This window comes from Rousettus aegyptiacus, unplaced genomic scaffold (assembly GCF_014176215.1).
Source record: "Rousettus aegyptiacus isolate mRouAeg1 unplaced genomic scaffold, mRouAeg1.p scaffold_m13_p_4, whole genome shotgun sequence".
Taxonomy (NCBI): domain Eukaryota; kingdom Metazoa; phylum Chordata; class Mammalia; order Chiroptera; family Pteropodidae; genus Rousettus; species Rousettus aegyptiacus.
In genome coordinates, this window is record NW_023416307.1 from 52444570 (window position 1) to 53457516 (window position 1012947).

Below are 1012947 nucleotides of genomic sequence, written 5' to 3' on the forward strand. Positions count from 1 at the left end.
TTCCTCCATGGAGATCTCAGGGAGACATGCAGAGGTATCACAAACTATGCAGGAGGAAAATGTGGTCCTCTTTTGGAGCTGGCGACTTAACACATTTGTTCAAGTCTATAACAAGGAATGTTGCCCACTGCTCAGTAGGGGGCACACAGCCAAGGTACATATTTTCACCCCATTATCCTTTCCAGATTATTCTGCACTTGGCTGTGAGCTCTAGGCCCAGAATGGGGTAGGAGACCAGAATCAAATATTTAAAAAGTGAGCAGCTCCAAAACAAGCAGAACAGACCCTCTTGGAGGGTAGCAGTTTGTTTGTGGTTTGGCAAGAAGAAACGAGTAAAGGAAAATAAAATTTCAAATCCAGAGCCTCAGTGGATGGAGAGAAAATTAATCTTTTTTTTTAGGTCAGTCAATACTAACAAACTTGCTGTCTTAGGATGGGGAGATAGATTGGTGGAAGATGAGACAAACTAGAACAAGTCAACGAATAAATATTTGAGGAAGTAGGTCTTCACTATTTAGAGCCATGACCCGTATCCCACCACTCCACCCTTCCCCCAGCACAAAGCTAGTGATGATTTTTTCACCAGTTACTCAGACTATTGTTATTATCTCTTTCCTACCCTGATCCCAACCAGTCTAAAAAATTCTGGTCAGATATCTGTAATAATAGATGACTAACATAATGTAACTCCTCTCAATACCTAACTTACCCAGAAAGAGTATGAGAATTTAAATTGTTATTTGTATCTTTGACCAAAGTTTGAGAAAGGTCATGATAGATCTTTGATGAATACAAGACACTTAAACAGGCAAAGATATTTTAGTGTGTGGGAAAGTTCATTTTAATAATCGCGTTAGAAGAGCAAGAGCCTTGGATCAGGAGTTGTAGCTTAGTGACTGTCTTCATATACCACGTGACCATCATTTATAATTTATTAGCTTTCTACTGTGTGCAGCGCACTGAGCATTTAAAGGCGAAGAAGACAAAGTGTGCCTCTGAGGAACCTAGATCCCAAGGACCTACCAAATGATCTCAAAGACCCTCTCCAGCACAAAATGCTACATTTTCCAAGGAGAAGGCCCCCAACACCACAGGAACTAGGTACATAGTTCTGATTTACATACACTCATACCGAGGTTGGGTCATATAGAATTTTAGCTTTGGATTGCTGTTCTTTTCCTTTAATATTCATATATTAGGTGCCCTCCACATTTATTTGATATCACTTTCAAATATCTATGTGGTGAGTCTCTGAGGACTTGAATATTTTTATTTCACCCTCGCACTGAAATGATAGTTTCCATTGGATTTCAATGCAAAAATGGTCGTGTAAAGTTACTCCTTTCTCCTTTCTCCTTTCTCCTTTCTCCTTTCTTTGTAAAAATCAAAAACATTTATGGGGGAAACTAGGAGAGAGCTCTAAAGCCAAGCCACAAATTAGGTAGAAGGACTGCCAAAAGCAGTAGTTATCAAGCAGGGTGCCTATGGGAGGAAACAGAGGAGATGCTAGCCCAAGATAGCAAGCAAAAAGAGCTAGCAGAGTACTATTCTCGATGATGAACGGCTCACCCAGAGAGAAAAGTTTTAAATCCTTAGTTTAGACAGTGGGAGGAAGATTCATAGACTTTACATTGGGAGAAAACATAGATACCTATTGCCGTGTGAAGGACTAAGCACCAAACAAATTAATGCACAAAACCCCAAAAGCTAAGAGAAATTCTGGTCCTCCTTACACACAAGAATTCTGGAAATAGCTTATCTGGAAAGATCTTTTTCTGCCTCAAAAAAAATGAGTCATCAAGAAGTACCAGCAGAGGATCTATATTAATTTTTTTTTTTAATTTGGAGTACTCTTTATCATCAGAATTATCACAATTTGAAATTACCTATCAATGTTTATTTAATTCTGCTTTTCTTTTGCCTATAAGCCCCATGAGGGCAGGATTCAACTTCTGTTTATTGGCTTGTGCCAGGTCTTCTCTTTGCCCCCTTCAAATCTCTCCACCTTGCTGCATCACTGGGCTCCCTTGCCTTCTACCTGGGTTCAAATAATAGCAGCACCAACAGATCGGAGGATGGAAAAGAATGAGACACCCACACACACCACACATAAATGTTCTTGCTATTTCTCAATTTATGTAACCCTCCCAAAAGGGCGTAAAACCTTCTTTTTAGACAACGATCTTTGCAGGAAATTTCCTCATTTAAAAAACAATAATCTACAAGCATAATTAAGTGAAAATACAAATTTAGTTGCCCCTAATCCTCAAAGTTAGTTTTTTTCCTTAAACATATAAACAAATGGTAGTAAGCTTTACAAGCAATTATATATGCTGAGAATTTTTCTCTAAACTTAACCAATTAAAACAATTTTTAAAAATCCTTATTAACTACTGGTTTTACCATCAAATAAAGTAGGTCTTTTTCCTTTAGTTCTCAAAGGACTCCTTATAAAAGTACTCGATAAAGGACACACTAACAGGTACATTCCACATTAACACATTTCAACACTGCTTAGAACTAATAATCTAGTGAAACTTCTGCGGTTTCAATCCAGAAGAATATAAAACTATATTCTATTGAGAACCTACTGAAAAAGTAAAACAGAACCAAAAACAAAAAACAAACAAACAAAAAAAACATTAACAATCAGAACAAAATCAATTACTCTTGAATTAAATGACTAATACCTTTTACTAAGGACCTAAGTCTCCATGGAGTAAAACTCAGGACAGGGCAATCAATTTCAGACCCCATTCCATAGGGCTTTAGCTTCTGAAGTACCCCAAAAGCACATTACTTCACTTGTAGGTAGGTTTTACAGAAAATGAGTCAAAGTGAAACAAAATACATACCCAGTGCATGTGAAATAAAAAGGTGTATATTCTATATGTAGTCATAAAGGAAATATTTTAGTTAAAAAAATTAAAAGCTTGATCTAAGAATGTAATTCTTCTGAGACTGCTTAGCAGTAATGCTCATTTCTTACTGTGCTAATATATGTGAATTATTAAAACTTGATTTGATATAGTCAATAGACAACCGTCCTACATTTATATTTATTAAAAATTGACATAAACAAACAAAATCTGTACTAAAAAGATCCTAAATCACATATCACTTTGAAACAGTAATCTTGAGAGACATTATTGCCTAGGATCCCCTCTTCCTCTGTCCTGCCCTCTTCCTGCAACAGCTTTCCTTTTCATAGATCCCATTTTTTGGTTCAACATCCAGGAGTAGCGTACCCAGAAGTAAGCTGTCTGGCAGAATACAAAATCGAATGTTATTTCCTCAAATACTCAGTGTTTCCAGTCGTATAGATTCTCAGTTCTTCAGGGTCATTTCTCAGCTTTATGGTGCATATTCATGCTGACATCTACACCTGTGATTGTTCCATGGACCTGTGTCCCATTCTTTAATTCGGTGGTTACAGTTTCGTGGCTCAATTTCGTCAAAAATCTCACGATCTTCATCCTAGCGGCACAGTCACTCTTTCGCTCCAAGAGTGCACAAACCCGACAACCTAGGGCCTATGGATTGAAGTATGGATGGTGGGAAAACCTAAAATATTTTGAGGCAAAAAAAGAGGAAATAAATAGAAAAATTAAGTTAAAAACACTTATCAGGAGTAATGTTACCACAGAATAGATAAAAGTTGTAACCAAATATTTGGCCGTGAATTTTTAGAACTGAATGAAACAGCTATTTATTCAGATCAAGAGCAATGAGCAGAGAAGCAAGAACTTAGGTACAAGATAATGAGATGACAGGAGGAGATGAAGCAGGACCTGAAAGAGTTTAGGAAGAAATGGAAGGAAAAAATTGAGCCATCTCAGAAATGAAGGCAAATATATGAAAGTAAGGCAAGGGAAAATCAATAAATTTAAAATATGATAGTTTTGGTATATAAAAAAGCCTAGGTTTATACTTTTTTTTTTTCAGCACTTTGCCTGTTACACCATTGTCTTCTAGCTCCTACTGTGGCTATTAGAAAACCTGTCATGTCCTGTGGCTTTGAAAGTAATATAATTTTTCTCCCTGGAAGCCTTTAGAATTTTTCTCTTGCTTCGATGATCTTAAATTTCACTATAATGAATATGACAGTGTTATTGTTGTTTTTTAAATGTCTCCTATTGGTGCTCTATTAGCTCTTTAAACCAGTGACTTATATCTCTTTCTAATTCTAGAAAAATTTTAGCATTTCTTCAAATATTTCCTTGTAACTTATTTTTCTCGCTCCCGTGATTCCTATTAAGCGTCTAGTTCAAAGCTTCATGTCTCTTTTCTCTTATTTTTTACCATCTCCATTCTTAACTCTTCTGGGAAAAGATTCCTGATGTGATCTTTCATCTCACTAATTAGCTTTTCAGCCATATCTATTTTGCTGATAATTTATTCACTGGTTCCTAATTTCAACTATTATATTATTCAGTTTGTTCTTTTTTATAATTGCCTATCCCTGCTTCATGTATCCAGTACTTTCTTATTAACATATTTATTATGTGGATGTTAAATTCTTGTTTGTCTGGTCCATTGGTTCTGTTTCCTTTAGCATAGAATGTTAAGCACGTGCACCTGCACCTTGTTTGTACTATTCTTTCCCTCGTAAGTTCACATTTCCTTGGGAATGCTACCTAGACAAGTAATGTATACCCGGGAAAGGTAACTGAAATCATGATGAGTTTATAGAATGTGTGTGATTTTGTGGGGCAGTAGTCATAGTAGTAGGAAATAGTCCTTAGACTGATGACTTCTGTTATTTCAGTCTGGTCTTCATCACTTCATATTTACTGACACATATGAGTTGACTTTTCCTGTATCTTCTCCCTCAGCTCTGCTTTTTAAAAAGAATTTCCTCCCTTAAGTTTGGGATAGGAGTTAGGACTGCTTAGAGGTCAAGACCTTGATCTGCACCTGTTATTTGCTGTTCCCAAACATCCAGATTCCAGCTCTGCCATAACATCATTCATACAACCAATGGCACTGTGCTGGCATAACAATTCTTCTGCCCCACAGAGGTGATGAGGTGAGCAGTGACTCCTCCAGAATAACGTGGAGAGGGAAGAAAATACAATGAGATTGTTCATTTGCAACCCATCATCTGCCTGGCCATCTTCCATTTCAGGCTGCCATTTCCCATATTCATAAAAGAATGCAACCACTTCCTGTCTTCCTAAAAGTTTTTCAAAGTTTTTATATTCTGTTATCTATTAACCTGCTTGTCACTTCTGTAGCATTTCTAAGGTTCGTTCTGAAAGAAGGACAGCAACCCTTGTTTGTGTGCCATCCCATCCTCCCCACAAATGTGTAATGTCATCTCTGTCACTAACCAAGTTCTGCAACATCTGAGGGTCTATGTTTCTATTCTCTTTAGTCTGTTTCCTTTATGTATAGTCTACCTCTATGCAATACCACACTTTTAACTATTGCAGATTTATAAATTTGTAACATCTTGATATCTGATAGGGTGATCCTTTCTTCCTATTGTCTTGGTTGTTCTGGCCCTTTACTCTTCTGTGAATTGAGGGATTCGTTTGTAAAGTTTTGTGAAAAATTCTCTTGAGATTTTGTTGGACTTGCTTTGAATTTATAGGTTAATTTCGAGAATTGCCATCTTATTAATTGAGACCTCTAATCCATTAATTGTATGATGCCCCATAAAAATCTCGTTAAATTTTGTGAGGTTTATTCCTAGGTAACTTATAGCTGTTACTACTATTGTAAATCACATTTTTTTTGGCCTTTTTTTAACCACAAAAATACCTTTATCTTTTCCCAATCATATAAAAAATAAATGCTCATTGTAAAAATTTGATCATTATCTAAATATGTAAAAAAGAAAGTAAATCTCATCTGAAACTTACCATCCTGAGATTAACATGTTGGTTATTCTTTCAAGTATTCCTATACATATACATACACAAATAAATTTGCATATTTTTTTTTATTAACACCTTTTCACTTCACCTCTTCTTCCCATGTTATCCTCTTTTCTATTCCAGAGTCACACATTTCAATCTCTATTCATAACACAGTGTGTAACTGTTAATATTTTTCCATGCTCATAAAATTCTATATAGATCCTGTATTTATACAAATTTCAAGAAGTTGATCATTGTTTTACAAAAATGGGTCACATTATACTTTTCTGTCTCTCGATTTTCTCACTTAGAAGTACCTACAAAAGTTCTTCTAGATGACATCTAGCAAGTCACATGATATGGATCTAATTCACTCTTTTCGATGGTTGTTTAGGATTCCATGATACAGAGAGGTAATGCTCCAATTTATTCGATAATTTGGTTCAGGCATATATAACAAACTATTACTTTAAGTATCAAGGGATTTAATGTAGATAATTGGGGACTTACAAAATTATGAGAGGGGCCCAAATAGCAGGTTCTAGGCTGGGCCTCCTGGAATGACTCCCACAACAGTGCCACAGAACCTGCCCAGTAAGGGTACTGCTACATCCATCATAGTCGGAAAGTTGTTGTGCTGGCTGCTGGTTCCAGAATCACACCACCTCAGCTGCAACTTGGGGATCAGGAAGCTACCACCAGAACTTTTGACTCCTGATCCATGCTGTGTCTGTTAGGTCTGTATTAGTACCTCTGACTGGTGAATTAAATCACAGTCTAGATTTCTGGCTTCAAGGGAGTCTTGGAACTATATTTTTAGCTTTCTAGCCTCTAAAAAATAGAAAGACCCACAAGAAAAGTGTTAACTGGACTGAGAGTGGGCCAATCTACTAAATCTGCTGCAAGCATTCACTTTGTTTTCAGTTTGGGGGCCCTTATGAACAATTTTACCATAAACATACTTATCATGTGGCCTCATGTGTTTCTACTTCTATTTCTAAAGAATAGTGTCCCAGGAATAGAATTTTGGGGTCAAAGGATATATGTATTTTTAATAATGGATCTTGCCAAATTGCCTTTTAAAAAGGTTGTAACACTTTACATACCTGCTAGCAATGTGTGAGAATTGCCTTCATACATACCACCAGTAATCAACAATAGTAACTACAGCTTGGTGTGTGTGTGTGCGCAAACGCGCACGTGTGTGTTTGCTTTTTATTATGGAGAATTTCAAACACACCTAAAAGTAGGCAAACAGTATAATGAATACTCATGTTCCCATCAGCTAGCCTCAACCACTGTCAACCCATGCCCATTTCTGCCCCATCCACTTTCCCCTGTTTCATATCATTTTAAAGCAAATTCCAGACATCATTTTATCCATAGATATAAATATATTTTTAAAAGATAAAATAAGCACGATATTATCATACCTTAAAAATTAAGAATAGTCATTAAATATTCAGTCAGTGTTTATATTTTGTTGTATAAGTATTCAAATAAGGCCCACCAATTGCCTTGGTTAGTCTTTTATGTCTCTTAATTTACAGTTTCCCTTCTATCGTTTTGTTCCTTACAATTCATTTGTTGGAGGAACCAGGCTATTGGTGCTGTGAATTTTCCCACAGTCTGAATTTTGCAGATTGTCTCCCTATGTTGCTGTGGAATATTTTCTTCATCCTACTTATTTCCTGTGAATTGATCATAGAATCTATAGGCTTGGTCACATTGGGGTTTGGTCTTTACAGCACGAATAATTCATAGATTGGTGTCTGTTCCTCACATAATGTCCAGTTGTCTCTCTCTTTGTGATGTTAGCAATTATTAATGCTCAGTGTCCAGATCCATTAATGTTACCAAATGATAATAGTCCAACTCTCTCTTTTTTCATGTATGATGTGGAAGACATCTATATAGAAAAAATTCTTTACTTCTGATTTTTGGTTACCCAATAACACAGTTCATATATGTAAGACAAGAAAATGCTTGAGTTTTTCCAGTTATTAACCAGTTTTCAAAATAACGAATTGGTGTCCTAGCATCCTTCAATGGTAACTTGTTTTTTAGTATCACTGTAAATTCACTGATTAAATTTATTTGATCTATTTAAATCCATTGCAGTTATGATTGTTATTGACATTTAAATTTTCTCATGTCTGATCAGTGGAAGCTTTGCTATGGCTGTTTTTATGTGTTGCCAGTGTGATCGGTGTCAAGCAATTTTATGCTACTTTCATTTTTATTTCCCTAATTTCTAGTGAATTTGAACATATTCATGTTTATTGGGCCTTTTGGGTTCACTCACTAGTGAAATTTTCATTGTATCCTTTGCACAATTGTCTTTTCAGTTGTTGGTTTTGTCTTATCAATTTTTAAGGTGCATTGTGTAGAAAGCGATCCTTTTAGAAAACATAGTAGCAAATTTTCCCCAACATATTTATTGCTATTAACTTTGTTTTAGTGCCTCTGACCATTCTAAAAAAATTTACTTATATGTGATCTAAAATGCCTGCTTTTTGTTTTGTAGTCCTTGATTCTTAGTAAGGAATGTCTCCCCAAACCATAGATTGTACATGTAATCTCCTATATAATTTTATTGAAGTTTAAAATTATTTTTCTTTTACATTTAAATCTTTAATCCATTTGTAATTTACGTTTGAATTTAGTATAAGATGGCAGTCCAGTTTTATTTTCTTCTAGATAGGTGGCCATTGGCACTTGCACTTTAAGGAAAAAAATTTATCATTTTCCCATTTGAACTATTACTTTAGCACAGAAACACTTCTTATAACTACTGTGATATAATTGTCAATTATTTATTCTGTTCCACAAATATATTTTTATATACTCTTACCAGTGCTATATTGATTTGAGTATATAAACTTTATAGTATGACTGATACCTTAGTAAGCTCCTTACATTCACCCTTTCTTTTATATTACGTTTTTATGGTTGTATTAGCTATTAACTGGCATTCTTTCTCTATGAGAACTTTGTAATCATTTTATCTAACTCCCAGAAAAACTCTGTTGGGATTATAATTGGAACTACATTAAATTTGTGTATTAAAATTTCTGGAGTTAACAGTTTTATATTGTAGTTCCTTCCAGGAACATGATGTGACTTTCATTTTATTCAAATCCTATTTTGTCTTTTAACAGTTTTTTACTCATTTTTTTTTCAATATAGATCCTGAGTCTATCTTGTTAAATTTATAAGTCTTTAGAATTTTTGTCACTATTATAATTTGAATGACATTTTATTAGCAGCACAAATAATTATATAGTCATAAGAAAGCACTTTCCAGGCAGAATGTCACTGGAACTCATGACTGAATTTAAAAGCTCCTTCTCATATTACTGGGAAGGAAAAGTAGATATACTTCTTTCTAAGACCACTTAGGTATAGTCTTGATGAAAGGTAGGAGGAAGAACCAGTAGAGACCCTGAAAGACCTACAAAAGAGAGGATTCTAGACTGTTGCTCTTTTAGTCAACCTCCTAATTTTAGGTCTCCGTTCCAGTGCATACATACATGGACATGTAGGAGACTATTACAAAACATGCTGGGTTAATCCAGCCTTAATTCATTTTTTTTTTCTAGGTGGATTTAACAAATTCATAAACTAAGGTGAGCTATTTATTATTCAACATTTATGAGACATTAATAAACTGTGACATTTTACTTTTCTTCCTTCTCTTTCCTTCTCCTTTGGCTTTCCTAAAGAAGACCCAGCAGCAAAGGGGGCCAGGCCAGGGAAGGGATGCAGAGGATGTACACAGATAGATGGAGGCCAGGGCTTGCAGATTAAACTTCCTGGGAAGGCAGTAAATATAAACAGGCAACCTCCATCCCACAAAGCAAAGGAATATTTTCTACAACTATGGTCTTGGTTTGGGACAATGGAGCTAAATTGTTTTATTTCAGGATATCTAAGGGAACTAACAGACAAATTTTTGTCACATTTATTTATCTTGACAAACTAGACAACTTGTGCTGGGTTTGTGTGTGTGGCTGTAATATTTTTCAGGTTAATTGATATATTTCCTAGAACTTTGTGGAAACCCTCTTGATCTCTAATCACTAGCCAGAGTTTGGAAGGACTGGTGCAGTCTAGTCCGCATCAACTCTTGAAACTGACCAGCCAGGGCTCCCTTAGAGGACAGGACTCCACGCTAAAGAGAAATTTTGGAAGTGAAATAAAATTGACATCATAGGGCAGAATACAGAATCAATAAACAAAAGATCCGTTGTATTTCTATATACATGTAATGAACAATTTGAAAAGGAAATTAAGAAAACAATTCCATTTTTGATAACATCAAAAGAATAAAGTACTTTGAAGTAAATTTAACCAAGAAGGCGAAAGACTGGTACACTATAAAACACTGCTAAAAGAAATTAAAGAAGACCTAAATAAATGGGAAGACATACTACATTTGTAGACTAGAAGATTTAATATTGTTAAGATAATAACACTACCCAAATTAATCTATAGGTTCAAGGCAACTCCTATCAAAATCCCAATGCTGGCTTTTGCAGAAATAGAAAAATAACACCCTAAAATTCAAATGAAATTTCAAGAGACTTCCCCCTACCAAACAAGCCAAAACAATCTTCAAAAAGATGAACAAAGTTGGAGGTTTCATACTTTTTAATTTCAAAACTTCCTAAGTACAAAACTACAGTAATCAAACAGCATGATACTGGCATATATCAGACATATAGATTAAAAGGAATGGAATAGACAGTCCAGAAATTAACCCTTTATATATGGTTAATTGATTGTTGACAAGGGTGCCAAGACCATTCAATGGGGGAAAAGACAGTCTTTTCAACAAATTGTTACTGGGAAAATTGGATACCACATGCAAAAGAATGAAGTTGGACTCTTACCTTACACCATATACAAAAATTAACTCAGAATGGACTACAGACCTAAAAGTAAGAGTAAAAGCTATAAAACCCTTAGAAGAATACATAGAAAAAAATCTCTATAACCTTGGATTTGGCAATAGTTTAAGTACAATACTAACAGCACAGGCAACAAAAGAAAACAGATAAACTGAATCTCATCAAAATTTAAAACTTTTGTGCACCAAAGGACAGGCACATCAACAGAGTGAAAAAGTGATCCAAGGAATGGGAGAAAATATTTTCAAATAATATATCTGACAAAGGCTTAATATCCAGAATGTATAAAGAATCCTTACAACTCAATGACCAAAAACTACCCAATAATCCAATTTAAAAGTGGGCAAAAGAGTTCAAAGACATTTCTCCAAAAAGGATATACCAACAGTCAATAAACACATGAAATGATGTTCAACATCATTAGTCGTCAGGAAAATGCAAACCAAAACCAAACCACAATTGGCTATACTTCACACCTGCTATTATTAAAAATCTAGAATATTTAGAATGTTGATGAGACACTTTCAGTTTCTAATCTGGCATGTAAGAAGTTTGGACATCTTCATCCTAACAAGTAAAAAACTGAACAACAACAATAACAAAAAAATCAACAACTCTTCTTAGATCTGTAAGAGAAGTGATCTCACAGGTTAACTGTACTTCCAATATTGGAGAGATAGGTGGATACAGAGGATCACAATTTACGGGAGCAGAAATCCCCACAGGAACCAGTGCTGGGGCAGAAAAAATCTGAACTATAATAAATGAATTTAGGGAAGCTCAGTGTGAACAAGTCTGACGGTTGAAAACTTCAGGGGGACCCAGACATATAAGATGGGAAGGAGCCCACACTTCTGTGTTTTACCTCCAGTAGCTCAATTTGATTCTGAAAGTGAATATCAGAGAAAAGAACCAGGGCAAAAAATAGAAAACAGCAACAAATATGGTAGCTATTAATCCAACTATATCAACAATCACTTTGAACATCAGTGGTCTAAGTGCACTAAATTTGACAGAGATTGTCAGAGTAGATCAAAAAACAAGACCCATTTATATGTTGTCTGCAAGAAACTCACTTTAACTATAAAGACATAAATTCAAAGTAAATAGTTGGAAAAAGATATACTATGCTAATCCTAATCAGAAAAGTAGTTATATTATTTCAGAAAGAGTAGACTTCAGAGCAATGTAAGTTATCAGGGATAGGGAGGGCTTTGCATAATGAAGGGGTCAATTTTTCAAGAAGTCATAGCAATCCTTAATATGTATGCTCCTAACAACAAAGAGACAAAATACATGAAGCAAAAGCTGATAGAACTGCAAGAGTAGGAGACTTCATCAGTCCTGGATCTGGTTAGCCTGACAGTGGAGTTGGGTGGGAAACTCTGGTCTGAACTCTCCAGAGAGACTGTCTCTATTCTTAGGGCATTCTCTTTATGCTTTCTACAGCCTTTTCACCCCTTCTCCCTGCTTCTTGCCTCACCTTGATCTGATTGCCTCTTGGCTAAGTAGACGTAGGTCATACTTACACGTTTAAGCATTAATAATAACTATATTAGGCACTGTCCTAAGAGCTTTACCCACCACATTTCACTGAAACCTCACATTCCTATGGGTCACTTAGATTTTCTCCATTTTAGACATGAGAAAACGGAGTAACAGAGATAAGCAACCTGCCTAACGTTTTGCTCCTAGAAAGTGACGGGTAGTGTTCTCAATTGCCTACACAATTTTGTGTTTCTTCATTTACTGAACGAAATTGCACATGTTACTAATTTGAAAGTAAACAAATTTTTCACGATACTTTGCCCAAAAACCAAAATTGTATTAATTTGGGGAAATCTACTCGATTATTCGTTGTTTTTGATGGCCACATCAAATAAAAAACTTAATTTAAAAGTCTACAGAGTTTTCTTAGTGTGCGTTCCTCTTTTGTCCTGTATGGAGTGGTATTCCAGGGGAAAAGAAAATTAAAATGAAAAATGAAAAATCGAAAAAACACTCTGCCTGCCACTAGTCCGGTGTGTGAGGAGTTGGAGCGGCGCAGGGGACGGGCCAGATGGATCCTCCTCAGGGGCCGGGTTCTGCTCTGGATTCTCAGACTGGGACTCCGGGGAGGAGCACGGGTGGGCGTGGCGGAAAGGGCCGCAGGTCCATTCCCTGAGCGCTATGCAAATGACATGCAAATCAGCGCGTGTGAGCCGGCGTCCGCAGTTTGAGTCCGGACGTGGAGCGCCGCGCTCTCAGTCGCTTGCCTTCACGCGCGTTCGTTCCGGACTCACACTTGCTCACTCTCTCCCCGGGCCGCCCACGCCCCCATTTGGCTCCGACCGGCCCGGGACGCGCCTCACCGGTTCCCCGCACCGCCGGGTCGGCAGCCGGCGGCGAAGCAAGTGCTGAGTCCGCGCTGCGCCCCCGCGGCTGGGGCTCTCCCGCCTAGCGCGGTCCTCAGCTCCCGGGCCGCCTTCGCCGCGCGGGTGAGTGAGCCCGCCCCCACGCTTTTGTCCCGGCGCCGGCCCTCCGAGGGTGGGGACTCGAGGATCGGGGGTCGGGACCCTCCCTCGGAAGCCTGCCCCTGACTCCTCTGTTGGAGAGGGCATCCTACGTGTGGTCAAGAGTTGCGGCAGGGGGCGCGTACGGGGACTACCCCACAACTCCAGGCAGCGGGGGTTTCCTTTTGGGAGGTGAGGTGCCGGGGGACAGTGATGCGATTGTCTGTTTGAGTCATTGAAGGACGTGCCTTTGATTTGAGAAGTGCAAATTGCCGCCGGCCCTTAAGTAAAAGAGATGGGCTTTTCTCCCAGTTCCCCAAGCCCTGGCAGGAGGACTCCGTGACGGCTGACGCGGGGGCTGGGGCGCAACGTGAAGGTCCTCTCAGCCCAAACGTGACACCGGGAAGGTAGGGCGGTGAAGGCAGTGGCGGGGTCTCAGGTAAAGCTGGGAGTTGGGAGTTGCCTTCTCGCTCTCACTCCCTGCTCCTCAAGCCCCTCGCCTGCTCTGCCTCCTTCTCTTCAATTGGGGTTCCCTGGTTGAAGGACTCTTGCTTGCAGATCATTACCATTGGAAAGTTTTGGATAAACTAAGTTCCAGGTGTTGCTGTCAGTGGTTGAGGTAGATTCCTCCCTGGAACTTGTGCTGCTATCTATCCTTCAAGAGTCCAAGGACTGAATTTAGGAGTGGCATTGTAGAGGCGAAGATGGGCTGCTGGGGAGAGGTTTTCTAGTATTGTTTTGGTTGGAGAGGGGGAACACATCCTCTATATCATAACCTGAAGGAGAAAGGCCCAGCTCCTTTGGGGCCTTGAGGGAATAAAAGTAGCAGTTTAGATTCCGCTAGCTGAATCAAGGTGGGAATACAACTGGGCAGTGGGCATAATGTCAGGCCTCAGGGGCCACTGGTTTTCACCATCCCTCCTCTCCCCCAGAGCAAGATCAGAGTGTATGCACTGTTCCCACCTCCCCAATCTTTGGGAGCCTGGCCTGGAGCTTCCTCCCCCTTCTTAGTGGGGCTGTAGGTTCTTCTCTGACTTAATGAAATCCTTTTAATCAAAATGCACAAAATTATTTCCAAATGGGGGGGGGGGCTTCAGAGGACCATTTGGGGTAACCCATCACACTTCGGAGCATCCAGGATTCACAATTCAAGTCTCTGGAGAGAAGTGTAGGTGCTTATGGCAGCCTTATTGGGTTCCTAAAAGGCATTTCAGGTTCTAGTAAAATGGTTTTTGTTTTTCTCTCTTCCCCTCTATCTCCCTTCTTTTCTCTTAAATTCTTGATCTTCCCTTCTGTCTTCTGTGATCCTGTCTTATTTTCTTTCCCTGCCCTGCACATTCAGGGACTGTGGAGGGTGATGCTGCTGGCACCACAGTGCCCTAGACCATTGTGGAATGTTCTTTCCCATGCCCAGAGTAAAGTTGACCCTGGGTGGGGTGTGGCTGGGCACTGGATGCTGGATTGGGTAATGGGTACTCTGGGAACTTGCACAAGGCCTTTTCATCAGGATGTGTATGTCTGTGCCCTCGTACATTGATGATACAAAAGGATGCTGGTCCTCAAACAACACTAGCTTGGAGAACCACTACACAGTGGTGAAGGATTTGTGCATTTGGTTTCTTTTGTGCAGTAACTGGCTAGCTGAGAAGGAAGGCAGTTGGGACCTTGGAGTGGTGTGTGTGTGTGTGTGTGTGTGTGTGTGTGTGTGTGTGTGTGTGTTTATTTATTTATTTTGGTATGAGGTTTGCTGGGAAGTTCTGGTCTTATTGGTAAGGTCAGGTGAACCCTCTTGCTGCCTGAAGCTTAGACAGATAGGTGTAGTCACTACAAGGCAGGAGCCCCTGCTCAGCAGTTGCAGGGGATTCTGCTGGGAAGGCTCCTCAGAAAAGGAGCCTGGCCCCAGATGAGGGAAGAGAGGCCCACGCAGTGCCAAAAGTGAGGGAGAATATCGATCTGGCTGGGGAGGTCTTTGCCAGTCTCAGACGAACGGATCGTGAATGCTCTGGAGTCACCATATACTTAGTGCCTACAAGAATGACTCCTTGCTTTTCTCCCCAAAATATGAGTCTAGAGTCTGTGAAACAGAACAAGTTGGTTTACTGGCTCTTTGTCTTTAAAGTAGGTCAGGAGGTGGCAATTTGAGAATGCAGCCTGGCCTGTGGATAAGTGTTTAGAGACTCTATGAACATGTGGAGTCTTTATGAGAACAACATTTCTCAGCATTCTGCATATACACAACAAGGCCACTTGAAAGCCTAACTACCCTTCCCCCAATTCAAACCAATACGCATAGGTTGGAAAGTTGTTCATTTTTATAAGGTTTCTGTCCTGTCCTTTCTATAAATATAGTGACATTATAGAACAACCCTTAGAAAGTAACCTTTCCCAACAGAAGTCATTGTTCTCTCCCAACTTGACTATTGAGTCATTTTCCTCTGACCAACAGAAGGTGTACTCAGAGGACCTGAGGTAAGACCATTTGCATGGGAAATATACAGGTGGACACTTGGGTGGCAGGTGGGCTTAGAATCAAGGAACCATCAGCCAGTAATCCAGAGTGAGGACATCACAAATGTCACTGGGATAGACTCAGTATCATGTGACTCTGCCCTGTCTCATCACTCCTCTACCCTCCTGCCCCACAATCACAGAAAGATGAATGTGCTGGTCTGGGGTCTGCTATGTGAGTCACTCACCTCCACCACCTGTTCTATTCTGCAGATGAATTCTCTGTCTCTTAAGTTTTGGCTTCATTCTTTTCTGTTTGTTTTAAGCCAACAGGTTGAGCCAAAGCAGTTTTCCTTACAATCTCAGGGTGGGTAGACCTTTGTGTTTGTCTCTATAGGCCAATTGCCTTGCTGTATGCACCCGATGTGCCAGGGTTGGAGGCCTTGTTAAATGGACAGTGACAGCAAGGCCCAGTGGAGCTGGGGCAGGAGGAGGGCCAGTAAGAATTGCTCCCTGTTTACCGCCGGTGGCAAGGAGATAAGGCTGTATTTTCAGATGTTCACACCACCTTCTTTTTATTGTCCTTCTCTTCACTGTCCCTTGGTGTCTGAGGGTGAATGCTCACAATGGGCACTCCACTTGGGAGCTGGGGGAATTTTTATGTAGATCCGGCTTCTCAAGTTTCCCATTGTCCTCATCCCCCCACTGTTGGTACTTCTGTCCCCCTTTCTCTTCTCTCCTTTTCTCGGTTTCTGAGTGCAGAGCCCTCCGGAGACAAAAGAAGCTGAATGAGGAGAGGATTTCCTTTTCTTTCATATCTGCTTCTTGACTACGCCCCCCCCCCCCCAATCTGATGCTAATTTGTGAATGCAGACCTTATGAGTTACTTCTCAATCTTTTGGGAACCAAACACCTATGAGTTTGAGCTTTCATAGTTTAGAATGCTGTTTATCTTTTTGATTTTCAGAGGTTGAGGTTTCTAGTGGAGAGGTGCTTTCCTTCAGATTTATAGCAGGAGGAAGCAGTACAAAGGTAGAATGTGATCTTTGGTGTTAAACTTGGGTTCAGAGCCATCCTGGTCAATGACTGGCTAGATGTTCGTGGGCATGTGAGTGACTTCAGTTTCCTTTTCTTTATGCTTAGGTTATAAAGATTAAATGAATATGAATATAAATAGGCACAAAAGAAAGAATAGCTATTAACTTGCGTACTGAGTAGTGTCCCCTCTGCCTATGAAATAACCTATACATCAGCCAATAAACATTAATTATGGACCTACTCTCCATCTCACCCTGTGGAAAATTATGAAACAAAGGTAGTATATTCAAGAGACTTCGAGTCTTTATGGGAAAACAGCTAGCATGCATGAAGTAATTAGAAAACAAGGACTAGTGCTGTGGTACGGATTCAATTAGGGAACTTATGGGTGGCAAGAAATTCAGGGGCTGGAGTGGTCAGAAAAGGTCTCAAAGATGAGAATGGAGGGTGGGCATGAACAGGGCAAGAGAGAAGAAGGCAGGAACACTTAGCTCCAGTGTTCAGAACTCTCAGCTCCTCCTTTATTGGAACTAGGTGAAATACCTTTGACCCTGTGGTGAGCTCTCAACCATGCAAGCCTGCTTGTCCTGGGGTGGTTTTCATTCTGGGCTTGTTTTCCCTCTGCTGCCTAGGATATCCCTGGAACAGTTTTGTTTTAATTTTATACTAGATCAAAAATAATGAGAAGCAAATCTAGAGTGCAGGTGAAAGCCCAGTCCCTTGGAAGACTTTTGGGTTACCAGAGATTTGTGTGTTTTCCTCATACTTCATGTATTATAGCTCATTTCCTGGTTCTGGAATGGCAAGTGTTAGGGCTGCAGGAGACCAGTCCACATGACACCTGCATTATACTGAAGTGGAAACCTGGTCTAAGGGGCCAAATAATTAGGGGGCAGAGCTGGAAACAGCCAGAGTTCATATTATCTCACCCTGTTGGAGGATGGTGACGGGGTGGGAAGGCCTGACATAGGCCAGAAGAATTGGTTCCATTACGTGCTCTACCTGGTTCTCCAAAGTCCTTGAAGTTTGTTCTCTTTAGTCTGAGGGTCCCTGGGGATCAGGGATGAATGTTCCTTTATCTGACCTGACTTCTGTGATCACTGCTGTCTGTCTGCCTCCAGGTACCTTGTATCTACCCATACAAATTCCACCCACCTTAAAGTCCTAGCCTCCATCCCACCTCAATACCTGTGGCTGACACTATTTTCTGAGTCTGCCTTGAATCTGGAATGTACCATCCTTCATAGAAATTTTCACCCGTATGAACAGTTCGAGCCTCTGGCCATCTCCACTGACCCTACTTTTCTAGGGCTAGACTAGATGGAGTGTCCTCTGAAGTTGTGTGAAAAACTAGGAAGAGCCCACAGTTTGTGGTCAGCTCCAGCACTGTCCAGGTTTCTGTGTGTGCATCTGTAAATGGAGAGAGGACCCCCTTTTCCACTTACCTGAGGAGGCTGTGGGCAGATGAACAAGTGCTCGGTTACCTTTACTTGTGATGTAGTTGTAAGACATGGTGTCCTACTTGGCTATGAGCTTCTGAGGACAAAGGTCATGGTTCATCTTTGTGTCCTTACACTTAGCTCAGTGCCTTACACACCACAGTTTCTAGGGCATCTGGGTTGAAGGACTGGCTAATGGGTGAATGGAAGTGCTCAATGAACATTTTAAGGGATTGTCCCTCTACTGCTCCATAAGAAGGTGCTTTCCACTCATCTGTCTCACTTCTCCAATTATCTTCTTTATGCTTAGGTATAACCATTCTATTTTTTTCTTCTGAACTTTATGCATTTTTCCTGCTAAGCACTAAGCCTGTTCATAAGAGGTGCCTAAAATGGACCCATTCCTACCCTTCCCTATTAGCCAAGTTCCATTTGGTATTTTTGTATTAGTACGAAGAGTAATCATTTTCATAGTCCCTTGGTTGCTAACCTTCCAGAAATGAGTATATTAATGAGCAAGCAACAGGTTGTACCTGGGGGAACACAGCCCTACCCTGCAACTTGCCTCTTATTACCAAAAGCTGCCTTCAAAGTAGGGTCTCACTGTGGGCATAATACAATTAATGCAATGGCTGTTGATTTTACCCCTTTGTGCTTCAACCAGTGATACTTTAGGGAGTTCTCAGGCTTTTTGTAATAATTAGAGAGCCACTTAGGGCACCAGCTGGTGGTAGATGACCATAGCTGCTCAGCCCCTCCTCCTGTGGATGTTCTGGTTATTCCAGACAAAGAAAGACTTGGCTTTACTTTCATATTGCTACTGCTCTTGACCAGACCTTCGCTGGTTCACATGTGGAATATTAACTATAGCCTCTCTGTGGTACAAATATATTTTTACACTTGATTGCTTTAACCTTAAAGCACAGTCTAATGGTGTCACTCCACCTTCAGAAACCTTCAGTGGCTCCCTGCTTCTCATTGGACAGTCAACATGAAGTTCAATGGCCTCCATATTCTGACCTTCAAACCAACGAGGCTTGTTAATTTATTGTCCCTGAACCCAGTTTACACTTTTCTGTCTCTCAGCCTTTAACTGTGAGTTTATCCTTACCTGGAATATTCTTTGTTTGGCTCTTTGACTGACAAGTCCCTTTATCCTTAAATATTTCTTTGGCAGATAAGTTAAGTTTCTAAAACCTGTCAGACACTACCCCAAAACAGGGGCTGCCTCTGAGCTCAGCTTCAAGTTCTCTTTCTCATTTGAATGTCTGAGGCAGTTTCTGTAAAATCTTTTTGATAGTGATGAGTTATATATTATTATGGAATGTTTATATCTTGATTAGTACTTTTCATGCTAAAATTTTTATATCTACAACTATGTTGAAAAAACTTCAAGGTGAGGACATAACTTATGCCTCTGTTTCCTAATAGCACGATTACAAAATCCAAAACCCAGCTCATTATAAAGCCCCTTTGGGAACCTTGTTTGCAAAATAATTCATGCCTCCCTAGTCCCCAGACCAACACCTGGGTGGTGGGCTCAGGGAATTTCTGTTTTTCACAAAGCTCCTCCTGTAGGTGTTTCCAGTGCCAGCCAGATTTGAGAATCAATCTAGGTTGATTTTTCACTAATTATTTCTTTGATTTGTGTATTAAGAAAGGATTATTCAAAATTAATAGAAACCAACTCAGGCTAGTAGAAGAGAAGAAAAAGGTAATAATTGTATGTAACAGGAGGTGACATTCTTGTATTTTCTTGATTCCAAGTTACCATAGGCTGTAAGAGTCATATCACTTTATAGTTTCTCAGGAAAAAAAACACTTCCTTTAATATACACAATTTTAGAAAAATTTCTTAATTATAATATGCTTTTATTTTTAAAATTATATACCACTTTCTTCATTATTATCAGAATCAAAATATTAAAATAATTCTGAACGTGTTTGTCTATCAGAACTGCACATGATTTCAAGATGAAATGCTGTTTTTCGTAATCTGTGTTCATGATTTCGAATTCCTTGAATTCATCCTTAAGTTTCTGGAATAAATACTGGGTCATATATACAGTTAAAAAATATACCTTGTTGGCTTTGATTTTCTAATATTTCATTGATTTTTTTTCATTTATGGTCATCTGCGAGATCAAACTATTAATTATCTTTGCTTTCCTTGGCCAATTTTGTATGTGCCTATGATTTTGTCAAGTTTAGCACCTTTAGGGTTGACAGAATAATTCAGAGGAATTCTAAGTATACCAGAGTTCTATTTTCATTTCCTTTAGGTTAAACTTAGAGTTCTGTTTGTTTTTCTATGAATAAATAATGTTGCTAAAACTTAAATATCATCTTCTGAAAGTTAACTGGAGGCTTTGAAAAAATTATGGTTCAGTACTCAATCATGATCTGTTGCACATAATTCAGTCACACCACTTTTTCCTAGTTTTGAAGAGTCTCTGCTTTATTCTGATACATTTGGCAGTTTCTTCTGACTTTTGATTCCATTGCTTGTCAAGTGGTAGGCATTGTTTTAGGTATACAAGTTTTCTATTAAATGCTGCATCATAATGGAATAGTTTTTTAAGACATTTTTTCTTTCTCATTAAAAAAATTAAAGTATAATTTTACAAAAATTCACTCATTTTAGTGTACAGTTCTGAGTTTTGGCAAATATATAGTCATATAAGAACCATCACAATCAAGATACAGAACAATTCTATCACCCCTCACCCCCACCACCAAATTGCCTCATGCATCATTGTGATCAACTCTTCCACCAACCGAAGACCCTGAAACCACTGATCTATTTTCTGTCGCTGTGATTTTGCCTTTCTAAGAATGCCACATAAATAGAAGCATATGGTAGGTTGCCTTTTTAGTTCACCTTCTTTCCTTAGCCCAGTGTGCTTGAGATTCATCCATGTTGGGTGCATCAGCAGGTTGTTCCCTTTTGTTGCTGAGTATTATTTCATTGTGTGAATGTACTACAGTGTATTTATTGACCAATTGAAGGATGTTTGGGTTGTTTCCAGATAGGGTGATAATGGATAATTCACTATAAATATTAGTGTACAGGTACTTGAGTTAGTACCTGGAATAGTGAGCTTGCCGGGTGGTGGGATAAGTGTAAAATGCCAAACTATTTTCCGAAGTGTCTTCTACCATTATGCATTCCCACTAGCAATATATGAGGGTTATAGTTTTCACATCCTTGTCAGCACTAATTATGTATCAGATTTTTAAATTTTAGATATTGCAATAGGTATAGTTTTATCTATCATTTATAGGTTAAAATTTGCATTCCAATAATGACTAATGATGTTGAGCATCTTTGTTAATTGGCTTATTTGTAATTCGTGTGTTGTCTTTGGAGAAGTATCTTTTAAGTCTTTTGCCTCAGTTTTGTTAGACTCTTCCCTTATAATTAAGATTTGAGATACAATTCCTTTTATATTCTAGACATGAATCCTTTATCAAGTACATGTTTGGCAAACGTTTTCTCACTATTTCTCTTAACATGTCTATTATCACAGAGCAGAAGTTTTTAATTTTAATGAAGTCCAGTTTACCAGTTTTTAAAAATGTATTCTTTTAGTGTTGAATCTAAGAAATGTTTACCTAATATGAAGTCATTAAGATTTTTTATGGTATTTTCCTAACAATATTTTATAGTTTTAGGTATTATTTTTAGATCTGATTTATTTTGAGTTATTTTTTTGTACGTGCCACAAGGTATAGATAGTTCTTTTTTTGCATATAGAAGTCCAGTTAGTTTAGCACCAGTGAAAAGACTATCTTTTCCCTATTGAATTATTTTTGAATCATTGTTAAAAATCTATTGAGCATTTTTTGTGGGTATATTTCTGATTATTCTGTTCCATTGGCTTATGTGTTTATGCTTTCAGTGATACCACACTATTTCGATTATTATGGCTTTATTGTAAGTTTCAAAATCATGTATTATGAGTTCTTAGTTCTTCCTTGTCAAAATTGTTTTGGCTATTCTAGGTCTTTGCCTTTCCTATATATTTTAGATACACCTTATTGTTTTCTACATAAAATCTTACTGGAAGTTTGGTATTGTATTGAATCTATAGATCAGTTTGGGGAGAATTGACATCTTAACAATATTGAGTCTTCTAATACATAAATAAGCTGTATCTCTCCATTTACTTAGATCTTTGGTTTCTTCATCAATGTTTTATAGTTTTAGCATGTAAATATTGAACATATTTTGCTAGATTTATAACTATGTATTTAATATTTTTGGTGCAATCGTAAATAGTAATTTTAGTAAAATTCTATTTTCCGGTTGTTCATTGCTAGTATTTATAAATATAATTGATTTGTTATATTAATTGATTTAAAAAAAATAAAATCAGAGAATAAAGTAAAGCAAAGTAGGTACCTACAGAATTAGAAAATTAATATAATTAGTATATAATTATTGGCACTTAACCAACAAACAAAAATATATAATTTTAAAAAATTAGGAGTCTGGGATTTAGAGCTAATTTTCAGCCTTCATCTATCTCTTAATTATTTCCCTGAGGTTTTCTTTTTTAAAAATTAATTTTTATATATTAATCTTATATCTGGTGACATTTTAAAATTTACTTATTAGTTCTAGTAGCTTTTTGTAGCTTCTGTGGGATTTTCTACATCAATAATCATGTTATCTGCTTGATTTTTATTTTTCTTGCCTTATTACGCAGGTGAGGATGTCCAGTATGATGTTAAATAGGAGTGGTGAAAATGGATACCATTGCCTTATTTGCCATCTTGACGGGAAAGTATTCAGTCACATACCATTATAATTGATGTTATTAGCTATTAGGTTTTTGTAGATTTCCCTTATCAGGTTGAGGAAGTTCCTTTCTACTTTTGGTCTGCTGAGATTTTTTTTTTTTTTTTTAATCATGAATGGATAATGATTTTTTTCAAGTGGTTTTTTTGGATCTGTTAATATGATCATATTTTTTTCTTTTGTCTCTGAGTTGGCAAACTTTTTTTAAAGATCAAATGTCAATCTGTTCAAGCTCTCTAACAAAGTACCATAGGCTGGGTAGCTTACAAACAACAGAACTTACTGCTCCAGTCCTATAGGCTGGGAAGTCCAAATCAAGGTGCTGACTTGCTCACATTTTGGTGAGAGCCCTCTTCCTGGTTCATAGCCAGCACCTTCTCACTCTGTCTTCACTAGAGGGAGGTGGTTAGGGATCTCTCTGGAGTGTCTCTTATTTATAGGCACTAACCTTATTTATGAGGGCTCTACCCTCATGACTTAAGCACTTCCCAAAAGTTCCATCTCCTAATTCCATTTCTTTGGAGGTTAGGATTTCAATGTGAATTTTGGGAGGACACCAACATTCAGACCATAGCAGCCAGATAGTAAATATTTTAGGCTTTGTGGGCTATAAGTCTCTTCAACTCTCCACTCAGCTCTCCTAAGGTCTATACCCAATGACTCAACTCTACCACTGCAGCACGAAAGCAACCATAGACAACACATAGATGAATAGATGTCTCTGTGTTTCAGTAACTATTATCTACAAAAACAGACTGCATAGTTTGCTGACCCCTGCTTTAGTCTGTTGTTATGCTGAGTTACATTAAGTGATTTTCAAATGTTTAACTAGCCATACATTCCAGGAATAAACTAATTGGTGATGATATATTGTTAATCTTTTTATATATTGCTGGATTCAATTTGCTGACATTTTGTCGAGGTTTTTTTTGTTTTTTATGCTTATGAGGAGATTGATCTCTTCTTGTAATGTCTGTCTCATTTTGGTGTTAAGAGTATTGGTAGCCTCATAAAGTGAGTTGAGAAATGTTTGTTTCCCTTTGCATTTGTGTAAGATCATTATTCATTCCTTAAATTTTAGGTAAAAATTTTCAGTGAAGCCATTTGGAGTTTTTGTGTGTGTGCGTGTGTGTGTGTGGGGGGGCGGGGTTAGGTTTTAACAATAAATTAAATCCTTTAAGAAATATAGGGCTATTCAGGTTATCTTTCTTGAGTGATTTTTGATAGTTTGTGTGTGTTTTTTTTTTTTTTGTATTTCTCTATTTCATCTGACATGTGGGATTAATGGGAAAATGTTCTTTGTAATATTTACTTATCCTTGTAATATCTTTAGGGATTGTAATGATGTTGCCTCTTTTATTCTTAATATTTCTAGTTTGTATCTTTTTTGCTCTCTATCAGTCTGGCTAGGGGTTTATCAATTTTATTGATCTTTCAAAGGAGACCAGCTTTTAGTTTCATTGATTTTTCTCTGTTATGTTTCTGTTTTCAATTTTACTGGTTTCTTCTTTTTTCTTTGTTATTTTTCTTATGCTTGCTCGGTTTAGTTGCCCTTCTTTTGCTTGGTTTGCTAGAGTGGAAGCTTAGATCATTGATTTGAGACCTCCACGGCTCTACTTTTCTGGGACAGGTGAGTTGGGAAGTGGAACATGGGGGTATAGGACCAGTGTTTCTACATCCAAGCATTTATTGAAACTTGTGTTAGATTCTTCCACAGAGCTATGAGGCTTCTGTTAGGGAAGCAGCACCAGTGGGAGGGAAGAGCAGGAGTCATACCTTGGACTGCTTTTCTCCTTGGAAGGCAGTTGCCTGGTCTTCCAGTCCTTATAGTCTGGCACCCTTATAGTTTACCTCCCAACCTGGTGTGTAGAACAGAGAGGAGAGGGAGTTGGAGTTGAGGCAGTTTTGTAGCTGAAAAGGCTTTCTCCCAATAGTTTAGAGCAAGGGTGGGTAAATTTTATCTGAAAAGAGTAAATATTTTTTAAATATTCAGCTCTGCCATGTTAGCATGAAAGCAGCCATAGAGAATATGTAAATGAATGGGCACAGCTGTGTTTTAATAAAACATTATATACAAAATAGACAATAGGCTGGATTTGGCCATAGTTTGCCCAATCCGGCTTTAGTCTGTTAATGTGGTAAATTACATCGATTGATTTTCAAATGTTGAACCAGTCTTGCAATTCTTAGATAAACTCCACTTCATTTAGAGTATCTGCTCTGTACCTGGGCCTTCCTGTCTTTGCTGCTTAGCTGTGTTGTCACCGAGTTGTAAGCTTCTCAGGAGCAGGACCACTATGGTACTACTTCTTATCTCCCATGAAGCATAGAATGGAAGGTTGGTAAACATTTGCGCTGGATAGAAACAACTGTGCATACCTGTGGTGCCTCTGCTGAATTCCCTTTATGGTCCCCTTAAGTGCCCAGAGGAAGTGGGGGTTGTGTGGAGGAGTCGGGCCCAAGTACTGTCATTGCAGGCGCAGGCTGATCTTTCATTTTGGAGATTATTTTGGAAACATGACTTAAGTTTGGTCTGTGGGGCACTGCTTTCTAATTACTCTCTCCTTTTTCTGAGGGTTGTGGTTGGCACAACGGCTGCCAGGCCCAGGAACTCAGGCATCCAGATGTCAGCCCAGTGCTGGTGTTCCGAAAGGGCGCGACTGACCCCTTTCCAGGGCCATGGTCTCCTTTTACAGAGAGGTGTGCCTGTGTGTGGCAAAGGTGGAGCAGAATGGGCTTCGCCTGGCTGGGTCCTGAATGTGAGCATTCTTGACCTTCATGTCTGTGGTCAGCTGTGTGTTGACCACATAGTGCATGATCATATTGTGCGCCAGACAGGTTTTGTATAGGCAGATTGCAGAGTCCGTCTTACCTACCTTTCCTCATTGATTGTGAGAACTGGGCGTGTAGTTGATGGGATTCTTTAGGACTTTGCAGCTAACAGACTTGGGTTTGAATCCTAGCTCAACAAATTATTAGATGGGAGAAACTGGGAAATTATTTAACTACTCTGAACTTCTGTTACTCATTTCTAAAATGGAGATTTGTATGACTTCCCAGCATGTGAGGGTTACATTAACCTGACACACTCTCTCTCCTGCTTGGGAAAGATGAGAAAGGACTTTGATGCATATAAAGCAGGGAGTGGTGGGCAAGTCTATAGCGAAATGCTAAACAAATGGCAAGCATGATGGGAAAATTCATATGAGGGCTAGAGTGTGGAGAGATGGTCACCTTCTCCCTCCTCAGATATTTCTGGACTCAAGGGCCAAGTCTCTGATTTTGCTCTGAGAGGGTGGGTGATTTTGCTCTGGAGCAAGGAAGGGCCCACTGCCACATCTGAGTGATGACTTGGATTGTTTGTTTCTTATGTCTTTCATTATTCAGCCTGGTTCATTGGGACGGGAATGGGGTCCTTGGTTAGTAGAACTAATTGCATATTTGCCTGGGATTTGATGCTGCCAGGCCTTTAAGACCTGACAATCATAATAACCTTCCTTTATACATGTATAGACCCTCAACTGCTGGCAGAACATGTTTATATCATTCTTACAACCACCCAGTGAGGGAATGGTGAGGAGAGTCCTCTGCAAATGCCATCAGAACGCCCTCAAGTCTTTGTGTGCTATGGGTTCTCCGCTTTCCTCTTGTCAATATTTCAGGCAGATCCCTGGGTACAGCTGTTAGGGGATGAAGCCCCTGCCTTTCTTGCAGAAAGTCAGTGAGTTAAGGAAAGTGCTGCTTCCAGGGCCACTCTGCTTGTTCTCTGGAGAAATCATTCCAGGGCTTTTACTAGAGAGCTTCTAAAACTCGTTAAGGATCAAGATTTAGATAAAATTCCAATTTGGAACCCTGAGTTGATGTTCTATTATTGTACTTTAAAACAACATTAAAACACAGATAGGCTTGTAACACTCCTGGTTACAAAGCAATCTTGATCCTTTACTACATAAAAGATAAAATTCTAGCTGTTGAACTTGGCATGCAGAATAGACTATAGTCAGATTTCTGCCACATAAGATAGATATTCAGTGTTATCAATAAGTGGCTGTAAGTACTTTTCATTTTGCTAATGTTTTATAGTTTATGTCTTCACACCTTTTGCATTTAATCTTTGTCATTCCCTTTTTATAGTTGATACTGAAGGCTTAGGGAAGTTAACTAGAATTTACCCAATTTAACATGGCCACAGTCAAGTCACTACTCTAAGCAGAGGGCATAAAATAGAAGTCACTTGCTTCTTCTTAGCTGTGTAACCTTGAACAGGTTTCTTTTTCTCTAAAACTGGGATAATACAGCTATATCATAGGTTTTTATGAGGCATAAACAAGATAATCCAAACAAAGCTTGCCATATAGTAAGAGCTTAGGATATGTTAGGTATTACTATGATGCTCTCTTTTAACTTTTCCACAATTAATATTTTCAGTTTTTATTCCACTATTATGAGTAACTGTTATTATAAATAATTGCTGTTATTTCTGTTCAAATGGTTTATTTCTTCTGTTGTGTCATTTCCTTGAATTATATTCCAAGAACAGCATTAACAGGTTAAAAGGTACGATGCTCTTTTTTTTGTTTGTTCCGTATTGTAAATAGCCTTTTAGTGCAATGATTCCTGTTTAACAAGCCACTAGTAGACCCATGAGAGTGCTCCATCTCCTGTGGGTGGTACTTCCCTGTGACCTCTTAGCCCGTCAGAGGGCCCATCAGTCATTCTTAAAAAGACCAATGAATCGTAGAATAGTTGGAGACAAACCTTATAAAATAGATTGTGCCTATAGCAAGACATAGACCAAGCTGGTCTGCAAATTATACTGACAGCTCTAGGAACGGCTGGCCTCTCTCCTGCTTTCTGCAGGGTTCTGCGGGAAGTCTTTGCATGTACACCATAAGTAGACATGAAAAAGTGTTGAGGGAGGCAGGAGCTGCTTCTGAGCACTAGGATTGCAGGGACAAAGACTAAATAGGGAGCATGAGTGGCTCCAGACTTTTTATATATGAGGATGTTCTAGTTTCTTAGGGAGGCTGTAACATAACTAACACGAACTGGTGGCTTAAAACAGCAGAAGTTTATTTTCACAGTTCTGGAAGCTGGAAATCTGAAATCAAGGTGTCGACATGGCCATGCTCTTCTGAAGCTCTAGGGAAGAGGATGGCAGGCAGTGTGTGTGTTAGGATTTAAATATGACTTTTTGGAGAACACAATTTAACCCACAACAGAGGGGCTGAGAAGAGAAAATGGGAAGTGTCCATTTTCTCTATCACAGGCTGCATTGTGGAGGGGATGTCCATGAAGACATTACGGGCAGGAGCAATGCCACTGGTGGGAAGGCTAGCTTCTGCCTAGTGTCAGTGCTGCTCTATTCTTGGACTCTCCCACCCTACCCACTCTGGCGATTGGTCTCAGATTATGTCTGCTGACAAATGCGGAGCATCAGGTGCATCTGGCTGGGGTCATGTAGCTTAGGGAGAAAGAGCTTAGATGCTGAGGGTTTTGCACTAGAAGCCAGAGGAGAGTGAGAAGAGCAGCACAGGGCTATGCAGATACGTAGATCTCGTGTTAAGTCTTAGGTGAGCTGAAACACCATGGCTTCAGTCTCCCCACTGAAAGATAACGGGTGAGGGTGGATAGCTTCTCAGGGTTCTTCCTGCTTTGATTTCATATACTTCTTATTTGAGAGTCGATGTTTTAGAGACTCCCAAGCTCTTTGACCCTAAAGATCGTTGTGAGTCTGAGTGAGCAGCTGACATGGGAGCGTACGTAGCTGGGGACAACCAGATGGACCTAGTATTTTCCATCCTAAACCATTTCAATAGGACTTTTTTCAAGTCACCTTTTCTGTGAAGCCTTTCCTGGATACCTTGTCTAAAGTTTCAACTGCACCCCTGACATTTCATGCCCTGGCTTTAGTTTTTCTCCATATACTTAACCTTTACGTTATATGGTTTCTATTTTACTTCCTTGTCTGTTTTCTCCACTAAGTGGTAAGCTCCTGGAGGGCAGAGATTTTCATTAATACTAAAACAGTGACTGTCACTCAATATATATTTGTTGAATGTTGAATAAATGAAGGTATAGTAAACTTGATAAATGGGGTAAGATATTAAAAGGGGTGTACCAGTTATAATCGTTAGGGGGTGTCACTCTTTCTTGGCCCCAGGCCCCTAGTCCAGCACGCCCAGGGCCCTGCTGTAAGTAGCACTTACTTTTGAAGGGATTGTTTCAGTTATCCATTGCTGGTAACAAAACATCCCCCAACTTAGCAGAATGAAACATTATTAAACTCAGCATAATAATAGTTACATTTATTATGCTCAGGAGTTCTGTGGGTCAGGAATTGAAACAGGTCATGGTGGGGGTGGCTTGTAAAGATCCGAATGGTTCTGGTGACTCAAATGGCTAGAAACTGGAATCATTTGAAATCTTCTTCACCTACTATCTGGTACCTAGGCCAAGATGACTTGAAAGCTGGACTCAGCTGATACATGTGCAGCCAGCTTGCCCACATGTGACCTCTCCCTGTGGCTTGGACTTCCTTACAGCATGGTAGCTGGGTTCCGCAAGGGAGTGTCCCTAGAAAGAATGTTCGAAGAATGAACATTCCATGAGAGCCAGATGAACCTGTTTGGTCTTTTATTACCTCAGAAGTCACAGAGTGTCACTTTCACTGTGACAGACAGTCAAAAGCCTGCTGCCCAGATTCCATAGAGGGAGCATAGATTCCCCTCTACTTTGGGGGAGGAGTGTTAAAACTTTGAGGCCATGTTTTAAAACTGCTGCATGGATCCTACTACATGCTCACCAGCCTCAATTTGGAGTGACACTTGAGTGAAATTTCTGATAACTGCCACCTTCAGATCAGGACTTACTATGGTTATGACTATTTTTGTACCATACTCTTTCACGAAATGAGTTTCTTCAGGGCAGAGTTCTATCATTTAACCTCTTTTATAGCACATAGCAGATATCTGGCACATAATAAGTACTTAGCGAGTGAGCTAGAGAGCGAGTAAATGAATGAACAAATGAACAAAAAGGGTAGGTGCTTTCTGGGCTAGCACAGCATTGCTGAATACAGGAGGCCTTGAAACTCAAATCTATCAAGGCTGAAGTTTTCTAAACTACTCTTCACTCAGTGAAAAGCACTAGTCATATGCTGAACTGCTAAGACCTGCGACTTAGTTTCTGGCCCCCCAGAAGTAGATTCCTGTGGAGGAGACAAGACAAGGATGTAGAGATGGGAGGGGTGTGTTGTGTTGTGTGTTTTGTGTTGTGTTAGAGAATAAACAGTAATCTGATTTGACTGTAGCTAGGAATTTCTGTATTTCCATAGAACAAGGGTAGAATAAGGCTAAAATGTAGAGGCCTTGCTGCAGGTTGAAAGCTTAGAGGTTATTAGTTAATGGAGATTTTGCAAATATTGCTGAGCAGCACAGTTCACATAATAAAAGCTGTGAACTAGGAAACTTGACCTGGCAGTGACATTAAGGATGGATTGAAGTGAGGGAGACGTTGGAGATAGGGAAGACTGTGGGTCTGTAGTCCAAATATGAGACCTGGGTCTAGATCTGGCTGGAGATTGCAGGACCGCCAGCAAGGAGAGGGATGTGAGTGAGTGTGAAGTTAGCAAGTTTTGGAGTCTACATGAGTGATGACAGAAAAGAGAGTAAACGATATGACAGTCTTTTTTTTTAACTTTTAAAAAATTAAAAGTTAACATTGGGGTAACATTGGTTAATACAATTACATAATTTTCAGGTGTACATTATAATTTGACAACTGTATATTCTATTGTGTGTTTACCACCCAAAGTCCAGTTTCCTTCAGCTACCATATATTTGATCCCCTCTACCCCATCTACCTCCCACTTCCTTCCCCACCCCCTACCCTCTGGTAACCACTAGTCTGTAGTCCATGTCCATGAGTCTCTGTTTGTCCTGTTTGTTTGTTGCTTTTAGGTTTATATCCTACATATAAGTAATACCATGTGATTTTCAACTTTTTCTGTCTGGCTTATTTCACTTAGCATGATTATCTCGAGGTCCATCCACATTAACACAAATGGCAGTATTTCATCTCTTCTTATGGCTGAGTAATATTCCATTATATATATATGTGCTACAGCTTCTTTAGCCAGTCATCTATCATAGGATACTTTGGTTGCTTCCATGCCCTGGCCACTGTGAATAATGCTGCTATGAACATCAGTGTGCAAATATCTTTTCGGTTATTGGTTTTCAAGTCTTTGGGGTAAATACCCAGTAGAGGGATTGCTGGATAATATGGTAGATCAATTCTTAGTTTTTTGAGGAGCCTCCATACTGTTTTCCATGGTGGCTGTACCAATTTGCAGTCCCACCAGTGGTGTACAAGGGTTCCTTTTTCTCCACATCCTTTCCAGCATTTGTTATTACTTGTCCTGTTGATTTTAGCTGTTCTAACAGGTGTGGGATGGTATTTCATTGTGGTTTTGATTTGCATTTCCCTAATAGCTAACAATGTTGAGCATCTTTTTATACATTTGTTGGCCATTTGTATGTCTTCTAGGGAGAAGTGTCTGTTCAGGTCCTCTGCCCATTTTTTGATTGGATCATTTGGGGTTTTTTGTTGTTATTGAGTCATATGAGTTCTTTGTATATTTTGGACATTAGGCCCTTATTGGAGGTGTTGCTCGCAAATATATTTTCCTATTTGGATGGTTGTCTCTTTATCTTGTTGATGATTTCTTTTGCTGAACAGAAACTTTTTAGTTTGATGTAGTCTCATTCATTTATTTTAGCTTTTACTTCCCTCGCTTTTGAAGTCAAATTCATAAAATCCTCTTTAAGTCCAAGGTCCTTGAGTTTAGTTCCTATGTTTTCTTCTATGCATTTTATCGCTTCAGGGCTTATATTCAGGTCCTTAATCCATTTCGAGTTAATTTTGGTGTGTGGTGATAGACAACGGTCTAGTTTCATTCTTTTGCGGGCGACTTTCCAGTTTTCCCAGCACCATTTACCGAAGAGGCTTTCTTTCTCCACTGTATGTTTTTGTCTTTTTTGCTGAAAATTATTTGCCCATATAAATATGGGTTTACTTCTGGATGATATGTTAATCTTATATTGTAGGTACTATTTTCTATAATTTTATTATGAAGAATTTTAAATATGCAGCAAAGTTGAAACAAATGTACAGTGAAATCCTAGATACCTTCCACCTAGATTCTAAAATGTACATTTTACTGTATTTGCTTTGTCATATATCTACCCATTCCTCTATTATACATACATCAGACGGTCTTGTTTTCGTGGTATATTTCAAAGCAAATTGCAGACATTAGTACATTTCCCCCTAAATGCTTAAGCATGCATACCATTAATTAGAGTTCAGTGGTTATTTATTTATTTTTCTTTTGAGGTAAAATTTACATACAGTCAAGTGCATAAATCTTAAGTGTACCATTGTATAACTTTTGACAGATGCACAGTGCAACGCAAGCCCCTTTCAAGATTTGGACATTACCAGCATCCCAGGAAATTTCATTATATTCCTTCCCAGTCTCTGTTCCCACTCTCCAGAATAGGCCTCTGTTCTGATTTTTAAATCGTAGAGCCATTGAACCTTTTCTAGAACTTCATATAAATGGAATCACACAGTTCGTATATTTTGGTTTGAAGTTTCTTTCACTCAATATGTTTCTGAGATTCATCTGTGTCGTGTATATTAGCAGTTTGTTCCTTTCTGTTTCTGAAGAGTATTTCATTGTATGGCTATACCACAGGTTTTTTCCTCCATTTATTTGTTGATGGACACTGGGCTGTTTCCATTTTTTGGCTGTTCTGAATAAAGCTGCTGTGAACATTCCTATACAGGGTTTTTTTTTTTGTTGTTTTTGTAGAATCTCACTGGATCATAGGATAGATATAGGGTTAGCTTTGTAGGAAACTACCAAAGTGGTTGTATCATTTTTACACTTCCACAAACAATGTATCAGAGTATTGTTCTGCATCCTTATCACCTTTGGTGTTGTCAGTCTTTTTAATTTTAGATATTCTGGAGGATAAGTAGCAGTATCCCAAAATGGTTATAATTCACATTTTTCTAATGATTAATTATACTAAGCACTTTCATGTGCTTATTGACCATTTATATATCTTTAAGTGACATGTAATAATTTTGTTCATTTGAAAATTGTTTTTTTCTCTTTATTATTGAGTTTTAGGAATTCTTTATTCTAAATACCGCTTCTTTGTCAGATATGTGATTTGCAAATATTTTTCCTAATTGTCACTTGCCTATTTTCTTAACAGTGTCTTTTGATGAACAGAAGTTTTAAATTTGACAAAAAATCTCATTTACCATTTTCCTTGTAAGGCTATTTTTTTTCTGTGTCCTAAGAAACTTTTGTTGACCCCTATATTACAAAGATCATTTCTTATGTTTTGTTTTAGCAAATTTATAGCTTTAGTTTTCTTTTTTTCTTTTTCTTTTTAAAAAATTTATTAGGGTGACATTGGTTAATAAAGTTATATAGGTTTCAAGTGTACAGTTCAATGATATATCATCTATATAATGCATTGTGTGTTCACCACCCAAAGTCAAATCTTCTGTCATCATATAGTTTTTCTGTTTAGATCTATCATCAATCTCAAATTAATTTTTGTGTATGATGTAAAGTGAGGATCTAAATTCTTTTTTTCTTCTTATAGATATCCAGTAGTTCCTGCCCCATTTGTTGTAAAAAATACTTTTTTTTTTGTTACATATTGTTTTTATCCTCATTTTGCAGATGAAGAAACAGAGAACTGGATTAAGTGACTTGTTATAGGTCCTATAGCTTGGTAGAGACAGATCAAGGATTTGAACTCAGAGACCACATTTTTAACCACTGTGCTCTGTTTGCTTCTTATGACGATGACGCTGAGGCTTTCGACCTGACTCTCAGGCAGCTCATTGTAAAGCACTGGCAGAGAAGTCACGAAGGAGGGTGAGTTTAATTTGAGGTTGAGTTGAGGAGACTGTTGGATACCTGACTGGGTACATTGGGGAGAAGATAGAAAAGGAAGAGAAGACCAAGTAGGGACCGAAGCAAAGGAGGTGAGAGGCAGGGGTTGCTGAAATGTGACATGATTAAGCTCAACCTGAACCTTATCTTTTTGTTTAGTGTCAGGGGATAGGTACCATATTACAGCCATGATTCAGAAGAGCTCATGGAATAGGCAAAATCCAGTTAGTCTAGATCTTTTCAGTTGAAGTAGTAAGGGTGACGTGAGCTAGAGTCATAAAGCTAGAGAAGAGAAATAGATTAAGTGTGGCAGAGAGAGTCAGCAAGCATGTGATTAGAATGGCCTACCTTGTATCAAATAAACCTGGTGGATGCCTTAACTCAACCTGGAGCTCACTAACTATGTGAGCTCTAACAGGTTACTTTGTTTCTGTGCCTCATTTTCATCATCTATGAAATGAAGATAATACCAACCTCATTAAATTAAATTAGACAATAAATTTCAGTCACTTAACATGGTATTTGACATATGCTAGACTCAACAAATGGTACTAGTAATTTTTATTAAGATTCAGTATTTTAAGAATATGGTGAATACTTGGAATATAGAAGACCCTCAGGGAAGCTTACTAAACAAATGACCTCTAGAGACATAGAATTTTCCAACCTAAGTTGTACAACTTGGCAGTTTTAAGAACACCTGATCAGTAAGTCAGAATAAGAAGCTAGAATTTTAAACTGGAGCTGGTCTCTGAATGCTCAGGGTGGCATAGGAGGCAGTTCAGATGGCTGGTGCTGAGCCAACATGGCCTTAAAGACTTCCTTGGGAAGGACACGGACTGCTGGCCCAGATTCTGCAAGGGGTCCTCACAGGCCTGGATCTCTGCAGTGGGCAGGGAGGATGCTCCTGCTGGGAGTGACAGATTGCTTCCAGACAGTGAGTAAGAGAGCACCCCTGCCTATGGAAAGGATGGCACCTTCTAGTGTGTCGTTGCCCAATAAATCACAGAAACCCGTCTCTGTCTCTGGTTTTGGTGAATTTGCCCTGCAAGATCTAGCTGCACTTCTAGAAAAGCCAGTTTAAATGGAATTTGTATTGTTAATATTTTGAGTCCAATTCACTCCACGTATGAGCAGCAAGCAGAGTCAATCAAGTAAGTATTTGAGTGTTTACTGGGGGCCAGATTCTGTGCTAGGTTAAAATAGTGCCTGCCCTCCAGAAGCTCACGATCCAGTTAGGGAGATGACACAGGCACAGAGAGGTACGTGATAAGTACCAGATGTAGATGGCCAAACACATGAAATGGCCAGAATATAGCTTGGGCAGAGTGTTTAAATAAATGCCTTCTACATAGATTGTCAAATCAATGATAGACGGTCAGGCCCTCCAGCATTCCCTTCAACCCCACCACCTCCGCCCCCCAGTGGCAACAACTAACATTTGAGTGCTTACTGGGAGGGCAGCACTTTAATTGGATTAACTCATTTGCCCTTATGATGACTCTGTGAGGTGAGCTCTGTTAATATCCCTGTATTTCAGACAAGGGAATGGAGAGACAGAGACGCCAGGAGATTTACACAAAGTCATATAGCTGGAAGTGATGATGCCAAGGTGTGAACCCAACAGTCTCCCTCCAGAGCCTGTCTTGTTAGGCCACAGGGCCCAGCTGGCTAGTATTTTATGTCTCTCCTCTTGCAAATATAGAGCAGGAAGGAGGATTATTGACATTTTTTTCACGACCTTAGCATGTAATCACATAGAGTTCAACCAGTTTTTAACTAAAAATGGCCTTCTGTACATTTTGCCCTGGCACTAGTTCAGCTAAAATATTCTTAACTTCAGGAGAGGAGGCAGCAAGACTGAACCACAGTGTTTATTGACCAATTTAGACTGTCTCAGGACACAGCTTTGAGGATCAGAGCACACTGTGAGTGAATATTTTAACAATCTGTGGCAAGATGACAGCATCTCGGGCTCAGACACAAGAATTATTCTCAGACAGGGCTTTTTTTCAGTGTCATAAATTTAACCAGCTGGAATTCTTTTCCATCCTTTTCAACCTCCAGAAGTCAAGAATTTTGCCTTTTATTGGGAAATCTGCATTTCATTGTATAGATAGAACACTATGTCCTTGGCTCAGTGGTTCTCCACTGAGCTGGGTCTTTATTTTATTGCAGGCACTGGGTGTCCTAAAGGCTCACATACCAGCAAGTCTGTTTCAAGCATGAGAAGCTGGAGACATAGCAGTACTCTGATCAAGAATGTGAGAGGCAAACTGTACACCCCAGTGTAACCTAAGCCTTGTACATGAGAATATAGGGAAGAACCACAGTCAAGAAGAGAGCGGTACTGCTGCTCAGCCGAGTGGTTAACACCAAACCTCTAGTTAGGAGCCCTGTGCTAGGCTTGCCAGGGCATGGGTGCTGCCATGCCCTCCGAGATGGGACTGCAGAGTTGGAAGAAGGGCGGGTTTAATCAGTACTGGAAATCTTTGTCAAAATCACTAATGTCCTTCAAAATAGTCCTCTTCGGAGGGTATTACCACCTCTTATTCTAGTGATGCTGCCATTGCTCAAAAACGTTTTTGGAATTTTGGTTTTAGAAAAGCGTTTAATGCTTGGTACAGCTGCTTCTTGCTGAAGGAGAGTTTTGCTTTTTATTTAGCTGCATCTGAAAACACTGATAATCTCAACACTTAAAAAATTGATATATGTATATGAACTTATTGATTATACTACCTTCAGGAAATTACTGGTAACAATTTGGTGCCCACATCTTACCAAGACCAGTTGTTTAAATTTTTGTCAATCTAATGGGTAATAAATACTATCTCATTAATTTGATTTTTACTTCTCATAATATTGGGCATGTTTCCATGGTTTTGGTTATTTGTGAATGGTCTGTTTTTGTCCTTGGCTCAATTTTCTATTAAACTATTTGTCTTTTTCTTCTTAAGTTATAGGTTTTTCTTTATAGGATAGTGAAATTTGGACAGTCTTTTTAAAATCTTGTGTTATAACACAGCTTCATCTTTTGAATGTGGATTAGATTTTTGGAAATGACTGATGTTTCATGATTGAGTCAGGCTGAATTATATGTGAATTTAGTTATATAATTTAATAAATACAGTCGGCAAAAACATTTTTGGGGACAGGCCTGCCGACAGCTTACCTGGAGGAAGCAGAATTGTGCAGATGGACTAGAGAATAACCTACTAGCCCTGAGCATTCAGCATGGTGAGGCATCAGTTAGATCTGTTCTCTTAGAGGGAACAGAAAGTGTTGGCTAAAAGGGTGATTCTGTTAAGTGGAGGTTATTGAAAAGAGCTTCTACTCCAGCTAACATTTATTGAGTGGCTGCTATGAGTAAAATGTGCTGTGTGCCAGGAACCCTTCTGAGCCCTACAACTAAACAGGCATCCCTTAGAAGACAATATATGGAAAGGTCAATGAGCATAACCCTTTCACCAGTCAAAATATGGTGTCATAACCCAATCTCCCAAATACCTATAACTAATGATGTACATATAGAGAGTTTAAATCCATCTTTTCTGGTTTATACTGCGGGGCTATTTCTATAGTAGTTTAAAGTACAGCCTCTGTATCAAACTGCTTGGTTTTAAATCCTAGCTCTGACATTTATGAGCTGTGTGATTTTGTGTGTGTTATGAAACCTCTTTTCCTTGGTTTTCTCATCTATAAAATTAAGGTAGCTGTGCCTCATAGGATGTTGTAAGGATTAAATGAAACGATGCACACCAGGTACTTAGCACATTTGGTTTCAGCATGGGATGAGGAGAAGCATTTTGGTGAACCAAAGCCTATGGCTAGTTCAGGCTATCCAAGGAATTATTAAAGAGGCCAAAAGAATGGGTGAAAAGTTAGAGACTGTCTACATTTCTGGGGAACCAGCTCCAATTTCTTTTTCTTAGTGCTTTGAGGTCACTCTTACTCTGGAGACCTCTCAGTCCTTTCAAGTTCCACTCTACATTTTTCTGCCTATTATACCATCTTTAAGGCCAAGGCCAATACCACAGGATCTGGGCACCATTGCAAGTGATAAAAATAAGCTTAACAAGCAGACAGATCCCCAAGCAGCAGCAGCAGCAGCTACAGCAAGAAAACTACCAAACCTCAGGGCCCTGACTGACAAGGGCCCAGAATCCAATACCACCCAAAAGTTCTTAGTGCCTGTAGTTGAGAGTTGTTGGGCCATAGCTCTAGAAGCACAAATGGCAGGATTGTGATCGAAGGTAAAAATTAGTATATACAGGCCAGGTGACAACACTAGTATAGGCCGTTTTATGCTGGTATTGCCTCAGTTTGAAAATTTAGGGTCATTGCACATAATATTTCTTATGCCAAAGAACAGATGTCCTTAGACCAATCTGTGTGAATTTGAGAAAGCGCTGATAAGGAGCTGATATTGTCATTATCAATAGATGCTCAATAAATATTTGAAATGGATGGTGTAGCTAAATGGCAAACTAGCGCTCTTAGGGTAGACTTGGCAAAAGCAAGAACAAAAATAAGTACACATATAAAGTAGCCTGCTGGCGGTTAGTGCTGAGATTGTTGTACCTCATCTCATCCTATCTGGTGCTGAGACCAGTGTACATGCAGATGTGTTGACCCAGCATAAATGAATCAGGAAGCTTTGTTAGAATTAAATGACAAAGTTTTTTAGTTGAGGATCTTAAGCAAGTGAATTACAATTCTGGAAACACTACCAGGCAATACCCAGAGTATTCCAAAAAAAAAAAAAAAAGGAAAGCTGAGAGTCTTTGTGGTAAAAGGTACATTCTTGAGAAGAATCATTCCTGCATTTTTAGCTTCTTCCAGATGTCCAGTGGTCTGGAGACATGAACATCCTTTCCTAGTTCTTCAGAGGGTTATCTGTAGGATTTATACATCTGCAGACATGACACACAACTGGAAAGTTCAAAAGTCCAAGTTCTCAGGCTAGTTTAAGCAAAACAAAATTGTTTTCATCATGTTTTAGTCTACTCTGGTTTTTTTTAGTGACTCCATTTTGTTTTGTTCTCTTTTCTCAAATGAGAGATCTGTTGTGGTATTTTATATGTGAAAGCAAAAATTTCTCCCTATATGCTCAGAGGCAAGGAAGAATCCCCCTTCTAGGTCAAAGGGAAGGAAAGCTACTTCAGTGTTGTAGATTCTCCATTTATTGGTCCCAGACTATGTAATGTCTCTTATTTGTCTGTTACTGAATAAGGACAACATCATGAACACAGGAGCTTTGGGTGCCCATGATCCAATATACCAAGTTCTAGTCTGAAACAAATGGACTTGTAGTTTTGAGATATGCCACATCGAAATATTTACTATTTCCTCTTTCCTTTCCATTTTTTCTATGTGTTGTTTTTAGCCTTGAATGAAGGGGAAAGATTATGTTAGTATTTTAAGTTCTTGCCAAAGTCCTCTGTGCTAGTTGGTTTGATCAGTGAATAACTTAGATGTAAAAGAAGTTCCCAAATCTCTAGGGTAGGTGGTGGCAGAGAGCAGTGGGTCTATTTGCCTTTATCACCACACTTGCCTTTTGGAAGGAGAGGCTTTAGTGAGGCGACGATTGTTCTCTGATTCCAGAGAGAAATATTGGCATTCACAAATAATCCCCTCTCATTTTTTTTAAGTTTCATGTTGGGGGTACATGTACCTTGAGAAGGAGGACCAGGTTGTTTACATTTTGTACCTTTTAAAACTGTCTGTGCTCCAAACTCCTGTCTCTGATGAGCAAAAAGAAAGAGAAAACAAAAAATAGATGTAAGCAGCCTCAGACATGAAGTAACGATGTCTGTGGATCATAAAAGAAGAAAATTGCAAAAAGGTGAACAGGAACTTAAGCAAGTTGTACTATGAGTTGGACGAAGGCACTAGCTACAAAGAGTTTGGCTCCTATGAAATAAAGGGACTAAAAATGCTCATCACAGATCTTGAGAAACCAAAGTAAGGCTTGAAGCCAGGGAATGAAGGAGAGCTCACCAAGTCGTGAAAGAAGCCCGAGTATGAGAGGTAAGGAGAACTGTCAGCCTGCTGATTTTGACAGAAGTCGTGGGCCAAGCAAGGAAAGCAAAGACAAGCACATAGCCTCACTAAGGTTAGGTATATATAAATTAAAAATCAAAATGTAGATATTAGAAATTGAAAAATTGCATCTTTAGTTATTGAAATAAAGATGCAATAGATAGGCTACATTGATACCTAGATATCACAGAAACATGAGTTAATAGATTGGAAAATAGTACAGAGAAACTTATTCTAGTAGTAGCACTGAAATACAAAAGTGCAAAAAAAAAATATGGAAGAACAGCTTAGAGATATGAAAGATTGAAGGTGTTGAGATTATTTTTTAGTTCCTTTTTTAAAATTTTAAAATTATAGTTGATATACCGTATTAGTTTCAGGTGTACAACATAGTAATTACACATTTATATCTTATGACATTCATTAATAAAAGTTACCAAGAGAACAGAGGAAATGAAAAAGAAGCAATATTTAAATAATTGACTAATAATTTTCCAGAGTTGAGTAACAATATGAATTCTCATGTCAAAATTGTATTTTAATACTATGCCAGTTAAACGGAAGTTAACCCACAATTAGACATATTGCTGTGAAACTGCAGAATATCAAAGGAATGGAGGCGTTGAAGGAAGACCAGCGTATGAGTCTGTCTGGGCTGTCATAATAAAATACCATAGACTGGATGGCTTAAACATACTTATTTCTCACAGTTTTGGGGGCTGGGAAGTTCAAGGTCAGAAGTGTTTCTCTTTATAGTGAGAACTCTCTTCCTGGCTGCCTTTTCACTGTGTCCTCACACTGCAGGAAGAAAGAGAATAGAAGCAAGCTCTCTCCAGTCTTTTATTAAAAGGACGCTGACTTTACCTGATCAGGGCCCCACTCTTATGACTTAATTAACCTAATGACCTCCACAAAGGCCTAATCTTCTAATATAGTCACATTGGGGGTTGAAGCTTCAATTTAGGAGTTTGGGGGAGACACAAACATTTAGTTCATAACAACCAACTAAAAATCAGAGTTACTATGTTATGGATAAATAAATGACAGACTGATAGATGTTTCAGCAACAGCAAGAGAGGTAAGACAGAGGAGTAACAAAAGTATTGAACCTAGAATACTATACCTAGATAAACTATATTATAAGAATGAGAGCAAAACAAAGACCAAGGGTATAAATGCATAGACTTGCACTAAAAGAACTATTGAAAGACATACTTTAGGTTGACTCCATAGTGTAGTGGTTAGCACATCTGCTTTACATGCAGAAGGTCCTGGGTTCGCACCCCAGGTGGAGCCATGGGTGCGCTAAGTCCCCGGTGCGCCAAGTCCCCTGAGTATGCCGGGGGTGCCAGGCCCCAGGTACACACCAGGAGTGTGTGAGAGGAGACACCTTCAGAGATCCAGTTTTTAAGGGGAACCAGCAACATAGGTCAGGGGTGGAGTAGGGGGTGGGGAATTAAAGGGGGGAAAAAGATATACTTTAGAAAGAAAAAAATTAATGAGAAAATATGTACAATATAAAAAATGGTGAATGCAAAAATTGAAAAAATTATATTTATATTCATTTAACTCTTCACTACTTGAAAAGTTCCTAAGTGTGTGTGTGTTTGTGTTGTGTGTGGTTTAAAAAACATTAAAATGAAAACTAGGCAACAATAGCAAGATGGGGCAGGCTATTCAGGGAGAAAAATGTTAAAGCCATAGAGTTAGGAAGATGATAATTATAGATTTTGTAAGAAATATAATTGTATCAGTTAAGTTTTGCTGCATAACAAATCTCTACAAGACTTAATGGGTTAAAACAAATATCATTTTATTTAGCTCTCAAATCTTTGAGTTGGCAGTTTTAAAGTCTGGGCCTGCTCAGCTGATCTTGACTGGATTCAATTATACATCTGTGATCCTGGCGGCTGGCTGGCTGATTTAGGATAGTTTCACTCTTATGTGTGGAAGTTGATTGCCTATATGCTGGGATGTCTTAGTCTCTTCCAGATTTCCTCTCATCTTCCAGTTGTCTGCTGGACCAGGTTTCCATATTCAGCCAGAGGGCAAGCTTTGCTGTGCAAATACTTCTCAAGCTACTACTTGGGTTTCATTTACTAATGTCAAGTTAGCCAAAGCAAGTCATATGGCCAAGCCCAGATTCAAAGGGTAACTGTTTCTAGAATCTACCACAGTCTGCTCCTTGGCCACGAATTATTCACATTTCTCCCACATGTGAAATTTGCTGATCTTCATCCCAAGCTTTCTGTCCCCTCCTACTTTTAGCATCAGGCTGGAAGCCTGTGATCTCATATCATCACACATCAGGATGTAAATGAGTCTCCTGAGATGTATCTCCTTGATAAAGACACCTATTGATTCAGAGACCTGTGAATTAAAAATGACTCCTATAAACCCAACATACAATGGTGAGACAGGGAGAGGTTAAATGAATAGAAACTTCCCTTTAAAAGGGGAAATAATAAGAGATCCATAGAAATTTCCTCGGGGTAAACATAGATGGGTCACCCTACTCCAGAGCAAAGAATGGTCCTTCATTAGGGCTCAGTTTTGCTTCCTAGGAGTGTCCTCCCAGTCCATTATTCTGCAAGGCCCTTGACTCCATTCTCTAGTCTCTTGGCCCCAATCCCAACCCCCACAAAGTCTTTTCTTTATTTCAGTAAGAAATGGCCCATGTTAACAGTTTAGTAGCTTTCTCATCTGGCCTTCTGCCCATTGATAGTTGAGAGCCCAACAACCTCTTTGCAGTTTAATCAGTCTTAGTCTCTTTAGTCCAAGTTGATGGTGCTTTTGATAGTATAGTTTTCTCTAAAACATTTTGGGCTTTCTATATAACAGGTTATTGTTTATCTCATTCGACAAAAGCTGTACCCACAATTGTTTTTTTTTCTTTCGATTTATCCACAGTGATCTAGGGTTAGGCTTTTCTCATGCTCTTAATATTCTTTTTTGTTTAGCTAAGAAGATATACTTGGCACTTCTGTAAGTCCTTCAGAGGTCTTAAAAAATGATTCGCCCTTTGTCCGAAAGCCTCCTTTTACTTTGAGAATCTGTTACTCAAAGATTATCAAATGTGGGGAGAATAGAAATGAGAGGTAGTTTTATTTTCCAACACAGCAGGTCCTGGGCCTTCTGCATTTCATCTAAATTCTGGTTGCAAACTGGACAGTTCATTCTTTAGCTCACCTTTGTCTTGCCGTGCTTTATCATATGTGATTAAGAGTACCCAACTAATATTCTCCATATTCTATCTGAAGATGTACTTAGCTGTAACTAAAAGTTTGTGAGTTTCATTTATTTTCTCTCAAGTTACTGTAGGCTTCAGTTTTGCCAGTTGTTCTATCTCTACATAACACGAGTCATCATTTTCCAAGCCTGCCGTAGCAGTTTTCCTTCCATTTTTTCAGCCTTTCCAGGTTGTTTCCTTAATGCTTTTCTAGCCACTGTCCTAATCCAAAGCCAACACCATATATTTAGGTTTTCGTTATGGCAGAACCCCAGTCTTGAAACCAACCTCTGTATTAGTTAGCTTTTTCTGCATAAATACCACTTCAAATTTAGAGACTTAAACCCTAGCCATTTTTATTTATATTGCAATTCTTTGGGTTGGCTAAATGGTTGGTTTCTCTGGTCTAGAATAGCACAGTTGATCTCTTACCAGAGGCAATAAAGCTATTCTTTGAGGAAAATTTATGGCCTTAAATGCATTTCTTAAAATTTAAAAATATGAAAAATGTGTTGAATATTGTATTTTTTAAAATTATATTTGCCTGTGTATAAGGAGAGTCTAAATGGCCATGGCTTAAATGACCTACAGTTTTAATATTTGTCCTATAACAAGAAATTTGGAGGTAGTCAGTCCATGCCAGATGTGGAGACTCCATTTTGCCATTAAGATCCCAAGCTCTTCTAATTTTCTATTCATCTACACTTAGCTTTCAAATGTATGCTTACTGCTTTATGGTTGCATTGAATTGCTCTATCTCTAGCTTTGTATCTGTATTCCAAGCATGATAGAGGAAAAGGACAGGTTGTGAAAGAGGGGTGTACCAGCTGAGTTGGCTACATTTATGTAAAGAGCTTTCTTGGTAGCCCAACCAAATAACTCTCACTTATATTTCATTAGTAATAATTGTATCATATGGTAGTTTCTAGCTGCAAGGGAGCCTAGGAACTTGGTACATTGCTTTCCCAAACTAAATAGGGATTATATTAGCAAGGAACTAAGAGAGAATAAATATTGTGTAGGCAACTACTATTATCTACTGTACATATCTATGTCAAGAAACTAGAACAACGTAAGCCTTTAGAGAAGTAAAAGAAAGGAAACAAAGATAGGGAGAAAAAGGAAATGAAATAGAAAACAATTTAGAATAAAAAATTATAAAATAGATAAAATCCTAGTAAGAACTTTTTCTTAAAAAGCCACAAGGAATATTTTTAATGGAAATACAACTAAAATATGAAGTAGATAATAAAAACTATAGGACTATACTCTGAAAAGTTCATGCCAAAATTTGGACTGGGAAAAGACAGGGAGTTTTCTAGGCAAATATAATTTGCTGTAACTACTTCAAAAGAAACTGAAAACTTCAATAAAACAACAATAGTTAAAGAACTTAAACTAATAATCAAAAGACCTTCTCCCCTCAAAAGTATCAGGTTTAGATGATTTATATCTGTATTTCATTCAACCTCCAAGAATTAGCTAATATTGTACAAACTGTTTAAGAGAATAGAAAGTGAGGCAAAAGCTATCTACTTTTATAAAGTAATACAACCTAAATACCCCAACCAGACAAGAAAAATACAAGAGAGTCAAATTATAGACTAGTCTCATTTATAAAAAAAGATGCTTATGAAATGTTTGCAAATTTATTTGAAATATTTACATTCTGACTAAGTAGAGTTTATACAAGGAATTAAGGATGATCCAATATCAGAAAATATATTGTTACAAATCATATTAACAGATTAATAAAGCATTTGTCAGAATTTAGTACACATTCATGATGGAAACAAACTTGTCATGAAACTAAGAATAGAAGATAATTTCCTTAACTTGCTAGGGGGCACTTATCTAAATATTACAGCAAAAACTATCCTTAAGATTCTAGGCTCCTTTTCAGTAGAGTCATGAAAAAAACAAGGGTGCCCTCTCTCACTATTTATATTCAGCATTGTGCAGGAGGTTCTAGCTAATGCATAAGATAAGAAACATGATGTCAATATTAGAAAGAAAGATGAAAATGTCCTTATTTGCAGATAATATGATTATCTTGTGTTTTTTTTTTAAGTGGAGAATATATATTAAGAGCTTATAAATTTTCCTAAACACAAAATTAACATATCAAAATCCTGTTAACCAGTAATAACCAATTAGAAAAAAGATCCCATTTTTAATAGTAATAAAAGCCTCAAGATATTTAAAAGTACTCACTAGAAAAATGTACGAGAATATTTTTAGAGAAAATTACAATATTGAAATAAAATACCCTAAATAAATGGAGAAAAAGCCTGTGTTCATGAACTGGAAGACTCACTATAAAGATGCAGTTCTCCCTAATTACCTTATAGAATAAATGCACTTCCAAGCATGATGATGATGTAGAGCATCAGAATCATTTACTGCTTAAAGGAGTGTTAATCAGCATAACAGCTTTAGGAAACCATTTGGTTACACCTTTTAACCCAGAAATTGCACTCCTAGATGGAGAATCTTTCTTGTGTACATCAGCAGACATACATTAAAAAGTTTATTGCAGCAAAAAATAGGAAACAGTCTAAATGTTCCTCAGTAGGAGAATAGATAACAGTGGCATACTCATAGAAAAAAATATTATACATATTATATATAGCAGTAAAAAGAATTATAGCTATATTTCTTAACACATTGCAAAAACAATGTTGAATGAAAGAAGCAAGTGATGGATATGAAAAGAATACTATTTAAGTTTTAAAGCCTTGAGAACAATACTATATAATGTTATTGTCCTTCGAGGATTCCATGCAAACATGCCTGGGAATGATAAACAATGAGTTTATGATGGTGGTTTTCTCTAGGGAGGAAGGAAAAGGCATGAAAATGAGAAGAGAGGGTTCATGAAGAGTCTCAAGTGTATCTGATGTTCTTTTTAATAAAGATTTGTTTGTCCCTAATTTAGAAATCTTTCACCATTAAAAGATGTTTTACCCTAAATATAATGAAGTGTCCTGGATTGGATCCTGGAACAGAAAAAGGACATTAGTGGAAAAATTGGTGAAATACAAAGAAAGTCTGGAATTTAGTAAAGAATAGCCAATGTTGGTTTCTTAGTTTTGACAAATATACCATGGTAATGTAAGATGTTAATATTAGAGGAAATTCGATAAAGGAGCTCTCTGTATCATCTTAGCAACTTTCCTAAAAATATAAAGTTATTCCCAAATAAAGCATTTATTTTAAAAGTGAGGTGTTGGGTTTTATTTTTTTAATGGTCCTCACAGTTATTTCCCCTGATCTACCCAGACCTCTGTCCCTGTGTGGTTTCATTCCTGACAGGTCTTTGTAGTCAGTCCATCTTGGGTTTAATGGTTCTGGTCTGCTTGTGTCCTGCACATCTATCTGCCCAGCTTTAGAATACTCCTAGAGGGCAAGATTAGTTTCTCTGAAAAATCCAATTTATTCTAATTTCATGGGTTGTTTGGTATTCACCTAAGGTTCAGAGATCTTAGAGCAGAAAAGGACCTGATTAAAGCACTCTCACCACTCCCTTTCCACAGGGAGGTAAGGCAGGGAGTTATTTCAAAAGAAATACTTGGAGGCCAGAGAGGCTGAGGAACTCAGTGAGCTGTGAGGACTGGAACCTAGAAGTTTTGCCTCCTAGGATGATCTTTGTTCTTACTTCATTCCCTTTTGTAATAAAGATAGTGAGGTTGAACAGCCTCCCTTATGTGTTTTGAAAACCAGAGAAGAGATATCTATCACCTAGAAATGGTTTGGGTCAGGGGTCCACAGCCCCCGGGCTGTAGACCAGTAACGGCCTGTGGCTTGTTAGCAACTGGGTCGCACAGCAGGAGGTGAGTGACAGGTGGGTGAGTGAAGCTTCATCTATATTTGCAGATGCTTTCCACTACTAGGATCACTGTCTCAGTTCTACCTCAGATCATCAGGCATTAGATTCCCATAGTGCCAAAAAGGTTGGGGACCACTGCTCTAGAGCATAAAGATGAAATGGGTGTTTTGTTGTTTTGTTTTGTTTTTGGTCATTTATAACAAGTTCCTTTCAACCATACCTGAGTTTATGTCAATAAGGTGATTTTTGGAAAGCTCCTAGATAACCACAGAATGAAGTTGCCAGGGAAACTAACTGGTGATTAGAGGGTTGGAACTTTCAGTATCACCTCTTTACCTCCGGGGAGGGGTCTGGAACTGGAGACTGAGTTAATTACCAATGGCCAACGATGTAATCAATCATGCCTATGTAATGAAGCCTCCATAAAAACCTAAAGGATAGGGTTTGAAGAGTTTCTGGATTCGTAAACAAGAATGCATCTTTGTGCTAGGGGTGGGGTGCACCCTAACCTTGTGTGGTTGGGATTCTCCTGGACCTAATCCTGGTATCTCTTCATCCAGCTGTTCATTTGTGCTCCTTAATATCCTTTGTAATAAACCGTTAATCAAGTAAATATTTCCCTGAGTTCTGTCATCTGTCTTGGCAAAAAAAAAAAAAAAAAAAAAAAAAAAGCAAGGAGAGGGTTGTGGGAGCCTCTGATTTATAGCTAGTCAGAAGTACAGGTGACAACCTGAACTTTGGATTGGCATCTGAAGTTGGTGCCATGTGACACTATCTCCAAGTAGATAGTGTCAGAATTGAGTTGAATTGCAAGACACCCAGCTGGTGTTTGAGAATTGGTCAGTTTGAGGAAAACCTACACATTTTTGATGAACAGAAGTGGAGTGTTGTTGTAGAGAAAAACAAAGGGGAGTTTTCCCTTTACGCCTGTTACAGGAAGCCGGGGCTGACTCTAAGAACTCATGATTAAGGAAGACCCCTCTGAAGGCAGGGAGGATAAATTCCCCAGAGCTGACTGCTACTCTTAGAACAGCTGGAGCTGGGAATGACGGAGAACATGAGCCAAGACAGAACAACAGCCTGGAACAGGCTGAGTAGAGATTCATGGGTTGCAGGAGGAGGGGGTATCAGGCCTGCCAGGGCTACAAGCCACTACAGATTCTTTCCTCTGGAAAAGAAAATGGTCACGTAGATTGGCTCCCCATTCCTCCCACCCCTCATTCCTCTGTTCTATTCCTGCTATAGGGCTCGTGCCTGCTAGTCTTCCTGGGAATGCCTCACTTTGTTTAGTTGGTGTGGAAGAGGCTTGTGTGACTGAAGAAGACTCCTCAGGGCTTAATTGAGGTGATGTGGATAAAAGTAAACTGTAAATCACTATATAAATGTGGTTGTTGGCTGAACAGAATGTAAACCTGGGAGGTTTGTAGGGGCAAGGAAGAAAAGTGTCTCTTAAGAGAACTCTCCCAGGAGAATATGAGATTAGTTGAGGTTCAGTGAATTCCTTTGTTGGTAACTTAAGAAGCATATTTGAAGGGATAAGCCCCCTCATTTAGAGCAGAGCATCCCAGACTTGTCACCATAGTAACAATGCTCAAACAGAGGCTTAAAAACCAGAAAACACCAGGTCAGAGGGACTTCTTTAGAGCCATGATTCTCCAGTAGAGGACTCAACTATTATGTCCTATGGAGCAGAGGGGGCAGGGAGTTTGAATAGTTTCCCTTCCTTCCTGTCTCTTGCTGTGGGGCTTTTGTTTTGGATTTTGTCTCTGGATTGATGTAGCTTTCGGAAGGAGGTGCCTCCCTGCAGAAGGAACTAGTCTTCATTAAAATCCGTGTCAAAGTTGGAGGCAGTAACAATCAACTATCCAAAAAGGAAATTAAAATAATCCCATTTACAATAGATTCAAGCAGAATAAAATACTTAGGAATAAATTTAACCAAGGACATAAAAGGCCCATACACTGAAATCTGTAAGACTTTGATGAATGTAATTAAAGAAAACACGAATAAATGGAAAGATATCCAGTGTTCATGGATTAGAAAAATTAATATTCTTTAAATGTTCATAGTACCCAAAGTCATCTACAGATTCAATGCAATTTCTATCTAAGTTCTAATGGCATTTTTCACAGAAATAGAAAAACAATTTAAAAACTTTAATGGAACCACAAAAGATCCCAAATAGCCAAAGCAATCATGAGAAAGAAGATCAAAGCTGGAGGCATTACACTTCCTCATTTCAAACTATATTACAAAGCTTTAGCAATTGAAACAGTACTGTCATAAAAACAGATAGGTACATAAAGAGAAAAGAATAGAGAGCCCAGAAACATACCTACACATATACAGTTAACTAATCTTTGCTCAGGGACCAGAATACACAATGCGGAAAAGAGAGTCTCTTCAATAAATGGTGTTGGGAAAACTGGATATCCACCTGCAAAAGAATGAACTGGATCCTTATCTTACCCCATATAGAAAAATCAAATAAAAGTGAATTAAAGACTTAAATATAAGACCCCAAAGTAAAACTACTAGAAGAAAACATAAGACAAAAAGCTCCTTGACATTGGTCTTGGCAATGATTTTTTTAGCTATGATGCCAAAAACTCAGGTAACAAAAGCAAAAGTAAACAAGTGAGATTACATCAAACTAAAAAGTTTTTTCACAACAAAGGAAACCATCAACAAAATGAAAAGGCACCCTATGGAATGGGAGAAAATATTTCCAAACCATATATTTAATAAGGGATTAATATCTAAAATATATAAGGAACTCATACAACATAAAAGCAAAAAACAAAACCCCAAGATAATCTTATAGAAATATGAGCAAAGACCTGAATAAACATTTTTCCAAAGTTGACATCCAAATACCCAATTATCTATGAAAAGGTGTTTGTTTTAACTAATCATCAGGGAACTGCAAATCAAAATATCACCAAACATTGGTAGGAATAGCTGTTATCAAAAGATAAGAGATAACCAATGCTAGTGAGGGTATGGAGCAAAGGGAACCTGTGTGCATTGTTGGTAAGGATGTACGTTGGTGCAGCCATTATGGAAAACAATATAGAGGCTCCTTAAAAAAATTAAAAGCAGAACTACCATATGATCCAGCAATCTCACATCTGGGTATATATCCAAAGGAAATGGAATCAGTATCTGGAAGAGATGTCTGCATTCCCATGTTCACTGCAGCATTATTTATAACAGTAAAGATGTGGAAACAACCTAAGTGTTGGTTGATGGATGAATGGATAAAGCAAATGTGATACACACACATACACATGCACACACACACACAGTGGAATATTATCCAGCTATTTAAAAGAAGGAAATCCTGCCATTTGTGACAACAGGGATGACCCTAGAGGACATTATGCTAGACAAAATAAGCCAGATAAAGAAACAAACTACGAGCTCGCTTATATGTGGAATCTAAAAAAGCTAAAGTCATAGAATGAAATAGTAGAATGGTGATTACCAGGGGCTGAAGGTGGGGGTGGGGGTAGGGTGGGAAAATGCAGAGATGTTGGTCAAAGGAATACCAACTTTTAGTTATAAGATGAGTAAGTTCTGGAGACCTAATGTACAGTTTGATGACTAAAATTTAATAACACTTTACACTTGAAATTTGCTAAGAGTAGACTTATGTGTTCTCACCGCACATGCACAAAAGTAACTATGAGATGACATATGTGTTGATGAATTTGTGCTAATCCTTTCACAATGTGTACATATATCAAATCATCACATTGTACACCATAAAAAATAAAAGAAGCTTGGAGGCATCTCTCTTTTCCAGGCCCTCTTCTTATGTATACTGTTTACCTGCCATTCTGGAACTTTACAGAGTTTTTTGTAAAGTCAGTCATACTTGCTTCTATGCCTGTTAGAACATGGATCTGTTTGTAGCAAGCCATGCATATTCTCCTCCTTGTCCTGCCCCTTAGCTCAAAAGGACCAGCTTTTCCTTCCAATCTCACAAGGGAAAGATAACAGAGCCTTACAACCAGACTAACCTGTGGAATGTGGTCACTTGGCCTGTCTGGTCTCTTTAAGCTGCACCTGAATTTTCAAGGCCTAATTAAGAGAGAGGATTGTTTCTCATGATTGTTTCTTCTAATCTGTCTGGCTCTATATGTCTGGCTGATTTTTCCTTCTGATCTTCATGTCTTCCTGTTTCTTTGACATTTATCTAGTCTTCAGCTCTGCTTTGAGAGTTTGGTTTCTAGACTTGGGCCTGCTTTGACCTTGGGCTTGCGTTGACACTGAAAGTTGACCTATTGGATCACCAGTGGAGGGATGGTGAGGCGTGTCTAGGTTCTGTCACTCATCCTGGTCTCAGGTCCCTCCCTGATGAGCCATGTTCTTCTTCCACCACAGTACCCCAAGACCATGCTCTAAACACCACTGAGCCCTCTGTCTTTAGTATCAGAGTTTGTAGGTTTTACCTTGCCAAAACCAATATGGCGTCTGGCCCAGCAGCATATTGGGAGCCAGCCAAATCTGTGTTAGGCTATGCCCTGCCTTAAGGCACTAGTGTTCTAGTGATAGAGGTGACACTAGAATGTAAGCTCCTAAAAGAAAGGATATGTGTCTGCTTTGGTCATTGATGTATCCCCTGTGCTTAGAACAGTGATTGGTATTTAAGTGTTTAATAAAAATGTAGTAAATAAGTGAATAGACATAACCTCCATATATAATGTCTAAGGAGATGAACACAACAATGAATAGGGGAGTTTCAGAGGAATGAGATATTGACAGAGGAAACCAAAAGACAAATTGATCTTTTTTATTAATGTTGAGTATATGATTCTTTGGAATTTGTCGAGACTTACATTATGGTCTCTTGCAGGTTAAATCTTGAAAATATTTCCTGTGTGCTTGAAAAAATAATTCATATTTTGTAATTATCTGATATAAGGCCCTGTATGTGTCTATTAGATCAAGTTTTGTTGCCCATGATAAACTTGGGAGCTTTCATGCACACAGTTGTAGGATTGAATTAAATTGAGCAAAATTGTCCTGATTCTGAGCTGTTGTATTTGGATTGCTGTTACTTGACACTTGTTCCTAAAACTAATGCTGAGTATATCCTCTATGCCTTTATCTCATTTCTGTTATCATTTTGTAGTGATTCTCTTTCCTGATTAATTATATTAAAATCTGTTTTGTCTGATATTAATTTTGCTACTCCAATTCTCGTATGGTTAGTTTTTGCCTGACGTATTTCATATTTTCCCATTTGTTTCTTTCAACCTCTTTGTGTGCTTTAGGTTCATCTTGTGAAAAGCATATAGGTGTCATATGTATATATTTCAACAGTTCTCTCAATAATTGATAAAACAGATATACAGAAAATAAGTAAAGATATAGAAGAGTTGAACACAACTCTCAACCAGCTTGACTGACTTAACGCTACACCCAACAAGGCAGAATACTCAGAATTGTTTTCAAGTGTGTATGAAACATTCACCAGGATAGACCATATTCTGGGCCACCAAACAAATCTGAATCAACGTGTGTGTGTGTGTGTGTGTGTGTGTGTGTGTGTGTGTGTGTGTGTCCCTGTCTGTCTCTGTCTGTCTCTGTCTCAAATATACACACATATATATACATATGTATATAATTTGGTTCATTTATATTTATTGTGATTTCTGATACAGTTGGAATTATTTGGAGTTGGAGTGACATGAATGTACAGGAATGGAAGAATTGTTGATAGCCATCATGGAAGACAATCTACCACAACACTGTACTAAAAGATAACTAATAAATGTCAGTTCTCCTTTCCAACCCCTTCCTAAAGTCTCTGGCTAGTGCATATTTAGATAATTTAAGTTTATTTTTATCTTATTAGCTCTTTGAGTACAAATGCTGTGTCCTCCTAATGACATTCTTACCAGACCCCCCAACCAACCTCCAGCATTTTGACCATGCATGTGATACTTAAAAAAGAACTGATTGCAGGGAGCTAAAGAGAGGGTGTGGAAGGAAATTGGCAAGAAGTGTTGGTGACTCATTGAAAACATTTGAGTGGAAAGGAAGGCTAGATATAGAGTGGTATTGGAAAGAACAGTATGTCTAATTGTGGGTCTTCTTCAAGAGGGAGTATCTGGAGGCAGAGAAAAAGAAACTGACAGAAAGGGAATGGTTGAAGATATTAATAGGGCAAGGACTAATCTATCACTTACCTGCCTCTTTAGTATGGTAGCAGGGAGAGAGAAATATACAGAAAGAAATGTTTCTACTATAGCAATACATATTTTTACTAAATTACCAGTGTAAGCTGTATAAAAATAGACAATGTGATTTTTAAAATCTGTGAGTCTCATACTCCCTTATTTGGCTCTTAATAAACATTAATTAAGCCAACTGGATTTTCTTTTTCTATTCTTTCTTACCACTAGAAAGAACTTTCAGTGTCATTGAGTTCATGTTCTTTACAGCATCAGTAACAAATAGCTGTCTAGGACATTTTGAACACTTGTGGTTTTAAGAAACTTACCACCTCAAATGGGAAACAGCTGCTTTTGCCTAGAGGTCTGATAATAATGAAGCTCTTCTTTTGACTAGAAATCTGTCTAAATGTAACCAGCTCTCTCTAGAACAAGTATATCATGAATGTAATTCCATTACATGTTTGAAGACTCTGTCATCTAACTGTCCCCTCATACTCCATCTTCTAACAGCACCTGAGACATTTCTCACGAGAGGACTTCTGGATTCCTCAGGAAGCTTTTACCCTTTTATTCATTCATTCATTCATTCATTCATTTATTTTTGGCAAGGTATTCTAGTGCTTTGTGCTCTGACTAAAGCAGTTGCTCAGAACCAAAAATGAAAATTAAATTTTGTCAAATGCTTTCTTTGTTGCTGCATCTAACAAAATGATTATATAGTTTTTCTTTTTTAGTCAGTTGATATGATGAATTACACTGATTTTTAAATGTTGAACCAGCCCTAAATTTCCAGGATAAACCCCACATGGTAATGATGAGAAATATTGGTCTGTAGTTTTCTTCTAATGACAATGCCTTTAATTATCATATCAAGTAATGTTAGCCTCATAAAATTTTATTAATTCAGGTTATTTATTTCTTCTTGATTTAGTTTTGGTAGTTTGTACCTTTTAAGGAATTTATCTAGTTCACCTAAGTTGTCAGATTTATGGGAATAAAAGAGTTCCAATCAAGATGGTGAAGCAAGTAAATGCTATGCTTCCCTCCTCCCATGATCACATTAAAATCACAACTAAATTATAGAATAAGCAACCTGGAGAACTGTCTGAAGACTAGCTGAGCAAAAGTCTTATAACTAAGGATATAAAGAAGCAGCCAGGTGGAGACTGGTAGGAGGGGCAGAGACACAAAATGAATTGGCTCCAAACCCATGTATGGCAGTTGAGAATTAAGAAGGATATCTCAGCTGCAACGATCCCTCTTAAATTTCTAGGGGTGCCAGCCTCTCACCAGGCTTACCTTAGTGTGGAGCACCAGTGCTGAAAAGTAGAGCCGTGACAACATCCAGCTGTGAAAATCAGTGAGGATTTCATCTCTACAGGTGAAGCAGAGGATCAAATCAGGGATTTAGAAGACAAGGTATTAAAAAATACTCAATAAGAATAGCAAAAAGGAAAAAGAATTTTTTAAAAATAAGGATAGTTTAAGGGACCTCTGGGGCAATATCGAGCATGACATTTGCCTCATAGGGGTACCAGAAGTAGAAGAGAGAGCAAGGGATTGAGAGCCTAGTTGAAATAATGACTGAAAATTTTCCTAATATAGTGACAGAAATAGACATATAAGTTCAGGAAGTGCAGAGTCTCAAAAAGATGAAACTGAAGAGGCCCACACCTAGGCACAACATAATTAAAATGTAAAAGGTTAAAGATAAACAGAATCTTAAAAGCAGCAAATAAAAAGCAGTTAGTTACCTACAAGGGAGTGTCAATAAGATTGTCAGCTGATTTCTCAACGGAAACTTTGCAGCCAGAAAGGACAGACATGAAATATTTAAAGTGATGAAAAGCAAAGACCTATACCCAAGACTACTCAACTCAGAAAGGCCATCATTTAGAATCAGATAAAGAGTTTCCCAGACAAGATATAGGTAAAGGATACTAAACCAGTATCACAAGAAATGTTAAAGAGACTTCTTTAAGGAGAAGGAGGAGGAGAAAGAGCATAAATATGAATAATAAAATGGCAATAACTATGTACCTATCAATAATAACTTTAAATATAAATGGATTAAATGTTCCAGTCAAAAGACATACATAGCTGAATGGATAAGAAAACAAGACCTATATATATGCTATCTACAAGAGACCCTCCTCAGATCAAAAGACATACACAGACTAAAAGTAAAGTGATAGAAAATATTTCATGCAAATGAAAACAATAAAAAAGCTAGAGTAGCAAAACTTATATCAGACAAAATAGACTTTAAAACAAAGGCTATAATCGACAAAGAAGGACATTCCGTAGTGATAAAGGGATCAATTCAACAAGAAGATATAACCTTTGTAAACATTTATGTACTAACAAAATGGAATCAGTAATCAAAAAACTCCCAAAAAACAAAAGTCCTGGACCGGATGACTTCACAGGTGAATTTTACCGAACATTCAAAGAATTAACACCCATTCATTTTGAACTATTCCAAAAATTCAAGAGGAAGGAAGGCTCTGAAGCTTATTTATGAGCCCAACAGTATTCTGATTCCAAAACCAGACAAATATATTACAAAAAAATAAAACTATAGGCCAATATCCCTTGATGAACATAGATGCAAAAATCTTCACCAAAATATTAACAAACCAAATTCAGCAATACATTAAAAGATCAGACACCATGATCAAGTTGGATTTATTCCTGAGATGCAAGATTGGTTCAATAACCACAAATCAATTAGTAAGATATGACCCATAAACAAACAAAAAAAAGCCTAAAAATCATGGTAAGTGCAGGAAAAGCATTTGGCAAAATCTAGCATCTATTTATGATTAAAAAAAATCAGCAAAGTGGGAATAGAGAGAACATACCTCAATATAATAAAGGCCATATATGACAAACCCATAGCTAATAGTATTTTCATTAAGATCAGGAATAAGACAAGAATTTTTACTTTCACCACTTTTATTCAACATAGTATTGGACGTCCTAGCTACAGCAATCATACAAGAAAAAGAAAGAAAAGGTATCCAAGTAGGAAAGGAAGAAGTAAAACTGTCATTATTTTCAGATGGCATGATACTATATAGAGAGAACACTAAAATTCTATCAAAAACTATCAGAACTGATAAATTCAGTAAAGTAGCAGGATATAAAATCAATAGTCAGAAATTGGTTGCATTTTTATACAACAATAACTAACTATAGGAAAAAGAAATTAAGAAAACAATCCCATTTACAATTTCATCAAAAAAAAAAACTAGGAATAAAATTAACCAAGGAGGTTAGAGACATGTACTTGGGAAATTATAAAACATTGAAGAAAGAAATTGAAGAAGATAGAAATAAATGGAAACATACCATGCTCATGGATAGGAAGAATTAATGTCATTAAATGTTCATACTACTCAAAGCAATCTATAGATTCAGTACAATCCCTATCAAAATACCGATGACATTTTTCACAGAACTAGAACAAATTATTCTAAAATTTATGTAGAACCATAAAAGATCCCAAAATAGCCACAGCAAATCTTGAGAAAGAAGAACAAAGTTGAAAGTATCATGCTACCTGATATCAAAATACTACAAAGCTATAGTAATCAAAATGATATGGTACCAGCATAAAAACAGACACATAGACCAATGGAAAAAAAAATAGAGAGCCCAGAAATAAATGCATGCCTAAATAGTCAATTAATCTATGATAGAGAAACAAGAATATAAAATTGGGTAAGAACAATCTCTTTAAAAAGTGGTGTTTGGAAAACATATATGCAAAAAAGATGAAACCAGACCCACTTTATTATATATCATTGTCAAAAACACACTCAGAATGGACTAACGACTTAAATGTAAGACCCAAAACCATAAAACTCCCAGAAGAAAACGTAAGCAGTAAGCTCTGTGACATTGCTGTTAGTAATATTTTTTTCTGATGTATCTTCTTGGGCAAGAGAAACAAGCAAGCAAGCAAACAAACAAATGGGAAGACATCAAACTAAAATGTTTTTATTACTATCACTTTTTAAAATTTATTATGGTGACATTGATTAGCAAAATCCAACAAGTTTCAAGTGTACAACTTAACATGAGTTTATATAAATATATAATATGTAATATATTATTATATATATACATGCATATATATGTGTATATATATGTTTATCACCTATAGTTGGAAATATCTTATGCTTACTGCCAACACAATTTTTTAACAAACTAAATGCTCCAATGATATAAGTAAAAACAAATCAAATCTTATTCTGTAATTAAACAAAAATTAATCAAGAAAAAATAAAAATAATATGTTTTTGCACAGCAAAGGAAACCAACAAAATGAAAAGTCAACCTAGTGAATGAGAGAAGATATTCGCTAATGATATATCCAATAAAGGGTTAATATCCAAATAAAGAATTCATACAACTACACACACACACACACACACACACACACACACACACAAATCCTATTAAAAAATGAACAGAAGACATGAATAGATATTTCTCCAAGGAGCCCTATGGATGGCCAATATACATGAAAAGATGCTCTGTATCACTAATCATCAGAGGAATGCAAATTAAAACCACAAGGAGATATCACCTCATACCTGTCAGAATGGCTATTATCAATAAATCAACAAACAAGTGTTGGCGAGAATGTGGTGTAAAGGTAACCCCCATGCACTGCTGGTGGGATTACAGATTGGTGCAGCCACTATGGAAAACAGTGTGGAGGTTCCTCAAAGAAAGACAAATAGAACTACCTTATGACCCAGCAATTCCACTTCTGGATATTTTCTGAAGAAATCCAAAACACTAATTTGAAAAAAATATATATACTCCTATTTTCATTGCAGCATTATTTACAATATCCAAGATATGGAAGCACCCTAAGTGTCCATCAACAGATGATTGGATAAAGAAGAGGTGGCACATTTATACAATGGAATATTACTCAACCATAAAAAAGAATGAAATTTTAACTATCTGTGATAACATGTATGGACCTAGAGGGTATTGTACTAAGTAGTTAAGTCATAGAAAGACAAAGACCATACGATCTCACTTATATGTGGAATCTAAAGCACAAAATAAATGAACAAACAAAACAGAAACAGACTCATAGATACAGAGAACAAACTAATGGTTACTAAATGGCAGAGAGTTGGGGGGCTAGGTGAAAAAGATGAAGGGATAAGAAGTACAAATTGGTAGTTACAAAATAGTCATAGAATGTAAAGGACAGCATAGGAAATATAGTAAATAATATTATAATAACTATATAGTGCCAGGTGAGTACTAGACTTATCAGGGGAATCACTTCCTAAATTATGTCTAAGCATTATGCTGTACACCTGAAACTAATATAAAATAATATTGAATGTCGGCTGTAATTGAAAAAAATTATGGGCCTAGAATCATTAATACTATTATCTTTTTAATGTCTGTGGAACATTAGTAATGTCTCCTCTTTTATTCCTGACAATTTTAATTTGCATCTTTTTTCTCCCCCTGATCAGCTTTGGAATAGGCTCATCAATTTTATTGATTTCTTCAAAGAAAAAACTGGTTTTTTTCCTCTTTAAATTTCATTGATTTCTGCTTTTACCTTTGTTATTTCCTTCTGATTGATTTAGATTTAATTTGTTCTTTTTGTAATTTTCTAAAGTATAAGATTAAACCATTTGAGGCTTTTCTTCTTTTTCTAATATTAGCATTTAATGCTATAAATTTCCTCCTAACCTTTAGCTACTTTAGCTGCATCCCCTCAAATCTAACATATAACGTTTTCATATTCAATTTGAAATGTTTTTTAATATTCTTGTGACTTCCTCTTCGATGAATAAGTTATTTAAAAGTGTGCTGTTTAGCTCTAAATATTTGAGGAATTTTTCGGATATTTTCCTGTTATGAACTTTTAGTTTAATTTCATTATGGTCCTAGAACATCTCTATATGATTTTATTTTTTATTGATTCAGGCGTGTTTGGCAGCCCAGAATATAGTTTATCTTGGTGAATGTTTTATTTGCACTTGAATGTGTATTGTGTTTTGTTTGGTGTAGTGTCAATTCAGTTGAGTTGGTTGATAGTGATGTTTAGCTCTTCTATACCTTATTTTCTGTATTCTTGTTTTATCGATTAATATAAGGGGAGTGAATTTACCTACTTATCCTTTCAGTTCTAAGAGTTTTTGAATAATGTATTTTGGGGCTCTGTTGTTAGGTACATACACATTTAAGAGTGTTATACTTAGTGACCTTTTCATCATTAATGAAATTATACTCTTTATCTTTGTTAATGACACCTAATTCTGAAATTTACTCTCTCTGCTTTTAATATAGCCATTTCATTTTTCTTTTTATTAGTGCTTGCATTTATATCTTTTTTATCCTATAATTTTTAATCTATCTTTGTTTTTATATTTAAAGTGGAATTTTTGTAGACAGCATATAATTAGGTCTTGCTTTTTATCCAGTCTTGACAATCTTTAACTGGTATGTTTGACCATTTACATTTAATGTAATTATCAATATGGTTGGAATAAAATCTGCCCTATAGATGTTTTTTTCAATCTTTTTTGTTCCCTTTGTCTTCTTTTTCTGCCTGCCTCTATGTTGAGAGTCTTTATTATTTTATAATTATGTGGTTTATTATTTATGTATATATTTTAAAATTATAGTGTTTGTTCTAGGGCTTACAACATGCATCTTTAAGCAGTCTATCTTCAAATAATAATGTGACATTTCATGTATAGCTTAAAAACCTTAGAACATTGTACTCTAATTTCTTCCCTCCCATATTTTATACTGTTATTGTCATACATTTGTTTATATATATCCTACAAACCCACAATACATTACCACTATTTTCACTTTAAAAAGTCAGTTATCTTTTAGAGCAATTAAGAAAAAGATTTCGATGTCTTTATATTTATTTCATTTTAACCATTTCTAGAGATTTTAGTTTATTTATATCCAAGTTCTGTCTGTTATATTCCTTTTTCCTGAATAACTAATTTGAACAGTTCTTGTAGTCCAAGTCTACTGGTATTGAATTCACACAGGTTTCATTTATTTTAAAAAGTTCTTATTTCTCTTTTGTTTTCAAGAGATATTTTCATGAGTGTGGAATTCTGGGTTGGCTTTTTTTTAAAAGGCGTTTTTAAGATATTTTGGTGTTTCTGGTTTGCATCATTTCAAATGAGAAATGTGCTTGTACTGATCTTTCTTACTCTGTAACATGTTTCCCTCGGTCTCTGACTGCCTTTAAGATTTTCAGCAGTTTGAATATGATATGTCTAGGTGTGTTTGTTTGTTTTGTACTTTTTGGAATTCTCTGGACTTCTTGGACCCATGATTTGATATATTTCATAAGTTTTAGAAAACTCTTGGCTATTAATTCTTCTTCCTTAATCTCTGTTTCTTCTCTTTCTAGGGTTCCAATTACACATATGCTAGACCATTTGACAGTTCCCATAGCTCTTAGATGCTTTATTCTTCTCACTCCCCACAATTTTTCTTTGTTTTGGTTTGGACCAATTTTGTTGACCTGTCTTTAAGATTACTGATATTGTTTCTCCAGTTGTGTTGAATCTACTGACTAGTCTTTTGAAGTATCTTTCACCCATAGAAACAGAAAGTAGATTGGTAGTTACCTAGAGCTGGAAGACTTGGGAATTATGGGCAGTGACTGTGAATGGGCACAGGGTTTCTTTTGGGGTATTGAAAATGTTCTAAAATGCACTGAGGTGATGTCTGCACAACTCTGTGGCTATACTAAAAAAATTGTACATGTTAAAAGAGCAAATTATATGGATGTGAATTATATCTCAATAAAGCTGTTATTAAAAAGAAACCTTCACACTTTGGTTCAAAGGCTACATTGATGAAAATCTGGCAGGAATCAAGGAGACCCAAGACATCTTACTGATAGTGCTGAAGGACACAACCAAAAGTAATTCTGAAGGAAATGCTGCTATAACAAACTGGTACAGGATAAACATATATATTTTTGTATTCTGTGTTATATATATAAGTCTAAGTGTTGGGAAAACTGACTTGTATTAAACGTTCTTTTCTTTATCCTTTCGTGTATTTTGTTAACTTTTATAACTCAAATGCGATTTAGCTTTCTCAGTCTTAAATATAAAAACTTTCAAAGTCCTCTTATTTGTTTGAATTCTCTCGTGTTCAAGCTTCCCCCTGCTGTGTATCTTGCTTAAGATACCTGACCCACTGGGTGCTGGTGTTATCTGGTAATGTTAGTGTTGGATTTTAATGACCTAGAGTTTCTTTCTGTGATGAGACAACATTCATGGTGGGCCTAAGGACAGTTATCCAAACCAAGAATTTCAGGACCATTTCCCTACTGGAGGGTTGCTAAGAAATCCGCAAGAATCATATGATGGCCTAGCAGATGCTCCTTCCTTGCAGGGAAGATGTGCGTGACTCTGAGGTGTTGAATGTTCCTAGACATACTCTAGAGGGTTCTTGATGTTTCCGATGTGGAAAAATCCTTGAAATATATTAAGCGAAAAAGCAAGGTATGGAATAGTTTATGTAATATATTATCATTTGTATTTAAGTTAAAGTGGGGATAAAAACACATTTATAACATATCCCTAGAAGACACTGGTAACATAGCTGACTCCGAGAAAGGGAAGTTGGAGCTGGGTACCTAGGAGCAAGGGCAGATGAAAGACCTTTAACTGCATACCCCTTTGTATCATTTGAATTTTGAACCACGTATATGTGTTGGCTATTCAAAGAGAAATACAAATTAAATTTAAAAACAAACGCCTTCTAGGATGATTAATCAAACTTGAGACTTAAATTGACCTCTGATAATTTATTCTTCTTTCTCATTTCTCCTTACTTAGGTCTTCCCTCTTCAAGCCCTCCACCTCTGACCATTTGCCAGCAACATCTCCCTACTTCTCAGAGTCTGGTTAAGTTCTAACAAGTTCTCAGGTGCTGCTAGTTGGGAACCACACTTTGGGAACCACTGCTCTAGACTAAAAAAGTTTCTCCTGTGATATGTTGCTATGTAGTTTTGGTATCCCAGCTGTGTCCTCATTTACATATGTGAAGAAATAAGAAATAAGAGAGGTCAGTTCTTTCCAGGGATATACCTATAGCTCACCATTGTCCAGCTCTCAGTTTAGCCAACAGTACCCGTAAGGCCTGGAGCTCTTCATAAGATGATACACATGTCGCTACCAACATGACTTACACATTAGAAGCCTGGCATCCCCCCTTTATCTATATTTCCCAGAGCAGACATTCTTGTGATCACTGCTGTCAACTCTCTGTGAAGACTTAATTGGTATTTAAGATCAGGCATTAGAAGAGTCATGCTAATTACTGATTCCTCTTCCAGTGTTTCTCAACAGGGGCACTATTAGCATTTTAAACGAGACAATTTTTTATAATGAACATTCTGTTTAATGTAGGGTATTCAGCATCTTTGCCCACTTCCTCTGTCCTCATTCATTATGATAATCAGTAATCCCACTGCACCTCCCAGTACTACCCCTCCTCCTCCCTTTCTGTCCCCCACCTTCTCCACAGAGTGGGTGGTGAGGGCGGCACAGCTTTCCACTGAGGACCACTGTGTCTTGTGTTAAGCAGTCAGACCCCTGCCCAAGCCACATTGCTTTAGCTCCCTGCAAAAATCCCAAGTTATGTTTTTAATATTTTCCTTGCTTTTATTAAATGTTTATATTGAAAGATGACCAAATTGTGAACATTTCTTTGTGAAAACCCTATGGGTGGAATTGTCCATCGTGATGTTCAGTCCTCTCTGTAGGGATTAGCACTGGAGTGTTCTGTTTCTGATGAAGTGGTTTTGCATCCTTGACTGGCAAGGAGAATTATGTGACCCACCCTGTTTGGTTTTTGCCATGAGTGTGAGGGAACTTTGGGATAGATGTAATGCTTGATGGGGTTGCAAAGTTAAGGGGTGCAAAGCTAGCTTAAAAAACCATTTTGCAAGTGTGTGATTAGCTTTTATACAGTTTGAATTATTAAATAATCAGCAGCTTACTTTTACATTTCCTTGTGAGTAACTTTAAGTCCTCATAGTAGAAGTCCTTAGTACAGGTTGAGTTATGAAAGGATTATAGGCAGGAGTGGCCTAATCAGTTAGGCAAAAGAATGAACATAACGGAGTGGTCAGGGCCTTGTGTGGGCCTAAAGCACAAGAGGAACAGCAGGCAAGGAGGCTCCTGTTGCTGGCGGCAAGTGAAAGGGTAACTGGTAAGGATGAGGTGCCAGGTGTGCTTAAGCTGGAGGTAGAGTCAAGATGAAGGAACTCAGAGCTAAAGGTATGCCTGAGCCCTCACCAAGGGTAAAGAATCCTTGAAGAGGGTGGCAGCAGATGGGCTGAGCTTACTAGGTCAGGAGAAGTTCTGCTGGGACTGACTGACTTAGCCCAGGAAAGACACAGGAACCATTACTTATAGAAATTCCATCTTGCTTCAGCTCCCATTGGTCGTGTGGCCAGAGTCCCAGAAGCAGCTGGGTGCAGACGATCGGGCACTTTGGGATCAGCTTTCTGCTGAAGCTCCAGGTGGAAAAGAACATCTAACTGTGGGACTGTACTAGGGTGGGGATTCCACCCCATCCCACCCCACCTCTGAGGGCCCAGTCACTCCCATTTCCTCTTCAAAGTATGCAGCAAGGTGTGGGGGAACCATCACCCTAGACGGAAGGGCTCTACCTTCAAGATCTCCTGTTTGATTTAAGGGATGTATAAGGACTTTTTGTTCTGAATGTCTTTCTGCTGAAATTCCATTGTATTAATTTGTAAACTAACCTTTAGTTTACAAATTAATTCATCTCCTGGAAGGGCAGCACATAGAGAGCTCAGAGACAGGTTGTTTGTACCTTTGAGAGAGTGGGTTTACTATTTACCATGAGCATTTGTTCCCCACTGAAGAAGTATGTGAAGTCTGCTGCTGGAGGGAAACAGAAGTTTCTGAAGGGAGAAGGGGTGAACTGCAGGAGCCGGGGCCAGGCTGAGGAGTGGGCCCTGTGGGCTGCCTGGGACGGGTTCTAGGGGCAGGGGATGTGGGCTGGGCTCTAGGGCAGTGAGGCGGGGAGGGGTTGGTCGCTCACTTCTGAGGACAGTCCTATCCCAAATGTGGGCATTTTCTTCCTGTCAGCTCCTCCTTCCACTGGCTCTGTCACTAAAGCAGAGTCCCTGGTTGCCCAGGAGCCAGCTCCCTCCAGGGACCCCAATAGCCACCTACCTGCTCCACAAACTCCTTCTCTCACCCGTGCCAGGGCCTCTCCTCAGCTTCACCTTTCTCGGTTCTCCCATATCTGTCTTCTGTAGGGGAAGAAGCACCTCATTCTTTTTCTTCTTGTAATTATTGTCCTAAACTCTAAACCCATAACCCCCTACACACGGCAATAAAAGCAACTCTTGGCTCTGGGGCATTTCCATGTTTTCATGCAGCCTCTCTGAGTGATGTGCTCCTCCCAGCTGTTCCACCCCCTTTTGCATGTCTGTCCCTGACTTGGCTTTCCTTTCCTCCTTCCCACCAGGCACCAGCCAGGTGGTTCCCAAATTGGCTGCCTCTGCTGCAGTTCAGAACAACTTCAGGAGCTACCTGGCTGAGGGCTCCCCAGCCCCACAGGAAGGCAGACTTCTTTCCTTGTCCTCCCAGCTCAGTTGCCACAACAAACAGCAGAGGAGACGGTGAGTGAGCAGAGTTTAAACTATGCTGTTGACCATTTCTCCTCAGTCTGCGCTGAGGAGGCTGCAGGGAAGGGAGCTGTGTGTCTTCCTGGGCTCTGGGAGAGACTGGTGCCCCCAAGGTGAGATGACACCTGGCCAGGTGCCCAGGCAGGTGGGGGTGAAGTCAGCATGCTTTAGCATTATCTGTTGACTTTGGTTTAGCTGGTCAGAATTCTAGAACTGGTGTCGGTGGGAACTGTCATTGGAGCCAGCCAGGAAACCAGGTTGATTAAGTGCCTGCTAGGTGCCCTGGCCTCTGCTAGAAACTGTTCATGCTGTCAAACTCTGGTCCTCCATCCCTCCAAAGTGGCCAAAAACTTAGTCCTCCTGCTATTCTAGGAGCCTGCTCTGATGAATTCTATTTTGTTTTGATTTCCCCTTTGACTTTGTGGTTCCTTAATAAGCAAACATTGTTAGCGTTGGTGCACAGGTGGAATTCTGTGCTAATTGTGGAACCAAGTGATTACAGGTCCTGGCCAAAAGCTCCCATGGCCCCTTCTTCACAGACGTGGTCATCTTCACTCTGTTCATTGAAAGCAACATTGAGTGAACCTGTTTAACAGAGATGGTACCTTCTGTGGGCAGCTATACGATAATATTCTCAATATTTCAAAAATGCGAGTTTTGGGATTTCATATGTGTAATTTAAGGGCAAGGGTCCATTACTTTCTGCAGCTTTAGCTGGTGAGGAAGATGGTTATCCTCTGCCACCCTTGACCATCTTCCTAGGGTTTCACAATTAACAGCACTTCAGGGGTCCTCAGCCAATGTCATCTTGGAGGTAGTCCGTTCACTCTCATGGCAAAGGAGACTGAAAGGGTCACAACCAGTTCCAGTTAAACAAAGAAAATGAGGAAGAGGAGGGGAAAGAGGAATTAGTGAAAGGAAGCATGGCCTGTGATTTTATAACACTGATTAATTCCCCCATGGTTCTAAAGCTTCTTTGAACTATGGCGCCCACCTTTTCATTTCAGTGAGGAAATAGCTTTTAGACTACTTTGAAAGACAAAACTAAGTATGTAGGTTCTGCTGTTCGTTAAGAAAATCAATCCTGTAACTTTAAAGGAGTTTTTTAAAAGAGACTATTCAACTAGAGGTTGAATTCTAAAGTGGCTGATAAAGGGAAAAAGCAGTGCTCTATTACCGTCTGCAAAAAATGTAAAACCTGTGGCTGGGATGGGAGGCACTATTTTGGGATTCAAGTCAGGCTAGATCAAAGCGAACACTATATATATATATGAACATGGTTCCCTTGAAAGGCAAAACCTTAAGGCACTTTGACATTTTGAAGCACCAGAGGCAGAACAAAGGATGGAAACACTAATGCAGTCTCTTTAATTTAAAGGCAGGTTTGCCTTGGCTAAAATCAGGATGAAGGCAGAACCTCTGGTGCTGAGGAGTAGGCAATGCAAGAAGCTCTTTCTGTGTGGTTACTAACTTTATGCTTATGACAGAGAAATTTGCAATGAGGAAAAGAAGACAGTCGAACTTCCGTTGTAAACCTAGAGCAGATGGGACTGCAGAAATCATCCAAGACTCTTTTCCCTTCTTGATGAGTAAGCAGGGCCTCTTGAGCAAAGCAATAGCAACACATCTGTCAGTGAAGAAGTGGTTTAGAACTCAGTGCCCTTCTCTAGAGTCCCTGAAAGTCTGAGCTGATGGGCCACTCACAGATGATGCATCAACTTTTAGCAAGATACACTTCTTTTTTTCATTGATTTTTTAAAAATTTATTTTAGTGTCAAATATACAGTATATTGGTTAGACATCTATATAGTTCATAAAACAATCCCCCCAATTGCTCCTTCCCCAACCCTCCACCTAGCCAACATATTAATGCTAACTGCATTCCCTATGCTGTGCTCCCCATCCCCGTGACCATCCATCAGCTACTAATTTGTACTTCTTTAACCCTTCACCCCATTCTTCCAGTCCCCCAACTCTCCCCACCCCCGGTCCGTCACCAAATTGTCCACTATATTTGTGAGTCCGTGATTAGTTTGTTCTTTTTATTCCTTTGATTCTGCATATAAGTGAAATCATATGGTGTGTATCTTTCTCTGACTTAAATACCTTCTAAGTTTATCAAAGCAATATCTTTTTCTATCCCCTTCCTTTTAGGCTCTGTGTGTCTTTTAATCTGAGTGAGTTTCTCATAGGCAACAAGCATGGATCTTGTTTTCCTGTCCATTCATCCGCTCTATCTTTTAGTTGAAGCACTTAATTCTTTTCCATTTGAGGGACTTATTGATAGGAATGTAGGTGTTACCATTCTTTATTCCTATTTTCGATACATGTTTTTTCTTCTTAAAGAAGTCCCTCCAGCATTTCCTGTAATATTGGCTTGGTATTAATTAAATTCCTTTAGCTTATTTTTGTCTGAGAAACTTTATCTGTCCTTTAACTCTAAATGATAGCTTTACTGGATAAAGTATTCTTCGTTGTAGATCCTGGGTCGAATATTTTGTGCCAAGCCCTTCTGTCCTGCAGTTTCTTTTGAGAAATCAGCTGCCAGTCTTATGGGTGTTCCCTTATAAGTAATTATTTCTTTTTCTCTTACTGCTTTTAATACTTTCTTTGTATGTAACCTTTGGCATTTTAATTATGATGTGTCTTGGTGTGGTCCTCTTTGGATTCCTGGCTTTTGGGATTCTCTGAGCTTCCTGGGGGTTTATGTCAATTTCCTTCACCAGGTTAGGAAGTTTTCCATCATTATTTCTTCAAACAGCTGTTCAACATTTTGTTTTCCTTCAGGTATGCTGATCAGATGGATATTTTGACCTTTAATAGTGTCTCATATGCTCTTTAAATTATATTTATAGTCTTGGCATCTTTTTTTCTTGCCATTCTGTTTGAGTGTTCTTGGCTTTCCCATCCTCTAGATGGGTCATTTGATCCTTTTCTTCATTCAGTTTGTTTATTCCTTTGTTTACTCCATTTAATATACTTCTTATGTCAGATAATGTGTTCATTTCAGACTGGTTCCCTTTTGTAATTTCCATTTTTATGTTTTTTATCTCTTTGTTGAAGTTCTCACTGAATTTATTTACACTTCCCAAAAGTTCATTGAGCATCTTTATAACCAGTGTTTTGAACTCTGGATCTATTAGATTACTAAACTCCATAATATCTGAATCTCTGTTCTGTTCCCTCATATGGTTTCTGCTCTTTGTCTTCCCATTTTGGCTGCCTTTCTGTGTCTTTTTCTATGTACTAAGCAAAGCTCCTAAGTCTCCTGGTCTTTTTAGTGTGAATTTGTGGAGTAGGTGTCCAGAGGCACAGTTCTGAGAGGGGTTCAGCTGCAGGCCAGATTTAGCCCAAGCCTCTGTCCCTCTGGAGCCACTTGTTAAGATTCTGCAAGCAATCCACAGATGCTATGTTTACAGTTGCCTCAAAAGGCCACACCAGAAACTGAGGCCAGCTGCCACCAATGTGAGTCTAGGCACTGCTCAGCAAGGAGCACCTGACTTGCTGAGGATATACCTGGATGTGGCTTGGATGGGGCTGCAAGTTGGGAGAGGCAGGGTTTCGGAGAATCCTCTGGGCAGAGCAACATCTGTTATCCAATTTGATGACATCTTGGCTATGTCGGCGCTGTGTCTGTGCACTGGGAGGGGTGAGGGCTCATCAGGGAGCAATGGATACCACTGGCACTTCTGTACAGAGCAAGTCTCACCTTGGCCCTCACCCCAATAATGTCTCCCTGTAAGTCCCTGGTGCCCCCTTTGCACAGCCGAATTGGCCCTAGTGCTTAAAGTGAGCAAGTCTATCACCGTGAAAATTCACTCACAGACGTGGTCCCTTTAAGAGGCGTCTGCTGCTGCCACAGCCTCCATCTCACTCAGCCACCGGAGACCAGGAAGCCTTGCATCCTCGCCCTGTCCTACCTTCTGCCATTGCATGGTGATTTCTTGATTTCTCCCTGATTGTATGGCTTATTCATCTAGATCCCAGGTGATTTTTCCTTTCTGCTTGCCCCTTGTTTCCATCATAACTTTGATTTGACCACCAAAGGGACGAATAGAGCCTCTATCATCTACACCATTTTTTTTTCCCTCCAAGACACACTTCTTGATAGACTTCTCAACAAAGCAAGTAATCTTTAGTCCCATCCACACATTTTCTTCAGATGTGTTGCTGGAAAATCCCTTATTTGAATTCCATGTCCTAATGATGTTCATTCTGCTTTTGATAAAATTTTGAACAATAAATTGTGATACTACATCACATCAAATTATATATACTCAGGCTTTATTGTGATTCTTCTTTTCTAGTGAAAGCATGTGTATTTTGGAAAGCTTTATGTTGCATGATATATAACTTGTAATTAAGTCTGAGGTTTAGTTATACAGTAGTTCCCCCTTATCCACAGTTTTGCTTTCTGTGGCTTCAGTTACTCGTCAACTGCATTCTGAAAATATTAAACGGAAAGTTCTAGAAATAAACAACTTAAAAGTTTTAAATTGCACACCATTCTGAATAGCGTGATGAAATCTCATGCTGTCCTGCTCCATCCTGCTGGGGATATGAATCATCCATTTGTCTAATGCATCCACATTGTATATGCTTCCCTACCTGGTAGTTATTGAGTAGCCATCTCAGTTATCAGATCAACTATTGCTGTATCGCAGTGCTTTTGTTCAAATAACCCTTATTTTACATAATAATGACCTCATAGTATAAGTTTAGTGATCCTGGCAATACAGATATTCCAAGGAGAAGCTGTAAAGTGCTTTCTTTATGTGACAAGGTATGTATATATAGGATAAAACATTGTGTATATAGGATTCAGTACTATCAGTGGCTTCAAGCGTCTGCTGGGGGTCTTGAAATGTATCCCCCATGGATAAGAGAACAGTACTGTATTTCTTTAAAAGTTGGGAGTTAGGGCCTTGATCAGTATTGTAACCATCCCTAACATTATTGTTTCTATGAGAAATTCAGTCCCCGTTCCCAAAAAAAGAATGTAATCCATGTCAATGTGGTTAACATTGATCTGACCTTTTTATCAGACATGACATTCATTTATTCACCATATATTCCTTGAGTGATGCATGAGGCAAATCCCTTGCTCTAGTGTAATTTTCATTTTAGTGAGAGAGGAAGACAGTGATGCCTGGCATTGATTTTAATGTGCAGAAAAATAGAACAATGTAAGGGGCCAGGAAGATTGAGGTAGAGAATTATTTGATATAGGTTTATCAAGTAGTCAAGGCGGGCCTCTTTGTGGAGGTGAGATGTGGGCAGAGAACAGAATGAAGTGAGGGAGTGAGTCTTGAGAAGATCTGGAGAAAGGACTTTATTCGAGAAAGAAAAACTGGCCACTGCAAAGGCTCTGAAGCAGGAGTAAACATGGTGTGATTGGAGGAACAGTGAGCACTACAGCACAAGGTGAGGAACAGCATGATAGCAAGCGAGTTTGGAGCACTTCGCAGGGCTGGGTGAAGGTAGGGCCTTATCGGCTACAGTAAGGAGTTTGGATTTTATTCCATGTATAATATGCATTCATTGGAGGGTTGAATTGGGGTGAGTCATGATCTGACTGCTGTGTGGAGAACCGATAAGAATGGAAACAGGAAGGCAATTAGGAAGAAAAAGAGGAGAATATGGTATCCCAGAAACCAAGAGAAAAACGTCTTTCCAGAAGGAGGGGGTAATTAACTGTGCCAGTGAAACTGAGAGTATTTATATACATTATCAAGCTGGAAATAGTGTCATCTCTTATGTGTTCTTGGGCCTTGTCTTTCCCTATTAACTGGAACTTACTGAAGCCATGGATTATTTCAGTATTCTTCTGCTTGTACATGGAGCCACTCGAAGCTGTGTTTTAACCACCTATTGGCAAAGCTCTGCTGTATGGAGGTTGAGGCCTTAGGGAACACTTTCTTGTAGGGACTCTGTTTGGAGTTGTTCATCACTGGGGCTGTAGAGACAGTGTTGATGAGGAAGGGGCAAGACTGGTCCTCCTCTAGGCAAAGAAGATAGTGATATCCTAACTCTGAGTAGAAAGAGTTGGGTGGCAGAGTAGAAGACAGATGGGAGAAGCAGGAAGGAAGCACAGAAGTGTCTCTTTGTTAATAGTTCCCAATTTAGGGAACTACTAACCCCTTAAATGTAGTCTTACAGCACCAACCTGAGGAACGAAGGCACTGGAGTCAGTATGAGCTCTTTTAATGGTCTTTGATCAATGTAGCATTTAGATTTTCTATCTTCCATCTCTGCAAAGTATATATGGCCCCCAATGTGGCTAAAGGAAGATAGAGGAGCCCCTCATGGCTTCCCTTGTAGATACCTGACTCAGGACCACTAGTTCAGGTCTTGACCAAAAGCAGAGTCCCAATGGGACCCATGTCTGGGGAGGAATTCTATAGCCAATGCTTCTGGACAGTAATGGTCTCTTCAGGGTTGGGGCGAGGACTCAGGCCTGAAAGTCTGGCCATCTCTGATGGGGGGGACTGTTTGTGGTGGAACAGATGTGAAGATTCCTAAGGGCTGGGAACACTGGGAGTTAATCTGTGTAGGGAGAGAGATGAGTTTTTTGGCAGTCGGGAGTCTGGGGTAGGGTTTGGATTCTGCCTTGGCTCTTACACAGACTTGGTGAAACCAGAGGACCTGTAGGATTATAGGAAAGCAAAGGAATAGTCTCTGGTTGGGGCACGTGAGAACTTTGAAGAGATGGGAAAAGCCATCTTTAGGAGGCAGGACCAGAAAATGAGAGCCCTCTACAGCAGAAAGAAGACACTGGGTGTGGGATGTGGGTGATTCCTGGTCCTGCAGAATTTAAGCTGGTGATAAGCCTGAAAGACAAGGGTTCATCACCTGGAGTTATTCTCAGACCCCAATTACTAAACTTTTCCATGATCCCCAATCATGATAAAGCCTAAGCTTACTGCTAAAACTATGTTAAGATAAAAGCTGTCTTTATTCATTTGACATCCATTAAGCCATCACAGATTAATTATTTTTCAAAAGAAAGAAAACTGTGCCACAGTCTGCAAGTAACTTATGACCAGATGTTGAGGTCTTGGAATAGCCTGTCGTGCTTAAAAATATTGTAAGAAATTTTCAGACAGTAAAATCTAAAAATAACCCCTTCAAATTAAAAAGATGAATAAGAAAAAAGCATCATAGTTCAAGAGATTTATTGGCTTATTTATTTTTATTTATTTTTGAAAAGAATCATAAGTTATGACTTAATACCAGATGCTGAGATCTAGATATACACAGCTTTATAGTAGAGGGAGAGGATACTTACGGAATTCAAGAAAGTACCCAAGGGAGAAAACTATGAGAATCACTGGTAGCTTAGCTGAATAGTCAGTGGGTATCTACAAGCTAGAGTTTATCATACACATGAATCTTTGATCTGAAAATGAATGACGGCAGTAGTGGCAGGAGACAGCGGTAAAGATCATGTCCCACTAACCCATGGTGTCTGAGGAAGATTTAGAACCACTGACAGCTTTTATATCTACCAGCTTACCGCTAAGCTGCCTGGGGTATGTTGAAATTGGTATTGGGTGAGTTGAAATCATACTTCATAACATTTCATAACATTATCCCTGACTGTGTTTCTTTCTTAGTGCCTGAGGTGAGTCTGGAGCACATCCATGATAGTATTTGCACTTTCTGCCACCATTCACACAGCTCCCTTCTCAGATCTTGGCTTGCTCTGGTTTACAGCTTTACTAGTTCTAGGCCAGATTTCCCAGAAGGACACGGGTGTTCTTTTTACCTCTTCTTTTTAAGTATACCAGCTGGAGTCCTGACAACCTTTAGCCATGTCATATCCATCAGGTCATGTATCTCTATCTTTTGGGGGGTTGGAAGTGGTTAGTATGAGAGGCCTGCTCAATGTTCTCAATGAAGGGTGAAGAGAGGTAGTGAAGAGCATCTTAGGATGATGATAGAAATTATAGTTCTCTTACCCACAAATCAAATGAAGGTAGAAGCTTGTCATGAGTTTTGTACAATACAAACCCAGTGTCTGATACTATGGGTGAGAATCTAGATTTAGACAGAGGGTCTACCTGGTCTGGTGGCACAAGTGAGTAGAATGGGAGGAAAGACTATGCTCTATGCATCTCAGAAAAGAGAACTTGAAAGAGGGACCTTCAAGTTCAAAAGGTGTCTTCCCCCCAAAAAAGCTTTAGAAGGACCTTAAATGAATGAGATCGTCTATTAAAATCAAGAAGGTGAACATCAACATGAATAAATAAGGAAATAAATAAGGAGAAATCCTTCGCTTAGAATTTTTTTAAAAATCAGCTAAATATGAATAGAATGTGATGAGGATGGATGATAGTTTAAGAGAAGGACTGTGTGTGGTGGTGTTATTTTGCTACCATCTCTTCTCTAGTTTGTTAATAACTGTGGAAGTTCTGAGATTTTACCTACTTGCAAGCTAACGAGTTAACCTGCCACAGTTTCATGAGTGCTGGCAGAAGGTGAGACTCATGGGTTAAGGACAAAGGACTCTTTGATTCACAACAACAGTGACCAGAGAGCATCAGCATTTTCTCTCATTGGTTCTATGAGCTCCAGTCCCCATAACATAATGCAGAAAGCCAGGTGGCATCTGCACACACAGTAAAGAGAAATCTTGAGCTTAGGGAACTCAAATGTTTTATAATGGACAGTAAACATGCCTGCACTTTACTCCAAAGGGAGATAATATTTCTCTCTTCTAAGGTTATTTATGATGCAGATATTCTTGAAAAGATAGTCTGGAACAAAGGCAGTCATTGCTTCTATTTGCAAGATGTGCAGAACTATGGGAGACCCACGGAGAATGGCTCTCAACTGTGGCATCAATACAAAGCTAAAGGAAAGTAATGTTTATTGCCTTCTTGTTATGCACCAACCACTCACCAGGAGACTTCTTGGTTCCTTACCTCATCAAAGCTCAGAGGTGGTATTGTTGTTTTATCAGTAAAGAATCTGGTGAGTAATGAAACTGTAATATCCAGTTGCAAGATTTGTATAGGTATTGCATACTTCTTATATGCTAAACATTGTGCTGGAAAAAAAAAAAAAAAGCTAAAACTTAATTAGATGCTTATCAGATCCCAGGCACAGTTCTAAGAGTTTGCCATGAATTGATGTATGTAATTCTCATGACTAAGACTATCAAGTGCTCATTAGGAAACTGAGCACAGTGAGTGATGGGGTTGCGATCCAAACCTGTGCATTTAACCACTGTGCTCCTGTGTTCTTTTTTCAGTCCTCAGAATCACACGAAGGGGGACGTGGTAAAGCTAGTGTATGCCCAGACGATGTGGAAGGGTTTAGAAAAAATGCCAAGTAGGAAGAGTTGAAGGGGCCAAGTATGTTTAATATGCAGAAGAATAAAGGATAAATGATGACTGTCTTCAAATATTTGTAGGCATGTTTTACGTAATAGAATTTGTTATATGAGACCTCCATTAGAGGGAAGCATATCATGGCTCAAAACATGATGGAATGGGCTACTTGTGAGGATGGGAGCTTCCTTTTTCAGAATTTTCTGGATGATTACATTTTGGGATGCCCTGGCTGGGATCTGTCAAGGTCCCCACAATAGCCCCTCTGTTTCTATTCTCTACAGAAGCTGTACAATGGAGGAAGATAGATAGCCCTATTGAGGTGCTCTAGACCTTTCCTAAGAGAGCAGACCCTGCTAAACACACTGACTTCCCCTGCCATCCCTTCCTGTCCCCTCTCTGAGAAATCTCTACTGTCAGATGTGCCCAGAGAAGGTTCCTGCATGAGTGAGGGGAGTGTCCTAACTCTGCGACATTGGCCCACTCTGCAGGGGCTGAAGGAATTCAGCTTAGCTGCATCCCCATTCCTGCAGCTTGTGGCACTCGTAGGCCTACTCTGTCTCATGGAGGGTCCCACCAGGATCTCAGTTAAATCCTGCCTCTAATCCTGATGGATTTGGTTCTATTCCTGCTGCCAACCTATAATCACCAGCTCATGGCTTGCCTAGCCCTGGCAATTGTCCACACACACACACCAGGCCCTCTATTGCCCCGTTTCGGACAGAACAAGATTCCTCTATTGGATAGGAGGTCGAATTAGTAGATCTCCATGTCTCTTAACTGTATCTGTGGTTCTATGAGTCACTCTTTCCTTGTCTATAGTCTAACACTTTAAAAAGCAAGTGGGAACAGGTGGTTGGGTCCAGCTCTATTCTGTAAGGACCTGGCTGTGGCCCCATGGTCATTCCCCTGGTCTTGGGAAGCTCCAGTCCTGAGCAGAGCAGGTCTGGTCCAGATGCAGTCCAGGAAGGAACCCTGGGAAGGTGGGGAAATGGGATGGTGAAGAATAGGAGTGGTGGCAACTGGTTTAATGGCATCCGTTCCACTCAGCCAGAAACATCTTCTATTGGAAGCTAACGACTCCCTAAATGTGGTCTCAATTAGCCTGTGCATATCTTTAAAATAATTACATTCTCATCAAAGGGTTTTTGAGAGTGATGTTTAGCCCAAGTAAAGGGCACGATCAGGATCTGATCCTGAAATAATGCCTCTGCTATCCCAGATGTGAGGAGTACTAAAAATATACTTAAAACTCTGAGGAATTCTTGGTTTATTGGACCCATCTCCTTTCTCATCCTCCCTCCAGAAAGTGAGAGAGTGAAGAAGTGAGCCAAAAATCTTTAATTATCCAGTCTGCTGACATTATTTTATCTGCACCACTGATATTAAATCTGTACAGCATTCCATTTCAATCACAGAGCTAAGAGCAACCTCTACAAATTTGGGCCTTTGTCTTTCTGCTGGTTGTGGCCGTTGTTGTTTTTCTATCCCACTCCACCCTTCTCAGACTTCAATTCCAAAGCTCTCTGTGGCACTGTAAGTTACCTGTCTGTGGAATGTCCATACTTCAGGAAAGTTTCTGAACTGTGTATGTTTATCCCCAGTTCCACAATCTTCAACTCATCCAGGCCATTTATGGTTGAGTTCTGGCATATGCTCAGCATTGGAGAAACCTGGGTTTGACAGGAACATTTTTGCTAAATTTCTATGATTGACATAAATGAAATCCTATCATTTCAATCATTGATATCAGTGGAGAAGGAAGAGAAACTGGCTAGTTCTTTTCTTTTTTCCTTTCTTTTTTTTCACTGTTAAATCCTTAGTTTTTTCTGGCCAGTGAAATGACTCTTCAGTTTCAGTTGGGGTTAATGTTGACATATAGTCACCTCTTAGCTGTTTTTTTTTTTTTTTTTTAGCACCCAATTCATGCCGTTGTCATTGCTACAACTAGGTTCATTTATTGTGGGATTTTGATGTGCCAAGCACTCTGCTGAGGGCTTCAATCTTCATAGCATCTTGTGGCAGGTATTATTACCATTATTCCTATTTGACAAGTGAGAATGCAGGCTAAGAGAGATGAAAGAATTTGCTGAAGGTCCTGGAGCAGAGCTGAGATTGGAAGCCAGGCAGTGTGGGGCCTCCATATTGCCAACAGGTCCCTGCTGTATGTGGAACAAATGTCCCCACTAATCCTCTGGGAAGTGTTGGTGTCTTTATGAAACCCTGTCCTCAGAAAATATGTGCAGGACACTCTTCCATGGAGACATAAAGATATATAAACCTGAGTCCCCCCAGAGGGCACTATGGCTCTCAGAGAAAAAGCTGCCATAGTTGGAGCTCAAGATCTGGGCAGGGGCTCTGTTTTCTGTCTGGTTCAGCCTACTGATAATGATGCTTTTGGCTGGAAATGCCTGGAAACACTCACCTGGGCCCCAACTCCTCTGTGGTGAGCCCTCACAGACATTTTCCCAACCTGAGAAATGTTGTTACTGGACCAACCTTTGTGGTTCTTAAGATTTCACCATTCATCAAAAACTATCCACCCAAGCAACAACTGTCTGGGAACTTAGAAAATATAAGGTTTATTACTCACAGGTCCTGGTGGGTACGTTGCATACCTAGGGCCACACAGCAAGGTTGAGGGTGAAGAGAGAGAGAGAGGGAAGGAGTGGGGGAACAATTGCAAGTTCAGACCTGGAATTCTTTTATTGGGATGGAGGATGAGGTGCCTAGGGATTCATGGTAAACTCTTTATTGGTTAATATAAAACATAAGAGCAGGAATTAAAGTACTGGAAGAAAAAAGCAAGTGGTTAAACTGGTCAGTTATCTAAGTGAACCAGGGCTCTCCAAAGACAAGGCAACTTCATGGGAGAGGTGGCCTACGTCTTTTTCTAGTCCTAAGGGTGGCAATGTGTTTGAGATGGATCCCTTTGAAGTGGGTAACCTGGCAATTGAAAGCTTAATGTTAGGAGCTGACATTACAATGAAAATAGCTCATTGTCAAGGTTCACTCAACAGTACCTTTGTCTGTTGTGTTCACTGTTGTGTCTCCCAGGGTCTAGCATAGTACCTGGCAGGTAGTGAGCTCTCAAAAATATGTGATAAATGAACTAATTAAACAAAGCCATGACATTTTTATGAACATGTGAAGGAATACATTAATTCCAAAAATTCTGAAGTACATCAACTGAAATTAAAGGACAGCCTTTAAAACTACGTTCATTGAGCTATATGGAAAAGTCCATGTGTTGTCCTCATTTTTCATATTTTATCATGGATTGGTGGAAGCTTTATTCTGGGTGGGCGCTTGTGAACCCATGTCACAGATCCTACTGGGAAGATCTTGGAGAAAAGGAAATCTTAAATTAAGAGCTCGACTTGGCCAGGTGGGAGAGATTGCCGAAGGCGTTTCAGAGATACCCACTGGCAGGATTATGCAGGAGAAGGCAGAAGGCCTGAAGTTTGACTTGATAATAGCAGTTGTTTTGAACTTCATGACTCCTTGGCATTGGATCCTTTCCTGTCTTGCTCAACATTTGCCTTACTTCCCAGCCTTGCCTAACTTAGTCGGAAATATAAGTGCGCACATCCCTTCAAACTGTGCAGAAATCCCAGACCTGTTTGTTGCCTGAGACCTGGTCCCAGATCAAGGAGCTCAAGCTCAAACTGAGTTAAGGAAGGAGAGTAAAGCATCCGGGGAGCCATGAGTTGGCCCCAGATAGTAGAAATTGAGAAGACCTAAATTCAAGAGCTTTAAAAATTTCATGTGCTTTGACTCAGTAATCAAAATTCTTGAAATATATCTTGGGGAAATGATCTAGAATGAAGGGAAAGCTGTGTTCATGAAACTATAACTTGTGATGTTGCTTTAGTGGAATTGGAAGCAACCTAAATGGTAAATAACAGGGGCATAATTGAGTAAATTATGGTTTATCCACTTGATGGAATATTATGGAGTCATTAAAAATGAGACTTATGAAGTGTATTCTGTAACCAGGAAAAAGTTTATGGTTTAGCTTGAAGTAAGAAAATAAAGACAACGATATGTGTATATATAATTTTGTTTTTAAAAGTACATATATTGAAAAAGGCTAGAAAATATGTATATAGAAAAAGATAGTATTTATGTTAGGAAAAAAATTCATTTGTAATCTTCATAACAAACCAAACTTTAAGTAAATATTGTTTATAAACAATGACAAAAGAGGACGGAACAAGGGAACTGGCGTGAGTTCAAAGTTCATGCAAAGAATCAGCAACCAAGACACTGTTTAGAAAAGGAGCAAGGCTACACATGAGAACATGTCCAGATATAACCCAGTGTGTGAAGTAACATAACAGTTCCCTGGACCGAGGGCATGTGAAGCACATGCTTGGCCAGAATAGGGTGAATGTGGCCAGGGAATACATCTTTGAAGTCACATCTTATGTCTAGACTTAGGGAGACTGTGGAAATGATTAGGGTGACCATATATACATCCTGGTTCCTCTGGACAGTCCCAGCATAAATATTAATAGGGCCCTTCATCATTCTCAGGAGTCCTGGTTTGGATAATATGTCATGTGGTCACACTAGTTATTGAAAAGGGAGGAGGAAGACATTCTAGGTTGAGGGCATTTGCCCTGCTGGTTATCTGTAGCACTTAAGAGCTGGTGAATTAAGATTCTCTATTGTTGAGGTAGGCCTAGACTGATAGAGAAGTGACCCAGGTACAAATGTGAATGTATCTCTGCTTCTCAGTTAGTTATAGGATAATCCAAGTGGTTATGCCAAAGTTACCCCAGCATGTGGCTAGAGTTCATATTTCACTCTAACTTGAAAGCTTCTCTTTTCCTTGCATCTTTCCTCACCTATCCCACAAATCCAGTACATAACCATTACCATTTTTAATAAGCATAAGCAGCAAAAGTAGACAACTTGCCAGCTAAGCCTTTTCCCTATTTGTGTGCCTGGGAACAGAGGTCCAACCCCTGGACTAGGGACTGGTACAGGTCTGTGGCCTATGAGGAACTGGGCTGCACAGCAGGAGGTGAGTGGTGGGCCAGGGAGCAAAGCTTCATCTGTATTTGCAGCTTCTCCTCAGCGCTAGCATCACCACCTGAGCTCCACCTCAGATCATCAGGCCTTAGAATCTCATAGGAGCACCAGCCTCTGGTGCCAAAAAAGTTGAAGACCATTGCCTGGGGGCATTTCTCCCTAGAGAAGTTCTTGACTTTTAATAGAAAAGCCCACATATGGTTAATGTAGAAATAAATTCAAATGGTGAAAGATGGTAACTTTAAGCAGATAGGGACTTGGCCTGGGTTGGCTCTGTTTACTTCTTGGTGTCTCCCCTATGTTTTGTTCATTCTGTCAAGACTGGCCTGTTGGGAACCATGTTACTGAATAGCCCACCAAGTTGATCATCTGTGAGTCAGCCTGGGAGCTGAGCTCAGATTCAGCTTCAAGAAAAGAAGGGTGTGATTGTGCCCATGGGAGGATTGGTCTGACTCTGATGCCTGTTTGGACACAATGGGACTGGGAGAGAGGAGGCAGAGGACCTTCTTTAGGCAGTGTATCCTAATAGTCTCAGCTTGGAGGGGGTTCCAGTCAACAGAGAAGCCAGGCAGATACAGCTCATTCTACACCTGAGCAAACAGATAAGTTTTTCCAGGATTACCAAAGTGATGAAGAGATATCTAGACTTTTTGTAGACATTTTGTCCTATTTGGTTGAGGGTAATAGGTAGTGAGTGTGAGAGTAGGCTCTCTTTGGCTTTTCCAGGACTGAAGCAAGAAATTGCCTTCAGGCCCCTGGATACTGTTTTGACTCTCTAGTTAAGACATAAAGAGACAAGCGTTACCTCACTTAAGAGAGAGCCTTCTGCTTTGGAGGCCAGGCCATACGCAGACTTGCCAGGAACCTTGGAGCCGAGGGAGGACACCAGCGCAAGTATGCATTCATGCCAAATTGCACTTCCCATTGTGGTCCAGTGGGGAAAGAACCTTTTAATGGGCAACGGGGATGGGGTTGAGTACCATTGTGAAAGCTTAAACTGAATGGTGTATTCAAGACAGTTCTGACCTTTCCTTCATTTCATCATATTCATACCACAGGAGCTGTCAGTAGTGAGGTCCAGTTTTTCACCTGAGATGGACAGAATCTGAGAAGGACCATGCCATTAGGGAGACAGAACCCAGCCCTGACTAGTAGGTGTGGGGTAAGCAGAGTCGATGGCACAAGTTCTTCAGTGTAATGTCCTGAATCACCCCCCATCAAACCCCAGACTCTAGAAAGTCCCAGGGGACTGCTTTCTCTAAGAAAAGTCCCATATCAGGTAACGATTAAAAAACCAGAGTGAGAGTAAAACTGATTCCTTACATTAAGCATTAGTAATAAAAGCTCCAGATGATAGCATTTTGTTAAATGTTACATAGCAGTTAGAAATAGAGATTAGTAATTAGAAGCGCATTATTAATTTAATAGACATAGTTGGTAGAGATAAGCACATTCAGTATTCCTTTTCTGGTCTAATCACCCGCACCTGGAGAGGCCTTGCTGATTGGCAGCTGTGCCCACTGGATAGAAGCTTACCTACATCGCCTAGAAGAAAAAGTTCTAACAACTAGAATGGCCATTTTACAGCTTTGCAGTGATGATAAACAACAAACTTTTCCTCAGAGTCCCATACCATCTTTGTTACTGTGGGAGAGAGAGAACATTAAACACCCAATAAATACTGAGACCACACAACCCTCTGGGGCTGAATGCCAGAAAATGGACCGCTGCTTTTGTGTTGGCTGTGTGTCCTGAGCAGGGTGCAGAATTGCTTGGTTCAGGAGTGGAAAAACATGAAGGGTTTAAGGGCCTCTGAACAGGCCAGTGCTCCAGAAGCTGTTTTATTTCCAATCTCACTTTTCTGGTCCCTGGGTTTCTATTGTTTTCTTCTCTAATCTGGCCTCTTTAAGAAGATTCTAAGTCCCCTTTCCTCAAGGTCTGTGCTCCCCTGGCCCATTGTCGAGGGTGGCCCACTGATCTTCCTACTGGCCTGCATCAGCCTGCACTTCCCTCTCTGGCAGCTGATGGTGCCTCCTGTGGGGAGAATCTTTCCTCCATGTGCAAGTGACCCTCTGTTTCTCAGAGAGGATTGGGAGGGATAAGTGCTCTCTCCTACCCATTGGGAGCCAGTTGAACTAACACTTCTGAGCACAGGTTCCTCTCTCCAGAAGGTCAGTCACCTTTTACTGTGTTCCTGCTGATAACAGTGCTCGCCCAGGCCCGAAATTGGGGCCCAGAGGTCCAGGCTTCAGACCCAAGGATGACCTATTCACTTGTGGCACTGAAGGGCTGCAGTTGAACTCTTCGCCCAGAGAGTGGCCACTTCAACTGGAAAGGAAAAGTAGGGGCAGGTGTGGGAGAGCAATAAGATATAAGGGAGGGAGATCATGGGAGCAAATGGAGATGACTGGCAGAGTGAGGTCCAGAAGTAAGGTGTGCATCCCCACTCTTTCTACAGCGCTAATGTCATTGTATTGGGAAGATACGATGTTCACCACACTCTGTTTAACCTCTCGCCTTATTTATGCTTGCAGTGGTCGTTGTAGGTGTTCAGTAAACACACAGCGATAGGTATATGGACAGTCTGTGCATTCTGATCCTTAGGCTGAGTTCTTCCTGCTCTGCTGGGAAGACAAACTTGATAAACCTGGCTTGATTGGCCTACATGATCAAAATGGAAACCAAGGATAATGTAAATATTCTAAATAGTAAAGAGGGAGTTGCATCTTCTCAGCATGCTTTTGTCTAGCCGTGGAGTAGATACTTTTAATAAACATCAGTAGCCTAGGAAGTTGGGATCTAGAAGAAGATTCTTATGGATGCAAACCACAGGATGAATGAACTTCTGGAATTCCCTTGCTAAGAGGGATGTGTATGCTTGTGGTTCTGGCTTTTGGCTACTACTGTATATGTTCTGCTTCCTGGAGTACAAATCTTAGCTAATTACTGGCAGACTAGGTAATAACTTCAGAACCAGAAGCGACTAACAATTGTTAAATGAGTTTTCTTCGCACCCCTGTCCAGCTACCTGGCAAGAGGTTAAAGGTAGCTTGTTTGAGCTGCTGTCTGCAAACCAAAATTTGTGAGGGCACCCACAGGTGGTAGGGCTTACAGAGGCTGACTGGATGTATACATCAGATTATAAATTGACCTATCCAAGGGGGTTTTCTAATCCCAAAGAGGTTAGGACACTTCCCCAGGACCCACTGTTAGCAGATTCTGTCCCTGAAATTCAGCTTGGTCCTTCAATTTGGGCCTCAGCTTTTCATATCTATAGACTGTGAAGGTGAGCTAAGGCCCCCTTAACACAGGTTCTGTGGCTGTGTGTAATGTAGTGACAGACCAGGGTAAAACATCAGGACCTTGGTCTCTGACCCAATCCCAGCTCCTCCCTGTGGCATCTCTGATAGTGTGATGTTGTTCCCAAGGGTCTGAATGTTGGAGTCAGAGACCTGGGTTCAAATCTAGCTGATAAGAAGTCGCTATTATTGTTAGCTCTGTGACCTTGGCTATATTGCTCAACTTCTGAGTCTTTTCTTCATTTTTCAAATAAAAATAATACCTATCTTATAGAATTGCTTTGCAAAGGAAAGTTAACATAGGTAAAATCTCCCAGTGTAGTATCTGGCCCCCAGTAAGCAGTCAATAAATGGGTTGTTTTTATTAGCAACAGTATATATTGTGGTTCACAGTCATTTCATTCGTCTGGAACTGAGGTTTCCTTTCTGTGAAACAGGAGGGTTGAATAGGACCAGTGCTTCTCTGACTTTGCCATCCCCAAGGGAGGTGGAGGAAGAAGTACATTTTGGGGGTAGGGGCTTGAAGTGTAGCCTAAAGCAGCTTGCAGAAAGCATAGCATTCTTTCGATGTCCTATAGTTGTAAAATCTACTCATAGTTCTATCCAGCTGTCATTCTATACAATAATGTGAATGCATTAACTTTAATATTAAAATGCTTCTCCCAAATCTTTGAGTATAGTTGATGTTCCGGGATGAGGTGGCCTCAAGTATCCCCAAAGAACACATAGTTACACCCCTCTGGGGATGGAGGTGGGATTATATCATTGCTTAGGCCCCTTCCAGCCCTGATATTCCATATTTCTATGGTGAGTTAGTCTCCTCTGCAAAGGACCTGAGGGCGGTACCCAAGAATACTGAAGGAACCTTGGAGAGGCAGGCTCCCATGTGCCCTTCTCCTAATGGGACTGGAGAGTGCTAGGCAGGGGTGCAACAAGCAAAAGGGATGCAGCCCTTTGAAGTGAAGAATGAAGAAGCTAAGAGGGAGCAGGGCTGTGTCTGAGCTTGACTTTTGGGCTTTGGGCTGATAAACCTGGCTGGTTTGGGTTGGCAGCCTTCCACCACCCCAGGTAAGTTCCAGGAAACACTAAGCCATTGTTTCTCATCCACAGCTGGAGGCTGCCCTGGGACTAGGCCCTTATATCATGGGAAGGAAGGTGAGGGCAAGGGGTGAACTACATGTGGAAACATAGGGCTTGTCACACAGCCAAGACATCCTCCCATCAATTCTGATAGAGCACGCAAGGCTGAGGTGTGGGGTTGTGCCAGCCAGTGGGAGGAGAGTTGAGGGGAGCCTGGAGAAGAGCAGCAAGCTTTGGGGAAGAACAGAGATTTCTGGCTTGTGAATGGGAAGAAGAGCATCTCTGTGTAGAGGGAGAGGTGTATCTACTGATGGTGGTCGTGGGCCTGCAGAAATTTGCTAGAGATTAGCCAGCCAGTATGCATGGCCTTCCCCTTAGGCTCGAATGATTGAAATGAAGTCATCCATTTGTTAGGACAAATATAAGGGGCTTTCCCTGGCCTAGGAGTTGACTACATTAGTCAAATTTGTACCCATGTACCCATCAGATACCATTTCAGTAAATCTAAGGGAAGATTAAACTGTTGTTATGCTGGAAGTTTCCTGTTGGGCATGGTATTAATATAATTATATTGCACATATCTTGCTAAATCCTTCCTGCATATGTTACCAAATTAAGCCAGGATTTGGAGTAAGAAGGATTGGATTCTAATTGACTTGGTTTTTGAGCCTCAGATTTGCCATAATAAAATGGGATTATAACATATCTCAATATAAACATTTCATAAGTTATCAGTAGCTCCATGTTAATTTTTAAATAAAAGCCCTTTTGGTAGCATTCTCTAAGAGCATTGATTGCTATCCTAGGCCTTCCACAGCTTAGTCTCAATTAGTTTGATGAAGATCTCTGAAAACGCCCCTTGGCCGGTTGCTTTCCCAGATGAGTTCCCTTGCTCTTAGATGTACAGCACCATCTGCCCAACCCAACTCAGTTTCCTGCTGCAGGGCTTACCTGCTCAGATGATTGTGGACCTTTCTTTGTGCCTTGCAAACTTCAGTGATCCCTGTCCCCCATTTTGGAGGATACATAGGTCCACTCTGGGCCCATGTGTAAAATAAGGAGGTTGGACTAGATGATTTCCGTTCCCTTCCAGCCCCCACATTCTATGATCAAGCTATATTCCATTATGCTAACATTAATAATTTGGGAAGGTGAGAGCAATGCATATTGTCTAGCCAATGACAAGTAACTGATAAAAAGAAGTCAACAAAAGAGAGTGAATTAGTAATCTACTCTTTGTGATAGGGCAATATTTGTAGCAATATTTAAATGAACTAAAATATCTAAGTGAAATGTGATACTTCTAATTCTTCAGCACAATTGACTGTTATCAGAGAGTTGCCATTTATTGAATGCTTGCTATATGCCAGGCATTGTTAGAAATTCATATTATAGTTGCAATGTATTGGATATTCTGAGTGACTGCTTTGTGTTAGATACTTCAATTGCCTCTAATCTCCACAGAGCCATGCAAAGCAGATTTACAGTTAGGAAAATTGAGGTTTAGAGAGATTAAGTATATCACCCAAGGTCATCTGGATAGTAAGTGGCAGAGGCAGGTTTATATTCAGGCATGTCTATCTACAAAGGCTGTGATTGAATCTTTCATTGGAGTCCACAGGCTGGCCATCACCACCTAATTTAGTCTTAGATTGTCAATATATTGTCATTAGTGTCCTAGGACTGGTGGTTACTCCAGCTCTGGGCTTGACCCTAAAGTAGGGATTGGTTCCCTCTCTTTGTCTAGCTGAGGTGACCAACCTGAAAATCACACCTGGGAAAATTGCATGAGAAAAATTCTCCTGGGAAAATTGCATTAAAAACACCCCTCTTCCAGCAGATTAGAGACTCCCACCTTATTCCCCTTCTGTGTGGACCTGCTCTCTTATCTCAGTGCTGACCAAGAGAAGAAGGAAACTAGAAATTTATAACATTATTTGCCAGGCCTTTGGCTTTAGCCAGAGGAACAGATCGTGTTGGTAGGAGTAATTAGAAAACAACTACAAACTCACATTTCAAATTCAGGAGCCTGTAGGAGTAAATAAATCAGGTGAGCTGTTACTTGTTTTCCTGTGCTGTGTCACAGAGGGGAGGATTTGCAAATGAAGTATCTTCAGGCCTCTCATTAAGGGAAGCTTGAGTGAGCCATGACATGCTAAAGCCAGGTGGTGTGGGCAACTGCCTTGGGCCCAGGAGGTCCAGAAGGAACTGTTCTTATCAGCATTCCACATCTCTGCAACAGCTCCTAGTCAGGTGCTTCCTGCTCCCCCTTTCTTTGGAAGACATCTCTCCAGCCCAGTGCCTGAGGCTCTCACGTGGAAAGGCAGGACTCCCACAGAATTGTCTTCCTCTTCCCTCTCCTCAAATCATCCAGGCATTAGTCTAGCCACAAAGCTAATGTTTTCCCAGAAGAAACAAGCCACAGGAAGCTGGTATCTCCCCTAAACCGTGTGGAGAGAAGCAGGGACCATGTTCCATAGCCAGGCTTATGTGAGCTTCGCTCACAGTTCACCTGCATCTGTGTTCTCAGAATCTAAGGGGTCTTCCAGCACAGGAACCTCTAGGCTTGTCCTTTCATTTCGTCAACATAGGGTGAGCTTCCACCTAAAAAGCAGAGGGGCAGTGTGTGCTTCAGATGGCTCAGAAGGGGTGGGATATTTCAATCTGGAGCTAGAGAAACTGCTCAGAGTCCCTTTCAGGGCATGGTGTGATCAGCAGAATCATGAGGCTCCCTTCTTTCCTGGGCCTTCTTTTTCAAAGCTTTCCTAGGCTTCTCTAAAGACTTGGAGGGCAGGGGCAGGGCAGATCATGGCACAGACTCCCTCTCTCTCCCATTTCTAGAACTCTCCTCAACCCTCTGACACAACAGCATACCCATACCCTATGGGCTGCCCAAACCCACTTGCTAGCCCTCCCACCTGCTCCCCTTTTCCCAAGACTCGTATTTCTAAATAACTGGGGGAGGGAGAGGAAGGATGAAATAGTAGAAAGAAAATGAATGTATTCCATTTACTGAATGATACTCTCCATTAATTTTGCTATTAATATTTGCTCCTCTGCTAAGGGATTAAATGAGGCAAGTTACTTCAAATACTTACTTCGATGTCTGGCACATAGTAAGTGCTCACGAAACAGTAGCTATTATTGGTTGTCTCTTTTTCTCTTTTTTTCCCCCCAGAGTTTCCCCTCAGCTCTTTCAGCCCCAGGCCCTCTGTAAGCAGACCTAGGGGCTGCCCAGAGGGCTGAGAACCTAGAGTAACTGCATGGATGCCTGCTACTAGCACTGGTCCAGTCTTCAGCATCTTCATGGCCTATCCTGGGGTCTCACAGTTGTGTGTTGAGGACCAGGTACGCCTGCCTGATTTGGCTGCCAGGCTTGTGAAACCCTGTATGGTGCCCCCCGCCCTGAGCAGAAGTCTGTGGTAGGAGAGCTTTACCTCCTCCCTGGTGTCCCCCAGCATCTCGTTCCAGCTCTGGGCTTGTCTCCCCCTTGTTGGACACTTTATTACCTGCCCAGGGGTCCTATGGAGAGCTGGCAGCAGTTCTGTAGACAAAGGGGCACTAGGGCAAGAAAGGTCCAGAGAGGCCCTTCAGGCCATATAGAGGACACTAGAGAAGGGAAGTGACTTTCTTAAGGTCACACAGCAGGTTGGGGTGCAGCCATAGTAAGCACTAGAATCGCTGACTCTTCTGTGCTGTTTTACCCTCTGGTACTGCCTTCCGATTTCTCCTGTGCTGGCCTGCTCCTCAGCCAATGCAGCTTCTCTCCTCTGAGCTGACAGAAATCTTAAAGTGGCAACATTAACATCAGCTGTGATGGATTGAGTACTTATTCTGTGCCAGTGACTGGAATGGGGCTGCTTTTCATGCACACTGCTGATCCTCATAGCCACCTTATAGATGGTGGATGGGTGGGTGATATTAATAGCAGCCCCATTTTACAGATTAGCAGCTAAGACTTTCAGAGATGGTCACTTACCTCAGGCAGCATAGTTTAGCAGAATAGAACACAGCTTCTGACAGCAGAGCAGGCTGTTCCTCGCTGCCCTGACCTGAGGACTCGGGAGTCACCTCATAGAGCTTAAAAAACTAGGCACAGTAGGTATGGCTTAGAAGACTGGAGGAAGGAGGCCTGGTGTTTGAGGAAGGGATGTAGATATATACACTTGTGACCCCAAATTTCCTTCTACAGGGTTGATACTTGATAATGAAATTAGTGAACTTTAGGATTATTGCTAGATTGTGCATTTTTCTGATTTAATTATAATCAGGGTTTCTGGCTTTGCTTTCTCTTTGCATGTGACTTTTATTGCAGAAATCTTCTCTCAGCCTGTTCTTGTTAAATCTCAAATTAAGCAAGAACCCCAACAGGAAGAAAGCTGCTCCAGGGAACCAGGCCTCTCTCGTTCACACTGTGTGTGCGGTTGGGTGTGTTTATTTGATTTGATCTATGCGTATGTGTCCCTTTTGAGGAAATTTAAAAATAACTTTCTGCCAAAGATGTGGGCACTCAGGGTTGTGTCGCTGAGCAGACGTGCTTCTCCCACCCACAGTCTGCTGCTCTGCCAATGTGGCCTGGCTGACGTGGGCAGCTCATCTGCCTGCAGAAGCCCAGCCCCTCCTTTAATGTGTTTTCCAAGAGAAAAGGCCCATGAAGCCATGGAGAGGGCGAGGCTGCCTGGTACTCAGGGAAGAACTCAGCTGTGGGGGACAGAGCAGGCTGGCTTCAGATGATTTCACTTGGGAACCTAGGGACCTGGACTGAGTTGCTCAAGGATGCCAGCAGGAAACAGAGTATGGCCAGGGCAGAGCATTGTTAAGCACATTTTATACACAGGAAGACTGAGAAGCAAAGAATAGAAAGGACGCACGAGTTACACGCCACGTTATAGCTAGACTGGCACCCATGCCTCTAGAACCAAATACCTGTATGCCCCAGAGGGATAGTAGATATCGTTGTGACTTGTTCACCCACTGCTTTCCTTATGTCTTCTTTCTAACATTCACAAGGTTCCCTATCTAACAAAATTAAGTGGTGTCATAGTTTGGAAATGATTTTTATGGTTTTTAAAACAATTTTTTTTTAGCCCAGATATCTATTCATTAATATGTTCCACAAATATCTTTTGAGAATTTACTAGGTGCTCCTCAGTATTCTAGGCATTGGGATATGGTAGTGAGTAAAACACACAGGACCTGTGACTTAGTGGAGCTTGTGTTCCAGTGGGGGAGACAGGGGTTAATCATATAACCAACAAACTACATGCCTGCCAACTATGATGTGTGCGACGGACGCAGCATAAGGGCTTTGGTACATGTTTCAAACATGGGACCCGGCCCAATGTTGTTGGGGCCAGAAGTCTTTGATGAGTGTGTCTAATCATCCATTTTGTAGTTGAGCAGTTGTTAAGTTTTTGTTTTTGAGCATAAGTATGGGAACTTTAGATTTGTGCTTTTAAACATCTTCTCGAGCTCTGGTCCCTTTTGCTGATCTTTCAGTCGTCTGTTTAATATCCAGCATGTTAGCTGTTCCCACTTGCTTAGTGTAACCCACAGGTTTGATAAATACACCTTTCATGATTTTATCCAAATCATTATCCTCGGTTCCATCCAATTTAAAATGACTTTCCAGTTTCGTTGCCCACTACCAGAGACCTCCATCTAGGAAGACTTAGATTCAGATTCATCTCCATTCCTCAGTGATGAACAGCATTGTTTTTTGGATTTATTTCTTCCTTATTAGCCACTAAAATATTCAAAATATCTACCATCTGCAAGCTCTTCCAGAATCTGAGGTGTATATTCAGTTTTAGCCAAGGACTTAATTGACTTAACGGTGTTCTTTTCATCGAAGTCTATCTCAGGCTTCAAATCTCTCTGGTCCACATTTGTTCAACCATTCTCTTTGGAAGAAAAGATGGAATCAAATTAGGTGTTGATTCACCCTCTTCCCCACCCCTCCCTCAAAGCTGCACACCATTACTCCTATAAAACCAATTTTCTCTTCCCGCTTACATATTTTAAGGAGGACAGAAGTGAAAGCAGATGACAGGGAGAGTAGGGGAATGGGCTAAAGCAACAGTTCTCAAAGTGTGCCCTGTCCCAAGGTGTGAGTTGCATGAGAGATTCCTCTGGAATGATGGAAATTATTCTGACCCCTGGAAGGGAGTTACTGGGCTTGGCATACCTTACTACCACATTTTAGAAGTATGCTCCAAGGACTACTCCTGAGGCTCGCGAGGGGTCAGGACCAGCGCTATTGGATCCTGTGCATGATGTGAACACACTCTGTGGAGGTTAGTTCAAATCTCAGCCCAGATTCCTTAAGACAGTTGCAGCCTGGAGTTCCCCCATCCATCTGCTCTCTGGGCTTGCCTCCCACTCAAGGGATCACAAATGGGGCTTCCTCAGTTTAAGGAGAATGAAGCTGGGTCTCAGGACACAAATGTCCCACAAGACCTGGATGGTGATCCTAGGCTACATGTGCCAAGGGGTGAGTAGTGTTCCAGGCCAGATGTGGAGTTGAGGGTGTGCCAAGTTCAGCTCTCTGCTTGACAGCATCCTTCCTTTGCTCCACACTCAGATTGGAATCTGCAGCTCTGTAAAAACCCATGAGCTTCCACCCTTGGTTTCCCCGGGACTCCATTGACAGCCTCTGCAGCTGGCAGCCAGGGGTTTCAAAGGTCACCCCAGTTGGGCGGATTAGAACAACAGATCTCCCTGACCGGGTGAAGCTGGCTGCCCAGCGGAAGGCAAGTTGCAACATCTGCGAGCAAAGTCAAACCCTCATTTTTTCAGCCTGGCTCTGGGCTCTGTGGCGTCCCTGTCTCTCCTTCCCTTTCTTCTTTCTTTGAAGGACCTTGGACAGGAATCTCTGCAGTACAGTGGTAAAGTGTGGCTACCCAGGCGTCTCGACTCATGTGAGAGCTGCCACGGTAAGGCATGTCCGTTCTCTGGTGTGCGGCCCTGCCCCCCTCTTTGCTCCTGTGTGTCACAGCAAGTCAGCCTGGCACAGCTCACAGTTGAGGAGCAGCCACCGAGGGATTAGGCGATTAGGAAATTTGTCAGGATTTGAGAGGACTGCAGAGAGAGGATTAGGTGGGGAGAGCTAAACTGTCATTGCCTGGGGTGTTTGCACCTGGGTGGTTTGTTGCCTCTGACCTGTGCTGTGGCTGGTTGTTGGGTTCACTGCTGACAGCCAGGCTTCCAGTGCAGAGCCTGCCAGGAGCCCTTTCCTGTAGGGAAGGCATGGTATTTCCAGGATGCTTTACTGAGGGATCAGGTGCTTAAAGACTGGATCATTTAAAATGTATGCACTTTGTATAGGGAAGGGGACAGCTGGTTTCTCTAAACTTGTTCTGCCAAATTTGATTTCTGATTTTTAATTTTTTTCTGAGTCTTTTTTGCCTCAGAGTTGCACTCTGTTTGGGCCATAATTGTAAGCATTCCTTTTTGGGTTCAAGACACAATTTAAAGTGCTTTTGATCAAATTAAAGTCAAATTAATTTAGTGCTGCTTTGAATGATTAATACATTTTTTTACGTGTAGAAACCTTATTTGGAGGTGAGCCTTGGCCCAAGCATTGTGTGTGTGTGTGTGTGTGTGTGTGTGTGTGTGTGTGTGTGTGTGTGTTGGGGATAGGAAGGCTTCTTCCAGCTCTCAGACCCCTGCTCTTTTTGACCCTCTCTTCCATTTTTTTCTCTTCTTACTTCTCTGGCCTTTGATTTGGGTGTAAGTGGCATTGAATGAACTCCCCTATTTGGTATGTTTGAATCCAGCCACTGCTGAGCCCTGCTCTGCTGAAAAAATGTTTGTGGAAGTTCCTCAGCCCTCTGGTGTGCTCAGTGGGAATGTGGTCACCAGGCTATACAAGAGATTAGGAGGGAACAAGGATGGTTTGGTTTGATTTTTTTCTTTTCTTCTTTCTTTCTTTCTTTCTTTCTTTCTTTCTTTCTTTCTTTCTTTCTTTCTTTCTTTCTTCTCTCTCTCTTTCTTTCCCTCCCTTCCTTCCTTCCTTCCTTCGTTCCTTCCTTCCTTCCTTCCTTCTTCTTTTCTTTTACTCTTTCTTTCTTTTTTCCTTTTGGTAGAGCATTATAAATATGTCAGTAACCATTAATTGGCAGTGTGGACAGAATCTGTTTATGTTGCTGATGGCAGTGGGCAGGGTGATGAGCTGAGTGGAGCTGTTTGGTATGTCTGGCCACTTAGGACTGGGCTCTAGTCCTGCTTGTATGATAGTTAAATACCTGCCCTCTACAACCGCCTTGCAGGGGACTGGATGTTTATGGCTATCTGGACTTGCTTATTCTGTTTCTAACCGTAAAGCCAGACCTTCTTGATGATAGTATCCGGGGCTTTCAAGAGGTTTGGATGGATCTCAGAAGGTCTTAGATCAAGAGGATTTGTAGAGAGGGTCCTAGGCCTGATGTCACTCCTCCTAGTTTCCAGCTCCCCAGAAAGCAGAGGTGGAAGAGACTTGTGTTTTCCAAAGCCAGGCCTGAGAGCAGAAGGGGAGGTGCGTTCCCTGCCCCCTGCCTTCCTCTCTGCAACTCCTCATATTTCTCTCTACAATAGACCCTGCCTACGGCATCTGCCTCTACCAGGAATAGCAGGAAATGTCTCATCTGGGTCATAGGGCCGTACAGGAAGTCCACAGGGTATGACTGCAATCAGACTACCTTTGGTTTCTTCTGAGTTATATGACCCCAAGGCAAGTATAATTGGCTTTCTGAGCCCTGGTGTCTTCATTTGTAGAAGGAGCATAGTCAGAACTGCCTAGCAAGATTATGGCGACCAAATGAGATTAGTGCCCAGAACAATGTCACAGGCACACACCCTGCCCATTAAATGGTGCTGCCAGAAAGGACCCGACAAGTCCTTCTTTCCCACCTTTTCACAGAGTTCTGCCATCCACCTCCTACCACTGTTATGCAGTAATCTCACTCAGCTACCCTTGCCTTGAAGATAATTGGGCTGGCGTGAGGGTCTTGTTGTCCTTGGTAAAAAGGGTCTAAATCTTGTAAGGTGAGGAAACTGGTTTTCCTTTGGGAGCTGGATGATGATGTTGACAGATACTACTTATTAACCCCTTTTATGCTGTGCTATGTGTTTTATATGCACTCTCATTCAAATCTTACCTTCAATCTTGTGAGGTTGATATTATCATTCCCATTTTACAGAAAAGGAGACTGAGGCCAAAAGAGTTGACGTGTCTTGCCCAGCTCACAACTGGAAAGTAGCAGTGCCCGGAGATTTATGGCAGGGTCTGACCCTTGTGATACCTGCCCCCATGTCCACCCTGCTCCTTGTGCTGTCAGCACAGAGTGTATCTGTCACCTCACCTCAGTGGCAGTGGAGGAAGGCAGAGGAACCAGTGTCCCCTTTCGGGTATGGTCCTGGGTAGCTCTGCAGGATGTAAGAACCCCATTTCTTCCCTACCCATGTTACCACATTTATCACACGCACACATAACTGTTTACTGCTATATCCCTAGCACCTAGCTTGACACGTGGTAGATGTTTAATAAACATATTTTAATTGAGTGAATGAATATATCCTGATTCTTGCCATGAGGTGCTCCTTTTATCATCCTTTCTACTCTTCTGTATGTTTGAAATTTTATATAATAAAACTTATTTTTAGTTTAAAATTTTCATATTATTAAATCCCTATCATTATTTTCCTTTTAAGTATATACTCAAATAACTGCCTGATATTCCGTTGTATTTAACCAGTTCTCACTTTAGATATTTAATTTTTTTATTGTTTCTATTTAACTGGATTATTTTTCTATTTCTTTTGCTATAAATAATGTGATTAGCATTTATATATATAAATTTTGACTGCATCTCTGATTGTTTCTCAATCATACATCTTTAAATGCAGGACTACTGGAAAAAAATGTGGACATTTTGTTCAGACTTTTTTTTTACAAGTTGCTTTCTAGAAAGATTGTATCAATGTATATTCTCTTGGGTGGGTATGAGTGTGTCTACCTCACTACATCTCACTGCCATTGTATGTTATCTTTCTTTTTAAATGTCAGTTGGGTTAGTTTTTTAAAGATAATAGCTCATTTTTAATTTGCATTCTTGGGTTCTTATTGTAGCTAGGCAGCGTCTATTTGTTTAGTGGTCTTTTATCTTCTATGAACCAACCATCTAAGGCATAGCCTCTGCCCATTTACCTGTCAGACAGTTTTCTTCTTATATGTAAAGTGTCCTAGTCATTTGTTTTTGTTGTAAACATTCTATACCAGATTCTTATCCATCTTTTACTGTTGTCAGTGATATATTTTGACAGAGAAAATATTAATTTTTATATATGTGGTAGCAGCTCTTGACTTTCTCCTGTGTTACCCCAACGTCATGCCCCCTTCCCACCAGCCAACTCTGATTGCTTACAGGAGGTGAGCTGACACAGCGATTAAGAATAGGGGCTCTTGTGCCAGATGCCTGGGTTCAAGTGCCAGCTAGCTCTGACCCTTACTAAATTCCATAACCTTGAGCAAATTTCTTAATCTCACTGCACCTTGGTTTCTAATCCATAAAACGGGGATGATGTGATTATCTGTCTCATAGTGTTGTACAGAGAAAATGAGCTAATATTTATAAAGTGCTTAGAATAATTCCTGCTCTGTAGTACTGCTACATAAGTTTTGTTTTCATTGTTACCTACTGCACTGAAACTGTGAGTCTTATCATTTGGAAAGGATTTTGTTTGCAAAGCTAATCAGTGAGAGAGAAAGCTGGATTTTTCAGGCAGAGATGTGCTCTATTACAAACAAATCTAGGTTTTTGTTGTGTTAACTTGAACTTCAAAATATTATCTCCAATTTATTTTTGTTAGATGTTTTAAATTTAAACAAATTACCTGCCTCACATACCACTGTTTACTTGTGGCAGCTTACCCAACTCACAGTGTGTGATTTAAGTATGTGACTGAAGAGCCCAAGAAAGTGAGCAGAAAAATAAAATCTAGGAATACTGTTCCTCTTCAGTGTAGCAGATGTTTTTTGCATTCCTGCAATAGACCAGTCAACATGGATTTCGTAGAGGATAAGACATGGTGTCCAACCTGGAGCCATCCCTGGCTTGTGAGGCTTTTACCTGGACTTGTAACCTGGAACAAGAATCTTAGGATGTATTCGAATATGGCTGCGGATGTCCAGTGACCTTGGTTGAGATCTGACACTCAGCTTCTCTCAACTGCTGCCTGTTTGCCAAGTCTGTTTCTCCAGCTTTTCCTGTGGATTTTGGGGCGCTCCCCCTAACCTCCAGTTTTCTAACAGATCCCATTTCTGTATAGGAGAGCCAGAGTCAATTTCTGTAGTTTGCAACCAAGAAGTCAGATTCATACCTGTTACTGATGCCACTTCCACAATCCTGAGGAGGTCCCTTTGTCCCAGCTAACCTTGCCAGTCCCCATCAACATCTTGTCTGTTCCCAGTTGGGCCCCGGACCAGGAGTCAGGAACCTGAGGTATTCTTGCCAGTGATTCCATCATTTGCTTTTTCTCTTTGGGCAAATGACTTACCCTCTCTGGGCCTCAATTATAAATGGAAGAATTAGCCTAGATAATCTTAAAACACTCTCTTCTCTGAAGTTCTGTGACTTTCGATGCTTGTCACAATTTGGTCCCCAGAGGTAGGATGTCCTCCCTAGACCTTGCTTCTTTCCCTTCATTCAGCCACACTCACTCGCTTCACCTCAGATCCTTGCCGTATTAACCCGAAACTACTTTCTTTCTTGGAGTATGGATCCTGTTTTTCTTTAGTCTGTGAGGTCTCACAGTTCAGGGAAAAGCAACTTTTACTTTCTACTACAAGTGCCTAATTTAGATATTGATTCTGAAGAGTCAATGACTAATAAATACTGATTTTAGATACCATTGTAAAAACTCTGAGAACCATTTTATTTCTCTGTTCTTGCCTCAGTTGCCCCTTTTCTAGAAATTCTCCATGGGGATTTGGGGCATGGCCCTGGGAGCTGGCATCTGGGGCTGGCTGGGCCTCACCCTGGCAGCCTTGCGTATGGAGGACACAGAGCCTCTCATTCCCAGAGAGGAGCTCCAGGTAGACCCTGACCTAATGGGTACACACTCCCTGTAAAACCCACAACACTGGGGCCCAATCAATACACTGGGCCCACTGCTGCCTGAGGGGAAACGGCGCTGTACTTTTTGTTTCATCTGACCTGGCCTTCCTTCCTCTTTGCAGACCATGGGGGATGTGAAGCTGGCTTCCTCGACACATGTTTCTAAAACCTCCTTCAGTATGGATCCCTCGAGAGCTGGCTCCATGCCCCTGACTGAGGCCCCGGCTTTCATTTTGCCCCCTAGGAACCTCTGCGTCAAAGAAGGAGCCACTGCCAAGTTTGAAGGGAGGGTAAGAAGCATGGCTGGACGGGAGGCTTGGGGGAGATGGGAGGAGGTCGGCACTCCTTCTCGAGCCTTTTCCTCAGCAGGCTGGATCTGGTAGAGGACCTGGTTTGTTTTGGACCCACATATAAAATGAATATATACCATTTGCCCTATTTCTTTTGTTTATGGTTGACTTTGTTCTGTGTTGGAGAGCTTAGGGATGGGGAGGGACACTGAAATGTTTTGCTGTTAATGTAGGTTTTGGCTGGGTACGTGCTACCTGATTATAGAAGAAGATGTGGGCTGGTGGCAGGAAGCATACAGCTTGGGTTTAAACATGTGCCCTCAAATATGGACAGTTGAGAACTGACTATAATTTTCTTTCACTTCCTCCCTGGAAGGAGTGTTTAGTTAACTAACCCCCTTGTGTATCCACTTGATACACCCAGAGTGGTGGGATTAGATATAAGACCCTTTATCAGTTCTGTCACCTTTCGCTAATGAGCATTATTCTCTTGCTCTTACAAGGGCTCCATTTCTTCTTCTGCAAATGGTCACGATAATGCCTTGTCCACCTTGTACTAGAAAGGTGAAGAGGATGGGAACAGTGAAGACTAGCTGTCAGAATAGCTGGTGTTAGGCCCAATTGGCGAGACTTTCAGTGAGCTGCTGGCTCAGACCACCAGAAAGTCAAATCATCAAGTTGACATGGAGATGTGTGCGGAAGTTGGGGGAGGGGGTGCAGGTGATATTTATCCTGGGATTAAACATGGGGATCTACCCCAGGAAATGCTTTAGAAGCTAGAGGGCTTGGATCTGAGCAAAAGACAACTGAGGTGATGAGGAATTCATAGGTTGCGCTATGAGTCTACATTTGACCCTTGAACATCACAAGTTTGAACTGTGCAGATACATTTATACATGGATATTTTCAACAAATATGCAATCAGCCCTCCTTATCCCTGGGTTTTGCATCTTCAGATTTAACCAACCATTGATCAAAAACAGTATTTTTGATTTGCAGCTGAGAGTCCACAGATACAGAAGGCTAAATACAATTGTATGCAGGTTTTCAACTGTTAGGGGGTTGGTGCCCCTAACTCCTACATTGTTTAAGGGTCAACTGTTCAATTCAAGAGCAGGCCTCTGAAAGCTTGTAGAAAGAAGAGGTTGAACACATCACTCTTCCCAGATGACACTGGGCCTTGCCTTTGTTTAAGGGCCAGGTTTGGCTGGGTGCTCATCTGGAGAGTGTGCAGGGGCCGCTGCTTTGGAATGGCCTGTGGCTGCACTGCACTACGTGCTCGATACTCGCCTGTCTAGTTAAGACTCTTTGCTGGTAGATGCGACATATCTTTTACCTGAAGATGATTGTGGTGATGGTACTGAGGGATCTGTTTCTTCTCTCTGGGCACTACCCTGATGAGGGTTCTTTTCTGTGACCCTGACTGTAGTCCCCCATTCCCACTGCTGGCAGGAAAGAAGCAACAGGAAGAATCCCTGGGGGCTTAGAAATGGTTTAAGTAGCCGTAAAAAGAACTGAAGTGCTGATACATGCTTTAACATGGATGAACATACTAAGTGAAAGAAGCTGGACACAAAAGGCCACATGTTGAATGATTCCATGTATGCGAAATGTCCAGAATAGACAAACATATGGAGATAGAAGGTAGAGTACTAGTTGCCAGGGCCTAGGGAGGAGCAGAGAATGCTAATTGGTACAGGGTTCCTTTGGTGGAATGATGAAAATGTTCTGAAATCAGATAGTGACAATGGTTGCACGACTTTGCAAATACATTATAAAACATCGAAATTACACTTAAAATAAAAAATTAAAAATGAACTTTTAAAAAATGGCTTAGCAAAATCGATCTCATCTCTATACCCACCCTCCCTCCCTCTGCCCCTGAGAGATGACCTCCTTCCTCAATTCTGACAGACGTGGGGAGGAGGAGATGAATTTGCTTCCTTACAACATAATGATGCCCTTGCTTCCTTTGCTGACTTTGGAGGTCACCGGGGAGCCATTCCTTTGAGTTATTTGATTTAGAACCTTCCCAGAATAAGTACTGGCCCAGGAGTCAGCATGCTGGAGTTCTTTGTTGCTCATCATTCTCTGGTTGTCAGGTCATATCTTCTAAGGACCTAGGTTCTCTAATTTGAGAAGAAACAACCAGTTGCTTCTATATTTCTGGCCTAAAGGGATGTGAAAAGAAAATGAGTTGAAAAATAAAATGGTAAAAGCACTTTATAGTAATACAGTATGTTTTTAATAAAGTGAAATTCACATAACATAAATGTAACCATCTTAAAGTAAAAAACTCAGTGGCATGTAATGTATTCACAATGTTGACTGCAGTATTCTTAAAGTATGGCATTCTCTATGTAAAATTTTTATTTTGTTTTTTATATTGATGAAAATTTATATAGCTGACATCGTATATTACATGAGAACTATATGTCAAAATGAATGTGCTCCTTAAAAGTCAACCTGCAGAGCTACTTTATCACTTACCACCAGACTGGAATTAACCCAGAACGACACTTTGGCAGCATGCTGGTGCAGCGTGAATACAGAAGGAAGACTACTCCAGAGAGGTTTTAGATAGTGTCTGGCTCCATCTCAAACTTGAAGAAAGAAAGGTAGAGGCAGAGGCTGTCGTAGAAAGTGTTTTGTAAACTAGCATGCTGCAAGTGTGTATTAGTACTATAGCAAAGGACACAAAGGGAAGTATTGCACCAGGGCAAGGCCACCTCAGATGATTATAGAATGAGGAAGCTGATTGTTTTGATCAGGGGTGTTCCTGACATAGTGCCCTCAGAGAAGGGAAGAGTAAGGTAGTGTTAACCTGAAGTGACATGGGCTTTGAGCAGGAGTTGCTAGTTATAAAAGACTGGGTATCAAAGGAGTCGCTCACTGAGCATGGCCAGTCGTTCTCTGCCTCCAGTGCATGTTAGGCTTCATTACTTCAGCCACTTGATTCTGACTGCAGCTGACTCCTCCCTTCAGGTCCTGGGACACATTCTGTTTTAGATGCTCATTCTGCAGCAAACTAGTCCCAGGTCAGTCTCGCAGCGGCCTTAGGACCTCAGCTCTTCAGTAACTGGGCTCTTGCAGAATCTCTTACAAATGAGTGACTTTAAAATTAAGCCTTCAAGCTACTTTTAAGGCCCAGGCTGGAGCCTGCAGGAATTCTTCTCTTTCTTATAGTAGTCTTCAGGATCTGTCTGTTTCCCTCTCCCCCCATCTAACCCTCTCTTTAAAGTTGCTGCCAACAGCTTGAGCCTTGACTGGGTGTAGAGGATACTAGGATGTCTCAGCTTCTTCTGAAAGTGGCACAGCAACCCTCCCATCACTGTAGAAACTAAATGGACAGCACACGTGTGAGAAAGTTATAAATGTGGGTTTCCTACTGCCTCCTGAAGCTGGTAACTAGAAGTTGGTTTAACTTGTGCTTTCTGTTTTTATTCCTGAAAGAGGTAAAAACTGTTGCCTGCCCTGCCCCCATTTCCTTTTTATGCCTATTTTTGGGCCAAGGACTTAATGAACCCCTTCCTCCAATAAAGCCTCTCTTTCTAACAAGAAGACTTGGGTGACATTAAGGTGGGACCACAGGTGGCTCTTGTGGTTCATGTCTTTTTCTGAGACGCCCCAAACTTTGAAATGTTCGGCTCTGTGGATCTTAGTCTCTCACATTAACTAAGGTTTTTCTAGTTTGTGGTAGACACTTTGGATAGCCAACACATAACGCATTATAATCCTCTTCACCCTTAAACTTTTCACTCTAGAGGACACTGTAAAGACTTCCGTTGAAGCTAAGGGTGGCCCAGAGACACATTCTGGCTGAAGTCTGTTAGGGATTTTCTGGGAAAGTTCTTGCTTTTCTGATAAAAAAATAAATAAAAGTTGTCACTGCTGCTTCCTGCCTTGAATGTGTAGATGCGATGTCTGGTGCTCAGGCAGGCATCTTAAAACCATGAGGCAATAAACCAGAACACTAAGGAATGGTTAGGGTGGATGTGAGTGGAGATATAGTAGTGAGGGTAGCATAAAGACCAGCAGCTAAAAGACAAAAATCCTAAGGCTTAAAGACTTTCTCAGATATGATCTTTGGCTGAGGTTATTCACACAGGAAATTTTACAAAAAATATTCCTAACTGGTAAACTTCTAATAAGATACATGTGGAGATATTGTCCCTATGGGAATAAATTGGGGAGAAGACATATCACAGAGAAGAACTAAAAAACCCTCATACCCTTACCAGATCTACCAACAGTGAGGGAAATACCTTATTCTGAGTTGAATGTTGCCCTGCAGTTAAAGCATTCTAGAAGAATTTGTTCTTCCTTGGCTGTGGGCACCTGGCTTGAACCAACAGGGTCTTGGGTTTCTAAGAGGAAGTCAACCATGTAGGGCAAGTAGTAAGTTAATGTCATTATAGAACAACCATTTGATCAAGATCCATTAATTAGGCTGAAACTATCCTCCTCTTTTGGCTCTGACAGTCTAAACCTTGAGGAGATTATATTTTTAGGAACTCATAAAACTTTGACTCTATATCTCATAAATACCACCTTTAGACCCAGGCAACCTGTTCTAGCCCATGTCTTAGAAACCCCTGTTTCTTCATCTGGCTGTATCTTCACCTCAGAGCATGGGACCTGAGTCCTCAAGGGATGTGCCCACTGGAACTATACCCACCCCCCCATGTTCTGGACACCCAGGACCTCAGAATTCTTTACAAAATGTCACTGCGCCCACTTCCAAGGCCTGTATGGGCTTCTTCCCAGGAGAAGATGTTATTAGGCCTGAGTGGGATGGTCAAGGGGCACCTGTTTGCTTGGGGAGATGAGAATGTAGTTGAAGTTTGGACATGGGACTTTGTTGTCCACCCATATGTGTAGGAGAATTCCCACAGTGCAGGATGCAATGATACTACCACTTTCACATGTCCATCTGGTTCCTTGAACTCGTGGCTGTTTCTTATTTATCACAATGCCTAGGACATGGTGAGTGCACAATAAACATTTGGTTCCCCCGAGAACCAAGATGGTAAGTAGGCTTTAAGACTCCAGACCTCTTGCCAGTCAAGTTCGCAGGGTTTAGTCCCATGCTTTTTATAGGGGCTTATCTTCCCTTACCCCATTCCCACTCCCTGGCCTCACTGTTGCCTGCCACATGTCTGCATCCCTTTCTTCCAGCTATGTCTTAATCTAGAATGCCCTTCCATCTCTCCTTTCTGTCCAGCCATAAGGTCCAATTTAAATTATACCTCCTTCAGGCTACTTTCCTTAAATATATATATATATATTTTTAAAGCATTTTATTAGAGAACAGAGGAGCCATGGTAATAGGATGTGGAATATTCCCAATAATCACATAAGGTCGTACATGAGCAATAACCACAGGAAAGAGTTGACTGCTTTGGCCTTTTTAAAACGTATTATTCATTAGTCATCTCTGTGCCTATAACTTTGTTATAAAGAAAAAATGATTTAAAGGTTAAATGATTTTTAAAAATTCAAACAATGTAACAAAGTTCCTTGCCTTTACCCTTACTTCTACTCTCCAGAGGTAGCTTCTGTCAGCAATTTGGGTATCCTTCCAGAATGATCTATGCATATAGAAGCACATATATATGATCTTTCTCGCTCACTCACTCACTCTCTCTCTACACACACACACACACACACACACACACACACACACACACACACACACACGGGCCTACGTACATATACTAATCAGCAACTTGCTTGTTTTACTTAACATCTTTTGGCATTTTTTTTTCCCCATGAGCACTTAGATCTATCTCATAGATCTAATCTCCTGAGCTTTCTAACCCTTGATTGTTCTCTCCTCTGTTACTTAGATATGTTATAGGAATTATATAATTCCTATACTTACATATATGACTCATTTTACTTTTTATCAGTCTATGATTTTATTAGATATTGTTTATTGTCTTGTTTCCTCTATGGGAATGAGTTGTTCAAGGTCTAGAGCTATATTATCCAATAGGATAGCCACTAGCCACATATGGCTATTTAAATTTAAGTTAAAATTAATTAAAATTAAAAATTCAGTTCCTCAGCCACAATAGCCACATTTTAAGTGCTCAGTAGCTACATGTGGCTAATAGCTACTGTGTTGGGCACACAGATTATTGAACATTTCTGTCATCACGTAAAGTGCTATTGGGCAGGGCCGATTGAGACCACTCATATATTTGATTCAGTTCCTGTATACCAGAGAGCCATAGCTAGAAGATACGTTAAAAATAATTGTTCCATTCACAATAGAAATAAGACATTGAATTCTTGAAAATTGACTAAAGACATAATATTCATTCGAAGAAAAATGTAATCTCTTGATGAAAGAATCTCAGTCTTCCATTTTTATTGAAGAATAGTACTCTTGGTATCCCAGCAAGCTTGAATGTGCTCCCCAAATTTCCATAGCCGTCTATTTCAGAAACTCATGGCAAGGATGCTGGTGGCAAGCTGCGTATGTATCACAGTTCCTGAAGTATTCAAAGGAAAAGCAGTGCAATAGGAAATTATAGGACAAGTATTGTTGAAACTACAATTGTCAACAGTTGGTGGCCACTTCTAGTTCAAAATGCCAGACTGAACAGACTTATTAACTCTTCCTCCCTCCCATGCACCGAAATGAACCTAAAGTGTTAAAAAGAGAATGAACTCAGAGCTGCACTGAGAACAGGAGGGAGGACTAGTAGATGAGAGATGAATATCAAAGGGATAAAAGGGGTGGAAGACCCACACCAGCTACCTGTGTTTGAAAACTAATTCTTTAATAATAGGTTGTGAACAGTTAATTCATGGCCACATGATATTTGAAAAAAAAATTTGTACAATATAATATTGCTATCAAGAAAATTCTTTTTCCATTCTTTAAATCAACCCATAGACAAAGCTCGAAACTGTTAAGTTATAGTTACAGAACAGAAAGTAAAGTCTGTAAGCTTTTGCAAGCCAAAAGTAAAGAAATGGTAAGGTAGAGATGGGAAAAGAAAGGAAGAGAAAACTATAAAGATGCTAATGTCTTCATCTTACAGAGTGGAAATGAGGAGATACCATCTAAAACAGATGATCAAATGACAGAAGTTTGAGTATATGACTTAAAACTATAATTGCAGAGGTCAAAACTGGTCAGCTCATTGGCCATATTTGGTACACAGACCTTTTGTCTTTGGCCAGTGGTGGTCTCAAAGAATTTGAGCTAAAATTTACAAATGACATGCTTATACATTCAATTCACTTCTGAATGGCTTTTCTCAAAAAATAAAATCTAGCAACATTTCCATGTGGCAACAGTTGGTCAATGAGTACTACCCCTGCATCTAAGCATGTCTCTGCCAGGTTGCTATAGTTCCCCCCCATTCCTAGTCATCGCCTCACACATGGGCAAGCATCTGTTGCCAGTGTTGACTGCTTTTACTCAAGCTATGTCCATATTAATAGTGGGAAAGCAAAAGATGGGCAGGAGGGCCTTGTGACAGTTCTTGCCCCTGCCCACTTTTTATACTTCAGTATCCTGACAGACATTTGAGTTTGTCATCTTACCATCAATGTCCAATAGAAGATCAAAAAATTCAAAACAGGAGTGGTGAGTGGGGGGGAGTGTAAGTCAGCAGAATTCCTTGTCACTCATAGTGGGAATCTACTAAGCTTTGTCTAAATTCTTAAATCAAGAAATAGATACAAAATATATTATCTAGAATCACAGATTTTAATAATAAGAATAAAAAGATGATTTCAAGGGTTATATCTAGGCAATGATACTATTGCAAGGAGGGGGAAGAGTAAGAGGGAAAGAAACCTTTTACTTTTTTATTCTACCCTCAACTTTCCCATTTTACTTTATAAACATTCTTCTTGCTTGAATTTTTTAACAATAGAAGTAATTAATTGTTTTTTTTAAGTACAATAAAATTGCCTGTAAAAAGACTTGACATATCAATCTGAGTTCAGTGTCCAGATTATATTTAGTAAATGGTCAAATATGAATTCATGGTTTACATTGAAAGAATTGTAGACAAAATCTGGGCATGGAAGAATATGTAGCACTGCATCAAAATATGTGACACAACACTGCAAGCAATTAAACATGTGGAAATTAAAATACCTTTAAGGTACCTGAAAAGCTAGCAAAATAAAAGATGCCAGGGGCACACTTGTGGGGCTGTGAGGAAACAGGTAAAGGTTTCCTTTGTGGGAGCTCTGATTATTGATTTAGCCTTTCTGAGGCTCAGATTGGAAGAATGTTACAGGGACGATAAAATCCTTGATATGTTTTGCCAAGAATTCTGCTTTTTGCTCTATAACTTAACTCTTAAAGGAGAAGAACAAAAATAGTCGGTACAAAAATGTTCAGAGCACTATGTAAAATAACACGAAAGAAACTAGCCTGTGCTCAGAAGGAGATAATTAAACTAACCCATCAATATGGCAGATACTACATAATCACACACTGGTCATTTGGGGAGCTACGTTCATACATGGAAATGTGTGTGAATTAATATGAAGTGGAAAGAAAAGCGGAGCAAGAACACTGTGCATGGTCTGATCACCACCACATGAAAGCATCAGTGTGTTCACTACCAAAAATTAGAAGAGAATATGGGACCATGTAAATAGATTTTTTTTTGTTTCAAATTATTTAAATGTTTTAATACTGGGAAAGCAAAAAGATGGACAGGAAGTGCCTCATGACATTTCTTGTTTCTTCCCACTTTCTATAATCACCAGGGAAGAGAAGGCTGGTACTGTCTAGATGCATCTCTCTACTAATAAAACCTTTAGGCTCCTATTATTTTAGCATGTTTTCAATCATCTTGACTGTGTGGCAAAATAAAGAATGAGCAATGGAGACACCAGCTTAGGCTTTTCTTACTCTAGTGGTAGCTCCTGGTTGCCCGAAGGACAAGATATGAAGTACCAGGTTTGGTATTCATCAGTGTGCATATACATAAGCATGGAAGATATTATCAAGATCTGGCTTATTTTTTCATATAGATACAATTTCTGCAGAACCCAAGATACTCACATTCTTTGTAATATGCAACTTCTTCCCAACTTTAAATGAAATTAACAATTAGGCACTACTTTCTTAAAAGTTGGCCAATATGAGTTGAGTTTCCTCTGTGCTCTGGATAATGGGACAACAAATAAAACTAAAATGTGATTGCCAATATCAGCAATCTTGCAACTAATGGATTATCAATTTTGGTAACAAAATTAAACTTTTCCTCCACTCTGAAGCCTTTTCTAGCTCTTTTATCCTATTGTATTCTTTTGCCACATTCTAGGAGGGTTCTGTTCTGCATTGGACAATTTAGAATTTAATTAGATGATTAATATAACATGTGGAAAGAACACTGGACTGGGGTTCTAGTTCCTACAAAGTTGCTTTAAAACTTTTGACAAACCACTAAACTTCCCTGAGTCTAGGATTTCATATAAAAATAGTGATTTAGATGACCTGTAAGGACCTTTGTGATCTGGAATTCTGCGGTTTATATATTTTAGTATGTATTCCCTAATTCACATGTCAGATTTTAAAAAAAAAATGCATCTCAATCCCAGCTCCTGGTACAGCCCACTAAAAAGAGATTATTTGTTCGATCTGTGAATTTTCAAAATTTTAATCTCTTGCATTGTTAAAAAAAAAAGTAATGTTCTGCTTATATTTAAGGTAGATTTCAAGTGTTTGGATTATTAAGCACTTTATCACAAGGCAGGAACTATTAGTTGTTTAGGACTTGATGTATCTAAGAGGACTGGACCATCATTTGTGAGGACTTTAGTATTCAGGAGGTATAAATCAGGATGGGAATTGGACCAAATAATCTTAACAGTTGTTCCCATCTTTAATATTTTATTATTTTATTCCATTCCAACATCTTGGCGTTGGAATTTTCTTTGTCTTTTGTTATGATCACATCTTATTTTAAATAATGTACCCGACATTTGTGTAGCATTTTATAGTGTACAAAGCTTTCTATGTTTGTAGGAGGGTACAAAGTGCTAATTCTTCTGTCTCTCATTTCTAAGCACTTGGGGAAAGACAGGCAGAATTAAATGGAGTGAAATGTATGAACAGAGGCCCAGTCACTCCCAGAACACAGTGCGTTCAGGGAGAACTAGATTGAAGAATGAGGCCAGGCTTCCAATCACTTTTCCTGAGTTAAATCTACATATCCACTAGTGGGCAGTGGAGCTGAAGGATGTCTTGCCTCATTCGAGGGGTGAGATCCCACCCATGGGGCTGAGCTAACCTGCCAGGGTTCCCAGGAGCTTCTCCCTCAGGCCCTTCCTGGCTTCATCTGCTGCAAGGTTCTTCTTTGAGCACTTCTCAGCCCAGACACCCTCCGTGGTTTTGAGTCCAGGCTCCCTGCCTGGCATTTAGTGTTCTCCACAGTTCAGGCCAGTCCCCTGGACCAGCGCTCTACCCGACTGTCCTAAAACCTGGGCCCCACCCTCCCTGAGCAGGTCTTAGGCTTTGCCTTTCTGACTTCTGTCATCTTTCTGCCTGGAGTCTGAGCCCCCAAACCCCCCAGGCTCTTCCAAATGTTACTTCTACCAGAGAGCCTATCCTACTACTCCTTGTCAGTTATGGTTGCCTCCCTTCTGAATCCTGAATCACCTGGGGTTTATACTGTATTATCTTTGGCTTTATGTCTGGTTATTTATATATTTGTCACTAGAATGAGAGCCCCTGAAGGGCAACTTCATGCTCATTCTTGAGTTCTCCGCAGCATCTAGGACGGTGCCCCACCCATGGTAGATTTTCAGAAAGGCCTGGTTGGATCGTAGCTGACAAGAATGAACTTAAATACACCGCAGTCAGCTGGGGGAGGCGAAAATGCTGTCCTCGGCAAATTTCTTTGCTTGACAATTTGCTGTTTATTGTAGGGAGCAAGCTGCTCTTAGGACACTAGAAGGAGGGCCGACCTGGTAGTCACGTGCCTGGGTCTTTGCCTCTAACTTGTTCTGACCAAGAGGCTTTAGTTTCCTCATCTATAAGTTAGGAGGTCAGACCAGATGACTTTGATGCCTCTTCCTGCTTTAACATTCTGTGATTCCATAAAAATAAAAAATTTAAACAAGATTTTGGTTTTATTAGTGTCCACCAGCTGACCCCAGTGCTACATGAAGTTATGACACTCAGGAAGGTTGATTTGAATTGGTGGTTTACAGGTTAATTCAGTTCAGCAAACATTAGCTATACGCAGGATGTATACCTGGGATAAAAAGGTGACAAAGAGGACCAAGAGACTATGCCTGCATTCAAGGGATTCACATTCTCAAACAGCCAAGACTATGAACTCACCCCTCCACACCCATCACACACACACACCAGCCTTGAGTGCTGCAAAGATGTCTGGGAAGGTAGGACGTGAGTTCTGACATCACATGTCAGACCTAATGGCTCCTTCAGGTTCAATTCCTGGCCCCTGTCTCAGCTTAAGAACACTCTGAAATGAAAGTGGTCGGGGACACAGAGATGGTGAATAGATAGATACCTGTGTCCTGACAGAGCTGGCTGGTGAGGATAAGAAATAGATCTGCTCATTTTCTCTCATTTGGTGACATGCTAAGTCCCTGAGCAACTAACTACTCGAAGACAGCAGTCCCCAACCTTTTTGCCACCAGGGACTGTTAAGAATATAATGCCTGATGATCTGAGGTGGAGCTGAGGTGGTGATACTAGCACTGCGGAGCAGCTGCAGATACAGATGAAGCTGCAAATACAGATGAAGCTTTGCTCACCCACCCACTGCTCACCTCCTGCCACGCGGCTCAGTTCCTAACAAGCCACAGATGCGGCTCAGGGGTTAGGGACCCCTGCTATAAGAGAGGCAGGTCCGTACCTCTCAGAAACACCAGCAGGATTTAAGGCAGGCCAAGGTGATGGGAACAGGGTGGGGGCCTGTCAAGTGCTAGAGTTTAGATGGCGGGCCTGGGAGGGAGGGTTGTCTGTGAAGTGTGAAGGACTTGGCTCACAAGGCCCCTAAGCCCTGGGAAGCCTGACAGGGAAGTGAAAAATGAGCCTGGAAGAGCTGGAGCCAGGAAGGCAAGGAAAAAGCAAATCAAATCTGGATCCTGATTTAAAAGGCATTAGACTGAAGGGAGCCAGGCACCTGAACATACTTTCCACAGCCTGTCATGCTGGGTTTGCATCATCCATGAGCAGTGAGGGAAATTGAGGCCACTCAGGGTAGACAGCACCCCATTAAATGTCATACTCTGTTGGGCCAGAGGACGAGGACACCTGCCACAATTAAGTCCAGAAAGAATAGGGGAGGCACTGATTTCTGGAAGCTGTGAACATAATGACCTAATGCTAGTCAGTCCCACACACATATAATGAAAACTGGTACTTGATTAATGACTTATCTGAGGTAAAGCTTTTTTATAATAAAGTCAAACCAATCACAAATCCACCCTTATCCCTTCATTTTTAGCAAATGGGACGTGACTGTTTGGAGTTTGGGGTGCGATCTGGACACCTAGGTGCCTGAGTCATTAATGGAGACACTATGCAGAGAATGTCTCTCACAGTGAGGCCCATCAGAATCCACTGGGGTGCTTGTGGCTTCTCACCTCAGACCCACTGGGGTGAGACCAAGGAATCTGCATTTGCACACACCATTCCTACACGAGTTATTCTTTAAGCCACTAAATGGAGACTGTTGGTCTCGAAGGCTGGAACAAAGGTCACAGTTGCAAGTTTCACTGGACATGAGGGTGTATGTGAGCATGGCTGAGTCAGTGGAAGACGGGGAGACTGGACGTCTGCATCTTGTGTAATTTTACTTCTGGAGATGATATGTCTGACAACCTCATTTCAGAGGAAGGTGTTCCCTTTATCAATGGGCCGCTCAAGAATGTGATTGATTCATATAGGTCAGTGGTTCTCAATGATATACTTGGCATCTGTTTATGTACTAGATGTATGTTTATACATATGCTTTATACATAGCAGGTAAGAGTTTTTGCCCCCTTCTCCTGAACCAATTTTCACCCCCTTAGGGATGACATTACCCCATATAGGTTAAATTTCATAATGCTTAAAATCCTCTCTTGGGGTGGAAGTGAGGGATCAGAAAGAACAAAGGAATGATATGGTAGGAAATAACGATATGAGATCAGAACAGCACACAGAAATGAGTGCTGCACAGTCATGTATCATTGCTAGAGGTACTCTAAGCTTACTGAAAATCTTCATCAGGTACAAGAACCATTTTATTCTTAAAAGTTTGCTCAGGAGATGCAATCACAGGACAAAACTAGTGAGAGCTCTCCAGATGGTATGTACCTGTGGATTTGTACCCATTTCCTGTGCCACCTAGATTTAAAGACAGCAAGAGATGCTATTGGGACAGAAGAGTGGAGGACTCTGATCTGTCATTGTTACCTGCTCTGTGATCTTCTCCTCAAGAGAACACCACTGTTGTCTGCCCTTCTTTGTTCATAAACTAACTCAGGCCCCTTCCAGTTTTTCCTCATCTCATCTTCTTTATGACCCTAAGAACTCTCTGTTCTATATTCAGTCATGTTCCCTGAACCTCTTAGTGCCTATGGCCAGGTAAGAAGCGTGATCTTTCCCAAGTTTTAGGGATAGAAGTGGGGGTAGGGAGATGGGACTCTAGCTGTGGCAGAAGGTGAGTAAATGCCTCCAGGAGGCCTAGTTCACCTTGACTTCAGGAAGCAGTGGCCAGCCCTATGCCTATAAACATGTGCTTGCCAGAGCTCAAATGGTCATAAAATGTCAGGGCAGGGAACCAAGAGCTGTGGGGGGTAGAAGGAAGAGTAGAAACAGTACAGGCTATGCGGCCAGGAGATCTGGGTTTGAATTTCTTCTACCTGGTTTTCTAAGCTCCACAGGTGAGCTGAATATAATAATTCCTACTTTATAGCATTATTGGGGGGAGGGAAGTTTTATGTAGCAGAAGTGCACTAGCACATAGTAGTTGCCTATAATAAAATGGTAGGCATGTTAGTAATAAGATCAGGATCTCTGATCTATTTATAACACCACTTTTAAATTTTTACTTTAATATTTTAAAGTAAAAATACATTGTGCTATTTAAGAAGCTTAGAAAAGAAAAAATAGAAAGATGGTTAAAACTATCCATGGTTTTATTTTGCTATATCGTCACTATTTTAATTTTGTTTCACAGTTCTGTCTCGTGTTTCTTTGCTAAGCTGGGAGTTTCCTTTGCTATCAGTTTAGGGATAACTGCAGTATTTATAGGGGTATGGTGGCTTGCTGGAGGATGGCAGCTTGGAGTCTGGCTTGATTTGAATTCAGCCATATCCTTTACTAGCTGTGACCTTGAGTTAAATTGCCTAGTTACTCTCTGAGTCACCTTCCTATCTATAAAATAGGTTACCTGTATTATGGCATTGTTTAAATGAAGTATCTTTACTACATATGTAATATAATAAGTGCTCAGTAACTTTCAGTCAAAAATTAAAATTGTTCATACCATTTTGAATCTTGCTTTTTTTTCATCCAGCATATCATTTTTCAAATCACTCTGTCAATATAATTTTAATGGTTTAATTTAATATTCTATTAAATTTGATATGCTACCATTTACTGAATCGTTTCTCTAATTGTAGTTATTTTGGTGGTTTTCAGTATTTCCATTTATGAATTAAATTCTGATGAATATGTTTATATAGGAAGGTTTAAATTCCAAATTTAATATTATCTCCTTGGGATCGATTAGTTTGTATTGCAGGGATTTCTAGAACAAAGGCTTTGGGCATTTTTAAGCTTGAGTGCTTTCCTCCCACTACCATCAGTAAGGGATGAGATGTAGCACCAATTTTCATGGCCCATTCACTCCCCAATCTGTGAACTCTGTGAGATCTTGCATCTTGGAACATCCCTCCATCAGCTCCTTCCTGCTTTGACTTGGTTTACAGTCTGATTATTCCCTGTATCTGCCAATCTGCTCTCCAAGCTGAAATCTTTCACTAGACATCAGTGTACGTCTTCCCTCCAGCTTAACCTCCTGGTGCCAGCTTCCTTGTCCTAGTGTCAGACATCAAGTTTCATGCCGAGAGATTCCTCCAATCACACAGGATCAAGTTTCAAACGACAATTTGCTCTTCTTTTTCTATTCTTTACACATCAGGTCTTGGGCCACATAGTCATTAATTTTAATCTTTTCATTTGAATCATATCCTTATTTAGAGTTTATTTATCAATTTGTCTTCATTTGGTCTCAGATGAGGAGCCCTTATATGTGGATACTATCTTCCCTGATAGAGAGGGAGCTTCCTAAGGTAGGGGCCATGCCTGTTGTACTGATTCTAACATAGGTGTGCAGTAGATACTGGGCTAGGTCCTGTGGGACACGAAACACTGAACACTCAGTGCTTATTCACTAAGCACTGATGCGGCCTGACTGAGTTGATAAAATGTATGCACACAGTTTCACTTAATTTATACTTGTTTTATAAGATCTATATTGAATCTGTCTTCTCTTTCTCCTCTCTTAAGAGTAGGTGTTTCCTGAGTGAAGACTAGCCCTTAATCATCTTTGTATCTCCTACAAATATCTAGCACAGTACAGGGAAATGTGCTTTGTCGGCCTTTGTTGAATGCGTGAATGAACAAACACTAATGAACAAGAATCTATGCTCTATGGTCAGAGATTAAATACTATAAAATGTATGACAAAGATATAGACAAGAAGCATTTAGAAGACTTCATGGAGAAGGTGGAATCCATCCTAAGCTATTCTAGAAGTCGTTGATTTGTTCAATTACAAAATAAGGATGTAGTACTTAACCTATAATCTTGAGAATGCCCCCTGATGGGCACTGGCAAAAAATCTTGCCAAAAAGACTAGATATCTTTTACATATCTGGAAATTTTTTGCTCATGATCCTCTTTGACTTCCCTGAAAGGCTGTAATAGAAAAAGCATGGATTTGCCTTGTACAAATTAACTTTTTTGAGCTTTATTTTTCTTTCCCGTAAAATTAGCATAGTAATGCTGACCTTCTAACGCTACTGAGAGAATTAAATGAAATAATGTACATAATGTGGAGTGTTTGTAATGAGGCCAAATGTCCAACCCTTCCATCCTCATGCAGCAGGAGAAAGAGCTGTAAGTGCCTCGGGGGCCTGCGCCATGGTCTCTGCTGACCCTGCAAAAGTGTTGTAACCCCTGACTGACCTGCTTATAGGTTGCTTAGGAGAGGAGCTGAGAAGTGACAGGAAAAAGGTTTCATGTGCAGTTCATGAGTTAAGAGAATATTACTTAATTGTGGGTTTGATGGAAAACATTCTATGAGGTTGGTTCAGATCTTTCCAGAGGTCTGCCAGCAACCTCAGAAGTGGAGCCTTATTGAAAACAGCTGGGAGGAGGTTGGCGCCCAGCTGCTCTCTGCTTTTCCATGCCCCAGAGCTGTCTCACTCTATGGACAGAGCTCAGGCTGAGGACTCTGCCAAGGACCTGGCAGCCTCAGCTGGGGACTGGCGGGGACTCTGCCCAGTGCTAGACTCCATCTCAAAGGTTGAAACCAGTTAAACCTGAGAGAGTATTTGTCCAGGGCTGCCAGTCGGTATTTCTTTTGGGGCTTGGAGCTAACCTCTGACAAGTATTTGCAGGAAGAGGTAACCAATGCAAGGTTCTCTGCGCAGGGGTACAGGCTGCCGGCTGGGCGAGTGATGATGAGCTCCATTGTTCTTTGACATCCTCTTAGCAGACCTACTGGTGGGCACCAGTAGGGAACATGGACACTGCTGAGCACATTCACTCAAAAGCCTTACCATCCCATGCTGCAAAGGGCCTTCCGTGGAGCACTGACTGCTAACTCTGCTACAGCTGAAGCCCATCTATTCTTGTTCCCATTGGTCCCAAGCCATGCCCCCATTTCAGCTGAATTTTCTTACAAACAAGTATGGCATGCCATTCCCTCAGTCTTCCTTTCTGAGGGGGATTTCTCTTTTTTTATTTACTTTCATAAAAATGTGCTCATAGCAAATTTACATAATTTGAACGTCAGTAAGTTAAGATTTTAAAACATAAAATATGTTCATTGTAAAAAAAAATTGGAAATATAGAAGTCTAGAAAACAGTCCCACTACCCAGAGTTGACAACTATTTATATTTTGATAGATTTCCTTTTAATTTTTCCTTTTATAACAGAAAGAAAGTATATAGTTATTAAATATCACATATTACATATTAAGTAACTATAGTTTATCAACTGTATTTTTAATATTTACTGAACATTTTTTCATATGCCTCAAGATTATAATTTTAGATTGTCGTATAGTATTTATTTATAGTTTTACTATAATTATTTTAAATAGACTATGTATTAGACATTTAGATTTCTAATATTTGATCTTTTAAAGAACTTAAACTTACATCCTTCATTATGGAAACTTTGATAATTCCTAAGGCAGATGTTAGACTTTTTGAAACTTTTTAAGTCTTTTGATAGCTATTTCCAAATTGTTAAGATAGCCATGTAAGATTAATATTACTGTGCTACCTTATAGGTAAGAAAGATAAAGGTCAAATTGTTACCCTTGCATCAGCAATGTTTAAGAATTTGTAATCACTAGTCATCTCTAAGCACTACTAATCGCTTTACCTATTAAATTAACAAACTTTAATGAAAGATCACATTTTATTTTACATTTTCTGGATTACTTTTAAATTAAACATTTTTTATGTTTGTCCATCTCATAAACTTATTCATATCCTATACTTCTTTCTTTATGTGTTCCTTTTATTTAGTCATATAAACTTTTTATAGATTAAGAACTTTCACCTTTGTTTTTTACATATAATTCAAATAGTTTTAGTTTGTTTACTTTCTAATTTTGGTCATAATTTTACTTTTTGTACAAAAGCGAGAGTTTTAAATTTAAGTAGTTTCTGCCATTGGTGTTATACTTGGAATCTCTAAAATTATATCTGCATTTCTTCTAATTTATTGTACTTTTAACATTTTAATCAAAATGGATGTTTCTGTGTAGAATTTGAGGTAGGAATCCTAAATATGATTCCTGTCCCAAATTATTCATATTTCCTAAGTAATCCATTTTTTCCCATTTGTTCAAAGTCACTTTTATCATGTAATAAAGTCTAATGTATAGAGTTTGTTTTTCTGGACTGTTTTATTAATCAATACGCATATTCCTGTATCAGAATCAAAGTGGTTTTAATTATTGTAGCTTTTTACCATTTCTATATCTAATAATGTAATCCCACTGATTACATTTTATCCAAGTACAAAATATTTCTCTTTATTTATTCAAGACTTCTCATATTGAAATTTTTATTATATAGGATCTTCACAGTTTTAAGTTTATTCCTAGATGAAATGTTTGTGTGCATATATGCCTTTTCTACCTGGTAATAGATATTAGATATGAAAATAGTCTTATGTTTTGAGTAGTTAGATTATAACTAGCTAAAGCTAATATCAGAAGTATATCCGTAGCTTTTAACACTTTTATTATTGAACAAAAAATACTTAAAATTAATGAATCAAGCATTCAACTCACAAAATCAAAGAATAGAACAAACCAATGGAAAACAAGAGCAAAATATTTATATAAAAGCAGAAATGAGTTCATTACAATGTAGAAAAACAACTTTAATGAATAAATTTAAGGACTAGTCTTAGAAATAGGAAATGGGAAAACCTAACCTGGCCAATTAAAGAAAACATAAAATTTTGAAATGAGGTGCTAACTATTTTTCTGGAGTTGATAAAAATGCAATTTTTGCATTCAACTCTGATAATATATTTGGACATCTTAAAAGAAATAGATTTTTTCCTAAGAAAATAGCAACTGCCAAAATTCACTTAAAAAGAAATCAAAAAACCCGAAAAGTTTTGTGGAAGAAACTGGAAAGACTGAGGAAATACTTCCTGAAAATGCGCTGGATCCAGATACTTTTGTGGGTAAATTCATTAAACCTTTCAAAACAGATTATTCCAAGCTCTGCATTTTTAGCATAAAGGTTACTTATAGAATAAATGAAATATTTCTTTTATGTGCTCTCTCATCTTTATGCATTCAGTTCTGTTAATTTTTAGAAAACTAGGGTTTGGCTTAGAAGGCATCTTCGATAGTTTCAGGGCTTCCCTTGACAACCTGCCAGCCAGATGGTCCTCCAGTCTCTTTATGAACACTTCTGAGGATGGGGGTCTTCCATGCTATACTCGATCCCTTTGCTTGTTGAGGCATTGTTGTTCCTCCTTATATGAGTCTAAATCTGCCTCCTGAGATTTTGGACCAATTCATCCCTGTTCTGTCTTCCAGAACTATGCAAAATATAGACTCTTTATATAAGAGCTCTTTATATATTTGAAGATGGAAATGTCCTCCTTTTGATGTGTTTTATCCAAGACTAAATATACTTATTCTATCAGTTAGACTTTCTGTCCTTCAGTAAACATATTTTGAGTACCTGCAAGGTGCCAGCTGGACAATGAGCTTATCATCACCTCACAGATCATGAGCCTCTTCATCCGTGCCCTGTTAACATGAGGCACCTGTGCCTGGAAGCATTCTGTCACTGACAGAATGGGACTACCCTCTCCTTGTTCAGATACCATGTTCAGTTAATACAGCTTAAGATTTAATACTGTTTAGGAGACTCTTACCCAACTCCTTTTACACATGAGCCGCCACCCACTCTGATTTTGTCTAGTTGACGATTCGGAACCTTCATGAAACTTGTTCTTTCCTAAGTTTCTTTTTATTTGGAAGTTTGTTCTTCAGAATGTTGATTCTGTTAACCAACGTGTTATGCCCTCAGTATCGATGCTAACTTTAGTTCTCAAGTGAATAAAAATGTTAATGTAAAGGAAAAATATGGAGTTCTGGGACCTACCAGAGAGGACCATGTTATTCATTTAAAAATACTTATCAATCACTTACTATTTGCCAAGCAGAGTGCTGAGAGTTGATGATAAATTATTGTTGTTCCTTCCACAGACAGTTGCACTCTAGTGTTATGAGACAGATGAGAGTAATAGTGTATACAGATGAATTATAAACTGTGATGAGACCCATGGAAGGAAGAAATGCAAGGTGCCATGAGAGCATAACAGCAGATTTAGTTTGGTAAATCAAGAAAGATATCTCTGAAATGATACTTGAGGTGAGATATAAAGATCAACGAGGAGAGACATCACTCAACCATCCACTCGGTGAATGTGAATTTAGTAGCCATGATGGGCATGGAGAGAACTTCAAAATAGGTGTAATGTCTGTTTACCCCTCTTGAATTACTCATAGTCTTGTAAGGAGTTGTGCCAAATGTGCCTGGAATAAACAAAAGCATAGCCTGTGTTACTGGTATAGATACTGTCATCTCAGATTATTGTGAGCCATTCTGATTTAAAATATTCTCATTTTTTCCAGTACTGTCATCCAAATAGCCTTAGAGTTCTAATATTTTGATGTTGAGACTTTTAGAACACCAACTCCTTCTTGCACCTGGAGGCTGCCTATAAATCTCTTGTTAGATAATATGTCCTGATTTTTTTTTTTATGGAAAATATTGTCACTGTGCTTGCTGTAGGGCAGAAAGAAATATGAAAGTTGATGTAATGGTGAGTAGTTGTCCCACATTTTCTGGGGCAGGCCTGATTTCAAATGGTCTGCACTATGATCGGATAAATGTCTGCTAGTTTTGAAAATGTGGTCACTTTAGACAGTAGTATAAGTGCTGAAACTTGGGAGGTCGGAGAGATCAGAGGGGACTAGATAACTGGGGAGGCTCTGTGTGTGTGGAGGAGGGGGCGGTGAGTGGCCCTGAAGGTGTGGGCAGGGAGGGGAAGGGTGTAGCATCTCAGACTTGCTCCTTGCTTGTTTCCACTAGCCATGCACATTTCTAGGGCATCTATCTTGTTCACCTAGCAGTATACGGTGAGAGTTTTTAAAAAGGACAAAATCAGGAGGAGAAAACTGAGGTACGACACATCCTGTGAACAAAAAGAAATAGAACTACAATGATCTCCTTGTGCAGCAGGGAAATAAGTGAGAATTGTTTGTATTGGCATTTGGTCCTGACGTTAGGATATTTTTTTTTTTTCAGCTTTATAAGTAGATGCTACCTACTTAGAGATGGAGCTCTCTTCCCAGTACCCAATCTGCAGGTATGTTTAGGAACTAGGCCCTCTTGTGGCTAGGAGGCAGGAGCAACAGTGGCCTGAACCCCGAGTGGTGATAAGGGTCTTTGCCGTAGAGAGGGCCTGGGTGAATCATATGGGTCAGTGTTCCCCTCGTTCCACCACTCTTCCCTTCAGGTGACTCAGCTGAGCAGTAAGAGCTTTTTCACCTGTATCCATGGCTTGCACATCCGCTCTGGTGGCAGACCCTGCCAGGGGCAGCAAAATCAGTTCGAAAGAAGTCGAGGGCCAAGCAGCTTTGGCTTTTCCCACGTCTCCCTGTCCAGCAAAAGGAAGAGAAAACACCAACCTTCGAAATGGGACCCTGGCCCTGGGCCCATCTATGAGGCTCAGAAGATAGGATAAACATTGCTCTCATACGTGAGTCCTACCGTTGAAAATGAAGGGCTCTTGGGCCCCAGGCATGCTCGTTCTTTCTGGGCCGCATACTGGCCTGGCTTTCTTTGGCTTCTGGGGCAAGAACCCCCTGACCTGCTCAGGCTGTGGCAGGCAACAGTGTCAGTGAAGCGACTCCTGTGGGAAGTTGTTGCTGGGAGGCAGGGTCTGTTTCCAGCATTCCCAGAGTCTAGGGGATCTCCGAGAAGGCGAGTGATGGCAGTAGAAGGAATTAAGCTTTTCTAGGATAAAACGGGCTCTCTAGGGTTGTAACAAATTTACAGACCCTCCCAGTACCCAACCTAAAGCTAACTCTTTTTAACCACACAAAGTATGAACCAGGCCATTTCTCAGGAGCTACCAGCGCCAATCTCGACAGCTTGTTCCAATGAAGGCACCATTTTTCCCTAGGAATTGCTTCTCCCTGCCACTTCTTGACACTCCCCTTGGGACTGACATCCACCCACTCTTACCTCTTTCTTACCCTTTAGGTCTGGAGGTGACTGTAGTTGAATTGCTTAATTCTGTAAAGACCCTCCTACTTAGGGCAACCCTGGTGCCTACCAGCATGCCCACTCATTTTTAAAAGCTGAGCTGGGTGGTCTGAGCAGTTATCCACACTGAGGCCAAAGCTGGATCCCACCAACAGGCTTCTCAACTCCGATTAGTATCATGACCTTTTATCTAACAGTGGTACTTATTTAATTTCTTATAGTTTTCTGTGACTAGAAAAGGAGAGCCAATGCCCAGGCTTTTTGCAGACTGCCTGCTTCCCCTGCTCCTTTCGTTAAGGATATTCTAGGAAGTGAGGAGAAGGGCTGGTGATTCAGGCTGTAAAGCTCCCAACGAAAAAACCTTGAGCTTCTGTTGTAGCAATCTGGGAAATGGACTGGTTTCAAATTACCTCTACCAGCCAGGGGTCGGTCAGGCAGAAGCAGGCTCCACTGACCCTGTGCATGTGGCTTTGAGGCGTGAGGAGGCAACCCAGCCTTCTAGCCGATGACTGTAGCTACCATTTGTGGGGCTGGCCTCCTCTCAGGATGAAGATGCTTTGTGCCAGCTCAGCTGGGCCCCAGCCCCCATGGATGCCTGAGGATCACATAGTTGAAAGAGACATTGGCAGGAGAAGGAAAGGAAAGTTTGAGTTTTGTTTTTACTAAATAACTGGGCAGCTTTTCCCTCCATTTTTCCAGATGCTTCTTCACAAAAGAAATTTCAATGGCTTAGAGGGGGAAGTCTAAATCCGCTTTAAATATGTGCTTTGCACCAGGACTCAAACCCCTTTGGCATTCCCCTGCCCCCAACACACCACCAGCAAACACTCTGAGAAGCACCATATGCCTAGGCTTTCTCACCAAAGGACCTTATTTGAGGGTGTTTGGCATTATTTTCTTTCTTCTGTTCCCTAGGGCCCTGCCTAAAATTCCTGAACAATAGCTTGTGTAAGAACTATACTGCATGGAACTAAATTGGCAGGAGCAGTATGTCAGGCAGAAGTGGCCAAGGATAGCTGCTCTGCTGAGCCTGGAACTGTCTGTGGAGAGAGATCGGAGTAAAGGAGGGTGTCCCAGGGTTCCTCCTGGCTGTACTTGTACTGCCCTGGCCTTGAATTCTTCGGGGTTCACTTCTCCTTGAGCCCATCCCAGTGTAGGGTCCCTAAGCAACTGACATAAGGCCAGCTGAGCTACTGGGAACCATCTCTTGTCTAGTCAAACTTTAGTAGTTGGTTCTTACAAACTCAGTCCTCTCAGTCATGCCAGCCTAGCTCCCTCGGGGCAGAGCACTATAGTGTGAGGTGGCCTTGGATTCCTGTGCAGCTTGGTCTTTGCTTATCTCCCAGTAACACCCTGCTAAGCTCCTCCCTGCCCACCTCTGTGGTCCTACAGCACTATGTGCTCTGGTGGATAGCATACTCCTGTCATCCAGCAGACTGGAGGCCACTTCAGCATAGAAAACCTGCTGTCTTCGTCTTATTTCTTGGCCCAGAGAGATGGCCTGTGCGGCAGTAGTACAGTGGACAAGGACAAAGTGAGGAGATAGACAAGGGTCAGGTGAACCATGGTAATTGGATTTTATTCTTAGTGCAATAAGAAGCCATTGGAAAATTTTTAAATAGAAAAGCAACTTTGGTCCAGTTTACAGTTTTTCAAACTTCGTTTTCCTTGATTTTAATACTTAAAACTATTATACTAAGGACAATGTAGTATTTGGCAAATGGATAAACACACAGATCATTGAAATAGAATTCAGAAATAGATTCATATATATATATGGCTCACTGATTTTTTTATTTTGTCATCTATATATATCATAAAACTGACCATTTGACCATGTTTGAGTATACAGTATTAAGTTATTTATCCTTTTGTGACTGGCTCATATCACCCAGTATGATATCGTCAAAGTTCATTCATGTTATACAATGTGTCAGAATTTCCTTCCTTTTTAAGGATGAACAATATTTTATTGTATATGTATGCACATTTTCTTATCTATTCGTATGTTGATGGACACTTGGGTTGCTTCCCCCTTTTGGCTTTTGTCAATAATGCTGCTATGAACATGGATATACAAATACCTCTTTTAATCCCTGCTTTCAGTTCTTTGAAATATATACCCAGAAGTAGAATTGCTAGATCATATGGAAAGTCTTGGTTTAATTTTTCAGGAAACATCATACTGTTTTCTACAGCAGCTGAACCATTTCACATTCTCTCTAGCAGCGCACAGGGATTCCAGTTTCTCTAACATCCTTGCCAACATTTGATATTTTCTGTTTTCTTTTTCATAATAAGTATCTTTAAAATTAGTTTTTATAAAAAGAAAATGAAAACTTATAAACCTATGAGGACAGATAGGAGAGAGATGGCAGCAGATGAGAGATGTCAACAAATTGATGGACAATAGAAAGTGAATAGATGATTGGCTGACTTGGGTTTTAGTTGTGCTATACCTGTGGTGAGGGAAATGGGCAACAAGAAAAGTAAGCCTGCTCGTGCCAGAAAATGCTTGAGAAGACTGAGGAATTGGAAATATCAAGTAATTTTGAAACCTAGGTTGTGGAATGAAGCTGAAAACTGGAGGATTGGCAAAAAGTGTGTGTAATAGGAGCAGTTAGGCCCTAGGTCCCCTTTTGTAATAGAGGTAGATGGGCTCCAGATCCCCTTCCGTACTCCATGTGCCAGGCTACAGATCCTCCCCAACATCCAAAAGGATGGAAGGTTCTCTGTGGAGAGACTGAAACTGACCAGTTCTCAATTCTTGGACACAAGGCACAGCTGCAGGTAGGATTGAGGCGTTGTACTTGACAGGGAGAGGGGCTAGGCGAAAGTCGGCATTTTGAAGTAAGACCCCTCAAGGTCTTCCCTAACTCAGAGTCCTAAATGCTTATAGACAGACTTATTTATGATGTTCCCACTCCCACCACCAAAGCAGGAAATTGGAAGATTCCTCTTTGTGGAATCTGATCATCAAGAGAGATCACAGATACTGATAGCTGAAGGTTTTTGTGCATTTGCTCTACTAGGAGGTCCAACAAGCTGACAAGACCCCACCTGTGTGTGTGGAACTTTTAATTTATTTACTCACATATATGAAAACCCAGTGAAGAATCATCAGATGTTCAAGAGAAGCCTTTGTTATGAGACAAAAAGAACCAAAAAAAAAAAAAAAAGAACCAAGTAGAAACAGAAGGCTACAGAGAAGAGAAAAATTCAAAGATTTTTTTTTATCTCACCTGAGAAATAAGATGTTGCTTCCACTAAATAAGAGTATTCAAAACAGTTTTGAAAAACTTAAAAAGGATTTTTTGAAGTTAATGATAGACAAAATAATAACTTTAACTTCAAAAGACTGATTTGAAGATAAAGTTGAGGAAATTCCTCAGAGGGAACAAAAAGATAGAGGTGGAAAAATAGTGAGAAAAGAAATATAGAGAGTCAGTCTAGTGGGACTAATATCCAACTCATAGGAATTCCATGAAGAGAACATAGTGAAAAACAGTGGAGAAATAAATTGTCAAAGCACAAAAACTTTTCAAAGTTGAAAGACATGCATTGCCAATGAAAAGACTTATTTCCAAGGGTGCAACTCAATGAATGAACAAGGACCCACACCATGGCAAATCATCATGAAATTTTAGACTATCATGAAAAAAAGAAGATTCTAAAAGTTTGAAAGGAAAACACACACGCGCGCGCGCGCGCACACACACACACACACACACACACACACATCAGAGGTGAAGGATCAGCCTGGCATTATACCTCTCAACAGCAACACTAGATGCCAGAAACATTTTCTTAAATGCCATGAAGTAACGCCTTTAAAATTCTGAAGAAAGAAAAAGATTTTCCATCTATAATTTCATTCTTAGACACACTGTAAGTTGGTTATAAAGAGAGAATATTGACACTTTCAGAAATGCCAGATTAAAATTTAACCTTCTGTCTGTTCATTGTTAAGAAACCACTGGAGGAGGACATGTTCAACAAAATGGTGGCATACATCAAGAAATTTCTAAGAGGATGGTGATAGAAAGTTCCTGTATTAAGCCTAGAAAGCACCAGTTTAGATTAGAGGAAGATAATAGAATGTTCTAGGAGGGATATTTGATACGTCTATTTCACCATTACTATAATTCTCTTGAGAAGTTGGGGTTCTTTAAAAAATTAAGCAAACCAAAAATATGGCAGTTATTAATTCCAGGAAAAATTTAAAGTTCCAGAAATTTAATTGCAATATACTATGTAGCTTTGACATAAAAATTGAGATGTAATTATTGGGGAAGGGTAGGAGAAAGGTTTATGTTGGGGTGGTGGTGAAGATTTCAAAGCTAAAAGCTCATATTCTATACAGAGAAGTTAAGAAATATGTCTAAAATTAAACAAAATAGTAGTTGTGTAAGACTGTTGTTTATAAATATGGAAGAAAATACCAGGAAAAAAATTGGCTAAAAGAGTTGAAGATGGTTGTCTCAAAGAAATAGAAATTTGGAGTGAAATGGGTGGAACAGAGTCCTGCTTTTGTTGTTACTGTTGTTGTTAATGACTTATAGTCCCGGTTGACATTTTAACCATGTACATGTATTGTCTTGGTGAGAATAAAAACAATTTAAGAAAACATACTTGATTGTGCTTTTCAGCCTGGTGGGCAATCAGACACTGACATTGCACACGGAGGCTCTTTTGACTCCTTTTCTGTTATGATTCTCTGTGTGGCTCAGCATTCCTTTGGGCAGCTGTGCCCCGGGGAGATCATTCTGCCTTAAAGTAGCAAACTCACATGGCTGCTCTCTGCCCTGTGTGCCAGGTATTTCCCGACAGTGTCCCAGAGACACTCAGGCAGTTTGAGGGGTCCTACTTCCAAAACCCCACCTGCTCACACCCCCTCCCTCGCATCCTGCCTCCTGGGAGAGTCCAAGCAGAATGCCTGCTTTGTGCAGTTTGACACATGTGCGTGGAGCAGGTGCTGGATCACAGGGCAGCCTGGAGAGACCAAAAATCAGAAATTAAGCCACATGGGCCAAATCGAGATGTCCTCGGGTTGTTGGGACCTTTGGGTCACCTTTGCCCACCTCTGCTTTTAAACAGAATTACCTCATATTCCCAGAGAGTCCTCATACGCCAGGACCTTCCCAGTACAATCTGTGACCAGTTTCAGAGTCTTGCGGTATCTGGGCTCTGCCATTTGAGGAGACAGGAGGTATTGCCAAACGGTCTGTGTATTGTTTGAGGAGGAGCCCTCTGTTCTTTCCCTTCTGCTAGTGAGGTATGTCTCTTTCTCTCTCCAAATCCAACTATGACTGGCTAGGAACTCGAGACTTATTCCCTAAGATTTATTTTCTTCCTGAAACTCACCCATGCCCTTGAAATTCCAGGGCTGCATTAGTCGGTGAGGCAGAAATCAAGAGGATGGTCTCTGTCTCAAAGGTACACATGATGTTACAGGAGTGGAATGACAGTACAGTCAAAACTACAGACTGGATATTTGTTTTAAAATGTGCTTTACAATGTTACATAAAAACAATGATCACTTTTCTTATGGAATTTACTCTTTAAATAAAAATAATAAGCTGGTTTAGCCAAGGCAGAGGTTGTTCTCGAACTGTTAGGTTTTTATCGAAGAGTGTGATGCCTTGAAGTTGTCTATAAGAATGTAAGTTGTGTAAAATGAGGCCTAGCAAGCCCAGAAGTTCATAAGTACTCATATTTCTTGGGAGATAGACAGTTTCATTCTGTTAACAAACCTGGGTGCTGAATGGATTCCGGGTACCTTATTATAAAGTTATTGATTTTGGAGAAGAGAGGATCTAACCTTTAGAGTTCATTAATGTGGTATTGTACATGTGCTGTGTCATTCAATCATAAATTTTTCCATGGAAGTGGGTACCGGTTTCATCCCATCTTACAGTTGTGTAAACTTAGGGCCAGATAAATTAAGTAACTTGTCCAAGGTCAAGCGACTGATGGTTATTTCATCCAGCATCTACACACAAGTCCGTCTTGATCCCAGAGGCCACGTACCTTCCTGAATTAGTAAGGACTCTTTACTGAATGTGACAGAAACCAACTCTATCTGGGTTAAGCCAAGGAGATTTATTATTGCCTCATGTGACTGAGTGGATCTGGAGCCAACCACAGCTCTGTCAGGCAGTGCCTCTATCTCTTCTCTTCTTCATTGTGCACATGATGTCTTATTTTGCAAATGGCTTCCTCTTCTTGGGTGGGGTCAAGAAAATAGGGGGCAAAGATGAGAGAAGATGGCTGCCGAGAGCTTCAGGCTTACATCTTTCCAGCTTGGGACAATTTTATCTCCCTTTATCCTAATTTAAAATTATAGTGAAGACCTCTGATTGGTAGGATTGGTTCGTAGGCCCATTTTTGGAGCCCCAAGCACTTTGGCCAAGAGGCAGTTGACTGATCGCATCCCTACCAGACACTCATCGCGGTATGTAGATAGAAAGGAGGCTATTCCTCAAAGGAGGGGCTATGGAGATGGAGAACCCTGGAGAAGGTGGGCAAGAGATCCCGAGCAAATTAAAAAACAAACAAACAAACAAACAAAAACAAAAACAAGCCATAGCATTAATTTGTTAAACCTCTATGATGCCATTTGCCTCTTCTTAATATTTTAATATACTTGAGAGTATATCTTAACTTGGAAGTGAAATGAGAGAGTAAGCCCCCAGGCCAGCCTCACCAACAGGAGATGTTGTGTCCTTGAGAAGGAGTAAGCCAGAACCCCAGGACTTTGTGTGGATAGGTTCCCAGTAAGGCTGGGATCCCACAGCCATCCCAGAGGAACTGGGAGTTCAAACAGAAGGACACTTGTTTTTATATGAAAACTATGAATTTGGAAGAACTAAGAAAACATCGATATGAGAGGTTCACTATTACAATTAGAATTCTCTTTCTTTATTGGACTGCTTCAAAGGCTTGTAGATGCTTGCATTATTAAAAGGGAATCAGAAAGTTGCATGCAAGGATAAGCTTGATTTAGCTAAAAGGAAATAGATTTTTTTTTTTTTGAAAGATTTAAAAGATGAGGTACAGCTCAAGTCTGCCAAGCTACAACCTGCCTTGTGTTCTTGGTGGGAGAAATCAGAAGTTCTCAGATTTGCACATGCCGGGGTGTGGCGATGTCTGTGTCTTGGGCTGTAGGAAAAGAAAACTTGCCCTAGAAAATAAGAGTGGCTAATCACAAAGAAAAACTTTCATCATCTGTCCCCAAAGACCCACGTGGCATTTGCTAGACCATTTTGAGGAATGGTTCTTTACATCTGATTTTATTTTTCATGGAACCACTTTTGCCCTCACTGTTTCACAACTTGGACTAGGGACAGGGAGCATCCAACAGTTTAAGCCTCTCGCTAATTGCTGTTTTTAGCTGGTATGATCTCTTCCTGATGGATTCTGTGGGTTCACTTTAGGCTTTTGACGGTTGGCAATGGGATTATTCAAAGCCTTAATTAAGTTCCTGCCTGTCCAATAGGCCGTGTGCCAGTTGCTGACACAGACATAGACACAGGCCCCTAAGCTTGGTCATGCCATGCCCATGGCTCACCCTTCACTCTTCACTCTCATACTATATCCATGATGTAAGTTTTATAGGCATTTTTTTTGTGGTCTAATTTGGGGTGTTAATGTTTTAATTCTCCTTTCTGCGCTCGCATGTCCATTTGTTATTTGGGTGAACTTATACTTGGAGATGAAGCAGAGGATTCTTCGTCAATTAATTCCTCAGCACCATTGGTTTATTTCCTCTTATTTTTCAGTTTTCAAATCACCACCCTATTCTAGTCATTTATCATGGAAGAAGCTGCCTTGAAACAGGGGAAGGAGTTCAGAGCAAGGTGCTACAGGCAGGCAGATAGGAGGTTATAAGCATGTAGACAGGCATGTTGCAGGATCAGCTTTGTCCAGCTTGGGGGAGATGGCTGACAAGTTTCCTTAATGTCCCATCCTCCAGGCTCAGCCTTTCCCAGCATCGATTCAGTCACTCAACATGATTCAAATAAATACTTATTGACAGCCCCTCCAGTCTATTGTGCCTGGCCCTAAGGATTTTCAGCTCGCTGTTGACATTTACTTTGTGTATCTTCCCAACTCCCCAGTGTCCTGCTGTGCAGCCTGTTTCCACCTGGCCTCAGCTCAGTCCTGTTTTCTCTCCTTTTGTTCTCCCTCCATCTCTGATGTGGACAGAGCCTCAGTAGCAGCCCCTGCCTTGGTATGCACTGCAGCTGTGTGGGCTTGCAGAGAGCATACAGGGACAGGCCTACTGAGGAACAAAAGACTTGTAGATCATCAAAAACAGCAAAACTACTCCCCTTTTCTACTGTTCACTGAGCTAAGAAGAGGGCAGATGTGTTGCTCTGAGTCTTGCAGGGGTTATAGAGATGGAGAAGCCTGGGCTCAGGCTCCGGTAGCCTGACCTAGGCAACTTAGATTGACTGAAAGCCCTTCATACAAGAGACTTAGTGCCCTTAAGAATGTTTCACTTTTAGTCATTAAGTAAATCTCAAGACAGCACCAGGTTCTGAATAACTGTCCCTCAATTATGACAGGTAGATGGAATGCAGCAGGGAGCAGCTGCCTGCCTGCCTCCCAGCTTTCTCTTCACCAACACATGTAGAACAAGCCCCCATTCCCTTTAGAGGCCCTTTGAGGCCATAAAGGTTTTTGAGGACATTTTATAGAGCTGGAGCACAGTTTTACTATTTTAAATTATTATAGGGGTTATGGTTACTATATATTTATTTTTATGACAAGTTGTCGGTTATGCCCTTGATTTATTTGAACCCAGGCTTTTGTTCAAGAACACAACCTCCAATTAAACGTGGTTACTGTGGCAAAAACATGATTGTCTTTAGAATGACCCTCTTTGGGGCTATTTCCAAAAACTCATTATGGTGAAAAGTGAGGGCTGCCTATTCACGTTCATGAGCATTTCTCCTTGTGGTCACTTGGGTTTCCCATATGGAGGATTAGAGGGGACTAAGGCTGTGGGCTGGACCTGGAGGAGACTGGAAGGAGAGGAAAGACGCTTCCTGTGGAAGCTAAATGGGTCACTGTTTAAAACCATATTACTTCAGAGATGAGAGGGACTTTAGATATCAAGAGCTGTTTTCTCTTCAACAAAAGGAAGAATGACAGCTTAAAGAGTCCAGGAAGCCACACCAGACCCAGGACTCAGGCCCCGGCTCTCACACTGTCCTCTCTGTACCACACTGACTTTCTAGGGGTGTCTTGGGCACATGCATAGCACTGATCCTGTCTATCTTAGACTCTTGGGTATTTCATCTGTAACAGAAATACAGACTAGGTGGCTTAAACAACAGAAATTTATTTCTCACAGTTCTAAAGTTTGGGAAGTCCAAAATCAAGGCACTAGTAGATTCAAAGTCTGGTAAGGTCCCACTTCCTGGTTAATAGATGGCTGCCTTCTCACTGCGTTCTCTCACTGGCAAAGGGGCAAGGGAGCTCTCCAGGTTCCCTTTTACAAGGGCACTAATCCCATTCATGAAGGCTCTACTCTGATGTCGTAATCACCTCCTGAAAGTCTCATCCTAATACCGCCTAATAACCATCACACTGGGTTTCAACATATGAATTTGGGACGAACACAAACATTCAGTCTATAGCACTGCCCAGTCACTCTAAGAAAATCCAAGACTTGCTTATGGCACAGCCATGTCTTTTGTGAACCTTTTGATTTTTTCCCAAAGTGGAGGACAGATAGTGCTTTAACCTAGAAAAGATTTAAGGTGTATTAGAAATAGACAGTTATCAATGCTTTTGGGTTCTATGGTATTTGTCTTGCCAAAAACATGAGTTTACAATGAGGCACAGAGAGACAGCCACTCGACTTGGAGGCCAATATTGTGGTCCCAGATTTACCCCTTAATCTGCCATGCGAGATCACTGGAAAATCACCAACTTCTCCAGGCCTCTTTCCTCAGCTTTCTGGGCTTAATAATGATTGGCTTTGTGTACTGTCACAGATGCTATTGGTGCCCTACCCAGAATCCCTTCACCAGGGGGTACACCTATTCCCAGCTGCTGTATTGGCTAAAGGTTCATGGATAGGGTTCCCTGAATCCCTATTTCAGGTTCTGCTTCTGGAGAGCCCAACCTGAGACACCTCCCTTAAGGTGTTGGCTCTCTGAAAACTAAAGTATCAAAGGGTTTTTAATATGATCTTGGACCGTGCTGTAAAAATCCCAGCTGTGACTTTTTGGCTGAAGGCCTGTGATGAAGGCAGATAAGGAGCCCAGGGAGGGCAGGGCAGGGCTGTTGTCATGCATCCCAGGCTTCTCTTCCTTCCCCACCCAGGAGCCTAGGATAGTGGGCAGACAGTAAAAATGGGGTTACTTGAAGTCAGATAAATTTTAGGTAATATTAAGTAGTGGTTGAACAAGTTTTTCCCATATTGGGAGGATAAGAACTCGAGCTACAAATCATTAAGACCTTGGAACAGCAAGGTCAGAGGAATTCCTGCCTTTGCTTCAGATGCAAGGTATACAGAAGTCTCATTGCAAACTGTAACTTTCTGAGTGGAGTCAGTTTAAGCATATTTTAAAATCTCTGGATATTTGTTTTAATAGGACACTTCGGAGGTAAATTTGGGGTGTGTGTGTAGAAAAACGAGAGGAAAATTGAAAGGGAAAGAGGGACTTGTGTCCCTGAGGTCTGGAACACTTGCAGTGTCCCAAGTTAATCATTGATGCCTCAGGGCGTGATAGGCCACCAGAGTTGGTACTGCTGCAGGGGGCCAGAGTACTTGCTAATGGAATGCTAAGGATGCCTTTGTGCAGTTAATGATTTATCTGTGCCTGGTTACAGTGCTCTGCACTCCCTTTCTCTAAAGCTCACAGAAGCTTGCATGATTATCTTCTGGAAATTCAGTTGGCCCTGCCTAACCGAGAGAAAATAATGATGATTTACAAATTCACTATATGTCCAGATACCCCAGGGGTTGCCTTCTGTAGGAAAGAGTTTCTTTCCTTAGTTGTTTCCTGAAAATATGCTTTAAGAGAAAAGAATCATGCTTTAACAGAGTAATTGTTATCTGACTTTCTTTTGCATGAACCTTTGTGCTGAGATAGTACCACAAGATGACATGATTTTATATCGGTACACAACATCTGACCCTTTAAACATGCGTGATATTTATCAGTGTAGCATTTTTATTTCCATTGCTAGAGTTAAGTACCTTGAAGGCCTCCACAAGTTAATGAATGTTTGTGCTATACATTCATTATGTAGACACACTAATATAAAAAGAACACATTTTCATTTAAATTGTTTTTTTATTTTACAAAACTCAGGTGTATTATTTGCAGAAATATCAGAAAATAATAGGAAAAGAGAGACCGAGAGACAACCACTGTTACCACTTTCTTATTTTAATAGATGTAAGACCTTATCTGACTGCTAGTGTGGTCCCAGTCAATCTAAGATGGGACACATGTGTTTTGACGAAGCTGCAATGACTTCAGATGTTGTCTGCTTCTGGGGAAAGTGACTGCAGAATCTAAACATTCCCTCACAGGTACTAAAGCTCTGTCATGAGTGTAGTTTAGATTTTGATAAGGGTTTTTGTTAATTTCTGGAAATTATAAGTAAGATGGTTAATATTGATTTGGAGGGGTTGTTTCTTTTTCATTGAGATGTGACTATGAATTAGTGAGGATGGGATGTAAGCCTTGTGAGATTTATTAACTGACACAGAATGGGTGACTGAGAATAATCAAAGAGAGGATTATTTACTTTGAGGATTTTCCCTGTGATTCTAGGCTTCCTTTCCTAGGAAGATATCTGCATCCTGGCTACTAAGAAATAGGTTCTAAGAATGACGTAGGGGCTGGACACCTGGGAAGGGAAATGAGCACAGCCTAAGGATGACAGCTTAGTTTGGCACAGTTTATGGAACTATGTTAGGATGCACAGGTGTGCATACATTTGCCACCTCCACTCCCCAGTTCTCCCACATGCTGATATAGCATCCTCTGTGACCTTACTCGGGGGCAGGGAGGGATTATTGCTATAGGTCATTGAAGGCTTTCATTGTGAGTACAATTTGGGGTCATCCAGCAAATTTTGGTTTTGCTTCATCTGTGTCCATTCTCTCTTGTTATGGAATGGATACATGGATAAAAGCTATTGCTACCACTGTTTTATAATGCAAACAACTTCTTTCTCAAGAGGTTCCTGTGACATCTTCTGTTCATTTCCAGTGCTAAAGTCCCAGTTCTGGGTCCCAGGCTGTGTATTGATGGGCTAGTCTGAGCCCTGCTCCTCCAAAGACAAGTTCATTCTGAAGGTCTTGTTGAGTTTTAGGAGTTTGAGGGCCCTTGAGGGAACTTTTTCTCTGAAACTCAAAGTGTTTGCTTTTCTTGGAATTTCTGTCTCTGCATTTCCTCCTCTTTTGGGAAACATCTTCTCTCTGAACAAGTCGCTATGAAGCTCAGATGCATCAATTACTTAGAACAGTGCTTAACACCTAGCACCCAACAGAGGTTAACTGCTTACTATTATTAGAGAAAGAGCAGTCTAGAGCAGCACTGCCCAACAGAAACACCAAACAAGGCACATAGTTGTAATTTTCTAGTAGCCACATTAAAAAAGTAAAAAGAAACAGGTGAAATTAATTTTAACAATATACTTTATTTAACCCAACATGTCAAAAATATTATCTTTTCAGTATGTAATCAATATTATTAAATTATCGAGAAATTTTACATTCTTTTTTCATGCTATTTTCAAAATCCATTGTATAATTTACACTTACAGTGCCACTCAGGATGAGCCAAATTTCAAGTGCTCCTCCACCACATGTGGCTAGTGGCTACCATACTGGACAGCTCAGGTCTAGAACCTTCCCACTCCAGGTGAGTTCTGGGAACCAGCAGCATCAGCATCATCTGAGAGCTTGTCCAAACTACAGAATCTCAGGCCCAACCCCAGACCTACAGAAGCAGAATGGACATTTTAACAAGATATTCATTTCCATGTTAGAGGAGGAAGCACTGGTCTAGAATCTCCATGCTCATGTCCACACCCTGGGGTTCTGATTTACCTGGCCCAAGGTATGGCTGGGCACTTGGGTTTTTTAAAGCTTCCCCAGGTGATTCTAATATGCAGCTAGGCTTAGTCATTTGTATAGTGGGCTCAAGAGTGAGGATGCTTGACTCTGCCATATTCTACCTTTAAGACCTCAGGAAATCTAGCCAAACTCTCTGTGCCTCAATTTTCTCATCTCGGAAGTGGAGATGAAAGTAGCATCTGCTCCAAGGGTTGTTATGAGGATTAAATGAGTTATATGTAAAACACTCAGAACAGTACCTAGCACATAGGAGGTACTCCTTAAATATAAGCTCTCACCCTTTCTTCTTTTCCTTGAAGGTCCGGGGATACCCAGAGCCCCAAGTGATGTGGCACAGAAATGGGCAACCCATCACCAGTGGAGGCCGCTTCCGGCTGGATTGTGGTATCCGGGGGAGTTTCAGCCTTGTGATTCATTCTGTCCATGAGGAAGACAAAGGAAAGTATACCTGTGAAGCCGCCAATGGTAGTGGTGCCCGCCAGGTGACAGTGGAGTTGACAGTAGAAGGTGAGTCCCAGGAGGCCAGAGCCTTGGTGGGAGGCTCTGGCCTGTAGCTCCTGCTCCAGCTCCTGCTCTTTTGGGAGAGGAACCCACAGGAGAAAGTATACCTATTCCTAAACTCAGGACCTTTTACTCTGTCGGGGGAATGTGGTTCCTGCAAACAAGAGAGGTATCCCAGGAGACAGTGTTTATCAAGCCACACATCACCTCACTTTCCTGCTCCAGTCTTCCTATGGCTTCCCCTCACACTGAGGCAGAGACCAGACTCCGTACAAAGCCCTGCCCAGTCTGGCCCCTGCCTGGCTCTCCAGACCATATCTTACCACCCCTTGCCTGCTCACTCCATTGTGGTCACACTGGCTCTGCTCTTCCCAGAGTAAGGCCTCGGGGCCTTCACACTGCTGTTCCCATCTAAAGGAAGAGTTCTTTCCACAGCTTTTCACCTGACTCAGACCCTCACTTCCTTCAGGTCTCTGCTCAAATATCCCCTCCTTAGAGAACCCTTTCTGACTACCTCATCCCCAGGACTCCCCATCTTCTCACTCCACCCAAATCTTTTCCTCTAGGATTCATCTCTGCCTCACATCCTATTTTCTCCTCTGTCCCTCGCCACTAAATGGAAGCTCTAGGAAGAGAGGGACTTTATCTGTTTACTGCTGTATCTCCAGCATCTAGAAAGCCTCCTAGCTTATGGTAGATGCTGAAATATTTAGAGAATGAATGAACAGTATTTATTATCATTATAAAGTAACACATGCTCATTACAAAAAAATTTTGTAAAACTCATAAGAATATATAGGATATAAACACTAATTAGTTGTCTTTTTTCTTCGTTGTACTTAAAAAGAATTCTATTAATTTTATTAACTTTAACTTCCAGGAAAAACATTTGACTGTAAGTAGAACTGTCTTTTGCTTTGAGCATATCCCCCACATGCTGAAGCTGCTTCACTGGTAAAGATATTCCCAATTCAGGCTGCTGGTTGATGCTTAAAGGCTTGATGTCTGAAAAAACATGGGCATTTTTCAGACCCTCAGAAGGATGGCAAGGTTCCCTCAACCCTTCTAGGCCTGTCTAATGGCTTAGAAATCAGAAGGTCAGACTCTCTTTCACCTCTCTCAGAAGATAGTCTTCCCAACCTGGTTTTCAGGGGACACTATGTGAGGATTAAGGCAGCCAGGGAAGGCTGCAGAAGGGTGTGAGGTATACCTGGGCCAGTGTTTGCCCTCTTTCCTTACATCATGGAAGGAAAAACAGGCTGTTTCACAGAACAGAATATGCATAATTTAGATAATTTCCTTAAATTCTTCAAAACTCAGTGACTTGTTCCTTTTAATGATCTTCAAGTGCATGTGGGCTGGGGCATTCCAGATGGGAAGTGGCCCCTGATTAGAGTCTCTGAATGGCCCTTATCTAGGCCAATTCTGGTGTCATACTTTCTCCTACATTATACACTTTTCAATACTCAAATTTTAAGCTAAGGCCCACAAATAAAAATCAGTTTATCCCCTTGTATTAGTCAGTTTGGGCTGCCATAATAGACTGTGTGGCTTAAGTAACAGAAATTTATTCTTTCACAGTTCTGGAGTCTGGAAGCACAAGATCAAGGTCCAGCAGTGTTTGGTTTCTGGTGAAGGCTCTCTTGGCTTGCAGATAATCACCTTTTTGCTGTGTCCTTACATGGTGGAGAGAGAGAGAGAAGTGTCTCTTCCTCTTCTTTTAAGGGCACCAACCCTACTGGATTAGGACCTCACCCTTATGACATCACTGAACCTTTATCACTTCTTCACAGGCCCTGTCTCCATATATAGTCATACTGGGGTTTAGGGCTTCAACATAGTATTTGAGTGGGGACACTACAGGTCGGTCTATACCACCCCTTTTCTGATTTTCTCTTTGAAGCTGGGGAAACAGAGGGCCAAGGTTCTGATCTCGACTTTTATTAATCAGATGTATGACTTGAAACTTCTAGACCTCTGTTTCTGCAGAATAAAAGGTTTGAATTCAGAGGTCTCTACAGCCTGTGCTAGCTCTGGGAGTGTAGGGAGGTATGTAAACTCAGGTAATATGAAACCCTTTTTTCAAGTCCTATCACTGAGGAAGTTAAATCTGATGTCTTAACTAAGAAGAAAAAATTTGAGTATGTCATGGTACTCAGGGCAGGGGGTAGGAAACAATGAGAGAAAGCTGAGGATCTCAACCCTGACCCCTCCCCTTTGGTTTTAATTTGGAGAGACTCTGGCCCAGGCCATTTAAGATATTGTGTGTCTTCTAACCCTAGGGGATAGAATGGCCTAAAGGCTGTAGCCTATTTAAATGTGAATGGCCCTGTCTATATTCTGCTCCTGCATCAAAGGCCAGTTTTAGCCAGTGTGTGGTTTGGGGTCACCTCATAGACCATAGGTCTGGAAGGATGCACTCTGGTCTCTTCTACTATAAATAAGTTGTTGATTGTACCCGGCTGGCGTAAACTCTTACAAAGGGAATCTAGCAGCCCACCTGCCTTCTCCCCAACTCTCTGTGCTATACTTCTTACTTGGAAAGAGCAGAGGTCCTGGAATTAACAGTGTAATTCATATGTAGAACATTTTGAGCCTCTAGTGGTCAAGTTTAGAAGGTGGTCTTGTCAGATGGTCTTGGATTTTAACTCCACTAATTTCTAACTGGGGAAATTAACCTTTTGGAGCCTTATTTCCTCTTCTGTAAGCTGGAGCTAATGGCTGCCCTTTGGGTGGTGTAAGGATCAGTGCAGCACTGGCAAAGAGTAGGCACCAGTAAGTGGCAGCCTGGTAATATTTGAACTGCTGTATTCACATCCAGCGGGAAATCCTTGCATGGAGAGTAGAGGAAAAGCTTCTTCATTTGATTTATTTCCAATTTGGTAACCAGGACCAAGAAACATGTACTATCCGCCACGAGGTCAGTGCCTTAATGACAGGACCACTCACGACCTTATGCAATGTGATGCAGACCTAGTTTGAGCCTTGGACAGGCTCCCTGAAGCCAGCCCTGACACTCACTCACATCCAGAGGGCTGGTCACAGAAGCCTGGTGCTTAGCAAGAAAAAGACATAGTGCCTACCCTCTGGGAGCTTTCTCTCTAATGGAGGGGTGAGTGGTGCTGGGCAGTCACATCCACACAGTGAATCTAGGGTGTGGGGTGGAATGAAGAGTGGTGCTCCCTTCTGTTCCCTTCCGCAGTTAGTCACCAAATCCTGCCATGCCATCTCCCACACAGTTCTCATTTGTCCCCACTGCCACCACCCTGGTCCCAGATGCCCTCAGTAGTACAGCTTTGGCTCTCTACACTCCCATGAAACCACTATCCTATAATCTAAGGCTCCTGACCATTTGAGAGTGAGAAAAGGTCAGGTGGCAATCCACCCAGAATGTGGCAACAGAAGGGAGAATGACCCCAGGCCATGGGATTTAAGAGAGAAGAGTGGCCCTAATAACCTCTAGCTATACTAGTGCCATGGGCACCGTCATTCTTGGGTGATTTTGAATTTGTATGAAATGCTTCCTTGTCATCTTTATTGCTACTACCTTTTTCCAAGGATAGATTTCCCGGATCCCTTTTATTTTTACATTAGGTTAGATTGACGACATTATATATTTTGAGCCCATGTCTGTTTACATTGGTCGAGTTTTAAATTGTTATATTCCTTAAGAATGTTTGTTGTGAGTCTCCTTTTTTCTCATATTTCTTTTGTACTATCTTTTAATGTAAATTTTCTACCTTCTTAAAGACTCGTAACTATATTTCCTATTTATATTCTTTATAAACCTTTTTCAGTCTATAGCACTCCCTGATGACTCTCCTTTTTTTAGGGGCATATACCTATTCTTTTTAATCCAGTCAGAATCTTGAAATGCTCTGAATATTTTGTTCTTTTCTGTCTCATCAAAGTTAACAATATAAATGAAGTAGAGATGAAAATTATTCTTTTCGCCCCACTAGTTTCTTTGCTGTAAGATAGCTGTGTGTCAAGACTGCCTTGGCAGGAGCCTCACTTATTTCCTAGATGGACAAGTTAGATGACAAATTATTTGGTCTCATTTTGTTCTTGAAGGGTGACTCCTGAATCTCCTTCACTTTGACTCCGTTTCTGCTTTCTTTTTCACCTTCCACTTTGCCTTTGTCTGTTTTCCCCCCAAAATATACACCATAGCCCTTGCTGGCCCTGCTTTGATTTTTACCATTGATGCTACCATCTCTTCTTCCTCCATCCCCTTCTCCCATCTCTACCCCTGGCCCTTTCTTGATAGCTCATAGTCATAGTCTCTTCTTCATTCATCAGATTTTATTAAATGTGCTAACTATTTGCTAAATTAGCTAAGAACAACAAGACTTGGTGACTGCCCTTAAGAGACTGATTTTCTTGACCTCATATTTCATTATTATACTGCAATTAAAATTGAACATCAGGATGTATTTGCAAGGTGCTGACTTTGTGTGGTACTATGTGAGGGACAAAGTACTTCGTCAGATCCTTTCTGTAAGAACCTGGTTGTTCAGACAAGACCTAGACATTCAAAGACAAGAAAAAACACAACTCCAATCAATCAGGCAGCATGGGTTTATTTGCCAAGTGATTGGCTCATCATCTATATAACTTCAGTGGGAAACAAGACCTCTAGAGGCTGAAATGGTCTGTAATGTCTTCTTGGATGAGAAGGGATGTGGCTAGTCCTAGTAGAGTGAGTCCAATTTTGATGGTAGATTGTGATTTGGATGATGGAGATGGGAAGAAAGTGGAGAAACTCAGGGCTTGGTGTGGAGGGGGCGTGAGTAGACAGGTAGAAGCAGAGAAGAGTGGAAAATAAAGCTGAAGGACAGAACGAGAGGAGACTATAGAAGGTCTGGAGCATGAGACCGGGCAGTTTCGAGTCCTATCGATTGCAGAGTATCAGTGGATCGGATTCTGCCTATTAATGGTTGTTTCCCATTTTCATCCAGCTTGCAGCTTTCCAAATGAACTGCTCTCCTTAGCTACAGCCAGAGGGACATGCTGTGTCATTCCTTTGGCCTCATAAAAAAAAATTTAAATTACCTTGATTTTTCTGAGTGCCTGGATTTATTACAAGTATTATGATCACAGCTTTTTATGTGCTCTACTAGTCTTTGACACACTTTCATTTTGCATGATCCCCAACAAAAATTGGTTGCTTATTAGCACAATGAATTTCTCCAGAACCATGTTTAAAATAGCTTCCCGTGTGCTGCCGTTGCCCATTGCATGGCTTCTGATCAGACACCTGTACAGCAGATGGCAGCTAGACCACATCAGGCCTGCAGAGAGGGGCGAGGAAGGCTCAGACTGGATGTTAATTTTGCTTTGTTTTCTTCTGATAAAATGATGCAAAATCAGTCCTTATAACTTAATACTAAATACTTTCTAAAAAAGTATTTGGGGAATCATAATGGAAAGTGGCTCTAGGAAAGTGAGCTGGGATGCCTAGAATCTTGGCCTCTAAAAGAAGTTTTTTCTCTCTGTAGAGTACCTAAATTTCTCTTTAGGGTATTTACTCAAAACAATTGAGAGATCATTGGCCACAATTTATTGAACTATACCCCTTCCAAAACAAAACTTTATGTTACTATTTCTTTGAACTCATTGGTTAGGACATATTATTACTTTATTCATGAATGACCCCCAAATCATTTGCTTTCTAAGTGATGGGTGTTTTATTTCAAGCCCCTGAGGAAGAATTGATTCTTTAGTGTGTCAGTTTTCTGGAACCCCAAACAGAATTCTTGAAATGTCTACTTGGTGCCCTGGGATAACCTCCTTAGCCTCTATGGAAGGGTATATTTGCTATTGAGTGTCACAACATAAGAATAAAGGACATGGATACATTCCAGCAAGAGTAGACTACAACAGTAAACTCCAAAGCTCCCTGACTGAACAGGGACTGTAGAATGAGTAGTTTTTATAGAACAAGACCCCATTTATATACTGACAGGCAGCCCCTGGGAGGGGCCTATTTACGCTTATGGTTAGAACTGTGGTCGCTCCATGAAGAAAGCTTGACAGGTGACGACTCACATATCCTTGGGAAGAAGGGCAGCCAGACCACGTCAGTCTTCCCTGCTCTGCCCTGCCCTTCTTCCCTTCCCTTCCCCATATCCTGATGTGCCATCTCCTACACAATTCTCATATGTCCCCACTGCTACCACCATGGTCCTGGCTGCCATTATTTCTGCCCTGTTACGCAAATTCCCAACTGGTTTCCCCAATTCCTCATATCCCGCTCTGATCTCCACATTGCCCTTTAAAATATCTTTTTAAAAAAATTCACATGGGATCTTATCACTTCCTCCCTTTGAATCCTTTCATGATCTGCTTTAATTAAAACTCGTGATTTTTAACAGACCCAGCAATGAGGTGTTCCCTCTCCCTTCTGTAAAGCACTTTACCTCTATTAAGGCTCAAATTTTATTCTAGCTTTTCTTATGCCCATTGGTTTACTTGTTGAAGCTCTGGCCATATATAATAGGGACCGAATCAGTATTTTAGTACAGATGAGGTTTCAAAGCTCTCAGGTCATAAAATAGAAAATTAATGCTTGCTTCGGCAGCACATGTAATAAAACAAAATAGAAAATTGTTTCTACACCACACTTAAACAGTCTTTTATTTTTCATTTTTTTCTACTTCAGTGGTCTGTACTTATCATGCTAAGTTACCTTCTTTTAAGATTATTTCATTCTTTCCTTTTTATTTAGTATGTTTTATTTATTATTTATCCTAACACTACTTTCCTTTTTACTGTATTAATTCTTTTCTCTCTTTATAGAGATATCATAGACATACAATATTGCTAACACTACTTTTTATTCTTTCATTTTTTTCAGGTGTCTACCTCTATACCTGTGCTCTTTCATTTTTCTGTACTGCTTGTACAGTATGTTTTTTGATCATTCACTTTTAAATCCAAATATGCTTATGAGTCAGTGCAAACATCTGACCGTTTTATTATGTCTTTTAATATTCTTGAGCAATTATTATTGAAATAGTTATGCTTAAACATGTTAATATTCAACAATATTGAAATAAATATTGTCATAATTTACTTTCCTTTTAGTTCTCCTTAATATTTTAGTTAGGGCTTTTACATTTATTATTATTTTTTAAGTTATAGTTATGTGTGGTTAGCATTGAACTTCAATTTAGGGTGGCACGGGGGGCATAGCTCAGTATCTATGATAAAAAGTGGGTATTCTGATTAAGTGAAGAACCACTATTTTAAGTAATCCTTAGAATCTACTTTGAAGTTGCCGACAAGTAGGGTGACTGCTCCCTGGTTTGCCTGGAATGGTCTTAGTTTAATCCTGTTATCCTGACAGAATTATTAATTATGTGCCTTTCAGTGTTGAGAGTCCCTGTTTGGATGATAAATTGTCATCACACATTTTCACAAGCATTTCTTCTTTATACCCTCTTGATCTTATTTTTCCCCTTTTCACAGCATTCTCTGTCTCCCCTCAGACTTTCTATATCCTTTGACAAAAAGTGGTAGGTCCCTCCACTATTAAACTTTTCCCTACTAAAACCTGCCAGCATTCTTTTTTACTTGTCCTTGAAAAATCTAAGATAACCGTATAAATACCTTCAGTGCCTTGGCCTTCTTTCCCGCCCACCCCCCCCCACTAACTCAATCCTGTCTTCACCAATTCTCTTAACTTACTCTTCTATTTTTGGCATCTCTACCTTAATCCCTTTTCCACTTACTTTTCTACATAGCCTTACTCTTCTGCCAGATTTTCATACTTTCACAAAATTAATTTTGCTTTATCTGACAATTTGTAACTTCAAACTTTTGCCTATAAATAGACCCTGTTAGTTATTTTATCTCAAATTCTCTTTTTGTTTTGATGTAAATGCTCTGGTGTTAACTCACAGTAAAATAAACATTCCTCAATTCCATTTTTAGCTGACTGATTCATGTGTTACCTTTGGATCATACCATAAACTGCTCTTAATCTGATATAGAAGTACCTCCAAACAGCATTCTTTTGCTATTTATGAGGAAATGCCATATTATTGCTTTATTTTATTTTTTAAGAAATAAAGGAATTTTAGCCTATGGATTAAGTTGTTTAGCTCCCAAAAGTTTTAAACATGGCTTAGTCTAATAAAATACACAGAACATAAAAATTACCATTTTAACCATTTGAAAGTATGCAATTCAATGGCATTAAGTACATTCACGATGTTGTGCAACCATCAACACTATCTAGTTCTAGAATTTTTCATCGCCCCAAACAGAAACCCCATACCCACTGAGCAGTCATTCCTTATACTTTCTCCCTTGGCCTGTGGCAACACTAATATGCTTTCTGTCTCTATGGATTTGCCTCTTCTGAACATTTTATATAAATGGAATCATACATTTTTTAGTGTATGAAAATTTTAGCAAAATTTTTCAAGGTTCATCTACATTGTAGCATGCATCATTACTTTAGTCTTTTATATGGCTGAATAATATTTCAGTGTCTGAATAGACCACATTTTGTTTATTCATTCATCATTGGATCAACTTAATTTTTACCAAATCTCTACTCCAAGATAAAATGAGTGTTACAGTAGCATGATAAGTGAAGTAAATAGTAAAAAGGTATTTTTAAGTGGGTTTCTTAGTGATTGGGTATGTGGCTAATGCTATGGTATGGATCATGTGCAAGAGGCCCTATTCACCTGTTTGGATGCCAGAATCTTTTTCCTTTTTTTCTTTCTCCACCACCCCCATTTTTTTCTTATTTTGATAACTAAGTTGTGTTTTGTTTTTCTTTACCATTGTATTTATAGGTTTTTGCAAATACAGCTAAATAAAATCACTCATAATTCCACTCCCCAAAACCAATCACTGTTAATAACATTCTGATATAATTCCTTCTGGTCATTTTCTTATGTTTGACTATTTTATTTTTACTTAATTATGATCCCATTGAATAAAAATTTTATATGCTGTTCCTTTTTCATAAAATTCATTTATTTAACAAATAGTTGAATACCTACAATGTGCTGCTCACTATTCTTGATATCTCTGATGAATGCATAAGAAGTTCTGGTGGGAATATGGTTCAGCAGTCATCAGCTTATGGATAATGTTTAAAGCAATTGGGGCTGTCTGAGACTTCCTGGGGCAGAGCTGATAGCACTGAGGCGAGGACCAGGGCTCAGCCTTAGGCACTCCCATGTGCAAAGGTCAAGTAAAGCATATCGAGGAAGAAGAGGCAGCCTGGTAAAAGCAGGTAAAAGCAGGAGAATATGGAGGAGAGAGTGTTTTGATAGGTCACGACCCCTCACATCATGTCCTACAGAGAGTCTGAGTGAGATGGGGAAGAGGATTAACTGTGGTGGTTTGGCAAGGTGATGGTCAGAATGAGCAGAGAGGACCACAGCCCAACTGGAGTGTTCTGAGGAGCAAATGATAGAATATTTTAACATATTCCTATGTTTCATATATTCTTAAACATAATTTGATGGCAGAATAAGATGCCAATTGTACATTTTATTTAAGTAGTTATTGTCTTCCTACTTTGTGACATTTACATGGTTTCCAGTTTTTCCTATCACGAATAAGACCAAAGTGAAAAGCTTTGTAAACTGGCATCATTTCCTTTGACTAGAGGCACAAAAAGGAAGGTGCTGGTCTGAGAGCAGGGCATTTTTAGAACTTATGATTCTCATTCACTCAAATCCTTTCTAAGAGGACTGACTGGTTTGCTCTTCCTCCGTCAGTATCTGAGGGACCCCAACATCTTGACTGCAATTGTCAGTTGGGTCCTCCCAGAACAGGTGTCTTCTTTTATTAGCTTACAAGTTCTTTTAACTTGACCAGAGACTTGAATGACAAAACCAAACCCACATTATGGAATGAAAATTATATACCGCTCACTAAGTAGTTATATTAAACAGAATACGCGTGCAATATTGCCACTGTACTTGGAACCACAACTTAAATGTGATGCTGGTGTTTGTTATTAATCCTTTTCCACTAAGGTTCTGGCGAAACCTTAAACCAGATATGGCTGAAGGAAATACTCAGCTATGATTTTCATCCTCCATTCCTATGCATTCGTATAATGTGATCATTGTTGGAATTTAATGGAATTTACCCTTTTCCAGTAAACACCCTGCAATTTCCCATTGCAGCTGCCTGGTGATATCAGGGAATGATGTCTGCTCTTTCCATGTGTGCCTCGGGTGGGGTTTTATAAACATTCCCAGCTTGCAGCAAAGAAAGAACAACTTCCAGACTGATCACCATCTCAAAAATGTCCTCCTCTCCCCCTTCCTATTCTTCAGAAACACCCTACCACTTTATAGTCATTTCCTGGTCACATGATTAATTGTCCCCCCTTGCAGCAGCAGCAGCTGGGTAAAGGGAGCTGACCTCAGCTGCCTTGCTGGGTTTGCTATTTAACTGCTTCCTCCCCAGCATGGCAGTGCCTCACCCAGGATAGGCAGTGACCAGTGTGCTGCTGGTGCAGATTCAAGGGAGGTGCTGGCTCCACAGTTCCTCATCTCCAGTGATCTGCTCCATTCCAACAGGACAGGTATTGCTATTTTCTGAGCCTTAAGTGGAAAGACGGAGTGTCAGTTGTGTCCAACATGAATAGACATGGTAAGAGATATGCATATACCTCTCCCTCCCTCCTTCAGCTGGGTCATTTTCTGGAGCGGTTGTGGTTCACTACAGATAATCCCCAAAGTGGAAGCTCCAGTGGTTTATAACAGCTCATCATAGTGATTGAGTGTTCTAGAACAGACAGACTTGGATGCATTCCCGCACTGTTACTGGCTCTGTGATTTGAGTAGGCAGCTTCTCTGAATCTCATTTTTCTCATCTATTAAAAATATAGAAGGATGATATAGTACCAGCCTCCTTAAATTATTGCAGGAAATCATGCTATGATGTGTGTAAAGTGCCCACCATAGTGCCTGACCCCGTGCTGGCTCAGTCAGGGTTTACCATTTTCATCATTATCCCACCTACCCTTGTTGTAGACTCTCTCGGACTTTCATGACTCCAAGGCGGTGGCTCAGACCCAACCCTTCAATACTCTTTCTCTCTGTTTTCTACTTGTAGGGGGCTTCATGAAGAAGCATGGTCAACCTGTTGTTCCCAAAACCTTGGGGTAAGTTCTTTGATGTTCAAGCCAGAGTAAGGGCTGCATTGGCTTTTCCTGCTGACTTGACAGAATAGGTCTAAGAGAGCAAGTCTCCTTGGGCATCCTGGGTTATGATAGCTAAAGCAGACACCTTTTGGGATGTGTTATGTCATTCACATAGTACATCCTGACCTGGTGGACTCTGTGGACAGCCCCTTGACTGACCCAGCTTCTAAATGCTGAGGAAGGGGCCAATGTAGCTATAGTCTGCAGAGATATCTAGCAATCAAGGCAATAGTCAGAAGACTTAAATAAGCAGATTTAAAAGAGGCAATCAATATGTGACACTTCTTATGGAAAGTAACTTGTATTGTAAGGGTAGGTAACAGAAGCTGCTGTAAAAAACAAGCCCCCTAATACAATGGCTTAACACAGGAAAGGTTTATTTCTTACTCAAGCAGTCATTTTAGATATTCTTTAACAGGTGGAGAACCTTCCCATTATTTTTCAGGGACCTAGCCAGGCTCCTTCTATTTTGTGGCACTCTCATCTCCTAGACCTTGGAGCCTCTGCTGGACCATCTGTATCTAGCCAGAAGAGTAGGCAAGAGAGAGTGTGAAGAATCTCACAGGAAGTTTTATGGGCCCAGCCCAAAAGTGGGATAAAGTACTTTCGTTCACAGTCTTTTGGCCAATACCCAGGCTTTTGGCCAGAGCTCAGTAGGATTCAGGTATACCTTACTTTAAGGGAGGCTAGTAAATGAATTCTAGCTACATGCCTAGGAGGTAGAGGAAACAGCTTTTTCTAGAGGGTGCCTCAGAGGTGTGTTTGAGGCATAGAGCTGGGATGGTTACCATTTGCTGGTGTTTGATCCCAACTTAAGTAACTTGGGTGGTGGCAGAGAGATGAGGAGCTGAGTTGCTGCTGGATTCAATGATGATTTCTCTCCAGGGACAGATTCTTATCCCCTGCAGTGGAGACCCGTCCTAGCATCTGGGGAGAGTGCCCCCCAAAGTTTGCTACTAAGCTGGGCCGAGCTGTTGTCAAAGAAGGACAGATGGGACGATTCTCCTGCAAGATCACTGGCCGGCCCCAACCACAGGTCACCTGGCTCAAGGTAAGGTTTTGTCTGCCTTGACTCTGGCCCAGGCCTGGGGACCTGAAAGTTTGGGGTTAGACCCTTTGACTAGTGGGAGTCTGTCTTTCCAGTCAATTTCTCTTAATTCATTCATACAGGGTTTCCTATATTTTTGATAGCAATGTTTTTCTTGCCCCTGTTTGCACACTCTCCCTCGATTACTCAGTCCTATAATCCACACACTCACAAAACTACATAAAACTTCTGAGTCAAGAAAGACCTGACCATCTCAAGAGAGTGGAATTTGAAATCATGGGACTAGGTTTCAAGCCATGCTTCTTGGTTCACAAAGCATGTGATACTAAGCAAGTCCTGTGATCTTTTGGAACCCTGGTTTTTATATCTATTAGGCAGAGATAATCTCACTTATTTCAAAATGCTGTTGGGAGGTTCCTTGTGGAAGTGCTTTATAAATCCTTCAGGGCCCAGGAATGTGAAGACAGAGGAGAGGAGGAAGAAGTGGAAGAGAGAGGAGGGGTGGATGTTAAACAAGGCACTGAGGAGCCATGGAGAACACTTGGGGTCAAGGCCAAGGAGAGCAGGTTTTCTACAGATGGAACTCCTGGATTAAAATGGGTGATGAAACATGTTTTACCTATTTCCTAATTCTCCTAAACTGACTCTGAGGAAATAATAAAAGGAAGGAGGCAAAGGAAAACTGAGCAAGGAATATAGGATCTTCCACCTCAAACTAGGATTCCATATGTCTACTCTAAACTGTACCAAACATCACAACACATGCATAGACCCTGAGTCGGGGCCCTTGAATTGTCCAAAGACTGCTCTCATACAGCATAGGGAACATAGTCTGTAGTATTGTAATAACTATGTGTAGTGCCAGACTAACCAGGGCAATCACCTTATAAGGCATATAAATGTCTATGCTGTAAATGTCACTATACTGGACACCTGAAACTAATATAATATTGCATGTCAACTGTCATTGAAAAATAAATTAAAAAAAAGAAGAAGAAAAAAAGAAACAAACACTGCTCTCTAAGCATGTTGACAGAGCCCAGAACAGAGGCTGCCCATGCCTGGTGTCTGTCCCACCAAATGGGCAGGAGGTTGGAGGACAGTGCCAACAAGTGAGCAGGTTTCTCTGACTGAGCTACCCTATCACCATCCACAGGGAGATGTTCCCCTGCAGCCAAGTGCCCGTGTGTCCATGTCTGAGAAGAATGGGATGCAAGTTCTGGAAATCCATGAGGTCAAACAAGACGATTTGGGGGTGTACACGTGCATGGTGGTGAACGGGTCAGGGAAAGCCTCCATGTCAGCTGAGCTTTCCATCCAAGGTATCGACTCATAGGGAGGGGTAGTACATATGATTTCTTCCTGGTGTCCGTACCCTCCTGGAAGGAGCCTGTTCTTTACTCATCTCTGTGTTACATGTGTCACACTTACATACCCATGCGTTCCCCAGAGGCAGGGTCTTGAACCAGAAGGAAGGAAGTGGATGGGCACCAAGAAGCTTCACTTGTATCCCCACCCTCTGCCTCACACCTGTATCTTCAGTCTTTTTTTCTTGCTCAGACTTCTTTTTTGTGTTTCTAAATGCCGTGGAAGAATAGATATTGCTAATGTATTGCTGTCACTCCACTTGCAACCTGCCTGAAATTTAACTTATCATCCACCCTCTACTCTGTACTTCAAATCAGGTGTTCTCTCAACTTAACTCTATCAACCCCAGGATCCATCTTTTTCTTCTCTTCAAGGCTGGACATTCTAGCCTCGCCTTTGACCCCTACCTCTTTCTTGCCATGGTCATTAGAACTGTCCATTCTTCCTTTAAAGTATCTTTGACTATATCCCCTCCATTTATTCCCCTTGGTTCCACCAAGTCCTGCCAGGGAAAGCCAGAGTGTATGGAGCAGGAACTTGGAGCAAGGTGGGAAATGGGGGGTCTGAGAGGGAAATGTCCTTCACTCTCTCCTCTTCCTTTCTTATCCTCTTTTCTTCCTTGATTTTTCTCTTCCACCAATCCTTCCTTTCTCAGAAACTCTTCCTCATTGCTCTGTTGACCATTTTTGGCCTGTGTTTTCACAACCCCCAGAAAGAAATTATTCTACATTACCACCTGGAACATATATCTATACATAAACATATTTAACCGAAACAGTTATGTGAAACACTCCTGAGTTGTACTATGTACATACTGGTATTTTCTGTTCCATTCTACATCATTAAGGGGGAAAAAACCCTGGTCCCAACTAAAGAATTTGATTTTGTAACTCGCAACAGGATCAGGACCTGCTATATAGCATTGAGCCTTGTGTTTTAGTCACTGTGTCTTTACTTGCCCTAACATTGAATTAAAGACCTGTTCCCTTTGGAAGTGCCTAATGACAAAATGCTGTGGTGCCTTTAAAAACAAATAAAAAATAAAGCTCCTTTAAAAATAAATAAAAAAAATAAAAAAAGATAGATAAGACTGGCAAAATATTGATGTTTTCTTAATCTGGGCGAGGGCTTTCAGAGTGTGTTATATCTTTTTCTCTACTATTTATTTTTTTGCAATTTTCCATGATGAAAATTTAAAAATATATAATGTGGCAGGAAAAAATACATACTGTCTGCTTTTTCATGGAAGAACTTTTCCTGTACATGTTTAAAGCAGGTATTTGTCAAAAATGATCACTTTGTGGGGTTGTTTTTGAGGGCCACACGTAAGTTAAGCTGTTTGGGTTTGAAATTTTCAGTCGATATTTATTTATAATTTTGTTTGTCCTTCGACTGCTTTTCGTTTCCTTCTGTGGGCTAGTGAAAAGGACAGGCGCCATGTCGCAGCGTCTTGTAGCAGAAGCCACCATAAAGGGGCTGGGACAGCAGTAGGAGTGTTGACAGTGTCTGTGGGGCTCAGAGGAGTTTATCAGATTAAACTAAGAAGTTCAGGACCAGGGAAGCAAGAAGGAGTGAGGGAGGTGGGACCATAGGTGAGAAAGCCAGAGCTTAGAAAGTAAAAAACTCTATACTAAATGAAAGAGATTGTCTTATCACTTTCTCCTCTTGGTATATAAAATATTCCACTAATAGTCTTTCTGCCCTCTTCTTTTTTCCAGGTTTGGACAATGCCAATAGGTATGTCTTGGCTTTGTGATAATTATGATTCCATCGGAATATGCCCTGTAAGGAAAGAAGGATGATAATCAAGAAACACCCTGAATTTCTAAGTGATCACATGGGGAGGGAAACTTGACTGTTTGGGAGGTGTTGCTTTATTTTGGGCATTTTGTTTTGTTCTCCTGTTGTAACATGCTATCCACGTTCTATAACAGGCTTGCCATCAGCATTGAGACTCTCGAAGACTCAATGCCATTGTCTCCCTCTATATCTGCTCAGTATCTTTATTAGTCAGCGTTGTTAGGAAGGACACTCTGCTCTGAAGAGAATGCCTTCCATGTCCCAGGCCAGAATCCGCTCGCTTATCCAGTCTTCCTCAGGAGCTTCCTTCCCTGTATGTGAGGCTCAGTGCTGGACACGAGGTGTGCAGGGTGAGCAGACATCTAGTGTCCAGCAGGGCTTAAAACAGTCACACAGATACATAATTATAAACCGTGATGCTTCTCTGAGGAGGACCAACAACAAAGTGCTCATTTAGATTAGATAGTCAGAGACACCCTTCCTGAAAACTTCATCTGAAAGTGGTGAGGTGAGAAATGGGTAATAGGGCTACCCGAAGGAACACCCATGTGTCTGCAGCCTGGTGGGCAATGGAGATGGTGCCATGTGAGAGCCAAGGAGACAGCCAGAGCCCACACACACATAGGGGCATCCTTGCAGGCCACCTTGAGAAGCTCACTTTTATTCTTAATATAATAGTGGAAAAGCTGTTGGAAAATCTTTAAGCTTGAAATGACTTGATGCGATTTCTGTTTTTAAAAGACTAACTACGCTTGCTATGTAGAACATGGAATGGAGAGGGCAAGGAGAACTGGTCATGTGGTTTGAACTAGGGTGACACTTGGGAAGGGAAAAAAAGGCAGATTGAATAAGTATAGATAGAACAGGTGCTGGATTAGGGGTTAAGGAAGTATCAAGAATTGCTGCTTGTCTTCTGGCTCTGGAAACTGAGAAAACTGCATGGAAAGACTTTTGCTCATACTCTGTTAACTTGTGGGCTTTTGTGATCCCTGGAATCTGTGCTTGTGGTGAGTAATGCTTGTGAGTAACTGAATGATCATTCTATTCCTCCTTCTCCTTCCCCACTGTCCTCCCTGCCACCACCAAACAGGTCATTTGCGAGGGGAACAAAGGCAGCCAATTCAGATATTAGAAAGGAGGTGACCAATGGAATTACACAGGAGCCAAAAATGGACAGCCTGGAGACTAAAGCTGAAAGTAAGAACTGCTTCAGCCCCCAGAGAGGCAGCTCCCCCACCTGGGCCACAAGTAGCCAGACTCAGCCCCGGAGGGAATCCAAGCTGGATTTGTTTGAGGACTCATCTCACAAGGCCCTGAAGACCCCTGTCCTGCAGAAGACTTCTAGCACCATCACCCTGCAGGCCACAAAAGTCCAGCCAGAACCAAGAACACCGGTCTCAGGGCCTTTCTCTCCTTCTGGAGAAAAGAGGGAAAAGCCAGCTGCTCCCCATCCAGCCACCCTTCCCACCAGGCAGTCTGGCCTGGGAAGCCAAGAAGTTGTGAGCAAGGTTGCTACCAGGAAAATCCCCATGGAGAGCCGAAGGGATTCAACATTCCCCAAATTTGAGAGCAAGCCTCAAAGCCAGGAAGTCCGTGAAGATCAAACAGTCAAGTTCAGGTGTGAGGGTGAGTAGAGCTAACTGAGGTCACTGGCCCCCACAAGGTAGCCTCTGGGCCACTCCCTTCCTTCAGCACAGCGGTTTGAGTCTGTAGTATCCATCCATCCCCTTGGACACCCTCCACCGCAGAAGCCACCTATAGGGGTCTTCCCTCAGGAAGGACTGTCTAGTAATGTCTCTTGTTCCAAGAAACACCCAACAGTGGCCAGTTGCTCATTGTTGGATAGAGCATCAACCCTGGGCCTTAATTTGATATCTCTGTCTTTTTGTAAACAAAGTTGGGGGTGGGGGCGGGGGGGAGTTGATCATCACCATCACCATCACCATCAAAAACGAGTCGTGGAGTCTCCTCCTCTTTCCTCCCTTCTGTTAACTGTGATTTACCTGGAGAACTGGCCATCGCCACGTATCCCTCCTCCCCAGGGACTCTGCCTCTGTCTTGGGATGTTTACTCTTGTGGCGTGGAAGGTTAAGGAGTAAGAAAGTAGGCTCATAGTACCGGGGCAGTGGTACTCAAGACTCGCCTCTTCCCTTGGGTTCAACTCCCCACCCCACCCCACCCCCGCACCCCTAAGCTCAATGTGCTCTCTGGGGGCCTCACAGCCTTCACCTGGCCCTGTAGTTTCAGGGATCCCAAAGCCCCAAGTGACCTGGTTCCTGGAAGGTTCCCCCATGAGGAGACGAGAAGGCACCATTGAGATTTATGAAGATGGCGGGTCCCATTACCTCTGCTTGCTGCGAGCCCGGGCGAGGGACAGCGGGAACTACAGCTGCATAGCCTCCAATGTCCGAGGCCAGGTGTCCTGTGACTGGACCCTCTTTGTGAAAAGTGAGTACATTCCTCCTGGTCACCCCGGATTCTCTGGGGGAGGACTGTTCACGGGGGGTTTCATATACTGAGCAAGGTCGTTTCCCACAGCCCCCACCCAGGGTACACAACCCATCATAAATGTCGTCCCCACATGCATGCCAAGGCCAAGTTCATTGCTCCAGGACAGTGATTCCTGATCAGGAGTTCACATGAGAATCCTCTCAAAATAAACATGCCCAGGCCCCATGCCCAGCCCAGCTGAGAGCTACCTTTTTTAGGTTCCTCAGCTGTCCAAGTGGTGCCATGACTCACTTTTATAAGCACAGGGAACCAAACGTTCACTAAATATACACGTTTACAGTAATATGAGATGATGTGGGATCCCACATCTTTTATGTTTATTGTAATATCTTTTTATAAAAGTAATGTGTGTTCATTGTGGGGAATTTAAACAATATATGATCTTATGACTCAGAAATAAATGATATTTTAATGTTTTTAAAACAAAATCAGCATTGTGCTGTTTGTATCCTGCTTTCTATTCTAATTTGTTTATGTTACATAAGCATCTTTCTATATATTTAATATTCGAAAACATAGTTTTTGTTGTCCATATAATGTTTCATAGCAAATGTATCTAATTTAGGCATGCTCTTATTGATTAATATTTAGATTGTTCCCATTTTTTCACTGTCGAAACAAAGGTATGATAAATACTTTTGTGCCCATCTCTCTATATATAAAATTCCCCCCTCTTTAAATGCTTTTTAGAGACTGAGACCCATGCCATACTATTGAGGAACATATTTAATACAAGGACAGAGCCAGCAAATTTCAGACTGTTGAAACTCTGGACGAAATAACCTTCGCCTATTTTTTCAACAAATAAATTGCAAGCAAAAAGAAGAGAGAGGCAACTTATAGGAAACTTAGATGAAAAGATACATAAGAGGCATAAATAATTGCAATGTATGGACTTTGTGTGGATCTTGATTGAGACACCTTTAAAAATGTTTTATGAGAACATCAGGAAAATTTGCACAGTGACAAGATATTTGATATAAAAGAATCACAGTCAATCCTTGGTATCTGCAAGGGATAGTTCCAAGACTCTTTTTGGATACTAAGATCCAAGGATGCTAACATTCCTTCTTTAAAATGGTGTAGTATTTATATATAACCTACGCACATCATCTCATGTACTTTAAATCATAGATTACTTATAATGCTTAATACAATATAAATGCTAAATAATTGCCATACTATATTGTTAAGGGAGTAATGACAAGAAACAAAAAAACCCTGTACGTATTCAATACACACACAACCATCTATCCATTGTCAGCCTAACTACATAGTACACGTCAGCAACAAGTCAACATTTTTTTGCAATATTTTCAATCCCTGGTTGGCTGAATCTGTAGATGGGGAACCTGCAGATACGAACGGGGAAACTATAGTGCTATTTTTAAGATGCGATGGTGATCTTGTAGTTATTTTTTTTAATTCAGTATATTTTATAGATAAATATTTTTTTATTTACTGGATTAAATATGATTTCTGATATTTGCTTCAGAAATAATCTATTATGTGGTGGGAGCCAGGAGGGGTAGAAAGAATTGATAATTATTAAAGTTGAGAAACAGGTGTATGATGATTAACTGCTTTTGTGTATGTTTGAAATTTGCCATAATAAACATTTTTTTAAAAAAAGGAAAAGAATAGAACTTGGTGGTTTATCCATAGAGCAGGACACCATGCATCCAGGAAACAAATGTGACCAATGTATAGACTCAAATGATGACACATGTCTAAGATCTGTTAGTAAGGGAGAAGAGGCAAGTGCAGAGCCATGTGTATCACATGCTGTTTGTGTAAAAAAAAAAAAATCTGTGTGCATGTATGCAGACATGCTTGTGTGTACCTAAAACATTTCTGAAAGGGTCTACAAGTTGTCTCTACAAAGGAAAACTGGGGGTCCACAGAAAGGAGTGGGCAATAGTCTTACTTTTCATTGCATACCATTGATGAACCTCCTAATTGGGATTTTTACTTTGTTCATGAATTCTTTTGCAAGGAATATTATCCATTCCATTTGGAGGCAGAGTCACAGGTCCAGGAGTCCGAGCCTCATCATATGGGGCTCTCTGTTTGGGCAGGAGACAAACTCACGGCATGATGTCCCCCAAAGGTTGAAAACCAACAGGATTTCGTTGAAGTGTTAGCTATTATTATGAAATGGAAGCTATGCAGAGAGACTATGTCACAGCAGGTTGGGGGCAAAAGAGAATGTTGATTTTTAAAGCTACCAGAGAGCTGGGGTGAGAGGAATGGGAATTGAGTATGCCACAAAGCTTCCTTTTCTTACCAAGATTCAGCTGTTTGAGTGTTTTTGAATGAATGCTCCTCAGAATATTGCAAGTCTTTGGCTTATTTCCAGAGTTCTGAAAAGTTGATTTTGATTTGTTGCCAGTGTTCTTATTGCTTGTATGGAGGAGGAGATTTTCAGAAGTCCTTGCTCTGCCATTCCAGAAATGCTTCTTGACTCCCTTTCTCTTGAGACACTAGCTGTTCTAAAACTTCTCCAGACAGCGTCACCAAGATGCAGGTCATCTGACTTGTGTTCTTTTAGCTTCTCCCGCCACACCCTCTGTTTCTCTCTTTTCCTTTTACTGCAGAAAAGCTGTTTCTCTTACCAAGACTTTTCTCTCCATCTCTTCCCATCTTCACAAAGATTGTAACTAATACTGATTTACTTTCCCACTGCTATCTCTCTCCCTCCCCTTATCTAGAGGTCTCTTTCCTCTCCATACCCGCATGCTCTCATCGTCCCCATGCTGACAAAGGAAAGAAAATCTCTTCCTTCTGCTCAACAGATTATCTTCCTTTAGCTCCTACCGTATCTCTGCTTTCTCTTTAACCCTCAAACTCGCTGCCAAGTATAGCATCCATGCACAGCTTCCATTTCATAATAACAGCTAGCATTCCACCAAAAGCCTGTTTAATGTGCTGGCTTTTCACCAGTGCTTTACATGCATTATCCCATTTAGTGATCCCAGCAATCTTAGCAGATAATTATAGTTTCAGCCACTTTCCAGATAAGAATACTGACCTGTAGTGAGGTTAAGAGACTTGTCCATGCTTTGTAAAAAATAGCCTCTCTTTTTTTTTTTTTTTTTTTACACCTACAGCACCTGGTATTCCTAGGTGGAATCCCATCTAAGTACTAACCAGGCCCAACCCTCCTTAGCTCCCGAGATCAGACGAGATTGGGCACGTTCAGGGTGGCATGGCCATGGGCAAGATCGCCTATTTCTAACTCATGTGGTCTGACATGAAAGCCCATATTCTTTTCAATGACTCCCAAAGGTATTTTTCTAATGAGAGAATTTGACTCTGGCAGGAGGAAGAGGTAGGAATTGTGCCTCCCCACACCACTCCAGGTAGTCTATCCATCCCTCCCTGAGTGTCCGTCCCTTTCAGATGCACCATTATTCTTCTCTGTAGCTGCTCTCCCCTTATGGGATCTCTGGTCTAGAGGAGGAAGTGTGAACATAGGTCAGCTGGGTATAAAGCATAGCCTCACCATTGGGCTTGACTATGGGAAACTATGAACTTTGTAAAATGAGCTAAAGATAGCAACCTCATGGTATTGTCTCAGTCATGTCTGAAAAAGTACCTGGCATGTAATAAGCCCTCAAATATTACTTTTTGCCCTTAAAACCCTGCAAGATAATATGGTTTGCCCTTTATCACTGTTTTGTATAGCTTCTCTCGAAAAGCACAGGTAGAGGTCTCTAGTCACCAAGTCCAGCCCCCTTTTCTCAGACATCAGCCATCTTGACATTTCTGTAGCATGTTCTAGTTGTTAGGAGAGATTATCTGTCCCTATTGCTCTTAATTAATATCCCCAAACTACAAAATACTCCCCCATTCGCCAATGTAGAAGCCTTCTGGAAAGCTCAGCTGGGTGGTTCTCACTGAGACTGTTCATCAACATCACGAGGGAACTTGGTAACGCATAGTCCCAGGTGTCCAGCAGTTCCAAACCACTGGCCTAGGTTGGAAGACTAGAACACACATGAGTCTTTATCATTTGATTCAGTCCTGGAATTGGAAAAACTAATTATAATAATTTAAAACTGAAGTGTTCTCACCAGTGGGCATGTGGTCTGTATATGTAAAAAATTATTCACAAGATTATACAGTCATCAATGGGACATAAAGAAGATAAGAGACACTGGGAAGTAGAGTAGGACCAAGAAAGGCAGCTCTGAGGATGCTCCAGGGTAGCAAAAACCAAGACAAGACAGGAGGTACCTGAATCCCAGGGGAGAAAAGGCAAGTCCAGGCCCAGCGTGCTTCCGGACCTGGGGCATTTTGTGACAGTGAAAAATACCCTTCCGATTCCTCTGTCTTAGGCTCCAGGCCTCTACACTGGACATGTCTCCTTCTAGGTATGAACCTAGATAAGGCAAAGCCAGGCCGCCAAGAAAGCCCTGGGTGCCGAAGGCAGTAAGGCATCTACCAGCAAGACTTGGGGTAACTGCAGTCGGTCTCCAGAGTGGGCCAGCTGTGATCTGAGACAGCTTCTCTGTTCTCCGTATTCACAGGACTGGCTAAGATGGAGGTGCCCCCCTCATTCTCCAGTGTCCTAAAGGACTGTAGTGTCATTGAAGGCCAGGACTTTGTGCTGCAATGCTCTGTGCTGGGAACCCCGGCGCCTCAAATTACTTGGCTGCTCAATGGTGAGTCCCCTCTGGCTCAGCACTCTACCCTGATCCCCTGCCCCAGTCCCCTGGGCCCTTTGGCCCTGCCTGCATTCTCACTTGACTTCTCCATTTATTACTCTCAACCATGTATGCCTAAGAAGGCAGCACAGGGTACAGAGAGATAATGGGAGCTGGGAGTCTGCTCTTGCCTGCCTGGGGACACCGGGCAAGTTATTACTCCTGTCTGAGCCTTGAGCTCTTTGCTTGCAAGACGGTAATAATACCACCTACCTTCCAAGGTGGGGGTTGTAAAAATCAAATTAGATCTTTTATATAAAACAGTTTACAAAGTTCTTGGCACATAGGTGCGCAAGTGACTTAGTTCCTTTTTGTATGGCCAGACTCAAAATAGGCCCTCAGTAAATAATTGTTGAGTCAATGAATGAACAAATAAACCACCAAATTAACAAACCACACTAGAAGTTGCCCAAAGGAGTCCATCTTTTATTTAGTGGCAGGTGGCTTTTGGGTTCACAGACCATTAATTCTTTTTAATGTTATAGTCCTATGAAGACATGCCAACTTTTTTTTTTTTGCCAAGTAAGATCTTTGAAAAAATTATATTTTATCGCTCTTCTCTCTTTAAAAAGGCCTTTAAATTCTAAAAGTATGGGACAACTCTACTTTTAAAATTGATAACAAGCCATACAATTAATGAAATCTGCTTTGAGGATCAACAGGGAGAATGAAGGAACACCTGCGAAGAGTCAGGAGACAAGGGCACTCTCTGGCATTGAGGGGTTGGGGGGTGTTGGAAACCCCACTGCCTCTGTGGGTGCTGGCTTTTTTTTGGTGAGGAGATGGACTAGGACAGAAGGTTTGGGGCTTGGTCAGCTCTCACAACTTACAGAATAGGCTCCTTAAGGGGGCAGCAGCACTCGTCACCTATGTACCAAGTAGCCCCTGCCCTTTCTGTCCCATTGATGTGTTGCCTGTGAACCTTCCTTGTTGGGATAGTTTGTTAGGCTTTGGTACAAATTATCTTAGTCAGTGAGAGAAGGTGCCATGGAGTCTTCCTATGGGTCATTTTCTTGGGTAGATAAGTGAGAATTGAGTCTCCCTTCCCTCTACCCCTCACTAAGGACAGAACTCATGTTGGATCCTATAACCAACTGCAAAGAGGCAGCCTCCCTATGGCTGGAACAGAACATGATGTTCAGGACTAGTGATAGATCTGAGTAAGAGCATTTCACTTCTGTCTGGCTCAGAGTCCAGGCCTGGGGTCAAGAAAAATTTTCTATCAAGGGTCAGATAATTTTTTTCAGTTTTGCCATAGTCTCTGTCACAACTGCTCAACTCTGCTGTTGTAGCACAAAAGCAGCCAGAGACAATATGTAAACGAATGAATGTGGCTTTGTTGTAATAAAACTTTACTTATGGACACTGCATTGTGAATTTCATACAATTTTCATGTCATGAAATATTCTTCCTTTGATTTTTTTCAGCCATTTAAAATATTTAAAAACTATTCTTAGCTTTCAGGCTGTTCAAAAACAGTCTGCAGGTTGGATTTGGTCCACAAACAGTAGTTTGCTGAATCTGGTCTACACCACCCAGGTCTGAAAAACAACCCTCGCCCCCGACCCCTCTTCTTATTCTCGTTGAAGCTTGGCATTTCCATGTCCTTACCACTAGAGGGCGATTGTGCTCAAGTTGGGTTTCCTAGGCCACTAACTGTGGTCTTAACCTTCTAGGAGCTGGGAGAGTTCTGTGGCTCCCAATTCTGAGTGCCCTGAACTTTTTCGGGGTCCATCATTTCATCCCATGCTTGTGAGGCCAAGATGATTTATGCTTCAGTAAAATTAGAGCTCTCAAACAGTTTGTTGGTACATGTTTTGACAACTGAGGCACTTTGATAGCAGTCATGGAATGTACTGGTATTCTCAAGGAAGAGAGGTTCTAGGGTGTCATTTTCACAAAAAAAAAAATAAAATAAAAACAAAGAGTGGTGTTCAGTCTTCCCAGTAGCAGGATCTCAGCCCTGCCTTTTCCAGTCCCCAGCCCCCTTTTATGAAGTGCAGTACGTTGGGCAGAATCTCTTCCCTCGGGCCCTATGGCATGCTTGGCAGCCTCTGCCAGACTGTCATGGAGACATGAAGTGTTGCTATGTGAAGAAGAAAACACTGCATTGCAGAGAGAGGACTTCTCTCTGTACTTTCTCCCGTCCCCACTGCCCACCCCCAATTTTATGAAGTGCAAAGCAGGACTCTGGGGCCCGACAAAGGAAGAAACTGACAGTTGCTTCCTATATGGTGAACAGACACGTTCTTGCTCTAAGGCCAGAATCTTCAGTAATGAGAATTTTTTTTTTTTCTGGAAATGAAGGCTCACATCCTGGAATGATAAAGTCTCAGGACTATATAACATTAACGAAGACACTGAAGTTCATAGCATGTACTTATACCTCCATGCAGAACCTGATGTGACCTGAATAAAGGGACTCTTGTGGAAGATACTCTGGGAAGAGTCCTTCTTAGTTCCCCATATTTATCTTTTTGTGAACCCTAAAATGCACCTAATCGCAGTATTAGGCTGAGGGTTCTGAAAAATATCTGCAATGGGAAATGTAATCATTGTTTCTGGAGACTTCTAAAAGGAGCCAGGAGCCTCCTGTTCAGTCTGGGCGAGGTCTGTTCTGCCTGAGGTTGGGCTATGGGCCAAATGGCCCTGTGAGATTCTTTCCAGGCTCAGAATTCTGTGAAGTCCAGGATGTGGATTTGGGGACTACTTATTTAAACAATTCCCAGAACTATATCCCTTTCCCTCCTGCATCCCAAATGCCTCCAGAACCTCTTCCCCCAGTTTTTTCTGCCCATCTCACTTCACCCTACACAATCATTCTCCTTCATCTCCCTAGTACTAGCCTCTTTCGCCACTCACATACCTCTGCCAGGTGGCTGGGTATGGGCCTGACACATCATTAGCCCTCAGTGGATCAGAGTGCTCATGGTGAGCACGAGTGTCATGACAACAGTGGTGCTCCCTAGCCTGAGTTTTGCTGTGCTTCCCTCCACAGAGCAGCCCATCCAGTATGCTCACTCTACCTGTGCGGCTGGCATGGCAGAGCTCCACATCCAGGATGCCCTGCCAGAGGACAATGGCATCTACACCTGTCTGGCTGAGAACACCTTGGGGCAGGTGTCCTGCAGCGCCCGGGTCACTGTCCACGGTAGGAGCCTTTGCAAACACATCTGCTTTGGAGAAAAGGCACTGTACCTGAAGGCAGGCAGAGGAGGAAATGGCCTCATGGAGTTCACGGTGATGAGGGTCTTCCATGGGAGACGGACATGCAAAAGCTAGTTCTCACCCCTCTTGCTGCACCCACTGGGATGAGAGAAGATGCAGGGGAAAGAGGCAAAGACTCCCTTGGCTCAGGGAGCTCCCAGTCTGATAGGAAGAAAACCGCACACATTGAACGATGACCTCAGAGGAGTATCCCTATCTCCTTAGGACTTAGGATTCTCACAGTGACCCCTCACGTACTGGCAGACTGGGTAAAAGTGCAAAATTGAGGGCTCTAGAGGGTCACAGTGTGTCCCCTTTTTCTTCCTGCCCCTCCTCCTCCGCACCACCCCAGGCTTGTTTTTATATATCACCAGCTTGGTGTCCAGTAATCAGATTATCATGGTCATCCATTGATCCCCACCAAGCACTTAGTCCCCGGAAGTCACAGGGCAGTCACAGGACTCAAGACAGAGCTGTCTGGGCTGTGGTATGCATGGTGGTGGCAATGCTTCTTGGGTCCAGGGTATTCAGGTAAGCCTGACTCCCCACACTCACCCCAGGCCTGGGCCCCAACTCCTGTGTGTGGCTGGGACCTGGGTATGGGACTGGGTACGCTGTCCTCTGCTTTCTCAGCAGACTAGCAAGAGACCATATCTCCTCATTCTGTCCCACAAGGCTCAGGCCTCCAGAGAGTTTCCCTATAACATGAGAAGCCGCCTTCTGGAAGGTCATAAGAAACAGTTTCACAGAAAAGGACAAGGGAGAAATCATGTGCTGGTTACTGTGTTAAATACTTCCACCTCATTTGTGTTTTCTCATCTGGACCGAAACAGCTCTGCAGGGGTAGGGGTGGGGGCCTTTCCTGTTTTACACAGAGAGTTCTGGAGATCTCAAGAAGTTAACATGACTCGCTTAATTGCACCAAGCTAGTAAGTCAAGGTGGCCTTTCAAACCCAGATCTTCATGACTCTAAGCCTCTGCCCATTTCCGTGCCTGCCCTTTATGGAGTGTGTGTCCCCTGGCCCAAAGTGGGAGGCTGGCCCCTGTGACTTGGCAGTGTCAGCCCCTTAGGGATAAAGAAACTGGCACTGACCAACAATGTGGCTGATGCTGGCTCCGTGAGGCTGTCTGCCAAGATGGGGCACACTGCCTGGCGCCTCTAATTTCCCTGAGGTGCCTCGGCATGGAGTTGTCACCCATGACCTGACCTCCCCTTCTTTTAGGAGGCCCTTCACACTCTGGTCAGAGCCTGTCTCTGGCCTCTGGAGAATTTGTCAGTCAGTAATTTGGCTTACACATTTATCCCTTTATCTTCACAAATTTCATTATTTCATGGCTCACTGAGGGGCCTAGGAAAATTGTGGTGATGAGACTTAAGAAGAAATAAGACCAGATCTGAGCTTTGTCTTCTTGGGCAAAGAGTCCCACCAAGGGACTCTTCTTGGAGGCCTACCCCAAAGTCCAGTAATGGCAGAGAGAGCCAGAGGGGCATGCGATGTGTGTGTCATCCAGAGTTCTCCCTCACTAGCCTCAGTCAATAGTCCAGCTAACCCAGAGCCTGTCCCAGGTTGCCTGTGTTAAGATTGGATTAGAGACCCAGCTGAGCTAATAGTCCTGCTGGAGGTGGGGCGTCCCCAGATGAAGGATCAAGAAGTCTTTGTGGCCATCTTTCTTGCCTCAGGTCTGTGGGAGGAGTGAGACCTGCCAGATCATCCATCCAAGTTTATTTTAAAGCAGAAACAGTGGTCCCCAGCAAGAACTCTGCCAGGGCCGTTTGGACTTTCTCTGAGAGCAGTTCTGTGTGATTGTGAACCCCCTCCCAGTACGGGGATTTACTGGCCTGTGAAGGCCAAACAGAGGCTCAGATACCATAAATGGTGAAGGAGGCTGACAGACACAGCCGCGTGCTCAGGCCGGCCGCACTGGGGCTGTCTGCACAGGATTGGGGCCCGCCAAGCCTGGCACAGTGACACCTCTGGCTCTGTGCCCCAAGGCACTTGAGAAGCTCAAGTTTCTATCCTGCACCATCCTCCCTCCACAAACTGGAGTTTTTCTTACTTTATTGGCAGCTCCTTTGACTTCAGATCCTCTGGGGGCCACTTAAGAGGGTGGGAGATGGCTGCAGTGGAGGCTATTGTTCCCTGCTGTGCCAACCGCTGTTCTGGCCTCTCCCTTAGCTGCCTAGGCCTGGCCTATTTGTTGTTCTCAGTGTGGCACTGAACCACTGCTGGAGCACGGATGTGGAGCTGACTGTCTGGGTATGAATCCTGCGACTTGGGCTGCTAATCAACTTTCTAGGCCTCACCTTCCTTTTATGTGAAATGGGCACACTAACAATCACCCCCAGTGCTGTGCGGATTAAATGAATGAATACTCGTAATGTTTCCAGAACATAGGAAGTGCTCAGTGTATGCTGTTATGATGATAGTCCAACGGAGCCCCAACCTTTAAACCAGATAAAAGTTTAAAATGCCAAGTCTAAGGAGCCATCTTACCAAAGGATCAGCTTACCAAAGTGTGTGGTCGTCTGTCTGTTTTGGAAAGAGGAAGAGAGAATTCGACAGAGGATCAGAGAAAGGAGTTGTTGGGCCAGGCAGTAAAGCATGGTCTCTGGCACCTCATTCTAGAGGCTCTGGCCACAAGAGGGCGCCATTGAGCAAAGTATCTCCCTGGATCGTCTGGGTTCCAGGGCAGAGCTGTTTCTGAGGGCAGCTCTGCTGGAGGCAAACTCAGTGGGAGAGTTCAGCAGATACTTTGGTGAAGACCAGACGTGGGGACTCTCTCTCACCTCCTTAGCCTTTTGCCAAGGTTTTGCAATCATCTAGAAGTTGCTGGCCCAGCATTCTGGCATGATTTCTTCAGCCACTTTTCCCTGCTTTCTCTGCCTCCTCTCCTCTGTACCCCTCCCCCACAAAATCTAGCTAATTCCCTCCCACAAATGTCACTTCCTCTTGGAAGCCTTCCCTAATCACCTCAGAATGAGTTTTCTTACTAGCTGTACCTCCCCTGTCATTGTGCTTATTTATCAAGAAATCTTTATTGCGCATCTACTTTGTGCATTGTTCCGGGGAGGCTGCCGGTGAACAACACAAACAAGCTCTGCCTTCATGGTGTTTACATTCTGATGGGGAGATGGGCAATAATCAACATCTGGTTTAATCGAACACTAACAAGTGCTATTAAAAGAATGAGACTAGGAGGGTAGAAGGGGTCCTTTTTTGGTTGGGTGATGGAGGAAACCGCTACTAAGAGCTGGCTTTTAGGAAGAGACTAGAGTGAACTAAAGAGTGCTCCAGGCAGGCGGTACAGCAAGTGCAAAGGCCCTGTCAGGAACAAATCAGCTTGTTCAAGGAATGGTGAGATGGCCAGCGGCTGGAGCAAAGTGAGTGGGTGGCCAAGTGGTAGAGGATGAGTTCAGAGACAGAGGCAGGGGTACCTTATGCAGGGTTTCTAGAGGTAAGGAAAAAACATTATAATCTATGAAATTTAACGCCAATTCCTTGTTTAATTGTCTTCCCCGCCAGACTGTAAGATCCCTGCAGGTGGAGAACATGTCTTCTCCATTATCGGCTTTAGAACAGGGCCTGCCATGTAAGCGTGCATTCAATGAATGAATGAAACAGCAAACTGAGGTCGGTGAGTCTCCCCAGCTGTGCAATGGGCATTTCCTCTACCTCCTCAGGTACCTGGGGGCTCCATGCTTATTGGAGTATACAGGAAACCCACAAATTAACTCCTGAGAATCTCTCATCAAATATTCCTTCTTTCCTTCTCGCCCCACTCAAGGAAAGAAAATCCTCAGTAGTTAACAAGGCAATGAAAGCCTTTCCTCCTGACCCAGGATAGAGCCTAAAGGATGATTAATCCAAATTCCTGTAAGGCCGAGGAAGATCTGAACGAGAATAAATATTTCAGTGTATTTGAACTGAGTCATTGGTCGGGGGCTTCCTTAGGCTAGAGCATTTTAATTTATCTCTTTCTGGAGTATTTTTGTCAAGGCTGAAATTCTTAAGTGACTAAATTTATTAACCTGCTAATTTTACCCATTCTGACATAGCTTTTCAGCCTAATGGTTTGTTTATTTAACTGAAGGCCCGCTGGGTTTCTTAAAGGCACCTAAGGGCATAAAATGTGAGTACATTTAATATATATGTATATATATAGAAAAAATGAAACTTAATAAACTTATTTATTAGAATATTTGTTTTGATGAAGAGCTCGTAATGAAAACAGAGGGCACCAGTGAAGTCAGCTATTCACAGTGGAAGCATCCAGTAGAAGCCCAGTTTTTTCAGGCTAGTGACAGGTAGGTACTCTGTGGGGCAACTTAGAGCACTGAGAGCCTCCATGATTGGAAGACACTGGCTGCCACCTCCTCTCTCCTATATTATGATCAAATACTTCGGACACTATGTAATTTGTCCAGTTGGTGTCAGGTATGGCCCCTGCCCACCATGAGTTTAAAAACTCTGAAAACTTTTTAATGCTTATGTTAGCTAAAGGGAAATTTATTGAAGGAAAAGGATGAACAACAGTTTTAACTTGTCTTTTATCTCTTAAGAACCTTCATCTACCCAAATTATCTGTCCAAAAGTCTTTTAAATTCTAAGAAGGCCAGCAACTAAATGTTAAATTGTTTTAAAACCAATATGTTTCTTTTATATAGGTTGATTGACTACAACAGAATTTGGACATGCAGGTCCTTCATGTCACAGAAGGGCTTCCAAGTATATATTTGTACATTTGTGTCGAAATCATAGAACTTGAGCCTCATTTTACTAATTAGAGATTTATAACTGTCCACTTCCACACTGCATTGTGGATCACATCTGCCATTTACTTGCTTGGAGTCCTTGGTCAAGAATGCCATCCAGAATTATAGCTCTGTGTCTGTAATGACAAATGTGATCCTCGCTGTGACTGTGGTGAGGAGTGAGGTTTCCAGGCACTCATCGGGAAGGAACACTGGGCGGTTTGGATGCTATGCCTTTAGACATTTAGAGTTTGATGATAACTTCTGAGGCAGTAAGAAGGCCATGGTGGCAGTGATCCCAGCTTCCCATCTAGCAACCCTGTCATTACTGGTCAGAGATCTTTTTTGGGATGTCCTTCGTCATTGTTTCCTTTCATTCTTTTCCATGCACACTTCTCTTTTCATTTGCTTCTTAGGTTCTAGAGAAGTCAGTGGGGGAAGAAAAGCCAAAAGAGAACAAGGCTATGGGGGAAGAATCTCCATAACCCATGGATATAGATATTGTACTGAGTCTCCAAGTAGATTTATTTGATTAGGACTTTTGTTGGAAGAGAAGTCAGGTACCTCCCTGAGGATTTGTCCCTTGCATAGGCACCCTGCAGACGGAGAGGGGCCGTGCTCCCACTTCAGCTGGGTGATAGTAACCTTCCTTTGATGAGTCCTCTAGAGCCAACAGTCCTAGAATTTAGAGAAAGGAGGACATTAGTTTTCAATCCCTAAACTATGCTAGATTTTGAACACCAAATAAAGGAAGAAGGAAGGACTGTGCTTCTAGAATTTTCTTTGGTTAGTGATTTACTGAATTTCCATAGTATAACAGTGTTTGGAGGGAATCAGATTTGCTGTCAGAATGGTATCTTTTCATTGTAATGACAAAGCAAAATAGCCACTTTGACAATTAAGGAAAATCCTTAGTAGATTTGAGATAAAGGCAATCAATCACTTCCTCTCCCTTAAGGTTCCAAGAGGTCTGTGTATCTACCTGCTTGAGAAGTGTTGGGAGAGGGGATGTTAGGAAGTAGAGGAGGGCCACTGCACGTCCATTTTCATTTGGTGACCGCCTGTGAATCTAGAATGCTCTAGAGTTGCTGACAGAGGCTGGAGCTCCGATGGTGGGACTTAGTAAATGCCTGTGACAACAGTAGGTGGAGGTCCTCTGCAGCGAAGAGCTCTTTAGATGGTTTCCTACCAACATTCTGTCTCTGTTTTCTATTTCCGTGTCATCTGTTTAAACACTTTAAATGTAACATTCCACAACTTTTCGTTTTAATCTGAAAGAAGTTTTGAATGAGCTGAGACTGCAGAGGGCCATTTTCAAGGAAAATTCCTCGAGGACTCACGTGCAAGCATGTGCGTTTAATGCAAATTCAGATACAGAAACATGGTGCTTCAAAGAGCATGAAGTTGGCTAGTGAAAGTTGGCAGATGGAGAACATACTTCTAAGGAGAAATTCAGAATTGATTTTCCAGCTAAAACCATAGAATGGAAAGGAAGGACTCCAAAGGGAAGAACAGGAGAATTATCGTAGCGTAGAGGTCGCCGCTGAGATTACAGCCAGACAATGGGACACAGGCTGGAGGGCTTTCTTAATTTCAAGCCCAAGAGGAGCTAAAGGCCTCCTTCATGTCTCCAGGTTTGGGGAATGGGTTAAATGAGAGAGATAAATTGTACCTGTTGCATGGGTATTTAACTCTTTCTCCAGTTAAAATCTTTTCAAAATAAAATATCAGATTAATACCAATATATGTTAGAGTTTTAAAGTAAAACTATCAATATTTTTAATGAAGAACATTGTTTTGATAGAAAAATCTAATCAGTTAAAAAACTGCTTTGTTTTATTTAATTCTCATAACAAGTCCACTTTCCACTTTTGAATTAATTCTATGAATGAAGAAAACTGTTGCTCGGAGGTTAAGTCAAACTGCCCAATAACCCAGCTAAGAAGATGCAGCAGCACTGGACCCCCAACTGCTCCAGCCCATGTGCCTTCTACTTTGCATAGGTCATTTGTCTGACACTTTTGCTCACCAGAGCAATAATTTAATGTTTCAGTTTATGATTAAGAACTGTCTTCAAATGCAGTTTCTGATGAGTCAGAGCAGAGCAAAAATGGCCAAGGAGGAGGAACTCAGAGGATCAATGGGACCAGAAAGCCATGTCTTTCTGCCTCTGCTTCCTTTCTCCCTTCTCTCTCTCTCTCTTCCACATTCCTCCTCTCTTCTTCTCTTTCTCTTTTCTCCTCTTTCTGTTCTTCCCTTTTTCCTACTGTTTCCCTTTCTCAAGTCCTATGGACAGCTTTAGTCTATATGGCATCATTTTTACTTGCCAATAAACTGCTTATAAGTATTCTTAATCTTAATTCTTATCTCCCCCATTGGAAGGTCTGATTCTTTTCCTTTCTATCAAAATGAAACAGAACATCAATAGCTAGCTACTCAGTTTAATGACAAAGTGAGTCGGTGAGTGAATGGGGAGTCATTGGCCAACTGACCATGTACCAGAGCAATGGATCCGTTCACTTTAAATCTTTAATCCTAGGCCAGTAAGTGAAGGAGGCCCAGCCCTTCCTGGATTCCAGGGAGTAGGCCCTCTCTGAGTTTAGTCTCATCAGAGCAGCAGGAAGCACAGCTGTGGGAAATACCTGGGGTATATTTAGTCTGGTCCCATTTGGGGTGGGCAACACTTCTGTTACCCAGAGGGGTCCCAGAGACCCCTCCTTAGCTATTAGTGCACCACGGCCAGTACCTGCCCTCCCCAAATGAAGAAGGCTCAGGTTCCCTGAGGTGCTGTTGCCGCTAGGACCCTCACCTCAGACCCTCGCCTCCTACCCTGGCTCAAACCAGGATGGTGACAGATGACCGCTAAAGCACTGCCCACAAGGGCATATCTCTAGAGTAGTTGGTGACTCTAAGCATGAGGACAATGCCAGAAGGCTCCCTGTGGAATCGAAGTGGCTTGCCTGTGTTCTCAGGACAGTGGAGAGAGAGAGCTCAGACCAGAGCCACATCAACCCCTAGACCTTGGGGCGGGTGGTGGGGGGTGGGCAGCTTCCCTCTCTGAGCCTCAGCTCCCTTCACTGTAAAATGGGCATACAATCTCCTCCATTTGAGAAGAAGTTGAGGATAACACTGAACAGAGTTGTAAGCATCCTTTAGACTCTTGAAGTGCTGAAATTTGTAAGGAATTATCATAATGTTATCTCAGTCTTGGCTGTCTATGCCCTCTCAGATCCCTGCCTGATTAAATGTGAATATCCTGGTTTGGGGGTACTTTTCTCATTGTAGTTATTGTCTGATTAAGTTTGCAACCAAAAAGATCAGTTGGATTAGGAAAGGCACGAAACATTTATTTTTATACTTGTTATATGCCAAATATTGTTCTAGCTGTTTTACATGTTATTTCTTTTAATCATCTAAAAACCGAGCCGTATTTATTATAGGTGATATTACTGATGTATACAGTATACTTATCAATATTGTGTTATCATCAATAATTGATGAAAATTGTATTATCAGCAATTTAGAACAGACAATACTGAGGCTTAGGTTGGGGAACTTGCTTTAGCTCACAGAGCTAGAGCCATGTGTTCAGAGCGCCCATGTCCATCTGTTTTCTTATTTTATCTACATCCACATTAGAGTGAGCATAAACTGATGTATGGTCTGTAGGCCACAGATGAGTCAGGATAAATTGTTTGGCTTTGGAATTAAATGAAATACGTACACATTGCCCTTTTTGTCTGTCTTGCCTGGTCTGCTTCAGCATTTCTCCCTTGTCAAGGGTCTAGGATGTGGTTAGCAGGTAATACATTTGTCCTCATGGAGAGTTCACCGTGGGCATCACTGGAGAAGGCTGGTTCCCTTGGAAGAGATGGCCTCCAGGACAGTTTGACCTTGCTGTCCGAAGGCCCAGGAATTACCTCTGAGTCTGCCTATAACAGACTATGTGACTTTGGGCAAGTCACTCTACCTGAACACATGTTGGCCTCTCAGTCATCGAAGCAGGTGGTGGGGTTGGGCTGGGGTTTCAGGATGCTGTTAGGGCTGCTTTTCTCAGGCCTCCTAAAGAAAGCTGCTTGCCCTAAAACCAAGATCCTCACTGGCTCCAATTCCCAGCACAGATGTGTTTCTAGGGAAGGTTGGTTGGCTTTCGCACCCCACGAATAATTTGGGGCATTAGAATGCTGAGGATGACTCAGACATTCACAAGTCTGGATTCAATCACTTGAGTCCCATGTGATCCCAAATGGCAGGTCTGAGAAGAGGTTCATCCAGCAAAGTTACTCCCACTCGGGTCCCTCTTCCCTCCTTCTTGCAGTGGAGCCTTGGGGAAGAAAGAACGGGGCCAGAGGCTGTGAGTGACAGTGCAACTAAATGCCTGCCCCAGGTTGGCTCCCACACATTCAGTCACTGCCTTTCACTCTCCTGAAGGGAGTACAATGAAAATTTGTTCTCTATTTACTTTAGATATATCCCATGATATTTTTAAACAATGCTTTTGTATTCCTAATAGTATTTGCCTCAGGTCACGTAAAAAAATGAGCCCATAATCCTTGGGCAAGGGTCCAGTCTCCATTTGTTCTGTTGCTGCTACTGATAAACCCACCACCATATAATTGAGCCCAAGTGGACAGGTGTGAGTCAGCCTGGGCCAGCCTCACTCAAGTGTTATCATTGATGGTGAATAGTCTTACAAAGTGTTTTCATACATTTTCTCTAAAACTCTGGAAGTCCTGTGATGATACAGATGAGGATGATGAGCTTCAGAAAGAGGCAGTGACTTGGCCAAAGCCAGTACTTGACCTCAGATCCTAGCTTTCTGATGGCTTTTGGAGAACTAGTGAGCTGTCACATGTGGGGCAGTGCCCAGGCCACATTTCAAGAGAAAGAGGCACAGATATGCTATTGTCCCCACTGGCTGAGACCCATAGGGTAACATGGCTTTGCCAAAGCCCCAGGCCAGCACACTGGGCAGTGGGAAGACCTGAGAGAAGGCAGGGGCCAAAGAGGAGCCACCACTGCCTCAAAGGAGAAGGAACTAGGGGTTTTGATGTTTCCGCAGCATGTAGGATTGAGTGTACCTACATGGAGCTCTGTAAATCTGGGGACACTGTAAAGTGGAGAGGGGAGAACAGGGAGGACTCTGGATAGGCGAAAACATTTTGTCCTCAAGCCTTCTCAGTCTGTGCAAGACAGGAAATTCCTCAACTCTCCCGAGGCAGCCTGCTTTCCTGGCCCAGTCAGAGAAACGAAATCTCTGTATTTCTAATACTGAATCCCCCAGCCCACTCCTGCCTTCCCAGCCTCTTCCAGCCTCATTCTGAGAGGCTTCACTGGGAGAGCTCTGCAGTGGGCCATGTTTTGTTTTCAGTGCCAACAGATAAAAATTCAGTAGCAAATTTGGAGTTAGGCCTTTCTCAGGTATATAAAGCACCCTGGAAATGTAGCCCCATGGCTACAGGATTCCTGGAAAAGACCTGGCATCTGTGGCTGTGTGCTAATAAGAACCCAAAATACCAGAGTCCCTTTCCCCAAACACTTAAGAGTTTAAGTTAGAAATATCGTGGCGTTCTCTATCTCTACCCCGGCCCCCAACAAAAGACAAAAACAAAAGAGCTTAAAAAAGGAATTAGCCACCCGGCTGGAGGACAAAGGGCAAAATCAGAGACCGGGCAGCTACGAGCTCATCCTGCTCCATGGCTGTCCTATGTGGGAAACAGACACCAGCTCATCCCCTTTGCTGCTGCTTTCCCTTTGGCTCGGGTGAGGTAGGTCAGAGCCCAGCTTGAGGAGGGTTCCAAGAATAACAGAAAACTCTTTGGTAACCCATCTCCCCAGAGGACAGAATGGGGGTAAGTGGGCCAGCCCTGAACCCAGAGAGTTGTTCTAGTTTATCTCTGACCAGCCGGCATGCTCCCTCTCTCTCAGAAAGATCTTTTCCCCCTAGTTTTTATTAAGGTAATATTGATGTACAATTTACTGCTTCCATTTTTGGCGTTTGATTGAAACCTTCACCACAATTTTTAAAAATGAACATCTCCATCATCCCCACATGCTTCCTTGTGCCCCTTTAGAATCCATCCCCCCAACTTCTGCCATAAGAAACCATTGGTCAGCTTTCTGTCACTACATTTTGCATTTCCTAGGATTTTGTGTAAGTGGGATCATCCAGTAGGTAGGTACTCTTTCTTTGTCTAGCTCCTTTCATTCGATGTAATTTTTGTGAGATTTGTCCCTGGTGTGGTGTCTATCACTAGTCCACTCCTTTTTTTTTTCACTGAATAGTATCCCATTGTATGGCAGTATCACTATTTGTATATTCATTCACTTGTTGAGGGATATTTGGGTTGTTTCCAGTTTGGGACCATTAGGAATAAAGTTGCTATGAATGTCTGTGTACAGATCTTTGTGTGGACATGTATTTTCATTGCTCCTATATAAATACCCAGGAGTAGAATCACTAGATCATATGGCAAATGTATATTTAACTTTTTAAGAAACTTCCAAACTGTTTTTAAAAAGGCCCGTACCATTTTACATCTGCACCAGCTGTGTACAAGAGTTCCACTTGCTCTACATCCTCTCTAACACTAGTGCTCGGGATAATCAGTCTTTTTAATTGAGCCCTTCCAATGAGTGTCCTGTCTGTGAATTTCTTGAGATGCTTAACACCTCATGAGATGGCAATGGAGCATCATGCAGTCATAGAAAACAATGAGAAATCTATTTAGTTCTGTTTTACGAGAGACATCAAGATAGATTGCTAAATGAAAAGGCAGGATGCCAGTCATTGTGTATACTGTGCTGTCATTTTTTTAAAGAAGAGTATGCCTATTTGCTTATGTGTGTTATACACATAGCTCATCTCTGGCAAGATAAACAAGAAACAGAAAATTGATTGCTTCTGGGAAGAGATAGATGCCTGATGGCTGAAGGACAGGGGCAGAAGGGAGACTTTGCACGTATTTTTTGGTGTCTACTGAATTTTGTGCCATGGGAGGGTATCACTTGTTCAAAAAAGTAAATAAAATTTAAGAAAAAAAATCTCATAAGATGCCAGATATTGGCTTCTCACCTTCGAAGTTCTCCTGAGGAACCAGGGCCTAGGTTGAGCATGACCCTGCAGAGGCCTCGTTCCTTCCCTGCTGTCAGGCAAGAGCACTGTCATACCAAGCAGAGAAGTCGGCACGTTGTGCTCCCAGTGATCTCCAGGGCCTCCCCAAACCCCTCATCCATTAGCAGTCAGTTTCTGGCGAGAACCTGAACCTGACAGTCATATGCTAAGGGGTCATTTACTCTCTGTTTGTTGAATGAATGAATGAATGAATGAATGTTCACCCCATATTCTGTTGTCTGCCACAGAAAAGAAGAGTGACGGGAAGAGTGAATATTTTCTGCCCACAGCTGCTGGCAAGCCCGTCGCACCTCTCTTCCTGCAGGGCCTGTCTGATCTCAAAGTCATGGATGGAAGCCAGGTCACCATGACAGTCCAGGTGTCAGGTCTGTCTTGCGTCTCTGTCCTCAGGGTATACATGAAAATGGGCATGGTTCCAACATGGGCACTGCTCTCTGATGCCCTGCTGGGATCACTGACCCACTAGAAAATCAGCATGGGACTGTGAGTCTGGACCCAAAGAAGTGGATCCTCTTGGTCCCTCTCTTCTGCTTTCTTCTAGCACAGTTTTCTAGATTCGAGGTTAACTAGTCTACGGAAAGAAGATGGCAGCTAGAGGGTCAGGGCTTAATGTGAAAACACTGTGGGCAATATAGCTTGGAAGATTTCGAACAATGGAACAAAACCAGATGATGTGAGGACTTCCCAACTCTTAGAACAAGGGATCCCCAACAACCCCTGGTGCCTGTCACAGCAGGAGGGGAATGGCACTGAACAAACGAAGCTTCATCTGTACTTGCAGCCGCTCCCCAGCTCCACCTCAGATCATCAGGCATTAGATTCTCATAGGAGCACCAGTCCCTGGTGCCGAAAAGGTTGAGGAGTGCTGTCTTAGAAGATATTCTCAGTTTCTCTATTCAAATTTTAAGGTGAGAAGATGGATCAGCGGTCCTTCTAAATCAGTGACTAGGTGACAAGAGCATGTGATTAGCAGTGCAGTATGAGATGTCACAGTTCTTGCTAAAGGCCAGCAAGAGAATTCTGGGATGTCAAGTCTCCCATTCATTACACAAATGTTTGCTGGCCACTGAACAGTCCCTCTGACAGCTCAGAGGTCATCCTTTTGGGTTTTTAGTCCCTCTTGAGCTGCAGAAGCAATAAAGCACCCGTGAGCTCACTATTTTAGGGATTGTTGGATGAATTCTCTGCAACTGCAGGCTAGAGGCAGTCTCATGACAGTTCCAGGCAAAGGGATGGGTCCCCTTCCCTATCCACACTCCTCAAGTTGACAGAAACCAGAGTGCTGTGCACCTGGCCTCCAGACATGTGCTGCCTAACCCACTGGAGACAGATGTGGTCTCCTCTTCTTTGAGCCTCTGCAGAGCCTGATACCACTTAGCCTCCCTCAGGAACTGTCCTGGGGCTTTGCCCCTCTGGAAGCAGAGATAAAGGCTCAGCTCTTACTGCGAAGGAAATCCTCACAGGCAGTCATTGTTTCATGCCTCAACTAATTGCTAGAAACTACCCAGGAAAGTAAACTAGTACAAACTGAAACTGCTATCCAGAATGAGCTATGTTTGGAAGTCCTGTAAGTGCTGGCGCCCATCCTCACCCTCAGACAATGTTAGTTTGGTAGCAAAATGAAATGCACCTGAGCTTTCCTGCTGGCGAACATTGACAACAGTTACTGTGAAGTCACAGTGCATTGCCTGAACCTGCAGGCCCCATGTGAGGCAGCGCAGAGCAGGAAACACATTCGCTTGCAAACCTGGTGACCCTGTGATCACTCAGGATCAGCAGGCAGCTGAATTCTAATTTTAAAATCCATTTTTCCTGGGTTTTCTTTTCTTGCCTCTGAAATCATATTTCTCCACTTCCCCAAACCTATTGTTAAATAATTATAGTGAACATGCGTTGAGTACTTTCTTTGTGCTAGATGCTGTTCTAATCGGCTATTCTAGTGGGCTGCTAAGAGGGCTGTATGAACTTAATCCTTCCAACAATCCTATGAGGTAGGTACGGTTAGAATGTTTTCTGGATGGGAAACTGGAGCATAGAAAGTTTAGTGAAGTATTTAGTACAGTGTCACAGTACTGTGTGCAGATGTGCTGCGTGGCCTAGGGAAGCAACTCCCTGACCAGTGCCCCTGCCCTTCCTCCTCGTTCAGGGAACCCGCCCCCTGAAGTCATCTGGCTTCACAACGGGAATGAGATCCAGGAGTCAGAGGACTTCCACTTTGAACAGAGAGGCACTCGACACAGCCTTTGCATCCAGGAGGTGTTCCCAGAGGACACGGGCACATACACCTGTGAAGCCTGGAACAGCGCCGGGGCTGTCCGCACCAAGGCCGTGCTCACGGTGCAAGGTGAGGCTGACCAATGGCAGGGAAAGCCGTGGGAGAAGGTGCTGCATGGCCTCTCCAAAAGCAGTTTGGAGGCAGAAGAACCATGTGAGCCTACTTCGTTCCCACTATGTACCCTGTGCTCTCTCAGTCCCTCCCAGACCCAGGGACCAGCTCCTCATCTTACATCTCAGACTCTAGTTGAGTGGCCCTTACCTGGCTTCTGAAGTCCCTGTCCTCTCTGCGTCACTGGTGACAGCTGCATAGAATGATGGGAGAGAAATCTTGTAATACCCATAACAATTTGGCAGTGATAGCATTCGATGTGAGTTATGGGCCTTTTAGGGTCCTTGCCTTTGGAGCCTCCATTTAAGAGAAGAGACAAGTTAAGTGCACATAAAGCAAGTGATGACTCTTAATCATCACATCTGATGTAGATCATTAGTGCCTAGCCCAGTGGCCCTGCACCTTCTGGGCTATGTTACTTTGCTTTGGATGCACAAATTCATGTTAATATTATCCTCTGAGAACATAGCCAAGACAGATTTGCCATAAAAAGGAAGTGCTGTATCTGTAGATCCAATAAAAGTTATTTCTGGGCAAGCCGTTATTTGGGGAATGTGCTATCTTCCGACCTTCACTGCCACGGGGAGCTGTGTAGACGCTCTGCTGAGAGGCTTCCCTCCCTAACTCTACCCTTTGCCAACTTCCAGAGCCACAGGATGGCACCCAGCCCTGGTTCATCAGCAAGCCTCGCTCAGTGACGGCCTCCCTGGGCCAGAGTGTCCTCATCTCCTGTGCCATAGCTGGTGACCCCTTCCCCACCGTGCACTGGCTCCGAGATGGCAAGGCCCTCTCCAAAGACACCGGCCACTTCGAGGTGCTACAGAATGAAGACGTGTTCACCCTGGTTCTAAAAAATGTGCAGCCCTGGCATGCTGGCCAGTATGAGATCTTGCTTAAGTGAGTCTGTATATCCTGCCCCCAAATTCCTACCTCCTGTCAAAGTCCCTGCCTGGGACCAGGAAGCCAGAGGAAGCACAAAATAATGTGGGGCTGGGCTTCAAGGTAAAGAAAGCAAAAGCTTGGTGCTGCTCATAAGTCTTCATTTCCTCCACTTCAGTACGACAGAACCTTCCCTTCTAGGCTCAGTTCCCCAGAGTCCTCTGTCTTGCTACACCTTGGCTTTTGTGCCCCTATTATTTAATAAATGGAGAACATAAAGGAGGGGAGACTAGATGAAAATTGGAAAAGCAGAAGATAGAGGGAATTATTAGTTATCTTTGCTGTGTAACGAATTACCCCAAAATTTAGCGTCTCAAAACAACAATTATTATCTCAGTTTCCATGGCTCAGGAATTTGAAATAGCTTAGCTAGAGGTAATTTTTGGCTCAGGGTTTTACATGAGGTTGCAGTGAAGATGGCAGCAGAGATTACAGTCTCTGAAGGTGTGACTGAGGTTGGAGGGTCCAGTTCCAAGAGGGCTCAATCACAGGACTGTTGACAAGAGGCCTCGGCTCCTTACCATGTGGACCTCTCCATAGGGCTGCTTGAGTATCTTCATGATGTGGCAGCTGACTTGCCCAGAGCTAGTGACCCAAGAGATAGAATGAACTGAAATCTGCAATGTCTTTTTTGACCTGTCCTCAGAGGTCACATACCATTACTTCGACTACATTCTATAGGTTAGAAGTGAGTTACCCTGTACAGTTCATACTCAAAAGGAAGAGAATTAAGTTCCACCTATGGAGAGATGAGTATCAAAGAATTCGTAGACATTTTAGAACCACTACAGGGAAGTTAACTATCCCCATTCCTTTCTTCCTCCCTTTCAAGGCCCTTCTAGTTTATACGGGAAGGTGGGCTCCATGAAGGTGCACTTCTGGGTTCTCAGTGCCTAGAATATGTCTGGCCCATAGTCAGCATGTGGTAACTATTTGTTAAATGAATGTGATCCAAAAATGTTCTTCTATTTTTAAATGGTCTAACTCTTAAAATTCCATGCCAACCCTGGGTTGATGGAGACAGAACGCCAGCCCCTGGTTGGTACAAACACTGAAGAAAGGCACTTGTCTGCACATTAACCCTGCAAATAGGAGGTTGTGCCACATTCCGAGGATGGCTGGACTTGCCCTGGCTCAAGCACCTGGCTGCTTTGTAACGGGCATGCTCTCCAGGGTAAATCGTTTCCCTGTACTGAACCCATCATGTTCAGAGCTCTGTAGCCACATGCCAAGGCTACTACCGTAATGGAGCATTGTTCCTACAATAATTACAAAACGCAGTACATGCCCATCCACTTGTGTCCTTTCTGAGCATGGGCTTTATACTTGTATCAGTTAGCTTTTGCTGTATAACAAACTACCCCAATACTTAGTAGCTTTAAAAAAGTAGCCATTACTATTTTTTAGGAGTATATGGATCTGCTAGAAAGTTCTGCTGGGCTTGGCAAGCAAGGCTCAGTGAACCTCAGCTGAGCTAGTGGCCCATCTGTGGTCAGCTGATGAGACGGTTGTGGACTGGCTGGTCATCCTACTACCATCAACAGTATGCTCAGAACACACCAATGACCTTTGCCTTGTGCCTGAACCAGTTATTATCAGGAAAGCAAATCTTCATTCAAAATACAAGAAAGATACACTCGTCCTCTCCTAGACCATTACAAATAGTGGAAACATTATATGTGAGAATAGTGCTTGTCTGTATGGAAAGAGTAGTGCTTTGAGGCAAAACTCATGTTGATCAAACCAGACATCCTAAAAGAGATGAGCTTTTTGTGGCATTTTGAGGAAAACAGGCTGAGGCTTAGCAACTGAGTAGAGGCTTGTCTGCTGAGGGCCTGTTGGATAGGCTGAGCAAGAAAGGTTAAGGAAGAACAAAGCATAGGCTGTGGGAAGTTGGCCAGGCCAACAAGGAGGATTGCATTGGGAGGTCGGCAGGCAGACTGTCTGGGCCCAGCTGGGGACAGTCATAAAACTTTGACTGTCCCAGCTGGATGGAACTTCAGAAGTTATCTAGCTGCTTCCTCTTTTAATAATAGGGGAAACTGAGGTCTCAGGGTCACGGGCCACCCAAAGGCCAGTAACAGAGCCCAGATTGGAGCTATAATCAGTCTTTAAATTAGATGTTCTTCCATTTCTTGTTTCTTCCAAGTGCATTGGGAACTTGGAGAACCTGGGAAATCTCACTAAAGTCCCCATCCACATAGCCCTTGCCCCTTTTCCCTCCCCCAAATCCAGCCTCTTCATTCCTTTGGGAGCCTGGTGCCCTGGTTTTGGCTTTGTCCCCAGCCGAGAAGGAGCAAGTCGGTGGAAAGTTCTCCTTGGGAATGTGTGCCAGGCCTGCCAGGGCCTCACTCCCCTCCAGCTTTTCCCATCCTGACAAAAGTCAGACCTAGACTCAGGACAGAATGCCTTTCAAGGAGGAAGACTGGATGTCTGTCTGGGAGGAAGCGGCGGGGGTCGGGGGACGGGGGGCGCGGGGCGGCAAGTCCTCTCTGTGTCTCTCAAAGTTGTGGGGTAGATATGGATGTGTGGTTCCTACCTCTCCTCTTCCCTAACGCTTGTCTTCTAAAAGAAGAAAGAAATGTCAAAAAATCAGCTCCAAATTCCAGCTGAAATATTTGAAACTTTGATACTTTGCAGGAAATTAGTTCTTTAAACTAATTTTGCATATGAAATTTATTCCAGAGGTGGGTGATTCAGAGTGGGACAACTTCCAAGGCTTTGTACCCAAGGAGTGGGCTTCTTATTCAAGGGTTGGGAGTTGGGGACAAAATGGTCTCTGGAAGTTTGTAAAAGGGGCAGCTCATAGGGTGATAGCCCCATATCCTCTGCAGTAGCACCTGGGCTGAGCATGGGGCGGGGGCCTTATCCTCAGGCCCAGGCCTGACTATAACTGAGTTATGTGCAGATACCAAATATGGCCTCAGAGGGTGTTCTGGCTGGTTAGGTTATCTGGTGTGTGGGTTCCAGGCAACAGGCCTCTCTGACCTTTGTAAACTTTGAAACATGATTTGCCTTAAATGTCCTGCAGAGGTTTAAGTTTATGGCTGAGAAATTGTAACCCCTTAGGCCACTCCAAGGGATGATTCATTTAGTAGGCCAGCCATGGGACCCCAAGTTCTCCACTTTCCATCAGCCTCTCAGACTGCCCAAGTGCCTTGGGGTAAGGCCTGAGGATGGGTTGAGCAGTAGGCCACCTATGTTCCCTCCCTGAGGGCAGGTAATGGAAAATGACAGAAGCCCTTACCTGATCCCACGAGGAGATTGCGCTTATTCCAGCTCAGAGGAAGGGCACTTCACCATTTATAGCTTCTGAGGAGTTTGGCTGAGGTAAAGCAAGGCCATCTGGTCAGTGTCTGCTCCTGATTTTTGCCTCTGGGCTGTATTCTACTTGTGACAGGAGGAAACTCAGCTGTGGAGATGTTGAAAAGGGCTAGGAAGACAACATGGCCCTTGGGCATCCTGTCCTTCTCCTCCACTCCAATCCTGGCATCATACCCCTTGCCGGAAAAAGAAAAGTGGGCAAGGAATGGCCTAATACTTGCCAGCAGCCTGTAAGAAGTGGGGTACCAGGGGGATGGGCCTTACCCTCAGATGGCCCCCCATGATTATTCTACAAGGTAACCCAAGCCCATAAGCCTTCTGTTGAATGTTCTGGGTGCTTTGGGGACCTCTCAGCCTTCCCAGGGCCTGGCACTAAGGAGGCACCTAAAAACTATTTGTTGAGCAAAGGAACACCCTGGGCCCTCAAATTCTTCAGACATGAGGCTTTCTGAACCTTTAATCTGTGCCTTCTGAGAGCCTGAGCATTGAGGAAAGTGGCCAAGAGGGGACTCAACAGATAAGAGAAAGGATGGAGAGCAGCAAAACCAACCTTTTCTTCCTTCCAATGGGTCCCAGGGCCCGGGAGTGAGCAGCAACCTCCAGGAGCCCCAATAATCATCTGTCACAACATGGGCTGCTGGTGTCTGACCCAAGGCTGGCCCTGTACTGGGAGAGAAACCAGGCAAAGCGAGGCAGGTACCCACATACATTGGCAGAGCTCCATGAACACGTGCTCATCTGTCTGTCCATGTGGGGTGATTTATGCATGGACACATGTTCCCAAACAGGGACCTGCAGGTGCAAGTGCCCACCAGGTTGACCCCACATATGTGTGAATCCATGCATGTGGTTAATCTATACATACACACATAGAGATGCACAAACACACACATATCCCAGAATAGATTTGTTCTGATGAGCACTGTAGGGCGGGGTGGAAAGGTCACAGGTCTTGCATTCAGGTAGACTTGGGTCCCAACTTGTTTCTCTGCTAGCTATTACTGTGGGTATAGGCAAGTTAATCTTTATAGACCTCATTTTTCTTACCTATAAAAATGGTACTGGCCCAACCTCACGGAGTTTAAGAATAAGTGAGATAGACTGTGCGAGGAACCTGTCACAGAGCTTGGCACATCTGTGGTAGGAAGTGAGGCATGCGTCAGTCTCATGCAGTAAAATGGTCCTGTTCAGGGGAATGAGTGGGAAACCCCAGAGTCCCAGCACTGCCTAGCATAAACTCCTGAGCCTCCTTTCCTTACCTTTTAAATGGGCATAATGGTGCTCTATGCCTCACTGGGATGTTTGGGGACAAGAAAGAATGGTTGTGAAAATCATGAAAGCTGGAGGGTGCTATATAAAATGGGTGGCTATCATAAAGAGCTGCACTATCTCAGACCTGACCCCACTCCTTGTCCCAGTCTAAACAGAACCTCTTGGCTGGTCAGAGCTCAGAAACGCCAGCAGATGGCAGCCTTGTGGGGCTAGAGTGCTGAGCTGCTCTATGTACCTGGCAGCACTGAGCAGATGGGGCCTCAGCTGGTCCCGCACTAGCTTTGGGAAATTGAACAGTTAACAGTGGGTTGAAGAATTCAGAGCCACCCCCACCTGAAGGAAGAAGAGAAAGGGCCACTTTGTTATTAGAGAGACACCTGTTAGATTTGCAATACAAAAAGTTCTGATCTGAGGGCATCAGCCGATGGGTAAGGATTGGATGGTGTTTTCATTTCATGAGCAAGCAAAGGGGAAGCAGCAGAATGTGAGGAGAGGGAAATAACAGCTCCGTATTAAGGGAGCCATGAATCAGACTCAAGGTCACTGGGCAGACTGACCAAGACTACATAGTCTATACCCTGCAGCTTTGTCACAGCCCTCAGCAGGTTTAGTCTCTGATTGAATGATTGATTGTATTATTTTTTGTAATATACTCGCAGGAAAATATTCCTACTTCTGGATGTCTATCTTAGCTGTTGTCCAGAAGATTCTTTTTTTTTTTTTTTTTTTTCCTTTTTAAACAAGAGCTGGAGTAATGAAAGTTGAGCCAAGGAGGATGGGAAGGCCCTGCCCTAAATCTAAGTCTGGGGTGAGCATGTCGCGGTCACAGCTAAGGCTGTGGCCCCATCTTCCCTGGAGCCAGCAGCCAGCCTGTGGCCAAGTTCCTGCTCATTCTTCTCTCATCACAGCCCTTGTGCTGAGCAGGCTCTCAGCTCAGAGTCTCTTGATCTATACTGACCCCTTGAATTCTTTAGGAACCGCGTTGGCGAATGCAGTTGCCAGGTGTCGCTGATGCTACAGAGCAGCCCTGCCCGAGTTCCCCTGTGGTGAGTGCCCCCCAGGAGTTGCCTAACCAAGCCACGTGCCACCATTCAACGCACCTTCCTCCTGGCCCCTGCAGGCCCAACCCACCAGTCCCAGATTGTTTGTATCCTCCAGCTGAGGCTGCCAGAGCCAAGAAGGAGCAATTGGAAGGGGAACGAGGGAGGGAGAGCAGGGGAGGAGAGGGGGTGAATTTTTTTTTTTTTGTACACACCCTTATAAGGCTACTGAAGTCATTACCGATGTAACAAACCAACTAAGCAAGCAAGCGCCTCTCACCAATGTTCCCTTCTATAAACACAGCCTGGCCAGCCCCTACTGCCCTTCCCCCTCCCCTCTACCCTCCCTCCCTCAGGGATTTGCTCTCCCTTGACGTTTCTTTCTTACCCAGCCCCTTTTTCTCCTGCTACTTTCCTTTTTCCCTTCACTGGTTGCAGGGGGAGGGAGCCTGCCAGCTGTGAGGGCCTCTGCGGCCGAGGAATTGTTGCCGATGGTGGTGGTGGTGACTGCTATGGGACCCTGAGGCCTGGCTGGCCAGCAAGAGGGCAGGGTTGGCCAGAGGAGGAGGAAGGTGAAGGCGTGCGAGGGGTGCTGAAGAGGCGTGTGGAGACACGGCAGCACACGGAGGAGGCCATCCGCCAGCAGGAGGTGGAGCAGCTGGACTTCCGTGACCTCCTGGGGAAGAAGGTGAGCACCAAGACCGTGTCGGAAGAAGACCTGAAGGAGATCCCAGCTGAGCAGATGGATTTCCGCGCCAACTTGCAACGGCAAGTGAAGCCAAAGACTGTGTCTGAGGAAGAAAGAAAGGTGCACAGCCCCCAGCAGGTTGATTTCCGCTCTGTCCTGGCCAAAAAGGGGACTCCCAAGACCCCACTGCCTGAGAAGGTACCACCTCCAAAACCTGCCACCCCAGATTTTCGCTCGGTACTGGGCAGCAAGAAAAAATTACCAACAGAGAATGGTAGCAACAATGCTGAGGCCTTGAATGCCAAGGCGGCAGAAAGTCCCAAGGCCGTGGGCAATACCCAGCCTTCAGGGTTCCTGAAACCTGTGGGCAATGCCAAGCCTGCCGAGACCCCAAAACTCGTGGGTAACGCCAAGCCAGCCGAGACCCCGAAACCCGTGGGCAATGCCAAGCCTGCCGAGACTCCAAAACCCATGGGTAACGCCAAGCCAGCCGAGACCCCGAAACCTGTGGGCAATGCCAAACCTGCCGAGACCCTAAAACCTGTGAGCAATGCCAAACCGGCTGAATCCGTGAAACCTGTTGGCAATGCCAAGCCTGCTGAGACCCAAAAACCTGTGGGCAACACCAAACCGGCCGAGATGCTGAAACCCATGGGCAATGCCAAGCCTGCCGAGACCGCAAAACCTGTGGGCAATGCCAAACCAGCTGAGACCCCGAAACCTGTGGGCAATGGCAAGCCAGAAGAGACTCCAAAACCAACCGAGAAAGAACTCAAGAAGGAGGTTAAGAATGATGTGAACTGCAAGAGAGGGCTTTCAGGGGCCACAGATAATGAGAAAAAACCAGAGAGCCAAGGGACAGCCCCAACTTTCAAGGAGAAGCTACGAGATGTCCATGTGGCAGAGGGTGAGAAGCTGCTACTTCAATGCCAGGTGTCCTCTGATCCCCCGGCCACCATCACCTGGACACTGAATGGAAAAACACTCAAGACCACCAAATTCATCATCCTCTCCCAAGAAGGTAATGACTAAGGGTAGGGGCTGGGGAGGAAGGGGCCTCTGTATGAGGGTCACTGTCAGCTCATGGAGCCTTGATCTTACTGATCGTTGCTCGCAGCGCAGAGCTTCTGTGCCCTGCTCACTGACAGGATAGGTGCACCACTCAGGGTCCTTGGGCACACATTCCATTACTGGGGAATGAGAGCGGGGGTCTAGTCCTGTGGCACATGCCCAGGTCTCAGCATCTTCCCAGCAGAGCACTCTCACAGCACCCCCCAGCAGTGGGCTCCTCAGAGCATACGGGACCTGCGCTAATTCCCTGCAGCTCTGGCTTGGAGAGGCTGTTTACAGGCTTGGAAATGGGGGCACCAGCCTGGAGCCAGCTAGGGGCTCTGAGCTAACAGCTGCTTTTGCAGCAGCATTTTGGATTTAGGGAAGGGTGTGCAGAGATGGAATGGCATGGGGCTATGATTTGGGGTTAACAAAAACTAAGTCTTGATATTTTGATAACATTGTGGGTTTGAAGGGACCTGTGTGGGAACCCAAAACCCCAAACAGCCCCTACTGCACACACACTCACCGGCAGACAGCAGCTCTCTTCCTAATTTGGATGAGACTTTTGTTTGCTGCTATTTCACATTCTTGGGTGGTGGGGAGAAGAGGGGGGGCTCTAAATCCTTCCATCTGGGGCCTTTTGGGGTCTGAAGTTCTTAGATGGGCCAGTTTATATCTAGAGAAGGAATGGGGTAAGAGGGATATTCTCCCTGGACTTTCAATTTGGTTTGAAATTTTTTTGTAAACCCCAAGCCTGGATGGGAGCTCCAAGACCAGCAGGCTTTTCACATCCCATTCTGGTGGCTAGTGCTAGAATAGTCTGACCTGAGCTTCAGGCTGGCGCCGGTGGCTCTGGGCAGGGCAGGGTACAAAGCTCCTCTGGAGGTGGCATTTTACCTTGAGAGGTAGAGAGCAGCCACAGCCGAGGCCTGAGAGTGTAGGTTCTGTCAAATCCAGATCAGCTGAAATGTCAGCAACATCCCCAGCACTGTGCTGCCCTCCCTCCTGTCCTCTGACTACACCCCTCTTCACTGCCTCCCTTACCCCACACAGCAGTAGCCCCCTCAGCTCATGGTAAAGCTCCTCTCTTCACACTGCATCTTAGCAAATCTGGAACTGCTATGTGTTTTAAATCTAGATGCTGAAGGAGTAAAGAGGAAATTAGCCAGGAGAGAGAGAAAAGGTTTTATTTTCTGCTAATGTGTTGACAGAGCGACTTTTCACATGGATATTCCTAGATTGTCAGGGTCTTCCAGAAGTCATCTCATCCACCTGCCAGCTTCTGCTGGTTCAGCCTGCCCGTGGCCCACACACAGTTGGGCATGGGGATTACCATGGTGTGGTGAGATGTCCAGGGGGAGTGGATGCCTTCCTTGTTGCCCCTGTGGGCCCCTCCCATTTTGGAAGTCTTTGGTAAAACTGATCCAAAACCTTGAGCGGGAGCATTTCCCACCCAGTTGATCACAGATCACCTTGAGATGATCTCTCAGGGCAGGACAAAGGATAGATAGAACATATGTAGTCACATAGGCCTGTGTAATGTGAGGTCCTCGGCTGCACCAGCCTTAGAGAGACTGATGTTCAGATAGCTGAAGGCAATGCACAGAGCTGTGCTGTTGCTCTGGGACCTGCATGGAACCAGCAGAGCCACCAACAGCGGCTTATTAACAATCAACTCAACTAAGCAATGTAAGCAGACCTCTGCCCTGGTCTCAAAAACACGCTTGAGCCATTAGACACTGGATGCTCTTGCTTGAGCACCTGAATCTATTGTATCTGCTGGTCACTAAGTGTTAAAGGGCATAGAGATCTGGCTACTCGGGCATCACCTCCCCCAGAAACCATCTCGAAGGGACAATTTTGGTCCAAAGCAGAGGAAGAAGAAATGATTAAAAGAAGGCCAGCACAAGGAAAGGATAGCGATTGGAAGGGAAGTGGGAGGGGATTATGGAGACAGCCCCAAATTCAACTATAAAATATATTCTTAATATTTATAATACTCCCTTGAAAAATAAAGAATAGCTGGCATTTATTGAACTCTATGTGCCAGACACTGTCTCAGGCATCTTAACTCCTTTCACTCATTCAGTCCTTGCAACTGCTATACTGCCCACCTAACCGAGAAGTTAAGTACTTTGGCCAAGGTTGCACAACTAGTTAATAACAGAGATGGAATTTGAATGCAAGTGGTTGAGTTCCAATGCCTAGATCACTATGCTATGTTACCTCTAAGTTAATTCTTCTTAGCACATCAGCATACTGGTACAGTTGAGAAAACCTCTCATGATCGATCAGCTCTATCAAGGGAAAATGCTAATGGCTATTCCTCAGCACTGTCAACAGTTGTCAAGAGGCTAGAAGACTGACATGGCGCCCCTCTGGTATTTTCACTGCAGTGGAGGAGCAGACCATGAAACAGGCCTGTCCATCTTGCCACGGTAGGGAGAGTACCTTGTCTCAAAATACCAGCCCCACTTCCTGTCCACCGTCCCTTCTTCAGAGCTTCAGTCTCCCAAGTTTTCAAGATCCTAGGTTAAACAGGCCCAGGAGAAAGAAAGCTTGTCCTAAATCATTATTGGTGACCACTTCGATCAGGCCCTATTGCAGGAAGTCAGGCCCTTGCAGAGGTATGAGTGGATCTACTCTCTGTGGAGAGAGGACATACACTCACAGTGATTAAACTATTCCAGTCGGGTGCTGATGATGAGCTGCTGGAAGCAGCAGGAGAGAGAGCTGAGTGCTGGGGCCTCAGGGAAAGCTGGTGGTGAAAGAACTGGGCCTTGATTGGAACCTCGAAGGCAGCCCTGGGCTCCCAGCAGGGAAGAGGGCAACTATGGGCCTCCCGGGCAGGGGCATAGCAGCAGCAAAGGCAGGCCTGCTTACTGAATGGTCTGGGCTGTAGAGAAAGGCATATCACACTGAGAAACTCTATTCCAAAGGCAATAGGGAGCCATGTAAGAGTTTGGAACAAGGAACAATGTACGCAAAGCTGGGATTTTGGCCTTTTGATTAACTCCATACTCAAAGACAAGTAAAGAGCCCACCAAAGAGGTTTAGGAGAAAGGCCGTGAGGCCTGGGCTAACTAGCACAGAGAGGAAATAACCAGTTCAAAGAGCAAGGACAGAATTAACAGGGCCTTTTGCCTAGCTTGGGTAGAAGGGTAAAGAAGAGGAAGGAGTGGAAGACCATTGGATGTCGATGTCTGGATGACTGAGGTCACAGTGAAGGCATCGGTGAAATTAAGGAAGCTGCGGTTTGAGGTGGTTTGTAGGGGAAGATAGAAGGGGCGCTGCTGGTTTCCTGGCCCGTCGCACCCCACAGCATCCTCTCTGCCCCCAACTCCCTGACTTGCAGCCCTTCTTGCTCTACTGCACTGAACCCTGTGCTGTCTCTTCTTCTAAGATCAAGATTCACTTCCTCCAGGATGCCTTCCAGACTATTGTCACTGGCCTTTGGCCACAAGAGACTCCTGTGTTCTCCACCAACAACATGTATGTCTGTGTACTGACTGCTAGTTAGACATTCTGTTTATAGGTTTCAGGGAGGCTTCTCTGAACCTGTAGCTTGGATAAAGCTCATAGCCTGCAAGCCCCCAGAAATAGGATTATGTCTACCCGGTTTTGTGCTGGGGAGAGCAAAAGAGGTATAATGGCAGCCCAGTTAGTTAGAGTGTCCATTAATTCTTGGAAGGAAGAGGTGTTCTTCCTCTTTCTGCATCCCCCAGAGCTTCAGGGTGCATGGTGGTCACTTTCAATGCTAAGCCTTCCAGGGTAGCCGCACCAGGCCCTTTCTTGACCTGTAGCAGTGCTCCCCAGGCCTCTGCCTGGGATTGGGGTCCAGTCAGCCAGTGGGGTTCTGTGTTGCCCCTGAGAGAGGCTTTCATCTTTATACCTTGTTTCCTGTCCCCAGGCCAGGCTTCTCTCAGAGCAAACATTTCTCTCAAATCTAATGACAAGGATTCATTTCTATTGTTATCATTAACTGATGATTCATTTTTAATTGCTTTCAGTGTGGGATCTTGCAAAAGCTTTTTCAAAACCTGTATTAGTTCATCCTACATAACACAATGATTTATGTAGCACCTACTATGTGCCAGGTGCTATTCTAGCCCCTTTCATTGTAGGCACAATCCACTCAATGAACTCTGAGTTAGGAGGGTTTTTCCCTTTCAGAAACTACAGGCATACCTTGGAGATGTGGTGGGTTTGTTTCTAAACCACTACAATAAAGCAAGTATCGCAAGAAAGTGAGTTGTAATCTTTTTGCCAGTGAAGGAAAGGTCTTGCCTTCAAGTTGTAAAAAACACATCTGTGAAGCACAACTAAGCAAAATGCAATGAAATGAGGTATGCCTATATGTCATCTTTTTCAAGGTAGGTTATATTTGATTAAGTGTTCCTGACTTACTTTTGCATAGATCTCACCAGATCACCTGCTACATAAATGCTCGTTTGTCTGACATTCTTAGAATGTCAGATTTTTTTTTTTTTTTTTATTGTGACTGCATTCCAGGTTCAGGAAAAACATTCATAGTAGATATGGTCACTGCCCTCCAGGACATAGGTTTCGCAATGGCCTTAAGAGACATGTTTTAATTAAGATGAACTAAGGACTTTGAAGAGGTCTATCTATGAGTATGGGTGCTTAGGAGTGACATGCATTCCCCCAGACACACCAGGGGAACCAGGTCAGGAGACCCTGCTGACTTGAGGACAGCCTCAAGACACAGCCTCCAGGCCCTCAGACCACTCCCTCCCACTATGCACACCCCACTACCCACTCTCTCCACACACTGAGAAAAGGAGCAAGGTGGGGGATCTTCAGACTCCATTGCATGAGGGGCTCTCCCAGGGATGGTTCTGGCTGAGTCATCCATTGGATTCCTGGTTCTGTGGTGACTGCTCCCATCCCCCTCACCTCCCTCTCAAAATTCCCCACCAGATTGAGGCTTCTCAAAAAAAAGAAAAGAAAAAAAACGCTGGGAAACGGTTTTTCTTCTGGAGGTCAGGAATAAGCTGTCCCACAGGAAATACCAGATTCTTCAATCTGGGCTAGCTGAGGATCCAAGCCTGCCTGGGGGCCCTCCCCCATCCCAAGCACATGGCCAGGGGTCCAGGCTTTGAGCAGCTTGCAAAATCTCCCTGCTCTGATGCTTTCTCTGGTGAAGGACTGAGTGCTGTGGTCTAAATGCTTCACTTGTCCTGGTGGTCTTACTGTTGTCTTTGCAGTTTGTGCAGTTTTGGTCTAAGGCTGAAGGCAGCTGGAGGACTGAAACTGAAAGGCAATCAAGCATTTGAATGGAATGTGCATTGGAATTGGGGTGTCTACTCCCAGAACCTTAGCCTCAAACTGAGGGGAAATTGCAGGATGGAGTCTGTTTCCTCTAAACTTTGAGTTTTATATCCAGAGGTCGTCTCAGCTGCCTCCTCCTGCCCTCCCAGGTGAATGGAAGTTTCTCTCTCTAGAAGATAGTTATTCTCATTCCTCCATTTCTGTGCTCCATAGTTCCTAATTTGACGGCAGACTTTATAAAAATCCAACCTAAATCCTTTCTGTTGCAGTTTCTGCAAATTCTATGAGAGATCTGACCCATCACCCTCTCCTTTGGGAGAACGTAGTAAGGCCTTGCCCAAGAGGCAGGGTCTGTATAACAGGGTGGGGAGTGCAGACCAGCCATCCTGCCTCAAGTGGTCTGTAGGACAAAGGTTCCCCTGTTTAAGATGTGCCCAGGTACCAAGAAGTAAAAGGAACTATTACACCTCTGCTTTCTCTTCCAGACTCAGTGAGGTTCTCTGGGTAGCACTGACATTATCTGTCCTCTCTCTGAATATCCCTGTATTTAATGGTCAAGTCTGTATCTGTCTAATCAGGGTGAAGGGTACTTTTTGAGATCAAAGGCCCTTTGGAACAGTACCTGTCAGCCTCCCTTCTGGCCATGCCACCCACACATACACCTGGGATGCACACAGCTCTGTCCAGGGCCAATGACTTGTGCTAGACAGAGGTGGGGGCAAGAGAGGTAGCTGGAGCCAGGCAGCAGGATGTACCAGGGCTCAGGTTCTGTTCCTCTCCTTGTGTGATGACTGCTGCCCTGACAACAAAGACAGCTTTGGACAACAAGGACATCATGCTGCTGGCTTGTTTGTGTATCTGAAGGCAGGAAGTAGGGGACTGATTGCTGCCCTCCTTCCTAGCCCAACAGGCCCAGTCCTCAGCTGGCCCCTCCCACACCCCTAGGGAAACCCCCCAAGAGGATCCCCCAGAGGAGTCATCCATAAGATGAGACACCCAGGATAAGCAAAGACCAGAGCCAGATTCAGTGTGTGCCCAGCCTGACTCCTCCTTCCCCCAGCCAAGCCAGAAGCAGTGTGCTGGGCTGAAGGTGAGACCCACTGAGAGTCTGTGAGGAAAGAAGGCATCTCTACCCCTCTCTGAGGTGACCAAAAGACCTGGCACTGAAGGGAGGCAGAGCCCCTCTCCTAGCCCAGTGCCTCTTATCGGTCGCTATTCTTATTTCAAATACCGTTCCTGAAAGCCAGCTCCAGGGTCCCAGGCTACAGTCACCTTCTGCCAACAGATCTTCCCACAGGCCAATGCCCTTATTAGACCTCTTATCCCCTACCCACCTCTGTTCAAAACTCTCTTTTATATGGTGCATTCCCAGAATCACCGCCGTAAGGTGGGCAGAGCCCCTTCATCTGCCACTGTTCCTAACACAGGTTTGTAAACCTGAGCCTATCTACTGCTCGTCTCAGTGATGTTCCAGTGTGCACAGCCTGTGTCCGTCTGTTCCTTTGATTGTATAAGATGGCAGAGACTATTTCTCTTTCTTCTTCTATATCTTTTTTTTTTTTAATGTCCTTATAAAAGGACTCTTTGGAAAGGGGGTGGGGATACCAGGAGGGAGTACCTTTAGGGATCAGTTATTTTGGACATGGGTTATCAGCAAAAAGTACCCTGGCTTCACTGGGGAGAGGGATTGGTTCCTATGGGGTCTCTGACTTCTGGGCTCCCAGAGGCTATCCATGTGAATAACACTTACTTGCTATGGTCCAGGTTCCAAGGCAGGTATTGGATCTATACCTGGTCCACTCAACAGTTCTTCTTTCTCTCCAGGCTCACTCTGCTCCGTCTCCATTGAGAAGGCACTGCCAGAGGACAGAGGCTTATACAAGTGTTTAGCCAAGAATGGCGCCGGCCAGGCTGAGTGCTCCTGCCAAGTCACTGTGGACGGTAGGTCGTGCCCACCCACTGCCACCACACAGAGAGTCCCACTTTTCAGGCACCCTCCCTTTCCCACCGTACCCGAACAGAGCTGTACCCAAGGCTGCCATGTCTACCCAAGGAATTCTTTTTGTGGGTGTCTCACAATCTTTTGCAATAAACGCAACAGGAAGGAAAGTGGGAGCCCTATTTGAAGGCCCTGTGTGGCCTCACAGCCCCACCCCTGGCTGGGAGGAGGCACTGCTTACCTTGTCTCCCCTCCCCAGTCCTGGCCCCGGCCCACAGGACCTTGCTGGACAGGGAAGCCAGGCACAGGGCAGGAGGAGAAAGGACACACCCACAGGAAAATGACTGTGTAGTATTTTATAAGCCATAACAAACAAGTGTCAGTGCTGGCAGGACAGACCCGAGAGGAGGAGGGAGCAGAGTGGGGTCCATGCGAGGAGACTTCCTCCAGGAGGTGAGTTGGGACTGTGTCTTCCTGTAGAGGGGAAAGGGCTGCCTCTGCAAGAAGGAAAAAATAATAATAGTACAGCACAGGGAGAGGAAGAGATATGTGAGAACAGAGAGGCCTTCCAGGTCCGAGTGGATTTTCCATGTGAGGAAGGGGTAAGACCACGCTGTGAGTTGGGATTTCTCTTAAAGAAATGCAGGCAGTTCCTTTGTGACTCTTCATTCTCTCCTCTGTGTGCAGTTTAGTGTTAAAGACGTGGAAGTGGAGCAAACCTAGTGGTGGTTTAGGCTACCACCCTCATTTTGCAGAACAGAAAACCGAGGCCATGCAGAGAGGAGGGGAGGCATCCTGGCCCATTAAGGGCTAAGCCAGAGCCAGAATCCCATCTCAGGACTCAATCTGATGTCCTTTTTATTTTGTTATTTGCTTGGAACTGTCTAAAAAGGTAATTAGGAGAAAACAAAATCTTGCCCTTGAAATATGTGGTTAGTAATCAACCATTAATTATTAAGATGGCCAAAGAAGGCATCTTGAAGGCCAGCTTTGTTGTTCTGACTTCTGAATATGAATGATCACTTGGGTACTAAAATCCTAACCTGCCATTTCAAGAGATGTAGAATCTCTGTCCCCATTCTGGATTTTATCCTCATTTTGTGATTTCAAAGCTGAAATCCGAGATACATAATGAATGGGAGAAAAGAAAAGAGAGTCTTAAAAAGAAAAAAAAAAAAATTTAAATACTTACAATGGCAACATATATTAAATTGTCAGCAACCAACAGTAAAGCTGAAATTATTGAATACTGCGTGTCTCCTGGAGTTACAGGGTCTCTTAGTCTAAGGAAGTAGATTTGATGGGTTAAAGTGTATGGTCAATTAAGAGAGGGTCTTGAAGCACGCTTTGAGGCTCTGGATAGGGGCTGCTGCTGGCGGTTACTCCTGTGTGTGACCTGAGCTGTCACCCACCCAGGTGGATCCTGCTTCTTTCTGTACAGACGCTGCAGTTTAAACAAGTGTTTCTGGGAACTTGACCCCAGAAGCCTATTTCTAACAAACAGCCCCACCACTCACATGGGACCCTTGCTGGTTCCAATCTATAAGGAAGTTCAGCCTGCTAATGAGGTTATCTGCTTTTGGAATCCCTAGCCTCTTTGAGTCCTGTTTACACTGCTAGCTGAAGGCAGGACAGCAGTTCATTCTTTTTATCTGCAGAATGTCAGCATCTTTTTGAGAAACAGAAAATGGTTTATTTTTAAAACCAAACTTTGTTTTTAAAACAAAATTTTGTTTTCCCTTACAGAATACGTTTGGGGATTCTTTTTTAAAAGTTTTAGGGAATCCATTCTGCAATTTATACTTTTTTGCACATAAATTGGTCTCCTTTTAGTTCATGCTTCTCCTCTCTCCCCTAATCTTGATGACCTTCATTACTTATCTCTAGTTCTTACAAAGAGGCCTCCACAGGGTTCGGCCTCAGGCTGCAGATTAGAAGCTGGGTCTTTAGAGAAGAGCTAGAAAAGGGATCTGAGTGAGACCAGTTGAGATAACAGGACTGACTCTAAGTTAGTTGGGTTTTGTTTTGTTTTGTTTTCAAAGAGAAAAAGGGCAACCCACTTGACACCCACTCTTTTCCCTGTTGTTATATTTGGAGATATATTAGTGTTTTGCATGTGGCAGGCTTCTTGCCACATTTAGCTTTATTTTCCCATCAACAACCACCTCTGGACAAATAGTAAAGGACTGTAGTCTCCTTATTAACTGTTCCCCTGCCACCTTTCAGTACCTCCTGTACCCTATTCAGCTGAACAGATTTCCTGTTCTTGGTCCATCTCCTGAACTTCTCAGCTCTCTGGCTTCCCAAGGCAATAGCACCTAACTTAAAAAACCCCAATGGGTCCATTCACCCTTTGAAAGTATAGGCAAAATGTTGTGTTCGTGGATTAGAACATTTTTCTGAAGAAAAGATCTATAGTTTTAGATCAAATTCTCAAAATGAATCATGAGTTAAAATACATTGAAGAACTACTTGCCAAATGAGGTAACCATGACTGAATTTTCAAGCCTAGTCACCGTGGGGTCGTCAGTCTCTCACCATCTGCAGCTGCCTGGTCTCTGGGTAGGACTAGTCCTGCATTACCCCCAAGAGGCAGTGAGGCCCCGCACTGGGAGTGGGGGACACAGCTGACGCTGACATCAGGCTCCACCCTGCCAGTCGGCTGGGCCCTACTATCACGCACACAGTCTATGCCAAGCATCATCAAGACTATACATCTGTGGCCAATATAATGATATATTTCAAGACCTCATAAAAATGACTTTGGCTCATTGGCTATTCTGTATTAATCACACTACTGTTGCACTCTTGTAGTAAAGACAAAGGGAGGTCGCCTTTATGATGCAGCACATATGGCTATTTTAATCATGCTATTTGAGTGTCTTCCCTAAAAAAAAAAAAAGGGTGCCCTTGTGTACTTTCTTGATTACAGTCACACTGCCCTTCCTTCCAAGTGTGGCAGAAGGCAAGTATCAGCTTGTACCACACATGGGAATTAAAGCTTAAAGCGAGTAAGTACTTGTCAGAAAACTCATCCAGAAAGAAAAAAAGCTGACTTTCAAGGCCTGCCATGGCCAGAAACTCATGCATTTTTAGTTTATGCATTAGTTGGACAGTGTCTTTCTTATTGAGAAAATTGAAGCTCAGAGAGGATCAACAGCCTTTCCAGGTCACAAAGACAGTACGTAGGAGAGAAGTGAATCTGGGTATCTCTGATCCTGACATGCACACCCTTCAAGCCACCTTGCACAAGGAGTTAAGTGAGTTACACGACAGGACTCGAACCTGAGTGTGTCTGGTTCCAAAGCCTGCAACCTTCCACTACCTGGCGTGGCCTCTTGTCTAGTGAATAACATGGCAGTGTCCACTCTCTAAGAGATCCAAGTCTTTCTTATTAATAGCCCTTCCTGCTGGGAAGTCTTTCTGCACATCTGGCCTGAGTGACCCATTTTCTCTCATTTTAACCGGGTGAGAAGTGAGGAAACAAAGCCTTTTGTAGGCCAAAATCCCAAGACAGGAGTCTGAAGACATCTCAGTTCCCTCACTGGTTTGTCCAGCCCTCCCAGCTCAAGCCACCCTTCCCCAGCCACCCTGACTGAGGGCATCTGACCTCAGCTGCCAGCAAGACCCAGGGCTTCCTGACCATGGAGGATTATGCATGTGTGTGGTAGGAGGTGATGTTCCAGTGGGCACCCACACCATCATTTATTCAACAAATATTTGAGTGTCCACTCTGTGCCAGGCATCGCTCCAGGAGCTAAAGTTAAAAGCAGTGAACAAAATAGAAGTTCCTGCTCTCAGAGACTTTACATTCTCATGAGGGGAAGACAATATAGTGAACAGATATGTCATAAAATCTCAGGCAATGTCACATGTTTGAAAAAAGCAAAGTGGGGGTAATAGGGGAGGGAAGGCTATTACTAGAGAGGGTGGTTGTGAGGCCTCACAGAGACCTGAAGAAGTGAGGGAAGGAGTCCCAGAACTCCGAAGAGGTAACAGGGAATGCAAAGCCTTTAACTGAAACTGTGCCTGAGGCATTCGCAGAAGTAAAGAGGCAGGGCGGTGGGAAATGAGGTTGAGGAAGACCAGCCACCAGATCTGCCATGCTGTATAGGCTGCGACAGGCAAACTGGATTTTATTCTAAGTGTGATGGGGCAACACTGGACATTGTACAGTATCACTCAGGTAGCCATATGGTGACCAGAATCAGAAGGGGTAGAAGGGGGAGCAGGGAGACCCACTGGGAGGTTGCTGCAGTAGCCCAGGCAGGAGACAAAAGCAGTTCAGGCTCCATGGAAGAGGTGGAAGATGATCAGGTTCATAATCTGTTTTGATGGTAGAGGGCTGATAGGATTTGTGGATGCATTGGGAATGGGAAGAAAGGGAAGTTCAAGGTGTCTTAGTTTTGGTGGTACCACCTACTGAGATCAGAATGCAAGGGGTGAGGGAACAAGCAGGAGTTCCGTGCGTGTGCATTTTAAGATGCCCATTAGACATCCGAGTAGACATGTCACATAGGGAGGCATTTAGATGAATCCGGGTTGAGGACAGAGGTCAGGGTTGGAGGCAGGGTATGGGGAACTATGCCCTGGGATTGAATGAGGTCCCTAAAGAGTGGCTGTGGATGGAGGAGGGAAGGGGGCAGAGTGCAACATTGAGAAGTAGGGCAGGACAGAGGTCTGTGAAAGAGAATGGAAAGGAATGGCCCCAGGAAGACAGGAAGAAACCCAGGAGAGAGGGGTATCCGAGAAGCCAAATGGCGATCATTTCTATAAGGAAGGAATGACGGAGATCAGTGCATCAGGTGCTGCTGCCGGGTAGAGTGAGAAGCGCCTGAGAAATGGCCATTGGATTCGGCGATGTGGAGGTCGCTAGTAACCACAAGGGAGTTAAGGGGAGTGATAGGAAAAAAGCCTGATTTGAGACATACGGAAACAGCCATTTGCTGAAGGCCACACACCTAATTACAGCTGGGTGGGAATTTAAAACCAAACCTTGGCTCCTAAACACTGGGGTCCAGCTCCTACCATGGCCACTTTATGATTGCTGCTGAAACGATTTCGACCCGCCCTTCTTTTGCTGGCCTCAGCCTTGCCATATCCATAAGTCTACTCCCACTTTCACATTTGTTCTTTATATCATCACAGGCAGCTAACATATATTAGGTTGAACTAAATAAAATTACTGTTTAAATTAGTCAAAAACACTTGAATATTAGCAGATGATATGGTTCAACCTGGAAAAAGCATATAAAAATCACTTAGCATCATTCCAGGCACGGACTAAGTATCCAATAAATGCCAGCTATGACTTTATGTTCCATTCACTCCTCTGTCGTGTGTTGTTATTTGCATTTTCTTAGTGAAGAAGGTCAGGCTCAGAAAAGTTCAGGAACTTGCCCAAGAACTCACAGTCACCAAGCAGCACAGCCAGAAAAAAAGCGGTTTCCTAACTGGACGCCCCTGATTATGCCAGCATGCTGCTTGCCCTTGGACAGAAAGGGAGGCCAGCTCCTCTATCCAGCCCCATCATGGGGCTTCTGGAAGCTAGGACCCCTTCCAAAAGCCTCTCTGTACCTCATTCTCCCTCCCTAGGGTTAGAGCTCAGGGAACCAACCTCTTGGGGAAATTAGAAGAAAAAAAGCAGCCCTAGAGGGCTGAGTCCAGAGCTAGCCCAGGAGTGGAAGGGGTGAGGCATTGTCCATATAAGGACATATTTTCCTCTCTGCGTGGAGGTCCCCCACATCCCCCACCACCATCTTCCTCCCCCATGCTTCTTTGGGGCACAACCAGATCAGCAAAGGACTCCAACCCTGGGGCCCAAATCTAGAAATGGAGTTCAGTTTCATCACCAGCTGATTAAAATAGACAGAAAATACAAGCTTCTCTTAAACTTTTATTACTATTATTTTTATCCCCTGGGCAGCACTGTGAGCACAAAGCTGGTTCTGATTAAGCACATGGTCCTTCAGCCTCTTCTTTGCTGTGGTTCTCACGGAGGTCTAGTGGCTTGTGGTGCATACACCCTCCTCCGGCAGTGGTGTGTGTGCGGGGGCGGGGGGAGGGGCAGTGCTGTAGAGAGAAGAGGGGACTCCAAGTTGGGGGTGTGCCTAGTTTGAAAGGGAAAATTGAGCCCCTTTTCTCATGGCCAGATGGAAAGATAAGGTGCACAGAACTTCCAAAAACAAGGCTCAGAGCACAAGGCAGGGAAGTACATTCACACATCAGTGTGAAGCCAGCACCCAAGACCAGAGGACAGGCGCAGAGGCAGGAAACATGTGGTATGGGCCAGTCAGGCAGGGCTTTCTGAAGGTGGAGAATTTTAGAGCAGATTCAGGAATTCAGGAAGTAAGGAAGTGTGGTAAACAGGAGGAATGAACTAATAGTAAAGGATCATTGTTCTGCTCTCCAGAACAATGTTGTATGTATTCTCTTCTTTGAGCCTCATAACACTGTGAGGGAGAGAGAATAAGTGTCATTCCCTTTATAAAGATTCGGAAATAGAGACCTCGGGAAGTTGAAATAATTTGTCCACAATCCCAAGATTGCTGATGCCATAGCCGAAATGAGAACCCTCTTCTCTTGGTCTTACTCTAAGGATGCTTAGAGGCAAAGCCCAATACAACCCCATGAGGAGGAAACTCAGGCCCTCTCTCCCTTCTTTTAGGAATCCAGGAAAACTGGGCCTCTCATCCTTTGTTTGCTTATGCCTCAGTTTACCCATCTGTTACAAAAAAATACTGCTCCTTCTGTATCTCCATCATCTGATACCCCCGAAACTCACCAAGAGAAAGACAGCAGAGAGTGCTGAAGCCAAAGAACACAAAACTATCTGTACATGCTCTGCCCTTTCCTTCTCTTTCTTAAAAAAGAGGAAAACAAATTTATGGGTGCCTGTCAGAAAGTGCTGGCCTTGAAAGAAGGGATGTTTGGAGTGCACCGGAAAGGGAACCTTAGACTGACCCTAGATCCCTGGTTATGGCGCCTGGTTCCCAATATCAAGGGAAGCACTGTTTTCTTGTTTCTTAGAATAGTCCCTGAGACCCTCCCTGTGCCCCAGACCCATTTGCACACACACACCACCCCACCCCACCCCACCCCACCCCCGAGGAGTTTTCAACCTGGTGATGTATTAGAATCATCTGTGGAGCTTCTGGATAATATTGACACCAGGCCCTGACCCAGACCAATTAAACTAGAATTTGGGGTGTGTGATACTCAGGTATAGGTACTTCTCATGTACGGCCAAGATTGAGAACCATAGAGGTTGACAAACATGAACTGTACTGAGGATTTTTCTGTAGCTGACAATGACCACTATGTCTGTGGGAAAAACCCAATGCAAGAAAATGAAATCACTTCCTTCTGATGGTACTTCTTGCTCCTCCGTCCCTGTCCAAATGGAACCTGATGTGTGGGCCACTCACTGAGGAGACAGGACACAGGCAGGTCAGCTGTAGATGATGGGTACCCTGGACTCACTATCTGGGACTCCTTGGCTCTTACAGAAGGTGGCAGAAGGGTAATGCGCAGTGGGGAATGGAGGCGGGGAGGGGTCCTGGTTATCAAGTGCTGCTTAAAAGGATTACTTCCAGCTTGTTCCCTCAGCCCTGTCACATAGAAGTTCTACTTAAGGCCTACAGGTACTCATTCCTGTAGTTACACATGTACAGCTCTGGTCTGACTCCCTGGAGACCTGTATACCTCGGAGCTGCTGTGAGCCTGGACTGTGCCTGCCCCGGGCCCCCACCCCTGGATTACCCAGCTAATAGGGAGCGGACAGGCATTAATTTGGAAAGGAAGCCTGACTGGTGTGGAGGGATTTATATGGACAGATCCACATTCTGGAGCAGGAAAGAGACCCAAATGCCATCTAGAAGGAGCAATGCATCCAGAGCACCAAGATTCCACATGCCAGGGAAATGTATGTCCCTAGCCCCTAGTTCTGTGCTCTCCATGCCCACCCTACAAAGTTCCAAGGAGAGAGCATGTGTGACTGAAGCCTCAGCCGAAAGTCCCACCCCCTCCTTCCTCCTTCTGAGCTTCCTCTCTTCAGGAGCAGGAAAAGGATAAACAGGAAGGGACTCTGAGAGGGTGGCTGCCTCCCAGTGTGGACCCTGAAGAGAGTTCCTTGTGGGGAAAATGCTGGAGCATAGCAATAGCCATTCAGCCAGCTGCTGTTTATCCCTGCTTCTTATCCGAGTCCCTGGGTGATTTCCCCTCATCTTCCTAAAAGCCAGTCTCCTTGGAGTCCAGTGAAGGCTTTTTCAGCCCAGCCCAAGCCAGAGAGATGTTACCCTGCTGCCCTAACAAGGGAGGGTTTCCCCGGTGTTATCCAATGAGCATTCCCATGCAAGAGGGAGCAGGGAGGAAAGGACTGAGGAGCCATGCATCATCGTCTGCACAGTGCAGCTCTGCCTGGAAGGCTGCTGCTGAAGGGTTTCACTGGGCCCACTTTGGGGAGGAGTGCAGAAGCCCCCACAGTGGCCTGAGGTTCAGTCCAAAGCGGGTGAGAAGGCCAGCCACCACTCAGAGGCCGTGCTCTGGTTTGGAGGTCTGACTCTCAGTGCCCATCTGTAGAAGGCAGTCTGAGAAATCAGAGGCTACAAACCACCTCCAAACCATGAGCCCAAGGATAGGGACCCTGTACCTTCCTTCTTCTGAACAAGAGACCCCTCTACAGAGAGTGGGCTTCTGGAAATACAAAACATTTAGGCCAAGAGTGTCAAAACCCAATAAAGGGAAAGGATGGGGAGAGGTGAGAAGAGAGACACCGACTCTTCCCTGTCCTGCGTTGATGTGACTTCTGGCGGCACATGCCTGCTGCAATGGGGAAAGCATTAACTAGTTCCCAGGATAGCCTGTCCATCCACCTTGCCAGGGTGACTGTGCTCTCTCCACCTGATTTATAAGGCCCAGTGGAGCAAAGCTCCTTCTTTGGTGCTCTTGTGGAGAAAGGTCCTGGCTACAGGCACCAGCCACTGAACCAGCACTAAGGGCCCTCAGGGTGACATGAGGCATGGGGGTAGCTGGAGGGGGCCATCATTTTGGTTGCGGTGGGATTTTTATTGAGATGCCTCCTCTGCTCTTTCCTTGGGCAGATGCCAACTAATGTTTATTGTCACCTGTCTTGTTCCAGATGCTCCTGCCAGTGAGAATGCCAAAGCCCCAGAGATGAAATCCCGGAGGCCCAAGAGCTCTCTTCCTCCCATGCTAGGAACAGAGAGTAAGTACTTGTTCAGCTTTTCTAGGCAACCCCAGGACTGAGGGTCCGCGGAGGCCCCTGCTTCCTTGCACAAGCTCCTAGAAGTCACCCAACTGCCCAGTGAACTCTTGGAGACCTAGCCAGTGGCCTTTTCTCAGCGCTTTTCATCTCTCCCCAACCTCCCCACAGCCCGACTGGTGGTACACATCCACGTCCACCCTCAGCCTCACTCAGGCCCTTTCTATTTCCCATAAGACCCCTGTGAGAGTTTCTCCTAATCTCTCCCAGGTGAATGTTTCCTGCCTGGTAGATCTGTTGAAACTGACTCCAATCTTGTCACTCTGGTTGGAGTGCCCTGCAGCCCCCAGTCTGTTAGTCCCATACAAGTGAGCCTCGCACACCTGCTACCCTGGCACAGCTGACACACACATACACACGTCCTGACATGAACCTCAGCCTCCTTTTCAAGCTGCCCCCATCTCCTTTACTCCTGTTTTATACCCGAGCCAAACTGAGTTCCTCAGTGTACACTGGACATCTCTGTGTTCCTTACTTCACACCTTTGCTCTGGAACCTCTCTCCATGGGACAGGCTCCCATGGAAAGCCAGCTCATGCCTGAGTTTGTCCTTGCTCCAGCTTAAAATCACTTTTTCTCCCTGGGAATTCTTGTAACGCTTAGCCCTACATTGGCCCTCTGACATTGACTGCCTTCTTCCCAGTGTCACAGTGATGTGTCTAGTCTCATCCTCCCTCCTCCATTGTAAGTTCCCTCAGGGCTACCACTGGGCCTACTCACATGTGCCCCTTTCAGGCTGACACGTGCTGTGCCTTGCTCATGGAAAGCCCTTGCCAGAATCTCTGAGAATCAGGTTACAGCTGTGGTATACGTAGTAAGGGGGAAAGGAGCTTCTCCTGTGACTGAACAGCGATCGCCCTCTTTTTGGATCTCGGCTTCACCCAGGGCCCACTTATCTATTAGGCATAGAGCAATGATTTACAGGCTCACAATAATATCCTATCATCTTATAAAATTAGCAGAAAAAAAATGAAATTTAGCTCCAAGAAAATGTTTTAATTCATAATATTAATATATTCATCTTTATATCAATGTATTACAAAATATAATTTACATAGTTGTATATGTGTCTGTACTTATATTTTTTGTTTTTTCCTTTAATAGAGGAAGGAGCCAGTGAAAGCAAAAGAGCATAGAGTTACAAGTAATAATGCAGCAGCCCTGGCTTCCCCTACTGATTAATTATTGGTCTAATTTTGTTAGAACTATGCTTTGAATCTTCCAATTTTAATAGATTGTGGAGTTGCTTGAACATCCTCAACATATACTTTCTGTATTAAAAAAAAAAAAATCAAAAGACAAAACTCTTAATTACCCATACTAATGAGGAAAGTGATTGAGCCTGATTAATTCAAAGACTGTTTCTCTTTTTCTGTCACAATACAGTGTCTGAGTTAGTTTTACTCTTTTCTTAAAAAGCAACATATTTCCCTTCCGAATGATGAGCTTGGGTTCCTTGCTCAGGTACTAGCCAGGCCATCAGGGGAGTGCTCAGCCCTCTGTCTATTGGGGCAGCCAAATTGGGATTATAATTTCCTATGGATATTTAACTGCAATAGGGAACCTCAGATTATCAACAGTGGGCCTTTAACAAGTTGTTGGAGGTACAGAAACAATTCCAAGAAAAACCTAGTAAGAATGGGTTAATGATTTCCTTGCAAAAGGGTTTCTTAGGCCCTTGCTGTATTTGTTATGAGAAATGTGAGCAGAATAAATGCAGGATCTTACAAGAGCATCCGGCACTTGTGAATTAGGGGTCTGACAGGCCGTACACCTGTCCTGGGGGCATAAGCAGGAGTGCAAGGAGTTTGAGCTGAGAGGTCAGCAGCCTCCTGTCCATTCCCCTGAAGGAATGTACACCCATTCCACTGAAGGAATGGGGGAGGTTAGGCGGGGTCAGAGGAGAACCACAAAAGAATAAAACAAGCTGGTGGCCATGAGCAGACCAGGGCCCTGGGCTCTTTGCCCTGGAGAATAGAGAGCTGTGGAAACCCCCAGTCAAGTTGTCATCATCCAGTCCCAGGGCAGGGGGCTCTCCACCATGGCTGCATATTAGATTCACCTGGGGAACTTTTAAAAACACTACTGCCTGGGCTGCACCCCAGGCTAATTAAATCAGAATCCCTGGGGGTGGGACCCAGGCTTCGGTATTTGTTTAAGCTCCCTGGTCATTCCAGTGTGCGGTAGGTCAGGCTGGAAACCAGCTGTTCCAGAGAGAAGTCCAGGGCCCCACAGTGTTGGCCTTAAGAAGGAGAATAGAAATATACCAAGTACAATGTGAAAGTGCTCTTTCATGAACCCCCAATTTCACTCACCTCAAGTATATTCACAGTTACTTGTTTCTGTGCATTTGCATTTACATATGCAAATACATCACTCAATTTGTACATCTCTGCAACTTGCTTTGTTTCTCTTAGCACTGCCTTCCCCAGTCCATATATCTCTGATTCCATGAGAAGCCCAGAGACTCGTGTTCCTGAGTGGTCTGGCTGTGTTTGTATGTTCATTTTTGCCAAGGACTGGGAATTACCTGAAATCCATCTTTCCTGCCAGTGACCGGGGGAAGGCTGAGTCAGATTGTAGCCAGATCCCTTTCTGAACTCTCTCCCCTCCCCAGGTCCCATATTCAGTTCTGTGGGAGAGTAGACGGCACTCATCCACACTGTGGCCTGAAAGCCCCTGGGAGCTCTGCCACTGCTGAGCAGTGAGGAACACGAGGGAAAAGCCAAGTCATTCTGCCCCAATCCCAGGGGCAGGGTGAGAGAAAACTCAAAAGTTACAAGTTAACCTGCCACACACGCCCTTACAAGGACAGGAGTGTGGAGGGGGCAGTGCGGGAAGATTTGGGGATGAGGGAGACTCTGGACCAGGTTATGAAAGAGGAGAAGAATGTGGTTTGGTTGAAGTGGAATGAAAACATTTGGGGAGGAAACTTCATGGATGCTAGAATGAATGTGGTGAACGTACCCAACTTGGGATCATCTGCTCATCATACAAACCAATGTTTACTGAACACCTGTGCCACAGGCGTCATTTTAGGCACTCAAGCTATGTCACTTCAGGCAAGCCTCACCCTACGGAGCTACAAATAGTTGTTCCCATTTTACAGATGAGCAAAACTGAGCCTTAGTAAACTAAGTTTTCCCGCCCGGCATCTCACAGCGAGGCCAAACCTACATTTCCACCACAACGAACATCCTAAGTGCCTTGCCATAGTCTCAGAGTCTTACGTCGTACTGTCCACATACACCTGGGCAGTGCTTCTGTTGGCCCACTTAGGGACAGAGGTCCAACTGCTGTTAGAGCTGGGGGAAGAAGGAGGACGACAGCCAGCATGCTTCCTTAGGTCTTAATAACTTTACTTTGATATAATTTCAAACTTACAGAAAAGTTGCAGGAATAATACAAGAAACTTCCGTATACCCTATACTATGAGTATGTTCATATATATATTCACCATTCATCAGATGGATGTAGATATAGATACCATTTATGCATGAATTAGAGGCATCGTGCCCTTGACCTCTAAATATCTCATTGTGTATCTCCTAGGAACATAACCACAATGCAGTTATTAAAATCAGGAAATTTAAAATTGAACCAATACTGGTATCTAATCTATGGTCTATATTCAATTTTTGTCTTGTCTCAATATCCTTTATGGCTGGTTTTCCCCCTCTTGATGGATATTTAATGTCTGCACTCCTAGAACATTTCGTCTGCTCCTCCAGCCCCTGGTCGGTTGTCTCCTACCTTTAGAGAAAGAACAGAAGAAAAATGCACAGGCCAGAGGATAAGCATCCAAGACTCCTCCCTTGAGTTTAGTGGGTGTGGGGAGGCAGCAGCACCATTGGTAGGCCTCCAAATGCTCATTCACTGTGCCTGGCTCTGGAGCAGGGCTCAGACTGAGGACATAGCCAGACAGCCACTGGACCAAAGAGCAGGGGACAGAAGTCTCGATTTCACCACTAAGTGAACATGTGGCCATGGTCAAAGCCCTTTGTCTTTTTGGACCTTGGCTTCCTCACCTGTCAAATGGGGGCTTTCTCAGACTGACCCCAGGCCTTTCCAGCTCTGACACCAGGCCGTTCCGTGTAATGCCTTTTTTATAAGTGATACAGTTCAGGTGAAGTCAGCTAGCTCCCCTTGCTATCATCTGATGTGTGAATGGTGAAAGCTACAGACAGCATGGGTCATGTTATGCAATAGCAGAAAGATGCTGACAGGAAGAAGACCTTAAGCATAAGGCCCAGGTTTAGGGTATTCCAGCTGGAAGGGATCTGAATGGAATTTTATGTGAAGGAGACATCCGTGGAGCTTCATAATTTTAGAAAGTACAGACAAGTCCATGCTAGTGTGATAACAGACTCAGGGACTCCTCTTATCAGTCTGTAGAGTTGATAGTCTTTTAGAAAAGCAATAGATGGGCATCCACAGGGTACTTTTACAACTTGAAGACAGCATCCAGGGCCTGTCCATCTTTGAAATTTCAGTGCCTCATCCAAAGCAGGGATATAATAAGTTTGATTTTTCAAATCAATTCATAAGTTTCCATATTATAAGGGTCCCTGCCTTCACCATGCTTCTGGGATTTGGGGAGATGCAGGTGGGACACCCCTTCATATTTCATGCTTAGCCTTAGCCTGAGTTTCACCTCTGACATTGGACACTTTGGCTTCAGTCACCACGATAGACTATCTCAGATTATGATGATTTCAGATATCTTTGCCTTGGCCTCCCCCCTGTATGTCTCTCTCTGAAGCCAAAAGTCATGTCAACTTGAAAGCATCTTTGGATGTCAAAAGTTGTGTCCAGTTTTCCTGAAAGGTTCCCCAGGATTAAATCTTTCTTTTAACTATTCTCTCCAGGTCATGGGGAATGTTAAATCTTGATAGGATTCAGAGGGCTAGAAGGAAATGCTGGCTGGAGAGGGTGAGACTTGGCCTCAAGACTTACTTGACAGCGAAAGGCACAGGACCTTAGGAGAGAAGCTGGGGTGTTTTCATGAGCGTCTCTGAAAGCTGGCACCAACTCTCAGTTACACCCAAACGAAGTTTTGGTCTGTGAGGAGTGATGGTCCCTAACACTCCCCTCACACTACAATACGTGTGACCCTGTGACCCACTCCTGGGCTGAAGCTTCAACTCCTTTCCAGCTCTCTCACGGTCTCCTACAAGCAGGTTAAATGGCAGAGGATGCCAGTCAGGCAACACTAGCTCTGCCGTCCCTGCCACACCCGGTGCCTCTTTCACAACCATCCTGATGTTCTGTGTCCTGGGGGCTTGGGGATAGCTGTCTGCAGTAACAGGAGGAGCAGTGTTCCTCTGGAATCTTATGTGATGGTCTTTGTTATGATGGGATGTGTGCAGGAAATTTGTTCAGAGATGTTAATTCTGGGAAAATGACCAATATTTCTGCACGAATCTGTAAAGAGGAACTGGAAAGGGCTTGGTATGTGCAGGAGGGGTGGGGGTTGTCGCCTTGCCCAGTGCCCTGAGCCTACTCCAGAGCAGAGCAGCAGGAATCAGCCTCCATTCCCAGGTCCTCACTGCCACCCTCTTGCTCTGACACAGCCTGTAGGGTGAGTGTTCCCTACACACTTCACCCAGCGCCCGTCCCCACCCCCCACCCCCCACCCTGCCCCAGCCCCCTTCAGGAGCCCTTTGGCAGAGAGTTAGTGCTGATTTTGGGAATTGTTAAGGTTTTGATGTCTATTTTTAGTTAACTACCTAAAAAGGGCAATGTCCCCAGAGAGGCAGAGATCTAGGGACCTCCCTGTACCCGAGGCTGTTCACGCTACCTCCCTAGCTCTCCTTTGCTTTCCATTATTTCAGATGCTTTTGACTCTGTGAGACCCACCTTCAGGTTCTGTAAATCTCTCCCAAATGCTTGCTCTGGTCTTTCTGCCCTGCTGATTCACAGGAGAGAGGTACTCAGATGCCTTCAGATTAAGCAGTCTGGAAACTTCTGTGCAGTGCTGACTTCCTCCTTGCCAAGGCAAAAGGAAGGCTCAGGAGGCCAGGACTAGGCTTGGGCTTGGGCAGGCTGGGGCAGAGCAAAAAATGGATTACACAAACCGTTAGAAGCTGGTCTCTCCAGTCCTGCCCCATGTTTTCCAGGTGGCTTCAAAATTCAAAGCGATCCATGATGTTTTTACTGGGCTGCTTCACTTCTTCCAGCCTGTGTCTCCTGTCTGGAGTGGAAGGCTTAGCACCTGGCAGCTTCCATCTAGTTGGTGACAGAGCCAGGAGGCTTCTCCTTTTCATGGAAAGTCCCACAAGGATTCAAGCCCCAGGACTTGTGTCTCAGCATCAGAGTCCAGGGTTGTGGTAGGGTGTTCCTGGGAATTCCCAGGTTAACAGAGATCCTCAGGGCTTGTACTCATGCCTTTACAGCTATTTTTCAAGCTTGTGCCAGGTACTGTACTAGGCGTCAGGGGTACAGAAGGTGAGCAAGAGAGCTTGTTGTGGTATATATGTGTTGGGAGTGGGTTTCTGCAGTTGTGATGTCTCGTAATAGTTGCTGAGATAGAGCCACCTCAGAGGGGCGTGGAACCCAGTCTGCAGTAGTGATGCATGAGCTGAGACCTGCCAAAAGAGTGTGCAACAGGCATCAAAGAGCTGATTGCAAAGTCTGATATTGCTGAAAGAAACTGAAAGGCATTCAGGGTATAGAGCAGTGCTCCCCAGATGGTGGTACAGGGGACCAGCAGCATCAGCATCCCAGGAAGGGCAGAAACCGGTGCTTTTAGCAGTTTACCAGATGATCATCATGCATGCTAGATTTTGAGAACCACTGATAGTGAGCATCAAGGGCATGAGTGAGGGTGTTCCCCCAGAGAGAATGAGAAAGAAGGCTGACAATAAAAGCCAGGGATAGATCTCAAAGGCCCTTATAAGACGAGTTTGACTTGATCCTAAGTGGCAGTAGACAGCTACTGGAGAGGTTGAAACAGTGGAGTGACATGAGAGCTGCATTTGAGAAAGACCACTTGGGCCACACAATGGATGTATTAGGGTGAGGCCTAGCAAGTGGTATAGTTAGGACAAAAAATGTGACAGTGGACATGTGGAAAGCGGCAGACCAAGGAGGTATTTAGTTGATGGAATTGACAGACCTTAGTGACTGCACATGAGCGGAGAGGGGGTCTTGGGAGAAACAGAGGCAGGCAGCAGTGTGGGGAAAAGATTCTGGATTTGGTTTCAAATGTGTTGGGCTTGCAATATGTACCAGGGAGGTGGTGGTCAGGTAGTGGGATGTCTAATTGGGCCCAGGAGAGATGTTGAGGCTCCAGAGAAAATGAGGGCAGTAAAGAGAAAGGTAAAATGAGGGACTTTAAGAGTAGTTTGGGGAGTTAAGAGTTTGGGGAGCAGTGCTGTGCTGGGAGGGATATGCTACCCAAGGCTGACTGTTTAAGAGAGGTGATTGAGTTTCTTCTCAGAAGGACAGACCCAGTAGCAAGGAGAGGGCAGATGCTCCACCTTCCTTGCCAGACCCTGTGGCCAGTGCTTTCATAGGATTTGCAAAGATGGTTGGATTTCATTTTCCTCTCTTGACAATAGCTTGTGCGATAAGTTTGGGTGCTGGAGAAGAGGATGAGAAACAAAAAGCTAATAAGAATAATAAGATAATTAGAATGGTGAATCCAGAGAAGAGGAAACTAGTTAGTGACCCAAGAAGTACTGAGACTTTGGGCATCTGGACCAGCAAGAATGTTACCACTACTGGGGACCTGAATCGAGAGAAGGAACTCCAGGTGCAATGTGAGAGCTCATGTAGGTATAAAGCTGAGCTGACAGTGTGGCATGCTAAATAGGCAAAGGCAAATACACAAAGTCCTCTGGGGGTTTGTTTGGGGAAGAAGGGTGAAAGGGGAGAGAGGCTGGCATTTGTACTATACTCTCTTTACTGTGTAGCTTAATTCTTTACAACAAATTTCATGTGTTTTTCTCACATTTTTCAAATGAGGAAACTGAAGCTCTGAGAAGATAAATGACATACTTTATGCCACATAGCCTAGGGAGTCTGTTTCTGCAAAGGACAGAGAAGGGTTTTAAAGACCTGGATTTGGTGATGGAACAGAGTGTCAGCTGGAGTTAAGAGGCAAGAGGAAGAAAGCAGCCACATGCTGGGCATCAGGAGACTTAGGTCCTATTTCTATTTGGCCTCATGTGCTTTTGTGAACGCAACAAGTCCTTACATTTTATGCGAATCTGTGCTCTTTTTCATGAAATGGAAACAGTGTGAGGTACCCTGCTCGTGTTTGGTTGGGGTAAGAACTGAGAAAAAGGATGATGTGACCATGGGTTACAAACAACTCGCTGAGTCCAGCTCTCCATGAGAAACCAGGTTTTAGAATCAGGTGACTCAGCTTTCCAATCCATTAGTTATGTTCTTCCAAGCCTGGAACACAATGGATTGCAGCAGATGGTCATATAAAATATGTATAGAATAGGATACAGAACACTGTTAACATTTAAAACTGTTTTTACTAATGGGAACCAAACCAGTTTCAAATGCTAACCAATTCAAACATCCGAAGCTCCAAATTTATAGAACAAACAAAGTTAAAACTTTGGCCTTCAATCCCATTTGACTGTAACACAGAAAGATAAATGTTAGTTCAGGCTCTACTTCTGGCACATAGGTTTTACCCAGGGCCACCAAAAATAGTATAGGGTAGGACTTTGGCATCACCTAATTTTATTCTCTGCCATTTCCTCCTCCTAATCAACTCCTGGCCTACCACTCCAGGGGCTGTCAACCTCCTTCCAGCCCCCAGAGCCCATCCACAGCTGCAATTGTTTGCTAGGGCTGCCCTAACAAAGTACCACAGACTGGATGGCTTAAACAGCAGAAATGTATTGCCTCACAGTTCTGGAGGCTAGAAGTCTAAGATCAAAGCATCAGCAGGTTTGGTTTCTCCTGAGGCCTTTCTGCTTGGCTTGCAGATTGCTGCCTTCTGGCTGAGTCCTCACATGGCCTCCCTCTGACCATAGCATCCCTGATATCTCTGTGTGTCCAAATTCCCTATTCTATGACACTAGTTGGATTGGATTAGGACCCACCCTAACAGCTTTATTTTAACTTAATTACCTCTTTAAAGGCCCTGTCTCTGGAGTTAGGGCTTCAACATATGAACTTGGGTGGGGAACAGAGCTAAGCCCATAAAATCAGCCCTCCACCCAGTTCCTCTGCCAGATGCCTTTCCCTTTCCACAGGAGGTCAGATCCTGGCTCTAGTGGAAACCTTTCTTCTTCTTTTGAGGGCCTCTCCCTCCATTTGTGCCCTCTCACTTTCTAACAGCCAGGGATCAAGAGGGCCGGGGATTCATGGCTCAGCCAGTCATGGGTGTTCCATGTCCCATCCAGGATCTGCTCCCAAGGGATGATTATCTTTCCCATACTCTTCCCATCTGGCATCGTTGGGCTCTACCTTTCCTAGCTTTCTGCTTTCAAAATTGTGCTTTGCTCTCTTCCCTTGGAAGAAACCTTAGTTTGATATTCCTCTTCGTACTCCATTTCTCTTTGTCCTTTTCACTTCCAGTATTCTTGACACATTAGTTGACTGCTGCCCATTTCCTTAAGAATCTCCTCTGGAGTGACTTCTGACCCCACGGTCCCACTATAACGGTCTTCTCCAACAGCACCTGTCACTCAGTGCTAGTTACGCCTAAAGCTCACTTCCTGGTGCTCATTCTCTCCCACCCATGGTCACAGTGACAGTCTTTCTTCTGCCTCTCAGAGTCCTTCCACAGCCCCTCTCCCTCCTCCCAGCTCCTCATTGTGGTGTCACCTGGGATCAGACCCTGGCCCCTTTACCTCTTTCATTGCATTTTTCTCCAAAGAACTGACCCAGCCTCACAGTTTCTATTATAAATTGCATATTTGATCCTGAAATCCTTCTCTTCTAGTCTCAACCAACTTCTCTCTTGAATTATGATCCTGGGCTTTTGCCTATATACAGATTAAATTCTTTCATGGACCACATTCACTTGGACCAAGCCAAATTCACCTTTCACTCACAAATTCCATATTCCATCAATATAATTTTCCCCATTTATCCCAGCAAGAATTTTCTAAGGTAACTTTGTACCTGCTTCTCGTTTAGCCCCCCAATTTTTTTTTAACTTTGTCTCTTATTTGTATTTTCTTTGCTGCTGCCTTTACCAAAGCTGGACCTGGAAGATTAGTTCCTTTCAAGAGTATAGCAATAGCCCCCAGGAAATAGAAAGACCTCCAGGTGTCCTCTAGACCAGTCAGACTGCAGTTTGTGTGAGGATTCCCTGTTCATTTAGGACAAAGACGTAACTCTCAGACTTGGCATTCTAGACCAGCACTGTCCAATAGAACTTTCTGTGCTGACAGCAGTGTTCCACGTCTGCACAATATGTTAGCCATTGACAACATGTGGCATTGAACCCTTGAAATATGACTAGTGTGACTAAGGAACTCAATTTTTAGTTTTCTTTCAATTATCATACTATCTTCACACCACCGCCCTCTAATCTCAGCCCTGTGCTCTACCCAACCTCCACCAAACATCACCCTGATTCTCAGCTCTGAGCCACTCCTTGTTCCTGAGCTGTGGGGTAAGCTCTTTTTTTACTCTAGTTCAGATCTTATCTAGTCCTCAGGTCCACCCTACATCCCCCTTCTAGTCCTTCCTAACCATCTCCTCAACCTACAGTGTATATTCTTTCTCCTTCATTTGAACATCCATGTCATTTTGGCAGGATACAATTATTTTAACTTTCCATTTAAGTTTTATTTTGAAATAATTTCAGACTTACAGGAAAGTCACAAAAATGGTACAAATAATTCTTGGATACTTTCCATTCAGATTCTTCAAGTATCAGCATTTTACCATGTTTGCTTTATCCTATCTTCTCTCTCCCTCTCTTTCCTTCTCTTTTTCCACACACACATACACACACACACACACACACACACACACACACTTTATGATCAGTTTGAAAGTAAGTTGCACATATGGTATCCTCTGCATCTAAATACTTCAGAGTATATTACCTAATAACAAGGACTATCTCTTATTAAACCACAGTTTGGGGATCAAAACACAAAATTAACATTGAGCAATACTATCATATAATTTATTGGACTTATTCAAATGTGTCCAGTTGTCCTATAAACATCCTTTATGGGAAAAGAAAAAGAAGCCTTTCCTGTGGACCACATGTCTTGACATTTAAGCCCTTGAGGACAAGCCCTGATTTCTCACATTTGTTTGGTTTTCTCTTCAGTACCCAGGCTAGTAGTATGTATTGATTGGCATTTGTCCAGCATATTATAGGCCCTCAGTAAATTTTTGAGAGTTGGACAAGTGGATCAATAATAGTGACGAGCAAGGGTGAAGTTGGTGGAAGCAGGCCTCCCCCTGGGCTTAACCAAGTAACTGGCAGTCATCAACTCTCTGCTCTCAGAGTGCTTCGGTCAGAGATCGCCTCCTTACACAGCCCTCTTGGGGTACTCAGATGGGTGGGTGGCAGCACTCTTCCCATTTTACAGATGCACAACTGACAATCCACAAAGTTAGCTAATTTGCCTATGGTCACAGAGTTGCTCTAAACCCAAGCCAGGACACAGCACTGCCTTTCTGTAATCTACAGCAGTGAAGCTTTATGAATGGCTAATTAATTGTTAACATAACCCCACTCATTCATTCAATAAATAGTTACCGAGTGCCTACCATGTGTCAGGCACATAGGGTAAACATAACAAAAAAAGTCCCTGCTTTTGAAAAGTTTATACTTTAGAGGGAGACAAAGGGCAGACAGTAAGTAAATAAATAGTTTGTTATATGGCGATAAGTATCATGGAGGGGAAGATAATAAAGTGGGGTAAGCAGGGTAAAGAATGCTAGGGGTAGAGGGTGGTTATTTGTTATAGAGTAGTTAGGGAAGATCTTCTTGGTTAAGTAACTTTTCCCCATTTTTTTTTTATTAAGGTATAATTTACATACAATAAAATTCACTCATTCTAGTGCACAGTTCTATGAACCTTGACAAATACATATAGACATGTAACTACAGCCACAATCAAGATACGTTCCATTACCTCAGAACATGTCCCTGTGCCCCTCCTTCCCCGCACTCACCTCTGGCAAACACTAACCTATTCTCTGTCCCTATAGTTTTACCTTTTCCTAAATGTCATAGAGAATTATACAATATGTAGCCTTTGAGTCTGCTTCTCTTAGCAGAGAGATGAATCACTAATGAGATTCATTTGTGTTGTGAGTCTCAATAGTTTGTTCCTTTTACTGAGTAGTATTTCATTGTGTGAAGGTACCACAGTTCATCCATTCTCCAGTCAAGGATATTTGGATAATTTCTAGTTTTTGACAGTTACAAATAAAGTCACTAGGAACATTAAGGTATTTATTTGCATGTAGATTTTCATTCCACTTGGATAAGAAGGTAAGATGGCTTTTGAGCAAAGACCTGAAAGAAATATGAAAACAAGCTATAAAGATAGCTGAGGATATTTTTGCATATTCACTACGTTATTATTTCACCAAATGAATAGGTTTGTGCTGCAGGAGTGGTCTGTTTGGTTCATTTTTCTTTTTTGAGTTGTATGGAGAAAGTGGGAATAGGAATGGAGGAAACCATTGGCTGGTTCGCTTCGATTCTTCATTCATTCAGTGATCCATTCAATAAATAGTAAACAAATGAAAGCCACCAGTCCACAGCCTGTGACCCAAAGGAAGCCTGAGACCCTTGGATCCAAACCAAAGGCTAATTTTATTTGGTTTATCTGACTTAATTTCCTTTCCGAGTTTCCTGAAAGTTAGGGTGAGAGAATAGTTAGTGAGTTTGGGCTTATCATTGAAATGGACAGTGTAGGCTTAGCACTTTTGAGAGTTTTTATCTCAGTGGAGACTTCAGGGACCCCTCCAGAGGCTCTCCTGAGAACTGATATTCAGTCGATTGTGAGGTTGGCTGTGTGAGATTGCAAGATCTCCAGAAAGAGCTCTATCTGGATGAGGGGCCAGTGGGTAAGACTGCATCCTCCTAGGATTCAGGAGCTTTGTGGAAAAAACAGAACTAACAGAAAATAACCTATGAACTTCTTTGTTTCAGGTGATGCAACTGTGAAAAAGAAACCTGCACCCAAGACACCTCCGAAGGCAGGTAATTGGTCACAGTAACATTTTGGGGCAAGGGAGTCATCTGCCTTTGCTCTGCTATGCTGACCACTGGATATGTGGTCCCCTCCCTAATTCAAGCTCTGTATCTTTCAGGCTGAATTTTCCCTGAGAGCCCCTGTGCAAGTTGGTCCCCCAACCCCTTCCACTACTTGTCTTTTTTCCTACTTCCCCTGTATGGACAGCATCACACAATACTAGCAAATCTCCTACCTCTTCTGTGAAATTCTGTCTAACCCTCACCCCTCCACTCAGCCACTTAAGGAGATGATTCACTTTGTGCCGTTTTAATGTTCCTATGTGTCCTTGTCATGTGGAATTTTGTCTGTTTTCCAGTGAAAGACATTTGAGGACACGAACTGTATTGAGCCTGTCAGCCAGGGTCACCTTCAGGTTAGACAGCAAGGGACAGCAAGGTGATGATTTATTAATAAAGAAGTTAGGATGTAGATTTGAAAAATTAGGGCAAGATGCAAATTCCATAGAAACCACAAATGGAAAACTATGCCATGTAAATGGCGTGGGTCACTTCTGAGGAAATTAGAATAAAGAGATGAACAAACCTAGCAAGTCTATCAGCTCAGAGTTTGTGAAGCAGTGATCGCTGCCCTCACTCTTACCCTGAAGGTTCCAGAAGGTGAGGGAGGAGCAAGAGACCAATGTGGACAGCAGTGTCGAATGACATCAGAATGTTTGAGGTTCCCTCCTCCTCACTTGCTTTCTCACCTGTCCTCGTCCAGCCATGCCCCCTCAGATCATCCAGTTTCCTGAGGACCAAAAGGTGCGGGCAGGAGAGTCCGTGGAGCTATTCGGTAAAGTGGCAGGCACCCAGCCCATCACATGCACCTGGATGAAGTTCCGCAAGCAGGTCAGTAATGGAGGGGAGTGGCCTGAGAAAAACGCACACAGCCCCTAGGCCAAAAGAATGAGAAATGCTGTGATGGAGACAGGACCGCTCTTTATCGCAGGAGCCTTAGAAATGGGAGAGACCCCTCACCCGCTCGTCACCACCCCCCAGCCAATCCAAGTTCTTTATAACCTTTTCCTCTGAATGTGCTAATAATGCCTATATTGTAGACAATTTGTATAATGAAAAAAAAAATGAAGGAAAAAATAGAAACCACCCATGACCTTCACCAAATTTTGATACCTCAGTCTAGAACTCTACTCAGAGTCAGGAAAATGGAACCAGTAACCTAATTGACCTCTCAGACTCTAAGTTTTCTGTGATTTTGTGCCTGCCCACTGAACTTGAACTTACTACCTGCTGAGGAGATAAAAGTGGATCTGAGTATTTGGATCAATAAATCGTTTGTTAGGTAGAATTTTGGCTTACTGGTCCAGTAATCAAGCTACCACTTATAATAATGGTCCTATGGGAGAGTGTTCAAATTTCTGAACAACCAGCTTTTAAAGGAACGTGGGGATCCCATATTGGCAGTGTACACCCATATGCATGAGCAGCAGAGGCCAAAGAACAGTGGGCTGGCGCTGGATTGGAAACTGTACAGAAGGTGTGATTTCTTCCAAGCCCTCTGTTGCTCTGTTTCCAAACCATTCCAGTTGTCCTAAGGCCCAGAAGTGGGAGGCCAGTACCAGGAAGGAAAGGAGGGTTGGTCTCAAATGATGAAGAAGAGAAATTGGCCTTAATCATCCCAAAGCGTGTTTGCCATGGGGTATGTTTAGGTCAGTGTTGTCTGTGATAAGGTGGAATCTCATCCCTTTTCAGGGACATTTATGTCCTGTCTGTCCGACAGAACTTTCTGTAGTGATGGAAACATTCTCTATCTGTTATCCAATATGTAGCCTCTGGCCATATGTAGCTATGAGCACTTAAAGTGTGACTAGTGTAACTGAGGAACTGAATTTTAAATTTTAAGTAATTAAAAATTGTTATAATAGCTTTGTTGATATAATTCAAACACAATAAAATTCACCCTTTTAAAGTGGTTTTTAGTATGTTCACAAAGATGTGTGACCGTAACAATGATCTAATTCCAGAACATTATCATCACCCCAAAAAGAAACCCCTGACCTGTTAGCAGTCATTCCTCCCCTTTCCCCAGACTTGGCAACCACTAACCTACTGTCTCTATGGATTCACTTATTTCAGGCATTTCATACAAATGGAATCATATAATGTGTTTTCCTACGTCCTGGCTTATTTTATTTAGCATTATACTTTCAGGGCTCATCTATGTGGTAGCATGAATTAGTACTGCATTCTTTTTTTATGGCCAAATAATATTTCACTGTCTAGATATACCACATTTTATTTATCCATTCATTAGTTGATAGATGTTTGGGTTGTTTCCACTTAATTTTAAATAGCTACATGTGGCTGGCTAGTGGCTATGGTTGTGATAGCACAGAGAGGTCAGAACCTGCCAGGGTGGGCTTTGTAAGTGACTTTGCTCAGATGTGGTCTCCCACCCCATCCCAGAGTGGTGCAGGGGGACTGGGATCCTCCTGAACTCCAGAGGAGCAGTGACTGCAGAGTTCATTCCCCCGAACACTGCTCAGCACCTTCCTGCTAGCCCCAGGTCTGGACCCCCAGGGAGGCTTGGCTCTGGATACAGGAGAGAGGGGCCTTGGGGGAGGCCCAGAGTCCACACAAAACCAGAAAGCTGGCACAGCTGCATCCCCCAGGGAATGGGAAGTGGGAGTCGGAGCCCCTTTCCTTTCCTGGCCCACATCTCCAGCACCTGCCCACTCTGCCGCAGATCCAGGAGAGCGAGCACATCAAAGTGGAGAACAGCGAGAGCGGCAGCAAGCTCACCATCCTGGCCGCACGCCAGGAGCACTGCGGCTGCTACACACTGCTGGTGGAGAACAAGCTGGGCAGCAGACAGGCTCAAGTCAACCTCACTGTGGTCGGTGAGTCTGAGGGTGGGTGGCCTGGAAGTCAGGGATAGGAAGGTGGGCAGCCCCCCAGACAGCATGGTGGACCACAGGATCCCATCTCCTGGGGGACTTACTCCTTCAGCACCCATCGTCTCTGCCCACAGCCTCCAAGTTTCCTACTTTATTTCCCTCTTCCTGCTCTCATGCTGTTACCGTGCTCCACGCTCACTGAGAACTTCAACCCCTGCGCGCGCACACACACACACACACACACTCACGCACAAACCCCTACAGTGTTTCCTTTTCCTGGGAATCCCCTTATGGCTTGCTCTAGCCATCCCACCGTCTTTCTCCTGTTCTCTCTCCACAGCCAAACCCTCTGAAGGGGGATGGTCTCTACTCTGATTTTGCTTTCTCACTTTCTCTTCAGCTCCCTGCAGCCTCCCCTCCACACAGCAGTAGCCTACTGGGACTACCTTTCTGAGGTCACCATGACCTCCTAATCCTCAACCCCCTCCTTCTTCCTTATCTCCTACATCCCAGCATTGAGTTGAGTCTGTCTCCAGGCTAATTTTCAAGTTCACTTTTTCCTCTCGATCCCAGTCACTGTGTTGTTTATGCCATTGTCAACTCTTTCCCAAAATATCCAGCTTTCTAACTGGTCTCCCACTGTCAGTCATGCTCAGTTCCTTGCCTACCGCCCCCCCCACCCCCACCTCACCACCACCACCACCATCACCCATGTGGCAGGTGCTCAGGACAGAAAAGGAACAGCAGATGGCAGAGAAGACTGATGAATAACAGGCCATGTCCTTGTGCATTTGTGGGCCTTCAACCATGGTGCATGCGTAAGCCTTTGACTGGTGGTTATTGATCTGATCTTTGTTTTGTTTCCTTAGGTCAGGCGTTTTAAGTCTGGGAAGTCAGTGTACCAAAGCATCAGGGAATAGGTTTCTCATCTATAAAAGACAGAAGGGACCCTTTTCTCACTCTTTCTCTCCTTGGTGACTCTGGTTGCTTATTTTAATGGTTTCTCCCGTGGAGTCAGGAACATTTGGGGGGTTGAAGGATGGGTGCTAGTGATCTCGTCTGCTTTTACATTTAGACCTGGCCCCCTACCCTCACCCATTAGCAAAGATTGGTTTCCAGTTTTCCTGGGTGTTCTCTCTCATCTGCCCCTGCCTGGGGAACTTTGGGGTCAGTTCCTTAGAACTGCTTTTCTGTGACCAATGCCCCCTGCCCCCACTCGGGCTGGCTCCACTTGGTGCCACACACTCCCCTCCCCCATCACAACGGCACAAGCTGCAGTTCTGGCCTTTTATGGTGTAGTTTCTTATTCTCTTTGGCCAGTACTGACAGGGCCATTGGCGTGGCTGCCTGCCAGCTGGCAGGAGCAGCATGTTAAATGCCGTCCTGGGAGGGGAATGGAATGGAGGGGAACGGGCTTTCTGTCTGCCTCCCCCTCACTGAGCTAAGAATAGAATTGCTCAATAAAATGAGGACTTGCATTGATGGAAACAGCAAAGCTACATTCATTCAGAGCCCATGGATTTAGAATTGGTCCGAAGTAAACCTGGAGTAAGCCCAGATTTACCTGTGTGAGTCTCTAAGGACATCTGTATGTTATCTGATCAGGGTTGATTAACTGGATGTAAAATGTAAATGAGATTAAACAGAATTGTTTGACCTGGATGGTTTTCAAGCACTTTGGAAGCATCCATTTACCAGCCAGCTAAATAAGGCTGATTTAACACAACTTATACTTGTTAGCAGTAAACTTTTCTTGTATGTTCTTTAAAGTACCACTTTCTCTTCACATAGTCTATGACTCCTATTTTTAAGTGATAATAAAAACCTGCCATTCCCTCAATTAATTAAATAAGTGATATTTCACCATTTTAAATGCTTATGATTATTATATGTTAAGGCAGTGCAGGAATTTGCGATGCTCAGAGGGCCTCTGCCTGTACCTCTATCCACAGCCTCAGGGGTGTGGTGGCTGCTCAGGCAGGAGAGAGTGGCCCAGTAACAGATAAAATCCTTCCTATAACCTGTCCAACATGAGAAAAACAGGCCACTGCCTATCTTTAAAGGAGAAAAACAAATTAGAAAGGACCCCAAATACCCAGTAATTCCCAAATACTATTTGAGCCTGAGACTTGCAAAATATTTAAGGGCAGGAGATTTCCCTTCATAATGCTTGGCTCGAGTTTAAGCAAGATGTTTTCTTGATCTTATTCCACCTGATAGCCTGGAAAACAACAGGCCCCTGAAGCAGGAATCTGAAGGTTGTTTGGAGTCTCCTTTTGGCCTTGTCACTGGCTAGCTCGGGATTCTTTGTAAGCAAAGTACCTTACTTAGCCTCTGAGGGCCTGGATTATCCAGCAAGACAACCCTAAGGGGCCTTGTAGCCCCTGCCATTCTATAAAAAATGCAGGTGGCCGCTTAGGTGCTAATGAAGGGAGGTCTATGCAGGGTTAGGCACAGCCACAGATCAACTTCAAACCCACAGGCATGCTGAGACTGCCAGGGTGGTTACTCTAGTGAGAATCATTAGCCCTGAGGGCCTCCATTTTCTCAGGAGTATGAACATTTGCTGAACAGAAAATCCTGGGAACAGAAAATCCTGGAGCTGGTGCCATTGAATACCCTTCTCTTGAACTCAGCACTTCCCATTCTGTTAGTCAGGTCTCCCGGGAGCCATGGGAGAATTCCCAGGAAGCATGGAGCTCGGGGCCCTAGGCACTGAGCCCTCTTCCCCTTTACCAGGCCATGCCCCGGGTCTCCCTCCCGGATTGAGTGCAGCTGTGTCTTCAGCATGAATGGCAGGCTCACAGGCACTCTCTTCTGAGCATTTTCATCCCTGACTAGTTCCACCTCTGTGTGGGGCTCTGCAGGTTGGAAAGAACACGAAGTATCAGACGCAGCCCATGGCCCTGGGGACAGGTGTAAGGGGTAGAGGGGGCTTTCAGTCTCTTACCAGTTCAGACTTGGGTCTTTTCTGAACTCCTTAATTCAAATTCATTGAAAGCATTGAAATTTCACTTGTAATTAAAGCCCCCCTCTCCAAATTTTGCATCTTCTCTTATACCACAGGGGGTAACATGTGTCATATGTCAGTTCTCCCTCTTAAAGCCAAAAGGCATCTAGAACAGGGTAGGGTACAAACAGTAGTACCTCTTCTGCAATACCCATTTCTCAAAGTTTTGTTTTCTTGACCAAAGCAGAAGGGGAGAGAGTCAGTGGAATATACCACATTCATTATGTAAATCCACGTAACTCTAAATCTGTCCAGTCATATGTTTTCCAGGCATTTTTCTCCAGGGGAAGTAATGAGTCTGTCTTTCATACCTCTTTAGGCTTTTTTACTTCCTTAGCTGGGTCTTTAGAGGAGTTGAACCACTTGCCTCTAAGAGAGTTTAGAGTAATAAACATCTTAGCCAATGCCAGAAATATTTTTCAAAAGACCAGTGTATCTTTCAGAACAAACAGTTTTCCTAAGAGAACATATTAAACAACCAGTGAAAGTGGTTCCATCTCAGGAGGCCTCCAGAGTGACTGTAGAAAGTGGCTCTGTCACAACCCCAGAATCACTCTGGGTGAGCTCCAGGTTTGGGGTGCAGGGGAAGGGTGGTTTCTGGGCAGTGTGCTCTTGGTTGGAATGTAAAAGCAGCAGGGTTTGGAGGGAGAGAATGAATATGTATATATAATATGTATCTATATGTTTATACACACACACACACATACACACACACACACACTCACACAGAAGGTTTCTTTCTTCCCCATATTCAGTCATTTGCAGAAACTCGCTTTGGACTTTCTGCCTTGCTGGAAGTCAAGTACTTACCTGGGTTTGCTTTCTTGATCCTTTGCAAAACCCCTAAAAGGTAAATACATATTAGCACCATTTTTCCAAATGAAAAGGACAAACAAATTAGTTTTGGCAGTTAAGGCTTTACTAGAGTTCACATAGCTTATAAATTCACGCAATGTAAAAGCATGGTTTTAACTGCTAGTTGAGGGAGCTCTGTACTTCAAACTGCCTTGGGGCGGGGCGGGGGGAGATGAAGGGTTAGTGAACACTGATGTCTGTAATTAAACCAACCACCTGCAGAAACTAAATCTGAAAAATAGAATTTTGTTCAGACAAGCAACTATCAAAATCAGTGAAACTCAAGAACCTTATTAAAGTATTGGGTGGTGTGCTTTGCTTTAAAGTTGGGAGTATTACTGATCTGAGCATTACTGGTCTGCATAGGAAGGCAGCCAGCCAAAGGGGCCACCTCATGGGTCCTCAGCTCATTTTCCTGCCCTTAGTCAGGGGTAGTGTGATTTGCTCCTGTGGCTTGCTTTGAAATTATTTACCACATTTTATACCAGTCCTGTGAAGACAAAAGAGGTACGGTAGGAGTAATTTTTTGTGTATTTTAAAGTCAAAAATAAATTCCTGCAATAGTAATGACAGTAATGGTATCAAGTCAGCTGCTTTTCTAAGAACTTCTCATAGCCGCCTTGGGATCCAAGTGCTATTATTATCCTCATTTTATAAATGAGGAAACTGAGACACAGTAAGAGATAGTAAATGGAGTCAGAGCTGTGTTCAAACCTGGATCTTTCTGACTTCAGAGCTCACTGTGCTGTACTGCCTCTCGGGAGCAGGCGTTTCCCAAGTCCCAGAGAAAGTGGAGTCTGACCCCTAGTTACATGACAAGTCACTGGTGTAGGGCCTGAAGGACACATATACAGAGAGAACTCTCTCTCAAAACACATTTCTGATGGGAAGCAGTCCACGCCTTCTGGGCAGCTTCCTAGATCTGTTTACTCTAAGAAATATGTTTATGACTTAGGCAAAGTACAGGAAATCATGACTTGCAGACTGGAAAACTAGCCAAAAAAGAGTGTTCTCTGAGCAAATAGGCATTCGTGGGGCTGTATAGGTGGGTTTGTGCATACGTGTGCCTGTGTAGAAGAGGGAACCGGAGGAAACAGGACCAGGGATGCCAGCTCAGGTTTTCTAGGCTTCACCCCACCAACAGAGCTAATTCAAAAACTTTCTTTCCCTGCAGTTCTGAAGAGTTGAGTGATACTGTGCTTCTCTCTCCCCAGACAAGCCAGACCCCCCAGCCGGCACACCTTGTGCCTCTGATATCCGGAGCTCCTCACTCACCCTGTCCTGGTACGGCTCTTCGTATGATGGGGGCAGCGCCGTACAATCCTACAGTGTCGAGATCTGGGACTCAGTGGACAAGATGTGGAAGGAACTAGCCACATGCCGCAGCACCTCATTTAACGTCCAGGACCTGCTGCCTGACCGAGAGTATAAATTCCGTGTGTGTGCAATCAATGTGTATGGAACCAGTGAGCCAAGCCAGGAGTCTGAACTCACAGTGGTGGGAGAGAAACCTGAAGGTAAGCTGCCTTCACTTCATCACCAGCTTGAAATAAATGTGCATGACTTACCTTATGTATGTAGAAGCCCGTACTGAGAGGGGTACAGAAGAACTGGGATGTCATCGATGACTGGCAGCATCTTGTGGAATTTTGATTTCCCAGGTAGCGATGTTGAGCCATACTTTAAAAGTACATACGACCTTTCAAAAAAACATCGAACCAGTAATTTTGGGACACTGCCACCAGAGGGTGACAGTGTGCTAATCGGGAGCAGAACCCTGGCAGGAAGAAGCTCAGACCTCCAATTTCAACATCCCTCCTTCTCTTGCACCCAAATTTGAGTGTCTACTCAGTGTCAGGTTCTTGGAACACAAATATAGATAAGACAAGGAGCTTAAAATTTAAGGAGACAGTCATATAGCTAGCTGGCTGTAATGAGATAAGCTGCGTCCCCTTCTAGCAGTATAAACAAACTGCAAAGGAGACGGCAGAAAGCATGAGTAACTTTGCCATAGAGGTTGAGGAAGGCTGCTTAGAGGAGGTGACACTTACCTCGAGTCTTGGGAAACGAATGGGCTTCCATGAGGCAGGGAAGAGAAGGAGGCAGCATTCCTCACAGAGGAAACAGCGTGAGCAAAGGTACAAAGTGTCGGAAATGCATGGCTTTTTGAGAAGCTTGTGTGTGGCCAGGGCATATGGTGCGTGAGACAGAACAGGAGGAAGCAACACTGAAAGGGCAGTTCAGGTAAAATCGTGAAGTTCATCAGAGATCTTTGGGCAGGGGATTGATGCGATTAGATCTTTCTTTTTTTTAATGCAACCTAATGTTTATTTGAAGTAACATACAGACTCTAGCCACAGACAGACCCATGCGTTCCTAAGACTTAAGATTTTTGAAATGCCACCTTTTTTTGGATTAGATGTTTATTTAAATTATTCTTATGTAAGTTTCAGGTGTACAGCATTATTATTCAACATCTGTATGTGCTACGAAATGATCATGACCACAAGTCTAGTTTTTTAGAAAGTGAATTAGAGGAAGAGTAGAGTTTTGCTCCTCTAAGTATGGTCTGAATCAGAAGTCTTGGGATCCTGGGAGTTAGAAACACAGACTCTCAGCGCCTCCCCGTCCCAATGCTCTTAGTCCCTTCCGAACCTTCCTTTTAACATCATCCACCCCACCTCTCCCTATGCCCACCCTGCACAGATTTGTATGCATATGAAAATTTGAGACGCCCTAGAGTGGAGGAGGGAAATGAGGTTGGAGTCAGTGAGACACCAGTTGGGCCTCTGCAGTATAGTCCAGGAGAGGGATGGTAAGTAAGGACATGAACTAAAACCTCAAGAGGTAGAATTGACCATTCTCTATGCCTTTTTTGGATAGAGTTGAGGGGAAAATTAGAAGAGTTTAAGATGACTTCCGGTTCCTGGGTTCAGTAACTGAATACAAATTTGAGAGCCATTTAGAGGTTTATTATTATGATTCATAGTGGCTAACAGGTATTAAGAACTTGCTATATGCTAGCAATGTGTTAAGGACTTTACATGCATCATTTCATGCATCTAACTGAATGAAGTAGATACTGTTATCCCCATTTAATAGGTGGAGAAATGAGGTTTAGAGAGGGGAAGCTATTTGCTCAAGGTAACAGAGCTCATAAATAGTAAGTCGAAGCTTAAACTCAGAGCTGACTGACCCAAAACCTGTGCTTCTTTGGTTAAACTGAAAGAGGAGGTCAGACTGCCACCCATTGACATAGAAGTTAGATACAGGGAGTCCGGGAGAAGACGGAAGTTCTGGTTTCAGTGCTGTTGTGAAGGGACACCAGGAGAGAGGTGAGCTTAAAGATGTGAGGTAGAAGACTGTGAGACACTAAAGGCCAAGAAGCTGGATAGGGCACAGGTCCTGCAGTCACCTTATAACCAGAAGCGTAGTGAGTATAGAAATTGTCATCACAATTTGACACCTCCTTTAGTTTTAAAAATCAGGAGTAAAATAGATATTAAAACTTTACTTTCAAATTAAATGAGGGACTCCATATAGAAGGTTTGGAGGACGCCCAAAGGTTTGGAGGATGCCATGGAAAACACAACAAATTTATAATTTTGTCAGTGCAGCCCTATCTTGGGGGGGGGGGAGGTGGAGATTTATCCAGTGAGCCCTAGAAATACACGGACAGAAGCAGCGTGCACTGTGAGGCATGGATCTGGTCCCCAGGATGGCCCCAGCTAGGCCTCTTTGCAGCTCTAATGAGGCCCCCTAGCCACTCACAAATGTCTGCTGGGGAGAGGAAGAAACAAAAATGCCATCTGCTGCCCTTTGACACCCCCCTTTGAAATGAGCAGAGTAGGGAGAAGGCACATTAGAGTGGGGGTACCAGGAGAGGAGCCGTAAAGTGTGGCTCCCAGGAAGCCTGGACAGAGGCTCCTAGGGCTCTAGGGAGAGTCTACAGAGAAGGGAGGCTGTAATCTGTAGGTTCCAAGCAGGTGTCCTCTCTCTTCTTTCCTGTGACCAGCTGAACCCCCTCTGTGGTCGCCAAACTGCTCCTGGAGCCCATCCTAGCTGGGAGCAGATAAATGGAAATGTTGAGGAGAGGCCCAGGCCATCCAGGGCTTCCAGGCTGGAAGCTGCCCCCACCCCCAGACCCAGCTGGATTACACAAGGAAGAAGAGGGGCAGAGGCAGAACAGTTGGCCAGCTTTAGGCCTGAGAGTCAGAAGATGGAGGGGCGGTGGGAGAGAGGGGTAGGGGTTGAAGGTTCCAAGCGAATCCCTCTGTGGGCTGCCCAGATGCTTGTTGGTTATAACTTGGGCAGGTCATCTCTCTGCCTGGAAAGGGAAATGGCTCTCAAAGGAGCAGGGTATGCATGTGCATGTGTGTGCACATGTAGGGGTGGGATGGCCTAAGTGGTTATGGCAGGTCATTTCTGTGGAGCCCAGTGGGATAGGGTGGTCATCAAAGAGGCAGTGCCAGTGAACCTCCACTGAAGCCCAGCTACTGTTCGCCGTCACCTTCCCCGCTGCCACTACTGCCCCTCCTGCCTCTTTCTGCCTTCGCTACATTAGTGTTGTTTAATCCTGACCTCTCACCCTTGTTGGCACCTTATGCCAGAGTTACCCCTCTGACTAGGATCCCTAACTCAGCAGTTTCCTTCCCTGTCTTCCCCAAACTGAGTAAACAGAGCCCCTGCCTCATCCAGGCAGGTCTGGATCAATACTCCTGCCCTACTCAGCCCTAACTCTTAAACCCACTCTGCCCTTGCTCCTGATCCTAATTTGTTCTAATGTGTAATAGTTGTTAATGAACAGCTGTGATAAAGGCTTCTTGCAGAGTTGGAGCTTCCTTGCAACCCAAGGGCAGTTAGAGCAGAGCCCAAAAGGCAAAAGAGCGGGAGATGAGCCACCCACCCTGCCCTAGGCTACAGCTGTGCTGGCCTGCAGAGGCCGTCTCTGGTGCTGGATGCCCTCTAGTGCCCAATGGGGATAAAACAGCCCTCCGTCTCAAAGTAACAGCTCTTTGTCCAGGGCTGACTAGAAAGGTGTGCAGTGTGAGGGTCTTGAATGCTCAGCTGGTCCTCTCCCAAACACCAGTCCAGGGCAATGAGACTCATCTTTCTGTAGAAATATCTCAGAACCATCGTCCAAATAGTTCTTCCACTTAGCTCTTGGATCTCATAGCTCTTTCTGAATAGAAGATTTTTTTTTTTCTTTTTTAATGCTTTGTTGAAGTCCCTCCTACTGCAATTTAGCTCCTTCCTTAGTGGAGAGATGGAAACACAGTGGTTACCTCTCTCATTACTACAGTCCTTTATGCTTGAAGAGGTTGGCTAATTGAACTGTGGTCTTTCCCCAACTCTTCCTTTGCTCCTCCCCAAATAGAATGGCAGGACGAGAAGAAAAAGAAGAAAAGCAACCGTCTCAGCCTGGAGCCTTGGCCCGAGCTTCCCACAAAGTAAAGGTTCCAGTGTATCAGTGAGCCAGAAAGAGGGGTGTGAATTCCCTGAGAGTGATCTAGGGCCCCACAATCAGAGTATCAGGAAAGCATTCTGTGCCTTTATTGCCAAGGAGGGAGGCAGGAGGTGAGGGGCAGGTGCAGTGTTTGCAATGAGAGCAAGAAGTCTAGCTCTTTGGTTTCTAACTGGTGAGTGAGGGAGAGGCCAGTTCTACATTTCTGCTCTCTTCAGGGCGAACTGGGGAGTACCCCCTGGTGGCAGGTCACCCTCGTGGCTCGCAGCACTGATGCTGCTCCTTCACTAAGAAAGTACGGGTAGTTTCTCATAAAGATGACAGGCCAAAAAAGCCCGCATTCTCTTTTTCGTCCTGCTGCTCATCCCACACCAGCAATCTGTCACAGGAACAAGAAGACAAGGGATGCCTCAGCAGGGTCAAACCCCTGTCTCAGATAGGGGCACCACAGGTCAGGAGCCTCCCTAACAATAAAATGTTATTATTACTATTGTTATTTTGTGTCTAAGGCTCAGTTCAGTGACTGCCATCCACCAGTACTAAATTAATGATTTTTTAATTAATTTTAACCCCTTGCTTCCTTTAAAGCCCAGTTTGAAATACCACTATTGAACTAACATCTGTTGAACCTATTTATTGTTCTCATGATACCTCTCAAGATATGAGTTCCATATGCCTTCCTCCTACGTGAGGCAACACCAAATTGTTCTCTTAAGTTACAGTATTCATTAGGTGATAAAAGTCCATAACTCTAATATCATCCTTGGCAATTGTGATTTTCTTTTTATCTTGTCTGCTTTAGACTTCTTTCCCAACCAGAGAGGCCTAGCCTTTTCTGATCATCCTCTCATGGCAGCTCTTCTTTTCAATGGCCCTGCATACCAACTCTAGCTCCATCTTGACTTTCTAACTATCAACAGCCAGAGTTCCAGAAACAGATGGCCCCAAGCTCTACCATGAGCAGAGTGATACCACCTGTTTGTGGCCAGTGCATGTTTGCCCCATGACGGCATGCCGTTGGCCAGAGCAGTGGGTTGAGGAACTGGGCTCCCATGCTTGGCTTTTAACTAGATACCCTAGAGCTTGTCACCCCTGAAGGGTTGAATGATTAAATTCTTCCTGAACACATGACCCCATTCCTGCTTCTCAGGTGCATTCTGGTCATCTATGGATTTGACAATGTCACTCTCACTTCCAGATAGGTGATTTAGAAGACTTAATCAGTTAGGCTCATGTCCCGGCAATATCTATGAAACCCCTCCACTAATCTGAGAGTCCTGTCTATCTGATCCTTTTTAATTTTTCCATAGCATTTTCCTTTCTGTGACAAAATATTCCTCCCACTCATGTTTAGTTTTCTAAACTAAACTTCATCAATGCCATTTTAAGAATTCTAAACAAATAACAGCCTTTCTTGCTCCTGTTCAAACGCTTATAAAATCCTTCAAAGCTCTGTTCAGCCAGGGGTACTTACTTGTATAAGGAAACGTGTTACTTTTTCTCAGATTGCCTGCTTGGGTGTTAGTAGTTCGTTCTGCCCTTGGCCTAAGAGAGAAGCTCATTGTCTGAAGTTCCCAGATGCACCTTCTCCATCGCATACATGCAGCTCGCAAAGCTCCACACACCCACACACAACCTCTCCTGACTTGGCAGTGTCCGGTAACCCCTCCACCCTGTCCACTCTTGCCTTCCTCCTAGGAGATGAGCCCTGTGCTGTTCCCTTCCTTTCCTCAGTCCTATTCTGCTGGGAGTTTCAGCAAATCACATCCTTTTCCCTAAGGCTTATTTACACACACACACACACACACACACACGCACACACAATTACACCTTTTAACTCCTTGTACTCCCTCTCTAACTTCTCTTTGTCTATCTCCTCAGCAAACCTTCCTTGGTTCCATCTGTCAGCCAGAACACAGCTCACATCACAGCTGCGGGGCACAAAGCACATTACAAAGCATGGCATCTAGTGCTAGCCAGGGACCGCAGAAATTACCTAGAAATACAGCTCCTTCCTTTTACAGATGAGGAAACAGTGGGAGGTCCAGAAAGGGAAAGGCACTTAGCCAAGGTCAAGAAACCAAAGTGGCCCTACAGGGACAAACCTATGCCAAAGCAAAGGAAAGCCTCGAGTTTTGATGTGGATGTGTTGGATGTCCACACACACACACACACACACACACACCCTGACACATCCATGTTGCAACCAGCATGGGCTGCCTATGTCCCTCTTCACCATACCTCACAAACACCTTTCGGTTGCATTGTGACATCACCTACCTCCTCAATTTGTGTTTCTCATTTCCTTTAAGTCACAACTCGGGACCTACTTCTTCTGAGAATAATTGCTCTAACTTTATAATTGCCCAATTTTGTGTTACTTCCCTCCACTGTATACTGTGATATTGTGTGCTTGATTATATAACACTTATCATGACTATTTCAAGTATATGTGTTTTTGCCTCTCCAACTAAGTTATAAGCTCAAAGAAAGAAAGAGATTATGCCTTTGTGTATTTTGTTTTGTATACCCACAATAACTGGCCAGATACTTGACACATTACTACAATTCTGTAAAAAATGTTCAGTAAATGGATAACTGGATTAGACACCAGTAGCAATCATAAATTGCTGACTTTCAAGCCAGAGCAGAAAGGGACTGCCGTAGTTGTGTATGAGTTCTGAAAGTCAGAGGGACTAGAAGAGATATGAAGAAGGGTAGGTGTAGGGCACCTGTCCCTAACTTTTTTGGCACCAGGGACCGGTGCTCCTATGAGAATCTAATGACTGATGATCTGAGGTGCAGCTGCGGTGGTGATGCTAGCGCTGGGGAGCGGCTACAAATACAGATGAAGCTTTGCTCACTTGCCTGCCTCCTACCTCCTACTGTGCAGCCTGGTTCCTAACAGGCCACAGACCAGTAGATGGTAGAAGATGGGGCCGGGTGGGGTGAAGATGCCCGTATCTGCCAGTGTGCACATGGGCCTATTGCAACGTGGACTGACCAACCCCATGGTGATGCCCAGACCTCTGGACTTGGTGGTCCTGTACCTGGGAAGGCTGAGTTTTGCTCTTAATGGTCCTTCAGTACTAATCACCTCTGTCTTCTCTGGTCCTCCTTATCTCCCCCAGAGCCGAAGGATGAAGTGGAGGTGTCAGATGATGGTGAGTGCTGGCCACCTGTCCTCAGGAGGGCTCGAGGGGTGGAGGGGGGTGAGCGAGGGATCTGATGGCTCACACCCAACCCGACCCCCACCCTGCAGATGAAAAGGAGCCCGAGGTCGATTACAGAATGGTGACAGTCAATACCGAACAAAAGGTGTCTGACTTCTACGACATCGAAGAGAGACTAGGATCGTAAGTGGAGCGAGAAGCACCCTTTGGGCCCACAGCATGAGGGTGGTACAGGTCCTACTATTGAAGTTAATGCCTCATCTTCTTGTCTTTTCCTGGGTTCTGTCAACCCCCCAGACTGAAATTCCTGCAAAATCAGGAGGGATCGACTCTGTCCCCACCCCACAAAAGTACCACCTACCCACAGCTCTCATAGGAGCTGTTCGTGTGGTTTTGTGCTGGCCCATCTCTGTGAAAGGCTGGGCCGAGTCCTTCCTGTGCCTTAGTTCTCTACACAGGACTAAACCTAGGGCACTGAATCTGGATTAGATGGTCTTTAGGATCCTTCTTTTGATGCACAGAAGGCAGTCAAACCTGATCAGTGCTCACTGTTCAGCAATTCTAGCTTTAGTGCTTCAGTAAAGCACCCGCTCTTGAATTGCACAGCTGGCCATCACTGCTTACTTTACGAACCGTACACACTGTATCCTCTGGATCCTCCCTGGGGTATGGACCCCAAACCTGACCTCTCATCACAGCCAAGCTGTCCCTCCAGCAGCAACACCCCAGCTTACCTGTCTCCCGCTAACGCTGTGTCTCTGGAGGAGTATGGAGGTGGAAGAACAAAGAATGGGGCTCAGCTTTTATTCCCAGTGAGGGACACCAACCCCCTAACAGTCTGTGCCAAGAGCCTGCTCCATCAGTGGGAGCTATGTCAGAGGACCACCACAACCCCTCATGCCCGCAGTGGGAAGCAGGGGCCCCCCTGGGCCGTCTCCAGGGGCCATTGCTCTAGAGTGGAGAGGAAGGAAGGTGGCATTCAGACATTGTCTGCGTTTGGGGAGGACTTTCTCAGACTGACTTCATGGGTCCCTCTGCAGGGAAGGGGAGAGAATTCCATCAGCCATATTTGAGGCCTCACTAAGTAGATGACAGTTCTGAAACTAGGTGGGGATGCAGGGGCAGGCATAGGCTAAGGTTGATATGTGATGGGGAGAGAATAGGTTTACACTATTAAAAATGCACTTCATCGATCTTGAGCAGGGGCTGGCAAACATTTTCTGTAAGAAGCCAAATAATGGATATTTTAGGTTTTTTAGGCCAGTCTATGTTGCAACTACTGCTCTGCACAGTCAAGCACAAAAGCAGCCATAGACAATATGCACACAAATGGGCATGGCTGTGTTCCAATAAAACTTTATAAAGACAGGCAGGCCAGCCATAGGCCAATGTTTGCCAACCCCCATTTATTGGAAAGCTTGGCTGAATTTGCCTTTTCTCATTCTCTTGCTCTCTCTCTTTCTCTCTCTCTCTTTCTCTCTCTCTCTCTCTTTTTTTTTTTTTTTTAATTTTACAGTGGGAAATTTGGACAGGTTTTTCGACTTGTAGAAAAGAAAACTGGAAAAATCTGGGCAGGGAAATTCTTCAAGGCGTATTCAGCAAAAGAGAAAGAGAATATCCGGCAGGAGATCAGTATCATGAACTGCCTTCACCACCCCAAGCTGGTCCAGTGCGTGGATGCCTTCGAAGATAAGGCCAATATCGTCATGGTCCTGGAGATGTGAGTGGCCTGTTGCCCTGTAACATAACAACTGTGGGCCTCAGCCTCCTCATGTGTCTCTTCCACTGTCCTATCCCAGCCCCTCACTGCAGGCAGGGGTGTGACATGCAAGACACTCACCAGCCCATATGACCAGGTGCTGACCACTCTGAACAGGTTCATGCACATCACTGGACCTGGCCCACTGACCACCAGCCCACTGCAGTTCTTTGCTCATTTCTATAACAAACAGGCAGATCTTTGAGGATCTCTGTCCCCTTTCCACCCTCACCTCCCTATGAAAGGGCCAATCCTAGTCCTAGGCTACTTGGCTTCATTCAGGGCCATTCTGACCTAGAGATGGCTTTAGAATAGAAGGCAAGGAACATAGCAACTTCCTGACTAGCTTGCAAAAGAGAAAGGGGGTCCAGGGCTGGGAGCTCAAAGTATAGGAGTGTAACTTTTGCTCCTGCCCTCTTGCTGTGTTCTGCATGCCCCATCACACTTGTTTGTAGTCTCTTGACTTTTCAGTCACCAAATAATAGTGCTTTCTTTGCTGGGTTGTACACAGACAAAAAGATGGATCAGATGACCCACAACCAAGGCTTCCCCTTTCTACTGTTTCCTCTAGTCACATTCCTCCATTTCTCTTACCTCTGAACTGCTGGCATGCATACACACACACACATAAACACACACACACACACACACACACACTCATGAACATGGACACACATACAAATACAGTAAGCCGGATGCCCACCACAGTGTCTGTATTTTTTAAGTTTCTTTCCTTTACTAATCTGAATTTTTTAAATATATGATATTACCACATCAAAACAAACAAAAAAAGAACATATGCAATGAAAATCCCATTCCCACCCCTGTCCCCAATCTACCCTGTTTCTGCCCCACCCCCAGCACCACTGGGAACCAATTTTATTGGTTTTGTCCACATCTTTCCAAAGCATATTTATGAAAATGCAAGCATACATGATACATATATTTATAGTTTCCTCCCTTTTAACAAGAAGTTTACTCATACTCACAGTTCTACACGTTGCTTCTTTTTGTTCCACAGTTTTTCTGGGAGACAGTCACGAATCAGTAGCCAGTGAGACTCCTCATTCTCCCTGTTCCGTGGGAAACCATCGCGGGCATACACCACATACTCAAGCAGTTTCCTTTTTGATAGGAGGTTGGATGGTTTTCAGGCTTTTGCTTCTACAAACAAGCACTGTTTGTAACCTTGTCCATACGTCTTTTCCTTCATGCCTGTGTACATCTGTAGGATGTGCACAGAAGTGTGGGATCAGAGGGTATGTGCATTTGAAATTTGGAGAGAGATTGTGCAGTTGCCTACAGCATCCTTGAATTGCTTCTCCCCAGCTTCAGGGATTCAGCCCTTTGGCAAGGGTGCTATCAGCATCTTGGTGTTCTTTCCCAGGCAAGGTGAGGACAGTGAAGCGCCCCCAAGCTTGAAGTGTTAACCCTTCCCCTCACTCTGAAAACATTTTGATGCGTTCCTTTCGGTTTATGTTCCGTAGGAAAGGCAGTAGTAGTTAATGGCACAGACTTGAGTCTGATAAACATCACCTCAGTCCCAACTCTGCTTCTTACTTGTTGTGCAAGATACTCAACTATGCCAACCCTTTGTTTTATTATTTGTAAAAGTATATAAACTGTCTCATGAATAATATGGGGATTAAATGGAATAACGTATGGCAGGCGCAGTGCTCTGTAATTGAGAGTTATTCTTAGTAGTATGATGCATTGACTTTTTCTGTACCCTGATCTTTTTTTCCACTCAAGATTATGTTGTGAGCATTTTAACACCCAACTAGGTATTGTGGAACAAATCCTACTACTCAGGTTCTATTACTTGTGAGAGGTGATTTTATCATTATTAAATCCTACCAGTGAAGAGATGTATTTGCATTAGGCTCCCTTTTGCTTTTAAAACTAAAATTCTGTGGAACTGGAAAAGTTTCAAAGAAAATCTTCATTCATACCTTAAACTGTTTTCAGCCCCAGACTCAAACTTACCTCCCCATCACCAGGAGACATTTGGCCGTGTCTGTGGCCTCGCTTGTTACACCCTCATAGTAGCCCTGTGGGCTGCAGCTTTTCCCATTTATCCTAGAACAGGTTGCTTGGTCCAGGCAGTGTGGTCATGTAGAGACATGTGAAGATGTCTTATCTTTAGAAGTTAAACCTTGAGTGAGTTCATGAGGGGGCGTATGGAGGGGGCAGAAGGCAGCTCAGCCTGGGTAAGGCCAGGCAGCATGACCAGTGGGCAGAATACCATACTTAGCTTGGAACTGAGAGTTGGCAGGCTAGATGGAAAATGTTGGGAGAAAACATAAGAAGGCTTCAGCTGGTCTGGCTTTCATCCCTCTACCCCCGCACCTCCCCCAAGGACAGGGGCAAGTCTGCACAGATGCCAGAGGATTTGCCTGCACTTGGGTAAGGAGCTTCCCCCCGATAGGAACTCAGCCAGAGAAGAGGGAACAGATTCATACTTGACCTGTAGTTCCCTTTCAGCTTAAATGGACTTGGCCACTGAGAGCGTAAAAATTGGCATTCGACAGTACAGTTTGCTATTCTCCTTATTTGATGGAGAAACTGAGATTAAGAGGACAACGCCTGGCGATATAGAAAAATGAAAATGTATTCCAGAGTCTGTGCCTCCAGTTCAGCTGCTTCAGATACAGTGAGAAATCAAATTAGTGTGTCGTCCGCCTTTCTGACCTCTGATCACAAGACAAGCCCCCATCACTATAGCAGCATTGCTCTGAGACTGGGGTGCTCCCAGGCTTCCGGCCTGGAGTCTGGGTGTGTCCTTTGGGAGTGCTTATGACATTCCAAGAGGTGCTGAGATCCTGCGCACTAGAGCAAGTGTGCAGTTTAGGCTGAGTCATCCATGGCCCATCTCACCTTCGTACTACTATTGGCAAAATTTACCAAAGAATATTTGTCCGGCCACTATGAGACAAGGAGTTAGAGAATCTGGTTCTGAGTTCCCTGAAGGGGAAATAAATTTGATCCTTTGGGATTAAGTAGCCTTGGTAGTAGATATTCATTCACTCACTCACTCACTATTAATTTATCAAGCACACATTTCCTCTGGTCCATTCTTGGCCCTTGGCCGTATCCCATCTCTGTGGGTGATGGCTCTTTCCAGCCAATAATTTTCACCCATAGTCTTGAGCATTTTGAATAGAAACCTGTAGTACCATTAATCCTATTTTTGTAATCCTGTTCATCCTAGAAAATGGAATACAGGAACAGTTTTCAAAATATATTAAATATATTTGAATAGGTTTGAACCTATTTGAACATATATTAAATAGATTACCTCTAGAAATGCAGCAATAATTATCTCCATGGCTCTAATTTCTACTACTCATTCCTCAGACATTCCCAAGGGCACTGCAAAAAATGGTTACTTGCTTTTTCCAGAATATTTTAAATTTAAAAGTGAACATTTTGCTGTACCTTGTCTGTGCCAGGTATGGCCAGGTGTAAATAAGGGTCTAGAGATGGGCCAGACCTTTTCCAGACATGTTTACAAACAACTTCAAGGCAAGTCAGACTTGATACAAAAGTACAGAGAGAAGGCTGTGGAAACCCAGGGAAAATACCATTCATTTCATATGGGAACATCAAAAGTGATTTCTCAGAGGATATGCATTTCATCTGCCTCCCAGGAGTGGTAATTGAGTAAGCCAATATTCCCCAAACTTACCTGCTCATAAAAACGACTTGGGGTACTTATTAAAAATATGAATCTTCATATCTTTCCCAACATTTTCTAAATCAAAATCTCCAGGAGTGGAGCGTGGGAGTCTGTATTTTCGACAAAAGCCCCAACTGGTTTTTTTTTTTTTTTAAAAAAAAAAAAAAGATAATTAACATCATCGAATACTTATTTTGTGCCAAGCACTCTTCTAAGCACTTTAGGTATATTAACTTACTCAGTTTTCACAGTAACCCTGTAAGGTGATGCTGCATCTTACAGATAAGGAAATTGAGGCACAGAGATGTTAAGAATCCCCTGTAACCTAGGAAAGGAGATTAGATTGACTTGAAGCCGGGGTAGGGCTTGAGAAGAGAGGCACCACCTGCTGGCCGCCCAAAGATCTCGGTTGTTTCTACTGCGTGGGTTCCAGCGCTCCCCAGCGGCTACTAGCTCAGACTGACCTTTCCCAGTTCAGCCCTTTCAGACGTGAAAGTGTTTGTCATGTGTTGATGGGGGTTGACAGAGGCTGTAATGTGCTAGGCTTCACGGTGTGTCTCTGTCTGTCCCTCAAGGATCAATAACAAGATCCACTTGGCCCACTGCAAGTTGTCAAATGATAATATGTGCTGAGCACCTACTTTGTTGAGGCACGACGTTTTACAGAATTTCCTTTATTCCTAACAACTCTATAAGGAAACTGGAGCTCAGAAAGGTTAAGAAATTTTCCCAGGGTCACACAGCTTGTAAAAGGTAGTGACAAGATTCAAACTCAGCTGTTTCCCTTCTTATGATGACTCCCCTTAGCAGGGGAAGGCCCTTGGAAGAAGACTGACCCAAAACAAAGCCCACCCAGCCTTATTCAGCCAATGGACCTACAGGCCATTGTAGAAAAGCGCTTACTGATATCTGGATGCAGTGAGCAAGAAAGGTGGGTAAGAGAGCTGGGATGGAGGAGCATAGAGGACCCATGAGACTCAGGCAGTGAGGCCGTGTATTTGCACTGAAGGGCTGTAGCCCTTGGAGCAGTCCTTAGCAGAAGATGCTTGCCATGGGCCCCAGAAATAACATGGCCAGGATCCAAAGTCTATCCAGGCAGGAAGGATGTACTACGTTTTCAGCCTGGACAAGGGAGGAGATGAGACAAGTTATAGTTAGAAGGAGTAAACTGATACTATAGCCAGAGGAAGCAAATCGATCACAGCTATAGTGAGTTACAGCCAAAACAAATTTGCCGAGGCTTATTATTGAAGATAGTTTTCTGTTCCTATCAGTATTATTTTTAAGCTTTGATTCTGTATGACTAAAAAACACACCTAGAGTACAAGAATGATCCCTTACACATCTACAGTCATTTTGGAAAAGAAAGCTGCCTGGCGATTACCCTTTTGCTAAGAAGATCATATCTGGATCTCTCAGTTCATGACCATCTCTAAAAATGCCCAGCCTAGATGTTTCTCTAAATCCCCAACAGGTTAGTAGTTGACGGCAGAGTCCCTAGGCAGGAAACCAGGAGGCCCAGGCCCTTGCACACTGGAAGACCAAGACCAGCATAATGGGGCAGTGGCCTGAGACTCAGGAAGCTGCAGAAAGTGTCCAGCACCCCCATATCCCGGGTTTTCCTCACAGTCTCTCTGACTGCCAGCACGCCATTGGTCAGACTCCCTGCCAGCCTGGGCTCTATAATCCTGTGGTCTGACCATCGCCCCCTTCTGTTCCCATAGTGTGTCAGGGGGTGAGCTGTTTGAGCGCATCATCGACGAGGACTTCGAGCTGACGGAGCGAGAGTGCATCAAGTACATGAAGCAGATCTCGGAGGGAGTGGAGTACATCCACAAGCAGGGCATCGTCCACCTGGACCTCAAGCCTGAGAACATCATGTGCGTCAACAAGACAGGCACCAGGATCAAGCTCATCGACTTCGGTCTGGCCAGAAGGCTGGGTAAGGCCAATCCACCTCTCCTTTTGTCACCAACATGTAGTGGCAATGCTGATGGCCGTGTTTCACACACTGGATATTAGAGAGAATGTATAGTATTGGAGCTAAAATCAGAGACCATGAAGATAGCTAAGGTTCAAATCCTGCCCCTGCCACTTACTAGCTGTGTGACTCTCAGTCTCAAATTCCTTATCTATAAAATGGCATAATAGCAGTACCTGCCTCACAGAGTTGTTAGGGGGACCAAATGAGTTAATGTAGGTAAAACAATAAAGTGCTATGTGCATAGTAAGCACTATGTAGGTGTTAGCTATCTACATCTATCTACCTATATTTCTTTATTATGCCTCTTATATTTTCTGTGCTGGTGGCTTTAGCAGATGGTGCTTCCTTACATTTGCATCACACTGTACAGTTTCCAGAGCACTTTCATATTCTTTCTCTCATTTGAGTCTTGCAGCAATTCTGTGAGATAGGCAGGGCAGATTTTATGAGACCCAATTTATAAACCAGAAAACTGAAGTTCACAGTAGCTTTGCCCAGTGGGTCCCACCACGAGTTAGAGGAGGCACGAGGGCTGGAATAAGGACCCCAAGACCCAGTTCAGCCTTCTGAAGCAGCTCTGTTATTCCTACGCTGGGGTAGGAGTGTAATGATGAAAGGTGGTCAAGGCTTTTGTACCCAGCCCTGAGGTATTTTGGTGAGTGACGACTGCCTTACACACTGCCTATACTCACCCTGCCTTTGTAGCTCTTTGACATCTCAGAAATTGAAGAAACAGCTTCCCCCTGCACCTCCTGACCATGACCCTGTCAACAAGGAGCCTGAGGGCTGCCACAAGCTGGCCTTTCTTTTACTGCCTTGCTAAAAGCTAATGCCACATGGTAAATCTCCTCCCAGAATGCTCACTCCTTGTTAAGGCCATGTGAGTCATAAAGGGAAAGGTGAGGGAATGAGGTCCTCGCAGACTGTGACTTGCCTGGTGATGGGTGACTAGATACTGGGAAAATGTGCCTGCTCTGCCCTCTCCTGCTGAAGGCACAGTGTTGGGGCCACAGCTGGTGTGCCTTTGGACAGGAACCACTAACAGTTTAAACAAATAGGGTGCCACTGACCTCGGGTGGATAAATCATTCCACTTCCCTGGGCCTCCCTGTCCTCCTCAGTAGCATGGGGGTCATTCTTCCCTCTTAGATGTTGGGAGTATTAAATAGAAAAGTCTTTGTAAAGCAAGCAGCAGGGTTTATAGGACTTCCTGAAAGTTAGAGATTATTACCAAGCACAAGCCACAGCCCCGGCCTCAGGGCACTCATTGGGGAGACAGATACTGGGAAGAGTGTTCAGGAGCAGGGGCTTTAACAGCCTCTCCTCCACCGCCCCACCGTACTGAAGACACTTGAGGTGAATATGTGGTTTGTCCATTTCACTTTTTGTCAGGGTCGCTGGTGTATTGATGCAGGGAGACCAGTGTCTGTGTGCCATTCTCCAAGAAGAGCAGCTTAGGGCCAGTACTTGTCTGTGTCCCTCCTGGGTACACAGACGAGGGCATTTGCTTATGGGTCGACTCCTGGGATGTTCTGGTGATTGATCTCTCTCTATTATGGTTACAGAGAATGCAGGGTCTCTGAAGGTCCTCTTTGGCACCCCAGAGTTTGTAGCGCCTGAAGTGATCAACTACGAGCCCATTGGCTATGCCACGGACATGTGGAGCATCGGAGTCATCTGCTACATCCTGTGAGTCTTGGGGTACACAGGGGTGGGATGGAGAATCCCACAGGAAGGACCCCAAGCCGCCCTGACATTGAGGGGGCCAGGGTGGCTCATGATGGGGAGTCCTCCCCAGAGTTAGGAGGGTGGCATCTTAAGTCCTGGCCTGTCCTCGTGCTCCCATGAGGTCAGCATCCCACATCGCACTCCTATAGGAACATCTAGCTCCACACAGCAAGATCGGCATGTTGCGCCCCCTCACCATTCCTGATGCTGGCTAGCCTGGGGCCTTGGGTCAGGAGAGTGGGAATGTGGCCGGTACCATATAATGTATCTTCACTAGTATAGGTGGGTCTGTAGAGGAGGAAGAGAGACCAGGTGCACATCTCATCTGGGTGTCATTATTTTCTTCAAAGGACAGCACCCCATCCTCATTGCAGAGGGACCCCAACTGCCAGCCTCATCTCTGAGTCCAGTATATGGACCGATTAATAAGTACTTTTGATGATAGAACCTTCAGCGAGGCCAGCAGACAACAGAAAGCCACACAGTAATTAGAACTGGGAAATCTGGTGGAAAATATGAAGTCATTTCAGTTAATACTGGAGAAAAAGAGAAGAGAGGCCAGTAACCTGGACCAGTGCTTCCCAAACAGTAATATGCATGCATCACTTAGGCCTCCTCTCCTTAGATTTCAGGGTCTGATTCAGAAGGCCTGGGGGACCTAAGAATCCACATTTCTAAGAGGGTCCAGGTTGCCAGTGGTGCCGGTTCAAGGACCAAAATGAGTATCTGGCTCTAGAACACATCCTCTTGATGGGATCGTGCTGGTTTAATCTCTGAAGACCCAAACTACAGTCATTGGCTTCAGAGGCAGCCCTTGAACTTGTGTGGCAGCGTAGTTAAGGGATGGCCTCCAGAAGGTGCAGACATGCATGCATCCATTTTGAAAAAATATTTTTTTATTGTTAAAGCAAAAGGAAAAATTAAGCCTTTTCATAGAAAAATACCTTCTTTGACCCTTAGAGTCTTCAGACCCCAGTATGAGAAATGGCTCTAGATAATTGTGCTGTACAGCCAGGTTTTGGAACCATTGTTACAAAAGCTTTAGCAGAAGTAGAGCGATTTTGTGTGCAGTGTGGCTTTTTTGCATATTCAGGAGTTTTATTCTCACTGTGGCCTCTCAGAGAGTCATCCTCTACCTTGCCTGGTGTCACCCCTACCACCACAGCCTTCCTCAGAGCAGCAGAGAAGAAGGCCTCTGGCCAGGAGTGCATTTTTCTGCCTTTCCCTACCCCACCCATCTGAGAGAAAGGGAGCTAAATGAGTAAAAAAGGCCGCACCTGATTCTGGAGCCCTAGTTCCTTGGTAAATAGGGAATAGCAGGGCCCACCCAGCCTACCCCTTCTGGGGCTGCCTCAGGCTGGTTGGTGCTCACACTGGATCTTTGTCCCTGGATGAGACCCTGGACTCCTGAGAAACAGTCTTCAGTTAGCTCACCCTCTTCAGACCCCGCTGCCCTGAGCCCTGGCTTGGTCCCTGCATCCCTCTGCAGCCATCAAGGAGGCCTGTCTTACTATCTCCATTGGTTTTCCCACTACTGTGGAACTGAGATCATCAGTGACCGATTTCCATGCAGGTTCTTGTTTAATCTCAGAACAAACCTGAGAGTGGGCATGGCAGGGGTTCGATCTTCTTTTAGCATTGAGGTGACTGGGGCCAAGGAATCCAGAATGGCTTCCCACTTCTCACAGTCCTAGAGGGTCACCAGCTATCCCAGTTCACCCAGGACTGACGAGTTTCCCAGGATACATACAGGCCTTTCAGTGCTGAAGCAAGGGACAGACCTGGGCAAAGGCGGGCTGTTGATCTCCATAGTGGTCAGGGACAGAGAGCAGCGTCTAGACTAATCAGTTCATTTTCACACCGAACACACCCACATAACCCCTACCCAGATCGTGAACCAAACACCGCGAGGGTCCCCAGGGCACTCCTACTTTCCATCCCCCCAGCTAAAACTGTAATCCTCCTGTCTTATGTCATGCATTAGCTTTGCCTATTTTTGAACTTGATATAAACAAAATCATACAGAAAGGCGTATCTGGCTTCTTTTGCTTAACATTGATTGTGGGACCCTTTTGTGTCCTCGTGTGTAGTTGTAGACTGCTCACTCTCGGTGCTGTGTCGTAGACCACTGTGTAAACATCATCCTATTTATGTATCCATACTATGTTTGTGGGCTTTTAAATAAATTCCAGTTGGCGGTGGTGCAAGGATTCTGGTATATGTGTGTTAGAGAATTTATTTATACATTTCTGTTGGATATGTGATCTAGAGCTAGAATTACTGGGTCATAAGAGCACTTCATTTTAAAATGAAAATCTTTTCGGTGGCAGAATATAGTAATTTGGATGATATGTTATATTGCTTATTAGATTACTTTTAAAGCTAAAACCAAGAAATAGGGAAGAGCTTTTGAAATGGGGAGAAAATGATTTTGAAAAGTAGGGCACCAGCATGAAGGTATTTGGCCAGGGGGTTTGAGGATCAGGGAGAGGTATATATGGCAGGGAGGCAGGTGAGGAGCAGGCCTGAGAACTGCAGGTCAGCCCTAGGCAGTCTCCTCAGAGTCCTGACTCTCACACCCACCCACACTGCTGTGGGCCGCTCTGCCCTCTGGGACTTTCCTGGCTGGCTCTTACCATGAGGACTGAAGTCTGGGAGTTCTCCTGAGCTAGGGCTCTCAACAGAGCATGTGGTACTGAAAGCGACAGAGCCAGCCAGATTGCTTCCTGTCTGTCCCTGCTGTACAAAAACCTGGAGCTGTTTTTAGACAGAAAGAGGAAGGACAGAGCTAATTGCCTTCAGCTCAAAACAATTCTTATGCCACATTTTGAAGTGGGATGCTGGTCCCCTTCAGTTAAAAACTAGATAAAATTAAGAAAAGAAGTGAGTGGTTGTGTGTGTGTGTGTGTGTGTGTGTGTGTGTGTGTGTGTGTGTTATATAAAAAGATGCAAGATCTTTAGGAAAATTCTGGCAACAAAGAAAAGTCCGAAAAAGAAAATTTTAAAAAATTCTATAATATCCCACCACTTAGAAACAACATTACTGAACTTTCAACAGTCTCTTTTTCATCATTCTTTACACATATTCCCAGTTTTATTTTAGAGACTTAGTCTAACAGGGAAGATGCTGGGGGCTTCTCAGGCAGGTGAGGAGCCAGCCGGGTCCCAGCCGGTATTTCAGTTGGCTGGGCTGCCAGGAAGGAGGAACACCCGGAGGCCAGAGGCGAGGAGGCTTTCCCTGGCTGTGAACATTACAGAGATTAAGCCCTATCTTTGCAAGATTACAGTTCCTAATTAGGAAAGGAGGTTTATAGAAGGGGACCTTTCAGCATTCCACAGCAGGGTTGTTTGCTTTTTCTGCTGTCTTTTGGAGTGCTGCAGAACTTTTCCCTCTCTGATTCAAATGTAAAATGTAAAGACAGAAGGAAGCAGATGGCTGACAAGCAAGAGTCAAGCTGCTTCTTGATGGGGCTGACTTCGACCTGCTAAAGAATAAAAATTCAATGGAGTAAATTTGAAGATGGAATTGGCTTTATTGGACAATTCCAGCAGCGTCCCATCTAGTAAGTAGAGAGGTGCTCCAAGTGGCTGTACCAGATGGAAGGGTTTTATAGGCAGAGGAAGGATGGAACAAAGAAGTCCTAACAAAAGAAAAGAAAGGATTGTTTCAGGCCAGGTCCTCTTTTGTGGGGAAGGGAACAGCCAGGGGTTTTAGTCCTGCAGATCACCTTACTAGTGCTAATCCGGAAGTTTCATATTGACTGTTTAAAAGACACATTTCTGGAAAAGGCTGAAATTGCAATTAAGTCTTGGTTTGCTGTTGTAGGGGCAAATAACTCCATTTTGGACCTGTTATTTCTTTTTTCTTTAATGAGGCATACAGGATCACAGAGAACAGAGAGTTGGGAGCCCCTAGGAATTCTAGCCCAGTTCCCTTGGTGTATAAAAGGGGAAACTGAGGCCCAGAGAGGGGAAAGGAGTAGCATATAACAGTGCAGACTTGGGAACTGATAAACTCCCATCCTTCCCTCATTGTAATATGAACATCATAATGTGATCTCCATGCATTCTTACTTAAAATGTAAATCAGTATCTTGCTTTAAGACACTTTAACACCATCTACAAAAATCTGTCCTTCAAAAACACAAATGTATTGATTAGGGTGAGATGATTCACATACAAAAGCTTCCTTCTTTTTATGAAAGGTTTTACCAGAGGGTTTCTCCCAATGGCAAGCTTTCTTTGCAATATTTGTTTTATAAAACTTAGTGTTCAGGTATGGCTGTATTTCATAAGCTGAGGACTCTAAAATGCCAAAACAGCTCTAGAAGGGTTTGTTATTGTTTATGATGATGGATTCATAAAGATTGGGGGGCAGGAACATTAGTGAAGCCTCAGCTTAGGAGATTGATGGCTCGAGGCTCAGGTGGGGTCAGGGCAGCACCAGCTACATAATTTTGGGGGCCTAGAGCAAAAAAAAAAGGTAGGGTGACTTGTTCAAACATTATTAAGAATTTCAGGATGACAGCCGCAGAACATTAAACCAAGAGTGGGGCTCGCCTCAACGTGGGTCCCTATACAACCATGAGGCCCCCTCTGTACCTCAGTTTCTTCATCTGTTAAACAAACTGACAAGTTACTTGCATTATAGGGTAGTGTTCAGAGTGAGTTTATCCATTTTAATCTCTTTGTCCAGTGCCTGGCACATAGTAAATGTTTGAGGAGAAGGAAAATGTAGAAGAAAAGTAGAAGCGGTGACCACTTTATGGTTTAGTAGTCAGTTCTCCATTTTACAGAGGAATCTGTGACACAGAGAGATTAGGGGAATTGTCCAAGGTCACCCAGCAAATAAACAGGCTGTGCTCTTTCCTCCGCCCTGATACTCTTAGGGAAGCTTTCTGGTTGGGCCTAAATGCCCCAGACTCACTGATCTCAAATGTAGATGGATCACCAAACCCACATTGCTGAATCAGAGTCTACCATTCATCCACAAATCCCTGTGAGCACCCGTGTGTGCTGGGCCCTTTCGTTGGTGCCAGCGAGTATGCAGATACGAGATGGAAGGGAGCGGGACAGACAGGAGCAGCGATGGGTGCTTTATCCCACGTGACTGTCCATGGCGAGGCAGAGCAAGAGCATGGAGACCTTGGGGAACATTCTGTGGGGCAGAGCTGTGGGGCAAAGCTGTGGGGCAAAGCTGTGGGGCAAGGGGCCCTGCTGTGTACTATGTGGAAGTCATAAACTGAATTCCACTGCCTCAGCCTCACAGGCAGGTGGTGTCCAGAGGCACACGACACCCCAGAAATACAGTGAGCACTGAGAAGAGGCTGGACCACAAAAGCCTGGGGAGCCACACTGTCTGTTCTTTCCACTGGTCGAGGGGGAAGGGAGAGGCAGGCACAAGGGCATGTGGGGGTGCAGGGTTTCGCCAGCCCTCACCTTCGACCCCGTTAGCATTCACTTGTGGGATTCATCCCACACTGCCTTCCCTGCCAAAACCCCCGCCCATTCATCTGCTCCCCTGTTCTTATCCCCCAGGGTCAGTGGACTGTCCCCATTCATGGGTGACAACGACAATGAAACCTTAGCCAACGTTACCTCAGCCACCTGGGACTTTGACGACGAGGCATTTGATGAGATCTCCGATGATGCAAAGGATTTTATCAGCAACTTGCTCAAGAAAGATATGAAGTAATGAACTGTGATTTCAGTCTTTTCATCTTTCCCAGTCTGGACTGGTACCCAGAGGCAGGAGTTTCCCTTGCTTTTTGCAGGCCCCTCCTTACCTGAGGAGGGGAGAGTGGGCATCTTGAGTGTGGTGGGCCCCTACTCATCTCACGAAGCACCAAAGCCTCGCTTGGAAAGCAGCAATTGGCTGGATGCTCCAAGGAGAATGGCAGCTCGTTATATGTGGATAGGGATGGCCCCCTTTATTTTTCATGGATAGCTATGGCCAATAGAAGCCCCACTCAAACCTTAGCCCCTATTCAGAGTTATACAAGAAGTATTCTATTTGCGAGTCCTCATCATATCCCCAGACTATTCTGGCTTGGTGTTTTTCATATCTAAATTATTTAAGAACAGCCTGCCCAAATATGGCCAGGTACCTTTTCTCACTGGCCAAAGGCAGGCTGTGATCCCAGACCACTGGGCTCAGCCCTCTCCCAGTTCCATCTCTGTTCCCCCATAACAGTACAGATTGTGAGGTTCCCTCCCTCTTGGCCTGCCTAGAGCTACCCAAGTGGTCAGTGGATGAATATATAAACCGGTCGCAAATAGCCGGAGGCCAGTGTATTCGGGTGTATAGATGGCCTTAGGTCATAAGGATAGGTCAGATACCCAAGGCACTCAGAAGAATGGAAATTGCATTGCAGGGGGAGATTAGAGGAAGTGAGGCTACAGGGGCCCTTAGGTGTGGCTAGACAGCAGTCATTGCTAAGGACTCTCTTGGTGAAGAGAACCAGCTAAATTAAGTTAGGAGGTCAGAGAGGCTATGTGTGTATAGTAAGAGCTGGCCTATCTCTGGGGAGAGCATAGTGGGCATGTCAGGTGAGAGAGCACCTGGCCTGTTGGCCTCCTAACCTACTCTGTAAACAGGTGGCCAGGTGTGGCAGAGCCTGGCTTCAGCGGTTGTATTTGGCATTAAGAAGTAGTTAGTGATAAGCTTTCCCCAAGGAGGGTGGTGTTGAAATAAGTGGTATGCCAGAGGATGAGAAAGGGAGGAGCAGCCCAACTCCAGAGGTAAAGCAAGAGGCTCTGCATTCACCAGGTGACTTTGTGGCCTTGGTTTTGCCCTGTCTACCTGACCCACAGATTCCCCCTGAGGCTGAATATATAAAATGGTCACAAATAGCCGGAGGCCATTTCTTGCTTCCCTCTGGGAGAAATCATGTTTGGGACAGGAGAGCACAGTTGCTCAAGGAGCAGTGTTGGACAATTTCTGAGATGGTTCTGTCTGATTTTCCAATTATCCAGCCACCTCTCAGTCCTTTTCAGCTATCTCAGGGCCAACTGCTCTAGAAGATACATTCCACAGTGGGGTCTTTTAGAGTTTCATTGTCACAGTCTTTGTATTAGAGGTGAGCAAGACCTAAGGAGAATCTGGTTGTTGTAGGGGGAGCTAGATTCCCTTCCAGTGTGAGGGATCCCCACTCCCAAGGTGCCTCAGGAAGATGCAAACCTTGTTCCTAATAACTCTGGTTCAAGAATGGCCTTTGTCAACCAAGCTTCATGCATCAAAGATTCGAGAAATAAGATATTATGTACATGCCTTCTTTCTCATTAATTCAATAATGAGCTGTGTTGGCGCCTCTATGTTCATAAAATGGATTCATCAAAGAACTGATTTAAAACAGATCAAGACACTAGATTCCTGTAAACTCTTAAACTCTTCAACCAGAAATCTTCATCTATCAGCATTTTTTAAAATGTTCTTCTATTATAAATGTAATACATGTAAATTATAGAAAATTTGACTATAAGAAGATTAAAATAATCCATAATCCCTTTATCTCAAGATCACTACATTTTGCTATACTTTGCAAATTTACTTATTCTCATTTTTTTATGTATGTTAGCATTTGGTTCTTTGAGTTTTATTAGTCCCGTTACAGTTAGGTGATGACCCTGAAGTATTTCTAGATTCCCAGAGCTTTCAGAAAGATTAAAGGAGTTTCGGGGCAGTTCTAAGGTTGTCATAACTCATAGTTATATGTAGGAGAACATACCTGTTTGAGTTCTAACAGGAAAAACCTGATACTCAACCATACTATAAGACATGAGAGTTCAGGGATTCTCAGTTTTAGGCCTAATGCTTCACTCACGCCTCCACCAGACAGGGAGGCAGAAGGATTAGGCCTCCACAGCCCCAGCCTCCACCTCCCATGTGACCAGGAGAACAACCCCACCCTGGAATATGGTACCAGCCATTCCAAGACATGCCTGCCCTCTAGCACTTACCCTTTCTGGACCCCTAGGGCAGGTCATGAGACCAACTTGCTTATTTGGTGGTTAGGCCCCCGTAACACTAACCTATTCCGGGTCGGTCTAGTCAGTGTAATCCAGGCCGAGAGAGGAGAAAGGCTGGGAGTACAGTGCCCCTAATCAAGGTGGTTGGAATGGACTGGGAGCACGGAGCCCCGGGCTCTGCCCTGTGTGACCAGGGACAGGTGACCTCTCATTTATGATCTGACCAGCAGTTTCTGAGGTCCCCTCCTGCTCAGAAATCCTCTGATCTCTGCCTCTATTAGAAACCGCCTGGACTGTACCCAGTGCCTTCAGCATCCATGGCTAATGAAAGACACCAAGAACATGGAGGCCAAGAAGCTCTCCAAGGACCGGATGAAGAAGTACATGGCAAGAAGGAAATGGCAGGTAATGAGGGGATCATTTTGGACTGGGATGTTGCCCTTCATATTTGCTTTATTCAAGCCTTTCTCCTTCCCAACTTGCCCCAGCCTCACTCCAAAGATGTTTAAATCTGTTTTTGAAATAGTCTGGGACCAAGACTGACATGTCATGTCACTGGGGCTCTGGAAGAGCAATGTCACCTTTAGGACTATTTGGCAACCCTGGAGAATATGATCTCCTTGAAGATAGTATGGTGGTCTTATGTTTCTTTACAATGAAGGAGGAGGGCATGTGATCTACAAAGAGAGATGCTGTCCCCACCTTCTAGGGAGAGAGTATATTAATAGCTATATGACCTTGGGTAAGTGACTTACTCTTGCTAATTCTTTGTTTTCTCATATGTAAAGTAGGGATAATAGTGGTACCAGCATCACAGCATTGTGAAAATTATATGAGCTAATTTTCATCTGGCCTTTAGCACATTGCCTGGCATATAGCAAGTGTTCAGAAGTGATACCAGTAGCTTATATATATGGAGGGCTGGGCATGTGTCAGGGAACATTCAAAGTACTTTCTATGCATTAACTCTTTTAACCCTAAGAGGAAGTTACTATACTGTCCCTACTTTTCAACAAATTGAGTCAGAGAAGTTAGGAAAGTCACCCAGGATCATGTAGCTATTCAGTGGAAAAGTCAGGAGTCAAACCCAGAGCCTGGCTGCAAAGCACACAGTCTTAGCAATGACACAGAATTGCCTCTGATTGTTAGCAGATGGACAAAATGGTCATCTGAAGCCATTGAGAACTTAACATCATCTATAGTATTATTTTTATTATCACTATTAGTGTTATAAAACTTCTGGCTACTGCAGGGTATGTGGTTTTTATACTCAAAGAATGTGTAGTGTAATGGGAGAACTGAAGCAAATAGACATAAAAGGACATAACACACACCAAGAATTATAAACTATCAGTATAGCTCTCCATACCCATATATGTGAGTGTGGACAGGAGAATGGAACCAGTCACACCAGACTTGGATGTGTTTGTGAGGAAATGCTGCCAGGGCAGGAGTTTGAAATTGGTCATGGACCACGGGCTCTAGAACACAGGGGAGCGGGGATGAGAGCAAAGATGAAGGAGAAGGCAGAGACGAGGACTGGACCTCGCTCGATTATGCTGACCTGGTAGGAGCAGTCTTTTAGCTGGGCAGTCAGGGGACCTGGGTCATTTAGACCTTGTCTGTGTGGCAGGAAAAAAAGAAATCACTGTTTTAGGGGCAATTGGGATGCTAGTAATTTGCCACACAAAATGACAAAACCACAGTTCCCTCAAAAAGTATAACTTCACATAAAGGAACAGAGGCGAACAAGGGGCTTCAGATGTGTGGGTGTAAGGAACTCCCCTACACTGTGAGCCAGTTCTTGATTAGCCCATCGTATGAGGGTTTCAGTGGAGCTCTTGGCCATCCTCAGGTGCCAGGTGAGTTGAATCACCTGTGCTGCTTATTTTACCCTCTGGTGCCATTAGGATCCAGTGAAATCAGAGTAGCAAATATTCTTAAAAACAAAACAGGGTCCACACAAATCGAAGGTTGGCTTTATTAATGATTTTATGGCCAGTGCATCTTAAAGAAATAGTGGTATTTCTGAAGCAGATAGGGTAGCGGGGGTGGGGGTGGGGGCAGGGGTGGGGCGGTCCTTAGAGGGAGCCTCACCGGATGAGGCTGTGGTTAACGGGCAGGCTTATCACATCAGGTTCTCCAGGAGCACTGACACATCTGCTGGTAAACCAAACCCTGGAGATAGGCATGGAGGAGAGATAAGGAAATGGGAGAAGAAGCAAATGGAATTTTTCAGTGATATGGGTCAGGGGACCATAATTTGTACTGATATTTTAATCGCTTAAATCTTTTCTCATTTATGTTGTTATTAGTCATAAGGTTTTCTGGAAGTGAGGGGGAAAGAAAAGGGCAGAATTCAGAGAAGGAATCTTAAAGTCATATTTTAATATAAGTGGCAGCATCTGGAAATGATTTTTCCACAAAAACAGTGGTTAGGTTTCACAAAAGTAGACCACAGAATCCCATTTGACCCATAATGTCCCCGAAGTATAATTTCACTGGTATTAGTTCAGCTGCACGTGACCATCTTGTATTATGTTACTTCCTTAGGAAAATGTTTTCCACACTTTTAACTCCAGGCACCAGGACCTTAGCTGCTCTGGAATAGGGAGTTCCCTCTCAGAGCAGCAAGATTCTGTGTGATGGGGCAGGGCAGGGTGGGGTGGAGTGGGAGAGAGTAGGGTGGACTGCAATGGAAGGAGAGGAGCAGGGCAGGCCCAGGTGGCCCAGAACACTCTACAGCTGCATGAAAAAAGGCTCCTTGTTATCATCCTGGTGTGGTTTTCATAAAAGGCCCAGGAGGAAAGAAGTAGCATGGGAACAAATCCCTGCACACTTGGCAATATGCAGACAACTAATCATACTATTGGTCTTTGAATGAAGTTATTTCGTTTATATCAAAATAATTGTTAAAAGACATAGTGGTGAGTAGCAGCATTGAGGGCAGGTAAATTGAGCAGTATAACAGAGCTTCAGCATGCAAAGCTAGAAGGACTAAGAATTAGATGGAGGCCCATGAACCACCATCTTTATTTTCCAAAAGACACCAGCAGTATGGACCTAAGGGTCACAGGGAGGAAAGCTTTTGGCTCAATAGAGCACAGAGCACTCTTGACCATCACGTTTGGATATTATATACTTCTCACAGGAAATCCTACTCTTGGGGCCTTTGGTATATATAAGGTCTAAGACAACTGGCTGGCCCTAGTGACCAACTTGCCCCATTTGCCAAAGATTTTATCAGCTTTAGCACTGAAAGACCCTCATCTGGGAAAGCCCCTCAGTCCTGGGCACACTGGGTTGGTTAGTCACCCTCACTGTCTCTCCCAGGGGAGGGTGTCTGTGCTGCATCAGGGAGGCCAGTACAGACACCGCCTTCCTTGGCCATCACCCTCAGACAAGAAAAAGACTTCTGCCAGACAAGGATGGAACTTAGAGAATTGAAACTTGGCTGTCTTGATGTTCCAAAAATTTCCAAAGGTCTTGGTCAAATAAAACAGCAATCAATTTTCAGCTCAAAAGCATGAAATGAGAAGACTAGAACATACAGATATATTTCTTTTCCAGTTCTGACAGACTTTTTTTTTTTTTTTCAGAAATCAGTTTCCAAAGATTGAATTATGATATAGATTATTTTGAAATTTTTTTCCTTGTTAAGCACTTCTTACATTCCTCCCTGTTTCAGGAATTATATGCTATAATATCTCTCCATCTGACGGAAATTTTCCCCCCATGTGTGGTCTATTTCTTAATGTGAATTTGCTTGCCTCCTCAGAAATATTGTAACTCTTTATTTGATCGTGGTCACAGCAATAGGTAACTACTTAAATCACACACACACACCACAATTTTCTGTACAATTACTTAGCAAAATTCTTTACTTTTGAAATAGTCTTTTTACTGAAGCATACTGGCTTTACAATAGTCCAAAATTGCAAGGCTTTACTGAAATGCTTAAATATAAGAAGTTAATTCGGGAAGGAAATGGCTTTGGCACAGTCCGAGGTCCTGTGGATAAATGCTTGCCATTTGCCTTTGTACAGATGGTGTCCTGCCTCTCTCAGCAGCCAGTTTGTGGTGACAGCTGCTCTCTGGATGCACAGCATCTGGATGCCTGGAAAGATGCTTTGGGTGCAGGGACGGAAAGAGTTGGTTATGCCTTAGTTTCTTCGTCATACCATTGATCTTAGAAAAGGGTTGAAAACATATGTACATTGTATATTATTGGGAATTTCTTGACCAAAACCCTATACTTGGTAAAATTTTCACAATACAAAGAAATTTTCCTCTCAGGTTCTAGCCTCCCTTTCAGCAGAATCTCTGTCCTCTCCCAAGGTGCCTTATCTCAGAGAAGCAGAGTACCATAACTTGCCATTTCTTTGGGTTTTTTGTTTTTTTGTTTTTGTTTTCATTACCTGGGTGTACATCAGGGAAGAGCACCCCCTCTATAATTTCCCTGTGCATTCGTAGACTTGTGCTGGAGCCAGCCAGACCATTTCTCGAAATCCCTTAAGTATCTGAATCATAAACAAAGCTAAATGAGATCTTGGAGATCATCTTGTCCAACCCCTCCTTATACAGAGAAGGAAACTAAAGCCCAGAGAGGTTAAACAACTTGCACAGGGTCAATAGAATGCTTTTCCCCCCCTTGAATCAGGATCTGTGGGATCTGTAGTAACTATTCTCTTGACCAATTAAAATCCTATCACTAGCATTGTTTTACGAGAAACAGCCCCACTGGGCCCCATCAGCAATAAGTCTTTGGAGCTGTCTCAGCCTGCAGTTGCTTTATATAAACTATCCCTTTTATGGGAGTTGAAGCACAGTTTGAAAAAGGTTTTTGTCTCATGTTGACCTTGTTTAGTCACATTAACGCACACATCAGTTCCAGGCCCCATTCCATTCTCCGAACATCTTCTGACACACTGAGAGTGCTGAGCAGAGCAAAGTTGGGCTCACTCCTCTGGCAGAACCTCGGCACTCCGGAGGCCCTCGTTATAGGACGGCTGCTTCTCCTGGGCTGGGCTTTTCTCCCTGAGCCCCACTGCCCAGCTGGAACCAGGGACACTGCCTGAGTCCAACCCCAGTGTCTATTTTCCAGAAAACGGGCAATGCTGTGAGAGCCATCGGAAGACTGTCCTCTATGGCAATGATCTCAGGGCTCAGTGGCAGGAAATCCTCGACAGGATCACCAACCAGCCCACTCAACGCAGAAAAACTAGAATCTGAAGGTAAGGTTCTCCGGGAAGATTTTCTCCAACCAGTTGGCAAAAAAGGAAGGGCTGGGTGATGGAAGGGCATTTTGAGGGTTTTTTTGGGGGGCGGGGAGGCATGGATTGTTTTTTGATAATACAACCTACGAAGATAAAATTCAGACAATTACTAAGTCTATTAATTACTTTTTAATTGTTTAACTTTAGGTTTAAGTATTTTCAAAGAGAAAGTTATTGTCTGTCTAAAGAACTAGATGATCTCTGCGATTCTTTTTTACATAGGAATTAGCAAAGGCTATATTACAAGCTTCCCTTTTTCTCATTACAAAAGTGATACTTTTACATTGATAGGCAAACATAAAATTTAAATCACATATAATAGTGTACTTTTAAAACTATTTTATCATCTTTGTGTTTTTCTTTTAAACAAAAATTAACTCATATAGTCCATATTTGTTTGGCATGTTTCATAATGCTGAAACATGTCATTTGAACTGGGTAGACTGTGACTGTCAGGGCCCCTCCTAGAGACCAGTAGGGTCAGTTATTTGCCCGATGTCTTGGAGATGCTGCCCCATCCACCTCAGTGAATGCTTCGGCCTTCTCCTGCTTCAGATGCATGCAGGGGCTGGCTTATCTTCTCAAGATGTCTCTTTTGACCAGAGACACCCTTCCGCTCCCTGCTGCCTACTGCTGTTGGCATCCAAAGGTGAGCAGCTGAGGCAAGGTCTTTTTTGCATGCAAAGGCGGTGTGTCATTGGCACAGCTACTTGCTGGGCTGCTCTGATGTAGCCAGGGAGAGTCTGTAGCACATGGATCTGGTCTCTCCTGATCCACTCCTGCCACTCCCAGATGACCCACAATAGCCTGAAGAGGAGGGAGAGGATACAGGAGCCCCTCCAAGTTCCGGCTTTTCCCTGGATGGATTCCAAATCCTGGTCCCCAGTCATACAATGTGAAGGCAGTAGAAGTGAGTGGAGTGAAACTACTGGCGAGTCAAAGATGCCTCAAGGACCTGGCTCCTCCCTTCTAAGGAGCAGGGAAGGGCCTGCTGCTATAGGACAAAAGGGTACAGAGATCTGGAAGGCTGGTGTGGTTCCGTCTTTCTTAAATACCCTCAGCTGAATCTTGAAATGGCATGAAATGCAGCCAAAAGCCCTTTTTAAAGATTATTTCTATTTTCAATGTGTCAGCATAAGAGAAGGAGGAAGTCCAAACATTTCCCCTGTTTGGTCACAGTTTTCTCTTCTGCCAAAGCTATTTGGCAGCAGGCCAACCGATGCCCAGGAGAAAGGTGTCCTTATGATTCAGTCATCTAAGCTGCATTATTTGCTAAATTAGAGCTACTTTAAAAAAATTTTTAAGTCAGCTTTTTTAAACTAGGGAAGAAGCGAGAATAAGGAATGAAGAAATGACCATGTCTTCTTCCCTGTCTTCCAGGAGATGTCTCCCAAGCTTTCCTGGAGGCTGTTGCCGAGGAAAAGCCCCATGTAAAACCCTATTTCTCTAAGACCATTCGTGATTTAGAAGTCGTGGAGGGAAGTGCTGCTAGATTTGACTGCAAGATTGAAGGTAAATTATAGCTCTTCTTCCCTTTACTACAAAAGGGGTTTGACTGGCTGGTGGGCCCTGACTGTGTGGTCTGGGCAAGATGTCAGTTCTGGGCAGCCTGAGAGCAATTAGGAGCAGTCAGGCTAGAAGGAAAACTGAATTAGAAGGGGTTGGCCCTGATCCTCCACTCTGCCTCCAGGTTACTGCCATTCATGACTCACCTGTGGACACATTTGATATTTCACTTACATCAGCCACTTGACCCAGGTTAAAAGTGATTTCTCATGGATGTATTTGGCTATGGAATGTATTTAATGAAATGAATTTTGCAAGCTTCTGTGAAGGTTGTACCCACAAGAGGCTCTCAAAGAGTGTAGGATGTGAAATTGGCAGCTCTGCCTCTTATCAAAGGGCTGAGTGACCTTGGGTGGTGATCTAACTTCTAAACCTCAGGTTCTCACCTGTAAGGTAAAGTCTAATGCCCTGAGTGGCTCTGGGGATTCTGTGAGATGATATATGTGAAAAGGGGAAACCTTTTAAGTGTTTCGAAGATGTCATGGAGTCAAGGGAAAAGCTGTGGAGTTTATAAGTGCAGGAAGAGAGCATGTAGCGTGACTTCAAATGAGGGACCCATTCTTCTCTGTGTGTCTCTGCCTGCCAGGGATAACATACCTATAGAATCACGAGTTTTTAGAGCTCAAGGGACCTTAAGGGATCTTAGCATAGCACCTGAGAAATTAGCAGTGTTGGTGACACAAGGCATTTCAGTTTCCACAGACTGCAATTAGACTAGAATTAGAAAGATAAAGAGCAAGCCAAGATAGGCTTCAAGCCTGTGACTGTTGTGGGCCAACTAGAGTGTAGTGTTATCTCCCATTTTGGTCTGACCAAATAAAGCTCAGATGTTCATTTAGCAACTTTCCCAAGATTGCATAGCATAGGACAGCAGTCAGAACAAACCATGCCTCCTACTTTGTAAGATTCTCCAGCAGTGTGACTAGATAATGCCTTTTGGGTAAAGTAACCTAAAGAGTGAAAAAACAATGTTTCTCCTGTGTCATTATATTATCAAAATGACTTATAAATGCCTTGCCCACCATAATCTTTTTCTCTTTTCATTCTAAAAAACAATGTGATGTGCTTCCTTTGCTAGTGTGGAAGTACTCAGATTGGGAGTTCTACTGAAAGCTCTGGGCCACTGCTTATAACTCCACCATCACCATTGTCTTCGAGTCTTCTGAAGTTCTTTCTTTTTTCTATTTTTTAAAAAAAAAAATTATGATTGTCATCTTTGTACTTACTTTTCTCTTTGGGATTATTTATTTGGCATTTGCATAACTTTGGAGTACTGAAGAGAAATTAAAGCATTTGGACTCTTGATTAAAACAAAATTCTTAAAAGAATGTTAGAATACTTAAATTCTTGTATGTAATTTTTATTCTGGTTGGAACTACAATTTTTTCTTTCCTGTAAGAATATATCCCTGCAATTTAAGAACAAATCAATTAGAATTAGGATATATTTTAGAGGCATACTACATGTATACATAAATGCTAAACTTTGCAGAAACATGATTAATTCATAAAATGAGGCTAATCGATATGGTCAATTTTCAGTTATCTACAGGTAGATTATCATAGATTATCTTTCCTTGATTCAAAGTAAGACAAATATTGCTGTCTTTTTCTTCACAATATTATCAGCTCTTCTAACTTATGCTTTATAGAACTGTTATCAGCTTTGAGTTATAATTTACTTACTATAGAATTCACTCATTTTAAGGTACAATTCTGTTATTTTTAGTAAATTTATAGAATTGCAAATCATCGCCACGATCCAATTTTAGAACATTTTCATCACCCCCAAAAGATCCCTTCTGCCCATTTATTCTGAATCTTATTTTTTTTTGTTTAAATTTATTTAAGTTCAACTTTTATACAAGATGAATTTATTTTCATCCCAAAACATATAGCTCTAGGTGTGTAGTTGGAGATGGAGCAGCGTTCCAGGTAGTACTCTCTTTCTGTATAAAGATGGGAGGTGGTGCCAACCCCACATGGATGGGAAATGGGATGATTGCAAATTACTTTATGTGGTGTTTCAGATATTAGTATTTATCATACATGCCCATATTCAAATGTAAATATCAAAACAGATGCTGAAAGCCAACATCATAATTTTTTTTCCTTGACCACCTTAATCAATAGAGGTAGCTTGGGAGTTGCTTGCATGAATTGACAAAAAAGTCTAAAAAACAGTTTCTGCTACTTGTGTTCTCTCCCTGTGATGCAGGATACCCAGACCCTGAGGTTGTCTGGTTCAAAGATGACCAATCGATCAGGGAGTCTCGCCACTTCCAGATAGACTACGATGAGGATGGGAACTGCTCTTTAATCATTAGCGACGTTTGCGGGGATGACGATGCCAAGTACACCTGCAAGGCTGTCAACAGTCTTGGAGAAGCCACCTGCACAGCCGAGCTCATTGTGGAAACCATGGAGGAAGGAGAAGGGGAAGGGGAAGAGGAAGAAGAGGAAGAGGAAGAGTGAAACAAAGCCAGAGAGAAGCAGTTTCTAAGTCATATTACAAAGACTATTTCTTTAAAGCTCAAAAAATCCAAGATAGTAAAAACACCTAGTGTGATAGATTATCTAGTTAGGCCATTTGGGGGTTGATTCTTCAGCAACAGCAGTTGATATCTAGCAGCGTCATTGATGGCATTAATTTGAATTAGCTGGCCCCTTAAGATCGTAGTCCAGCTTGATTTCATTTTGGGAAATCACCAATAACTTGCAATTGATTTTAGAGACAAAGTAACCAAAAGATACATTTTTCTGGGCAAAATCACAAATTCCCTAACTGAAAGCATTCATGAAAAATAAGGCCCTGTGGTCACCGCTCAGCCCAGAGGGTCCCTGGAGGTAGAAGTCTCTCCCAGCTCCTTACCCCAGAGACTGGGCCTTCTCCAGTACTGCCGCACTTCATTCTGAAAGCAGTTGAGCCATTTTAACTTACGAGACACATTTTATTCCAAAATATGTGGAGACATTCAGACTTTTCACTTCGCCCATTCTACCTGACAGTTTTCCTGGATCTGAACTTGCCATGAGTTTAAGCATTAAGGACATTACATTTCTTAGATTTTGAAGACAGGTTTCTTGCTCATGGATGCTGGCTTCCTTAGGAAAATAGGATCTTCTTTCTTCCCAAATCCGTAAGAAATCTAAACTTATCCCCTCTTTGCAGATGTCTAGCAGCTTCAGACATTTTTATAAGAACCTGTGAAAAAAAATCTTTGTTAATGTGCTTTTCTTCTGAAACCAGGATTCATATTTGTGCTGTTACAGAATATCAGCTCTGCCTGCATGGTAAAGATTTTTGTGTTTGTGTAAAAAAACCAGTTTGCTGAAAAGGTAGTTTTGATTATTTATTGGCCACTATGAAACATTTCAACTGATGAAAAGCTGTAGAACTCTACATACTTTGGAGTCAGGATAGTCTGAGTTTAAAACACTTTGATTCTAAACACTCTGCAGAGAACTCTTCTTCCATTATGGGTTCCACCATGTTTTTGTTTTTGTTTTTTTTCCTTGAATGTGCATCAATCATGCCTTGCCCCCAACCTTGAACTATGTTCTTAGATCTGATAAATGCACTCAGACTTGCATCTTTAGGAATTTTTAACTTTGTTTCACTACATTGGCACTTAAAATTTTCTTTTAAAACTTTTTGAAGGTCATAAACAAAGACCATAAACTGATATGCCTAATACATTTCCTCTGCGTGTGTGTGTAACATTCCAAATACTTTTTTCTTTTCCACTGTTTGTAAAGTGCAGCAATTTAATATTTCAAGGGACTTTTTAACAGTTCCTTAAGAACTAACTTTATATTACTTCAGTGCAATCCTACACAGTATCAACATTAGTATTTTGATATTACTTAGTCTTTTATTATCTTCCAGTCATCTATCTTATCTGCTTTTTGCTGCTGGTTTCAAATTGCCAGTATTTTGTTTGCTTTTTAAACAGTTATAATATTTTTCATAACAGCCACAGTATTGCCACAGTTTATTATAACAAAGGGTTTTTAATTTGATTTAGAGCATTCAGAGCTTTTTTCATCACTTTTGTTTACTATAATCTTTGTGTGCGTGTATGTTGTATGTGTGCGTGCATGTGTAGTGTGTACGTTTGTTTATAAGTTTCTAATGCCTTCTTGAAATTGTGTTAATGTTCTCCCAGTTTATTATGCCATCAGAATGGTAAATGAGAACACTACAGCTGTAGTTAGCTCACAATTTTTAAATAAAGGAAACCACAGTGCATGTTTTTTGTTCAGTCTTTGTAGCCTTCTCTTTCGTCCTATGCCACCAATTGTAGACTGACTACCCAGATAGATCTTGGAACCTGAAAACAAATGCTGTGCTCCATAAATGGCTTATGTGATTGTGTTTTGCTAAGGGCAGAATGACTTAGTTGTTATTTATACAAGGTAGCCTAATTTGCATGTTTAGTTCAAAATTTCTCTCAAGCATCAGTTTGGTTCAATTACATTCTACATATCTGTAGTAGTCTTATAATCTTATGACATTTTCAGCACATGAAAAAATAATCATCATCTTAGTTTTCATTTGTAACGTTGGTGTAATTTATTATTAGCAGTCAAGTGCTATCTTTCCATGTCTTGATATCGAAGCATTTCTTATCAGGATACTGTCACTTCTGCTTTATAGGACATTTGTTATCAGATAGAAGATAGTGACTCCCCTATGTCTTGAGTGTCCAAACGATATTGTAGATAATCTAGAAAGACTCAAGACATGCCATTCGTGTTAGACTAGACGATTCTGTGATTCCACAGTGTAGTCTGGAAAGAATCTATTGTCCAGCTAATAAATATTTAATTTTTTCATCTTTTTTTTTTTTTAGGCAACCACTACAAATATTCCTAGTAAGAAAATTACTTTAAAAGAAAGAAAAGGACTTATTATTCCCTGCTAGGGAAAAATGTACCATATATATTCTGCACCAGGAAAAGTAACATACATTTTCTTCCATTCCATTTTCATCCCAAACATAAAAAGAACAATCCATTGATTGTTCCTTACATCGTACAGCTTCATATTAAATGATATTCCTATGTATAACTAAAAGACATGCTGACTATTATCAGCTCTAACATAATTTATATAAAGTCTCTCTATCAAAATGTTTGAGTTACTTTTCACATCTTACCTGTTTTTAATAAAGCCGCACAATGAGTATCAAGGATGTGAAGGATAATTGAACTCTAATAAAACACAATTCTCCACTTTTCAAGAAAATGCAAGTAATACTACTTTTTCTATCCCTTGGGAACTCCTCCGCATTTTAACAGGGAAACTAATGTCTGTGGCCAGTCATTACTGAGGCTATTTGCCCCTGGCACATAGGTTGGCACCCCTGGCTCCCTGGCTAAGTGGGACTGTGTGACTTGTCCTGGTCAGTGAGCTGTGAGCAGAAGTGATATGCATCCCGTCCGAGCCAGAGCATTTAAGTGCTGGTGCAAAACTCTCCATAATGACTGCCAATGTGAGATGGTGGCTGCTTTATCCACCTGAGTCCCCAGCCAACTCCAAATGGGTAACACAAGCAAGAAATAAACCTTTGTTCTTATAAATCACCAAAATTTTAGGGTTCTTTGTGGCTGCAACATAACCTAGACAATCCTGTTATAAGGTCATCTCCATATTCTAGATCTGTTCTGATCAATATGGTAACCATGAGTCATAAGTTGCTATTTAAATTTAAATAACTAAAATTTAAAATTCAGTTCCTCAGTTGCACTGGCCACATTTCAATTGTGCATTCGTCACACGTGACTAATGCCTACCTTATTAGCACAGATTAGAATGTTCTGTAAGTTCTATCAGACTGCCCTGTTCTAGATCAACTCAGAAGAAAAAAACTCTAAATTTTACCTCAACTGTATGTATCACTTTTCAAATTACTGTGAAATTAAAACTTAAAAGTTTGTGTGAAGTAAGTCTGGGGAGTGTGGTGTAGAGTGTCATCGATTGTGTGAGATTGTATAGCCTCAATACTTAGATTATTGTTCTTGATTAATTATATTCATATATACTTTTCACTTTTTAAGACATTTTAAAAAATACCAGTTCTGTGCTTCTTACCACAAAATCTAAATAGATCTGTAATTCACAAGCAACTAATTACCAGATGACTTGTGTTGTGAAACAATCAGCTAAGACAAAACTCTCCTGTGTTTTTGGAACTTGGAGCTACTTGAGATAGGGGAGCATCCTATGGGGACATATGAGATAGATGCAGACAGAGAGAGAAAGGGTCGCTGGGGCACGATTTCCTCGACAGTGAACCAGAAATAGGTGGAGGGGCTGTCTTGACAGCTATGATTATTCCCTTCCCGCTGGAATTGGACATACCCAGGAGAGCTACAGTGCTTGGAGACAATATTAAATTTCTAACTGCTAGTTGTTTCAAATTTTAGCCCCTAGGCTTTGCCTGTGTTCTCAATGCTCACACATTGCAAGGAGGGCTTCGTGTCAGAGACTGTAGCCCCAATAGTGGCCACACAGAAGCATGTGATAAATCTTTACATTATTTAACTCTCTAGGACGAGATTTCTTCCAGTTAGAGATAACTAAGGAAGAAGGAGGTTACAAATTAACCTGTTTGGTCATTCATATTTATTAGCTTCTTTTGGGCAGACTTCAGTAGCCTCCGGCAGTCAAGATATATGTTGAGCTATTGGGCTTCACCACAGCCTTTCTCCAGGTAGTATGTTACAGTGGAAGATAACCGCGGTACAAATTAATCAAACATTTATTAGCAAGCGGTCATACAACCTACTTTGTAAACTCCAAAAAGTCCCATATCTGTCTCTCCAGAAAGCACGTTACCTGTTCATTGAAGGCAAATGCTGCAGGATACGAGGGTAGGAGCTAGCCAGCATAATTAATCAGCCAAGGAAAGCCACTCCAGTTGTACCTCTTATTGGAGCTGTGTAACTCATGCCTCGGGTTTCTCACCTATGAAATCAGAGTAACGATAGTTCCTACCTCATAGTTTGTTATAAAAGTTAAATGAGCTTACACGCAGTCGCTTCATCCTTATGGTAAGCCCTTATTGTGGCACTCAGAGATGTAAGATACATCAGATATATTCTCTGACAGTCCTCAAGGAACTGATTATACTTCTGCAGAAACAAATGAAAAGAATTATTTAAATTCTACCCGCCTTCCAATAAAGCATCTTTGAAATTTAAAGTGCCCATGCAATTGTACAAAAACTAATTGCTGTGATTAGGAAATGCTACAACCGCCCTCTTGTTCTAAGGAAATTTTAACTCCCAGTCCAAATACTCTCTTCATAGCCAAAGGAGAAAAGCTCATCTGACCTTATGAGTCTTATTTTCCAATCAAGAGGAAATTTCTCAGGTAAGCTTGACTTCAAACAAACCGCACTTAACCTTTATCCTAAAAAGTTCCCTAACTTTTAATTGATATTTATAAAAGCGAATTTGCATTGACTTGTTTCTAAGAGCACATTAACCACAGATCAAATAGGGCTCTGCTGTGCAGTCCCAGGAAAAGGCTGGTTAGATATCTTTTTTAAATTGTCTAGAAGGCTCAAAATGGAGGCTGCTATTTTCTAGAGAACCAGGAGATCAGGGTTTAAAAATGGGAAGCCACAATAGTAGAAGGCCAAACATGAACTACTAAAGCAGTAATTCCGTTCTCCTCAGAACTCCCATTAAACTGAGTAGGAGAATAATAATTTTTTTAAAGCTACATATATGAGAGAAGACAGAAGAAAAAATATTAGAAGTTTGGAAGATGGAAAGCAAATAGATGAGTGGGTAACTGAGTTAGAGCAGAGAAGCTGAAACCTGACTTCTTGCAAAGGAGGAAGCCAATAGGAAGGCAAGTCAGTTTTGCCCTAAAGAATCCCCTGGGACTAGAGGAACCAGGTACCTATGAAGGGGAGCCTCAGAGGAATTATAAGGTGTCAGTTCACTGCTGCAAACCAAGATCTTTAAGGTCAAAGCAGATCAAAAGTCCAATGAGGAGATCAAGGCAGAGGTAGGCTGCGGCTATCAGGACAGACAAGGGTCCAGAGTCCAAGAGGTCAGTCTGAACTCATCAAACTTTGACAGTACCCTTGAAGTGCAGAAAAGAGCCTGGTTCTGGAAAAGCATTTGCCCGTTTTAATTTTTTAAGACAGATAACCTTTAAAATTAAATTGGTTTACCAAGAAGCCAAATTGTTGGACTTTCAATAATGAACTCTCTTTATGAAATGTCTTATATTCACTTTATTTAAAGCAAAAGCTCCATTAACTCATCTCCATTTAATCCAATTGTGCAACCTAACCATAATGTTCATTTCCTCTGTAAAATAAATTAACTGATGCCCACATACTTCTGTTCCCACTGAGTTGTATATCTACCAAGCGTCAGTTGGGTTTGTTCTTAAATTTATGCCAGGTCTACTCATAATCATAATTACATAATTTAAGTATTATATAAACAAACAAAAATGGGATGCCAAAAGGAAGACTAGTTGTTGCCGTAGAAACTAAATTGAGATAGTGGTCATATATGGCAGATTGAACACTTGCGTCTGTCTCCTATCTCCCGAAAACCTCACTAAAACGAAAGTAAATGGACAAGGGGCATAAACCCGCAAGGGTAAAGAATGAGAGAGGCGGTATGGTAGACTTGAGTTGTTAAAAAGATTGGGGGGTAGAATAATTGGGAATTGATTTGAAGTTGCAATTTTTTCCACTCTACGACTGTCTGCAAGGGAGAAAGACTCAGAAAGCAAGCCGAGTCCTGCCACAGAGCTAGGCAAAAGTAGAGGAATTAAACAGACTCTCCCCACCCCTATCCCCACTCCCCTACCCACTCGCCCCTGCTCCACCCGCTAGCTCTCCATCTCCTCCTTTAGCCCTCTGAAAGTCCCTCCCCAACCTTGGCAGAACAGGGGAGATTTTAAAGTTAAACCAGAGAAATAATGGGCTGGTGGACAACAGGCACAACAGACGATGGAAAGGAGGCAACTCAGAAAACACAGGGATGGGGGCGGGGATCTACGTAAGGAACCTTGAAACTCCAGCTGTCTCCCACTCTGTAGCTGCCAGAACTCTGCCTGCCAGGCAGAACCAGCCACATAATTCACAGGGCCTAGTGCAAAATAAAAATGTGGGGCCCCTTGTTTAAAAAGTAGTAAGAATTTCAAGACAGTGACAGCAGAGCATTAAAACCAGTGTGAGGTCTCTCTAAATGTGGGTACCTGTGCAATTGCACAGGTCGTGTACCCATGAAACCAGCCCTGCTGCTGCAAGCTATTTCTGCAGGAGACTGGAAGATGTTTTTTTTTTTAATTTGACTATCCGGAAAGATAATTCACATATGCAATGATTTCTCAATAAAACAGTCAAATTGTCAATGTGGATTTGAGGGTAATTTTTGTGCACAAAAAAAGATTATTCAGAAACTATTCTGGGGTTTTTAAATTAATATTTCACCTATTAATGTTATAATTTTAAAACCTAGTTCCTCCTTAAGCCTTTAAATTCAATTTCCAGATCTGATTTGGTAGATTTATAAATCTACCAAGATATAATATTCATTCTTAAGAAGGTTTATCACTCCTAATTAATTTCCTTAAAGATTTTTAAGCTTCTTTAAAACTTAATGTAATGAATACATTTCATTTTCATTTTCAATTTTTAAATTGTTTTATGACAAACTTGCCAAGAAAAAATCCCTAGTAAATACCTCCTCAAGTAAAACATCTCATAAATTAAATTTATAAACACAATGCAACTTAATTTCTGTCAAATGCCCAATATAGTTTATCAATTTAATAAGAGTTCAACTTTGAATCCCAATCTAAATCAGATACACAATTTCTACTTTAAATTGGAATCAGATTAACCTGTTCTCTAGCATGCCTAAATCTCATAAACATTAGAAATAACAAGAATTTTATTAACATTTTAGTACTGTAGGTTTGATTTACTTCATTGCTTTACTAAACTCTAAATTCTATAAAATTAAAGAAATTTGTTCACTTAAAGGAACATTATCTTCCCCTTGGGGGAACATTTGCTTCTGAGCTGACTGACTTTGCTTTTTAACCAGACTTCAACTGGTCATGAGACCTGGAGCTAATAGGAAACCTTGGTATTATTTTTACTAATATGACACTATAATAATATTCCAAATACTACACTGACTGCCAAGCTAAGTCCCTTCTTCTAATCACTATGTTTTGAACTCTAAAAGCCAGCCATTGGGTTTAAGTCCTAAATGTCCCTTTATTTCTGGAAGTCAATAAGACTTCCAATAAGATTGTAGCTTACTTTTTTCTTTACATTATTAATTTTACATTTTTTACGTTTCCTTAGATATCTACACATTTTCCATTTACCTCTACAGATACAAAAGGCTGTTCCCTCGGATCCTTAGTATTTTTAAGTCTATTGAAAACTTTTTAGATTTGGTAGAATCCCAAAATGCTTTTATATCCTTCTTTGTGGTAGGGCCACAGTCTAGAGACATTAAAATGATATCTGACTGAATTCTGCATATCATGGATTTGTATAATCATTCTAAAGTCATTCTAGCGACTCAGCATTTTATAGCAAGGTCCACAGTCAACAGGCCCCACCTAGACAGGAGCTTCGGTTTTTAGTACCTCACTCTTAAATACAGTCAAACAGTCAAATGCCATCAGACATTTGAGACAAGTCTCTAACACAAAAGATAGAGGACAAACATTAGAAAAACTTGGAATAGAGATCGTAAAGAAAAAAGAAGACAATAATTAATATCTTCAAAGAGTTACAATATTAAAATATTGCATCCAAGAAATGAAAACAGGAGGTGATTTATTAAAGAAATAAACAAGCATTCAAAGAATTAGAGTAGAAGACAAAATTATAAAAATCTCCTAGAACAAAAAGGCAACAAATAGGCAAGAAAAGTTAAGAGTAGAAGAGGTTCAAAATGCAAATGACAGGATACTAGAGAACAGAGAAAACAGACCAGAAGTGGAAGTCTGCATCCTACCTAATGAACCATTAGTTCCCTAGATCAGTGGTTCTCAGAGTGTGGTTAAGGACTCTGGGGCTCCCTAAGACTCTTTCAAGAGGAATGTGAGGACAATATTCTTTTAATAAAAATACAAACTTATTATTTGCCTTTTTCACTCTTGTTCACTCACAAATGTAGAGTGGGTTTTTCAAATACGTCTATATTTTACCAAATACATCTCTGCATAATTATTTCCCTAAGTTTTTATTTAAATTTGTCTCGTACTTAGAGAAAGCTTGATGTGTGATGATGACATCACTCTGATGGATTATGTATTCTTGCAGTTTAAAATTTTCTTAGTTTTAATTTCTAATATGGATAATATCGAATAGTTATAACCCACATAAATAAAAGCTCTTTAAGATTCTTGATACAATAATTTTTAAGAGCTTGAGAACTGCTCTTCTAGGTGATGATTTAATCCTAAATATAGATAGGCAGTGCACTTTAGTTTGAAAATCCCAGGCGGCACCCAAAATATCACCCGTATTGCTGTAGTCTCCTCTTCCTTTTCTTTGAGTTTCTCACCAAAAATTCCGCTCATACAAAAATATCAAGCAACTTACTCCCTTTTGTAAGGAAGGTAAATAAGGGAATTTATACTGATCAGAAATTTATATTGAAAAATACTCCCAGGCTTGTTTCTTCTTTTAAATCTCTTCTCTTGCCTTTATTCTCCACATGCTGTCTTTATCTTTATCTCTTCCCTTCCCTTTCTGCAGAGCAGTTTAAGTATATCCAGAATAGGATGGGGCGGGGGGGGGGGGGGGACATGGTTAGGGGAAGAGTCACTGATATCTACCTTCATTAGAAGACAGAAAAACAAAAAAGGATTATAGGTTTTGATAAAGAAAAAATTTTACTCATAAAACCGCTCATTGGAGAAAAAGCAAAATACATAAAGGCAAAAAAAAATTTTTTTTTAAACTTGATGCTCTTACTCTATCAAAGATAAATGTGAACAATATAATAGTATATCCCCTTCCAGATTTTTTTTTCTCTGTAGATATATATTGCTTATACCTATTCGAAAAATGAGATTTTACTACTCACCATGTATAATCCACTTTTCTACCTAATATATTCTAAACAATTTCCATGTCAAATACAGGCTGCATTATTATTTCCCCAACTTTCATTTTATTTTTTTCAAACTTAGAGTTTGATAGAGCAATTTAATGAACACCCTAAACCTTTCATGTAGAATTACTGTTGGGAGATGATTCACTTTAACATCTCATTTTTCTGCACAATTCAGGTCTTCTGATCAAAAGCATTTACAACCAATTCAAGAATGTTTGTATAAGAAGCTGCCACCCCAAAATATGCTACTTTTGCATAAGGACTATTTTGAGCGAAGACAATTGAGAAATAGCAGATGCAGAAAAATCTCTTTATTCTCTCCCTATTTGCCTAAAAGCAGGGCGTAAATTTCCCTCTGTGAATGTTCCCTACCCCTCCCTCATACCGGGAAGAGCAGAACTCTGAATCACCAGACATGACTCTAAACTCAGCCCAGAGATTGCAACTACATCACAAACTTTATTAAAAATAACCTTTATCTTCCATTTGTTTTCCCCATATACATATTTACCTTTTCACAATTTACCATCTATTAAACCTAAACCCTTTCCTTTGTCTTGTCATTTCTCCATAATTTATTGCTCTTTGTTAAAATGGTATATATGCCTCCAGGTCTGACCACCTCTTTAGGGTTTTCACCTTGTTTCTGTGAGCTGCATCCCCAAACACATATGAAACAAACCTTCTGTTAATCTGTCTTTTGTCAGTTCAGTTTGCCGGGCCTCAGCTATAATACCTAAGAGGGTAGAGGAAAAGTCTTTTTTCCTCCTCTACAGAGCCATTCCAGGGTAGTAAAGCTTAAACCTGTTTTCCTCCCTTGAGCTGCCCAGAATTCATAAAGATAAAGACCTTTTCTTCCTTTCCTGGAGAGGACTTGCTTACATTCTAGGAAAAAGGTTTCTCTCTCTCTACAAGGAGGATAGGCGAGTCACCAGCAGTCATATGCAACATCAGAGTTTCCTAATTTGGGGGTTCGTCTCCTGTAATGAACCCCTCTGTATGTACAGGTACCAACTGGCACTCACTATGTTACTCTGTGTAAGGGGCTTTGAAATCAACATAAGATGTTACTCTGGCTGCTGCTTTTGCCATTCAGATCCAAACTAGCGTGCATGCTCAGGAAGCCAAAGCTGCAAAGTACACCCACCCTGAGGGCTCAAGCCTGCCCTGTTTCCCTTCCCGGAAAATGCCACACTCCTCCCACAGAAGTCAGGCCCCATCCTGATCTTATCCACGCCCCATGGTGTTCAAAAGAAGAGAACATTTTCTGATTGAAGTGTTTGGGAGAAGAAGCCAGCTCCCTCATCACAAGTAGCTGGCACTTGGGCTGGATCAAAAAGAGAAAACAATGGCTTGAGGCTGTTCTTCAGAAGGAAGGTTCCAAGAAATAGCAGCTGCGTCTCTTGGGGAAATCTGGATCTCTCCCCACTACCAAAAAGAAAAATGTGTGGGGTTGGGGCGGGGGTGAGGTAACTTGTTAGCTTGCAAAAAAAGTAGAAATCTCAAACCTTTCATAGTTTCTGACTTAACAATCACATCATTTTGCTACATTTGCCTTTTGTTCGCAATTTCTCATGCTTGTGCTATTGCACACATATCCTTTTTTTTTTTTTTTGCTGAATCATTTGAAAGTAAATTTCTGCAAAATTATTTTAACATCTGAATAGTGCCCTATTTTAAGCCTTATTACAATTTAACCTTTCTGTACTGCTGGACATTTAGATTATTTCCAACAGTTCGATATTATAAATAACATTGTGATGAGCTTTTATAACTAAATCTTTTTTCATGTCCTAAATTCTTTAAGATAAATTCCAATAAGTGACAGTCATAGTTTTAAGGTTTTGGTATGTCTTGCCAGGTTGCCTCTCAGACAGGCATATCTGTCTATACTTTCAGTAGCAAAGTTGAATAATACCCTTGTTCTTATACCTCTGCCAATATTATTATTTTTACCTGTGATATTTTGAGTCAGCAAAAAAAAAAAAAAAAAAAAGGATATCCATCATGGATATCCTTTTTTTAATGAACAAATACTCATTAAAGTACTTTTTAATGAGTATTTGTTCATAAATATGGTTTATCTTCATCAGTATGTTCATTAACCATTAATAAGGAGACCTACTGCCCAAAACTGATCACAGGAAGTCATTAGTAAGTACTGAGGCAACTGTCTTACAGTCTCTTACAAAGGCTGTCCTTTCTTCATATCCGCTCAGGTCTCAGTGTCCCCAAGTTCAAATTGTCAAAAGAAGAATCTGATATAACCTTTTCATGTTAGGTTCTATCCCTGGCCGGGCTATGGGCTAGCTAACTGGAAGTTTAGAGTGGAATTTAGAGACTGAATCCTATCATCTGCCTTGCATTTCCTCCAGGTTTTGCACAATGAAAATAGATCGCAGCCAAATGGGAATCCAATGTCAGCTGTTTTCATGGTTGGTCAGGTACCACAAATATACACTTGTAGGATTCTCTCTTATTGGCCAGATGGGAGATGGCAGTGAGGTCTCTCCCCCAATCTCCTGATTTGAAGATAGTTTGGCCTATAGCACAGGCCTGATCAGAATTACATCCCCTCCCCATTCCTAATCTCAGGCAGAGAAACCAGAAAAGAGAGAAAATGGTGTACTGTAAGGCAGAAGAGCCAGCCTGTCTACCTTTCGGTTCACTGACTGTGCACAATTTCTCTGGAAATTTCTATGTGTGTGTGGGTCTGCTCCTGGGTTCTCTGTTCTGTTCCATCAGTTTATGTGCCATCCCTATGCCTTATGTCTTAATTACTATAATTAATAATAAATCTTTATATCTTATGAAAAAAGTTCTCCCAATACCTTGGCAATTTTTAGACCTTTACATTTCCATATAAAATTTTTTTAATCTGCTTGTCGAGTTCCACAAAAACCAAACTAAACAAACAAAAACTACCTGATGAAATTTTGATTGCGAGTGCATATAATTTATAACTTAATTTGGGGAAAACTGTCATCTTTGCCATATATTAAGTCTTTAAATCTATGAACTAGTATCTCTCCAGTTATTTGGGTCTTCCTTAATGTCACCCAATAATGTTCTATAGTTCTCTACATAAAATTGGAACATTAACACAGAGAGCATGTAAGTATGCATACATGTTTAAAATTGTTATGTTTTCCTGGTAAATAGAACCTTTCCTTATTGTGAAAGGTTTTATCTCCACTAATGCTTTCCAACTGATACCAATATAGAAATATTAGGTGTATTGATTCCCAGTTGCTGCTATAACAAATTACCACACCTTAGTGGCTTAAAACAATATGGTATTTATTATCTTAACAGTTCTATAGGTCAGAAGTCCAATACAGGTCTTACGGGGTAAAACCAAGATGTTGGAGAGCTACATTCCTTTCTGAAAGGAGAATCCATTTCCTTGTGTTTTCCAGATTCTAGAAGCCTCCTTCCTCCATTTTCGAAACCAGAAACATTGCATCTTTTTCTGCTTTTCTTCTGCAGTCACAACCCCTACTGACATACCGATGCTTTTTCTGCCTCCCTCTTGTGATTACATTGAGCATATCCTCTTATATTCAATGATCTCAAAAAAAGACAGACAATATAAACTAGCATCGATATATCAATTTCAAAGGACCTTGATGAGCTCTGCTTCTGTTGTAAAAGTCCTAAGTCTTGACATAATTACTTTTGCTAGAGAAACTATGATTGATCCATACTATATAGATATAAAACTTATAGACTAGTTGGGAAGAGAAATCACATGAATAAATATAAAATTACTATAGTGTGTGTCATGAAACAAGTACACGAAGACCACAGCACAGGAAGAATGATTTATTCCAGAAGTTCATTGAAAGTGATCAGGAGGAGGAGGAGGAGGGCTAGATTGTTCTAAGTAGAGGTAATAATTTGGTCAAAGTCCCTGTGGCAGAAAGGAGCATTGCTCACTGACTGACAAGGCTAGTATGGCTAAAGATAGAGTACAGTGTGACATGAGAATGAAGACGTAGGTAGGGCAAGACCATGCACTTTATTGTAGGCTATGTTAAATATTTTATATTTTATCTTAAGTGCCATTAAAAGCCATTTAAATGTCTTAAGGGAGTGAGAAGGGGTAAAGGAGACATGAACAAATTTAAATTTGGAAAAGATCACTGTGAGTGTACTGTAGAAAACAGACTGGAATTGCACCTAAGCGATTGCAAGAAAATACACTGAGTTTTAAATTGATTTCCAACTGACAGAGCTTTATACATTCCTGCCCCCTATTTTCCCAGGTTATATTTGAATGACCAAAGTGACTCCATCTTAGGTATAAGACTCCATCTTAAGCACAGGCCAGTTCCCGGAAAAGCCGCAGATAGCGAGACGATCACCCCACCCTAGACTCAGCCAATCAGAGCAACTATGGAAAGTAACTCTCCAAATTCCCCCGCCTTGTTCCTTGGCGCCATCACCCAGCCAATCCTTCTAAGCGACAAGCTCGATGTACCAATCCTGTTAACGCCAAGACATCACTCCCCATGCTTACGATTTTTCCCTTCAAATACCCCTGAAGCCCCATGTTCAGGACCGCCTCCTACTCACTGCTGCGTTGGTGTGCGAACTGCGGTCCGGACTCGAGTCTGAAATAAACTCCCTCTTGCTCTTGCATCGGTGTCGGCTTCTTGGTGGTTCGTGGAGATACGAGTCGGGCATAACAATATTGAAAAGAAAAATCAATTGAATGAAAGAAGCTTTTGGATGAGTGATTATTTGCTCTGCGAAATGGCTCACTTCTTCATTTTACAAATTTTTTTCCCACTGATTAGTCTGTAATTTGAGTAGACCCACTTGCTTTTTAAAGTCAGGAAAATAAAGCAACAGGGTATCTACACACTCTATAAGCCCTTAAAGGATGAGACCCCGACAATTGGTTAGTTTCTGGGTCTCCATCTCTACATGTCTCATACCTTTAAATACCATCATCACCCTGATGATTCTCAAATTTATATCTCTAGTCCACACTTCTATCCTGAACCTCAGTGTCTAAATCTAATTGTCTACTCGATCTCTCTATTTGGACGTCTAAGATTTCAAACAACACGAAAAAACAAAATTCCTGATTTCTACTTTCAAAATCTCTTCTACAACTCAGTTCTTGAGTTGCTCACAATGACTTTTATTTCATACACATCTAAATATTAACTGTTAGGCCAGTGCGGGATCTGCCTGGAGGCTTCCCAGTTTGACATCGGAATCAGGACAAGGGTCCACCCTAAAGCCCTGGCACCTTCGCCCTAATCCGCCACCACCCTAATCCCGATGCTCAACTGACATTCCCCATTCTATACCCTACCCCCACATAACCCTATGAAAACTACGCGCTCCCATCCCAGGTCGTGACTTCTCTGGCCCCTCTCCTCTCTGGAGCAAGAAGCTCACCCGGGAGCGCTCTCCCAATAAAGGCTTGCTTTTAAAACTTCTCTCTGCGTGTCCCGTGTTTACCTTACATTAATAAATCTTATCATTCTACTTCTGAAATATGTTCACTCTGGCCGAAACCACTATTTATTATTGCAGTTAACTTCCTGATATCACTTTTCACTAACATTTATTTTCATCTGGCTCCCTCTATGTAATCTCTGGGAGACAGAGGACCTGTCTCATTTAGTGCCATGAACCCTAGGCAACCTCGCAGATGATCCACAAATACTTGCTGGAATAAATAAATATTGTAAACCACCACATATGCAGTCATTCACTTAAAGCGATGTTTGGGTGTGTGAAAATTGATGGTTAGGGGGCTTTTACAAATTAAAAATACCCTAAGACAAAGCAGTGAATAGAAAGTGGGTTCAGCTGGTTGATGCACTTTCTCTACAAGCTGTTCCAGTTTCCCTCAGAAAGCAGGTTTTCCATGTTAGCCAACGGCCCTCTGTTTTGGTGCACTGGAGGTGTAAAGCCTCGCACTCCACTCCTCACCTCACCCTTAGCCCATCACCTAACAGCCTCAGCCTCGTCCTCTTAGAGCAATGCACGAGCCCACTGGGCTTCACATGGAAAATGCACTTGAACGCTCTCCAGGTCCTCATAGACAATGGATCCTAGGCTACACGGGTGACGTTAATGGGACAGCAAAAGGGACACACTTCTCATTGACATTATCTACACTAGTAACTTAAAATCAAAAGCCAAGGAAATCACTTTCAGAGACTGACTCTTCAACCTGGCTACTGGTTAAGGAAAAGAGCGCACACCGCAGAGTGGGTAGCCCCTGCCAGCCTCTGGGGCTGATGGGAAGCAAAACTGGGTCAGTTACCCTGACGCAGCACCCACATGGCAGAAACAGCACGCCTGACCAGGACAGCCAGAGGCGACACCAACCCGACCCAAGATGGCGCCGGACGTTATTACCACGAAACGCAAAAGAGGCGTAACCATCCTGATCCAAGATGGCGGCGCCAGTTGAGGCGATTCGGGAGGCGGGGAGCGCAGGGAGAGTCATTGCCCTCCTTCGAGATGGCGGCCGCCGTGGGCGCTGTTCCTGGCTCCGCCCCGCGACCTCAGCCCCGCCTTCCTCGCCCCTCCCACCGCCCCCTCGCAGTGCTAGGTGCCGCTGGTGGTGCTCGCGCTAGGAGAGCGTGCTCCTGGCACTTGACATGGCGGCAGTGGCGGCAACTGCAGCGACCAGGGGGAATGGGAGCGCCGGGGGCCGGGCCGGAGCCGGCGAAGCCAGCGGCGCGCGGAAGAAGAAAGGCCCGGGGCCTCTGGCCACGGCGTACTTGGTCATCTACAATGTGGTGATGACAGCGGGGTGAGACTGAGGCTCGAGGAGGCGGGAGGAAGCCTGGCGGGTTAGGTAGGGGGCTCTGCGGCCGGCGGAGCGGCCGGGCCTGGCCCACCACGCACAGTGCAGCCCCGGCGGCTGGCGTGCGGGACCTGGCACCTGGGTCTGAGGGCAGCCGAGCGCTGAACGGCCCCGGTGCCTGCCTGGAACTCCCTTCTGGGCGTTGTTTCCGAGCAAGTTCCCAGGCAGTTGATGTGCCCGGAGCTGGAGTTCGGGCTCCAGCGGAGGACGGGGACGGCTGCCCAGGTGCAGGTCCGGAGGGCCATAGGAGGAAAGGTGGGCTGGTTACAGGTCCAGGTCTGGGGGGCGGTGTGTCGATCGCTCCTGCAAAGTGGGGAACCTAGGCAGCCAGTCACGAATGGCGAGCTCTTTACCCCAAGGGGAGTGGAGAAAGCTGTAGCAGCAGAGTGACCATTTATTTACGCGCTGTTTTCAAAATCCAGGCTGAGCTATATAATCTGAAAGGTAATGGAAAAGCTTTCAAAATTTTTAACCAGTGACATGAGCAGAACTGTGCTTAGATGAGTTTAGACTTCTTTTTTAGGGTAGATTGGGGAGAAGAGGGAATAGATCCACCAACGGGTTTTACTCCTCCTGTTTCGTCCTCATTTCAGTCTATCCCTTGTCAGAGCCAGTTTTTAGTTCTAGTTCTGACACCAGTTAGCTGTGTGGCCTTGGATAAATTACTTTATTTCTCTTGGCCTCTGTTTTTTCATCTGTAAAACTAGAGTTGGGCTACAGGGGTAGCCAAGCTTCCTCCACTTTGATCCCATGGTTTTTGGTGAGGAAGACAGTTTCTAGAAATAACATACCTGATTACCTAGTTAAGATTATACATATAGGTACATCTGTTACTGCCTTGAAAGAGACGCACCTTAGTAAAGGGCTATTCATTTCATTATGGAACTTAAGTAAAAAAATTACAGAGCCTACAAAATTTATTTTTAAGGACAGAACAGAAATGTAACATTTACAGTGATATGTTGAAGTGCTTTCCTGTTTTCCATTTTGTATTGATCTGGATTTCTTTACTGAATTGATCTTGGGAAATTCAGCTTAAAAAGACCCTTTTTTGGTTTATTTCTAAAAACCCTTCTATTCTTCATTTGCAACTTCAGAAGGATAGATTTTAAGGTATGAATGTGTTCCAGTGAGATACTTGCAAAAATAGTTTAAAACGTCTTTTCTCTACCCTATTATTATTACAGACGTTTTAACTGCACAGACCATTTAAATTTTTCCTTTAACACTTTTTTTTTTTTTTGTCTCTTGTCTTAGGCTTTCTGGCACTTAATTTAGCTGCTCAAGGACCAATTTAGCTTATTCCCTTTATTTTGGCCTTGTTCTCAACAGGCAAGTTTGCCAAAAAGCTGAGCTCCAGATGGGTGAGGTGCCACTGTGCTTTTGCAGACACTCTTGGTTATAGTGCAACATTTTTGTGCTTTGGCATTTGAGAGCTACAGTTGATAAAGTCAGGACACTGATTCTTGAGGTCACCTTTAGCAGTATCTGTTGTTACTACATCTTTCCATTACCTTAGATTTTACTTACCTTTTTTTATCCTGATTGTTCTTTTTTCTCTTTTTTCTTAGGTGGCTTGTAATAGCAGTTGGTCTGGTCAGAGCATACCTGGCTAAGGGTAGCTATCATAGCCTTTATCATTCCATCGAAAAGCCTTTGAAATTCTTCCAAACTGGAAGCTTATTGGAGGTGGGTCCTGAGATTTCTTGTTGATTTCTATTGTTATAAAATAAAAAAGTGCTATTAAATTATATTGAGGTAGCCATATCTCTTTTGGATTTGCTTTAAATTTTGAAAATTTGCCTCAGCGTACTATATATAATGTTGATAACTAAACCGTCTTTTTGATGTTCTAGATAAAGTAAAATCTCATTTAACTTGTATTACTTGGAATATATTTTACATTCAACTATCATTGGAAATCAGGGAAGTGTTAGCAAACTCAGATACTTTCTGAGGCTAGGCATATAATGGAAACAGTAAAATTGTTGGGTGTTAGGATGTCAGGAGTAATAGATGTAAAAATAAAAATGGTAGAGTCTGTCTAAATTTTAAAAATTAGTATTAAATCTGAATTCAAAAAAAAAAAGCTTATAAATTTTCTGGTATTAGGGGTAATGTATCTCCAGTACTCTGTCCTGGGGTCAGCTTAAATTAGGATTTTTGAGTTGTAAGTAACAGAAACCTAATTCAAACTATTTTAAGAAAAAAGGAATTTACTGGCTTCTGTAAAGATATCGATTTAACTTACAAAATCAAAGGAACCAACTCAGGAATGAGAACCAAGGATTTGACATTGCCATGCTCTTTCCATCTCTTTCTTGTCGAATGTTGGTCTTAGGCTCTCCTACAGACAGCCTTCTCCACATGGTAGGAAATGGTGAGGGAGTTTATTTTTTTCAGTATCTATGTCACAGTTCTGGGGAAGGATTCTGGTTGGCCTTACTGATTAGACCAGTCATTCTCGCCAATGATTTGGAAGGTCAAGGACACATGCCCATCCTCTAGTCAGGGGACTATAGACTTTGTTAATGGAAAGGAGAAATGGGAATAGCTTTGGGAACAAAGAGTCAATAGCTGCCATAGTTCACTGTGGTGAAAAACCTCAGGTTGAAGAAGGCTGATATTCTGTTTCGTGTCATTTAGCCTCCATGGTAAGCCCCTCATGACATTCAGTAAGATCTTTAAGAAAAAAAAAAAGTTTACTACCATGAAATGAGATGTATACCTTACCCTCTCCTTTGAAAGCAGAAAATTATAGTTTTTTGTTTGTTTGTTTTCCCCTTTCCCAGGAAGAGAGAGATTTCAGTGCTGTTCATACTTACACATTTTCGGTATATGGTGTGATGAAATGAGCTTCCAGCTGAAGTCTGAGTACCCTTATTCTAAATAGAGTGGTTTTGGGCAAGTCCATTGAGACAGATAGTAGATTAGCGGTTGCTAAGAGCTACAGGGGGAAGAGAATGGCGAGTGACTGCTAATGGGTACGAGGTTTCTTTTTAAAGTGATGAAAATATTCTTGAATTGGATAGTGGTGACAAGTTGCACAACCTCATGAACATACTAAAACCCACTGAATTGCACACTTTAAATGGGTAGATTTTATGGTGTGTGAATGATATCTCAATTTTTTTAAAATGTCGTTTATCTATAATGAGCTATGGGTAAGTTTTTACTTCGTTCTTTTTTTTTTGTACCCATGATATTCATAGATAAAGACAGACTCTTATGTTTCCAGCTTTGTTAGAGTTGAATTAAAGATTAGAAATTAGTAGATTGATGCTGTATTATGGCAGTTTAAAATTATTTTTGAGAGAATTTGGATTTCTAAATATGTTTAGTTAACATAAGACTGTAATTATAGCAGATACTTCAATTACTCATGATTAGATACGCCTCTGTGATTGACGATGAAGATTCCAGTGGGTTAAGGACTGCTCTGCAAAGACATTAATTGTTGAGACTGATATAGACCATCTTTAGCATGTGTACATCACTGTATATATCATTTACTTACCACTGTCCATCTTGAAATGTCTAGTGGACCACAGGGATTCCACTCTCTTTCCTCCCTACGCTCTTCAAGATCTATTGCTTGGGACTCCCTTAAATCTACAAAAAGAAAGGGGAAAAACCCAGTCTTATTTGTGAAGTTTTCCTAGAGTTAATGTAGGGCTGGGTCTAAAATGTACTTCTCTGGAACTGGTTCTGGAGAAGCAGAGAAAGAGAGAAGATTGCTTTTGGCATGTTTTCTAATCCTCCACTACTATTTGTCCAGTTTAACTCTGCATGCCTCATCTCACAGCTCTCCAGATCCTTTAATCAAATAGTCAAGAAACTGATTTTGGAAATTTCTCTTAAGAGTAGCAAAACCTAAGAACCTCCAGTGTCCTTAATAAGAAGAGGGCCCCCATCTTGCCTCCCTGCCAGCTTCGATATCTTTTTCCTCTAACACTGGATGATTTTTTTCCCCACAGAGATGTGAAGAGTTGTTAGTTTCTGTGATGTTATTAATACAGTAATATACACTTCAGGCACATTATGTCTTAAGTTTGGTTTTGTGAACTCATCTGTGGCCATAATCATCATCTGTAATGTTTTTCTGAAACATTATATGCACATTTTAGGCTGCTTTTATTCTGAAGACTTGTTTCAAGAAAACAGACCTTTAAGAGACTTCTGAAAAGCCAGCAGAGCAAGTAATAGTGGAGATATCTAGCACAGATAGCAATGACAACAAACCTAGACAAACCAGCTTAAAAACACCTCGATAACCAGAGGGAAAGTAGAACGTGCATATAATTAATAAGTGTCAACATTAGAAGGGGAAGGGAGCCTGTGGGAAACAGGAACCCACCCACACAGGCCTGCTTGCTGACTTAAGCAAAAGAAGCAAATTGCTATGGGTATTCAAAGAGATAAGAACACTAGTGGCTATAGAAAGGAATGTGCTGAAATTTTAAAAAATAAAGTAAAATATTGATGTGTCAGGGTAGGAAGGAGGCCACAGTGCAGAGAAATAGGTGAAGATTCAAACAAGGCAGGAGTTCTCAGTTATAGTCTCATATAAAATAGATTATAAGACTGAAGTCATTGCGAGTTTTCAGAGTTAACCATTTGAAATGTAAAAGAACATTACAAAATAGTAGTGCCAAGCACATCAGAGATATTATGTGTTGGTGAACTAGCTGATGTGTGAATGATTATCTGAACAACAGAAAAACAATACATAGAAAAGTAGTGAAATTCAACAGACTAATAATAATTTAAGAGAACCAATATATTTAGAAAACAGATTAAGAGTATATAATCTGTTAAGAAAATAAGGCTATAAGAAGTAGAAAAGGTTGGATGTGTAACTCCTAAGTAATCAGGAGAAATTGTAGAAAATTTTCCTGAACTGAAAGACCCTCTCAGTATGGTTATTCAGAGTATGTAGAATTCCACATAGGAGATGTTTTTCAAGAAAAAAAAGCCCTTCTCTTTCTCGGCACATACTTGTTAAAAATTTCAACTTAAAACAAAGATCATAAACTGTAATAGTAAAACAATTTGGATCCTTAGACTTTGAAGAATAAAAAAATCCACACGAAGCTAGGGGAGAGCACTAGGTTCCTGGATAACAGACCATGCAATTTCCTATAGATGGAGACGTTTTGAAAACAGCTACAAGAAGTAATGAAATTTTAAAAGAACCTTAAATGATACTTAACTATTATATAAATAAAGAAATAAAATTAACCAAGTTTTTAGATTAGTACTGTCCAGTAGAACTTTCTGCAATGATAACATTCCATGGTATTTGTTACAGTAGCCACTAGTCACATGTGTCTGTTGAGCCCTTGAAATATGGCTGGTGGGGCAGAGAAACTGTGGTTTTAATTTTATTTACTTTTAATTTAAATTTATTGTTATTTTTTATAGATGAGGCAACCCTTGGTTGACCTCACAGATTGCAAGGACCTTGTCGGTTTACAATCTCTTATTTTTTATTTTTTACGCATACAGTACCTGGTCTTTCTAGGTGGTCTGTCATCCAAGTACTAACCAGGCCTGACCCTGCTTAGCTTCTGAGATCAGACGGGATCAGGGTTATTCAGGGTGGCATGTGGCTAGTGGCTACTGCAGTGGACAGCACAGCTTTAGACTATAGTATATGTTGCAAGGTGTCCATGTGGAATTTTGTAAGATATTTCAGATTTTATCAGTAGAATGAAGTAATAAGTTGGGTATGTAAGCAAATTAAGACAAACCTAACAAGGAAAATTTATGTCACTCCAGAGTTTATAAACTTAATTCATAAGACAAAAATAATGAGAATAATTATTACATTACGCTGTTTTCAGATTGGAAGAGATATAGAAGAAGGTAACTATCAAACTGCTACTAGTGCTTACCTCTCCAGTGGGGTGTGGTATTTGGGGGGGAATAAAAGGGAATTTCTGCTTTTTACTCTAGTGTGTGTTTATACATCACTTTGTGAATTTTAAAATAAAAAATACGTACTATAAAATAAATAGAAAATAAAATATAATGGAAAACAAAAAATGAATGAGGAAAATAAGATTTAAAAGTTCTTTGAAAAAGGAATAAGCAGCTTAGATAGGTTATCTTTGATTTAAAGTGAAGTACAGAATTTTCATCTGTAAAAATTCTGTTAAATTTGAAAAATACAGGAACAATAATAAACCTATAAACTGATTGAGTAGATAACAGAAATGCATGTTTTTAATGTTTTTGCAGCTGGTCTTATTCGTTTTATTAAAACAAAAAGGTGTGGAGGTGGTTACCAATTTGAAAAACAAATTCCAACAATCTGTTGCCTATAAAAGACTGACTTAAGCTTACGAAAGGACAGATCAGCCTCCCATGACCAGGCAAATAAGAAAAGCAAGACAGCTCAGTCATAGCTTTAAGATAAAGTCAATTTCAGATCAGAAGCCAAAGAGAAACTCGCAGAGTTTGTAACTTGACATGCAGAAGGAACATGGTAGAATTAGTTGATGGGTGAATGATTATCATAGAAAAGCTGACAGAAATGTTTTAGAAGTAAATAGAATTATACTTAAGAGGTGTCACAGTATTTGTAGAAGAACACCGAAGATAAGAAATTTGGGTACTAAAACTCGGTTTTGCCACTTGATCTTAACTTCTCTAAGCCTCCATTCAGTATTTGCAGTGAATATGCTGGATTAGATGACCTTAAGTTTTTTCCCACTTTTAAGTTCTGTATGACTTCAATATTTCACAATCAGCACATGAAAATTAAGCAAGTAATAAATTAATAAGTTATAGAGCTGAATATAGCAAGAAAGGTAAAATTAGGTGACAGAGAGAAAGTCATGGTAATTAAGGAAATTTCACTCATTTCAACCTTAAAAGAACTTTGAAAACAGGTTTAGAGTCTTTGAGGGAGCAGCCCCATCAATAACTCCCTTTTTCTAGCCTTGTTCTGAACTTTGAGAAATAACTCAGAGCAGTTGCATAAGAATCCCAAAGATCATGTTTATTAGTGGTAAAGGCCTAGTGCACGTGTTAGTGTGCAAGCCTGATGATTTTGTTGACTGCACTCCAGAATTAGCCTCACCACCCACCCTGCCCTCAGCAGCAGCTCTGGGGTGGCATGGAGGAAACCAGAGAACTTGGGGTTTTTCGTGGAAACCCTAGGATGGAGCTGAGTTTATTCTTCCCAAATTTCCTGCTCAGATGGATCATCATTTCCGTAGGTAAAGTGCTTAAAGTACTTAAATAGTGGGGAGAGACCAGAAATATTCAGGAAAAAACCCTCTCATGCAAACCAGAGGAGCTGAGAAACATGTTTCCCTCTAATCTTGAGTGCTATATATTCATTGTAGAAAAAAACCTAGATAAGCAAAAAGAAGAAAATGTATGTTGGACATAAGCTCACATCTGCAGATAATCACTTTTAACGTTTTGGGGTCTATCCTTCAAGACTACATGTTACTATATAGATAAGTTTTAAGCAAAGATGGAACCATATATACATGTAGTGTGAAAATTTTCAAAACTAACCCATTACTGGTAGACGTAACTCAAATTCGCTCTGGACCTGTCCACAAAAGCATGAGTGTAGGAGACAGGAGACGTGCTGTGGAGCTGCCTGGTTCAGGGTGTTTTATCCTGTCTAGAAGTTTTCCCTGTTCTCGCAGCTGGACCCGTAGCAGCTGTGTCTTGATTCCCTGACTCTGCCTCTCACACCATAGCTAGCTGATCCAAGGGTGCATTCCTGGCCCCAACTGGCCTGTCAGACTTTTTTCTTCAAAGAGTTTGTAATTTTAGTGGAAAAAAATTGGAACTCACTGTAGCCAGATCACATTAAATCCATGAACTGTATCTGAGGTCTCCAAAGGTGCTTTGGTTCCAGTTTCTCTTGAAACTTTTGGGATTTGTTGTTATTGTTGTTGTTGTTTTACCTTAGATTAAAAATGAAATCGAAGGATGATAGGTGGAGCACAAGAGGATTTTTAGGGCAGCGAAACTACTCTGTATGATACTATAATGGTGGACACATCAGTGGTCGTTCCGCATTCGTCTAAACCCACAGAACATAAACCACCAAGGGTGAAGCCAAATGTAAACTATAGGCTTACAAAAATAATTTTTTTTAGTGCAAATCTTAGAAACTTTTTCAAAAAAGATGTTTCCAAGTAACCTGTTGTGGGAAATGATATTAGACATTGAGGTTATATTTTAAAATTAAAATCAGCTTATTGCTGGTAGATGGAAATATAAGGGTTCAAGAGGAGATTTTGAATGTGGCATTTCTTCTAAATGTTTTTTCAATGAAATATGCTTATTTTAGTTCAGTGATTCTTGGTAGATCTCAGGAAGAGCAGTCCCACCTGCCAGAGTGCCCTTCAGAAAATTGTGAGGGTATTTTGACTGTTACAATGGGTAGAGATGCTGCTGACTAGATGTCCTACAGTGTCTGAGATGGGTTGACTCAGTGAAGAGTTGTTTTGCATCCCGCCTGGCTTTTTGTATTTTCCCTCAGGCTAAACCTCTCTACAAATATAAATTGTCAATTTTGTAGAACATATTACTAAAAAATATTTACGAGAAATTAAAAAACTTATTAGAAGATGATCGTTGTCTCCGTTTTCTATTAGTGCATAAGAAAATACCAGCTTAACAAAATAACAAAATTTAGCAACTTAAACCAACACTCATTATTAGTTCATGGTTCTGTAAGTCAGCAGCTGGGGTTGGTTCTGTTCTCTGCTCAGGGTCTTACATGACTGAAATTAAGGTGTCAGCGTGGCTGACTGCGAGCTTTGAGGAAGAATCTGCTTCTAAGCTCATTTAGCTTGTTGGCAGAGTCCTGTTCTTTGTGGTTGTAAGTCTGAGGTCCCCATTTTCTTGGTGGCTGTCAGAGGTCACTCCTATCTCCTAGAGGCTGCTCTTTGCATATGGCCCCTTCTATCTTGGAAGCTAACAATGACTCGCAGACTCCTTATTTGAATATCTCTGACTTCCCCTTCGTCCACCAGCCTAAGGATACTCGGCTTTTCAAAGGATCATTTGGTTGGGTCAGGCCTACCCATGTAATCTCCATACCTTAAAATCAATTGATTTGGGACTTGGATTACATTTGTAAAATCTCTGTACTGCAGTACCTAGATTAATGTTTAATTGGATAACCAAGGAACAGGAATCTGGGGGAATTATCTTTAGAATTCTGCTTACCACAGTTTTTGTGAAGAGGGAACCCAAGTGTAATAAAGATATCTCAAAATAATTAAGTAATATGTTCACTCGGCACATTCTGTTCTCTTAAGTATTATACATTTCTGGCTTGCATATTTAGTGGAAAAGGATTTCAGTGCAATAGTGTTGTTACTGCTAAAGCAGTGAAAGAAACATTGAAAATATGTGACAGGAGATTTGAGATTTCCTGTTCAGACTTCAATTATTAAGTTAGTAGAGACACATGAAATGCAGGAATCTTATTGGATTTCTTTAATATGGACTATTTTAACAATATTTCATATTATTGCCTTTTAGGAGAATCACTACAGTTTTTTAGTTTTATCCTAAAACTATCCCCAGTGTATTACACAACTGCTTTATTACTTTTTTCCCCCCTAATCCACCTTCTCTGCCTCATCCCACCATTCAAAGAAAATGGTCTCCAAGGTCTTTTTACAGACTAGGCACTGATTATATATCTCAGCGGGATTTCAAGGCAGAAAGATAGGTTTTTTTGTAGCAATTTCTTCTTACTCCATCCCGTAACTTTACTTGGGATATTATTTTGGCACCACACATAGAAACATAAAACCTAGTTCATTTGCAGTAGTATTGTACTTCCTCATTTCTCTTATTACTATTTACCATGGCACATTATTCCAACTTCACTTAAGATTACTTCCCTTTTCCATTATTATTTTAATAATATTTTTATAGTGGTGTTGCTCTGCACCTCAGCTCTTTTATTTTCCCATACTTGTGCAGTGTTTTCTGATACTGTTGTTGGTATGTACATCTGACTGCTTCATTATGTCATATGTTTTTAAACATTTATATACTGAAATACATATTTTCAATAAGTTAATTTATTTTTTATGTATCAGTTAAGACATTGTATTTCTCTGAAAATTTTGTGTAGGTAGGTTATATCATCTATGAATTTCATTTCAGGATAGTAAAGGAGGCATTATAAAATATATGTGAGATTAAAAAGGGGAGATTGAGTCTAATGGGACTAAGACATGCTGTTTTATGCAGAAAAAAATGTCATAGCCCTTAAGCACTACATAAATATATATATCCATTCCGCAGTGTCCTGTTGTCGCTCAGCCTGGATGTCTTGCCACATACATGGATAGAACAGATTTTCTGTCTAGGCACTGCGTGTCTTGCTTCAAAGCATGTTCTTCATTTATCTTCCATTTCTCATTTTAATCTACATATATCTTTTAGTTTTCTTCAACTTTGTATCAGGAGGTTCAGCTTGTTTTGTAATATTCATACATTTGAGATTCTTAGTTTTTTTTTTTTTTTCTGGAAAAGATAAGATTTAGAGTATAGTAATTCTTTTTGTTCTCTTACCAGTTATCAACAAATTTATGCAGCCTGATGTTTTTAATCCAAGCTTCCGACTCCCCAAAAAACAACTTAGTGAAATACTGTAGTCCCCCCTTATCTGTAAGAAACAATCCCCAGTAGATGCTTGAAACTGTAGATAGTACCTTATATATACTGTGTTTTTTCTATACATACATACATTCATACTTTTTCATGTAAAAGAAGCACTTGACGGCTTCTCTTTGGCATATTCAAATTGTCAGCATCAACTATTCTTGTGCTTTGGGGCCATTATTAAGTAAAATAAGGGTTACTTGCACATAAACACTTTAATATGGACTATTTTAATAATATTTCATATAATTGCCTTTTGGGAGAATTACTACAGTTTTCCAGTTTATCCTATGACCACAACAGTCAATCTGATAACTGAGAAGGCTCCTAAGTAACTGATGGGCGGGGAGCATATACAGTGTGGACATGCTAGACAAAGGGATGATTTACGTCCCAGGAAGAATAGAGTGGACAGTGAGAGATTTCATCAGAACAGTGCACAATTTAAAACTTATGAATTGTTTATTTCTAGAATTTTCTGTTTAATATTTTCAGACTGCAGTTGACCGTGGGTAACTGAAACCATGGATAGGGAGGGCTGCTGTAAGAGTTTTTGAACAGTCTTATCAAGCATGTTTTAAATAAACTAAGTCTTGTCAAATTATGGCCTCTGTAGATATTTTTATAAAACTAATACAAAATGAAATACTGTGGTAGAAAAATCAGTAGAGGAGAAGTAAAACCTAGGGTCTGGATCCTGGACATCACTTACTGCCTTGGGCAGGTTCTGCAGCTTCTCTGAGCCTTGATTTTCTCATCTTCATGTAGTGATAACTGCCTGCCTATCACCAGGGTAATTATTAGGATCAAACACCATAGTGACTGCTAGAGAAATATGAACTACGATAGCTGTTAGGTCTCACCATTTAGAAAAGCTTTCATCATTAAATCTATTTTTACAATGGCTTCAAATTATTTCTTTACTACCACCACCAACGTTAAAGCAATGCCACATACAGGATGAATTGGAAGGGGACTTAGAAGAACCTCTTTGGCCTGTTTGATGGCCATTGAGATGAGGAGGAGATATCACTGGAATAAAGGAAAAAACCGGGGACGACAGATACCAGAAGTATTGGCAGGACGTTGAAATCAGTTGGACTTGGGGTGAGAGGAAGGAAAAATGGTTAGACATGAGAGTCTAGGAGGTTAGTGATCAAGACGCATAGCAGGTATAAAGGAAGGAAAAGGTGTGATTACCATTGAGGCATGCCATGTTTGAACTGCTGCTATGCACCTAGGTGGAGACTTCTAAAGGCAGTTTCGAATGTGGGCCTGGAGCTCAAAGAAATCTAGGGTTAGAGATTGGACCAGGAACACTCCTGAAATGAGGTCATGAAATGAGACAAGATAGGAACCAAGGGTGGAGCTTTGTAGAATGATTGTCTGTACTGCAGGGGCTGCCAGACACAAGGGGCCAAGAAAAGCACATCTGACCCTGTGTTCCATAGTCCGTGACAGTTCTGTAGAATATGTGACATGGGAGATATACTCTTAATGCTCTTATAAGTTTATGTTTTATAAAAGAGATCCTTGACATCTGTTAGACTACTGGGTGAGATTTACTTTTGGAACTCTTCCACAGATAAACTAAAAATACACAAAAAAAACTGAACGAGAATTTATACGATAGCCAAGTTTAAAAATGGAATATTTATTTTTCAAATTCAATACTGCTGGCAGACACTGCTCTATTCTTACTGAAAGGCTAGTTTATATGAAATACAGCTATAATATCATTGATCTTTGCTAATTCTTTTTTCCTCTTTTTTCTCTAGATTTTACATTGTGCAGTGGGTAAGTATACAGATATCCTCCTTACTATGTACCATGAGCTCTGCTTTTTTTTTTTTTTTAAGTCATTAATGGTAGGTGGATTGGATTCTTATTGAATATTGAAAAAACTACTTAACCATTATATATAAAATTGCTTAAATTGGTATGGCTTTTGGTTTCTAAAATCATAGATACTATTTAGATGTTATCAATAAACATTTTATTAACTGTCACAGCTATTTTGCTTTGTCAATTTAAAGAGGCATCTCCTACCTTCTCATTACAGGGATAACAGAGAAACTAGCATATTTATAAAAATGGGGCTTGGGTCCTGGTGCTATAGAAAGCCCTCTCTGTGATCACTTAAATGTTAAGAGTCTCTTTTACCTTTAAAATGGGTGTACTGCGTATATTGCCTACCTCCTAGATGAATATTAATGTATATGAGAGGTACTGAAAATGTGCAAGTATAGTTGTACAAATGTAAAGAATCTCTGCTAAAAGCAGACACAGTGTGGTTTTTTTGGTGGGGGTAAGGAGGAGGTCATCAGATTCTGCTCTGGGACTAAGGCGTACCTTCTAGTCTGGAGTGGCTAAACCCTCTAATTAAATGGAAATCAACTTGGAAAGTTAACAGAACCTATAAAGTAAACCCATGTAAGCCATAGTGGTTGTTATGCATCCATACTTGTCCCCCGCAGGGAGAATTTGAAGTTGGTACTCATTCAGAAGCACTGAAGGTCTGAAAGCTCGAGAACTATGCATCTAAACTATTACAGCCCTGATCAACTTAACTCACAAATCAAGTGGATTCTTAATATATTCAGGGCACTGCACACTGCTTTAGAACCCTTAAGCAGTAGATTTGAAAGAGACTTGGGGAGCCATCTGTCACATGGTTTGTTTTTCTAGAAAAGGTTAAAGCGACCTGGTACAGGTCACACAGCCAGTGAATGGTGGAACCTTGCTTGAACCTACCTTGAACTCAGCCAAAACCTGCCTGATTTGATTTTCTGGTATATAATCTCACACATATTTTGTTTTTAATCCTTGATCTACAATTTTGAGATGAAAAATGTATTCCTTCTTAAATAGTTTAATGAATTTGAAGCATAAGCTTGCAGATTGGGAGATACATTTACCCAGCAAGAGTTCTAGAACCATTTCAGGTTGTCTCCACACACTGAAGCCTGTGCCCCCATTCTCCCCAACTCTTTTAACCTTTCGCTGCCTACAAAGCTCTTAGATGCATGTTTTCTGAGCATGTGTACTATTATTTAAGTTAATGTTTCATTCTATTATAATACCTCAATATCCTTTATTTGTCTTAGAACATATTCTCATACCTTTTTATAAAATTTCTACCTCTGGAAATAAAGCCTCTGACAAGAATATTCATTCAGACCAGGAACATTCCTGAATGCCTAGCAGATAGGTGCCAGGCACTGTTGGGCAGTGGGAGTAGAGAGGTGAGCAGGCACAGGTAACCCGCAGTCGGCCCCTCGAGTTCCTCTGGCTTTCCACGGACTAGCATCCATGTCACTCTGCTCCGATGGTTTGTTGACAGGTGTCCCCTAACACTCAGTAGACACTTAATAATTCCTTATTTCTTTAAGAACCTTGTTCTGTCAGTGATTCTCTCTCTTACATCATCACCTTTTGTCATCTACCTTTTCCTGCTCAGCTCACAAAATGCTGAGTACTCCCATCCTGAGAATAATTTTTAACTTTTAACTCTACATTCCTTTCTTACAAGTACATAATTCAGACTCTTTCTATTTCCTCAGTCCCATATATACTTTAAACCAACAGTCAGGCTTCTGCCCTCATTGTCTTACTAAAATTGCCCTCTCATCTAAAATCAGCAACAGTTTCTGCTAAATTCTGAGGACACCTTTCAAACTTAACTAGACTTCTGAACTACACTGGACACTACTGATCACGCCCTCCCTGAGATCTTGCTTCTTTAGCTTTCATTATATGAACCCTCCTGGCTTTTCTTTTTTCTCTGTGGTTCTTTTCTTTCCTTGATGCTTCTCTTTCTCTCCTTGCCCCTTAACGGTGGGTGTTCCCAGGGTCTTACCTAACTCAAATGTCCTTCTGACTGAACATGTCCTTTGTGGATGATTACTTTCCTTCACATGATGTGACATACTTATGACACCTGCTTCTCTAACTCCAGGCTATACCTGCACTCCAGACTCCAGACTCATCCATTGACCTTCCAGATATCCATTCCTGAATGCTCACCTCCTCCTCAACATGATTCAGACTCCCAGATTTGTTCTGCTTCCCATATTGTCTTTGTCAGGGGCACCACTGGTCACCAGCCATTCAGTCACCCAGCCTAGACTTAGAGCTCCTTGATGGTGCCTCCAATCACTTAGCCACACTCTCATAACCAGCCGGTCAAGTTTTGTCGATTCTGTTTCTTAAATCTCAGATTGTCCTGTTTTTTTCATACCTATTGAAGGCCTTAGTACATCTCATTTGGACTACCGTATGGTTCTCCCCCAACTTCTAGGATTCTAATATAAATATTGATTAGAGCTACCATTTATTGAACATTTACTGTGTTTCCAGTGCTTTCCATTCATTATCGCATTTACTTCCCATTTTACAGTTGGCAAGACAGAGCCTTAGAAGGTTTTATATCATACTAAAGTTCACACAACTAATAAGCTCTGTAGCCAAGAGTTGAACCTACGGCTGTGTGTCTCCCGGTCTGCGTTTCACACAACCCTCAAAGGGTTTAGTTAAAAGGATAATTCTGAGCATATCACTTTTCTTCTTAAAACTCTTCTCTGGTTTAAACTTCACGATTCGGGTTCTGCCCACCTGCCCAGCCTTACCTGTGTCCATTTCCTGCCTTTCACTCAGTGCTTCAGTAACCCTGACCTCGTGGGTCCCCCCATGTACCATGCTACTGCACTACTTCCTGCCTCTTGTCTGTGCCCAGGCTTTGTGCTCTGCCTAGAAGGAACAGCTGGCAGCTGTTCACTATTCTTCATCTAGTAAACTCCCCTACCACCCACTGGCTAGATTAGATACTGTTCCTCACTTTTCCTGTAATACTTACTCTTTATTATCCTTTCTACAATGTATTATGGTCTGTCACTGTACCTCTGTCCTCCACCAATACCACTGAATTTTTTGAGAATGAGAACTGTTTCTGTTGATTTCTATATCCCAACACCTAACAGTACATGGCACCTAGTGGGAACACAGTGAACATTTGGTTATAATCTTACCAAATTCTGATAACAATTCCCAAAACTTACTTCAAAATGTTTCAGGTCCTTAAAAAATTAATGAGTCTAATGATAAATAGGCTGTTTCTAGCATTAACTTAAAGGCAGTGCTTTATTTTTGCTCATACAATTTAAGTTTCTTTTTAGAATGATGGTTTATTTTCCTGTGGCTTTCTGAAAGTTTTCACTACAACTTAGCCTTAGAAACTTGTTACAGAGCTTCGAGATGTCTTTAGATACTGTTAATGGAAAGTGTGGACATCAGTGAGACCCAGGTTTTTTACTAGCTGTGTGACTTCTAGAAAGTAAAATTGTATGTGCCTTCATTTCTTCATCAATAAAAGGGGGATAATAATACCTACTTCATAGGAATGTTGTGAAAATAAAATAAGCAATGCATGAAAAACAGCACAATGCCTGAAACATGGTGATGCTGAAAATTGCTCAATAAAATGGCACTAACTAAAGCAATGTAATGATACAGAATGTTGTTTTATTGTCCCTAATGTAATGTTTAGTATTTAGATTTATACAAGTGTGACTCTTACATAGTCTTACTTTTCTTAAATTACCATTTCAATGTAATTGAGGACCACTTATTCTTAGAATGGGTTGGAGTTGCTTCTTGTTCATGGTTATAACAATGCAACTTGGCAAAAGTAGCCTCCAGAAACAGTAAACTGAAATTCCATGTGAGAAGCTCTTTTCTCTCTTCGCCAATAGGTTCCCATGCCCCACCTTCTTCAAAGTAGGTTGCCTGTTCTCCACTGATAATGTAGGATAATGTAGGGACAAGATTTCTCAAATGCTATAGTTGTAGCCCTCAAACTAAAATTTGTAGTGCTTTATGTTTACACAGTAGTTTTCTTTTTGGAAATGGAATTTTTTTAGAAACTCACTTCCAGACATGTCTTTCACAAGCTTGTAAAGAAGAGTTATGCTTCCTTTATTCATGTACTTACAGTTTGTATTGAAAGAAGTATAATCTATTTTTCATGTTGTTCGGGATTAGATTGTGGAAGAGGCATATGGGGTCTGGGGTAGTTCTCAGGTAATTTTGGAGTGTAGTTTCTCTCCTTGTTGGGATGAGAATTAGAGGTGGAAGTACTGGAACCAAAGATATTCTTGGTAAGATGTGACATTGTGCACTTGGTGAAACTTCATGTTGGAAATTATAGTCAATATAAATAACTTGGGATGTTCTCTTTGGGTCGAAAGCCGTAGAACAGATATTTGAACAGGAGCTCGGTCATAGCTCAGAGAGTATTATGTACAAAGTTGAGTATTAGCACTTCGATTTCATCAACAGACAAGGACAGAAGGCCTTTCACTTAGATACCCTAAACTCGTGGTTTTAAATATTTGCTGTCTGTGCCAGCTTGCAGTCTTCTCTCAAACCGATGACAGCTTTTATTTAATTATTTTTTACAAGTAAATTTTAAGAAATTTGCAGTCACCTTAGTATCAGTAGGTAGCATATGGCGTCAGGCTGTTTCTTCACACAGGTGGTAACAGATGGTACCAGGAAGGAAGGAGAACAGCTGCTGGGGAGACAAGCACCACAAGCCCCATCTCCTCCTACCAGAAATGTTTTCCCTCCCACAGATTCAAGTGAACTAAATCCTTTCCAGACTGTAACACCTCCTCCCCCACACCCCACTCAGAAAGGGTCAAGCTTTTATCGGTCACTTACAGTGCAGTGTTGTAAAAAGGAACCACTACCACTTATTAAAACCAGACACAGAACCCTCGGTGTTTTAGCAGAAAAGAACTCTGGAAGGGAGGCTTCCTGGAAGGAAGGGGTGATGCCTCCAGATTCGCTCACCTGTAGTTAGTTCTGCTTTCACCCCTTACCCAGCCCTCATGGGTACACCTGGACACAAAAACATCACTGCTTTCCTTGAACTTTCTTTGAACAAAAACTGCTTTCTTTTGTTCCACTTAGCTTAGTTGACTTTTTTAAAAATGAATTTTACCAAATAGGAAGAATAAAAAGGGAATAAGTATCAAAAATACAACAGTATAAAAATAGTCATGTTCCCAAAGTACGAGTCTGATCCTGAACTCTAACTCCTCTTATACTGGAAACTGACACACATGGACCTTGCTGGCTCTTTTCTGCCATACTCAGCATGCTCAGTTCTGGGAACCCTCTTCCCCAAGCACATTTATCTAGCCGCCTCACAAATGTGAATAAAAACGTTTGTTTGTTACTCAGTTTGAGATGTTGCTATCTACCTGGGGTGGTAAAGACAGAGGAGGAGCCCTCAGAGGAGGGATAACAAGTAACCTTCCCCAGCCTGTCTCTGCTGCCTAGGAGCTTCTAAGGGTCACTCCAGGAGAGCAGTAGGAAGTTGCCAAAGTCAACCTTCACCTTCTTGCAAGTCTGCCCTTGTCATTTGTTCAGTACAGTGGTTTCCAGCATTCTGACTCCAGAGGGCTGTATCAAGATCATGTGACCATGTTCAAATCATAATCTCCCAAATCAGTCAAGCCCTTGAGACCAGCTTGGCTTAGTTTCCCTCTGCCTTGGCTCTTCATTCATTGTGTTGCTCCCTGATCAAATTTTACCTCCTCCTCTCCAGACAGGGAGAGAAGAGGAAAACGTTTTAGCACCTGCATATTCTGTTCCTGATATCCAAAGTTCTCTGAATAAACCTTGTTTTCTGACACCTCCATAATTTTGTACGTACAATTTCCGTTGCTTGGAATGCCCAGCTCTTAGTTGTCCCCTGCTTTGTGTGAATGTACTGAGATGAAAATGGAGAAATGGAGCATGCTTATTAGAGCCCAAAGTCTCTAAGCAGGGAAGGTAGAAGACTTGATACTCAGAGCTCATACTCACTGCCTGGCACCTAAAAAGCATTCAGCTGTAGCAGTTCTTCCATTAATGATTATTGGGCAAAACTTATTGGGTTGCTGCGCCCATTTAGAGTTCAGAAGGGAAAGCCGTGAAGAGAGCCTAGGCCAGGGAATTTTACGTTCTGTCATCCTTGCAGGAACAGCTAGAGATTTGGTTTGAGTAGAAACCTGTTATTGAAACCTGTTATTGCTGTCTAGTTCATCAGGAACCAAGCTAAAGCAAACCAGCCCTACTGGAGACACTGTTAGTTGTGGGATAAGTCAGGCATCTTCCCTCTGGGCTTTAGTTTCCACATCTGAAAAACTATGGGTTGGACTAGGTTATAGTCTCTAATATTCCTTTCACATGGATAATCTGAAATTCTATGAAACTATAAGTATGATGTCACTTCAGAGATGAATATTAGTTATCTGAGTAGTTATATAACAGGAGGACATGCTAAATTATCACATGTATGAGTATTAGGAAACTTGTTTCAAGTACAGTCATTTTAGTATATTTTTTCCTTAATGCTCTTTAAAAGCCACATCAGAGCAAAATTTTCTATAGCATACGTTTACACACAGTCATCACTAGATGGCACTCTTGTATTATTAGTAAGGAGATTTTTCTTGGAAATTACAGGACTTCTGGAGGAATTCTAATAAAAATAGTAATGAATCAATAGCTGAAACTGAGGAATGAGTAATTTAATCAGAGAAAAGAGAAATGGATGTTTTTATATCTGTTAATGACTTGATCATTACTATTTGAAGTAATGAAAAGCTGGAACTTTCCACATTGCCCTGAAGGAGGTTATCTTATAAATGTTTCTTCATTATAAGGCACAAGGTATCTTTAAAATTAAAATGAGCTTTTTTTTTTTTTTAATTGAAAAGCTAGAGGCAAATCAGAAGTTCTCTGATAAAGATACTTTGCGACAATCCTGAATCAATAAACCTGAAGTTAGTCCAGTGAAGCTGGAAACGCCATCTAGTGATGGAGTTGAGTAAATTCCGTTGAACTGAACGGTGAAAGCTTGAGTCATCTTTTAACAAAAGAATTATTTGATTTATGATTCTGTGTCAGGAGTTGATTGGTTAAGTAATGGTTAAACAATGTATTAATAAAGGGAGGAAGAACGCTTAGGAATATTTGATAATGCTGTGTTGTCTTCTTTTACAGTCTTTCACAGCTTTCCTAGGAGAGGATTTTATTTTTCTTCATTTGTAGTGAATATCTTTTAATAACAGTTCCTTCCTCACCATGTTTTTTTCAATTAGCAGTCTGCATTTAAGATTTATACATGTCTTTGCATGACTTACTAGCTCATTCCTTTTTATTTGTGAATATTTCATTATATGCATATACCAGTTTACATTTACCTATTGAAGGACATCTTGGTTGTTTTCAATTTGGGATTATTATGAGTAAAGTTGCTATAAATATTCCTGTGCTGCTTTTGTGTGGACAGAAAACAATTTTGCATTATTAAATCAGTATATAATAGCACAGTTGTTGGATAGTGTAGTAAGATTGTGTTTGGCTTTGTAAGAAACTGTTAAACTGTCTTTTAAAGAGGCTGTTGCAGTTGTATTTTCATCAGCAATGTGAGTGTTCCTGTTGTTCCATGTCCTCGCTGGCAATTGGCATTTTGAATTTTAGCCATTCTGGCATGTCTGTAGTGGTATCCTTGGTTTTAGTTTATATATTTTGAATGACAAATGATGTTGCAGATCTTTTCGTATTCTTATTTGCCTTCTTCATATCTTTGGTGAGGTATCTGTTCATATCTTTTGGCCATTTTTTAATCGGGTTATTTTCTTGTTGAGATTTAAGAATTCATTCCATATTTTGGATACAAATCTATCGATATGTGTTTAGCAAATTTTTTTAGTCTTTCCTTTTCATCCTCTTATTAGTGTCTTTCACAAAGCAGAAGTTTTTAATAAAGTCCAACCTAACCAATTTTGTTTTTCGTGGATTTTGCTGTTGGTGTTGTATCTAAAAAATTATTACCAAACCCAAGGTCACATAGATTATATTTTTCCAGAAGTTTTATTGTTTTGCATTTCACAGATAGGTTTGAGTTAATTTTTATGAAGGATGTCCAGTCCATGCTAGGTTCATTTGTTTTTGGGGGGAGTTGTTTGTTTTGTTTTAAAAATTTGTTTTTACATGTGGACATCCAATTGTTATGGCATGATTTATTGAAAAAATGATCATTTCTTCATCGAATTGTCTTTGTGCCTTTGTCAAATATCAGTTGATTATATGTGTGTTGGTCTATTTCTGGGCTCTCTACTTTGTTCTTTTGATCTATATCTATATTTTACTAATACCATACTATCTCGATTATAATGTCTTAAAATCCAGTGGTATAAGTCCTCCAACTTTGTTCTTTTTCTTCAGTGTTGTATGGGTCTTTGGCTTACCATATAAACTTTAGAATCAGTTTATTAGTACCTGTAAAATATTTTTATGGGATATTGACTGAGATTGTGTTCAGATCAAGTTGGGAAGAATTGACATCTTAACAATATTGAGTCTTTCAATTTACAAACATGAACTAACTCTCCATTTATTTAGAGCTTCTTTGTTTTTTTTTTTTTTTTTTATCATTGTTTTTTGGTTTTCCACATACAAATCCTGTACCTGTTTTCTTTGGTTTATACTTAAGTGTTTCTTTTTTTCATTTTGTTATTAAATGTTTTTATATTTCAAATTTCAGCTATTCATTGTTAATATTAGGAAGGCAGTTGACTTTTATATATTGACCTAGTATCCTGCAACCTTGCTCTACTTGCTTATTAGTTCCAGGAGTGTTTTTGTAGATTCTTTGGAATTTTCTATGTAGATATTCTATATGTGTAGGATTTCATATATATATATATATATTATATATATAATATATATATTACCATATAGTAATACCATCTATGAAAAAAGACAATTTTATTTCTTCCTTTCCGATCTGTATACCTTTTATTTCTTTGTCTTGTTTTACTGCAGTAGCTAGGACTTCCAGCTTGACATTCACTGTATTAAAGTCTCCAATTATTAATGCGTTTCTAATTTTCCTCCCTTCTTGAGCTTCTGATTTAACAAAAGCAGTTGCTGTATTACTTGGTTTGTAGATATTTGCAATTGTTATAGCTTCATTGTGAATTGTGGCTTTCAGCACTAAAAAATGTCTTTTATTTGTGGTCTTTCTGAATTACTTTGTATTAGCATTGAGTTGGGTCTTGTTTTGTAAGCCACTTTGAAAATCTATTTCCTTTAATAGGTGAGTTAAGTCCATTTACAGTTATTAATATGACAGATACATTGGGCCTCACTCTGTCACATTTATCCTTGCTACATGTACTATTGCTATATTTGCTATATTTACTTTCATGACGTTTTCTTTGCTTTTATTTTTTATATTTATTTTGATGTTTAGATGATTTTGTCATTGTTCTAGTGGTTATCTTCATATTTGTACCTTTTTGAAGGCCTTTTAGTCCTGTTTTTTTATTTAATCATTACTTTCTATTCTACTTTGCCAGTTTTTAAAGATATCTTCTGACTCCCACTTACTGCCTATACAATAGTAGTGAGTTTATTCTACCTTCTTTTTCTCCACTCTCTTCTCTTCCCATCTTTTTACTTGCTTTATTTTTATTTCTACTTTGTCAGAACTTGTAACATTTATGTATTATTCCTCTGCCCTGCCCTCACCTTTATCTTAAGTCCATACTTAAATATATTAAGTGTTCATTATCAGTTCATTTGCTGAAATTGGATGAAACTGATCCTCTAGTAGTGTCTGGGATTGTGAAGGGTCTGAGATTTTGCCCTATTTGTAATCTAGTAAAATAGCTTGTTACAGTTTCATGGGTTCTGACAGCATGCAATGGTTTGTGTTATAGGAGTTTGGGGAACCCATTGTTTTTATTTATAGTAAGGAAACAAATTTGCTCTTTGCTTGGGGGTAGATGCTTGCCTAGTTCTTTAAGATTACACTGTGCAAACACAAACCTAAGAAATGACTTGTGTAAAAAGCAGTTAGCACCTTGCCTTTTTGCCATACCCAGCAGGAATATGCAGAGATGTTCAGGTCTCATGGCAGATTGCTTTTCCCAAGCAGATTTGTAAGGAGGGTTGTGGGCATAGTATTCCTTTAGTTCATACACATCGCCTTAATATTTGAAGGACTAATTTGCTGGATAGAAACTCATTAGTTCACAATTTGTTTCCTTGAATTTCTTGAAAATGCCAGTACATTATTGCCTTGCTTATATGTTTGTCTTGGGAAATATGATACCAAACCTCATTCTCTTGCCCTTTTAAGATATCTGGTCTTTTTATCTGAAAACCCTAAGGATTTTTCTCCATCTTTATTGATATATTTGAAACAAAAATTGTATATGTGTACAGAATATAGTGTGATGTTTTAATGTAATTATTGTTAAATGGTTAACACATAATTACCACAATCAAGCCAATTAAAACACATCTATCACCTCACATAGTTATTTTATTTTGTAGTGAGAACATTTAAGATCTACTTGCTTAGAAAATTTCAAGCTTACAATATAGTGTTTTTAACTACAGTCACCACGCTATACATTAGTTTTTCAGAGTTCATTCGCCCTGCCTAACTGAAACTTTGTACCTTTTGACCAACATCTCCCTGTTTCCCTATTCCCCTGGCTCTTGGCTACCACCATTCTATTCTCTGCTTCTGTGAGTTGGACTTTTTTGGATTCCACCTGTAAGTGAGATCATGTGGTATTTCTCTTTCTTACCTAGCTTAAGTCACTTAGCACAATAACCTCCAGGTTCACCCACATGGTTACAAATGATAGGATTTCTTTCTTTTTTAAAGCTGAATAATATTCCATTGGATATATATTACATAATGTTTTATCCATTCACCCATCGATAGACACTTAGGTTGAATCCCTGTCTTGGCTATTGTGACAAACTATAGAAATGATCCCTGAAAGTATAGTGTTTATCTTGGCTATTGTGAATGATGCTGCAGTGAAGATGGGACTGCAGACATCTTTTCAAGATACCGATTTCATTTCCTTTGGATATATACCCAGAAGTGGGATTGCTGGATCATATGGTAGTTTCATTTTAAATTCCTGGAAAACCTCCATACTGTTTTCATTATATATGGCTATACTAATTTACATTTCTACCAACAGTGTATATACAAGGGTTCTCTTTTTTCCATATCCTCTCCTGCACTTATCTTTTGACTTCAATAGCCATTCTAATAGGTGTGAGGTTGTAGTTTATGTGGTCTTGATATACATTTTACTGATAATTAGTGATGTTAAACCTTTTTTCATATTTTAGTTTGCCATTTGTATGTCTGTCTGTCTGTCTGTCTGTCTCTCTCTCTCTCTTTTGAGAAATGTCTACTCGGGTCCTTTAGCTCATTTCCTTATTGGATACTTGTTTTCTTGCTGTTGAATTGTTTGAGTTCTTTGTATATTTTGGATATTAACCCCGTAATAAATGTATGGTTTACAGATATTTTCTTTTGTTTCATAGTTTATCTCTTAATTCTGTTGTTTGTTTCCTTTGCTGTGCAGAAGCTTTTTAGTTTGATGCAATCCCATTTGTCGTTTTTTTATTTTGTTGCTGGTACTTTTGGAGTTATATCCAAAATCATTGCCCAGATCAATGTCGAGAAGCTCTTTCCCTATGTTTTATTTGGTAGTTTCACAGTTTCAGATCTTACATTTAAGTCTTCAACCAATTATGAATTGATTTTTGTATATGGTATGAGGTAAGAGTCCAATTTCATTCTTCTGCATAAGGATATTCAGTTTTCTCAACACCATTAATTAAGAGGCTATCCTTTCGCCATTGTGTGTTGTGGGCACATTTTTAAAATTTCGGTTTACCATGGATGTGTGGAAATATTTCTGGGCTCTCTGTTCTGTTCCATTGGTCTATAGGTCTGTTTTTATGGCCATATCATGCTATTTTGATTACTATAGCTTTGAATTATATTTTGAAATCAGGCAGTATGTGTGTTGCTTCCACCTTTATTCTTTTTGCTCAAGATTGCTTTGGCTATTTGATGTCTTTTGTGGTTCTGTGTGAATTTTAGGATTTTTTTTTCTGTTTCTTTAAGAAATGCCATTGAAATTATGATAGGGATTGCATTGAATCTGTAGATCGCTTTGGGTAGTATGGACATTTTACCAATATTCTTCCAATCCACGAACACAGTCTATCTTCTATTTATTCGTGTCTTCAATTTCTTTCATTGGTGTTTTACACTTTTCAGTGTACAGATCTTATACCCCCTTGCTTAATTTTATTTCTAAATAGTTTTTGATGCTATTGCAAATGGATTGTCTTCTTAATTTATTTTTCAGAAAGTTCATTTTTGTAGAAATGCAACTCATTTGTATGTTGATTTTTGTATTCTGCAACTTTACTAAATTCGTTTATCCTAACAGTTTGGTGGAGTCTTTAAAGTTTTCTACGTGTAAAATCACATCATTTACAAACAGACAATTTTATTTCTTTTTCAATTTGAATACCTTTTTTTTCTTTTTCTTTCGTAATTGCTCTAGCTAGAACTTGTAATACTCTACTGAATAAAAGTGGTGAAAGTGGACATCTTTGTCTCGTTCCTGATATTAGAGGAAAAACATGCAGTTTTTACCATTGAGTATGTTGTTAGCTGTGGTCTTGTCATTTTGCTTTTTTTAAGTTGAGATATATTCCTTCAGTACTTAATTTCTTGAGTTTTAATATTATGAAAAAGTTTTTAATTTTGTCAGGTGCTTTTTTTGCATCTATGAGATATAAAATGAAGGATTTTTATCCTTCATTTTACTAATGTGGTGTATCACATTTATTGATTTCTGTATGTTGAACCATTCTTGCATCCCAAGGATAAATCTCACTTGATCGTGGTATATGTGCCTTTTAGTATGCTGTTGAATTTGGTTTGCCAATATTTTGTTGAGGATTTTTCCATCTATATTCCTCTGGGATATTGGCCTGTGATTTTCTTTTCTTGTAGTTGTCTTTTTTGGCTTTAGTATCAGGGTATGCTGGGCCTCATAAAATGAGTTTGGAAGTGTTACCTCTTCTTCAGTTTTTTGGAAGAGTTTGAGGAGTGATATTCTTTAAATGTTTGATAAAATTCACCAGTGAAGCCACCAGGTCCTGGACTTTTTTTTGTTAAGAGGTTTTTGATTATTGATTCAATCTCTTTGCTCATTGATGCTGTTGATATTTTTTATTCAAAATGCAGTTATGATAGGTTGTATTTCTAGGAATTTATCTATTCTGGGTTATCCAACTTGTTGGCATATGGATGTATATAGTAGTCTCTTAAGATCCTTTGTATTTCTGTGGTATCAGTTGAAATGTCTTTTTTTCATTCATAATTTTATTTGAGTCCTCTTTTTCTTAGTCTAGCTAAAGGATTGTTGATTTTGTTTATCTTTTCAAAAAAACCCCACAACTCAGTTTCATTGATCTTTTCTATTGTTTTTCTAGTCTCTGCTTTATTTATTTCTGCTCTGATCTTTACTATTTCCTTTCTTATGATTTCGTTTGACCTTTTTCTTGTTCTGTGAGGGGTAAAGTTAGGTTATTTGAGGTTTTCCATTATGTAAGCATTATTGCTAGTATATTCCTTCTTAGACATGTTTATTCTGCATCCAGTAAATTTTAATATATTGTGTTTACATTTTCATTTATTTCAAGATATTTTTTTGATTTCCACTTTGATTTCTAATTATTCAATTGTACTCCTGCTACTGGTTTCTAGTTTTATGCCATTGTAGTAAGAAAAGATACTTGATATGATTTTAGTCTTCTTAAAATTAAGATTCGTTTTGTGACTTAACATGTCATCTGTCCAGGAGAATGTTCCGTGTGCACTTGAAAAGAATGTGTATCCTGCTGTTGTTGATTGGATTGTTCTATATAGATACGTTAGGTTTATTCGGTCTATAATGTTAGGTTCGCTGTTTCCTTATTGATTGTTATTTATGTATTTACCTATTTATTTACTTATTTGCTTATTTATTTATTTACTTACCTATTGATTGATTGATTGATTGATTGCAGTAGAAAAGAAAAGTTTTATTAGAAGGGAAAGTATACTTCCAGACGTGGAAGTGGGCCTGAGCAAAAGGCCTCCTTATTGATTATTTGTTAGATTATCTATCCATTGTTGAAAGTGGGGTATGGAAGACCCTTACAGTTATTATATTGCTGTCTATTTCTCCCATCATTCTATTTCTCCTTTCATTTGCTTTATATGTTTAGGCGCTCTGATGTTGGGTGCATATATAGTTACAATTGTTATATCCTCTTGAATTGACCCCTTTATCATTATATAATGTTTTCTCTGTCTTGTAACTCTTTTTAACTTACAGCTTATTTTGTGTGATATAATTGTGCCACCTGTGCTCTCTTGTGGTTACCATTTGTATAGCATATCTTTTTCCAGTCTTTCACTTTCAGCGTATGCGTCCTTAAAGGTAAGAGTCTCTGTAGGCAGCATATAGTTGGATCCTTTTTTTTTTTCAGATCCATTCAGCTACTCTGTTTTTTAATTGCAGGATTTAATGTTTACATTTAAAGTAATTATCGATACTATTACTATTATTATTTTGTTAATTGCTTTCTGACTGTTTTGTAGTTCTTTTGTTCCTTCTCTTGTGTCTGCTTTTGCAATTTGATGATTTTTTTAATAGTGGTATCTTTGATTCCTTTCATTTTATCTTTTGGGTATATACTACAGCTTTTTTTATGTGTGTGGTTACTATGAATTTTCCATAAAGCATCTTATAACAATCTCTTTTAAGTTGATAACTACTTAACTTTGCATACAAGAAATATACACTTCTCTTTCCACATTTTATTTTATTGATGTCACAATTTACATATTTTCCGTATTTTGTATTCTTTAAAAATTTTTGTAGCTGTAGTTATATTTTAATACTTTAGTCTTTTAACTTTTATAGTAGAGTTTAAAATGATTTATGTACCACAATTACAATACTAGGGTATTCTGAGTTTGACTATATTCTTACCTTTATAGTGAGTTTTAGACTTTCATGTTTTTAGTATCCTTTCATTTCTACTTGAACTATTCCATTTAGCATTTCTCGTAAGATCTAGTGGTAATGAACCCCATAGCTTTTGTTTATCAAGGAAAATCTTTATTTTACCTTCATTTCTGAAGAACGGCCTTGTCTTCTATAATATTCTTAGTTGGCAGTTTTTTCTTTCAGCATATATCATCCTACTGTCTCCTGGCCTGCATGGATTCTGCTGAGAAATCCACTGCTAGTTTTATGGGGATTCCTTTGTACAAGCTGAGTAGTTTTTCTCTTGCTGCTTTCAAAATTATCTTTGTCTTTGACTTTTGAGAGTTCGATTATTGTATATCTTAGTGAAGATCTCTTTAAATTAATCTCATTGGGGTTCTTTGGTCTTCATTGATCTGGATCTTTATCTCTAGATTAGGGAAGTTTTCTGTCATATTTCTTTAAATAAGCTTTCTGCCCCCTTTTCTTTCTCCATTCTTTTAGGACTCCCTTAATGTGTATATTAGTTAACTTGATGGTGTCCCATAGGCTTTCTTCATTCTTTTTATTTTTTATGTTTTGACAACATTTTATTTTTTCATTACAGTTGGCACACAGTATTAGTTTCAGGTGTACAACATAGTGATTAGACAGTTACATAACTTAGGAAGCGATCACCCCAATAAATCTAGTACCCATCTGACACCATATATAATTATCACAATATTATTGACTATATTCTTCATGCTTTACTTTACATCCCAGGACTAATGTGTAACTACCAATTTGTACTTCTTAATCCCTTCCCCCTTTCCACTTATCCTGTCATCCCCCCTCCCATCTGGCACCCATCAGAATGTTCGTTGTATCTATGAGTTTATTTCTGTCTTGCTTGTTTATTTCATTCTTTAGATTCCACATGTAAGTGAAATCATATGACATTTGTCTTTCTCTGTCTCTTCATTCTTTTTAATCTTTTTTCTTCTTTCTGTACCTCTCAGTAATTTCAGGTGACCTTTCTTCAAGCTCACTGATTCTTTCTGCTTGATTGAGTCTGCTGTTGTAGTTCTCTGTGAAATTTTTCAGCTCCTGAATTTCTATTTTGTTCTTTTTTATGGCATCTGTTTCTTTGTTGAATTTCTCATTTTGTTCATGAATTGTTTTCCTGATTTCATGTGTTGTCTTCGTGTATTCTTGTAGTTCACTGAGCTTCTTTAAAACAATTATTTTGATTTTTTTGTCAGGCAGTTTATAGATCTCCATTTCTTTAAGGTTGATTACTGGTACTTTATTTTGTTCTTTGGTAGTGTCATGTTTTCTTGATTATTCATGATTATTGTGGCCTTGCACTGATGTCTGTGCATTTGAAGAAGCAGGCGCTTCTTTCAGTCTTTACACACTGGCTTCAACGGGGAAAGCCCTTCACCAGTCAGCTTGGCCAGAGATTCTGGGGATGCCTGATGATAGGGTCTATCTTGCGGCTGGAGTCTTCAGGCAGGCTGACTTGATGCCTGGGTCAGTTGGTGAGTGGGCCTGGTGCCTAGGTCTACTGGGGTGGGTCTAAATCCTGGGTCCAATGGGGCTGGCCTAGCATCTGTGTCCGCAGGGGTGGGCTTGGTGCCTGCAACCGCGATTTCAGGCCTGGAGCCTGGGTCCTAGGGGACCAACCTGAAGGCTGGGGCTTCGTGGGCCTGTCTGGCACTGAGGTGGGCCTGGAGCCTTGGTCTTTAGGGTTCAGCTTAGCACTGCAACAGGCCTAAAACTTAGGACTGGGCCTGGGTCCTAGGTTTGTGGAGACTAGCCTGGAATTTGCAACCATGGAGGCTTGCCTAGTATTGGGGTAGCTCTAGAGCCTAAGTGATTGGAAGCTGGCCCAGTGCCAAGTATCCTTTGTGGTTAACCTGGATTCTGAAGTCACAGGCACAGGCCTGGGCTGGGGTGTGTGGTGAAGTTAGGTGGTTATTTCACTCTCCTTTGCCCACACGGAGGGTATCTTTTTTCTGTGCCACATTGCCCGGGCTTGAGGTCAGAGTGACATAGGTAACGTGAAACTCTCTTCAGTACTTTTTTTATTACTGTGCTTCACCAAGATGCTAAAATCTCTCACCTGGAATCCTTAGCTCTTGTGAAGGTACTTTTGTGCGTGCATGGTTGTTCAAAGTATGAGGGAATGGGCACTGAATAATTCTATTCTATCTTGCTGACATTACTGAGGATTTTTCCCTTTATATTTAAAGTCTACTAGTTTTACTAGGGTATGTCTTAGAGTTGACCATTGCAGGACAATTTCCCTAGGAACTTAATAGTCCCTTTCCATGTATAGATTCAGTCCTTTATTTATGGAAAGTTTTATAGGATTATAGTTTTAAATTTTAGTTGTTTTTTCATTAATCTGCTTTTCACTTTCAGGGACTCTCTTCTCTCTCTTTTCTCTCTCTCTCTCTCTCTCTCTCTCTCTCTCTCTCAACTCTTCTCTTTTAACCACAGTTTTTTCCTATCACTTTTACTTATGTACATCTTATTTGCATTCTCTGTTTTTTGCTCTTTCTTCAGTGTCCTTATTACATTTTTATTTGAATCTGTTCTCCCTTGATCACCTTGAAATTTAGTCTTCATTTCAGATATGATTTTGTCTTTTTCTTCTATTTCTATCCTGAATTCAATCTCTTTTTTTTCTTTTTCTTTTACTTCTGCCTACTTTTGTCCATTTCTGTTCTGAGTTTTTGAACTTCTGATTACAAATAATTTTTATATCCCTAAATGCTTATATAAGCATATTTAATTCAGTTTGAAGTTTTATGTTAAATTTTTCTTTGTGAATGTTTTCTGGAGTGCATTTTTATTAGCTGAAATGTTTTGATTCTTTTTTTGTTTTCTTCTGATAGTAGTTTTGTATAGTTATAAATTGCTTTCATCTATTCATTTTGTGAATAGAGTAGGAAATTTGAGTTGGTTTATTGGATTCCTAACACGAGAACACTTGTATCTGTAAATGCAGTGAAGTGTGGTCTCTTCAATGGATAACTTTTTGTTTGAGAAGGTCAGTAGAGATAGAAATTGTATGTCTGTCATTTGTTTTAGCTCTCATTTGTGTTGCAAGAGTCTAAAATTTTCCTATCTCGTTTTTTCTTCAATATTCTGTAACCAGAAGGCATTTTTTTCCTTTCCCCTTTTGCCCATTTCTTCCCAAGAAGCAGTGCCTTTTTGCGTTTGCCATTCGAGTCCCACAGACTAAAGTCTCATTGGACACCACAAACTCAACATGTGTAAAGCGTAGCTCATCATTTTACCTCAGACCTGCTCTTTCTCCTGTTCTCTGGATTTGTTCATGGCATTATCAGTTTGTAGTAGTCACCTAATCAGTAACCTGGCCATAAGCCTTGACTCCCCACTGCTTAGCCATTTCACCACGTTCCCTCTGCCTCTCTCTCTCTCTCTCTCTTTCCCTTCAGGGAACGTTGTTTCTCTGCCTGTCCATTTTTAGCCCTTCTTTTTGCTCTCATGCCCTACTCTGAAATCTTTCTACCCCATTTTCTTATTCTTCTGACCTTTTCTTCTTCCCCTTTATTTTTTCTACCTCTTGATTTTTGCTCATTTTCTCCATTTTCCCCCACTTCCTACCCTATGTGTTCCCTCTTCATTCTCTGTTCTCAGGCTTTCCTCAGTCTTCACTGTCCTGGTATTAGTCTTGGTCATGCCCCTGCTCTTTTAGAGAATTTGAGTTTGCTTGGGATAGCTTGAGACCATTTCTAAAGTATGGGGCAGAGGACAATGAGGTGGGCAAAAAGTATCAAATACTTCTAAACTAGAAGCCAATTCAGTTTTTCCCTTTCCTTTCTGCACCAAGAGGTAGACTTGTAAATAAAAGTATACGTGGGTTCCCAAAGAACAGCTCTAGAGTGCCTCCAAAACTATCAAGAGTTAAAACTGTGGTACAGGAAACACATCCAGCAAGCCTCAAACCTAATAAAAAGGATTCAAGTGATCAGAAATAAAAGTTTTTTAAGGAATATCAATCAGTGAGCATCAGCTAATATTGGTGCGTTTAATGGTGGCTCTTTTTCCCAGCTTTCTTGAGATGTGTTTCATCTTTAGCTTTTATCACAGTTGCAGCCTTGAGAAGCATGAGTAATAATTCCAGAATGCAGTTGAGTTGACTTAAGAACGTTTTTTAACTCCTAAGTTGTTCTGTTAATGACAGCTGCTCAGAAAGGAATCAAGGATCTATAAATAATGGCAGATTAGTACCTTGAATAGACTGTCAGGAATCAAATAGACATCTTATTCTTATAGATAAATGTTTGGAGCTGGGATATATTGTTTCTTTATTGACCTAAAAGAAAGAGCAAAGGATAAGTGACAACTTAAAGCAGGAATAATTTTTGCATATATTTTGTCAAATATATGTTGTTTAGTTTTTGATTTAAGTAAGTAGGGTAGAATCTCAAAAACTATAATTCAATTCATTATACTTTCAAAGGGACATACAGGATATGTTCTTTGCCCTTCCGCAGTGATCAAAATGGTTATTGCTTCCATAGGATGAATAGACACTCAAAATCATTACCTAATTACATAATTTATAGCTTACCTAAATATAATTTTATATTGAATGTGTGGTTCTGACGAAAGGTTCTGTAGTAATCTACTGGTATATTAAAAATTACCACAAAATTGAGTGGCTTAGAGCAAACAAATGTTTCCTATCTCATAGTTTCTGTAGGTCAGGAAGTCAGGAGCAGCTTAGTTGGGTGGTTCTGGCTCAGTTTCTCTGGTAATTTTAGTCAAATGTCAGCCAGGATGGCAGTCAGCTAAAGACTTGACTGGAACTGGAGGATCTGCTTTTAAGATGACTCACTCACATAGCTGTTGGCAGGAGGCCTCAGTTCCTCACCACTTGGAGGGCTGCTGTAATGTCTCTCTTCATGTAGGACTGCTGTAATGTCCCTCATGACATGGCAGCTGGCTTCCTGCAGAGTGAATGAATAATCCAAGAGAGAGGGCAAGAAGGAAGCCACAGTGCATTTTATGATCTAGTCTCGAATGTCACACACCATTGCTTCTGCTTTTTTCTCTTTGTTCACACCGGCTTGTTTTGCACGATTTTCTACTTCCTATGGTTGGAGGTAGGTACCATACCTTGTTAGTTAAGAGCATGGACTTTGAAGCCTGACTGTCTGGGTCTGGTCCTGGTTTTCTACCTCCTGCACATTGTGTGATTTAGCAGAGTTACTTACCTTCTCTGCATCTCAGTTCCCTCATCTATACAATGAGGAAAATAATAGTCTACCTCATAGGAGTGCGTGAATAATAAATTAAATTAGTTGATATAAGTAAATGATAAAGAACTGTGGCTCACAATAAATAGATTATAATATCATCATTGTAGTTTGAACAATGATATAGCCTAATTTGTTTCTTTTTTATTTCTATATAATCTAAATAATTTCTTGGTCTAACTAACATATACAAACTAATACAGAGTTTTTGGTCATGTTGGCAAGTCCTTTAGGAATACATAGATATATGAGAGGGGCAAAGTGAGCTGGTGACTCTCTGTAAATTTCACCTATAGCAGGGTAGTCTGTGGGGGCTTTAGCTTCATAGTGACACACTATGAGGAAGTTGTATCCCTCTCCACTTGAAAGCTAACCTGGAAAGCGCTTTCTCCTAACTTTATAGGACCTGCTCTGGGATGTATGACCTCTGTTCATTATAGAGTTCATTCTCATATTCAGCTCATAAATTTGGATTTCAAAGCAAATCCTTTTATAGTACTTTATTTACTGTGAAGAATCAAGTAAGATACATATTTTTTAGCTCTCTGGAGTTTATCACCTTTCATATAACATTTTCATCCCAGATTTGTGGCTTATTTGCCTAATTAGAGTGTGGTGCTCATGGTTGGAGTTTTTTTTTAAAATAACCTATGTAGACGGTATGGGGGTAATCACAAATCCAATGCTTTTTAAGAAAAATGATTAAAGGGCAAGCAACTATTTATGATATTTAAATTCCTCAGTAAATACTACATTTATATCTGGTAGATCTTCACCTGGCATTGATTACCACATTCTTGGCTCCAAAAAGATGTTTTTAAAAGATAACTCATGAATACCACATGTCATAATTGCAAAAGAAAGCATTATTTTTTGTTTTTGGACCTAAAATACTAGTGGGTGTTTTTTGTTTGTTTGTTGAGATAGATGGTTCAGAATATTGTTAACCAGAAGGAATTGTTATACCAAATTTCCACCATCATCTTTAGTCTTTGTGGTTGCAAAGTATAATTGAAATAACTTCTATTAAAAAGTGTTGCCTAGTCCTGCACTCTATACTTTAACCTCTTAAGTCCACCCAAATTCCTTTCAAATTTTGAGTTCATTTTCTCAACTGTAAGAGAAAGTGTGTAAGTAGGATTACATTTAGATATACATGCTAGAATTCTTGACTACCGTACTTTTAACCAAACAGGAGTTTGTTTCTTTTTCCCCATATAACAAGAAGTCTGTCTTTCTGTTCTACCATCACTAGTATGTGACAACTGTCTTGGTGTGTGTGATGCCAGTTATAAGACAGCTAGCTTGATGAGTTACGTGGTGTCGTGTCACATTCTAGAAAGGGGCTGCACAGCAAGGCTTTCCAGAAACTCAGTTTATTTTTTCATTGGTCAGAGCTGTGTCACATGGCTTCCTCCAGTTCTAAGGGATTCCAGGGAAGCTAGTGTTTTAGCAGGGCTTATTGCTACCCCAAAGAAGATAAGTGCTCTGTTAGAGAGGAAGAGAGAGAGAATGCACAGTGAATAAGCAACTAGTAGTGGCTAGTTTTCAAAGTGGGATTTGAGGAGCAAAAACATCAATTGGTTTACCCCTAGGTTATAATATCCATGAATCACAGTACATGATCCTCTCCTGGCAAAGTCTTCATTAGAATAGGAGATGCTTGAATGCATAAACTCTTCCAAAAGCTGTTTGCAGTGTAGATTTTTAATTGTATGTGATTTTTTTTTTTTTTTTGCTAAAATGATTGTAAATCAGCTGTGTGTGAAAACAATGATTTTGATTGAAATTGTACCCATTTTTATTTTAATGATTTGCAATATGGTAGGTATTATATCAAGTCGTGGTAATTTTTTAAGTGAAAAGGCCTTATTTTCTAAAGTAATCTTTTAGGTAATATATTTTAGAATTATTTGTGAACATAGTTCAGCATGAATAAGTGTATTAACTGAGATACTACTTGACATACAAATTTGGAAAACTTTGGATAAATAATTCCATTTCGGCCTTCCAAAAGTAAATAAGTTACTATATAATTTTCATTATTTATACCTGAAAAATTTTTAAGTGTTTCTGGAAAAGTTTGACATTAATACATTTTTACCGATTTTGATTTATCTTTGACAAGAACTAAAAGATTTTGCTCCAAGTCTAGGATTTCCTTATTCCTTCCTGTGGCCATTTATTTATTTTGAGGGCTCTCAATTGAAATATTATCAGAATAATAGCAGATGATTGATATGAATGTAGATTTTTTTTTACAATGACCATTTAAAGTTCTGTGTAGGTTTGGGTCTTTTTTACCTGAGCATTCATTTGCCTATCATTTTCGAGCTGCAGATATATTCCACCTCTCTAGTTAAATTTAGCTGAAGAATTGTTAGGTTCAGGTTATAATTGCTCTTTCTCTTCTCTTCACTTTCCCAGCCTCTGCAGTACTTTGACAAGCTTCACTCCTCCTGCAAGCAGTGTTTTCAGTGTGTGTCTTTTATGCGCTGTCGACAGGCTCTTTCCATGTTCTGCTGGCCTCCTACACCACCGCCTCCACCCCCACAATTAGTGCAGGGGCGGGAATATAGAGCTGGGCAAAGTCATTGTAGTTTTAACATCTACTGTATGAACAGCCCTCAAAAGACCCTTTCTTTTATCCTTCTTAGATCTCTTGCCTACAATAAGGGTCAAGATATCCCTGAATGGTTCTTGGTGCCTTGATTACTGGCTCAGTGTTCAAATAGCTAGGCCTTTCTACAAGTTTGGGTAACAGAGAAAGTGAAAATACCATGTTTTCCATTTAAATGTTACTTTAACATAATTTATTGGACAAATAACATTATAAATATAACAATGGAATTTATTTAATGAAAAGGAAAAAAATGCTCCTAAATTCTGCAATGCTAATCAACAATTTCGTTTTTCTGTATTCTCTTCCAGGCCTACTCTATATGCATATACAGTTTTTACATTGTTATAATGATGGTGACTATCATTTGAGTCTAAGTTTTTTTCTTCTAATATAATTATTTTTCCATTTTATTATATAATCTCTATAGTGGTACTCAAATAAGTTCATTTTTCAAATAGGTAATTCATTCACAATGTACAAAATTCAAGAGACATAAAAGAGTATAAAGTGAAAAGCAGGTACCTGACCCACCCTGATTCTCCAGCTATTTTTTTAGCTACCTTCTCCTTTTCCCAAAGGTAACTGCTTTCCCTGGTTTCTTGTGACATAACTGTGTGTGTGTGTGTGTGTGTGCGCGCGCGCGTGTGCACGCTTTTTCTTTGATTCTTTTATTTGATTCTTTTATTTACTAGTTTTCAGAATAATGTATGGATTTCTCAGGATCCTCTAAAGAAAACCAATGAAAGTTTGTAGGGGGTTTTCCCAATGTAAAATATTTTTTACTGTTTTTTAAAAGGGTTCAGAATTTTGTGTTAATTCAGCAACACTTTCATCAGTCTGACATCTTTCTCACCATGTGAAACTGGCTTCAGCTAGCAATACTTCAGTAAGTCCAAAAGGAAAAATCAGTTTCAGTTTTGAAGAAAAGAATCCAGTTCTGAGAACTGTGAACATTTTTCTATAATTTAAAACAAAATGAGGGCTAGTATTTCATGTTGCTTTACATACCCTTCTCATACAGATCCAAGGATGTAATTTTTCTAACTCAGGCAGGCATTGATACTGATAGATATTGTGCGTGGTGCTCTCCCTCCCTCCCTCCCTCTCTCTCCTCCTCCCTGCCTACCTTCTTCTGTCCCTCTCCCTCTTTCCCATACCCCCAAACAATGAAAATGAGATCATGTCAAAGGGACAGCGAAGCTTTTTGCTTATTTTATCATAACAAACTCATGAATTTAACATATTCGATGTGTTTCAATCTGTTGTAGCTCTTCTTTTTAATACTCAAATTGGCCATCTTGGCCAGTGAGAGCATCCTTAGATTGTCTTCTAAGTGCTTTTGATAGGACCCCAGTCACGTTTGATAACTTCCTTGCTTTCTGATATGGTGTTTCAGGCTCATCTTGTATTCACTGATATTTTAAAATTACTGAAAAATATCAAATTAGATAAATCATCATGCCTTCTTTAGTGGAGAATGTTAAGGTTGTTCCCATTTAAAAATATTATTAATAACTTTATAACCAGTATCTCTGTTGATATAGAGGCTTTTTGGTCTTTGGTTTATGCCCTTTGTGTACATTTTCACATTCAAAGAGTATGAATATTCTTTTAGCTCTTCAAAATATTATCAATTTTAATTACAAAAAGATTGTGCCCATTTGCAAAATATGAGTATGGTGGTTTTAACATAATGCCAATATTCTGGTATTATGATTATTTTTGATGTCTCCTAAGTCAGTTAAATAAAATCATAGGTACTCTTATAGTTTTGACTAATTATGAAATTGAATATAATTCTATGTATCTGTTTGTTGAGTTTGTTTTTATATGAATTTTCTATGCCCTATGCTTATTTGCATGTTAAGGTCTTGATTTTTTTAAAAGACAAATAATTTGTGTTCTTTATATACTTCGAATGTTAACCTTTGTCATATTGGCTGCAAATATTTTAATTCTGTTCTAGTTATATATTGAATAATAATTAACCTTCTTCAAGAATTGAACTTGATCATTTAGATCTTTTCTAGCTCTGACAGCCAAGATTTTCTTAGCTAAAGATCGCCATATTTAAAGAGTCCTTGAGTCTTTTAAATTAAATAGAGACTCTTTCCCATGGAAATCTTTCACAACCTTCTGGTAAAGTTGAACTTCATCTTCTTCATTTTCCTTCCCCGCCCCACATGGTTCGAACTCTGAGAAAGCACATGGTTTAGTAGAAGAAGTGTATTTCTTGGTTTGCTTAAGTGAAATTCTGTGTTTGTTTTTTAAGTCTTAAGGGAATGGCTCGCCTCTCAACCTTGTCATTATTTCAAGTAAGTGACCATTGAATCAGGTTCAGCATTTTGAAAAAGCTTTACATTAAAGGATTTTCAAAAGTATATATGGAGACAGAATTTAATAAGAAGTTTTAAAACACAGATACTAATAAAGTGCTTTTTTATCCATATCCAGGGTACTTATGGGTTTTAATGCAACTTAGCAAGAACTATAAATATGAGTTCAACTATCAATTTTATTTGGCCCTGACAGTTTTATTAATTTTTTTTTTTTTTTTTTTTTAAGAAAAGCGTATGGTGTAGTCTTGCTGGTGAAATATATATTGAACCATCCATATTGTAAGGTTGCAATTAGCAGCCTGGTCTAAAACACCTGGAGTGCTGTGAACAATAAAAATAATTGGTTGGTAATTTATTGTTGGAATGCTAACTATAATACACAAATTTTAGTGATTTCCCATGACTTATAATTGAGTCATTGTGTCCTTTTAGAGAATAGTTTCTATATTTTTATGTTTTTATCTTTTTAAAAATGTGACACCCTTTTATGTTATCTTCAGAAAAGTTAGAAATATGTCATTTTTTTTCACATCTATATTTAGCTCTCATTCAGAGGTGTTAAGACTTTCAGTAACTTTATTCTTAAAGAGTAGAGGCCCCGAAAGTAAACAAACAAATTAAAAGTCTCCAGATATTCGATAAAATTCTCAAAAAGCTCATTCATTTCAGAGGCCCCTGGGCCCTCCATGAGAGCCAATTTATTGTTGCTTTTTACATGTAAGAACCTCAAGTGGAAAAGTAAGCTGCTAGTGTGGACACTTTGACAGCTGGCCATCTGTAACAGAGGAAACTGGGGGAGGGGAAAAAAGAAAACAAACATAACTATATGAAGGATAGCCAGTAAGCCAGAAACTACTACTGTAGTCAGAAGCCACTTAATATATAGAAGCATGTTTCAGAAACATGCACTGGTTCTATTTCTTTCACGTACACTGAATTATACAGCTGATTGTTATCTCTCATTATATTGGTTGTAAAGGAGCTCGGGGCTAAGTTTGTGGTCTGCCCATATAAGTACACAGGCCTTCTCTGCATCTATTTAAATATTAATTTCTCTTTTTCTGCCTTTATTGTCCCTATGCCCAGCTTCCTACTTTATATTTTTTATTATGTATCATAGTACTTTTCCAGCTTTTCTCAAGTTCCCCTAATGTCTACGAGGAGTATAGTTCTACACTAGAGAGTAAACCCATTGTCATAATGTGAAACATCTTTGGAGTCTCCTTTTTTATGTTTTAATGTAAAAATGGATTTCCTCCCAAAATTTCAGGGAAACTCTATGAACATGCACTATGTATATATCCTGCGGCTTTAAATCCTCAGGTAGAATTGCTGTTTAGGGGTAAAATTCCTTAAATTGTTCATATAACACAATACAACTTAAAATCAACTCTCCTAAGTCCAGCACAGCCAGCTACTTTTTCCTCCAGTGTTGAAAGTTTTCAGTCTTCCTTCATTTGAATACCAGATGAATTAATTGGCTTGCATTTAGTGCCTGTGTTAGATGAATATTTTATTATCTTTAAAGAGTAAAATCACAGTCAGCATGGTGAATGGCCAGAAGACTTAAGACCACCACTCACACTGGAACACACATTCACACTGTGAAATGCTGGGTAGAGTTGCCCACACACTCTTATTTCTCTATCTTGTTTTCTTTTGGCTGAGTTCATGCAGTCGAGTTTAAATGCGATGCCACTACACTAGACCCTGATGCACATCTTTGGGGTATACATGCCCCATTTTGAGAAGCACCTTAGTATTTAAAGTTTTGTCACATAAAGGGGAAAAAACCTTAATTCTAATTGCACATTTTTTTCCCACTGCTAGACACACAGAATATTGTCATACTTGATTTCTTTGTTTCTCTTTATATCCATCTCAAGGTAAAAAAAAAAAGCACGAATGCACTTAGTAACACTGTCCTTTTAGCACAAAGAAAATGCAATGCCCCCTTACAGTTTAGTTTATCTTTTAGAAATGCCAACCTCAAATCCAGAGCTTATTGTATAAATACCATAATTTTGCTCTTTATTTCAGTGTAGGACATTAATTTATTTTGTTAGAGCTCAATAAACTAAGTGTGATTATGTAAAATATAATGGAAATTATTTTCTTGGCGGGGGCGGGGGTGGTGGTAAGTGCTGCAACATCAAGAGGCATGTCCAGCTTTCTGTTTTCTGGAAAAAGAGAGAATTGCCCTCTGTTTGTCCTTTTTTTGTTTTGTTTTCTTTCATCCTTTTTTTTTTTTTTTTTTTTAAAGCCAGTCATCTTTTCCCTGAATCTCATACTCCCACTCTTCTTATTTTGGCCAGAAATATTTTATTTCCCTGAGATTAGCTTATACTCTAAGAGAAAATATTTAAGACAATTCCTGTTTAAAATTAGAATTAGTGTAGTTTCAGAATTATCTTTTCACTGGTGCCAAATGTTTAATTTCTTCTTAAGAATAATTATTAATTTTGAAATTACAATTCATTTTTTTATAAGGAGTTCAAACATTGTGGTAAAGTACAAAGAGTACAATTTTACAACTTCTACCAATAAAACTAATCTTCATTAATGTTAGATAAACATCACTCAGAGTATTCTGTTCACATCTACATTAATATAAGAAAAGTATATAGATGAAAGAATCAAAATCTGTTGTTCATTCTAGACATGCTATTTTTCATTAAAATCATTGAGTTTATAAAAAATAAATTATAAAACTTTTTTTACTATGAGATATATATTATTTATCATAAAATCCCTTAAGTTTAACAGAACAGAAAGATGATGACAAATTTGGATTAGAATTATATTTAGCTATATTTCAGTTTTGGCAACATCTCTAATTCTGTTAAGGAAATTATTGTTACTCCTTACATCTCTTTTGTCCTGGTTCCCATTTTTTAATTGTTAATTTATTATTATGGTTTATAAGCATTTACTTTGTGTTCTATGATCATAATTACCATAATTGTTAAGTCTTAGCATTATATTTGAGTGGATTCATTCCTACCCTAGGCCCTTTTTACCATGACTTTTCCAATCCTGAGTTCTTTATTTCGATTGATCTCATTTGACTGAATTTCTGACAGCATGATTTTTAAGAATGTCAGTCACATAGGCATTATATGACAATTTCTTTCATATTTAGGGATGTTTATTACCTTTTACCATTACACTGGAATGACATCTTGGCTGGGTATAATATTCTTGAACATACTTTCTTTCCCTCAGACCTTTGTATTGTTGCTTCATTGTCTTCTGACTTTGGATGTTCCTGTGGAGAAATCTGAAGCCAGGATGATTTTCTTACCTCTTTGTAGGTACTTTTTGTTGTTGTTGTTGTTTGGATCCATTAGGTATTATTGTTGTAACCAAGAACTTTCTTGGCTTTACTCATTCACTATCAGTTTTCTGGAACACAGTGTATTCTTCTAGTACAAATTAGTTCTTTCATTTCTTGGATTATACAATCGAATACATTTTCTGTTTCATCTTTTGGATTCTCTACTTTGGGGATAACAGTTATCCCTGTGTTGGACTCTTTTTGTTTTCCATGATTATTATCTTCCTCCTAGTTGCTTTAATCTTTGACTTTTCCCCTAGATGCAATGCATGCTTTATTTTTATTAATTTATTTTTTCCCTTGCATTCTGTTTGTATGGTTGCCATTCTTTTTCATCTTGTTAAAGTGTGAGTAGTCCTGTGGAGCCATTTTATTTACTGAATTCTCTCTGACTGCATTTCCGCAGTATTTAAGATTTAATTGTTTTCCCCTCTGAGCTACAGTTTAAGGATTGGAGTTTTCCTATTTTATATGTTATTTTTCTGTACACTGAGAGCATGGAGATAGGGCTTAGGAGAATAGATATTAAAACATAAAGCCTCAGTAATTAAAACAATGTATATATGTATTGATAGAGAAAGATCATCAGGATATTTTTTAAAGGAAGAAAAGCGGGCTATAGAACAAGGTGTATAAAAAGGTGCCATTATGTAAAAAAAATTGGGGGGAAAGGTTATATAAATATATCTTTATATATTCATTTACATATTTATTGTTATATATCTAAACTGTATCTCTAGAATGATAGACAAGGAATTAATAATTGGTTTCCTGAGGGAAAGGCACCTGAATTGTAGTAGGATGAGATTGGGAGGGAGGCTTTTCTCTGAATATTTTTATATTTTTAAATTTTGAACAATATGAATGAATTACTTATTTAAAACACATGAGCTCTTCTTTCTCTTCTGAGATTTAATGGCCCCATCCTGGATTCTTCAACCCTATAGAAAGTATATCTCATTCCTATGGGGAACTTTGTACCAGTCCTCCAACTCATTGTGGGGCCTGAAGAGCCTAGCATCGATGGGGTGGCTCCCAGTTAGTCACTTCTCCCCACGGCCCCATCACTTTCCAGCGTCTATGTCTGACACACTGCCATCAGATATTTCTGTTTCTCTCCAAATCTGGGCATGTTACTGAAAATTCTCAGGATTTTATCGATTCACCCATATCACTTTTGGGAGAAGAGAACAGAGTAGGAGGTGTGCAATAATCTTTCCTTTCCTGGTTAGCACTTTTAAAGTTGTACCCCATACCTTTTTGGTTGCTGCTGGTGATTTTTGTTATTATTTAATGTTATTTTTATTTCAGTGCATCTGGTATTTGGGTAAGGAAATTCTGATTTCACTTGCCATCATTTAGTTTAATTTCTGACACCAAGTTTATGTCTCCTACCTTTCTTCAGTCTGGTCTCTCTTATCCATGTATTCCTTTATGCTTGGCTCCTTCCCTGGTTGTGGGCTCCATCTAAACACCATCCTACTCTGCTCCCAACATGTGTTGCCTTTCCTGTACCTAACTCTCAACCTGGTCTTTGTCGTATGTAGCCAATCTCCCAACCCCACTAACCTAGCCTGTCTGAGGGCTGCACTGTGCAGGGAGGATTTCCAGTGCTGCTCGCTTTGCAGAGCTCAGCTGTTTGGGGAGTCCTCAGAGCACCCTGATTCTGGGGAAACAAGAAACCATTTGCCAGATCCCCTTTATACAGCTTCCCGCACACAGACACACACACACACACACACACGCGCGCGCCTGTATTTCTTTCATCTGCTAATGTTGTGCTTCAAAAGTTCATTGCCCTTTCAACATAAATTCCCATAATTATTTCCCAAGTTATAACCTTGTCTTGCCAAAGATTTACACTGCTGACAGAGATATCTTTCTGAAACCAAGGAGCAATTATGCCATTCCCTGTTTACAAATGTTTAGTAGCCTCACACCACCTTCAGGAAAAAGTCCTAAAAATAAGAGCTATTGCATAGCAAATCAGTCACATCCTGAGAGTGAGTTCATGAGGGCAGGGACAATGTCTTTTTCACTGTTGTATCTCCAGCATGGAGAACAATACCTGGCACAGAGTATGTACTCCAAAAATAATTTTTTGAACTAAATTAATGAATACTAGATGCATCAGAAGTCTTTTTTGAAATGAATTTTGATCTAGTGATAGCTTACTGATAAGATCGCGAGATTTCTTTTTGTCATCTGAAAGAAACAAATTTAAGTAATCAACAAAAAAATCTGCAGGTATTATAGTTTTAATATGCTATGTCATCGTGTTCAAATAAAGGATAATGACATAATAAAGGCAAACACAATGGAAGTGACTGCAAGAAGTCTAGTAAAGAATCTGATCTGTTTTATCAATCTATACTCCTCATTACACAAAGATTTGTGATAGCTTACATACAGAAGATAATAATTTAGTATGCCTCACATTTGGCTTGCAACTTTCTGACTACCAAATTGAAAAGAACTACTGAGTTACATAATTGCCCTCATTGGAGAGGAACAACTATTTCTTAACATTAAATTCTAAAACAAATTTCCCACTTGGGGCTTTATATAACAAGCATGGAATGATAGGGTGGATATTATACTGCATACTAATTCTACAACAAATCAGGTAATAATTTTTTAATATTTCTTATAAAATCCATCTGATAATGATAATATTCAGTGATGTCAGTTCTGTTCAGAGCTAAGATGGTCCATCTCTGTGGCCTTCTTTATTTGTCTGGCTTGATTCCAAGGTTGAACTTGGAGCTACTGGCTTTCAGATGGTCTTGCTTATACTAGGGTGCCTTCTTTTTGCTGACCTTTTGATTTGCCCAGTAGAGCAGATGTTTTGAGATTGGACTGTAAAGCTAGGGCCTGAGCTGCCCTTCGCCCTTGAAGTAGGTTCATTTGCCATAGAAACTAAGTGAGAATTGGTATAAATTACATCACTTGGGAGAAAACTCAGTTGCCTAACTAGGCTAGTTCCCTGGGTAGGAAATGCAGGAACCGCCTGCAGGCACAGCCAGAAACATCTCTGCATCTGTATCAAATTAGAAAGCATTGATCAGCTTTTTATCCCCCAACTTATTAAGATGTAAATTTACTGTAGAGGGTGTACTAAAGTGGGTACATTTGTGTACTGCTTGGGGGAGTCTATATTGATACAGATTTTTTGGAAAGGAATTTTGCAGTATATTTCAAGAGGCTTCAAGGCATTCATACCATTTGACCTAGTAGTTCTACTTCTGGGAACTGTCCCCAGGAAATAATCCTGGTTTGTTTTGGGTTTTGTTTTTTGTTTTTTTAAGGTCTGAGACTCAAAAAAAATTTAAGCATTATTTCTAATACTTTATTACTTTATTTATCAAGAAATTGGAGCAGTTTATTCTCAGAAGGAGAACAGATAAACAAATGTATCCCAAAGGAATGTTATGGCTCGTTAAAATATTTTGAAGAATATGTTTAAAGAGAGAAAAATTTTTTTAAATGTTTAAGTGAGAGAAGCAAAATACAACTAGTATAACAATAGAAATTGAATTGTATTTAAAAATATACTTAAGGAAAGATTAACATCATTAAAAGTGTACACACTGCCCCAAAGCAATCTACAGATTCAATGCAATCCCTATCAAAATACCAATGGCATTCTTCTCAGAACTAGAACAAATAATCTTAAAAATGATTTGGAACCACAAAAGACTCTGAATATCCAAAGCAGTTCTGAGAAAGAACAGCAAAATTGGGAGGTATTGCATTCCCTGATCTCAAACTATACTACAAAGCTATAATACATAAAACGGTTTGTTGTAGGCATAGGAATGGAACAGGATAGAGAGCCCAGAAATAAACCCTCAGTTATATGGTCAGTTAATCTATGACAAAGGGAACAAGACTATACAATGGAAAAATGACAGTCTCTTCAATAGTGGTGCTGTAAAAACTGGACAAATATATGCAAAAATTGAAACTGGAGCACTGTCTTACACCATATACAAAAATAAACTCAAAGAGATTAAAGACTTAAATGTAAGACCCAAAACCATAAAACTCATTGAAGAAAGTATAGGTAGTAGACATCAGTTTTAGTAATATCTTTCTGAATGTGTCTCCTTGGACAAGGGCAATAAAAGAAAAAATGAACAAATGGGACTACATCAAACTAAAAGCTTTCTGCACAACAAAAGAAACTGTCAACAAAACAAAAGGACAATCTATCAGATGGGAGATGTTTGCAAATGAGATATCCAACAAGATATTAATATCCAAAATATATAAGGAACTCATACAACTCAACATGAAAAAATAGTAATAACCCAACTAAAAATATGGACAGGGGACATGAATAGACGTTTCTCCAGAGAAGACATACAGATAGCCAATAGGCTTATGAAAAGATGTTCAGTATAACTAATCATCAGGGAAATGCAAATCAAAACCACATGAGATACCACTTCACATCTGTCAAAATCACTATCAAAAAGTCAACAAATAACAAGTGTTTATAGGGTGTAAAGAAAAGAGAACCCTTGTGCACTGTTGGTGGGGCTGTAGATTGGTACAGCCCCTATTGAAAACAGTATGACAGTTCCTCAAAAAATTAAAAATAGAACTACCATATAACCCAGGAATTCCGCTTCTGGGTGTTTATCCAAAGAAAACAAAAACACTAATTCAAAAAGATATATGCACCCCTGTTTATTGCAGCATTATTTACAATGGCCAAGATATGAAAGCAACCTAGATGTCCAATAGATGAATGGATAAAGAAGAGTAAGTAGTACATATATACAATAGAAATGTTACTCATCAATGGAAAAGAATGAAATCTTGCCATTTGAGACATGGATGGACCTAGAGGGTGTTACACTAAGTGAAATAAATCAAAGAAAAACAAATACCATAGGATTTCACTTATATGTAGAATCTAAAACAAACAAAACAAAACAAAAACAGACTCATAGAAACAGAACAAATTGGTGGCTGCCAGAGAGGAGGGAGGTGAAGGGTGGTTGCAACATAAAATAAAAATATACTTAAAAGAAAAGACTGATGAGAAATATACTAAAAGAGTAAATCTTCGTTTTGGTTACTAAAACTTATTTTTAAGAAAAAACAATCTGATTATTTTTCTTTAGCACTTTTAAAAAGAAGATGTGAATCTTCATAGTCCCTAGAAAAGGGGGAACTTTATAGTAGAGAAGGGATAAGTGATAAACGTGTTCAGTCACATTGCAATATTCATTTCTGAAATCTTCCATATCCCTCTGTTAAAAGTTGTACTTACTAAGTATTCCAATTTTGGCAGTAGAAAAAATACCCATAGATGAGAGTCTCTAAAATCCTCAAATATTAAGTTATTATAATGCCTGTGCCTCTATCACAAGAAACCCCATACCCATTAGCAGTCAGTCCCAGTTTCCCTCCTCACCTCCCAGCTCCAGGTAATCTATGTCTCTATAGTTAGCTGCCTACAGAGATGGAAAGTAGATTCTGGGCTTTTTGTGTAAATTGAATCATGAGACATGTGGTCTTTTTTCACTGGCTTCACTCAGCATAGTATTTTCAGGGTTCATTAATACAGTAGTATATATCAGCACTTCATTTTATTTATTTTATTGCTACTGTTCCATTGTATAGCTATTCCACATCTTATTTATCTATCTGTTGTTGGGTATTTTGGTTGTTTCTGCTTTTCGACTAATGTTAATACCACTATGAACATTCATGTACAAATCTTTGGCATATGTTTTCATTTCTCTTGGGTATATATACACCTAGGAGTAAAATTGCTGGGTCATATGATAGTTATGTATTTAACATTTTGAAGCACTGCCACACTTTTCCAGAGTGGCTGTACCATTTTATAATCTCATCAGCACTGTATGAGGGTTCCAATATAACCACCTCCTCATCAACACTTGTTAGTGTCTGTCTTTTTGATTATAGCAATCCTGCTGGGTATGAAAGATATATCATTATGGTTTTGATTTGCATTTCTTTGATGACTGATGATGTTGAGCATCTTTTCTTGTTTACTAGCCATTTGGATATCTCCTTTGGAGAAATCTCTATTCAAATCCTTTGCCATTTTTTAATTGGGTTTTTTGTCCTTTTATTAAGTTGTAAGAGTTCTTTATATATTTTAGCTATGTCCTTTATTATATATGATTTGCAGATGTTTTCTCCTATCTCTGGATTTTCTTTTCACTTTCTTAATGGTGTCCTTTGAAGCAAAGAAGTTTAATTTTGATGAAGTCCAATCTCTATTTTTTTGTGCTTCTAGTGTCATATCTAATAAACTATTGCCTAATCCAAGATCACTAAGATTTACATTTATTGTCTTAACTCATATATTTAGAACTTTCATCCACTTTGAGTTAATTTTTGTACATGGTGTAAGGAAGTGTTCTAACTGTTCTTTTGCATGTGGCTACCCAGTTGTCTCAGCACCATTTGTTGGAAAGACAATCACTTTTCCATTGAAATTTCTTAGCACCCTTGTCGAAAATCATGTAACTATAAATATGAGGGCTTATTTATGGCTTGCAACTCTATTTCCTTGACCTACATGTCTATACATTTATATTTGTCTTTCATTTGTTCTATAAAGACTTATTGAGCATCTTTATATGCCAAGCATTGTTCAACATATTTATGTTATCTCCTTTTGGGAACTGAACCATCCCTCTTGAAGCCCAAATCTTCTTTAAGAAACTCATTCTAACTGAATGTAGCATCTCTTTCCTAATGAAGTATGAAGTGATTTCCTTTTATAGCCAAACCTATAGGGGCAATTTTATCTCTGATTTCTACACAGTCTTTTGGCAAGTTGTAATTTGTCCAGCTATATAATTGTTCAGAAGAGTGCATTTTTGAAGGTTTGGAAGAAGAAAATTGGTCAGGGTTAGTCCAGTGAGTGTATTAAAGATGAGGTTAGTTTTAAAGTGGAAAAAAAATCTGTGACTGTGATGAGAGGTTCCTGGCAGGTGTAGAGTGTCTCACGTGTGCAACTTGAGATGTTTAGGGAGTTGATAAGTCTAGTTACTGGCAGCACTATGGCCAGAGAGAAATGGTGGGATGGAGGACTGCAGATTGGACACCCATAATTCCGCTTCCAGATTTTATTTTAGTAGCAGTTCCTTGCCAGTGTAAAGTTACGAAGAGAAAATGATGTTTACAGATCATGGCTTATTGCTGGGTTTGAGATGACCTGAAGGAGGCAAGAATTTTATATAATGATGGTGGCAGCTGGTCCCTAGGTAGAGATTGTGGGTAGGAATTGAAGGGAGAGGCCAAAGAAATGTAAACTTAGCAGAATTTGATGATTATATAAAATAATTAAAGATGGTTCCAGTGTTATAACTTAAGAACATTGGAAGGATAATTGTACCAATGGTTACTGTAATGAACAAGGTGAGAAGAAATGGTTTACAAAGATAATAAACTTTGGTTTTGCTATGCTTATTGGCAAAATCTTCAAATGAACTATATAAGATACCAACTTAACCATTAGATAGTATATTAAGTCTGATATACAGGAGCTTCCAACATCCATTAGAGACAAATAGAATTGATTTCCCTTCTATAGATGCCTATTCATTTTTGAAACCCGTATTGTAAAATGACCTTTCATTGTCTAATTTTAAAAGTTAAGCGGTAGTTTTATTTTCTCTACCAATATAAGTGTAAAAAATATTTTACTTGGTCAGTGATTTTTGGAAGACTTGAGAAGGGTACTAGATTCCATGACTTGTTATTGGCATTAAACAATATTGTTTTGAGGGAGGAAAAAGTTTTTAATATTTACTACATTGAAAAACATAGTCTTTATAGCAATATAGAGAAGTTTCAAGATGGTTTTGTGTCTAAACATTAAAATTTGCGTGTTTTAGAAAATATTTCATGTTGAAGCAATATAGTGCATTTATTTACCCATCCTAAAATTTCTTTCAGGAATTATTCCATCTTCTGTTGTCCTGACTTCTTTTCAAGTGATGTCAAGAGTTTTTCTACTATGGGCAGTGACACATAGCGTCAAAGAGGTAAGTGTTTTTATAGACTAAAATAATATTAGCACTAACAAATGTTAGTCACCTTTCTTTCTCACACGTGTGCTATAGCTAAAGGTGGAACTCCATATCACATCAATATAGCCCAGATAAAATTCATATTCACTGTAGGAATTGGGTTATTAGTACAAAACTTAGCCCAGGTGTGCGGCGTTTTTAATGAGAAGACTGGTTAGATGATAAGGTCCTGCATTCTCAGTTCCTATGGAGATTGTGATGGTGTGGATGTGGTCTGCAGCTTAGTTTTGTTTTTCTGATATCTTGTTTATATCCAGCACACTACTCTGGACAGTTGCATTCATATAGTGGAATCATTTTGGGGAGTAGGGGACATTAATTTATTCCTAGAACAGCCTGATCTTTGTAAGACCAAGAGAAACAAATCCGTTTCTAGCCAGTCCATCAGGAGTAGTGGAATTCCCAAATGTGCTGAGTCTGGTGGATCTGGGAGGCGAGTGCTGGAGACTTAGGTGGTAGAGATACCCAGACAGTCCCAGGAGTACTCCTTATAAGAACCAGGGGAAGAAAACCATCATTGCCATGGGTGTGAGTTCACAACAGAGCTTTCATTTTCTGATATTGGGGAACGGGGTTTTTTTTTTTTTTTATGTTTTTTTTGGTGTTTTTTTAGAGGTTTTTTACTTCTTGCTAATGTTACCTTAAGGTAAAGTACCTGTAGCCAGCACGAGGATTCATTTTTCAGTTTTTCAGTCCCAATAACCTATCACCAGCATTGTTGGATTCTTCGGGGTTCATGAAATGCACTTATCCATTAGCATTATTCTGGTGTTTTCTTTGTCCTGTATCCTTCCAAAATCTTTGTCAAAACATTTTATTTTTTAAGATTTATTTTGACAGTTTCATTCATATTTAAACTAGTGAGGTTTTTTTAACTTTTCATTGTCTTATGATATATACAGAAAAATGCACATAGCTAATGAGTTTTTAGCCAAAATGGATTAAGCTATGTTTGTTATATTCATATGGAATTTATAGATGCACAGGCTCTTTTTTAAAGCATTCTCACTCAAAGATGTCTGAACTTTCTATTCAGGAAGAATGTAAAACAATCACTTCCTTTTTTAGTGATCATATTTCTTTAAAAATAAAAAAAACATTTTTAAAGGCAAATAAATCCTAATGTAGCATATTGTCTTTGTTCTCACTTTTGCTTGTGGAGTAAGGAAAAGTCACTTATGTACCATATAACCTCTTCATTTCTTTCTACAAATCATCATTTTAACCTATATTTATTCCTCCAGTACTTTCATGTGTATACTGTTTCCTTTTCATTTTAAAAACAAATCACAGTTTTAACCTCCCAATAGTCTCAAGTGACCTATTTCTTTCTCATAGTGACTCATTTGCATTCTTAAAGAGGTAATTATGTACTTTCAATAATTAAATGTTAGGTACATAAAGGCAGCATGCTGTCAACTATAGACAGTTTCATCCTTCTGCCAGTACAATCAGATATTAATTGTCCGTCCAGGTGCTAGTGCTCCAGCTGATGGATTACTCATGGCCTCTGTTTCACCTTTTCTGTCTCAGTGACCACTCCTCTGCTATTGGTCCTTCTGGCAAACAGGGTAGCAAATAAATAAAAGCTTACAATTCAAAACTCATTCATCATTTTGTTTATAGCTCTCCACCCCAAGTTGTTGCTGTGACATTTCAGAGCCCATTTGGCTCTCCGTCACCTGTTTCTCAGCCCCTTCTCTTGGCCAAATGCTATTTTCTTGTCTTAGAGTTTCATATTACCTATAAGTCAGTTTGTTCTGTACAAAATTACTTATGACTTCCCTACTAAACTTCTGTTCATTTGTTTCCTAAAACATCTTTGAAATCTTTATTTTCCTTATATTTAGCTATTTACTTCAGTAGTGAGAACCATATAACTGATGATGCATAAGGAAATTGACCTCAGAGATAACTGCTTATTAAAAGATAACTGCTTAATAAAATATATTTCATATGTTTCATATATTTCATATGTTCTTATCATACTAGTATACTTTTATTCTCAGTTTCTTTTTACATCACATTTACCTCTTAAGTAGATAAGAACTTTTCGTGTTCACAGCATTACATTTGGGTTTGGACTCTTGCTCCACCCTTTCTGAGCAGCTCATATTTTCCATTCTCAATCCCTTGTTTTTCTACAGTTGTACCTGATGTGCTAAGGTATAGCTTACATACCTTTTAAGACTATACTTTTTCATATTTGAGGTATAGTTCCTTTTAAGAGGCCCTCCTCACTTGTCATTTTAATTCTCTACCCTATGGAATGCTGGTCTCATAAATATTGCCATGTACATTGTAGAACTAAAAGATGATCAGATGATTTTCTTTGATGACATGTAAGGATCTACTCATCAGCTAGTGTGATGCCTTGATTGGCAAGATAATCAAAGAAAATATTGTCATTTCTATGTTCAAAAGCTTTTTCTTGACCTAACATAGCAAATAACCTTCCCGTCTTTTTCCTTTTAAAGAAGCCATATATATGAGCAAAGTAAAGCTCCTGACAAAAACAACAAACTCATGTGGGAGGTAGGGCCAGGAAGAAATCAACAATCTGAGCTGACCTCTTTCCTTTCCAGTTTTCCCACCTGCCTTCCAGACCTGAACTGGCTCCTCCCCATCTCTTAACTGAGCTGGTAACTACCACTGCCACAGCAGGCCTCCTTGGGCGTTCGCTCCTCTCACCCTCTGTTTGGGTCTGTTCTTTCCACATTAAAGTGAAACAAGACTGGCATCTTAAAATGTGAACTACAGTGGGAAATGCCACCTTCCATCCCTTACTACTACTCCTCCTTCCAAAAAAGACAGGTTCACAGGACACATGTACTTCCTTGTCCAAAAGCAGCTCAGCTGATCCCCATGTTTTTGGACACACAAGTAGGCCACTGTTCCTTTTCCTGGCCCACCCTTTTTTGAAGAAGCTGCCCCAAATTTTTTACCGAGTTCTTAGTATAAAATCAGAAGTCCCCAGTCACCTCCACGGGCAGTAGTTGAGAAAGAAGTTGCTAGACTCATTGTGGCATTAGCCCAAGTGCAGTGGATACTGTCTGTACTTTACTATGTCTGTACTTTAGACATAGGGGTAATTCGCATGAAATAGAACTACATTCTGACGTCCTGAGCCTTCTCTCCTTTCTCACCCTTTGCCACCATTGGAGAAAGGGATGTTTTCCCGTATTCCTCTGGAATGTTCTGTGAGTTCTTCTGATTTCACCAGTCAGCTGTTTCCCACCTCTTTTTGGCGTGCTACTAGGCTTTGTGACACTTAATCTGCCATTCTTGCCAACCTCTCAGCAGGATGCTTACAAAAAGCTTGTAATCAATGTTTAAGAAAGTCCGTAACCTCCGGGGTTTTTGTTTTTTGTTTTTTATCATTATGCTGGTTTTTGTTTTGTTTGCATTATAGTTTACATAGAGTTCTATTAAAATACGTAATGATCATTCACTCTTGAGGTAGGTTGTAGCCTCTTCCATTTAGAGTTTGGAAGCTTGAGTTTGGAGAGGCAGAGTGACTGTCACACACCCAAGAAATGGCAGAGTTGACTTCCCACTGCATCAGAGTTTCCATCTCACCCTTTAGAAATGTGATGTAAACACATCCTTATTTTCATGTGCTAACCATGCTTTCTCTATCCCGTGTGGAGTTGAACACCCGCCTCAGATCCAGAAGTACTCTTCCTCTTCAGCAGCTCTGTCGTGCCACATGCATATGAGATGTGATTCTCTAGTCAGATCATTTATACATGAAATGAGCACAGCAGCCCTGGGCCCTCAGTGCGCATCTGCAGCACTCCGCCTGTTTGCTTCTCTCGTTTTCTTATGCTCAGGTGGCTCTGTGATGATCCCTCCAGTTAATTGGCCTTTTTCCATGGAAGTTCCAAGACTAGTTTTCCTATTGGGGTTTATGGACTACTTGGAACAGATTTACCCAGAAAGCTCACTTAAAATGCACATTCCAGATCCCACCCCACACTTGGCAGTGGAACCAAAGAATCACGATTGTTATTAAGTACCTCAGCTAATTTTATGAATTCTAAGGTTTGAGAAATGCTCTAAGATACTATATATGTTGTGCTGTAACTTTTCTTTGACCTTTCTCTTTTCTTGATTTTACTTCACATTTCTAGTCTTTCCCATCTGTAAAATGGTATTACTAATACCTGCCTTTCTTTCTGTCAGAGTTTTGTGAAGATTAGGTGAGAAGAATATATGAAAACAGTGTTTAGAAATCTAGGTCTCTAGCATGTAATTTTTGCCAAGCAGCTTCGGAAATCCCTTAAAAAGCAGTTTGACTTCAGAAGGAATGCTAGTTCCTTCATAGATGGAACACAGTTTATTTCTTCTTTTCCTTTTTTTTTTTTTCCTACCCTCGTGGATGCCAGAATACTAAGTAAAGTAATATCCTAACTCCCACACTCCTGTTCCTGTTTTCCCTGCATTGCAGGCTTTTCTCCGCTGAGTCCTCCAGCTGGGTTCACAGTGTGCTCATGCTCTTGCCACCTCTTGAGGCTGCTTCTCTTGTTAGCATATTCCCTATGGCTGCGCACATTTCTTGTCCCTAACGGTTATCCATGAGCATGCATTTCAGCAAGGCAGGAAGGGTATCTTATCCTCATCGATCAGACGAGGAGCTGGAATGCTGTGTCTGGGGCACATCATCCCTCCTCAGGTAATGCCTGGACCAGAAGTCATGCCACTCTTGTCTTCTAGGCCACTGCCTTTTCCACAGTGACATTCTATCTTAATTAGAAAAATCCAGTAGGATACATTCAGTATCTTTTGGCCCCCTTGAATGCTAAATATCTAAAATTCTCCACTCTATTTCATCTATTCCCTTACTTTCTATTTTAAATATTTCTGTAGGTGGATTTGCATCACCTCCACTTTTAAAATTAGCACCTCTCCTAAAGGTAGAAAATCTCATTATCTGATTGTTAATCAGACACTGTCAAACTTTAGACAACTCCTAGACAAAGACCTCAGTACTTTACTGCCACTTTCTCATCTGTTAATAATAGACACTTAAAGATAGTGTTACTTTTCACATAGCTAGGTGGTTCATTTTTCCATTGCATATGTTTAGCATAGGTGATTTTGGAAAAATCAGAGAACCTATTTTTCTCTCACTGGTTTTCTGTCTGTTCCTTTCCAACATTTTCTTGAGCTGTGTATGAAGATTTTGTTTCAAAATATTGAAAAATATTTAGATGTTTTTGGGGTTGATATAGGTTCATGTCTGACAGCTCATGTTGCATCTTGTTGCTGTTGTCTTATTAGTCCTTCTGTAACCCCTGAAAAACTCCACTGGAACTCATTTGTTCAAAATATGTCACATTTTGATGGTACTGTTCTTTGATAATTGTTATTTTAAAAAACAAAAACAATAAACCTTAAAAACCGTGCAAGCCGATATTGTAACTACTTTCTACAGAACGTAGCCCCCTTTGTCAGTTAATAGTTGCCTGGGTTCAAGCTCGACAAAATCCAGAAACTGGTTTCATTTGTCTTTAATGTTAATCTTTATCTTCCTCCCAGTGACTGTGCCCCACAAATATCCCTCACTGAAGCTTCTTAGGACCTTTTCTTTTGCTTTTTCACCCCAAGGACAATATCTGACATCCATAATTCTGGTTGTCAATTCCATTATGAGAGAGAACAATTATACCCAACACACTCCCTGGAAGGCAGCACAGTTATCATCATTTTGGGGGAGTCTCACTCAGGAAAGGGTGAGCCAGGGCCAGACCTGCGCCACCCTACCCCATTCTAGACTGTCCTAACAGTCACCCAGTCCCTTTAGGCTTGAGCACTATTGGATTCTGTTCTCTCTGCTTCAGAACTTTTAAATCTTAGGTTTTCCAGTGCATTTTATAGCTCAGTTAGTAGTCTTTTAAAATATTATTCTAATACTACCACTACCACCACCTCCCCCACCACACACACACACACACACACACACACACACACATGCGCACTATGTAGTCGATGTTCTGGATGCATCAGTGGGGTCTCCTACATTGCTCCTTTTTTTTTTTTTTTCCTCCTATTTTTTTATAGTGAAATTTTTGACAAAGAAGTTTATTGTTGGAACTCATCCTTTTCAAGTATAAGATCCTATCCTATTATGTAGTATCTTTATTACTGATTCTTAAAAATAGTAGAGAATCTGTTTAGAGCCAGATCTAGTTACTTGCAGTCCTGAGATTAACAAAGATATTTGACTTTTGGTATTATAAAACTGTCATGGAAAAGGAATGAGAGTGAAAGAAGAAAATGATTGTTACCTTGGGTGTGAAATAGTTTTTCAAATAAATGCATGAGATTTACAGACTGGGAGCCTAAGTGGTTTCAGCTTTGGTTATATGTCATCAACTTGAATTTAAAGAATAACATGGGAAAGCAAAGTGCTACGTCACAAAACTATGCTGTCAAGTCATGTTGTCAGTGCTGAGTTTAAGAGTAAGTGAATTCTGGCATTCAAACCAGTTTTCATCCATGGTTTGAAAGTGGAATGGATGAAGATGCTTATTTAGGCTGTTTATTTCAAGCCCCACCAAAAAATAACTTTTTGGTACTATATAGTGATGAAACATGTTGCTTTACCAACATTTTTCTTTTGGAGATTTCTTCTCCCAGCATTGTCCAGTAGAACTTTCCACAGTGGTGGAAATGTTCTGTGTCTGTGCTGTTCAGTACGGTAGCTGTTAGCTGTATGTGAACACATATTAAACCCCTGAAATGAGGTTAGTGTGATGGAGGAACTGAACTTTCATTTCATTTCATTTCGTTTTATTTTTTTTAATTTATTTTTAAATTTTATTTTATTTTAAATAGCCACGTGTTACTAGAGGTTGCCTTATTGGACAGTGTGGCTATAGATGTTCAGTGTTCATTGTAATATTTATCATTCTCTGGATTTCAGTCAATTAGGTTTTTATATATTTGATTTCAAATGTACATGACCGTATGGTTTTTTAAAAACCCAATAGTCAAAGCAACTTTATATGGTATACTTGATATGCTATGCTGATTAAATCCAGGGTTTTTTGTTTTTGTTTTTTTTTTTTAAGTGCTGTAGATCAAATCATAAAAATCATAATTGCAGGTGTGGGAAACAGTATGGATTATATTCACATCTGCTGCAGTGGTAGCTGTTGATCAGCAAATGAGGCTGGAGGCCATACACGACCGCCTTTCAGAGGCCTGCGGCTGGGCCTCTGCAGTGGATTCCCCCAGGTTTGCCCTGTTGAAAACCTTTCATAGGGCTTTTTTCTCCTGTTTGAGTTAAAAGGTGCTATAGAAGAATAGTCAACATTATTATCCTAATGAACTCAGAGATTCTCATTTCACACAGTAAAAATAAGAAGATTGACATGCATCGTGAGCATTGCTCAAATATGTCAGCAAAGTCAAAGAAAGTTAAAAATGATGACCTGTAAGCTGCTTCAAACAGGTGTGCTCCATAGCACAATGAATGGCATTTTTAAAGCATTTATTAATATTCATTTGAAAACTTTTAATATGCGGGAGGAGGAACTCGCTCTTAAATTGCCTGTTCTTTTTGCCAAATTGGTCCTTTATATACTGTAGCTTTTTCAATATAACCTTTATTTTTAAAGCATGAATATGGAATATCAGATAGTTTAATTAAAAATATTTTAATTGACAAGAATACCAATATATTCACTCTCCTCACAACCGGTAGGTAACCAGTCTCCTTGGGAATCTTGAAGGAATCATCCCCTTCCCCTGCTCCTAAAGTATGTTTTAGTTTCTTTGAGGAAGAAGATTCAAAAACCTTTTTTACTTACCCACATCAAGCCCTATAAGTCAAGAAGCTTTCATTACAAGCTGTGATACGTAGAGATAAAATAAAGCATATTACTAAGCTGTCTACCTTTTCCAGAGGGAGGATCCTTTTCAAGCCTGAAGTGAAACCCTGGTGCACTTCTGGAATTTGTAAGGTGTGACTTGATATTCATGTGTGGATGCATGCTGAGAGGAAGCTTTGCATTTCTAAAATGCATTAGAGTGGGGGAAACTAATTATTGGGCTTTATGCATTAAAGACTTAACTCATTTTCTTCGGATTGCCACCATAAACGTTTGTTTTTAACAAGATGAGTTTCGGCATTTTCTCCTTTTCACCTTACTTTGCTCTGGCAAAAAAAAATACTGGAGTAACCGAAAACTTGAAAATTTACACATCTCTTTTGCCTTCTACATTAGTACTGTCTTGTTAGGTCAGGTTGAAAAACTCTTCTGTTGAGGTCATTGTTTCAAAGAAAAGTATGTTATCAACTGGCTGCAGATGTCTATCCCTCAGGTGGGTTTTATAAGAAAATTCAAGAAACATACAGTGACCAGAGTGTACAAGTGCTATTTCACAAGAGTGGTAGTGCTTCCTTAGCTAGTGATTGCTAACTGGGTCTGGGGTTATGAAGTCTGAATTTTTTAAAGAAAAGGCAGAAATCCAGATGATTTTTTTTTTAATGTGGAATCACCCAATTTTAAAAACTGGTTCAGATATTTTTAAAGCACTGTATAAGCCCAAACAGAACATCTGTGCAGCAGGACCATGGGCTGCTGTTTTAATACTTCTGCTCCAGGAGATGGTATTCATAGCCTTTATTTTTATTTTCTTGTTGAAATTATTGCAATTATTATACTGTCATAGCCCAAAACTAACCTTGACATTTCATAATATATAACCAATTTCTTGTTCTTTAGACACATCAGTTACATTTGACAGTGATCCATCCTTTACCCTCTAGAGTGTTGCTGGGCGCATTGAGATATACTGCATTTGGAAGTTTGGGAGCAGCCTCACCCCTGGGACCACAGTGACCTACTGCTATGGTCCTAGACTAAATTAGAAAAATGATCAAGGCTGGTACTAAATGTGATCCCATTCTGATGCAATCCCCATACTTGCGTTGGGGTGAAAGAAATAGTACATGAAAACTTTTCAATTAATAACATGCTCTTTGGAGATAAGATAATCAGGCAGAACTCAGGAAGAATATTGGGAAAGGCTAGCAGCTGGTGAGATAAGTCAACATCCCAAAGTTGGTAGAAGTATATTAACCTTCAAGTAGAAAGAGAGATGGCATCTCTTAAACAAACAACAAAAAGCAAAACAACAATGGCAAAACAAAACATTATCTTGAGATTTAAGGCAAAAAGATAGCCACCATCCTGTATTGAAACATAGCAATGGCTAGTATATATAGTAGGGACTTAATAAATATTTGTCGAATTGAATTTTTTTCTTTCATGGAATAATAACTGCCACTTATTAAATGGCTAGCACTTTACTACGCCCTTGATTTATTTTTCTAATTCTATAACAACCATACAGAGCAAATCCTTTCTCCAGTTTCCACATGAGGAAGCTAAGACTCAGGGGTGATAAGTAACTTGCCTCAGGACGGGCAACCTGAAAGCAAAGGTAATTCCAAAGTTGCACTGATTAGAGAAGAGGGGAGTTGTAATAACTTGCTAGGCTTATTGAGCAACCTGCCACCATTCCTTCATGTTTTCCAGGAAAGGGCTGAAAACATAGTAGCATTAAAGTTGAGCTAATGGGAAGGAACATTTTAGCATTCAGACCTGCATGTCTGACTTTAACATAAATACAGAATTGATCTTGCATTGTTTGTTGACTGCATGTTTATACATTTTTCTCGTTGCATGTTCATAAAAGTCGATATCATGACCAAGAGTTGTTTTTGTAGGCCAAAGCATTTAATAAGGCCATCATTCACATCAAAAAATAGTCCTCAGACTTGAAACTAGTTAAAAAAAAAAATAGTCCTCAGCGATTACTTTGTAATGGAAAGAATTTTTTAACCGGTATCCTTTATCATTGTAGATTAAAAAAAAAAAAAAACTATGTAGATGTACATTTTTCTCTCATTGATTCCTTCTTATTCACTCAATAAATATCTACTCAGTATCATCAATGCTCTGAATATTGGGCTAAGTACTAGAATACATGAAAAAGGAAATTTCATGGCGGCTGCCTTCACAGGGCTTCCAGTGCAATACAAGAGCAGAATTGAGCAGACAGAGTACTATATAGTGGGATAACTGATAAGGCAGGGGAAGGACAAGATGCTGGGACCATGTGTCACACTTTAGCTGCCCCAGTTGAAGGTGCTCTAAAAAATTAGTCCAGTCTCCCAGGCCCATTTGTTTCCCCACTGATCTTTGGGACTCAATGAATTGATACATAAAGAGCACTTTGAAAATTACCTGGCACTTAGTAAGTATTCAGTTAATGTTAGCTACATATTAGCTATGATGTAACCTAATCTTTTCAAAGGATCGTAGTGAAAAATTTCTATATAACTGTTTTGAATTCTTTTCTATGTCCTGAAGTTTAAAACATATAATTGACTTTTTACATAGAAATAGCTGTTTTTGTGCTTATTAAAATAGTGTCAGTTAGCTGATGAAAATTTACACATAATTACTTTCATCATACTTAAGGAATAATTATCCCTGCTAATGGGAGTTACTATCTTCATTATCATCCTAATTTAAAGCATTTATTAAAAATTTGGCTTTGCCGTATAACTAAGCTAATCCCTCTTCAAAGTAATTTTATGGACCTGCCCTTGGAGTATTTATAATCTAAGACAATAGTAATGCTGGTACAAATTGAGAGTCAGCATTAAAGCTATTATTCCTTCTCAGGTTACCCGCTCCTAATAATGCTCTTATTTATACGTTTTGTTGTAAATGTTCTAATGGTTATGTAGCATGCCTCTTCTAGCAGATTCAGAGGCCTCCTAACAAAATGATATATCTAGAAACCAGATGATGATTGTATTTGTTTCTAATTGTGCCCCTAGAATGGTTGCTTAGTACTTCAATGATTTTTTAAAATTTATTTTGAAGTAATTTCAGATTTACAGAAAGGTTACTGGAGCAGTACAGAAAACTCATATTCCCTTTACCCAGATTCCCCAAATATTGGCATTTTCCTGCATTTGTTCCTTCACCTACTCTTCTATATTTGTACACCTGTTATCATTCGTCTTTTTCTGAACCTTGAGAGCAAGCTGTACCTGATGTCCTGTCATCACTAAATACTCAAGTACATGTTTCAGACACTTCTACATCACCTGCATACAGCCCTCCAATCAGCTAACATTGATGCAGTAGTACCATCTCATCGGGCCCCATTCAGATTTCACAGTTATGTCCAAACAATGTCTCTCTCTCCTTTTTTTTTTTTTAATCCTTTTTGGAATGGCAACTATTTTACAAAGTATCTTCTATGCTCCAGGTATTATGCTAAGCACTGGGATACTGGGGAAGAGGAGAAACATGGTCGCCATGGTATTCCTGCCATGTATGTGTTTGTTACATTTAGTTGTCAGGTCTCTCTTCAGGCCCATCTGGAAGAGCTTCTTAGCCTTGCTCTGTCTCATGCCCTTGACAGTTTTAAAAGTACAGACCTTGGTGTCTGTAGAGTGACCCTCAACCCAGATCCATCCATTGTTCCCGCATAACCAATTCAGGCCATGCATTCTTGGCAAGAATACTACAGAAATAGTGTCACGCTCTTCTCAGGACAACACATGAGGTCACAGTGCCTTAACTACCCATCTTACCCCTGGTGATGCTGGCCCCAGTCACCTGCTCCTGTTGGAGTCTTCCAACTTTGACTCCTGCCTGATTCAACCACTTCTATGGTGGATACCAAATGACAATTGTCTGTTTCTTTCATTTATTTTACATGTACTGGTTAGTGTGCTACAGTAAGAAATAGCTTTCCCTTTTTCACATTTGTTTATTGATTTATTTATATCAATTTGGACTCATTAATTTTTATATAATAGAGTAGGTCGTGGTCTGTTTTTAATTTGATGGTAAAATTGTCTGTGGTTTCACTGGTGTGACCCCTTCCTCTTTGTACTTTTGACTTGGCGCTATCATTTGTTAAGCGTTTCCTTACTCTCTGACGAAAAAGATTTCCAGACTCAACTTGTACCTCTCCAGCCCCAAGCCCTGGAATCAGCCATTTTGCCAAGGAGCCTGTTTCCTTTTAGGGGAAGACGATATTTAGGAACCAAGATCTGGGTAGTTTAGATGTTCTTTGTTAGTACAATATTATTGCTACTTGTCCTCACAGTAGAGAAAGGATATACATATATCTATACAAATACATACTTATTCATATTATATATGCACATATACTCATATGCATTACATCTAAAAGTATATAGCTGGGTATGTGCATGTAATCATGAGTTCATACTGATTCCTCCCATTGCAAACTAATACCTCATTGTTCTTTCTAGCATTCTCCCTTCTATGTTTGTAATACCTTCTCCAACAGTAAGAAGTTCATTTTAAAAAATATATTGGTTTATTTGCTCATTTTACTTATTTACGTAACAAATTTGCCAACCACACTAGCCATTGCTTCCACTCATCACCACTATGTCTCTCCCTCACCTCCCCATGCTCAATTACCAGGCCTCTGGTTCATGCCTGTGTTTAGCCCCCCAGCCTTTCCTCATCTCTCTATGTTTTTGGCCTCCAGGTCCACTGGCCCATCTCCACAGGACTCTCCAACACCCCTCACCACCTCGTGCTTTCAGCCCCCATGCTGATCCTCTACAAGGGGAAGGGAAAGAGGCCCTTAGGTGAATCTTAATACCTACCCAAAGACAAATAGGAGATGGTGGGAATGGTCACTTCTCTAGAAAACCAGAGACTTGCTTTGTATTCCTTCTTTGTTTTTTTATTTTATATCCTTGTCTTTATGAGTTTGTTTTCTTTATTAAAATCATATTTTATATCTTAATTTCTGCATAGCAGAGATAGAAAAGAGAAGCTTTTTAAGGGTCTTGACAATAAGTTAAAGGCAGAGAGTAAAACGAGGCTAAAACAAAAAGGCAGTGAAGGTTATTAGCAAAGCAGGGCCAGGGAAGAAGATCCACACTAACTTTAGGGAATCTATTAGGGCTCGTTTCAAGTTCTTATGTTGGATTGTCTTTGGCCAATCAATTCACAACTAAAAATCAGTTCATGGGCATATTAAAGATGCCTCTGGACAGCAGTGACCTATAATTTATGATACTTTATTCAGTCCTTTTCAGTGAGCCTATTTCACTCAGTCTCTCTGGTGTCCCAAATCCTATACAGTGATCCCTCTTCAGAGGTGGACCACAGTTTGGGAGAACTAATGGCTTTCCTGATTCTATAAAATGGTCACATTTACTTTATATGTTCTCCAGGCTCTTCTTGCTTATGGGTTCCTTTGAAGCTTTTTGATTTTGCAAGAGAGAAGTGTTCCCATAACAGCAGTTCTGTGTGTATATGTTTAAGACCTGAAGGCCAAGAAGGCCAATCAGAACTGTTCAGGGTTTCAGGGCACAGACCTGGGTTCCAACTTCTGTAAGCCTCACTTTCCTCATCTGTAAAATGGGGATTCAGTGAGATAATGTAAGTTAAAAAGTCCTTGTCATATAGTAAGAGTTTGGTCACTGTTATATTTATTTTTACTGCTGTTGTCACCATGATTGTTAAACAAGAGATTATTTAAAAAATAATTGGAAGTGGGGGAAAAGATTTGAATAGACATTTCTCAAAAGAAACTATATAGATGAGTAATAAGCACATGAAAAAAATGCTCAACATCACTAATCATTAGAGAAGTGCATGTCAGAACCACAATGAGATGTCACTTTATACTCATTTGGATGGCTCCTTTTAAAACAAATAGCAAATGTTGGTGAAGATATGGATTGGAACCCTTATGCACTATTGGTGGGAATGTAAAAAGGTGCAGCCACTGTGGAATGGTTTGATAGTTCCTCAAAAAGTTAAACAGAGAGTTATTATATGATCCAAAACTTCTACTCCTTAGGTATATATCCAAAGGAATTGAAAGCAAGGACTTGAACAAATATTTCTACACCTATGTTCAAGGCAGCATTATTCACGTTAGCCAAAAGGTGGAAACAACTCACATGTGTATCAGCAGTTGAATTAGTAAACAAAATGTGGTATTTATATACAATGTAAGTTTACTCAGCCTTAAAAAGGAAAGAAATTCTGATACGACATGGATGAACCTTAAAAGCGTTATGCTAAATGAATAAGCCAGACACAAAAATGCATATTGTATGATTCCACTTAAATGAGGTACCTAGAATAAGCGAGGTCTTAAACACAGAAATTACAACAGTGGTTCAGGGGCCAGTGGGAGAGAGGAATAGGGAGTTCTTATTTAATGAGTACAGAGTTTCAGTTTAGTATAATGAAGAGTTCTGGAAATAGATAGTGGTGATGGTTGCACACCATGGTGAATGTACTTAATGCCACCCAATTATACACTTCAAAATGGTTAAAATGGTAAATTGTATGTTATGTATATTTTACCACAAACAAAAGATTACTGAGACGTTAAGGTGATATAACATGAAAAACTTGAATATATGTGTTGTTAGAAGAGTACTTTATCTTTCCATAGTGTCCACTAGTTATAAATGTATTGGCATCCCCTCTCATACCCCAGCAACACAACACAGCGCCACACACACACACACACACTGCCGAAGGAATGATATTTGTAGGAGAAGCAAAAGTTTGGGGGTATCAGATGAATCTAGAAGAGGGGTTGTCCTGTGGGCCAAATCTAGCCTGCAGTTTGTAATAGTTTTTGCATTTTTAAAGGGTATAAAAAACAACAACGAAGGATATGTGGCAAAGGCCACCAATGGCACAAAGTCTAGAATATTTGCTCTTTAGCCCTTTACATGAAAAGTTTGCCAACACCTGGTCTGAAACATTGCTATGGACTGAATTGTGCCCCCCTTAAATTCACATGTAGAAGCCCTAGGCCCCAGAATTGTGGTATTTGGAAATGGGGCCTTTGGGGGGTGATTAGGTTTAGACAAGGCCATGAGGGTGGGGTCCTCATGATGAGATTAGTGCCCTTATATAAGAGGCGAGATCCCAGAGATGTTGGTTCCCCCCTACCCAAGTGAGAACACAGTGACAAGGCAGCCAGCTGCAAGTCGGGAAGAGGGTTTTCCCCAGGAACAAAATGCACTGGCTCCCCGATCTCAGACTTCTATCCTCTGGAACTGTGAGAAAATGCATTTCTGTTGTTTAAGCCACCTACTCTATGGTATTTTATTATAGCAACCAGAACAGGCTAAGTTGAACAGTTTTGCCAAGCACAGACTCTAGTCCTCAACTCTTAGATTTTTTACAAAAACCTCTTTGCTTCACAAGTGAAAGAGGTAGTAAGACGAGGAAAGAACATCCACCTTAAAGCATGGTCAGGTTTTTTTTTTGAAATAACGAGAGTGGTAACAAGCAGGTTCCAAACTGCTAAGAAGAATAGAGTTTCTACAATAGTGGTTTTCCTATGTGGCACCATCTGTTTTTCTTTGACTGTAATAAAAATGACAGCTTTTCATGGACCGAGACTCCTCCCTGAGCCTTTTAAAGTCAAACATATGATGTGATTTGTGTATAAAGGTTTTTCTCTTGCACTCATTTGTTTTCCCAGCTTGAATTTCTGTGTAAACTCCCTTGGCTAAATTACACAAGCCACCCACACCCAGCACCTCCTTCCTCACTGGAGACCAGAGGGTGGAAACCTGCAGCCTGAGGTCTGCAGCCTGGAGGGTCTAATGCGAAGCTTAGTGTATTTAGGCAGAGGAAAATTTCATGCCGAGCAGGGCTGCCCTGCACCCACTCCCCCATTTGTGCCATGATTGTGATGATGCAACTTCGAAACATGGCTTTCAAGACATTTTGGCAATCTAGCGTAAACCTGCCCTTTTGTCTCCCTCTACCTTCGTAAACCTTGGTAGGTCCCCTTTGTCTCCCTTTTCCCTCTTTGCCCTAGATGCTTCCTTTTCCTTTAAATGGTAATAGTATTCATTTAAAATATACAACCTATTATTTTTAAAAAAACAATTTAATGAGGGTATATTCTAGGTTTGCCTTTTCTGGGCATTTCATATACTTGAAGGTCATACAAAGGGTAGTCATTTGGCTTCTTTCACTCAGCATAATGTTTTTGACGCTCATCTGTGTTGTGGCATTTATCAGTATTTCTTTCCTTTGTGTTGATTCCATTGTGTGGGTGTGTATCACATTTTGTTTTAGCCATTCACCAGTTGCTGGACATTTGAGTTGGTTTACTTTTTGGCTATTGTAATACTGCTATGAATATTTGAGTGTGAATCTGAGTGGACAAATTAAACCTCCTATATTTGAAAATTAATAAAATATATTTCTGACACTTCTCTCAGTAAGACATACAAATGACTAACAAACATATGAAAAGATGTTTCAGATTACTAGCTATTTGGGATGTGCAAATCAAAACCACAATGAGATACCATCTCACACCTGTTAGAATAGCTATAAGCAACAGGACAAGTAACAAATGTTGGAGAAGATGCAGAAAAAAAGGAACCCTCATACACTGCTGGTGGGACTGCAAATTGGTACAGCCACTATGGAAAACAGTATACAGAAAACTGAGAGTGGATCTACCATACGATCCAGCAATCCCTCTACTGGGTATTTACCCCAAAGACTTGAAAACATACATCCGAGAAGATATTTGCACACCAGTGTTCATAGCAGCATTATTCATGGTGCCCAGGACATGGAAGCAACTGAAGTGTTGTGTGATAGATGATTGAATAGCGGCTGTGGTACATACACACGTACAATGGAATATTACTCAGCCGCAGGAAGAGATGAAATACTGCTATTTGTGAAAACATGGATGGACCTTGAGATAATCATGCTAAAGCGTAATAAGCCAGACAGAAAATGTCGAAAACCATATGATATCACTTATATGTGGGATATAAACCTAAAAGCAGCAAACAAACAGGACAAACAAACAGAGAGACTCATGGACATGGACAGTAGACTAGTGGTTACCAGAGGGTAGCGGGGAGGGAGAAGGGGGAAAGTAGATGGGGTAAAAGGGATCAAACATGTGGTGGCAGAAAGAAATCTAACTTTGGGTGGTGAACACACAATGCAATATATATATATATATATGCCTTACTGCTGAATTGTACACCTCAAACTTACTGGATTTCGTTAACCAGTGTCATTCATAAATAATTGATTGATAGATAGATAAAATTTAAAAGGGAAGTGACTTTTATGGCAATGACCTCTAATCACAGTGCCAAAAAAAATATTATATGTTTCTAGTTCTTAATTCAGGAACTTGACTTTTTTAAACTCTAGTCCTTGGCCCATTAAAAAATCCCTGCAAAGCTAAACGGGCTTTATTTTTACCTCAGTGAGGCTATCAGTTGATTTTCTTTATCTGAGTCACTGGCCTTTGAAAGAAAGAAGGCTTCCTACTTGTTAGAAAAATGTCCCCAGCTCCACCTTTCAAAAAAGTAAAAGAAAAAACATCAAGGCATTTAAATTAGAGGCAGTGATTCCACACATTCCTTGTGTCCAGATCCGTGTTGAGGGCTAAGGAAGCCAATTAAGATAAGACCCAGACAGACCCCTGAGACCTGAACCATCCGCAGAGGTGGGTGAGCCAGGGAACTATTCCCATTCTACACACTCAGCAGTCAGTAATGAAAAGAGGTCTTTTAAGTCATTCTCTCCTCTCCTGCCTTCTTTGATAAAGGGAAATTTTTTATAAGAAGTACTATTAAAAGTGTGTACCCATTTTTCTTGCCAACTAAAAAAATTCTAGCTGATACAAGAAAGTTAGTATTAGCCAGAGTTTGATGCTTTTTCTATATAGGCTGTTTGTACACCCCTTTCAAAAAAAAAAAAAAAAAGCAGTTGGAAGCCTCTGGGCTACCATCCAGGACTTTCTTCTGAGCAGTCTTGGTTTGGACATAGTCAGAGCCCAGAAGTAGCCTTATGAGGTGGCTTGTTTTATTAGTCAACTGATTCATTACATAGTTTTTCTTATTTCAAACCAGGCATTTTACTCCCTGTTAATATTTCCATTAGTCTCTCTTGTCCATCTGCCTCATGTACATGATATCCTTTTCCATATTTGAAGTAGTAACCCTCTTTCCTTTTCCAAAGTAAGCTCTGCTACTTCAGGGTTTCTTGTAACTGGGCTCTAATCTATTTAGAATAATCAAGAGAAGACACTTAGCTAAATACAGGTTGGTTGGTTGGTTGGTTGGTTGGTTGCAACAGCCACCTGTACCCTATTGGCTCATATGAAGCTTATGGTTCACCAAAAACTCCATATTTCATAGATTCATAAGTTGGGTCTTTGGCATCCTGTACTGGAGTCATTTTGCTGTTGCTGAATCATATTACTTCACATTTAGCTTTGTTAAATTTGATCTCACTGGGTTTTTAAATTTTTTCGTTGTGGTAAAATATGCATGGCATAAAATTTACATTTTAGCAGTTTATAAGTGTATGGTGCAGTTACGTTAAGTACATTCCCATTGTTTCGCAGTCATCACCACCATCTATCACCAGAACTTTTTTCATATCCTCAGACTGAAACTTCATACCCTTTAAAATGATTATTCTCTATTTCCTCCCACCCCCAGCCCTTGGCAGTCTTCTGTCTCTACTTTCTGTCTCTCTGAATTTGACTAACTCTCAAGTGAGTACCACAGGAGTGGAATCATGCAGTATTTGTCCTTTTGTGAATGGCTTTTTAGCATATCGGGTTCAAGGTTTACCCATGTTATAACGTGTTAGAATTACCTTTTTAAGGATGAAGAATATTCTGTTGTGTATATATATATATATATCATATTTAGTTTATTTCAACTGTTGATAGACGTGTTATTTCCAACTTTTAGCTATCGTGAATAATGCTGAATGTGGGTGTATCAATAATGTGTTTGAGTCTCATTGATCTTAATGATTTTAACTCAATATTCCTTCCCTATTTTGTGTTATTGGGTAATTATCCACCAATCAGATAATTTCAAATTTTGATTTGCTCAAGTCCCATATTAATAACAGTGTTAACACTTCCTATTGATCTGAAGATAGCATTTGTACGAATAGGTAATTTCCCCTATCCTCAGCCTTTTAAAAATTATGACAGTGTCTTTACAGCCTGGGTCTAGGAGCAGACTGCTTTCACATTTAGGCTGGGTCTGAGTTTATTATAGTTCTTTTGATTCAAGTCTAATCAGGTAACCTCTAGGCTGAATCAGAGTGGGAAGTTTGGGGTTTTTGTTTGTTGCCTGTCTACTTGAAGGCCACTAAGACTACACATAAATTGATATCAGGTATCAAAAAGCAGGGAACTGAATCTTGGAATGACCTGATTAGGATTGAATTTGTTTGCTGCACAAATATTTTTTGAGCTTCTACTTGTGAAAAGTACAAAGTGCTTTTGGAAATCAAAAGATGAATAAAACACACTCCCTGCTTTCAAGACGATTACAGTGTAAAATATTAGAACTTCCTAGTATAATCCAAAGGTCTTTAAGCAAAAGGGTTCAGCCCATCACTATAAAAACATCTCCTTAAGATAAAGAAGATTACAAAGTACATCAAAAAGCAAAATGTGTGCTGAAATTATATTTTAATATAGATGGGTTTTAAGCAAGGATTTGGGGACAGACTGAAAAATAAAACAAGAAAGCTTTAGAGATGTTATCTTTTACTTTATCTAATATGAGAGTACCAGGAAAACAAAAAGTACGCTTGCTCTTGACAGTATAAAATTCTTATTATTTTTAGAGAATAGTAACTTTGCATTTTTGAAATTCTTGTCAGAGCAATTTAGTTAATAGGTATGTAAATGACTACTTATTTCATGGTGTAGGTGGACCACTCCATGTTACACTTTCTGAGGAAGGATGTAAGTACTAAAAACTATTAACATTGCAAATACAAAGAAGCAAAAGTTAAGGTTTGAATGCCATATACCTTTGTTGTATTAGATGTTAGGAGTAAGACAGAGAAGATCCATCTTATAATTGGAATTTGTTTGGTTTACTCAACAGAATTTCTTATTTACATCCAACTGTCTAACTGCCCTTTTTGGATGCAAGAAAACTTAAATGAATTGAGGGGCAAAGTAGTTTCTTATTGCTTTTCAGGCAACAAAGAACATGATAAACCTAGCTGGAATGGGTGAGGGGTGCTAAAAGTTAGAAACCCACAGTAGTAGATTTTCATATAAGATTTACAGTCTTAAGGCATTTAGTGAGAACATCCCTAAAAAACACCGAAGGGGTTCTATTAAGAGTTATTGTTTTTTCAGCATGAAAACAACTTCTGAGGAGGCTCGGAACTCCAAAGCTCTTCTGGCTTTAGCTACCTCATTTGATCAGTATGGAAAGCTTCTGTAATCCTTGAGTTAAACCAGACTTAGTCTGGGGGAAGAAGTCACCAGTGGGAGAGAATAAATGGACTCTGCCTCTTAGATGGTGTCCAGATCTGTCCTCACTTGAATTCATCCTGCTCAGTGGATTAGCCTCTTCTTTGATTGTGACATTTCTCTTCCTTGAAATTTCCTCAGGTTCCACGTTGTCTTGCAAAGCAAATTGAAATTCCTGTTAATGCATCCCAAGCCTTTCACCAGTTTGTCCTTCTACCCTTCTTATCTCACCACTCTTGGCTCCCACCAGCATCAGTTCACATTCTCCACAACAGGCTAGCCAGACAAATTCACTCATCGTGTTTCTTTCTGCTGGCTACAGCTCATGATTCCCAGTCCCTGCCTCTCTCACTCATCGGTAAGTTGAGTTCCTTCTCACTTGCCTCTTCCTACATGGTCCTACACAGTTATCACAGGCATGTGTTCCTTTATGTGCCAAGCTCTTTTCGTACTGTGCTCTGGCCACTGAGAATAGAGACAAGGGCTTGTGTCCACTTACTCAACCCACCAGCTCTGCAAGGGGGACTGGGCTGCATATTGTGAATGCTTTTTATTAAAATGTTGTATGCTTTTGCTTTTACTTTTGTTTTCCTTCAGGTACAGAGTGAAGACAGTGTCCTCCTGTTTGTTATTGCCTGGACAATCACAGAAATTATCCGTTACTCCTTTTATACATTCAATTTATTAAACCATCTGCCTTACCTCATCAAATGGGCCAGGTAAAGAAGTACAGGGAATGAAGACTAACTTTTGAAATCCATCACTGCAATATTGCCTAGATATTGCTTCCAAATTTCTAAAAATACAATTCTGTAAGATAAAGGTTAGGTAGAAATCTGGTCTGTCGATTTCATCAGGATAAAGAACTCCACTTTATTTTGATTAATAGAAACACTGTTAAGTTCTTTATACTTAAGTTATTTTTATTGGGTCAATTATGTTCAGCTTATTCAATAGAGATTTCATGTGACATCCCATTTTTGTCCATATCAAATTTTACTGATGTGCTTCTGCCATTACAATGGTTTTTTGGACCAAGTCCAATTCTTCTATTCTCAATTTTGCCAACAAGCTGTGACTCTGAAATTAATTTTTAATTAATAACAAACATTTAATGACAGTTTGGCTTCCTACCAGTTTTATTTTGCTTTGATTATTTTTTACCAGTAATATTTATTATAAATCGAATAAAAGGCTGACAGTTCATCTACTTGTCTGAACTAATCTGTGAAACATTTATAAGCAGTTTTCTGAGTTGGAAAAGACTGTGAAGCGGATTGACGAAGCAAAAGAAGTAAAATTGTCCATGGGGCCCAAATGCCTCATTTCATAGAAGGAAAACAGTGGTTCCTAGATAAGTTATAAGTTCAGTGATTAGAGGCACAGACCAGTGTTTCCAACATTTTAAGTATATGAACTCCTTGATTTTCTTTCTTTTTCTTTCTTTCATTGTTTTATTTATATTTTTATTGCAATAAACATTTTTATTAGGACAAGGGAAAAATGAGAAAAACACAGCAGTTTCTAAACAACCTGGGCAGACATTGTGAAAGCTGCATACCCTGGTTATAGGGAAGATTTTACTGGCCAAGCCCTGATTTCACTACTGGAGAATGATTTCTTCTGTCCGTTGTCTTCCATGGGCTCTGGAAGATTGGCCCCTTTCTATCGTCCTCCTTCGCATGGCTGAAGTTGGCAGTGGGGAACATGTCTTCCTTTCATTATCACAGATTTGTCAGCACAATTCCAATACCTGGAATTCTGGAGCCCAGTGCTTGCTGTCAGTCACAAAAAGCCAAAGACTTTTTATGTTTTTATTTTATTTTTTATTGTAATAGTTGAAATACAATATTATATGTGAGTTTCAGGTGTACAACATGGTTATCCAACATTTATATACCTTACAAATTGATCACTGTGATAAATTTAGTTATCATCTGTCACCATACAAAGTTATTACAATGCTATCGACTATATTCTCTATGCCTTAAATTACATCCCCATGACTTTTTTATTTTATAACTGGAAATTTGGACCTCTTATTCCTTCCTGTTCACCTTTTTTCGCCCATCCCCACCCCTCTCTGGCAACCATCAGTTTGTTCTATGTGTATATGAGTCTGTTTCTTTTTGTTTTGTATGTTCGTTTGTCCTATTTTTAGATTCCATATATAAGTGAAATCATGGTATTTATTCTTCCTTGTCTGACACATCACTTAGTGTAATACACTCTAGGTCCATCACAAATGGCAAGATTTTATTTTTTATGGATGAATAATATTTCGTGTGTGTGTGTGTGTGTGTGTGTGTGTGTCTTCTTTAGCCATTCACTTATAAGTGAAGACTTAGGTCACGTTCATATCTCAGCTATTGTAATAATGCTGCAGCCAAAGGCTTTTAAAATTCTGAGCTGATGATTTCTTTAGCAATACTTGTACCTCGAAACAACTTCCAGTTACTGCCATAGGATGAACTGCTCTCTGAATTCTTTTTGAAACATAAAGAATTCCTTTTTAAGTGAAAAAAATTGTATGGATTCTCCCGTGTGATAGTAATTATAGTTTTCTTGATTGAAAAATTACATAATGATCAAAAGCTATTATGAAATTTTAAATGTTTTTTAAATTAGCATATATTTCATTTTTCACAGTAGCATGCATAGACAGCGGTATACACACATTGGATGTGCTATTTTTTTTCAGTCCACAGACCAGACTTGGTGTGTGTTGTAGGAACTCCTAGACACATGTTCTAACACATTCCCCCTCAACTCCCTGCAAATCCCCCGCCCACTCCCACCCCACAGGGCAGACTGCTCAGTATAAACCATGACTTGGTGCCCCTACTTTTCCAATATTTGGTATCACCTTAGGGTGATTTGTCTATTCATTCAAGCCAAATTTTGAGGCTGACCTAAAACACATTTACTTTATTTTGGAACATCCAGAAACATACCTGCTATAGGCTCTTTTCAAAAATTGGCTCGTAAAAACTGATTTTAAACAGTAGCTAAATAAGAAAACATATAAATAATAGCTTTCTAAAAAGGCCAGTACTGATTAGAAGGTTGGGAGTGTGTCTTTCTCTTAAAGGTGGCTTTGAGCCTCAGTAATGAATATTTTGCTTTGTTTCAGGTACACATTTTTCATTGTGCTATACCCAATGGGAGTGTTAGGAGAATTGCTCACAATTTATGCGGCTTTGCCCTTTGTCAGACAGGCTGGCCTGTACTCCATCAGTTTACCTAACAAATACAATTTCTCCTTTGACTATTATACATTCCTAATCCTGGTCATGCTCATCTATATTCCAAGTAAGTAAACGGTTATACATATGTTCGTTTATGTTTTAAACCTCAACTCTACAATAACTAGAATTAAATGCCTTTGCTTGTTTTTACACCATATCCAGGTAAACATAAATTTGATTTCTTGGGAACGCTTTAGTTTTTGTTGAATGCTGACTGTTAGAGGGCATTTTCTCTGCTTGTAGTTGAACAAAGATGAACCCTTCTCAGTACAGCTACCAAATACAGCCTTTCTCGGCGTGTGGGTTTGAAACAGTGAGCACCAGGAGAGGTAACTATCTATTGAGGAAAAATACTGAGTGGAAAACACAAAAAGCCGGATGATAACTTGACTTTTTTGTTTCTCCAGAACTACTTATTATGATATTTGAAAAACATTCTAAAGAATGTTTGCATTTTTACTATATCAAAATAGTTACTTCATTTTTAAGGAATCCGTGGTTAATTGGAAACAAATAACAAAATTAAAAGATTGATTTTTTTTTCTATATTTCTTAATTTACTATTTGGAAATAAGCACTAAAACCATCTGAACAGAACGTAGTGTTCTCTTCAGGGTGGTTTCCAGTATTTTAATAGTGCCACTAAAGGACCATATTGGATAATCAGATGTGCCTATCAGCATACTTGGTAACAGAGGAAAAAAAACATCATATTTGAGGCTTCTATAAAGTGAGTCCTATTTTCTGAGGAAGCATTGTTTAGTCCTTTTCTTGAAGTCTGATATTCAGTTAAAATCCTATGATTGATTACCACATATCCAAAAGGATCTTGATCTACCCAAGGACATAAAATGTTCTTCTCCTTTGGCAATTTCCGTAGCCATTGTGATTCTTATTTTAGTCTATAAGGTGCTATATTTTCCCCCTAAACCTCAGGTTAAACTCGGATAGGAGTGTTGGGCTTTCTTAAGACCACAGTATTCACCACATGAAAACATCCTAACAATCGTAAGCAACATGTTTGTGTCCTCTGTGGAAAACTGCATTTCGTGCATTATAGAAGAAAACTACATCTAGATTTCATGTGAACGTTTTTCTTGAAGAGATTCTTGGACACAGTGCTGCTTCATGATTCATTTCGCACTTTATAATAATTATCAAGTCTTCCTCTTTGGTGCTGAAACTATGGTGGCTAAAGGCCATCTCTCTCCAATGTAAAAGGTAGTTTATTATTAAAAGATAAATATGAAAGAGTCTAAAAATTTAAGTCAGAGAAATTAACGTAGAGTTTTTCACCTTTCTCATGTTGTTCCCTTAGAGTTCCATTTTCCTGCCTCTAGAGCAGCAGTTCTTAGTCGCAGTTTTGCCACACCCAGACTAACGCACGTCCCAGTGGGCACCACAGGATTTATAAATCCAGCTAAGTTTTTGAATGATAGGTGCCATTTTGGATAACAGAAAGGGGCAAGGAGGGCAGTAACAACAAGGTGCTGCCACACTGACAGAAATCTGGGGCCCCTACTTCTGAGTTGCTGCAAGATTTCTAGTCTGCTAGGAGGGGCTTCATTCCTGGGACAGCTCTCCAGGGCAACTGGAGACTCTCTGCACCTCATAGACTTTTTTTGTGTGTTCTGGTGGCCAACCAGTGCCCAATCTGTGCCTCTGACCTCATGATACAGATCAGTGGTCTCCAACATTTTTGGTACCAGGGACCAGTGCTCCTATGAGAATCTAAAGCCCGATGATCTGAGGTGGAGCTGAGGCAGTGATGCTAGCGCTGGGGAGCGGCTGCAAAGACAGATGAAGCTTTGCAGGCTGGCCTGCTGCTCACCTCCTGCTGTGTTGCCCAGTTCCTAACAGGCCACAGACTGCTACTGGTCTGCAGCCTGGGGTTTGGGGATTCCGATATAGAAAAGGAACCTGGGCATGCACAGGCAGTTCTCCCTGATAGGATTCCTGAAGGAAAACCAACCTAGTCCTGTGAGATTTTCTTTCTTGGCTTTAAAGGAGAGAAGAGAGAAAACACAGACCTCAGGTCCAGCTGTCTTTTAGAGAGTAGGGCAGACTTCTCACAACAAAAGTCTGCTTTCTTTACCTCAGTTCCTTCCTCCTTCTATTTTCAGCCTCCTCTTGGTAAGAAAACTTGGCTTGGTTAAAGTCTTTAGTCTTTCTTTTTTAAGGCAGCTTAACTCTTATGGATGAAGGAAAAGGGTGGATTTCAAATAAAGTTTAGAAGACTCCCTTCAAACCCCTGACTCCGTATCCATCTCAAAATGGCAGCCTGGATCACATCTGCTGCAGATCATCTAGTCTGCTGCATGCACTGTGCTTCTGGGCTGGGCCAGTTTCCCTGGATGTTTTCAGTAGTTTAGGTTGTTAATAGCGAGACAAATTTACACAGTTCATTCCCAGCCAACTGCACAGTTCCCATCTTTCCAAAGCTTTGTATTTATAAGAAGAAATGCGGAATTAGGAGACATTCCTGTTGACATCAGTCTTCTTTACCAGATTTGTTTTTTTTTTCTACAACTTAAGTTTCTTTATATCTTCTTTAATGGGAAGTTGATTATGTACATGTATTACTTAAAGCAACACCTCTTCTTTATGATCCTGACCTATTATTGCACTGAGGTACATATAGCCCAAATTGTGGCCCATGAGCCGTGGTTCCGGGAGTGTTCTTGAGTTGGGATGCTTTGGATCCCTTGCAAGGTGCTCCTCTCCCGCTCTGCTGAAGTGGCAGTATGTCTAGTATCTGCAGCAGATGTCTAAGTCCTACTTACATTTTCCCTCCCCACATTGGTGAAAATTGGTTATAGAGTGAGAGTAAAAAAAATCAGAGAAACAGTGATGTGGGGTGAGGACATGAAGAAGCTGTGCACATCAGGTTGTCAGTAGCCATAACTTAATACCTCTGATTTTTAGAGAAACTGAAAAGGAAACTTGCCCCAGGCAGAGCATTTCCAGTTGCTCTCAGCCTCCGAGTCTTTCTCTAGAGAGAAAGAGAGCCCATCTTCTTAAAGGTACCCACAACCCCCTGCTCTTACCCCCACTCCAGTACATTGAGGCGCGCGCGCACACACACACACACACACATCCCCAACCATCTCCATTCTATGTTTCCAGAACTTGAAGAGCAGAAGGTAGAATTCTAAATAGTCTCTTGTCAGGTTGAGATTTGAGATTTTCTTAGGGTTATTCTTCTTTATAGCCCAATGTAGTTAAAAATAGTAGCCATGAATCAGCCATTATAGTTGGGTTCAACCTGAACATGTGGGTAATTCAGATGGAGACAGTGTCATCCAAGTTCTGGTCACCAAGAAGTCACTGTTAGAGCTGTAGAGAACCTACAGCCCAAGTCCCCCCCACCCCGCCCCCAATTCCCCTGGCCTCTCGCACACATATTCCCTTCTCTTAGGCACCAAGAAGCCTCTGGAAGATGTAAAAGAATGAAAGGGCATATCTATCCTCAGTTTCTGACATCTTACTCTTCTGGTATCTCCTTGCTGAAAGGGATGAGGTATACTCCTTTGTCTTGCTTTAACTGCCACTAAGGGTCGTAAATGGCTTCTAGGTCATTACCCTCCCTCCAGCCCTCTGAACTAGCTGCCTGGCAGTAGCCATCTGTCTGAGGTGTAATCATCACAGATACAGCCAGTGGAAAAGTCCTTAGTGCACTTTGCTCCTAAGTTTCCCATTACTGAAGCATATCTATGGAAATGTGATGGCCCCACATTTTAAATGATCACAATTAGCATTCCTTATGGTTTAATTATATCTTTACTTTCAGTTTTTAGATTATAGAGCTTGTCAAATTTTCTGGCTTTTGTACCAAAATAGTTCTCTCACTGCTGAATTGGATGCACAAGCTCGGTCTTTTCTGTGATAACTTCCTGCCTGCAAATAGTGAGTGGAGTGGATGGCAGCCCTGTTCGACAGCAGGGCCTCCTCTGCAGTTTATCAGATCTGCGTGCACATACCCACTGCTATCTTGGTACTTTGGGAGGATCATTTGAAATTTGGCCAACTTGGAACCCATTTAAAAAGGAAAAGCTCAGAGTTGGTGGTAGTAGAAATTACCTCCCCCAAATTCCAGGTTACTGTCTAAAAAATAGAGATTGGAGCTATTGAGAAGGGGAGGAAAGGAAGGACATTGTACACTCAAGACCATCTCACTGGAGTTCTTCATATGGTTATTGAACCCCCTACCCCAATTTATAGTAACCTGGGAAGTCCAGGCAGATTAAATGTCATTTCCCAGCAAGGACACTCCGGGCATTTGGAGTGGGACAGTTTTTAGTTGTGGGAGACTGTCTCACATTGCAGGGGTTGGCATTCCTGCCCCCATTTCCAAATACCCCCTAGGGAGGCAGTACCACCCCATTCACTTGAGAACCAGCACTTTTAAAAATAATCTATACATTGCAAAGGACAGAATCTCTAGTGCTTAAAATACTGGCTCTTTTCATAAGGACTTTTCCTACACTCAAACCTGGCATAGTTGTATTCAGATCAAATGTCACAGCACTCCTCCCCCTCCTCGGTCTTATTCAAAGAACAACCAGAGCCTGGTCCAGACTCTGTCAGTGATTTTCAGCGAGACCCCAGACACATTGCCTTCCCTCTCTGGGGCTTGAATTTTTCCTTTGTGAAACAGGGATAATAATGCCATCACTAGAATTCTTCACCTCATTATTGTAAAATCAGAGAATAAATGCGAAGATAGTATCAGAGTATAAAGAGTATAAAGGGAGGCAGCTCTGTGGCATCTTGCTTTAAATGATCTCTAACCAATTCTTTCTCTTTTTTTTTTTTTCCAGTTCTTCCCCAGTTATACTTCCACATGTTACGCCAGAGAAGAAAAGTCCTTTCTCATACTGAAGAACACAAGAAATTTGAATAGTTCTGTTTCCTGCATCTTCCAAAAACCAAATTTTTCAAAGACAAAAATGCTGCAGACTTTTTGAGTTCTCAGTACATTTCATAGAAAATAAGTAAGAACTATTTTTAAAATACTGAAAAAATAAAACAAAAACCAAAATCTAGCATCACATGGGCCTAGGATTTTGTTTAAAAAAAAATTTTAAAGCTGTTACATAAAGTGTCCTGGCCGGTCTGTTCAGCATGCTTTTTCAACCAAAAGTTCCCAATATTTATGATGGCATTAGAAAGGGATTTGGCATATTATATCCTGTTTCCTTCATGTATCTGATATTAAAGATCTGTAACACTAAATACTTGAGAGTTACAGTCTGAGTAATGAAGCTGTATCAACAGAATGCCCAGCTTGCAGTAGAGTTCTGTTTCAGTCTGCAGTGCGTTTAACATCCCCTTTACAAAGTACTTGACTGCATGCTGGAAACTATTTATATTTTTGAAGCAGCAAACTTTGTTCTCTGGAATGCTCTGAAGTTATGGCTGGGACCTGTACTTTCATATCTGTGGTTATACAGTGTGTATGTCTGCGAAGCTTTGGGGCAGTGCACCATCAGAAAACAACCAGAACCCTTTCGTTTGTTTTCAGTTGAGTCGTTACTGCCTGCCACTAAGAAACATGCTCGAATTTAATAAGTTTGTGTACATGGTAGAGAAGCTACCTTATCTGGGGCTCGGCCTCACTCATATGTTAACAAAATGACAGCTCTCAGAAAGGGAAAGCTCCACAGCTAGTAAATGACAAGTACCTTCCACAGTTCTATTCTCAGAACCCCTCTGAGTAATGTATTTGCCAATAGCTGTTCTCACTTATGGACCTGAAACCAGTCTAGTCACATAGGAGTAGAGAATCTGCTATTGAAAATGAATGAAAGGTGATATTTTAGAAATGTAGTCTGGAAGAACATTCAGGAATAGGTTTCTATACCCTTATTATTTCATTTTATTTTTAAATTTTCATTCAGCTCTTCTATTTGGAGACTTTTCCTAATTATGGTCCCACCAAGTTGTAAGTCCAGAGACAGTAAAATATTCCAGTTGGGCAGTCAAGCTAAAAGCAATATCATCCCACATGTTGGAGCAGCCAAGAAATACTTTGGTCGTATGGCCATTGTCTAAAAACTTCATGTCTTCATACCATTTAATCGCTCAACTGTGCATTTAAGACTTTTCAAAAAAGAGTTGGATGAAAATGTAAAGCCCAAGTTGAGACGTGCATTTGATTTTAAGCACAGGATGTTCTTTGTTCTTTGTGGAGCCTTCTCCTTTTTTTGGTTTAATTGGCTGATCTTTAAAACTTTAAAAGTCTAGCTTACTAGCTTTAGGTTTACTGAATAGTTATTTAAAATAAAATTGCTACTATCAGAAGAGTGTCATAATGGAAAACTAATTTTTAATGCTTATCACAGGCTTGAAAATTAAGATGAAAATGAGAAGAAAATATGCAGCTTAGGGTTTAATGCAGGAGGGTGGATCACTTTTAGTTATAGAATGTCTAATTACTGTGCTGTGCATCTGAAACTGATAGAATACTGTATGCCAACTATAACCGATAAAAAATATTTTAAAAATTTAATGTAGGCAGACGTGTAATAAATTATTTTTGAATTGAACATTAAAATTCCACTTCTCAGCACTCTTAACTTGGGCGTGTTGAGATTAGAATCTGTTCTTGTACTCGATAAACAAAATATGTGGAAAAGATTATTTGTCATGCTTTTTGTCTTTTTATTTTTCCAAAATGTATTTCTCCTGTAAAATAGAATCAATTTGGGTTATATTAGTCTTATTAATTAATTAGGATAAGATTTTTTTCGTTTTCCAGTTTTGATTAGTTTTGGAAGATGGTATGAAAAATGCAGGATTTTCAAGATTGGTTTTTATTTAGGCCTCTATTACAGTTTGTCACTATTTATGAAAAACAATCTGTCATAAACAGTGGTATTGCATCAAATTGAACTTTGGCAGCCAGAACACAGCAAACAACTCCCTTCTCAAAAAGGATCTCACCCCCAGTGCTTATTTTTGTACATCAAACATTGAAAATGCTTAATGGTAGATAAGTAAGGCCTGACACTGTGTCCTTCACTCACCTCTCTCAGTAACTGGTTTCTTTATCTCTAACATGAATTCTTTTTTCCTTTGAAGTGGTGGCATTCTTTCATGAATTGAGACCCCACCAAAAGTCCCATCTTACAAAGTGTGAATGAGGACGTGGTATATGGTGGCTGTTTTGTCAGGCTTAACTGTATTCGTTTCAGGGCACAGTTAAAGGAATCAGCTGCCCAGCCACCCCCCTGATGGGAGTTTCAGGTCCCCTCCTTTTGGGACCACCTTCTGGCAGAGAGCTCTGTGAGGGACGCAGTTGTTTGTAGATGCAAGCTGCAAACCTGCATCTTGCTGTGTTGGGATCTTGATAACAGGCAGCTCATCTAACACGTACTTGCCTGTTATCAAAGGCACCGTGGAGGACTAGTCAGGGAGTAAAGCACCACTCTTCCGGCTAGACTGTTCCTCTGGGGAGGTATAGCACTGAAGAGGCAGATGAGGAGATTGCGCCCTCGTTTCCACTTAAGCTTTTGGTTCTTCATTTGTGATAAAAGGTTGGCATTTATGTGGTACAATCTTCGAATTATCTTCAATTCTGAGTTTCAGATAAAACATCAAAACCAGTACATATTGCTCCTCTGAAATTTGGGTAAAAATTATAAAACAGTATATATATAATCATTTTTGTATTTTTCTATGTTGTGAAAACCAAAATTGTAATTTTATAAGTCTTTGATTCACTAAAATTCTATAATTTAAATGTATTTTTTTGTACATTTAGAAATAAGTAGTTCAAAGACTATGCTTAACTTTCTATGCATGCATTTGGGAGCTGTTTTTACCTGAAATGCTAATGTAGTAATAGCTTGTATTGATGAAATACTCATCTGTGTTGCATTTTAAAATAAACTGATGTGTACTCTGCCTGGATTTGAAACACTGACCGCTGAGTTTACTGCTTTTTCACATTCATTTGGCCTGAAAGTGGTATAGGAATATGGAAGAGTTTCAATTCTATTATGGAATTGACAGCCCCACCCCCGCCACACACACACACACACACCCTGGGAGTGTCTAGAAGCCCCTGGCACGAGCCCACTGAGGCTGTGCTCACTACCCCGGGAGAGGCTCCTGAGGCACCCCGATCCCCAAGTGAAACCTGGCAGGCCGCGGGCAGAGGGACCAGCAGGGATTAGGATGGACCGCTTTGACAGTTTTAAATTTCTGCTAATCGTAACGGTTCTGCACATATGGAAAAAAGATATTGAGAGTTTTCCAAAAAATCGTTCTTCCTGCCAGTCTTCAGGCTCACCAAGCCCTTCTCCAACCTGGCTGCCACGGGACGAGAGATTCCTCATGTAATTGACCAGAAGACTTAAGAAATGAATAAAGATCGAGGACTCTGGTCTTACAGTGTGTTTTAATCTAACTTTTCTAATACAAGTTGAGAATTACTGTTGCCCAGCGATGTTCATTTTATATTCAAATATCTGGCCAAGTGATCCAGCACCTGTTCCTGAAAGTGCCTCCGCATACCGAACAACCCTAGATGCTGCTTCACGTGTGCAGGTTCACAGTGGTGGAAGGGACACTGACAGGTCCTAGACCCCAAAATTTCATCATCTCGGAAGTGGGGATGTCTCCTTGTGCTGGGCACTTTCTAGTTATTCCTCTGAGTGATCCCTACTAGGTTCCCCCAGCAGTACTGAGCCCCTGCCTGCGTCTGCCAGGTCTTCCTCAGAGTTAACTGTCTCCATCATCCGAGTGTGTGGTGTTTATTTCAAAGGGGAATGTTTTCTTTTGGAGTGTTATCTGATCGAGGCAAGATGGGGAGGATCACTTCACATGTAGAGTCTAATCTGTTTTAGAAGTAGGCTTTTTATTGATATAAGGAGAAATAAAATGATTTTAACTGAAACTGAGGACCAGATGGTAAAGTTAATAGTAGAGGCAACCCAGAAAATACCACCTTTACAATCTTTGGGTGGTGATGGGAACCAGGGCTTTTCAATTTGCCACTGTCATGTTTTGTGGCAATTATGTGTACTATGTTAACATAAGCCCTAGCCTGAAGAGTTGCCATTGGTATAATTAAGAGACCTACTGTTATACATAGCATTCCAAAGATACTGCTGTGTGTTCTGTTCCCTATAACAAAAATGAAGCCTAGCTTTGCAATATCTCATAATATTTATTTTTTAAAAATCTCAGCCTTACAGATAGACCGGCTCGTAGTACAGTTCAGTGATGAAGAAACTGTACTAGGCAACTATTACCAAAAAATAGCCCTACCTATTAACGTTCCCTGCCTGCAACTGAGAACCAGAGTTAGGAGAGAGCTGTGTGGTTCTCTGACCAAAACTTTCTTTTGGACATGTAAGGGACTATTCCTTTATTTATTTATTTTTTCTCAAATTTAGAGGCCCCATTAGGGGCAGGTCTCATTACAAAAAATAATCTTTTTTTCCCATGAAAGGCAATTCACCCTAAAATTCCTGTTGGATGAGCAAAAGTGAAATGCGTGAAAGGCTGTGTGTGTGTAAGCACCACGTACCCATTTCATAAATCTTTATGATCGGAGATTGTGTTTTCTGGTCACTAATTCCAGAACATAGACTCGTCACCATGGCAGCGCTTTCACATCTATCTATGACTTTGGTGGCTGTTGTCCAGATACCTTTCCAGATGCCGCACTTGGTTAAAGCCAATGTCATTAGTGCGCCATTTCTGCCTCCGACATTGTTGTAGCCAGGCTGTCCCACTGGGGGGCAGCACCTTGCAAGCGATCCGGGGCTTTGGGAGTCAAAGGAGTTGAACACGGCTTCAGCCCGAGGAGGCAGAAAAGCACACTAATCAAAATTAGTCACGGATCTCTATTGTCCATATAAAGCAAGGACAGTCTGCTCTTAAAGCATATTCTGGAGGGGGACAGGAAATGATACTTTCTTTGCAGCAAAGAAACCAGTTTGGATGTATGCTTCGGGGCTCCGTCTGCTCACTTTCCACTACAGAGCCCTCCCTAGCATGGACCGTGCAGGCTGCTCGGTTTTGAATTGCCTAGGGCGTTTGGAACTGGTCAGAAAGCAGGTGTTAGTGCTCCTGCTTAATGGAGAGCCTGCTTGTTAATCTTTGAAATGTTTAGGAGGTCAGTTCCCACTCTTCTTCTGTCTCTGGATATTTTTGGAGGGTGGCCTGGGCCATGAGAAAATGTCAGGCCACCTTATAAGGCCACGTCTGGCCCCGAGAATGCTTGTCTGCAGCATGTCCAGTACACTCTGTGGGTGTGAGCTAACTTGATTTTTGGACTGTGGGTTTTCTCACAGATTTAACATGCTTCTATTCATGCCACGGATTATTCTCACCCTTCAACGGACTTAAAGTCTCCCTCAAGAGAAAGCTGCTTAAATGACACCAATTTTGGACATACCTAATAGATAACCAAGGGCGTATGTAGACCGAGGAATGCCCTCAACAACCGCACTAGTTGGCTATGCTGGAGCCTATAGTAATAGTCTAACACAGGTGATTCGTTTATATGTCAGAATGAAATCCACAGACTACGAGGTCTGAGTGATGATGGGAGCACAGGTATATTAGGGAGAGGGGTTCTATGGTTTCAAAAGTCTGACACAAAATTCAAGCTTCCTCTCTTGCTAAACTTTTCAGATCTTTTTGCATATTAATGCAATTTGTGAATTGGCAGGGTGAAGCTTCCATCTCTCTTACTCTTACTCTTCCCCATCTCCCACTGTCCCCCCAGCTCCCCTCGGCATGACCTTCAACCTTCCCCATTAGCCCCCTTCTGCCAGACTCCACTGTCCTCACCCCCCTGCCCCTGCTCTCCTAGTGCACGCTGACAAAACCCGGAGCCGGGGTCCAGCTCCCCCCTCCCCGCACCTCTCGTTTGGTGCTGCCCACCTGGCACGCTGCCCATGATTTCCATTAAACTCCATCCTTGTTAACCCTCTGAGTCGCCCTCAGCCCAGGACAGCACCCCGGCTCTACAGAGAAAACAGCCGCCAGACAGCAGTCCTTCAACTTTCTGTCACCGAATTTATGAACTCGTCTATAATGGCTCACTCTTCTCTTGTCCTCTTGTTAGAATGGAAGGAGAGACCCTCTAGCCAAAGCCGTTCCCTCCCTGTGCTCCAGATGTTTCCATCTCCCCCCGCTCCCAACCCCGCACCCCGCACCCAGGGACCTCACTCCGGCCCCACCGGCCCCTCTGTACTTCCTCTTTGCCAGCTCTTCCAATCAAGTACCTCCCCGTCTTGGCCTTGGCCCCGTGCACGTCACGGCTTCCACCCTCTCTCCTATTCTCTAGAAGAGTTGACTACAATCGCTTCTCCATTTCTCGCCTCTTACTCTCTTCCCACCTCATCACAGCCTGGCTCTTCTTATCATGCCACTGACCGCTCTGTTCAAGGTCAGTAGCAATCCTGTTGTGAAACACAGTGCACACTTTTTAGTCCTGGTCTTATGGTTGAAATTGGGATGCCATCCTGCTGGATGTTAGGAAAAAATGGCATGGTTTTGGAGTAGACTAGGGGATGCCAGCAATTCCCAATCCTCGTCCTGAACTCTCATTTCCCCTCCATGCACCCCTAAGGAAGGTGTATGCAAAGGAAATAATGGGGAACCAGCCAACAAAAAGTATAATGGTTAACTGTGGGTTAAACTCCAGGGAAGCATTCTGGTAAGCTGGGTAAAACCTCAGAGAACATTTTTGTTTCCTAAACTAGTAAGAGATAGTAGCTCAGACTTACCTCGCCTCACCTCCCACCCCACCCCATTCTTCTCCATCCCAGCACTTAGCTGTCTCCACTGTGATAGGAAGAAAGGCTGACCTAACAGCACCACCACCTACAGGAAAGAAACACTTGAAGGTTGAGTGTGTGTGCCACCACGCTTGGCACCAAACTGGCCTAGGTTGGTGGAGGCCTAGGCTGGGAAGGACAGAAAAGCATATGGGGAGAAAGAGAGCAAATTCTGCTCCGCTCACTGCTTATGGCTAGAAGAGGCAGAGAAGAGGCAGAGAAGAGACCCGCACGCTGTACACCGACCTCTTCCTGCCCACTGGCCGCATCGCTCTCACCAGCAGACATAACCCGACAGAGCCCGTAACCAAGCAGTAAGAGCAGCATTCCTCTTTCTTGGGGATGAGCCCAGACGCTCCGGGGTGGTGGGGTGTGAACAGGGACCTTGGCATCCTTCCCAGGAAGCCACCATCTCATTCTAGACAAGGCTCTTCTGGTTTCCCCGGCCTCCTTGACCAACCTTTCTCAGCCTCTTCTGCCTGCCCTGACTCAGATGTTCTCAAACTCAAGTGCATCGAGAATCACCCAGGGTGCCCGACGAGACCAAACTCCTTGCTCTCTCAGGCCGACCTCGTCTGAATCACTGGAGACAGCGTGGGGGCTCGTTTTCACACGAGCCACGAGCCTCGTGGGCAATTCCGGTGCAGGGCCTTAGTCGGAGGATCTCTGCCTTCGGGGACCCTGAGACTTCTATCCAACCCCTCGCTTCAAACCTGAGGCCTTTGACCAGCAGCCTCCAGAACAGATCTGGCCCTTGGACATGTTCTGTTTGGCCCATATTAAACATTTTTTAATTGAATCGGTTGCCAACACTTTAAAATTGAGCGACGTCATCTAACCATCGAAGAGAAATCAGAAGATGAGGTAACAGCAGTTCATATTTCCGTATGTTGGGCATAGGTGAGAACCAGAGAGGGCTGCCCCATTGGGTCAGGTGCTAGCGAGGGATCGAGCTGAGACCCGCTGTCCCCTGTCTGGGGACTCCCTGTCTAGCCAGGCCCTTGGCCTCTGAAGCAGGAGCCGGAGAGAAGCAGTATGGCTGCCACGGCGTCGAGAACGCTCTCCGAGCTGATGACTGCTGGCCATCGACTCAAGGCTGTGTCTGTTTCAGGGCCCAACTGAACCTCTCCACTAGGATGCCCCATAAGTCCCTAAGCGCAACCTATCCAAAATGAAACTCATCATCCCCGCCCCCACCCCCAGTCTACCCACCTCGCTGAACGGCACCCGTCCATCGGTCGCTCAGGCTGGGAACCCGAGTCATCTTTCCTCGTCCGCTCTCCCACTGCCCCTCACTTAATTTCTTAAATCAGTTGCTAAAGCCTGTCGATTCCGCCTCCTGAGGATGGTTGACTCTATCAGCTTCCCGCCTCTGCTGCCCCTGCACTCGGCCAAGCCACCGCCATCCCGGTAAGACGGGCAGCAGCAGCCCCCCAACGGGCTCTCAGCTTCCTCCTTGCTCTCCCCACAAACCCGTTCTCCACACAGCAGCTGCACTAGCCTTTTCAAAACGCAGCTCGTACCGAGGTACTGGCTCCCTGTCGAAGCCCTATTGCTCTTGGTGTAGAGTCCACACCCCTAATGGGACCCAGGGACCACGGTGACCTGAGTCTGCCTACAGTCTCCAGCTCCTCCACGACCCTTGTTCCATCCCGGCACGTCCCTGTCAGCCTCCATGACAGCCTTCCAGGCCCTGGGATACTTTGCTCTTACTTCCTGGCCTTTGCTCACCAGGTTCCCTCTGCCTGGGAGACTCACTCCCTCTCTACCTGGCTGATTCTCTTCACCGTTCAGCCTGTCTGCTGGCCCCACCCGCAGGAAATACCTGCCCTGGGCCCTCGGACAGTCTCCGGTACGCTTCCTCGATGCTCCCAGCCAGGGCTGCCAGCAGAAAATGAGGACACCCAGTTAAAGTCGAATTTCAGATAAGAGCAAAGAACGTTTCCACATCAGTGTGTCTCGTGCAGAATGCTTCTGCCACGGCGTGCGGCAGTGCCAGGTTTGCCCCCCTTGCCGTCCTCGGCGCCATCTCTTCCCGCCTGTTGGCCTGTCCGGACTGGGAGCTCCCAGAGAGCAGGGACGCCTCCAGGTGACATGCCGCTGTGTTCTCAGGGCCTAGCCTTCCACTGGGGTTTCAGAACCTGGCAGGAAGCTTATAAACAAATGGTTAAATAGAGTGAGTCATTTCAGACACTTATAAATTCTTTAAAGAAACTTAGGAAACCAGTGTGTGAGGCAGGGCCTGGCCCCCTGCACTGCTCTGTGCTCAGCCCGGGCCTCTCTGAGGCGTGGTAGATACAGGCATTTTGTCCAGGTGCCACAGATGCCAAAGCCCACAGTGGTCTCCCTCCACCACGCTGCCTCCCCGTTCCCTGGAGCACAAGGGCGCTGGTGGGGCGCGGGGGCAGGAAGTTCATTGAGGATGAATGTCATGTGGGTGCCCCACCCAGGCAGTCTCTCAGAGGACGCAGGTGCTGGCTTCTTAGAGACCCTTAGCCGTCCCTGGACGAGGCTCCCTGAGAAGCCCTGTGGGTGCCACGGGAGGTGGGCCGAGGAGGGCTCCACCTCCTGGACCCCAGGCCGCAGCACCCTGCATGGCGCCTTCAGTCTGAGCACCGAGGGCCTGAGCTCAAAACTTTCCCGGGACTCAGGCTTTTTCTCAGGCACCTTTCATTAGCAAAGCTGCTGACAGCTGTGAGTCTGGGAACAAGGAATTCCCGCAGGCCTGCTGGTTGCTTCTCTGCAGCGGCCCAAGCCCAGGGCCCCCCGCAGTGCCCGGGGTGTGCAGGTGTGAGCCCACATGCCGTGGGCATGTCTGACCACAGTCTAAAACCTGCATCGCTTTGACCATCTCTGCCTCTTCTCCCCAGCGTCAGGACAGCTAATCAGCCCCAGCTCCTCCTGAGAGCTCCAGGCACTGATCATCGCCTGCCAGTGGCTTGGGGCTGCTTCGCTTCATACCCAAAGGAAGGAAAAGGTGAGCAGCCCCACCTGCTCCACGGAAGACTGGCGCTGAATACCACCCCCTAAGCTTTCCTGAACCTATAGCCAACGTCGTACATGAGGGAACCACCCCATATCAGAGTCGGAAGGGCCCTCGGCCTGGCACCTGCTTATCCAGAGTTGGAAACTGTTGCCAAGGAGAGAAAGGGACAGTGATCAGTGGCAGAGCTGGACCACTCCTCATCCCCAGCCTGCAGGATGGCCCTGCAGGGCACTTCTGGGCAGACACTGAGAATTTCATGTTCCTCTGGGGTTTGAGCTTCATACCAAGGAAGGCGGAGCCTCGGCTGCCTGCACTGTGGTTTCAAGTGTAGACTCATAAGGAGATTGTAGAATTATAGAAGACCGGCCCTCCCAGGCCCCGAGGAGGGCGCCACGGATGCTGCCCACACCTGGAAGCTTGGAGGACACAAGTAGGGTTCTCTGTGCCAGGCAGCCCTGTGAGGGGAGGGCAGGGGTGACAGGCAGAGGGGAGTCTGTTGGTCCAAGCGACCCCCTCTGGTTGTAGCGGCTCAACCCGGGCCTATGAGGGTGTGCCAGAGTTCCTACAGGTATTTACCCCGGAATACAAGTCTGGGGGCCCCTCCCGGAAATCCCAGCTCTGGGCATCAGCCCGACTCCCCCAGTCAGAGAAGCACAGCCTAGGATGCAGCCTGCAAATGCAGAATCCAAGGGCTGGCCCAGCCTCCTGTCAGGAATCTCAATTCGGAGCCCGGCACCGTTGGTTTGCCTGGTATATTTAGAAAAGTCAGGCTCTGGTTTGCTCCCTGTTCCCTACAAAGTGTGAACTGCACCCATCACATGGAAATGTGATTCACTTCTCAGCAGCCAGGCTGAGCGCTTCCCACCGCCCCCAGGCAACCCTCCCTTCCTGCCCCACTCAGGCCTCCTGCACCCATGTCCTCGGGTCCTCCTCTTCGTGGAGCTGAGGGCTCTGGTGACGCTGTGACGGTGGAGAGCAGGTATAGGGCACCCCCAGGGGTCAAAGCGCAGTCTCTTTGCATCTTTTAGTAGCAATGCATTGGTCTTGCCAACCTGCTCCCTTTTTTTCTGGAATTCTAGATGCTTTCTTCCTCAGAGCCTCTGAGCCTCAGTTCCTGGTCTCCACCCCCCACCCCCCACTCCTCCTGTGGTCTTTAGAAGCCCAGGAGAAGCTCAGTCTGGTGGTGAGACCCTCATGGAAACAAGTGCAGTAAAGCAGAGGTTGCACGCCAGCCGCCTGTGGGCCGAACACAGCTTTGTTTTTTTCTTTTGCTAAAATGATATTTTAACTTGTTTTGGTTACCAACATTTTTAAATTTAGAGAGTTCACATTTAAAAAAATTAATCTTCTGCTTCTCTTGAAAAAAGACATGGAGTTCGGGCAACCCTGGGCCCCCAGTCCTGCCGGGCACGTCGGGGCGGGGCGGGTAGGGAGGAGGCTGGCCCCCTTTCCCCGCGGATTCTCCAGGTCACCTGCCAGGCCTTGTGTTCACTGTGTTCCCTGCCTGGGCATGGGAGGATTTGGCATGTATAACTGCACATGTCTAGTCTCCTATTCTAGCAGGTCTATACCTGCATGGACCTGCAGAGCAGAGATAAAGTATATTCCTCCTGCCACAGGGACACAAAGGAGCTGCGATTTCTCCCTCTCCTTTAATTCCCCATGCTCTGCGTTCCTTAGTCTTCCCAATGTACTTCCTTTTCCCTCTGCACCCCTCTCTCGTGCCCTGTACTGTTGGCTTGTGAGGTTCTATTTTTGCCCGGCCCCGACCTCCCCAACCCCTGCCTGGTTTCTTGGAGACAGAGCATCATGGAGCTTCGGAGGCAGGTCTGAGTTTGAAACTGCTCTACTTTCTGTCCTCACCACATTCCTGAGCCTCTTTTACATAGAAGATAGGAATAATATAATACCTAGTTTACAGGGGAGGGGCCGGGGGGGGATTAAAGGAGCTGTTGCCCAGCTTATTAAATGGTCAAAGGGATTCGAATTTGTTTCAGTGGAGACCAGAACAGAGGCTGTGGCCGCCTCCCCAGGCGCTGTGGGAACCTCAGCCACTTTCCCACCTCTTGGTCCCAGGAAATAGTCCAAGCACGTAGGCTGCTCCCCAGAGGGGCCCAGACGTGGTGGTGCCTCTGCCCTCGAGGGCAAGAACACCGGTCAGGTCCAGGCTTGGTTCCACCCCGGAGGCCAGGTCAGAGGCACAAACCATAACCTCAGGTCGTGCGTTCCCCTCCTTCCTCCCAGTTGCTGACCCAGGCGCCTGTCCTAGCCCCGGGCCCCAGGCAGACTCACCCGGATCTTCCAGCTGGAGCCTACTCATGGGGTCTGAGGGAAACCAGCAGAGGAGGCCTGACTAGGACCAGGAGCACTGGGAACCACCTTTTCTCCCGCTGGGAGGCACCGGCATGGTGAAAGAGCACTGGACTTTGTAAAGGATCATGTCACAGACTCCCTGCTTGTCACTCTCTCACCACTGCCACTCACTGGTTCCTAACGTTCTGCTTTGTCATTTCGGTCACTTAGGGGCTCCACCGGCCTGAGAATGGCTCACACAGTGACCAGAGGCTCTGCTCACTCTTGAAGCCAGGCTATTCCTGGCTGGGCAGACGCCAGGGGCACAGCAAGTCTGGGACCAAGTTCCCTGGGTCAGCCGACTGCCACCCCGGTGGAGGGGTAGGGGAGGAGGAGTAGCTTTAGTTTCCCTGATGTGGATCTGAGGGCCTTCGGGAGGAGCAGAAGAAGAGGGGAGGTCACTCACGCCAGGGGTTCTCCAGAGGAGAGCTTGTTTCCTTGCAGACTAAGTTCTAGGAACGGGCAGGGCATGGGCTCCCCCGAAGGCCCTGGGGGGAATCCTTGCTGGCCATTTCCAGCTCTGGCAGCTCCAGGCTTCCTTCACATACGGCAGCCCAACTCCAGGCTCTGCTCTGTCTTCACATGGCCTTCCCCCCTGAGTCTCTGCGTCTCGAGTCCTCCTCTCCTTCCCTTCCCCTCATAGAAACACCAGTCACTGCATTCAGACCTCACCTCAAATCCCAAATGATCCCATCTCAAGATGAGATTGTAATCTCCTTTTAGCATCTTGATTAATCCTTAATTACGTTTGTAGACCTTATTTCCCAAGAAGGCCACATTCACAGGGACCAGGGGTTAGGACTTGGACATACCTGTTTGAGGACACCATTCAGTCCACTACACTCAGTTTTTTCCTCTATAAAATGGGGGCAGCAGTAGCACCCGCCTCACAAAACTGTGAGGATCACATGGGTTACCACACACACAGCACCTGGAACAGTGCCCGGCACATCGGGAGTGCTCAATACATGTTAGCTTTCGTTATCATTCCTCATCCTTCAAGATACTGCTCAAGGAAGCTCGCTCTGAGCTGAGCCCCAGCCCCTTGCCATTCACCCCAACAAATGCCGTTGCCCACAGGCCGCTCCCGTGGCCTCCATATACCCTCCCAGCTTTATTCCAGAGCCTCGTGGTGAGCAGCATGGAGCTGGTTCCCTCCGCCAGTTCCTCGTTTCCTTCAGATTAAAAACCTGGATCTTATTTGTCTCTTAAAAAACAAAAAACAAAAAGCAAAAACATTTTGAGTCCTACAAAAATATCTTGGTTATGAGCAATAATATGTATTTGGAGATATCATAGAGCAAACATAACTCATCCTAAGCCCAAAAGTCTCATTTTTCTCCTGATCATTTGACTGGACCCTTCACCTCTCTCTCTCCAACATCAGGTACAGAGCTCGCCTGCCGAGTGGGGTTGAGCACAGACATTTTGTTCACCAGGTGGAGGAAGGCAGCCTGAAAGCGCAGAAATAACGGAGCAGCTGACTGTATTTCTAAGGACTCCTTGCTTGGGGGGACACAGGTAAGTCCCAGGAGCGATGGCGGCAGGGAGGAAGGCCCTGGATCATGGAGGCAACTGAAACTAACAGGTGAGCATTGCAATCCAGTGTGATGGATGGTACCTGGCCTGCAGGGAATCTCCCAGCCTGGATCCGTGGCACATCCTGGAGAGCGAACCAGATAGAGACTTGCGGTAACCGCTGGCTTGGCTGTGCAAAGGCCACATCAGCGACTTTTGTTTCTGTGGCCTGTTTACTATTTATGACTAATTACCACATAGCATAATAGTGGTATGTATATAATTATGTTACAGATTAATGTTGTTATTAGCTTCATTCAATTATACTGCTGAACTCCGTTTGCTAAGTCTCCACTACCCACAAAACAAAAACAAACAAAAATTTTTTGCAGGCCCATTGCTCGCCTCTGCCTTTGCAATTGGAGAAGGTAGGTAGGACCCGCCTCAGCCTCCACAGTGAAAGCGTGTTCTCTGTACAGAGTCACCTTTGTGGCTGTCGGAAAAAATGTCCTGTGCTGAGCCCTCGCTGTACAGGGCTAAGAGTCTCAGATGCACTTCCGAAGCACAGCAGCCCTGCTAATGCCTTTTAAGCAGGCATGCTGCATGGGGGCCTTTAAGAGTCTTGGAAGGGGTCAGTCCCCTCCTGCTTACCTGGGCTGGAAGAAGGGTCATCTGGCTCCAAAGCTGGGGGGATGGGTGCCATGACCTCAGAGTCCTTGCTGGGTGCCTGAGTTCATTCCAACAGGGTCCATGCTGCTTCCACTGCCCCCGGCCTCCGGACTCGAGCCAGTGGCTCGGCCACTAGCCCACCAGGTCTTCCTTTACCTCTGCTTTCCTCATGTTCTCTGGTTCCTTCCCTGTTTGCCTATACCCGGTTTGTACAGTACAGAGTGCCCCAGAAGTGCCAAGGGACTCCGGCACCAGCCAGATAGCCGAGTTGAGAGGAGGCAGGAAGCCACAGAGAGAAAGGCCAGGCAAGACGTGCAGCAAAGTGGTGACCCTGACACGTCCAGGAGATGGAGAAGATCCCGGCAGGACCCCTGCCAGGCCTGAGTGGGGTCCGGCCAACCCTTTCAGCCCATGCCCTCTGTGGAAGTTCTTGCGTTCATGTAGCCTCATTCTATCTTGTCGTATTGTCCAGTGGTTTCTTCGGTTTCCTCTCTCCTCTGTGAGGTTAAACCCAACCTCTCAGCCTCCATGAGGAAGCCCCTTTGGCACCTGGAGATCCAATCCACCCTCTCCCTCCACCCCTGCCCCAGCCACCGAGCACCAAGGCCTTCTCAAGGCTGCACGACTTCCACAACAGTGAGAGCTGTTAGCAGCCACTGAGCACTGCGGCCACAGGCCAGGCGAACGCTGTCACACCTGGTCTCAATGCTCTTCCCTGCTCTTCCCGGGCCCCCAAGAGGAGGTGCTGTTGTTACCATCACTGCTCCACAGAAGAAGAGAATGAGCCTCTGACCTGTTGAGAACTTGCCCAAGACACACAGCTGGTGAACTCGGAGCCGGAGCCGGGATTTGAAACCAGGTTTGTCGAGCTTTAGAGCTTGTGCTCTTAGCTGCTGCATTATAGCGCCTCCTCTCCTAGCACTCACTCGGCAAGTACCACGGAGCCTCTCTTTGAGGCCAGACCCTGTGCTGGATGCTGAGGATGGACCCACAGACGAGGCAGAGATGGACAAGGCGCTCAGGTGCGCACGCCCGGGCCCACCTGGCACCACGTGCCAGCTTTGTTCTCCTGGAGCTTCTGGAGAGCTGGCCTGGGCCAAGGGTGGGGTGGGATTCAGTAGCATTGACTTCATTCCCAGCCGAAGAAGCATGATATTTGGGATACCCAGCTCATCATAGTGCAGGCTTCCGGCAAACTGCTGGTGCTGGCTCGAGGCCTCCCTGGGGAGTCTCCCATGCCCTAAGCTTGAATGTCAGATTAGCCTTCCTCCTTCTGGGTTGGCCCTTCTGGGGGGCAACCTTCCCCCAACATCCTTCCCTTTCCCCTTTGACCGGACATTGTTCCAGCTAGAAAGTGGGCCTGCAGAGCTGACCCATTCCCCTACCTGTTGGCCATCCCGCCTGGGGACCCTCACTTATCAACAGAGCTATGTCTACGGGCTAGTGAAAAGCAGACAGAAATACTGTGCTGAACCCTGGCCAGGCTGAACCTCCCTCACTGCAGAAGAGCTGAGGGGCTGGAGGCAGAGGAGTGGATGCCCCCTGTCCCCGAAAGCTGCTGGGTGCAGCCCCAGGGCTCCCGTGGGAATGCAGGAGGCTCTCTGTGGAGCCAAGGGCTCTGCAGACCCAGCCTTCATGTCACACTTTCTCTCAAGGAAGCCCACCTGCCTCGGTGACTCCTGGGAGCTCATCCCCTGCAGTTGCTCTCATGGCTCCGCATTTCTCTCTGGGAGCCCTGTAAAGGTGTCGGTAAATGACTATGTGGTTTGTGGCCAGGTTCGTCCCGCCCTCTAAGCCCTCTAAACGTCAGCCCTGGGAGGGCAGGCACTCCCACCTTATTCGCAGCTGCCCCCCAGTGCTCAGTACTGTGTTCCGCCCGTGGCAGGCACCCATGGGTAACTCAGGTTGGAAAGCTGGGAGAAGCAAGCCCAGGAAGAAGGAAAGAAACACGGGAAATAGACTTTGCCTTGCGGTCCATGGGGCCTTTCCCCACCCAGGAATCGCTCGGCCCACACAGGAAGGTCACAGGGCGTGGAATCCTCCTGCAGTGGGATTGTCTCGTTAACCCCCGCCTCGGTCAGGCCGCTTCATGCGCACCTGAGCTTTTCTGCTGTTCTCAAAGGTCTCCACGAATGAAAGTTCCTTGCTCTCCTCCCACAGTGCTCGTGACAGGCGCTCGAGGGAAGTTCTCTGAGTCTGACTCCTGTTTCCTTTGCCATTTTTATCCCCCTTTCCCTCTCCTCTTGAACAATATCAGAACAAGACAGGCAGTTAGAGACATCTAAGAAAACAGCTTTCAAGTCTTTTTTTTATTTTACTAAGCAGGAATATCCCTTTTCCAGAAATTCAGAATCTGAATTCTATCTAAACTGACCAAAGGGAGCAGCACTTATTGACTTGGGGATGGGAACCCTTCCATGGCGCCCACAGGAGCTTCCAGGAACTCAATTTGAAAACCAAGGATTAGATCCAAGTCTGTCACTTTGTGAATGAGAAAATCCAGAGAAGGGAGGTGATCTGTCCCAACCAAGACCACAACCCAACCTTTTCCTGTCCTGACGTCCACAGCCAACGTTGTCGGCCCTCAGTGAAAACGGCCACGTTTGGGGTGCTCTGCAGTTGTACTTTTTAAAAAGTATGTTCCAGTATCATTTGGGAGCTGTGTGTTTTGCATTTTCTCCTTTATATTTGGCGCTTCGACGTGCCAACAATCTCAACAAGAAGTTGGCAAAGGAAGTTATAAAAACATGTTTCACAAATCTCTAAAACTTTGAACAAAAATGGTCATCACATTTTCCCAAACATTTTTGCATAAGGCTACAGAGTAGGGCCCATCTCTTTTGTATTATTTACTTATTTATTTCTTTGGGAATGCATTTGAGTACAAACCATGTGATCACAAGAAAGATCCAGTTGGAATAAGAAATGGTGGCATCCTTTGCGCTGGGACTCATTCAGCTTCTCAGCACCAGGGACCTGGGGATTCTCATGGACTGATTTCCTTCGTGGGATTGTTAACATAACCCTCTCATCGGAACATCAAAGATCCTATTAGGGGCCACCGCCAGTGCTCTGAGAGAGAGCATTCCTAAGGACGAGGGAGAAGGTCTGGGCTTCTTCTTGGATTTCCCATGAACCCCACATTCTCTGTTCCATGCCCTCACTCTGCTCCAGGCTCTCAGACTCCAGAGCAGGGGAGTGTGGAGTGTCTCAGGTATATGGGGCCAACAAGGCTGGGCTGCAACAGCATTTATGGGCCACCCCTCTTCCATGTGCCCCCAGAGAATAGTCAATACAGCCCTACCGTGGATGTTATTTTTTAAGCTTCTTATATGTTCCAGGCACTCCGCTGTTTTGCCTAATCCTGACAAGAAATGACAAAATCGTTATCTCCATTTTGCAAATGAAAACACCCATTTTTCAGAGGTGCTTGGGTTGAACCAAATATTATTTCATTTAACATTTGCTTACATTATTTTATCTAATACTAATAAAGGTCAACTCGTATTGGGTGCCCGCTGTGTTCTGAGAGCTTCACATGTATAAACTCACTTGATCCTCACAAGAACCCTATGAAATTGAGTATTATTAACATCCCTGTTTTACATACATGAGAAAACTGAGGCAGAGAATACTTAAGACTCTTACCTGAGGCTGGTTACTCAACTAATCAGCCTGATCATCAGTTCCAGGTAGGCTCAGTTCGGTTCAAGCATCGTGTTATTTCTGCGATTCAGTGGAAACAATGCAGGGTTAGAGCAAGGACTTAAGAGTCAGACATTCCTGGGTTCAAATTTCAGTTCTATCCAAGACAGGCTGTGTGAGTGTGGGCAAGTGTATTAGCTATCTATTGCTGCATAAGAAATCACCCCAGAATTGGGCTGCTTCAAACCACCAACATTTACTACCTCGTAGTTCCTGTGAGCCTCTCTGGGTGGTTCTGGCCTGTGCTCTCTCATGAGGTTTCCTTCAAAATGTCATTGGAGGCTGCAGTCATGTCAAGACTCCCACGTTCACTCGCATGGCCCTTTCCACAGGACTGCCTCAGGTCAGGACCTGGAGGCTGCTCCCCCCACCACCACTCCCCATTCCAGGGTGAGTGGTCCACGAGACAGTGAGAGAGAGCACCCAAGACAGAGGCCACAGTCTTTTTGCAACCCACTCTCAGAAGTGACATTGCGTCACTTCTACCCTATTCCATTCCTTAGAACCGAAGGGGAAAGCCCAGGCCACACTCCGAAGGTCTGGGATTACACAGAGTGTAAGCGGGTGCGGGGGTGGGGGGTGATCGAGCCATCTTAGAGGCTGCCTAAGACCACGGCGAGTCACTCAGACTTCTCAGGCTCAGTTCCCTTGTCTATAACATGGGAATCATAATAGCGTTTCACTTTGGAGAGCACTTTTAAGGCCTCATGGAGGCAATGCCTGTGAAGAGATCAGAACGGCGCCTAGGAAACAGTGAGTGCGCAATAAGCGTTCGCCGCTGTCAGCACTGAGGCCGTGAGCTGCTCGAGGGCAGGAACACTGCCTCTCTCCTGTTCGCATCTGTCTCTGCAGCGACTGCCTAGCTCAGCGCCGGGCACTGCCCTTCACTCCACAGATGTCAGGCACAGACAGTGCCAGAGCAGGAGCAGGGAAAGCGGAGGCCGAGCTGTCTTCAGAGAGCAGACCATTCTTGCCATTCCCAAGCCCTGTGGGAGGGGCCTCCCCACAGGTGGCAGGAATGTCTATGATCCAGCCCACTCTCCCAGAAATGGACAAGCAATGCAGGTTACCGTGGGGGCCGGGCCTGGGTGCGTGTCCAGCCTTGCTCCTGTGGGCCCTGGCTTGGCAGATCCCCCAAACACTGCCCAGACTGCTCCCAGAAGGCTGGCACAAAGGCAAGGACAAGTTCCAGAACGCTAGACCACCCGTGTGTGGCAACAGTAACTGCTTGTGGCTCCCTGAGGCTTGTCATCAAGGAACAACATGTTGCCCTATAGGGTGCTTGGCGTTGGTGGCAGCTGCTCAGCATTACTGACCTAGAGCTCAGGAAAAGGAGCAGAGGGATGGGGACAGGGCGGGAGCCAAAGCCTCAGCAAAGGACCACATGCCCCTCCAGGCACAGTGGAGAAGCAATGGGCTGTGCCGAAAGGTCACAGGCTGTAGAGTCACAGGTTTGACTCATGGCTCAGGCACTTGTCTGCTGGTGACTTTGGACAAGCTGCTTAACTTCTCTTCATCTCTGGCGCCTCATCCATAAAATGACCTTCCATCTTGCACAGAGGTCATGAGAAGCAGCAGTACAGGTGTGCAGTGCCTGGCACATCATGACTATCGGCACAGTAGGTGTTCCATAAAAGGAACCCCCATTATCATGGTGGAGGGTATGTAGAGAAAGAGAAAGAGAGAGAGCTAAGTAGTCTGTCTTGGTTTGTAAATTTTACAAAAAAAAAGTGCATGCGTCCTAAGTGTTCAGCAAAATGAATGTGTATTTCACAAAGTTTATACACACGTGTAACCAGTGTCTCAGGGCCAACACCCCCAGCAATCCGCTTCCTGCTCCTTTCCAGCCCCAGTTCCTGTCCAGTTCTCTGCGAGGGGAACCACTCTGCTAACGTCTAAGGTCCTGCTTTCGTGCTTTAGTTAAAGGGGCGTGAATGGTGTGCCCTTTTCTCTGTCGCCTCTTTGGGCTCAGCACAGTGCGTGCGACACTCACTCAGGTCACTACACGTGACAGGAGTGTGTTGGGTCTCATCGCTCTGCAGTGGTCCATTGTGTGGCTCTGCTCCAATTCATTTGTTCATTTTACTGTCGACAGACCTTTGGGTTGTCTTTGTTTGGGCCTCTTAAAAACAGTGGTGCCGTGAACATTCTCATACGTGTTTTAACTTGATGGCTTCAGGATGGAATTTTTGGGTCAGAGGTCGTCCATACTTGTAGCTTTAGTAGGTGCTGTTACTCAGTTTTCAAAATGTCTGTACTAATAGACACAGCACCAGCAGCGATCACGGTTTCTCCTTCCTCTGCATCCTTGAGGACACTTGGTATTGTCACTTGGTTTCTGTTTAGTCTTTCTAATGGGTGGGTAGTGGCGATTTTAATCGTGATTTAATTGTGATTTTTATTTGCATTCTTTGATGTCTCGTGGGGAGGAGCATCTCTTCCTATGTTTATGGGACATTTGGGTATAAATCTAGGTGGTCTAAAACGAAACGTACTACTGTCTGTGACAGATGCTGCAGACTGGCTGGAGCAGCTCCCCCCACCACCCCGGGAGCAGGCCCTACAGCTCCGGGTCCACACGTGAGCCGCCCACTGCCAAGCGCCTGCTGCTAGGACGTCGGGGAGGCAGAAGTGTGGGCAAGCATGTTGCTGCTGTCACTGTTTCTCCCGGATCAGGGACGAAGGTGCGTGGCTCTCTCGGGATGGGGACGGCAGAGATCTCCGACTCGGGTGCTAGTTTTGTGGGTGTCCAGGGGCAAACACATGGCATCCGCTTCACCGATGTGGACCCCCACTGAGGTGACGTGGTCCTGGAGATGGCAGATGGGGGTACAGATGCCCCAGATTCCTGATCTTGGCAGAGATGGCAGGACTCTCAGCAGGCCAGTTCTACCACGTTTGGGGGGCATGTCCAGAAGCCCCACCTAAGTCCTCTTCACCAGCGCTCCCAATGGGTTGTAAAGTCCTAAATCCCTGTATGAAATTCTTTTCTGCTTAAAATAGCTAGAGTGATTGCTATACCTGCAATTAAACCCCAACGGATACAGTGTGATACAATGATACTACCATTTCATGAAAAAAAAAGAGAAATTTTAACACCAAGAGAGGAAGACCATGATCCTAAAAGGACAGTTTCTTAAATTTCATTAAATGAGTCCCACGAAAAGCCTGTTTTCCGTTTCTCATTCTGCCAGTGAAAGTTTCAACGCACGTGAGCTCTAAAGGAAGAAGAGAGTTTAGAAGAGGAATTAGAAGGGAACGCAGGAGTGGCCCCCAAGCTGGACGTGAGGGTGTTGAGAGCCACTGGGCTGCTGTTCTTCGACCGCTCAGGCAGGTGCCAGGGTTACATGAACCTGGTGCCGAGAGTTTCTTGAAACCATCGTAAGTGACGCTAACAATATCGTTCCCATGGGTTCTTCCACCCTGACCCAGACTCGAGGGTCAAGGAGAGCTTTGAACATTGGGCAAGAGCCACTGTCGCTGTGTCCCGAAAAATAATTTGAGTGATCATTAGTAATATTTGAATAGTTATCTGGTGTTTTAAATAGTAATGACAGGATTCAAAGAAAACGCCTCCTGAGAGGAGAGAAAGGAGCTGGAGTGAGAAGCCATCCAAGAGGAGTCGGCGAGGCAGCCCCGGAGGTAAGGAGGCTTGCCGCGGATCCGAGATCCGGGAGGGTCTTCCTGCTCAGCGGCAGCTGCTCCGCAGCTGCAAGGCCTCCGTGCCGGAACCTGGCTACGCAAGGATGTCTCCAGGCCAAAAGTTGGGGACAGGCTCTGGTGACAGTGGCACCATGTGGGGCTGTGTGTGTTAGGTGGGTGGGTGAGTGGGTGGTGGCAGGCAGGTGACAGAGTCTGGTTAGTAGAGACAAAGAAAGGGACAGATGACATCGTGAGAAAACTCTAGAGATGGAAGCACCTCAGTCATCTTCTGACTCAGTGATGTAAAGTAATGCTTTCCCTCTCTGTCTCTCTGTCTGTCTGTCTGTCTGTCTGTCTGTCTGTCTCTCTCCTTTTTAGCAGTATGTAATAGAAATTTTCAAATAGACACAAAAGTAGAGAGAATAATACAATGAACCCCTATGGACCCATCACCCAATGACAATACTCATCCTCTCATCACCCCAGTGATTTTAAAGCTGGGTTTAGCTTCTAATTCCCTGCTCAAATAAAACCTTATGGATGCGTAGCTGAAAAAAATTATAAAATATTTACTCCCCCCCCCCCCTTATTCTTTTCTTCTATTCAAGTAGATGTTAGGAAAATGAGCAACACCTGGGAAAACTGAAAGGGTTTGCAAGAGAGGTAGAAGAGGAGGAAGGAATCTGGTTCATTTGCCAGGGCTGCAAACAAAATATCACAAACCGAAAGGCTTAGACCAATGGTCCCCAATCTTTTTGGCACCAGGGCCTGGTGCTCCTATGAGAATCTAAGGCTTGATGATCTGAAGTGGAGCTGAGGTGGTGATGCTAGCTCTGGGGAGCGGCTACAAATACAGATGAAGCTTTGCTCACTTGCTTGCCTGCCTCTCACCTCCTGCTGTGTGGCCTGGTTCCTAACAGGCCATGGGCTGGTACCAGTCCACGGCCCGAGGGCTGGGGACTCCTGGCTTAGGTAGTAGAAATTTTTCTCGCAGGACTGGAGGCTGGACGTCTGAGATCAAGGTGTCAGCAGTGCTGGTTCTTTCTGAGGGCTGTGAGGGAACTTGTGCCCCAGGCTCTTTCCTTGGCTTGTAGATGGCCGTCTTCTGTCTCTTCACGTCAACTTCCCTCTGTGCCTGTCTGCGTCCAAATTTCTTTATATATATATATATATATATATATATATATATATATATATATATATATATATATATATATGCCAGTTATATTCGATTAGGGCCAACCCTAATGAACTCATTTTAATTTGATGATCTCTGTGAAGAGCCTAGCTCTAATAAGGTCATATTCTGAGGTATCAGGGGTTAGGACCCCAACATATGTTTTTGGGGGACACAATTCAATCCATAACAGGGACTCACTGAAATAGATGAAATGAATGCTTTAAAGAAAGACAAAAGAAAATTTCCCCCAGGCTAGGAGGAGTTTTCCCAGGATGGAGGGTGGGCTAGAGAGAAGGGTCTTGGAACAAAGAAGAAAAAGGCAGAGAGTACATTGGTCAGCTTCCAAAAGGTACCCATGTCCCAGAAGTGGCACAGAATCAGCAGAGACAGCTGGACCCACAGGGGCCAATGGACAGAGATGTGACTTGTTGGTGGACACCCGTGTCTCAGAGTGAGGCACTACCTGAGAGGAGAATTCCAAGAGTATTTGAGGTGAATATGTCATCCAGCTGCTGGGAATAGGTCCTCGGAGTCAGAAATTAATTTTAAAATGTAGAAAACAAAGGAACTGATCTTTTCTGTATCCCCTGAGTTTGTCAGCTGAAACATCTGCCAAACATAAAATAGAGAAAAGCAGGACTGTTTTAGGTGGAGCTTACTCCCAACCCTGGTCCCCTGGCCCTTGCAGCATCCCAAGGCAATCCAAGGAGTCCTAGGGTTCAGGAAACTCAGTTCGAAAACACTTAGAGTCCCACCCCTTCCCGCTTATTGAACACACAAGGACATGGAGGCTCAGAAGAGGAAAAGACCTGTCCAAGGGCAAGCACGAGAGCCAGACTAGAAACCATGGCTCCTGATTTCCACCGAGACACTTCCCTGGTGGCTTCCTCAAAGATTTCCCAGGGAGGGAAGTTCCCATATGTAGAAATGGCTGAGACCATCCTCCTTCGACTTGCCTCCAGCATCTTTTAATGCATCCCTTTCTGCTTCATCTCTTTCTGCTTCAACTAGTTAGAGTAGATTCTGTTCTCTGCAATTAACCCTCACCAACAGAATGATTGTTCCCAGGATGGTGGCAAGCAACAGACTCTCAAGGAAATGAGAATCTGAGACTGGGTATCTGATCTAGTTGGCTTTGAAGGCAACAACGATCCTGGTACCTTTAGGAGATAATACTCTGGAAGTCCATATCACACAATGGCAATACAGTTTTCACCTGCAGTCACCTCTGCTGATGGTACGGCTTTGGATGGAGGACAGAGTGGCTGCTGAGCTAAACCATTGTGGTGAGAATAATGAATATAAAACCTGGGGAGCAGGCTGGCTATTGCGAACTACACTGAGTGCTTAAAGAAAGAAATAACATTGGGGTTTCTATTCTTCCTTTAAAAAAATAGCTCTATTGTCAATATAGCTACGCATACTGACATAGAATAAATGGCATCTATCTAAAATGTATAATTTCATTTATTAACATTCACACACACACATGTGAACCCATTACCACAATCAAGATAATGAACATCCATTACCCCCCTTTGCAACGAATTCCTCCTGCTCTTTCCTCCCCACTACCATTCTCAAGCAACCGCTGATCTGCTTTATTTGACTATAGATTAATCTATGTTTTCTATAATTCTTAATAAATGGAATCATATAGTGTATACTCATTTTTGTCTGGCTTCTTCTGCTCAGGATAATTGTTATAATAATTTTGAGGTTTATTTATGATTTGAATATGTCAATAGTTCATCCATTGCCTTTTATCGATGAGTAGCATTCCATTGCATGGATATGCCTAAATCTGTTTATCTGTTCACATTTTGATGGATATTTGGGTTGTTTTCTGTTGTGAATAAAGGTATTATAAATATTAATGTACAGGTCTTTGAGTGGACATATGCTTATAGGCTGTCATTTTTCTTCAGTAAATGCCTAAGAGTAAAATCGATGAATTATATGGCAAGTGTATGCTTAACTTTTTAAGAAACTACCTAGCTGTTTCCCAGTGGCTGTACCACTTTTCATCCCCATCAGCAGTATATTAGAGTTCCGGTTGCTCCATATCCCGTCCGACATTTGGTATGGTCACTCTTTAATTATAGCCTTTCTAGTAGGTCTGTAGTGGTATTGTGATTTTAATTTGCTTGTCCCTGATAATTAATGACATTGAGCATCTTTTCATGTCCTTATGTATTATCTATATATTTCACCTATTTTTGGTGAAATGTCTCATCGAATCTTCTACTCATTTTTATTGGGTTGTTTTCTCATTGTATTTAGAGTTCTCTTAGATATTGCATACAAATCTTTTATCACACACGTTATTTGCAAATAATTTCTCCTAGTCTGTGGATTGTCTTTTTATTCATTTAACAGTGTCTTTGAAAGAATTTTAAATTTTGATGAGGTCCAATTTATCAAAAATATTTTTAAAATAATTGGAAAAATAATGAATTGTACTTTCGGTGTCATATCAAAGAAATCTTTGTAACTCGGTGTCACAAAGATTTTCTCCTCTGTACTCTTCTTATAGTTTTAGGTTTTACATTTAGGTCTTTGATAAATTTTGAGTTAATTTTGGTGTGTATGGTCTGAGGCATGAGTCAACAAACTCTTTCTTAAAGGATCGAATAGTAAAGATTTTAGGTTTTGGGAGTCATTAGATCTTTGTCATAGTTACTCAACTGTAGTGCAAAAGCAGACTGACACAATAAAGAAATGAGTGCGGCTGGATTTCGATAAAACTTTATTTGTAAAAACAGACAGTGGTTGCAACTGACCCACTGGCCAGAGTTTGCTGACTCTTTCTTTAAATCTTCAAATACTATTGCAACTCCCTTGGCAACAGAAGCAGCCCCATCCATCTCTATCTGTTGAGTCTTGTCCTGCCTTGTTTAAGGATCTTCATGCCTTCACCTGAAATAGGTACCTTGAGAGAGAATGACAGTTTTTCTCGTGCCACACCCATACACTGCCTCATTGGTTTCAGACCCATAAACAGGAGCATATTCCTGCCTGCCTCAGAGGACCAAGTACAAAATCTGACTCAGGAAAAGGTGTCTACATGCCAGAATCTCAGGTGGACAAAGTTAGGTTATTTTAACTTCTTCATCCTCTCTGCCTGCTTGGGGTTGACCAAAAAAAAAAAAAAAAAAAGTCAAGAAAGTCAGTTCAAATTCTGCCTCTACTGCTGTAAGATACTGAGCAAGTCACTCCTTTCTTCCTTTGTATCCCCATCTGTGGAGAAAAAAGAAATATTCCTCCTAACAGTCTCAATGTCATTGAGTGGGTAAGATAAGACAATACATTTCTTACCCACCTGGTTTGCTCTCTATAAGACAATTACAAATCTGCCTACTCCTTGCATAGTTTTTAAAGACTTCTTTCTCTCTTTTTAAAAGCACTGTATGAATGCAAGGTATTGTCACTGTTTTCTCTTTTTTAAGTAATTCTAGAAAGTCCAGCCCCAGTATTTCACAATCTGTCATTGTCCCTTGGTGCCTCTGCCTGTTGCCAGGGAGAGAGATTATTCTGGCTTGGGGAAGGTCAGCCAGCCCCAGCATGCTCTCTAACGGGGCTTGGCTTGCCATCCCTGATTACAGATTCAAAGTCGGTGGCACAGAGACTGGACAAGACCACTCCAAGGCCAAACAGTGGTTACTGAGAGAAGAAACGACACTCAGCATCACTCGAAGTCCTCACGGGCCACTCTAATCGCCACCCACGCCTGTAGGAGGGCGCAGCTCTCCAGCCTGCATGGCAGACAGGCTGCAGTCCGGCGGAATCCTGAAAGAGGAGCTGGCTGTCTTTGAGAACAGAGAACATATCTGCATGGCCCTGGGGGCCCTGCTTTGAATACAGCGGAGATGAAAGAGCAGATCTCCCAGACTACTAGAAGCGCTGGTACACACACAGCATAGGCATAAAAATATTTATCACAATCATCTATAAATGTATGCAAGAGCCTTAGTCCCAGCGTTGCACCTCATTCCATGCTATTCTCTTAAACGAACATCTAGATTTATTAAAAACAAATTTATTAATTTGCTATTATTAAGAATGACTCCCATTTTAAGTAAGGGTGAATATTTTGAAAAGAAATTTCACATCATTGTCTGGATTCTCAAAACAAATCATCAAGCAGGGTAGGAGAGCATTGTTATCCTCACTGGGGACTGCACTTCAGAGATGTGAAGTGACTCGTCAGACACCACACAGCCAGAAAGTAGTAGAGCTGGTGTGGAACCTCCAGGCATTCTGACTCCAAGCCTAGCGATCATCTCCTTGATTCTTCCCTGTGCTGAGTGGAAAGACTTTTCTTGTCAGGTGGGACACCTTAGGAAGGAGGCTCAAGGAGGAAAGAAAAGAGGTGAGCTACTTGATGCACGATGCCAGTTCAGTGGGACCCGTCTGCCAATAAGGAGACAGCTCTTAGGGGCTGATCATCCCCCCAGTTCCAACTCCCCTCTTCTTACCTTACCACATAGCCTCTGGCTTGTAAAACACGGCTTTGAGGACTGTGTTTTCTCTATAAAAGGATTCACCATACAGAGCTTTGAATAGTAATCTCTCTAGGGGCATCTAAAATGGGGTTCAAACTATAAAAATGGTATGTAAACACAGTTTGAGGAGACATAATATATTGTATAAGGTCCATATACATAATTAAGTACATGTGCAGGTAGCCACATGGGTGCTGGCCTCTGACTTTTTCTCTCCTATGATCAATCAATAAAGATTGCGAACTCACCAAATGTGTGTGTGTGTGTGTGTGTGCGCGCGCGCGCGCGCACGCGCGCACATGTGCTCACGGAAGAGGGTATATACACGGTGGGGTGAAAGCTTGGCTTTAACTACCAAAGTTGAAGTTCAATGATGCTGCCTTCCAAGAAAGTTGCCTTTGACTTTTTCTAATGAAAAATTAATAGGCACTTACTTGCTGCTGCCTTTGATTACATTTGCTAGAGACAAGAGTCTGCTAACCGGTGTGGCTCTGGCTGTCTTCCGTGCTGGATCTGCTCTCAGCCCATTGGTTTGGGAGGAGAAAGGGCGCCATTTTGGCTGAGCAGCTGAAGAGGCAGAAACGTCGTGAGCTGAATGTTGCATCACATTTTCCACCTGTTGTAGAAACTGAAATAAGCACACCTTGGTAGAGCATACGCCAGAATCCTAAACCTGTGGGCTGAGGACTCCAAAGGAACAAGGAGATCTTAAAAGAGAGCCAGTAAACCCAGTCTGTAGGTGTTATAAACATGCCCCTTCTACAAATACTGAACCACTTTTCTAACGTGTGGATGCTCCTGGGATTAATAATGTATTAATTCATTTAAATAAATTACTAAATTTATACTAGCTTTTTATCATTATGTATTTTATTAACTCAAGGTACATATATACCCTGTTGGGGTCCTTGAAAAATTTTCACCTTAAAAATGGACTTTCACACAGGAAAAAACTAGGAACTTGAAATTAGGGTAATCCTCCTGTAACTATGAAGCAGAGTTGCCAAAGAAATGTCTTTTTGGACCTCACCTTTTCCCCACTTTTTAATATCTTTTTTGAGCTATAACTTACATTCCATACAGTTTATCCATTTAAAGTACGTAATTCACTAGTTTTTAGTATATTTACAGGTTTGCAGAACCATCATCAGCACAGTCTTAGAACAGTTTTCACCGCCCTGTTGTACTCATTAGTAGTTTTTCCCCATCCCCTATCCATACCCCTCAGCTCTAGGCAACCACTCTTCTATTTTCTGTTTCTATAGATTTACCTCTTTTGGACATTTCACATACAATATGTGATCTTTTGTGGCTAGAGGAATATTTAACTCCCCATACTCCATCTAGTATTTGTATATCCGACTTCTGTGTATACTTTAAGGCCCCTTCTTACCTCTCCCAGAGGCCTTTCTTGCTCCCCTAGTGTGTAAGAATACTTTTCTCCTATTAGTTCACAGCCTCTTGCTTGGAGTGTTCAAGAAGTGCTCGGCATAAGCTGTGTGGCCCATCTCTGCTAACACCGTGCTGATCTCTAGCTAGCTTTGTGATTTCCTCACCTTGGGCTTCTTGGGGGTGGCATCCTGCTGGTATACTTTTTGGGCTCTCCCCACTCAGTTGTGCCCAGCATAGTTTTATGCTTCAGATGAGTAATCAGTTATGAGTGTTGAAAGAATAAATGATTTATGGAGATGTTCCCAGACTTTCAGGAAAAAAAAGAATCAAGAGAAAGTGCAAGAAAAAGCAAAGTCAAGAACAGGAAGAAAGATAATGCATGGAATGTGGGCATTAGAGTCGAATCTACTAGTCAGGTGCGATCTTTTGTTGTGACTAGAGGGCATTTAAAGGCCCTGGGCTGCAAAGGGTCTCCCATTCACCTCCAGCAGCAATTGAAAGCACATATTAGTCACTCCTTTAGCTGAAGGCATTAACCGCCTCCATTAAAATGCAAATGTCAGCACCTGGGAGAGTGACAGATTGAGCTATTATCAGCCATTTCCACATCAACTGCAATCTGAGCTCTTTGAATACTGTATTTCCTGTTTCCTGAGCCCTAAGGTTTAGTGACAAGTGTAGGATCTGGGAAAATCTAGGGCCTGGTTCCCTATGGCCAACTGCAAACTTCTTAATATCCTTGATTTCCAAGCCAAGGAGACCAGACAGCAAGGGTGAGAGGACTTTGCTTTCCCCTCAGAGCTCTTGGTGGGGGATGGGCTAGAGTAGCCGGTAGCTCCTAGGGGCTGCAGCCATCTGTGCCCAATGGCTGCTGGGCCCCAAGCGTCCATGGATGACCCACCCTCAAGACACTCAATGCTCCATCCTGTTAGCTACCCTCTGACTTAGAGATAACAATAAATTGTTTTTTTTTTTTTTTTTTGTAGAAAAAGTAAATCATCTAGTTTGAAGCATGGGGCTTACTCTCAAAATGCGAATGTCCAGGAGACATTGACACACTTTGGAGAATGGGATAATCTTTAAGATTCGCACCCTAAAAGGGGCCTAGGGTTCTTAGAGTTCTTTAATTCCTTGTGAACAACTTATCATAGGGCAGAGCTCTGCTGGGAAGTGGGCAAAGTTTATTTTTGACCCCTAATTTCTAAGTGGCTTTCATTTCTGCCCTCTTCCTGTTCCTGGGCACCTGTGCCCTTTTCTAGTTCCATTCGCCTTGGAAAGTACTCAGAGATCCCAAGTGTTCTCTCTTTCCGGCTCCCTAACTCATCCTTGCTCCTACACAGTAAGCATCCATTCTTGTAGTGCCCCCCACCTTAGCTGGGCATTAGAGGGAGGAAGCCTGTGGATTAAACTCATTCACAATGACTTGATAACTGAGAGTTTTGGCATAAATCTTTCAATTCCTCAGCAGTATCTGCATTAATTTTTCCAACCAGTTTATTGGAATATTATTTACATACCATAAAGTTCAGCCAGTATTCAATACGATTCAATGGTTTTTAGTATACTTATTTAGTTGTACAATCATCACCATAATCTAATTTTAGAACATTTTGATGACCCCAAAAAGAAATCTTGTACCTATTAGCCATAACTCTCCATTCTTCTTTCTCCCCAAGGCTACACAACCACTAATCTACTTTCTGTCTATATTCTCTGTATTCATTTTCAGGGAATTACTGCCATTCAAAACCATGACTATCTCATGGTGGAATTTTAAGCAGTATGGGGGAAGGTATTTTTAGGTAGGGAGATATTACTGATACCTACTTCTTCAAATATTTCTAAATATTCTAAAATTTTAATATTCTAATTTCCAAAACAGAAATATTTTTCTAAAAAGACTGGCGAGTAAAAAAATGAAGTCCTGAAGGTAACAGACACAGGGGAAAGATGGCGTGAGGGGGAAGGGTTTCTGCAGATCTCCCAAAGGGTCTTCTCTATCTTGGGGTGTGTGCTCACCTGACCTCTGCAAATCAAGTATTCATTTCAGAGTAGCCTGAGCTGGTCCTTGTGTCAGCCCCTATCTGATGACAATAGCCAGGTGCATGTCCTGGCCTTGGTCTTCTAAACTTCTGCCTTTTATTCCTGTAACCCCACCATTTCTTGTGTTCTTCTGACCTCAAAGACTCCTCTGCACAGGGATTTCCTGGTGGGTCCTCCACAGGTGTACTCCAGCCAATGGCATCACTCCCATCGTAAGGTCACTTTTGGGCTCAATCTACATCTGCTCTGCAATAGCTTTGATTGGTCCCCTACACTCTTGCATCTTGCTTTTCCAGTCTAGTTACATCACTGCCAGAGTTTGACTCCCAATATGTAACGGACCAAGACACTCCTGTTCCCAAATTCAGGGACTCCTCATTGTCTTTAAACTGAAGCCCTCTTTCCTCCACACAGTGTATAAGAGACCAACTCACGTTTCCATCTTCATCCATGGTTGCCAGTCCCTTGACCTTCACATGCCTCAGACTCCATTCTGCTATTTCCCAAATGTACTATATGTTTATCCAACAAACAACTACCGGGCATCTCCTCTGTGCCAGGCACCAGACTAAGCATTGGGCACTAGAATGAGTAAGATACCAACTCTGCCCTCAAGGAGTTATGCAGATGGTGGAGACAGTTCAGAAAACAAGTTAAGAAAATACAATGTGACAAATGCTATAACAGAGATAAGAAGCAAGGTGTGCCGGGAGCTGAGGGGGAGTGCCTAACAGCTTGGAGGAGGGGAAGAGCATTAGAGAGGACTTCACAGAGGTGCTATAAATTTGCTTAGTGTGTGTGTGTGGTGAGGTGGGGAGAGGGTAATCTCTGCAGAGGCGTAAAGTAGTTTAGGGTGGGATGGATGGATGATGCAGGGAAAGTGGTGAACAGTGAAAGCTAGCGTGGTAGGAAAACGCTGTTTTGTAGACAGTTTTCAGTAGAGTGTGCAACATCCACAATCAGATGGGGACAAAGGAGAGGACAGATTAGAGCGCAAGGAGGGAAAAGGAAGGAGAGTTGGTAATTGTCCAGGAAAGGAGGAGAAGACCTGGATACAGGTAGTAGCCAGAGAATGTGGAAGAAGGGACAAATGTAAAAAGACAAAGGCAAAGAGGCAGGATTCTGGAAACTGGATAGGAGAGGAGAGGGATCAGGGAGTTTGAGGAAATGGTGATTCCATCAGTGGAGAGAAAACAAAGGGAGGAGCAAGCTTGTTGGGAGGTGGCTTTAGTTTCAGAAAAATTGAATCTGGGGAGGTGGTTGGTACCGAGGAGCATCCATAGTGAGCTCTCCAGTGGACAGGGGAAGCTTGGAACTGGGAAGGGAGTCAGGGGCTGAAGATACAGATTTCAGAAATAATCTAGAGAAAAAAAAATGTGTTTATCTTGACCCAGCAGTTCTACTTGTAGGAATTCCTCCTAAGGATATAATTAGAGATGTGTGTGAAGATATAGCTACAAAAATGCTGTTTATAACAGTAAAAGAGTGGAAACTTTTTATAAACAGCCATGACAGTGAGAAATGTCCAACAGTAGGGGATTGGTTAAATAAATTATGCTATATTCATGCAATGGAATTCCATTCAGACAATAAAACAGATTATAGATGAATGCTTCACTGACTTGGAAAAACATCCGCAGTTTTTACTAAGCAGAAAAGAACAGATTCTAAAACTGCTAGTAGAGTAATAGTCTCATTTTTGTTTAAGAAAAATTGAGATGTTAATGATTCTAAGTGGTATGATTGATTATAAACGTGTTTTTCCTTTTTGGTTAATACATGGCTTTTATTATATGCTAATGGTTATTTTAAAAATTTGAATAAATTAAAGGGAATGACCTAGAGAGAGCTCACTTTGATACATCTAGCCTCTGTCTATGCGATTGCCTGTCCTGAGTGTCTCTCCTCCAAATATCATATTTGCTACATGACTACATGGTAGGGTACAAACAGGCTGAACTTAGATTCTATTCTGCTACCAATTGTGAGCCTTGGGCAACCTTTTTGATTCTCTAAGTCTCAGTTCTCTCATCTTTATAGTGGGGAAAATAACATCTTCCTCAAAATGGCTATATGACAATAAAATATTTATAGATATGAAGTATTTGCTTAATAAATATTAGTCCATCTTCCCTTTCTTCTTATTCATATCTTTCTCTGTTAGCCCCAGATTCGACCTCTAGAATTTTTTTGGCCTTCACAGTTGGAATTAATGCCTCTTCTCTCTGAACCCCTTAACTGGTTTGTTTGGACATCTGTTGAACACCAACTGAATTGTACACTGAATTGGAGTTCGTGGCTACCTGGTCTCCCTCCTGACTGTAGCCAGAGCTAGGTCACCTCTCTATCCCCTGTAGCACCTAGCACAGTGCTTTGCATATATGGGGTGCTATGTGAATGTTTGTTGACTAAATTCATGGTGCTTTTCATAACTTAGCTAATCATGGATTACCCAAAGGCTAGAATACTCAAGGGTTAGTTTTTTCAGATCTCTTGGAATTTTTCTCCTCCAAATTTTTAACTCTGGCAAAGTTTATCTTCCAATCCGCAAAAATATGACCGGCATAGAGTGAAAGGGAAGCTCACTCAGATCTCTAAGCTTCTGTCAGCAGAGAGAGCTGCAGGATGAAGACAGTAAAGTGAAGTTTGTTTCTTCTTCTTGTGGGTAGAGGTGTGCTTCCTCCACTCTCAGTGTTTACACTGCCAGAACTTCCAGCAGGACAGCTAGGGGTAAGGGGAATTGGGTAGGTAGTTCACTCCACAGGTCCAGGTCCTCCTTGACCCATAGTAAAGTCCTTCTCTCCACTCCTGCCTCTTTGTTGCTGGTGCTGTGCAGGAGTATCTGGTCATTCTCTGCCTGCCCCTCAACCCCCAGCCTCCTTCAAGCCGAGGCTCCCCTTTGCTCTAGTGCATCCTTCCCGATAACACCTTGCTGGGTAGGGAGGCAGCCTGGAGCTGACGAAAGATCTTTTGGTTGCCAAGTTAGGAGACCTGTGTGAACCATGGTACATTGATTAAGCTCTCCGAACCTCAGTTTCCACATCTATAAACTGGGAATAACCACACAGGCCCTGTCCCCTGTCACATCCCAGGGTGATTGAAGGGATTCGAATGAGATTAAAAAAAGAAAAAAGAAAAAAAAAAAACACATGAACTGGCGAGAAGAGCTCTTCAAAAACGCCAGGTGTTCCTAGTGTTGTCGGTGGGGCTCCGGCTCGGTAACTACCCACCAAAGCGGTCCAGTCCGCCCCGCCCTGGCTGCACTGGCCTCACCCACTGCATCTCCATCTTTTCCGTCATTTTCTTTCCGCACCTCAGAGATCCTCAGTCTCTCCATCTCCCCCGTCCATTTCCGCGTCTGGTTCTCAGGCCCCTCTGTACCCTCCAGGGGCTGTGGTCTCTGGCTCCCTGCGGCAGTCGCTGCCAGGGTGCCCCCCGCCTTGTGTGCCCTCCTTTGGCACAGCCGCCAGGCCACGGAATCGCCCAATAACAGCGCCGGACTGAAGTCTGACAGCTCAGGAAGCGGCCAATCGAGCCGGGCCAGAGAAGGGGGGCGCAGTGCTGGGCTGAAGTTGGGTTGAATGGGGGGAGGGGGATTAAAGGGGGATACAAAAGAGGGGAACTAGGACTAGGGGCGCAAAAACCCAAGCAGGGGGCGGGGGAGGGCCGTACGCAGCCCAGGTCGGGCGAAGGGACCGCGGGCTGGACGCAGCTCCAGACGCCAGCGAGGGAGGGGGCGCAACGAGAATTTGAGGTGAGGAAGAGGAGCTGGGACCTCTGCGGCCCCAGGAGCCTCGCCTGAGGATGCCCGCGGGGCGCCGGGGCTGGGGCCGCGGCCGCCGCCAGGCCAGGGGCGGAGGCGGCAGCAAGCCGCTGTGAGCTGAGGCCGGAGCGGCGCGGGGGGCGGGGAGGCGGCGGGAGGAGGGGATGCGGAGGGCGCTCCCGCGGCGGCGGCAGCGGCGGCAAGCGGGCGAGAAGGGAGGAGCGGCGCGAGCGGCCGGAGCGGCGCAGGGCCCGAGGCGTGCATGGCGCGTCCTGAGCCCGGCTCCCGCGGGCCCCCCAGGAGCGTCCCCGGGGCGCAGCCGCCCTTGGGGGGGCCCCTGTCCGTCGGCTGCATCTGAGCCCCGACCTTCGGTCTCTGGATGCCGTGCTCCCCGGGAGAAGCCTGCCTGCGTTGGGGCAGAAAGGCGGCGGCGCAGCGCCGGATTCCGCCCTCCGCCTAGTCCTTCTGCGCCCGGCCGCGGTGGGCCCGCAGCCGGCGGCGAGGAGCCTGGGGCTTGTGGAGCCGGCGCGACAGCCCTCTTGGATCGGCGGGCCCGGGCCAGCCCCGCTCCGTTTTGGAGGAAGGGGGAGGCGAGAGGGGAAGGGCCGCGCCGCAGGAGCCGGTCCTCGCCCCCGCCCCCTGTGCGGACGCGCTGAAGGCTCGGCTGGGCTTTCGCGGGGGCCACGCTCCCACTCTCGCCGCGGGAGGTGGGGGATGCGGACGACGGCCCCCTGGGCTCCAGGACCCACCCCTCAGGGCTCCGGAGCTATTGCTCCGCCTGCCGCCCCCTCCCCCGTCCTCTCCACCCCCCCATCCCACCTCCCCACCCCTCGTAAGAAAATAATGCTGGCTGGCGCTCGCACCTCCCAGTCGCTCCCAGTCCGCCGCGAGGAAAGGGCACCCGCTCGGTGTCCACACCGGGACCCCCGCCGAGTCGCCCTAGCTGCTGCCTCGCCGCGTGTGCCGCTGGGCTTCGCTAAGGCATAAGCTGCGAGCGCCGCTCCCGGGCATTGCCAGCCCCGGGGAGGCGCCGCCTGCAAGGGCACCTCTCCGTCCCGCCTCGTCCGCAACTCCGGTCCTTGTAGTGCTCGACGCGAGCCAAGAGTCCGGACGTCCCTCTGCGCGCGGAGCAGCAGCTCGACCCGTCAGTGCCCCGCTGCCCCAGCTCGGAGCCAACTCCATCTAGGACCTGGGACTCCTGACGCGGATTCTGAGCCACTTCTCACCTCGGGGCTGTGCCTGCCTCCCCGCTCGCCCTCCTGCTGCCCTCTTTCTCCGCTCAGGACGGGGGTGCCAAGATGCCCCGCTGCTGCGCAGGGCCCCGGGCCGCCCCCGACGTGTGACCCCAGCTTGGTCCCCCTGCTCGGCCGTCCGCCCTCCCCTTGGAGACCCCCGGCCCGGCCTCCGGGGGAGGAGGAAGACGACGAGGCCGAGGGGGGGATGTCCGGCTCCAAAAGCGTGAGCCCCCCGGGCTACGCGGCGCAGACAGCGGCGGCGCCAGCGTCCCGGGGAGGCCCGGAACACCGCTCCGCGTGGGGAGAGGCAGATGCCCGCGCCAATGGCTACCCCCACGCCCCCGGCGGTTCGGCCCGCGGCTCCACCAAGAGACCCGGGGGGGCGGTGACCCCGCAGCAGCAGCAGCGCCTGGCCAGCCGCTGGCGCAGCGACGACGACGACGACCCTCCGCTGAGTGGCGACGACCCCCTGGCCGGGGGCTTTGGCTTCAGCTTCCGCTCTAAGTCAGCCTGGCAGGAGCGCGGCGGCGACGACTGCGGACGCGGCAGCCGCCGGCAGCGGCGGGGCGCGGCTGGCGGGGGCAGCACCCGGGCGCCCCCTGCGGGCGGCGGTGGCGGCTCGGCGGCCGCGGCGGCCGCAGCCGGCGGGACCGAGGTGCGCCCCCGCTCGGTGGAGCTGGGTCTGGAGGAGCGGCGGGGCAAGGGCCGCGGGGTCGACGAGCTGGAGGCCGGCGCCGTCGAGGGCGACGGGGGCTCCGCGGATGGCGGCAGCTTGGCGGGCTCGGGCGCGGGCCCCGGCCCGGTGCTGTCTCTGGGCTCCTGCTGCCTCGCACTACTGCAGATATTCCGCTCCAAGAAGTTCCCGTCGGACAAGCTGGAGCGGCTGTACCAGCGCTACTTCTTCCGCCTGAACCAGAGCAGCCTGACCATGCTCATGGCCGTGCTAGTGCTCGTGTGCCTCGTCATGTTGGCCTTCCACGCGGCGCGGCCCCCGCTCCAGCTGCCCTACCTGGTGGTGCTGGCGGCCGCTGTGGGCGTGATCCTTGTCATGGCCGTGCTCTGCAACCGCGCCGCCTTTCACCAGGACCACATGGGCCTGGCCTGCTACGCGCTCATCGCGGTGGTGCTGGTCGTCCAGGTGGTGGGCCTGCTGCTGCCCCAGCCACGAAGCGCCTCCGAGGGCATCTGGTGGACGGTGTTCTTCATCTACACCATCTACACGCTGCTACCCGTGCGCATGCGGGCCGCAGTACTCAGCGGGGTGCTCCTGTCTGCCCTCCACCTGGCCATCGCCCTGCGAACCAACGCCCAGGACCAGTTCCTGCTCAAACAGGTAGGGGCTCACCTGGCCACAGGGGTTGGATTGTGGGGCAGGCAAGCTTCGGCCTGACTCCAAAGAGAAGCGGCCCGCCCTCCCCCTTAAAGTGGTGAAAAGAGACAGAGAGACATTGCTGTGCCAGCTGTAGTGGTGTCTTTGAGTTTCTTAACTCACTCTGAGCCCTGGCATCCTTATTTACTGAAAGAGTGCCCATGCAGTATATATAATGCTCCTGGCCCCTTAGAAAATAAGCAGTAAACCGTAGCCATTATTGTGGAGATGAGAAAGAGAAAGGACGGTTGGAATAAAAATTGTGTGGAAAGGCCCCCTTCTCTTCCCGTGCTTCTGTCCCTGTGTATAAAAGGCCCATGACAAAAGTGACTGGACCCTGTAGCAGCTTCTTCTTGAGAGTCACTGCTGGTTTGTTAACCAAGTCCTGGATAGAGCTCCAGGGAGGGGAGACCCTGGGTGGCCCTTACCCAGTCTTAAGAAGGGAGGAAAACCCTGCCAGTTGCCTGATACTGGGAGTTTGGGAGCTGGAGCTATCTCTGAATTGGGGGAGGACCACCAAGTTTGTTCCATTTTACAAAAGTGCCCCAAACCAAAAGCTGCCTTCTGCAAAGGTGGGAAGGAGCCTCTGAATCGTGTGTGGTGGCAGTTCCTTTCCTGGCTTGAGGAGAAAACTAGTGCTGGCCTTTGTGACCCCCTTCACGTGGGTGCTCCTGGTTCTTGCTTGTGGTGGGGGCTTTTTATTCCTTGATGGGACTGGTTGGGTGAACCTGGAATGGTGGCCTCAGGAGGAAATAAAACTTTTAACAGGTGACTCTACCAAAGGTTTCTGGAAGAGCGGTGAGACCCGCCCCTCTGACAAGCACACTTTCTCCTTTTAACAGTCGTCTTGTCTGTGACTCCACGGACCTCATCCATTGCATGTAGCTCCCCTGGAAGAGAGTCAATTGGGCCCTTGCTGCAGGCTTGTCTTTTGACCATGGGCCCATTGCACCCTTCTGTGGGCATTTGCCTCCTCTATAGAACTTCTTAACTGTATTCCATTGTTATTGACTTCCTCCCTTCCGCCTCTAATGCCTTTCTTAGTCTTTGAGCCGGTTGAGGATGACCTCTTTCTTGAGGGGCTCTTCTCTGCCCCCTGAGTCTCACACAGGGAATAGCACCAGTGTGCATTTCAGGGCTCTGGGCTCTAGCTGCACCTCCAAGGTGCTATGACTGGGAAGGAGGGGACCTGTGACCCCAGGCTCCTTTTCTAGAGAATGAGAAGATTATGGCGTTACGCCACTTCCACTTCCAACCTCCTATACCAAACCTCACCTCCTACAAGGAGCCCTCTCCTTCCATTCCAGACATATTGGCTTCTCCCTCTACTGCATGGTAAGAATGGAGTCAGAGCCATACAGTGGAGCACTTACTAATTCTCCAGGGTCCATTGGTTTTGCTCCCCGTCCAGTGTGAGCCCTTGGGACTCAGGAATTCTGAATTATACTTGTTTTTCTTTCTGTCCTCTCTCTCTCTCTCTTTCTCTTGTCTAGCACAGTGCAGGGTACTTAATAGGGATTTAATAACTGTTACCAATTTGGTTGGGTTCCGATGAGTGGAGTAGGTGGGGTTGTGGATGCTGAGAAAGTTTTTCTGATCTGGGATCAGAAAAGAAAAATCTTTAGAGATCAGTTTTGAATTTGAGAGAGAAACCTATCGAGAGGTGGCAGTTAAAAAAAGTTAACTGCTATTGTTAGTGCTAATAAAGGTTTCCGCTCCTTCCACCTAAGGATCCTCATTCTCATATGGGTGTTATTTCTTTTGGGGTTGTTCCTGGCTTGGGTGGGTGGGAAGGGCATGTCATCCACACAGAGCAGCAGAGATTTCCAGAATGGTTCAGGGTATTTTCTAAACCAGACTTGGAACACAGGGTCTGATTACGGCCCTAACAATCCTATGTATGATTGCAGGAGGTTGGAGTCAGATCCCAGGAAAGGATTTCTGAACGCGGGGTGCTCCAGCTCCATCTTAGCATGAAAATGCCATTGCAGCCACAGTGTCTGTCTGACTCCCCTTCTAGTTTCTCAGGCAATTCCCACTACTCTCCCCACCTCCACCAGCCCCCAACCCCCAGCTTCTTTTACCCGCTTTGTTTGGCTGTAGGGTTTTGGGTAGATTTACACTTAACTTCTCAAGATCTCTGTTGAGTACAGCAGAGCTTGTTAGGAATGGTCTATGACTAGGGAATGCAAACATTGTTTCTCTTTGGCTTCAGAAAAAACTGTTATCTTTTTTGTTTGTATTTGATTAACCTTTCTGATTCTGTCTGATATAAAATTTGTATTTCTTGAGCAAATCCTGCTGGATGGTGGGGAAATATTAATGTGACAGGCTAGCATTAACCTCTAGGTTACCTCAGAGCAGCAGGCATTTGTGGATGACTTGGATTAGATACTTGTTCTTTTCTTTGATGAAGATACAGGTCGAGGGAAATGGGGCAGCAGTGCATGGTTTCTAATGTTGGGGCTTTGGGAAATCCCCTCCTCAGGCACATAGTAGGTCCTTAGGAAACTGTATTGGCATTTTTTCACTTCTCCTGTGAGGCTGTCCCCCTTCGCTCCCATGGCTCGGGTCCTTAATGTCAGTATCTGACCTGGGTACTTTACTCTTCTCCAGTCTCTCTTATGTTTGAGACTCTGCCTTTTGCTCCCATTAGGAGAAGAAACATTTGGTTTCTCAACCAGTGCCTTCTGATGGCTTTTGCTCAAGAGAGAACAGAGAGGCAAGGTGAGGCAGTCCTCTTTGGGGGATGATGTTTCTTCCTTTAGTGACTTCTCTGGCTCTAGCTCTTCTCCTGGTATCCGCTCCCCTCCCCCTCTGCTCTTTCTCTCCCCTCGCTCTCCAGTCCCCTGTTGCTCTCTACCCACCTCTCCTCCCCTCCCCTCCCCTCCCCTCTCCTCTCCTCTCCTCTCCTCTCCTCTCCTCTCCTCTCCTCTCCTCTGCGTGCCTGCCTGCTCCCCTTCCCCATCTCTTACTCCCCATCTGCAGCCTCTCAGCGTCTCCTTCTGTGCTCTTGTCTCACTGTCGTCTCCTCAGTGGGGTACAGTAGGAGCGTCACTGGGTTGTTTTTTTTTCTCCTTCTTGCCTGTTACAAGTCCCTATGCTACACCCATACCATAAATAACACTTGAGCATCTGCCAAACACATTCCTCACTTGTGTTAATAGGCTGCGATGATGCCGGAGCCTGTTGCCATGGCAATTTCATTTTTGTTTGACTGTATCCCACTCTGCTACATAAAGGCTCTGCCCGTGCTCACACACAAACAAGCACGTTCACGCAACTATTACATATGCTTAGCTATTAAAAATTATTTTGGAGAAATATCTTTGGGGCCCCTGACAGCAGGTAGTCATTTGGCCAAGGAGATTGTTGTCCAGTGTTACCGTAGGAGGTGATGATGGATGGAAGAGCTCTTTGAAAAGTAGAGAGTCCTGTTCAATGTAGGGTATTATTCTGCAGCCACACTAAACCTATCTGATGTGGTTTCTGAGGAGATGATCTTGTACCCGTGTGAGTCCCCATGAGCCTGGGAGGGCTGTTAGAGTCGCCTTTGCAGTGTGGACAGCCCATCCCCCACCCAGCCTATCTTCACCTTCTTCTTCTCTTTCCCTCTAACCCCATTGGCGAATCTCAGTGATTTCCTGTATTTCATCCCTGTGCCTGTTTGAACCCGCAACTGTCACCAGTTGTTCAGATACCAGAAAGGCACAGGCGCTGTGTGGGTGATGTTCTGTGACTGTGAGCACGTGTGAGTGTCTGTAGCCAGGAGACTGGGGATGGGAGGGGGTGGGGACCGACCGCTGTGGCTGCCAACGGGCGGGTGCATGAGTGTGTGTGTGCGTGTGTGCATGTGCGCACGTGTGTATCTGTCATGTGGGCTGACTCCGGTGTGTCTATGTGCATTCAGATGTGTGTGTGTCTATCTGTCTTGTGGGCTGGCCCAGGTGATGGAGGTGAGCCCAGAGAAGCCTTTGTGTTGACTTTGAAAGGAGATCATTGCAATTCTGTCCTGTTTATCACTTAGCTGGTGGCTGACTTCCTTTGGCCATTTGCCTTACTGATTCTGGGCCTTGATAGCCCTTCTGATCTTGACCTCTGGCTCCTCAGGGAAGTACCCTGGATACACACGCCTCCCTTTCCATAATGAGACTGGAGGCTAGGCTTGAGCGCTCAGCTCCCTGACCCCAAGGAGTCCCACCCTTCCCTTTCAGAAACCCTTCCTGCTACTCTCGCACTTAGCCACCCAGCGAGCCCCACTGAAAAGCTGCCTCCTCACTCTGGAACTTGGCCCAGAGGCCTGTCTGGTGTGTCACTGTGGCTGTCCCTTATGTGCTGCTGGCAGCCACTGCCTCACTAACTGCCCGGGTGGTGTGGAGGAGGACACGCTTCCATTACAATGGCTGGGAGCTGGAATCGCCTGCCATCAATTACTTCCGCTAGCACCCACTTTTCTAGACTGGAGAAAGCTGGCCTTAGCGAACTCCAGCTGCACAGCAGGGGTGGGGCGTTGACACTGTGGTTAGGGCGAGGAGGGTCTGTCTGTTCCTCTTGCCTCAAGGCTAATTGTATTTACCAATTATTTTTGCTACTTGTTTTCGATTACGTTGCCTCCTCTATGCAGTGGGAAGGGGGTGCTTGGAGGGGAGCAGAATTCTGAGGGTAGGGGCTGAGCCGGGGGGTCTTCTAGATAGAGGGTTGTTTCCTAAATCCTAGGAGTGCTTCGATTCCTGAGGGGAGGACTTCAGGAATGGCAGAGCCCCAACCCAGGAGCAGACCGATCGATCGGCTGCTGTATTTGCAGGAATGTCCACTGTTAATAATTCAATCTAAGTTTTGATCTGGAGCAAGAGCAGGAGGTCTGCGTGCTGTGGAACACGGAACAGTGCGCTCACATTCCTCTATAAAGAGAACAGAGACGAGATGTCTTAAACCCTGTCACAGAAACCTGCCCAGCCTCAGAGAAGAGTTTTAAAAATCAGCTTAAAAGACTTGGACGGAAGCTTTCCTGTGCAGGTGGGCCGTGGCCAAGAATCACTCTGTCAGAGGGTGCACTGGCGGCAATAGCGGGGCTCTGGCCTGTGCCGGACCCGGCCTCCTCTTCTCCTGAGGGGTGCAAGTGGAACTCCCACCTGGGTCCCCGTAGGATATGGGGTGGGTGTTGGGGGAAGGAGGACCCACCCCAGGTGGGAGCCTCCTTGTTATTCTGCCAGCCTCTTGCTGGGTGACTTGCAGTCGTGGCTGCCTGCTCGGCACCTCAGTTAACTTTATCTGTAGTGAGTCCAGATCATGGTCATTTACTTCCCTGGAGGAGAGCCTGCATTGGGAATGGAAACAGTTTCCTCCGGGAGCTTCGATATGCACCCGTAAATCCCCTGGGTACAGTTACATAAGTTATGGTTTAGCATATGCATATCCTTTTTTCATCCATTGCTTATCAGATGGGAGTAGCTAGCTAATGGAGGGCAGGATCAGCATTTGGTTTCTCTCCCAAATGTAGAACTTCATGAAGACGATCAGAAAGCCCTACTTCCCTCTCTCCCTTCTCAAGGCAATGTCCACATGCAAGACAGGGAAGATTTCTCTTTACAACATTGTGAACAAAATCTGGGGGTTTCTTGTTATGGACCATGAGTTTAATGTGAGCCCGCATCTGGGCTGGCTGTTGGGAAAGACCAGTGGGGTCTTGGTTAGGTTTTCAGGCATATCGAGTGTATAGGAGGATTGAAGCCCCTCTGAAATACTCTGCTTGATTCTAGAATTTAGAGGAAAGTGACCAGTTTGGTGGGGGTACTGGAAACCTTGACTTCTGAGAGAATATTTGAAAGAATGAGGGATATTTAGCTGGGAGGAGAGCAGACTGTAGCCAGGTAAGAAAATCGAAAGAGGCCATCTAGGCATTATTGCTGGGATCCTTGTTTTCAGATATAAGAAAGAGAACTAAATTTATTTTCGGTTGCTACCAAGGGGAGTCAGTGTTGGGGGAAATGGGTGGGAATAGTTGACAGATTTCAGCTCCAGCTAGGAAATACCTTTCTAGCTGTTGGGGTTGCAGCCACCAAACCCGATGCCTCCTGGGGTAGCCAGCTGTGTCAGTGGAGGTGTTCAAGTGGAGGCCGGATGACCGTCTGCCAAGCTTGTTATCGAGGAAATGGAAGGTTCTTCTTCCAGAGGTCTGGGGGTGAGACCCAGAAATGGATCTATATTTTAAACAGCTTGGATCTAGTGTTCCAAGCTCTCTGGTTGATCTTGATGACCAAGTCTTAGGTTTGGCACCATTGGCCGGGATAACCGCTCAGGTCACACCCAATCCTAGAATCGTGTGGTTTAGTATCTCGCAACAGCATGGATGCCTTCTACAGTCTTTTGGGGGTGCCCTATCATCATGCCCATCTCAGCCTCTGTTTAAAGGAAGCAAAATCACTGCTGACTTGCAGATCTATTGAGAGATGTGCAGGTGGAAGTGTGTACTGATGCAAGAATGCGAATCTGGAAGTGACTGGCAATGGTGGAATAGGGTGGGAAGGATGACCCAGACCTGGACTCATATTCTCCCCTCATACCTCCTCCCAGCCATTCCCATCCCACCCTCCTGTTTGAGACCAAGCGGTCTGTGGTTCACCATTGGTGGTGGTAGTGTGGGTTGAGCAGAAAGATGGAACTCAGTTTGAGTCCTGGTTTATTCATCATTTATCTGGTAAGTAGATGTGAAAAACATTGAGGGTACCCCCGGTCTAGAATGGACGGTATACAATGAGGAGAACCGGGGGTGGAAGAGTGAGGCTGGAGGTAGGGGATCGGGAGATGGTTTGAAAGAGGAAACGTTGGAAGGAAAGGAAGGTGGAGGTTGGAGCTGTGAGTGTGGGGGGAGGGGAAAGAGCTTGGAAGTGGGGGCAGGGGCGCTATCTGGGAACAATGGGATATAGTCACAACAAAAGGGGATAGACAAACACAGGGAGACAGTAGAGGCTTTATTCTTCAGCCCTGGCCAGCCTCCTGGGTCAGCATGAAGTCAGCCCCACCCCCACCCCACGCCCTCTTGCTCTGGGAGGGTTAGGAGCTGCTGCTCCTGTGCTTGAGGCTTCTTGACCTCACACTTCAGTGCTGTCTCTCCTCCCCCACGGGCTCCCTGGACTTTATCACACAGCTCATGCAGTCCCAGCTGGCTTTTGGAAGGGGTCCCGAGGGACCTAGTGCCAACCTCAGTGCCTTGGCACATAGTAGGCACTCATTGGGGGTTTGTTTGAGTGAATGAGTGGAGTGAATGGGTGGCAGAGTGGGTGGACAGCTGCATGCAGACTCTCGGCTGTGCCGAAGTGCTAGACCAACACCTCCACAGAAGGAAGCGATGTAGCTCTGCTTGGAAGCCTATTTTCGTGGATTGTAATCCTAAACTCTGAGCAGGGCTTCCCAAATCCCTCCCGCTGCCATTTAAAACATGTGCCTTCCTGGAAACAGAGTTGTTGCCTGGCACCGCACATACTATATCACTTCACAGATTTGAAAACCATTATTAAGTGATTCTTTCGCCTTCTCTTCATTCATTCAGACAACAACCATTTATTAGGTGCCTGCTGTGTTCCAGGCACTGTGCTAGGCCCTGAGGGTTCCAAGATGATTCCACCTGGGTCCCAGCTCCCGGGACTGCCTCTAGCCCAGACTGTCCCGCTAAGTGTCTTTTGGACAGATGTTAATAGAACTTTCACATGTATACATATTTGGTTCTGTGTCAAATAAGTTTAGGAAATACTGGGTTAAAAACATACAGAATTCTTTCTGTATGACTTTACAGCTTTCAGTATGTAAAATTTTATAAGAGGGAAAGATTACATGATGCCCATATCAAACATATTTGACCCCCAGAAGCAGTTTTCCAAGGAACATAAGAGGGGAAATCAGAGTTTGTTCAGACTCACTTGAGGACACACTGCTGCAGGGCTGGGATGAGCCTCGAAGTTTCCCAGGGTCCAGCCCTCTGCCTCTGGAGCAGGCCTAGGCGGAGTAGTCGAGATGAGGGTGTTTGATTGGGGGCTTTCCTCCCTCCAGCCTGCGTTGGCTCGCTGCCTGTTCTAAAGTCTCATTTCATAACTTGGTCCAAAATCTTTTATGAAGTAAAATGACAGGGTTGGAAGGGGCCAGGGAGTTGCTTTCTTTATCTAGTTTCATGTTCTGTTGGGGTTTTTCTGCTGTCATCAGATTTTGGAGCAGGTTGGGCTTCTGTATGATGACCTTTGGTGGGTCCGGGGCCCATTGAATGTCTTCCTATAGCTTTTGCCTCAGGCACTGAGTTCATAGTTGCCAGCAAGGAAGTAGCAATGGGCCATTTCAGATCCTCCTCCAACCCCAAATTTTCTTTGTTTCCTTCCCATCCCCGCTCCCCAAAAGAAGGAAACTCAAAAAGGGTATTGATTAAAGACAACGAGTGTATATTGTGTCTTTACTGCAAGACTAGTCTATTCCCTTACGTATATGACCTCATTCAATTTTAATATTGACCCTATGAAAAAGACATTTTTATCTCCATTTCAGGGCTGTGGAAACTGGGATAAGAGAAGGTAAGCAACTTCTCCAAGGTCACACAGCTAGTGAGCAGGCAGGTGGTTCAATGCCTGCCCATATTCCCTGTATGTACTTTTCTACTCTTGCCAGCCGGACTTCCAGCCCTCAGCACCCGAGGGCTTTCTCTGGTCCTGAGTCCTGTCTGCTCAGGGAATTGGTCAAAGTGCTGGGGAGTTTCCACCCCCAGAGCAGCTCTCAACCAATGACTGTTGGGTGCTGTTAGATAAACACCCCTGCTAACCTTGCTCCTGAGGTGGGGCGAGTCTAAGTCTGAGACATGTGTTTTAGGTTGGTTTCCAGGCCTGCAGAGGGCTTCAGCTCTGGTTGGATATTCACGGTGGTAACAGGCTTGAAAACTTTTTTTTTTTTTAATTCTCTTCCCTTCCTTGTTTCACTTCTCCACTTCCTTTCTAATATTTCCTGGGGTCACCTCCCAGATAAACCACTTGTATACTCAAATCCTTGCCTCAGGATCTTTTTCTGGGGTAAATCCACATTGAGAGTGGGGAAGGAGGCATTGTCACCCAGGTTTGACTCCAATACCAGGGAGCGGGCGGGCTCTCTATCGGAGCAAACGTACAGCAAGCACAGTACTCTGTGGCAGCCTTGGAGCCCTGGTCCTGCCTTGGACCTTCACTCCCATTTGATAACATATGTTTGTCACTAGTAGAACGGTTGCTGGACTAGCAGAATGATGTGAAATTTTAAAACAAAAAAATATATATTTTTTGAATTTTCGCTTCTGAAAAAATGTGTGGCCTTTTGTCTCCTAGATAGTGGCTCAAATATCAGCCAAAAGCCTCAAACACTTTCACATTGATTAGCGTTTTATAGATGACAAAGGACTTTATTGGGTGTGATCTCATTTGCTTTTCATGACAGCTCTGAGGAGGTGATGGGTTAAAGATGGGGGCAGACATTGGCTTTGCTGCCCAGGGCCCCAGGGGAAAACCCTGGTTCTATGATCCTGGCTGAATTTCCTTGCTCTCCCAGTCAGTTTCCTCTCTGTGAACTGGGGATATTAGGTTCCTGACTGACAGGATCTGTTGTTGGGTACCCCAAACAAGTTAATGCATGGGAGGGTGCTGTTACAGATCTGTTGCCGATAGTGCTTTGGAGAAGAGGAAGCAGAGGTCCAGAGAGGTTGAGTGACCTCATTTCTGTCACACAGCTAGTTAGCCAAGGAGCTGCATATAAATGCAGATCTCCGGCTCTAAATCCAGTGCTGTTTTCACAGTGGGCCCCGCCCTGGGTCTGCCCCATGGTGCCTGCAGAAGCTGTAGAAGGCACAGCTGCTCCTGAGCAGTCGTCTCAGTTTGGTTTTGGAATGCATAGTTTTTAATTTGTGATGGCCTTCCTTCCCTCATGATATCTGGCTCAGATGGGCATTAAATGACTTGTCATTTCCTGAGCCTGCAGAGATGCTACAAGGGAAGGCAGTGCTGAAGTTTGCAGGGGGCACCTGGGAGCAGATGTTTACCTCTAAAGAGCCCCTGACTAGTTTTTATGGGTATGTTAGTAGGGACTGAGACCTAGAAGAGGGGTCGGAAGTGACGCTAGGATAGCTTAGCTCTGGGGGGCGGGGAGGTGAGTCTGCCTTACATCCAGTGATGGCGGCATAAGTGGATCAGAAGAGGGAAAGGAGGAGGCTGCTGGGGACACACAGGTTCACTTCTTGGTACATCCCGACGGTCAGATGCGGGGTCCTTCTGCCGAGTAGCATCCAGCAGATATGCAGTTTAGTGCTTACTAGCACGTTTCTAGGATGTGTTTTAAACTGAGCTTCCCAGAACCATCACCCCCCTAAAAGGTACCCCAGACAGCCTTTAGTTCTGTTTCAAGTCCACTTCTGTCCCTCTCACTTTTCTTAAGAAAACTAAAGGAAAATGAACTCCGGCCTGTCTGCCAGTTTTTTTCTTTTTGCCCTGATCCGAAGATAACCTCAGAGTGGACAGGAAGGAACCCCTTTCAGGGTGCAAGCCTCATCTCTCTGGATTTTTGAGATTTTATTTTCACATTTTCTTTTGGGAATGGGAAGGCTGTGTATCTGTTCACTTAACATGCCCAAGTCTCCCTCCGGTCTTCCTCTGGCCAAGTCCCTTTCCCTGAGGGATCCATCCGTTCCCTAACTGGCTCCCAGTCAGCAGTATCTGCTCGGAAGTGCCTTGGCCCTGACATCTCAGCCGAAGAGGCTGCCGAGGGAGAGGAGCCACAGCTGCACTCGCAGTGATCAGGGTAGGCTTGCGGCCCTCCAGGGGCCCTGCCTTTGTGACTTCTGGTGCTGTGAACCTAAATTAGAAACGTTCTCTTCTTTTTATCTCGGTGGGTTTATCTGTTGGTCTTTCTACTTGACTATCAGCCCTCTGAGGGCCGAGGACTAACCTGTTTAAATACCCAAATATTTACTGAATGTTACGGACTTTTTGATCCCTACTCTCCCAGGACTATGTGAAGAAGGCAGATGGTTCCCATCCTTAGGTTCCACAGGGAGTTCTGACTCCAGGAGGCAGGTTCAACTGTAAGAACAATAACCATGAATATAAATACACAAATTCCAAAAAGTATTCTTCATTCTTTCCCAAGTAATCCCATGACATAGCAATTCTTACAGGGTGCTATAAACTTTCTTACAGCTGATCGCCATGTATTACAGTGCATATGTCAGCCTCAGTGCTTTGCCTTAAATGCTCAGGGCTCGGGCTTAACTTTCTGGGTGAGTTAACCCCAAGTAACCCAATAGAGCTTAAGATGTGGGAAGTGAAGGCACATGTAGGAGTTTTTACGTAACCTTGACATCCAGGCTTACCCGAGTGGGCCTGGGGATCAGCATTTTGCAATGCTCCCGGGGATGCTAATGTGTACCTGGGTCGAGAACTCCTGCCCTGAGCCTCCTCCCTTCATCGGCAGAGGGATCATGTGGATGATGCCGAATCTGATTTATAGCTGTATTGAAAGGCAAGTTGTCTATATCGGAAGGGTTTATTGTGGTGATTCAGTAAAGAGTGATGACTACTAAAAATTATTGCAGGCGTGTAATAGGGGAAGGAAATTTGGTTGGTGGTTGGTGTATGAAATCTTGTCAGGCACGGCCGTGGCTCAGTATATTTATGTTGCTCTTATCACCAGCAATTAGCCCCAAACATGACTCGATAAATGGCTTAGTGCAGTGCTAGAGCTGCAAGAATATTTTAGAAAATGACAGCTACATCGTGTGCTCCACTGAGCTGTCTCAGCAGAGCAGCAAATCTTACTGGACATTCCTGACGGTCTGTTAGCTGCAAACAAATGCCTATTGATCAGTGTTAACTCTTCCCTCTTCTCTTTTATGTGGCGTATCACTTTTGAATGGCGAGAAATTGTACAAACACCTGTGGCCCCTTCCCACCTTCAGCAGTGTTCATAATTCTGTGTGAGTCTCTCTCTGACTAGCGTGTAAACTAGAACAGTGTAGTAGATGCTTAATAAATATCTGTTGGATGGTTGAATGAAGTCGCTCAAAGTTACACAGCAGGTAAATAGCAATGTTAGTCCAGCACTATCGTCACTGTTACTTTTTCTTTGACTCTTAAGCACACGAAACCAAGGGATTGTACAGTTAGCGACTCCTCATAAGCACTTATTGTTAGCAGCTTGCATGGCACAGACTAAGAGGGTAAGAAAAAGTGATGGAGATGGAGAAATGGTGCTTGCACCCTGAGAGGATTTCCTGTCCACTTTCGGATCAGGGCAGGACGCGTTAAGGATCATGCTGCAGCCCTTGCACTCTGGGAGAGCTGTGAGAAGCACATGAAACTGGGGTCCACCTGAGGACTGAGAAGATTGAGAAGCACCAGGTGCATAGGACTGAGGCCTGGCAAGCATCTCCGTCCAGGACAGGAAGATGTCTTCGGGTTAAATCTTCCCCGAATGGCCACATGTGGATTACGATGTGGTCTTTTTTGGAAAGGGGTTATCTGGGGAGAGTTAATTTTGGATTCCGCTTTACATTTATTTTTAAAGTGGAATATTTCTCCAGCATTGGTGACAATGGCCTAGAAAAGCCAGTTAGTCACCATCTGACATCTCCATGTGAGGTGTTGCTGTTCCTGCTTTTCCCACCTGACCTTCATCCATGGGGCTGATTTAAAGATCTAAAGGTCTGTGAGCTTTTCCCTCTGAAGCCTCAGGGGTGATTTCACTGGTAAACAGATCTATGGGAGAGCTCCTTCTGGGTCTGAAGTGGTGTCCTCCGTGGGTGTGGGGGGTCTGTGGCCCCTGGTGATGCTCTTCGCTTCTCTTGGAAGAAGCAATGGCATATGGGTGAGGCCTTTCTCTGCCACGTCCTGGTCTGTAAGGTTGGTTCCAGCCTGCCTTTCCCACAATCTTTTTGTTCTTTACTTTTGCTCTGTATCTTCTGAAAGTAAAGGGAAAATCATCCTAAAACTGAGCCTGGATTTAAAGAACAGACCTGGTTTCTCTTAAGGGAATGAAAAGATGTGGAACACTGCACCCCACTTCCCCATGGGTCTCCTCTAGGTTCAGCTGTGGGGCAGGAAGGGGCTTGCGTGGGCGGATGCTGGAGGCTCTGCTCTGCGGAGGTGGGGGAAAGAGGCCTGAGAGAGGCATGGGAGAGTGTGTGAAAGGTGGCGCCAACCAGCCGTTTTGGTGAGAGCTGGGGAGAAGGACCGAGCCTGGCCCTGGAGTGAACTGTGGGGCATTTACTCACTGCAAACTGAGCTGCCAACTCCGAGACTCCCACTAGTCTCCACGCCCCTATTGTAATTAGCCTACAAGGGACAACTCAGGCCTGGGGGCAGCGCGCAGTGGCTGGGCAGGCTGGTGGGAGGACCCAGTTGCAGTTGGGTGCAGGGTGGGGCGGCGCGATCTCTTCCCTAGTGGAGTGCAGAGGGCAGAGCCTTGGGCACCCCGATGTGCCCACACACTCCCACTTGCTGCTGCCCCCATGTCCGGCCCCACCCTCCTTGGGAAGGGGTAATCTGGTACTTCTTTCTGCCTCTGTTAATTAATTCAGAGTTTATGTGAATTCTGACATCTCCAGGCCCCTGGAGTGAAAAGCTTGCAGGAAGCTACCTCATTGGCAGGTGGGGGCTGGAGGGTCAGGTGTGGAGGGCTTTGTGATCTCCCTCCACCTCCATCTAGGGCTGGGGAGTGGCTGAGTGAAGGTAGTCACTGGGGGTCAGTGGGGGGGACTCCTCTTTTCATATGGGGTCCCGTGTGGGTTTGGAGGTGTCCTGACAGCCTGCCTGGTGTGGGGTGGGCTGTCTTTGGGGAACAGAATCTCTGTTTCTTTTGCATACCAGGGCCCTGGGCATGAAGAAGAGAGAGGAAGCTTTGTATCCTTCCCCTTGGGGAATGTTCGGTCTGATGGGAATCTGTCTCTCTGAGATGCCTAGCCTAAAGATAGGACAACATTGCCAATTCCTACCATTTACGATGCACTTACCATGTGCCAGGCATAGCACTGAGCACTTACTAACTTATTTGACCCTCATAATCTCCCATTATATAGATATTACTTTTTTTTTTTTTTAGAACATTTTATAGATAAGAAAATTGAGACCCAGAGAAGGAAGTGGCTTGTATAAGCTTGCACAATTAGAGAGTGGTATGGGGGCAGGGAGGGGGTTCAGGGCTCGCACTCTTAGCTAGTGCTCCAGCAGCTCCTAAACTTGTGTGCACAGTAAGTCTATTTGAAAATTTGATTCCTGGGCCCCATTTCAAGAGAATTTAATCCAATAAATCTGGAGTAGGTCCTGGGAAATCTGTGCTTTAACTAGGCAGCCCTAAATTTGAGGGAGGTGCCCCAAGGACACAGTTCTACCCCATAGTGCCTTCCCAGGTGGAGAAAGGATTGAGATTGGTAGGGTTCCCCTTCCCCGAAGTGATGGGGAGTGCCAGGCCCCTGCAGAGACAGAGGTTTCTGTGTTAACTTGTGGTGCAGACTGGGGAAAGGCAGAATGAGATGGTTAGACTGAGGGTAGAAGGGGGCTTTCTGCTGAGCTTATGCCTGGTGGTTCTCAGGGGGCAGAGCTGGAGGAGGACGTGGGGGAGGCAAGGGAGAGGAGATGGAGAGACTAACCGGGGGTTGGGGGGAGTCAGGAGCTAGGAAGTGGCCTGGAGCAGAACATATGTCGATGGCCAGAGAGGAGACAGACTGAGATTTTGAGGTGACTGCAGGGACTCCAGCTGTGATCCTGCCCTGTGTGACTGTAGGCACAGCAGTCCTGACAGGCAGACATCTGCCTCTGCCTCAGTTTCGTCATCCCTATAACACAGAGCAGATAACCTCTGAAGCTCCTTCTACTGTGTAGATTAAAAGGTGCAGTGGGGTCACATAAGGAAGGACTTCACTCCAGAGGCCTGGACGGGAGTGCTACGCAGACAGAATGCTGCAGCCCTGGGGTGCGGGGCTGGACCGAGCGTCCCACTGCCAGCCACAGTGCACGCTTCGCAGACATTTCTTTCCTGTCTTAACCTTGGTTGTGGGTCTCTGTGCATCACTTCTCCTGGTCCATGTCCCTCCATCTTTGTGAACTCCGCATGTCCGAAATAAAAAAATCATCATCCCTAAATCGGTTTGATTTTGGTCAGTGTCAGTTCTCTCTTTGTCTAGGCACTGGCGCTAGATGTTTGTTGGCCTGGATCGTTTAAGAGCTATCTGCGCTGTGTTAGGCACTGGGAACCCGAGGCGAGTGCGCCGCAGACCCTGTCCGTGAGCGCAAACCTGTACTGGTGCATTGATGTGCCGCGCTCCGTTCTGAGCGCTTTGGTTATGAGAGCTCATTCAGTCCCCACAACAGCACTGTGAGGTAAGCACTGCTGTTGTCACCCCCATTTTGCAGATGAGCACAGTGAGGCATGGCAGGTTGGGTCACGCGCCAGCTCGCACAGTGAACTGGGCAGCCTGGCTCCATGTCGGGGCCCTACCTCCCGAGTCCTGAGGGCAGATGGGCGTCAGCCCCGCTGGGCACAGCGTGATGCCTGCAGCTTTAACGGCAGAACCCCGGCACGCTGGCTGTGCCAGGGAGGGAATGGGAAGAAGCCTTGTGGCAATGGTGACACTGGCTAGTGGGTGGGACTAGGTTTGGAAGAGTGTAGATGTCTGGGCCGAGGCAGTTGGTTTTCTGGAGGTGATGGTGATCACTAGAAGGTCATTATGCAGGGGAGTGAGGGGATGTGGCCCCATCTGTGTAGAGAGGTGGCTCTAGTGTTGGGATGTGGAGCTGGAGGGAGGAGCCTCCAGGGAGAGGGAAAGTCAGGGCCGAGTGTCCAAGGCTTGTGAAGGGGTTGGGGGAGGTCGAGGGTCAGGGCCTTCAGACAGGAAGGGGAAGGTCGCGGGGAGCACCTAGACATGTATGTGCTAGCTTCCCCTTGCTTTGGTTAGCAGTGGTGCCAAGCCTGCTCCCCTGTGCTCCCTAACCAGGAGACCAGCTCCCAGCCTCTAGGGAACTAGATACCACCTCCTCCCTAGGGGACCTGGGATCGATCTGAAGGGCCCTCTTCTTTACTTTTTCTTGGGCTTTAAATATCTCATGTTGTCCTCCTTCCCTCAAATTCCTAGGGCTCTGCCTTTATCCAGGTGTGATGCATCAAAACCTTCAAGCGCCTCCTTTCCTTCTAGAACCCAGGAGCCCCACCCCAGCCAACTCCTGCCTGGTGCCCAGAGATTTAAGCCTCTGAGAACGTCATCTTTTTTTGGGACCCTGGTGTCCTGGCCACCCTGACCCCCAACAGAGTGCCTAGTGCTTCCATGGGCTCAACATGCCAGCCTCCATACATGGAGCTGCCCGACAGAGTACATACTTACCCCTTCTTCATTTCCGGCCCCCTCCCGCCGTCAGAATGTCAGCCTCCCCAGGCAGAAACTAACTCCTTGTGCTCACAGCTGTGTTCCCTGTGCCTGCAGGGCTCAAATCTCAGCTTTGCCAGGTTTCAGTGTCTCCTTGACAGGCTCCTTGCCATTTCGGAGCCTAAGTGTTCCCCATAAAACGTGAGTCAGACTTGCTACACTTGAGGGTTGTGTTGAACATTGTATGTGATGATGTATGCAAAGCATTTAGCACAGGGACTGCCAAATGAAACACCCTCAGTAAGTGACCTGTAGTGTGTCCTAGCTGCACATAGTTTTAAGTTCCTACACATTTTAGGAGAGCTTAGTGTTTCTCTTGAATGCCCGTGTTCGGGCAGCATTGAATAGGGCAGAACGAAGGCTAAGTGGAAGAAGGGCTAGGTCCTGGGTGTTTACTCCACCCCTACCCCATCCTTATTCTGGCTGGTGGCCACCAAGTGACCTGCACAGACCCTCCAGGAACACGGCTGCCCCCAGAATGCACTGGGACTGTCCCGGGAGCTGGGTTCTGGGTGAGTGTCAATGGGGGAGTGGGCTGAGCCAGATTCCCTTGAACTTGGGGGTGCCTGGAGCTGAGGGAGACTGTGGTGAGGTCAGTGCTGTGACCAGCGTTCCCACTGAGGACTGGTCTAGCAAGGCTGGTGGAAAAACCGAGGATGGTTTTGAAAGAGTCGGAGTTACTGGAGAAGTGTGGAGCACACATCTGCTCTCTCAGATGTGCTTCCTTGTGTAACTTCATTAAGACATGCACACATGCAGGAAAGGACAACAAAACCACCCACAGAACACCAGAGGCCTCGATGCCCAGAAAGCTTGGAGCCTGTGAGGTCTTTTGGAGGGAAAGACTTGAAAGAAGTCAATAAGACACTTGCGCGATCTGACCTTGGGCGAGTGAAAACCAGGACATTGAGTCAAATCCCTCGCCCCAGGGTGGGTATCTAGGTGGGGTAGGGCCCATGTAGGGGATGAGAGGTTGTGACAATGTCCAGAACATCCTCCGGCAAGTTGGACCTTTGAGGCTGGCTGGACACAGGGCTGGCCAGCTGGGCGGATGGTTGGAGGACTGCTGAGAAGTGGCCTGCCGGCTTCCTGCCCGTTCATAACCTCGTGTGCCCCAGACTGGGCCCCTTCTCTGCAGTGCTGTTACCCTAACGCTGAGCGAGGGGCCCCCTGTTCCTGGGCTGCTCTCAGAATGGCTGGGGTGGGGCCGTGCCGGTGCCAGAAGCCACAGCAGACCCTGACCCTGCCTCACAGAGGCGGTCTCAAAATGGACCTTTTTTTCTTTTTGGCTAGATTAACATTTGGCATTTCAGGGTGCTGGCCCCGTGCCCGGCCACTCTGGCCTTCTGCCTGTCAGCTCCTTTGAGGCTATTTTTGCCATTCACTTATTTATTAACTATTATTGCTCCCCAGGACAGATGGGCGCACATACACTGACACACACACACACACACACACACACGCACACACACTGACACATACACACATAAGCACGCACACGCACACATACCTTCACAGCCTCCAACTTGGCACTTATTGGAAAAGCCAGCCTGCACCCACTAGACTGAACATGGGTGCAGAAAGGGAAAGTGACCAGAAGATGGTCACTCTGAGTCAGAGTCTAGGACGGGCTGTGGGGTGGTGGGAGGCAGTGCGCTCCCCTCACTCATCATTTCTCAGAGACAGCCCCCACCTGCAAGGCATCTCTGTTCCTGTTCTCTCACCCTCTGTCCTCTTCATCCCTGGAAGAGCTCGTGTGAGAGGACTGTGGATCCTGCCTGGACCATCTTTCCAGAGAATCAGCAGGGGGGCCTGGGAGAACTAAGGCCCCCTTGCCAGGACGCAGGAGAGCGCTTGCTTCTTTCCCGAGGGGGCCAAAGGCCTGCTTCTCTAGCCAGCTCCACCAAGTTGCCCCCATCTTCCAAAGGAGAGAAACTCGGTTTCTGCCTTTGAGAGCAATCAGCCTGGTGGGGACAACCCTGGGCTCATGAGATAAATAGTCCTTGGTCCCACCATCTGACAGCATAGGACATCAGAAGGAACAGGTTTAACTGAGGGGCAGCGTGCACACGGCCTTGTCTGCCGTTCAGTCCCTCTGATAGCAGGTGGCTAGCAGAGCAGAGGCCAGCCCTCCAACCGCACAAACCTGGGAGTCCCTCCTGTGTGCGGGGCACGGTGTGTGGTATAGGCATATACACTGTGGACTTGAGTGCCATGTGATGATCCCCATGCTTGCTTCCAGTCTCCTGTCTCAGGGCCAACCCATCCGCTCCGAGGCTGGGGCCCCGGCCATGTTCCCCTCCACATTCCCCTCCACAGTCTTGCCAATGGGGCTCTCAGAGGCCATCGTGGAACCAAAGGGAGAACAGAAAGAACAGCAGGGACCTTCTACCCTAGGCGCACCGGAAATGGGAATGATGCCACCTGCAGGGCAGTGAGCGAGGAGAGGAGATCAGGGGCTGGGGCGGAGGCCGTCCACGAGTGGTGGTGACCATGCTGAGTCCTGGGGTGGCTCTCCATTTTATTCCATTCAGCTGGCCAGCTCCACCCTTCCCTTTTTAGGGTGTGTGCTTTCATAATTCCCATGGACCCTTCTTCTCTACCTCAAGAAGACACTGCACTCCTGGGACTGGATATTTACTGCAGAGGGACTGCCAGCTGCTTGGCTCTGTCCTGTGGGGCCTTTCTGTCTTGGGGCCCCTTCTTAGAATGATGTCAGAGAGCTCCCTAAGGGTAGGGGGCTTGCCCCTTCCGTCAGATGGGGAATTAAGGGCAGGGGCTGCACCTCTTCCACAGACTAGGTGCTCCTGAGGGCAGGGGCCCAGTCCGTCCCATCAGATTGGAAACCCTCTGAGGGCAGAAGATGTACTATCAGATTGGGAGCTTCTTAAGGATGGGATCGGGCCCCTTGTTGCCCCACTCAGGACCCGGTGTCTGTCTGTGAGACTCAGAGGTGCTCAGTCTGGGGCACCTGGAAAGCCTGGAGAGAGGACAGGGTCCTGGAGGTCCCGTTGCCATAGCCGGGGAAGCCAGAAGAGTGGAAACTTCCCACCTCCTGCAGCAAGGCAGGGCCAAGAATTACATCCCCTTAATGGGAAACTTCCCTCCACTTCCCTTCCACAGGGGTGGAGTAGGGCTGGGTTTTCTAGCCTGGGTGGGGGGATTTCACAAGCCTGATAGCCAGTTGAGCACTTGGGGCACTCAGGGTTTGTGCCAAGCTCAGGTCATGAGTCAGGGAGGTGGGCGTGGGATGCGTTAGGTGGGCAGTCAGATGCTCAAGAATAAATAAATGCCCTCTTGAGCTGCTGCCTCCTGAGTCCAGGGCCATGGCAGTCTCAGTAACTGGCTTGTCCCCTTTCTGTGAGGTGCCGGGAAGTATCATCTCATCGTACTCGAGGTCAGCTCTGATGCTCCTTCCCAAGATGGACAGTTGGAAATTCCTCTCTTTGTGTTCCAATTACGCTGGACTCCTATCAGACTGTGACATTTCCGTGCATCTTTCTCCCCTACTGGAGAAGGACCATCTCTTTCATCTTTGTGCTCATCCCTCTCCTGCAATGGCCACGGTCCTTGGACTTCTGGAGCACAGTGGGTTCTAAAGGGGTCCCAGCCCCATGTAAAGGGTGACGGAGCCCGCTGCTGGTGGGTCTGGCCTGGAAGCCTTGTCCTGTGGGCTGGGAAGAGGTGGGTCCTCATGGCTGGTGGAGGCTGGGGAAGGGGGACTTATAGCCCCCACCGCCTCAATCATGAGCTGAGCTCACGGACCTCGGCCTTTGGTTGTGCGTGACTCAGTGGCTGTGCGGTTTAGCGGCAGACACTTAGGCTTTGCAGTCAGGTAGCCGGGGATATGAAACCCAGCTCAACCATCCACTTTGTGCACAGGTTACCTCGAATGAGTGACCGGGACGATCGGACCCTCCGTGTCACCGTCTGATTACTTGGGGCTGTCGTGAGACTTGTGTACTAATTCGTGTGAAATGCCCCATTCCTCACTGTCTGTGGAACTCCATGGACGGGCTGAGAGAAGGCGGTAAATCAACGAAATGTGTCACTTCTCTGGCCACCGTGCCTTCCCTAAGTTTTCCGTGGTCTTGTGCATTTTAACTTCTGGCTGCTTGAACTCCTTCTCTAAATCTAGACTCAGCTTTGGTGCCACTTTGCCAAGAGAAGAGGAGAGACTGAGGCAGTATTAGGAGCTAGCTGGGCAGAGCCCTGCGAGGGCCCTCTCTGCCCAGTAGGAAGCTGGCAGCCCCAGTGCCTGCAGTTTTTTGCCTCCCAGTAAAGACTACATTATTATGAGCTAATGTCTGTGCTGTGCCCGGAGTGGCCGGGCAGGAAACATCGAGTAATATGATTACTACAACAGTAATAATAACAGCAACAACCAACAACACCAACAAGCACACACAGTGATGGGGAAGGCTGAGACTCGAAGGCCTGGCTCCAGGCCAGGGCTGTGGTTAGCGTACCACGGGGGCTGGCCGTGGGGCTTGAAGGCAGTGGGCTTCAGGCTTTTGGTGCTCAGCTGTCTCTCTCACAGTCTCACCGCATTAAATAAAAAGCCTTCAGGACAAATCAATAAGTCCCTTCCACTACAACACAGCCGTTGAGTTTAGTATGGTGTGGTTTTGTGCTGATCTGGGGGCTGTTGGAGGCGTTCCCAGAGGGGAGGCAGTGGGCTCCGTTTGTCCTATGTGCCCCCTGCCTTCTCTTCACTCGCCCACTCAGAACTTCTTTCATCGAGGCGCTGCCCACTGCAGGACTCTCTCTGCCCTTGGATGTTGACTTGAGCCAGGGCGTAGGGGGCAGTTGCTCTGTGAAAACTCTCTCCATGGCTCAATCTGATGGCCAGAGTGGACCACACCCAGACCCTGGATTTAGGACTAGGTAGCATAGTGAGATAATATCTTTGCTGCCCAGATTGGCACAGATGCTTGCATTATGTGTGATATGATTATTACAGTGCAGTGGCTAAGGACTGCCTGAGTTTGAACGTTGGCTTTGTCGTTCACAAGCTGTGTGACCTTAAGTAAGTTCCCTAACCTCTCTGGGACTCAGCTTTCTCATCCAGAAGTGGAGGTAAGTTGTTATGCGTACTTATAATAATGCATGACATGTGGTAAGCCCACGAGTGTCAGCTCTTTCATAGCTGTTATTTCAATAGGAACAATAACAGTACTTCAGCAACTTCTGCTTTGTGTTGAACTGTTTCTTCTAAAAAGATGTCAAAGTTCTAACTCATGGTACCTGTGACCTTACATGGAAATGGGGTCTTTGCAGATGATCAGGTTAGATGAGGTCGTTAAGGAGGACCCTAATCTAGTATGACCAGTGTCCTTATTAAAAAAGGCAAAGTTTAGGCCCAGACATAGACATGTGTTAAGGGAAGACACAGGGAAAACATCTACAAGCCAAGGAAAGCCTGAGGCTACTTGAGGCTGGAAGAAAAGCCTGGAACAGATTCCCCCTCACAGGCACCAACCTTGCTCACACCTTAATTTTGGACTTTTGGCCTCCAGGACTGTGAGACAATACATTTCTGTTGTTGGAGCCACCCAGTGTGGCACTTTGTTACGGCAGACCTGGGAAACGAATGCAGGGTCTGATGGGACGTTGCCCACTACCTCCCACTGCTGCCCAGAGCTGCCCGCCATGCCCAGGGGAGAGGAACGGGGTAGGACCGAACAGGCCAGGGGTCTGGGGCCTGCTGTCAGGCTTTGGCTGGTCTCGGGCCTCTGGCATCTGTTTCAGATGGTCCAGGCCCTTGGCCACGCAGGTAAGTGGAGCTGGGGCCATTTGTAGGGCTTGCCCCTTGCCTCCCACCCTGCCTTCCTGCCCCTTGCCTCTGGTTCTTGGAGTGCTGCTCACCTCACCTCTGCTCCAGGCAGGAGGAAATAGAGAAAGGAGATAATAGATCTCTGGAGAGGAGAAGCTAAAGTGGGGTTTGGACCTGAACATATCTGTCCCTCTCCTCGCCTGTTTCTTGGAGCCTTAACTCTGATCTCTAGGTGGGAAGTGGTTTGTCTGCCTGGGGTATGTCTTTGCATGTATGTGAGTACAGAGAAGGTCCCTCACCTAAGGTGCTGTGGGCCTCGTGACTGTAACTCATAAACATACAGTGAGGCAGTGCTGGACGGAGGAGGCCTGTCCTCATGTGTGGTGGTGGCTTCTGACACAGCAGCTGGCATCAAAGGCCTCCACAGGGCATCTTGGCAGCCTACCCCTGCCTTCTCCCTCCAGGGAACAGGTTGTTTGTTGTTCAGTGTCATTTGTGGAAACAGAGAGGTCTTGAGTGCCTCTGTCTGCATGGCATGGGGGATCCAGTGATGAGGGAGGTGCTGGTCTTGCCCACAGGGGGCTTGTCATTTGTGTGGAGTGAATGAGCCGGTGGCCATCTAAGACAAGCTTCGGATGACTTCTACTCCAAGGAGAATAAAATAAAGAACATGAGAATTGCAAGTAGAGAGATAGGAGTCTCTGGTGTCTCTTTCTTTTATAAGGTCACCAACCCTGTTGCATGAAGACCTCACCCACATGACCTCATTTAATCTTAATTACCTTCCCAGGGCTCAATTTTCAAATACAATCACCTTGGGGGTTAGGGTTTCGATCTATGAATTTTAGGGCACACAACTCAGTCCATGACAGAGAGGGTTTGCAAATGAGAGCCGTGGGTTTGCATCTTCCTCCGTATCAGGGTGCCCTGTCTGTGGACATGAAAGATCTGTCTAGTAGGAAATTTGCTCAAAATCTTGAGGTCTCTACAAGTTTCTGTGAGAGAATTGTTATGTTTCGTCATTTATCTCAGATAAGGAGACAGAATTTGAGCGTCCCTCATGCCTTAGAGCATCCTCCCCTTCTTCCCAATCAAATCAGGTTCAGGGAGGGCCTTTGCGGGGTTGGCTAGGCTGGCCCTCTGCTGGGAAGTGTGGTATCTTCTCTGGCTCAACTGGACAAAATGTTCAAGTTAAAGAAGTTCCAGAGAAGAGTCTTGCCTTTATCCCCTTTTGGGGAAAGAGTCTGGAAGTGAGTCCTGAGGAATGAAGCCTCAGAAAGAAAACTGTTGTGGGGGAGGTGACCTGGGGCAGGGTGCCAGCCCTGGAGGAGACCGCCACTCCTCGTGGGACAACGTCATCATCACTCTGGCCCCTCTGGCATTGTGGGTTTCTTTCTCCCGTCCTTCTGGCTCCCTTCCCCTGTGCCCTCCCTGGACACCTCACCTGGGTCCATCTTTATAATTTCCTGCTCATTGCCTCCAATTTTTAAATATGAAATATTTGAAAATAGAGGGAAGAAGGAACTCCCATATACCCATCATTCAGATTCAACAGTCACCATGATTTTTGCCATGTTTAATTCCTTTATTCTTTTGTATTTTTTCCCCCTCTTGCTGAAATATAAAAGCAAATTCCAATTATCATGTCAGTTTATCTCTATATACTTAGTATATATTTCTGGGGAAAAAAATCTGTACCTGCATTTGATCTCTGCCTCTCTGTGCTGTCCCAGGCCAGCCAGCTATACCCAGTTTCCTCCTTATGAATTGCCTCCAAGGGTGTAGTATTTGGGTAAAATAAAGGAGAACTTAAAAAGAAAAACAGCGTCGTAAGAAGGCGCACCAGATTAAACCCACAGGCCTGAGTTTTGTAATTAACCGAGCTCTCCCTGGTTGGAGCTCCTCCCCAAGGCCACAGAGGCACTTTGGTACCTGCCACTTCATTTCTCTGGTCGCAGGAAAAGTAATCATTTTCTAAACGGTTCCACAGACGCCGAGGAGAGGCTCGTTAGTGCTCCCAGGGGCTGCCGTGACCCCCAAAGGACAAGTGGCCCGGCTAAGAAAGAATCTGGGTCATATCATGCCATGGAGACCTCCCCAGGGCTCCAACGAGAAGGCCCCAGCCAGGGAGGCCACAGGCACACCGACCCCTGGTGTGGAGGTGCACAGTCTGCGGAGGGGCTGGAGGAGAGGTAGGTGGGTCAGGGCTCTGTCCAGGGCTGCTCCCTCCCACCCCCCGTCCCCTGGTCCCCAGCTGAGCCAGAGGAAGTTTAATGATTCTGCCTCATTCCGTTCTAACAAATGAAATTTCTCTCCCTCCCTTGGCAACCTAAGCTGTGTTTACAGAAAATATCAGTCTAGAATAAACAATTCCTGTCAGAGCTGTGGTCCAGTGGGGACTGTGGGAGAACCTGAGGGTCTCCTGCGTGTTACTGGGAGGGAGTCTGGGCCTTGCTGTGGTTCACCTCTCACCTCTTCTCTCTGGGGGTCCCAGAGGTTGGTGTGGTAGAAGCTTTGGAGTCAGACAGCCCTATATTTAAATCCTGTTTTTGGCCTTGACCGACCCATGTAGCGTTGGCCAGGTTACTTACTTAGCCTCTCAGAACCTCAGTTTTCACATCTGTAAGTCCTCAGAAGGGTTGCTTTAAAGGTGAGTTGTCAGGTCAGGCTCAGGACTGGTACTCAATTCTGCCTTCTCTCCCCTCAGACTTGGATCTCCCATGTCTCTGTGGTGTTCAGTACTAGGCACGGGGAATCATTAGCAAAAGAATTCTTTAGCAAAGAAAAAATTATTGTTGGTACATTGTCCGAGGAGTGTTTCTTCCACACATTAGAAAACGAGGCTCGGAGAGGATAAGAGATGGTGCGGACGCGCACAGTAGGCGTGGAGGCGGGACGGGCGTGGCATCAGCTCGGCCCGAGGTCAGTGTGGGGCAGTGGGAGGGGGGCAGTGGTCCTCCATTGTCCGCCTGGGAGCAGACAGCCGAGGGTCGACTAAGAAGTGTTGCAGTGCCTCCCAAAGTCGGTCTGCATTGACCCGTTCACAACATACAATCTGGACCACCTTTTCGGTCTCTCCCGCCTCTAAATTTTGTTTTATTTGAATCAGAGCTGGCAGGGATCGTCAAGGTCACCTTGCCTAGCTCTTTTCTGCATCAATCCTGAGAGTAGGGCTAAGTGCACAGAGGTGAAATGACCTTCCCAGGGCGCACAGTCCTCGGTGGGGCTGGGATACCACCTGCCCGCCTTGCTCTCCCTTGGTCTTTGCCACCATGTGCTCTTTCAGGACAGATACTGGGGTTTAGATCTTTTGCACCCGGCACAGTCAGGCTTAATAAATACTTGTTGAACCAATCAAAGGGAGGGTGAACTTCTTTCTCTGTCTTTTCTGAGGAGAGAATAAGAAATGCCTCAAGCCGCAGCAGAGGGATTTAGGTTAAACTGGCAGTGGGTCAGGCAGATCTGCTTCCCCTGGAGGCTCTGCTGCCCTGAGTCTCCAGAGGCTGTGAAATCACTCATCTCCTCTGTGAGAGCCACACTGGTTTGGGATTTGTATGGGGGGATCCTGTGCAGTTTGGGACAGAGAGTTGACCCCTGACCTGGCCTCTCAACTTTCAGCCTCAGATGTCTGAGGGGAGGCCCTCCCCAAGTGCATTTTTCTATGGTTCTGCTCCAGATGTTCTGTCTGGGAGGGAGCACCTCCCTCCCACCTCGGGCGGTGATCAGAGGCCTCTCAGAAGTGGACGTCCTCCCGCTGGCTCCAGCTCTCCCATGGGCCTGAGCTCACGGCTCAGGGATCTTGTTAGGGGCGGGAAGTGCTCCTGTCTGCCTGAGATTAGGGTACAGAGAAATGTTAAATGTTTTAGGCATACTCAGAGCCTGCCTTTGGAAAGGTCACTCCTTAAAAAAAAAACAGCCTGGTCCGGGGCTTGGCCCATCTGCTGGGAGACAGGGCTACGGCAATTCTCCCGTAAGCTGGCAGAATTTCCAGGATGAAAACAGGAAAATAGAACAGGCAAGAGAGGCCCATTGCCTCCTGGACAAGCCCGTGTCATGAAGCCCGTGTCTGCTTCTAACGCAGAGGACATCTTCAGCGGCTCTGTTACTTCTTACAGATCTAGATGGAACCAGGACACAAAGTCCGGGGCTGAGCTGTGAGGCCATGCTCCATGTCCCCAGCCGTTGTGACGGGAGTGTTCATGGACAGGGCTATTTAGGGCAATCATCGAACGAGCTCGAAACCATGACTGCCCTGTTTTTGTTGTTTGTTTGTTTTGTTTTTAGCCTGAGGAAGGACCCAGATGTTTCTAGTTCTCCAGATGATTTTGGTGGTGAAGCTGAAGGCCAGAGAGAGGAAATGATGGATGCAATGGAGATGGGTCCCAGAGCCTCCCACATAGCAGACAACCAGCTGAACATTTGCAATCGGTGGGGACTCAGACCCCCATGTTAAGCCCACCAACTCTCAAGCACATCCCTTCTTAAGTTTTTTTTTTTTTTATCTTCTCTTAGAGCTCTCTGCGACCACCATACGGTGGTGACTACTGGCAGCTACCATCTTCATACCCTTAAATGTTACCCTAAGAAACATCTATGGGGCCTTGGCCCCTTTGGAACTCCCAGTGTGAGGGGTGCCCGGACTTTCGGAGGACATTGTGGTCTCATTATTTAGCTTCCATTCAGAGTCGGATGGAGGCACATGGGGGCAGGGAGGGGAGTCTTATTGGGTCTTTCTCTGTCTTTCTGTTTCTATCTCTCTTATCGCCCCATGTCTTGGTGGGGGGAATGTCTTTTCTCAGGGCCAGCTGGAGGCAGGAATCTGAACTAAGACGGGGCATCCAGATCATGCTCCTGCAGCGGCACCCGCTTTTGGTTAGGAAGCCTCCCCAGAGACTAGCCTCATTCCCTCCTATTTCTCCCCTCATCCTCCCCTCCGTGGAGGAGGATTTTGTGAGTGGAGGCCTTGTTGGTTCCTTCTGTAGAGGATGGCAGGTGTCCTGAGCTTCTGGGTACCGGGGCAGAAGCCTGCGGTTGTGAAGCTCTGCTGACTGCTTGGGGAGAGGGTGTGCTTCACTCCGTTTGGGTGAGTTTGGTAAGTGCGCCCATAGGCTGTGGGGGTGGGAACTGGGCTGTGTGTGGAGAAGAGTGATGAAGGCTTCAGTCCGTCCACCTGGGACTCTGTTGTGCAGTCAACATGGGTGGAAAGCCCCACAAGGGCCTGCTCACCTGTATTGACATGTCAGCCCAGCTGTCCCATTAGTTTAAGCCTTTCTTGAGCATGTGTGCAGGAGCCCCGATGCTGTGGTCCCTGGGCCGCCCCGGCCTCCGGAGTATGAGTTCAGGAGCAGCTTCAGCATGGGCTGAGTCCTGAGGGGCAGAGCAGCTAGTGCTGGGCAGCCGGGGCTGGAAGCAAGTCTGGATGGTGGGTGTCAGCAGGAGTGGGAGGCAGGTAGAAGATAGGAAGCAGGCACCGGATCCTGGGCTGGGCTCAGGCCTTTGTCCTCTGTCCCCTCAGGGCTGGTCAACATCTGTTGCCTCTGGAGGTTTCTATCTCAGGCTGGGAACTCTGAGGAGACAGCCTCTCAGTATGTGACCTCCTCAAGTGTCCAGGACAGGCCTCCAGCATGATCGCCTGACTGCAGTGGTGGGAGAGGGTCAGAGGCGGCTCGCTTGCTCCCTGCTGACTTCAGGCTCTGCTTTCTCTTCTGAACCTGGGAGGATTCCATTCAATTTCCCAAACATCTGTGTTGCTCTTCTAACTTGCTCAGCCCTCTGTGTAGGGGACCCCCTGATGGACAGTGGGCCCACCTCAAAGAGGGCAGTCATCACCTGGGGGCCAGACAGAATGCTGTGTGTGGGAAGAAGAGCTTCCTGAGAAATGGGAAGGTCATGAAGGCCGGGCTTGGTATTTGCCAAATCAAGAATATCCTTGTGTCACTGCTGGTTTGGAGATGAGTGGGAGCTGGAGTGGCTAGTGCTAAGGAATTTGGGCTGTAGCCACTGCAGGTGTTTGCGTCAAGGGTGGGCGTGATGGTGGCGATGAATACGAGAACTTTGTTATCAAGCTTTTACTGTGTGCACTTCACGTGTTACATCCTTTCATTTTATCCTCACTGCAGCCCTCTAAAGAGGGATCATGATCCTGGTTTTCCAGAAAACACAGTCTCAAAGGTTGCCCAGCTAGTAGGAGGTGGAAGTGTGATTCTGTAGCGGGGCCATGTGCAGGGCGTGGCCCAGGGCCTTGGAATAATAGGGGGTGAGCCTCCCCAACAAGCTATTCACCCTGGGCTCCCCCGCTGCCATTCCTGCTGTTCCCGCTGACACCGGGGAGGCAGGAGTGGTCCTTGGCTGCTCCCTCAGGAGGAGAAGGGGAGGGGGAGGTGGGGAGGTCTCCCAGGAGTGGAGCTGCCCTGGAGGGAGTCTTTGTGAGCTGTTTCCTGGGGAGTTCTCGAAAGGAAATTCTCAGTCACTCTGCTGTCCTTAAATGTGATGAGCTGTGTTCCAGCCCCATCCTTCATCCTCCCAGATCTGGAGGGGGCCCTGGGGGTGGTGGGGCCTCCCGCCGAGCTGTAGGATCTCTACGCCAGGCTGTGTGGGGGAGCAGAGGGAGGCCCCATTGCTTCCTTCTGTCTGGGGATCCCAGGGCTGTGGGGCCACTGCCCCAGGGATTACAGGTCTCAGGCCCGGGAAGTGGGTCTGGGAGGGGCTGTGGAGAAAGCTGGGGTGGCAGCAGCAGACAGATTTATTATGGCTCTGCTCGCTTTAGGTGTTTGCCTTTCCCAGGCCAGTGGGCTGGAGAAGGGAGGGCAAGTTGATCTATATTTAGGTGATTGATTAGCTCCTTTGAGTGCAAGAAACTTTCTCAGCTCAGCCAACTGTGGGGTCTACAGGGGCGGGTAAGGCCGGGTCATGAAGGGGTGTCTTTTGGGGTAGCTTTTTATATTCTTCTAGAGGGTCCTTTGTTAAGGAAATTGGTGCCAAGGAAGCAGTACTCAGGGAGGGCTTGTCGGCCCTGCCTCCAGAGTTTCTGATTCACAAGGTAGGGATGGGGCCCAAGAATTCGCATTCCTAGCTAATTCCCAGGTGCTGCTGCTGCTGCTGCTGCTGCTGTGGAATTCTCACTCTGAGAACTGTCGTGCTAGAGAATTGAGTGAGAATTTATGGTGGCTCTTCCCTTGCATGGCCTTGCTGCTTGGACAGGTCTGCTGTCGGAAACAGCCACTTCCACCTGCGAAAGCCGTGTCCTGCCTGTAGGCCCTGGCTCGAAGGACACCTTCCCCTGTGGCCGCTTGGAACCCAGTGTGCTGGGCCATCTGTCTTCTTTATCACATTCTGCCTGGTTTTGTAGTGTTGATGGCACACTCCCTGAGGACTGGGACTCACTCTCACTCACCCCTCGTGGGCCTCCAAGTGTCTCCTAGATTGCCTTGAGTGCCTCTTTGAGCCCCTGGCACATGGAGGAACTCCAAGTTGAGTAGCTCTATTTAAACTGGGCCATTGTCATGGTTAAGCCATTCTTGAAACCAGGAAATCGAGGTCCAGATGGGGAGGGGAATGAACAGAGGCCTTCCAGGCTGGTTAGGGGTACAGCCAGAGCTGGAACCTGGTTTCCTGGACTCCTAATATATTTATTTTATCTAAATAAACAGTTTTACAGAAAAATTTCATAAACTTAAAAACACCATCTAATTCCCTAAACCTTTCCTATATCTACAGAGATACATTTGTACATGTGTAACTGCAGTCTGCATAGCTGGAATTTTGTCTCTTTTTTGATTTAACATTTTGTATACAAATTTTCTTGCTGAGTGTACAAATGAATGTCTTCTGTGTGATGTCGCTACATTACTCATTTAACTCTCACGACACCAAAGGGTTAGTGTTATGAACGCGTTCACGGGGTCGCGCTTCCCGCGGAGGCGACGTTCCCTGGCTTGCTTTCTGGTTTCTCAGCTTCGCACGCAGAGTCGGTGTTCGGAATTTTCACGATAGGTCCGGGGCACTTTGTACTATTCCAGGCCACCTCTTATATTTCTTATTATCAGCCCACTCAATTGTACGCCATATGTATGTAGTTGATGGATTATCCAGTTTGATTCTTTTTAAAAAACTGAAGTGAAATTCACATAACACAAAATCACCCACTTTAAAATGTACATTTCAGTAGCATTTAGTGCATTTACAGTGCTCTGCAACCACCACCTCTCATCTGGTCTCAAACATCTCCATCACCCCTTCCCCCAAAGAAAACCCTGTATTCATTAGTAGTCACTCCTAATTCCCCCTCCCTCTCCCCTCCCCTCCCCAGCCCCCCCCAGCCCTGGCAACCACTAGTCTGCTTTCTGTCTCTATGTACTTACCTATTCCGGATATTTCATATAAATAGATCGTGCAATATGTGTCTTTTTGTGTCTGGCTTCTTTCACTTAGCATAATGTCTTTGAGGTTCGACCATGTTGTAGAATGTGTCAGTACATCATTCCTTTTTATGGCTGAATAACCTTCAGTTCTATGAGTATACCACGTCTTGTTTATACGGTTCCATTCTTTTTGGTGCCCATAGAAATCCGAGTGCTAATATTTGAGATGAGAGGGGGTCTAAGAGAGGGGTTTACTGATGGGGGATAAACATGGACATGGGACAGTGGAAGAGTGGTAAGGTGTCTCGAGAAGGTTGAGCTGATGATGGTCAGAGTTGTGGCCTGGAGGGCAAGTGGGTAGAGCAAGACGATGAAGCTTGGCAGGGAGGGACAGCTGAAGGGATGTCACATTCCTAGAACAGAGGAGCAGTCAGTTCAGGGAAATGTCACACTGAACTCCAAGGATGTCCCCAAGCCTAGATGTGAATGGCTTCAAGCTGAGGAATTTTGATCCAAAACCGAGGGGTGACCTGGTGCCCAGATGGAAAAGGTCCTGGATTTCCCGAGAAACAGCAGCAATAGCTGGCCTGCAGGGTGGGTGTGCGAGTGACAGGCTGGTCGAGGATGGCAGCGTGTCCCTGGGCCAGAGAAGGCCTGACAGATGCTGTCGCGAGAACTGTAAGGAGCTGGGCTGGGAACACCATCTTGCTCAGCCCCAAGTCAGAGAAGTCCTTGTCCCTCCCATCATTACGGCAGTCCGTGCTCGTGAGCCATTGTTTGTGACATTTGCACGATCATGGAAGAAATGGAAAGGGAACAACCCTGAGTCTCAAGAGGATAGTTTCAGGAGGAAAAAATATGTTTCCTTTCCTCCTCGCCCCCTCCAATGCAAATGAAAACACCGCTCTGCTGCTGGTCATAGGCACCAGACAGTCGCCTTCCTAACGGACTGGGGAGCCCTTAGGGCGAGCATTTTCGAATGTTGGTTTTATTATTATCCAGGTATGGCGGGGCAGATTAGGAGATGACGGTATTGGAAAGGTAGTTTATTACAGTTCTCGAGGTGGGGAGTACGCCACGCCACGCCACAGGGGGCCACATGGGAAGCACCAGGGTCGGTCAGGGGGCAGAGAGAGACACGTGGCCACGGACAAGAGCCTCTATTGTAATCCTTGGGAAGGAATGACGGATGAGGTGGGGTAAGCAGGGTTAGGACTGGCTAGTTTGAATAATTTCACTGGGCTCTGAGGTATAGGTGTGGGAACCGTCCCAAGTAGTCTAGTACCTGCCCTGGGGGTAGTTAGGGCAGGGGAGTAGTGGCCTGGAGGGTAAGAATGTAGGTGCTTGATCAGGAGGTGGTGGTAAGGTTCTGGGTTGGTTGATTTTGCATATGAAAGGCTCCACACCTGCAAGAGGTTAGTCTTTTAATATCTGTAGGAATTGAGGAAGCCCAAGATGTCAAAGCATCCACAATACAGAAGCATAAAAAGGCATGATTGGTATAGTGGGGAATGCCAAGGGCTGTGGTTTTAGCATGGTCCTGCTCAGGCCTGGCATGGGAGCGTCTCCCCTCACGCCCTGCTCCCTTCCTTGCCTCTTGCAGCTCGGTCAGGTCCTGCGGAGAGATCAGGGCTGGAGTTCCATCTTGTCTGCCTGGGTGGACGCTGGGTCTGGAAGCATTTGCATTCCAAGAAAAGGAGGACTTGGAAGACGGACACACTGTGGCCCAAGATGACTTGTGTGTATCTGCCCATCTGTCAGCTCTAGACCGGTGCTCAGAGCCTCGCCAAGGGGCTGTTGGAGGGACATGCAGGGGTGGGGCTGCTGTGGGCTGCTGAAGGCCTGAGTCTGTCGGGGACAAAATCCAGGCCACAGCGGCAGGGAGAACGGGCCTGGGGAACCCGCACTGGTGGCTCCCGGCTTCCAGGGGTTCTCCCAGAGGAACAGGAGCAACGGTGGTGGGATAACATCGCTAGCGCTCTCCCTTCCCACTGCCCTCTCTCTGTCATCTCTGTGATATCCTAGCGGCTCCCCAGGGGCAGGAAGATAAGGCTAGTTCTCTCTGTGGTACTGAGAAAAACTGAGACTCAGAAGAGGCCAGAGTCAGGGACTCCAACCCCAGAGTAATCGCCATTTACCAGATCATTCTGAAGTGGCTTCTCTCTGAGAGCCAACTGAAGATGGGGCACAGAAAGATGGACAAAGACAAATCTTTTCCCTCGTAACCGGGCTATCTCACACTGACCTGTCCACGCCTCCAGGGTGCTAGGAAGTGAGCCCTGATTTTGTGGCTTTCCCACCGTGCTCCATCTGATCTGAAAACTCCCTCCTGCTGAACTCAGGGTGGCTCTGGCCACACACACACGCACGCACGCACGCACACAGCTGATGGCGGTGGAGGCTCCCACTTCTCTGAGCTGCTTTCCCACCCAGGAGGCCTGTGCGAGTGTTTGTTCTGGGCATAGTGCACATTCTTCTTTTCAGAACACAGCTGGAGAGATGGGGCAAGGCAGGAACCAAGCCCCAAACACAGGCAGGGGACATGGGCTGACTGCCCACCTTCTGGCCCCATCCTGTTTTGACCACTCCAGAGGGGGAAGTCCGGGGTAGGAGGAGGTGAGGCAATGGCTGAAGGTGTCAGGAGGATCTCTGCTTGATGTTCTGAACTGGCCAGCAGCTTGAAGCTAAGTGCGTCCATCTCCTGGGTCTGGTGGGGACAGTGTTTGTCTAAGGTTGGAAGCCACAGGAAGAGGGAACTGTGTCTTCTTGCGGGTCTTGTGTTCTCAGCACTGGGTGCTTGGTCCGTGCTGGTTAATCAGCCCTTGGTGCTTCATTTACAAGTCCCCTTCCCAAGCCTGCAGGTAGCCCCTCTCCGAGCTTGGCCTAGGCGGGTTGTGGCCGAGACAGTGCTGGTTGTGCTGCTTCTGCTGGCGCCTTGCAATAGGCTGCTCTGCTTCCTTCAGTGTTTCCTGTGTGGGCCTGTCTGTTCTTCCTCACCAGATTTCAAGTTCTCTGGTGGAAGAGGACTGGGTCTTATGCTTTTCTTGTAAACTCAAAGCTTAAAATGTTTTCTAGAGTCGGGAAGTCGAACACACCTGTGTGTGGCTGACTATAGTCAAAGCACTGTGCAAGGGAGGTGGTGGGGGAGAGAATTCCTTTCTGGTTGCAGGGGTCAGAGAATGCCTCACGGAGGAGGAACTATGGGTTCCAAAGAGAGATGGCACTGAAAGCAGAAGGGATAGAAGGAAGAACATGGCAAGGGCAGACTGGTGGGGGGACCAAGGGCCCTTGAGGGGGGCTGTGTGAGTAGAGGCCCACGGCGGGCAAGGAAAGGCTGGCTCAGGGGTTCATTCTTAGTCTCACCACAGCAGGAGCCTTTTGGGAGTTTCTGACTGATGTGGTTGCTTCATTCACCTGGTGGTGGTCTGGGGGTGGATGGGGGAGGGCGAGAAGGCGGCATCCTTAGGAGGATGAAACTAAGAACCGATTCCTTGCCGCGCTGAGTCACTCAGGAGCACTGCCTGAGTTGTTCCTGATAGTGATTCTGTTAAATGGGTGTTATTACCATCCCAATGTCACCAGTGAGGAAAGTGGACCCAGGTCACACAGGCTGTGGGTGGTGGAGCCATGATCGAAACCCAGGTCTCTCTGGCTCTAGATCTGTGCTTCGTGCTACTCAAGACTGCAAGATGTGAAGCCACCGGTAAAGAAATCTTCTGATTTCCTTTCCCATCACATTAGTACTAATGGGATGCTTTAATGGTTTCCTTTTCATTTTATTGCCCATCTTTAATTATATAATAAATATATCATAAGTACATTTTTTCTGCCAAAAAGAAAAAAAAAAACTGTAGACATGACTAGAGTTTCCTTTGACCACTTGCCCCAACTGTGGTCCCATGAGCTGCTCTGCCTTGGGATGGAGAGGCTAGAAAGAAATGCTTGTTTGCTTTATAAGGCCCCCTTTGCCTTTCAACAACCTGCCAGTATTGTCAACCTCACCGCCACCAGGCTTACCAGCAGTCCGGTACTGTCAGGCAGCCAGGATTGATTCCAAGAATAGTAACTTTGGGTTAGAGCCATGCTCACAGCCCCAGCGTTCCACCTCTGGCCCAAACTGTATGTTTGGAGAGAGGAGGGTTGTCCTCCTTGCCATCGACCTTAAAAGGCCCTGCTTGTGGTCCAGGCATCTGTCATGTCCCTTGATAACCAGTCATGGTTCGGCCTTCTCTTAATTTATCTGAACACTCCATGAGCCTGTCTTGTTCTTAGCCTATTTTCTCTCTTAGCGAGATGGGGGCCAGGGGTCCTGTCCAGCTTGGTGGAACACACTTCCCTAACTGTGGTTCTTTTATGCTCTCATGGGCATCCAGCGCTGGTCTTGAAGGGGCTTGTGCACAGGTCTGCCTTTTCACTGCCTTTGTCCTCTCTGGACCTGGTCCAGCCTGGACAAGCCTTGTCTGAGGTGTGACCTGGGCAGCTACTCGTTGCCTGTGGATTCTGGGGGTGCAGGCATCCTAAGCTCATGCAGAGTCATCTGAGTCTTTTGACAGGTTTCTCAGACCCTTTCTGAGACAGGCCAGGTTCTCTGGGTTAGTTTGATAACAGCTACATGTTGCAGCAGGGCCCTCCCAGAACAGCTGAAAAATTTGGGGAAAAGTTGCTCCCGCTATGAAGAATGCTGACCAAGGAGGGAGGTCAGGACTCAGGATGATCCCAGCTTTCTTCCCCACCCCCAGAAGAAAAGTTCCTTGATCTTTCCACCATTTGTTCCAATGAAATCTTACGTAGGCGTCCCTGGGCAAAACAGTTAATAGTCAGTTAGGTAGGTGGCTCTTCTTTCAATGCCAGCTTCCCCACCTTGACCCCACTCACTAACTGGGCTCCAAGAAGCACAAGTTGAAAATCATCCACTCATATGCTTGTTTTTATCCTAAGTGCCAATAGCCACACAAAAAAACGGTCTCTGCCCCAAGTACAGGGGTGGTTCCAAGCACTGGTCATTCTCCACCTGGACGGGAATTATCCTGTCCCTGGTCTCCTGTGGTTTTGCTTTCCCTGAGGCAGAGTCCTCAGGTGCTTGGCATTTTTCTGACCAGCCCAGGTGTGGACCTGGCCTGAGCATCTGCATCCCTTTCACCACCAGCCTGACCCACCCAGATCTGTTGGAGCCAGGTGTGCTCTTGGTGAACTACAAATCAGGATGGCCATTATATATATTTTTCCAAAATTATTGATGCACATTTAGAAACTGAGAAAAGAAAAACCAGCACTCACAGTCGCATCACTTCAAGTAGTCACTATTTGCATTAAGGTGAATTTCCTTCGAGTACACAGGTGTGTGCCCCACGGGGGTGCAGAACTCCTTTCTCTTTGTAAAATGTAATTACAATCATGCAGTACCAGTCCTTCAACATTCTGCTTTTTTCACATGTCAAAAGCGCATTCTGTGTCGATGCTCTTTTTTTTTTTTTTTTTTAAATAACGGCATAATATTTCATTAAGGGGATTTACCATATCGTAGTTTAGTCATTTTCCTATTATTAGGCTTTAGCTCATTTCCAGTATTTTAGTATTATAAACAGTTCCGAGATGAAGGTGCTTGCACATAAACCATTTTTCTTATTTAGGATTATTTCTTAGGATTCTCAGAAGTGGAAGTAGTGGGTCAAAGAGTTTGAACATTTCTAAGGCTCTTGACACATATTGCCAAATTGCTGTACAAAAGGATCAAGCTGGTTTGCATTCCCACTAGCAGGCAGGGTAAGAGGGCGCCTATACAGCATCTTGAAGCATCTAGCTGCTTATACTAAAGATGAGGAAACCGAAGTGCAGAGATATGAAGGAAGTGATGATCCAAAGGCGCACAACTTACTTCAGAGCAGAGGTGATTCTGGAGCCCAGGCCTACATTTTAGGTTTCTCAGCTCACCACCCACTCCTGTTTTAATAACATTTTGTTTATTTATTTATTTTTGAGTTGTGTCCCAGTCTCTCTTTGGGGGGCAAAGAGAACACGTCACTCTGCTGCTTCTGAACCCTGTTCATTGCCCTTTCTGCCTATGCGCTGTGGAAAGTATTGGGTGTCCAGTGTTTAGGTCCTGGTCCTGGCCCTGCCTTTGCATATTTCACTTAGCCCCCCAGCCTTCTGTTTTCTTACTTGCCATCCAGGGATATTAATGCCTGGCCTGTTTGCTTCACAGGGTCAGTTATGAACCGGCTCATGTAAAAAGCGTCATAATACAGTAAGGAACAGTACAAGTGAAACATGCCATTATGGGTATGGTTATTCCTCATGCATTCCTGGGAAGGGAGATTCAGCATCAGGACACGAAAGTTCTAAATTAATTAACTGATTCGTAATACCAGTTTGTCCAGGGAGAATTTGAGGCATCTATCAGAGAGGCGTACATTAAAATACAGCTAAAATAAAAAGAGTGATGCTGTACAACAATGTGTATATAATTAACCGTACTGTACACTTAGAATTTTAAGAGGGTGGATTTCATATCTTTTTTTTTTTTTTCATACTAAGTCTGAAAAAAAGTCTTTGAAACCTGGTGTCTATATTATGCTCACACTACGTGTCATTTTAGACTAGTTGCATGTTAAGTGCTCAGTCGGCATGGGCAGCTAGTGGCCACTATGCTGGACGGCTCAGATACAGGACATTTCTAACATTGCAGAAAGCTCCACTGCACGGCACTGCTCTAGACTTTCTTTCGCACTGAAACTTGCCTTGGAAGCTACGGCTGTGGTGTAGAGAAGCCAGTGAGAGCTGAGGTCTGGGCAGGCACAGAGACAGCTTCCCCAGCCCCATCCCGGGGGCATTCTAATGGGGAAGCGGTGGTGCTTGTTCCTAAGGAGGGCCTAGTCTTGTGGAGGAACGAGCTCTGTTGCGGGTCCTCTGGGAGCCCCCAGTCGAACAGGAAAATCTCACAGTCTAATGAAAGAGAAAATGTCCCCCATGAGAAGTTTACAGTGAAGTTAGAAGTTTGGCACCCACACTGAGATGGTCATTTATAACGACTTTGTTGAAGATGTAGGTAATTACAGCGAGAGACTACGGCATGGCTTATTGAAGGAGGTGAGTGGGAACCGGAGGCCACGACACGGCAGGAGAGGGTCCAATGGCATGAGCAAAGGAAATGGGGCAGGAGCAAGCACGTTGGGACAGAGAAGAGGCAGTGTGACTGGAATGGGGAGGACCCAGAGCTGAGGCTGGACTGTGTGCGTGGGAGGTGTGAACACCAGGAAGGCTTAGCTATGACCGGTGAGCCGGACCAAGCTGTTGGAGGCATTCGAGCTGAGAGGTGACTGGATAAAACTGGTATTTGAAGATTACCCTGTTGGTGGTGGCCATGTTAGTTGGTTTGGAGCAGGGCAGAGTGGCCTGGAATCTAGACCTGAAGTGACAAGGGGCCGGAGGGTATGGCGACAATCGATGGTGTCATAGACAACCTTTGCAAAATATGAGCACTGAGCACCTTCCCATGGCCCTGTGTCATCTTGGCCTGGGACCCCGAGGCAGACTATCCCAGACAGTGCGGTGGATTATGTGCTGGGCCCGAGTAGGGGAGCATGGCGGCCCCTTCATCACTCTGTCGCTGGGGCACGTGGGGCCCAGCCAAGGGGCCAGTGGAGCCCTGGTTTTGAGGGGAACGAGGCCCTGTTAGAAGTCATTTGGCGACCTCCTTTCTCATGAGACCCACTCTCCAGGTGCCAGGAGAGCTGGTTGCCATGGCAACGGGCACATGTTGCCAGTGCTCTGAGGAGGAGGGCAGCAGATGGCTGCTTGGGTGCTGCGGGGCTGAGAGGGTGGGACGCCCCAGGCGAGGGGTACCTGAACCCCAAGACGCCAGCGAGCGGTTTTGCCAGTGCCCTGCAGCCTGCTGGACTTTGCGACAGGAGGGTTAACGCTTAAACGTTCCTTCTTACTCTTCTGTCCCCTCTCCTTCACTGTCCCTGTCTGCTCTCCGCCCCGGGTGCCCCCCACGGTGTCCCTTCACTGCTTTCTCCCTAAGCCGGAGATGTACATAAGGCCCCCCTTTCCGCATCTTTTTCCCCTCTGGTTTGAAAAAGTCCACTTCAGATCAGAGGAGAAAAAATGGTTTAGAGTGGGAAAGAAGAGCCTTTCCACCAGGTAGAAGTGGTTTAAGCTAGACATGAGGAAGAAGTCCTAGACCTGAAGGTTAAGTGCAGGGATGGATGAGTCGATCCTGCCTTCGCTCAGCAGTCTTGGAGCGTAGGGGAGACTCCTGCCTGGTGGGGGAGGGGGCAGAAAAGAGGAGCCTGGTGATTCTAGATGGTTCTGTGCCTTACCCTCCACTGTGCCACAATGAGGAGTAAGGAAAAAGTCAGTTAGGCAAGACACAGAGGGAATTGTTGGCAGGGCCCGTTCCCTTCCACCTAGTTCCACCCATTCTCAGGAATACCAGGACAGAGACAAATTTAGCCCTTCTGTTTTTTAGAGGGCATGGAGAAAAAAAAAAAAATAGCATAAAATCCTTATTGGGCAAGGGGGAATTCCTTCCCGGCTGGACCTCTCTTTTTCCTTTCCCAATTCTAGATCACACGGTGTGTGTTTCCCCGAAGTGGTGGGAAGGCCGAGGCACGTGTGTGGGGTGTGCGCAGGCGTGCGTGCTGTGTGTGCTCGAGAAAGCAGGGCCCCTGGCCTGCCGTTGCGTGGACATGGGTTTTCAAATCTGGCAGAAGTTTACTGAATGCCCTTTAGGTGCTGAGTGCTGCGCTGTTACTGCGGGGCACCAGAGAGGCCACGTGCTGTCTGCACACACACAGCCTGCCATCTAGCCGAGTTGAGGAGGCAGCTGTGCAGGCAGCTCCACTCAGCATGGGATGGAAAGGAGCTCAGGGGCAGCCCCAGGCAGGGGCCCGCATGGGGGAGGAGGAATTTAAGGGGCAGAGTGGGACGTTGATGGGGAGAGAGGTGGCCGGCGCGGTGAAACGTGGCGAGGGAGCCCCACAGGCCAGGGAAGTGGGGCAGGGTGCGGGCGCGGGGGTGTTCAGGGAGGGGAGGCAGACCGGGGCGCGGGCATGTGTGGGGGGATGAGCCCTCATGTGGCCACAGTGGGGATCAGTTCCAGGGACATCGCATGCTCAGATGATTGGCTCTCCATATTCCCCTCTGCACCCTGGACCCTGCACACTGGCCTGATGGTTCCTCTGAGTGGGAGAAGTCTATGTCCTTGAGACGGGGGGGGAGCCCTTTCGCTCCTCACACAAGGCCCACAGAAAGTGGGGAAAGTCTGCGGGGTAAAAATGAAATTTGCATAGTAACCCCTCTTCTTTCTAGAACCCTTGGTTCTGTGTGGCCTGCTTTTCTAGATAATTAAGAATTTATGCTGGCGTTTATTATACCTATTTATGTGGAAGTCTTCCTAAAATATGTACTTTGTTTACTTCCTTAAATAGTTACTGATATAATATAACCTTGTCTGGGTGACTCAGGCTGTCATTGTATAAGTTAATTATTGTCTTCTCTTATAATACAGGGCAGGCTCGGTAGGGGTCAGAGAAATGTTTAGTGCTACACAAAATAGCCCAAGTGCTGTTCGTTTGTTTGTTTGTTTTAATATAACTTGTGCGTACTTAAAAATATTAGTTTCTGTTTTCCGCCTTGTTAGTAGAGTGTCACCTCTCCGGCATCATGGTGCCTGCCCGAGCAGCTTTTTGCCTCTCTCACCTCCATTTCTAATTTGCTGTTTCTGAGCCGCACTAGCTTGGCAACTATATTATTAGAATTTGTGGAAACCAACGGCTATCAGGTACTTAGCGGTAACCTGCAACGATGCCTTATGAATGCTCATGGGTGTGAGTGCAGTCTCAGTGACATATGTTTTGTCCCATGGCGTACCGTTGCGTCTCTTTCTGGGTTCCCAGCCGTGCTACAGGAGGATGAGGTGCTACTGTAAATACACCTTCTTTTCAGTCATTCAGAAACAATCAAAACCCCAGAAGAGGACGTGGAAACAATTCATTTGTTAAGGCGGTGCGATTGGAGGCAGTGTCCTTTATTATTTCTGATTTAGGTGAGAAAAAAAATTTTAAATAAAATTCAGATAAGAGAATAAAGAAAAAAATGTGTGTGTTTTTTTTTAAAGTTAGAAGAACAAATTTAACATGTTATCATCTTAAAATTTGTTGTTGTTGTAAATAGTTTGTGAGTGTCCACAGTGGCCGCCGAGGAAGGAGAGGAAGCTGGGAATGGGCCAGCCCGGACCCAGAGCTGGGATGAGGGTGGAGATCAGAGTCTGGTGCTGGTCTGCAGAAGGCCCAAGTTCATGACAACAATAGCCGCCAGTTAGTGAGCACCTGGCTAGGCCAGCCCAGATGGGCGCTTTGTACATACTATCTCCTTCTCATGTGATACCACACCCCTAGGAGTTAATGTCCTTGTCCTCATTTTACACGGGCACCAGAGAAGAGTAATAACATGCCCTCGGCCACAGAGCTCAACCTCTGAGTGAATCGGCTTGAACTAAGGCCTATCCCACCCCAAACGCCATGCTCCTTTGCACCTCAGGGAAGACTGTCAGTGCAGCAGGTGTGTGGTGGTGGGTCGGTGGGGAGGGGCAGGTGGCAGGAACTGGGTTTCTGTGCCTGGCTGCTCACCTGTCTGCCTTGCTTGTGGCCTGATTACAGAGACTGAAGTTCCAAGTCGTCTACTGGATGCTATTGTCTAGGCCTGGTGCATTTAGAGTCATATGTCTCTTGAGCCACCATGGCTTCCCTGGGGATGCCGGTATCCTCCACCCACCAGAAAACTGATGGGATGGGTGTGTGTGTGTGTGTGTGTGTGTGTGTGTATGAGAGAGAGAGAGACAGAGAGACAGAGACAGAGACAGAGAGACAGACATCAGAGGATGGAAGTCATGTCATCGTGTCCTCTGCGTGGAGGTTCAGAGGCCTTGGTTCAGACTTGGCTTGGCCACTACCCCCTGGCTGACTGACCTTGGGCCAGCCTCCTGCCCTCTGAGCTTGGGCCGCCAGCATAGATGAGTGAGTTGGAAGTGGTCTCTTGATCTCTAAACCTGTGGTTTATGAGAACCTCAGGGAGCACATTCTAACCTGCAGGCTTCAGTCGTTCTCAGCTGTTCTCAGACCTTCGAAAACCCGCAGGTGTCATCCCATCTAGAGCTCACAGGGCTTTCAGCCCAGGGCTTCTCTGAGGCAAGAAAAATCTCTATTGCATTCGTAGCTCTCCTTCTCTGATCATAAAAGGTATATACATCCTTTGAAGACAATCTGGAAATTAAAAAAACAGTATAAATGAGAAAATGTAAAGTCACCCTAAATTCTACCACATTCTCGTCTTCCCTTCTAATCATTTAAAACCGAAACTAGTATAATATAAGATATACTGTTTTGTAATTTGCTTCCTCCAGTCCTGCCGTTGCATAGTGAATTTTTCTTAATTACATGAAGTAAATTAGATGCGAGGAGGAGGCACTCGTCCGGAACAGGCCAACCTTCAGCCACTGTGCTTCCGCTGAGGCCTCTGGACTCAGCCCCTGCCCTTACCCTCGGAGCCCTGGCCTGACGGGAAAGCTGTAACACAGGGTGCCGTGGCAGGGGCTGCTCGTGCTCCTGGGCTCAGAGGTTACGCGGTTCCCTGGGGCCGGCAGTTCCCTGAGGGATGGGGCACCTTGTCTGGCAGCTGGGAGCAGATAGCTGAGAGAGCTGATTGTAGAGCGACTGGCCACCCCTGGGCCTGACCGCCTGACAGCCCGCAGAGCTGTGGTGCACAGCCATGTAGCCTGCAGGGGGAGCTGCTCGTATGTAGTTGGCGCTGTGAATGGCGCCCCCCGGAGTTGTGCAATGCCGAGGTTGGGCCAGAGCCTGAGGGACTACCAGTGTCACAGTTCCAAGTTAATAGGAATCCCAGGCCTTGGGAGTGGCTGAGCACATTTCATGGAGCGATGTTATTTTGGTCGTCTTTCCACCCCTGGCATTTGGACCTTGGGAAGGGGAGCTGGTGGGGCCTGGGCTGGAGCAAGGAGACCAGAGACAGCCTTGGGGGCGCCGCTGGTTCTCTGCCTCCTTGGCTGGGTGAGGGCCGTCTCCCAGGAAGGACATCGTTCACGCTTAGTCCTCAGCGCCCTTGTCTCTCCCTCCTTTCGGGTAGGAAGTCGTAACTGTAATTTATAGCATCTCTTTCCCAAGAGATGATCTTTCACTTTATTTTGTCGGAGCTACACTTGCTGTCCCCTGCAGGCCCTCGAGGACATCTCGAAGTGTTTGGATAGTCTGTGGTCATTAGGCAGCAGCAGCCCCATGGACTGGCTGGTAGGCTGGGTTTGGCATAGTTTAGTGGCCCAGCAGCCTCAGGGATGGTGTGCTTTGAAGTTTTCAGAACGTAACAACTCGCTTTTTTCATCCCAGATCCACACGCTTTTGCTTCCTTTCCCCTCCATCTCCTCCCATCCCACCTACTTGGAGGGATCACTGTGCCTTCAAGCTTCTAGGAACCCCTGGCCAGTCTGTTTGGGCAGCTGGTCACCATGTGCAGCTGTGCTGGGCAGCCCTCAAGCCCCTGGAGGGATAGATGGGGAGTCTGCTGGCCTCTGCCCAAAGCTGGACTAGCGCAGTTGCTTGTAGGGTTTGCTTATGATTTTCCAAAGTCAGATTTGGCCACCTCATTCCAGGGAGGAGGGAAACATCAAAATGCCCACCTCACGCCCCCGTCTGAATTTGTAGTATGCGGTCGACAGTCAAACAAATACTTCCTACTCATATGGAGATTTTGGGGGACAGATCATTCCAAGGGTGAGTCCATCCCAGGGATGTGACTAGGTGGCCCAGCGCAGGACAGGGCCTTGATGGCCCCGGACTGCTGTGAGATAATGAGGAAGGTGCTTCACCCACATCCACAGCCCTCCTTTCTTACTCCCCAGCTCTTCTTATCCCTTAAGGCAGCCATTTATTCTCCTTTGGGTTTCAGCCCCTCAGAAAATCTGAGAGCTCTCAACCCTCCCTGTGCGGAAATGCACCTCTGTGCACCCAGAAAACAAGAAACCGTTTTAGGAAACCTGGGCTCTAGGAGACCACCAGCACATGCCTCAGTTAGAGACCCTGCCCATCAGATCTCACACAGATAGGCTGGCCCTCTTTGGCTCATTCCACCAGCTGCATAGGAGGGAAATAGGCTTGAGGATGCAGTGGGAGGCATGGAGAGTAAGTAAGACTGACAGCAAACTTCGGTAACAAGCGGATTCTGAAGGCTGCTCTCCATGCTGCCACAATTGCAGCATTCAGGGATGGCCAGCCCTCTCTTCTTTCCCCCTTTTTCCACAGCAGGAGCAAAGGTAAGGCTTGACTCTGAGCAGCGTGTGTTGGAGAAGAGTAGTAGGGGACAGATCTGTTCTCTGAGCTGATGGCTTAGAGTGTCCAACTTCCAAAGCTGTAATCTTGATGGCCCAGGGAGTAGCATCCATCCTCCCGCCATTCACCTAGGGACACCTGCTCTGCTTGTCTGTCCCTGTCCCTGTGTCCAGCTGTGAGCAGGACCACCTCCCACACCCTAGCTGCTCTTGAGGAGAAGGACAAGGAACATTTGCAGTTTCCTACAGAGCCAGGCTCCCCAACAAGCTCTGCATCTTTGGTTTCTTGCAGGCAGGGCTCAGAAGGCCTGCATGGACATCTGTGTCCTCAGCACTAAATTAGGTTCTAGTTGTACTCACTTTGCTCTGCATTTATTCTGCTCTGAGCCGTGGACAGAGAAGCACTTATTCTGGGAAAGTTGATTGACCCTGTGGTCGAGGGGAAAAGTTATAGGTTTTTCTAACCCCAGGGTTAGTGTTCCTTTCATCTGCTTGTCACATGCCTCTCTGCATGTGGTGCCCTGCCGGGGGTGTCACCAAGAGCAAGAAACAGATGTGGGCCTCTGCTGGATCAGGAGTTCCTGGCCATGATGTGCAGGGACAGTGTGCGTGCGTGCGTGCGTGTGTGCGTGTGTGCGTGCGTGCGTGCGTGCGTGTGTGTGTGTGTGTTGGGGGAGGGGTTAGCTCTCTTGTGCAAACTCTCCATGGGCAAATGGACCCTGTTGGCATTTGGGAAAAGGGATAGAAAGACCCAGGGATAGGACTATTCATCCTAGCCTGAGGAAATTCTTTACGCTGTGTTCCTAACTCTTCTGAACCAGTTCTGCCAAGGCCAGAATTCCTCACAAGGATCTTCTAATGAGGTTTGTGGTTTTATTTATACCCTCCTTCTCAGACAGGCCAGCTGGAGCCCTTACTACTATCTCTTCGAGCTCCCAGTCCTGTGTCATCGCCAAGCCCTTATTGTTTGCAGATGAACTCCCTGCCTCAGGGGGGACCCCTAAACATCTGTCCCTCCCGGATTCCTCTGACCTCCTGGATGCCCTACCTCGTGAGAGCCAGCCCAGTATCTTCTCCTACGGAGGATGTCCCTCCACTGCTTGGCAAGAAGGGAGAATCAGGAGAGAGTGTCAGGAAGGAAGGACCGTTCTTTCCCTTTAGGCCACCTTCCTCCTTCCATCACTCTTTGGCCTTCGTTCATCCAGCCTCTTCTCCTTCCCTGGCTACTTCTCTCAGATGCTGAGCTTGGACACAGTTCTCCCGCATACAGACTCTTCCTCGTTCTTTCCTAGGTCTGCCCCCATCTGCCATGTTCTCTTTCCTCCTCACCACCACCAGCCCTCTCAACGGGACAGTTCTGGGCTCGCACGTCTCTCACCAGTTCTACTCCCCTCCCCCCACGATGAAAGCAGCCGTGCTGCCTATCAGGGCCTCCCGGCTCCTCATGTCCGAGCCTCCTCAGTTGCCGGTTCTCCACCTCTCTTCTCCACCTTGCTTTCTGGCATCGCCATCCCCCTGTTGACCAGTTCATACCTGGAAGTCATGCTCGATCACTCCCTGCCCTTGCCGCCCACTTTCGGTCAGCCATCTGGTGCCGATGGTTTTGACTCTGAAATGTCCTCTCCATTCCTCCACTGCCTGCGTCCTCTCCCAACCTGCCCTGGTAGCCTGTCATTATCTTTTATCTACACCATTGCCACAACCTTTTAACTGGTCCCCCTGACTTGCCTCTCTCCCTCATTAGTGTGCGTGCCACACAGCTGTAATGCTACATTTTGATGACTCAGGTCTGAGCACATCACTTCCTGACCATCCTGGCCCCGAATATTGCTTCTCCCATCTGCCCTATATGCCTGCGCAGCTGCCTCTCCAAGCTTCCTTGGAATGCTTTCCGTCCCTCCCACTGCCCTCTATTCTGCCACTGTTCGTCTGCATTCCAGAACCTACGTCAAACATCACCTCCTCCTGGAAGCCTTCCTGGCCATACCCCAACACACAGAAATGGGTTCTTTCCTGCCTTTCTTGGGGGCCCCTTTAGCTCACTTAGCTGTCGTGCCCTTCTGGTTTTATTTGCCTTTTTCACCCTAGACTGGGTGTGTCTCAAAATCCAAGACAGGCCTTATTTATTGCTGATTTCTCCAGCCCTAGCAGAGTGCCTGGCCCGCCACTGGCCTCAGTACATGTTTGTCTAATTAATGTTGTAGGCAGATAGATTCTCTCATGCATTTGCTAATAGGCCTTTTTAAGGGAGGTTGCTATGTCACTTGATTTGAATGTCCCATGTTTGCTACTTGGCTGGGCTGAGGGGAATGTCCTCAGCAAGAGGCAGGCTTCTCTCTGCAGGCTGTTAGATTTGCAACTCCTGTTGGCCCTCTGTGGTTTACGCCCCAGCCTCCCGCGGTGCTGGTCACAACCGAGACAATTAATACGTACTCCCAGGTTAATGAATTTGGCTGAATTGATTTTTTCCCCCTGGCTAGCTTCTCCATCCCCTGGCATATTCTGAGAATGTAGAAGTCTCAGAATCTAGGCTCGTTTAAATAATAATATAATATCGCATGGGCTCAAATATCACCAAGGAGATAAATGTATTGAAAAAAAAATCACTTACTGCATTTCAAAGCCTGATTTCAGTGATTTTCGGATTAAGCCTGGGATAGCTCACGACCCACTAACACGAATGACTAAATCTGTATATATACATAGCCATGTATATATATCTCCATTCTAATTCTCCTGGTTTTATTTATATTTTAATTTTGTGGCTCTGGTTTCATTTGTTATAGGACATATCCTTGAACCTGGCTGATGTTTAATCAATTTTTGTTGACTATATAAATGAGCAAATGAACAAAGTAAAGCTGGGGGAAGTACTTATTTCTCTTCTTGAAGATATAGCGATTTCTCATGGATCCTAATGTGTCCACAAGCTGCTCCGGGTGATTCGTCTGGCTGTCTCCCTTCTCTGTTCCGGAGTGGCCTGCTTCTGCTGGAGCCTCCCTCCACACTGACAGGCTCCTGACCTTTGGTCTCTTGTATTGAGAAGACCCAGCTGGGCCACTTCTAGAAGTCACAGGCATCGGGGCTGGCGGGCAGCGTGGGAAGAAAGTTTCTGTGGCCTGGAAAGTAAAGGAGGCTGATCAGGAGTTTTTCTTGAAGGTCCTTAGAACTACCCAGGGAGGGTAGGGTGACTCCTTGGGTGGCAGATTTGGGCCCGGGGTCAGGAGCCTTGAAGGGTGTGGGAGTATGGGGACGTTATAATTTAACATCAGGACCAGGACACTTCTGGATGGGATGGAGCACTCTTAATAGTTGTTGTGGAACAGCGGGCATAAATCAGGACTGTGCTGGGCAAATTGAAACATACGGTCTCCTGAGTGGAAGACAGGCCGGCTCTGGGGGCTCTTCAGTTCTGTCAAGAGAGCACACCTGCCTGGGCAGAGAGCTGGAGCTCGTGTTCTGGGAAGCTGAGGAGCTGCCAGGGTGGGAGTTAGGACCCTGGGCCGCTAACATCCTGCGGGGGTTCTCTCCGGAACTCGGGGTTCCGGACAACTGTGGTGCTTCCTGCTGAGGATGGGGAGCCAAGGCTCTGGGCCCAAGGAGGTGTGAGGTGTCAAGGCTGAGTCACCAGCTTGGCAGTCAGCCCTGTGCCCTCAACACCCACTGGGACCGAGCCCCATGGGCTCATCTATACCTGTGCACCTTTCTTTACCTCATCTTGGCCCCTTCCCACAGGACTGATTGGGTTCTCATATTCTGCTCGTGTCCGTGACAGTCCTTCCCAGGCTTCATCACTTATACTGTGACCTCAAGCCTCTCTGAGTCTCAGCATCCTCATCTCCAAGACGGGGATAAGAACAGTTACTTACCTTGGAGTGTTGTCTTGGGATTAAAGAGGATGATCATGATTCTCTGCTGGTCCACAGAAGAAGTATTGTTGTAAACCATAGAGAGGGAAATAAGAAAAAGAGAGAATGGCATAATCATCATGATAGCTAATATCTAATCTCCACAACTCTCAAATGTAGATAAAGTTATTCTCCGTTTTACAGATGAGAAGAGGAGGCACAGAAAGCTTAATAGCGGGCAAAGTCACATAGCAAGTAAAAGGTGTGGTCGGACTGACTTGAACTCATGCTTGATCTAGCCAACTTGGGGATAGATGGGGCTCCATGTGAGAGTTCTGGGAGTTGCAGGGGGCAGCGATATGCATCCAAAACATTGCCCCATCCCCACCAGCTAGGTTTCCAGAAAGTAGAGGAGTTGTGATTTCTGGCTCTGATGCTACATGTCTGGCTAGGGCTAAGTGGGGCTTATTTATAAAAGGTTTTAATAAAATAAGTATTTTGGCTCTATTGATATTCCTCCCTGTCCTTTCTCCATTGCCTCTCTCTCTCTCTCTCTCTCTCTCTCTCTCTGACACACACACACACACACACACACACACACACACACACAGAGTTTATAGCACTGGTTATGTGTGTTTATGTCTACGATGGACATTTTTTGCCCCTAGAAGGACGTCGTCTTAAGTGGAACATGAGTGTGCGACTCTGGCTGCAGGGTGACCTCTGCAGGAAGGGCAGCTAGCTTGGCTCCTGTGTCTTGCTTGTTTATTTGTTTATTGGGGGTGGTGTGGGGTGTCTAGCGTAAGGAGGGGGGGCCATGTTCACATTGTTCGAGGACATCTGCTGTTTGCAGTAACTTGCCAGACAGGCGGAGCTGCTGGGTGGCTGGCTTTTCAGTGTTCCCTGTAAATATTATGACTTTGAGGATGGGGCGGGGTCTCAGGGACTTCAAGGAGACTGAAGGGCTGGTCCTCCGCTTGGTGCCTGCATCCCTAAAGTCCTGTTGTCTCCTCCTTTCCCCAAGCTGAGGGGTCATAGGAGGAGGGGCGGCTTCAGGAAGAGCAAGGAGGCCAAGGTGGTACTAGGGGTCTCTGTGCTTCTTAGATTAGAAAAGTTGGAGCTCAGAGGTTATCTCAGAGCTGTGTTTCAGAGTCGGAGATTGAGGGAGAATAGATGCCTTATGGCTTAAGGCCAGTTCCTATGGCTTTATTGGGGAGAGGGCAAAGAACGAACAGTTTCTCAGGCAGTGAATTTAAATGGCCCGGTAGTTCCTGGTCCTGGGGTCAGAGAAAGGGCAGTTGTGTGGACAGACTTTGTGAGGACACACCTGACTTCAAATCCCAGCTCTAGCCCTTACCTGCTGTGTGACCTGGAGCAAATCTTTCAACGTCTCTGAGCCCTAAGTAATGTATGTGAAGTGTGCAACAAGTGGTGGTGAAAATGCGAGCAGGTGTTATTAAGAGCAGGTGTTACTAAGGCTGTCGAAGCCACCCCTGCCCACGGTGAGCCACACTTGACCAAGCCCAGGAGAAGAGGCAGCTTTTATTTCTCGGTTGTGCTCTGGGAGGAGCCTCCACAGGTTTCCCTTAGTTCGAAGGTTCATCTACACGTCCAACCAAATTCTTGTTCATGCGTCCTATTGAGCCGTCCTGTTCTGTTCTGTTCTCAGAGGAGACAGCTGGTCCCATCTGCAGCTGTGAGCTAAAGGCTGTTTATTATTAAATCTCCCTCAGGGTCTTTTCTTGGGGCCTAGAGACCTCAGGCCCTCTGATCCAGGAATCATAAAGTCATGTGGTTAATAACATTTGGCGGGGCCTTACTGGGTTCAGAGCTGCAAAGAGTAAGGAGCATTGGTGGATCCCCTCCCTCTTACAGGACAGGAAAGAGCATTTGTAAGGCCTGTCTGGAGGAAGGGTGTGTGTGAGCTTGTGCACGCATGTATGTCCCTGGGCGTGTGTGCCCATGCGTGGGGGCATGTGCATGTGTATATTTTCTTTTCCTTACAGGTGGCTCCATAGTTTAAACCTCAGCTAAATTGCACAGGGGGCTTTGTGCAGGGAGCTGCTGCTGCTGCTGCTGCTGCTGTGGAGCCTAAAATTAGCCCCGTGGGCGGGCACTTTTCCATCTGGCATTTCTCTGCCTGAGGAGCTTGTCCATCTCCGGGAAGGTGGGAGCCTGGAGCTCAGCCTGGAAGCCCCTCCTATCCCACCCTGGTGTGGGACAGAGCTGTGAAAATCTCAGATTCCCAGGGAGAGAACCAGAAGTATCTCTCTTTCTCTCTCTCCTCTTTCCTCTCCCCTCTCCCCTCTTCCCTCTCCACCCCTGTCCCCTCTCAGCCTTGACAGTTGCTGGGTAAAGCCACAAATGGAAAGCCAAGAGGGGGCTTGCAAGCTTGCTCCAAGTTCAAGGACCTTGCAGACCCACTTCACATCCTTGAGGTGGCAACCGGGGCAGCAGAGGGGAGAGAGGCTTCCTCCGTTTCTTCTTGTTACACAATGAGGCCCCTGCCCGCCCCTCTACTTGGCTTTACTGAAACCCGGAGTCCTGGAGGCAGAAGTAGGAGTTCTCTAAATGCCTCAGCAGAGACTGCTTTTCCCTTTGAGCTTTCTGTTTGTTCACAAGGCCCCATCTCCTCAACATGAGACTTCACGCTGTCGTCCTCACGGCCAGGGCTGCAGTGTGCGTGTCTGTGTGTGCACATGCGTGCATCTCTGTCTGAGTGTCCCTCACACACAGGATTACTAGGACAATAAACAGACCCAGAACGCACCCTCCCCTCTCCAGCACAGGGCCTGGACTCTACTCCCCATCGTGCCTGGTGGTCAGTGTCACATGGTAGCAGCATCAGACCCTGGGGTGGGTGTGGGGGAGGCCAAGGGGACCAGAGTAGATTCCACAGTAAATCGAGTCTTCTACCCTTGAGCTATATTTCTTGTCTTTTTTATTGTGGTGAAATATGAATAACATAAAGTTTATCATCTGAACCATTTTTAAGTGTATAATCCAGTGGCATTGAATGCATTCACCGTGTTGTGCAACCATCACCACTATCTATCTCTACAACTTTTTCATCACATTAAACAGAAATCTGTACGCATTCAACAATAACTCCCCATTCCTGAGCCACTCACTATTCTACTTTCTGTCTCTAACAATTCTACTATTTTAGGTACCTCGTATGAGTGGAATCATACAATATTTGTCCTTTTGTGTCTGGATTAATTCACTTAATATAATGTCCTCTAGGTTATCCATGTTATAGCATGTGTCAGAATTTCATTCCTTTCTAAGGCTGAATAATATTCCCTTGCATGCATATATTACGTTTTGTTTATCCACTCACTCATCCATGGACATTTGAGTTCTTTCCTCCTTTTGGCTATTACGAATAATGCTTCTGTGAACACGGGTGGACAAATATCTGTTTGAGTCCCTGCTTTCAATTCTTTTGGGCATATATACCCTAAAGTGGAATTGCTGGATCACATGGTATTTCTATGTTTAATTTTTTGAGGAACCACCATGCTGTTTTCCATAGAAGCTGCACCATTTTACATTCCCACTGGCAATGCACAAGTGTTCCAATTTCTCCATGTCCTCACCAACACTCTGTGATTTCTTAAAAGCCTGGATTAAGTGCAGTCTGGCTTGGAGACAGAGGGATAGATATGATTTTAGAGGAGTTTTCTAGCATTCGAGGGATGTCTGGTCCTCTGTTTGCAGAGGGTTTCTGGGGTAAGAGTATCCCATGCAGAGAGAACAGTCAGAGCAAAGGCCCTGGGGTCGGAATAGGCGTGGCAGCTTGTTGGCAGAAGAGCAAGGCCAATGTGGCTGTTTCAGAGGAAGCAGAGGGAAGGGCCCCAGATATGAGGTCAACGAGGGAAGGAAAAGGTGCAGACTGTGAAGGGCCTCAGGGCCGCCGTCACCACTTGGTCCTTGCTTTTACTCTGAGTGGATCAGAGCTATTGCAGGGTTTGGGCAAGGGGTGACATGATTCTGAGTCCCATTTTAAAAGCACCTTCTGGTTGCATTGCTGAAGAGACCACAGAGGACAAGGGCAGAAGCAATGGACCAGTAGGAATCCGGGTGAGCCTGTCGCCGAGGAAGGATTATGAACGTGGAGCCCGACCCTGGCGATGGCCATGCCACGAGTTAGAGAAGCCTGCTAAACTGGGTACATAACTTGCAGGTCCCAGGGCAAAATGAAAATACGGGGACCCCTGTTCAAAAAGTATTAAGAATTTTAAGATGAAAACAACATTAAACTGAGCGTGCGGGCCCTGTGCAACTGCACGGATCACACATGCCTGGAGCCAGCTCTGTGGCTGAGTCGTCCAGCTTCTCCCAGGCCAGAGAGCAGGGCTGGAACTAGGAGACCCACTCCCTGCCATTGAGCCGATCCCAGGCACGGCTTTGGGGAGAGGCTTCTGAGATTGTTTTTGTGAGACCCTATGGCACAGACCACAGGCTAAGGCTCCCAGGAGAATTCAGACAGTGGTCCTGGTGCAGTATGACTCTGGCTCTGAAAAAAGGCAACAGAAAATTCTTGGCATTTACTAGAAAGGAGAGAGCTGCTGTCCTTCAATACAGAAGAGTAGAATAATATTACCCTATTTTTATTTTTACAAGTGTTAGTACTTTACACATATTATTACCTGTAATTCTCAAACCACCCTATGAGGAAAATACCATTATTATTCCTCTGTTACACATGAGGAAACTGAGGCTCAGACAGGTTAAGTAACTTGCCTGGAGTTACATGAAGTGGAGAGGCCAGGAACGGAATTTTGTTTTTTTTTTTTGTTTTTTGTTTTTGTCAGCACCAGCTCCTGACCTTTCACCATACTGCAAAGCGAGCGCTCCCATCCCCCCGCCCCGTCCCGGAGAAGCAGAGGAAGGGGAAAGACAGGCAGATCACCCCTCCTTAGGGCCCGTCTCTGTCCCTTTCTCAAATGGTGGTAATGTTGGTAACAATATTTACCAGCATCATCAGCATTTTACAGCATAGTAACTGACTTAATCCCCATGCCAAGCTAGAGGGTGCCATTTCACAGAAGAGGAGACTGAGGCGCTGTTAGGTACTTGCCCTGGGTAGTGGTGAGGGTCCATGGCAGGTACCATGCTGTGTGCACTTCTTGTGGGGGAAGGGCAGGATCTGAGGAGGGTCAGTGGTGGTGGCCCCAGGTCCTGGTGTTGTGGGTGCTCGCCCACTCTGATTTTAGGGAGGGCGGCTCCCACAGGGCATCCTGACTCCAAGAGAGGAAGCCAGCTGCCTATGTTTAGAGGGCCAGGTGGTGGGTAGTTTGTAGCACATGGTTTCTGTTGGTAAGTGAGGCTGGTAAAGTTTGTTAACTAGGTGTCACACACCTCTTCTCTCTCTGCACGATCGCTTCTGCAAGCCCAGGATCCACAATCCCCCAAACGTTGGCCACTCAGAGCTTGGCTTGGTTGGGAACAGAAAGCACTTGAGAGCAGAGTATTGCGATCATTTCCCCGCTCACCTGCATCAGCTTGTTCCCGTTCACATGGTTCCCTGTAAATGTTTGTGGTTGATAATCATACTGATGGCGCTGGTAATTGTAACCGGGGTTTTTCTGGCTTACTTTTCCCTAGGAGATCAAAATGTGTTCAAACCTGGACTCACTATATCTGGGAAGACAGGGGAGGGGAGTCTCTTAATTGCTTCTAATTAGGAAGTTAGGACTCTAACCAGGAGAGTGTGACCTGTTGTTGGAAGGGGAAACTCAGCCCCAGAGATGTCTAGCTGTGTCCTTGAGGTCAAAAAAAGACCTGGATTTATTGGTATCTCCTGGGATTGAGTTGGTTTCTCCTTTGAGTCTCAGATTCTTCCTCTGTAAAAATGAGGATAATCTATCAGAGTAAAGTTGATGCAGAAACCCATGGTGACATACGTAAAAGGAAAGAGAAATGCGATTCCAGAAACGTTTTTAGGCTGGAGACTCTCTGTTCTTCAGAGTTGATCAGAAGTTGGCTGAGACCTGGGGCCTCAGGTTGGGTTTCTCGGCATTGCGGTTTCTAAGCCCCCCCTCCAAGTCCCAGTGTTTTTGAGCCCCACCCTCACCCACGTGCCCTTCCCACACTCCGTGCTGTCACAGAAGCCTCTCCTGACAGCCTCCATTGTCTGCTTCACCCACTCTCTCCTCACACCTTCTCTCCCCCTTCCCATCACACCTATTTCCACCCCCGCCCCCCCAGCAGCAGCGCTTGCTGCCCTGGATTCTCAGAGTTCTCTGCAGACCTGTGCTCTGTGGGCCCGAAGCCTCTTGCCTCCTGCCCTTTTAGTTCCTTTCTTACCTCATGAGGTTCCCCCTCCCCAGAGTGAAGAAACTCAGTGTTACTTCGAAGAAGCAGAGAGAATTGCCTCAGAAGTCCTTCAGGAGGGGAGCTGATGGAAGGGAGGCCAGAGCAGTGCCCTAGGCTCAGCTTCATAGTCCCATGTGGAATCCCCTTCCCTAACTTCCCTCACCCCCCACTCTGGGTCATCTATACCAGGGGTGCCCACCCCCTGGGTCAGGGACCAGTCCCAGTCTGTAGGAACCGGGTCACACAGCAGGAGGTGAGCAGCGGGTGAGCCAGTGAAGCTTCATCTGTATTTGCAGCCGCTCCCCAGCGCTAGCATCACCACCTCAGCTCCACCTCAGATCATCAGGTATTAGATTCTCATAGGGGCATCAGTCTCTAGTGCCAAAAAGGTTGGAGACCACTGCTCTATACCGACACCATCCCCATATCAACGTCTCCTTTAATGCTGGAACCTCTGCCAGCAAAAGGCCAAGCGTGAAGGTAAAGTGCCTACGAGTGGTCGGTCCTGTGTCCCTCAGCTGGGATGGTAGAAACCTGTATGTTTATTGGGTAAATCATCCCCATCATTAGAATGCACATATGAGAGTGAATGTTTATGTCTCATGCTGTGTCCAAGTACCACAGGACAATAGCCAGTACCAGGAAATTCACATTGCTTGGAGAATTTCAGAGTTCCTGGAAACTGGGATCCTCTGAAAATGGGAGTGTGGGACAGGGCATGAACAACAGCCTTTTTCTGCAGAGTCAGAGGACAGGCAAAGAGGAGTAGCCTTGGAGCTTTAGGTGACTTTGTCTATAATAACTGATGTCACTTTCATCTGAACATCGTTTCGCACCCCTCTTCTTTAATCCGCACACTAACTCTAGAATAGAGTTGGAGCTGAGCATCTCCACTTTACCTTTGGAAAAACAAAGGCTGGAAGAGACATAACTAATGACATTTGGGCAGCAGAGCTGCGGCCAGGGCAAGAGCCCCCAGTTGCTTTCCCCTGCCCCGGCAATCCTCCGGCATCTCTGGCGGACGACTAGGATAAGAGCCTTCAGTTTCAGTAGGGTAGTGGGGCTTCCCTAGAGTAGTGTCAGCCTGCCCTCCTGTAGGACAGGACTGGCTGGAACCTTTGAGGAGTGAGGTCAGATGGTTAGAGCTTTAAGGTGTGGTCTACACTGCACCTCCATTCTTCACCCCACCTCCCACACCAATCTGGAAGACCACCTGCTGACGTCTGCTGGGGACTCTCCACTCTGGGAAACTGGGCTCCTGGTTAGTGTGTCACGTCACGGTGAGGGGCACTGTCCTCCCAGCAGGGACATGGGGCCACTTGGCCAGGGGTGTCTGCGGGTCCCTTCAGGACTGATAGAAGTATCCCCGGTCAGAGGTAGCCTGCAGTGATGGAGACCTGCTCTCCATGTGACTGCCTTTATGGGCACTCGGGAAGACTCATTTCCAAACTTCCCGCACAGGTAATTTGGAGCCATGTGACTGCGTGGTGGCCAGTGGAATGGGGACAAAAGCCATAGACACCACGATGTACACCGCTTCCAGGCCTGGCCCGTGAATATACCCTGTACAGTCCTCCACCTTTCACTCCTCCCCTTCCACAGTGAGCAGAGAGGCCGCGTGGTCCAGAGGGAGTAGAGCCATGTGCCCTGTATCACACATGAGCCAGAACTGAACCCGAATGGAGTTAAGCCCCTGAGATTTCAGGGTGCATCTGTTCCTACAGTGTAGCGCAGGCCATTCTGACTAATAGCAAGTACGTTGGAACCAAGGGGCCCGATGCCATCCTGCCATCCAGCCGTCCTGCTGTCCTGTGGCCTGGCACTGTGATCTTGGGCACTGGACCTGTCTCCTCAAAAAAGTAGAGTGGCGAGCCTTCTCCAGATATGAAATTTGGCGAGGCTCTGCAGGTGAGAGTTGAGCGAGCATGCTGGGGAAGGAAGGGCTCTTGGGCTCAGGGTGGAGATGTGGGGCGGGTGACTCCCGTGCCCGGGTCGTTTCTCAGCTTCGTTCTGAAGTGGAATTTATGGATCTAGCTTTGGAGAATGCCCAGCTCATAAATGGTTTGATTTTCTTGTTCACTCATTCATTCACCCACTCATTCATTCATGCCATGTTTCTTGAGTATTTATTATATGCCAGTCACTGTGCTAGATGCTGCTGTTTCATTGGTGAGTAGACAGGCCCCGCCCTTAAGGAGCTCTCAGCCTAGTAGGAAACTTGTACACTGATGAGAAATCACTCTGATAACTGTGAAATTCCAGCTGTACTTGGTGCAAAAGCATGGAGACATGGGTGTTGTGGTGGTTAAGGGGGAAGTCATTTTGGGAGGTCAGAAAAGTCTTTTCAGAGGAATTAAATATTCAACTGCAGTCTAAACAAGAGTGGGAGGTAATTAGGTAAAGAGGGGTGGGAGAGGGACTGGCACATGCAAAAGCCCTGTGCCAGGATGGAGCAGAAATTGCATTCAGGGGCAGTGAGATGATGCTGGAGAAGCAGGAGGAGGCAGGTGACACAGCCTGTGTGGCTGAGTTAAGGAGTTTGGATTTTATTCCAGGAGACTTGGAAGTTATCAGCGTTTGAAGAGGGAGAGGAAGTGCAGTTTACATGATTAGATTTGTGTTTTGAAAAGATCGTCTTGGCTGCTGTGTAGAGCTCCAGCTCTTGTCTGCTCTGCTCTCGTCAACTGGAGGTGGACAGGTGTGTGGTTTGTGTGGGTGAACATGTGTACGGTGGTAGAAAGGCCACGGTCCAGGGTTTTCTCCTTGCTGGGGCATGCCTCTCCATTAGCCTGCCTCAGCACAGATTGTAAAGCACTCCATGCTTGAAACACCGGAGGATGAAACTTCCCCAGGGGAGGATGGGAATTTGCCGGATGCAAATCTTAATTCTGGGAAGAATGCTGGTGGAGAAAGGAACTATTGTCTAAATTTAGGCTTTGGGAATATTTCAGTGAAACATCTTCCTGCCTTTTCCTTGCTGAGGGGTTGGAGCTGATTCCTCCCTCCTGCCCTCCCAGACGTCTCCAGCCTCTCCTTCTGGCCAGTTCATCCTCTTAGCTCACCCAGTCCCTCTGCTAGTGGGGCACTTGGGGCTAAGTTTGAGGGGTTCGTGTTATGTATTTTAGACCTCACTGGGTATGTACATAGTAGGCAGACCGGCCGTTGGCTGAGTGTGATGTCCACTTAGCAGGTTATGCCCCGAGGCCTCCCGTACAGGAAAGGCCTCTCGGAACTAGTGTCCCCTCCTCCTAATGAGGTGTTTCTCAGAAATTTATACTGTGGGCCTCAGGCAGAAAGATCTTACAGTTCCCAGAAGAGATTCTGATTTCTCTTACAGAAATGCAAAGGTCCAGGGCCCGCCCCTTTGCCCCTTAGCTCGACCTTGACCACCTTAGCTACACGCTTAGCCTTCCCCTGCTGCTTCAATACTGAGGGCCCCCCAACAGGGCACCACCTTGATCACAGTCCTGCTGAAACAGGCAGTCTGTGAGTGTCCCTTGGACTCCACTGTGGCCCCGTATCCTAGAGAGCAAGCAGATTGAGGACTTCCTGGTCTGCTGCAAACATGCTCCCAAACAGCCACTGAAGAATTCAACTTTTGGGTTAAAAACCCCCACATCGCTCTCACCACCGTGGCTCCCAGCACCACCATTAGGCCAGCATGGACCCCAGCTATGGGACTCTGCTAGACCTCCTCACGGAGATGGCCCAAGAATCACCAGGACAGGCGCTGATGTGGACAGATGAGCAAGGTATTTGCTTCTCGGGGCTGCATGAGGCATCACAGGCTCCCTGCCCAGGCTCCCAGCTATTTACCTGCTGTGTGAGTGGCCTGTCCAGCATCCCTGGATGCCAGAGTGCCAAGCACACAGTGGGCCTTCAGTGAACACCAAAGGATGAAATCCGCTTTTAGAGCGGCTGGCCTGCTTGAGGCCTCTCATCCCTCTAACCCTTCGTGCATTCTTGGGGAAACTCTTAACTGCCGATGTTCATTCTCAGGAAAGCACGATGACCTTGGGTTGTAAATATCCTTCATTCTCCAGATTGCTCTGAAAACTGGGAACAGAGGGGCCCATCCCAGATGGGTGGCTGAGCCCAGAGGCAGAGTAAACTGGTTTTTTTTGGGGGTGATGCCTTGACTCTTGAACATGGGGGCCCAGAGCCTCCAGAAAGAGACTGTGGAGAGAGCCCTCTTGGCTGACATTCCTGGTAGCAGGACCTGGGAAAGCTCAGCACTTGGTTTATCTCTGTTTGTCGTCTACTGAGGAAAAATGAGAGTGTGCTTCCTTTTTGGAGGTGAAGCTGTTTATATGTGCAGGATCTTGACACACACATGCATGCTTTCACACGCGCAGACTTAGAAATAATAAGTCCCTCACTTTGGACTCCATGGCAGTGAACAGACACTAACCAGGTCCTGTCCATTTCCCCTGGGAACAGATGTGCAGCTTGGAGAAGGGACTGCGGTAGGGGGTGGAGGTGTGGTTGGAAGATGGAGCCTGTGGAAGGGCTGGATGCTTCAGTCCCCAGGCGGGTAGTTTGTGAAGACCTGGGCTGCAGGTGAAGGTTAGGCTACATGGGAGGTGAGCTCCTTAACAAGGAAGACGTGGAGACATTGCGTGGACTCTCTCAACTCGTCAGTCTGAGCTCATCGTCTGCTACATAATTGGTGTCCTTCTCAACTTGCCCATTTCTGTTGAGTTTCCTTGGGCTTGGGGTGAGTCAGTCCCAAATTGTGTTAATACTTCCCTCATAGAATCTCTTGGATTCATCTCTCCTTTCCAGCCCCATCCCTATACTCATCTGCCTAATGCAATAGTATTTCTCTTCTGCAGACCCTGCCTCCCTTTTGCCATCTTCATCCCTCTCTGCAACTGCACATTATTCTTCCTTCTTGGACAGTGTTGCGTAGTGGTTAGCTACCTCTTAGCAGTGTGGCGTTGAGCAAGTTGCTTAACCTCACTATGCCTCACTTTCCGTCTGTGACATGGGAATTTTAATTGCACCCACCTCATAGGGGCGTCATGAGGATTAAATGAGGTTGTACCTGTACACTGTAAGCACTCAATAGACAGTAGCTGTTCCTAAATTTCATTTCATCATAAAACTTCCTCCCTCACCAACCTCCAGTGGTTCATTATTGCTTATAATACCAAGCCAAGCTTCCCATCCTGGTAGGCAGTGGTTCACCATCCGGGCCGCTCGAATACATAGTGTTATCACCTGTCTGTCTCTGGCTCTGCTCGGTGGCCTCATCATTGCCCCAGCCGTGCTGGGATTTTTCCAAGGACTGTCACTTTCATCTGAAAAATTTCCTTCCCCATTCAAATCCTCTTCGGCTTCCTACACAAATCTCGCCCCTTCCCTGAAGCCTGTCTCGGCCTCTGTGGCCCACAGAGGCATTTGCAGTCTGATACCAGCCATCTCACTCTTCCATCGTCTACTTGTCTGTTTCTCCTGTCCTCCCGATCTTAACTGTGAGCGCCTCGAAGGCAGGGGCTCGAATGTCTCTAGCATGTCTCACTGGGCCAGCCACACACTGATTTGACTCCCTTAATATGGACAGCTGGGAGTTAAGCATAATCACCACTAGAAACTTCTCTGTCAAATTCAGAGAATCCTATTCTGATTTTATAGAAACCAAAACGTCAAGAGATGTGTCTTAAGGGTCCCAAGTGGCCATGCAGTAGTAATAGGATTGGACTCCAGCCCAAGGCCTGTGCGCCCTCAGGCCCAATCCTTTGCTACCTGGGGGTTCCTGGCCTCTTGGCCAAATTCCACAGTTAAGCAAGTGTCAGTGATGAGAGCCGGGACTGGCCCTGGAAGTGCCTGCAGTGGGTTTGTTTTGACAAGGGCAATTTAGTTTAGGTGGCTTGTGCTAGCGCTTGAAGTGCTCACAGGGATCCCTACCCCAACTCCCTAGGGCTCAGCTGGGCAGGGGGTCACTGCCGTGAGGCTGTGGGGGTAGCCCTCACTCTCCCAGTCCTGATGCGGCTCCTGGAGCCGCCCAGCTGACCCTGTTAAGCTCTGAGAGAGATCTCCATCCCTCTGGGTGTCCATCAGTCTGGTTAGCCGCATTAAGCAAGGAAGCCAGTGGCACGGGCAATACCAAACAGCAGAGGATTTCTAAATGCATTTGATAGTTTGGAATGCACTGGGTGATTTGTAGTAGATTTCCTCTCTTAATTGTTTTGAGCTCATGCTGAGGTCAGATTAGTCTGTATTCCTTGTGTACATGTCGTACATTTCCAGGCTGCCTGGAAATGGCTGTGGTCAGGATGAACCAGTCATTCCTTGCTGCCTTTGCCCATTCGCCTACTCACCCAGCGTTTATCTAGTACCTGCCGAGTGCTAGGCACTGTGTGGGGAGCTGGGGAGCTGTAAGATTGATTGTTCCTTGTGCCCAGAGAGCTGCCCGGCTGACTCTGGGGAGCGATCTGCTGTGGCTAATTCTGAGAATGGATGAGGACCTTAACTGACCAGAAGAGAACTGGCGGCCGAGTGTTGCAGTGCCCACCTTTGCAAACACCTCTGTCCTCTCCTCTGCTTGTCAGTGCTCAGGTCACGGGGGTCTAAGGTGACTTTGCCAGGCTCTGCTTTCTGCTGTAGCCGTGACCCTCTTTAAGAAAGCCCAGTCGACGGCCATTTGGACTTGCAAAGCTGAGTTATTAGGGGGGTGACTGTTTGCTTCGGGTGGGGCACCTCACAGTCCTTTCTGCGGCAGCTCCCTTGATGTAGGCCCTGGTCCGCAGCGGATTGTCCGGAGTGGTTCTGTTGCCAGCCACAAGCTCGGTCGGGCCTCCCGGCCCCTGCTGCTTGTGTGGGGCAGCGGTTTTGGTGGTGGGGAGGCCGGCTGCTGCTGAGTCCTCTCCTCTGATGTTCTCACGCTCTGTCATCCCAGGCGCATGCATGTGGCAGGGGAATGAAGAGCATCTGGCGTTGCTGGCGTGGGCTCCTTCCATCCACCTCTGAACCCTGCAAGGGACCCTGAAAGGGACCTCTCCAGATGGGGAGGAGAAAAGCCTCTGCCAGCTCCTCTCCCCTGGGCACTCTCGGGGTGGGGTTGCCATTCGAGGTTGATACCCTGCCCCACAGGCCATTGTGATGCTTCCCCAGATCCTACAGAGTCCTGGGCAGTGCCCTCCCTACCATGTTCTAGGGGTCAGGGGTGCTGCTCCTGAGTTCTGGGAAGAGTGGGGAGGACTCAGCCTGGCGGGGCTGGGGCTGGGTGGGAGTGAGAGCTGGGGTTAAGAAGGGTGGATGTTCTAGCAGGGCCCTGGGGGTAAATTGAGGTGAGAGAGGAGGCGTTGGGTGGGCATGGGAGCTCAGCTTTCAGGAGAAGACAAAGTCTTCTGGTCAGATAGGCTGAGAGGGTCTGCTGGTGGGCTTATCAGAGGGTGGTGCTGGGGCTCTCGGGAACAGCCTCAGGGGCCAGGCGAGGGCTGCCTTTGAGTTCACTTTCACCCACCAACTCAAATAAGTTTTCGAAGAAAGAAAGGAACTTGGATTGTAAAAGAGAGGGAGGAAAAAGAGCCGAAGGACAGGAGGGGTAACTGCTGAGCAGGGAGCCCCAAGCCCTCCTTCTAGTCTCACTGCAGACCTCAGGGACTTTGATGCCCACCCTCTGGAAAACCCCTCACTCTCCTCCCAGATTTGGCTGAGGAGCAGCTGTTCCTGAGGCAAGGTCCTCAGGCCGCTGTTGCTTTCCTACGCTTTGCTGTCTGGAAATGCTGAGGGACCATGAGATGAGAAAAGGTTCAGGTGTCCGTGCTGGTCCCGCAGGCCGGCAGCCTGCTGGGAGCCTTCGAGAAGCTTTGGTCTTTGCTTTCACTTGCAGGACAGAGGCTCTCCAAATGCCTCTCAGTCCTCCGTTTTTAGGTATATGGCATTTGGACTCTTTAGTGAAGGCCTGTCATCTCCAGGCGAGAGCCTGCAGAGGCTGCTGGACAGAGAAGAGGAGCCGCCTTCTCCAGCAGGGGTGGTTTCCATCTTTGGCGGCCCCCACCCCTGGGATGCTACCCACAGGGGTGTGAGAGCAGCAGCCTTGCCCCCAGCCCTTGGCCAGTCCCCCTAGCCTGGGTGTGCACAATACCCCGAGGCTCCAGACTAGAACCCTCGTAGGTCTGGTCACGTGCCACTTTTGCTGAGACGTGGTCTGGGAAAAGCACCCAGCGCTGTTCCTGGTGCTTCAGGACCCTTGACAATAAATGCTGATGTTCTCGTCCTCACCCACTCCCCTTGGGGATAGACTGGTTGGGGTTCTCGGTGTCTTGCTTTCACTATATCTAAACTTGGGTAAGCGGTAGAAGGATAATTGCTTTTCTGACGTTTTTATTATTGCCCTATTTGTCAACAGTCCTTGAGAAATAGATAATGTCATCCCATTTTATAGGAGAAGAATCTGAGCTTATTAAGATGAGGTTACTCAGTTGAAACCACTCATCTAATAAGTAACTGAATTGAGACCTGACTCTAGGTCTTCTGACCCCAAATCCCATGTCCGTTCCCCACACCGTGCTTCATCTCCTTGAAATAATGCAGAGCCTGCTCCTTCTTTCCTCTGGGCCTCTGTTTCCCAGCTTGTGGAGTGCGGCCACTACACTTCCTTCCGCCCGTGAGAATCCAGCCAGTCCGTCTGCTTTGTCTCTCATCTGGTTCCTGGGCTCAGGCCCAGCGCTTGTCAGGACCACGGCCTCGGAACCTTCCGCCGTTTTGGAAGTGGCCTTCCCATTTTCGCACCTCCAGCCCCAGCCCGCCTCCCCTCATCTTGTGCGCTCTGCATGTTGTACTTTCTCCCTCCGCACTGAAGCGAGTGATGGGGGCGGGGGAGGAAGAATGGGTCAGGCTGACCCTGGGGGCTCAGACCTAGAAAGCTCTGGTATAGTGACAGGTGTATTCGTTAGGGTACAGGCTAAGCCGTGTAACAAGGAGACACAGAGATACAGTGGCTTTATTTCTCTCTCAGGTAATAGCCCTGATGTGACCTGGTCCAATTCTGTGGGGTTGTGCCGCTAGACCCAAGGACGTTATCCTCTCCTGTGTGGTCAAAGTGGAGTCTGGGGCCTATCCGTGTTCCAGCCCAGAAGAGAGTAAAACGTGCTGGTCCAGGAAGGGCAAGTGGCTTGTCTGAGGATAGAAGGGAGAAGACATGGATGTTGCCACATCTCTTCCATTCACACCCCTCTGGCCCGAGCATAGTCACAATCACTGCACCTAGCAGCAGTGTTGGCTGAGAAGGACCCAGCTGGGCAGCCATGTGTCCAACTGCTATGTGTTCCTTTGAAAGAAGGGGAGGATGAATTTAGGTGGACAACTAACAGTCTCTGCCACTGCCTTTTAAAACATGTTTTTTTAAATAAAAAGGTCAATCTCATTTTCGCCTCTGAAAGCACCTGGCAAGAGGCAGTGGCATGGTAACTTACACAGTCACCAGATGGACCTGGAGCCGAGAGTGTGTTTCTGTGGGGTAGGGGTGTGGAGGGAGGGTCATTTCGGATTAAACTCTTTATTAGGTAAGTGGCTTGGTGGCAATTTCACTTTCTCTTGAGCATTTCTTTTTTTCCTTCCGAATTCAGCAGACCTAAAATGGGCCCTGGAGGTGAGGACTAGCGGGAGGGAGGAGGTGTGGGTGGGGTGAAGGTTAGTGGGCGGGGAAGGCACGAGGAGAGAGCCGCGCTTCACCTGTGTGGGGTGGAAACCAGAACTCAGTGTTGGGAGGGGGGCGTTCTTCCACCTCTCCCTGAATCCGATTCCAGCATTTTGTCAGCCCCTTCCCTCCACCTACACAGCCCGCATCATCCTCAGCTGTCACCACTGCTCACCTAGAACAATGAAAGCTTGTCTGACTTTCCTGGAAGGGGGAGGAGGAAGCCGAGGGTGGGAAAACTTGGGGAGGGGGGTGCGGGATAATTGTTCTCCAAGATGAGATTTCTGGAGGAGAGAAACTTCATTTGCACTCAGATTATAAATAAACTTCTAGCCCACAAAACTTCTTGCCAGGCCACAAAGCAAACTCTTCCTTGCCCCAGAGGTCAGAGAACTGCATGAGAAGCAGTTTATGGGTGGGCCAACCGCCATTCAGCTTCTCCGTCTCCCCTGTCCCCTCTCCCCAACTCGTGTCCTTGGTTTGTGTTGGAATGTATCTACATTTTCACTCTGCTCTGTATGTGTGATTCCTAAACTTTTGGGAGTGGGTGGGGGGTTGCCATGGCCTGGCATAGATTCCGAAAGTCTCCGGCTTCCTCTGGGATTCCCCACTGATCCTTTTGGGTCAGACAGAAGACTTTTGTATGTCTTCCAGGTGTGACCAGCTGCTTTACAGTTACAGCTTATACGCTGAGCATTCCATTGCATTTCAGAAGAACAGGGGACAGAGTATTTGAAATCAGGATTCCTCAGAAAATCCTGTAAGTGGCATCTCCATTCCTAGTAGTATGCTCAGGACAGTTGTCCTGCCTAAGCAGCCAGAGACCCAGGACGTGGCCACTCCAGGGACTGTCCCAGGCAGCAAAGACCTCGGACATCGCCTCTCGCCATTCTGGTTTTTTGGATGAGGAAGCTGAGGTCCACAGAGGAAAAGTGTGTCCCCAGTCTTTTCTTTCTCTATACCGTGCTGCCTCTAGGCATTCATTTCTTGATCTTGTCCTGCCACTTCTCCCTGTGGTTTTAAATTCATGTACTTTTCTGAAGCCCCCAAGTTTTATGATATGATAGATAGGTTGACGTGTTCTCTAGACAGTCCTAACACCTCAGCCTGCACCTGAGCCCCTGTCTGAGACCTCCTCTTCCCTTGGGGTCTTATGGTTTGGCCTTAGCCCCTAAACACCCTCTTCCCTTTTTTTGCCTCCACGTTTCATGCTCCCAAAAGCCAGGGAAGTGGCTGCCATGGGTTACACCATCCAAGTTTGGCTCGGAGCCTGGCAGGTGAATGAATCTGAGCCTTTGGGAAATGACTCTCTCGGGGGCCAGGACTGGGGGTCTAGTCTCTCTGTGGCCCAAAGGTGGGCCTCTGTGTCAATTAACTGATGGTCGAGTTTTCCAAAACACCTATTTAAAATTCTGAAAATCAGCCTGTGGTTTGTCCCTTGCCCACTGTGCTTCAAGTCCCCTTCTGCTTTGCCTCCCCTTTGTTCTGTAGCTGTCCTGTCCAACAGAAATATGAGAGCTACATACATAATTTTAACTTTTTCAGTAGCCAAAAAAGTAAAAAACTAAAAACAAATAACCACGGGCGAAATTAACTTTCCCAATATATTTTATTTCACCCACTATATCCAGAATACGTCCACGTGTAATTAACGTAAAAATTATTTCAAATTCTGGTGTGTATCTTACACTTGGCACCTCTCAGTCGAGACAAGCCGTCTGTATTTCAGGTGCTCACAGCCATGTGCGGCTGGTGGCTGCCCTCCTAAATAGCAGTGTCCTGCAGTTCGTTCACTAGACTTTCGTTCTCTTCTGCCTCTTTAGTCCTTCCCGCCCCCTGCCTCTGGGTAACTCAAGTTTGCCCGCCTTTCCTCGCACTCCGTGCGTGTCCATTCAGGCCGTAACCCACTCTCTCTCCCAAGCATCCTGAGAAAGTGTCACCTTCACTCACTGCCCCCCGCACTGCCCCTTATGACTGAGGCCCCTTATGTCTGGAGTCCTGCCTAATCTCTCTCAGAGGCCACCTGTGGGGCCCCTAGCAACCTTTGGTTTATGCATGTCTTTTCAGGCTCTTCCACAGCACCTGACTGTTGGCTCTCTAACTTCTTCGGAGTTCTCTCTTCTGTTTAGCCTGTATGACACACTTACCCAAAATCAGCCCCTCCTTGGACTTGGCTGCGTGGATTAAGAACCAAAGCCCTCCCCTCCCTCTGGAGACTCACCCCTCTCCAATGCCTGGCTTGGGACATCCTGAACACCACGCCCCTTTTCTCTTTGCGGGTCCCCCGGCCTCCCTCAGGCCCTGGTCCTTCTCATGGGGGCCCTCTCCCCAGCTCTCATTTGGTCTCTCTGCCTCTGGCATCTTCCTTCCTCTTTGCTGCCTCCTTCCCATCTGTCACGTCGATCTTCCTGAAGTGCAGCTCTGAACAACTTTCCCTGTTGAAAGCTTGCAACATTAGACGTTGTAATAACAAGGGAACGTACTTACATTATAATGTTAAACAAAAAAAAAGCAGGATACCAAATTATGTAAACAGTAAGATCACAGCTGTATGAAAGCAAAAACAAAACAACCGTGAGTGGGTAGAAAGAGAGGGAGGGAAGGAGAGAAGAAGAAAGGCAGAGAGGGAGGGAGGGAATCAGCCAGTGATAACTGGTTGTCTTTGGGTGGTAAATTGATTTTTTTTCTATGATTTTGAAATTTTCTCTAATGAACGTACATTTTATAAGTTGAAAAATTAATATAATTTTGATTTTTTTTGGAAATGTAGTCGCCAAGTGTTTTTAATGCCTCTCAGGTCATGGGCCAGCTCCTTTCCCTGACATGGATGTTCTTTGTGATCGAGTCATGAACCCCACCTCATCTCTGGCCAGCCGGTCCCCTTGCTTGTTCGGTTCCAGTCAGGGTTGGCTTTCTGGTGTTCCCAGGCGGCTCTGCACTCTTCTCCCTTCACCCCTTTATTCACATTCTTTCTGCCGCCTGGATGCCCGCACCTCCTGGATGCCCCCGCCATAATGCTGGCTGCCTCGATTCCATCCAACCTGACAGTTCCATCTCCAGACACTTCTCCATGAAGCCTTTGTACCTCCCTGTGCCCAGACGTGACTTCCTTTCCTGGATTGAATATTTTTGCCACTTGACTTATTCTGCCTGGTTTTGTAGGCATTTGAATTCTCACCTTATCTCTTCTGTTAGATAAGAAGTTACTTTAGCTGCCATGCTCAGAGTAAAAGCGTATATATATTTTCTTTTTTAAATACAAATTTATCACTTATCTCTTTAAAGAGTAATGCATATGATAGAAAAGTTGGACAGTATTTGATTTTCTAAAGAAAAAAGTAAAAACTACTTAAAATCTCACCATCTAGAGACATTTTACCACTGTTAAAACACACACACACACACACACACACACACACACACACACACACACACAGATTGGTATCATGCTGAAAATGCAATTCCATATTCTCCGTGCCCCCACACTTGGCTTTATATTTTGAAAAATTCCTCATGATATTAAATCTTTTTTAAATAAAACATTTTAAAGGCCCCAACATATTCCAGGGGATTGAAGCTCCATAATTTATTCAACTGTTGTCCAGTTGTTCAGCATTTAGCTGTTCCCCATTTTTAATTTTCTCATCGTCCTTGGATATAAAGCCCTGGCCAAGCTACTGAGTTTCTGTAGCACAGAAGACTGACTGACCAGGTCCAACAGGATGAGGATTTCCAAGGCTCTTCATACACATCGCTAAGCTGCTTTCCGGAAGGGCCGTACCAGTGCACATTCCCCGATGGTGTAGGAGGGTGCCTGTTCTGTTGCATTCTTGCCAACATTAGTACTGTGAAAAAAGCTTTGCTAGTTTAATAGGCAAAATATTGTTTTCGTTTGTATTTCTTTGCTTCCTGGTGAGGTTTCACATTATTTCATATCACATGTAAGTAAGTCATTTGTAGTTTTACTTGTTTGAATAGCTTGTTTATCTACATTATCCGTTTTTCTGTTAAATTCTACTTATTGTTAGTTTATAAAACACTTCAAATATTACAAATATTATCTCCTCTGCCCTGTTTTTTGCAAACTAAATGTTTATGGAACTAACTTGGGGTTAAGACTACAAAGCCTGTAGAGTTTGTGTCCTCTTAGCTGTTTTTCTGCACATACGCCTGACTCTGACACTGGACTTGGAGTCCTGGGGGACACGGGCCAGGTGGCCAGGTTTGGGGTTTCCTAGACTACCAGCACAGTGCCGTTTGTTGAGCGAATTAAGAGGATACCCTGTTTAAGTAAGTACTATTATGAGAAAGCTGTTGTTTCTCTTCTGTATGCACACATGAGGTCTTAGGAATAAGTCACCAAAGATGACAAAAATAAAGTGTACAGTGTGGTCATTTCCCTCTAAAGGTACAGCTGCTTAAGGTACAGAATAAACTATCTCACATGTTATTGTCACTATTTGCTTTAAAATTTAAGGGGATCAAAACTACAGTGAGATACCGCCTCACTCCCACTAGGATGGCTTTAATAAAAAAGACAAAAACAAGTGTTGGGGAGGATGTGGAGAACTGGAACCCTCATGTTGCCATTCAGAATATAAAATAGTGCAGCCACTTTGGGAAACAGTTGGTCAATTCCTCAAAATGTTCAACACAGAGTTACTACACACCCCAGTGTCTTAGCCCTTTCAGGCTGCCGTAACAAAATACCAGAGGCTGAGTGCCTTAAACAATAAACGTTAGTTTCTTACAGTTCCGGAGGCTAGAAAGTCCAAGTTCAAGGCACCAGGGGAGTCTATGTCTGATGATGGCCCACTCACCTTCTGTGTCTGATGATGGCCGTCTTCTCACTGGCGGAAGGAGATTTAGAGCACCCTCAGAGGTCCCTTTTATAGGAACACTAATTCCATTCACGAGGGCTCTACTTTCCCTCCTAAAGCCCCATCTCCTAATGCCATCACATTGGGGGTTAGGATTTTAACATATAGATGAGGAGGCAGAAGGGGACAGAAACATTCAGTCCATAACATCTATCAGTTTCACTCCTAGGTATATACCCAAAAGAATTGAAAACATACCTCTGTGTAAGAACTTGTACAAGAGTCTTCATAGCAACATTATTCACCGTAGCCAAAACGTGTACACAACCCATATGTCCATAATTGAGTACTGGATAAACAAAATATGGTATAGCCATACTACAGAATATTATTTGGCTATAAAAAGTAATGAAATACCGATATGTGTTACAATAGAGATGAATCTTGAAACTGTTATGCTAGGTGAAAATAGCTAGGCACAGAAGGCCGCCTATTATATAATCCCATTTATATGAAATGTCTAGAACTTCCACTGAGACTGAAAGTAAATTAGTGGTTGACAGGAGCTGGGGGCGGAGGTGGGAGATAAGCAGTGATTAACAGTTATGGGATTTCTTTTGGGGATATTGAAAATTTTCTGGGATTAGATAGTGGCAAAGGTTGCAAAATCTTGAGAACACGCTAAAACCTCCTGAATTGTAGAAAAGGGTGAGTTTTATGGTATATCAATGAAAAAGTAATTAAAGGGAGCTATACTGGAAGAAGGCTTGGCCTCACGAGACAGGCGATGGGCCCGCTCATCCAGTGGCGAGTCCCTCGGAGAGGGCAGTGGCTGGGAGCAGGTCCCTGATTGGCAGCACTTTATGTGACCAGGATCTATGAAGAAGGCCTGGGGCACCCAGGGTGAGCGTGACAGAAAGTTGAGTGTTTCTTTATTAAATGGAAAAAAACAAAAGTGGACCTAAATTAAGTTGGGATAAATAACAGCCTAGTACGGTAGAGTAGGACAAGCTCTGAACTCAGAATGAGAATCTGTGATTTAGTTCTGCCGCTGCCTTCCTGTGTACCCAGGGACAGGGCTCCTACCTCGAATCTCAGTTTTCTGGTAAACAAAAGTGGGAGGTGAGATCACCCAATTTCCCTGTCTTATAAAGATGCAATGAAATGTTACACGTGAAAGTGTTTTGAGACTAAAATTATTGTACCCAATCATTCCTAGGTACTTGTCTGTGTTCACATTTTAGTCTATTTTGTCTTTCCCGAAAATGTATTATTATTAATGTATTATATGCCAATTATTGATTTGTTAATATCTCATGCTCTGATTTTAGTAACAGTAAAATTATATTAAATAAACATCATACTTTAGAATCATCTTGTAGACTGGTGTTTTCCAGAGGCAGTGAGTAGCCTGTATGTTTTGGGTAAGCAATCAAAAGGGAATGTGGCCTGTGATGAGAATTGTAGAGTCCTGATGCCAGCAGCACAGGATTTCGGGCTTTATCTTACTGGTAATAAGGAGTCATGGCAGACTTTTGAGCAGGAAAGTATTATGATGTGAAAAGATATGAGGATCTCTGACAGAGAGGATAGTGCACATAAAGGGTTCTGGAGGAGAGATTGACAAGCCCCGAGCAGCTGGATCCTAGCTGGATAGACAGGAGGGGGTGCCATGTGGGCAGGACCCTCGCAGGAATGGAGAGAGTTTAGAGCCTTCGAGTTAGATCTGCCATCTCCATGAAAGGAGTCTTCATCTCAAAAGTTCCCAAGTAGAGATAATACGGCTTTGATCACCAAAAAAACATACTGCAGTCTTTATTCTTTGTAAAGGAAAAAAATTTAAAGAGGCATCACTATAATAAAAAAAGAAGTTTAAAATTTGTAGTATCTTAAGAGCCATTTGGCACCTAATTGATCTTGGTACAGTATATAAGGGACTGTGCCAACATGCCTTTGAAGATTCTATAATTTAAAGTTCTCCATCCTCGATTTATTTTATATCATCGTGGGTTTCCGCCAGGGTCCCTGAACTTCCCACCACCACTCTTAGAACAAAAGAAATCTAGAGCAGGTAGAAGGAACTGTTGTCAGGCTTGTCTACTCTTTTTATTTGGGGCTAATTTGGTTGCTGGTTTTGTGTCTTCTTAAACAGAAAAAGGACTAGAATGGGAAGAGACTGTACCTGTTAGGGCTGAGGTCCCAGGTCACATCCGCAAGAGAAGACATTCTCTCCCTTTCTACTATGCAGAGTAGTGGAGAACTGGACCCTCAGACCCCAGCTTGCACTTACTTGAGGTGATTTCAGACTCTGATGTGGAGAGAAAGTGCTGTGGTCTGACTGTGCAGCAGCTGCGGAGAGTGGAGAATGGTCTGGAAGAGGGAGTAGGGTCCTGGGTCACCCTTAGGATGCTGGGGCCCTGCCAAGGTGAGAGGGTTGTCAGCGCTGGGGGAAGGCCAGGTTTGAAAAGGCTTCCTGGTAGGGTTGCCAGGTAAATACAGTCACCCAATTAAATTTAAATTTCATGTAAACAACAAATTTTATTTTATTTTTTTAGTATAAATATGTCCCAAATATTGCGCGGGACATACTTATACTAAAAAAACCTATTATTTATTGTTTACCTGAAATCCCAATTTAATACCCCCATCACTACATCTACCTCCCTGGGAATTCTGATTCTCTACCTTTGGGCCACCACCGGACACCTACCTACTGTGTGAACATCCCTGCAAGGGGCTAGCTGACTTGTCCGGAGCAGAAGCTGTGCTAAATAGCAAATTGCATGAGGGATTTTTCCCAATTCATTTCCTTCTTTTCCAAACCTGTTTATTCCACAATCCTCTTTACCTTGCTCCTTTCTCAGGATTGGCGAGTACAAAGCCTGTGTCAGCAGGTGGCCCTGAAAATTCAGAGGAAAGGCAGCAACAATTGCAGAGCCTAAGGCCAGCTGCTGGGATTTCTTTCAGCTTTTGTGGAGGAGACACTGAGCAACCTGGAGCACTGTAACTTCTCGCGCGGTCAAATCAAACCTGCAGCCCGCAGGCAGCCAGAGATCGAGTTTCGGAAGTGCTGTGTTTATAGAAATGCCAGCCGGAGTGGTAAACATTCGTAGGCGTCTCCCCTGCGTTTCCACTCAAAGACTAGAATCCCAAACATTCCCCTCTGTTGGGGGTCTCTCCTGGCATGGTCCTGGGACCACCTGTACTCAAACCATCTGCAGGGCATGCAGAGGCCCTCCCAGGGCTGAGGTTTGCTGTGCTGTCGGGTCCCCCTTTACCTCACTCGGTGTGGTGTAGGTATCACTTCTCTCACACACATTCCATGTGGTTAGATGTGTCTCGGGTCGACACAGGGAAAACCAACAAACCCTTAATTAGGCCTTCTTTACCTGCTGTCATGAATGATACCTGTTATTATTTACTAATTAAGTCTTGTATGAGGACGGGGTTTATGCTTTTACTGTGTCTGCCTCCATGGAGCATATGAAGGGGCTCAATAACTGATCATTGTTTTTAGTGGAGAAGAGAACCAGTTAGCATTTGGACCCTTGCGCCCAAGATGCGAGGTTATCTTTAAGCTACAAATGCCCACTAGAAGGCTGTCAGCAGAATTCCATCAGATTTCACTGATGCTTCCACTCTGTGCATAGTATTATTGCCTGCGTGGGGGCCTTAGCATCTGTTAAGACCTGGTGCACAGATTCCTGCTTTGTGTTTGTGTGTGTATGTTTGACATATTAATCCCTTAAATTTTCACTCTCAGGTCAAATTTTCTGAAATCACCTTCCCAAAGGCCTTGCTCAAGAACCCTCTTCTTGCTCACCCAATTTTACGTATAGTAAATGAGAGGAAGGAATCCTGCGGCATACTAAGCTTAGCAAAGCCATTTGGACCTCTATTGGGTTACAGGTCATCCTTTTACCTGGATTTGCACCGTCTGTTGCTATTGGCCTTCTGGCTGCAGGAGGAGTCAGATTACAGCAGGAGAGGCCAGAAGGATTAGCACTGAGATGCTGCAGCGGCCAGTTGATAATTACCTTGGGGGTCATGTCTCAAAATAGACTCTGGCCCCTCTTTCTGGCCTCGGAGAGGGGAAAAGCTGCCTTTTTTCTATCCAGCTGGTTCTTCACATTCTCTCTCCTAGTCCCTCCCGGATATCATACTCCTGATTTGTTGTTGTTATTGTTGCTGCTGTTGTTATTATTATTATTATATAATTTACATACGGTAGAATTCACCCTTTCTGGTGTACAGTTCTGTGGGTTTGACAAAGGCATAAAGATGTGTACCCACCAACCTAATCAAAATAAGGAACAGTTCCATTACCAGAAATGATTTCTTTCTGCTGCCCCTTTTAGTTAACCTCTCCGCCTGCCCCTGCCCCTGCCCCCGGCAACCACTGATCTGTTTTCAGTCTCCACAGTTTTGCATTTTCCAGAATGTCATGTAAATGGAATCATACAGTGTGCAGCCTTCTGAGTGTGGCTTCTGCCACTCAGCATAGAGTATTTGAGACTCATTTATGATGTTACATGTTATCACTAGATTGTTCCATTTTATAGATGAGTAAAATTTAAACATTCCTGCACTGATTTTTGAGTGAATGTAACCTTTTATTTCATTTGGACAAATACCTAGGAGTGAAATTGCCGCTTATGTGATAAGTGTATGTTAAACTTTATGAGAAATCGAGAAAGTTTTCCAAAGTGACCGAACCATTTTTCAGTCCTATTAGCAAGGTCTGAGAATTCCAGCTGCTCCACATTCTTAGCAGTATTGATACTGGCAGTTCTTTTTTCTTTTCTTTTTGAGCTTAAATTTTATTTTATTTTAGCCATTCTAATAGTGTTTAATAGTATCTCATTGTTTTTAAAATTTTGCATTTCCCTAATGGTTGACGATTTTGAGCATCTTTCTATGTGCTATTCATCATCTTTATATCTTCTTTAGTGAGTTGTCTATCCAGATCTTTTGCTCTTTTAAAAAGCAGGTTCTGGGTACATATCTTTTCATCAGATATATGATTTACAAGTAATTACTCCCATTTTGTGGCTTGTCGTTTCATCTTCTCAACGGTGTCTTTTGAAGGTAAATGTTTTTCATTTTGATGAAGTCTAATTTATCAATTTATCACTTATTTTCTTTTATGGACCATGATTTTGCTTTTATATGTAAAGAATTTTTGCCTAATTCAAACTTCTATGTTTTCTTCTAGAAGTTTAATAGCTTTAGGTTCTGCATTTAGGCCTGAGTAAATTTTTGTATATGTCGTGAGCTTTGAGTTAATCATATGGATATCCAATTGTTCTGGCATCATTTGTTGAAAAGTTTATCCTTTCTCCATTTAGTTGCCTTTATATGTTTGTCAAAATTAAGGGTATGAGATATGATTTGCAGATATTTCCAATCTGTGTGTTGTCTTTTTCACTTTCTTGCTGATGCCTTTTGAAGCACAAAAGTTTTCAATTTTGATGAAGTACAATTTATCTACTTTTTTTTTTTGGTCATTTGTGCTTTTGGTATAATATCTAAGAAGTAACTACTTAATCCGAGGTCATGAAGATTTATTCTTATGTGTTTTTTTTTTTCCTAAGAGTTTTATAGCTGTAGCTCTTACATTTAGGTCTCTGATCCACTTTGATTTAATTTTGTATATAGTATAAGGTAGTGGGTTCAACTTCATTCTTTTGCATGTAGATATCAAGTTATCCCAGCATCATTTATTGAAAAGACTATTTTTTCCCCATTGTCTTGGTACCCTTGTCAAAAATCAACTAACCATAAATGTAAGGGTTTATTTCTGGACTCTATTCCATTCCATTCCATTCCATTCCACTGATCTATATTTTTCTATTCTTATGCTAGTCCTGCTGTACCTAATTACTGTGTCTTTATAAGTCGTCTTGAAATTGAGTAGTGTGAGTCTTTCCACTTGGTTCATCTTTTTCAAAATTATTTTGGCTATTCTAGTTGTTTTGCTTTTCCATATAAATTTTAAACTCGTCTTGTCAATTTCTTAAAAAAATCCCTGCTTAGATTTTGATTGCGATTATGTTGCATCTATTCATGAATTTGGGGGAGAATTGACATCAGAACAATACTGAGTTTTTCGATACACGAACATGGTATATTTCTCTATTTAGGCATTTTTTATTTTTTTCATCAGCATTTTATAGTTTTCAGTGAACAGGTTTGCATATATTTTGTTAGTTATACATAAATATTTCATAGTTTTGGTAACATTTAAATGGTACTTTAAACAAATTTCACTTCTGATTGTTCATTGCTTATATATAGTAATACGGATGCTTTTCGTATATTGACCTGTAACTGTGATCTTGTATTCTTGTATTTGCAAACTTGCCCATCAATTTCGATAGCTGTTTTGTAGATTCTTAGGGATTTTCTACATAAGCAATTATGTTATCTGCAAATATAGACAGCTTTATTTCTTCCTTGCCGTTCTGTATGCCTTTTATTTCTTTCTCTTGTCTTATTGAATGGTCTAGGACTTCCAGGACAATATTGAATACTAGTTATAAGAGGGGACAAACTTGCTTTGTTTCTGGTCCTTAAGGAAAAACATTCAGTCTTTCACCGTTAAGTATGGTGCTATAGGTTTTTTTCCTATTGCCATTGATCAGATTGAGGAATTTCCCTTCTATTCCTAATTTGTTAAGAATTCCTTTTTAGTCTTGCATAGATGTTTAATTTTATCAAATACTTTTCTAGTAACCATTGAAATAATCACATGGTTTTTCTATCTAGTCTATTAATAAAGTAAATTACATTTCTCGATCCAAGTTGAAGCAGCCATTCGTTCCTGGGATGAAACGCACTTGGCCATGTTGCAGTATCTTGGTGCATTATCCTGTCTGAGGAAAGCTCCTCATCTTCTCAGTTTCTCCTTTCTCGTGCCTGTTTTTATTATCATCCTCTCTCCTGTCAAAAGATAGAACAGTCTTCAGAATTCTCTGCAGTCTGCTCCTTCAGCCTTCACCTCCTGTCCCCAGTGGCTTCCAGAGGCATGTCCTCAGGGGCTGCCTTCACAGTCACTGCGTTGGTTAATGCTGCAGGCCACCTTCTCCTCCCTGGTCTCAGGGTCTCTTCCTTCTGAGTCAGCTCTGCCTTGCCTGTTCCCCCAGCCTCGTGTGTAAGTCTTTGTTCCCTCATGCTTCGGGCCTCTGTGGTAGCCTCCTGACCCACTGCTCTCGCCCGTGATAAACCTTCCTGGGGCTGTGTGCTCATCACACTGTTCTTTGGTTCAGCAGTCCTCTGTGGCTCCCGTTATGTAAGGGTTGCGCTGGGAGCTCTCAGCCTGACATTCAGATGCCTCTTCAGTCTAGCTCCAGGGTCCCCTTCCAGCTCATGTTCTCTCTGTGGACTTCCCCTCAGAATCCGGGAGTCTGGGTTATTTATTCAAGGACCCCGCACACCTAATAAGCCGAGCTTCCTGGATACTCTCTCCAGGGAGGCCCTTCCCCTTGCCTGTCACCAAACATGCCCCTAACTCAGGCGCAGCACAGCACAGCCGGGCCTGCTCAAAGGTCTTCTCTCATCATCCCACGCTCCTCTCCCTTTTGGTTGGTGTGAGTCAATTTCTGCTTCCCGTTGCCAGTTCTCCGTTAGTCTTGACTATTTATCTCCTCAATTGAATTGTCAGCTTCCGTAGAGCAAGGGTCTCCTTTCCTTGTAATAAATAGCTTGGGTTTTTCTCTGCTGTTTGTTTTCATAAAACAGCGATGGTAGGATTCTGGGGTAGTTGGAGTTGGGGAGGGAGTCGTGAGGGCTGTGAGCCCTCAGCAGAGTTGGGAAAGCTGCTTATCTGAGTTTGCCCCTTCCATGAAGGCATGTCCAGGAGGCATCTGGGAGATGTTATGTTTTTCAGCCAGAAAACCAGGATTTATGGGGAAAGAGAGAGTCTCTTTTTGTTCATGAACTGGGGCAGACTCAGTATAGGATGTCTCCAGGGAAAGATGGCACCACATCCAGCATGGAGCCCGCATGGCCTCCAGGCCTAGGCTGGCAGAGGACTCAGCGTGATCAGGACCATCTCAGAGCTGGAGTGGGGAAGCCTTCAGGCAGAACACCGACCTGGCTCGATGCAGGACTCCTAGGTCCCCGAGACAAAGAGACCCCTGGAAGAAGAGTGTGGGAGCTGTCTGCTGGGTCACTGCCAGATGACTGACATCCCAGAGGAAGGCTTTTGGGATCCAAATGGACAAGAGGACCAGGGAACCATGCAGGGCCCTGAAGGGCAGAGGAGCCGTAGAGGAAGGTGCAGGCCCAGCTGGGGCTCCTTTTCTGTAGTTGGGACTATGAATTAAGGTTTTGGAGGGAGTGGTTGAGGCCTGGAAACCTGAGCATCTTTGTGGGCTTCAGTCCTATGTGGCCTAAGGCAAGGGCAGGACCAGGATCAGTTTACCCAGATATTCTAAGAGTCGTATTTGTCAAGAGAAATTTTGGCTGAAACAGCACATTTGTCAGTGTCTGAAATGTGCTATATAAACTCGCTTCTGTGGGTTGTATCGTGTTTTGTTTTCCCTTAGCTTTTCAGTAAATATTCCTTCCTTTCAAAAGAATTCCAACCTTGTCTCCGTGACCTGAGGGGCAGTGGTATTTTTCCACATGCACATCCCAGCCAGCGTGGAGAAGGGCATCATGAGGAGCGGGGGTGATGGTGGGTGCTCTCCACCTGGTGGAGTGGGGTCGTCAGGGGGCCTTGGTGCTGCCGCAGAGAAGGAATGGGAGCCTAGGAAGAGGGGACGAGACCCACTGTGGGCACTGATTGCTACTGGCCAGGGACCTTATCCTTCTCTCGTTCCCCAGGGGACTTAGCACAGTGCTAGGGCCTCATGGTTAGCCAGCCAGTACTCGTTTTATTGGAGCCGATCCCTGGGGAATAATAAAACCAAGTCTTCTGTGTACAAGGGCAGCCCCTTGTCCTATGCTGGACTCTGGCACATTTTCAAAAAATGAAATCCTGCCCTCCTCATGGAACCTTCCTTGCGGTGTGCGCCTGCCACTGCCAGCACACGCAGTTGGTCACAGCGTCACCAGTGCCCCTGATCTTTGCATCTGTGGTACTGCGGACACATTCAGTTTGATTATTCAGTGACTCGGTGTCCCCAGGGCCATACCCCTTAATAGCCCACCCAAGCTTTGGTCTTTGAAGACATCAGAGGGCCTGACCAGTTACGCTCAGCTACTCCCAGCGGCCCTTGGCATTTGTTTGCTGGCAGCCGATGTGTGTTTCCTAAGATGGGGGCTGGGGGCTGGGCCCCATGCTTTGGGACTGGAAGGGCCACAGTTGGGGCTCCAGTGACTGGTGTCCTCATCTCCCTCTGCAGCTGGTCTCCAATGTCCTCATCTTCTCCTGCACCAACATCGTGGGTGTCTGCACCCACTACCCGGCAGAGGTCTCCCAGAGACAGGCGTTCCAGGAGACCCGGGAGTGTATCCAGGCACGGCTCCACTCACAGCGGGAGAACCAGCAGCAGGTAAGTGCGGAACCTCTGGCCCCTGCACGGTGGCTGGGAGCAGACACAAGACCTGCCTCCCCTCCAGCTGTGCTCCTTCCTGCTGCCCAGCCCCACCTCCCTGGGTGGGGGCCCAGCCCTGGGGCATGTTTCCTCTGGAGGGAGCCCAGCATTCCTGGCTCTGTGGGAATGCTCCGGGAGAGACTCTGAAGAGTTCTACCCCTGCACTTGCCCGCTGCCTTCCCAGTGTCCCCCTGTGGTTTTGCCAACGAGCCAGAGCAGCCCAGGCCTTGCGGCAGGGTGGGGCCCTTCACCTCTCCCCAGGGGCTGATGGGTTGGATTCTGAGAATGTCAGCATTCCTGCCGGGGACTAAGAGGGAGCGAGGAGAGGAGACCCGAGCTGGCAGCCCCTGTGACACCCACACTAGACACTTCCTCTGTGTTGAGTTCTGGGGTTTGGTTTGTTCAGAGAAAGGAAGGCAGCCCTGCGTCACCTTACACCTCACCCTCACAGGACTCTTGGGCTGGGAGGCAGGCTGCTCATGTGGCCGCAGACTGGGATGGGGATGGAGTGACTCACAGTGAGCCCTGGGAAGCGCTCAGAGAGGCGTCTCATTGCTTGCACTAAAGGGAGACGTGTTAACACAGGGGTCTGCAAACCCCAGGCTGTGGACCGGTACCCGTCTGTGGCCTGTTAGGAACCAGGCTGCACAGCAGGAGGTGAGCTGCAGGCCAGCCAGTGAAGTTTCATCTGTATTTGCAGCCGCTCCCCATCTGTATCACCGCCTCAGCTCCACCTCAGATCGTCAGGCATTAGATGCTCATGGGAGCACTGGTCCCTGGTGCCAAAAAGGTTGGGCACCGCTGTGTTAACAGACCATTGAACTACAGAGTGGTCGGGGGCTCTAAATGAAGGCCTAGGTGGGAAGGGGATGTTGACGCCAGAGCCAGGACCCTCCTCCTGGGAAGGCGGTGAGTGTCAGGGAGGGTTAAGAGCAGTATGCATGTACGGTCCTTCTGTCTGAGGGGCTTACGTGCAAAGTCAAGAAAAAAGTACCACAAGCTTGAGACACTTCTCATGGTTCACTCTCTCTAGAACAGAATGCAGATTTCAATTCAGGCAGTACTGGGCGGGGAGCATGGGAGGGTAGGCAGGAGCCAGATCATGGAATCCTTGAGGCCAGGCTGGGTTGTGGGCTGATCCTGCAAACTTCAGGAGGCACAGAACGTTTTATGTGGGCCCGTGATAACGGTCAGGTGTGTGCTTTAGAAAGATCCCTCGCTGGCTTGCAGTGGAGGATTGAGCAAAGACAGCAAGCTTTTGGGGACAGAGAAACCAGTGTGGAGCCTGCCCTGTCATCCAGGCCAGACCTGAGGGAGGCCTGGCAGAGGCCGGGGCTGGGATGTCGGAGAGTATTTCAGAAGGAGAGGAATGGCAGCCATGCCTAATTTGCGGGGAGCGTGCCAGGACTAGGCCAGGCACAGGAAGGGAGCAGGTGGAGTGAGGGCGTTGGTTTACAGTGGAAAATAGGAAGAGTCGGCTCAGTGGATCCAGAAGAGTCCACAGTTGATGTGGCTGGTGGAACGCAGGGAAGTTATGAAGGTTTTGAGCAGGGAAGTGGTATGAAAAAGGCCATGTACTGGGGAGACCAGGGCTGAACAGGCAGTGAGGAAGGCTGAGGAGAGGCTGTCTGGCTAGATGGCATGGCCAGAATCCCACAGTCAGGTGAGAACTGCATATGGTTGTTGGAGGGGGCTGTGTCCAAACCAGCAGGACTCGATCAGCACTGGACAGGGCCTGCGGCTGGACATTTGCTCAGAGGAAAGGTTCTGAGAAGTAGTTTACATGGGCAGGGTCTTAACCTTGGTGATCAGGAGAATGGGAGTGTCATGGTCAAAGGCAGAGACCTTGAGAAGAAGAGCCATTGGGAAATGGAAACCGGGGAAGGTAAGTGGTTTGGGGCATGGGGTCGAGGAGTGGTAGCCAGACATCAGGCAGGCAGCTGGAGACCCTGGAGCCCTGGTGACCCCTGAGGTGCTGATGGAAACCTCACTCCTAGAGGACAAGAGTGAGCAGAAAGAGGACAGAGGTGGCGAAGCTCTCCATGTGGGGCCAGGAGGAGGGAGAGGAACCAGCGAAGATGCAGGAATGAGGAGGGCCGGAGGCAGCCAGGACGAAAGGCTCCGGGACGAGGGGATTCCAAGAACGAGCCTGGCGTGGGCAGTGGGCCGTGCAGGGCATAGGTGGAGGCTGCCCGGTCCAGAGGCAGCTGGACCTCTCAGAGCAGGCAGGCTGGGAGGAGAATGCAGAGCAGGGGCAAGACCTGGATCCCAGCACTGGCTGACAGGACCCTCCCCACAATGTGTCTCTGGCCCCTTTCCCTGCTTCTCTCTTACCTCCTCTTTGACAGGTTTTAAACTTCTCATAGTTTCTCAAGCTGGCATGTTTCGCCTTTCCCCTGGGCCGTCGTCCCTTATGTGGAAGTGGAGCCCCCCTCCACACCCCATCCTTCTGGTCCCCACGAAGACTTCTCTGTCCTCCCCACTTCCCTGCAGCCTAGGTCAGGTATCCCCGCTCAGTGCCCCGTAGTGCCCCACACCCCCACGAAGCTGGGAGCTTTGTGAAGAAGCCTTGCCTGTCTAGTTCATGGTTATGACTCCTGGCGCCCAGTGTGATGCCTGGAACATGGCAGGTGCTCAATAAATATTTAACGACCGATCGAATGGATCTCATTTAATGCCGTCAGCAACCCCATGCCTGTTGACAAATGAGGAACCTGGGGCTCGCAAGAGTTAAGTAATCTGCCCAAGGTGACACACAGTTTCGGGTGAACACAGCATCAGGTGTTCAGCGCTGTAGGTTCATCAGCAGTGCTTTTCCTCACGTGCACCAAGAACCCGGGAGTGGCCCAGGGAGAGGGGCCCAGGTCGCCCTGGGGCGTGACCGCAGCCTACCCCCCCGACACACTCACAGTTGTTAACCCCACAAGTGTCAGGAGAGCCAGAGAGGTTCTCCAGGGCCTGGAAGGTATGGGCACAGGTGTGGAGGAGTCAGCCTAGAGAAGAGAGGGGGCTGCCGGGCAGGTGGAAGGAGCTGTGATGAAAGCATCTGCTTCCCTCCCCAGGAGCGGCTCCTGCTGTCTGTCCTTCCCCGTCATGTTGCCATGGAGATGAAAGCAGACATCAACGCCAAGCAGGAGGATATGATGTTCCATAAGATTTACATCCAGAAACATGACAACGTGAGGTAGGGATGAGACAGGGGGTTGGGGTGGGGGAGGGTGGGGGGGAGGAGGACTGAGCCCCAAAGGAGGCGACATTCTCATTTCCTCCCCCTTAAGGGGGCACAGCCCAATAGGGGGGGTCTGGTGGCTTTGGAATGTGTTCTATGGGGTGCCTCTCTAGGCTGTTAAGTGAACTCTTGTCGGGGGTGGGGAAGAGGTGAGGCCGTGAGGGGAGGATAAAGAAGGAAGGAGGAGAAAGGAGAAAGCGACACCACCAGCCGTTGGGGAAACTCGTGACCTAACAAGCGAAACAGAAAGCGGTGGCTTGGGAACTAAATGTTTCCGCCATCATCTCAATCTTCGCCGCCACCCAGCAGCCGCCACGCCTTCTAGGCCAGTGCATGCCGGGCACGGTGCCGGCATCACCCACCTCATTGCTAATCCTCCCGACACCCCTGCTGGGTGGGGACCCTTATCAGCGTCCCTGGTTTAGAGACTGAGCTCAGAGGGGCTAAGACCCTTGCCCGGAAGGCACTCGGCTGGAAGCGGTCAGCCTGTCCCAAGGCCACACGCCTTCCATCCGTGTTTGCTGCTTCCCCAGAGGCCGCTGACAGCAGGGATGTGCAAACAGATGTAGATTAACAGAGTGCAAAATCTGCTTATGACTTCCACGGGGACATGAAGCGATACAGTGGCCTTCATCCAGCATGGCCTGATAATCCTCCCATATGCCCAGAAAAGGAGCTGCTGCATTTGCCTTCGAGAGAGTTACTTTCTCCCTGGGCCGGTTTCCCTAGGACCCACGAGTCCTCTAAGGGTGGTGCTGAGAGAGCCCTTTGGAGGCTTGGACTGAATTATCAATAAGGGGATTGAATGGAATAATGTAGATCACACACACACACACACGCACGCATGCACACACACACACACACACGCACACGCACACATCCATTCCCGGTGAGGCTGATGGCACCAGGAGTGGGGAGGGCAGTGTTTTTATACAGAGCAGGCAGATTTGCCCAGTTCCCAGGTGTGCCCTGGAATCTAAGACTGTCATTTCTGCCCACATGTCCTCTGTTCATTTCTCAAAACAAACTGTAAGCTGTTGGGAGAAAAATGTACTTACACACTTTTGCCTCTAGTTTTGGGGGGGTGGTAATCCCAGTCCCCTTAAAGCCCACCCACACTCATGTGTCCAGCAGGGACAGGGCAGCCGGCAGAACTTTGGTCTGTCAGGAAGAAGGCTGCCCCCTGGTCGGGTCTCCATACCCGAGAGGTGTCCCAAGGGGCTGAAGGCCCAGCTCACCGAGCTCAGAGAGGGAAGTAGGGTCTGGGCCCTGGTGGGGAGCGCTCACTGACTGCTGGTTTCTCGCTTCTCCTCCGCACACCTGCCTCAGTCCTCGCATGGTAGAATAATCGCCCACAACAGAGCGCTTTCTGTAACCCGCACACTATTCTCGGTGCTTTCATATATTCACTTAGTTCCCACAGTAAACCTAAGAGGTTGGTACTGTTATCTCTGTTTTACAGGTAAGGAGACTGAAGCACATGTATTAGCTTACCTAAGATTCCATAGCTGGTTAAGTGGGAGAACCGCCCCCAGAAAGCTTTTTGACATCAGTTTTTACCTAGCATGACTACTGGATGGATGTTTTTCGTATGCTCAGGAGAAGATTCTGTGGGAAAGAGTCTTGGGGCCCCCGGGCCAAGAGGAGAATCAGAGGAGAGTGTGGGGAGATGTTTGGCTACCAGCACGTGTGTGTGTATGTGTGTGTTTGTGTGTGAGTAGGGACCCGCCAGGGGCCTTTCCTGTCTCATGGCAGCCCCTGAAATCCGGTGGAGTCTGCCTCACGATGTGTAAAGAAACAACCTTTCGCTTAAGGATAAATCCCAGCGATCGTAAGGTTCGGGTGGGAGGGAGTGACCTGCCAGGTGGTCCCAACACATGCAGAGCCCTGAGCTCCCCACGCGAGGATTTTCTCTCGTGGTCCTATCTTCACTGCCTCACTGGCCCTGACGTTGTTCCAGGTGGAGCACGGACGAAAGCTGCTTTCCTTGGCTGCCCTAACACAGCAATGCTTTCAACAGATTTCACTAAATGTAAAGTGGAACGCAAAGGAAATCCAGAAATTCAAGGCTCAGAAACAGTTCATCATTCACGGCACAGGCTCTGAGCCTGGCGTGGCTAACACAGCCGGCACCTCTGGCCACTGCTGTCTCTCGGCCCTGTCTCTTGCCGTCTCTCCCCGTCTTTCCTCACACACCGCAGGCCTCCCCTTACTGCTCATCCCACACCTGCTGGCTCTTGGGCCCCCAGCCCTCCAGCGGAGGGGTTTGGTCAGGGGGTTTGCTCAGGCCTCTTTCACCACCACAAGGAGTGGCCCATCCTCCGACGACATCCTCCCCGCCCCTCCACCCTCGCAGAGGCTGTGATTTTTGTGTGGATAAAAGAACAGTGCCTTAATCGCAGTGGCTAGAGCATCCGCATGGCAGGAAGCAAACTCTAGCCATAGTGGAGGTATTTCTGTTCTAGGTTGTGCTCAGGATCAATGACAGCAATCAGGAAAGAGATGAAAGGAGAGAGAGAGAAGCTAAGATGCCATCATTTTCCTGGGGACAGACTTAATTATGACTCTGAAATTGCTAGGCTAGAGGTGGCTGGTACATGTCAGAGGCCAGTCACAAGCAATTATATGCAGATATGCTGCTGGGGCCCCTTCTGCTGTTCCATTAGCAGCACTGGATGCAACTTTCGGTGGAAACACTGCTTGCTCTGATCTCTCTTTTTGGATTGAACCTTTGTCTTTGGTTGGGGGCTGAGTACTAGGCAAAGGGGTGACATCATAGTGTATAAAATGCACTTTGGGCCTGGGGCGCGGGGTCGGGCATCTCTGTCGGTAGTCCCAATGTTTCCTGGCTATGTGACCAAGGCAAGTTGTAGGCATTGAGCCACTCTGAACCTCAGTTTCCTCATCTACATAATAGGACAGGAAGAGTACCTACTTAATAGGGCTGTGAAGAGTCAGTGAAATAATGCGAGGAAAGAGCTAAGCATAATATCTGGCACAGAACAAGTGTTCAGTAATTGGAAGCAGCTATTATTGTTGTTACTGTTATTATTATGATTATTATCACACCCCTATCAACAAAGAAAGGCCTGGGGATTCTCTAGCCGGAGAGTGGAAGGGGGATGAGTCACATTCGTCAATTCTCTGCGGAACTGTAATATTTAGAGAGGGTGATGACATGCTGTTCTCTAGCCCCACCGAGAGCAAGGCCACAAGAAAAATAAATCAGCTCTGTCTGTGACAGATTGGGCCTGGATCTCCGAAAGGGGAAGAGACTGATGGGTGGGGGAGAGTTTGGCCTGGGGAGGGAGGGTGACAGACAGGCGCTACCACTCTCTGTGGCCTCGTTCCCTCCTGGCCCCAGGGAAAACAGTTGTGCAAGCGGGCAGTCCCGGGAGCCTGTCAGATGCTTTGGGGCTGAGCCACCACTGGCTACGGGTTGAAGCAGGCCAGAGGCCAAGGAGCTCTCGGAGCCCCCAAAAGGCCTTTCCTGTCTGACGTGTGTGACAGAGGGAGATGTGTCAGCTCCTCTGGCCGGACAGGTCAGCTGGGCCTGAGGCCCGTTGCTGGGACGTCAGACCTGTGGCTTGAGAGCCCTCCTGCCTATCTTCTTTCCGCCAGGTACCTGCTGCTCCTGTAGCTAGCAGTGCTAGGGTCAGAGGTGGGCTGTGCTGTCCCCTGTCCTAAGATAAGGCCTCCAGCACATGCCAGCAGAGGCTGATCTGGGCTGGGGGCTCCCAGTGCTGTGCCTCGGGAGTAGGGAGATCAGGGTTGGAGGAAGGGGCCATCCAGAGAAGCATACGCCAGGGGAGGCACATCCCCGTGGGTCACAGTAAAGGAACAGATGCAGCCAGATCCCACGTGCCACCAGGGCACCCTTGCCAAGAGGTCACCATTGTAGAGCAAGATGAGTGTCTGGCTCACACCTCTCTCTGCCACTTGGTAGCTGTGGGAACTTGGGCAAGTCACCTCATCTGAGTCTCAATTTCCTCACCTGTAACATGAGGATAGTGATGTCCATTCACGCCTCCGTTCAGCAGACGTTCTACCTTCGCCTCCATTGCTGGGGACCTTCAGCGGCGTTCACGGACGTTTAGCTGGAGGCAGGGATCACGATGGGAGTGAAGGGGGGGCACTGTCTCTGACACTGGCAAGCTCACCTTCTGTTCGAGAAGACACACACTAAACAACAGATTAATTAGTAAATTGGAAATGTGCCACGTGAGGAGTCGCAGGTAGGACTGCATTCTCAAGGGTGTAGATGTTATATGACTTGCTGCTCAGTTTTTCTGCTACGATTGTGATTAAATTCACAAAGGAGCAGAGCTTATAATTGGGGGCCCTGGGGCTTCTTGCAGGGCTACTGGCAGGGGAGATGAGGTAGAGTATATAAGCCACTGGCCCAAGAGGTGGCTGCAGACTGTTTACCTGGTGGAGGTGGAGCAGGCTAGCGGCTAGCATCAAGGTCAGGTAACCCAATACCCCAAAGGTTTCAGGTGAAGGCCTGAGAGGGTGAAGGATATTTCCCTTCCATAAGGGTCTCTGTTGAATGAAGATGGCTCTGCACCTGATTGACCTGTCCCCACGCTAGCTCCTTAAGGCTTTAAAAGGTGTAGGCAGTGGGGAGAGCCAGAGATCATTCTGGAGATGGCTTCTCCTCCAGGGGATGCTTATCCTCTGCTGAGGAAACATGTTTCTGTGCGGACCATGGGAGGGGTTCAGAATGGAGGGTGGGGGTCTTGGCTCACTGGCTTGAATCAACCTCAGTCTCAGGGACCCAGGAGCCCTGAGGGGCTGGAGCCAGGCACCTGGCAGAGGGGCTGCTGACCCAGGTGTGAAAATGCGGTAGCACCTGTTCCCTAAGCCCAGGGACTCAGCAAGGTCTAGGGAGGGCTCCTGCCCCTCCCTTCCCTTGTCTCCCCGGTCTCTTCCAAACCACCCCCTTTTAAGGTTATCATCTCTTCTCCCGTCTCCTTCAAGGACTTGGCTGTGTCCCCAGGTCGCTCCGGCGTCTAGCTCGGCTACCGCATGGTTCTGAATTATAATGACCTCGGGACAATGCCCGCGATGTTCAGATACCCGTGAGTGGATTGTGCACCCTATGAGCAGAGAGGGAAATGTTTTTCTCCTCCAGCCATGTCCTCGGCCAGCCAACCTTGTGAAGACTGGTCCACAAACACCCAGCATTCCTGTCTCCGACCTGTTGTTAAGAAAAGGATTCTCGACTCTACACTCATGCCAGTTATAGATTTAAGTAGTCTTTATATTATTATCTCATTCATTCCACAAACATTTATTGAGCTGCTACTATGTGCCAGGCATAACTAAGAGTAGATGGAAAAGACACTGTGCTTGCCCTTAAGGGAACATTCAGCCCTCACCAGTGAGGTGGGGCCGAGCCGGGCGCTATGGGAACAGCAGGCTGACGACCCAGCTGGACCCATTGGGGGAGCCACTGTGGTCAGGTCTTATCTTTTTAATTCCTTAATTATTTTAGTTGTGGCAAAACATACGTAGCATACAATTTACCCTTTTAACCATTTTTAAGTGTACAGTTCGGTGGCATTAAATGTATTTATGTTGTTGTGCAACCATCACCACCCACTATCTCCAGAAATCCTTTAATCTTTCACTGAAACTGAAACTCTGTACCCATGAAACACTAACTCCCCATTCCTCCCCTCCTCCCAGGCCCTGGCAACCGCCATCCTACTTTTGTCTATGAATTTGACTGCTGTAGTTACCTCACATAAGTGGAATCAATTTGTCCTTTTGTGTCTGGCTTCTTTCACTTAGCATAATGTTTTCAAAGTCCATCCGTGTTGTACCATGTGTCAGACAGTCCTTTAAGGCTGAATAATATTCCACTGTGTAAATACCACATTTGTTTATCCGCGCATTCATTGATGGACACTTGGGTTGCTTCCACCTTTTGATTATTGTGAATAATGCTCTGTGAACACGGGTATAGAAATATCTCTTCGAGTCCCTGTTTTCATTTCTCTTGGGTATGTACCTAGAAGTGAAATCACGTGATAATTCTATATTTAATTGTTAAAGGAGCCCCATACCGTTTTCCAGAGTGGTTCACCACTTTTACCTTTCCACCAACAGTGCACAATGGATTCAGTTCCTTCACATCTTTGCCTGGGGTTGAGAGTCTTGATAACAAACCTGAGTTTGTCCTGGGACACAGAATGGAGATCGTGGGGAATGGAGCCAGCAACCAGCAGGGACTTATTATTTTAACTCTCTGGACTCAAAATGGGGGGGGGGGGCTAGGGGAGATAGGAAGAGAGAGAAGTCAGGTTGAAGAGTCACTGACCCATGGACTACACCAGGCTTTATCCGAAACAACTGGAATCAGTTGTGGTTTGTGATTTTGATTCTGATAAGAATCCTGTCACAAGAAGGATTATTCTGGGTGGGGTAAGTCAAAGAAAACATCATGAATAGGGAAGAGTTAGAATCAGGTCCTAAAAGAAGAATGTGATTTGTTTTCAACCTTTTAAAAATAAACATTTTTGTTGTACAAAGGATGTATATTCTTTGTAGAAAAATTGGAAAATGAGAGCTGTGTAGAGAAGAAAATAGAAAGGACCATATTCTCTCACCCCAAGAGGTCGCTGACAGCTGCTCTGTCTTGGGGCAGTTCCTGTCTCCTTTACCACGCTTCTCCTTTGAGAAGCGTTTCCCCAGCTCTTCTAAGACTCTGTGAACAGTCTGTAGATGCCGTGGGGAGGTATATTGTCTGGGTGGTGGGAGTAGGAGTTGGTGGGCAGAAACAGGATCGCGGGATTAAGAGAGGGAACGGGGTCCGCATGGGCCACCGAGGCCGGCAACGTGGATTCCAGGATGTACACTGACCCCAGACCCCCTGGACTCGGTCCTGATGGTCAGGCCAGTCCCAGGGTGCCCCCACTTTCTGAAGGAAGGTGTCGCATCTGTGAGAGCGGAGAGGGCATGGCTGTGTCAGGCGGATTCCCCCTGTTGGTGGGATCCCTGCAGACGTCAGTGTATTCAGCATCCTCTCATTGGCCTTTCCCCTTTGCCTCTCCCAGCCTGTGTTCTCAGATGCATCTCTGACTGCTCCTAGTTCACATGGTTCACTTTAATCGGTCTTCCATCATCCCTTGGAAAATGCCCAGTTGTGGTTGTCCATCCTCAGCCAGGTGTTGATGAGACCATGAGACGGCACCTGACTGTGCTACTTGCCTGTGCGCATGAGTGATTCATTGCTCCTCCTTTATTTTACAAGGGAACTGGACCCAAGAGATTCCCTAGGTTGTAGGGCTTGGAGCAGATAGAGGGCATGCTACAGGGCGTAGCCCTCTCGGTCAAGGAGAGACCCCTGGGAGTTGGGCTGAGACTTTGCCACAACCCCTTCCTTAGGCCCACCTTGACAGGCCGTTTGCCTCTTGGCGTTTCTTGAGATCCCTCTCCGTGCAATGCTGAGGAATGCGGGAGATCAGAGGAACGGGTCCTCAGTGCTGCTGTGTCTGCCCAGACCACGAGGTGAACTCGGCTCCGGGGTGTTCAGAGATGCCTCCGGACGTGGCCTGTGCACGGGAACAGGGTCAGGTGCTGACAGCTTCGTCCAGTCACAGGGCCTGTTGGCAGCAAGAAGGAGCAAGAGTGAGGAAGTGCGTTTAACCAAAAATGCATGTGGTAGAGCTGAGCTGAAGCTGGGGCAGATAGCTGAAGGGCTTGTTGTGGTAACTGGGATGAAGTGCCTGCCCGCTCTTGCGTCTGGAGTAGAGTGCAGGCGACCACGAGTGATGGATGGTGGGCAGTCAGGGAGGAGCACACAGCCAGGGTGGGCCTGCCCGGCTTCTGTGCGCCTGCCACGAGGGCCTGGTCTGGTCGTATTGCCAACGTGAGCTCTCAAGTGAGAGCTAATCGATGAATTAGCGCCTTGTGGCATGTCTGGGCTCAGGGCCGGTTGTAAAATGGCCTTCAGAATTACCAGGGAGTGGATCAGGGAATGCTGGCCAGCAGAGCAGTCTGCCTGCCTTCGGGTAAACCTCTTAAAACAAGAGCCTTCAGAAGTGACAGTCACTAAGCAGAATCCTCCCCCAGGGTGGCGGAGAAGTGCGATCCTGCCTCTGACGGGAGGTGGGGGAAAGGAGGTGGCAGTGTTTCCAAAAATGTGTAGGAGAGGCTGCAGGGGTTCAGAGCGGGGCCCTCCGAGGCCCTGGCCAGGCCGTCGTGCGAGTTAGAAGCCACGCTTTGAGCCTCGTCCTCCCTGGCCGGTCGCCGTGTCACACCACCTGAAGGAAGGGAGTCATACAGAGCAACCTACCCCTCCCTGATTCCTCGGCTCATGCTGAAGACCCTTGGAGGGGGCCATGGAGAGGAGATCCCGGAGACTGGAGGGAGGGTCCGGCTCTCTAAGCCACCCGGAGGGCTCGCACACCAACGCTGTTTCCAGTATCTCCCGGCACAGAACCAAGGAGCTGCCTGTGGCCTTTGTCACCACCATTCCACCATTCGTTCTGTGAGCGTCGGCAGGGTGTCTGGCCCGGGGCTCCGCAGGCTTGTGTGCAGATGATGACATGCTCGGGACCCCAAGATGTCCAGTGAGGTAGAAGCAAGAGCTACTGGAGTTACTGGCCCTCCCTCTTACTTGGCTTTGAAACTATGAATATTCTCTTCCATTCAGCAAATGTATGTTAGGCACTGCTGTAGGTTGAATTGTGTCCCCCTAAAAGATATGTTGAGGTCCTAACCTCTGATACCTGTGTATGGGACCTTATTTGGGTCTTTTTAGATGAACTAGTAAAGTAGTTCTCATATTAGAATCACCAGGGAGCTTAAAATAGAAAAAAACAGAACAGAAGCAATCAATAACGGAACCCCACCCGAAGCCAAATAAGTCTGAATCCCCGGAGTTGGGGCTGTGGGACCTCTCCTTATAAAAGCTCCCAGATGCTTCTAATGGGTGCCAGGTCTAAGAACCACTGGTCGAGCAGGGTGAGAGCTGCAGTGGAGAAAAGTGCTCGCTACAGTCCAGAGAGGTCACCTGTGGAGGAGAATGGTCCAGGCCTGCTCATGTCCATGCATGGCAGGCAAATGCCTGTCCCACCTGAATGGCTGGGTGAGCTCGGGCAGGGGCGGGGGGTGGGGGGTGGGGGCGGTCAGAGTGCAGTGAAGCGAGGCCCCCTGAACCCCCAGTCCACACACATCGGCTCCATGCCTCCTTGGGTGGCCCATCCTCCTTCTTCTCTCTGCTTATCCCTGGCTTGGATAATCTTACCCTATAGCAGTCCTGCCTCTGCCAGGTTTAGGGACCTTTTTCCTTCCTACCGTGGGGTCTCACCAGCCCCCCAAAGCTAGGCTTCTGCCGTGTAGGCTTGTCCCCGGGATGGAACAGCTGCCGAGCCCGGTGTGTCAGCTTTGCATTTGGAGTATGAGGTCAGCCCAGGTGACTCTTGCTGACCATGCTCCTTGACCCCGGAGTAGCTGATCTTGACCCCAGAGTAGCTGATCTTGACCCCAGCTTGCCTCGGCTTTGATTTTCCTGAGAGTTAAAGAAGAATTTCCAGAATAACTGGGTAACGGTGCTTTTCATAGACCAGGAAAGACCTTTTTCTTCTTCTTGAGTGGAGTGCGGCAGCTGCCCGAGAGACTGAGAGTCAGGGAAGTGGCAGGTAGGCCGGGAGAGGGTTCTGCACTTACGTAGTTAGGAAGCCGAGATCGGCACCTGGATCCTGGCCGCTTCCCCTCACCCACTCCTCTCTCACCCAGCGTGCTGCACGCCCAGAGACTCCCCCCAGGGAGGCGCTGAGCCTGTCTGCTGAGCCTGTCAGACACCAGGCATCAAAGCTGATGGCAACTCCAGACTCCCTTTCATCTTCCGAGCACCCTGCCCGATGGCTGCCCACTCCAGGAGTCTGATGTCCTGTGGCCTGAAGGGACAGGGTCTCTTCTCTCTGCTCTTCCTCCTCCTCACCTTTTTCTCTTCCCTCATGTATCTCGTCTCTTGTCATGTCCCCCCCACCCCGCATTTCTTCCACTTTCTTTTGCTCTCATCCTGAAGTTGTCTTTGCTGATCTGGGCTGGGATCAGAGAGGCTGCAGGAGCCGGGATGCCGAGAAATAGCTCTGGTCTGGGGACCGGGGGGCCTCCCTCTTGTACTTCTGCTGGGAGGTGGCACTGCCTGGCGGAGGCCCCAAGGTGCCCTCCCCGGTGGCCCTGTTCCCGCCTCCCCTCGTGTGAGCTGGCGAGCAGCCGCTGAGCACGTCCCCTCGTGACGGAGTGCTGTGCTCGCCACACGTGCCTCCCTCTGCCTCACATACGATGCCAGGCCGTTGAATTACGCTTTACTCACTGAAGATGGTGGGGGCAACAGACAGCATAATATTGATTGGTTCAGCTCCTGGACTTTGGAGCCAGGTGACCTGTGTGGCCTTGGGCAGGGGACTCAACCTCGCTGTACCTCAGTTTTTTCTCTCCAGTAAAAGAAGGATACTAACCTCACAGAGTGGTTGCGAGGCTTCAGTGAGTTAATATAAAGTGCTTAGAACCACATCCAACCGTTTGAAAATGTAGATTTTATTATCCAGGTATGGCGAGGCCAGGAGATGATCGCCATGAAAAAGACTGTTTGATGCTCACAGTTTCCAAGTGAGAAGGGCAGACCACACTGTGGGGGGTCCAGGCAGGGAAGCGCGAGGGGCCAGGAGGCAGGCCGAGGGGGAGAATGTGTGCAAGAGCCTTCATGATGGGAGAGAACTGGTGAGACATGTATGTAAGCTCGGAATTGGTGATTTTAATAATTTTAGCAGGCTGCGGAGTCTAGGGAGTGTCCCAAGTTACCTGGCACTTGTCCGTGGGTTTGGTTAGGGCAGGGGAATAGTGGCCCCACAAGTGAGAGCCTGGTCGGGGCAGAGGGCTCTGGACCCTGAGGTGGGTTGCTGACTATCTCTAGGAACTGGCTAGCCTGGGAGGGGCAGGCTCCCCGGGGTGAGTAAGGCCCCAGATGTCAGACCTCAGAATAGAAAGACATGGTTGTTGCACCAGCACACTTTTTCAGAATAAAATGACAAGATATGTTTAGTTCTGTATTCTTGCTTTAAAAATGGGACTGTCGGCTCTGGAGCCTCGGGAGCCCTGTGGCACATTAGAGACAGCACGGGCCCTGGGGAAGGGGTGGAGGTGGTGCACCTAGTGGGGAGCCCATTACGCTGCCATCTCTGGCTTATCTATTGAGGTTCAGCCTCCTCATCTGTGAGGTGCAGACACCAAGTGCTCGCTTCGGGGCAGCCCAGAGGACTTGGTGAGATGGCCCGTATAAGCTCCCGGCCCCCCAGCATCTCAGCACATGAGTTACTCCACTTTTATGTCCCTTTTAAGAAGAAAACCGTAGGGGCCCTTACACATTCTGGCACTGGGACTTCACCTCTGCTTGCCTGTTATGAAAGAAAAAGAAGGTGATTTCACTCTTGGGCACGCGAGTCTCAGAAACCGATGAAAGATCCACAGCATGCCACTCAGGGACTGGCTAGTGCATTTGACGGGCGTCTGGGGATGAGGCCAAAGAAGCTGTCGGGGGCAAGTTGGGTGGCTTCCAGATATGGCTCCTGGCTGTATCTTCCTCTCCTCCTTCCTGGGCCTTTTAGCCTGTCCCTTTTAGAGGATTCCCTTGGGATCGGAGACTTAGGGTTGGAGTCCCTCGTGTAGAGGCTAGAAAGTGAGACCTTTGTACAGCCACCATTTGGGCCTGAGACACTCTCCAGAGCAGATGAATCAGAGGCTCCCTATCCCCAGGCCCAGCTCCCTTGAGGGGGCAGCTCAGGGGTCAAACAGGCAGCCCTGAGAGGTGACAGAGGATTGGGAGTCTGGCCCCTGTCTGTGGTAACCTCAGGCGGGCATACCTTCCCAGGGCTCCTCAGCCTCTGTCCCCTTTTCCTCCTGCGTAACAGGGTACAGAAAGGAGGCCTGGATCAATGTTTCCCAGCCAACAGGGAGAGGCCACCATTCTCAGCAGACCTCTCCAGTGCCAGGTCACTTTATCCCCTCCTGAGCATCTGTGTGAGCTACCCCAGGGCTCGTGCTGGCCCGCAGCCATCCTGAGGCTGACGATGGGCCTGGCTGTGTCCCCTCGACCTTCCTCCCTCACGGGTTCCTCCCCCCTCATCTCCCCAGCATCCTGTTTGCTGACATCGAGGGCTTCACCAGCTTGGCGTCCCAGTGCACGGCCCAAGAGCTGGTCATGACCCTCAACGAGCTCTTCGCCCGCTTCGACAAGCTGGCTGCGGTGAGTCACCCTGCCCACTGCCCTTGGGCACCCGTGTGCCTGAGCCAGGGCCAGCAGGGTGGCCTGATCTGGCCTGCCTGAGGGAGGGAGGGTGCTGTGGTCGAGAAACCGCTGAGCACCAGGGATGGGCACCATGCCAGGGTGTGCCCTGCTGCTGAGCAGGGCCCGCTGCTGGGAACGGGTGACTGGCGGGGGACCGCACAGGCTGTGGCTGTGTCCTCGTGCCCTGCATCAGCCCCGGTCACATACTCAGTTGGACACGCTTTCTTGGTGTCACTGGTCACGAAGGAGTGAGCGGGTGAGCCCTCCGTCAGCGGAAAGGGGGTGGTGAGGCCTGCAGGTAACGCTGACCAAACCCCTGAGGAATTTCTGTTCCTGATGATGTTGGCCAGAGTGAGCAGACGATGTGTCTGAGTCCCAGCTGGCCTGCAGACAGCTGTGGGCCAACCCCCGGAGGCTTCCAGCGAGAGGACTCTTCAGTGTTCAGGCAAAGCGGAGGTAGCACCCCCGGACAGGGTGGCATGACACGCCCGTTCATTCTGGGTCCCTGTTTATACTCTGGATTCCTTTCCCAGCTTCTGTGGCTTTGGGTGATGCCCTTGCCCTTTGCGGAGTCATTATATGCCAGGGGCCTCTTACCGCTGTGTCCACTGTCCCCTTATCATGTTCTGTGCTAAAAACAATCAGCGAGCTGCGGCCCACCACCTAATGCCTGCAGAGGGCCTCGCCTCACCAGTTGTTTTTATCACTGAACGTGGTTAGGTCAGCAGGTTCGTGCTTGGCCTGTGGGCGCTGGACAGGCTTTAAATGAGAGTTTAGGCCACATGGACACTGGAGTTCCAATGTCCAGCTTCGTGAACTAATTTCCTGGAGCCAGACTTGGACGACTCAGAATTGGTGATTAGTGACATCCACCTCAGTCCCAACTGTGGATCGATTGTGGCCTGCCGGGGTGACCCTGCTGCGCCCCGATTGTGGCCTGCCAAGGTGACTCCGCTGCACCCCGATTGTGGCCTGCCAGGGTGACCCTGCTGCGCCCCAATTGTGGCCCGCCAAGGTGACTCTGCTGCACCCTGATTGTGGCCTGCCGGGGTGACCCTGCTGCACCCCGATTGTGGCCTGCCAAGGTGACTCCGCTGCACCCTGATTGTGGCCTGCCGGGGTGACCCCACTATGCCCTTATTCTGGCAGTTACTTTTTAGCCCATCTGCACTCACATGCTTGCTAGTTGAGCAGAACTGTTTTTGATAAAAACTCAGAGTCAGGCAAACTTGTGGTTAAATCTCATTTTTGCTTTAGTTTTTTTTGTAAAAGAAGAAGATTCAGAAAACTGTTTATAGAACCTTGGGCCAAGAGTCAGGGCGCGCTCCGGGGGCTGCCATGGGACTGGGACGGCCCCACTCAGCCCGAGGCCTTTCTCTGCTGACCGGTCCGTCCTACTTGCTGCCCTGGTGCACCCTTCTTCCTGGGCCTCTGCGGTGGCTGTCAGAGTGAGTTCCGGAGGCTGGAATGTCCCTCGGAGGGCTGCTCAGCCTGTCCTCTGTCCCCCATGGCTGCTGATAAGCGTGTCCTGGGACCGGGGCCGCGCACAGTGCCGGCACTGGGTCCGTGCTCACTGCCCTAAAAGGCAAGTTATTCCAGGCATGGAGTGAATCTGTTTGCTTCCCGTTTCTTACCCTCCCACTTCACTTTCCTGCTATTTTTAATTTTAAAAATTAATTTGCTTTCCAGGAGAATCACTGTTTACGTATTAAGATCCTGGGGGATTGTTATTACTGTGTCTCGGGGCTGCCTGAAGCGAGGGCCGACCACGCCCACTGCTGCGTGGAGATGGGCATGGACATGATTGAGGCCATCTCGTAAGTGCCAGTCTCCAGGGGGACTGCCCATCTGCAGGTGCACTGTCCATTTCCACGGGGACTGTCCCATCTCCAGGTGCACTATTTCCAGGGGGACTGGCCCCCAGCTCAAGTAACTGACTGGCTGGCCGCCTGGCTGAACTGATGGAGACAGAGAAAACAGTGGGGCACAACCATCGTCTAGGGGCCGTCCAGCCACACGGGAGGGTTGGTTTGTACCTGCAGGCGTCGAGCCTTCTCCTGGGCTCCCCTTACCCACAGCAGCCTGGGAAGCTTGCCCCTGTGGCGGGGGGGCCTTGCTGGAGGTGTGGATCCACCTCTGCGGGAGAGGAGGCTGCGCTTATGCCACGTGCGGGCCTTACTTTCCGGTTCCTCGTGTCCTCTCGCTATCAGCCGGCCAGGGGTAGACCCCGCTGCACTAGCTCTGCTTCTTCCCAAATGAGAAAGATTGGGCTCATGGGGTAAACAGCTCCCGAAGGTAATAATTGTAGGCAGGGGGGGTCAAACACAGGTGTTCCATTTTTTAAAAATCTACTCTGCCCGGGAGTGTAGCAAAAGGAATTTTGGCCAGTTTTGGCCATTACTGGGCCTAGAAGAATCCCTGGTTGTTAAAAACCATGAACAACCCAAGCTTACGTGTCCTCTAGGGAAGGGTGTCAGAGATCGCTTCCAGGTTTAGTAACTCTGAACTTTAGAAGTAGCCTGGGCGGGGGTAGAGGGAAAGCCACAGTGGGCGTAGTCAGAGTAGCTGGCCAGGGAGGTGGCCAGGTCCGTTAAGTTTGGCTCAGTTCCACTTGGCAGTGTTTGCTGAGTGCCCCCGCGTGTCTGGCTAGCCAGTGGGTCCCTTTCTAGAAGGAAAGAGTCTGTCGAGGGAGAGAGGCTGGGGCCCCATTGCCCTGATGACCAGGCATGCTGAGTGGACGTCAGCAGGTAAGAGGAGCAAACTGTGGTGGGAGGACCAAAGAGGCAGCCCTTGATTCCACTGAGAGGCCTGGAGAGGCTTTGTGGAGGAGGTGGCCCTGGAGTCAAGTGTCTTCAACCTAAGCAAGTGGCCAGAGACATTGTGGACGGAAGGAACAGCTCCTATAAAGTATGAGCAGAGGTGATCCCAAGACAAGAGAAATGATGGGTGACTTAAATCTTCCCTGCAGTGGGTGTCAGCCTCTCCCTAGTGGGGTGGTCAGACTGCTATGTCAGACTGCCAGCCCCACAGCTGGCCGGGTGGGCTCAGGGCCCGAAAAAGTGCACACTGTGTACACCCCCCAGAACACCTGCACCCTCTTCCGCAGACCCTGGGCCCCAGATACGTACCTGGAGATGTATAGCTTCTGTGCTACTCCGTTTCCCACAGAGGGGGCCTACCTGTCTACTGGGGACTCCCTGGGTACGTGGTGCACGTGGCGGGGACCGGAGCTGCCTTCTAGCGCATGGAGCACCCCTAGTACCCTGCACCTGCCTGAGCTCCCCTTCTTTCCTGAGCAGACATATGCTTTTTTTTTTTTAACTACCTTTCTCCATTATCCTCCTCACGTTGAAGAAGCAGCAATGTGGATAAATCCAAAAGCATTATATGAATGAGGTCTGGCTCAAGTTGGCACTAATGTGCATTTGCATTTTCAGAACACAATTTAATTGACTGAGTAGCCACGACCCCAGGGGCCCCTAGTGAGGGGAAGCAGTGGGGCCTGGGTTTTAGCGTGAGGTGCCACGCCACCTTGTGGCCAAGCCAGGAAACAGTACCTCCCAGAGTTAACAGCACCTGAGCTCCAGGGCCCAGCCCCGCCCTCCAGGTTGAACAGGCTCAGACTGGATTTGCACTGGCCCGAAGAGAAATAACTCTTTGACCTCTGCATCTTCTGACGAACCGCCCCCCCCCCCAACCCGACCCCCTGCATCCCAGCCTCACCCCCACTCTGTGCGCCTGGCCCCTGACCCTCTCCCAGCCTCACCCCTGCTCCATCCCCAGGTTGGTCCGGGAGGTGACAGGGGTGAACGTGAACATGCGCGTGGGAATTCACAGCGGGCGAGTACACTGCGGTGTCCTTGGTCTCAGGAAGTGGCAGTTCGACGTCTGGTCTAACGACGTCACGCTGGCCAACCACATGGAGGCTGGAGGCAAGGCTGGGTGAGTGGGAGCTGGGGGAAGGGCCCAGGCTGAGTTCCCCCACCCGTCTGCACCCAGAGGGACTGTTATGAGGAACCAGACTCGGGGCGGGCAGGACGGGGTGGCTTGCAACCCGGGGGCTGGCAGAATTTAAGTAGGAATTTTTCAACTTGACACGTCACTTACACCACACCATGGCAAGTCGTAGGGAGCATCGGGTCAGCTTTGCCAAGAAGCTGTTTACACAAAACACAGTGGCTTGTGGGATGTGACAGGTAGGACTGAATTTTAGAGGAGGGAGGAAATATGCAGGTAATTTCTGAGGAAAGGAGATGGAATGTGTGCTGGCCTGGACGATGGGCAGGATTTGGACACAGATGAGGCAGGTGGGGTTGAGAGAGTGTCAGGTGGAGCAAATGGGGTGAGGATAGGATAGAAAAACACAGTATTTCCAAGGAAAGGGTGTAGAGCAGACGGCCTTTTAGGGACCAGTGTGAGAAAGAGTACTTGTGCTAAGGAGGACATTCGTGCCAGGCAGGGGGCTTTGGACTCAGTTCCGGAGTCAGCAGGAGCCACTGCCAGCTCCTGGGCAGGTCTGCAAAGTTAGTGAGACTAGAGGCCGTGTCATCCCGGCAGGCTGATAACATGTCATATTATGATAATATAACATAGATGTGAGGTGACGAGGTCACGGTGGACACAAGCCCGGAAGGGCCCTACCTGAGCCATCTTGATGACATCAGAGGGACACAGGATATCGAGGTTGGGAATGAGGTTGGGGTTAGCATTTGAGCCAGAGTTTGGGGCCCTGGGATTTGAATCGTGATTGAGTCAGTGGCAGTTGGGTTGGACATGGAGCTTGAGTTCTGAAGTCACGTTTTCTACCTGCCTCTCCTGCTTCCCTCCTCACCTGTAGACGCATCCACATCACCAAGGCCACACTCAACTACCTGAATGGAGACTACGAAGTGGAGCCCGGCTGTGGGGGCGAGCGCAACGCCTACCTCAAGGAGCACAGCATCGAGACCTTCCTCATCCTGCGCTGCACCCAGAAGCGGGTCCGGGGGCCGGGGGGCTGCATTCTTTGGGGAGGAATGTTTTCTTGGCCTGCTGCTCCCTTTCCTTCTTCCTCTTCCCTTGAGTCAAGTCATAAAATCCTTACGGTCATGGTTTGTGGATCTTAGGAAGGACATGAGAGTTATAGGGACCCTGCAAAGGCTGACGACAAAGAGGGAATGTTTTCATTTTGCTTCTGTTGCAAAAATGCACAGGCCCGAGATCAGTTAACAGCAGCACGTCAGAAGGTCATGAGAGGGAAAGGAAGCCTCGAGGAAATCTGCATATATCATTTACTTTATCTCCATCTCCCTCCTTTCTATTGCCTAAACTTGGCAGACGGTCGTCCTCTCTCTCTCTCTCTCTCTCTCTCTCTCTCTCTCTCTCTCTCTCTCTCTCAGTCCTTCCTACCCTCCCTCCCTCACACTCTGTATCTCTGCCTGTACTATATATCTTTGTTTCCTGAACCTCTTTTCCCCTCTTTCATTTTCCAGTCCCTTTTTTTTTTCTCCTTTTGTCTCCGCCCACACTTACCAAAATATAAAACTGAATTATCGGCAGACTTCAATGTTCTATTTTTAATAGTGTCATGTTCTGGGTTCTTAATTTTTAAAGTGAATGAAGAGAACATTTTATATTTCTCCCTAGATTAAAATGCCTTTTACTTATGAATCTTTCAGTTGGACTTATCGGTTGGTCAGAGCTCTTTGATAGAGAGAAGCTTCCTAGTTTCTTTCCTAAGAAATTAGACTAAAAACAAAATTAGACTAAAAACAAAAACAAAATCAAGCTGTGAGAAACATTCAGAGATGGCCTTTGATGACGGCAAAAGTAGATTTTTTAAAGGAAGCAATGCTCCTTTGGGCAGGTGCCTGCCCTGAAGGGGACGTCAGTGGGCACCTCTCCTTGCCTCGGCAGCATGCCTGGGACACAGATCTTGGCTTGCAGGGGCCTCCGAAGGAACTGTATCAGCCCCTCCACAAACATCAAGAAGAGTGACCGAAGGAACTGTATCAGCCCCTCCACAAACATCAAGAAGAGTGACCGGAGGATTTAGGGCACTTGGGGAGAGCTATTAGTGGCTTAATTGACACATTTAAAAACATTTGCTTGTTGTTTGGGCTGGAATGTAAATGAACTAAAACCCTCTCGGCCCTCCTACAACACCTCTCCTCTCTCAAGGCTCAGAGGCTTCTAGCCCACCTTCCCGCCCCACCCAGGCTGAAGGCCCACCCTCTGCCCTGGGTCTTGGTTCTTCCATCGTGACAAGTGGTCCAGACAGGAAGAAATGGAGGCAGACCGTGACACCAGCCCCCCGCCCCAGCAGTGTCAGTGGAATCAGGCTGTGTGCCATCCCTCCAATTCCCTGCTCTGATGGGCTTGCTTCCTAGGCTTATGGAGGGAGTCGGGGGAAGGCCCCCTGGCCTCTCTGAGCCTCCGATCAAACCCATTTAGGTGGATGGACAGACAGATGGATAGAAGAGATCGTGGTCAGCACATGGGTGTCTGGCTGAGTCCCCGCTTATGTATTTGCACAATGCATGCCAGCCCTTGAATTTCATATTCTAATGACCTGAATCTCTGGAAGCTGCCTTCTGAACAACAGGGTCTTTCCCGTTGTCCACTCCGTTAGGACATGCAGATTTTAAATAAGTTAAGTGGAGATTGGAATCCCAGGTTCCCTCCCCATTCCGTGCACTACATATGTAGGCTCCGCCCACCTCTGAGAAGTCCACGTGAGTGACACATGTTCCCGCGCCTGGTTTCTTTCTCACAAGACTAACCTCACTGTCTTGTTCTGCTGCCCCCACCTGGGCCGCCAGGGCTAGCATTGGGGTGTGGAGGGATTAGGATGCTTTCTCGGGTGAGCTCTAGGATCCCGGCCGACCTCTGGGCTCCAGGCCGTGCAGAGAAGAGGGCAGCTGCCTTAGCTGCTGCAGACCTGGCCAGGCACTCGGGAGGAATGAGAAACCACACGGAGGCTCTTCTGGCGAGTCCTGCCCACAGGCTGATGCCTCTGTGTTGCTCTCCCAGAAAGAAGAGAAGGCCATGATCGCCAAGATGAATCGCCAGAGAACCAACTCCATCGGGCACAACCCGCCGCACTGGGGGGCTGAGCGCCCCTTCTACAACCACTTGGGTGGCAACCAGGTGTCTAAGGAGATGAAGCGGATGGTGAGTGACTGGTGGGGCAGTGCGCGGGCAGCACTCTCCAGGGTGGGCCTTCTGTGGGTGTGAGGGCCGGGCCAGGCTCCTTGCGTTGCCTGAGAGAATCTAGAGAGCCACAGAGGAAAGGTGGGAAGTGGGGCTCCCCCCAGCTTTGGCGAGGGGCCAGAGTGTCTGACTTCTGGCCCCAGGTGCCCTCCATAAGCCCCGCTGCTGAATTTTGCGTTGTGACACGCGGCCTCGCCCCTTCCTCCCTCCCTCCTGTCAGAGCTCGCTGGCGTAGGCTGGACGCGGGCCCTGAGCTGGTGGTCTCTTGGCACTGTCTGGTGAGGCCCCAGGGTGTGGGGAGGGCACCGTCGTGTCAGAGGCCCTTCTGGCACTTGCTGCATTTCCCGGATGTTTGAAATACATCGTTCGTACCAGTTACTCTGAAAGCATCCCCGTGCTCCTTGGCAAGTGACAGGTAATGGTCCCCTTTGCCCTCTGTGCTGAGAAACGCCCCTGCTAACTCCAGCCTGCTGCTGAGAGCGCGGAGGCTGAATGAGTGGAGGCCGTGCCAGGGTGCTGCCCCCATCTCAAGGGACCCTGCCTGGCTTGGAGACAGACACCCCCAGCACCCCCGCCCACACACACACCAAGGAAGAGCTAATTCAGGATGTGCTGCCCAGGTTCTATCAGTGATGACAGAAAGAGGAATTCAGAAGTTGGAAAGAAGAGAAAGAGGGATGACAGAGGTCAGGTTATGACAGCCGTGGGTTTTTTTTGTTTTTTGTTTTTGTTTTTGTTTTTGTTTTTCATTTTATCTGAGAGCATGGCTTTTGCGTCAGGCACACTCCTCAGGTCAAGGCCAGCCTCGCTTTCAGGCAGAGTTACTCACCCTGCGGAAGGGCTGGGCGAGGAGAGAAGGTTCGGGGAGCCATGTGTGTGGCCACGTAGCTCCCACAGAGCCCGGTAGAGGGATAGATGGGACATTCGCACCAGGACCCCCAGCTGGGAATCTGTGGATCAGGCCAGCTCTCGGTTGCAGACTCCACAGGAGTCCAGCTGAGTCAGCACACAGAGCCAGGGACCCGAGAGAGGGGACAGCTGGGGACCCAGTCACTCTGTATCTTGCTAGCTAACAAGTAGCAGATGACAAAGGCTTAAGGAAAGTGTACAGAAGAAAGAAATAAATTGAGTCAAGACCTCCATTTTAGCTTTGGATAGTGAAGAATTAACTCACAGGATGCCAGGGTTGTGAGGGAGCAAAATGGGAAAGCCCAGCCTCCCCCCCTGGCCTTGAACTTGGACTGCCACAGACCCAGAGCTCCAGCCACAGCTCCTCCTCCCTCAAGGGCCCTTCCCAAAGCAAAGAGCAGTTTGTGGACCCTCCCTGTTTTCACCCCAGCCCTTTAATCTCCTGTGGAGACCAGGATGCCCATGTGACCAGGGTGGTCGAGAGGAAAGGGGGAGGAGGGACTGAGAGCAGGGTGAGAAGAGGAAGGCAAGGAGGGAGGAGAGGAGCAGAAGAGCTGGAAGACAGGAGAGAGGACGGAGGGTAGGTGGGGGACGGAGGGAGAGCTGGAGATGATGGAGAGTGAGGAAGAAAGAGATGGGGAGGAAAGAGGTGGAGAACCACCAGCAGGTGGGAAGGGCGCCTGGTGGTACTTTCTTTTTTAAAAATCTGTGGAAAGTTTATTTTCTTTAGTGATATTTGGTTTCAGTGGACTCTTGAGTTATTTTCAGAGCCTCAGGGGCATTTTGGACGATAAGCACCAGTTCAGCAGACACATTAATCATTGTTAGGATGAGGAACCTTGGAAGAATTAGCAGAAGGTCTATAATTGGGAAAGGGTCCTCTCAAGGGAGACTGGCTGCCGGAAGCTCTCCTTCGGTGTTAATTACCCAGCAGGGAGGGAGGAGAAACAGTGCAGAAGAGCTCTGCCCAGCCCGGGGCCAGCATCCAAGCACCAGCTCCTGGCCCTCTAGCATGCCCAGGCAGTCCTGGGCTGGGGATGCGACAGGTCCTGGCAGTTGTCAGGCACACCATTGGCCTTTAGAGTTAAACTTGTTTGAAATCTGAGAAAGATACGCGAAAGGAGAGCTTTTGCCCTAACGCCCTGACTTCCACTGAAGATGGCATGGGGTGTGGGGATGGGGGATGGGAATTAGACTAAGCGGTGACTGAGAACAGTTAGAAAGGTATCAAACTTGTAGTCAGCGGTTTAGTTCTTTAAATCTAGTTCCAACTTTTACCCAGCTTTTAAAACATAGTGACGAGTTGTGCCGGATGACGTTTAGGCAACGAGTGTTGTAAGGTGTCTGAGGTTATTTATTAATAAGAAGGTTGACGGGTGGCGGGGTGGGGGGGGGGCGCGGCTTGGTGGACTTCTGCTCATCTAACCAGGCCTAGGGGAGCTCTGTGTCTCTCAGCAGGTGAGGGAGGGAAGGGAGAGAGGATGGACTACCGAGTGACAGTCCTCTTTATGTCCAGGCTCCTTGGTGAACTAGAGAGAGAAATGAGCAGCAGCCCCCATCTGTAGAAGCCTCCGTGTTCAGTCCTCTCTGTTCTCATACTCCTCTTCTCTGTGTCCCTCTCTTTCAGGGTTTCGAAGACCCCAAGGACAAGTGAGTAATATGCCCTTCTTTATTTCTGCTCCTTTGGCCTGGGGTAGATCTCCAGATTGCATTACAGCTCATTTTCTCCACACCCTGTGTGGAAGGAGCCTGCACACAGTCTTGGCTGAGAGTGTCCAGAGCCCACGACAGCTGAGCGATGGGCAGCCCAGGAGCCCAGACGGCCCGGTGGAGAGGCCGGGCCCCAGCACTGCCTGTTTATAATCTCCACTCCATGCACACACAGAACTACACACATGTGCACTTTGCACGTGTGCGGGTGCATGCGCACACACACACGTGCGTGCAGCTCTCAGGAAAGTGCAGACCTTGCATGGCGGTCACATGCAGCACTCAGCTACCTCCAGCGCCCTGGGAGAATGTCCTCTTTCCTCTCCACTCCCCAGTTCTCCAGGGCTGTCAGAAACCCCACTCACCGACTGCGCTTTACTCTGAGAAATAGGATTGTCAGCTCGGCACCCAAGGATCGTGAAACCTGCTTCCCAGATTGTGCCTGAGCCAGGTTAAAGCCCCTAGGTGACTCACAGTCCCTGTGGCGGAAGTCTCACCTCCTGATCTTGGCCTTTGTTTCTGAATGATGGTACAGCCGGAGAACGAGGAGCAAAGAATGTTACTTGGGGTGTAGTGAATAATTAAATCTTTACTAGTTCATATCATTATTATATATCAATAGAGTCAGAAAAGCCTCATCGCCAGTGAGGCCCTCCAGCCAGCGGGTCTGACTTCGGCAGCTTTCTACGTGTGTGTAGTTGTAAAGAGCAGGAACTTGGGCTTCTCACCATCCTGGTCTTAGTCTCAGCTTCCTCACCCCTTATTAGGGCTGATCTTGGGCGGCTCCTGGGCCTCTCCCAGGGGTCTGGGCGCATATTCAGAGCTGCCCCTAGCAGCGCCCACGGGTGATCATCCTGTCTTGGGTCTGTGCCCCTTGCTCCTCAGGAATGCCCAGGAAAGCGCGAACCCCGAGGACGAAGTGGATGAATTTCTGGGCCGAGCCATCGATGCCAGGAGTATTGACAGGCTGCGGTCTGAGCATGTTCGCAAGTTCCTCTTGACCTTCAGGGAGCCTGACTTAGAGAAGAAGGTACAACAACACCCTGGGAGGGAGGGGGGCCCCAGGCGGAACCAGGGCCAGTGTGAGGGAAATGAGGCAGCCAGTGGCTCCCTCCGCTGTCTCCATCACCTTGGAAGGAGCCCTTCTTGCCACCTCAGCTTCCCAAGCCCTGATGCTGTGCTACCCAGGAGATGGAGGTTTTACGGAGACTTCCTTGGTCGGAAGGGATAAATCTTACCCTCCTTGAGCCTCAGTTTCCTTTTTTAGAAAATGAAGATAGTTAGCGTACCTACCTCAAAGGGAGTGAGGATTATAAGTCCATGTACGTAAACCACATAAAACAGTATCTGCCGTAAAACAGTATCTGCCACATACTAGATGTTTAATAAATGTTAGTTGCGATTTGTATCTTTGTTGTATTTATTGCTATCATTGCCAGCAGACCGCCCAGCTTCACTAAACCTCAAAGTGTTAAAGCTAGAAGGGGCCGTCAAAATCTCTTTGTCCCCTCTCCTGAAACTGTGACTGAGAGAACTAAGAATTAGAGTAGTTGCTCTAGCAGATGTGCTCTGGGCTACCCAGTGAAGTGTGACAGCCGGAACCAGTCCCTGGTTCAGGGTCTTTGACCCATGTCACAGGGTCTCCCTGGTGTTCAGTTAAAATGGGCTCACGTGAGCTCATGTCATCCTGAGGCGAGGCAAACCTAATTAGGAGGGAAAGCTGTGGGAGGGAACCACTCTGTTTACCAGCAGTAGATGGGACTGACGAGGAGTGACCTTTCTGGGTGACTCGGCGCCAGCACAGCCTCTGCTTTGGTGGCTGTTTGGTGTTGTGGCAAGAGCTGGGGCTGGGAGTCAGGACTTTGGAGGTGAGCTGTGTGATTTTGCCCAAGTCTTGTGACCTCTCTGAGCCCTAGCTCACTCATCTCTAGAGTAGAAAGAGCAGCAGTCCTGAGCCCACTTACCGGGCGCTGTGAGCACCTGCGATGATGCCTGTCAACTCTGGCACGTGTCCTAGCGTGTGGATGGTGTTCAGTAATTTCAGCCATGCTTATTATGAGTTACTCAGCAGTGATCTGGTCCTCAGAAATTTTCTGGTGTGCCACAATTCGACTACCCTCCCCACAGGCGTCACCTCATGGTGATCTGGACTGGTTTCTCGGGAGCTAAGGCTAGCACTGGTTCTCGGGTCTTCTCCGTCCTGGGAGGGGGCTGCGCTGGGTGTGTCTGGGCTGGAGCGGGGCTGGGCAGTCACAGCCGGTGCCTCCACCCCCTCACCCTACTGTGTCCTCTCAGTACTCCAAGCAGGTGGATGACCGATTCGGTGCCTATGTGGCATGTGCCTCGCTTGTCTTCCTCTTCATTTGCTTTGTCCAGATCACCATCGTGCCCCAGTAAGTACCCCTTTTCCCGGGTTCCCTCCTCTGGCTCTAGGGAAGGGGGCGTGGACGGGGAGGTTATATAGGAGAGCAGAGGAGAGCAGAGGCAGGAGTCTGGGCTGAACCTGCTCAGCAGGGAGAGAAGTATCCAAATGTGTTCTCAGTGGGACTGAGAAGCCGGGGGTCTTACTAGTCTGTGACCGGGAGGCCACGTGCTCATTCCAGAGTGGGCGCTTCTCTCTCGGCACTGCCCGCTGCATGGGAGACGCCTCACCACTCTGCTCTCCATTTGAACCCACACCTCTGGCCTCCATTGAATTACCCAAAGTCTTCGCCGTGCTCATTTGTGCATGACCTTTGGTTCTTGTTTAAAAAAAAAAAAAATTAATACATCTTCAAAAAATAAAGGTTTTCTGCTGCTCTGGATTTTTCAAAGAATGAATTTCAGGTCCCAAAGGCCTTTGTCAAAAGAGATGCTCCAGAACTTTTGAGGGCCGGCCATGTCCTAAGAGAGGCCCGTGCCTTCCCAGGGGGCCCCTCCGAGTGGACAGTGGGCTTGGGGCACAAAGTGTCATTCACAGTTATGCTTAGGCGAGAAAGAGGACTGCTCCACACGTGTGTGTGTGTTTGTGTATCCATACATATGTGCGTGTATATATACACACATTTTTAACCTTTTATTACACAATATTTCAAAGTAAAGTAAGTAATATAATCACTAGCCATCCCCTAAATAAAACAATTGTTTAATCTTTTGCACTTTTTTAAAAATAAATTTTAGACACAAGGACATTTTGCCCATAAAAACCTCAGTATACACCTATTTTAGGGGCATTTTCCTTTTTAACTATGATGTCTTATGTACCAAACAAAATTAACACCAGTTCTGTACAGTCATCTAATACCAAGTCCATGTTCAAATTCCCAAAATATTTTATTGTCTTAGTTTATTCGTGGCCAGGATCTACTTAAGACCCTCTCATTGCATTTGGTTATGTCTCTGAAGTCTAACTTAATCCAGAGGAAAATCACCCCAACACTTTCTGTTTTTCATTTTGAAATAACTGTAGACTTAAAGAAAGGTTACGAGAGTGCTATAGAATGAGTTTCTGTGCATCTTTCAACCAATTTACATAACCCCAAGGCAGCAGTCAAACCCAGGAAATTAACACTGGAATGACACTGCTAACTAATCTACAGGCCATATTCTAATTTAGTCAGTGTTCCCCGAATGGCCTTTTCGTGGTCCAAGAGCCAGGCCAGGATCCAGCATTGCCTTTAGCCGTTGCATCTGCTTCGGCCCCTCCAATCTGTGACATTTCCTCAGCCTCTGCTTGTCTTTCATGGCCATGGTAGTTTCGATGAGTACTGGCTGCTTAATTTGTGGAATGTCTCCATTGGAGTTGGTCTGACGTTTCTTATGATTAGATTGAGACTGTGTATTTTCAGCGAGAATTCCACAGAAGTAACGTTATGTGCTTCTCAGTGCATTGTACCAGGAGTGCATGATGTCGATCTACCTTATTACTCAATGCCTTTTATTTTTAATGGCACTTACGGTTGAGGAGATGGCTCTTACATTTTATCTGCAGTGACTGTCGGGATACCACAAGCGAAAACCAGACACTGGCAGCCAGCTACGCCCTGGTTATAACAGCTAGTGCCCATTGCCCCTTGCGCAGAGGCTGGGCAGAGCTGGTGGGATCGTGGGTTCTTCTTGGCATGGGACCCCATTTTCTGTATTGATGTGGAGCTACAGGTATAATAAGCAGCCCAGGTTTTCTGTCCTATTGCAACTGAAAGTCCCCTTCGCCTGGGCGCACTCTCCTGCCTCGTGGCCACTTTTCTTTCTCTGCAGCATGGCCTGGAGTCTGAGTCACCCCAGTTCCTTGCTCTGCCTCCAGCCGCTTCATTCCCTTCTCAGGCCGCAGCTCCAAGTTGCTAAGGCATCGACTGAAGTCATTCTCTAGCTGTCCTCTCTCTAGGGAAGCCTTAAAAGCTGCTTTAGAGTTCCGTCTTTCCCTCTGAAGAGAGTTCCCTCCTCTTGTTCTGTGTTTTAAGGCAGCTAAATGCTGGCTTCTGGGGTAGCCCTGAACAAAGACGCCATTCGAATGCCTCTCTAGAGGTGTCCCCTGGCTTCTCAACTTCTTCACTTGCTTTTAACCTGCTAACAACGCCTGGCATCTCCAGGCCACTCTTGCTCCTGGAAAGGTGGGGTGACGTGGTGCGGTGTGCTGTACCTCAGCCAGCCCCTGCCCCAGGAAGAGGCCAGTGAAAGATCCCAGATGGACAATCACCTTGCAGCTCTTTTGTCTGAAGATTCTGGCCCACGGTAGACGTTAAGATAAAATTGCCTGCGATCTGCCTCTGAAAGGAGGGGCAGCAGGAGGCTCTTGAAGTTTTGTTGTTGTTGTTGAACTGGTTAGGAACAGGAGAGCAAAAATTGAGCAGGACTTATTGTGGGTCCTAGCGGTGAAAGGGGGACATGATTTAGGGGGACTCTGTCCTCCGAAGAGACACATTACTGCCATTTCTTGGATCGGCTTGTTGAGCTGCTGACAAATACATTCCTATAAACGATGACTGTTTATCAAATCAGTTTTCAGCCTTCGTAGTTACTTAACAAGCCATGAGTGGCTACTTGGAGGAAATGACCAGGTGATTTTTAAAATGCGTTTTTCCAAACTAAACGAAGAGTCTGGAGAGCTAAGAATGAGGCAAAATATTGAGCAGGTGTCACCCGGATCTCCATTTGGTGCCCTGTAGGCGGCTGCTGCCCTAGGAAGGTGTAGGAAGGTGGGGAGGTCAGGAGCCAGACGGTCGTGGAGGAGGGTCCTGAACCGGTTCCCGAGGCCCCGCGAGCCCTTCTCAGTGAGCCAGGGGCTGTAGGAAAGCCTGGAGGTGAGGGGCGCAGGGAATACTGAGCGACTTCTGCTTCCTCCACAGGGGCTCTCAGAGCCCCAGCCCTCCAGAGCTGCGAAGATGGGCGCTCGGACCCTGCAGCCTGCTCGCTGGGCCGGGCCCCGGGGAGAGGCATCATTCGTTCTGGTCGTCCTTCAGCCGGGTCCACCCAGAATTCCCACCTCCTCTCTTCTTCCAGCTCCGTGTTCATGTTGAGTTTCTACCTGACCTGTTTCGTGCTGCTGACCTTGGTGATATTTGTGTCCGTCATCTACTCCTGTGTGAAGGTGAGTCCGCCTGACACCTGAGCTCTCGATCACCACCTTCTCTTCCTTCCCGGCCAACTGATGGGGGCTCTCTCCCTGTAGCCTGAGAGTCCCACTCGGGATCAGGGATGCATGATGCTGGGTTACAACTCTTGACTGGGGCTAGCAGCGAGCTAGAAGTGGAGCCTCAGTAAGTGGAGCCTCATTTGTATCGGCTATTTTAATTAGCCTTCGTAGATCCTTGCTGGAAGAAGGTAGTGTCACTGCCTCTTCTGTATGTCCCCTTGGTATCGGGTGGGATGGCAAAAGGGCACCCAGCACAATGCCTGGCACGAAGCAGTGATCAATAAACATTTGCCGAAAGAATGAGGTGGAAGAGGTCTCTGAACGCCCCTTCGGTGTTCCTCCTGTGCCCCGGAATTGACCCTGGAGGGGACCGCAGCGATGCTGGCTTTTGAGCTGCTTATTATGTAGATGAGGAGCGAGGCCCAGAGTGATTCACCGTTTCAGACAGGGCCACACGGCTCGTAATGTGGGCATAAGAGCCTGTGCTGTGTTTTCCTCCCATACCTCCTCTTGGGCATGATGTGTCGTCTCCCAGTCAGCTGTGTCTTGTGTGTTGTAGAAATCACTCAGGGTCCCGTCTGCCTTGCCCACCACACCTTCCCCTCATTTCCTTCTCCAGTAGTTCATGGATTCCCCGACAGGTCCAGCCTCGTCCCAGAAAGCCCTGTCCCCGGGCAGGTGCAAGTCCTCTCCAGCCTCTGCTGTAAGCAGTTCTCTGCTCCTCCCTGGCACTCAGAGCCCAGCCTCGGGGAGTATGTGTGGGCGGGCCGGGCCCTGCCATCACTTCCTACACACTCTGCAGTGGGCACCATGGTCTTCCCAAAAGATTGGACCTTCGTCACCTCCCAAATACCCTTTCTCCACCCTCCGAGTGGGGTCCTTCGTTAGGCTGTTATCTCTTCAGTCACTCTGTGGTCAGGGTCTCGGTGAACTCTCAGAACCAGAAGGCCTTGAGAATCATCCAGCATGGTGCAGCCTTCCGCCTGAGCTGGTATAGAAGTGGACGCCTGGAGAGGGGCAGGGCAGGGTCACGAAGCAGGGTGAGCTGCGTGCTCAGCTGGGTGCGTTGCTGCCTCATACGGGTTAATCCTGGTTGCCTGCCTCTCCACCAGCTCCTTCCTCAAGGCTCTGTGTTCAGTTGCCTTTTGCCTCTTGGTCCTTCCTTTCGGTGTCGAGCCTCCCCACCAGCCCTCCCACCCCAGGCTGCTTTTCCACAGTGGGCAATCGCAGTCCCACTTTCTTCATCTCATGGCCACAAAAGCACACCGTGTATTCACAATGGGCAAAAGGTGGACACAACCCAAATGTCCATCTGTTGATGGACAGGTAAAGCGGTATGTGCATACAATGGACGTTACCTACCCATACAAAGGAATGAAGTTCTCACATGCGATAAGATTCGTGAACCTCGAAAACATGCTAAGTGAGAGAAGCCAGACACAAAAGATCACATACTGCATGATTCCATGTATATGAAGTTTCTAGAATAAGCAGATTTGTAGAGACAGAGAGTAGACGAGAGGGTGCCAGGGGCTGGCAGGAGGGGAAATGGGGAGTTGCTGCCTAATGGGTACAGTTTCTGTTTGGAGTGATGAAAGGGTTTTGGGGACAGCAGTGATGATTACACAACAATTTGTGATTATTGCCACTAAATTGTACACTTAAAAATGGTCAGAATGGTGAATTTTAGGTTTTATATATGTCTTACCACAACGGTCATAACAACCTACAAAAAAAAGCACACCATAGCTAAAAGGGCCTCTTAAACACTCTCGTTCTGAACCGGTCCACCCCCCCCCCCCCCAAAAAAAAAAAATCTTTTCTCTCTTTAAATTATAAACTGAGTCAAAGTCATCGTTTGAGGTTTCAAATCAGAATCAAAGCTATACTCAGTCTATGGTTTTTAAACTAGAACCTAGATTTCTCTCTTTTCTGTTAGCTGCTTTTTCATTTCCCCCAAACAACTTGGACTTCCTTTCTTGAACTGTCCATATTTTAACCTTCCCGAAGAGAGAAATCTGAATGAGTTGACTTAGTCGTCTTCACTGTCTGTCGGGGAGCAGTTCCTCAGACCCTTCCTGCTGGAAGGTTTTCTCGTCTTACTTACCGAGCACTGTGATTGCCTTGTCCTCTTGAGCCCGTTTGATCTTCTGATACAGTTGGTCCAGTTCACACACAGCCCTGGCTTTCTTGGTGAGGCTAATTTGGTACCTTTGTCTTCGTCTTTTCCCGAAGTCCTGGTCTCACTTTCAAACAGCATCAGTACTGCCCTGGGCCCCAGAGCTGCTTTGCTTAGAGAAAACCATACTAAATCACTCCCTGCCATCACACCTGGTCCACAGACTCAGACAATCTCAGATTGGAAGGGACCCGTGCAGTGAGGGCCCAGATACCCACCTGAGGCCGGACTTTCTCTATGGTAACGTGGTGGGCAAGCCTCTGCTTGATCACCTCCAGGGACGGTGAGCTCACTCACGTCTCCCGAGCACAGCCCCTTCCTTCCTTCCCTCTTTGGCCAGCTCTGACTGTTCCATCGGTCCTGCTGTGGCTTCTGCATCGTCCTGTGAAGCGGCCCACGCCTTCCCCTGACAGTGCCGGCACTTTTGCTACTTCCACCCAAATGGGTAGAAGAGGGTGGCCGCCTCTTCTCCCCACATGCTGACCTGGGCCTTCTGTCTTTACTATGGCTCATTAGCACATACTTACTCAGACTTCTTCCCTGCAGTTTGGGACTTAGGTACAGATAGGCCCAGAAGGAGTACTCAGCCACATAGTTCTCTGCATGTGTGTGTGTGTGTGTGTGTGTGTGTGCGTGCGCGCATGTGCGTGTACGTGTAAATCTCCCTCATCCTCCAGGCTGCTGGCTCCCTCTTAGCTTGTATCTTGCTGACCCCTGGGTCCCAATTGTCTGAGCTCTGGAAAACTATGACCAGAGCTGCTTCTAGGCTCTGTCTGCTCTGTGCAGTCACCAAAAAACCTCCTCTCTTCTCCCCACTGCCTGAATATGGCTGAGTCCCACCTCTACTTTCTACCACTCCACCCTGACTGCTGCCCACATTGTCTCAAATAGGTTTTTACTCCCAGTACCTCTTACCTTAGGCATCTTCTACCCTGTGGGGACTTAGGAGTCCCACACTCACCTTCCACCAACATACTCAGTGTCACATTTTGTCTATTAGGGAGAGGTTGTGCTATTGCCAGGTGCGTGTTCAGTGGCTTTTGAGTCAGGCGGTCTATGGTCCAGGTCTCGGTCCTGCCTCTTCAAGCTGTGTTTTCATGAGCCTCTCAAGTGGCTCATATTACATCTGATTTGCACATGGGAAAAAATGAGGCTCAGAGCCAGGAAGTGGCATTAACTAGGATCTAAACCTAAATGGTTCCTGACTCCAGAGCCCACAGTCCTTCCCCTCCAGGACACTGCCTTTGTTAATATGTCCAGTTAACCCCTGAGAGGCCAGGTGTTGAGACAGTGATGTGAAGCCTACTTTTACCTGTCTTGTTTGGCCTCCAAAATTTTCATATCTTTTAAAATACTTTTGTGAAGTAGGAGTTACTACTTCTCTCTCTTTTGCTTTCTTTCTTTCTTTCTTTTTAACTCCTTGTTAAAAAAGCTGTTTTCTTAAACATTTGCCATCGGATTTCATCACCTTCTTTTATCTCCGCAACACCTTGGCCCCGCACCAGGGCCCCAGGGAGGTCATCGATTTGCCTGTGGACTTTCAGAGAGGCCAGGATCAAAACTATCCGTCACCCAGTCGTGGTTTATTATGTCTCCACTCCCGTTTTTATGTAGAATTGATTTGAATTAACTAGACTGAGAATGTACTGGTTTGGAAATTTTATTATAAGATTGATTCTTTTTCTGAGCTGTGATTGTAGGCAAGCTTAGAGTGATCGGTTTGCACACACAAGCCTGCCGTAAAAAAATGCTGTCCAACGTCTGCTTACAGCTGCCACCCTGCAAAGAGCTCTGTCCCAAGTGAGCAGCTTTATCATCCACGTGCAGTTAGTGAAGGTGAGATTTAGGGTCAATGTACAGATGAACTTTTGATTACTGGAGATGAGACACTATAAACTGATACCAGGGTAGTATGTCAAATCTGGAGACTTTAAAAGCATCATTTCCTGGGTTCTTGCAGAGGGTTTAAAGTTGAGTGGGTCTTTTTAAAGGGTGGCAAGGGAAATCGGCTCATAGCAAGCCAATACATTTAAGAGCCAATCCTTAAGATGTTAGAGCCACATTCCAGATTGGATTCTTTTTTTAAAGCCTGCAGTTCTTCTCCTGGCCTCTGGGTGGCCCCTGTGGGGCTTCTGGTCCCACGTTCCCCAGGAAACCTGCATATCCTGCTCCCCCAATCATCGGTGATTGCAGAATGATGAAGGAGGCCCTTCACCTGACGGATAGGGTGATCAGAACTAAACTGATTTAAGCAACATGGGTGGTGGGGGGATGGAGTGGCAAAATTTGAAGCAGGCAAAGATTAGAAACCATCTGTCATGTCATTTCAGAGTGAGATCCTGATGTTAGTGCCAAAACACTTTCCCAGCTGTGAAAACAAAAATTCCTTTAATAGGAAACAAGGACTTTCATTCTTATTGGCAACATAGCTCTTTAAAATGTGAATAGTAACTAAATTTTCTATAGAATCTAACAGCTTACAAAGCACTTTTAAATGCATCTTCAGAGTCACCCTGGGAGATAGATATTCCCTACTTACCAATAAGGAAACTGAGGCTCAAAGCCGTTAATGACTCCCTCAGGATCAGATAGCTAGTAAGAGACCGAGCAGGATTTTTTTTTTAATAAGCGCTTTATTAGAATATAATTCACATACCATAAAATCCACCTTTATAAAAGGTGGATGAAATTGTAATTTGGTCATTTTTAGCATATTCATAAAGTTGTACGATCATTGCCACAGTCTAATTTCAGAACATTGTCATTATCCCCAAAAGAAACCCCAAGCCTACGAGCCGTCACTGCTCATTTCCTGCTCGCCGCAGCCCATGGCAACCTCTAATCTCCTTTCTCTCTCTATGAATTCGCCTGCTCTGGACATTTCATATAAATGGAATCATATAACATATGGCCTTTTAAGATTGGCTTCTTTTACTTAGCGTAATATTGTCAAGGTTGAGCCATGTCACACCCTCACGTAACCGCATTTTATTCCTTTTTATGGCCGAATGATATTCTGCTGTGTGGACATAGCAAATTTTGTTTATCCGTTCATCAAACTGACGGACATTCAGGAAGCTTCCACTTCTCTGGGTCTGCCAGCTGCTTCTTTAGTCTAGGCTGGTTGGGAGATGAGAAGGACGTGGTGGACAAGGCCAACTGTTCCAGCTTTGGTAGAGTCCGGTCATTTAATTACCCAAACCACAGTGGGTCTTTGAGTGGACATATGGTTTTGTCTAGTTGAAGGAAACATGGGAATGGCTAGGTGTGAGACGTGGCATATCCATGAGCATCCTGCTGAAATGGGCTCACTGAATTCACTTGTCCAGGGCCCTCCTGCTCACATGCCGCTCTGCCCCCTTCTCACCAGCCCACGCCTTCCTCCAGATCCCAGGCCCTTTCTGAATCCTCAGACCCACAGTTCCTTTTGCCTCTTCCAGGAAGCCTTCTGACCCTCCCTGGGAAAGTTCTGGGCCCCCTCCATGACTCCTTGACTGCCACCTTCCGCCCCTCCCTGATTGTAACTCTGAGCTGCTCAGAATTCACATGGCGGGTACATTTTTCCTCGGCTTTTCTGTTAGGGTCAAGATAGTATTTTTCCTTCTTCCTTCCATCCAGCCTCTCTCATCCGTGAGCTCCCTGGGTGGACCCACTCCTGGCCAGTGCAAAACCTGCTGTCGGCCTGAGAATAGTAGTGCAGTGGGGTGAGGCTAGAGGCTTGCACCCTGGGAGGGCGCTCAGGAAGGGTCCCGGGGTTATGCTGGTGCTGGAGAGAGACAATGGTGGAGGGAGGGCTGGTTCTGTGGTGGTTCGTGGAGTGTCTGCTGAATTCTCTTGTCTCTCATCCCCCTACCCCACAGCTCTTCCCCGCCCCGCTGCAGACCCTCTCCAAGAAGATCGTGCGGTCCAAGGTGAACAGCACCCTGGTTGGGGTGTTCACCATCACCCTGGTGTTCCTGGCAGCGTTTGTCAACATGGTGGGTAGCAGCACCTCCCCAGCTCCAAGGTGAAACGCAGTGGAGCCCACAGCATCAGCTGGGTAGAATCTCCACCAGAGTTCTTCCTCCCCGGAAATCCTTCTTTAGGTCTCACCTCGGGTCTAGGATTAGATGTGACTCCTCTCATGGCTAGAGGAGCCACAAGGACTAGGGCAGTCCCAGGGGGCTTTTAGGAGCCCTGCCCTGAGCAGCGGGCCCCCAGCCTCTTCTAGGCTCCTCTCCTGTCCCTGGACAGAGTCAGGCTGCACCTGAGACTGAGGGTAGATGCGCACTCACTGCCCTGTGGAGGGTGACCTTCTTGTCCCCCACCGCCAGTTCATGTGCAACTCCAAGGACCTGTTCGGCTGCCTGGCAGATGAGCACAACGTCAGCACCAGCCAGATCAACGCTTGCCACGTGGTGGAGTCGGCCTTCAACTACAGCCTGGGTGATGAGCAGGGATTCTGCGGCAGCCCCTGGCCCAACTGCAACTTCCCTGAGGTACTGGGCAGGGAGAGGGCTGGATGCAGCTGGAAACTCTGCCACCCCAGCTCCCTCTTGTCCTTTGCTGCTCTGCAGGAGTCAAGGGCCCTCAAGCTCACTGCTGTTCCAGAGACCTTTCTCAGTCTTCTCACGCCAAGTGCCAGACACCAGCGAGGGAGGCCAACCTCCTCAATATAACAGCAACAACAGTGATAACATAGCTGTTGTTTATACAGCAATCACCATGTGCCAGGCACTGTGCTAAATGCTTTACATATATTTACTCATTTAATCCTCACAACTCTATGACATAGATACTATTATTATTATTATTATCTCCTTTATTCAGATGACACTAAGGCACCGAGAGGTTAGTTACCTGCCCAAGGTCACACAGCTGGTAGGGGGCAGAGCCAGAGCTCCTACCAAGGTCATCTGGCTCCAGAGTTTGTGCTCTTAACTCAAGGGCAGAGCTGTTTCTAGACCCTTAGCTTGGGTAGCAGACCCCAAATTGCCTCAGGAGAGCCTGGCTGAGTCCCCCTGCTGTGGGTTAGAAAGTAGGGAGGGAAAGAAAGGGACTGCCATCAAGCTCACCCATTCAGAATGTACAATTCGGGAGCCTATAGCATATTCACAAAGTTGTGCAGCCATCATCATAATCTCATTATAAAACATTCTCATCACCCCAGAAAGAAATTGAGTACCTGTAGATTATTGGGTTTAAAATGACGCTGGGAACCCTTAGAGAACAGCATGTATTAAATGCCTATGGTATGCAGGCTGCTTCATTCACCTTGCTTCATTTCCTCAGGGAGCAGTTTTCGAGTGAGCAGCAGGCCAGGCTTCCAGCCCAGGGCGTCAACTCCATGCACTGGGTGGTTTCCACACCCCAGGTCCCTGCCGAGAGCTCACACAAAACCTATCAGATTATGACAGTTTTGCCCTTCTCTGGGAAGAGGGTCCAAGCTTTCATCCAGTTGCCAAAAGGCCTATGACTCAGAAGAGTCCAGAACTACAGTGAAGGCCCTGTGGGCTGTCACGGTACTGGCCTTCCTCCCCCCTCCCTGGGAAGGAGCCTGATCTGTCTCACCTGTATAGATGGGATGCGGGAAACTCAGTTCAGGGCAGGGCTTTGCGGATACTCACTAGACCAGCTCTTCTCCTCCACCTGTCCCTGGGCTCAGGCCAAGCTCTCCTTCTCCCTGGGTGGCCATGCTCCTCAGGCAGCCTGGGACGAGCAGGCTGAGGCCTCACAGGCACCCACCCCTCACCTCCCCTGTTCCCAGATGTACCCTGCTCCCCAGCTCTGTTCCTTCTCACATCTGGCCAAGAGACCTACCACGGGATCTGCTGCCTGAAGCCTATTTGCTGAGAAGCGCAGGCCATTTTTGGTCTCACGCTTGTCTCCTGGTGGTTGGTCCATGGAAGAAGCTGAGGAGTGGGGGAAGAGGGCCCAGGCAGGGGCTGTTCTAGCTCCTCGTTTGTGAGAGATAGGCGGTCCCAGCTGTTAGCCCTCACCAGCCCCACCAATTTCAGGCCTGCTGATCCCTGCTGGCTATAGCTCCAGGGCTGACCCCATCCCACAGTGTTGTTCTGATTGGCCACCCTCACAGACCCTGAGGCCCTTGGGAGACCCCAGCATTAAGCCTTGGCCTCCTGGTTGTCTGGGCCCTGTGTCTGAATAGGAATCCAGGCTAGGTTTTGGGTCCCCCTGCCCCATGCCCCAAGGTTGGGCTTATTATCCTTGGGGGTGAATTATCTGGACGTGCTCTCCCTATTCCTTCCTTTGCCCCGGTTCCTGGTGGTGCCTCAAGGCTGGTCCCTCCCCTTCCAGTCACTGGGGGCCCTCTGCAGTCCTCTGTGTTCCTAAAGTCCTGGGGAGACAGAAGGTCCAACCTGGGAGCCACCCCCACTGCCAGCCACTGCCATTTGGCCTCCAGCCCAAGGCAGACAGGCAAATAGTGAGTCCCCATGTCTGACTCAGAAATAATGATGCTAAATTCAAAAGAAAAGACAAAATAATAGATGCTGAGATGTCTGGAATTAGCATCAGGGATGACAGAACAGAAGGAGACCTCTGAGACTCCCTGGGTCGGCCCCCTCAGTTGTTTGAGAAAGACACTGTGGCCTAGAGGCCAGAAGGGGCTCCCCCAGGGTAAATATCACAGGGCTGCACTCTCTCATCTGAAGTCTTCCGGGTCAGATGTACTTTGGACTTGGGAACTTTTCAGATTTTAAAAGGTTACCTCACACGCCCCAGTGTAGTCTGGGTAGCATGTGATAATGAAACAGTAATACTTCTGAAGCAAAATGCATGAATAGACTCAGGAAGCAGGATAAAGATGATAATTAGCATCATGTCAGTTGGCTCAGATTTTGCCACCAAATAAGGTCAGTTTAGGTGTTGCCACCACATCAGTAATGAAAACATTTTCGGTTTTCAGAACTTCAGATTTAAAGTTGCAGACCGGGGGCTCGGAGCCTGTGCTCCCCAGTTATTAGGGTGCTGGACACTGTGCCAAGTGGCTTCATCTTGTGTAATCATCACCGTGAGCCCATGATATAGAAGGTTTTGGAAATGGGGAATCTGAGGCTTAAAGAGGTTGAATATATGGCCCAAGTCACACAAACAGCTCCTCATGAGTCAGGATGTAACTAAAGTCTGCTTGAGCCTGGATCTGGGCTCTAACCACTGCGCCCTACTGCCAGTCCTGGTCAAAATCAGCCTGGAACCCCACCTTCTGATTCCTAATCAGGGCCCTTCATGTCACATCACAAGTTTACGTCAGAAATATCCCCAGAAAGGCTTCACCTGAGGCCAGCTCAGGCTGGATGGATGCTCAGGGTGGTCGGGGCCCGGGCACTGAAGGCCTGTGCCCTCTCTCCACAGTACTTCACCTACAGCGTGCTGCTCAGCCTGCTGGCCTGCTCCGTGTTCCTGCAGATCAGCTGCATCGGGAAGCTGGTGCTCATGCTGGCCATCGAGCTCATATATGTGCTCGTCGTCGAAGTGCCCGGTGTCACACTCTTTGACAATGCAGACCTGCTAGTCACCGCCAACGCCATGTAGGTGGCACCCCCTTCAGGCCCTCACTCGGTCTGGGGCATTGCAGAGGAGGGACGAGCAGGAGTCTGGGGTCCTAGGCTGCAGGGGGCTTGCGAGGGGAATGTCCCGTTGCTCCCCAGCTCTGACCACCTGGGCAAAGCACCAGTGTCTTGTTTCTTTCCCAGCGGTGAGGGTGGCCTCAGGGCGACTAGGTCCCCTGTCCTTCTGCCTCCAATTACCTTTCCTACTCCGATTCTGACCTCGGGCCTCAGCGAGTTGTTCTTTGCTTGTCTAAGGCAGCCTCCGAGGAGCTATTTTTATCTAACTCCAACTATAGTCAAGGTTCAACAGAGTTGGATAGCAAGGTCTGTGGGAGCAGAGGAGCAGTCTTTGTTGTTGGTGGGCTCTGTGTCTCATCTTGAGTCAGGTCCTTGGACAGACAGACATCGTTTTTCACCCTCATAGCGGCCCGGCAGAGTGGGCAGGACAGCCATGGAAGGCTGGGTAGTTTGTGCACTGCTCAAAGGCTCCTGCCTGTGATGGTGAGTGGTAAAGTTCCACAGTCCCGAGGTGGCAGGAATAGGTGTTGTGCCCTAGGCTAACTAGCTGGCAGTCAGCCTGGCCGTATAGCGATAGATGTCAGATTCCAAGGGAGGTGGCTTCCTGAGGGGAAAGACCTCTGGCTTTGGGTCGAATTAAGTTTGAATCTCAGCCTCAGACACACATTTGGCTATTTTTCCTGAACCTCATTTTCCCTCAGTAAATTGGGAATAATAATACCCATAGTAATAAAATGTATGTCAAGTACCTGATATATTGAACACTTTTCTTCTGGTCACCATCTTCCTACCTGGCACGCACATCAGGAAGTACAAGAAATGTGAGTGATAGGACTGTGTCCCCTGAGAAAATGCAGCAGACTTTCTCCGAGTTAGAGGAAGGGATTATTCGTGCTAAAGTATGTATTGTGAGCCTACAATGTTCCAGGCACTGAGCTAGGCAAAATGAAGGTATAATGAAGGATAGAAATTGAATTAAAGGAAGAACCTCTTGGCAGCAGTGTGAGGCTGTGGGCAGACGACAGGGAGGCACTGTAGCATCGGGAGTGGTACAGGCTGCCGTCCCGAGAGGACGAGGAGAGGGAGGTGGCCCGGGCCTTTCTACCCATGGACCTGGGCGGGAATGGGGAACTTTGCCTCCTCATTCTTACCTGCTCTTCCTTCCAGCCCGGCCTCTCCCCTCCTCCTGCTGAAGTAGCAGCAGAGAATGAAGGTCATTTCTGGGTTGGGAGACTCTGGCTTGGCTCTAGGGCAGCACTATGCAATAGATAAATAATGCAAGACACATACACAATTTAAAAATTGTCTAATAGCAATGTCAACAAGGCAGCATGTGCAATAGCCACAGATGTGCACTGGCCACATCGTAAGGCTCAGTAGCCACATGTGCTACCATAGCGGACAGTGCAGGTGTGGCGTTCCTCTCCTCTGGATGGCAACAAAGGGGTGGGAGAGGTGGGCAGGCTTCTGCCCAGGTGGATATGCTGGGCGGCCCCAGGGTCCCAGGTGAGGGCTGGGTGATTTGTGGTCATGGCGATCAGATGCTAGGTGGGACTGGGCTTTGGGCATGCCTCCCATCCTGAGAGTGTCCTTGGATGAGAGGGGTGCTGGGGGCAGGGTGAAGGAGCAACAGCAGTGGGAGCAGCAGTATGCGACGTGGGGGTCAGAGCAGGGCGGAGGAGCGGAGCAGGGCAGGCAGGCAGCGGGCATGGAAGCTGCCGATGAGAACAGCGGCCCTGAACAGCCCTCCCCACTCCTGTTACAGAGACTTCAACAACAACGGGACCTCCCAGTGGTGAGTCGATGCTCTTTCTCCGAGTTTTCTGTTACAGCCTTTTCCTGCCCTTGGCACAGAGCAGCCAGGGCCAGCAGAGAAGGCAGCGATGCCCAGATGGAAGGGAGCTTTGTGGCACAATAGGCAGTGAAGAGGAAAGTTGCGGGGCAAGGAGGCCCTCCCCTTCCCGGGAACCAAGGAGTCCTCATTGGGAGAGGCCCTTCCTTTCCTTTATGATCCCCAGCACCCTAGATGATCCACAGAGTGAGCAGCCGGGGTTCTTGGGACCCACAGTTCATTCCACAGGCCTCATCTTAAAGCATTTAGCCTCAAGCTCTTCCCAGGAGCATGTGTGAGACCCCAGGCGCAGGAAAACAGAATCGGTGCCTCCTTACCTGGGAGGAGAGGACCAAAGGGGTGTTCAGGTTAGGCCCTGCGTGGGGTCTACTGCTGGCCAGGAGTCTACGCAGCACTGAGGTGTGGGCTCTTTGCTGGCACAGGGAGCAGTGTTTGGGGTAGCTGCTTTTATTAGGACTGTGTATTTAAAATGTTAATAGAAATATAATTAGAAAATAATAGCTCCTACTTTTGGAATTTTTACTCTTTATTTATGTTACTTGGGTATTATAAAAAGGATTTTGTATACAGTATCTTTAATTCTTAACCACAATCTTGAAATGTGGGCATTGTTATCCCACTTTGCAGATTAGGAAACTAATGTTCAGAGATAACCTTGGGATTTGCCCAAGGTTGCCCAGAGACTTTCCTCCCAGAGGGAAGCTCCCCAGTGATGGAGGGTAAGGCATCAGGAGAGGAGTAAGGACTGCTGAGCTGCAGGTGTGGGCTGGGGCGGAGATGGAGCTGCCAGCCAGGAGGGCACACCTTGGGCAAAGTTTGAGCAGGAGGGTGAGGAGAGGGAGGTGCTGTCGAGGGAGGAAAACAATAGACCTGAGGGGGCCTTGGAGTCCGCCTCGAGGTGCCAGGGCATCTACCTCCCGCCTGCAGCCCTGAGCACGCGACCAAAGTGGCGCTGAAGGTGGTGACGCCCATTGTCATCTCAGTCTTTGTGCTGGCCCTGTACCTGCACGCCCAGCAGGTGGAGTCCACCGCCCGCCTCGACTTCCTCTGGAAACTACAGGTGGGTGGCCCAGGGCCTGGGACTGGGGTGGGGGAGGCACCCAGGCCCTTTGTGAGTCAGCGAGTCCATAACCTGGGCTGGGCTTGGCCTTATTCTGCACTGACCAGGTGTCCTTCTCAGGCTTTGTCCCAACTGACTGGTGTCCCATGTCCCAGAGAATCTGCTCTCTGCTCTCTGAGGCCAAGAGACAAACCCTGGAGCTTATCAGACAAACCTAGTCTCAGCAGTGCTGGGGCTCTGATGGGCCCAGGAAATAGGCTCTTAAGTCACAAATACCATATGCATCCAGGCAGGGGCAGAGGCGGTGGGGTGCTGGGGCCATAGCTCTGACCTGTGCTGGGTGCTGAGGGAGGGCTGACATTCAGCCAGCGCTCTGCCCTCCAGGCTTCATGCTCTGCACCCTGAGCTGTCCACCTAGAGGAGGGGATGCCACTGGACCACCCACAGGGTGCTCTGGGTGCTAGCAGCAGCCCTTGTGGCCCCTCGTTACCTGATGGACCACCTCAAAAGGTCCAGGAGAGGGTGCCCAAGGGCGCTCACTGTGAGAAAGCCTCGTCTTCTATGTAGGACATAGCCTAGCTTGGCGTTCTTGCCTCCGCTGGCCTGGCCCGTATGTCCAGCTGGCCTGGTCCCTACGTCCAGACCTCTTCTCCAGCTCATCTGCAACTGGCTTAGCCTCCCTCCATCCTCGGCTTCTTATTAACATTGAGATTAAAGTCTTCAGGCTGGGGCATGAGGCCCTGGAATTTCACTGTATGCTGAGTGAAGCCGGGGGCATAAAGTTGCCCTGCTATTGGGTGTTTTGCAAGAGGTCTGGCTGAGGTCCCCAGTGGGGTCTTCAGTGGGGCACCCTGGAATCGGGAGAACATGTTTTCCTTTTGGAATGCTCCTGAGGGGCCTTGGGGACATCCAGTGTGAGGCTGCATATGTCCCTTCTCAGGGAGCAGCTGCCCAGCCTCCTCCTTGCTTTCACCCTGCTCCTTTGGGGACGCTCCTAGGAGGCCCCAGCTCTCTCCTAGGGGCTGACCAGGCCCTGTGGGACCTGGGGCCAAGGTTCCTCTGCTTTGCTTACATACACCCTACCTTCCCCGTGAACCCTCAGGAAGCCCGTCCCAACATAGTTGCTGTGGTGCGACTTGGTTGTGTTGCAAAGACCTTGAGAAAGAGTTGGCAGCAAAGGAAGGGCAAGCCTGCCATTCAGCCTCTCTGTGACATGCTGCCCTTCATGGCTAATCCCCCCAGTGCTCGGGCAACAGCCGTCTTGTCTCAGCTCCCAGCCAGGTGCAGCCTCTGGAGCTTGAAGGTGAAGACTTGGATGAAGCACACACAAGGCAGTTGCCAGCCTCTCCCAGAGAGCTGAGTCCTCCCAGCTCTCAGCCGGGTCGGAAACTCAGGCCCGAAACAGCCAGAGTAGCGGGGTCTGTCCTCCGCCATGGAAAGGGGTGTGTTGGCCTCCTCCGGGCTCCTGGGTCTGAGGCCTCGCACATAAGCCCACGTCGTTCCGTCCCCTCCGGCATCCCTGGGCTGTGGCCTGGCCACCCAGTGGTGCTGAGGTGGTGGGGAGGTTTGGAGACCAGGTTGTTCTCAGTCGCTCCCCTGCCTGTCTTCAGCCCCAGAGACACTTGTGCTATTAGTGTTCCTCTCCACTTGTGGCCTCAGAAACGGGTTGGCTCCGCTGCTTGACCTTTCCCCCGACCTCCGCCCTCCCCGTGCCTGTGCTCCCCCCGCACCCCCCACCATTTCTGTCTGCTTTTTTGGTGAGGAAGTTTTACAAAGTAGTTTAAAACCTACAGAAAAGTTACGAGAACAGTATAAAGAACTCTAGCAGTCCCTTCACCAGATCCCCCCCATTTTTCTCCATTTGCTCAATCGCCTCCCTTCCGACATGATGCCCCATCACCCCCAAATCTTCAGTGTCTACTTTCCAAAAGCAAGGACACTCCTTACACTACACCCGCTCGACCTCCCAATCAAGAAATCACCAGGTACCAGCGTAGGGCCATGCCACCCACGGAGCCTGTTCACATTTTGCCTGGGATCCTGGTTCTGGCCCGGGGCCCTGTCCAGGTGTGGACTCTACTGTCTGCATTTAGTTGTGTCTCCTCAGTCTTACCTCGCCTTTCGGTCCTTGCCAGGCTTAAAGAGGCCCTTGCTCTGTGACACTCAGCCTAGGTCCATTGACATTTCCCATGTCCAGATTCAGGCCGCGCCTTCTTGGAGGAAGCGTGGACGTGACATTGTGCCCTCTCAGTGCCTTGCACTGGAGACTGCACCGTGTTGACCTGTCCCACCCCTGGTGACGCTCATCTTGACCTCCCGCTTAAGTGGGTGTCTGCCAGCTTTCTCCAGTGTCAAGTCTCCATCTTCCCCTTTGCATTTGATTAGCGTTTTGTGGAAAGGTATTCTGACATTACACCAATATGCTGATCCTCAGCAAATCTCCGCCCACCAGGCAGCATCCATTGCCGACTCCTGGCTTCCAGGTAGCGATGACCAATCTCCATCATTTCTTCCACATTTGTTAATTGGCATTCTACTTTAAGGAAAATCCTCCTTCTCTCCACTTATTTACTTAATCATTCATTTATCTGTATCAGTATGGATTCCTAGATCCCTATCAAATTCAGTGGGGTTTAATCTTCACCTCTCATTATTTTAATGCTTGAATTGTGCTGGGTTTGTTTCTTCAAGTTGGCTTTTGTGTTCTTTGCCATGTCTCCATCATTCTTTGAACATTTTTTAGCTTTCTAGTGCACAGAAAATCTTAGGTTCATCGGGTACTTTCCCTGCTCCAGCCCAGCAATCAGCGATTTCTTCAAAGAGCCCAGGTCTTTTTAGTGAATAATGGTATTTAGAAACCAAGATCAGGGAGGTCATTGTGCTTACTGTTCTAGGTCCTCTCTGTGGACAATGCTAGGAAATATATGTAAGTGTAAATGAACATGTAAGTAAACATGTGTACATACACATGCATATGTATGGTTACTCCTCCAACATCTCCGTTGATATTTAAAACCACGAGTATATATCGGGACTTCCATTTCAAATGCGACACCTTGAGCTTCTTTCCAGCCTCCTCCCCTTCCCTGCTTACAAACATCTCTGGCAGGGAGAGACCTAGCTTTCATTATCTTTCACTTATTTACTCATTTGCTCAGTGGAACCAACCTCTCAGCCCCTCCATCCCCCTTTTCTGCCCTCTCCCTTCTTTACCTCCCTGCTTCTTGTATGCCGTGCATGCCGCATGTGGTACCCCTTCCTCTGATCACTTTGCTCCCTCACGCACTGAGGGCTGTGCACGAGGGAGGGAAGGAAGGGAAGGTTAGAAGGGAAGAGGCTGGACCTGCCCCCCCCCCATTATGACAACAGTTAAGGTCCGTGTACATGTGTGTGAGTGTGTGGGTGAGCATGCCTCTACCTGCTGGTGCGTCAGCCTCTGTCCTCTGCAGCTTCCTGACAGGCTCATGGTGCTTCCATGTCCCTTCATCTCCCTTCCTTCTCTGAGGCTTTGAGGACCGAGGGACATCATCAAATAGATACCAGTTACAGACACCTGACCGCAGGTCATGTTTGGTCTTTTGCTCCACCCCCATTCTCACCCAGCAACCTATTTTGCTGTTAGACCTCTGGTGGTGGTGGTTGGGTGGGCGCTGACAGGGAGGTGGAGAAGCCTGGGGTCTTTAGCTTCCTTGAAACAGCTACGCAAGGAACACCCTTACCCTCCAGGCTCCCTCCTGGCTGAACCACTGGTCTCAGTTCTCAGGGGAGAGCCCACTGAGAACAGCACCCCCTCCAACAGCACCAATGTTATTAAGACCAGCAAGAGGCTGTGGACCCCTGAGCCTTCCTGCCTGGCTGGAACCCATCCCTGGAAGCATCTGGCTGTGTTGGCAGCTGCCCAGCATGGCTTGGTGCAGGGTTCCCCAGATGCGGCAGAAGCATCTGGCCAGGGCCTGGGGAACTTGGCCTCTGTTCCCAGAAGTAGCCTTGTTCCCAGTATTCCTGCCTCCCAGCCTGCACTGCCACTCTGCCTGACACTTTGGGCACTTGCTCTCTGGGAAGGGCACGTGTCACATTTCTGCCACCTGCTGGGCTGGAGTGTCCCTGATTCCATAGGGATGTGGTCTCAGCAGGCAGCAGGAACAGGACTGTGGGCAGCCTGGTGCAATTCCAGAGGCAGGCGGACCAGCTAGGTCTTCTCCATGGGACCGCCTTTGAGAAGTACAGGGATTCCAACTTCAGACTTCTCCCTCTGGCACACCTGTTCCAGAGCTAGGAGCAGGGGGCTCTGATTTATGGGGAGGGAGGTGGTCAAAGTGCCCCACCTCATAGGAGTAAAGGCCACCTGGGCTGGAATGCCAGGGAAGGAAGAGAGCTCATGCCCACTGGACCTACCTGGCCTCTGAGGATCCAGGAGCTTCCTCAGGCATGACCCGCATCCTCAAGGCCATGTTTCTAGTGGTTCCAGGAGTGGCGAGCTGTGGGTCCTCTCACCTCAGGAGCAAGACTGAGCCTCTGAGCCTTGGCGTCCCTGAGCTTTCTCCCTTCCTTGCTGGAGCCAGGTCTTGTGGCCTTGGGTGGGTGCGCCTGCTCCTTCCTCACAGGCAGCCACCACCCACTGGGAGAGCCAAAAAGCCCTGAGAACTAGTCCTGGCCCTTTTGGAGTTTCTAGTTGCAGTTGAATAGAAAGCCCTCCACATTTAGTTGGGGAAGGCCCAAGTAGGCTAGCCAGATCTTTTAAACAGCCCTACTAATGATCCTTTCCCTGACTGCCTTACCACCATGGTCGCTCCCAGTTAAAGGGGCCCTTTTGTTCACCATGAAGGGCGAGGAAACCAGCAGATGCCACTCTGTACCCCTATGTCCCATGAACACTCTGATCGGGTGGCATCTTGCACGCCTTGGTACAGGACTACCTCTGTGCTTCAGCCTGTGGGCCGCTACTGGCCTCTTGACCCGGGGATTCTGCATTGTCCCTTTAACTTGGAGTGTAAGTGACCACAAACCCCAGTTGTCCAGATCCAGGATCCAAAGTAGTGGAAAATGAAAGTCAGAGGCAATGCCCCTGCCCTGCCCTGCCCTGCCCTGGGTGGCACCTCAGGACTCTGGCACCTCCTGGCCTTGCCTGGCTGCGTCTGGCCGTGGGGTCAGTCTGTTAAAGTGGTCCTTATCAAACTGCTTTTCTGATTGTGTTTCTTGCAGTGAAGAGAAAACCGAAGGGTTGAGGAGCACTTGGGTAGCTGGCGGGCCGTTGTGTGTGTGGTCTTGGGCCATCCCTTTAACCTACTGCCTCATTCTAGTCCTAGGCAGACAGGATCCTTCCGGCCCCCCTTTGGGACCTGCTTCCGCTCAGGAATGCCTGCTTCAGGATCAGCACTCTCGTATGTGTCACGTTCCAAGAGGCAGGCGGGGGAGAGTTAGATGCTTACAGATATCTCTCTTTTCTGATGGTCACAGCAATAGATGCTCTTCATAGGAAGTGGGAAGTAGAGGCAGCAGAGAGAGGCTAGAAGGCTGGGCACTTGTTGCAATCTCGGGCACATGCTGGCATTTTCCTAAGTAGCCTGCCCCTCGCCCCCTCCCCTTGACCGGGTCCTCTGTCCCAGGCCACGGAAGAGAAGGAGGAGATGGAGGAGCTGCAGGCCTACAACCGGCGGCTGCTGCACAACATCCTGCCCAAGGACGTGGCCGCCCACTTCCTGGCCCGGGAGCGGCGCAACGACGAGCTGTACTATCAGTCGTGTGAGTGTGTGGCCGTCATGTTCGCCTCCATTGCCAACTTCTCCGAGTTCTACGTGGAGCTGGAGGCCAACAACGAGGGCGTCGAGTGCCTGCGGCTGCTTAATGAAATCATCGCCGATTTCGACGAGGTGTGAGGCGGGGCTGGGGCACTTGGGTCCCTGGGGCGGGAGGGATGCGAAGAGGTCTGACGCCCCCTTTCACCATCGCCAGACATGAGCAGTGATGTCAGCAGTCCTGACTGTGGTGTCCCAAGCACTGTCGGGCACCTTGCAGACATTTTCTCCCCTGTCATGTTACGGACAAGGACGCTCAGGCCCAAAGACGTGAAGTGTCTTGCCTCGGGCCACTGCCAGTAAGTGACAGGACTGGGGTTTCAGCCCAGGCTGTTTGAATTTGCAGTCCGTGCACCTCAGCCACCCATCGAGGCCCTGCCTGGCTGACTTGCCAGCCACTCCCATCATCCACCATTCTCTTAGCACCGAGGGCTGGACAGGATCCCAGCTGAGGGAGGAGGCAGGACAAAGATGCAAAAGCCTGAACAGTGGAGGCAGAAACAAGTCGTTTCTTCATATGTGTATCACAGCCTTGTCGATCAGCTAATGTGTGCCAGGCACTGGGGATCCTGAGAGCTCCCAGCGTAGGGACGACCCCAGTGGGAACCCAGGGCCCGGGGCGTGGAGTGCAGGGAGGAGAGGGATGACGAAGCTGAGACCAGACAGTCTCGGAAACAGCCCATGGGCCCCTGGGGCCGTGGGGTAACTGGAGTCGGCCCAAGTGGGTCTGGGCAGGCTTCCAGCAGGTCCTAGAGAGAAAGGTGTCCCGCTCGAGAAGGTGAGGACGTTTCCCTGGGAGGGATGGAGATGTGGTCCAGCCAGGGGAAGATGGCCACCAGCCCCTCCTGGGGGCAGGTGACTAGCGACTTGGTCCCAGAGGGTCTTGCCGTGGAGGTGGGCCAGTAGCACACAGCCTGTCCACAGCCGCGAGCCCTGTGGGCCTGGCTCTGTCAGGAAATATCGGGGTTTGGTACTGAGTTGGCGATGGAGACAGGCCCACCGCGTGAATTGGGGCCACATTGCTGTACTTCCCTGCAGACCTCAGTGGCCCAAACTGGGGGGTGACCCAGGTTTGGCCTCCTTCTGTCCAGATCATCAGCGAGGATCGGTTCAGGCAGCTGGAAAAGATCAAGACCATTGGCAGCACCTACATGGCTGCCTCAGGCCTCAATGATTCCACCTATGACAAAGTGGGCAAGACCCACATCAAGGCTCTGGCCGACTTCGCCATGAAGCTGATGGACCAGATGAAGTACATCAACGAGCACTCCTTCAACAACTTCCAGATGAAGATTGGTGAGCCAGCCCGGGGGTGCTGAGGGCTGTAGGAGCTCCCATTCCCTATTCTCCATCCCCCATCCTGCCTCCGTGACCTGGTCCAAGCGAGAAGCTGAGGTTGTGGTGTGCCCCTGCCCAAGGGGGCGGGGTGAGCACCCATCACTCACAGCAGACTCCTGCTGGCACCTAGAGGTGTCTCCTCGGTGTGTTGGTTTGTGGGCAACATACACAGGACACCCTCTTTCTAAGTTCCCACCTCACCCACTCATTGCGAGGGCCTGGTTGGACCCAGGCTGTGCCCGCCCAAAAGACTTCGTGAGGGATGCTGTGTGCCAAGGGCCTGGGGCCTTCTGGTGGCTGTATTTCAAGTAATACTGACTTAATGGCAGTGTTTTATTTAAAAGTGTTCCAAATTCATTCAGTAAAAAGGAAAAGCAGTAAAAAGAAATATATTTACATTTTAAGTGCAAGACATACACATATGATATAAGTCATTAAATTTGCAAATGCATAAAAATGTTGAACATATATTCTGCAAAATTGTTAGCAAAATAAAATGAATATAGTAAAGTATTTTTAAAAACCAAACACGAAAAGAACCATATAAAATTGACAATGAAATGATTATTTTAATGTTTTAAAAGAGTAATCTTGAAAAAAAGGGTCAGTGGGGTTATTGCTGAGCTCTAAGTGATTTCTGTATGTGTGAGTACAATGTTCTAGGTGCTGTAAAACTTTCAGAATCGGGGTGGGGGGAACAACGAGGATGTGGTGATAAGTCAAGTTCATGTATCATCCCTGGACTCCTCTGTCACGTGCCTCCACCCTCGCTCGATGGCTTCGAGGGAGCTTTCTATATGCCAAGGGCGGTGTCCCCGGGCTGGGGCTGCTACAGAAGAGGGAGGGGATTCTGAGCAGAGGCCATGGGTCAGGTTCACAGTCAGGGCCATATTCTACTTGTTCAGAAAATCTTAGAAACAAAAACCTATATTATTTTTCCTTTGTGTGTGTGTGTTTAATCTTGTTTTATTACCCCGACCTTTCATTCTGACAAGTTTCGGCTCTGCAGAAGAGTTGAACTAGCGCAGTGAAAAACATCGACACAGTCACTCATTTGTTCCACCCTACTGCACCCACAAGATGATTTCAGAATTATGACTCTGAATGGGCTGCTCCATAGAGTTTCAGAATGTTTCTTCAGTTCATTTGGTCCTTAGCATATGTCTTACCAAGGATGTCCAGGCTTCCAGTGAGTTATTTTTGCAGTAGAAACTTTGCTTTGTTATGTTGCTGTCCTCCCATCTTTAAGGATTGTGGAGGGAAAGAATGCTTTCTGAAAGAGGAGACTTCTATTCTATTCTAATTTTAATGCATTATCAACTCACTGGGTATGTCTCAAGCCATGAAGGATTCAGATTCCAGATTCATTTAAAAAGAAACAGTAATTTGCCAACACAAATACTGGTATTTCAATCCTCAAAGGTAACACATGAAACATGTCAGATTACTAACCATCAATATTGTGATCATTAATGACCTTGGGAGATATTTCATTCTGGCTGAGTGTGGGGAACTGGGCTTTTCCTGAATGAGCTGTTGTGTTAGCCTGGGGGCCCAGTGCTCAGTGGACTTGACCAGGTTCTCGTTTTGCACTGACTGCTAGAAAGCCCAGACCACAGCCAGCTAGGGGTCTGCTTCCCCTGATGTGCAGCCTGTATTTCTGTGTTAACTGCACTCTTGGTTTTGTAAGATTGCCAACCTATTTTCCTTGCATTCTATCTTTCCCATCTACATTGATTTATATTTTTTGTAAGCTGTCTCAGCTTCTTCACTGGGCCAGGGCTGGAGATTGATTGACAGATAGACCAGTAGCGGGGCAAGCAGTTCAGAGCCTTGTGTGGCAAAGTCCTCCTTTCAGACTCCAGAACATCTTCACTGGGTAGGTTGGCTTTTGGCCAGTGAGTTGGAAAGTCTACCCTGGAAATAGCACATGGGGTCAAAAGCTACAAATGATTTGCCAGGACCAAAGAGGAGGATCATGGAGGGAAAAGTTTTGAGGACTGATGATGTTTCTGACTGAGGGGTCCAGGAGGCCTACTTGGAAGCTTCTGAGGTACTTATAGTCCTACCTCTCACACAGAAGAAACAATTAAGCAGCAATGAGGTTTAATAAGGCTCAGCATGAGATAGACAGTTAAAGGAATGTGAGGGAGCCCTCTTGGGCTGGGAGATAGGGCAGAAATGTGCAGAGGATGTTGGTTTAGCCAGATATGTCAGGGAAAGTTCGCCTGGACAGGAGGAAGGACATTTCAGGTGGAGAACCAACACAATACCTCTATTGTTGCTCAGTGCTGCCTTGGGTAAGATTGGGAAGGAGGACGGACTAGGGCAGAAGCGCTAGGAGTGAGTCAGAGACCTGGTGGTCACTGTGGTATCCCCGCCCTGGCTCAGAGGCCCAGAGTAGGATTATTTGGAGAGGGAAGAGGCCAGGGGGTTAGGAGCTAGGTTCTAAGAGCAAGAATGGTGGCATCCCTGAAAGAACCAGAGGAATGAGGAGGAAGAAGCAGGCAAGTTCTGGTATGTTGAGTCTGAATTGATGGTGAAAGCTTAAATGCCATGGAGAGAGGGAAGGCAGTTGGGTGAGGCAAGAGGTCACTGGGAACCTTGAAGAAGGCAGTCTTGGTGATGGCCTTGCTAGAGCTGAGTGTTGACTGGGTTGGGAGGACACAGGGTAGAAGCAGAGAAGTGGGAACTGGAGGGTTAAGCACAGCCTCAGGGCTGGAGGGCCCAGGGTGTCTTTAAGCCAAGAGTCAGAGGGAGAAGCTGCTGCATGTGGAGGGAGGAATGACGGTGAGGGTAAGTGTCAGATCTCAGCCTGGATGAGCATGCTGACTTTTGTCCCCTACAGGGCTCAACATTGGCCCCGTGGTGGCCGGGGTGATCGGGGCCCGCAAGCCTCAGTACGACATCTGGGGCAATACGGTGAACGTGGCCAGCCGCATGGACAGCACCGGTGTGCCTGACCGCATCCAGGTGAGTGCAGGAGCGTCCACCTCCCCCACACCAGGGGACCTCTCTGATGCCAAGTGGCCACTCACAGTTCCCAGGAAAAATTTCTGCAGCCAGATTTGAGGTGTAGTTGGTGCTTGTAGTTGGTGTAGATGTCTTGGAAGCTTGGAGAACATGACTGTGTTTTAGGCCGTCAGTACCTTGGACAGATCTTCAGTCCTGTGCAAAGCCCTCTAGTGGCCACAGAAGGAATTGGGGGATACAGCGAGAGGCTGGCTCCCCATGCCAAGTCAGGAGTAGTAATGCCACAACCCAGACACACAGAGGGGGCACAAAGATGGCCTCAGGGAGTAACGCCTTGCCAAATGGAGCCCCCAGCACTCAGGGCCTGGTTCAGGCCAACCAGACAAGGCTACTGGTCCCTGGAATAGTGACTCCACCAGCCCAAATAGCCACGGGGCCTGGCCAGAGAGACCCAGAGACTCTTCTCCCTTTGTTGTTTCCAAGCTGGTGCTTGTGATTACCAGGCCTGCTACTCTTTAGCTGCTTTTCTTTTTCTTTTTCTTTTTTCCCCCATCAATCCTTTCTTTATTCTTTCTGCTCCAATCTGACAGCAGAGAGGCCCTGGACCGGGCCTTAGTCCTGCACGCCCCCTGTCCCCAGCTCCCCATGAGGCTGTGGGCAGGCCGCTTAGCTTTCTTGGCCTCAGTTTTTTTAAGTGCTAATTGTGCTCTTTATGGTCCTTTGCTCACACTGACACTATTCAAATGTCCCCTAAATTCTCTCTCCTGGGGGGCCTCTGAACAAGGGGATTGGCCCTGAGCATGGCTTGGGCCAGACCAGCTCTGTCCAGCTGGCTTTTGGGTGCTGAGGGGCCTGGCAGTATGTCCTTCTTTCTCCTCCATCCCTGTGCCAAGGGGAGAAGGGACAGCAAGATGGGAACTGAGGTCCTGCACGGAGATGAGGAAAGAAGGCGTGTGTTTGCAGAGCTTCTGAGCCCACCCGCGACAGGTGTGAGGGGCTCTGTCAGCAACCACGCAATAACCCAGCACCTCTCCCTGCACGGGGCTTCACTGTTCACAGAATACACTTAATGACACAGCAGGGTCACCTCCCAGCAGTCCATCCAGAGATTTCTGGCCCCTTTCTCCCTGGCCTCATAGCCAGGCTGGGCCAGGACGCTCAGCAGGTGTGTTGCTGGTGGCTGGCGATACTTAGAAATGGCTCTTGGATCACCTTGTGAGGCATTGGTCCATACTGCCGCTCCTGTCATTCCTGCTTTTCTCCCTCACCCTGCAAACGTATAGTGTCATCACTGAAGACCCCTGTGAGTTCTGTATTTTCCAAAAGCTGGAGGAGAGATGGGCAATCTGCTATAGAACTGAATCCGGCTCTGCTAGTTATTAGCTGTGTAACTCAGGCAAGTGACTTAGATTTTTTGAACCTGAGATAATTATACTTATCTCATAGATTAGATGAGCTAAGCAGTGGTTCTCAAACTTTGTGGTGAAAAATCACTTTCTAAAATTATTTCTGACCTGTCACAGAGTGAGGCCGTGGTAAATACACTGGTCAGTGTGCTTGGTCGAGTTGCTATGAGAGCTCCTCCGTACTTCCTTTCAGCCTCTGCCCTTCTCTTATTATGGATGATGACCAGCAGGCCACAATTTGAGTAGCACTGAAATAGCACATGCGAGGTGCTTGCCACACTGCCCGGCATGAAGTAGGTGCTATCATCCTTCTCATCACCAAGAGGTGCTTCCACGGACAAGCAGTTATCAGTCCCTCAGAGCCCTAGCTGCGAGATGCCACCTACCCTCTGTGCCAGGGACAGTCAGGCAGCTCTGCCTGATGGCAGACTCATGACTCAGATCATCGATGGCCTGTCCTCCTTTCTCCTCTGCCTCCTCCTCAGGTCACCACAGACATGTATCAGGTGCTGGCTGCCAACACATACCAGCTGGAGTGCCGGGGTGTGGTCAAGGTCAAGGGCAAAGGAGAGATGATGACCTACTTCCTCAACGGAGGGCCCCCGCTCAGTTAGCAGCTGCCGGCCAGCGATGCCAGGCAGCCTGGCCTCCATAGAAATGGAAAAGGCTTCTTTGTGTGCCAGGTGGGCAGGGGGAAGCCCATGCTCCAGCCCAGATGGCCGTGCCGGTGAGATTTTCCACTTTGACTCCAGAAGCAGCTTTTGCCTCTGCGGGCGGGCAGCAGCCTCTGTCCCAGGCCCTGGGGTGCCAGCGTCCTGCAAGCACCAAGCTGACCAAAGATGTTTCCCTCTGAAGAAGAAGACGCTAGACCCGACCTGAATCTCGTTTTCTAACGGGAGCTGCTGCGGCGCGGGTGGAGAGGAGCGGCTGGGTGTCGATGAGTGTGTGGCTGCCCCTGCGGTGATGGCAGGGCTGAGGGAGAGGCCCCAGCCTTGGGGCGGGTAGGTGGCTCTGGCCCAGGGGAGCCTAAGGGCGTGAGGCGGCTGCTTTTCTACTCAAGCCTTTCAACTTCTGACAGAGGCTGGGCCCCTGCTCCGTGGAGGGAGATTTCGGGTAGGAGTGCTGGCTTTGGAGGGACTGTGGCTTCCATCGCAGTGCCCCTACACACACACACACACACACACACACACACACACACACACAATGCCCCTTTGAGGGGAACAGAACTAATTGCCAGGGGGAGGCGAGAGGACTTGAAGCAAGGAGCGGTGGTTCTGAGAAAAGGAAAATATTTATTAAATAAAACAAAACAAGTTTCTGTGCCCTTCTTTAGACTATGCTAGTTGTACGCGTGTAAGAGACCCACAAGCAACCGAGGATGCCACTGGGTGGGGGAGGGCGGGGATCCCAGCTTGTCTTTTTTGTATTTTTTATTTTGTATTATTGAAAACCTTGGAGATCTAACAAATATACCAAATTCTATATTTTGTAAATTCTCTATATTAGAACACAGCTGTGCACAGCAGGGCGCGTGTGCTCATTTGTACTGTATGTACATCGATGTATGTATTGGAGTATGTGTGTGTGTGTGTGTGTGTGTGTGTGTGTGTATGTATGCTGTGAAACTGGTCTCATACGGGATGCCTCTTACCTGTACTTCAGATTTGGCAGTTTTGGGTTTTCCCAGGTCCAATCAGAGCACTGAATGTGTCCTTTTGGAGTCACCATACTTTCAGATTAAGTAGGAAGATGCATGGACATATACCCCATCTCTCTCTCCACCCCCCCGGTGCACAAACATACACATCACTTGCCCTAAGTAAAATGCAAATGGGATGATAAGAAAACGAAAAGCTGCTTTCCCATCTCAGGCTGAGTTGGAACCAAGGGGAGTAGCCTCAGCTCGCAGCGGACAGCATGGCCTCTGTATATCCTTCCACTTGCTGAGATGTCAGCCGTTTGCTGCCTGCAGAGAGAGCTCAGGGATGGTCCTCGGTGCTCAGCCAGCATGGGGGTGTGAGGAAGCCTGCCTGGCTTTCTCAGTTGGCCAAGGTGGCTCTCTACAGATGATCCCTCATACTTGGGAGCATAATGTGCAGCCCTCAGGTTTAGAGAATGGGGGGTGGGTGTCCTTGCCCTCCATCTGCAAACCAGACAGGGGAAAGGGTAGAGCCCAGCATTAGCATCCCCAGGGTAAGCTAACAGAAATGTTGTTTTGTCTGGTTTTTAAGGAAGTATCAGTTAAATATACCAAGAAAAAAATTCTATTTTTATACCCTACTAGGGAGGCATTTGGGGAATGATAGACTATCATAGAGATAGAGTCAAACGAAATCCTTGGGGCCTGTGCCCAGATCTTTTCATTGCTTCTCAGGGCAGAATTATTCTCATCTCCAACATGAGCTCGAGGAGGTGAGTTGGCAGCTGTATGCCAGCTGCTGAAACGTTACTTTGATGCCCACCTGCACCACCTCTAACTGGACACGAGCCCCATCCTCCCCTTCCCACACACCATTGCCCACCCCCGATTTGAACACAGCTCTGAGAATCAAAGCTTACGGACCTAAAACTGCCAGCCTGAGTCTGTTGGCGCTTTTGCTGCTCCATCCTGGTCCTGCACCGGCCCTCTCGCCCCCATTGCCAGGGGCTGGCTTTCTCCACGTCGTTCTTCAGTCCCCTGCCCCTCCCTGTCACCCGCCGGGCCGGCGGTGCTGGGTTTCCGTCCTGCTTCCCACCCGAGTAACAGTGTGTGTGCCCAGTTCCTGCCGTGTTCCCCTTGTTGTCACGACCCCGCCGGCCTCGTGGGGGCCCGTCCTTCCTCTCCCAGCAGTGGCTGGTGACAAAGTGCAGTGCTAGCTCTTCGTTCCCTCTGTGGGGTGCGCACTCTTTTTATTCCTGCTCTTGCAAAAACGGATACGATTATGATTTCCCATGGAAATTGAAAAGTCTATTTAAGTAATTTAACTATTAAACACTTTCACTGGTAATGTGTCCTGGTCTGATTTGCGGCTTGGGCTGGGGGGGCGGGGCTAGTTCCAGTCTGAAGAACGGTGTGTTCAGCCCTTGGTGGGGCGCTGGAGAGCAAGTCTCGGAGGGCAGAGACCTCAGTTCACTGCAGGACAGAGCGAGGCCATCAGGAGGATGCCAGTCATGGTGTCTAAGTGGGAGAACACTGGTTACCTCAGCAAGAGTTGGTTCACTGGACTGGGGCGGGGGACAGGTGCCACGTGCAGGAGGCAGAGGAACGAAGAGGTGAGGTGAGGGACCAGGAGTGAAGAGGACAATGGACTGAGGATGGAACCAGTAAAGATCCAGGTTCCAGGGGAGGATTTTTTAAAACAGGCAAGTCAAACATGTCCCTATGCTAAGGAAAACAAAGTTGAAAACACAGGAAAGAACGCGCGCGGGTCATCGGAAGGACCCAAGGAGGTCAGAAGGGAGGTCTAGGCCGGAGGGGAACTGATTTGGCCTGCATAGCTGCTAATGAGGGCTGCCATTTACTGAGCACTCTCTGTACCACTCTGACAGAAGCACCAGACAAACATGGTCGCATGTAATCTTCCTGGCTGCCTCACTTCGCTGAAGAAATGGGCACAGAGAGTTTGAGTTATTTGCCTAAGGCCATGGAGCTGGAAATGAAAGGAGATGAGATTCAAAGCAGGCCTGTCTGCTGAGCCCCAGCACTCTTCTTCCCCCGAGAGGAAGGGAAAGGTGGAAGGAAGACGGGGGCCCTTTCAGCAGTTTCTGCCTGCTGCACCCATCACATGCAGGGTTCAGGGAATAAGACCAGAGGGGCTTGGTCGAAATAGGCTAAATAAAAGTGCAAATGAAGGAGCCGGTGAAAAAGACTTCACTGGCTTCACTGCAACAATGGGGACACATGGGGACGGAGATGTGGCAGTCTTGGTATGCATAGGCAGGCCTCCTGCTCCAAAGAGAATGGACATCATTAGGACCTCAAACGGTGCGGCGAAGGATATAATCGCACAGGACTAGTGTTTAACTCAGCAGTTTTCAGGCTGGGGTGCATCAGAAAAGAAGATCGACATGGACAACGTACTAGTGGTTACCAGAGGGAAGGAGGGGGAAGGTAGACGGGGGTAAAGGGGGGTTGGGGGAGGGTGGAGTGGGTAAAGGGGATCAAATATATGGTAGCTGAAGGAAACTGGTCTTTGGGTGGTAAGCACACAATAGAATATATAGATGTCAAATTATAATGTACACCTGAAAATTATATTACTGTATTAACCAATGTTACCCCAATAAACTTAAAAAAAAAAAAAGACCAAATGATAAGGCAGGCTAAATTTTAGGCCAATCAGGCTAAGTGGGGACCTCGACTGAAGAACTGCCCGCCTGCTGTGGCTGGTGGAGACCAAGCCCTCAGGCAGGCCCCAGGAAACCACACGCACACACAGGCACTAGGCCGAGTGCAGCAAGTGCAGCGTAGAACCTTCCTAGGTCCTTCCAGCTCCATCTCCAGCGCACTAATGCCATAGACCACATTTGTTTCTCCCTTAGAGGCATGCTTTCTTCCAAAAGCAGACCCATGCCTAGAATGTAATTAGCAAAACTTACTAGAAAAGACACCTTTGCTGTGTGGGGTGAGTATGGAACACCTCTTTAATGCCCATTGACAGCAAAGACCACTAAAACCAACACCAGACCTCAGCCAACATGGTGATGACTTGACTGTAGGGGGGAGTTACCAATAAGTCAGTGGGAAGGCACAGTGAGCCGTGCTGCCCTGAAGAGGCAGAAGTTTGGTACTCACCAGGTGGCCACCATACTTTAAGACTTCCTAAATTGTAAATACAGTTACAGAGCTTTTCCAAAATTATCACTTGAGTGGCATATAGTTAAATGACGCCTCGAGCTATAGTTTTCACATAAAACATCAGTGTTTTCTATAATGCTGCAATCTGGCCATGAGTTGCTAATTGACAGAAAATGAACTTTGCAGACTCTGGAAAAGATGCTGAACCTCTGCCAGTGCGGGGCAGGAAATCACTTGGGCATTGGGATATACGGCGCTCAAAAGCAGCGCTGAGTAGATTCTCACGGCCACCAGAACAAGAGAACGATGATGGCAGAGACAAACTCCGCAAACTTACAGCTTCTGAATCTGTCCACATCAAAACAACTGCACGTATTATCTCAGGAAGGCTGGGACGTGCTGGTGGTGGCAAGCAGCACTTACGTGGCACAGGTGTCAGGAGAGTTGGAAGGGCTGGTATCACCTGTGGGGCTGACGGTGAGGGAAGGGCAGAGTGGACCAGAGACCACCATGCCCCAACCCCTGCCATTCGGATGAACTTCCCAGTGTATAAAGAGCTCCACACACACTTTCTCCTGCTTCCCCCCACCAGGCCTAGGAGGCAGTGGGGGAAAGGACTGGTGTGTCCCCTGCAGCTGTTCTGATACTCTACTCCAGGACAAAAGCTGTAGGGCCCACAGGCACTACTGTCCAGTGTGCCGATCTGGCTAGGTGCTGATGATCTTGGCAGAACAGAGGGCTTGCCATTCCTCAAGGTGGACCGTAGCTTTTCTAATGCTTCGGATTTTTAAAAAAGCCCTTTGCTGGTGTTCTTCCTCTTAGTCTTGGGAAGATAAGTATATTTGCTGTCCTCTTGCCTACCTTTCCTTCCCACACAGAGTCACTGCTTCGCAAGACAGACACAAGAACAAAGCCAAGTGCAGCTGGTCGTTGGAATGACTATCTCCAAGGTCTCCTCCTCTCTGGCTTCTCTGATTCTAAACGTGTGTGTAACTCTTCATCTGATCTTCAAGTGCCAGACCACATGTATGTTGCAAATGAAATCAATCGAATTAGGAATTTTAAGATCTTAGAGCCGAAAGCAGAGACAAATGAGATGACAACATTGTGCCACGGGTGATCTGTGGGAAGATCCCCTTCAAACCAAGGCGAAAATTACTGTCCTCCAGACACAAAGCCAGTAACAGCAGCTGCCGTGCATGACAGCACCATGGCCTGGGGAGTCCTTTCCTATCCAGGGCCCTGATCCATGCAGTAGAAAGGGGTGGGTAGAGATCCACGTAGGCTCACAGGGCAAGCAGAGGGTCCAAAAAGACGGGTTGGGGGAAAAAGACTATAAGGAACGGGAAAATGATTCATCTAAGGCTGAGGTAAAGTAGGCATCATCCCCACTGGCAAACCTCACTGGCCCATTTGCTGCTAGTGAGCATCACCGAGCCACCCCCTCACTTGGCAAGCACATATTCATCCCCAAGGCCACTTTCATATCACTGGTCTATTAAGCCCATGAATTTAAAGAATTCTCACTGGAATCCATTGGGGCCCTCATCACGTTCCCCCCTACCCCCCTTCAGCCAGTTTCTAATTTAGACCTGCCTGTCAGCATCTCTGGTTATTTTAACCTACTCTACAATTTTGCAAAATTTGCTTATCTACATTGACTTTGTTAACTAGAATGGCACTTCCTGGCTCACATGGGATGTTTTTTTGGGAATGAGGGGTGCTTTTCACTTCAGATTAATCTTTTGAAAGCCATGTTGCATCTGTGCTTTTTAAGGGTGTCTTGAGCTCCTACATTCCCGACCCCTGAATATTTCCAAATTGAGAGTTGAAGGCTGCTGGCTGCCCTCCCCACCCCTGACTTCCTTTAATGCACAAACCACACACACATACCCTTAGAGTGGTGGGCACTAGGGTGGCTGCCATCCAAGACTGCTCGATAGATGAGATTAGAATGTCCAAAGTAAAGCACGATGGGGCCACACTAGATGAGGTGAGGCTCCCAGAGGCAACTTCCCCATTTGACAGTGCTCCAGTGCCTGGGACACTGGGGTCCTGGAGACCAGTTTACCAATCCCAGGCTGTGTGACATCAGCGACCTAATCCTGCTTCCTTACGCAGGTGGATTTTGTCATGCTCACATAACCTTCGGTATGTAAAACACCTAACACACAGCAGGCATTTGGCCAGCGTTGAGTCCCTCAATTCCCTTCTCTCTTCTAGTGTCCCATGTGCTCTGTCCCAAAGTCTGCACACAAGAGCTTGCCAGGGCAGGTCACTTACCTACCTGCTAGATATTTCAACAGGATCCTCAATTAACCTGGCAATTCCTGAAAAGCTCAGTGCAATGCTTTATTATTCTTGGGGGCATTTGCAGTTTGAATGATTTACTACCTTGAAAGGAAAAGAGACACAAACACAACTACAGTGTGATAAAATGCTGTTCTAAGTGCTTCATGTTCATTGACTCAATGCTTTGCCCAAATTATTATTATCCCCACTTTATAGATGAGAAAACAGAGGTTACATGACTTGCTGATGTCACAATGCCAGTAAAAGGGACAGCCAGGGAGTCTGGCTCCAAACACAATCACTACTGGATATTGCAAATAGTTACCTTTGTTTTTTGTTTAATGTTTTCAGATATATAGATCACTTAAAGCAAAATTTCTATGAAATCACTCATAGCAAAGAACCAATCTATTCCGGCCTTCAGCTAGAAAGTGTTTTTAACACATGAATCACCAACGAAGCTTTAAGATTCTGTATGAAGATTTATTCCATGAGTTAGTTTTACTACAAAGACTAAACTGTATACCTCATTGCCCTAAAATCTAAGAGACACTTAAGGTTTATCAAATCTCTTGTAGCCATCTGTCCTGTTACTGTTGTAGGAATTTTAGGAAACTCTTTTATTCAGTCTAGGACATTTACACTGCAGGAGTTAGCACTGACCTGATCTCTTTTATTAAAAAAGTAATCTAGAATACACACACATGCACATTCCAATGTATATTTATATGTTTCAACATATTTCCATGTTGCCTAGATTACTATTACATGGTGGTTACGAGCATGAGTTCTGAGTAAGACGAATCTGGATAGAAATCCTGGTGCCACCATGTGGGTTAGATTGTGACTGTGGTCAAATTGCTTAACTTCTTTAGGCCTCAAGTGCTTCATCTATAAAATAGAAAGCCTTCATGGAAGCTTTCTGTGAGGAAGACATATTTAGCCTACACACGTGCCATTTCCTCTCCACATTGGCTCTGTCTGTTCTCACTGCTGCGGTGACAGGAAGGCCCGGTGGTTCTCGTTCTCTCTCCCTCCTCCCGCCCCCGTACACATATCCGCTTTTTCTGAGAGTCTCTGTGGCACAGGAAAATGAGCACCAAATTTTGAGTCATTTAAACCTGAATCCCAGGTTTGAATGTGAGTCTGTTTCCGTGAGTGAGAATGAGAGTCTCCCCCACCCGCTTCCAGCCCCAGATGCCACAAGGATGAACTACATAGGAGGACCTAGCACCGGCCCACGAAATGTGCTAATGACCATTCTTATCATTTGTCCTAGGCACTGGAGGAATTCAGAGTACGAGGGAAAAATATTGTTTGTTCACTTTTAGACAAGGTTTGACAACCTGCCTCAAAGAAAAGCATTGGCACGAATTAGACAACTGACCAAGGCAGAGCTGGGGAGGGGCTGCTGGGAGCGCATGGGAAATGGAATGCATGAATCCTGCTTGTTAGCTGGAGCCTGAATGTGACGCTTGCATTGCTCTGCTCCGGGATGCAGGAGAAAAGGGCAAATGTGAGCCGTGGGTGACGCTGGGCTGAAAATGCTGTTTGTTGCCAAGGAAACATCAGGAACAATTTGTAAGGCTAGGGTACTGCTTTCAGGGACTCTTTGAGAACTAAATCTGTTCTCTCCTTGAGTTTCCTACAGTCTCCAATTGTGCCGAGACTATTTATTACACACCAGCACTGCCAATGCAGAAGAAATGTGTGCACACATGTCAACACCACTCGCTGTTAACGAGCAAGGAAGATACAAACCACATGGCTTCCAACCATGCAGTGCTTCGATGCTGTGAGTTCTCCTGCTAAATAAAGTAACCTGGAAAGCCTGGCCACTCAAGAAAGAGGTGTTATGAGAGTGGCAGCCACACAATGCTGCTGCTTTTTGAAAAGCTTGATGCTCAAACAGGAGGCTGCCAGCATTCAACAGGAGTCCAAGAACATTGATGAAGGTGATCAGAACCCTCTAACGCTACTCAATAACACTAGAAGAGTTCATTTCTCAGCTGATACAGCCCTTATATACAAGCTCATTCATAACCTATGCAGGTGGAGAGATGTCTTTTAATAACTTTTAGCTAGAATTATTACTAAAGCCAGTTTAAACCAAAAATCCGGTTTAATTTTACTTACTACACTGTTATTTGGTAGAAAGACTCCATTTCCTTAGAGATAATAAAACAGAAGAAAATACAAAGGCTTGACTACAGACAAAAAAAAAAAAAAAAAAAAAAAAAAAAAAAACATCCCTGAAGAGTGACCTGTAATTTGTGGTGGGGCTAAGCATTCAATTTGGGCTGCTTTTGAAATAATTTGTTCTTTTACCACATACTCTATAACTCTAACTCTTAAAGTAAACAAAGTCTGTTAAAATAATGCAGAAGGTACACACATACACACACACTCTCTCTCTCTCTCTCCCCTCCCTACCTCCTCCTCCTCCTCCTCTTCCTCCTCCTCCTCCTCCTCTTCCTCCTTCTCTCTCTCTCTCTCTCTCTCTCTCTCTCTGTCTCTGTCTCTCTCTGTCTCTCGGAAATCCAACAGCTCAGAGTTAGGTCCTTGGGTTACTTAGTAGATAGATGTTCTGGAATAAAGGTCAAACAAATGCCTTTTGGTGGGCAGCCAACCTCAAGAGGAAGCACTTCTGTGACATGGCGGTTAAGGCTTGCTCATATGATAAATCAGGTCTCTGTGAACACTCGGGAGTCTAATGAGATTATAGACATGGCCCACAGAACTGGAGCCGTGCGTTTCTCCTGACTAGATTCCACTGTGAAAAATATCACATTTAATTCAAAATAAATGTGCTAATCCAAGGGTAGCACAATTACTTTATATAAGTTATGAAATTACAAAGTTGGGTAAAGTTATCCACATCTCCAGGCATGTGTCTCAAATGGATTTTCAAGCTGTAACACAGATACATGTTCTTAGCTTAGGATAAGAATTCTTATTGGTGAGTACAAAATCCTCTATCGACCACACAAAAATATCCTGAAATGAAAACCTTTGAAAGCTGGCAACATGTTGAGGATCCAAGGGGCAAACAAAATATACAAATGTGCATAAAATAATTGAGGATTTCATTCATTTTGACATTTCACAGGACCCTCAAGCGCGAATATTTTCACCAGAATTCAGGGAGAAGTCTGCCAAGGAACTGGCATGCTTTGACTTACAGTTTAAGCAATGGAAACTCATATCCCTTCTAGCCTTGACTTCTGGGAAGTTCAAGAGTCAAATTTTACACCTGAAAATAACGTGTTCACCCTTCCTTGCATTTTTATTGATCTTGATTTTCTCCCCTTTCTTTTCATAGTTTATTAACATCATTATATATGTCCTTTCTTGCTTGGTATGCTGCTTCAAAATCTTTTGGGGAAGAGGCTAGGTATAATTACATTTCAAATACGGATCAAAAAACAAGCAAATATTGCAATTACTTATAGGATATAAAAGAGAGTATCTTTGCCCTTAATCAAAAAGCAGTATTTCAGAATTACCTCAAGATATCATACACCTAGATTTAATAATAGCAGTCCTGAGCTCATTAAGAAGTCTCCAATTCCTTGATTTTACCAAGAAGAGACATATTCCCTGAATATAATTTTAGTTATCTTCATTAGTTTCCATTGGAGCTCTGGGCTGAGATTGTGTGTGTGTGTGGCTCTAGGACCCCGGGTCAGTCATTAACCCCTGAAAACCTTAGTTTCCCCCTTCATAACAGGGCAACTACTACTTCCTCTACAACACAAACCTTGTTATGATGAGGTAAATGCAGACCTGCTCTTAGAAGTAAAACTGCAGCATAAATTCGAGATATTACTATCATACACATTACAGGCCCACGTGATTCTTTCTCAAGAGTTTAAGGGCTTCTTTATATCCATGGCATAGTTTCTTTGGAAACAACATGACAGACGCAGGGAAATTTAATATAAACACTCAGAGATGCATGTTTCAAATAATGAAAGAAAGCATTTCTATTCATAAAACCTTATTTATACCTGTTTTCATTTTTTTTACATTAAGATGTAAACATCCTCTTTTCCAAAAAAGCTGGTGAAAAACAAACAAACAAAACCAAACAAATTAAGCCTTTAAAGATAGCTGGTGAGTTTTCAAGTGTCCTTGATGAATGGATCTAAACACCAAACATTATAACTCAATAATTCAGTGATAAGGAGAACCAAACTGAGCTATAAAATATCTATAGCAAAATCGCAATTAACCAGAATGTTCCAACTTCCTGGTTAATTGACTATTTACAAGAAAACTGTTCTTATTTTAACCATCAGTTTAGAAAAACCTTTCTAAACTGAGCCACTTCACTTTCCTGGCTCAGTAAGTACAAAATGCCAAACATAAGTCAAATTTATTTTGTTGATTTAGGATCATGTGGTACCTTGGGGTATCTCTCAGAACGTACATAATTTCTGTGGAGTTTTGTCTGAGGCAGAAAATTGAAGTAAATTGGAGTTTCTTATTTTAAATAAATCCCTGATATCATAAACTTATTATCTTCTTTTTGCCTCATTCTCCTAAAAGGAGAGTGTAGCAAAAAAAAAAAGTCCTAGTTAAGCAAGATTTTATAGTTGTAGACATACCTACATATGTATATTGATTCAGGCAAACAAGGCAGTTCAATGATTTTACCCCTCTGGACTATTTCTTCTGTTTAATAAATATATCCTGTAACATGAATTACATGTAATGGGTCCACTGTTTCTTCTAGATATCGAATTTTAGTACCTTATGAATTCCTTGTTTACAATCTTTCCTTTAAAAAACAAAAGGAAATCATGCATGAAGATGACTTCCAAAACCAGCAGAATTGTACATTTTGCTAATGGAATCAAAACAATGCTTCCTATATTAATTCATAACTCTTTGAACAATTTTTCTAATGTTATCAAAAAACAAGTTATCAAAAAACAAGTAAGTTCTAATATACTGGGTACTTAACTCCTCAACCATGAAATAAGAGTTGCTGGGAGAAAAGTCACCCTCTGATATCTCAGTACAGTTCAGGCCCATACCACCTGTGGCACACAAGATGATTTTCGGTGGTACGCAACTGAATCAGACAAGACTGAATCACAGTGAGAATGTCATTCCCTTTATATATATATATTTATATTTTTATCCTCCTGATAATTCCGCAGAGAGATCCCCATTTGGTGCTGGGTAACATCTCTCTCGCTGCAACAAGTAAAGAGCAGGCTTCCGGGATTAAGAGCCTTGGCAGGCATTAGCATTTGGCTAGAATTTAGTAACACTTTTTGCTTTGATTTTATTTATTTTGTATTTACCTTTTATTTATGGTAAACTGATGCTGGTTTTCCACTCAGAATAGAATTAGCTCCTTTTTAAAATATTCAAAAATTTAAAAGATAAATATTAAGAAAATAATAGTATATGTAGTTCTCAAGTGATTAAAGTTTGAGAAACAAGCTATTAGTTATAGTCTAATAAATCATATTTTTAAGTGATTTCAAAAGAAACTACCAACGTAGTCTAGAGAGGAAACATATGTCACTCTATTTTCAATACTTGTGATGTTCCAGAGATGAGCTCACCATAGCCTCTCCTACATCAGATGATTCCCAGAGTTAAGATTCAAGCAAAAATATAAAAGGAAAAAGAACCAATTCCATACCATCCTGGGCTTGATAAACTCATGGTACCGTAAATGTGCAAATAATCTGATATTTAGTCAGTAATGTTTTAAACATAAACTTTCTAATTACTACAGCATCTTTTTATTTGGTCTATACTAATGCCTCACAAAGGCAAACCCAGGTTGTAGAGTTCCTGCTTAATCCTCAAAAGATCAATATTTTCTGACTGAACTTTTCAGTGAGGATTCAGGACTGCTGGTCATGTCTTCCAATGGCATCTGACTGGTCTCCCACTTTTACAGCCCTGCAGAGAGAAGTCTTCTCTTCTGAGTAAAAACCTCATGGCCAGCATTCTTCTGAGAGGAGTTTGCCTGGCAGATATTGCATGCTCACAGGCATGCCATGCTGACTTAAAACAAAAAGGACAGTTGGAGAGGAGGAAAGCAGAGCTTCTCGTTTGTGGTGAACAGTTTCTTCATCACAGTGGCAGTTAAGATATGCTCCCTCCTTTTCCCCCAGAAGTCAAGGCAATAAGTCTGAAGGATGGTGTCAGACATCGTAATCAGGAGCCTTACCCTGGGCTTGTCTTAGCCAGATCTGTAGTGTAACAAATGCTCCCACAGTCACGTGAAAGAAAAGCTGCCAGAGGTTTCGAAGTTCATAGAGATACATGTTGCATAGACAGATTAGGCCAAAAGTCAAAAAAGATTTGACATTCCGCCAGCTGGTATAGTAGACAAGTAAATAACACTGTTCAAAATATAAAAATGAAAGATGATTAGGGTTATAGGAAAAGGAATAGATGCTTCTGCTATGTAATTGTGACAGGCCACAGAGTAAAAATGAGAGTGGAATAAGGGGGTTTTTCATCAACAGACAGATAATGTAACATCAAGATATTCAGCTAAGAAAGCTCCACAGCTTGAAAGGAAAATAGGCTTTTCATGTTTTCATTTTTCAAAAGAAAAAGCATTTTCTATCATATTCAAAATGGAGGAATAATTGGATGACTCCCTAGCAAATAGGCTGGACATTCCTCAAGGTGACAGGAAACTAAGACACATTCTCAGAGTCTGACAGAGTTCCATCTCTCATTTTCACCCCAGGAAAGTAGAAAAAGCTCAAATAAGCCATTTAACAAAACGGACTCTTCTATAACTGAATCTGAATATTACTGAAACCAACAAATATTTCCTGATCTCCCATTCAGTGCAATGAATTAAGCTAGCAGGATCTGAGTGAAGATTTGAGGGAGAAATCATTTGAGGGCCTGCTATAAGTCAGGCATTGCTCCCTAGTATTAAGTAAACAAATAAAAGCCTCGTTCACATGGAGCTTACATGCTAGTGGAGAGAAAAAGATTATAAACATTTTATACATATAATATCAAATAGTTATGTTCTGAAAAAGATAAAACAGAAAAAGGGGACAGAGAATGCAATGAGAACTATTTTAGAAGATAAGGTAAAGAAAGTACTCCCCCTGCCCACCCTAAGGCATTTGCCTTTTCCTGCTTCATTTTTCCTCCCATATTATAAACATACTTTAAAAATGTTTATTTTGTCATCTATATTCTTCCAATAGAATCAAAGCTTCATGAGAGGTTTTTGTTTTGTTCACTCATTTATCTCCAGTGCCCAGAACAGTGCCTGATACATGAAAGTACTCATTAAAAATTTGTTGAATGAACTGTTTTCTAGAAGGTATCTAAAATTCTCAACCTGGTAAAACAGGAATTACATGTGATCACAAAGTCTTATGAAAGAAGCAGAGGTCTCTGTGGAATTGTATCCAGCCTTCAGTACAGGAAGGGTCTTAGGGTGTTTGCCACAGTGCGGAAATAATGTGGAAACGTTCTGTTAAATGTGTTTCATTCATATAGAAATTAGGACTTTGTTTACTTAAAAGGAAGACTGCTATCCAAGCAAAATGAATTGGAAGTCCTTTTTTATTTTTTTACCTAAGTGATATGCATTGTGTAAAAAAAGTTGAAAAAAAAAAATAACCTTTTCTTTTGAAATGATCTGACTTATAGTAGAGATTTCCTGTATACCCTTCACCCTGCTCCCCCTAATGTTATACTCTTACAAAACCATAGTATAATCATCAAATAAGGAAATGAACATTGGTACAATATTATTAACTAATCTACAGACTTTACTCTGCCAGTTGTCCCACTAAGGCCCTTTTTCTGGTCTAGAATTCGATCCAGGATTCCATATTGCATTTAGTTGTCACGTCTCTGCAAATCTGTAATAGCTCTTTAAGTCTTTGTTTTTCATGACCTTGAAACTCTTGAACAGTACTGATCAGAATGTACTTTAATTTTGGTTTGTCTGATATTTTCTCAAGATTGAAATGAGGATGCAGTTTTGGTGAGAATACCACAGAGGTGATAAGCAATATGTCTTATTGTTGATGATGTTAACTCTGATCTCCTGGTCAGGTGGTGTCTGACAGGTTTCTCCACTGTGAAGTGACTATTTTTCTCTTTGTAATGAGTATCTTGCAAGAGGGAAAATAAAGACATTCTCAGGTGAAAGAAGACTAAGAGAATTTGTCGCCTAGAGATGTACCCTAAAAGAATGGCTAAAGGAAGTTCTCTAAATAGAAAGGAAATAAAAGAAGAAACCATGGAACACTGGGACAGCAAAGAGACCACAGTAGGGAAAACTACAGGTAAATGGACTCTCTTTCTCCTCTTGAGCTTTCTAAATTATGTTCAATGGCTGAAGTAAAAATTATAACACTGTCTGATGTGATTCTAAATATATGTAGGGGAAATATTTAAGACAATTATATTATAAATAGAGAAGGACAAAGGGACATAAAGGGATATACAGTTTCTATGCTTCGCCTGAATGGGTAAAATGACAACATCAGAAAACTATGATAAGTACATATAAATGCAATACTTAGAGCAACCATTTAAAAAGCTGTTCAAAGAGATATACTCAAAAACACTCTTACATAAATAAAAATGGAGTTCTAAAAAAAAATGTTCAAGTAACCCACAGGAAGACAGGAAAAAGAACACATAAAACTTAAAAATAGAAAACAAAAAATAAGATGGCAGCTTTAAGCAGTAACATTAATAATTACATTAAATGTAATGGCTTAAATACAGCAATTAAAAGATGGAGATTAGTAGAGTGAGTTTAAAAACCTAAATCAACTCTACTGTCTAGCAGAAACTTACTTCAAATGATACAGGCAAGCTGAAAGTAGAAGGACAGGAAAGGATATATCACGCAAACAATCAAAATAAAGGAGTGCCTACATTAATATCAGATAAATATAAAAATATTTCTAAGAAAATAACCAGGGACAGAGAGGGATATTATATAATGATAAATCCACCAAGACAACACACCAATCCTAAATGTATATGAACCAAAAAAAGAGCTGCAAAATACACAAAACAAAAACTAACAGAACAGAAATGGGAAATACACAAATCCACAATTATAACTGAAAACTTCAATACCCCTCTCTCAAAAACTGACTGAACTAGAGAGAAAATCGGCAAGGATACAGAAAAAAAACACTATTAACCAAAAGGATCTAATTAACATTTACAGACCACTCACTCAACTACAGTGGAATACATGTTCTTCTGTTCAAGTGCACCTAGAACAGGTAGACCATATTCTGGGCCATAGAATAAACCTCAATAAATATAAAAGAACTGAAATCAGAGTGTGATTTTCAACCACAATGGAATCAAACTATAAATCAATAATAGAAAGACAATTTGAAAATCTCCAAATATTAGGAAACTAAAGAACATAATACTAAATAATCCATAGGTCAAAGAGAAAGCCACAAGGAAAAAAATTTTTTAATACACTGAATTAAATGAAAATGAAAATATAACATCACAATTTATGGGATGCAGATAACGAAGTGCTAAGAGGGAAAGTTATGACACTAAATCTACATATTACAAAAGAGAAAATTCTCCAGTCAATTATCTAAGTTCCCATCTCAAGAACCTAGAAAAAGAAGAGCCAGATAACCCAAAGCAAGTATGAGGAAGGAAATAATAAAGGTAAGAGTAGAAATCAATAAAATTGGAAATAGGAAACAAACAATAAAACAACAGGTTTTTGAAAAGACCAATGAAATTAACAAGACTGACTAAAAAGGATACAAATTACCAGTATGAGAAATGAAACAATATCACTACAGATCCTACAGACAGCGAAAGGACAGTAAGAGGACACTGCAACCAACTGCACGTGAACCTGATAACAGATGAAGTGGACCGCTATGTCATAAAACACGTTATTACCGCAATTCATGTGTTATGAAACAGATAACTGGAGTAGCTCTAAAACTATTAAGAAAATAGAATTTAATACATAGTATATAGCTACAGCAATCAAACCATGTGGTACTGGCAGAGGGATAGACACATAGATCAATGGGGCAGAACACAGAAGCCCAAAATAGACCCAACTGATGTTTGACAAAGATGCAAAAGTAACTTGGTGAAGAAAAAATAGCCTTTTCAATAAATGGTGCTAGAACAATTGGCCATCTGACTCCAGGCGAAAAACAACAAAAAACCCTCAATCTAATCTAAGTCTCACATTTTATACAATCTTATACAAAACTTAATTCAAAATGAATCATGAACTTAAATGTAAAACACAGAACTACACAGAAACACAGAACTACAAAACTTTTAGAAAAAACAGGAGAAAATCTTCAGCATCTAGGGATAGGAAAAGAGTTATTAGACTTGACAACATAGCATGATTAATAAAATGAAAAACTGATATAATGAATTCTATCAAAATTAAAACATTTTGCTCTGCAAAAGACTCAGTTAAGAGAGTGAAAAGATAAGCTACACGCAGGAGAACGTATTTGCAAACAACAGATCTAGAATATGTAAAGAATTCTCAAACTAGACACTAAAAAACAAACAATCCAATTAGAAAACAGGCAAAGAACATGAACAGACATTTTACCCAAGAGGATATACAGATGACACACAAGCTTATGAAACGATATTCAACATCATTAACCATTAAGTACAAATTAAAACCACAGTAAGGTATTATGACATATCTATCAGGATGGCTAATAAAATACAGTGATGACACCAAATGCTGGAAAGGCTGTGGAAAAACTGGATCACTCCCACATGTTGGTGGGAATGTAAAATGGTATGCCACTCTGGAAAACAGTCTGTCTGTCTCTTAATAGAATTTAGGCATGCACCTATCACATGACCTAGCAACTGCACTCCTGGGCATTTATCTCAGAGAAAGGAAGACTTTCGTTCACACAAAAGCCTGCATGTGAAGGTTTACAACAGCTTTATTTACAACAGGCAACAACTGAAAAGAACTCAGATGCCCTTCAATGGGTGAATGATTAACTATGATACATCCAAACCATGGAATCCTATTAAGCAATAAAAAGGAACAAACCACTGATACATGCAACAGCCTGAATAAATCTCCAAAAAATTATGCTGAGTAAAAAAACTCCAGTCTCAAAAGGTTTCGCATTACATGGTTCCATTTATATAATGTACTTAAAAATGAGAAAATTATAGAAATGGAGAACACATTAGTGGTTGCCAGAGATTAAGGAGCAGGAGGGAAGTGGATATGGCTATAAAAGTGCAACTTGAGGGGTTCTTGCAAATAGGAATGTTCAGTATCTTGACTGTATCACATCGATATCCTAGTTGTGATATTATATTATAGTTTCGCAAGATGGCATCTTTGGGGGAAACCAGGTAAAGGTTATATAGGATCTCTCTTACAACTCCATGTGAACCTATAACATTCTCAAAATAAAAGCTTAATAACAAAAATAACTTTACACATACATATTTCTCTGCAACTTTATAAACAGTTAAATTACACACTATATGAACACACATAAAGAGAGAAAAAAAACAAGTGTTCCAAACGTTAACAATTGGTGACTCCAAGTGTACCAGTCTGAGAACTTTGCTGTAAGTCTGCAGGTTTTCAGAATAAAACGTTGAGGGAAAAGGAATAGTCTCTAGTTTCTATATCCTTTGGTTATTACTTGAAATTACCAATATCAAGATTACTCATATCTGGTGGAGTTCTGTGCCTTCTTAAGTACCCACAGCCTGGAGAAAAAAGCAACAGGCCATGTGGTAGTGGCCTTTGAGGTGTGATCTAAAGGGGATTAAAAACATCCTGATGACTAGAGATAGAGCATTTCATATGGTAATACACAATAACTTAAGTTTTACTGTGAAAAAAAAAAAAACAGCATTACCACTGTACTCAGCATATTTGGAAAGCATGAAGTTCTATGCTTGTCAATGGAAAGAAAAATAGTTCTTTGCTTTTTTTAGGCATGAATTTGCTTACTTCTCTCAAGTATAAGAACACCTGAGTGACGCTGCTCCACCACGAGGCAACTGCTAGAACTTCTTTCAGCTGTTAAGGGAAATGTAACTGTGCTTATCTATAGGCAACGACACTGGCTCTGGAGCCACACAGCCCTGGGTTCAAGTCATTGCCTATAACTGTGTAGGCCTCAGTGAAAAATGATGATGCTAATAAGATTAGCGTGTGACTCTCTGAGGATTTAACCCATTTACCACTTACCTGGAGAACACTTGCCAGTGGCACTGGTGGCTGTGTTTACTCCGAGATAACTAATGGATTACAGTCCTAACCTTACTCCCAAAGTTTGCCATGAAATATCTTGATTGTATTATTATTTTTGCATCACTCTAGTATATCGATAGTCTTTGGAAACAAATGACATCATTCCGTTTACAGCATTCTGTTTTTAGTAGTGGTATTTCCATTTACACACTATCGGAATTCTCGATCACTGAAAATGTCAAATCCTAGAAAATGTAGTATTCCTACATGTGATACTAAATTAATGCTGGCAGCAAGTGCACTTTTTATTCTAAATGGGAAAAGGGTTAATGGTACAAGGAATGTAAAGGGCTTAGCACAAAGTAGAGCTCAATATACTTTGCTGTTATTATTAGCATTTAAAATTATTTCATTAAAGTAAAACGGTCAAAAGAATATTTTGAGAATAATTACTCATGAAATTATTTTAAAGTTAATATTTACCTCACATTACTTTAAAATTATATGACGTAATGTAAGAGTTATAAAATATTTCATATTATAAAAATTAAATAAATACAGGAATTTTGCTTAGAAGACACCAGAATATAGTGACATGAATACAATATTTAAAATCAGAAGACTCGGAGTTAAGTCCTGACTCCACCACTTAACAGGCTGTGTGATCTCTGGACAATACTGAAACTGCCTCGGATTTCTCATTTTCAAAAATTAGATTTAAAAAATTAGATAATATTCTCAGTGCAACAGGATTGTAGAGATTAAAGTTCAGAAAATCTACACAAGAATACTTCATAAAGTTAAAGCACTTGTGACATTAGCAAATATATGCTTTTACATTTCCTGCATGAAATGCCATTCATTACGTTGAATTTTATAGAAAAACAATTTCTGAAGATAATATAAATGATTAAGAAAAATTAGGAGGTTTTAAAAATGGGGTCACTGAAATTTTTCTTCTTTTTTGCCCCCCTCTCGCACGCTCGTGGCGTGTACCCGGGGCACCCTGGTGCACTTGGGTTGCCTGGCATCCTGCAGGGTATGGTCCGTGGCTCCACCTGGGGGGCGAACCCAGGACCTTCTGCATGTAAAGCAGATGAGACGTGCTAACCACTACACTATGGAGCCACCCCTGTCACTGAAATTTTTAATATATCTTTACATAAAAGACAAATGTGTATGTTCAAAATATTTTACTAGAGACTTCTACTTTTTAGGTAGCCCTTATATGTTCAGTTCTGAATCCAACTTTTTAAAATGCAACCAGAGATTTGTGTCTCTTATGAAAGTTAGATTAAAAGGTTCTAACATGTTTTAGCAAAGATATCCTTGAATTTGGGTAACTGAGATGGTTACCTCTCCCTTCTCTGCAAATTTGTGCCTCCTCTCTTCCTGGAAATATGAGTATCCATCTCCCTATCACCCAGTACAAACCCTCCTCCCTAAGTTTCATATCTGTCCTGTCAAGTCTAGCAGTCTTCCTTCTCAATTTCCTTTTCACCCCCCATCCCTACTGACATTATCATAGCTTAGGCTCTCATTACCTTCTGCCTGAAGTAATGGAATCACCTCCCAACTAATTTCCTTGCTTCTAATCCCTTTGCTCTGACAATCCATCCTATTATCACTGCTAAATTAAATATTTTAAAATCCTGCTTTTGCTATTTCCTATTCAAAGATTATCCTGAAAGTACAAAATCCTCAGCCTGGAGTATAAACAGAGTCTAGAAGCTGAATAACCAGTCACCACAAAATCTAGAAATAGCCTTTACTGCCATTGGCAGATGATATGTTGCCAATGAAGCCCAACACAGGACAGAATTAACATTAAGTTCTCGGTGATCTACATCCACCCGAAATGGAGATGTAGGTCACAAAGCTTACAGAGGCTCAAATTAAAAGAAGCAAAATACTCAGACATCAGCAATTATTAGAACTGATACCTGGAACAAATAATAACGTAACAGTGTTTCCTAAAAATGGGAGAGAACCTACCTGGTAAAGGCAGGCTGCTGTTCCAAGGAAAAATGCAATGATGTAATTAAAATCCTCACCATCGCTCTGCAAAAACGAAATAAGAAATTACTTTTTTTTTCAGGTACAAACCTATTTCCAAAAACAATCCATCAGGATAGGACATAAAAATGTTTATACACAAATGATCAAATTCTACACAAAGTGTTATATAAAATTCTCAAGTCCTAAAAGGGAAACATAAAATGTATCATAAGAACAAAGGAGCGTGAGGTATAGGAAAACCACCAGTATTCTTCTATGTTTTGGCCTCCCTATAATTTCATTTTACCCAAGAGAAGATGAAAGTCACTGGGAAAAAATTTCCATATAAAAGCCTCTCTTATCTCTACTGAAGAAACCACATAAAAATGTACAACAACCCAGTTGGCCTATAGTTAGTCCTGTTTACTAGGGTTACTACTTGACTCAAATAAATAGACAAACTTTACTATTTAGTAAAGATATCATTGAATTGTCCAATAAAATAACTTGACATGTTATAAAAAAGAAAATAAACAATAAAAATCACAACCTGAAAAGTCCACTAGAGTGTGCTAAATCCCAATGAGAAAAGTTAGTCATATATGCTGAGCTAGAAAAACATCATGCAAAGAATATTTCTTTTAAAAGAAAATAGAAACATGTAACAGCCTATGCTTTTCTATTCCTTTTTGATTCCTCTTAAGTATTGGTATTTGTTATTTCTTTCAATGTTGTTGTAAAGTAGAACATGAAGCCCAATCAGGAGCATTCAATTTCTTTCTTCCAGGGAGGAGTATTAAATTTGGCCCTTATTTTAGAAAAAAATATCTGTATACAGTAAAAATTTCCACAAGACCTGGCAGTGTCCCTCATGACCAGGTCTTCATAAAATAATAGAAAGAGAAAATTCCTTTTCCACTTGCTATTGGGCAACAGAACTGGCTGTGAGGCAGAGGGGGAGCAGCTTACCTAAGCGAGGTGACCTTAAAACAGAAACCATTTATCTGTCTGGGATGCTTCAGGCTAGTTCTACCCCAGAGGCAGGGAAAGGCAACAGGAAACCTTTCCACTTTAATAATTAATATTTTAAATAAGTTCTGCTTGATTTTTAATTAAGCCTTCCTTTATTTTTAAAAATGATCTTTTTTTTCTGATTATAAAAATTTATGTACATTATAGAGAATTTGGAAAATAGATTGCTACAAAGAAGAAATTCATATAGTCCATAATACCACAACTCTGGAAGAATTACTGCCAATCTTTACTGTATAAAAACGTACATCAAAAAAATAGAATCATACTTTTATATATTTTAGTACTTCACATTATATCATAAACACATAAACACTTTTTCAAGATATTCCTCAACTACATGATTTATAATGATTATGTAACCTTTCGTTGTGGCGAGATACTATAATTTTTTTTTTTTTTTTTTTTTTTACAATACTACTTTATAACTCTAAATTGCCTTTGGAACACTTAAGAGCATATTTTTGGAGTCAATCAGTTCTGGGTTCAAATCTTTATTTAGTAGCTATATGATCTTGGACTATTCAACTTCAATTCCTTCATTGAAAAATAAAAGTTATAATAGAGATTAAATGAAACAACATTTGTAAACACAGAGGACAGTTAACTAATACACAGAAAGTACTCAAAAACATTCACTAACTTCTCTTCTGCCTGACATTTCTGCCTGAATCATTCATCCAATAATTAGATTACTTTTCAGTATTATTTAAGCTTCTAGTATAGTGGTTGTGTCTTATCAATTAGACTCTAACCTTTCTGCAAGGCAGAAAATTTTACTACTGCACGAAATTATGCACATAGTAGGAATTCGACAAATGCATGCTAAACTGAGTTGAGCTTTGAAAAACCTTTATTTATACTTTGTAAAGGGAAGACTATTTATAAACATATTCTTCCATTCAATAAATATTCATTAAACACTATGGCCCAGTACTGTGTTACTAGACCTAGGACAGAAAACAATTAAGTCCATATTAACTCAAGAAACGCACTCTCTTATCAAGGAGGCAGATACATAAAACAACAATTCCCACCCAAAGTGATAACTAAAGGGCTAGGTGGGCATACAGGGTACAGAGCCTACTGGAGACACATCTTATTCTGTCTGGAGTAAAAAGGGTCAGAGGTTTGCCAGAGGAAGTAAAACTTAACCTAGGTCTTAAAAGATGAACTATTGGACAAGGTAGACACAGTAGGCAGAGAATTCCAGGCAAAGCGAGTAGCACATACAGTCTCAAAGAGGGAAGAGGCTAGGATGACTCCCAGGTTTCTTGTTAAGGCAACATTTGAATAATAACATTCCAATTAAGCTGGGAATACAGGAGGAAAATATATTTGAGAGAAGAAACTGAGTTCATTTTGGACGTGCTATTTTGGAGTTGGTAGTGGGACGCTCAAATAATTATATTTAGAAGATATTTAAGTCTGCTTCAGGAAAGGATCTGACCTAAAGATCCTGTTAGTACTCATCTATTTAAATAGCAGTGAAATGAAAAAGAGGCCAATGACAACCAAGTGCAAGCCTTCACTCTTGACTGGTCCCTAGATTAGAGAGAGGAAAAAATACCATAAAGGATATTTGGGGTCAATTGTGGAAACTTAAATAGAGATTTTATATTAAATAATACCACACTGATCTTAAATTTCTTGGGTGTAATAAAGGGATAGCGATAATGTATGATTAAAACAGACATTGAATAATTTTGGAATATACTGTCATGAGACTCATAATTTCACTTTCAAACGATTCATTTAAAAGAGAAAAAAAGAAAGGTAGGCAAATATACAGGTGACTATTAATTGTATTTTAAAAAAATCTTTCTGCAAGTTTGAATTTTTCAACATAAAATGTGGTGTAGTGGCGGGGATGGGGAGCACGGCAGAAAGAATGCAGTTAGCATGAATGTGATGGCTTTGTGGAGGACTAGGGGAGGGAGGGAGCAATTGGGGGGATCGTTTTATGAACTATATAGATGTCTAACCAACGTACTGTATACGTGAAACTAATTTAAATAAATAACTTTTTTTAAAAAAACTGATGGACAAGGTAGAAAAATCCTTTGCATCAGTTGTAGTGACATTTCGTGAAAAAAAAATGTGTGGTAGGGGAAAAGGGAATACAGATGAAAAAGAATGCAATAATAGATCTCTAGATACTGATATAAAATGATCTCCTACATATTGTTAGGTAGAAAAAGATGTAAATCAGTATGAAGGGTATACTGTCATTTATATAGAAATAATTTTAAATGAGTAATAATATATAAATACATACATATAATACACACACACACACACACGAGCATATGCATATAATCTCTCTAGGATATACCAGTGGTTTACTCTAGAGAGAAGTTAGAAAAAAATTACTTTTTGTAAAAATTATAGGCTTTGAAATTTACCATGTGTATTGTACATTTTATTGTGTGAGTGGATGTGTATGTACAGGTATTAACTTTTTAAAAAAAGACCATTATGAAAATATCCAAGGAGAAGGTATAGAGTTAGATGAATATAAAGCCAAGGACAGAACAATGGAGAATGGCCACTATTTAAAGGATAGGTGGAGAAAGAAAGTTTACCAATAAACTGAGGAATGAGAAGAGAAAGAAAAAAAATACAGCAGAAGAAAATTGTTTCATGGAAATGAAGGGATGAGAGAATGTCAAGAAAAACTATGTAATACAGCAAACAGTGGTGATTTATTTTACTTCTAAGTTTTCTAAAATAAACATTATTTTTGAAAATAAAAAGTAATTATAAAAGGAAGAAATTAACAGTATGTGAGATGGGTCAGAAAGGGCACACAGGACAAGGGTGGATGCAATATTTGACAATCAGAAGGATTCTGGTGAGCTTAAAGATAGGTATTTGAAAAAACTATGAAGGCAGAAAAGAGATGACAGGAGACTAAGAGAACAGAGGTAAGGGGGTAGAGACAAGAAACACGGTGTACTTCAAAAACTCAGAATAGAACATACATCGAGAGGTTCTTTCAGAGTTTTTGTTTTTTAAAGATTGGCAAGCCAGCCAATAAGCTGAGAGAAAAGAGCCAGTAGAGAGGAAGCAGGTGAAATGTAGGTGAGGGAATAGCCGGAGGTTGGGGAAAGGGTGGGGAGAGGTTCAGAAAGAGGACAGAAGTTGGAGGTGGGACAGGACAGAGGGATGACAGCAGGGGTGGAGTGGTGCTGGCAAGGAGGGGGCAGAGGTAAGGAGTTCAAATAAAACAGTTTAAAACATCACATTCACTTCTGAGGAATGACAGAGTACCAAAATATTGCTTTGAAAACTAACAAAGGAAAAAAATTTTAAGGTGAGAATGAAGAGGTAAGCAGAGGCTTATGTAATAGCCATACAATGTAGTAAGATGATACTATTAAAATGTTTGTTATAATTAGGCTATACTCACTTTTTAATCAAGTGAAAAAAGGATACAAAATTATATAATAGCTATGTATACATGTACATTTGTACATATGTATGTATCTATGTATATGTATATATAAAATACAGAGAAAACGTGGAGATGATTTTTATTTTCTTCTTTACGCATTTCCCCCCAATTCTTTAACAATGAGCACGGGATCAGCAAAAATACTTTTATCTCTTTTGAAAGGAAGCAAGCACTGCTTAATGTATTAGCATAGATATTATGCCACTAAATAAATCAAAAACTTCCACTGAGCTTTAATAGGTATGTGATTTCTTTAACAAATGTATGGGAAATAAAGAACTCAAGAAAAAAAAGCAAGTTAATTACTTCTGCTTTGTAGTAGCTATTACAAACAATTTTAGAATCAAAGAATCTTAGAACTTTTGTCCTGAACTGGTCCTTGAACCTATGTAGTCTAAAACCTGCAACTTGCAGAACAGGAAAATAAGATCCAAAAAGGTAAAGTAATCCTTCTCAGGTATCTTAACTTTCATGCCAGCATTTCCACTGCAGAATCAGAAAACTCAATGTTTTCCTAATGCACCACATGCAAATTATGTCTAGGTTGGCATAAGCCTAATTAATATCATTGTTTCAAGGTTGATCTTTAAAGGAAAACAGGTAATATAAACCCAATGTGATAAAAGCTTATGCATTCATGAGGTGCCAACTCACAATAAACTTATTAACATCTCTAAACTCAGAACAAAGCTAGCAAATGAGTGAAAATATAATCTAATTTACACATTATTGTGAACACCAAATCAAATTATCAACTTAAAAAAAAAAACTACTAATTCTAAACCTCCCCAGTCTGAACTTAATACCAAAGAAACCTTCAATGATACATAATTTCAATAAATCCCTTGTTATCACCCTAAGAGGCAGTTATTAATCCAGAAGAAACAAACTTGTGCTGAATTTTCAAACATTAACAATATACAGAAATATTAATTCACGTGGGTTCTCAAGTTTAAATGTGCTTCAGGCACCAAGTTACATACAAGAAGATAAATGTGGCAATCATTTTTAGCGTTTGAAAGAGCGTTTAGAATTCATGGCCTTAAAGAAGTAAACTTTAAATTGATAGATTGCTCACACTCAGGAAATACACTACACATTTTCAGCTAGATGTAAAAATATGATCCCCAACTAAATCCTCTGCTCTTAAATCAAGTATTAAAGAAATACTGAGATCACTTAATCTGGGTTCTGCCTTTCTGCCTCCTCTATCACCACTATGATCTGAATGACTCCACTACAGATAACTTCAAAACAGATAAAAGTATAAGTCCCATGTCCTGGAGTTTCACTCACATCTACATGGTAAACTGCTTCAAAAATATCTACTTTACTGATCGAAAATTATCTAGCACAACTCCAGAGATTATTCCTGATACAAAATATAACAAACCAGAGAGAAAACTAAGAGTATGTCTTAAGTTCAAGGGCTTAGGTGAAAATAAAAAAGACTTTTTACCCATGTCATGAACAATGACAAAATAGGATCTAATGAGGGAAAATTAAAAGTGAGAGACCTCAGGTCCCCAATTTTGCATGTGTTTTTCTTCAGGTTGATTCGGACTATAAAGGATATACTTGTTGAAATTAATCTGGTTTGCACCCCTAATCCAGTATACTTATCACAGCATCCTCTGCATTCTGACATTTCATTTTCTACTTTTCTTTGCCTATTTTCCATTTTATCTTTTAGGACATGATCCTTAGAAGGCAGAAATTTCCAACACTATATAGTACTCCCTCATTATTCTTATAACAAGACAAGGAAAAATATTTCTAAGCACCAGTTACTTACCAGAACATTTTTTATATCCATAGATATAGAATCCCCAATAACTGGAAAAACGGGAGTCTCTACTTTTAGTCCAGTGATTTCCAAAAGCGGTGATTCTCATTTAGATGAGAGAATCAGAATTTGTTGGAAAATCTTTTAAAACTACCTGTGACCACATTCCTCCCAAGCTTGCACGCTGTTGCTTCCTCGCTCTTCTGAGCACCCTGTTTCAGGAAGCTTGACGATTGATGAGTGTATGTCAGATGGGTTACAGCAAGACAAAGATTTAAAAACAATGCTAAGGGAACATATGCAACCAGTTGTTCCTAGTTTCCAGATAGCTAAAAATCCCAAATGGACCCATTTACAGTTCCCTGGATCAAGTAAGAAAGAAACATTGTTGGAGTAAATTTAGTCTAGGGCATCAGTGAAAAAGAAAGACTCCATGTCAGCCATCAGAGACACATCTTCAAAGATACAAGCATCCAGAGAGTCCCCAAACTATAAATGGTCTACTAATAAAAAAGACCACTCTAATCTTTTCCCTATCCATAATTACCTCCATGCTTCTTTCACACCCGACTGGTACAATTTTAAGAAACTGTTGAAATAGAAAACCTTCAAGCTTCTAGGGAAACTATTGACTCTAAGATAGAGTCAAAAAGAAGCTACAAAAACCCAGGAGGAGAAATGCTCAGCATTCCCTGGCCTTTCAATATTTACTTTTACTCTGCCTAAAATTGTGTTACTTGAAAATCTACCTATTAAGCTGGGTTAACGAAAGTTGTGTTTTTTTCCTGCTCACATAAACAGTGCTAATAAATATTCATTTTTATTATTTAAAATCTAAATAGGTAATGTATTTATCTGATTCAAAAATAAAAACAACATATAAGAAGGTATATATATATTGTGAAGTCTCATTTTTACTCTGCTTCCCATCTGTCCAGTTTCCACTACATTTATTCATTTCTTATCTTTCCAGAGTTTCTTTATGCAAATTAACATACATTGTTATTTTCCCAGGTCATCTTTGGTGAGAGTAGTTGGGGGGACTGGTGGGTGCAGGTCAGAGGACCTGGTCTGTCCATCTCTCACTGGCTTCCTCAAAATGATCGCTGTTCTCAGAGGACACAAAATTGTACATCTGACCTTGAAACATTAATCAGATTCCTGAACCCAAGCCCCATTCTGGCTGGGGTTCTGAGGTCCCTTTCCGGCCTGTGTGAATGGGAAGGTGCAGCCCCTCCATGAAAAGAGAGTTTCATCCACTGTTTCCTAACAGCTATCTGTATTTAACGTAAGCAGAGGCATACCTAAGAAAACATTGAAGTTGGAAGAACTCTCCTCCCTTTCCAGTCTGTTTTAATGCTGGTATGTGGGTGTGTGTGTGTGTGAGTGTGTGTGTGTGTGGGTGTGTGTGGATGTGGGTGTGTGTGTGTGTGTTAAATTACTAGACTTTTATCTATAGATCAGTTTTAGGTTTCCAGATAATTAAGCAGTACAGAGTGCCCAAATACCTGTTCTTTCCTCTGCTCACAGTTTCCTCTATTATGAACATCCTGCATTAATGTGGTATATTTGTTACAACTGATGCACCAATAGTGACACATTATTATTAATGAAAACCCATAGTTTACATTAGGGTTCACTCTTTGTATTGTACATTCTATAATTTTTGAGAAATGTATAATGACTTCACCACCATTACAGTAACATACAGAATAATTTCACTGCCCTAAAAATCCCATGCTCCAACTAGTCAACCCTTCATCCTCCCTCCAAACCCCTGGCAACCACTAATCTTTTTACTATCGCTATAGTTTTGCTTTTTTCCAGAATGTCATATAGTTGTAATCATACACTAAGTAGTTTTTTCAGACCGACTTCTTTCATTAAGCAATATGAAGTTAAGGTTTGGCCATGTCTTCTTTTTGGTTCGATAGCTCATTTCTTTTCATTACTGAATAATATTCCATTGTACAGGCTACCAGTTTGTTTCTCCATTCACCTTTCAAAGGACATTTTAGTTACTTCTAGTTTTTTGAAATTATGAATAAAGCTGAGATAAACATTCATGGGCAGGTTTTTGTGTGGATGTAAGTTTTCTGCTCATTTGGGTAAATATACCTAGGAACATGATTGCTGAATCTTATGGTTATGTTTAGCTTTGTGAGAAACAGCCAAACTGTCTTCCAAAGTGATTGTCTCATTTCGCATTTCCGCCAGCAATGAATGAAGAGTTCCAATTGTTCCATATCTTCATCAGCATTTAGCACTGTCATTTCTTTGGATTTCACCAACGTAATAGATCTTTAGCAATATCTTATTGTTTTAATTTGCAATTCTTTAATGACATATGATGTTGAGCATTTTTTCATATGCTTGCCACCTGGACATCGACTTTGGTGAGATGTCTGTTCAGTTCTTTTGCTCATTTTTTTTTTTTATTGAATTTTGAGTTCTTTGTATGTTTTAGATACACGTGGTTTGTCAAATGTGTTCTGCAAATATTTTCTCCTAGTCTGCAGCTTATCTTTTCATTCTCTTAATGTCCTTTGCAGAGCAGAGGTTTTTAAATTAAGTCCAATTTACCAATTTTTCCTTTCATGAATCATGCTTTTGGTACTGTATCTAAAAATTCATCACCAAATCCAAGGTTACCTTGGTCTTCTCCTGTTACCTTTCATAAGTTTTATATTTTTTGTTTTTCATTTAGGTCTGTAATCTATTTTGAGTTAACTTTTTTGTTAAAGGTGTAAGATCTATGTCTAGATTCATTTTTTTGCATGTGGATGTTGACTTGTTCTAGCACTATTTGTTGAAAAAAATATCCTTTTTCTACTGAATTGGTTTTGCTCCTTTGTCAAAAATCAGTTGACTATATTTGTAAAGATGTATTTCTGGGATTTTTATTCTGTTCCATTGAACTATTTGCCTACTGTTTTGCCAATACCACACTTAATACTATAGCTTAATATTAAGTCTTGGAGTTGGGTAGTGTGTTCTCTTCCTTTTTCTTCAATATTGCATTGGCTATTCTAGGTCTTTTGCCTCTCCATATACACTTTAGAATCATTCTGTCAATATCCACAAAATAACCTGCTAGGATTTTTATTGGAATTGTGTTGAATCTATACATTAAGTTGGGAAAAATCAACATCTTAACAATATTGCATCTTCCTATCCATGAACATGGAATATCTCTCTGTTTATTTAGATTTCTTTGATTTCTTTTATCAGGGTTTTATACTTTTCCTTATATAGATCTTATATACACTTTGTTAGGTTTATTCTTAAGTGCCTCAATTTTGGGGATGCCAATATAAATGACAGTTATTTTAATTTCAAATTTCATTTGTTCCTTGATGATGTATAGGAAAACAATTGACTTTTATGTATTAGCTTTGGATTCTGTGACCTTGCTAATAATCACTTGAGTGCCAGTACTTGATTTTTGGATTTTCTATATAGACAATCATACCATCTGTGTATAAAAACAGTTGTATTTCTTCCTTCCCAACCTCTATACCTTCTGCTTTCTTTTCTTGTTTTATTACATTACTAGCTCTTCCAGTAAAATGCTTAATAGGAATGGTGAGAGGTGACATCCTTGTCTTGTGCCTAATCTTAGGGAGAAAGCATCTAGTTTCTCATTAAATATATTAGCTGTAGGGTTTCTGTAGATGTCTTTATCAAGTTAAGGACGTTCCCCTTTATTCCTAGTTTCCTGTGAGTTCATGAATAGATGTTGAATTTTGTCAAATGTTTTTTCTGCATCTACTGATGTGTTCATATTATTTTTCTTCTTTATAATGTGATGGATTACATTAATTGATTTTCAAATGCTGAACCAGCTTTGCACACCTAGTATTAATCCCATTTGGTTGTGGTATATAATTATTTTTATACATCAGTGGATTTAATGTGGTAATACTTTGTTGGGGTTTTTTGCATCAATGTTCATGAGAGACACTGGCCTATAATGTCTTTTTAAAATGTAAATTTTCTGACAACTCTCAGCACTATCAGTCAGTTACATGTACGTGGTATTTAGTTTAATCAGAGTAGAGGCATACCTCAGAGATACTATGGGTTTGGTTCCAGAACACCTCAACAAAGTATCATAGTAAAACATGTTGTAATCTTTTTGCTGGTGCAGGGTCTTGCTTTCAATTTGTAAAAATGCAACATCTGTGAAGTATAATAAAATGAAGTATACCTGTATTGTCTGAAACCTAAAAAACAACTGTGATAAGGCAAAGACATTACTGATCAGAGGGAGAACATGAAACTCTTGGGAATCAAGGCAAACATTAAACAGGTATAATAGGTCAAATGCATGAAAAGCTGTAGTTTACACTACTTTCCTTAGTTTTGATGTTTGTAAATCAAAGAGGGAGAAGGAAAGAATCAGTCCAAGAAGAGAAGGAATAGGAGTATCTGAGTGCCTGAAAGAAATTATTTCCTTTAATATGTTTTGGATATATAACAGCACTGCCTGAGTTTTAAGTAAGAAATAATGTGGTCTAAGCCTCAGGTTCCACAACTTATGCAGTCTTCTGAGTTAGGAATGGTAAGGCTGTGTGGCATAAAAGCTTTTCTCTACCCAGGTCTGCTCTCTTCCCTTATTTATTAATTTGCTAATTTCAAACAACCAGATAATTTTTTTAACCAGAGAATTTTAACCTTAGAGTGCCACCTTCACAATTTTTGCCAACTCTAAATACTAATTACATCATTATTTATGTAATAAATTTCATTAAGTTGATTTCTGTTAAAATTATTTTGAAAGGAAAGTTTTATATCTCTATCATTAATATGAACTAGTATCCCTTACCATAGATATTACATATTAATATATATTAAATACATAATTCTTAAAATTAAAAATCTTCACCACTCTATCATCTAAAGTCATCTATTGTGTACCCACTGATAAATGTGTCCCATACATTGAGAAATACTCATCAAATCCACCCCTTGTCCTTCATTTGATGAGCAATAAAACTGAGGACCAGAAAGTAAGGTGAGGCTACTCAAAGTCACAGAGTTAATCAGTAATGAGCGGAAGCCAACCTTCTCTCTTTTTTCCACAAACGAAAATCAACTCTTCATACACCTAACACTACTGTTCCTTCCACTACATCAAGTTAAAAAAAAAAAAAAAAAAGTAAAAGAGTTTCTTATTTATTAGTTTTTTTTTCAATCGGCAGTCTCCAAATTGCCTTTGTTTCTTTTTGGCAGATTGACTAACTGGCTCTCAATTAAACTCCTACTGGAATAAAGCTAACCTGGCTAGGGAAGAGGAACAAGAACGAGAACACTGCAGGACAACAGTCAGTGGTCCTGTGCCTTAAAGGAAAGGGGGGCTTTACCTGCAGGCCCGGGATGTTTGGAAGAGGAAATAGGAAGTCATGAGATGCTCCTCCCCACGTCACAATCAAAGGACAGCTCGGCTGCCTAGAATCTGTGATACCCTCTGCTACCGGCTTCATACAGCTGAGTATATTCAGAGGGTACTCAGCATTGTGCTCCTCGAAGCACTGTGTTCCTCAAAGTAACAGCAATTTAAAAAGAGAATATGAGGTGTATTGAATGGGTTTGTAGGAGTTTAATGCTGACTCCAAAAAAGAGAACTAATTTACAATGTGGAAGTGTCAAAAGTCTTCAGAGAAAGTGAGTAGAAACAAAGGGGAAAAAAGCTATAGTCTGAAATGTGCTAAATTTTAAGAAAACTTTTAAAAAATTTACAAAAAGAATAAGAGAAAAAGTTAATATATTCTGATAGCCACAGTCTCTAGAAACTCCACTAAAAACTAAATAGTTGGCGATATCTGAAGAAATCAGTGGTTTCACAGGGAGGCACTGACAAAAATGGAAAAAGCACCTAACTAGGATTACACAGAGGTGGGACAAAAACCTGCCCAAGAATGTCCTCTCCTTTCTTCCATTTCTCTCTGTTTACTTAGATCCTTCCAAGTCCACTTACCTCTCCTCCACAAAGCCTCCTTTTCCTATCCTGACTCACAATGACAGCTCCTCTTCTACACTGTGTCCTTGGCAATTATTTGTACATTTCTTTGCCTCCCTGATTCAACTCTAGGCTCTGAGATTGCAGGGCCCATGTCACACATATCTTCGTGTCCGAAGAGAACCTATAAACAGTGCCTCCTGCAGAGTTGATAATAAATAAATATGTGCTAATTGAGTCAAAGAAACCAGCTAGAAATCAGTGGGGGGTCTTTTTTTTTTTTTTTTTTTTTTGAAATCAGTGTTTTTAGAGGAAGGGGTGACTAAGGCAGGTATAAAGAATACAGAACTGAGCATATATTGTAAGTTGTACTGATACCTAAATCAATTCAAATCAATTGTGTAACAAGCAAAATCAATAGTCACAGTCACCTGAAATTACAAAAATAGTACAGTACCTGCAGGAGACTTTCTATGGCGTGAAAGCCTCTAATTAAATTCAGAGCTCCACATAAAAGACTAAGGATAAATGCCACAATTCCTGACAGAGTGGCTGGTTCCAGTCGCTGGTGACCTGACAAATAAAAGAAATGGTTAGAAATGAACATCAATATCTCATACTAATACCTAAACTATTGAAAATAAAATTCACTGCTCAATTTAAATATATAGATGAATCTTCATAAAATTATCTAATGATTTATCTTAATTAACCTTTTAAATGCAAAATGTCTGACAACATGACAGCTTCACTCCCCTGAATTCTAGTTAAATTAACTTATTTTTCTCTACATTTTAAACAAAGGCATCTAACTTGCATTTGGGATATATACTGCTAAGGAGTTCTTGCATCTGGCAGTAAATCATGTAGAAAAAACCTTACTGCCTAAATATGTCTACCATTTGCAAGCAGTTGCAAATACTCGTCAAGGTGACTTTGCTTGGAAATTCACTGCATAATTCCTACTTTTCCTGAAAATGCTTAGAAAACATTTTTAAGAACCAATATAGTTTGCTTTTAAGCAAAACTCTCCCCTATTTAGGTTCCAAGGGTATAAATACCAGAGGATATATATGAAAGCTCATATATGCAGCTGACCCTTGAACATGGTTTGAACTTCACAGGTCCACTTACGTGTGGATTTTTTCCAATAAATACTTAGAGTACTTCAAATGCCTTTTCCTTTTTCTCAATAACCTTTTTTTTTTCTAGCTTACTTTATTGTAAGAATACATAATATAATACATACAAAAATACATTTTAATTGACTGTTTATCAGGAAGGCTTCCAGTCACAGTAGGCTATTAGTAGTTAAGTTTTGGGGGAATTGAAAGTTACACAGAGATTTTTGACCACATGGGGGTTGATGCCCCTACCTCCGGCGTTGTTTAAAGGTCAACTGTAATCACCAATCTGAACTCCACAATACAATGGAGTCTTGAAGCTATGAAGTTCCTGGCCTCTGAAGACCAACTCAAAGGTACAAATGATAAAACACCAGTAGAAGAAGAGACCAGATTATCTTCACAAACACATTTCCTTATCTGTCAGGGCTTCAGCAGCATAAGACATTTCAATATTGTATTTAGTTATACAATAGCTTCTCTTCATCACCATTTTGCACTTAACAAAATTAACAAGAGTCCAAATGAAAACATTAAACTACATAATCATCTAGACTCAAAAGGAAGACAGATGGAAAGAAAGGACAACAGAACTACATTTAGATTATTTTATTTAAATCACTGAAGTGTAAAAGCCCTAACAATGAAGTTAATGAGGTGGAACATGAATATAAGGAAGGGCTTACATCTTTGCAACTTACATTCAGCCACTCCAGCAGAAAAGCTTCCCTAAAGTTCACAAAACCACAAACCCACATTATCACAAAAAAGTATTCTTCGGAATTCAGCAGAAAATGCTAATATAACATTTTCTTACATTTCTTCTGTGCCGAAACTTACTGATTGGTCTCTCAATCAATTTCTTTGAGATTTTGATATGAAAACAAAAATTAAAATGCCTTTGTAAAGTACTTATATCAGTTTTATATCAGTAGAGAAAAAAAAATCTTACAATTTAAAATAAAATTCTATCCACTGGTCTACTAATTCATTATGTTTTGCATCCCTCCTCCATTTCTCCCCATGGTGCCCCCTCAACAGTGAGGAAGAATTAGCTTCTAATTAAAGAAAAAAAAAATCCTTATTATGGGCCTCAAGCATAAAACCACTTGACAATAGATTATTTAAGTCACACTTAAGTATATAAAACAAGTTTACCTTACTAAAATAATCCAAGTAATATTCTGTATTATACTAGAAAACATTGGCTTTTTATAGTCAAGTAAGGTATGGCTATTCTTGAATGGGAAAATATTACCATTTTTTAATGTGTTGGTCAACATCTATTTAACAAGTAAATAACATGTCTATATAAATTAAATATTTATTAAGTTTCTAACACTTGCCTCTTGGCCTTGGAGCACATACATTCTTCATAATGACAGCACGCCATTTATAAATTTTTTCAAAATGACCAGAATTATTTTTAAAGGCATGAAAGCAAATGATAAGCCTCCTTTAACAAGGGCAAGGCATGCATTATACTAAAAATCACTGTGGGAAAGAAATTTTCAAGTGGCGATCCCCTCCCACTTCACCCTCTCCTCCCGGGGGAATGGTTATCCAGAGAAAACTCCATCTGCACACAATACGAGGGTAACACTCCTTAAGGAAAACTTCTCATTTTAACCGACTGAATGAGACTTTTAATCACATTTTAATGTATTACATTTTATTTTATGTGTTTTCTTCAGTAAAATAGATTTTATATCCATTGTTATCCATAAGTGCTTACTTCACAGTTCAATTTGGTACCATGATAATCACCATTAGGAAGAATGAATTTAGAGCAATAACAAGTGAGGGGCAATGTAGAAAAAAATTTGTTTTGCTGAATCCAAAGCAGTGTCACTTGGTCACTTTTTGTTTTGTTTTTGCTATTATTGTCTTCTGCTACAATGCCTTTTCTTTAATTAGTCTCCTTGGGCCCACGAGTGGCATTTTCATTACAAAAAATTAATTTTTTCTCAAAAAGTACCTATGATTAATGGAGAGTTTACGAAAGTTCCTAAAGAAGAGCAAATCCCTTGGAACCAAAGGGCACTTGGTTCTAGTGAATTAATATTTTTATTCAGGATGTACATTTTGGCACAATTCTTGGTAAGATGCTATGCTTTAGAAGATATGAAAATTGAATTACACAATCTACCCTGAAGGAACTTCTCTTCTTTTAAAGGAGAGTGGATAGGTAAGCATATGAAAAGTAATAAGTATTCTAAACTAAGAGTAAGGTAATTCTAAAGAGGAAAAATAACTGGGAGTAAGGTGGTAACACAGAATTGGTAAGAGAATAAGGGGAGATTTTTAATGATGGATAAAATTTAGACAAGTACAAATGAGAAGTACCACACTCCATGCAGAGAAAAGAACATGAGCATGAAGATGGAAATGAGAAAGGCAAATAATAACAGCATCTTCTACCACCTCTCCTATCCCTCCCCCTCTACTGCTTCTACCAACAGTGGCTGCTCTCAAGATGCCAGGCACCAAGTGCTTTATATACATGATCTCATTTCATCCTTCCAAGAACCCAATGCAGCAGGCACTATAATTAGCTGTTCTGGTTTTTTGTTTTCCCAGACAGAGAACTAAAGTTTAGGTAGATTGAGTAATTTGCCCAAAGTAAGTATATGACTAGGATTTAAATCCAGGTAGCCTGATTCTAGAACTCATGCTCTTAACTGCTTTGCTATTGGGCATTGTTGGTGGTTTTGTTTAACTCAAAAGGCTAGTTATGAAAAGTAGGAGGAAATAAGGTTAGAAAAGAGGTTAAAGCAAATTAATAGTCTGAAATATTAGGCTAAAATTTGTGGGCAAATTAGACAATGAGGAATATTTCTAAGTATAAAGAAGGTAACTTCAAAGTGACAAATGAGTCTATGCATCAAGAGAACAAACCGACCCTAAATATTTAACCAACTTGATCTAAATGATATAGAACATTCCACCCAACAATAGTAGAATACATGTTTTTGTCAAATGAACTCAGAAAATTACTAAGATAGGCCATATTCTAGACTAGAACAAGTTTCAATAAATTTAAAAGGATTAAAATCATATAAAATTTGGTGCCTGGCCACAATGTAATTAAATTAAAAATCAATAACAGAAAAGTATTTGGAAAATCTGTAAATATTTAAAACTATATAACACGTTTCTAAATAACCCATGGATCAAAAAATAACCCAAAAGGAAAATTAAAAAGCATTTTGAACAAAATGAGAGTGAAAATACAATATATTAAAATTTAGGAAATGTAGCTAAAGCAGTATTTAAAGGTATAGATGTAGTACTAAGTGTCTTTGTTAGAAAAAAAGTTCTCAAATAAATGACCTTAATGTTTACCACAAGAATCTAGAAAAGGAGCAAATTAAACTCTAAGTAAGCAGAAGGTAGGAAGTAATAAAGATCAGAACATAAATCAATGAAATAGAAAACAATAAAAAGTCAAAGAAAGTAAAAGCCGGTTCTTTAAGAAAATCAGTAAAAATGATAATCTCTAATAAGACTGATCAGAAAAAAAAAATGCAAAAGATAAAAATTACCAGTATAAAAAGTGATAAGTGACATCTCACTATAATTCTACAGATATTATAGGTATAAGGAAATATTAACTTAATGTCAAAAATTCAATAACTTAGGTGAAATGGACAGATTCCTTAGATTCCTAAAAGGAAACAAACTACTATAAAACTCACTTGAGAAGAGATACTTGAATAACCCTACATGCATTGAAGAAATTAATTTGTAGTTAAAAACTTCCTGCAGAGAAAATCAGAGGCTTGAAAGGTTTCACTGTATTACTATAAACATTTAAAGAAGAAGAAAAATTCTACAGAAACATTTTTCCAAAACTGAAGAAGAGGTCATACCTCCCAACTTATGAGGCCAGCTTTAAACCTGATAGTAAAGCCAGCCACAAGCATTACAAAAAAGGAAAGCTATAAACCAATTCCCTCATGAATACAGGTACGAAATATCATAAAATTTCTGTAAATTGGGTCTGATAATATATAAGAAAGATAATGTATCATAACCAAGTGGGGTTTATCACAGAAATGCAGGGTTGGTTTAATATTTGAAAAGCAATGTAATTCACCACATAAAGACTTTAAAAAGAAAAATCATCTGATCATATCAATAAATGCAGACAAAGCATTTGACAAAATACGATTTACATTCCTGGTTGTTTATAACTATCATTCTATTTTCAAAATCTTGTGGATAGAATTTGAAGCTTACGAGACCATTTCTTCCAGGAAAGATATTTGTTGCTTCTGCCAGGTTCTTTGGAGGATAGCACTGTGTAATCAGCTCAATCCAATTTTAGAGATCAGTATGATTCAAAACTAAGCTGCAGACCAGTAAAAGCCTGTCTACTGCATATTCCTGTCTACCCATATACCTAGAGCAAAGCCATCCAAGATCCTAACCCAAGGCTGAAAGGGTTGCTCATGAGGTTCACCACCTTGGTGGGCCCTGCTCTCTAATCCCTGTCTCCCTAATCTTGAGAGTCTGGCAGCTGTTCCCTCCAGAATTGGTGTAAGCCCCAAAAGGAAAATTTTGTAGCTCCAAACATTGGATCTCCATTCTCCTCTGTATCCAAGTAATTCTTAGTTATGTTGTTGGATCTCCAAAGACTTCAGGAAGATTATATTTTAGATTAACTTCTACATTATATATTAGACCTATATATACCATAAAATATATACATTCCATTCAGCTTTGCTATATGTATTTAGTGAGACTACTGGTCTGAATGAACTATTCTATCACTACTATTAAGTGGAAGTCTTCGAAGTAACAACCCCTTGTTTATTAGTGATTTAAAAAATTAAAATATAATACACATAATAAAATTCAACCTTTTAAAGTGTATAATTTAAAGTGCAACCAACATAATCATCTAATTCTACAACACTTCATCACCCCCAGAAAGAAAACTCATAACCATTAGAAGTAGTCACTGTCTTTCCCTCTACCCCCCCCCAACTCCTGTCAACCACTAATCTATTTTCTGTCTCTATGGATATCCCTGTTCTGGACACTTTGCATAAATGAAATTTTAAATATGTAGCCTTTTCTATCTGGCTTCTTTCACATAGCATAATGTTTTTAAGGATCTATACATGTTGTACTATATATCAATATTTCATTCCTTTTTTATTAATAATATTATATTGTATGGATATACCATATGTTGTTTATTCATTCATCAATTGATGGACATCTGGGTTGTGTTCACTTTTCAGATGCTATGAATAATACTAGCTACTATAAAAACTCATGTGCACATTTTTATTTAGACATACATTTTTAAGTCTCTGGGGTATGTACCTAGAATTGTTAGGTCAAATGGTAACTCTGTATTTACCTTTTTGAAGAACTTTCAAACTATTTTCCAAAGCAGGCACACTATTTTATAACCCCACCAGCAACATATGAAGGTTCTAATTTCTCCACATGCTTACAAACACTTGTTATTCTGTCTTTTTTATTATAGCCATCATAGTAGGTATATGGTAGTATCTCCTAATCTTCTGCATTGCATTTCCCTAATGACTAATAACGTTGAGCATCTTTTCATGTGCTAATTAGCCAGCTGCACACTTTCTTTGCAGAAATGTCTATATAAATCCTTTTCTCATTTTAAAATTGAATTTTTAAAGTATTGTTATATATTCTGGATACAAGTTCCTTATGATTTGTAAATATCTTCTTTGTGTCTGTGGATTTTCTTTTCAATTTCTTGATAGTGTCTTTCAAAGAACAGAAGTTTTCGATTTTGATGAATTCCACTTTTTCTTTTTTCACTGTGCTTTTGGTATAAAATCTTAAAAAACCATTGGAGTCTATGGCCATGCCACCCTGAACATGCCCGATCTCGTCTGATCTCAGAAAGCTAGCAGGGTTGGCCTGGTTAGTACTTGGATGGCAGACCACCCTGGAATACCAGGTGCTGTAGGTGCCTAAAAATCCATTGCCTAACACAAATTTGAAAAATTCGAGAAATTTACCTTTGATTTCTTCTAAGAGTTTTATAGTTTCAGCTGTTAAATTTAAGTCTTTTACCTGTTTTTAGTTTTTAGATAGTTTGTGAGGTAGGAATCTGACTTCATCTTTTGCATATGAATAACCACTTGTACCAGCATCATTTGCTAAAAAACAATTCTTTTACCACTTTTGGCATCCTTGAACTAACCATAACGCAAAGATTTATTTCTGTATTCTTGATTTGATACCGTTGATCTATGTCTAGCCTTAAATCAGAACTATATAGTCAAACTATATAGCTTTTGGTTTCATTGAGCCTTCTCTAATGTTTTCCTATTTTCTTTCATTGTAATTTATTTCTACTCTCATCTTTATTATTTCCTTTCTTCTGCTTGCATTAGGTTTAATTTGCTTTTCTTTTTCCAGTATCTTTAGGTGGAAGGTTAAGTTATTCATTTGAGATATTTATTTTTTAAGAGTATGTATAGCTATAAATTTTCCTCTACATACAGCTTTAGCTGCACCTCATAGGTTTCAATATTTTGTGTCTTCATCTTCAGTCACCTCAAAGTACAAATTACCCTTTGGATTTCTTCTTTAACCCATTCATTATTTAAGACTGTATAATTTAACTCCCACATGTTTGTGAGTTTCCCAAATTTCTTTGTTATTAATTTCTAAGTTCGTCCATTGTGGTTGCAGAATTTTCTTTGTATTATTTCTAACCTGTTAAATTTATGAAGTTTTTTTGTTTGTTTGTTTTTTACAGCTTAGCATAAGATCTATTCTAGAAAGTGTTCCATGTCACTTCAGAAGAAAGTATTCTCTATTGTTGGATGGAGTATTCTGTAAATGTTTGTTGGTTTATGTTGTTCAAATCCTCTATTTCCTTGTTTATCTTTTGTCTAGTTCTAGTCATTATTTAAAGTTGAGTGTTTGTCTTCAACTATTACTGTTTAATCATCTATTTCTCCCTTTATTTCTGGCAGGTTTTGCTTCATGTATTTTGAAGTCTGTTCTTAAATATATATGTGTTTATAATTGTTATAACTTAATTGACTCCCTTGTCATTATGAAATGTCCTTGTCGCTAGTAGCAAGTTTTGTCTTAAACTCCATTTTGTCTGATATCAGAATAGCCACTGCAGCTCTCTTTTGGTTGCTGTTTACATTATGTATCGTTTTTTCCCATTTACTTTCAATTTAATTGTATCTTTGAATATTTTTCTTCTCCTGTGCTTGCAGAATTTTTTTCTCCCAAGCTTGAAGAATACTTTTTAAAATTTGCTCTTACAATCTCTGACTTTTGATTGAAATGTTTCAACCATTCATTCTTTGTAAATCTATTTACATGTTGTTATTGTTATAATGGATTACATCTGCCATTTTACTTATTTCTATATATCTCATACTTTTTGCTCTATTCCTCTACTATCATTGCATTAAGTGATTATTTTATACTGTAGCATTTTAAATTATTTAATAATTTTTCGCCATTTTTTGAGTTATTTGATTAGTGTTTGCTCTAGGACTCATCATGTACATCTTAACTTACCAGAAACAGCTTCAGGTTTATACTAACTTAATTCCAGTGAGTTATATAAACATTACTCCTATCTAGCTCAATTGCTTTTCTCCCCTTTTTGTGGTGTTGTTATACATCTTATTATGTTACAAATCCAAAATACAGCATTATAATTATTACTTCACATAATTTTTGTCTTTTATAGAAGCTAGGAGAAGACAGTGATTTTTACAAGTTTGTTAATATTCTTATCATTTCTGGCTTTACTTGTTCTTGTGGATTCAAATTACCATCTGGAGTCATTTCCTTAGCCCAATGCAGCTTTGTTCCCATTCACCTACCTCCTTTGTGCCGTTATTAGAAACTGCACTTCTATATGTTATAGGCCCAAGAATACATTATGCACATTGCTTTATAAAACTGCTTTTTAAAAGAAAAAAGGACTTTTACTATCTTTTATAATTACCTTTACCATTGTTGTTTGATTTTGTGTGTATGTATGTGTGTGAGACTTCAAATAACTGACTGGGTCACTTGCTTTCAGCCTGAAAAACTTCGTTTAGTATTTCTTGTAAGGTGAGTCTGCCAGCAACAAATTCTCTTATCTGCATATTTGCAAATGTCTTTATTTCACCTTTGAGCATTTGGAATGTGTTCTCCCTCTACTGTCAGGTCTCCATTGTTTCTGTTGAGAAGTCAATTGTTAATCTTATTAGGGTGCTCTTGTGAGTGGCGAGTTGTTTTTCTCTTGCTGTTTTCAAGATTTTTCTCCTTGTCTTCTTCTTTCAGCATTTTTTGTGATTCATTTATTTGTAGGTCTCTTCCATATATCCTATTTGAAGTTAAATGAGCTTCCTGGAGGAGCAGATTAATGTTTCTGAGTAAATTTGGAAACTTTTCAGCCATTATTTCTTCAAATACTATTTCTGCTCCTTTCTTTCTCAATTTTTGATTCTCCCACCATGCATATACTGATATGCTTAATAGTTTCCCATTTTCCTGAGGTTCTGTTCATTCTTTTTTTCTCCCTGTTCTTTGGATTGCATAATCTCTATTGATCAATATTCAAGTTTGCTAACTCCTTCTTGTGCAAGTTCAAATCTAATATTGAACTCAACTAGTGAATTTTTCATTTCAGTAGTATTTTTTCAATTCCAGAATTTCCATTTGGTTCCTTTTCTTTACAATCTCTATCTCTTTGTTTATATTACCTATTTAATAATTGTCTTACCTTCCTTACTTTGTTAATCATGGTTTTAGTTCTTTGAACATAATTATAATGGCTACTTTGAAGTCTTTGTTTGTTAAATCTGATATCTGGTTACTCTCATAAACAGCTACTATATTGCCTGCTTTTCTTTCCCAGTGAATGTATTATATTTTCCTCTTCCTCTGTACAGTCCTGTAATTTTTTGTTGGAAACTGAACATTTTAGATAACATACTGTAACAACTCTGAGTACCGATCCACCTCCTCTCTCCCAGGGCTTGTTATTGTTATTTGCTTGTTTACTTGTTTCGTGACTGACTGGATTATTTTACTGAAATCTGCTTCCCCTTTTCTTCCATAATTCGTATTAAACCAAATATGAAGTTTTGTATTCAGTCCTGAATACCACATTTGAAGAATACTGACAAAATAAAACATATACAAAGCTTCTAGAATAGGGGGAGTTTCAAAATGCCATAGACAAAAAGGCTAAGGGAACTGAGGATATTTTATATGAAGTTGATTAGACTAATGGGACAGAAAGGACACAGAGTTGCTGACTTCAGAGTTCTAAAGCACTATTCTGGTACAGCTAAAAAGAGGGAAGTAGAGGTCATAGAACTTAGACAAACAGGTAGACATGATAGGAAATACAAGAAAGAATTTTTCAGAGAAGAAATTTAACTATGGGATATACTATTATAAAATAATGGTTTCCATTTTTAAGCAGAAGTTTTCAACCTGTCAAAATGTATTCCTTCTTTGGGAGGGGAGGTTTGAGATAATCATTTTTCTCTGATAGTCAAAAACCCCTGGTCTTGAATATAGCCATTTTAATATAATGCAAAGCACTTTACATGCCTATAAACATATATTACAAATAAACTATTCATTTCTAGAAAAATGTTTATAAAGAAACCTTCTTTAACATTTCTTTAGCAAAGAGTTGCTTTGAGATTGCTATTTAAAGATATTTTCCTGATTAGTCACATATCTGGTAGATGACTATATAAACCACTGAGAGAAAGAATTACTTTGAACTTCTACATTCTTTCATGTTCTTGCTTTAAAATATTAGAATAAAGTAATTCATTTTTAAGAGTTCTTCAGTTCTTACAAAAGATTTTTCTTTACAAAAAAAATTTTAAATAAAATAATTGAGATCCAGAACTCACCAGAAGAAATCTTACCAGCACCTTTATAGTCAACAGAAAATGCAGATGTGACTCCATTGGCTGGCCCCAGTTCATACATGGAAATTTGATAAGGGGGCCTCAGCTTGATTTCCGTCTGCATGTCAGACAGATTTATCTTTGTTGAAAGAGACCTGGGATTATTATATCGCTGCTTGGTCCTCTGAATGAAGTTATCTATGTAAAATAAAAAATAAATTTCCTTGCAGTCATTTGTTAATTAAATAATCTGAGAGTGTGATGTTTATAGACAGTAAATTTTGCAGATAAACTGTTTAATTTATTATGCAAAACTGATCAATTTGTCATGGAGTATTCTAATATTATCTGTGTTTAATGGTTAAATATATCATGGAGTCATCAGTTTCACACTCTAAAAATAATTGTAAATAAACTAAGGATTTAACATTACAAGACTGTGAGAATATTCCTACTACTATATCCACTTTAAGGAATTACTTTGAACTTCTAAAATAAAACAATACCAGCTTTAATCTTTACATCGAAACCTTAATTTTTATACAGATTCATATTTTATAAAATATTGTCAGTATTTATCATTTTAATTACATAAGAACATACACTAAATTGCATGTTCTTATAAAACTGTTCTCTTATTTATTGTTTACATTAGGATGTATATTTTAAGAATAAGTTTAATGCAATAAATAAAAGTTCCTACCTAAATACCTTCTAAGATATTTTCTAAAGAATCTTCCATTTTATTTTCACTATTTATAACTTAGTTTCACTTTTTTTTTCCCTCCTACATCAGGAGTCAAGCAATCTAATGCCCACAGGCCAAATCTAGCCTGCTGACTGTTTTTGTAAATAAAGTTTTATTAGACTATAACTACACTATGGCTGCTTTCCAGCTATAATGACAGGCTGAGTCGTTGTAACAGAGACCATATGGTCCTTAAAGCCTAAAAGATGTACTATATGGTCCTTTCTAGCAAATGTTTACCAACCTTTGTTCTAGAATAAAAGATTATCACAGAAACACAAAATTCTGAATCTCTGGCTTATAAATTCCTCATTGAGAAACATTAATCCTCCAGGATTAATTCTTTGGGCCAATAATCACAATCCTCTCCACAACTCAAACACAGCTTTTTTTTAATAGATACCTAAATGAAGATGTCACCATAATTTACAGTCCATTTGTCAAATTATTCTATCAAAAGCAAGATAGCAGAATTTTCTGTGTTTCCCCCATCCCTCGACCCCAGTATTAGATGAAAAATTGCTTATGATTGGCTAAAGACAGAATAATGAATAGGAAAAAAATCAGGCCCTTACCAAATTCAATGAAACAGTATGGTCTGACAGCAGTGTTTGTCTTCATCATGTTATAAGTAGTAATGAACTCCTTCTGAAGCTCATCCAGGAAAGAGAAGGCCAGAACATTTGGGTAATTTTCAGTGCACAACATCATGTAGCTCACTCCCAGAGAGCTAATAAAACTACAGTGTAAAAAACATTGGTTTTAAAATTTCAAAGTAAATCAGGGTAATTTGTTGCTTCACATGACTGGTTCTACACACCATAAACTGCTGCTACGGTGGCAATAAAGATAATGACATTATATATTCCAGGAAAAATCTAAAGAAACCAAAATATAATACTATTTTCAGGTGTAGTTTAAAAACAGTAGACAAAAAAAAAAAAAAATAGAATGTACCTACAGAGGAACACATGCTATATGGTTCTAACACATCAGTTATTTATCACTTGGGGTAGAAAGCAGAGGAATAAAAGAATATATAAGGATTAAAGATAGCTTAATATTTAACCCTTCAACCTAGTGGAACTTAATTTGTTTAAATCAAGAACTCTAGAGATATTGATAAAAGTCATGGAACTCTCCCTGGAAATATGTCCAAACAACAAAGAACTTGGCACACAATTTCACGGTGGTTACTGATCTCCTGAGGTCATCCACAAAACTCAGAATCAAATCCTCTACTTTGCATAGTAATAAATTATGAACCACTGAGGAAAAAGGGAGAAATTTATGAGTTCATAACAATAACAAATAAAAGAGGTAGAAAGGAAGACACTTTTTACAGTAGAATGCCTACTGCCAACTGGTAAATATTAAAAATATTAAATATTAAATGTTAAAAATATTAAAAATCAGCATTTTGCAACCAACATAGTAAATATTGGATTAAGCAAGGACAATCAAGAGATGCTAAGTCTAGGTGAGAAGCAGGAAATTTTGCATGGTTTTAAAATGTCTTCCCACAGATTGCTTACTGGTTGCAAAGGAAAAAATATTTATTATATAGTAGAAACTAGACAAGACCCTGACCCAGTATACTAACATCACTATGAGGGGCAAATGGACTTCCTGTGCCTCCAGTTGTAACATTCTCAGAAAGACAAATCAGCTATATAGCATTCTGGCCAAGAATGCATAATCTGAATCTAAACATGAAGAAATACCAATGATCAACATCCTACTTATAAAAGGGACAGGGGCTGTGTTAAAAATCTCAATGTTGCAAAAAAGATTGGAAATGTTTCTGAACAAAGGAGTCTAAAACGACACAACTAAATGAAATACCTAACCCTAGTCTAGATTATGTGTCAGAAAGAGGAAAAAAAAATGCTATTAATGACATTCCTGGGTCAACTGACAAAAATGAGAAACAGGCAACAGATCAGAAAAAAGTATGGTATCCATATTAAATTCACTAGAGCTGATAACTGCAGTATAGTTAAGAGAATATCCCTAATTTTAGAAAATATACTTTGAAGGAGTTAGGAATAAAGGGACATAGTATTTGTAAATTTCTCTCAACTGGTTCAGAAAAAAATCAGTCAGAGAGATATAGGTTGATAGGTAAAATGATAAGACAAATGCTGTAAAATACAAAAGGTAAATCTGAGAATAGATATTATTTTTATTTTTCCTTTTTTACAACATTTCTGTAAATTTTAAATTATTTCTAAATAACAGGTTAAAATTTTAAAACAAAAAAATGTCTACTTTAAGCACTGAAATGTTTAACCATGTTTTATTGAAAAAGAAAAAGGTTTTTTAGAATAAAGTATATACCCTCCCCCATTATAAGCACAGCATAGGAAACAAATTCACCCTCTCAATGAGTTACTTACACATTCTTTTATAGTACTGTCAACACAGCTGGTCTAGATCAATGGCAGCAAACAGACCATATAGGCTAAAACTCCTATCTATCTTTGCCAAACTCTAGTCCATATTAGAGTCTCCTTCCCCCTCTTTGCTCTAATGATGAAGAAAAATTTATTTATTAATTTTAATTTTTAGTATATATTCACGAATCAAGGGTTAAAAGAATGAAAAATGAAACACTGTACTTAAAGTGTCTTATCCCTACCTCTGCCCAAAGATACTCAGTTCTCTGTCCCTCAAGCAACTCACGTTATTAATTTCTTGTGCATCCTTGCAGTGAGTTTATGCATATACGTGCATATTTATCTATCCATCCATCTACCTACCTACCACCCTGCTTCCCTCCCTACTTCCCTCTTTAAAGACCACCCCAGGCAGCCAAATGATGTGGGGTTGTCACATATTAATTATCTCTTAAAATCATACTGATCTTATGCTTCTAGAATATCCTGTAATTCCTTTCTTAGTACATAGTCATTTGATGCAATGTTTTTTAAACTACAAGTTGTAACTCATTAGGTTGTAAAATTGGTCTAGTGAATTACAGCATTTTCCTAAAAATTCAAATAGAATATAACAGAAAATATTGGAATGGATATTGTTTCATAAAACATTTGTTTCAGTTTTCTATTTGTACATAGGTGGTGTTCACAAATAAAATGTTTCTCTTATGGATCATAGTCAAAAAAGTTTAGCTATAACACTGCATTTTTCTATAAAATTAATAACTAAATTAAAGGCCGAACTATGTTTTTCTACAAGTAATTTTACCATTTCAAAAAAAATCTTTACTATCATCAAAATTCTGACATGTTATTAGGCATTTAAATATACTGGAGAATAATTTGAACTGGGATAGAATACAATTGGTGATTGACTTCCACACACTAAAAACTCCCAAATGGCTAACTAGGAGTTATTTCATTATCTTCCAATAATATGATTAAAGCTTTTAGACTCCATTTTTTGTATTATGGCAGAGTTTTACTGCATTTCCATATTAATAATAGAGTGAAAGACAGACACCTACATGACAGTTTATCCTAAATGGTTTCTCTTTATTTTCACTAAATTTAATGAGAGAATTATATGTGAAGTAAAGGAAGCTCTTAAGATTGTATGTTAGTATCTTTAGGGAGTCTATTCCAAAGTCTTTATTCATTCCACAACGTAACACCAGTTTCCTATGGTACAGATAAACCGATTATGTCCTAATTCATCAACATTTTTTCAGTTTTTCCAAGCCACAAATCAATCTTTATTTTTTCCCCCAATTAAGAGTAATGAATCTTGAGAGGTGTGGAACTTGCATCAGAAGGATATTTGGGAAGCTCTGCCATTTCTCCACTTTATCGTGTGCAACCATACTCCTTCCCCTCTGCACTGCAGCCACACTGGTCTCGTTTCAGATCCTCAAGGAAACCAGTCCACTCCAGCCTTCCAACTTCCAATCTGACAAGCTTCACGAATTCTGTCTTCCCACTTTCGGTGTCCCCAGCCTGGCCACTACCATGCTCCTGTTCTCATTTGGTTACTCTTACTCATCTTTCAATTCTTGGACTTAAATGCCCTCCTAGAGCACACAATTTAAATTGATCTCACACTTATAGTTATATCATAGCAGCTGTTATTTTTCTCCATGTACCTAAACCAATTTGTAATATATTTATGTATTTATGCATTTATTTGTTGTAACGTCTTTCTAATACCTATCTTCCATGAGAACAGGGATGATTTCTGTATAATTCACCACTATAATCTTAGCACCTAAAATATTTTGTGTCTAGGATAAAATAAACTAGTGAATGAGTACGAAGATGGTATCACTCACTCATTTACACACTAATTTGTTGGATATTTTGTACACAGATAATTGTACAGCCTAGTGGTATCTACACAAAGCAGAAGCTCCATAAACACTTGACTAAATGACAGAGAGAGTAGAACTTCACTTGCTCTTCCAGTGTGCCCAGAAAGCTTCAGGTCAGTAAGACTTTAACATCCGCCCCCACACTTTAAAGAGAGGGAAGTTCTCAGGGGCCATGTAGAACTACTCATCTCTGCAGTGAGTAGCTCAAGATGGATATACAGGTCTAACCGGTGTGTCTGCTCTCTTCTACAACACAGTCATTATTAACCCTCTCACACACAAAAAGTCCTCTTTTCTCCATCTTGAGCACAATTTTCAAGTTGCCATTGTTTCTTCCTACTCTGCTCTAATTTCCTTTTGCTTTTTTTTTTTCCTTCCAGTTTTGGGCTGTGGTAGCAATGAGGTTTGATCTTTATAGCTACTCCCTTTCTTCTGGCCAAGGAATTTATCCAATCTCATTTTATCTTTGGTTCCTCTCCACAGCACACACTCTAGGAACTTCTTTAGGGCCTTCCAGGATCAAGTGTGTCTTGAACAGGTAAGGCTGGCAGACATTCAAATTCCAGATAAGGGGGATTTACTCCCCTTCAACCACTTTGTTAAAAAGCTAATTCTATCATGTATCTAAGCAGAATACCTCAGGTGATTCCTAAAGGCCAAAAAAATTAATAGTTTTAAAAATTAAACTTCTTCTGGCATCTAATTTTATTTCAGAACTGTCAAAGAAATTTTACATATCACCAATTAAACACTGACATTAAGATAATTCTGACCTGCTGCACCAAACTAAATAATTAATGAAAGCAATGATCTTCCCCACAGCAAATAATAGAGCACCTAGCACATGCCAAGCATTCTACTCTATAGACTCTGATGTCAAAGGAAAAGTCCCTGACTGCCAGGCACTTGCAATACAGTACTGGGAATGCACTTAAAACACTGATATCTGAAACAAGATAAGGAAACAAAACTGCATTTTGTAGCATGCTAAATGATAAAGTATATAGCAAACTATTTATAAATTGAGACAGTAATAATTAATATTTGCATGACATACAATTTTCATTCTCCAATTGTACCATTACACACAGAATGTGCTCACCCTTCATAGCCACGTTTGCCCAATTAATAGCTTTCTTGGGTGAAGAAAAGTTCTCCAGTAGGACATGCCATCTCTAATCTACTCTTAAAATTGCTCAGGAAAATATTACTTTTGAAATAAAACCTTCCATGCTGAATATCGATCTCTAAGAAAAAGCATTTCAACTTTTAAATATAAAAAAGTTTGACATTAAGTGGGGTTGGGTTTGGTTAATACTTGGATGGGAGACCGCCTAGGAAGACCAGGTGCTGGAGGTATAAAAAATAAAAAAAATAAGAGATTGTAAGCTGACAAGGCCCTTGCAATCTTTAAGGTCAACCAAGGGTTGCCTCGCCTTAAAAAAAAAAAAAGTTTGACATTATGAAGATGAGCATACATTATGAATTTTATCACCATATATATCTAATATAAAACAAGGTGAGAACAGGATTTTGCCATCGATGGGACAGTAAGGAGATAAGAACTTGAAAGAGAATTCAGTAACCCTGTGTATCTACTATGTGCAACATTCTACCAAAAACTTCACGTTTTCTCATTCATTCCTCTTACATGAATAAAGATCCATTTTAGTCACTAAATAAGAAAATATTAATAGGCAACATGGCAGGTGATAGCAACTTATAACAGGAAGCTAAAGGAGAATCAGATGATTTTAAGTGGTCAAAGGTTATTACACCATCAGAGTCTTGAATAAAACACAGCAAGCAAAATGTGCCTTTCACATCCTTCATATTCTTTTCTGCAGATTTACCCTATCTCCTGGTTCACCCTTTCCCACTAACTCTAACACCTGCTCACCCAAGAGAATAAAGAGCCTTACTTGTTTAGATAATCAACCACAGGTATTCCCTAATTTACTTATTGGTTAGCATTCTAGAAGTTTATAGCACCTAGAACTCATTTTCTCACAGAAACTGTATGAGTAATTAGGTTCCTAGACCAGTTTGTAAAACCTTATTTAACATATATGGTGCTGAAAAGCTGTAGATTTTCCTAAAATAACCAATATAAAAAAAGAAATGATGCTAGTAATGAGACAAAACAGGAAAGTAGGATACACAGGTTATTTTCTTCCCCCAAGAGATTTGGTAGCTGTTCTCCTGCCATGTCCCCTCCCCACCAAACACCTAATCTCCAACGAGACTATGAGGTCTCATCAATTTTAGACTTCATGCATATTCTATTCCTCACTATTTCTCAACCAAAAAAAGTGTGTGTGTGTGTGTGTGTGTGTGTGTGTTGGGGTGAGGGGTGGGTAGTTTTACTTAATTCTCTCCCCTAGTTGATTTTTCTCTCCATTAAAAAAGTGGAAAGAATTAGGAGAATCAGGAATGTGCCCTGTCAAGAGAGAGGTCAAGGGTACAGGGAGGTAACTCTTTTAGCAGAGAATAATGTGAATGCTGAAGCCAAAAGACTGTGGTTCAGATACACAATTCATTAGTTTTGTAAGTTTGAACAAGTTTCTTTACATCCCTAAGTCTCAGTTTCCTCATCTGTAAAACAGGGGTGGTAGTACTGTAATGGCTATCTGCCCAGCTTCCCTGCTCTCCTTCCCTTTGGGGAATTATCTCCAGCTCCACTACTTATTCTATGTGACAAAGCTGCCCATCAAAGAGGTGGGCATGCAATCCTGGATCCAAATAAGAGTATCTCAGCCCTAAGTCCTCGATGTTACTCCAGAAATGGGCCATGACACAGTATGGCCAATAAAGTTCTTTTCTTGAAACGTGGAGGAGGAGGGGTTGCTCAGCTGGAATGAAGTAAGCCTGGAGCCACCTATACAGTGTTTGCCAACATGTGGAGAATTCTTATCTGTAAAAGAAGAGAGACTGGAGAAATGAGATAAGACCCTTTTTTGGCTTAAGCTAGTATGAGTTGTGTTTCTGCCCTCAGCCATGGGAAAGAGCTGTATTTATTAGCCATTCACAGAGCTTTTGCAAAATTTAATAACAACATGTAAAGTGCCTGGCAATAAGAGGTACTGGATCACTGTTGAAATTGTTACTCCTATAATCAGAAAATAACACCAAAGAGTAAAAGAAAATCATGGGCAAAAACTAAAACCTTAAGGCAGGTAATCCTACAATAGCCTTCCTGGCTAGAGGCAGAGTTTGGGGAGAGATATGGAGAAAGTGAATCTTCAAGTAAGGAGAGAATCTATGAAGCTTACAGAGATTATCAGACTTCAAATGAATTTGCAGTAAAAACTAAGAAATTTTATTTCTTGCACTAAAATTCACAAGAGTATGAATGGCCTCCCCAAAAGGGTTTGTCTCTTTATAATATCAGTGTCTCAATGTTTAAAAAGATCTCAAAATGTACAACTATGTCAATGTTTTAAGATCTCATACAACTTAATTTTCATATGGTTCATAATTATTACTTTAGTCATTGTTGTTTCCTAAGTAGTGACATGTTTATATATTAAATATCTATTACAATTTAAAGAAAGTATCTTTCAACTTATGAAAGAGACGAATTCCTTAAAATTTTACACCGAATCACATCACTGTGTAATGTGAAAAGAAATCACAAAATTGGGTTATGCACACTCCCCGCCCAAAACCAACGAGCCAACCTGAAGAATTTTGGAGAAACAGAAGACTTAATTCCATGGCACTCTGAATACCGTTATACTCTCAAAACAATCATCCCTCATTGAGTAACTACTGTATGTGCAAGCATAGTCGCAGTACAAGCCATGCTCCACAGAATGTGCTTTATTAGCTGAACTAAGTTATTCAGTTGCTACAATATGATGTTCATCATTTCCCCAATACACAAGGAAAAAAAATTAAATTTTCTCAATTTTAAATAAAACTCTAATTTTTTTTCTGAAAAAATTTTTTTCTTCTTTTACGTATTCAACTAGAATCTAATGTGAGGTACCATCTGACTTTGCACATAATTATACACTCAGTTACTTTGTTTTGGATCTCAGTGGTATTCTGCAAAGAGCAAATCAATTTCTATACAAATTTGAAAACCACAATGCTAATTGATGAGAAATCAAAAATAATATAAGTCAGAACAGATCAGTTATCTCTATATCAACAATGCAGATATAGAGAAAAGCTACGGAAATAAAAAATAAATTAAAAATAAGAAAAAATATAAAAAAGTCACTCGAGTTCTACAAGTGATCTGTGAAGGAAGTGAGATCATTTGAGAAATAGCGGTGATGAGAAAGGTGATTCAAAAGTAGACTATAAATGGGGCTTTGAAGGAAAGAGAAGCATGGAGAAACAGGGCTAGGAAAGCAGACTGGCAGCCTGGTGCCAGTTTCAGGCTATGCTGTAAAACTACTACTGCAGATCTGTGACTTTTATCTGGCAAAGTCATGGTTAGAAGAAGAGGTGTCACATGAGAACTTTAATTAAGTCAGGTAACACACATAAATTCCCAATTTTATATATTGTCTAAATTTGTCATATAGTATAACAACCTCGATAAACTAGAAACCAATGATCAAGGCCTCTAATCAATGATAGAAAATATATAAAATCCAGGTTCTTGTCAAGAAGTAGAATGAAAAATTCTGTTTAATCTTTTTTTTGAACTTGGCTACAAAAATAACATGCATAGAGGCTTTTCTATGCGTTCTGAAGGCCATGTAACCTATTTATTCTTTTAAACGTTTCTAAATTGCATTCTTAGATCAGGCCAGATCAGACCTCTGCTGATTTATCCCACTCCTAAATTTATAAAATTGCTTTTTGCATCATGCTATTTGCTTATAGAAAGGCATATTATAATAAATATCATAAAAAGCTCATTGTTATGTATGCTGAACAAATGCTACCCAAATGCTGTCCCTTTTCATGTATATCAGATCTCAGTAATACGAAAAGCAATGTTTTGATCCAATGGACACTGTGAATCCTGTAAATGATCCATTATGCCCTTTGTTTTGGCCACAAGGAAGCTAGAAGCAATGTTGTAGCCCTAACAATTAATGGACTACATAGTTTGTATCTCCAGAATTAAATGCTACTTGTTTATTATTCTCCTGCCTTTATTTTTTCCTTCATAGAATTCTCTTACCTGTACTCTTGAATCATTTTTTTTTTTTTTGTAAATTGAATTCACAACAAACAGAATTGGAGGGATGTTAAAAATGTTACTACATTCTACTCTTCTTTTAAGAGAATAAGGTAGAGGAACAAAAAGTATTTGCAAAAAGTTATCTTTGTTTTTTTATTTAAGTCTAGATATCTTTCAGAATTAATAAACTATATTCAAGTCAATCTTCTATAATGTTGACATCTGTTTACAGTGCTATACAATAACAATAACTAAAACTCAGAATAATGATCCAGGGCACTAAAAAAGCCTGACTATTGAACAAAATGTTAAAATGTTTCAAGTTTTTGACTCTTAAAACATAGCAGTAGGCTAAGACATCATTTTATATATATTCGCCACCACCATCAATTTCCAGTTAAGCCCTTAGAAACCCAATTAAGGTTAACGGCTCATTATGCAGGCAATCTGAGTAATTATGGACATTCTCTAAGGTTCTATTCTGGGTCTCTTAGGAACTCAGTGGGTGTTTTGACTCTGACAGTTTCAACTTCTATATGAATAATTCCAAAATCTCTATCCCACCTCAACTGGATTGCCTTGTCAAAACCTCAATTAAAATGGAATTTCATTATCTGGCTCTTCTTCCTCACCCTGCCACATGCAACCCTTTCCAATTCTAAGGTTTCAGTCATCTTTGTTCCTTCCTTCTCCTCATCTCTGGTACTTCATCTTGCCACTCTTAACCATTTCTTCTTTTGAAATGTCTTTATTTATGGCTGGCATTTGCATTTGCACTTGTATTTGACTAGTTCAGGCCCTAATTATGTAAACCACTCTCCTCTCAGACTTTCCATTTCACCCCATATTCCACTGCCCCAGCATTGTTTTTTTATCAGGTCACTTCCATCAAATCTGCAGTAACAACTTCCCATAACCAATTACATCAAAGTGACATCTCTCATCTGAACTTTGAGGGATATCCAGGATCTGGCCCCTTATTAATTATCACACATTTCCCACAACTATCCCTAGATCACCATTCCTTGACCAGGCCAAGCCGGTTAACGTGACTACCGTTCTTTATTATTCTGCCTCTCCTCCTTATACCTGGAATGCCCACCTCTCTGCGTTAGCCAAATCTTAATAATTCGTCAGGATATGGCTCATGTCTTATCTCAATTATGAAGCCCTCTCTTCATTATATTCCACAAGGACCTTGTTCTTATCTGATTTCATACTGTATGCACAATCAATAACCAACTGCTCAGGAATTAACTGTGCTTTCATTGTTTCATGTGTATGCTCTCCAAGGTGGTCTTATCTATTCCCATGGTTTTAATAACATATTGTAAGCTGACTCCCAAATCTAAATCTCCATACTTGTTCTTCACTAAACTTCAGACTTACACATCCAGTTACCTACCTGATAGCGTCTCTTGTATGTCTAAGGGGCATCTCAGACTTAACATGTCCAAAAACAACTCTTGATTTTTACCACTGAAACACTTACCTTCCAGTCTTGCTCATTTCAGCCCCATTATCTATCCAGTTCCTCAAGGTAAAAATCTAGAGGTGACTCTTGATTCTTCTCTTTCCCTCACATCTCATTTTGATTCATAAAGAACATTTCTTTATGAAATCCAACCGTTTCTCATCATTATCACTGCCATTCAAATTATAAGAATCACCTCTGCCTTAACGTTTCTAAGTCTCCTAAATCAGCGGTCCGCAATTTTTTGACACCGGAGACTGGTGTACCTATGAGAATCTAATATCTGATGATATGAGGTGGAGCTGAGGCGATGATACTGGTGCTGGGGAGTGGCTACAAATACAGATGAAGCTTTGCTTGCCTGCCTGCTGCTCACCTCCTTTGTGGCCAGGTTCCTAACAAGTCACGGACTGGTACTAGTCCATAGCTCGGGGGTTGGAGTTGGAGGCCCCTGTCCTGAATAATCTCTCTGCTTCTACTTTTTCTCCCTTAGATCTCATTATTCATAAAGCAGCCAAGATGATCTACTCAAAAATGAAATTATATAACTCTCCAGCTTAAAACTCTCTAGTGGCTTCCTACTGCATTAGACTCAATCCAACTCCTCACAGCCTAGAAGGCCCTACCTAACCTGTCCCACTCCTACCTCTCTAGCCTCGCCTTCTGTCTCTCTACTAATTGTTCAAACTGCTTCAGCACCTCTAGTTTTCTTTCCATTCCTTAATCTGTATCAGAGGCCTTCTACACTGGCTGTTACCTCTGCCTTGCTCTTCATCTATAGCATCCATATGACTGCTTTCTCTCTCATCTTTTAGGTCTCTGTTCAAAGGTAACCCTATCAGAGAGGCTCCTGAGCACCACAGAGTCACCATCTAGCCCACTGCACAGTTTTACTTTCTTTATGTACAATAAATAGTGATGGATGTTATCCCCTCTCACTAGAAGGTAAACTTAAGTTCTTTGAGAACAGGTATTATGCAAGATTTTTTATATTTCCTATGGCATATGTAAGAACATCAATAAATACCAAGTGATCGACTTATAAGATGAAATCTCTGTGATCTGTAAAACTATACATTTTTCTAAAGCCAGATATAAACACAGAGAAACTGCAAAAAGGATGATAAAATGATGAGTACTATTTAGTATAAGTTCAGAACCACACGATTCTTGACTTAAACAAGTTTTTAATCAAGTAAACTAAACAAACATTAATTTCTATTGTAACCACTTAAATTTCACTAAAATGACAACAAAGCAAGTTATTTTCATGAAGCAAGCTGAAGTCTTACTTAATGTTATAATGTCCAGTTTTCAGTGTACATCTATCAGGAAGCTGAGCAAGCCTCCTCGAGAGCATTTTAAAATACTTCCTGCACTCCTGCACGCCCGTGCCTTGTTCATAGTCAGTAGAAGCAGAAAGTGGCAGTCCATCTCTGACACGAATGACTGAGGCAGATAAAATTGTAGACATTTCAACTGACAGAGAAGACCTAAAACAAAATAAATAATTTGGGTTAGATAGAAAATTAAAGCCAAAGCTGATAAACAGTGCAAAAATGTTCGACTCACCAATAATCAAAGACATACTAAACAAAACAACTTCCTATGATTTCCTTAACAAATAGCTTTAAAAAATATAATACTTGCTTCTTTCTGGCATTCTCAAAAGTATAAGCAGAAGTAAATATTTGAATAAACACCATTCTTAAAACAATTTGTCAATATTCAACAGAGTTTAAAAATATTTATTTTCTTTGACCACAAAAAAATTAAATATCCTAAGGAAACTAATTAAATTCAGATAAAATTTTAAAGAAAAAAAATCCTTTCACAGAAATAACTGAAAATAACCAAACATCCAGTAACAGGAGGATGGTACACTCCTGTTATAGTATACCCATATGATGAAAAATAATGCAAAAAGCAAACATTCATTATATTTATGAAAAATAGTTTAATAATGTGGTAAAATGCTTATATGTTTGGTAGGGGGGGGGGAAAGCAGGATTAAAACTGCAAATGATGTTTTCCAGAGATAAAAAGAAGGAAGAAGGGAGGAATAAATGGAGAAACAGATACTGGAAGGAAACATATCAAAATCAGAAAAATGCTTATCTCCAGGAAATATGATTATCATTTTATAATTTCCTAAATTTTCATATTTCACAATGGGCATGTACTACTTCTATAATCAGAAAAAAATATTTAATTTTAAAATAAATCTTAAAGCTAAAAGAATACTGGTTTCAATACTATTCTCGATCTTTCTACCAGAAAGCAAAAAATAATGGCCTATTTTATTAGATTCTGATCATGCTTTACAAAAATAAGTAAAAGGACTACATAAGCCTGAGTCCAAAAGAAATCAGGTAAGTCAAAGTTTGATAAAAAATATATAGTTTTCAAATGTTAGCTTGTATAAAAACCGTTGGAAGTTTGGTTAGAAATGCAGATCTCTCCCAGACAAGAAAAGGCTAAAAGTGTTCAGCAAGAGGAGGAAAGACTCCCAAGTTCATTTTACAAGGACAGCATTACCCTGATTCCAAAACCAAAGACATTACAAAAAAATAAAATAAAATTATAGGCTGCTATCCCTGATGAACATAGATGCAAAAATCCTCAACAAAATATTAGCAAACTGAATTCAGCACTATATTAAAAAGATCATACACCATGATCAAGTGAGATTTACTCCTGGGATACAAGGTTGATTTGATATCCACAAATCAACTAACATGATACACCACATACAAAAAATTAAGGATACAAATCGTATAATCATATAAATAGATGCAAAAAAGCCCAGCAAACATTTATGATTAAAACTCTCAACAAGTGGGAAGAGAGGGTCATACCTCAACATGATAAAGACCATATATGACAAACTCGCAGCCAACATACTAAATGGCTAAAAGCTAAAACTGTTTCCCTTAATATCAGGAACAAGACAACACTTTTATTCAACATAGTATTGGCAGTCCTAGCCACAGCAATCAGACAAGAAAAAGATAAAAGGCATCAAAATTGGAAAGGAAGAAGTAAAACTGTCATCATTAACAAATGGCATGATACCATAGAGAGACTCTAAAGATTCCACAAAAAATATCAATAAATGAATTCAGTAAAGGAGCAGGGTACAAAAGTAAGATTCAGAAACAGGTTGCATTTTTATACATGAATAATGAACTATCAGAAAGAAAAATTAAGAAAATAATCCCATTTACAACTGCATTTAAAAAAAAATCTCTAGGAATAAATTTACTAAAAAAGGTAAAAGATCTGTACTCAGGAAACTATAAACATTGAAAGGTTATACTGTGCTCATGGATAAGAAGAATTAACTTCGTTAAAATGTTCATACTACTCAAAGCAATCTATAGACTCGATGCAATCCCTATTGAAAGAGTAACAGCATTTTTTCACAGAAATGGAACAAATACTCCTAAAATTTATATAGAGCCATAAGAGACCTTGAAGAGCCACAGCAATCTTGAGAAAGAACAAAATTGGAGGCATCACACTACCTGATACCAAACTATACTTCTAGGCTATAGTAATGAAGATAGCAACAGTACTGGCATAAAAACAGACACATATATCAATGGAACAGAATAGAGAGCCCAGGAATAAACCTGTGCTTATATGGTCATTAATCTATGACAGAAGAGGCAAGAATATATGGGGTAAAGAGAGTCTCTTCAATAAATGGTGTTGAAAAAACTGGATACATGTAAAACACTGAAACTAGACCATTTTCTTACAACATATACAAGAATAAACTTAAAATGGATTAAAGACTTAAGTGTTAAGACTTGAAGCCATAACTCCTAGAAGAAAATACAGGCAGTTAATTCCTGACACTGAGCTCAGTGTTATGTTTCGGATGTCTCCTTGGACAAGGAAAACAAAAGAAAAAATAAACAAATAAAACTACATCAAACTAAAAAGTTTTTGCACAGCAAAGGAAATCATCAACAAAATGAAAAGACAACCTACTAAATGGAAGAAGATATCTGCCGATAATACATTCAATAAGGAGTTAATATCCAAAATATATGAACACATACAATTTAACACCAAGAAAATCCAAACAAACTAATTAAAAAATGGGCAAAGAACCTAAATAGGCATTTCTCCAAAGAGGACATACAGATGACCAACAGACATGTGAAAAGATGCTGTTACTAATCATCAGAGAAATGCAAATTAAAACCACAAGGAGATACTACCTCACACCTGTCAGAATGGCCATCACCAATAAATCAACAAACAATAAATTTGGCGAAGATTGCAAACTGGTGTAGCCACTATGGAAAACAGTGTGACGGTTCCTCAAAAAATTAAAAATAGAACTACCATATGACCCAGCATTTCCACTTTAGATTATTTATCCAAAGAAATACAAAATACAAATTTGAAAAGATGTATGCACCCCTTTGTTCACTGCAGCATTTTTTACAAAAGCCAAGATACAAAAGCAACCTAAGTGTCCATCAATAGACAGCTGGATAAAGAAGATGTGGTACGTATATACAATGGAATATTACTCGACCATAAAAAAGAATGAAATTTTACTATTTGTGACAACGTGGATGGACCTAGAGGGAATAACACTAAGTGAAATAAATCAGAGAAAGACAAATAACATATGATTTCACTTGCATGTGGAATCTAAAAAACAAAATAAATGAACAAACAAAACAGAAACAAACTCATAGATACAGAGAACATTTTGATGGTTGCTAGATGAGAAGGGTATTGAAGGGCTGGGTGAAAAAGGCTAAGGGATTAAGAAGTACAAATTGGCGATACGAAATAGTCATGGGGGTGTAAAGTACAGCACAGAGAATATAGTCAATAATGTTGTAATAACTATGTACAGTATAGTATTAAGTGGGTTCTAGACTTATCAGGGGAATTGCTTTTCAACAAGGAGTTAACATAAATGTCTAACCACCATACTGTATCTTGAAACAAATATAACATTAAATGTTAATGTAATTGAAAAAAATTTTAATAAAAAAAGTCCATGAATTTAAAAAAAGAAATGCAATTTCTGGGCCCACCTCCAAAAAATTCGGATCCATTGATGATAAGGTGGGGCTTGAGAATCTTCCATTTTTAACAAATTCCCTGGGTAATTACTATGTTTACTGTCTAAAGATCATACATTTTAGAATATTGAATTAAAACATGTTCACAGTGTAAAATTAAGTGATAACTCTTTTCTGTCAGAACCATTAGAACACTAAGTGCTCCTCCTTCACTAGCAGTACGGGCAACTGATGAAAACTGAAAAATTTGATAACAATTTCATAGGCTTTTTTCATGCTATTCTATCAATCTTTACTTGCTACGTAAAGTTCAGCAAGGTCAATATTATCTCATTCCAAAAATGAAAAACTGAATGAGTGTAGACAAAAAAGGGGTTCTCTGGAAAGTATCCTCACAGAGTGATCTGATCATAAATTCATGCCTCAGGCATATAACTTTTTTAGTAAAAGGTTTATCTTTGCCTTAAGCAAGACCTGTCCACTGATTCAGTGCATCTAGGTTAACATAACTTTGAAATAACCACCCTCAAGAGAACACATAATCCTGTTAGCTATTCTGTAATTCTATCCCTGCCTTGCCTTCTCCCACCTCCATGTAATCTTCCTTACATTCTTCCTCAATTTCAAATGCATAAAAGAAGCTGCAAAACTCATTTTCCAAAGCATTTTCACTTTTGCTTCCCAGCAATTGTTGTCAGTTTTGGCTCAAATAAAATCTTATAAAAATTCTCTACAGGTTGGATATTTTTAGTTATATATCAAAAATATACCAAAAAATGCCACAGAAAATCAACTGATAACGAGTTTGGAAATCACTAGTCCCTAGTATTCTTTGCTATGTAAAGTCAAAATCTGACTACCCATTCACGTTGGTAACTGATTGACAATAAAAAAATAACCCAAATAAAGCTAATGCACTAAATTTAATCCCCCTTTTCCTCTTTTCATGAGGAAGTGAGAGGAATAGATAGGTATTAATATGCCATTATCCATTAATAATTTTCTCCTTTATTTACTTAAAAGGAAGAAAAACCCAGTAGGAATTAAATTAGACTTACCATAAAGGAATCTTTGAACTAAGATTCCAATATGACATATTCAAATAATTTTTTTTCCCTATTCAACCAGTTTCTTTTATCTTCTAAAAGCAGAAGCAAGAGAAAACTGATCTTTCAAGGGATGATATCTATATTATAATCTTTTTAAAAACTGTTAAACTTTTATTTAATCATTAAACCACAATTGCAACATTTAGCCTAAATGTAAGAAAGTAGGACAGGGTCTTACTTCATATCATTTAGCACTTAGTATTTAAATATAAAACTTTTATCTTTACAGAAGTACACTGAAATACAAGGATCACTCCTGGAATAATATGAAGGCAGGGTTGTGACCTATAGTTTCCAAGCATCTATATACTCAGTACTTAAAAATAGACTGCATTCTTTTGTGCCTGATCTCTCTAGGATCCCGACATTAATATTAGAAATTATCTTTATTGTTGGGTGCCAACTTTCATGTAATCTTCAAAGTTACTCTTTTCTTCTTTGACTTGAAAGACAGAAAGATATGATTCATACTTCCTAAAACATATACTGAGAAAAGAACACCAACCTGTAAATTCCATTCATTTAGTACACATTTATTGAGTATAAAAAGAAAAGCCATGGGCCAAAATGGCATCACTTGTGCTAAAAGTCCAGATAAGAAACCTAGATTAAATACAGAACTTAACTGCAGTTTCAGCCTCACCCAGGGTGTGGAATTTCCTGATCTACACTAGTGAGGCAATCTGTCTGGTAAGAACCCCTGCCTGTACTTGTCTAAAATAACCTGCTCTTAACTTCTTAGTCCCAACTCTCTTTCTGTACAGCCTCTTGGAGCATTCTTCTAATTGCTAGATGGAATACTGCCTAACTCATGACTCACTTAACAAAGCCAATTAGATCTTCTAATTTATTCAGCTATATATATATATATATATTTACAGTATATACTATATTCCAGGGACTACGCCAGATATTAGCTCTTACCATCAGTCCAGAATTAAAGAAATTCAGATGAAAAGAGTGCACACAATGCAAGCTGCACTGCCTACCATCTTACTAATTGGAAAACTATGGTTAGATAAACTTATTTCAGATATTCCTAATACATACATTTAGGCTTGTAACCAAAAACACAGTGATATTCCATGTCAAAATTCTTAAAAGGTTGTTAGAGAATTGTTTCTATTTATTAGAATATAAGGTTTATCTGAAAAAAGGTCTCTTCTTCCCAGAGTCATTTGACCTAGCATCAAAACCAGTTAACTAGCAAAAGAAACTGAGATGAGTGTCCAATGAACAATGCCAGGCTTGACTAATTTATAGAATCACCTTAGGATAAGCACTCCCTCCTCTACCAATTTGGTAAATATCCCCCTCCCCCACACACACTTTGTTCCTTTTACCATGGATTCTTAATGCAGTTCCTTAAAAACTGAACACAAAACCTCTCATCTTATCTGGACTGTGCTAGTAGAAAGAGGAATTTGTCCAGATCAAGGCCAAGCTACAGTTAGCGTCCTCTTAGAGTCCAGGCAAGGTGATGGTCAGAAAAACCAAGGAAGAGCCAGTGGGAACCAGAGAAAGCAAGAAATTAAAACACTTGCCAATTACAGAGATAGATATAAAGATTTAGGAGCAGTAGTAGTTTTATCAGGGCCATAAATGCATTTTTAGGTCACTGGTCCATTTTCTCTCACCTTTAACACTGGAAGAATATTACGCATGCCTTTAAACAGAAGCAGAAAACTCAGGGAATCTTGAGTACTGGCCTGTATATCTCCTCCCTAGTATCAACTGCTAGAAGAAAAAGCCCCAATTGGAAACTAGGTAGATTGGGGTAAATACTTACGTAAAGGCTCAGAAAAAGAAACTCCCCAAATGCTAAACTACTATAGCAGTGGTTAGCAACCTTTCAGATGCAAGATGCTGACCTTTCTTCTTTAGAACCTTGTGGTATAGTTATGATTGTGAGCCCACGGTACCAGGAAGGCAATCTCTTAAAAAGTGATAAACAAAATGCAACATATATTTTATATTTACTTTCTGGCAAGATGCTTTCATAACTGCCTCTTTTAAGATAAAAACATTTCATAGTGGGTTAATCATTCATATTTTATTTTAGTTCATTATTTCCCAAACTTCAGTCATATCTGCATCCCACCTATACTATTATTTACCTAATATAGGTCTTTCATTTGACTTATTTTTGCCCTATCTTTAGCAATAGTATCTGTGAAATCGGTTTTGAGGTGTTAGGTTTTTCTCCTAATTTAAATTAAAATAGAGAACTTTTCGGGTTTCATGCAAATGTGTCTGATAATTTTGAAGAATGTTTTTAAATGTTCATGTGCTTTCATTCAAATTATCTTGTCTATCTGACGGTACCAAAATTTTGGAAACACTGCCTTGATACATACTATTTTATTAAAAGTGGTCACAGAGATCTGTGAAAAGGAGAGTGTTATTTGCAGAGAAAGCTATAGTAACTGCAATGCACGGGGTAGGGGCAAGATGGAGAGAAAGGGAAGGTCTTTACATAACTACAGGTTAGCAGGAAGGCACTTGGGAAACAGGGCTTTAAGAGGAAAAGTGGAAAGGGCAAGGACAACCAGAATTTATTTTGTAGCTTGCTCTTCCCCTGCAACCTCTCCAGCAGCCTTTATCACTCCTATTATAGGTGCCTACACTATACACTATGTACAAGACCTCAGGCTCCAGAGAGATTATCCATATTTAGGGACAGGGCCCCCAACATTTATGTACCTCACAGTTTACAAACAGTGAGGTAAGAATAACTTTCATTTTACAGATGAGGAAACGGAGGCTCCCTCTCTCCATGTCACACTGCTAATACATGGCATAAGCAGTGCTTAGACCTAAGTTCCTGTTATCTCTACATCACTGGGCTACATCAGTCTCCTAAAACCAACCAGGGCAAGAACCCAGGAATACAGAAACTAGCTAATCATTTTGGGACAATAATAAAAGACCAGCTTACATTTTCTTTAAGAGGCAGTATAGTATTTTAGTAAACAGGATGGACTCTGGAATCAGATTGCCCAGGTTCAAAAACTGGCTACACCATGCACTGTGTAAACTTGGGCAAGCTTTGTCTTTCTATATTCAATTTTCTCACCTGTGAATTTTGACTACTGATAGTATCTATCTAATAGAGTTATTTTAAAGATGCTAATAGTATCTACCTCAAAGGAACACATAAAGAACCCGAAACACTGCCTTGCAGACTGAAAGTGCAGTGGTGTTTGCTATTATTATTATTTGACTACCCTCTATTTACCAGGCACTTTATACACATTATCTCAAGTAAGCCTTCCAATAACCTGTGAGGAAGTTTTATCAGTTCCATTTTACCTTTGAGGAAATTCAAGCTCAGAAAGGTTAATTTATTCAATCCCTAAACTAGCAAGTGACAGATGTGAATTCAGCTCTAACTCTAACCACCTCATGAGAAACTGCCTCTCAACATATCGAGCTTCTTACTCAACTTCCTAAAGAGGTCACATGGACTCCTCTTTGATAAGACCTAGGCTTCTTTCATACACCAATATAAAATATCTTTAGATTTTTAAAAATCAATGAGACACTAAAAGAGGCACTGAACTGAGATCATGGTTCTCAACATAGGAAATCCCAGATGTCCCATTAACTTAGGGTATGGTCACAGATATCAGATTCAAATACTGAAGTACAACCATCATATACCAGATATTGTAGATACTGTTTGAGGTACTGCTTAATTCCTTCTATCAGCACATGAGCAAATGCCAGTAACCAGGAATGTGATTCAGTTTTGTGGTTGTACCACCTGTTAGCTGGGATCCCAACATCTCTCGTAGGGCGATTGACTTTAGCCCTGGGCTTTTCATTGGCTGAAAAGGCATAGGAGGGACTGGATCTCAAGCTCACCAACTGCCCTCAGGTAGATGACCCAGGAGGATAAGGAAGAACAGCATGCCCAAAGCTGCTTTCACTGGCTGAAAGATTAAAGTCGGCTAGGGCTCGCTCTCCTTTTTCGGAGCCCTCTTCCATCTGTTGAGCCAATTGCTCAGGTCTCTATGCCACATCGTTGCCAAAGAGCCATTAACAGGGCCTTAAGAAGATTCCGAGAGCCAACGAGGGCAAATTTCTGGGTTCAATGCTCATTCAATGCCCACAAAACGCAAAGTAAGCCACTGGTTCAAATCTCACCCTGACTAAAATAGGAAATGCCACGCCAGGCTCTCTGGGGCACTTAAGAGCCTAGGTGGATCACAGTGTTTCTGATACCTGGACGCCAGGGAATGCCTTCTACCCTGGCATCCCAGAGCCAATGTCCTTCCCTTTCGGGCCCCCATTCCAGTGCCCAATACCCAGGGAACATCAACCGAGGGACAACAGCCGTCCACGAGGCCCCACAGACCCAAAAAGTTGAAGGGGACTAAGTCCCAGCAATCCCGCCCCTCCAGAGCTCCTTGCCTCCAACGACACCCTGCTCCTGCCCCCACGACAAGGGCTTGATTCCTGCCCTAGGGTAGGTCTGCAGATGCCCAGGGCCGTGGCGGGAGGCAGGCACGGAGGGGAGCGGCCAGGTAAAATTCGAGCGACCCCGAGAGGGTAGGAATGAGGAATGGGAGGGGCCGGGCCGTACCTGCCACGCCGGTACCCGCCGCTCTGAGTGACGCGGCCCGCAGTGCATTGTGGAGCCAGGGCGTGGCCTTTCCGCGGGGCAGCCCTGCGTCCAACGTGGCTGGCGCCGGGCGGGATCAAGCCCCACCCCCCGTTCCCTAGGCTTGCCCTGGCCAATCAGATTCTGCGCGAAGGACAACACTGATCCTTCGCATCCCGGAATCCGAGGTAGTCCTGCCCACTCCAGGAGAGATTGGCAGTTTTTCAGGCACCTGCGCCAAGAGATTGCAAATTTGTGCAGTGATAAACCACGCTGTTCCTCAGAAAGAAGACGAATCTCTTCCGCCTGCCTCCTGTACCCAGAGGCAGTTTGTCTTTCATGCGGCCCTACAGCAAACACTTATCCAAGGAGCGGGTGGGAAAGCCCTTTCTGAGTAAGGACAGTTCCTGCCCCATTCTCCACCACACACAAGGAGACACCTAACTTGGGCAGAGAAATGCCAGATGCTGGTCCTGTGGCTCCCTCCAGCCTTTGCATCTGTCATGCATTATTAAACAAGCACTTACTGACTGTGCACCATGTGCCAAGCATGGTGTTAAGCTTTGGATTACAGGAGTGAACATAACACTGGATAGATTCTAAAGTGTAATAGGAACAAGAGACGCTAAAGCATAAATCATTGCATAATCATAAATTGAGATCAGTACTATAAAGGAAAATTGGTGGGTGCGATTCTGGTGTATAAGGAAAAAACTCTTTGAAGACGTGCCTTTTAGCTCCCGGCATATGAAAGAGCCTTAAAGAATGTTAAAGGCCAAGGGAACATTATGTGTAGAGTTGTTAAGGTATTGGAGAACCCGATGTGTTCTAGGAACTGAAGGGAAGTCAATGTGGTTGGGATGTAGGGAACAAGCTTGGGCTGAGGTGAGACAAAAGCCAGACCATGCAGGTTCTTACTGTCTACATTATAGATTTTAGTCTACATTTTAAAATGTATCATTAGGTCAAAAAGCAGCTAATAAAGAGTGTTAAGTAAAATCTGATTTACATATTTAAAAGTTCACTCAGGCTGTTTGTGGAGAATGATCTGGAAGAGAGCAGGAGGGATTGCTGAAGGCCAGTGTGGAAGCAATTATGTAAGTCAAAGCCAGAGATGATCGTGGCCTGAACTAGGGTAACAGCAGTAGAAACAGAAAGAGTTGGATAATTTTGAGGTATGTGTAAATCAGAGGTGGAATCCAAAGGACTTAATAGATTGGTTTGCAGAGAAAAGTAAAGAGGAGACTTGAGGATGGCTCCTTAAGTAACTAGATATGTTAAGAAACTGTTTACTGATTCAGTGAACATAGAAGGAGAAGCGAATGTTATTGGATATGTTAAGTTCGAGATGCTTGTAAATGGAGATAAGATAAATTTGGATGTGCAAGTCTGGAGTTCAGAAGAAATGTCTGGACTAATTATATAAACTTAGCAGTTGCTGGAGTAGGTTAACCCAGCAATTCCACTCCTAAATACACATGCAACAGAAATGTATTCATATGTTCACTAAAAGACATTTCTAAGAATGTTCATAGGATGAATAAATTTTAGAATACTGACATAGTAGAATAGTATACGGAAGATAGAATGAACAATCTACACTACACACAAAATATGAATGAATCTCACATTCACAAATTGAATGAAAGAAAACAGACACAAAAATTGTATACTACATGATTCCACTTATATAACATTCAAAAAGAGACAAAAATAATATATGGTAATAGAAGTCAGGCTATTGGTTACCCTTAGGTGGCATTAATGTTTGGGAAGGGTCACTAGAAGACTTCTGGAGTTCTCATAATGTTCTTTTTTCTTTCTTTTTTAATTTTTATTTTTCAATTAGAGTTAACATTTGGCATTATTTTATATTAGTTTCAGGTGTACAGCATAGTGGTTAGACATTTATAAAATTTACAAAGTGATCCTCCTGATTAGTCTAGTACCCACCTGGCACTGTAGATAGTCATTACAATATTATTGACTATATTCCCTATGATAACATTTTTCTTGATTTGGATGTTGATTACACCAGTGTGTTCAATTAATGAAAATTCAGCAAACTGTACTTAAGGTTTATGCAATCTTTCAGTATGCATTTTATTATTCGATAGAAAGTTTACATTTCTAAAGTGTTATGGATGATCCAGCCATGAATAAGTAACCTGTATCAGACTACCTTTCCTACCATTAACAATAGAAAACTGGACTAAGTCTATGAAATAAGTATTTTTCAGACATTGGACAATAGGCACAGTAAGACTGTGATTCTTGGAAAAAAAGAAAAACAAATAAGATGATCTCATATTTCCCCAGATTTCTTTCTGCAGGTGTTTACCTAAGTACGGGTTGGAAGGAAGCCAAGTAGAATACAATACTCTTGCTAACTGAGGAGAGAGAAATTGAAATTAAGAGAGATTAAGGCAATTGAAAATTTCAGGGTACAGTATCAAGAGTCCTAGAAATATGCATAAGGGTCTCCTTGAATCTGTAAGTTTAAGGATAGACTTCATGAAACTGATTAAGAACAACTACTGAGGGAACTATAAGCTGAACAACTACTAAAGCTTAAAGAGAGTTAGGAAACATCCAAGTTTTGACCAACTGGAATGAAGAAAGCTTATTAAATACCCCAGGTGTTTTGTAGGGAGACTGCAGAAAGACCACACTTTAGAGATATTAACCTAAAAATAAAAGACCTACATGAGAAGCAACAAGCATTTATTTGAGATCCAAAAAGAATAGGGAAGCACTGATTCAGGCAAAATCCCAACAGTATTCCAATTAGGAGGAAAAGGCAAGGGCTATTTATGAGAAGGGGAAGGGGAACAATGACATCAATAGAAGGAAGGCATTTCTATTGACACAGATAAGCTAACATAGTGACACTAATTCTAAACAGTGTAATTTTCAGCCTGATAGCCATAGTATCTGCTGTCTTGTTATCCTTACTAACAAACAGTTCTTTGGGACACAGTGTTGCTTTAGACCTGGTCCAAAGTTTATTTTATCCTGCTTTAACATTCCAAAGATTTGAGGCCTAAAATGGGCATGGCAGTTTCTCTGGGATGGCAGCTCAGACTCCATTTTACAGTGGCTCCATATATATTTGTGTGTGTGTATATGTGTGTATATGTGTGTGTGTGTGTGTATTTTTGTTTTGTTTTGTTTTTTAAGGCTAAGCTAGCCCAAAAGTAAAGGCTCTTCCAGACCCCCTCAAACAAAACTGAGAAAGCTTATCTGCAAGTAAATTAACCATTTGCTTGAATGAAACTTAGCAATCTTTAAAGAAAGACAACAAAATCTAGGCACTAAACCGTGTAATGCCTGTAGTGTCCAGTAGCTGATAAAAAATAAATATGTATGTGAAAAAGCAGGAAAATGTAAGCCAGAAAAATAATAAAAATTAGTCATCAGAAACAGACCCAGAAATGATAAAGATGATGAAATTAACAGGTAAAGACTTTAAAGAAGCTATTATACATGTAGTCAAGAATTTAAAGGAAAACAAAAATATAATGACAGAAATGGAAACTATGAAAAGAATCAAATAAAACTTCTAGATATGATCCCAGGTTATATCTAGGTTAGCATTTTGGAGGTTGTGGGAAGGAAATTCAATGAAACAATTGAAAATCTCCCAAAAGATTGTCAATCTTGTACCCTATGTGTCTTAAGGTATAGAATATAAAGGAATATACTACTCAGGCCATGGGAAGGTGTTCGGGGATTGATTAATAGTTTGAACTTATAATACCTGGAAAGGAGTCATGTCCCACGTTTTCAGAGCTACAGTTGTCTTTCAAAGGCTCTCCAGATACTCTCTGGGACATTGCCCTATAGGTAAGACTTGTAGAGGCAGCCTTGAGATACGGTTAGATGGCCCCCACTTTCTGCCAGGACCTTACCTTGCCTCTCTTTCTTTCCCTGTTGTCCTTTCCTCTCTGTGTAGTAGGTAATCTGCTGCCTGCAGATGGGATGCTGATCCAGGAGAATGATCTCCAGATTGATGAGAGCTCTCTACTGAGGAATCAGATCATGTCAAGAAATCCTTGGAACCAGACCCCATGTCAATCTCAGGTATGGCCTATGGCCACTCCAGTTCCCACTCTGCCTCCTTCCCAGACAGCCAAGCCACAGAGACCTGGTCCAGAACCTGCTTTCTCTTCTGGCCCTGCCCTGTCTCCTTACAGGTTCAACTAGAAGCAAGAGAGTATTAGTGGTTTGAATGTAAGAAAATTAGGCAACCTAAAAGAGGTTCTCTATGAAGCCAGTACTATAGGGACCTTGAAAGAGCTCTGCTGGAATGGAGGGGACAGGATGTGGGAGAAGGAGACTAACCCTCAAGCAGTTAGACGCATTTTCTCCTTATCCCCTAATTTGCTTGGTTTGTTTTAAATGGACCCAGCTCTTCACCTTTTCCTACTATCTGCTGAGTATATCATTACACATGAGGTAGGAAGGAAAGAGACCTGTATATTTCGTGTTTCACACCAAAGCATGGCTAGGTATAAAAAAAAACGACACTCATCCCGTCTTCTCCTTTCTCATACAAGGACCCATGCCATGGAAGGTTCTGGCCAGATGGCAGTGACTGATGTGTGTGTCAACTCCCAGACTGGAATCATCTTTATTCTCTTGAGGGCCAGTGGGGAAGAAGAGGAAGAGAAAATCCTATACCAACTTAGACTCACCAGTGATGTGGGCATTTGCCCATACTGTCACCAAAGTTGGACTTGTGACATCAGACTGTTTAATTATTTTCCAATTTGAAAAGTAAAAAAATGTTACCTCATTGTTTTGTTTGCAGTTTTTATATTATTAGTGAGGATGGTAATTATTTTATATGTTTCTCGGCCAAATGTGGTTCACCTTTTGTAAACTGCTCACTCATCTGTCTCTTTGGCTCACTATTAATTTGGTGAAACCCCATGTTTAAAAGAAGCTTCTTCAAATATTACAAACTCTGTTAACCAAGGAGAAACTGTTTCAAGCTTAACAAAGATTCTAATTTCCCAGACTCTTGTTTTGAATGTTTTCTGTTTGTACCCAGAAGTCCAAAGATCTTTTTAATATTCCCCTTTTAAAAAAAATAGACTCTCATGTCATACTTTCCAGATAGTTACATTATCATAATCTTCCAGGTGGAGAATCAGAGCACGAAGTGTTGTACTTATAGTTAGAGTCACAAAATGATTCAGTGACAGACATGCATCTCAAATCCATCGCTCCATCTTATTTTTCAATTATGTGCCCCACACTTTCCTTCTCCAATTCACTCCCCACCTAGTGTCATTTACTGGAATAAAGAGCCAGTTAGTATTCATAGGTTTTATCCAAACACATAAATATGTAAGTCATAAAAGAATGAAATGTTTGCACCTAAGCTATAAATTATTTCTAGTTCCTGTTTACAAATAATTTTTTTAATTAGTGTAAACTTCTTGACTAAAGAAAAAAATTACTTAGAAATAATTTTCCCTCCAGTCAAAACTTAGTAAGAAATGTGTTTTAATATAGTGGTGCTTGCACACAGAAACCTCAATGTGACATTGCTGCTGTGGTTTAAGAAAAAAAAAAAAAAGTAAGCTGCAAGAAAAGGACTTTAAACTTTTATTACAGGAGAGGGTTTTAGGTGGGGGAAGTTCTCCAAAATACAGTTTTTCTAGTTGCTATAAATACATTTATCATTTCTTCACCACCCCATATGGTAGTGACCTTGTAGGATAGATGGAGTGGAGAGAAAAGCCTATTTCAGAAATGAAAAGTTGACTATGTGGTATGGAAATACTTCCTCTTTAACCATTTCCTGGGCACTGGGAAATGTTGCTATTAGCACAGATAAAAATGAGGAAAAAATAATCATTAACGTTTGCTTATTATGTGCTAATTAGTTTACACTCATCCCAGTTTTTCTAGAAACCCTGTACCTTAAGTATTATAATTGCTATTATTTCATACAACTAAGCCTTGGAAAATTTGGCCAAGGTCCCACAATTAGTGAGTGTAAGAGCCAGGACTCAAACCCAGGCCTGCTGACTCACACGCTGGTTCTTTTCACTGTGATGCCTTGCTGCCACTTGCAGTTGATGATTCTGTAGCAGCGAAGGCAGACCAGCTGTTGTAGGCTTGTTTTCTCAGGACCCTTCTTCACACGTATTAGGGACGCAGCCATATCTGGATTAGCTCTGCAAGTTCAGAAAGCCAATGTTATGAATTTGTTCATGGGCTATGAGCACTCAAGGGAGAATGTGAGTATAGGTAAAATCCACAGATCCCTAGAAGGAGGAGGAGGCAAAGAGCAAGAAAGCCACCAAGACTGGAGACAGAGGTACAAAAGCAGGACAACAGGAGATGTTCAGGCCATGCCAGAGATCATAGTGGGCTATTGGGAGCCATATAATGGAATGACCAAGGTTCTCCAGTGGCCAGACAAGTGGCAACCAAGGGCAGAAAGCCTTGGCTTCTCTCACGTGGGGAGAAACCAACCTGTACAAGTCTGAAGGCTAGCTGTGAGTTAAAGGCAAACTATGGGCTGAGGATGCAGGAGCAGAGGGTTGGCATGATGTTTTAAGGTATATTGACTGACCAGCTAGGCAACCATGCCTGGCACACCAAACTTACCCTTTCAACTCAAATTTTTGACTCGATTCCAGGAAAGATTAATCTACCAATTACATGATCCATTTCCACTTAGCCATAGCTGATTGGACCATCTAACCAAAGGAGCTGGCCAGCAACCAGTCAGACTCTGAATGTGGCCTAAGAAACACAAAGAGTGAATTGGTCAGAGGTTATGTGCATGAAGCTGCAAGGTCATGTAGAGGATAGGCCAGGGTGTCTATGAAGTAGAACACACAGCCCAAATTATAGGGAGCAGGTGTCTAGAATATAGCAAAGAAAGCCCAAGAGAAATGAACAAGACTGTGTTTGCCCAGAGACAGATGGAGGCAGATAACTCGTTTTATGGTTTCCAGTGAGGATAGGCTATTTCCTACAATTAAATCTCTGTGAAATTCCCGTCAGTCTCTATAACAAACCCTTTTTTAATGAGTTTCTTAGAGTGGATTTCTTTTCTTATCAACAATTTCTGACTCAGACATTGATTTATGAATAAGAATACCATTGTGTTCATGAACAATGAGACAATCCTTTCCAATTCTTATATCCATATACATAGCAAATGAAATTAATAATCAGAATGTGGCTTTGTGTTTGGAGTTTCAGAGCCCAGGGTATTGGGTCATCTCACGAGAAGTTTCGATCAGGCTGAGACAGCAGCTGGAGAATGTGTCTTCCTGGAGAAGCACAGGGAAATGAACAATTTTTGAGCACTGATAAAGGGACCCATGGATGTTACGTAGGATTACATAATTTAATTCTCACAACCCTACTATTTAGTTGTAGAAAGAATCTGAAGCTCCAAGTGGTTAATTGAACTGCTCAAGGTCACAAAACTAAGAAGCACAGTTGAGAAACAAAGTCAGGCCACTTTTTCTTTTGGACACCTTGTCTTCTAAGGACTAAAACACGAGTAGCCACCCATCATAGCCCCTGTCCTCCCTGGGCAGTGCGATGGCTAATATTATGTGTCAACTTGGCTAGGCCACAGTGTTTGCTGGTTGGTCAAACATTATTCTGGATGTTTCTGTGATGGTATTTTTGAATGAGATTTATATTTACGTCTGTGGACTTTGAGAAAAGCAGGCCATCCTTATAATGTAGATGGACCTCAGCCAATCAGCAGAAGGTCTAAGTACAACAAAGATCAACCTCCCCTGAGCAAAAAGGAATTCTGCCAGCAGATGACCTTCGGACTTGAACTGAACTGCAGCACTGGCTCTTCCTTAGGGCTGCCTAACAGATTTTGGACTTGCCAGCCTCTAGAATCACAAGAGCCAATTACTTAAAATAAGTCTCTCTCTCCTCTCCCCTCTCTCCCCTCTCTCTTTCTCTCTCTCTCTGTCTTGCTCTCCCTTTTCCCCTCCCTCTCCCCCTCCCTTTCCTTCCCCTACCTCACCCACATCCTACTGGTACTGTATCTCAGTACAACCCTGACTAATACAGGCAGAGATGGATAATCACAATTAGTTTCTCTTTTTAGTCCATCTGAGTTAGGATTGTTACTTCTAAGATCTTAGGCTATACAAAAGAGTACTTGAAATCACAAAATAGGATGTGTTACAAAAACTCCCATTCTTTTTATGTTAAATCTTATCAGATTCATTTTAGAGAGTGACATCCCTGACCTTTTCTTCAGATTCCAGCTTAGTTGAGTTTTTAAATACTGGGAATATATAAATTAGCCAGGATATTACTTCTCATACTTTAACACCAGTAATAATAAGTACTGATTCTGAACCTCTGTTCTTTGACATAATCGCAAATCTCCATAACTTCTACCCACAGACAAAGGTCATTGATACCTGCAAGTGCTATAGAAGAGATGCTCATTTGAAAACGTTTATTGGCTGTCATTTATTTGAAGATAGTGAACTGAATCACAAATCAAGTTAAAGATGTGCTTTGATACTTTTCATTAGTATACAAAATTATTGGAAAGACATGGGAAGGGCGAGCCTAAGTTGAAACCGCAGATCATTCAGTTAGTTATACATAGTCTATTTTGAAACATTTTCCTCATTTCAGGCAACCAATAGCCATTTTGGAGAGAAAAGTGAAGAACTGATAGACAGTATTTATTAAAATTGAATTGTGAACTTTGTGACAAGTGACAATGGTATTATTTAGATTATAAGATTGTCCATGTTTTCATAAAATAAAATTAGCAATTATAATAAAATTATAGCTAGTCCCACATATTTCAAAATAAAAAGACATACTTATAAATAATGCATGAGTTAAAGGAAAAACTACAACAGAAATTATGACTATTAAAATTATACAATGAAAATACTACATATAAAAACTTGAATGAAGCAGTCAAATAGAACTAAAAGAAATGACTATCATTCTGAGTGCTTATTGTTAGAAAATAAGAAAAGTGATATTTTAATGAGCAAAGTGTTTAATTCAAGAATTTAGAAAAAGAATAATAGAATGAACTAAAAAAATAGAAAGAAAAAAGATCAAACCTGAAATTATTGAGAATAGAAAACAAACAATAGAATGATTAACAAAACCAACACATAGTCTTTGAAAGGCTAATAAAAAAGGCAAACCTCTTGCAATCATGATCAAAGGGAAAAACAGAGCAAGAAAAAAAGCACAAATGAATATTATAATTAATGAAAAGGCTGACATAACTACAAACCTAATTGAGATCTCAAAACGTGTTAGAGAAGAATATAAATTAATATGCCAATTATTCTGAAAATATAGTTAAAATAGAAAACTTGTGGAAAAAAATACCAAAATTGTCTAGAGAAGAAATAGAAAACCTAGATAAATCAATAATTAATAAAGAAATTGAATCAATGATCAAAAATTGACCCCTCAAAATGGCGACAAACCTAGATTTTTTTTAACTTTGATTTTGAAATAACCTTAGACTTACAGAAAAGTTGCAAAAATAGAACAGAGAATTCCTGTATAATCTTCACCTAGGTTCCCCTGTTAATTTGTATCACTATAGTATAATATACAAAGTATAGAATATATATATAATATATAAAGTATATTCTATACTTTATATATTATATACTATATAGTATATAGTATATTGTATACTTTATATATAGTATATAGTATATCATAGCATATACTCTATACTTTATATATAGTATATAGTATACTATAGCATATACTATATACTGTAGTCTATATCGTATTATATAGTATAATAATCAAACCCAGAAACTAACTTTGGTGCAAAAAGTGAAAAACTACAGACTTGTAGAATTTTGCTAGTTTTCCCATGAATATCGTATTATTTTGGGATTCAATTCAGGATCCCATATTGCATTTAGTTATCATATCTGCTTAGAATCCTTCATCTGTGACATTTCCAAGTTCTTTTCTTGTTTCTCATGACCTTGATACTTTTGAAAAGTACTGGTAAGTTATTTTGTAAAATGTCCCTCAATTTAGGTTTGACTGGTGTCTTCTTGATTAGGTTGAGCTTATGCATTTTGGGCAAGAATATTCCAGAAATCATGTTGTGTCCTTTCAGTGTATCATACACTGAGCAGTTTGTGATGTTAACATGTCCTATTACTGATGACTTATTACTTATTTATGCTGGGACAACTCTGGTCCCTAAAGCTTGCTTGATGGCTGCAGAATGCAGCACTCATCGCTTTCCTTTGTTCTGGGAAAAGGGGAACCTTTGTGGTTACAGGAATGTCTTTTTCCAGGCTCTACCAGACTCAGAGCTCCTCCTTGTCTTAACCTTTGTCCTATATGTGGAGTCCAGTTTATCCTCAGGATGAGACCCATGTTCTTCTGAATTTTAGCATCTCTACTGTTCATAAAGACATGTCTCATTTCTACTGGACCTGGATCCAGCTCTGTGCAGAATCTGACACTGACTTGGCTTTTTGAAAGTCACCTTCTTGCTTGTTGCCTTTTTTCCTGGAAAAAAAAGCCGCTATAAGAAAGTACTTCATTCACTTCCCCAGTTTTTTTCCTGCAGGAGTCTGTTCATTCTGTACCAGGAGTCACAGGGTCTTGCTTATAAGAGCCTCTGTTCTGACCTGGGCAGGTTGGCTCTTCCCTCTGGCTTGTGAGGCCCCCGATTCTGCCCACCTCCTTCTTGCTCTCCTGTATTAGATCTCTTAGAGTCCTCTCTCTCATCCACTGGGGATAAATACTTGTTCTGGCTCTTCACTGGGGTCAGCAGCTCAGAGACGGTGTTCCCACTGTCCCAAGCAGCTCCCTCTTGCCTCCATATGGACACCCAGCACCTGAGAACCTGCCATGTCCCCACAAGGCACATTCAGGGGGTAGGCCAATGAGACCTGAGAAGTATTTGAGCAAGAGGCAAATTTGGGACCAGTTCTGTGGCTTTATTTCAATTGAGCTTAATTTTCCAGCAAGCTGCTCTGTGAGGTACGGCAACCAACAGTCCCGATGGGGGAGGGTGTTCCGGAGTCACTTTACTTTGGGGAATTTCCCAGGTCACTGGATTCAGGGACATCTCTTGACCGTAACTAAGGAGCTTGATTATTTCCCTGGACTCTTTGACCCTTTGAAGAATTCTTAAATTCATCTCTCACAGCCTTCCCCTGAAGTAGAAACTCAGCATAGAGAAGCCATCTTCTTAGGCAGGCTAGAGGGATCAATGCCTGAGATCGTTAGGATGGAAGAGGCCAACCAACAGGGGTCCAATGGAGATGAGCTCTGTAGGACAGTATTCGGTGGGCTTGAAATCGAGTCAGATTGAGTCAGAGTTAAAGTGATGTACAGTGGGAGTCAGATGACAGAGAAGGGCCCCATGGCAGAAAGTGGAGTCTAGTTGGTAAAGAAGATTTAGGACCTGTGCATGCTCCAGGGAGAGGGAAGGGGGAGGGAAGAAAAGGCAAATGATAGGGGTGAAAGACTTCCCATTAAGAATGCGGGATCCAGTAGAATAAAGTGATTTGGTGGCAGAGAGGTGCCAGAGTAAAAGAGTGGTGAGGATGAAAGGAAAGAAAGAGGGTTGGGACTGGTGGCAAAAGGGGCTCTGGTGACAGAGAGAAGCCTGTAGTGAGTGGGAGAAAAGGAGAAAGCTGGAGAGAGGTGGGTCTAGCAGTAGAGAGGATCCTGGCGGCAAAAATGAGAAAGCTGGTGGTGGGAGTTTAAAAAAAATGGTTGGGGTGGCTGCATAGTTTAGTGGTTAGCATGTCTGCTTTACACACAGAAGGTCCTGTGTTCACGCTCCAGATGGAGCCAAGGACCATACCCTGGGTGCGCCAGGCCTCGGGGCGCACACTGCGAGCACGTGGGAGGAGACACCCCGCTTTCAGAGATCTAGTTCTTAAGGGGAGATGGCAACATCCAAAGGTCAGGGGTGGAAGTAGGTGAGGGGCAGAATTAAAGAGAGGAAAAAAGCGGTTGTCTAAGGCCATGTCACGCTGAACAAGCCCGATCGCGTCTGATCTTGGAAGCTAAGCAGGGTCGGGACTGGTAAGTACCTGGATGGGAGACCACCTAGAAAGACCAGGTGCTGTAGGCATAAAAAAATAAAAATCAGAGATTATAAGCTGACAAGGTCCTTGCAATCTGAGGTCAACCAAGTGTTGCCTCGCCTAAAATAAAAATTAAATAAAAACAAGTTCAGTAGAAAATAAAATGAAACCAGCAGCAAGGAGGGCTTTGAGGCCGAGGAATAAGGACATTGGTGGGAGTGGGAGAAAAGCGAGGATAAAGGGGCAGTGGCAGCGCGGTGGCAGAGAGAAGGCAGTGCCAGGTGAAGGGAGTGAACGGAGTGCGAAGTGAGGCCCTCGAGAGAGGGAGAGAGACAATGAATGTGAAGAGGTCAGAGCGGAGATCGGAGATTGGTACAGTGCCCAGAGGCTGATATAGGGCAGCGGTCCAGGAGGCTCACACAGAGGGGCTACCAAATGGTCTTCCAGAGGGTATGGTGAGCACCCGGGTGCCAGGGTTAGACAGGGTGCAGTCAAAGGAACGGTGGAAGCCCAGAGGGACCAGAGGGAGCATCCCTTTCACAGTCAGCCTCATGGCGGAGATCATGATACGTTCATTGGCTGTCCTCCTCAGGGTGCTTGCCCAGGTGGCGGCAACAGACAGAAGAGGGAGCTGCACCAGAAGCAGGATGAGCCAGGAAGGCCATGGAAGGAGCGCCTGTTGCTACAACATCCCCCGCCCCCACGCATCAACTCTCAAGATGTTTCTGCAGGTGTACATAAAAGGACGTGCTCAAGCATGTTCACATCAGCGTTGTTTGTCATAAACAAAAATAAACTTTAGTCATGTAATAAAACAGATGGCAGTGTGATTTCAATGAATTAGGACCACACCCATTAACATGAAAAAAAAAATCTCCAAAAAAATTAAATTAAAAAGTAAGTTATAAAAGGATAATAAGAATATATCATTTATGTAAAGCTTATAATCTGCAGAACAATACTATTGTTTTGGATGCATATATGAGTAGTAAAAGACTTATATAGAAATGATAAAAACATGAAATTCAGGATAATGGAGAATAGGGAGTAGAAAAATGGAGGGAAATGAGGTTGGGGAGGTGCCTTCAACTGTATCGTAACATCTCAAGCTGAGGAATGCATATATTGATGCTCTTTATATTATTCTTATGTCTTTTTTAAATATCTGAAATAAATTATTTTTAAAGAAGAAAATTGGAGGCATGTAGTTTATTGGATCATTCTATTTTTCCAGATCTTTGGAGTTTTTTTTCAAATTAATAAAATCCCATATTTTAATATAAATTCTATATACATTACTTCCCTTCTTTCGTCACCTATATTTTACTGTTCAAATGGGAAGGAGGTAGTGATATTATTTCAAAAGTGGTGAGCCAAGGTCTCCTCTGCTAAGAAACAGAACTTGGAAGAAATTAGGTTTGGTTCAGTCTGGAGTCTTAATTGAATTTAATTATGTATGAGCTAAGTGTCATAAGGTCCATGATCCTTAAAAGAACTAATCACATTTCAAAGGGCATTGAAAACCATATAAATGTAATAAAGTGGCCTAGTCTAATCATCAGCAGTTATCTGAAAGTCTGTAGGAAGAAGTGGTCTACTTAACATTCTAGAAACTAGCCCAGACTTTCAAGTCAGACTTTGAACAATGTCATTTAATACACACGGAGAAGTAGCAAAGAATTTTACATACAACCACACATACCACAACAAAACATTTCATAAGGATACACGCATATTTAACAACACATATCAGAAACGTTGGTGGATGACTATCTGGGGGAATGAAGATGAATGAGTAAAAGTAAACTAAAATGATATAAAACTACAAAGGAGCTTTATATGAACTGATAATAATAATTTGCTATGAATTGGGGAATAATATTAACCCAACTCTCAACACTTGAGATCAAAAAACAACAAAAACCTGGTCCCGTGTCCTTAAGGTGGTTATAAATTAGAGGAAAAAAAGATTGTGTAATAGAAATGTGATAGCCTGTAAGATGCTAGGAACTTCTGAATTTTTGGCAAAAGATATGAGATGATAATTTCTCATCTCATAAGTTTGTTTGCCCTAATGCATTAGTAATTTGGTTAATAAACAATTTTTTTTCCAAAAGGGAAAAAAACTACCATAATATATTCAGTGGAAGGTATTTCATAGAGTATACTGTTTGTTCATTTATTTATCTCTTTTGAACTGCGCCTTTGGCTACAAGTGAAGAATCAAGGCATGTAGTTTGCAGAGAGAAGTCATAGAAAGAACAGCGAGCTATGGTGAAAGATGTCACATCCCTGGCCTGGGTAGACAGGAGCCCTCTTTCATGTTGAAGTGAAAAAAATTTAAAGCTAAATATCCAAGTGATGCTATGTGTAACACATAAGGACACAGGCTACATAAACATTGGATCCTAGTTATATTATTGAAAGCAGAATATATATGCCAAAATTATTCACAGTTAATGTGATATGACACCAACCCTCTTACGGGAGAATATAGAGATTTCTGTGTTAAATGTAGTTTGTTTAGACAAGAAAGGACAGGCTTAACCCAATAAAAATTTATCACTCACTTCACAGTGTGGTGTCTTGGGTGTTTCCTCAGCAGCTTCTTTCCAAGGGGGACACAGGATCTTGATTCCTTCCTCTAGAGCACAGGGCATCCAAAGGAAGAGGGAGCTGGAGAATCATACAGGATATTTTAAGAGCCAGACTGAAGATATCTTACCTGGTTCCCCCACATTTCACTGGGTAGTCATGAAGCCCACAAGATAATTACAAGGAAGGCTGGGAAATGTAGTATTCCCAAGTGCCCAAAAAATAGCAAACAGGATGAGGAAAGCACCACGTTGCCACTACCAGACAATTGGTATCAGGAAAATTACTGAAGAAATAAAAAATTGCTACCTATCGATGCTATGACCATAGATAATGCTATGTAACCACCAATTTATAGACACAAAATGCAAACCACTAAGACAACTAATCCTGATCTTCGAATGGATCTTGACAGCAAATCTACAAGTAAAAAAAAAAAAGCAAAATTCAGCCTAATTTTTCCCTTGTTGAACAAAAGCTCAGTAAAATAGTTTGTAGAATATGCTCCTCCTGATGGGACAGATCTGATAGTGATGAATAAACCTCATATTCCATGAAGATCCATTACTCTGTATCTCTCAAAATGTAATTTTCGAACCCAATGTAATTTTGTTTCTTTGGAAAAAAATTCAAAATTCAACCATTTATTTGGATGTGAATTTTAAAGAGAAAAAAGAAAAGGAAAAAATTAGGTGTACATGGCGGCAAAACTGAAAAAAATACCATTGCTGGCCTTGCTCTGGCCCCCACAAAGCTCAGAGAAAAAATAACAGTGTTAGGATTTCAAAATGCAGAAAACCAAAAGAATAAATCTCTCAACATTTTCTGCAAAAGCCTTGTGATTTAGAGAGGTGCCCTCCTTTCCTTTCTCACAAGTGGCCAACCCGCTGAGAGAGGGCCTTGCAACTGAGAAGAGGAGTTCTTAACGTTTTTTTGACATCAAGGATCTCTCATTTCTACTGTCACTGGTATTAGCAGCACTACTATTATGGCTCCTTTCACTAACTTGCTTTTATTGAGTTTGCCATGTGCCATGCGCTGTGCTCTGCACTTCCATAAGCTTTCTACAGTAATGCTCAAAACAAGCCAGCACAGAGAACTCATCACGAGATCCTTTGTGCAAAAGTAAAAACTAAGGTCAGGTGAATTGCCCAAGGTCACACAAGTTAATAGTAGCCTGGAGCAACAGAGCTCACTTAAGTGCTTAGCAGCTCTGCCTCACTGGCCCTCTACTGATACATAACAGTAATTATTGATAGACTTTATTAGACAATGTCCATTATGAATATTGGTTAACACTAAAAATAGGAAGAAAGTGAAAATCACCTGTCATTCTAATATCAAGAAGTAACCATTATTAATTTATTGCTATATTCCATTCAAGCTTTTTTTCATACCCTTGTGTCAAAAGAGAGGTGTCTTTTTTTTATAACTGCTTTGTTGAAGTATAATTCACACGCCATATAATTCATCCATTTAAAGTATATGGATTCAATGGATTTTAGCGTCTGCACAGAATTGTGCAATCATCACTACCAACTAATTCTACAACAGTTTCATTGCTCCCAAAAAACACTCTGTATTCATTCCTTCACTCTCCTACCTCTCAGCTCTGGGCAACAACTAATAGATTTTCTGTCCCTATAGATTTGCCTATTTTGGCCTTTTCATATAAATAGAATCATAGAATATGTGTTTTTTCGTGACTAACTTCTTTTACTTAGCATAACGTTTTCAAAAGTTCATCTATGTTGTAGCATGTATCAGAACTTCATTCTATTGAATAATAATCCATGGTGTATATATACTAGTTTTAGTTTATTCATGTGTGGATGGACACTTGGGTTTGTTTCCACTTTTTGGCTAATGTATAATGCTGCTTTGAACAGTCATGGATGTTTCTGTGTAGAAATACATTTTCATTGCTCATAGGAGTAGAATTGTCCGATCATATTGTAACTCGATGTTTGACTTTTTGAGGAACTTCCAAACTGTCTTCCAAAGCTGTTTCACCATTTTACATTTCCACGGTAGTGAATGAAGGTTCCAGTTGCTCTGCACCAACATTACTTGCCTATCCGGCTATAGCCAACCTAGTGAGTGTGAAGTGGTACCTCACTGTGGTTTCGATATGCATTTCCCTAATGACTAGTGATGTTGAGCAACTTTTCACATGCTTGTTGGCCATTTGTTCCCATTTTTTTGGAGAAATGTTTCTTTAAATCTTTTGTCTACTTAAAAAATTGTGTTGTCTTGGGGTGGCTCCATAGTGTAGTGGTTAGCACGTTTGCATTACACGCAGAAGGTCCTGGGTTTGCACCCCATAGACCATACCCTGGGGGCCCCAGGTGAAGGGGTGGTTGGGGGGCTGGTGGGGAGGTGGGGGGTGGAGGGGTGCCAGCCCTCGGGGCCCCACCTTCAGAGATGCAGTTTTTAAGGGGAAACAGCAACATCCATAGATCAGGGGGGGAAGTGTGTGTTTGGGGGGGATGGATTAAAGAGGGGGAAAACTGTGTTGTCTTTTTATTGTTTTTATTGTTGAGTTATAAGAGCTCCTTACATATTCTGGGTACAAGTCCCTCATCAGATATCTGAACTGCAAGTCTTTCTCCCTATTCTGTGGGCTGTCCTTTCACTTTCTTGATGGTGTCCTTTGAAGAACAAGATTTAATTTTAATTAAGTCCAATTTATCTATTTTTTCTTTTGTTACTTGTGCTTTTGATGTCATATATGTGAAGGTCAAGCCTTATTTTTAAGAAAAATATTTTTAAATAACAAACCCACATTAAAAAAAACATTTTGTATCCAGATTTTTTCACATCATATTTCTTTATAAATATGTTCACCTGTAATTTACCTAGTTTTTTCCCTAAAATTTTACTCTACGTCTGTGGTATCTAGTTATCAAGTCTTCAGAAATATAGTAGAATTGAAGAAGATAATGAAAAATATTGCAAAAAAAATTTCAAACTAGCAAATTTCCTACTTAAAAATGTTCACTTTTAAAGTAATGTAATCACATCACAAAAATGTAGAAAGTAGAGAAAAGAAACAAAAGTACCCATACTCTCATCACCTTAACAGATCCATCACTATCATTTTAATGTTTTTTCTTTGGATACTTTTTTAGCATATTTTTGAATAATTACAATCATACAGTGTACATAAATTTGTATTCTGCTGTTAATATTAACCCGCCATAAGATTTCTTCTATATTTTATTCTATTTTCATAACTATTATTTTTATCAGCTGCAGAATATATCAAATGAATGTATTATAACTTACAAAAATATTCTTTTACTAGATATTTGGCATTTTTAGGGGACCTCCCACCTCTTTCCCCCCCCCCCTATTATGAATAGTGCATAGATAAATATTTTCTTGCTTATAGCTGTTCTTATGTTTAGGGTTATATCCTTAGGATACATTCCTAGAACTGGAATTGCTAAATTTAAAGTTATAATTTTTTGTGTGCCTCTCAGTAATATATTGCTGGATTACTTTCCAAAAGATTTGAATGCTATTTCAAATTAAATTAAAATGTTACTTTAAAATGCTATTGGTGATGATTGATGATGATGTTTCGGGTACCATTATTTAAAAAAATGCTTAGTTAATTTAAGTGAAAAAAGGCTCCTTGTCTTAATTTGCATTTTATTTTATCACCTTATTTTAAACATATCTTCATAGGTGGGACTTTCTACTTTTATTTCATTTTAAGTTAATTATTAATGCAAGAAACACAGTCATATGTATCATATATTAAGTATGCAGCTATTTCTATTTACAGAAATATGAATATCAATTTAGACATGACTTTCAAATTTTACTTTAATGAGAAATTTGTGTCTATAACTTTGTCATAAAGATATAGCTTCAGTAAATTTCTTCTATACCTGCTGAATCAGATTCGATATATTCATGAGGTTTTCCCTACCCCCAGTAGGCAAATGGGCAAGTGGGATGAAAAGATAGATTAGTTTAAAAAAAATTCATTAGATATCAATGTCTTGATATTATTCATGTTAAAATTTTATAACCAAGTTTTCTTCATTTTGTGGACATCTTTTAGTATGCAATTATTTTAAATATAGTAGCCTATTATTTCAATTATTTCTAATTAAAAGCACTTTCACATATCTGTGTATTCTAGCAAAAGGGAACTTTGAATTCCTTCCATTTTATAAGACAATCTTTTTCTCTCTCTTTAATTTTTTTCCCTCTCTTTAATCTCCCTTTACTCTCCGCCCCCCATGGATGTTGCTGTTTCCCCTTAAGAACTGGACCTCTGAAGGCAGGGTGTCTCCTCCCACGTGCTGGAGGTGTGCATCCGACGCCCCGGGGCCGGGGCCAGCCGGGGACCCAGGACCTTCTGCATGTAAAGCAGACATGCTAACCACTACACTCTGAAGCCACCCCCTCTCTCTTTAATTTTATATGTAAGCAATAAGTCCCACAGAGTTCCTTTAGATAAGCTATGAATTTTAGAACTAATCAACATTTTAATTTTATTGTGCTACAAAAATCAATGTTAAAGGAGTTTTCACTAAGTGTTTTTGTGTTTTCACTATTTTTCTTTTATCCGATTATTCGCATGCTGTTCTCAATTAATCCTAACTATTTCTATTTGTCATTCTATTTCATAGTGAGAAGGTAGATAGATTTACACATCCTAATTATCATTATTATTCCATTACCCAGGCAGTCCTCAGGGGACCACAAGAATGTGTCCTACTATTCGCAGTTTTGGTCAATCATCACCAACTGAAATTAATGCACAATTAAGTCATGACAATCTCAATTCAAATGCCTCTCTTGAAAAACTGGAATAAAGAAGGCATTTGAGGCAATTTTAGAATATACATTTTCTTCAATGATTTTTAAAGAGCCCATCAGAATTTTACAAAATGATATCTATTTACTTACCGCTGAATTTTGGATTTTTTTTCTCCATTCACAGTCTCATTAATGTTTTATTGTAGGGCTGATTTAGGAAGTTCTGTAGGTGGGCACTTATTTGAATCAAAATGAAGGAAAGCCCAATTTACTGAATTTGGAGGCCTTTCTGTTATACTTCTCTTTTGTTATTATATTCACCCTTCCCTGTGGTCTGCTCCTTCTTATCCTAGTAACTATTTTATCTTAATCTCATCAAGGTCTCCAGTCTCACTTTAGTGCCTCCTGCTGAGTGCCCTAATTTATTTGTTTTCCCCTGTCCTTTCTTCGAACAGCACCAAATATCTAGCTACATCTCTAGCCCAGAAACAGATTCACATTATAGAACTCTGGGCAGGTTAGGATTTGGAGGCCCCAAATACACCTGAAAGTGAGGCTGAAAACAAGAGGATGGGTTGAATACACGTATGGCAAAAAAGGTATATCCCGAAAGTCTGCTGCCACCTTATGAGGCTGAACAACCTCCCTTCCCACCCTGCTGATGGAGCTTGGTTCACTCCAATTCATTCTCTGAGCTGTCACTGTCGGCAATTCACCTCCTTCAGACAGACACTTCTTTTATTTTTCAACATTTTCCAACTTCTAAAAACCCGATGTCTGCTTGCATTCAGATACGCCCTTCTATGTTTCACAGGTTAGTTTATTTCTTGATAGAATTTTGAAACCTAGACTAATTTCTTTCCACGCTGCAGAAAGTGGAAGGTTTGAAAGCAGTTAGGCGATGACAGGAATTAATGTCTGAGTTTGCTGAGGCTTTAACATCCTGTTAGAGGAGTCATTTGCTTGGCAGACTCTCAGCCTAGATGCCAGGTTGAACATCCAGTGATGTGGCAGCATTCGAACCATCATTTTCTGCATGTGCTGCTCACTCTATGGTCTGGATGAATACAGCAGTTTGTTACTGCCACTTACTTTGTTGCCTTGAGTCTTAGAGCCAAACTATTTTTGCTGCATGGGTTCTGTATTGAAATGATAATGTGGGCAGATTTACACATATAGCTTCCTTGTGAATGTTTTTTAGAAACAGTTTTCAGGAGAATTAAAAGGAGCAAGAGATCACAAGGAACTTAATTACGTAATCTTAATAAAAAAAGTTTTGAACATTTTGAAGAATAATGTTGGAAAAACTTCGTTCCTTGATTTTTTCAAGTTTTTCTAGCTTCCATATGTATAAGTAAGCTCAGCACTGCACTGAAGCACTCAGCTCACTGGTTCTAACTCTGGCTGTGCATTAGAACAACCTGGAAATCTTTTGAAACTTATCAATGCCAGGGCCCCATTCCCAGAGATTCTGGTTCAGTTGTTACAGGTTGGGCCCCTGGCTCCTGCAACCAGGATTAAGAACGGTTGCACTTGGGAAAAGATGGGCAAATATGTTGATCCATCCTTTTTCCAGACAGTGAACAGCAGAAAATCCCCATGATTACAGGGAATTCACCCTTCGGGGTTACCAGTTTTGAATGACAAGATGCTGGTGGCAGCCTTCCTTCTTTTACTCATCATAAGGGAATTAGGGCTTGAGGTAGGAGGGCAGCTGGAGTCTGTGGGGGCATAACTCTCAACTCAGGCTGTGAAGGTGACTGTCATAGAAAGAATGTCCTCCCTTTACGCTAAAATACTCAGAGTAGGAGATGTGGCCCAACAGGATGAGGAAGTTCTTGAAAATGTGTTGTTATACTTTGCAAATGGAAGTGATCTCAGTGAAAAGAAAAGGAGGACATACATAAAGGAATTTAATGGGGGTTGCATGAGAGGGAAGCTCAGATCCTAAAACACAAGAACGAGGAGGGAACGTATTAAAGACCTTGCAGGAGCGAGCCTGGAAAGCCCATGTGACTGAGCATTGTAACAAAAACTACAGACAACAAGAAGGGCTGCTTTAATTAAGGCCAGAGTCAGAGATTCAAGGAAGAAGACCTGAATTCACTGCTTGGGGCCAACTACATAATGTTGATGGAGGGGAAAAAAAATGAACACTCTGCAATTATTATTCATTCTCTTTGACAGAGGGAATGATCACTCTACTGAAAAGGATAGGATGATCTTTGGTTGGAAGAACCTGAAATCTAAGACAAAAAGTTTAGCTAAAGAAACAGGCAAAAACAAACAGTCAGGAAAATTATAATGATTTTCAAAAAAGTAATCAAAATGGGAATAAAAAATAAATTAAAATGGAAATAGATAAATTAGCGGAACAGGATAGAAAATATGACATCCAAACACATTTTAAAATTTACTATATGGTAAAAGCAACATTCCAGTGGAGGAAAAGATGAACAGTGTTGGGACAAGTGGCTAACTATTTTGAAAAACAAGAAGCTGGATTCCTCTGTCATTTCTTATATCTAAATAAATTTAAGATATATTTTAAAATACTAGAAAAAACGCAAATAAATTAACATGTGATCTTGGAGTGGAAAAGTTTTCTGAATCTGTATCTATATATGCACATACACACATACGCACGCATAAAAAGCATATTACATATTTGCTTATAAACAAAAAAACCCAAAACAAAGTGCTTGGTAGGATACACACCAAATTTCACAGTAGTTATTTGTGGGGTGTGAAGCTAGAGGACAAAATATAAGACAGTTTCTCTCTCTCTAAGATATATATATATATATATATATATATATATATATATAATATAAATAGTATTATATATAATACATAGTATATCTGTATATACAAAGTTAATAACTAAGTATATATTAAGATACTAAATATAACAAAATTATATTTAGATCTTGTTTAGGTATTCATTGTTTTTTTTTTTTACAGAGAAGATATATAATAAAAGACAAAAAAAATCAACATTGGTTAAGAGTTTGAAGGAGAGCTCCAAACTTACTTTAAATAATTTGATTTTTTTTGGCACAGAAAAATCTCTCCTTAGGGTCTCAAAAGAATGTGAGAACTTATTAAGTCATAGTCCAGGAAAGGGTAGACTTATTAAGCAGGTATTGTGTTGTTGAGTACAATAATAACTAGTGAGGGCTGGGAAAGGAAGCAACAATCACTTGAAGAAAGCATTACCAACTAAGTCTTGTTAGTCATGGGAGAGGAGGAAGGAACTCTATGTTGCCTCTGAGTTCTGCCACTTACCACCTCTGTGACCTTGAACTTCCCAAAGACTCAGCTTCCTCATCACAACATCAGAGGGTTGTGTGAGCACTGAATGAAATGGGGGTAAAAACACTTCCAAACTGCAAAGGGCTGTGTATAAGTAAAGGATTCTTATTCTTTCACAGGATTATTAGAATAATTCATCAGATGTATGTGGTAGACCCTGTATATCTACACCTCGAGGAAATATCTGACAATGTCTTTCCTTGTATCTTTTAGGAAAGGTTAGAAAATATGAGTCAGGTGCTGGGACAATTGAGTGGCTTAGGAACTTGCTTAGTGACCTGGTCACAGGGATGCTGATTGACAATAATGGATTGACAAGCAATTTCCATTGGCCTGATACAAGATATAGGCTATACTCTATCTATTACAAAGTTTTAATTCTTATCAAATTTGCAAGTGACATCAAGCTAAAGACAGAAAAGTTGTCAGAGACAGAAACAATCTAAAACATCCTGGCAGGCTAAAACAAAGATGATTTTTCAAGATAAAATGTAACTAGAATAATTGTCTTAAAATTATATGAAAGTTTGCGCAGTGTTAGTATCATAGCCAATGAGGTTTATCTGAGATGTGATTATTGCTAATTGAAAATTATAGGAAAATTTTTGCAAAGGTCTTTGAAAATTATAATTTCTAGAGCTGGCAGCAGTTTGGGAAAACGGGTAATTTCATTTGTTCTCAATAAGAGTATAAATGGGGACACCGCTAAACAAAAATTGACAATACATATCACAAGCCTTAAAAATAAGCATATCTTTGACCCTTCTGAAATTTGTAAATTGCATCAAATAACCCAACCAGAGATGTCCATCCCAGTATTATTAACGTTGTGAATAATTATCAATAATATTGTGAATATACATCTAATAATACAGATTTATAAGTAAATGATGGTATTTATATAGGATGAAATACTGTATAGCAATGGTTCTCAGCTGGGGGAAGTTTTGCCTCCCAAGGGACATTTAGCAAAGTCTGGAGACATTTTTTGTTTGTTACAATCTGTGGGGCAGAGAGGTGCTACTGACATTGAGGTGGTAGAGGCCAATGATGCTGCTAAAAATCCTACAATATATAGGAATGTTCCCCCCCCCCACCCCGCAACAAGAATTATCTGTCCCAGAAATGTCAGTAGTGCCAATAAATACTGTTGGGAAACTCTGCCATATAGTCTTTAAAAATTATGCTGAGGAAAAAATATATAATAATGATACAGCAAAGTGTTCAAATTTTTTGTTAATTTTTTAAAGTTATAAAATACTGAACAATTTCGTGTGTGATAAAAAAATGGACTATACAGCAAAGTATTCAATAGTAATTCATGACTATCAGGATTATTATGAGTGGTTTAAGTATTCTTCTGCATGCTTTTCTGCATTCTTTAAAGTTTCTTATAACACATCATGTATTATATTGAACATCAGTTAAGGAAAAACATCAATAAAAATTAATTATCAAATGTTAGGTCTTTTCTATGAGCAGTGTGAAAAAGTTTTTGTTGACAGTGAGCCTGCAATCTTGGGTTAGACTAACTGAGATATATCTTATAAGAGCTGGAATGAGGGATTTATGGTCCTTTTCACCCTATCCTGGCCAGGTCTCGCCTGGACTTTTGTATTCAGGACTAGACACCAGGTTTTTATCAGGCATGTTAAGAGCTGTATATTTACACTGTGCCTATTTATGCAGAGAAAAGTGTATTTTCCTATTGATTTAGTAGAAGTGGTGCTCTTAGTGTGACCCAATAAGCTGAAAGTTCTTTTTAGGTAATTCTAGGATGACTCTCTAGGTAAATACCCAGTCTTTCAGAGCGCTCTTCCTCCTTTCCACACGAGGTATGGAAAAAGGTTCACTTTGTCTTAGTGACAGCCAGGGAGAAGGGACCTTGATCCACATCACGTCCTGCAGATCCTAGCTCCCCCTGCTGGTCAATACTGCATCTGGAGTGGTGGCAGCTGAGGGGCATTCTGTCACTGTCTGCAGCCAAAGCCTGGGGGTCAGGCACATTCCTGCCTTCTCTAGTTCTGGCTGGGTACCAACACCTCATTCCCCCTGTTGCTGTGGACCTCTGAGGTTAGCCTGTGACTTTACTGTGGTGACGCTTCCAGTAAGCTCATCAGCCAGAATCTCAGCCAACTTCTACACCGTACCACCCTTCAGGGACACAGGAAGTCTAGGTCCTGGCCATGCAGGAAGCATGGCTGCCTAGAGCTACACTCAGGCCCTCCCTGCTAAACTGGGTTGCTGAGTTATTTATTTAGGGCATGCTTTTTTCCATGTGTAATTTTAGTGGGGGTTGGGAAAGACTGCTAAGGAAGTGGGTGCTTAGGGGTTGTCAGGCAGAACCGACAAGGGGGTAGATTGGGAAATTGAAACACTGCACAAAACAAGAGCTCTCAAAACTTTCGATTTCACTTTACAGAGCCATGTGCAGTGGCAGCTGATCAACACACCATGAGGAGCTCTGTGGCTCTGATCCTCCTCTCCACAGACCCATCGGCAGGAAGTACAGAGGCTATGAAGGAGGGGGCTGGTTCAGGAAAAAGGGCTGAACATTCCTGCAAGGCAACTCCCCCAAAAGTCACTGAAGTGTGCTGCCAAGTACTAGGATAACTGCTTACAACTCAAGTCAAGGCAGCCTGGGTGAGGCTGTCCTACTTCCTGTGGAGAAATACTTGAGTGGATACAGTACAGTGTACTCTGGCTCTGGCAACACTGCCGGGCACGGGGCTGGGGTTAGTCATGCAGAGATGTGGAAACAGGACTAGCAGGAAAAATGGTCAGAAAAAGAGATGTAACAGAGGCAGGAGGCAGAGTGAGGCATCGAAGCAAAGTGGGAACCTGGAGTGGCAGGACCATGGAGAACATGGTGTGAAGGTTATTGTGGTACGGGGAGAGCTGGTTAACAGACCCAACATCTGCACACTGAAAATACACCGCATCTCCCATGCTGCCCCTTCCAGTCAGTGCACAGAGCAAGCGGCCAAAGTCCTCTCCTCCACTGCATTCTAGATGCCCCTTGGAGCCTGGGCTTCATTGGGCACTCATCCCAGAAGTGGAGACTTTTCTTTAAAGAGACAGTAGGGAGGGCCTGGAGAGAAGACGACAGAAATAATTGGAGAAATATGTAAATGAGTTCCAGGAAAACACACCAAGACCGAAACCACAAAGATCTAGAAAAAGCTAATGCCTGGTTACCATTTGCTTCTGTATCCAATTTTCCCTGATCATCTTAATGCATTTCCTCTCAACACTAGTCATTTTATAACATGATATTTTGTGGTCTGGTTTCCCTGTTCTGCTTCCAGTGATTGACAGGGGCCAGCACCCCTTGCCACCCACCTGCCCTCATGAATGTCTTTCGTTGGGACGACCCTGGATTGTGGCTCTCCACCTGTCAGTAGAGGACATGGAATGAGGGAAAACACAAGTATCCATCTTTGTTAGCAGAGGTTCCATGAACATAACCCACAACACCAAACAATTGGTTTAATTTTATTTCAAAATTGTACAAAATGGCCATAAGCGGCTATAAAAAACTTTGTCTCCAGACACGTGGAAATTCAGAAAGAACAACCAAACAGGTATCATTCACAGTGTAATGGAAAAGCTTTCTCTGAGGCAGAAGTTACAATTCTTCCTTCTTCTTCCCTAGTCTCTCGTAGTCTCCCTCCCGGAGGGTTCGAATAAAATTGGTAAAGCCCAATTCCTGTAGGGAAGGGGAAGAGAAAGAGAAAAAAGGAACTTTACCCCCTGATACAGATGTGCATTCTTTCCCTCACTCCCCTTCCTTGATCCTCCACCTGTCTGGACAGAGGCAGGCAGCTGGTGGGGGCAGCTGTGATGCGAGAGGCATCTGCTGGCCTACGGAGAAGCCCTAAGAAGCGGGTGAGGAAACTCTTCTGCACCCAGGATGCAATTCTGGTTTGGGGGACAGGACTTCTGTGACAACCCCCTTGAGAATCTCTTCCAGCCAGACCCAGATCCTTGCCTTCTCAGCTCTGATGAGCCAGCTGAGTTCTGTGCTTCTGGAAACCTCCCTTGCTGCCCACTCAGTGGCTATTTCCTTGGCCCTCAGCAGAAAGCTCAGGGTAGATTTCTCTCCCAACTCACCGTTCGATCGTCGTCATATTTTTCTACAAACTTCCCATAGTGGTAGTAGTGGAAAGTGGGGTAGCCCTTGATGGCCTCCTGCTGACACAGGTCCTGGTTATTATCTTTGACACAGTCAACAGCAGCACAGGTGATCTATGGGTAAAGAGTGAAAGTGTTAGCACAGGGGTCTTCAGTCTGAGAGCCGAGGCCTGGACCCTCTGCACACAGTACTCTGGCCCACGCCATGTGCTTTCCGTGATTCTTCTCCTTCATAGCAGGAGGAGCTGAAACAAAGCATCGCCAGCCTGGAGCTCCCTTGAGACCGACGATTTCTAAGGCAGATGGGTAAGGTTTGGGGCCTCACCTTGGAGTGCCCTCAGACTACTCTTTAAAATCACAAGTACAGTCAGCTCTCTGTATCTGTAAGTTTCCCATCCACAGAATCAATCGAGAATCAAAAATATCAGAAAAAAAAATTCCCAGAAAGTTCCAAAAAGCAAAACTTGAATTTGCCACATGCTAAGCACTACACTGAATCCACATGAATGAAGTATGTAGTGTATGTGCCAATACAGGTGATATGCAAACACTACGCCATTTTATATAAGGGACTTGAGCATCCTTACATTTTGGTATCTATGGGTGGTCCTGTAACCAGTACCCACAAGGATACTGAGGGATGACTGCATAACGCCTGTAAAGGAAATTCTGACTTGAAAGCAGTTGTAAACACCACAGATTTTGTGATGCTTTCCAGGAGGCACTGTAGAATTTACCCCTGAATATCTGTTTGTGAGGCAGTGTAGTTATAAGGTTAAGAACAAGAGCTTTGAAGTCTCTCAAGTGCAAATCTTGGCTTGGCTACATATTAAGACTTAAAAAAATTACCTAGCCTCTTGGTACCTCAATTTCTTCATCTGTAAAACGGGAATAATGATAATACCGAGGTTATCGGGATATTATGCAGACTAAGAGAATTATAATCAGGTGAATCAGCACAGTGACTGGCACAGAGTTAGTGGTTAGTAAATGTCAGCTGCTGTTATAATTGTTCCTACTGGCCTCAAACACAAGCTCTGTCCCTGTTAGGAGTTCAGCATCTGGTCAGTGAGTCAGGTAAAGAGACAATTTATAGGCATGATAGGAGGAATTGTGGAGACAGCTCCCAGCACCAAGGGAGCCCAGGGGAATGGAGCAAAGGCACTCTGCATGGTTTGCCATCTGAGCCAAGGCCTAAAGGAGGAAACAAAGAAAGTTCCAACCAGGGCGCACATTCCAGAAACTGGAAAAGTTCAGCAATGACCAAGGCAAACAGTTTTGGGTCAGAAAGAGGTTCCCAAATTGACTGTTGACCTCTTCCTGATCATCTTACAAATTCCACATGCTGGGTAGTTTTTCCTTATTATTTATTGTTATTTCAAAATAAGAGTGTATAAAACAGACAGCAAACTTTTTCCCTGCTCACAAAGCAAGGAAAGAGGGGAGAGGATTGAGTAACGGCGATGTGTACGCAGTACAAAAGCATCACGGAGGTGGGGAGGGCCGAGAGTGGGAGGCAGCCTTTATCCAGGGCCTGCCATGTGTGCTAGATGCTAGGGGTACAGGGTGACCTTGACAAAGTTCTGTCATTGAGCGAATGCCACTCTTACTGCAGGAAGACACGTAACAAGTGTGAACACATTAGAGCACAACAAATGCTGTGAAGAAATTAAAGAAGCCTGATTCAGTAAGACAATAGCCAGAAGGGCTGCCTTCACCAGGAGGCCTTTCCTAGGAGGTAACATCTGATCTGAGGCCTGAGTGATGAGGAGGCAGCCAGCCATGTGAAGAACACCCGACAGAAGAGCCAGCCCATGCCAGGACCTGGGAGAGGAAGGACTGTGGTTTCTCTGAGGGCCGGAGCCCTTTAAGGAATTCAGACGGGACTGTTACCACAGCTTGTATTGTTGAATGACCACAGTTCACACAGTTCTGTGACTGCTGGCTTTCCACATCTGAACCGAGGCCCCGTTTCCAGGTAGGAGAGCCCAGCAGGCCACCGGCAGTCACGTTTACTGGTCACTTACCTTGTGCCCAGTTGAGCGGCAGGACGTGGTCAGAGTGAAGAGTGAGGTGTGGCCTGCACTCTAGTTGCCAGTGCACCACACCTGCCCTCTCTCACCTGCCTTCACACTTCCCTCCTACTCTTTCAGGTATTTACATTCTCTATAGCAAGACTTCCTGGAGCAGAGTTGGCAAACCCGCTATGCGCAATCCATATCTGATTCTCAATCCTGTTCAATTGGGCCCATATAGAATTAAAAAAAAAAAAATCTAAATTAGCTGCCAAACTAGAAAAAAGCCAGAAGATTTTTAATTTTTTTTTTTTTTTTTACACACGTACAGCACCCGGTCTTCCTAGATGGTCTCCCATCCAAGTACTAACCAGTCCCGACCCTGCTTAGCTTCCAAGATCAGACAGGATCAGGCTTGTTCAGAGTGGCATGGCCGTAAACCAGATTTTCATATAAAAGTTTGGCTTGCCAGTTTCTCTTTAAAAGCCAGATTTGATGATACTTGCTCTGAATTCCCACAGGCACCACCTGGCTGTCTCCTTCAGGCAGGCTTAACTTGCCCTCTGCTGGTGTCCATATGGAGTTTGATCCACCACGCCAGCAGGCTGGCCCTTGCAGGCTTCTGAGAACCCCAGCTTGCCCTCTAAAGTGCTCTCTGAATTATCTAGAAGTGTAAGGCACATGCTCCTCTAGCTGCCTTGTGGGTTCCATTTCTCAGGGCAGGCTCGGAGGGGCCCAGCTCGGGGGAGACCTCGCATACCGGGCAGCCGTCTGCTTCAGCCCGAGTCCAGGGGTCAATGCTTCTCTGCTATTCTGTAAAAGTGAGTGATGAGTGTAGCTCAGGATGCTGCTCTCTCTGCATCCGCTTTAAATTATGAATTTAATTTGTATACATGCCCTGGAGCTGTGGGAAATGTAGTGTATGATTAAAAAAATCTACTCAATTAAAAATGTGGACTTACTCTGAATCACCTAAACTATCTGCCAGCTGCAAACACAAAGGGCTACTTCTAGCTGTGAAGGCTCCTCCACACTCCGTTTCCATGCGAGAAGAGACAAGTGCAGCCCTCTCTAAAGGCAGTGGCGTGAACTCTCTGGAAAGAAGGCAGCAAATAAACCTCCTCATCTTTCCTGATTTTACCTGTCTAACTACCTGCTCCTCTCATGCCCACTGACTCACCTGCAGCACCTACTGTACACCTCTAACTTCCAGATCTGTTCCACGGCAGTTGGCTGTCAGTGCCCTGCCATGTCCCTGTAGCCTAGCACTTGCCAGTGGCATCTGTGACTCTTGGATGCAGAGAGCTAGAGGTAAGGCCAGTGATGGTCAGGGCTCAAGTGTCCCCTGGCTTCCCTGACCTTTACGTGGACAACTCTGTCCCTGGCGAGGTCTCCAGGGACATCCTAGTTCCCCGCATGGTAAGCTGCTCATTAACACCGCTGCTCTGGCTCCTTTTCTGTTTGGTTCTCCTTCCTCCATCCCCTCCTTCAGCAGCTTCTGAGATCATCTCTCAAATAAACCCGTTGCATGCGAGTCCCAGGCCCGCATCAGCTTCTGGGAGAGTGCTGACAATGCCTATTTATTCAATTCTGATGCTGCCCCTTTACGGCTGGGTAACTTTAGGCTGGTCATTTAACCTCTCTGAGATTCAATCTCCTCAGGGAAATTGAAGGGGAGAGTAACAATACAAGTTGATTAGGCTACTTACTGTGAGGATAACATGACATAATGCTTTGAAAGTATTAATGGGAGACGAACTCTCAGGAAATACTAAATATGTATTGTTCCTTCATTCGGTCAACATTTACAGAGGTCCCAGGAGTCAAAACTTTGGGGGAATTCAAGGATACATGGGGTGCCTGCCCTCCGGGAGTTTTCCCTCGTGATGGGCAGACAGCTTTGCAAACACCAAGACCAGAGTTACAGAAGCCTCTGGGCCAATCACAGAGGAGGGTCTCCTGCAGCCTCAGGGCCTCCTCCTGGGAAGACCTTCGTGCCAGGCCAAGAGCTGCACCGCAGGCCCTGCCCCACCCCCAGGCTGTGGACACTCCGATGTGCAGTGAGGCGAGCCCCACCCTGCCTGCATCCGCCCACCTTTCACCTCGAATCCTTGTCCTCTGTGGCCCCTTCCATAATGCCATCCATTCCGACACTAAGTGTGCAGCGCTTTCTCTACCCAGAGCGTCAACTGCTAAAGTCTCCCAGTAAGCTCCTGGGAGGGGGCAGAGGCGCCCCAGCTAAATTATGAGCTGCCTCATGTGGCTTTATTGATTCAGTAAAATAAATCTCTGCAGGAGCTAATATTGACTTTGGCTATGAAAATGGAAGTGAGCAACCAACTGCATATTGATTGGGGAAGGAACCTCTGGCTAAGAGGTGGTAGCATGGGGTGTCAGGAGACCCACTCTGGATGCAATGACCCACTGGGATACTCTCTGGGCCTGGTTCCCTCATGAGTGAAAGGAGAGAGCTGGACAGGCCAGTGGTCCCTAAACGCCAGCCTGCGGCCAGCACAAGAGCCAGCTCTGAGAAATCACAATTCCTGGAACCATCCTCCACAGTCTGATTTGATAGTTCCAGAATGGTACCCTGCAATGTGGCGTCGGTATCTTTAGTCCCCCAGCTGGAGGGACAGAATGCTTTCTCGCAGTTACTAAGAGTCACCTCCAGGAACCCCAGGCCTGCCAGCTGCCTGGGACAGAGAAGTGACGTGTGTTCTTGAAAACGAGTAAGGGTGATTCCTGGCTTAGAATAAAGGAAGCTGGAAGGAGAGACTGAGAGAATGACCCCAGGAAGAGGTCAGCAACATTACTGGCCCAAGTTAAGACTATCAGCTCCTCAGAAAAGGAAGGGGCCCTCGTGTGTCAGCAGAGGGGCAGAGGAGAGCTGCCCCTCAGCGCTTACCGTGGGCACAGACAGCCTGGCTTCATTGAGACTAATGTCATCCCTTTATGGACCCTTGAGCCATGGAGACCTGGCAGGTAGGGGCAGGAAGATGATACACCTCTGCCACTCTCCCATCTGACCAGAGCACCCAGGGGCGATGGCAGTCGACTCGGAGGGACCGCCAGCCAGTGCTGGCTGCAGAGAGTAAAGGCCTGTCCCACACCACCCAATGGCCAGATGTGAGGGAGCCCAGCAGGGGCTGGTGGAGTGGGCCATGCTGGACCTCCCCAGAGGTCCCGGAGCAGGAGCAGCCACCCTGTCATGTGACCAGGCCCTAGTTGCAGAAGCAGGTTGGATGGTGAGGGAGACAGCAGATGGGAAGCCCCTTCTTGCTATGCCCTTGTCAACGCAGGCCAAGTGGTAGGCGGAGGACAAAAACGGTTCTGGTCCTTATACTCCTTCCTGGAGGGGTGAGGGATGCCTCCAAGGCCCAGCCAGCGCGAGCGGGTAATGATGGGACTCGCGAGTATAGGGCAGGGTCCTGGGGTCTAAGTCCCCAGTGTGCTCCTGACTCCACACATGTGCTGTGGCCCAGCCTGGCTCTTTCTGACTTGCTGTCCCGCACAGCTCTCCCCACCCCATCGCTGCCACTCCCGCAGGGCCAACGCAAGGTGATCCTGCCTCTGTGTCCGGCCTGCCCCAGCTGCGCCTGAGAACTCCACCCAGGGAAATAAGGCACCGTGGCAGAGCTGCATGTGTCTTTGGGCTGAGTGTATGTGAGCATGTTTTTGGGGCCTGTCAGGGGACAGATTCCTACGATGTCATCCAAGGCTGGGAATGGTCTTCATGTTCATCTGGACTAGCACCTCAACTTTACAGAGAAGGGAACTCACGGCCTGAAGAGTCGATATGACTTCTCCCAGGTCACACAGATCAGCAGCAGCCGAGCGGCACCAGCCTGAGTTCTGGGGTTTCCTCCCTGTGACTTGAGCCCTGGAGCAACACACTGCCCTCACAGGGTGGCGGCAAAGCCGGCTGTCTGCTGGAGCTGCCGCCGGGATGTGCCTGGAGGCCCCTGCTTCCCCGCACTCTAATCCAATCTGCAGCTCTAGCTTGTTAATTTTATGCTTCACCAGCTGACCGCTGCAGGAGCCCTTCACTTCGGTGGGACGAGGCTGTACAGACATAGCCGGCTCTCCCCTACCTTGGCTGCCTACGGTTGACTTTTGTTGGATTTTATTTGTATTTTTAATTATGTAAGTAATGCATGACTATGAATTCTACTATAAACAGGTTCAAGCTCTAAAAAAAAAAAAAAATAGATGACCTCTTTATCATCCACACTGAGCCGTTCGTTAACAGCCCTCCCTCCTCAATGTATCCCTTTACATTGATTCTGAAGCATAAATTCAGCCTATTCTATCCTGCCGTATGAAAAAAGAATGTCCTGGTCCCCAGGAATTCCCTAGTCTCAGCAGATCCTATTTGGAAAGGAGGCTGAACAAAAAGGAGGAAGGTACAGGAACTGGTGACAGGGCAAAGTTGGAGGTGGGACAAGAGACAAAGAAGGGTCTCCTTACCTTGCGGTCATCTTTGAAGATGTCAGCAGTAGCAGTAAAGTGTGGAATAACCTTCTTACAGTGTGGGCACCCTGCGTAAGAGGAGAAGTTACACATGACCAGGAGGCTACAGAACCGCCCCCCGCCCCCCGGAACCTCCACAGAGGATTTTCTGGGAGTTTCTCTCCACCCGACAGACTGTGCAAATTCATCTGACTGCCACTCCCCTACACACCCCACTGTCAGGGTCCACGCCTCAACCCTGCCCCTCAAACCACCATCCTGTGTATCTGCTGTCGGCATGAGGGTTTTGTAGGAGTCCCTGTGCAAACGGCGGGCCCACTCCTGCCTGGGACTTCCCATCCCACATTCTCCTGTCTTATACCCAGACTGAGAGGCTGGGGGTGGGGGAGACAGTCTCCCTCTACAGAGAGCTGCCCTCAGAGCTGGGAGAATCTGATCTTGGTACAGAGGGAGTTTGGGCTTAGCAAAGGCAGATGTGTGTTCAGGATTCTCTGAGCCTGTTACAAAGCCTCTTTTCTGGCCCCAGTGACAATCGCAAATCTCTCCATTCTGTGACTGAGAAAGTGGGGCCGGGAAAGGCGGGGGGCCAGGAGCAACGGCCCTGCCTGAGCCCCTGCTGCTCACACTCTGCTGCTTACTTTCACACTCTCGACACCCCCCAGATGGAGCAACTACGCCAGGCCCCTGGCTCTCATGCTGTCTTTCTACCTTTCACTCTATCGTCGACCTGAACTTCAGATCCAGGAATAGGAAAGCCACAGTCAGGCTAAGCGGAGGACAAGCTGCCAGGAGACCCCGACTCTTCTCAGGGCCTGGGTTCCCGATCCAGGGAAGAGGCCCGTCAGAGTGGATAAGGAGCTGTGACTCCGAAGGCCCTGGGTGTGACAGTGGTGTGTACGCCATCCTATCTCTCTTGTTCCGTGTGCCACCCTGAGCTCCCGCGGCAATGATGACAGTGTCTCAGGCATAGACTGGCACCTGTACGGGGCCACTTTTTCCACCTGTTCCAGCAAACCCAGGGCAGCACCCACTGAGGAGAGGGCCTGGGAAGCCAAGGGCTGCTTTGGCCCAGATCCATTTTCTTGGCCATCCCCGCAGCATTAGCAGACGAAAACCAAGCCCACCTCTTCTCCACACCATTTTCCAGACACCGAACAGAACTGCCAAGAGAACAGACCTGCTTCGAGGAGAGGATTTCCCTGACTGTGGTAATTAATTCTGATCAAAACACAAGTGGGAGAGGCCAAATGCCCTGTGGGGAGACCTGGCTTTGGCCAACTTCCCGACAAACAGCTGGACCAGGCCTCCTGAGCTCCCTCGGCCTTGAGAGGGCCAAGGCGGGGAACAGGAATGGCTATGCTCACCCACTTTCTCTTTTTAAACTAAGATAATAATGACTGGCATTTCAAAGAGTTTTGTGAAACCAAATTAGGACTAAGCTACAACTTTAATCTGAAGTTAGCGCTTGAGCAGGTTCCTGAGATGGGCAGGACCATCCGCGTAGCCTGGCTGGCAGGAGGGACAGGGTGGACAGTGATGCGGAAGGGGCTCAAAGGGGTTTTCCAACGTCCAGCCCAGGAGTAGAAAAGAGAGTGAGGTTGGTTATGGGCTACAGTAGAATTAAATGAGACAAAGTGCCTAGCACAGCCTAACCCATGGCAGATGTGAATAGATGTTTTTTTTAAATTACTTCAATGGCAATTACAAGAAAACTTCTAATGTGACCTAACAGAGGGAAGAAGAGCTCAAATTCATGAAAATTTCATACTCCGAAGGAATACAGTTTTCAAAACATTTAAAGAGCACAGTTGCATGTGCTGGTTGACAAGGCTTGTCACCTACGGCACCTAAAGGTCCTTCCTGGGAGGCATGGACACCCACTACTAGCATCGGGTTACCTTCTTCCCCCAAATTTGATATCACGACTAATTTTTCCTTTCTAATCTCTTTGCTTACTGAAAGTATAAAGGTAACTATCAGCCTAGTGCAAATTCCTGTTACCATCAATTTAAAGTATCTGGGTCTCAGATTAATGGCCTTCTGTTGCATCTAATTTTCTTATTATCCAAAAGAAAGCACACAGCAGATGAATAACTAGAGGGGAGGCCGTTTTAGAAAGGGCATGAAGATGTTGCCAAGAGGTGTCAGGTGGGCCAGAAGAGGCATGATTTTTTAAATTAAAAAAAGGCACCATCTCTGTGCAGCAGGAAACCAAATAAGCTTCCCAGAGTGGAGAAAGAAAAACAAAGACTGAAGATCGGAAAGAAAATTTCAATTCTAGAGACTTAGCCAAGCTGGCCTAAGAAAGGGAGTTACCGCAGCCAGACCATTAAGTGCAAAGGAGGGCTTGAAACAGGAGAAGAGGCTAGGGAAGGGGGTGGTGGGAGGGGGTGGGAGGAGCTGGGATGTGGGGGTAGGGAGGAGAGGTGAGTGGTGAGAGAGAGGTGGTGGAAGGGATATGGAAGTCAGCTTTTGCTTTTCACTTTATACCTACCTTTATCAGGTGTTTATCCTTACTTTAGTATTTAGTCTTTATACATAAATAAGTATATACTATATTACATTCTATACTACCTTATATATTATAAATAAGTTTACATTATTTTTATTATTACATTTTTAAAAAACATTTGTCTTTGGATATTTCCCCACCCCCTGCCCCCCTTTAATCCACTGATTAATGCATCTTAGGAGTCTGGAGCAGGGTTCAAGGACAGGAAAGCGCAGTAAGGGAGACGGGAGTCTTTAGGAGCCAAGCCCTTAGCCAGAAGTGGGGTCTCTTAGTGATGTACCCTGAATGGACCGCATCTGAAATTATTTCTTGCCAGAGTAGACAGTGAGGCCCTGGAGGCCTGGTAGGAACTGGCCTCCTTCCCATGCGTCCTGGGCCCAGGACACAGCTGTTATGTGAGGAAGGTCATTAGTACCCCAGCAGGGTAGGGGTCCCCGCCCCAGGGTCTGGGGGAAAGAGAGGGGTATTTCCAGGGGAAGGTATTCAGTCTGGGCTTCCTAAAGTCCACCCAATGGCTGGTCAAGAACTCCCACTTTTATGGCCAGGTTCTCGACTGCTGCTGACAAAGCTCTCGCTCTCTGAATTGTATTTGTGACAAAAAGGGAGAGAGCAAAGGCCAGGCTGCAGGCAGGGCTGTCACTAACTTGATGCAAGGCCTTGGGCAAGTCACACATCACACTTTCATGGGTCTTAGTCCTGCACCCCCCCTACTCTGCACAGAAGGAAGATGTTACCTTCTTAATATCCCATCTAGGTATACTCTAAGGACAGATGGGGACAGCAAGAAGATCTATAAGGAACTGAGAGAGCATAAGTCCCACTCAAAGAAGAAAAGGCCAACAGAGGGATGTATCTGTTGCCCGAGGGTGGGAGTCTGAGGCTGGGGGATGTCAGGGCCAGGAGGTGACCCCTTCCAGACAGTGAGAGCTGAGGAGAGTCATTAAGGATTATTGACACTTGAAAAGTACGGGCAGGAGGGGAGCCAACAGGAGGGATGGCTACAACCTAGCAGGTTTATGACTAGAATGAGTTGCTTGGCTTCTCTGTGGAGCACAGCTTTATTATCCCCACTCCATTAAGCTGAGCTATAACCTGGGGGAGAGAGAGAGAAGGGCAACAGAAGAGTGGGAAATTCAAGAGCCTTCCCTTTTAAGTATCAATTAACTTCAAGATGGGACTACACAAAACCTGAGGTCACACGCACTAATACTCGGCTTAAGCTTTGATTAAAACGGACTGCATCGCAGAATCTCGACAGGTCTCAGTGAACGTGACTACGCTTTACCACAGCCTCAAAACCAGTGGCTTCAAAGCCACTTGGGAAGGCTAATACCAAGCAGTCAAGTGCCAAGGTCTGAAGGTGAAGTCAGTATCTTGAGGGGTGGCAGGAAGTGCCAGGTGGGAGACAGGCAGACTGGAAGGTTCCAGAGACATAAGGAGACTGAATAATTATATGGCAGGTCCTCACCATAAACAGAAGCAGAGGGCTTTAGGACAGATGTGTGAAAGGCTCCCTAGAAAGAAGAGAATCTGAGAGCTGATAGGAGGCCCTGGGTTTTGAAGGACCTCAGTCTGGAAAGTGGTGAGCCATGCTTACAGCAGAGATGAGCCAGAGTTGACCTGTGGCTGGCCAGGTGCCAGGGGGGATCTTCTGGGTTCATTCAGGCCCACCCCTCTACCTTGCCCCTCAGTGAACACCCCAGCTACTTACAAGGGGCATAGAACATGACCAAGGTGTGTTTCTTCTTCTTCAGGGTCTCCCGGAAGTTGTCCCCCACCAGATGCAACACGCTGGTCTGCTGCTCTTCCCAGGTGGGCTCTGGGGGTGGGGGGGCTTCAGGGCTGCAGGAAGCCAGGGGAGGAGGGGAGACAGCCATCAAGGGAGGCTTCTAAGGACAAAGGCTTCCACCTTCCCCATGCCACCGCCGCCGCCGCCACCGCCACCACCACCACCAGGGTAGCACGAGAGAAGAAATCACTTTGCATCCTTTCTAAAAAATTTAATAACTTAAAATCTCAGTTTAAACGTAAACACACCTGTGCCATCAGCAAAGATATTCTGATTCCATTCGAGATGCCTATTAAGAAGCCATTGCGTGAAGGTGTGAAGACCTGAGCCACTCTCAGCGCAGGGCAGGCTCTCTGTCATCTCGCCATGGTGGGTAGAACTCCCCTCCCCCTCCCTCTGGTCTCTTCTAGGACCTCAAAGGGTACTGCATTATAGTCTGTTCCTGAGGCTTTGTTCTGGCCAAGGAGCGAGGTGGGTTGGAGTTCAAATTCAGATTCTTTACTAGCTGTGTCACCTTAGGTAAGTTACTAAACTCCTCTGAGCTCCCATTTTTCCTTTCTGTTAAATGAGTACAATGATACCTACTTCCTGAGACCTTTATAAAGAGCAGAGACAGCGTACGTAAAGCAAGCCAACCAAGTAATAGTCGCTGAGAGCCTGCATGCTCTAATAAATGACAAGCGTTCAATAAGTGTTTGTAATTTTTCATTCTCTTTCTGTCCACTGGTTCCCTCCAGTCTGCCTCACAAAATTATAGATCTCCAGGGTCTTTTAAAAGCCTCTGTTGCCCTTATCCTCCTCCCTGTAACAGCACTTCCCTCTTCTTTTTCTGAGAAGTGTCTCTGGGGAGTCATCTGTACCTGGTGCTGATACATCCTCCCCTTCGTCATCTCACCACCTGGCTTTTGACCAGCCACCCTGAGCCACCCCGTGACCACTCTCACCTTTCCCAAGCCCTCTCTGCCGAGCGCCCACAGAGTGCTACTTCCCCACCTTTCCGACAGCCCTCTCCTTTCCCAGCTCTATCTCTGAGCCCCTGAAATTCTCGAAAGAGCTCATCTGCCGGAATGGCTTCCAGAATCTCTGGGGCTGAGGATGACTTGTGTCCTGACCGCTGGTGGTCCTACTGTCATCCCAATCCCCAAAAGACTTAGAATATAATACTCTCCCTACTCCCCCACACCTCCTAAATCAGTCCCCCACCTCCCCAACTTCTTCATTTTGGTTAATGGCACTTCTGCTTTGGTGACCAAGACTAACCCCTCCCAGCCTTCCTGTCTTCCTCCTTTTTCTTCACCCTCCAGGCCTTGTCATAAACCCTGGCTCTGTGGTTGACACTGCCACCTGACCTTTCTGTTCTGCCCCATCTCTGAATCCTGCCCTTCCAGGCTGGCCTGCTGGCAGGCATGTCTCAGTTACCTGCATCATGGCCTGAAACACAAGCCTGAAACACCACTGGCCTCTTCCCACACCCTCTGCTCACCCTTCTCCTGAGTCGCAACACTCAACTGTCTCAGAGCTGTCTCCTGTTCATACTGTGACTGAAGGATTTCTTCCAAGCTCCTCAAAGAACTATCTGTCCCTGGTCAAGGCCCCTGTTAACTACTCAGAAACAAAGCTTCTTTTCAAGGAAATAGAAATAAAAACTCTGGCCTCAGTAGGACCCGAGGATGAAATGAGGCAAGAGATATGAAAGCATTTTGCAAAGGCTGGGGAGGTATTTGCATTTATGAGGTGATACTGTCAGTTACAGCTCTATATGACAGTGGATATCAAAAATAAAAGCGGCTTCCTTTCTGTATTTCCAAACCATGTACCATGCTAAACACAATAGTTTAATTCTCTAGACAAGTCTATGGGAAAAGTATTGTCTCCATTTTGCAGATGGAAAACTGGGGCTGAGCAGGGTCACGTAACTAGCTGGAGGTCCCACACTGAGCGCAGTCTCTCGGACCACAAAGTCCACGTTCTCGCCCTCAGTGCTTTTCCGGCGCTCAGCAGGGTGACGCATACAGAAGGGACAGGCCTCTGGAGTAGGGATTAGCAGCGATCAATGCTCCCGATTCCCTCAGCTCTCTACCTACAAGTACAGGCACCAAGGATCTTGCCTGAAACCTCCGCCCAGTTTGATCCCTCCCAACAAACCAGCCCTGGCACCAGAGCGAGGCTGGAGGTAGGTAGGAAGAGCACCAGCAGGGCAGGCGAGTGAGGGCCTGTCCGTTCTGGAGGAGAACGACCATTCCCCTCTGGTCCCTCAGACAAAGGCCTGGCTACTCTGAGAATCCATGCCCATGATGAGTAGGACAGTGGGAGGGGCGGACCCCAGGACCTTGCCAGTCCACTCACCTCTTGCCAGGGGCCTTTCCTGAACCTAGTGGAGATTTTGCTTCCATTCCGTAAGCTAGTATTTCCCAAAATGCTATGACTGAGGGTCGCACTCATACTTCCTGAAATGAGCCAAAGCTTCAGGGACAGCAGGCTCAGAATCTGCCCTTTAAATAAGCATTGCAACACCAGGTGACGCGTACATATATCCAAGTTTGAGGACCAAGGTCCTAACAAAGTAATTCAATTTAGATGCTGCTATTTTGCACGGCTCTCATACCTAAACTCTTGGTTCTCACATGGGCATCATTATACCACATACCGGGAACCTCTGCCAAAGCTGAAATGCGTCTTCTTTTACTTTATCTTCCCCTCAGTGCTGAAAGGAGGAAAAATGTTCTTGATATTCACATTATGTGTGTCTTTGCACACACACACGCACGTGTGTCAGGGGAGGAGTGCAGACAGGAGAAAGTCTCTTCAGCTGCATCCTAACAATTTCTGACTCTCAAGCAAGACCCAAGGCTTCCTCCATGTCCCACGGCATCTCTGTGAGGGCCCAGTTTGTCCCCTCACGGGAGGGGAAAATGCTAAGAACTGCATGTTCCAAAGTCCTTGGGTGAGTAGGAGGTCCTTGGGCCAGTAATAATGGCAATGCTACTCAGGTTCTCTGGACTTGCAGGCCATTATGAACTGAGCTGTGTTCCCCTGAAAAGTCATATGTTGAAGTCCTAACCCCCGGTATCTCAGAATGAGACTGTATTTGGAGATAGAGTCTCGAGAGAATTAAGTTAAAATGAAGTCATTAGGGTGAGCCGTAATCCAATCTTACTAGTGTCCTTTTAAGAAAGGAGACGAGGACACAGAAAGACCATACGAGGACACAAGGAGAAGATGGCTAAGGAGAGAAGCCTCAGAAGAAACCAACCCCGTCAACATCTTATGTTGAACTTCTGGTCTCCAGAATTGTGAGAAAATAAACCTCTGCTGTTAAGCTACCCAGTCTATGTAATTTACTGTGGCAGCCCTAGCAAACTATTATGCAGTTTGAGGGAACTCTTTGAGATCTTTATCTTCAACCCCCAAACATAGTAGGCTGTACTGCAGAGGTCCAATAAACCTCCAGCAAACCCGGGCCCAAACGAGTCCAGCTCTGGATGTGAAGAGCTGTGTGTTTCCTTCACTCGTTCAAAGGGGACGGAATAAAATGCAGAAGATGAAATCTGGGGCCAAGACACTGAGAAAGGGGATCCTCTTAAAAAAAACAAAAACAAAAACAGAAACACTCATTTGAGCGGATGGAACTGCATCCAGAAAAGCTACCAGTGACCTGCTAGGCGAGGAGACGTGGTTAACAAGGTGGAGGTGGCTTTAGGATTGGGGAAGTCAAATGTGTCTTGGCTCCCATGGCCCCGAGCCAAGGACAGTAGCCTCTAAGGTTTACTTCACCTCCTCAAGTCTGTCCCTGTGCCCGACAGCAAGGAAGGAGTCAGGATGCACTGTCAAGACCATCATACTTACTTTCGCATCCATTCGACAAAGTTCTTCTTTGTTCTGAGCACAGGCACTGCATATTTTTCTCCATTCTTAAAATACTTCAGTGTAGGAAACTCGGAGATGTGGAATCTTTCTGCCAGGGCCTTGTTGACAGTGGCGTCGACAGCTGCAAGGACACCAGAGCTCTGGGATGGGGGAGAGGCCAACCATGCACGACAGCCTCAGACAGTGCTGGCAGAACAGAGGAACCCAGGCGACAGCCCCAACCCACGCTGGACCTGCTGGGATTTCACTGGGCAGTGGCTGGATGGACCCTGGGCTTATATATCCCAAGGAATAACTGAACACTGGCACGTTCATCATTTCTCATTTATGGACTGAGATGAGGCTTTTAAATCTGCCCCACCAAGCAGGTTAGTAGATGGTGGCTGTTCCCAATAGCCAGAATCCCAGAGAAAAAGGGGAATCCTGGGGCTTTGCTCCTGTGCCATGACCTGGATGGGCATGGGAACATGACCCCACTGTCTCTGTACCCCTCCACCCTTGGTAGGGACCCCAACTGTCTGAGACATGTCTACTCAGGGACATAGAAGTACTGCAGACCTCCAGGGACCCGAGAACTGCTGCAGAGCCAGCAGGGGGAAGTCATTATAATGACTCACGTCACTGATTCTTTGGAAGAAACTGGCGGGGGGAGGTTAAGGAAAGGATGCTTACTCCTGCTTCTCCGTGGAGGACTTCCGCTGCACTCTCAAACTCTGGCTTCATTTTCTTACAGTGTCCACACCCTGTGGGAAGAAATCAAGAGAAGCCATTCTCATGGCACCAGGGCTCGGGTGAGGTCCCCTGTGCTGTGTCTGTGAGCCAGCTCAGCCCTATTCTCAGACACCAGGGAGTACCCAAGAGAAATGAAGAATGAACACCAGTTCAGAGAAAAAAATCTTTTCCCTAATCCACTGGGGAAGGTTCAGCCTCACTGAACCGCTGATTTCTCTTCTACTCACAAAATACTTCTTATTCATATATTTCTAGAGCATTTAATTCTATATTGCCTTGTAACTATTATATTGCTGTTTTCTTATATTTAGGAGCAGCCAAAGCATCTTTTTGAAACAAAAATCAGATCAAATTCCCTTGGTTAAAACTTGCCCACGGCAGGTAGATCAAAATCAACCTCCTTACCCTGGCCACAAGCCCCATACCATCTGACCCCCAGCCCCCTCCAATCTCAACTTGGTCATTTCCCTCCGGTCCTCTACTACGCAGCCTGTGGCCCTCTTCCTGTTCTATCACAGCAAGCTCACTTCTACTTCAAGGCTCTTAACACTGTTGGCTGTAACTTGATCCTCTCTCAGGTCTTTACAGGGCATCACTTCATTCAGGCGTTAGCTCAAATTTCACTTCTACAGAGAAAATTCCCTGACCACCTAACCCGAAGAAAGAAGCCTTCCCCTAACACACTCCCTTTCCATATCTTGTTTATTTTCTCAGTTGCATTAAGAACAGCTGGAAAATTTGCTTATTTGTTCCCTGCCCATCTCCCCAACTGGACTGTACGGTCCGGACAGGCTTATCCGTCTAGATCACCACCACATTCTTGGTACCGAGGATGGTGTTCCACACACTTTTTGAATGAATTAACCTTACGGCTATATTCTTTAGATTTACACGTGTGCACACAAGGTTTAACTGGACTAAATTCTTTTCCTGCAAGTCCTGCCTTGCACCTAAATTTAGATGTCAGTTTGATTGAACACTTCTATTTAGTATAACTGGCAGCCAAGCTGGTTACTGTGCATGTACCCTCCCCGCCACCACCACCATTTATATATTTCTCTTGCTTCTTACTAGGTCTAAAAAACATCTTTGGAACTCTCCAACATCTATGAACATTGTTCTAATGTTTTACACATATACCCCAGAGTTTTCTTGTATCATTATGGTTTTTGCTTCTAGCATCAATTCCCTCTACTCCCAGAACAAGATACTAAGGCTAAGCAATAAACTTCTGTAAACAGAGTTTATAATGAGGCAACTGGCCAGGTCCTAAGGAGGGGAAAAGTCTCGCCATGCAAAGGCCTCGTCACTGGCATCTGCTGTTCTAGGGAGCCATGGGTCATGTGTGTTGCCAGCCTTGACCCCAGCCTCCTGGGCTTGGCTGTCCTCACTGCTTGGGCTTTGCGAGAGCCAGAGAAGGAGGGTTATGCTCTGGAGCAGGACTCCAGCCCGCTGCGTTTTAGTGTTCTGATTGTGGTTTGATAGGCCATTAAGTTTTATGGCCAAACTTCCTTGTTGGGTTTTTATCATCTGTGTAAGTGTGCTTATGCTGATTTTCATTGCCCGGCACAGAGGCTACGCATCAACTCCTCGATCATGCTCTTTTCTGGCTGTGGGAATGTTGGCCCTCCATCAACTGCAAGCCTTCGGATTCCTCTAGATTCCATTATCTTCAATTACACTTATGATTTTATTATAGACCAGCTATGCAGACTTTCCTGGATCCTGGGACCAGAGTCTTCTAGGAGACCAGATTAATTTGGAAAGTTGCCTGGTATCTGGGATTCTAGAGGAGCCTGGATTTTTCTGTCCACATTCTTGCTGCCTTGCCTAGAACTTGGCTTGGGGCATGCCAGGGAGGTGGGGCTCTCAGAGATGGTAGCGGAAACACTGATGTCTTAACATCAGTGATCAGTGATGCCCCCCGCCCCCCAGCCTGCCCCCGGTGCCTAGACAAGGCTTCCAGCTGTATACACACCAAAGCTGATTTGCAGACACTCGCAGACACTCTGGGGCAAACTCACACACTGATAGATGCCTCCACCCATGACACAGCCCTCTTCTTGTGCAAAGAGAGATTGGGGGTTTTTTTCTTTATGTTAGTATAAAATGGATAACAAGCTTTTTAAAATTTCTCTTCCAGGTTTCTATCCTAAGGAAATAATCTGACATATGGACAAATATCTTTATGCATAAAAATGCTCTCTACAGCATGATTTATAATGAGAAAATACAGTAAACAACTTGAACCGTCAATATTATGGCGCTGGTGAAGTAATTTATGACACTATTATACAAAGGAATATTATGTGACCATAAAAAGCAAGTACAAAAAGGCATTTTTAATAACATAAGAAAATATAAGATAATGGTAAGAAAATAGTTACAAGATAACGTTAAGGAAAATGTAAAAGAAAAAGCACAGAAGTAAGGACTTAAAGAAATAAAATTACATCCCTTTCTCTTACCTGGCTCAACAAACAAAAAATCCAAATGAATTAAAGAACAAAATGAAAAAATATATATAATAACAAAATATAGCCCACTCTTTTTATATCCTGGGGTGGATTTCACAAGCAACCCATGAATCCCAGGGGTTGGGATGGGAAAAGGCTGGCTCACAGGAAGCTCAGTGGTGAGGCTGTGGCCTCTGGGACAGACATGTCTGGGTTTTAGTCCTGGCTCCCCCTTTTGGCTATGTGGCTTTCGGCTAGTTTCTTAACCTCCTGGTCCCTCCCTTTCCTAATCTTTAAAATGGGGATAACCTTAATATACACTTCACAGGATTTGTTCTGAAGATTAAATGAATTAATATGTGGACAGTGCTTAGAATAATGCCTGATCCACACAAAGTGCTCAATAAATATTCTAGCTATTATTTGATTACAAAAATATAAGGCTTTTATACAATGAAAGGTACCATAAAGTAAGTTAAAGCGAGCAATAGACTAAGAGAGAGAACATCTGGAACATAGATAACAGATAAAGATTAATATCCATATTATAGAGTTCTACATCAAGAAGAAAAAGACAAACCACCAGTAGAAAAATGGGCAAAGGGTATAAATAGGTGGTTCGTGGAAAAAACATGGAAAGCCGATTATCACAAGAAAGGATGCCCAACTTTCCTGGAGGCCAGGGAGCTGTGGACAAGTTGCCGTTTTGCCCAGTTTCACCGGAACAGAAAAGGCTAACAGCAGTATCCATGGCTGGAGAGGATGCAGGCTCCGTCACACACCTGCGGGTGCGTTGACACTTTCCTGGAGGGCAAGGGGGCAGGATCTATCAAAGCTCAAACACGCTTACCCTATTGCCCAGCAACTTCGCTTTTAGGAATGAGTCATAAATATTTAGACATATTCCCAAATACATATGTTTACAAATGTTCATTGCACTGTTTGAACAGTGAAGGGCAGGAGACAGATGTCTATCAATAGGGAATGATTCAAAATTTATGGCATCTCTAAATTATACAACACTATGCAGTGGTTAAAAAGACTGAGGTAGATTTATATGTCAACATCTACATTTTACATGAAAATATCTTTAAGACCTACCGGTAAGTGAAACAAAAACAAATCGCAGAAAAATGGGTAGGGAACAATCCTATTTACGTGAAAAACAAAAACCACCCCCTCCGGCCCCCCCGTTATTTAGGTAGCTGTATAGAAGGAAAAGGATGTAGTGTTAACAGCAGTCAACTCTGTAATGGGGACAGGGTGAGGAGCGGGAATTCTCACTGTTTGCACTATATTCTTATGTAACGCTTAAATATTGCACTGCCAATAATAAGAATGTCATTAATATTATTCTTAAATTACTTATGCAATTAAAAAATAAAAGTGATTATATGAAGAAGTTTTATGGTGTGATAGTTACAGAAATCTATACATGTGTTGGAAAAAGTCAATTTAACTGTGTTAATTTAAAAAAAGAAAACCTAAAAACAAAGGAAATATAAAAAAGAAACCAATAATAATGCCCAAAAGAGAAAAGTGGTTCCCTCTGGATCATGTGATTGCAAGTCATGATTTTCCTTCATCATTTATGTTTCTCTACACCTTCTAGATTTTCTACAAAGATCAAAGATCAGACATTACTTTGAGAATAAGGTAGAAATAAATAAAAAGCAGAAAGTCTACACTCTGACAGGAACATGCCACCAAACTGACAGCGTAGCTCCTGGAAGGCAGGCTGGGCACAGTGACCTCCAGCACAGCACACACCTGCTGGTGGCAGGTCGCGGCACAGAAAATCTGCGCCTGTTGTTAAAGGAAAGGGGTGGACCAGGGCAGAGCTGCTGGCCGGGCCGGGGGAAGGGGCGAGAGAGGGTGCTCTGGCTCCCCAGCAGCTTCTTTGTTAGGCTCCCTGCCTGTACTCCGGCACTCGGCACTCGCACGAGAGACAAGCTGCTCCTCAGGGCCGCCCTCTCTGGGGCCTCTCACTTTGCGAGGGACGCTCACTCGGGTAGTGTTATGGCGTCACATCCCTCCCCGGCCCAATGCAGGGCTGGAGTCGCATGGAGAGGGAGAAGCAGGTGGATGTTACTGCAGCAAAACAGGCGGGGGCAAGAGAAGTGACACCATACAATGTGGCCTCCTTCAGAACACCGCAGACAGGAAGGGCACCAGGGAGCAGCAGTCAGTGTCCTGCTGCCATGGCCTTCCCGACACTTTCTTCATCGTCCGCTGTTGGACTGGAGAGCTGGGCCTGGTGCTGTGGCCTCCCACATCCACACCTGGCCCTCCGCTGAGACGGATGACAAAGGGGAGGCGCTGAGTAGGGAGAGAGAGGCTGCCCCCTGAACTGAGGGGGCCCAGGCATGGGCCTCACACAGCACAGGCCCCTCTCAGAGCCCACTGCTGCATTCGGACTGCCCTCCCCAGGAGGACCAGCCCCTCCCGGAGGGCGGGACCCATGGGGCAAATCTGCATTAAATCTCAGCTACTCTGGCTGCCTTGTGTGACCAGGGGTAGGACTGGAGCCAACCTATGCAGAGGGCTGAGTCTCTGCTTATTTGCTCAATAACATCTCAGACTGCTGAAGAATCTGTGTGGGGTTTCTAGTGACTCCAGCTGGGACACAAAGGAAGGCAGGCGAGGAGGCGGGGAGAGAGGATGAGGGGGACAGCCAATCTGGGAAAGAGGGTAAAGAAGCCATGGGCCAATGTGAATGTTTAATAATTACAGCCAGGGCCTGTGCCCTTTTCTGCCAAGAACCCAGGAGTGCAGCTCTGCAGGCACCCACGAAGGTTCCAGGTAGAGAACCCAACGACTTGCCCTGGAACCTGTGGGTGCCAGGGAGCACCTACCTGGGATAGGCACAGGTCAGGAGGAAGGCTGAAGACTCTGCTTCTGGCCTTTCGGAGCAAGACCAGGAAAGAAAAAAATGTGGAGCACTTACTCTGTGCATAGAAATAACCCTGCAGAGAGAGACCATGGCTCTCCCTGGGAGTCAGTATCAGGAATAATGTTAATTTTCTTCTCTATACTTTCCTGTGCTTACCCTTGACAAAATGTACATGCATTTCTTTTTAACTAGCAAAAATGCCATAAAAATTAATTTAGCTGTTGAGTTTCAGCCCCACTATTTCAGTCTGTTGGGATCCTTTAAGATATTGGTGTAATTGTTCAACATTTTATCTAGCTTTCCTCTTCCAACCCTAACCCTTGCAGATTTGGAAGTATGTCTAGCTTTTTATAGTTGCAGTAAAACTGCTGATTAAAAAACAAGTACCAGAACTAGACAGAACCAGGCCAGACTCACAGTACATGCACCAAGGGGATGTTCCCCTCGGGATGGCCCCATTCCGCCTTTCCCCTCGGGGTGGCCCCATTCTGCCCAGCTCTCCCCATCACAGTCAGGAAAACAGCAACTCACTTTTGATAAAAGAAGAAAATGCTATGTGAGTTTTATGGGGTTTTTTTAATGGAAAAAATGAACCAAAAATAGAGAGAGGTATTTAATTGCAATAAACTGGCCCCATGTGACAAAAAAAAAAAAAAAAAAAAAAAAAGAAAAAAAAAAAAGAAAGAAAGAAAAGAAAAGAAAGACATCTAATTCATCAACCTAGTAACCTCATCCCAAGAAACAAACCAAGCATGTCCAGCAATCCTTAGTAGATTCCACGGTCTTGTACGTTGACAGAGCCCAACTTGTTTTTCTAAGTCTCCAAAATGGTCTCTTTCTAAACCACTCCCTATCTGGTCCGGGACCGACATCACTAACATCGTAATTTCCAGAATTCACCTTTCCTGCACTTGAGATACCTGGGACAGTGGTGCCAGTCTTCAGCCTCTTGATACTTGTCCTTTTTTCTGGGTCCCTCAACCATTGCAAAAGTGGCTTCCTGATCGCTGTGGGTTCTCTGGAGCAGCTGGCATGATACACGGCTCGATAGCTAGGAGCTGGCTCTGTGCTCTCAGTTCACCCCTCCTGGGCTCCAAATTCTCTCTAAACTACATGCACTCACTCCACCCCTTCCTGTGCTACAGACCATGCTCCTAGATAAGGAAGGGGGATGGTATAGAGAGATTATCTGACGCAGAGCCATGCCCATCTGATGGGAATTTTAACGGGCAGTTCATCAGGAAGCTTCACCCTCACGTTTTTGCCCTGATCCCTCTCACTCTGCCAGTCCAGCAGAGATAAAACCACACGTGCAAATGCATGCAGAGCTGGCGGACTGGCAGACGCCCAACAAGAGGAGCCTCCAGCAGCTCCACTTGCGAGGTTTGAAATCAGACCCCCCTCAACAGGGCTCTCTGCACAGAGAAGGGTGTTTATTATTCGGACTATTTGTTAATAACAATGACTAACAGGGAAAACAAAAGCTACCATCTGGTTTCTAGTTCTCGTTCCCTAATTTATCTCTAGAACAACTTCATTTGTTCATTGTCTCATTCGCTAAGCCCTTACGCTATACCCACAGGTGACTTGGGTTGGGGAACAGGGGCGATGAGAGACATCCTTCTGGTTCTGAGAGAGAAAAGAATGCATTATAAGGGAAAGGGGAAAGGAGGGACCTATAGTCAAACCTCTGGCCCCCAGACCCTACAAGCATCAGCTACTACAATGGACTGCTCACAACCTAAGACTGCAAAAAAGAACACAGACAAAACACTTCTAGTTTGCTACCAGGATTCTTAAAAAGAAAGGGCTTAATCAACAATTATTAAATGATTCCAATCTACTTGGTACATATTTTTAGATAATATGCAGGGTTCATCAAAAGAGACACATTCTTCACTCTGTGACACATAAACCACAAACCCCTGCTCAAACGCTTTGCACTCTTCCCAGAGATGGGCAGGCTCTCTGATGCAGATAGGAAGGACGGACACATGAGGGTGAAGTTCCCGGGGCAGACTGACAGCAGCCAGACGGTCCCAGCCTTTACTGCAGGCACAGGGACACAGGCAGGGTGATTTCAGCTCTAGATTCAGTGCAATAACCTCCTGCAAGATTTGCTTCCATCAGCAACTCTGAGACTGGCCAGGAGAGCACACTTCAGCTGGGAGGGCCCTGCAGTGGCGCCTAGCTGGCAGTTTTCCAGGTACCTCCAACTACAGAGACGCCCTCACTGAGACCCTAGCAGGGCCAGGGGTGCCCTGCTCCTAAAGGCCCTAAATGTCATTGCCCTTAATCAGAAAGCTCTTTAAAACTGAGGTGTTTTGGTCAGTTTTCCAGAAATTGAGAAGGAAAAGACTCATAAGGAGTACTTTTCCTTTGGATTCTCTTAAGAATTTGGTACTCGTAAGAAAAAGAGTTGGGGAAATACCCAGTAGCAATTCATTTGTGAACAATTCCCCCCTAAACACACCATGTGATGCAGTGAGGGAGTGGGGGCAGACCAGGAGTCAGCAGTATAGGACTCAAGGAGCAGGGAACAATTCGTGCCTCTTCTCTGTGCATCAAGTCTCGTTATCTGTAAATGGGGCTAACCATATTCACTCTGCGGCACCGTGTGATGAAAGGATGCCCCCTTATCACTACAGGGTAATACGCAATTGTTAGCATAAGGATCCCTATGACTAAGATGATTAATAGTATATTCTTGGCACTGAATGCGTCACTATGGACTGGACGACTACGACACTGATCTGCAGCTGTTCCTTGCTTTTTTTCCACCTCTACTATCTCTTACTTGCCATTGCTGGGCCAAACAGCTTGCGAGAAAGCACAAGAGAAGGGCATTCCGCATGCACGCACCCTGTCCCACGGTGCGGAGGACCCGCTTTCTTTACCCGCAGGGGTGGGCCTGCCCTCGCTCAGGAGCTGTTCCCAGGAGCTCTGTGCCCTAGGCTGTCAGCCTCTTACTTTCACACCAGCCTTTCCAAGAGCAGCCTGCTCCCTCTTGGAAATGAATTACAATCAATTTCCATTATCCATGGGAATGGGGAGGACACTGGCCTAGAAAAATCCTGAGCTACAAGCTTTTCAGCCATATTGCAAACACATTTTACAGCTTTGCCCATTTGTCTTCCTTGATCCACTGTGGCTGCTTCAGGCTGTGATCAACCCCAGAGACACAGAAGAAAGGCATTCTAGGTGCTGCGGGTCTGAGGCTCCAGGCCTGGTCTCAATGTGCCCTCCTAGCTGCCCCTCTTGGGGCCTCTGTTTCCCCAAGTGTAAGATGAGGGGTGACTACTGTTCTAGGCAATATCTCTGGGCTCTTCCAGTCCTAATTACTTCAATTCTGGGAAAGCCATTTGCATTTCCCAATTCATGCTGACTTGCATGAAGCGGGTCAGGTCTGCCAGGCTGAGCTGAGGGACACACAGTGCCTAATTGCGACTCGTGTGCTGTTCCAACAGTGATGCAGGGTAGGCTGTGAACATGGTGAGGGCAGGGACCTCACTGGGCACCAGAGCATCCCTGGCACCGAGGAGGCATCCGACAAGCATGTGCTCACTGGACTCACGTCCCAGAGCAGCATCTGTCCTACGCTGAGAGGAGGGAAGGATGTGGTGGGGAGGAGCAAGGCTCCACTCACATGGGGCGTGGAACATGACGAGGACAGAGGAGTGTTCCTTCACAAACTGGTCAAAGTCTTCATCGGTCAGGTGATAAACGGAGCCGCCCTCATCTGCCCAGGGAGTCTCGGGGACCTGGGGCTGTGGCGGCTGCGGACTGGAAGACCAAAAACAGGCAGAGCTCAGAGCAAGCCCCGGGGCCTGAGCAGCCCTTACAAAATCCAGCCCCGTGACATAAAAGCCCCCACTGGCTCAGCATGGTGTGGCTGGCTTCAGGGGCTCGCCAGGAACACCCCTGGTGTAGGAGCAGAGGGGTGAGTGGTCTAGCTTTGCCCACCTCCACTGTCCCCTCAAAGCCCCAGAGAAGTGCTTAGCTGATATCCCATTACAAACAGTGGCATTTAGCTATAGCTCTCTAGGCAGCTCGGGAAATCTCACTGCCTCTCAGGAATCTGGGGATTTGTGAGCTTCTCAATCTCTTTCAAATTTTCAGCAAACTGGCAAGAATAAACAGAACAGCAAAGGGTGACCTTTTGGAAAGCTCACTGTTGTGTTTAGTAGTGCCTCACAAGGCAGGGAGCGAGGAGAGGGAACACTGGGGGGGGGGGCAGGGGGGAGGGGCTGTGCACGTGAGGGTGAGGAGGAAAAAGAGAGGCCATGTGTCTGAGAAAAATCAAATCTGGGCCAGGAAGAGAAAGGGAGGCTGCCACATGGGGGATCAGTGTGGGAGGAGGTCACGGGACCAAGGGAAACAAGGCTGGGAGTACCTAAGTATGACAGTGTCTACATTACACCACAAATCCTTCCTAGAGACCAGGAACAAAGTCATTTAGTCCTCCCTGAGGCAAAGTGCTAGAGCAGAAAGAGAAGTTTGAGGTTTGTCCAAATCCCAACCCCACCGCTGCTGCCTGCAAAACCTAGGGAAGCTGCCCAGCCTCCTTGGAGCCTGCTGCCGCCTGAGATAACTGTGCCCTGGTATCTATGGCACCAACTGTCCGAGGGGGGAGGCTCTCAAGTGCCCTCTCTTGCTCCAAAGTTGAGGACAAGATGGCCAGTGACACAAACTCCCTACTGCTTTACCGCCACAAGCATCTTAACTGCTTGCTGCTTTGAAAACATTCTTTAGGATGACAAATGTAAAAAGACAACCATTTCTTCCTGCCTTTGAGAACCTACAGTAGAAAAAGTATAAAGTTCCAGCAGCACGGATGGGAATTCATGAGGACAATGTGGTCCAACACATTGGAATCCGCCACCCCCCGTGTGGCCCACGCAGTGGAACCTGCCACCCCACAGCAGGGCCTGGGTGTACAGCACCTCAGAAGCCCTCTCTGGTGCTTCTGACCGGGCCCAGCTGGCAGCCTCGGCCACTCTGTCCCAAGCAATGGGAAGTGACAGCCCTTGCACAACCAACATTAGATGGGGCTGGCGGCCAAATCAAGCTTCAGAACGAGTCGCCAGCCACGCAATGGTCTCAGACCAACACAAAGAAACCTAGGTTCCTATACTTAAGCTTAAAACACCATCGAGTCTACTTCAGGGAGTTTATCTTTACAATACACCTGCACACATAAAAAATATATGCATTCAAAGGTATTCATTTAGCTGTTTTGTCTTAGCAAAGACGGAAAATAACCCAGTGTCCATTGGTCGGGGATGGTTAGGTACCTGCAGTTCATCCACACAACAGAAGGCAGAGCACGGCAAAGAACAAGGAAGCTCCGTGCACTGACGTGGGGCGTGGGGAGACTGCCGGGATGCACATAACGGGTCATGATGCGCTAGCAAATTCAGGAGAAATAAAAAAAAAAAAATACGCACCCTTGCTCGCATCTGTATAAAGAAACTAACCTCGTCGTTACCTCTAGGGGGCGGGAGAGAGAACAGGATGCAGGAAACAAGTAGCAGCGAGACTTTTCGATGTATAATTTTAAAGTATATTTTAAAAAATTAATTATGTGAATGGAATCTATTCAAATATTAAAATAACTTTTTAAAATCCATCAAGAGCTGAATGGAGAAGCCATGGCTTGGCAGCAGTACAAGCATATGAAACTGCCTGAGAAACTTCTAGTTAAACACAGAGGAGAACACACTCCAAAACCACTAAAAAAACAGTACAGGTTATTTTTTCTTTTTTCTTAAAGTACGAACCCACAGGAGCAAAAAAAAAAAAAAAAAAAAAAGGTAAGACAACAATGAAGAGAGAAAACAAGGTCAGTTCAGTTTTAGAAATTAGAAAAATAACTTAGCCAAAAACCAGAGAGCAGGAACCTAATGTTCTAGGTACAGACAGCGTGTGGAGGCCCCAAGAACCACACTGATGTGCAAGGCAAAGAATCCAAAGGACCCAGAGGCACCACTGCCTTGAAGCAGGGGCTGTGGCCTAGAGCTGCAGATAGGAGGCACCCGGAAAGCTTGAGCAGCGAGGCCCTCAGATCCTGTCCCTCACTTTAGCAGCTAAGTTGGCACCCCTCCCCCACACAGTAGACAACAGGAAGTTTACTTTCTGCAGAGGACTGCAGAGCTGGGCATAGTGCTAAGACTTACTGACAAGAGAGAGGCTGAGTAGAAGCCTGAGGCCAAACACTCTCACTGAATTGTGCTTTTTACTGTCTGTCTCCTTGAAGACTGGGGCTTCCTCTTCTCTCTGTACCGCCTAGCCTAACACACAGCAGATGCCCAATAAATGTTTTTTGAATAAATGAGAAAAAAGTGGTGAAAGGAATTGGAGGTGTTTAACCTGGAGAAGAGAAGATCTGGGGAACACAATAACTATTTTCAAATATTTCAGACTGCATCTGGCAGAGAAATTAAGATTTATTTTCTATGACCCTACAAAGGAGAACTAACACCAGTAAGTGAAAGCTCCAGAGAAAGGACTTTAGCTCAACAGAAATAAGAACCTTCTATCTAAAGCAGATGAGTGGGAAAGAGCCAAATTGGGAATCAGAAGACTTGGGTTAGAGTCCTATGTCCTCTACTTACCTAGGGGCTTAGGGAACCAATCTGACTTTTGCCTACATCTTGGGTACATCTAGACAGATAATGGACAGGAGACAGCGCTTTATAAATTTATAAAGTACTACGTAAATGTTCCAGGGCGCTATTTATAACCTAAATCATGAGAATCATTCAAACACAAATGGGCAGGCTCGAAATGAGCCACGGCCCTGTTCTCTGAGGTGGTTAAGTGGGACTGAGGTAACTACATCCATCTTACAGGTGACGCAGACATTAAAGGGAACTGCTGGGGCAGACTCGCTGACTTTCACACACCCTTCTAATCTGCGATTCTTGAGTTCCCAGGCCCCTTCGCACAAATCAGATCCTTGCCTCAGGCAGGTGCCCCTGCCGCGGATGAAAAGGTACAACTTGAAGCCTGACAAGAAAACTCTGTGTTGGTTTTCAGTTCACTTCTGGTTAATATAAAAATACACAGGCAGGAATGGATAGCTAGGCCAAAATGGCTTGCCACTTCTGCACGCTCTACCTGAGAAGCCCAACGCAGCGGCATGAAATCTGCAGAAAGAGGAATGAGACACACTGCTGACAGGAGCACGAGAGGGCCAGCTGCCATGATCGGTGCATCCGCCCCGCAGACCGGGGTCTCCCCACCCAGCCTCACGCTGTCTGTGCCCACCCACCAGTCACTTGTCGCAGGGTGGGATCTGGGTTCTTCTCTCCTGAGCTTCTGAAAGTCGTCCTGAGAATTGGGGAGGCCGGGTCCCCCTTTGTCCTCTCTACTGGGCTGCCATAAGCTGCGAGCAATGGAGAGGCCCAGGGAAGAAGCACAAGTAAGCAGGAAAGGTGGATCACTGCTACCCACCGGGATTTGGGGGAAATCTGGAAGAGACTTGAAACACCAACACACAGAGCCAGGCATAAGTGGAGAGGAGTTTAGGAGGATATTTGCCAAAATATCACAACATGTTATCTTTGGGTAGTGCGTATGTGTGTGTGTTTTGGGGGTGGGGGTGTGTGTGCTTTTTTTGTTTGTTTAATTATATTTTTAAGTTTTCTTAAAATAACATATCTCACTTGAATAGACTTGACATCTATTTTTAAAAGAGTTTTAAAAAACTAAGCCAGTTGGCAGTGCAGTGACCTTGCTAGCACTTGCTGGGGTATGAGATGAGGCAGCTCACTGGGGGTCTTTCAGGAGGTGGTCTCCTTGCCCCACCATGCTGGGGGAGTGGGCTGTAGCCATGTCTTTGGAGGAGCTGCCCCCATGTGTGTGTCTCCAGCACAGTGATCCTGTGGCTGGACAGCTCTGGAGGGGCTGCCCAGAAAGACCCAGATGTTGCCTCTCTTCCCTGGAGTTACCCCACTGACCTTCTCAGCCTGGAGACCCAGGGTGAACCGGAAGCTGCTAACAAGGTGGGTGGGGAGAGGGAGGCAGGGGGGCAGCAACCCGGGACTGAGATATGGAGGCAAGCCCTGGGGTTTGGACAGGCCAGGGCCAAGTCTGGTGAGGCGCTGGGGTGGCAGTGTACAGAGATCGGAAGTGGGGAGGGGGAAAATGCGGCAGGCCACAGGAGGAGATAATAACCTGTCTCGGAAATTCCACTGATGTGTTCCCCTTGTCTACAGTTAGCAAGCAATTCTCGACACTTAAAAAAAAAAAAAAAAAATCAAAACCCTATTCTTCCAAAAGGATGTAAGTGTATTTTGAAACCAGAAAAGGTTAAAGAAGGGGAGGGAAGCAGACAGATTTTATGCTCTGATGACAAATGAGATTGCTATTTGTTGAAACCTTCTCCCAAAGCAGAGTGAGATATGCCTGGCTGGAGGAGAGGACATGCTTATTATTAGATGAAAAAGGAAGACGGGGGAGCAAAGGCCCAGGTTAACACAATGAATTCATGATAATGGGGAGCTGCCTTCCTGGGCAGGGGCTGGAAATGAGGTACTCGATGGGGAAAGAGATGTGAAATGCTTTCAAGAAATAAAAGATGCCATGCAGATCAGACATGGTGCTATCACTGTGTTTTATCTCCCGGGCTCCTGGGAACTGAAAGAAGACCAAGTTTCCGCTTTTAGAATCTATCGGGATTTTTTTGTGGGTTTGTTGTTGTTGTTGTTATGAAATTTATCCTCCTCTCTCATTCTGAAAATACACATTTTCAACCTCTGTATCTTTGGATAGCTAGTTCTTTAAGCCTGTGCCCCTCAGGTAATGATGTCAATAAACAGTCACCATGCTGGCAACTGTGGGGAAGGGAAGGGGCTCCGACCAGAACTCAGAGGAGCAGATCTGGATGGCAGGGAGCTGCGGCCAGGTGGGGCGAGATACTGTGCTCGGTTACCTCATTCAGAAAATAAGGGCAATAATAATATCTTCCTTACAGAACTGTTCTGGGAATTGCATGAGAAACTACATAAAGTGCTTAAGACAGTGTCAGCCACAAAGCAGAGCCCCCAAAATGTTAGCTGTTACTATTCCAAGAACTATGCACAAATAACCACACACTGGTAGTAACTGGTAAGTGCCAAACTGATGCCAGGCCAAGGGCAAAGTCAGCCAAATGAGTGCTCAGCTGGGAAGGCCTGAGGAGGCTTCCAGGAGAGGAGGCCCTACCTCAGCTTTGGGTAGCGGGGAGGCAGACTCTCCAACCAACACACCAGTCAGGGTCTGACCATCATGCCAAAGTTACACGCTGAGCATGGAAGGGCGTCCAGGTGAGGGTGTGGTATGGGTTATGAGGGTCTTAATTGCATTGCAAAACAGGGATCACAAGGCTGCTATGAAGCAGCACCCATGGGGAGTACACGCTGAACGGCAAAGCACTCCGTAAACCCAAGGCATCAGAATGTTTCTTAGCAGCTGCACAGCACCTAATTCAGTGTTATGTTTGAAATAAGCGTTCGATTGACAATTCTATTTTCAGAGAGACCTGCAGTGAAACCTCTCTCAAACCTGACATCCTGGATGAGAAACACCTCTATCCATGAGACAGACAGTATAAGGAAAAAAGCTATTTGAAATGTGGTCATCACAGCCAAAGTCACACCAAAATCTCCCAGCTCCTGCATCCTAAATTCAGAGATCTCCACTCCCACCTAGACAAAACCCAGAAAGAGCTGTGTGGGCATCACATTAGGTCCTTTCCCGTCCTCCTTCTCTTCTCCACACCCTGGAGAGACCCCAGTCAGAGCCCTGTGACCAGGGTCCACCCTGAGGCCTGGAAAATGCCCCTCCCTCTGTGCACCCCTGCCCCTCAGGCAAACACCCGACTTACTTCTTCAGCCACTCCATGATGTCCTCGGCTGTGGACCCATAGTTATCATACTGGAACAGAAACCGTCCTTTCCTGTGAAACGTGGAGAGACAACGTGGGCTCAGCCAGGGATGTGAACGCCATGACGGAGGGGGTGAGCGTCGGCAGGGAGGCAGGGGACTTACTCGAAGTAGCAGATGGTGGGATAGCCACGCACATTGTACTCCTCCTTGATGTTTTCGAATTCTGACGGGTAGATGTTCATCCCGGCTAGTACCTAGGAGCAAGCGGAGAACAGACCTGTCCACCCTCTGCCCCGCGGACACTTCACCTCGTCCATGCACCTCCAGCTGTCCGTGAAAAATGATGGGGATGTGATTAATGGGATAAAGCCCTGCACACTGATGTGTGGCCCAGGGCGGCCAGAAAACAAGGCAAGCTAAACTAGCTGGGAATGATGACCGAGAGCTCACGGAGAGCCATCTGGGCCCAATTGCTGCCCTCCATACAGATGATCTCTTTTACCAGCCCTAAAGGAAGAACCATCTCAGAGCAAAAAAAAAAAAAAAATTAATTAAAAAAACAAAAAAAGTTCTGGGGATTGAGGAAATAATTTGGCCTTGCTATCAAGGTCAAATAGGTCCTAGAGTGGAACCAAAATCATCCAAGTACATATGATGCCTTTTCTTTGCCCATGTCAATTAAAGTTATCCTCTACTCCCAAATTATGGAATCACCACTCGGCCACTTCACAACATCCTGGGACACCTTCCTGGATACCTCATGGTCTGTCCTCAGTCTGTTCACCTAGGCTTCATGTGTGATGTTCTCAGACCCCACAGCCCTGTGTGGCCATCACCTACAGCCTGACTTAACCATCGTCTCTGAAGTCTGAACATATTCTATTGCAGGGGTCCACATATCCAACAACCCCAAGTTGGAAAGGAGTATTCTAGTAGTTGTGTTATTAAACACAGGGCTAAGTTCTAAGAACAGCCCAGAATAGGGTCCCTTACAATTCCTACCATGAAGCAGAAACCTTCCCTAGGGCAGGGTCAGGTGCCCAGAAAAAAGATATTGAATCTGTTGTCACAAGAGAACGTAAATAGAGTGGCCAGATACAGGAAGGCTGTTCTACAAAGCAGGGTAGCACAGAGGAGAGGGGAGAGGAAGTTCAAAAAAGCCAGTAGCAGTTATGGAAGCAGAGAGAAGAAACACGGGAAGCTAAATTTTGCTGGATAACGCATAAGAATGCATAGGAAGAGAAAAATGAAAATGGTAGTTCATTGGACAACGAACTTGATTCAGAAGACTCGCTTCCACTTAGGAGTCATGTGACCTTGGGCAAGTTACTCGTCCTCACTGAGGTTACTTGTTTGGAAGATGTGGATGATGAGACTATCACAGGGCTCTTAAGAGAAATAAGATGATCTACGTCAGAGATTTTAGCACAAAACTGGTGCTTGATAATTGTCAAGTTCTTATTCCCTACCAAATCCTCCCAGGGATGGGGAGCTACCTATGCCTTTGGCAGCTCCATCCCTAGAGGCATCTAAACGTGTCTTTCCAACTGTGTTAAGTACCTTGCACAATGCCTGGCACATAGCAGGCACACAATATGTGCTTGCTAAATCACTGGATTTTTTTCCCCTTAACCTATTTTGGGATGTCGCAAAGAATACGGGAAAAATAAGTCCAAAATAAAACTTACCCCAAGCCCTGGAACCCTCTAATAGCCATTCTGTTCATTTCCCCAGACTGATTCTGCAGCCTTTCCCAGTAATAACTGTCTACTTTAGAGTTCCTTTTTTATGTCTAATTGATTTCTCTAGTGTCAGTGCACATTCACCACAAGATTAATCTTCCACATCCTCCTTTCATTACATCACTTCCCTGCACAAAACCTTTCAAGTCCGTTGAATACAAGCTAAAGTCTAAGTCCACACTCAAAGACCATATGGTCTCTACCTCACTTTTGAATTCTTTCTTACAAAACCTTTAACTGTGCACCTGCTAGGGTCTAGATTTTTTTATTCTCCCCAAAATAGACAGCTTCAGATTTCTGCACAGGGAGGAAGTTGGACTGTGTGCCATCTAAGGCACGTTGTAGATGGACAATATACCACAGTGGCTAGGAGGTGGGCTCAGGGTCAGGATGCTGGTTGTTTAGTAGATGCACTTCCTTAAACAAGTCACAGGTACCTCTGGGCCTCAGTTTCCTCATCTGCAGCTACTTCCTGTGGTTGCTGTAAAGATTAAATGAGATAGTGCAAGTATCGACAATGCTCAAAATACATTGGATCTTTTCATTAATACTACTAGGAGGCTCTGCAATTCTGCTCTCATTTCCAGAACAGATGCTGTGTCTTCCAGTCCCTTTTCTGAGGATGCCCACTCCTCATACCTAGTGACCAACAGAGACTTGTCCATCCATTAAGGCAAATCAAATACCACCTTCCTGGGCAGCCTTTCCAAACCACCTTTGCTTGGGATGAACTCTCAATTTTCCAAGTTTCCGTAGTACTTTTGTACTACTTTGAGGACATTTACTAGTTAAAGAGATAAATATTTTTTGAACAGCTATGTACTAATACTTTTTGGAGCTTGTAAAGGTGCATGAGGCAAAAGTGATCTCAACCTACAGAGAAGTTACAGCCACAGAGCCTGACACTGGGCCCCATGTTCCTGGACTGATTTGGTTGGCATGACACGCTCTTCCTCTCGTGTTTAGGCCATGTTATGACAAGAACAATCACAGAAGTGCCACAAGGCAGGTGACATGTGAGCCAGTTCCCAAAGGAGGGTAAGCTTTCCACAGACATTCCAGGAAGAGAAAATGGAGGCAAGACTAAACAAGAGTCGGCCCAAGAAATGAGGAAAACGGCAGTTTAACTGGACTACAGAACACACATAAGGGAGGAGTAAGAAGAGGCTGGGTGAGTTCACTGAGGCCACGCTGGAAGACTTACATGCCTAAAACACCAGGCCTTTACTCAGGAGGTGTTGGAGGGCTCTTGAGCATTTCCCAGATGCATTTTTTGAAGTACAGAGGTTGGGCTGTAGGGGAAAGTTGTGGGTCAGGAAAATAAGTCAGTCTTTGGCAACCACTCTGGCTGCCACTCAGGCTGACCAGGGCCTGACCCAGGATGGTAGGAAGGGAGAGGACAGAGGTTGTCAGGGGTATAGATGTATAATGATGAGCCCTGGCACAGTGGCAGAGGAACCTGGGGTACACAAGAGAGTCGTGAAGAAAATCTGGCAGTCTGCCAGGTGAAAAAATACTGAATTTTATTTGAGACACCCTGCATTTGAGACACATGGAGAAAAATCCAGACCAAGATGCCAAGCAAGCAATCTGACATGTGGTACTAGAGCTTAGGGACTCAGGCTCCATGGAGCCACATTATGTGAAGCTACGGAGGTAGATAAAATCACTGAGGGACAGACCATAATGAGACGGGGATTGTTTAGTGCCAGGTCCTTGCTCCAATTAGCAGGAGTAGATGAGACAGACGCTGATGATTCACTAGACGTCAGTGACAGCGAAAAAGAGGCAGATTTGAGTTTGGAAAATGGCAAAGGCCATGCATCCCTGACCGGGCCTGGTTTGTCTTAATGACATCATCGGGTTGGATACCTCCCCAAGATATCTGTAGAAGAGGAAGATTTCTGACCCTTGCCACAGACACGACTGGCCAAAAAGGGCTCCAAGATGACACAGATGAAGAGGAGGCGGGAGGTGCTAATTCAGCTGGATGTCAGCAGTAGGGAGGGAGCGAGTTTCTGACTTCTGGGGACTATCAGCCCATCTCTGCCCTGTGTGTGAGTAGAGAAAGGAATCCACGCCTTTGGTTGCCCTGTTTCTGGGGGGCCATGGCTGCATCATGTGCCCAGTCTTCCACAGACCTCCCGCAGTGGGTGATGCCCACAGTGGCCAGGAACCACCCCACTTTAAGGAGCTGGGAAAGGGAAAGAACGTCAAAGGAAAGCAAAGGTGCTTTCCTAAGACACTCAGGGGAAAACAGAACAAACGAGCCCCAAGCAAGAGAAGAGAGAAGCAAGGAAATGGATGCGTTCACCCCATACAGATGCCTTGTGCTGAGCTCTGCCAAAGCGGGGCTTGACCAGGTACACGAACAACCCTACTGACTCTTCTGTAACGTTGTTTAGGGACTTGGGAGGGTCACAATCCCTCTTTCTTGACCTTGGCCCAGGCAGGAGAGGCGGGAACTATTTTTTTCCCCCTTTTTGGAAGCAGCTACCCTTAACAAATTCATCTTCAGGCCCCCCCCTGCCAAAGAGCCCAGTGTGAGCGCAGGGCCAAGGGGGAAGGCCTCTGTCCCACAAACATTGTCTCTGTCCTTACTAACTGATGCTCTGAATTCCTTTAAGAAGGGAAACATCACTTTCAATGTGAATACAGAGCTTAAAATAAAATGTACCCAGAAATAGTAAGCCACGCACTCATTCGTTCATTTTATCAGCATGAATTGGGTACCTACTATGAGTTTGGCCTTGTGCTCTGTGCTGAAAAAACAAACATGATTCAAACAGAGCCCCTGTGCTCAAGAAGCTCACATTTCAATGAGAAAAATCATGAACAAAGCGACCTAGAACAAAAGCAAAGGCGAGTGGACCTGGCCGTGCATGGTAGGAATGAACTCTGAGGGCTTGTGGGAGGGGCCTGGAGGAATACTGAGTTTGGCAGGTAGATGCAGCATTGGCTGAGAATCTTCCAGAAGTTAACCTGGCACCAAGACCTCGCGGGCTTTGAAGGGACTGGCCAGGCATTTCTGGTGATTTGACTGGGCCTAGAGATTTTCACCTTCCACTGCACCACAGGAAGGTAAGCCGAGCAGTTTTCCAAGTGCATGTGGGTTCAGGGAGGGAGAGCACTGTGGGTAATTAAGTCTTCTTCCCCAGGTGAAATAATCTTAAAATATGGTATCTATTGAGGCCCCAAAATGTGAAGTGAAACTTCCCCAGAGTGATGTATGCCTGCCTCATGGCCAAATATCTCCAGGCAAACTGCTAAAAATTCATGAGTGAGAAACAAGCAGGTCCTTGGTATTGCCCAGAATCAAGGTCAAAAGAGAAAGCACTGGTTCTTTGCAATCCAGTCTTGCAGCCACCCAGCAGGGTGCCGCCACTGAAACTTTTTATATTGACTTTAAACTAGTCACCAACTTAATTGGATCCATAAAAATCGTGATGCAGTTTTAGGACTTAGAACCCCCTTAATGCGACTTTGGCTGGCCCCACTGAGATGGCTTCTCCCAATGACCTTTCATGAAAGGTGTATGGATTTTTCCATGCTCCCTAGAAGAGAGAGCAGTTATTTTTCTGTTCCTACCAAAAACAAACAAAACAACAACAAAACCACAAAAAAAAAAAAAAAAAAAACCACAACCAAACAAAAAACCCCAAACCTCTGTGGCTCATGGTAAGTGCAAAAATGTACAGACATATGGCGCAGGAGAGTCAAGCCCAGCAGGGTAGGGGACACAGGGAGGACCAGGACTATCACTGACAGACCTCAGCCCTGGGTGAGCTCCTACTGCCCAGCCTCCTCTCCTCCCTCGATGACCATCCCGGTCGCTCCTACTGCTCTGCAGAGGCCTGTTTCCTCAGTGGCTCCTCTTCCCTGTCATGTCCCCTAAAGGTGAGCACCCCTGAGACTGCCTGTCTCCTGTCTGCCCTCCCCCGCACAGCCTGCACACTCCTTCAGAGACTGCCTGCACATTCCTCAGGGCTCCAGCTCCCCATCTGGACTGCCTCCTTCTGCTGTGGCTCCCACTGTTCTTCCTGTCTCACAGGAACTGAGGAACCCTGGCCAGCCTGAGCAGAGACTGCCTTGTGAACCTGCTTGTGATCTGGGCCATAACGGGTGTCACCAGGCCCCTTTCTGTGCCACGGGGTTCCCCAGCATCAGGAGGCGTGGCCTGCTTTGGAGCCCAGCTCCAGTAATTCTGCACCCTGGATGGCATGCCCCTTGGCCCTGGCCTCCCAGCAACACCCCAGTGCTTCTTGCTGTTTTCCTGGCTATTTCACCACTGGCCTTTGACGGGCGCCAAACTTTCTGGGTCTCGGCAACTCTAAAGAGTTCGCAGTGTTCCTTGAGAACAGGTCTCTGAACCATGTGCCTGGGTCAGCAGGGTCAACAGCAGTAGGGTAAGAACCTCTTGTGATTTCGAAACCTGCCCTCCCCCCACCTTTCCACCCATCCTCTGCCATCTCCCCAGGCAAGAGGGAGAAGTCCAGAAGCAGCTAGCCTTGCCTGGCCCACGGCGCCCCACTTACAAAGTGGCCTCGCAGCTGGGTTGCAGCCTTCTGGAAATGCGGCATTATCCTCTTGCACATGCTGCACCCTAGTCACAGGCAAGAGAAAAACCAAACTTGGTTACAGTGGGTGCTGGGCCCTGTGCTCCGCCCTCCTTCCCCTCGGGCTGACCTCTACCGACGGACGTTTATCCGGCCCCCAAACGCGTAGGATGGCCCCAGACTCGAAGAACACATAGCAACTGGAGGCAGAGGCCCTCGTCCCCAAAGAGCTTATGATCACAACAGCATTAAACAGGACACAGCCCAGCAATCTCTTCATAAATGTGGGACCAACTAAGCAAATGTGACACAGCTGAAGAAGGGCAAAGCACGGAATTATTTAAAGCTGACAATGAGTTCAACGGCCATACAGGAAACCAGAAGAGATGCCAGAAGAATATCCCCTTTGTGCACAGCTAAAAGCCTCCCCTCACGGCCCAGCCAGGGGAAGAAAAACGTACAACCACAAGTACAACGACTTTTGGGGTTTTCACGCCTCCTTTCCTTCATTAACGGGGATAACTACACAATGACTGGAGGCAAGCCTGACACGAAAGGTGCTGGCTTTGGCCCCGTGGGAAAGGTGCCAGGCCAGAATCAGAACACCAGGGTTCTCATCTTCCCTCCACTTACTGGATGGCCCTGGACAGGCCACCTCCTTTCTCTGAGCTGCTGCTCCTTCTGGCAAATGAAGGTGGTTGGACCCAATGGTCTGACATTGCAGGATTCCATGATGTCTCTGGCTCAACCCTCTCTGGGGTCCTGTGGTCCACCCCAGTCAAACTCCTCTCCTGGAGTGGTGAAGCCCCTCATGGCTTGGGGGGCTCAGAGTCAAGATAGCCAGGCCCCAAACATCCACTACTCTTTTGGAATGACCCTGATTTAGACCCACACCTTCCCTTCAACCAGAGCAGGCCACACAACGGCACGGATCCTGCAGGACATGAGCACCAGTTTCCTCGGACGCGAGGAATTCTGACATGCCAGGCCGTTACTCTTTCTGACAGCCGCTCTGCTGCAAAACAGGCTTTAGATGCAGCTGAAGGCTACAGGTACCAAAGACTCCTGGAACCCCCTGTCAGGCTGGATCTCATCTTAACACGGCACAGCAGGGACAGGGCCACGAGGCGGCTGGCTGACAAGCTCTAATCTATGTTTAGCTAACGCCTTGGCAGCCTGTGGGCAGAGAAATACAGATCAAAGAGGCGCTCGCGCCCATCGGGTCAGATACAGACACTGAGGAAACACGAGTAGGTCGAACACCCCTGGGACCACCTGAACCTCCCAGCACCAAGTCTCCTGGACAAGACCAGATGCAGGAAATTTTGACACGAAATTCCCGCCTGGCAGACAGACGGACACACACACCAACATAATAAGCCTGGGCTTCAATTCGTGCCGTTAGTTCAGGCTCAGACTCACGAGGACTCAGGAGAGCAGGAGCTGTTGTGAGGCCAGCCTGGAGCACAACCCCACAGCACCTGCCCCCGGGAGACAAGATGTGTCTCTTCCTAGCAGCTGCTACCACGACATGATCCCCCCGCGAGCGTTGTGAAGGAAGGCATATGACACTTTCCCAGGGACCTCGTTCCTACTGTGGGGATTCAGAAGCGGGAACAGGGGGAGTAACGCCAATGCCACCGGACGCCCGTGCTCCACCAGGTGGATGCCACGCAGTGGGGATGAGAGGCCGCCGGCAGAGGAAGGAGCCTGCTCTGGGGGGAATGAGACCTAGGTCAGCATCTCCCCTTCACCATTTGTTGCCTGTGCGACCCTGAGAGAGTGACGTAAGTGCTCTGAGCCTCGGCTTCCCTCCACCTGTGAGGTGGAGACAACACCTGCCCAGCAGGCTGAGGGGCAGAACCAACACCCGGGAGGACGGCCATCCAGACATCCAGCAGGGGAGGCTCAGTGAACACAGGCCTGAGAGTTTGCCTCTGGCCCATGGGGGAAACACCTCCCCTGTGAACAGAGGATGTCGCTCTACTCCACGGAAGGGAAAATAAGGGGCACACTTGCAGCCCTTCACCTACTGTACTTGGTGACTTGATGAGATGGGGGGCTTCTGACACCCAGTGGGCTACACTCACCAGGCAAGAGCCTAATTTATTACCTGTTCCCACAGATGTGACCTCTCTCCTCCAGCTCTGCCTGTCTGCAGCCTGCAGCTTATCCCCCAGGCCCAAGGCCAGAAGTACTGGGGAAAGAAGTTACTGAGGATAGGGTGGGGGAGGAGGTGATAGAACAGCTACAGGAAGCTCTAGGCCAAGCTAGTTTCCAAATGAACTTTACCAACACTACAGCTGGTACTGAGATCCCTATATGAATTTATCCTTCAACTGATTCAACTGGGAGGCAGGAGAAGAGATAAGACTAATTATCCCTCTCAAACCCCCAGGGTTATAGCAATCAGCCTACTATCTTCTCATTAATTCAGTCAACAAATATTTTCTGAATCAACAATAGGTCCTGGGGATCCAGATTCTTTGTCACAACTAAAGGTTTCCACTGTCTTTGGGTTTACTTGCCCCAAACATCATCAAAGGATCAGAGCCCCAGAAGAATTACCAGTTAGAAAATTGGTGTGTCTCAGAAATCAGCTGGATTATGAGGTCATGAAGGCTTAAGTGGACAAGTATAATAAAAGCACAACTTTGTTTCATCAAAAACAACGAAAGAAGCCTGGGGTTACCTGGAACCTAGGAGGCCATCCAATCGGACCATTCCACCACAAGTTTGAACTTCATGGCTCTGAGTTTTCTCCCTGCCTCCCCCACTGCTAATTGCCCCATGACACCTACAAGGAACCTAACTCACCTAGCTTTCTAATGTGCATCTCTGCCCCTGCAGTGACAAGTAGGAAGAGCACACTGTCTGATAGCCTGGAGAGTGGGTGGGAGAGACGACCCACATCCAGGGAAAAAGAGCTAGTGAACCACTCTTGGTAAGTGATTAACTAGTGCATTATACTGAAACCGACATGCTTATGCCATGATCCTGCCTTGTGACATGTACTGTATATTGACATATGCTGTTTTAATCTCATTTGACCAATGCGTTGAGTCCCGAAGGTTCTGAGATAAGCCAAAGGAGGCCCATTCTCAAGGGACAGGGAGGCAGGGCAGCTCCTGAAGCATTCATGGCCAGGCAGTTAATAAGATCCCTCCAAGGAGAAGCAAAAAGGGGTGAAACCAACCAGTGAGCACTAATAAATAAAATGACCTGGGGTTAAAGTGCAGACCACTCTGGGCAGAGACAGATCTCACAGGAAGTGGGACACCAGGGCCTCTTCCCACAAGCAGGCACACCCTTGGGGCCAGCGAGGTGTCTGGGGGGGGGGTCACCCAGTGGTCAGCATGGGCTGGGAGAGGCTGCTGTCATGGTGAACAAGCCACAGGCCCAAGTGAGACAAACCACCAGAACACCACGGAAGGGCATCCAGCCAGGGAGGTGTAGTCTCCAGGGTGCGGATGGGAGGGACCTTTGCTCAAAGAACTCAGGAAGGGGGACTGGAGGCAGGCCTTTGAAAGTAAACAGAACCCCAGTGCCACAGCCTACGATCCCATCTGAGCCATGGACACGCTGGGCACATCCACCTCCCGTCACACACAGCACCCCCCACCCCCTGCTTCCAGTCTTTTAGGGCCTATGTAGTTCACAGAATCACAGCTCTAAGGGCCTCGCAGAGGCTCTAATCCAGGGTTTTGCAATCCGTGCGTCGGGACCCATTACACTACACAGAGAATGTCTGAGGCTTTGTGGGACGTACTGTCACCTACTCAGCTCTGCTGGTGTAGCTTGGAAGCGGCCACAGACAACATGGAAATAGATGGATGTGGCTGTGTTCCAACAGAAGTTAATTTATAAGAAAAGGCAGCCAGCCTGTGGGCCATAGCGTGCTGACTCATTATTAGAGATTATGAAGTAGTAAGAAAAACTAACGACTTCTTTTAAGTAAAACAAAATAGAAAAATAAATATCCGTCTTTGTGCGCTACATCTGGTAGAGTAGGATAGTAGGCAGTAAAGGTAAGTATGGTTTTACGAAACTTTTGCTTCGGCTTATTTATGTATAATTTATGTGTACTTATAATACTGGATTGCAATATAAAATTTTTAATACTGGGAAATGCAGTCAAAAATTTGAAGGCTCTGATCCAACCTTTTCTCTTACGTAAATGGAAACTGAGGTGCGGAGAGGTGAAGGACTTGATCGAAGTCACCCAGCTCGTTGGTGGCATCCCTAGAATGAAAACCCAGGTCTCCGGGTGTCATCTCAATGATCTTTGCTGTTCCCATGGCCTCTTGCCTCACACAGAGACTGAACGCAAATACCAGGTTCCTTTCTCCCTGGCCCGAAGCCTGCTGCCCCGCACCAGCAAAGGTGCACAGGAGCCAGAGCTGGAGCAGCGGCTGCCCTGGAGACCGGCCAGGCTCTGGGTGGTGAGCAGCAGCAGCAGCACCCTGGAGAGCGCCTCGAGCTCCAGGCAGGGCTCCACCGGGCACACAGCTGGCAGGAAAGGGGCTTCAGACCCGCAGACAGTGGAGGGGAGGAGGAAGGCAGACGTACTGAGAGGAGACCTGTGTTGCTGCTGGGCAGACCTCAGGGTGAAGAGGACAGAAGGACGCCGACTCTAGTGAGGTAAAAACTGTCGTGGGAGCATCAGAGGAGGAAAGCCGGACGAAAAGGCCAAGATGAAGGAAAAGAGGCACAGATGGTGAGGCGAGGTGAGCGATATGACTCAGAGTTCTAAGTGAGAGACTCGGCGCTTGTTCCCAGTCTCTGCGCCTCACAGCCCCCAGCTGCCCCGCCAAGGGTCTGAACAACTAACTCTGGCCCAAAGGAGAATGATCACTCACATGGGGCATAAAACATCATCAGGAGCGGCTTCTCTTCCTTCTTCAGGAGCCGTCTGAAGTCCTGAGACACAAGCAGAGAACACCACAGGTCACAGACAACACAGTAACGAGGTGCCATCCCCCCAGGGAGGGGCGGAGCAAGCACTTTGAAACCCCACTGTCTGACTTGGAGCTTGAGGGATGCACTACAGACTCGTGGCATATCAGGAGCTGAAAGCAGCCCATGGATCTGTTCTAGACCACCCTCGTGTATTACGGATGGGGAAACTGAGGCCCTGCGGGGACGGATGGCTTTCCCAAGACCATACGGTGGGATGAAGGAATCAGGAACAGGCTACCAGCTTTACTTTCAGCTCCACCTGAACAATTAAAAGTCCGCAAGGAGCTGTTTGTGTTCCATGAGGCTGTCGACCAGGCTACCCCTCTCTACATGTGGTCTGTGGAGCGGCTGTGTTGCGGTGGGTGGTCGTCTTCACATAGACTCAATCTGGCCGGATGGGAAACTGCCCATCACAGGAACATGGGGTTACCCCACGCCCCTCCCCCGGCCAAACCCACCACCAGTCATGTCCCGGGAGCCCACTATGCACACAAGAGCATAGGACAAGGCATGCCACCCACCTCCTGAAGTTACAAGTGATACTGATCATTTGTATTTGTAAAACCCTTAGAACAGTGCCTGGCACATCATTCAGCAATATATAATTATTGGTTAAATAAATACAATAAATGTAAAAAGACAAAGGTCTCAGTGCTAATGGAGAGATTTCTGCATAAAGCAGGGTTGGAAACCTTTCTTCCAATGAGAGTCAGCGATGTTCAGGGAAAAGCAAATCTATCAAGGACTGCAGAGAAGCTCCATGACGGAGCATATTTTGATTAAAATAAGCTCCTCTAACCAGTTTCCATAGAAGAAAATTAGAGGTTTTTCTCTTCTGAATAATAAGGAAAATAAGAGGAAATTTCAAAATGCAGCTTTCTGGCAGCAACAAGACATTAGGCAAATAGATAATGGTACATCCCACACAATGGAATACTACTGCATCATTAAAAACGATGAAGAGGAAATATTTAATGTCACAACGTGATGTGCATGTTACATTACGTGAGGGGGGAAAAGCAAGTTATAAAACAGCATATAACATGTAATGACACTTTAGTTAATATTTATATATGCATTATGTTGAAAGCCTGAAAGGCTACAGAGAATGCCAGCAGTGGGTATCTCTCAAAGGAAAGCGATGGGCTGATTTCTTCTTTCCTTTATGCTTAAGCTGTATTTTCTAAATTTTCAGAGATGAATATGTATTACTTATAATTTTTCAGCTAGACAAAGAAGACTACAAATATTTCATGGGAATTAATAACATTTTATAATAAATTCTGAAAATTTTCACTCTTGCTTAAATAACTAGAGGGTTAATACACTCATTTTAAGACAATTAATAACCATGATCTTTGACCCTGACTAGGGGTGGAGGATGCGAACTTTGACAATGATCTTCTGGAATCCCTGGAGATAAAACCTGGTTAAAAAAAAAAAAATCATAGAAGAAAAGGTTTTCCTGAGCCTGTCGCAATTGGGTTTCATACCCTGAGTAGTAACGAATATTACATTACATTCAAAGATAATCGGTCACCCTCAAAAGGGTGGAGTTCTATGCTCACAAATATGAATCACCAATTCAAACTTGCATTTGGAACTTTTAGTGACTTTATGTAACTAAAGCAGCTGTACTTATACTTCTCATGAGTGAAAATAGCAGAAAATATAACAAGAGGTTTGCTTACAGGTATGAAAAAATATTTCTGCTTAATATTTGTAGTCACAGATAAGCAATCTTAGGAGTGAGAGGGTAAGAACATCTTGGGGGCGGGAGGCAGCAGGCTATCACTGTCCTGAGGCCAGAAACATATATCATCACAAAATCTACCGAGCAGCAACAATCCTTTTAAGCTGCTATAGGCACAGGTGCCACCACGTCCTGATACTTGCCCTTCTTCCCTCCTCTAAACGTTCTTGTAAAAAGGCTTCATCTTCTAGCTAATGAGACTGGCACTTCCTATCCCAGAGAAATGTTGATGCCCAGCCCCTGCATTTGAACCAACACAGACCCACTTGCTTAGCCCATGATGATTACACATGACATCTCCTCTGGAAAGTATAAATGCCATCATTTTCTTTTGGGGTAATAAGCATTCGAGTAACAATTTTCAATGAAAAGGGAGGGGAGGCAGAGGAAGATAAAAGGTACATTTTATGTTATCAAGACAAGAATGGACATTCTCTGTCCATCTACAAAAAAAAGTACTGCTTGCCTCACAGACTATGTGGAATGTAACAGAGAAGGTCCTGCCCATCCCTATGTGAAGGCACAGCCAAACAATAAGGCACACACATGTGCATGTTGTAAACACATGTACACATGGATGAAGATGCACATTCAGGTCAGGTGAGCAGGCTTCCAAGGGAAGAGGGTTGGGTTTGGAGAGAGGATAAGGCAGAACCATCCTCCAGCATTCCCCCAACCCACCATCCTGGCCAAATGCACAAACTGAAGCTTAAAATGGTAAATAATCTGTTGAAAGTTACACCATGACTCGGAATCATAGAGACTTGACCCAAGTCTCAGAAAATGCAACCCAAATCTCTCAGACTATTTTAGACAAACAAACAAACAAACAAACAACAACAAAAAAAACCCACAAAGCCGAACCCAGTAACAATCAGATTTCATAAGGATAGCACATTTAAATTGCTATTCCTATAAGAAAACTCTAAACACATTAAAATATATTAAACAAGACGGTGAAGAATGGAGGAAGCTCTCAGGCAGCCAGCCTGTGATTTCCTGTTGGTCCCATCAGGGAGCTGAGAAGGAATATGAGATGCGAGGGCTCAGGTCCCTTGGAGGAAAGCACAGCTGGTCAGGGAACCCTCCCATTTCTCAGTTCCTTGGGCATCTCTCCTCGAAAGACCCTAGCTCAGAGGAAGCTTCCAGTGTCCATCAGAACTGATGAGGAAGAAATTACCTTTTCACTGTCAATGTGGACAACATCTTTGGCTCCAGGATCTTCTTCCCACAGTGGGGGCCCTTTGGGATCCTTCAGAAAGGCCACTATTGACTGAGGAAAAGAAGAGAGAAGGGAAAACTCATTTTAGCCAGGAAAAGAGGGAGGTGGGGGAATCGGGGAAGTTTCTCGTTTTCCTTCCTGGAGACCCAAGTGCCTGGACGGGATTGCATGCGGTATATGGGCAAATGCTTGGGGGTGGCTGTGCCATTCTATAGCCCACTGATATCACTGCTAAGGGCCCTAAAAAGGCACCTCCATCAGCCCCACCGGGATTTTTCAGCATAACACATTACTCCGGTCAGCTGATCCATACCTACTGTGCTTCTCCATGAACCAAAAAAGAGGAAATCTGAGACAATTAGTTGGCTTATTCAAACCAGAGACACTCTCATGCTTCTGCTATATCTTATCTCCTCCAGGAAGCCTCTCTGAACAATTTGAATAAAGGTCTCCAGTCCTATCCAAAGGAGATACTTCCACATTCACACAGCCACTAAAGCTGTCAACCACAGAAGCAGGTAATTATGTCTACCTGTAACCTGCTTGGTATTTTATGATCTAAGTGTTAAATACTGATTATCCTCTGTGGGACTCAGGCTGGGAAGCCCCAGGGCAAAGGGCTCATCTCTGTGGCCACCTGGTTGCTGTAATTCTCATCTTGAAAGTCCAGGATGGAGATCTGAAAAAGACCTTCAGGATAAAGGGCTTAACTGGCCTTTGTAATGTGGACAATCGGCTAAAGTCTCTGCTCCTGACCTGCCATACTTCACTGGTCCAGGAGAGACATGACATTCCCCTTCCTCTCAGTAACTCTTGGAAATGGAGCTCAAAGCCTATGAGAACCAGAAATAGGTACGAGAAACCAGCCAAGCCTGTATCCTTCCATGCTGGAGGGGAGTTGCTGGCCCCCTAGACAACAAATGGAGCCCTCGATGTCCCCCAATTTGATGCCAGATTCCGTTACTTCTGTCCACTTTTATCATGCTCCAATGGGCAGATGATGAACTGGGTGTGTCTGTGTGTACACTGGGGGAGGAAGGGAGCTCTGAGATAAGAAAGGGAAAGACCTTCTTAGTGAGGCTACAATCAGCCCATCCACTGTTACATACAGAAGACCCAGTGAGACTTATTATTTCTGGGAACTCCTATTTGGAAAGAGCTACTGTGAAAGAATGGAGGAGAGCCAAGACTTCATAAAATTTCATTCAGGTAACACTCCCTGTCCATCCAAATGGAGCTTTGAAACACCTCCTGGCAAGAGAAGAGGGTCATTTCCACCACGACAAAGGCAGATTCGCCTTTTCTTAGCCCCTTGGCAAAGCTCACTATGACAGTACAAGCCAAAATGGAACTGGAGGGCCCTCCCAAGACCCATACACATCCACAGCTGCAGAGGCACCTGCCCAACTAGGCCACGTGAAAAAGATGCTTATAGGTGCCCACCTGCATGCTGTTCCAGGAACACCTGGTGCAGGGGTTCTCAGTCTAGGGTGCAGAGTGGACTTCAGGAGCCTGTGAAACCCCAGACTCACATGAAAACATTTACTTTAATGCATACACATGTGCTGTTTTGAAGGAGAAGGTCCGTGGCTTCCATGTGACTCTCAGTAAAATGAGGAACCCAAATGGGGTAGGAACTGCTACCCTGGGGAGCTGCTGTTCCACACCAGCATGAGTTAAAGGATTAGCACAGCCTCCCTTTCCCCTGGCCCCCCACCTCTGCATCAAGGAAAAAAGATGGATGAAGATGGAAAAAGGAAAGAAATTGCCTCTTAATGTAATGACTAAAATGTCCCTACTAGTAATCTTGATTTTCTGGTAAAAATTCTTTTTCTTTAATCAAAGTTGAATAATTCCATTCATAGGTTCTCCTTCAAATCAGTCTGATGAGATCTTGGGTGAAAAATCTGCAGAGAGCAGCACCTGGGACCCCACCCTTAGTTATCGCATCCTTGGTGCTCTGAATCCCAGAAAAATGGCCCGACTCTCATATCTTGATCTTCAGGATGGCTTCATGACTGGGAAACCACAGTCACCACTACGGGGCATTTCGCAAAGATCACCACAGAGCCATCTGAATTTCAGCTTCCAGGCACCTCTGGTCCTCACCACTTATACAAAGTAAGGATTTTGCCGGACAGACTCTGACAAGCAGAAGGCCACTTCCACAGGAAGTTCCCTCTTTTAGTTTCCTCCTTTTTACCCTCATTTACTCTTGCCAGGCCCTGGCCCTGACAGCAACAATAGCCAGAGTATGACCTGAGACCCTGTCCCTACCCTGCCAAGAGGTCCTCTGTTTCTATGGAGATACAGAAGCCCAGGAGAAACCCTGAAAGGAAAACTAATCCATGACCAAGGAGGGCCTCAATCTCAGCTGTGCATGCTGAAAAATAGAAGCTGTCAGGCAGTCACAGGAAGGCTACGCCACTTCCCCCTGCCCTGGAGAACTCCAGGGATGCTACCCCAGTCCGCGATGGCCCTGTGAGCTTGAGGGGACTGGGACCAAGGATCCCTTCTCTCCACTAAAGAGACTGATCCTGTATAATGTTCAGCCAACTTCTCTAGTTTATCGACGTAAAAATCACAAAAAGATGAGATCCCACACATCTAGTCTTTGTAAGGAGGTAGACAAAGGCCACGACTTGGCCTCTCCCACCCATGTAAGCTTAGACCACCAGGACTCCTTGCTCCCTTCCTGCTACTATAGTTCTGAGCAGCTGCTATCCCCTGCTCCACAATTCTAGGACAGATTCCTTGGAGGGCTGACTAAGTATACAATGAACACAACCTCCAAAAGCAAAACAAAAGGCTCTGCTCCCTCTTTCCATCGCTGCATAGGTACCTCCCTGACCCCGCCCAGCTAAATCTTATTCCTGGGGAGCACAAGTTCTCTCCGAGAACTTCAGTTGACATCTTAACACAGAATAACAGGGGTTAAACAACTCTAGTTGGCAGAATTTTCTCTAAGTGTCTAAGTGGGTGTTAAGATGATGAGTAATCAAGCCGAGTCTGTATCAGGTAAAAGCTGCAGCAACTGAAAAAAAGAGCACATGTGACTATATAAACGAGATGACCAGGGAGGTGGGGTGGGGCAGGGGAGAGGGGCACTGACAGCTGCACAGACAGATGAACAGACAGGAAAGAATAGAAGGAGACAGAGGGAGAGAGAGAGAGAGAGAGTGAGGGAGAGAGAGAGGAGCACAAGGTCCAACCCAGTCTGAGAAGCAGGAAAGTCAGAAAGAGCGAGTTCTGCAGATGTTGGGAACAGAAGAAATACGTGGCCCCAGGCAGGGCAGGGGAATGCCACCTGGACCAGAGGCAGAAGAAAGCTGGTTTGAGGAAGGGAATGCACATGATGAAGGAGCAGAGTCCCAGAGCAGGAGAAGGGCTCGAGGTGGGGCAGTTGCTTTGTGATAACAGGACAGCACCCGCAGGATCACCATACTTTTGCTCACTGATGGATTTTTATTGGCTTCTGAATTGGTTTTGCAGCAGGGAACGTATCGGTGACGTCGGCATCTCATCTGGAACAAGCTGCATAAGCCCACAGGTGCCGCCTGCCCGTGTCCTGCATGCTGTGCTAACCTGGGCACAGCAAGCCTCTTCTAACCTATGGGTGGCTGCGGTGGGCACTGCTGCAGAGATGAGGAAGGGCCTGAAACCACAGCAATGGGAGACCCGGGCTTCTGGAGGGGAGAGGCGTGAAGTCACACGCCTCACTGCACGACCTCTGATAGATTCACAAACTAACCGCAAGGTTGGCCGTCCCACTGTGTTAACAGTTACCAACTTTTTCAGATATTCTGCTGACATATGCTCTAGAGATAAGAACCCCTCGGGTCATTCGCGAGAGCAATTTGTGCACTCTGCCCTTCCTTCTCTCAGAGAGAAGCTGCCAGACTTTTGGCATCCATTCAGACTCCAGCTCTGCTGAGAACGAGGGAGGTAAATTTACCTTAAATGTCACAGCTCGGTTATATTCAGTATGAAATGCACCATCCCTGTCAAACGAGGAGAAAAAGGTGTTAACTTTAGGAGTGGTTGTGAAGATACATACCCTTGGTTTCTGTAGCATCATAATAAGATTCAGCTAGCTATTGAATACATTTCAAGATTTTTTTTAAAAGAAATAATTGTAAACACAGGAAAAAATCATTCTGAAATCAAATTGATCTGCCTAAAAGTCACTATTCACTGAGAATACCAACGAAAGCTTTTGGTACTCACTTGGAAATTGGAAATGACCATGTGTGTACTTACTGATAATGGAATAATTCAACCTTTTTGTCCTTTGGGCTCAGGTCAACTTTCATCTTCTTGCACAATTTTCTACTCTCTGCATCGCTGAAAGACACAAATGTCAGGAACCATTTGTCACCTGAGGTCCTTGCAAAGGTGTTGACAGAGTAAAATCTGCTGGTGGCCTAAGAATAAGCCAGGTAACATGGAATTCTCAACAGCAGGTGAGGTCCTCACTGTAGATGGGTTCTCAGAGAACTGAAAGCAGGAGAGTAACCAAGAGAATATGCACCGATCAAAAAAGACAGGGGCAAGCAGATGAGGAAGCTGTATTACTACACGTTAGAGGCAATGCTGAGAGGTCCAGACAAAGGAAGTGCCCCAGAAGCTTAGCGAGTGGTCAGCCCATTCTAAGAAGAAAAATAAACTCAGTGTTGATTTTAAGATCAGTGGGTCCCAATTCTGGCTCCTCTTTAGAATCACCTGGCAAGTTTTAAAAATACCGATTCCTTGGCCCTCCCCGGATCATTACTTCAGAATCTCTGCCTAGGGCCCAAGCAAGTTTCGGTTGTTCAAGTGCTAATGTGTGCCATATGCCGCCTCCTACTACTATATAACACCTGACCTAGGTAAGAGGGAAATGTCTTACCATGTTGAAATCTGACCGGGTATTGACAAAAGCCAACAGGAGAAAGGAAAAAGCTTCAGTGATGTGCTAGTATCTGCAATATCGCCCTCTCGCAATTCCTCGAGTAAAAAAAGGTCTGTTGGGTGCCATTCGCCGTTTACAAAGTGCTCATGCATGACCTCATCTAATCTTGGTTTCCTTCCTGTTAGACCAGTGGACCTCAAAATGTGGCCCCTGGACCAGCATCACCCAGGAACCTCTAAGAAATGCAAACTCTCAGCCCCATCCCAGACGTACTGAATCAAAATTCCTTGGGCACAAGAACAATTGATTCAAGGAGCCTTCCCAGTGATTGTGACGCATGCACCAACCTGCACTAATGTGGCTTTCCCTATGTCCTACACCAGCTACCTCAGAGACCTTACCTGCTCTTACAGATCCTCCAAGACCTCACCACGCTCAGGCGAATGTAACCAATAGCCAGCCAAAGGCAGCCCGCCAGCCCGTCCACGAAGGACCCTGCTCCTTGTTTCAGTGTCCACTCCCAGGCCTGAGTGGACTCGGTGAGGGTTTCTCAGTCACCCAGTCTCCACTGGTCTCCACTGATGACACTGCATGAGAAACTTTATTCTGCCAGGTATGACATCGCTGGAGGGAAGTCCCTTCCTCTCCCACCTGTTTCCATACCTTACCGCCTTCTACAGACACCGGCTTCGCACAGCTGTGCACCAGCCCCAGAACAGATGGACTAATTAAACCATTCAGCTCAATTCTAAAAGCAACCAAGCAAAATCTTGGGATCTCGTTTTGAGTATAAATACGCAATTTGCAATTCAAGAAGCATGTCTTCCTAGAGAGGTGTGTGTGGGGTCAGAGCGAGGGAGTGTGGGCACGCTCAGGGCCAACCCCTTGCTCCCGCCCTCACCCCAGGCCCAGGGCTTTCCCTCCCTACTTAGTTCTGCCTGTGGTAGCCATCACTGTGGCCACTTCCTCTTCTAGCTTCGGCAAACACTGGAGACTCAAGAAATGCATGATGAATTCAGAAGGGGTAATGACATTGCCATGGCTGCTCTCCCAAGGCGAGGGCATTTTAAGAGAGGAAGTGCAGAGGGAAGGGCTAAGCTGGGGGTGGGAGGAGACCCTGTGGGCCAAGAGTACACATCAGAAGGCCCCTGGAAGGGCAGCCCACCACATGCTCTCTGGAAACTCTCACCCTGAAGCCCCGTGGGGATGCCATACGCGCCTGCACTGACAACGGCTATTGCATTCTGGGTCTGCCCCATCCTGCAGGGCTGTGGTGGCACCACGCGGACAGGCAGCAGGTCTGTTTGGGAACAACCGTGTCTGAGGTGCCCTTTCCCCGCCTGAGTTCATTCTCCAGAAGAGAGGGCCCGGCTCAGGATGTTTACAGCTGTTCACTTGGCACTCTCCTTGTCCAGCTTTGTTCTGCTGTGCTGAACTGATTCTGTGACCTCCTACTGTCCACCCAACAGCAACGGCAAATAGCACCGGGGCAGGAACCAAGTCAGCATGGGCCTCTCTCCGCCCCACGCTCGCGTTCAGCAGGGGTGCCCAAAGGGCCTGCTCACACTGCTGTGCCTGTGGTGGCCATTCAAGTCCTGCAAGGCAGCCACTGGAGGGGAGGAGTGCGACACCATGCTGGCTCCCTCGTCCATCAAGCCTGGCTGGAAGCCTCTTCCTATGACTTTCACAAAGCAGAGAGGAGTGACAGGGATTCCAATCCCAATCCCTGCCTGCACCGCCAAAACCACTCCCGGGAAATGTCTCGCTGCAGCCTTAGGCCCCCTGTGAGCCTAGGCCAGGCTTAGGAGCAAAGCTCTAAAACAACCACCTTGGCTGGGTGGAGCTGGGGGGGCCACAGAGGTTCTCCTGCCTGTATCTCAATGTGTACCCCTGCCTACAGCCTACGGCCCGTACTCCAGTTAAGCTAATCACGGCTCTGTCTCTGCCACAGGATTCCTTGTCGCAGACGCCACATAACCCTCTTCCTTCCCTAGGTTATATGACACGCCCCAAGGATTCTCTCCTCTCCCCTGCCCCCTACACACACGAATACGATTGCACTTGCATGATTCTCAGAGGGGTCGGTGGGGAGGTGGCTTCCTGCCATCTAAGCACCTCTGCCGTCCACCTCTAGCACTTCCTTCGCTGCCATCTCTCCACAGTGCATCTCTCCACAGCTGACCAACATGTCCGCTGACTGTCATTCTCATCAGAAATGTTGGCTAGATGAAGATGAGGACTTTGTTTTGCTCATGGCTGTTTCCCCAAGGTTACAACATCAGCTGGCACAGAGTGAGCACTCTATAAATCACCTGAATGAATGAGTGAATGACTGATGCTGCTTGTGGCTGCTGGGAGGAGGCTCTGCACTTCTGGCTTTCAGGGCTCTGGGCTCTGTCTATTGAACTGCAGGAAACCTGCCAGGTGACACTTCCTGACAGTGCTCTGTCAGCTTAGCTCCCCTTCCTCCTACAATTCTGTCTCACAGAGAAAGAGAGAGCGTACTAATTGTGTGGTATAGACAATAAAAGTCATAAGTGTTGGAGAAGAAGAGAGAAATTACCCAAGTTCAGGGACTTAAAAGGATCTGGGTTGAGAGATTAAGCACAATTAATTGATCTACTGGCTACCTCCTTCTCACCTTCTCTTCCCTAGCCAGTGACTGAGGCTCTAGGGGGTAAAGGAGACATAGGCAGTGAGCAGGGAAATGAGATGCTTTGTTGCAGTGGAGAGGGAGGGAGAAAACCTCCATGGATCATGGAGAGTAGACTGGTCGTGCAAAGGGCCTCATCTGCCACTCAATCTGCTCGTAGTGCTGGAGCCCCGCCTCCCTCTGCCTGTTTACTCCTCCACCACCTGCTACATCCTTTCCCGCCTCGCCTCCCCGGGCTCTCCTATACAGAGAATGTTCAGAAAAAGATGACGAGGCCTGTACACACTTCCCTCCCACCCTGGGCTGACAGACAGACACATGCACGGTGTTTTCATTTGAATTTGTTGTGGAGTGGCAACCTAATAGTGTGGAGCAGCTGCTGCAGATGTATAGAGCTGTGTTTACCAGATCTACACGTGCAGTTAACGATCATCCAGGAGACTGGCAATTCCCACTCCTGGGAGTCAGACCCAGGGATGAAAGAGGGGAGAGAGCAAAAAGAAAAAGAAACAAGGTGCTGGAGGCTTGGGAAAAGGAGGTATGTGACTTTCACAAGTCGCAGCCTAAGTACCAAACCCTCCCTGGAGGAAAGCCCAACTGCCAGCAGGAATGACTGACAGTTTCTAGATTTGGCTCTGCCATTAGCCAGTCTGTGACCTCTGGTGAGGCCCTTAGTCTCTCAAGCTGCAGAATGCAGGAGTTGTCTACGTGAGCTGAATGGAGCTTTAAATTCCTCTATAGGTCAAGTCATTCTAAAGCACCAAGGCAGTCTGCCTATATCTTGATGGATGATCCAGGAGCAAAGGCGGAGACCCAAAAAGATCTGACCCTCTGTCATCTCTGTCCTAGCCCCCGACCAGATCCTCACTAAGCCACACAGCATCCCTATGTCCACACAAGCCATGAACAGCCTCCCGCAACAAGGGAGAAAGCAGACTACACTAAGAACCAGAGGCAAGGCCCCAGCCTGTCTTGGCCACTGTGTGCCCTTAGCTAATGCAGATGTCCCTCTCCTGGGCTCCATTTCCCCATCAAAGAAGGGGAAGATCTCCTTCTCCCACCTGCCATGTCCGACATGGCGGGATCCCGAGCCATGGTCTTGTGACCTCCGAGGCTGGGTAGGAGAGGAAAGGTGGAAAGCAAGAAGCAGCATCACTTCAGAGACATGAAAATGGGAGATAAGGAGCAACTGTCAGAGTGACTGCCAGGTGCCAAATACCAGGGACAATATGAGCAAATGTAGCAGAAAGACACAGACAGGAGACAGAGAACAGTTCTGGAATAGCTGGGCCTTAAACTTGGACAGACCTTGGTGGTCTCATGGCACTCGCTAACGAACGGACTCCCTGTGTACAGCAGGAATCCTCCCAGGTCTGGCTGTTCTCCTTGGCACCGACCTCAAGAAGGCATATAATAAAGTATGAACTATGCAGCACGGTTAATAAAAGTGCTGGGAATAGAAGGAAAGGAGCGTGCCTTCTCCTCCACCTGCCTCCCCAGCCCAGTACTTCTAAGGCTCTGCTCCTCAGCAGGGGACATGTCACCCCCAACTGACACACGGCAACGTGCAAGGAGGTATCTGAAGACAGAACATCAACAGAGCACGTCTGGAAGTCTCCTTTATCCCACGGTAAATCATGTCGAACATGCCTCCATATAAAGGACCAAATGCTAAATTCAAATATTCTTTAGAAGAAGACATAAGACTTTAAAATATGTTATGCCTACCCTGGCAGGCCCCAAATGTTGGATCTGGGAAGGCAGCACCACTCCAGGGGAAATAAAGCAGATGGGAGAAAGAGAGCAGGGAAGAAGGAAAATGTGGTTAGGTAAAGACCTTAAACCCTCAGGAAAAGAAAGCAGTGAGCATGAATAGGACAGTCTCAGCTCAGTGAGAATCAGCCCCAGGAATTAGCATACCAGGCACAGCTCCCGCCTGCTGGCTCCAGCTCCGCCGCCCATACAGCAGCACTCCACGCCAAGGCCAAGACCCGATGCCAGGCTGCAGGGCACGAGGAGAATACCAACTCCCTCACATACAACCCACTTAACAGCCAGACAGCCACCAGCAGCCAACCCGAGCGTGGCTGCTGAAGTCTGAGCCAGGAGGTGGAGTGAGGGGAAGGGAGAGCTGACAAATCCCTGGACAGAAGCCAGTCACCCTACAGAAACCTCACAGCAACAAGTTACTAGGACCTGGGAGAAGACCAACATGGAGAGGGAAGGATGGGAGAGACAATAAGAAGCAGACACCCAGAATGGAGAGACACGAAGAAAGAAAGGCGCCCCCCCACCCAAAACTGGAAGACACCCCCACCACACACTTGCACGCATACACACTGTATTCCACGTCTGGCAGCTTCTGGGATTTTCTGCACCAGGCTATTTAGGGATGAGAGCAGCTTGGGAGATTCAACTCCACGTTTCATACAAGATTAAACAGGAGCCTAGAGGAGGGCACTGACTTGCCAAAGGCCCCACGGCTATTTGCTGTCAGAGCCTGGACTCAAAGCCAGGCCTCTTGACCTGCAGTCCTACAAACCTCACTGCACCCTGCACTTCTTCAGAGCAAAACACCCATGAGCCAGGGCTGACTCTCACACCCAAAACTTTCTTCAGGGGTATCCTCACAACAACCAAAGGATCCTCACCCAAGAAGAAGCTGCTGAAGAACAAACGCATCTTTTCTCCCCTCCAGCTTCTTGAAATGCCCTGAACAACCTTGCCCAGATGAAACATAGCAACGGTAACATGGGATCTCAGGTTTCTATTCTATTCTATTCTATTCTATTCTATTCTATTCTATTCTATTCTATTCTATTCTATTCTATTCTATTCTATTCGGAGCTGGGAAGAAGGCAGAATATGTATCATTGTCCCACTTACAGATGAGGAAACACTCAGGATACCCGTTCTTTCCAAGGACCCAAAGTGACAGGGCTCGTAAGTAGCAACGCTGACCCTTCGACCCAGGCCTCTTCCATTTATGCCACACATGTCCAAAGATACCTCACACCAGAGTACTGCCTCGTCTCAGCCTAGAGTGTCACCTACACTCTTCACTTGCCCTTTAAGGGGGAAAATCAGAGTGGGCTGTCCACTCCTGACCTTCCTGTCATCCTGCCCCCAGCCTGGCACTCCTATTCCAGCCTCTGGACTCTTTGCTGGCAGGTAGGAAGCAGAGTTGGAAAGGACGAGAGCTGGGGAACCTCAGGGGGGCCAGGAGAGGGGAGGCATGCCCTGGCTGCCCATTTAACAGCAGACGAGATACAAAGTGCACAGACGTTGGCTCCATTCCACCTACTCGCTGCAGACAGCAACAGAAGGCGTTCCTGGGAGCGCATCTTCCCACCTCCAGCCAGAGCGGCTCATTCAGAATCATAAACACAGACTGAATGTATTAGGACGACAGCAGGCGCTGTCATCACAGGGTCCCGGAGTTGAGATGATGAGGTCCCCTAATGATTTACGGGGCACATTCAGAAGTCTAGGAGCAGGAGCAGCCAAGCAGGAGGGCAGAGCCAGCAGATGCCCTTGGGAATCTCCTTGTGTGACGGTGGTCTGTGAGAACTGCCACCCAGGACGCCCTGTGTGGACTAGAGCTCCGAGTTCCGTCCCTTGGGCTGTTCTGGGAAAATTTAGCTGCACCCTGCCTCTGATTTCAAACTCGGATCCAGATAATTCTGCTTCCACCATAATCAATTATAGCTCCTCAATCTGCCTACTTATCTAAACTATTTTAAAAGCTAATTAACGTTTCAGTTTATACTTCCTCTTACAGAGATAAACTGAGCAGCACCTACGTAGAACAATTTATCTTTCTGTCTTAAGGTTACCTCTTTTAAGCTGTAAGGTGCCACTTGATTTTCATTTTCACACATCAAGAGTCATAGGATTACTTCTCCCATTGGCACTTTTACTGACTCCAGACGTTATGTCTCCAACAAGTCCTGAATTCTAATCTTCTTAGTCTGTCTTTACACACTAACCCCAATCCCAATTAGTCCTGCCTGTATAGGCAGCAGAGGACTGAAGCCTCCATATCCACCAGCCAGATGACTCCAGATAGTGCTCAGGGTGCACCCCACAGGGAGCTGCCTGCAGGGAAAGTCAAGGTACTTTAAAGACCTGGTACTCTGAGGTTTTGGCCCCAAACTTGAACTCTATCTCCTCTGTGAAGCTTGCTCAACCCCTCTAGGCAGAATCAAGTGACTCCCCTCTACACATATAGCCCACATTTACGGCACTTTCGCCTGGATTGTAGTTACCTGGTTAGGTGTCTGCCTCTTCCTGGCACACTGGGGACACTAAAATTCTTTAGGACAGGGGTCTCCAACCTCCTGGCCATGGAACATCCCAGTATGTGGCCTGTTAGGAACCGGGTCACACAGCAGGAGGTGAGCAGCGGGTGAGCCAGTGAAGCTTCATCTGTATTTGCAGCCGCTCCCCAGCGCTAGCATCACCATCTCAGCTCCACCTCATATTATCGGGCATTAGATTCTCATAGGAGCACCGGTCCTTGGTGCCAAAAAAGTTGGGGACTGTTGCTTTAGGACACTGTTACCCATCTGTGCACCTGCACACGACAATTGATTGGGAATGTTTGCTGAGTGAACCTAGGTGGATGGAGCCACAGCACCAAAGTTCTTCCCATTTCTGCTACCTACAAGCCTCACAAGAATGCCCTGTGATAGGGCTCCATCGGCTGGGCAGAACTGGTGTCATCTCCAGCTGGGGAGTCCAAAGCACCTTGTCCCCTCTAATAGGCTCTGTCATTTGCCAGTCACACAGAGTACCCCTGGCGAAATATGGGAGACAGAGACACACCTAGAAGACAAGAACACTTCCAGACCAACTATGAACTAGAATTAACCAATGGTTACTACTTCACCAACTGTCTAGAGAGCATTCCCTTCCATTAAGTTGGTATTTAAATAAATCTGGAGGTAGGAAGCCAGACACATATGCATACACACACATACAAATACACACATGCCCTTACAGTAAATAGTGCTCGGCTAACACTTCCAGTCTCATTTGGTGCTTTGTCAAAATATGGCTCTCCTTCAATTCTCTCCAGTCAGGGCACAGGAAAGGCTTGAGGACATCTCGTGCATTTGCAAAGAATGAACTCAGACAGTAGAGGCAAAAGATTGCACTGAGTAGAGCCCATTAAACCTCACTTAACCCACAGGGTAGCAGCAGGGCTTATGAGTCAGGCAAGGTCAGCTATATTAAAGGTTAAAAAGACCTTGATGGGCCATCCAGGAAAAGAACTGCCTCTTTTCCCAGCAGAGCCCCGCCTCTTCCCCGTACCGACAAGAGTGCAATACTCTAAAGTCCAATTCTCCATTCTCCCCATCTTCCCAGCCCCACGCTCCCGATAAACCCTAAGTCCAGGTGAGAAGTGGCCAGACACAGTGGCTCTGGAAATACTTGCTGTCTTCAGTCAGAAAGACATGTAAATGCTGCTATCCACCAAGTGCTGCAGTGCCTTGCATAGAGCTGGTGCTCCGTAAACATGCAAAGGACAAACTTCTTGGCTACCTTTTTCCTTTGTTCATTTAATATCTGCGTGTCTTTTCTATGTTTGTGCCAATCTATGCCAAATTGGGAGCTAATGATATGACAAGAGGTTGCGGTGTGTGTGTGTGTGTGTGTGTGTATCCCAGCAGCAAATCATTAAACACAGAGAGATATGGAAATTATTCCTAATGGTTGAAAGGAAAGGGAGTCTAACTAAGTACACCCTGGACTTCAACTCCCAGACTCAAAAGAATGAGGAATTCCAAGAGACCCCCTCCCCACCTAGGTTCACTCAGCAGGTGTTTGATTCTGCCACCTTAACACTGACAATAAAGTCTCTGGGAGGAGGAAGGTCAGGAAGGAGAACGAGGAAGAGAAGGAGCTCACAGCATGGGCATCAGGACAGGTGCGGGGGGACTGGGGATACAGGTCAGAGGAGAGAGCTGGAAGGACTAAGCCACCTGCCCAGGACGGATACTTCTAATGGAGCCACCTCAGAAGCCAAGGCAACAGTCAGGTCAGCCAGCTGATTCTGTCACCTTTGGGCCACAGACAGTGGAGACATCTGTTACTGGCCTGGGCTGGGAGTAAAGCCTAGGTTCTTGCTGCAGACCCCCTGACAAGCAAACCTACCAGGTGATCCTGAAAACTACCTTGCCCTCTAGACATCAAGGTCCCCCTATAAAACAAGGCCCCCTCTGCCACCGGGGCAGGGGGTAGGGAGGGCAGGGCCTGGACAGAACAGGAGGAAGCCAGTATCTTCCCCTTCTCCAGGCCCCAAGTGACCCTACAGGACTGCTAGAGAGGTCTTTGTGCAGCATCTCTCTATCACATTCTCTCTCCCAGAGTATTAATCAGAGATAATTCCCTACAGCCCCCCCCCCCACTAAAGCCACCGAGTCCCCTGCCACCATGCCCCATGTCCCCAAGACATACCCACAGTCTACCCAGCAGATGGTGCCTTGTCCTTTCACTGCTTGGGCCACAGTGGACAATAACCTGAGATGACTTTCAGCTGCAGCTTCTATAAAAAAAAAAAAAAAAAAAATTAAACGTTTGTGCCCAAATGTACCCCTGCCATCTTCCCTTAGGGGCAAGGAAGGAAAGAGACCAGTCTCAGAGGGAGCGAGGTCCTGGGTACCAGTCAAAACATTGTCCCTGTGATCAACAGTTTGATGAGGACAGCCCAGTTCTTGTCAGAAACCCCTGCTTCTGCCATCCTCCTGGGCCCTTCCTCACAGACATAGACACCCCACCCCCTCCCCGCAATTCATCCCTCCCGTGAGCTACACTTCACGCCTTGCTCTTCCAAGAATCTCTGAGCCAGAGAGTCAACTCCCAGTAGAATCTCTGATTCATTACTTTTCTGGGACAAATTTTGAAAATTCTATAACCAAATAATTATAATTCTATAACTGAAGTAGGGAACGAGTTTGCCAATTTCACTCTTGTCTGTTCCTGAGCCCAACCTGAGAGCTGACAAGGATGGGGACCAGATCCTTCCTTTGCCTGTGTATTACATGCTCATTTAGAGGCTCAGTACAACCTGGTGGTTAAATGAGGTTTATATATGACACTAGTCTCTGCTGGACCAACGCCAAGTATACCCAAGGCTACTTCCATAGCCTACTGCTCTGGAAGTGGCAGGGGAAGAACTGACTGTGGCAGGGCCTTGGGAGTCAGCTGCAGAAACACGGACTATGCCTCGGGGCAGGGTGAAGTGAACACAAGAAAGGAAGAGTGTTTTGCTGATCCAGGTGTCAATCCCTGTGTATCTGGGCAAAGCACCTGGGAACTACTGTAGAAGGGCAGGTTCTTGGGGATGGAGCCTCTGCAGCCAGGATTTCAACAATGCCAGCCTGCAAGGGCCCACTGCAGAGCGGCTGTGGTCAGTGTGTCACCTTCCCCTATCATACCTGTGAGCTCATGTGAAAGGCTCACCAGGCAGACACGGGTGGGGAGAGCAGTCTGCTGCCCTCTCCTGCCAGACACCATATGATACCTTCCAAAGCCAAGCAGAAATGATGTCTGAATTATATGCCTCCACTGATCTCCTTTTCTAGTGCGGATAATGGTAGCTGTTTGTGAATACAAAACATGCTGAGCTTTTCATGGAAGTGAACAAAAAGCATCGTTCTAGAACTGTGCCAGGAACCCCCACCAGGGCAACAAGACGAGGGACCAGCGGAGGTGGGAAGGGCCATCGCCCCACCACGCAGATGGGCTCTGGGAGGCGGGGGAGGGAAACTAAAGTAGAGCCATATGAAACATCCCTCCCCTAACCTTGTCTTTTAGCAGCAGAAGGGAGGCCCCGCTTGGAAGGATAGGAGGGGAGAAAACCCAGTTACTGTGCTGCTCCGAAAGCCCACTGATGGTCACAAGTCTCGAGGCAGGCCAGGGCAAGGAGGCAGGATGCTAAAATAATCACCCGCGCCCATCCACCAAAGCAGGGAGATAGTGAGAAGCACGGGGAGCTCCACCGCCAAAGAATGAGACTGTGCTTGGGTGAAGGCTGAAAAGAAAACAAGATGCTCCAGGCCTGGCTTCCTTCTATCATGAGACCTCACCTTCCCACTCTCTAACTTACCATAATCATTTCCTGGTTGCAGAGCCCTCCCCTCATTGCAGAATAAATCAATTTCTTCCCACCCTCCAGCAGAGGAAATGAGGCAGGGGCAGCGTAGGGCACCAGCTCCACCATCTACCAGCCGGGAGACCTCAGACAAGTCAGCTATTCTCTCCCAGCTTCAATTTCCTCACTTGTAACATGGACATTAACTGACAACCTTCACTGCCTCCCTCATGGCAAAGGAGGAAATGAGAGGGTATTGCAGACTCCTTGTAAGATGATGAACTTATATGACAGGAACCACCCAGAGAACGAACCGAGTATGTTCCTGCAGTGACAATCACCAGCTCCAGGAACACCCAAGGGGGTGAGCCACACTAATTCAGGGCCCTACACCCCAGCCCTTAGGAGCAACTATGCTTCTCCTTTGCCTCAGTTTCCCTCTATTCCTGACAGCGGAGAAATGCTATTCGCATACAGGGCTCCCAACAACAACCTCAGGGAGTGTTTGCCAGGCTCTCAGAAGTGCAAGGAATAGCACGAGCCCAGCTGCTTGGAGGATGCAGGCTTCAGAAGGGACACACGTCCAAAACATCCATCAGCCCCCAGTGCCAATGAATGTCAAGGATGAGCTTTAGGGAGAGCTATGCCCGGAACTGGCCCAGCCACTGGCTGTTGCTTCTCTGGGGCAGAGAAAACTTGGCACCCTTAGGAGCTGTGAAAACATTTAACTCTGCTGGAACAACATCAACAGTCAGATGTTCAAAGTTGCAGCTGAGAGCCCAGCAAACCTCTCTCCATCCACTACACCCTCGTCAGCCCCAAGGTCAGAAGAGGCAAGCTGCCGCTCCCACCCCCACTGAAGCTGCCCTACCCGGAGCTCAGAGCCTACTCCAAACACAGCCTCGTGCTCTGATCCCAGAGCTACACAGATGGGGACCAGGCAGGGTCAAGGCTGCCAGCCCAGGTGCATGCCCCCACGCCTGGGACCGATTCAGCTGGCATCAGGCCGGCCCAGCCTGTTAATCAACAGCTCTGGTGAAGCATAGCCTAGCATGGCTGGCCCGCGCCTGTCCAGGAAGTCAGAACGTCCATCTCTGGCATCCAATGTCCTCTGTCCTCCTTCACACACATGCCCTCTCCTTCCTGAAGTAGTGAGAGTCTCCAGAGGGCTTTCACTAAGAAATACTCATAAGAAGGAACCGAAACAACTCAGATCCGAAAGCAGCAGAACTAACTAACGCCCTTCCGTGCCTCCACCCCCGTCTCCGAGGAAAGCTGATAACCCTGGTGTCCCTGAACCCTCCCTGAGTGGTTTTGGTCCCAAGGTCTCTGCCTTCCACCTCTGCCCCCTCTTCTTCCCACCCCATCTAATCCCACTCCATTGCATCCTATCCACAACGGACGACTCCAAGGCCAGAATGGACACTCACCAGATTTGGAGTAAAGCACCAGAACATTATTCCGGGTCCTGAGAAGTTTTTTCAAGTCCTTAGGGTCAGAGATCTTTGCAATGAGCGAGGAGACTTTTGTGGAGGACAGCCACACTGGCAGGACCACCTGGAAATCAAGGAGGCAAGGATGGTGAGCCCCAGATCCCAGCCCAGCCCGAGGAAGAATGGATGCCCTCAGACACGCTGCCTAAAGCACATTTTCCTTCAGAGGGATAAGAGCGCATCAACTCTTCTCATGAAACTCATCCCCTCTCTAAGTCACCATACCCTCCCAAGACACTTCCTGGCCCACTGCCAGTCCCCAAGTAACTACCTTCTTCATGCACTTTTAATAGGCTATATGGACTGCGCACTACGCAAACATGTTGTATGGACATACCTGCCACCCACTCAAAGAAGAGCTCTATTCTACATGGCACCCCAAATGCCATATAGTAGAGCAATGTGAAAACTCCATCCCGCCTAAAAGAATCAAAGCACAAAATTTATAGAGCAGTAAGATCACCTCTGATGTTTTGAATGGGAATGGTTTTCCTCTTTCCCCACTCAGCCTATGATCCCAGGAGACTGGCCAATAAGAAATGAGCCAACTGTCCACAAGAACACTGAAAACCTTGAGTGCAGGCGGTACTAGGCACCTTGCAAGCACAATGAGGGATGAGCTGAAAGCGGTGTGTGTGTGTGTGTGTGTGTGTGTGTGTGTGTGTGTGTGTGAAAAGTCTGATTAAGGAGCAGTCACACAGCAGATCTCCTCGTCCAGTCCACACAATCCCTTACCTAGCTGGCAGAAAACATAGGGTTGCTATATGGAGAAACTGAATAAAGGAAGCTCTGCTGGGAGACACCAGGCAGAGAGGGTGGAAGTACGGCCCTGAGAGAAAACAGGGGATTCAGGGAATGTCTCTGAACTGAACCTTGAGATCATCCACCCCCCTAGCCCTGTCCCCTCAGCAACCCTTTTCCAGAATGTGGCCAGTCTTATTCTTGGCAAGAGATTAGAGAATTTTTCTCTTGGGAAACTGAAAAGCACAAGAAAAACAACCTAAAGACAATGACTTTGGAGATCCTCCATTGAAACAGGAAGTTCCCACTCCCATACGTGCTATGAGGCCCCTTCGGTAAACAGGTGCCCTCTGCGCCCTCCCCACACTCAGGTCTCCAATCCTTGAACTAGTGGCGTCTCTTCAATACAGACAGAAAACCAAGGTTCATCAAATACCTGAAGAAAGCCCTTAACTCAAAAGACAGAACTGGAAAGATGAAATGTATATTAAAAAGAAAAAAAAAAGAACAGAAGAAAACAACAATACTATAATTATTATTCTCAGAAAAATAAAAGACCACATCGATCAAACAAGAACATAATGCTATGGAAAAGAAAAAGCAAAAAAGAATCAGGAAAAATTCTTGGAAATAAAAACAATAATAAAAAATTTCAATAGCTGAAAGTAGAATTGAAAAAGAAATCTAGAAAATAAACATGATCAAGAAAAAATGAACTAAAGGATAAGAATAATGAGAAGATGGATTTATTAAGAGCAAGAGACTAATTAAAGGAATCCAGAAAAAGAAAACAGAGGAAATAGATTATAAAAGAAATAATTCAAGTAAACACCCCAGAATTGAAGGATGTGCGCTTTCAGTTGACAGAGTCCAGCATCAAGAATAAAAAGACTCATCAAAGTATATCTCTGAAAACTTTTGGAACACTGATGACAAAGAGGAGATTTGAGTTTTAGAGGAAAAAAAAAAAGTTCATGAGTCAGAACTGGCATAATCAGCACACCAAAATACAATGAAACACTGCCTTCACAATTCTCAAGCAACGTGACTTCCAATTGGAATTCTATAACCAGCCAAACTATCTGTTGATTGTGAGTAAGGACTGACTCAGACTTAAGATATCAGATGTGAAAAATTTACCACCAATGAACCCTTTCTCAAGAAGCTACTGGAACTCATAACCTGCCAAAACAAGAAGTAAATAAAAAATGAGAAAGACATGAAACCTCAGAAACAAAGATTCTAACAGAAGAAAGAGGCAAGGAGAATTCCCATGTTGATGTTGATGAGAAGCCCAGGATAACAGTCTAGCTACATGCAGAGCCATGAGCCCAGAATGGAGCAAGGACAGAGGACTGTGGAAGAATGTAGTCCATAAACACAGACGACTGTGTTTATGATCTGATATGCTTGATCACATTGATCAGTTAAATAACCTGACCAACATTACACAGCTAATAAAAAGTAGAGCCAAGACCTGAGCCCTGGTCTCTCTATTTGATCCCATGCTTCCTCAGTCCACTGCCTCTTTACAGCCAGAAGTCCTGAGTTGAGTATGAGCTCTACCACTTGATAGCTAAGATGCCTAAGTGACATCATCCAACCTTCTAGAGGCTTAATGCCTTGCATCTGACATGGAGATAATAATACCTCCCTCGTGGGACTGCTGTGAGGATGAAATCGGATAACTTATCGAACATGCTTTATAAATCATAAAGCACTCCAACAGTATCATTACCATAATATATAATACAAAGTTCCACCTCAGCAAAGTAGAAGACAGAAATGTGGCCATATTCTAGTATTTCTAAATATAATCTGCCATTAGATTTCAAGGTTCCTTCTCCTCAGAGTAAAACCAGCCAGGAGAAGTCAGGAATTATTTCTCCTTCATTCTGGCCTGCCAGAGCTGTGTACAATGCCTAAAGACCACTGCCCTCATGCAGCCCACCTTGAGAGCTCACCAAAAAGTTCATTCCACTTTATTATTACATATTATTTATTCTACTGCTCCTAGGGAGCTAACAGAATTCAGACTAAAAAGTCCATAGCTCAATGCACATGATTAAATGGGGAAAAAATTCGTTGGAAAAACATATTGACTCTGCTCTGTTTGTAATCCTCAAATAATCTGCAGTCAAGAAAAACAACTGTCCTAGCCCAGTGCCTGGGGACTCTGACCTTCAGACCAGTCCTCCTGAGACTGGCAGGCACCTGCACTTCTGGAACTAGGGAGAGGGGAAGGGGAAGGGAAGGATGGCGAGCCCAGGACCCACCTGGCCAGGCAGCATGGTGGTGCGCAGCTGGGCTGCAGCAACAGCACAGTGTCTACAGCAGAAACCACAAGAGCCGAGTCTCATGGCATACTCACAGCTTCCTTCCTCTAAAACCCAGTGAATCCCTCAGGTCATCTAACCAACAGCTACCCTCAAGAGTAAACAAACCATGTTCCAGCCAGCGACCAAAGCCTCTGACCCAGCATTTACCCTCACACAGCAGAGAACTTGACCTCGGCCAGAGATACACTGCACAAACTGACTCTGCTTGAATACCATCACCCAGCATGACACTGGGGCTTAGCCTGTGGCTGGGTCTTTATGGAGGGTCTGTTTCCTCTCCCCCTTCCCCGTCCCTACCGCATCCCCTAGACCTGGAGCTCTAGAGGACAGGTCCCAGAACAGTGTCTGGCCACTTGTAAGCCTTCAGGAAATGTTTGTCCAGCATAACAAACATAGCAAATACACCAGTTACCACACTCCTGACCACTGCAGAGGTCATCGGCTAGGAGCACATCACACGGTGAGTCCATGGCAGCTCTTGGGTGACCTGGAAGGGACGACTGACACCAGACAGACCACAGAACAGTCAGTAAGGTTCTGGGTTGGAGCATGGTAGGAGAGGGCCAATAGAGCCAGGCTAGGGCTTAGCTCAAGCTTAGCTTAGCTCAAGAACTTCATTTGGCCATGACCTCAGACTGAGCAGTCACCAGGAGGCTAGAGCTGGAAGGACAAGCTGGGTGGCTGCCCAAGTAAAAAGGAATGGGTCAATCCAAGAGCCTCCAGGGAAAATGAAAGGACAAAATGACTATTCATATATAAGCAAGGAAGAAAGCTAGCGGAGGCTAAAATGACCCCAAAGATTCTGGGCTAGGAGCAGAAGAGCCAAAAATGGAAGAACTGAGAAGCAGTAAAGGCTTTTATCTTATGCTCAGGCACGGACATGTGGACAATAAGATACCCCAATACAGGTGTCTTCCAGGCTTGAGGGAAAGCCTCAAAGCCAACAAGGTCTCTGGGGTTGAGGTTCAGAAGGAGAAGCAGAGGGAGGGAATACCTCGGCAGACGGGAGAAGGTGGGACAGGAGGAAAGCTGGGAAGGAGAAGGTGGAAAGTGCTGCACCAACACAGACCAGTGGGGAGAAACAGAAAAGTGAGTGATTGATCTGCAGGCAAAGGCCATGGCAAGGCCCCCTGGACATTCCGAGAGAATCCTAGTAGCGTGGCGGGGAGGTGGGGTCAGAAGCCAGAGTGCTGAGACCAGAAAGCACACCCAGCATTGGGGTGACAACAGAAGGCAGCCCAGCGGGGACAGGGGAAGGATGGGCTGTCTCCACTGAGTATGTTGGGGGGCACACGAGAGGTGGGATTTGGAAATTTGGGAGCAAGAGAGGAAAACAGTCAGGATAGTCAGATCTTGGAGGAAGGAGGGGAGTTGGTGTACAAAGAGCTAAGATGTTAGGCTTAGCATCTCTGAGAGCTAGGAGGATGAAAAACGCCCCTGTCTAGCCCCAGACAGACCCTCACCTTAGCAGGCAACCACATGGACAGCCAAGAGGACGGTCCTTTCCTCCCTCCTCTCAGCCCACGGGGATGCTCCTCCAGCCACTTAACATTCTCCTTTCTTCTCCATCCACTTCAGCCTATTTTAACCTTACTAGTGTGCATGCTCCTTCCTTTCCTTAAGATGCAGCTCTAGTGAGCCTTGGATCTCGCTGAGTGCCTTCCTGCAGATTTCTTAAGTCACAATCCACAAATCTTGACAACAACAATAACCTCAGCAAGAATAACAATGTTAATGATGCCCAAACTGTTTTGTCAAGCCCTCAGGGGGCACAGGGCAGTGTTTGAGAAGTACTTCGGAAGCCAGCCACCTTCCGAGCCAGCAATGGAACTGTGCCTGGGCTTGGCAGGTTCTTTACATTCTAAGTCGTTCGCTTTGGAGGTAGAGGAGAGAAAAGGGGAAAAAATCCCCTCTGTTCACCATACAAACTCCTTTTGATCATCTCCCATAATGGCTTTCTTTCTGCTCACCAACCTGCAGCTTTAACAGAATTTTCATCAAGGCTAAGCTGCCCCTATGAGCTGGGCTGAGACCCAGAAACTAGTCCCCCAGTTCAGGGTAGAACAATGCTTGGGAAGGACGCCATTCCTTTTTCTGCTGCTGAGGAACACAGGCCCCCAAAGCCAGGTCCCACCTGCAGCAGAGAGCCAGTGCCCTCGCTCATCGGAAGGCCAGTTCCCCCAGCCCCCAACCTCTGTACCGGTGCAGCACCTCCGTCAGAATACCAGGTCCCTCCATCAGAGTAGCAGCCGCCTCCCTTCCCAAACCCCTTTCCCCATCAGAGTACGAGGCCTTTTCCAGAGCCCAGGAGCGTCCAGAGTCCTTGGCACAGTAGTCCTCACCCCACCTCTGCCACACGGGAGGCAGTGGGGTGGAGGAAACTGCGCTCTCCCCTCATCTTCCAGGCTCTGCAGGGCTCTCCTAATGGGTGTCTACGCATATCGGGGCCTGCCGGACAAGCCACCCTCCAGCCTGGCGGCCCCCACTGTCATTTGCCCCCTTTGTGGTTTTCCCACCCCTCAGACACCGTGAAAAGAGCACTGCGTCTGAAGCCAGACACCCGGGGTCAACCTCAGGTGCCATTATGAAGAGCATGATGATCTCGGATGTTACTATACCTCTCAGAGTGTCATTTCTCCATCTGTGAAGTGGAGGGGATAATGCTGACACCTGTCTTACAGGGTTGGCCGAGGATTAAATGGGGGGGGCGGGGGTACTGGGAGGGAGTACACAGAGAACCTGACATAATGCTTGGCGTACAGAAGTACATAATAATCGTAATTATCTTCCGTAGTACCATTAGCAAGACAAATCACAGATAGAGCAAGGACAACAGTGAAATGGGCACCACCTCTTCCTCTCCAGGGCCCGGCCTGGCAAAACAGTGTGTCCAGGCAGGAAGAAGCATGCACGTACACACATCCAGCGTCATAAAACCTGGACTAATCACCCATCTGCACAGCAACCCGGGCGAGAGGCCATGTAGCACATGCAGAATGCTCCTTCCAGGTTTTGTGCCCATTTGCTCCTTATAAAACCCAATGAGTGGGTACTGGCCTCAATTTACAGAGGAGAAAACTGAGGCTCAGGGAGGCTAAATTACTTATCGAGGTCACACAGTAGGTAAGCAGCAGGGTTGGGACTAAAGCTTGGGGTCTCCCAGGTCCTAGCCAGAGATGGCGCCTTGCTTCTCTCAATGCCACAACCTCCCTGAGCCTGGGGCAACCCAAACCGAAAAGGAGCACTTCCATCCCAGAGAGGGCCAGAAAAACAGCCAGAAAAGCCCTCGTCTCCCAGAATCCCATGGCAAGGAGGGTCTCAGCAGAGATTTCCACTAACCCTCTGCTCCCTGCAAACTCAGAGTACCCATGGTCTGCCCTGGTTCTCAGGTTGCTGGGGCAATGAGCCCAGGTCTGCTGTTCATCAGGTGTGTACAGGAGTCTGTGCCCCCTTCCACCTCCCTCTCGCTCTAACACACAGCACACATAAGCTCTTCTCTCTTCACTTAAGCTCACCTACTATCACCATCAGACTAAAGAAATAAAAAGCCATACAATTCTGGGAAATAATAGGGAGAACAGTCCTTGTCACATTACTCCCTCAGCTTTAAAAAGCTCCAGATCTCTGGGGTGTGTGCCAGCACCCTCACATTCTCTATAGCCAGGGAGGCTGTCTGTCCTTATAGATTCACTATTCAATGCAGATCATGAAGCCAGAGTATTCAATTATGTAAAAGCAGCTTGCTAATGGGAGAAGATTTGAGGACATAAATTTAACATTTAGGAAGAGGGGTGGAGGTAGGACTTAACCTTTTTTGCTCTGTCACCTGAAAAAAGATACCCTTCTTATGTCAGGAACTGTGAAGAAACTAGTTTAATTTAGTGTAACCCACATTTTGCTCAAAATAGTTTTGAAATGTCAGAATCTAAAAGTCTAGACTCTTAAGAAGCTGGTGGTAAAGGAATCCAGGAAAAATGTTAAAAACAGATGACCTGAACCCAAGGTCAAAAAACTTGCACTGGCTGAGGATTTAGAGCTGGTGGTTTGGTGAGCCAAGAAAGCCAAGTTTTGTGCTGGCTTTGATGTTTACTGGCTGTGTCACCTTGGACAGGTCCTCTTTCCCCCTCTAAGTCTTAGTTTCTTCCTCTGTGAATGAAGGCCCTCAAAGTGATTTCTAAAGTCCTTTCCAATTATGTCATTCTCAGGACCACTATGAGGGAAGTACTGTGAGATAATTATGTCTTATAAGGAAACCAGAATTTCTCTGGGTCCACGGCCACCCACATGAAAAGCCATACCCCTCAGTCTCCTCTGCAGCAAGTGTGTCCTTATGACTAAATTCCAGCCCCTAGAATGGAAGCAGAAGTGTTATATGGCAACTTTTAGAAAATGCCCCTAAAAGAACCGTGGTATGAGTTCTCTTAGTCCCCTCCTTCTTCCTGCCAGTTGGAATTTGGTTAAGATAACTGGAACTCAAGAAGCCACCTTGAGACAATGAGGAGGAAGGACTTGCTAAAGATGTGGAATAACGAGACACAAAGGACTTGGGTCTCTGACACCAGAGTAATATACTTGCCCTGGAACACCCCTTTCCAGGCTTCTACATGAGTAAAATAAACAATATTTTAAAGATATTATCATTCTGGGTTTTCTGGCACACATACAAATAGGTAATGAGTACCCACCAAACGAAAGCTTTAATAGACAGAAATATTAATATCTGCTCCAATTGGGATATTCCAAAGTGTCTAAGGCATCAAACCATGCACTTTAGATAAACTGTAATAAGAAAGAGACTATCGAGGGTTTGATCTACTATGTTCCTGTTGGCAACCCAGGTTTCACTGTGACTGTTCTTATCAGGTATCTTGGTCACCTGGTGACAGCTACCCACAAACAAAAGAAAAATTAGCTGGTAACCCTCCGGTTTCTTTACAGCCTCGGCCCTTACTAGAAAGGGGACCATGGTCAGACACTGAAAGGCCAGGACATCTCTCGCAGTTCACAAACTTTGAGTTGGTTGGTTCCTTGATATATGACTCCTCTAAACATTTCTCACATGCCATCTCCAGCCTCCAGGTAGCCCCCCAGAGCCAACTCAAAATCTCTCAAGGCTTCTCAACCAAGTGGAGCCCAGAAGGCTCTAAGAACTAAATATGTTAATCCACAGAAGTCCCTGTCCCCCACCCTACCTTTTCATCTTGGACACCTCCAGTTATTAGAAAGTTCAGATTCTTCCTACTCCCACACCATCTGTCAGCCTACCATACTCTGAAGACGACAAACACATTTCCTCTTCGGCGTCTGTAGGTGCAATATTCCAATTCCTCATATGTGTCCTCAAGTCCCTCACTGTCCTGAATGATCTGCCCTAGACACAGCCATGCTCATCATTCTCAGAGCTATCCCAATGCTGAGAGCAGCATGTCAGAGCTTGGAAAGAGTAATGTGCTATATTACGCCATAATTTATTTTGGGAAATAAATACCTATGCTTTCAAAATTCAAAATATAGGAGATTAATCTCAACACAAATCTTAACTGGTGGGTCACAGTTTAAAAAAAAAAAAGTAGAGAACCATCACTAGTGAATCTCTTAAAATGTGGTGCCCAACTGTCTGTCGTAAGTGCTACAAAAGACTAAACTAGTACAATTCTTTGGGAAAGCTATTTGGCAAAATTTATTGAGTATCTTTAAAGTATTTATGCCCTTTGGTAATTCCACTTTTGGGAATTTGTCCTGAGGAAATCTGCAGAAGTTCTGACACACATGGTTCTACTCACAAGAGTCAAAAGTTGTAAACGACCTAATTATCCAACAGTAAGGAAATGGTTACTCAGAGTAAGCCACCCCACAGACTAATACAGCCATTTAAATGATGTTTTCAATGATTGTGCGATGAAAAAAATACTTGTTTTAATGTTAAGTTTTAAAAGCCAGAACTCAAAATCTACATGGCATGATTACAATTATATGCAAAATTATGCTCAGGAAAAGACTAGAAGAAAAAAATGCACCAAAGTGAGGCTTTGTCCTTGGAGAGATTTTATTCTTCCTCTTTGTCTATTTTTCTAACATGCTACAATAGGCATGTCTAATTTTCATATTTAAAGAAAAACATTACTGCCATTTGGCCACCATCATGGAAATAATGAACAATCTCAAAACATCTCCCCACAAGAAAATATAACCATACAGCGGAGAAGCCTGGCAAGAACCCCCTTAACTAGAAAGCCAACATTTATATCACCAGTAATGGACATCGGATGGACATCATATGCCTCCTGCTAGAATGCACTGAAGATAAACACCATCCAAAACCGAAAGACAAAGACGGAGAAACTGGTCCAGATTAAAGGAGATTAAAGAGCTATGACAATTAAATTCAATGTGTGATTCTGGACTGGGTCCTGAGCCAAATGCCTTATTCCTGATTTTAATAACTACGTACAATGATTATATATGAGAATGTCCTTGACTTTTAAGAAATACTGAAGTATTTTAGGGAGCAAAGAAACATAATCTCTGTAAACTTTATATATGTACAGGTAGAGTACGCTAAAACAAATGTGATAAAATGTTAGTATTTGTGGAATTTGGGGAAATGACAAGTGAGAATCCTTTGTATTCTTCCTGCAACTCTTCTGTAAGTCGAAATTATTTCAAAATTAGGGTTAGAAAAACACTTACCTAAAAAAATACCCCCCCCCAAAAGAGATTCCAAGAACACAACCAAATACTGCTTCCCATGGGCCTTCTGATAAACCTCCACCATCCAGAGAGTGCTCACTGGCACTCTCTCATATAAGAGTGGTGCCAATCGCCCCTCTTCACCTCCAGCTGACCGTCTGCTCCTCTGCTCGCCTGGCGTTATATAGCTTCTTATAAGAATTATTATACGGAATCTGCAAAGGGTTTTGCATGCAACACATATCTAGAATGGCCTTGACAAGAGATATATATATATAAAAGAATATTAATTTTGAAGTTTGGGTAACATGCTCTTTCAAAGGGCAAATTTTAAGCATCTGTCACCAACCACCATGGCTAAATACCACTCTTTGCTAAGGGAGCTAAATGTGCTTATTAAGAATAAGAGAGAAATGAGAAAGTATTTGGCAAGGAAGAGAACCCAAGAGCTAGAAATTAGCCCATGATAATGCTAACAGCTGAACGTACAGAGTGCTTATTTTGTGACCAGGAGCAAGCTAAGCAGTTCACATTATTATCTAATTTATTGTCCTGGGAGGTGAATGAAATAGCTACTTTTATTATACCCATTTTATAGATAAGGACGCTGAGAGTAGAAGGAGTTCAGAAACTTGCTCGACATGACACCGCAAGTAAGTAAAAGAGCAGTGACTCGGACTCAAGTCTGATAGACCCTGGCAAAAATATAACATTTCTGGAGCCATGAACATCCCACTGGGTGCTCCGGTAAATATAAAACCAGCTGCCTTTCTTATATTTTGCTTTCCTTAAAAAATACACTTTATACGTGGGCTGCACAGCACAGTTTTTGCCTCCTATGTTCCCCCACAGCATAAATGTGGCTGTCAACAAGGGACAATCCAGGGGCAGGACAACTGATCTGAGAGCTTATAAAAACAGGTTTTCCTATGCCGAAATTGCAACGCAGCGCATTTAACCAGGACTTAAGTCCCTAAAGCTTTTAATGTTTTGGAAAACCTCTTTGAAAGCCAAGAGGTTTTGGGTTGTTGCCAGCCTGTGTACACATGACATAGGCTAACAAGAAAAGAGCTGGTAGATGGAACAGTGAATTAGGCTGCAGGGGGAGGGAGGACAAGCAGGTGAATTCCCACTCCAGAAATCTAACTCTGCCTCCATTCTCTGATAATTGATAAGAAAATAACAATTCAGGTGCTCATGACCCCCATGTATGCCTGTGCTTTTACAAACATTATCTCATTCAATCCTCTAAAGTTGAGAGTCTCAACGGGCGTTTTCCACTCTTCATGCCTCATCTCCAGAGCGGAGTCATAAAATCAATTCAGGTGGTTACCACCAGCATTTTTTTTAAATGGCATTAAACAGAAAACATTAAGTGTATCACAGGTAGCAAGACTAAGTATTTAGTGAAACATATCTGTTACATTTATGTATATACATACTTGGTTATTATGTAAAAGGTATAATTGTTCTCCCAGGAGTTGCAGTAAAACTGGAAAACTAAACAATCTATGTGGGAGGTGGTACTATCCCCACTTTAGAGATGTGAAAACTGAGGCTCAAAGAAGTTAAGAAACTCGCCTTGGATGAAGCCTAAATTAATGATAGCACCAGGACTCAGATGGGATCCAATGCTCTTCTCTTTGCCCATCAATGTGAATACTTCCCACTGATGTCCCTCAAGTTCCTTCCTACTCCCTACAGCTGCACCCAGAACAAGACGGAGATGTGGGAAAGTCTACTCCCCCTTCCAATCTAGCTACTGAATGTGACCAGCTGAAAAGAACTACAATGACAACCTGATTCATCCATCTTTCTTCTACTGCCTGCATGTCTACAATTCCCCATGTGCCTTCAGAGAAAAAAAAAAAAGGCACATGCTCAGCCAAGTAAATGCCTCACAGTGTCACTCATACGTGTGGCTCACGACATGGGCAGAACTTGCGCCACACCACTCAGCAGCAATCTTGGCTGCCAAAATACTATCCACCCCATAAAACTAATGTTGTTAACATGTAAATTTGTCTGGTTTGTAACTGCACAACAGCTCTTAGTACAGGCTTTTCAAAATACAGATTCTAGGGCCTTATCCTTGAAGAAAATCCATTATTATACACACTCCCTCTTTTATGGTGGTCTGGATCCACAACCGGGCTGAAAAACCTCTGCCCCTGCCCGATCTTTTAAAAACCTCTCTGGACCCCATGTCACTGCCCTCTCCTTCATAGCCAGAATTTCCATCTTCCTCCTTCTCTCCTATCCACTCCCCAGACCTCTCAGATCTGCCCCCAAACTACTACCAGAAAGGCTCTAGGTGAGAGTTCAACAATGACCTCCACATGGATAACCCTAAGGATACCTCCAGTTCTCCTTTTTTTTTGCTCAACTTCTTGAACCTGGGTGAACACTTTTTGTCTCCCTTCTACCTCTCCAGCCACCCTTCCTGCCTTCTTTGTAAACTCCTCCTATCCCCATCATTTAAACCAGCTGTCCCCAACCTCTTTGGCAGCAGGGACTGGGTTCCTATCAGAATCTAATGCCTGATGATCTGAGGCAGAGGTGAAGTGGTGATGCTAGCGCTGGGTGGGGCGGCTGCAAACGCAGATGAAGCTTAGCTTGCTCACCTGCAGCTCACCTCCTACTGTGTGGCCCGGTTCCTAACTGGCCACCAACCAGGTACCAGTCTGCTGCCCAGGGCTTGGGGATCTCTTTTTTAAATGTTAACGTTTCCCCTGGCTCACTCAATCTGCCTTCTCTTCCCACTCTCCCCCAGGGGCCTCAGCCACCTCCTAGGCAGCACCCCTAAATTAACATCTACAGCCCAGACCTCCCTTCTGAGTGCCACACCCTCTCATCCTGCTCACTCAGTGGTTCGTAAACCGAAGTTTATTCTCAAATGTTAAACCTAACTCTCATACAAATAGATATTGAGCATATTTCAGTGTCATTGAACTCATTAATAAGAGACTCACTAAAATGACAAAGTTATGTCAAAAGAGGGTAAAAAAATAAGATATTTTAAAAAGAAGTTATAAGAAATATGTATATAGTTAATGAAGAAAAAAAAAAAAGAATCCTGATATAAGACTGTTAAATTAGATACCAAAATGGTTAACATCCTGCAGGGCAATAACCTTTGAGTTTCTCTTCAATACCAAACAGAAATTATTTAACTTTATAAAGAATGGGTCCTAAAGAACAATGCGCATCTACAGCAATTACACCCTGAACAAGCCCCATCCTGTCTGATCTCAGAAGCTAAGCAGGGTCAGGCCTGGTTAGCACTTGGATGGCAGACCACCTAGGAAGACCAGGTGCTGTAGGCATAAAAAGTAAAAAAAAAATAAGGGATTGTAAACTGACAGGGTCCTTGCAATCTGTGAGGTCAACCAAGGCAAGGGTTGCCTTGCCTAAAAAAAATAAAAGAAAATGAATACTAGGAAGTTCATTAAAAAGTCATTAAATCATCTTTTATTTTCGAGATTTTGGATAAGTTTTCATTATTGTGGGGTCTATGAATTTCGATGTGGAAACATCGCATCTTTATTTTCACTGACCTCTGAAACTTTTATGAAACAGCAACAATGACAGTGTTGGTGACTTTGCCACCAGCAGAAATCACATTTTCTCATCACATTACAATTGGTGTAGATATCTTGAAAGATTGTTTATGCTAATCACTACTTAAAATTACAGAAATTAGCAAACTTGCCACTAGATCTTCTCATGTGACACATTAAATAAATGTACATATTGTTTTATCACATATTTGTTATATTTTGATAACTGTATTTCAATATCACTGGTTTTCTTTGTAATCCTATGCATTCTGCTTTATATATTTAGAAGCATTATTCTAAGAGAGGGTCCATAAATCCTCAGAGAAGTCTTTTCTGACTCTTTGCACTGGGTTAGGGACCCCTGTTACCCATCCTCTTACCATTTTATACTTTCTCCTTCTAGCACTTTCTACCTGAATTAAATAATATATTAGTGGCAATTTATTATACTAGGCAATGGGAGGAAGGGATGGTGTCCATCTTATTTATTATTATGTCCCGAATGCCTTAGCATATTATGTCTGGCTCATAAGAGACTCTCAAGAAATATCTGTTAAAAGAAAGAACAAAAGAATGAAAGAACGAGAGAATGAAAGAATGAAAGAATGAAAGAACGAAAGAATGAAAGAAAAGAAAGAAAGAAAAGAAAGAAAGGAAGGAAGGAAGAAAGGTAGATCTGTGGAATGAATGAACATCTGTGACACATGGAGCATGCAGATCATGGCCCATGTTTCTTTGAAATAAGGGGCATGTACAACACTCTGCACAGGACCAGCAAGGTGAGATCTCTTCATGAGGGCAATACTGCTTGTTCCTCAGGAGCCTGCCCTACATGGTCCAACAGCTGAGCTTTCCATCCAAACCCACATCTTTGCTCAGATACTAAATCACCTTTATGTTTAAGCTCCAGCTTAGAGTCCTGGACCTGAATCTCCATTAATACCTTCCAAGGCAAAGATTAAAGGATCTGCTCATGAATTAAAGACATCTGCTCATGGCAAGGGGCTAGAGGGATGGCGGGATTTTTTGAGGGGATGGACTCTCTACCCTTACCCCAGCCAGCTGTAATGAGTTGGAAACTCTGAAGCCAAGCACAGGCTCACCATCAGGCTATCTGGGAACAGACTGCACATCAAACTAGGGGCTCAGTATGACCTCAGGGAATAAGAAGCAAAAAGGCTATTCTAGTTCCACACTCCATTTGAGTGTTTACGCCCCACCCCCACCCCACCACATAACTGCAAAGCTAATTACTTAGAAGTGGTTGTAAATTGGTGTGTGGGAAGAGGCCCTACTGGACAACAGAGAGTGGTCAGAGGGAACAGCAAACTAGAGCTAGACAAGCAGGGTGATGAGGAAGGTGAGAAGGACAGACAATGAGTGCCAAGCTGGACTCCCCTGCTTCCCTACTCAGGCCTTCAGGAAGCTAAGGAGCAAGTTTCACCGGCACCCCAGGAAAATGGCTGGTGTTACTATTTCAGAAAATAGCACCTGCCAACCTGGGTGCTTAAACATTCAGGTGAGCCACTGAGAAGTATTACTGTCGGTCTATCCCCGCACCTTCCAGGCTACACCCCCACTCTTGTCTAATGGTCTATCTCCTCCTACCCCTCTGTCCACCACCCATCCCTCTCTAGGAGAACAGTACTTACTCAGCTTATCTCACCCAGTTAATGTGACTACACAGAATTGAAATATGTGGAAATGCTTTGCAAACTCTAAAGCCCTCTATAAATGTACCAGATGTGTCATAATTCTCACTACACATCAAATGGGCAGCCAGAGGCTCCCGTCGGTGCTTCAGAATGGGCCAGGCAGGAGCAACAGCACAGCCCAGCAATGGGTGGGCATTGTGTTCCTCCCCAACCTCCCATTAAGATGCCAAGTGACCGTGCGTGAAAAACAAAAGGAAGAGGGTGAGAACAAATAAACCATTCAAGTCTGGATAATGTAAGATATGAGAGATCTTAGGCTCTCCTTATACCCCACATAGCGCTCTCTGGCCCACTTTCACTTAGACAACCTCCAAAACCTACCGCAATGACCAAGCCAGACATAAGAGTCCTACGGAACAAACCACAATGCTGGGGGCGAACCCTCCATGGAGGCAGTGTGGTTGGTACCTCCATTGTCAAGAGCGTATCCACTTTCAGAAGACAGGGAAGAGAAACATACAGCACTTAAATCCTTTAGCCCTCTGAATTCCCCCCACCCCCAGCCCCATCCAGAGGCCCCACAGGGGCCCGGTGGGGAGTGGCAAGGAGCCAGGTCAGAGCCCAGTTGCAGGGAACTGTTCTGGGGAAAACCCCAGCAGCACGGGGTCCTCCATCCATGCCTCACAGCCTCCACTCACCCCCTCTGGCCATTCACTGCCCACCACCTCTTCCTAACTGGCTTCCCCAGCACCTCCTCTTCAACAACTGGAGATGACCACTGTGGCTCCTACTCACTGGGCACTCCCATGTGCCAGGCACTGTGCTGGGCAGGATCCAAGGTCACACAGCTCCTGAGTGTCTAGCTGGCTAAAAGCCCATGTTCTTTCCACTGCCTCATGCTTGACTTTATCTTGTAGATAAAAGAGAAGTAAAGAAAGTGTTCTGAGAAAATTAATCCAGTCTCTCCCACTCCAACCCAAACCCTACACTGTGGCCTGACTGATCTTGATATTCAAAAGGCAGCTTTCATCATGTCTCTCCATTACCTACCGAATCAAGTCCCATAAGCCTTGCCAGGCATTTAAGCTTCTTCACGATCCATTTTCCAGTCTTATTCCCCCATTCCCAGACTCAAATCCTTCCTCCCACCCAGCGTGGCCCATCCTTCCTCACTGCCATGTTTCCGTCTGAGAAGGTCTTTCTCTGCCTGCAGCACTAATTCCTTCAACTAAACACATACTGGGGATGACTGCAAGCCAGGTCCTGGACTAGGTGCTGGGGACACAGCAGCCAGGACAGGGAGGATCCTCACCGTCACAGAGGTCGGAGTCTGCCTTCCTTCTGAGGCATGAGCTAGGACCCTTCTCTGGGTACTTGGTGCCCCACAGCCTGGCCCTTGCCCAAATCCACAGCGTTTGCCACTTACACGGCACTCAGCCATTCCTCCAACTTACATGCCAGTTTTGTTTTAAAACTTCCTCTGTGTTTATTTCTGTGGGAAAAGTGCACTCCAAGTTCCAAACAGCATTATAAATGGGAGTTAGGTCCCTAGGCCAGCCCACAGAAGCCTATTAAATATATAATGGTATAGAACATAAATATGCGTATATTAAAAGCCCTGCAGGAGAGACCAGGGATAAACATCTCCTGTTTCCTGCACCCACACCCACTGTCCGACCAGGTTCTGAGCTTTAAGCCACCTTTAGGGGCAGAGACTCTAGCAGTGGCTTGGGAGAAGAAAGCAGGTGGGAGATACGGGGCTGGGATGAGAGATGGAGTAGGAAGAACCCTGATTTACAGTTCAGAAGCCTGGCTCTAATCCCAGCTCTGCCTTTACAAGCTGAGTGGCTGTGAGTGAGTCCCTTCCCTCCTGAAGACTTAATTTTCTTTTATAAACTGACAGAGCTGATTTAGATTAGTAGTCCTCAGGCTTCTGAATCTCACAGATTGGCAGTATATTTTTTAAAATACATATGTTTATAATGTGTAATTTGTTATATACATTTAAAAATAAATTTTATCAAGAAAAGCCTTTTTTTAAAAAAAAATCACAATATACCATCACTAATTTCATTTTTCGAAAGGATAACTGTAAACCACTCCCTGCTCTTCAAAATATGGACATCGTGTCAGAAAAATGAACAAGTTTTTAAGCTGAAAATATTTGGATTCATGAAAAAAAAACACTGACCATTGTTATTTTTCCAATTTGTCTCAGAACCAGAGAAAACTTCATCACAGTTCAGCTCCAGTCCTTGGTCCATCATTGAACCCCCTTGAGCTATGGAACACTGAGTCCTCCCCAGGTATGACATTTCTCCATTCTGAGGACCGATGGTTCACTATGGACAATCAGCATAGATAACCCTAGAGAAAGGTTACCTGTCCCGAGGAACTGAGCTACAGAGCAGGAGGGGGCCTGTCAACAGCAGGAATGGGGACCGGATGGCAGGGAACCCCTAGCAACAGGCCCGGAGAGCAGAGAATACCAGCCTGGAAGGGCTGAAACCGACTTGTCCCCAGTGTTGACTGCGACTCCACCCCAGTATTGCCCTGGGAGGCTTAAAGCCCCCAAAGGAAGCTTTTGTAAAAGTTCCCTTTATTAACTTTCCTGATCAAGAATTAATATATATTCATGTAGAAAACTTGGAAAACACAGAAAAGCATAAGCAAAAGTCATCCGCGATTCAACCTTTCAGAACAATCACTCTTCACATTTTTATGCACTCCTAATTCCTCAAACACTTATATAGCTAACATCAGCCACCCTCGGATTTGGTTTTGTATTGTGCTCTTCCCCTAATTATCACACTCGAGCACTTTTCCATATCCTTAGATATTCTTCATTAGCATCCCAAAATATCTTGATAATAAACATGGCATTCTAAGAAATAAAAAAAATATAGCATTCTAGTTAATATCAACGTACTTTCCATGGTACGAATAGGGCAGAAGTCATTTAACCATGCCACTCTTGTGGAACACATAAGCCATTTCCATATTTTTGCTATTAAAAAAAATATGGTGGGTGCACATCCTTGTCCACAAACCTCCGTAGAGCCTTTTATATTTCTTTACGTCCCTCAGGTCACAGCCCAGTGCTGTGCACAATTGGCCCTCAGTAAATACTGAGTGAACAAAGAAACTCAATTTAATCCCTAGACCTGGGAGCCCTTATCAAATGGACATAGATTTTAGGTTGACAGAAGGCCACCCTGGTGTCCGCCAGCCACTTACCACTGACCCCGCACCACTGCCTCACACCTGCTAAGCCAAGGAGGGCTTGCGCAAAGAAGAAAATGTCAATTCCTTGCTGAGGACGCCCAGGTTCTAGTGCTCTCAGCAAACCTATCTGCTCTTCTATATCTCCCAGGGGAGGGTACCAGCAGACCTCATCTGCTGACTCCCACACTCCCTCCAGACTGCTCAACCCACCACCACAGGAAAGTCATGGCTGACCTTCCCTCTGAATTAATATATGGCTCCTCTTCACTGGAGGCTCCCAGCACTTTGGGTGCTGTCTCTTGCTGTTCCGCCTTTATCTGCTCACAGGACTGACTGCCCTGGCAGACACAGGGAGGGCAGGGACCGTGTGTATTCTGCCCTCCACCGAAAATCCAACCCAGTGCCCAACAGTGTGGTTAGTAAGTGTTTGCCGAATGAAACTTCTTTCTGGTCAGATTGCCAAGTCCTTTATTTTCACAGGAGTGAGGGGAAAAGGGAGGAAAGGGGTGAAGATGGGAGGAAAGCGGGACCTCCTAAAACAGACCAAGTGCAAAGACCCAATGGGAAATTGAGCTGGAAACAGTCTGCTCTGCACGGTCCTGCAGTCCCTGCCTGGCCTAGAGACCTGCTGAGGCCAACCGGCGCCTGGGAACAGAACGTGAGCAGATCATCAAACACACCGAGACACTGCTGAAGTGACATTGCCTCACTCCAGAGGGAGAATGGTCAGATCCCGAGAGTAGGGGTCTTCCTTCCCCACCCAGTTCCAAACAACCAGAAAATAGGGGCCACACCTCACTGGTGGTCCAAAAAGGGTGTGATACTGGGAGATAGAAGTATTTAAAGCAATTAGATCCACACTCCACTTCTTCTCCTCATGTTCGCCCAACATCCTTGCCACACCCAAAAGAAAAAAAAAAAAAAACTGAAAACTGCATTGGAGAGAGTGCCGGCACCAGGAAGTTTCCTGGAACTTCAGGAAGAAAAAGAGCCAACATGGCCCTAAAATAACGGAGATCAGAAGTTATGGGAAAGATGTGGAAAGAGGCCACATTATCTCACCACGCACCCACAGCAATGCCAAGGACAACCCCGAAACCAACCCCAGGGTCCCTGGATGTTGTGGACCCACCCATTCCAACCTCTCCCAGGACCCCCCTCCCCCACACACACACACACACACACACACACACACACACACACACACACACACACACTGTAGCAAACTCTTCTTGGAGAGCCCACCACTCCCAACACTCTAGCCCACCCCTCCTCCACTCTTGTATGATTTTGCAGTTTACAGAGCTTCCTCATCGGATTTCTCATCTCACCCTCCTGACAACCTAGTGAGCGGATATCCTGACCGTCCCCATTTCATGGATGAGGAGACTAAGTCAGATACATTCAATAATAGGCCGCATCACACAGCCAAAGTGGCTGAGGTTGAAGCCAGCTCCAGTTGGGTGTGGGTACAGAACTCCACGGCGACCCCACCCAGCCCGCCTTCTTTGTAGGCAGGGACCCAGGAGGTGGCCAGCAATTTCCAGGCCGCCCAGGGTGAAAATCAAGAACAAGGTGGCCCTAAAATAAGGTTTCCGGCAGTGCCGGTGGAAAACACCTTTTTCCCACACCGCACTCACACAGGTGTAGGGCCCGGAGTCTGGTGCGCTGCGCATCCCCCAACCCGCGGGTGTCCCGCCCTAGTCTGTGGCCGCCCCTTGACTTGCGCCCCCTCAAAGTTGTGCGGGCGACACAAGCAGCCTGCCAGAAATCACCCAGCTCCCCGGGGCTCCCTCCAACCCCTGCACTCTGGAGCGATCTGCGGGGAGGACACGGGGGCCGCCCAGCTGCCTCCCCTGCAGCCGCCGGGTCTCTGCCAGTCTGGCACGCACGCTCCCACCCGGGTGGTTGGAGGCATCTCCCCACATATCTAAGAAGGGCCAGGGGCAGGAAGCGCGGACCCGCACACGGGGCGCACGTGCTGGCCCGGCCCGAACCCCTGTACCACAGCCTCACCCAGATCGCCAGCAGCAGCAGCCACGCCGGCCCTGCCCGCGCCATCCCCGCTGCCGCTGCCCACCGCGGGCTCCGGTCTCCACTCGGGCTCCCGCGCCTGCAGCTCCGCCGGGTCCAAATGCCACCGCCACTTCCAGCCGCTCCCCGCCTCCGAGTTCCCGGTGCCACGTCTGCCAAAGCATGCGCACCAAGGGGGAGGGAGGGGGAGAGGCGGCCAGGAAGAAATGCTTGCTGGGAGTTGTAGTTTGCAGCAAGGCCGAGCTGGGGGACCCTGTAGGTGTGGACTTGGCCCTGACGCCACATAGGAGAGTAAGTGGAGTAGGAAATGGCAAGATCAGAGAGTAAAGGAAGGCAGTTAATTTGAGGGGGCTTACTCTGCGCCTAGAGCTTTAGAAACAAGATCTCATTCAGCTCACATAGGTAAGTTTTATTTTCCCCACTTTAAGGACTAGGAGGCAGCCCAGAGAATTTATGCAATTTGACCCAGATCACACAGCCTGCAAATGACAGAATCCAGGCAGCTTGTGAAGAATAGGAAAAGCCTTCATCCCTTTCCCAGGCTCCCATCTACTCTCTCTCTCTCTCTCTCTCTAGGACGCCGGACGGACGGAGAGGAACTCCTCGGAGGCCGGCCTTCCAAAGCCTCCGACGTCCTCCCAAGAAGAAGATAAAAGTCCCTCCTCACAGCACACTCCTCAATCCTCCTCTCCTCCCTCTTTCTTCTCTTCTTCTTCTTCTTCTTCTTCTTCTTCTTCCTCTTCTTTCTTCTCCTCCTCCTCCTCCTCCTCCTCCTCCTCCTCCTTCTTCTTCTTCTTCTTCAGAAAAATTTTATCAAGCTGTTGGAAAACAGTTTAGTATTTCCTCAAAAAGTTAAAGTTAAATATAAATTACCATATGACCCAGCAATTCCATTCCTGGGCATATACACAAAAGACTTGAAAACAGGTGATCAAACAAATATTTGTACACCAATGTTTACTGCAGCATTATTCATAATAACCAAGTGGTGGAAACAACTAGAGTCCATTGAGGGATGAATGGATAAACAAAATGTGGTATGTCCATAAAACAATATTATTTAGCCATAAAAAGGGGTGAACTACTAATATATGCTGCAATGAGAGTGAACCTTGAAAATATTATGCTACTAAAATGTTATACTAAGAAAGAAGCTAGACACAAAAGATCACGTCATATGATGACATTTATGTGAACTATCCAGGAAGAGGTAAATCCATAAGGATAGAAAGCAAATCTGTGGTTGCCTGGGACTGGGGGAAAGAGGGGATGGGGAGAGACTGCTCAATGTGTACGAGATCTCCTTTGGGGATGATGAAGATATTTTGGAACTGGACATAGGCGATGGTTGCACACACTGCGAGTGAATTAAATGCCACCGAATTGTGCATTTTAAAATAGTTAGATTTGTGTTATATGAATTTTAGTTTCATAAAAATTCGAAGAAAAAACTTTACTGAATTCAGTCCATGGACTAAAACCTGCCTGGATGCAATCGCTTGTTCTTTCAACAATGTTTATTGAACAACTACTACATCCTGAGGCTCAAAATATATAGTAGTGAGATGGATAAGGAAATGCACAGTCTGGGGTTGGGTAGGTTATACCTGAAATATCTTTGCTCACTCTCTGGAGGTTCAGAGCTCAAAACTTAGAAGTCATGCTTGACTCACCCTCACTTTTCTAAGGGCTCCTCCATCCCATCACCACATCCTGTCAATTCTACCTCCAAAACACATCTCTTCTGCCACCTCCTGAATCTAAGTCGCTAATATGTCTCCAAGAGGCAAAGGTAAAATCTCCTAGAGCATTTGCCTGCTTCCTCCTCCTCTCACTCCCTACAATCTGTTTGTTGATGCCAGTTAGATTCTGGTCGTCACTCCCCTGAAACTCTCCAATGGCTTCTCATTGCTTTCCCCAAACTCCTCCCCACGACCTGTGAGCCCCGCATGGCGTGGGCCTGGCAGCCTAGATCTCATCTCTCATCTTTCCTGTGCCCTTGTCCACTCAGATTCAGTCAAACAGGCCAACATTTCCTGTCCTCCCAACCCCTAGAACCGCTTCCACTTCAGTGCTAATACTCCTCCTATTTTCTCTGCCTCAATATTTGGTCTGACTGGCACCTTTTAATCTCTCAGGGCTCTCCTATATGTCTCCCCTCAGAGAAGCCTTTCAGAGCAAACTGTTAAAAGGAGATTTTACCCTCTCCACCTCCAAATTCCTTATTCTCTAGCTCAAGTTCCATCCATTCCTTGCCCAGCACTTACCATAATCTGCAATCAGTTACTTAGTTATGTGTGTTCACTGTCTATTGCTACAACTGGAATTTCAGTTTTAGATCTTTTTGGTTTGCCACCTAACTTCAGAGCCTAACACAGGACCTGTGCTTCAGATGGTTCTCAGTGTTCTTTTTGATGAATGACTGAAAGATCGAAAAAGGTGATGTGTTGAGAAGTTTCAGAAATTCTTGAAGCAGGTGTGGAACAGAGCTTCCTCTGCTCTAAAACCTCAAGTTCATGATCCACATATGGGAAAGTGGGCCTTTCGCCTCCTCTCTGTTTCTCACCTATAAAATAAAGTGGCCGGTGAGGACATAGAGCATCTGTACTCTCCTATATTGCTGATGAGAATGTATACTGACTGGTTCAATCACTTTGGACAACAGTACATGTGCAAAATGTGTACAAAAATGTCCATAGCATCTTTATTCATAGTAACCGTTGTGGACTGAATCGTGTCTCCCCTCTCCCAAAGTTTATATGTTGAAGTCCCAGATCCAAGTGCCTCAGAACGTGACTTTATTTAGAAATAAGATCCTTAAGGAGTAATTAAGGTTAAATAAAATCATCGAGGTGAGCCCCAATCCAATATGATGCTGTCCTTATAAAAAGAAGACATTAGGACGCACCACAGAAGGAAAGACCATGTGAACACACAGAGAGAAGGCAGCCATCTACAAGCCAAGGAGAGAGGTCATCAGAAGAAACCAACCCTGTTGATTGTTTCATTTCGGACTTGTAGCTTCTAGGGTCGTGAGACAGTAAATTTCTGTCGTTTAATCCGCCTCGTTTGTGGTACTTGGTTATGACAACTCTAACAAACTAAATCAGTAGCCAAAACTGAAAACAACCCAATGCTCTTGAAAATAAAAATAGATAAATAAATAATATATTCTGCAATTTAAAAAAAAAAAACAAACTTACAAATACATACAACACGGATGAATCTCGAAACCATAATGTTGAGCTAAAGTAGCCAAACACAAAAAAGTACCTAAGTATTATTCCATTCATCTCAAGTTCAAGAACAGGTAACTATGATCTATGGTGATAGAAGAAAAATTGGAGTAACCATGGTGTCAGGGTGGGGGGAGGAAAAGAGATCAATAGGTAAAAGAAAAAGCTGAACAAACCTTCTGGGTGCTCAATACAGAAATATTCTGTATCTCGATTAAATGATGGTTACGTTACAATCTATATGTATAAAAATTAACTTATTAATTGAGCTAAATTACTTGAGCTGTATGCTAAGATTTGTATTTTACTGTATCTAAATCATATCTCAATGTTTCAAAGGTCTGAAAAATGAAAGGTACAGTGAATCAGCTAATCTTCAGGATCTTTTGTAACTCTTGTATCTCCTCAGCCCAAGACTGGCTGAAAGCTCCTGGGTCTGGAGCAGGGCTGAACTCTGCAAAAATACAACAGCCAAAAGGGGAGAGAGTCCAGGAGAGGAAGGAAGGAAGGAAGCCATGAGCCTGTGAGCCAGAGAATCAAAGGGCAAGGTACTGAGAGGGAAAAATAAAAATTGCCAAGAAAACAAGCCATTTCATTCTGCAATCGAAAGGAGCTAAAATGAGATTTATGGCCCTCCTGGGAATGTTTAACAATTCTTAATGTCACTCTCCTTGAAATATTAGGGGAATAGCACAGGGCAAGTACTGTCCCTCTACCATTACAGCCTGCAATGGGAACCATCCATTTTCCAGCCCCAACCCCATGGGGCCAGGCTAGAGAAACTTCTTGTCCTGTGGTTTGTTGTAAATTGTGACACCACCTTATATTTTTGTAGCCAATTCCTCTTTATCATCTTGGCTGGGATGAGGACAAGCACAATGACAGTTTTCTGACATTCAAACATGAATGAGAATAGGCCAGAACAAAATGGGAGAAATGTTAAGCCAAAGAAGCCAGACACAAAGGAGTATATTCTCTATGACTCCAAGGTACAAAAAAGGGCAAAAGTTATCTATTTTGTTAGAAGTTGAGGTAGAAGTTACCTTGAGAGAAAGGTATAAGTAGTCACTGGAAGAGGTCTCAGGGTTGCTGGGGTTATGTTACCCTATTTGAGTGCAGGGTAACTAGATATGTTCACTTCGTGAAAATTCGTCACACACACTCATAGATTATGCTGTGTATTCGTTATATTTCTATAAGAAGTTGACAGTCTAAAAAAAGAGAGAGAGAGAGAGAGAGAGAAGGAATGAGATGGAAGAAAGAAAAGTCATCTCTAAATAAGGAAAACTAAAGAAGGAATAAATTCCAAAGAAGAGGCGGCTGGGAAATCATTCCACGATCCCTATGCCTGGATGAGTTGCCAGTCCCACCAGAGAGGAACAGAGCAGGACTACTCCTAGTGCCCAGAACACGTGCTACTCACAAAGCCTTTGCCCCTGCTGGTCTGCAGCTCCACCCAGTCCACCCACACTCCCATGCTTGGTGAGACCCACCCAGCTTGGGCAAACATCCTCCAAAACCCTCTTCTGACACTTGTCACTCCCCTAACACCCGCACCAGTCTGGGCCTACATGTCCCTTCTCTGTGCTCCCACCATTTCCTGTGTGGAACGTCATTCTTAAGAGCAGGGACCGTAAACAATTCATAGACATGGAAAGTAGAACAGTGGTTTCCAGGGGATGGAGGGAGATGAGAATGAGAAGTTATTGTCTCATGGATGCAGAATGTCAGCAGGATGGTGAAAAAATTCTGGAGATGGAACGTGACGATGTCTGTCTTACAATGTGAATGTATGTAATACTACTGAACCATATACTTAAAAAAATGGTTAAGAATGGAGGACGGTCTTTTCAACAAATGGTGTTGGGAAAATTGGGCATCCACAAGAAAAAGTACGTATTTGGACCCTTACTTTATACCATATACAGAAAAATAACTCAAAAAGGATCAAATACCTAAATGTAAGAGCTAAAACTATAAAACTCTTAGAAGAAAACATTAGGCAAAAGTCTTCATGACATTGGATTTGGCAATAATTTCTTGGATACGAAACTAAAAGCACAGGCAACAAAAGTAAAAATAAATAAATCATATTATATCAAAATCTAAAACTTCTTCATGTCAGAGAACACAATTAACAGAGTTAAAAAGCAACTCACAGACCAGGAGAAAATATTGCAAATTATATATGTGATAAGAGGCATTAAAGAAAAAAACAAAATAGAGGCCACAGTTTGAATATACCCCTAGGCCCAATTCTCATAGTCTCATAAGCAAAACTCGAAAGTGTCCGGATTTTTTCAAAAAAGTATATGCTTGTGATTTCCTTCTTTTAGGCTGTGGTGGCCTCAAGTGATAGAGGTTGTGGAGGCCAATTGGAGGCCAATAGAATAGATGTATTAAGAAGTGGTAGTATTTCTGGATATTTATCCAAAGAAAACCAAAAGAATAATTCATAAAGATCTGTGCACCCCTATGTTCATGGCAGCACAATTTATAATAGCCAAGATATAGAAGTAACTTAAATGCCCATCAACAGATACCATACAATTTCACCGATATGCGGAATCTAAGGAACAAAAAGAACAAACTAATTGAAAAAACGGACTCACAAATATAGAGGACAATCTGGTGACAGCCAGAGGGGAGGCATTGGGAGATTAGGAGAAAGGGATGAAGGGTTAAAGAAATACAAATTAGTAGTTGATAGATGGTCCCTGGGACAGGGAGCTCGGCATAGGGAATGCAGTTAGCACTAATGTAATAGCTAGGTGGAGAGCCGGAGTCGAGAAAGAGCAGTTAGGAGGATCATTTCATAAACTATATAAATGTCGAACCAATGTACTGTATATTTGAAACTAATAATAAAATTGAATTTAAAAAATTAAAAATAAAGAAATGGTACTTCTAGGGAATTTAGGAGCGATTGTTTGTGAGTATTCAACATCCACCTAGCTAGGGATCAGAGGGAGGCTTGAGTGATTAAAAAAAAACTCCGAAAAAGTAGGAGAAAATCTCTGAAATAATAAATAGGATGATCCCACATTGGACATCTTTTTGGATAATTGGCGTGTGGTGGTCTCGAAGGTGCTTTCTTGGATAATATTTCATCATCACTGATCTATAGTGAGTACATTAGTTATCAGGCCTAGTGACAATAATAGTGGGGAGTTAAAATGAAAATATGTTACTAGGCCAGAAGCCATAAGAAGGGCTGAGAGGGCTCCTGTAGGTGGTCAGGGGCTCGGGCTGACTACATGACACGCATGGGTTTGGTGGGTTATTAGGTGTTACCATGTAGAGACTCACTAGAAGGGTGAATATGTAGGCCTGAAATAGTGCAACTGCGAATTTGAGAATTGTTATAAGGATAAGAGTAATGAATGTGATGAAAGCCAAAGCCAGGGTAGCCCCTCCGATCAGGTGAATTAAGAGGTTCCTGGCGGTGATATTAGCTGTCAGTCATATGGCTAGGGCTATTGGTTGAATAAATAAAATGATGGTTTTGATAATTACTAGTATAGGGATTAGAAACACAGGAATTCTCTGAGGTAGGAAATAGACAAGTGAGGCTTTTGCTTTATGGGAGAACCCTAGAATTACTGTCCCTGCTCACAAGGGGCATGGGTATTTCTAGATTTATTGTAGTTGTGTGGTGGGTGTAAAAGAGTGTGGTAGGAGACCTAATAGGTTTGTTGAACCAATGAATGCAATAAGTGATATTAGTATTAGGGCCAGGTCTGAACTTTATGATTGTGGATAGTCATTATTTGTTTTGATGTCAAGTGAAGTACTCACTTGAGCAATTATTAATTAGTTGATTTGTTGAGGGGAATAAGATTCTTGGAAATATAATAATTGGGATAATGATAGGTAATCTTATTATCATCATAGAGGTAATGAAAGAGGAAAATAAATTTTTGTTCACTTTGTTTCTCAGGGGGTTGGGTGTTTTGGTATTTTAACTGTGTTAGGTTCTGAATTGGAGTCGTAAAAGTAGGGATGGTAGGGTGATTACAATGAAAATAATTGCCAGCAGGATAGTTCAGATTGTCTCCACTTCTTGTGTATCTATCATGCTTGTATAGGTTAGGCTAGTTGTTAGTATGAGTGAAATAATACAAAGTAGAAAAGAGTTGATTAGGAAAATGATTATTAGTGTGTGATCATGAAAATGTAGAAGTTCCTCAATAATGTCGTTAAATAAATAATGATTTTCTAATCTTAAACAAAACTTAAGCTTTCTTCATGTCAGTGTGATTTCACACCTTCCTAGCCGATCAGCTATACACAAGCAAGCTTATGCAATGATAGAGACTATACGTTTCTAGTAACCGGTCGCAATAGAAAAGAAGGTACTCCTTCATTTATGCTTTATAAACTGAGCTGTAACTGCTGAAAATGAGCTTTCAACCACTTTTGGTTTGAAGTCTTCCTGTTCTTGAACAGTTTGTTTCTCTCCCAAGAAAATATTCATATCGAGTAATGCTTTCAGAATTTTTCTTTGACAGGGGTAAATATCTGGAATATATAAAGAACTCCTACAACTCAATAACAATAACAACAAACAACAACAACAACAAACCTGATCAAAAATGGGGAAAGAACTTAAATAAACATTTCTCCAAAGAAGATATACAAATGGGCACTAAGCACATGAAAAGATATTCCACATTAATAATAATGAGGGAAATGCAAATCAAAATCACAATGAGATACCATTTCATACCCATTAGGATGACTATATGAAACACGTGTACATAGAAAGTAACAGGTGCCGATGAGGACGTAGAGAAATTTGAAACCTTATACACTCTTGTTGGCGATGTAAAATGGTGCAGCCACTATGTAAAACAGTTTGGTGGTTCCTCAAAAAATAAAAATAGAATTACTATATGATCCAGCAATTTCACTTCTGGGTATATACCCAAAAGAATTGAAAGTAGAGTCTCAAAGAGATATTTGTACACTCATGTTCATAGTAGCACAGTAGTCAAAAGGTAGAATGGATGAATAAAATGTGTTATATACATACAATGGAGTATTATTCAATATTAACAAAGAAGGGAATTCCGTCATGTGCTACAACATGAATAAAACTTGAGGACATTATACTAAGTGAAACAAGCCAGTCACAAAAAAGACAAGGACTGTATGAGTCCACTTATATGAAGTACCTAGAATAGTCAAATTCATAAGAGACAGAAAGTAGAACGGCAGCTGCAGGGTTTGGGGAGACGGAGGAATGGGAAACTGTTGTTTAATGGGTTCAGAGTTTCAGTTTCAGAAGATGAGGAGAGTTCTGGCAGTTGGTTATGTCTATGTTACTACAATTAAAAAAATTAAACTATGAAAAAAGAAAATGTGAAAAATTCAAAATAAATAAAATTACAAAACTCTTCATTAAAAAAATGGTTCGAATGATAAATCTTATGTTATATATATATATATATATATATATATATATATATATAACCACAATTAAAAAAAAGAACCTGAACTGTGACCTTAGAAAGGCATGAGTGTGAGTCCTGTCTGCCACTTAGGTGCTATGTGACCTTAGAGAACTCACATGGCTTTAGATACCTGTTCTGTAAGATGGAGATAATAATAGTATTTTCCTCATAAGATTATATTGAGGATTAAATGAGAGTATATATGCAAAATATCTAACTAGCATTTGTACGGGATTAATATTTTACTTTCTCTGATAGTCCTGTTCACAATATATTATTTCTACAGTGTCCAGTTTCTCAACTACCTTAACCTTCATACCACAACACACACACACACACACACACATGCACGCACACATGCATACACACACGCACACGCACACGCACACTCAGTAGGTATGAACGCTTAAGGACAAAGACTACATCTGGTTTACTTTGTTTATCTTTATATCCCGAAGTAGGCAGGCCACTGCCTAGCACATAATAAGAGCTAATTAAATGTCTGAAATGAACTTTAGCAAGATTTGAAAACACAGAAAAGAAAACTTTCTCAACATTAATATAGACAAACAGCAGAAGAGGCTGATCAAGTAATTTTAAAGCCAAAAAAGAATGCTCACAGACCTGGGTTAGAGTATGTCCTTCCAAAAACAGGGGTATAGGAGGGGCAGCTTCATGGTGTCTCCGCCAGCCCGTTTCTACGGCAGGCCTGGAAAGAGAGTGGGTGGTTATTGAATAATTTGTAACTCGTTATTGAACATTGATTGAACTTCATCATAGACTCATTTGCAGGGCTTCTCTCTGACACTCCATTAAGAAAACATCACTTGGAAAAGCCCTGTTCTCATGTTAGTACAGTGCTTTCTGCTTGCCCTCTCTGGCATTGGTCCACATCTCTTCTGACTGTCTCAACCTCCTTTGCACCTGCCTGTCCTGGCTCTAGCTAGCAGACTGCTTAAATGTGTGGCTCCTCAGGCTGACCCCTTAGCCTTCAGTTAGAACAAACTGTCTTCCTCATGTGACTTTTCCCCAACTCTACCCAGACATGCCAGCCATCCCCACCCTCCCACCTCCACGCCCTCCCCTAACCCTACCCTGTACTTTTAGATTGCTTTAGAAGCCTGGGTGAGACCATAGCACCCTGAAGATGTGCATTCTGACTTCTTTGTCCTGGTCACAGAATCTCCTAGAGAATTATATTCTTGATCTCTGTGTTGTTCACTTTCTCCTTTTTTCTCAGAACTTATTTCTCTAACTGGCTTCACCTACCTGGCCCCAGGCTCTAGCTCGTTAAAAAAAAAAAAAAAAAAAAAAAAAAAGAATCTTTGGCTTGGCTAAAACTAAATCCAGAGTTGTCCTTAGATGATACCATTTTCTTCCTTAACATTTACATTCACATTACTGAATACATCAAGTTTATACTTAAAGCCAAGTATCAAAACCCAGATGTCTTCATATCTTCTACCTCATGAGATTGTCCTTCTGTTAATAGTGAATTTCAATGACTCAAAACCTCACCCTACATGTGATGGGAAACCTAATACCTTTCCCCACCAAGTACCTCTGGAGAGTCTTAGGGAAGGTCAGGGAAGTCTCAGGGATGAGAGCTCCAGTATCTGGTTTCCACCGAAGCATTTGAATCTGTTTGGTACTTTGGTTCCTCTCCATCCTGTGCTGCCATAAACAATGCAGTCCCTCCCACCACCCTGTTTCCTTTGATTCTCCAAGGCAAGCATAAACACAAGGATACAGCAGAGTTTTATTAAAGGATTTATTGATTACAGAGGAGGGTTACATTATCATGCAACTACCAAGCAATACCACAAATGGCAAATAACCTAAATGGAACAGATAATCAAAGCAAAGACATTCCATCTCGAAGAACTCCTCATTGGCTGTGGCTTCTTCTCCTCAGACCTCCTGTCTCCCCACATTACCATGCTGCTGCATCATCTCTCTCTTGAGCTGTGGTATAATAAAAATATATCTGGTCTGTCCCTGGTTCCAGGCCCAGAGCTCCTGAAACCCTTGGAATTTCCTAGTGTTAACAGGAGGAACACTTTGTTGTTCATGAAGAGCCTCTTTTGACTACGCCTGAATTTATAGTAATGAGTAACTCAGGGTGGGGCCCTAGATAGCTTCTGGATGGGATTCATCACCAGAAAGGTCAAAACGCCTGGTTAGAGGGTGGAAATTACAGCCCCCTCCAGCTCCAGAGAAACCTAGAGAGCTGGAGATTGAGATATAAAAACTCTTGAACAATAAGATCTGAAGAGCTTCTGGGTTGGTGAACACATTGATGGTGTAGGAAGGTGGGGCACCTGGGGAGGGCGTGGAGCTCTGTATGCTCTTGCCCAGGTAGCTAGCCCATTTAGCTGTTTCGGAGTGGTATCCTTTATGATAAGCCAGTAAGCATGCATAAAATGTTTTCCTGTGTTCTGTGAGTCCCTCCAGCAAGTTATCAAACCTTTGGAGGATTGTGGGAACTCTCACACTTAGAGTGGGCCAAGCAAACAATTAGGTCATCTAGGGACCCATTTGTGGCTGGCATTTGAAGAACGGGCAGTCTTATGGGACTGCGTCCTTGACCTATGGAGTCTACCCAAACTCTAGAACTTAGTGTCAGAATTGAATTATCTGACACCCATTGGAGAATCCGATAGGAGTCTTTCTGCGATGAGCATTGCTCTTGTGAGGTATATGTGTTTGGGGGACCTGCAACTATGTAAGTCTTGGTGGGAGTCAAGATCCTGCTTCATATTACAGAAGCTCCAAAGGCCATATTGCAGTCAGGGAATGGGTGCCACAATCCAACTCAATCATTCAGCTAGTTAGGCCAGTGATTTTTGTCTTTGGAGGAAGCAATACAAAAAAAGCATGAAAAATTCACAAGAGGAGCACTCATGCCTGGGGAGTAGGGTCTGCAGGGTCCATCCCTAACCAGCTGTTTGTTGGTGTGACCTTGGGCGGGGTCTCGTTCTCCAATTTTTCTGTGATGGTTTTCGTTTAAAAATATGTCCACAAATTCTTTGATACTCTTTTTTTTTTCAAGAGTTGGGGCTTAACTCCCCTCTTCCTAAGGATGAGCTAGACTTGGGGACTCAATTTTCATGAATAGAACATGGTGGAAGTGACAACGAGTGACTTGCAGGACAGCTTCCTCTTTACTCACTTTCTCTCTTGGATTGTTCATTCTGGGAAAAGCCAGCTACAATGTCATAAAGACACTCACACAGCCTTATGGAGAGACCCATATGTGAGGGAATGAAGTCCTCTGCCAACGTCCGAGTGAGTGAGCCATCCCAGAAGCAGCTCCCACCCTCAGCCAAACTTCAGATGACTGAAGTCCCACTTGACATCTGAACTACGACCTAATGAGAGACCCAAACAAGAACCACCCAGCTAAAGTGCTCCCAAAATCTGACCAGTAATAAATGTGTGTTATTTTCAGACTTTTAACTTTTGGGATAATTCATTATGTAGCATAAATAGCTAATACACTTCTGGATTCTGAGAGCTACCAAAAAGCCTTCCAGTAAATACTGTTTCTGCTTAAGTTAGCCAGGATCAGTTTATGTTGTTTGCAGCCAAGAACCCAGGCTGGTACTATTTCTTCACATGTTCTCCCTCCACTCCCAGTGCACAGCCCCAACCTCTCACCCTCTGCCCCTTTATCAGGCAGAGTAGTTCAGGGTTCTTAGGAGCTCACCAGCACATCCAGGTTATGTCCTAAAGGCTTTACCTTTCTCATTCAAACAGGCTGTCCAGGTATTTTCTTAGTTGCAAACCCATCCTCACCACTCCTTGAGAAGGCAAAAGCAGCGGCAGACTGCTGCGGCATCAAATTGCTCACAGCCCACCTCTCCCCAAAGCTTGCCATCTGTCTTCTACCCTCATTATCATCGACTCATTGCTCCCTTGGGGGTTTCTATGATCTCTTTCTCTGTGAGTTAAATCACCTTGTCTCACACCCCTGAGAATCGCCTGCTTGTAGCCTTTCTGCCATTTCGAACACTATTCACCTTGATCTCCCTCTGGAAACCATCTCCTTCCTCTATTTCCTCAACAATGCACATGCTATTTCTGCCCTACCTCTCAACTGCTCTTTCTCTGTTTTTCATGCCTTCATTTCTTGAGTAAGGTGCCTCCTGCCTTTACTTCCTGCATGTTCTCTTTAAGCTGCCTTGGCCTCCCTGCAGGCTCCAGTTCCCGGCTGAGGGTGACCTTCCAAGCTCTGCTTCTACAGCAGACTCCTCTCCTGAATGTCAGGACGCACTTCTTCCTGTTCAGTCACTCTAATTAGCTCTGTCACTGGCACCTCAGCTTAACATCAGTGTGTGAGAGCCCGTTTATCTTCTCTCCTGCCTTCCCTCTTTCTATTAATGGTATCATCCTTCCTTCTGGAAACCAGGCTTAAATTCCCAGTCCTCTTTAATATCCCCTTCTCCTTCATTCCCTCATCTCCTCGGTTGCTGGGTCCCACGAAGCCCTTTCCCTCCGTATCTCCCCGCGCCCCGCCCCGCCGTCCCCACCCCCCTCGTCCCGTCACTCAGGTCCTGTGTACCTCCCATACTGCCCTCTGCAGGTACCTCTCTATTATTACCCTTGCTTCCATCCATGCTCCACCAACTAATCTCTCCTACATACAGACTCCAAAGCAATATTCCTGAGGAATAGTCCCCATCCTATTTACTGCTTCGCTTAAAAACCTTCAATTATATACAACAGTACTGAGTTCCTACTGCGTGTGTATTATTTATGATTCTTTGCGCACAACCTACTGAAACCACCATGTGATACCTTAAGCTGAAAATGGGAGTTGATTACCTGGATACAGGGAGATCTCACAGAACACAAGGGCAGGACACGAGCCTCAGAACTGGAGCACTCTCAGAACTCCATGGCGTTCTCTCTCCATCCCCTCTCTGCCTTTCTCAGCATCTGATTTTCCATCTCCCCTGCAGACCTCCGCTCTCTCTGCACTCAGCCCCTTGGGGAAGGTACCTGCCTCATAGGAGCCAAGGTTTATTTCTAACCCCACCACACGAGAGATCACTGCTCAACGGGAGTGGAGTCTTTCAGTCCCAGTTTCCACTTTGCAAGTATGCTAGTCAGGAATCTTCGACTTGCGAAAGATGGACACCCAACATAACTAGCTTGGATAAAAGCGTAATTTATGGGCTCTGATAAACGAGCTTTGGGAAGAGCAGGACTGTGGCTAGGCCTCCTGAACAGAGGGTAACAAGGACTGGATGCCATTTATGTCTCCATTTCTCATCTCTGCCTGCAAGTGTCCTCTCCTTAATGTAGGCCTGTTCCTTCCGTATGTTAAAGGACACACTGATGGCACCGGATAAATCTTGCCCCCAGAGAAGCTTGGCTCTCCTCTGTCAATTCCGGTTTAAGAAAAATCCTTAGAATGGGCTCTAATTGACCCAGATTAGATTAGATGAGGTTAGAGGATGGAACGCAGACTCTGGAGTCAGACTGCCTGGATTTAAATCTTAGCTCTGTTACTTATAGGCTGTGTGACACTTGACACTTAACCTTTCTGTGCCTCAGTTTCCTTGTCAGTAAAATAGGGCCGACAATAAGATCCATCTCACAGATCATTATTAATATTAAATTTAGAGTGCTTAGAATAGTGCCTACCACAAAGTGAGGCTCTGTAAGTGTTAGCAATGATGGTGACGATGATGACAATGATGACAGCCACAAGGAAGGAGAGGAGAAGAGTGTACTCTTCTTGAATCATATGCTTGAGAGGGGAGGAGAAATTCACCAAAAGGAATATATATTAGTTTCTTAGGGCTGCTGTGACAGAGTACCACCAACTAGGTGGCTTAGGACAGAAATTCATTGTCTCAGTTCTGGAGTATAAAAGTCTAAAGTCGAGATGTGGGCAAGGTGGATCCTTTGAGGGCGAATCTTTTCCAGGCCTCCCTCCGAGCTTTTGGGAGCCGTTCTTATCCCTTAGCTTATAGGTGTCGATTCTCCCTGTGTTTTCACGTCATCTTTCCATGGAATGTGTCTGTCTCTGCATCTTGATTCCTTCCTTGTGTAAAGAAACCAGTTGTATTGGATTAGGGTCCACCCTAAAGACCTCATCTTGACTTGATCATCTGTATAGACTTATTTCCAAACAAAGTCATTTAATTCTGGGGGGTGGGGACACAATTCAACCCATAACAGAGGGGATGGGGCAATGCTGGCCAGATGAACAACAAATGTCCCCTCTCCTTTTAATTCCCCAGACTAAACATTCTGATCAGCCCAGCTTGGGTCAATTGCTCATCTCTACTCCTACCAGTAGTGGCTAGAGGGGGCAGCAGGGGCAGGGAGTCACGCTACATAAAATAATTGCTGGGGACAATGGGCATATCTCAGAGAAGAGGCTCAGATGTTGGCTCACCTGGTGAACAAACATCTCAGGCATTGTTCCCCCCAATGTGCAGAATGCCAGTCACTCACTGGGGGTGGTTCCTGGAAATGAGCAAGTAGGTGCTTGTATGACAGCAAGGGAGAGAAAGCACTGACAGAGCAGGTGTTCCAGTGGAAGTGCAGGCAAAGTGGTATGAGAATACGAGAGAGGATCAAAAAGTCCCATGTTGGGAGCAGGGGGAATTGGGACCAGAAAGAGCTTCTCTGGAGGAGTGACAGTTGACTTACTCTTAGAGAGAAGAAAGGAATTTGGATGAGTAATGAGTTGTAGTGGTGAAAGGGGAAGAAGGGGTCAATGAATGGTGAGAAAATAGCTGTTGTGTCTGGGTAGTCAAGTGAAAAATAAGAAGTGATAGAAAACATTCATCGAACGCTCGCTGGGTGCCCAACACTGTTTTATGCATTCCGCGTGCATAACCTCTACTATCTTCACCACAATCTCTAAACGTCACCATCATCCCTGCTCTAAAGATGAGGGTCACTGACTTCCACAGGTCACATAGCCAGCAGATGGTAGAGCCCAGGGTCTTATGCTGCCTCTTCTATGAAAGATCAGATTGGAAAGGTGGTTAAGCACAGAAGGTTGACCGGCTTAACCAGTGAATCTGGAATTTATTCCGGAGGGAACAAGAAGCCAGTGAGGAAGCGCAGAGGAGGACCTCATTGGGCTTTTATTTCAGGGCGGTGGCAGTGTAGAGGAGGCTATGGAGCAGGGAGCCATTCCAGGGAAGTCAACACCTGCCATCTCCTACTCTATGAGGAGGAAGAAGAATTAACCAGTCATCCTTCTATATAAGAGCATAAGGAGCCCCGGGGACTGTTTGCTAGCTCATTCATTTTAATTTAATTTTTATTGAAGCATAACTTACGTACAAGAAGGTGCACAAATCATGTGTGGCTTGATAGATTTTCCATCACATGAACACACCTCACAGATTCATTCTTTACGTAACGACCCCAAATCCTCTTCTATCAAACCCACCTCTGAAACCACCACTCTAACTACTCTGTCCTTTTGTGGAAAATCTCCTACTGCCTACTCATGGTTGAACACTTTCTCTCAGATAAACACACTGTATTTGTAGAGTGGTATGGGCAGTGGCAGAGCCAGCAGATTCTGAGTCATCCTGCCCAGCCAGGCCTGGCACCCCCTTACACTCCACGTGGCCTCAGGCAAGTTCCCTTACCTCTGTAGGATTCAGATCCTCCATATGTAAAATGGAGACGATAAAGGTTAGTTTCTTTTTCACCAGTTTAATAATATATTTATTGTAAACAAATTAATCAATAATTTATAGAAATTTATAAACTTGATATAATAGTGTATTATTATATATTTATATCTCATAATATATAATTTATAAAGTGTGTATAATTATAAACAAATTAGCAAAATGAAATAGATATTGGCCATCATCATCTTTGATGACCAATTCATTTACTTTAATATACATACATTTATGGAAGAATTTTATGCCACCAGTAGGCAAGATGCTACAGAGGACAGAGGTTAGGAAGATGCATCTCTCCCCAAGTCCCTAAGCACTCCAGATTTAGTGGGGAGAGGTGAAGAGGGTACAGCATGGAAGCCAGGTACACAAATGACCTTTAAAAGATTCTCTCTGCAGATGTGGTGTTTTATGGGGCTCTGATGGAGTTTGAGCCTCTCTCTCTCTCTCTCTGTCTTTCCATCTCTCTCTGTATCTCTGTGTCTGTCTGTTTCTCTTTCTCACTCTCATCTCCTGCATGGTGATTGATGGTTAAACCTTTGCTGCCAGAGTCTGAAGGGGTTGGGCTGCCTGAAGTGCTACTACTTACTGGTAAGCTTCATATTGCACGTTGCATTTTCAGTTATCAATGATTGTATTTCCTTCTCTCCTCACACACACTTGCAGCTGGTTCACCTTCGGCCTGCCTGTCTGCTCCGTTCAACCCACACTTTGGGAGGCAGAGAAGCCATAATAATAGAATATCCAGGGAAGGGTCCTGCTTTCCTCTTAGGCCTCATCTCTGTCTTTGACCTCCTGGAAGGTGAGCTACTCAACTCTTCACCTCTCATTCGTCTGGGAGCTGGATCCATGCCTACTCAGGGCACTGGTGTGTGTAAGGTGGGGGCAGGAAAAAACGTGGCAAATGGAAATCAGTGTTTTCTAAGGCACCAGAATCCTGCTCATCTGGAGTTTATTTCTGAAGTACACAGTTATAAAAAAGATGCTGGGTTCAGAGGGTGGAAGTCAGAGCCTTGGATTCCAGTTCACTTCCTACTGGTCCTGATGCCCTTGCTGTTTCTTTACTTTTTTGAGCTTCAGTTTCTTTGTCTATGCAATGGGGAAAATATTGACTTAATTACTCTCAAAAGAGGTAGAGGTAGCACTCTTAGAAACTGTTCATATGTGTCATGAAGAATGTACCAGATTATTATCCTTACTATTGTTGTCTTTCTATCCTGCCCCTCTGCTATTAGAAAACCTTATAATATTCTTCAAATATAAAATTAAAAGTAGTACATACTTGAGACACATCATAGAAGCAGTAGAGAAGGGCCTGAGGTGAACAGTTCACCTGCCCTTCATCTCCCTGCTCCTATGCCTCCAATCTCACCCTCCTAAGACCACCACTTCTATTCATTTTTTATGTATCTTTTCAGGCACCTTTTGTGTACCTGTGAGTATACATGCAAAACGTTCTTTTACCTCCAAATCAGAATGTTCTATACATCTCTTCTGCATCAGGCTTTTTTCATTCAGTACTAGCAAAGCTATTCGATTTAGCACAAATTCTTTAATGGCTGCATGACACTCCATGATATAAACATGCTATGAATATCCCTCAAAGTTGGACATTTAGGGTCATTCAGGCTGGCAGTTTGGAGACTCCACTATTGTCCCTGGCACTGAGCTCATCGACATTTCCTCCTCACAGGAAACCTTAGGCCTCCAAAGGCAGGGCTTGTGGGAGCCGGATGCAGCCAGGCACATCCGGCCTCAGATGGGAGGAGCAGCAGGAGACTTGTATGAGGGCTCCCTGGGGCATAGGAAGCATAGAAGGAGGTAGGTCTGGGGACATCACTCAGGGTCTTTGCCTTCTGTTGACCTTCTTGGCTTCCCTGCCTGCCTCTGGGTCCATGAAGGGGAGCTGGCTGGCCCATTAGAATAACCCAGAGAACTTCTACAGCCTTAGAGCTGGATCACACCCCAGGCCATTTAAACCAGAATCTCTGGGGACTAACCCAGGACATTAGCAGTTCGCTAAGTATTTCAGGTGATTCTATTGTGCCACCATAAGAACTATAGTTTAGAAACCTAGTGATAATAATAGCATCAAAAGTCTGAGGGTCTTTACTTTTTTCCTCTTGTTTCAATCCTAGGAGATAGATAGGATTCTCCCACAACATACAACCCAGGACGTGTTTACCCAGCACACATACATGATACATACATGAAGGGTTTTATTTAATTCCTTGCTAACTTTTTATTTGGTCACCTTTTGGACTCTTACTAAAAACTGTTTATGTAAATTAGCAGGAAGCTTTTAACAGGAAATTTGGCAGTATGTATCAAGAGCCATAAAACTGTTCAGAATCATTGGCCCAGTTATCCACTGTTGGAAGCTATCCTAGAGAAATAACATAAATATCGGGGGAAAGCTACATGCTTAACATGTTCAATACAGCATTATTTACCTTAATAGAAAACCGCAGAGACCTAAATGTCCAAAGATACAGGAATGGATAAGCAAACTGTGGTACATCTATTTGGTAGAAAATTAAGTGATCATTAAAATTATGGCTACGAAGACAAACCAATAACATGGAAAATGCCTGTACCATAAAGTAATATGAAAATACAGGATATAAGATTGTGTTAATACACTATAATCTCAACAGCTTGAAGAGAAAGCTAAAATAAAAGGAAAAAAAATAGAACGGAAAATCTGTGCTAACATAGATTGTATTGGGATGATGTAGCTAATTTTTTTCTTTTCCCTACTTCTCAAGTTTTTAAAAATATGATTATATTACTACTTAAAAGGAAACAAATGGTAAGAAAATTCTGCCTTCTGTATTTTTTCACATGTCTTTCTGAAAGTGGGGGCACCCTAATGGTAAGGTGGTTATACAATCATGCCGGGGCCACTGGACAATGCCCAGTGCTTCGGGCTTCGGCCAGCACAAAAGACCTGATAATAATGAATCGGAAATCAAAGAATCTGGTTTTTAGCTCCTACCCAATTCCACAGTATGACCTTCAGTAAATCATTTCTCTTTTCTGGGCCTCAGTTTTCTCATCTGTGAAACAATGGGTTCAACTAGGAGGAAGCTCAAGAGACTTCTGGTTCTGAAATATAATGACCACGATATGGGTTATGGTGAAGATGAAGCTAGTGAACCCCAAGTGTATTCAGATTCACCAAATGGGAGACTAGGAGGCAGCAAATTATCTCCTCTAGAACATTTGCAAGCAGGCTGCCTCTGCTTATTTCTACATTTAGAATCACTCCCTCTCCCTGCCCCGCATTTAAATCCTGAAAAGCATAACTGAATAAATGTAAGGCAAATCACACTCCTCTATTCGATATTTGGCCATTTCTCTCCACATCACTCGCATGCAGTTCTGATGATTTGTAAATATAAGTGCCTCTGGAATGTGCAGCAGAGAGCGTGGAGCCAAACAGGAAGCCCTGTTCCACCCCCACCGCTGACTTTTCATCTTGATAAAGTGATTTTCCTCAACAGGCAGAGAATTGGGAGTCATAAATCAGTGACAACACACACAGCTCCTTGGGGTCCGTGCAGCCCTCTGCTCAGGAGAGATGGCTCTCTAACATGATGTGGATGCACCAGCCTGGGGCTACAGAATAACAGGGAGCAAGGTCTGGGGTTGTTACGAGCAGAAGCATTCTGATGAGAAGGGAAATTGAAACCCCAGGATTTAAAGAGAGCAATAAAGGTGATGATGGGAAACGTAAGGCCCGCAGATACACAGCTATGGCTCACTTACTTGGCAGGAGGGAATAAGATGTTGAGATTAGTAATTTTCCACATGACTAAAGTTTAACTGTTGAAGTGCCGGAACTTGACCTTTAACCCCATAAGATACTTCTCTATCTATATAGGACGTAATTTAGCCTTTTTCTATTAACAAGGGAAAGGAATCAAGAGTTATATCATATATTTATTTGGTTGATTATTTCTGAAATGCATATATCCTCCACTGGACTATAAGTTCCAGAGGATGAGGACTACATATCCCAGCCTTTAGGACATGCCTGGCACAGAGTAGGCACTCAAGACATACTTGTTGAATGAACAGAGTGAGAACCTTCTGTTGTATAATATGTTGTATTATGAAGGGCTCCATTGGCTGTGAGCATCAGAAAAAGATTATTGCTAAACTGGGCAAAAATGGAGATGTATCGGAGGGATTTATGGGATCTTTAATGGAGTCCAAGTACTGGAAAATGACTGGGACAAGGCTGGAATCTTGGAGGGTTGGGGTGACCCAGGGAAAGTTCATTCTTCTCTTTACTGATCTTTGGGCGCCTCCCCCCTTATTCTCTCTCATTGCTGACCATCTTCTTCTGCTCTGCAGACAGGGCCCTTTCCTTTCTTCAGGTTATTGGTCCTCAGTTTCAGTATGAGACTAATCCTTCTTTTTCAGTTGTTTCTGTTCCTAAACTTGCTTTGCTAGGACTCTGGTTGGCCCAGTTTTGCTGGCGTATGTCTCAGACCAATCAACTATGGCCAAGGGGAACGGGTTGTGCTACCAATAGGATGACTGCCCTGGAAACCTTGTAAGTGGAGTAAGAGGGGCCCCCAGATAAAGGAGTACGGAGCCACAAAACAATAAGCATCTACTACATTCACAATTTCTGCTTTAATCTTTACAGTAATCTTCTAGGGCAGGTGGGCCTGTTTTCTGTGCTTTACAAGTAGAAAAACTAAGATTGATTGAAAAGGATTAGGAATTTGCCTACGGTCATACAACTAGCGACAGGTAGAGACAGGAGGCAGAAGTGTGGTACATAGGTGGCATCAGAGCCTGGGGTGTTCCTCCCTGCCACGCAGTCTCCGCTCAGCCTCCCAAACACCACTCGTCACTTTGCACTGCAGTAACTGTGGCAGACAAGATGGCCCATAAGGCTGAATGATCACTGACCCCAGGAAACGCTCTGCAAATTGCTGTCTTGGATAAGCCCCAAAGTCAGCTCGCTTTTTGGCTATTTGCTTTCCTCTCATAATGCTAGGCTAAGGTTATATCCTGCCTACTCTTGGGGGCAGTGTATTGCAAGTTACCTTTCTGAAAAATTAATTAGCGAATTAAAGGTCAGAGCTGCCTTCTCTCAGGTTTTTGCTAGGTCTCCAGAACAGCTTTTTCTCCTTCACTGTGGTCTTTTAACCCTTTGACAGCCATGGAAACCGAATCAGTTATTTCTGCATCTCTACCACCACGGACTAGACTGGGATCCACTGTGCTTTCACATATAGGAGGTTTGTATTTGGATATGAAGGAAGAGTATCTTTTGCCATCACCAAGAAGTTGTGCAGTGTTTGGACACCAATTTTTTCAAAACATCATTGATATTATCATATTCTTCTTCATCAGGTGACACTCTTCTCTAGATATGCTACAGGTCACGATTTCCTCAAGTTCTTTTTATGTTTGACTTCTCACATACTCTCAGGCTCAAGCAATATGAAAGCCATATCTTTACTATTGTCATAAGGCTGAAAAAAAAATCCTCTATAGTATCTACATGATAGAGCAGCTTGCTCATGACATTTGTTTTGTAATAATACTTCATATTCAGAATATCCCCCTGGTCCATAGGTCAGATCAGGAAAGTAACATGGAATGGGGAGGGTGACGGGAGGGCAGGAAGCTGGTAAAAATATTATCAGATCATAACCTCAGGGAGCATTTTATCATTATCTAGTAACAAGATAGCTTTGCTTACCTAGGGAGTTCTGTGGTTCTCAAGTAATCTTTCATATAAAGTTCAAAAGGATGTTAGTACCAGTTAAAAAAATATCTTTGTCTGAAAGCAAATGGTGCCATATATTTGAAATTTCATTCCATGAAACTATAAAAAGAGATTGCAAACTCCTCAAGGGAAAAGGATTTCAAAGAACAGAAACAACTCAAATGACTGAAATAATAAAGGGATTTACCATTAATTTACACAACAAGAAGGCTAGAGGGAAGGCGGTTTTAGGGTTGGTCAATTAATTGGCTTAACATTATTAATGATCCAAGATCTATCTTTCCTTTCTGCCATCCCTAGTACACTAAATAGCTTTTCTCATAGTAACAAGATAGCTGTGCTGTGTCCAGGCATTGCATCCTCATATGCCACCATCCAGAGGCAGAAAAGGAGAAGTCTTTTTCTTGTGCCTCTGCCCAGCAAACGGATACTAATATTCCACTGGACGGAATTCAGTCACAAGTCCTTTTCAAAGCCAATCGCTAGCCAAATGAATAGAATTATGTTGGATAATTAAGATTATTGAATGGGGCAGGGGTGATCTATCCCTGATACCACTGCCTGATATCTGAACAGGACATGTAATCTCTTAGCAGAGTAGTAGTGGGGGCAGGAATGGCTATTGGGCAGGACATCAACAGTGTCTGCTACAGAGCTCAACACTCCTTTCTTGATTTTAAGCTATTTTGTTCTGCTTAAACCCCAGGACATTTAATCCACCTACTGGGATAGATATCATTAAGCCTCACATAATAACAAATAGGTTTCAGAATCACTGTAAAACTGCTCAAGAGAGACAGTATTCAGAAAAGAGTTCTTTGAAAAAGCCACAAAATTGGTCTACAGATTCGAGACAAAGTGATTATTTTTCCCTAACTTGGTGTAAGTTTCTAATTCTGTGTCTCATTTTGAAATACCAAAGCAGCCCTTCTGAAAATACATGACTCCATCAACCACACTTGTTCAAATCCTTTTGCCATTTCAATTAGCACTGGGACAGAGAGAGGATGACTATGATGAAAGAAATAAAAATTTTATTTATATCTATCTATATACCTACTTGTCATCTTTTACAACTGTCCACATTCCACAAAAGCTGAGACGTGCTCTGTGGCATTTTCATTAGCAGAACTTTGTTATTCCTCTGGATGACACTTGTCACATTGCCAACTCTGTTCTGGCACATATGGTTTCCCTCCAGTTTGACACTTAGAATGTCCCCATCACAAACAGCAGAAACTGGCAATGGCTACTTAATGTGGAAAAGGAATTTATTTGAAGGACCTGGGGAAGCCCATAGAATCAGGAGAAGTTGCAGAGATCTGACAGAACTAATCACAGTGCTGGGACAAATTAAGTCCAGCATGCCAGTCCTGCCCTCAAGGTCCCAGAGTCTAGAGAGAAAGTCCAATTTAGCTGGGGTACACACCCTTCTCTTAGCCAGAGGGAGTGGGCACCTTGATTAACATACCTACTCAACCTGCAGCACAGGTAGGGAGGGTGAAGGGAGTCATTACCCACAGAGAAATCAGGGCGCTTATACAAAGGGGACTGGATGCTAGACAGGTAAACACTTCTGAGCACTGTCTGAAACAATATCCAATCAGTAACACAGGACTCATAAGAGGAAATAATAAAACAACTTTTTTTCCCCTGCTTTCCATGTCTCTTTAAACTTGCTTAGTGGAGGAAATTTATTACCTATCCCTAAGTGTAAAAATTGCACTCACTTTTAAATTAAAAAAAAAAAAATGCTATCATCCCTTTAAGATGCAGACACAATCTTAAATTCAATAATAGGATGTTAATTCTATTAGCGCTTTAATCTTCATTCAGAGATAAGACTTCTCTCCCATTCTCCCAGCTGGGATCAGTTGCAGGCAAGCAGTCTGCTTTTGGCAATGAGAACGGTCAGCTTATTTTTTCTTCTCACGACCTGCTGCTTCTCTTCCCTCCGTGGTCACAGCAGGGGAAGAAGGAGTGGGATGGAGGAAAAGAAAGTTTTTATTTAACTGGTACTGTCATAAAATGGCCTCGTGCTCTCTATAGCACAGCAAATATTTAAAGCTGACTCTTTCTGTTCTGGGCACTTTCATGTATTTTTTTGAGACTCTCCTGCTGTGTCTCTTTCAAGGTAACTCTCTCGCTCTCAGCCTCCCAAACAACCCTGAGCGGTCCTGTTGAATCCCTCTTCACTGACTTGAGAGGTAGGCCCTGGCATTTCAGCCTTGATGTTGTGTGTGTGTGCGTGTGTGTGGCCATGCACACGCCACTCTCAGCACACCTTTCTCCAGAAATCCCCTCTTAAAAGAATCCTTTCCTCTCCGATCAGCATCCCTTCAATTTCATTTAGGTCTTTACAGAATGTGTAAGGTACCAGAATTGTAAATTATTTTTTTAAAAATAATATTTGCCAAAGGATGACAGTAGTATTTTGTTTTCATTTGCATTTCTTTAATTATTAATAAGAGTACCCATTTTTCATATGACCTGTGGATGTCTAATAATAGAAATAATTAACAGAGCTCTTACTATGAACCAGCTACTTTACTTACGCTAACTTATTTAGTCCTCACATAAATCCTGTAAAGTAGGTACTATTATTATTCTCATTTGGCACATGAGGTCCGGAATGATGAATTAACTTGCCCAAGGCCACTCGGTTAGGGGGGCTGGCTCTGGAGTGCGCCCACCATTTCCTGTTCTGTTCATCTGCTCTGCTTCCCGCCCTCTTTCTTCTCCTTCATCTCTGTATTCTTCTTCTTGTATTCTTTATTTTCTCAGAGAGTATTTTGACCTTATCAGCTGTTGTCAACCTATTTGCTTCAGTTTAACACACATAAGGAACATTTAGCACATGCCAAATACTGGATTAGGGTCTGAGAGACAAATACAACCAGAGTGACCTGAAGCAGCCATCTGATAGGGGAATTATGTATGGCACGTGTACAGGTCATCGTGGTTTCCCAAGCATGTTCATAGTTCTCCCACCACAGCTCTTTGTCTCAGAGAAAGTTAAATGATTCGTCCAAGGTCATACGACTCAGAAGAGGTGGAAGAGAGAAGAGAATTTAAGGGCTTCTGGCATGCCAATCGATCAGTTTCAGACTTTTCAGACTTGTTCTACTTTTACTGTTTTCATTGTCACTCCATGTACAGGGACTATTTGCCATTAGAAATAGCTTTCATCTCCATTTTGGGACTATTCCTGAGCTTAAAGCTCTGGTTAATTGAGGTGTTACTATGGCAACAGAAACAATAAAAACCAGAATAGAGGTACAAATCTCACATCCACAGACTATGGTATGCGAACATGTAACTTCGTTTTCTTTTAACTCAAGTTAATTTCTAACCTTGAGCCCTATTCTGCTTCATGCAAAAATGTATTCTAGTCACTTTCAAATATACTCAATAAAATTCAGTATTTCGTTGACATTTTTTAATGTAAAAGTTAGTCAATGCAAGTTGATTTTTCCTTTCTCTTTGGGAATGGTATTGAGTTCCTGGAGGAAGGTGGGATTCTGCAAATGCTCCCCCAGCAGTGCTGTAGGTGGAGGGTGGTGTCTGTCAGCAGCTTGTATGGGCCTCATAGCTGGCCTTGGCTGGGGTATTATTTGATTTCTTTTGAATGGAGATTGCACTGGTGCTGGGGATCCCTGTGTTGTGGTCACATACCCATTAGATTTGCTTTGGAGAAGTCCAGATCACACCCTTCTGATGAATGTCTCCTCATCCTAATGAGATATCCCTCCTAGGGCTCTAACTTGTTCTGGTGGACTCTACCTACTACCTATCTACGTACTTATCTATCTATCTCTCCCCACTCATAGGAACTAGATTTACCCTCTCGTGCCACTCCCAAGGTCTAGCAAATCCAGAGGGCTTTCTCTTCCCTTCACTTGAGGCTGGAATGAGATGGAGAAAAGGAAAAAGAGAAGGAAAAAGCAGTGGTGAACATTCAAATGTCATTCCGTTGCATTGGTACAAATTGCCTCCTTCAAAGCAGTGCTATTTTTCATTTCCAAGTTCAAACCTACCAACATATCTCTTTTAACTAGCTTTATACTTTCTTCTTAGCTTGATCAAAGGAACACCGGGCACTTCACCTCTCCCAGGAACTCCCATGGTTGATCCTCTTTGGTCTCCTTGCCAAACACGCAGCCCGCGATATGGTCACTTGCTGACAGTGTCTCTGCCCTCCTCAGCCAGCCATCGGGCCCCTGCACTCGAAACCTGTCACTCTGTTCCTAGCCTCACTTTTCATTCTCTCCATTCTTGAATCACATGAATTCAACCCAACATTGATATGTTTGTTTTTCTTTTCCTTCTTTTCTTATGCATAAGTGTTTGTTTTCTAACTTTTTTATTTGCCTTCAATCCTGTTTGGAAATAGATGAGGTCTAAAGTAAAACTGTAATAAATAAAATCTTTGTAGCCCTTTTAAGGTTCAGTAAGTAGAAATGCCCACATTATACCAGATGCGGATGCACCATAATTTTCCTGACTCCAAATTGCTTTCATTTTGAATCAATTTCTTTGTGTGAAGCCTTTGATGTTTCCCCCCCTTCTGAGTACTAGTAAGCGAAAGAAAGAAAAGGAATGACAGTGTTGAGTTATCTATGATGTCCCAGGCTCTATGTTGAACATGTTTATCTACATTATCTCATTGCATGCACCCTAGATTTATAGGGTTCTAGCTGGAGCCTAAGCCATGTTTACCCTAAGGTTTAGTCAAGCCCATATGGAAGCTGTGGGGAGAATGAGGTAAATGAGGATGCAGGGGCTGGTTTGAGCCTCCTGGGGAAAAAATTGTGTAAGTTTGAAGAGATAATCTACTGGAACAGAGAAATGTGCCTACTAATTTGTTCAACAAATATTTGTTGAGTACCTAACACTGTTCTAGGCACCGGGGATACAATTGTGAGAAACTTAAGAGCAATGAACTGGTTTTGGAGGAGAGGGAGAATTCTGAGCGCAGCAGGGAGTATACTGCTCGGACTGTCCTGTAACCCAGACCTCAGTCCTAAGGCATAACAGCTGCAGAACAAAACAAATATCGAAAGTGGCTTTGGTTCCATTCTCAAGAAACTATAAAAAAAGACAGTGAGAGAAACAGTAAAAAAAGGACACTGGTTTCTGTACCCTGGGAGACAATGCACTCTCTGCAAACATCAAGAAACAGCTCGAAGACATTGTTGGACACCAGGAGGGCACTCACTTGGGACATCAGTAGAGGGTGGGGACATTATCCAAAACAACCAAAGCAAAAAAGAAGGATAAAGCAAGGATTGTTGACAGGACTGGAACCAGGACTTGGCTGAGATCTATGTTGAGGCTTACAAGGACCAATGTTGGGAAGAATTTGGGTAAAGCTACCATTCCCACAGTGGGGGTGGAGCCTGAAAAATCCAGCTTTGTGACTTCTACCAAGTCTCTACTTTTACCCTCAGGCTAATGTGGCCTGGGGAGTACAACGTTATTTCACAGAGGCTGAGAGAAGCTAAGACGCTTACTCAAGGTTATTAATTTAGTAATGGTCTTTCTCCAAATTCTTCTCCAGATCTAGTCCATCATGAGGTGTAGTGGAAAAGTCTCAGGATTCTTATCTCTGCTCTGCTGTTAATATGCTATAAGACCCTGGACAAGCAAGCTTATCTTGCATTCATGTCTCATCCTTTAAAGGAAGGTGTTGGGCTAGAGGAGCCATAATGTTCTATGATGTTGGTATTAATCTGAGACCCTCAGCACCAGCTCTGGGTACACTTGATTACCTAACCCAGTCTTTCATATCCAGACAAAGCCCTCTTACTTCCTATCGTGACCCCTTTATTCCAGCCAAACCAGTTTTCTGACTGTCCTCGAACATAGCACATTCATATTCATTCTTGACCCCTTTGCCAAATTCCTCTGTAGGGACACTGAGAAAATTGGAATGCACATTCTGGTCAGACCGTGGTCTCTCCAGCCTGTTGTTGGAAAGGACATGCCCACTGCCTTCCCTGATGCATATGTCAGCTCCCCAGGGGATCCATTTACATCTCTGACATTCATTTATCCAGACGCCTGTGAATTCATTTATATTTCCCTTACGCACTACATCATGGAGCAATGTGTTTCCCGAGTTTATTACCCATTTATTTTATTTGTTCTAACTGTTCCCTGCTCATCTTCCCCTCCAGCAAGTATTTGTGTTAAATAAGTCCTTGTTCACCTTCTCCTGGTTATTGATGAGTTTACTGATTTCCGTTGTGTCTCTTTTCAGTCTGGAGAATTCTAACCTTTACGGCCTGTCTTCCTTCAGCAGTCTTCAATTGTTCTATCTTTATTCCTTCTCGAGTGCCAGAATATTCCTTAGGGGGTTCAGTGACTAGAACTCACCACAGATCGATAAAGAGAAGGTATATTGTGTTTAGAGAAACACAAGGGCGTGGGCACAGTAATTTTCAGTCTTCCCCCACCTCTTGCTGATGCCTAATATGTTCTCTGGGCCTTTGGAGCAAAGCAGTACTTCAAACTCATGACCTGGAAGAGAAAATGCTTCCAAAGATGTGGGCCCTGGCTTTGCACAGAGATGTTAGTCACAAAATTTGGATTTGTTTATTTTTAAACATATTTGCACTTGCCATATTAAATTCATCTGCCCCTTTTCTGCCAATTTATACAAACTCAGTTGATAACAAAAATAATTAACATTTAGTGAGCTCTTAAAATGCCCCAGGCACCGTGCTAAGTGTTCAGCATTTTTCTTAATCCTCTCTGCGGCCCTCCGAGGCAGGAATTATTGTCACTCAATTTTAAAGATGAGAATATTAAAAAACAGAGAGATTAAGTAACTTGATCATCACACAGCTGGCAAATGGCAGAACCTAGACTCAAGCCCAGGGAAGCTGAGATTTTCGCTCTTACTGCTCTTTGCAGGCAGCCCTGGCTGTAGATTGGAATCATCTAGGAGCTTTGAAAAAACACTGATCCCCCAGGCCCCACCATAGGTCAGCTAATTCAAACCCTCTGAGGGCTGGGGTCGAAATATAGACATCTTAGAAAGCTCCCCCAGACAATACTATTGCCCACTCGGGACCGAAGCCCACTGCTCTGGTGTCTCCTACTGTCAAAGCTTGTCAGTTTATTTCTTCTGTAACCAGAAGAACACGGTTAGTCATCTGAGATGTGGAGGTTTGTCATGTGACTTTCTCCTCCAGAACATTTAAAAGATGTTAAATCTGATCAGCTTTGGCATAGATTCTTTTTTTATGGCAGTAGTGGTAATGATACATAATACAACATTTAGTATGTTAACTATTTTAAAAAGATATTTACTTTTTAATATATATAAACTGGATCATTCTACACACAATATATATTTTTTTAAATTGTGGTGAAATGCACATAACATAAAATTTACCATCTTCATTCTTTTTTACGTGTACAGTTCGGTGGCATTAAGTATATCCACATTGTGCAACCACACCACCATCCACCTCCAGAACTTTTCATCATCCCAAACCAAAACTCTCTACTCATTAAATACTAACTCCCCATTTTCCTATCACCCTAATTCCTAGCAACCAATGTTCTACTCTCTTTCTCTGTAAATATGACTATTCTAGGAACCTCATATAAGCGGAATCATACAATAGCTGCCCTTTCGTGTCTGGCTTATTTCACTCAGCATAATGTCTTCAAGGTTCGTCCATGTTGTAGCATGTGTCAGAATTTCCTTCCTTTCTAAAGCTGAATAGGGTTTCACTGTATGTTTATACCATATTTTGTTCATACATTCATTGCACAGATTCTTGAGGAGAGAGTTTTAACATTATACTATCTAGAGAAGCCAAAATTTGTTCTTTTGTTTTCTGTATCTAAGTCATTTTTCTAGTCTTGATTGAAAACATCATTCCCACCTTTAGCCCCACGGTGACTTACTCTTTTAAAAGAGACTTTCTTAGAGAACTTTGTCAAAACTTTAAAAAAATCTAAGTAGATTATAGTTGTTTCTCCCTTATATCGACTTTTTCACTTTCTCAAAGAACTCCAAGTGTGTCTCTTCCTTCCCTTGTGCCTGTCTACTTTTATACTTTATGTGAAGTCCAGGGCAATTCCTGCCTCCTTCAGGAAGCCTTCCTGGTCACAGCTCTGTAGGCTCCCTCTCTCCTGAAGTTGTCCGATGTTTATTGCCTGGAGCAGCCAATCTGGCATTTACCTGCCATTTACTTCTTGCATGCACCTCACACTCGCAACAAGATGATCCTCCTTTAAGCATTGCTCATCTTTTATGTGTGTCCTCTCTAGCCTCAAGTTGTAGACCTGAGCAAATAACAGAGGTGGAAAAAATTTCCATTTGATTGAAATGAAGGAGCCTGCTGCCTCTCCCTGAGTATAGGTGCTTCTTAGCCAATGTCTGAGATTCGAGCTGCCTGCAGCATCACCAGGGCGTGTTAAGGGCACATCCCATTCACCTCTATTTACCAAACTTGGGGCAGAGCTAGCATTCAGCCTCGTTGACAGGGGGCAAAGTTCTCTTCATTTGGTCGACACTCCTAACATCCCTGGGCATCCATGTTTTTGATCTTTTATTTTTTAACTCTTCTTCATCTCAGTTTCCTATTCTGTATTCCAGTCCCTTAGGTTCCTACCTCATGCAGCAAAGGTGGGTAATGGTTTTTCATTATGTTTGTCATCTCTTCTCTCATCGAAGTCTCACAATGAGTTGCAGGGGTTATTATAACAGTCTCCCAACTGGCTTCCCTCACTCATATCCTCCCATTGCCACCCATCTCATCACATCAGGCTACTGCTCCAAATCTCACATGGCCCCTTGCCTACACTGTCGATTAAATCTGACTCCCTTCCCTGGCATTTAAATCCTCTAAGCTGGCCTGCTCACAGTCCAGCATCGTCCCCTACTGTGTCCTTCCATGGGTTCACTCAATAATAATATATTGAATGATTCCTCCCCATGAGCTAGGGTTCTGGATATGTCATGTGGTCTTAATAAAGTGGTGTGCTCAGGAAATAGTTTGGAGGGAATTACTGTTCGTTCCCCACCCTTGCTAAGGTGCTGTCAATTTATGGACTGCCCTGTTCTAGATAAGGCATTGTAGCTACCTATTGTTCTCCCACCGTGAGGATTTTCAGGGGCCAGAGGAGAGACACTTTGGTCAGGGCAAAGGAGTCTTTCTGGACGCCTGGCCACATTAGTGTTTTCTAACTCCGCTCAGGCAGCAGTTTCTCCTTCAGTTTCCTCTTAATCTCCTCTCCCAAGGCCTGGCCCTGCTCGGGTCCTCAAAGCACCTGGGCCTCTTCTTGGTTACAACCGGGGGTCCTCTTCATAACAGGATGCTGAGGACACTGCCTTTAGCTTCCTTAGTCAAAGTCTGTCCTGTCGTGATCTATCCAGGACCTCTGTGGCTTCACCCTGGTCCTGGGAGAGAAGCGTAGACACAGATCTCATGTTTTTAAATGCCTTCAAGAAGGGCGACCACACCTTGTGTTCTTCCTTGGGTTCAAATGTCCTGAGGGTGACCCCATCCCCTCGCCTAGAACTGACTTGTGCCTTTTATCTAGTTCATCTACCAGGAAGCCTGGCGTCATCTGCTGGATCAGCTGTACTTCTGTCCTTCCTTCTGATCTTCACACCCCTCCCGTACCTCACTTCCTTCTGACTCATCCTCAGCCCAAATCTGACAGTGTTTGCCAGGCCAACAGGAAAGAGGAAGGTGGAGAGGCACAGGGTGCCTGGGGAGAGATGTAATTACTCTTGGTGTCAGCCCAAGGGCAAGCTACAAAGTCAGCCTCCCTTCTCTCTTATCACACCCCCTGGTTTAGGAGATATGAGAATGTGTGTGCGCGTACACACTTATTTACACATGTTGCCAGAGGTAGCGTATGAGGGTAAATATGTAAAGTCCTGGAAGGGAATTTATTTTTTTCAGTAACTGAGAAGAAAAGCTAGAACTAAAGCACAAGAAACAAAAATGATGCTAGGATGCACGAGCACATGTGGCGACCACGTCAGAGGCATGGGTTTTCAGAGCTATCTCTTTACTCTGTTGTGATTTGGAGACTTGCTGTGTGAGTCAGTGGACCCATTGTTTAACTGAGTGGGAAATGATTAGTGTGTGTTTTACTCTAGTATACATTTTAAAGTATACATATTAAAGTTTTTTTTTAAGTGCAAGTGTAGATGTCAACAAATAATCAGCTGGAGAGAACAATCTGACATAAAAAAATCTAAGTTCAAATCTCAGCTCCGAAAATCACCAATTGTGTCATCGTGCCTCAGTTTTCCTATCTATAAAATGGGGATGATAATAATAATTCACTCATTAAATCATCATTATGCACTTCTTCTTAGCAAGAACCATTCTGTGGGCTGGGATTATAGTGATGAACAAAGCAGGCAATGTCTCCACTTACATAGAATTTATATACTGGTTACGGGAGGCAGACCATAAATAAGTATGTAAAATGTGAGATGATGATAGAGAGTGACAGAGATTTGTCATTTTTGAAAGGATCATGATGCCTCTCTAATGAACCGAAATTTGAGCAGAGACTGCGGAAGTAAGGGAATGAAGAATGCAGACACTTGACAGAAGAGCAGAGAGAACACCAAGTGCAAAGGTCCTGAGTGGCCGTGGGTGTTTGGGAATCCGCGGGGAGTCTGATGAGGTGAAGAGAAGTGAAGGAGGGGAGAGTCGTTGAGGTGAAATAAGAAAGGGCTTGGTGGACTCGGCGAAGATGTAGCTTTTCCTCTACTGAGCTGGAGGCCAGAGAAGGTTTCTGAGCAGAGGAATGACAGGCTCTGACTTAGGATGGCTTCTGTGTGCACAGCAGATTGTATGTATAAAATCAGAAGCAGGCAGAGCAGACATCCAGGTAAGAGAAGAAAGCGGTTTGAATTGAGGTGCTACTGAAGGAGCTGGTGAAAAGAATTCAGGTTCCAAAAACATTGCATAGGTAGAAAGAAACCATGGTATTTTTTGACGGGTTAGATGTGGAATATGGGATGATTTCAAGATTCTGGCATTGAGAAAATCAAATAATGGAATTTTTATTTACTAGAGTGGAGAAGTTGGAAGGAGAAGTTGGTCTGGGAAAAGGAAGACAGAAGTTAAGTGTTGGACATATTAACTTCGAGATGCCTATTAGATGTTCGCGCAGAGGAGAGCAGCAGGCAGTTGGTTCTCTGGATCTGGATTCCAATAGCAAAGTCAAAGCTGCAGATACAAACTTGGACATCATCAGCATAGAGATGGTGTTTATAGCCATGGGCTGGACAAGATCCTTTAGAGTGGCGGTGTAGCTATCACCTTCACAAGAGTGCGAAGGTCAAAAGATATTGTATGGAAAATACTCTTGTAAACAGTAAAGTGCTATACACATGAAAGGACTCAGTGCCTAAATATGATAAAGAACATAATTTAAAGAAGTATCCGCAGGAAGAGTTAGAATGATAGAACATGTGTGCAAAGAGGATCTTAGAAACCAGTTGATCAAGCCCTCTCATTTTATCCATGAGGAACTGAGGTCAGAGAGGTTAAGAGGCTTGTCCAAGGACACCCAGCTGGTCTATAGCCAAGCTGGTCCCAGAACGGAGAAGCCCTAACTGCTGGTGCAGAGCTCTTTCCGCCACACGACGCACCTGCTCACATTTACTGCTTCAGCTCTCTCCGAATCTGTTAACCAGGGCCAAGTAATTCTTCCAAAACAGAAATCTAATTATATCGCTTTGTGCTTTCATACATGCTATTTCCTCTGCCTGAATACTCTGCCTCCACCCGCTTCTCTGTCTGGCAAACGCCTGCCCCATCTGTATTGCCAGCTAGAAGGGCCCTTTGCTGTGAAGACTTCCTTGCCCTGCCTCTCGTCAGAGCTTCACTTTGCTGTGGTATGTCTGCCTCTCCCTCTTGCCTGTGAGGCTCTGGCTTTCTCCTCTTCCTGTGACCTTTCCTCTTCCACCAGGGAGTAGTACTTAGATGTTTGGGGAGAGAGGAAGGAAGGTTTCTTCTCTCACATTAGCTCAGGACAATGGCAAAATTGACATTTAGTGACGCTCCAGTTCTTCTGACTTAAGTGTGCAGGTGGTTCTGGAACCAGGAAACTGGTTGGACATTAGAAGTGATTGCTGCCTACTTTTCAAGTCTCTCCCCTATTAATACACGAGCGGATGGTGTTTGTGTGCCTTTTGCTGCAAGGCCAGACTTGTGTTTGTGCCCGGGCTGTGCACAAGCATGAGCACACACACACACACACACACACACACACACACACACACACTCCTGGGAGAAGCTACATTCTTGTTTCTCAGAAGTAGCTAGATCTCCCAGAAAGTGCCCTCAGGTGGCAGGCAGGAGACCTCCAGGTTTGTTACCCTGAAGCATAAGAATTTGGGCTTACTTCTTAACCTCTTGGAACCTTAGTTCAAGATAAGTTTGGAATTTCTAGATCACCAGTGAATTCTAAGAACTCCTTCCCACCTCCTATGTTTGCTGTTTTTTTTTTTACCATGTTTGTTTTGAATAATTCTGCATTAATTGCTGTATTTACATTCTGCTTAATTAACACTGTTCCAGTGTATAGAGAATTGTTCCTAATAGAAGTAATTATTGTACAGGTTATTGCAAAGGTTTAAGGAAGGTAACGGAAGGTGGTGGTGATACTGTGGCAATGGGGTCAAGGCTCCAGGTTTTGTTCCAAGTAAATGACTCAGAGATTCTAACGAGGCTAGGTTCGCCAGACTCTGGGGATGCCTGAAGCAGGTGGTAATCCAGGCTAGTAAAGCAACCGTCTCTTCCTGAGGTTTAGATTTCTGAAGCTCTCTTGCATTGAGAGCTCTTAAGTAATCACTGTTAATCAATACAATACTGTGGGATGCAATTAGGATTAATTAGCCCAGCATCCCAAGCAGCTTTGCTCCTCTGTCTGTGTCTCCTTGCGTGTCTCCTGTTCTTGACTCCTGCTTCCCCTGAAAAGGACGTCTTCCTGGCCTGAGTCCCCAGACTGGGGTCTCCTCTCCTCCCCTCTTCTCTTCCTGCATCAAGCCCTCCTCCCCATTCATAATGTGGAGAGGGAGAGCCAGGAGGGGCATGGAATGATGGTGGGAAGGGAAGAAAGATAAAACCATCAAAACGGGGTGGGAAAGAGAGGGAGGGTGAGAGAATATGGTGAAGGATAGAGAAGATTTTTATTGCCTTTCAAGAGAGCTGCTGCTGACAGAACCACTCAGGAGGCATTTTGTTTATGCTCCCAGCCAGACGAATGGAAAACTCTTCTTTCATGTTTTTGTATTAATTAAAAGGTGTCTATATAATTGCACACATTTATATTTTTGTAATGACAAAACAGTTCCTACAGTTTTATAGAGGATGAGGGTGGGAGGCAGTACTCACAGCAGTGGAAAGGTCCCATACCAGGGATCAGGAAGGAGACTTGACCCCACCCTGGCCTGGAACTCTGGGAGAACTGCTTCCCTTCTCTAGATCTCATTGTCTTTGTCAGTAAAATGATAGGTCTGGACTCGATGCCCTGCATTATCTCTTCCAACTGGATTTCTATCCCTAAGTAAATGAATCGGCTACCAGACTGGTATGCCCTGATGCACCTGTTTCCTTCTTTTTTTCTTCTCTACATCTCTCTCTTATGATCCAGAGTGTGTCTCACATTTGCAGGTTCCTCTCCATTCTGCATATCATGAGTTTCAGAATTTCTGTTGCCCTAGAAAGTCTTTATTTCTGAAATTGTGCACTGTTTTTCTTTTTAGGGCATCTCATAAACTCCTTTTTTAGATTCTCCCCCTATCATCATCATCATCATCATCATCATCATCATCATCATCATCCTGGTCAAACTGCTTCTCATTTTGGTCCAGAAGGGTGTGTGTGTGTGTGTTGGGGGGCGGGGTGTAGGGTGTTTCTCTGGGGCTTTTACTGTGTCCATCTGTCTGCTTTATCTGGAATTTCCTTTACCCAGCATTTTGTTGTGTAAAATGCTTCACTTGAAATCTTCAGTTTCTGGCACACTTTAGAGAGCTTTTTAATGATTTCCTTCTCCCAATTTATCATTTTTATTTCACAGTTCTTTTTGGTTATTATTTAAAATCACACTTCTTGGGGCTTAATTTTTTAGGTCCTTTTTCTTCACTCTTTCATTTTCTTAGGTCGCTTTTTTTTTTTTTTCTACTTTAAATACTCTTTTTTGTTCAGCAGAGGGCTCCCTTCCTATCCCTTTCTCAGCCCGGGCACAGAGGATTTGAAGCTGGTCCCCTCTTCTGTCTTTCCCTCCGCTTTCTTCCCACCAGAAACACTAGACATTAAACTTGTCAACAATGCAGCCCTGCTCGGTGTGATCTCGCTAAGCTGCCCTCCTCAGCTCAGAGGTCTCACTGTCTCCCTGGATCACTAATCTCTTGGATGCCCTCCCAACGCTCCTGTTATTATTTAACTGACTTAGTCTTCGAATCGTTCTGTAGAGCATTACCAACCTTAGTTTACAGCTGAGGAAACCGAGGCTTGGGGAGGTTCACTCAAGGTCGTGCGGCTTGCAAAGTGAACCTTAATCTGGCCCATTCTGGTTTTCCGGTCTGGCCCAGCAGCCTCGTCCCACTCCCTTCAACTGCAGTTTTGCCAGATTTCTCCTGTGCTGTTCGCAGTTCTTTCCCGCTTCAAATCCACAAGCATGAAGATCTTCCCTAGCTAACAGGGCTGGGGGATTTGGTAGCCGGGTGGAAGGGAGGATTTCCTCAGGCCCCAAGGGTTTGGTGGGCAAGGTTCAAGTGCGCTGACTCCAGGAGGAAGTCAGGTTCGAGATGCGGGTTACTGAGGACTGTAAGGCAGGATGTGGCAAAAAGTAACAAGTGCCCGGGGTCTTGCCGCTCGAAAGCCGATTGCAGAGCGAGACTTCTGTCCACCCTCTGGGTAACACACACATGGCAGCACCCGGCGGGAGTCTGGCGGAGCTGGAGACGTGGAGGTGCAGGGCGCCCCCTCGCGCTCCTGCGCGCGCTTCTGGACTGGCGGGTGAAGCGCCCGCAGCGGCAGGTCCCCACCACCCCCTCCTCCTTTTCGCTCCTGCTCCCCTCCTTCTCTCCCCCGGCTCTCAACTCCTCCCCCACCGCCTCTCCCTCCCTCCCTCGCTCCAGCTCCTCAGGTCTCCTCCTCCCGGCTCTCACCCGCGCGCCGGGTCGGGAGCTAGTTGGAGCGCGAGGACCGCTGGCAGAACCCAGCTCCGCGGAGCCGGGCGGGTCGGCCGCGCGTCCAGCAGCTGCGGGAGGAACCCGAGCGAGGCGGACGCGGGCCCGGGTGGGGACTGCACCGGAGTGCCGAGCCGAGGTACGGGGACCTTTCCTGCGCGGCCGCCCCATTCACAGCCCCGCCGCCAGCCCTCCTGGTTCGCTTCCGCCGCTCTGGGAACCGGGAGTCACCGGGAACTGGGCACCTGCGCCTGCAGCCCGGAGGTGAGTCCCGGGAGCCTCGGGCGCTTCCCTCGCGCCGGCTGGGACTGCAAGTTGCAAACTTCAGCAACTCGATGGGCAGAGGGATTGGAGACGCGTAGGGGTCTGAGGGCTCTGGCAAGTTGGAACCAGGTAGTGGAGGCTGCGGGCGGGAGGCGAGGAGGTCCTCGGGCTTCCGCCGCCCGCTGCCACCTCGGCTTGGGCACCTTGGCGCGGCCGCTTTCCCGTCTCCCGTTCGCTCCGGGTCCGGCTGCGCGCGGCCTTTGTCCGGCGGTGGTCTGCGCGTCTGGGCTGCAGCCCCGATGAGGACCTGGAGCCCCGGCCTGGAGGAGGAGACAGTCGAATGAAAGGCTGGGAGAGATCAGGGCGGAGACGCTGAGGCTGGCGCCGAGATGGAGGCTCAGAGGGCCCGCGAGTAAACCCGGTGGAGGGAGAGTGCGGGTGGCGAGGCGCGTGGGAACGCATGGCCAGCGCGGAGTGTGAAATCTCTCGGTCGCGGACGTGCTGGTTCCGCCGCTGCCCAGATTCATCCCTGACCCCCTGCCCTGCCAGGGCCCTGCGGAGCCCAAACTCTGCCCTGCCAGGCCCCAGACGCAGCGGGGCGGGAGCCCCGCGTTCGGGTCTCGGCGGGTGGAGAGGGGTGCGGCGGCGGGAACCGGGACGCGAACGGCGATTTCCTGATTTATTTTTCTCATGGTAATTTGTCTTTGTGGTTGGGGCTGCCTATTCACTTTCCGCTCACGTCGTGCGGGAGATCCAGCTCGTAGGGGGGGAGCGGAGAGCGCGCGGGAACAGGGAGGGATGGAGACTGGAGAGGGGATCCTAGGACCCGAGCGCGATGAGAGGCCAGAGGGAAAAGGGCGCTGGACCCGCCAAGAAAGAGGGCGAGGCTGAGGCGACCCGGCCGAGCTGAGCCGCGGGGCGGCGGCAGAGGGAGGATGGAGTCGGCTCCTTCGCCTTCCTCAAACTTTAAACTACGAGGAGGAGCCACCTGAAGCGCCTTTCTTGCCTCCTCCTCCTCCTCCTCCCGTGCACCGTCCTTGGGTCGTTCCGCACGCCCGGCCCCGCCCGGCTGCGGTGGTACGGCAGTTTGAATAGAAGAGACAACCGCTGGACTGTGCCTCACCCCGCGATCCTCTCTGGGCTCTCGGTGGTGGGAACAGAGCGGCGGGAGCGGGGAGGGGCCGCCCGCCCTCGGGATGTGCTCCTTTCCGGCCCTCTGGCCAAGCCAACACAACTGGGATTGGGCGTTGGAAGCTTGCCTGTGTCTAGACCCCAACACGACCTACCGTCTCTGGCCCCACCCGGAATATTTTCCCCTGAGCCCCCAGAGAATCCAATCTCCTACATTTCTCAGACATCATCTCCCCCCCCCTCCAGACACACACACACACACACACACACACACACACAGGCCTCATTTTGCTCCTTAGGCTAAGGCTCATCTCTCCAGCGCTCTCCAGGACCGCCTCCCAGTCCCTCTCCTCCACTTTCCTTCATCTTTCAGGCTATTCTTTTCCATTCCTTTTCTTCAACCCTGCCCCCTCCCATCCTCACCATTTCTTCTTAATATTCAAAAGTGGCCTCTCACATTTTCTGAACCAGGATAGATGACCTTGAGGAAGGGGCAGAGAAGAACTTGAGCCTGAGAACTGTATCTCACTGGGAAAAGGGGGACGGATTAAGAAGGAGCTTGGAAAAAACCTCCAGTACCCAATGGAGGAGGAAGGGGATAAAATATCAAAGAGAGAGGGGGAGTTTGCCACTCCATCAGGCTAGGGCAGAAAGAACTGTTTTGGGGGAACTACTTAAGAAGAAGGGCTGCCTCTGGTTATGCCAGATTGGGAAAGGTGTATGTATGTGTGGGGGTAGGCAATTCTTTCTGCAAAGCAACAGCTACCACCATCAGTTCAGGAAGGGATGGCAGATCTTCTATCTCTGTTCTCTTTCGAGCATTATCATCACTGTGGACATCAAATACTTCTTAAGCACTCAGTGTGTGCAATGTACCATCCTAGATGTGGGTAGATACAGGGCCAAGACCATGCCCCCAGAGGCTGCTAAATTCACCAGCTTGTGGGTATGGAGAGGGAGAACATTAACAGAAAAATGCACAGGCAGTACAAGGCAGCAAGGGCTTGGTGCCAAATGGTGACCTAGGGCTTAGGAGAGGACTAGGTAAAGAAAGCTTGATGACCAAGAGCGAGGCTTGTTGATTCTGCCCCCTTCCCCACCAGCTGTCTGTATAGAGAGGGTAGAACAGGAGAAGGGAAGGACAGCGAGGGGCTGCCTTTTCACTTCTAGAGCCAGAACAGAAGGGCAGAGAAGCCAAGAGGTCCAGCCTGGCTCTGTGGATTGCCACCTCTCAGTTAGATTGGAGGAATCGCAGAAGCTTTTCTGTTTTGGGGTACCCTTCCTGGCTTGTTCGAAATCTTCTCTGTTAGTTACTTCTTATTGAGGTTCAAAGTTGAAAGAGGGCTTGGAGATGGTCATGTCAAAGGAGTCACAAACTCAAATTGCTTACAGAGGGCAGGCAGGTGATAATGTGCTGATCAGGCAATTAGAGTGGCCAGCCTGGGGACAATTGAGTATTCAAACTAGCCAGATAAAATGGTCCAAGCAAAACCAATGTGCAGCCCTTGAGCAGTCCGACTCCCTATATCTACTGATTAAGAAGTTACAATTCTAGGAAGTGATCTCATTTCTTTTGTGTGTACATATTCTCATGTTTCCCTGTACTTTGGGATTGGTTAGAATACCCCACAGGCTGATTCTACCTCTGACCTGGTATAGAGCCCCAGCTCATTGTCACTCTCAGGGCACACTAGGATTCTTCTGTGAGTTGATGAGTTCCTTGAGTTCAGTGAACCATCTTGTCTTACAGAAATCTAGCATTGCATGTTGGCTAATACAAGATTCCCGATGCAGAGCATGGACTGGCATTCTGGTCTCCTGCCCCTTCTCCCACCACCTCCATTCCCAGAACCCAGTGGGTATAAGCCAATTTTATTTTATTTTTTTAAAGAAAAAATTCAATCATGGCTTTTTGCTTCCTCTAATAAAGTAAAGCCTTTTGTAAGAGTTGGATGAGAAAAGACTAAAAGCTCACATGGGGTGTTTGGAGATCCCAAGGAAAATACAGAAAGTCATGAGTGTCAAGTGTGAGTCTAAAAAGGGGAGGGGCAGCCCCAGCAAGAGTGCAGAGGGACAGCGGACACTTATGGAGGAGCAACATAGCAAGCCTGAGGACTAGTGGATAGAGAATCTTGTATACTTGAGAAGAAAATGCTATCAGGTTCAGCATTTTTAACATTGATAATGACACTCCTGTTCCTAATCTTGGTCACACCCCTCTATCCCACAGGGAAAGGCAACAGATAGCAACTCAGATCACTACCATACAATCAACCAAATCACTACTTTCATTGAGGACTGAGGTGATAAAATGGGCACAGAGGACCAAAGACAAGATTTGAAATGAGAAGTGCTTGTTAACTGATCACGCTGTCTTAAAAGACTCCCAGATGACCTCTGGCGCCCTACCAGCCATATTCCCAGGAGTCGGATGTTCCCCGTGGACCTCAAGTGTTGGCTTTGTTATTGCCTGGGTGCAAGGTAATAAATAAGAGCAACGGTGGCAGTAAACTCACATGTTCGTCATTTACTGAGCACCTGCCATGTGCCAGGGACTGCTAGAAGCTATGGATGCAACAGTAGACGAGACATGTCTCTGATCTCCCTGGATGTAGGTCAATCGGCATGACTGGGAGAACACAATTACTAGCATTGCCTCAACTTCTGTGGTGGAATTTACTGTCATGTTGTTGTTGTTGCTGTTGTTTCCTGTGGGTTTGTCTGGGTGACCTGACAGCTAATGTGGAGTTATCCAAAGGACTTGGGCTAGGGGTTGAGGGGAGGGCTGAGAGGGCTAGTTATTCTTATTCCAAGTCCCCTCCCCATGCCTCAGATGCCTCGTTCATCAAGTGGGGTTAAACACCTGCCTAATACCTACAGAGTGGAAAGAAGCAGACAGGCGCCTGGCGATCTGGGGAAGAGAATGATTGGGAGGGAGTGTTGGTTGCTTATACTTCAGGGTCTGAACCCCAGTGGGTCCTGGGACCATCCTTTGCCTCATCCAGTCCTTGATTACTAGCCTATCTTTGTCAGCTGATGACTTTGTGTGTGTATGGTGTGCCGGAAATAGTTACCAGAATGGGGTTTCTTCACATTTGGATCTTTGCATTTGAGTTTAGCCATCACTAAGTTGGTATTAAATGTATATTAAACCTAACTAATTTAGTCTTAAATGCATGATAAGAGGCCAAAGCTAGTGTCTTGATTAATGGAGTTGCATTGAATTGACTAAATGAGCATTTTTTTAAATAGCATGTGTGGACAACGCCTGGATTTCCCTAGCATAGTGCTATTCTTCCCTCTCTCTGACTTTTGGTTTGGTGACATCTGTTTCAGCTGAGGAGATGCTCCTTGATCGGTGAGGTGGACGGAGATCTCTGTGTAAGCCATTCCTTGTCCCCGATAGAGGAATCCTTTCTAAGACTTTCTTTCTGAAGAAATTCCCCTTATAACAGACTTGAATGCTAGAAAGTGGCAGGGGAAAGTTCTAGCTAGGAGCAGAGTTCCAAGAGGGAAGATAGGGGTATGAATGTTTTTTGGCTCCGCCATGTCACTTTCCCTTTCTTCTGCTTTAGTGCACATGAGAGATGAAAACCAAACCTTGCAGAATGCACTTTTTAATTCTGACATTAGTTGGGGGCTTGCCAGCGAGAAAATGCTATACTTGGTAGCTTTGGAGTGGAAAAAAAAGAAAAAAAGAAGTTTTCCTATCTAATTTCCTGCTGGGCACAGTGGGGAAAGCCGGAGGAGGGACCATTGGGATAGAGACTGAGCTTGGGAGAGTTTGACCTTGAGCACGTTTCTCGACAGTTGGGCTGCTCATCCTCCTCCATTCTCTGACTTGAAACAGGAGGACAAAGATTTCATTGGGCTTTTCCTTGAGCAAATAAAAGCTTTAAAGGCAATGCTATGTGTGCTGAGTCCCACCATGACACTGCCCTCATTGATCTGCGTTTATTAAGGATGACTTAATCAGACTTGCACCTGGAACATGTTTGAATTTGAAGCCTTGTCAGTATTATCTGAATATCTTTACATTTGAACCAAGAATATCTCTGGCTGGCCTCTTCTGTGATAGGAAGGGTTGGTACTGGAAGATGGCTGGCGACCATCTGTTCTGCCAGTCCTCCGAGATCGAATTAGAGAAGATAGGTTTAAATTCCCCAAGGAGGAGGCTAGGTTAGAGCTGAGGGAGCCTTCCCCACTGGAGTGCTTCTGCCAAATCCAGACTCCCCATCTGTGAAAACGAGGTGTCAGATGAACCTGAAGGCCCTTTCTGGCTCTTGAGGTCAGTGGTTTCGAATGGAGATCACAGCCATTTCTTGATTTTCCAGGAGTGGCTTATTCTCTTTTTGTGTGTGTACTATTTGTGGGGGATATTTAGTCTTAGGCTAGTTTTGCGCTATCATCTAACCCCACTATTGCTAACCCACCCAATTGCCAGTCACATCCTCCTCCCTTTAGTCTCTGCCTGAGCCAAGCATCATTTGGAAGGTAAATCTGCTGTATATTGCTATATATATAGATGTATGTATATGTCAATATATTCACATACATCCATGTATAAACATAGATGCAAAGCTGTGTGAGGGTTTGATCACCTAGCAGTTTGGATTGTCTGCAACTCTGTTCTTTTGCCAGATTTGATGTGAGGTTGCCCCTAGGGAGAAAACTCCAGGAAATGGCTGGTGGGGCAGCAATTTAGATCCACCCCTACTTGCCAACCCTACTGGTCCACCTGAGCCAAAACTCCCTCTATACTGCCCTGGGTATTGTTCCAAAGGCCACCCAGGAGCCCCACTTTAAGGAGTACAAAAGAGCTGCAGTTGGCTCTTAATTATTCAGGGACGGATGGATCCCATGGGTAAAGCTCCTAACTCAGGCCTCTTCTTTCCCTTGTTTTGGTGCCTTGAGTAACTCTACACCTGTAGCGAGAGACTGGAGAAGATCTTATCTTTTAATACAAACTTTTGTTTCTAGCTGGCCTATTCCTTCTACTTCTCCCTCTCACCAGGCCCCCGGAGGAAACTAGGAGCCTTTGAATGGCCTCATCCATCCAAACTAGATTCCCTTTAAGGTTCATGCATGGCTCTGTAGGCCAGCATGTGTTTCTGCTCAAAAGCAGGACAGAAGAGGAAAATACCATTAGCTCTGGCTTCTGCAGAGTCAGGTCCCTTTAGGTTACCCAGGATCCTGGTTTCCTTCCCTTCCCCTTGTTGTTGAGCCACCTGCACTTGCAGTTCATGGAGTCGGCTGGCCCAATCACGCGTCTAAGCAGAGAGCAGTGGCCTTGTGGCAAAAGCCCCCAAATAGGCCAGCTGTAAGGAGCACTTCTATGAATGTCCCCCAAGGTCATTTTTCTATATAGACTAAGTGCCTTGGGGCCGCCTGCTCTCTTTCAGCTTCTCTTTACCTTCCAGAATGAGTCTCCCTTCACATGCTGGGCTCAGTCTAGAGAGCAAGGCTCAAGTGTTCTCTGTATACAGATAACAGTAACTTGGCCTAGCTCAATACTAATTCACTGGTTCCTATTAGAATCGCTCAAAGAGCTTTGAAAAAATATAGATGGCCCGACCCATCCTAGACCTTAAGGAAGTCAGAATCCCTGAGGGTGAATGTAGGCCTTGGTATTTTTTTAGCTTCTAATACGCAGCATGGTGGAGAGCCACTGACCTAAATTTTTCCCATGCTCCACCTGGCCTCACGCCAATGGCATGTAGAATCTCTTCACCCTCAGCCCTTCCAAACAGCCAGGTCCTTTCAGTAGGTACCAGCTATAGCTCCTGACGTTCAGATTATAGCTACTGTTTATGTTTCTGTGTTCTGAATTTAATGGCTTTCTATTGTAAGCTGACTGTGGAAGCTTCTTTCTAGTGTAACTTCTTTGTGGTTATTTTGTCTTAAAAAGTATGTATAAAAGTAATACACATTTGTTCATTTTTGAGTGTTTCCTTCTAGATATATATGCAACAAAATTGTGATTATATTGTCTGTCCTCTTTTGTAATCAGCCTTTTTCATTTAATAACATATTGTGATAATTTCTCCAGGTCTTAAATGGGCTTTTTAATGGCTGCCCGGTATGCCATCATATGGATGTGCCATAATTTATTTAATGACTCCCCTGTGGGTTGGACATCTAGGTTGTAAATCATTTTTACTACTATAAATAATGATGCAGTGAACATCTTTGTATATAAATCTTTGTGCCTATTGATGATTATTTCCTTGGAACAGATTTCTAGAAGTGGAATATTATTGCTTCTTTTTTACAAGGACTGTGTAGACAATTTTTGACTGACGTCTTATAGCAATAAAAAAAAAATTGTGTTTAGAACTGAAAAAACAAACCATTTTCACTGAAGTTTCAAACTGGCTGCTTTGCCCTCCCTGACACTGAAGGTCGGAATACTTGCTGTAGCTTTGTGCCTAGGCTTCACCTTCAGGTCAGTTCCGCAAATTGCTGCTTTGCCCCTCAGGTAAGCTCCATAACTCTGCTGCCGTTAACCTCCAGCATGTTTAATTTTTCTTTCACCTCTTAGCCTTTTCCTCTTAATACCTCCAGCCCTGGAACTATCAGCACTCAGAGCCTTCAAGCCATTGTTCCATAATAACAGCTATTATTTATTGAGCTGTTACTATGTACCAGACACTCTGCCAAACTTTGTACATGCATTATCTCTTTTAATCCTCATGTGCCTTATGTGCATGTATTATTTTTTGTCTCCACTTTGCACATGAGGAAACTGAAACCTTGAGAGAGAGAAAAACAATTTGACCAAGGTCACACAGCTAATAACTAGTAGAGCTGGAATGTAAATCTAGACTGTCTGGCTTCAGAGTCTACACACTTAACTACTTCATGTACCATTCTCCATCCTTGGCTCATGGTGTCAACAAGTTGTTCACAAATGCTCCATTGGCATGCCATGGACATGTACTGTGCCTTTCTCCCGCTGAATAAGGGCACTTCTTACATATGAATGGCAGAAGAATGGGGATGCTATTCATTAAGTCCCTCTTTTCCTTTCCGTATCCTCAATCTGTTCTCACCTCTTTCTCCAGGGATCCCACCCCAGAAAACATTTCTTGCCTCTTCACTGACCAGCTGCCAAGATCCCAGCATGCCTTGCAGCTAAGCAGGTCCAAGTTATGACATATCCCCATGACAGCTTCTCCACCCAGTCGGAAGAATTTGGATGCTACTTTCCCAGTCTGGAATATAAAGCTGCCAGGGAGGCATGCTATAGTAATGATGGGGAAATAGGCAGCCTGACTTTTGTTGGATATCAGATACTGTATAAAGTGGAGGATTGGATACATTTTTGTGTTCTTGTTTCTGTAACATAGTCATTGCGCAGAAGGTAAAGAAATAGCAACCAAATTGTCCTTCTGATTTGGTCCTGACCATGACCAAGAACTAGGTGGTGAAATGTCAGCGCTTAGACCACGTCAGCCTGGCATTAGTAACAGCCAAAGAAAGAAATGACATGCCCAGAGACCTTCCCTCGACTGTAGGAAGTCTGATTTGGGGAATTATGATCATATGATTAGGGATTCTAAAGGAGAAGAGGACTTGTGGCAGGTGAGATTCTGAAAAATGAAGCTTCACATTTTTATCCATGACTTGGATGAAACTAGAGTAAGCGAGCTTATCAAATTTGTTGATGACAAGGCTGTGATGGGCAGCTCCTACAAAAGACAGAATAAATATTCAAAGTGATCTCAACAGACTGGAATGCTGAGTTTAAACCAACAAGATGAAATTTAACAGGGGCAGATGGAAAGTCACATTTAGATTGCAGAAATTAATTACTCAAGTTCATAAGGGAGTGGGGGTGGGGCAGACTTGATTTGGCTACAGATCCTGAGAAAAAGATCTGAGGGGTTTAACTGTGTGCAGGCTTCAGAGGAGCTGACAGGGTTATGGAGGATGCTCATGACAACATTATTTTACATGCCACTAAGAGAAGAGCAGGATCCAGATTGCGTTCTCCCTTGTCATTATGTCCTCATTTCTGGATGTGGGTTTTAGAGGTACCCTGACCATCTCAAGTGTGTTCCATGGAGGGCATCTAGCATCATGAGGAGGTTGGGAAACCCAGTTACAAAAGGTCTGGTGAAAGCAGCCTGTCTGTTTAGAGAGGGCAAGAATACCGGAGGTCATGTTGGCTGACTGCAGAAGAAGCAGAACCTCCTGTAGAAGAGAACATAGCTTGTCAGCCTGGGAGAACCAGGAGACTTTGAAATGGAAAATACGGGAAGCTAGATTTTTTTTAGAATGAGCATCTTCCCATCCAGATGAGTCTAGTGAAGCAGCCCTGGCTGGCAGTCCTGCTGCCTGAGATGCTGTTGGGGCCCTCCTGCCCTGAGACAAACGATTGATCTGGTAGCACACCTCTTTCTCTGTGTGGTTCTGAGTCTGGAGGAAACCACTTCCTTTCCTGATTGCTCTAGAACAGTGGTTCTTAAAGTGAGGTTCCTGACCAGCAACATCAGCACTGCCAGAACCTGTTAGAAATCCAGGAGGAGGTCTAGTTTAAGGGAGGATTAAATGAAGTAGTGGAGCTCATGTAGATGCTTATTGTAGTATCAGGTCACCGTGGGAAGTGTCATCTTATTAGCATCAGAGTTGCCTCCCTTATAGAGGCTTATCTTCCCAAACCCCTGGAAGAGATGCCTGGGTATAGGCTCCTTCGCATTCCTTCACGGCACCCATCAGCATGGTGCTCTCTCAAGTGAGGAGTCAGTTAGCTTTTGGACTGCCAGTTCCCTCCATCCCTAGACAGTGGAGAGTCAGAGCCACTTTTCTTCCCACCCGTCATTGTCCTGGGTACCTGTCCTTGTGAGCATGAGCAGGCGAGTGGACCCAGGTCTCTCCAAACTATGAATCTAGACTCACTGCCCTCAGCATGCAATTTTATCTGCTCAAGCCATCAATGAAAGGACTTAGGGCCAAAATACCTCACGATAGCATCTAACTTTAAATGGGAGAGAAGTCTGAATTGCTGGTATCAAGCCAGGTGGGGAATGTGAGTGGGCCCTTCTTGATGCTGCAAGACACTGGAGCACATATACAGGTCCCTCCTCAGTGGTCAGCTGGTGGAGTCTTGAGTTTCTCAGAGAGAGAAAGCTCACCTCCCCACAGAGAGGCCTATTCGATTTTTGGTTAACAGTGTATAATAGAAAGTTCTTATGTTTCTCTGAAGTCTCCCCCTGTGGACTCCATCTCTTCTTCTATTTGGCCATTCCAGGTAAACTCAGTCATGTCCTTGCCACAGCTTTTGAAACATTGGACACCAATTGCCTTGCACCTCTTCCCCACTTCCGTTAGTCCTCCTCTGACTTATCTCATTACCTCTGGGCACAGGACTCTGAACATCCTCCTACTTGTCTTAAAGTGAGGACATCAGGACCAAATCTGACCTTCCAGGTAATGCTGGACCAGCACACCCTCATTGGTCCAGGTGCCACACTTTCTATTAATGCAGCCTCAGTTCTGCCCTGGCTATTTTTGGCAACGACGTGGCCCTTATCCTTTTACTGAGCTTACAGCCAACCAATACCTCCAGGTCTCTTTAACATGATCTGTTACGCAGCCACATCCTCCAATTTTGTCCTTGTGCTTGTATTAGTTTGCTAGGGCTGCCATAACAAAGTACTGAAAACTGATGGCTTTAACAACAGAAGTGTATTGTCTCACAGTCTTAGAGGCAAGGAGTCCGAGATCAAGGTGTTGGCAGGGTGGTTCCTTCTGGAGAATATAAGGGAGAATCCGTTCCATTCCTCTCCCCTAGCTTGTGGTGGCTTACTGACAATCTTTGGCTTCCCTTGGTTTAAAGAAGCATTACCTGGATATCTGCCTTCATCTTTGCATGGCACTCTCCCTGTGTGCCTGTCTGTGTCCACATTTCTTTTTATAAGGACACTAGACATACTGGAGTAGGGACCCACCCTACTCCAGGATGACCTCATCTTAACTCATTACATATGCAACAACCCTATCTCCAAATAAAGTACGGGGGATTAAAACTTGAACATATGAGTTTCGAGGGAGACACAGCTTTTTTTGTTCTTCTGTTTGAACATTTTTTCCTAATTCATTTTATCTTATCTAAGTTCAGTACATCACTTCAGCTGATTAAGATGTTTGGGATCTTGTCTCTGACATCCAGTATGTTTGACATCCAGCAGATGCTCCTAGCTTCACATGCTTCCCACATATTTATCTAAGGGTTTGATAAGATGTTGCATATGGTGGGATAGGTTTAGTGCATTTCAACATGTACCTGGATTCTTCCCTCCAAGATGTTTGATTCCCTGGTAAGTACCCTCGGGTACGATCGTGCGACCAGTTACATGTCGCATTATTTCTACCACCTTCTAGCTTCCTTTCTCTAGCTTGTACACCGCAGTTTCAGGAAGAGCTTGTCAGATGTTTTCAAGATCAGTTACATGAGTAAACCTCATTTCCCTCGTCTGCCAGCCTGGCGACCCTGTCAACGGAGGAGATGAGCTTTGCCTGACAGGACTTTATTACTGAACACACAGTTTGCCCGTAGTCTTTCACAAGTGCCCACCACCCTTCATTTATACTCTCTTTAAGAATTTTTCTCAGGCGGCACATCGAGTTTCCCTCTCTGGTCTGCAAAATCCGCCGCGGACCCCTTTTTGGAAGTGAGGACCATACAGCTGCCTGAGGCCTCCCAGCCCCTCTAATGTTTGCCAGGATTCCGTCAGGATTCCTGCGAGATCCCCACAGCTGTTCCCAGCCTCATTTGCATATTCTCAGTCCCTGGATGTGTGGCCAGGCCAAGTGGCTTGAACTTATTTGGAGCAGCTGGAGCTTCTGCAGTCCTTTCACCAGCCTCCCTCTTGGGCCTCCTCTCACTCCTTCCTTTCCACAGAATGCCACCCCCTAATGGAGAAGACGGAAGCCGAGCCGGAGACAGTGCTGTCGAGCTGTCCAGGGAAGTCCCCCAAGTTGGTGGACACCGTGTTAGTTCCCTCTCAGCACTCTTTCCCCTTCCGGTTCCTCTCCTTCCCAAATTTCTCTCACTCCTAAAGTCTTTCCTTCTTTCTTCCCTGTTCTTGCTTTTGACTCGGTGAGGGTGAGCACATATGTGAAGGTGAGCTGCGTGTATCGGGGTTGGACTGGCTACAGGTGCGGGGCATGAATTGGGCTAGATTGGGGGCAGGGAGGGGTGCTAGGTGCTGAAGGCCTCAGATGCTTTGCTAAGGAGTCTAGAGCCACACAGACCTGGGTTTGAAGTCTGGGTCTACCATTTAGTTGCAGGGTGACTGTGGGCAAATTGTTCCTCCTCTCTGAGGCTCAGTTTTATCATCTGTAAAGTGGCCATAGTAATAGTACCTACTTCAGCGGGTGATCATGGGAATTGAATTAAATGAGTTCCTTTTAGTAAAGTAGGTCGCCTGGAAAAGTGCCTGGGGCCTAAGGGTACCAAACAAACCAGTCGTTCTGCAGAGTAGACTGGTAAGCTGATGTGGTGGGGGAGAGGGAGGCCCGTGGGAAGGGTGGGGGGGTGAGGTCTGAGACTGGGCCCAGCCTTAGCGAGGCCATTGGGATGGGGCAGAAGGAGTGGGTCTGAAAGATGCGGGGGAAGGAAGAAGCCCCAAGACTCTGAGCAATTTGCAGAAGAGGATGGAGTATTATGAGGATTACTTAGAGTTTACTGAGAACTTATGTTGTGCTGGCCATTTACAAATCTGTATGTATTTTTGCTCATGAAAGCCCCAAGGGTAGGTATGACTTTTTACCCCCCTTTTACGGATGGGCTGACTGAGACACAGATATTAGGTAACTAGTAAGCCAGTCCCAGGCATCCAGTCCAGGTGGGCCAACTGCCTCCCAGCTCTCTCCTTTGACTAATGTGCTTTTCTATTCCCCCTTTCCTTTCATCCATCGCATTGCCTCCATCCCTGACTCCATCCTGTAGGACCTTCACACCATCTTTTCCTCGTGGTTGGAGAGGGAGGACTCAAAGTTCTGCCCTTCTGAGGACACTTCTTAGGGCAACTTCCGGGAAGACCAAACTCCCTCCATCAATCTGTAGAGGGAAGAATTTAAGTTAGACTACAGGAAGAACTTCCTGAGTATAGACTACAAGAGAAATTAAGACAGCTGATTGAAGGCAACTGTGACTTAGCTGGAGATGGACTGAGGTGGAGGAGTGGAAGAGGACAAGGACTTGGGGGAGGTGCCGTGGCTCTTGCATCCTAGACCTCTGAGACTGGTGCTCTGGATGCAGGATGAGTGCCAGCGAAGAACCGCTTTTGCAAGATGGCTGCCATTCCTAATTAATCCATGGTTTTAATTACACTTCACAGCCTTGGTCCTGCTGGGAGAGAGGATTGCTCTGAGATCGTCACACTGGGCTAAATGTCTGGAGCAGTTTCCACTTCAGAAACTATTTCTCTTGAGAGGGCAGGACTAGGGAGGAGGGCTCCCTATAGGCTTGGGGACTGGATAGTTTAGGGAGGCGGAGGGGATTGGAAGGAGCACAGGGGGTCAAGGCAAAGGGAGCCCTGGGGGCAGATGAATGCTCCAGCCCCAGAGATTAGTTCTGATGGAATCTGCTTTGTATTCTCAATAACAGCTACCATGTGTGAGGACCTATTATGTTCCAGTCTTTCATTTTACTTCTCATGGAGACCTACAGGGAGAGATTAGCCCCCAGTTTGCACATGAGGAAAAGACTTCAGAGAGGTTAAGAAACTTCCCTAAACATGGCACATAGAGAGGTAGAGGTGGAGGTAGAGGTGGATGCAGGATTTGAATCCAGGGCACAGTGGACCCAAAGCAAGTGCCAGTGGATGTCTCCCAGGAGCTGGATGCCTACCTGCAGCCTCCTGTAGGTCAGGAGTGACAGACAGAACCAGAGAAATGCATTTAATGATGGAGGGGAGGTTGGAAACCAGGGGTTTCAAGCATTTGGGGTATTGTAGTAGTTTTCTGGTAGAATGTTGTTCAGAAGTGCTGTCACTGCCTGCAGTCCCAGGGCTCTGGGTTTCTCTGGGTCATTCTGTGTCCTGAGGAGATAGTGGGGAAGCATTTATAGGAAGCCATCCTACCCTTCCATGGCACAGCCTTGGTCTCCCCCTGCCCCACCCCATCCCCAGCTCTATACTGGTTCCTAGGCTGTCCCTTTCCTGTGACCTCCCTGGGGCAGCAGCCTCCAGTGCTGTCCTGAGCCCTCTAGTGACTGCTCCAAGGCCTACACCTCTGTCAGGAGCCTGTGTCCTGCACACTTTGTGAACCTTCGGGATAGAAGTGTTAACCTTGAGTCACAGGCTGTGTGTGCATATGGATATTGAGGGTGTGGGGCAGGGGGTGGGGGGGCTTCACTTCACAGAGTCCTGAGGGCAGAGTCTGCTGCTCTATGGAGGCCTCACCTCTCATCCCGGTCTGATTTCAGGTTTCCTGTTCTTGGGCAAAACTCCAGACTCCATCTCCTGTCTTATATGCACAGAGCATCTGGGTAAATCAATGGCCAGGTTGAGCCCTGGATATCCCACAGTCCCCTATGTCAGACCCCTACAACCCTGAGCTTGCTCATGTGTGACAAGGAGGCTAGACTGAGGCCACCAAGTCTTGGATGCTCAATGTGCCTGACGTTCTGCTCTCTAAACACAGTCTCCCTCATCCCCAGGGGACCATCCCAAGAGTTGTTCCTTATCTTATGAATGAGTCTCTGGTAGTTAAGTAACTGGCCCCAGGTCACACTCTCCACCTCACTGGCTCTCTCCATTCTTGCAGCCCTGATGGGTGAGGGTTTACAGGGCAGGGAGCTAAGCAGTTCCAGGAGAGGGGCTTACTATCCACCCATCCCCTTCTGTGCATTTAACAATGGCCTTTGTGCCTGCCCATCTGAGGTCAGGCTCTCAGGACAGGTTGTCCAAGTGATTCTTATGCCTGTCCCTATCTTCAAGGGAATCCCCTGGCCTCAGTGACAGGCACCTCTGGCTGCACTGCCCAGATGTTCAGCCTGAATTGCATTCTATATTTGTCTTAGGAGTTTGGAGTGATGAGGCTAGTAAAAGGATTTGGAGAGGCTCACATCTCAAAAGCACTAATAGGAATCTAACCCTACTCATTGCAGATCTCAGGTGATTTTATCTGTGGTAAGGTGTCCCATTTGATTAGTCTGATACAACCTGGTGTCCTTTATGGTGATGTGAAGGTCAGAGGGTGGGAGGCTGGGCTTTGGGCTGCTTGGTGACCTGTGTTCAAGGATGGCCCATCCTTCGAGGCACCAAATAAAACAAGGTTTCTCTTGTTTGGGCTTGCTCTGCTGAGACTGTGCCCAAACTCTGCCTGGTTCTTAGTTAAAACCTTGTGAAGTATTTACATTGTGGGTAAAAATGTTTGCAATGAACTGGAGAATCATGGCAGCATCTCTCTGTCAGGTTTCCTGGAGCCTCAATACCCCACCTGTGGGTCCATATTCAGCGGGGAAGAGCTGGGGTGGGAAAACAAGGTGTAGAGGCTGGTGTTGGTGCCCAGGATCGGGCAGCCTGTGATGTTGCCTACTCAGTCCTCTGGGCTCTAACAGCTCTCACCATAGTGCAATAGACGAGCCTTCTTCACGTTCACAGACTCGACCCCTTGACCTGCCTTATTAGCCTCTCTAATTCTACTTTGACCAAATGTCCAATAGTGACAAATATTGACTTGAGCCCTCACCATGTGCCAGAGGGATAATGGTGAACAACGCACGGCTCTTGCGTCTAGGACCCAGGAGGTGAGTCAGGAAGCCAGTTACCCCACTGCAGTCTGCTGAGCCTTGCCCACACTCCGCCTGCCGTGTCTGTAGGGTCTGTATCTAGGAACAGGCTGGGCTGCTTCATTGTCTCCGATAATTCACTTTTTCCTGCTCTGGGCTAAATGATGACGATGATAATGACAAAACCTATTTTTAATGGAGTGCTTTACTATTGTCGAAGAACATTCATACCTTTATTTTCTTCTCCCAGGGGCTATAACTTCCCTTTACTGCACCCCACACCAGCATATCATCTCAAGGAGTGTGTCCAAGTCCTCATATCTACTAAGAGGCAGTTTCAAAACCTTGTTTCCAACGGCGAATTCTGTGTTCTGTCCCATCACAGTGCGCAGCCTCGGCTATCAGTGTGAGGATCCTGGGGGTGCTGGGGTGCCATGCGCTGGCCCTGAGCTCTGGGGTTCCGGACTTGTGGAGAACTCCCTACCCCACACCCAGCATAGCTAGCCCCCTGAGATGCCTCCCCGTTCCTCCGGGGTAAGCCCCGCCTTTCCTCTCAGACCTGTTTGGGGTTGGCCTCGAAGACCCCCACCCAGAGGGTCCACCATCAGCAGCAGCAGCCTTTCCCTTTCCTGGACATTTGGGACACTCCACAGGGGTGCTGTCCCTTCTTATCCCTCTGGCGCATCGGGGTGCTTTTTAAGAAGGCAAGAAAAGAACTCAGAAGGAATTTCAGGACGAGAGGGACAGGTTACTTCCGGACGCTGGGTCAGCAAAACCGCTTTTTCCTTTTTGGTCTTGAGGTCTGTGTTGTGGGGGAAGGACCCAAGCTGTTCCCTCTGATTCTGGGTTGCGAAGGCATTGGTCAGCTTGGTTCTTGGAGGGATGTTACTGCTCCACATACCTGCTGTGCTGTGCTTTTGTGGGGAGGCACAAATTCAAGCTGTAGCACTTCCCTTGGGCCCTCACCCCTGTTTTCCTTCGTTGTGCCCGTTTTGGAAGGGGATATATAATTTAACGGGTCTCCTCCCTGGCAGCACATTAGAATCACCTGGGTGGAGCGGGTTTTAAAACTACTGACGCTCAGGCCTCACTGTCAAAGAAGGATTCCATCTATCCAGGTGGGGCCTGGGCATCGGTATTTTTTAAGGCTCCCAGGTGAATCTTAAGCACCTCTTCCTGCCCTTGCCTGGGTGCTGCCCGGACAGCCGGCTGCAGGGATGCGATGGTGTCCCTGCTTGAGCTCTATCTCCCAGGGCGTGGACAGAGCTGTTTATCTTTGTGTCCCTTTGCCCAGCACCAAGCCCTTAGCAAATGTGTGTGGAGTTGTTAATGAGAGAGCTAACATCAGAAGACATCCTGGTTCTTCCTCCCTTTATCTCTCCAAGCATAGATGGGGCATGTTTTCACAAAAAGAGTCCTTGATTTTATGTCTCCACTGTGGAGTGAAGAGTAGGATCCTGACTCCTTACAGGATTTCAAGGTCACTGGTGAGTCTCAGTGGCTGAAAATAGGGCAAAGGACATGGGCAGGGTCCTTTGTGTGGCAGCCATGGAGCTGCATTTTCTTTCATTTGTCTCCCAGTCTCTGTCTCTCTCTCTCTCACACACACACAAGAATATAAATGTGAATGGAGGTGGGGAATCTCTAAATAAAGGGATGGGGTGGGGTGGGACATGATGTGCCAGGGGTGAGGGAACACATTTTTGTGCTCTCTCTGTGTTCACAGGCCCCTCCCTCCTTTGGTCTCACAGGAGAAGCTTGGATGATTAAAACCCGCAGAGATAACACAGACCCTCCCCTGAGCCCACAGTCCCTTTCCTTACAGACACCCCCACCCCACTGCGAGTTTTTCCCCTGAAGGAAGTGAGGAAATGGAAAAAAGAATAGAAGTCTCCAAGCCTCCACTCCACACACTGAGAACTCCTCCCAGATATGGAGATGGAGTGTGGATGTGTCGATAGGAGTCGGGGTAAAAACTCCCTTTCATCTCTGGTTAAAATGCCATGCCTTGATTTCCTGCCAGCCACTCCGTAGGGCAATTGCTCTGCCACAGGCCCACAGGCCCACATCTTTTGTGGCCTCATTGAAAACTGGGTGGCATTGATACACAAGGCAGCACTGGGAAGCTCGGGTTTCCTCTGCCCAGCAGCCTGAGCCACATCAAAGGCGCACCTGCAGTGGAGGCAGGGCGCTGCCCTATGGCCGTCCAGTGACACCTGGCCCCGGGCAGCTGCGGGTCCCACTCCAGCTGGAGGCTCAGCCCCGAGGCTCAGCCCGGACTGTGGCTCTTGAACCCAGGGCCTAGGAAGTCATCCGCCCTGTTGGTCTGTGTTCTACCTGCCTCTTGAATGGCCATTTCTCTTTCCTCCTGTCCCCAAACAGGCCCAATGTGGCCCTTCTCCACAAACCTGCACCTGGCTTCGCTGCTTCCTGGGTCTTCTCTGCTTTTTCTTTCTGCTGCCAGGTTTTCAAACGTGTGGTCTCTATCTGCACATCTGCATAACTTCCTTTCCTAGTCTCCATATCAGTGCGGTGCCTTCAAATAACTCTTTAATAAATACCCGCTGTGTGCCTGCAGGTGCCGCATGCTCTTCTCTGGCTTGGGAGGGGAAAGGACTGCCAGGGAGCCCTGCCCACACGGAGTTTATATTCTAAGCAGGGAGTCACGAAAAAGAGTGAACATAGTAAATCATGTAGTATGTGAGAAGATGAGAAACCTGAGATAGGGTGTTGTCTTGTTTTAACTATTAGCATGAAAACGATTTGAATATACCCAAAAGTAGAGAGAACCATACATGAATTCCCATATACCCCTCACTGTGCCTCAACATTTACCAATATTTTGCCCATCTTGTTTCATCTGTTCACCCCCCAACTTTTGTTTATCCTGGAATATTTGTAAACACATCTAAGACATCGTCAAATATTATTTATGGATACTTCAGTGTGCATCTCGACTGGTAAGGATTTATTTATATTTATATTGTACATAAACACTGCGCCGTTGTCACGCCTAACAGAACGAACGATAATTCTTCTGGGGCTGTTTAACCTTATCGTGTGTGACAATCTTGACTTGCTATGTGCCGGAAGCCCCTTGAAGGGCAAGGACTGTGGCTTTCAGAAAAAGCACCCAAAGCTTGGAAACTGGGCAAAAGGATGATTGCACATCCTGGCGACCTCACACTGTCGCCTACGAGGTCCAACCAAAGGTTATTTCATTCTCTAGGGGGATGTACTTCTGCTTGACTTTCAATTTATTATTGATCAGGGGCCAGACTTTATGAAGTTAGATATTAACATATAGATTGATGAGATCCTGTAGCTTTTTACCAAGTAGAGATGTGATTTCTGTCTAGTAAAAAAGGTAACTCCAAAAGTTATGGTTTTATTGGCCCGGAGGACAATAAACAGTTTTGTCAGTACTGAGTAGACTCATTTCTACATGCTTTTCCCGACTGATTATATAAAACCCGTGTTCTTCAAATTCTCTTTTGAGCTAGCTTTACCATTCCTCATCAATGAGTGAAATAATTATGAGAGAATTTTGAAAACTATACTTTGACAGTGGCTTATGCATTTTCTGTATCTTTTCTTAGTCCAGTCCTGGCACGGACTAGATGTTTGTGGAATTGGATTCATACCTGACTTGGTATCTATAAGGAGAAGAATCGAAGTTTCAAGTTGAGAAGTGTTTGGCAGATGTCATGAGCTCTGGAGCGAGAGTGGAGGTGGCCAAAGCAGGTCCCCTGGCTCTGGCCTCCCTGTACTCTAGCCTGGAGAGTGAGGGAAGAGTCAGGGTCTGTGGATGTGAGAATATCGAAAGACCCCTTGTCCATCCCTCTGCTCCTGGGTCAAGGCCCTGCCCAGCCCTAACGCTGAGTGGGGAGGAATGAAGAGGGTAGAGGCAGGCACAAGGCATGTGTCGTGTGTGTGTGTGTGTGTGTGTGTGTGTGTGTGTGTGTGTGGTGAGGAAGTGCCCAAGAGGATATGCTGGCTTGCCAATTTGCACCTGTATTCAGCGGCAAGAGTAATGTTATATGGGGGTTCTTTTATGTCTGATAATGACCACCATCTGATACCACATGCTTTTCTGGGTGGGGACATATCTTACCCCAATTATTCTATTACAGTTTAGTCCTAGGGATGCAAAGGGGGATGTGGAGAGTATCTGAAAATGCAGCTGGGACTCGTGTGTGGTGAAAAGTAGCTGCCCTTTTCATTTCTAACAGGCTGTTTCTGTTCTGAGAATGGGGGTGGGGGGGAATTTTATGTTGCAGAGTTGATGAGGTGGTAACGATTGTCCTGTGTCTTCCTAGGACTGAGGCTGTTTAGCGTGGAGAAACAAGCCTTGCCTTCAAATACCCGATTGCCATCCTGGCTCTCTCAGCCTCTTCAGTACCTGTTTCTCCAGGAAACCAAAGTGATGAGGAGTTAGGGGGAGGTTTTTCCCTCCAAGGCCCCACCCCAAGCTTCTGAACCTCCCAATCTCAGTATTCAATGCAGCACCAGCCCAGGCAAGTGAGCACCTTAGAGGATTGTTAACAAAAAGGGATTTCCATTCAATTTAAAGGTTAGATGTGTTCAATGTTTTATCTAAATTGGCATGGAAAAGCTTTAATAACATCCTTTTCTATTTGGAATTAGAGTAACTTTTAAAAGTTACCTGTCTAATCAATGGGGGAGGAGTACCATGGAGGGCATTGTTAGTCCCTGGAGACTGGAGGCTGGTAGGAAAACGGAAGCATTTCTTCTTTCCCTGACTCTTCATTTTCACTGCCCTGACTTGCCAGGCACTCCCTTCCTCCTCCGATGCCCTCTCCTCATTCCGTCCATGTACTACCCCACAGCCATTCCTCAGGAGACATTTACTAATGCCAGACACTGGAGACACTAGATGAATGAGACACTTTTCCTAGCCGAAGATGCCCTGAGCCTGGTAGACAGTGATCCTTCATGAGTGAACAGTGCTGTCTGGTTGAGGGAGCACATTCACATTTGGTGTGTATTTTATGCCTCATGAGAACTGGGGAGATGAGCCAAGATAATCCTTATCCATCCCAGAAGAGGAAGCTGAGGCTCAGAGAGGTGCAGGTTGCATGTCATCTTCAAGGTCACACAGGTGGTGCTCTGTGGAGCCAGGACGGGAAGAGCCTTTTGGGTAAAGCTCAATCCTGTAACCTCTGGTCACACAGAGCTCTGTAACTAAAGGTCACAGGAGTTGGGGAGGTGGAGTGTCAGGGAGGCTAAGAGTCAACTTGTAGGACATGGTCACCTCCACAGTGCAGGGCAAGCTCCTGGGACCCAGGTCTCACTGGCTGGAGTGCTTCCTGGGTTGGGACATTGCTTTCGCTGTTGCCTGGAAAAAGGTAGAAAGTATATATCACCCCTCTTCACCAAGGGATCAAACACCTGTTGATCCCCGGGAGTCACATTCTAGGGACCAAGGAGTCCTGAGACCCTATTCTACTTCCTGTCCCCCAGCCCTCAGCCAGTTGCAGTGAGATGGACGGGGGTTAGACAAAACATGAAAAACATCTTTGAAGAATGAGCAGGACGGGGTGGTGAGTCAATTACAAAAGAACTTGTAAAGTAGAAACTGGTTGTGGTGTCAATTAATAGGTGACAAAGAATATCCTTCCTGGCTGAAGAGGGATCATATTATCTAGCTGATGTTGCCCCCATCCAGGACCCTGATGCTGTTGGGATGGGTTCTGAGGTGTGGGGAAGGCTATGGCAAGAAGAGGTTGATAGTTGATCTGAGAGGCCGATTGGCTGTGGTTCTTGGGCAAGAGTTACTTGATGGGTGGTGTGTGTCAGGAACTTCTGGGACCTGTTTCTGGGGAGATGGAATTGTGCTTGCTCCCGGAAGGGGTGAGTGCTCACAGCTTCCTGTTTCTGATGTTTCATGCTAGTCTTCCTGAAGGCAAGAAAGAAACAACCATGTAAAGCTCCAGGAGGCCCTGGCTCTTTTATTCAGATGCCTTTTTCTGGAGAGCATTCTGGATTCTCAAAGGGGTAGTGTGTGATTTGGTCTGGCTGATCATCAGATTGACGAGGGGAACTTTAAGGCAGGGGTCCCCAACCCCTGGGCTGTGGAACAGTACAAGTAGTGGTCTGTGGCCTGTTAGGAACTGGGCCATACGGCAGGAGGTGAGCGGCAGGCGAGTAAGCAAAAAAGCTTCATCTGTCTTTGTAGCCGCTCCCCAGCGCTAGCATCACCGCCTCAGCTCTACCTCAGATCATCAGGCATTAGATTCTCATAGGAGCACTGGTCCTTGGTGCCAAAAAGGTTGGGGACTGCTGCTTTATGAAAAGACAGAGTAGGGTCCACACCTGTGAGATTCTGATTTGACAGGTCTAGGTGGGGCTGGGAGTCTGAATATTTGTTCGAGAAGAGCAACATCGTAATGCAAATACCTTCTATTTGTTTGGCATTGGTAATCAGCCACCCAGTCAGGAGATGAGGGACAATCAATTTTCATCAGCGAAGAAGCCTGGGGGAAGGCCGGCCGTGACATCTCACTGAGCGTGGTGTGACATCTTTGCAGTCTGTACATTAAATCCTAGTTCTCCAGAGAAGCTGGTGTGGGTCATTCCGAATTTCGATGTTTTTTAACTAGCGTAAGATTTGTCCCTTTAAGCAATAATACTTAAAAATTGTCAGCCATTGTGTTTGTGATTTTCTATAAAATGTATTACATGTGTTCCTGCCTTCTTAAATGGAGTTATGCAAGCATAAATGTAACCTTTTCTCGATGTGCCAAAGGGATGTGAGGAACTTTAATTAATGGACTGGGCTATAATTCAGTGGGGTTTATGGGATGATTTGCTTATACGGAATGTCCCCCTGAGGTTTTGAGTTGTGCCTGCTTTTTAGTTTTCCTAGTTGTGCTTCTAGCCGACTGATGTCCCTTCTTGTTAGACACAATACACCTGCTTAAAGCAAATATCTCTTCACTTTTAGTTTGCATTTATTATACAGGCTTGGAAAATGGATAACTTACTTAAATCTTTATAACTTAGCAGGGCCGCGGTCCCCAACCTTTTTGGCACTAGGGGCCAGTGGTCCTATGAGAATCTAATGCCTGATGATCTGAGGTGGAGCTGAGGTGGTGATGCTAGCGCTGGGGAGAGGCTGCAAATACAGATGAAGCTTTGCTCACTCACCTGCCACCCACCTCCTGCTGTGTGGCCAGGTTCCTAACAAGTCATGGGTGGTACCTGGTCCATGGCCCAGGAGTTGGGGACCCTTGGAGTAGGACATCTTATGGTTAACTTCCCCTCATCCATTCCACATTCCCTCCCTGAGTAGCAGCAGTGAAATTTGGGATCGACTTTAACTCAAGGAAGTTCTCCTGATTAGTTTAATGATATCCTTTGTCAATGATTGGGCATAGATGGACACATGACACAATTTTGACTAATGAGATTTGAATAGAGTTTCTCAGCTGATTTCTAGCAAAGTTCTTCCTCATTAGCAGTAGAGAGCCACAGGAAATCATTCTCCAAGTAAACGTAAATGAGGAGACACACAGCCCTGATTGCTCTTGGCAGCCAAAGTTTAGCTTTCAGAACTTTCTTTGGGCAAAAGCCTACTAGGGATGGCAGAGTGGGAGCGGGATTTCAGTAAGGCTGGCTGAGTGGAGAGACGAAAAGAACCATGAACTGGATGGTTGTTTTTTTGAACCTCTAAACCTCCTCTAATGTGAATTATTATATTTTCTTTCATTTAAGCCCCTTCGAATTGAGTTGGGTTTTTAGTTACTTGTAACTAAGAGGATTCCAGTGGCTAAATACCGAATGCATGAAATAACAGCGAGTGGGTTCTGGGCGAAGCCTGAAGGTTTTATTATGTGTGCTTTGTTACTGTTTTGGTTTCTCAGAAGTTTGGCTTTGATTTTGATGTGGAAGCTTATTTATTCCTGAGATTTTCCAGGTGGGTAGTGCCTGCTTCTTATTCACCTTTGTACCCCCCATACTTTTCATAGTGCCTTGCACTTACTAGACGTTCAAAAAATTCTTAAATTGACTTAAACTCAGCAGCCTGCATGTATCTGTGGGGTGCATTCTCCTTCCTGTTGGCATTTATGTGTGCTTGTTGCTCTCTACTTATCAGGGTTATTAGGATGCTAAAGACATACCGCGGACTCTCTACTCTAGTCATTTTTTTTTTTCCACAGTGCCTTCTGGCTTACAAAGCACCACCTCATCCTGGTCTCAGAAATAGATAGTGTCAAAATCATCATTTTACAGAAAAGAAAACCAAAGGTCAATGGATTTGCACATAGTTTATGTTTATAATCAGTTCTTAAATTTAATTTTGAAGTGGCATCAAAGCACTTTCTTTTGGATTAATAACCCTTTGCTCAAAAGGAGCCTCTCTTATAAAACTCCTAAACAGGTGCTCCTCTGGTCCCTAAGAAACATAAATAATATAATGATCAGGCCTGCAGTTCAGGTCTTCAGGATGCAACTGCCACTACCACCCACTGCCGAAGAAAATTAAGAAAATTTGCAATTTGCCGTTAGGTTAAAGCCCTTCAGGATTCACAGCTTGAGCTTCTCACAAAGCTAATTGGTGCTTATTCTTCAAATTGCGTTGTTCTCTCCAGTGGGAGAGAAGCAGGAGCTTGCCTCTCTCTGTCTGCTCTTGCAAGTTTTGCAGCTAAAAATGAACTGTGAAACTTGGGTGTTTCTGGCTTCAGACATGTCTCACAATCAATATCCACACAAAGGCATTTGGGGGCTCTGAAGTAGGTCTGCTTCTGAGGGAATGCCTTCCCTCATGTATATCAAAAAATATGAAGGGCTTCTTCAGTATACAATGCGCTGGGTTCACTGAATAGTTCAAAGTTAGCTATACCGTGTCGCCCCATCCCTGATGCCTGTCTGCCTGGACCCAGCACAGAGTGCTGAGGATGATGCTCTCCAGTCACCTCTTCCCTTTTCCTTTGCCTTTGCCCCATGGACCTAACCCATTTTCATTTTCCTGCACTTGAATTTTCCCCACCAGGACCTCTCTAATGATGCTCGACACACTGGATGCACAGACTATCGAGGTGATCTCTCCGCTTCCCAATATCAGTAGAAATTATTGTGTAGAACACTGATTCTGATGTTGTTTCAAAAATGACATGGTGTGTATGTACTTTTTCTGGAGGGCAAGGAGTATGTTTGATGTTGCTCTTGCATGATGCACAGCATCTAGTGTTTACCTCACAGTGTAGAATTTCAGAGTTTTCAAATGAGTGTGTTACCCAATAAATACCTGAGGAATGTCATCACTTTCTAGTGGTCTGCTTTATGGATTATGCGTTCACGTCTTCTTCCCCCAAATACCTTGCCTAGCCACTCTCTGTGACGCTGAATGAGAAGCCATCAGGCCTGGGCTTTTAAGAGGATAAGTGCATGGAACTACGCTTATGTTGTCTGAATGTATTCTTCAGTACATTACAAATACATTCTGGGTTTTTGGTCCTTGGGAATTTTAAATATGAGAGAGGTGGAAAAAGAAGAGTTGGATGTAGTTTGGTGTATTAAATACTACAAGAGAAAGATTTGAAGGTTCAGATGTGGCCCTGATGTCACATCTGACGAAGAGCTCGCAGGGGGTTCCCTGCGAAAGGGCACAGAGGGCTCTCCCAGCCCACCGAGGGCTGCTGCAGCTCTTCATGAATTTCCTGCTGCCACCAGCCAAGGTTAAAAAAAGAATGGTGCAGTAGGAGAGAGAGTTTCTTCTCCAAAGTCTATGGCTTAGGTTCTTAGCTCGTTCTCTTTTTTTTTCTCCACGATATTCCTACTGCTACCTAGGCCTCTGCAGAAAAAACTCACTCTTTGAGATTCCGAGAGCAGTGGCCAGTCTTTGCTACCGCAGGAGAGAACGTGGAGATGCTGAAGTCAACTGAAGGCAGTGAAGGTGAATCCCACACTCAGCATCACCTGCAGTTTTCCTTTTAAGCCTTGGGTGTCTGAGTTTATGGCTTCTCACTCCTTTCCCTTTTGCTCCAGCATCACCCTACCCCTCCCTTCCCACAGCAGCCCTTTACCCTGAGCTTTGAGGGGCTCTTGAATACAAGATCTACACTGCTCCCCCAGGTACCCCTCCTGTGGTCCAGCCAGCTCCCTTTTCAGCACAGTACCTTGCAGAACAAGGCCAAGCCTCTGGCACTGAGTGCATCTTCCCACTGCATCCTGGATTCTCACCTCCAGAGGTGCTCCTGGGTCGGACCCACCACCACACTCACAGGTGTCTGAAAGGGTGGGGCTGTTTTTGATTGTCAAGGTGACTTGGGAACCCTATTGTCATTTGGCGGCAGAGGCCAGGAATACAGCCCTCGTTATATGCCATAGGCTCCCCCGTCAAGAAATACTGTGCACCCCAGTATTTCTGATCTTCTGATCTTCTCCGGAGGAGGAGGCAGTGTGGAGGAGTCAGAGAAGGTCTAAGTCCCTGCTCTGCCACTTACTGGCCCCGTGGCTAGTTATCTAGCCTGTTTCCTCCTTTAGCACAGTGCTCTCACTTCATGGAGTTTAAAGAGGATTCAATTTATTAATATATATAATGATTTGGGACAGTGTCTGGTGTGTACTGAGTGCTACAGAGGCATTTGCGATTCCTCCAAGGCCACTCCCTTGGCCTCAGGTTGAAACCGTTGTCCTGGCAGACACTTACCTCATAAACAACTAGGCCCAGGGCCACCATAACTGAGAATCTTGGCTCCAGGTATAGACACTTACCCAGGGTCCTGGACCTGAGCTGCCCCTTGGTACCTGCACTTCCTTGACACTGCTCTTGGTCCAGCCTCTCCCTCCAGCCCTTGTCCCATTAGATAATTCTGGAGGGCTGCTCCTCTGTTCCTTCCTCTCTGTCTCCATAGTGGACATATACATATGCTGCTGTTTCTATTTTAGACTCTCTTTTAGCCTGTGCTACTCAAAAATGCAGATTCTTGGACCCCACTGCAGAGACTCTGAGTCAGGATGTCCAGATAGGGCCAAGAATCTGTATTTAACCTGCTGCGGGTGGTCTCTACAGAGCCAGCCTCTAGCTTCATCGATCTAGTCTGTGTGTCTTCTCTTCCCCAGGAAAGGGAGAGTCATTACTACCCTCACCCCCAGGAGGCACAAGGCCATTCGCATGTTACAGCTGATTGTCATATGGCTTGGGTACCTATGTCATCATCCTTAGTGTGTGTGGTTTTTAAATCTACTTGAAACTCCACTTTTATATTTTCTTCCAGCTGGAGTCATAACCTTAATCTAGAATGGAAAAAGAATAAATGACAGAAGGAAAGGGGTATCATTGCTTTCCTATTGGAAGGAGGGTCTCTGGGCTGGAACTCAATGACTTGGGTTTCTAGCAGTGACTTCATCACTGGCCTGCTGTGTGACCTCAGTTGAGTTACTTTACCTCTCTGGGCTGCCCCTCATTTCTAACAGATGGGGTTGAACAGGTTGGATTTGCTGAAAGTCTCTTTCAAGTCTAAAAGTCTGTAAGTCTATGAGTCTATTTAAATGTACTGACAGCTTTAGAATGGCTAATTAATGAATTTTTAGTGGGAACACAATTACGTGATCATGAAGGCCTCAGAAGTAAATCTCTCCACTTGTAATGACTTGAGCAGATGAGACTTGAAGTGTGCTTTTATCAAATGAAATCCCTGGGATGAGGGCATCATAGAGCCACAGTCTTCCACCTGGGGGGTACTCAAGGAGGCCAGGAGTCAGGAACAAAGCCACACCGAGAGGAAGCGAGGCGGCACTGTCCTAAAACAGAATGAGTCACCTGGCAGGGTAGTCTTGGAGCCACGCGGATGGAGTGGAATGTTGACAGCTCTGCGTGCCTGGGGAACAGCATTCTTGCCCTATGTACATTTCTAGAAAATAGTCACCTGCATCGTCCTTTTAATCCTCTTACACCTGGTGAAATGGATAAGCCTGGAACTTTTATCTCACCCATTTAATGGATGAGAAATGGAGGCTGAGAGGAATGACTCTCTCAAGGTCAAGGAACTCATAAGTGCTGGGTCAGAATCCAGCCCAAGCTTCTTGATTCCAAAGCCCATGTCCTTCCAGCTCTACCCAGCTAGTTCCTCCCACCTGGCAGGCCACCGCTGCTGGCTGCCCTGAGCAACTGAGCCCTGCTAGGAGTGAAGCGGGCCTCCCTTTATTCAGAGCACTCCAGGGGTTGCAAAGCCACCCTGGACACAGCTTTGAGGGACCGGCTCTGGAAACAGGAAATATCAAGCTAGTGGGGGTGGGGGTGTCCAATCTGTGGTAGGAGGGCCCCAAGGAAGCCTCCTGTGAGGGGACTTCTTGGCAACCGTGCCAGCATGGCATGCTCGGATAGTGTTTGCTACCACATGTAAGAGAGGAATACTTTAACTCAAGGTAGGAGGACAAGAACGGGCGATCCATAGAGGTGGGGGAATCGCTAACCAAAGAGACCCATTGGAGAGAAACCCCCGCTCAGCATGGTGTGGGGGAGGGGCAAGGTGTCCTGGCCTGGGAGTGGAGGCTGGAGCCCAATGAACTTTTCAAAGGCTCCCCCTGCTGGTGACTTTGCCTGCAGAGGCACGACCCTGACCTTTCCTGTCTAAGTGAAATAGGGCAGAGATGCATCATCTTCGTCGAAGAGGGAGAGAGGAGACATGCCAGCTAGCATTTATCTGGGTCCTGTCCTAGAAATGTTCCAAGTAATAAAATCAGGGTGACTTAAGAAATCCATTACCCTTCCTGGCCGCCCACAGCCGTCCATGTGCCCTGTGGGAGGGGCCTGGGGACCCAGCCAGGTAACGTGCCCTCACCTGTAAACCAAGGGATGGGGTGAGATGGTCTTGAGGTCGGTCGCTATCTGCTCTGACCTCAGGTAGACCTGGAGGAGATTTTTTTCAGGGAGCAAAGGAAGGATCGAGAAGACCCGAAAGAAAGGAGAGAAGATAGGTGGGTCGAGATAGAGGAGAAGAGAGAAAAGTGAGGGAAACTGAAGAGATGTGAGGGGAAGAGATAGTGAGAAACAGAGCTTGGAGGCCTAGTTTCTCCCCTGCCACCAACAAGCCAGACCCTTCGAGCTCAGCTCCCACACCTGAAACATGGAGCTGGAGATACCCACCCCACTGTTGTGAAGGGTAAACAAGCAGGTAACGAATCATAAAGTGCCACGCAAATGAATGTGCTGAATTTGCAAGAAAAGCACTGAGAAGAGAGGCTGAGAGGCTGAGGGAGGGAAGCCAGCCTTTTCTTTCCTGGGGAGGTGGATAGAGGAGAGGGGGTGAGAGTGGGAAGGAAATAACCAAAGATGGACTAAGGAAGAAATAAAATCCTCCTTCGGTGAAGCTGTTTGCACTCCCTCTGGGAGACAGAAAACCTGGGGGTGGGAGTGGAGGCCACTCGTGGCCTGCTGTGTGTGCATCTCTAGCTGAGGAGCCTTTGCCTGGGTGAGAACAGTCAAATGAGGCTGCGGCAGGTGAAACGCTACTTCTGCTTTCTTTCCAGAGGCCCGAGGCTGGGAGAAGGCAGTCTTGGGCTTTGAGGTGTCATGGAACTTCCCAGTCTTTGTCAGACTTACAACTCCAGTGTGATGGGGGCATGGTAAAGACCCACAGTAAAATCCCGGACAGGAAGAGGAAGGCAAAAAGAGAAAAATCTAGACAAAGAACATTCTGAAAAGCCAAACCAAGACAGCGCCCTGAGTCCATGCGGGCCCAGCTCCATGCACGGTCCCTCCTGCTGCTGCTTGTGCCTGATCCCCATCTTGGCATGAGGTGAGGCCAACATGGAGGTGGTGGGAGGGAGGAGCACAGGGCCGGGGTCAGGGCGGCCAGCTCCCCTGGCAGGCGAGATTTATCGTTTGGCTGAGCTGGGGAGAGAGGGAGCCTGCAACGATCCAGGGTATGAAAAGCAGCCAGTGTTTCCTTGAGGAGCCACGGTGCCAAAGGCAAGGGCATCCATCTGGCCTCTCTGTGTAGTACATTTGTCACCCTGGAGCCCGGTCCAGGCTGTCCTCCCTTCTGCCATCTGTAGCCACAGCTCCCACCTTCAGCAGCCTCTGCTGCAGGACTGCAGCCCCAACAGGTGCTGTGACTGAAAGGAGGGGTAGTCTGTTCCTTCTCTTGGGACCCTCTCATTGCTGGGCCTGCCTGGTGTCTACTCAACTTTCCCTGGGGATAAAAAGCCATGGCATCAGAGAGGTGGAAAGCCCTCAGAGACAGCTAGTATTGTAGTTTTATGTTGTGTTCTGAGGTTCCTCCGAGCTACCTCGACAGCTGCTGGGAAAGGCCTGGCCCCCCCACCCACCAGTGTACCTCTGCTTCTGTCTGATCTCGATGTAGATGTTCTAGGTAAGAGTTCATGTGAAGACTGGGTGCTGGTGCAGCAAAAACGTTTGAATGCCACAATCTGGTCTCATTTCAAAGACGTAGATACAGAGGGCCGGAGAAGGCCAGTAGCTCAGCCATCGTTAGCGGAATAGGGATTAGAATCTAAACCTCCCGGCTCCCCAATCTCTTTATGGTACTGAGCAGTTTCTTTTGAGGTGCTGGCATGAACATTCATGGTCAACACCTCTTCTCTACCCTAGCAGCGTTCCCCCTCCCCCTCACTACCCAGAAGCGCAAAGCCTGACTCACAAACTTAGGTGCCATGCTTTCTTAACTTTTCCTCTGCCAGAGGGGGCTTCAGGGTGCAAACCATGTGTAGCCCAGGCAAGCCAGTGTTAGGTGTGAAGAGTGACCTCCATAGTCAACCCATGATTCCAGCCTCTTCTGCTCTGGGCTGTCTCCAGGCCCAGATCCTTGGATTGTGGCCTACTCACCCTCCCTCTGGGCATTGGTGGTTATTGAAGATTTTCTGGTAGAACATGGGCCATTTCTTTTACTTTCCTCTTGGTTTCTGGAGAAACTCGGCTCTCTTCTATTTAGGCCTCAGATTGTCCATTTTGGCTTCCGATTGATTACAGGTGTTGACGCAGCCACTCTCTGCCGTGGTCCCTGGATTCCATTCCAGAAAACCCCAGACTAACATTTCTCCTGAGGGAGGGGCTCTCTCCACCCCCAGCACTCTGCGCCCTGCTCTCTCCCATGACTCCTCCAGCCCGCACAGGCGTCCATTTTATGTCCTGCCTCCTCTGCTGCACTCACTTTTCCCTGTCTCCCTTCAGCTTCTCCTCTCTGGACTTATACCCTGGCTCTGCTCCTTCTAAATGCCTCTCAGAGCTTCTCAGAGCTGAGCCCTTCTCCTGCTTTAAGCAGCCCACCGGAGGCTGCTTCCCACTGCAGGGGCAACCACATGCACCTCCGGATTCCATAGAAGAAAATCGGGATCCGGCATTCCCTGAAGGCCTGATATGGGCTGGGCATGTGGGTAGAACCTTACATATTTTATCTCATTTGATCCTCACAACAATCCTAGGAAGAAGATATTAACATTCCCAATTTTCACAGAGGAACACTGAACCTCAGAGATTGAGGAATTTGCTGAAGACCACACAGCAACTAAGTTTTAAAGTCCTGGTTCTGCCGACCCCCCAAACCTAGTAGTTACCCACAATATCCAGACACCAAGGTGGTCACCTTGCATGGTCAAGCTGATAGGGTCTCTCCAGGGCCCGTGGTGGCACAGCCTAGTAGGGATCTACCTCCAAAACACTCATCCCTATATCAAATCCTTCGTCCTGGGTGCTGTTTTTCCCGTTTCTCTATAAGAATCCATCAGCACAAACCAAGCATGGCAGGGAAAATGTAGGAAAGAGAAACCAAAGCCCCCACTAGTTTCAAAGGCCAAAAAGGCTAAAGCTGAGAGCAAGCCACAGTCGTCCCCAAAGGAAGTAGGAAATGTTAAAGCCGCAGGTAGGGTCCTGGCCTGCTCTGTGGTGGACAGGACACGCAGCAGAGAGGAGATGTTCAGACCCACTGGTGATACATCTTATAGACAGGCGGAGACAAGAGGCTATGGAAGATCCTTGACCCCTCCCTGCCACTCTCCCCCATCCTGTTTTCCATCAGGATGTAATGTGCAGACAACCTGAAGTTACTGCTCACCGTGTTACTGTGGCACATCCTGGTGAGGGGCCGTGGTACAGGAAGGTGACGGGAGTCTGGGGCTTACACCCTGATGTCCAGAGTGGCGACCAGCTTCTCCTCCTCCCCAGCCCAGGACTCCAGGAATAGGGCGAAGAGGGACGTGGCTCTGAGATGGGAACAGGCGTGGGGAGGCTTCTGGGCTCTCCATCTTCTGGAAAGTGGGCATTGGAACAGGGGGCAGAGAGAGCAAAGTAGGGGCAAGAAAGGACCTGAGCTGGAAAAAAGAGAGACTATGCTGTAGACATTTCTGTGAAATGCTGCTCCTTCCGAAGTTGTTACCCGAGAGTGTTCAGCAGAGGAAGCTGACTGCTGACAGCAGCAGCTGTGGAGGCGGCAGGAGCGAGAGGGGCGGCATTATCACCCTCCGGGCGGAAGGGATGGTGTCTCCTGCCTGTTTTGGAATCTCAGAGTCTCTCACTACCCATCTCCCCCCTCCCACTTCAGCTCAGAACCTAGGAGAGAGAGGGACTGGATGGAGATCAGAGGGTCAGACACCCCAGGAAGATGCACACACCTGCCCCTCGCACTCCTCTCCCACTTACACACGTGTGTGTACGTGTGTGCGCGTGCACACACACACACTCTCTCTAGCAGGTCTCTCCCATATCCCTGAGCCAGGGCAATCACACTACTGTTCTCCGGTCTGGCCAAAGTTGGAGTTACTTCTAGGGTAAGCAATCCACTCCATGAGGATAAATCATCCTCAACCATCCTCGGGCGCCTTTGAGGAAAGTCAGAAGAGGAAGCCAGCCTGGCGGGGTGGCTAGGGCTCAGCCGGAGGACAGTCTGGGCGCTGGTGATTGGTGTGTCACTGGGGCTGCGAGCTGTTTCCAGCGCTTTTGTCTGGCGCGGGGAGCAGGCTCCGCAGCGTGAGGGACCATCGGAGCTGTTCTGGGCAGGCTGCTGCGTGTGTCCTGCTTTCCCTGTGGCCGGACCCAGCGACCTGGAGCAGCCGAGATGTTTTCTTGCTGAGCTGAGTGCAGCAGCCTGGGTCGATCTTACAGGAAAGTGTTTTCTCTCTGAAAGAAGCGGTGGTAGCAGTCTTGGTCCTCTGGACTGAAAAACACTCGCAGGGCTTGAGCCCTTGTCAGCTCAAGGAAGCTCCCAGTCCCTTTCAGAGACCTGAGAGCTGGATGTGCCTGCAGCCCAGGGTCTGCTCCCAGGTGGGGGTTGGGTTTCCGAGTGCTGGCGCTGGGCTTGAGGAGTGGGACAGCCCTGCTGCCCCCCCGCCCCCGCCCGTGCTCTGACACCTCTGGCCGACCGACCGTTGAGCCGATGGTGCCGGCTTGCCCAGGATTGTTTCTCTTGCCCGCTGCTGTCTGATTTCCCTGCCCCGCTGCTCAGCTGCTAGTGGTAAGTACTGGACAGACAGCCCTTTTCGTGTTTGCTGGTTGTTCCCATGTGAGTCACAGCAGGCTAGCTCTGCAGCTTTATTTCAGAGACTAGGCATTAGTTTGCCTCACCTCCTGCCAGGGAGATCAAGGGAGCGGGCCAACCTGGGGTGAGGAAGTGGGGTCTCAGGGAACTGGGGCTGCAGGTGTTTTTCTCTTGAGCAAGGGAACCCCGGAAGAGGAAGCGTCTCTCATTGCTCCCCTGCCCTGGTTGGGTAAAGGGGTGCCTGAGAGTGTGGAGCGATGGCAGCCCTGAAATGCCCGCTGCTCACAGGTGTTTGTTTCAGGGTTTGGGGGCAACTCATGCTCTTGTTTGCCAAACTCCTGGTTGGAGGGCTGGGGACATAGTGAGGCTGCCCTTTTCTTTTCCTCCTGCCATGTGACGTATTGCCTTTGGCTCTGACATCACCATCCTGGGGCCATTGAGAAGGGCCCTGCAGTCCTTTCACTCTCTCCCTTGGACCATGGGCTACTGGGCTCCTGAGGGCCAGGTTGCTGCTGGCACTGCCAGGAAAGGGCATTGGAACAGTGGCAGGTCCCCACCTGGAATATGCAAAATGAGACTCTACGAGACTGGGGAGACACAGCCCTTAGGACCCAAGGATTCTCTGTTAATGCCCTGTCCCCTGCCTACCCATCTAAACGGTCATCCTTGGTGGTTACGGTTATGTTTTCAGCCTGGACTGCCTCTGGGAATAAGGAGATTTGGGAGTTGCTACCTGCTTCCCACATCCCTATAAGGGCTCTCAACTCTCTTGTTTGATTCCACGAGAATGCCCATTTCTCTAACATCCCAAACATGTCTGATTGTGTCGTCTGCTCCCTTTTAATTGTAGTCTTTGCTTATGTCTCCATAAGTTTCATATGTGATGTTTGGATGTGATGACTTCTGACATCCCTTCCAACTTTCCAGGGGTACGGGTGGGGGCAGCTCTGCACCCCACTCCCCCAGCATATCCTGATCCTTTGGAACCTGTCTGAAATCCAAGTCAGGGATGGAGGACAGTGATTCTGACTCATTTGAAAATTCTGAGCTAAGATTCCAAAATCATGTCATGGTGGGGGGTGGGGAGCAGCAGTGTTTAGGGCAGGGCTTTTCAACAGCAACACCACTGACATTTGGGACTGGATAGTTCTTGGTGGTAGGAGACTGTCCTGTGCTTTGTAGGATGTTAGGCAGCATCTGGTCTCTACCCACCAGTAGCACCCTTATTTGTCTCTGGATATTACCAAATATGCCCCTGAGGGCAAAATTACTCTGGTCGAGAACACTGTTTCCTGTTAACACTGTTGCTGCTACATTCTTTCCATGGCCTCGTGGGACTGGGTCTCAGCATGGCCAAGTGAAGTGTAGTCATCTCCAGCCTAGGAGTGCAGACACCTGGGCTGGGTTCCTGTGATTTTGTTCATGTTCTCATCTAAGCTAGGCAGAGAATCACTGTTGGTCCTCCCCAGCTGCCACAAACGTCCCTGTCTTCCTAGGAAAAATGTGGCGGTGAAGCTCAGGGATGCCAGGTAGGGCCTCCACCCGTGGGGGATGAGGTCTAAGAAGGAAATCCCACCTGAAGTTATCACCATTTCCTCCTGAAATTTGCCTGAAAGCCAAAAGTGGCATGGAGGCCAGGATGGGTTCAGCGTCCAGGGCACATGTGAACGTGCACACATGTGTCCATATATGTGCACATGTACTTGCATGCAGCCTTCTGGACCCTGCACCAAATGAATGATGTGGAGGCAAGCGCTGCCTTAGGGAGCTTGCAGCATGAGACAGACATCCTATTATGCACCAATAAAGAAAGAAATCAATCAAGAGGATTCTGTGCCTTGCTTGGATTAAGTCTCATTTGTCTAGGCAAAATAATCTTCCGAGGAGGAGCAAATCGAGGGAAAGGGAATCTCTTGAGTCTCTTGTTTATCAGATTCTCAGTGGGGTTATGCTAGTCTTGTTTTTCACCAATCCAGGAGGGCTCCATGAAGGAGGAGATGCTTTACAACCTATAATGTGGATGGGAGGCAGCGTGCTGTGCATGCGCGTGTGTGTGTGTGTGTGTGTGAGAGAGAAGTCCTCAGATCCCTTTTGGGGGATCTAAGTTTAGAGGGCAGGTAGAGAAGTTGGCTGAGTGCCCTTCTTTCCCCTTGAGTAGGCAAGTGCCAGCCCTTTTTTCCCTTCCTCCCATCTACTCTGACGAAACTTGTCTTCAGAGCTAGAAGACCGGCTCCCCCAGCACAGAGGATGGACTTACAGGAAGCCTCATGTTGTAGAGAAATTATTGCCAAACTCCGATTTGTGGAACAGAGCACAGAGGTGCTTCAGGTGCCACAAACCAGCAAATCACCGCCCAATCCACCCGCTGGGCTTCGCAATGCCTGTATGATCCATTTGCGGCCGATTTTATCTCCTAACGATGCTCGATTCTGGTAGCTCAGTTTACAAACTCCAAACAGCATCTGAAGAGCGGGGATGGGAGGAGTGGCGGCACAGTGCTGCCTGGGCTTTGGAGTCACCCCAGATAAGCCACGGCACAGTCTCCATGGTCTCTGCCTAACTACACAGAATGTTTTCCCCAGCAACTTTTTGGGAGCCTTCGACCTTCGCCTTTTTTCCTGTCCCCATCTCCCTCAAGGAGCCTGTTTTGTCTGAAAAACTGGATGGGCATTGGAAAAGGGGAGAGAAATTTCATTACATGAGCAGCTTTGGGGCAATGAACAGCTCTATGATTTGCAGCCTTCGAACCCATAGTGTTGTGGTAATGCTCTGAAGTTTGCAGTTGCATGGTTCCAAGACAGAGCTGGGTGCTCCCCGACCATCTGCCTGTTCTGGGCTGGCTGGTCATATAGGAGCACAGAGCCTGTGGGCAGGGCAAGGCCTGGGCGTATGTAACTTGCAGGACTGACATGAGACTCTCTTAGCGTGGAGAGGGATAGAGAGGTCACTCAGAGGGCCAGAAGCCTTCATGTGCTCCCAAAGAGGGCACCAGCATGTATATGTGAGACCAGGCACAGACCAAGAAACCCATCCAGGGCCTTAGTGGGCCAGTTCAATGTCAGGTTACAGGGAGAAGCCATGGTGCAGCTTTGCGGGAGGGATCTTTCTCCTTACCCCCTGAGTTTGAGCAACATCAGGCAGCCACCCAAACTCACAGCCCCCTCTAGGAACTGGATGGGTGGGTATGAAAAGCCTCTAGCAGGTTCAGGGGTTCCCAGCCCAGCCCCCCACAAAGAAGTGTTGACTCTGTCAGAACATGTGCTGGCCAGAAAAGATTTTTTTTTTTTGCCCCAAGAAGAGATGTAGAGAGGGCGTTTTGAAGAAGGGGACTCCTGCCCATACGAGTTAGTAATCAGAGTCCCCACTGGCCATCCCCAGCCTGGGAGATTTCACCGAAAGCTTAAGCAGATGTGATTGCTCTTGAGGAATTATACTGAAGGCAGAGCAGGAGGGCTGTGCTCATCCCTCCATTCATTCCTTCATCCAACTTTTATCGCGTGCATAGCTGCCCTATGTTAGATGACGCTGTCTCTGGCTTCAAGAAGCTCACAGTCTAAGGCTAGACTGAGGCTGATTGAGACCTGGTGGCCCTCACACAGCTGTGGGAGCCCAGTTGAGGTACTGGCTAATTGGTTTTCTGGCTCTTCTCCCAGCAGAGCTTTCCAGGCCCCACCTGAAGGCTTTTGGGAGGTAACTGAGATGCGAGGTCAAGTCACAGCTGGAAGCAGTAGGGCAGCTCCCAAACTGACAAGTCCTAGAGGACCTTGTTAATCTCTGCCCCCCAGGGCTGGCAGGAGGCTCCCTGGTACCCCTAGATTCAACTGCTCTGGGTTAATTGCTTTCCACAATCTGTGTTCCCTCCCTACCTCTTCTCCTCCTGCTGTCTGCCTGTCTGACATTGAGACTGATCGCTTCCTACCCAGTTGCCCTTTCGGACCCTCCTGAGGGACCCAGGTGGCTGGTGGCCCTACCTGAACCTGGGGGTGGGAGGTGGGGGATAGAGAAGGGGTGTGTTTGATTTTAACTGCGTGTTTTTCCTCTCCTTTCGGACTCACCTTCTCATTATCCTGTTCCAGTGGGGGAGGGGCTCAGAGAAAGGGGATGTTAGTACCCGACTCTACCATTAAGGCCCCAGTGCCTGTTCCTCCTATGTGAAATGAAGGGGTGTTGCAGAACAGGAGTCCTCACAGTGTGGTCCTCGGGACCAGCGGCATCAGCATCACCTGAGAACTTGTTAGAAATGCAGATTCTCAGGACTCCCCCCAGACCACAGAATCAGAAACTCCAGGGTTGGAGTCCGGTGGCCTGTATTTAACATGTCGCCTGGGGGATGCTGAGGACCATGGCCCTAGAATACCTCGGGGACCCCTTCCAACAGCAGCTCTATGGCTGGTCTCATCGTTTCCCACATTCAGTCACCAGTGATTTGAAGAAATTCAGGAGCCACAATTTAATTTTGCCAGTTACCTTGAGGATGTCATTAAGTTCTCCAAATTACACACAAAACAACACAAAACTCCCTATTTATACCCTGGCTCTTTCAAGAAAGGACTTAAGGTGGTTTCCATCCCAGTCCCTTTAAGGAGGAGCCTGCAGAGGCAGGCTGGCATGTGGTGGACACCATGGACCTGAGAACCCGCCTCAGCTCAAAGGATGGCCCACTCTGGTCCTCCCCACGTGCTCCCTGGAGCAGCAGCACAGCGTAAGGCCCGCCCTTTCAGAGCCTCCGGAGAGAGCACTGCCCCAGTGACTTTAATTCCATCTCTCTCCCGAGAGGAGCAGAATTCTCTTAACATCTCTCTCCTGCTGCTGGCATCTAGCCCATCGCTGAGTTAATTCAAGCAATACTAATAACCGGTTTGCTCATGTGAAGACCTCTTGCAGACCCCTAAATCCTACTCGCTGGGGTGCTGATGACAGGCTAAGAATCCTGTCTGGCCACCTGCAGTCATTCACAAAACTGAATGTCAGAGGCCTGGCGCTGGACTGGATTCTGTGACGACACTAAAAGAAATAGACTCTTTGTTCCTGCCCTCCTGTGTGAACCTGCGCTCTAGGACGGGACCTTGCCATGGTCCTCACTTGTAACATGGGCTTCCTCTCTCTTGCTTTTTCTCTTCTCCTGGCCCTTCCCCTTGCACAAACCCTCCCTTCTTCCTTGGTGTAGACGGCTGGCATAGGTTTCCTGGAGGTCCTCAAACCCCTGTGGGGTCAGGCTCAGCATCCCGCTTTCCGCTGGTTCAGTGAGCAGCTCAGCCCCAGCTGAGACCTTTCTCGGCCTTTCTCCAGTCTCCAAGGAGCTTGCAAGAATTACAGCCTGAGAAAACAGCCTCCTTTCCCTTCCCCCAACGCTCTGTTCTCCTTGCCCACTCCCCCGACTCCCCTAGGCTCCCCAGGCCTGCAGCTCCCACCCCGGTCCTGCTTGCTCCCTGCCCTCCCAAACTCATGTTTTATGCAGGAACGTCCCCATTCTCATGGAAAGTGCAGCAAAGTTTGGAAAAGAATTTCAAACCCCTTTTGAAGAGGTGTGGAGCGAATGCAGGGTTATGGGGTTAACCTTGGCTGAAAGTTTTTTTTCCAGGCTTAGTGGATGCCCCTTCTGTGTGTGTGTGTTTGTGTGTGTGTGTGTGTGTGTGTGTGTGTGTGTGTGTGTGTGTGTGTGGTTGTCCTTGTTTCCTTTCTATCCTTCTATCCACTGCAGGGAGAAGGGCGAAGGCCAACACATGGACACACAAAGGGACCCACACATGCACACATGTGCCTGGAGCCTGCCTCACCTCCAGGTGACCCTCCTGCCTCTCTATCCGCCTTCTGGGGAACACCAGGGGTGTCTTATCTTGGATTTAAACATTCTCAGAAATTTGAGAGGCACAGGAAAAGGAGACTGTTTTCATAAATATTAGAAAGAAAATGAACATATGTATAACATTTGTGTGTGTGTGTGATTTGATCTGAAAATGGGGTGAAAGGGACGAGATCTGATTTCCCTTTGTTTTGCAATATCAACATGGTTGTGTAGAATTGATTTTTAAAAAATAAAATTAGCTCGTTGGGCATATGAAATTGTATGTAAAGTTTATTCTGCTAGTAATTCCAAGTTTCCCCTTATAGAAGCCCCTGCCCTGCCAGAAGTCTAGCATCCCTTCTCTTCCGATAGTTTTAGGAAGTAGGCAAAACCTTGAACAGGAGAATCTATCTACAAGGTATTTAGAGTAAGACAAAGGACAGTATTGTTTTCTGGACTTGGCAAGAATCAGAAAAGCACTTTTCAGAAAAAGAATTGTGGAAAGAAGGGAGAAACCTTCGAATCTCATTGAACACAATTTGCTCTCTAGAACTTTATCTAATCAGCCTCATTCTCTGAGCCGTCACCTGGAGTCATTTTTGATTCTTCTTCGCACTTCATTTTTATCATCTTTCCAGAGTCCTGAAAACTGAAGATTTGCCTAGGTCGAGAGGAATTTTCTTTTTTCACATGTTAATTTATCTCTTGATTTATACCATGTTTTTCTAAATATGGTTCAATGTCTTCATATGCAGAAGACTCAGGGGTCAGATTGGAACCATACAATAGTGTGGTCACCATGGTGGGGGGGGGTTGCTTGGGAGACTCCCTCAGCTTTCTCTAGACCCAAACCCCCAAAGATGCCCACTGTCTGCAACAGCAGGCAGCTGGGGGCATGTTTCGTTTTTGTTTTAGTAGATCCGTTAAATGCTGTGGCCATTCCCCTCTCACCTCTCTGCAGACCTGCCTCTGAATCCTAGATCCAGTACTTTCACAACTTGAGTTGCTGAGAACAAAATTTTCCCACACTTGATATTAAAGTAATTTATTTTACTTTCCTCTGTACTTATAAGTGGAATGTACTTGGATTCCCAGGAACAATTGATTTTTCTGTAGGTCATTTAGAAAGGAATGTCAAACAAGGTGCATCATTATATGCAGACAAAAAGATTGATGCAGCTTGTTTAACATGAGAACCGATGGCATAATTTTTAGAAACAGTATGGGAAAGTAAAAGCACCCCATTCTAAACACTTTATTCATTCTAAAATGCTTCAGACTACAGCAGTATATTTGAAATAATTTATCTCAAGGAAGTCCTTGGGACCATCAGAAGGGAAAATCATTTTTTCTCTAACGTGTTTTTTTCTGGGACTTCACATTTTCAGTCTTGTCCCTGGGGAATCTCCTGTGTTGAATAAATTTAGAATTAAAATCTACCTTCCTCTTTCCTCCTCTATAGCTTCCTTTGCCATTATTCTCAAAGAAAAACATTTATGATGTGCCCAGAATTCCACCATGGCTTTCGGTTGGAGCAGGGGAGTCCAAGAGCATTGGCGAGGGAACGAGCAGAGGGATAAAGACATGGCCCGCCCTGAAGACCACAGATGGACATAGTGGCACGGACGGATTGGCAGCCCCCAACTGACAAGAAACAAAGGGAGAGGACTTTAGCGGCAAACCCAGACACTCTCCTGACACTGAGTCCATCCCCTGGCCAGCATGGGAGTGGTTAGGGATCTTCACTAGTTGTGTGGGTGGGAGGTTGGGCCTTTGGACCCACTTCTGCAGCTTCCAATACCTGGGGGGTGGCCCTTTGAGAATGAGCCTATAGGAGTGAAAAGGGTTCCTGGACCCAATTCCAGCATCTGTACGGAGGCCCCCCCACCCCCCGCCTCCGCTCCCCGTACAGATCATCAGCAAGTAATTACCTCAGCAAATAATTCTTGGATGCCAGCAGGGTGTCCAAGAATTCAACTCAATTCTGACACTGTCTGGATGGGGCAGCATCAGATTCCACAGGTTAAGGGTTCAGTTTTACAAGCCCCCCTTGCTTCAGGTGCTGACCAAATGGCTACAGAGTGTGAGTTCCAATGATCCCCTTCAACCCAGAATGCCAGTAGCAAGTCCAGGCTGATAACTGCACTTCTAACCGACTGGCTATATAAATCAGAGGTTCCCATGGCTTCCTCCTTATGTTCAGTTAATTTGCTAGTGGCTCACAAAACTCAGAGAACCATGTTACTTGCTATATCACTATTTTATTAGAAAAGGATATAACTCGAGAACAGCCAGATGGAAGAGATACACAAGGCTAGGTATGGGGAAAGGGCGTAGAGCTCCCACACCCTCTCTAGGCCTGCCGCTCTCCCCAAATCTCCATGTGTTCACCAACCTGGAAAGTCTCCAAACTCCGTCCTCTTGGGTTTGGGTTTTTTAAGGAGGCTTCATTACTAGTTATGATCGATTAAATCATTGGCCACTGGTGACTGATTCAACCTAAAGGTGGTGTGTTGGGAGTGGGTGGGTAGGCGGCGGGGACTGAAAAGTTCCAATCCTCTAATCACAAGGTTGGCTCCCCTGGCAACAAGCTCCCATCTTTAGTTGCTTGCAAAAGTCACCTCATTAAATAACCAAAGACACCTTTATGCTGTCATCACTTAGGAAATTCCAAAGATTTGGGAGCTGTGAGCCAGAAACTGTAGATGAAGGCCAAATATATATGAGAAATATATATTCCTTATAAATCACAATAATTAAGGGGGCCTCTTGGAGGAGGCAGCCAATAAAAAGAGAAGGGGGAAGGTTAGCTGGAGAATTATGGGCAAACCTTCTGCAGCAAAGCAGTGTAGGATGGTGAGGGTGGCCTCCATCAGCCTTGCTAGCTGTTTATTTATTTATCCCTCTTCACAGCAGGACCAAATACGAAGCTGATGAATTAATGTCTTACTAAAGGCCAAACCCCAAGGGTGACCTGCCCTTGCTTCTCTCTCCTCTTTCCTCTTTTTCCTTCACATTCCGTGTTCCCTGCCACCTCGCTTCTCTCCCCTTGACAGCGATGGTAATGGAGAGAATCACAAAGCTAACATGGAGAAGTTACTAAGTGCCAGGCTGAGATGAACTGACACTGGCCAACCAGGTGCTGCCCGATAGGTTATTTCGGTGAAGATCGGCACCCTCCCGCCTTTAGGTGTAGGTAAGGGCTGAGGGCCACCCTCCCCACCCCCCCAGGTTACCGTGAAAGGCAGTCTAGGGCAACTTCTCTCTATACAGAGATATCTATTCGTAAGCAAGCACAAAACAGTCATACAACTTATTCTGGAAGCTCAAGGAAGTCCTTTCAAGTGGTCCAGCAGCACCTGGCCTGAAAGGCTCACTTGAGACAATTGTCACAGGACTTGGCTAACCATCTGGTGCGGGTGGCGGGGGCGGGGGCGCGAATTTTGCAGGATGTACTAAAGAGTTGGGCTTGTTCATTTCAAAGAAAAGCCCGTAGCAAGGGGGCCTGTGATGACACGACCGACTGGCACTGACAGAATCACTGTTGACGTTTTTCCATTTAATTTGTTTCCCTTTTACACTGAGATGTTATAAGACAAATGTAGAAGACCACAAAATAGACATTTTAGTGACAGGTTATATTCAGGTTAGCTCCTTTTACCACCACCCAGGTGGAGAAAGAGAACTTGAGCATTCACTCTCTCTAGAAGCTTCTCTTTATTCTAATCTCAATCTCCCCCAAGGTAGCTTGACTTCCTTGTGTGTCATTATAGGTTTGTTTGTTTTTTTCCCCTGATGGTTTATTATATAAAGGAGGTGCAACTTCAGCTTCCAGAACCCAGAACAACCCATAATTTATCAAACCTGCTGCGGAAAAGATTTCAGTTAGACTGCACAAAAGATTTCTTTGATTTTAGAATACTAGAAATCAGTGACATGGAGACAGAAAAAAACCATATCCTTGTGGTGACTTACATGCAATTCTGGTTGAGGGCAGGGAAATAAAAGCGATCACCCCAATCATGGGGCTGCCCTGAAAGATTTAGATGGGCTGGAAGCCCCTTCCCTTTTTTGATCAGCAGGGGACCGAGGAGCTTCTGTGGTTGAGAGTGGAGGGATGGGGACAGGTGGCCTGTCGGCCCACAGCACCCTGACTGGCAGCCTCGGAGATCTGCCAGGTGTCAGTGACCCCGCCTTTTATGGTCTGAGGCATGCTCTTCCTCCTGAAGCCTCTAATCCTGCCTTAGCCCATCAGAGAGAGTAACTCTCGAAAGAAAGAATGACCAGCTGGAGGACAGGCCTGGGACCTGAGCCCACCCCATTCCCGGGTGACCAGGGCAGCCGAACAAACACACTCTGGCCCTGAGCCCGAGGGACACCAGGCAAGGTGCCTGGAGGAAGTGGGGCAGTGGAATAAGAGGGAAGTGAATGGTCTGCTTTCCCTCCATTCAGTGTGTGGTTTCCATGGGGCCCCAAGCGTGTTTACAGGCAGCAGACCTGGAGCGGGGCCGTTGGGGGCTGGGGTTGGGGGGAGGTGGGGTTGGGGGTGGGGGGTGCTGGGGGACCTGGGCTGCAAGGCTGCAGCGACAAGTAAAGGAAGACTGGGAAGTGGGGGTGGGTAGGGAGAACTGGGGCACTTGAAAAACCAAATACAAAGTTGGCTGTTGAATGCTTTTGCCAACCATAGTCAATTCTTAATTATCCCCGTAATGGGAGGGAGCAGTGGCAGGAATGATTCAAAGCAGCAAATAATCCCAAACCATTTAAGCTACATGATTTTTAAAAGAGAGTAAAGGAGATTTCCCTCCTAATGATGTCTGGCTCAGGCTGATGTTAAATGAGGGAAGTATTAACAGCAAGCTCCCCAGGGATAAAGGCTAGAACCAGTCTTATTTAACATGTTTATAAATTATTTAGAGTTCACATTTCCTGATTCTGTGGGTAGTGCTGGGAGGGGCTGTAGCTCTTCCCAGGAGCCAAAGGATGCCTTCCTCCAGGAATTATGCACTCACAAGAGGGAATTCCCTCAGCGGGACATGAAAATGTTAGAGGGGTCAGTCAGGCTAACCAGTCCAACCCCGTGGGAGGGGCACAGGTTGAGAGGCCCCTCTCCCCCAGCCCCCGCCACCCTAAGCCTGTGGCTAAGAGAAGAGTCTCTGCTCTAAAACACTAAATGGCTCCCAGCTTCCTGCTGAATTAAATGCACTCAAGGCCCTCCATAGCTTGGCCCCAATCTCTTCTTCCGTCACTCCAGCCATGTTCCTGGCATGAGGAATAACAGCCTGCAGCGCCTGGTGACTTGCCACAGTCACATGGCTAAATGCAGAACATTTGGAATTGTACCCAGAATTCTGACTCAGAGTCTCTCTATCCATCCATGTCACACTGGATCCTGGCTAACTCCCAAAGCCACCCCTCACTTTCCTGCCAGTAGAGATATGTATCTACTGTCAGGATTCTGTCGATCTCAAGTGCCATCTCCTTTGAGGAACCATCCCTGCTCCAAAAGTGTTCTATCTCTCTTTTCAGAAAACCCCTGGCCGATGTGCCTCTCTCACAGCTCATGTCAAGCTCTACGTGTGTGGCAACCTTGGTGTTCTTTTCTCGTTCTACTCAGACACCCTGGAACATTTTGCTCGACCTTGCTGTGCACAGTCCAGGGGTTAGTTGAGTAGAGAAGAATGAGAACCTCCCCTGGAAAGGGTGCAGGAAGTTAGAGCTGACTGTCATAGGCCAGGTACACCTTGGGGATGCGATGACTCAATTTTCTGACAGATCCTCACCTGTTGAATTTTTCGGAGAAGCCATCCAATGCAGACTGTCTGTACATGAACCCAGGCTGAGGTCAAGCCCTTCCCTTGTAGCGCAAGGAACAGCGTCAGTGACTGCATGTCTTCCAAAGTGTGGAACCCAGTTCCTTGCTGCAGCTGCCCAAAAGGCATCTCTTTGGGGCCTGAGGCTTGCATTGTGACCAGCTCTTTGGGTGTTTCTAATGCACCAGGAGGTCTGAGAACTGCTTCTAGAAGGTGGGAAGGCCACCCTCTGGGACTCGTGGAGGTCACATGGAAGGGAGTGTGAAGCACATGTGCATTTACACACATGGACCAAGTGTGTGCGCATGTCCACATTTGTAGGTGCCACTCCACTAACTGCATCTATTCTTTCTTCACCACACCCCCAAAGTGTCCCTGGGTGACGTGCCTTAAAAATATTTGATGACACATGCTAGGACATTATACTGAGTGAAATAAGACCATCGCAAAAGGACAGCTACTGTGTGATTCCACTTACATGAGGGACCTAGAATAGTCACATTCATAGAGACAGGAAGTAGAATGGTGGCTACCAGGGGCTCGGGGGAGCGGGGAAAGGAGTTAGAGTTTCATGGGTACAGAGTTTCAGTTGGGGAAGGCGAACAAAGTTCTAGAGATGGATGGTGGTGATGGTAGCAATGTGAATGTATTTAATGCCACTGTAAACTTAAAAATAGTTAAAATGGTAAATTTTGTATCATGTATATCTTACCACGATAAGAAAAATTATAATTATTTAAGTGGGTTAGCGGTTACCAGAGAGTAAAGGGAGAGGGGGAAGGCAGAGAGAGTTAGAAGGGGTCAGATATTTGGCGATGGAAGGAAATCTAACTTTGGGCGGTGAAGACACAATGCAATGTATATACGACATACTGTTGAATTGTACACTTGACATTTATTTGATTTTAGTAATCGGTGTCACTCCAATAATTTTTAATAAAAAACAAAAAACAAAAAAACAGTAATTTAGGCCATCACCCTGTCTCAGGAAGAGCCCTGCTAGCCAGAATGATCAGCCTTGCCCTGAGGCTTTTGGTCTTGAGGCTTTCTAGGGAAGGTGGAATTGCATTCACCACCCCCTGCCCAGCGTGCCCTTTTCCACAACCCCACCCCAAGACAGAGAGACCTTCCTTGGTCTCTTAGATCTACACCACAATAAGCCATCCTGAGACATGGGGGCTTTTTGTGTCATAAGTCAGAGACGGGCGTAGGAACGAAACAGAAGGGAAGTGATACTTTTTTTGCATGAGGGAAGCCAATAGCAGAGTCCAAAAGAAAATGCAATGACATCGAAAGCTTCCCAGTGATGGTATATCAGGTCAGCTGGGATCTATGGCCCAACATGTTGTTAGTTCCACTTTACTCTGAATATGTAAGGCCACACATTTGGGGAAAAATCAGTAAAGGCATGCCCACCAATTGGGAATCGCCAATGGTCTGATACAGCCTGGTAAATCTAAGGAGCTGCTGGAAATGCCCCGCTAATGGCTTTGGCTGGGTGTGCGGGTTTGGCCAAAAAGACCAGGTGTCATAGAGAGAATACTGGAAACAATGTGGCATTTGGTTCTGACCTCTGCAAAACTGGGCATGTGGCCTGTTGTCATTCGTTAAGGAATTGTCCTTCTGAGGTGAGACTAAATCTACCAGGAGTCCAGTGAAGAAAGGAAAAAGCGAGGTGGGGCCATCCCAGTTGCGAATCCCTTCTCCCTATTAAGGCTGTGGCTGAGGTGACATAGGAGCTTGGTCTCCTGGTCTCTGAAATGAGAGCGAGGTGTGTGTGTTGGGGGGAAAGCAGCCCCTGAAGCTGGTAAAAGGCAGCGTTAGCACAAATGAAAGTAAGTGCTATTTACACAGTGGGTAGTAAACTTATATGGAAGTTGTAACCCCCAGAGGTGGCATAAGCTAAATATAGGCATAGACTCAGAGAGAGTGTGGAAATGTTCATAATGACAGCAGAAATGGGTGGTCAGTGGATGCGGGGCCACTGGCCGGCTCCTGTTGTCTGTGTCATCAGGCAGAGCTGCATTTCCTCTTGGGACGCCAGTGGGGCCACGTCTGCCCCGCGGCTTTGGTTCAGCTGTTCTCACGCTCACTCTGCCTTGCTTCCTCCTTAGAGCAATGGGCATCTCTGATCGTCTAGGCGATAGCCATTCAGAGCCTGGAGGATTTTGGCTTTTCCCTCCCCTCCCATCCATTGATATTCGTATTCCTTTCCCAGTCCTTTATCCTTTCAAGGTATTCTTTGCACCCCACATCTCTGTCTCCGAAACCCCTTTCCAACCTCCATGCAATCGCGGGGCTGGCTAAAGGTCGCCAGGACCTGGGCAGAATGACTGGGGTGAAGTGAACATAGTGGCTTTGAGATCACACAAAAGGGATGGGAATAGAGCCCAGAGCTGCAGGACCCATCACAGGTGCCTAAGGGGCCTGCAAGAAGAAACAGCCATCAGCATCGTCTCCTGCCCTGGGCTTTATCTCGCCCTTCGCCCAGGTGAGCTAAACACGTGTTTATGGCAGTCTGCAGCAGGCAGGGCAGGGTGCTGAGGATGAGTGAGCCTTCCAGCACAAAAGCCCCGTCCTTCCCCTCTGCCTAACAGAGCTTCGCTCTGGGCTGCATAGGCAGGGCCTCCATCCCCTGAACACTGTGTTGCACTGAGATGCTGGTGCTGGGAGACAGACCTGACCAACCACTCCCCGGCTGTTACTCAGTTAGCTGTTAGGTTTTCAGAGACATAATTTTGACCCACAGTATATGGAGTCCATTAAAAAACATGCTGTGTCATAACGTGCTTCTACTGTCCCCAATCGATTTTCCTCCTTTCTGCAGGAAAGGAAGAATGCTGGCTGGCTGGCGATTGGGATGCTGCAGGTCCCCGCAGCACCCCCACCCCCACCCTGCCTGTGAACATTCAGCTGCTCTGCTTGCTTCCCCAGCTGAGTGAGTGGTTCTTTTCAGGGGCAACCGACTGCACAGATTCCTGAGGCATGATCTCATCGGCCTCTCATGAGCTCAAGCACGTCCACCGACTCACACAGAAGATTGAGAGGCACCCTAGGGTCCGAGTGGGGTTGAGGTTTTGCCCTTCAGGTTAGTGCTAGGGTTGTAGGCACATGTCTTGCCCTCTGTTTCCTGTTTCTGTCTGCAAACTCTGCTGTGGCCCTTCGTCTGGAGTAGGACTAGCTGGCAGGCTCCCTGTCCGCCATCACTGCACCTGCACCAGAACCCCCAGGACACAGTCTTGCAGGGGTGGCCTGACCCTGGCTTGGGCACCTTCCTGCTCACCCTTCCTGTTCACACTGTTAACTTCAGCATTCTTTAGTAGGCAAATATTCACTGAGCTCCAACTGCAGTGCTTCCCAAAGTGGACCTGTGGAGCTTGGATTGGAACCATCTGGAATGATGGTTAAAATGCTGGCTCACTATGCCAGACTTAACGCATCAGAATCTTTGGGTAGAGCCTGGGGAATCTGCATTTTAATCGGTTCCCCCAAGTCATACCTTTGTGCCCTCATGTTTGAGACTTGCTGGTTAAGTTTGTGTTAACTTGGCTGGGCTATGCTGCCCAGATATTTGGTCAAACATTATTCTGGATGTTTCTGTAAGGATGTGTGCAAGGCCCTCACCACTATAACCATACCCAGGCAGCTGTCCCTGCAGGCACATGCTCCAAGACGCTGGAAGGGCTGGCAGGGCAGAGCAGTAGTAGCTACAGCCCAGCTCTGATTCTTCCCTGGGTGGAGGGTCCTGATCTTACTGCCCTCCAGAGGACAGGGCTTAGCTCCTATTGCTGGACTTAGCAAATAAAAAGACAAGATACACACGTAGTGAAATTTGAAATTTGAATTTCAGATAAGCAATGAAACTCATTTTAATATAAGTATGCCTTGTTTAGTATAAGTATGCAATATTTCAGATATACTTGTACTAAAGAATTATTTGTCACTTATCTGCAATTTAAATTTCACTGAGTCTCCTGAATTTTATCTGGCAGCCCTGTGACAGCTCTGGACACTTTTCTTTCTAGCCTGGAGTCAGTGATTATTTCCTATTAATAGCAAAGATCTTTACAAAGGGTTTTCTCAGGTGTGATTTCACTCCATCCTTGCGGCTGTGGGAAGGCAGAGCAGGCATCGTTGTCATCGTCGTCGTCATCATCATCATCATCATCATCATCATCATCATCATCTGCATTTCACTTGGGAACTGAGGCTAGCAGTCTGTCAGAACCTCCCAGCTGAGATCAGAGTAGCCTTGGCTACACAGTGGAAACGTGTGGAGGCTTTTTAAATCACTCGCATGTGTTTGGGTGATGTGTATGATATCTGCATCAAAAAATAAAATTGATGACTGCATAGGTAGAGGGATGTTGGATAGATACGTGTTAAAGCAAACGGCAAAACGTTGATGATAGTATCTAGGTGGTGGGTATACAGGTGTTCACTGTACAATCTTTTAACAGCTTTGTATGTTTGAAAACATTCCTAAAAGGTTGGGAGGGAAAAACATGGCTGCATAGGTCCCACTCCAGACCAATTAAATCAGAATCTCTGCAGGTGAGGCTCAGGCAGCAGTATCTTTTCAGCTTCTTTTTAGGGTACGGGTACCCTACATCAGTGGTTCCACAACTGAGAATGCATCAGAGTAAAGAAGGCTGGTTAAAACAGATTACTGGGCCTCATGCCCAGACTTTCTTATCCAGTAGGCCCTGGGTGGGGCCTGAGGATTAGCTTGTCTGACAAGTTTCCAGGAGATGCAGATGCTTCTGGTCCAGGGACCATACTTTGAGAAGCACTGCCCAGATATATACAGCCAAACTCAGGGTGGATTGCTGCTAAGAGAAGTATAAACCATATGCTACATCTGTCAGCAGAGGAAGCCGTGAGCTGTGTGAGGGTCAGAATAGGTTTTGCAGAAGAGCAGGCATTTGTTTGAGTCTTGAAAGATGGGGAGGTTTCAATAGAGGAAAGGTCATTGTGCCTAGAGGGAGTAGTAGCAACAAAGCTAGGAGGTGGGCAAGTACATTATTTGGGATGAGATGAGGAGGTGAGGATGGAGAGGGAACGGCCAGAGAGGAGCCAGGAAGATAGTTTGTGCCAGACGGAAAGAGCGTTTGCATTTTATCATGTAGGCAGTGGGAGCTGGTGGAGGTTTATTAGCAGCAGAATAATGTAACCAGATTATTGCCATTGCCATAGACTGTTGTTTGGGCAGTTCAGTGAGGACAGATTGAGTGTCTGGAGTGAGTGCCATGGAGGGTCCGCATAATCACAACACTAATAACGATGACAAAATAATGGCTGACATTCATCCTGTGCTTTCTAGGTGCAGGCCAGTGCTACTGCAAACATTATCTTTTTTCATCTTCGTGGCTGCCCTGCATGGTCTCACAGATGAGGAAACTGACTCAGAAAAGTCAGGGGATGCCGAGGCTGGGATTTGAATCCAGGGCCATGCATTCGTGTGAGTGCTCACACAAAGACAGGGAGGGTGGTGGGCAGGGAGAGGAGGCCGGCAGGTCTCTGCCGTGGTCCTCGCCTCCACAGGCAATCATCAGTGTTCCCTGGCTCGGGGTCTCATCGTCCTTCCCTGCCAAGGCTCAGGCCTGAGCCAGGAGAGGCACAGCTGGACAGAGGAGCCTCCATCACTTTCCTTCCCCACCAGCTGGCAGCGACTGCTTTCCTGGTAGGCAGGGGCGCAGCTATGCCTCCCCTCTGCCCCCCCCCCACCGCCCCCACCACGTCCAGCCTCCACTCTCTGTCCCTCCCTGTCCAGCGCTCCCCACAGCTGTCTGCACACCACACCTGCAGGCACTTGACTAAAGCTTTTAGGAGAAAAATAACATCGCTTCCCAATCCCTTCTCTGTCTCCGCTTTCCTTGAGCCTGAGCGGAGGACACTTCTAGGCACCTCCCCAGAATTCTTGCATTTCAGATGCTCCTCTAACAGGCCCCTATCATGGCCACTCTCTACCAGGCGGCTCCATTATGGAAAAAGAAATTGGGGGTGGGGGGCAGACCTACAGGGTGAGTAATAGATAAAGTCCTTATAGAAAAGTGCCTGCAAATAGTAAGCCTGTTAGCTGTTATTTTTTTATTAAAACTGGGATTCATGAATGTGGAGCTTAAGGAGCTTTGGCACCAATGACCAGGTTTAAAGAGAGACATTCATTAAGCACTGGAAGGGCTTTGTCAGATCTTGACCATCTTTCTGTCTGTAAGAAGAGCTGCTTTTATACCGGGTCAGAAAGAGCTCACTGTGCTCTCTTAAAGACCCCCTCCTCTCCTCCCATCCCCTGGCCCAGAGCTGAAACTCTCTACCCTGCCCCCACCAAACCCCAAAGCTTGCTCGCCTCCTAACCACTGTCCCCCTGAGAGGTCTTCCAGCATGCCTTGCCCTCCTCCCACCCCAAAACTAGAAGGACCAGTTACCTGCTTGTAGGTGCCAATGGCTGAGGCAGCAGGGAGGATACGTTATTGTACCTTGTAAGAATGAGTCTGGCTCTCAGGCATCTGAGCGTGTGTACATGTGCACAGGTGAGTGTGCCCCCATGTGCACATTTAATGTTGAGGGGTGTGTTTGGGCGGTGGTGATGGTGCAGTCCCAGGCCTGGCCTTCGCTCAGACTGGTGTTTCACCTGTCTGTGCAGGAGAGACGGGGCTTATCCTGGCAAGGGAGGGGGATGGGAGCAGTTCCCGGGAAAAGCTGGAACTGGACGGTGGGGCTGCATGTGTCCTGCTCTCTGTTCCAGCCTCCCCTCCCCATCAGCCAACCACCTGTGGGCCTTCTGTCCCCCTGGGCTGCAGTGTGTAGCATCTGTGGGGAGCAGATGGGGAATGGTGTACCTGGGCTCTTGCTCATGGCTTCCCTCCACCAACCATTTGCTGCCAGATGGGTCTGGGTGCTGATGGGGCATACTTGGGGGATGGAAGCCAGGTCCCAGCTTGCCCACGGCCTTGCCCCATGAGTTGGGACAGTCATGTTTTAGAAGCTCCAGAGTCTGCGCTGGCAGGACCCAGATCTCCAGGAACTGAGTCTGGTGCAGAAAACTCTCAGCCCTCCAGGAAGAAGCCCTGAAGGGCTTGAGAAACCCAGAATCATCCCCCCTCCCCGACACTGTCCGCCCTCCCTGGGAATCTGCAGCCTGCCCAGTTTGCAGCAGCATACAACTCCAGCACAGACTCCGGCTCTCATCCCTTCACTGTATTATTTATTACACAAACACCATCATAACAGCAATAACATAAACCGAAAGAAAAAATCTCCCTCCACCTCACAACCTTAACCGATGAACGGTTCTATTTTCTTTGTTCCCTTCTACTCCTGTCCCTTCCTTCCTCCTTGGCCACTCTCCACTCTTTTTATTTCTTCCTCTCTACAGGAGGGAAGGGGACAGACTCCAGCACCTTCCACAGCCTGTCAAGCTCTGCCCCCTCTCCTTGGGTTGGGGAGGAGACTCACCTGCAGCACAGGGGTTTGGAGTGCCGTCCTCTGCTGGCTGCCTCTCAGAAGCTGAGTTGAACTAGTTCATGCACCCCGGGCTTGAGAGCTCATCTGCTGGCTACATTTAGGGATCTGCGGACCCAGGCCTGCCTGGCACCCCTGATGAGAAAGCTGGGGGTGGGGAGGGAAATGAGGACAGTAACGTAGCAGGCTGAAGTCAGGGGGGCCAGGGGCCCAGACTGGGAGGAGTACCCATTGTTTTTCTTTCCTGGAGCCATCTCAATACTGCTCATTCCTCAAAGAGGGTGTTAAGAATGATTTTTCTGGGGACCTCGGGGTTCAGTCATTTCTAGCTCTCAGATTTCTGAAACAAGGTATGTAGCCACTCTGAATGACTCGTCATTTATCAGTAGGCCTCTCTCGGTTTCAGGCTTCCAGCCCCAAGTTTCTGGGAGCCATATCCAATGGGGACATCAGGACTTGACTTGGGGAGAAAGAGACTATTCAGGAGCTGCAGGTGGGGAGGTGGGTGGTGAGAGGGGAGGACAGATCTGGGTCGAAGTCCCACTCCGAGTGTTTGGATCCACAGCTACTCTCAGGGCCTTCAACTTCTCCTCTGCTAAGTGGAATGCAGACCTTACAGAGGATTTGACTGGGTTCTGGATGTGAAGAACAGCAGAGCCCATCAAAGGGAAGGGGATATGTGTGATCCTTGACACTAACTGAATTTCTGTTGAGTCATTTCAACTGGACCCAGCCCAGCATCTTAACTACTCTCACCGGCTCCTGGGACCTCTCTCCCTGGTATTGGCCTATTTGCCCAAGAGCGTCAGCGGGATCGACTGGAGCTAGTATATTAAACACAGTGCTGAATAAAGTCAAACCAGAGCTCAGGTAACGCGAACCAGTGTGTAATCCAGGGACGACTGGGGGTGGCTGGTCCAGGCTGAGTTTTGCACACACACTCAGCTGGTTGAAGGGAGAGACCAAGAGTGTGCTGGATGGCAGGGAAGAGGGCTGGCATGCTTCCTCCGTGGCAGCAGAACCCCGTTGTTACCGTGCGGTTTGGAGCTGAGTCGATTGGGCGTATCATATGTTAAGTCAATGCACTGACTCCACAACATTGGTGCACGACTCCAAAGTGTCTGTTACTGCTGGTTTCCTGGAAATACTGGAGAACCAGCATTTTAGAAACGTCCCGCCACCTGTCCTACTCCCTGTCACCATGGACAGTGGAGTAAGTGCGGTAGGAGGAAGGCGAGTTAGACAAGGGAAGAATTTTCTGGAGAGATAAGGGACCCTTTTCCAATCCATCCAGCCAGGGTGGGCATTCCAGCAGGCGTTTGTGAGCGCTTAGTCTACTCACTGGGGTCACCACTTTCACAAGCATTTCATCTTCATGACAAATCTGTGAAGTAATTGTTATTACTGCTGCTGCCGTTGTTGTTGTCATCATCCCTCTTTTAAAGAGAAAGAAGGCAGCGGGGCCCAATGATTAACAGCACAGTGCCTGGCGCTGCTCCCACGAGGACCGTCTGTTGACTAGCTCACGGGGAGAGCCAGGGCTTTCCACTCCAAGTTCACACTCTTCTCGCCGTGCCCCACCCGCCTTCCCGAAGGCCTTGGGGAGGGCTTCCTGTGCCGAGACATGCCACCCCGCCTGTGCAGCAGCGTGTGAACACCTTCCCCGTTGGGCTCTCAGCATGGGAGACTCACATTCTTTCATCAAAAAGACATAGTGGCTGGGCATTCAGAGGTGAATATGTTCTTGTCAGCTCTCAGCAGACCTGTTAATATCTTTGCTTAGCCCATGCTGGATTTGGAAAACATTTCTGATCAATTATTTTGAGCAGGATTATTACCTGTCCACATCTTCATTCTAAGGCTGGCCACTAATGAATGTCTATACTTTCAACCATGAGTGGGCACATTATCCAAAGTCCTCTTGGCTAAGAGCAAAGATTCTCTACCCCTTGTTCCACCATTCAGTCATTCTCTCATTCAACAAATAATTCAGTGTCTACTACACGTCAGGTGTTGTGTTAGGAACTAGGGATATGGTCCGAGCAAAACAGACATGGTTCCCGCCCTAGGAATTTACAAAAATTAACCAGATCATTCCCTCATCCTGCTGATGTATTCCAAAGGACTAAGGTGCTTTGTTTGGAGGTAGGCTCCTCAGGCATGACATTCCTAGGGCCCTATGCTGCCCCAGAGTTGGCCCATTCTTTCTTCTGGGAATTATAGATTACTGGGAAGTGTCCAAGGACCAGGTTGTGGTTGACCCTCCCTGTGGAGACAAAGGATACCTATAACTCTCCAGGTTTCCTGGCTCTTGATTCAGCTTTTCTTGTGAGAGTTGCCCCGATGGGTACTTAAAAGTACCCTAAAGAGGAGGCCACTCTGCTCAACCCCCCCCCCCCGCCCCCCGCCCCCCGCCAAAAGGGATGTATTCTGGAGAGGGGACTTATTTCTCCGTGGAGTTTGATGGCTTGGGAAAAGGGGCACTGGAGTTAGGCTGATGTGCATTCCAGTTGCAGAACTGTCACTTACTAGCTGTGTGACTTAAACAAGTCAGGTACACCTCTTTGCCTTAGATCCCTATCAGTAAAGTGGGGACAATAATAACTGCCTTGCAGGGATGCTGCAGTGATTAAATCAGCTGTTCCTGAAAGCGTCTGATGCATAGTTGACATGTAATAAAGGCATGCCCACACTTCCTTCAGTGTACATCTAACTTTCTACTGCTTAAGGACATGATTACCTCTTGAACTGACACTGGAAAAAGACTAGCAAATATTAAAAGATAAGAAAGTATCAGGTTCCTCAATTATATAGCCACTAGGCTAGAACAGTGGTTCCCCGAAGTATGGTCCTGGACTCAGCATTACCTGGGAACTTGTTAGAAATGCAAATTATTGGGCTCCACCTGGGAACAACTGCATCAGAAAATCTAGGAATGAGGCCCAACCATCTATTTTAACAGGCCCTGCAGGAGATGCTGACGTACGCTTAAGTGTGAAAACCACTGGGCTAGAGATTGCAAACTGGTTGTCAGTGGGCCAAATTCTTTCACAGATGTGTTTTGTTTGGCTTCCGTCATCAGCTGGAGCTGAGTAGCAGCTGCCCCGGAGGAGTGACTATGCCCTTCTGAAGGAGTGATAGTCTTCACTTTGCCACTCTCTCTGTGTTTCACCAGCTGGCCTCACTTGGCTGCCCAGCCCATGCTAGCATCTGCTTTTGCAGCCAGGGCTGTGGGTCAGGGGACTGTGTGGGTCTGACTTCTAGAGAGGGGACAGCTCAGTCAGTGTGAGATGCTCATCCACCTGGCCCAGCAGGAAAGAGGAACAGGGCAGACGGTTTTCTAATTCCTGAAACCAGCAGTCAGGTCCTGCTGGTTTCTCTTCAGGATTTGGTTTGAAGTGTTGTGAATTTCCAGCACATCACACACACCCACATTCGACTCTCTGTCCAAAAATACCTTCCACAGCCAAATAGAGATGATTTTTACATTCCCGCTACCTTGGATTATCTGCCTCGCTGCTCCCTCCCACCCCCGCTGCTGGCCCAGCTGATGAGCAGTGACTGGAAAGGGATGGCTAACGTGAAGGAGCAGGAGGGAGCCGTGGCTCTAGCTTTTGCAGAAGTGAGCAGCTCGGCAGGGCACAGAGGGCTCACTTACCCTAGAAATATAAGTGTAGGTGGGCTGCAGGAAGACCAGGAGGATTCAGGGCTGGGATGTCTAGGGGGTGGTGGGGAGAGTAGAGCAGGATGGAAGAGGAGCTGGAGCTCTCATTGCAAAGGCTGGAACAGAGAATCATGACTGAAGGCTGTGACAGCTGCAGCATTCCCAGCCAGGAGAGATGAAGAAATGGGTTAGAAACCCAGCACGAAATGGGGTATAGGAAGGAAGCTCTGGACAGTGGGAGAGGAGCCGAGCTGGATTCAACTTTGGGTATTGGAGTGAGGAGACCCAAGAAGACACTCTGCTCCGCACCCTCACAGCAGGAGAGAGCACCAAGCACCCACTTCCTTTCTGAGGGAACTCATCTCTAGCAGCCTCATATGGAGGTGAGAAGCAGGCTGGCTAAGAGCCTGGGCTTTGGCACCGAATGGACTTGAGGTCAGATCCTGCCTCGGCCACTTCCTGTGTGACTCTGGGCAAGCGACCTGACCTCTCATTTTTCTCTCCTATCAAAAGGCAATAAAGCCCATTTTATAGGCATATGGTGAGGATAAAAATGAAACAACATTTGGAAAACAATTAACACACTGTCTGTCATACGATAAAAAACACAGTAAAGCTTAGATATAATTATTAGAGAGCAGAAACCATGCATTTTCATTGGAAGACCTGGCATCTGGGATTTGGCAAGTTGGGATCATTGGTGAGGAAAATGGAATCAGAGGTGAGCATTAATAGATGAGCAGGAGACCTTGGAATTCTCAGAAGAGAGGCTCCCCTAGGGGAGAGACAGGGTCTTCTCTAGTACTCGAGGCCCATGGCATTTATTAGAGCCCTTGATAAATGTTGGTTCGTGGAGCAGAAAAGATTCAGGAGTGTCCCAACAGTGAGCGCTGCCAGACGTTGATGAGGTCACTGAGAGGCGTGGTCGACATGAAGTGACCCCCTCTCCAAATCCGGCTGTCTTGCCTGAAGCCCAGCAGAATGGACAGGAGACCTCAGATGACTAACCTCAGGCAGATCCGAATTTACCCGATTTTCTCATTACTTTTTATAAAGAAATATTTCCAGTCGTGTTGGTATGTGGAGTGGGATGGGGTACGCAACAATGCCAACAGCCGCCCCCCCTTCCAATCTAAGAGATGCAGAACCTGGGGGCCAGAACCCTCGAGCTTCTTTAATCCCCACCCCATCCCACTGCTCCTATTTCACCCCCAGGATCACCATCCCTGCTGACTCAGGTTCATGGCTTCTGGGGACACCAGTCCTGAAAACAGGGCCTGTCGTGGGGGATTAGCATCCATGCATTTCCAACTCTATCCAGCTGCATAAACACTTTAGAGGAGACTAAAGCAGACCATAATTATTACAATTATAATGAAAGAGGAGAGCATGGATGCAGAAGTATAATCCAAATTAAACTGCAAAGGGGAGTTACACTGTCTCCCAAGGCCCTTTTTCCACTAATGCAGTGTGAGCCTATGAGCCAAAACGTTCCTGGGGCCCCATCCTGATAGTCTCGGGACATGGAGACCAATTGATTTTTGGATTCACAGCTTTCCAGGAAAATGTTGTGGGGCCTCGGAGAGGATTTATACATTTCCATGGAGAGGGAGGAGGGTGTTGAGGAGGCCGGGAGAGGATGGGGTACACACACGGCTCTGGTCAAGGCTCCAGCCCTGGAGGGGGTTGAGGGCTGGGCCTGCCCCACACTTTGTCCTGCATACAGGGGGAGGGGCCAGAGCCCTGTGCCAACCAGGAGGTGTGCAGTTTGGTCCTGACACCAGCTCCTTGTCAGCCTTCCTCTGCAAGCACCTCCTAAGGGCTGGTCCTGGGATAGGTCCCTACAAGCAGAGCCTGAGCTGGGGTTCGTGTTCAGGTGGTTGGTTGAGAGTGGCCACACGAAGCCCCTGAGAGGGCACAAAGGAAGCAGGACGGAGTGGAGGACAGAGCCAGATGAAGATGTGCTTTCTGGGGACGCCTGCCTAATTCCACGGCAAGCTCTGGAGCAAAGATTGCGCCACGGAAGTTGTTACACAGAGACACGGAGGCCTGGGCTTTAATGCTCCTGCATCTGCCTGCGATTGCCCATGGCCCTGGAGTTGCGGGCGGAGGGAGTTGTGATCTCCCAGGCATATCTGGTGAGGAGACTGCCTTAGGCTAAGGGCCAGCCTCTCGAGAAAGTTGCTGGGAGATGAGAGATGGATGCGCCAGCCCAGGAATGCCGGGGTCTGGGCAAGGCACCAAAAGCACCTGCCACAGAGCTGTTCTTCCCCCACACTGTCCTCTCCTCTTTCTCTCCTATGAATTGTCACATTAATTAAACTCAAGAAGTTCCTCACATACTTCTGAAGATGGTATAGAGATCATTCGTGAGGTGTTTGGGAAGGAGGGCTATGGTTCTTCTCCATCCCAAGAGCTGCAAAGTTACATTCAAGAGTGAATAATTGCTGGGGTAATTCTTCTAAGGCTAATCACGTTTAAAGGCTGATTTTAACAAACATTCTTACAATGTACTGTCATGCTGATTTGGTTCTCACAAATCAGCATGGGCACTATGAAAAAGGTTTTATTATTATTCCCATTATACAAACTGTTGCTTGGAGTAGTTAAATCTTTTATTGAAGGTGACTGAGCTAGTCAAAGTAGTCCATGTCTAATAGTAAAATGTTAGGCAAAACTACAAACATCTGGGGACTATTCTTTTTAGGGGAGCTCTTTTCTGAGTAACTTATATCATCAGCCTGTTAGCAGCCCTCCAAAGCATCAACCTCATATGAAAGCATTTATCATCTATCTTCAGTGTTCATGACACTGGTGGTTTTGGGGGGCTTAAAAAGGATTGTGGCATCTGCCTCAGGGGTTTTAAGTCTAACTAGGGAGCCAGATGTATAGCAAACAGGGAGATTTTTTAAAAAATTATTTATTTAGCTTAGTTTCACATATACAGTACATTGGTTAGACATCTATAGAGTTCATAAAATGACGCTCCCAATTGCTCCCTCCCTCCCCTGGCCTTCCACCTGTCCATCATATTAATGCTAACTGCACTCAAACAGGGAGACTTGATCACATTCCCTTCTTGCCAGCTGCTTGTCTCTGGGACACCTGTGCCAAGCAGTGGTATATCCGTCCGTTCATGTATTCATTCACAAACACATGTCAGCTGAGCTCTCACCACATGGCAGGCTCTGTGCTTGGCATGGGGGAGGCAGTGGTGACAGGGTCCCCTTGGAGCTCACCGTTTAATGCACTCATGCCCACGCCACTGCCCGTTTTCCGGTCCCTAGTCCCACGTCCTGGGCAGTCCAGGCTGGCAGATGTTCTGAGCAGCCGTGTCTGCTCTTGACTTCACTCAACTCTAATTAAACAAGGGGTCAGAAAAGAGAAGAGGACTTAGAGGAGAAAGTATATCACTAAGGGATTCTTGTGGCTGCAAATAACAGAAAACACCACCTACGATAGCTTGAAACAGGGATTTATTTAATCACCCACAAAAGGTTTGGAGGTGGCATCAGCTGGCTCATCATCATCAGGATATTCTGTTATTCTCCTGACCTCTCATGCCTCTGGTCTCATAGTGTCAAAATGACTGCTGTAGTTCAGACATCACATTCCTCTGCTAGGCAGGACGGTGACGGGAGGGAAATGGTTGGTGCCAGCTGAGTCTATTCTCTCATAAGGAAGGTGGCACTTTCCCAGAGTCTGTAGCTGACTTCTGCTTTTTTTCTTATTGGCTAGAACTATTCACATGGCCACCCCTAACTGCTGAGAGGTTGGGAAATCTTGTCACCTGGTGTAAGGAACATTGCCACTCTGTGCAACATGGGCGTTTTATCCAGGATGTTGGAGGAATGAACATCGGGGAGGCAACCGGCGGTGTTGCCCCAGGGGGAGCAGTGGACTTCCTTGTTCGATCCTAGGCACTGAGCTTCTGTCCCCATTTCCTGCCCAGGAAACTTAAGGACCAGACTGAGTCTCTTACGGAACATAAACCTACTTCTTCCTAACTCGTCCTGTTCTCTTCAGCACATGAGGACCCCTCAGTCCCTCTGCCCTGCTGTTCTGCCTCCAGCACCTTCAGCCAGGACCTTCAGCCTCTCATCCCATTTCCCACGTCTGCCCTCCAGCTTTCTGCCCCGTTTTGCCCACCGCAGAGCCCCTCTGGGAAAGGGAAATGGGAGGGAGGATGGAAGAGGAGAGAGGGTGTTAATTAAACAGCAGATGTTTAACTCTGTTAATTAATAGCTCTGTCACCCTGAGTGGCATCAGCCTTCTCTTCTCTGTCTCCTTCACCGTCACCGTTCTCTCCCCCTCTGGAGGGCCTGAATCTAAAGCCGAGGAGTCCAACATTGGTTCAGTGGGGACTGAGACCAGCAGAGAGAAGACAGAGAAAGCGGCCCTGAGGAGGTGGTTCCTTGTCCAGGAGGGAACGTGACTATATTCACACATCAGCATTGGGAACAGAGAGAAGGAATAGTGGGAGAGAGGCTGTAGCCTCTGATGTCACCAAAGAGACGTGTTTGGTGATTTCAAAAAATGCAATTAATTGCCAGCATTTAAAAATAGAGTGTTACATAAATCGATGTATAGACTTTCCTTAACATCGGACAGATCTGGGCCCACGTCCTGAGACGACGACGGTCCGCTGGGGAAGAGGAGAGGAATGGTGTGGCTCTCGTGTCCAAATGGCGCGCATGTCCTCCTCTCCTCCCCTGCCCCTCCCTGTGCTTTTAGCTCATGCCACCCGCCAGCCCTGAGGACATCTGGGTCGGACCCACAGTAGAGGTCCAAGTGCCAGGAATGGACGATGGGTTAGAAGTGGGAGATGAAGGAGAGGGGAGTCTGGGAATGCTGAGAAGTGAGTTAGGATGCATGGGGCATTAAAGTCCCATTGACAGAAATGGGGAGACGTGGGGGAAACGCGTTAAGGGAGAAGATGACAAATTTGTTTGGGGCAGCCTTCAGTAGAGACGTCTGGGTGACAGCGAGATGGAGATGGCCATGAGGTCTGGAGTCCAGAAGAAAGGGGCTAGAGATCCGGGGAGCTAATGGAGCCAGGGCGAAAGCGGAACCCCTGGAGACGAGGGAGTGGGGGGATGCTGGGACCACCCTGAGAGCAGTCAGAGTGAGAAGAGGGATTGAGGGCTAGAATCTTGGAGAAACACATATTTGGGAGAAAGACCCAAAAATGAAAGTTAAGGCCAACTCAGAAATTGGAAGCCACGTGGACAAGGTAATGTCGGAGAAATAGGTATAGTGTCCAAAATTTTTATGGCATCCTCCTCTATATTATCTGCTTTGAAGCCCAAGTGGTGTTTCCAACAGTCTGTGGCCAGGGGAGGGAGGGTGGATGGGGCCGAAGCCCTGGTTCCCTCCGGTGCCCTGTGTTCACGGGCTTCCCGAAGAGACGTGAAATGGAACATTTACATATGGCACTTTTACTTGTTTCAGGCCATTGGGACTTTTTTCTCTAATAACTTTAGAATGACAGGCTTTGTCCTGAATTTAAAATTTCAGTATCATTCCAGAAATAGCCCGCTAGGTAAGCCCTGAGTGCTTCATCGGAGGGGCACAGCTTCTGTTACCAACACAGACACAGAACTCCTTGCCACCCTGAAAAATCTCTCTTCTCTTGGGAAAGGCACAAGGAACAGAGCCTTGGGGTCAGAGAGCCCTGGGGCCAGCCCCTGACCTGCTGTTCTCCTTCCCCTCACCTCACTACAGTTTGCTTTGTGCCTGTGTGAAATGAGGAAGGGTCACCGGGAGGATTGAATTGATGGCTTTCCCTGAGCCCTGGCGCTGAGAACGTGGCTGTCACCCCCACTGGTGCTTCCTTCCAGCTCCCTCTGACACCACCAGCACAGAAGGCGGCAGATGTTACTGGTCTCACTTCATTTCAATAGATTTACAAGCATTCCTTTATGTGTTGCTGAAAAATTGGGTGTAAATCCTATTTTAAGAACACAGTAGAACTCATTACTTGAAGAATGCTTTGGAAAATCCTCTTGGGAAGTGAATAATAATCACCCTTTGGTAAAACTTTTGTGCTAATGTTTATGACTTCCTTTGTCTGGATGCAGTTTACCTGTAAGGTCTTTCCCGCCATCTTCCCTTTGCATTTGGTGACTGTCTTCTTTCCCACTGCACACACTGCTCCCCTCCCCTGTGCATGTCACCTCCCCGTCGATGGTCCTTTCTCCCCGACCCCTTGGGTTCACACATCATGCTCCCTGACTATCCCCCCAGCAGTAGCCTCTTCTTCCTCCCTGAGACTGTGTGACTGTGACCTGCCAGCTACTGCTCTTCCGTCTTCAGAAATTCAGGCCCAGAAGAGCCTCAATGCCAGAAACGTTTGCCACATTTCTGGACGACTGAGTGGGAGTGTGTATAGCAGGTGCGGCAGGTAGAATAATGGCCCACTAAAGACATCCATGTCCTTATCTCTGGAACCCGTAGCTATGTTACCTTATGCAGCAAAAAGGACTTTGCAGATGTGATTTGGTTAAGAACCCTGACATGGGGAGACCATCCTGGATTATTTGGGTGGTTCAGTGTAATCACATGGGTCCTTAAAAGCAGAGAACGCTTTCCAGCTGTGACAGAAGGGCATTTAACTATAGAAGAATGGTTATAGAGAGGCAGCGTTGCTGGCCCCAGAGATGGAATGTGGGTGACCCCGAGAAGCTGGAAAAGGCAAGGAAATGGATTCTCCCCTAAAGCCTCCGGAAAGGAATGCGGCCCCGCCAACACCTCGATTTTAGCCCACTGAGGCCTGTGTTGGATTTCTAACCTACAGAACTGTAAGAGAATAAATGTGTTGCTCGAAGCCTCTAGGTCTTTGGAAATTGGTTATAGCAGTGACGGGAAATGAGTACAATGGTGGGCTTGCTTCACTCACTGGTCAGGGGTAAGCGCGCCCTTGGGGACAGTGAAGGACTGGCAGGGGGCGCCGCTCTGCAGGAAGAGCGGGGTGGGGCAGACCCCATCCTCTGGGGCGTCAGCAGCACATCCTTCTCAGTCCAGTGGATTTTAGGAGCTTTTTAAAAAAAATTGTAGTAACATACACATAACATGAAATTTACCATCTTAACCATTTTTAAGTGTCTAGCTCAGTAGTATTGAGTATATTGTTTTACAACCATCGCCGCCATCCATCTCTGGAACTCTCCTGACACACTGAAACTCTGTACCCATTAAATAACAACTCCCCGTTCTCCCCTCCCCCAGCCCCTGGCAACCGCCATTTTACTCTCTGTCTATGTGAATTCGACTGTTTTAGGTACCTCATGTAAATGGAATTATGCAATATTTGTCCTTTTGTGTCTGGCTTTATTTATTCAGCATACCGTCTTCAAGGTTCATCCATGTTGTAACAGGAGTCAGACTTTCATTCTTTTTTAAGACCAAATAATGTTCCATTGTATGTCTACCACATTTTTGCTTATCCATTCATCCGTGGATGGACACTTGAGTTGCTTCCCCCTTTGGCCATTGCGTATAATGCTGCTGGGAACATGGGTGTACGAATATCTTTCCGAGTCCCTGCTTTCAGTTCTTTTGGATATAAACTCAGAAGTGAAATTTCTGGATTATACGGAAATGCTATTTTTAGCTTCTTGGGGAACAACCACACTGTTTCACATAGCGGCTGCAGCACTCCACATTGCCACCAACCCATTTTAACCATTTGCAGGTGTACGGGTTGGTGGCGTTAAGGACATTCACACTGCTGTGCAGCCATGAGCACTGTCCCTCTCTTTAGAGGCTCTTTGAATGACAGAACTAGCTCTCCTGGTGTTGAGGAACCGTGCTCAGGAGCGTGAAGAGAAATGGGGGCTCCCGCAAAGTTTAGGTTGAGCGAGTGAATCTGTCTTTGAAACCCTAAGAAAGGCCTTTCCTTTAGCTGGATTTGCAGTCTGTTTTTGAGCTGTGGGGATGTTTTCAAATGCAGTTTTTATTTTATATAACAACAGCATATCTGATGGCAAAATGTTTCCACGGAGAGAGCTCGCCCATGTGGAGGAGAAAATGGATGCTGCTCTGATGACTAGATAAGCGTGATTTGTGTTTGGCAACGTCCTGAGCATTTAATTCCAGCAATTAGAGTAGGCAAGTCTCCTTTGTTTTCTTTTTTCATTGCAAAAACAATAAAATATTACATACTGTAACACAGAAACCAGGAAAAAAAAAATCCCTGCTCATCATCATACCGCAAACTTTGTGGGACCGCGACCCTTTACGATTCTCACCTGGGCAAGGCTCACCTGGGCAAGGCGTGAACCAGATGTGCGATTTACCTTATCTCGTCACAGCTGCCTACAGCTGTGAGGTAGGGTGCTGGTTCCAACCCATGGCTTCTTCCTCTAACGTTCTCTCCTCACGTGTTTGGTCATCTTCCTCTGAACACGTGTCGTCTCCTACAAAATTACCATCACCAGGTTCACACTTGCTCATTTTCCCAAGTGATGTGAACCTTCCCTTCTAATTCTTGTTTTCAGTTCTGGCCTTGTGTTGACATACTCTGTGCATAGGAGCAAGTCCAGACTCCACAATCGTAAATATAGAATGGTTGTGGACTATGCTTTAGAGGTTTCAGCATCTGCAAACAATTGCTGGAGCAGCCCGCTAGCCCTGGCGAGAAGCCCACCAGGCTTGACTTCGCTCACAGGACTGTGTCAGATGATGCCATTTCCTGTGTGGTGCATTGAGATTGTGCAAGTGGTAGGTTCTGGAGCCCCACTGCCTGGGTTTGGATCTGGCTTCTACTCATTTGACTTTATGTAAGTGACTTAACTGGTTTGTACCTCAGTTTTCCCATCCATGAAATGCAGATGATGATAGTACCTACCGCAGAGGATTATTGTGACTATTAAATGACATAATATAAAGAGCATAGAACATTGCCTGATAAATAACGACATAGTCTTTGTTGTCGTTGTTATTTAGTCTTGGTTCTGCCACTAGCTCCCTGCCCAATCTAGAGCTAGATACTCTTTCCCAAGCCTCAGTTTCCTCATCTGTAAAACACAAAGTTGAACCAAATGATCTTTAAGAGCTCATCTTGTGAAACTTTCTGTGATCACATTTTTCCTTTTAATTGCAGTTGGGGGACGTGGGTGGGACTGCAGGAAGGACTGCCAAACACTGATGTGAACAAATCATGACTTGGAGTTTGCTGGAAACAGAGAGAGAAGAGGAGAACCCAAGCTGATCTGGCCCAGCCTAGCTGGTGAGCAGAACGCAAAGGCAGGGAATGAACTTGCCTCTGGGAAAGATTGTGGGGTGCAGGAGGCATCCACACCCTCGCCCCCAGGTTCCAGGGCTGAAAAGTGCCGGGCAGTCTTCCTGAGCCCCTGCGCCCTCCCCCACCTGGTCCCAGCTTTCCCCTTGGGTCCCAGTCTCCCAGATGGTCTAAATGGGAAGAAAAGAGGAAAATCCGTATCCAATCTGCTCTATTCAGAGCAATGGGAAGGAATCTGCATCTCAATTTTATCTTTGTGCTGAGCTTGGCTAAGCTTTGCCCCCCAAGTAGTGAGTGATGGATGGGTGGGAAGATGGCATTCGTGGCTCTGGGTGGGGGTGGGGGAGTGAGGGGGTGCCCTCCTGCCTTCCCCTCCTCACCAAACCCAGGACAGAATACATTCTTTCCTGCTCTTGGTTTTCCCCCTATTTCCTCTTCTTTTTTTTCTTTCTCTCTTTCTCCCCCTTTCCCAGGCAGGGAGCCAAGTGGAGACTTTGAATGGAGGCAAGGAGGGAGGGGGCCCAGGAAGGAGGACCACTGAGTCCCTTTTCCCTGGGTCCTCAGGGGCTCAAGAGCAGAGTTTGAGGTGGGGACAAAAGGAAGTGGCTCATTCTCTCCACCCACCCTTGCCCCTGGCTGTGGGGCCGGGGCGGGGAAGGCTCCCAGGCCGCTGTCTGTGTGGGCTCCAGCCTCTGGACTCTTCCCTGTCCATCAGCAGCCGCTGGAATTTCTTTCTTCAGAGCAGCTCAGGACCTGGAAAAACTGGCTCCCATAGCTCAAACTCACAGGAGGCTGATTTGCAGCAGGAAATCAGTTTAATAATTTATAGCTAGAAAGCGCTCTCCCTGGTCGGAACGCCAACTCAGGAAACCAAATTAAACTACTAAGGCTGCTTGAAGAGTGCATGGAGCCAGGGCTATGGCTGTAGTGGCCCAGAGCATGGGCTTCTGCGGCAGACGGTCTTGGGTTCAGATCCTGTCTCTTTTCTTAAAGAGTCCTGGGACCCTGGGTGTGTTTCTCGGCCCTGATAACCTTCGTTTTTTTCCTATCAATTGAGAATGGTGATCCCAAAGGCATCTCTCAGCTTTCTTGCCAAATTGCCATGAGGTCTTGCAGGGAAAGAGCTTAGCTCAGGGCCTGGCACATTCTTAATACACAGCAGCTGTGTTTATTCAAGTCTTCATCTTTTAGGGTAGTAGGTGGTCTTTTCCTTTCTGATTACACCCTTTTTTGTCAATCAGAAGAAAAGAGGCCCCTGGTTGCTCTAGAGGGGACCCCCTTGAAGCAGTAATTTGAGGAATCTGTATTGCTGCCTTGGTTCAGCTCTCCAACCTGCAGTTGAGCCGGTGTGTCCTCCATGGGGTGCAGGTGGTGCTGTGGGTGTGAGGCTGGGTTCTCTTGGAGGAAGAGGCACCCAATTCCAGTTCTCAGAGTTGCCCTGCGGACAGGTGGCCTGCTCTCACCCATCCCTCCCACTGCACGCTTCCACCTAACTTCCCCGAGCACGGATCCGATCGCATCCTTCCACTGCCGCAAACCATCAACGGGTCCTTTTTTTTTCAGCAGAAGGAAACCTCCTGATGCTTTAGGTTTGCAGTTAAGTCTCCCATGATGTGGCCTCAGTCGTCCTTCCCTGACTCATCTTTCTCTCTTTCTCCCTCGCTGGGTTCTGTGAGGATGGGCCAGAGTTGGGTCTTTGCCAGTGCCATTTGCCATTCCCTCAGTCTGGAGTGTTCTGGCCTTGATGGTGGCTGGGGAAGTCCCCTCTCCTTTCCTTCAGGCCCTAGTTGTGTTTTATCTTCTACGGGCATAGTAGAAGTCAGTGCCCCTGACATTCCTCTCACCTCCCTTCCCCAGGGTCTCTAGCACCTCTCTGCAGACCCCCTCGCAATCTGCTTCCTCATCTACCCATGCTTCCATCTTCTTTGTAGGACTGGAACTGGCAGGAGGGCTGGGACCCCCTTATTCATCCTCATGCTGAGTAGAGGATAAAGGATTTGGTGGTCCTCAGTGTGGCAGTTCAGCCACTCCCCACCGTAGGAAGGCCTGGGCAGTGGGCTCACTAGCAAGCAAGGGAGGGCACAATTATGCAGGGGGAGCCTGTTGGGAGGCCAGTGTGGGCTCTGGGGGATTCAGAGTATGCTGTCTTTCTCCCCCCACTACCGCCCCTGTCCCCCTCATTTTTACCCCAGAGAGAAGAGCAAAGGTCCGTCTATAGCTGTGGGCCTTCCAGCAGCTCTGGCCTTGGCCCCCTGCCCTTCTCTCTCACTCAGCAATTTCATCCCCTCCTACGGTTTCAACTAATCCTTCTCCCACTATCTGTGCTGGGAAAGTGAGCCCTGGAGAAGTCCCATAGAAGGCAAGGCTTCCTCAAGGGGGTGCCTGCGTGGGTGTGCATTCTCTTGCACATACGTGCACATGCATTCACACGCCTCCAGGCACCAATAGACTGACCCCGTATGGAGGACTGTAGGGAATTGGGGCAGCAGCGGGAGAGAAGGCAATAGAAGCTCTGGCTGATGATTTCGGAAAATGTCTTCCTTATCACTGGAGGTTTCCCGAAATAGCAGGAGTCAGCTGGTACTGTGCCTCCCTTCCCCCCACTCCTAGAGCAAGCACCCTGCCACAGTGCCCGTCGCAAGCAGCCCTGAGATGGGGCAAAACCCAGGCTTTCTGTACCCCCTTACCCGTCCAGATCCCAGGCTCCAGTTGGTCACTGGCTCTGCCCTGTGATACGTTGTCTCTTGGAGAAATATCTCCCCAATTAACTGTAAGCTCCTTGAGGGCAGGGGCCATTCTTTTGTCACGTGGGCATCTCCCCTCCCTCACTTCACTAATCTGTACAGGACCCAGCACATAGTAGGTATTCAGTAAATGCTCAGTGAAGTTTTGTATAAATGAATGAACAATGAACCTGGGTCAGACACTTGGGTAACTAGTCGAATATTTTATGTATATGAATATATGTATACAAATGGATTTCGTGAAGGGCCTAGTCTGTACCAAACATTCCACGCCTAGGTCTGGCAGCCTCCCAAGCCCAGCATTTTCCATGGTCCTCCACAACCCTCAGGAAGCTCTCGCTGCCTCTGCTAGTCACTGCCAGTGGAGACATTCTAGGATTATTTTAACATCAGATCAGACAAACATATTAGAAACAAAAATTTCTGTTTGTCGTAGGCGTATTTGTTGTAAGTATAACAAACCAAATTGTATACGACAGGAATGGTACTTGGCTAATGATAACTGAGACTTGAAAAACAAGAGCTTAAATAAATCAGGAGTGAATTATTCAATAATAATAACAACAATACATAGCCAGCCCTTATGCAGCGCCTACTTTGTGGCAGGTGCTGTACCAAGCCTGTTAGGCAAAGTAACTCATCTAATCTTTGCAATAGCTCTGTGAGGTAGGTGTTATTATTCTCCTCATTTTACAGGCAAGGAAACAGGCACAGAATTGAGATGATCGAACACGGGAAAGAAGTCTGGAGGTAGGCAGACCAGGGCAGGTTCTGTCCTCAACATCCCAGGTTCCACCTGTCTTTCGGCACCACAATCCTTATTGCTCGGCTAACGGTCACTTAAGTCCATGGAGGTTAATGTAGCACCATCCATCCTATGTATAAGCCAGGAGGGAAAAGAAAAACCCTTTTAGAGTGCTTCTCCACAAGCTCCATTGATGACTTCCTCTCACTGGCCACCCCTGTCCGCAAGGCTAGAAATGCTTTGAGCAAGGCACATTGTCCTCTAACCCACACTGATGCAGAAGCACCTTCAGGAAGGAGGAAGGTAGAAATGGACATGAGGAGGCAATCCTACGTAGGCTGCTCCTTGTCTGACACAACTCTGACTGGCTTAAGCAATTGTATTACAAGGATCCGGGAGGAGGAGGAGGCTCATGGTAGTAGGATATAGTCAGACATCAAGAAAAGGCTGGACCTGGGAACGGGAAGGCTGTCAGCATTCGAGAGAGTTTCTGTTCTCTCTAGTTGCTGGTCTCTGTCTTCAGATCATCTCTGTTCCTCTCCTCAGCCGAAGAGATAGGTAGAAGATGGCCACCCCACTGGGCCCACACTGCAAATTCCAAGTCCTCTGCAAAGACTGACTTGACCCAGTGGGGAGGGGGAAGAGATGTTGCAGACCCAAATTGCCACAGGAGAACATCTGATTGCTCTGTTTTGACCACATGACTATCTTTGGTGCAAGCAGCTATGATGCAGTGGGGATCAGATGCATATATGAAGCTGCTGGAGGCCTACCCCTTTAACCCATGGTTGGAGAGGAGAGAATTTTCAAAGATTGGGAATTCTTGAAAGCTGGGAATCCGCTCTACCACCCCCTGCCAATTATCCGGAATTCTGCTTCAAAAGTCAGACCCTGTAACAATCTTGGCGATGCAGGAATTGGCTACGCTGCTTTTTGCAGAGTGGCAGTCCTTGTTCTGCTGGCGTTTGCAGAGCTGCAAGCCCTGGTTCGTTGAGCCCCGTCCCGACCATCAGACCCCACACTCCAGCCTCATTCCTTGCTGCCCTTCTCCTTCTGTCCTTCCTTTGCACCCCTCTTAGGGCCTCCTGGCTTCCTTGCCAAGGGCAAAGGAGGTCCTTGCAGGTAATAGCACAGCAGGCCTGTGTGTGAGCTCCTGTGGGATTTCTGCAGTCAGCCCTTGGCCCACTCTTGCACTCCTAAGGTTTGGAACGTTCATCTGAATAAAGAGGTTTACCTGTCTCCTCCCTGATTAGTGTTCAGCCTGTCTGTCTCTTGGCGACTGGTCTGTGTGCAGAGTACTCATCCATCTGCTGCTTTGGCTCTCTCCTCCTCTTTTTCTCCTCCCTCACCTGAGTAGAGGAGATCGTATTCTGGGTCCTACCCTCAGTCCTCTCCCGCCCTCATTTATGTGCTATGTTCCCTTCCCTTCTCCTCAAACAGCGGACACGGGTTTGTGCTGGAGCCCAGGTGGAAGAAGTGGTATTAATCTAGCAATTATTGACTCAAGAGGGACTTGGCAAACAATTTATATAAAAACCATAAGTGAGTGGAATTTCTGCTTTGGAAATTAGGTACTTTAAGGCCAGGGACCTGGGGGAGGGGAAGAGGCCTAATATGTGCTCCTAATTTAGGTTCCAAAGCTCAGGATCTGGCCACACAGACCCAGAGTGGGGAGGCAAGAAGGTCTTGGGGAATTGAGGGAAGGGAGAGGGTTGGGAATAATGAAGGGAGAGCATTTGTCCTACACCTTAGATGTCCTGAGTTGCTGGTAGAGGAAAAGGCCAGCTCATGTCTAAAAGATGATATTTGCGTATGCGTTGAATATCACCAATTAGGTGTTATATCAGCCAGGGTCCCCCCAGGAAACAGATGGCACATTCGAATTGGGAAATGGGAGGGCAGTTTAATAAAGGAGCTATTTACAAAGCTGTGGGAAGGGATTCGGGAACCATATGGGTCTGCTCACTGTGGGCTCACTGAGGCTGGTGAGGAGGGGGCAGCACTCCTAGACCTAAAGGGGGAAAGGAGGGAGGGCAGGGGAGAGGGGATGGCTGCTGGAACCTGGAGGCAGAGGAGCCTGTGGGACTGGAGCTCACTCTGCTGCCTCCGCTCTCCTCCCTTCTCCTGTCTTCTACCAGTGCCCTGCCCCTCCCCCCCTACCACACACACTCTTGGGCAAACAGAGGGTAGAAGTCCCTGGATGCAGCCTAGGCACAGAGCAGGATCAGGGGAGAGAGTGGAGGGGCAAATAGAAAGCGTCCAGCACAGAAGGAAATCCCCCAGTCCACCACTCCACCCCTCTGCCCACAGCCCCGCGTCCCCTGCCCAGGGCACCAATGTAGCTCTCATTAATGGATGCTCACTGTCTGCCACACACTACTCCAGGCCTTTAAAGATAGTAACTCCTTTAATACTTATATCTGCTGAAGGAGTTAATTTTGCTATTGTCAGTCACTCCCAATCTAGGGAAACTAAGGCAGACAGAAGTTAAGTATTTTTCCCAGAGTCAGCAGGTAAGGAGAAGAGCTGGGATTTGAACCCAGGTTGACTGGCTCCAGATTGTTGGCCCTGCCCTTTGATTCCCCACTCTCCTGAGTCCAGGGATCAGTGTCAGAGAAAGGAGATGGTGGGCAACAGGGACAGGAAGGCAGTGCCAAGCCCCAGGCAGCAGGAAGGACCCAGTTTACCACTGAGAAATGACAACACGTGAGCAACAGTGTGAAACACCTCTCCAGGGAGTGTGTTTGGGCCGAACTTCCCTCGCAGAGGGTCTCTGCTGAGAGGGATGGCCAGGCTTTTGGGTGAAGGGATCAAAGAAGTGTTCTAGGGACTACTGGCCCATGGGGTGCGGGATGGGGCAGGGTAAGGACGAGAGGGCTCTGCTGTGTACATACACTGTGTGGTCACTGCAGCAATGCAGTGATATTTTTTGTTATCCCATTCACACATATGTGAGGAAACGAGCAGGAAGTAAGTCATCCTACTGTAACTTTCCAGAACTGAGGTAAGGTAGTGGCAGTAGGGAGGGAAGGGTTTAGGAGCAAAGGGTCTTAGAGAGGTGCTCTAGGGGCCTCTAGTCCTCAGGAGGACTGGCAGAATCACCCTTGGGATCACTTGCTTGCTGGCGCCAGGTGTCTGCCTCCAGTAGAAGTGATTCTGACTTGCTCACTCCCCTGGAATCCCTGAGCAGTTCATCCTTTCGTTTCACAGATGAGGAAAGTGATAACAAGGAGGTCGGTCAGCGGTGGGTCAGGGACCTGTGAGGGAAGTAGGGTCAGCAGGGCTTGGTGACACAGTGGATGGGTCGCAGGAGAGAGGTGGGAGCTGATTCAGAGGGGACGAGTCAGGCCTCCGGGTAACGTTTGGTTTGTTCCAAAGTAGAAGTTTTAAGGAACCAAAACTAGTTTTAAAAAAGATTTTAAAAATTTTTATGGTCTAGGTAATATTAAACATATTCAATGTTCAAAGATGAAAATAATATAAAAAGGTATATATTGAGAAGCCTAACTCATCATTTTGTGAAATACGGCAAACTTTTAATTTATCAGTTTGGCTTATTTTTTCCAGTGTATTTTAATTCTAAGATGGGCAAATATAAGTATATATTCTTATTTCTACCTTTTTTTTTTCTACACAAAAAATTAACATATTATTACATTGCTTTGCACCTTGCTTCTCTCATTTAAAATTTCTGAAGATTTCTTCACATCAAAAATCTAGAGAAAAATCTTCATTCTTTTCTAGAGCTGCATAGTATTCCATTACAAATATATATCATAGCTTGTTTAAGCAGTTTTCCATTGATAGATATTCAGTTGTTTCATGTCTTCTGTTATTTCAAAGAATGCCACAGGAACAGTCTCGTGCATGAGTCACCTTGCACACGTGCAGGTGCCTCTGAAGTCTATTTTTGCTTCTCAATTATCTGAGATGAAGGAGCAGGTTTTACTTTTCAATTTACAGTCTGTCGCAGGTGGATACTTATGCAAAATTTAACAAACATGAATCGCTAGAGAAGTGAATCGAAAGAAAAAACTATGCAAAATACAAGCCCAAATATTTTGTTATTAGATTCAATAGACATAAAAATTACTCTCAAATTATTATAATTTGTTTTTAAACATTTACTCTCAAATTTCTACATTTATCTTGCCATAGAGTCATTACAGTTTGTGGATCAACACTGATGCGTGGACCGTACTTTGAGTGGCACTGGTCTAGACTCTCAGAAATTAGGTCAAAGGATAAATGCCTCTTGTTTTGTCAAACATTGTCAGATCCCCCTCCATGAGTTGTACCATTTTGTGTACCCACCAGCAGTATATGAGAGTACCCCTCTTTACCACAGCCTCACCAAGGGTGTGTTATCTAACTCGGAATTTTGCTGAACTGATAGGTGATCTGAGGTATCTCAGTCTAAGTTTTAAATTGCATTGCTCCTATTATAAGTGAGAATAAGTGCTGTTCATGTTTTAAAGCCTATTTACATTTATATCCCTTGCCCATTTTTCTACTGGATTCTTGATTTTTTTCTTCTTGATTCCCAGGAGTTCCTTACATATTAGGAATGTTAACCCCTGGTCTGTAATATGATTTGCAAATTTTTTTTTCCAGTTTGTCATTTGCCTTTTGATTTTGCTTGATGTTGTTGTTTTTTTTTTTGGGGGGGCGGGGGGTAGAGGTGGGGAAGAGTGAGAGAAAAGGAAGCATGCAGAAGTTTGTGATTTTCATGCAGTTACATTTGTTAATCTTTTCTTTAATAGCTTCCAGATTTTGAGTCGTGGTTCTCCACTCCAAGATTATAAAGAATTCTGCCAACATTTCTTCTAGTATTTTGATGATTTCATTCTTAGTATTTAATCTTTTATCTAGTTGGAATTTGTAAAGTATGAGTAATGGACCCAAATTTATTTTTTTTACAAATGCCTATTCACTTGTCCTAGGTTCATTTATTAAAATCTTAAGATACCATTTTTATCATTAAAACTAATTTTAAGCCATTTGGGACCCTAATAGAAAAAGCTCTGTAATTTGTCAGTTTTGTGTAGAAAACCATTCCAAGGGAAATTAGCTTTCAAGATATGATCTATAACTTTGTGTTACTAGAGCATAATAGACCCTAAGTAACATAAATAAAGTATAAATTTATTTATTAAACAAACTAACCTATGGGGCCGCCGACAACCAAGAGGAACTTGGGAGAAGTGGGCATTGGCGAGGGAGCGCGTGGTGAGCGAGCACATGGTGAGCTTGAGTGTTTGCATTGCAGGTCTTCCCCCAGCCTGTGTCTGGAGCTGGGAGCTAGGACCGCAGAGGGGCCCACCATGGTGGTTCTGGGACCCCTGGCTATCACCCTGTTGCCACCCAGCCTCGCACTGCTTGTGTTCCACCTCTCCAGCTCCCAGGATGTCTTCAGTGAACCCAGCAGTGAGCAGCAGCCGTGTGGCCTGAGGGAACACCCCACCGTGGCCTTTGCAGGTGAGAGCCATTTCCCACTCAGTCCTTTTTGCAATGACCATGTACAGAAGGACTTAGGTCGGACTGCAGGTGGGTCCCTCTGGCTGTTGGCAGTCCTGGGATGATCATTTCCTGTAAGGTACAGAGACTCTTGTTCTGGGGATAGATCTAAGACAGATGGCAGCCGTGGGCTGGAGAGGTCTGATTTTAGTTTCCAGACATTGCATCCAGGCCCTTTGTCCATGTTTACTTGGGGAGGAAGGGTCTTCCTTTGGGATTCCTTTGCTAGAAAATGAGATGTGGACACCCTGAGTGGGCCGGCCAAGGGTAAATTGGTTGTCTCAGCTCTAGCTCTTCTGGAAGCATGAGCTCTATTTGTTGGCTTCCAATGTGGGGAGGAATGAAGATGACTCACTCATTAGAAGTGCCTAGTGATCTCTGGAAATATTCTTTCTGCTCTAAGACGGCTGTAGGGATGCCTGTTTTGGGGTCTTGGTAGCCCACAGGGAAAGGGACCCTGATGACTAATAACTCCTTCTGTCTGTCAAGAGAGGTCAGAAGAGTGTCCTATTAAAGTGTTTCCCAAACTGGGATTTGTGAATTACTGGACATATTCTGAAGGGTCCATAAGTTCTTAATAAGAATTTCTAAAATTAGTAAGTGTATTCGATGATAATCTAAAAGGAAAACAAAATACAAATACTGGAATTTCCTGACTGTGTTCCCATGATCTGTTAGCCAGTCTGGGGGTCCCTGATAATGTTATGATCACATCAGCACTTCAGGATCTATTATCTATGTGGCAGCTCACACTGGGATTTACAAATGTAGTCTCAGGTGTCCACAGGTTCTTGAGTTTGATAAACACCTGTCCTATTTCCCCTTCATAATAACCCTGGCGGAGAGACAGGGCAAGGCTATCACCTCCTTTTACAAATGGGGGTGGGGCTGAGGTGTAGAGTTTGGAGAGACGTGTCAGAGCCTCCTGACTCACTCCCCATGACAGACTTATCAGGTGTCCTAGGCAGGAGGCTGTCCAACCTGTCCTCTGGGATTCCCACAGACTGTCAAGAGGGTCAAGACAGAAACCAGAGTGGGAAAATAAATCCATGAGTTTGAAACTGGCATGAGATTTGGGGGCCAAGGGGAGCCGGTATGAATAGGAGTTGGGGGCTGTGAGGTGGGCAACTTGGGGTGTTTAGAAGTGTGCAATTCCCAGTTGTGGGCTGTCTCCTGTCTCCTGTCTCCGAGGGGAGGGTTTCCACCTGTTTTCTCTGTGCTGATTTGTTTGAGCTGAGAGTCAGTCTTTGAAGGCTTAAGTGGATTAAAGTAAATTAGCAATGTCTTTAAGCCTACAAAACGCGTGGTGTACACCCTCAGACTTCTGATGGCTCCTTAGGTGCTGATGGTGGTTGTCACTGAAGGGAAGGACCAAGCAGGGGACAGAGGAGCTGGGTTTTGAGCGCCGAGGGCTTTCCTTACATTGGGGGCCACTGTGGCAGCTCCTAATGAAACGTTTTGCGGGCTTTGCCCAAAACATTATTGGCCTGGTTGATTCTGGGGACAAGGACGATGGAAAGAGAACTGGGGAATCTGTTATCCCGTCAGGCCGGTGTGTATTGGTGTAAATTGGGAGGTGGGTCAATGAGTGGACATGCGGGAGATATGTTCCTTGGGTGGCTGGCTTCCTTGAGGTTATTTTTGATCTTCACATGTAAATTACTTGAGTGAAACTGACTTGCCACCCACCACCTTTCAGAATGAAGAAATGAGGCTCAGGTTAACATAGGTGATTGACATAAGCTCGCCAAGGAATACCTGTAGTCCTGGGCAAGCGGAGATGGTCGGTCGTCCTAGGCTGACTGCCCTGGAGAGTGGCATCATCTCTGACTTTCCTGCCCAGCCTCCTGGCCTCCAGCAATTCACCTCCTTCCTCATTCTGATGGCTTGGGTTTTCTTATTCATTCACCAAATTTTTATTGGGCCATGCTTGACGCCAAGCACGGAGCTGGACACTGTGGGGCTTCAGAGGTGAACAAGTTTCTTTTGAGTACGCGAGTATCTCTTATGGTTCCTTAAAAGTCACTCCCTTTGGCCCCTGCACAGTTGGTTCTGGACCAGGACCAGTTCCCGGGTCTCCGCACACCCTTTAGTGCCACTGAGCACACACTAGGGACTCTATTCATGTTAGATGATTGACTATGCTCTGTGCTCCGGAGAAGTTGCCATAATCCAGCCCAGCACCAATCCCTACCTTCTAGGTTCCCTTCGTGTGTTACACCTTATTTCTGACCGATCTGTAGGTTTACAACCCTGTAGCTATGAGTTTTCCTCTCCCCCAACATCTGACTGATCTAAGTATCCTAGAGGAGCCGCCAGTTGCAGAATCTGACATTTTCCTGTTTTGTAAGGTTAAATTTTCTGCTAGGGGTTTCTTTTAAGTGTGATCCTCTGTGTTTCTCTTTGGCCCGCGCATTATTGCTTTCGCCACAGCATGACCTTTCTAGGCGGCACATAGACACCTGGAAATATGGAGTTAACACTGACAGTGGTTAATCCACAAAGTGGGTAATTGAATCGACTATACATAATTAAAATCACAGGCGCGTCATGGAGAATGTCATTTTTCTCTTAAAGATGCCGTCCAAAGCCTTCGCTGCACACAGAGCTCAGAACGTGCTTGGTGTTTTAAAGACAGCCTTCCCTCTGGTCCTCTTTGCCTGTTTAATCAGAGGAAACTGGCTCCCTTCCCAAGATAGTTCCCCCAGGATCACTGGGCTGCACATCTCCCCCTTCTCTCCCTTTCCCTTTTGCCCATGTTGGTCCCTTCCACAGTAGGAGAGAGGGACAGAAACTGGAAGGGGCTACCACCCTCCACTCCCCCACCCCCACCTCCCTACTGTCATCCCAGCTCCTGCTTCCTTTCCCTCTCCCCTCCTCCCCGAAGAAGGGCCTGAGTGAAGATGAAACTGAGACGTCCCCCAGACAGAGTTTCTCCTGGTTAGCTGCAGACCAGTCATGCCATCTCTTCCCCTGTTCAGCCGCCCACATCTGGAATACCTCCGTTGTAAGGGAAGAAGGGCATTAAAGTGTGACCCCGTTGCTACTGTTGGGGAGCACCCAGTCTAATGGGGACAAGCAAACCCCTCACATTCCCTCTCCACCACCCACAGAAAATGCACTTGCACACATGTGGAGTGACAACAATATACAATGTGAATGGAACAGAAAGAGTAGAGAGAATGTGGAACAAAAGATCAGTTGGAGAGGTCATAACCCAGGAAAGCTTCCTGGAGGAAGAGGACCTTTGGCTGGCTTAGTTTCTAGGGTAATATAATATCCTACCAGAATTTCTGAGAGTGGCTCTGAGGTCAGCTGATAACACAGGCTACCTGACTCCAGATCTACTCCTTATATTGGTATTGCCCAAATGTCATTGTAACTACGTGACAATTATTGCCAACCATAGTCACCTGCTGGGGGCAGAGGCACACCCAGGGGTTCGCTTCATTTTGCTGCAGAATTTATTTCTTCTTTTTCTTTTTAATTGCGCATATTACAGTTTTCTGAAAACCATCCAACTCACAAAACCTCCAGTTCTCTAGTGAGCGATTAAGTGTTTGCCTGTCGTGCAGAAATGAAGGGGTGCTTTTACTCTGCAGTAGAGGGATAATGAGCAATGATTTATTTCCTTTGGATTACACACACACACACACACACACACACACACACACACACACACACTCCTCTGGGCCTTTCTGTGAGCCAGTCACTAATGCACTATGCAGAAAGGCACAGGGCCTCACGGTCCCCCCGAGGGAGGGAAAGAGGAAACGTCAGCTGGGGTCTGTTCCTCAGGCATACTCTCCCCAGACCACTGCCGACCCATCCAGAGGGCTGCGAGCTCTCCTCTCTGCCCACCCAATGCCCATGAGAGGCTTTGGCTTTGGCTGGGAAGATCCTTCCTTGCAGACAGGAATGGACACTGACCACTCACCCTCCCAGGAGCCTTGTCTGATAACCCGATTCTTCCTGTACGGAAGGGAGATGAGGGTTCTATATTCATTCAAATACTTCCAGGTGCTGGGCCAGGCCTGGAGATTCAAGAAGCAAGATCTTCCCTGGCCCCCAGGGCAAACCACTGGGATAGACACCCAGTGTGATGGGGGCTTTTATGGCAGTAGGAGAGATGTCTGTGGGAGCCCTTCCCCCTGGCTTGAGAAATCAGGGAAGGCTTCCTAGAGGAGGCAGAGTGGGGATGGGGTGAACAGGAACTGTTCCACTGAGGGAGAACAGAAGTGTAATAGTTTGCAGGCTCTTATAGAATAGATCTGGAGAAGTGCACAGTGGTCTAGTTTAGTGGCGCCAGGGTGGAGAGTCTCAAGGGGATGTAAAAGTTGAAGCCTCATTCTTTCCATGGGTCATTAAGTAATTAATGTTCCAGGCATATGATTTGGGAGGACAGTTGGGTTGCAACCCGAAGGCCTGCACAGGAGTTGGGACATTTCCTCAGGGCAACTGGGAGCTTTTAAAAAGCTCTACTGGAGAGTTACATAAACGGGTTTGCATTTTAGAAAGATCACTCTGGTTGCCTTGTGGGAAATGAACTGGAGGGGCAGGAGTGGAAGCCAGGCCAGTTAGGGGGCTGTTGGCTCCAGTGCAGGCAAGAGATGCTGGTGGCTTGGATGGGCGATGGGGTGTGAGGGCAAAATGGATGGATTTCAGGGACAGTTGGTTGTAGAGCAGGCGGGATTTGCCAGTGTGTTTGATGAAGCCGGTGAGTGGCTGAGGGATTCAAGGATGATTATGGGTCTCCCTCGGGGCAGCTGGGAGCAGGTGTGGCCCCTCTCTGAGGTAGGGACACAGCAAGAACAGTGACAACACCCCCATCCCCACCCCCTGGTTGGCTGCCCACAGGTCTCACCGCACCCTGACTTCACCTAACCGCAGCCCTTCCATTCTCCTGACCCATTCTGGTGGTGCAGCCGGGAGCCCCTGGTTCAACAGTAACTGGATGTTTGCCTCTCCCTCCCCCAGACCTGAAGCCCTGGGTCTCTAACTTCACCTATCCTGGAGCCCGAGATTTCTCCCAGCTCGCTCTGGATCCCTCCAGGAACCAGCTCATCGTGGGAGCCAGGTAATGAGGCACAGGCGGGTCTGGGCCAGAAGTGCAGGTGCTTAGAATGGAGTGCAGGATATTATCTGAGATGAGGCTACTGTGGGCATTCTCACAACCTGGGCCCCTGTTCCTCCCTGCCGGGCCCTCTCTGTATCTTAATGTCTGTTCCCCACAGACATTCTAGACCTCCCGACCTCCCGATCTCAGTAAGCCAGTACCTATCTGGCATCCTCCCTGGGAGCTCTGTGTAGAGAAGGTGTTCAGGAGCCCCCTACTGGCCATTTGGCCACCTGCAGCTGCAACTGATGCAGGCCAGGGTTTCTTTGCAGGACCTCGCTTCCCTGTTGTCTGACCTCCTTTAGCCCCACTGTCCAAGTCTGGCATCCAAAGGATAATACGCTCTAGGGAAGACTTGTGGGGACTCTATGGGGTAGAGTAGGATGAGATAATTCTCACAAAATCGTAGACCGTCAGCTCTGGTAGGGAAGGGAGCTTAGAGATGGTTGACTTCAGTGGGTCTCAAAGAATGGTCCCTGGACCAGCAGCACCAGTAGCACCTGGAAACTTGTTAGAAATGCAAGTCCTTGGCCTCCATCCCAGTCCTGCTGAATCAGAAGCTCGGGGTGGGCCCAGCAAGCTGCATTTCAGCAGCCCCTCCAGGCAAGTCTTAGGTTTGAGAATTGCTGGTCTGATCCAACTGCCTTAATTTAAACATGAAGAGGCAGAGGGCTGTGGATAGGGGAAGGTGAATGTCCCAAGGTCACATTGCAAGATGACAACAAGTATGAGGACTAGAACTCGGGTCTCCTCACCCCAGGACTAGTTTGTTCTGCCAGCCCATGTTATCACCTCCTACTGCAAGGGTGTTTTTCAGATGCTCCCAACCTCAGAGCTTCTGATTCTGCTGGCTTGGGGGGTGGGGGAGGGTAACCACTAGATTAGGTACCTCTTGATTACACTAGATAGCTGATCATCCTTGACCTCTGGGCTTTTCTGAGTGTCCTACTCCTTCATTTGTGGTATGAAAAGGAGAGAAGTCAAGGACAGAGCTCTGGACTAGGATCAGACGAGCTTGATTTTTGTCTCGAGTGATCTTCATCTTTGAGTTTCCTCGTCTGTAAGGACTGGATTACAGTCTCTAGGCTGCTGACCTCACAAGGCTATGATGAAGCTGGACTGAAAGCATTTTTTTTATTTTTTTTTAATTTTTATATTAACTAGTTATATGTGTTCTGGGATAACACTCAGAAGGTATACAGTGAAAAGCAGGGCCACCCCTTCACACTTGAAGCAAGACCCTTCCTTGGAGGCTCGCCTTGTGACGAGTTTGTGTGTCCTCCCAGAGGGAACTTGTACATATGAAGGTCTGTGAGAATATGGACTTAATTTTCCCTGCAAAGAGACTAAATGTTTTACTTTGTATTTTGAAATATGAAATAATCATAGATTTACATGTAGTTGTAAGAAATAATACAGTGAGATCCAATCCATATACCCTTGACCCAGGTTCTCCCAATGATAACATCTTACATAATAATAGTACAAAATTACAACCAGGAAGCTCACATTGGTAAGATCCTTCCCCCTTATTCAGATTCCACCTGCTTTGCGCATGTAGTTTTAAAAATCCTGATGCCTCCTTCTGAACTTGTGGAAGCATTTCAAAAGCTGCCATTCATTCTTTACCTGCCATGTGCCAGGCATTGTTTTATGTACCATGTATGTAGTAAAGCATCTAAAACATGTAGTCAATCAGGCAGGTAACAAATCATCTAATCTTCACAATAACCTCCAGTAACTGGGTTCTGTGAGTCCATTGTATGGAAAAGGAAACTGACGCCCAGAAGGGTAGATTTTCTGCCTGTGGTCACACTCTTCTTCCTGACCCATTCTGGGGCTTCCCTCACACAGGTGGAGACATATCTTTTTGCTAGGTCCATAAGCCTGGCTATGCCCCCAGGGAACATGGAAGAAATCAGTCCTGGACTTGGCCCCTTGCACCCCTTGGACCAAATAAAGTGGGTCCTCAATTTTTTCTCTCTTTTCTTCTCTAGGTCGCTTTCCTTCCTCCTTCTCTTCTGCCGGCCAGATTTCCCTCCCTTTTTTTCTGACCTCCTGGGCCTTTGGAATTCAGGATAGGGGACATTTTTTTTTATTCCTTTGTACCCCGCCTTGTTCCATAAGGGGTTAGGGAGATTCAGGCTATAGAGATTTTTCTCTGTTCTCATCTCCCAGAAGAGCAGACTGGGATGTTGTGATGAATGATTTTTGATGGGATAAAAATGAATAAAGTGATGCAATGTTTCCCCTAATTTTTTAAAGCTGTGAGCAGATGCCTGTGTTACCTGAGCAGACAGCTGGGGCAGAGCCATCAGCGGGATCCCATCTGTCTCTTGGCCAGGAAGGTGGGGGTAGGGAAGCTCTTTGGGTCAAGGGGCTGAGGAGGAACAGCAGAAGCCTGGAGCCAAGGTCATTCCGTGGGATCCACCAGGAGAGCAAAGAAGCAGAGTGGGGCCTGGGCCAGGAGCCAGAGCTGGAGAATAGAAGTCTCCAGCCTGAGATGTCTCCTTCAGGCCCCTGGATTCATGCAGCAGGGCCCCTCCTTCTCCTTCTGGCCCATTCCACAACCTTTCCCCTCATTTCTCTTCTCAGCACAGCTGAGGTAGGCCAGAACTTTCTAAAGCAATTATTCCTGAAAACTTCAGGAACGAATAGAAGAATGGCCCAAGGAATATATAAGAAGGAAAGAAAACTCTTTGGGAAAACCCAAATTTTACATCTGCTTGACATTAATGAAGCATTTTAACATGCATCACACTATTCCCCTGTCTCCAAGGCCCTGTGAAATAAGAAAGACAGGCGCATCCACTTTATAGATGGAGACTCAGAGCTGCTCAGAAGGCCCCTCGCAAATGGCTGAACTGGAATTCTCCCCCTTCTCTGGGAGAGTCACAGGGTCTACTCTGTGATCCTGCAGTCACTTTCGTGTGGCACTCTGACTGGTGGTTCTGCCACCCTCGAGTCCCAGCATAGTGGCCTTGTGGCTCCCGAGTCCAGGCAAAGCGATTCCGGCAGTGCCCGCACTGTGAGTGCTCAACAAGCGACCGATAGTAGTAGTAGTGGTGATAGTGTCGTCATTATTATTTAAGGGTTTTTAAAATTCAGACTTTATTTGTTTAGAGCAGGTTTAGGTTCACAGCGAGACTGTTGGGAAGGTACAGAGAATTCCCACATACCTGCTGCCCCACACGTCACCTACCCCACCAGTAAAATCCCCCACCAGAGTGGTGCATTTATTACAATCGATGAACCTGCACTGACACGTCATTATCACCCAAAGTCCATAGCTTTTCTTATGGTTCGCTCTTGGTGGTGTGCATCCTATGGGTTTGGAGGAATTTGTAATGACGTATACCCACTATTATGGCATCATACAGAGTATTTTCACTGCCTTGAAAATCCTCCGTGTTCTGCCTGTTCATCCACTCCCTTCTCCCACCAGCCCCTGGCAACTACCGCTCCAGTTTAACTGTCTCCACAGTTTTGTCTTTTCCAGAATGTCTTATAGTTGGAATCATACAATATGTAGCCCTTTCATATTGCCTTCTTTTTCTTAGTAATATGCATTTAAGATCCCTCTAATGTCATGGCTTGACAGCTCATTTCCTTCTAACACTCAATAATGTTCCATTGTCTGATGCACCACAGTTTATTTGTCTAGTCACCTACCGAAAGACATCTTGGCTGCTTCCAAGTTTTGGCAATTACTGAATAAAGCTGCTATAAACATCCATATGCAGGTTTTTGTGTGGACATGAGTTTCCTTATTTAAGGTTTCTGAGCAACAGGCTGATATAATGAAAACGATACTTGAGGAATTCGAGTCTGGCAGCCCAATACTGGCTGGGGCCTGAGGAAGAGGAATCGCGAGGTGGCAGAGGGGTCAATTTGAGCAAGCGAAGACAGGTGGTCCAGGGAGGTGGACAGGTGTCCAGAGTCACTGACTACGGGTAGGATTGAAGGACATGAGGAAGCACACAGGACATCAGGGGCCCACAGGACGGGGCCAAGAGATGGCTGGCCTTTATCAGGAAGGGAATGGGTTAGGGAGGTGGGTAAGGGCAGGGGGAAGATGGCCTGTCTGGGTTTCTGCAGGACCTCCAGGAGACTTGAAGTTTCATAGAAACAGGTTCCACAGTTAGAAAAGGTGGTGGGGGGGGGGGGTTCCTCCCTGGGCCTGGCAGGATGGCCAGGAAGCAGAGACAGTATGAGCTACAGGAGTAGACAAGTCTGGGTTTTAATCCCTCCACTTACACTGTCTGGATTTTTAACTCTTCTACTTACTATCTCTGTGACTTGGGCCATTTACTCAAACTGTTTCCTTATCTGCAAAATGGAGTTCTCTCTCTCTACCTCTGGAGTTGCTGTGAAGATTAAATGAGCTAATGGAGGTAAAGCTCTCCCTGGGGGTCGGCCCACTGTAGGCACGCTGCAGTCGGCACTCAGTCCTGGCACCCCATGAGGCAGAAGCCAGGAAACTGCTTCCTGGGAAAATGCCTGCAGAACCAGCTTGACTTATGATTTCCATTTTTGTTTTCACAGGAACTACCTCTTCCGACTCAGCCTTGCCAATGTCTCCCTCCTTCAGGTACATTTGCTTCCCTTCCCAGGAATCTCCTTGGTAATTGGGAGGCAGCCGGGGCAGCGTGAGGAGCAAGATCTGGAATTCACTCCCTAGGGTTGAAAACAGGAGCCCCAACCTCTTTTCACTGGCCGTGGACCCTCGCTGGTTATTGAGGTTACCAGTGGGAAGATGCTTAGAAGTGGGAATGTGGCCACATAAACATGGAGGCACACACGGGGCTCCCGCATTGTGCAAAAGAGCTGCCAAGGGGGAGAGGAAAAGAGCGCCGGAGTTAGTGTGACCAGTTGTCCCTCTCTCCCTAGGACCGAGGGGTCTCAGGATGCAGGACTTCTAGTGCTAAAACTGGGACAGTACTGGGCAAACTGGAGTGGCTGGTCATTCTGAGACTAGGACCTCAATCAATAGGAAGGTCTCTGAGTTCGAGTCTCAAAGGATAGCGTGTCCCGATTGCCTTCTTAGCATGGCTTCTAACTCAGCATTTTCACTGAGCTGTGATTGATGTATCTGCTGCCAGAAGGACTCCCCAAGCATGATTCCCTAAATGCTCTGAGAGGCATTCTAATGGGACTCCTTGATCCAGAACATTTATCCCAGACTGAGAAACAAATGCTAAACCATCTCTGCAGAGGCTGAGAAAGGAAGGCCATCTTTTCTTCTTCAGTGAGGGCAGAGCCTCAGTCCTCATGTCTGGGAGGCTTGCTGGTCTCCCAGTGATCAGGTGTTCATTGAGCACTCACTGTGTATCTGACCTGAGCTGGGGGCAGAGGGGCGATAACACAAGCAGAGTGTTCAACCTGCAAGCCTCACAGTGTAGCCAGGAAAAGATGATGAGTGATATGTGTAACTAACTAGAGAACCACACAAGGAGTTAGTCAGGTGCTGGGTTATTCGGCATAGGGTTTCACTGTAAAGGGCAGTTGGGGAAGCTGGATGACATTCTGGTCTGGTTCCTTCTGGTCTCACCTGGGTCTATACCCCAGGGTCCATTGCAGCTGGTTCCCAGAGAGGAGATTTAAGGGAGCAGAAAAGGCGTGCCCATCAGAAAGAACTAGAATAAATTGAAAATGTCATTCGTTCGTTTATCAGTCTGTCTGTCCCTCTGCCCATACACTTACCAGCCAGCCCACTCATTCATACATTCGACCACTCCCTAATAAACATTTGCTGAATACCTGCTAAAGCCCAGGTCCAGTCCTAAGCATGGCACGTGTGAGATCCAAAAGTAAATCAGGCTCTGCCCCTTGCTTCAAGGAATAAGCACGTAAGAGATCACAAATGAGTTCCTTTTCTAGATGGGACCCGTGTGGTATGTTCCTGGGGCCTGGGCTAGAGCAAGGCAGAGGAAATCCCCAGAGGAAATCCTATGGCCTGCCAGCTCAGTCACAAATAGCCTGGCCAGAGACAACAGAAATGAAACCAAGAAGCCAAACCCAGCAGATCAGGGTCTGGGGAAGTGTATACAGAGGCAATTCAAAGTGGGTGGGAGAAAGTGGATCCAGGGGTTCTGTCCTGAGCTCAAGCAGCTCGCTTTTTATTAGATTCCCATGGTCTAAAGAAGGCCTTTTGGGAGCAGCAAAGGGTCCAAAAAGGGATAGCAAGATAGAAGCAGAAATAATGGCAGTGCTGTGGGAAACATGCATGCACATTGGGCTCAGCGGGGTCTGCAAGCCTCCCCACAAGCTGCCCTTGGGCTGGAGCTTAAAGGTTGGGGGTTGGTCAGGCTGGTAAGGGAGACACAGATGTGTAAAATAGCATGGAGCACCAAGGGGCACAGTGTAGAGGAAACGAGGTGTGAGTGGGATAAGGGTGAGAGACGAGGCGAGGGAGAGAGAGAGGCCACATCGTAGAGTCTTCATTGCTGACAGAGGGGTCCAGGTTTTATTTTGAAGGCAGTAGGGGCTCCTTAAAGGATTTTAAGTAGGGAAGTGGCATGAACAGATTTGGTGTTTAGATCACCTGGCTCAGTGCAGAGAATGGATTTTTGGAGAAGCCAGTTAGGAGACAACTGCAATATCCAGGCTAGTGACAGTGAGAGTTGAACTAAGGCAGTGGTGTGGGGATGGAGAGAAAAGAGAGGAAGAGGTCTTCAGGTGGCAGAATCGCACAGGGTCACTGTACCACACAGCTGTATGGAGCACCAAACACACTCTGTTCTGCATGAAAATGACCCCTGGAGTTGGGGAAGCTGGCAGCCCTGGAGGGCTTAGCACAATGGTGCGATCCAGGTTTCTGGTTTGCATAGTTTGGGTAGCATAGATCAAGATGGGAATCAAGTTAGCCTGACTCTAGAAAGTGCTTCTCCCTTGGCTGCCCACTAGGATCATCAGGGGACCTTTGAAAAACACTGATGCCTAGGACATCTTCAGAGATTCTGACTTAATTGGTCTCTGGTCCAGCTGGGCACTGGGATTTTTAAAAGCTCCCTGGTGGTTTTCAGTGTGCACCCAAATTTAGGAACCGCTGCTTTTGGATGTCAAGAGGGCCTTTTCTACAGATGCTGCCCACCTGGCTGGCATCCTTGACAGCTGGCCCACAGGTGCTTATCAGATAATAAGACTCATCAGCTTGATGAGAGGTCTGGCATGTTTGGTTCATCTAGCTCCATGTTGATCTGGTTTCAGCCATGGGAAGATACCTTATGTGAGCCCCATAAATAACTTGGGACGGGGGCTCCATTTCAAGGGGTTCTCTGAAGGGCTCTGCAAACCAGCCACAGTGCACCAGGAGTTGGTTTGACTTTTGCTGGGTGTCTCTATGGGGCCTGACCTCTAGAGTTCAGACTGAATTCTTTTTAACAGAACTAAGGAGAGAAATACATTGTATGTCCACATCCCCACCATAGTGGGTACCATCTGGATACAAAAGGGGAAAGACTGAAAGAGAAGTTGAAGTGGGCTGTCCAGCATTCCCTCGACTAGGCTGGTGGCAGACCTCAGCCTCTGGTCCCCTGGTCTGTTGTCAGGCCTGGTGAGAATGTCCTGACTTTTGACGGTAAAAGCCCAACTTCATTTCGCAAGTGCCACTCCATTGCCCTATCTGGGGCTTCGGGTCCTTTCAGTCTTCAACATTTGCTATCACGAGTGGCTCATAGCGAACAGAGTAGCCAGTGGAGTTTAAATGAGCTGCACCAGTTTGCTGATGGAGGACCATGCCGCCACCCCCACCCCAGCTCAGCGGCCTTTACCCTCCACTCTGCCTGGGGGCAGGCTCTGTGTCACTCTCTAATACAGCTGATCCCCCACTGATCTTCCCACATGGCCCCAGGCTATGATTTAACCAAACTTAAAAACTCACTGCTTTATTGATAGTTTAAATAATTAACATCTCTTAAAGAAAAATCTAAATCTAAATGAAAACAGTTATGAAAACCTATATCCATTAAAAGGACTTCTAAGTACCTAACCCTCCGTAAATAATTTATATAAACTATGATCCTTAAGGAAAATCAAAATACCCAGCTTCCTTCTCAATTCTCAAAGCCCCTAAGGGAAAGGAATTGCAGGTAGCAGCACTGGGTGGGGGTTGGTGTGTGTGTGTGTGGGGGGGGGGGTGGGTAGGATGTGTACACAGGGATGGAGAGGGGAAATCAAATCAGCTCACCTGTGATGTTTATGTATCAGCGTAACCATAACCGTAACCGAATAAACTGGTTTTGGGAAAGAAAAGGTGGCAAGTGGTCAACAGTGTCAAAGGGCTATGTAGTGAGCTAACTTGGATTCGGCAATTAGGAGCTGGTGAGCAGCCAGGGGGTGACGACGTGGCTGGAGGCCTAACTGCAATGGATTTATGATCTCGGGCTGCCAAATGTCCAGAAAGTGCAGAAATGGGGGCAGTTGTGCACATATGCAGCAGAATGCACACGGGGTTTTGTCTGGACCTGGGGAGACACTGAGGGTGATTCTGAGCTCTCTTCTAGTTGTGGCCACATTCTCCAAGTTAGTCTGGCAGTTCTGGAGTTGTCTGAAATCTGAATTCTGCTAAGCGGTAGACTTAATGCTCAGATTTTTTTAATGTTCAGCCATTGTCTCTGGTATCTAAGGTTATTGCTGAGTCTACATGAAGATTATCCGGTTCTTGGCCGTCTCACCTGCTTTCCTGCACAGCCAAAAACCACATAGTTACTCTGTTACTAGAGTTTGCCTTCCTGGAATTTCTGGGACAGTCCTAGTGTAAAACATTACATGTGGCATATTGATCATACATGTCTATCTCCACTCCTTCACAAAACCCCACTAAAAGGACAGGGGGAAATACTAAATGGTACAGATGCACAATGACAGAACAAAAGAGACATCAGTGAAGGAAAGATTAAATACATTCTGGGGAGATAGAGAGGGGATAGAGCCATTAACTGCTTTAGCAAAGCAAAACAGTTTATAGAGGGGGATATGACAGAGAAGCAAGCGGACTCCCCAGATGGCTCAGAAACTGGGGTGTTGGGTATTATGGAATGTGAGGATGAGGTACAATGCTAAAAGGGCGAAATGGTTGAAATTCTCTAAATTGAGAAGTTAGAACCCAGGTCTCCTGTCCCATCCCACAGTGATCCCTTCCTCCATTTTACCCCTCCCCCCACAAAGGGAGACTAAGACCTTTTCTTTAAAAACTCAACTGGCGAGGCTCCAGATTTGGAAAGTACAGGAAAAGTGGGGGCACTGATGGGGTCTGGGCTAGAAAAATGTTTCTCCTCCTTCTTTCTCTGTGCAATTTATTTGTGGAAGAAATCTGATTATTTGTCTTACATAGTTTCCCACAGTCTAGATTTTGCTGATTGCAAGTCAAGTGGTATAAAACTTAACATTTTCCTCTATTCTCTGTATCATCTGTAAATTGATTGTTAGATCTAAATACTTTAGTTTAGATTCCAGCAAGATTACTTTATAGGTGTTATTGTATACTTTTTAATGGAGGTACATACTATCTGATTTTCTCTAGTTTTTTTTTGGGGGGGGGGAATGGTAATTAGCAGCCATTGATGATTATTTCCCAGATTAATAATTCTTCAGGTGTATTAGCTGGACTACTCCTGCAAAGAGAAACTTCTCATCCACTATTTAGTTGTTACCCAGTGATAACAGTCATATAGGAAAGGCGGGATAAATGTTTGATACTCAGTTTTCAAATAATGAGTTGGTTTGTTAGTATCTACCAATGGTGACCAATTAATTTTATTCTTTTATTATTTTCCTTATTATAGACTTGTGGCTTTAAAACATTGTTACTATCTATCATTGCAGTTATCTTTTATGACTACCCCATCTTTTGCCAGTTGGGGGCTACTTCAAGGTGGTTCCTGGGTTCTTTGACATGATGACACTAGTCACCTTGGTTATATCCTTGCTATTCTGCGTAAGGAAATGTTTCAGGCCCACCTTGTACGTTCCAAACCCTAGACCTGGAATCAACCATTTCTCTAAGAAGTCTTGGTTCCTTTTAGTGCTAAATGGTTAGTGATTTATTTTCAAATATAAACAAGGAGCCCCAAATCACCAGACATGCAAGGAAAGCCTCTAAAGTGGAAGACGAAGATCAAAACAAACGAACAGAATGAAGGCAGCTGTAAGGAACAAGGACAATGCAAGAAATAAAAGAAAACATTTAAAAAAATTAATTAGAAAAAACTAACTAGACTTCAGAAATATGAAAATATTTTTTATTTATAAAACAATAAATTAAAATTATGGAAATTAAAAATGTGATTGGGGAAATACATTTCGAATTTAGAAGATAAAGTTGAAGAAAACTCTCCCAGAAACTAGAACAACAACAACAACAACAAAACATGCAAAAAGGAAAAAAATAACAGAAAATGAGAGAATAAGTGCACAAAGGCTAATGGTGTATTGGATTAATAAGAGTTGCAAAAAAGAAAACAGGAAAATGTGAGGAAGAAATTAATGACAAAATAACATAAGAAAATTTGCCAAAACAGAGGATGAGTCTTCACCCTGAAAGAGCTGAGTTCCCAAAAGAGACCTTCACTGAGGCATGTCAGTGTGAAATTCAGGCTACTGTTCTTAAAGAGAAGATCCTAAAAGCTTCTAGGGCCTAAAGGGAAAGAGAATTCTTATTTCTCAATAAGAATTCTATCAGACTTCTGAATAGCAACACTGGAATCTAGAAGACAATGAATGGAGTTGAATAAATGCCTTTAAAATTTTGAGTGAAAATTATTTTCATTCTTGAATTCTCTATCAAAACTGCCAACTATGAAGTTGAATGAATGAGAGATGCAAAAATTTTTAAAAATCGATCTACCATATTCCTTTTCAAAGGAAGATACTAGAGATGTGTTCCACCAAAATAAACAAATAAATCAAGAAAGGAGGAATCATGAGAATCAGCAAGAAAGGAGAGAAGGTAAGTCCCAGGTTAATAGACAACCAGGAGGCCTCAAGGGCATCCAGTCCATACTGAGGCAGGAGGAAGAGAATGAGAACTCATATATTATCTGAACCATTGCTATGCACATTTAGCAAATGATATCAAGAGGGATTTGTAATACCTGTTGGGCATTTGGGAAGAAATTAGTAATTTGAATTGCAAAACAATTAAATGAAGAAAATCAAGACAATTATTCAGTTCAGGAAAAACCAAGAGTTGATCAAGAAAGGAAATCTTCTCAGAAGAGGCATATTTCCTTGATTCTTAGATACACATGTTTTCACACTTTTAATGAGTCTGAAATGCGGCCATGTCTTTCTATTGAAGGCATCTTACAGTCTCCGTCAGCCAGACTGCTGTTCTGATGGAGTTGTCATTGCCTGTGCTTGAACTTGGTCATTATTCCTGGTGTTTTGATTCTACAACACCAACCAGTTGACATTTGAGTCCACAAACCATTTTAGGATCATACGTGGAAGAAATAGGGTTCCTGGATTGTCAGAATATCTTCTGGGAACCCCTTCTGATAAGATAAAGAAAGTGCCAGCATCCAAATTTGCAGAATGGGGTCGATAGCTTGGAAGAAAATTCTGGAGACCAGAGTAGAATACTATTTAAGAATTGCTATATCACTTACACCCTGGGTGGTTCAAAAAATGATGCTCTAAAACAAGCAAACAAATGACAACAACAACAAAAATGAACACTGAAAACTGAATAGAAAAGTGATTCAGAAGAGATGAACTGTGAGTTCGAAGAAGGTTTAAGGATAGTTAATTTTGCGGGTTGGTATATGATAAAAAAAAATATATGTCTGAATAAAAATACTGTCAATAAGTTTACATTAAAAATTTAAGCAATGAAAGAGTTTGGCAGCATACATTTTTTCTTAGTGGTTCACATTCTAATCAATGGTGTCTTATATTCAGTGAAATCTGGGGGATTAGTTGTTAGCAGAGAACAATTTTTACATATTCATATTAATGTTGATTTTAAAGTATTAGTTTGTTAATTTAATTTAAAATCTATTATATTAAAAGATTAAATAATTAATGTTACATAACTATAATGGGAAGATGAGGAGAGGAGAAATGTATGTGTGCTTTGAGGCAGGGGAGAATAGAGTTGGGTATGTGGGAAAAAATTTTTACCTCTCTAACCGAAAGTCAGTAGATAAAAGTCTGAGATGGATACATGATTTTGAGAAGTTGTATAGAAAAACACAGACACAGGGACACAACTGAAAGAGTTGATAGTAGTTGTCCTTGGGAAATAGGGTTGGAGTGTGAGAGGAGTAGGTTGCTGGGATTAAAAAAAATTTTTTTTTTCTGTACTATTTAACTTTTTCAACTTTACATCATTACTTTGATAAATACGATTTTTAAAAATAAAATAAAAATAAAATGACTCAAGCCCATTCTGTGCTGTTATCATTATAAATATACATATTCTTTTCAGGCCATATGTTCTAGCTTTCGGCTTGAGAACTCTATTCCCTGCGAGAGGCTGCAGGATGCAGCACAGAGAGCTGAGCTCTGGTGTCGGTTGTCTGGGTTTGCATCTTGAGTTTGCATCTTGGGTTTGTTGCTTACTGGCTTTTTGACTTTGGACATATTGCTTAACTTCTCTGAGCTTCATTTTCCTCACTTGTAAAATGAGCAAAAGGCTACGCGTTTCGCTGGCTATGGTGAGGACAGAGGGTGTGTCAAGTCCCTGTCCCAGGGTTAGCCCAGTGCAACTTTATCTGACTCCTTTTGATTGCACATACCTGCCCCCGCAATGGGATTCCCACCCTCTCAGGGACAAGGCCAACTATTTCAAAGTGCCCTAAGACCCCAAGGGTCCAGAGAGGCCCTTGACCCACACGTTCCCCGCGAAGCCACACGCCGTTAGGAGCTTTAGGCCTGAACATCTGCAGTCTTTCTTGTCATTGCTCTTTTCTGCTCCCAAGCACCCTGAGGTTTTTTGTTTATGTCCCTCTTTTCCTCTCCCATCATGCTCAGCCTAGGAGCTGATGGGGCCCTGTGTATGACAATGATTTCATTGTTTCTGTCCAAATGAACCCCACAACGATATGGCTAGATGCCAATGTCTGGGAGCAGAGGCCTGAGCCCCAGGCCTGGCATGGCAGGGTGAGCCCATTCTGCTCATAGTTCTGGAGGCAAAGTCAAACTGGTTACCCAGCTCCCGAATCCAGAGTCTGCAGAAGTCAGCCCTCTCTCTGCCCCACAAAGCAACCGTCTTGGGGGTGTAGATGGGCCGCAATCTGGAAAGCAGAAGGCAGCACTGCCCTCTCTCTCTGGCACCCTTCTTGCCCTCCCACACCCTGTTCTACAGGCAATGACTTCACAGCTAGGAGCTTGTTAGAAATTAAACACATGTGGGTTTTTTATTTTCCCCATCTGGATGAGAGCGCTGCATGCTCAGGGCTCCCTCCCTCCCTAAGGACAGGTAGTCAGTTCAAGTTTATACATGTGATCCAGAAATATCCAATGAGCCCCACGCTAGGGCTATTGACGTTGCCTGGATCTAAAGGATATCGCAACTCTCTCCAGCTGCTCTTTCAGAGACTAGGAGGGACCATCAGAAAGTAGAGACAAAATAGAGGGGGAATCCTGGGTGCGGAACTGCCCTCAGTGCCATGGGCGCTTAGAAACATGATAATGTCCTCTGGGTCCCTGAGTAAAAGCTGCATCCCCAAACACATTACCCCATGTGGAGTGCGAGTGATGCTACAAAGAAAACAAGAGGTGAAGTAGTCAGTGTGGAGCTGAGGGGAGACGGGAGCAATCAGGCATGTAAAAGTGCTGGGTCCTTGAGATGGTTGGGTAAAGAAAAAATACAAAGCCCTTGAATCAGTAATGTGGGTTCCAGTCCTTGCTCTACTGTATACCAGCAGCAAGTCACACAGAACCTGAATTTTTTTCATCTAAGAAAAAAAAAACAACAACACATTTTGCAGGGTTGAAGTGGAAAAATCAAATACATATCCTGTCTGTAAGGTCTGCAAAATCTAGACTTTACTGCCTCCCTGCCTTCCACACTTTCAAGGGACATCTGGTGCATGACGGAGTCACATTTCCTATCTCCCTCTCAGACCTGGGGTGGTCCTGAAGGTCCTGCTTGGCCACTTCCGGCTCCCTGGCTGACCCAGGGGAGGAAAGATTGGGACATTCCTAGAACAGAGCTGCATGGGGATGCAGCACGAGGAAGCCGCTCCTCTAGCTTCCCCTGACCCAAGCAGGTGGGAAGGGTGTTGGGCTAAGGGTATGTCTGCTCCTTAAAGCTCTTGGTAAGGAGATAGGGCAACCTTCTGGGTCCAGTGAGAAGAATCCTTACCCTGCAGGCTGTCCCTGATCCTTTCCCAGCTTCCTGTCCACTCCAGGCCCCGACAGCTGCCTGCCCTGACGGCGAGTGGCACAGCCATGTGATGTCTGTGTGCTCCTCCCACAGGCCACAGAGTGGGCCTCCAACGAGGACACACGCCGCTCCTGCCAAAGCAAAGGGAAGACCGAGGTATGTGGCCTTGGTGGTCTGGGGGCCTGCCTGGCTTGGCGCCAGGAGGAGGCTGTTGGTTTGGGGGATGGAGAAGCATGGTGGGCATGAGGCTGCCTGCGCAGAGGCCCAGTCTGGATGAGCCAGGGCCTCCTGTGCAGGTGAGGATCAGCTCTGAGCACCTGAGAGGGCAGTGATGCAGTGAGATGGACTGGAAGGGAGGTGCAGGGCATGGGATTTCCACAGACACAACCTGAACTTTGGGGCATGGTGGAGCTGGGACACAGGAGAGTGCTTTGGAATATTTGTGGTATGGTGGTGTGAGGGAAAGAAACCCGGCACCATGCCTGGAGCGTTTGTCCCTCTATTACTTCCTTTTCTTACTTTAGGAGGAGTGTCAGAACTACGTGCGAGTCCTGATTGTTGCTGGCCGGAAAGTGTTCATGTGTGGGACCAATGCCTTTTCCCCAGTATGCTCCAGCAGACAGGTGTGGGGCGCTATGGGGCGGGGCAGTTGTAAGGGGACACCAAGAGGTTCTCTCACCCAGGCACGCAGTCTTTGAGTGGGGTTGCCAAATTTAGCAAACAACAATAACAAAAACCCCAAAACAAGAAAGGATGCCCATTTCAATTTAACTTCAGATAAACAACAAATGATATTTTAGTATAAGGATGTCCCATGCAAGAGTTGAAACATCATTATACTAAAAAAAAATATTCGTTGTTCGTCAAAATTCAAATTTAACTAGGCCTTCTGTATTTTGTCAGTCAACCTTACCTTGGAGGGTCCTGACTGGGGTGTAGGGGCTAGAGGCAGATGAAGGTCCTGGCACAACCTCCTTCTCCATGGTGGCTACTCCCTCCAAGGGACTGTGGGGTGGGCAGTGAGTAGGGGTCTGGAGAGAGGGAGAGGCCTGCAGAGACCAGGACCCCAGGAGGAAACAGCTCTGGGGTGGAAAGAACAGGCAGCCCCTGGGTCTCAGGGAAAAGTGCTACCATCTCTCCATCATCCCCAGGTGGGGAACCTCAGCCGGACTATGGAGAAGATTAATGGCGTGGCCCGCTGCCCCTATGACCCTCGCCACAACTCCACAGCTGTCATCTCCTCCCAAGGGGAGCTCTATGCAGCCACAGTCATCGACTTCTCGGGTCGAGACCCCGCCATCTACCGAAGCTTGGGTAGTGGACCACCCCTTCGAACTGCCCAGTATAACTCCAAGTGGCTCAATGGTAAGGCGCACAGCCCCAAGGATGGAGTTGCCCTGGTTCTGACCCAGCAGCCCACCCTAACCCCCATCAATCCTCCTTCCTGCCCAGTCTTTGAATAGGCATGCACTCGTTTTATAAAGAAGCCCAGAGCGGGATGTGTGTTTGCCCAAGGACCGTCGCATGTCAAAGATAAACTCGGGATGAAATCACAGACGTCCTGAGTACCAGAACAGATGGAGGGCAAGCTTGAGGGGAGAGAAAGGGTTGGGAATTGATTTGGAGGAAAGGTTACAGGAAAGAAGAGATTGGGGGTGGGTGGTATGAGTTCCCTGCCCCTCGGAGTGAAATCCCTGATTCTCCACTAATGAGCAGTGTGGCCTTCAGCAAGTACTGACCTTTCTGTGCCACAGTGTTCTCTTGTGTGATAAGGAGCTAATTGTAGTACTTAGTTCATAGGTTGTCAAGAGGATCAGATCCACATAAAGCACTCGAAGTAGTGTCTGGTACACAGCGAGTGCTTGGTAATGCACGTTATCTATTATTATAATTGCACTTTGTACTGGAGGTGAGAACAGGGCTAGTTAGAGCCCTCAAGTCACCAAGCTGACAGAGGGTTGTCAGATGCCCATCTGAGAAAACGGAGGTAGTCGAATACTCCCGACTCTGCTCCCTTCCTCCCTGCTGGCCTGATCCACCCCTGGTTTCCTTCTGTCCCTCAGAACCAAACTTTGTGGCAGCCTACGATATTGGGCTGTTTGCATACTTCTTTCTGCGGGAGAACGCAGTAGAACATGACTGCGGACGCACGGTGTACTCTCGGGTGGCCCGTGTGTGCAAGAACGACGTGGGGGGCCGCTTCCTGCTGGAGGACACATGGACCACGTTCATGAAGGCACGGCTCAACTGCTCCCGCCCAGGCGAGGTCCCCTTCTACTATAACGAGCTGCAGAGTGCCTTTCACCTGCCTGAACAGGACCTCATCTACGGGGTCTTCACCACCAACGTGTGAGTACCTGCCGTCTGCCACCCCTTCCCTGTGATGCTGGGGGCGTGCTCTGATCTGGCCTAGCAGCCTGGTGGGCTTGGGCAAGTCCCTCTCTGAGCCCTTGTTTCTCTTCCTATAAAATGAGGCTGTCATGTCTTCTGTACTGGGTCATCTGAGGATTTTGTGACTTGCTGTCTCTGCAGTGGTCAGCATTTGCTCTGGGTTGCTGGAAGTACAGGCCTAGGCCAGATAGGAAGAAATAAAAGGAGGTGGACTGTGGCTCCATGAAGAAGAACTTGCTGATGATGAAAGTGAAATACCCTGCCTCGGATAAGGGGATGGCAGCCCTGAGAGGGTCTGGCAGCAGCCTATCGGGGAAGTTCAGGGGGTTCCTTACTGTCCCTTCCAACCTCAGGACTCTATAATCCTGCTAAACCTAACCAGCAGTCTTCTGGCAATCCTGACTGCACTGGAGAACACAGGCAGGGAACTAGAGCCCTCTTGTTTCCTAGGTGTAAGGAAGGGTAGCCCTCACAGAGATCATGAGCCTTCCTCCTGCTTCCTCCGTCTGTGGCAAGGCTGACTCAATCAGGTGATTTTCACACAGAGAATGCTGAATGGGCGGCAGAGACAAAAAAAGCATTTGTTATACAGGATGCTATGCAGGGTTTGTAAGAACATCGGAAACACATGAGCCATAGAGACTGCCTACCCTGGGCCCCAGGTAGCAGGCACTGGTTGAGGGCCAGGCTAGGTACAGGAAGGCCAGCCTGTAAGCAGGAACAGAGAGCCCATCCAAGCCAGGAGGACAGACATGCAGCATAGCTCACACAGACCAGGAGCACAGACCAGACAACTGGGACTTAGTGACTGGCTTAGCAATCAGCACCAGAAGGTGAGCAAAGGGCAGGAGCCATTGCAGAGGCATTAAGGGGAAATGATGACATTAGTGTAAAATGTAAATAGCTTATGCATCGCATGCTTTCTCCATGCCAGGTGCTTGTTGGGCAGTGGAGGTGGGGAGTACCAGAGAGCAAGAGCAGACCTGGCTCTGCCCTTGAGCTCACATTCTCCAGAGGGTGGTTATTACACACACAGTGATCAATAAATGCTATGAAGGGAAAGGGAAGCGTGCAGGTAAACCTCTAATAGTATGGAGGGGTGGTGATAAGGGAAGGCTTCCTGTAGGAAGCGATGTCCACAGGATGAATAGGAATTAACTAGGGGAAAGGACAGGTCCAGCCTGGTGGAGCAACACATGCAAAGCTTTTGGGTCAGGAGAAATAAATGTTTAAGGATCTGAGCCAGACCATTGTGACAGAAGTCTGGAGGGTGAGGAAGAGAAAGACAGGAGAAAAAGCTAAAGGGTGGGGACAGGGAGGATCATGTCCTGAAAGCCTTTTAGTTTGCTTTATGGGTTTTGATCTTTATCCTAAGAGCAAAAAGCTATTGAAGGGCTTGAAGCAGGCCAGAGACCAGCTTGGATGTGAACTTTGCAACACACACTTTGGCTGCTGTGTGGAGGATGGATTACAGGAGACTAGGCAGGCTGCAGGGAGGCCAGCCAGGAGGACAGTACAGCATCCAGGAGAGACAAAGGGGCTGAGACCAGGAAGATGGGGAGAGAAATGACACATTTGGGAGAGGGACTGAATGCAGAGAACAGAACTGGAAACACTAGGTATAGTGGTATCGTCTCCGGACTGTTCATATCAACTCATAGAAATGTCAGGCTCTGTGACTGAAGGGGTCATTCAGGTCATTTGACTCAGGGAGTACTGGGCTGTGGCATCAATCAGTGGTTTGATAAGTTTGGTAACCAGCTCTTTTTTTAAAAAAAAAGTGAAATACATGAAACAGAATAGGCTGGAATAAAAATATCAGACTATAATGTATTTAGTAAGAGTAAGTATTATTTCATGAAAATTCATCGCAGATGTGTGTGTGTGCATATATGTGTGTTATACTGAATTGTGATATAAAATATATTTCTTACAGTGGCCATGGATAAAATGTTTAACAACACTGACTTTATTTGACCCTCCCATGGGAGAGGGGAAGGGGATGAGGGAGTAACACAGAGGAACCCACCAGTGCTTCTTATCAGGGGGTCTTGCTTTCCGAGGGTTTCCAGAAAATGAGGACCATGCTCCTTCTGTGACACTCCCATCATGAGGAAGGCACCAGGCTCATCATAGGTGCTTAATTGGCCTTGGAGCTGTGCCAGGCCGTGCCTTGACAGCTAGCTGTGGGTTTAAGGAGGGTGACGAGGCCTATTCGGGGGAAGGAAATAGGACAGTATTGGCTATCTCTTGCCTTTCAGAAACAGCATTGCAGCTTCTGCTGTCTGCGCCTTCAACCTCAGTGCCATCTCCCAGGCTTTCAATGGCCCATTTCGCTACCAGGAGAACCCCAGGGCTGCCTGGCTCCCCATCGCCAATCCCATCCCCAATTTCCAGGTACAGCTTCTCCTCCCTTCCCCTCTCAGCACACATGACCTTCTCCATGACTACATGCCACAAGCTGATTCCCAACTGCCTTAGTGCAAACACCAAACCTGTCTTTTCTGGTCTCTGCTCATCTGAGGGGTCTGCAATGGTACCCTAAGAGGGTGGTAACCTCTAAGTCTGTATAGCAAGAAGTAGAGAGTAGGAGAGACATAGAGCAAGGGAGCATGCTCCAAACTATCTCTAAATGTGACCCTCCTCCACAGAGGTGGGACTTCAGCTCTACTAAGTGTAGTGGACTTGGAGAGCAAGGATGAACTATCTGGCCAGAATTAGAGGATTTTAGCTGGAGTTTGCTTACAGGCTATCCATTATGGGTATTAATGCCTGGAGGGTTTCTGAGTGCCAACAGTGGTAGGGTCACTGAGTGCCCTGGGTAGTAGGAGCATCCCCAGCACTGTGATGGAGAAGCAGAGCAAGCGATAGAGTAGAAGAAGCTACTTATGGTGGAGTTTCATATCCACCTAACTTCCGGCCCGGGGCCAGTATGGAGAAGGGAAAGCCCTCAGGCTTTGCCCTGACCCAGGTGTGACCTTAGGCAAGTCACCCAACCTCCTCTAGTTACTTTTTCTTTATCTGGCATGTAGGGATAATTCCACTGACCTCATAGATATGTGTGAGGGTTGATCTGCACCTGAAACGTGCCTAGAATGCAGTAAGTGCTCCATAAATGGTAGTTGCCTTTCAGTTTTGGTTTGGAAGACAGAAGAACTTGAGCTGTAGGGTCACAGGAGAGGGAAGGCAGGGTTTGGCCCAACATGAGGGGGCACCTACAGCAATAGCATAAAATCACAGGACATTTGTTATCCACACTCAAATAATCCGTTTTTAGATAATCCAGTCCCCTTTGCACTTCCCCTTCTCTTCCCCAGCCCTTGCAAGTTCCTCTTCCCTCCCCCATCTTACCAACCTCAGTTTCCTTAGTTCCGAAAGAAGAGGCAGCTCTTCCTGGGGGGGTTGCAGGGGGCCCGGAGGGGATGTTGGGGGAAGGGTGGATTGGAGAATCAAGGTCTGCCAGTGGCCACCTGGGTTACAGTGAGGAAGGTGGGGGATGGAGGATCACTGCAGCCCGGGTAGCTTAGCACGTATGACCTTCTTTCCTCGGCAGTGCGGCACCCTGTCCGAGGTGGGCCCCAATGAGAACCTGACGGAGCGCAGCCTGCAGGATGCTCAGCGCCTGTTCCTGATGAGCGAGGCCGTGCAGCCAGTGACACCCGAGCCTTGTGTCACCCAGGACAGCGTGCGCTTCTCACACCTCGTAGTGGACCTTGTGCAGGCCAAAGACACGCTCTACCACGTGCTCTACATCGGCACCGGTGAGCCGGCCCCGCCCAATCTGAGCTCTGAGTGGGAAGAGGTTGAGGGGCGGGGCTGGCTGCGAGGTTCTGGGCCATTCAAGGCCACCCCGTCTGGTCCCTCCAGAGTCGGGGACCATCCTGAAGGCACTGTCCACGACGAGCCGCAGCCTCCGTGGCTGCTACTTGGAAGAGCTGCACGTGCTGCCCCCGGGGCGCCGAGAGCCCCTGCGCAGCCTGCGCATCCTGCACAGCGCTCGCGCGCTCTTCGTGGGGCTGAGTGACGGCGTGCTGCGCCTCCCGCTGGAGAGGTGCACCGCCTACCAGAGCCAAGGGTAAGCGTTTCGGAGGGCGGGCCTCCCAGGATTATCTCCGCCAATCGCGCTTGGGAGGTGGTGCTTAAGAGGCGGCACCGTGGACCTGGGATGGCAACCTGACACAGTTTCCAGCTGTGTGTCTTTGGACAAGTCACTTAACCTCTCTGAACCTTGGTTTCCTCCTCACAAAAACTCTTCAAGGTTTTGGTGAAGATTAACTGGAACAATCTGCATAAAACACTTATCGCTTTCTGGGGAAAGGATATATTTAGCAAAGGATGTGGTGGCTGTTATCCCCGTTGTCAATCCCATGGTTAGGGCCTATGGGCCATTCTAGCCCACTTGATTTCTTCTCAGTCTCTTCTGTTCAGAGAGTGGTCTTTGTCTTTGGAGACATAGCACTTGTTACCCGCCCCCTCCCCCCCCCCCCCATCTTTGCTCCTCTTCCTTCCTTCCTTAGAAGATGCAGAGAGGCCTGGCTTGGTTTGGGTGGAGGTGAGGAACCATGTGGAGATGTTAGATTCCCTTCCCAACTGTTTCCGAGATCACTTCTGCATACCTTAGCTTCAAGTGGCTTCACAAATTTGACAACAGTGACGCTGGCATTTAAGGGTAAGGGTGGAAACAAAAGCTTATTCCAATGCCAAAGAGAACTGTAGCTCAGACTCTGACCATGCGGGTCTCCTCCAAGCTGCGCCTCCTCATTCTTGAGCTAATCAAAAGCTGCCATTAGCTGACATAGTCACAACCACATGGACTCCTGTGGCCTTTGTACCACAGGGAACTCCTGGCTGTGCCCATCTGTCTTTGAGAGTTGGGAGAAGAATGGTATCCCTGCTGCCGAGAGTTGTTCTCCAGTCCCAGTAGGGAGCTGGGAGCTGGGCAGAGGCCTGGAGGGCAGGGGAAGAGGTTGGATGGTCTTGATATGGCAGCCAGGGAGAGGTGGGGAGGACGGTGGGGAGACACTCAAGCTCTCTTTAGCCCCAACACATGACTCCATCAGCAAAACACCAAATATTCACTCAGCCCTACCATGCTCAGAGCACTTTGCAGGGCTGTCCGTGTAAGAGGAGAGAGGCACGATGAAATAGGCTTAGAACATTCTCATTTCCCTGAGAGCTCTGGGTACGTGGTCAGGGAGAGACACATTGGCCTGTATCCCATGTGTGAGCAGAGACAGGGGCATAGTGGGAGGGACTTGATTACTGGAATTAGACTCACCTGGGGTTCTGTCTCAATGCCATCATCTACCAGCTATACGATCTTGAGCAAGTTACTTGACCTTTTGAGCTTCAGCTTTCTCATTGGGAAATTCTGATAGAGCCAATTATTTATCATTTTGGCTGAGTCATTTTAAGGATTAGGAATAATATTCATGAAGTGCCTGGTTCAGCAAGTCATAAGCGATGTTGTCCTGTCCTTATTCCTTTTTTAACCTCCACAAATGCATTTAAGGGCCCTCCAGCCCCCCAGGCTCTCTGGAGTCTAGAATCTGTAACCTTGGATACAGAGAGCACTGCCTGGCGATGAATCACGGATTACCTACTTATGCATCCCCCCAGACCTTGTGTTATTAAACTTTTACATATGCCTTCTTCTTTAAGAGGTCGTAAATCCTTGAAGGCAAACTTAGCATCCTAGTAGTTTTTGTATTCCATCAGGGGCCATACCCAGCCCAAGACACAAAGCAGCTTTCTACACATGATTGATCCTTTTTCATTTAATTAATGATTTGGGCCTAAGAGGTTGGTGCAGGAGAGGACTGAGGAATGGCACTGGAAGTGGATTGAGGCCAACTGAGAATGCCAAGGAAGGATTTTGGTTTGAATCCTGTGACTGTGGATGCTGAAGTGGTCTTTGAGTGGAGCAGCAGGCAGCATGAATAGGTGTTTTACAAAGATCAATCAGACAGTAGTGGGCCCCACTATTGTAAAGCAGATGGTCAACCAGCATGAGTAAGTGTGGCTCTAGCCAGATATAATGTAGTGGGGTCTACAGTGGAAGAAGAGGAAGCAAGATGGCAGGACATGTCCCCATTCACATGGTGCTTCACAAGAGGGGACAAAGAGTTTGCATAGTGTGTCCATTTGGGACAGTAAGATAAAAAGAGGTCAGTTTTGGAGTCTGAAATTTTCATACCACTTGGCTTCCTGAGTTTGAGATAAGAGCCCTTGATGTGTACAATGAAAATCCTGCCATAAAGCTATAGATGGATGTGAAAATGTGAAGTGTGATGTCTCATTATTGCAATGTCAGTAAAATGATCAGAATAAACCCATGCAGCCACCCAGCTGTGTACTCCAGAGTCCTGGAGTCAACTGCCTATCATACAATATCAGAATTTGTGCTATTGTGGGGTGGAGTGGTCACAGGGTTTTATTGTGTCCTAGGATAGGCATTTCATGCTTTTTTCCTCACTCCTTCTAAAGCTGGCAAGAGCATGAGGGTGGATAAGCAGAGCCCCTTTGGGCCCTCTCCTCTGTCCAGGATCCAGGGGCTTATCTCCAGTCCCCTCTTTTCACTTAGGCAAATCTCTGCCCCATGGGGCATGCCCAGGACCCTGGCCTGACTAGGGAAAGACAAGGGCTCCCAGCAGGAGATGCAGAGGGAATGAACCCTGACTGGCTCTAGAAAGCAGGTGTTTTATGCCTGAAAAACCTCCTTCCAGCATGCCTTTCAGGATGGACCAAAGCCCTCTACCCCAGCTTACTCAAGAGGAAGACTCAACAATATCTTCGTGCAACCTCCCTCCCTAGCAGGGGCCCTTGGGCTGCCTCTGCTGCTATGTTACATAATGGCCACTTGCTCCCAATCTCCTGGGACACCATTTCTACGCTGGACAGCTCCCATTTAGAGACTTGCTGCATGCTTGCTTGCAACTTCCACCATCCATCTATGTCCTGCCTCTGAGCCCATGGAATGAACCTGTTCCCTTCTATAATGGCTGCTTGAGACATTGCAGTAAAAAAAAGACATGGTGATATATTATTGGTCTAACAGCTGCTTTTATGAAAGAAACTCTAAACTGCCTAACACTATGGTCAGAGACATACTTTAACTCTTCCCTGCCCTGTAAGCTTTGGAGAAGCCTTTGGCAAAAGCAGTGAATGTGGACAAGAGAGCTCAGGCACTGGCTGCAGGAAAGTCCTTCAGGTGGACAGGGCCAGGGCAGGGCTGGCCTGTCTTTGGAATAAGAGAGACTGCGAGGAGGAGGGAGCCTGATTGGGTGTGGAGGGCCTGGGGTCAGCATCTATTCTGAGATTTTTTCTTATCTCTTTTCTTATCGTTATGGGTTGGAGAGACAAGGCATTTCATCTCTTTGCTTGGGACATTAACAACAAGTGGCTTTGAAATAGCAGGTCTCAAACATGCTATTCATTAGAATCACCTGGGGAGTGCTTCAAAGAGTCCAGTGCCTGGGCCTACTCCAGTCCAAAGGCCCAGATAAAGGCAGATTTTTTGTTTTGTTTGCTTAAGTGTTTTTAAAAGATCCCTAGGAGATTCTAATTTGCAGTCAAGATTGGAAACAACTATTTTAGAACTGGCTAGGCCCTAGATGAAAGAAGTAACATGAGGCAAAATTTATTCCTCCAGAATCTTCTGCTTTTATCTTGTATAAACTGATTCAGCTTTTCTGCTCATATCCATTTTCTCTACTGACAGACATTTACTTTTTATGGGTAGAACCTTATTAATATTATTATTAATCACTAGTCATGGCAAATTCTTTTTAAAATTTAACTTATGTTGCTTAAAAAGAGCACTGTCAGTTGCTTCTAGAGTCTGGTACCCCTTTCTGAGAACTGAGGGAAATACACTCAGGAGTGAGCTTTACTGAGTTCTGATTGGTTGAATTTGCTAGCAGCCAATTTGGTCCAAATCTTAGCCAATGAACAGAATCTCAAAATCACAGGTTGCTGGGACTGTGTTTGGACGTGTATTATATTTCATCCTATGATGTCTAATTTGATGCATTGTGTTGGTGAAACACTCTCAAACTGAACCATTGATCCCAGATGGAAACGTGAGCATACTTATACTCCACAACTTACGCAAATTGTCCTTGAGTGAATAAAGTGGAAACAGATTCTTGAGCACCAAGTGAGTGTTCCGGATTCCCTGGTGTGCCAGTGAATGTTTACTGGCTCTTAGCCACTGAAGCCCCAAGCATCGCCTCCTTTGTATGAGGTCATAGTTTGCCCAAGCAGGGGATAACATTGTCTTCTTCAGCCTTCTCTGACAACAAGGGGAAGCCCCACCCTCTTCTTCCTAAGATTTCTCATAAAACCTCTTTTTCTCTGAATGCTGGATGGGAGACATGGTTGTCTGTTGAACTCACTGAAAATAAAGAACTCACCTGACAGCTGACCCTCCCTGAAGCTTCAAGAGAAAAGAAAGTTTCTATCCTGGAGACATCAGAAAGGGCAACCCTTTGATTCTTTTGTGTATCCCTTTGGCCAGTGCAAAATCTCTCCCCAGACTCATATCATGGCATATATTCCCCACCCTCTTTGCACCTCCTTTACCCAAAGCCTCTTCTGCTTTCTAACCTCCAGTTTTGACCCCAGTTCTCAGTGCTCTCTCTCCAGCAGGCTCACTGCTGTGGAGCAGAAAGCCTGGACAGGGTTTGGAAATTGGGGAAAGGAGGCAGAAGGGACTCAGAGTATGTGTCCCCTGGGGTTGGCAGTGAGCTCTCTGGGTGTTGGAGGGAACTTCCTTCGGGCTTCAGCATTTAAATTCTATTTACTTAGCAATGGACAACAAATCCATAATTCTCATGCTCTTTCAACTCCTTGAAGTCCTACTAGTAGAGATTCATTCTGTTGTTAAAAATGGTAAAGGATATAATGAATAAGTTAAAAAGAAAAAGGGAAGAGAGAAGCCCTAGAATATAAATGGAAGTATCTGGGGTATGCATCAGGGTGGGGACATTACCTTTTCTGAGTCACTGTAGATAGACCAGTCCTGAGGGCCCAGGAGGGGGACAAGGGATGTGACCCCTCCCTTGTCAGCCTGAGCTAGTGATGCTAACAGTTTGGTTTCAGGTTCCTGCCACTGACACACAAGTAAGTGGATAACCTAAGTGACCCTGGACTATGTCCCGGTGCCCTATGACCCTGTGCCCGGGTTTCCAGGCCTAGGTGCATGTTCCCTCAGTGTGTGAAGTCGGACATACCCTCTAGCTGGGAGGCAGGAGTATGAGGGGAAAAGCATGGTCAGGAAGCCTAGATTCTACCACGATCACTGCCATGTACAATTTGTAGGATTTGAGGAAACTCCTCTTCCCTTTACTGTGACTGTTTCTTCCTTTGTACAACAAAAATTTCATATTATGGATGCCAGTGATGCTCAACCTGGCTCCCGTTAGGATCACCTAGGAGTTTTTCAAAACTTCACAATGCCCAGAGATTCTTATCTGGGGTGGGCCTCAGTATAAGTATTTTTTAGAAGCTCCTTTAGTATTATAATGTGCAGCCATGGTTGACAATCGCTGGGCCAGGTCATCTTCTATGATCCTTTCCATCGTGTTTTCTGACTCTATCAGCATAGCATCTGACAGAGAGGTATCAACTCTTTGGATTTCTGTTCACCACCTCTTCTCCTGTGGCCTCGGATGAGGAGTGTGGGACATCTCGGCCTGGGGAAGGCAAGGTTACCTGTGTGGGCTCTGGAGGGCAAGGGTTTGAGCCTTTGGTCAGTTCGCTGGGTTTTCTCCGTATCACATGGGGATTATAAGAGTACCTTCCTCATCGGGCTGTTGTATTAAATTATTTTATTCTTGCAAAGCACTTAAAATGATGCCTGGCGCAGTAAGTGTTCGATGAGCTTATTATCGTGGAGGGCAATTGGATGGAAAAGGGTGCCTAGTGGGAGGTGGTCAGGTATGTTCTTGGGATGCAGGTGAGGCTGGGAGGCCAGTGGGCGTGAGTCTCAGGACCTCTGTCTGGCAGGGCATGCCTGGGGGCACGGGACCCATACTGCGGCTGGGACAGGAAGCAGCAACGTTGCAGCACGCTGGAGGACAGCTCCAACATGAGCCTCTGGACCCAGAACATCACAGCATGTCCTGTGAGAACCCCTTTGTGTCCCCCACTCAGGACCTCTACACCCAATTCAGGCTGTGACTCCCCATCGGTATCCCCATATCCTCTGGGACCTAATGCCTTCCCTAACCCTGCCTTATGTAACCGGGCCCTGCATTGGATGTTGCCTGCAGGTGCGGAATGTGACTCGGGATGGGGGCTTCGGCCCGTGGTCACCATGGCAACCATGTGAGCACTTAGATGGGGACAACTCAGGCTCTTGCTTGTGTCGGGCCCGAGCCTGTGATTCCCCCCGACCCCGCTGCGGTGGCCGCGACTGCCTGGGGCCAGCCATCCACATCGCCAACTGTTCCAGGTGTGTGAGGATACAGGGCTTGCACAGCAGCTGCCTTGGACCTGAGTGGGGAATCCCCAGCCGGGTGTTTGCACTAAGGGACGGAAATCACTTTAGGGCAGCAAGAGCCTGGACAGGAAACCTGAGCTCTGGGGGAGTTTCCACACTAATGTGAGATAAGTGTTGCCTTGTGTGTGTGTGTTGGGGCCGGGGGGGTGGGGGGCGGGCGGCTCTTGATACAAAGAAGGAGGAACAGGCATTGGAATCATCCCTAGACCGACCCTAGCATCAATAAGCCTTACTGTCCCAAATACCAGGGACAACATGGGATGATGATAAGGCAGGCAGGCCTGGTGCCCATCCTAGATTGCCACTCTCTGGATGTAGGGCCTTGGTCAAGCCGCCTAACCACTCTGAGCTTCTCTAAGTGAGGGTTGCAGTCCTCACCAGAGGGTTGTTGGTAGGGTTAAATGAGATAATGTATATAAAGTGCTTGCACACTGCCTAATACCTGGGGGACTCCTCAAAGTGGTTATAACCACTAACCTACAACTCTGGACACTCTTCAAATAACCTAATTCTATATAAATTTATTAATTTAACTGTCACGACAACCTCATCGGGTTAGGAATGCAATCATTATCCTTACTTTAAAGATAATAGTACGAAGAGGCACAGAGAATCTCAGTAACTTGCCCGGGCTCATACAGCCAGTAAATGGTAGAGCAAACATCTGAAAATAGGAGTCGAAGTAGACAGGAGTGAGTGCTATCTGAGGTTGGAGCAAAGCATGTGCAGTGGTAGAAGAGGGGAGGGAGCATGGATTTGACTGCAGGGGTCGAAAGGAAGGTTGCAGATTGGAAAGGAGACTGGGGCCTTCTGCAGAGAAGGTGTCCTTTTCCCCCTGTGAGTAGAGGCCATGTTCTAGGTCTGTACTTTTAGTCCTGAGTACAGCCCCATATATGCAAGAAGACTCTCAATATATGTTAAAGAATGAATGAACAAAAATGAATGAATGAGATGTCTGCCTGAAATGGCCTGGTTAGGAGCTAATATTTTCTGTCACTGTCTGGCACTTCTTGACAGCAACAAAATCCATCTGCCCAGATGTAGACTAGATCTGAGAAGCTAGGGCTCAGAGGTCATCTGTTTGTCCCCTCCGACCCCACCAGGAATGGGGCGTGGACCGCGTGGTCATCGTGGGCCCTGTGCAGCACGACCTGTGGGATGGGATTCCAAGTCCGCCAGCGAAGTTGCAGCAACCCCGCTCCCCGCCACGGGGGCCGCATCTGCGTGGGCAAGAGTCGGGAGGAGCGGTGAGCTAGGCTATGGCTGGGGGTTTCTAAGACAGAGAGAAGCTAGCTAGCCCGGAGGTCCCAGAAAGTGGCCAGGATTTCTCTGGGTGATCCAATGGACTCTCATCCTTCCCAGTTGCATTCCCAGTGGGTTCTCATTAAGGGAAGAAGGTGTCTTCTCCCTAGAACGATGACCGCCCCCCCCCCTTCATACCCCTCAGGTTCTGTAATGAAAACACGCCTTGCCCGGTGCCTATCTTCTGGGCATCCTGGGGCTCCTGGAATAAGTGCAGCAGCAACTGTGGGGGCGGCGTGCAGTCGCGGCGTCGGGCCTGTGAGAACGGCAACTCCTGCCCTGGCTGCAGCGTGGTGAGAGCGCGGGCTGGACGCGGGCGGGACCGGGTCTCGGGACCTGTAGCCGAGGGGAGGGCAGGCCGGGCCAGGTCTGGAGGCTGCGAGGCTATGAAACAGCCCGGCTCCCATCCCGAAGGAGTTCAAGACCTGCAACCCCGAGGGCTGCCCCGAAGTGCGGCGCAACACGCCGTGGACGCCGTGGCTGCCGGTGAACGTGACTCAGGGCGGGGCGCGACAGGAGCAGCGGTTCCGCTTCACGTGCCGCGCGCCCCTGCCGGACCCCCACGGCCTGCAGTTCGGCAGGAGGAGGATGGAGACCCGAACTTGCCCTGCGGACGGCTCGGGAACCTGCGACACCGACGGTACAGTCCGACGCCCTCAGCACCCGCCACTCTCCTCCCCCCCACCGGCCCAGAGCGATGGGGCAAGGGAGGGGGTGGCCGGGAGCGGGAGCTGAGGTTGCGCGCAACACAGGGTTCAGAAGAAGCCCCTGTCACTGAGGCCAGTCCTCCCACCCCCAGCGCTGGTGGAGGAGCTCCTGCGCAGCGGGGCCACCGGCCCGCACACGGTGAGCGGGGGCTGGGCAGCCTGGGGCCCGTGGTCGTCCTGCTCCCGGGACTGTGAGCTGGGCTTCCGCATCCGCAAGAGGACATGCACGAACCCGGAGCCCCGCAACGGGGGCCTGCCCTGCGTGGGCGACGCCGCCGAGTACCAGGACTGCAACCCCCAGGCTTGTCCAGGTAACCCTGCCCCAAGGAATCTCGGCTGAGGGAAACCCCAGCCTAGGGAAATCTCCGCCCAGAGAATCCCTAATTGGAAGACCCCCTAGGTCTACCCAGAACACACTTTATGCTCAGGTGACCTCTTCTCCCTGCCAACTCTGTACAAGGGGCCCTCAGAGCGATATCTTGCCCTGAACATGGACTCAGCGGCGGCTAATTCCACGGAGCAGGGCCTTTCCTCACCCTCTCTGTCACTTTTTTCTCTCTAGTGAGTTAGCCAGTTTTGAGTTCGTTTTTGATGACTCCTCTGCAGCCTGCATTTCCCTCCTTTCACCCTGAAGATGATAGTCTTAGGCCACTCCCTAAGACTGAGCTATGAGGGGTGGGGAGGGAGGGCGTTGAGGTCAGTGTGGCCCAGGACAGAGTGGCCTTGCCTGGGATGGGGTAGAAGACTGTCTCCCGCCCTGCCTGCACTACAGACCCCCTCACGTATCCCATCCCCTTGCAGTACGTGGTGCCTGGTCCTGCTGGACCTCGTGGTCCACATGCTCAGCCTCCTGTGGCGGTGGCCATTATCAACGCACCCGTTCTTGCACCAACCCCGCGCCCTCCCCAGGCGAGGACATCTGTCTGGGGCTGCACACAGAGGAGGCACTGTGTGCCACGCAAGCCTGCCCAGGTACTGAGTACACCTGACTGGGGCTGGGGAGCACCAAGAAACTCTCCAATCCCCACCAGAGGGTCCCGGGGCAGTTAACCTCCTCCCAACACACAACCCACAGAAGGCTGGTCGCAGTGGTCTGAGTGGAGTGCATGCACTGAAGATGGAGCCCAGACCCGCAGCCGGCGCTGTGAGGAGCTGGTCCCAGGGCCCAGTGCCTGTGCTGGAAACGGCAGCCAGAGCCGCCCCTGCCCCTACAATGAGATTCCCGGTAGGTCCTCAAGCCAGCACCTTCACATCAGCCCTTCCCACAAGTCCCCAGCTCCTTTCCCCTTCTGAAGTGTGTATCCAGGGAGGTGCAGGATGAAACACCAGGGTGGCAGGCACACCCACTCTGGGTCTCTGCTAAGCCTCATCTAGTGAATGGGCTAGCCCTTCTTAGAGGTGGGGTCTGGGTGGGGACAGAGGGAAATGACAGCCCCCAGGCCCATCCTGCAGCTGTGTGCTGACCCAGGGGTCCTCTCAGAGACACACCTAGCCCCAGAGGGACCCCTCCCCTCTCCTCCCTGCCCCAACACCCTCCCCACTTGTCTTTCTTGCAGTGATCCTGCCTGCCTCCAGTGTGGAGGAGGCCACCGGCTGTGGAGGTAAAAGGAACCTGCCCTTCCCGCATGATACTGTCTTTCTATCCCTCCTCCTCAAGGAGGAGACCCACCCTACTATGAAATCTGGAGTCTCTCCATCTCCTACTCCAGACAGACAAAACTTGTGGAGGTCCCCCAGTGCTTTAGACCATGTGGAGGGGGCTCTGGGCAGTTCCATCCATGTCTCCCACTTAGGAGGCAGTCATCGAGTCACCTGACTCCACATCCTCTGGTTGCCTCCTCTGACCCAAGCTACGGGTAGCCGTGAGAGAGAGGCCCCTGGTGAGGGTCTGCCCAGCCTCCATATTTCCATCGTCTCTGGTCTCAAAGCCCCTTCCTCTATGTCTCAGAGCCTCCTACTGAGAGGCTGTCAGGAGGCTTTCCTCTGCACAGTGGCCCTTTCCTTAACACTTGCCTATCTCTCTCTCAGGGTTCAGTCTCATCCACCTGGTGGCTACGGGCATCTCCTGCTTCCTGGGCTCTGGGCTGCTGACCTTGGCAGTGTACCTGTCCTGCCAGCACTGCCAGCGCCAGTCCCAGGAGTCCACCCTCGTCCATCCTGCCACCCCCAACCACCTGCACTACAAGGGTGGGGGCACCCCCAAGAATGAGAAGTACACACCCATGGAGTTCAAGGTGAGAGCCCTTCTGTAGAAACAGAGAGCAGGGTGACCGGTGGATTGGTTCCGGCCCTAAGCGGGGCATACTGGGCTGGGTACTCGGGAGGAAGCAGTGGTGTTGTGAACTGAACACTGTTAGGAGTTAGAATATTATTTCATTGCCTGGCTCCTGATCTCCTTGCCCTGGCCTGTCCCTTCTCCCTATCTCTTCGTTCACCCCTTCTTCTCTGGTTCCTTCCTTCTCCCAGACTCTGAACAAGAATAACCTGATCCCTGATGACAAAGCCAGCTTCTACCCATTGCAGCAGACCAATGTGTACACGACCACATACTACCCCAGCCCACTCAACAAACACAGCTTCCGGCCTGAGGCATCACCTGGACAACGGTGCTTCCCCAACAGCTGATACCACTGTCTCGAGGACTTGGGCTCCTTGCCTTCCTAAGGCACAGAGCAGATGGAGATGGGACCATGGAGCCAGTTTGGTTTTCTCCTTCTGCACTTGACCAAGAACTGCTGCCTTGCCTTGTGGGGGTCCCATCTGGCTTTACAGAGCTCTGGCTGGCAGTGACCATGGGGGAGAGGGCTGGCTTCAGGCTGGCACGTGGCTGCAGTTCCAGCTCAGCCTAGGTCTCTTCATAGCCTCCTTTCTACTCACCATCATGCTAACCTTCCCACCATGTCTGGGCTACGGACCTACTGGGCATGTGAGGAATTGGAGAGTGGAGATGGCAGGAAAGCTGGCTTTTAGGTTTGGGCTGGAAATAACAACTGTGTGGCCATCACGGGCCAAGTCTGCTTCTCTCTGGCTGGCCCCAGGAAGGGCTTGGGCTACATCCCGATTATCTCTGAAAGCAACTAATCAGATGGCCCCAGAAGCTCTGGATTCTTTGCCCAGGGCTGGGTCATTGTGGTGCTCCCCCAGTGTGACAGAGGGACCAAGACCAAACTAGGTTCTCCACCTGTACCTAGCAGTGTGTACTTTGCCCAGGGACATCCCTCTAGTCAGAGGCAGTGAGGGCTGGGGGACTGAAGACTGATCTTTGCTGAGAAGCCCTTTAATCTGGGCTGGCACAGACCTCAGCCTTGCCCCCAGAATGCACGAAGGGTGGCCCAGAAGAAAGGGAGGCAGGAGCCCAGCCTCCGTGCCACTATGGAGGCTGTCTTCCAGTTGCTGCTCAAAAGAGCTGTTGGCCGAGACCTGCTCGGGAGCCTCTGCTGGAGGAGGTTCAGGAACACACACAAACACAATCACAACTTGCTACAGCAACAAAAAGGATGTTGGGCTGTGGCATTATTAATTAAAGATGATACCCAGTCTCCAAATGTAACTTTGTCTTCGTGCATGTGCGCATTGGCTCCTCTTGGCACGGTCTAGTCAGTCGCAGCAATGCACTGGGGTGACAGATGGTCTTCTCAGGGTGGAGGAAATGACCCGAGTAGAATTTGACCTTAATAGAGGAAATACTTCCATTTGTGAGTCTATGTTTATACACACTTGTTGCCCTAAACCCTTTTTGGAAAAGAGATGAAGGACAAGCAAATCCAAAAGTAGGAGCACAAAGTACACCAAAGACCACACAACAGGAGAGATTTCTGCCTGCTTCCTTAGCAGTTCTTCCAGGCAACGGCTCCAGAGTGGAAATGTGTGAATCCAGCAGGGGAGTATTGATGAGAGGTTTTTTCTTGTTGGTTTTTTTTTTTTTTTGTATTTTTTTTTGTTTGTTTTTGTTTTTTTAATGAGGTTTTTGCAATGCTGAGTTTAATAAAATCAAAATTGACTGAGAAATGAGTAAACTTGTGAGGTGGGGGAAGCCCAATACAGTTTTTGCTGAATTAAATAAAAATAACCTTGAAGCCTCAGCCCACCAAGTCAATGCTCTTATTTGGAATAAGAATGATGGACATGTTAAATTTAGAGAGCAATTTCCTGACTTAATTGGCTGGATCAATTCTCATAAGATTCCCAGCCCAGTCCGCTTGTAGGTCAAGCTATAAAGTCTGTGATCCTAGTGGTAAAGGAGGAGGAAAAGAGTATTCCTGGATCCCATGTCCTGGAAACCCCATGTCTTGAAATAGCAGTGTCCTCGGGCCAACATGGAGTCCAGTCAGAGAGAGCTCAGGGTTCATGGGATTTCTCACTGGGTTCCTGTTAGCCACACGAGTCCAGCGCTTGTGGAAGCCTGTGAGGCTATTTTAGATTTTGGCGTCTTGAACTTAGCAGAGCCAGTGAAGTTCAAGAAAGTTTGAGGGCCCAACTGAAGGGACTAGAAAGTTCTGTAGGAAGTAGTCATGGGAAATTCCCAGGTAATGCCTAGCCCCTATTGACTTGAATGGCATCAGTGGGAAGAAACCATGGGTGTCATGGTAAAACACACCACACATATGTACACACATACACACACACGTGCGCACACACTGAATTCTCTTTTTATAAAAACTGTTGTGGTTTTGGAGGCATGACCATTCAGAATGAATGAAGGAATCCATACGGCACAAAAATTAGCTTGCATGGATGGCAAAGGCTACTTCATAATCAGCCCTGGCCCAGAGATGAGGAAGCTAAGGATGTGCTCCTTGGAAGGAAGGTTTCGTGCTCTCTGGCAGGTGTTTGAGGCCACATGAATGGTTGTGTGGTGTTGAGAAGCTGAGGTGTGAAAGATAAGGGAGCTTCATCAGCCCAGGTAGCTCAGCAAAAGGGGGAGAAAGATGCAGAGTTGGGCGCCCCAGGCCTTCTTGGGCCCTCTTATCTTTAAACAACTTTGTATGTGTGTACTTGTGTGTGTTCATATTATTAAAGTGATACATGTTTATTGCAGAAAATTTAGAGGATACAAGAAACCAAAAGTATAATCATAGTTATATTAAAAACCAAGGCAGAGACTTAGAGATTTAAATGCTTGTATGAAAACATTGTTCCCATTTCTCTTAACGACACTATAAAAAAAAAAAAAAAAGAGCTCTGTCACTGTTTTCAATAAAAACAGGGAGTATCTGTTATTTCAAATCCTAATACATGAAGCCGGAAAGCAGATGGAGGAACCGCAATCATCTGGTAGAGTGGATGTGAGTCAAACCTAAGTACTCGAGCAATGTCACAAAGAATCAATAATTAGAAGAACCAGGTATTAGGGAAGGTAGGGTTAAGGTGGGAGTGTGAAAGAGGAGTTGGTTGAAAATCTGTGTGTAAACTTCAGCTAGACCATCAAGTTGTCTTTACTCCCAACTCTTGGAGCTAGGTCACCATTCCTCTGTCTCTGCACGGGTCAATATGTATGTTTCCTTGAGACACTGAACCAGAGAGGCCCTGGACATGAGGATACCAGGCACAGAGGCAGGCGTATGGTGATAGCTTGTTTGGACAACTGAGGACTATATGATTTTCAATGGACTATATGATTATCTGTGGACTCAGCGGTTGCCTTTTCCAGCTAACTCAAGACTCTGACACCCAGGTTTCTCCCTCGCCTACTCCAGGCAGGAGATTGGAAGAGGATTCTTTAAAGAAACAAATCAAGCCAACGGATTCTGAAAGAATAAGCCAGCTAGTCATCCACATAATATTCTTATGGTGAAGTACACTCATTAACAAGCCGTGCCCAACAACACAGAGCTTCACTCTTAATAGAAATGGGCACAGACATCAGAAAAAGCACCAACGTGAAAGAAAGACCCAAACAAGTAAACAGATAAAGAGGAATTCAATTAAAGTAGAGATGGTATCTAGAGAGAAGAACATTTAAAAGACACCATAATTCTTCAAAATAAGTGAAGATACTGCATTCATGAAATGACACAGAATGCAATAAAAAGGACAAATTAAAGCTACTGTAATTGAAAAAAACTGATAGCAGAAAAAAATTAAAGATAAAATTTCTCAGAAAGTCAAACAAAAAGACAAAGAGATAGAAAACAGAGAACAGATAAGAAAATTAGAGGATCAATCCAGGGGTTCTAACAGCCCATTAAAAAACTCAGAAGAGGTAAGTATCAGAGAAAAAATATGGGAAATTTTGCCAGAACCAAAGGAAGAGGTCTCCAGATCAAAGAGCCCATCCTGTACCTAGCTAAGAAGGATATACCCTGAGGCCCATAAACCTGACATTTGAAAACATCAGCCTAACAGCAGACAAAAGTTAGGAATACAAATGGTATAAACCTCTTCCTAATGTGATTTAAAGTTAGAATACAGTGGAAATTATTCTCAAAATTCTAAAGTAAAATGATATTTGGTTGTGAATTTTATACTCGACCAAACTATGAGTCATATGAGAGTAGAATAAAAACATTTTTCAGACATGCAGAGTCTCAGAAAAATGTATCTCACATGTACCCTTGTTTCACTAAAACTAAAAAGTAAATAAAGAAAATGTGGATCCAAAAGAAAGGGGATCTAACATGGGAAGGGGGTGAGGGGAGATATTAGGCTGACAGATAACAGGCCTGGAGAGCGAAGATACAGAGGATAGCAAATACATTAGTAATGACCATCCAGGTCAAATAGAACTTTGGCAAACACTCAGGATCCCTTTCCTCTGTCCCATTCCTGTCACAGCCTCCTCTCTCTAGTAATGAAATAATAATTAACACCAGGAAAAGTAAAAGAACACAGGAAAAGAAATGTAATCATTATTTACCACTTAGGGCAACCATATTAATATAATCATAATAATTAAAACACTGTACATGAACTGAAGCATAACTTGTAATACAGATATATTACAATTTCTTTTTATCTTTTATTTTTTTATGGAGAGACAAACCTTGGAGCTTGTGGAGCCAATTGAATGTTGGAGTGAATATTGGGAAAGAAAGGAATAAAAATTTCTTTTAAATAATTATTTTTCCTGATTACATCTATAGTATATGTTCATTAGAGAAATTTAAAAAAAAAAAAACTTATAAAAAGAAACTATAAATGCCCTAAAATCCAACCAGGAGACAACCATCATTATTTTATATGTTCTCTAGGCATTTTTCTATGGCTATGTGGGTTTGAGAGTGTTTTATAAAATTAAGACATTCTATGTATATGACTTTTATTCTGATTTTAACACATAGCATTAAATCAGTATTTCCTTATGTTGTAAAACATTCTGTGAGACTCAGGACCCCCTTTAGTGGCTGTCCTAAGAGTGGGCCAAAGAGGGGGAGACAGGGCCTTGAAAAATCCTGACCTAAAACATTCTATTATATAAATCCTCTTTCTATTACACAGACTTATCTATTCTATTATGTAAATTTATTCAGCTCTATTATATAAATGTATAATTCTATTACATAAATTTATCATAATTTAAACCACTCTCACTTGTTCCAAAATTTTCTTTACCAAAGAATGCTATTATGGGCCTTTATATCTATATCTCTGACCATGTCCTTAGGATAAATTCTAAAATTTAGTGTCTATGGCCAGGTCTCTTGCTTGTGGGAATACATCCCACTAGCAGTGTATTCTCATTTTATTACCCTAATGGCTAACACTGATAAGTGCCATTTCCTCCAAGCACTGTACCAAGTGCTGTGCATTGACTCCTTATTCAGTTTTCACCCAATCCTACGAAAGTACTATTATTATGCCCAATTAACAGATGACGAAATTGAGGTTTAATAACTTTAATTGCCCAAAGTCACAAAGCTAGTCAGTGAGGGAGCTAAAATTTCAACCCAAACAGCCCATGTGTTTGTTATCAATTTGATAGTTTTTTTTTTAAAGCACAATTGTTTAAAATTTCATTTTTAAATATTTAGTAAGTAATCATTTCCCCCCATATACATATTGGCCATTTGCATTTTTTCTTTTAAGGGGAATGTTCTGTATCTTTTCTCTTAGGTAGTCATCTTTTCCCTCTTCCTTTTTAAGAACACTTATATAAAAGATATTAATTCTTGATCAAAAAGATTTAAATATTTCTCTAATTGCTCCTATGCCTGTTTTGAAACACAGTTATTTGGATTTCTTAGATAGTCAGAACTATCGATTTTTTTAAAATGAAAATTGTACTTATTTGGCATGAATGACTGAAGTAACAAGCCTTCTCGCTGTCACCACCATGAATCTCAGGTACACAGACTTTAGGGGACACATTTCTCTCTTGTATACCCTGCAGTGGGGTAGCTACCTTAAACAAGTAAAGACAGGGCCCAGGCTGGGGAACCATCAGTTTGGAAGTTGACTTTAGTGAGCTCCCATCCTTATGCTCACCAGAGAAAGCAGATGCCTAAGAGTGAGAAAGGGAACAGGGTGTGGGTGGAGAGGCTCATTTCTCTAGGAGAAGGAAACATAGCTGGCCTCCTTCTACCCATCAGGACAAGTGAGCTTCAGATGAGAAACAAAAACAGGGACTCCTGAGAGGGTGGCAGAGACTGTCCATAGTGGTGGATAGTTATTCACACCCAGAGTACAGGGCACCCTTGATCACAAGCCGTGTCTCTGAGCAAGTCAAATGTATCCCTCAAGAATCCAAGGTTAGAAGCCATTGATGATGCAGAGAGATCATTTCCACACAAAGTCGGGAGGGGCTGTTGACAGGAGGTGGTACATCTGGGCAAGGGGCAGATTTTCTCTGACTAGATCCTGGATTCCAAGTTCTGCGTCCAAAGGCAGAAAGCACAATTCAAGGCCATTCAAAATTAAAATTTAGTCTGAGTTGGTAAATGTCATCTGGGCACAGAGGCTATAGACCCAAACTTGCTTTGACAGCTGGCGATAGTCAGGTATCTGTCCCATACTATCTGTTCTGATTATTTTTTTGTGTGGGAGAATGGATGTGGGACAGAATATGAGAGCTCAGAGTCTCTATCTTTAGCTCACCAGCTATGTGACCTCAGCAAATCTCTTCCCCTCTTTGGGTTTCTGTTTTCTGGCCTATGTACTGACAGGGTTGGGCCCAGGGTCCCTGTCAAGTTCTATGATTCTCAGAGCTCTGGTGTTGCTACGGTGTTGGGCCTTTTTTTGCCACCTATGACTTGTCTCAGAGTCTGCCATGCTATCAAGGTCTGGGTCATCTTCTGGGAAATTCAGGCACCCTGGATCCACTGTCCTCACCCAGGAACCTGGGGAAATGTCTTTCTCAGAGAGCCAACTGAACGAGTATTATCTCCCCGAACTACAACATTCTAAAAGGGGGGCTTCCAGGAGAGAAGGGACAACCAGCCATTAATATCAAACAACGGCTCACTAGTCTTGGTCCAGAGCTCTGAGTTCCTAATAACCAGTATTGTCCTAAAGGAGAGTCTTTCAACTGATTCCATGGCCATGTGGCTCAGATCTCTATATCTCTGGGCCTTCTCACCGGGCCTAGCTGCTTCTGTCCAGTCTGGCCTCTGCTCAGTTAATTCTGAGGCCTTCAGCTGCACTGGTTGGTCACCCCTGAGGATTCTCTGGAGAACCCCTACAGTCCAGCCAGACACACACTCAGGCAAAGCCTCTCTCCTCATCCTAAGCTGCCAACAGGACACTCGCTCAGTGCTCTCAGAGGCTGGGCATCCAATTCCCTAGCTGTGTTGGCTGTGCTCATGACCACAGTAGGGGCTCCAGCCTCAGAGTCTGAAAGTCATTGGAAAATTCGTCACTACCCATGTGGTCCCAATAACCATTAAAGGGAAAATCCCTAGGACTGTATCCTAGTGCCTGGGGACCGATGGAACACAGGGCCCCACCATACTTGGGGCATTCCTAATTAGCTCTGCCTAGCATTGTGCATTTTCAAACACAAAGAGTTTATGTCCTTCACCCCAGTAAATCTCCCTTATGAGATTCCTAGAGGTGCAGGCCCCAAGTAAATCTTGTCATGCAGCTCTCCTAGATGTAACCAGATGTGTCAAATTCCTGCTTGACATCTGCAGCCTTCACCAACAGCATTTCTTATAGGCAGGATCAAACTTTCTTTCAATATGCATTTTTTTCTTAATGAATTTCTTTAATAAGCATAGAGGCTTTTTAAAAAGAATACACATATGGGGTAAAAAAAAATCAAACACTATAAAAGGATATCCGGTGGAAAGTGAATCTTCCATCCTTTATTCCTGGGTCTCAAGCTCCCTTTCTCAGAGGCAAATAGAGGTGGACAATGGATATATATGCATATATGGATGTTTATGTACATGTACATAAAATGCACCAACATTCAGCTTTGACCTTGGTATTCAGCCAAAAATCTAAGAATTCACACTTTGCCTTAGCTTTTGGATTTCTAAATTGCTGAATGTGCACTTCATCATTATTTATAGACTTCCGAGCTTGTGTCTAATCTACAGGCACGGGTACGTAGGTTACCATCATACTGAATCAGTACGCCAACTCTAGCTGTATGCACAGGGCACAGCATTTAGATTTATTGTTAATATATAGTACTTGCTATAAATATCTAGATGAATCTCTTTGTGCTTCATATGTTAAAATTCTATGTCAGTGGAACTATATTTATGTGTGTGTGTGTGTGTGTATGTATGTGTGTGTGTAGTATTGTAAGAGTAAAATGTCACATTAATGATGATTGTAAAAGCTGCTAATTTATGCTCAAACACAATTAAGCATTTTAAAATAGCAAATAAATAGGAGAAAAGACAGTTAAAAGAATGTTGTGAGAGAACGTTAGCTATATAACTTTAGGAAGAACATTATAGCTTTTGTGAGCCAACAAATGTTAAACAATTCAAAATAATACAGAATAATAGAGATTTGATTAAATCATAATTCTAATATTTGTCAACTGGTTTGGTATCTACCTAGTATTTATTCTATGAAACAAAATGGCCTTTAAGCATTGTTTAATTTGGGGTATTGCATTTAGGTTATGTGTCTTTCAAGAATAAATTCTACTTGGGAATTCACATCATATAAAAATGAAATAAAAAAAAGAAAGGCTTCTTTTCTACTTCAACATTTCATAAGCAGAAAAAATTACCAAATCATGTACAATATCCATGATAAATCACCTTTGACCTAGACATAATAAAGATCATGAGAGAATGAAGAAAAGAAAAAAAAAAATCTGCCTTCTTTACTATTCTCAGTGAAGTGAGCATTCTATTTATTATCACAAAACTGCAGCTGACCGTGCTGAGCAATTACTGCTCCTGCACGGTAATGTCAAACTTAACGTTTGATATTAGCAATTTTAATAGCAAAGCTATAAGAATAATTTCATTCTTTGGGACAAAATTTCAGATTAATTCTTGGATCCCAGAAGTTTTGTTCTTAGATGGTGATCTCTGTCTCTGGTCTCAGCTTTAACCCAATACTGATTGTAATATTTGCTCCAGTGTGTATTCCCGGCAACGTGCAAACCCGCCTGGTACACTGCTCAGTGCCAGCCTGCCCACTCAGCAATCTTCCTGCAGAGCACTCCAGGGCTTTCTTCATAACAATTGCACCACTATTTATTTAACTAAACCCCTACTGAGGGACCTTAAGGATTTTTTTAGTCTTTTGTTACAAAACAATGTTGCAAATACAGTCCTTGTATGTGTGTAACTATAACCAGAATGAGTTACTCAGAGCATATGCATTTCAAATTTAAATTTACTTACTGTAACATCACATCACACCTAGTTTTATATGACTCTCTCTTTCATTGGTAATTCTCCAGTTTTAGTGGTAGGGCTTATTCTGGGAAAAGAGAGTCAGCCAGTCAAGGTGATTTCTGTGTCCTGCCATCTCCAAGGAACTCCCTTCTTCCCCCTATGGCCCTGGTCCACAGGCACCTGGTCAGACCCCCTTGAAGGTTCTATCACACCTGTTCTTTTGCCACCAAACCCTGTCTGTGTGATGTCCTAGGTTTTCTAGGACTCTGTTTTCTAAAATACTAATTGGATAAGAAGATTCCAGTTTCAGCGTGACTGGTTGACAGTGTAGCATAATAAAGACTTTCTTGGCCTAACCTCAAAGAAGTAAGTGATGCTAGGACTTTTAGGAACTGTACCTGGCAGGTGAGAGGATTTGGGCAGAGGGGTTGCCAAGCCCTCTAATCAAAGCTGCCAGAGACACTGTGACCTTCCCTTCTTCTACTCCCCTCCATATTTCAAGTGTTGGAAAAAGGCCTGAGGTTCTTGGAATTCCTTTGTGGCTCTCTTCGACCCTCTACTTCTCTCACTTTCACCTGGGAAAGGAGTGGAGCCCTCTGGCTGCTTAGGGCATCTTTTTGGATTTAGAAAGTTCCTGTGTTCTCTCAATCAATCTTCATCTTAATGTCTGTATAGGACCTAGGTCTCTAAATAGTGATATAAAGGCTATTATTTTAGCTTGATTTGTGGCAGGGGCTTGGGACAAAGAAGCATGAGGAAAACCAGACTTCCATCTCAACCCTAGAGAATGACATGCAAATCAATGAATCAGTCATGGTCCTGTCAAGTCCGTTATTCCCCGAGCTCTAAAACAGCCCCCACCCTCACACCAGTCCTCCTCCCATCCATCAGGCAAGCAACCTTAGGCTTGTCTTTGAACAAAGATGGACAGCGATTGGCTCCACCTGCCATAGGGTGGCCTGGCATGAAGGATTCTGCCCTGGAGCCTAGAGGAAAATAAGCTAAGCCAATCAGATTGGATTGCTGTGGGATTTGGACTGAAGAATGAAGATAGGCCAGTGGCAAAAGAAGGATGGAGCAGATGCACAGAACCGAGAGAGAGAGAGAGAGAGAGAGAGAGAGAGAGAGAGAGAGAGAGAGAGAGAGAGAGAAACACTAGACTAAGCTGGTTAAAGGAGATAAGGGAAAGGGAAAGGGGAGCTGCCCCTTCTCTTAACTCCGGCCACCATATTCATTCATCTTGCCTTGATAACACAGCTGAAATAATTGTGATTCTTGTAACCATAGGAGCATAGTCTCTCACGGCAACCTTGGGTGTGGCTCAGAACTCGCTCTCCTGGCCCACATTCTCTTCCTCTTTCTCCCTCTGCCTGAAAACCCTGCCAAGGAGATTCTCCAACCAAAGGGCTTAAGATTGACTTGGCTTATGATCTTTACCTTTAAATTCCCTTTCAGAGAAAAGCAGAGTTTAATGCGTTCATGTTTGTCTGCCCAGGCTACAACCAGAAACAGTCTGTGTGTTCAGGTAAACCCAGTTCCTTGAACACCTTATCTACCTCCTCTGAGGAGCGTGCTCAGCACTCAGCCATCACCATACATGCACCTGCTAGTTCCTTTATGTGAGATACTGTAAGGTAAGGTAAAAGCTATTATTATTATTATTACTTTACTTTTTACTACATACTTTTTGAGAGAATTTTGAAAAATTTAGTTACACCATCAGAATTTTACACTGACATCTAGAATTTTCATCATAGTTTAAAGAGCTACAAAGAATGTAATTTCTGGCATATTATAAATACTGACATTTAAAAATAAAACTCTTCTTTTAAATGTAACTAATAGAATCTAAAAAGCACAGCATTTAAAAAATACAAGAAGAGTTCTACTATAACAATTGGAAATTCAGATTTTTCCTTTCACCATTTGAATGTGTGTATCATTCCACTTCCCCCATAGAATTTTATATGAATATAATAGATTTTTAAGCCAAAAGTCTTTTATTGTGCACACTATTATACTGCTCTGCAACTAAAATATGTATATAAATTATCATGTTAATTTAAAAAATTTCCTATGACTATAAGATTTAAATTAAAAATGATTTTGGATTGAGATATCATAATCATATTAACAAAACATTGTAGAGACATTGATTTTTGACGAATATTAAATGTAAAGTAAAATTTGAGAGAGCAATGGTTTAGAATAAATGCTATTACTAGAATGAGAAAGATTAACAGGCGAAATGAGATGGGGGAGAGAGAGAGGGTCAGTTTTAGGACTTGCAAAACATGTATTAATGCTTGTTGTCAAGTATGTTATTTACGGAAGAATCCACGATGTTCTCCTGCTAGGGAGCGGACAGTGAAATCTATGGCAGGAACTGAAAACAACAGAGAAGAAGGTGACAATGATAATGAGAAGACTTGTACCCAAGTAAAAGATAAATATGGATTTATAGTATTTGGTAATCTCTTGACAAAATTTTATAAAAATGATAAAACTTTTAGAAGAAAATAATAGGAGAAAATCTTTATGAGCTTGGGTTAGTTTAGGATATGATATGATACTCAAAGCACATAAAACAAAATATCGATAAAATAAAAGAAAATATTGATAAATCGTACTTTGTCAAAATTAAGAACTTCTGCTCTTTGAAAGACACTGTTAAAAGAATTTTAAAAATGAGCCTCAGGTTAGGAGAAAATATGGGCAAATTATGAATATATAAAGAATGATATGTCTAATTATAAAAGAACAAATAACCCAGTAATAAAGAGGCAAAATGTCTGAAGAGACACTTCACCAAAGACGATTTATGAATGGCAAACATGTGGAAAGCTAACCAATACCATTCATCATTAGAAAAATGCAAATTAAAACCATGAGATACAACACACTATCAAAATGACTAAAATAGAAAAGGCCGATTATACCAAATGTGGTAAGGTTGTGGAGCAGCTGGAACTCTCTTACACCACTGGTGAGAATATGAAATGGAACAACCACTTCAGAAAACAGTTTGGCAGTTTTTAAATAGTTAAGCATGCATTGACTATACGATCCAGCTTTTCCACTCCTGGGTATTTACCCAAGAGAAAAGAAAGTATATGTCCACATAAGGAGAAAAAAAAACAGCAGTTTTATTTGTAAGAGCCCCAAACTGGACACAACCCAAATGATCATCACTCGGTGATTGAATAAAAAGGTGGTATATCCACACAATGGAATACTACTCAGCAATAAAAAGGAACAAACTATCGATACCTGCAGCAACTTTTGAATAAATATCAAAATAATTATGCTGTGAAAAAAGCCAGACAAAAATAAAAAGTGCATACTGTACTGTATTGTTCCTTTTATATACAATTCTAGAAAATGAAGACCAATCTATAGTGGCCGAAGGCGGATCAGTGATTGCCTAGGGATGGGGTATGGTGACAGGAGACGTGGAGAGAGGGATATTACGGGGGGGGGGGGGATAGATACAACCACTTACCCTAGTTTCATGGGTATGCATCAAAACTTATATGGTACACTTTAAACATGTTAGGCAATTATACTCAAATAAAGCTGTTAAAATGGTATAAATAAATGTCCAAGAAAATATAAAATACTAACTTAGCTCTTAAAATGTTTTCTTTACTTGAAGGCATATTATTTATCTGAAGTAGATAGGGAACTTTCTTCCTCCTCATCTTTGAAGTACTCTAAGCGTGCCCCTGGGACACAGACAGAGACCTGAGTTAAGGAGTGCACACTCAGAGCACTTCTCGTTTGGGAAGGAGGAAGAGGCAGAGAAGGCGCGCTTAGGAAGCAGCATGCTTTATTCCAGTTTGAATATCCTAAGACAGATTGAGTTAGATCAGGCCTTGATATGGGTGTGTCCCATGGTAGAGTCAAATCCTGCCGCCTTCACCACTTCTCACTGATATTATCCTCGCTTAGCTTTCTTGGAACGCTCGCTTACTCCCTCAGGAATTTGGCAATCTTTGACAGTAGTTGGGGGATAGGAAAGGCAAAGTTATTAAACAACAGTTGTCATCCTTCCTGCTTCCCCACTCCATGCTACATCTGAATTCTGAGCATTTCAGCGTAAGTCGGGGCACCCATTTATAATGCCACATTGTCTGTGACAGGAGTATGTGTAAGAAAGGGATAGATGTGAAGCCCTACCCTGGATCATGATAAGTTGTTGTAGGAGGCATTGTGGACATATGTATTTCTAATCGTCCTTCTTCCTCCCTGCTTTTTTGGGCAATGGGGAGGTTTTCACACCCCGGGACCTCCATAGTAATATCGCTAAGTGCGAGAGCGATGCCTTTCATTTGTAAAGTGGAAAAAGGACAAATATGAAAGGAGAAGTGGGAAAGCAGAAGCCAGCTCCGACCTTGAGTCAGCAGGAGCCAACTTTTTAGATTTTAGGAAAGGCAGTGCTTGGTTTCCTTAGATCTACTGCACTGTGGACGTTTTGTACTCACTTGCCCTGATCTGAAGGCCCCTGACGCAGAGGGATGACCTTGGACTTTTGAATTCTAGATCCACCATTTACCAGCTGAGCAATGTGTGAAGTGGGAACAGTGATACCTACCTAGCGGGGCACTTGTGAAGAGTAACTTTTATGGAGCAGAGCTTCCCACACAGAGAGAAAACGTTATCCAGCACCTATTGCCTCCAGGTTGGAGTCAGGCTCTGCATCCACAAACCCAGGGCTCAAACCAGCTGCGCCGCTCTTCAGCTATTTGGCTTTGGGCAATTTGTTCTTCTTATGCAAAATAAAGCTAATAATAGAACGTTTTCTGGGTTTGCTGTGAAGGCAACGCAGGGAAAGTGCTTAGAACAGTATCAGGCCCCTAGTAAGCACCCCAAATCCTTATCATCGTTACTGAGCTAAGCATGGGGGTTAAGATTTGTTTCTGCACTCTGAGTCACTAGTCTGTCAAAGTAAATATGAAAATATGGTCTTGAGCTTCAAAAAAAATTGCTTCGTTGACAAAGTTCCAAAATATGTCCTGGCTTCCTTTGGGGAACAAAAGATACCAATTCAGTAAATTATGCATGAAACAGTTCTGTAAGACACCACTAGTGAAAAACTAGTCTCCTACATAGGGCCTTCCATTTATCTGCATTTACCCAAACTTGAGAATTTCTCTTGTTCCCTCCACCCGCTTCTACACTGTCTCCTTTTTGCCTCTTACTTGCTGGAATTCAGAATTGAACAGGATCTTAAAGATCACCTTGTTCGGTTTTAGTGTAAGAAAGAACTAAAGGATTAAATCAAGGCCCGTCCATGCCTGGGGTGTTATTTATGAGAAATGAAAAAAAGAACAGGAAGCCGAAAGCCAGTGTGACTTGCCCTCTGGTCACCCCTCCTTGTCACTTTTCCTACCAGAGCAGCATCCCTGAAACTAACTCATTTGCTGGTGGACCCTAATGGGGCCTGTGAAACAATAAGAAATATACGTTTGGTCTCTGCCCCCACTTGGTGGCACACAGATCCTAAAACCAGGGGGAATCTCTTAAGTGAAGTGTCTTTTTGTATGCTAATGAGATGAGTGGGGGCTGGGAACTCCTGGACAGCCTCTGTAAGGGGGCTGGTTGCCAGGGGAACCAACCTCTCCGATTGGAGGGCTGGAACTTCAGCCCCACCTCACAACCTCTTGGAAGGGTAGAGGTACTGGAGGTTGAGTTAATTACTAATGGCTAATGATTTAATCAATCGTGGCTATGTAATGAAGTCTACAAAAGCCCCAACTGAAGGGCTTGGGGGAGCTGAGCTTCTGGGTTGGCAAACATGGAGGTGCTGAGAGAGTGAGCGACTGGAAAGGGCATGGAAGCTCTGTGCCCCTCCCTGCACCCCACCCCCATACCTTGCCCAAGTTATCTTTTCCATCTGGCTGTGCCTGAGTTGTATCTTTTTAGAATAAACTGGTGATCTAGTACATAAAGTGCTTTTCCTGAGTTCTATAAGTCATTCGAAAAAATTATCAGACCCGAGGAGGGGGTCATGAGAACCAAGAAGCACAGGTGACAACTTGGACTTGGAACTGGCTTCTGAAGTCATGGAGGTTGGGGAGTAATCCTGTGGAGCTGAGCCCTTAACCTGTGGGGTCTACTCTAACTCCGGGGAGTTAGTGTTAGAACGGAGTTAAATTGCTGGTATCTGCTGAGAACTGGAGAATTGTTATGTGTGGAAAACCCCACACGTTCCGTGTCAGAAGTGAGTACGGGCCCATCTTGTTTTATTGAGCTTTGCTTTACAGTACTTCACAGATATTACATTTTTTACATATTAAAGACAAGATCCTCCATCAGCAAGAAGAGTTCGATTTGCTGAAGGCTCCGATGATGGCTAGCATTTTCTAGAAATAAAGTATATTTAATTAAGGTGTGTACATTGTTTTTTAAAGACATATTGCTATTACACACTTGATAGGCTATAGTATAGTTTATAACTTTTATATGCTCTGGGAAACCAAACAATCTGTGTGACTCACTTTATTGTGATACTTGATTTCTTGCGATGGTCTGGAACTGAACCCACAATATCCCTGAGATATGCCTGTACTGAGTGTAGAGAAGAATCAGTATTCTCCATTTAGGATGAATAAATAATTAAATTAATATGGGGATACTTGTCAGGAACTAAACATCTTCACATTTGAACCAAGTGATTCTTATTCTGGTATCTTTTCTAAAAAAAAAGAAAATCATAACTAGGACAAGGATAAAGATAATACAATATATCCCCCCAGAACACATCTCCCCAGAAGTAGCCTTAATGTCCAATAATAAAATGAAATACTTTAAATTTTAAGGATTCCCTTGTTATAGGAAAATGTTCATGATATAAGGTGCAAGATATAAAACAAAAATACAGGAATGATCTATTCTATGTTGGAATTGTTCACAGCTAGAAGTAAAGAAAGTATTATATTTTTCTGTATTTTTAAAAATGAAGACTTAGGAACCTTCAAGAGGAGAACAAGACTGTTTGGAAACGAATCCAGGAAGGTTAAAAACGTTCCTCCAATTTTTCCAAGACTGGGCTTCCCACCGCTCCGCCCCCTGCCCCGCCCCGCCACGCCTTACCCCTTACCGTGGATATGCTTGCACTGTTAACAGAAGTGCTTCCACGTTTTAGGGATGGGTCTGGATCGACCTCAATAGCTTTTGCTGCTTGTTTTTTTTGTTTCAAATTCCACAAGGCGAACCCCTTTGGATTGCCAGTAGATTTATAAGATGGTCTACTTATATTAACAACATCGCTCCGTTTCCCAAATATTCTTTTAATTCAGCTGTGATCAACAACTTAGTGCTTCAATTTAGAAGCAGTGTTAAAAATGTAAATATTCAATAACTATCTCCTTACTCAGAAGGTCAATGGATTTTTACTTGAATATTAAACAAATAAAAATAAAAATGAAGATTTTGGGAGGAATACAAGAAGGAAAGGCAGAAGGCAAATAACCTTTATCAGGTAACCAAAATGTGTGAGGTGCTTCATGTTGATTATTCCACCATCAAAATACACGTGAGGGAAGTATAAATATCCCCCTCCTTTATTTATTTATTTAGCTTTTATTTTTTTATTATTAGTTTCAAGTATACAGTACATTGGTATAAAACGACCCCTCTAATTGCTCCTTCTCTCCTCTGCTTTTCCGCCTAGCCATTACATCTATGCTAACTGCATTCCCTATGCTATGCTCCCCATCCTTATAACCATCTATCAACTATTAATTTGTACCCCATTCTTCCAGTTCCCCAAGCCCCCATCCCCTCTGTCTGTCACCAAATTGTCCTCTATATTTGTGAGTCAGGTTTTCATTAGTTTGTTCTTTTTGTTCCTTAGGTTTTGAAATCATGTGGTATTTATCTTTCTCTGTCTGACTTACTTCACTCAGCATAATAAGCTCTAGGTCCATACATATCGTTGAAAGTGGTAGGATTTCATTTTTTTAATGGCTAAGTAATATTTCATTGTATATACGAACCATAACTTTATCCAATCATCTGTTGATAGGCATTTAGGTTGCTTCCATATCTTGGCTATTGTAAACTGTGCTGCCATGAATATTGGAGTGCATAGATCTTTATGAATTATCGTTTCGGTTTTCTTTGGATAAATACCCAGAAGTGCAATTGTTGGGTCAAAGGTATACTCATATTTAATTTTTTGAGAAACCTCTAGACTGTTTTCCATAGCGGCTGTACCAATTTGCAATCCCCACAAACAATGTTTGAGGGTTCTCTTTTCTCCTCATCCTCGCCAACACTTGTTCTTTGCCTCTTCCTTTATTTTAATTATACACTTTTAATGGATGAGAATACAGTCCCCAGGGCTCCTTGGTGGAGGAGCAGGCCTTGGCCCAGCCTCTCACTCCCCAGCTCGTGTTTTCCCCATCACATCTTGCTGCCCAAATGCTTAGGGAGCTTTGGCTCCACTTCTACTGCCATTTGGAGTTTGATTAAAAACAAAATGCGGACCATGTTATCACAAGTGCTTTCAATACACGTTTATTGCAAAAGCACAGCACAGTAACTATACTGTACACAGAACTGTATTTCCTAACTGAACAGGAGATTGTCATTCTAATGTGAATTCTCCCCCTCAAAAAGTGGAGGCTTATACAGAAGCTCCCACACTGCGAGTAATGACTAGAACCCTCATTCTGAGCTACGAGTTCTAAACCGTTAAACATTTAATTACCACTTTGGCAAAGCAATTCACATTACCATTTCTACGAAGTAACAGCACAGAGATTTTAAATGCATCTTTATTTTTCAGAATCTTCAGTATTCACAATGTGTAAAATGAAGCAGAGTTTTAAATAAAATGCTATGCCAAAACACAGTTTCTTAAAAAGACCCAATGGGAAGGAAGGAAAATTGCATATGAATAATATTTATCAGTGCTTACAGTTGACGTTAACTGTAGTTTTAAAAGAATAAAAATACTCAAGACTTCAACATTTCCTTACAAAATTACACTTGGCCATAAATTAAAAATCTAGAAAACCCCAAGTGCTAAACAAGTAAATGCAAAAACAATTCCTTTTATTAAAATGTAATACAAGCTTTCCATGGTAAGAATTATTTTAAAATGCACAGGACACTTCATAAGTTGCGTTGGAGGAGAATTCATCACACACTCTTGTGTTTTGACATTTGCATAGACACGCCAGGTCGCAAACCTGGGCCTGCAGATCTGCACACACCCTCAGCATTATCTCAGTGTAAGCAGACTTTAAGCCCCCTCCCTGCGCCCGTTGCTATTTGCACCATGTCTCCTGACAGGAGGAGAAAGTTTGCCTAGGCACACGGGGAATCACAGGCAGAGGAGCACCTGCTGTCACAGAGCCTGTACACCATCTGGATCTGAGAGGTGTTATTTAAAAATCAGCTGGTGGAGCTGGGTGGAATCGCAAGAGATCATGTGGTCTCTATCCTCAGTCCTCTGGGACAGTCCTGACGGGCTTCCTTGCTTAGAGCCCCAGAGGCAGGTGTCTGGGCGGCCTGCTAGAGTACTATTTCACTCTGGCAGGCAGAACTCGTGTTGCACTGCAGCAGCTTTAGCCAACATCACTCCCAGGATGGATCTGGATCCCAACAGGAAAGGACTTTATTTTTCCAGACTTAAAAGAACTCAGGGGCTTCAGGGCAGTCTGGGATGGGGAGGAGGGAACAGGGAAGAGCAAGAACTGGAATGACACTCAAAGCCAAGAGGGAGGCCCAAGGCTGAGGGAAGAATCGCCTCCAGGAACCCTGGGAAATGGGATGAGGGATGGGGGAACCTGTTTGGAATGGCTGGAGATGGTGGATATTGGTGGCTATGGGAGGAATGCCTGCTCCCGCACCAGGAGCTGCACTGGCTGGTTCCTTACTGCTGCCGTCTCATGTCTCGCGTCTACTTCTTTCCTCCTGCTGCCCCGGCCTCGGCTTGCCCTTCTAATCTGACTGTCCTGTAGTGTAGAGCCATCCATGAAGGCCAGATAATGAAAAACAGTGTAAAATTAGACCAAATACGCCATGGCTTGAGGACATAAGAAGAACAACAAAGTGCTTGGGCTTTCTGATAGCGATTTTGGTGGCACAGGCTTTCTGACTTGCTTCTAGGAGTGTGACTGAGAGGAAAAACGGAAAAGTCTGAATGGAGTAAGATGGTAGCTTACTTGGACCAAAGTTCACTTGGACTACCCAGAATTTCTTTGCATCCACGAACTGGTATGTAGTAATTACTCTCTTGCAGAGCTCATGAAACATAATGGGGAATTGAAGGCATGCCTTCCATACAGAACATTCCTTTGAGGATGGAAGGGTGTGGGGATTGTGTAACTTAGACTTTTGAATAAAATACAGTTCCTCCTGGGAGGTGGTGGGTGTCTAGATTTCCACTGCTTTCTCAGAGCAGAACAGGAACCTCCACTGTGCCAGACAGGGTGTCTGTGAGGGCAGGGTTCCCAGAAGGCTGGCTCTGCCTTCTAGCATTCCCACATGGCTTGGAGTGTGAAGGAAGTGTGAAATGTAGAGATTCTTCCCTACCTCTAGCTCCACCACAATTCCTCTTCATTTGGGGTCCTCCGCCCTGATTTATTTTTCTTGTCTCCCATCCCCTCTGTCACTCTATTTCTTGACCACATCTCTCCTGCTTCCATTCTTTGAAAGAAAGAACTTCTGAGTGAGCGGGGGCTGGCTGGCGCTGGAAGGTTGTGGAATCTCTATCCTGCAGGATCTGAAAAAGTAGCTGGCCAGGCATGCTGAAGGCAGGAGGCTGGGCCAGATAACTCAGTGAGAATGAGACATTTTCAGAGTTCTATTTTCCAGAACCTGTTTCCACCACACTCTCTGCCTTCAAACCTCCTTCTCCACTTTTGCTCAGCAGACACATTAACAGACGCCTACAGGCCTGGCTTATCTCTCACTAAGCCTTCCACGGGGTGTCCTGGGTCTCCTTCCATGACCCTGTCTCCCCTCTGTCTAATTCCAGGTCTGAATGAACACTAGCAAATCTGAAATCTCTGGAAGCATTTCAGCTCTCCCTAAAACCTTTCCACTCCTTTTTAAGCCATGAAAACAGATTTCTCTGCCTTTCCCCTTCAAAGGCTGTCCAGGGGGCATTTTTTACTCTATGAAGGTTGCACATAACTAACTATACATTGATTAGGGGCAAACACGGATTTTTAAAAGCCTAAGAAAACAGGATTTAGAACACATTTTTCCACAAAGGGTAAGACTCCATAGACAACTGGAGAAATACACTACAAAGCTTCCAACAGCATGCTGGTGGTGTTGCTAGCCTTATGAATAGACTCATGAGAATATGAATCTCTCTGAAGGTCAGGACACTGTCTTATTTGTTTCTGTACCCACAGTGCCTAGCTCAGTGCTCAGCAAGCAGCAGGAGCCAAATATACTGGTTGAAGTATGAGATCGAGCTTCCTCCATCCCAGTTGTTCTTCTATTTTTTAAAATATGATCTGCCTCTCCCAGCATTTAATATTGGCTTTGATGAAATCCCCACCTGACTTTTAGAATGTTCTGTTATGTTAAAATTTTATTATAAAGTACAGAGAAAAGATCACAGTCTGCTTTAAGATAAAAGAAGCAATTTTGTAAGCAAAAATTAAAGTTAAAAGAAAAATGAAATAAATGTCAGGAAAAAGATAACAGAGAACTTACTGGTAAAGGAATATTGATAAAACAGTGAACAGGTAAGGGAATTAGCTGGGTCATTAGAGTAACCTTTCCCCCATTTAGACGGCAGGACAATTACAGGCAACAGAATGCAGCACGGAGTTGCCCGTGCCTGGGACACTGTGGGTCTATTAAGCTTAAGTAAAAAAGGCAACAAATATGGGGAGGCGTCTCTATTCTAAGATAGAAGAGGGTGAGCTATTAGAAAAAAGATATTAACTGATTTTTTTTTCTCCTGAAAAGGACAAGGGTAACTGCATTTCTTTGGAGCAAAGATTCTGAGGCACAAGCCGAAGGACAGTGGAGGAGGGGGAAGGCTCCCCTGGAGACATTTACGTCACTTACTAAAACGATTTTCTCAGCAATAACTGATTGATCGGGAAAAACAGTGGAGCATGGATTAATGAGTTCAGAGAAGGACTAAGAAGAAAGAGACGGCCCCAACACATACCCTCAGTTAGGGCTAGATTCCACTGGGCAGGTCCCATTCCGACCAATGGCAGGTGAGGTGAGATCAGTCACCTCTTATGACTTCTTCCAGGCACTTTCTCTGAGTCACAGACCTAAACAGATATATGCGTGTATATCAAGAAAGTGATTTTATTTGGGACTTGCAGAGGCAATTTAGTAGACTGGAGGCAGAATGTTCCTAACACTTAATTTCCAAAAATGATATATTTCTGGTGAGAATGGAAGTAAATTTGGACATTCATAGTAAATAAAATCATCTATAGGGCTAAAACCTGTCCTTTTAGCATTCCTTGGGTTTCTGCAAAGGCTTAGGGGAGGCCAGGACTTCACTGGGGATGCATCCGGTGTAGCTTAGGCTGACTCACATTCTGAAGAGCTTCCAGAATGTCTCCAGCCCCTGCCAAGTAGCCCTTCTCTATCTGGCTGGCTGATATCCCAAGTTCTATCATTAGGAATCCTTCCTTTTGGTGTCTAGCCTTTGTTCTTTGTTAAAATTAAAATTTCGTTTAGAAAGGTGACTCAAAAGGCCTTATGTGTATCTCAGTGCATATGCATTTGTTAAAATTTTGTCTTGAGAGGAAGTTGGAGGAGCCAACAGTATCCCCACCTTCCCAAAGGAATAGGAACCCTTTCCTCAGCCAAGGAATGATGGTAGGGTTTAGGATTCCTCAAAATTGATTCTATGCTCTCAAGATACATGCTCTGTTTATGATGGAAATTTCAATGGAACACAATATCCTTTCCTTGAAATCAGTTATAGTTAATGATGGTATAAGAAATAAGAAAAACATTTGGGTTCCTGCTATGTATAGCTACGTATTTGGGAAACTATCATTGTTACTTTTGTTAGTTCAGGGGAGTATTTGTTTTTTAAAATCTAAAGGGTAGAAACATCTTTTGTTTTTGATTCTCTCACAGGCACATATTGCACACATATAATTACTCTGTATACAGAATGAATAAAAGGATGAATGAACAAAGGAACGAATGGATTTGATGACAGTCTGAGAGTTCCCATAACTACTTGGCACCTATAACATATAACTAACACATCAACTAACAGGGCCTTGTACAAGTTACTCATTTGTTTGAAAAGAGAATGTATAACTGGAAGTACTGATAGAAAGGTATTGCCTCATGTCGTTTTCTACTTTCTGCTGTGTGATCAATAATAGGATATTCCCAGCAAAAAGGAACATCTACTTTGACCGTCCTACTCCTATTTGAGAGGTGAGAAAGCTGAAGTGCAGAGAGAATAGGTGACTTGCCCAAGGCCCCAAAGGTGCTTAGTGGGGACACAGAGACAGAGACCCAGGACTCCTGACTTTCAGGCTCGTCTTTTTTTTTTATTTCAATGACAGTTTTTTGTTGTTGTTTTTTGCCCTAATTAGAGTCTCAATAAAGCCTTGTTTACTAGCACCTGTGTAGAGATCAGACCTTGACATGCTGGACCTCTGCTCTCTATAAAATATCTGTACAGTTCTGCTGGCAGAATTTGGCCATGTAGGGAAGACGTTGTTGCAAAGCAACTTACAATTCTTTGGCGCCATTAATTTAGAGATAAAGTTTGAGGATCAGCTTTACCATCTGATCTGACCATTTGATTTCTGCAGGTGCAGACTCACGATGAATTAAACCAAACCAAAGAATGGGTTCCTGGTCTGGCCTGATTCTGGCGAGCAAATGCATTTCCTACCTCTCAGGATGCTATCTCACCGTCGGATGGCAGATTTTCTCTTACTGCATATGGCAAATTTAATAAACCCTCCATTTCATATATAAAGTCTTTCGGGGAAGTGAACAGCACCTGTAGCTTATCTCCTACCACAGACAATGAAAAAGCTATTTCTTCTCGATGAATGTAAGTGCAATGGAACAGTCCACATGGTCATGTACTGGAATGCATGGTAGGAGGGCTACTGCACAGACAGCACTGTGAAGTGCTAGGAGGCTCTGTAGTTTTATAGATTTGCACGCACTTTGGTCATTTTCTAATACTTAAAGAAGAGCGGAGCTGAATTTCTGAGCCGAAAAAGACCTTAGGGAATGTCTTTGTTCACTTCCTTATTGCTTCAGAGATATGGATAAATGAGACTTGCCCAAGGTCAAACAGCTGAAGACACTCGGCTGGGGCACTGGGGCTTCTAGGCCAGGGTGCTCTCTCTGTGCCTTCTCTTGGCTAGTTCATGAAGAAACTGCCTGGCCAGCTTTCCAGCTGGATGCTGGCAACTCAGAAAATCTAGGTTTCACACAACTTGCTTCCAAGCACCATCAGAAATAAGCAAGAGGATACAACCAGAAAGGGAAAGCTGAATAAAAAGGAGGGCAGGACAGGAAGAACTGACCAGATGAAGCTAAGTTCTTGTCCTTCTGCAGTTCATCAATTTTACTGGTGGCTTGAAAGACAGGATAGCTAAGAAAGTTGGCCAGGAAAAGAGTGAGGATTATCACCAGAATCTTCATTAGCTATTATTTTTTAAAAGTGCAGTCACACCAGCGCTTATTTTCAACTTTCTGCTTTCTGCTATATTGTGTGCCTCTGCTCAGACCTGAAGAGCCAAGGAAGCCCTGTCAAGAAAATCTATTTGGATTTCGGGGGATGGATCATTCATTCTCTTCTCTCACAGTACAGAAGCCGTAGTTGGTGCCATAAAAATGAGAAACAGAATATTGCATGTTGGAATTCACCTTTAACTTTAGAATATGATAGAGCTTGATAGTACATAACCAGGTCTGTGAAATGTCTCTATTAACCACTGCTACATTTCATATAGACTCGTTGGAGAGAGAAATAAGGATCTCAGAAACGGTTGCTTCTGCTCCAAAAATTAATGCCAATGTGGTGTAAGAAATAGTTTTTTAATCTCCTCTAAGTTTTTGTGTATATATATATGTAAATGCATAGAACATTTTCTGAAAGGATATATAGGGATTATCTCTGGAAAGGAGAATGAATTAGCCAGCACATGTCTGTATGGGGGTAGACTACACTTTACACTTCTGTACTGAGTATTTTATGATGGGTATATATTCATGTATTTCTTTGTTTAATTTTCAAAAATTTAAAAGAAATGAAAGAAAATTTACTTAAAATAATTAATTTCTGGCTAACACATTCATTATTTATGGAAAGAATGCTGGTCCAGAGTTGGATGACCTGCTAAATCCTAGCTGTGTCATTTAACCTAAAAGGGTCTCTGTCTACTTATTTGTAAAATGAGGTGGTTGAATTAGATCATCTCTTTGATTCTATGATCCTTCTGGGTACATGGGAAGAAAGCCAATCTGAATTAGAGGAAGCCTAAATTAAACTATAGTTTCTTAAAGAAGTATCATTTCCTAACATTAAAGCAAATTAAAAATGTCTCCAAGTCATCCTGGCCAGTTTGGTCGGGACTGCAGAAGCCTCCCTTTAAACCAGAAGAGCCTGGAGGGCACACGGAGAGTGCCGTGATGTGGGGTTGACCTGGCAAGCCGTTGGGGAGCTATGTAAGGTACCAAGTCCAACACGTTTAGCGCTAAAATGGTTGGATGTGTGTGCGTGTTTAAAAATCACTTTACAAAGTTGCTGAAATGAATTCTGTGCTTTCGTTTTTTTCTTTTTTTTAGCTGTTTAAAAAAAATTTAATTCTTCCTGTTAAATGAGCAGAGCGGCCACGGTAGAATAACTTTTTGCTCTCTTTTTCAGTGTGGGCTGAGATAAAAAGCTATCGTTTGAGGCCTACCAGGTTCCAAGGCACAACAGAAAGACAACATAAGGCAATTTAATCAGTCCATATTCTAAAATGCAACAAACAACAACTACAGAAACTTGTTAGAGACCTTTGTAATACTCAAACTTATATAAGACTTGCCTGTGAGAAGAACTGTTACATCTTTCTGGAGTATCTAGATTTACTTATTTTCTGATCATGTTTGTGTCCTGGTCAGGAGAGGAAGGCCTAGGCATATGGCATTACTGCTGTTCGGGAATGAGACTGAGTTTTCAGCCTCAATGCTTTGGGAAAGGCTGAGGAAGTGAAGAAGCCAGTGCCAGGAAGTCAGTTCAAGGAAGTGGGGACTAGGAGAGTCTCGGGGTTGGAGCTGATGTCAGATTCATGCAAGGTTTCAGAAAGGTGATGTACCAGGCAACAAGGACAAGTGAGAGCTTTAGAAATCTGTTAAGTGAAACAAGGGGCTGATGTTGTTTCAGTCCTGACCAGAACAAACTTAATTGGTTATGAAAACAAGCATGCTTCAGGGGAAAAGAAATCTTCTCTGTACTCTCTGCCCGAAGCCTCTATTATTCCTGTTCCCCGGCCAGAGATGACATTTTCAAGGGCCTTGGTGTTAGTTCATCTCCTAACTTTCAAATTCCAACTGAGCTGGGAGAACACCTGAAAGGAAATGAGTGCTCAGGATTGCCAAGATGATGTCTGCTTACTAAGCAGATAACACACCTTTATTGAGCACAGAGTACTCAGTAAGAAAATACCAAAATCTCCCTGTCTATCAAGTTTTCTTCTTCTAGGATGATCCAATTGCCCTACAACCAAAATATTGCTAATATTTCCTAACAGACTAGCAAATTGTTTAGTAGTATGGAAATAAGTTTTATCTTGTCCCTTTCTAATAATTCCAAATTAGAGTGAAATTCTGTTTTTCCTATGTTTATAAAATAGGTCTAATAAAATTTTCTGTTCTTTTAGATACTTCTTTTTTAATATAGCACTTTTCCTCATATCGCAGCTTTTGCATTTGCTTTATAACATGGTATAAGCATGGTAATTCCTGTACTCATTATTTCAGGGACAAATGTAGAATTAATGCAATTTTTTAAAACATTAATTTAAAGCAAATTTACTATGCATTTGTATTTAATCCTGAGTTTAAAATGAAGCTTGTACTTATGCAAACAGCAAGATGAATGCCTAGATGTTAGTAAAAATAACAGTAAAAAACCTAATTAAAAGGTAAATAGATGGGAATTTAAGCTTTTCAATTTAAAACCTCTTATCTTGACTCCTCCATTAGAAGGGCTTCATAAAAAATATGTAAATATTCTCAATAATTAAATGTAAATATGTGATGTATGATAAAATTTGGCCCTTAGGCTATTTATGCTTAAATATACAAAATTGTACTTGAGTCCCTTTTATTAAATCCAACCTCCAGTGAAATGTATCTGTGTATATAATTGTCTTGTTCCTATCCCTCTACCATGGACCATATTAAAAAATGCTTCTTTCCATAGGTATAAAGTATTCATTGATAAGCCACCGGGAGGTTAGACTATAACATGTCCTTACCAATTAATAATGCTGTTGACTTGGTTTATGAGGACTGAATTATTCATGAGAATCTTTTTTATATCATGTCACTTTGAGCTAAGACTCAGAAATATTAGAGCACCAACAGGGTAGTGATGAAGAAAGTAGAACAACGTTACTTAAAAACCAAACCATCACCTCAATTCAATTCCCGTACTTTCCACACAAAATAATGGCAGTTATTCTTCAGCCTCATTGTTTTTGAACATGTAAAAGTATTCACGTCCACCCCACAATGTCCAAATTAAGTGGCAATTCTGTGAGGTAGGAAAAAACACTGTTTTGGGAGCCAGAAGATGTGGGTTTTAGTTAGCTCTACTTTTGTCACTAACTAGGCTTGTGACCTTTGGCATGATCCTTTACCTCTCTGGCACTGTTTCCATCAATTCTAAAATGAGGGCTTGGATTGGTGGAGGGTTAAGATTTCTTTACGTTATGAAATTTCATTAGGACTCTATAATTTGTGTTCAGAAGGTGCAAAGATAGCAGCTGGTCTATTTTGATGCATGCTAGAAATAAAAAATATGGTATGGAACATTCAGGCAAATAAATAGTATGTAATCCTCCCCCACCCTGAAACCTTCTGGTTCTCTTTCTATCAGGTTTGGTATGTGAAATTTTGGTCACTTAAAATAGCTGCAATTTGTGATTAGAACTGGTGGGTCAGTGGATCTAAATGAGAGAGGGACTCATCTCATGTTAGGTATGCTAAAATCATTGGTTGGTGTCTGGTACATGCAAAAATTTTTAATCATTACCTACATGGGATGTTTTGAACTAATTAGTTATTTAGGTAATATTTTTAGTGTTATTCTTTACTTTGTATTAAAACTAGAATTAACCATAACTAAAATGCTCTATATCAATAGCCTTATTATAACAGAATTTTATACAGTAACACACTCAAACATAATAGTTCTGATTAAAACCAAATACTTCCTAATTTGTCTCTCTGCTTTCTATCTTCTTTCTCAATTGAAAGAGCTGGGGGTTACTTTATTTAAAATAACCCCCAGCCCTTTCATCTTCAAGAATTCTGCTTCCCTTTCATTTTATTTTTATTTAAGATGAATGACAGAGTTAATTGGAACTAAGCCTAGCTTTCATAGGTTTTCTTCTTGTTAGCAATTTCCTTACTCCTTTTGGTTCTAAGTCAGCAGAGTGGTTATAAAAGGAAGATGATTTAAAGGTGACTGAAGGCATGTTAAATTTGAGGTTTTTCTGACTTTCCAAGTTGCAGAATTTACTATCTTAGAAGGCTCAGCAGTAATAGAATCTTCCTCTAGGACCAAGGTGAGTTGATGAATAGCCCTAAACTTATTAAGGGGGCAATGAAGGGTATTTGGGACCATGTGAGTGTGTGTGATAGTGTATGCAACTATGTAGAGATGAGGAGAATTAAGTGCTGACTAGCTCTCCTTAACTATACTTCATCACCTTGGCTAATAGAAAAGGAGCTGGTGTGTACTCTGTCAAGAAAGACAAAGTGTGTGTGTATGTGTATATATATATACATATCTGACAATGAAGACACAATTTCAAGTGAGGAAAAAAGGAGAGGGGGGTGCAGAAAGCTGAGAGTAATGAAGGCAAAGTATTATTCTTGACTTTTGGGGAAAATGCTTTTTCTGTGTAACAGGAATTATGTAAATGTGACTAGTGGTAATGTCATAATCCCACCAGAGCATAGTTTATGTCATAGCGAAATACATGTCTGAGAGCCATCCGATGAGTTGTAACTGTTATTTTTTACAAAGCTATCATCCATAGAAAGAAAACTGGTACTGGCAAAATACTGCCCTCTCAAATATATTGACTCCATGCAGAATTGAACATTTTACAACCAGAATCAAAGTCCAAGAATGTGATTAGAAATTATTCAACAGATCTGAAAGTTTCAATGTTATAAATTGTTATTTTCAAACAAGGGTCATTTAATAAAATGTAACCCCAGTAAATAATAATAGCTGGTGCTGGATTTCCATCCTATGTAGCTACACACACACACACACACACACACACACACACACACATACATATATATATACACATACATATATATACACACATATATGTCACTGTATATGTATACACATATATATATATACTGAAGACAGAATGTTCTATGTGATTTGTCATTTCATTTTTAACAAAGTGCTAAATCAGAGCGGAATTACATTTTTCATACAATATTTAATGCGACCACATTAAACATTTAGTCACCTTTAATATAATTATTTAAGAGCCAAGTAGATGAAATTGTATTTCACAGAAACAAGGATAAGTTAAGATTGAGACACAAAGTATGTGCTCTAAAGTCACTGGGAAGCACTTGACCACCATAATAAAGATAGCCAAAGGTTTCTGACCTAATTAAAAATAAGGAGTCATATAAGAAATGGCTTTATTACAAAAAATGTAGTGTACATGTGGCTAACTTCTATCATCGATATACCTCTTGGCTATTTTATAATAAAATTGGATATAGGGTTTAAATTTCTTTAGAAGTTAGTGGCATTTCTTCCTATTTCAATCTGTGACTTAGGGAAGGAATTATCTTCATGTGATAGATACCCTTTATTTCTTTTCATAATTACAATTAACCAATCAGTAGTTTAGCACTGATACAAAACATAGAGGGTATTATTTAGGTAGCGCTTTGTGTAGAAGACATCACACTTCCAACCCCAGAATTGGGCACAGGTGAGCCATTTATAGAGTTTTTAAATACTCTATTACCACTCAAGTCCCACATTATTATTACCTAACAGTAATTCAATTAATGTGATCATCTGTAACCTAACAAAACCTCTGAGTGAAGTTTCTCCCTTCTCCTCTTTTTTTCCCGTTAGATATGCAATTCCAAGCAAATGTGCAGTATGCAGTATTGATTTCCAGTCTCTTTTTAAACTCCTGCACGTCTGTGCTATTAAACTGAGACAACCACATCAAGATAGAGTCTGTCATAGGATTCCCTGAAGCACAGAATGAGGAGGAGACTGAGCAAACACGACCCGGGAAGGCACCAGTTGAACCAAGACAACTCTGTAAAACAAAAACATGCATTCGTAAGCATTCATGTGTCACCAGCAGGACACCACCTGTATGCTGAAAGCAATCTGCTCTGAATTCAAAAGCACTTCGAATCAATGCACCCTGGAAGGCCTGAAAACTGGCTTTCAATAAACAGTGACAATCTGGAGTCTAAGTGATGCATGTAATATATTACAGGGCTTTCATGTGGAATATTTTAAATCAATATTGTTAATAACTTTCAATCAATTTAATCCACCTTGACTTTGGCGGCAAAAAAAAATCTATTACTTCAAAGAAAAAATCAATCAGCTTTAAATGTTAGTTTGTTAATTATTTTTTAAGGGCCCTCTGTCACCATCACTCTTGTCCTTGTTTAGAACTATCTGATGGATTAGAAAGACAAATAAGAAAATCACCTGAATTTGGAGATAGCATTTTTATATACTTTTTCTTGGATAAAGACATCTAATTCTCAGCAAAAATATCGAATAGTAATCTTTGTAGAACAGATGAAAAATATATTAAAAAATAAAGTAAAACATAAAAAATTAATCTTAATTCTACTCTCAGAAAAACTACTTTGAATATTTTGGTTTATTTCTTTCTAAGTCTTTTTTTTCTACTAGCATAATAGTTATATATGATGCCAATTACCAGAAAACCTGTAAGAATCATCTAAATAAGCAATTTTGTTGTGATCTACTTTAATGGAATTAAGAACGTGCTGCTTCTTTAAAAAAAAAAAAAGGCTTGCTCATGAATTCACGACCCTCCAACGGGCCAATTCTGGGTCTCCTGCTACTCATACCCATTGGCCAACTGTGGCTGCTCCTTCCAGCTCCAGTGACCTTGAGACATGCATCTGTTCAGCTTCCCTCTATCCCGGCCCCCCTCACCAGTCAATCCTGAGGCTTCGAGTGCAAAAGTGAACAGTTTCTTCACATAAAGAAGTTGGTGGTGCTGGTGGTGGTTAAGATGGGGGATAATTTCTCTAGTTTAATAATTTATCAGTTTCAATAAAAAAAAAAAATGAAGTAAACAAGTTCCCTGGTACATTTTTTTTTCCTTTGGGCACTCCTATAGGTTTTTAGTTTCCCTTTGTACTTCTACAGAATGCTAATACTGCCTTAATCTTCAAAAATAATACTGAAGATTTCCACACTACTGCTTTAGTTTAATCCATAACTCATATGGCTAAAAGAGCAATTTATGCTCAGGAATGGAAATGTGAAAACCACAGGTAAGAAAAGGTGCTGAAATACCCCTTTTCTGTAACATGCTCACAAAAGCCACATCTCCACCTCTCAATTTCCACATTTTAAAAGTTAGACATGCTATTACATGGCATGTAACAAAAACATATATTTCAGTGGTATTTTCATGCAAAGCTGTTTTCTGTGCTTTCCTTGGATTGAATACAATCTGAACACCAAGAAAGTCTATAACCTCTGGGATCTTGTTGTTATTCTGATATTCTCTGAAATGACACACCAGGTGTTTTCTGCTTTTATATTAACCACGTATAGCTTTCTGGATTTCTGATGATAATTTTAACAGGCAAAAGGAAGCAGTAAAAAAAAAAAAGAAGGGAAAAAGCAGCAAAAATGATGACAACAGCATACCTTTTGTAGTGCGCATGTTGTCTTTAAGGTCAAATTTTAAGCAAAAACTAAAGAAAGAGTACGTGACAAATTGGTCTACAATGACACTTTCTAAACCTAGAGACTGTATTTTATGGGGGGCTATAAGAACATACATGAAGCAACGACCGGCTTGTCCTTGCTCTTCCTAAGCCCAGTCAAATTTTTGCCAAAGCAAAACTTTGTCCATACTAAGCGAAACTTGGTCAACTATTGCCAAAGCAGACCTATTATTTTTATCACAGTTGTAAAATTATTCCTTCTACCTCAGTACAGATGAAATCTTTAAAAATGCCTCATAATTGCTCTCTAGCGTCATGGTTTCTTGGTTCATTTTTACTATTATGCCTCTCCCTGAAAAGTCAAATTCATCTTTCAGTAAGTTCTCTTGGCTCAGTCAACTACAAGTATTCTTTGAAATTTTTTGCCTGTTCAGAAAGCAAAAGGCCAGAGACGGAACCTCTACATCTTCCCACTGAAGACTATTCACATCGGCCACAGCTTAGGTGCTCTAATAAGCAGGAAACGGCTTGTATCACAGTTTCATTAGACTTAGCAGTAGCAAAGTAAACTGCTGTCCTTTCTGAGCCCAGTGTCATATGATGTAACTGAACCAATGGGGTCCTGACCCATTGAAATTTTCTTATTCTTAGCATTTAAATCTTTTAAAGTGAGCAGTTTTCTAACATTCCTTCTCTTTGTCCTCAGCTAGAGTAAATATAAATCCATACATCAAGCTTCCACAATTTGCCTCTATATTTCTGATGATTATCTATCATTTATTATATTGCCTACAGCCTGAGTATGTTCTATGCCAATTTACAGCTTTAGACAGGTGCTATGTTTCACTCTGTGAAGTGGGCTCCGCACCAAATAGTGATGCTCTGAACTAATTAGTATTTTGCTTATCCTCTTCCCTTTTCTTCCAGAAGCACTATTATACTTTTCACTTCCTCTTTTCCCCTTTTGATGCCATGCTTTCGGTTTCTATCACCTTTAAGTACTTATCTGGTTCCAGATACCACCCCACCAGAACTAAACTTCTAATTTCTTTGGTGCTTTAACCAGAATTATTATGATTTAACAAATGTTTCCATTTTCACTTAAGAGGAGCCAGCTGACATGATTTCACAGGTAAAATTACTTCTCAGTGGTCCACATCTGTTAAACCTGCCTCCCACCTCAGCCAGCCATCTCAATCTCTTAAGTCACAATGTTGCCTCAAATCCATGGTTAGCTACTTCAAAATAAAAGGACTGAGATAAAAAAAAAAAAAAAAAAAAAAAAAAAAAAAAAAAAAAACTAATGATTTTAGCCAAAACGTGCTGCAAACCTTCTAGAAAAACAAAAACCCCAGATAATACAAACTTCAAAATAAGTTACAAACTATAAAAGAGAACATTAGAATACATTTCAAAGCATATAAAAATAAATCAGCATTCCCAAATTGGTTTCATGTGTGAAATTATTTGAGTAAAACCACTCTTCTGTCTGAAATAACTCACTGAGGTTCTCAAAGCAAACACAGGAAGCAACTCCGTTGTGCAAATATGCTTATATTAGGGAGCAAGTAATAATTTCTTCTGAAAGTGATCATGAAAAACTCAAGTCAGACATCTAAGAAACTTCTGATACTGTTCCAAGTACCCAGAGCAGAATCAAAACAGGACATGGGACCCAGGGCTCCAAAAAAGCCAGTGGCATTGGTATAGAGTCCTGTGTGACATTCGCTATCAATGATGGTGATGGCCATAATCTGCAAGGAAATCACCACTGGAGCCTTTCTTGCTAGGCAAGCCAATCTAATGTGATTATGTTGAGGTTAGTCTGTACAGCCCTGAAAAACTGTCTCTGACACAATCACCCACTAGATAGCACATTGTGGGGAAATAAAAACTTTAGACAGGAAGGTTAGTATTTCTTTGAGAAGTGACCTAAAAAAACCACAGCCCTTAATAATGATTAAAAATCAGGCCTTCCAATCATTAAGTAATAGTTGAATTATGACATATAACTTATCCTCTGAGTTTTTCAAGTTTTAAAATGACTAAATTATGACATTTGAGCACTGGCTTTAATGGAAGGAAATCAATTTATCATAAAAAAATGTATAGGGTACTAGGCTGTGGAACTAAAGATTATTTTTAGGAAATAATTTTGCGGAATTTTCTGATTTGCAATTTAGGTACCATCGTACCTCAGATATGAGACATGTGGACTTTGGCTATAGGACTTTGGGGCAACATTGATTCATCATACACGAAAGAAACGCAACACTGTTTTCATAGTTCTAGTAATGTTAGCCTTAGAGGGATGCCCAGTATATTTGTGTGTATTCATTAGACACACTCACACATAAACATATAAAAGTATTTCTTTAAAATATAAATCTAGATATTTAAATTCTTAATACCAACCAGCTAATTATTAAGGAGAAAAGAAAATAAACATTTGGTGAGTGCCAGTTATGCCCTGGGGTAGGCTCTTTCCCATATATCTTCTCATTAACTCTCTAAAATGTCAAAACGTCTTGAGTTTTTTTTTCCTGAAAATCACCTTGTTAAATTAAAATGAACTATTATCTAAAATTTCATTTTTCACAATATTCATGGAGTTTGGGCAGAAACCTTTAACATCTATACAGACACATATAAGAACATGTGATCAGAAAACAACCAAAAAGAGGGAAGCTTTTTCCCCTCAGCTACATAAATCCTTGATTATAGTCAGTGAGACAGGAAGTATCAGAAATAGTGCTAAGTGTTTCTTCTGCCACCTATGCCAAAGAAACAAAAATATCTGCTTGTATCTGGTCACTCTATATCTGCAAAATGAGAAATGAGCACTGACTGCTGTGAGTTCCGGTTAATTCATGCCAGATGCCAGGCTCTTTTGAACAAGTCGAAAGCTGCCACTGGATCTAGGACTGCACTGGGCTCTAAACTGATCAGTAAATACGTGTGATATTCTAGAGACCACATGCAAGAGGTTCATTGGGGATAACATTATCTGTCATCTATTGCCTTTAAATACTGGGAGGACAAAACTATTTCCAGTAGACAGGAAAAAACCACACTCTACTAGGCTGCAGGGATCACTTAGCAAACCTGTGCCTATGAGCTAGAAAATTGTTTCTATCACCTGAAGGGGCAACACAGCCATCTCTGATACTTTACCAAGCAAAAGAGAGGCACTGAGCCTCTAAATTGCAACTGTGACATAACTGAAGTGGATTAAGGCTCATATATAACGATTGTTGGGCAATTCTGCTCAAAAAACTCACCGTAAGCAAAGACCTTAGTCCAACACCTGGTGATGGCATCTTCCCTGATGAAAAGACAGTAAAGAGTGGTCTGGCTTCATTTAATATCACTAATATCACTGTCTTTCATATGATAAACCAAACTCACATCAAGTTTAGCAAAGCTAACATGTACTTTATCTGTATTACTGATTGACAGAAACAACCTGGTTTGTTGTTAATTATAGTAAGGGATAAATATAGCATTTGGATGCTTTTTGCTGTTAGATGACAGTGCTATGCCAAAAGTTGTCTAAAATTCAGGGCGGATTCTGTTTCATCAAGGTCGAAAGTTTTAAATATTTATTTCCCAGCCAAGGAGGTTACTCTTGGAGCATTACATTTTAGAGCATTTCTTACATTTGAATCATATAAATTAGATTCTTCCATGTACAAATTATCCAAATTTATTGACCTTTGATGTGTAGTTAGGAGAACAGTAACCAGGGGAAACAAAAGTAATAATATTAGATTGTTTAAGATGAGGGCACAAAATGGGATATAAACCAAGGAGAAGTTAATAAAAACTTTACATTCAAGAATCACAAGTATAAATTCTTATTTTAACATGCAAAAAAACCCTAGATGATTATGCCCAAATTTTCTGAAATAGTAAGACAGAATTTGGATCAGAGAAGAGAGACTATTGGAGAAAATCAAACAGCTGCAAAATGGAGTCACTGTAAAGCCATGGACCCCAACACCAAACAGGCTTGCCTTCCACATGCCTAGCAACCTCCCAGCTGTCCCGACAGTGCCCCTCTCACACCTTCAAAGGTTATTTTAAAGTTTCATTCTCTCCTTAAGCTCTTTCTCGATTTTCTTCCCACCAACTCTTAAAAAATGAACTGGCTTCTAAATAAAAAGGTGGTGCCATCAAGAACTGCCCAGACAATGGACTAGTGGTTACCAGAGAGGGAGAAAAAAAAAAAAATGAAAAAATAAAATCTAAAAAAAAGATAAGAATGAGTGAAAAAAAAAAAAAAAGAGAAGCCATTCCACTACAAAAATAAAAAAAAAGAACTGCCTAGCAAAGGTATCCCTGCCTCTGTGTCCGCTGACTCTGCCTTCTCTCCTATCTCCTTGTGTCCATGGTGAACTCTTCCACTTGGGTTTAAGACCCCATCCCTTCTTTTGTGAAAGATCTCCCTTTTCTTCAAAGTGTACCCGTGGGTTCTAACTTCAACCTTCCTTTCACTCTATACCTGCACTGACCACATGTAGCTATTTAAATGTAAACTTAAATTAATTAAAGTGAAATAAAATAAAAAACCCAGTTCCTTAGCTGCACTAGCTTCAAGTGGCCAGTATTGGACAGATAAAGAACACTTCCATTATCATAAAAAGTTCCATTGGACAGTGCTGTTCTATACACTCTATACATTTTTTAGGTGACCTCTCATTCATTCCTAAGGCTTTAAACTATGTTCCCTTAACATTAATCTATACCATAGTTAAGAAAGTAGATTGTACATATTTTTTAAAAAAATCAATATGCCAGTGGTTCTCAATGAAAACCTGCATATTAGAATCACCTGGGGAGCTTTTAAAAAATAAGTTTATTGAATCAGAAATTCTAGGGGGTGAGGGTGCATTAAATGAAGCTAGGATGCATTTAAAAATAAAACAACTGAAGGTACTTTCATTTATTGGCATGTGAAAGCTTAAATAAAGTACTTTGCCTTACTGAGAATTCTCCACATAAATTCTCTGTACAGCAGGGCCACAAACTCTCTCATAACACATTTAGGTAGTAAACAAAAAGTCAGATTTCTTACCTGTGTGATAAAATGTGAGAAAAAATAAAAGTACTCCCATGAACATATTACTTAAAAAAGTGACAACTCCACAAGTAATCCCTTCTGGAACTGGGTAGACAGTTTCCACGAAAAGCTCAAAAAATATAGGTATACTGCTATTCAAGAACACTCCCAGGAGAATACAGGAGGCATACAATGTCACTAAAATAAAAACACAAACATTTTAGTTTTTCAGTAGCAGCAGTGAGTCATATCAGATAGATCTTCTGGGTCTTCTCTTTTATAAGTATTGACTCTGTAATTTCATCTTTTTTCAATGGCAGTTGATAAAATTTGACAAAGCAGCATACGTCTGTCAGCTCTTTGTTCAGGTTTGTGGAGTAGAGAGGAAAAGATTTTGTTGCTGGATGATTACCAGTTTATGTGCTTTATCTTTTTGGTGGATTATTCCAAAGCAAAGAAATAATTTTACTATAATAATATAATTAAAAGGATTCTTCCCTCTTAGTCACACTCCTGGCAAATAGAAGGATAGATAAAATATAGCAACTTAATTAGAAATCTAGACTTATTTTATAATTTTAAAGAGAACTTAAATTCTAAGATTAAATGTAAGAAACATTAAATGTTACTGAACATTACATATTTAAAGAGACTGGTTAGTAATAGCCCTCGAGCACAAAATAAGAATTATTCAGTATGTAATTTCTGGAGGAACACTTAAAATAAAATTAGTTCTCAATTTTGGAATGAGTTTTGTATCAATTTTTTTTTTTAAATTTCTAACTTTTTGGAACACAGAAAAAATTTTCACCCAGAAATACTTAATTAATAGTGGTTAGGATCCCTGATTAGCCAATAAAAAGCCTATTTAGCCATACTCTACAGTAAAATTTTTGAATAAGGATATTCTTCTTATTCTTAGAAGAATGTTTAGAGAAATGCACCCAACTCCAAATAATTTTACTGTCTGCATACAAACTTTCATTAATTTTAATTTAAAGGTGAAAACAGAATTAATGAGGAAAAACCAATATCTCATTTAGAAATCTAAAACGTACCTTCTATAGACTGATAAGTATATCATACCCTAATGATGAGTAAAATTTATTCTAAGCTTAAGGTTACCAGGAAAACATTTTTAATAAAAACATTTGTTAAGAAAACATTTTCTGTACAGGAAATGCAGGAAATGAGGGAGTTACCCTAAATCTGTTATGTATTATTCATAGAATTTATCATAATTGATTACAATAATCGACAGTCCATGACACTGTTGAAAGGGCAAACAAATAGTATCCACTGTTTTCTAATAGAATTCTTCCAATTTACCTCTACTCTTACTTTCTCTTCCAATTATACTGGTCTTTCAGGATTAAAAAATATTTAGTACATTCTAAAAACATAAATGGCTGGTGATTACTCTTTCTTTGAATAGAAGACACATATTAAAATAGAGAATACAAGGATGACAGTGAATAAAGAACATATTGCTGGCTGAACCAGTGACCAAATTATCTACAGAATTAAATGGAAAGCATCTGATACTTACAATAAATACTGTTTAAAACATGAAGTAATTTTCAAGAGAGTCTTAAAAACAGAACAAAATCCAACACCTGATGCTCATTGTATTTTTGCTAGATGTAGATCATGTAAATCAATCAACACATCTATTTAACACATGACTAATTAGTGGTCCATTAGGAAATGTAGGGATAGAATATCACTGGTAGCTTTCATAGAATATTCTACCTACAAAACACTTTATAATAATTTATTGGTCAGTTGATAATCAGAGCAGAAATGGCTATTGACCCAAACACAGATGAGCCCAGGAATTAAAAACAAGACAACACTGAAATAAATGACAGGGAAAAGCAAACTGTTAAGGACCAGAAAGTGCTACTTTTAAGTAAGAATTCACAAACCAGTGATGGAATTACCATTTTTTTTAGGATCTATGTTTGGAAATAATCCTTCAACACATATTTCTCACATGTAATTTGTAATCAGACAAATCAAAATGTAATACCCGAAAATGAATAATAATTGTCATACAATAAAATAATTGCAAGTTATAAAAGAATGATAATATAATGAAGAGGACATACTGAAAGAGGACTATCAAAGTCTTGAAAAGACAGATTTGATTTTATTGATTTTTATCAAGTATGATATACAGAGAGAAGAGGGTGGGGGGAAGCAGAGGCCCTCTCTGAAAACTCCTACATGGCCATGCAAATTTCATGTTCATTTCATGCTTATTACAAATTTCCTATGGCTTCATTTCATGCTCATTACAAATCTTCTGATTTTGGTTTCCTAGGTATCTAAATTCTGGGGAAGGAACAGAAAACCTTTATCACTGGAAAGATAAAATTTCTATTGTCATTAAACTCTGTTGATGGAACTAAAATTCAAATTCTGGTGGTAGTCTGAAAATGCCTATCAAAATAAATAATACACTTGTCGTTTGAGCCAGAAATTCCAGTTATAGGAATTTATCCTACAGCTGTGCAGGTACAATTATATAAAAAACACAAAATGCAATAGTTTGTAGTACGAAAAGATTAAAAATAAGCTAAATGTCCACCAGTAGGGGGTTGGTTGTTTAAAACTTTATCAAACATTGAAACAAAGGCATATTATGTAACCATTAAAAATGAAGTAGCTCTGTATGTGCTGATACTAATGACATCTAAGATATGTAAGTAAAAAAGATGTAGAAAAGTATGCTATATTTTTAAAAAGGATATACACACATTTGTAAATGTATAGAATTATTTGGGCATATGCTCAAGAAACTGACATTCGGGGTTGCCTCTAGAGAGGGAAACTGGGGGCCACAGGAGGGTGGACATTTCTCATTGTATACCTTTCATCTACTATTTGAATTTGACTTTTTTCATTATGTATATATCTTAACTATTTAACAAAAAAAAAGAGAGAAATTTTGTTGGTAATGAAATAATGAATTGGTAGCTGATTCATGAAAGTTTGTTAGCTCACTGACTCAGAAATGGTTATCATGGGGTGAGTTGACCCATAGACACGATGTCTACACATAATCAGGGGAGTCACATAACCAGGCCTCGTGCAGGATCATTGACATAAACATCCCCACTTCATTTATTAGAATTCCTACTAGACATAGGATAAATAGGTTGTGATGAATAACTTGAGACCAATAATCAAAAAGTGAGTATTTTCATTTAATTCTCTTACTCTTGATGTTTGCTTCTTGTATTACTATAAAAATGATGACCAAGAAATTGTTTTACACTGAATGGATAAGCTGAAATCAGTGTTTATTGCAGAAACTAAAGACTCAAAATAATTTACACAAGAAAGGGTTAAATTAAGATCTTCACATTCAGAACTGGAAAGGTGGTTGTGTCAGGACTGATGTAATATATTCCTCCCCAGTGTTCTGGGGCATGCATAAAGTAGAAACTGATTATTAAGAGTCTGGATTTGACTTTCATTTGAGTTTTCAGTTTAGAGTCTGATACAGTGTCTTTATATACTGGTTTGGCAGATCCAGTGGGTGAATGTCATCTATTAAAAGTCAGGCAGACAAGATAATTTCCTGCTTGTCAGAGAGGGTTCAAACTACATGATCATTAAATATTTCCATGACTTTCTAGAGTACTGATACTAAAATTATAACAAACTGCCTTTCAATTAAAAAGTCAAGGTAATTTAGCAGAACAAACACAATGCTGATGTAGAATTCCTCCAAAGAAGCTAATAAAATTCACAGGCCCATAATTTAAATAGCAAAAAACACTCAGTCCTGTGTAGCACAAAATACAATTATAATGGATGTGTTTCAAGAACATGTATTAGATCATAACCCTGCAAGTACTGCTCCCCAAATCCCTGCAGCATATAATAAACCAAATTACTAAACTTTAGGGAAATAAAACTATGTATGAATACATTTTTGTTAACCAGAATGTTCAAATCTTAATGATTAGCAGTTATAAAACAAATCACAAGATTTCAGGTAAGAATAGGAACTATTTCCACTAAACATTTAATGAGAGTTTCCAGATGTCATCAATAACAATAATAATTTCTAATCTTGGATTTATATAATTTTAAAAACATTTTTTGAAAATGCTTTTAAATATATTAGCATATTTGATCATCCTACCAACTCTTTGAGATAGGTAAGGTATTTTACAGATTAACTGACCAAAGTTCTGCAAGTCAAAACAATTTATTTAGAAATAATATGAGTCAGCAGTGTTAATAATATAATTAAGGCCTACAGAACCTAGCATATTTTCTACGAAGCCACTGTGTCAGACTGGAAAAAAAATAGTGAGGCTTGGTATTTCTTTTTTTCAGTGGTATTGACATAACAGGCATGCTTCCCAAATCTGTATTCAGCACAAAGCTGGAAGTGATTGCACATAAGACAGATGACAAAATCAAAAATAAAGCACCAAAAGGTTACGAAGAAAGAGATGAACTTTAATCATGATAAATATAAAATGGGTCCAAAAAATTAATGGTTAGCTGTATAAAAGGGAAAACTTTAGCTTGAGTCTTTTCAAAACCATTTATCAGGAGCCTATTATATGTAAGCTGCTTTGCTGGAATAGGACATATTCTATCCTCAAATCTCTCCTAATCTAAACGAACATGATAGATGCCTATTTGCTCAGCAGCCATTTATATGCACAGTGTTAAGAAGATAATTATACACCATTTTCCTAGAAAAAGCTATGTCTAAACATTAGAAACAAGGGCCTCACAATACTGGGTGCTGAGAGAAGCAGGAAAAGTGTGCTAAATTCTAGTAACAGTCTGAGAAGGACAATGACAAGCTATGGTAGGCTTAGAAGACAACGACTATGCTGGTCAGTGGTGTGGAATCCATGTCCAATGAGAAAAAGTTATACGAACTCGGGGATGTTCAAAGGCCAAGGCTAGACATGACAAATTTCTTCAAATGTTTTGAGGGCTGTCAGTGGAGCTGATTTGCTCTGTGGAAGCTGTGTTGTTTCAAATCCGTTATCTCAATAGGAGAAAAGAATTTCCCCAAATCCGGAGCTCACTAACGATGGACTGGTAATGTGTTCCCTTTTTTGAGAGGTATTCAAGTTGCAGTCAGATGTACATATGTCTGGATTGTAATGGAAGAGATGCATTTATTGAATGATAAGTTATATCAGATGATAACCAAGGTTCATTTAAGTAGATCAAAACAAATTTGAAGACGTGCAGATAGGAGAGCTTAACTAGGATGTTAAAAACAAAAATCTTACAGGTGCTTCTAGGTAGATAAGAATAATAAAGAATTTGTTTACAGTTTTATTAAGAAGTGTTATCAATAGGGATTATAAAAGAACAATAAATTTTTATTTTGAATTATTTTAAAGATCAAAGTCAGAAATTTCCCTAAAAGTAGGTTTATAACATTAATACATTTTATTGGATAAGCTTTTATTCTTGTGCATACTGACCAAATATTTATTTTATGATAAAGTTAAAAAAGTTAACAGGGAATTAGACCTTAATTAAAAATATTTCTTACAACCTAAACTTGACAGTGCAAGTGAAAATACTCCCTTTGGAAATAAAGAGACATGCATGAAGAGAAAGAATAAATATTTACAATGCTACCTACTAGCTTTTTCATAGGTTTTGGGCATGTTGAATGATAGACAGAAAACATACATTTGTACACACACACAGCGATATACATTTCTATATCACTGAGCTGTGCCTCTCTCCTCAGCCTCACATTTTCTTTCTAAAAATGACTGCTGTGGCTTCGTGATCTACCACTAATTAAAATATGCAGTGCATGAAACTGCGGTTCCAAAAGAGGATGGGGGCATATTGTGCTGCAATATTCACTAATGATGATGATTTTCTTTCTTTGTGTTATTAATCTGTGGTGTCCCTTGTTTAGCCTCTTTGCTGGCATAGCTTAGTCCTATAAAGGTTGGCAGTTATGTTTAGAATCTCTGAGAGCTGGAAGGCAAAGTAATTATCTTGCAGAAATGAAGCACAACTAATAATCCTTTGTAATTGTAGGCCCAGAGTAGAGACTGGTTGTGAAATTAGATAGCGTAGGTATAGGTTTATCAGTAACTTTCAAGGTCCTAAAGAATCACTTATGGTTCTGAAGCAGGCAGTGTACTATTAAATCATGGAACACTGACTGATCACCTGGTCAAGCCCTCTACCTTCAAGAAACACAGATTCTGCGTGAAGACATATCTTCTTGAAAATCACACTGATAAACAGTATGATCTTCCTCAATAGGCCTTTGAGCATTTCATGACTCTTACATTTAAGGTTTTTCACAAACCTATTCTCTGCTTTTAATTTGTTCTATTTTTTCATTCTTGATCAGACAATCATGAACATGAGTAACAGTAACTTTTAGTTCATAAAATTTAAAATAATTAAGTCACTCCTAACCTTTCCTTAACACTTAAAATCTCTCATTTCCTTAATCATGTGTATTTCTTTAATCATGTTCATCATATTTTTCTCAATTTCCCCATTTACCCCTCATTTTTGGACAAGTGTATGTTTTTATTTCTTTGCATGCTATCAAAATGGGACATAATTATTTTAATAAATGTAAAATACATGAAGAGGATTATATATTAAGAGGATATATTAAAATATATTAAAAGGGTTACTCTTACAGGCCTTTCAATACAACCAAATATGTTTTCTTTCTTCAAACATCACTTGAAGTCAGTTTGTAGTCAGCTATTGCTCTTGAGGGGTTTGTAGCTAGCTAATTATCCTTACCATCATGGCATCCTAGTAACTTGATTTAGATGAAGAACCTCTCCCAAGGCAACTTCTGTTAAACACTCAATTTATATTGTTTCAGCAAACTCATCACCAAAGTGCTAACATTTTTCAAAAAGCCATTTCAACACATTCATCTGTTTTGTGAAAAATCGCCGTATGAGTTGTGGCAAACAGGGCTAGACATCTAGTTCTCGAATAAGGTGAATAATATATTTTCATAATTTTGTTCACAGCATAAGCTTCAAGATTTTGAAGCTCATATTATCTAGTCACAGGTTTATTTATTTGTCCTACTGTAGATACTTCAATTAAGAAGCTTAAAATAGAATTTTAAATATTGAGTTTCCCTAAGGGAATAAAAGCATACTGTTGACAGCCTCCAAGAAGATGTATGTAAGTACATATATCAAACGGTGTGGTTTAACAAAGAATGGAATGACCCAGTTTTCTTCTGTAGAGATGGCAACAATAATATCAAGATCAGTGGACTACAGAAAGATTGCAATAGAAGGTCTTGGTAGTAGTAGCACTTATAACACGTGGGTTGAACAAAATTAGCTTTTTATCACGTCAATGGTTATAATTAATGCATATATTTTCAAACACTTTTCATGTAGAGTCTTCTGATATATAAAAAACAGTAATAGAAATACTAAGTTTGCTAGAAATGAGAATAACTAGATATTTTCCTGATTAAAAAAAAATGACTGGTTAAAAAAAAAAAAAACGAACTTGCCATTACTGACTTTAAATACCAGCCTAAAGGTCTAGATCTGTCTATAATTAGATTTTGTAGTAAGTTCCTTTTACTTAAAAGGAATTAGGTCATATTTTTATAAAGACAGTAAGAGTATCTGTGACAGATTTATTCAAATTCTCTACTGTTCCATTAAAATGTGCCCTTTTGCCATCCTACAGCTAATGCTGAATAACAAGACTGGCCATAATTGCTATTATTGGCAATAAGTCATATCTACTGAGGTTCAAAATGGAAATAATGTATATTTCATTCATTCATTTACTCATTCATTAGTTACTCAGGGCTTGCGACATGTACTGGGGTAGGAACTGAGGTCAGAATTTATAAGGCACAAGTCCATGCTCCAGATTTTCAGACTGGTAGGGGAGATTAAACATATACTCAAGTAACTACTTAAGTGATATCGGGAAGGAGAAAAAAAAATATTATAATTAAGAGAAGAAATGTGAACAAATCTAGTCCTCAACCTAGTATATTTATAAAACATAAATACATAAAATATTAAAAATGAATCTTTCAGGAGTATCTAAGTGATATTCAAAAACTGACTTGCAATTGAAAACAACAATAGAATTTATAATTAAGTAGTTTTTAAGATGGCCACATCGAACTCAACCTTTTGATTCTGGCTTTGATCTAATTTAGAATTCTGCTTTCCTTTCTGTCCAACATAATGGTCTTTAAGGACGGACTGAAAAAATAGTCTTGACCAGGGTCAATTGTATCACTTTTCTTTTAAGATTTAAAAAGATGTATTGTTTTCAAATATATACTTTTTCTCTGATTCTAAAATTAAACATGTTCATTGTACAAATCTCAGACAAAAAAGGTGGTAAAAAATTAAATTTATTCCCAGTGCCTCCATCCAGAGACAAAACTGCTAATTTTATGTTAAGTAGAAAATGCATAAAATTTAATGAATGTACTCTCTTATAATGAATATTCTACACTTAAGGGAAAGAAATCTGTTCATTAGGTACTCATGACAATGTTCTTGTAAAATCTAACAGATGCATGCTTGACATACAGTATCACAAAAAAAATCTGAGTACAATGTCACGAATGAGAAGAGTTGTAAACTATAACTGTTCCACCAGAATGTTGTACAACTGCTAAATGATGAAATTATACCAGAATAAAATAAAAAAAAATTCTGGCCCAGAACACTTTCCAAATTTCTCAAAATCCTAATGTAGGACTATTAGTGTATGAAAGTACACGTTGTCCAAAAATTATTACTCTGGACAACAGGGCTTTACAGGAAAAGCAATAAACCTTTCAGAGGAGAATTCCCAGCAGGATGGCACAGAGCAGAGGCTTCCAGACCTTCCTTCTCAGCACCTTTAGTGTTTCAGTAATTTTTTCATGGGGCCCAAAGCCAAAATAAATAGCTAATAATTCTGTTAATTACACAGTTAGGTCCAAACAATTTAATAAATATACATGTCCTAACAATTTAGTAGCTATTTAAAAAATAATACCAATGCATGGAAAGTAACGTATTTTTATTTTATTCTTAAATCACCACGAGTACTTACTAATGGGAAGCATATCTGATGGGCACTGCACAGCTTCTCAAATCTTGAAATCAGATTGACATCACCACCCTCGTTTCCTGTTCTACACTGATTTTCTGTGTGGTATTTGCTTTTGATATCACAGCAACTGCAGAAAAACTAACTTTGTCAAGATAGGATGTTATCAAAAAGCAGGATCTAATACTGAAAGAGGGAACTCTGTTGAGTCAGAGATTTGCACAGTATCTGACAGATGTGGAATATCCATTTCCTTTGGAAATATAAAATAAACCTGTGTTGCTCTTGTGAGTTTGCTGTGGCATTGCAGGGCGGCTGGCTTGGAGCAACTTGATAATCATGGGGATGGGGCAGTCTTGTCCTCTTGCCCTATTAATACCATGAAAGTAGTAGATACTCCCCCAAAAATGGGTATCTTGGAAAGATTTGATGTCTCTGCTGTATAAACTGCTGGTCCTTTTAGTACACAGTGCAGAAGTCCAAATTGGAATGTGCAGTATTCCTTAATTATCTGTAGATAAAAGGAACCCTCCTCTCATGGAGTCCTATGGAACATATACGCCACTGGGTATTCGGCCTTCTTTCAGACTTGTTTACTCCTAACCATACAAGTGCTTGTTATAGCAAATAATCCTATAATCCTGCACTCTACCTTTACAACAAATAATCCTACAGTTAAACACATAATCCAAAAGGTGGGTGCAAATGAAATAAAAAACACAGTAGTCCCCCTTATCTGAAGTTTTGCTTTCTGTGTTTTCAGTTATTTGAGGTCAATTGCAGTCTGAAAATATTGAATGAAAAATTCCAGATATAAACAATTGGTAAGTTTTAAATTGCACACCTTTCTGTGTAATGTGATGAAATCTCACATTGTTACATAACTTCCTGATTGGACCCCCCCTGGGATGTGAATCACCTCTTTATCCAGCATATCTGGTTGTACTTGCTACCCATCCATTAGTCACTTAGTAGCCTTCTCAGTTATTAGATTAACTCATGATATTGCATTACTTGTGTGCAAGTAGCCCTTATTTTACTTAATAATGGCCCCAAGGCATAAGAGTAGTGATGCTGTCAATTCAAATATGCTGAAGAGAAGCTGTAAAGTGCTTCCTTTATGTGAAAAGGTATGTGTGTATAGGATAAAACATAGTGAATATAGGATTTGATACTCCCCACACTTACAGGTACCACTGGAGGCCTTGGAAGGTGTCCCTCTCGAACAAAGAGGCACATCACATGCATTTTAAACAATTTTTTTGTTAAAATAAAGAAAAAAAATAACAGAACTCTTTCGGTTTAGTAAATAATCTGTCATAGTAATTTTACAAGAATCCTTGTGGTAGGCAGAATAATGGTTCCCTACTCCCACCCTGCCCCGAAAGATATTCACGTCCTAATCCTTGGAACCCATGAATATGTTACTTCACATGGCTAAAAGGATTAAGGCTACCAATGGAATTAAGGTTACTAATCAGCTCACTTTGGGACAATATGGATGGACCTTGAGATAATCATGCTAAGTCAATTAAGCCAGACAGAAAAAGGTATGATAGTATGTGGGATATAAATCTAAAAGCAACAAACAAATAGGACAAAAAACAGAGACTCATGGACATGGACAATAGACTAGTTAGTGGTTACCAGAGGGGGAAGGGGTGGGAGAGGGAGAATGGGGAAGTTAGAGGGGGTAAAAGGGGTCAAATAGGTAGTGACAGAAAGGAATCTAACTATGGGGAGTGAACACACAATGCAATATATATATGCCTTACTGTTGAATTGTATACCTGAAACTTACTGGATTTCGTTAACAAATGTCACCATAATAAAAAAAATTATTATTATTTTTTTTAAAAAGGAAGATTATCCTAGGTTATCTGGATGATCTCAATGTAATCACTCGGATCCTTAAAAGTAAAAGAGAGGGCAGAAGGTGAGAGTTCAGAGGAAAATGCGACCTTAGTAGAAAGGCACAGATGATGTAGTGCGGGAAGGACTTGACAGGCTATTTTTGGCTGTAAAGATGGAGGAAGAAAGCTACAAGCCAAGGAATGTGGGATGCCTCTAGATGACAGAAAAGGCAAGGAAATGGATTCTTCTCCAGAGACTGCCCACACTTTGATTTTAGCCTAGTGAAATCCAAGTTGGCCTTCTAATTTACAGAAATGTAAGATAATAAAATCTCGTTGTCTTAAATCACTCTACCTTTGTGGTAACTTGTTACAGCAGTCATAAAAAATTAATATAGACCCCAAAATGATACTAATAACAATAAAAACAACAGCTATAAAGGTTTCAGTTCAACTGAATGGCTAAGTAAACTGCCTCTAATATACTTCCAATAGGTATTTCTAATAAATTTTGTTTTGTTTTGATTATGTAATTAAGACTAAAAGTAAAATAAACCTATAGGTGCTAGTTCAAAAATTGTACTAGAGGGTACTTTAAACATCATAGCTTTTGCCTTTATTCATCTTCCTTACTGTTTCATAATGACGTAATAGCTATAAAGAAGATAAAAATCTTTGTATTATGCTCTGATATGAATGTTAAAAGAATGTAAGCTTTTTCATGCTATATAAGCTTAGGTTAAAGATTATACTTCTTTTCATATGTAAAATACCAATGAAAATATTTTTAGTTATTTCTTGAGCTCTTTTTAGATGGAATGATAGTTTGATGGCTGAACAAGGAAGACTCGTTAGTATATTTAACAACTGCTTATAGAAAGGAAGAAAAAGTCCTACTGTTACAGTACACATACTTCTGTGAACTGAAAATATTTTTTCAAAATTCAAAAGTCTATGTTCACCTGTGGTTAAAGGCAGATGTGTGATGCTGTTCAAACAGGTTAGGGTGAACCACGTAGATGATAGTGTAGCCCCAGAAAACAGGAGGAGAAGAATTAGTTTCAGCATACCCCTGATAAAATCTGCAAACCTGAAAAGAAACAATGTTCTATTAATTCTAACTGAATTTTTAAAATGCAGCTTAAATCAATGACATACTTTCATTTAATGATAATTTCTTGAAGAAATTTCCATATTTACTTTTAAAAGAAAGTTTTTAAAGTTTTTTAACTGATACATTTTGTATGTGTGTGATAAATATTACTTTGTGATAAATGTTCTTTTTCCTCTTACAAAACATAAAACATGATCTCTGTTCAGGATCTATAACTTCTAGGATGGATTCTAAGTTTTTAAATGCTACTTTTACTTTATGTTTTTCTATAATTTCCAAACATCCAATAATGAGTACATATTGTTCTAGTTTTAGAAAATAGGTTAACTTGTTGACATAAACCTGCAAAGATGGCACTCCCAAGATTCAAACTCAAAGAACAAATGCAAATGCATACACTAGAGTTTTTGGGGTCCTGCAGAATCTGTCTCCACTCTCCCTTTGCCTTACTATGCTCCAATTGAACAGCCCTGCTCACCGAAGAAAGCCTCCCCATTCCACCTCCATACTCTTATTTTCTTCATAGCACTTACCTCTATTGGAATTTCTCCAGTTTTTGCAATTGTTTATTTTTTGTCTTCCTTATCAGATTGTAAGCTTCATAAGACCAAGAATATAGCTCCGGAAGAGTGGATACTATTCCTCAAAGCTGTGACTACTGTTTCAGTGCATTTTAAATTCCTAAAATCCCTAGTTTTTTTTTTTTTTTTTTTCCCCTGAATTAACACGAAACTAAAAGTAATCTGGTAGAGATATTTATCATTTAGTTATAACCAAAAACTTTCATTTGTCAATTGCTATTCCTCATCTACTGATTAATGGTTGATTATATCGGCATAATCCTCTACACACAACTTATTCTGTCCTTTAGAATTGTTCCTATTGTAAAAAAAACAGATCCCATATGACATTTACCATGTTTTCTCTCTGAAGTTTTTAAAAATTGATTTTAATTTCTATTATAATTCTGTGACTATTCTTCTTAACACTTTCAATACTATCTTTTGTTTTGTATTTATTTGATGTGATATGATTAATCATGTTTGTGTTACCGAGACTCAATGACTTTCTGTGAGAGCTGCTGCCATCTTTTGGTGAGAAAAATGAATGCACCTTTGCCCAAGGACAGGTTTGTTCTCAACTACGAAAGTTAGTTAGTTCATTGTCAGAAAATTCTTAGCTCCACAGCTTGACAGAAACATCCCTCGAGAAAATCTAAACACTTTGTTTTAATTCCAAGGTCACCAATCACTTTTCTGATTTATATTTTGGTATGCTGCCTGAACTTACGTGTCAGATAGGCCGATGACCAGGTATGAGAGAATAAAAGAATTTTCTGGTGCAATCAGTGTTGAATGAGGTTGAACAGCGAGAAAGTTTCACAGGGCCAGATCACCAAAGAATAAACTGACCACTGTGGTCTGCTATTTTTGGAGACCTAGCCTTCTCAAATGGGCTAGTACCATCAAAGTATACTGTTAGGACAAAAGTGGTACATTTAGTAGTGACCTTTAGAAGCATAACTACAAAAAAAAAAAAAAAATTACCCAAAGCATTTATGTTTATAAGGAGGTTCTATTCTAAGGATCCCCAAAATGGAATTATTAATATAATTAAAAATTTTATTTTAGGCCTAGGAGATACTTGTAATTGATTTCAGATCTCTGAGTAAGGGCAGTACATTTCAACAAATTAAAAACACAAATGTCCTCATTCGAATTTCTCCCTCTGGTTCTATTTCTATATGGTTAAAACTAAGGGTTTATAGAAAAAAAAAGAGAAAGGAGAATGTGAGATGTCATTTATGATATATAATGGTTCCCTCTGACCTATTTGGTGCTCAAATAGAATTTGGTAAATGATGACTCACTCTAATTGGCTTGGACATTTAATTAGAAAAGTTAGATATGATTCTTAATAAATGTGATAAGTTACTGTATTTCAGTATCAGTACAGTTATTTACTACATATAGCTATCTTCCTATTCCTCTCCTTTAGCTTTTAGATTTTACTCATATTTTCCTAACTTATAAAAACCTCAGATAGTGATTTAGAAATTACAGTGCCAATTTATTCTTTCATTATCCCAGAAACACTATGTAAACTTTAAGGTCTAATATTACTTTAAGGTATAATATTATCCTGTATCAATCATGCTTAAGTATTAAGATATCAAGGTGATTTATCTATCTTATTTGACTCCCCCAAATATGTAAGTAGATTCTTCCTCTTGGTAAAGTTGACTACCTAATTTTGTTTTTGATTAAACTGGGTAAAATGATTTTGGAAGTGAATGAGTATTATCTCTTTGAAAACATCAAGAGTAGTTTTACAGACAGTCACCTACATGAATGACATTTTCATTCTTTTCTTTTTTTTTAGAATAATGACACTTTTTCCTTCTATTGACTCATTCTAAAAATGTGTTGTCATAATGTGTTAAGATCACAGGCAGTTTGATGAAATTGGAAGTCTTTATGGACATTTTCATTAAAATGGAATAACAAGAGGGACATCCCTGTCAAAAAAAGTCTAGAAATAAGTTTATCTGTTAATCAGAACACTGTCTTTTCACAGAAGATCCTAAACATGCTCTTACAAATTATTCTTTTAAATTCTTTTCTATTCTTGATAACTATCAATTTGCCTTTATTACTGTATCACCTTTCTTTGGGTTCCATTTGTAGATGTTGTTCTCCAATAATATGGAGAGAATCAGCTTAATTACACTAAAAATACATCTCCAGTCTCCAAAAACATTTCAGGACAGACCGCTCTTGAGAACGTTTCTTGTAGCAGCAAATTCTACACACTGCATGTCAATTTTCTTATACCTGAATGAGTGCTCTTCTCTGACCTTTGCCTATTTTACTTTTCCTTGAATTTTAACATATATTTAGGGGGGCCGATTGTCCCTTTGAGCTTTTCATTTGTTTCTGGCCACTCACACATTTAACATAAAATATTCTTACCTTGCCATAGCTATTCCAACAACACAGCCTCCAACTAAGGACCAAAATCCAATCCAGCCAGCATCTACCTGTTAAGAAAGTGGCAGACACATTTAATATAAGACTATCATATTGCAATTTAGAAAGCATGAAAAAAAAACTTCTCTAGTGAATATGTTAGTAAGTAAATGACAACAAATTTAGGAAATATTATTTAAGAAAATGAATCTAACAAAAGAATTCATCTGTGACTAAGTAAAATGAACTTATTTAAGTAAATATATCCTTAATTAACTTATTGAAATATTTAAATCAACAAAATAATCAATGTCGCAACAAATAATTTTCAAATATGTTTTATGTGCCTAGCTTTGCACTAGGATCTCGTAAGAAAACAGGAAAAGGACAAATGACCTCAAAAAGTTTAAACATAGCCAACATAGAGAAAACTACTAGAAAATAATTAAGCGTTAAAATATCTGGCAACAACCGAAGTATCCTACTATAGATGATTGGATAAAGAAGATGTGGTATATATACATAATGGAGTAATAAAAATGATGAAATATTGTCATTTGACAACATGGATGGATCTTGAGATAATCCTGCTAAGGAAAATAAGTCATACAGAAAGAGTTGAAAACTACATGATTTCACTCATATGTGGGATATAAAACTGAAAGCAAAAGACAAACATGATAAACAGTACTCACAGACAGTGAGTACTCACAGACAGTACTCACAGACAGTGAGTACTGTTTAGTGGATTAGTGGTTACCAGAGGGAAGTGGGGAGGGGAGAAGTAGATAAGGGTAAAAGGGTTCAAACATTTGGTGACAGAAGGAAATCTAACTTTGGGTGGTGAACACACAATGCAAAATATGTATGACATACTGTTGAATTGTATACTTGAAACTTTGATTTTATGAATGTCACCCCAATAATTTTTTTTAAAAAAAAATACGCCAAAACGTCTGGTGACAAAATGTATTACCAGAACACAGATGGGGGAAGAGCAATATGGAGTTGAGGGTTGAGCACCTGGGGAGACTAGATAACGAGAATTTGAATTGGTTTCAAATGTATAGCTCACTCTGCTCTTGAGCAAACATTTCCAGACCTGCTATGTGCTAGCTTTGCGACCCTGGGCAAATTATGTCTTCTTATGTATAAAACGGACTAAATGAGATAAATTGTATACAGATCTTAGATCACTGGTTGGCATACAGGATGTGTTCAATAAAGGCCAGAGCTGTCATTCTCTGATGATGCTTCTCCATCTATCTGATGTCACATCTCTTTCCTACAATCAAGTTTCCTATCAAACTTATTCAGAGCTATCTACAAATGCTACTTTTATTTCCTTGTCACACATGTATCTTTAACTCATTATGACTTGGTTCTGTTTCAACTCGCAGTCTAAGCTTCAGTTTTCTCATTAGTAGAATGGGGATAATAAAGATCTTTTTGAAATTAAGTTAATAAATGTAAAGTGCTCAATACATGTTAGTTGTTACCACTGGAATTCTATGTGTCCCTAACAATACTGGTGCCATCTGTCTCCTCTTTTCTCTTCCCACATCCACCACACTTGCTTATTACCTTATTTCTTACTCTGGATGCCTGTAATAGCATCATGAATGGTCTCCACAATCTATTCTTCCTGCTAGTGCAAGAGATAGTTACTGACTTTCCTTGTGCTTAAAGGATAAAGTTTAAACTTGACCTGGCATTTGAGAGCTCCCCAAACTAACTTCTACCTTTTATTATTTTCCTAGTCATACGAAGCTCTCATCAGTGGAAGGAAGTGAGCAGAAGTGAGGTTTGCTACCTTTAGGATAGAACCTGGAACATAGTTGTATGCCTTCCTCCATGCTTTCTTTCCCTTTTTGTCAGCAGGAATCCGGATGTGGTCACCCAGCTTTACCCATTTAAGGACAAGGTGCTAACAGACAGAAGATCTGCAGAGTGGAAGCAGTCTAGGTCTCTAAATCAGTATAAAAAAAAGAAATTTCCAAACTATGAATGACTGTCCTAAATTATTATGCAAACTGTCTTAGATTGCTGTGTGAATGAGAAATAGATTTCTTCATAAGTCTCAGAATTTTGGGGTTCTATTTCTTACAGCCGCTTAGCCTACTCTAAGTAATACTTTGTACAAGTCCTTTGTTCTACTAGTGTTTGGTGCCAGAAGCAAAGATAAATGCTCTCTGGAGAAAGAAAATACCTTGAAGCTTAAATTATCTCTACATTTTGTTTTATGTACCATTGGCATTTGGGGCAAGAGAATCCTCTGTTCTGCAGAGCTGACATTCTCATTGCAGAGCATTTAGCACCCATTGTCTTAGGCCTACTTAACACTATTAGGTGCTCGCAAACATTTCTGTCTACACTCTAGGTGAGTGAGATCCTCCTGTGTCAGGCTAGGGACCACTGTGCATCTGACTTTACCGATCCTGGTCCTTTTTTGGCCATCTTGTGCTTTTCTGCTCCCTTCGTCCACGACATTTACTTCAGTTAATAACATTCTATTTGGTATTACAATTTTTTGTTTTAATGTTTTTGCTTTCAAATAATTTTAAATTTCTCTTTATTTAATCCCTGGTATGATTTATGGTGTCTATATCTCTCAGAGTCTGTACAGAGAGAGATACTTGGAAGAATTTCTCAGGGTTTATAAGATGAAGCATGAGATCTGCAAAATCAGAATCATTTAAATGGGTGCTGCTTTCTTCCTTCTTGAATACCTACCATCCAGAAAAATAGGTTAGGAAACTAAAAGAAGACTTCCTTCTTATGGTGAAGGTATACTCGGTGATTTGGATTAATAGTCTGATTGAGAACTAGAAAATCTGGAGAAATCTGATGGCATCAAAGAGCCAAGAAGAAAATTCAGAATTATGGAACTATGATGCAAAATGGGAAGGAAATCCAGGAAGATAAACCTAGTATTTGAGGACACTTTTCCCTTAGAGGTGGGGTGTCTGATGATTTTTTTAAAAAGTGGCTAACCGAGTAGTTACTGACATACTCATTGACCTAGGAAAGAAAAAAATATATAAGTTTGGGGCTTACTGGAAGGTGGGTGGCCTTAAAAAACCCCCAGCCTTTAGCTGGGGACTCTGAAGGGCTTTAACCTAAGAGTACTGTGAACTGGAAATAAAACAGTAGTATGAGGGACTGAAGTCTAGCTTTCAATGATCTCAATTCCTCATACTAGATTAAGTAATCCATAGACTCCTTCAAGAAAAACATGTTATTTCTGGAGGAAAATAACATCATCTTGAAGCTTAAATTATCTCTACAACTTGTCATACACTATGTCTAGCACTCGATAAAAAAATAATAGAACACATAAGGAGATAAGAAAACATCAGTGAATACCACAAATATAAAAAGACCCACAGGGGATCCAGTTAAAGAAATTATGAGATACAGACTTTAAATGACTTTTAAATAAATCAAAAAAAAAATACAAGCTCAAGGATTTCTAAAGAAATTTGGAAACTATGAAAAGTATCGAATAAAAATTTTATAACTTAAAAATACAATTTAAGTTAGTAACTCACAGATGAGTTTAATAGTATATTAGACAAAGCTGAAAACTCAAATAATCAGCTGGAAGAGAGGCTGGATAAAATATCTAATCTGAAGTGGAGAAAGGAAAAAGATAAAAAATTCAGAAGAAAGGGTAAGAGACATAGGGAATACAACATGAAGGTATAATTATATCTATCTATCGATCAATCATACACACACACGCATGCATTTACATACATATGTATATATACACACATACATACAAACATATATATATACACACACACACACACATACATGCATACATAGAGTCCCTAAAGGTGAAATTGGAGAAAATAGAGCATAAGCTTCAAAGAGATATTGGCTAAAAATTTTCAGAAACTGATAGAGAAATCAAGCCATATATTCAAGAAGTCCTACAGACATCAAGAATAAATTTTTTAAAAATTGTCACCTAGTTACATCATAGTAAAAATGCTGAAACCAAAGACAAGGAGAAAAGCTTAAATGCAGTAAGCTCTTTAATTTGAGAGCTAACTTGTCAGTTGAGATAATGAAAACCAGAAGAAAATGGGATATTTTCAAAGAACCAAAAGAAAATAACTGCCAACTTATAATTTTATGTCTAACAAAAATAATCTTCAAAAATAAAGGTGAAATGAAGACATTTTTAGACCAAGCTAAAAAATAAACTCCAAACGGTGCTCTTTAGACAGCATAAAAATGACCGCAGATGACTGTAGAGGAATGAAGAACAATGGGTAAATATAAGGATGAATATAAATGAACAGTGACTGTGTAAATAATAATGACGCTTTGTACAGTGTAAAATACAAAACAATAATAGCACAAGATATGCTAGAGGATGAAAGGGAGTTAAAGGGTTCTAAAGACTCTGGGGTGTCCTGGAAGAGGTGAAAGTTCTAAGTTATAACAAATATTAATAACTCAGGAGTGCATTCTATACTTTCTAGGGTAACTACCAAGTAGTAAAAGAGACTATACCAAGCTAACAGAGGGGAAAGACAGAAAAATAAAAAATACTTAATTCACAAGAAGAAAAATAGGATAGACTAGAGTGAACAAAATAAAAACCAATAGAAAGATAGTAGATCTAGATCCAAATTTATCAAAAATTACATTAAATGTAAATGGACTAAATACTCCAATTAAAACAAAAAGATTATCAGACAGAATTAAAGAAAAAAAAATGGTATACTGCTTTTAAGAGGTATACCTAAAGAAAATGTGAAAGTAAAAAAACTGTGAAAAGATATACCATGCACACACTTACCAAGAGAAAGCTGGTGTAACTAATATGCTTTAAGGTAAAAAGCATCACTAGAAATAAATAATACTTCATATGGATGTAAGGTTTAATACATTGGTCAGACACTACAATTTTAGATTTATGTGTATCACTTACCTAGTCTTAAAATATATAAAGCAAATATTGACAGAAGGAAAAGAGAGAAATAGACAATTATATAATTGTGCAGAATTTTAACACACCTTCCCCAGTAACTAATAAAACAAGCAAATGAAAATGAAAAAAGATACAGTTGTGAACACACACAATTAACATAATTGATCTAACTGACACACATAAAACATAGTACTTCAGTGGTATGCAGATTATTTTGAGCTAAAGGCAATTTTAGCTTTAGGCTCAAGAGAAACTTCTGTCCCTCCTTAATGACCTGGAAGAACCTGAATTAGGGGCCTTGCCCATAATGGGAGATTATCAGAGAGAATTTCTTTTTGACTCACCTGGATGACAGAACAAAGTTCTATTTATTAAACATCTATTTTTATAATTCTGCAATGACCCTTTGAAGCTCCCAAAGCACTTTAACTCATCTCTTGCACAGAATATCCTATATACTCATGCTCCCTTTCTATCTCTGAAGCTCTCTTGCATGAGGGGCCTCTGACTGTCTCATTATGCAGGGTTCCCATACATATCTATGTATTAAATTTGGTTATCTCCTCTTGTTAAAAAAATAAAATTAAATAAATAAAACACGATACCCAAGAATTATAAAATGTAGTTGATCACATGTTGGGTCACCAGATTTGAAAATACTGAAATCACAGAGGATACCCTAAGACCACATTTATGCAATTTAATTAGAAATTAAGAAAAAAAAATAACCCAAAACTACAGACTCTTCAGCAGTTTGTAGATTAAGAAATGTCATTCTACGTAACCCATGGTTCAAAGAAGAAATCACTATAAAAGCTAGAAAATATTTTTAAATGAATAATAATGAAAATCTTACTTAGCAAAACATGGAATTCAGCTAAAGCTGTGTTTAAAAGGAAATATATACCCATAAAACATATATATTAGAAAAGAAAAGCTAAGCTAAAAGACGAGGATCTAAGGAGTCATATCAAAAACTTGAAAAAAGGAGAACAAAGTAACTTCCTGCAAAAAAAAATGTAGAAAAATATAACGAAAAAAACAGAAATCAGTAAAATAGAAAATAAGCATTTATTAAAAAGCCATTGGTAAGATTACTCAAGGAAAAATATAGAGAAGATATAGATAATTAATATCTGGAATGACTTATCCTGGAGATATAATAAAATCATGAAATGTTACTACAAGGAACTTACCAATAAATTTGAAAACTGAAATAAAATGGAAAAATTCTTGAAAGGGACAATTTATCAAAACTGACATAAGAATAAATAGAAAACCTGAATACTTTTATAACTGTTAGAGAAACTGACTCCATATTGAAAATCTTTTCACAAAGAAAACTGAATGGCTTCATCAGTGAATTCTACTAAATGATTAGGAAAAAACAAAACCAAAAACCATGAAACTTACACAAAATCTTCTGATAAAAGAAAAAGAGGAAACACTTCCTAAGCTGTTTTTTGAGACTAGCAACACCTTGATACTAAAACTGAAAGGATAGAACAAGAAAGAAAAGTTATATTCCAATCTCAATCTGAAAAAAACATATCTGCAAAAATTCCTAAACAAAATATGAGCAAACGGAATCCACTGATATATAAAAGTGTAATAAATCACTGACAAATTGGATTTAGTACAGGTGGTTTAAAATTTAATAATTAATAGGTGTAATTTGCCACATTAGTAGTTTAAGAGAAAGATCATATGATTATCTCAATGTTGGATTTTATTAAATGTAGTTTTTTCAATCTATTTGTCCTTAGTCATAATTGATATGAGTATATGTGTAGAGAGGCTAAAATATCTATGGACAAATTAATATAATAAATAAGTGAGTTTAACACAGTTGCTGGATACAAGATCAGCAACATTGCAATTCCTTGTAAAAATCAACTATATTTCTATATGCCACAAATTCTAGAATTACCAATTACAATAGTTTCAAGAAGTATCAAATACCTGGGAATAGATCTAACACATATATAGAAGGGTCCTTGCAGAAAATTATTAAACATCATTCAGAGACAATAATGCCTAAGTAAATGAAGAGAAATATAATGATCATGGTTTGGAAGACTCAGCATTATAAAGAAGTTAATTCTCAAACTGATCTATAGATTCAAAAAATTCTCATCAAAATCCTAGTAAAAAGGAGTATTATTCTACTAGATATCAAAACTTAGAACACTACTAGAATACTTATGACAATTTGGTGTTGGTGCAAAGATAGACAAATAGACTAGAGGAAAAAAATCGTTTAGAAACACATCCATGCATATAAGGGAACTTCAGTATAAAGAAGATTACAGTAGAAAGCAATTGGAAAAGCATGATCTTTTCAAAAATTGATACTAGGTTAATGGATACCTATGTTGGGGGGAAAAACTTAACCCTTACTTTATAACAAGCACAAAATTCAATTTTAGGCTTAAATGTGGCAGAAATACCCATAAACTTTCTAGAACAGCACTATCACTATACAATGGAGTATTCTGTGACCTTGGAAATACACCTCATGGTCCAATACAAATTGCAAGTGGCTACTGAGTACTTGAAAGTGGCTGGTGCCATTGAGGAAGTGAATTTTAAATTTTCATTTCATTTCATCTAATTTAATTTTCAAATCAAATAGCCACAGTTGCTAGTGGCTACTGTAATGAACAATGAAGTTCTACAAGATAATTTAGGGGAATATATTTACAAATTTGGAGCAAGCAAAGATTTCTTTTTCTCTTTTGCATTACGTCTCTGTCTGCCAAATCCAACATCTACGGTCTCTGAATTGGTTTCTATCGACTACTTTCTGCTCTGTTTTTTTGTTTGTTTGTTTGTTTGTTTTTTTAAATATAGGTCACATTTTTCTGTCTCTTTGTTATGTCTAATGTTTTGGAATTAAAAAAAAATGTTGTGGACAATATAACATAAAGATCCTGGATTCTTTCACATTTCTTTAAAATGGTTGATTTTTACGTTAATAGGGAGTTTAATTACTAACTGATTACCCTGAATTTGTGTAGACTTGATTTTGTGCTTATTATGGCAGAGAAGTAGAAACCAAGATGCTTCTCAGGCCTCTCTCGCTTGGTAGGATTCAATCTCCAAATTGTGCTCTCTGCGGATTTCTGTCAGGGCCCGGTTTTAGGTTTTGTTTATGGTGAGCCTAAGTAGAATTGGCCTTACTCTATCTAGAGCATGGTCCTTCATTCTAAAGTTTGGCCTTTCTGGTGTCTCAGCAGAAGCCCAAGGTTTTCATGAGGTCTTTCCACTCTGGCTGGGCCAGAACTCCAACAGCCCTGCACTGCTTACCCTCTACTATATTTGTTCTGCTTTCAAACCTAGAGCAGTCTCTCTGTGAAGCCTCTAGCAGCTTTGTCTTTTACATGTGCAGTCTATTTCTCAGCCAAGAGTTGAGGACTCCACACAGCCTTCTGCACAGCTCCTCTTTACAAACCAGTAAGAAAAAGGTAGCCCTAAAGCGGGCAAGAGACTTGAATGGGCACATTACAAAAAAGGATGTTCAAATATTCGACTAAAACTTAAAAAGATATCACTGTAATTGCATACGACTGCATAGCCAACAGCAAGTCTAAATTTAAAAAGACTAATATTGCCAAGTGCTGGTAATGATGTGGAACAATGACAAATTTCACGTACTGGTGGTGGGCCTGTAAAGTGATACAACAACTTTGGGGAAATTTGGTTTCATCTATCAAACCAGGCATATACTCTAACCAGCAATTCCATTCCTGGCTATATATCCAAGATAAATGCATATAGAGGTACATCAAGAAACTTATGAGAACGTTCATACAACACTTAAACAATTCAAATGTTCACCAAAAGCAGAATGGACCAATTGTTAATTCATACAATGGAATATCATATGCTAGATTTCTTCCATTTGCCCCTCAAATCTCTTTTTACCAAGCAAAGAGAATGGATGGCATCAAGCATATCAGTGAAAGGGTTATTTTTAAAGAAATGAGATACCCTTATTATGAGACTGGAGAGAAAGTGAGAAATTAGATGTAGAAATAGCCATATATTTGATGATAGGATTTTATTCTACTTTGTAAAGTATAAAGTAAGGATAAGGAATGGAGTCAACAAAACTAAGATTGTCCTTATTTTTCTATTTATTAGGAACATTAATAAACCCTAAATAAATGTGAAATTCTTGACTGTTAACAAAATCCAGGAAATCAATATTGTTTATAACTATTTCACTAGGATCTTGCTTTTGCAATAATGACATGAAATAATGTTTTACCCAGGACTTGAAGCTAAAATCCAGAACATGTAGATAATATTTATAATTTAAGTGAACTAAAAATATCTACAATATAGAAAGAAGTAAAATGCTTACTTGGCTGACATGCACTGGTGTTAAAATTAAGTCCAGAACTCCAGACCAGCCAGCAAATACACCAATTGGTATGGCATATGCTAATGCAATCATCAAAAATCTCAAATTGCTGTAAAAAAAAAGTACAAGAAAATATTATTATTGATTCAAAATCTAGAATTTAAACTCTTACTCATGAAAAGAGTCACTTGGAAATTGGACTATCGAAATCAGAAAGAAAAAATATTTGTTAGTTTGTTAATAAATTCAAAGTTCCTTACATTTTTTATTTTTGTAAGAATATCTTTGTCATATTATTTAAAAACTGTCAATGTTTATTATATAAACGAATTATCAACATTATTTCATAAATTGAGTAGGTAGCTTTAGTTTAAAAAAAGCTCTTATTTGAAAAGATAAATTTCTGTTTCTTAGGTGGATACAAGACTTATCGAGGTGATCACTTTGTAAGTTATATAAATGTCTAATCACTATGTTGTACACCTGAAACTAACATAATATTGTATTTCAACTATAATTACAAAATAAAAAATTCAAATGTTAAAAAACATTACTGTTTCTCATTATGAACAAGGTAGAGAGAAAAAACAAACATTAAAAGTATATTTTGCTAGTTTTATCATTTTCAGAGAGTAGTTTTAATTGTTTTATTATTATTTGTTTTATTATTATTAATAGCCAATACAATTCAAATGGCTCAAAACCAAACAAGTATAAAAATATGAGGGAAATGTCCCCCTCTAACCCCTATTTCCCTCTTCCCACAAGTACCAATGTTATCACTTTCTTGAGTAGCTTCCCAGAAATATCCCAAAATATACAAGTGAATACAAATATACACATACACACACACACATATTCTTTCACCAATCTTTTTATATAAATGGTAGCACATTGCACCATTTGCTGAACTTTTCTTTTTTAACTTAGGTCTTAAAGCTCTTCCATAGACAATACATATAGAGCTTCTTCATTCTTTCTTACAGCTGCATTGTATTACATTATGTTGGCATGCCATAATTTATTTAATCAGCCCCCCCAAGATATAAATATATAATTTTATATATTTTATATAATATGTAGTTTATATTTATATATAATAATATAATTTTATTTCTTTGCTCTTAGTCATTTCACGTGTGCGTTCGCACTTGGAGAATTGATTTCTAGAAGTGCAACTGTCATGTCATAGAGTATGTGTATTTGTAACTTTAATATTTAATGCTAATTGCCCTCTACAGAAATTGTACCTCTACATACCTATCAAAATGGCTAAAAACATAGTGAAAACATCAAAGTCTGGTGAGGATACACAGAAGCTGGATAACTTTATATCGCTTGTGGTAATGAAAAAATGGTAAGCCAGTCTGGATAATGGCAGTTTAAAAAAAAAAAAAGAAAGAAAGAAATATGCAACTAACATACAATTCAGCATTTTCACCCCTTGGCATTTATCCCAGAGAAATGAAAACTTACATTCATAAAAAATCTGTATACGGATATTAATAGTAATTTTATTTGTAATAGCCAAGAAAACTAGAAACAATTCAGATGTCCTTTAACGGGTGAATGGTTAAACAAACTATGTCCATGAATACCATGGAGTACAACTCAGCAATTAAAAGAATAACTATTGATATACAAATAACATGGATGACTTTTCAGAGAATTATGGTGAATAAAAAAGCCAACCCCCAAATTTTATATACTATATGATTGAATCTATACACAACACTTTTGAGATAACATTATAGTAATGAGAACAGATTAGCATATGCCAGGGGTTAAGGAGTAGGGTGGGAAGGAAGTAGGGGTGGCTCTAAAAGGGCAACAGGAAGTGAGCCTTGTGACGAGGTGGAAATGTTCTGTATCTTGAATGTATCAATGTCAATATCCTAGTTGACATTGTATTATAGTTTTGTAAAGTGTTGTCATTGGGGGAAACTGGGTAAGAGTCCATGTTATCTCTCTATTATTTCTTACACCTGCATGTGAATCTAAAATTATCTCACAATGACAAGTTTAATTTTAAAAATTAATTAAAAATAGATACCATTCAAAATAGCTATTAAAAATTTTAAATGATAAAGTATCTAGGAATAAACCAGGAAGGTCCAAGACCTCTAAGGGAGGTGCGGGAGACGGGGGGAGGGAGCAGAAGAAGCAATCTCAATCTAATTAACAAAGCAGAAAATGATCTAAATAGATGGAGAGACATCCCAAATTAATCTATAAATTCGATACAATGACAATTAAAATTCCAGTTGAATTTTTTAGAAACTCAAAAACTATGCTCTACAGTTTATATGGAAGAATAAAAGTCCTTGAAAAGCAAACTCATCCTTAAAACAATATGAAAACAGAGGCCTTTGTCCTATCAGATATTAAGACAAACTGCATGGCCATAGCAATAAAATTGTACGTGATGGCTCAAGAACAAAGAGAACAATGGAGGAAAACAGAGCTAAAACACAGAAATTCAGTATCCAATAAAGGTGCCACTACAAATGAAAGGGCTGAGATTGTTGAGCAAATGGTGCTAGTTCATTTTACAGACAGAAAAGAAAAATGCTGCATGACTACTTAACACCACAGACTAGGGTGAATTCTAGGTAGGTTAAAAACCTAAATGCGAAAGATAAAACCAGAAAGTTGATAATTAAGAAATTCATGGACAAAATTAGTAGGCAGAATGGAAAATATATATTTGAATTTTTAAACTTTTAAGTCAACGAAGGAATTTATACCTATAATATGTAAATCATTAAGAAAATGATAGCAACCACCATTAAGAAATGGGCAGAAACTATGAAGAGGAATTCATAGTAGATGAAACCTAAAAGGCAAACAATCACATAATGAATCTCAAACTTATTAATACCCAGGAAATGCAAATTAAAAGATATATTAGTTTACACCTATTAGGCTAGTAAAAATAAGAAAGATGGATAATATCAAGTTGGTGGGCATATAGGGAAACGGGCACTGCTATGGAAATAAAGGTAAATGCAGCACTTTTGAGAGTAATCTGGTGATACTGGACAAATCAAGCTTAACATACCTTATGACCCAGCAATCCTGTTGTGGGGTCTATTTTCAAAAGAAGTTTTCGGTCTCCTGTGATATATATGAGGATGTCACTGAAGTAGTGTTTGTGTTGACAATGAATTAGAGGCTATCTGGATACACAGTGGGAATGGGCATATAAAATGTGATGGAGTACAAAGAATTAGTTGTAGGGACATCTTGAAAATGGGGTGATAATATCACAAAATGAGAATTACCCAGATACCATATGCCTCCTGATGGATGGAAGAAAGCCATCACTTATGAAGTAGTCTTGTTAAAATCGAAACCAAAACAAAAACAAAAATCTGAATCAGAACATAGCTCTGGCTATCAATTTATAGGACATATAAAGTACACAGAAATATGGCAAACTATGCCATATGGAGTCAATCAACAAAATCGAGACCTTGGGGACAAAACAGATGGCTCCTTAACAAGTAAATTACAAGGGAAAAGAGAGAGATGGGAAGGAAACCTACAGATTATGATGGATTTGAGTCAATTGCAATGCATGGACCTAATTTGATCTTGATTCAAATTGTTAAAAAAAAATTCATGAGACAATTGGAAATTAAACATTGATTTGGTAACAGCAAGCTATTGTTAAAAAATTTCAGGTACAATAATAGTACTATATTTATATTAAAAAGAGTCACTATCTTTTAAACATATATTACACATGTTGAAATTTTATGGATGAAGTGATTTGTCATCTGGGATTTGCTTCATGATATAGGAAGGTGGGGAGCAGGTAAAGTAAAGATGAAACAATAGTAGCTATAAATAGGCAAGTGTTGATATTGGGTTATGGGATATGGAGGTTATACTATTCTTCTATAAATTTTCTAAATAAAAAGTTATAAAAAACCACATAGTGTTTAGTTAAAAAGTCAAACAGAGTGAGATATATAATGTGACATCATTTAAATGAGTTAAACATAGATGCATGCAAAACAATACACATATTGCAAAAGCACACAGACAGACAGATACACATTAAATGCATTTAAGAGGTGGCGTGAGCAGGGGAAGGGAAGGGGAATGGGAGTGGGAAATATAAAAAAAGAATGAATGAATAAATAAATGAATAAATGTGTTCGTGTGTCCTGAAATAAGGAACATGTTCAATTCAACTCTCCATTCTTGAAGTTTAAAAGGCAGATGAACAACCACTATCATCAAACATTAAACCAATATAGAAAGAGAGAGAAATGTTTACATTAGGTTATACAGGGTAAAGGCATATTAAGAGATGGGAATCATATAAATAGTATTATTTTTAATACTAATTTGTTAATTAGTATTACATAATATATATTAATTTATTAATACAATTTATTATAATTGTGGTAGAAACTTTAATCATTCCCATCCCAGATAACGGTATTAGAATCTAGAAAAGTAGTTATTCCAATTAATCCAGGAATTAATGATTTTAGGGGTTCTTTGAAGGCTCAGAGTACATTATATTGGTAGGCTAGGGGAATGGAGCATGGTAGGCCCAAGGAACCACCCCCCTGAGAGCCCAAAGGTAGAACCTGAAGAGTAAATAGACAAATATGGGAAGAGACTGAGGGAAGCAGGTCATTAGTGAAAAGGGTTTTTTTTATAAAAAGATTTTTTACTTTATGATTTAGATATAGAATAAAGATCTTGACTTTAGGGAATTTAGAAACAAACACAGGGTTTATTGTGGTCAGAGTGATAATTTTGTGTTTCTTTGTTAAGAATATAACTCCTTACCTTAAAATCAATCCTCCAGTAATCCCTCATTTCCCATAGAATAGTCCAAAATTATTAGTATGGAATAATATGATCCTAACTAGCCTCTCTAGTCTTATCTTTTGCTACCCAGTCTCTGGCTTGGCATTAAATAAAAAAATAAATAAAAAATTTTTAAAAAAGCAAAACTGAAATAGAATTAAAAAACCATTGTTTTAATCATCATCTTACAAATGTGTGCCACTGATAATAATTCAATTTAATTAATATTTTCTTTTTGCCTATTATGTGGAAGGCAATGTACAAAAACTTTTTGCTGTACTCCGGAGTAAGAAATATATTTTTACTTTGCGACCTACCAATATATGTACATATAGACTGAAAGAAAAGTTTCACAAAAGATATGTATCATTACTACAAGTGACACAATAATATTTTCTATTCTATTTTATTCCATTCTATTTTTTAATAAAACATTATCAACATACTACACTAGCTGGCTGAGAACCAAATAATGTTGCATAGCTATGCTAGCATGGTAGGCACTAGTCAGATGTGGCTATTAAACGTTTGAAATGTGGCTAGTGCAACTGAAGAACAAATTTTTAATTTTATTTTAATTAATTGAAATCCAAACTTAAAAACAGAAGCAGTGAAAAGTACTTTCCACTAAACACAACTTTATTTTTTTGGTGGAACTGTAGTTCACTGTAACTGCTGCACTGGGTAAGATATTATTATAGTGTGCACTTTGTGGCGTGTGTTGCTTCTAGTGTTAGAAACTGTCACTGATCTTCTTGGTATCGGTGAACTAACTCAGTTATAAATATTATTTTCACACAATGATATAACATTGTAATTTGCTTATCTGAATATTTTAAGGAGAAAAAAATAAGAGACTGGAAGAAAATATGTTATAAATTTCACAATGAATGGGAATTGCAATTTTCTGCAGCAGACCTAAATGATGCCTGTTGCGTAAAAAAGAAAATTAAGATAATTAAGAGGATACTATTAAGAGACATGTTCAACAATATACAGTGAATTTTATAAGAAGTTTCTTCCAATAGTAAAAAAAGAATAAAAAAAAAATTAGTTGTCCAAAATCAGAATGACATGTCCAACAAACAATTTAAAGCATTTTTTAACAGATCTGAGCTTATAACTTTGGCTAGATATAAAACAGTTTGGATTTCTGAACAAAGAGAAAACCATTTTTGGATGGAAACTTGGTAAAAGAAATTCTTTCAGCTACGGAAATTTTTTTTTAAAACATTAGGAAGAATAAAATAAAATGTATTCTACAGACGTGAAGTATAAAATCTTCAATCTTCAATTGTCTCTAGAGCCTTATAAGACCTTTTGAATAATTTCAGAAATGCAAAATTTGAAAATTTGCAGGTACTTATTTTCAACTTTAGATAAATAGTGCAATATGGAGACACTGCTCAATTGCTAATCTGATGTAATTTAAATGCAGACCAAGTATGTCTAATGAAAATTTAGCACCTGAATTGAAATATACTGTAAGTATAAAATATACACTGGATTTAAAAGATTTTGCATGAATAAAAGAATATAAAATATCTCAATAATTTTGAATATGGTTTACATGTTAAAAAATATTTTAGATATACTGGGTTAAAGAAAACATGCTATTAAAATTAATTTTAACTGTTTCTTTTTTACCTTTTTTAATGAAGCTACTAGAAAATTGAAAATTACCTATTATGTAGCTCATATTATATTCCTATTAGACAACATTACCATAGAGGACAAAAAGACATAGCTCTTGACCATGAGGAATTTACTATCTGGTGGGAGAGGAAGACTAGAAAAGAAAACCAACTAGAGAGTTAGTAAATGAATCACTAAAAACTCATCACAACTAACTGGATGAAAAATTCAAAAGATAAGTTCTAGTGGCCCAACTGCAAATAACAATCATCAGCGATGCTCTATATATCCAAAGAATTGAATCTGAGTCTTAAAGGGCAGAATTTAATCTAATTACGTTTAAGTTATATCAATAAAAGAAAATAAAATATTAAGTTTCTCAAAGTATGATCCCACTGGAGGTATATAAACATTATTATATTCACTTTGTTTATTTTAATGTTTACTAAGAAATATAAAATATAAAATAAGTAAAAAAATTTACATATTAGGAAAAATATAATAAACACATATAACCCATGAATTCACAGATATTATTATGTGATACGTTTCCTTATAAAAATTATTTAAATAAAAGATTTGATTTTAAAAATATTAAGTGGATAATAGTTGGTATGTAGAGGAGGCAAAAATTATGGCAATTTTGTTTTGGGTGATTTTTTAAGATAGATTTCTGATAAGAAGTCTCTTTAAAGTATTTAATCAGTATTTTATCAATAATTTGCAACCTAATTAACAGGTTGCTGAAAAATTATTATCTGAAATTATCTTAAATAAATGTGGAATTACCTTGAAGGTGCTAGTCAAGACCACCCAGTGTATTTACCTTAATAATCTACAAAAGCTCTGCCGATAACTGAGCCGCTGGCTAGCTGCAGCAACACTGGGAGGAAGAGGAGGCCGGGGTGGGAAATAAGCTAGAGTTGCAGAAAATAGTAAGCAAACAACTCCAAATTCTGAAAGAAAAAAAAGTAAAATGTTAACCAGATAATGAAAAAGTTCAATATTTCAAGTATTATTTATCTAAGAAATATTTGAGCATCAACTAAGCTCTAGGCTTACGAAGATATGCAAAATATAGTTCCTAGCTCAAACAGCTCAATTTTATGGAAAAGATGGTTATGTAGAGATATAAATTTCAGAATATTAAACAATCTGAACTAAAATAAACACTCAGAATGAACATCCAAACAATCTTAGTTTGGCACTACCACAGAAGAGAAAGTTCACAGGTGTCGCCATCATTCCCCACCCGAGTTCTGACATCTTGAAGTCCCAGCTTTTAACAGTGCCCAATTTAGTAGAAAAATCAGGAAGCATTGAAGTACAGACCCGCCTATGCCATTAATTAACTTGGAACTTGAACCCCTTACTCATTCTTGACTCCTTTGTAATGGATTAAATGACCACATAGGCGTGAATTTATTTCTGGGCTCTCTATTCTGTTTCTGGGCTAATAAAGGAATTAGACTAAGGGATTTCTAGAGATCATTTTAGTAGGATAATTCTAATTCTAGGGCTATATTCTTAGAAAAAGGTACAAGATTCCTATAAGACACTTAACTACAGATAATGTCTGTATTCTTTGTCTATCTGAGAAGCAACAAAAGGTTAATAAATTTTTTAATTTATAGTTTTTTTATTGTTAGTGACAATGAACGACTTCCATACACTTACTGGCCATTTGTTTTTCTTCTCGAGATTGTCTTGTCCATATTCTTTGACCACTTTTCTACTAGCATTTTTGTAAACAACTTGAGATATAATTCATGTAACATATAATTCACACATTTAAAGAGCACAATTCAATGGTTTTTAGTATAGTCACAAAATTGTGCAACCATCACAACAATCAATTTTAGAACATTTTCATCATCCCAGAAAAAGACTGTGTCCATTACCCCCACAAATCTCCTAGCCTTAGGTTACCACTAATTTACTTTCAGCATCTATGGATTTAAGTATCATAGACATTTCTTATAAATGTAATCATATATGTGGTCTTTTGTGACTGGCTTATTACACCTGGCATAATGTTTTCAAAGTTATCCATATTTGAGCATATATCGGTATTTTATTCTTTTTCTTTTTTGCCAAATAATAGTCCACTGAATAGATACACTACTTTTTTTAATCCACTTAGTTGACAGACATTTGTATTGTTTCTATTTTTAGGTTGTCATGAATAATGTTAAGATGAACATTCATGTACAAATTTTTGCATGGGTGTATGTTTTTATGTCATTGGGTATATACCTAGAATGAAATTGCTGGGTCATATGGTAATCTATGTTTAATATTTTGAGGAACTGTCAAACTGTTTCCAAATTAACATTTATATTTCTACCAGCAATACATAAGGGTTCCGATGTATAATTTCTCTATTTTCTCACAAACATTTGTTATTTTCTATTTGATTGATTAAAGCCATCCTACTGGGCATGAAGTTTATGTTATTATAATTTCGATTTGCATTTCTCTAATGACTAATGACAATGAGCATCTTTTCATGTACCTGTTGGCCATTTGTATATATTCTTTGGAGAAATGTCTATTCAGTTTTTTGTCCATTTTTTAATTGGGTTGTCTTTGTTGCCAAATTATGAGAGTTTTAAAATATATAGTCTGGTTAAGTCCCTTATCAGATATGTGATCTGTATCTATTTTCTCTCATTCTGTGAGTTGCTGTTTCACTTTGTTGATGGTGTCCTTTGATATACAAGTTTTAAATTTTGATAAAATCCAAATTATCTATTTTTTCTTTTGTCATTTGTGCTTTTGGTATTCTTTACAAAAAGGTTTTGCCTAACCCAAGGTTATGCAAATTTACTTATGTTTTCTTCTAAAGTTTATAGGTTTAGCTTTCATATTTAGGTTTATGATCTATTTTGAGTTAGTTTTTGTATATGGTGTAAGGAAGGGGTTCAAATTGATTCTTTTACATTTGGATATACAGTTAGTCCAGTACCATTTATCGAAGAGATTATTCTTTCCCCACTGAATTGTCTGGGCACCCTTGTGAAAAATCAATTGAACATAAATATAATGGTTTATTTTTTTTTTGGAATCGTCCTTCTGTTCCATTTATTTATATGTCTATCCTTATGCCAGTACCATGCTGTCTTGGTTAGTATAGCTTTGTACTAAGTTTTGAGAGTGCCAAGTGTGAGTTCTCTAACTTTGTTCTTTTTCAAGATTGTTTTGTCTATTTTGGGTTCCTTGCATTTCCTTATAAATTTTAGGATCAGCTTTTCAATTTCTGCAACACAGACAGCTGAATATTAACTGAGATTGCACTGAATTTATATAAAAATTTGGGGGATATTATTCATTTTCACACTATTAAAATCTCCAACACATGAACATGGAAGTCTTTCTATTTCTTTAGATCTTCTAAAATATCTTTTTATGATGTCGCAGTTTTACATTTACTTTGTTAAATTTATTCCTAAATATTATATTCTTTTTGAGGCTATTATAAATTATATTGTTTTCCTAACTTCATATTCTGGTTGCTTGTTGCTAATGTACAGAAATACAATTGAGTTTTAGATATTAATCTTGTATCTTAAAACTTTTTTTTTTTTTTAGGATAAACTTGTTCATTCTTACTGAACTTGTTTTTTAAAATCTAAAAGGTTTTTAGTGGACTACAGAGAATTTTTGATATTCAAAATCATGTCATTTTCAGAGACAGCTTTATTTTTCCCTTTCTTATCTAGACGTCTTTTCTTTCTTTTCCATATTCAGTGATCCTAGTTAGAATTTCCAGCACAATGTTAACCAGACATGGCAAGAGTGGACCTCTCTGTCTTATTTCTCATCTCAGGGAGAATGCAGTCTTTGACCATTAAATATGATGTCATCTGTGGGGTTTCCATAGATGTCCTTTTTAGATTGAGGGGACTCTTGTCTATTCCTAATTTGTTGAGTGAGTATTATTAACTTGAAAGGATATTAGATTTGTCAATACTCCCCTGCTCCCGTCCCCTCATCTATTAAGATGATCCATGGCGTTTCTCCTTTATTCCACTGATATGATATACTATGTTACTTGAATTCTGAATGTTAAACCAACCTTGCTTTCTAGGAATAAATTTCATTTGGTCAGGTGTATAATCCTTTTTATGTGTTACTGGATCTGGATTGCTGTATTTTGTTCAGGACTTATATAGTTGTATATTCACAAAGAATACTGGCCTATAGTTTATGATGACTTTGGAATCATTTAGTTTGGAATCATCAACCTCTTAAGGTAGCGATTCTAGCATAATATTTTTCATGGAATGAAGGGTCATGAAACAATATTTCAGAAAGGCAGATTGGCAAATATGAAAGCAGTGAAGTAATAACGGGGAACTTTTGAGTAAGGGCTTCTTTTTGAATACATAGGAACCTTAAGCCAGAAGACGAGAGAATCAATACATGCCCAATAGTGCCTAAAATCCAGTCATTTAAAAGATAGAATCATTGTTTAAATTTTCAATAAAAATATAGATATAATCAAAATAAAGTTTAAAATTTTTGTTTCACCTGCTTTCAGTTTTATTTATTTGCTTACTTATTTTTACATTTCAAATTTTTTTCTTTAAAAAGAGTCTATAGGGGTATTACAAACTTTATATACTGTCACTACTTCTGCTTTACTTCTATTCCCTCTAAATCATATTTTTAAATGTAAATCTTATCACATAACTCTGTAGTACAAAATTATTCAGAGTGTGGCCTTTGTCTGCAACGTGGTGAATTTGGAATCCTTCAGCCTAGCTGAGAAGGCTTGCATCGCCTGGCTTACTTCTCTAGCTTCATCTATCAATACTTTCACCAGATCTAAGCCACTCTGGGATTTAAGTTGCTTGAATGTAGCAGGCTCTCTTCCCTTACTGGGTGTCCATTGTATTAGCTTAATTCTCACTCATCCTTTAGTTTCAACTTAGATGCTGCATATTTAGAAAGTTCTACTTGACCTCCAAAATCTGGGTTAGGTGCTCCTCCTCTGAGCTGTCCCAGCAATTGTAGGCCTTTGGTTATAGCACTTACTGCCTTGTTTTATGACTGTTTTCTTGTCTGCATCGTTTGGGACACTGTAAATTCTATAAGGGTAGGAAACATATTTACCTCAGCGACAAATACATAGAAACTCAAAATATATCTGTTAAATTGATAAGTGAATAAATGAATTAATACAAAGTTCATCATAATCTGGTCCCTTATCTTTCCAGTCTCATTTTCTGCCACTTGCTACCGATACTCAAACACCTATATTTACACTACTCTAGCCATACCAAATTACGTTCAGCTCCCTGGACATACTGAGCTCTCTCACACTTTCTCTGCTCTTGCAGTTTTGGCCCTTCTATGCAGAATACTCTAACTCACTTGAACATTTGGTGAACGCCTACAAAATTTTTAGTTTTGTTTAATTATCACATTCTGGATAAAGCCTTCTATGATTCCTCAACTTCTCTCCACACCCAGACCAGTTAGGCCTTCCAAACTCTGTATATCTCTATTCATAGTATAATTATCTCATCAGTGATCTTACCCATTCCCAGCACTTAGCACAGTGCTTGGTATATAGTAAACACTTATAAAAAGGTTTCTGAATGCAGAAGGAAATAATAAATAGCCATATGGGGTGATGGAACATATTTAAGGAGATTTGTAAGAGACTATAATGTAAGAGTGGACTAGGGTTTGGCTCTTGAAATAAAGAAAAAGGATTCAAGAGACATTTTTGGAAAGGTAGACATCCTCTATTAGTAGACTAAACATACAGAGACTAGGAAATGAAGAGAAGAATAAACCATGGGTGACCCAGGTTTATTAGGTTAGAGAACATGGCCAATAAAAGGGAAATTGTAAGGAAGAAAACAAGCTTACCAATAGTTGCTTAGCTAATGTTTACTGTTGATAATAATATTTAGTTTAATATATTGATAAAACATCTTGAAAAGACACTAGACAATGTGTTACACAGAGCTTAACTGTAAATGGATGGGAAAAGTAAAGTTAAGACATAACCTTCCATGTAGCACTTATACATTGAAAACTTAATAACTTCTTAGATAGTTTCAAGTAGGCCTCTCCATATAAGGTGACAAGAAAAGCACATACACGTATATGTATATATAAGTCATCTTAAGTATTTCACAAGATGTGACCTGGTATACAAAAACCAAAGTGAAGATGACCGGGAGAAAAGACAAAGTATAACAGGAAGAAAAGCAACTTCAAAATACCTGCGTATAATACATTCTCTATGCGATCTCTAATGTGGGCCCTGCTATTCTCTGAAGCAAGAAGAGGCGACGTCCCATTGGGAGCTGGAACAAGAAGTGGTCCAACTAAAAATGCACATGCTCCCCCAAGATAAGTGAGCATTGACGCAATAGCTGTGGCAGTGGCCCGTTCATCTGCAGAAAACCATGTAGTGGAGAGGAATGGAGCTGCATTCGTTACAGTTGGACCTGCTAATCCATTTAACATCTGTCCTCCATGGATTAGTCTGGAATTAAACAAATTAAAAGGCTGTGAGGTAGGTGAAGCATTTTCTAGACAAAAAGACATTAGCTAAATAGCAGTTAACTTGGGTAATAAGAATATATATCTATAAAGAATATGCCACACCCACAGGGTAAAAAGTATGTTGACTCTGTAAGGGAGATCAAATATAATAATAGTTACCCCTTATTCATTTCATAAATATTTACTGAAGCTTCTGATTTGTGCTGCATACCAAACTAAATACTTTCCAATAACCTTGTTTTATTTATTATAACAACACCATGTGGAAGCTAATCTTATCCTTCATTTATCAAGAGGTGAGAGCCTCCACTTAGAAAGATTCAGAAACTTGCCTAAGTGCTAACAGGTGAAGCTGAGATTTAGACCCAGGTCTGACTCCAAAACCCATATTCTATTAGATTGCCACACATAAAAAGACCTAGTTAGTGCCACCAGTCCTACAAATAATACAGTTGAGCTCGACATTTCACGTCTACTCTGTGCTAAGCGATGGAACTACAAAAAAGAAAACAGTCATTATAGTATCTTCTAATAGAAGAGGAATTGGTCAAAGAATGAGAGGATGTAGTCTGCAACTATCTTTGTGGGATTCCACTTATTCTCTCATAAAATATGAGGAGATTAAATTCAGTAAGCATGTACAGAGCATCTATTAGGTGAAGATATCTTTTCTCAGTATTCTATTTAGTACTTTATCCTGTTCCTTGCTAACCAAGCCCTTTCCCCACATTTCTTCCTCCACCCCCAAGAAAAAGAAGCCAGAAGTCCAAAAACACATAGACAAGAAAAGGAGATGAGTCCACCTCTTCTGCCTTGTAGGTAGAGGAAAGGGCAGGGACAGTATATGTGACATATGCATGATACTAACTACTTTTTGTTTGTTTTGCTTTTTAATCACCATGTGAGTGTCAAATCTTCTTCTTAAACAATTCCCATGTCAAGATACTTCGAAACAATTTTTCAAATGCAGAAAGAAGTAATAAACAGGCATATGAGAAAGAGGTAGGGGTCCTAATATAGAAGCATAAGTGAGTGGGAAGTGAAAGATGTGAATCAGGTCTGCTCACATCTTTGTAAATGTTGGAAAAATCATTTGAAGGCAAAATAGCTCCAAGCGTCATTACTAAATTAAGAAAAGTAAACACCTTTAAAAATCTTCTTGTATAAGGGGAACTATTTTCTAGATGACAAAAACAATTTAAATTGTTTATAAACCGAATGCCTCCTTCAAAAGCCCAGTGAATCCCAAGCTGTCACACAGCAATTTCAGCATAGAAATATTCTTGAAACAATGCCATTAAGAGGTTTTAATCATGACTCCCTTAATCATGACTTGTGATGGCACAACAGACAGACAGCCCATGATGGCTCATAAAAGTAACTTTGATATTTAATACTTTTAATGAGGAATTCTTGAAAGACTCATTTAGAAGGAGAAGGGCTGGACTGCATACATTTTATTGGGCCTAAAAATGTTAAGTATAGAGGGAGAACATTGAAAAAAACGATATATCAAAACAACAAAAATGAAACAAAAAAGTTGATAAAATATGAATCCTAAGAATGGAAGTATAAAACTCAAATATTTTCATGGTTTAACTCTTTGTTACCCCTCTGTGGATCAAAAATAGACTATTCTCAAAGCAGCAAATATAAGAGTCATAAAATGTATGAGCTCGCAGTAATGTTAAGGATTATCCAAGTCCAGTTAATTCTTAGGTCTGAATATTCCTCACTGCACCATGGTACATGTGGTAAAGTAGAATCCAAAGCAGGTATGACATTAAGGACATTCCTAGGTCTACAAGGTCACCGAGTTTGAGGGGCCACATGTATTATCAGAGTGAAAAATCATCTCAGGAATTGAAACATGCTGATTTGGTATTTTAAAATTACTCTATTTTAAGTACTTATATGATTTTTCCATCAAAAGTCAAACACACCCTCCTCACAAATGAGCTTAGTAGGACAACTGGTACCTACAGAATCTCGGGGTTACCCTCTGTATTCATGAGAAAATGTGCATGAAAACTCAGTTTCATTCTTCCCAGCAACCTTAAGTTTTCCAGAACTTGGTCCTGCTCCTTCTCATCCGTATCCTAGAGTCTCTCAGGGCTTGGCAATGACTAACATAACTGGTTATAAGCACTTTTGCCCTAGAAACCATGATCTGATGCTAATCTGTATTATCAAAATTTTTACATTTGTCTGATACTATTCTCTGCTTTTTACCATTAACTCACCCCATTTTATGAAATTAATTTGTTTGTAAAAAGATATTTAAAAATAAAATTTAGTTTTATATATAAAATTTATTTTCCCCATTTAATGGTAATGCAAAATTAGAGGTATGTTTTTCTAGAAAAATGCTGGCCATAAGACATAATAAAATCATATAAACATTATAATACACTATCATGACAATTAAGGAGATAAAATTATTATAAACCGTTCAGTACAAGCTGTGTTTTTTAACTCAGTTGACAAACATGTACTGAGTATTCACTGTGTATTGGGCAAGCATTGTGATTGGCCTAAACATTTAGGAATGTAAAATTAAAAAGTCCTTGCCCTTAAGAATCCCTAAAAGTAACTGAAGCATCACCTACTAGCACTGTACTATAAAGAAAAGTAAGGCAATAATTTGTCCTGTCCCTAATGTTTTTGGGGCCTGTGACAAGAGTACCAATGGAGGTCTCTGCATGTCCTCCTTCTCTCTTCTGACCTCTAGCTCTGATCTATAACATCAGGGGCTTCACATGTATGCATGTGGACCTGCAGGTCCAACTCTATCAAAGCTCCACCTACTCCCTTCCAAACAGCTGTCTCTTGGGCCTAGGGAGTACCCACCAAGGATGCAGTCCACTCTTGGAAGAAGAGACCTGGGAAGGAGGTCTGTTGGCAGGGATTTCTGGGGTCTTGTGTAGCTATAATGTGGTGGACAGGATAGGCACGCTTCCATGGTCCTACAGACTCCTCGGACCATAGGGAATAGCAAAGCTGAAGGAAAGACAGCCAGAGTGAGACACTTTCAGGTGCAGAGTCTAGGACAAGGACCCTTTGGCAGTATTGGCAACCACAGTGGAGCCACAGAGGACAGGAGATGGTTTGGAGAACTGGTCCTAGCCATACAATAGATATGGCTAGTTGAATGACTGGATTTGGGGGCAGAGGAGGTACCATAACTTGGTAAAAATGTCTAATAAGTGGATTAATATAGGTTAGAAGCTAAGGAAACAGGTCTGAACTAAGAGATATATGTTGGAATTGGGGAACAAACACTGGAGAATATAGATATTTTTTTAAATAGTCAGAGGAAGAGGAGTCTAGAAAGATGATTGAGAAGGAGCAATTATAGAGGCAGGAGAAAAATGAAAGAGGAAAAATGGCCATCATAACGACTAAGGAGGGAAGGATATCAAGAGGATGAGAGTGAATGGCAGATCAAATCAAACAGAAAGATTGCTTAATGGAAATGTAACCACTGCATTCGGCAACAAGAAGGTCATTTATGATCTGAGTATAAGCGGTTTCAGTAGAAGGTTGAGGATGGAAGTTAGTCTGGTGAGGAAATGGAAATTTCAATTTAGACTATTCATTATAGTAGTTAGAAACAGATGCCAGAACAAAAATTAGGCAGATAAACTTGGCAATATGAAAAGAAAAAAAAAAACAGCTTAAATGAAGTCAGAACTGAAAAAGTCTTTCTGCCTTCACATATTGAAAGATAAATACAACTTATGATTGTCCTAATGCTTTCTAAGCACTTGTGAAAGAAGTTGGCTTTCAGAAATTAATACTTATATTTCTGGGTTGACTGTCAAAAATAATACAGAAAAACAAAAGAGGAGTAATTCACAATCTTCAGTAAAGTGAAGTAAATCATATAATTTATATTATTTTTCCGTGTCATCATTACATACTGCAGTTTTGTTTTCAAGTAACAATTAAGTTCCTTGTGGGTAAGGACCATAACTTCCAAATTCCCCACAGTGATTCACTAACTGTGAGGGCAGTGTGGATGCTCTCTAGGAATGCATGGACTGATTCAAGTTTAGGGAAGTGGTGTCACTGAAATACACAACTAACCTGCACTTTAGAAACTTCAGTTAGTTACCTAAACACATACATCATTCCAGTTCCACTTATAAATTTTAAAAACTTTAAACTCGGCAATACAAAAAACAAGGCGATTGACAAGTATGCTAAAACAACAACAACAACAAAAACACCAAAACTTAAAAAAAGAGACACTGAGTAAAAGCAAGGCCAACACTTTAGTACTGTGTCAAGTACAGTGGGCCTGACAGGAGCCGGGGTAAATTAGGAGTGTGAAGAGGCAGCTTTGTCTCCTGGGCAATAAGCTCTATAGCAGAAAGGGAGCTCTCTGGAAACTGACTAATGAATCCAAGGGGTCTAACTCTTGCCTCCTAACTTGAAACTTTGTGCCTGATAAAGATAGGTGTATATTCACAGTTAAGGAATTGCAGGTCTGACCTTTGCAGGTCAAGCTGTGACAGATCTGCCCAAGGGGCAAGTGTCATGCTCTCCTTCCCAGTCTTTCATTGATTCTTTAATTTATACACTCTCCCCCACCCCTTCCCTACTCCTTTAGGTCTTTTTTCTTTTATCTTTTTTTCTCCTTATCTACCTTCTGCCTACTTCTGAGACCTGGTTTGTGCCATCTCCATAGGCCAGGGGGAAAAAAGGATAAAAGCTAGGGGGATTTCCCTAGAGGCTGAGAGGAAGATTAAAGGTCCAGTCCAGCAGGTTCCCCCAGCATCAGCGGAACTGGATGGTAGAGACTAGGAAGGCCAGTTGCTGGCTACTAGTGTCAGTACTGCTGAGGCTTGCTGGCATTGAGTAGGACAGAGGTACTTAATGAGGCCTCACCAAGTCCTGCCCTTGCCCTGTGCACCTTCAGCCCTCAATTAGTATCTGAGCCGGCCCACAGAGAGTCTGAGGCCTCAGTGGCATGTGGTATGGCATTTGCACTCAGCTGCATTTTTTTTTCATACTATTCAATAAACTATAGTTTTTTAAAAAATACCAATAGCTAAAGTTCAAATTGAAGACCTACAGTTCACATTTTCTAATGTACCTGACATTTCAGTTTCTATTTAATGATATTCTGGTATCCTAACCTTTTGCTTTCTGATATCCTGGAAAAAAAGACCTATCATTCCTAAATTATTTTCTACTTAGAATAATATATTTTAGGAATAGAATTTTTATAGAATTTTAAACTTCACCTAGGTAACCCACTCTTCTCATTTTATAATTATAAAAATTGAGTTCCAGGAAGGCGAATAACAGATTTTTAATCACACTTATAATTTTATAACTTTCTTTTCTCCAAAAAGTATTGGGGGAAGCTACAAAGTCGTATACCTAGCTAATGGCTAAGTGAGGATGAGAAGAGAAAGTAAAATTAGAACTGATTTCACCAGTCCACAAATCTCTCTCCCACATGGTCTCATTCTGAAGGTTCTGTTAATAGTAGTAATAACAAAGATCATCGATTGTTAAAATAACCCAAGGTTCTCAGATCCAAAGACATGCTTCACTAGCATATTTTTATTCTGTACATAGACCTACTTTATAACCCTTCAGTTTATTATGACTGGCACTGGTAATAGCATCAGAGAGTTGGCTTTTTAGAAACTTAGCAGATACTTCCTCAATATGAGCCCCACATTCTTAACTTAAATGATTTTTAATATGAAATAGTTTAGAATCCATAAAAATACTTACCTCTAAGACTCAATATGTTAATGGTTCATACATTTTCTCCCAATTCCCGATTCTTAATTATCTTGCATCAGACTAACTCCTGTGTTACAGGATTTCCTGGATATTGAACATGGCAAAAGTACTAGAAATAGTTTCCCTTTACTTAGCCCAAGAAAAGATAGGGCAATAAAAAGGGTCAGAGATGTTATGAATTAATCATGGGAAAAAGGAAGTTAGGAAAGGAGAAATAGAGATTATGTTGGAAAGGAAATGAGTCTCAAAAGACTGCTATCATCACTTCAGTTTTCTTTTATGGAAATCTATTTCACTTTTGTATCTTTAATAATTTTGGCCAATTATGATTCAATTAAAAATATGTAATGAATATCTACTATAGTTGAAGCACCTATAGCTAGACACTAAAGGAAATATAAAGATTAGTATTACAGTCTTGGCCCTAAAGAAGTTTACAATAATAACTTATCAAGTACCAGTTATAGAAAGTAGATAAAAAATAGTGAAAGAATGTTGGATTAAACAATAGAAGACTCAGCTTCTAATCTTAGCTAAATTTATGAACCATATAATCTTTGGTGAATCATCTACTCTCCTTCTGTTTCAGTTTCTTCAAAGGCATTTTATCTCTCTTGCAGGGTTTTTATTAAGACCAAATGCAGTACCAAGCAGGATGTGAAATGCAAAAGCTGTTTAGCCTCCACAAAGAGCATGTCCTGTAACATTCACAGGTGTAGTCACTGAGGATAATGGACAAAAAAGAAAAAAAGAGAGCCTTCTAGAAGACAAAGCCAAATGCCACAAAGAACAATCAGAGGAGTTACTCCCAGAGAGCCGAGAAGACCCGACAGAACCCGGAGATTCTGGATTTTGAATTAGATGCAATAATTGGACAGGACTGTGGGTTTTCTCCTTTGAGGAGCTCGTTGAAATAACTGATTCTGGGGGTTCATTCATTCTAAAGATTAAATGAGTAGGATTGAAGTGGGGTCCAAGGGTTTACATTTTTAATAAGCAGTGGTCTCTGGACCACACTTTTAAAAAATCTTGATCTGGGGGAATATGAATCTTATATATTTTACAGAGAAGAGTCTTAGTTCTTAAATCTACCTATTATTCATTTTTACACCAAAAGGTTTACATTTTTGTACTGGGGAAATTTACATTTAACCCTTCCTTGTCTTTTCTTCTCTTATTCTCATTATTAAAGACCTAATTATTTCACTTACTTTTCTCAGTCAAAATGTAATATACATACATAGTAAAAATATTCCCAAGAGTGGGAAAGAGTATAAAATAAAAAGTAAATCTCCTTTCCGCCCAGATTTCTAGTTTCCCAGGTCTCCTTGCCAGAAACAACCAATGTTAATGGTTTCTTTTAGAAATAATCCTTGCCAAATAATGGCATAAATATCCCTATTTTTCTATGTAGAAAGATATTAAACATAATATCTTATATAATATGTAAACTTTGTCTTTTTCTAATACTCAACAATATATCTTGGAGATTATTCTATATCAAAACTTATAAAACTTTTACTTCTTTTCCACACCTGCATACTATTCCACTTATATACTTCACCATTCCAAGTCCTCTGTTGAAGACACTGGGTTGCATCCAGCCTTATACTCTTCCAAGCGAAGTTGCACAAACATGGTTGTCCTTGCAAATGGATAGAGAAAATTTTCTAGATATGCAAATACTAGGTTAAAGGACATGTACATTTTGAATTTGATAGATGCTAACAAAGTACCCTCCAAATAGGATGCCCAAACTACTTGCACATCAGAAATGCCTGTTTTTCCCTATACCTCAGCAACATAGCACATTATCATACCTTTTCATCACTGCTAATAAATAGATATCTAATTGCTGTTATTTTCATTTTTTTAATTATGATGGAAAGTTGAGCATCTTCTAAAGTTTACATCATTTGTATTTCAATTTCTGTAATTACTGCTCATATCAACCATTTTTCTGAGTTTCTATGTTTCTTACTGTTGCAAACATTTCCCAGTTTTCATCTTGTCTTTTGACTTTGTTTTATAGTATATTTAATCATGTAGATATTCTAAATTTTTATGTAGTCAAATGTATTAAGCCTTTCTTTTATGGCTTCTAGGATTTATGTTGCAGTTGAAAGGCCTTCTCCATTTTAAGGTTATTAAAAAATAAGCTTATTTTCTAATACTCATATGGTTCATTTTTTACATTTAAATCTTTGATCCAACTGAAATTTCTTAAGTGGTGAGGCAGAGATTTAAAGTTCTTCTTTATTTTTTTTTCAGCTAGATAAGCAGTTGTCACTAGCTGAATCCTCAGAATCAACTATATCCAAAACAATTCATCTTTTCTGATAGGATCATTTTAAATGTAATATTGCCAGCTGCAAAGCATTTCGATATGGAGTATATTTTTAGAAAAATCTATGTTTACTATAGTCATTCTAATTAACACATGTTAGTAAATATTATCTATTGTTAATATTAATGGAAATTATACTGAATTGAAAGATAATATGGCATGTGTTATGGAAATCGCCGGATACACCTACGATTAAAAGTAGATATAATTTAACTATAAATTCACCTTTTACAAGTCTTTAAGTTGTTTAGTGGGCATGCATATCACATTTTACACTATAGAACAATGCCACCTATAAGTTTTTTGGGATATGATTTGCTTCCCAATCATAGAAGAATAAATGCTTTATAGTTCATTATTCTTAATTCCTTATTTATCCATGACGATAATAAAAGTGGAAAGCAATTTTCCCTAAATTTTCATGGGTACTATGCACATAAAAGAAATAACTGTTACTATGTAGAGGCAGAACACCATTAGGAAGGTGGTAAGAATAGTTCTGAATGAGGAAAGAGCTTGTCAGAGAGCTGCTATTCTCATGTCCCGAGATTTACAGAAGCTAAAATACAAAAAGTCAAGGGTGTGGGAACACTATAACAGAAGGCTGGGCCAGAAGCTCAAAAAAGCTTCAAATGGAACAGAGGCACAAAAATATAGACGGCTAACTGCTTGTTTCAGTGCTGGACAAATGCATATTAAAGGCCTTTATCCCTTTCTGCTGAGTGTCGGATGCAGACCGGAGCTTGAAAGTTGTGATCTATTGAACCTACTAGTCGAAAATACATATTCTGATGGCAGCATTTTCATTTTAACAGCTGTATGGGCGCTGTTCATAACACTGCTTAGAAGAAATACTGTACGGGCGTAAAATGAAGTCTCATTTCAAGGAGACAATATTCCTACAGTCTTTATAGATGAACACATGAGGACTGAAATTCAATTTATACCCTTTTCATAAAAGTGTAAATCTCTCTTGAACTCTTTATCTCTTTCTTTTCTTTCCTGTCTTTGTTTACATTTCTTTATGAGCCCTAGTTCTTTTTCATACCACCTTGTCCACCAGCACAGAGAATCAACTCTTTATTCTTGGATTTTATGTCTGGAAAGTATATGAAGGGACGAACACAAGATTAGAGAATGCATTGTTGAATTTAAGCTTATACTGAAATTTGTACTTAAAAAGTATGGGTGCTTCATGGGGATATAAAGTACAGCATAGGAAATATAGCAAATAATATTGTAATAATTATGTATGGTATGAAGGGGGTACTGGAATTATCAAGGGGATCACTTTGTAAGTTATATAAATGTCTAACCACTATGCTGTATACCTGAAACTAATACAATATTGAGAAGAAAAAAAAAACTGTGAATGCTTAAAAAAACTAGATGTTTGAAAAATTAAGAATATCTCAAACACAATATTGAAACTCATCTGTTAAGACCTCACTCAGAAGGATAGTAAATGAAAACTAGCTTTCCACAGGAACCCAAGTGTTTTCGCTATCTTCTTTTTAAAATAGGAAACAGTTGTACTCTGTATTTTCTGGAAAGATCACTTATTTTAAAATTTTGAAAATGAACAGCATTTATTTTGAAAATGAAAAATTCTGTTCCAAAGGAAAGTCAACATCTTGTTTCTAAAACTCACCCCTTCCTTCTCCTGTGTCCCGTCTCTGTGAATGGAATCGGCAATTTCAGGGTCTCTAGAGTGAAACCTAAATACTCTTGCCTTCGATTTCTTTCTCTCGTGTTCTCTGTCCCACCTGTGCTATCCTTTCCATTCCCACAACTTCCTAGGATAAGGAGTCATCCCGGACTCCACTTTTTCTCTTACTCCCCTTATCCAATCCATCAGCAAATCCTTCAAAACATAGTTAGAATTTGACCACTTTTCCCCACCACCACTGTCACCACTATGGCCCAAGCTATCATCGTCTCTCACCTCGTTTACTGTACTGGTTTCCTAACTGGTCTCCTTTCTCCTGCCTTTGAACGCCAGCTTCAGTCTATTCTCAACAAAGCAGACTGTGACCATGGTTCTCCTCTGCTCAAAACCTCCAATGGCTTCTTCACTTAGAAAAACCTGACAATCTTAAAGGACATCGCCTCACACTCTCACCACCACGCACACCAGCTTTGGTCTCATTCCCTACCACTCTTTCCTTCATGAAGTCTCTCACTCAGCTCCAGCCACACCAGCCTCCTTGCCAGGCCACGCTCTTCCCTTCCCACACTTTATACTTGCTGTTCTCACTACCTGGAATGCTTGTACCTAGACAATGCATCATTCCTTCAGGTTTTCAGATCCAAAAACTCACTGATCTTCCTAGTGAGTTTTTTTTTTTTGCCCATTCTTTCTGAAATTTCACCATCCTTCCTCTAACACTTCAAATCTTTCTTCCCTGTTTCATTTTTTTTTCTCCATATCACATAATATATATTTTATTTATTTACCTAGTTTATTGGCAATTTCTCCAACTGTGATATAAACTCTATGAGGCAGAGATTTGTCTATTATGTTCCCCATGCCCAGAACACACAGTAGAAGCTTAGTAAATTTTGTTGAATGAATGAATAAATGAGAAAACAAATGAATGACTTCAACCTGGGCTCTCACTGAATCTTTCCTGGCTTCCTGCCAGTAGTCTTTGTAATTAATCTTATATACCTCAAATCAGTAGTTTACCTAACACAGGTCTGATTCTATCACTGTCCTAATTAAGAATTTAAGTAGCTCCCAACTGTCCAGTGAGGAGAACACAATTCTGCTAGAGGGATCTTTCATAATCTGGATATCCTTTTCTAAACTCATCTCTTTATATCCCATTCTTACACATTATTCTGTAGATCTGTCTCCCAAACTTGAGGAATTTATGGGTCCTTTTTAAAGAGAAAAAATTCCTCAATAGCTTTCAAAGTCACGTCTTAGGACCCCAGTTTGAGAAACACTAATTTAAGAAATTGACATTCTGGTCAACAAGAAAGTATTTAATTACAGATCATTACTAGTGAAGTAATTTTTAATATTATAACCAAAATGAAAACAAAATTTAAAAATCTACATATACCTTGCACCCCCTCTGAGAATAAATCCATGGACCCCAGTTGCACAAACTACCTACTCATCCCAGAAGAGGCCAATACCGACTTGCCTCCATGTCTTTACCCCTGCTATTTCTCTACCCCCAAATATCCTTCCCCTAACTAGTTATCAAAATTCTAATCATCCTCCAATGCTTAGTTTAATTATCACCTTCTTCATGAACTCTTCTTTTTGATGCCCTCAGCCAAACTTTCTCTCAGTCTCTTGAGGCAATTTTTTACCTTTTCTATGGCATTAACTACATTATTCTCCTTCATGGTACACTATTATTTCCCCATGGTTATTATAGCTCCTGAATGCCAGGCAGATGAGCTTGTTCTCTTTTTATTTACATAATTAGTATAGTATCTTCCATATAATAACTAATAATGTCCACTGAATTAATCATCATATAGGGGAAAAAATAAATAACTGTTTCTATAAATATTAACTTCTACTGATTGTCCTAAAAATGAACTATTCACTAAAAGTTTATAAACAAACATATGTAATATACTCATAACAAAAGAAAAAATATGGGAAAAAATTTTAAGTAATTTATAGGACTCACCTTCTTTTAAGCATTAAGTCTGATATAGGTATGCATCTTAGGCCAGCTCCCAAAACCATAAGGAAGGATGTCAGAAGCACAGTTATCCGAAGACCTGAAAGGAAACAAAAACATCAAGATTTTCTCTTTTCAAGTAAGACCAACGTTAAGAATAAAGGTTTTTTACTCAATTGTACTGTTATTACAACCCACAATATAACTTTTCACTGTAACTCCCAACATGGAAAAAAGGAAACGCCTCTGCATGCTGAAAATGAAATTATTTTAACTTTCACAGAAAACTTGAATGATCATCACATCAAGGACAGAGGAAGAAGTTTCGCTAGCTCCAGTTTTCCAAAGTAAGTAGCCACAATGCTTTGTTTACCTGAAAAGTGTTTCAGGTAAATAGAAAATAATTTTAAAGGACTAGGTATTTTAGTTTTCTATCTCCAATATAAAATTTTTAATTTAAAATGCAAGTTGCAAAAGCTCTAAACTGGCCCTAAAATGGTTTTTAAGGTGGTAGGTTATTGCTTTAAATTTACTCAAAAATTGACAACTTGCCAATTACATATTTTATATTATAATCAAGATAAGTTATTACTTGTTATAGTGTCATAGGAGGTGATCCTTTAAGGTTCTTTGATTATTAATACCATAATAGTCTTTTTTTCTTGATTTATCAGATAGCTTTCAACTTATATAGAATGCTGCTATTAAAAAAAAAAAAGAAGCATGGCTTAAGACTTTACAAGAACTACGGATCAGCTAGCTTTTCCCTTTGTATCCCAATTCAATCAATTATTTTGAAAATGTGTGCCAATAGTCGGTCACATGGATAATAAAAAAAGAGAGAGAAAAAATATAAAATAATGTAATAAAAAATAGACCTAATGTTCTGGTTATGACAGAGTAATGTAATGGGACTATATATTCCTACTGTTGGAATGTTGTACTTTTGAAATTACTAAACTAAATACCACCTTACTGTGTGTGGCAGCCACATCACACAGGTGGCTCCTACTGAGCATGTGGCAAAGGTGACAACATTTCTTCCAATTTCTCCCCAACTTAACACCTCTTTGCAACCATTTCACAGTGAGTAGATTTAAACTGTTTAATGGAAATTTTTCTTTTTTTCCAGACCTTTCTTTTTTCCTTTGCAAAGAGGAGATGGTTAGATGTTTGGTTTTCAAAGGGCTTCTCTGCTTGAAGGAAACTGAAAGTCAACAAAACTATACCCAGATTAGACATAGTAACGAAAATAACCTTGAGACCTGAATCAGGTACACACATGCTGCATTGAGGATACTTTGTTACATGAACTGAGTTAACATTATGATATTCTTATATGATCTAAGCATGATTAATACAATTTGGCAGAAGGAACAACACAGAAAATTGTGCTCTTGGTAACGTGTAATGCATATATACTCATTTATTGCTTTTCCTATAAGAATACAGATTTTAAAACCACAGTATAACCACAGGAAATAGAGTATAATTAATAAAAAGTACATTCATGGTCATAAATACTCTAAAATGTTGCACTTATAAGGTTATATGAGGTACTCTATGAGATTATAAAATTTTACAGATTTCAGACTATAAGGCTTACATTCTACATGATGTTTATTTTTTCCTAAATATTTGGATTGTAATTAAGGTTAAGTAGCCACCAAGTGAGCAATGGGACATTGTTTATGGCCATATGGTCCAAATGATCAGGTGCTTATTACTACTGCTTGAGGCTAGCACACTTTTCCATTCAATTTTGCTTTTTATCAAACAAATGACAATATAACAGCTAATATAAACATTTAAGAAAAGAGAAGCTGTGAAAAGCTGATTATTTAAGCAACCTTGCAGGTACAGCTTGTGGCTTTCTTGCTTATTTTTAATTGTTGCCAAGTATAACTTACTCTACCCCAGCTGATGCTCAATTTTGAACAGAATGCTTTCTTTATCTCATTCAAAACTTGACAAGGCAGGACGCTAAAACTGCATGTAATCAAAAAAGATATCAATTGATTTGGGGAAGGAGAGGAATGAGGACCCCATGAAAATAGGTTTCTGAGACATTTGGAACCTTTATGTAAATAGATCCTAAGTGACTTCAGTGCTAGGATGTGGGTGCGAAAACCATTTGATGAAAGGTGTTAGAACAATTCTGGAAAACCAAATATGAATGAAAATAAAAATAAATTCTGTTCAAATGTGGCATCCAGAAACTGTAGGAAGCGTCCTTCCAATGACTGAGATAAGCTAACTCCTTTTGCTGGGAACCTATTTGGTTAGATCATAGGAATGGAGTCTCTATAACAGGTATCTAAAACCAGGATGCAAAATTGACTGAAAACACACACACACACACACACACACACACACACACACATACACACACACACACACACATCCATCCATCCATCCATCCATCCAACCATCCATAGCGGAATCATGGGAAATCACTGATGGTCCCAAAGTTTATCTGGTAAGATTGCTTTTCCCAGACTCCACAATTCCACCAGCTGGACTGAAGACAAGGTCTGCACGCCCCAGGCAAGACCTCCAGTCTCTCCCTATCCTCAACAGTCACAGCCTTGCCACCACAATCCATCTTGGAGACCAGGAGACCATCAGGACTAATCACATTCTTCCTGTTTACATTGGTCATGAAAGATCCAAGATTCAGAGGTCATTCTTATCCCAATATGGATTCATATATCTCCTAATCTGACCTCATGTCCACCACCTCCCCAACTCTGGAACCCTCTGACTGTGCCTGCCTTGGGGAGCGCTCAGAATCAGTGGAATCCTTACATTCTCAAGCTTGTCTCTAAACATTCTCTTCATCTTCTCCCACTGAAGCTTCTCTCCTGAGAATACTGCTTCCCCGGCCACTTCCTGATCATTGTTTACTCTTTCTTCTCTAAAGATCCCAGTCTCTTTTCTCCTGACACTTTTAAGATTTTCTCTAGTTTTAAGCAATATGATTATGCTGTGCGTTGGGGTAGTTTTCTTCACGTTTACTCTGCTGGGATGGTTGAATTTCTTAGATCTGTGCGTTTATAGCTATCAAATTTGGTATTTTTCTTGCCATTATTTCTTGATTTTTCCCTCCATCTCATCTCACTCCAAGCCCTCTCCCATTACCTCTCTCTTCTCTTTCTGGGACTCTAAATACATGTATACTATCAGGTTACTTAAAACTGTCTTGCAGCTCACTGATACTGGTGGGGTCTTTGTTCGTTTTTAGCATTTTATTCTCTGTGTTCCATTTTGCATAATAGTATTGCTACGTTGTCAAGTTTACTTATCTCTTCTTCTGAAATGTCTAATCTTTTGTTAAATCCTGTCTCAGACAGAGAAAACATTTTCATCTCTATAAGATTAATGTTGGTCTTTTTTTCCCTTGTCTTTTTTTAACAAGTTCATGCTTTCTTCTATCTTCTTGAACATACATAGCATATTTATTATAGCTGTTTTGATGCCCCTGTCTATTAATTCTATCTTCTGTGCCATTTCTGGATCTGTTTCTATTGATTGTTTTTTCTGAATTTTGCTTTGTTGGGCAATGAATGAATTTTTCTTCACTCCTTCTACATTTCTGAACAACGTTCTGAGACACAGCTAAGTTACCTTTGATCTATCTTTTCAAGGAGTACTTTTAAGCTTTATTACAGGGAACAAGAGCAGCCTTTAGTCGAGGGTCCATTTGTCTTTACTACTGAGGCAATACCCTTCTGAGTATCCAACTCAACCTCCTGCTACGTATTCTGAGGTTTTTCCATTCTGGCTATTGGAAAAGTGAAGTATTCCCAGCCTTGTATAACCTTTGGGAATTGTTCTGCCTGCTCCTTTTTGGTGATCCTTTCTTCAGACTAAAGTAGTTTCCTCATATGTATCCACTGATTGGTGCTCAGCTGAAGACTCATGAGGAACTCTCTGTAAATCTAGACCTTTCTCTTGGTGAAGCTTTTTCTTCTCTGGCACTCTACACTAAGAATTATAGCTATGTTGACCTCTTTGAATTCTCAATTGTCTCCCCAACATAAGAAAACTGTGGGGCTCTGTTTGGGATCCCATTTCTTCAGTGCCGCTCGGAAATTCTCTTCAGGCAGTAACCTGAAGCAATCACAGGGATGACTGTTCTGCTCTGCCTGTTGCCCAATGTCTAAAAACCACTGTTCCATATATTTTAATTTTGTTTTTTGTTTTTTGTTTTTAGTTGTTTAAGATAGAAGGATAAATCCAGTTCCTGTTACTTCATCATGGCCCGAACAGCCTTTATTCGATTTTATCTGATTATAATACTCACCACTCCTTGCTGCAATTGTCTACAGACGACCACATACCTGCCTGCAGGTCATTCACCCTCACTACTTGAAAACATATTGGCTCATTATTACTCCTTAGGACACTATTTCTTCCACAAATCTGGTGATTTCAATATCCACTCAATGATCCATTCAATACCCGGGCTTCTCAGTCTCCTGACTTCTTATTTCATGATCATGTCCTTTACCCTACCTCAGTTGTCCACTCTCTTGGTTATGCTCTTTCCTTAAATTTACCATAATTGCATCTGTGACATAATCTCAAATTCAAGCATTCCATTATTCACCTCCTTTCTTTCCCACTCATTCTCTTTAGTACTCTAAATCTTCATCCAATTGGGAATGACAATTTTGGAGCCTACTACTTTTTCTCATCCATGTCATGTCTCCTTTTCTCCTTTACCCAGTTTACATCCCATGTTCCATAGCACTCTCTACCTAACCTTCTATTCTTGGCCTGCAATTTCTTCATCCTGTTCATCTGGTAAACTGCAACTCTGTCCATGCCTGTGCTTGCTCAACAGAACAGGCTGGAGGAAAACACACAATAATGCCGGTTGGTCTCTCTTGAAATTAATGCCTAATAATGTAAAATAGACCCGTAGTGCCCAACAATTCTACTAGACTGTCATGCACCACATAATGATGTTTTGGATAACAATGGACATAAACAGTGAATGGTGGTCCCATAAGATATACTGGAGCTGAGAAATTCCTATTTCCTAGTGATGTCATAGCTGTTGTAACATGGTAGTACAAAACATTACTCACGTGTTTGTGGTTAGGCTAGTGTGAACACACCTACTGCACTGCCATATGAAAGTATAGCACATAAATTAAGTATAGGACATACTGGATAATGATAGTAAACAACTATCACTGGTTTATACATTTACTAGACTATACTTTTTATCATTATTTTAGAGTTCAGCAGTTTACTGCATCTCTTGATGGCATCATTTTCTCTTGCACTTGATTAATCTCATGCTATTTTGTACAGTAACATGCTGTACAGGCTTCTGGCCTAGGAAAATAGGCTATTTGATTTAGCTTAGGTGTAGGTTATACTGTCTAGGTTCATATAAGATGTGAACTCTAAGATGTTCACACACAATAAAATCGCCTAATGACGCATTTCTCACAACATATACCCATGGTGAAGAAGCGCATGACTATAATTTCCTAGTCCACATGTTATTCATTGTTCTAGAAAATAGTTTAATAATTTATCCTCTCTCTTTAATCCTCCAATAACTGCCCCCATATCCTCACTTGTCAGGTGATAATTTGGCTTCCTATTTTCTGAGAACTATAAGCAAAGATAACTTCCACAAGCTCCTACAACCCACCATCTGTATTTATATACTCTATCTTCTATTCTGTTATTATTGGAGAATTAGATGTCAACACTTCTAAAGCCAACCTGTTTACTTGTGCTCTGATGGACTGCATACCCTCCTGCTTATTCAAGGATATAGTAACAGCAATTCTTCCCTCTTCCTCCAGCATTGTCGATTTCCCCCTTTCTATTGGATTCATCAGGATATGGCATTACAGAGATATGTTTTAATATCTCTTATCTTTAAAAATATCTTTTCAGTAGCTACATTCTCCCTGGCTATTGCCCCATTTCTCTGCTGTCCTGTATAGCAGAACTGCTTGAAAGAAATATCAACACCCACTGTCTCCAATTCTTCTCCTCACAATTTATTCTGGACTCACCCCACCACTCCAGTGAGACTATTTTTTTAAAGGATACCAAAGAGTTCCATGTTGCTAAATTCAAGGCTCTACTGTCAGTCCTCACTAGCCAGTTTTTCCTTATCTCTGCAACCTCTAAATGTCAGAATACTCCCAGACTCAGTCCTCTTCTGAAGCAATGCCCATTTCCACAGGTGATCTCACTCATCCCCAGGGCTCTGAATACCATTACAGGTTGACAAATCCTAAATTTAGTGTTCAGGCCTCTCCCATGAACTCCATATTAATAAATCCAACTAACAGTTTAACCTGTCTACTTGGATATCTAACAGGCATTGCAAACCCCTGATCTTCATGCCATCTGCCTCTAATTACTCCTTCCACAATCTTAGACATCTCAGTAAATTGCAGTTTGATTCTCCCATTTACTAATGCTAAAACATTGAGAAACATTTTAGACTCCTTTCCTTCCTTCATACCCCATCTCCAATCCGTCAGCAAATAGCGGTGAGCCTACTTTCAGCATATATCAAGAATCTAACCACTTATCAAATCTTCCACTACTATCATCCCATTTGGAAGTCACCATCAGCCCCATCTGGGTTATTCCACTTGCCTCCCAATAGGTCTCCCCTGCTCTGGTTCTTGTCTTCAAGACAACAGCAGAGTCATCATTTTATTCTTCTGCTCAAAGCCTTCCTCACTCCTCAGTGGTGAATGACTTTACAGTGGCCTATGAGGCCCTGTGTGATTCAGCCTCCCATCGTCTCTGACCTTATCTCCTACTGTTGTTTCCCTCATGGCTCGGTACAGCTGCACAGGCCCCATTTCTTTTTCTTGGATATGCCAAACAAGTTTAGGACCTTTGCCTTTTCCCAAAACAGTCTTGCCCAGAAGTCAGGCTTCCTTTTTCCCTTGGGTTTCTGCTCAAATATATCACTAAGGTCTTCCTGACTCTGTATATAGATTATCACCCAATTACATCCCCTTTCTTCCTTGCTTTGCTTAATTTTTCTCCAAAGCACTATCACAATCTGATATACTAAATATTTAATTTCATTGTTGTTTGATGACTGGATCTCCTCACTAGAATGCAGGCTCTGTGAGGACTTTCCCCCGTGCTATCTCCTTCTTGAACCTTTCTTCATTTGACTTCTAGGGCACACTTGCTTTTGGCTCTCCTATTATCTCACTAGCTAGTCCTTTTTGTTTCCTTGCTGGAGAACGGAAAGAGGTAAGAGAGTACAAAACTGATCTGACGAGGATAAGCAGTCTTCTATGCTAAACTGGCTGGGACCTACGGCAGTAGGTCCAGTTAGGAGGCTAGTGGAATAACTCAGATGGGGCTGATGATGACTTCCGACTGGGGTGATAGTAGTGGGGGATTTGACAAGTGGTTAGATTTCTGATTTATGCTGAAAGTAGAGTCACCAGTATTTGCTGTGGGATATGAAGAAAGGAAGGGAGTCTAAAATGTTCCCTACCTTTTAGGGAGAAAGAGACTTTGGTACCCAGGGATAACAGAAATTCACTTGCTATGTATGCCGATAGAACATCTGCAGCCAACATATGAAAAAATGTACTAGGGAAAGGAAAACCACTTCCTAAAAGAGAGAATTTTAAAATTTATTTTTTATTGCTTCGACCAATAGAAAATATAAATTTGAATTCACCATATAGTCACAAGAACTCTGAAAGAACTCCTAAAGTAACTTATTTTATAAAATGGATAGGTAGTCCCTTATTTATCCGGCCAGGTATAGCAGATACGATTATAATAAGAAAGGTAAACATTAACATTTTTCTCCTATAAAGACAAGGTTGGCTAAATTTAGCAAATAATATTGAGAAAATGCTCCTAATAAAAAGATAAATACAAAGAAACAATAAAAATAGCATTTCCTCTTACATTTAACCAACCTTGTAAGAAATGACTGAGGAATTGTCATAGATCAGAGGAAGTTATGGAGAAATAACAAATAAATTCAATTTGAGACCTGCAAGTGAATCCTTGGAAAAGGGGGAAAAAAAAGACATTAGTGGAAAAACTGGTGAAATCCAAATAAACCTATAATTCAGTTTAAAAGCAAATAAAAAACAAACAAACAAAGATAACCTCCATTCAGTACAAGAAACCCTTCTTTAGAATCTAGCACATATCCTCTGCATAAGTACTTGTGTGGAAGTACTTACGACCTTCCAGGGCTGAGCACCTTTCACTGTTAGAAGGTTCTTCCTTGTATGGCTTTGAGTTACACCCCTTTGTAAGTTCCCTCAATCTAGTTCTTCCTTCTAGAACTACACACATTAAATCTAATTCCTCTTTTACTTGATCTTCAAATATTTCATATTCTGCTTCAAGTTTCATGTTGAAGCTTGACACACCCAATTCCCTTCATCTTATACATTATGACTTTTACATCCTTTATCATTCTTACCACACAACTTTATCATTCTAGTTTATCAATGGTCTTCTTAAAATTAATGTTCAGAACTGAACATTAGAGCAGAGCATATCAAACCTTTTCTCTTGTTTTAGACACTATGCTTCTCTGCCTAAAATTATCCTCCCTTTTTCAGCAGATACACCACATCCATCATGAATCATTTACCTATACATGTGTGGTATAATTCAATGCCTTATCATTCAATCCTATGATCTTTTTTTTTTTCTCTTCAAAGAATCACACTGGCAAGTTGTAAAGTGAGATGTCTGTCCGGAGTATTCTTCTGTGAAGAGTCTTCATTCATTTGCAAGCTTTATCTAAGAGTTATAAATCTCAACTAATACAGCTACCTCCTTATATACATATGCTTTAAAGCTGCCCGTGATCGTTTCCCAAAACCCAAAGAGTCAGGTCCGAGTTTCCCAACAGCTCTTCCTGGGCTGGAGCCATGTATTATGCAAAGCCAACTCATTACTTCCTTATATCTGGGCGTCATCTGTCTATTTTCTGATCTTTTCACCCTCGACATCCCAAAATCCCTTTGAAGTCAAAGCATCAGTCATTTTTGTGGTGTAAAGAACATAAATAGCTCGCGCACGGGGACGCTCTGATGTCCACAATAAGCAAAAACGTGAACATTTAGAGAAGGCTTAATCCCTACTGTTGCATAATGAGCCCCGATAAAAACATAAGTGCTACAAAGAAGCCTTCTTGTATTTGTCGCTCTGGGATTGGAGGTTCCTAGTCAGGAATGGGATGCGAACAACACTCCCATCACCTCACACAACCCTTAAGACGAAGCCCAAGGAGTGACAGCGCCGGCCGGTGCTCCCCTGAACACCTTACCTCTCTTGTCCAGGAGCCACATGAACGCGAAGCAGGGCAGGAATCCGATGGGACCCCACAGCACGAGCAGCGCGATGTCCCAGCTGGAGAAGCCATAGGCCTGGCGCGCAGAGTTCTGGATGGGACCCCAGGTGTTCCACACCAGGCCCTGCGCAAACCCCAGCAGCGAGAAGAGCAGAAGTACTAGCCAGCGGCGCCCGTACACCCGCCCAGGACCTTGGGCGGCCGCGGGTAGCGCCGCCGCCGCCGCCGCCGCCGCCTCTCTGCTTCTCCGGGCAGCCCCCGGCGCAGGCCCCAGTCCGGACCCCAGCAGCGGCTGACGCTCCTCCTCGCTGCTCCAGCCGGTGCCCATGGCGACGCGCGGTCCGCGGGGCCCTTGCCCAGCGCGGTCCCGGCAGCCACCGACCAGCCCCGCGCAGATGCAGCCGGAGGAGGTGGAAGCCGAGGCTGCTGTAGTCGCCCTCGGCCTCCCAGCCGCGCCTAGTGCGCTTGCGCCGAGAGAGCCTGCCCAAGGCAGGGAGGGGTGGCAGGTGCGGCGGGCCAGGAGGAGGCTGGGGTGCAAATTGGAACCGTGCCTCCTCCCCCCAGGGGGTGACAGGAGACCGAATGGATCCGGCGTCCCGGAGGATGGATGGAGAGGAATGGAAAGGCAGAGAGGAGCGCGGCTGAGCCCGGGGAAAAGGAAACTCCCAGAGAAGTTGTATTAGAGGCTGTTGGGCAAGGAATCCGGGTTGCTGTAGGAAGTGTCCAAGTTTTACATCATATGCCTAATAAACAACTCGGTGACCTCCGGCCACTTAAGCCAATGCTTTCTTCCGTATTGGATTTCTTCTTATTTTTGTTGGGTTTTTAACTTCAGAAATTATTGAGGAAGATAGGGTAACATTGAGGCATAGTAGGCACCTAGAGGGATTGCCTTTTGACAATCATTTCTTTTTTTTTTAATGTACAATAAGTACTGCCTAGATTTTCAGCTTTTTATCTTACATACCTAATGAGATTATAAACTAGCCAATTTCACATATCTAAAAGATATAGATATGATTATACTCTTTTGCTTGTGATTAATAGGCGATCGATAAAGATATGTTCAGACTGGAAGATTTCTGTCCCCAAATGACCTAGTTAAACGATTTTGACCTGAGGAAGAGTAAATGAGAAGAGTGCAGGTTGTTGATCTCTTGATCAAGCAGCCGGTTGTTTATTTTGCTATACAAATCCAGGAGCCTAACAGCTGTCAACTGGTGTCCTTGAAAATCTAAGCGATTTGACTTGTCTGGGTGGGGAAATGAGTCACCGGGAACACAATGAAAGGACATCTGCCCTAGGTTCATATTCCCTGGCAGCCACGAAAACCAGGTGGGGTCATGTTGCTGCCAGAAGGGCAAAAGAGGTGGGAAGAGAAGAAAAAGAAGGGTGAGCGCTCTACTTATCCTAGGCTGGTAAGATCTGTTGCAGAGTAAACGATCTTGGAGCCACATTTCACTGCTCCGAGCCTAACAAAAAAAGTAAACATCTAAAATTCCAATATAGTTGGAGGAAAGCGCCAAGGCGGAAAGGAAAGCCCTGACTAGAAAACGAGAAGCAGAAAAGAAGCTAAGAAAAGACTACATTGAAAGAAGGCTAAGTAAGGGAAGACAGAAAGAGCCGCGACCGAGACCACGTGCTTGCCTTTCAGAAACCCCGGAATCAAAACAAATCTGCGTGGTCAGGCCCAGCGCGCGTCACGTGTCTTTTACTTGAGCGGCGCTTGCGCTTGCGGAAGAGGCGGGTCGCGACCGCTGCGAGTCCTTCCTGTGCGGTAGCTTCTGAGTCGGGCTTTTGACCGTCCTCAGATCCCGCTCGTGTTCGTCTCCGCTTTATTTTTGGGTTTCGGGCGGAGCTCGCATCTTGCTAGCCATGGCGGCAGGCCCAGGGGCGACCAGTGATACGTGCCACGCAGCTAGAGCTGGCGGGGAGAAAGGTAGGTGCTAGACTGAGGTCAGACCACGAATCAGTATGACCCTGTGCCAACTTTCTCTTGGCACCTCTCATGTGGCCGTTTGGTCTAGCGTTTATCCCCAGTTTCCTCTGGCCCTGCATTAAGCTGTGATGAAAATTATTTGTATTCTAGTGAACGAGACATTCTCAAGTTGTAGAATCCAGATTTTTGATCATTGTTCAGGCCCTGTATTCCCCCCTCGCCGTCCCCCGTCCTACCAGTGCTGTTTAACTCACAACATTTTTTGAATATTACAATAGATTAAAATAAATTTGTGAGATTAGAGCCCACTCTTGAGGTAAATGGAAATATCTAGGACCTGTGAACAGAGATTATAAGCTTTTGTTCAATTTAGAGAGCAAGTAAGGTTTGGAGGCCCATGAGCTAGAGATCCTTGTTAGCCTTTATTGAATAATTGCCCCATTCCTAGCACTCTCCTGGGAACTGTCACGGGATCCAGGGACTTTTGATTGTTTATAACAAATCCTCTTTGAGTAAAGAGGCCTAGAAAGAAAAAAGAATTACTAAGATATGTGATAACGTAAAAACTATCAGTAGTACACAGTGAGGGCTGTCACCAGCAGAGAGATCCGAGTGGGAAAACAGGGCTTCAAGGAGGGACTAGTTTGAGGTGGCGTTTATGATTGGATGAGATAGTGACAAATCCAAGTGGTAGTGATGGAGAGTCCTGGGAAGACAGGAAGCAGGAAAGCACAGGATAGATTTGGTTGGAGATCAAATAGTCATGTTTGCCTAGAGGGGGAAATGACCAGAAGAAACAAATGATAACTTTGTACTATTTGACTTACTTTTATAACTCACTTATGTACTCCAAGGAGACAATTCTTGAACTTCATCTATACTTCAGTTTATGGATCCTTCCATTTTCTGCCCATCTGTACTCGCTAATCCAATTGAGAGTGCATGTCATAGTTTATCATTATGATCTCTCCCTTGAAAATATACTACCTCTTGTCCCTCCTTGCCTTTTATTCTCCTGGCAAAACCCACATTCTGAATGAACCAATTTTTTGCCCTCTACATCTCGGCTGAACTTTGCTGGAAAAAGTCTTGGACAGATTGATAACACTATAAAATGAAAATGGTCAACCTCAGGATGGGCCTGAGATCTTTCTGATCTTCTGTTTCCTTTTCTAATGATAGTTCCCCAAGCTGTATCTTTTCTTCGATTCTTTATTTCTTTCAGCGGATGACTTTGCAAGTCAGGTCAATTCTGCATCTAATCTGTCTTTTTCCTCCACTTTCAGACCCTTGTCCAAATTATCCACATTTCTTACCTAAACCACTACTATATTTTCGGGCGCTGTGTCCATTTCATATCTTGTACCCCTCTAATTCCTTCTCTGGTCAGCAGCAAAAAGTGACACTTCCTTAAAATTCTTAAAATTTCATTGTACTTCAAACTTAAAATAAAATCTGAAGTCCTAACCATGGCCTACAAAAATCCTTGGTCTGGGCTCTGCTCTTGTCTCCAGGAATATCTTTTGTCACACACACCCTTCCACATAGCTTTTCACATAGCTGGTTTCTAATCTTCAGGTTTCAGAGTATGTCACCACCTGAGACTTTAGCAGACCAACCAATTTAAAACAGTCATTGTAGCTTACCCCGACCTCTAACTCTAGCTGTTCTACAAATACGGCATGCTGCTTCCTTCATTTCATTTACCACAACCTGTAAATACTTGTTTATTATTGTTTTTTCCATTAGACCTTAAATACCTTGAGGGCAGGACAAATATTCACCACATGTGCCCAAACAGCAAGTACAATGCCAGGCATAGCAGGCAATGGTATTTGTTGACAGAATAAATAAGGGAACGCTGTGCCAAGTCCAGAGGCAAGAGGAGAAAGAGCTTGGCATGGTCCAGGAACTGAAAGAAGTTGATATGAAGTGTGGTGAGAGAAGAAGAGGGATCCTGATGGGTACCTTGTACCAATAGTCCCCAACCTTTTTGACACCAGGTACCAGTGATCCTATGAGACTCTAAGGCCTGATGATCTGAGTTGGAGCTGAGGTAGTGATGCTAGCACTAGGGAGCAGCTGCAAATATAGATGAAGCTTCACTGGCTCACCCGCTGCTCACCTCCTGCTGTGTGGCCCAGTTCCTAATAGGCCATGAACCAGTACTGATCTATGGCCCAGGGATTGGGGACCCCTGCCTTATACCAAGTTAAAGAATCTGGACTTTATGACAGTGAGGAACCTTTGAAGAGTTTTAGGTGGGGTAGTAACGTTATCAGTTTTATTTTTAGGAAGATCACTCTGGCTGAAGGGTGGAAGATAGAGGGAGAAAGACTGAAGGACAAGGTACTTCATCGCCCTTAGTCTCAGTTTCCTCCTCTATAAAATGCATGAATATTGTGAAAATGAAAGATAATTGTAGATCATGTAATATAGTATCTGGCAGGAATTATGTATTCAAGAATGGTAGCCATGTTTTTTAATAGAAAGTGCTGGCATTGGTGACTGGCTGATGTTGAAACTGAGAGAAAAGAAATTGGAGATATCTGAAATTTTCCGGCCTGAGAAAAGACACATAAATTAGGAACCCGAAGAAAGGAGGTGATTGTGAGAGCACCGTTGAGTTTTAATGTGAATTCATAGAGTTTAGGTTTGGAAGGATGCTGCAAAAGATGTCAAGCATGCAGCAGAGGAAGGGGAGGTTTTTATTTTTTATGATATTCACATACCATGAATTCACCCTTTTGAAATGTACAATTTGATGGTTTTTATTATGTTCACAAAATTGTGCAGCCATCACTACTATAATTCCAGAAAATCTTCATCACACCGAAAAGAAGCCTGCTACCTATTAGCAGTCACTCTGCATTTGTCCCCCTCTCCAGCTCCTGGCAACACTCATCTACTCTGCTATCCGGATTTGCCTATCCTGGACGTTTCATACATATGAAATCATACAATATGTGGCCTTTTGTGTCTGGCTTCTTTTACATAGCATAATGTTTGCAAAGTTCATCTGTGTCATAGCCCGTATCAATACTACATTACTTTTTATTGTTGACTAATATTCCATGCATAGTATGGGTATACCGCATTTTGCTGTCCATTCATCAGTTGGTGGGCATTTGGGTTGTTTCTGCTTTTAGGCTACTATGACTACTGCTATGTACATTCATATTACAAGTTTTGGTATCAGCCTGTGTTTTCAGTTCTTTGTTCATATAGCTAAAAATGGAACTACTGGGTCTTATGATAATTTCATAATTTCATATTCTTGAGGAAACTGGTGATTCTTAATCTTGAAGTCCTAAGGAAGGAAAAATCTGATTAAGGTATGGATTTGCTCCTCTAAAAAATATAGCATGAACACACATTTTTGCAGGTGACTTCAATTCTTGTATCAAAGGATTCTCAGAATCATATCTGTGGAACTTTGAACTCTCTTTTAAACTATCATTCTCCCAGGAAACAACCTTTTGGTATGACCACTTATTACTGTTACAAAGTAAGTTAAATGAGCAAAATCCTACTGGAAGAGAAGGCTTTGCTTTAAATTAGATAAGGCTTCTGTGAATAAAGGGTATGAAAAATCCACACACTGGATAAATAAATGTGAAAGGATCAGTATGGTCAGTGGAGTGATAACTATTGTTGGAGTCATAGAAAAGTTATTTTTGAGGAAATTTATTACCATTCCATTATCCAAAAATTTGAATGTACACTATGAATAGGAGACTCTTTCATACAATGAGGTAGAAGACAGTCCTTGCCCTAAAATAGCTTCTAAATACAGTTTGGGGAAAAAAGACACAGATAAAAAGAATGGTAGTATAGGACATATCCACAAGGCAGGGAGGTGATTAGATGGGATGTAAACATTACACATATTACGTGCTTTGGGTGCTGAGGGGAGAAAGAACTGATAATGGTTGGATTGTGTTTGTGCTTCCAAGGATAATTTGAAGGTTTGGTATACAGTCATGTGAGGGGATATGTTCTGAGAAATCTATTGTTAGGCAATTTGGTCTTTGTGCAAACATTATAAAGTGCACTTACACAGACCTGGATAGTGTAGCCTACTACACACCTATGCTATATAGAGCCTATTGCTCCTAGGCTACAAGATTATACAGAATGCTACTGTACAAAACAACATGAGGTTAAATCAAGCACAAGAGAAAGCGATACAATCAAGAGAGGCAATAAAGATGAGGTGTGAGGTTGCTGCCGGTGTAATGTGGCATAGTGTTTTACAGTAAATTATATATAAAAGTGGAGAGAATACACTCTAAATGATAAAAACTATATTATAGTAAATATATAAACCAGTAACAAAGTCACTTATCAAGTATTATGTGCTATACATATTTGTATATGCTATATTTGTATACAATTGGCTGTGCAGTAGGTTTGTTTAAACCAGCATCACTGCAAACACATGAGTAATGCGTTGAGCTACAATGTTGAGATGACTGCGACATCCTAGGTGATAGGAATTTTTCATCTCCATTATAATCTTAAGGGACCACTGTCCTTCGTTGGCCAAAACATCATTATGTGGCTCATGACTGTAATTTGGCTATGGAAATGAATGGAAGAGGCCATTTCTGGTGAGGTGAGGCCAGGAATAGAGTGAATGGAGAAAAGACCAAGGCCCAAGGTATATAGGGGTGGGTAGGGGAGGGGAGTGAGGAAACTGATTCTACTAGAATGGAAGTGTGGCAGAATATGCAAGTGAAAAGGAGGAGGATTGTGTCAGTTGAGACCAAAGCAGGGCAAGGTGAGCTAGAAATGTTGAAATGAAAAAAAAGGGAAATCATGGATTTCAGTTTTCTCAGAAAAATAGAGTAAGGCACCACACAGAGTGAGGAAATGGAGAGAGATATTGGGGATTTGAGAGCGAAGAAGCTTTGAAATGGTTGCAGTGAGGCCAGGGTAATTAGAAGTCAGTGATAGTGTGATTGGGAGCAGGAAAGAGAACATGTGGAGGTGAGCATTAAATTGTGGAACTTGCCCTTTTATTTTGAGGTTGTTTCTGATTGTGTGCAGTAGTTCTTAGCAAAAGTGGAGAAAACAAATGGTCATTTCATACATTGCTAAAAGTAAGATGTGAATTCAGAAAAGATTTATTTAGCATCATTTTATGCCAAGCACTGTGTTAAACTCTAAATATATGAAGTTAACAGGTTGCCTTCAAGGATGTGACATAATTTGTTTGAAGTAATGGGTTGGAAATTATTAAAAACAAACATGGGTTGAGTAGGCAGAGCGCAGAGGATTTGGGGGGCAGTAAATATACTTCACATGATATTGTAATGATGGATATATTTCATTACACTTTTGTCCAAAATCATAGACTGCACAACACCAAGAGTGAACCCTAAGATAAACTGTAGACTTTGGGTGATTATGATGTGCCAGTTTAGGTTCATCCTTGGTAAAAAATGTATCATTCCAATGAGTGATGTTGGTAAGCGGGGGCACACATATGTGAGAGGAGGAGGGACATGGGAAATCTCTGTACCTTCCTCTTAATTTTGTTGTAAGCCTGAAACTACTTTTAAAAATAGTCTTAAAACAAACAAACATGAAACTACTTATTGTTAAGAATCAACCGAAATTCTGACTATGAGATGTTTCTTCCAGGATCACACATTGGTTGAAGCATTTCAGTGCAATTAAAAATTACAATTCTTTGAAAATGATTCTGTCTTTCAGCCTGAAGATATTATATTACTATTGGGCTCTCATAGTTTTATATCCAGGCTTGTGCCTTGATGAAGAGAAGGATGAATCTTTGCAACTGTTCTTGCAGTCCTTCCAAAGGAAATATCTCATTCCAGAATTGTACGGACTTGAGTTTCATATACAACCGACACTCCTACATAACTTCAGTTAGGGATGCCATACTCTCCATGTTATTCTTGTTCTCATTTCTAAAAAGGGCAGGGGTGAGGCAGGGGAGTTTAAAGAAAAACAAAAGCCTCTGAGATCTCAAAAATTTTTTAAATTCCCATGATAGAACACATGTGTAATTCATGTGTAGCTAAAATACTTTATATTTAATAATGACTATTAGCAAAATAATACTATTGAATATTTTTTAATGATGGTAAAAAAAAAAATAAAGTTTATCATGTTTACCATTTTTAAGAGTTCCGTAGTATTAAGTATATTCATACTGTTGTGAAACAGATCTCCAGGACCTTTTCATCTTGCAAATCTGAAACTGTACCCAACAAACAACTCTCCTTTTCCCCTTCCCATCAGCTCTGGTAACTGCCATTCTACTTTCTGTTTCTATAAATTTGACTATTTTAAATACCTCTTATAAATGGAATAATACAGTAGTTGTCTTTTTGTGACTGGATTTTTTCACTTAGCATAATAGTCTTATAGTTTATCTACGTTGTAGCATGAGACAGGATTTTCCTTCCTTTTTAAGTCTGAAAAATCTTCCTCTGTATAGATAAACATTTGTTTATCCATTTGTCAGTGGACATTGGTTGCTTCTGTTATGAATAGTGCTCCTATGAATATGGGTGTGCAGATATCTCTTCAAGATTCTACTGTTGAATATTTTTGATGAAAAGATGAAATAATCAGTTTGTTTTGGATTATGGAAAATTTACTTAGTGGAAGCTGAAGAGATGGAAACATTTTGGTGGAAATTTTGAAGATACTTTGGAGCATTTTAAAGAGCTTTAGTCTTTGAGACAACATTCTAGTATTCACTTCACTTAAAATATAGATTACTTTTTCTTGCTTTAGGTTTAGGATCAGTATTACTTTAAGCTTATAAATATTACTTTTGAGCTATTTTCTGGCTCCTGAAAGATTGCATCGAGGAGGGGAAGACGATTTTCTGGATTAACTGGGCAAGAGTGACATGTAAGAAGATGGGAAGAAGAGGATGGTACCTGTCCAGCATCTAACTGTCTCCTGTCCCTGGGTGAACCTGTTCAGTGTTCACCACCAATCCAAGCGTCGATATTGGTCATAACATCTCAACATTTCCAATTGTGGTTTCTTCTGTGGCACCACCTTCTAGACGTTAAAATTCAAAGGGTTTATAACTATTCATCATTTTACTTAAGCATTGTAGTAACTTTCAGAACTTTCTCAGTTTGTATTGACATTTTAAAATAGTGACTATAAAATGAAACATTATCTTTGGTGTAAGTTTTACCATTCATTGGTTCTTTAGTATAAATATTGCAGTCATTTTATTAAGTAATATTTGTATAATTCCATCAGTGTTTTTCTGACATGGCCCAATGTCTATTATTTTTTACCTTAATATCTACCATTCCTAATATCTGCCATTCCAGAGGTTTTCAAATTTCTTGTATGTTTATACAGTAGTTGTCAGACTGATGAAATCATCATAGGCTTATATTGATGGATTTAGAAATGAATTAGCTCACCATGCCAGGACATAGTTTTTAATTCACGCTATGTCACTGTGGTGAGTTTCTGTATTGTAACTTGTGCCTTACTCTCATGTCACTTTCAGAAAGTTTTTGAACAAGATTGAAAATTAGTAATTTAAATATAATAGTTATTAAAATGTCTATTAAAATTTTATGTGACATGAGCATTAGTTAATTTTAATTTCAGAATCTTTGTCTTTGTTATATTCTATCAATATTTGGAGAGTATTCTGTAAACTAGTGTTAGTACACATGGACCCAGGGAAAGTTCCGGAACTGAAAATCTACCTCCATAAGTGGAGGGCAGGGAAAGACTGAAGAAAGAGGCTGACCAGTTAAGTCTGATAATTAATAGTGATTATTAAGAGAACTTTACATACGAGGAGCATCTTGGGCAGCTGCAGGATGAAATGGATCACCCTACCTTTTGGCAAGTGCCGAAGAATTATATAGGATAAGGAGTGTGTGTGTGTGTGTGGGGGGAGGTAGTGATAGGTACTAATATGCAAATGCTACCAGGTATGGGGAAATTACATGCTTGACTAGGTCAGGACAATGGCTTGTTCCAGGAACCAACACATAGTGGGAAGCAGGGGGAGGTGCTGATTTTATGTCAGAATGAACATAGATTATGGTCAGACAGGCTCTAAGGAGAGGTTTTCAGTAAGCAATCTCTGTTCTGGCCCAGGTCCAGCTCTCGGGTCCGGCAGCGGTCATATCAGGGAACAGTCGCTCCTCTATAGTTTGGTATATTTTCCTTATTCTCATCTTGAATTCTAAATCTCAAGTACAGTCCATGCCAGATATTGATAGAAGCCAGATCGCTAGCAAATTCATGGAAATTAGGTTTCAAATGGTCTTTTACTTTGCATTAATTAAAGAAAAAATTACTGAGAAAAAGGCAGTTAGTTTGCTTTTTAGTGGGGTTTCACTATCTCCAAAGAATTGGTTGTAACCAGGCTGTAATAAATTATCTGAATACCATGCTATATTTATAGGGAGAAAAGTCTTGTGCAACACTTAGATCACTAATCTGTTTTTTCAGCAGTTTCCAAGTCATCTAATTAAACACTGCCATTTTCTGCAAGTTTAGATCTAAGTACGCTTATCCTTTAAAGGCTGTCAGAGTTACCTCATAATTTTTATGACTCTGGAAATACTCCTGGTGTGGAATGACTGGGTGCATCCCTAGGCTATTTAATTAATACAGTGTAGATTGCATTTTTTTAAAGGAAATTGTAACACAAATTCATTAATTTAGTGGCCCAGTTCATTGTTGAGTAAATGATCAGAAACCAAATTAGTTTTATCTTACAACCAGCTGATTGCTTTTGGCAATCAGGCCTGAAATTCTGTAAATATGCTGATTTCCTATTATGGTAAGTATCCTACTGCTTTGTACTATATATGCTTTATATACTTTATAGCACTTTTCATTCATTTAGCAAATGTTTAAACATTTAATAAATTCCAATGCTGGGCCAGGTGCTTTTTCAGTAAATTTCAGTTTTAGAGTCTCTTATAACATTTGGGATTTTTAGATCAGATCTGTATCTATATATCTATATTTATATATATGTGTATATATATATATTAAATTTAACCTTGTGTTAGAGGAAAAAATATTTATTTACTTCTTTGAAGCTGTTCTGTCAAAACACTAGTCATGTGTTTCTAATGCCCATGTACTTATTTGTGGAATGGTGGCTAGACATGTCTTACCATGTAAGAGAACTGTTTTGAGAACATTCAGAGCTATATGATCTACTGGCTCTGACTTAAGATAAGTAGAATAAATAAACTCCCTACTCAGAAAGGACTGGTGCTTTTATTTATCTCTGCCCTTTAAAGTTCTGGAAGTAGAATGTCGACAGCTTGACTATTTTACAACCTTAGAACGGAAATAATGCTGCAGTAGGTCAGCCTAAACATGCAATAGGTGAGGGCACTTTTTAGGGATGTTAACAAACAAAATTCAACTGAGTGAAAATTAAAGATCTTATTAGCCTCATTCAGTGATTCATGAATCAGGCAACATTCAGATAGGAAGGAGCTCTGAGGAGCTGTACAAAATGAAAGACTTTTATTGGCAGATGAGAGCTGGGAATAAGGAAGTTATGTTAGCAAAATTAGATTGGTTGTAACAAGGTCACTTTACTTTAGGGGACTGTAGGGATCTATCGGGCAGATTATGTCACTAGTACTGACCAGGTGTTTCCTGGTCAACTGGTTTAAGATTTAATTTCTGAGAAGGACTGAAACTTTACATTTTAGTCTGGTGACCTAGGGCTTAACATAAACAACTCCATTTTGTCTGTTATCTTGTTTTTAACAGGGCGAATATGGTTGTCCTTGAAAATGATAGCCTCAGAAGGTTATACAGTTATAAGCTAATAAGAGTTTTGACTATAATAGTTAATTTTTCATGAAAGGATTCAGGAGGTAGAATTTTTCTGATGTTGGCTCAGTGGCACAAAGATAGGCATCTTTGCATTCTTACAGTTGAGTTTGCAATTTCCTGGGTCTTTCTTTTATCTCTCAAGATGGATAGACATTATGTCCGTTTTCAGGTAGAAGATAGGAGAGGAGGGCAATTTCCAGAGATGTGAGATATAATACATATATACGTGTGTGTGTGTGTGTGTGTGTGTGTGTGTGTGTGTATCAAAGGAGTCTAGGAATTGTAATTTTTTAGCCACTTCCGTTGCCCAAAGTTCTGTTAGTAAGGAAAAAGAAAATGGGTATTGGGATGAAATAGGCAACTAGCAGTCTCTAATACAGGTATTAGTACTTCCCCCAACACACACACACAGACAAACACATCCCAAAATATTCTTCCCTCCCCAATTGCACACATGGATTTATTTTTTATGAATTGATCTAAAGCTTTCCCAAACCTATTTATCTTTTTAGGTTGTACTATCTCTCCTGAATTTTTAGTGCTAGTGTAAGTTACTCAGTTTTAATTCTCCGGAAGCAGGATCGTGCAGTGGGAAGAGCACTAGACTTGGAATCAGGGAACCTGACCTATAGTTACAGCTTATCACTGGGGTGTTGAACTTTGACATCTGAGCTTCCATTTCTTCCTTGGGAAAATGGTAATAAAATACCTTCTCGGCCTCTATTTTACATGCTTCTTAGAGGATCACATAAGAACTTTTATTTTAATGTATATAAAAGTATGTTGCAAATAGTAAAGTGTTTTATGAATAAATATGTGATACTGTGTGATGAAGATGTTCAAAACCAAACTCTTCATCTTCTCAGCAGAATGAGCTGTTGCTTCTAACTTTTCTCACATGGTAAATCACAAAGTCTGGAAACTTCAGCCTTCCTTATAGCTGCATCTGCCTCCAACCCCACATCTCTTTGATCCTAATAATCTTTGATATTATTCTCTTAGTATTTCTCCATGTCTATAAACTCTGCCTTCCTCACTGCCACCCCTTGTTGTTCAGGGCGTCAGGGCCTTATTTTCACACTTCTTACTAGGCTGTTGCAGTGGCTGTCTAAATCAATTCCAATTCCTACATCTCCACACATTTCTACAGAGCCCTCATTTTAATTGTTAATGGATATAATGTACCATGGGAGAATATTTAGTAAATATTTTTCTACCTTAAGACATTAGGTTATTTATATTTTGAGTGTTTACATTGTGGAAATAGGTATTTTATATGTATATATATGTGTAATATATGAATATGTATATAGCTTATGATTACTTTGTTGAAAGCAAATTTCTGTAACTTGAGTTACTAGTTTAATGGGTGGTCGTTTGCGACCCCTGCTTCATTTTCCCAGTTTCCCGAAGGTAGTTTGAAATTGTGTGCCACAGAGTATTATCAGGAATGTATTGTAGCTTTTCATAGTCTAGCAAAACTTATAGAAATATATAATAAGATATGCCGGTTGTCCATTTTCATACACACAGAATCAAGGCATTCCAAGTCCAGGAAGATTCAGTGCATTGCAGTCTAGGTAACCTTGTACTTAAATTTACAGGTCAGTATGTGTTCAGACCTTTAATTTATCATGTGTGTCAAGAGTGAAAAAAATATCTCAAGGAAAGATAGAAAATTTTATTCCTTGTCACCTCCTGTTTTCCTTAGCAGGGCTCTTCAATACTTAAATGTCACCTACTGATAGACTTGGGGCTTCTTTAACAGCGGCGAGACCCTGAGTGCCTTTTCCTTACTCCAGGTAGCCCTTGGCCCTTCTCCATAACCTTTCTCTCTAAGCATCCACATTAATCTCCTCACTTAAGACCCTTGACTGTGTAGAAGGTGACAGATTGGTCTCAGATATTGACCTGAGTCACTTCACCAAGGGTTTAGGGAATGATTCTGAATTTTTGCCTTCATCTGAGAAAGGAAGCCAAATTTTCCTTTTTCTTAAAAGCAAGCCTTGCGTTCTACAAGTACAAATGACTCAAGTTCCTGATGAGTGATTTCTCATCCCTCTTTTATCAGAAAGTTTAGAAGAAAGTTGGATGATGAGTTATTTATGAGCTTTTCTTAATTTTTTAAGTTAAGTGTAATTACAGATTAGGTAACAGCGAAATACAGGGTTTAGCCGATTGTTCCAGAGAACCATAAATATAAGTATGAAATTTGTTAACTTTAACCAAAAAACTTTCATCTTAAGACGTCTTTAAGTAGAAACTTGTTTTATGTAACAAATACTAATCTTTACTATCCTAACCAGAATTTGTTGATTCAGTTAATTTGTTAATTCTATGATTCAGTGAAATTTATTGAAGTACTCAGTTTGTGCATATCCCCTGTACTGTTTATAGATCCAGTTGAAGATAAGAATCCTAGCACATTTCTTATCTTTTTAAATCTTGCAATGAAAATCATTCTCCCTTTCCCATTGACTGTATTAATTCAGTGGTCTTTTTGGTATAAGCATGTGATATAGCAAGTAGAATTGTTGCTGACTCCAGCAACTCTAGCTGTTCTAAAGTAGTTTCCATCAGCATTTCTTACGTACTTCTCTATTTAGAAAATTATATTTTCAAAAAATTACATCTTTAAAAAAAATTACATCTTTTTAAGTTTAGGGTTGAAAAGCCTTCTTTAAAAACATTTTTAATGTTAAAAATTATAAATATTTTCCAACATTTAAAATTTGATGAGAAAAATCATTTAAGAATTATGGTTGGTTATATAAACAATAATAAGTGATGTGTAAATGTAGTATAATTACACAGATTTACCATAATGGAAACGATATTAGCTATTTTTTATATTGTATGAAATAACTTTATAGTTATCTATTCCTCTGTTTATCTCTTTCTCTAGTTGAACATGTCAAACCTTTTACACCAGAGAAAGCCAAAGAAATTATCATGACTTTACAACAACCTGCAGTCTTCTGTAACATGGTTTTTGATTGGCCAGCACAACACTGGACTGCTAAATACCTTTCCGAGGTCCTTCATGGCAAGCAGATACGATTCAGAATGGGAATGAGAAGCACAGATACAGGTAGGACCACTAGGAATCATCATCATAATATCTCTTCAATAGCACTTCCACATTCCCAGCAGTGGTTTCTTTATCTCTAGAGAATCCTTTATTACTAATTCTCTTTTTGACCATTTGCAGATAAGGAGTATTTTATTGGAAGTTTTAGAAAGACAGTTTGTATTAGATTTTATTTTTTAGAGTAAATGACTAGTTGTTTATAACCTCATAGAAAATATATTTGTCCACATACTGTGATTCGTTGAATGTGGTAGACATTTAATAAATATTTGTCGACATGCTATTATTTCTGTTCTCTTGTGACTGCAAAAGACCAATACTGATCTAATAGTCATTTCCACTTTTGACTCATGTAGAATGTGTCCTGTTATTTGTGGCTTCAGGCACTATTTATAGTGTTCAGCCTTGGTTGAAATTTTCGCTCTCTGCTTCATCAGCTGCCTGACCTCTGTTGTATTACATAACTGTAAACCATAGGTAAAGCTGTTCTCTTAAACAATTAGATTTGCCAGCTTGCTCTTCTTCCCTGAAGCCTTGTAACATCTTGGTTTTTTGCCTTGTAATCGGATAAAGCAGTTATTATTAACTGTAAAAATAGTTAATTTAAAGGAAAGAAGTAGTGCTGTTTTCTAGTCTAAAAGAGTCTGTAACTATTGTCTGGCTTCAGGATGTGTGTTTAATTTCTACTTAAATATGGGTAAGTTTGGTAGTCTAGAAATTCAGTGTTTTAAGTATTGCTGTTAAGTGGCTCTATGAATATCTATTAATAACTACGAAGGAGCTGGAAAATTACCTAGCTTCTTCAAGCCTCTTTCTTTCACATTGACCTTCTAGTAAATCTCATAGAATTATTCAGTTTTTGGTGTCTTTGTGCTCTCATGACAGGTAAAGCAGGATTAATATACTTGAAATTCTTCGGCATCTTGTTCTAATCACAGACTGAAATGATTATTGTATTTTAAAATTAAATACTAGGCCAGCAGCAGCCACATAAAAATCAACTTGTGCTTTTTCCTTCTTGATTGTAGTCAAATAAATCTTCTACTCATTGAAGTGTTTGTTAGACAGAAATTTTTTCCACATTCTGGTTAGACTACAAATACAATACTACCACTAATAGCTAATAGTTATTGAGAGCCATTGTGTCAGGCACTGTTCTGAGTGCTTTATACATATTAACTCTTAATCTTTTTCAAACCCTCTTAGAATGGTATTATTATCCTGTTTTATAATGAAGCACAGTAATTTGACATTTTCAAGTTAATACTTAAGCATTAAAGAAAAAGGAAGTAGATAGGCTTTGCAGTTGCACAACTCCTCTGAGTTTTTATCTAAAGATAACTTGTTCTTTTATAAATTCAAATAAAATTCACATGATGTAAAATTCATCATTTTAAGTAGACAGTGGTTTTAGCATATTCACAGTGTTGTGCAGCCATCACCATTACTATCTAATTCCAGAACATTTGCATCACATTGTAAGGCAGCCCAGTACCCCTTAAGCAGTCACTCTCTATTCCACATTACCTCCAGCACCTGGCAACCACTAATCTACTTTGTTTTGATTGATTTGCTTAGTCTGGACCTGTCATATAAATGAAATTATACAATATATAGCCCTTTGTGTCTACCTTCTTACACATAGCATGTTTTCAAGATTCATCCATGTTGTAGCATGTACCTACTTCATTTATTTTGATTGCTGAATAATGTTCCATTGTATGTATATATGCCATTTTCTTATCTGTTCTTCAGTTGATGGACACTTGGGTTGTTTCCACTTTTTGGCTATTGTGGATAATGCTGCTATGAACATTTATATACAAGTTTTTTTGGACACGATGTTTTCATTTCTCTTGGGTTTCGACCTAGAAGTGGAATTGCTGACTCATACAATAACTGTGTTTAAATCGTTTGAAGAACTGTGAACTGTTTTCCAGAGCAGCTGCCCCCAGTATATGAGGGTTCCAATTTCTCTATCCTTGCCAACATTTATTCCATTTTTTCATTCTAGCCATCCTAGTGAGTATTAAGTACTACTATCTCATTATGGTTTTGATATACATATTCGTAATGATTATTGATGTTGAGCACCTTTTCATATGGTTATTGATCATTTGGATATCTTCTTTGGAGAAATCTCTTCAGATTCTTTGCCCATTTTCTAATTGAGATGCTTTTAGCTTTTTGAGTTTTTGTTCGTTTTGTTTTATTGAGTTATAGAAGATTTTTTATGTATTCTGGATACTAGACCCTTATCAGATAGATGACTTCCAAATATTTTCTCCCATTCTGTGGGTTGTCTTAATAATTGTTCTTTTTAAAGTTGTTCCTTGAATATAAATATAGTACTTCCACAAACAGTATAGGATAGTGGTACAAAAGAGGGGTCTCCAGAGCCAGATTGCATGGGTTCAAATTTTGACTTACAGTGTGACTTTAGGTAAGTCAATTAACTTCTGTATCTTAGAATTGTTTTCGAGATTAAATGCATTCATACACTTAAAACATTGAGAACAGTGTCTAGCACATACAAATGTTCTTTAAAGTTATAAATAATTAAAAATGAAAGTATGACTTCCTCATTGTAGAGAATGTTGGAAAAATGAGAAGATAGATCCAAAGAAATTTAAAAACACGTGGTTTTATTGTCAAAAGATAAAAACACTTTGTCCTATTACCAAAGCGTACGTATGTCCATCAGGCCTTTTTGTATTTTTAAAATAAAGTTGTATTAATTTTCACAGCCTGTTTTTTTTTTTTAATTAACATATTCTGAGCAGCTTCTCTTGATGTTAAATGTAACTTTTAAATGGCTACCTAATGTTCCATCGTATGGTAGTATGATTTACTTTTAAAAATTCTCCTATTTTGATTAGTTGCTTGGAAGTTCTAAATTTATAAATAAGACTGTAGTGAAAATCTTTGAGAATAAATCTTGTTCTTTAGGATATATTCTTAGAAGGAGCATGACTAGGTCAAAGGGTATGACTATTATCATCAGTAGCAGCAATGTCCATGAAGCTCCTTACACAAGAAACCTCTGAGTCATTTTGAATGCCGCTCTTAACAGCGTCTGGTGACTTGGTGACTCACACCCTAAATATCTAGTATCCACATGCTTCTCTCTCTCCATGGCCATCCTCTAGTTGAGGTTACCCTGCTCTCTCTCCTCAGTAGTTACAGTAGCCTCATTGCTAGTCCCTGCACCCCGTGCTTCCCTCCTAGGCCTGTCTTCATACTGAAACCAGAGACAGTTTTTTTCTTAAAAATATTTTTTATTTTTAATTATAGTTGGCATACAATATTATATACAACATAGGTATACAACATAGTGATTAGACATCTATATAACTCACAAAGTGATCACCCTAACAAATCTATACTGTACATAGTTATTACAATATTATTGACTAGTTCCTTTTCTTATACTTTATATCTCCATGACTATTGTGCAATTACCAATTTGTACTTCTTAACCCTGTCCCCCTTTTTCACTGACTCCCCCAAACTCCTCACATCTGGTAACCCTCAGAATGTTCTCTGTAGCTATGAGTTTGTTTCTGTTGTTGTGTTGTTTATTTTGTTCTTTAGATTCCATATGTATGTGAAATCATATGGCATTTGTCTTTCTCTATCTGACTTACTCCACTCGACACAATATCCATCACGAAATATCTTTTTCCATCCCTTTACTTTCATCCGTGTGTCTTTTAATCTGAAGTGAGTCTCTTGTAGGCAACCTTTGTAAGGGTCTTGTTTTCTTATCCATTTAGCCACCCTATCTTTTGATTGGAGCATTTAATTCTTTTTCATTTGAAGTACTTGTTGATTCATCTGTTGTTATTGCCATTCTTTATTCATATTTTTGATACATTTTTTTTCTTCTTAAAGAAGTCCCTCCAACTTTTCCTGTAATACTTACTGAGTTGGTGGTGATGTGCTCCTTTAGCTTTTTCTTAACTTGGAAGCTTTTTATCTGTCCTTTGATTCTGAAAGCTTTGTGGATAATCATGGTTGTAGGTCCTAGGTTTTCATCACTGAATATTTTGTGCCCAGCCTTTCTGGCCTACAAAGCTTCTTTTGAGAAATTGGTTAACAGTCTTATGGTAGGTAACTAATTACTTTTCTCTTGCTGCTTTTAAGATTCTCTCTTTGTATTTAACCTTTGGTATTTTAATGATGATACGTCTTAGTGTGGGCCTCTTTGGGTTCTTCTTTGGGACTCTCTGAACTTCCTGGGGTTATATGGCTATTTCCTTCACCAGGTTAGGGAAGTTTTCCATTATTATTGCTTCAAATAGATTTTCAATTTCTTGCCCTCTTTCTTCTCCTTCTGGTACCCCTGTGATGAGAATGTTGTTGCACTTGATGTTGTACCGAGGCTCCTTAAACTATCTTCATATTTTTGGATTCTTTTTTCTTGTTTCCGTTTTGATTGGGTGTCCTGGGCTACCCCATCCTCTGTCTCAGTGATTCGATCCTCTGCTTCATCCACTCTGTCGATTCCCCATAATGCTGTCTTCATCTCAGATGCTGTATTCTTCATTCCTAACTGGTTCCCTTTTATGTGTTCCATCTCTATTTTTATGTTTTCTATCTTTTTGTTAAAGTTCTCACTGAGTTTATCTACCTATCCCCTAAGTTCATTGTGCATCCTTATAACCAGTGTTTTGAACTCTGCATCTGGTAGATTGCTTGTCTACATTTTGTTGAGTCTTTTTCTGGAGTTTTGTTCTATTCTTTCATGTGGGACATGCTTCTTTGTCTCCCCATTTTGGCTGCCTCCCTGTGTCTGTTCCTATGTATTAGGTAGGACTCCTAAGTCTCCCGGTCTTAGTAGAGTGGCTTTAGGTAGTAGGTGTGTGTGGTGCCCAGTGGCACTGTTCTGGGAGGGGTCCATCTGCAGGACAAGTTCGACCACAGCCTGTGCACCTCTGGAGCCACCTGGTAAGAGTCACCAAGCAATCCGCAGATGGCTGCCACCCATGCTGGGTTTATAGGTGCTTCAAGAGGCTAAGCCAGTAACCTAGGTTAGCTAACACTATTGCGGGGCTTGGGGCTGCTCAGTAAGAGGTACAGGGCATGCCAAGGCCAGGTGCTGCTTCTTTGGGTTGTGTGAGCCTTTGAGAGATTTTGTAAAGTCTTCAGCAAGAGCCAAGACAGGCCATTTGAATGGAATAAACCACTGAAAGTGGCTTGAGTGGGCCCACAAGTTGGGAGAGGCGGAGACTCAGGGAACCACCTGGGCAGAGGAACTTGTGTTGTCCAAACTGATGGTGACGCAGATATGGTTGTGCCTACGTCTGGGAGGGCTCGACAGAGGAACAGTGGATACTGCCAGCACTTCTTCCTGGGAAAAACCTGCCCCTCTAGCTCTGGCCCTGAAGCCAGATGACTCAGTGTCTCCCCATATGTCCCTGGCATTCCTCAAGCAGCTGCCCAAATGCTGGAGATCAGAGTGAGTGAGTCTGTCAGCAAGTAAGTCCAGGCGTGGGACCTTTAAGAGAAACAGCTGTGACTCCCACAACCTTCTGTCTCAGCCGCAGCCTTCACTGGTTTTCACAGACAGAGGTTATGGGAACTTCTCTTCCTGGTGCTGGAACTTTGGGCTGGGGACCCTAGTGTAGGGCTGGGACCCCTCACTCCTTATGTGGAGGAGGGGCCTCTGCAGCCAAGATAACTCTCCTAAATCTCCATCGCCACACACAGTTGTTGGACCAGGCCAGGCTGTTTTGTGTTTCCATGCCTCCTACCATCTTGAGGTGAGTGAACTCTTCTTTTTGTCCCTAGCTGTAGAGCCTCTATTCAGCCAGATCTTAGGCGACTCTGCGTGCTGATTGCTCTGTAGTTTCATTATAATTTTGGTGTGGTTGTGAGAGGAGGTGTGCACAGCCTCTACCTTCTACGCCATCTTGACCAGTCCTGCTGAGACAGTTTTTAAAAAAACAAATCTTGTCTTATTTCTCTGCATAAAACCCTTAAATGGCTTCCCATTACCCTTAGGCTAATGACCAAAAATTTTGTGGTGGCGTAAAAAGTTCTCTTTGTCTCATGAGCTTAATCTCTTTGCTTGAGCTCAGGCCAAACAAACATTTCTTCAGTTTTTGTATTTCCAGAAGTTGCTTTTTCTTAACTCAGGGCTTTTGCATATGTAGTCTAGCCATTCTCTCTTCCCATTTTCTCTTACCCCAGTTTTACCTAGTTAATTCTTCTAACTTCAGATCTTAGCTCATATGTCATTTTCTCATGGAAGTCATGCCTGACCACACCTCCCTCCCCCATCCTGCAAATTAGGTGCAACTATTAAGTTATCTCAGAGCCCCTTGTATTTCCTAAAACATTTAGCACAATTATAACCACATGGTTAGTTATGTAAGTAAATGTCTGTCTTCCCCTCAAGAAGGTCACCTTTGTGAAGGCCATGGGTCGAGCACCTAATCCAGATATTTGTGGAGTGAAAGAATGAAAGGCTATTGATACTTTGGTCAAATGCTTTACAGAAAGCACTTTTAAAAAAATAATCTTAACTGATAGGTGAAATTTGGTATCTCCTGATTTTAATTAACATTTCTTTGATTATTGGCAGTGGCGAACTTGTGTTTATGTTTATTAGTAATTTGCATGTTCCGATGATTGTTCTTTGACTGTTCTTTATTGGGGTTTCAGGTTCTTGGGTTTTTTAAAAAGTAAATTCCTTATATGCTAAGAATATTGTATTTATTACTAATATGTTTTCCAGTTTATTGTTTGCCTTTTAATTTTGCTTCACATTTTTACATTTTTATATAGTTAAATACTGTTTCATTAATATTTTTAATCTTATTTGTTTTATTTAGAAGTTTCTCTTGTATCCTGAGAATAGATAAATATTTTAACATTTTCTTCTAATGGCTTAATGATTTCTTTTTTATATTTACTCTTTATCTGTTCCATATTTATTTTGGTATGTGGTATTCACTGACTTTTTTTCCAGATAGTTAATATGGAAGTATTAATACCTTTTCCTTCAGTACCATTTACTGAATAATCCTTTTTTCTTTAACTTACTTTAAAACCATCTTTATTATTTTACTATATTATTATGTATTCCAGCATTTGTTTTAGGACCTTGAATTGAGCTATCAGTTTTGGGGCCAGTAAAGGACTTTAAAAAAAAAAAAAACCTTTTAGCAACTGGTATATGTTTTAATGTTTGAAAGAACAACTTATCTGCTCTCATTACTCATCTTTCTCAGTATTTTCTTAGATATTATTTAATTTTATTCCTCTAAATGAATTTTAGAGTTAAATAATGTGCTCACATTAAAGAAATCGTGTTGGAATTTTAAATGAAATTGTTAAATGCTATAAATTAATTTGGACTCTACCTTGTGATACTACAGTCTCTTGCTACATTAGAACATGTTCTCTTCACTTATTAAGTTGATTGTATCTCAGTGTAACTAACGATTTAGAGTTTTCATGTAGGTCCACAAATTTCTTAAGATACTGTAAATTTTTCATAGCTATTATGAGGAATTATTTTAGCCTAATATTTTTCTAACTAGCTGTGATTGGTGCATAAATAAAAACCATTTATTTTTGTATGTTTAATTTTTATCCAGCCATTTATTAGTGTACATTTTAAAAAATTTATTCTTGTGGATTTTCTAGGAAGACAGGCTTGTAATTTTATAAGCAGTGAAAACTCTGTTTCCTTTCTATTGGGTTTATTTCTTTTTTCTGTTTTAGGCCTGGGTTAGAATTTTTTAGAATGCTTGAAATAATAGTATTAATAATTAGCATATTTGAATATAATGTATCTCTTAGTTTATTTTAGGAAGCAGTTAACATCACATAGCACTTTAAAACCATTATGGATCAAATTCATTTGATCTTAGCTCAAATGTCATGTTACCAACATTTGCCACATATGTGCTCAGTGGCAACACTATAACTCAGCTGGTAGTAATTTGGCAAGCAGTTTTAAAAATAACCCTAAACATTTGGAGATAGGGGGTGGGGTGATGATCAGAAGTTTTACTTAGTACCCACATTCAGTGCAGTGTTTCTTTTTTGTAAAATGGTGAAGTCTAACAAAGCGGACAAGTATTTGTTTCCCTGATGTGCAAAAAATATTTTAAAACTCCCTTTTATGAGACTTAAAAGCAAACTCCATTTAAACACAATTTCCAAAACCTGGACTGGGTTGAGTTTCTTCTTAATACTTTGACAGTAAGTAGGATAAATGTTGTAGCTACCTAGGTTACTTCAGTGTTAAATGAAAGAACAATAACAATAAAGTTAGAAAGGAATAATTCCATTGCATAGAATAAATAAAGAAAAACAATTGTGGAAGAAATTGTCATGGAAACAGAATGAAAACAGTATCTTTGGTGCTGCTACTACTAGGAAGGAGTGAAAAGATTCTACTTTGAAATTGCTATGTAAATAAAAAAGTCTGTCATCTCCACGCCTTCCATTCATTGCAGTTTTCCCCGACAGTAACAGTTCTTACATGTAATTTTTGCACTTTTAGATTTTCATTTTTTAAAGTACAGAACTTACTGTGAAAGAAAACAAAATCCCCTGATGAGGCTGCAGTGTAGACAAGCCTGTGAAAACTGTCCTTAAATGAAAAGTCTTACCCTGTCCACCCCAGGAACAAGTGGCTTAAGTAATGACTTTAGCATTCAGTTGGATCAGTTGGATTGAACTCTATGAAGTGAAAGCTCACAGGATAGTGTAATGTCTTCAGGCTTACCTAGGAGTTTACTGAAATGATTTAGAAATGACTTCAATTTCCCAGCACCATGCAGCTTTCTTGCCACATGGGTTTTTGTTTCTTAAAAAACTCTACGTACTCCTATGCTGTTGGCAAATTCGTGATGATGATGTTGATAATATTAAGAGCTTCTACATATTAATGGATTACCGTTTGCTGTTCCAGGTGCTTCTCAAACATCAAATTTAAATACTTCTTAAATATGCAGATTTTTATCTTTTATATAAATGTACTGTAGTGAAGTTTTTCTCCTCCGAGTCAGGTGACAAGTTGATGAAGTAGATGAATTAAGATGACTCTTTGACACACACCCTTCCCTCTGCTATTTCTCTAACATTCTGAGGTTTTAGGAAAAGGAGAGGAAAGAGAAAAGATAATTGGGATAATCCTAAGCAGTTCAGGGAGAAATGGAGGGAAAAGATAAAAATCGTTGAAAGAAGAATTTGAATATCCTTCTCCTACTAATTCAGCTGACTTTTAAAGGGCCCCAAGTAAATATATGAATGAATTATATGAAGTACTAATAATAGTGCATTTTACTGAGCATCTGCTTTGTCAAGCATTGTGCCGATTTACGTGAATTTGATCTACATCCTCTCTTGAAAGAATTTTATACTTTGCAAAAGAAATCATAATCAGATTTTTTGAATATTAACTTTCCAATGTACATTTAAAATATTATGCTCGTTACAAAGAATTTTATTTCATCACTATTTAAAAGAATAGTTCTTGTATAAATAAGTCACACCTGGAATAACAAACCACTGTGAACAGAGAATAGACTTAAGCTTTCCTGATCAACCCTAATCTCTGGTGGTCTTTGCCTTTCCTCTTTGTCTATGACACAGAATTTTGCATTTAGTTATATGAAGCCTCAGATACCCTTTTATTCTGGTTAAAGCTTAATCTTTGTCTAAATATATTCTAAACTCAAGGGTATTATCTATTTATGTTCCCAGAAGTCTGAGCACAGTGCTAGTTACAAATGAGGCACTTAATAAATGATTCTGAAATAAGTTAGTAAATGAACAGACTTTAAATCGCCATTGATTCTGAGGAACTATGTATATGTTACAACATAAAGTTAGAAAATTTTCAAAAGACAGTTTTTTTGTTGTTTTGTTTTTGTTTTTGTTTTTTGTCTTTTTTATTTTAATCTGAAGTAGTTTAAATATTTTGGTCTGAGGATCCCTTTACACTTAAAAATTATTGAGTACTCCGATAAGCTTTTTGTCGATGTGGGTTATCTCTAATGATGCCATATTAGAAATTAAAACCTAGACATTTTAAAATACAAGAACATAAGCACATATTCTACTAGCTATCAAAGCAGTCATGTCAACTCATGTCATGTAACCTCTTGAAAACTCTACCGTACACTTATGAGAGAATGAGAGTAAAAAAGGCAAATAATGTCATAGTATTATGAAAATATTTTAGACCTCACAGACTCCTGAAAAGGTGTTGGAGAATTGATAATCTAAAGTATTCCACTGGATTACTGAGACAAGAAAAAAATTCTGAGATGTCCTAAATTAGAGCAGGCCTGAGGGTAGCAGGAATTGATAAGAGAGGTTCATCAGTTAACTGCCAGGCAAAACCAACAAAAGACGGCTTACATTCCTGAATGTATGTTGAAACTTTGAATTAACTTCCAGGTGGCTATTTCCTCGATTACAGAGAAAATGGCCAAGTAGCTGACCACCAGATGCCACCACATCTTGCTTATACATGAACTTTCCAGTCTGGTGCCCACAACCAATCCTGAAGAGCAAACACTTCTTCCCTTACTGACTGCATCTATCTGAGATCTAGCCCCACTTCACCTTCTCCCTCCCCCTTTACCTACAGCCAACTAAATTCTTTCAGAGCAACTTACATCTTCCCCAGAGTTAATGTATTTAAATTAAGAGCCCTGTCAGCTCCTGGACAGTGGCTGCGCTGTCTTCTCCATCCAGCTCTGCTGCTTGCGCCTTAGACTGCATGCCCAGGACCTGCTCCTTTTTCTGGCTGGCATATCGCTCAATAACCCTTTCTTTCAGAAAACCTTTCGGCTTTTTGGTTTGACAGCTGAATCAGGCAATAGTAGAAGTAGTCTTTAATCTTAAGGTTAAAACCATGTTTGTTGCATTTATGTTTAATCATGAGTATTATGAGTGTTGTAAATGGTTTTAATTAAATAGCAAGTACAAAATTAATTTTTAATTAGTATTAAAGAAGAGTTAACATTTTTGGTTGACATCGTCTTCATTAAAAAAAAATTTGGAAACTGTTTTGTATACATTTAAAATTGATTGGGTTCTTTTACATTGCAGTTCCTCAGTTTGAAACTACATGTAGTTATGTAGAAGCTACAATTGAAGAGTTTCTAACCTGGAACTGTGACCACTCTAGTATTTCTGGACCATTTAGAGATTATGATCATTCCAAATTCTGGGCATATGCTGACTATAAATATTTTGTCAGTCTGTTTGAAGATAAGACAGATATTTTCCAGGTAAGTGAATACATTCCTTTTAATCATGGTAATTTTGTGTTTTTGATAAAAGGTCACAAATTAGAATTTCCCTGGTTCCTTTTTTCTTTACTCTTTTCCTCTCAAGAATCTCTGTGAGTGTTGAGGATTCTATACAAAAGATTTGCTCAAGAGAAGCATAATGTATGGTTCACACAGATAAGCAGCCTTCTCATTGTTTTTCTACTCACCAATTTCCTATACACCCTCCCCTGTGCCTTTAAACAGTGCCAGAGCTGGTTTGGAGTACATTAGAAGCATAGATTATGTATAAAACTTTATTCCCTCCTGACCTACTTATAAGTTTTTGTTCTGTCAGGGAGGCAGCTGGAGGTACAAAGCCGATGATGTAAAAAGTGTTCCTAGAATCCTAGCAGCATTCCAGGCCGGTGCTTCCATCTTTCCTTGCTCTGGGGGTTAAGTGTGGGTTTATGGCCTGAGTCAGAAGCTGGGCTTCCAGTATTTGATTTTAGAAGCCCTTTGATTGTAGAAGCCGTGCAGAAGTGTGGGAGTACTTGCAGAAGTAAGAATGTGGAAGTTCTTTGCCATGTGTTGACATAACTGACACCAGAGTTTGCAGACTACCATATCCTGTTTTTCCTTGAAGTGTTTTCTACCTCAAACTGCCAGTTTAGTTTGTGGGGTGATTTTGCTAACTGCCTGCTCTGCTTTCCCTTTGTGTCTGAGGCCTGGGGCAAAAAATGGGAGTCCCAGGAAGTTGTTTGAATGACTCTGCCCTGTCTGCAATCAGGTCAAGGCTCCATAGTCCTTTGTCCTGCTGCGTGCCCATCCTTTGTGGAGAGAAGTGTTTCACTAGCCCTACAGGCTTTTCACCTCCACTCCACTCCTGCCAGTCACCACTGCTCCCTCTCTGGACTTCTGTATCACATAGGCTGAAAGTCCTTGGACTCCTCAGTAATTTTTCATTCAGCCTATGTTTTTCTTTTTCATTTCAAGTCAAGATGTAGATACTGTTTACATAGGTCCTATAATACCACTGTCAATACTTTGAAGCTTTCCTTTATTAAAACTTTAAAATGTTTACCTAAATTTTGCTTTTTATTTTCAAATGGGGAAAATATCACTTGCTCATAATTATTCGTTGAAGATATATTTTTATTTTCATAATCACGAATGAAATGCATCAGTTTTGAAAACATTCAGTAGAATGTTTTCTGAATCCGAAGTTTATACTAAATCTACTCTACTCATTTTTAAATGATAATTTGGAGGTCATTTTTTTTTTTCTTACAACCTTAGTCGTGATCACTTTATGGATCTTTAACCTGGGAACTTTTAGATATAATAGTTAGCTTTCAGAGTATTTTTTATTTCTCATACTCCCATCTACCCTATAGATTAGATGAGTACTCTTTAATTCCGTATTTCAGGTAAACCATTGTACCATCGTATTATAATAATAGTAATCAAATACTTTCTCATACTTGGCGCTTTTCTAAGTATTTTACATTTATAATCCTCCCAGTTTGCTCTCCAAGCTTTAACTGCTACACTGTGTGTCTACACAGGGTCTGAATACATTAAGTTCTGTGGGGACTCTACAGCTAGGATTAAAGAATTCCATTTATGTTGAGGCTAGGCTCCCTGTGCCTTGGATGAATCTCTAAGCTGACCTCATCAGTTCTTTGTCTTAACCCAGGCATGACAGCTCTGGGCAGGCATGTGTCCAGTCCATTAAGTATGAATATAAAGGCAATCTTTTGGTAATGTGCTGGAATTCTAATCCAGCCTTTATAAAATCTGATCTTTTAGTTGAATGAGTTTTCCATCATCTCACATTATGGTGATTAATTCTTTAAATTATAACAGGAAAATCCGCCATGAACAATCAAGTCCATTAAGATTACATACTTTTTTTTTTATCAGCATCAAGCCTTCTTACGTCATGGGTATCAAAGTTGTTGTCATTTTAATTTTACCTCTATAGTTTATTCAGTCACCAAGTCTTATTGTTTCAAGTTTTTTTCCATCTGTCATAAAATGGTGGGTAGTGAACTATTAAAACCAATAAATTTTAAAAATATTAATTCTTTTTAAATAAACTCATGCGAATATAAATAACGTTTTTCTGAAAATAACTTCGAAATTTTTCAAAAATATTATTAAAGGAATGGTATTGGTTTACATTTTGTCTTTTTAATGTCTGGCTTAATAGCAGAGAACTGGATTCTTTCAGCTTTTCTATTTGTTACAATTTTTTTTTAATTTATTTTTTATTTAAAAATTTTTTTAACAGGCATAAATATATATATATATATATATATATATATATATATATATATACACACACACACACACACTACGTGTTCACCTCCTATAGTTAGATTTCCTTCTGTCACCACATATTTGACCTCCTTTACCCCATCTACCTCCCCCTGTTGCATTTCCTTGGTTTGTTCAAAGTATATGAAAACTATGTTGCCTTACAATATGCATCTGAAAAAGAGAGTATTTTAGTAGCCTTTTAAGATAGTTGTAGGTTTTTTTACTACTCCACCAAACTTGACAAGGGATAGTTTCTTAAGAGGTTTGTGTGTTGCAGTACAGAGGATAAACCCAAAATTAATGAACTCTTAGTACTCTTAAAATAAAATCCATTGGTCTATCTTGCATAGAATGGAGCTTTTGCAAAATACTGCTTTACTGAGTTATATAGATCTTCCAAATGTTGTCCGTTTGGAAAATATTGTCGATTTGAAAAATACGGCTTTGCTGAGTTATGTAGATCTTCCAAATGTTGACACGTGTCCATGTACTTCATTATTTAAAAAGTAACATTTATTCATATCGTTATCATTCTCATCAGAAAAGTTTTTTTAGTATTACGAAGCTTTCAAGCTCATGTGTTTCAAGATATAAGTTTCCAAAATCATTTTCATTCTGTTCAAAATATTTTCTAATTTCCCTTGTGATTTATTTTTTGACTCATGGATTATTTAGAAGTGTAATGTTTATGTTCCAAATAGTTGGAGATTTTCAATCTCTCTATTACTGGTTTCTAATTTAGTTCCATTGTAGTCAGAGAACATACTTTGGATGATTTTAGTTCTTTTATATGTATTACTTTATGGCCAAGAATATAGTCAGTCTTGATAAATGTTCCAGGTGTACTTGAAAATGTGTATTCTGCTATTGTTTTGTTTTATAAATTTCAATTAAGTTGACTGTTCAAGTTGCCTGAATCCTTACTGATTTTCTGTATACTTATTCTACCCATTAAATGCAGAGAGGTATTGAAATTGCCCAACCATAATTGTATATTTGTCTTTTTTTCAGTTTGGGTTGGTCAGTTTTTGGTTCACATGTTTTAAAACTGTTATTAAGTTTATTATGTCCTTTTAATGGATTGATGGTTTATCATGATGAAATGACCTCTTTTTCCTGGGTTCTTACTTGTTCTGATGTCTACTTTATGTGAAGTCAACTTTGTTTGGTTTGCCATTGGATTAGTGTTAGCATGAAAAAAGAGTACTTACTATATGATTCCATTTATATAAAATTATAGAACTTGCAAACAAATTTATAAAGACAGGAAATAGATCAATAGTTGTCTGAGAATCAGGGAGTAGGGAGAGATGGGTTATAAAGTGTCATGGGGGATCTTTTGGATGTAATCAAAATGTCATTTTGATTGTAGTGATGGTTTTTCATATATGTGTATATGTATATGTAAAAATTCACCAAGTTGTACACTTAAAATATATGCTGTTTATTGTATATCAATTATACCTCAATAAAGCTGTTTTAAAAAAATACAGTACTACCAGTACACTTCGGTTCCGCTGTCTTGACCTACAGTATTATTCACTGCAGATGTCAGCACAGTGAAGTAGGCAAATAACATCTTAGTAGTATTATGAAAATAATTTTAACCTCATAGATCCCCTGAAAGTGTCTCAGGGACCCCCAAAGAGGTCTATGGGCCACTTTGAGAATCTCTGGTTTACAATATCACTTCTGAAATTACTCTTTATTCCTCCAGTTCTGACTCTTCCTCTAAGTAATTCTAAAATAGTTTTTTGGAAAATTACATTTCAAGTCATGCTCCAAATTAAATAGCGAAATATGTTAATCATGTTCACAAACATTTCACGACTTAAAATTATACAAGGATAGCACTTAAGACTCTCCCCAACGTGACTGATGTGACCTTTCTCCTCTGCATTAGTGCCTGTCTAGTTTCCTCACTGAGGGCTGGACCACTGTGTTCTCTCTCATCTTCTGGCCTTTGCTCATGCTCTTCTCAATTTCTGCCTATTAAAATTCTACTTCTTAGGACCCAGCTCAGATTCAGCCTTGGCTGTGAAACCTTGTCAGCCGCTTATATCCACATCCATCCATTCCTTGCTTTCATTCCTCTATGTTTTATTTTGATTGTTATTTAAATGGTGAATGACAGAATTTCTCTAACAATATTGTGAACTCTTTAGGAATGGGGACTGTGTTTTACAATTTATTATTCCCCCAAACTGCTAACATAGTGCTAAATACAGTAGTTCCCTCATATCCATGGGGAATATGTTCCAAGACTTCCAATGGATGCCTGAAACCGTAGATGGTATTGAACTCTATATATATTGTGTTTTTTTTCCTAATTATACATACCTATGATAAAGTTTAATTTATAAATTAGGCACAAGAAAATATTAATAATAAAAAAACAATTATAACAATATACCTATAATAGAAGTTATGTGCATGGCTTTGAGTTTTTTATTAAATAAGAGTAACTAGAGTGCCAGAATTGCAATACTGTTAAAATTTGATAACCCAGATGTCTACTTAAAATGTCTTAAGAGCGGATAGAGTATACAGCCTGGAAACTCTAGGCAAAGGCATGCTTCATATCCTAGGCGAGATGGAGCCCACTGTGTGAGACTTCATCATGCTACTCACAAGGGCATGCAATTTAAAACTTATGAATTGTTTATTCCGGGAATTTTCCATTTAATATATTTGGATGGTGGAAAGCAAAACTGTGGATAAGGGGGAAACAACTGTACATGATAGGTATTTGAATGATTATGTAAGTACATTTTTTCCTACTCTTGATATTTCTTTGGTCTTCAGAGCCCTTCAGATAATTTTTTAACTTAAACCTCTAGGTTCACCCTTGTCAAATTTTCTGTGGCTTCTCATTAATCATTTGTAGTGTTCGTCAATCTTGATAAGAAATTCTTAGCTCTCTTCAGCTTTACACTAGTTTTATCAGGTTTTTTTCCTTATAGCCTCTACCTAAAGTTTCCATCTATTAACCTTTTTCTTCCACAAATTAAATTCATCCCCTGATAAATATGTAATATATACTGATAAGTACACTGGTAAATATACTAATATGATTGGAAAATATCCCATAGCCTTAAAGATGGCCAAAAATTATGATTTTGACAACTAACTTTTATGTATGGCAAATGAAATTAATTAGTCTTTCTATTTTTTAGTTACATATCATATCACTGACTAATCTGAATAAAGCATTTATTTGGAATATTTTGTTTTCTCCTTCCCAAGGAAGGTAGGGAATTTGTGGCATTACCATATAAAATTTCTTTCTCTCTGACTCATTAGATGAGAACGACAGATATTATCATAATTGAAGCTATTAAGAATCAACATATAGCAAAAGGAATTTTGCCCCAAGAATGTTTTCCAGATAGATTCCATTTTATGTTGTGATTCAGATTGGCTGCTGAGTCAGGAGCCTTGTTAAGTCACCAGGACACAGAATCCCCAAATGGAACATTAGTTTTAATCTTTCTTGGACTTTGGAGCATAGTTAATGAGAGTATGTTGAAACTGAACCTGGTTGTTTAGTAGCGATTAAAGGGGTTTGATGGTCAGTGATACTTTCTAATGAGGCAAATTGGAATGTAAGAATTTAGGTGTTTATCTAAGCCTATCTGTGAGTAGAGAGTTAACTATCTGTTTTTCTGTTTATGTTACTTAAGATAATTTTCCTAAGGGAAAAAGAGCCTGAAGTACTTGCTAATTTGTAATATCCATTTAAGAGTGTTTGAAGTTTAAATCGAAGTATTTATCCTTTACAACTTTTACATAATATTTATGATTAATTGTATTGTTTTTAAAGTTTTTTTCTTATTGTTTTGACCCATATTAGTTTTTTTTCTTTTATTCAGATGTATGTTCATTATGAAATTATGCATAATCAGTTTTACTATATATATTTATGATCTAGGCATGGCGAAACATAGAAGATAACTTTTATTTTTTTATTTAAGTTAATTGGGGTAACATTGGTTAATACAATTATATAATATTCAGGTGTACATTATAATTTGACATCTATATATTCTATTGTGTGATTACTACCCAGAGTCCAGTTTCCTTCAGCTACCATATATTTGATCCTCTTTACACACTTCGCCCTCCCCCAAACCCCCTCTATTTGACTCCTTTTACCCTACCTACCTCTTCCCTCCTCCTCCGCTTCCTACCTTCTGGTAACCACTAGTCCATTGTCTATGTCCCTGAGTCTCTGTTTGTCCTATTCATTTGTTGCTTTTAGGTTTATATCCAACATATAATTGGTATCATGTGATTTTCAACTTTTTCAGTCTGGCTTATTTCGCTTAGTATGATTATCTCGAGGTCCATCCATGTTGTCACAAATGGCAGTATTTTATTTCTTCTTATGGCTGAGCAATATTCCATTGTATATACGTACCACAGCTTCTTTAGCCAGTCATCTATCGTAGGACACTTAGGTTGCTTCCGTGTCCTGGCCATTGTGAATAATGCTGCTATGAACATCAGTGTGCAAATATCTTTTTGAATATGGATTTTCAAGTTTTGGGGGTAAATATCCAGTAGAGGGATTGCTGGATCATGTGGAAGATCAATTCTTAGTTTTTTGAGGAACCTCCATACTGTTTTCCATAGTGGCTGCACCAATTTACAGTCCTACCAGCAGTGTATGAGGGTTCCTTTTTCTTCATCTCCTCTCTAACATTTCTTATTACTTGTCCTGTTGATTACAGCTATTCTAACAGGTGTGAGATGATATCTCATTGTGGTTTTGATTCATATTTCCCTAATAGCTAGCAATGTTGAGCATCTTTTCATATATTTGTTGGCCATTTGTATGTCTTCTAGGGAGAAGAGTCTGTTCAGGTCCTTTGCCCATTTTTTGATTGGATCATTTGTTTTTTGTTGTTATTGAGTTGTATGAGTTCTTTGTATATTTTGGATATTAGGCCTTTATCGGAGACATTGCTTACAAATATGTTTTCCCATGCGGATGGTTGTCTCTTTACCTTGTCGATGATTTCTTTTGCTGGTATAGGTAAAAGAACAAATACTGTTGGGTTGTTCTCAGAGCCTAGATTCAGTATGAGCTAGTGTAAGCTTATTTAACCTGTTTGCACCTTAGATTTCTTATCTCTAAAACAGGAATGAAAGTACTAATGCATATGTGAAAATATTATTTAAATAAATATTTTTACCAAGTAATATATCATCTAGAACTAAACGACTTAGATATTAATTACTTTTGGTCATTGGTTTACATAGTAGGCCAAAAAAAAAAGCCACCCTTCTTTATTATAAGCATCTTACCAGTTTTTCTTCAGTTCTTTGGCTAAAACTATAAAAGTTTTGGAAGATTTGGTTATGTGTATAGCATTTTAAAAATGGCGTTTGAGTCTGCAACAATTATTTAAATTGTTAATTAGAACAGTTTTAGGGACTACTAAGGATAAAAGTAGATCTAGTACCCAGATCAATAACTGAACAGGTTTTTAGCATTCGTTGTGCTCTCTGTGTTAGGTACTAGAGATGCCAACTCAAATGAAGTTGGGGCTCCATGGGAATTTCATGTCAGATGCAGCAACCAAGCCTTAAGATAGAAGAGTATAAAATATGCTATACTAGAATTCAATACTGTTTCTGACATATTTTATCACTTAAATGTTGTAATAGTTTTAGAATATTATACATGATCAAAAATATTAAAGCATATGTATTTTCTTGAATTTTTTTTATTATAACCAGATTTTTAGAGTTTCTTGTTTAAAGTGTTGGGGACATTTTTAACGAGGTGATTTTCAAAACTTATCCCCATTGTTGTTATGTGTACCTAAAGGGTCCAGTTTCATTTAACAACTAGGGGTAAGAGGGAACTTACAGATAATTTAAAACCGCTATTTTGGGCAGAAGAGGAAATAAACATGTTTGTATCTGTAGAAAGCATATTTAGGACCTTCTGGAAGTCATAAGAAAGTAGATAGTGTTTTTGTAGTAAGCAGTTAGTTAGCAAGATACTTGATAGCTCTTTTCAGGGGTGGTGTTAGAATAGAATTTTCTTGATATAAATTATTTTTAGACTTTTCCAACACTTGAAGTGGATGTGAGAATAGAATCCAGAATGAATCATCCCATCAGTCACGTGTATTGGTTTCACTGGTATAATGGCCTAATAGAGTCACTTGTTTTTAGTAAGACTTAAGACAGATTCCTCTCGGGCCCACACTGATTTCAGACATTTGGCTACCTATAAGTAGCTGAACTTAATTGGCTAGAAAGGCCCAACTCTCAAGAGCCTGTGGGGAAAAAAGTAGGACTCTTACATGCTATTTTCTGACAGATTTGCTTCGACAGTCGCCAACTCTACCCCTCACCACCTTCCAACCCTTCATCTTTTGGTTTCCCAGCCAGTTTGCTGCTGAATTTTAGGTAGGTTAGGTTACCTTGATCTAATCATTTAGAAATAATTTTCCTTTTTTAGTCATTATTATGTTAGATAAGAGGTCAGGGAAGCCTCTTATCAGTTTGTCATATAGTACCCCCACCCACCCACCCTGTAGAAAAGTCTTTTTTCTTTGATTCTTTCTGAAGCATGGTCTAGAACAAAGTTGCTCACCTGCAGTCAGCCTATTGACTCCCTCAAAATATGTGTGAAATTTTTTGTGTGCATACATTTTTCTGGGGAGAGGGATGTTGGTATTCATTAGATTCCCGAAGGAGTGTGTCTAGAAGAAGATTAAGAATCACTAACACCAGCCTCTTCTTAGCTAAATCATCCCAATTTTACTTTTATACTGAATGCCTTTGGTTAAATTCCAGACTGAGTGTGATGAAATTGTTCAACAAGGACCAGATTAATTGGAAGCCTTCCCCAGGTTCCCTACCTGAGACCAGGAGACCTTCTGTGAATTTAGAGCACCCTCTGCTCACTTCTCTCAGAGCGTTTGCCACATTATAGGGAAAGGGATCATTTATGGGACTGTCTTTCTTTAATAGATTTGAAGGGTGGGCCAGTATTGTATTACTTTTTGTATTCTAAATACCCAGCATCATACCAGATATGTGGTAGATGCTTAAAAATGTACTTGACCTGGACCATTCACCCATAATCAGCCAGCAGATTCTTCTTTCCTTACCAAGCACTCAACGTTTTAAGCACTTACCCTGAGCTGAGTATTCGGTTAGACAATGGGAATACCAGAGGGCATAAGATTTTTGCCACTCCCTGGAGCTGTGCATGTGAGTCATACGCATTTACAATGGTGCTGACCTTGCAAAAACTACAGTCTATAACAGACGTTAATTATGTGCACATGTTCTGCCATTTGCATCGCTTAAAACAAAAATGAAAATGCCCTTCCTCAAAACCATCTGTTAAATGTCTACCCCAAATACTCTTTCTCTTTGAATAGAGTTGTCAATGGTTTGTATCTAAAAATAGAAAATATAGATTGAAGATACTGATTAAAGAAGTATCAGCATTTAGGAACATGTTCTGCATATAGAAGTGTTTTTTGTTCTGTCTCATTTTTTTAAACGCAAGAGGGAAAATTTGTGGTGAAAAAAATGAGTAAAGCAAAACCTTCATGCCTGGTTCACTAGTTTGCTCTTTTCTAACTTATACATATTTTTAATTCCATGGACTTGGGTTTCTGTCAGACTACATTTGTAGTTTTCAAACTTTTATTTAAAAGCAAGAACACCCTTTCTTCAACCCTAAATAAATAAGAGCAGAATGGTTTGTTGAAAGGAAGAGGCTTTGCTTTTACCCCGAGACCTCTGAGTGGATGCAAGGGAGCCTGGTTTGAGAACTTCTAGACCAGATGGTGTTGTGAGTCAATAATTGACGTGGGTATGATCTGTCCACAGAACTAGACGTAAGGACAGCAAAGTCTGGAGCGCTGTGCTCTCTCTCTTTTAAAGTTCATTACACTTAAAGAGTTCAAGACTTTAGAGATTAGAGCAAAAGTCATTTATGGATATGTATTTCAAAAGATATGCTGTGACACCCTTACCTGGAGACTGATTTGGTAAGTATGAACTAATAAGGCTCCTGCATCTATAGATTAAGTGATTCCACTAACCTAGGAGAAAGCTTATTTTATGTGGTCATTGAAATGCAAAAAGTTAATAAGTTACTTATGCCCAGAAATACCTGCACTGCTTGGAAGAAATATGACTTTCTAGCTTCTTGAGTGGAGCTGCATAGATATTTGAAATACTATTTTCATTGCAGTCACTGTTTCCACTTCCCCTAGATATCAGCATACTTACGTCCATTGTTTTTTGTCTGTCTCAAACCTTTATGTAAGCATCATTTGGGTAGGTGTTTTTATCTGTTTTGTTTATGAATTTTGTCATAAGCTTCAAGAACATTAAGCCTGGCATGTTGTGGGCAGTCATTCAGTGTTTGTTGAATAAATACTACTAGGTAATTCGGATATGTTATTGAGTAAAAAGATTTCTTGGACTGCCCTCGAAACCTAACCTCCATCTATAGCATTTTTTATAAGAGAGTATTACAAAAGCCAAAAACCAAGTGTGCAAGGGAGAATGTGCAACACTGCCACACAGAGGAGTTGGTTGATTCTTGATGGTCTGTAACTTTATTTTTAAAACAGGATGTGATATGGTCTGACTTCGGATTTCCTGGAAGAAGTGGACGGGAAAGTACATTGTGGATTGGCTCCCTGGGGGCACATACACCCTGTCATCTGGACTCCTATGGTTGCAATTTAGTATTCCAGGTACAAGGAAGGTAATACACATGCATATGTATTGAAGTGCATGTGTCTGCATGTGTGTGTGTGTGTTGCACAAGTAGAGGAATGAGTACTGAGTAAGCAGCAGGACCCCAAGGTTTAGCCTCAGCTCTCTCCTGTCAGCTTGCCCCACGACTGGGGCACATCTCTTGACCTCTGGTTGTTTCCACCTTTGCAAAGTGAGGGGAAGTGTAAGTGGTGCTTTCCATGTATGTCTTTCAGCCATGTGCAGGATTGTCTCCAGAAAGCTGATCCTAGAACTCCAGGAGTCTACTCCTAGTTCAGGTAGACAGTTCTCTGCTTAGCTCTTTTATATATGAGTCTGCATTTGTAGTTTTCAAACTTTTATTTAAAAGCAGGAACACCATTTCTTCAAACTAAATAAATAAGAGCAGAGCAGTTTGTTGAAAAGAAGAGGCTTTGCTGCTACCTTCAGGTCCCTGAGGGGATGCCAGGGAACCTGGTTTGAGAATTGCGGGACCAGGTTGTATATGGCCTCCTTCAACTCTAAATTTTAGTTTGTGCCTACCTTAGACACAATGCAATTTTTGTTTGTTTGTTTTTGTTTTTTACTTCTAGTCAGTTTTCATCTCCATCTGTCTGTGGACCCTAAGATATAAGGGCTAAGTCAGGTAATACTTTTGATAGTCTCTGATTCTAGTTGTTAAATGAGAGTTTAAGGGTTTCTGCTGCTTGGAGGATGTACTCCAGCTGTTTTATATGCAGTCTTATTTTCCCTTAACTCATGATCCCCCAGTCTCCCCTCCTGGCCTTTTGAGACACTTATAGAGCAGCACAGAGGAAAAAGCAGAAACAGCCATGTCCAAGTTCTCAGACCCTTTAGATATGAAAGGCTTATGAGTGGATCCAAGAGAAACTGAGTAAGTACACGAATAGATTTCACATGTGAAGTACTTTGAAAACTATAAAATGGTATCTGGTAATCTCTTTGGATCATCAAGTCTTTATTAAAGGGCATAGACCATCTTAAGTGCATTACTGCACACTATAGATACAACAATAAATCAAGTATGCATGGTCCCTGCCCTTGTGAAGCTAATAGTCTAACCTTAAACTTGGTAAGAGAGGGCATCGTTTTAAGTAGCCACTTTCCATGTGTTCTGAACTGGGAAATAAGCCAAAGAAATTCAAATTGGAAAAACATTACCAAAAAATTCTTGGGTTCCTTCTGTGTTATAAAATTAATATAGGTTTATTTTAACTTTGTAATAGAGCATATTTTCGGGCTTCATATAGCTCTGGAGTAATAAAATAGCTATTCAGTAACTATTCATTGCGTGTCTTGCTGTGCAGGTACTACGTGTTACAGTAGGAACAGATGTGAGCAAATAAGACATGACTGCCCTAAGAGTTTACAGTTAGAGTACAGGCAAGCCCACAGATGGCGGTGATATAAGGCAGAATGAACATGCTCTTGAGGAAGGTTTCATAGAGCTGTGGAACTGAAAAGCAGAAAACATTCCTATTGGAAAGATCAGAGAAAATTTCAGTCAGGAGTTGCCATTTGTGTTAGGCTTTGAAGGATGGGTGAGTGTTCAAAAGACAAAGATGGGAGGGACAGTGGGGGCAGTATGAGCAGGGCCCTAGGAGAGAATGGAGATATAGAGGACCCTGTCAGTGGTCCAGTGTGAGTTGTGTGTTGGGGACAGAGGGATTAGGCCAGAGGGGCAGGTCGGAGCCTGAGGGTCTTGACTCCCAGGCAGATACCGCTTATTCTCTACTCTTCAGCCTGCAGAACCATGAGAAGTTTTTTGAGCAGTAGATGATGTGATGACTGACTGTGTTTTCTGATTATCAAGAGAAGGATGCATATATATTACATTTTAAGCCAAGCCAAGCAAATTGTATGGGATAGTTATTATGTCTCTTTCTTTGGGTGGTAAGAGCTGGGACCTGGAGAGGTCAGGAGATCTGTGACCCAGTTTTGGTTCTGCCAGTAACCATTCGTTCAGTGAATGACCAGAGCAAGTACTGGGTCCTTCTTCCACTACTTTGAAAGTGAAATTAGACTGATGATCTCTTAAGAGTCCTTCTAGCTCTAACATTTGAAACATACCAAATGCTGACAATTTTTCTAAACTAGTCATATGTTTTATGGAATAGAGCATCTCTAAGGCAAAATAAGACTTTGGTATATACTTCTTAGTTTGAAAATAATAGCCAACTGCTTTCCAGTTCTGAAAGGGCATGAGAGCCGCACGGTATCTGCACGGGGTCACCAGAGGGCTTCGGGGATTCTCTCAGAACTAGGGTTTTTTTTCTCCTTCTCTTTGCTTCCCTATTTTTGTATTTCTGTCAGTGTCTTTTCCTTTTTCACACTTCTTCTTCTTTTGCCTCCGATGCCCATCCTCTGTTGGCTCAAAGTGTGTCTATTGTAAATTAAAACTTATCACCTCCATTTTTCAAAAAATTTTAAAATGATTGAAACATTTCAGTTTCTCTTTTTGAACATTTCTATATTATATTACTCTAAGTTGTGTAGCATTTCTTTTCCTTAATGGATTAACTTAACAAATATTTAACTTAAGGAATTTACAAGAAACAAGAGAAGTCTGGAAAGTGTTTGGTGGATAGAACTATGGGTGGTTGCTCTGGAAAAGATAAGAATACAGATATTTGAAAAGGTGGGGGTTATTCTGGGTAGCTCTAGAATCAGGAGGTGGAAACAATTTATGACAACTTTGAGATAAGAAAAAATGGTCTTTCAGACTAGATCCTGTCCCTGCTAAAGAACTGCTTCAGAGCATAGTGAGAAATCACTAGTTCCTGCTCTGCTTCCACCAGGTTTCTGCAGAGCAGACTCCAGCATTTAGTGAGAGGTGGGCCAGGTGACCACTGACATTGCACCTCTGTTCCTGTATGGATTGAATGGAAACGAGTAAAAATGAACACCGAGCTGTTGTCGTCTTACCTGTTATGTCTCAAGTGCAGAATACTGATTCGTGTCTTTTTTTTTTTTTTAAAGGAAAAGATGGCATCTCTTTCCTCCTGAAGATACTCCCTTCCTTTATCCAACTAGAATCCCTTATGAAGAATCTAGTGTGTTCAGTAAAATCAGTGTTGTCAATCCTGATTTAAAACGATTTCCTCAGTTCCAGAAAGCTCGAAGACATGTGGTTACGCTGAGCCCAGGACAGGTAATGGGGGCTTTAAAACCTTAATGACCTGTCAGAAGACTCCCTAGCTATAACTTCTCTCAAGTCTATGCCACGTGATTCTCCCTTCCCTGCAATACAGATGAGCATGGTTTCCTTCCCTGGTGCTCTGCTCTTGGAAGGTAGTTTCCCCAGCTGTAGGCATCACGCACAGTTCTCTGCTTCTTGTCATAGAAAGATGAGAGGGAACACAGCTCCTCCTACTGGTAAAGAGAATAGACTGGAGGAAGACAAGAACTCATTCATTTTTATCCAGGTTAAGATAAAGTGTCAAGCATGAGTCCTCAAGCAGTTCTGGAACATTTATTCACAGTTCATATCTGTTCAACTATGCTAGAACCCAGACACTTATACACAGGTTGGAATGCATCCAGGTAGTAGGCCAGCAGCAGCATATGAACTCAGCAATGAACTGAGAATGATTTGGCTTTAAGCAAGAAGGAATGTTGCTTTTATAACTGACTCTCTGAAACATTTCCAAAGATACTGTACCTAGTGCTACTGCCTAGTGGGGGAAGTTACTTTTGCAACACTGACATATGCTTTCTGATGTTTTATTAACAATTTGAAAGGTTTTCTGAGTCTCTTGTGGAGATTTTATTCCCTCGGTTATTATTTTCCCCTGCCTGTTTTCCTTCCATTGCTCCCTTGTCACTGGCTCCTTTCCTGCTTACTTCACGCTCCAATATGCTGACTCAATTTGTGTTGATCGAGTTGCTTCAGCCTGTTGTTGGTTACTCTCCTTCACCTGTCCCCCCAGCCCCTGACAACCACTCATCTATTTTCTTTCTCTATAGATTTACGTGTTTTGGACATTCCATGTAAGTGCAGTCATACAATATGTGAGCTTTTGTGACTGGCGCCTTTCACATAGCATAATGTTTTCAGGGTTGGTTCATGCTGTAGAATGTTATCAGTACTTCATTCCTTTTTATGGCTGAAACAGAGACACATTTTGTTTATCCAGTCGATGGACATTTGTGTCGTTTCCACTTTTTGGCTGTGATGAATAATGCTGCTATGAACATTTGTGTACAAGTTTTTGTATGAACATATGTTTTTAGTTACCTTGGGTATATATACCTAGAAGTGGAATTATTGGCTTTTATAGTAACTCGTTTTTAACTTTATGGGGAATTGTCAGACTGTTTTCTACAGCAGCTGTACCATTTTACCTCCCCTCCAGCAATGTACAAGGGTTCCGATTTCTTCACGTGCTCACCAACACTTGTTATTTCTCCTCCTCTTCCTCCTCCTCCTCCCTTCTTCCTCCCACTAGAGGGGGTGTGAAGTGATTGCTAATTTACTTTTTCTTTGATTTTAATAGCCACATCGAATGAGTATTTCTGTCTGTTGTATCAGTTTTCCTTGCATCCTGGCTCTCCCTCTCTTAGCACTTTACCAAAACTATACTCTGTGATAGGACATTCGTGACTTCCTAATGATGAAATTCAGTCGTCATTTTTCATGCCCAGTTATACTAAAAGAAGCTCTCTTCTCATCTCCCGGTTCCACTTTGTCCACATGAAGTGCCACCAGTTTTCTAAATCAGAAGCCCAGAAGCTTCTGGTCCTGCTCTACTCTGCTTTCCATTGGAAATCTTACACTGAATCTGGACGAATGCTGTCCTTCTCGACTCTGCCCATTGTTTTTGTTTACTATACCTTCCTGTTTAGGTATTAACATTTAATAAATGAAACATTATGAGACTCTCCTGTCCTTCCTAGGATCTCCCACAATGTCACTGTTTTAACCATCCCCTTACTCAGTATTTCTCAGCAACTCCCATTGCCTGCCTACAGGATAAAATCCAGATTCTTTATTCTGAATTAAGAGCCCTCCACAGACCCTACCCTAATGTTCCCACCTTATCTCTCACTACTCCTTCTGCAGTAATAAGACTGGCCTTCTCTGTCCCTCAGCAGTCACACTTTCCTTGCTTGTGCCACTTCTCCCTCCTGGCATGTCCTCATTCTTTTCTCTGTCTAAATTCTCTCCAGACCCTGTTTCGAATCACACTTCTTCCATCCAGGTTGCCTCTGACCTCCATAGTTCATGCCTGCGTCTCCCACCTCTCAGTTCTGACGTTCTCTGGCACCAACGTCCACTTGTCTCACATGCCAGTTATGTAATACCACCTTTCTATTTATTACTTTTTCACTAGGTAGATTTTAGACTGTAAGACGACAGAAACTGTCCTATATTTTTACCTATGCCCTTTCCATTGTTTGCAATGGGAAGGAAAAATTAGAATCTCAAAATCCTTTGCTAAGAATTCGATGTAGACAGGGAAGGTCCAGGAGTAAGGGGAGTAGACCCAGGAGAAGCTGGCACTATTCTTTGTAGAACATGTGAATTTGTCAATTAAAAAAAGAATAAAAGGATTGTGAGATTTTGTTGTTGTCATTTCCTTTTCTATAGCAATGTTACTATAAATTCATTTGTGTTAAATGTTTCTCCCTTAGTATCTTCAATTAGGGCTTGATTCTGACATAAAAATAAAATGTCTCGTTCTTATGCTAACCATTTTTTGCTTTGTTTTCAGGTTCTCTTTGTTCCCAGACACTGGTGGCATTATGTAGAATCCATTGATCCTGTCACTGTCAGTATAAACTCATGGATTGAGCTGGTACTTTTTTTTCTTTTTTCAATAAATGTATTCCCTGCTTTTAAGCTATATAAAGATTGTCTATAAAATGTGGTGATTCATTTTAACCAACATTCCAGTATTGCTTTGTTTCAATATGCTATAATTTACGTATCCCATGCTCTGTTGTTTAGGTTGGAAATAGGATTTTTAGCGATGTGCCATTCTCTTTCTTTTAAGGGGACACATGAGCCCTGATGTTGACATGCAGGGTAGTTTCCCTTGACCAGTATTGTTAGGAGAATTGTGTTAGGCCTGGCTGGGTCTACCATGTGTCCCATGTTGCCGGTCCCATCTCATATCATCTAGGCTAGAAATATCTGCTTCTTGGTTCGGGGTTTTCATAACTAATTGCAGAATTCTCAGCCCTGGCTTATACATTTTCTCAAAGGAGAATCTCTCAGTGCTAGGTTTTTATCATTTCATTTCTGCCAGAGGCCTTTTCCCTCCTATGTGCTATGCTTAATCCTGGTTGCCTGTTCTACTTGACAATTGAAACGGCTGCCCATTACAGCTCAAGTGTGTCTCTTCAATCCAAGACCTTAATTGCATCTGTGTTCTTTTCAGCCAGAGGTTTTGACTGTACCTATGCCCTCTGCTCTCCTGTTCCCAGAGCCTTGGTTGCCTCCCCTTTCTTTGGCAGCTGCATCCTTCCCTCAGGCTGTTCTTGCCCTTTGGTAATGGGAAGGCCTTTGGCATAGGTGGAACACAAAGGATTACTGTAACAAGAAGCTGTACTGCGTGGGCCCGGAGACGAGTTTTACCATTTGAGAGTTAGGTGAGAGGTATGGCGAGAGATCATTAGACTCACAGAAGTTCTGCTTGAAGCCAGCTGCATTGGAGTTGGAGCAAACGTCAAGGTAGAATCCATAGAGCCCTCTTACACTCCCAGTACCAGGCTCATCTGCAGAGGCCCTGACAGATGCTTCTCCCGAGGTCACACATTCTGTTGTTAACAGTGGAGCTGCCATCTGGCTGCTTGTAACCATACCCATTATTCTGAAACCATACAGAATGTTTTTCTTTTTTAAGTATTTGAACATAACTGCCACGTATCCCCTTAATCTTTTCCAGACTCAAAACCTCTGGTTTCTTCAACAGTGTTTTTTATGACTTTCAGACTCTTCCCCATTTTGGTTGCAGACCTTGGAATTAGGCAGATTTCAGTTATAGATATATACCTTTGTTAGTTGTCTAACCTAGATGGTTACTTTATGTGATCAAGCCTAAATTTCCTCACTTGTAGAACAGGAATGATAATTGCACCCACTTCAGTGAGGCTTAAATTGGGCGAAACGTATAAGCCTCTCGTACAAGTGCCTGGCACATGGAAGTATTTAAAAATAGAAATTGCTATGAGGCATAGGAAGAGCTATTATGTCAAGAATAGCCCACTTAATTAATGTATAGCACATAAAACTGAATACCAGTTGACCTCATTTGGAAGAGTGTATGATTTCTTTTTTTTTCCCCCACTCTTTGGCGCCCCCCCACCCCCCACCTACCCCCCACCCCACCCCCGTCCTGTTCCACCCCTGACCTATGGATGTTGCTGTTTCCCCTTAAGAACTGGCTCTTCTGAAGGCAGGGCGTCCCCTCCCACACGTGTGGTGTGTACCCGGGCCAGGCGCAGCCGGTGGGCCAGGCGCAGCCGGGTTACGGTCCGTGGCTCCACTGGAGTGGAACCCAGGACCTTCTACATGTTAAGCAGACTTGCTAACCACTACATTATGGAGCCACCCCCTGGAGTGTAAGATTTCTACCTCACATAACTTAGATCCTGAATTTCTTCAGAGCTGCTTATCACATTAACTTTTTTAGTAATCTTATCTCACTTTGGTTTCATATTCAGCTCTAAAATATGTTTGTTTGTTTGGTTTTTTACATGATCAACTGTCATGTACAATTGTTCTCCATCATGAACCCTTAAAACTGGTTCTTTAAACCTAAACCCGGTACATTAGTCATCTCTATTTTCATCATGTTAATTTGGTTAAGTATACCAGCTTCCCAAGATAATTTTGAATTTGAGTCTCATTTATACTTTTAGTGAAACTCCTTCAAGCTGTCCTGTGCCCTTTTGGTATGTCCCCATTAATGTTTGAGTGTATCCTTGCTTTCTGGTATAAGAAGGTACCCTGAGCTTTCCTTATACTTTCCCTGCCCCAAACCTGGAAGTCAATAATTTCTCCAAGTGGTTGAAATTCCTCTTAGTAGGAATGATGTTTAAAAACAGAGATTTGGGCTCTAAGGCTGCACATTGCTACTGGTGTGTAACTGTTTCCATACTCTTTAATCGACAAAGCTAGAACATGATATAGATAGATGGATGGATGGATAGATGGATGGATGGGTAATTATTGATATATTTATCTTTCTAATCCAAGGTTAGCATCATAGGTTTTTTTTTTCTTATTTCTATATTTTTATCTCTTAACACTGAATTTCTGAGTCCTTAATAACAGTAACCTATTTACTTCTTTGCATTAAGGTATCAGATTTACAATTTTTAAATTCCAATCCTAATATTACTAACTGTAAAACTTGCAAGTAAAATTTAAGATTTGTGTTTTCATATGATCTTTAGAATCAACTTGTCTAGCTTCATGGAAAAAAAATTGAAATTTGATATTTTTATTCAATCATATTCAAATTTACATAAACTTTATAATATTGAATTATTCTAACCAAAAACAAGATATCTTTCTACTTGTCCAAGTCTAGTTTTCTTTATTTCAGGAATGTTTCACAGTTTTCCTCACATTGCATTTGCACACTTCTCTTAAAGATTTTTCTCTGGATTTTTCATCTTTTTTGTTGTAAACAGGTAAACAGGGTCTTCAGTTATGCCATCTGACTGGATATTGTTTGTGTATATGAAAGCTTCTGAATTTTTGTGTTAATTTGAATTATTTTATTGTATGTACTGTATTTTTTTATTGACTTTCTTATGTTTTAGGTTCTCTCTTAGATTACCTGAAAATTAAGATAGTTTTTCTCTTCCTTTCTAATTTGTTTGCCTGTAATTTTTCTTTTATCTGATTACATGGGCTGATACCTCCAATTCAATAATAAATATTACTGAAGATAATGGGCATCCTTGTCTTTTTTTCTGACTTTATAGGGAATTCCTGTAATGCTTTCTCTTTAAGTAAAATGTTAGATTTGAGGGTGAGTTTTATTTGTATTTTATCATGTTAAGTATCTCAATTCTTATTTTAGTACCTTCTTTTTAAAGGAGGAAAAGGTGTTGAATTTTGTGGAGTACCTTTTAAGCAGTGATGGAAATGATCCTATAATATTTCTCTTTAGAAAATATCTGGTATTACAGTAAATTATATCAATGGATTTCCTAATATTGCGTTATCCTTAATTTCTGGGAAAAAAAAATCCCACTTGATTGTGATGTGTTACTTTTTAATGTACTGTTTAATACTGTTTGTTCATATTTTACTTAGGTTTGATTTTACATGGCTTCAAAAGCTTGAAAGCCTTAACCCTGGTCTTTTAAAAAGCTTGTTATATACCATCTATTTAGTTGTCTCTCCTGGAATTTTTCAAAGAATCGGTATTATAACTTTTTCTGTGCATGTCACAGTTTGAAGACCATTTCTTCTTTCTTGAAAAACTAGAGTGCGAAATAGGAGTTGAGTAATTATATTTTCCTCTGTCAAATATTGCTTTTATCATTGTCTCTTCAAACACTGGACCATAATTCCTTCTTGTTGCTAAATTGAGCCCCCAAAAGCCTGTAGGTCTTAAAGCCTATCTTCCATATTCATATAGCACAAGCTTCCTCCAGGCTCTAGTATTCCTATCATGAATCACATAGATTTGGAAAAAAGTAGATACTAGTTCTGTTCAGATGATGCAGTATTCATTCCTTCTCAGTTTATCTGTTAAATAAATAGATTTGGTCCTAATATATGCTAGAGAATAAAGTATGTTCTCAATTATATTCAATGCTACCTTTTTCATTCATTTTACCTCCTTATTCTTTTAGTATTGAAATGTATTATCCCCTCCCCCTGAAATATATTTATCAGTATTTTCTCTAAACATTTTAGAAAATATTTTTGTTGATTTTTAAAGGGTTTCTTCACTCTCATTTTTTCTTTATTATGTCATTTATTATATGTATCCATACAAAAGAATATATTGTAAGCTATGAGACTTTTTACTTAAAGTCAACTGATCGTAAATGTTAATCACATCTATAAAACATCTTCCCAGTAATGTCTCTGTTGGTGTTTGACCAAACAAATGAGCATTGTAGCCTAATCGAGTTGACTCATAAAATTAACCATTACATATAACTCTATGTTTAACCTTTTGAGGAACTGCCAGGCTGTTTTCCAAAGCAGCTGCACCATTTACTTTCCCATCAGCAAAGTATGGAGATTCTCACTTTTCCTCATCCTCACCAACATTTGTTGTTATCCATCTTTTGATTATAGCCATCCTAGTGTGAAATGATGCGTCATTGTGAGGATTTGCTTTTTTTAAAATTTAATATTATGTTTCTAAGACACATCTGTGTTGTCACATGTAGCTGTTCATTCATTTCATTGTGGTTTAATACTCTCATGTTAATGTCCCATAATTTATTGGTTCATTATTCTGTTGATGGAAAATTTGTTTGTATCCAGTTTTATACTTTTATAAAGAAAATATTCTCATACAAATGTACAAGAGTTTTTCTAGAGAATATGTATACATCTCAGAAGTGGAAACGCTGGTCTGTAGGGTACACAGTACTTATGTTTACAAGATAACGCCAGCATGTCTTCCAAATGGCTTTGTCAGTTTTCACTCCCATCATCAGTGTATAAGGTTTCTGTTTGTCCGTGCACATTTTTCCACCACTTGGAATTATCAGACCCTCTTTGCCAGTTTCATGGGTTTCTCAATTTACATTCCCCTGATTATTAATGAAGTTAAGCATATTTTTATGTTTATTAGTCATATGATTACTTTTTTTTAAAAATGTTTGTCTTTATGTCTTTTATACATTTTTAAAAATTGGGTCATTTGTCTTATTGATGTCTGCAGATTATGTATTCTGGATATTAATCTCATATCAATTATATATGTTACTGATGTCTGGTGTAGTTTTTTCTTTTATGGTCTTTTGATGAGCCAAAGTTGTTGATTTTAATGTAATTTATTATTAATGCTATAGTTTATACTTATTGTATCTTAAAAACCATGTTTCTATGTTTAGCCATCTCATTTTGTGGCTAAGAATGTTTATTATAATTTTTTTCCCATTACTCAACTTGATAGAGATTATTCCTATCTATGTAATACTTTTTTTTTAAAACTTTAAACATATCAGAAAATGGAAGAGATTTAACAAGAAACATCACAGGGTGCTTCATAGGTAAGCCTGTGTCTTATATACAGGATACATACTTAAATTTGGCTAGTATAATATCCTACAGCACTTCTAGATGACAAATTATGGTGAATATATAAAAATTGTACTCTGTCAACAACATATTCCTTCTGTAACAAAGCTTATATTAATGAGAGGACAGAACACAATTAGGAGACTCTACTGTTGTAAGCCATGAGATACAGAGACAAATGAAAACAATGTTTGTTTTTTGTCTCAACTTAGGAAGAGGACCACCAAGCCCGGGTAGAAGAGGCAATCACCCGCATGCTTGTGTGTGCCCTGAAAAATGCAGAGGATCCACACAATACCAGAGCTTGGTTAAACCCAACCGAGGTAGGCCTCTCTGGTTTTCGCAGTGGCACTTAGTTTGCTGTGATAAAGCAACTTTGGCCAGAACATCTGTTTTTCAATTTATATAAGTACGTATAGCCATTCTAAAGGGTTTTCTTTTTCCTTAGGTTGAGGAAACATCCCATGAAGTCAATTGTCGCTACTTAAATGGAGCTGTTTCTGCCTTTTTTGATCATTACAGAACATCTAAGGTAGTAGAAAACCAAGCTCTCAGAACAAATGGAGAGTACATGAAAAAGGAAGAATTAAATGTGTATAACCTCATGGAGGTGGAACAAACAGGTAGCCAGAACTTACCCTTCGGAATAGTAAAACAGGAGGCAGCAAGTCCCTTTGGCCCCGATCTGGTTCCTGTAGTACCGAGCTCTGAAGAACCACCCTCAGAAAGGGGAGGAATATTTGAAAATGATGTTAAAGACTTTGTTGGCAAAGACAGAGAACACTTTGGAAAATTGCATTGTACCAAGAGGCAGCGAATGATGAGTAAAAGTGAGAATGCAGCTGTTGAACTAATTGCTTCAAATAGTACTACGGCCCCTTCTCAAACTTTTATTTCTACTGATGACTTGCTGGACTGCTTGGTAAATCCACAAGTAACCAAAATAGTGGCACAACTATTGATACAGGGAAAAAGTTTCTAATTGTAATAGAAAACGGCTTTTTAATATTTTAAAAATATTTTTTAAATATTATGATTTTAAAATAAAAGATGAAACAGCAAAAAGTCAGTTTGCACATGCTTGTAAATGTTCTTACCTGGTTAACTTTCAGTCTCTTGCCACCATCTTACATTCATGTCACACTTCAGTCATATTGGCTCTTTGTTATTTGTTAGGACTTCTTCCTGTGCCTGTTCCTTTCCTCTCCTATCCTATCCCTTCAGCCTGTCTCAAATCTAAGCCCCAAGTGTTTTCAACAGGAAGTAACCTCTGCATCAGCCTCAAGCAGGGGTCAGCCTGCTGCTTGTTTCTGTAAAGTTTCATTGGAACACAGCCAAGCTATTTGTTTTCACATTGTCTGTGGTGGCTTTATGGTTGCAGTGGTAGAGCTGAGTAGTGACAGAGACTATATGGCCCACAAGCTGAAAGTATTCAGTATTCCCTTACAGAAAACATTTGCCAAACCCTGGCCTAATGCATCCATTGGGTGGATTGTAGCCTTGATCTGAAGTGATCACACTTCTAACACTGGAAGAATTCTTACTGGTTAACTTCTGTCATCCAGAGCAGGATACTAATCAGGAGAAAAGTCCAATATGAGGTCTCCTTAATGGAAGGAACTGGGACATCTAGGAACATGAGTCCTGGGAATTAAAAAGACTGGATGCTGTTGACTCCTGAAACTAAAAGCTTGGTTTGGAGAAATTCACCCCACTCTCATTACACTTGTAAGATGATCTTGGGATAATTTTTACCATTACTATCTAAGGAAGAATTTAGAAATTACAATAGCATATTCATCTCAGAGTAACCATTCATGAAACAAAGATACACAAATTCACCTTTTAAGATGACCTGACTACTGGCCCTATCTTTCTCAGTCTTCAGACTAATGGTATCAAAAAATCCAAACAAATTATGTGCCTTCTGGGAGAGAGAGAGGGGAAGGAGGTGCTATGTGAATATGCCCAGGAAACAAAGGGTCTGGACAAAACCTTTCTGTAGCACTTACCGTCATCTGACCAGTAGATATTTACCTATTTATTTCGTATCAGCATCCCCCAACCAGAATGTCACTGCATGAGAGTTTTGATTATTGCTGTATTCACAGAGCCTAGATCAGTACTCAGCATGTGGTAGGTCTTTGTTAAATATTTGAGTGGATTATTTTTAAAAGGAGACCTTGTTGGCAGTAATACTTCATCAGATACACTGGGGCAGAGGATGTTACGAGAAAGGGTAAGATGTCTGTTACCCTAAGTAAGTATATTCCTGTTGCAAAAATGGCATATCTTTGTCTTCAGTTATTTTTGTTTTTACATATTACTCCTTTGATTGCTGTTTTTCAAGTTGTGGTTTGTGACCCATTAGTGAGTTAAAATATTGATTTAGTGAGTGAGACCAGTATTTAAAAAAAAAAAAAAAAAGAACAGAATAGGTAATTTCAGTGAATTCAATAGTAAATCTAAGTATTATGCGACACTGCAGGAAAAGTATGTTTTCAAGGTAAATCTATTGCATAAAACTTTTCAGTTACAGCTGTGTGAGTACTGGGCCCAATATAAAATGTATTTCTTAGTGTAGGCTGGGGTCGGAAAAGCTTCGAAGTGTTTCTGAGACAAAGCATGTAATTCAATTTGATATGCAGAGACCTGGGAAGAGAGTTAAGACATTAGCAGGAGTGGATTCTGAGTACATACAGGTGATGGTAGATAATTTCCTGCTTTTATATAGAAATTATGACACAGCAGGAGAACCTGGCTATCTGCAAAAAGGGGAGCGTGAGAGTGAGAAAAGGTAGTGAAATGGGGAGGCTGCCAGCCACCAAGATAGCTGGGTCCCCTTTCATCCTGCATTTCTCCGACGAGCATGCCTGAGTGAGTGAAATCTATTGTTAAATAAACACGTTGATCCTACAAAGGCCAGAGCGATTAAAGAATACGAGCTCAGTATTACATATTAAGTCATGGTATCCAGGTATCAGCAGGGCCGACCTATACAGTAGGCATAGTGGTTAGGGCCAATGAGCTTTTAGGGGTCCACAAAAATGTTTTAATTTCTTCTAAAATAGAAATATATATATATATATATATATATATATTTCTATTTTTAGAAATCTCCAGGATTATATATATATATAATCCTGCCTGAATTACATTCATGTTTATATCAATGCAGTTGCAAAGTATAATTTTGAACACTTTTTATGTAGTAGGGGGCCCATAGTGCCTGGGGCCCCGGAAAGTCCTAAGCGTCTGTGGGTATCAGGGATATCAGAATGATCTGAAGTGCTCGCTGCAAATGCAGATTCTTGGGCACCCCTCTAGAGCTACAGAATCTGACTCTTTCGGGATAGGGCCAGAATTTGCAGTCTCGGCAAACACCTCGGGTGATTCAGAAGCCGAAAATGTTTAAGATTCTCTGGCCCTGGAGTAGACCACCAAGATCTGTCATAGGCTCATGGTGGCCTTGTGTCAGCAGCGGCTACTTCTTGGGGTCAATTTGCCCTGGAGATTTACTCACTAAACCTGTGCTGTGGCCTTCCTGTTATTTTCCGCTGACTGTTAACACGGAGGAGCCCTTGATGCTGTCATGTTGTGGTCTTTCATCAGCAGTGCCCTGTGTTCATCATCAAGCTCTCCTGTATTTGCCCTTAAGGATAAAGATATCTACCACCAAATGACATTGTCCACGTGTTTTATTTAAAAAGGAAGTAAATGGCCTATTTCTTTAGATTGGGGCTAACTGACATTTCCTGACCGGATCATTAGACCTTGGTGCAAGCGACCCTTATATTCAGCCTTGCTCTAAGTTAACTAAACCACTGGAGAATAGGAGCAAATCAGAAAACAGGTCTCTCCTTTTTTACTCTTACACATATTGCCAAGCCTGTTGCCAGTTCAGATGCCAGTGGCTGGGAAACCGCTCCTAAGCAATAAGGGTTTTTTGCCAATCCAATTCAAAAACAGCAACTGCAAGAAAAATTTCAAGATGTCTGTGTTAATGGAGCAGCAACGATGACCCCCTCGACCACCTCTCTTGAAATGCATGTGTTGTTCCCTATTTCCAGGGAAGAGCACCTCTTCATTCTCCTAGCGACTTTAGCATCTGAGGGCACCATCTGCACTGGGTTTGCATAGGCATCAGCTCTGACCTCAGCCTGCAGAGCTTCAAAGTGAAGACCCTACAACAGAACTCAGCGCCAGAAGAAAAAAGCCAAGGAAATACAAGGGTAATTCATAGATTCTCTGACATGTTCCTGAATCAGTAACATTCATCTAGAGGCCATGTTCTATAGTAGAAAGAACAAAAGATGGCACAGAGAGCTAAATTCAGTTGCTGGCTCTGATGGCCATTCCCTAGGGGACCCCAGGCAAGGAAGTAGCTTGCACTCTCAGTATTAGTTTCCTCACCTTTAAAATGGGGATATAATTCTGACCTCACAGGATTTTGGGGGGAATTAATATAAATGCTGTATGTGAAAGCACCTATTATTCTATCTGGTACAATGCAAGTGCTCAGTAGTGTCTGACGTTTACCTAAGGAAGTTCAAGAAGCAGCTCTCCTCTACTGTCCAATAGAGACTGAGTTAGCAAATGAGCAATATGTTTAATTCCTTTGGTTTGTTTATGCACCTTTAAAATCATTCAAAGCTACTCTGCCAACAAAAATATGCTATTTAATAACCTTAGAAGTCATTTAATCATAACACGATAGAAGGGTTTCACACTGAAGATGTAGCAGGCGTTATCCCACCGTTTTCACTGAGCAAACTAAGACTGATGAGTAGAAGAAGGCAGATTTGGGTTCAGCATCACAAGGACCAACTGGAGTCACAGCTGCTGTGCTACACAACTCCACGGGACATAATTCACCTAGACGGCAAGCTAGACCACAGCCACTGGGCTGTGCAGGGCACAGGTGCACTGCAGTTGCAGAGCCCCGACTGGAGCTGTTCCACATGTCACAGGCTGGAACATGAACAAAGGTCCTTACCATGGAATCAGTAAAATTCCAGGCAAAGTGACAATAAGTCAAGGATGTTGAAGAAATGGTTCCTACCTGGGTAGGAGTCTGACTAGTCATGCTCATGGAAACCCTTCTGGAGCATCCATTGTACATCGGGCACAGAGCTCAGTCCAAGGATTAAAAAAAAAGAAAAGGAAGAAGACACAACTCCTGCCCCAGGAGATAATGGTCCCATCCACTCAGTAATATGGTGCTCCCCACAGCCATATGGCATCCTGACGTGATATCGGCTGTCTCCTTCAGTGGCAGGTACGATTGCATAGCTATGTCCCCTGCTTTTAAAAGTAACAGTGTTCTCTCCTTCCTGAAACTAGAAACCTGTTCTACAAAGTTGATGTTCACAGTGGTGGACACATAGCTGTAACTAAGTTATCTGATTTATAGTCTCAAATTTATTGCTTTCAAGTGGTTCATTCCAGTTATGAAAGAGAAGCTGAAGAAAATCTGATTTCAGTGGCAGGGATCCTTTGATCTCAGAAAAAGCTGTTAAGAAAAACATCTAAAACTTGTTTTACGACTAGATATAGCTGAATAATGTCCTTTATGAAGGATACCAAAATGTTATTATTTAAAGGTAATGAGGAACTCTGGGTAAGACCGGTGGTCATAAAATACCACAAATATACTTGGATTTCGCTCGTTATCTGTGGCAGTGTCATAACGGTCAGGGTCCATAGGATTCTGAGGATTCTTTAGAGGAGGCTCAACTAATGTCTGATATCCACGTGTGTAGACGCCGGTAAGTACTCGCGCATAATACATGTGCTTTTTCCCATTTGCATCCGGTCTGGAGTATGTATCATTGGCAGAATAATTGGCATTGACAGCAAAATAGGTTCCCTTTCCAAATGCCACAGCTGTGAAGAGAAAAACAGTTTGGAGAATTTTAATTTAGTCTGTGATTTGATGTATTGACATAGTATAACAAATAATGTTAAAATAATGTTCAGTTCTTTTATCTAAAGGCTCTTAAATGTTTTTCTGTGTTTTTAATTTTAAAAAGTCACTCCTCCACCCCAGAGGGCCTGTCAGTCCCTTTCAGATGAAAACATAGTGAGTCCCACCTGAAACTTTGGCTGCAACATGGCCACCAACTACGAGGGAACACAATGCAATCCACATGGTCCCTTAGTCCGTTTGCGTTCTCATGGCCGACCCCCCATTTGCAGCAGCCACGTTACTTGCTTCCTTACCATTCTTTCCAGCATAACTGCGGTTAAAGCCATGTTGGTTGACATGTGGCAACGAGTCAGCATCTGTCCCATGGAAGAGCTGCCGCTCATTTGCTATGTGACTATTTTTGTCATCCATGAGCCTTTTCTGTATCTGGTAGCTGTTCCAGAGATTTGGATTCTGGATCCTCTCAATCTGCCAATCAATAAGGAAAAATATTCTGTTGGTGCCAAGAGCCCTTGGCAAGATACAGCAAGAAGAACATGACCACTATTTATTATAAGTAGAAATTACAGTAAACAGCGAGTTCAATGCCAGGTGGCCACATTCTCCATTCAGCAATCTTTTCAGATCTCGTGTTTCATAAATAAGGCCTTGCGAAGAATGTTAATTTAATTTTTAATGACTTTTATGTACCACATGAGAGCAAACAGTGTTTAGGATCTTGGCCAATGAAGCCACTCCGATGCCTGCTTTTTAGCTTCATAGTAATAACTGCTCCTGTTGCTGTCTGCCTCACTTTGTCACTTTGCCTCTCTCCTCCTCAGTCCTTCTGGGTTACTACTATACCTAGCCAAATTCTAACTGTGTCAGAGAAGCACTGGAGTGTCTAGGCAAGAAGAAAATGAATGAAACTTAATTTCTCATCCAGTTGGAAAAGTAGGACATAAATGCTGGTGGCAAGGAATTCGGTTGCAGACCAAAGTGGCCGTGCTTTGACCAAACTCTGGACAGTGGTGTCCAGGGCTATGGTGGAAACTCCTTCGGTCCTGGAAACTTCCCTAATCACCAGGTCGTGGTAGTTTCATAAGTATGTCCTGCGAAAAAGTGATGGGTGGGCGAGAGGGGTTAGGTCCCTCATGGACAGGCATAAAGTGAAGGAAGATTCCATGTTGTCAGAATCGTCCTCCATTCTAGAGAACTCTCGGTTCTAACACTAATAACTGCCTTCATCTGTTTTTTTTTTCTTCTTCTTCTTCTTCTTCAGTTTTGGGTTTCCTACTTTATACAAGATACAGTTTCTCCTCTAGTTCAAAGTCTCAGCATTATCATGTATTTTGTTGATCTCGTTTGTGATTTAAAAATTTTTCTTATTACCTAAATTTAATTTACTATTCTTTAAACTGCCTGTTTTCTTTTTATTTCTATTTACCTTAAATTTTACTCATTTTCAAAAGCCTTAAAAAATGTCTTCTTAATTTCTTAGTCTTTTTATTCTGGCTTCTGACCTTTATTACTATACCTGCTGCTGAAGTGAACACTCACCCTTTTGACATTTAATAACCGCACAAAGAAGATAATTATTTCAAGTAATTTTGAAAATAGTAATCTGATTCTATATTCCTGGTGGCATAACTTATAAGGTAAAAGGAAACCTCTGCAAACAAATCTTAAACTTCACTAAGTGGGTTTATTTCAGAAGCCAGCTTCTGGCTATGACAGACTACTCATAATAGACTAATCCTTTCACCAACAAGTACAGAAGACAGTATGATAACTTCTTCTGAGTGCTTAAAGAAAATAACTGCAAATGCAGGATTCTACACCCAGCAAAAATATCCTTGAAAGAATAAAAGTGAAATAAAGACATTTTCAGACAAAAACTGTGACTACTAGAAACATCACTACCAGATCTACACTGGATGAAATACTAAATGAGAAGGAAAATGATCGTAAGATTGAGGCATAGAAATAGAATTGAAGGGCAGTTGGATGAAAGGGTAAATATGTTGGTAAATATAAATACTGACTATATAAAAAATTAGGACATGTTGAAAGTAGTACAAAAGGCAGGAGGGGATTAATGCGTTTAAAGTGCTCGAAGTTTATTGCATTGTTTGCGAAATGATAAATGTACGAATTTGTATTAAAGTTGAATACAACAAGGATGTACACTGTAATCTCTCGGTAATCAATGTAAGAATTGTAATAGAATGTATAATCAACAATCTAATAGGGCGTAAAAATGAAATAATAAAAATACTTGATACAAAAGAAGTTAAGGAAAGAAGGAATGAATATAGATTTGATAAACAGAAAACAGATTAATATGGCATGAACCCAGACATATCAGTAAACAGTAAATACATTAAACAGACTAAGTACTCAAATTAAAAAATAAAGATTGTCCGAGTGGAAGAAGAAAAGGAAATTACATGCTGCTATCAAGAGACACATCCTAAATATACAGTAATAGGAAGGTTAAAAGAAAAAAAAGTAGAGAAAGATACAGCATGCTCACAATAACCAAAAGAATAGTTATTTTAATATTGCTAATAATACTTTAGTGTGATAATTTTGAGACAATTTTATGTATACTACAGGATAAAGCAAATATATAAATATGTAATATTATTGGGAACCAACATTTCTATTGATAGAAGGCATAAATATAAAATATAAAAAATTAAGATAAAAACCAAAGTATTAAATTTTAATTGGAAACATCAATATGAACTCATGGTTTTCTTAGCTCTAACCATGCAAGAACCTAAAAGCAATAACACCTCAGTAGCAGTGAGCACCTCTGAAACAGAGATCTTGGTTTCTCATTAACATTCCCCACTAAAAGGGATCATGGTTTCTTAGAGAATTGTCTCATTCCAACCTGATACAGAGAAAGTACAAGATGAGCCAAAGAGATCTTGTGCCAGAACGTGAAGAAATGTTCAAAGATTTAATGAGGTCATCAAAAGGACATGAGACCCACTTGAAAGGGTCCCTACTAACCAAATGTGGATAATTTGTGCATCTAAAAGAATAATCACTCTAATTAAATAAACATACTGATTATTTTTTAAAGCAAGAGAGAAGAAAACTTTCTTGACAAAAATGCCAGATAATCAATGTAGAAGGAATGACAGAAATAGAAAATTACCATTTTGCAACCTCCAGTGTAATAATGCATTCAGCAAAAGGTCATCAATGGATGTTAAAGTCAATCAGTAAAATGTTGTGGGGCACAGGACACTTACTGTACAGTAACAAGTATTGTCCCACAGAATATCTAATGATTCCAATAGAGAGATCTGGCGGTCACCACCCTAACTAGTGATCAAACTTCGCATCATTAATAATGGGACAACCTTATCATATGAGGCTTCTGATGTGATATATCATCTGAAATATTCTTACAAAAATATTTATTTGAATTTACCCAAGCCCTTCAATCTGACTACCAGTCTACCAGACATAAAGAGGCTAGAGGAATAAATTAGATGACACCATGAAGAATCAGACAAATTTAGATGCTGTAAGAACTGGCTTAGGTTCTTTTAAAAAAATGCCTTAAACTCTTTAAAAAATTCAATATTATAAAAAATAATTTTTTTTAAATGCAGGAATATTGTTCTAGATCAGAAGAGATAGAGGAAATATAATGACCAAATGCAGTATCTGAACCCGGAGTAGAGGTGGAGGGCTGAGAGATGTAAAAAAGTTATGTGAGCGATTGAGGAAATTTGAATATGGACTCTATATTGGATATTGTTGAACTAATGTTAATTTTCTCACATGAGATAATGGTTGTTATTTAGGAGAATGTCTTTATTCTTAGGTGATAGGAGTTAAAAGTAGGAGTGTCATGACGTCTGTAACTTACTTTCAAATGCTTCAGCAAAAACTGAGAGTGAGGGACAAAAAGTAACTGTGGCAAGTTTATTGATGTTAAAAATCTTAGTCACTGCAAATTGGTATAGCCACTATGGAAAACAGTATGAAGGTTCCTCAAAAAACTAAGAATTGATTACCACATGAAACAGCAATCCCTCTACTGCATATTTACCCCAAAGACTTGAAAACCCATATCCAAAAAGATATTTGCACACCAATGTTCATAGCAGCATTATTCACGGTGGCCAGGACAAGGAAGCGCCCAAAGTGTCCTACGATAGCTGACTGGCTAAAGAAGCTGTGGTGCATATATACAATGGAATATTACTTAGCCATAAGAAGAGATGAAATACTGCCGTGAATGGACCTCGAGATAATCATGCTAAGCGAAAAAAGCCAGACTGCAAAAGTTGAAACTAACATGATATCACTTATATGTGAGATATAAACCTGAAAGCAGCAAATGAAAAGGACAAACAAACAGAGACTGGTGGATATGGACAATACACTAGTGGTTACTAAAGGGTAGTAAGGAGGGAGGAGGAGGTAGTGAGGTAAAGGGGGTCAGAAAGAAATCTAACTATGGGAGGTGACTACTCAGTATAAATATATATAAGCCTTACTGTTAAAGTGTACTGCTGAAACTTACTGGATTTTGTTAAGCAATATCACCATAAAAAATTAATTAATTAATTTAAAAGAATCTTAGTCTCAAAGCATAATACTCATGGAGGATGACAGATAATCCATTTTTCGTATTAACATTTTTACAGAGCTGTCTTCAGTACTATCTACCCCTGCTTTTATCAGTGTCAAACACTGGGATTTCACATAACATTTTATTTGAAAAAAGCAGTGAAATCATTTCTCTGGCCAGTGTCTGACAACACATAGCAAGCTTCCAGGGCCCAGTGCAGACACTGCTGGTCAACTGGACAGTCCTACTCAATCTGGGCTTGGCATTTCATCACAATGTGCCAGTCGGCCATTATCAGATGTATTTGGAAAAAAATTACTTGTTATCTCAGAACCAGATCAAAGAGCTGCATACTGAATCAATCACATTGTCTTAGCATCTCACAGAACTGTTTTGCTCAATCGGTTTACAATGGGCGATTAAAAGAAAACACTCTGGTATACAGTTGGATATTGAGTTTATTGTGAGGATGATTATGAATATATTCTCCAGTGCTTGATTCACAGGATAAATCTCTCAGGAGTCAATCTCAGTATTGGGAAAAGCTGTGAGTCTCCTGACGAAATGGCTTGCTTTTTGATTTATGAACAAAATTATAAATCTTGTAGGTGGCTGTTTATTTCCTTGCTCTGTCTACTAGGACAAATTGTGGTCCTCCTCTAATAACTATCTAGGACTTCATGTTATGTTTTTTTTGAACTAACAATAAATACTTCTGTGTTATCTTATTTTCCATACCCTCTTTTCTCTTTGTCCATTTTTCTTCATCCATTGATTTAATCTGAGGGTATGGTATATATCTTTGCAGGACATTTCAAATCTTTTTTGAATTATTATGTGCTTAACCACATGAATAAACAGAATGGTGGCAAGGCAAATAGAAAGTAAAACTTGCAGAGAAAGAAAATGCAGGTCTAATTGGCAGACTCGTTACTATGGATGAAAGGAAGGTATTCAAAATCTCTAGCTTTACTCAGAAAATGGTGAAACAAAGAACATACATGAAGAAGGAAGGGAAAAGATAACTACTTTGAGATGATGAGTTAGGTTTTAGGGAAATTGATTTAGCAGATACATAATCAAGTGGGTGTTGTTTAGACCACTGGGAACATGTTCTAGAACTGGAGTCAAAGATCCAGGTTGGTGATATGTTGACTTGAGAGCCATCAACATTAAAATAATAGCTGAAGCCAAGAAGGGTAAAAACATTCCCTGGCGAAGTGCAGACAGAAGATCGAAGTATGAATACTATGGGTAAGGCTAGGATTAGGGGTTTGGGGAAGAATCTACCAGTGATAATGAAAGGAGAATTAATTGAAGAAGAGAAAGCATCAAAATAACAATGCAATAGAAGTCTAGGGAGAACATAATTTCAAACAGCAATATTAATATTTACAAGTGGAAGATGCCAAAATAAATGAGACAAGCAAAAAAGGACCATTGGCTTTATTCAAGGAAGCACTGTGGATCTTTGAATGGTGGGGCAGAGGCACATAATCCTAACCTGAGGGTCCTCTGCCTGCTTCTTAGTGATGGTTTGCTAGGTATCAACTCCAACTGTAAAGCCACATCTTTGAATTATTATTAGCTTTCCTCACAATGGAAATATGTGTCTTTAGTATGTTAATATCATATTGCAAACTCCTTTTATATTTTAATAATTGACACAGGAATCTCAATGCTAATGACTCAGTAATTATGGTGACATGAGTAGAATCCAGAATCTAAAATTTAATTACCATACCATATTCTAATTCTGGGTTTTAAAATGTGAAAGGAAATGAATCAAAATTCACGTATCCAGGACCCCAATACCTCTTATTTCCACCATTAAGAAACTCCATGTCAGCAGAAGGCTTACCTTTTCTATCTGGAATTGTGAGCAGGTCTGCTTAAACTTGCTTGCCACCATGTCATATTCTGCATGACCAGGTTGTAGCTCAACAAGACAGACATCCTGCTTCTTCATGTCACTCCAGTGCGCAGGGATCTCAACTGCAAAATAGACATTTGAGGACACCCTTGTACCTGGGGAGGCTCATCTACACAGGCCACATTCCTAGTACACTTTGAAAAACTGAGTGTCATTTGCATTTCTGTTTTACAATCTCCTAATTCAAGGCATTCGAGAAATTTCTTAACTTTCTAAGAGAATGTTTTTCAAAGCGTGGAACCACAGACAACCACAGAACCAACTGTCATTCTTATTTAAAAAAATAAATAAAACCCCACAGACTTATTGAATCACAGTCTCTGAGTGGTAAAACTCGTGTACCTACAACTTAACAAGTTTTGATTATGCCCAGATTTGAGAACTGCCAATGTAATGTAATTCAGCTGCATAATCTGTTAGGTCTCTAATCTGTCATAATTTAAGACTTTCACAATAAAATTTCCCTACAACTTTTTAAACAGTTGCTACTCTCTTTTTTACAAATGCATGGCTTTTTGCTAGAACTCCGCACCACCACAAGGCCCTCCACATCTGTTCTCTCATGATTCTTCATGGCATTCTTAAGAGTTGAGTGGGTAGCAGGTTTTGCTATGTGACAGATTGTAGTGGCAGCTCTGTCTCCCCATCTGCTAAACAGAATATTATTCTTGTCATTTCTCAAGGGTTTCTCAGAGTGTGAGGAATTCATTCACACCAATCTCACAAGAGATGAAGATATTGTACTGGAAGGGAAGCCAATTCACTTGTTCTCAGTGGGGGACTTCTGTGGTTTGAAGGCAGGAATGGCTGTCTTCAGAAGACAAGCGCTCCCTTCTCAGGGAACAGATCCAATCAGAGAATCTGATGACCGCTTCCTGGTGGACGTGTCAAGGAACCTTATTTTCAGGACAGAAGAAGTGACTTCTGGGAGAAGAACCTGCAGGCTCCTGATCCTCTCTGGGTATCAGTCGCAGACACAGAACGTGCCCCCTCTCTGACCAGCCTGTCTTCCCCCTTTTGTTCTAAAAACCTTGGGCCACTTTTCTTTATATCCCATGGCTTTACATCTCCTGATTGAAGCAGGCATTACCTCCCCCAGAAGAACTGGTTCTGGGAAGGTTGTAGACTGTAAAAATGCCAGGTTTGGCTAGTGTTAACACTAAAATGGTCAAACTCAGTCTGTTGGGCAGGCCCATGCTGTATACCCAGCCATAAGGTAAGATCCTTAAGCTCAGAGACCAAGTTTTCTATTTCATTACACAAGGGTTCCTTGAATTTTATCTACTTAAATACAGTTTTGATGTACATACAAAACCGTGCTAAGCCCAAAGAGTAAAGTAATGGATAAAATTAAGAAAGTTTGACTCACTTTTAGATTTCGTGAGACGCTGAACAGGGAAGCTGTGTCCCTTTGCATCTGTAGCAATGTATGTGTTCAAGTCCACTGTGTACTTCTGATGATTAATTTTGACAACATGTGTCTTTATATTTTTCCTCTTTGCATCCTCCAATTGCAGATTGGTTACTTTGTCAAAATGATGAAAAGTGTTATTGTCATTATATTGCCATGCTATAACTTCACTGATACAATCTGCTCTGAATTCCTGCTCTTTGGTCAATCGAACTGTCTTCATCATTCTCTCAATTGCATTTCTGGCCTGTTCCACATCTCTGCTAATTCCTGAAACCTCAATCAAAGGTCTTTCAGTGTCCAAGGAAATGGCAATATTTAATTTCTTCTGCAGCTTAGTCAATTCTTGATATTCCTTTTCTTCAAAGTCTTTGATATGTTCTTCTTCACTGGTGTACAGACCCTGTTCCATTTTAATCATATCCTGTATCCAGGCGAGGGCATTTACCACACATTTTTCATTTTCACCACACACCTGAAAAATTGCTGATTCTGTTTTCTTTTTCAAAATCAAAGGAGTTTTTTTGGGGGAAGACTGCTTGGAGAAGCCAGAAATTGCTAAAAAAGAAAGGAAAGGGGACAAAACAGATGCTTTAGATAGAATAAAAAGAAAAAAAAGAAGAATGAAAAATTAGCTATTTCTTTCTTTAAATTTTGTGGTGGGTCACCCAAGACTATTTTATCTTACAACTGGAAGTTTGTACCTTTCAACCCCCTTCACCCATTTCCCCACTTCCTACCCCGCATCCCCAGAGCCTCTGACAACCATCAATTTGCTCTCTGTATAAATGAGTTTGGGTTATTTTTAAACATTCCACATAGAAGCGAGATCATACAGTATTTGTCTTTGACTTATTTAGGATAACATCCTCAAGGTCCAACCATGTTGTCACAAATGGCAAGATTTTATTCTTCTTTTTTTGATGAATGATATTCCATTATATATATTTTTTCCCCACATCTTTATTCATTCAATTGCCAATGGACACTTCAGTTGTTTCCATGTCATAGCTATTATAAATAATGCTGCAATGAGGCGCAAATATCTTCTTGAGAGAGTGACTTCGTTTCCTTCAGATAAATACTTGGAAGTGGAATAGAACCTATTAGTTCTATTTTTAATTATTTAAGGAACCTCCATACTGTTGTCCATAGTGGCTGCACCAATTTGCAGTTTCCCTTACATTGTACAAGGGTTTCCTTTTCTCCATATTCTTTCCAATGCTTATTTATTTCTTGTCTTTTTTACAGTAGTCACTCTAACATGTATGAGGTGATATTTCATTGTGGTTTTGATTTGCATTTCCCTGATGATTAGCGATGTTGAGCAGCTTTCATGTACCTGTTGGCCATCTGTCTGTCTTCCTCGGAAAAACATCTATTCAGATCCTCTGCTATTATTTTCTGGTTTTCTATTAAGTTGTATGAGTTTATATATATATACACATATACATATATATGTATATATATACTCACACACATATATACACACACACACACACACATATATATATACATATATATATATATATATATATATATACACACACACACACATATACACAGGATTAGCAAATCCTATATCTGATAAGGGGTTAATCTCATATATATATATATATATATATATATGAGATTAACCCCTTATCATATATATATATATATGAGATTAACCCCTTATCAGATACAGGATTTGCTAATATTTTCTCCCATTCTTTAGGTTTCATTTCATTGATGGTTTCCTTGCCGTACAGAAGCTTTTCTGTTGGATGTAGTCCCACTTGCTTATTTTTGATTTTGCTGTTTGTACTTTTGGTGTCAAATCCAAAAAATCCTTTGCCAATACCAATGTCAGGGTGTTTACTCCCCATGTTTTCTTCTAGAAGTTTTATGGTTTCAGGTCTTATATTCAAGTCTTTAATCCATTTTGAGTGGATTTTTTGTATGGGGTAAAAGAGTGCTTTAGTTTCATTCTTTTACATGTCCGTCTGGTTTTCCGAGCACCATTTATTTTAGTGTATGTGCTGCCAAAGCAAGCACCCAATACTATTTATTGAAGAGTTTATCCTTTCCCCATCGTATATTCCTGGCTCCTTTGTTGTAAATTAATGGATCATACATGCATGGGTCTATTTCTGGGCTCTCTATTCTCTTCTATTGATCTGTGTATCTGTTTTTATGCCAATGCCATGCTGTTTTCATTACTATAACTTATACTATAGTTTGAAATCAGAAATTGTGATGCCTCCAATGTTGTACTTCTTTCTCAAGATTGCTTTGCTATCTGGGGTCTTCTGTGGCTCCATACAAATTTTAGGATTGCTTGTTCTATTTCTGTGAAAAATGCCATTGGAATTTTGATAGGAATTATACTGAATCAATAGATTGCTTCAGGTAGTATGGATATTTTAACAATACTGATTCTTCCAATCTGGGATCGCAGAAGATCTTTCCATTTATTGGTGTCTTCTTCAGTTTCTTTCATCAATGTCTTATAATTTTCAGTGTATAGATCTTTCACTTCCTTGATTAAATTTATGCCCAGGCATTTTATTCTTTTTTGCAATTATAAATGGAAATGTTTTGTTAATTTCTCTTTCTGATTGTTCATGAAAGAGTAGCTATTTCAAGTCAGACAAAGACAAATACTGTATAATCTTACCTATATGAAGAATCTAAAAAAAAAATACACTCCCCCACAAAAGATAAACTCCCAAACTCATAGAAAAGGGATCAGATGCATGGTTACCAGAGGCAGAGAGTAAGGGAAGGAGAACTGGAGGAAGGTGGTCGAAAGGTATAAATTTCCAGTTATAAGGTAAATAAGCACTAGAAGATGTAATGTAAAGCATGGTAACTATAGTTCAAACTGCTGTATAAATATATATTATATATAATATATACATCGTTGTTAAGAAAGTAAATTCCTTGAGTTCTAATCACAAGGAAAATTTCTTTTTTTCTTTTTTTCTTTCTCTTTTTATGGTATCTACATAAGATGATGGATGTTAACTAAATGTGTTGCAATAATGAATTCACGATGTAAGTCAAACCATTATGCTGTACAACTTAAATTTCTACAGTGATGCATGTAAATGATATCTCAGTAAAACTAGGTGGAGGGGGACCTAATAAACTACCCAAAAACATTTAGGAAAAAATGAACTATTTCTCATGTGACATCAATATTAGGAATATACATTTCACGAAAATGAACAACTCACATGCAAGTTTATGTATCACAGACTGTTGGGGAGAAGGCTGAGATCCTTCTCTTTTTTTCATGGCGGCATAAAACACATCCAGTACTTGAGGCAGAAAGATAACAACTTTAACTTTTTTCACAGACTGGACTGATCCTTTCTGGATAAAGTCTTCAATGGCATCAATTACGGCTTCAGCAACCTTATCTGGGTCTTGTCTGGCATTTCCTGGGAAAGCAAATGACAAAATTGACTGAGGGGGAAAAAAAAGACCCATCTAGAAAAGGCTGAAAAATAAATTAGAGATTCCAGTTCTCACAGAATAAATGCCTACTTCGCAGCTCTTTCATCACCATGGCCTTTTCTAAAGATGCATCGGCAAACACTTTTGAAGTGGGGAATTTTTGTTCCAGGATGTCAGGAAGCTGACAGTCTGACAATGAACAAAGTACCTGGAAAACTAACTTTTGGTATCTGATACTGATATCTGCTCCATTCAGCGGATCCCAGGTCACTGTCTTTCTCTATGTTATGGAGCACAGTTAATCTTTCTTGGCTCACGAGTGACCTCAAAAGAGTTATAAAAAGTTAAAGATGCTATATTCATGTGGATATATCATACTCCTTATAGAAAGAAAAAAGCAATTTTTTTTTCTCAATCACCACTCGACTTTACTGCATGTATTCTTATTCTTCCGAGATGTCTTTGGGGGCTTGATTTAAAGTAAGCTAATTTGGTAAGATGCCTGGAGCTATTAGCTCTTTGTTATATTCTATACTTTTTTACATGCAAGCTATCCATGAGCCTCCAGGAAGTCTTTCCTCACACACCCTGATTGGCAGGGTTCAAGATTGCTATATGAGCGGTCTTTTCCTAAGTAAGCATGCTCCATATCTTGCTTCTCAAGCCTACTACCTAGATAAGAGCATGAAAAGTTCCTTGAAAAATATTATAAAAAACCATGGAAGAAGTCCCATATGAATGGCAGATGTTACATGAGCAGGAGGAATGTAAAAGTCCTCTGACCAACCTGGTGTGATATACTAAGGGCCCACTTTGATTAGCCCCATGGATGGTGTCCACCTTCATTGCAGAAATGAAAGTAGACTCTTTGACTGGGCTATGCAGACAATTGTGGAATGTAGACAAATCCTATATAAAAGTAACCAAGAGGATTTATTCAGGGTTTTTTGTTGTTGTTATTGTTGTGTTGTTGTTGTTGTTGTTGTTTTCTATTAGCTGAGCAGGGAAAGAGGGAAATTTTTCTTTACAAAGCTGTTATTTCATGATGTTTGAGAGAATTTAAATGGGAGTGTTCAGATATATTCATGCACTCTCAGTCAACATTTGCTATGTCCCATCACAAGCTACATGCTCATCTAGGCACTAAGACACAGAAGATGTGATACATGGGGATGAACAAGCATTCAATAGGTGAAGTATGGAAAACTGAGGGAAAGCCTAAGTCAGATAGAAATGTGTAACATGCATGTAATATGTTCAACCTGGTGTGTTCAGGGAAATAGATGTGGTTTTGAGAAAAATAAGTCTGGGGTGGGGGAGGTGGCAGAATAGAGGAGGAACTAGAGCAGAGAGCCCAGATCCAGAGAGGGCTAGGTTGGAGGCTATAATAAAAGATTAGGCAAGAGCTGAAGAAAGAGAGGGGGCCAAGAAGATGGTGGATTAAGTAAACACTGCCCTTGCCTCCTATAATGAACACATCAAAATTGCAACTAAGTTTCTTGAAGGCCAGAGTAGACATTCAAACTCAGATTTCTGAGCAATAGAATCATCAATCCAGTGCCTAGCTAATCTCTCTGGGATGGGTCAGCTCCATTCTACTTCCAGCCTGAGGGTATTTGCCTCTCCTGACCAGCTCTCTTAAGAAAAACCAAGCAGTAATGCCTGATCAAAGCAGAAGACTCAGATTCCTGGTGGTGGGGGGAGTGGTAGCTCAAAGAGCCCACCATACTAATGATAAACCGAAAGCATGAAGAATCACACAATCATTATATACTTTGAGGAAAACAAGAAAATAAAAGAGGCCAAGTAGGCTGAAAAGAATAAGATGGTGAGTCCTTTCGACCCATTAGAACCCACTGTGTCATGGTGACTGAAGGACTTCTGCGCAGAGATGCCCTAAGGCCAACCTAATCAGCCACTTTTGAAGAGGTGAGAAAAGAGGGCTGGAAATACTCATCTGGGAGTAAGCTACAGGCAGGTGGAAGCCAATGGATGCCCTGATGTTTTCTATGGAGAGGGGACAAAGGAAGAAGTTAAGGACTAAATAACAGAGATGTAGGATTAAATATGTAGGGGATGGAACAAGACAAAGGAACAGATTAAAGAGAAAGATGGCCTGGCCTTTTTTTTCCTCTCCTCCCATCCTTTCCCCTGCCTTCCTCTTCCTTCCCCTCCATATTAGAGAGAAAATGTCTCTCTGATATTCTACCAGTCTCTTCAGTTTTCTTCAATGTTACTATTCTTACTTAAACCACCCACAGGCTTTGCTCATTCTTTCAGCGCTGCCTTGGAGTGAGGAATTTGCTCTTACTCAGACTCAACATGAACTGCATTAGAGTCAGCAGCAAATCAAGGGAAAAGGGACACCAAGGGATTTAGCCTTGAAAGGCTACCAACCTGTCCCAATGGCTGGGAGGCAAACAGACGAGTAATTCCGTCTTTCGCACTCCTGCAAAACACAGGAAACAGATTTCTTGACATCATTTCCACCAATGACATGAATAATATTCTTGCACTTCAGTAATCCACCTTCAGTAATTATATAACCATTGTTGTTCTGTTGACCTAAAAAACACAAAACAAAAACGTGCAAGATCAGATGTTGAACTCACTCTTTGTTTGGAAAGCAAAATGTCTGGTTTGGCAAATAAAGTATTGTATGTGAATAAGAGACTCCTAAAATGCTACCTTGGATGAATCTTTCTTGTTTAATGTTTTTTAACTGTGGCATCACCCTTCAATTTTTTTTCACTTCTAATTCTCTACGACTCGAATTCTTTAGAAAATGTATGATTTTAAGATTAACATATTGTCTCCCCAGTCCAAAGACTTTCTTCAGCCTCTCCACAGCCTCCCATAGTTAGCTTCCACTTACAATTTAGGACCAAAAAACAGCATTGTGCCTTACCTAGGCGAACACAGTCTGCTTCCACATTTTGTCCAGCATGTTCCAAAATTGCTTTGGAGACCCCTACATGAGAACATCGAGATGGTTAAAAACACAAATAAAAGAAGCACAACAGTACATTTGGATCAGTGCATTTGCCTCATTATCTAAACACTTTCCACATCATCAAAGGATTCCTATAACCTTGGCATTTCTGGTCACAAAAAAGAAAAATTCACAAAATAACTGTTAACAATAGCAAGAAACCATGTCAAAATACTTTCAAAGTTATTAATTAATATTAATAAGCCAAAGCCGTAGAAACCAATTTGGCTATGCAACTGTAGAATAGTCTAGCTATAGAAACCTTCCTTCATGGGATCTACTGTGACTATAAAAATAATCAAAACCCTATAAGTAAAGTACCTGCTTTGAGATTAAATGTCTTCGATGTTGAATTTACAATCACATCTGCCTCCTCTTTTGTGATATCTCCAAAGGCCACCTGGAAGGTGATGGGGCCAATTTTCATTTCATGCACTCCTGAATCAGTGCTAGAAGCAGTCCCATAGAAACCTGAGAGGAAAAAGAAAAATGGAGTTATAAACTAAGTCAACAACAGCAAGAATGACTTAGGTCTCATGTTCCTCACACGGGCCCCTCCATACTTCTCTCTCTCTCTCTCTTTCTCTCTCTCTTTCTCTCTCTCTCTCTCTCTCTCCCTCCCTCCCTCCCTCCCTCCCTTTCTCCCTTTTTCTCACTCTCATCTCTGGTCTTTATCCTCGGCTGCAGTGATGGTCTGTTTTTGAAAACGAATGATAAAATAAGTAACAAATGTGGACTTCCGGTGCGGGCCAAGTAGAAGTTAGCCCGCTCTAACTTATCTTGCTCACTGAGGACAACTAAAACCATGGAACAAATACCAAAAAAACCCACTAAGTGAGACTGAAGAGCAAATGACAGCAGGCAGAGTTTGGGGTGAGGGGAGTCAAAATCTGAAAAGGCAACCTGTATAGTGGGTAGTTTCTCATTTTGCTTTGTTTTGAAAATTTTCCTCTTTTACCTCCCAGCTTGACCCAAGGGTGGCCCTAGCTGCAGAACTGCTCAATGAGCACTGGTACCAAAATTCTCAGAGGATTCCTATCTTTGTGGCCAGAAGATTGAGAACAGGGTTCCCTGTGAGGATTGGGAACATTATGGCAGGGATCCTCCTTATTGTCTATATTTATTTCTTTTTTAACCTAGGCTCTACCTCAAGGTAACCCTAATTGCTTAACTCCACAGTGGCACCACACGGTGCTAAATCTCTGAGAGTCATTTTGTATTTCTCTCCAGAAGAATCAGGAATAAGAACCCTTGTGATCTGATGAGTGTATATACGTGTGTGTGGGAAATCTCTGTGGGGTAAACTTGATCATACAAAATTATGAGGCAACAGAACAGGCAGCTTCCACTCCCAGGGAACCCTGTCTTTCTGGCAAGAGGAGCTGGAAAGTAGGCTCCTGCATTCAGGGAGTGTAAAGGGGATCCTCGCAAGGGGCGCGCTGGAGAAGATGATCCCCAGTCTGTGTGGGAACTGGAATAAATCCTGAGCCTGCCCCAGAGCCACGCATGTTGGGACAGACCCAAGCAGCGTGGCAAAGGCTGAGAGAACTGAAGGGACACTGGAACCGCTGCCCAACCAGAAGGTGAAATTGAACTTTTAGAATGAACTTAACTGTCTGACTAACTGATAAAACAAAATAAACAAACACCATTTTCCAGAGGATTTTACCCAGACCTGTTTCATAATATGATCATTAAAATGACCAGCGTGTAATCCAAAATTGCTTGTCATACAAAGAACCAAGAAAATGTGACCAATTCTCAAGAACATAGACACTCAATATAGATGTTAATCTCAAGATGATCTAGATGTTAGAATTATCAGATAAACTATCTACTATGCTTTAAACTATCTACTATAACTATGTTTCCTGAGTTTCCATCTGAACGCATGGAAATGATTCGAAATGAATGGAAATACAGGAGTCTCCACAGAGAAGTATAAACTATGAAATAAGAATCCAATGGACATTTTAGAACTTAAAAATTCAACATCTGAAATAAAAAAAATTCACTGAATAGGCTCGATAGTGTAGTAGACAGAGAAGTGAGTCAATAGATCAATAAAAATTATCCAGTCTGAAGAACAAAGAGGAAAAAAATTTTTTAAAACTTCCTCAGGGACCAACAGGACACTATCAAAAGGCTTAACATTCATGTTCTAAAGCACCAGTGGAGATGAGACCACTGCAGAAAAATATTTAGAAAGATGACTGAAAAATCCCCAATTTTGATGGAAGACGACTGATGTCTAGATCCAAGAAGCCTCAGCAACTCTAAATAGGATAAACTCAAATATACAACAGCAAATACAACAGAGAAGGAGCATTTGGTTGGTATTGTCTCTTTAAATGTGTCTATTTCTAAAAACACATGTCCCATCATCCTTAGAAAACAGTAGCCTCGTCACTACTTAAAACCTATTGTATGGCTCATCCGAGTTGGCATGCCTACTCTTTTGCTCCATATCATGCAAACATGGCCAGTGTCTTGCAAGTTCAGGCTCAGGTATATGGAATATAATTTAACATATTCTTCCTCACGAATTGGTTTTTCATAAAAATCATCACTATTATCTTTTACTTATCACTAAATAGTTATTTAGCAACTAGAAGTAATTTCTCAATTTAAAAGTTTTACTGAACCTTGTGTATTTTCAGCCTTGGGGATTTTGTCAGAGACGAAATTTCCATTAGCCCTTCTGTCAAATTCATCTGAAAATGCCTAGAAATACAAAGACAGTTTTAACTACTACAGTCCTCAATAGATGAATGGATTTAATTCATCATGGCTTTTGATCCTGCAGGCACAAATATTTCGGAGAGAGCAATTCTCAAGGCATTACTTATTATCATTATAGACTTTTAAAATTGTGAAAACAATACATATATTATTTCTACAAATGCATCCTATGAAAATTATCAATGATGGGAACAAAGATATAAATACAAAAAATATAAATACATTATAGTGCTGTTGATAATCAAGAAAAATAAAACAGTTTAAAATCCAACAAAGAAATGGTCAAATAAATTTTAACATATCCACATGTTAAAATATTTAGCAGCTATTAAGAACTGCATTTTCAAGAAACAGTTAATGGAATAAGGAAATACTTTATACTATTAAATGAGAGAATAACAATTATATAACAACACTTTGCAAAATACACATACATAGAAGACTAGAATGAAATATGACTAAAATAATTTATTCATTTTGTATTGTTCAAAGTTCCTACAATGAGCACATATTACTTTTACAAAGTAAAAGTAAATAATTTGTTTAAAATTGTTAAAATGCAGTGTTAACAGAAAAAAAAAACACAGGGACCGAAATACTTCAATTTTTAACTTCTTATTTGTACCAGGGGGGAATGGCTAGGTGAGTGGTGTTTTTTGGAGCAAGAGGCTGATGCATGTATTTTACAGTTAATAAATCCGTGAGTTCCATTTCTTTGCCTGGTAGTGACACGTTCTGTAAACAAGCAACAGAGAATCTTGTTGAAAAAAGAACTGATATTTTAGCTAAAAGGCTAATATAATGAAGGGAGAGAGACTCGGAGAGACTATAGGGCCAGAGTTTCAGGCTCACAGACCTCCAGGGGTCAGGCAGGTAAGCTACAAATGTGAAGGCAGACTCATGTGGCTCTAAAGGACTACACAGTACCTGTCATTCAACCACAGCAAACCGTTCAGGCAGAAATCCATGTCCAATGTGCCAGAGCATTTACATTTTTAGGTCACAGTGGTCATCTGGATTTTTATGTGAAATGTTCGATTTTAAAATGTTAGCAACTGATTTAAATGTTTAAAAATAGCCCAAATAAAGCAAATCTAGATATCGTGTTTAGACCATGAGCTTTTTCTTTTTCTTTTTCTTTTTTTTTTTAACAACCTCTGCTACAGTGGCCACCTATAAACATCTCAACAAGTTTTGTTGATTTTTGTACAAATATATCCAAAGTTTTACTGTCTTTAAAAGTCTTAAGAGAGAAAGTGTCACGGTCATGTATGGAGAATTGATACTATTTCCTATGGCAAGAAAAGTGTCTGCATATACGAATCCTTTCACAGAATACCTGCAGAGGACTGTGAGTCTTTAGGAAAGAAAATAGGGTCTGGGGTTGCACAGAAATAGTGAGATTTAAAGATTCAGGTTCGTGTCATAGGACTTACGCCCCTATTCATCTATTGAAAAACTCTCAGTACTTTATGACTTTAATTTAGTTCATTTTATGTGTTTAAATCTTAGCTCCCAAAGTAATAATGATTTCTAAGAGGGAAAGTATGCACTACATGGCCATCCCATGATCCATATCACCTTGTATAATGTGAGTCATAGCGAGGTTGTTAAAAAAGCACTTCTTGACTAGAAATTACTGTAGTGGTGCAGACCAAGTAGGTGGACCACATATTTTGCTTGGGTGGTTTGGCTGTCTGATTAGAACTTAGGTTAGCTTTGTTGCTTGCAAAGAACTTAAAGGTAATATCTAGATCCAGAAAAATTAAGTATGACCTAAAAATTCAAATGGTCCAGTGATCCACAGACATCTCCTGGGTAGCTGGCTTTAATCCGTTTCACTCTTGCACTATTATGAAACTTTTAAAACATTTAATGTCATTTACTCTACTGGACTCTAATGACTTGGAGGTCAGGGATAATGACCTCTTATTAAATGTCTCTTGTTGTCCCACAGTGCTGAGTTCAGTGGCTCACCAATAGCTGATGTTCAGCAAATGTGAGATGGTTAACACACTCTCTGTAACTGAAGATGATTCTGGTACTTCTGGTCCCAACTCTCCTATTCTAATGAGGATGGGCTGAGTTCATTCTAACCACGTCCATCAGTTGTATCCAATCCTGATAATCTCCTATTTACAGGACCATACTACGCTTTTATATTATGTATTAAAATTTCTATCATATGGAAGGAAATGCTATAGATTAAAAAAGGGTTTAGGGATATGTCAACTCTATTTGCAATATGTGGGCCTTCTGTAGATTCTGATTCAAAAAAACAAGCTTTAAAAACAAAATAACACATTTATGAGAATTGGAAATTTGAACATTGACTTGATAATGAAGTAAAGGAATGATTGTCAATTTCTTTCATGTGTGAAATAGTATCGTGAGTATGTTACTTTTTAGAAATAGCTCCAATGTCTAAAATAAATACCAAATTGCTTATGGATAAAACGTATATTTGGAATTTACTTCAAAATAATATAAGAGGAAGGCAAATAAATGGAGACAGAGATGAAACATATTGGCCATAGGATGATAGCAGTGAAGGTGAGTAATGGTTACGAGGATGTTTATTATACTATTCTGTCTACTTTTGTATAGTTTGAAATTTTCCTTAATAAGAAGTTAAATTTTTTTCTATAACCATGTATTTGCTTGAACTTTGCCATGCTGCAAGTCATCTACACTACTGTTTTGCTTTCCTGTACGAGAAATACATGACACAACCTATTCGACCAAGACGACATTGGAGACCATTAAGGCTCAGTTGCCACAACAACCAGAAATAAATGAGGCTGTACCTGAATGTTCCCGTGATCATTTGGGTGCAGCAGAACGCAAACCTCTTGTAAAGTTGTCAGTTGATTCTTGCTACTAAATTTGAAAACTTCTGAAATAATTAATTCAGCAAAAACAGTTTTAGGAAAACCCAAGTTTCCTGTTCCTATGGCTGGAAATGCAATCGATTTTAAGGACAAGCTCTCAGTGATTGTCAAACATTTTCTGATTATGTCTTCCATGATCTGAAAAGCACAAAACAGATCCTTACACATTTTGCCTAGAAATGGAATTTAGGACAAAAAATACGAATTCAGCAGCTTTGACTATGATCTCTGTCTGCACCATTTTGCTTTCAACAAAAGGCAGGTTAAGGGAAGTCAGAAGGAGAAAGAAAAACATAGGAGTAGATAACGAAAAGGAAAACAGAATGTGAGAAACCCTCCAAAAAGGTTCAAACTCACTCAGCAATGAAGAAAAAAGCAAAGCAAGTACTGTTTCAATTCTTCATGCTCTTCCATTCTTCATGACCTGGCTCTGCCTTCCTCACTAAAGATGTGTTATCGTCAATAACTATTCCCTGATCCCCAATCATGACTGAGTACTATAATCAATTTATATTATTAACTAGTCTTCAGGAGAAGTCCACTACAGCTGAAAGAAAGGGCCTTAAGATGGCACCTGTCAGAATGCGACATTATTACGGAAGAGAAACAGAGTCCAATCTACGTTATCATGAAAGGAATTTAAAGGGGTACCAAATTTTCTGGAGAATTGAAAACCAGGCCCCACCTTGTGTGAAGATGTGCTGCCATTTGCCCAATTTGGAGCCACCACATGAAACACACGCTGGCAATGTAGATTGCAACCACTGGTTTGAAGAACTGTGCCCACGTTGATAGACATCCTTTGCCCAATTGTGTTCAGTTCCTCCTGGAGCTTTGGTCCAGCTTTTTCCAGGAGAGCCCTGGAAAGGGGCCCTCTGTCAAGCATAAGATTCGAGGGAACGGAGTTGACGACAACATCGGTCTTAAAGACAAAACCAACAATTTCTTTCAAATTCTAACAGAAACATTAATCAAGGATTACTGTATTTGAGCCCCTGGGCATGGCACATTGAGGTACTACTAAGATGATTACGTTTTCAGGACTCAAATTCCACCCAAGAAAAAGTGTTATTGGATACTTATTTAAATAAAACACCAGGACAAAAGAGAACTGTCAAAGCATAAAGTATAAATGGTATAGGATCACCAAAGGACTCCAGAGAAAGTGCCTTCAGCAACTAGTGAAGACACCTCGAGTCATGTGGGGTCTGAAACATGGGAATAGTTGCAGTGGGAAGAGAGAGATGAAGAAGTCATCGATGAAGGGGAACACTATGAACATATGTATGGTAGGTTGTAAGCCATGAGCAGATTAGTTTGACCCGACAGAGAATTTCTGCAGCAAAATGGCCTAAGCGAGGCTGGAAATGTTGGGGATAGACTCTGCAGAGGTCCTCGAGTGCCAGGCCAATTGGACTTCCCAACAGATAGTGAGGAGTTACGGAAGCTTTTCAGCAGGATAGTTAATGTGAGCAGATTAACTGGTTACATTACAACGCAAGTTGAAGACAGGAGATGGAATGTGACCAAATGACTTTCAAAGTTGCCTTGCATGGGCCACCAAGGAGCAAAGGCACAGCGGATACTTGGGCATCATGAGCAAAAGGAATGAAGGCAATGTTTTACTATTCAGTGCTCAAGCTGGACGAGAAATGGAACTCATTCCCATTGCCAACCCTCAGTCAAAATTTCCTGTGTGTTTGTTTGCTTTTTAAAATGAGAAATAAAATTATTTTAATGTTTTGAAATGGTGCAATGGTTAGGACCCTGAATAAATTCCAATCCTTGCTCTACTGTTTGTTGGCTGTTGGGTGTGGGCAAATTACTTAATCCCTGTAAGTATCATTTCTACAGCTGTGAAATGAGAATAATAATGACCCTCGGATCTACCTCACAGCATGGAATGAGCAAATGCATGCCCAGCATTTAGCATAGTGCCTGGTACATCTAAATCAATGCTTGCTATTATTCTTGTAAATATTATTAAGTTTATTATATAAAGAGAAGACCCACATAGTGGGAGAAAATATTTGTGTATCATATATCTGGTAAGGGACCTGTATCCAGAATATATAAAGAGCTCTTAAAATTCACTAATAAAAAGGTAACCTGATTTAAAAGTGGCCAAAGGATCTGAATAAACATTTCTCCAAAGAAAGCATGCAAACGGCCTTCCCTAGGATTCCCCTCCCCAGGCCTGTTAAAGAAGTAACAGCCGGCACAGCAGCGGCTTCCGGGGCTGCTATTCCCATTAGTTAGAGCTTGTGTTAAAGGTCGTTAAATACGTATTTTAAAAACATGTCACACGCAGCCCCCTCGCCCCCAGCAGAGCTACAAGAATTTTCCCCACATATTACCCACACCCCTCCAGGACCATTCTCTCTCTAATTCCTTCCCACATTTTCTTACTGGTGTTGGGGGCTGATGGT

At 43.1% G+C, this 1012947-nt stretch overlaps 9 protein-coding genes, 2 long non-coding RNA genes, 1 other non-coding gene and 5 pseudogenes across 32 annotated transcripts in view; 8 read left to right on the forward strand and 9 right to left on the reverse strand.

The window, feature by feature from the left end:
• Window positions 1–13164: 13164 nt before the first annotated feature.
• Window positions 13165–253120, forward strand: MYLK (myosin light chain kinase). Of its 4 annotated transcripts, none has more exons than XM_016159354.2 (32): window positions 13165–13254; window positions 95952–96119; window positions 131590–131797; window positions 142892–142940; window positions 143865–144030; window positions 145184–145349; window positions 147114–147132; window positions 148286–148821; window positions 149437–149643; window positions 154239–154373; window positions 157414–157566; window positions 169738–169875; window positions 171657–171854; window positions 172544–172793; window positions 178406–178477; window positions 178910–180180; window positions 187329–187445; window positions 196583–196669; window positions 209831–209881; window positions 210636–210763; window positions 212619–212772; window positions 217849–218151; window positions 225230–225262; window positions 225361–225454; window positions 226788–226991; window positions 232434–232651; window positions 234258–234381; window positions 239959–240111; window positions 242670–242793; window positions 247493–247622; window positions 249045–249176; window positions 251448–251760. In XM_016159354.2, the coding sequence occupies exons 2-32, from the start codon at window positions 95955–95957 to the stop codon at window positions 251702–251704; spliced, it is 6042 nt and encodes a 2013-aa protein (XP_016014840.2). In that variant the 5' UTR covers window positions 13165–13254; window positions 95952–95954; the 3' UTR covers window positions 251705–251760. The 4 variants fall into 4 exon arrangements, with proteins under 4 accessions (XP_016014840.2, XP_016014838.2, XP_016014839.2 ...); XM_016159352.2 differs by lacking the exon at window positions 13165–13254 and adding an exon at window positions 90446–90669; XM_016159353.2 differs by lacking the exon at window positions 13165–13254 and adding an exon at window positions 95031–95214.
• On the reverse strand, window positions 152808–152926 carry LOC118602644 (annotated as a pseudogene).
• Window positions 253121–267936: 14816 nt separating the features above from the next.
• Window positions 267937–348993, forward strand: HACD2 (3-hydroxyacyl-CoA dehydratase 2). Its single transcript, XM_016159365.2, has 7 exons — window positions 267937–268145; window positions 269771–269888; window positions 280640–280658; window positions 317330–317418; window positions 338416–338537; window positions 340952–341130; window positions 345887–348993. The coding sequence occupies exons 1-7, from the start codon at window positions 267991–267993 to the stop codon at window positions 345967–345969; spliced, it is 765 nt and encodes a 254-aa protein (XP_016014851.1). The 5' UTR covers window positions 267937–267990; the 3' UTR covers window positions 345970–348993.
• A 125-nt stretch (window positions 348994–349118) lies between these two features.
• LOC118602353 lies at window positions 349119–349255 on the reverse strand. Its single transcript, XR_004950692.1, has one exon. It is a non-coding gene; the product is annotated as a small nucleolar RNA SNORA52 (small nucleolar RNA).
• A 22402-nt stretch (window positions 349256–371657) lies between these two features.
• Window positions 371658–381594, reverse strand: LOC107518039. The gene is made up of 3 exons (XR_001598707.2): window positions 381486–381594; window positions 373859–374040; window positions 371658–372159 (listed from the first exon to the last, which is right to left on the reverse strand). It is a non-coding gene; the product is annotated as an uncharacterized LOC107518039 (long non-coding RNA).
• On the forward strand, window positions 381512–519417 carry ADCY5 (adenylate cyclase 5). Of its 2 annotated transcripts, none has more exons than XM_036218900.1 (21): window positions 381512–383190; window positions 461098–461247; window positions 464352–464473; window positions 476666–476777; window positions 478509–478636; window positions 480690–480761; window positions 481657–481798; window positions 483831–483971; window positions 486547–486569; window positions 487515–487659; window positions 488925–489022; window positions 492108–492195; window positions 498280–498396; window positions 498733–498897; window positions 501770–501945; window positions 503750–503779; window positions 504764–504896; window positions 510503–510766; window positions 511783–511987; window positions 514878–515002; window positions 516894–519417. In XM_036218900.1, exons 1-21 carry the CDS (start codon window positions 382063–382065, stop codon window positions 517020–517022), a joined length of 3693 nt encoding a protein of 1230 aa, XP_036074793.1. In that variant the 5' UTR covers window positions 381512–382062; the 3' UTR covers window positions 517023–519417. The 2 variants fall into 2 exon arrangements, with proteins under 2 accessions (XP_036074793.1, XP_016014846.2); XM_016159360.2 differs by having other exon boundaries at window positions 381516–383190; window positions 480603–480761; window positions 516894–517732.
• A 9769-nt stretch (window positions 519418–529186) lies between these two features.
• SEC22A (SEC22 homolog A, vesicle trafficking protein) lies at window positions 529187–583484 on the reverse strand. Of its 3 annotated transcripts, none has more exons than XM_016159380.2 (7): window positions 583402–583484; window positions 573940–574140; window positions 562297–562460; window positions 560977–561171; window positions 550408–550523; window positions 537711–537776; window positions 529187–529851 (listed from the first exon to the last, which is right to left on the reverse strand). In XM_016159380.2, the coding sequence occupies exons 2-7, from the start codon at window positions 574119–574121 to the stop codon at window positions 529651–529653; spliced, it is 924 nt and encodes a 307-aa protein (XP_016014866.2). In that variant the 5' UTR covers window positions 574122–574140; window positions 583402–583484; the 3' UTR covers window positions 529187–529650. The 3 variants fall into 3 exon arrangements, with proteins under 3 accessions (XP_016014866.2, XP_036074959.1, XP_036074960.1); XM_036219066.1 differs by lacking the exon at window positions 583402–583484 and adding an exon at window positions 583230–583361; XM_036219067.1 differs by lacking the exon at window positions 583402–583484 and adding an exon at window positions 580451–583207.
• LOC118602079 lies at window positions 556925–557042 on the forward strand (annotated as a pseudogene).
• Window positions 583485–595418: 11934 nt separating the features above from the next.
• Window positions 595419–595537, forward strand: LOC118602058 (annotated as a pseudogene).
• An 11165-nt stretch (window positions 595538–606702) lies between these two features.
• Window positions 606703–606829, forward strand: LOC118602296 (annotated as a pseudogene).
• A 2829-nt stretch (window positions 606830–609658) lies between these two features.
• On the reverse strand, window positions 609659–692672 carry PDIA5 (protein disulfide isomerase family A member 5). Of its 2 annotated transcripts, none has more exons than XM_016159356.2 (17): window positions 692511–692672; window positions 672222–672348; window positions 669156–669243; window positions 659410–659493; window positions 659105–659150; window positions 655108–655200; window positions 652075–652135; window positions 647195–647262; window positions 641080–641171; window positions 640916–640987; window positions 634694–634830; window positions 625639–625709; window positions 624946–625106; window positions 621022–621152; window positions 616796–616866; window positions 610293–610427; window positions 609659–609888 (listed from the first exon to the last, which is right to left on the reverse strand). In XM_016159356.2, the coding sequence occupies exons 1-17, from the start codon at window positions 692553–692555 to the stop codon at window positions 609808–609810; spliced, it is 1563 nt and encodes a 520-aa protein (XP_016014842.1). In that variant the 5' UTR covers window positions 692556–692672; the 3' UTR covers window positions 609659–609807. The 2 variants fall into 2 exon arrangements, with proteins under 2 accessions (XP_016014842.1, XP_016014844.1); XM_016159358.2 differs by lacking the exon at window positions 692511–692672 and adding an exon at window positions 690729–691601.
• LOC118601811 lies at window positions 612651–612769 on the reverse strand (annotated as a pseudogene).
• Window positions 692673–729756: 37084 nt separating the features above from the next.
• On the forward strand, window positions 729757–846023 carry SEMA5B (semaphorin 5B). Of its 10 annotated transcripts, none has more exons than XM_016159372.2 (23): window positions 729992–730099; window positions 733461–733711; window positions 804158–804366; window positions 809383–809482; window positions 814067–814112; window positions 823947–824009; window positions 824378–824476; window positions 825005–825218; window positions 825917–826202; window positions 828506–828641; window positions 829798–830005; window positions 830112–830319; window positions 836253–836370; window positions 836519–836700; window positions 837852–837995; window positions 838196–838343; window positions 838465–838690; window positions 838850–839068; window positions 839559–839729; window positions 839833–839982; window positions 840314–840358; window positions 840786–840991; window positions 841224–842298. In XM_016159372.2, the coding sequence occupies exons 2-23, from the start codon at window positions 733662–733664 to the stop codon at window positions 841380–841382; spliced, it is 3387 nt and encodes a 1128-aa protein (XP_016014858.2). In that variant the 5' UTR covers window positions 729992–730099; window positions 733461–733661; the 3' UTR covers window positions 841383–842298. The 10 variants fall into 10 exon arrangements, with proteins under 10 accessions (XP_016014862.2, XP_016014858.2, XP_036074879.1 ...); XM_036218986.1 differs by lacking the exon at window positions 733461–733711 and adding an exon at window positions 795262–795387; XM_016159370.2 differs by having other exon boundaries at window positions 730054–730099; window positions 732981–733711.
• Window positions 846024–870110: 24087 nt separating this feature from the next.
• On the reverse strand, window positions 870111–936933 carry SLC49A4 (solute carrier family 49 member 4). Of its 2 annotated transcripts, XM_016159367.2 has the most exons (9): window positions 936143–936629; window positions 926830–926923; window positions 914775–915040; window positions 909359–909488; window positions 902065–902173; window positions 892751–892818; window positions 889627–889754; window positions 877740–877922; window positions 870111–871029 (listed from the first exon to the last, which is right to left on the reverse strand). In XM_016159367.2, the coding sequence occupies exons 1-9, from the start codon at window positions 936492–936494 to the stop codon at window positions 870914–870916; spliced, it is 1446 nt and encodes a 481-aa protein (XP_016014853.2). In that variant the 5' UTR covers window positions 936495–936629; the 3' UTR covers window positions 870111–870913. The 2 variants fall into 2 exon arrangements, with proteins under 2 accessions (XP_016014853.2, XP_016014854.2); XM_016159368.2 differs by lacking the exons at window positions 870111–871029; window positions 877740–877922 and adding an exon at window positions 882186–882861 and having other exon boundaries at window positions 936143–936933.
• Window positions 936934–937918: 985 nt separating this feature from the next.
• HSPBAP1 (HSPB1 associated protein 1) lies at window positions 937919–985663 on the forward strand. Of its 2 annotated transcripts, XM_016159362.2 has the most exons (8): window positions 937919–938105; window positions 950848–951033; window positions 962116–962297; window positions 973220–973356; window positions 976347–976518; window positions 979082–979165; window positions 984807–984917; window positions 985043–985663. In XM_016159362.2, the coding sequence occupies exons 1-8, from the start codon at window positions 938042–938044 to the stop codon at window positions 985574–985576; spliced, it is 1470 nt and encodes a 489-aa protein (XP_016014848.2). In that variant the 5' UTR covers window positions 937919–938041; the 3' UTR covers window positions 985577–985663. The 2 variants fall into 2 exon arrangements, with proteins under 2 accessions (XP_016014848.2, XP_016014850.1); XM_016159364.2 differs by lacking the exon at window positions 950848–951033.
• On the reverse strand, window positions 980000–985345 carry LOC118601768. Its single transcript, XR_004950589.1, has 2 exons — window positions 985233–985345; window positions 980000–980182 (listed from the first exon to the last, which is right to left on the reverse strand). It is a non-coding gene; the product is annotated as an uncharacterized LOC118601768 (long non-coding RNA).
• Window positions 985664–988274: 2611 nt separating the features above from the next.
• PARP14 (poly(ADP-ribose) polymerase family member 14) overlaps window positions 988275–1012947 on the reverse strand; it is a 101489-nt gene continuing 76816 nt past the window's right edge. For 2 of the 3 annotated variants that reach the window (XM_036219795.1, XM_036219793.1), the window contains 2 exons: window positions 990817–990991; window positions 988275–990480 (listed from right to left, as the gene is read on the reverse strand). In XM_036219795.1, the coding sequence (XP_036075688.1) occupies window positions 990188–990480; window positions 990817–990991 (468 nt within the window). In that variant the 3' untranslated portion in view covers window positions 988275–990187. Of the gene's footprint in view, window positions 990481–990816; window positions 990992–996966; window positions 997101–998407; window positions 999008–1001670; window positions 1001878–1004290; window positions 1004459–1004801; window positions 1004865–1005206; window positions 1005357–1007530; window positions 1007610–1010434; window positions 1010657–1011203; window positions 1011441–1012947 lie in introns of all 3 variants that reach the window. The other variant, XM_036219794.1, reaches the window with a different exon arrangement.

What these genes read in the sequence shown, in the direction of transcription:
- ADCY5 (XM_016159360.2), top strand. Translation starts at nt 382,063, where the DNA reads ATGTCCGGCTCCAAAAGCGTGAGCCCCCCGGGCTACGCGGCGCAGACA. An exon ending in ACCAGTTCCTGCTCAAACAG is followed by an intron (nt 383,191 to 461,097) that starts GTAGGGGCTCAC and finishes CTCCCTCTGCAG; the next exon opens with CTGGTCTCCAATGTCCTCAT. An exon ending in GACATGATTGAGGCCATCTC is followed by an intron (nt 478,637 to 480,602) that starts GTAAGTGCCAGT and finishes CTCCATCCCCAG; the next exon opens with GTTGGTCCGGGAGGTGACAG.
- SLC49A4 (XM_016159367.2), bottom strand. Translation starts at nt 936,494, where the DNA reads ATGGGCACCGGCTGGAGCAGCGAGGAGGAGCGTCAGCCGCTGCTGGGG. An exon ending in CACCAGTGCATGTCAGCCAA is followed by an intron (nt 892,819 to 902,064) that starts GTAAGCATTTTA and finishes CTTTCTTAACAG; the next exon opens with GTAGATGCTGGCTGGATTGG. An exon ending in ACATCTGCCTTTAACCACAG is followed by an intron (nt 877,923 to 889,626) that starts GTGAACATAGAC and finishes TTTTTATTTTAG; the next exon opens with TGACATTGTATGCCTCCTGT.
- SEMA5B (XM_016159372.2), top strand. Translation starts at nt 733,662, where the DNA reads ATGTTCCCCGTGGACCTCAAGTGTTGGCTTTGTTATTGCCTGGGTGCA. An exon ending in CCAATGTCTCCCTCCTTCAG is followed by an intron (nt 814,113 to 823,946) that starts GTACATTTGCTT and finishes CTCCTCCCACAG; the next exon opens with GCCACAGAGTGGGCCTCCAA. An exon ending in AAAGCAAAGGGAAGACCGAG is followed by an intron (nt 824,010 to 824,377) that starts GTATGTGGCCTT and finishes TTCTTACTTTAG; the next exon opens with GAGGAGTGTCAGAACTACGT.
- HACD2 (XM_016159365.2), top strand. Translation starts at nt 267,991, where the DNA reads ATGGCGGCAGTGGCGGCAACTGCAGCGACCAGGGGGAATGGGAGCGCC. An exon ending in AATGTGGTGATGACAGCGGG is followed by an intron (nt 268,146 to 269,770) that starts GTGAGACTGAGG and finishes CTTTTTTCTTAG; the next exon opens with GTGGCTTGTAATAGCAGTTG. An exon ending in TGACACATAGCGTCAAAGAG is followed by an intron (nt 317,419 to 338,415) that starts GTAAGTGTTTTT and finishes GTTTTCCTTCAG; the next exon opens with GTACAGAGTGAAGACAGTGT.
- MYLK (XM_016159354.2), top strand. Translation starts at nt 95,955, where the DNA reads ATGGGGGATGTGAAGCTGGCTTCCTCGACACATGTTTCTAAAACCTCC. An exon ending in AGTGGAGTTGACAGTAGAAG is followed by an intron (nt 131,798 to 142,891) that starts GTGAGTCCCAGG and finishes TTCTACTTGTAG; the next exon opens with GGGGCTTCATGAAGAAGCAT. An exon ending in GGAGTCATCTGCTACATCCT is followed by an intron (nt 234,382 to 239,958) that starts GTGAGTCTTGGG and finishes CTTATCCCCCAG; the next exon opens with GGTCAGTGGACTGTCCCCAT.
- PDIA5 (XM_016159356.2), bottom strand. Translation starts at nt 692,555, where the DNA reads ATGGCGCGGGCAGGGCCGGCGTGGCTGCTGCTGCTGGCGATCTGG. An exon ending in GGTGCTTTACTCCAAATCTG is followed by an intron (nt 669,244 to 672,221) that starts GTGAGTGTCCAT and finishes TTTTTTTTATAG; the next exon opens with AAGCTGCAGCTGAAAGTCAT. An exon ending in TTTGTCGAATGGATGCGAAA is followed by an intron (nt 621,153 to 624,945) that starts GTAAGTATGATG and finishes GGCTTCCTGCAG; the next exon opens with CCCTGAAGCCCCCCCACCCC.
- SEC22A (XM_016159380.2), bottom strand. Translation starts at nt 574,121, where the DNA reads ATGTCTACAATTTTATCTGCCTCAGTCATTCGTGTCAGAGATGGACTG. An exon ending in ATACTGTTTCATTGAATTTG is followed by an intron (nt 561,172 to 562,296) that starts GTAAGGGCCTGA and finishes TATTTTACATAG; the next exon opens with ATAACTTCATTCAGAGGACC. An exon ending in TGCTGGTAAGATTTCTTCTG is followed by an intron (nt 550,524 to 560,976) that starts GTGAGTTCTGGA and finishes TTTATTTGTCAG; the next exon opens with GTCACCAGCGACTGGAACCA.
- HSPBAP1 (XM_016159362.2), top strand. Translation starts at nt 938,042, where the DNA reads ATGGCGGCAGGCCCAGGGGCGACCAGTGATACGTGCCACGCAGCTAGA. An exon ending in TAGAGCTGGCGGGGAGAAAG is followed by an intron (nt 938,106 to 950,847) that starts GTAGGTGCTAGA and finishes CTCTTTCTCTAG; the next exon opens with TTGAACATGTCAAACCTTTT. An exon ending in CTTGGTTAAACCCAACCGAG is followed by an intron (nt 984,918 to 985,042) that starts GTAGGCCTCTCT and finishes CTTTTTCCTTAG; the next exon opens with GTTGAGGAAACATCCCATGA.